General features: G+C 44.3%; 13 protein-coding genes, 1 long non-coding RNA gene, 28 other non-coding genes and 5 pseudogenes across 59 annotated transcripts in view; 39 read left to right on the top strand and 8 right to left on the bottom strand.

Annotated features, from left to right (window-relative positions):
- The first annotated feature begins 5,784 nt into the window (after nt 1-5,784).
- On the top strand, nt 5,785-5,865 carry LOC120946350. The gene has a single exon (XR_005750684.1). It is a non-coding gene; the product is annotated as a small nucleolar RNA SNORD24 (small nucleolar RNA).
- A 148-nt stretch (nt 5,866-6,013) lies between these two features.
- Nucleotides 6,014-6,093, top strand: LOC120946369. Its single transcript, XR_005750702.1, has one exon. It is a non-coding gene; the product is annotated as a small nucleolar RNA SNORD79 (small nucleolar RNA).
- A 1,516-nt stretch (nt 6,094-7,609) lies between these two features.
- On the top strand, nt 7,610-7,686 carry LOC120946436. The gene has a single exon (XR_005750758.1). It is a non-coding gene; the product is annotated as a small nucleolar RNA SNORD77 (small nucleolar RNA).
- Nucleotides 7,687-9,181: 1,495 nt separating this feature from the next.
- On the top strand, nt 9,182-9,259 carry LOC120946401 (annotated as a pseudogene).
- Nucleotides 9,260-9,575: 316 nt separating this feature from the next.
- LOC120946446 lies at nt 9,576-9,640 on the top strand. The gene has a single exon (XR_005750767.1). It is a non-coding gene; the product is annotated as a small nucleolar RNA SNORD75 (small nucleolar RNA).
- Nucleotides 9,641-10,105: 465 nt separating this feature from the next.
- Nucleotides 10,106-10,178, top strand: LOC120946374 (annotated as a pseudogene).
- A 1,631-nt stretch (nt 10,179-11,809) lies between these two features.
- LOC120946411 lies at nt 11,810-11,884 on the top strand. Its single transcript, XR_005750734.1, has one exon. It is a non-coding gene; the product is annotated as a small nucleolar RNA snR60/Z15/Z230/Z193/J17 (small nucleolar RNA).
- Nucleotides 11,885-12,535: 651 nt separating this feature from the next.
- On the top strand, nt 12,536-12,607 carry LOC120946393. Its single transcript, XR_005750721.1, has one exon. It is a non-coding gene; the product is annotated as a small nucleolar RNA SNORD47 (small nucleolar RNA).
- A 618-nt stretch (nt 12,608-13,225) lies between these two features.
- On the top strand, nt 13,226-13,297 carry LOC120946363. The gene has a single exon (XR_005750697.1). It is a non-coding gene; the product is annotated as a small nucleolar RNA SNORD81 (small nucleolar RNA).
- Nucleotides 13,298-23,184: 9,887 nt separating this feature from the next.
- LOC120946370 lies at nt 23,185-23,264 on the top strand. Its single transcript, XR_005750703.1, has one exon. It is a non-coding gene; the product is annotated as a small nucleolar RNA SNORD79 (small nucleolar RNA).
- A 1,572-nt stretch (nt 23,265-24,836) lies between these two features.
- On the top strand, nt 24,837-24,914 carry LOC120946435. The gene has a single exon (XR_005750757.1). It is a non-coding gene; the product is annotated as a small nucleolar RNA SNORD77 (small nucleolar RNA).
- Nucleotides 24,915-26,124: 1,210 nt separating this feature from the next.
- On the top strand, nt 26,125-26,188 carry LOC120946440. Its single transcript, XR_005750761.1, has one exon. It is a non-coding gene; the product is annotated as a small nucleolar RNA SNORD78 (small nucleolar RNA).
- Nucleotides 26,189-26,350: 162 nt separating this feature from the next.
- On the top strand, nt 26,351-26,428 carry LOC120946398 (annotated as a pseudogene).
- A 320-nt stretch (nt 26,429-26,748) lies between these two features.
- On the top strand, nt 26,749-26,813 carry LOC120946449. Its single transcript, XR_005750770.1, has one exon. It is a non-coding gene; the product is annotated as a small nucleolar RNA SNORD75 (small nucleolar RNA).
- A 393-nt stretch (nt 26,814-27,206) lies between these two features.
- Nucleotides 27,207-27,279, top strand: LOC120946376 (annotated as a pseudogene).
- Nucleotides 27,280-27,589: 310 nt separating this feature from the next.
- On the top strand, nt 27,590-27,663 carry LOC120946416. The gene has a single exon (XR_005750739.1). It is a non-coding gene; the product is annotated as a small nucleolar RNA snR60/Z15/Z230/Z193/J17 (small nucleolar RNA).
- Nucleotides 27,664-28,917: 1,254 nt separating this feature from the next.
- On the top strand, nt 28,918-28,992 carry LOC120946412. Its single transcript, XR_005750735.1, has one exon. It is a non-coding gene; the product is annotated as a small nucleolar RNA snR60/Z15/Z230/Z193/J17 (small nucleolar RNA).
- A 662-nt stretch (nt 28,993-29,654) lies between these two features.
- Nucleotides 29,655-29,726, top strand: LOC120946394. The gene has a single exon (XR_005750722.1). It is a non-coding gene; the product is annotated as a small nucleolar RNA SNORD47 (small nucleolar RNA).
- A 594-nt stretch (nt 29,727-30,320) lies between these two features.
- On the top strand, nt 30,321-30,392 carry LOC120946360. Its single transcript, XR_005750694.1, has one exon. It is a non-coding gene; the product is annotated as a small nucleolar RNA SNORD81 (small nucleolar RNA).
- A 10,667-nt stretch (nt 30,393-41,059) lies between these two features.
- On the top strand, nt 41,060-41,140 carry LOC120946347. Its single transcript, XR_005750682.1, has one exon. It is a non-coding gene; the product is annotated as a small nucleolar RNA SNORD24 (small nucleolar RNA).
- Nucleotides 41,141-41,287: 147 nt separating this feature from the next.
- On the top strand, nt 41,288-41,367 carry LOC120946366. The gene has a single exon (XR_005750699.1). It is a non-coding gene; the product is annotated as a small nucleolar RNA SNORD79 (small nucleolar RNA).
- Nucleotides 41,368-46,639: 5,272 nt separating this feature from the next.
- On the top strand, nt 46,640-46,720 carry LOC120946407. The gene has a single exon (XR_005750730.1). It is a non-coding gene; the product is annotated as a small nucleolar RNA snR60/Z15/Z230/Z193/J17 (small nucleolar RNA).
- A 1,394-nt stretch (nt 46,721-48,114) lies between these two features.
- On the top strand, nt 48,115-48,189 carry LOC120946414. Its single transcript, XR_005750737.1, has one exon. It is a non-coding gene; the product is annotated as a small nucleolar RNA snR60/Z15/Z230/Z193/J17 (small nucleolar RNA).
- Nucleotides 48,190-49,188: 999 nt separating this feature from the next.
- LOC120946399 lies at nt 49,189-49,260 on the top strand. Its single transcript, XR_005750724.1, has one exon. It is a non-coding gene; the product is annotated as a small nucleolar RNA SNORD47 (small nucleolar RNA).
- Nucleotides 49,261-52,211: 2,951 nt separating this feature from the next.
- On the top strand, nt 52,212-52,291 carry LOC120946371. Its single transcript, XR_005750704.1, has one exon. It is a non-coding gene; the product is annotated as a small nucleolar RNA SNORD79 (small nucleolar RNA).
- Nucleotides 52,292-53,426: 1,135 nt separating this feature from the next.
- On the top strand, nt 53,427-53,503 carry LOC120946438. The gene has a single exon (XR_005750759.1). It is a non-coding gene; the product is annotated as a small nucleolar RNA SNORD77 (small nucleolar RNA).
- Nucleotides 53,504-55,347: 1,844 nt separating this feature from the next.
- On the top strand, nt 55,348-55,425 carry LOC120946400 (annotated as a pseudogene).
- Nucleotides 55,426-57,450: 2,025 nt separating this feature from the next.
- LOC120946450 lies at nt 57,451-57,515 on the top strand. Its single transcript, XR_005750771.1, has one exon. It is a non-coding gene; the product is annotated as a small nucleolar RNA SNORD75 (small nucleolar RNA).
- Nucleotides 57,516-58,411: 896 nt separating this feature from the next.
- LOC120946415 lies at nt 58,412-58,486 on the top strand. The gene has a single exon (XR_005750738.1). It is a non-coding gene; the product is annotated as a small nucleolar RNA snR60/Z15/Z230/Z193/J17 (small nucleolar RNA).
- A 1,284-nt stretch (nt 58,487-59,770) lies between these two features.
- LOC120946413 lies at nt 59,771-59,845 on the top strand. Its single transcript, XR_005750736.1, has one exon. It is a non-coding gene; the product is annotated as a small nucleolar RNA snR60/Z15/Z230/Z193/J17 (small nucleolar RNA).
- A 1,533-nt stretch (nt 59,846-61,378) lies between these two features.
- On the top strand, nt 61,379-61,450 carry LOC120946395. Its single transcript, XR_005750723.1, has one exon. It is a non-coding gene; the product is annotated as a small nucleolar RNA SNORD47 (small nucleolar RNA).
- Nucleotides 61,451-62,062: 612 nt separating this feature from the next.
- On the top strand, nt 62,063-62,134 carry LOC120946364. Its single transcript, XR_005750698.1, has one exon. It is a non-coding gene; the product is annotated as a small nucleolar RNA SNORD81 (small nucleolar RNA).
- Nucleotides 62,135-66,572: 4,438 nt separating this feature from the next.
- On the bottom strand, nt 66,573-87,957 carry DONSON (DNA replication fork stabilization factor DONSON). Its single transcript, XM_040360381.1, is given in 13 exon segments — nt 66,573-68,292; nt 70,747-70,953; nt 71,603-71,801; nt 74,223-74,324; nt 75,530-75,641; nt 76,915-77,102; nt 79,290-79,468; nt 82,087-82,253; nt 82,256-82,286; nt 84,808-84,881; nt 87,554-87,794; nt 87,797-87,834; nt 87,837-87,957. Coding segments are annotated over 13 exon segments (1,704 nt in total). The 5' UTR covers nt 87,865-87,957; the 3' UTR covers nt 66,573-68,154.
- Nucleotides 87,958-97,043: 9,086 nt separating this feature from the next.
- Nucleotides 97,044-129,826, top strand: ZBTB37 (zinc finger and BTB domain containing 37). The gene is made up of 4 exons (XM_040360382.1): nt 97,044-97,133; nt 116,252-117,207; nt 119,990-120,089; nt 128,602-129,826. Exons 2-4 carry the CDS (start codon nt 116,279-116,281, stop codon nt 129,127-129,129), a joined length of 1,557 nt encoding a protein of 518 aa, XP_040216316.1. The 5' UTR covers nt 97,044-97,133; nt 116,252-116,278; the 3' UTR covers nt 129,130-129,826.
- A 25,016-nt stretch (nt 129,827-154,842) lies between these two features.
- SERPINC1 (serpin family C member 1) lies at nt 154,843-178,562 on the bottom strand. Of its 3 annotated transcripts, XM_040360384.1 has the most exons (8): nt 178,453-178,554; nt 178,163-178,216; nt 175,913-176,286; nt 173,097-173,312; nt 171,666-171,803; nt 162,961-163,357; nt 160,369-160,433; nt 154,843-155,161 (listed from the first exon to the last, which is right to left on the bottom strand). In XM_040360384.1, the coding sequence occupies exons 3-8, from the start codon at nt 176,282-176,284 to the stop codon at nt 154,994-154,996; spliced, it is 1,356 nt and encodes a 451-aa protein (XP_040216318.1). In that variant the 5' UTR covers nt 176,285-176,286; nt 178,163-178,216; nt 178,453-178,554; the 3' UTR covers nt 154,843-154,993. The 3 variants fall into 3 exon arrangements, with proteins under 3 accessions (XP_040216318.1, XP_040216317.1, XP_040216320.1); XM_040360383.1 differs by lacking the exon at nt 178,163-178,216 and having other exon boundaries at nt 178,453-178,562; XM_040360386.1 differs by lacking the exon at nt 178,163-178,216 and having other exon boundaries at nt 175,913-176,301; nt 178,453-178,553.
- A 24,056-nt stretch (nt 178,563-202,618) lies between these two features.
- Nucleotides 202,619-311,949, bottom strand: RC3H1 (ring finger and CCCH-type domains 1). 8 transcript variants are annotated; one of them, XM_040360389.1, is made up of 20 exons: nt 311,822-311,949; nt 259,441-259,825; nt 251,694-251,814; nt 245,769-246,008; nt 244,582-244,757; nt 241,262-241,462; nt 240,906-241,032; nt 239,573-239,724; nt 231,602-231,714; nt 228,777-229,055; nt 228,411-228,628; nt 227,217-227,599; nt 224,566-224,736; nt 224,327-224,479; nt 222,255-222,468; nt 220,294-220,378; nt 218,380-218,485; nt 212,491-212,664; nt 211,947-212,056; nt 202,619-205,818 (listed from the first exon to the last, which is right to left on the bottom strand). In XM_040360389.1, the coding sequence occupies exons 2-20, from the start codon at nt 259,669-259,671 to the stop codon at nt 205,668-205,670; spliced, it is 3,405 nt and encodes a 1,134-aa protein (XP_040216323.1). In that variant the 5' UTR covers nt 259,672-259,825; nt 311,822-311,949; the 3' UTR covers nt 202,619-205,667. The 8 variants fall into 8 exon arrangements, with proteins under 8 accessions (XP_040216323.1, XP_040216326.1, XP_040216324.1 ...); XM_040360392.1 differs by having other exon boundaries at nt 239,606-239,724; nt 240,906-241,038; XM_040360390.1 differs by having other exon boundaries at nt 222,282-222,468; nt 240,906-241,038.
- Nucleotides 311,950-357,935: 45,986 nt separating this feature from the next.
- Nucleotides 357,936-829,927, top strand: RABGAP1L (RAB GTPase activating protein 1 like). 7 transcript variants are annotated; one of them, XM_040360397.1, is made up of 26 exons: nt 357,956-358,148; nt 408,099-408,267; nt 412,994-413,174; nt 415,047-415,257; nt 416,016-416,190; nt 422,677-422,834; nt 430,219-430,329; nt 447,199-447,265; nt 453,108-453,210; nt 455,688-455,854; nt 458,748-458,886; nt 461,947-462,040; nt 484,920-485,073; nt 679,068-679,181; nt 691,938-692,012; nt 693,963-694,088; nt 704,211-704,354; nt 725,555-725,596; nt 748,470-748,598; nt 803,498-803,590; nt 818,918-819,028; nt 822,135-822,239; nt 824,529-824,612; nt 826,102-826,173; nt 826,291-826,473; nt 829,192-829,927. In XM_040360397.1, exons 2-26 carry the CDS (start codon nt 408,145-408,147, stop codon nt 829,369-829,371), a joined length of 3,141 nt encoding a protein of 1,046 aa, XP_040216331.1. In that variant the 5' UTR covers nt 357,956-358,148; nt 408,099-408,144; the 3' UTR covers nt 829,372-829,927. The 7 variants fall into 7 exon arrangements, with proteins under 7 accessions (XP_040216332.1, XP_040216331.1, XP_040216330.1 ...); XM_040360396.1 differs by lacking the exon at nt 357,956-358,148 and adding an exon at nt 402,670-402,765 and having other exon boundaries at nt 829,192-829,421; XM_040360398.1 differs by lacking the exons at nt 818,918-819,028; nt 822,135-822,239; nt 824,529-824,612; ... (1 more) ...; nt 826,291-826,473; nt 829,192-829,927 and adding an exon at nt 807,751-807,960 and having other exon boundaries at nt 357,936-358,148.
- Nucleotides 541,611-544,138, top strand: GPR52 (G protein-coupled receptor 52). Its single transcript, XM_040360403.1, has one exon. It carries the CDS (start codon nt 541,814-541,816, stop codon nt 542,903-542,905), a length of 1,092 nt encoding a protein of 363 aa, XP_040216337.1. The 5' UTR covers nt 541,611-541,813; the 3' UTR covers nt 542,906-544,138.
- Nucleotides 829,928-833,405: 3,478 nt separating the features above from the next.
- DARS2 (aspartyl-tRNA synthetase 2, mitochondrial) lies at nt 833,406-888,716 on the bottom strand. The gene is made up of 18 exons (XM_040360404.1): nt 888,515-888,716; nt 883,906-884,146; nt 880,138-880,237; nt 872,483-872,549; nt 867,815-867,916; nt 863,194-863,289; nt 860,791-860,914; nt 857,100-857,146; nt 856,636-856,742; nt 848,804-848,873; nt 847,024-847,203; nt 846,446-846,553; nt 844,953-845,015; nt 843,508-843,660; nt 842,669-842,887; nt 841,803-841,913; nt 838,244-838,319; nt 833,406-834,258 (listed from the first exon to the last, which is right to left on the bottom strand). Exons 2-18 carry the CDS (start codon nt 884,039-884,041, stop codon nt 834,098-834,100), a joined length of 1,920 nt encoding a protein of 639 aa, XP_040216338.1. The 5' UTR covers nt 884,042-884,146; nt 888,515-888,716; the 3' UTR covers nt 833,406-834,097.
- Nucleotides 856,828-856,963, bottom strand: LOC120946425. The gene has a single exon (XR_005750747.1).
- Nucleotides 888,717-888,781: 65 nt separating the features above from the next.
- Nucleotides 888,782-906,102, top strand: CENPL (centromere protein L). Its single transcript, XM_040360406.1, has 5 exons — nt 888,782-888,995; nt 892,588-892,761; nt 896,345-896,596; nt 899,548-900,096; nt 905,657-906,102. Exons 2-5 carry the CDS (start codon nt 892,591-892,593, stop codon nt 905,729-905,731), a joined length of 1,047 nt encoding a protein of 348 aa, XP_040216340.1. The 5' UTR covers nt 888,782-888,995; nt 892,588-892,590; the 3' UTR covers nt 905,732-906,102.
- A 6,149-nt stretch (nt 906,103-912,251) lies between these two features.
- On the bottom strand, nt 912,252-965,965 carry PCSK9 (proprotein convertase subtilisin/kexin type 9). Of its 2 annotated transcripts, none has more exons than XM_040360407.1 (13): nt 965,855-965,965; nt 965,497-965,709; nt 959,195-959,386; nt 952,906-953,029; nt 951,861-951,994; nt 947,385-947,526; nt 946,396-946,592; nt 945,880-946,063; nt 944,431-944,601; nt 928,730-928,878; nt 924,321-924,498; nt 917,146-917,327; nt 912,252-912,695 (listed from the first exon to the last, which is right to left on the bottom strand). In XM_040360407.1, exons 2-13 carry the CDS (start codon nt 965,674-965,676, stop codon nt 912,498-912,500), a joined length of 2,031 nt encoding a protein of 676 aa, XP_040216341.1. In that variant the 5' UTR covers nt 965,677-965,709; nt 965,855-965,965; the 3' UTR covers nt 912,252-912,497. The 2 variants fall into 2 exon arrangements, with proteins under 2 accessions (XP_040216341.1, XP_040216342.1); XM_040360408.1 differs by lacking the exon at nt 965,855-965,965 and adding an exon at nt 965,812-965,837.
- A 23,164-nt stretch (nt 965,966-989,129) lies between these two features.
- Nucleotides 989,130-1,006,150, bottom strand: BSND (barttin CLCNK type accessory subunit beta). Its single transcript, XM_040358617.1, has 4 exons — nt 1,005,705-1,006,150; nt 999,524-999,600; nt 993,546-993,779; nt 989,130-990,298 (listed from the first exon to the last, which is right to left on the bottom strand). The coding sequence occupies exons 1-4, from the start codon at nt 1,005,879-1,005,881 to the stop codon at nt 989,875-989,877; spliced, it is 912 nt and encodes a 303-aa protein (XP_040214551.1). The 5' UTR covers nt 1,005,882-1,006,150; the 3' UTR covers nt 989,130-989,874.
- Nucleotides 1,006,151-1,021,361: 15,211 nt separating this feature from the next.
- Nucleotides 1,021,362-1,051,923, top strand: DHCR24 (24-dehydrocholesterol reductase). 2 transcript variants are annotated; one of them, XM_040360409.1, is made up of 10 exons: nt 1,021,362-1,021,465; nt 1,026,727-1,026,976; nt 1,034,756-1,034,911; nt 1,038,030-1,038,135; nt 1,040,414-1,040,532; nt 1,045,295-1,045,558; nt 1,045,684-1,045,827; nt 1,048,004-1,048,201; nt 1,048,641-1,048,819; nt 1,050,415-1,051,923. In XM_040360409.1, exons 2-10 carry the CDS (start codon nt 1,026,746-1,026,748, stop codon nt 1,050,566-1,050,568), a joined length of 1,551 nt encoding a protein of 516 aa, XP_040216343.1. In that variant the 5' UTR covers nt 1,021,362-1,021,465; nt 1,026,727-1,026,745; the 3' UTR covers nt 1,050,569-1,051,923. The 2 variants fall into 2 exon arrangements, with proteins under 2 accessions (XP_040216343.1, XP_040216344.1); XM_040360410.1 differs by having other exon boundaries at nt 1,021,411-1,021,433.
- A 12,629-nt stretch (nt 1,051,924-1,064,552) lies between these two features.
- Nucleotides 1,064,553-1,099,647, bottom strand: LEXM (lymphocyte expansion molecule). The gene is made up of 10 exons (XM_040360412.1): nt 1,099,485-1,099,647; nt 1,091,443-1,091,530; nt 1,088,469-1,088,639; nt 1,088,261-1,088,383; nt 1,086,280-1,086,417; nt 1,086,067-1,086,210; nt 1,080,067-1,080,234; nt 1,075,210-1,075,338; nt 1,067,501-1,067,631; nt 1,064,553-1,064,702 (listed from the first exon to the last, which is right to left on the bottom strand). The coding sequence occupies exons 1-10, from the start codon at nt 1,099,550-1,099,552 to the stop codon at nt 1,064,615-1,064,617; spliced, it is 1,248 nt and encodes a 415-aa protein (XP_040216346.1). The 5' UTR covers nt 1,099,553-1,099,647; the 3' UTR covers nt 1,064,553-1,064,614.
- A 62-nt stretch (nt 1,099,648-1,099,709) lies between these two features.
- On the top strand, nt 1,099,710-1,107,093 carry LOC120945875. Its single transcript, XR_005750625.1, has 3 exons — nt 1,099,710-1,099,796; nt 1,101,353-1,101,443; nt 1,107,058-1,107,093. It is a non-coding gene; the product is annotated as an uncharacterized LOC120945875 (long non-coding RNA).
- Nucleotides 1,107,094-1,109,493: 2,400 nt separating this feature from the next.
- Nucleotides 1,109,494-1,153,433, top strand: part of TTC22 (tetratricopeptide repeat domain 22) — a 43,952-nt gene continuing 12 nt past the window's right edge. The window contains exons 1-7 of the mRNA XM_040360411.1: nt 1,109,494-1,110,275; nt 1,133,220-1,133,275; nt 1,137,308-1,137,423; nt 1,140,358-1,140,476; nt 1,146,113-1,146,274; nt 1,149,542-1,149,694; nt 1,152,602-1,153,433. The exon at nt 1,152,602-1,153,433 is cut by the window's right edge and continues 12 nt beyond it. Coding sequence (XP_040216345.1) covers nt 1,109,712-1,110,275; nt 1,133,220-1,133,275; nt 1,137,308-1,137,423; nt 1,140,358-1,140,476; nt 1,146,113-1,146,274; nt 1,149,542-1,149,694; nt 1,152,602-1,153,138 — 1,707 coding nt within the window. The 5' untranslated portion in view covers nt 1,109,494-1,109,711 and the 3' untranslated portion in view covers nt 1,153,139-1,153,433. The remainder of the gene's footprint in view (nt 1,110,276-1,133,219; nt 1,133,276-1,137,307; nt 1,137,424-1,140,357; nt 1,140,477-1,146,112; nt 1,146,275-1,149,541; nt 1,149,695-1,152,601) is intronic.

Here is a 1,153,433-nt window from a genome sequence, read left to right on the forward strand (position 1 = left end):
ACTTTGTGTCCCTTACTTGAGGTGCTTGCACCCGAGGCCGATTAAAGAATTGGCTTGGGTGAAGACCTCTCTGGACAGACAAGTGCCTTTATTAAAAGGTGGCGCTAAGAATATACAAGTGAAAATACAGTATATATATATCATGAATCATAATCATGAACATAGATCACTGCAAAAAAAGACATATTGTTGAAAATATAGCAAGCTAAAAAGTCCATTAGTTATAGTGTTCCAAACAAAAACCTTTTAGGGCCCATGTACACGGGACGCTGCTAAACGTACGTTCAGAGGCAGTTGGACGCTTTTTTCAATTGCCCCTGAACTCATTCAATGTTATCCTATGTGACAATGTACACAGTCTCGTTTATTGACGTTTTTAGGCAGTTGCGTTCAACAGCGTTTTTTTGAAAGCAAAAAAATGAGATAAGACGCAGTTTTTTTTTTTTTAAGAAGCAGGATCTTTCTATGAATAGCATAGAACCCACTGACAAAGTGGTACTTTGATGCAGTGAATGGGCTTAAGTGCAGTATAGCCCTATGGTGTGACTAAATCCCTATATTTTTTTTTCAAATGTTCAGGTGGTTTAAATAGCCTTGCAGGAGTTAAATGTCATTTTTGTATTGTGTGCTCTCAGGGCCGGTGCAAGGATTTTTGCCAACTCAGGGAAAGGTACATCCCCCCCTCACACACACACCATACATTATATATGAATATATATCAGACCCCCCTCCACTAACTACAGACCCCCCTCCCGCAGTATGGATCCCCCTTACTAAGAACAGACCCCCCTTCCTCAGTACAGACCACCCTCCGTCAGTATAGACCCCACACTAAGTACAGACCACCCTCCGTTAGTATAGACCCCCTCAGTGTAGAATCCCCCCTCTTAGTGCAGACACCCCACCTTTAGTGCAGACCCCCCATCAGTATAGATATCCCCCCTTTAGTGCAGACCCCCCCATCAGTATAGATTTCCCCCCTTTAGTGCAGATTTCCCACTAGTATAGAATCCCCCTTAGTGCAGTCCCCCACAGTATAGACACACCCCCATCAATATAGACACCCCCCATCAGTATAGACATCCCCCTCAGTACAGACCCCTCCCTCCAATACCCCCATGGCAGCCGACAGGGGGTATCACGGGGCACCAGCACACAGGGGGGTCCGGACAGCAGGGGATTCGGAGTGTGGGGCAATTAAAGAGGAGGGGGGACAATTACAGAGATTGGGGAGGTAATTGCAGAGATGGGGTGCAAATACAGAGGAAGGGGGTGCAAATACAGAGGAGGAGGGTGCAAATACAGAGGAGGGGGATGCAAATACAGAGATAAGGGGGCAATTAAAGGAGGGAGGTGAAAATACAGAGGCGGGGTAATTACAGAGGAGGGGGGGAATACAGAAGAGGGGGGTGAAAATACAGAGGAGGGGACAATTACAGAAGAGAGGGGTGAAAATACAGAGGAGGGGGAAATACAGAAGAGAGGGGGCAAATATACAGAGGAGGAGGTGGGGGGGGTAATACAGAGGAGGAGGGGGGAGAAAATACAGAGGAGGGGGTGAAAATACAGAGGAGGTGGGGGGGGGAATACAGAGGAGGAGGGAGAAAATACAGAGGAGGGGGGAGAAAATACAGAGGAGTTGGGAGGGGGGGAATACAGAGGAGGAGGGAGAAAATACAGAGGAGGGGGGAGAAAATACAGAGGAGGGGGGAGAAAATACAGAGGAGGGGGAATACAGAGTCCAAACATAAGGGAGAGAGAGGTGACAGGCAGCTGCTGGTACAGAAGTTTTTAATAAAATAAATGCTTAAATACAACCCACTCACTCTTGTCAGAGCTGTAGGCATGTCAGTCTGTGAAGTCGGCTGTCCCATTCTCCCCTCCGATCCACGCTGCTGTCATCACTGAATCACTGGAGGAAACAGAGCCACGGGAATCTCATGTGAACTGTCAGCCTCTGATGATGGAGGCGTGGTTAAGCCTCGAACGCTCTGATTGGTCACAGCAATCCCAGGCTGACAGCACATTGCAGTTTCCCCACGGCTCTGTATACTTGGCTTCCTCCAGTGATTCAGCGATAACAGCAGCGTGGATCGGAGGGGAGAATGGGACAGCCGACTTCACAGACTGACATGCCTACAGCTCTGACAAGAGTGAGTGGGTTCTATTTAAACATTTATTTTATTAAAAACGTCCGCACCAGCAGCTGCCTGTCACCTCTCTCTCTCTCCCTTTTGATTGCTCTTGTAATTGCTTCCCCCGCCCGCCGCTCCGATCCCCCTCTGTGCTGGGACTTAAAAGGAGGGCGACTGTCATGGTCAATTTTCCACCCTGGGCGGCGCTGGCGCCGCCAGGCAAGTGCACATGTTGCCTTGCGCTAACGCCGGCCCTGTGTGCGCTGTAATATTTTGTTCTGTTTGTATGGTCTTATGGCTGCACCATCTTTAATGCATTTTTTTCCCCCCAGTCGTCTTCCAGGACAGCCCATGAGAGAAGCCCCTCCTCCTGACAGGAACAGGAAACACATCACCAATACACTTTAAAAGGCAGTCCCTCTGCTGAACTGGTCAGTTTATTATGTTTTCTCCAGACGGAGAAGATGCATCACCTGGAACCAGGGTTAGGTAGGCCTTTGGCTTTCTTTTTTGTTCCACCCACATCTTTACTTACTTGGCTCCACTGGGAGCAGCTTGTAGGATTTTTGTCAAGAAGGCCGTCCAAGACCACTCCATGGAGGAAAATAGCAGCTTGGTTCCCTGTCTTCTTCCATGCCTGGCGAAGGCTATGACTGGAAGTGGCATACCCCCCTTGACAGGAACCAGCACAGGCAGCGTGGGTTCCCAGTCCAAATGTCTGGGTGCGTGCACTGTCTGCACTATAGGACATTTTTGGGCAGAGGGGCTCGTGCAGTAGCTACGTTGGGTTGTGGCCTGTCTGTGTTCCTTTGTGACCGGATGATGCACGGCAGTAATCCTTATGGGGGGGGGGGGTCATTTCCAGGAGCTGGAAGTTTTGGTTCCAAGCCTCTTTTTCGGAGAAGGGAAAGGGCTAGCTGGTGCCTTTTTTAAATGGCATTTTCCTCAAGCAAGGCTGTCAGGAAGCTACAGGTGGAGGAGCTAATACTGCATTTTGGGCTCAATGTAGATTACAGCTCAGGCTGATACAGGTGCCCTTGGCACCAGAAGGACACAGGTAAGATGGAGGTTGCTGTACCTACCTACTTTTCACTTGTGTTTGCTCCTAGCTTGTAATTTGTCACCTGGGCCCCCTTGAGTTGGGGTTAATGTGGCAGGGCACTGTTGGGCTTCCCCCTATTGACCAAGGAGGATAATGAACCTAACTAGTGCCAAGATCCCCTACCCATGTGTTGGGCTGTAGGGGATCCCTAGAAGGTGGATTGTTGGGGGTTTTTTATTGGTCCCACTACTCCTTAACTGAAAGTGTCAGTGTGGGTGTTTTTTTTTTTCTCCCCTTCTTCCCCCAATCTTCTCTAGGCTCACAGAGCACACTAATTGGCCTTAATTGTTTCTGGTATCTGTTTCCTGGGTGTGGTTGCCTCACAGGTGTTTGGTTTACCTCCCTACACACAGTACAATCTGCAGTCTGTTATTTTCAGCTGACAGAAGTTTTTTTTCTCCACCTGTCTCACAGAAACCTTCCCACTAGAGAGCTGGGAAGGATGAAGTGTAAACTTTTGATGGTTACCGGGTATACTTTGTCACTCACCTGGGATCTGACTATACAAGCCTCAGGGGAGAGGTCGGTCTCATGGTAAATTTACAGCCTTGGCTCAAGTCTGCCTTTTAAGCCTAAGGTTTAATGTTCTACTTCACATGGGTCTGAGTATTTATCCTTTTTGCTCCACCTGTCTTAGCTTTCCATTCCCATTAGAGCTGGGAAGGATAAAGTGTAAATTCCTAAAACTCTTGATGGAGTCCTCGCTTACCTGGGGTCTGACTATACAAGCCTTCAGTGGAGAGGTCGGTCTCATGGTGCATTTACAGCCTTGGCACAAGGTTTGTTGTTTTTTCTTAGATTATACACTTAAACTTTTCCATCATTACAATAAATACATTAAATGCACATACATAAATGGTCTCAATATACTCCCTTATTAAGATGTTCAAATGGCATTGATAAGATTTTTTTACTAGGTAATCTGCTCATCCTATATACAATCTGCCCCAAGCCTATAGTCCCTATAATCTATATCTATAACAGAAAAAATCAAACATAGTGGGGGGGGGGTTAAACAAGACTGTCTTTTAGGCCTAAGGTTTGATGTTCTATTTTGCTTCTTGGGTGTGGTAACCATTTTTGGTGCTACTGGGTTTGCATATGGAGTTGCATTTTTGTCTGTTACCTGGGTTTTGCTGCCTCACAGGTGTTTTGGTTTGCCTTCCTAACACATGGTGCAATCTGCAGTCGATTAACAACTCAGCTGGCAGAAGTTGACTCTCCACTTGTCTTACAGAGCCCTCCTATCCAACTAGTGCAGGGCTGGGAGGGAGGAAGTGTAAACTCAGAGCTTTTTGATGAAGGACTTGTCACCTGGTGTAATATGCCTTCACTCACTTGGGTTTTGACCTTTTATAAGCCTCAGTAGTTCTGTGGGGTTTATCCTGCCATACATTGTCAGGAAAAATGTAAAGCCTTGGCACGAGTCTCATTTGGGTCTAAGATTTTATATTTGCATCATGGGCCTGATGTGTGGGGGGTGTGTGTTTTTATGTTGCCAGTTTTGTATGTGGAGTCGCATTATGTTAACATGCCTTCGTATGCTTAGACTCTGGCCAGGACCATAAGTTCAGGGTTTATTGATACATGCAGCTGCTGTATTCACCCCTGCTTACTGCCAGCCTCTAGAGGTACTGCAAAGTTTGGATGTTTCAGTGGATAATCTGTTGTAGCTAAAGCTGCAGAAGAGGCTTCTGTCGTAAAGGTTTGTTGTTTTTCTAAATGGGTTCCTTAAGCTAGTGCATTGTTGGTTCACTTTTTCCTTTGATTTCCCCTCTGTTTTTTTTTTTTCTTTGTCTGAATTTCTCACTTCCTGTTCCTCCTCAGTAAGCTTGCCCCCCATCTGAGCTGTTCTGGCTGGGGTTAGTCGGAGTGCTCACCCCCTCCCTTGGGACTAGATCCCTGCGTTTTTTTTTTTTTTTTTTTTTTTTTCCTTTTGAGTATCGGCAACTTAAAACGGGACTTCAATATTGTGGCGGACAAATCAAACACTGAACAGACACTTGTGGCATGAATACAGCGATCAGTGCTAAAAAATTCACTGTACTAAGGACACTGGCTGGAAAGAGGGAACATCAGGGGCAATCGAAGGGTTAAATGTGTTCCTAGGGGGTGATTACTAAATGTGGAGAAGGTAAAGATCTGTGTTCCTGTTTGGCAGAAACACAGATCAGTACATTCCCTTCTCACAGAAACGCGGTTTGCATTTACATAGGCAGAGACCACCCTTCTGCCTGTCTCCCAAACGTTTAGCGTGGATTGTATCCGCTGGGCCACTGGTTGGTTACTGCTGTGTCCAGTCACAGCAGGGGGCAGGTCTTTTCAAGGGATTTTTCCCAGAGTGTGGTAATGTGACTTTTCTTTGTAAAAGATTAAGAATACCCAATCACATGCAAGATAAATAATTTGCTTGCATGATTGGATGATAGAAATCAGCAGAGCTTCACATCTCACCATGCTGAGGGCGTATCCCCTTACAAAGTGAAGCCTTTGCCTTTTAGTCTTTCCAACCCGGAGAGAAGTTCAGGGCCTAACTATACAGTGTAATGCTACTGTGATGACACTTATTTGCTACTCTTGACTGTGAGGATGACGAGAGAGCTTACCACCAATATATGTTCTGAGGCATTACAAAGAGAAGCAGCAAAGAGCCCACTAATGTGTACACTTCTGCTAACAAACTTTAATTTATTTTTTTAAGATGTGGAGTCCAGTCCATCATGGTGCAGTACACTCGGGTAAGTTGATGTCTCTTCTGCCGGATATGAGAACATAATGCTGTACATGATGACTTGAAATAATCAATGGGAATCTCTCTGAATAAGACTGAGGGAAATCTTCTATTCTGATGCAGTGTAGAAAATAAGAAGCTTCCTTTCATTTGTACATTTTGCCTTAAAGTTGGTCTTTTTGTTTTTAGATCAAAGATGTTCTATGTCTTGATGATCCATGGAGGGACTCAAGGTTTGTAACAAATGTTTATAATTGGCAGATTTTGCCAATTGCTCTATAGAGTCCTCTTGCACTACTTCTAAGGCTCCATGCACACTAAAGCTGATAAACTGTAGTTGGCGTTTTGGTTTTTATTTTAATTATTTTTTAAAGCCCATAAACTGAACTCTGTTGGCCTATGTGCCCATGCAAAAAGTTAGCGCCGTGTGTTTTTTTTTTTTTTTTTTTATCCATTGAAGGAAAAAAAGCAACACTGAAACGCTGATTAAAGCTATTGCAAGAAACGTTGAAATGCTCCCTGCAAAGCTACTGCCTGTGTTTTTTTTTTTTTTTTAAGCTTCAGTGTGCTCCATGCAGTAAAATATGAAATTATAAGATGGCTATTCAACATTGGATTAGGTCTTTAAGGTGATACTCGGCCCTGGTAAAAAAGTGAGCGTTATACGCCAATAAATACAGTATATGTGTGTGTGTATATATGTGTGTGTATGTGTGTGTATATATATATATATATATATATATATATATATATATATATATATATATATATATATATTTATTAAATTTACAACTTTGTTAAACATCTATGCATTTTGCAATGAAATTTGGGGGGGGGGGGGGTTCTAAGTAGTTCAGTAACACTTTTTTTTCAAAGTTGCAACATGAGTCGTGGCAGTTTGAACAGTTCAGTTGCCAACAAATGGATGCCATTTTGAACTGACAAATCGCACCAGTGTGAACATGGGCTAAAGGTAAATGGTTTGCACAGAGCAGCCAGTCCTGATTCTCCCCTGCCTGTACTCTTGACTCCTGCCACCTGAGTGCCTCCATAGGAAGCTGCTTGCTATGGGCACATTAATGCGTGCTTGCTCATGAAGCCCAGCTTTGTCCATAAGACACAATAGGGCTCGGCTCCGCTTCCTCACTGAATAACAGTAGCAGGAGCCAATGGTTCCTGCTGCTGTCTGAGATAATGAGGCAGAAAGCTGGGAGAAGCTGCTCTCCAGCACTTTGCTGGATCAAGATTGGCATTGGGAGGGCAGAAGGGAGCTGCATACTAAAGGTTTTTACCTTCATGAGTAGCTGGGTCACAGATGGCAATACACTCCCTCTCCAAACTAAAAGCCTTTAGTTGCGCTTTAATAGAAATTGCATATGCTAAACGGCCTCGGTTTTAAGTGACATGTGCTGCAGGCCTATCGTGGATCTTATAAATGTTGCTTATGATCACTGTGGGTCAGTATGAACCCTGCAAGATCTGTCTGTCCATCGATCATTTGATTGTTTCTTGAAACTGAAATGCCACTTGCATTTATTAGGGCCGGACATACTGATGTAACCATTGTAGGTTCAAGCTGTGCTTGGTTTAGATCCTTTTAGCAAGGCTTTACATCTCTTGACATCAGAAATCAAATCTCGGACATCATGATGATTGCATAGTTCAGCAGATGAACAGTGATGAACACGGCTTGTCTTTCGCTCCTATCTGATGTGTCTGTCTCCTGGGAGGGGCTGAACAAAATGTTGAAAACCTCCACTAATTGGTGTTTCTCTGCAGGTTGTGTACACAGAAGTAAACTACAGGATGAGGGATGACTTAATCAGTAAGTATACTGAATGTGGCATACAGGAAAAGCTTTGCTGGGTTACAAACTGTCTTGGGTGTATGGGCCCCCCCCCCCCCACCTTGATCACGGCCTGTCACAATTTTTATTGGCTTACACCTGAGTCAATGGTTTGCTTTACATGATGATTTTTTTTAACAGACTTGACAACCCCATGGAGGTCTGTTATTAGCTCTATCTGACTTGCTTGATTTTTGTCCTTGTAGCTGAATCTTGCTTTTCCACCTACTAAATGGTCTGTCTTTTTGGTTACAGATGGTATTGGCCCTTTCAGCACAAGACTTCTCCAAGAGCTACAAGGTAAGATCTATTCTGGGCATTGCAGCAGCTCCAGTCATAATCTAGTTGAGATGTACAGCAACACCTTCTTTACTAGGCCTTGTAATTGTACTGCATACTAATGGAATCGTTAAAGTGGAACTATAGGCAAAACTTTCCATTTTTGGGTTGGAGCAAAGGAGGGTTATGACCCCCCCCCGTCAGTATATAAAATAAAACTATCTGTGTCCCGTTGTGGAGGTTTCCTGTCTTGTAGCCAAACAGGAAGTGAGGGGAAATCTTAAACCTCCTCCAGGTCACCAGAACTAACGTCCCCATTGGAAGATTTCTCTATCTGGGGACAACCCACAATTTGGGGATTTTCTTATACTTTTGGACAGACTAGAGGGTGAATAATAACTTTAGCTCCAGGCCTTTGACACTTTTGTTTGCGTGTAAAGTATCTTTTGCTAATAAAAATTAGTTTAAACCCCCCCCCCCCCAAATATTATAATTAAAGGGTGTCCAGGCTCCTTTTTAAAATTCTGTAGCTGCTGGCTTTTAATATTGGGACATTTGCCTGTCCGAGAATCCAAGCTGTGGCAACACCCCAGCTTTTTCTTTGGCCTGCCATTTCTTGTAGCAGTGAAGCTAAACTACCTGGTTGATCTCCCCTGGAAGGGGGGGGGGGCAGATGCTTGTCAAATATGAACATTCCCAAGTTTGTAGGATTTGAAGGGCAGTTTGTCTAGTGCAAGTGGGTCAGTATGGTTCCTTTGTGCCCTTTTAACTGGTACCATCTCACATTCTGCAGCCATCTTGAGTGTAGTTGCATAAAGTCTTGTGCTCCTTTTTTGGGTTTCAAATGTCTGACCTGAAATATATATGTGGACTTGTGTTACTGTTGACCTAAACCCACAACTGTATTGTGCATGCACTGATGAGCTACTTAAGCTGTGCTAACTAACTACCATTGTGGCGTTTTTCCCTTTTTTTTTATTTTTTTTTTTTTTTTTTCCCCCCCTACGTGCATTATTGGTGGGCCTTTAATTTACCGGTGAGCAATCTGTGTAATTTGTACGTACTTTAAAAAAATAAACATTTTTGGTTACCAGTGATGAAACTGATTCTGCCATATGATATAAAGGCTGATTATACTCTTAACCGTTCCATATTTTTCAGAGGTAACTACCAGAATTTAAAGGGAATCCTTATTGGAGTGTTCAAGAAAAATGAACCCTTGCCCCCTATTCCTGCAGTGTGGCAATTGTCTTGCTTTCAGTCCATTACATGATTCCTTTAAAGATTTTGGTCATGTAACTTTTATTTTTTCCCCTGGCTAAATTGTATTCTATTTAAATCTCTTTGCAGGTATCCATGTGTGAAGAGGTGCCCTTAAGATGGCCATTACTAGAAAATACAGTTCATGCCATTGAACACTCTATGGCTAAATTGGTAAGAATTGCTTGAAATATTAAATTCTAAAATAAAATAAAAAAAATAAGCCTATGATGCTGTAAGAGTAGTGGACAGAAGTGATTTCTGACATTTTTAATACAACTGAGGCTTAACTAGATGTTACACTACTGTATAGTGCCAAATGTATGGGGTACAATTGCAGCTGTCAATCATCCTGGTTTTGTAAAAACTGAATGCTGGGGAAATTCTTGATTGCACAGCTTCTAATGGGACCTGTTGCACTTGTCTTATAGTTTTGCTTTCATGGCAGTGGTTTGCCCAAGTCAGCCCACTTGATTGGCTAACCATAATCACTTGAGTGTCCTGACTCGGTATCTAAATGGCCACAAGTGTTCCCTCCTGTAAAGCTTTAGTTGCAAGATTTCTAATGTGGAATTTATGCTATGGGGGTCCATGTGGGTTTAATTTTTTACAATTCCAGGGACTTTAAATAAGATGCATGTAGGTGGCATTTTTATTTACATAAACAATTTTTGATCTTTCAGATGCTGTTGCAAAGCTGGTCAACTTCAATGTACGTGCTTCTAAAAAAAACTTGTTGTCATTTATTGGTATACAATGATGATTTTTGCTTTTATCAATGGGAATCTCTCTGAATAAGAATGAAAGAAACCTACATCTGATGTATGCTGTGTCTGGGGTATGCAACCTGGGGCCCTCCAGCTGTTGCAGAACTAAAAGTCCCAGCATGCCTCTGGGAGCTACTGCCAGCCATGCCTCATGGGAAATGTAGTTCCAGAACAGCTGGAGGGCCCCAGGTTTGCCTACCCCTGGTCTAGAGTTTAGTTGTAACTGGCTGCTTGATGAAGATGAGTTTTTAAATTTTATTTTTTTAGGTGTTAAAACTTCAAGGGCAAACAATGTAAAGGTAAGATAAATCATTTAACACAACTTTTGCTGATTGAGGGCAGGATAAAATAACAGCTTGTACACAGGTTAACATGATGACTTTATAGTTCATCAGACTGACTGTGGTGAACACTTTCGCTCCTATCTGATTAATCCTGTCTCAAGCTTGGGTTTTTTTTCTGGTAAAGTGGCTTTTTAAATACAAATCTAAGCCATGCCTAACCATTAACAGTGCTATATGCTTGGCACTGGCACCCTTGATGTCTTCATGTCTAGGCTTGGCACTTGTACATATCCCAGTCAGGCTAATAAGAGTAAAAATTTCTTAAGTTAAGATGTCTAAAGCCTCATTTTTCATCCAAGCGTATGACTTTTGTCCAAAGGGCGTTGGACGCGAACTTGTGCATATAAACGGCAAAGCATTGTCGCTCAAATGCAAAACTGTGTTCGGCTCTTTAGCGACACTCTTTGGGCAACTTCTGCTAATGAGTTTATGGTTAGCATTGCTTCTGAGCAAGCGTGTTTGTACTTTGGCGTTTTGTCCGAAGGACTTGTGTACACACAATTGGATAATCCAACACTTGTTGGCGGACAATTTTTAAAACAAATTGTCTGGCATGTACAAACTGTCAGATTTTTCAACAGCCTGTTATCACACCATTCCCATTGCAAAATCCTATCCTGTGTATGAGGCTTAAGACTGCCTTAAAGTGGTAAACATTTAAGTTTCTACCTGCAAGGCAATAGCTTAATATAGTATATGCATACTAGCATGTTATGAAAGGCTTGCCCTAAACTAAGCCCTCCAGCAGCGCACTGTAATCGCTGCAGAGGGTCTTCCTTTTTTAGGCTTGGGGACTGATTGGAGGAGCCGCATTGACATGCATGAGTCTCGGCCAAGTTGCAAAGCTCTGAAGGGCACCAGTATACCGCTCAGAGCACATGCACTGGTGACTTCATAGCTGCTGCTCGCTAGAATATCTCCTAAATGGTGCACGTTTAGAAACTTGTTTTACCTACAGGTTTACCTGTAGGTAACAATAGTTCAGAATTAACGTACTATTCTCAGTTTCAGCATTGCATTGGTAAACCTCTGCCATGTAAAGGGATTGGGTTGTAGAACATTCTAAAGAACTTGAAGGGTAGAAAATGTGCCCACATGGCAAAGGTACAAACTTGTGTAATCGCTCAGCCTAGACCCAACATGTAGGTCAGAGCAGCAGTTTGGAAGCAACAATTTGCCCTCGGCATAAGCGGTTAAAATATTAAAACGGCACAACTATTTTAGAAACTAATAAACTCAAACTAATCTCTTCTCTGCATCTTTTGTAGGTCTGGCAACAGTTTGCATGCCACCTTAGGAATCGGAAGAGGTGGGTTAATTTTCTATATAATATTGATGTATAGGATTATTGTATATGATGACACCATAGTTCAGCTGATTGCTATGAAGAACAATCTTTCGCTCCTATCTGATACATTCTTAGAATCTTTATCATTTGCTTGGGCACAGGCACAATATTGAATATTATGTTTCTTTGTAGGCATGGCTACAGTTTACATGCAAAAGTCGGGAGGATGCTTTTAAAAATGGTAAGTGGATTCTTTTACTTTTTAGTTGTTGTGCTTGCATGCAAAAACATTTAGTAGTTCATCAGTATTTTGCTCAAGATGACCTCCCTAACAATAGCCCTCCAGTTGCCTATTCTGTGTGTTTGGGGGGGGCGGGGGGGTTACTAAAGTTTCACTTGAAGAGTAGGTCCAGCCTGGATGGTGAACTTTTGGCTTCACAGCAGGTTCCCTAGTGAGCAAAGAATGATACTCCTTCCCTGGCACAATATTTAGAAAGCGCAGCATTTTCAAATGTTATAATCAACTGGTGCATGTTGATACTTTTTCAATGGTCTGTAAATGATGACTTTAAGAATCAGGTCTCTGATCACTTTGAGGACAATATGACTCGCTGATACAGACTAACACTAGGGAAAATGTTGTCCAACTATTCCAAATGTTTCCCTAAACAGTATTTTTCTTCTCCAGGTTTCCTCTTGGTAATGATCAAGCTGCTATTCAAGATGCAACTATGGTAAGTGAAGCATGTTTTACGAAATTGTACATTCTACCTAATTTACTGTAACCAGTGATGAAAACGATTCTGCCATATGAAACCTGATTTCACTATTACCGTTCCACTTTTTTCTGAGGTTACATTGTCTACATGGTAGTAAACTGCCTTTGTTATGCCAACACAATATTGCATATAGGTTGCTAACACTTTCTCTGCCATGCAAGCAAAAATATCCCTTAAAATTCCACTTGTAACTTGTGGTCTCCTTTTTTCCATGTGCCATCTGAGACCCCAGAAGCAAAGTGAGACCTAGCACTTGCAGGTGTGGGTGAACATGTGACTTTCAAGGCATGTACACCCATCGGCCATAACCTGATCACCCACATAATGGGTAGGTCTCTTGACACCAAACCGGCAACCTGATGAGGCCTGGACTCCACTAGACCTCTGAAGGCATGCAGCGGTATCTGGTACCATGGCCCTTTAATTTCACTGCATGTGTGCTGTTTTATACAGCGCCTCCTGGAATGTGATATTGGTGTCCCCGGGGGGGGGGGGGGGATATCCCTAATTACCTAGGCAGATTCAGGGGCTGTGCTCTACAAGTGTTCCCACCCCCTTTTTTGAAAGGTGAAAGTGCAGGTCTGCATCACAAAGGCATCATTAACACTTGTGCTTTTTCACAGGTATCAAGATATACGTACGAAGCTGGGTGTCCAGATCTATCTTGTAAGTGTGCTATGTAAACTGTTCTTATGGGGATGCATGATGATAAATACTTTGAACTCTCTCACTGATTACAGATGAAAGTAAAAGTACTGACTTCCCTGTCATTTGAGCATTCTTAAGCACTTGTTCTATGCACTTTATTAACATTGCACTAAAATCTTTGTCTTCTAACCTACAGATTCAAGTGTGGATGAAGGCACAATCAGCAGCGTATACTGAATATAATGCTAAATGACCAAATACAATAAAATTTTAAAACTAAATTGTAAAACTGCCTTTTTCTTATGACTTGTACAAATAAGTAAATTATTGAATTTACAATGCTATAGTGCAGGGATATGGAATTAGCTGACCTCCAGCTATTGCAGAACTACAAATCCCATGAGGCATAGCAAGACTGACAGCCACAAGCATGACACCCAGAGGCACGCTAGATTGGAAATCTTAGGGAGTGGATTTTGTCAGGGTAGGAATGTATATAGAAGCTGTAATTTCATTATATTTTAACCACTTCAGGCCCAGGAAAGATTTACCCAATTTCTGACAGGCCATTTTTTGCAATATGGCACTACGTTGCTTTGACAATTGCATGGGCATGTGAGACTACCCAAACAAAGCCTTTTTTTTTTTTTTTTTTGTGGTATATTGATCGCCACTTTTTATATATATTTTTGTGCTATAAACAAGTGAGAATTTTGAAAACTCATTACTTTGTTACAATACATATCCAAAAAATACACACAAGTTTAGGCCAGGGGTGCCCAACCTTTTGTCACGGGCCACAATGAGTGGGTGGATGGCAGGTCCTGTTTCTGCTCTGTATATGCAGAGTGGACATGGACACAGCCCACTATACTTGTATTGGAGGTAGGACACAAGTCAGTTTACATCTGCCACTCCGAAGTGAATGGAGTGTCCAATTGGGTCAGACTGACCGTGTGAAGGGGCTCAAGGCTGCTTTCACACTGATGTGCTGCAGTGTACATTGGCTTTCCTTCACTTTGCAATAGACTTCTATTATATCTGCAGGTTTGGTGCACTTTCAGAAAGCTCACCAAACTCACAGGTAATAACAGAAGCCTATGGCTCTGTGCAGGTAACACACAGGTGCTCTGCGACCTGTGGATCAGTTTGCAAGCATCCCAGTAACCACTGTAGAACAGATATGCCCATTTATACATTTTTATTACTAAAAAAAAAAAAAAAAAAAAAAAACTGACCTTTAATAACAGTATTCTATGCCAGAGCAGGGGGTCACGGGCCACATGTGGCCTCCCTGGTTTAGGCCAATACGTATTTTAACTAAATTGCAATAGGTGCATTTGGTTTGCGCAAAAGTTGTCTACAAACTACAGGGTAGATTTATAGACTTTTTTTTTTACAAGATTGCAGCAGACAACTAAATGACTCTCAGGGAAGGGTTAACTGTTCTTTGGCTGTGTTGTAACTGGGGGGACATGACAAACCACTGTTTCCAATCACAGGGAACAGGATCTGGCATGTCTCCTGTCAGAATGAAGATTCTCCCCCCCCCCCCCCCAAAAAAAATTATGTGTAAAAAAAAAAAAGGGGGGGGGGGTACCTGAAGTTTCACATGCACGGACCAACGTAAAAAATAGTCTTCATCGTACAGGATAGAAATTGACTTATTCATTACTGGCAGGGGTCAAGTCCTGGGGAAAAAAGTGTGGGAACTCCCACCCAAGATCCACTCCCCCCACCAAAAAAAAAAAAAATTATACGCTCATATGCATAATTACTAAACCGCAAGTTCATTCTAAATCCCGAGATAACTTGCGGCAGACCTCCGCAATGTCTCCTGGGAACAATGACAAAAGCTCTCAGGAGACATTGCGGCATCGAGGAAGTGACGGAACACCCGCACACTACCGATGAATCCATATACAGGAAGCGGCCAGTAACATAAAGGATTAATAAGGTTCGTCTGCCCCTGACAGTGACTCGAGCTGGGCATCGCCGCTAAGTGAAGGATTGGCTCGGCTGCTTGAGGCTGCTCTAGTCCTGCAAAGGGAACTGCGTTCCTGCTGTGAAAAAAGTGCAGGAACTCCGTTCCCATGCGTTCCTGCAGGACTTGAGCCCTGATTACTGGGTTATATGCCGTCTCTAGGTGAATGGACACTTGTAGCCTGAAATCTGCCCCTATATAACCCACCCCCATACAGGAAGTACAAGTTTTTTTTTTTTAGCCAGTGTCTGCAAGGACAGGATTCTGAGGGGGGCTTCCAGTCATTCTGGTGGCACCAGCCTGCCCCCCCCCTAGAGATCGGCAATAGTGAAGACAGGTATGCTTTCATGCCACCCTGAACTGTCAAGGTTCTATACTCCACCCCAATTTGCAGTCTCTAAATTTGAGGGTGTGGGTATTGATGGCAGGGTGTTAAGCAGTGGTTCTCAACCTCACTAGGGCCGTGACCCTTGATAAAATTTCCCATGTTGTGGGGACCCCCAACAGTAAATATTTTTGTGGGTTGTCGGCACCCAAGACAAGTAATTTGCACCCCTAAACCACGGACATTTTCCCTGAGTCCCTTCCACTCGTACAGTAAAACCCCTTATGGTACATTTTGGGATTTATCACTCCTCTCCCTTCGATGTATTCTCTATTTTTATTCCTTCTCTTACTCCTTGGTGGGGGGAATGGGATGAGTGGCAGTGCTGGCGGGAAGTTGGGATGAGTGGCAGTGCTGGTGGGGGGTGGGATCAGAGGCAGCACTGGGCTGAGTTCTGATCAGCTAACTTAGGTGACCTTGATCAAGAGCACCTATGCCCTAATCAGGACATAGGGTTTCCCCAGCCCCTCCCACTTCACAATCCTCACCAGTCAGCTGACCTCTAGTCTCTGCCCCCCACCCATGCCGTGAACTGCGAAAAGGCTGAGTGGGCGGCTCCAGGGACAGCCCGGCTGGGCTGCTTTCGCTGGAAGAGTGGTGTGGGCTTCAGGAACAGTTCAGATTTCGGTGACCCCTGGCAAATTGCCATTTGGGGGTCCCAACCCCCAGGTTGAGAACCACTGGTGTTAAGGGTCATGGTGTCTACCCTAGTGAGTGCCAGAAAAGCAGTCACCTATGAAGATTTATTGAAAGGTCTGGAAGACTCTTGTATTGCTGTGAAGCTAGAAAATGGCATCTGTGGAAATGCATGATTGGAAGAATTCTCTTACAGTACAATCGGGTCAGATTTCAGCCCTGTCAGTATTCTTCCAAAGGCCTTTAGCCTGGCTGGTATGAAACTTTATGCAGGGGGTAACTTGCTTGCTCTCTCATATTGGGTCACCTATGTGTCCTTGGACTTTAAACCTGGTATTACAGAAGCAACCATTTGAGCCCATATGGGAAATTTCATTAGTTTTGCTGTCACGCAAGCTAGCCTTCCTGATGGCCATCGCTTTGGCTATAAGGGTGTTGGAATTGGTAGGGTACCATACCTAATCCTTTACCACGTCATGGTGTTGCATCCTATTCCATCCTTGCCAAATGCGGTGTCTACAAAGAGTGATTACTGTGCTAAAAACCTATAAAAACAAAAGTGAGCTGCAACAAATATGTGATATACACACAAAATACAGAGCAATAGAGGAATAAGTTGCGCTGATAAAGTGAAAAATTTAATATTGATATTCAATGTGAATAAGTCCAAACAATAAAGGTCCACCCAAGTCCTCAAAATTGTAGGGATAAATAACGTGTAAGAAAGATAAAAATGAAGCCAAACGTGATCAACACTGAGAAGGTATATAGGATGTATGCTTACCAGAAGGCAAGCAATTAAGAGCTTGCGGCTGAACCCCAGCCAGGGCCTTTAACCGGAGCTGTAGTCCAAATCAGAGGTTAGAATCCTTACAGTAGGTGGAGTGGCATAGATATTCCAAGAAAAAGAACTTGCATAGTGATGTATTCTGTACATCACTATGTGAGTTATATTCGGTACATCACTATGTGAGTTCTTTTTCTTGGAATTGGAAGTAATAACAATAACTGAGATGACCCACACTAAAGCCACAGCAGTGGACCAGCCCATTCAATAACCTATAATCCAACAGGGCAAAAATTGATGCATGTTGTCAATACGATGCAGCAATACTGTACATGAAAGTTAAAGGTGAGCAAAGAAGGTGTAGCCAGACCCAGTGGTGGCCTGGGGGGTGGTAAACACCACCAAAACCATCTGCTGTTCGGTCCGGCACTTACTCCATCTAGGTGGCAGGCAGCGGCTTTGGTGTTCTTCAACGCGGCAGCTGCTGACGTGGGTCTTGTCTCTTCGATGCCCAAAAGGATCACCTGATGTTTTGTCGGGAAACGTCTCATGGCCTGCTTCCTGATTGGCACGGAGATTTAGTGTGAAAACAGCAAATATTAATTTGCTGTTGTCACACAACTGGGTGGGATCGGGGCACAGTGCTCTGCAACCCAAGCCCACCCCTATTGTACCCTCTTTCTAATCAAATGATTAAAAAAAATAACCCTCCAATTGGAAGCCATAGTCTGGTGCCCCTGTAAGTAGATCATAGATAGGGAGGCGGCACCTACGTGGCCCTAATGGATTGGCTGCCACTGGCCAGACCCCCAAGGAGAGAAGAGAAAGAAGCCACTTGGTGTGTAGTAGCCCAAGATGATCATTCCAAGTGTCCCATACAGCTGGGGTATTGCGCAGTCTAGCCATGAAGTATTCCATAGATCTTGCGTCTCTAATCTGCTGGAAAAGGGCAGTAAATGTCTGCCAAAACATACTATTATGTTCCAGTAATTGTTGCTGTGGCAAGAGGGACGATATTGCATCAGCGTACATTTTAAGATGCTTACCTGCACATCACCCCCTCATCAGAACGTCTGCTTTTCAGGAGGCCAACATTTTTGGCACTGCCATTCGGCCTATGCTTGGGTCCAAGAGTATTTTACAAAAATATGTTTGCACATCTACTATACGAAGGACTTAGGGCATTATTTTCATAGGGTATTTAGATCGCTTACTTCTGAAGGATTCATTAAAAGTATCTGCAGACAACTGAAGGCCTGTCCAGATTCTTCAGGCCTTCAAATTTCATGAATCTGCTTTCCATCCACTTATCCATCTCATTCCAGAAGCATCTTGCTTGCCCTTTACTCAATGAGTCTCACAGATCAGACATTACAGCATCAGTTGCTTCCCTGGGATATTCATTTGTTTCTCCCTGGCCCGCAGAAACCATCCTTTATCCCCCATTAGGGAACTCCTTTAGGTTGCTCTCTTATAAAGTGGCCATCACATCTATCATAAATTCTTGTGTTGGAGGCGCTATCAGGCAAAGTGCCATTCCTGATTCTCCACAAAGATAAAGTGTTTCTGCAGCCAAGAGCCTCCGTTCTGCCATCTCCCCATCCCCCCCTCCCCAAAAAAAAAATCAGCCTTCTAGGATACATCATTGGTCGCAGAAGACTACGGGACCATTCACAAGGCACTTACGCATGCTCAGTAGGAAACCTGTTGTGGCTTCACTTTGTGTCCCTTACTTGAGGTGCTTGCACCCGAGGCCAATTGAAGAATTGGCTCGGGTGAAGACTTCTCTGGACAGACAAGTGCCCTTATTAAAAGGTGGCGCTAAGAATAAGAATATACAAGTGAAAATACAGTATATATATATATATATATATATAAAATATATCATGAACCATAATCATGAACATATATCACTGCAAAAAAATACATTTGTTGAAAATATAGCGAGCTAAAAAGTCCATTAGTGATAGTGTTCCAAACACCAAAAAAAACAACTTTTAGGGTCCATGTACACGGGACGCTGCTAAACGTACGTTCAGAGGCAGTTGGATGTTTTTTTCAATTGCCACTGAACTCATTCAATGTTATCCTATGTGACCATGTACACAGTATCGTTTATTGACGTTTTTAGGCAGTTGCGTTTAACAGCGTTTCTTTGAAAGCAAAAAAAAAATGAGATAAGACGCAGTTTTTTTTTTAAGAAGCAGGATCTTTCTATGAATAGCATAGAACCCACTGACAATGGGGTACTTTGATGCAGTAAGCGGGCTTAAGCGCAGTAAAGCCCTATGGTGTGACTAAATCCCTATATATTTTTTTTTCAAATGTTTAGGTGTTTTAAATAGCCTTGCAGGAGTTAAATGTAATTTTTGTATTGTGTGCGCTGTAATATTTTGTTCTGTTTGTATGGTCTTATGGCTGTACCATCTTTATTGCATTTTTTCCCCCCAGTCGTCTTCCAGGACAGCCCCTGAGAGAAGCCCCTCCTCCTGACAGGAACAGGAAACACATCACCAATACACTTTAAAAGGCAGTCCCTCTGCTGAACTGGTCAGTCTATTGTGTTTTCTCCAGATGGAGGAGATGCAGCACCTGGAACCAGGGTTAGGTAGGCCTTTGGTCTCTGGCTTTCTTTTTGTTTCACCCACATCTTTACCTACTTGGCTCCACTGAGAGCAGCTAGTAGGATTTTTGTCAAGAAGGCCCTCCAAGACCACTCCAGGGAGGAAAATGGCAGCTTGGTTCCCTTTCTCCTTCCATGTCTGGCGAAGGCCATGACTGGAAGTGGCATACCCCCCTTGACAGGAACCAGCACAGGCAGCGTGGGTTCCCAGTCCAAATGTCTGGGTGCGTGCACTGTCTGCACTATAGGAAATGTTTTGGGCAGAGGGGCTCGTGCAGTGAGCTTGGGTTGTGGCCTGTCTAGGTTCCTTTGTGACTGGATAATGCATGGCAGTAATCCTTGTGGGGGAGGGGGGGGGGTCATTTCCAAGAGCCGGAGGTTTTGGTTCCATGACTCTTTTTCGGAGAAGGGAAAGGGCTAGCTGGTGCCATTTTCTTCAAGCAAGGGCTGTCCGGAAGCTACAGGTGGGGGAGCTAATACTGCATTTTTGGCTCAATGTAGATTACAGCTCAGGCTGATACAGGTGCCCTTGGCACCAGAAGGACATAGGTAAAATGGAGGTTGCTGTACCTACCTACTTTTCACTTGTGTTTGCTCCTATTTTTTTTTTTTTGGGCTTTCCCCCATTGACCCCCCCCCCCCAATCTTCTCTAGGCTCACAGAGCACACTAATTGGCCTTAATTGTTTCTAGTATCTGTTACCTGGGTGTGGTTGCCTCACAGGTGTTTGGTTTACCTCCCTACACACCCCTAAATACATTTATGTAGTGTCTCCTACTGCATGTCAGCACTTTGTTTAGAAACACAGGCACCTCCTAGGTTAGAATTGTAAACATTTTAATGAGATATGGGTGCATTGTCCACTTGCATGGAGGTTAAGGAAGTAAGGCACGAGTCCATCCACAGTGGCGTGGTGTTTTGAACAGCTTCTTCCTTCTTCCTTTTTTTTTTTTTTTTTTTTTTTTTTTTTTTCTTCCTTGGATCAGGCTGATGGTGAAAGTTGGAACGCAGCATCGGGCGTGATGTCACTGCTGGGTGTTATCAGCCAAAGTCTCACTAGCTTGACAATGGAGCATGCCCTGAAGTTCCATATACCAGTGTGCATGCTGTAAAAACGCTGTTGCAACCCACCAGTGATGTTGTCGCGCCCTGCGCCACGTTCCAGCCCTCCCCATCGGCCTGATCCAAGTCTCGGTTACATTGCTGTGGTTCCAGAGATCCTGCTGGCTAGGATTTCTCCCCCCACAGACAGAAAAATCATCAGCGTGTGTGTGTGTGTGTGTGTGTGTGTTTATCTCTTAACCACTTCAGCTCTGGAACCGTTACCCCCCCCCCCCCCTTCTCCTCTTCATGACCAGCCTTTTTATTTTTTTGTGATTCGTTACTTTGACAATTACATGGTCATGAAACACTGTACCCATATAGCGCTGCGTTTTTTTTTTTTTTTTTTATATTTTGCACTATAAACAAACAACTATTTTGATAAATTTTTACTTTCTGCTATAAAACATACCCGATAAAAGCAAACGCATTTCTTCACTTTAGGCGAGTGTGTGTTTTCATTATACTAGTAATGGCGAGTATCGGCAATTTAAAACGGGACTGTGATATTGCGGCGGACAAATCACTGAACAGACACTTGTGGCATGAATACAGCAATCAGTGTGGAAAATTTACTGTACTAACGACGCTGGCTGGGAAGAGGGAACATCAGGGGCAATCGAAAGGTTAAATGTGTTCCTAGGGGGTGATTACTAAATGTGGGGGAATATTGTTTGGCAGTACATTCCCTTCTCACAGAACAGCGGTTTGCATTTACATAGGCAGAGACCACCCTTCTGCCTGTCTCCCAAACGATAAGCGGGCATTGTATCCGCTGGGCCACTGATTGGTTACTGCTGTGTCCAGTCACAGCAGGGGCAGGTTTTTTCAAGGGATTTTTCCCAGAGTGTGGTAATGTGACTTTTCTTTTTAAAAGATTAATAATACCCAATCACATGCAAGATAAATAATTTGCTTACATGATTGGATGATAGAAATCAGCAGAGCTTCACATCTCACCATGCTGAGGGCCTATCCCCTTACAGAGGGAAGCCTTTGCTTTTTAGTAAGTCTTTCCAACCCAGAGAGAAGTTCAGGCCTAACTATACAGTGTAATGCTACTGTGATGACACTTATTTGCTACTCTTGACTGTGAGGATGACGAGAGAGCTTACCACAAATATATGTTCTGAGGCATTACAAAGAGAAGCAGCAAAGAGCCCACTAATGTGTATACTTCTGCTAACAAACTTTTATTTATTTGTTTAACCTCTTGACCACCGCCCCATGTCAAAAAGACGTCCTCCTTTTTAAAGTTGAATATCTCGATAACGGCAGCAGCTGCTGCCACAACCGAGATATTCATCTTTTCAGGGGGCGGTGGTGTACACGATAACGGCGGTCTCCGCGGCGGATTCGCCGCGAGATCGCCGTTATCGGTGGCGGGAGAGGGGCCCCCCCCCCTCCCGCCGCCTTCCCGCGCCCTCCACCGCTTACCGGAGCCGTCGGTAGCGGCGGAGGGGATCGGATGTGTCCGGCAGCTGAGCGGGGACGGGACTGAAGGAGAAATCTCCTTCACCCGTCCTCATAGCTCTGCTGGGCGGAAGTGACGTCAAAACGTCAGTCCCGCCCAGCCTCTTAAAGAAACATTTTTTTTTTTGTCATTTGAAAAAATGACTTTTTTTTTTTTATTTTTTTTTTTGCATTTAAGTCTAATTATGAGATCTGAGGTCTTTTTGACCCCAGATCTCATATTTAAGAGGACCTGTCATGCTTTTTTCTATTACAAGGGATGTTTACATTCCTTGTAATAGGAATAAAAGTGATCAATTTTTTTTTTTTTTTTTTTTTCAGTGTAAAAAATTATAAAACTAAATAAAAATAAATAAGAAAACCCAAAAAAATTTTTTTAAAGCGCCCCGTCCCGACGAGCTCGCGCGCAGAAGCAAACGCATACGCGAGTAGCGCCCGCATATGAAAACGGTATTCAAACCACACAAGTGAGGTATCGCCGCGATCGTTAGAGTGAGAGCAATAATTCTAGCCCTAGACCTACTCTGCAACTCAAAAAATGCAACCTGTAGAATTTTTTAAATGTCGCCTATCGAGATTTTTAAGGGTAAAAGTTTGACGCCATGCCACGAGCGGGCGCAATTTTTAAGCTTGACATGTTGGGTATCATTTTACTCGGCGTAACATTATCTTTCACAATATATAAAAAAATTGGGCAAAATGTATTGTTTTATTTTTTAATTCAAAAAAGTGATTTTTATCCAAAAAAAGTGCGCTTGTAAGACTGCTGCGCAAATACGGTGTGACAAAAAGTATTGCAATGACTGCCATTTTATTCCCTAGGATGTCTGCTAAAAAAAAATATATAATGTTTGGGGGTTCTGATTAATTTTCTAGCAAAAAAATTGTGATTTTCACATGGAGAGAAGTGCCAGAATTTACCTGGTGGGCAAGTGGTTAAGATGTGAAGTCCAGTCCATCATGGTGCAGTACACTCGGGTAAGTTGATGTCTCTTCTGCCTGATATGAGAACATAATGCTGTACATGATGACTTGAAATAATCAATGGGAATCTCTCTGAATAAGACTGAGGGAAATCTTCTATTCTGATGCAGTGTAGAAAATAAGAAGCTTCCTTTCATTTGTACATTTTGCCTTAAAGTTGGTCTTTTTGTTTTTAGATCAAAGATGTTCTATGTCTTGATGATCCATGGAGGCACTCAAGGTTTGTAACACATGTTTATAATTGGCAGATTTTGCCAATTGCTCTATAGAGTCCTCTTGCACTACTTCTAAGGCTCCATGCACACTAAAGCTGATAAACTGTAGTTGGCGTTTTGGTTTTTATAAATTTTTTAAAGCCCATAAACTGAACTCTGTTGGCCTATGTGCCCATGCACACCTGGGTGTTTTTTAGTGTTAATGAGCTTTGGAGTTTATTGGCTTTTTTTCTGAACGCCTGAAATTTGCGTTCAAAGTGCTGTTTTTTTGTCAGGGGGAGGGGGGGGGGGACTGCAAAAGCTTGCGCTTTTTTTTTTTTATTTTTTTTTTTTTTTTTTTTTTTTTTTAATCCATTGAAGGAAAAAAGCAACGCTGATTAAAGCTATTGCAAGAAACGTTGAAAGGCTCCCTGCAAAGCTACTGCCTTTTTTTTTTTTTTTTTTTTTTTTTTTTTTTTTTTTTAGCTTCAGTGTGCATGGAGCCTTATAGTAAAGTATGAAATTATAAGATGGCTATTCAACATTGGATTAGGTCTTTAAGGTGATACTCAGCCCTGGTGCAGCTACTTCAGCACAATTTTAAAAAACTGCTCTATCTATATCTATTTACAACTTTGTTAAACATCTATGCATTTTGCAATGAAATTTGGGGGGGGGGGGGGGGGGGGTTCAAAGTAGTTCAGTAACACTTTTTTTTCAAAGTTGCAACATGAGTCGTGGCAGTTTGAACAGTTCAGTTGCCAACAAATGGGTGCCATTTTGAACTGACAAATCGCACCAGTGTGAACATGGGCTAAAGGTAAATGGTTTGCACAGAGCAGCCAGTCCTGATTCTCCCCTGCCTGTACTCCTGGCTCCTGCCACCCGAGTCCCTCCATAGGAAGCTGCTTGCTATGGGCACATTAATGCGTGCTTGCTCATGAAGCCCAGCTTTGTCCATAAGACACAATAGGGCTCGGCTCTGCTTCCTCACTGGCTAACAGTAGCAGGAGCCAATGGTTCCTGCTGCTGTCTGAGATAATGAGGCAGAAAGCTGGGAGAAGCTGCTCTCCAGCACTTTGCTGGATCAAGATTGGCATTGGGAGGGCAGAAGGGAGCTGTGTACTAAAGGTTTTTACCTTCATGAGAGTAGCTGGGTCACAGATGGCAATACACTCACTCTCCAAACTAAAAGCCTTTAGTTGCGCTTTGATAGAAATTGCATATGCTAAACGGCCTTGGTTTTAAGTGACATGTGCTGCAGGCCTATCGTGGATCTTAAAAATGTTGCTTATGATCACTGTGGGTCAATATGAACCCTGCAAGATCTGTCTGTCCATCGATCATTTGATTGTTTCTTGAAACTGAAATGCCACTTGCATTTATTAGGGCCGGACATACTGATGTAACCATTGTAGGTTCAAGCTGTGCTTGGTTTAGATCCTTTTAGCAAGGCTTTGCATCTCTTGACATCAAAAATCAAATCTCAGACATCATGATGATTGCATAGTTCAGCAGATGGAACAGTGATGAACACGGCTTGTCTTTCGCTCCTATCTGATGTGTCTGTCTCCTGGGAGGGACTGAACAAAATGTTGAAAACCTCCACTAATTGGTGTTTCTCTCTGCAGGTTGTGTACACAGAAGCAAACTACAGGATGAGGGATGACTTTATCAGTAAGTATACTGAATGTGGCATACAGGAAAAGCTTTGCTGGGTTACAAACTGTCTTGGGTGTATGGTCCCCCCCCCCCACCTTGATCACGGCCTGTCACAATTTTTATTGGCTTACACCTGAGTCAATGGTTTGCTTTACATGATGATTTTTTTTAACATACTTGACAACCCCATGGAGGTCTGTTATTAGCTCTATCTGACTTGCTTGATTTTTGTCCTTGTAGCTGAATCTTGCCTTTCCACCTACTAAATGGTCTGTCTTTTTGGTTACAGATGGTATTGGCCCTTTCAGCACAAGACTTCTCCAAGAGCTACAAGGTAAGATCTATTCTGGGCATTGCAGCAGCTCCAGTCATAATCTAGTTGAGATGTACAGCAACACCTTCTATAGTACGCCTTGTAATTGTACTGCGTACTTATAGAATCGTTAAAGTGGAACTATAGGCAAAACTTTGCATTTTTGGGTTGGAGCAAAGGAGGGTTAGGACCCCCCGTCAGTATATAAAATAAAACTATCTGTGTCCCATTGTGGAGGTTTTCTGTCTTGTAGCCAAACCGGAAATCTTAAACCAGGTCACCAGAACTAGCGTCCCCATTGGAAGACTTCTCTATCTGGGAACAACCCACAATTTGGGGATTTTCTTGTACTTTTGGAGAGACTAGAGGGTGAATAATAACTTGGCTCCAGGCCTTTGACATGTAAACTTTTGCTAATAAAAAATAAGTTTAACCACCCCCCAAAAAAATATTATATTAAAGTGTCCAGGCTCCTTTTTTAAAATTCTGTAGCTGCTGGCTTTTAATATTGGGACATTTGCCTGTCCGAGAATCCAACCTGTGGGAACACCCCAACTTTTTCTTTGGCCTGCCATTTCTTGTAGCAGTGAAGCTAAACTACCTGGTTGATCTCCCCTGGAAGGGGGGGGGTGGTAGGTGTCAAATATGAACATCCCCAAGTTTGTAGGATTTGAAGGGCAGTTTGTCTAGTGCACGTGGGTCAGTATGGTGTGGTTCCTTTGTGCCCTTTTAACTGGTACCATCTCACATTCTGCAGCCATCATGAGTGTAGTTTCCTGAAGTATTGTGCTCCTTTTTTGGGTTTCAAATGATGTTTCAAATGTCTGACCTGAAATATATATGTGGACTTGTGTTACTGCTGATCTAAACCCACAACTGTATTGTGCATGCACTGATGAGCTACTTAAGCTGTGCTAACTACCATTTTGTTTTGGTTTTCCCCCTAGGTGCATCATTGGTGGGTCTTTAATTTACCGGTGAGCAATCTGTGTAATTTGTACGTACTTTAAAAAAATAAACATTTTTGGTTACCAGTGATGAAACTGATTCTGCCATATGATATAAAGGCTGATTATACTCTTAACCGTTCCATATTTTTCTGAGGTAACTACCAGAATTTAAAGGGAATCCCTATTGGAGTGAGCAAGAAAAATGAACCCCTTTGCCCCCTATTCCTGCAGTGTGGCAATTGTCTTGCTTTCAGTCCATTACATGATTCCTTTAAAGATTTTGGTCATGTCATTATTTTTATTTTTTTCCCTGGCTAAATTGTTTTCTATTAAATCTCTTTGCAGGTATCCATGTGTGAAGAGGTGCCCTTAAGATGGCCATTACTAGAAAATACAGTGCATGCCATTGAACACTCTATGGCTAAATTGGTAAGAATTGCTTGAAATATTAAATTATAAAATGTAACTAAAAAAAAAAGCCTATGATGCTGTAAGAGTAGTGGACAGAAGTGATTTCTGACATCTTTATTACCACTGAGGCTTAACTAGATTTTACACTACTGTATAGTGCCAAATGTATGGGGTACAATTGCAGCTGTCAATCACCCTGGTTTTGTAAAGTTAGTTGCAAGATTTCTGATGTGGATAAACCTGCCAATAATCCCGCTCTGTTGGGAAAACGCTTGTAGTTGTGGCCTGAACTCGTGCAAAATTTGTCAATACCTAGTTTTGTATGGGTGGTTTGGCTCGGTGCAATTTTCTGCTATGGGGGTCCATGTGGGTTTAATTTTTTACATTCCAAGGACTTTAAATAAGATGAATGTAGGTGGCATTTTTATTTACATAAACAATTTTTGATCTTTCAGATGCTGTTGCAAAGCTGGTCAACTTCAATGTAAGTGCTTCTAGAAAAAACTTGTTGTCATTTATTGGTATACAATGATGATTTTTGCTTTTATCAATGGGAATCTCTCTGAATAAGAATGAAAGAAACCTACGTCTGATGTATGCTGTGTCTGGGGTATGCAACCTGGGGCCTTCCAGCTGTTGCAGAACTAAAGTCCCAGCATGCCTCTGGGAGCTACTAACTGCCAGCCATGCCTCATGGGAAATGTAGTTCCAGAACAGCTGGAGGGCCCCAGGTTTGCCTACCCCTGGTCTAGAGTTTAGTTGTAACTGGCTGCTTGATGAAGATGAGTTTTTAAATTGTATTTATTTTTTTAGGTGTTAACTTCAAGGGCAAACAATGTAAAGGTAAGATAAATCATTTAACACAACTTTTGCTGATTGAGGGCAGGATAAAATAACAGCTTGTACACAGGTTAACATGATGATTTTATAGTTCATCAGACTGACTGTGGTGAACACTTTCGCTCCTATCTGATTAATCCTGTCTCAAGCTTGAGTTTTTTTTCTGGTAAAGTGGCTTTTTAAATACAAATCTAAGCCATGCCTAACCATTAACAGTGCTATATGCTTGGCACTGGCACCCTTGATGTCTAGGCTTGGCACTTGTACATATCCTGGTCAGGCTAATAAGAGTAAAAATTTCAAGTCAAGATGTCTAAAGCCTCATTTTTCATCCAAGCGTATGACTTTTGTCCGAAGGGTGTTGGACGCGAACTTGTGTATACAAACGGCAAAGCATTGTCGCTCAAATGCAAAACTGTGTTTGGCTCTTTAGCGACACCCTTTGGGCAACTTCTGCTAATGGGTTTATGGTTAGCCTTGCTTCTGAGCAAGTGTGTTTGTACTTTAGAGTTTTGTCCGAAGGACTTGTGTGCACACAATTGGATAATCCAACACTTGTTGGCGGACAATTTTTAAAACAAATTGTCGAACGTACAAACTGTCAGATTTTCCAACAGCCTGTTATCACACAATTCCCATTACAAAATCCAATCATGTGTATGCGGCTTACCACTGCCTTAAAGTGGTAAACACTTAAGTTTCTACCTGCAAGGCAATGGCTTAATACAGTATATTCATACTAGCACGTTATGAAAGGCTTGCCTTAAACTAAGCCCTCCAGCAGCGCACTGTAATCGCTGCAGAGGGTCTTCCTTTTTTTAGGCTTGGGGACGGACTGGAGGAGCCGCATTGACAAGTGCATGAGTCTCGGCCACGTTGCAAAGCTCTGAACAGCACAGTATACCGTTTAGAGCACGTGCACTGGTGACTTCATAGCTGCTGCTCGCTAGAATATCTCCTAAATGGTGCACGTTTAGAAACTTGTTTTACCTACAGGTTTGCCTTGGTTTACCTGTAGGTAACAATAGTTTAGAATTAACGTACTATTCTCAGTTTCAGCATTGCATTGGTAAACCTCTGCCATGTAAAGGGATTGGGTTGTAGAACATTCTAAAGAACTTGAAGGGTAGAAAATGTGCCCACATGGCAAAGGTACATACTTGTGTAATCACTCAGCCTAGGCCCAACATGCAGGTCAGAGCAGCAGTTTGGAAGCAACAATTTGCCCTCGGCATAAGCGGTTAAAATATTAAAACTCGGCACAACTATTTTAGAAACTAATAAACTCAAACTAATCTCTTCTCTGCATCTTTTGTAGGTCTGGCAACAGTTTGCATGCCGCCACCTTAGGACTCGGAAGAGGTGGGTTAATCTATATAATATTGATGTATAGGATTATTGTATATGATGACACCATAGTTCAGCTGATTGCTATGAAGAACAATCTTTCGCTCCTATCTGATACATTCTTAAAATCTTTATCATTTGCTTGGGCACAGGCACAATATTGAATATTATGTTTCTTTGTAGGCATGGCTACAGTTTACAAGCAAAAGTCGGGAGGATGCTTTTAAAAATGGTAAGTGAATACTTTTACTTTTTAGTTGCTGTGCTTGCATGCAAAAAAATGTAGTTCATCAGTATTTTGCTTAAGGTGACCTCCCTAATAATAGCCCTCCAGTTGCCTATTCTGTGTAAGTTTGTGGGGGGGGGGGGGGGGGGGGTTTACTAAAGTTTCACTTGACAAGTAGGTCCAGCCTGGGTGATGAACTTTTGGCTTCACAGCAGGTTCCCTAGTGAGCAAAGAATGATACTCCTTCCCTGGCACAATATTTAGAAAGTGCAGCATTTTCAAATGTTATAATCAACTGGTGCATGCTATTACTTTTTCAATGGTCTGTAAATGATGACTTTAAGAATCAGGTCTCTGATCACTTTGAGGACAATATGACTCGCTGATACAGACTAACACTAGGGAAAATGTTGTCCAACTATTCCAAATGTTTCCCTAAACGGTATATTTGCTTCTCCAGGTTTCCTCTTGGTAATGATCAAGCTGCTTATTAATCAAGATGCAACTATGGTAAGTGAAGCATGTTTTGCGAAATTGTACATTCTACCTAATTTACTGTAACCAGTGATGAAAACGATTCTGCCATATGAAACCTGATTTCACTATTACCGTTCCACTTTTTTCTGAGGTTACATTGTTATGCCAACACAATATTGCATATAGGTTGGTAACACTTCCTCTGCCATGCAAGCCAAAATATCCCTTAAAATTCCACTTGTAACTTGTGGTCTCCTTTTTCCATGTGCCATCTGAGCCCCCAGAAGCAAAGTGAGACCTAGCACTTGCAGGTGTGGGTGAACATGTGACTTTCAAGGCATGTACACCCATCGGCCATAACCTGATCACCCACATAATGGGTAGGTCTCTTGACACCAAACCGGCAACCTGATGAGGCCTGGACTCCACTAGACCTCTGAAGGCATGCAGTGGTATCTGGTACCATGGCCCTTTGATTTCACTGCACATGTGCTGTTTTATACAGCGCCTCCTGGAATGTGATATTGGTGTCCCAGGAGGCTGAAGGGGGGGATATCCCCCATTACCTAGGCAGATGCAGGGGCTGTGCTCTACAAGTGTTCCCACCCCCTTTTTTGAAAGGTGAAAGTGCAGGTCTGCATCACAAAGGCATCATTAACACTTGTGCTTTTTCACAGGTATCAAGATATACGTACGAAGCTGGGTGTCCAGATCTATCTTGTAAGTGTGCTATGTAAACTGTTCTTATGGGGATGCATGATGATAAATACTTTGAACTCTCTCACTGATTACAGATGACAGTAAAAGTACTGACTTCCCTGTCATTTGAGCATTCTTAAGCACTTGTTCTATGCACTTCTAACATTGCACTAAAATCTTTGTCTTCTAACCTACAGATTCAAGTGTGGATGAAGGCACAATCTCAGCAGCGTATACTGAATATAATGCTAAATGACCAAATACAATAAAATTTAAAAACTAAATTGTAAAACTGCCTTTTTCTTATGACTTGTACTAATAAGTAAATTATTGAATAAACTAAAATGCTATAGTGCAGGGATATGGAATTGGCGGAGCTCCAGCTATTGCAGAACTACAAATCCCATGATGCATAGCAAGACTGACAGCCACACGCATGACACCCAGAGGCACAACGGGACTTTGCAACAGCTGGAGGTCCGCTAATTGCATTTCCCTGCTATAGTGCAATTGTCAGCACTACAAATTAAGTGCTAGATTGAAAATCTTAGGGGCCGGCTTTTGTCGGGGTAGGAATGTATATAGAAGCTGCCATTTCATTATGTTTTAACCACTCCAGCCCCAGGAAAGATTTACCCAATTCCTGACAGGCCATTTTTTTTGTAATGTGGTACTATGTTGCTTTGACAATTGCATGGGCATGTGACACTACCCAAACAAAGCTTTCTTTTGGTTGTATTTTGATCGCCACTTTATATATAGACAAATTTTGAAAACCCATTTTACTTTGTTAAAAGTGTGTATTCTTTGGATATGTATTGTATCAGTTTAGGCCAGGGGTGCCCAACCTTGTGAAGAGCAAGGGCCACTTAAGAGTTTTGATAACCGGTCGTGGGCCACAATGAGTGGAGGCGGTGGATGGCAGGTCCTGTGTCTCCTCTGTATATGCAGAGTGGACATGGACACAGCCCACTATACTTGTATTGGAGGTAGGACACAAGTCGGTTTACATCTGCCACTCTGAGGTGAATGGAGTGTCCAATTGGGTCAGACTGACTGTGTGAAGGGGCTCAAGGCTGCTTTCACACTGATGTGCTTCAGTGTACCTTGGCTTTCCAATAGACTTCTATTTATCTGCAGGTTTGGTGCACTTTCAGAAAGCTCACCAAACTCACAGGTAATAACAGAAGCCTATGGCTCTGTGCAGGTAACACACAGGTGCTCTGCGACCTGTGGATCAGTTTGAAAGCATCCCAGTAATCACTGTAAAACAGATATGCCCATTTATACACTGATATTTTTTTTTTTTTAGTAATAAAACTGACCTTTTAATAACGGTATTCTATGCCAGAGCAGGGGGTCACGGGCCACATGTGGCCTCCCTGGTTTAGGCCAATACGTATTTTAACTAAATTGCAATAGGTGCATTTGGTTTGCGCAAAAGTTGTCTACAAACTACAGGGTAGATTTATAGACTTGTTTTACAAGATTGCAGCAGACAACCCTTCCCTGCCAGTCATTTAGTTAACTGTTCTTTCGCTGTGTTGTAACTGGGGGGACATGACAAACCACTGTTTCCAATCACAGGGAACAGGATCCGGCATGTCTCCTGTCAGAATGAAGATTCTTCCCCCCCCCCCAAAAAAAATTATGTGTAAAAAAAAAAAAAAAAGGGGGGGGTACCCTGAAGTTTCACATGCACGGACCAACGTAAAAAATAGTCTTTATCGTACGTACAGCACAGGACAGAAATTGGCTTATTCATTACTGGGTTATATGCCGTCTCTAGGTGAATGGACACTTGTAGCCTGAAATCTGCTCCTATATAACCCACCCCCATACAGGAAGTACAGGTTTTTCTTTTTAGCCAGTGTCTGCAAGGACAGGATTCTGAGGGGGGCTTCCAGTCATTCTGGTGGCACCAGCCTGCCCCCCTAGAGATTGAGATTGGCAATAGTCAAGACTTGGTTGCTTTCATGCCACCCTGAACTGTCAAGGTTCTATACTCCACCCCAATTTGCAGTCTCTAAATTTGAGGGCGTGGCTATTGATGGCAGGGTGTTAAGCAGTGGTTCTTAACCTCACTAGTGCCGTGACCATTGATAAAATTTCCCATGTGGGGACCCCCAACAGTAAAATTAATTTTGTAGCGTGGGTTGTCGGCACCCAAGACAAGTAATTTGCGCCCCTAAACCACGGACATTTTCCCTGAGTCCCTTCCACTCGTACAGTAAAACCCTTATGGTAAATTTTGGGATTTATCACTCCTCTCCCTTCGATGTATTCTCTATTTTTTTATTCCTTCTCTTACTCCTTGGTGGGGGGAATGGGATGAGTTGCAGTGCTGGTGGGGGGTGGGATCAGAGGCAGCACTGGGCTGAGTTCTGATCAGCTAACTTGGGTGCTCTTGATCAAGGTCACCTATGCCCTAATCAGGACATAGGGTCTCCCCAGCCCCTCCCACTTCACAATTCTCACCAGTCAGCTGACCTCTAGTCTCTGCCCCCCATGCTGTGAACTGCGAAAAGGCTGAGTGGGTGGCTCCAGGGACAGCCCAGCTGGGCTGCATCTGCTGGAAGAGTGGTGTGGGCTTCAGGAACAGCTCAGGATTCGGTGACCCCTGGCAAATTGCCATTTGACCGCTGATGGGTTCCCGACCCCCTCCCCCAGGTTGAGAACCACTGGTAAGGATCATGGTGTCTACCCTAGTGAGTGCCAGAAAAGCAGTCACTATGAAGATCTATTGAAAGGTCTGGAAGACTCTTGTATTGCTGTGGAGCCAGAAAATGGCATCCCCGGAAATGCATGATTGGAAGAATTCTCTTTCCTAGTCGGCTGTGGAAATCTGGCTTTAAGTACAATCGGGTCAGATTTCAGCCCTGTCAGTATTCTTCCAAAGGCCTTTAGCCTCTTATTGGCTGGTCTGAAACTTTATGCTGGGGGTAACTTGCTTGCTCTCTCATATTGGGTCACCTATGTGTCCTTGGACTTTAAACCTGGTATTACAGAAGCAACCATTTGAGCCCATCAGGGAAATTCCATTAGTCTTGCTGTCACGCAAGCTAGCCTTCCTGATGGCCATTGCTTTGGCTATAAGGTTGTTGGAATTGGTAGCCCTTTCGGGTAGGGTACCATACCTAATCCTTCACCACAACATGGTGTTGTGTCCTATTCCATCCTTGCCAAATGCGGTGTCTGCCTTTCGTTTGAATCTGGAATTTTTTTTGCGAGAAGGGGCAAACCTGGCTAAACCTTCCATCACCGATTGGGTTTACCATTTGATTATTCAGGCCTATAGTCTAAAATGTAAGGCTCATCCCTTCTGGGTGAGATCTCATTCTAGCAGGGATGTAGAAACCACCTGGGCTTCTTGCCATGGGTATCTGGCTCAGATTTGTAAGGCTGCTACCTGGTCTTCAGTGCATGTTCACCAGATTTTATCAGGTAGATGTTGGAGCAGCCAAGGATTCAGCTTTCGGTCATAGTTTACTACAGCCTGCCATTTAAAGTTTTTTGTTGGCAGGGTGTCTCCCTCAAGGCTATTGCTCTGGGACATCCCAGTAAGTAATGAATAATAGCCTAACTCTGTCCTGCTAGCGAAAGAAGAAAATATATTTTGTACTTGCCTGTAAAATCCTTGTCTTTTGAATATATCATGGGACAAAGACGTCCCACCCCCTCTTTTGAGGATTCAGTGCTTGCTACAAAGCTGAAGTACTTCCTGTATGGGAGGGGTTATATGGGGAGGACTTCCTGTCCTAAGACTTTGGTCTTCCAGTGTCTATTCACCTTGAGGTGGCATGTAAGTAATGAATAGCCTACCTCTGTGTCCTGTGATGTATTCAAAGAAAATAACTTTACAGGCAAGTATGATGAAATCCTATTTCCCAAGTAATAACTGAGATGACCCACACTAAAGCCACAGCAGTGGACCAGCCCATACAAGAACCTATAATCCAACAGGGCAAAAATTGATGCATGTTGTCAATACGATGCAGCAATACTGTACATGACAGTTAAAGGTGAGCAAAGAAGGTGTAGCCAGACCCATTGGTGGCCTGGGGGGTGGTAAACGCCACCAAAACCATCTGCTGTTCGGTCCGGCACTCCATCTAGGTGGCAGGCAGCGGCTCTGGTTTCCTTCAACGTGGCAGCTGCTGACGTGGGTCTTGTCTCTTCGATGCCCAAAAGGATCGCCTGATGTTTTGTCGGGAAACGTCTCATGGCCTGCTTCCTGATTGGCAGGGAGATTTAGTGTGAAAACAGCAAATATTCATTTGCTATTGTCACACAACTGGGTGGGATCGAGGCACAGTGCTCTGTACCCCAAGCCCACCCCTATTGTAGCCTCTTTCTAATCAAATGATTTAAATAAAATAACCTCCCAATTGGAAGCCATAGTCTGGTGCCCCTGTAAGTAGATCGTGGATAGGGAGGCGGCACCTAAGTGCCCCTAATGGATTGGCTGCCACTGGCCAGACCCCTAAGGAGAGAAGAGAAAGAAGCCACTTGGTGTGTAGTAGCCCAAGACGATCATTCCAAGTTTCCAATACAGCTGGGGTATTGCGCAGTCTAGCCATGAAGTATTCCATAGATCTTGTGTCTCTAATCTGCTGGAAAAGGGCAGTAAATGTCTGCCAAAACATACTATTATGTTCCAGTAATTGCTGCTGTGGCAAGAGGGACGATATTGCATCAGCGGACATTTTAAGATGCTTACCTGCACATCGCCCCCTCATCAACGTCTGCTTTTCAGGAGGCCAACATTTGCACTGCCATTCGGCCTATGCTTGGGTCCAAGAGTATTTTCCGAAAAAAAATGTTTGCATATCCACTGGCTATACGAAGGGGCATTATTTTTATAGGGTATTTAGAGGACGCTTACTTCTGAAGGATTCATTAAAACTTTCTGCAGAGAACTGAGAGTCTGTCCAGATTTTTCAGGCCTTCAAATTTCATGAATCTGCTTTCCATCCACTTATCCATCTCATTCCAGAAGCATCTTGCTTGCCCTTTACTCAATGAGTCTCACAGATCAGACATTACAGCATCAGGTGCTTCCCTGGGATTTTCATTTGTTTCTCCCTGGCCCGCAGAAACCATACTTTATCCCCCATTAGGGAGGGAACTTTAGGTTGCTCTCTTATAAAAGTGGGCATCACATCTATCATACATTTATGCGTTGGAGGCGCTGTCAGGCAAAGTGCCATTCCTGATTCTCCACAAAGATAAAGTGTTTCTGCAGCCAAGATCCTCCGTTCTACCATCTCCCCCCCCCCCCCCCAAAAAAAAACAGCCTTCTAGGATACATCACTGGTCCCAGAAGACTACGGGACCATTCACAAGGCACTTACGCATGCTCAGTAGGAAACCTGTTGTGGCTTCACTTTGTGTCCCTTACTTGAGGTGCTTGCACCCGAGGCCAATTAAAGAATTGGCTCAGGTGAAGACCTCTCTGGACAGACAAGTGCCTTTATTAAAAGGTGGCGCTAAGAATATACAAGTGAAAATACAATAAATATATATATATATATATATATATATATATATATATATATATATATATATATCTTGAATCATAATCATGAACATATATCACTGCAAAAAAAGACATTGTTGAAAATATAGCAAGCTAAAAAGTCCATTAGTGATAGTGTTCCAAACACCAAAAAAAATAACTTTTAGGGCCCATGTACACGGGACGCTGCTAAACGTACGTTCAGAGGCAGTTGGACGCTTTTTTCAATTGCCCCTGAACTCATTCAATGTTATCCTATGTGACCATGTACACAGTCTCGTTTTTTGACGTTTTTAGGCAGTTGCGTTCAACAGCGTTTCTTTGAAAGCAAAAAAATTAGATAAGACGCATTTTTTTTTTTTAAGAAGCAGGATCTTTCTATGAATAGCATAGAACCCACTGACAATGGGGTACTTTGATGCAGTGAGTGGGCTTAAGCGCACTATAGCCCCATGGTGTGATTAAATCCCTATATTTTTTTTCAAATGTTCAGGTGTTTTAAATAGCCTTGCAGGAGTTAAATGTCGTATTGTGTGCTCTCAGGGCCGGTGCAAGGATTTTTGCCAACTCAGGCAAAGGTGCATTTTGCCCCCCCCTCGCACACACACACACACCATACATTATATATGTATATATATCAGACCCCCCTCCCACAGTATGGATCCCCCTTACTAAGAACAGACCCCCCTTCCTCAGTACAGACCACCCTCCGTCAGTATAGACCCCACACTAAGTACAGACCACCCTCCGTTAGTATAGACCCCCTCAGTGTAGAATCCCCCCTCCTAGTGCAGACACCCCACCTTTAGTGCAGACCCCCCATCAGTATAGACATCCCCCTCAGTACAGACCCCTTCCTCCAATACTCCCATGGCAGCCGACGGGGTATCACGGGGCACCAGCACACAGGGGGGTCTGGACAGCAGGGGATTCAGAGTGTGGGGCAATTAAAGAGGAGGGGGGACAATTACAGAGATTGGGGAGGTAATTACAGAGATGGGGTGCAAATACAGGAGGAGGGTGCAAATACAGAGGAGGGGGATGCAAATACAGAGATAAGGGGGCAATTAAAGGAGGGAGGTGAAAATACAGAGGAGGGGGTAATTACAGAGGAGGGGGGTGAAAATACAGAGGAGGGGGCAATACAAAGGAGGGGGGGTGAAAATACAGAGGAGGGGACAATTACAGAAGAGGGGGGACAATTACAGAAGAGAGGGGTGAAAATACAGAGGAGGGGGTGAAAATACAGAGGAGGGGGCAAATACAGAAGAGGGGGGTGAAAATACAGAGGAGGAGGTGGAGGGAGAAAATACAGAGGAGGGGGGAGAAAATACAGAGGAGGAGGGGGGAGAAAATACAGAGGAGGAGGGGGGAGAAAATACAGAGGAGGAGGGGGGAGAAAATACAGAGGAGGAGGGGGGAGAAAATATAGAGGGGAAATACAGAGTCCAAACATAAGGGAGAGAGGTGACAGGCAGCTGCTGGTACGGAAGTTTTTAATAAAATAAATGCTTATATACAACCCACTCACTCTTGTCAGAGCTGTAGGCATGTCAGTCTGTGAAGTCGGCTGTCCCATTCTCCCCTCTGATCCACGCTGCTGTCATCACTGAATCACTGGAGGAAACAGAGCCACAGGAATCTCATGTGAACTGTCAGCCTCTGATGATGGAGGCGTGGTTAAGCCTCCGGAACGCTCTGATTGGTCACAGCAATCCCAGGCTGGCAGCACATTGCAGTTTCCCTACGGCTCTGTATACTTGGCTTCCTCCAGTGATTCAGCGATAATAGCAGCGTGGATCGGAGGGGAGAATGGGACAGCCGACTTCACAGACTGACATGCCTACAGCTCTGACAAGAGTGAGTGGGTTGTATTTAAACATTTATTTTATTAAAAACGTCCGCACCAGCAGCTGCCTGTCACCTCTCTCTCCCTTTTGATTGCTCTTGTAATTGCTTCCCCCACCCGCCGCTCCGATCCCCCTGCTGTCCGGGTCCCCCTCTGTGCTGGGACTTTAAAAGGAGGGCGGCTGTCATGGTCAATTTTCCCCCTTGGGCGGCGCTGGCGCCGCAAGGAAAGTGCACATGTTGCCTTGCGCTAGCGCCGGCCCTGTGTGCGCTGTAATATTTTGTTCTTTTTGTATGGTCTTATGGTTGCACATCTATAACCACTTGAGATCCGCGCTATGGTCGAAAGACGTCCACAGCGCGGCTCTCAAGTGCCGGGTGGACGTCCCTGGACGTCCTGTTGTTGTTGTTCCCTGTGCGCGCCACTGGTGGGCGCGCAGCGGGGAAACAACGTGCCCGGCGCATCGTTCGGGAGCCGATGCGACTACCTGGCGGCTGCGATGTCTGCCAGACACACGCGATCGTCGTTTACACAGCAGGACGTGGAGCTCTGTGTGTAAACACAGAGCTCCACGTGCTGTCAGGGAGAGAGGAGACCGATCTGTGTCCCTTTACATAGGGACACAGCATCGGTCACCTCCCCCAGTCAGTCCCCTCCCCCCACACAGTAAGAACACAATGAGGGAATACATTTAACCCCTTCCTCACCCCCTAGTGTTAACCCCTTCACTGCCAGTCACATTTATACAGTAATTAGTGCATTTTTATAGCACTGATCGCTGTATAAATGTTAATGGTCCCAAAATTGTGTCAAAAGTGTCCGACAAAAAATAAAAACCGCAGAGGTGATCAAATACCACCAAAATAAAGCTCTATTTGTGGGGGAAAAAAGGACGTCAATTGTGTTTGGGAGCCACGTCGCACGACCGCGCAAATGTCAGTTAAAGCGACGCAGTGCCGGGAGCTGAAATTTCACCTGGGCACGAAGGGGGTTTATGTGCCCAGTAAGCAAGTGGTTAATGCATTTTTTTCCCCCCAGTTGTCTTTCAGGACAGCCCATGAGAGAAGCCCCTCCTCCTGACAGGAACAGGAAACACATCACCAATACACTTTAAAAGGCAGTCCCTCTGCTGAACTGGTCAGTTTATTGTGTTTTCGCCAGACGGAGGAGATGCATCACCTGGAACCAGGGTTAGGTAGGCCTTTGGTCTCTGGCTTTCTTTTTTGTGCCACCCACATCTTTACTTACTTGGCTCCACTGGGAGCAGCTAGTAGGATTTTTGTCAAGAAGGCCGTCCAAGACCACTCCATGGAGGAAAATGGCAGCTTGGTTCCCTTTCTCCTTCCATGCCTGGCGAATGCCATGACTGGAAGTGGCATACCCCCTTGACAGGAACCAGCACAGGCAGTGTGGGTTCCCAGTCCAAATGTCTGGGTACGTGCACTGTCTGCACTATAGGAAATCTTTGGGCAGAGGGGCTTGTGCAGTAGCTACGTTGGGTTGTGGCCTGTCTGTGTTCCTTTGTGACCGGATGATGCACGGCACTAATCCTTATGGGGGGTCATTTCCAGGAGCCGGAGGTTTTGGTTCCAAGTCTCTTTTTCGGAGAAGGGAAAGGGCTAGCTGGTGCCTTTTTTTAAACAGCATTTTCCTCAAGCAAGGGCTGTCAGGAAGCTACAGGTGGAGGAGCTAATACTGCATTTTGGGCTCAATGTAGATTACAGCTCAGGCTGATACAGGTGCCCTTGGTACCAGAAGGACACAGGTAAGATGGAGGTTGCTGTACCTACTTTTCACTTGTGTTTGCTCCTATTTTTTCACCTAGCTTGTAATTTGTCACCTGGGCCCCCTTGAGTTGGGGTTAATGTGACGGGGCACTGTTAGGTTCATTATCCTCCTTGGTCAATAGGGGGAAGCCCAACTAGTGCCAAGATCCATGTTTTAGGCTGTAGGGGATCCCTAGAAGGTGGATTGTTGTTTTTTTTTTATTGGTCCCACTACTCCTTAACTGAAAGTGTCAGTGTGGGTTTTTTTCCCTTCTTCCCCAATCTTCTCTAGCCTCACAGAGCACACTAATTGGCCTTAATTGTTTCTAGTATCTGTTACCTGGGTGTGGTTGCCTCATGGGTGTTTGGTTTACCTCCCTACACACAGTACAATCTGCAGTCTGTTATTTTCAGCTGACAGAAGTTTTTTTTTTTTTTTTTTTTTTTTTCACAGAAACCTTCCCTTCCCACTAGAGAGCTGGGAAGGATGAAGTGTAAACTTTTGATGGAAGACCGGGTATACTTTGTCACTCACCTGGGATCTGACTATACAAGCCTCAGGGGAGAGGTCGGTCTCATGGTAAATTTACAGCCTTGGCTCAAGTCTGTCTTTTAAGCCTAAGGTTTAATGTTCTACTTTGCTTCTTGGGTGTGGTAACCATTTTGGGTGCTACTGGGTTTGCATATGGAGTTGCATTTTTGTCTGTTACCTGGGTTTTGCTGCCTCACAGGTGTTTTGGTTTGCCTTCCTACGGTGCAATCTGCAGTTAACAACTCAGTTGGCAGAAGTTAAAGCGGAGTTCCAACAACAATTAGCATTTTTTAAATGTATGTCCTTTCATCCTGCGTTTTTATAATATAAATCCGGTCACTTACTATTTTACAATCCGCCGCCGATCCGCATAGATATTTAAAAAAGATAGTTTATAAAACCTATGTCTACACTGTTGTCATTTTGCTTGTGGGCACTGTGAAGCCTACAAGCACTTCCTGGAAGTCTTGGATGGGGAGTGATAATTGGACAGTGCACTGCATCCTGGGAAATGATGACACACATTTCCCAGGAGCATTAGAAGGAGATGTCAGATTCCTAGGTGGTTTCAAAGGCAGATTTCGTGGGACCGCATAGCAACAGGCATTTCCAGGTGGGTAAAAAAAAGTTTTTTCTTTTTAGGTCTCATGCGCACAATAATGGGGGGGGGGGGGGGGACTAAGTCTAAACCCCAGAGCTTTTTGATGAAGGACTTGTCACCTGGTGTAATATGCCTTCACTCACTTGGGATTTGACCTTTTTATAAGCCTCAGTATTTCTGTTGGGTTTATCCTGCCATACATTGTGTCAGGAAAAATGTACACCCTTCACCCTTGTGACATTGCATCCGCTGGGCCATTGATTAGCTCCTGCTGTGTCCAGTCACAGCAGGGGCAGGTATTTTCAAGGGAATTTTCCCAGAGTGTGGTTATGTGACTTTTTTCTTTGTAAAGAATACCTAATCGCATGCAAGAGATTATTTGCTTATACATGATTGGATGATAGAAATCAGCAGAGCTTCACATATCACCATGCTGAGGGCGTATCCCCTTACGAAGTGAAGCCTTTGCCTTTTAGTCTTTCCAACCCGGAGAGAAGTTCAGGGCCTAACTATACAGTGTAATGCTACTGTGATGACACTTATTTGCTACTCTTGACTGTGAGGATGATGAGACAGCTTACCACCAATATATGTTCTGAGGCATTACAAAGAGAGGCAGCAAAGAGCCCACTAATGTGTACACTTCTGCTAACAAATTTTAATTTTTTTTAATAGATGTGGAGCCCAGTCCATCATGGTGCAGTACACTCGGGTAAGTTGATGTCTCTTCTGCCCGATATGAGAACATAATGCTGTACATGATGACTTGAAATAATCAATGGGAATCTCTCTGAATAAGACTGAGGGAAATATTCTATTCTGATGCAGTGTAGAAAATAAGAAGCTTCCTTTCATTTGTACATTTTGCCTTTAAAGTTGGCTTTTTTTTTTTTTCTTTATTAGATCAAAGATGTTCTATGCCTAGATGATCCATAACTGTGGAGGGACACAAGGTTTGTAACTTATGATTTTATAATTGATTGCTTAGCAGATTGTGCAAATTGCTCTGTAGAGTCCTCATGCACTACTATTAGGCTTCATTTCCACTGGCGTTTTTACAGCCACTTGTGTTAGCCTTTTTTTACAGCTTAAAAACGCCTGTCAATGAATGTCTGTCTGTCTGTCTGTCTGTCTGTCAATGAATGTCTGTCTGTCTGTCAATGAATGTCTGTCTGTCTGTCTGTCAATGAATGTCTCTGTCTGTCTGTCAATGAATGTCTCTGTCTGTCTGTCAATGAATGTCTGTCTGTCTGTCTGTCAATGAATGTCTGTCTGTCTGTCAATGTCTGTCTGTCAATGAATGTCTGTCTGTCAATGAATGTCTGTCTGTCAATGAATGTCTGTCTGTCAATGAATGTCTGTCTGTCAATGAATGTCTGTCTGTCTGTCAATGAATGTCTGTCTGTCTGTCAATGAATGTCTGTCTGTCTGTCAATGAATGTCTGTCTGTCTGTCAATGAATGTCTGTCTGTCTGTCAATGAATGTCTGTCTGTCTGTCAATGAATGTCTGTCTGTCTGTCTGTCTGTCAATGAATGTCTGTCTGTCTGTCTGTCAATGAATGTCTGTCTGTCAATGAATGTCTGTCTGTCTGTCTGTCTGTCAATGAATGTCTGTCTGTCTGTCTGTCAATGAATGTCTGTCTGTCTGTCTGTCAATGAATGTCTGTCTGTCTGTCAATGAATGAATGTCTGTCTGTCAATGAATGTCTGTCTGTCTGTCTGTCAATGAATGTCTGTCTGTCAATGAATGTCTGTCTGTCAATGAATGTCTGTCTGTCAATGAATGTCTGTCTGTCAATGAATGTCTGTCTGTCAATGAATGTCTGTCTGTCAATGAATGTCTGTCTGTCAATGAATGTCTGTCTGTCTGTCAATGAATGTCTGTCTGTCTGTCAATGAATGTCTGTCTGTCTGTCAATGAATGTCTGTCTGTCAATGAATGTCTGTCTGTCAATGAATGTCTGTCTGTCAATGAATGTCTGTCTGTCAATGAATGTCTGTCTGTCTGTCAATGAATGTCTGTCTGTCTGTCAATGAATGTCTGTCTGTCTGTCAATGAATGTCTGTCTGTCTGTCAATGAATGTCTGTCTGTCTGTCAATGAATGTCTGTCTGTCTGTCAATGAATGTCTGTCTGTCTGTCTGTCAATGAATGTCTGTCTGTCTGTCTGTCAATGAATGTCTGTCTGTCAATGAATGTCTGTCTGTCTGTCTGTCTGTCAATGAATGTCTGTCTGTCTGTCTGTCTGTCAATGAATGTCTGTCTGTCAATGAATGTCTGTCTGTCAATGAATGTCTGTCTGTCAATGAATGTCTGTCTGTCAATGAATGTCTGTCTGTCAATGAATGTCTGTCTGTCAATGAATGTCTGTCTGTCTGTCAATGAATGTCTGTCTGTCTGTCAATGAATGTCTGTCTGTCTGTCTGTCAATGAATGTCTGTCTGTCTGTCAATGAATGTCTGTCTGTCTGTCAATGAATGTCTGTCTGTCTGTCTGTCAATGAATGTCTGTCTGTCAATGAATGTCTGTCTGTCAATGAATGTCTGTCTGTCTGTCAATGAATGTCTGTCTGTCTGTCAATGAATGTCTGTCTGTCTGTCAATGAATGTCTGTCTGTCTGTCAATGAATGTCTGTCTGTCTGTCAATGAATGTCTGTCTGTCTGTCAATGAATGTCTGTCTGTCTGTCAATGAATGTCTGTCTGTCTGTCAATGAATGTCTGTCTGTCTGTCTGTCAATGAATGTCTGTCTGTCTGTCTGTCAATGAATGTCTGTCTGTCTGTCTGTCAATGAATGTCTCTGTCTGTCTGTCAATGAATGTGTCTGTCTGTCAATGAATGTGTCTGTCTGTCTGTCAATGAATGTCTGTCTGTCAATGAATGTCTGTCTGTCAATGAATGTCTGTCTGTCTGTCAATGAATGTCTGTCAATGAATGTCTGTCTGTCTGTCAATGAATGTCTGTCAATGAATGTCTGTCTGTCTGTCAATGAATGTCTGTCAATGAATGTCTGTCTGTCTGTCAATGAATGTCTGTCTGTCTGTCTGTCAATGAATGTCTGTCTGTCTGTCTGTCTGTCAATGAATGTCTGTCTGTCTGTCAATGAATGTCTGTCTGTCTGTCAATGAATGTCTGTCTGTCTGTCAATGAATGTCTGTCTGTCTGTCTGTCAATGAATGTCTGTCTGTCTGTCTGTCTGTCAATGAATGTCTGTCTGTCTGTCTGTCAATGAATGTGTCTGTCTGTCAATGAATGTGTCTGTCTGTCAATGAATGTGTCTGTCTGTCTGTCAATGAATGTGTCTGTCTGTCTGTCAATGAATGTGTCTGTCTGTCTGTCAATGAATGTCTGTCTGTCTGTCAATGAATGTCTGTCTGTCTGTCAATGAATGTCTGTCTGTCTGTCAATGAATGAATGAATGTCTGTCTGTCAATGAATGTCTGTCTGTCAATGAATGTCTGTCTGTCTGTCAATGAATGTCTGTCTGTCTGTCAATGAATGTCTGTCTGTCTGTCAATGAATGTCTGTCTGTCTGTCAATGAATGTCTGTCTGTCTGTCAATGAATGTCTGTCTGTCTGTCAATGAATGTCTGTCTGTCAATGAATGAATGTCTGTCTGTCAATGAATGTCTGTCTGTCTGTCAATGAATGTCTGTCTGTCTGTCAATGAATGTCTGTCTGTCTGTCAATGAATGTCTGTCTGTCTGTCAATGAATGTCTGTCTGTCTGTCAATGAATGTCTGTCTGTCTGTCAATGAATGTCTGTCTGTCTGTCAATGAATGTCTGTCTGTCTGTCAATGAATGTCTGTCTGTCAATGAATGTCTGTCTGTCTGTCTGTCAATGAATGTCTGTCTGTCTGTCAATGAATGTCTGTCAATGAATGTCTGTCTGTCTGTCAATGAATGTCTGTCTGTCTGTCAATGAATGTCTGTCTGTCTGTCAATGAATGTCTGTCTGTCTGTCAATGAATGTCTGTCTGTCTGTCAATGAATGTCTGTCTGTCTGTCTGTCAATGAATGTCTGTCTGTCTGTCAATGAATGTCTGTCTGTCTGTCTGTCAATGAATGTCTGTCTGTCTGTCTGTCAATGAATGTCTGTCTGTCTGTCTGTCAATGAATGTCTGTCTGTCTGTCAATGAATGTCTGTCTGTCTGTCTGTCAATGAATGAATGTCTGTCTGTCTGTCTGTCAATGAATGTCTGTCTGTCTGTCTGTCAATGAATGTCTGTCTGTCAATGAATGTCGTTTTTACAGCTCTTGTGAAAAAGAGCTGCGCTGCAAAATGTGAAAAAATATCAACGTGACATTCAAATATAAATGGGTGCTACATGCACAAACCACTAGTGTAATCTGAGATAAACCAATGAATAGTGCAAAGTCCATATGAGTGGAAGAATCGTAGAGAAAATCAAAAGAAGGCAGAAAATTCTCCAAATGGGTGAAAAGTATCCTGGCAGTATCCCGTGAATCTGTAAAACAGATGATAGTGTCCTCCACCAGTATATCCTAGCTGCTTACCAGATAATTGATATAATCAAGCATGTAGCCAAGTAAAACCACCGAGACAGTTTCCAGGATCTCCAGGGTACGTTTTTCACTTTCACAAATCAGACCACTCAATCTCCATAGTATAACCCAAAAGAGAGAAGGCTGACATAGTGTATTACCATAAAAAGGGTTTTTATTATTAAGTATTGCACTTACAATTATGCAGTAAAATCGTGCGTGTAGTATGTTTAGCCGGCCGGCTGTACTGTCCGCTCGTCCTTCCGGATAGACAGCGCAAATCTTGGTGACGTCAGCACGCCGCTCTTCCCAACGCCGTTTCGTCCAATGACTTCTTCCAGGGGTTTTTACAGCTCTACTCTGGAGCTTCAGAACGCCCTGGTCCTGCGTTTTTTTTACAGCTCAAAAACGCCTATGCCATTTGCAGCTCAAAAACGTCTTTGTGGGCATGATGCCATAGAATAACATGGACAGGCGTTTTTAAGCTGTAAAAAACGCTCATAAAAGTGGCTGTAAAAACGTCAGTGGAAATGAAGCCTTATAGTAGAATATGGAATAATAGGATAGCACCATGGCTACTAGACGTTGGCTTAGGTCTTTAAAGTGATACTCGGCCCTGGTGCAGCTACTTCAGCACTATTTGAAAGCTGCTTTATTTTGATTTTTTTGTGGCTTGCAACTTTGTTAAACAGAAGTCTATGCAATTCGCAATGAAATTGTCAACAAGTAGTTCAGTAACTTTTTTCAAAATCGCCGCAACATGAGGCGTGGTAGTCTGAACAGTTCAGTTGCCAACACACTGGTGGGATTTGTCAGTTCCAAATGGCACCAGTGTGAACATCAGCTAAAGGTAAATGGTTTGCACAGAGCAGCCACAGCCCCTAATCTCCCCTGCCTGTGCTCCTGGTTCCTCCCACCCGAGTGCCTCCATAGGAAGCTGCTTGCTATGGGCACATTAACGTGTGCTTGCTCCTGAAGCCCAGCTAAGATACAATGGGGCTCAGCCCTGCTTCCTCCTCACTGGCTGACAGCAGAAGCCAGAGGTTCCTGCTGTCTGAGCCCCAATGAGGAGGCATAAAACTGGGAGCAGCTGCTCTCGTGCACATTGCTGGATCAAGATCTGCATTGTGTGTGGGATATGTTCCCCTTTTTCTTTTTTTTTTTTTTTTTTGCGAGCTGCGTACTAAAGGGTCCTCCTTGCCTTCATGAGAGTGTAACTGGGTCATAGATTTGGCAAAAACTTAACAGATATTCTAACCCCTCTCCACTTCAAACTAAAAGCCTTTAGTTGCGCTTTAATAGAAATGACATATGCTTAATAGTGTGCTTTTAGCCTCAGTTTTAAAAGTGACGTGTCGCAGGCGTATAGTGGCCCTTTGTAATAACGTTGCTTATGATCACGGTGCGTCAATATGAGCCCTGCAAGGTCTGTCAGTCGATCATTTGATTGTTTCTTTAAATTGAAAAACCACTTGACTTTATTAGGGCTGTACAAAGGCTTATGCCGGCCATACTGATGTAACCATTGTAGGTTCAAGCTGTGCTTGGATCCTTTTAGCAAGGCTTTACATCTCTTGACATCAGAAATCAAATCTCAGACACCATGATGATTGCATAGTTCAGCAGATGAACAGTGATGAACACAGCTTGTCTTTCGCTCCTATCTGATGTGTCTGTCTCCTGGGAGGGGGGGCTGAACGAAATGTTAAACTTCCACTAATTGGTGTTTCTCTGCAGGTTGTGTACACAGAAGCAAACTACAGTATGCAGGATGGCTTAAAGGTGTGTGTGTGTGTGTGTGTGTGTTTTTTTTATATATATATATATATAATTTTTTTTTTCTAAAAAGGTTCCTTTAAGCTTGTGCATTGTTGGTTCACTTACCTTTTCCTTCGATTTCCATCCTTAATGTTTTTTTTTCTTTGTCTGAATTTCCCACTACCTGTTTCTCCTCATCATCCGAGCGGTGGTTAGTCAGCCAGAACAGCTTACGGAGGAGGAACAGGAAGTGAGAAATTCAGACAGGGGGGGGGGGGAGAAACATTTAGAAGGGAAATCGAAGGAAAGGGTAAGTGAACCAACAATGCACTACCTTAAAGGAACCTATTTAGAAAATAAAAAAACAAACCTTTACAACTCCTTTTAACCACTTCATTACTGGGCAAATAAACCCCCTTCGTGCCCAGGCCAATTTTCAGCTTTCACGCATTTTGAATGACAATTGCGCGGTCATACAACACTGTACCCAAATTATTTGTATCATTTTTTTCCCCCCACAAATAGAGCTTTCTTTTGGTGGTATTTTATCCCCTTTTCTTTTTTTTTTTTTTTTTTTTTTTTTTTTTTGCGCTATAAACAAGACAGAAAATTTTGAAGAAAACAATATTTACTTTTTGTTATAATAATATCCCAATTTTTTGTTAAAAAAAAAAAAATTTCCTCGGTTTAGGCCGATATGTATTCTTCTACATATTCTTGTTAAAAAAAATCGCAATAAGCGTATATTGATTGGTTTGCGCAAAAGTTATAGCGCCTACAAAATAGGGGATAGATTTATGTCTGTCAGGCGGCAGCCGGTATATTGTTCAGAGCACATGCACCAGTGACTTGACGGCTGCTGTTTGCTAGACTATCTCCTTAATGGTGCACATTTATAAATGTGTTTTTTACCTACAGGTAAGCTTTGATTTACTTTAATTCTGTTCTCGGTTTCAGCATTGCAGCTGAATTACATTGGTAAACCTCTGCCATGTAAAGATTGGGTTGTAGGACGTTCTGAAGAACTTAAAGAGTAGAAATTGTGCCCACGAGTCAAAGGTACAAACTTGTGTGTAATCACTCTGCTGCTCTGACCTGTATGCTAGACCCTAGGCTGTTTGGAAGCAGCAATATACCGGTAACTTTTCAGCAGAAAATAAAACGACTTGCTCTCAGCATAAGCAGTTTCAATATTTAAATTCTGCACAGCTAATCTCTTTTCTGCATCTTTGTAGGCCTGGCTACAGTTTGCATGCCACCTTAGGACTTGGAAGAGGTGGGTAGATATTCCATATAATATTGATGTATAGGATTATTGTATATGATGACACCATAGTTCAGCTGATTGCTATGAAGAACAATCTTTCGCTCCCATCTGATACATTCTTAGAATCTTATTTGCTTGGGCACAATATTGAGCTCATTGGTATGTTTCTTTGTAGGCCTGGCTACAGTTTACATGCCAAGTCGGGAGGATGCTTTTAAAAATGGTAAGTAGATACTTTTAGTCTCCGTGCTTGCATGCAAATAACCTAGTTCAGCAGAGTATTTTGCTTAAGGTGACCTCCCTAACAATAGCCCTCCAGTTGCCTGCCTTACCTGTGTAAGTTTGTGGGGGGGGTTACTAAAGTTTCACTTAGAGTAGATCCAGCCTGGGTGAACTCCCAGGTGCTGCCATTCCTGGTAAGCCAATGGTGAAGCCTTTTGGCTGCACAGCAGGTTCCCTAGTGCGCAAAGAATGCTGCACTTTCTAAATATTGTGACAGGGAAGGACGGGGCTGAACTTCTGTGAGATCGGGCCCTGGCCTATCTCTAAAAGTGGGGAAGGAGACCTGTCAGATGTTACCAGAGGGGAGGAAGCATACCCAAGTTTCATTTTTGGTTGGAACTCCACTTAATTATCCAGGAGGCCACTGACTTGGAACTCCTAGATGTGGGTAATGACATTGCTTCGGCACAAGTTGCATTTTGAGATTATTGCAGTCGTGGCATCTTTTATAGCCATTGCCTGGTTTAACAAATCCTTATTCTGAGGTGGTGACTTGCCAAGTGGCTTAGACTTGCCCTAGAACTAGGTGTCAGAATTGCAAATGTCGGGTTCATTAGCTTTTATCAATGTGTGGCATTTTCAAATGTTATAATCAACTGGTGCATGTAAATACTTTTTCAATGATCTGTAAATGATGACTTTAAGAATCAGGTCTCTGATCACTTTGAGGACGATATCGCTCACTGATGCAGACTAAGACTAGGGAAAATCTTGCCAAACTATTCCAAATGTTTCCCTAAACAGTATATTTTGCTTCTCAGGTTTCCTTTTTGGTAATGATCAAGATGCAACTATGGTAAGTGAAGCATTTTAGGTACAATTTCTCAAATTTACTGTAACCAGTGATGAAAACGATTCTGCCATATGAAACCTGATTCCACTATTACCGTTCCACTTTTTTCTGAGGTTACATGGCAGTAAACTGCATTATGCCAACACAATATTGCATATAGGTTGGTAACCCTTTCTCTGCCATGCAAGCAACAAGATCCCTTAAAATTCCACTCTTGTAACTTTTATGGTCTCCTTTTTCCATGTGCCATCACTTGTGGGGGGGGATGTTATTGCATCGGCGGACATTTTACCTGCACATCACCCCCTCATCAGAACGTCTGCTTTTCAGGAGGCCAACATTATCCATTTTTGGCACTGCCATTCGGCCTATGCTTGGGTCCAAGAGTATTTTACAAAAGTATGTTTGCACATCTACTGGCTATACGAAGGACTCAGGGGGATTTTTTTCGTAGGGTATTTAGATCACTTACTTCTGAAGGCTTCAGTAAAACTATCTGTAGACGACTGAGAGCCTGTCCAGATTCTTCAGGCTTTCAAATTTCACGAATCGGGTTTACATCCACTTATCCATCTCATTTCAGAAGCATCTTGCTTGCCCTTTACTCAATGAGTCTCTCAGATCAGACATTACAGCATCAGTTGCTTCCCTGGGATCTTCATTTGTTTCTCCCTGGCCTTCAGAAACCATCCTTTGTCCCCTGTTAGGCTGGGTTCACACCTATGCATTTTTAGTGTTTTTGCAGATTTGTACTACAGAGCGTGTTCCATAGGAAACCATGGTAAATGGACTGTAGTGCAAAATGCACTAAAACTACATAGGTGTAAATCCAGCCTGAGGGAACTCCCTTAGGTCGCTCTCTCCTATAAAGTGGCCATCACATCTATTATAAATTCTTGTGTTGGTGCTATCGGGCAAAGTGTCGTTCCTGATTCTTCACAAAAATAAAGAGTTTCTGCAGCCAAGATCCTCCGTTCTACCATGTACACTAGACGCTGCCAAACGTATGTTCAGAGGCAGTCGCTTTTTATTTATTTTTTTTATTTTTTTTTTTTCCAATTGACCCTGAACTCATTCAATGTTATCATTCAATGTTTTCCTATGTGACCATGTACACAGTCTCATTTATTGCCGTTTTTGGGCAGTTGCGTTTAACAGCGTTTCTTTGGTGTCTGAACCCATTTTTTTTGCTTTCAAAGATTTCCACATTTCAAATGCTAAACGCCATAACCCGCGTTTTAGTTTATAGGCGTTTTTGGGCATTTAAAATTAAAATCCTGTGTAAACTAAGCCTTAAGGTCGGTCAAATTTGGAATAACAAATTGATTTCCACAATCAAGTCCATAGGAGACGAGAGAGTCTCATATTTTTGTATATTTCAAAGCGATGGCAAAGTAGATTGCACTTGCATGTAAAAGTGCCTGCCTGGCACTATGGAAAACGGCTAAGAGGAAAGAGGGTAGCCACACCTGGTGGGTTTTTGGAAGGCGGTAAACAACCACCCCCCAAAAAAACGCCTGCTGATCAGTCCGGCAATTCATCTAGGTGGCAGGCTGCAGCTCTGGTGTCTTCAATACAGTGGCTGCCGAGGTGCATCTCCTCTCCTCCCTGTGTATTTCTCCCATGGTTCAGTGAAGCAGGATCTTTCTATGAATAGCATAGAACCCACTGACAATGGGGTACTTTGATTTAGTAAGTGGGCTTAAGCGCAGTATAGGCCTATGGTGTGCCTAAATCCCTATTTTTATTTTTTTCAAATGTTCAGGTATTTTAAATAGCCTTGCAGGAGTTGAATGTAATTTTTTGTATATGTGCGCTGTAATATTTTCTTCTGTTTGTATGGTCTTATGGATGCACTTTTATTAATTTTTTGTATCCCCCCCCCCCCCCTCATTGTCTTCTAGGACAGCCCATGAGAGAAGACCCCTTCTCCTGACACCACTGGGAGCAGCTAGTAGGATTTTCTTCAAGAGGGCCCTCAAGACCACTCTGGCGAGGAAAGTGGCAGCTTGGTTCCCTTTCTCCTTCCAGTCATGGCCTTCGCCAGGCACAGAAGTGGCATACCCCCTTGACAGGAACCAGCACAGGCAGCATGTGTTTCCAGTCCAAATGTCTGGGTGTGGGCAGAGGGGCTCGGGCAGTACCCACATTGGTGTGTGTGTGTGTGTGTGTGTCCCAAGCCTTTTTCCGCGTAGGGGAAGTGCTACCAGGAAGCTACAGGTGGAGGAGCTAATAAACCTAACTAGTGCCAAGATCCCCCTACCCCTGTGGCGGTCTGTAGGGGATCTCTAGAAGGTGGATTGATGGGGGTTTTTACTGGCCCCGCTACTTCTTGACTGAAAGCGTCAGGCTGGGTTCACACCATCCCAGCATGCGGCTCACAGCAGGGGTCCGGTGCGTGCTGGTTCACCGGTTCTGGTCCGATTTCAGCCCGAATTTTTTTGCTTGAAATATAACCTGAAACGCACCAAAAAAGCACATGTTTTTCCGGCACACCGGACCAGCTGTGGAGATATGTGAACTGGCTCCATAGAGAGCCAGTCATTCTCCTGCTATGCAAATTGAATGCGGAGAAATGCGCATTCAATTCGCATAGGTGTGAACTCGGCCTTTTTTTCCTCTCCCAATCTTCTAGGCTCACAGCACACCAATTGGCCTTAATGTTTCTGGTATCTGTTACCTGGGTGTGGTTGCCTCACAGGTGTTTAGTTTACCTCCCTACACACAGTACAATCTGCAGTCTAAACTTCTGTCAACTGAAAATAACAATCTCCAACTGTTTTACAGACACCTTCATCTTTGCCTCTCTAGTGGGAATGGAAGTGGAAACTCTTGATCCCTTGATTGAAGACTGGTTACCGGGTCTACTTTGTCTTCACTCACCTGGGATCGGACTATACAAGCCTCCAGTGGAGAGGTTTGGTCTCATGGTGCATTTACAGCCTTGGCCTTGACTGTCTTTTAGGCCTAAGCTTTTTTTTTTTTTTTTAAGATGTGGAGCCCAGTCCATCATGGTGCAGTACACTCGGGTAAGTTGATGTATCTTCTGCCTGATATGAGAACATAATGCTGTACATGATGACTTGAAATAATCAATGGGAATCTCTCTGAATAAGACTGAGGGAAATCTTCTATTCTGATGCAGTGTAGAAAAAGGAGCTTCCTTTCATTTGTACGTTTTTGCCTTTTTTTTTTTATCAGATGTTCTATGCCTAGATGATCCATAGCTGTGAAGGGACACAAGGTTTGTAACTTATGATTTTATAATTGCTTGGCAGATTGTGCAAATTGCTCTGTAGAGTCCTCATGCACTACTACTTATAGTAGAATATGGAATAGGATGGCTACTAGATGTTGGATTAGGTCTTTTAAAGTGATACTCGGCCCTGGTGCAGCTACTTCAGCACAATTTGAAAGCTGCTTTATTTAGTCTATAGAAGTCTATGCAATTCGCAATGAAATTGTCAAAATAGTTCAGTAACTCTTTTTTTCAAAACCGCTGCAACATGAGTTGTGGCAGATTGAACAGTTCAGTTGCCAACAAACTGGTGCGATTTGTCAGTTCCAAATGGCACCGTGTGAACATCAGCTAAAGGTAAATGTTTGCACAGAGCAGCCATATCCTTGTGTGGTCCCCTCCCATCTGAGTGACTCCATAGCAAGCTGCTTTCTATGGGCGCATTAATGCGTGCTTGCTCCTGAAGCCCAGCTCTGTCAGTAAGACACAATGGGGCTCAGTCCTGCTTCCTCCTCACTGGCTGACAGCAACGGGAGCCAATGGTTCCTGCTGCTGTCTGAGCCAATGAGGAGGCAGAAAACTGGCAGCAGCTGCTCTCATGCACTTTGCTGGATCAAGATTGGCGTTGGGAGGTTTTGTTTTGGGAGGGCTGAAGGGAGCTGCATACTAAAGGTTTTTACTCGGAGTAACTGGGTCACAGATGGCTATAAAACTTATCGGCTATTCTACTCTCTCCAAACTAAAAGCCTTTAGTTATGCTTTAATAGAAATGACCTATGCTACATGGTGTGCTATAGCCTCAGTTTATAAGTGATGTGCTGCAGGCATATAGTGGATCTTGGAAACATTTTATGTGCGTCAATATGAGCCCTGCAAGATCTGTCTTTTTTATTTTTTTATTTTTTTTTAAATTTGAAAAAACGCTTGCATTAGGGCCACACAAAGGCTAATGCCGGACATACTGATGTAACCATTGTAGGTTCAAGCTGTGCTTGGTTTAGGTCTTTTTAGCAAGGCTTTACATTTCTTGAAATCAAATATCGGACACCATGATGATTGCATAATTCAGCAGATGAACAGTGATGAACACGGCTTGTCTTTCGCTCCTATCTGATGTGTCTGTCTCCTGGGAGGGGCTGAACGAAAATTTTGGAAACCTCCACTAATTGGTGTTTCTCTGCAGGTTGTGTACACAGAAGAAAACTACAGGATGGCTTAATCGGTATTCTGAATGTGGCATACAGGAAAAGCTTTGCGGGGTTACAAACTGTCTTGGGTGTATGTCTCCATCGGGATCACGGCCTGTCACAATTTCATTGGCTTACACCTGAGTCGCTTGTTTGCTTTAAATGATGATTCTTTAAAAGACTTGACCACCCCATGGAGGTATGTTATTGGCTTTATTAGACTTTCCACCTACTAAATTTTTTTATTTTTTACAGATGGAGAAGGCTTGTGCTGAAAGGGCCAATGCCAAGAGCTGTAAGGCATTGCAGTCATAATCTAGTTGAGATGTACAGCAACATCTTCTATACTAGGCCTTGTAATTGTGCATTGTACTGCATAGTTAAAATTAACTAGAAGCAAAACTTGACTCGCCCCCCCCAATCTTTGTCCCATTGGAGGTTTCCTGTCCTGATGACATGGAGGCAGTGTCGCCCCAAGACATTGTGTTGCCTGGGACCAAGAATGAAATGCTGCCCCCCCCCCAGAAAAAAAATCACGCCAACCAAAAAGCCCCCACACATTATTTTATATCATAACTAAAGGGGACCTATCATGGCTCTATACATGTATAAAGAGGACCTGTCATTACTCTTTACATGTAAAGGGATATCAAGAGGACCTGTCATGGCTCTATAAATGTATATAGGACTATAAAGAGTACTTGGCTCTATACATGTATAAAGAGGACCTGTCATGGCTCTATAAATGTATATAGGACTATAAAGAGTACTTGGCTCTATACATGTATAAAGAGAACCTGTCATGGCTCTATACATGTATAAAGAGGACCTGTCATGGCTCTATAAATGTATATAGGACTATAAAGAGGACTTGACTTGGCTCTATACATGTACAAAGGAGTATAACGAGGACCTGTCATGGCTCTATACATGTATAAAGGGACCTGTGAATTGCCGGCGTTCCACAATGTCTTTTGCGCAAACTAATCAATGTACGCTAATTGTGTTTTTTTTACCAACAATATGTAGAATACATATTGGCCTAAAATGAAGAAAATTGTTTGTTCTAAATTTTGGGGATATTTATTATAGCAAAAAGTTAAATATATATATTTATAGCACAAAAAATAAAAACCGCAGAGGTGATCAAATATCACCAAAAGAAAGCTCTATTTGTGGGAAAAAAGAACATCAATTTTATTTGGGTAGCGGAACGGGCTGGCAGGCATCAGTATGCTACCCCCCTAAAAGTGCTGCCTGGTACCCATGGTACCACCCGGTCCCATCATAGGGCCGGCCCTGCATGGAGGTTTAATATTTCCTTTCACTTCAGAACTAGCGTCCACAATGGAAGATTTCTCTATCTGGGAGCAACCCACAATTTAAAGATTTTCTTATACTTTTGCTTTTGGACAGAATAGAGGGTGAAGGCCTTTTTGGATACTTTTGTTTGCGTGTAAAGTATCTTTTTCTAGAAAATTGGTTAAAACCCTCATTCTTGACAATCTGCAGCAGTCATCTTGAGTGTAGTTGCATGAAGTATTGTGCCCTTTTTTGGGTTTCAAATGATCCAAATGTCTGACCTGAAATATATATGTGGACTTGTTACTGCTAACCTAAGCCCACAACTGTATTGTGCATGCACTGATGAGCTAATTGAGGTTTGCTAACCACCGTTGTCTTTTTCCCCCTAGGTGCATCATTGGGACTTTAATTTTTCTGGTGAGTAATCTGCGTAACTTGTACGTACTTTAAAAAAAATATATGTATTTGCTGGTTACCAGTGATGAAACTGATTCTGCCATATGATATAAAGGCTGATTATACTCTTAACCGTTCCACTTTTTTCTGAGGTAACTAACAGAATTTAAAGGGAATCCTTGGTGAAGTGAGGTGAAGAAAAATGACCCCCCCCTCTTATCTGCTGCCCCCTAAAACCTATTATCCCTGCAGTGTGGCAATTGTCTTGCTTTCAGTCCATTTCATGATTCCTTTAAAGATATTGGTAATGTGAATATTTTTTTTGGCTAAACTGTATTATATTAAATCTCTCTGCAGGTATCCATGTGTGAAGAGGTGTCCTTACTTAAGATTGCTATTACTAGAAATGCTAGGGGGGGTGCTTTTCAAAGTGACTTCTCAGCAAAATGAAGCATGGAGACGATGAATGGGTGAGCTTGCTTTGAATATAAAATGAATTAAATTGCATTTTTTGGTTTGCTTCTCGGATGCAGTGTAGCTCAGCTTTAAAGTGGAGTTCCACCCATTTTTTTATGTTTGTCTGTGCTGCATGCTCTAATCTCATAGTGTTCAGAATGGACAATTTTTATTTAATTTGTTGCTTGTAAATACCTTTATTTTGTAGTCCTTCATTACTTCCTCCTCATTTGCCTAGGCTATTTGCAAGGGTTTCTGGGATAGGCATCATGTTTCCCAGTAGTCCTTGCAAACCTGACTGAAACCTATTACATTGCTTGTGCACTGAGCATGTGCGAGATATGCAAAGCTGAAATCCAGGAAGTCATACAGTCTGGCTTCATGATGCCCACACTTAAGATGGCCACGGTCTATTTCTAGATTATAAACTAATAATAAATCTAAATGCTGTAACAACCTAACAAAACGGACCTTAGTTTACAGACTAACTTTACTAGAATACATTAAGCTTGTGTATTACAGGGGTATTTATATTTAAAAAGTGAAATTGTGGGTGGAACTCCCCTTTAAGGTGCTGAAGGTCATTCCTTTGAACACTGTGCATACCATTGGTTAACCATTTGATTCCTATGTTGTAATCGTTGCAATCTTAGTCTAGTGATTGTATCAAGACAACTGGTATTTCAGGCCAATGGAGTGTTGGCAGTCAATTCGGTATGAAAGGGTGACCTTAAAGTGGTTTTAAACCCCATTCATAACATCTTGACCTAGGCACACATCTGTAGTGTTTACTGATAACCAGAAAGGAGCAGCAGAAAGACGGCACTTAGAGCTTTAAAGAGATAAGTAGTCACTTTTGACAAGTTCTCTTGACATAAGAACAGCTGAAATTTTGTATCAGGGAGGGAGCTTAGAGGTAAGCAGAGAGCTTGTCTATTCATAGTACAGCGCGGCTTGTTCCTTCCTTAATCTGCCTGTGGTGGGGACAGGTTGCCTTTCTACCGATCGGCTCAAGATAAGCCCAGTCTCCCCACTCAACCCCACGTGCTGCTGAAACCAGAAGGATTTGTAACACTATCTGCACTTTCCAAAGTGTAGAAAGGGAAACGTAGCCGATCTACAAGTAAAACTTGTGCAGGGAGATTTGTTTCATCTCTGTATCTGAGGCTGTTCACTTCACTGGGTAGAGGAGAGGGTTTGCATCCACTTTAATGAGATTAATGTGCATGCCATAATGCACTGCCTGCAGTGGCCTTCGATGCTGTAAATAAGCCTATGATCAGGGCTGGACTGGGACAATAATTTGGCCCTGGACTTCATCCAGACCGGCCCACTTTAATTCAATAAAATGGTGCCCCCCCCCCCTCGAAAAATCACGCCCACCAAAAGGCCCCTACATCCATTATTGTATATCATGAGAGGGAAAGGGGGTGAGAGGGGGGTGAGTGTAAGAAAAAGAGAGAGCGTAAAAGAGGGGGTGAGTGTAGGACCCCTTTTTACACTGAGGCGTTTAGGCGCTTTTGGGCTAAAAATAGCGCCTGTAAAGCGACTGAAAAACGCTTCCACTGCAGTCCCAGTGTGAAAGCCTGAGTGCTTTCACACTGGGGCGCTGCCAGAGCGTTAAAAAAAAAGTCCTCCAAGCAGCATCTCTCTTTTAAAAAACGGCCCACTGAGCCATCGGCCCACCGGGAAACTCCCTGTAGTCCCTATGGCCAGTCCATCCCTGCCTATGATGCTGTAAGAGTAGTGGGCAGAAGTGATTTCTGATATCTTTAATAACACTGAGGCTTAACCAGATTATATAGCTGTATAGTGCCAAATGTATGGGGTGCAATTGCAGTTGTCAATTGATCTGGTTTGTAAAAACTGAATGTTGGAGACGCTTGATTGCACAGCTTCTAACAGAACCTGAACTTGGACTTCTGCTTACATGGCAGTGGTTTGCTCAAGTCGGCCCACTTGATTGGTTAACCATTATCACTTGGATGTCCTGACTCTCTCTGGCCAGTGTACCCTCCTGTAAAGCTTTAGTTTAGTAAGATTTCTACTGATGTGGGAATAAACCTGCCATTAATCTCCCTCTGTTGGAGGGAAATGCTTGTAGTTGTGGCCTGAACTCATGCAAAATGTGTCAACCACCTAGTTTTGGTATTTGGCTCAGTGCAATCAATTTTTATTTTGGGGTTGCTTGGCAGGGGTCAGATGCTGCTATGGGGGACCCTAGTGGGTTTAATTTTTACATGGTAATGACTTAAAATAAGATGCATGTAGGTGGCATTTTTATTTACATAAACCATTTTTGATCTTTCAGATGCTGTTACGAAGCTGGCCAATTTCAATGTAAGTGCTACTAAAAGTGTTGGTATACTGTGATTTTGCTTTTTATCAATGGGAATCTCTCTGAAAAAGAATGAAAGAAACTTACGTCTGTATGCTGTGTCTAGGGTAGGCAACCTGGGGCCCTCCAGCTGTTGCAGAAATAAAAGTCCCAGCATGCCTCTGGGAGTAACTGCCAGCATTGCAATGCCTCAATGGGAAATGTTGTTCCAGAACAGCTAGAGGGCCCCAGGTTGCTTACCCCCTGGTCTAGCTGTAACTAGCTGCTTGATAAAGATTGTGTTTTTTTTTTTTTTTTTTTTTTTTAAACTTCAAGGGCATTACAATGTGAAGGTAACGGCTTGTACACAGGTTAACATGATGATTTTATAGTTCATCAGACTGACTGTGGTGATCACCTTTCGCTCCTATCTGATTAATACTGTCTCAAGCTTGAGTTTTTTTCTGGTAAAGTGATGCTTTAAATACAAATCTAAGCCATGCCTAACCATTGACAGTGCTATAAGCTTGGCACTGGCACCCTGGGTGTCTTAATGACTAGGCTTGGCACTTATACATATGCAGGTCAGGCTAATGGGAGTAAAGATTTCTTAAAGGGGTTGTAAAGGTACAATTCTCCTCCCCGACAACTGTCCGATGGAGCATACAAATGGTCGTATTTCCCGACAACAGCCTGTCATCACTCCCAGTTGAAAAATCAGATCGTGTATAAGGCTTAAGACTGCTTTAAAGTGGTAAGTGTCTACCTGCAAGGCAATATTGTAATATAGTATATGCATGTGTACTAGTGCATTATGAAAGGTTTGCCTTAATCCAAGCCCTCCAGCAGTGCACTGTCATAACTGCAGAGGTCTTCCTTTTTAGGGTCCTTTCACACGTGCGGACCGTTCGTCCGTTTTTTCATACGTCCGTTTACGGACTGCAATGCTTTCCAATGGGATAGCGTACGTTAGCGGATGAGCATCCGTCTCCGTTAAGCTCTGTTTTTTGAACGGAAGAAAACCCTATTTTTCTTCCGTCAAAAAAACGGAACGGACGAAAAACGGATGTTAGCGGACGATCCGTTTAACATCTGATCCGCTAACATCCGTTCATCAAAATATGTAATAAAAATTTCAAACGGATCGATAAACGGATCGCACGTGTGAAAAGGACCCTTAGGTTTGGACTCTGACTGGAGGAACTGTGTTGACATGTGCATGAGTCTCGGCCATGTTGCAAAGCTCTGAACGGCACCAGTATATACCGTTCATAGCACGTGCGCCGGTGACTTCACAGCTGCTGCTCGCTAGAATATAAGTGCACGTTTAGAAACTTGTTTTACCTACAGGTAAACCTTAGTTTACCTGTAGGTAAAAATAGTTCACTACTTTAATTCTGTTCTCAGTTTCAGCATTGCAGCTGAATTACATTGGCAAACCTCTGCCATGTAAAGGGTGGAAAATGTGCCCACGTGTCAAAGGTACAAACTTGTGTGTAATCACTCTGCTTCTCTGACCTGTATGCTGGGTCTAGGAAGCAGCAATATAACCTTTCAGCAGAAAATAAACGACTTGCTCTCAGCATTTAAATTCTGCACAGCCATTTTAGAAACTGTAAAACTCACACTAATCTCTTTTCTGCATCTTTGTAGGCCTGGCTACAGTTTGCATGCCACCTTAGGACTTTGAAGAGGTGGGTAAATATTTCATATATTGATGTATAGGATTATTGTATATGATGACACCATAGTTCAGCTGATTGCTATGAAGAACAATCTTTCGCTCCTATCTGATACATTCTTAGAATCTTCATCATTTGCTTGGGCACAGGCACAATATTGAGCTCATTGATTTTTTTTTTTTTTGATTTTTTTTTTTTTTTTTTGTAGGCATGGCTACAGTTTACATGCCAAGTCGGGAGGATGCTTTTATAGGTGGTAAGTGGATTTTATTTTTTTGGTTGATGTGCTTTCATGCAAAAGAAACTAGTTCATTAGAGTATTTTGCTTAAAGTGGTTGTAAACCCTTATTTTTCACTTTTACCTACAGGTAAGCCTATAATACGGCTTACCTGTAGGTATAAAGAATATCTCCTAAACCTGTACGGTTTAGGAGATATTCCCCTCGCAATGCGCCGCTGATTGCAGCGGCGCATGCGCAGGGGGGATCCACGGCGAAAGGACCGGCAGCCGCCGGACCTTGACGCGTTTAAATCTCCCACGCGTGGGAGTGACGTCATCGCCACTCCAGCCAATCACAGCGCTGGAGCGGCGGAAGACACGCCGGTGCAAGATGACATCTCGCTCGGCGTGGACCAGGTAAGTGCTACACACCTCGTTCCGAGGTAAGTATTTCATAATCGGCTATTATGCGGTGCATACTAGCTGATTATGCCTTTTGCCTTGCAGGTTTAAAAAAAAAAAAAAAAATTATATATGCGGTTTACAACCGCTTTAAAGTGACCTCCCTAACAATAGCCCTCCAGTTGCCTAGCCTTCCTTGCCTGTGAAAGTTTGTGGAGGGGCGGGGAAGGGGGGTTACTAAAGTTTCACGAGTGGGTCCGGCCTGGGTGAACTTCCAGGTGCTGTCGCCATTCCTGGTAAGGAAACCCAATAGTGGAGCCTTTTGTCTTCATAGCAGGTTCCCTAGTGCGTAAAGCATGCTGCACTTTCTAATTGGTGTGATGGGGAAAGGAGGAGGCTAAACTTCTGGAAGATGGGGTCATGGCCAGTCTGTAAAAGTGGGGACGGGGACCTGTCAAACAAATGTGGCACCGGAGGGGGGAGGAATCATATAAGCGAAGTCCACTTTTGTTTGGAACGCTACTTAAAGTATCCAGGAGGCCAGTGACTTGGAACTCCTGTAAGTCAGATGTGGGTAATGACACTGCTTTGGCACAAGTTGCATTTTGAGAATATTGCAGTCGTGGCATCTTTTATAGCAATTGCCTGGTTTAAGAGCCTTATTCTGAGGTGGTGACTTGTTGCTAAGTGGCTTAGACTTGGCCTAGAACTTGGTGTCAGAATTGCAAATGGCAGGTTCATTTAAAGTTTTTATCAATGTGTGGCATTTTCAAATATTCGGTGCATTTCCATTTCCAACAGTCTGTAAATGATGACTTTAAGAATCAGGTCTCTGATCACTGAGGACAATATGACTCGCTGATACAGACTAACACTAGGGAAAATGTTGTCCAACTATTCCAAATGTTTTCCTAAACGGTATATTTTTGTTTCTCCAGGTTTCCTTTTGGTGATCAAGCTGCTATTAATCAAGATGCAACTATGGTAAGTGAAGCATGTTCAGGTAGAATGTACAATTTCTCATTTACTGTAACCAGTGATGAAAACGATTCTGCCATATGAAACCTGATTTCACTATTACCGTTCCACTTTTTTCTGAGGTTACATTGTCGTAAACTGCCTTTGTTAGGCCAACACAATATTGCATAAAGGTTGGTAACCCTTTCTCTGCCATGCAAGCAAAAAGATCCCTTAAGTTACAAGAGTAACCATGTGCCATCTCTGCTCATACCCCAGGAGCAAAGTGAGACCTAGCACTTGTGGGTGAACGTGTGACTTTCAAGAAATGTACACCGATCGGCCATAACCTGATCACCCACATAATGGGTAGGTCCCCTTTTGCCACCAAAACTGCAACCTGATGAGGCCTGGACTCCACTAGACCTCTGAAGGCATGCAGTGGTATCTGGTACCATGGCCCTTTGATTTCACTGCACATGTGCTGTTTTTATACAGCGCCTCCTGGAATGTGATATTGGTGTCCCAGGGGATAGCCTTTTTTTTTTTTTTTTTTTTTTTTTTTTATAACCTAGGCAGATGCAGGGGCTGTGCTCTACTAAAGTCCGTCCCCCCCCCCGAAGAGGTTCATGAGAGTGAGTGCAGGTCTGCTTCACAAAGGCATTAACACTGGTGCTTTTTTTACAGGTATCAAGATATACGTACGAAGCTGGGTGTCCAGATCTATCTTGTAAGTGTGCTATGTAAACTTTTCTTATGGGGATGCGTGATGATAAATACTTTGAACTCTCTCACTGATTAAAGATGAAAGTAAAAGTACTGACTTCCCTGTCATTTGAGCATTCTTAAGCACTTGTTCTATGCACTTTATTATTGCACTAAAATCTTTATTTTTCTGATTTACAGATTCAAGTGTGGATGAAACACCTAACTGCACAATCTCGGCAGTATTTATCCTTAGTTCTACACACCGTAAATGTTATGAAGTGTTGGCCCCATCTGTGCAGCGTATACTGAATATTATAATGCTAAATGACCAAATACAATAAAAATTTAAAACTGCATATTTCTTCATGACTTGTACAAAATGAGTACATTATTGGGTTAACAATGCTATACTGAAACTGTCCGCACTACAGATGTAGTGCTAGATTGTAAATAGTCTTAAGGGGTGGCTTTTGTCAGGATGTGTGTGTGTGTTTATATATGCGCTGCCATTTCATACACGTTTTAACCACTTCAGCTCCGGGAAAGATTTACCCACTTCCTGACCAGGCCACTTTTTTTTTGCAATACAGCACTGCGTTGCTTTGACAATTGCGTGGTCATGCGACACTACCCAAACTTTGTTTCACAAATGGAGCTTTGTTTTGGTGGCATTTGCGCACCGCTGCAGTTTTTATATTTTTGCGCTATAAACAGACAATTTTGAAAACCCAATATTGTTACAATTCATATACAAACAGTACACATTTAATCAGTTTAGGTCAAATTTTTTATTTTTTGGTAAAAATGCAATAGGCTGCAGATGGGCACTGATTAGGCTGCATTGATGGGCAATGACCCTTATTTAGCTTCAGTTCTTTATTTACATTTTTTTTTTTTTTTTTTCCTGAAACTTCCCTCCTAAAGTGGAGGCATGTTATACACCGATAAATACAGTATATCCAAATAACATGCCTGAGCTCATCTCTTCACCACACAGCCACAAAGGCAAGAACATTCTTGTTGGGCAGTATATTAGTGCTTGGGGCAAACACACTTCGACCAAATTTTAATGGTTTAAAGAATGTCAGACAAAATGGTCGGCCCTTGCGCATGTTCACTTCATGAAATCTGTCCCTCTTTGAAAAAAAGTTTGGACACCCCTGATATAACGGGTCAAAAAATGATGCATTATATCAATACAATGCAGCAATACTTTACATGAAAGGGGAAAGTGTTAAGGGTGAGGAAAGAAGGGGGGTAGCCAGACCCAGTGGTGGCTGGTGTTTTTTTGGGGGGTGGTAAATGCCCCCAAAACCATCTGCTGTTTGGTCTGGCACTTCATGTAGGTGGCAGGCAGTGGCTCTGGTGTCCAACATGGCAGCTGCCGACGTGCGTGTTGTCTCCTAGGTGCTCACTAGGATTGACTGATTTGTCCAATCGGGAAATGAGTCTCACGACCTGATTGACAGGGAGATTTAGTGTGAAAACAGCAAATATTCATTGTCACACAGCTGGGTGGGATCACGGCAGAGTGCTCTGCGCCCCAAACCTGCCCTTTTGAAGACTATTAGAGCCTCTGGTTCTAATCAAATGCTCAAATATAATAAGCCCCATTGGAATCCATAGTCTGGTGCCCCTAATGGATGGGCTGCCACTGGCCAGACCCCCAAGGAGAGAAGAGAAAGAAGCCACTCTGTGTGTAGTAGCCCAAGATGGTTAAGATGCATTAAGAGCTAAGTAATCATACCAAGTGTCCCCATACAGCTGATGACCTGGGGTATTGCGCAGTCTAGCCATAGTATTCCATATATAAAAAGGAAAAAATTGCGCCAACCAATAATAAATTGATATAAACAGTGAAGTCCTTTGTGTCTTCTACAAGTGAGACACAGAAAAAATGTGCACCATAAAAGTGCATAAATCGTGAACAAATGGTGAACAGGTTATTTTAGAAAATCCAATAACAAAGTCCATAAACTGGAATTCCGACCCAGACAGCACCCAGTGTGGAGATGATTGACAGTTGTGACCCGCCACCATATGGACTGAGGCTTACCACAGGGTAATTTGATAACAGCGTTATTCAAATTATTGCAGGATACTTCCAGAACACCGGATTATGGCCAAACATACACCAGGTCACGATCCCTTTAAGAAATCCACGATGGGGTGCAGCAGCATGTAATAGCGAATAGCGTCCTCATAGCATGTCACAGCCCAGTCTGATAGACAGTGCAGATCCTGCAGGCAGTTCTCGGGACCTGAGAACTGCCTGCAGGATCTGCACTGTCTATCAGACTGGGCTGTGACATGCTATGAGGACGCTATTCGCTATTACATGCTGCTGCACCCCATCGTGGATTTCTTAAAGGGATCGTGACCTGGTGTATGTTTGGCCATAATCCGGTGTTCTGGAAGTATCCTGCAATAATTTGAATAACGCTGTTATCAAATTACCCTGTGGTAAGCCTCAGTGCATATGGTGGCGGGTCACAACTGTCAATCATCTCCACACTGGGTGCTGTCTGGGTCGGAATTCCAGTTTATGGACTTGGTGAACAGGTTATTTTAGAAAATCCAATAACAATTTGTTCACGATTTATGCACTTTTATGGTGCACATTTTTTCTGTGTCTCACTTGTAGAAGACACAAAGGACTTCACTGTTTATATCAATTTATTATTGGTTGGCGCAATTTTTTCCTTTTTATATCTGTTTTGTGTTAGTTCACGCTATTGCAGCCTTCCCACTTATTCACTTAATTTACATTTGATTAGCGCAATTTTCTCTTTCCCTGATAGTATTCCATAGATCTTGTGTCTCTAATCTGCTGGAGAAGGGCAGTAAATGCCAAAGCATACTATTATGTTTCAGTAATTTCTTCTGTGGCAAGAGGGACGATATTGCATAAGCAGACATTTTAATATGCTTACCTGCACATCACCCCCTCATCAGAACATCTGTGCTTTTCAGGAGGCCAATATTTTTAGCACTGTCATTCGGCCTATCTTTAGCTTATAAAAATGTTTGCACCTAAGGACTCAGGGCATTCTTTTCATAGGGTGTTTAAATCGGGGCTTGACAAATTTTGCTTAGAATCTAGAAGCCAGCTAAAAAAGTTAGGCGCCAGGAACGTGCCCCGCTGAGCTCGCATGCAGAAGCAAATGCATATGAAAGCTGTGTTCAAACCAAATGTGAGGGATCGGTAGAGCAATAATTCTAGCCCTAAACTTCCTCTAACTCAAAACATGCAAACTGTAGAATTTTTTTAAACGTCGCCTATGGAGATTTTAAAGGGTAAAAGTTTGTCGCCATTCCAGAAGCAAATGCAATTTTGAAGTGTGACATGTTGGGTATCAATTTACCCGGCATAACTATCTTTCACAATATAAAAAATTCGGGCTAACTTTACTGTTTTATTTCTTTAAAGTTTATTTTTTCCCAAAAAATACACTTGTAAGACCGCTGAGCAAATACGGTGCGACAAAGTATTGCAATGACCCATTTTATTCTCTAGGGTGCTAGAATAAAGTGTGTGTGTAATATATATATATATATATATATATATAGCGCCCTCCAAATTTACACTCGCATTTTGCGAGTAAATTGAGGGCTGGCGAGTGTCTGGCTGCTTGGGAGCAAGGGAGGAGAGCAGAGCCACTCTGTACACCACACACTCCTGAGCTCTGCATGTAGTGCACACCTAAACAGGGCACCTCTGAAGTCTGCATGTAGTGCTCTTGTGAACTGTACACTGCATTCCCTTTAAGTAGATAAATGGGGGTCTATTTACTAAATTATACTGTGCACTTGCTCCAGAGCAAATTAGGTAAAACTTCACTCTACAATGAATGCAAAAGGGGGGGGGATAAAAAAAAAAAATAGATCTTGTCCGCCGCTTCTGGGCGTTCCTATTTAATTGACAGGCTTCCGACGGTCGCATACATCGCCTCACGATTTTCCAAAAGTAGCCGTACGTCGGTGCGCAGGCGCCGTATAGAGCCGCACCAACTTTCGGCTACACGTGACGTGATGTATGCGACCGTCGGAAGCCTGTCAATCAAATAGGAACGCCCAGTCCCGCAGCCCATACCCAGAAGCGGCGGAGAAGATCTCTCTAAAATGGTAAATACTGCTTCGATTTTAAAAAAAACACCCGATTCCCCTTGACAAAATGAGCATCAATCTAATGTTAAAAATAGTTTTTCGGGTGAACTCCCACTTTAAAGAGCACAGTATATTTGACTTTAGTAAATCAACCTCAGTCTTACAAATACAAATTGCTCCTTTGAGGGGAACCATAATGCTGATGCGGCCCACAATCAAATTAAGTTAGTTAGACACCCCTGAAATAAAGGTAGCAGTCTATAACCCATAAATAAATATCCACAGCCTGTGACCTGTACTGAACTCCAATGTATGGAATTTACAGGCACGTCAATTTATTTTTGTACTCACCTTAAACTCCTTTAGAAAAGCAAAAGCCAGACCACCTTTAGTCTATATACCCCCCTTACACCTTCTCAGCCTTCACACCCGTTCAATCAAAGCAGACATGGGCAGGGATTTACATGTTTATTTACATTAATCACAATCATACACACTTATTTAAATACATTAACATGATGAAGTTGAGGGCAGGAGATCTGTGCTGTAAGAAATATGTAAGCTGCCAATAATGGCTTCCTCTAAGTACATGCCCATTGCCTGGCAGTCAAAGCAGGATACAAATGAATCAGTACTTTGGATCACTAACCCAGAACAAGAATACAAAAGAGGTGTTATGAATTTAGTCTGACTTCACTTTTCACATGCAGACCATCAGCTGAAAACAGCCTCTAATTCACTCAAGTGTGACTTGTCACTTGGAGGTGTGCTTGCGGGACTTTGGAGCACTGTATTTAGCGCTCCCAAAACGCACTACCTATTGGAATGAATGGGCAGCGCGTCTCGAATCGCCCAAAAAGCACTTCAACACTTCTTTGGGGTTAAAAAACGCCACCCGCTAGCAGCTGAAAAGCGTTGCTTAAACAGCGCCGCTAAAACGAGCAGCCCCAGTGTGAAAGGGTCTAAAATGTATATCTCTCCAATGGGATACAGATGGATCCAATAGGAGTAAGAACCATCCCCAACTGTCCAAAGTGAAGTTTGTCTGTAGTTGTTTTACTAGTAATAAAGTAGGTAATTTCCAGGTTTAAAAGGCATTGATAGCTGGCATAACTTGAGAAAAGATGCAGTAACCCACATCAACCAATCAGAATCCACTTTTCAACGACCTTGCTTTGAATAAAATGAAATCTGAGTGCGATTGGCTGCTGCTCTTGGGACTACTGCGTGAATAAATCACTTACAAGTACTAAAAAGTATTTTTTTTTTTTAAACATAGCCCAATAAAAACTATTTACTTCTGTAGCAAATCATCCCCATTTTGTGGATAGTTCAATATAGGAAAATCAACATATCAAGCACGAAGTGGTGACTTCACAGCAAATTTGGTTCTTAATTTTTCAGCACTGAAATGTCATGAAGAATAGGACAGACGTCCAATAAGGTTCTCAGGTTTCCTTATATAAAATACTTTATCAAACACTCAGAATAGAAACACACAGATCCATAGCTCCACTCAAGACTGGCCTCTCCTGCACATGGCCAACCTAAGTGCCGGGCTTCACAGTCTGTCTCTCCACTTTTCATCGAAAAATAAAATAACACAGCCGCACTTCAATTAGCTGTTCTTGCAGTTCCGCTATCCTTGTGAGAAAGCCAGAAGTGGTGAAATGTGTCAAGAAAGTTTGGTTTTGTGTTTGAGACATCACTGTAAGCAGTCAATGCACCGATTTTTAGAAATACTGCAAGAAAAGCTAATTGGAGTGTGGCTGATCCCCCCCCTATAAACACTGATAATAAACTGCATTGGTTCACAGCTGATTAAAATATAATTTAATGTTTTTAAAAATTGATAACGTGAGTAACAACCATCTTTGTTCATGTCATTGGAGTAGAAAAATTAAACAAATAAAACCATGAAACTTCCAAACCAGAGTCACCCAGGCAGCTCCTGGCAGTGGGGATTCTGTGTCATTGCACATGGTATATGGAACTGCCTGGATGACATCACAGTGATCAGCTCATAGGACGACGTTCAGCATTTCCATGTGTACATATAGTCGCTCAGTTCCAGCTGGCGTAATGAGGTCTTTCCAAGAATTGATAACTGACTGAACTGTTCCAATGTAAGGGGGTGAAGTCCACAGTTTACAAGCTCAGCATTGTCCTTCTCCTGGGGGTGGAATAAAAAAAAAAAAAAAAAAAATGAATTGGATACATTTAAAAAAAAAAAAAACACCTGCACCGCGTAGTGATCTTGGTGGCAGCTTTCACATATAAGTAGTATACCAACAATACAATCAGTGAAATAAACTTAAAAGTTCATATAGCGTTATGTGCAATAATAGTTCAATGAATACAAGTGTGTATTAGAAAAACAATCCAAAAATCAACTACGAAAGTCCAGTGCAAAAAATAAATAAATCAGAAAGTCACCCCACGTGAAGAAACTATCGTTCAAAGGAAGAGAGTGTTCAGAGGTCAGACATCACCTTCCCCATCAGATCGACACTCACCAGATATGATGGCTGTCCTTACAGCAGCAAGCACGTGTGTGTCTTTAAGACAAATATCTGCTGCGGGTAAGGCTGATCTCACCCGATATCCCCTTCTTACAATCTCAATGGATGCAAGCTGGAGTCACCAGGAGCCAGAGAAATGCTGTCAGTGTCACCTCAGCACTGCATCTTCCTTCGCACTTCTCCCTGGTTTCTCGCCAGGCCGCTGTGTTCTCTGGTGTCTACCCTCAGCTCTAGCAGTTTTTCTAATACACACTTGTATTCATTGAGCTATTGCACATAACGCGGCTATATGGACGTTTACGTTTATTTCACTGATTGCATTGGCACTGCACAGATACACACAAAAACCTTTAATGGCATCCCAGTCTTAGTCCGTAGGGTTCAATATTGAGTTGGCCCACCCTTTTCAGCTATAAGACCCTGTACACACGGCCGGGAATCCCATCAGGAAAAAAACGTTGGGATTCCTGGCAAGCTTTTCTTGCCAAGCCGTGCATACGGACGGGCATTCAAAAGAACCGCCGTTCTTGTGAATGGCAAGAATGCAGTGACGTCATTGACTACGACGAGCTGGCGCTCGTCACATTCGATGCCGTCGCCGCCATCTTGCTACACCCTACACTATGCCTTGTATGCTACTGCACATGCGTCAAAGGCTTATCGAGCATGCGCGGGTCGGACAGGTAAGTATACAGACGACCGATTTTCTCGGCAGGAAACACTCTGTCGGGAATCCCGACGAGAAAATAGAGAGCCAGGTTCTCTATTTTCCCGTTGAGATTCCCGGCTGTTTTCCTGGCGGGAAAACTGCTAGGGAGCATACACACGTCCGGGATTCCTGGCCAAATGCTCTCCTGGCAGTTTTCCTGCCGGGAAAAACAGCCGTGTGTACGAGGCTTAACAGCTTCAACTCTTCTGGGAAGGCTGTCCACAAGGTTTAGGAGTGTCTATGGGAATGTTTGACCATTCTTCCAAAAGCACATTTGTGAGGTAAGGCACTGATGTGGACGAGAAGGCCTGGATCACAGTCTCCGCTCTAATTCATCCCAAAAGGTGTTCTATCGAGGTTCGGGTCAGGACACCCTAAACTTGCTCATTCATGTCTTTATGGACCTTGCTTTGTGCAGTGGTGCACAGCCATGTTGGCACAGGAAGGGGTCATCCCCAAACTCTTTCCACAAGGTTGGGAGCTTAATTTTTTTTTCAAAATGTCTTGGTATGCCGACGCCATAAGTGTTCCCTTCGCTGAAACTAAGGGGCCAAACCCCTGATAAAACAACCCCACAACATAAACCCCTTTCCACCAAATGATTTGAACCAGTGCATAAAGCAAGGTCCATAAAGACATGGATGAGCGAGTTTGGGGTAAAGGAACTTGACTTGCCTGCACAGAGTCCTGGTCTACCATATTACTATTCCAACAAATTCCCTTTAATTCACTCCTGACAGCTGTATTTTAGAGGTCATCATTGCTGGCCTCTTTCTGTGAATGAAAGTTGCATGCGTCTTCAAATGCTTTTAAATGAGATCCAGAACATGAATGCTGTAAAGGCCTTGGTTCTATACTTTTTTTTGCGTTTGCAACCCCAAAAAAAAAAAAAAAAAAAAAAAAACTTGTTTTGAAGCTAGTGATCCAACATTCCCAAAAGAGGTGGTAAGTTGCAGCCTACACAAGTAGGGTTTGTCATTGCTCTGTTGCAATGTTGCTAAAGGACTGTTCTCATATGACAGCACCAAGTGTTGCATTGCTGCAGGTCAGGAGGAAAGAGTGTGCATATCATAAAGTACTGGCTTTTTCAACCTTTCTAGAGGGTTAATGGAGATAATGGAAGGTACATATGCCTACCTTACACTCTAAATACAACTGGTTACTAGACTCTAGATAAGCAAAGAACAGATTATTGAAAAATCAGGTGAGCCAAATTTACAAGATGACCAATGGGCATGTTGTAGTATGTCTTTAAAGAAACGCCCATGTTCTATTCATTCCCCAAGCAGCACAGATTAGACATCTGATAAGCTATTGAATGCAATGCTTTTAAAAAAAAAAAAAAAAAAACATTTTGACACTAGTTATAGGGACTGTACCTCTAGCCTGCACTCACCTTGCAGTACTGGTCATGGATGGACGTGTTGAATACAGTGGTTGGCTCATGTGTATACAGTGAAGTCGAGAAGCTCCCCTTCTGTGCTGCTTTGAGTAAAAGTGTTAGTGAATGTGCAGCGTGTGGCATGATCGGGCCGCTAATCTCCAGACTGAACTGATCTTTGTAGCCGGACTGAACCCGAGTTTTCACATTTACACTTCGGGCCTAAAGAATACAGAAACAAGACAGTCAGTTAAATGAAAATTTGTAGTTTAAAAAGATTAAACCTTGCCACAACATTGTAAACATGATGTGCTGTATCATACATAAGAAAAAATGGAATCTATAGCTTTTCTATCCTCGCTCTCCAGTGCCTGAGCTTTAGGAGCTCAGCTTTGGCTGAGATTAAATCAGCCTGCTGCAGGCAGAAGGTAGCATTTCCTCAGTCTCCTCTCTCTCTGTAATGACTCTTAATGATCCCCAGGAATCTTTTCGAACGTCAGACAGACTTGTGTAGTATCAGTTAAGACAACTCTCATAGGGAAAGATTAAACTTCACATGACATCTGACTTGGTCGGCTCCTATGTCGCATCAGTGTGAACCGAGGCCTAAACAAAGATGGCTCTGTCCTAGAAAAAACAGATGGTATCATCAGGGGGAATACTGCGATCTTTGGAAGAGGAAATTAATCCTGGAAAGTGTTTCACTGACACTTCATTTAATACCTTTGCAAGCGAGCCATAATGGCTACATTGTACTATCTGCTCTGCATTGGAAGGGGGAAGATGCTGCCTCTGGGAACACTAACTTTCTGAATTACCACAGCCTGCCTGCTCTCCTTGCTGTCACAAAGTTCCTTCCCCTTCATGGTACCTTTAGAGTCTGCATAGTGGCTCCCCGGAAAGTGATAGGCGACAACAGCGTTGGTGGGAGTCCGGCTTGAGAGCCGGCAGCAGCTACTATGCTCTTGCAGTTGATCAGGAAGTTGAGTAATGTGAAAGTGTTTGCGCCTTTCACCAGCACAACAGATTCTGGTCTATGGTCCAGTTTCACTTCATTCTTTTCCTTACGGCTGTGGTTTATTGCAGGTCAAGAAACATAAGAATATGTGCCAAAAAACACACACACACATACACGAAAAGGCCCATATTAGATCAAGAAGGATTTATGTCATTAACAATGTTTGAAACATACAATATCATTAACCGCTTGCTGACCGCCACCAGTAAATATATATGACGGCAGAATGGCACGGCTGCACAAAGCAATGTACAGGTACGTTGCTTTGAATTTTCCGCCGTGCGCAAGCTCGCCTGCCGCGAGCTCCGTGACCATCTACGTGGATTCTATGTTCGCCGGTGTCCCACAATCGTGTCACAGAGCTGCAGAACAGGGAGCTGTCTGTGTAAACAAGGTATTTCCCTGTTCTGCCTTGTGACAGGACAGTGATCCAGTCATCGGGAGCAGTGATCAATGTCGTGTCACTGGTACCCCATCCCCCCCACAGTTAGACTCACTCCCTGGGGAGGGGGGGAGCCAAGTCGCACGACCGCGCAATTGTCAGCTAAAGCGACGCAGTGCCGAATCGCAAAAGGGCTCTGGTCAGGAAGGGGGTAAATTCTTCCGGGGGTTAAGTGGTTAATACATCAAATCTAAACTGAAAGCAATGAATAAAAGCCGTAAGTACCTAAATTTGACTTGGCATCAGTCTCCAGCAGCGTTTGTACAGCAGGGCCGAATTGTGTGAATATCTCAACACCCCCCCACCCCCAAAGTGGATCTAGATGAATGCTATTATTTTGACTACTTTGTTGGTATCCTTTGACGCCACCTATGGTTGATCCTTTCTTCATAGAATCTGATGCACCTTCAAGTGCCCAGTTTAATGGCTGATTTTTTTTCAGTGAACCAAGCCCTTATATATTTTTAATAACCAATACTAGGTCAGTATATGTACTGCTGATGGCACTGCCCCTTGTACATACACGTGTGTGATTATATATCTCTCTCCTTTGATGGGCTTATTACGGTATACTACATTATATGTATTTTTGAAATATCAGTTTTAGTTAGCCACCAATTTTCAGTTCAGTGCCTGTTGAGGATCACGTCTGCTCCTTTTTTCAGCCCTATACCACACTCATTTAATAGGAGGATGACTTTGGGTGTGTATTAGAATATAATTATATATATATATATATATATATATATATATATATATATATATATATATATATATATTTTTTTTTTTCTATTATCGATTCCTTTCCTACATACATATGTATATATGTTGTGGGCTCATTGGGAGCAGTCCCCCGTTTGTGACATTGACACCACTAGAAATATTATTTGTTCGATAGTTTTTTTTATCTTGCACATCTTCACCTGGTTCCCGCACTCGCCCAGGGCACTGCCATTGCGGCCTCAAGTGGTTGGGATGGTTACATGAGTGAGTACAGTTGCCCCTTTTTTCATGGCCATTTGACAGATAGGGAGAAATGGTTATAATTATAATAAAAATTCTATTGAATGAAGCAGGGTGCCCTATCCATTGGTCTTAGGTCCGTGGGGATACCCTGCACCGTGTTATGATTTGTATTTATTGTTATGATTTGTTGTATGAAGATCTCTTATGTCATGCATATATTTTCTTTATAGAATAAACTTTCCTCTGAACTATATTCCTGAAGAAGCAGCTCCCCGCAAAACATGTTGAGGTTATGACTGGAATGTGAATCAAATCCCCCTTTCAGGTTGATATATTACTCCTTAGTCCTTATCAGAGGAATTAATTTTTCTATTTTGCTGTGTTTGATATACATCTGCCCTTACCGATATTAACCAATTTAATAAACTTGTATTTTTAAAAATATGACCGAATACTGTATGTTTATACCGTATCACTAAAGTCAAGCTTTGCCTCCTATTCGTTTGTTTGACTGTTTAGTAAGGGCTACGGCAGGCCCAGGACCTCCTCGACTCAAAGGAAATGGGTTGTACTGACTAAGACAGATACAAGTTTTCACCGTCAATCCAGAGATTTCCCCTGCAGTATTTTTTTCTGCCACTAGATGTCCTCAGTCTGATGGTTGGCATCATTCAACATATTTTCTTTGAATCCAGGAGGTCCTGGGACAAAGATGAACTTATCCTCTAACATTTTGTTACTCTATCTTCCTATCAGACGGGTTATTTGCACTGCTGCTTCCTCACACTACAGCTCTGCTGTACAAAAACTGCAAGAGTGATGTCAACTCAAATTTAAATACTTACACTGCTTGCACTTAAAAACATAAATGTAATGTTTTTAAAGCTGCACTAATTAGTGTCTTTAATATCTACCTGGAGCTCAGCTTTATGATCAACTCTTGTATGACTTACAGTGTATGCATTTAGCCGCTTGCCTGAGGTTCAGTATATAGATTAAAAAAAAAAAAAAAAAAAACACACACTTTAGTTCTTTGTGCAGCTACAACATGGCATGAAAGGATACAGTTTGATTGATATGGCATCTGGCTTTTTAATCTTGTCTTCTACTCCCATTTCTTCCAACCACAAGAAGCTTTCATCTTCATCATCACTGTCTAGAGGAATCCTGAAAACATTATACAGAACATAATTAGTAAAAAAAAAAAAAAAAAAAAATCATCATAGTAAGATCTGGAAAAGGTAATTCCAAAATAAATGCATATTTCCTAATACAATGCACCATGCCTAGATTCATGACAATTAGAAAGCCACTGTAAGGCAACATTACAAAACAGGAGATATTAGCAAGTATCAAATTAAAATGCCTGTAAACTTCACATATGAAATATGAACAAAGCATATCCCCTCTATAGTGTCTCAAGCACTACGTGTAATTTCTGTCTGCTGCTTCATTCCTCTGCCATCAGCATGAATCACTTCTGACAAGTTTTCCTGACACCAAGAGAAAAAAGAAACAGGGAGCGAGCTCCAACACACAGCATATGATTGACAGCCCATGCCCTTTGCTGTGTGAAGGGGACGAGTCCCTTCCCTGCAATCCGCTCTCAGAGCTCTTCTCACTGAGCTCTGCAGTGAGTCTTCAGTTCTCTATCCTGTGTAATGAAAGCTCAGACAAGCTTTATAAATTCTGGGACTTCGAACAGCTGTAGAGAAGACTGCATATAAACACAGGTACAACGTAGGTACAACGTACGTACACACACACACACACACACACACACACACACACACACACACACACACACACACACACACACACACACACATATATATATATATATAGTATGCGCGTGTGTGTGTATGTATGTATATATCGTAAAGAGCAGACTCACATCTCTGCATGTTCAGCTTCTTTCGGAAACCCCGTAACTCGTGGGCGCCTACGCAATACAGGGGGCGGGGCCTTAACCGCCGGGGGGGGGGGGGGGAACAGCCGTCAATCATCTGGCCGACCTCCCAGATGACAATCCCCCTAGGCATAGAAACGCCTACTCCCGCGGGGAGAAGTACATTGAAAACATGGATTACAAGGTACGTAAAAAAAAAATAAAAATTCCGGACTGTACTTGTTACGAATATAAGGAAGCTGGTCAGATATACATGTCAATTAGGGTGAACCTCCGCTTTAAGCATGTAAAGTGATAGGATGCAGGGTACCCGAATTTCTAATGAAACTATGAATGATCTCAAACATGACATGAGGTTTCATGCAGTGCCCCACTTTCCCTATAGAAATTTCTCCAGCACATATAAATACCTATTTTTATTGAATATGGACATACAACATTGCAGAAGAGTCCCTGCACTTACTCCTCTCCTTCACTTGTGTTTCCAGTTTCCTTGTCATCAGACAGAGATGTTTCAGAACTCTTCTGCTTTCTGTTCGGGTCATTCTCCAGCAGTGGGAGAGAAAATTCAATTCCTAAAACAAAATTTCACAGATTACAAAAGATAAAATAAAAAGCCAAGAGTCAGCTGCCTCCATCTTTTGCAGCGTTCATCAGCTACAGCTGGTACCAATAATGTCAAACTTAACACAAAAAAACGACCTTTTCCTGATCCTCTAACTTCATCACTACTGGAGTTGCAGATCCAACGGGAAATTTTCAAAATCAGGAAAGAACTCCCATGTGCATATTTGTTTTTGAGTCCATGGGGTTGAATGAAATAGGCTCCTTACTTTGCAAGAGAAGTTGCACTATGCACAATAACTTTTCCCAAGAGCTCAGTGAATGTAGTGAAACTAAAAGCGGAGTTCCACTTCCGTGATATCGAACTGTGGCCCCCTCCTCCTTCCCCTGCCGCCAGGCCAATTAGAAAGTGCAGCATGCTTCACACATGCGCAGTAGGGAACCAGCAGTGAAGCCAAAAGGCTTCACTGCCTGGTTCCCTTACCAGAAATGGCCGCGGAAGTACCAGGGAGTCGATCCGAAGATTGGCTGGGGTGCCGACATCATGGGCTCCCTGGACAGGCAAGTGCCCCAATAGTAAAAGTCAACAGCTACAGTATTTGTAGCTGCCGACTTCCTTTTTTTCACCCAGGCTGGACCTCCTCTTTAACGTTACACAGAATACCCAAGCACGTGCAAGGAAAGAAAAAAAAAACACAAAATTTTCACTTGCACATGATTGGATGATGGGAGTCCACAGAGCACCACTTTCTGGGGAAAATTCCTATTGCAAAGTGCACATCCAATTTTTTTTTAGTAAAACAGCGACTTGGCCTGACCATACATTATACAGTTTTCTTGTACAATTTTTCCTTTGGTTTTAACAAAATATAATATATTGGTCAGACATATCAATTTGAATGCAATTGGGCAGGCCCTTGCACTACATAGTTAAAGGTAAATCTAAAGGAAATTAAATGAGGAAATTATATAATGTATGGCTAGCTTTAAGAAATGCTAAAGCCAGAAGATTGATCTAATAGGATAGATCATTACAGACATTGTTAGTTATCCTATCAACACATTCCTATTTAACACAAGTGCACTACAGCACACTTGTCTGAATCCCAATCCTGCTTCTTCCTCTCCCTGAGCTCTGCTGTACAAGGGACTGCAAGAGGCTGATACCAAGTCAAATGCAGAAACGTGCACTACTTAAAATTAGACAAAAATACATTTAATAATAATGTATGGAGTACAAAAGTGGATTCATTGGTGTGTTTTTTAAACTACCCGGAGTTCAACCTTAATTTACCTTCATTTTCATTGCTTCTCTTAAGCCTCGTGTGGTTGGAGACATGACCGCTGTAATGACATCACTTCCCGCAATACCGGCTGCCCTGAACAGTACTGTGAACTGATACGTACACACATAGAAGTATGGGCACAGCTTTGCCCTAACCAAATTGTACAAAGATGTAAAGCTAAGAGACCTGTAGAGGGCAAGAGAAAAAAAAAAAAAAAAAAAGTTTACCTTTAGTGAAAAGTAGTCCCACCCTACACCCTTTAGTTTAGAAACTTGTGCCTGCATGCCCACATATCCAGCACTATTTTCTCTCTCATCCTTAAAAAAAATTAAGTGAAATTAGAAAAGTAGTCACAATTCTGCAGTGGACAAAGACTCCTACTTGGCTGTAACGTTGAAGCGATTAAGTCTGTCTTTTTTCCTTTAAAAATAACCAACATGTTATACTTACTTGCTCTGTTGCAGTGGATTTGCACAGAGCAGCTTGGATCCTCCTCTTTTCGGGTCCCTCTTGGGTGCTCCGGGCCCCTCCCTCCTGTCATATGCTCCCACCGCAATTAGCTTGCTATGGGGGCACCCAAACTAAGCCACAGCTCCCTTCAGACATGGAGCCACGGTCCAGGCCCAGTCTCTCTCTTCTCCTATTGGCCAACTGACTGATTGCCAACAGCAGGTGCCGCTGCTGTGTCTCAGCCAATCAAGATGGGGAGTCCCGGATGGCCGAGGCACTCGTACATCACTGGATAGAGATGGGCTCAGTAAGTGAGTATTAGGGGGGCTGATGCACACAAAAGGCTTTTTATCTTAATGCAGAGAATGCATTTAGATAAAAAAAAAAAAACTTCTGCCTTTAAAACCCCTCTAAAAGGATAACCAAGTTCAGAACATGGAATATATTACAGCTTACCAGTCTAATGATGTAGTAGCTACATTAGTTTATATTTTTCAGGCCAAGAACATTTTCACCAAGTACAGAAAATACTTGTTGAACTTGCCAGTAATGCTATCTGCTTTCCAAGTTGTCTTCTGTAAGGTACCGATTTTCCATCCCCATGTAATAGAGATAAATAGGGAAAGACCTATTTTTGATCCAAATTCAGGAGAACAGTCTAGGGTGACAACTATAGCTCCCTTCAGATGCAGTGGAGACGTAGGCATAGCTTCCCAAGGACAGAAAGTGTGTTATTTACATGGTAACCATGTGAAAAAAGCCTGAAGAAAACTACTGCAGCTACACTAGTAAGCTGCAATATATTACAAAGAGAAGTATGGACTTAAAAAAAAAATAAAAAAAAATGATGCTGCATCTGTACCATGCCAGCCCTGTAATGAGAACTGAGCAAACACTGGAAATTGATTAGTTCTCCCTCTCCGCTCTGAGCAGAGGGCCAGGAATGTCAGTCATCAGCTGTCTGCTCTGTCACTCCAACGTTCACTGGAGCACTGGGCTGTGAAGTGGGGGGGGGGGGGGGGGGGGGGGGGGGGGGAGGGGCTGGCTCAGGCTCTCAACGGATCGCTGAGAGGCTGAGCCAGGTGCCGCCAGGCTCAGGCTCCTGGGTGAATCCCGATCATCTGGTTGGGATATTTGCTGAGATACGTCAGCCAACAGTGGGCTGTAGAACAAACTGCACTTATGTGACTTACAAGAGAAGTAGAGACAAAATAGATTTGGCAATACTTCTGCTTTAAATTCTTAGTTTTTAATTTTAGATACACTTAAAACATTAAATTAAACAATGCAATAGAAAAATACGCAAAACAGCAATTCTACATTGCAGGTTGTGAAAGTTGCAGCTTAAACACATGGGAGAGCACACCATGTATAGCCCAGTTTATTTCTGCTCAAAGCTATGTGGCTATGCTCTGTAGGTAGAGTCTGTAGATAGTGTAGTTGCAGACATGCAGGAAGAGGAAGAAACTGTCAAGATAAAACCGGTGTTTTACACGCATTGTAGGGTTTCAAAAATCAATTGCCATTGTAACAATAAATAAAATTACTTTATTCCCCCCCACCACCATTTTTGGTTTAAAAAACTCTAGTTTTTACAAAGTAGGAAACATGTAACTTGCCAGCTATAAAAGGAGGGGATATAATGCAAAAGTAAAACTTTTTAGAATGTGCCGTTTATGCAGGTATACATTTGCTGTCCCAAAAACACCTCTTCTATTCAGTCCAGATTAATCCGGAGGCTGTGGGAACAAATTATATTCTAGCATATGGAATGAGCAGTAATGTAAATCCTGTCTTCCATTGCATTCTTCCCTTATTTGTAAAATAATGGAAGAAATATAGGAAGAAACTAGTGAGCACAACTATCACTATAAGGTGAAGTACTTAAAAAAAAAAAAAAAAAAATTAAATTGTTAAGTGTACCATTCGCTCATTAACACCTGCTGCAGAGATTCATCTTGAGACCAAGGACTGTTCTTCCCAGTCATTTTTCGATCTGCTCCTATTCTGGGGAAGAGAGGTATCCAGGGTAAGGAGGGATGAAGCCAGTACACCAGAGCTTGCTGAAAAGCACATCGGAGTTCAGTGCACTGCTTTGGCTCCTAAGAAGAAAACACAAAAGAATGTAGCATGATTACAGGTAAGACGTGTCTAATCTAGTTACCCAATAGTTTAAAGTACTGTAGATGATTTGGGGGCTCAGTAGCCGTTGTTCAAATACTTTCATATATTAAAGGGGAATTGTAGCCTGCTTGTGCATGTTAAAGATCAATTAAGTAAACCATGTTTCATGCATTAAAAAAAAAACGCAGTGCATCGACATATACTTTGTAAGTACCTGTGTACATGGGGCAGCTTTTCACAAGTTTAATATGTTTTTTTTTTTACCTTTGACAAATTAATCATTGTCAGATTAAGCAATTCTAGACCTATTTGACAATATTCATCCAAGACAAAAAAAAATTCATACAATCAGCAACATCTAATGAAACAATTGGATAGTGAACAAGTGGATTGGAATATGTGGTCATTGTAAAGGGTATCAAGCAAGGATGAGCTCCGGCGTGTTCGCACACTCCATGTGCACAGCCCGCCAGAAAGTCGGCACTGCGCTCATCACAGGCAGAGAGACATTGTCCCGATGCGTGGCTGCAGAGATCGGGAAATGTCTCCTTGCCTGTGATCAGCGCAGCGCGGTGCTGACTTCCTGGCGGCTCTGCACGTGGAGTGTGTGAACACGCCGGAGCTCATCCTTAGTATCAAGCAGTCCTAAAAGGACTAAAATGTACTTCCAAAGTAAGCAATATTAAATGCAGATTTCTATCCTGAGTTTCCCTGATAAGCAAAAGGCATAAGAAGGTCGCTGTAACATCAATATGCATAGTCTGGGTCTGATCCATTTATACCCTCCAGAAGCACATATCAGGGCTTATTTATTAAGGCTATTTATTAACACTGACCTGCCGCAAAATTGAGAGAAGCATATATATGCATTTTTCAGGTGATTTTACGGTGCAGTTTTTAAACGACATGCAACGCCGCAACAAAAACAAACCACAGTGTGGGTTTTTACACATTTTCCATTGCTTTCAATAGGGAGGTACGTTTCTTTTTGTTTTTAAATTGTATTGCCAATGCTTAATTGAACAAGCTGAAGTTAGAAGCCGATTGGCTACCATGTACAGCTGCACCAGATTCTCAGTGTTTAGTCAATCTACCCCTCAACCCACGTTTACATCGGGTCGTTTTGACATGCGATTTGGCATGTCAAATCACTGCCTATTGCCGGCAATGACAGTCTGAATCGGTGCTACACCGACTTTGCAGAGCCGCACCAACTCTCAAAGGTAGTTCCTGCACTATTTTTGGTGACTTCAGAGGTGATTTCAATAGACATCTGTGCAGGAACCCACGGACATGTCTCTGAAATTGTTGCTGATTCAGACTGAAATGCGGGTTCAGCAGAACTCGCACAATTTTAAACCTGCCTTCAGGGTTAAAACCAGGCTAAGTGTCAATTTTTGTCATAGGCTGGTCATACATTATATAATTTTCTTATTATAATTTTCTTATTCAATTCCTTTAGCTCTACCTTCAACTATGTAGTACAAGGCCCTGCCTGATTGAATTTGTATGCAAAGTGTTTCGTTTGACCTCATATTTATTTGGTGAATATAAACAAAAACTATAGAATGAAAAAAATTGTATAATGTATAGAATGATTTTTTTTTTTTTAAACCAGCCTGTAAGCTGATGAAAAAAATAAAAAAGGGCAAAAGAAACATTTCATCATCCGCACAAGCGAGGTGGATGGAGGAATCCTCTTTACTGTACTAATTTATTATGATAGTGAATACTCCTCCGACGCCAGAATACACTGCTTAGTCTGCAGATGCTGATCAAATGAAAGTTTTCCAACATCATTTCTGTTTGTTCGAGAGAAATCAATCATTAGATTGGCTTCTGTTGAGCAGGAATCGGGCGATAGATGGATTGAAATTCAGACTGTCCCCGCTGAATCAGCAGAATTTCGATCCCTCTACGGTCAGCCAGAAGAGGTCTTCTTTGTGTCAGTGGCAACCTACAGAGAAACAAGCATTTTCCAACTGCACTGTTATCAAATGGATCAGTCTATGGTCATCTTCTCTCAATAGGGGCACAAATAGCAACTCATTCTGCCACATAATAGTTGGCATAGCTTATCCCCAACAGAGTGTTGAAAGCCTAAAAGGCATATTAGGATTTTTTTGTGGTTCAAAGGTAATCAGCAATTACAAACTAAGGAAGCAGAGTGGCCACAAACCAGGTGGGAAAAATCAAATGTATCCATGTTCAACACTCCAAGTACTGGAGCCATGTTCTATGGTGTTTGTGGGGTTCTAAGCCAAAGAGAGCTACTGAAGAGAATTCCCTCTACATTTAGGCTATCCTAAAAAACATCTTCAGAGAAGCCTATCCTGTCTGTACTTTATTTTCTCCATCAGCTCATCCCCCCACAGTTTTTACCTTACAGTATGCATCCGTTGACCCTCCCCTTTAGATTGTATTCTTAATGGAGCAGGGCCCTCTGATTCCTCCTGTATTGAAACTGTACCATCTGCCCTCAGGTTGTAAAGTGCTGCGCCAAACTTTTGGCGCTATATAAATCCTGAATAATATTTGGGGAGATAGGTTGGCCACAGCTGCTGGAAAGACATGAGAAAGGAGAAAAAATAATTACTGCTATTGTTTGAGGCAGGCTGACTGGTGTGGCCCGACAATGTAGAACTAGGCCCTGAGCTTCTTCCTGAGCTTTTAACTGATCGGTCCAGGAAAACGGGTGGGAAGAGGTAAATAAAAGACGCGTCTTGAGACTCCAGTCTGCTGGATATGTCACAGACGCCTTTCTGGTTCAGTGGCTGCGAGTGGCTTCTCTGGAGACTGATACAGGCGAGACGAGAGGAAATAAAAAGAAAAAAAAAAGGGAAGAAGAAAATGACTACACATGTAACAGATTATAGAACACTACTCAAAAGCTGTAGCAACATCCTTATATTGAATAAAGACAAACCAAGACAAACCATGGAAGATTTACAATGCAAATCAGAATACCACTAAAAACATATCAACCTTTAAGCGATTTAGGTAAAATTTGAGCAAATGGTGAAAGCAATTGGGAAACATCTGCAACAGTGGTACGTTCTACATTATCTGCTTCTAATGCCATTTAAAAAGACAACAGCACTAGATCAGAATATTAAAAGGATAAGATCACCTTTAAGAAAATGTTACACCCCACATTGAGGGTGTAACATGCTCCTATACACCCACCTCCTGTCGCTAACCCAACCCCCCCCCCCAAACTGACAGCGGGAGGAGGTTCTTCTCCCTGCATCCAATGTCACAATTTGAAAACAGCACAGCTGTAAATAATAACTACTAGTAACGTCGGCCACTGCAACATGCAGCTTGTAGTTCTCAATGAACTGCGAGGGTGCTGGTGAGCTTGCTCATAGTTCATCAATTCTGTCTGCACAGGAGGTACGGGCAGGCAGCTGACTGAGAGTCCTGCAAATCCTGGCATAGCGGCCACAATCTGCTGATCATGGGTGCATTGCTTAAAGTGGTTGTAAACCCTCTCCTATACTCAGTGAAGTGAACAGCCTCAGATGATACACAGATGAAACAAATCTCCCTACATAAGTTGTTCTTGTATATCTGCTGTCTTTCCCTTTCTATGCTCTTTAGAAAGTGCGTTTTCTCTTCCAGCAGTGAGAGGGGAGTCTGGGCTTACAATGTCTGAGAGCTTATTGGAAGAAAGGCACACACCCCCACTCCACATAGGCAGAGGAACAAAGAAACTTGCAGAGCTGCCGTATGAATATACAAGCTCTCTGCTTCTGTGTCCAAGCTTCCTCCCCGACACAAATATTCAGCTGCTTTTACTTTATGTGGCAGAGAACTTGTCAGAAATGACTCTGCTGATAACAGAGGAACGGAGCAGCAGACAGACACAGCACCTCAGAGCTTTGGAGAGAGATAAGTAAACACTACAGATATTTGAACCCAGGTCAGATTTCATTAATGGGGTTTAAGGCTGGGTTCACACTAGTGCAAATTTAATGCTTTTCCCACATTCAATTGCATAGCAAGAGTTTGTGACCGCTCTCTATGGAGCCAGTGCACATATGTCCGAAGCGGCTACGATGTGATTTGCACAGGAGCCCTGTGCGTCTTTTGGTCCGTTTCAGGTCCAAATTCAGCCAAAAATTAGGGCTGAGATTGGCAGTGAACAGGGACGCACTGGACTCTTGCTGTGAACCCAGCCTAAAGTGGTTCTAAAGGCTAAACATTTTTTACCTTAATGCATTCCTTGCATTAAGGTAAAAAATGTTTAGGTGTGTGCATCCCCCCTCACCATCCCCCTCTTTTACTTACCTGAGCCCTCATTCGATTCAGGGCCGTGCACATCTGCAGTGCTAATCTCCCCTCACTTCCGGGTCTCGCTGGGGCACCAAGAGCCATTAACTTCCAGTGCCATCAAAGCCTGTGACAAGGAAAATCACGCGTCTGTGTCAATGGACACATCAGCAGTGCCCAGCGTGAGCCTGCATGAGGGCCCCCGGAGAGGCCAGGAGCACCAGAGGGGACCTAAAAGGAGGTTTGCAGCTGCTCTGTGCAATTCAATTGCATAGTAAAAGACTTTTTATTTTATTTATCTTATAATCAGTTTAAAGGGCTGCAATGTAAAAAATGACATGCATTTTTATTAACCTGCAAATGATGTGCATTTATTATTTTATAAAAGGTTTAATTTATCCTTTAAAAGCTTAGATCTTATAATATTAACACATACATTTGCCTCATGTCTAAAGCCCAGGATGCATGGCCGAAACTCAGCTGGTTCAGCCGGGAATCAGCAAACTTTCAGTCTGTGTGTACTGCTGTCTGTTCAACTGAAGCTGGGTTTGGGGTGGGGAAACCATCAGAATACAATGTCTTAGTGGGGAGAGATCCAAGTATCAACATTGCTTAGGTTGATGTGGGGATCAAATTGTGTGTGTACCCAGTGTTTATCTAAAGACACAACTTTTCCTGTTTGTTTTGACAGAGTGGGAACGGTCGGAAACCCTATGAGGTTTATATTTCTGTGTAGCTGCTACAGGGTCTCTCACCAAGACTAAAAAAAAGAGGAACATCTAAATTTCGAATCTTCACCAGAACAAAAATAGAAGGAATATCTTCCAATGGTTATGTTTGTTTACATGCAGCCAGCTGTCTAAGTAGGTATATCCCTTCACCTCCCATTGTGCCTACAGGACAGGAAATTGAGACATTTCTCTAATAGAACATGACTACCGATAGCGGTCCTATGTTTGCAGTAGTATAGTATTCGTATTTAGAAGGAGCCTTTCAAAAGTACAATTGTACGCCGATGATCTACAAGATTTGTGATATTTACCTCACTCTTTGTGGTATTAATGGGTTCAAGTTCAAGGCCGTCTCCGCAAAGTACATCTTCTACCTTATGAAGCTTAAATTAAACACAAACGCCGATTAATTTCGGTAAATGACATAAAAATTGCAAAAAATATTTTGTCCATAAAAAAAGGCAGTCATATAACTTTTGTGCTTTTCTGGATATAGATTAGAAGTACCTGGTTCTTTTTAGGCCCCTTTCACACTGGGGCGGTGGGTGCATTGCCAGTAAAGCACCACTATTTTTAGCGGCGCTTTACCGTCAATTTTGCGGCGCTATTTGGGCACTAGCTGCTGAAAAAGGTTTAAAACCACCCGCAAAGCGCTGCTGCATTTGCCACGGTGCCCCATTCATTTCAATGGGCAGGAGCGGTGGAGGTGTGGTATACAAACCGCTCCAAAGATGCTGTTGCAGGACATTTAACATCCTCAGGCTTCACATTGGAGTGAAGGGAGCCGCTCTTTCAGGGCGCTATTTTTAGCATTATTAGTGCCTCAGTGTGAAAGGGGTCTTAACCAGTGGAATCCTTCAGAAGAGAACATTTCAAACACTTTGAATAAAACCTGACGCTAGGGAAGTACTGTGGCTGCCACTTCTGAAATGAAATAAACTCCATCTGAAATGGCTGTGTACCCAGCTATCATGTTGATCCTCTGGGATGCAATATTTACTGACCTGGATCAGACCCATCCCGTCCCCTCCTTCCCCCACACACACCCCTGTGGTCTTGTGCATGGACTGTTCCTGACGTCATCAGGCCCATAGACTGGCTCTGGATAGGCAGCAGGAACAGTCCACTTCTTGATGTTGGAGAGGGCGGGTTTTCCAGAGGATAGAAGAACCGGGAAAGTTCAGCCTTGTGGTGCACCATTAGGCTGCATTCACACCTGAGCGTAGCGGCATTTTTTACCACGATTTGCCACGACAAAACGCTGAGTTTTTACCGCAATTTTTTACAGGTCTAGGGTCACCAATGTAAAATGCCCAAACGCCCAAATTTTAGCGAGAAAAAAGGGTCCAGAACTTGTTTGGGCTTCAGGCGTTCGGCGTTTTGTAGTGGAGATGTGAACCATCTCCATAGAGAATAATGTATTTTTTCCCCTCCAGCGATTTGGGGCTCGCGCTTCAGGCGACAAAACGCTCAGGTGTGAATGCAGCCTTAGACAAAACAAGCAAATAAACCATGCGGTGTTGGCACAGCCCCACTGCATGAGAGAATTTTTCTTCTTCTTATGGAGCTCCCTTTTGATAAGTTCACCTTTAGTAACATGTTACACCCATATGCAACATGTTACTAAAGCACTTGTCTGCACACCAACCTTATCCCCCCCATTGTGATAGCAGGTAGGTGATCCTCTCCCCACAACCACTGTCACAATAGAAAAAAAAAAAAACAAATGGTGTGGCAGCCTCCCGTGTCTGGTTAAGGCTTGTAAGTTTTCATTCTCCTCCGATTGTCCTATGAGCATGCAGAACCCTGACCCTCTGTCTGGACAGTGCTGATTGGCCCTCTGCTGATCACATGCACCCTCCCAAAAGAAAGAAAAACCTCTAGCAATAAACTGGGCATGTGCAGAGTCCCCTAAGGTTTGTTCCATCAGGAGATGGATTTGGGACAGTGGAAGACAGGGAGGATCCGAGTAGACAGGATCAAACTGCCTTTTTACACAATGTAGAGTATTACCCCTTAGGTTGCACCGTGAGTATAACAAGCATGCTTTACTGCATATACAGACTGATTTTACTGTTGTGGGTTTAGTAATACTTTAAAGAAAAACTTTAGTTTTGGATAGAGTGTTGAGGGGTGAGACCTCCTATCAGGATGTGACTGCAGTCTGTGCCTCCCGCCCCCCCCCCCCCATTAGGGAGATTCATCCTTTTTTGTCCTAGTGATCATCACAAAATAAGGATGAGCTCCAGCGTGTTCGCATAGTACACGTGCAGAGCCCGCCAGGAAGTCTGCACAGCGCTAATCACAGCCAGAGAGACATTTCCCGATGCTCGGCTGCAGAGATCGGGAAAATGTCTCTCTGGCTGTGATTAGCGCAGCGCCATGCAGACTTCCTGGCGGGTTCTGCACGTGTACTATGCGAACACGCTGGAGCTCATGCTTGATCACAAAGTGAATGAAAATCCCCAAATTCTGGGTTGTTGTCATCAGAACAGGGATGGATGAGAAATCTTCCAATGGGGGACACTAGTTCTGGTAACAACCAGGCATTGCCTCTTACTTCCTGTTTGGCTATGGACAAGAAGTGAAGGAACATCGCCCCAATGGGGATGGGGGGGGGGGGAAGAAAACTGACAGGGGTTATAATCCTCCTCACTGTATCCAAAGTAGGGGGAAAGGGGGGGGGGGTTGTCCTTTAGTTCTCTTGTAAAGCCTGGATCCATCGCATACAATCTTATCTTTTATTACTCCTCCATGCAAGACACTGTGTCAGTATAAAGGAAATTCTATATTGTGTGTTATGAAGGGATGGTGGGAAGTCCTCTGTGTTTCTATTCCCATCCTCCCCCATCCACACAGCAGCTGCTGATCAGAACTAGAGCGGGACATAGACCGTGGCCATGTACACACAGCTGTCACGTGACCCCTCCCCCCAACCACCTGCTCCTTCATGTCAACAAGCACAATAAACAGTGACGTGGCGCCCTGCCATTTGGCTGATTTTTGCCGGGAAATTATAAAGGGCCGATTAACCCGTAATGTCCCCGGTCTGACCATGGACGGGCTCCGGGTTCTCCTTCTCCACGACCGGCACCAAAAAGTCACACTCCGCCAAGCAGGACGCTCTCCTCTGGCATCCACCGTGTTCTCTAGACTGGCGAACGGGTTCCTCCTCTTCACCGCCGTCCCCCCCGCCCCGCTGTGTCCCCGGAGAGAATGGCCGGACCCCGGGCACCCGCCTGGCCACCTCCCCCGGGGAGAACAGCGCCGTCCCGCGGGCCCGCCTCACTACGCTCCTCTCCGGCTCAGCCGCAGGATTTCGGCCGGTTTCTTAAAGCTGGGGAATAACCGGGGAGTAATTCAGACATGGCGGACACGGGCCGGGGACTCTACACTCACTGACTGACTACCCGGACTTCCGAATGTGGCGCGCTTTCCCCAGCTCCGCCCCTACTCCATTCACAACCACTCACCGATAGAGGCCGTCTACGGCCCCCCGCCCCTTTTCTATTCACAACCACTCGCCGCTAGAGCCTGCCGAAGCTCCGCTACGGATCCGCCTCTTCTCTATTCACAATCACTCACCGCTAGAGGTCCGCCCACGGCTAGACAGCTGTGACAGTGCCAGCAGTCACCTATAGAGGCCGCCCATATCCGCTGTGACAGCAGTGTCAGTTGTGGGTAAAGGCTTCCCATCTCCCGTCCAAACCATACGTCACCAATAGAGGCCGCTGTTAACACGTCCAGACTTCTAGAAGTCACCCCAGGTTCCATCCACAATGTCCTCCGTTTTAGCTGATGGGTAATTACGAGGCAGTGCCCTCTGTTTCAGCTGATGGTAATTACGGCAGTGCCCTCTGTTTCAGCTGATGGGTAAGTACGGGCAGTGCCCTCTGTTTCAGTTGTCGGGGTAATTAAGACAGTGCCCTTCGTTTCAGTTGACGGGTAATTACGTCAGTGCCCTCTGTTTCACTTGATGGGTAGTTACGGGCAGTGCCCTCTGTTTTCACTTGAAGGGTAGTTACGGCAGTGCACCTCCGTTTCAGTTGACGGGTAATTAAGACAGTGCCCTCCGTTCAGTTTGACGGGTAATTAAAGACAGTGCCCTCCGTTTCACGTGTATGGGTAGTTTACGGCAGTGCCCTCCGTTTCACTGATGGGTAGTTACGGCAGTGCCCTCCGTTTCACTTGAATGTAGTTACGTGCAGTGCCCTCTGTTTCAGGTTGACGGTTTTAATTAAGACAGTGCCCTCTGTTTCAGTTGACGGGTAATTAAGACAGTGCCCTCCTTTCAGTTGACGGGTAATTAAGACCGTGCCCTCCGTTTCACGTGATGGGTAGTTGCCCTCCGTTTCACTTGATGGGTAATTACGGCAGTGCCCTCTGTTTCAGGTTGTCGGGTAATTAAGACAGTGCCCTTCGTTTCAGTTGACGGGTAAATACGTCAGTGCCTCTGGTTTCACTTGATGGGTAGTTACGGCAGTGCCCTCCGTTTCAGTTGATGGGTAGTTACGGAAGTGCCCTCTGTTTCAGTTGACGATTAATTAAGACAGTGCCCTCCGTTTCAGTGACGGGTAAATACGTCAGTGCCCTCCGTTTCAGTTGATGGGTAGTTACGGCAGTGCCCTCCGTTTCAGTTGATGGGTAGTTACGGCAGTGCCCTCTGTTTTCACTGATGGGTAGTTACGGCAGTGCCCTCCGTTCAGTTGATGGGTAGTTACGGCAGTGCCCTCTGTTTCAGTTGACGGTTAATTAAGACAGTGCCCTCCGTTTCAGTTGACGGGTAATTAAGACAGTGCCCTCCGTTTCAGTTGACGGGTAATTAAGACAGTGCCCTCCGTTTCACTTGATGGGTAGTTACGGCATGTTCCATCCACAATGCCCTCCGTTTAGCTGATGGGTAATTTACGGCAGTGCCCTCCTGTTGTCAGCTGATGGGTAATTACGGCAGTGCCCTCTGTTTTCAGTTGACGGTTAATTAAGACAGTGCCCTCCGTTTCAGTTGACGGGTAAATACGTCAGTGCCCTCCGTTTCAGTTGATGGGTAGTTACGGCAGTGCCCTCCGTTTCAGTTGATGGGTAGTTACGGCAGTGCCCTCTGTTTCACTTGATGGGTAGTTACGGCAGTGCCCTCCGTTTCAGTTGATGGGTAGTTACGGCAGTGCCCTCTGTTTCAGTTGACGGTTAATTAAGACAGTGCCCTCCATTTCAGTTGACGGGTAATTAAGACAGTGCCCTCCGTTTCAGTTGACGGGTAATTAAGACAGTGCCCTCCGTTTCACGTGATGGGTAGTTACGGCCATGTTCCATCCACAATGCCCTCCGTTTTAGCTGATGGGTAATTACGGCAGTGCCCTCTGTTTCAGTTGACGGGTAGTTACGGCAGTCCCCTTCGTTTCACTTGATGGGTAGTTATGGCAGTGCCCTCCATTTCACTTGATGGGTATTTACGGCAGTGCCCTCCGTTTCACTTGATGGGTAGTTACGGCAGTGCCCTCCGTTTCACTTGATGGGTAGTTACAGCAGTGCCCTCCGTTTCACTTGATGGGTAGTTACAGCAGTGCCCTACGTTTCACTTGATGGGTAGTTACGGCAGTGCCCCCTTGTCAAATTGACAAGGCATCTGCCTAACGCTTACCATAAATGTTACCCATCTGATCTCCATTAGATCTGCTAGCAATTATGTAGTGTGAGGGCCTGCCCTATTGGATACAGATTGATTGTATAGGGCACTTATATTACATCATTGTGGTAAATGTAAAGTTGATTGTATGGAAAAGCTATATAAAAGCTATAAAAAGTCTGTAAACCGATGCAGTTTGCTGGCTGGCCACTAGATGGCTCTGGTCTCATGATAGTAAGGGAAAGGAAAAAGTTAGGCTTCATATACTCTAGCCCAGGGCTCAAATTTCAAGTCCTAAACTACTACCCAGGCCTCAAGGGTTACTCGCCACCAGTTGCCCCGTCCAACCCCCGACCCTGCCCCTAATCCCACCCCTAAACACACCCTTATATATTTTCTCATGAAATTACACTTAAATGTTCTATGCAGAATTAAGTTATAAAAATATTAACAACATACCCAAAAATGCAGCCTGCCCATGTCCGCCAGTGCAGCCTGTGTCCCCCCCCCAGTTTTCAGCCTGTGTCCCCCCCCCCCCCAGTTTCAGCCTGTGTCCCCCCCCCCCCGTTTTCAGCCTGTGTTCCCCCCCCCCCCCCAGTTTCAGCCTGTGTCCCCCCCCCCAGTTTCAGCCTGTGTCCCCCCCCCCAGTTTTCAGCCTGTGTCCCCCCCCCCAGGTTCAGCCTGTGGTCCCCCCCCCCCAGTTTCAGCCTGTGTCCCCCCCCCCCAGTTTCAGCCTGTGTCCCCCCCCCCCAGTTTCAGCCTGTGTCCCCCCCCAGTTCAGCCTTGTCCCTCCCCCCAGTTTCAGCCTGAGTCCCCCCCCAGTTTCAGCCTGTGCCCCCCCCTCAGTTTCAGCCTGTGCCCCCCCTTCAGTTTCAGCCTGTGCCCCCCCCCGCTCAGTTTCTCAGCCTGTGTCCCCCCCCAGTTTCAGCCTGTGTCCCCCCCCCCCCCAGTTTTCAGCCTGTGTCCCCCCCCCCCGCAGTTTCAGCCTGTGTCCCCCCCCCCAGTTTTCAGCCTGTGTCCCCCCCCCCCAGTTTTCAGCCTGTGTCCCTCCCCAGTTTCAGCCTGTGTCCCCCCCCCCCCAGTTTCAGCCTGTGGTCCCCCCCCCAGGTTTCAGTCTGAGTCCCCCCCCCAGTTTCAGTCTGAGTCCCCCCCCAGGTTTCAGCCTGTGTCCCCCCCCACCAGTTTCAGCCTGTGTCCCCCCCAGTTTCAGCCTTCGTACCCCCCCCAGTTTCAGCCTGTGTCCCCCCCCCCCGTTTTTCACAGGCCTGTGTCCCCCACCCCCCAGTTTCAGCCTGTGTCCACCCCCAGTTTCAGCCTGTGCCCCCCCCCCCCCCAAGTTTCAGCCTGTGTACCCCCCCCCCAGTTTCAGCCTGTGTCCCCCCCCCCAGTTTCAGCCTGTGTCCCCCCCCCTAGTTTCAGCCTGTGTCACACCCCCCCCCAGTTTTCAGAGCCGTGTGTCCCCCCCCCCAGTTTCAGCCTGTGTCCCCCCCCCCCCCCAGTTTCAGCCTGTGTCCGCCCCCCCCCCCAGTTTCAGCCAGTCCTGACCCTCCTGTCTCGCCCCTCCCCCTCAAGAGGCTTTTCTCCACACCAGGGAGAAGGCCTCGCATTAACGCATACCTCCCAACTTTGCTGAGATGGGAATGAGGGACACCTATCAGCAAAAGTATGCAGGCATAGGACACACCCCTTGCCACGCCACCTTAAAGGAGAATTGTACAAAAAATAAGTTGTTTAAACCCAAAAAAGTGCTTTTTTTACCACTACTATTCCTTTATATTGGCTTTTGGAATTTACAAATGCAGCAAATTTAGAAATCAGATAAAAGTTTAGTGCTGGGAAACACTTTTTGATAGATAAAAAGTGAATTTTATAAACACTTTATAGATCAGGACCAAAATGAGGACAAATGAGGAGAATGAGGGACAGAGGGATATTGCTCCAAATCAGGGACAGTCCCTCGAAATCAGGGACAGTTGGGAGGTATGCATTACTGTGTGGAGTTACAGACAGAGGAACAGGAAGTGAGGATTTCTCAGAAGAAATAAGGACATTAAGGCCCCATGCACACGAGACGCTGCTAAACTCGAGTTCAGAGGCATTTGGGCATTTTTTTTCAATTGCCCTGAACACTTTAATGTTATCCTATGTGTCCATGCACACAATCACGTTTTTTGGCGTTTTAAAGCAGTTGGGTTTATGTCCGTTTTTTCAGAAGCAAAATTTTGGGTTCAGAAGCATTTTATTTTTGCGTTTTAAACTTTGGGAGGGTCTACAATGTCTTTGAGATAAGCGCTGACAGCCGCAAACGCGGTAAAACGCCGCTAATCACCGCGCAAATCGAAGGATGAGGTAAGTGAAGGAGGACTGCACTAAGGTAAAGGAAGCTATTTAGGGAATTTTTATTTAACTTTACAGCCCCTTTAAAGGCGGATGTGCCACGGAACAAAATATTAAAAGCCAGCAGCTACAAATACTGCAGCTGCTGACTTTTAATATTAGGACACTTACCTGTCCTGGAGTCCAGCGCCGATCGCAGCAGAGGACGAGCGATCGCTCGTCACTCTGCTGCACCCCCCGCCATCCACGCTGAGGGAACCAGGAAGTGAAGCGCTGCGGCTTCACTGCCCGGTTCCCTACGGCGCATGCGCGAGTCGCGCTGCGCCCGCCGATTGGCTCACACGCTGTGTGCTGGGAGCCGAGTGTTCCCAGCACACATCGGGCGAAAGACGGATGTGACGGAATGCCCGTCTTTGCCCGTAGCGTGTGGCCGGAAGTGGGTGCAAATACCTGTCTTTAGACAGGTATCTGCACCCCCCTCCCCCCTGAAAGGTGTCAAATGTGACACCGGAGGGGGGGAGGGTTCCGATCAGCGGGACTCCACTTTAGGGTGGAGAACCGCTTTAACCTGTAAAAGTAAAAGGATTGGTACAGGACTTTATTGGCACTGAGATGCACAAATATTATTTAAAAAAATTAAATTTTTTATTACCAATTTGCTTGAAACAAGCACAACCAGAGACTATTTAAAAACTTTGCAAAATATGAAAGGCCTATATGCTTTTAAACTGTACATAACTCAAACACCAAGAGGTAAATTTCTGAATGCAGGGCCGTTTGAAGAAATTTGGGGGCCCCAAGCATAGAAAAAAAAGGAACATTTTCAAGTTGAGAAGCGGGGGGGGGGGGGACTGAAAGTAAGTGAACACTCAGTGTGTGCACTTTCTGTCAGTCCGGCCGGGTACAGGAAACTGAATCTCCTGTTCCGCATGGCCGACCGGACTGCAGGAGGAAGCAGCGGTGCGGCAAGGGCCCCTGGCCAGCTCGGGGCCCCAAGCAGTTGTTTGGTTTGCCTGTCGGGTTCCGACGGGCCTGCCTGAATGGTTAGGACGATGTCCTTGTTGAAACAACAGACTGTTCTATTGGGCTTGGTGTGAGTTGATGATATTGTACAATAGCTCGGCTCTAAATGTTGCGTGTGAACACTTCTTCAGGAGCTTAGGCATGCATTAGTATACACATCAGCCAGGAGTGGATAATAGAGTAGGTTGGTGTATAAGATATTATTATTATTATACAGGATTTATATAGCGCCAACAGTTTGAGCAGCGCTTTACATGCAAGGAGAGATCAGCGGATATATAACTGGTCCATATAAATTGAAACCGTATTGAGCCCCAGTTCAGCAATATTTACATAGGCCTGTCACTCTTGGAAATGTGGGTGGGGCATGCTGCTGTTGGAAATGTGGGCGGGGCTTTACACTATTGGAAATGCGGGTGGGCCCTGCCACTGTTGAAATTGTGTGTGGGCCCTGTCACTGTTGGAAATGTGGGTGGGGCCTGTCACTATTGGAAATGTGGGTGGGGCCTGTCACCATTGTAAATTTCTACAGTAAAAAAAAAAAAATGTATCACTTTTATTGCTATCGCAAGGATGTAAACATCCCCTGCGATAACAATACAGCTTTTCAAGTCCTCTTTGTGGAAATATCTGGGATCTAAAATACCCCAAATCTCTCCTCTACCCTTAAATGCAATTTTTTTTAATCTTTTGCTTTGTTTTAAAAAAAATGACCTTGTTTGCATGGGGCCATAACCAGAAGTGACGTCATGACGTCACTCTAGTCTTCCTAGGGCATAGAGATGAGCTTCGTTGGCAAGTTTAAAGCAGAGTTCCACCCAAGTTACGCTCATTATACTCCTCCACCCTCCGGTGCCACATTTGGCACCTTTCAGGGGGACAGGATACCCGTCGTTCACAGGTATCAAAAACAGGAAAATAGCCCTGGAACTTTAAATGAAGTGGGTACTGTAAAAATTATAACCATGGCGCCAATGTGTAGGTGTCCTTACCCGCTCGAAAGGCAGGCGGGGATAGCGGGAGACGGAAGCCTCCCTTTGTACAGATCGCAGCTCCCAAAAGGAGACGCCGCCAATACCGGAACCCAACAACATTGAGCCAGGGTATATGTAGCAACACTGGGTGGTGTGTTGAAACACGAACAGTAAATAAAGCATCAAGGTGCCATATTGATGTTTTGTTATGAAGCTATACTGGCCGGGGTGACAATAAGTCTGGCACAGTTTTTAAAATCATTGTACTGTGGTACCCTGCATTTTGGCTTATGCAAACGTTGATGGCGTTGGGTTCTTTTCGGCTGCATTCACACCTTTGAGCATTCACACCTTTGAGCGTTTTTCCTGTGGTTTTCTGTGTACGCTTTTATACAGCATTTTTAAGCTTTGGCGTGTTTTTTTATTAGCTAATAGAGAAACCTATCATCTGTTGCATCATTTATTAATGGGTTTTTCGGCTTTTATTATTTTTTTTGCTTTTCCATCAGTTTTTATTTGTATTATTGTTATTCTATTATTTTTTGTTATGGTAAAAGGTTAGAATTGGGGATTCAATTGTATTTATTGTCTTTTTATTTATTGTTATTTTTTGTTGTTGGGGTTAGGTTGTTAATGCTACTACTACTAATAATAATAAATAAATAAATGTAAAAGAAATAAACAAAAATAATTATAAAGAAATAATAAATAAATACAATAAATTAATACTCTGTAATAATAAATAAATATCCCCTAACCCTTAGACCCGGTTCACACTGGGGCGACACGTCGGGCGGCTCAGCCGCCTGACGAGTCGCGTCCCATTGAAAGCAATGGAACCGTTCTAATAGGAGCGACGCAAGTCGCTCCGACTTAGAAAAAGGTTCCTGTACGACTTCGGGGGCGGCTCGGGGCGACCTGCATTGACTTCTATACAGAAGTCGTTTTGCAAATCGCCTCTGAAGTCGTCCTCAGGACGACTTGCAGAGTCGCCCCCGAAGTCGTGCCGCTGCAGTGTGAACCGACTCTAAAAGTGATAGTAAACTCTGTTACACTTGCATAGTTTAGGAGATATTCAGATAACATGCAGCCGGTGACACCACTGGAGCATGCATACAGTGCTGGACCTTCAGAGCCTGTGCTGTAAACGTTGGCAGTGACGTCGTTGCACCCCCTGCCACTTATGTAGCCGGAGGCTGCAAACTTATAAGGAAGACCAGATGGAAAACCCCCTCTCAGCGATGACAGCGCGGCGCTGGAGGGCTTCGTTCTAAGGTAAGTCTCTCATAATGTGCTATGAGAAACTTACCTTCGGCAGCACTGCCCATTCATTTCAATAGGCAGGGGCGGTGGAGGAGCAGTCTATACACCGCTTCTTGCGGGACTTTTCCTAACATCCTGCAAGCGCACTGCCCCAGTGTAAAAGCACTCGGGCTCTCACACTGGGGCTGCAGGGGAGGCGTTTTTCAGGCGCTCTTTTTTAGCCCACAAGCGCCTGAAAAATGCCCCAGTGTGAAAGGGGTCTTGCATATTATTAATTAATGATGATTAGATATTTGTATATTTAACATTTTTTATTCATTTGTTACGTTTTTTTTATTTACATTTGAGCAGAAAATTGCACAAAAATGCGCAAATCTGCCTAATTCGAGCTACAGAAAATCCTCAGAACTTTTTTGAGCTTCAGGTGACTTGCAGTGAAGATGTGAGCCGTCTCTATAGAGGCTGTTTTCAGGCGTTTTAGCACTTAAAATAGCGCCTGAAAACTGCCTTTCATGCCTCCACAGTGTGAGAGCCCGAGTGCTTTCCCACTGGGGCGTGCGCTTGTGGGACGAGAAATAAAAAGTCCTGCAAGCAGCGTCGCTAAATGCCTGAAAAGCGCCTCGGAAGTGCTGCAACACGGGCGGCTTTAACCCTTTCTTTGGCCGCTAGCGGGGGTTAAAAGTGCTCCGCATGCGCTCAAAAAGTGCAGTTAAAACTACAGTAAAGCGCTGATAAAACTAGCCGCCCCAGTGTAAAAGCAGCCTTAGAACTAGGGCTGCCAACTCATCCCTTTAAAACAGAACACATATTAATTACACAGGTTCTGTGGCTGATTAAGGAGGTAATTAAACTCACTTGGTGCCTTATTTGCATTAAATTAGCCTCAGAACCTGTGTAATTAATATGTGTTCTGTTTTAAAGGGATGAGTTGGCAACCCTACTTAGAACTTCAAGCTTTGTGTGAATAGGGCATTAAGGATAATGACGCTCATGGGGCGTCTGCAGATGGCAGCGCGTTTCTGTGCGATTTTCCACACGTCCCACACAGCCCCTGGAGTGAGCGCGCTCTGTCTGAGGGTCCCCCATTACCATGGTAACACAGCACATTCCAGTCAGGGAGTAATGGAATCTATTATAGAACAGCTCACTGTACCTGAAGGGCCAGTTCAAACTTCAGGGACCCCCAGAAAATATTTTATAATGAAATCAGACCCCTCTCCACACACCAATCACCTCCCCCTGCCTTCCCCACCCAAGATGGCTGCCGGCTCCGCCCACCCCACCCGACGCGTGCCAGGGAGAGGGGCAGATCACTTCCGGGTGACAGAGGCAGGAGAGTGAAGGTATTTTGACATAGCACTTCCGGAGCGCTGTGTTCCGGCGGTGGCCCCGTCCCGGCCCGTCCGTGCCCCCGGAGGTAGGTGCCATTCTCTGTGGGGGAGGAGGGAATAATAGGTGGTGGGTGGGGCGCGGCTTGGCGGCGCACAGCCTTGTTCTCCCGGTAGTGGGTGGGGCCAACCAGCTATCTGCCCGCCCACTGCCACCTTCACTGGCCCGAAAACATTCCCCCCCTCCCCTCCCCCTTCTCCGGGGTCACCTGAGATCAGAGAGTGCGGAGCCCCGGGGGACATGGAGGGCGCTGTGTCCGGGGAGGGGGAGGTGTACAGGAGACATGTAGTGCAGAGCTCACCCCTTACATGTCATGGCTGCACACTGGTGATCCTGCCAGCCACACGCTTCCTGTCCTGGGGTGACAACCCTCACTGTACACAGTGCATTGAGAGGCAGCGTTGTCACTGCAGGCAGCCGTGCTGATTTGGAGTACTAACCCCTCCCTCCCCTTCTCATCTATAGTACATTAGGGGAGGAGATTGTAATCTGATGGTGACACTGGAAGGGACATTCACCCCATGTCTCAATCAATCGTCTATTTCACACCATAACAGCGCTGTATACAAATGGGGACAGGATGTATGGTGAGCCTTCATTCACATCGGAGCGACTTGGCGTGCGATTTTACAGGTCAAACCGCACGACAAGGCACACCCTATTACCAACGACGGCTCCAATCAAATCAGTGCGACGCATGGCTTTGAAAAAGTAGTCCCTGCGCTAATTTTGGCGATTTCGGGTGCGACTTGCATGAAGCCCCACACGTTTTTAAAAATCGCACTGACATGTGGCTTAGAAATCGCGTGATTTCAGATGAAGGCGAATGATTTCTATGTGAACGAGGAGGTTACACAGCTCAGCTCATCAATCACACATCACAGTGCCTAGACCTGCATGCAATGTCATTTTGTGAGGTTTCAATAAAGTTAAAAGAAAAATAAAGCAAACAGTGGCATGTGTTAGGCCCCTTTCACACGTGGTGGGGGAGGGGGATCCATACAACAGATCCGCTTGCTCAGCAGTGGGGTCTTACCGCTGATCCCCACTGAGCAAGCTAATGACAGGTCCGTGACACGGACACAACCCTCTCTTTTGTCTATGGGGCGTTCGGATTCGAAACAGACCACCTGTCCATTTCGCCACTCCATAGAGAACAACGGGTGGTCTGATCGAGTCCGTCTGAAAGCCGGACTTCAGCCCCGTAAGATTTTACCCCCCTTAATGACCAGAGCATTTTTGTGCGATGATTTGACTGCGTTGATTTAACTGACAATTGCGCGGCCGTGCGACGTTGCACCCAAACAAAATCGACATCCTTTTTTTCCCACAAATAGAGCTTTCTTTTGATGGTATTTGATAATTTCTGTGTTTTTTATTTTTTGTGCTATAAACAAAAAAAAACACAGACAATTAAAAAAAAAATATTAATATAATAAATAAACCAAAAAAAAAAAAAAATGTCTTCCTCAGTTTAGGCCAATATGTATTCTTCTACTTATTTTTGGTAATAAGCGTACATTGTTTGGTTTTGCGTAAAAGTTATAGGGCCGGATTCAGAGAGACTTACGATGGCGTATCAGTAGATACGCCGTTGTAAGTCCGAATGCGCGCCGTCGTATATATTTAAGCGTATTCTGGAAACCAGATACGCTTAAATTTGGCCAAGATACGACCGACGTAAGTCTCCTACGCCGTCGTATCTTATGTGCATATTTACGCTGGCTGCTAGGAGCGTGTACGTGGATTTATGCGTTGAATATGTAAATGAGCAAGATACGCCGATTCACAAACGTACGTACGCCCGTCGCAGCAAGATACGCCGTTTACGTAAGACATACGCCGGCGTAAAGATAAACCGCCAAAAAGATGGCGCAGCCGACGGAACAGCCGTCGTATTTTACGTTGTTTGCGTAAGCGTACGTGAATAGGGCTGGGCGTAGGTTACGTTCACGTCGAAAGCATTGAGCTGACATCGTTACGTAGGGAGTATTTGCGACGTGATTCTGAGCATGCGCGCGCATGCGCCGTACGAACGGCCCTCATTTACATGGGGTCACGGTTAATTTAAATGTAGCCCGCCCACTACATGCCTACTTTGAATTAGGCGGGGTTACGCCGGCCCATTTGCGCTACGCCGACGTAACTTACGGAGCAAGTGCTTTGTGAATACTGTACTTGCCTCACTATGTTACGTCGGCGTAGTGCAAATGGGATGCGCTACGCCGGCCAAAAGATACGCCATTGTATCTGAATCTGGCCCATAGTGTCTACAAAATGGGGAATATAATTATGGCATTTTTTATTAGTAATGGCGGCGATCTGCGATTTTTATCGGGATTGCGGCGGACAGATCGGACACGTTTGACACTATTTTGGGACCATTGACATATATACAGCGATCAGAGCTAAAAAATAGCCACTGATTACTGTATAAATGTCTCTGGCAGGGAAGGTGTTAAACACTAGGGGGCGATCACGGGGTTAAGTGTGTTCCCTCAGTGTGTTCTAACTGTAGGGGGGATGGGCTCACTAGGACATGACAGAGATCATTGCTTCCGAAGACAGTACAGTACATACAGGACAGTAGATCCCTGTCCAGACACTAGGCAGAACAGGGAAATGCCTTGTTTACATAGGCATCTCCCCGTTTTGCCGCTCCTTGCCACGATCGCGGGCCACCGGCGAACATCGAGTCCGCAGGCACCCCCCTGCCAGCCTGCGATGACGGTGGGAGGCACAGGTATGCCCATTTGCTCACCCATCCCATTCTGCTAACGTACATCTTTGTGCAGAGGTCAGCAAGTGGTTAAAGTGAAATTCCAGCTTGTATTAAAAAAAAAGAAGTAAAGTCAGCAGGTACAAATACTGTAGCTGCTGACTTTTAATATAAGGACCCTTACCTGTCCAGGGAGCCTGCGATGTCGGCACCCCATGCTGATCCGTCCACCAGTTTCGGGTGAAGGTGCCGGCCTCCTTATTAAGGGAAACAAGAAGGGAAGCCTTGCAGCATTCATGAGTCTTGCTGCACTTTCTGAATAGTCCTGCCGTCTTCTGGGACCTGTAAGTCTCCCAGAAGGCATCAGGGGGGAGGGGCTGGGAATTTTGTAGATTGCCGCATTGTTGTGCAGCGATCTTACCCAGAAGTGGGTACCCGGTTTTGACAGATATCCGCCCCCCCCCCCCCCCCCGAAAAGTGCCAAATGTGGCAGTGGAGAGTGCAGACAAGCGGAGCTTTCACTTTTGGGTGGAGCTCCACTTTAGGCCTCATTGCTGCCCCACAGATCACATGGGTGGGTGAGAATGACGCGGCCCTCAGCTCATTGGTGTTCAGCTTGAGATGAGTCCAGAAGACGTGGCTGAGCTCATCTCTGGTTATAACAACACATCTCACCACCCTTCACAGCAAACACCGACCGGCATGTGTTGTAGTGTAGGGTAACGGCAGTCTGGCAGCCAAGGGGGGGTATAATAAAAAAAAAGCTGAGACAGAGTATCTGCATCCCCCCCCCCAAATTCAAGCATTGCAGCCTAACAGCGCTGTACATGGGTTGCAGCATTTTTATCTCAGGCTGCAGAGTCTGACAGGTGACACCGCCTGTCTACCTCACCCATTGAGATCAGTGGGGCCGCACCAGCTGGCAGTTGCAGCACGGTCCCGCAATCTATAATTGCTCTTTTTACATTTAAAAAAAGGAAACGGCAGTAGCACCTCCTCAACACCATTAGCCAATGCTATACCACCCTCTGAAAAGAGATCCACCTTAGATGGCTTTTAGAGGGCGATAATCCTCAGAAAGGTCTGAAAGAACTCTAGGGACTCGTTCAGAAGTGCAGCAGACACTGCCACTCCTGTGAAAAGTGATCCACGCTCCGAATGCTTTTCAGAGGTGTTTAACAGAAGGTAAGGAGACAGCATGTCACCTCCTGATTTAAACTTGTAATTGCTGTACTACCAAACCGCAATCACGTGCATTGTGGTTCTGGTGTGGCCCCATAGAGCTGCATCAGTGTGTGGCAGCACCACCCATTAAAAGTGACACGCTGTTTAGGTTTTATTGCAGCTACAGCCATAAGCAGCTGTATTTTTAGTGCTCATGCGAGGGGGGCGATAAAGCCACAGCTTAACCACTTGCTTTTACTGTCCCCCAACCTTTCCACTTGCAACAGTCCTTGCCACTCTCTGGAAGGAGGTGTGCAGTGTATTGCTTTTCAGAGGGAGGTTGACAGGTGGCTGGGAGGCAAACTGTTGCTTCTCCACTGCCTGTTTTAACCACTTCCTGACGGCCGTACGAATATGTGCGGCCGCGAGGTGGTTCTAAATCTCTGACAGGACGCATATATGCGTCCTCCGCTTTTCCAGGCCACTAGAGGGCGCGCGAGCGCCGCCGGCGACACGCACGTGCCCGCCGCATTCCTGAGATACTGATGGGGGACAAGGACATGGATCTCTGTGTGTAAACACAGAGATCCATGTCCTGTCAGGGAGAGAGGAGACCGATCTGTGTCCCTTGTACATAGGGACACAGCATCGGTCACCTCCCCCAGTCACCCCCCTCCCCCCACAGTTAGAACACACCCAGGGAATACATTTAACCCCTTCCATGCCCCCTCTAGTGTTAACCCCTTCACTGCCAGTCACATTTATACAGTAATCGGTGCATTTTTATAGCACTGATTGCAGTATAAATGTGAATGGCGCCAAAAATGTGTCAAAAGTGTCCGATGTGTCCGCCATAACGTCGCAGTCCCAATAAAAATCGCAGATCGCCACCATTACTAGTAAAAAAAATTAATAATAAAAATTAATAATAATTCTGTCCCCAATTTTGTAAGTGCTATAACTTTTTCGCTTATTGCGATTTTTTTTTTTTTACCAAAAATTTGTAGAAGAATACGTATCGGCCTAAACTGAGAAAAAAAATGTTTTTTTTTAAAAAAAAAATGGGCTATTTATTATAGTAACAAGTAAAAAATATTGACTTTTTTTCCAAATTGTCGCTCTTTTTTTGTTGATATGGCAAAAAATAAAAACCGCAGAGATGATCAAATACCACCGAAAGAAAGCTCTATTTGTGGGGAAAAAAGGACGCCAATTTTGTTTAGGAGCCACGTCGCACGACCGCGCAATTGTCAGTTAAAGCGACGCAGTGCCGGAAGCTGAAATTTCACCTGGTCAGGAAGGGGTATACGTGCCCAGTAAGGAAGTGGTTAATGCTTGAAAGTCTGCACAGCTGCGCCGCATGCGCTTGCATTACATGCACCACGGCCCCCATTTCACTTGTAGGGGTCGTGTTAGGTGGTTTAATTTTAGCGTGTGTACAGCTCAGAGCAGCTGCATGTTCTTCTTAAGGTGAACAGCCAGGGGGCGGTAAAACCTTGTTTCAACCACCTGTTGTTATACAACGCCCTGATGGGTTTTACTTCCTCTTTATTTCCCTGCAAAGGCAAAGCATAATTGGCTGCATTGCATAGTAGCCCATTATGTTTCACTTACCTGAAACCTGCGATGTCACCGCTGTCCCCACTGGCTGGAAGCGTCCACCTTCACCCCTCTTCCTTCTGGGGCCGTGAACTCCGGCTCTGTGACCGGCCAGAGTCGCGTTGCCATGCACGTGGGAGCAGCCAGTCAGGGAATGACCCCTTTAGAAACATCACGATCTGCCCTTTCTAAAGTGTGCATGCGCCGTAGACACTGTGAAGGTTTAGGAGACATTTCCAGCACCTACAGGTAACCCTTAAAATAGCCTTACCTGTAGGTAAAAGGGGGTTGTACAAGGTGTACAACCACTTTATGCTCACATTCACATCGGGCCATTTTGACATGCGATTCTCCAAAAAGTTCCTGCACTTTTGGCAACTTTGGGGGCGATTTCAATAGACTTCTGTGCATGAACCCACACAGATGTCTTTGAAATCGCTCCCAAAGTCGGACTGACATGCGGGTTTGAAATGGTGCGAGTTACAAACCCACATCAGTGTGATTCTAGACTAAAGGAGCGTTGTCAACCTGAGAAAGAAAAACATGTTACTGTTACTGGTGGGTAAATTGAGAGGCCAGAGAGCCCCCACACTTGCCTGTGTATTGGGAGGAGGTGTAGTATTTGAAAAAGGAGGAGCGCTGGTATGTTTTATTCAGGGGATATGGAAAGGAATGGAGGGATTTTTTGGAAATCTTGAAGGTAAACTTACACTTTAAAGTGATTGTAAAAGCTCATTTTAATAAAAAATAAAAAAATAACAATCATGTTATACTTACATCCTCTGTGCAGTTGGATTTGCACAGAGCAGCCCTGATCCTAATCTCCTCGGGTCCCTCTTCGCTGCTCCTAGCCCATCCCTCTTTTGAGCGCCCCTCAGCCAGCAGTTTGCTATAGGGGGCACCCAAGCCGAGTCAGAGCTCTGTGTATCCATTCAGACATGGAGCCCGCCCCCTCTCTCCCCTGATTGGCTGACTGACTTTGATTGACAGCCATGGGAGCCAATCTGTCTCAGCCAATCAGGAGGAGTGTCCTGGATGGCTGAGGGGATCTTGGAGCTCTTATAATTGCTTTTCCAGGGGCCTGCGTGTCCTACCTTTTCTCCATTCTAGCACTGCAGTGTCTGCCAGTTGACCCTTCGGAGCTTGTTGGATACCTGCATCCCACTATGGTTCCGTCCTCCGACCCCTACTTCACTCTAAAAATATTACTGTCCCATCTGAAGTAATCCAAACCACATTCTCGGTGTCAATAACAAGGTCCCAGACCCCCACCTGGTCTGGACATACATAAGTCGGGCAGAGTGAACTCACATGTCCGCATGATCTCCATTCTTGGCTGCAAGGAATAGTTGTCATCAGTAGGTCATTGACTCTTTATCAGGCTGACAGCACTTCAGCTGGGTGGTTTCTAACATTCCGCGGCTTGTTCTGCTGCTGGGGAGAGGGGCTATTCAGCTCCCTGAAACTGTAGAGGCACTGTAGGTTCTGGGCAGAGGTTGGCAGAACTCTGCCGTGTTGCCAGCACTTCTTTTAGTGAAGACTGCAGGCCCATCCACTGACACCAGCTCAAGCTGCAGTTTTGAGGTGCCATTTGCATCCTCCCCTGTAGCTCCTGCGGAGTGGATTGTTGTGTGCAGAGACCAGTAACGTTCTGCCCTGTTAGCGCTTCAGTGCTTGCATCATCCGCTCAGGTTAACTGTTTAGGAGGGAAGACCATTTTCTCCACTCAGGAAGGCTAAAGTTGTTGTTGGTGCTGGGCAGAGCTCAGTGATGTTCTGCCCTGATGCCAGCTCTTCTGCTGGGTTGGTGTCATCATTTCAGGGCTCGGTCTGCTTATGGGACGCCCTTTCTCTGGTACTCTCTCCCTGGTGCACAGATCCTTGTTGGGGAAGGGGAATGACTGCTTCCCATCCATGCATCTCTGAAATCCACTGGGGAAGAAGAACCACCCTCTTCTCACCTCCTCCTCATTCTCTGGAATTGCTGAAAGTCCCGGGCATGGGCTGGTGGCCCTTGGGCCCAGTGCCAACGCTTTGGCAGGTGACTTATCATCCATAACATTCTTTGATGAAAAGTCAAGTAAATCCACGCATTCTGTGATCCATGTCTGGGTAATGAGGACAGCTCCCTCTTCTCCCGAGCCCTTGAACTGCCGTTGAACAGAAGCATTTCTCCATCCAAGCTCAACAGGTTTGTCAAGGTCTATCATCACTTGCTGCATCCGCCATAAGACCTCCACTTGCATAGCTGTGGGCAGAGATGGGCAAAGCACGCTGTTACTCTTCCCCATTGCTGACACTTCAGCTGAGATTTCAGGACTGTCGGCTGGTACTTCTGGATAGTCCTAGCCAAAGGGAGCCCAGTCTTGGTGCTGAGCAAAGTCTAGCAGCCGTCTGTAGGCGACCTTCAGCTTCCATTCCTGAACGTCCAGAAACTCTATATCTTTCAGTGTCCAGTGCACTTCTGAGACATTCAGTATTTCTTCTCTGAAATCCATGATTTCGTCCAACCGCCACTCCAGATCGCTCCCAAAGTTAGGGTCCCCTGACGGCTTCATGTACAACAGTTCCAGGCCACAGTAGCCAAAGCCTTTCATTGGGCTGTCATTCGCTATCCAAGGGCATGCTTGTGATGCATGCCACCGGAGAACTCTATAGCTCTTGTCCAACTGTACCTCTGCCCAGACCAGCCTGCTTAACTCAGCTGCTGTGCGGTTTTTCTCCCAAAAACAGCACTCACAATCCAAACTGCGACCAGTACTTTTCCTCGATGGAGGAGAGAATTTTTCCCTGTTGGCATTGCTCACGGGCTAGCGTTTCCTTCCAGAGTTCGCAGTGCATAGAATCGTACCATCCCAGCAGGACCTGCTCTGATACTGGTCCTCTAGGCTGTATCTGCATCTCTCACAACCTCCTTCCGAATTCCTCTTTCATGGCGGCTGGTATCTGTATCTCTCCTCTTCTGCTATCTGGACCTTGGATCCCAGTGGAGGTTTGGATGTCCCAGACTGCAGAAAGCATCCCATCGCTTGCCACCAATGTAACTGAACCGATTCCCACACTCTGCTTCCGTCAGATACCGCTTTCTCCAGTCTAGACTTTCAGATATCAGATATTACAGCCACATGTTATAACCAAGAACCAGGCGAGACTAGCTCAGTTACAAACTGGAACATGGAATGTTTTATTGAACAAGGAGACAGGCTTTTTATACACTTGAAAAGTATGTCAGTCCCCCACATACACAAAAACCCAAATATTTACCCAAAACATTACACAGTGGGTTAGATAACGAGGTAGGGCTGACTCATGGCTACTCCCCTCTCCTCTAGCAAACTTCTAGCCGACGATGATGTAATTAACATGATAATTATTGCATCACTTAAACCAGCCCAGGTGAACAGACTGCCCGGCAACAAGGGTAAAGCAAAGTACATTATACATTATCCTCAGTATGAATACAGTACATCTTATTAAACAGACAATAGCAGGAGACCCCAGTAGCAGACTGTCTGAGTCCAAAGGCCAATGTGACATTGATTCAGAATCAAACAAACCAGGAATAGTCTTTATATATTTCTTGGGAGATATTGTGGATAAATATTACTGTCCCATCTGAAGTAATCCAAACCACATTCTCAGTGTCCATTAAGTGGTGGTCCATCATTAGAGAATGATCTGCTCTCTCCCTGGGCCATAGTCAGTGGGTAATAGGCTTGCTTCTAGTCCTCTCCAGAATCCCCTATCGTGGTTAGGTCTGTCACATTTACATAGTAAATTATAGAAATTCAGGTACTTTCCTGGGAGTTTACTTTAGCCGCCGTGATATCTGGAAAGACAGAACTTTCAAGAGAGGTAGAAAAACCTTTTCAGCGAGGTAACATCTAAGATTGTGAGTCATACAGTCCTATTAGGGGGAAACATTTAAACAACGCTTTGCATGCATGTAAGTATAGATAATGGGGGTTTCCTGTTTTTAAAATCTAGCCACTGACTCAGATGCCTCTTTACAGCCTTGTAAGAAACAGCAAGGGGAAAGACACTGATCGTATTGTTTACTTCCATTTTGCTTTCTTGCCCTCCGAAAGATTTTACCCCCTCCTTATGATCAGGCCATGTTTTGCTATGTGGCACTGTACTGCTTTAACTGATGGTCATGCAACGCTGTACCCAAATTAAATTTGTATTTTTTTTTACACAAATAGAGCTTTCTTTTGGTGATATTTGATCACCTTTTTATTATATAAAAGATAAAAGACTGACAATTTTGAAAGTTTTTTTATATTTTTAACTTTTTTTGCTATAAAGCATTTCCCATAAAAAAACAAAAAAAACCAAACAAAATCAAATCTCTTAATAAATTTTAGCCCAAATGTCTTTGGTAAAAAAAAATCCCAATTAAAGGCCCTTTTCAGACGGAGCGGAATCCATCAAGAAGATCTGCTTGCTCAGCAGGTGGTCGCTCCGCTGATGCCCGCTGAGCAGGCGGGTAACAGGTCTGTGTCCGCTGCACTATGCAGAGTGGACTTGGACACAGCCCGCTGTTCTCTATGGGGCGGTCAGATAGAAGCAGACTGCCTGTCCTTTTCCATCTGATCGACTTAATGGACGGTTTTTAGCAGACCGTATCGGATGCCAGCGGGTGTCAGTGGACACATGCCCACTGACATCCGCCTAGAGAACAATAAATGGTCCGATCGGGTCCACCTGAAAATCGGACAGGCAGACCCGATCAGTTGCTGGTGTGAAAGGGGCCTAAGTGTATATCGGTTGGTTTGTGTGAAAGTTATAGCGTCTACAAACTATGGTGTGTGTATGTGTATATACTGCAATTTTTATATAGTGATGGTGGAAATCAGTGACTTATACCAGTCTACGATACTGCAGCAGTCTGACACTTTGTGGGAATTAACTGCCACTGACCTTACCAGTGCCATTATTACAGTGATCAGTGTTAATAATATTATAATAATTTATTTTTTTCTATTGAAAAGCCTATGGTGTGCAAAACACACCCAAAAAACTCCACCCGGTGCATAAAAAATGTGCACACACATAAAGAGGTGCGACAAAAAAGTGCAGACGAGTGCAACGTTTGGTCCTCCTGTGAGAAAGGACCCAAACCCTGACCCTCCCCCGGGGCGTTAGGCTCCAGACGGGGACTGAGGTACTGTGGTCCGAGCAGCCGAAGACGACGCGGACCCAACTTCCTTGGAGGGTCTGCCGAAACAGAACCCTCCCAGTTCTAGGTGGGGCCCCCCGAAGGGAGACCCCATGAGAGCAGGCGAACTAAGCCAAAAGGCCATGTCCACCCACTCCTAAGACGTTCAGGGCTGGCCCGAGGACCGGCATCCTACTAATCACATAGTGAACAAAAAACGTGCACAAACAAAAAAAAGACAAAAACGTGATACACACGGGGGAAAATAAAAAAGAAAGTGGGGGAGAAAGAGAGATGAGGGTGAGTGAAAAGGTGACCATTGTGCAATACAATGGCCGGCCCTCCAGCCAGGAATCAAAAATTCCTCTGGTCCTGACCAAAAGGCCTGGTCCTAGAGGCAGGTGTAAAAAAGGTGGTATGGTGACGTGACCAAGGTGCCCAAAAGCAAAAGTGCCGGTTAAAACACTAGTGCAATTTACAACACCCCTGGACTGCCACTCCAGGGTCACATCACCATAGGCTTTTCAACGGTCCCTGACAAACAGCCCGGACAGTCATAGCCCCCTTCCCTACTAGGGAGGAACAAGAGCTCCGGAAGCTCAGGTAGAGAGCCGACCCAAAACAGCTCACCCCGTTGCCTTTTTCACTCCCTACCTAATTATACTCGGGAGGTACTAGCCTACAATTGACCCCCCCCCCCCCCCCTTACAGTAGGGTGGAGCCGACTGTCCCGATCAGAAGGCTTTCACCTCCACGCCAGCAGGTTCTGCATCTGCCACCGCCATCCCTTTCCACCCCGCCGTGTACTCAGGACGGTTAGCAGAGTGCCCCTACTGGCAACTGATAAGAACAGATACTACACTTTATCCTATCCAAAAGGCTGAGAAGCGAAGGGGTTAATATCCAGGGTGATCAAAGGGTTAAATATGTGCCTAATGTGTTTTTGTGTGTACGGTGTGCTGCTTTTATTGTGGATCTAGTTGTTTTCATTCTCTGCTTAGCAACTAGATCCCCTGTCACTGAACACTAAAGTGTTGCTTACACTGACAGAGATGTGTTGTGTGAGCCAATTGCAGGGTGCTGGCGGGTCAAACACTGGCACCGGTGATCAGCATGTGTTGTGACGAATCACAGTCGGGTGGACGCGCCCCCTACCTGGAAATGCAGAGTCGTGTGTGTGTGTGTGTATATATATATATGTGATTCTGCGCAGATCGGCTGCCCTGTAGCAGTAAAGCTACAATGGGTCGGTCGCTAAGTGGTTAAAGGATAGGTTTGCCTTTGGAAACATCTTACATGTTCCCAATTCTGCAACTGCAGCCCCAAACTTGCAAGGAACCTCCACTATTCTACACTGTTTTCGTACATAGGGCGTGGAAACAAGTCTAAGCGGCTCTACTATGCACGAAAACATAGGAATTGGGTGCAGAAAAATGGCAGCAGGTGTTCTGGACAGATGAGTAAAAATTTGAAATATTTGGCTGTAGCAGGAGGCAGTTTGTTTGCACAGGGCAGGAGAGCCGTACAATAATGAGGGTCTGCAGGCTACGGTGGCGCACAGAACAACCTACATGCTGAGTTCTCTTGTAGCAGTTTATCTTGTAGTTGACTGCTACAAGATTTTATGCTGTACAAAGGTAAAGCCCGTTACTTTTAGCGTCGTTTTAGCGGTGCTTTTCGGCCGCTAGTGGGGAGCTTTTAACCCCCGCTAGTGGGCGAAAAAGGGTTAAAAGCACCCGCAAAGTGCCGCTTTGCCGGCGCTGCCCATTGATTTTAAAGATGCTGCTTGTAGGACTTTTTTAGACCCCTTTCACACTGGGGCGTTTTAGCGTTAAAAAAAGAGCCTGAAAGAAGCTGCATCTGCAATCCCAATGTAAAAGCCAGAGTGCTTTCACACTGAGGCGCTGCGCTGGCAGGGCGTCAAAAAAAATCCTACAAGCAGCTTCTTTGCAGCGCTTTAGGAGCGTTGAATACACCGCTCCTAAAGCACCCCTTCCTGTTGAGGCTCTTTTTTTAATGCCAAAGCGCCTGAAAAAGACTCCAGTGTGAAAGGGGTCTTAGCGGCGCTTTACCAGCATTTTTCAGGTGCTGGCAGTGTGAAAGGGCTCTGAAAGCACTCGGGCTTTCACATTGGGATTGCAGATAAGGCTTCTTTCAGGCACTTTACAGGTGTTTTTTTTAACACCAAAACGCCCGAAAAACGCCCAAGTGTGAAAGGGGTCTTAGTATCCCGCCAGCGCACTGGAGTGACTGAAAAGGCGCTTTGCAGGCATTATTTATAGCGCCTGTAAAGCACCGCAGTGTGAAAGTAGCTTGAAGCCCTGTACACACGATCGGATACCTGATGGAATCTAATCCGATGGATTTTTTGGGCGGATATCCGATGAAGCTGACTTTCATCAGTCTTGCTTACACACCATCAGTCAAAAATCCGACGGTGCCAAAAGCGGTGACGTAAAACACTACGACGTGCTGAGAAAAATGAAGTTCAATGCTTCCAGCATGCGTCGACTTGATTCTGAGCATGCATGGATTTTTCTTCGATGGAGTTCCACACAGACAATCAGATTTTTCTATTGTTTTTTTATCCATAGAAAAAATTTAAAACATGTTCGATTTTTTTACAGGATCGGTTTGTCCGATGAAAACAGTCCATCAGTCTGTTTTCATCGGACAAACCGATCGAGTGTACACGGCTTAAGGGCCAGATCCACAAAGAAGTTACGCTGGCGTATCTATTGATACGCCGCGTAACTTCTAGGTTGCTCCAGCGTATCTTTGTTTTGTATCCACAAAACAAGATACGCCTGAAGCTGGGCTAGATCCGACTGGCGTACTTCTTAGTACGCTGGCCGCTAGGTGGAGTATGCAAATTAGCTAGATACGACGATCCACGAACGTACGTCTGGCCGGCGCATTTTTTTACGTAATTTCCGTAAGGCTTTTTTCGGCGTATAGTTACCCCTGCTATATGAGGCGTATCCTATGTTAAGTATGGACGTCGTTCCTGCGTCGAATTTTGAAAATTTTACGTTGTTTGCGTAAGTCGTTCGCGAATAGGGCTTTGCGTAGAATGACGTTCACGTCGTAAGCATTGGCTTGTTGCGGGTTAATTTGCGCACTGGGATACCCCCACAGACGGCGCATGCGCCGTTCAGAAAAAACTTAATTTACGTCGGGTTAAGACGTATTGCCATAAAACACGCCCCCATCTCATCCATTTGAATTGCGCGCCCTTACACCAACACAGTTACACTACACCGCCGTAACTTACGGCGCAAATTCTTTGAGAATACAGGAAATATGCTGTAAGTTACGGCGGCGTAGTGTATCTGAGATACACTATGCCGGCCGTAAAGAAGCGCCGCGCTTCGTGGATCTGGCCCTAAGTGTTTATAACAACTTTAATATATGTTTAAACACCCTTAAAAAATAAGTATGGGCTTATGAAAAAATAAACCTACATACTTCCATGCTGCAGCATCGGTGTGATGCTGCAGCTGTGCGATGTTGGCTCTAAGACCAAGAACTGAGCAATCGCATGGCCGCTGATCACTCAATTCTTTGTCTGCTCTCCACTTTGCTTCTCCAGCACTCTCTGGAGCGCCGGGCTGGGGAGAGGACGGATGCAATTGGCTCTGGCTCTCAGCTAGGCTAAGCCAGCTGTCAATCAGGCAACCAGGTGGTCCCGCGGATATTGTGATCCTTCCATAGCCTGGAGCAGCTTTGCCCTGTCAGCTGATAGCCGGGCATTAGCCTGCCATCAGCTGACTCTGGGTCACAGGAGGGCAAAAAAATATCTTTGGCCATTCATTTATTTTAAGTCTGAATGGGCTGTAAAGTAGTAGTGTGCTATAGTAAGCTATTGTAAGCTGTTATGAGTGGCACAGAAATTGCCATTTTCTGCTTGTCCTCCTAGTATTATCAATGGCCCCTGTATGCATTCTATCTCACATTAGAGGGCCGTCCGCACGTTTGTACGACTTACTATACTGAATTCAGCTTGGTTTTATCTATACAATGTTTCTAGAAACAAACAACTGAACATTTCCATTCATTTGCACATTTGCTGTAAAGGAATAAAATCATATGACAGAAAACATTGTCCTATGCAAATACTGAACATCTTTCTGTAAATTGCTTTCAGCGACACAATATTAGAGGCGTGAAGCCCAGTTGCACTATGGGAAATCCTATTTATATGCATTACTGTCTTTGATAGCAATTTGCATGAGCAGACGTTTTGGCTGACTTGACATCTTTGCTGGTTCATTGCCTTTTTTCTGTGACTTTAATTTCTAACGGCTGATCCTATTTGGTTTAGTACATGCAATGATCTCCACTATGAATGGATCAGGAATTTGAGTTCCTCACAGTTAATGGATTGAAATTGTTTTACACAGAATAACCATAACATAAGCAGTTTTAAAATGATACTAAAGTCTTGTTTTTTTTGTTTTTTAGATTAATAACAAACATATCGGGGCAGATCCCCAGAGAGAGTACGCCGGCGTATCTACTGATACGCCGGCGTACTTTCAAATTTCCCGCGTCGTATCGTTGTTTTGAATCCTCAAAACAAGATACAACGGCATCTGGGTTAGATCTGACAGGCGTACGCCTTCGGATCTTAGATGCAATTCTTCGGAAGTCCGCTGGGTGGCGTTCCCTTCGTTTCCGCGTTGAGTATGCAAATTAGCTATTTTCGACGATCCACGAACGTACGAGCGGCCGGCGCATTCCTTTACGTTGTCTCTAGTCAGGTTTTTTCGGCGTATAGTTAAAGCTGCTATTTCGTGGCATACTCAATGTTAAGTATGGCCGTCGTTCCCGCGTATAATTTCAAATTTTTTTTTTGCGTAAGTCGTTCGTGAATCGGGATGGACGTAGTTTACGTCCAGGTCAAAACCAATGACGTCCTTGCAACGTCATTTCGCGCAATGCATGGCAGGAAATTTAGGGACGGCGCAGGCGCAGTTCGTTCGGCACGGGGACGCGCTTCATTTAAATGAAACACGCCCCCTACCCGCCCAATTTGAATTCCGCGCCGTTACGCCGCTTGAGATACACTACGCCACTGTAACTTACGGCGCCAAATCTTTATGGATTTGAGCCAAAGCCAGATAAGGTACGGCGGCGTAGCGTATCTCAGATACGATGCGCTGGGGCAGATCTTTGTGGATCTGCCCCATCATATTTACCTGCTCTGTGCAGTGGTTTTGCACAGGGCAGCCCAGATCCTCCTCTTTTCAGGTCCCTCTTCGGTGCTCCTGGCCCCTCCCTCCTGTTGAGTGCCCCCACAGTAAGCAGTTTGCTGTGGAGGCACCCGGGCCGCATTTCTCTCCTCGTTGGCTTGCTGACTTTGATTGACAGCAGGGGGAGCCCATGGCGCCACGCAATGGGAGGATACACCCAGAAAATCATACCTTGCGTTAAAATTCAAATTCTGGGCTAAATTCTTGCTATTGAAAGTCCCCCAGGGAGGAAAAAAAAATTAACAGCTCCAGCTTAAAATGGAACTAAAGGTACACATACTTACCTTTGCTACAATGGTTCAGTTCCCATGCGGAAATCTTCTCCCTGTTTTTTTTTGGTGCCGGTCTTCAGCTGTTTTGATTGGCTGGAGAGGGATGATGTCACTAACACTCATGTGCTGGTGTCAGTTATCTCGGCACACTGACAGTGTGATGGAATGAGAAGTACATTCCGCCAAGGATTGAGAATAGGAAAGGTGTACTTTATTGTAGAAGGGACATTACATGCCTGTTCACAATTTTTTACTTTTTAGACTTGGTTCTGTTTTAAAGTGGAACTAAACTGATTGATTTATCTGTTTCTCAACTACCTGATGACCGGCACGCTAAGCCCCCTTCATGTCCAGGCCATTTTTCAGCACTGTCATTCATTGAATGACAATTACTCAGTCATGCAACACTGTACCCAGATACATACAAAACATGCCATGACTGATAACTTTAACAGTTGTTTGTGCTCTCAACCGAACTATCAAAGCCATCATATGGCTGGTGTCAAAGCTGATCACATGTGCAGCACCATGGTAGTTTCCTTGGCTGTAAAGCATATGAGGGTTTAGTTCCGCTGTCCCCCCACAGTAACTTTTCCTTCACCATTAGATGTTCAAAGTCCTTTAACCACTTCCCACCCGTAGGACTTCATATGACGTCTTTAGGTTGAAGTGGTGCTATCTGGATAATGCCTGCAGCTACAGGCATCATTCAGATATCTTTGTTTTCAGCCGGTGATTCTTGTAATGTAAAAGCCAATATAGCGGCTATTTAGCTGCTCAATGGCTTTTACAGGCAGCGGGAGGGGACGTCCCCACCTCCCGCCACCCTCGGGTGCCTCTCAGGGCTTACCCATGCGATCGGGAAGCCAGATATCCAGCGGTGGCGGTTACCATAGAGCTCAGTCCCCGGCCATCTCTATGACACTAGGAGGCCGAAAGTGATGTCATGATGTTGCTTCTGGCTCTGGCAGACGTAAACACTGCCAGTTTTTTCCCTGGAAAGCAGAGATTGATGTGTGTGTGTGTGTGTGTGTGTGTGTGTGTGTGTGTATGTGTGTTTTTTTTTATCTCGTGCTTTCCAGGGTAGAAGAGATATCTGGGGTCTTATTGTCCCCATAAAGAAAACCTGTCATGCCTTATTCCTATTACAAGTGATGTTTACATTTCTTTTAATAGGAATAAAAGTGATTAAAAACAAATAACTAATATGCATCCTATGCATTAAGGTGAAAGAACATCTGACTATTAGCGCCTTTTTGCCCAGGGATCTTTCCCTGGGGTTATCGGCTTTTTATTGGATAGTTTGAAAGCAGCGCAACCATTGTCTCCCGCTGCTGTCAATCAAATACAATAACAAGGGCCGAGTCCTGCATTCGGCAGCTATGTACGCCGAATGCAGGACTCGGGAGTGCACCCGCAAGGCATCCCCCTTGGGAGAGCACTTCCCAGAGGGGGTTATCTGTTGCAGGGAGGAGCCGAGAGAGCCACCGGGGGACCCCAGAAAATGGCGTTCGGGGCTACACTGTGCAAAACGAGCTTCACAGTGGAGGTAAGTATGACATGTTTGTTATTTAAAAAAAAAACAACTAACCTATAGTGTCACTTTAAAAAGAAAGAAAATAAATAATAATAATAATAAAAAAATGTATGCTTGCATGCAAAAGTGAACGCATACATAGGTCTTGCCCGCATATGTAAACGGTGTTTGTACCACACATGTAAGGTAACACCATGAACATTATATTGTGTTTTTTTACATTAGAACTAAAGTGTATTTTTTCCAAATTGCAATGATCACCATTTTATTCACTAGGGTCTCTGCTAAAATAATTTTTATATGTAGGAGAGAAATGTCAGAATTGGTCTGGGCTGGATGTGGTTACGTTTATTGACAGCCAGTGTTACTCAACCCAAGAGACTGAGGGTGACGGAGGAAGACCATGCATGCAGGGCACTGCCCCACACCCTGAGCATGGCACCCTGCCATCCCAATGTACTCTGTGCTGAGAGCAGCACTGATGTTCTCACCTAAACATGGTATACCTACCGTATTTTCCGGCGTTTAAGACGACTTTCTAACCCCTTAAAATCGTCTTAAAAGTCGGGGGTCGTCTTATACGCCGGTAACCTTACCTTACCTTACCTTATGCCAGAATCGCGGTCGTACGATTTTTCAAAAGATACGCCTCCTACATCTTCTGTTCCGTGATAGGCGGAAACACTCAGCTTCCCAGGAGGCACTGTGTTCAGTGTCCGCCTATCACGGAGGCCCTCTCGTCCTGTGTTTAGTGTCCGCCTATCACGGAGGCCCTCTCGTCCTCGGACGAGAGGGCCTCCGTGATAGGCGAACACTGAACACAGTGCCTCCTGGGAAGCTGAGTGTTTCCGCCTATCACGGAACAGAAGACGTAGAAGGCGCGGCTTTTGAAAAATCGTACGGCCGCGATTCTGCATGTCTTGGGATAAGGTAAGGGCACAGTCTGGTATGTAATGGGACACAGTCTGGCATGTACTGGGGCACAGTCTGGAATGTACTGGGGCACAGTCTGGCATGTACTGGGGCACAGTCTGGCATGTAATGGGGCACAGTCTGGCATGTAATGGGGCACAGTCTGGCATGTAGTGACACAGTCTGGCATGTAGTGACACAGTCTGGCATGTAGTGACACAGTCTGGCATGGTATGGTGGCACCGTGAGGCGAGGCATGACTAGTAGGAAGGGGGTAGTCTTATACGATGAGTATATCCCAAAACCAACATTTTGGCTGGAAAATTAGGGGGTCGTCTTATACGCCCAGTCGTCTTATACGCCGGCAAATACGGTAATTATATTTGTGCTAAGATCACTGTAAAACATTCAGTCACTATTAAAGATATCAGAAATTAAATATTATGTGAGGAAGTGGAAATCGCACAACATAATTTAGAATTTGGCAAGTGATGTTTTATTAAAGAACTTTTTTGCTGCTCTTTGCAGGGTTGAGTGTCTACGCAAGGGGCAGCCATGGACAAAGGAGGTAACATTCAGCTGGAGATCCCAGAGTTCAGCAACTCTGTCTTGAGTCACCTCAACCAGCTGCGGATGCAAGGCCGCCTGTGTGACATTGTGGTCAATGTGCAGGGCCAGTCCTTTCGGGCACACAAAGTGGTGCTAGCTGCAAGTTCACCTTATTTTCGAGATCACATGTCCCTGAACGAGATGAGCGCGGTGTCTTTATCAGTTATCAAAAATCCGGGGGTCTTCGAACAGCTTCTCTCCTTCTGCTATACAGGGCGTATTTGCCTGCAGCTTGCTGACATCATAAGCTATCTGACCGCCGCCAGCTTTTTGCAAATGCAGCATATTATCGATAAGTGCACACAGATCCTCGAAGGCATCCACTTAAAGATCAGTTCACCAGAATCAGAGGAAGAACTAAGTCAAACCAGGCCTAAACATCAAGAGAGGGTGCAAGATTCCCACCGTGTCACCCAGAGTTTGACTAGATCCTTGAGTCCACGGCACAGCACTCCAAGGTCCTCAGGGAACCGGAGGGGCCAGGTAAGCACTGTACTAGACATTAGAGAGCTGAGCCCAGCTGAGGAGTCCACAAGTCCTCAGATGGTGGAGCAGGGATCAGACGTGGAGAGCAGGGAGCCCATTCTTCGAATTAACAGAGCAGGACAATGGTATGTGGAAACAGGGTCAGCAGATCGAGGAGAACGGAGCGATGATGATGTCAGGGTGATGGGGGCCCTTCGTATCAAGACGGAGAATTTGGATGAGTGGTTGGGTCCAGAGAACCAGCCATCGGGCGAGGATGGAAGCAGTGCAGAGGAAGTGACTGCAATGGTCATCGATACGACAGGGCACAGCGCTGCTGGACAGGAGAGCTTCAGCTTGGCGTCCTCTGGTTCCAAAGTATCCAGGCCAACCAGCAGTGAAATAGACAGGTAAGTGGTCAGTTCACCTCCAAGCACTAAAGATTTTGTAGGCGAATATCTACTGTAAGATCCAGGAACAGAAGGGGAAGGGATCCCCGCTCCAGGTGGATGTGTGTAAATGGTGCTTTCCTCAAGGTGGAAGCAGCAGGTGCAGGCTAAGCATATAGCAATTAAAAGAGGGAAGGTCTGGACAGCCGCGCTCCGATAAAAACGCCTTTAGTGTGAAAAATAACCAAAGTACAAACCACAGCAAGGGTACAGGATTAAAAACTGACGCGTTTCACACTCTCAACAGTGCTTGGCGCTGTTGAGAGTGTGAAACGCGTCAGTTTTTTTATCCTGTACCCTGCTGTGGTTTGAACTTTTGTTATTTTTCACACTAAAGGCGTTTTTATTGGAGTGCGGCTGTCCAGACCTTCCCTCTTCTAATTGCAAATATCTGCTGTGTTTGTATAGCTAGCAGTGGTTAGTCACATTCAGCTGAACCTGTTCTTTAATGTTAAATACATTTAAGAGCTGAAATAAATATTGGGTGGTTTTGGATTCCCCCTATTAATTAGAAATGTGTTAGACTAGCTAACTATAGGAATAGACAAGTTATCAAAGCTCCGATAACGTTAATGATGATGGTACACTAACAAGGTTAAACACACTGCTTAACCGGTTAAGCCCCGAACCTTTAGGCAGCTAAATGCCCAAGCCAGGTTTTAGGATTCGGCACTGCTTCGCTTTAACAGACAATTGCGCGGTCGTGCGATGTGGCTCCCAAACAAAATTGGCGTCCTTTTTTCCCCACAAATAGAGCTTTCTTTTGGTGGTATTTGATCACCTCTGCGATTTTTATTTTTTGCGCTATAAACAAAAATAGAGCGACAATTTTGAAAAAAATTCAATATTTTTTACTTTTTGCTGTAATAAATATCCCCCAAAAACATATATACAAATTATTTTTTTCCTTAGTTTAGGCCGATACGTATTCGTTTACCTATTTTTGGTAAAAGAAATCGCAATAAGCGTTTATCGATTGGTTTGCGCAAAATTTATAGCGTTTACAAAATAGGGGATAGTTTTATTGCATTTTTATTATTATTTTTTTTTACTACTAATGGCGGCGATCAGCGATTTTTTTCGTGACTGCGACATTATGGCGGACACTTCGGACAATTTTGACACATTTTTGGGACCATTGTCATTTTCACAGCAAAAAATGCATTTAAATTGCATTGTTTATTGTGAAAATGACAGTTGCAGTTTGGGAGTTAAACACAGGGGGCGCTGTAACATTTAGGGTTCACTTTGTGTGCGTTTACAACTGTAGGGGGGTGTGGCTGTAGGACTGACGTCATCGATCGAGTCTCCCTTATATAAGGGATCACTCGATCGATACGCTGCCACAGTGAAGCACGGGGAAGCCGTGTTTACATACGGCTCTCCCCGTTCTTCAGCTCCGGGGAGCGATCGCGACGGAGCGGCTATAAATGAATAGCCGTGCCGTCGTCCCGGATCGCTCCCCGCGGGAACCCGACCGCCGCATGTAGCGGGGGGTCCCGATCGGACCCCCGACCCACGTCTAGGCAGGCACGTACAGGTACGTTGATGTGCCTGTCCGTGCCATTCTGCCGACGTATATCTACATGAGGCGGTCGGGAAGTGGTTAAATGTGGTGGCTGCATTTCTTTTCTTTTTTAGGCTTTTTTTCCCTTTATTTTCACCTGGCGATCCTGTCAGTAAAGGCCTGTACACATGATCGGACTTTTCGACAGGAATTGTGTGATGGTGAGATGTTGTCGAATAATCCGACCATTTGTATACTCCATCGGACAATTGTCGGAATTTCCTGTGTTTCTGCAAAGCAGGGACAAAAAACACATCTCCCCCTAGTAAAAACACCTCCCACAGTTTAGTAAAACACTAGCTTGGCACACAGTTAACCCTTTAAATACCAATGGTGTTAACTCCCTCCCAGCCAGTGTCATTAGTACAGTGACAGTGCATATTTGTATCACTAATCGCTGTAATAGTGTCACCGGTCTCTAAAAAGTGTCAGCTAGTGTCCAAATGTCCATCGCAATATAGCAGTCCCGCTATAATTCAATGATTGCCATCATTGCTAGTTAAAAAATCCCATAGTTTGTAGACGCGATAATGTTTGCGCAAACCAATCAATATACGCTTATTGGGATTTTTTTACCAAAAGTATGTAGCAGAATACATATTGACCTAAATTTATGAAGAGATTGGATTTTTTACAATTTGTATTTGATATGGTTTATAGCAGAAAGTAAAATAAATAAATATATATATATATATAATATTTATTTTTTACTGTCCGTCTTTTTTTGTTTATAGTGCAAAAAAAAAAACGCAGAGGTAATCAAATACCAGAAAAAGCTCTATTTGTGAGGATAAAAGGACATCATTTGGGTACAGCGTCATGACATGACCGCGCAATTGTCAGTTAAAGTAACGGCAATGCTTTGTCGCCAAAAAAGTGGTTAAAAAGATTTAGCAAATAAAATAAAAAAATTATAACGGACAGTACTTAACTACAATAGGCTTAGCCAGTTCCTAATTCGAACATTTTTTTTTTCTACTTCATAATCTGGGCTCATTGGGGGTGTTTCTTTCAATACAGTCCTATATTGGATGATCATTACAGAATGTTTTCTCCTGTGTATCGCAGTGTAGGGCATGTGTGTTTATATTTGTAAGGAGATGTTTTAGGTATGTTTAAGTAGAATGCTTCCACATGGCCTATCTATCTAACTGTTGGTTTCCCTTTTCCCCCAAGATTCAGCCCATCTGGCAGCGTGAGTGCCATGCCAGAGAGGCACAGAGCAAAGAGTGAGTCTCCTCGGCGGTTGGAGGAACCAAAGCAGCACAGCTCCCAGGTCAGTGATTGGCTAAAAATCATGCTAAAATCTCATTTTCTTATGTTTCAGATTTACGTTACGCCGGCGCACATATGGGAGCAAGTTCTTTGTGGATACCCTACAAGCCACTCAGATTTACGGCGGCATAGCGCATATGAGATGCGCTACACCCGCCTAAATATACGCCCGTTTTTGTGGATCTGGCCCCAAGACTTTACAATCACTTTTAACCAAATGTTCTGTTAGACTTTAATAACGCAGTGTAGGGAGCAGGTACTTAAAGGATGAGTTCACCTTTTAACAAACAATAATTAAATGCACATTTTTGTGCCGGTGAAAAAATGTGCCTTTAGTATTTTATGTTTCGGGAGCCTGTAAAGCGTTGCACCTCTATCAGCAGATCGCTGGTCCCATACAGGTCTCCTGCAGACTGTTAGTGTATCTGTTTGCTCGTAACTTGTATGGGCAAGCAGATACTCACTGACAAGGAGAATGGGTGAACTACCACAGCGCTCAACAGCTCTGTGGTAATTCATTAAAGAGGAACTGCAGTCTGCTCAGATAAATTGTAATAAAAACATCTTTGCCATTCTGAAGCTTCCCTGCAACCACTTTGCATATTATTTTATATATACAGTAAAACCTTGGATTGTGAGCATAATTCGTTCCATAAACATGCTTGTAATCCAAAGCACTTGTATATGAAAGCAAATTTCCCCATAAGAAATAATGGAAAACTCAAATGATTCGTTCCACAACCATTTATTCTTAGGTCCTTCAGTTTCTAGTCCATATAAAAAGATTATAGCAATGTGATAAGTTGTGTAATCATAAAATGTCCATCCACAAATGGAAGCCTCCAGAAGGGGATTAGAAGCAAAATCCAGCAGGAGCTCCAGAGTATAAAAGAGAAGAGAGGCGCCTCTAAGTGTAGAAATATGTTGCTAAATGTTGTACCTTCATTAAATGTAACCCTATTACTACACTTAGAGGCGCCTCTCTTCTTTTTGATACTCAGTTGTGACATGACGCTACTTGTATGTCAAGACATCGCTTGTATATCAAGTCAAAATGTATTAAAACAACCAAACCAAGTTACTCTCAAACCAAGGTTTTACTGTACTGTAATTCTGTACTTGCAAAATATGCCACAGAAATCTCCGTCCACTGAGTCTGGCTGCAACCATTTTAAATGTGGGCAGCTGAAGCTGCTGCATGTTCACTTCCTGGATTAAAGAGGAAGTAAACCCTCTCTTAAAAAAAACAAAAAACAACCCTGCAAGACAAAGGCATTATGAGCTAGTATGCATAGCCCCTGCAGCGGTCCTCGGACACCTCCTTCATCACCGCCATGATACCCGGAGTGACTTCCGGGTATCGCTGCTCTGGCGCTGTGACTGGCCGGAGCAGCGATGACGTCAATCCCACGCATGCATGCGGGAGCCACCACTGACGGCATGATGCCGTCAGTAGTGGCACGCTCAGTGCGCTTGTGTGCCGTTGTCTACGGTGTTGTTTTTTTTGGAAATATTTCCTTAACTGTGTAGGTTAAGGAGATATTTCTTGCACCTACAGGTAAGCCTTAATCTAGGCTTACCTGTAGGTCAAAGTGGTCACAATGGCACACCTCCTGCTCCGCAGCTCTCATTCGCCCTCTTATGACTCGTTTCCCCTCCCTTTCTGGCAAACTCTCACAGAGTAAGAGAGAGAGCTGTGCATGATGTCATAAGCCTTGGCTAAGACAAGAAACAGGAAGTGGGCTGCATAAGGTATTTACTGTCAGAAATAAATGTTTCTTTCTCGTACATCACGGGACACAGAGCAGCATATTCATTACTATGTGGGTTATATGGAGTACCTTCAGGTGATGGACACTGGCAATCTCAAACAGGAAGTGCCCCTCCCTATATAACCCCCTCCCATAGGAGGAGTACCTCAGTTTTTTCGCCAGTGTCTTAGGTGTTGGTCATGGAATAGCTTGTCTCCTACATCCTTGGGATCAAGGCAGGCTAACCGGATCTGTCCAAGGTGCCTCAGAGCCAAAGTGGACAGTACCCGGGCCCCAAACCGTGGGGTTTTGCCCATAATGCTTCTCTTTTTAGAGAGCTGGACCCTGGGCCCAGGACTTAGAACCTCTGCGGTACCTAAGGTAACCTGTTTGCCAGGGTGCTATATGGGCCCAGGACAGTGGGTTCCTTTTTAGGACCCCAGGGCCTGAAGGTCTAGTACGCCACCCACGGAGATGGGGGAAGATTGGACCGCTTGCTATGCAAAGTCCTGCGGCATGGAGCAGGTAAGAAAGGGGGGGCCTGCGGGACTTGGTTCGTCGGCAGGCTCTCTAGGGAGATCTTTGGGGGATGTGCCTGAGTATGCTCTTGCATTGGCAGTTTTGGGCCACTATGTCTATCAAAGAGACAGGATGGTCTGTGTATGGGCTCCCATGTGTGATCTTCCTAAAGATATGTGTTGCATTGTAAATTGTCTGCTGGGCGCTGGGTTGGGAAAGGAGCTGAGTGTTAGCTATGCTTTCCCAGGACTGGGGGGTCAGTGACTCACCTGAGGCCTTACCTGTCTGGGTGCCGTGCGGTGTCCTCCTCCAGCATGTCAGACGCTTCCGGCGTGGCCCCATCCTCCGCAACAGGGGCGCGCGCGCGGGCGCGCGCCCTGTAATATAGGCGCAGGGTGATGATTCGCGCCGTTGTGGAGAAAGAGGGGCGGGACATCCGGTCTCATAAAAGGAAGGGGCGGCCCTTCCTCTATGCTGTGTAGCTCAGTTGCTTGCTGAGCTTGAAGGAGGAGGACGCAGAGCGGTTGCAGTACGGCTGAGGGCACCCAGTGGCGCAAGGAAGTATTGCAGTTCTGGTGAACAGAACTAGCTGTGTGGTTACTAGCCTAAAAAATTCCTTATACAGCAGATGGATACTTGCAATTTTTTGAGGGAAGATAGCATGTTTTCATAAAAAAAAAAAAAAAAAAAAAAGGGTTTTTGAAAAAAAAAAAAAAAAAAATATATAGGAAACATACTGGTCTTCCCGTTTTGGTTTTTGGACGTTAATTGTTAATACCGTTCCCTAAAACCGTACTATTATTTTCTCCTAGCTACAACCATCAAGGGTTGTAAGCAGGGGTACCTCGGTATTGTACCATGGCTTCCAAGGGTTCAGGATCAGGGGGTACAAGAGAAAGGGGCCCCCCCTCAGATTCTGACGGTTCAGATCGGCCTATGCCGGTACTTTCCCCACAGGTTATTACACCATTGGGCACCTTGGTTAAGCCATTAGGGAGATCTGGTGCTGAGGCTACATCAGATCCACCCAACCCTGTGTTTATCACAGAGAGTATGCTAGCCGCCTCCTTGGAGGGGCTAGAGAAAAGATTGGCGGCTATGATAGCCAAATCTACACCGGGTAAAAAGCGGACTAGGTCTCCGTCGCCTGAGTGTGGACCCTCAGATGCTGAGGTTCTCTCCCCGGGGGGATTTGAGTTGCAGGAGGATCATTTGGACCGGGACCAAATTGGTTCAGAGGTTGAGGGTTCGGCTAATGAAGAGCCTTGCTCGGCCTCCCAAGCGGAAAGCTTCTGGGTTCATTCTCTGACAGACATGGTCCACTTGGCGTTTAATTTGCCTTTACCGGAACCTCAGGGTCCGGCCGTATCATCTTTAGGCTCTTTGAAAACGCCTCGCAGTAGCGCTGTTTTTCCAGTCCATCCTCTTTTAGAGGAAGTAATCTTCCAGGATTGGGCACGACCAGACAGAATCTTTTTACCACCTAAAAAAATTTCCGTCGTCTATCCTATGGAAGAAAAATTTGCCAAAAAGTGGACTCTCCCAGTGGTGGATGCCGCCATCTCCTGTGTAAATAAGTCCTTGACTTGCCCGGTAGAAAACATACAGGTGTTTAAAGAACCGGTTGATAAGCGTTTGGAGACGCTTTTAAAAGCATCCTTTACTACGGCGGGTGCAGTAATACAGCCAGCGGTGGCTGCTATTGGAGTTTGTCAGGCACTAACAGACCAGACAAGACAAATGCTTAAGGTTATTCCGGCCCAACAGGCGGAAGAATTATCTGATATTCCTAGAGCCATGTGCTTCGCGGTGGATGCTATAAGGGATTCCATCCAGCAAGCGTCTCGTCTGTCACTATTTTTAGTACATATGAGAAGGCTCTTATGGTTAAAGAACTGGGAGGCTGAGCCCCCATGCAAAAAGCTCCTGGCAGGGTTTCCCTTCCATGGAGAACGACTCTTCGGAGAAGATCTGGATAAATACATTCAGACTATTTCAAGTGGCAAAAGTACACTTCTACCAGTAAAAAAGAAGGTCCGGGGACCTGTGTTCAAACGGCAGCTTCCCCCTGCTCAAGGGCCCGCCAATTCCAGGCAGTATCGACGGCCTCCTGCGAGATCATACTTTAACAATAAGCCACCAGGACAAGCCTTTGGAGGCAAGAAGCAGTGGTATCGTAAACCAGCAAAGACAGCCCCTAAGTCTGCCTCATGAAGGGACGCCCCCACCCACGAAGGTGGGGGGAAGGCTGCGTCTTTTTTCAGAAATTTGGGAGACCGACATTCCCGACAAGTGGGTCCGGTCTTCCGTGGCCACAGGCTACAAATTAGAATTTCTAAAAATCCCTCCACCTCATTATCAGGAGTCGAGAGTGCCAGTCGAGCCGACAAAAAAGGCCGCCTTAATGGCGGCATTAAATCATTTGCTTTACCAAGGCGTGATAGTAGAGGTACCAGCCCAGGAACAGGGGCTAGGGTTCTACTCCAATCTGTTCATCATCCCAAAGCCCAACGGCGATGTCAGGCCAATCTTGGACTTAAAGGGATTAAATGCATACTTAAAAGTACGCTCGTTCCGGATGGAATCCGTGCGATCGGCAGCCGCCGCACTTCAGAAAGACGACTTTCTGGCCTCCATAGACATAAAGGATGCTTACCTTCATGTGCCAATTTTTCAGCCACATCAAAGGTTTCTACGCTTCACAGTGGCTCGGCGTCATTTTCAATTTGTGGCACTCCCTTTCGGGTTGGCTACGGCTCCTCGAGTATTCACCAAGGTCCTAGCTCCAATTCTAGCCAACCTAAGAATCCAGGGGATCATTGTCCTAGCATACCTGGACGACCTTCTAATCATAGATCATTCATCTCCTGGCCTGGAGCGAGCAGTAGCTCTCACGGTTCGATACCTAGAGAGGTTCGGTTGGGTCCTAAACCGAGAAAAATCAGCTTTCCAACCCACAAAGAGGTTGGAATATCTCGGCATGTCATTAGACACGGAACAACAAAGGGTGTTCCTGCCTCGAATAAAGGTCGAGGCTATCAAAGAATTGATACATCTGGTTCTAAGCAAGAGAGAACCAACGATTCGCCTATGCATGCGATTACTAGGCAAGCTAGTGGCCACCTTCGAAGCGGTGCCATACGCTCAAAGTCACACTCGTGTCCTGCAGGCAGCCATTCTGTCAGCATGGAGCAAGAGGCCACAGGCCTTGGAATTTCCGTTGCCACTCTCATCAAGAGTCCGGCAGAGTCTGTGTTGGTGGTTAGACCCTCAGAATCTACTGAAGGGAAAATATTTCAGCCCCGTGACATGGAAGATAGTGACCACAGATGCCAGCCTGAAGGGCTGGGGAGCGATCTTGGATGGGTGCACTCACCAAGGTACGTGGGCACAGGAGGAGAGTCAATTGCCCATCAATATCTTGGAGCTCAGAGCTGCTCGGCTAGCCCTCAGGGCTTGGACCTCCAAATTACAGGGGTTCCCGGTGAGGATACAGTCAGACAATGCCACGGCTGTGGCATATATAAATCACCAAGGGGGAACCAAGAGTCAAGCAGCTCAGAGAGAAGTGAGCTTAATTTTCCTATGGGCAGAGAATCATGTGCCCTGCATATCGGCAATATTCATTCCCGGGGTGGACAACCTGCAGGCGGACTTCTTGAGTCGTCAGACTCTGTCGCCAGGGGAATGGTCTCTGCATCCGCAAATATTTCAGATAATTTGCCAGAAGTGGGGAATGCCGGACGTGGATATCATGGCATCAAGGCTCAACAAGAAACTAGACAGGTTCATGTCCCGGACTCGGGACCCTATGGCCTGCGGGACCGATGCGTTAGTTTACCCTTGGCATCAGTTCAATCTTCTATATGCCTTCCCTCCGCTCCAGTTACTACCCCGCCTGTTGCGCAGGATCAGGGTGGAGCACAAGCCAGTCATTCTGATAGCTCCAGCATGGCCCAGAAGGGCATGGTACTCACTAATCCTAAAGATGTCAGTGGGAGACCCTTGGACGCTTCCTCTACGACCAGACCTACTTTCACAAGGCCCGATCCTCCACCCTGCATTACGGCGTCTAAATTTGACGGCCTGGCGGCTGAATCCCTGATTCTTAGGGGTAGAGGTCTATCTAGACAAGTAATCTCTACCCTGATTAAGGCTAGAAAGCCAGTCTCCAGAGTAATTTATTACAGGGTTTGGAGGGCCTATGTAGGCTGGTGCGAGTCCAAGAAATGGCTTTCCCGCAAATATACCATTGATAGAGTATTAAGTTTTCTCCAGCTAGGAGTGGATAAAGGATTGGCATTAAGCACAATCAAGGGACAGATTTCAGCTTTGTCAGTGTGGTTTCAGAGGCCGCTGGCCACCCACTCGCTGGTTAAGACCTTCATTCAGGGGGTCTTGCGTATTAATCCTCCGGTTAAGTCACCACTTTGTCCGTGGGACTTGAATCTTGTTCTGTCAACTCTACAGAAACAACCCTTTGAGCCGTTGGCTGAAGTTCCTTTGGTTTTACTAACAAGGAAGTTGGTATTTCTGGTCGCCATAGTTTCCGCCAGAAGAGTATCAGAGTTGGCAGCCTTATCTTGTAAGGAGCCATATCTTATTCTGCATAAGGACAAGGTGGTTCTCCGTCCTCATCCTTCCTTTTTACCAAAGGTTATATCCAGTTTTCACCTGAACCAGGATTTGGTATTACCATCCTTTTTTCCAAAGCCCACTTCCAGAAAGGAAGGGTTGCTGCATACCTTGGATATTGTCAGGGCCATGAAGGCCTATCTTAAAGCTACAGAGAAGATGCGGAAAACAGATGTGTTATTCATTTTGCCAGATGGGCCCAAGAAGGGGCAGGCAGCTGCAAAATCCACCATTTCGAGATGGATTAAACAGTTAATTATTCAGGCCTACGGCTTGAAGAGGTTGCCTCCTCCGTTGTCAGTAAAGGCCCATTCTACCAGGGCCATGGGCGCCTCCTGGGCAGCACACCATCAGATCTCTATGGCTCAAGTATGCAAGGCGGCAACCTGGTCTTCAGTCCACACGTTTACAAAATTTTACCAGGTGGATGTAAGAAGGAATACAGATACAGCCTTTGGGCAGGCAGTGCTGCGGGCTGCGATTTAAGACCCTCAGAATCGGGGGGCACCCTTGAGTTAAAATTTAAGTTTAAATTTAATTTTCTCAACTAAGTTGGATTTATTATTATTTGAGAGTATCTCTGAATTAAATCCTTGTGTCTTGGGAAGATTTCTCCCTCCCCTCAGTAAAGCATTGCTTTAGGACATCCCACATAGTAATGAATATGCTGCTCTGTGTCCCGTGATGTACGAGAAAGAAAAAGGGATTTTTAATACAGCTTACCTGTAAAATCCTTTTCTTGGAGTACATCACGGGACACAGAGCTCCCACCCCTCTTGTGGGGACCATTTTGGGAGGCATACTGCTTGCTACAAAACTGAGGTACTCCTCCTATGGGAGGGGGTTATATAGGGAGGGGCACTTCCTGTTTGAGATTGCCAGTGTCCATCACCTGAAGGTACTCCATATAACCCACATAGTAATGAATATGCTGCTCTGTGTCCCGTGATGTACTCCAAGAAAAGGATTTTACAGGTAAGCTGTATTAAAAATCCCTTTTTTACTATCCAAAGTTAAAACAACAAGGGCAGAAGATTTAATAAATGGAAAGTTGAAAAAATTACCGAAGTTCCATTTTAAGTCTTGTGCTAGTATGCAATGCACACTAGCACATTATGATATTGCCTTGCAGGGTGAAACTTTTTTTTTTACATTTTATTTAGACTTTACTACCGCTTTAAGCCAGCCATAGATGATATGATTTTCTTTCCTGCAATAATGGGTTACAGGAAAGAAAATCACAGGAATTTCCTATTAACACAGTCAGTGTTGATGGGGGAATTCCTCCCATGATGCTATTGTGTTCTCCCGCTGGGGGGACACAGAGAGCCATACCTGCTGGGAGAACACACAGGGACTATTGCTAGAGTCTATATCCACTGGCAATAATCACATGAAACATCCAACGGGTTGACTGTACCCAAGTCAATCGATCCATAAGTGGTTCAAATGTCAGCCAGTCCCTGCTGAGATTCGAACCGTTTATGGCTGGCTTTAGATTTGTATGTGCAACACTGATCGTTCATTAAGCTCAAATGTATTCACAGGGTCATGTTTGAAAAGTCCTTGCAAGTAATGTTTTGAACTTATGTTTTTTTTTAAATGAAGGGAGAAGAAACAGGAGTTATTGGGGTGAGTGGTTATGTAGAATATCTCCGTGAACAGGAGGTGTCGGAGCGATGGTTCCGCTATAACCCACGGCTAACCTGCATCTACTGCGCCAAATCTTTCAATCAAAAGGGCAGCCTAGACCGGCACATGCGGCTCCACATGGGAATCACTCCATTTGTGTGTCGGATGTGTGGGAAGAAGTATACCCGCAAGGATCAGCTGGAGTACCATATCCGCAAACATACAGGCAACAAGCCCTTCCACTGCCACGTGTGTGGGAAAAGTTTCCCTTTCCAGGCCATCCTCAATCAGCACTTTCGGAAGAACCACCCTGGCTGTATTCCTCTCGAGGGTCCTCACAGTATTTCTCCCGAGACCACCACTGTTGTCACTTCGCGAGGCCCAGCTGGTGAAGAATCGCCTCCTCACGAAGAGGCCGGCGCAGTAGGGCCCTCGGCAACCTCTGACATGACGTACGGCGGGGAAACGGCTCATGGTTCAGTGTCCACCACTGGGCCAGACTAAAAACACAAGAAAATATATATTACAGGAGGACACAAAGAGACTAATATCCTCCCCTTTTACCTCAACAGATTTTAACAATGTTTTCCTTCTCTTCTGCTCCTCTCCAAGTCAAGGTTGGGCTCTTAGAATGCCGAATCAGAGCAAATGGAATGATGGGAAGTTTGAGAATTTTATTGCCAAAATCCAGAAAAGTAACCATGTGTTAGCTTCCTATGTTCATCTTTTCTCTTGACTTCAAAAAGCAACAGCAACTGTATGAAGAAAAAGAGCTACTGTTTTTTCTTTTTTTTTTTTTTAAAGTGAATATATCCTTTTAATCTTTTTTCAAGTACACTTAGAATCTGATGAACCTCTGAGCATGTACAGTGAATCAGAAAGCTGTGCATTCAGTTACAATGCAAGGGGGTTCTCCGGGAGCTGCCATAGGCGTTGCAGAATCTTTGAAACTTTCTTTTGAAATGTTTTTTGATCTTGGCCTGCATAGAAGTTTGATGGTGCTGTCATAGGTGTGTTAATAGGGTGCTCAAAGATACTTCTGTAGCAGAGTCAGGGTTTCTTCCATACCTGTATGAAAGGTATATTTTAATTTTTTTTTTATTTGATTGAATGGGACGGCACTGCAATAAGTAACCTTTTAGACATCACAGTTGTTCCCGTCATTGGTCAAGCAGTGAAATAGGGGCATCTCTGAGGCTTATTGTGTGATTTATTATGGAGTTTTAGGTGGACTTGGCAGGGTTTGATCCCCTTTCTTGCTTCTTCTTTTTTTCTCAGATGCAGCAAGTCAAATCATCACAGAAAATCTTCCAGTCCTTTCTTGTTTCTTAGGCCTTGTACACACGGCCAGACATGTCCGATGAAAACGGTCCGCATGTCTGCTGGGATCATTTGGTCTGATGTGTGTACACACCATCAGACCAAATTCCCCACGGACAGAATACGCGGTGACGCGGCGGCGACGTGCGCGAACCCGGAAGTTCAATGCTTCCACGCATGCGTCGAATCACTTCGACGCCATGCGCGGGTTCTCGGGCCAGCGGACATGTCCGATGAGTCGTACTGACCATCGGACATGTCCGACGGACATGGTTCCAGCGGACAAGTTTCTTAGCATGCTAAGAAACTTTTGTCCGCTGGAAACCTGTCCGCTCGGCCAGGAATCAGGTCCGGTAGGCCCTACACACGGTCGGACATGTCTGCGGAAACTGGTCCACGGACCAGTTTCAGCAGACATGTTCAGTCGTGTGTACGAGGCCTCAAAGGTACACTCCTTTGAACCCTAAAAACAGACATGGGACTCTGCTGCGTGTGGCCCTTTTAACAACATTTTCATGGTTGGCAATATCCTTCTTTTCCCTAATGGCCTTGAATCTGGCCTGTACACACTATAAGCAAATTGGGCGAAAATTTTCGGAGGACAAACAATCGTACGATTTTATGAGGGCTCAACAAATTTTCTTTTTAATCTAGGAGATAGCTAAAAAAATTGGGAGCCAGTTTTTTTCCTTTGTATACATATGGTACGGGGGTGATGGACTGTCAGTGATAATATATATATATATATATATATATATATATATATATATATATATATATATATATATATATATATATATTGAGAGAGAGAGAGAGAGATATATATATATATATATATATATATATCCAGGTGACTTTCAGCCTCTGTCTGTGTGATATTCGGTAACATACAATGTATATCCCCAGTGGTGATGCTGTTGTGCTCTGTGTCTCTTTCTCGGGGTGTCGGTGGTGGCGATGGGCATGCCTTCCTCTCCACTCTCTCTGTCGCAGAGTAAAGCCACATATTCCGTAAAACACACAGCGTGGCACCGCTCTTTCAGCCACTCAAATCGCGACTCGTTCCCTAGCCAGTCAATGTGCATCCCCCTATAGAGATTGAAAGAGCAAAGCGGTGACAAACGGACGACCAATCTGTATGTGGCGCACAGATGACCCAAAGAAAATGTACGTCTGTGCCGCAGCCAACAGGAATCCCATGTGTGCACACACAGTAGCTAAATTGGTTCCTGGGACATCAGCAGTCCTAGTAACCAATGACAGCAAGTACGAGGGCGATAATTGAGAAACAAGCGGGCATGCGAAAGCTGGCATGTGGCTCCCAGCGGGGAAAGAAGGCAGAGAGAGCACACAGTGCAGCCACTGACAAAAGCCCAGGTGCCAGGACGCAATTTCTAGTCGCCATGGTGACCTAGCGCTTTGGATTTGTTGAGCCCTGGAAAATGTAGGCAAGTTTGTTTTTTGTGGTTCCAGCACTGCTTTCAATTTGAACCCACATATTGGAGCATGAGAGAGAGGATGCACAAAGTCAGAGTCATGTGACTAGAGACTGTGGTCCCAAGTAAACGCAGTGTGAAAATCATGCTCAATCTGGCCGCAAGCAAATCAGATTGATGATATATTAAAATGGCTTTTAGCATTAGAAATTTACACATTTTTATGTCAGAATGGAGTTGAGGCTAAAACTCCACCAACCCCCTAATGCCGCGTACACACGATCGGAAATTCCAACAAGAAAAGTTTGATGTGAGCTTTTGGTCGGAAATTCGGACCGTGTGTATGCTCCATCTGACTTTTTCTGAATTTCCGACAGCAAAAATTTGAGAGCTGGTTCTCAATTTTTCCGACAAGAAAAGTTCTTGTCGGAAATTCCACCGCTAGGTGGCGTTCCCGTCGAAAATCCACGTCTGTATGAAATTCCGACGCGCAAAAAAAACACGCATGCTCGTGAATCAATTTGACACATGCTCGGAACCATTGAACTTAATTTTTCTCAGCTCGTGGTAGTATTGTACGTCACCGCTTTCTTGACGGTTGGAACTTTGTGTGACCGTGTGTATGCAACACAAGTTTGAGCCAAAATTCCGTCGGGGATAAAAAATCCACGTTTTTCTTGTCGGAATTTCCGATCGTGTGTAAGGCTGTAGTACCACCCTATCGCCATGGTTATCACAGTTCTGGGTTTTTCTTCCTCCCAGGGTTCCCAGGTATTTTTTTTAACTCAGCAGGGTGATGAAACTTGCCGGAGTCCACCTAAAACAAAATAAATGATTTTAGGCCAAATTTTCCTTGAAGATGCCCCTGTACCGTACATACAGTATGTGCGTATTTCTTACAGAAAGGTTTTTTTTTTTTTCTTGGTGTTGTTTGCCAGCTGCCTGCTTTGTGAATTTCTAAGGAGAGAGTTGCTTGCGATAAGTTAGGATGCACTAAGCTAGCTCTCATACATACATCAGGAACACGAGATGGATCCTTGTATTATTCTCGTGTTTAAAGCCTGAATTCTTTTTTTTTTTATAATTGTTATTTATAAGAGACTACAGCTAAAATTCTCCCCTTTGCTTCTTCCGCACCTTTTGTTTCATGAACAAAGGGAGATCTACTTCAATTTATCTACCTTACGGCAACACAAGTTTGCAAACGGACTAGTGAATATGCTTTAACACACCTGACGTTTCAGTATACGTTATTTTCCGTGAGCTTCTTATATGCCAGGGGCACATGCAGGAGGTTTCCTGGCATATGAGGGCCATTCAACAGTATTTCATATATTTATTTATTATTATTCATATTTTTTATTTTTTACCAGCAACATGTAGTTTTCCATATGTTATAGAGCGCCGTTTTGTTTCATTTTATTACTATTTGTTTTTCAGAGGAATGAAAATGGGAGTTGATTTTGTATTCTAAAGGGCTTTTAATATTTACTTTATACAGTATATGAAAAATGTGTCGGCTGTCCACTACGTCTGTAATGATGGTGCTGGGAAAGTTGGATGTGATACGTAAATTACTTTTTCACACCATTATCACCAGTTTGATGTTTGAAAGACCTAAAAAACTAACAGGACCTCCACCTCAAATTAAGTAGGTTCAGTTGGTTGCCCTATAAGTTTCCAATGTGCCAGCACCTTGTCAAAGGAGATGCAGGGACTATCAAACCTTTATTACGACAACATGGAGGTAGGTGCAATTTACACTCTACGCTTACACCCACTCCACAGATACAATCTGCAAGCAGTTAAATACTAAAACAGGGGTGCTCAACCCGTGGCCTGCTAAGTCCTCTGATGTCCTCATGCTCTGGGATGGCGGGATGGCAAGCCCAGATCGCGACTAACGGGATGCCGACCAGCCATTCCAGAGCATCAGAGTGAATGGAGCCAACGCTGGAGGCAGAGGAAGCAAGTGGCCGCAGAGGGAGCAGGAGCCTAATAAGCCAATGCTTCCTCTGTAGCGCCAGCTGCTGTAGCGCCAGCTCTGTATTCACACTGATCTGCAGGTGCAGTGCACCTGCGGATTTCCTACAGTTTAGATGTACTAAACCATAGACTTCTATTATATCTTGTGGGTTTGGTGCGCTTTCAGAAAGTGCACCACATCTGCAAGACGTGATAGAAGTCTATGTGAAAGCACAGCTAAACCGCAGGAAGGACGCAGCTGCACCCGCGGTGTGGGTAAACTGCATGCAGGGCATCAGTGCGAAAACAGCCTTATAAAGGGCTCGTTTACATGTGTGGTTTGGGGGGTGGTAAAACCCCATAGTTTATTGTGGCCCATGACTGGTTACCAAATCACTTAAGTGGTCCTCACTCTTCAAACGGTTGAGCACCCCTGTATTGAAATGATTTTGAATGACTTTTCGCCTGAGCTTTTATTGTCATTAAAATGGTTTCCTTGGGGGGTTAACTGTTTACACTTATCAAAGAAAATTGTGTTAACTTAAAGTGTTACTAAACCCACAACAGTAAAATCAGTCTGTATATGCAGTAAAGCATGCTTGTTATACTCACGGTGGAACCTAAGGGGTTAATCCTGTGCATTGTATAAAAAGGCTGTTTGATCCTGTCTTCTCTGATCCTCCCCTTCTTCCACAGTCCCCAATCTCCTGATAGAACAGAGCCTTGGGGACACTCTGCACATGCTCCGTTTGGTGTGTATTGTGCGTATGATCAGCACAGGGCCAATCAGCATGGTCCAGACATAGTCAAAAGTAATGGCGCCTCATAGGACAGTCAAAGGAAAATGAAAACTCTTCCTACAATTTTTAACCAGACACTGATAGAAGTCACAAGACTGCTATATACTGCTGATGAGAAAAGGTATTTAGCAGTTTATACTTCCTAAAATAATTTAATTTCTGTGTACTGTGGGAGACTAGATATAGTGAATGCAGGGTCCTGGGTTCAGTAACACTTTAAGTATTCATTATGCAATTTCTGCATATATTTGTTTAACTGCTAAACATATTTCTGTTGCTCAGTTAAAGGGTTCTGACCTTCATATCTAGGTTAGTTTTGTCAGCAGCTAAGTTGTCTATTGTAATAGATGGAAGTCATCTCCTGACAGTAGTTGTCGAAACCCCTCCTTCACCTTAAAGCAACCCTGTGACCAGGTTTAAAAATATGCAGCAAAAGGATATAAAATTCCAAATTTGATGGATAATGTACCCCTGCTGGGCACTGTGGCTCCTCCTGTTGACCACATTTGTCACTACAGGACACTGTAATGACATAGGAGTTGGCAGGAAGAACCACAACACCCAGCAGAGAGCAGACTATACAACACATGCAGAAGTGTTTGGTGGAAGGGCCCCCCTGAGCTCTTCAAGAGAATGCTAGAACAATACATATACATATTCTTTTACAGGGGACTGCTGCTGTATATTCTTACAACTGACAACAGGGTTGCCTTGAAGCCCATCTATGGCACAACATAGACATATACCGTTGCAGTACTCTTTATTTTTGTGTTGGGCTTTAATGCACCCATGCCTTCTCTTTTAGGTTCAGTGAAGTCTCCAGGGAGTGCATCTATTGGTGTTCAAGGGTGATTGATCAGAGCTGCTCCCCATAGCTTTACTACCCCTATCCAGCATTACAGCCTGGCTGTGGTCACCCTGTGGCAAAGGTAGCTGAGTGCAATATTATCATGAACATGGTTGATAGGAGAGGACTTGGCCTTCTTTCAAGAGACAGGAAGCAAGGCAGATCTGCAGATGGAGCAGAAAACCTTTAAACAAGCGGTGCTATCGTGGGGGGTTCTTGGTTGGGTTTAGGGAACAGATACTCCAGAGTTCTGTACAATATTTAGCTACCCAAAGTAGACGTCATCCAATCAAATTCTATCTGAGCTTAAACCTGCTCCCATCCCTATTCTAACTATCTTGTAAAGGAAAGATGCTTATCCTTACCCAATCTGAAGGTGCCCCAGTCTGGTCACATGATCTCCCCAGCGGCTGGCATCAGATTGCAGACAATAGCTGCCTATGCAGTGACATCACCCATAGGCTTGGGTTGTCAGCTGTCCCGCCGGTGCTGAGAGCCAATCATGTGAGCGGACTGGAGCGCTCTCAGAATAGGTAAGTATAGACCTTTTTCTATTGCTGGTAGTTGGAATGTTGGTGGGAGTGGGTTGAAGTATTTGACTGGACTTCTACTTTAAGCAACTTTTCTCTTTTAAAGGAAACTTACCATCAAGCTCTTGTTTTCCTCCACATTAAGGCACGACATCTCGTTTTTTTGCCTGCTTGATGCTTAAAAAATTCAAAAAGTAAAGCGTGGATAATATTGTTATAATTGGTATGTGGATAGATTGTATTGACAAGTGTTACAAAAAGAGACCCTAGTTTTACTACAACATTAAATTAAATTAGAATTTAAGCCTAACACTAACTATGCTTAAAAATGTTCCCTTTCCTGCTACCTATCCTGCCTATCCTGCCTAACCAGTGTACTTACCTTTTTTTAGTGCGGTCCAGTCATTTTATTCTGCAGGATAGGTTACAGTTGGGGGGGACATTTTTTAAGCATAATTAAAGTGGTTGTAAACCCCATTCATGAAATTTGACCTAAGCACATATATCTGTAATGTTTTCTTATCTCTCTCCAAAGTCCTAAGTCCAGTGTCTTTCTGCTGCTCCCTTCTGTTATCATCATGATAACTTCTGACAAGTTCTCCAACACAGGAGATATAAGCAGAGTGTAAGCCCAGACTCTCCACCCACTGCTGAATGAGGAAACCAGATGTTTAACACGATCTGCACTTTCCAAAGGGTGTAGAAAGGGGAAGACAGCAGATCTACATGTAGAACTTATGAAGGGAGATCTGTTTCATCTCCGTGTATCATCTGAGGCTGTTCACTTCACTGGGTCGAGGAGAATACTTACAACCACTTTAACGTTAGGATGGAATTCCACTTTAATGATTCATGACTTACCTAGGTTTTGTTTTTGTGGAAGGAGTGACTTGTAAAAGAAGTGCTTGGGGAGAGGGGTATTTATGAAGTCTGCCTGTGTCTTTTTAGTTTCTTCACCTGCAAAGCATATCCACCCATTGCAGGGCCTAAGAGCATGTAGGTATGTTTAGATTGCTGGGGGAATTTATGGCCTTTGTAGGTCGATGATGGCATTTGCTGAGAATAATTCTGATAGTGTAATTTTGGAGATGTCTTAAAGCGGAGTTCCACTCATTTAAAAGTCAGCAGCTACAAGAAGTGGAGCTGCTTAATTTTTTAATAATCGGACACTCTGTCCCACAGTCCAGCGATGCGGGCAAACAAAGCCCTGCTCCTCTTCCCCTCCTCTCTGTGGCGCGAGCATCACTATTGTGGGCGCCCGGCTGTGGCTTCACAGCCGGGCACGCAGTGCGCATGCGCGAGCCATGCTGTGCGCTGTGATTGGCTGAGCAATGTTCTGGGACCTGTGACGTGTCCCAGAATATGGGAGGGAGGTGGAGAGGTGAACTTCCTTCCGGCGCTGCTGAGCCATGGGAGGAAGTGGAAGCTGGGTGCCTCCATCCGCTCCCCCCAAAAAAATGACATGCCAAATGTGGCATGTCAGGGGGTTCCCGTCACTTAAAGCAGAAGTTCCATTTTAAGCTAGCCATACACAGGCTGAGCAAGAGAAAATCAATCGATTCCCCCATTTGTGCTAACAGCATGGATGAAGAAATTTCCACTGCTGGCTATTGTATTTGGCAGCGATGACAACTGTAGTTGCCTAAATACCTGAACAGTGGCTGCATCCGATAGGGCGCAGTCATTGTACAGCTCACATGACAAAAGTCAATAACATTTTTTGAATGAGCCAAGTCAGGTAGTGCTTGCAGGGCCTTCCCACTGTTTAAAATGTGAACCTTCTATGGGCAGCTTTAAGCCCCGTACACACAGGCCAAATGTCAGAAACAACGATTGGTTAAAAAAAAAAAAAAAATATGCCTGTGTGAGTCGGTCTGTCCGGACGCTTCTGTCGGACGTGCATGCTGGAAAACCAGCAGCCAACCAACTCCCGATCAGCATTCTCAGCCAATGGCAGAGCGCTGATCAGAGGGTTCTGGCGGAGCGGCCGTTCCCATCAAAACACAACAGCTCAACGGGGGAGATCGCTGGACTAACCTTGCATGGTTAGTACAGTGGCTCTTATCAGAACTGTCAGGTTTTTTTTTTTTTTTTTTTTTTTTTTTTTTTGGGTGTCACAAAAAAAACCTCTAGTGTGTCCTCTATCTTTAGTCTTGTTTGCACCAAGTTCCATTTATGACTTGCAATGCTCAGAGGAGATCAGGTAGGATAGGCACTGGTGCTACAAGCTGAACCCAAACAAGCTGAAGCAACTCTGCTCTATAAAGTGGGAAGCCCCTTCATGACTTGACACCAGCCAAACATTTGCAGAAGATCTGAAGGAGTAAAGCACTTTGCGCTGCTTGGTGTTTTTCATAGGAATAAAGGTCCAGCGTGGGAACAAGTTTGTTTAATTTAGGCCCCTTTCACATTGAGGAGTTTTTCAGGCGGTACAGCGCTAAAAATAGCGCTGCTATCCCGCCTGAAAAACTCCTTCACTGCAGACTCAATGTCAAAGCCCGAGGGCTTTCACACTGAGGCGATGCGCTGGCGGGAGACAAAAAAAAATCTCCTGTCAGCAGCATCTTTGGAGCGGCGTGTATACCGCTCCTTCCCATTGAAAACAATGGGAAATCGCGGCAATACCGCCCGCAATGCGCCTCAATAGATATTAACCCTTTATCGGCCGCTAGCGGGGGTTAATACCGCACCGATAGCGTCTGATTCCCGGGGGTATAGCGCCGCTATTTGTAGCGGTGTTATACCGCCACTGCGGCTCCCGCCCCAGTCTGAAAGGGGCCTTACTTTCGAGCTTCTGTGAGCCAACTTATTGGTGACAGGTGAAGGGCGAGGCTTACCGCTGTGCATAATTGAAGGGATTTTCGCCTTCCATGCAGAGTATGGAAAGCACAGGACTTTTCCACCTTAGCCATTTTGAAAATGACCTTTTTATATATCTTACAACAATGTTGTTTTGTAAAGCAGAAATAACAATTTTTTATTTAGTAGCACTTTAAAAACAAGCTGGTCTTCTTTAAGGGAATGCATATTTTTTTTTCCTAGATATACTGTAGGTGTAAAGAAGACCCATTTTGTGTAAATAATGGGACTAGTGTGTTTTAATGTAAAAAAAAAGCTGTTTCTGTGTACAGTTTAAAAATATATATATATATATGTACACGATGGCAGGCATATTGCACAGACCCTGCTTTTTAGCACTACATCATGGTTATGCTTTACTAATCCTTCTCACAATGCAAGGCTATGAGTCGGCTGCCTGATTGAAAACAAGTCAAATAGAGCGCCCTCTTTTGGTCATAAATTTCTATATTTAAAGCAGAGTTCTGTCAGAAAAAAATTAAATAAAAGTCAGCAGCTACTAATACAGCAGCTGCTGACTTTTAATATTAGGACAATTACCTGTCCTGGGCGCCTGCGATGTCGGCACCTAAAGCTGATCTATCGCTCGGCTCTTGTGTACTGCCGCCGCCATCTTTGCTAAGGGAATCAGGAAGTGAAGCCTTGCGGCTTCACTTCCTGGTTCCCTACTCGTGCTGTGCGTTCTCACTGGTCCCTGCTGTCTTCTGGGACATGTGTGTCTCCCAGAAGACAGCAGTGGGGGATGGAGTAGACACCGGACATGGCGTAGGTCACCGCAATCACCGCAGTGATCTATGCCCGGACGTGGGAGCAAATACCTGTGTTGCACAGGTATCTGCTCCCCCCTCCCTCCTGAAAAGTGCCAAATGTGACACCGGAGGGGGGGAGGATTCCAAAAAGCAGAAGTTCCATTTTTGGGTGGAACGCCACTTTAAAAGCCCCATTCTGGACAAAAACAATTTTTTATCCTAGCCTTCCCTCATACCTCCCTTTAACTAGGGTTGTCCCGATACCACATTTTTAAGACCAAGTAGAAGTACTGATACTTTTTTTTCAAGTACTCGCCGATACCGATACTTTTTTTTTTTAATGTCATGTGACAGTTTGACTGATGGGCACTGATAGGTAGCACTGACAGGCGGCACTTATGGACACTGATAGGTGGCACTTATGGGCACCGATAGTGTCACTGACAGGAGGCACTTAAGGGCAATGATAGGCGGCACTGACAGGCGGCACTTATGGACACTGATAGGTAGCACTGACAGGCGGCACTTATGGGCACCGATAGTGTCACTGACAGGAGGCACTTAAGGGCAATGATAGGCGGCACTTATGGGCAGGTACTGATGGGCACTGAAATGCAGCACTGATTGGCAAATGCATAATAAATGACATGAATGATGAGAGGAAAGGAAGGATTTTGCAATGCAATATGGTATATAGCATTGCAAAATCCTTCCTTGCCTTTCATCATTCATGTCATTTAACATCTAGTAAGTATGCTGTGACGCCCATCTTGGTACACTTGCACATGGCTGCAGTAAGCCAGCAGCAGACATCTTGTTACACCCAGCCCGAACTATATGGACTAGATGTAACAAGATGTCCGCTGCTGGCTTACTGCAGCCGAGTGTAAGGTGTACCAAGATTGGCGTTGTGATGTTTACCCTCCGACTGAGACACGGAACGTCACTTCCTTTACTGAATGTGGCGGCTCCGGTCACCATTTTAGACTGAATATACGGCGTTACCGTGCACCCCTGCCAGCTTACATAGTTCCACTGCTGCCAGACTGTAAATGCGATCTGCGCTCCGCCGCCGACTTCTGCTGGCATTCTCAAGTATCGGATTAGAGACATTGGGCAATGGCCTTCCCCGTCAGAACACAATAGAACAACGGGAGAGTGCTGTACTTACACTGGATAGTTAGTACAGCGGCACCTGTGAGATTGCCGGTCCCCTGCCGCCCTTCTTTAATGTCCTTTTCAATTCTGAATTCTGAGAGAAGCCCACTGGAGCCCATCCAATTAGCAGTCTCCATGTTAAGCAGGCACTGATGTGGACACTCAAAAAAGACCCAAACCAGTAAATAAACAGATGTGGAAAAGACTTGGAGCCAGATCATTACATGGCATTTTTTTAAATGTAGCGATTTGTTTTTTTTTAGACTAGGTTTTATCCTGGAGGGCTTTAAGGCAATAACAAACATATGGAAGAGCAAGAATTTAAAACTTAAATATTGGATTAAAATGACAATCAAGTAAATATAGTGCAATAATGCTAAATAAAATATTTGCTTACTAGAATTACTCTGTACTTTCCCTTTTAAGAAGAGTTATTCTGTACAGGTGTTGGAAGACTGCAGTAATGTAACATTACCACTGCCGTGATTTTAAATGTCTTTTTGGAGTTTATAATTGCTGTTGTGGTCCAATGACATTTAAATTGCATCTAACCCCCCCCCCCCCCCCAAAAAAAGCTAAATTCCATAGATAGATTTGCATACATTGCATAGTTACATATTCCATACCTGTTGGGTTAGCGGAGATTCTCTGTAGTAGACGCCACTACTACACAGTGATTGCCACTATCTTCCAGGTCCCTGAGTGGCTGCCATGCTGCAGAGTAACCACGGGGGGGGTCACATATACGGGCGGGTGGGTGCTTCCTCCTTCCCCCGAGGGGGATTACCTGCCCACGCAACGGCGCGATCCCGAAGCGCTCGTGTCACCCGGACACAGCACATCTCCGATCAGCAGGAGGGCTCTGTGACTGGCCCTCCTGATCACATGACGGCTGTGTCCAATCACAGCCGTTATGTGATGTAAATACAGAGCCGGTTGCTAGGTGATCGGCTCTCCTCACACAGAAGTCGTCGGTGGGGAGAGGAGAGCAGATCGCTGCAGCTGGCCAGTGATCAGTGATTATGAGCTGTTTTTTACTCACTGATCACCAGCCTAGTGTCCCCACACAATGTAAACACACGTGTCCCCAAAACACTGTCCCCACACATATGTAACAGTAAAATCACATGTCCCAATGATCATCTGCACACATATGTCCGTGATCATCTGTACATGATCATTTGCGTACATCTGTCCTTGATCACACAAACCAATTATTATACACTTAACTGGATTTTTTTTTACCAAAGACATGTAGCAGAATACATTTTGGCTTAAATTTATTACCAAAATCGATTTTATTGGATTTCTTTTAAAATAGAAAGACAAAAATATTTTTTTTTTTTCTGAATTTCCTCTCTTTTTTCATTTCTATCGCAAAAAAATAAAAACCAGAGTCGTGCATAAATACCACCAAAAGAAAGCTCCATTTGTGTGAACAAAATGATAAAAATGTCATTTGGGGACATAGTAGCATGACCGCGCAATTGTCATTGAAAGTGCAAGAGCGATGAAAGCTGAAAATTGGTCTGGGAAGGAAGGGGGCGAAAGTGCCCAGTATTGAAGTGGTTAAAGGCTAAGGGCCAGATTCTCGTACTTTTGTGGCGGGCGTAGCGTAAGCCATTTACACTACGCCGCTGCAACTTACTGGAGCAAGTGCCGTATTCCTCAAGCACTTGCTCCGTAGTTTGCAGCGGCGTAGTGTAAAAGGCCCGGCGTATCCCCGCGTAATTCAAAGGGGGCGGCTTGTATTTAAATTAAGCGCGCCCCTGTGCCGATCGAACTGCGCATGCGCAGGGCTTAAAATAGCCCAGTGCGCATGCTCCAGTTCTCGACGGAAAACGTCAATGACGCCGACGTGTGCGTCATTGACGTAAAGTCGTATTCTAGAACGACTTAGGAAAACGACGAACCCGACGGGAAAAGACGACGCGGACACGATGCCATACTTAACATGGCATACGGCGGACTGGCGTAAGGTTACCCCTCATATAGCAGGGGTAACCTTACGCTTACGCAAACTACGTAAGCGACGGCTACGCGACGGGAATTCGTTCGGGAATCGTCGTATCAGGCTCATTTGCATAAACAAATGAGACCTGAACGTAAACGCCACCTAGCGGCCGGCGGCGAATTACATTTAAGATCCGACAGTGTAAGTCACTTACACCTGTCGGATCTTGGCCGTATCTATGCGAAAATGATTCTAGGAATCACTCGCATAGATACCCGGGCCAAAAAACAGAGATACGACGGTGTTTCCTGAGATACACCGTCGTAACTCTGCTGAGAATCTGGCCCTAAGTCCAGGTCTTAGACCTAGTTCCATGCTTCTCACATATTTAGGGGGTAACACGAAACATGGCTGCATACATAATCCCTCCCCCTTATTGCTGCATTGCATTCATTTTTATAGAACATATTTTTATTTATTTTGTATTCCGGCAGAGCCACATCATACATTCATGGTATCGCTCCCAGTAAATTACTACATGTCCCATATTCCACCACGGCAGTAGGTCTGTGCGGAGCCGCACCCCTGATCCCCTCCTCTCATTCCTGTAGTCCAGCCGCACGTCCTCCAGCCCAGATCTGTACCTCTATGGGGGGTGAGGATGGTGGGGCTGGGGGAAAACATTACAAGAGCCCTCACATTCCACCATAGATAGTAGCTGCAGTGCTCCACAGGCTCCCTGGCAAAGAATTCGTAAATGCACATTGACCATTAGATCAATGTTGCTGGATTTACACATTTTTTTTTTTCTTTACAAAAAGTGGACCATTTTAAGTCAGTCTGTAAAGAAGGATGGATGTGAAAACGTACGGAGTAGTGCACATTATAACAAGACTTCAGTCAAAGTGTAGGAAAGATTTTCAGGTTTAGAATCAGGCAGCTTGAATTGAGGAATCTACACTGACAGCTTTTGTTTTCAGACAGCCTTAAAGGGGTTGTAAAGGTTAGTTTTTTATTTTCTTGGTTCCTTTAAGCTAGTGCATTGTTGGTTCACTTACCTTTTCCTTTGATTTCCTTCTAAATGTTTTTTTTCTTTGTCTGAATTTCTCACTTCCTGTTTCCCTTCAGTAAGCTTGCCCCCATCATCTGAGCCGTCCTGGCTGGGGGCCAGTCAGCTAGAACAGCTTACGAAGGAGGAACAGGAAGTGAGAAATTCAGACAAAGAAAAAAATAATTTAGAAGGGAAATCAAAGGAAAAGGTAAGTGACCCAACAATGCACTAGCTTAAAGGAACCTATTTCGAAATGAAAAAACAAAACCTTTACAACCCCTTTAAGCACCCATGGCTGCTTGGATACCCAAACGGTGACTGCAATCTGATTGAACTGACAATGTTGCACCCGACTATTTTGATTTTTGTAGTCAAAGTTTACCAAGCTGGTTGGTGCCGACGGCTTGAATTTTGGCAGATTCAGCAAGAACCAGATATAATTTGTGTTGCCAAATTTTTCCGGCAATACAGCGGGCAGTGAGGGTGTACAAGGGAAAGCATCCTTGGAATCCAATTAGAAATTACCTGTGTGAAAGTCGGTTGCTGTCTTGCGACTATCCTCATTGTTCTTTGCACAAAAATTAAATATGCATATGTAGTTCTTTATCTGGTTTAAAGTGAACTTGCCAGACATATTAAAGCATATCTTAAAGTGGAACTTTAGTCAGAAAATTAGATACTGCTTAATCACTTTAGGCTGCCCCCTTTTGCAGTTGACATAAGTGCCTCACACTGCTCTGCACATGCTCAGTTGCACTCTATTTTTAGGCACTGTGCCGAATTTGCTCTGGGCTCCAGCAAAATGGCGGCCTCCAGCAAAAAGAAACAGGAGCAATGCCAGAGGCAATTTACCGCACACACTAATGTTGATAGCATAATTATTAACCTCTTGGCTCTGGAGCCTCCCCTTTAAGGGGTTTAGGATCGGGAGGCGCAGTGGGGTTTATGATCATGTGATTGGCTGTCATGGCAGTCACATGATCGGGAGCTTTCCGTTAGCCGCCAGTAACTGTTCCGGGAGTGCGCTCTTGGCACAGCTGTATTACACTAATTCATGCAAATATGCGGTTGCTCACATCAAGGCCAAGAGGCCACATGTCAAGTTGATATGGGTAAAGTTCAGTTTTAACCAAAAAATGTAATTTCCACTTCTCCAGTGAGCACCCCTGAGGTCCTCTTATTGGACAGGCAGGAATAATTGGCGCTCATCACCAAAGTTGGGGAAAGTGAATACAGAACCATGGGCGCACACAGAAGACAGTTATAACGGAAGTTATACCAGGTACTGTGTAATGGTTCCTGCTTTTAGCTAAAACTTTACTTCTAACAAGTTTTTAATGGCTGGCCATTGTCCTTCATGTTCTAGTAGGGTTCTACTTTCATTAAAACATGTTTTTGTGCTAAAGAAGGTCGTTTTCATAATTATATAAATAATTTCTCTACCCATCTGCAGATGTCACTTGCTTCCATCAATGTTATTTAATAAAACTGGCAAAGGTCTTCCATGGACATCAGCCATTAGAATTGTCTCTGGCAGTCTTGTGATTGGTTTTTAGTAAGGATATGACAATCTTATTACAGCGAGGAGAGAAGATAGTTGGCTTTAAGCCTGTTTCACACGGTCTTCAGCATATATAAGAGCACTGTGAACAGCAAGCTTTGTTGAAGCTTCTAAAGTACCATTCAACTCTAGTTTGTAAATGTTGAACAGAGATCCTGATGGGAGTGTTGATTGCCACTTTAAGCAAGCTGCTAGCAGGCTTCCAACAAGCTCTAGGCTGTGTTTACACTTAAGCCCTGTACACACGGCCAGGAATCCCGATGGGATTCCTGCCAAGCGTGCCTTGAAAAGCCATGTATACACACGGTCACACAAAAGACCCGCCGTTCTTTTGAATGGCAAGAACGTGGTGACGTCAAAGACTACGACAAGCCGGCTAAATTACGTTCTATGCTACTGCGCATGCGTCAAATTGTTATCGAGCATGCACAGTTTATTTCCCCTTCAGGTAAGCATACAGACGACCGGTTTTCTCAGCAGGAAACACTCGGAATCCCGACGGGAAAATAGAGAGCAGGTTCTCTATTTTTTTCCGCAAGTTTTCCTGTCAGGAAAACTGCTAAGGAGCATACACATAGGAGGAATTTCCTGCCAGGAAGACCGGTCGCGTGTACGAGGCTTTACTGTGTCCGCGGCTCACAGCAGGGGGTTCGGTGCGTGTCTGTTTACCAATTCAGGTGCGAATCAGGTCTGAATTTTTGTTTAAATTCGCACCTGAAACGGAGCCAAAGCCTGAGCAGAACCCTTCTGCAATGCAGACTGCAGCCGCCCTGGAGCTATGTGAATTGCGAGCCGCTCACACTCTCCTATCATGCGAATTGGATGCAATGAAACACGCATCCAATTGGTATCAGTGTGAATCCAGCCTTAAGAAGTTCTAAAGCCTGCTAGCAACTTTCATAAAGTGGCAATCAGCACTCCTATTAGGATCTGGGATCAACATTTACAAACCGGAGCTGAATGGTACTTTAAAAGCTTCAACAAAGCTTGTTGAAAGCTCTGCTAATGCTTTGTCAAAGCTTGCTGTTCATGCTGCTTTTTATTCAAGGTGATGCCTGTGTGAAACAGGCCTTACACCATGCAATGTGATTAAACAATCTTCAGATCTACCAAATGCAAATTGAGTGAATTGATTAAGTAGGGCCTCCTCGTAGTTTTGTTGGATCTAAAGGAGATCAGAAATTGCACATTCAGTTGCAGGGTGTATGGCCTGCATTGGGGTTAGCACTTGCACCTGATTGCAGCGACAACCTAGAAGTAATAGGGAGTGGGTGGAGACATTCCCATCTAATACAACCTGATTTGATATTTCCTGCATTGTAATCAAGTGCTGGTAGGGATGACGGTAAAGGCATAGCAGAAGACTTTATTAGGATTCTTGGGGTGTCTTGGTTTCTTTTCATCTATCAAAACTTGTAGCATTTGAAGTCTGTGAATTTAGCCACTGTGACATGTGATAATCCAGATACATTTCATTGTGGAGTGGAAGAAAAGTCCACTCCATGTGCCAGAATACACTGGATCAGTTCTTACCTCTCCTTACAATATAGTTCAGGTTTAACCATTTTACAAACACTGAGTTTAGAGCCGGCACCCCAGTGATATCCTATACAGTGAACATGTGAAATTTTATAACTGTCTGTCTGGGAGAATAGAATGGATGAGGATCAACACAAGAATGAGCCATATATCAGTATGGCAATACCTGTATAACACTTCTTTTATTTCCCTGACTATAATGTATGCAAAAATCCCTAAACTGGTCATATACTGTATGTGTGCCATTACCAAACGCAAAATGGGGCAAGCTTGCCCACGGTCACTGGTGTGTTTTTTTTTTTTGTTTGTTTTTTAAGGGACAGTTTATATAAATTGCAGAGCTCTTACATTACGTTTATTTTCCTGGTGATGGGGTGAAAGATTGTACCCTAATGGTGTGACTAAGAAGGGCTTATCAAGTAATTGGACTGGCCAATGGGTTAGCATTGAATACAGTATAATGCTGATTGATGAAGCGATCATGCCGTCCTTTGGAACACAAATGGCTGCATGTGATTGGTGTATGATCTGACTGGTGGGGGCCATATGATCTGACTGGTGGGGGCCATAAAGTAGGGTGAAATCCTAAGGCCGGCCATACAGTGATTGAAATTCATCCATTTCAACAGGGACCGGCTGAATTTCCACCCCTGGTTGGAAAAATATTCCCGAGGCTGCAGCCGCTGATCAATGTATTCTGACAGTAGAGAGTCCTCCTGTCAGAAAACAATGTCACAGGAAGAGAGAGAGAGGGGGGGGGGGGGGGGCGCGCGTGCGTGCGTATCTGTCCACCTAGCCTTTGTGGATGAAGGGATCAGTTCATTTTTTTCCATTCAGAAAAAAAAGTATCTATGGCCAGCTTAACTGGATGACATTTAAGCTGGCCATTGCGGCTGATGGTACTTGTAGACATTTATTCACACGAAACTATAAATGAATGATGTGGCTGTGTGGGTGGAGCCCCGCACGGGCGTGCTGTTTTCAAATAGTGACAGCGGGTATGGGGAGAGGGCTGCAGATGCTGGATCTGTAATGTGTTCCAAAAGTGAACTGATCCTTTAAGGAAAGTTGCATAGAATGGAAAATAGTTTTTGGAATTAATTACATATTAAAGCTTATGTTTGAGACTTTTCTGATTGGGTGAGATCCGCTTTAAATGGACTTGGTTGGTTTACACAAGATTACACGGCTCCCTCCTAACATTTGCTTTTTTGATACAATGGGTTATTACTTACCTTATTCCTTGGTCCTGTAGGCCTGTTTTCTACGGTTTCCAGTATTGACTGTAAAGCCGATCCTTTTCTCTGTGTGGCCACCCCTCTTGTAGACTTCATAATGTAGCTTGTGCTGCATTGTACGTGGTATCATCAAGAGAGCCAAAAAGAGTGCTGGCTGCCGCAGGATCAAAGATTAAAGTCGTTCTAAAGGCCACATTTTTTTTTTATCTTACTGAATTCGGATAAAAAAAAAAAACTTCTGTGTGCAGCAAGTGTCTCTGATTCCCATCTCAATCCAGCGATGTTGCAGGAGACTGGGCTGTCCGGGACTCCACCTCCTGGTTGAATGAGACACACAGTGGGTGTCATTGGCTCCCACTGCTGTCTATCTAAGTCAGTGAGCCAATGAGGAGAGAGGGGGGTGGGGCCAAGCCGTGGCTCAGTGTCTGAATGGACACACAGAGCAGCAACTCGGCTTGGTGTCCTCATAGCAAGCTGCTTGCTGTGGGGGGCACTTGGCAGGAGGGAGGGCCCAAGAGAGCCGGTGAGGGCCCAAGAAGAGGATCCGGGCTGCTCTGTGCAAAACCATTACAAAGAGCAGGTAAGTAGAACATTTGTAATTTTTAAACAAGCCTCTACCTTACTTTAAAGCGGGAGTTCACCCTAAAAACAATTTTTAACCTTAGATTGATGCTCATTTTGTCTAGAGGCTAGTTTTTTTAAAATCGAAGCTGTACTTACCGTTTTAGAGAGCGATCTTCTCCGCCGCTTCAGGGTATGGGTCTTCGGGACTGAGCGTTCCTATTTTGATTGACAGTCTTCTGACAGGCTTCCGATGGTCGCATCCATCGCGTCACGAGTAGCCGAACGTTGATGCGGCTCTATACGGCGCCTACGCACCGACGTTCGGCTACTTTCGGAAAATCGTGACGCGATGAATGCGACCGTCGGAAGCCTGTCGGAAGACTGTCAATCAAAATAGGAACGCCCAGTCCCGCAGCCCATACCCGGAAGCGGCGGAGAAGATCGCTCTCTAAAACGGTAAGTACAGCTTTGATTTAAAAAAAAATAGCTGATTCCCCTTCACAATATGAGCATCCATCTAAGGTTAAAAATTAACATTTGTGGGTGAACCTCCACTTTAAGGTAAGTATTCCACCCTGGTACACACCCCCCCCCCCTCCAAATTTTTTTTTTAGTAAGCATTAGAACCCCTAGACTCCAGGGGAAGCAGTCAGCCACATGTTATTTTACATAAGCTGACCAGAGTTCAGCTGTAAAACAGTACATGTACTCTGGAAGGTTTTTCTTTTACCATATCTACCACCATTTTGATGCAACCTAAAGTACATAACAGTTTGATACCCGAAATCTACGATCTGCATGGCACTACTACACAGTTAATATTCTCAGGCCTCCAATTTTTGATCTTGGCGTTATGGGACGTCTTCACAATCAGTCGCTCTGATCTCATACTGTATTCTGTGCTTTCCCATGTACCACCTCCAATACCAGCGGGTCACCCTGCACCAGGCTATAGCGAAAAACTTTATTGTTCCTTTATATTGACATTGCATGCTAAGGAAGTCTGGACAATGCAAATAATTTATTCAGGACGTCATATATATCGCTGCATAAGAATGCTTAAATTATATTTTATTTGCCTGACTGAAGCTTTTGTGTTTGAGTAAAAGAGAATGTTTTATAAGAATCCTTTCATCCACATTATCACTTATTTATAATGAACACGGTTTTTATCGGACTCCTGAAATCCTATACAACTGTGAAATGTATGCTTTCATGTAATCTTGTTTGAAAGACGTTAACTCCACGCATCATGGATACTGAGCAGGTTTAATGGGGAGATTTTTTTTTTTTTTCTTGAGTTCGGTATCCACTTAGACCAGGAGAAGACTATATCTTTAATATCCTTATCATTTATTTTGGAACTTTGTATCCAGTTGTCTCACAGGGGTGAAATTGGCACAAGAAGATTAATAAAAAAAAAAAATATGTGAGTGCAAGATTCTCTGCTTTGTTTGGTTTTTACATTACATAACTCTTGTAAATGGTAACGCTATACATTGAGTATCACACAAGTATAGAGGCCCTGGTGGGAAATGTAAAATAAACCTGTTTTAGCATGCAGGTCAAAGCAACAGCTTCACTTAGACCCTTTTCACACTGAGGAGTTTTTCAGGCGGTACAGCGCTAAAAATAACGCTGCTATACCGCCTGAAAAACTCCTGCCCAGCAACCTCAATGTGAAAGCCGGAGGGCTTTCACACTGAGGCGATGCGCTGGCATGAGAGAAAAAAATCTCCTGTCAGCAGCATCTTTGGAGCGGTATGTATACCACTCCTTCCCATTTAAAACAATGGAAAACCGTGGCAATACCGCCCGCAATGCGCCTCTTCAGAGTCGCATTGCGGGCGGTATTAACCCCTTTATCAGCCACTAGCGGGGGTTAATACCGCACCGCTAGTGGCCGTATCCCGCGGCAAATCAGACGGTATAGCGGCGCTATACCGCCACCCCGGCTCTCGCCCCAGTGTGAAAGGGGCCTTATAAACCCTCACCTTGTAAAACAACTCTCAGTTTATAATAGAAATGAAAGGCAAAACATTTGTGTACACAGTATCTCACAAAAGTGCGTACACCCCTCCTCACATTTCTGTAAATATATTATATGTGACAACACTGAAGAAATTACACGTTGCTACAATGTAAAGTAGTGAGTGTACAGCTTGTATAACAGTGTAAATTTTCTGTCCCCTCAAAATAACTCAACACACATCCATTCATTTCTAAACCACTGGTAACAAAAGTGAGTACACCCCTAAGTGAAAATTTCCAGATTGGGCCCAAAGTGTCAATATTTTGTGTGACCACCATTATTTTGCAGCACTGCCTTAACCCTCTTGGGCATGGAGTTCACCAGAGCTTCACAGGTTGACACTGGAGTCCTCTTCCCCCTCCTCCATGATGACATCACAGAGCTGGTGGATGTTAAGAGACCTTGCAATTCTCTACCTTCCATTTGAGGATGCACCACAGATACTCAATATGATTTAGGTCTGGAGACATGCTTGGCCAGTCCATCACCTTTACCCTCAGCTTCTTTAGCAAGGCAGTGGTCATCTTGGAAGTGTGTTTGTGGTTATCATTTTAGAATACTGCCCCAGTCTCCAAAGGGAGGGGAATCATGCTCATCTTCAGTATGTCACAGTACATGTTGGCATTCATGGTTCCCTCAATGAACTGTACATCCCCAGTGCCGGCAGCACTCATGCAGCCCCAGACCATGACACTCCCACCACCATGCTTGACTGTAGGCAAGACACACTTGTCTTTGTTCTCCTCACCTGGTTGCCGCCACACACGCTTGAAACATCTGAACCAAATAGATTGATCTTGGTCTCATCAGACCACAGGACATGGTTCCAGTAATCCATGTCCTTAGTCTGCTTGTCTTCAGAAAAAAAAAAACTGAATACCTAAAGCAGGGAGGGTGGTATATACGGACTGAGGACAACCCATGGGCGTAACCAGGTGTTTTTTTTGTTCTGCCTAGTCCTACTCCTACAGAGGTGATATAACCCAATGGTCATGATTAAAGCGGTGCTGTGTCTGTCGATGAACAAAAGAGAAATACCCACAATAATCATTTGCAATCCCTGGTTACTGTGGAATTGTTTCTCTTCCCCCACAGTCTCGCCCACAGACTATAAGCAGCTAAAGCACCTATTAACTTGTCATTGGCTGAAGAAGGAACCAATCGGTAGTTCTGAAACGCGTCCACGTTGGTTGTTGTCGCCTTCTGCTGACGTAACTTCCGGGATCCTTGTTCCATGCTGACCTAGACTGCTTCATCAGTGTTCCCAGAGCCTGGAGTGCACATCTGCTGGTCTCCCTGGATTTTTTGCTGGAAGTTGTATTTACTGGGACCCTCCTGATGCTGGATCACCCACTATATACACGCATGATATGCCCTTTCTTATCTTTGATCCTGTAAGTATTTTTAATCCTTTTTGGGGGATATTAAAAGCTTTTAATTCTGCACTTAGAGGCACCTTTTTCTTTTATCTAATTTAAAATACACTGTGCTGTTTGTAAAAATATGTTTTTCATTTAAATGCCATACTTCAGTCGTTGGGTATTCACCACCAGCATCACAGGAGCTTCCAGATTCAAAAGCTGTGCATGCACAGTGCTATTTTTCTCGTCTCAGCAAAAACTCACCAGGCACACATCCCTACTAGTATGCTTACAATGCTGTAGCCCCATCTCATACCCTGGGCTACAACAACATGGCCAGTAATTTTATAACTTTAGTTGTCATTAAAGAAGATGGCTCAAGTTCCATTTTGTTTAGCCCACGTCCTGGAAATTTTACAAACGGCACAGTGTGTTCTAAACTACTGAAGCCCCTTGTCTGTATGGGGCAGTGTATGTAAATTATGAACTTGGTCTTTAATGTATCGAGGTAGTAGAGCCCAAAATGTGTCGCCCAAAGCAAACATTTTCTACCATAAAAATTACAATGCAGTATATCAAAAATACTTGTGAAACAATTAAGTCCAGCCAGGACAATACATAAACTTGATCAAATAGGCCAAAATATTTAAACACATGGCATTTTTTTCAGCAATTTCAATTTTTTTAGGACCCAATCCGAGGGCCACCTTCTGGAAGCCATTCTGTAGGAAAGTCAATCACGTCTTGTGGAGTAGGCTGGTGAATACTAGGCAGCTATTTAAAATGTGGTGCCAATGGCCAATTTGCCCTAGACCCGAGGAGCAGAATCTACAGACAACAAGCACAAGCCTAAATGTACAGACAAAATACAGTGAAACAGGGCTAAATACTGAGACAGAAGACTTAAAGTGTTCTCTTCTGGGGGAATATTCATTTCATTTTTTGGCAATGGTAAGAAGGAAAAAAAGAGGTGAAGGAGGGAAAGGGAGAAAAAGAGGTGAAGGAGGATTGGGAGGGGAGGACATATGCCAGGCAAGGTACATGTGTAATTTTTTACAGGTGTAATAATAGGCTCTCTTTATTGAGATATCAGGGGTCTGTTAAACTCCTGAAGTCTTCCCTGCCCTCTACTTTAGCTAATGGAACACAGATCGTGCACCTAGTATACAGTTGTGATCCCTGCATCAGATCCCTGGATTTCGATTTCAGACCAGGAGTTGCAGCTCCCACCTTAGAATTATAAAATACAAGTACCACTTTAGAAATTACCCTTACAAAGAGTTATACACAAACACAACATACATGCTAACGGTTATACCATTTTTAACTGGTAAAGCATGCTTTTGTAATATTACATTTTACTTGGTAAAGCCAGATACATGTCTGAACATTTAAACCGAGGTGGTATTTAGCATAAATCCATTTTAAGATACTTTATCATCCTCCAGTTCAAACTACCAGGCTATGCCCCTAGATCAAACAAACCGTTCTAAGCATTAGACTTCACTCATTTCTGCTCAACTGTACAAACTGTGTCTTACTTTGAATAATTAAATTCTCATTAGGATTGAGAGATTTCATGATGAAAAAACACAATAATGGAATGGTGAGTGCATTGAGACAACCATTACCATCGGAGAACAGTGGAGCTCCAGCCAAACAAATTGGGGAAGTGGTCAGCAAAAAAAATATGTATGGAGAGAAAGAATGAGAGCACAAGCCGTCGGGATCGATTAAGAAAAGGGTCTATTAAGAGTTGACAGCTAATGTGTTTTGGAGATCGTACACAAATCCCCCTTTCATCTGGACCTAAAGTAGTTCTAAAGCCTTAAAGCGGGGGTTCACCCAAAAAAAAAAAAATTTAACATTACATTCAGCCGAGTTGTCAGAATGACAATCGGCTGTTTTTTTTTATTTTATCCCCGTACATACCGTATTTTCACCCCCGCTTCCGGGTATGTCTTCTGCGGGACTGGGCGTTCCTAATTGATTGACAGGCTTCTGACCGTCGCATACTGCGCGTCACGAGTTGCCAAAAGAAGCCGAACGTCGGTGCGCAGGCGCTGTATAGAGCCGACTCGCAGTCCGGCTTCTTTCGGCAACTTGTGACGCGATGTATGCGACGGTCGGAAGCCTCTCAATCAGTTAGGAACGCCCAGTCCCGCAGAAGACATACCCGGAAGCGGCGGTGAAAATACGGTATGTACGGGGATAAAACAAAAAAAAACACCCGATTGTCATTCTGACAACTTGGCTGAATGTAATGTTAAACATATTTTTTTTGGGTGAACCCCCGCTTTAAGGTTTTTCATCTTGATGCATTATATGCATTAAGGTGAAAAACCTTCTGTGCTACAAACCAGATTTTACTGTTGTGAGTTTAGTAACACTTTAATGTCGCTTTAAGTTTATTGTGCAGCATTGTAATATAAAGCTCCAAAAAAAGTTAAAGCATTATTGAGAAATTTTAAAATTACAATCTATAAAGGAATTAAAATCCAGGATTAACTATAACCAACTGTCTAGATTGGTCCTGCACAATAAAGCCGGGTTCACACTTGTCCGATCCGACAAATGCCCCCGACATTGGGAGCTCATGTCGTATGACGTGTGAAAATCAATGTTTCCCTAGGAGAGCTGTCTTAACTGGTCCGACACAAGTCGGTCTGACTTTGAAAATGCTCCCTGTACTACTTTGGTCCGACTTTGATCCTACTTCAGCCCATTGAATATCATTGAAGTCGGACCAAAGTAGGATCCTTGTCCTTACCATCCGACTTTTGACATCCGACATTGTGATTACAGCAGCAGTAAAAGGAATTTATCTCACACTGGGATTGTTTTGATTGGTCAAAGAATAAGTCAGACTATCACAAAGTCGGATCAAAGTAGTATCTTGTTCATGAAGGTCAGATGGATGTAGGATCAATGTAGGAATGATGTCGCAGTGGAAAAGGGTGATTGTGTGTGACTGTCGGAACAGGTTGGCTGTCAATTGTTAATAGATTATTTAATCGGGACAAATAAAAAACACTATCAGGACCAATGGCACCCTCATCCTTTCTTTGTATACAAGTTGACTCTCCCAGGAGCCCTAATGGAGCTCCATTGGGCAATAGACAGCTGTCACATTATCACACAATCGTTTAAGTTAGTCAAAACTTCCAGCAAGCTTTGGGTCCAGTGCACCACCACCTCAATATAGCAAAAAAACACCATTGCTTGCATTACTAAAAACAAGTGCTGGTGCAGATTCAAAATTAAAGCTCAGTAAGTACAACTTTTATTTATCCTTTCATGACAGGTTTCCTTTAATACAAATCATGAATCCAATACATTTAAATAATGACAGAGCAGAATTTCCAAATGCATCCCATGATGATTGTAATTCAGCATTCGTTAGACTAAGGACTGGCTACCCGGCCCATGAATATAATAGCGTTGATTTCGGGTTCTCGAATGAACACTAAGAAAGGCCTGTTGGCTTTAAAAATGATCCGTTTTAGTGGGAATGATCGGCCTGTTACAACCACAGCGGACGATGCTGCTGCTTCACTGCCTTCCTCATTGACCTGGATAATGAAAGATACATCTTTGTAAAAATAGCTACATAGGTATGGAAGAAACATGGAATGGTCCCAACATGATAAGATTTTACAGTATAGCAGACAGTGTCAGCCATAAGCAGCAAAGGGGGCTCTTGTGCGACAAGAGTATTTAGCCCAACCACATTTATTTAATCAAGCGAGAAAGGATCAAAGGTGGAAACACTCAGAATAATTACAGCATACCGACCTCTTGAACTAAAACCACCCCCATGCGCCGGTTAGAAATTGGTGCCCTGATGAGCTGGACGCGAGTTTACAGTGTAAAACAATATAAAACTGTACAATGCAATACCAAACCAAATGACAGATGAAGCTTATGCAAGCTAGATGCTGTGGGTAGCCCAGAGTGCTATACAACATATTACTAAGCAGTCTAGGTCTGGAAGTGCTGGTTCATTCCAGCATGGGTAATGCTGTGTGGCGGTAGGAGACAAAAAGTTGTAAGGGGGAGAGAAGCGCAATCACCATAGTGTAGCATGTAAAGTGTAATTTTAATAGAAAATATAAAAAAAACACTCATAAAAGATAAAATAGAGCTCAGCATGACAGTAAAGTAGCCTCTGGGACAGAGATCAGACATGCAACCAGGATGCCTTGCCTTGGCCACCAGCAGGGGAGTGGGGGTGAATTGGAAGCAGGGAACTGCGGTCACTGGAAAGCCAAAGCCATTGATGGAACACAGGGCCCAGGGTATGAAGCCACCTTATGTAGTAGGAAAATGCTGGAGCACGTTTCAAAGCAACCTGGCTTCTTCGGCCTGTCTAAAAATGGGCTACCCACCAGAATTAATGCCCAAGGTTGCTTTGAAATGCGTTCCAGCTCCATCATTTCTTACTACACAAGGTGGCTTCATACCCTAGGTCTAGGCCCTGTATTCTATCCATGGCTTTGCAGTGACAGCGGTTCCCTGCTTTCAATCCATCTCCCCTCCCTTGCCGCTGGCCAAGGCAAGGCATCCTGGTTTCGTGTCTGATCTCTGTCCCAGAGGCTACCTGTCATGCTGAGCTCAACTTTATCTTTGCGAGTGCTTTTGTATATTTTCTATTAAAATTACACTATGGTTGTTGTGCTTCTCTCCCCCTCCCAACATTTTGTCACATTTAACACCCCCCCCCCCCCCCCCCAAGTACAAATATCCATGTATAGTAAAGGTTTATATGTCTGAACTCCCACATAGCTAGTGATAAGGCAAATGAAGTCAAACATTGGACATCCCCTTCACCTACCAAAATGGTATAAAGGAAATTAGACCCGCATTCTGTATGTCTCAGCACTGGTTAAATGGGAAGGTGCTCAGTCAGAGACCATGATCTTTGTTAACTGGAGAGACCTATATGTGTGTCATTAGGAGAAAGGGGGAGAGGGGAACTAACCTCTACAGAGAGACAACTGCTTCCTTACCAATAGCAGCAGTCCTGCCGTGGGAAGCAGCTATACTACTTACAACAGTAAGGCTGGATTTATACCAATGCATTGTGATAACGCACCTTATGCTCACTGTTGTGTTGCGATGCCGTTCATTTAAACGGCACTCCAATGTACACCTGCATTGCAGTTGACTCCAAACATACCATTGTATGAATAAAAAAGGTGCAGGTACTGTACATTGTTCTGTCCACTGTGAAGCATTGGCAGCCAATTTAAAATAAAATGACTGCATGCATCATGCCTGCTTCTTTAGAAACATCAAATGGGCTGCAATGAGAAGTATTTTCCATTGATAGACTTTGTAGCTCTCACATCATCTTTTTTTAAATTTATTTTTTATTGCTGCCTATTTGGAAGATTTCTCTTAATATCATGTCTATCTGTCAATTGTCAAATGGACTATAAGGAGGGCACAGGTATTTGCCAGTAGAGTGAAGAAGGTTTAGAACCTCCGTCATAAATATATTGTGGTCTGGGAGCCCATGAAGGAGATTTACCCTCACTTCCTGTCCAGGTACATTTTGTCACAGTGAAGTGAAATAGGTTTTATGCAGGGGTGTCCAAACTTTTTTTCAAAGAGGACCAGATTGGATGAAGTGAACATGCGTGAGGGCCGACCATTTTTCCTGACATTCTTTGAACCATAAAAATTCGGTCTAATGCCGCATACACACGATCATTTTTCGGCATGAAAAAAAATGAAGTTTTTCGGCATGTAGAAAAAACGTCATCATTAAAACGACGTTGCCCACAAACCATCGTTTTTTAAAAATGCTCCAGCAAAGCGCGGTGACGTACAACGGCACTATAAAGGGGAAGTTCCATGCGGATGACGCCACCTTTGGGCTACTTTAGCCGATTCCGTGTTAGTAAAAGACGATTTGCGCTTTTCTGTCTGTTACAGCGTGATGAATGTGCTTACTCAATTATGAACGGTAGTTTTACCAGAACGAGCGCTCCCATCTCATAACTTGCTTCTGAGCATGCGCTGCTTTTTAACGTCGTTTTAGCCCACATACGATCATTTTTTACAACCCGAAAAACAACATAGTTTAAAACGTCGTTAAAAAATGCAGCATGCTCGAAAAAAAAATTGTCGTTTTTTAGAAGCCGAAAAATTATGTGAAGCCCACACACGATCGCTTTAAATTAAATTTTTTTTAAACAACGTTTTTTTCATGCCGAAAAATGATCGTGTGTACGCTGCATAAGTGTTTGAGCACTAATACACGGCCCAATAAGAATTCTCTTGCCATTGTGGCTGTGTGAGTAAAGAGATGAGCTTGGGCGTATTATTTGGATACACCGTATTTATTGGCGTATAACACACACCTTTCACTTTAAGAGCGAAGTTTTAAGATTTTTTTTAAAATAAAGAACTGTGAAGCAAAATAAGGGTCAGTGCCCATCTGCAGCCTCACAGGTGCGCATCTGCAGATCCACCATTGCCATGAATGCAGCACCCACCATTGCCAAGAATGCACCCCCCACCATTGCCAAGAATGCACCCCCCACCATTGCCAAGAATGCACCCCCCACCATTGCCAAGAATGCACCCACGAGCGCCAAAGATTATCTACAGGAGAATCTCCTGTTTACATGGCGGCCCCTTTAATAGAAAGTCCCGCCTCCTTTGATGGACAGAACAGTCATCCAATGGCAGCGCCGGGGACGGGACTTCTTATCACAGAGGCCGGCCGTAAACAGGAAATTCTCCTGTGTGTGTGTACGGCGCTCGTCCCGCCTCCTCCCTGTCCTCCAAGGCATATACATCTTTGTGGCCCCGGCGCTGGGAGATCGTCGGGGGCCCCAAAAGATATATATGTCCAAACAACCAGACGGGGCCTTTCAAAACCGGAACGCGGCCTGCGATTGGCTCGCGGGCCGGACTTCGGACATGCCTGTTCTATTGTGAGCCAGGTTTAATAATGACTAGGGGTGCAACGGATCAAAAAACTCACAGATCGGATCGATCCTCGGATCAGGAGTCACGGAACGGATCATTTTCGGATCAGCAAAAAAAAAAAAAGATTTATGAAAAAAAGTTGAATTCAAGTCTGGGCTCTAGCTGGGCCAATGGCTCTATATGGTAATGTCCACCATTGCCCCCCCACTCGTCATCACCATCACTGTTCCAGTCCAACATTGCCCCCACACTAGTAAACACTGTAATAATAGCCAGTTTAACATTGCCCCCACTAGTAATCACTGTAATATAATAGCCAGTCCAACATCCAACTCACTGTACTTGCACTGTAATGTCCACCATTGTCCCCAACTCGTCATCACCATCACTGTTCCAGACCAGTCCAACATTGCCCCCACACTAGTAAAGAACACTGAGTCCCCGTCCTTCATAGCAGCGCTCACTGTTCCCCCTCAAGCTCCACATGTTCATCCTGATTCCCAGAGCGCCGCCAAGACAGCCAGCCAATCCGGGCAGCCTTCCAATCAGAGAGGGAGCTCATCACGTGGGCCAATCAGGTGCAGAGACGGGACATCCCATCCAACCAATCACAGCCGATCTGTGATTGGTTGGGGTGGAGCAAGATGGCCGCCGCTCCGGAGCTAGGCCGAAGCCGGGGACTTTTCTACGGCCAAGGCTCCGGAGCGCTCCGCGGATCGCGTGGTGTGCCGATCCAAACGGGGTGACCCATTCGGATCACGGATCGGTGACGATCCGCTGCACCCCTAATAATGACAGAGGTTCAAACCCTTACCCACTCTATACAATAAAAACAAATTTAGCTGGAGCTAGACTTTAACCACTTCAGCCCTGGAAGAACTGGTTGCTCAATGACCGAGCCATTTTTTGAGATTTGGCACTGCGTCGCTTTAACAGAACAATTGCATGGTCGTTCGGCGCTGTACCCAAACAAAATTGATACTTTTTTTCCCCACAAATAGCTTTCTTTTGGTGGTATCTGATAATTTCTGTGGTTATTTTTTGTGCTATAAACCAAAAAAGAGCGATTTTTTTGAAAAAAACAAAACAATATTTTCTATTTTTTGTTGTAATAAATAGCCCATTTTTTTAAATAAAAAGTGATTTTTTTTTTTGCTCAGTTTAGGCCGATATGTATTTTTCTATATATTTTTAGTAAAAAAAAATAAAAAAATATTGCAAAAAGCGTATATTGATTGGTTTGGTTAAAAAAATATTGCAAAAAGCGTATATTGATTGGTTTGGTTTTGATCGATCAAAATTGTTTACGATTAATCGAGGAATTAATCTTTAATTTCCACAGCCCTAAAAAAAGTACATGGTACATAGAGCATTAGGAAGGATTACAAAACATATATATTAGATACATGATATAAAGTGAGCCCCTGTGCATCGACATGTTTCGCTGTTAAGCTTCGTCAGGACACATTCAGGGTTCGTTGGTAGCAAGAAAGAAACGTATTCTTTCTTGCTACCAATAAACCCTGAATGTGTCCTGACAAAGCTTAACAGCAAAACGCGTTGATGCACAGGGGCTCACTTTATATCATGTATCATATATATATGTTTTTGTAATCCTTCCTAATGCTCTATGTACCATATACTTTTTTCAATAAATAATGTATTTTTTTGTATATTCTCCAATGTTTACTGTGATTTCACCAAATCACAGAAAGAGGCTCGGTCCTTAAGAGGTTAACATTTTCAAGTAAATAGAACATGTCATTTTGTAGTATGATAGGAAATGCCCAAGGGTTCGTATAAGGTTGTGTCTCTTGAGTACTAAGCGCTTACTTACCTCAAGAAATGCTTTATGGTATGCATCCGATACATATAAATCTGATCTTCCACCAGCAATAATTCCTGAGTAAAATAAAAAGAACTTTTTAGAATCCCATCATTCTAACAATTTTAACAAATATTTCTGCTAATCACTTTTTTTTTATATTTCATACAGAGCTATCAAATACAGGGTACACCGCGTTCCATATCAAAACGTGTAATCAGGATCCTTGTTGATCAAATGCTGTAAAAAATAGACATGTGCAATTTATTTAGTTTCCGAATTTGTTTTTTAACAAATTAGTTAATTCCGAAATTTTCAATTTCCAAATCTTCGGATTTGCAGAATTTCTGAAATTTGGAAATTAGAAAGATTTGAAATTCGAAATTTCAAAATTTTCTAATTTAATATTTTCGAATTTTGCAATTTCGAATCTCTAATTTTTGAAATTTCCAATTTTCCGCAATTCAGAATTTCGGAAATTTGAAAATTTGAAATTGGAAAATTTGAAATTGGAAAATTTGAAATTGGAAATTTAAAAAATTCAAGATTTGAAATTGCAATATTAGAAAATCTAAAATTTGAAATTTCGAAAATTGGATTTTCGAATTTCCAGATTCAGAATTTTTTGAATTTACGAATTCCGAATTTCCTGATTTTTACGAATTTACCGAAGCAAAAAAACGAATAAAACAAATTTTTCGGCAGTGCACATGTCTAGTGAAAAAGTAAAATGGCAAAATAAATCCCACCACCATTAACTACACAGTAAATTGAGATTGTGCAACCTGGGTTAGAAAGATTAAAGCAGAATTCTGGGTTTCAATGCACCAAGCTGGCCCAAACAAATGATTTCCTTCATTAAATGATGCAGCCGCTGTGTGTGCTGTAATATACTGTAGTAGCATTAGCAGCATACAGTAACTAGCGCTGTGTTCCCGCAACAATATGGGCAGGAAATACAAGGGTTCCTCTGATTGAGAGAAGAGGCGACCAGATAATGTCACAGCTTCCACCTCGGTCAATCATTGGAAAACTTGTATTCCTTGATAAAAAAATAAAATAAAATAAGGCTTCTGCTGAAAGGCGGAGAAGCAGGGTAATAATCGCCCATACTGCTGTCGGAACACTGCTTCCTGGGGTTGATTTACTAAAGGCAAATAGCCTGTTCACTGCGTGCAGTTGCTCTAGATCAGGGGTGCCCAACCTTTTGAAGAGCGAGGGCCACTTAAGCGACTTAGTAACCGGTCACGGGCCCGGTCACGGGCCACAATGAGCGGAATGGGTGGATGACAGGCTCGTGTCCACTCTGCATATGGAAAGATGACACAGACACAGCTCACTCTACTCTACTCTATAGGCTCTCTGATCCAATCAGCCCAGATGGAAGGGACACAAGACCGTTTACAGGGTCGGACCGATTCTGTAAAAGGGGCCTAAGGCTTCTTTCACACTGATGCACTGTGGTTTACCCACACCGCACCTGTGGCTTTCCTGCGGGTAAGCTGCACTTTGCTGTAGAATTCTATTATATCCTGCAGGTGTGGTGCAGCTTTTTGAAACTGGACCAAACCCACAGGTAAAAAACAGAAGTCTATGGCTCAATGCAGGTAACCCACAGGTGCACCACACTGCACCTGTTGATCAGTTTGAAAGCAGCCCCATAACCACTGCAGAACAGATATGCCCATATATATTCTGTGATTTTAGTAATAAACTTACCTTTGCTAAGTCTTCCATTCAGGTATCACCGGCTGTTGTGGCCCCAGGCAAAGTGCATTTGGCATCACCTCCACCTATGACAGGATCCAGTGCTATACAGGAAGCATCAGCTTATGTGGCTCTGCTACGCAGCCGCTTGCTTGCGCTACCGCTGGCTTCATTAACAAAACTGATGTTCTGGGATGGCAGATCGGCAAACCGTGATCTAGGCTTGCCAACCCACCATCCCAGAGCAGGAGGTCGTGGGCCACATCAGAGGGCTCCGCGGGCCACTGGTTGGGCACCCCTGCTCTAGATCTTAGGGGGGACATGCAAGGAAAATTTTACAAAAAATTAAATTTTTGCTTGCAAATGATTGGATGATAAAAAATCAGCAGAGTTTTTCCCTCAGATCTAGCGCAACTGCACTTGGAGTACACTTACAGTGCGTTGTAGTTCACAGACTATTTGCCTTTAGTAAATCAACCACATTGTTTTACCAAGCAGAAACTGTGCAGTGTATGCGCAGCGAGCCATAGCTTCGAAGTTCGATCTCGGCGGCAACCCCCCCCCCGCTCAACAACTTTGACCCCCCCCCCCCGCGCTTCTCGGCACCAGGGGGCCCCTCAATCAACACTCAAGCCCAGGGGCCCCCACCACCCTAAGTCCTGCCCTGACTGTAGGGCAGGGTTTCTCAACCTTATGCCAGTCATGGCACCCTTTACACACACACATACATACATACTTACAACCTTTTCAAAAACTGCAAACAAATCAACCCCAAACGGTTTGACACTATAAAGTGACTTGTTCCTAGTATGCTCTTTCTTCATGAATAATGGTTTAGCCAACAAAACTGTTGCCTTACTTTCTGTATGCGACAAGTGAAAATTAAGAAAGACTGACCTGGAAGCCTTGCAGTATGTGGGTTAAACAAGTCTTTTAGGCCCATTTTTTCCAGATTTTGTTTTAAACTGATTGAATCTTCAATTCGGAACCTGGGAACATAGACATTCAACTGAAGTTCCCGCAAGTTGTCCAGCCACTCTGTTAGCTTCTTCAGGGAAAGGCTTTGTTCTACTGTTTCTAGGAGAGTTCCTTCTGAGGGTAGCACTAACACCATTGAGATGTCATCACCTTTATAGGGCATTTCAAGGACCTCAACAGAATCCTTTATATAGGAACCATAGCGGAACCTATCATCTTGATACATCATTGGGACTTCACGGGACATTGTACTTTCTGGTACATGAAATTCTTCCATGACCGTATTTCTTGAATCAAACTTTGACTTCCACAATCCCTGTAGGTGATCAGATTGGTTAGCTAATGCTTTCATTATATGAATATATAATAAAAAAATAATAAAAAAAATCCCAGTGCAGTTTAATGAATGCATGAGCAGCTACATAACAGAAAAATATACAGAATAAAAAAAGATTATTAATAAATCTGTATAGAAAAATTGGATCTAAGGTCCCGGAACCAGAGAACCAAGTGGAGGAGGGGGCCAAATAGGACTATGGTACTGATACAAAGGTAAGAAGTGAAGGTAAATATTTAAAACAGGAAATAAGTTTTATTCAAACACAAACGAAAATACAAAATTAAAATGGTGATAACCATCTAAAACACCAAAATAGAGGTCTCCAGGGGGGGGGGGATCAGCACGGTGGGTTGAAGGTTATGGCAGTCTCAACTAGTTTTGCGGTGTGTACCGCTTCATCAGGAGCAAATCTAAAAATGATTAAACAGTGAATCAATAATTGAATAAAAAAAAAACAATGACAATCATTATATAAATGGGGGAACATCGGGCTGAGCTGCTCACCTAAAAAAGTCCCGCCAAGGTAGAACAGCGGGCGCAACCAAACAGGGTCCCGTACGGTAGCCAGGGGGGACATGTGTGGAAATACCTACTTGTCTATTGTATAAAAAAGTATGAATTAACATCTACAGAGCCAAACCTAGAGCAATTGGGGATTGTGTAACACACGTGATCACTGCACGTGGGTGATAGAAAATTGAAAGATGAATGTGGGGATGTGAGTGAAAACAAGGAAAAAGGGATGGATACAAAGGGGGGGGTGGGAAAGGGGAAGGGAGAAGAAATGGGAAGGGAAGGGCAAGTAGGTCTTTCCACACGTGTCCCCCCTGGCTACCGTCCGGGACCCTGTTTGGTTGCGCCCGCTGTTCTACCTTGGCGGGACTTTTTTTAGGTGAGCAGCTCAGCCCGATGTTCCCCCATTTATATATTGGTTTTTTTTTTATTCAATTATTGATTCACTGTTTAATCATTTTTAGATTTGCTCCTGATGAAGCGGTACACACCACAAAACTAGTTGAGACTGTCATAACCTTCAACCCATCGTGATGTTTCCCCCCCCCCCTGGGGGCCTCTATTTTGGTGTTGTAGATGGTTATCACCATTTTAATTTTGTATTTTTGTCTGTGTTTGAATAAAACGTATTTCCCGTTTTAAATATTTACCTTCACTTCTTACCTTTGTATCCGAACCGTAATCGTCCTATTTGGCCCCCTCCTCCTCTTGGTTCTCTGGTTCGGGGACCTTCGATCCAATTTTTCTATATTCCAATCTCAAGGATGATGGTACCTTTTACTATAGTATTTGCATATCCTACTCCAGAGGCTTTCATTCATATTAATACATTTGTGCAATATTAATACTTTCGACTTCATAAATATCCAGTCCATACAATAAAGTGCATAAAAGCAAAGTGCATAAAAAGTCTTCTGAATCTGTGGGGGCAATAGCAAAATTGCAAGTGGAAACTCATGTTTGCTTTATGTTGGCGTGGAGGGGTTAAAATATTAACTAGAACATTTATTTACTGGTGGAGGATGCGAATGTGAGTGAGAGGCGCGCCACCTCTCTCGCTCCCTCTCCTGACTCACCCTGATAGCCGATAGCTGAGCGAGGAGACGCCGCTAGTTCCGGAGGTTTACCTGATGAGTGGGACGACACCGTGGCAGGCAGGCGCAGCCCATGGGATTCGTGCCTGGGGGATCCTGGAGCTCTAGACCGGCAGCTGACACAACTCAGCATAGTGAGTTCATCCTAGTCTCCACAGCATGACCTGCATCTCTCCCTGCTTCCAAGTGGAAGGCTGAGCCAGCTGGAAGTCTGACTGACACAAACGGCTACCCACTGCTTGTTGGACGGAGGAGTAGCTGATGACACTGTGGGCAGTGGAGGTGCAAGAGGCCCCCCTGAGTCCCCCCGCCTTCTCTGTCTTGATGAAAAACGTTGCATAAAAAGTGGATCGTGAACCCGAGTGGCAAGTTTATCCCCGGCTCTATATGCCTTGTCAGAAAAGCAACAGGATGGGTGAGAAATTACCATGTATTAAATAACTATTCTGTTATATTTAAAGAAAGGGGAAGGAAAACAGAGAGGAATGTTGTCTATATAAAATAAAAGTAAAAGGACTAGACCTGTAAGGTGTGGTATTACACTGCGGTGGACTTTTTCTCGTTACTCAAGTATAAAATATAAATAAGTGTAAACTGCTGGCTTGCTGGAAGTTGTGGTACTACATTACGGTGGACTTCCTCTTTTCTTGCTATTTAAATATAAAATATAAGGAGTGCAAACTGCTTGCTGGACGGTTTATCCAACTTGTTTAAATTACCCGACAAAAGTGAGGGGAGGGGTAAAAACAGTAAAAGGGACTCCATGCCCTGAGTTAGTATGGCATCGCAGAGCACAACAAAAGTGAGCCAGGCGGCTGCTGCTAAACTGGACAAATACACACATGCACAGACTCTGGCTTCGGGACAGACCCCCCCCCCCCAAAAAAAAAGCAGCCAGCAGACTAACATGCACTCTAAACCGCAGGTTGAGGCTGCAGCTTCAAGAAAAAGCCAAGGCTCGGCCAGGTAACCCCGACGGTGGCTATAAATGAGCCTAGAGGAAATTCTGTGGAAGACATTTCAAGGTCTTCAAAAATGTCAAAATATCTGAGGTAGCAGCCTGGGAGGAACCAGAACCATCATTGAAATAGGTCCTGCACACAATTAATGCTGTAAAATTCTCATTAAATGAAATGTCTCACAACTCAAAACCATTCAGGAGGAAATGTCTTTTGTTAGACGTGATCTGCAAAAAGTGCGTGAGAGGACTACTGCTCTAGAGGGGAAAGTTGGCCTAATAGAGGACGGCCTGAACCCCCTTAAACGGGAGATACGAGCCATGAGAGAACAAATGGGGAATTATAAAATTATTAATTATGAAATAAAAATGGACGAAATGGAAAATAGGATGCGCAGGAAGAACGTGAGGATTGTGGGGCTCCCAGAGCTAAGTGAGGGCTCAGACCCTACTGCATTCTTGGAAAAATGGTTTAAAGACTTATTCAGGGAAAATTCTTTCACCTCTCTTTACAATGGAAAGAGCTCACAGGGTCCCCTCTAGACCTCCCCAACCGGGAGCCCCTCCAAGATCTCTTCTGGTGAAAATGTTCCACTACAAGGACAAAATTACTATATTAAATAAAGCTAGAGAAATAGGTAATATCCTTTACAATGGCAAAAAGGTATATATATATATATATATATATATATATATATATATATATATATATATATATATATATATATATAATTTTTTCACCTGGCTTGCAAAAACGGAGGGCCAAGTTTGGGGAGGTGAAACGCAAGTTGCAACAACTGAAAGTGACTTATGCATTAATGTATCCTGCAAGACTGTGAATAAATGCCCTAGGAGAAACTGTGTTTTTTGACACACCAGAGGGAGTGGCGGTTTGTATAACAACCCACAAGGGTAGACTATAGAACCGGACTGTATTGACCCTGGAACTTCATTCAAAATATGTCTCAATGTAGGCTGCACTATAGCACATTGAGGAACACTAAGGGAGGGAGGGAGTGGGGGGATGGCACTTAGGTGGGGAAGGGAACAACAAGAATATTACTCCCTTTTAAAAAGGGGTATGGTGAAAACTCTCTCTATTTGTGTTTTTTGTTAATTTTTTTTTTTTTTTCCGCTAGTTGTCGGATTTGTGGGGTTTGTGGTGTTTTGATGGAGGGAGGGAGTGTATGTACACAAGGATAACAATGACAATAACACTAAAAAGAATAGATGAAAGTAAAGGTCACAATAGGAAGCCCAATATAGGTTGCAAGGGGAGGGGAAAGGGATGTATGTGAGCACTAGATGGAATGAGAGGGGTGTGAAGTACACAAGTTGGGTGAGTGACAAATACAGGTGTAAGAGTGAGCAACAGGAGGCCACAGGAAAAATATGTCAAGAGGAGAAGTTATTGGTTATTAAAAATCTCACAGGGTTTACTTATAGAAATCGGAAATTTAATGGATAAAAGCATGCAGTTCAAAAAAATTATTTTGTGTTCATGGAATGTTTGGGGTATGGGCTATCCAGGGAAAAAAGCAGCAGTTCTTCTGATGGCAAAAACATATTGGGAGGGTATCTTTTGTTTACAGGAGACACCTTACTAATATTTCTATACCCCAGTTGAGGTGGAGAGAATATCAAACCCAGTTTCACTCGGTTCACACTTCTTATTTTAGGGGGGTAAGGATACTGGTTAGATCTGGGGTGATGTTTACGAGCATACAGGTGAAGATCGATGAACTAGGGCAATACATTTTTTTATTTTGTAAGATAGAGAATAGAATGTCTATACTTTCAAATATGTATATCCCTCCTCCCTTTGAGGTCTCGATCCTGTGTGGTTTGATAGAGTTTGCCCTGGATAAGCCAGGAGTACTGGTGATTGTGGTGGGGGACTTTAATATGGTTGTGGACCGGAAATTAGACAGGTATCCCCCAGGGACACACATGGGCAATGCAGTGGATAACCGATTGCCTGAAATTTTTAAAGAAATTGGCTTGAAGGACATTTGGAGGATACGGAACCCAGAGACTCAACAGTATTCATGTTTCTCTAGGATACATTCCACTCTGTCCAGGATTGATATGATTCTAGGAAATGAGGCAATGGTGCCGATGATAAAAAACGTGAACTACATGCCAAGAGATTTGTCGGACCATTCTCCGGTGACAGTGTCACTAGAACTAGGTGAATGTAATCATCATGGAGAGTGGAGGATAAGCCCTTGCTGGATTGAATTGATGGGGGACCCGGAAGAGGTGTTGGAGCCCTTGAGAAAGCTTGTCTAGATAAATAAAGCAACAGCCTCGGAAGGAATAGTATGGGATACCCTCAAGGCTTTCCTGAGAGGCATAATGATACAACAAATCTCAAAAATTAAAAAACAGTCTAAGGAATGGGAGAGGTCAATTGGGGAGATGGTAACAATAGCGGAAAAACAATATGTTAATAACCCAACACCTGCTAGCCTAAGGACCTGGATAGATGAACAACAGAACTTCAGCCTAGCGATGCTTAAGGGGGTAGAGAACAAATATCTCTTTCAGAGACAACTTGCCTTTGTGGAGGGGAAAAGTCCAGGACGAACAACTGGTCAGGGCGAATTCCTCCCTTATCTGTGGTTCCTACAATTGTGATGGAGGATGGAAGGATATCCTCACATGTGCCAGAAATAGTAGGTAGGTTCAGGGAATTCTACAAGGACTTGTAGTTCCCGGCAAGAGGAGATGGGGGATGAAATGGATACCTTCTTTGGGGACCCGACGGTCCCTTTTCTTAGCGTGAAGGATAGAAAGGAGTTAGATATGCCCATAACATTAGAGGAAATACAACGAGCGAGATGGCAGGACAGAAATCCCCGGGACCCAACGGGCTCCCGGTTGAGATTTATCGGCATTATGGGAAGGTCTTACTTCCAGAGCTGATGAGCACTTTAAATTGGTCAGTGAGAAAGGGAAAGCTCCCTTCCGTCAATGAGGGAATCTACCATAATAATAATACACAAGGAGGGTCAATATCCACTTAACACTGCCTCATATAGGTCTATATCCCTATTGAACTCCGACATGAAAATACTTGCAAAGGTCTCGGGGGCTAGACTGAACGGGGTCATCCAGAAACTTGTCCACCTCGACCAATCGGGTTTTATACCTGGAAGAACTACCAGCACAAATATAAGGAGAGTATATTTGAATCTCCAGGTTCCAATGGACTAGGAGGGAGTGAGGGATATCCTGTCTTTGGACGCCATCAATGCCTTTGACAGCTTAGAGTGGAGGTGTTCCAGTTTGGTCAGAATTTCATCAATTGGATGAAAACGTTGTATAGGACACCAGAGGCTAGAGTACCATAAAGGTGAATAATGAATACTCTGACAAGTATGGATTGGGGAGGGCAACGAGACAGGGGTGCCCTTTATCGCCCCTTCTCTTCGCCCTCGCAATCGAACCACTGGCAAATGCTCTTAGGTCTTCCCCTGGGGTAAGAAGTTTTAGAAGAGGTGAGGGGGAAGAAAAACTTGTATTATATGCGGATGACCTCTTAAAATGAAAATGAAAGTATGGAAACAACTGCCAATATCTGTGGCAGGTCGCTGTAATTTATTCAAAATGATATGGATGCCACAGCTTCTGTATGTATTACACAATTCCAATTTGGGTGTATAAAAAGTGGTTTCAAAAATTAGACACAGTGTTTGTGGAACTAATTTGGAAGGGAGGACCAGCTAGAATTCGGTTAAGTACTCTGCAATTACAGAAACAGGGAGGAGTAGCACTTCCGCACCCCTTTAGCTACTTTTCAGCATCGCAATTACAGCATAAGGGGGGGTGCAACCTGAAGGTAGGACAGCCGGGGAGGAGGATGATGCTACAGAATACCCCACATAGAACATTAGGGGAGGCTTTGTAGGCAGGGTCTTTCCCCCCGGAACTTCCTACCTTGAAAATGATGATGAGAATATGGGATACAGTGAAGTTAATCCTGCAGTACATAGGTTTTACAGAATTTACCCCTCTATGGGGAAAAAGAAAATGAGAAGAAATCCAGAAAATGGGGAAAGTAAGGGAATGGGAAAGAAATGGAATAAATTTCCAGGAATTGAAAGACCAATACGCAATTCCGAATAAATCCTTTTACAGGTATTTGCAGATAAGGCACGCACTAACAGAACAGTTTAGAGGGAGGATTTTGGAATGGAGTATGATGCCTATGCTCAAAAAAATTATTAATATAGAAACGGGGAAAGGTCTCATTTCGAAAATATACCCACACATAAACAAGGGGAGACTGGGAGGTATAGACCCCCCCCCCCCAGTATAAAAAAAGTGGGGAAAAGATGTGGGGAGTCTAACTGAAATACAGTGGGAAATAATTCTTGAACTCGCCCCAATTGTATCGTTGTCCCCCTTTCAGAGGATGTCACACCTGTTTTTGCTATATAGAACTTACTACACTCCATATAAAATCTTCCAGATTGGGTGAAGGCCGGGTGCCAGCTGTCCCAGGTGTGGGGAGAAAAAGCGGGATATGATCCACATGTTTTGGAGATGCCCGAAGCTGTTCTACTATTGGAGGGAGGCAATAGGAACTATAGACCGGGTGTTTGGAACTTCTACAGACCTGGATGTGAAGAATTGCATCCTGGGACTTGTGGAAGGAGTGGGGAATCTACCAAACACTCAGGTTGTGGTCCTGAGATGCCTATTTCAGGCAAGGAAGTTGATTGCCCAGAAGTGGGCAAGCGGTCCTGCACGTTAGACAAGGGGGATTAAAAAAATATGACAAAATCTGGAAACTCTGGTGGGAAGCAAGAGGTATTAACATCTAAACCGAAGTAAACGATAGAAAAGTCATGAGGTGACTTAGGAAAATCCAAGATCAAAGCAAAGGAGAGTGTAAGGGTTGGGTGTGAGGACGAAATGGATGAATGCGAGGGGGGAAGTGGACGGTTAGGAATATAGTGATGAAGAAGGTACCAAAATGACACATTGATACCATGATAATCATCCACTCAGGTAACATGTAGGGTAATAGCTTTTAAACAGACCACCTTTTTGTCTATGGAAGGGTGGGCAGGAGGGAGGGTTAGAAAACAGGGAAATTGATGTCAAAATGTATAAATGTATGGAAAAAAAATGTTTAATAAAGAAATAAAGTAAAAAAAAAAAAGAACATTTATTTACTAAGTTAATATGCTATGAATAGCTACATTTCAATGTAACATTGAAAAACACAGAGATTTTATTATAAACTATGTCTGGGCAAAAACAATGAAACAATTTTTAGCATGTTTTTGCAAGACGTACATTCCTCTCCCTTTAAAATGCTACAAGTACACAATAGTGTCCATAGATCCTGCCACAAATTAAAAAACCAAACATCCTTTGCATTCTACCTCTGCTGCACTAAAAATCCAAGCAGTTATCAACCTTGCACAGTGCTCCTCTGGGATTACAAAAGAGAATACTACTCCTGCTCAGCAAGTCGTCGCTAAGCAGTTCGGAATCAGAAAAGAAAAGCTCAGCAGTCATGATCCAATAGAACCTTGCCCTGTTTCTCCCAAAAGTGCATTGCCTACAAGCATACTATGTTTTTCAGTAGGCCTTAAATGTTCTTAAACAATATGTCTTTCCCAATTTAAACTTTTAGGCAAAGTGAAAAGGAATCAAACAATCAACCACCCTCTTCCCTAGAACCCATATGATATCTTCTCACTTTGAAATAGATGGCATTCACCAGCACTAGGATTGTATCTGATGTGATGGCGCCTTCTGGGATTACATCAGTGATTCGCTGCTCTGTTTTATTGGCAACCCAGTTATTGATGATTTCCCGGGATTGTTCAGCTTTCTCCTGAAAACATATGCAAGAATGAGAACAAAAGAATTTAGGATGGGTCATTTAACAGTAAAATCGCTCCTTGAATAAAAATATTCCAACCTATGTCCATGCAAATTGATTAAACCATCCTTTGTATCCATTTTCATATTATTTAGTTTTCCAAGCTTGTTTTACAGAGTTTTCCTGTGTCACCGTTTCCTGTCCACAGTAATATACTCCAACCCTTTTTCACTACCTCAACCATTCCTGCCTAGTCGGTTAACCACATTCTTTGGCTGCTCTGCCTCTTTCTCCTATATTGCTGTGCTGCCACTTCCTACACCTACCCTGGCTCTTCCTTCTACTATTCTCACTCTGTAAGAACTAATAGCTTAGGTTACAACTGAAAGCAATGCAGGTTTAGGAAGGTAGTACATGGCAGCTGTAGAGGGTTCCAAGACCTCTACTTAACCTCCTTACTTGGCCCGGCTTCCATCCCTAGCTTACACTGTTCCTTATTCTTACACCTGCCCTGACCCCTTAGCACCTGCTCTCCTCCCACACAAGCCCAGGTCTCTTTACCAATGTCTATTGTGTCCACTTTCTACACCTACTCTGCCCTTTCTTATAATTACCTTCTCAGCACATTCTAAATCTACACTGCACCATCTGCTACAGTCTCACTGTCTAACCTACCCTGTTCTTTCTTTTAAAACCTGCCCAGACAATACCACTTTTATCTAACCTGATAACCCTGTTTTGATTTTCCTTTCGCAACTACCATGATGGCATATATAGTAGGCCCAAGCTAGTACAAAAATGAGTGTAATGCCAAGGACCAGGAATTTATACCAAATTTAACCTTGCAACCTTATCTTCTTGTTAAAAAATTGTTTTTAGGTTCACATTCTATTTGTCTGATATAAATGCTAGAAGATAAGTGTCTAAATATCTAGTTTTTATTTTGTACTCAAAAGCATATTACTTCCTCTTAGAACCATGCTATATCTTTCTTTTGTGTTGATACACAGCCTAAAACCAAAGTATACACGAGCCCCAAGCAAAGGACATTGGTCGAAGGATGTAACCGAAAAGCTTAAGGATACAACTCATCTTCCTACATTTGTAAAAAATAAAAATAAAACCTTTTGTATTGAATATGTTATGCATACACTAGACTTAACTTTTAAGAGTGTCCCTCTACTACTTAGTGGGGTAACATTAGCCCATAGTTATGTTGTAGGTGAATCCAGCAATATGCAAGAATGGAAGAAGTCTCCCAGACCACAATATTTAACACATTTTAAAAATTTAATCCAAACTCACCTTGAAGTTTAGAGGCCACAGTTTGGCTCCATACACTGCCTCACTAATCTCTTGATAGGTTTCATTATAGGTCAGGGACTTCTCTCCAAAGAGACGGTTAGTTGAGGTCAGTTCTGACGATTTGTTAGCTTTCCTATACAATCGACAATTCAGTTTTGCAAAGAAGAAGTGGATTTGATCAGATGCCTTGGTAGAAACTTGGTCAAAGTGGAAGACCTTCAAGAGAGAGGATATCATGTGGACGCTAACTGGCCATGTATAAAACATTCACTTTTTTTCATAATCAATAGTATTATTTGCTGACTTTTCCAGGGAATTACTTGATTAACCGGTTGCCGACCGCTGCATGTATATGTACGTCCACAGAATGGCACGTACAGGCATACATGTACGTCCCCGCCTTTTCCGCGGGTCCGATCGGGACCCCCCCCCCCCGGTACATGCAGCGTTTTAAAACCTGCGGGGAGCGATCCGGGACGAGGGCGCGGCTATTCGTTTCTAGCCGCCCCCTCGCGATCGCGGAGCTGAAGAACGGGGAGAGCCGTATGTAAACACGGCTTCCCCGTGCTTCACTGTGGCGACTGCATCGATCGTGTCATCCCTTTTATAGGGGAGACTCGATCGATGACGTCAGACCTACAGCCACACCCCCCTACAGTTGTAAACACACACTAGGTGAAGCCTAACTCCTTCAGCGCCACCTGTGGTTAACTCCCAAACTGCAACTGTCATTTTCACAATAAACAATGCAATTTAAATGCATTTTTTGCTGTGAAAATGACAATGGTCCCAAAAATGTGTCAAAATTGTCCGAAGTGTCCACCATAATGTTGCAGTCACGAAAAAAATCGCTGATCGCCGCCATTAGTAGTAAAAAAAAAAAAAAAATTAATAAAAATGCAATAAAAATATCCCCTATTTTGTAAACGCTATAAATTTTGCGCAAACCAATTGATAAACACTTATTGTGATTTTTTTTATCAAAAATATGTAGAAGAATATGTATCGGCCTAAACTAAGGAAAACATTTTTTTTATATATATGTTTTTGGGGGATATTTATTACAGCAAAAAGTAAAAAAATATTGCATTTTTTTCAAAATTGTCACTCTATTTTTGTTTATAGCGCAAAAAATAAAAACCGCAGAGGTGATCAAATACCACCAAAAGAAAGCTCTATTTGTGGGGAAAAAAGGACGCCAATTTTGTTTGGGAGCCATGTCGCACGACCGCACAATTGTCTGTTAAAGCGACGCAGTGCCGAATCGCAAAACCTGGCTTGGGCATTTAGCTGTCTAAAGGTCCGGGGCTTAACCAGTTAAAAAAAAAAACAGGCCGTGTCACAACATACAACCTAAATATAATATTGAGTAACGAATTCTGACTTTTGGAGATAAGGGGTCAACTTTGATCAAGTGAGAGAATTTAGGACTAATGTAAGGATACAAGTCTTTGATAAAATGGTTTGGAACTTCTTTAAGCCCCCGTTCACACCTAGGCGTATATACGCCTGTAGTGCGACACCGCAGCCGCCCCTGAGACGCTGGAGGGATGATTTCACATTGCCCTCTATGGAGCTGGTTCACATCTCCACGCTGAACGCCGTACACCTGCCACCTGAAAACAAGTCCCGGACCTTTTTTTCAGGCGGCTTTCGGCGTTTGGCATAGGAGATGTGAACTATCTCCATAGAGGGGGTAAGGCTGCATTCACAATCGCAGCGTTTTGTCGCCGCGAATCGTGGTACAAAACGCCGCAATTTGTCGCCTCAATTCGTGGGACAAAACGCAGCGATTTTGTATGCCAAGGTGTGAATGCAGCCTGAATCCATATTTATTACATTCTTTTGAACACTTCACCTAATGTATACATTAATAACAGTACAATATAACAGAAGTAACAAAGATTAGAAGCCATAGTATTCTGTACTTCAGCACCTCCACTGGTCCATGAATAAAAAATAAATAAATTGAATTTCTTTGTGAAATACCTGTGATACCAGTCGCCCATTCACTATTTGTTGGGTGAATTTGTAATTTCCAGTTAAACATTTAGCCCTCACCAACACGCTCATTTCAAGATTTAAATTCCATTTCCTGGCAGTAGGTTGCCTAAATCAGTTCAGTCTTTTATAGCAAGCAATAAAAAAATTGCTCATGTTTATGTTTAATATGAGATCCTAAACAAGCCATACATAAAATAATTGTGAATATTTTTTACATAGATGTGCAAAGAGGAAAGTGCCAGAACTAAAATTAAAGTCCAGATTTATTTATCATTCAGAATCTCACTGTCAATCACCGCTGAGAAGAGGCGTGGCCTGTTGCAGGGACATTGTTAAGACTCTCCCAGTTGTTACTGCTCACCCACATCACAGGAGCAAGCTCTCAAACCACTGCAAGTGGGTGGTTCATGGTTTTCTCCACACATCACTGAGCTAAATTTTAACTGTGATGACGGAGAGAAAGCACATGTGCATGGTTGTGATTGTGAGAAAGAGCTTGTTTCTGTGATGGTGGGGATGAGCAGTAAACAGCAGGAATAATCTTTACAATGCCCTAGCAACAACATAGGACAGGGAAATGCCATCTCTGGGAGTTTTTCAGCCAGGCTTTGGGAGGTACATAAATGGCCTGCACCTTCAGCAAGGAAATATCAAACTTCTGGTCAAAGCTTCAGTTTGTTTTCATCTACAGGGCCCTCTTTTTGCAGTTTTTTGGTAAAGGTGAACAAACCCTTTATATGCTCTGGACACTGGATGTACTCTGTTCCACACTTTATACCAAGATGGTGCACTGCAACATATTTTTCACTCACCTGCATAAGCTCCTTTAATGTGTTGTCACAAGACCCAAGCTTGGCCATGGTGAAAGCCTGGGAGATACTAAGAGGTGACATAAACAGGTTCTCAGAGTTGGACTTGGAGTCCGCCAGGACTTTAAAAAATTCTATGGCAAACTCAGAGTTTGCCTTGGAAAGCTCCCAGACTCGAGGATTGGTACCTTCTGGAATCTTCTCTGAAGGAGAGGTCTCCTTCTGCATCTCCTCTCCTTCTGACACTTCCTTCCGATAAATGCACATAGGATTTAAAGGGATGTCTTTGGGTTTGGCAATACAGATGTCTGGATATTGGGTGTGGGAGGCAGAGAAACCCACCAGGGACAACAGCAATACTGGTAGAAAATACATATCTAAAAGAAGAGAAGCTGGTGAAAGTCATAAATCAAGAAGACAGTAAGATTATGGTATGATGGGCAGTTCCAATAGCATTAATTCATATTAAAGTGAACCTTGCATGTTCTAACAGCAGAGTCCAAACTTCTCGTTAAGCTTTGTACTGAAATTGTGTGGAAAAAAACTACACAAGTTATACAGAAACATAGAAGAGCAACAACAGGAAAATACCAAGTGGTCCACCCAGTTAACTTGATAAGATAGTTCTGTTTGTTATCTCTTCCAACTATACGCTTGTTACAGGCACATACAAGGTGGGCAGTATGAACCCCGAAGGGTTGGCCATTAAAAGAAAACTTCTTTCTTATGTTATAATACCATTTTACCTTAGGTACACCTTTCTACCAAAAAAAATCTAAAATACAAAAAAAAAAAAAATAGAAAATTCCTTCCACATCAGTAATCATGTAATAGGCCTCATGCACACTGGACATTTTTGGCTTCAGACATTTTTTTCTGCAGCCAGTTATCCTATGTGTCCATGCACATATAGGCTGTTAGTGTTTTTTGGCAGAAGTGTTTTCTGGCTGGAAAAACCCTGCAGAACTAGTGAGTTTTAAGAAGAGTTTTTAAACTGTAAAAATGCTCCAACTCTGATAAAAGCTTAAAAACACGGAAAAACACAACTATTCGCATTTATCAGCATTTTTGAGCCATAAGCTTTTGTGGGAGTATAGTTAACCTAAAAAAAACGCCCCAAAAAAACCCAAAAACGCTACAGCTAAAGAAAGCTACTGCAAAAACGCAGGAAAACTTATTCTACAGCTACAGCTTTCTACAGCTAGCGCTACAGGCATTCTTATAACGTCCAGTGTGCATGAGGCCTAACTGTTGTAAACATTATCTGCCATCAGTGGGCCATTAACCCCCGACAGGTAATTTTGTGTTTTAGGAAGGGAGGCCTCCTAAAAGTCAATGGTGGATGTCATAGTTGGCACACGACTGCAGGTGTGGACATCCTCACCCATCTAGAAGCAGCCATACAGTTCATTTCAAACACTTTCGTACGCACCGTTTAAACAATAATGCACAGCACACACCTATTAAATGTACTCACCAAATCCTTGGCCCTCAGTCTTTTCTAATTAGACAAGCCCCTACCCCCATCAGAACCTGAGCTTCAACAGCTAGGCAGTTAAAGCCAGTGAACAAAAAGCAGAGTGGTGCTCTTTGAGACAAAATATTTGGATGACCTGGGAGGGCCCAAAGAGAATCTGCCAGGAGTCTGAAGAGGTCCGAGTACCCTGTCTTCCTGGGCCAGTTTGGTGCAATAATTATTACTGGAATGCCCTCCATTATGATCCTGCAGATCATACAAGGAGTTGCAGAGGAGGAAAGATTCGTAGACCCCGTATTTAACTCATAATATGTACTTTATGAAAGTTAAGGAATGGTCAAAAAATGTTTTAGGTCACTGCAACTATATGCTAAATAGGAATGACGGTCAAAAGGGCTCTTTAGGCTTCATTTCCATGGACGTTTTTACAGCCACGGCTCTCCATGTTAGTCTATGGTTTTATGCCCACCATGACGTTTTTGAGCTGTAGATGGCCGAGCCGTTTTTAAGCTGCAAAAAAAAACCCAGGACCAGTGCGTTCTGAAGCTCCAGCGTTAGAGTTGTAAAAACGCCAGACGTTAAAAAAACGCTCAAAAACGCTACATGGACAGGCGTTTTTAAGCTGTAAAAAGGCTAAAAAAAGTGGCTGTAAAAACGTCCATGGAAATGAAGCCTTAGGCTCGATTCAATAAGCTCACACAAGAATAAGTATCTTCAATTTAGTCATGTGACATGTAATTTTTACATTTCATTGGACCTAAATGAAAATAACTCACTTTATTGAAAATAAGTATTTTTGTCTCCTGATGCGTTAGCTGTGTGAACTGAGCCTATAACGCAAGACACTCAATTTAAAAATTGTTGATACAAAGGAAATATCTTCTAGTCATTCAACTGTATTTTTCAGAACTCATTGGACTCATCTAAAAATAACTCACTATTTTGAGAAGTGTCCTAGTTTGTTAGCTTTGTTAATTGAGCCTTAAGGATTGCTATTCTTCTGGATAAACATTTCGCTCTATAGCCTTAAGAGTAAATCAACTTTTCTCAAGTATCATCTGCTTACCTGCGTGAAGCTCTGTTCTTCAATGCTTTTCTTTGTAAAACATGAGACTAAACAGGTAGTACTGAATGTCTCACCCCCACAGATCAAGAAGAACAAGGACACAGGGTGAAAGGTGGATGACCAGGCAGTTGAAACTGTAATCAAAGAGTTGCTTTGTTTGCAATAGGTGGGTCTTACTTTTAACTATCAGGTCACTGGCAGTCAACACACTAATGAAGACACAAATACCTTCCCTAAAAGGTATACCACTGTCTCTTTAACACACACTACATTACTCAATTGACTGAAGCTGGGCAAAGACATTCAGCCATATAGGTATGATCCAACTGCCGAAATGTGTTTTCAAAGATCTCTACATAAACAAGCATATTTGGATCATCAATGTATTTTTATGTGAATTTTGAGGAGGACAGACGAATTCTAAATCATCGTCATCACCAGCACTGAGTGAAGGTCTTTTGGCAGCCAAGGCAAAGATGTCAATGCGTTGCCACTTTTTGGTCAATGAAAAAATGAATGGGATGGAGGGACTATTGCTACATGGTTAAACTGGCGTTATTTTTTGCATAAATTAACACACAGCCAGGGTTTTTATTATGTGATAACAAAATGTGTTGTTATTTCCTAGGGGACAATGTAGCTGTAGCGCACATTTATCTTTCATAAAGGCACTAAAATTATCTTTCAGTTTTTTTTTTTTTTTTTTTATAAATTGGTCTTAAAAAAAAAAAAAAAAAGGATTTTTTTTTTTTATTATTTTTATAAAATGGCAGAGCATTATTAGTGTATTTATGAATAAAGCCTGCAAACAACTTCAAACATGGAAACAGCAAGTCATTAAAACATATTTAAAATACTCATACGGAAATCTCTAATCAAATGTAGGATATAAATAAAAAATTATACATTTTTGAGTAGCCTTGTGTTCAGTTACTTGTACCACACATGCTATCCAATTATCTAACAGTGACAACATCCCAAGCATCACACCCTTTTGGTTTTTCCATGTACTCAAAGCCAGCCATAGACTGTTCGCAACTCTGCTGGTTCAGCAGGAACTGGCTGAGTTTCCAACAATGTATGGGCAGCCTAAATGTACTTGAGTTGACTGATCGATCAACTTGGGTACAATCAGACTATTGGATTTTACATGTGATTATTGCTAGCGGCTATTATAGTCTAGCAGTAAGCCCTGTGTTCTCCCGAAGGGGATGGCTCCCCCTGCCTGGAGGACACAATGGCTCAGCGAGAGAAATCCCCCCACATCATAGTGTTGATGGGGGAATCAAGCGATTTTCTTTCCTACAACCACAATCGCTCTATCGCCAGTTTTATGGATAGCCAATTCTGAACACAGCCACTCAGAATTAAATAGAACATTAAGGGCCAGATCCACATACATGTAGATCAGCGCAGCGTATCAGAGATACACTACGCCGCCGTACCTTACCTGGCACATTTTTGAATCCTCAGCGATTTTGCGCGGTAAGTTACAGCGGCGTAGTGTATTTCTGGTGGCGGATTTCAAATTGGGCGGGTTTCATTTAAATGAAGTGCGTCCCCGCGCCGAATTAAATGCGCATGCGTTGTCCAGAAATTTCCCGCCGTGCTTTGTGCGAAATGACGTCGCAACAACGTCATTTTTTGAACTTAGACGTGAGTTACGTCCATCCCTATTCACGGACGACTTACGCAAAAAAATTAAAAAATTAAAATTTCGTCGCGGGAACGACGGCCATACTTAACATGGCAATTCTATGTATACGCCGCAAAATACCAGCTTTAACTATACGCCGGAAAAAGCCGACTACAGACAACATTAGAAAATGCGACGGCCGAGCCTACGTTCGTGGATCGTCGTAAATCGCTAATTTGCATACCCGACGCGGAAAACGCCACCCAGCGGACGCCGAAGTATTGCATCTTAGATCCGAAGACGTACACCTGTCGGATCTAACCCAGAAGCCGTCGTATCTTGTTTTGAGGATTCAAAACAAAGATACAACGCGGGAATTTTGAAATTACGCTGGCGTATCAATAGATACGTAATTTCTTTGTGGATCTAGCCCTAAGCCTGTATGCCGATACTGCATACGTAGTGCACAGAGAAAAACATAGCTAAACATTTGCCTAAAGAGGATTATCATGTCCCATCGGACACTGACAGTGTAAACAGCAGAACAGCAAAGTTTAGTTACTCAGTAACAGACATAAGCTGGTAAACAGGATAACTTAAAAATCAGACTATACTAATTCAATGGACTGTTCCCTGAGACTGGTAGGAATAGTCCTTGCATTCCTCTTTTCACATACTTTGTAGGGGATAAAGTATCACCAATAGCAGATGCCAGCCTTATTATTTCTGACCTAACCTAGCTGTGTCAGGTACCAACATCAAGTTTTTTGTTTTTTAACAGAAGGAATATTTATTGAAGCAATCAAAACGGTTTCAAGTTAATAACAGTAGGTGATACAGTACAGTACAATACAATAATCCGGAAAGGCAAAAACAAAAGCGGTATAGCAGTTAACTATAGCATACAGGGGGGTAGACTCAGGTAGCTACGCTATAATTTACGGCGGCGCAGCGTAGTGTATTTACGCTACGCCTCCGCAACTTACAGGAGCAAGTGCAGTATGCACAAAGCACTTGCTCCGTAAGTCGCGGCGGCGTAGCGTAAATGGGGCCGGCGTAAGCGCGTGTAATTCAAATGGGGAAGGGGGCGTGTTTTATGGTAATATGTGATGACCTGATGTGATTTACGAACGGCGCATGCGCCGTCCGTGTACATATCCCAGTGTGCATTGCTTCAAAGTACGGCGTAACAACGTATTGGTTTCGACGTGAACGTAAATTATGTCCAGCCCTATTCGCGAACGACTTACACAAACAACGTAAATAATTCAAATTTCGAAGCGGGAACGACGTCCATACTTAACATTGGCTGCGCCTCCTAATAGCAGGAGCAGTCTTACGCAGAAAAAGCCTGTACGCAAACTACGTAAAAAACGAACGACTGGCGCACGTACGTTTGTGAATCGGCGTATCTAGGAAATTAGCATATTCTACGACGACAACAACGGAAGCGCCCCTAGCGGCCAAAGTTATATTGCACACAATTCTACGCCGCCACAATCAAGTTACGTCGGTGGAGGAAGCCTATTTTTTCAGCGTAACTGCCTTTGAGAATCGGCGCAAAAGGTATGTGAATCTACCCCAGGGAGTGCGCCCAGGAAGAACATGCGGATAAAGGGCCATTGCAGAGTAGTCCTGGGCCGATCTAATTTCACCAAATAGCACATTGGGAGGAAACCAAGGTATGAAAATCAAATAAAAATAGAGGGAGTAGTGCATGCATTAATTAGAAACAAGGGAGTGGGGAGGGTATGGGGGGGGGGTGTGGGAAGGAAGGGGAGGGGGAGGCGGAGGAGGGAAGCAGGATAGGTGAAGTGGAATAAGATAAAGCAGGGGGAGAAAGAGGAATCTTAAGGGGCGATGAGGGGGTCCACCCATGGGAGCTATACCGTGAGTTTCCTCGCCTCCACCCACGACGGCCAGATTTTATAGAATTATTAAGGCAGTTATGCCCCATGTACGTCAACTTGTATAGAGGGAGGGTAGCGTTCACCAGTTCCCTCCAAGTGGAGACTCTAGGCGGCTCCGCTGCCTTCCATTGGAGGAATATGGCCTTCCAAGCATAGGATGCAGTATAAAAAAAATAAACAACTTCTTATGCGTTGTAGTGGGTAAATTATCTGTGATGCCCAGCAGTAGGACCAAGGGATCAAGCTTAACAGTTATCCCGCTAATCAAGCTCATGTCAGCAGCCACCGCCCACCAAAACTTCTGCACTCGCGGGCAAAGCCAAACCATATGCATGTGGTTTCCCACTTTTCTGTTACACTTGGGGCATCTAACCTCAGAGGTATGGTAAATTATTGCTAATCTTTGTGGTGTGTAGTACACCCTGTGCAGAAATTTTAACTGTATGAAACGTTCCCTTGCCGAAATCATGAGAGGGATAAACTGCTGTAGGCCCTCAGACCAATCCTCCTCCGTCAGGGCCGGCAGATCACGTTGCCAGGCCGAAAAAGGCCTCTTCGCCCCAGAGCCACGCGTGCACGCGAATAGGGAATAGATAGAGGAAAGTGTCCTATCTATAATGCGGGATATAAGCAACCTTTCCACAGAGTGAGGTTCTACCGTAAGGGGATCCGGGAACTGTGCCCAAACAGCGTGCCGGAGCTGAAGGAACATGAAATACATCCAGGGGGCAGTTCAAATTTACCCTTCAGTGCGCCAAAGGAAAGCAGTCGGCCCTCAGGCATGATTGTCTCTTAAAGGGGTATGGGGAGATAATGTCCGTGGCTTAGCCTTAAGACCTGTCTCCAGACCAACAATATAGTCCTCATGAGGGCAGTGATTTGCGCTGTAGATCTAGGCTCCCTATAAACCAGATTGCTCAGTTCGGAGTAGGAACCCAGTATGGCTGCCTCTAAGTTAACCGATGGGTTTGAATGATCCTGCATGAACCACCACCTCACCAGGACCGCTGCCCAGTAGTATTTCTTAAAGTTGAGGAGAGCAAGGCCTCCCCCCGACAATGAAAGTTGGAGTGTGGATCGAGCCACCCTTTGGACTGAACCCTGCCACACAAAGGAGCCAATTGCTTGATCAAGTTTAGTGAAAAAGGAGTTAAGTATACCAGTGGGGGGGGGGGTGTCGAAATACATACTTAGGAAGGAATGACATTATAACGAGGTTAACTCAACCCACGGGCGTAAGTCGTAAGGTTTTCCAAACTGAGCTCTTCTGAAGGAACTTCTTAAATACTGGGCGAACATTAGTCTCAAGATATGTTTACAGGTTTCTGTGCATCTGAATCCCTAAGTACTTAAAACTATCCACCCATTGAAGAGGGACAGGGGGGTTAGAAGGGAGGCCCATCTGGTTCAGAGGGAACCGGACTGACTTGTCCCAGTTAATTCCGATACCAAAAAATCGACTAAACGAGTCAATAAGTTCTAAGGCAGCCGACAGGGAGTGATAGGAGTCATTAAGGTACAGGAGGGTGTCATCGACGTACATCGACACCTTCTCGACAATGGGGGATATTTGTATACCAGCAACCTCCGAGGAGGACCGGAGCATCATTGCCAAGGGTTCGATGGCAAGGGCGAATAAGGCCGGGGAGAGGGGGCAGCCCTGTCTGGTGCCTTGGTGGAGAGTAGGCCATTCGCCTGACCCTGGCAGTCGGGTTAGAATATAACATCCGAAGCCATGAGATAAATATTGGGCCCAGGCCAAATCTCTGGAGAACAGTCCACAATTAGCCCCACTCCACCAAGTCAAAAGCTTTTTCTGCATCCAGAGATGCGACTACGCCCCCCGCCACCCGATTGATCACAGTAATCAACCTCCGTAAGTTAATGTCCATTCCCTTATCCGGCATAAAGCCTGTCTGGTCCCTGTGGATCAAGGAAAGGATCACTGCATTAAGACGGGTAGCTAGCACTTTAGTAAGAATTTTGACATCCACATTCAATAGTGAAATAGGCCTGTAAGAGGAGCAAAGTTTGGGGTCCTTCCCTGACTTGGGGATGACAATGATGGCCTGAAGCATTGATGGTGGCAACGTATTGTCCCTGAGGGAGGTCAGCAGAACCCCCCTAAGTCTCGGTGTCAAAAAGAGGCACAATAGGTCTTGAAGAACTCAGCCGGAAGACCATAGTCCCCAGGGGTCTTGCCCACCTGCATAGAAGTCACGGCCATCTGAATTTCCTTCAAAGTGATCGGAGCATCAAGTGCTGAACGGGCCTCTGACAGGGTAGGAAAGTCAAGTGTATCTAAAAAGGAACAAAAGTTCCTCTGGGGAGTGATCAACTCTGGAAGAATAGAACTCTTCATAGTAGGCAGCAAAGCAGGCATTAATTTCCCCTGGGTCTGACCTCAACCTCCCCAACCCATCCTTAATATTGGCAACATGGGCCATGCAAGTAGACGTCCTGTCCTCTCCCACTGTGACTGATAAAGTAGCTGTTTCTTGGCTGCCGAGAGTCTGAGAAACTGGACCTCCCACAAAGCCACAAGCAGGTCCATCCTCCGACCCTCCCCCCCAGCCTCCACATAATGGGCCTCCAACGTCTGGGCCGTGGCCTCAGCCTGGGCCAGCAAAGCCGGGGGGAGGAAGTGCGTGCTGACCGTATGGCAGACAGATACAAGTTTAAATGAAACCTGACCTTTGCCTTCTTAAAGCGAACCTGTACATTATTAACCAACCATTGTTTGTCTTTGTAGGTAGTGACTACCCAAACAAAATTAGATCAGGTAAATAGTCTTGAGGGAGAGTCAATCTTTTTAGTGGCAGAATAAAAAGTAATGTTCTCATACATTTCATAAACATTTGGGACTTTAAATGAAGCAGTTGAAATGCAGAGGCGAGAGTAAAAAAGTACTTATTCATAACAAAATTGTAGTACTGTTATAGAATCATTTCATAATATATATATATACATATATATATATATATATACACACACACATATACATACATTATAAATTGCACAAGGTATCAGCATGATGGATAAAAAAGTTAATGTAAACGAACACATAATCATAATGGATAATATAATTGTATATAAAAACAGTAATATGGCCTGCAAGTGCCAAGGGCAGCATGCCCGATATCCGTGTCTGTAATCACATGATATACACCATGTGGGGTTATATGTTGATGACATTGTTAAAACATGATAGATTGTAGATGGATAAGAATGCATATCTGATATGGATGTGGCATCGGGTACAGCTCAACGCATTTCGTGTCCACTCATCAGGAGCAGATGCGACACAGATTCCTATGGGATATATAAATATGGTAAAACAACACTATGTAGAGAGGGGAAAAAAAGTCATCAAAAAAGATAGGTATTACTTATTTGTAGATGGTTAGCCAACCACACTTACCAACCCGGTCAGTGAATACAGCATACAGTAACTGGCGCAAGGTGTGCCAAAAGGCACAGACCTCGTCGCGGGAGCTGAGGTGGCATTATATAAGGTTGCAGAAGATATAGGGAGGTGCAAAGGGTGTAAGGATAATCTCCTTGTGACAACAATGATGATGTGTGGTTTATATAGAAGAGAGAGAGCGGGACCAGTCAGGATGCGCCGCTCGCACATGTGCAGTAGGGAACCGGGCAGGGAAGCCGCAATGCTTCACTTCCCGATTCCCTCACTGAGGATGGCGGTGGGGGCAGCTGAGAGATGTGCGATTTCTCGGCCTCGGCTGCCGACATCGCGGGCGCGCCGAACAGGTAAGTGTGCATTTATTAAAAGTCAGCAGCTGCAGTATTTGAAGCTGCTGGCTCTTAAAAATATATATATATATTTGGGTGGACCTCCGCTTTAAAGGTAAAATGTTTAGGCTTTAGTCCAGATTCACACAGAATGCAGTGCAGGAACTTCATGAGATTTGAACAGGAATGAAACCACATTCCTGTTCAAATCAAATGTGAATATGCAGCAGTGTCATTTGAGCCATCATTCGCCCAAAAGTCGTGCAGGACCCTTTTTATTTTTTTGCTGCACCAGAATGGGATCAGATTCTGCAAACCAATTTCAGGGTGTCGTTCACTTTACATACACACCTGCAGCGGTTCACATGAACTGGATGCGATTTTGATGCATCAGCGTGAACTGCCACTTCCTTGACACAGCAATTCTTATACAGCTATTACATTCTGACTTCTGTTATACTGCAAATATGGAATCAAGCATACCTACCATCAGACGCGGGAGTGGAGATTTGGAGGGGGGAATGCATTCCTGCCAGCTCATGATCCAACTTTGCCTACTGCACAAAAGGTGCCCCCCAACATAAGATCATGGGGAATATTGGTCAATGTGTAAATAAATTGAACTTTATGCTGGATTAATAAATGGACATTCCAGGATGAATTATAATATAGCTACCCATTAATACTATATGAAGTGTTGTCCAATATAATTTAATAATACGGAAAAATCTGTATTGTTTTGAGAACAGATGGGTATGTTAAAATCTATTTAATTATGTGTAAAAAAATGTTTTTACTCTTAAAAAATATGACTGGAAGTCTAGAAATAACACAATTACTGTTTTGTTTGAAGGCATTCTGTGATGTAGCAATTGTTAAACGGAGAAACGGTTTTTGCTATTGTGATTAAAATATAAAAAAAAATACCACATTAAGGAAGGTCAACATTTTTTTCTTGTGTAATAGCTACAAAATATAGGTTCCGCCAATTTAATTTTTTATTTTTAAAGCCAGCAGCTACAAATACTGCAGCTGCTGACTTTTAAAAAATGGGACACTTGGCTGTCCAGTGCACCCGCACTGTCATCAGCCGAGGACAAGCAATCACGCGTCCCTCGGCTGCACCCGCCACCATCCTCGGTTAGTAAATCGGGAAGTGAAGCGCTGCGGCTTCGCTGCCCGGTTCCCTACTGCTCATGCGCGAGTAGCGTGCCGCGCCGTCACTGGTCCCCGCTCTCTCCTGGGAACAGCGAGTTTCCCAGAAGAGAGCAGGGGCTGCGGGTAGAGGCGTGTCTGCCGCAGTCCCGTATTCCCAGAAGTGGGTGCAAATACCTTGTCTTAGACAGGTATCTGCACCCCCAATCCCCCCTGAAAGGTGCCAAATGTGACAGCGGAGGGGGTTCCGAAAAGCGAAAGCTCCATTCTTGGGTGGAGCTCCGCTTTAATATAGAATACTATTAACCACTTAAGCCCTGGACCATTATGCAGCTTAAAAACCAGGCTACTTTTTGCGATTCGGCACTGCGTCGCTTTAACTGGGGCGGTCGTGCGACGTGGCTCCCAAACAAAATTGGCGTCCTTTTTTCCCCCACAAATAGAGCTTTCTTTTTTGCTCTATAAACAAAAATAGAGCGACAATTTTGAAAAAAAATGCAATATTTTTTACTTTTTGCTATAATAAATAGCCCCAAAAATATATATAAAAAAAAAAATGTTTCCTCCGTTTAGGCCGATACGTATTCTACTACATATTTTTGGTAAAAAAAAAATCCCAATAAGCGTTTATCGATTGATTTCCTAGTAATGGTGGGATGTTTATCGTGACTGCGACATTATGGCGGACACTATTTTGGGACCATTGTAATTTTTACAACAAACAGTGCTATAAAAATGCACTGGTTACTGTAAAAATGATACTGGCAGTAAAGGGGTTAACCAGGAGGGTGCACTGTAGGGGTTAAGTGTGCCCTAATGCGAGATTCTTACTGTGGGGGGGCGTGTGACGTCACTGATCGTCGTTCCCTATGACAGGGAACAGACGATCAGTGACAGGCTCACTAGCAAGCACGGGGGAGAGGTTTGTTTACACTTACCTCTCCCCGTTCTTCCCCTCTGTGACTCGATTGCGGGACACCGGCGGCGGTTGGTTCCGCTGTTCCCACGGGGACAGTCACGGAGAAGAGGACCGGGTCGCGAGCGTGCCAAGGCTGGGATCTTAAAGGGGAAGTACATGTACGCCCTTGTGCCCAGCCGTAACATTTTGGAGACGTATATCGTTGTGCGGCGGTCAAATTTAAAATACATTTACCTCCAAACCTCCCCCTATTAGAGCTTGTCCCTGCATTCTTTTTTGTTTTCATCTTGTTCCTGTAACAAGAATCAGCATTTATTATTCCCCATGACATCACCTTGTAAAAAGTCTTGCATTGGCAACTGCTAGGAGCTCCAATTCTATTGGCATTAGGTACACCCCAAGAACTACACTACTGTGAAAGAGTTTCAGGCCAGTGTGAAGAAATGCAGTTAAAAATGCGTTCAGAAAGGGAAGTGTTAATAGTTTATTTTTTTCATCAATTAACAAAATGTAAAGTAAATGAACAGAATTCCAAATCAACTCAATATTTGGTGTGAGCACCCTTTGCATTCAAAACAGTATCAATTCTTCCAGGTATACTTTCACACAGTTTTTGAAGGCACTCAGCAGGTAGGTTGTTGCAAACATCTTGGAGAACTAACCCCAGATCTTGTGGATGTAGGCTGCCTCAAATCCTCCCAACTCTTTATGTGATCCCAGACAGACTCAATGTTGAGGTCAGGGCTCTGGGGGATGAAAACCATTAATTCCAGGACTTCTAGTTCTTTATGTTGAAGACAGTTCTTAACAACATTGGCTATACGTTTGGGGTCATTGTCCTGCTGCAGAATAAATTTGGGGCCAATCGCACGCCTCCCTGATGGTATGGCATGATGAATGAGTATCTGCCTGTATTTCTCAGCAGTGAGGACACCATTGATCTTGGCAAAACCTCAAACTCAATTTGCATAAATGCAGTTCCAAACTTACAAGGAACCACCACTATGCTTCACTGTTGCCTGCAAACACTCATTACTTTACCACTCTCCAGCCATTTGGCGAACAAACCGCCTCCTGCTACAACCAAATATTCAGAGTCACCAGTCAAGTGCCCCTGCTGCCATTTTTCTACACCTCAGTTCCTATGCTTTTATATATAGTTGAGTCGCATAGACTAGTTACCACATTGGAGGTATGGCTTTTTGGCTTCAATTCTTCTATGAAGACCACTTCTGGCCAGACAGTAGATAGGTGTACCTGGTCCCACTGGCGTCTTCAGTTCTGTGCAAATGGCACTGCTGGGCATCTTCTGATGTTGAAGGGAAGTATGTAGGATTTGTCTTTCATCTGCTGCATCGTTTCCTAGGCTGACCACTGCGTCTACGGTCCTCAACATTGCCGTTTGTATGTGCTTCTTCAAAAGAGCTTGAACAGCACACATCTTAAAACACCAATCTGCTTTGAAACCTTTGCCTGGCAGAGACCTTGCCGATGCAGTAGAACTACCATGTGTCTGGTTGATGTGCTGAGTCTTGCCATGGTGTATGACCAAAATTAGAAGCAGGGTTTGCCCGTTCCTCACCCAGTTTTAAGCCTCCTAACACAGAGTGACAAAGTGGTGGGGGAAGCTTTGTAGTTATGCTGGCAGGGCAGGCAACGCAGGTTGGGGGTTTTAATGCAGCAGAACCACTACCACATCAGCCCAAGCACAAGTTAGCAACATAATGAATTTCTGCAGTGGGGGAAAATAAGACGCATTAAAACGCCTCATTCGATAAGAATTTTCATTTGAGCAAGTGTCAGAAATGCCCGCATGGACCTCCCCTGGCCTTTTCTGTAAGCATAAAACCATGAATGCTCTGCTAAGCCAAATGTTAAGGTTTATGCAAACACCTAAAGGCTCTGACCGAGGTTCCTCTGATCTACCTTGGAGAAAAGAAACAGGTTTGTTATAACTCTTACGCCCCCATTAGTGTATACTTACCTCTCACGTAAGTTCAGCTTCCTGTAAGACAAAATAAATAACTGGTACTCCCAGTGTAGAAGAAAATGTGACTTGCTCATAGGGCAGCCATGGGTCAATCAGTGCTGTCACATGGCAGACCATAGGCCTGCGTAAGCCACAACTTTGGCAACACATAGCGCATGTAGGGATTTGTGTTCACTCCCGATGACTGTTGTGGGAGTGAAAGGAAGTATATGCATCTGTGAAGGTCTGCATTAAAGCGTATATAAACCTAAAAACAAATAAACTGCAGGTTACCAGTTCATAAATGTAGTGGCTTTTGGTTTTATTTTTTCAGGTTAAAAACATTTTCAGAAAATACCTGTTGATCTAAACCAGGGGTCTCCAAACTTTATAAAGAAAGGGTCAGTTTACTGTCCTTCAGACTTTAGTTGGGCCGGACCTTGTCCAGTGGGAGTAAACAATGCCGATCTTTGATATTAGGGGAAGAAATAGTTGGTGTCAGTGGGAGAAAAAGTGCCCCATTTTTGTTGCTAGCAGAAGGAATTATGCCCCATCGCTGGTGTCAATGAAAGGAATTATGCCCCATCGCTGGTGTCAATGAAAGGAATTATGCCCCATCGCTGGTGTCAATGAAAGGAATTATGCCTCAAGAGCCAGATAAAGGCAAGCAAAGGGCCACATCCAGTTTGGAGACCACTGATTCAAACAGAATGACCATGTCTTTTTTTACTTCCCATAAGCTAAAAAGCACAAACATTTTTATCTTTCTTCGTGTAAACGAATAGCCCAAACTACCGTATTATGGAGATAAGCAAAAGACAGATGTGTTAAAAGCGATATTGAACCCCAAACCAAAAATGTAATATATTGCAGCTTGCCAATCATTAAATGTTGTGGCTGCATTCATTTTTTTAGGCTTTCCCCGTTTTCACCTGGAGATCTGGCCAGTAACACACCTCCTGTGTTAGGCTTCGTACACACGATAGGTTAACCAGAGGACAACGGTCTGATGGACCGTTTTCATCTGTCAAAACCGATCGTGTGTGGGCCCCATAGGATATTTAACCATCTGTTAAAAAAAGCCAACTTGCTTTAAATTTAACCGATGGATTCCTAACCGATGGGAAAAAAAACGATCGTTAGTAGGCACAACCATCGGTTAAAAATCCATGCATGCTCAGAATCAATTTGACGCATGCTTGGAAGCATTGAACTTCGTTTTTTTCAGCACTTAGTTGTTTTACGTCACCGCGTTCTGACAAGATCGTTTTTTTTAACCGATGGTGTGTACGCACGACGGCCCATCAGTCAGCTTCATCGGTTAACAGACGACAACGGTCCATCAGACCGTCCTCATCGGATGGACTGATCGTGTGTACGAGGCTTTAGAGTTACTTCACTCTGGATGAAGGAGCACATGGGCACCTTTGGACATCAGCATTGTCAGTCTGGGAGATGTTAAATGTACTAGATTTAGATACACTAAACACATTTTTAAGCAGTTATGGTAACAGTTTTGTTTCTTCTGGGGAAAAGGTTTGGCATACAGTAACTAAAAGCTGAACATTTTAAGCGCCCCCATCAGTGTTCAGTGGTTTGGCTGAACCCTCTAAATGCTACATGTGCAAGAGATCTTGTTCTGCTGAAAAACAGACTTACTGGCAGAATCACCCTGTAAAAAAGAAAATGAATGCAGCCATCACATCTAAGGTAGTAAGCTGCTTTGGGGTTTTTATTGCTTTAAAGGCTAACTCCACTGTTAGTAACAAGTTGCACCAATATTTAGGGTGTAACATTTTTAAGCAAAACTTTAAAGTGAACCTGTTGCCCTGCTTAGGCATAGCACAGAATCACTTTAAGGTGGACTTTGCCAACAATTTTAAAGCTTTGAAATATATTAAATCACAATCCATTCAAATCACAGACACTTTTTTTTTTTTTATATAGTTTTATTAAACCTCTGCAGGGCACAGTCACAGAACAATCAATAAGATTGGTGAATATCACAAGCTCTTTTTTCAAGCAAAATGCATCAAAAAGTTAAAAAGTTAAAAAAAAGAAAAAAAAAAGAAAAAACAAAACAAAAAAACAAAACAAATTTAACTCCACCCAAAAAGGTGATTAATAGCTGCAGAATGTCTCTGAGAGACTGGTATGAGCCAAAAGAACAAAGAAATTATTAATAATAATAATCATAAACTGAATCCAGCTGAAAGAGCAGAATGCGGATCGATTAGGGTATAGCCTGCAGTCTGTGAAGTGCGGAGTGCTTCTCGCTTTACTATCAATGCTTTCAAGAGGTTTACAGAGAAAAGGTCAGTGATGGCAATGAAGAAAAAACAGACACAATCGGCTTTAACAAACAATTTTGATCCAAAAGTCAGCTGCTCAAAGTCCTAAAGGCACAGAGTCAACAGATAAAGAGTAATACAGAACATCCCTATAAACTCAAGTTTTGGGCTGCCAAGCTGATGGCTTATTCTCCTTTTAATGACAAATCCATACCGGATTTTTCTAGGGACATTTGCATTTCCTTTCTCATTTGTAACATATCTTAAGAAAGGATTTTTTTTTTTTTTTCACTAACTTTGGATAAAACGGGAGTAATAATTTTAATTACATCTGGATAGGACTGCCAACTATCCGCCAGTGTGGGATAAATGTACACATTGGTGTTCCATGTCATCTATTATGTTAAAAATGGTTAATAGCTCTGCACTGTTGCGGTTGGGTTCACGTCTAACACTGCTGCAGGGCTAGAAAAAAATGTATTACGGTAATACATCAAAAGTAGCAGCACTTTTGAATTAGACATGCCACACAATAAATGATGTTTTTGGGGCAGTCATTTCCCCCTACAGTGAGGAAAACACTCAACCACATGGACTTTCAGGCTGCAACCACCAGTGCTCAGGCTTGAGTGCCTACACACACCTTGTAGCAATCAACATACCCAAGTTGGTGCCATCCCTAAAATATAAACATTTATTATCTCTGTGATGAAATTGAGTAGTAGACAGGCTTACGCATTTTGGCTATACAACCTTACTCCTAAGCACAGTGCTAAGAGTAAGGCCATATAGCTGAAACACAAAAGGTTGTCTACTGCTCAATTTCATCAGGTAGCCAATAAGGCTACATTCACACCTCTGTTTTGAATCACGGGCAGATCTGCCATGATTTCAAAGCCCTGAAGTGTGAATGCGCATTCTGTGATTTGTCATTCACACTTTGGTGCTTTAAAATTGCGGGTGAAATTGTGGCAAATCTGCCAGCGATTCTAAAATGCTGAGGTGTAAATGCAGCCTTAAGGTTTATATTTCATGGATGGCACAAAGTTGCCAGCCTGACTTATTTTGGTCATTTGGCCTACTGACTCTTGTGGAGGGAAAATTATGGCCTACTGACTCTTGTGGAGGGAAAATTATGGCAAAATGACTGTTTGATGCTCTAACTGCTCTCTAAAGGAAACAACGGGCATCTTGCCAACCAATAAGTATGCATGGAGGTTACAGAGTCCACCTTTATGTGACAGTCATAAATCTACAAAAATACTGTACATGCAAAGTGTTTGGTACAGCTCCAATGTGAAGGGGAGCTTGATTTTTATTAGCAACTCAACCCTTTTAAGAATGTCACACTTACTGATACCAAGCACTGATGCAAAAGCTCCCGCAAAGCAGAGCGAATGTGTACTTGTGCAGCTTTTAAACTGCTAGAAAGTAATCACATCTAAGCACAGGTTATTTTATTCAGGCACCCACAGGACTGACTAAAAGAACCTGTAATAAATTGTTACAGAACTAAATGTCCAGGACCTTCACAAACTCTTACAATGTATGCTAGGGTAAGTATTTCCCAAATAAGTTGAGTCTAGGTAGCCCAAACCTGAACACATTGATGTTCTGTTGTACTTTCAACCATTCAGTCTTGTGGATTATGTTTAGGAAGCAACCAACGTTACCCAGTTTCAACTCTGCGCCAAAAGAACGGTGTCATATGCCAAAGTCTGCATTTAGGAAAGCCAAGACAAATATACAGAAAAACAGAGCTAGAAGCACTTCTCATTTCACAGCACGATGGGTTCTGCACACCAGTTGCTTAGACCTGAGACAGAAGTCAGCCTTGTGATAGTTAAAACTTTGTTACAAAGTAATATATGGAATTCCACTTACATAGAACACTTTTTATTGAGTAAAGTCAACGCTGTGTGTAACAGCAAGCATGAGGGAGGGAAGCTAAAGGCCAAGGTGCACCTATAACAAAAATGTTTTTTTTTTTTTTTTCAATCTACTACATTATCTAATGGCTCAACAGGTACTGAAAATAATAAAGGTTAGCAATAACATGTGACTGTATTCTTAGTTTCATGATAAGTTATCTAAAAGGCAACACCGCTCTACACCCTTCAATAGAGATGGATGAGGGAATACTGCATGTAAATACGGCTAATGTTTGTTCCCCACCATTCAATCTGCTGTTCTAGCTGTTCAACTTGTGTGCTTCTGGTTTTGTCAACCTCCAGCTATCTTTGCTGAGGTCAGACAAAAGCTAGCCATACATGTGTTAAACCACATGGACGGAGGAATCTCCCCCTGCTGGCCATTGTATTCAGACAGCTACAGCACCCATGGTTCTCTAAATAATCTGAGAAGATGTAGTCACTGCTCGGCTGACAATCTTTTACCTGGATCCTTCAATTTTTCAACTGAGTTTTGCGGAGCCAGGTTGTGCCAACTGGACAACCCACATCGTGAATGTTTGCCTATTCAGCAAGAATAGGCAGAAATTTGAGATGTGTATCGCTAGCTCTACAATCATCTGAGGAAATCAAAAGGAACTGCAGGATGATAGTTGAATTGAAGCAAAATTTTAGACAGATAGAGATGTGGACCTCTACTGAAGACTTTATCTGTTTCCAGCAGCATTGCCTGGCCCTGTTTCTGCATCAGACTTCAAGGGGTTGTAAACCCTCACGATTCCATGCATTAAGGTGAAAAACCTTTTGTGCTGTAGCACCCCCCCCCCCTTTTCTTGCCTAAACCTGATCTTCCAGCCACTGTCTTGGGTCCTCATTGGACAGATTGATAGCAGCAGGAGCTATTGGCTCCCACTCCTGTCAATAAAATCCAGTGACATGGGAGCTGGGGGCAGGGCCGAGCCTGCCGTCAATGGATGCAGCAGCAGGATTCCAGAGCGCGACAGAAAGCGTGCCCCCATGGAATGCAGCTCTCTGGTTGGGCACTCTAGAAGAGCAGGAGCCAAGAGCACCGCGGGGGTTTCCCAGAAAAGGAGAATCGGGGCCACTCTGTGCAAAACCCGTGCACAGAGGAGGCAATCGTGGTCGTTATTAAAAAAAAAAAAAAAAAAGGGAGCTTTACAAATCACTAACTGTAAAAATGCTGTTTCTAGCCAGCACTAGAGGGCACCGTTTGGAGAAGGGAGACCAGCTGTACACTGAACAATTCATCTCCCTGGGGAAAACATTGAATACAGAATGTACAGGCAGTACTGATGGAAACATGTCTTCTCTTCATGTAAGACAACACTTCATATTGGTGGTATCAGAGGCAGTACATTAAATACTTGCAAATGTGCTTGCCTATTTTAGATACTTACTAGCTATAGAAACCACACCTAACCTATATGATGGAACCAATTCTTCAAAAACCAACAAGTGGCATTCTAAAGAACACAGAAGGAGCACCAGACCAAATGGTATAAGCCCCCATTCTTACCCGAGCGTTTTGTCAAGTAATACCTAAAGCATAACTAGTTTGAGTAGCATGAGCTACTTTGAAGCAGAATTTAGCCCATAGAATTTAAAGTCTATGTTTAGGTAAAAACTTTTTTTTTCCCCAATCAGCACAAGGGACAGTACAGGCAGTCCTCGGGTTACAAACAAGGGTCTGTAGGTTTGTTCTTAAGTTGAATTTATTTGCAAGTTGGAACAGGTACATTTTTTTTTAAGTGTAGCACCAGTCAAAAAAAATGTTTTTATGTTTTTTGGATAGAATAGGGAAGGGTTAACACCCCTGTAACATTTGGTTGTGCCCCATGTTCAGAAGATTTTATCTCACTTTCTGGCCCTATGACAATTGGATTTTCGAAAATTTTGGGTTGTTGTGGAAACAAGAATTGGCAATAAAGATTTAGTGCAGACACCTTTTCCCATGGTAACTTTTACAGGATTGAATTTAACTTCCTATGGGTAGATTTCCTCTCACTTCCTGTTTTCTCCCTCCATTTGTAAGTAGGAGTCGTTATTAAGTCGGATGTTTGTAACCCGGGGGGCTGCCTGTACTTACAATCAAAAGTGCTCTATGAAGATAGGAGGCAGACCCTTTATCTCCCTGTCCTCCAAGCATAGATAGCTTTTCATTCATATAAGCAATAGTACAGCTTCACTGAATGGAGGAGAGAGGCAGAAAGGGTAGGTATAGTCAGCACTTGTGAGAAGTGCCTGTGACAAGTCCCTCAGCTCTATTTACCCCAGCACTAGAAGATTACAGCTGTGGTGTAACAGAGGACAAAGGATTTCAGCTGGCATCAAGGCACACCTCCGATTAAATCTAAGCACTATCCAAGTGTGAATTGGGGCCAGGAGTCCAAATCACTAATAGTTTACACAGAAACCATCCAACGCATTTTGGGGCCCAACAATCCCACTTCATCATATATGTGGTGATTAAGGGGAATTGCACTGGCTCTAAAAAAACATTGGGGTGTTTTTTGTGTTAATTATTAAAGCAGTTTGAACTCCCTATGCCATTTGGTCTGGTGATCCTTCTGTGGTTTTTTAATCTGAGGGACTTTTTGTTTACATACTGGAGGGTAGCCCTGGTCTATTTAAGCTGCTTAACTAGAGCCAATGCGTGCTCTGAATGGCCCGTTTACCCTTTCACTGCTCTGCATAAATAAGACCAAGTCGTAATGCATCTTGCAGGTTGCATGAAAGAAATTAGCACGATTTCCCCATCATCACAGTCTTGACAGGGGAATCCTTCCTGCAGAGTAATTGTCTTCTGATGAAAAAGTTGGGGTGGGTGGGGGTGAAGAGAAGAATGTGATTATTGCTAGTGGCTATAGCAGCCACTTGCGATAATCAGATTCCAGCAGGCTGGTTTTACCCAAGTTGATCGATCAATTTGGTAAATTTAGCCTGCCTAGTAATGATTTGAATCTCAGAACCGTGTATGACCGTACTTAACCTCAAGCTACTAAAGAAATTGGGAACAATTATGTTGCCAAACCTATAAGATATAGGCATAATCTTATCTGTGGTGGGACACAAGCCTTTTCAGAAATCAGGTCCTTCAACTAAGAACACAGTTACTGCTAACAAATATTCTTGCAGCAATGAAGCTTTTAGTGTTCACTACTCTAATAATAGTTGGGTTTGGGGATTTTGTAGAAATACTGGTATGAGCAGAATTATAATTGCCGTTATGCCCAGAGCCATGCAGTTATAAGCTTGCTACATTATTTCTGGAACAAAACAGTGCAATGGATGTAAAAGCTTGCACAGCAAAAACTTAAAGATTGAAAAAAGAAAGTGTCTTAAACGCTAATTAACATTCATTTTTTGGAGGGAATATTTTGTAAAGCCTGTCCATCATATCACACCCGCCTTACAATAGCAGACAGATAAGGGGCATGTATGTATTGTCTTTACAACTGTTCTAAAATAACTAGCTTGATGTAATATTTATTAAATGTTTCTATGTATAACATAACATTTATTCATTACATGCAGCCTTGCTTTGCATTTCTCAAAATGCAAGTCTAGGAGCTGGTCAATGTACTGACTGATAATCTCATCTCAGCCGTAAAACAGGATATACACTGAACCACTCAGAGCTCCCTCTGGTGGCTAACCTACAAATTATATTTAATGCAACAACAATATAGAAGAACAAGCTTGTAAAAGAAGTGATAAAAAAAATTACCAATGTAAACAACAAAAACGTGCTCACTGAAAATACACCATACTTTTCCTTTAAAGGACCACTGTGCAAAAATGCAAAGTGGCCAATATAAATATAAAAAACACCTCTAAATGAATCAGACAGACTTCGATTGAAAAAATTTCATTAGCTTGACACTACTGATTGTAGCAAGATATACTCGACTACAATTAGGTGGTGATTTTCTGTTATTTCACTGAAGTAAGCTGCAGTCTATAAAAGTTGATAACCCCAAGGATGAAAAAGCTGCACATTAAATGGCAATACAAAAAAAAGTCTTAATTAATGTTGAACTTTTCTTGTTTACTGCCTCCTAAATGAAAATTGGGGCACAAGGGAAAAAATGTGACAAGCACCCCCAGCAAAGCATAAATGTTTTGCTTTAAATCAATATTGTAAATAGCCATGGGTTTAAATACAGTATGAAATCCTCCATAAGGGGGGCAGTGACAGGCACGGCATGGATTATATGAGTGGAAGTACTCTATTACAGTAAATAAGCAGAAATTAATCGATAGCTACTCAAAACAAAAATGGCACTGAACCAAGCCAGGTTTAAGTATCAGCACAGCACCACAGGGTTGGTAAAGCGCAAAGTTCAGTTATGTCGTTTCTTCCACAGGGAAAAAAGTCTCTGCGTAAATTGGCCTTTTCTACACTCTCGGGAACATGCTGGTCCCATGGTAACAAAAATTGTAGTCTTAGTGAGAATTAAGCAGAAAAATTAACCTGGTGTGGATGGGTTATATGAGCATCCAATAGGGGCAGTCCTAGCATGTTCTTTGTCAGTGTTCAATCACCTGAAGGCAAGATTAAGATATAGAATATTAAAATGTCTTACTTTTATAAAAAGGTAAGAGACCGCAGTGGTCTCATTTGCAGACTACTGCTTCAAGCAGAATTTACACCATCAATGGAGGTCAATAAAAAGCCTTAGGGCTCATGCACACATGTCTAAAAAAAAAATACTGCAACACAGGATCTTACAGCCAGAAGGATCCTGCATAAAATATGGGCAAATGGTCCATAGTGCAAACGTTTATTTACACTTGTATGTCTGTATAGAGTTAAGTGGTAGCTGTGTCAATGAATATGTTCATGCAGAACTTGCAGGACACTCATACAAAAAGACTACAAGTACCATGGAACTGCTCCTGCTGTCTGTAGGTACAGTGCTATAAGGCCAGCAATTGGCCGAGGACCGCTGTCTGATGTGGGTGTCTGTATCAGGAGACCCAGTGTCTGTTGTCTGTGTGGGAACAACGGAGAGGAGAGAGCTGCTAGTCTCTCTTTCAGCCAAGCAGCTGTCAGTACTGCTGGGAGTGCAGTCGCTGGAAACACAGTGCCGGATTATGGTCCAGGATTGTCCCTTGAGAAGTTAGAAGGATAGGGCGCACTGGGTAAAAAGGGCCTCATGAAAAGTTCTCAGGTTTTATAGCAAGTCCAAAGATGGCTAGCTGGAGAAAGCCCTAAAAAGCACCCGGGCTGCACTTTACAGGAGTAGAAGTAGACTTTGAATAAAACCATAAAAGAAGGCGCCTCCGAGTGCAGTAAGGCTGAATTTACACCTATGCATTTTTTAGTGCTTTTTGCAGATTTGCACTACAGTTCATTTAACATGGTTTCCTATGGAACACATTCTGTAGTGAAAATCTGCAAAAAGCAATAAAAATTTGTGAATCCAGCCTAAGACTGTATTTATTCAACGAGTAAAGGTTTAAACCACTCACAAAAGGTACTAGTAGATCAAGCTCATCAATCCCACTGTGACATTTGTCTGTGGCTCACTTGTCCCGGCTTCTCTTCGGACCTTTCACACCGACCAGCAGTCACTTCCGGTCTTGTGCACTTCACTCTGGTTCTGGAAGAGTGGTGGCCAACTTGCCAGTGATTCTGCTCCTATTTCGACTGCTGGTCGGTGTGGAAGGTCCGGAGAGGAGGCGGGACAGGAAAACCACAGACAAGTTTAACGGTGGGATTGATAAACTTGATCTACTATTACCTTTGTGAGTGTTTTTAATCTTTACGTATTGAATACAGTCCTACTGCACTTAGAGGTGCCTTCTTTCTTTTATGTCCCTGGAGAAGTTGGGCTTCTCCAGTACATAAGATTGGTGAGTTGAACTGAGCAGGTTCTTTTGTTGAGGCAAGGTTCATTTGCATGTTCCAACAAACTCTTATACAGCGGGAAAAAAAAGCTTAACGGGGAATACTGACCACAATACAGCTGTGTGTATGGAGCCAAAGCCCACATTGCTGCTGTGTTCAGATCCATATAAAACTCTACGCAGTATGGATCTGAACACAGCATGAATATGTCAATGTACATGAACCCTTATAGAAGAAAAAGGTAAAACATTTATTTACCTGCACCAACAACTTATCTACTTAAATCTCAGTGAAACGAAATATATTAGGCTTTAAGTAGTGACAGATTCCATTTAAACAGCAATTCTACTTAAAACAGAGAATTCAACTGTAGGTGGATGTTGGAATACTGAATCGTAGGCTTTTAAAGTTTTTTAGGGGTGCGAGTTCCCCAGACTATTTACCCAAAATGCCAATCTGTCTCAGGGATTAGAAAGGGGTTTCTCTCATCGCTGGACAGAGACTACAGTGAAGAGACTCTTGCTTTTATAATGACTGTTGCTGAAGGTAAAGATAGGAGTTGTAGTGAGGTGATATCACCACTAGAGAGCCCAAGGAGGATTTCAATCCTATGGTTTTAAGAGAACCTGTCAGAGGATCACAGAGGTGGCCATTTGCTGATCAAATTCTGAAAATTCTAGATGTCTGCCTCCTATGCTGATCCCTCTTGGTCTCCATTCTTTGAATCACTGATCTAAAACAAGCAAGGACATTTGACTTCAACTTCCCTGATCTGCATACTTTATTCAGGACAGTGACAAGGTAGCAGTTCAGGGTGACCGCTAGGCAACCAACAATTACATTGGTTTTACATTAAACAATTCCATTTTTATGTCACTTGCTTTTTAAACTGTTTTGGCTTACCATTTCAGTTAACCATGCAGATTAAAATGGTTAATCTGAAAAGGTCTGTATTGCTACCCCAACCCTCTTCCACAGATCTCTTGACAGAAAATGAAGGCTGATCACAAGACTTGAGACTTCTTCAGGTCTAATACAGCTGTGCGCTGGTTAAGGTTAGAACACAGAGGTCCCGGCTACTGAAAACAGTGCCTACCAGTTGAAAGTTTCCCCACGTTTCTAGATTATTGAGTTATAACACCATTAGAAAACAGCAACTTCACAGAAGTTATGTGCTAAACAAATTCGTCTAAATGCTTCTTCATTTTCTCCCTTTTTTTCTCTTTATAGTTACGATGAGGCAGCTTGAAGGGAACAGGAGTCTGATTTTGCAGGTTTATGCAAAACTGGGCATGGAAAAAGTGATGGAGTGGGGGCAAAACTCTGATTGCTGTATGAAGAAACGGACACAAATGCAACACAATTTCCATCAGAAACTGCAACCGTGTGGGTGGAAATTTGCCATGAGCAAACAGACAAAAGAATCATTTGTTGAGTAGTAGGAGTTCTAGAAAATTCTAATTAAATGAACTGCGCATTTTGAGTGTCTGAATCTAAATTTCACTATATGTATGCAATAACTTATTGGTGCTCGCACCTAAGGCCCCGTACACACGAGAGGATCTATCCGCTGGAATTGATCTGCGGATCAGTTCCAGCGGATAGATCCGCTGGTGTGTACAACCCAGCGGATATTTTTCCGCAGATTTTTTTCGGGCCGACCGTTTTCCAGCGGATAAAAATTTCTTAGCATGCTAAGAAATCTATCCGCTGGAATCGGCTCCAGCGGATCGATCAGGTGGTCTGTACAGACTCACCGGATCGATCCGTCCGAACCCATCCCTCGCATGCGTCGTAATGATTTGACGCATGCGTGGATATCCTTATATGACAGCGTCGCGCACGTCGCCGCGTCATCATCGCGGCAACGGCGCGACACGCCACCGCGGGGATTTTGATCTCCTGGTTAGTACAACCAGGAGATCAAAATCCGCCAGAGGATTTATCCGCGGATACAGTCGGAGGACCGTTTCCGCGGATAAATCCGCCAGAGGATTTATCCGCGGATACGGTCCGGAGGACCGTTTCCGCGGATAACTCCTCTCGTGTGTACCCGGCCTAAGACTGCAAATACAAATGTCACAAATTTTCTTCATAGGTCTATTTAACATGTGTACACATTCATGCAACCCTAAATTCTAACAGCATGATTTAGACCTATTATCAGTACAATCTGTGTTAGACTACAGATTGTGAACTCCCATGGTAAAAATAAGGAAGTTATTTGTATCTATTGGTCTTGATGTGGTCACTGGACAGCAAAAAATGGTACCAAAATCAGTTAGCTGTGCATGTGCTGTTACAAGACACCAGGAAAACTGCTTCCTAGCCAGGAGGGTATCAATTTACCCTGATGACTGGGGCATGAACCACTACATTATCTATATATCCAATCTAGCCCTTTTAAAGTTCCCACTAACTTCAACACTACCGACTTCCATTTCTAGTGTACTGAAGCTATGAGTAAAAAAAAAAAATCATGTCCTAGGAGAGAATCAAGCCTTTTTTACTTTTTGCCCATACATCCAATGGCAAGGAAAATATGATGACCCCCAAAGGGCTGCTGTGACTCCTAGTGATGAAAAAGGATAACCATGTTCAACCTGCACATAGGAGGATGTGTGCATACTGAGTGGCAATGCCTCAGTAGGCACAATTTATATTTACAGAAGTAGACTATGTAAAACATTAAAAGAGACATATTAGGAGTTTGCATTAACAGGTTTATCCTTTAACAGCTAACACATATTTCTGTGGTCTTCTTCGAGGCATGTATTTATGGGGGGGGGGGGGGGTGCCGCTTATCAGTGCACAACTAGTGACATGATGGTGACAAAAGGCTAAGCATTTTATACCAAAATGTTAGATCACTAATTTAAAAAGTTCTTTCATTTTCAAAAAAAAAAAAAAAAAGAAACCCACCCCCTGCCATTGACCTATGTGGGTCATTAGACTTGGGCAATTCACAGATTTGTTGTTCCTAGCAGCACTGAGGCTATCATTCTAATTGCTCAGGTTCTTTAACACTACCTTAAAATCTATTTTCTGTCACTAGAAGTAGTATTACAGTAAAACTATAGCCCCAAGATGGATATAGTTAAATATAAGGCTATGTTTAATCACTAGGTACTGTAAAAATAGGTGCCTGAATAAATTCCCAGAGAAAAGAGATATTATATTTATTCCTGTAAAGTGCACAGATTAAACGCCTTTCAAAAAAAAATAAGTAAACGTCTTCCAAAGTGCGCAGATCTCCCTAAACCTAGAAGCTGCACTCATCCGAGAAGAAAAAAAAAAAAAAAACCTTAAAACATATTACATGTGTTTGCTTATCACTGCAGATGTACACAAACGCACATAACACTATGGTAATTCAATTAAATTAAAAAAGAAAAAAAAGTTAGCTTGAACTCCAAGCCAATATATGCAAATATCAAATGTGTGACCGGCAGGTCCGAAATGTTCAATTTAATTCAATGTGAAACAGTATATAAACGCGGTGCCTCCTCCTGGCGATAAGGAAAAAATCAAACAGGCGCTCAAATCCAAGCACCTTCGCTTTGGAAACATCAACTGGTAGGTAAAGCCAGGGACCTCGGACACCCACCCTTTTATCATAAAAGGTACATAATGTTGTACAATAGTTCTGGTTGACATGCCTTTCGATATAGGATTCATGGAACGTAATGCTGAGGCGGACATTGACCCAGCAGGAGTTAAAGATTAAGGAGATACTTGAGAAGGAAGAGAGAGAGAAGGAAGGGTAAAAAGAAGGAAAAAACACTAATACAAAGAACAAAAAAAAAAAAAAAAAAATTCTTGCTTTACCCCACCAAAACATTGTGGGAAGTTATTACACAGCCAGTTTGAATTCCTCTTTAATGAAGGAATATATAGCCACTTAACAACGTTTAAAAGAACAGTCTAAGAAACCCTTAGCAGCCTATAACATAATCCCTTTTTCAGTGACAGTGCAGGGCAGATAGTGAATGGAAGAATGTGATTGTCTGCTAGGGATAATAGAGATTTCTTTCAGACACTGATAAACGAGGCAGACATGGGTCAGCAATCTTTCTCTTGTTCTAAAAACATAGGCAAAAAATGATGTTCATTTGCTGGCATAATAAGGGCATAAAATCACTATACAAACTATAGAGATTTTTGTGTGGAACATTTTTTAAGGTTGTTTACTCCCCTTCTGATAACGGAAACCTAAGGTGCATGTATAGCAAAAAAAAATTTTTTTAAGTTTAGGATAGAGTACATAAGAGTTAAAACTGCTGTCGGGTGATTTGCAGTCTGTCCCGCTGGGGAATTTTTCTTTCCTTTCCTCTCCTGCAAATGCCACAGGAAATAAGAGGAAACCTTCCAAAAGTGAGGGCAATTCCAAGAGTTACCATGTGAACATTAGTCCCGACTGGATGATTTACCCTCACCTCTGGTAACCACTCTAGTATTTTGGATTTCCCATCACTTTCTGTCTTGGTGGCAAATGGTCACCAGGACAGAGGGTGGATCTCCCCAGGTAGGGCACAGGCAGCAATAAAAACTTGACACAGTCTAACCCTTTCCTCATCTATCAAAAACTAGAAGAAAAAAAAGTTTGCCCCCACATACACAGCTGTAACATAAACCAGCTCAAAGATTTGTAAATAATACAAATGGTCTCGTTACCCCACCACTCCTACTATGCAAGAAGGCTGGATAGCATAAAGAGGCATCATTCTGTAGTTAGCTTCTGCCTTCCTCCAGCATGTTTTTTGGAATACATAATGACCACCACTGGCCAACCCCGTTAGTGGCTCCTTCCATTATGTCATCACTATAGAGAAAAGACAGAGCATTGCAAGCCAGATTACAACATTCAGCTTGCTGGGTCAATCAAATCTGGAGACAGATTTGAAGAAATCACTTTGGTCAAGCTGAAAAATGATTCATGCATTTACTCTGCCTCAAACATTTTTTCTAACTCTTTATAGATTTGCCAGCCAGATTAACAGAACTGCCAATTGAATTTCTATTTGCATGTCTCAGGCAAGAGAAGAATTGCAAAGCCCTTATACATCCACTACCTCTAACAGGCTAAGAAAAAATATAAGGACTAAGCGCTCAAAGAAAACGCCCCCCTAACAGCAAATAAAAAAAGGCTGTCATAGATCTCTGGCTATGTAATACCATCCAAACAAAACAAGAAAAAATAAATGTAAATCTACAGCAATAAGATCGTACAATTAATCAAACAGAGTATATATATATATAATATCTTCCTTTTTTGTCTTTAAAGCCTTGCATCCAAGGCATCCAAAGGTATTAAAATTAAGTTCATTCACAGAACAAAAACAACTAATCTTGAATTGCTTGCAGATACTGCTAATTTTCATCTGTGTCTTTTTTTAATATATATTTTTTGTATTCTGTATAATTTTTTTTTATTAAAAAATGTGTTAATGTGAAAATATGTGCAGAGGTTGTTCTTGCTAGTGGTGTTTTCGATGCACATTTTATACGTAGCCTGTCATGCTTTGGAGGGGAGGGAACATAAGAGCAGGGTCACAGGTTTTAGCTATCTCTCACCCCCAAAAACGGGGTTATGTAAGCAAATTTTAAATATTAACTTTTTTTTCTTTTTATACTCCCAATTGCTCTGAGCTCTCCCTCCAATATATTTATATATATATTTATAAAATAAAAAACACAAAAAAAAAAAAAATCCTCCGTTTCATTTCTATATACTTTCCTCCTAGACAAAACACTTTCAGATGCAAAAAAAAAAAAATTATGCAGGAAAGCCCTTTTTTTACGGAGCTGTGGCGGAGTTGATGCCAGTTCTCAGGGCCTCGGTTTTGTCACCGCCAACTTGGGAATCTTCTGAAAGAGTTAGTGAAGCAGTCTTTCCAGAAAGCATGGTGATGTCTTGGGCCAAGCTTGATCCATTTGGCACCTCATTGCTGTAAAAATAAATCAGTGGTTGATCTTTATGTCACACAATCAGCAAAAAAAAAGCATTTTTCAAAATGGTTTTATTATCCTAAAAGCCAATTTATTTAAATTAAACAAAAAAAATATGTGTATTGTACTACCATGTATGCAGACTAGATCCTAGATATGAAAATCCAAAAACAAACCACTCCCAAGAAACAACCCTTCTAATCCCAAGTCCATTAGGGAATCAGGAAGTCTTAAAGAAGATTGGACACTGCCATAAAAAACAAAAAAACTAAAAAAAAAAAAAAAACACAACATAACGTGGGCCAGCCCAATGTATTACCCCTTCCTAGTACCAGCATGTCTCCATTTTATAGAAAAGCAATACCAGGAACATTGTCAAACAGAGGCAAGGGAAATGTGTCCCCTCAGTGGACTTAAAGTGTTACTAAACCCAAAAATCAGTCTGTATATGCACTAAAGCATGCTTGTTGTACTCAATGTGGAACCTAAGGGGTTAAGCCTCCGCATTGTGTAAAAAGGCTGTTTAATCGTGTCTCTGCTGACCCCTTTTTCCCCCACAGTCCCCAATCCATCTCCTGATAGTAGAGAGTCTTGGGGGCACTCTACACATGCTCAGTTTGGTGTGTATTGCCAAGAGTTCTTCTTTCCTAGGAGGGTGCATGCGATTAGCACAGGACCAATCAGCACTGCCCAGAGGGTCAGGGGTCATGCAGCCTCATAGGGCAGTCAGAGGAGAATGAAAACTCCTTATAGAAGTCACAAGACTGCTATATACTGCTGATGAGAAAAGGTATTTAGCAGTTAATAGTTACTAAAAATAATTGCATTTCCATGGTCTGTGTACTGTGGGAGAATAGATATAACGAATGCAGGGTCCTGGGTTTAGTAACACATTAAGGAAAAGGTTCTACAGTATGTACAATAATCCATTTTCTATCTCATCCACTCAGGGACACATGAATTCCTTTAGTGGTTCTAAGGCCTAAAGGTTTCTTATCTTAATGCATTGTATGCAATAAGGTAAAAAAATCTTTGGCATCACACAATCCCCCCACCCCCTTTATACTTACCTCAGGCCAATCCCTCTCTGTGCATGAGAGCAGATTCTATTCCCACTTTCTCCCTCCAAACACGGCAGAATGATCGTATCAATCAAATAAAATTCAGCTATGAGGGAGAGGAGGCTGATCCATACCGTCTTTGTCAATAGACACAGACAGGGTGGCTTGGAAGCAAGGCCACATAAGTGCCTCCATAGAAAGCAGATAATGGGGCACTCGCCAAAAGAGAAGGATCCAGGAGCATTGGCAGGGGAACCCAGAAGAGGATATGATCAGGGCTGCTCTGTGCAGAAAAAAATAAAAAAAACTTGCACAGAGCAGGAATGACATGTTTATTATTTTATCTGGCGGGATTATTTATACAGAGGAGACATACTATGTTCCTTCTGTATGAAAGTTTCTCACCTGCCTGTCTTGTACACAGAGTTTTGCACGCAAAGCTCAGTGTACAATTTTGTCAATGCCAAGATGAATGAACTCCTGCGCATGTACGAGAGTGACGCTATTTTGGCCCTGCCAAAAAAAAACAGCCAGAGATCGATAACCAGAAGCAAACCGAGCAAGTCATCGGCAGGCAGGGAGCTCCAGGACACCAGTGTTGGAGAGAAGGTGAGTATAGTTTTGCTTTAAGCACTTAAGACCCGGACCTTTATGCAGGTAAAGGACCTGGCCAGTTTTTGCGATTCGGCACTGCGTCACTTTAACCGACAATTGCGCAGTCGTGCGATGTGGCTCTTAAAAAAAATTGGCGTCCTTTTTTTCCCCACAAATAGAGCTTTCTTTTGGTGGTATTTAATCACCTCTGCGGTTTTTATTTTTTGCGCTATAAACAAAAATAGAGCAACAATTTTGAAAAAATGCAATATTTTTTACTTTTTGCTATAATAAATATCCCCCAAAAAGATATAAAAACACGTTTTTTTTCCCTCAGTTTAGGCCGATACGTATTCTTCTACCTATTTTTGGTAAAAAAAAATTGCAATAAGCGTTCATCGATTGTTTTGCGCAAAATTTATAGCGTTTACAAAATAGGAGATAATTTTATCGCGTTTTTATAAAAAAAAAATGTTTTCTTTAACTACTAATGGCGGCGATCAGCGATTTTTTTCATGACTGCGACATTATGGCGGACACATCGGACAATTTAGACACATTTTTGGGACCATTGCCATTTTCACAGCAAAAAATGCTATAAAAATGCATTGTTTACTGTGAAAATGACAATTGCAGTTTGGGAGTTAACCACAAGGGGCACTGTAGGGGTTATGTGTGACCTCATATGTTTTTCTAACTGTAGGGGGGCAGGGCTGGACGTGTGACGTCATTGATCGTGTTTCCCTATATTAGGGAACACACGATCAATGACGCTGCCACTGTGAAGAACAGGGAAGCTGTGTTGACACACAGCTCTCCCCGTTCTTCAGCTCCGGGGACCGATCACAGAATGGCGGCGAGCGTGTCCACGGGTCCGGCAGCCACGGAGCTTCAGACCGGGTCGCGGGCGCGCGCCCCACGACTGGGCACTTAAAGAGGACGTACAGGTACGTGCTTGTGCCCAGCCGTGCCATTCTGCCGACGTATATCTGCAGGAGGCGGGTTCCTTAGGTGGTTAAGGGACACAAGCAAGGCAGTACCCTGCATTTGAGCGTTAACTGGTCTGGACATAGTCTTATGGTGACACCACAGGCTGTGTCATAGCCTTGGACATGTAAAGTGCTTTGTGGCTAACAAACCAGTACATCAAGATGTATGGTGTGTTAAGCAGAGCTTAGTATCCAAATGTCACATTAGGCGAAGACCACACAACCTTCGTTCTGTTGGGATCTAGATGCTGTGTCCGAGGTTGTGCCAAAAATTTGCCAATCTAGATAACTGCAGAGAAAGTGGAGCTCTGTGGTGAAAAAATGTCCATCCTCCAAGTACACTAGCAAAAAACTGAAGCATGATGAGAGTGGGAAGGGTTATACCCGACTGGCTAACTGATGTTCCCCCTGTGATCATCAGTATAGTCCAGTTCCTCCTGTAAACAGTTGCTTTTTATTTATTTCTGATCTGGTGTTCCTTAATAAATAAGGAAAACTTATTTGTGCATTATGTTAAAGTAGGGAACCATTCAAGATGAATCCAGCCAGACAGTCCTGTGTAAATGTTAATCATCCAACAAAACACATATGATCCCAGACTGCATTCTGGCCTGCTCTCCAAGTCAAGATTCTTGTCCAGGTGACGTGGCCCCGACAATCAGCTGTCAATAGCCATAGCCACCAGAGATACCGTATCTCACAAAAGTGAGTACACCCCTCACATTTTTGTAAATATTTTATTATATCTTTTCATGTGACAACACTGAAGAAATTACACTTTGCTACAATGTAATGTAGTGAGTGTACAGCTTGTATAACAGTGTAAATTTGCTGTCCCCTCAAAATAACTCAACACGCTGCCATTAATGTCTAAACTGCTGGCAACAAAAGTGAGTACACCCCTTAGTGAAAATTTCCAAATTGGGCCCAAAGTGTCAATATTTTGTGTGGCCACCATGATTTTCCAGCACTGCCTTACCAGCGCTTCAAAGGTTGCCACTGAAGTCCTCTTTCATGACGACATCACGGAGCTGGTGAATGTTGGAGATCTTGCGCTCCTCCACCTTCCATTTGAGGATGCCCCACAGATGCTCAATAGGATTTAGGTCTTTAGACATGCCTGGCCAGTCCATCACATTTACCCTCAGCTTCTTTAGCAGGGCAGTGGTCACCTTGGAGGTGTGTTTGGGGTTGTTATGTTGGAATACTGCCCTGCGGCCCAGTCTCTGAAGGGAGGGAGATCATGCTCTGCTTCAGTATGTCACAGTACATGTTGGCATTCATGGTTCCCTCAATGAACTGTAGCTCCCCAGTCCTGGCAGCACTCATGCAGCCCCAGACCATGACACTCCCACCACCATGCTTGACTGTTGGCAAGACACACTTGTCTTTGTACTCCTCACCTGGTTGCCACCACACATGCTTGACACCATCTGAACCAAATAAGTTTATCTTGGTCTCATCAGACTACAGGACATGGTTCCAGTAATCCATATCCTTAGTCTGCTTGTCTTCAGCAAACTGTTTGCCAGCTTTCTTGTGCATGATCTTTAGAAGAGGCTTCCTTCTGGGATGACAGCCATGCAGACCAATTTGAAGCAGTGTGCGGCGTATGGTCTGAGCACTGACAGGCAGACCTCACCTCTTAAACCTCTGCAGCACTCATACATCTATTTCCCAAAGACAACCTCTGGATATGACGCTGAGCATGTGCACTCAACTTCTTTGGTCGACCCTGGCGAGGCCAGTTCTGAGTAGAACCTGTCCTGTTAAACTGCTGTATGGTCTTGGCCACTTTGCTGCAGCTCAGTTTCAGGGTCTTGGCAATCTTCTTATAGCCTAGGCCATCTTTATGTAGAGCAACAATAATTTTTTTCAGATTCTCAGAGAGTTCTTTGCCATGAGGTGTCATGTTGAACTTCCAGTGACCAGTAAGAGAGCGAGGGCAATAACGCCACATTTCACACACCTGCTCCCCATTCCCACCTGAGACCTTGTAACACTAACAAGTCGCATGACACTGGGGAGGGAACATTTTGAATTGGGCCCAATTTGGACATTTTCACTTAGGGGTGTACTCACTTTTGTTGCCAGTGGTTTAAACAGTAATGGATGTGTGGAGTTATTTTGAGGGGACAGCAAATTTATGTTCTTCAAGCTGTATACTCACTACTTTACATTGTAGTATCATTGCTTCTGTGTTGTCACATGAAAAGATATAATAAAATATTTCCAAAAATGTGAGGGGTGTACTCACTTTTGGGAGATACTGTATGGTCTTTTAACAGCTGAATGGCCAAATGCTGAATAAATACTGGGAATGGCAAAGCTTAATATTAACTTGCAGAGCAGCCGAGATTCTTTTTACAGCTTGTACATAGGAATTTTTAGAATACAAGCAAGAAACTGAACACATCAGAAATAAATGAAAAAAAAAAAAAAAAAAAGTAAAATATTTTTCAATAAAAACTTACCCCAAGATGGCATTTCACCCTAAAAGCAGAACTTCACTTACTAAAGGAAGTTCTGCTGATTGTGTCTCCCCCCTACTTCTGGGCGTGTACTGATTTTTTTTTTTTCCTTTAGGGAGCAGGTACGTATCTAGTTTTGATGGATATTTGTTCCCACTTTTTCTTCAAAGGTAATAAGAGCAGAAGTTCATCTCCACCCCCCCCCAACCCACCTGAAACCTCCTGGGACATGTCACAGGTCCCAGGAGGCAGCAGGATAATTAACAGAGCTCAACATGGTGCCACCTAGGACTCAAAGACTGGCAAAGAACCAGCCCAGGTGAAGTCAGGGCTAGGTCTCTGGGCTGGCAATTGTCTTTTTATTAAAGTGGAAGTTAATTTCCAAGCATGACATTTACCTATAGGTAAGCCTATAAGAAGGCTTACTTATAGGTAATGTAAATATCTCCTAAACGTGCACCATTTAGGCGATATTTACTGTACATGCAGCCAGTGACATCACTGGTGCATGCGCTCTGAAGGAACGGCCACCCTTGCGGTTTCTTCAGAGCCCTGTGCTGTAACCGGCGGCTCCTGTGAACATGCACAAGAGTGACGTCACCGTGGCTCCGGTCAGTCACAGAGCCGGAGTCCGGAAACCCGGGAAGCAAGACAGGTGAAGATGGAAGCAGCCTCCAGATCAGACATCTCGGCACGGGAGGGCTTTGTTTTAAGGCAAGTTTAAGAATGTTCTAGCGTGCAATGCCTACTAGCACATTATGCCTTTACCTTGCAGGGTAAAAAAAAAAAAAAAAAAATCATCCAGCGATTTACAACCGCTTTAAAAGTCAGCAGCTACAGTATTTATAGTTGCTGACTTTATTCACTTATGAATTTTAACTGAAGTTCCTCTTTAAGGAAAGACTGAAAGAGCAGAAAAAATATACTGAGGCTGGAATGTAGGCAGATTGTCCAAGAGGTACATATATTACTTCTTTGTAGCATAACAAATAAGCAGAATGTCCCTCTATACCTGAATGTTAGTGGGAGATCATGCGACAGAACCTTGCTCTGTGGCTCTATTTGCCCATTCTCAACTTTGATGACATCTGGTTTACTCTTCACACCCATAGAGTGACCCTCCTACAAATACAAAAAAGTAAGAAGGTGATCTGGCCATTTATGGCAACATTAAAAAAAAAAAAAAAAAAAAAAAAAAAAAAAAAGCTGTATAGCTTACAACCTACTTCTAATCTGGTAAAACTGCTCTTCCAAGCATCAATTAAACTTTAAAAGGAAACTGTCATGAAAGAAATATCAGAGCCGCTTTTGCATACATGTTTTGAAGGTGCAGGCTCCATGATTCCAATTTTATTCTTCCTTCACTAACTGTTTAGATAGTGATTGAAGTCCAGACACTGGATTATGCACATCTTTGATCTTGGATAGAGATTTAAAAGGACGTGAAGGAGAGTTGGGGATGGCAGCCATGCAGCTTGCAACTTCAAAAACAAGTCAGCAATGGCAGCTCCTATTTTTTTCCCCCTCTCAGTACCATCAATGCAGTTGGGACTCACCATACTAAGTTCACGTGTTCTCTTCCCAATCTCACGCTCCACCTGATGTAGCTCGAGGCTTAGTTGTTCATTGGACAACATGCTGGACCACTTAGCTGGTGGAGGTGGAGGTGGCTGTTGCTGACCTCCTAGCGCAGGGGGGTCTCTCTGTACTAGCAGACGGTTACTAGGGACCTATAAAATATTTAGGTGATAAAAGTTCAGTTTTATCTATGGAGTGTGCTTAATAAATGTGTAACATATACTATGTCAAAACTAGCGATACAATTCTCAAACTAGCCACTTTCCTGACACGTCAGTCGCATTTTGGACTAGAAGTGAAAAGCAACATCACACGGATGATGCCCACCCATATCTTCCTGCTGTAATCCTGCATATGCACCCCCTTTCCCACTAAAACAGACCCTGCTAACAGAAAATGCTAAGAAAACAAAAAAAAAATAGGATTTTTGTACTCACCGTAAAATCCATTTCTCCGAGTTCAGCAATTGACAATTAGGGTATTATCCTTCTTTCTAGGAGATTGACTAGGCAGAAAAACAGCATGTTAAGTGTTAAACACTCCACACAGTATAGTACCTCCCAGGGGGCGGTTCCCCCGGGTACATCCCTCATCCTCTGCTCTGCAGCCTCAGTTCGTAAACAAGCAGTACAAACAAAGGAGGGGTGGGTGCTGTGTCCGTCCATGAACTCAGAGAAATGGATTTTACGGTGAGTACAAAAATCCTATTTTCTCTTCCGTTCATGGATGGACACAGCAGCAATTGACCTTAGGGATGTCCCCAAGCAGTGTAAAAAAATCGAGGGGTGGGAAAACACAGCAAACCAACTTCACCCCAAACAAACCAGAGTTCCTCAACGGACACCTTGTAAAACTTTGAGAAGGTGTGGACTGACACCAGGTCGCTGCCTTACGCACCTGTAAAACAGACGCTTGATGGCACCAATTGCCCTGGTCGAATGTGCCGTAACCGGGAAGGGGTGCACCCGCCCCTTTAGGGCATAGGCCTGAAGCACGACCTGCCTGATGCACCAAGAAATGGTGGCCGATGAGACCGCCAGACCCTTTTTAGAACCAGTCACCGACACGAACAGTGAATCCGACCTCCAAAACGGAGCCGTAGCAGACAGGTACACCCGTAGGTCTCGAACCACGTCCAAAGAATGCAACGCAGCCTCTTTTGGATTCGCCGGCCGAGGACACAAGGATGGAAGAACAATGTCCTCATTAAGGTGAAAGGCCGAAACAACCTTAGAAAAGAACGACGCCTGCGGCCGCAGCACCACCTTATCCCTGTGGATGACCAAATAGGGAGCCTTGCAAGACAAGGCCGCCAACTCAGACCCCCATCTGACCGATGTAATCGCCACCATAAAAAACACATTGTGGGAAAGAGTCAATAAAGGGATCTCCCTAATGCCCTCAAATGGAGGCTTTTGAAGCACCGAGAGGACTAAATTCAAGTCCCACGGAGGCAGTGGAGGACGCACAGGAGGGGCCACATGCTGAACCCCCTGCACAGTGGCAGGCGCCACGGAACATCTGCCACCAGACGCACCAGATATGCATACCAGGGGACAGCGAGGCCAATCCGGAGCAATTAGGATTGTTGGTATCCCCTCGGCTTCCACTCTGCGTAGCAGACGAGGAAGAAGCTTCAGAGGAGGAAAGGCGTAGATTAGGCGATAGTGACCCCCACGGAGCCACCATCGCATCCGCCCACGGGTCTCTTGACCTGGCCACGAACCCATGACACCTTCCGATTGAGACGGGACGCCAGAAGATCCACGTCTGGAGTGCCCCATTTCAGACACAGACTCTGAAACACATCCGAGTGTAGCGACCATTCTCCTTGGTCTAGCGTTTGGCGACTTAGGTAGTCCGCCTGCCAGTTCTTTACGCCCGGAATGTAAACGGCCGAAAGAGCTGGAACGTTCTTTTTGGCCCACTGGAGGATGTGAGCGACTTCCGCCGCTGCAGCCGAGCTCCGCATGCCCCCTTGATGATTGACATACGCCACAGCCGTGGCGTTGTCCGACTGAACCCTGACCGGGCGGCCCTGCAGTCTCAGAGACCACTTGGAGAGGCACAGCCTGATCGCCTGGAGCTCCAGGACATTGATTGGCAGGCGGGACACTTCCCGAGTCCAGCGCCCCTGGGCTGACTGAACACAAGGGCACTCTGTTCCATTCAAGCTCCCGTCTCATAACTTGCTTCTGAGCATGTGCGAGTAAAAAACGTTGTTTAAAACTTTGTTTTAGCCCACACACGATAATTTTTTATGACACAAAAAACGACATTTTGAAAAACAACATAAAAAATTGAAGCATGTTCGAATTTTTTTTTGGTCGTTTTTTAGAAGACAAAAAACGATGTGAAGCCCACACACGATCATTTTAAATGACGTTTTAAAAAAAAAAAAAACGAACCAGGGGTGCTCCTGCCCTTCAGCGGGCGCCTTAGCGCCCTGGGAACATTTACCTGCTGCACCGGGCGAAAAAAAACGCTTGGGGGTGGTAAAGGAGGGCTCCTGCCTACGGCGAGGCTCCTTACATTTACCAGATTGTGGGAGCAGAGTGCTCTTACCTCCTGTGGCGTCTTTTAGGATGTCATCTAGAGAAGCCCCAAAAAGCCTTTCACCCTTAAAGATTAAGTCCACCAAGGCCTTCTTAGGCCTACACAGACCAACACTTCAGCCAGACAAGGCGGCGCAACACCACCGCGTAGGCCGAGGCCCTGGAGAGCAAGGGAAGCGTATCCAGGGCTGACTCACAGACAAACTTTAGGCCCTGCACCAACCGGTCGGCCAGCGCCACACAGTCTGGAGGGGCTTGATGCACCTCCAACTCCTGAAGCAACAACTTTGCCCGTTCAGTAAGTGTCTGACACTAGAGCCCCGGCCAAGACCGATCTCACCGCCGACCCTACCACTGTGAACATGGAGCGGGCCACAGCCTCAGCTCTCCTATCTGTGGGGTCCTTGAAAGCGGGAGCCCCTTCCACAGGCAACGTGGTCGCCTTTGTTCAGTCTGGACACAGGGGTCCATTGACGGAGGAGAGGTCCACTTTTTCAGGAAGTCCTCCTCAAAAGGATAACGGACCGCAAAGCACTTTGGAACAGCAAAAACCTTTTGTGGCCGATCCCATTCCTTGTACAAATTTTTTTCCAGATAAGGAACACAAAGAAACACTTTCGCAGTGGGGGCCGGCTTGCGGAACCCAAAAGGGACTGACACCTCTGATGTCTCCGCCGAATCCTCAATTTTCTGAGTATCCCGCAGAGTCATCCTCACTGTCCGTGTGGACTAGGCCTGCATCCTCTGACACCTCTGAACCAGGGCTGGGAGCAGTAGCTGGGCTCGATTCCGTGTCAGAGGCATCCCCAGAAGAGGGCGGGGGCACTCTTTACCCCCCCCCCCTCTGGCCACGCGCTGCTTCAATCCTGGTAACAAATGTCTCTAGGACTGCCGTCATAGCATCCACAGGGGCACTAAGGGTTAACTCTGGCATGTCTGGGGGAGAAGCATCCGGTTCGGAAGCCATGCTGACCCACCCTTTTGCCACCCTTGAAATGCAAGGCAAGACCCACAGGCCTCCCTCCTGGCCGCAGCAGAGAGCAGGGGACCCCCCAGAGGACTCACCACTTGACCAGGTCTGTACTACTGCTGCTGTCTGCCCCCGAGGGCTGCTCTGTGCTGTGCCGTCCCTCAGGAAGTGTGCTGGAGCCATTTGCGTCCTTATTTTAGTCACTAGAGGCAAAAACCCCTTCCAAAATGGCCACCGACATGCAAAAAGAACATGTGGGCTTCAAGAAAATGGCCGCCAAACTCTAATAAAGGCGCCCGGCGCCGCCAAAGTGGCGGCCGCGATTGCACGGTAAAAAAACACACACATACAGTGAACATAGTGCCCCCCCCCCCGCACACATGGCAGCAAAACAGCACCCCCAAGCAGACACAGCCCCCAGCCACTGGATGGAGCCCCCCAGGCGGACCCCCCACCTCAGGGCCGCCCGCCACCCAGAACGTGGGGGAAAAAAAGGAGAGGAAGGGAGAGAGAAAAGCAGGGCGGACCCCCAATCGACCTCCCCAGGAATGCACCAGCCGCACCACCCTGCCAAAGCAAGGGGACTGCTACTTACCCGTCCTGCGACCACCGGCTGGGTGCATCCCAGACAAGAACAAACGTCCGCGCAGTTATGGCATGGCTGTCGGCCCGGCACACTGACACGGACATAGAGCACGGTCACATGTGTGCCCTGGAGCGTATAGCTCACCGGCCACCCCTGGAGCAACGGGGCATGTCGTGGACAGTCCAGCGCGTAGCTAAAGGCCGGCACACGCTCGATGGCCGAACTTGGGGGGACTACAAGGATCGGGGATCCAGCCTGTCACCCAGTCGTCAGTTGATTGTAGATCACAGAATCCAAAAATTCAGGAAAACAAAAAGAAAATAGCAAAAAAATTCCCCGAGCACATGGGCCCAGAGGAGGGATGTCATCTCCTTTGCTAGGCAGAAAAAGAAACTGAGGCTGCAGAGCAGAGGATGAGGGATGTACCCGGGGGAACCGCCTCCTGGGAGGTACTATACTGTGTGGAGTGTTTAACACTTAACATGCTGTTTTTCTGCCTAGTCAATCTCCTAGAAAGGAGGATAATACCCTAAGGTCAATTGCTGTTGTGTCCGTCCATGAACGGAAGAAAAAAAATAATATTTAGACTTGCCTGTAGATTCTATATCTTGGTAGTACAGTACAGAACACAGGCAAAGTATTCATAAACTATGCGTTATAGGCTCATACATTCAGGTGATTGGTCACAAGCATGCTTTCGAGGACATGCCCACTGGGCACCTCCCCTATAACCCTACCCCACGAATCCTTGGTTTTGTAGCAAGCAACAGAGTAACCAAAGAACTGACAGGAGGGTGGTCTGTATTCTGTACGCCAAGATATGAAATTTACAGGTAGGACAAAATTGCTCTTATTTCAGTAGAATAATACAGTACAGGCAACAACTATTCATTGACCCCGGGATGCCCCCAAGCAATGAGTTACAAGGGTGGGTAACTAGGCCAAACAATTGTGCCAACAAGTCAAACAAGGGTTGAAAAAACTTAACTTTAGAGTACTGCTGCAAGAAACATGTGGTCAAAAGCATCTAAATGAAAAAACCCAGGCAGCTGAGATAATTTTCTTTCCAGTTGTACACTCTTGGAGTGTGGACTGCAGAGATCACTGGACAGTGAGTTTCTGTCCATGAGATGATCTGGTTCCCTTCTTTCAAGGCAAAACAGACTCCTGGTGGCTCTATGATGGTTGATGCAGACAACTGCTGTGGCAAATATCTATACTTTGCCCATCACAATGGTAATACCCCCAAATGGATCTTTAGGGACTGGGTTCCAAAGTAAAGGACTACGACCCTAGAACTGTAAAGCACCCTGCGGCCAACTCAATCCATTGCACCAAGTGCCATGGGGAACATCCATGCAAGATCCAGTGCCCTAAGCAACACTGCAGGCTGACCTCACAGCCCATGGTCTGAGTACAGCTTTCAAGGTTTTACTGAGGTTGCTCCACTCCAGATACACTAATTCAATGTTGGCATTAGAAGAAAATAAGAAAAATAATAAACTAGTTAAGCTAAGGGTGAGTTTCTCTGTGGAGGAGACAAGGTCCATCACCATCAGACACTAGCACAAAATTGGAGGCTTGCTAAGAAAGGTAGAGTTATACAGGAGACAAGCAGGGCTTGTGTCTTCTAAAAGCTTTGACAGTATCCAATCACCTGAATGTACACACTTATAACACATGGTGTATGAATATTCTGCCTGTGTCCTGAATTGTATGATTAAGATCACTAATGTGCGATCGTGCACAATGTTACCTCCATTCCTCTCATCTGGGTCTGCTGGCTGATCTGCTGGTTCAGCTGCTGTAACTCCATCCTGAGCTGCTTCTCAGATGTAGGCAGAGGCTTAGTTATCCGATCTCTGCAAACAAGAAATCACAAGTGGTCATTTCAAGTTGAGAAAGAGGGGGTAAAAAGCACCCCCAGAGGCTGACAGAAACACTAAGTGTAGCTCAAAAAGCAAAGTCTAGCGTTGCAAGCCACACTATTCTTTCGTATTCTTGTTCTGAAAAACTGGATCCTATGTCTTTTATTTTTACAGTGGGTCAGGTATAGTGGGATGAACTGGTCAGTGTGATAGTTTAGGACATAAGAGACAGGAGAGGCCTTGCTACATAGGACAGAGATCTAAAACGCAAGTCAAAAAAGTTATAGGTTTTAGATGTAGGAGGGCAGGATTTCCCAAATGTCTTAATCAGGAAGTGTTTTGGTTGCATGGCTTACCAAAGAGGTAATGTGAGTCTGTCATATTTTGCATTTGAGATATTGACTTGCTTGTTTGTAAACCTTCAAGGTGAGTGTTACTTGCCGTGCTCCGGTGGCCTTATCCACTAAACATATCTGGTTTTGCTTGGAATCAGGATTATGCACAAGGGGTAAAAATCCTGGATAATTTATTGTTGGCCACAGAAAAATATTTTAAAAGGTGACTCCCATCAGAGGGTGACTTCTGATGTGTTGGGAAGGCATGATTTATTGCAGAAAATACTCTCAGGTGAATCCAATATAGCCCTAATGGGCACTTTTATGGCGGCAGTTCCCTTAACCACCTCAACTAATTCAGGCTAGCATTTGCAGCAGTATCAGTAACATTACCGACACATACCGTAGTCAGGTAGTTCTTACTACCACCACATTTAGAATCTGTTGCTATGGCAGCAACCACTTTTTAAAGAAGTCCAACCAGTTGGCAGATAAGTAAACTGATGGTTATTAAGACCAACTCATTACTCAAAGCAGGCCGTGCCTGAAAAACCGTCATGTATGTGATGCTGTCTCCTTCAGCCCCATTCAGTTGTCTGCCGGGAGATTCCCCAGGCGAAAGCTAAAAGTAAATGGGGAAACAGATGATGTCATTATCCAAAAATGGGCAATGCCCATATTTAGGAATCCACTTGTCACCGGGTTGGCGCAGCCTGATGGGGAACTGACAGACTATTTCCCCATAAGGTCTACTTTACTTTTGACAGTGCACTGCACTGGGCACATTCAAAAGCTGCTACTGGACTGATTAGCGGTTGTGGATCAGACAACTGCTGTGTATAAAATGTAAAGCAAACCAGATAAAGAACTAGTTCTCTGTCAGGCTTCGTCCACTCCAGTACAAAACTTCTTGACCATTCCCCTGTCAGCGTGACAGGTGCAGTGGCCAGGGAGGGAAGGAGAGAGTAAAACTGAGGAAGGAGTGTCGTGTATGGACACTCCTCCCCCAATGCAGACATGGACAGATTAATATACCTGTCTCTAACAGGTACATGAATCGGGCGTAAGCACCGACACTTTCAGTGATGCGGCTCAACAGAATTCTAAAGGGTATCTAGGACACACTTTATGAATGCCCCTCAGTATATGGAGGGGGGAAAAAAATTTACCTGCCTACAGCTCAGTGTAAAATCATGGCATCTGCTGGGATGGATTAACTTCCATGCACAGGAGTTAGGATATTATAGACCAGCCAATCAAGGTGGCAGCAGATGCCAAACAAAGAAAAAGAATGGGTGAAGAGGTCAGCAGCAGAACATAGAGGTGCTGACAGATAAGTCTGCAAAAATGCTGTGCATACTTCAACATCATGGCAAAAACCGTGGGCTCTGCTAGGGGAGTTTAATTCTGCTTTATTGTAGGGCATAGTACAGCTTGCCATAACACAGATGACCAGTTTGTACTTACCGTTCACTCAAATGTCCCTGAGGAAGGTTTTGATGGGGTGGGTAAGGAGGGCCTCCCATGTTGGTGTGACTGTACAGACTGTAATCTGAGAAAGAAAACATTTTTTTTTACCAGATGAAGTAATTGTTGCAATGAGTACTATATAAAATCTAAACAGAAAAAAAAAAAAAAAAATCCAATTTAAGACACAGACTGACCTACTTGAAAAAACTACAGCAAGAACACACACAGTGACCATAGCAACTAATTTGTTAGTATAATTTGCCTCAAGAAAGAAATCTGAAATCCATTTGGTTACGTAAGACAATTGTGCCTAACCACTTCCCTATCATATGACGTCCTTGACTTTGTGCAGTGAAATCTGAATGATGCCTGCAGCTACAGCAGCGAACATGCACGCACGCAAGTCCCGCCCACATATGTAAACGCTGTTCAAACCACACGTGAGGTATCGCTGCGTGCATTAGAGCGCGTGCAACAATTCTAGCACTAGACCTCCTCTGTAAAGCTAAACTGATAAAACCTGTAAGGCCCCAACCACACTGGGCGGATCAGCTTGCAGCGGTCCGCCAGCTCAGCGGGAGATCTCTCCGTTGATCTTCACTGGGCTGGCGGATGACAGGTCCTTCTCTGCTCACTGAGCGGGGAGGGACTTGTCGAGCGCCGCTGTCTCCTATGGAGAGATCAGACGAAAACGGACAGCATGTCCGTTTTCATCACATCTCACCCGATATGATCTGAACGTATCGCCAGCCGTCTGATTTTAGCGGATCGGATGTCAGCGGACATGTCACCGCTGACATCCGACGCTCCATAGAGAAGCATGGAGCAGCCATTCAGGTCCGCCGAAAAAACTGACAGGCGGAACTGAGCGGTCCCGGCAGTGTGAAAGGGGCCATAAAAATGATTTACTCGGCGTAACATCATCTTTCACATTATACAAAAAAAAAATTGCCAACTTTACGGTTTTGTTATTTTTTAATTCATGAAACCGTTTATTTTTCCCCAAAAAAAAGGCGTTTGGAATATGATTGCACAAATACCATGCGAGATAAAAAGTTGCAATGACTGACATTTTATTCTCTAGGGTGTCCTAAAAAAACAAAACAAATGTTTGGGGGTTCCGAGTAATTTTCTAGAAAAAAAAATATGATTTTTACATGAAGTAGAGAAGTGGCAGAATAGGACCGGTATGGAAGTGGTTAATTTTTCCCATATACACTTGTAGTATGGCTTTCGTTTAGTAAAAAGTAGTACAAGAAACTATAGTAACCACACTGATCTTCTATTCAGTCTAAAAAATTGATGACTGGCAATTTGTGATTGGTTGCCAAAAGAGTATCATAGCTTTTTGCATTTTGTTACAATAGAAAACCAATTGGCTACGAGGATATTCAATTCATAAATGCAATAAATACTATTTTTTTTTTTTTTAAACATGCAAGGTATGTTTTACATTAAGTGGATGTTTACCCTAACTGGATCCAATTTCAGTTGCCAAGTACGGTACATCAAACAAATGCTTTGTTCTTTTACAAAAATATTGTTTATACCTACATTTTATCATTTTATTGCATCTCAGTGCTTCAGATCTCCTTCAGTCCCTTTCAGTCATTTTGTTTACATGCATATTTGCTCCAGCAGTGGCTGCATGTCATTGCTCAGGGCGGGCTTCCCCATAAGCATTAGTACATCTGCAAATAGCCTCTACTTGAAGAGCATACAACAGGTAAACAACCCAGGAGAGAAATTGGGAGAAAGGGACAGTGTTGTCACCCCATGAGAGAAAGTATCCTAGTAAAGGCCCCCATGCAAGATTAACAGGCATTTTTTTATGAAGATTTTTTTCTAATATATACATTAAAATGACTACAGATATTACATTAACATGTAAAAAAAAATATTTTAGTGACTGGGTTTAGATTTAATTTAAATGTGTCTAACTTCCCCGAAAAACCCACCAGAAACGTTGGATTTTGTCGCCACACCTTGATTTGCCATTGCTGGCTGCATAGGGCCTGAAGGCTGGTACAAGGCCTTGGAGGTGCGAGAAATGGCACCAAAACGAGATACTGTAGGCCGGTCGCCGAACGGAATGAGATCGTCCTCTCCCGCTTCAGTGGCTCTGCGTTGCAGCTCAAGGCGCTGATCCCTCAAAGATTTGTTGTCAACATTCTATAGGAAATAGAAAAAAAATAAAAAAGTACGCAAAAAGATCTACGAGAGTCTAAATCATGATGAGAGAGGTCCGCCTTAAATGGCAAATAACAGACCTGCTTTTTAGGCTTGGCTTAAATTCATGAAATTACTGTAAAAATACTGAGGCAGTGTATGAGATAGTGCTTTAATTATGTTGGTAATTTGAAAGTACATGTTTTACAGGAAATTCCCTCAGCCCCCGACATGCTTACCTTCTGTGACAGCTGTGAGCACGTTTGCTGCCTGCACCCAAAAGCCATATTCAACACAAAACCAAAATAAAAGCACCACATCCCTCCAATGGATTCTATATAATGCAGACTAATGTTAAACTTCTTCTGGACCATCCCACCCAGACATACTGCAGCAGGGCGGGCCCCCTGCACAAAATCAAGTACGTGAATTTGTGTAATGGGTTAGGGGCGCGTGCTTGCGCCAGCGATCTGCTCTGATTGGACACAGTGGAGCCAATCAGCGGACCCAATGTTCGTCGGCACCCCGCGATCGTTCTCAGGGGGAGAAGACCAGCGGCCTACCTATTTAAACAAGGCAGACCACTGTTCTGTGAGAGGGGAAGATGAAGATCTTGTGTTTCTGCCAAGCAGGGACATAAATCTATGTCGTCCCCCCCCCCCCCAGTTAACAAGCACGCCCTAGGAGCACATTTAAACCTTTGATCGCCCCTGATGTTAAAGTGGAAGTCCATGCTAAAACCAAAATCCCTGCATCTAACATTCTAACACTAACCTCTCTCTACCTCTGTAAATAAAAAAAAATCAGTGCACATAACTTTTCTGCAGATGATCCAATGCGATCTCCAGAGGCAGAAGCTCTGCAGAGAAACGCCCGACAACGGCTGTAAAATGAATGGGGAGTGACGTCACCCATAGAGTTAATATGAGGCTTCCGTTGTCAAATGTGTCCTCTACACCCACCCACACAGCGAAGCCGCGGGTAACAGCTCAGTGTGGGATCTGAGCTTCCGCCGCTGGAGATCGGGTCGGATCGACTGCAAAAAAGGTATGTATACTAGAGGCTAGTGTTAGAATGTCGGTGGCTATAGATGCAGGGATTTTCGTTTTAGCATGGATTGCCAGTTTAACCCCTTCCCTGCCAGTGTCATCAGTACAGTGACCGTGCATTTTTTCAGCACCGATTATTGTATTAGTGTCACTGAGTGTCAGATGTGTCCACCGCAATGTCGCAGTCCCGCTAAAAATCTGATCGCCGCCATTACTGTATCTGTATTGCCCCCTTACCACCTGTATACATACCTGCAAGCAGTCTCAATCCAGAGCTGTGCCAATCTGCAGTGACTTTTTCCTCTCTCTTTGCTTACAGAGGCGGCAGCAGGAGACGTAGTCTCCTGCTAACGTCAATAAAATCCTGAGAGCAGAGTGGGGTTTGCAGGCTGTGTGTGTCAATAGACGCAAACAGCCGGCTTAGGTATTGAGCCCACAGGTGTGGATCTCATAGGAGAGAAGAGGTGGAGCCCAAAATGCTACTAGCGGGGGAAGGACTCGAGAATAGGCAGTTCAGTGCCACTCTGTGCATTACCATTGCATAGAGAAGGGAAGCATAACATTTCTATTATTTAAAAAAACAATAAGCTTTACAATCACCAAGTTTCTTTACCAACAGCTCCACTGCCTACCAAAGCACAGCACCAGAATCTTTCCAATCCCGAGTCAACACCTGATGCATTAGGGAATCTCTATGCTGGTGAATCCCGTGAGGAAGAAGCAATCCTTTCTGTCTAAGAGGTAAATGTTGATCTTACTGAAATACAAAATGATCGATTGCAAAGTAAAAAAACATTGAAGATGAAACTTACTGCTACTTCGACACTTCCTCCAGCAGAAACATCTTTGGGTTTGGCATCTTTGCTTCCAATGTAGGAACCGATTGTGTCACAGGACCAGGGTGAATACTGGCTGTAGTCATTCCCTTTGTACTTCCCAGAGATTTTCAGTTCTTCATCAAGGTACTAATAGTAAAAAAAAATGCTAAGTAAAATCTAAATCTGTAGTTAAAAACATGCAAAGTAAGTAACATTTCAGGGACCAATCTCACCTCTTCTTGATGGAAAGGGTGTGTCAGCGTGGGTGAAGGAGCAAATGGTGGGGGAGAAATCACTTTTCTCTCTTCTAGCTGAGCCATGATCTCCTTTCGGCGGCGGTGAAGATCATCCAGGCTGGGGTGAGGCTGTGATTGATGCTGGGGAGGCAAACGGCCGTAGGGTTCCTATAGCATGAAAGAAAATGAAAGTAGATTACAACAATGGACAATGTGAGATAAAAAAAAAAAAAATACTTTAGACAAAATTATTATTACACGTCTAAAGATATGCAATGTCGGAAATAAAAAACACATTGATACACACAAAAAAAAAAAAAATATTGTACATGACAGTTTAGTAGGATACATATAAGATCACTATTGCAATCTTAAAACAAAATTTTACACCCCATTCACACTTGTGCGACTTTCTACATCAAAGTCGTACCGTACCCCATGTTTTCGAATGATAACCATTCATAGATACGTGACTTAAAGTAGCAGCGACTTCAAAGTAGTTCATGCACTACTTAGGTCGGACTTTCATGCAACTTGAGGGCCACAGACATTAATGTCAACCCTCAAAAGTCACATGAAAGTCATACCCAAATGTTTCATGTGCAACAGTGGGTCTGACTATGCCAAGGGACAAGTCACACCCAAGTCGTATTCATCAATACGTCAAAGTAGCACTCCAAAGTCGGTCGACTTTGTTGTACAAGTAAAAGGACCCTCAAAAAGCATTGGCAGACATTACAAGCAGAAAAATCCTCAATTATTCTGCATCAGGGGATGCATTAAAATATTTGACGTTTTATGTGAAGTGAAAATTTAATTTCGAAAAGTTTAGGAAAAAGTGGGGAAGAGTTAAAATGTTTGTGAACCCAAAAGTATAAAATCACTGTTAGCCCCTATAATTTAGTTGGGCATACCACAATGTAGAAGTCTTATTAAAATGAGGCATGTAAATACCCTTTTAGAGCGATCTTCAGGCCAGTCATATGGCTACTGCAGGAGAGGCCAAGATCTCCCTCTGACGTCAGCCGGGGAGGTCACATGGCTGCTCAGCACCTCTCACAGTAGCCCTGCAGACCGGCCTGAACACCACTCTAAAAAGGTATTTACATACCTTGGTTTAATAAAAGACATACAGTGTGGTACGCCATCTATAATAGAGGGGCTGGCACTGATCATTTGTATAATTTTATTTCTAATAATACCGCCAGGAGGGCGACGGAGAGATAGAACACTGAGCTGACAGGCAGAGACGAAGGGGGTAAGGGGGAGAAAGGAGAACAGAGTAAAGCTGCGGATGGAGGGACGAACGCTTACCACTATAGTCAAGACTCAGCAGCCCTGATTATCGTGGTCAGCTCAGAGGGGGAACACCGGAAGTGGCAGGATCAGACAGGTTTTTTACAGTTTGGAGGAGAGAAGATTACACAGCACAAGTACTGTGCTGTAGAACATGCTTTAAGGGAACAGGATCTCTTTATTATTTTCAGGACAACAAACACTTTAAAACACCTGGAAGGTTTTTACTGCTATTTAGGGATCCTTTATATTACTTTCCCTTCCGTTATTGTCAAAGTAACAATGGTTTTGTCAGAAAAACATCTTTAACAGAAACACAGACGGCAATAGCAGCTATTTGGGGTTCCAGACGCCTTCTGCTCAACAAGAAAACTATTTTTGTTAGTGTTGCTGTTGGAGATTTGCAATCACTTCCTGTCTGGTGAAAATGTCATCGGGACAGGATATAAATAGGAAATAATGCAGCCTGCAAAGCAATAAAAACATAGCAGAGGTGCTAAACCTTTCCCACTCTATTCAGAAACAACCATTTTGGTTGGACGAGAAATTAACAATAGCTACACTGTGCATGTAATATACACGTCATTTTTTAGCAGTCATACACTGGTAAGACTAGGTCCCCTTTTTTAATTCAATTTTTGATTCTGGCTAATCTGTGCAAAAAAAAACGTGTTTAGTGTATGCAGCAATACCATGCTTTTTATTTACAAGAATGCTGTCAACTGAACTGATTAAAAAGGTTGTAAAACCCTTACATATTCAAAGATTAGACAAATCCTCCTACATAAGTTGCTCCCATTCATCTGCAGCCCTCTGTACAACCATTCAAAGTAAAGAATTAAAGCTTCTTCTGAGAGCTCAGAAAAATGTGAATGGAGAGCTGTAGTTGCACTCTTGCAGAGCTCAGAGACAGCCTGCCCCAAAGGAACAGAGCTAAGGATGTCAATTAGCTACAGCTCCCTCCCCTTCACCTTGTTTCTCTTGGTGTCAGGAAAACTTGTCAGAACTGATTCATGCTGATAGCATAAGAATGGGACCACAGACAGAAATGACAGTTTGTGCTCTTAATTGAGACAAGTACACACTATAGAGAGATATGCTTTGTCCATAGTGCATGTCTGAGGTTTACAACCTCTTTACGTTACTAAAACAGCACTCAGCAGATCAAACTGCAGCTTAAAGCAGACCTCCACTCCCACTTTATAAAAGATTTTAACTTTTGATATACCATTATTTGCCCCGATGCAATCTGGTACAAAACGGTGAATAAAGTCAACAGTCCATCAATATATGGAAATATCAATTTTCAGTAAAGATTTCTCAAAATAAAATCAAATATGTTCCGCACATACCCTGTTATAAGATGGTCTTATCTGTCCCGGATGCGTTGCAACAGGGTAGTAGCCCTCTACAGTCTGGTATCGGTCTCTGGCTTCGGAAGCATAAGGAGAGCCAGCATTAGGTGGCATGTCCAGTGGTACAGGACTAGCGCGAACCATTTCCTCTCTCTGATAGGACTGGGGAGTAGAAGGGTACACACGTCGGGTATCGTAGTGTGCAGGGTACATGGGCTGGTTCATGGGAGAATATTGTTGGGTAGGGGTTCCGTACTGTGTGCTAACAACTCTGTCTTGTAAATAGGGAGGGTACTGTTCGAGGTAGGCAGGGGTGGACTCAGGAGCAGATGGCTGAGGTCTGACAAAGCGCGACACAGGCTGAGGCGGGTAATAAACATCTGAAAAATAAATAAATAAATCAGAATTAGAAAATGTACAGCTGAGAATGGGACAGTAGACTGATGAAAAAGCAGAACATTTAAAGTCTATGTAGACATGTGACATTCATAAGTGTGGATATACAACAACCACTACTTACCTTACAGGAATGAATGGAGTTAACCGTGTAAGACCCTAGAAATACTTCCCACCCCCTCTCATTTGCTATAAGGTGTTTTCTTTCCTATCTGTGGCCCACGAGAAGTGAAAGAAAATCTCTACAAAGTCAGGGGGAGTCCCCTCTTAAGAGACTGGACAATTTCCCTCAGTTTTGATTTCTCATCACGTTCTGTCCCGTGATCATGTTCACCAGTACAACTACAGTGTAATCTCCTCAGTAAAGACACCCAAAGCATTAAAAACCCAGAGTTTCTAATCTCTAGTCAAAAACAGAGAAAAAACATTTGTCTACAGCAGTGGTTCTCAACCTCAGTCCTCAAGTACGCCTAACAGGCCATGTTTGCAGGTTTTCCTTTATCTTGCACAGATGCTTTAAATCAAAGTCAATGGCTTGGCATTTTGGACAGCTATTTTATACAAGAGAAATTTCCAAAAACATGGCCTGTTGGAGGTACTTGAGGACTGAGGTTGAGAACCACTGATCTACAGATGTACATCACGTGGATTTATATGAAGCAAAAGCATACATAATTTCACAAAAGCTGACAAATTGCACCCAAGGTATAAAGAAATGTCCAAAAACCCATGTATAGAAAAATGCATACAGCATGAGCAAGCCAAACAGAATGACAAAGGGAAGCTAAAACTTACTTGGAGGATAGGGTACAGACTCAAATGGAGGCCCTCCTCCCCTTGGGTCAGAATAAAACATATCCGCCTGGGGAGAAGCATAAATCTGGGAACCTCGTGGTACCATCTGGATCTGTTTAGATACAGGCAATGGGGGGAGATCACCAGAAACACGCTGTGGAGGTGGATGTGAGCTGACGGGTAAGGAGGCAATAGAAGATTTGGGGACGGAGTCCAGGCTGAAGAAAAACAAAACAAAATTACAAAATTGGCAATCAAAGTTTCATAATCCTAATGCTACATGCTGTGACCTGTGTTATCAATCTACTAACACTGTTCGATGAAATACCAACTACTATAGAAGGAAAAAAACAAAAACAAACATACAGCTCTGGAGGGGAGCCTGGGGCACTGTTGCTCAGATGATCCAGTTTCACTGGCTTCATAACAGAGTCGTAGCCGGAGTCCGTCCCACGGGAGATGAGCTGTGTCACAGAGTTTCCAGACACTATGCCATTGGGAAGGCCAGCTTGTTTCCGACTAGGTAAATCCATAGGACCCTCATCTGAGTGTATAGATCCGGTAGGCAGCCCAACTTCATTCAGCTGACCAAGAGAGGCACTCAGTGGGCGCCGAGGAACCAAGCGCTTGTTCATTTTTCGAAACCTTTAAAAAAAAAAAAAAAAAAAAAAAAAAAAAAAGAAATGCAAAACAAATTACTTTTAAAAAATTGAATAAGGAGGAATATATAGCACAATATAAGGTTAGCCCACTTGAAATAGGAAATTAAATTTGCACATTGTTTGGCTTTATTATCCACATGCGTCTTACACGGTAGGTGATTTAACGGCGAGATGAGCTTCACTGCAGTTCCTTCAATATGGTGCATGGCCTCTCTGGCCAAAGGAATGCAGGAGGAGAGAGCAGGCCAGAGGAGCTCTAAATAAAGGTTTACATACTAAGCACTCCAGGTTTCAGGGTTCCCGGTTCATGCTGGAAGATAAGTCCTTCAAGTACCTGCAGTTTATTTCTGCTGCCAGAGTTCATATACTTCTTGTTTACTAAAAGGTACTTGATAATTTCCATGAATAATACATTTATTTTTAGATCACAGTTTAACTAGAAACGACTTTATTTTTGTGCTGATTTGAATCAGAAGTTCTGTCACCAAACTTTCAATCCCACAATAAGAAGTCTGAGGACAAAGCATACCCTAAAAGATGATGAATACTGCCAAATCTTTAAACTTGCCAGCATGCGTTGCTGACACTCCCGGGTAGATCAAACAGTGTGTCCTCCAATATGCAGCATGGTTCCTCCCACCAGCTGCCATATCACAGGTTACAGTACATAAAGCAACTGGCAGGAGGAGCCACAACACCCAGCTGGAAAAAATACTATTGAAAAAACTCACAAGTCCTACAAAGTGAAAGTAGGACTGCAACAAAAGTGAAAATTTGCCTAGCTGGCCACCAGATAGGTAATCAAATTTTTCTTTTATAGGGTGCGTCACTCTTAAACCTTCTATCCTAGCAACATAGACACTTTAAGGCTTTGCCACAATAACCTCTCTGGTTTAAACATGATATTCTAAAGTCCAAAATAGGAGAATCAGTTTCTCACTGCAGAACCATATTATTTGTAAAACAATATACCTCACAAACCGTGAGTTAAGAAAGCCATTTAAAGTGTAAACCTCAGCAATGAACATCTCTTGCTTGCTCTGCTCCCTTTTGTGTGTTAAATATACATTGGGTGTAGAAAAGAATCTCCAGTCTTTAAAATAATCACATTTTGTTGCTTTGCAGCCAGAAATTAAGGACAGACAGTTTGATTTATCTAGCTGTATTTACTAGTGCTATAAAACGTATAACATCCAAGTGAAAGACATCCCACCAACATGACAGAAAAAGAATGAAAAAATTCAAACCCCCCTCCTAAAAAATGAAAAAATTACTTGAACTCAACCAGGTGTAGCTAATCACCTTCAAAATGGCACACAAAGCCATTTGACTTTGAACTGAGATCAGCTGAGGTCATTTTGATTAGCTCAGCACGGAAAGAGCTTTCCTGGAGCATTTCAGTCAATGGCAGTGCAACTGAAGCAAACCATCAACTATGGGTGGAAAGGCACTGTCACCGGGATCATTGGGATACATTTGTGGACAGGGACAAGTCAGGAGATGGATACCAAACAATTTCAAAGGCTTTATCAATGCCTATAACCACAGTGAAGTATATCATTAAGAATTGGAAGGGATTTGGTACAACACAGACCTGGAGGTGTTATGGTCAGATAAGACTAAAATTGAATTATATGGCCTCAACACCAAATGATATGTCTGGTGGAAATCCAGCACAACTTGCATCCAAATAACACCACTCCTACAGCAAATTATGATGATGGTAATATCCTGTTATGGAAGCGTTTCTCTGTAGCAGGCACTGGAGGACTTGTCAGGATAGAAGGAATAGAAGGGAAATGGATGGGACAAAATACAGTCAAATTCTTGAGGAAAATCTGCCATTAAGTTGTCAATGAGAAGATTCATCTTCCAACATGACAGTGACCCAAAGCATACAGCAAAAGTGACCACAGAGGGGTTGAAGGAGAAAAAGATGAATGTCCTTGCATGGCCTAGTCAGAGCCCAGACTTAAACCCAATTGAAAAGCTGTGTAAAGACTTGAAGACTGCAGTTCACCATCAAAATTAACTGAAATTGAGCAGTTCTGCAAAGAAGAGAGTGGGCAAATAATGCAAAATCTATGTGCAAAGTTAGTAGAGACAAATCCCAACAGACTAAATGCTGTAATTAAAGTAAAAGGTGGTTCAACAAAAAACTGACAAGAGGGTGATCCTTTTTCAAAATCGGTGATTGTTTTTTACATTTTTTTTTCCCTGACATGTTGGTGGGCAAAGGGGCGTGACCAAAAAAAGTCTGCCAATCAGCATCAGATCAGCACTCTCAGCCAATGGCGCCCACAGTCATAACACAATAGCTTAGCGGGGGAGATTGCTGTACCAACGGATCGGATTTTTAGTACAGGTTCTCCTCCTGAGCGCTTCAGTTTTTTTTTTTTCTTTCAGCCCGCTGGGTTAAACAACTTATAGTTTGTACGAGGCATTACTGTAAATACCTAAATAGACAATGTACAGTAGATTAGATGTCTGTATTGTTACTCAAAATCAACTTTTAAAAAAAGTACTTACTTCTCCAACTCTTCTTGGGAATGAGCAAAGGTGCAGCTAGCTCCTCGGGGACAGCCTCCCCTCTGTTTCATGTCCCTGCACATATAGGTCTTGTACTTGCTGTGCTGTGGCGGCTGTACAAATAGAAATGCAATTATTGGGGCTATCTTTACATGCACAGTCATTTTTCAACAAAAACAATAATATAGAACCCTGCCAACTGTAAAGAGTCTATCATTACATAATGTGCAAAACAAACTATATTTCAAATAAACCTCACAGACATTCTAAGGGCAAGTTCACACCACATGTAGTCCAGTGCAGTTTTTTTTTCTGTGTCAAAAACACATAGGTTATATGGTTTCCAATAGCATAGGTCACACCAGTGCAGTAAATTCCAGGACTTTCCAGTTCCAGAAAAAAAAAAAAAAAAAAAAACATGCAGCATTTTTTAAGTCCTGGACTGTACTGGAACGCAGTAAATGCATAAAAACCGCACCAGAATGCACGCGAACGCATCAAAAACCCACCGGAACACGCCAAAAGCGCAATAACGCACATGCAGAAATGCATCCGGTAAGGAGTGTGTTTTTTGTGGTGTGAACCAGCCCTAAACCTGAACTCCGAGAATATAGGAAGTAAACTACACTTGCAGTGGGGCTCAACCAAGACTGCAAGGGATTTATTTGCCATGAGTACCTGTAAAACCTGAATTTATGACTTGCCTGAATAATGATTTTCTTGAAAAAAAAAAAAAAAAAGTACAGGATTTTAGTCTTGACCATGGCCAATATGCAGCTACCTTTAGGTGACTGGACACTAGGAAAAAATTTAATAAAAAAATAAAACTGCAGGGACATGTCTTATAAAACCCCTACTTCCAGTAAGCAATAGGAAACTCATAAGGTGCAAGGAGGGACTTGTGTCCTGCACCACTGTACTTCAAGAAACTGATTTTGTAGGCAAGTCACACAGAATCTTAAAAATTGTATGTTCAAAAGCAGTCCAACTGAGGGGTGAGCAACAAGCAAACGCTAACAGGCCCATGTAGCAATGGGTCACAGAAAAACTAGACAAAAAACTCAGAGCAGCTTGAAGCATTGGGGAAATGGCATCAAATGAAGCCTGAAGGCCCTTCTGACAAGACAGATGGTCTGTGAACAGAAGACTAGAAAGATGCCTGATCTTGAAAAGCCCATATAAAAAAAAAAAAAAAAAAAAACACTAATGGATTTAGTGAAGTGCGCCCTAACAAGGGTGGAAACCTCTCTTTTCACCTATAAAGGCTCAAATTATAAGATGACTTGTCTAATTGACCTAGTTGGGATGGAGCAGAGGCAGATAGCAGCTGAGCGGGCGACTCTCATAGCGCATACTACATTGAGACAGTGGATTGAGCTTTTCTTAGGATGTTTCAGAACAAGATATAGGAGAGAGGAAAACGTTTCTGGTTAAGGTGGAAAGAGCAAACCACCTTGGCAAGAACAGGGAGAAAAGCACCCTTTAAGGCCTTTACCACACGGGCAGATCGAATTCAGCTTTTGGTCGCGGATAGATCAAGTTATCTACCACAGCTAAACTCAGACAATGCTTTCCAATGGCCCCATTCACACTGCATTTAGCAACTGTTTGGTTACATGGGGGTTTGTGCAGTTAGAGCACACCTTCACTGAAACAGAGACTTGGCGAGTTTGGGGAGGTGGGGGAGTCCAACAAAACTTCTTAGCCTCAGGAGCCTACGGTCTTTGACCTACAGGATCCTTTTCATCTAAATGAAAAGGGGTATATCCAGGAACTCTGGTGAAGTGTATCTGCTAATCCGTATTAACGGTAGTGCAAAGCAAGAAAGCTATAGGTGGTGGTAAATGAAGGGATCCGTTAAAATAAAGCCAGAGTCTAGGGTCATGCGCTTAGTCCAGGCAGCAGAGACTGGCAGATGGATATGGAAGCAACCATAGGTTGCATGTCGGGACAAACCAAAGAAAACAAAGCCTTCAAGAGGGATTCCAACCTCTTATAAACTAGGTCCTTAAAGCGGAGTTCCACCCAAAAACAGGTATTTGACCCACTTTCAGGCCACTCCCACTCTCCCTCCCCTGCTGTCTCCTGGGAAACACACTGTTCCCAGGAGAGAGCGGGGACCAGTGAGGAAGCGCCACGCTACTCGCGCATGCGCAGTAGGGAACCGGGCAGTGAGGCCGCAAAGCTTCACTTCCTGATTCCCTCACCGAGGATGGTGGCGGGGGCAGCCCAGGGACGAGCGATTGCTCAACCGCCGACATTGTGAGCGCGCTGGACAGGTAAGCGTCCATTTTTTTTTTAAGTCAGCAGCTGCACCATTAGTAGCTGCTGGCTTTTTTTTTTTTTTTAATTCAGGTGGACCTCCTCTTTAAAGACAAAAACATCTCCCACAGGAATCAACAAGGTCTTATTAGGGCAAGAAATGGTAGGGTCAACCAGGGGGATTGTCCATTTCTGAAGGAAACCCTCCTCAAGGTATAGCTGAGCAGAAAGCTTTGGAAGAAGAAAGAAAAGGGTATTTCAAAGTGGGGCCAGTCACTGAACAAGACAGGCTCTAATTCTGCGTACACACAATAGCAAATTCCGACAAGAAAAGTGTGGATTTTTTCTGACGGAATGTTAAATATCTTGCAGGTTTTTTCCCCCATTCTTTAGGCCACTGTCCAATCACCTAAAAAGGTAGCTGCATAAAACCCAAGTTTACTACTAAAGATCTTGTGTCAGATACAATGAAGAAAAGCACTTTTACTTGGCTTATCTTTTCTCAATCAATAGCTGGCAATTGGTCCTCTCCAACACGCTTGTGGCCAGGCTCTCGCCATTCTAACATTGAAGGACCGATGGTCCTGTACTGTATGCAATGGCATACAAGCTGCAAACACCAACCAGAGCGCTGAATAGAAGAGGCTGTGGGGAATGGGCACATAGGAGCAGCTTGATGAAGTGAGTTATAAAAGTATATTTTTTTTTTGGTTTGTTTTTTTCAATAGCCTAGGAGGAGCCCCAAAGCTTTTGATTTACCTGGGGTTGATTTATAAACCTTTAGAAGTCCTGCCTAAGCGCATAAACAGCAAAGCAGCTACAATTTCCTTTGAGAAAGTGGATCCAAAGTATAAATGTAACGCATTTCAATGTGACGATAAATACAACAAAATGGATATCAAGGACTTTTTCGTCAAAAGTAGCCTAGGTAGATTGATGCCCCCCAGATACAGCTTGCTGAATTGCATGTCATCAAGCTAGGTTTCTTCTTAAAATGGGAAAAAAAAATAAAAAAATTCTCATATCATCCCATGAGCATGCTATACAATTCTTCTGCTAATCTTAGAATACAAAGAGACTATGCTTAATTCTGCTTAAATAAATAAAAATACTGTTAGAACCAGAAGGTACCCCCCAAGTACCAAGTCTTAATTGTAATGGTGCATCTCTATACAATAGCCCTTCTAGCCCCATTTCCTCATGATCATACCAAGGAAAGAATATATTTTCAGGTTTTATTTAGCATGATATATAGAGAGACCAGAAAAGGTCTCTTCTCAAAGATGCACAAATACAGTAAGTAGTACTTAAGGAAAGAAGCAATTGACTTGCATGCAAATTCTATATTTTGGAGAACAGTAAAGGACATAGGCTGGATATTCAGATATCCTGAGTTATAAGCTGGCACCTTCAGGGGATTGAACACTGTCAAAGCTCTAATAGATACCCTGCATGGGAATACCCCTCTAACTCTACCCCACTGCATGAGACTTCCGTTTTTTAGCAAGTAATACAGGGAGAGGGAAGGTGTCCTGTACTTTAAGATATGGAATTAAAAGGCAAGTCAATATTCCTCTTATCGTTATTGTACAGCACAGGACACAGACTGGATATTCAAAGACCCTATTGCTTCCCCAAGAAATGAATAGGAACAAGGCAAACAGAACTGTGCCACAGAGGCCCAACACTAAGGGTCAATGTGCTGCTGCAAGAACCTTGTGGTCAAAAGTAGCATCTGCAGAAGCTTGGACATCCAGCAGGTAGAACTTGGAGAAGATAGGAGCTTTGCAAAGCTGGGCAAGAGATGATGGAAGGCCCGGGAAACACCCACCAACCTAGCAACACTGAATTTGAAGTAGGATGTCCCTTGCAAGGCCCCGGTCAACACAACAAAGTGAGAATCCGTCTTTGTTATAGGAGCTATGGCTTTTGAAAAAACTCTGATGGCTCCGACAATGTCTGGAAATCTCTTTAGGGTGCTTAGGAGCAAAACGCAAAGAGGGAAGGAATATGTTTTCAATAAAGAGCCAGTAACGCTGGCCATACATGGATCAAAATTTAGCCACTTTGGCAATAATTTCAATTTAAAAATGGCTGTTCCTGTTCATTCTAATCGACATCTCATGAACGGTACTGCTGGAAAATGTCCCTTTGTCCAATTTTTCAAACCATCAGCACTTGCAGCCTATCAGCTGGAGTGCTGATCAGTGTATTCTGGAGGCCATCAGAACACAATGACACAGGATTCACACATCCACACAATGCTGGCTGAATTAAAAACCCGAATCATGTATGGCGTACTTTGTCTTTGTGAAGGATCAAGAACGGCTTCCTACAAGAGAGACGCTGTTTCAGAGACATCTGACTAGAAAGGCCACTTTGCAGAAAAGATCATATGAAGAGTTTCCTGATGCGTTCAGAGACAATGTTGCCTGAACTGTGAGGAAATGGAACCCCCCTCCCCAGCCTGTGAAGCTAGCATGTTATTGCCCCCCCATGAGTGTGGTAGCAACAACTTCACCATTGTCAAGACTTGACTGCATATTTTACAAAGCTATGGAGTTTCTTGCTTGGCTGGAGAGGCGCATAGGGAGGTCAAAGGAAGGAGTGTTTTTTTCCAGGCCAATAGGGTGGTGCATTGGAAAGGCCTTGAATAGAATGGAGCAAAGGGTACGGCTTTGAATTAGGCTCAGAACTCATTTAGAATCTCACTGAAGGATACCTCTGATCTTAACCACTAAGGCCCCTTCCACATGGGGACAGATCCGCTTGCACCCTGCAGCTTACTACAAGTGCCAAGATGAGCACCCAAGCAGGATTAAGTACCTGAACCAACATAGGCGATCCCCACAGTGTGGGGGCTGGGTACGGCTCCCAAGGTTTTACCAATCCAGATGCATTGCTTCCATTGTCAAGTTAAAAGACAGTGAGGAGTTGACAGAAGAGTTAATTGTAAAAAAAAATAGTGAAGCAAATAATCATTCTGTAAAGGAGAAGATGTCAATCGTACAAGGACGCTAGCAAAAAACAGAGGTGCTGCAGAGTGGCCAGGCATATAGAAGTGCACCAAGGGTCTAGCAAAGCCTTGCCAGTGTTCAAACACCTGAAGGTTCCAGCCATTAACCCAGTAGGGTTATATAGGCATGGGCTAAGGCAGCGCATTTTTATACAAGAGAATAAAAATACTTTTAATTATACCAACATATTTAAAAGGAGCACATGTACATCAAAAGTGGCTTTGCATTCAATAGTACATCTCCTCACAGTGTGGAACACAAAGAAAGGTACATTATGCAAAAGCAGATGAAGAAGACCTCTTTTGATGTACACGTGTTCCTTTTAACAACAAGGTTGGTCTTTATTGATGCACAAATGGTACAAGGCACAATACAGAAATCACAATTCAGAAGGAAACGAAAATAATACAGAAAAAAACACATGGAGCACATGAGTTAGCAGGAGAGATGCAACATGTCATTAATGTAGTCAACAAAATTGAAGGCGTGAGCAGGGAAGGAGGGAGGGGAAGAGGAGGAGTGGGGGGAGGAGAAGTGTGGGGGGGGGGGGGGAAGAGGAGGGGGGGGGGGGGGGGGGGGGGCAGAGGGGAACCCACAGCCAAGCGAGGACCCCAATACAATCAGAATCATAAAAGGGTTAGTCCATGGACCCCACACACGCTCAAACTTCAGAGGACATGCTCAGTTCAGGTATGTAAGTTTATACAGAGGCAAGACAGCATTAACTGCATCCATCCATGCCCCCACCGTGGGGGGCCCTGGAGGTCCATTTGAACAGAATCACCTTTTTGGCGTAAAAAAATAGCAGAGACATTAGCAGCTTGGTATACCTAGGCCTCTGCTCATCATCCTGTACCCCCAGCAGAGCCAGCTCTGGAGAAACCAGGACATCCGGGTGGAGACGGACATTAATGGTCTCAAAAACTGCGGACCAATAATCCGAGAGCCTGGGACAGGCCCAGAACATGTGGATATAGGTACCCTCTGGAGAACAACATCGCGGGCAGTTCGGGGAGCGTTGCGGATAGATCCCATGCAGTCTCTGAGGCGTAAAGTACACATGTGTTCCTTTTAAATATTTTGTGTTAAAGTCTTTTTATTCTCTTTTACGAAAATACACTGTCTCAGCCTATGCCTATAACACAAAAGAGGGTTTCTAAATACTATTAGTTATTGGGATGATGGCACATTCAAACACCTTATCAGCATCTACTACAACCAATAACCCAGCATCTATGAATAACCAGCCGCTGCCCTGTATTGTTTGATTGATACTACATCTCTGTTGCCTTACACAAATACTGACAGCATTCTTGGTCCAATTTGCTGAATTATATATGCATTACAGTAGTGCAAACATCATAAAAAATAGTGGACCAGAGGGGAATCCAGGGTTGCAGGTTTACTTAAGATGCAGGCGCTTCATCTACACCAATGACAACCACAATTAGGAAAGTACCCAGAAATCAGTCAGCTCACAGGCCTTGGGCAAGGAAAATGAAGGTATAAGACAAATAATTATGGGATTAGATACCTCTAACCCAATAAGCAACAGCATGCATGTTTAACAGCTTTTATTGATCTATAAGTATCAATGTGTAGTAAATAAAGGCACCAAGTTCCGTATACAATGGTGTTGCATACCTTGCAGCCACATATGCAGAAAGCCCCATGATCCAATGGAACAGAACCTAACCATGCATGTATACAAATGCCAAGCAATTTAAAAATTCAGCACCATACTATGCATGGCACCAGAAACCTCAAAAGCACTTATACAGAAAAATATCCAAAACAGAAAAAAGACAGGCAGATTAACATTGTGCTAGATACTTTAGAACATTACTGCTGTGGGCAGGGCCGAAAACTAAGCTACATGGGGCTGAAACGGATGGGTCTTCTGTGGGGGTCGACCGATTATCGGAACAGCCAATTACTGGGGGCTGATATTGAAATTAGCCAAATAATCGGTATCGGTTAGAAGCTTACCGATTTTGGTCAGACCTCCTCCCTGCCCCCGTCAATCTTTGTCAGCGGTGTGACCAGCAGCAGAGAGATGACATTATCTTTTACTGCCCGCCTTGCATCAACCTCCTACAGCAGGGCAGTGAAGGCTGCTTTTGACAGAGCGATAGTTACGTCATCTCTCACTGCCCGTCTGCATGTGGAAGTTAACCCGCTCGGACGCCGCTGGGGAGATGCTGCCATAAGAAGCGTAAGTGGTGACATGCTGCATCTGGGCGACAGCGGCAAGTGACACGCTGCATCTGGGTGACAGCGATGGACAGAATAACGTCACTCAATATCTATCGGCCAGAAAGGTGGCCGAAAAATCGGTATTGGTATTAGCCCTGAAAAAACTATATCGGTCAATCTCTAGTCTTTTGTGTCCATGCTGAGTATGAAGGCAGAGTGCAGTACTGGTACTATACCGATTATAATTCACCATACTATTCTGTATTCTCTGCCTCCCACCCTGCTGTGGATATCTAATTCAGTTGGGGAAGGAGATGGTTAAACACTTAATTTCATGTGTGCTAGACCCTTATACAAAATGTTTTGTGCATCTTGCCTAATTTATCATTTTCATTCATAGCGAGACTGTCTAGCACCCTGGAAGCAAAACAATTTTACTTGGATTTTCCAAAAAAAGCAACTGGTTGGAGACAATTTTGTAGCTCTAAAGCGGTACCTGAATCATGCAGTAGCTCCGCGCCTCGCTCACCTGCTGCTGATCAGTCCCCTTCTTGCTGTGGTTCTGGATGTAATCCACCAGCCCATGAACAACAGTCTTCACGGCCACAAGACCGTTTTCTAGCTGTTCCCATGTTGGAGGTGGAGCATCTGCAAAAGGATTAACAAAATAAATCTCTGCAATTGTCAAGATGATGCTAGAAAATCACATTTTACACACTTTAAAAAAAGAAGAATGGTTTTCTTTTTTTTTTTATACTTACCTAGGTCTAATGCTGCATCTGTCTCACAGCCCCAGTTACTTACACTGCTTGCATTTGAAAAATTCATTTAATGATGCATCAAGGATTACAGAGATACCATAATGTGTGTCTTTTAGATTTGCCTACAGTTCATTCTGGTATAAGTAGAGTAAGGCTAAAGATTCATGAATGAAGCAAGCAATGTACAGTAGGTGTTGCTAAACAGTCTACAAATGGCTCCCTTAATACATCTGTAGTATAACAAACACACATACCAATGTTGCTAGGTGGAAGCAGTGGCAGTCACCTGCAACATGGATTTGTGCCACGTAACGTCTGATTTACAACAATCTCCTTTTTAATAAATATCTGGTGTGGTCACTATGAATTTATTAGGTGGTTTCCAAATAATAAAGGTGCCTGCAGAAATTACACAGAATGCCCAATCCCACCATTTACAGTCTGATTGGTAAAACTCTGTATGTTTGTAGACACCTCCACGACTATGGCTGAGCCTGCTTATGGGAGAATTGATTTGCCAAGATTGATTTTCCCAGCCAATTATTATTTGTATAAGTGCTATAAACAAGGGCTGTTACAATCCTATGCAATCCAAACTAACCCATTAATGCATGCAAGCATATTTTCATTCCATCGTCAGCTTTGTATTTATTTTTTTATTTATATATTTGCATGCTATTCTCATATCAAAAAACAATTGGTTACTAAAGTTACGAAAATTCTTGTAGGACAGACTACAACTTCAGAAGTGATGTCATGTATTCTATTGTACTGCATGTATTCTATTATTTCTGAGCATGCGTGGTCCTGGTCACACGATTTATTTCGTACAAATACAATACGAACGAAAAATGGTTCGTATTGTTAACATATGAGAACATTTTTTGTGCTTCCTCCTACATATATTTTCGCATGAACTGTCGTTGTCTTTATCGGCTCTCGAAAGCTGTGTACTAATGATCAGAATATCAGACAAGCACTTTGAAAGCAGTATTTTTCAACAGATTTTCTCAATCGCTTGTACTAGTCATTCAATTCCAGATTTCTGTCAGGTTTACAAACACTTACCAGGGCTTGGATCTATATTTGCCAGCAGCTCTAGATGGGGACGTAATCTGTTGAGATTGGCAGGGTCTCCAGTCCTCTGCAGAGCAATGGTCAGTTCCTGGACGCTCTGAGCAAACGAGGCCGGGGTCTGCAACTTAACAAAAACTTTCTTGTAATAAATGAACTAGCATGACTTTCAAACCATCAAATTCAAAAAAGACACAGGGTAAGGGTAGGAACACAGAACCAAAGGTTATGGAATCAAGATGGGGCCCAATCATTATGTAAGGTACGTTAGAAAACAGTCAGGACATGGGGAGAACAAGACAAACTGACAGACAAAATTTTTTTGGATGGGGCAGGAATGAGGCGGTTACCTTGTCAATTATGGATTGCATATGGGATTTGTGAGACTGATCCCCATACAAAAGAGAGGACCATTGATCAGGAGCAATGCGCAAGCCAGCCTCCATAGCGATCTGTACAATCTGAGAATCATGCTCTCTGCGCAGTGCTTCATAAGTGCGAAACTCCTCCTTTAACTGCATCAGGGAGGAATCTTCATCACGCTTTGTGACCTGAAATTGTAAAATACTCTGTTAAGTCTTACACAGTTGTACTTAAACTGTTGTTGTCCCATTTCACTGCAAAATGTGTGCTCCCCACAGCAACTTCCACTCTCATGTTGCAGATTACATTGAGTTACATTTTTTTTTTTTCCACCTTTGTATGCGTTTACCCAGCTAATCTTAAAAAGCCTAATACCCAGGCTGGCACAATGAACAATTTCCTTAACTAAATGATATGGCTGCTGTAAACTCATACTGTGTCATACTGCATGTTGTTGGGCTTGAGCGCTTTTTAGCCAGTCAGAGGAAGTCTTATATTGTTATTAACAAACATAAGGTTTTCCCTGATTGGCTGACATGGACACCATGATATCCCCCCGCCTCTCCACCTCAGCCAATCAGAGCTTCGCCTTCAATAATTTAAAAAAATATCAGGCATCCTCTGAATGGTCAAGAAGCATTTAGCCCAACTTGATTTTGTTCCAGCAGTGGATGGAAAGTCTCTCAAGTTACTGCCGGAACACCTTAGCTACATACAGTATGTAGCTAAATGTTACATACAGTGCGATTCAGCGCTCACAGCAGCCTCATGGCTTAGTAAGGGAAACGGTTTGGCCCAGATGAACTATTTAAGTATCAGAAACTGCTTAACCGCTTTGCTGAAGAAAGAAAAGCCAATTTAAAGCGGAACTTCACCCAAAAGGTCTACTTCACAGACACATTTGTACCCGAACTTTGTCAGATGCGCTTCCACGATCTGAGCAGGAATTCCAACCCCCATTCACAAAAGACAGTGCACTTGGCGCATTTGTAAAGGGTGACCAGCTGCTAAACCGCAAGGCTTCACTGCCAGATTTCCTTTCGTTAAAATGCCTGACGAAGGGGTCCAAAACATTGCACTGAGTCTTCTCTTATTGCGATTATTCTTCAATAAAAGGATTGGATGTAATTGACGATCCCTGGTGTGCTTGCAAATATGTACATTTGATTAGTTGAAAATATTGGCGCCTGGACCAAAATGAATTGAAGAATCAGCTCGTGTGAGGACATCACTGGATTCCTGGACAGTCAAGTGTCCTATTAAAAGCCAGCAGCTACAGTATTTGTAGCTGACGCTTTTATAATTTTGAAGGGAGACTTGAGCTCCTCTTTAAAGAGCTGAATAACTTATGTTCAGATTTTACATAAAACTCACTGAAACCACTAGGACCTTTTCACACTTGTTCATTTTCTTGCAGCAAAACACACAAGTTTACTGTATGAAAATGCATTACAAATAAATAAAAATCCCATTCAATCCTAAATGGCTGGTCCAAAACACTGCAGTTTAGTGTGTTTTTAAAGGAAAATGATGTGGATACATTCACAAGTATGCACGTGTGTTACTATGTGTGCTGAAATACATGTGCATAGGTGTGAATGTGCCCTTTTATTTTTCGCTTCAACAATTTTGCCTCCATTTTGGAGTCTGCTGTTTATAGGCAATTTAGATTTCTTAAACCATTTAATGAATAGAAATCTTGTTTATCATTGGGGTGCCTCAGGCACAACTTTCATTATGTCCACAACCACTTAAGCCCCGGACCATATTGCTGCTCAAAGACCAGGCCACTTTTTGCGATTCGGCACTGCGTCGCTATGACAATTGCGTGGTCGTGTGACATGGCTCCCAAACAAAATTGGCGTCTTTTTTTCCCACAAATAGAGCTTTCTTTTGGTGGTATTTGATCACCTCTGCGGTTTTTAGTTTTTGTGCTATAAACAAAAATAGAGCGACAATTTTGAAAAAAAAATAACTTTTTCCTCAGTTTAGGCTGATACGTATTCTTCTACATATTTTTCGTAAAAACAGAAAGAAAAAAAATCGCAATAAGCGTTTGATTGGTTTGAGCAAAAGTTATAGCGTTTACAAAATAGGGGGTAGTTTTATGGCATTTTTATTAATATATTTTTTTTACTAGTAATGGCGGCGATCAGCGATTTTTATCGGTACTGAAACATTATGACGGACACTTCGGACACATTTTTGGGACCATTGGCATTTTTATAGCGATCAGTGCTATAAAAATGCATTGATTACTATAAAAATGCCACTGGCAGGGAAGGGGTTAACACTAGGGGGCGAGGAAGGTGTTAAAGCGGGAGTTCACCCGAATTTTTTTTTTTTACATTAGATTGAGGCTCATTTTGTCAAAGGGAATCGGGTATTTTTTTTTAAATCGAAGCAGTACTTACCGTTTTAGAGAGCGATCTTCTCCGCCGCTTCCAGGTATGGTCTTCGGGACTGGGCGTTACTACTTGATTGACAGGCTTCCGACGGTCGCATACATCGCGTCACGAGTAGCCTAAAAATCGTGACGCGATGTATGCGACCGTCGGAAGCCTGTGAATCAAATAGGAACGCCCAGTCCCGCAGCCCATACCCGGAAGCGGCGGAGAAGATCGCTCTCTAAAACGGTAAGTACCGCTTCGATTTTAAAAAAAACTACCCGATTCCCCTTGACAAAATGAGCATCAATGTAATATTAAAAATTTATTTTTCGGGTGAACCTCCACTTTAAGTATGTTCCCTGGGTGTGTTCTAACTGAAGGGGGGGGGGGGGTGGACTGACATGGGGAAATGACTAATCGCTGTTCATACATTGTATGAACAGAAGATCAGCATTTCTTCCCCTGATAGGACCGGGGAGCTGTGTGTTTACACACAAAGCTCCCGGTTCTCGCTCTGTCACGAGCGATCGTGTGTGCCCGGTGGTGATAGCGTCAGCCAGGCACACGCATCAGCGAGATGACGTAGATCTATGTGATCTCGCCCAGCAGAGCCGGCGGCTGGTCGGCAAGCGGTTAATCCTGCCATCTTAACTCTTTGCCAGATGCAGGCACCCTCTCTGCATATTCAATAAAATGGGCCTACTAAGCACAAATTAGCAGCCTGGGAATTCACTGTGGTTGACAAATGTTCACATTTTTATACCATTTTTAAAAAGAAAAATTACTTTGCATTTATTAGGAAAGATCAGCACAATACAATTCTAAACTTTGGAAAGTTCAGTGTAAAACATCAAATGCCAATTATAACTTATTAGGATCCCAGATTGTTATGGTGTAAGAAAAGTAAAACTCTATACCTTAAAGCAAGAGGCTCTGTACAACAACTGGACAACATGCCCAATGCTAGTTTTCGAGGCTTGAGGAAAGCGCGGTTCCAGTCTTTGCACCACAAACAAAACCAGAACCTTCCGGGAGAGCGCAGATCCGTCTTCCAGGGCCAGGAGGACAAGCTTGAGGGCTTCTTCCTGCATGGCTGTAACGCAGATAGTTCATTAAAAGTCTTAAAGAGCAATTCCAGGAAAGTAAAAATTAACATAGTGAGGAACTAACAACATCCAGTAAACACTGCAGCTATGCTATATTCAAGAGTTCATTAAAATGTACAATAAGCTGATCTCTCTGTAGTTTACTACAGCAAGAACTAGGGCTGAAACCACTAATCAACATAAATTGATTATAAGAATAGCTGTCAAATAATTTCATTATCGATTAGTTCGCCTGCATAGAGAATGCATTATTTGTTTACATGTCAGTATACACAGTGCAGTACACATACAGCTCAGTACACCGTCAATACATGTCAGCAAGCGCCGGGGGAATGTGTGAATGTTTGAGGAGCAATGCCTCATGGGAAATGTAGTCCTGGGCACGAGAAGGAAGTGATACAAGGGCTCTGTGCAGGGAATATCAGCATCTGAACCCAGTGAAGCTGGAGGTATAGAAGGGCATTACAATAACATTTAAATAAACGTTTACCAGTATTATATAGCTACTTTCACGCAAAAGAAAAACACATTTTTATAAAAGACATATCTTCCCCACACCACCCTTCATGTAGCTTCATGTTTTACTTTTGGGGAACTGCAAAATCTGGTGCAGCTGTGCATGGAAGCCAATGCAGCCATCACATCTAAAGATTAATAAGCTGCAATAAATAATATTTTTGTTATTGGGTTTAAAACCACTTTAGATTTTAAATAAGAGAAACAATTACATATTGGAGGTTTTTATCTGATTAATCAAATAAAAAATTATTGGCCAACTAATTGATTATGAAAATAATTGTTAGTTGCAGCCCTAGCAAGTGCCACACATGGTCACTTAAAATTCTGAATGCAGATTTAATTTGGCTTTACTGAAATAAGGCCTTTAAATCCTTGAGTCCAGCAGTGTCCAACTTGTACATCAGCTGTAACTTTCGCAATTGTAAGACATTGGTTTGGAATTGTAGATAAAAAAAAAAAAAAAATGTATTCTAGCATACCTGGACCGAGGAATTGACACCCACGGGCACGAACCGCTGCCCACAGGTTGGAGGAAAGTTGCTGGGGGTTCTGATGTTGCAGGATAAGCTCAGTGACCGTTCTCTCGCCCAGTGAACGAGCTGCTCGCATTGCTCGAATACGACCCTCTTCTTCCACCAGCTGACAATGAACAAGAGTCACCAATTTCCTCTGCATGGGGCGGCTTAGCACGCTTTGGGTGGTGCTATTTAGACCGACACCTGAAGGTGTGAAAAGATAAAAATAGTGCAGAAATTAAACCTTGGCTTTTATTAACCCTTTATAACAACATAACTGCTATTGGTTCCGAACAGGAAAGAAAGAATGTCAACCCCACATCAGAAACCCTCACACATGACAGTTTATTACAATAGATTATCCAACTCTAAAACTGGCTTCTTCCGGCTGACCATTTTCATCCCTTATGATCCACTCGATCTCCCACTAGGACAGGGGTTCTGACTCTGATAAAGCTTAGAAGTAGTCAATACTGTTAAGTTTGCCATTTGAAGTAAGGAAAATTGGGGCTAGTGCTGCAAGTGAGATTATGTTTCGGAGGCTTTAAAGTACCCCTGATGTAATAATCTAATGAAACTGCATCTCTTCTGAGGCCAAGGGGATTCACTCACAGAATGGATACAGCGCCCAGAGGCGATTCAGTTTGCATGTGTTGCGCTATATAAGTTTTTCACTCACTCAGATCATTGCGCGGTTGTTAAAGTGGCTGTAAATCCATTTTTTTTTTATTAAGGCTTGCGCCTTGTACAGTATAGGATTTCATGTCATCTGTGCCCAGTCTTGCCACAAAGAGTTAATCCAGCTCTGAGCAGTCCTCTTTTTTCAGCGAGATAAAAACTCACACACAGAGAAATAGGGGTCAATTTCTACCCCTTGCTGTGAGTGACAGGTGATTTACATATCTCATGCACCAGCCTGAGAGAGACAGACATTCTGTGTACTTCAGATCCCACCCTCCTTTCTTCTCCAGCTCTCCCATGATTGGCTGCTCCACACCTCAGCATGATTGGGCATGCTGAAGTCATGTGGTGACATCACAACTCAACCCACAGATAGAGGAGAGACATTTGACAGGTAAGGATACATGCAGGAGGCATGTATATCCTTATAGATAACCACTATGGCAGTAGTTTAGAAAGAATGACAGATGGTTTACATTACTTTAAAAGAAGCTGGCAGTGTGAGAATAGCTATGGGGCCAGGGGCTCTGATGAAAGACCAGAGAAGAGGACGGCTGCTCTGTGCAAAACAGAGCAATTATAATTTTTTTTTAACCAAGCCTTTAAAGATCACCTTAACTCTACTAAAGCCCTGTGGCCCAGATTCTCCTAGAATTACGTTGCTCCTGGGCAGCGTAACGTATGTGATTTACAATACACCGCCGCAGGTTTACAGCGTTAGTGCCTGATTCTCAGAACACTTAACTGTAAACTTGCAGCGGTGTATCGTAAAAGCGCTCGGCGCAAGCCCGTCCAATGCAAATGGGGCGGGCACCATTTAAATTAGGCGCGTTCCCGCGCCGAGCGTACTGCGCATGCTCCGTCGGGTAGATTACCCGACGAGCATTGCGCTAAATGACGTCGCACCGACGTCATTTGCTTAGACGTTAACGTAAATGGCGTCCAGCGCCATTCACGGACGTCTTACGCAAACGACGTAGATTTTTTAAATTTCGACGCGGGTACGACGGCCATACTTAACATTGGCTGGGCCTCCATAGACCCAGGGGCAACTTTACGCGTCGCAAAGGCTACGGAAACTACGTAAATTCTTTGCGTCGAGCGCGCGTACGTTCGGGAATCGTCGTAATTTGCCAATTTACATAAGCGACGGGGAAAACGACGTCGGCGACACCTAGCGGCGGGAAAAAAAATTGCATTTAAGCTCTGACAGCGTAAGAGCCTTACGCCTGTCAGATCTAATGGGTATCTATGCGTAACTGATTCTAAGAATCAGTCGCACAGATACCCGGGGCCAGTTAAGGACTTACGACGGCGCAAATGATGTTGCGCCGTCGTAACGCCTTTGAGAATCTGGGCCTAAATGTTTAACATTAACCAATAGATTTTTTTCTTAAAAAAAAGTGGAAGTTTCACTTTAGTGTGGAAAATAAAATAAAAGCTATAGCAGGCTTCTAAGGACAGGCCCTAGCCTGCATCAGCACTAAAAAATTCCACATCGACTTCATCCTTGTTAGAGTTTGTTAACAGTAGATACATCTGAAGTGGGTGACAAAAAAAAGTGTGAACAGGAAAAGAGAATTTCTTTACAACCTAATTTGCAAGTTTGCGGTGATAAGAATCACATCAAAACTAATTTTAGTTCCTTGCAAGGCTTTCTTTTAAAGCATCATGGTCATACAGTTCTGAAAACAGTCCTTAGGGAGTTGACACGAATCTGCAAGAAGGAAGTGTAAATTCTCATCATTACTTGTCCTGAAATCTAAGAGTAACACAAAGCTTTCACATCTATAGCCTGCTTATGTAGGCATCCTGTCAGTGGTTCAGGACACTCCTACAAATGTAAGCAAGCTAAAGATGTAGCATGTTCCAGAGATCAGAGTTAGTTTGCTGTATTATATGGAACGTGCTATTACTACATGAAATACTAGGTCTGGCAGGCAACCCATGACCAATTCCAGCCACATAAAAAGCAAAGCTTTCATAGAGCAACTGGACAGAAGTGCAGTCTCTTGGTTTTAATTCCATGATGCATGATTTAACTCTGTCAACACCAGCACCTTCTTCACAACAACTGCTAGACACTATTCTAGAGGCGAGCAAATGGTGTAAAATCACTGGATGAACATGACATATAGAATTAGCAAGGATATGTTCAGGGTTGTGCAGTTAGAACAGCCATGAGTTGTAAGCATTTAGGATGTGCTTGTACATCCTCGGGTAGAAACAATTCTACCAGGATCATGGCTGCATGGCTCAATGTTTACAGCCAGCAATGGGATTTCTGGTAAAGTGAACCAAGCAGCTCTACATTCACCCATTCAATTGTACAGGTCTGGGGAAGGGGCCCCAGATCTCTCAATAAAGAGGACCTGTCACTGCCCCAGCTATCACAAATTATTTTCTTCAATTGAATAAATAATAAAGAAACACCTGTAAAAGACTTTAAAAAGCGTTGCCTATGGAGATTTTTAGGTGTTCTATTTTGTTGCCATTGCACAGTTTTAAAAAATTTAAATCTTGAGATGCTTGGTATCAATTTACTTGGTGCAACATCATCTTTTATTTGATACCAAAAAATGTTGTATTATACTGTGTTTGTGAGCACTAAAATTCTATATTTCAAGGTTATCAGACAAGAGGAAACGGGAACTTGAATTGTCTTGTCTTAGAAACCCTGGAAAACAGTGAATTTGATACGATTTTACCAGAGATCGTGCATATCGGTAAGCAAAGTGAAATAAAATTATAAGCACTGCGGGCAGATTATGTCAGCATGTTTAAAAGGGGTGGTGAAGGTTCATTTTTTTTTTTTTAAACCAACATGGTATATACTTGCCACCTCTGTGCAAGGTTTTTTTTTTTTTTTTTTTTAACTAGATGTACTGTTTTTGATTTCCATTAAATTTATTTTAATAAAATGCTTTTGGAGTAAAAAATCTATCTTAAGAAAGTTCTCTGCATTAATAATTTAGTTTATTCAGCATGAAATGGAGCTTAGTTATGTAGCATGAGGCTGTATATTCTGCAATATTTAAATTTTTGGTAAATTTATTCAATGAATCCAAGCTCTGCAAGCTGAGATAACATGCACTGCTTTGATGCATTCACACAATTTCAGTCAGTAATCATGAGAAAAAAATAATTCAGGAATATTCCTTTATTCCATTGTTTTGAAAAACTATGTACACTACAAACTGTATGACTAAATCAGATTCAAAGTTTTTGTACAACTGACAATGTATCCTGTGTGGCCCTTTTTCTTTTGGGTCACTTAACCGCTATATACATGTCTTTTCTTTTGTTTTGCTTTTTTCAAAATAAAAACTTTTCTGATTTAAAAAAAAAAAACACAGATTCGAATATCGCTGTTTTACTAACCTGACAGCTTATTATTCTAAATAGGAAACCTTCATTTCGTTTGCAAATATTAAAGATTCTAACTACCAATAAGTTGTAGTCCTTACATTTAAAGATCATCTGTCATTTCAGATCCCTCATGGCAGCGCCTGTCAGCGGGCATCCACTAACCTGCTGGCACCATGTCCCTTACCTTGCGGTGTTACTGCCGCATCACCAACCGTTCCATTAAAGTGAACGAGACTGTCGGTGAGTCAATAGCGGGTCAGAGGAAGTGCCACTGCAGGACAGAGATGACAGTTTCTCTTTAAAAATTATGATTTAAATCAAATCCAACCTGGCACAGAGTGGACCTGATCCTCCTCTTTGGGGTCCGCAAGTAGCGCTCCTGGCTCCTCCCTAGATCAGGTGCCCCCTCCACTGACACACTGACAGTAGGACTTGGCACCCCAATGCCCCCCCCCCTGCCTGGATTTGACTGACAGCAGCGAGAGCAAATGCTATCAATCTACACAATGAGGACCGGAGACAGCGTCTGGAGCTGCTGGGCTCGTTCTTGTCGCTGGAAAGATCGGGTTCAAGTAAAAGGGGAGCTCTGGGGGGCTGCTGCATTATAGAATGCATTAAAAGGTGAAAAAACTTGAGGGTTTACAACCCCTTTAAGGCTATTTTTGATGCAAGAAAATTAAAGTAAACACGCAATGTCCATCATAGTGTATAAATATTACTGGTAAAAGTGCAAAAAGCTTACTACACCTTCAGTTTGCTTCAAATCTATTTCTCTGTGCAAAGTGGAAACCCTGGACTTCAGACCCAGGCTGCATACAAAAGCTGCACGATTCTGGCTAAAAATGAGAATCGCAATTTTTTTTGCTTAGAAGATAGATCACGATTCTCGCAGAGTAACATCATCTTTCACATAAAAAAAAATAAAAAATTGGGCTAACTTTACCGTTTTTTTTTATTATTTTTTTTTTTTTTTATTCATTGAAGTGCATTTTTCCCAAAAATTGCATTTGAAAGACCGCTGGGCAAATACAGTGCAACATAAAATATTGCAGCAATTGCCATTTTATTCCCTAGGGTCTCTGCTAAAATATATATAATGTTTGGGGGTTCCAAGTAATTTTCTAGCAAAAGATATTGGATTTTAACTTAAGAAACAAGTGTCAGAAAAAGATTTGGACGTTAAGTGGTTAAACTTCCTGCATTTACACACCTTTTGCTCTAAGAAGGAAGTTCGTTACAATGTTTCATGTCGTTACAAACTTGGCAGACTGCCCAGGTTTTTTCTTTACACACACAGAAGTTTATCCATTTGATCCAAGAAGTTACAATGTTTCCTGTTAAAAACTTGGCAGACAGGATACTTTCTTTTGACAGCTGAGTGAGCAGATAAATCTCTCCACTTGTTATACAAAAAAAATCGTCAAACTCTGCATTGGAGATCGTCAGGGGGGGTTAAATCGAGATCACGATTTTTTGAACGATTAGGCAGTTCTACTGTATACATGGGGCTTTACTTCTCAAGTCAAAATATGCCTAAATCTCTACAGGCAGCTGTTCTAGCCTTTAATACAGGGTGCATGTAGATAAACAGCCAAGATCCTCCACTCCCAGAAGGGGAACTGAACCTAAGCGCAGCGGTGGTGCCTGGATTTTACCAGCATTTTGATGGACAAAGCTGGTTCAGTTTACTAGTCACTTGCAGCCAACCCTTCTTTTGTTCAAAGCAGAATCCCAACTCCCAGCAACAGGTTTTCAACGTTCCTTGCTTCCATCAGTTGAATTGCCAAAAGGAAAAGTTTACATCAATTATCTACTTTATTTTACCAAGAGTGATCTTACCCCTTGCAGTACTGAGGGGCTTCAGGTAAAGGGCCAGCTCTTCCACACACTTTCTGGCCTCCTCATAGTGTTTGGTGTCTTCAGCCCCGCTGCACAGAGTGATAGGCTGCTGTTCGGGTACCTGCAGAGGAAGAAGCGAGATGAGAAGACGGAATATGCAAATAAAAAATAAAAGCCCACTCTATGACCTCAAGTATCCTTGGCTTCTATGTGCAGAACACATTACGGTTAAAAAACAAAACAAAACAAAAAAACAATCTGCCTCTGATTACATAAGAAAAAGTTAAAACGAAAAGAAAGCAGTGTGATTGAAAGTGGGTGTAAAGTATAATTTTTTTATATTTTTAAACAAACAAAATTGCACAGAGCAGCCAGGATCCTCCTCTTCTAGGGATCCCCTGCTTGCACTCCTGGCTCCTCCTCTTCTTGGTGTGCTACCATAGGAAGCCGCTTCCCATCATGGCACACCTGCGGTGTCAAATTCAAGCCATGCTGCCTGTGTCCATAGACAGACCGTGCGGCCTGGCCCCGCTCCCTGGTCACAGTATTTGACCAACATCAGCAATAGGTAATGGCTCCCACTGTCTGTCTCAGCAAAGCCTGTGAGAGCCACTACAGGCGGGAACAGTGATGGATCAAGTGAGGGCTCAGGTAAATATAAGATGGGTGAAGGGGCAATAGTAATATCTAAAAGTATTGTACCTTACTGCAGGCAATGCATTAAAGTGGTTCTAAAGCCACAAGTTTATTTTTTTTTTAGGAGCCATTGGCTCCTGCTGCTGTCAATCAAATGCTGTGACGAGGGAGCAGGGGGATGTGTTGCTCGGTCTGTGTCAATAGACGCAGACTGGGCGGAGGGCAGAGTGAGCATGCATGGGTGCCTCCGGCACACACCGAAGACGAGGGGCCTGGATCTACTACTGGATAAGTTTACATTTAGCAAATTCTTTCACTGGATATAGCTCCGCAATGATTCTCAGAGAAGTGAACACCTTGTCAGGTGAAACCCAGTCGTCATAAATTGTCCATTCTATTTCTTCATTAATGACAAACTTATTTTTAGACTTTGCAGGTCTCTTAGTAGCCAGAGGGGCCTGGTGAGGATCGAATGCAGAAGTGAGCACATCTACATTAATAAGCATACTGCGTGAAGCTATAGTATCAGGGGTATGAGAGGCTGGAGGTTAGAAATCTGCCTAGTCGTCCTAACAATGCCTCTGGGTCTTCTTAAAAGTTTTCAATGTCTATCTTTTCTCAAGGAGGTCGTTTCCTTTTCCACTCAGACGGAGAAGCAGTCTGGTGCTTTTGGGCTCTGAAAAAGTGATGACTGAAGGAGGATCGGGGCCACTCAAAGGAGGTAAGCACAAATTTTATTTTTTTATTAAATAACAAACACCCGAGGAATTAATAACCCTTTAGAGCCGGTTCACACTGGGGCAATTTGTGATCCGACTTGAAATCGCCTCAAGTCGTCCCAAGTCGTGCTGTCAAGAAAAACAATGCAAGTGAATGGGAGTGGTGTTAATACACACTACTCAAGGCGATCCGACTTCAAAAGAAGTTCCTGTACGACTTCAATCCGACTTGTAGGCGATTCCTACCCATTGATTTCAATGGAAGTAGCTTTCAAGTCTGATCCCTGTTCATAGTGAGGCGATTTTGCCAGAAGCAGAGAGGAATTTACCCAGAAGCCACCAGGTACTCCCCTGTCCCCAGGCAGCCCCCACCTTCTTGGCACGAATTACTTTCACTTTCTTAGTACGTTGTCTCTGTTTGCAGCATGGCTGCAAGAGTTAGGAAAGAGGCCGTGGATAATGAGTCCCTTATAAGGCTGGTAAAAGAGAGACCATGCCTCTACGACAAGAGGGACCCCTTTTACAAGGACCAAATGAAGAGGGACAATGCCTGGCTGGACATTTCTCGCCTGACCTTTGAGGATTGGGGCATATTGTCTGAGACCGACCGCACTGCCAAAAGTAAGTTCAACCTTTTTATTATATGTCTATTTTCCTTGCCTAGGCATGCTGGTTGTAGTTCCATACATGCCACTTGTTTGCACAGAGAATGGTGGCATGAACTCCCTCTTGAAGACAGCAACAATAGAGCACACCGGCATCAATAGATCCCCTGGCAGGAACAGTATATACCATGCTGGCAATAGTAGATGCAGACAGGAACCATAGATTCCCCAAAAAAGTAGATCCCAAAGAGGAACACTACTTCAAATGACAAGAACAACAATAGATCCCTGACAACACTAGATCCCTGGCAGGAACAATTAGGTCCCCCAAAAACAATAGATCCCTGATCGGAAAACAAGTTCACATGAGAACAACAATAGATCCTTGACAACACTAGATCCCTGGCAGGAACAACAGATCCCCCAACAACAATAGATCCCTGATGGGAACACAAGTTCACATGAGAACAACAATAGATCATTGACAACATTAGCTCAATAGCATGAACAAAAGATCCCCCAACAACAATAGATCCCTGAAAGGAACACAAGTTCACATGAGAACAACAATAGATCCTTGACAACATTAGCTCAATAGCATGAACAAAAGATCCCCCAACAACAATAGATCCCTGAAAGGAACACAAGTTCACATGAGAACAACAATAGATCCTTGACAAAACTAGATCCCTGGCAGGAACAACAGATCCCCCAACAACAATAGATCCCTGAAAGGAACACAAGTTCACATGAGAACAACAATAGATCCTTGACAAAACTAGATCCCTGGCAGGAACAACAGATCCCTCAACAACAATAGATCCCTGAAAGGAACACAAGTTCACATGAGAACAACAATAGATCCTTGACAAAACTAGATCCCTGGCAGGAACAACAGATCCCTCAACAACAATAGATCCCTGATCGGAACACAAGTTCACATGAGAACAACAATAGATCCTTGACAACACTAGATCCCTGATCGGAACACAAATTCACATGAGAACAATGGATCTTTGACAAAACTAGATCCCTGGCAGGAACAACAGATCCCCCAACAACAATAGATCCCTGATGGGAACACAAGTTCACATGAGAACAACAATAGATCCTTGACAAAACTAGATCCCTGGCAGGAACAACAGATCCCCCAACAACAATAGATCCCTGAAAGGAACACAAGTTCACATGAGAACAACAATAGATCCTTGACAAAACTAGATCCCTGGCAGGAACAACAGATCCCTCAACAACAATAGATCCCTGATCGGAACACAAGTTCACATGAGAACAACAATAGATCCTTGACAACACTAGATCCCTGATCGGAACACAAATTCACATGAGAACAATGGATCTTTGACAAAACTAGATCCCTGGCAGGAACAACAGATCCCCCAACAACAATAGATCCCTGATGGGAACACAAGTTCACATGAGAACAACAATAGATCCTTGACAAAACTAGATCCCTGGCAGGAACAACATATCCCCCAACAACAATAGATCCCTAATCTATTGTAACGCACAGAGAGCATTTTAGACACAGGAAAACAGGGAACAGGGAAGAAGAAATCAAACAGGAAGAACAATGATGTCAGAAGAGCTTAGTAGCTCTGATTGGCCATTTCTGACATTCCCTGTCCTGGAGGCGATTTATAAATCGCCTCAGGTCGCCCTGTGGTTCACATTCAAGTCGTGTCGTAATCGCCTCTGGAAGTCGGATCGCCCCAGTGTGAACCGACTCTTAGGTCATTAGCTGTCCAAGAAATTCTGACAGTTGCAGAGAAATCTTGTTTCATACCTGAGCTATAGCTAGAATCAGTTGCATAGACAATTGTTAAAATAAGGTCCTGGTCTGACGCAAAAAGAAACAAAGTCACTGAGTGTTTTGCAGACCATCGGCAGAGTAAAATGTTTTGCTCACCAAAAGGACGCCAACAAGAAGAAAAAAAAAGGAGGTCTCAAGAAGTTGGGTGGGTTTAGGGACGTACACCCAAAGGGTACATATACAAAAGCTCTGCCAGTGTCCAGACATCTGAAGGTAGCCACCTTTAACCCAGGGTCTATGAACATCCAGCATGTGCCCTCTACTGTACAATCATAACAGTAGGGCTTTAATATCTGTATTACAGTAAAAAAAAAACTTCACAGAAGTTTACATTTTTGGATTACCAAATGCAGCAAACTGCAAAGCAACACATCTGGCGTTAATGAGCCCTCTATTACCAATTCCAGAACGGTCACGTAATTCCACAGTTTACCTGCAGATGAGTGTCAGTAAATGTTAACTTCAAGAACTCAGACTGTCAAAGCGGTAAAAACAAATGTGACTACTGCTTAGGAATTCATGTGGCTTATATTAAAAGTGGTTGTAAAGGCAGATTTTTTTTATCTTCATGTATTCTATGCATGAAGATAACAAGCTTTCTGTGCGCAGCATCCCCCCTCAGCACCCCCAATACTTTCCTGAGCCCCATCTCTATCCAGAGTGCGAGAGAGAGAGAAAAAAAGGCCAAACCAGGGCTGTAGGGACACTCAACAGGAGGGTGGGGCCAAAAGCCTGTGGGAGTCATGCTTGTTACTGTCAGCCTTGCAATTCCTCATGGGACTTTTAGTTTTGCAACAGCTGGAGCCAGTTTGAGACCCCTGCCGTAGAGGAACATTTGCGTTGGAAGCTGTAAATATGAAATATTTAATATTAAGCAGATTACATTTTTTTACAGGATCTTCCTCCTTACAGTGCAATGAGTCAGGATAGCTCATTGAAACCAAGGAAGGGCTACCCTCCCTGTGACACAAAGCTGTATTCCAGGGTGCAGACACACAAATTGCTTTCAAGGGTGATTAATCCACAAAAAACTCAGGAGACATCCTTCCTCATAGAGATCAAATGATGAGCTTGTGGATCTATCCCATTCAAGGAGGTGGCTCACTTATGTTTAACTGCCCAATGATCGCTATTTATGGAAAGCAATGGTAAATATAAACCGAGGCTTGGCTCAGTACGGAATATGTGAATGATGCACAAAAAATAAATGAGGCAGTGTTTATTGCATTCCAGGTTGCAATTCTTTTTTTTAATGAAAATACAGGGGGAAAAAACTCTCAAGTCCTATGTATCTGTGCTGGCCACAACAATCAGTTTTCCATTTGGTCCAAAAACAAACACATAGATTACTTGAGGACTCCAGCCATCAAGTAAACTGTCCATATCTCTTAGGCCGCGTACACGCGATCGGTCAAACTGATGAGAACGGTCTGATGGACCGTTTTCATCGGACCAAACCGATCGTGTGTGGGCCCCATCGGTTATTTATCCATAGGTTAAAAAAAAGCCAACTTGTTTTAAATTTAAATCGATGGATACCTAACCGATAGAAAAAAAAACGATCGTTTGTAGGCACGTCCATCGGTTAAAAATCCACGCAGGCTCAGAATCAAGACGACGCATGCTTGGAAACATTGAACTTCATTTTTTTTCAGCACATCGTTGTGTTTTACATCACCGCGTTCTGACACGATCGTTTTTTTTAACCAATGCTGTGTAGGCGAGAAGGACCATCAGTCAGCTTCATCGGTTAACCGATGAAAACAGTCCATCAGACCGTTTTCATTGGATGGACCGATCGTGTGTACAGGGCATTAAAAGTAAAAACATAAAAAATAAAATTACAGAGCATGCCCAGATGGTGTTTAGGTCATGCAATTTTGTTAACCGTAGAGAATAGTCACAACCTCAGTTTCTTATTGCCATTAATGTCCGCTATTGTCTGTTTGTCCTGAAGACTACTGTCAGCGGAACAGGATGTGAAATCTTCCACTTGAATTACCTGTTGTGCCTCCAGGACAGGAAGTTAAAGGATATCTAAAGTCAAATCATAAACTTGTTTGTTCTCATACCAACACTATATCAGCTAATAAAATGCTAGGCATGCTGTATTTTACATAAAAATATTTCTTATATGTCTCTCCATAATGCATGTCTTTCGCCCGTTTCCTGTAATCTCTGCATGCCAATGTCTTTCCACTCTTTTTGAGAACTATATAACCCACTTTACATTGCGGTCAACAAGCTTTGATAATGTGTTGTACAGGGGTGTTTCCTATAATCACTGCTCTTCCTGACCACCCTCATCTTCAGCACATTTGATGGACAAGTACTGCTGCTGTCACTGATGAACGTCCAGACATAACTTGTAGCTTCATAGAAAAGCTTGCTATAATGGGTGACACGGCTTTGCATATTCAGAAAAGATGAGAAACCTATGTCTCTGCATTCTAGGAAATTGGTCAAGTAGGATTATTCTACAGGTATGCTTAGTGACCTACAGAGCAGTTTATTTTAAAACTAAGCTAAAACACATAGAAATTAAATGGCTTACCACAAAGGATTTTTACTTTTGACCATTGATGCACTTTAAATGAGGAGTTTAGGGTAACCCCAAAAAAAACACATACTTACCTTCGTGATGCGGCATTGGTCTGATGCTGCTGCTGTCCGCTAACAGCTCTAAGCCAGACAACTGAGCAATCACATGACTGCCGATTACTCAGTTCTCAGTCAGCTCTGAGCAGAGAACGGTGACTGAGAAGGGAACGGCTGACTCAGGCTCTCAGCTGCGCGCCAAGAGGCTGAGCCAGCTGCTGGTTAGGCATCCAGGAGGATCCTGACTATATTGTTGGTATCATTCCAGACCCTGGAGCAACTCTAAATGTCAGCAGACCGGGAGCTTTAGCCACAGAGCCATACTTAAAGGGGTTGTAAAGGTTTGTCTTTATTTTCTAAATTGGTTCCTTTAAGCTAGTGCATTGTTGGTTCACTTACCTTTTCCTTCGATTTCTCTTTTAAATGTTATTTTTCTTTGTCTGAATTTCTCACTTCCTGTTTCTCAGTAAGCTTTCCACCATCCGAGCGGTGGAAAGTCATTTAGAACAGCTTACTGAACACCTTACTGAGGAGAAACAGGAAGTGAGAAATATTTAGAAGGGAAATCGAAGGAAAATGTAAGTGAACCAACAATGCACTAGCTTAAAGGAACCTATTTAGAAAATAAAAAACAAACCTTTACAACCCCTTTAATGTAGATGGGTGAAAAAAAAAAAAGTGAGTTCAGTGTCACCCTAATCCTATGAGGCCCCGTACACACGACGAGTTTCTCGGCAGAATTCAGCCAGAAACTCGATCCGAGCTGGATTCTGCCGAGAAACTCGGTCGTGTGTACACTTTTCACCGAGGAAGCCGACGAGGAACTCGTCAGGCCAAATAGAGAACATGTTCTCTATTTCCTCGTTGTTCAATGAGGAAAGTTGGCCCGCCGAGATCCTTGGCGGCTTCAACACTGAACTCGACGAGGAACTCGATGTGTTTGGCACGTCGAGTTCCTCGTACGTGTGTACGGGGCCTTAGAGCATGCAAATATCTTCAAAGCAATTTCTGTATAAGTAATGTATATTTAGGGATTATATGTACACAGGTCAGCCATATTTGTGCATTACATATTAAAAGACAGCTTCCTGGTTGTGTAACTGACCTCATCTCACTGCAAGCCTACCAGACAAATTGAAGTTTCTAATTACATGGAATATACACAATGTTCTTGATGGGCAGAAACCAGACAAGCTTATTTTTACCCGTGGCAACAAAGATACATTTTTACACACCAAAAGGCCAATATATGCCCTACTAATTTGTGTGACTTTTGATGATCCATTTAGGAGATTATAAAGAATGCAATACTCTGCTGTGTGGTCTGATAAACTGAATCACAATTAAGATGTACTCACCTGAGCTCCCACCAGCTGCAGCAAGGCAGAGTTGACAGGCAGCAGTTCAATGTCTGTGTTTATGGTGGTCTGGTCAAATGGACAAGCCTTGCGGTGAAGCTTGTTCAGGCACATCTTGCAGACGGTGTGCCCACAACCCAGGCTGATGGGCTTCCGGATGGTTTCGTCGAATGTCTGTGTGCAAATAGGGCAGGACAGGAAGTCGGTCCATTGTGGAGCTTGTACAGGCATGTTGTCCCACTTTAAAATAGGAGCTTGCAAAGCAAAGGGTAGGGAGCTTAAGCACAGATTCCACTGGAATCAAAAAACCTTTCCAAAATAAAGTTTGTCTTTCTTATATATCTTCTGTAAATACAGACAGTCAGCACATAGTGGAAGATGTGACCTAAAAGAGAAAAAAAAAAAGGAAGACCATTAGATCAAAATGACAGACTAAGGAAGAACTCTGGTCAAAAACACTTGTATAGGTTATACTGACAGAGCAGTTTACATTTCTAAATATAATCAAAAGCAACCAATTTGCTCATTCCTGATTTTTGCTGTCTTTCAGAGCAACAACCTCTGCACATCTGACATTTCCAGGTGTGTCAGCTGCCTGGTCCACTGCTAATGCTGTGCTGCCTCCCACCCACCCCTACATCCCCACAGGACACAGTAGTGACAGATATTTCTAACACGGCTGCCGTTTTTGAGCTTAGTAAAGCATACTTTAATTTTTTATGTTAACCTGTGCCTCTTATACATGGAGCATGTAGCCTGTGTCCAATCCCAAGGTTTTGGTGCACCCAGGAAGCCAAAAGGTGCAGGGTGCAGTGTCCAGCCTCACCGCCTGCAGCCTGTCAAAGGCTATGGCAAGTTGAAATACTCTGCAGGTTAGAGAGGGCTGAACGCTGTACCCAGCAGTGTTTAGTAATAGTGATGTTTAGAAACTAAACTAGAACAAAATGAATTAAAGGGGAGTTCCAGCCTTTTTTTTTTATGTTTATTAAAAGTCAGCAGCTACAAAAAGTGTACACTTACCTGTTCCACGGTCCAGCGGCGTGCCGCAGGAAGCTTCGTTCTGGGCCCCCCCCCCCTTCACCGCCTCCATTGCAACTATGGGTACCAGGATGTGACAGCTTTCGGCTTGACGGCCGGGCCCTCACTGCAAATGCGCGAGCGGCGCAGCGCTCCATGAGTGGACAAGCGATCACCTACAGGGAGGGGCCACTGAAAGGAAATATGACGTATCGCCTTAGTGGTCCCTGGGCGGAAGGAGGAAGTGGGACAGGAAGTCCCACTCCTCCTGAAGCCCCCACTTCCCCAAGAAAATGACATGCCAAATGTGGCATGTAAGGGGGCGAGGAGTGGATTAAGCGGAAGTTCCACTTTTGGGTGGAACTCTGCTTTAAGCAGAATTGTTTAGAAACTAAGCTGGTACAATAAACAAATAGTGGAAAAAAACGGCAATGAAAAAAAACCTAAGGGCCCTTTCACACAGGCGGACCGTTCAGGTCTGCCTGTCGGTTTTTAAAGGCGGACCTGAACGGGCACTCCGTGCTCCTCTATGGAGCCACGGATGTCAGCGGTGACATCCGACCCGCCAAAGTGTGACGGAGGAAAACCCTACTTTTTCCTCCATCTGGCGGATCGGACGACGACGGGCTCTACGGTCTGTCGTCATCCAAACCCCCCCATAGGGGAGAGCGGCGCTCTGATAGGTCGGTCCTTGCACAGTGTGCAGAGACAGACCTGCTCAGCGGGGATCGACTGATCGATCCCCGCTGAGCTAAAGCGGAGCCCGCACACGAACAGCCCCATGTAAAAGGGCCCTTACACTTTGAAACATACATTTGGTCTGAATGTACATTTTTTCCATCTCAATTGTGCCCAATTTGCTTGAACATCTTAATTTTGTATACTGTAGTTTGCTCTAACATATCAAGTAGCACATCCAAGACTTCATTCTCACACAAAAGTCGTTTTCCACAGTTGAAGTAATGCATTCTTTTTTCCTAGTACAATGTAAATAAATCAGCTGTACAAAGGCTAAAGACACTGTAGGCTCAACAATATTTATATTAGCTAGAAACCCATCCTTTGTACTCATCTGATCCAAGTTTTACACGGCAGCCAATAGCCCAATTTTCCTGAACTCCAAGCTAATCATTAATAGGTATTAGAAGGCACTTGAATTATGCCTGGAATTATGACAGTTCTGTAGTTCTAAACACCTAAACTGTTGCTGTTGTAATCACTATAATAACCACATAACTACTAGCAGAAATATTAGGTGGTTCTGTGGTTGTCTATCTCAGATGTAAAAAAGAGAGTGTGAAAACACTTGTGAAGGATGAAGTCGGCAGAACATTTAAGTGGATGTTTCTACTAAAAGGCAGATGAACGTTCGGTCTTATACACAACCAAAGCAAAGTTGGGTTTTATTGGTCTTTAAGAATATTCAACACACGAACTGTCCGTTTTATGATAAAGCACTGACTACATATTACAAAACTTTACTGTGCAAGTTAATGTGCTCCTCGGTTTGATAATCCCATTGCTAGTCACGGATGATACATATAGTTACTTAATGCAAAAATCCACATTACGTTTCATCTCAAAACAAAGAAGCAGGATATAGGAACCCTGTGTTGCTTGCTTTTAATAGCCTGACGCAATTTCTTCCACAGTATCATTTAAAGCTATCGTACAACATTTTAACCCAAAACAGACTTCGGAACACAATAGGACTACAATCCTAATACCTCAATCATTAAAACAATGTCACATGTGTGCCCCCATAGAACAGAGCTTGCTAGGGGGGGAGGGGTCACTGACGAGGAGGAGCAGACAGCGCTGGCGGGGGACCCTAGAAAATGAAGTTCAGGGCTGCTCTGTGCAATACAATACAATTGCACTGAGCAGGTAATTTATGGAAAAAAAATTAGGCCTTTAAAAACACTTTAAAGGGGGTTGTAAATGTACAATTTTCTTTCCTAAATAGCTTCCTTTACCTTAGTGCAGTCCTCCTTCACTTACCTCATCCTTCCATTTTGCTTTTAAATGTCCTTATTTCTTCTGAGAAATCCTCACTTCCTGTTCTTCTGTCTGTAACTCCACACAGTAATGCAAGGCTTTCTCCCTGGTGTGGAGTGTCATGCTCGCCCCCTCCCTTGGACTACAGGAGAGTCAGGACGCCCACTAACACACAGCTCCTTTCTCTATCTGCAACGTAGAGCGCGTCCCGACTCTCCTGTAGTCCAAGGGAGAGGGGGCGAGCACAACACTCCACACCAGGGAGAAAGCCTTGCATTACTGTGTGGAGTTACAGACAGAAGAACTGGAAGTGAGGATTTCTCATAAGAAAGAAGGACATTTAAAAGCAAAATGGAAGGATGAGGTAAGTGAAGGAGGACTGCACTAAGGTAAAGGAAGCTAATTAGGGGAAAAAAAATTGTACCTTTGCCACAATTGCTAGTGTGACATGGGCCTTAGGGGCAAAATTCGAAATTTCATCTTCAACCTCGCCTAAGCTAAAAAAAACAAAAAGATAATGACAAAGCCAATGAGGTTGTGTATGCTCAAGACAGATATATTCCCTCTCTCTCTCTCTATGTGTAGAACAAAGCCCTAAGCTGGTCATACACCATACAATTTTCTTATTTAATTTCCTTTAGATTTACCTTCAACTGTGTAGTACGAGGGCCTGCCTGATTACACACAAATTGAAAGTGTTTAGATTTGACCTCATATTATATGGTTTTGGTAAATCTAAAAGAACTCTATAGAAGAAAATTGTATAATGTATGGCCAAGCCTTACTCTCCACGATAGGGAACAGGGCTTTGCCGAAGAGAGCTGATGTTGCTCCAAATCAAATGCACCAGGTGGATGGTTTGAGAACCTTACGTGCTTATTTTCCAAATATATGCGTAAAAAACATTAAAGAGGGGCATGAAAATGAAAGGTCGCTTGTTCTGCAGCCAACGCAAAGTGAAACAAAAAGAAGGTAAAAAAGTTCCTCCACCTAGAGCCGGTTCACACAGGGGCAACCCGACTTACAGCGCGACTTTGCAAGGCAACTTCTGCGCGACTTAAAGTTGCCTCCGGGAACGGGGACTTTGGCTGTGGCCAAACACAGAATAATCAGCTCTGTGGGAGGGAGGCGTTTTCCTGAGTAAACAATTTTCTATTCCTGTAAAGTTGCTTCAGTTAAGAAAGTGATCCGACTTTGGAGGCAACTTCCATTGAACTCGATGGGTACAAGTTGCCTAGAAGTCGCCTTGAAGTATTACAGGAACCTTTTTCTGAAGTCGGAGCAACTTCAGTAGTATACATTAACCACTAGCCGACCGCCCACCGCCGTTATACGTCGGCAAGTTGGCTCGGCTGGGCGAGAGCACGTAGTATGACGTCCTCTCTCCCAGCCGCCCCCCGCTCGTCCCCGACTCCCGTGCATGTGCCCAGCGGGCGCGATCGCCGCCGGGCACACGCGATCGCTCGTTACAGAGCGGGGACCGGGAGCTGTGTGTGTAAACACACAGCTCCCGGTCCTGTCAGCAGGGGAAATGCTGATCTTCGGTTCATACAATGTATGAACCGAGGATCAGTGTTTCCCCTAGTGAGGCCACCCCCCCCCCCCCAGTAAGAACACACCCAGGCATACTTAACCCCTTCCCCGCCCCCTAGTGTTAACCCCTTCACTGCCAGTGGCATTTTTCTAGTAATCCAATGCATTTTTATAGCACTGATCGCTATAAAAATGCCAATGGTCCCAAAAATGTGTCAAAAGTGTCCGAAGTGTCCGCCATAATGTCGCAATACCGAAAAAAAAAAAAAAAAAAAAATCGCTGATCGCCGCCATTACTAGTAAAAAAAATATAATAAAAATGACATAAAAATACCCCCTATTTTGTAAACGCTATAACTTTTGCGCAAACCAATCAAACGCTTATTGCGATTTTTTTTTACGAAAAATATGTAGAAGAAAACGTATCGGCCTAAACTGAGGAAAAAAAAATGTTTTTTTATATATTTTTGGGGGATAATTATAGCAAAATGTAAAAAATATTAATTTTTTTCAAAATTGGCTTTCTATTTTTGTTTATAGCGCAAAAACTAAAAACCGCAGAGGTGATCAAATACCACCAAAAGAAAGCTCTATTTGTGGGAAAAAAAGGACGCCAATTTTGTTTGGGAGCCACATCGCACGACCGCGCAATTGTCTGTTAAAGCGACGCAGTCCCGAATCGCAAAAAGTACTCTGGTCTTTGGGCAGCAATATGGTCCGGGGGGTAAGTGGTTAAGACGGCTCTCATTCACTTCAATTGAATTTGTGGGGCGACACACGTTGGATACCAAGTCGCGGTAGTGTGAACCGGCACTTACACTCGTACTTTCAGACACTTCCTATAGGCAATGGTGACATCAATAAGGATTCTCCAGGAATCCTGCCAACTCTGAAGAGAACAAAAATACACAAGACGTTTCTCCACCACTCTATAACAATGACTGTTTGTTAAGTATTTCAAGAATCCAAGAAGGTTCAGTGAAGTCACCCTCCCCTTGGCATGCTTGCTAAAAGCTGTGGTGTAAAGTAAGGATGTTACCTTTTATTTTGTTTCTATTCTTTGTTGGCTTATATTAAGGAGGATGGGGATGCAAAATAAATGGACCTTGCCATTTCATGCAACGTCTGCCTTCAACTGCTATAGCACATGAAGTAGAAACTGCGAGGGAATTTCCTAGATATTAGCCACTACCAAGCTTGCCTACAATTTAGCTTGTGAAATGAGAGCAATGATTCATTCGCATCCACATCCAAATGCCCAGGTTTCTATGTTGAGGGAGGAGGTGCAGTTTTCCTACCACATTAACCTGGTTTGTTTTGGCCATGTCATTCACGCTACTTTGTATTTGCAGTCTGCAAAATGAGTCATAGCAACAGGAAGACAGCAGAAAAGGATAAGAATAAATAAAAGGTTTCACGTGTTTAATCTTACTCATATGAGGAAGTTCTCACTAGTAAGTAGCTGTAGATAGCTACACTTGCCTACAGATATTTATGACCCCGTGGGTAGAAAAGGTCGCCTCACACATGGTTAAGAATAGAGCGCTAGTGACACCGAGTGGCACGTGGGGGCTCCAAATATAGAAGTCACTGGCTGAGCAGCATGCGGCCTGAGCTGGCGTTTCATATGTACTGCACCTTGTCATATGCATTCCAATTCAAAACTATCGGAGAACATTCAATACTTACGGAATACAGGAAAATTAACATAATTTTGAAGAGCTTAGAGAGAAATCTGTATATCTAGAAGAGATAATAAACCTACTTTAGCTTAAAGTGTTTGTTTGCCTTTCCCAATAAAAACTGTCTATGCAGGTAAGGGATACCTGTAGAAGAAAGCCAACTGCGTAGCTTTGATTAAAGTGTATTTTCATCTCTGCAGGAGACTGCAGGCCCGGTACAGGGAGAGAGCCGGAGACTGCAGGCCCGGTACAGGGAGAGAGCCGGAGACTGCAGGCCCGGTACAGGGAGAGAGCCGGAGACTGCAGGCCCGGCACAGGGAGAGAGCCGGAGACTGCAGGCCCGGCACAGGGAGAGAGCCGGAGACTGCAGGCCCGGCACAGGGAGAGAGCCGGAGACTGCAGGCCCGGTACAGGGAGAGAGCCGGAGACTGCAGGCCCGGTACAGGGAGAGAGCCGGAGACTGCAGGCCCGGCACAGGGAGAGAGCCGGAGACTGCAGGCCCGGCACAGGGAGAGAGCCGGAGACTGCAGGCCCGGCACAGGGAGAGAGCCGGAGACTGCAGGCCCGGCACAGGGAGAGAGCCGGCGACTGCAGGCCCGGCACAGGGAGAGAGCCGGCGACTGCAGGCCCGGCACAGGGAGAGAGCCAGGGACTGCAGGCCCGGCACAGGGAGAGAGCCAGGGACTGCAGGCCCGGTACAGGGAGAGAGCCAGGGACTGCAGGCCCGGTACAGGGAGAGAGCCAGGGACTGCAGGCCCGGTACAGGGAGAGAGCCAGGGACTGCAGGCCCGGTACAGGGAGAGAGCCAGGGACTGCAGGCCCGGTACAGGGAGAGAGCCAGAGACTGCAGGCCCGGTACAGGGAGAGAGCCAGGGACTGCAGGCCCGGTACAGGGAGAGAGCCAGGGACTGCAGGCCCGGTACAGGGAGAGAGCCAGGGACTGCAGGCCCAATACAGGGAGAGAGCCAGGGACTGCATGCCCGGTACAGGGAGAGAGCCAGGGACTGCAGGCCCGGTACAGGGAGAGAGCCAGGGACTGCAGGCCCGGTACAGGGAGAGAGCCAGGGACTGCAGGCCCGGTACAGGGAGAGAGCCAGGGACTGCAGGCCCGGCACAGGGAGAGAGCCAGGGACTGCAGGCCCGGCACAGGGAGAGAGCCAGGGACTGCAGGCCCGGCACAGGGAGAGAGCCAGGGACTGCAGGCCCGGCACAGGGAGAGAGCCAGGGACTGCAGGCCCGGCACAGGGAGAGAGCCAGGGACTGCAGGCCCGGCACAGGGAGAGAGCCAGGGACTGCAGGCCCGGCACAGGGAGAGAGCCAGGGACTGCAGGCCCGGTACAGGGAGAGAGCCAGGGACTGCAGGCCCGGTACAGGAAGAGAACCAGGGACTGCAGGCCCGGTACAGGGAGAGAGCCAGGGACTGCAGGCCCGGCACAGGGAGAGAGCCAGGGACTGCAGGCCCGGTACAGGGAGAGAGCCAGGGACTGCAGGCCCGGTACAGGGAGAGAGCCAGGGACTGCAGGCCCAATACAGGGAGAGAGCCCCGCTGCTCAGTACAACAGGATACCGCCTGCACAGTGTCTTCATACGGAGCCCCCCTGTTCTCTGCCTCAGCATCCAGCCAGGGAAAGCCGATATGAGTACAGTGCACCAATAATGGTGCATGCATTACTCTAAAAAATGCACTGCAACCAGATCGCATGGTACTTCTGTACCATACGATACAGTGCAGGCAAACACCCTGCGTTTGGGTCATCCTTAGCATTAAAAGGACACTCGCTGCAGATCGCAAGTGCAGTGCGTCTGGAACATAGTGGGAGGAAACACGCAGAAAAAATGGGTACCACATTCTGGTGTTAACAGGCCCATAGTGTAGACTGACAAAAATCGAAATATCTTTCAGATCAATTGGCCTTGTTTCTTTCCACCACAATACACAGATTTCAGGCTGACACTGTATGCTATTCAGCACTTATCAAAGTCGGCACCCATAACTGCTGCAGTCAAAGCTTTATCCAATACTTGTGTTTCTTACCCATCTGAACTTTAGGAACAAAAAAAATGAAATGAGTGCCCGTCTCCACTCTTCTCTGTAGGTAACCCAAGGCTAACCTCAGAAGAACCCAGCCAAAAGAACATATAACCAATTACCAGCTGCCACTGGAAATGAATAGAAGAGGTCTCAGATTATGATATGTGAAGTTGCGCCTGAGGTGGTCTCAGTCACATGCAGTCAGCATGATGCATCAAGTCATTTGAAAGTAGAAAGGAATTTCCAACCCACGCCTACCTACTACTTCTATTCAAACAGCAACCTCAGGAAAGCTCAAAGAAATGTAACAAAAATAGGAAAAACCTCATTTGCCATCACAGCTGAGCATTAGATACAGCACTAAGAGAATCTCTAAATCAGCAGAAGCAGTCGCTGTTTATATGAATGTTCTGTGTACTGAAATGGTTTGCATGCAATATAATGCAAATGTTACTATATTAAATCCCCCATTTGATGCCTGAATCAGGTCCTAGCAACATCTTCTAATTCTAGAGGGTGATATCACCACTATGCACAGGGGAGTACTTGAGAACAGATCTCACACATGTGCCTCACTTTGTTCGATTAAACGCAATGATGTAACATTTCTTAGCAAAGCATGGTCGATGACTACAAAAGAAATAAAAGTCTAAGCCCAGGTTCACACTGACAGCGGGAATGAAATTGTGTTAGTTCAGCTGAACTCACACGATTTCATTTCTGCACGTCAGCCCCCACTTAGGAGGCGATCTCAGAAACATTGGTGCAAGTTTCTGCCCAGATATCTATTGGGGGGGGAAAAAAAAAAAAAAAAAAAAAATCGCACCCGAAGTACAGAATCGGTGTGGTGCCGGCGTAGCACCGATTCGGATGGTGCCATTGCTGGCAATAGCCAACGATGTGGCATGTCAAATCGCTGCAATGTGAAGAAAATGAATGAGAGGGCCACAACCTGTACCTAATCAATGGCCTGTCATGAATGTCACAGGTGCTTCACTATGCTATCCCTGTAAAAGTATCCTCTGATTGATGGCTGATCTCCTTCCAAAAATGCTAGTTCCCTGGCTGACACAGTGAACCTGAGCTGAAAGCTGGTCTCAATACTGTCATCAGTAGGTTTTCTCATGCTAGGTTTACTTTAAAAAGTATTTAAAGCCCAAATATTTATGTTTTGGACAGATTGAAGTCAAGTTTAGAAGTACAGATGAGATGCAGTAAAAACATGCAGTTGCGCTGAGTTTTAGTGCCCCCATCCCCTGTGCATCAGCCGGTGGTGTCACCTGCGCGTGGGCACTGTGCTCTTAATGGACGCGTGAAGATGAATTCTGTGACAGTGAGCCGCTGGAGGGATCTGTTTTTTATTCAAGTCTGTCGTAATGTTCTAGTATGAGGTGCATACTAGCACATTATGACATTACACTGCAGAGGGGGGCATTTTGTTTTTTAAAGCAGTGGTCATCAACCCTGTCCTGCAGGGCCCACTAACAGGCCAGGTTTTATGTATTACCTTGGGGAGATGCAGTCTAGAATACTGCAATCACTGAGGAGCAAATGATATCAGCTGTGATGTATTTCAGTTATCTTGCAAACCTGGCCTGTTAGTGGGCCCTGCAGGACACGGTTGATGACCACTGTTTTAAAGGAGTTGTGTAAAGGCAGGTTTATTATCTTCATACATTCTATGCATGGAGATAAAAAAAACTTGTGTGTAGCAGCCACCCCAGCACCCCCTAATTACTTACCTGAGCCCCATCTCTCTCCAGCAATGTCTTAAAATGTCTTAATCATCTGGGACCCTCCATCTGATTGGCAGCCGTGGGAGCCAACGATGCCACTGCTATGTCTCAGCCAAAGTCAGTCAGCCAGCCAATCAGGGGAGAGAGGGGGCGGGGCTGGGTAGGGGCCTTGTGTCTGAATGGACACAGTGAGCTGCGACTTGGCTCCAGTGCACCCATTGGAAGCTGCTGGCTGTGGGGGCACTCGATAGGAGGGAGGAGCCAGGAGCAACAAAGAGGGACTTGAGAAGAGGAGGATCCAGGCTGCTCTGGGCAAAACCATTACACAGAGGTGGCAAGTATAACATGTTTGTAATGTTTTATTTTATTTTTTAAAAGACTTTACAATCACTTTAAGTTGTTTACTTTCACTTTATACAGCCTATAGCAGTGGCCGGGGTTGCTTACATGTCATGGTCGCAGTGCATTTGTCGACAAAAGTGGGGGTTAAAATAGGTGGTGAGGAAGCATCAAATTGCCTCCTCACTGTCTGTCAATCATCTCTGAAAAGCAATCCAAGCGTGGAACGCTCTTCAGAGTAGTAATGGATTAAGATGCATGTCTACATCCAACATAATGCAGTATTTAAACTACTGATCCCCTATTAGGTTTATATGGAGGAGATTTGTCTTGATGACAACTGCCTCTCATACTGCTTTTGCATCTCTGGGACACATGCAAAAAAAAAAAAAGACAGGTGTCTGAATTTTGCTTTGCTAGTTTTCAGTCTGCATACACGTTGGGGTTCATAAACACATGGGCACATAAAAAAAATTCAGCTTTATTTCGCCTGGGAGCCACAGGCGTTGCATACAGCCCCTGATGCAAACTATACATGTATACAGCAGTGCGAGGGTATACGCAGCTCTAAACACTTGCTTCCCGATGCATACTGTCTGTATCCAGGGGAAAACGTCTGTGCGCACGTCTACGCCCAGACCTGCCTATACCTTTGTACAGCCGTATCCTAGAATTTATTTGTAAAAGGTGGCTGTGCACCACAACTGTGGCTCCTGAGCGTCAAAATGCAGCCATAATTTACTTTATATGCCGATATGCACGAGCCCTTAAAATATAAACTGAAGGCAAAAGTTTTTTTAGTTTTAATACAAGTAGGGATGGATAAGAACACCCATCAGGATTTTATTGAATGTCCTTATTACACCCTCTCAATTTGCCTTGGTCACCATTATCACTGAAGTGAAATTGGAAGAAAGACCCCAAATTTTGGGTGGTCACCAAAACAGTAATAAAGGGGATATCTTCCAATGGGCACTAGTTTTGGTGATGCCGATTACTACCCAGGGTGGATATAAATCAATGATTTTCTTTTAAAAATTGGATTTGTTTAATTTTAAAATCAATTTTTTTTAAATATCAAATTTATTTTAATTAAAAATGCTTTGAGTAAAAAATTTCTCTAAAGATAGTTTTCTATTTAAGATAGATTAATAATTTAGTTTATTCAGCGTGAAACAAAGCTTAGTTATGTAGCATGAGGCTGTATATTCTGCAATATTTACATTTCTGGTAAACTCATTAAATAATCCAAGCCGAGATAACATGCACTGCATTGATGCATTCACACAATTTCACAGTAACCATGAGATAAACCAAAGTTATAGAATATTCCTTTATCCCATTGTTTTGCAAATCTATGTACACTACAAACTGTATGATTGAATCGGTTCGGATATCTGTTTTACTAACCTGACAGCTTATTATTCTAAAATAATTTTGTTCACAAATATTAAAGATTTGAACTACCAGCAAGAATGAGTCCTTACATTTAAAGAGCACCTGTCATTTCAGATCCATCATGGCAGCCGTTAGCAAGCATCCACTCACCTTGTTGTGTCACTGCCGCATCAGCAGCTGTCCTATTAAAGTGAATGGGACTGTCGGTGAGGCAACAGTGGGTAAGAGGAAGAGCAGCTTCGGGACAGAGTTGACAGTTGCTCTTTAAAAATAGGATTTTTGTACTCACAGTAAAATCCTTTTCTCTGAAGTCCATGGATGGACACGGCTCCTTTAGTCTTGACAAGTGGGTTATGTTCCGTCTATTAGGAGAGGATCTCTCAGATAGAACACGAACATAACCACAAGTCAAGATTTAAGGAAGCTGTGTCCGTCCATGGATTTTACGATGAGCACAAAAAATCCCATTTTCTCTTTTCGTCCATGGACGGACACAGCTTCCTTAACCACTTGCCTACTGTGCACATACACCGCCTTCCGGGCACGCGCACTGTGTTTCCAGTGACGCGACGGGTGCACGCGCACCCTAGAGGCTTTAAATGACAGGACATCATATGACGTCCTGTCGGAACAAATAGAGCATTCTCTATTTTTATTCCTTCTCTTACTCCTTGTGGGGAGAATAGTATAAGTAGAAGTGCTGGCGGGGAGTTGGGATCAGTGACCAACTTAGGTGTTCTTGTACAAGGTGATCTGAGAACTGTAGTGGGGACTTTTAATGGCAACTATAATCACAGGTAGTGTTACTTACTGTCTCAGACTTTGTGGTGTCTCTTAGTAGCAACACCTATGACGAAATCAAGAAATAGGGTCTCCTCCTCTTCACATTCCTCACCAGTCAGCGGGCCTCTAGTCTCTGCCCCCCAGCCATGCCGTGAACTGAATGGCTGGCTGCAAAGAGGCTGAGCGGGCAGCTGCCTGCTCCAGGAACAGCCCAGCTGGGTGGCCGCGAATTGTCTAGGAGAGTGGTGCAGGCTTCAGGAACAGCCCAGGAATTGGTGACCCCTGGCAAATCATCATTCGACCCCCGAGGAGGGCCCGACCCCCAGGTTGAGAACCACTGGTGTAAATAGACAGTGGGAGTGTGCACAAGTGTAAAAGGGACCTTACTGTGCAAAGCACTCATTCATTTTGAGTAATGTTCAGTTTTGGAGTTTAATATTAAATGTACACAGCACCCAAGTTCTAGCAAAAGGGATTTTATACCCATTGTACAAAATAAGTCTCCCCTGTCTTATTTCCCCATCTTATAACACAATATACATGGGAATCTCCTAAACCTGGAAGCATGATTCTGGTATTACCTGGCAGTATTGTGTGTATTTAACAAACACTTGACTTGCTCTATATGCAGTTTTCAGTGTTTATCAAACATGGCCTCATACAGAACTCTACAAGACCATGGAACTGGTCATAGCAGCACTGTCTAGCCATGTTCACATCTCTGCAGATGATTCCTGCAGTCACAACCACCTGCACAGAAAACTGCGCTAATCCTAGTGGCACACCGGACGCACTAGAAATTGCAATGGAAAACGCACTTGTGATTTCAGTGTGGGCTGCAATTTCTTTAAAGCGGAGGTTCACCCAAAAATCAACTTTCTGCCATTAGATCCAGCATACTGCTGACATCTGCAGTATGCCGTTTTTTTACGGCGCCTGCGCAGTGAGCTCTACACGGCAGGCGCCGTAAACACCCGAGTGTCACTTTGGGTATTTTCGGAAGGCGTGACGCGCTTTAGCAGCCAGTCATTTAAATCCGCTTGGCTTAGGAACGCCTATTCCCCGCAGAAATCACCACTCGGAGCCGGATAACAACGGCTGATAAAACGATAAGTACAAAAAAAAAAAAACAACATACTGCAGATGTCAGCAGTATGCTGGATCTAATGGCAGAAAGTTGATTTTTGGGTGAACCTCCGCTTTAATGCCGCAGGGACGTTTTCCCTTCATTTCAGAAGTCACAGCAGCCCATTCAAAATGCAGCTCACATAGCCGCATATGTGTGAACCTAGCCTAAGATCTATGGGTAGCTCAAGGCTAAACTCCAGGGAGATTGAAATAAACTTTTCATGCAGGTATGCGTTAGTGATAAAAATCATCAAGTGAAATTTTAAAGAGCAACAAAAGAATCAAGCTTAGACCAGGTGACTATAGTCGAGTACAAACAGGCCGAATGTCAGGCCACATCAAATGGTTCAACAGAATCCGGCCAACATTGGGACCGTGTATACTGCAGAAGGTCCGACAGAAGTTGGCCATTCGGCCGGCTTCTCTCAAAAGGGGCATGACCAGAAATAGTCTGCCAATCTGATCCCAATTAGAGGGACCCGATGCGCGCTGCATGGTGTGCAAGATCGCCGCTGGCCATGCGCGATAGCGTGCACGAGCGTCAGTGCGGGGATTTGTGTATGCAAACAAGTAGGAACAACAATATGCCTCCGCACCTTGTCAGCCCCATACAGTTAGAACACATGGAGGGAACACACATTTAACCCCTGGATCGCCCCCTAGTGTTAACCCCTTCCCTGCTAGTGACATTTTTCCAAAGTAACCAGTGCATATTTATAGCACTAATCGCTGCATAAATGTCAATGTTCCCAAAATATGTCAAAGTGTCCGTCGCAATACCGCTAAAAAAAACGCAGATCACCGCCATTACTATTAAAAAAAAAAAAAGCCATAAATCTTTCCCATAGTTTGTAACCTTTGTGCAAACCAATCAATTTACGCTTATTGCATTTTCTTTTTACCAAAAATATGTAGAATATATATCAGCCTAAACTAATGAAGAAATATATATATATTCGGCAACTTGTGACGCGCTGTATGCGCCGGTCGGAAGCATGTCAATCAATTAGGAACGCCTAGTCCCGCAGATTATACCCGGAAGCTGCGGTGAACATATACACATTATATTATACACACACACACACATATATATATATATATATAATGTGTAACGGTATGTACGGCAAGGATTTAAAAAAAAAAACAGCCAATTGTCATTCTAACTCCTCGCCTGAATGTAATGTTAAAAACATTTTTTTAGGTGAACCCCCGCTTTAACTATAGTAGATAAAACTCAAGTCTGTAGTCAAGCTGTGCTGTATGGTAGGCCGAAATTCAACTTTAATATTTTTTGTGGGTGAAACAGGTGTATGAATAACATCCCATACATCTGAAGGTACATCACATGAGGAAAAAAGACCAATATAAGCGTAGAAACCCCGCTTGAACAAAAGGAAAAGACACAATTTTTAGGGGTCAGGAACAGAAAGTAGGTTTCTCTTCTACTACAAGAAAAGTAAGCAAATTAAATAAATTGCTACATCTAAAGTATATCTGAATCCAAGACCAAAAATACCTTTATTGCTGTTGCATGTCCTTGTATGTGGTGGCTGCGATCCTTTTCATTTTTCAGACTAAGAACTGTGGTCAGCAAGTACAGAAAATACCCGTTGATCTTACTAGAATTGCAGGGTCCTCCTCACTTCCTGTGAAGTGACCTGAAAGCACAATCTATTTTTGTGTGTTTAAACTACTTTAGATCTCTCTCACAGTCAACGTAAAAAAAAAGAAACACAAATGTTTTCTTATGTGTCAAAGGCAATCCAACACCCTTGTATTTCTGGAGTGAGTTGGAAAAGGAAAATGTCAGAAAGCTGTAGGAAACTATACACATATCAAGAATGTTAGGAAAAACAAACAATACACATGTTTGATAACTGGTTTCTTGATGATATAAAATTGATCATCTCAGATAATGTGTCAGCACAACATTGCTAACAAAAGAGTCCAACGGTTAGAAAATGTCATTAGACATTCTATTTATTTATTCCAGAAATAGAAATGCCCCTGTGCTCTGTATTGTTGCCTCATAGGTAAAGGAAAGACTTCAACAGTGTACAAGTACATCAGAAGTAAAGCATTGAATCAAAAAAAAAAAAAAAAAGTTTGTTTTTAACCAAACATTGACATTTCATAACTAATGACCATTTTAAAGGAAACGTCCTTTGAAAAAACCCAGAGACGTGCATTGCTGACAACTTTCCAAGGTTGTCAAGCTTAGGTTTCTCTGACTGCAATACTGACCCAATCACTGACTTGCAACCGGCATGTAGGAAGTGGAGTCGGTTCTCCTAGTCCTTATCATAAGCATTCATAAAGTGCTGTCAAGTTACGCAGCGCTTTACATACTGTACCTTTACATCAGTCCCTGCCCTCAAGTGGCTTACAATCCAAGGTCCATAACATACATACAGGTCGTGTCCTGACTGGTATTCAAAAACGGAGGACCTCCAAACCACAATGCTGCCCCGTGTCAGAAAACTCTAATGCCGCGTACACACGATTGGTCCATCCGATGAGAACGGTCTGATGGACCGTTTATCGGTTAACCGATGAAGCTGACTGATGGTCAGTCGCGCCTACACACCATTGGTTAAAAAAAAAAAACTTTGTGTCAGAACATAGTGACGTAAAGCACAACGACGTGCTGAAAAAAAACGAAGTTCAATGCTTCCAAGCATGTGTCGACTTGATTCTGAGCATGCATGGATTTTTAACCGATGGTCGTGCCTACTAACGATCGTTTTTTTTCCCTATCTGTTAGGTATCCATCGGTTAAATTTAAAACAAGTTGGCTTTTTTTTTTACCGATGGATAAATAACCGATGGGGCCCACACACGATCGGTTTGGTCCGATGAAAACGGTCCATCAGACCATTCTCATCGGTTTGACCGATCGTGTGTACGCGGCATAAGTGATAGAGGCAAGGACCAATTTAAATGGTTAATGCTTTCTGTAACAGAACTTCAGGATTATGAAGACACCACATAAATAACTTATTTTATATTTTTGAACAATTCTGAGCTTTAGAATACGTTCACTTTCTCCAGGCTGCACGTTTAGGACCCCCCCCCCTGGGAACAGCCATGCTAAATGCATCACACTGACAGAAAATAGCCCATCCCCAGCTCTTCCTGTCCTGAGGTTACACAATATCCCACACCCAGCTCTACGGATGGCAGCCAGCAACAGTGTGCAGGAACCCTCCGACGGCACACAGCGAAGGAGGAAGGATCACTTACCGCTCTCCTAGCCCCTCCATCTAGCTGCTGCAGGCCCTCGAAGCGACTGAGAGCTGACCTGCCTGACCAGAAAGTCCAAAAGCTGCGTGTGTCAAACTTATTTCTTGTCGGCTATGCTTCCTCATTCTTTCAGCCTGCCTCTACTGAAAACGATCTGCAACGCCCTCCTTAAAGGCGCAGCTCACCCGGGAGAAAAAGAGGAAGCGAGCAGCTGAAATCTCGCACGGTGAGAAAAGGTTTCTGCTTAGGGGGAGGGGGAAGGTAGAAAACATAATTGCTGTCACACACACAAGAAAAGGCTTCGTAAAGGCTTCAGGTAAAACATTCACTTCCCAATAGGGACTCCATGCTGCTCTTTGTTTTAGTTTGAAAGTCTTTGCTATTCATTTGTAAAAATGCCAGCGCTGAACAGGACTCCCCCCTACCCCACACATTTCTTCTCTTCCTACTTTCCTCACACCCCCTCAATAAGAGATCTCTTGCACATTTACTGCAATTAGGTCGCTTGCTTTGCATCTCTGTCATTGTGAAAACCACAATGTATGGAATGCATAATACATGAGATGTGCAACAAGACACTTTTATACAAAACAGAAGATGGCAAAGATGGGTACATACAGTATGTGTCTCAAGTTTTGGGTAGTCGCCTGTTAAAAAGTGCAACTCTGGCCAAAAAAAATTATATTTTTGGTTTTAAACAGGAGTGGAGAAATAATTTAGAACCCTGTCAGTTTTTTACAGCTATCCACATCTTTGTTAAAAGGCATAGTCCACCTTTTGTAAAAATAAATAAACAAATGAAATATAAAAAGGCACAGAGAAGATCCGTGCAGGGCAATTAGTAAACCAGAGTGCTTCCATATAGGAGATACGGGTCACTGGGCTAATGCCCAGTGACCCTTTCAACTCCCATATTCAATTTAGCGCCATTCCCCCCGCTGCCCAAACCTAATGGGATGATTGATGGCGTCTCTCGATAGAAACTGTCCCTTTGATTATCCTGACCCATCAACCACTATGTGGGAAACCCATGCGGAGGAAAGCTTGAAGCGGAAGTCCAGCACACCCACCAAAAAATATAAAGTCAGCAGCTACAAATACTGTTGTAGTTGCTGACTTATACATCCTGCCCACAGCTCGCCACGATCCTGGGAAAAAGCCCAGAGCGGCATTTGCCGCTCGGGGCCTTTTCCCAGGATCGCTGCGGGCAGGATGTTTTAGGTGAGGCCGCGGCGTCGGCCTAGTCCGCGGAGCGCCTTTACCCCAGGATGGCGGCGGACTAGGCCCCCACCGCTCGATCGCGGGGGGCCCGTGATGTCCGGTAATTGAGGCCCGGCCTTGTGAAGTCCCCAGCTCTTCCTTATGTGAGCTGGCGCCATCTGGTGGTGGCCGTTGGTATTACAAGTTAAGCATTACAAGTTGAACAGCAATTCTAATGTAATTTTTCACTATTTTCACTGCCATCTCCTTCCCTCCAATTTATAGCCCCCAAATATTATATATATATTTTATCCTAACAACCTAGAGAATAAAATGGCGATCGTTGCAATACTTTGTCACACCGTATTTGCACAGCGATCTTACAAGCGCACTTTTTTGGGGGGGGGGGGGGATTACACTTTTTTTAATAGAAAAATAAGACAACAGTAAAGTTAAGCTATCCCCATTTTTTTTTTAATATTATGAAAGATATTGTTACGCCGAGTAAATTCATACCCAACATGTCACGCTTCAAAATTGCGTCCGCTCGTGGAATGCCGACAAATTTTTACCCTTTAAAATCTTCATAGGCGACGTTTAAAAAAATCTACAGGTTGCATGTTTTGAGTTACAGAGGAGGTCTAGGGCTAGAATTATTGCTCTCGCTCTACCAATCGCGGCGATACCTCACGTGTGGTTTGAACACCGTTTACATATGCGGGCGCTACTCACGTATGTGTTCGCGCAAGCTCGTCGGGACGGGGTGCGTTTTCTGGCTCCTAACTTTTTTAGCTGGCTCCTAGATTCCAAGCAAATTTGTCAAACCCTGCCATAGTACAACACAGTATTTGCCTCTTTGTGGTGCACAATAGTACAGATGTATTTGTTTTACCATGTATATACAATGCAGACTGCAATGCACATTTACCCATGTGTTACCGAATTTAGATCCAAGCAGAACAAAATTACAGGAGCCAGACAGTCATTGCAACTAAAAATAACAACCAACATATAAACATGACGATGGGATGGAAATGCCTGTTGTGTCATAAACTGGACTGACTACTATAGACACTAAACTGTACACCTTGCTTTACGCCCAGCGGCTGGGAAACAATGTACAGGTTTTAGAGCCAAATACGGAAAACTCTTCTTGGGGGAAGTAACAATTCTACCTTCAGTTTATTCATAGACTGTCATTTCCCAGAATGTCTACTAAAATATAAAGGTAGCAGGAAATGTCCCATGATACTTCACACAAGAAGCAACGCCTGACTCTCATACATCTGCAGTCTACATTTTCTTTTCTGTAGTTTCCAATATAAGAATTTCTAAATGTAACCAATTAAAAATGCCGTCTTAGTTCTAACAGAGCAAAAAAAAAAGTGATCTTCTATGACAGATTATTCGCCTAGAACTATCCACCTTTAAAAAGGGGTTGGCCCAGCTCTTGATTGGATAGACTGATAGCAGCGCAGCCATTGGCTCCCGCTGCTGTCAATCAAATCCAATGACACAGGTGACGCAGAGTCTGGCATTCATGTCTATGAATGCAAATGCTGGACTCGGGAGAGCGCTCCTCCTAGGGGGTTAGCTGATGCGAGGAGGAGCCGCGAGCGCTACCGGGGGACCCCAGAAGAGAGGGATCGGGACCACTCTGTGCAAAACGAGCTGCACAGTGGAGGCAAGTATGAAATTTAATAAAAAAATTAAACACAAAAGGTTTACACTTTAAAGCGGATGTCCACACAAAAATGGAACCTCAGCTGTGCGGATTCCTCCCCCCCTCCGGTGTCATATTTGGCACCTTTCAGAGGGGAGGGGGGAGCAGATACCCAAGACAGGTAGTTGCACCAACTTCCAGGCATGGATCCCTGCATTATCTGCGGGAATCTACCCCGCTTCCGGCGCCCACCCGCTGTCTTCTTGGGAAACACACTGTTCCCAGAAGACAGCAGGGACGAGTGGAGTCGCGCATGCGCAGTAGGGAACCAGGAAGTGAAGCTTCAAGGCTTCACTTCCTAATTCCCTTACCAAAGATGGTCACGGCAGCATCCTAGAGCCGAGGCGGAAATCGGCTTCGGGTGCCGACATCGCGGGCACGCTGGACAGGTAAGTGTCCTTATTTTAAAAGTCAGCATTTGTAATTGCTGACTTAAAAAATAATAATAATAACAATAATTTGGCGGACCTCCGCTTTAAGGGCTCATCCACACCATTGTGTAAAGCAGCCTATTGAGTTTGAATAGGCCCTCAATCTATGGAAACTTGTGTGTGCTAATTTTGGCAACGCAAAGCACTGCAATGTACAAAGCATTCATATGTGTGTGTTGTGGTGTACTATGTACAGTTTCAATAACACATTTTTTAAAGGTTTATAACGTCACTGCAATTTAGGAAAATCACACACTGATTTTACTTATTTTCTGTAATTGCTTTTTAAATAAGACAAATCCGAAAGCAAATGAGTATTAGTGGACTGATGATGCTGAGCAAAGATATATAGATGTGTGTGCGCGCATTTTTGTGCGTGCGTAAAGTCTGCAAACTATGGGCCTATGGGTTAAAAAAAAAAAACTCTTTACAGCTAGTACACAATGTGCGTGAATCAACAAATATAAATTTCAGTGGAAAAAAGTAATCTTGCGCATGTCATACAAGCGAGTAAATCTGGTCTGTTCTTCGCCACAGCCCACTATGAACAATGACCGGTCACTACAATAAAATCATGAGTTAGCATGAGAAGTGCTTGTTAATGTTGACAAACTAAAATTAGGGAACATTTGCTCATTTAAAAAACAAGAAATGTAACTTCCACTTTGATGTTGGGTCATTTCTGCATGCGCATCTTATATACCTTAAACCTAAATACCACTATACACAATCAAACATTGCTTGTAACTGCAGGTGACCCACACATTATTCATTCAATAATATACTAAAACAGTACAGGTCCAAAAATCACAGTAATACAGATCACTTTTTGAGTCACTAAGAACAAGATTACAGATCAAGAGTTCCACCTTTACGATCTCTTTCATGATCTGCATACTTGTTCAAAGACAATGACCAAAAAAGTACTGAGGACGCCGGATCAGCCTGACAGCCAGAGAGCTAGGATTTTGAGGAGGGGCCAGAAATGGCAGCCAAATACAGCACACCTCAAGGCAGGAAAATCCATGTACTGCAAGTCACTGCTTTCTACTGTAAATGGGCTTATAGTTTGCAATCAAACTGCCAAGACTTGCCAAGTCAGCCAGCATTTTTAAGCTGTGGGTAGGTCTGTTGTCACCGCTTGGCTTAACAAAAGTGGATTTAAAAAGGATAAGTTCACCTTTTAACAAAAAATAATAAATGCACTTTCTTTGCAGGTAAAAAAATTTATGAAATAAAAAAAGTTTTTTTTTTCTAGAGCATCGAAAGTATTGATCGCTGGTGCAATGCAGGTCTCCTGCAGACCTGTAAGTGTATCTGTGTGCCTGTACATCCCATACAGGCAGGCAGATACAATCTGACAGGATGAGAGAAAGAACTACAACAGCGCACCACAGCACCATGGTAGTACAATAAAAACTACAAGGTAAAATCTGCAATGTCTGTCGAACCTTGTAGTTTTCCATCCACAGAAAGAACACTGTGAATGAGTGACGAGGCCGGCTGGGTGGAGCGCCATTCGCCCGCGTTTTATTTATTTTTTAATCGGGGGACGGTCCATTCGTAACATGTTACATCCTGAATATGGGTACATCCTTTAAAAATCAACTGAGAAAGGTGGAAAAACGTCGACTGAACAGTGACTGCCCCTTATTAGATGCAGTTACTGTTCAGGTAATTTAGACAGCCATGAGTGCAACCTAAATACAATAACTGGCAGGGGAGATTCCTCTTTAATGGAAATGATTGGGAAAAATCAAGCAATTTCTCTAGTTTGGGTATGAATGAGAGAAATCTTAAAGCAGAGTTCCGCCAAAAAAAAAAAATATCAATAAAGTCAGCAGCTACAAATACTGCAACTGCTGACTTTTAATATTAGGACACTTACCTGTCCAGGGCACCCACCATGTCCTCACCCTATCTGCCCCATGGCTCCCGGGTTAAGGCACCGCCATCTTCAGTAAGGCAATCAGGAAGTGAAGCCTTGTGGCTTCACAGCCTGGTCCCTGCTGTTTTCTGGGACCTGTGTGTCTCCCAGAAGACAGCAGGAGGGACGGAGGAGGGGACGGACATGGGGCGGAATCTGTGGTGATCTATCACACGAAGCGGGAGCAAATACCTGGATTAGACGTGCCAAATGTGAAACCAGAAAATCGGAAATTCCATTTTTTTGGTGGAACTCCACTTTAACTTGTATGGCTAGATAGAGATATATTATCTATCTATCTATCTATCTATCTATCTATCGAGATATATAACATTTTCCCCCCCTTTTGTTCTTTCCATCTTATCGCTGCTGATTTCATGCAGCCACTTTATGTCTACACAGGTAAAATATCTAAGGCTTTCTATTGATCATAGTGACTTCTGCAAGCCTTGATTTTGCCCAACACCACAATGCCGCAAAAAACAAAAAAAAAATTAATTAATTGTTCAGACAATGTAGCAGACAGTAAACTATAAGATGACACCTAAAAGTGGGTGTTCATACGGTTATTAATTTGTCTGCCATTACATGTCAAGCAGACGCCTGACATAGGAAATAAGGTTCTAAATGTTCAAACAGAAGCTGGTTGCTTAGTTACGCTCTCACTCTGCCTTTTATTGTCACTGTGCACAGCAGACACTCACAGGCACACTACAGAGGGGATGGGTGGCTGATTTTCAACCATTTACTACAGCTTAGGACAATTTAACGGTGAGAAACGAAATGTTAAAAACAATTATATATATATATATTTTTTTTTCTTGATTATATATATATATATATAATCTATATATATATATATATATATATATATATATATATAATCTATCAAGAAAATAGAATAGATGTAAACCCTTGAATGATATCAATCTTGCTTTACCAGTGTGTAGCAAATGTTTTGCAAGTTTTTGGAATTTTTTTGCATCTCAGTGCTGAAACGGAAAACGTAGGTAAATTATTAAAATAAAAAAACATACCGACGAGGATCAAGGATAACCCTGACTGGTGGAATAATGAGCACTGGCGTTTTAAGCTTTAAATCCGAAAAACTGAGGCAAAGAAAGTATACTGTGAGACAACTCCAGATTGGAGATGAATATTGCAGGCAGTGCTTTTTTTTTTAAACCTCCGAAGGAAACATTAGCACAGAGTTTGGTTTTAAGTGGTTGGAGAGGCAGAAGATTTTTTTATCTTCATGCATTCTATACATGAAGATAAAGTCTTCAGCGTGCAGCAGCCCCCCTAACACTTACCTGAGGTCCCTCTCTGTCCAGCGATGTCCACAAGTGTCTCACATGTCAGATTCTCCTTCCTGATTGGCTGGGACACAACAGCGGCACCATTAGCTCCTGCTGCTGTCAAAGTCAGCTAGCCAATTAGGGGGCGGGCCAGGCCACGGCTGTGTGTCTGAATGGACATACAGAGCTGCAGCTTGGCTCGGGTGCCCCCATAGCAAGCTGCATGCTCTGGGGGCAATCAACAGGAGGGATGAGCCAGGATCACAGAAGAGGCACCAGAGAAGTGGAGGATTCGGGCTGCTCTGTGCAAATCCACTGCAACAGAGCAGGTAAGTATAACATGTTTATTATTTTTAGAAGAAAAAATAACAGATCCTTACTCTTTAAAAAAAGATTTTAAATTAAAAGATACCACTTCTGATGCATCAGCCCTGGTTCACGCCAAACCAGACTTGAAATTGCACAATTTGAAAGCCGCATGTCAGTGCGACTTGGCTGACATCTGTGCGGCGTCCTGCACGAAGATATGCAAGTCGCACCTGAAATCGTCAAAAGTAGTGCAGGAACTACTTTATAAAATTGATGCTGCACCACAAAATCGGCGGCACACCAATTTGAACAGTTCTATTGCCAACAATAGGGTGCGACTTGTCATGCGATTTAGACTTAAATTAGGTTTTTGAAAAATTCAAACCGAGTTGCTGAGCTTTTCATACCATCTATAGCAAAGCTTATAAAAATTCCCAACAAATTACGACTAGTGCTTCACCAAATACATTGTTACCAAATATTAATTTAGTCAATTTTTATTTATTTTTTATAAAATTCTAATAGCTTCATTCTGGAGTATTGGTAATAAGAAATAAAGGTGAAAAAATATATGCAAACGCACGCTGTGCTCATTAAAAAGGAAAAACTGCTTTAAAAACGTAAGGTTCTGAAAATGTAACAGGCAGCTTACATGTGTCTGCTTTGTTTACTGAGCCTGGCTGCTGACTACATCCCCTTGCCCGCCCTTAGTCACCATGGTGACGAAGGAGGAGCCTGTCTATTAGGCCTTTGTGTTGGATGCATACAGTCTAACCGAACACCCATTTTCATCTCAAGTATTGAATGGCTTCCTGTCCATAAGTTATCACAACAGTGTAGGAGTTAGAGGACACAGGCATATAGTGTGTGTGTGTGTGTGTGTGTGTGTGTGTGTGTGTGTGTGTGTGTGTGTGTGTGTGTGTGTGTGTGTGTGTGTGTGTGTGTGTGTGTGTGTGTGTGTGTGTGTGTGTGTGTGTGTGTGTGTATCTTGATTGAATGACAGAGTGGAAGGGAAGAGATTGGGGATTGCCGTTTTCTGCCCGGACCAAAGAACTCTCCCATGGTTCCACATTTCAGAACACCAGAGTGATGATCTCTCACAACAGAACCTCTCTGAGAAGGCTTTATAAGTGATGTAAACGAAGGGCATTGTTCACAAGGCCGGGCCTAACCATGTCTTTCAAAAATAAAGTCTAGTACACATGGGCCAAATGTCAGGTGGCACTGGCATGCATGTACTTACTGCAGCCAGTCTGACAGAAGTGGGCCGTACGACCAGCTTTTGTCGAAGGGGCATGACAGAAAAAGGTCTGTTGATCGGCTCCCGATCAGCGCTTTCATCCAATGGCTGAAAGTCACAGTCCCCCCCTTCAGAACATAACGGCACAGCAGGGGAGATCACTGTACTAACATCACATAGTTAGTACATCAGCTCCCCCTAAGTTGTCAGTTTTTTTTCCGTTCAGCCCTGCTGGATTGAACGAAAAAATAAATAAATAGTGTGCACTAGGCTTTAATCTACACAACAAAATAGGTTAAGCAGCATTGCCTTGCCTCTTCTTCTGTAGTAAACATTGATACCAAATTATAAGTGCAGTTGCAAGAAAACTAGGACCAGAACTAATCTACAGCTAAAGTAGGACTATACAAAACTTTTTTTTTTTTTTTTTTTTTTTTTTTTGGGGATATAGTAAGGGAGGGTTATTACTCCTGTATGATTTATTTTTGCCATCTTTGTTCCATTGGGAAGATTGTCCCATAGCTAAACAGGGATAGAAAATCTCTGCAGATTAAAAGCCTGTTCACACTGAGAGTGCGGCCGCGTTAGCAGTAAAGCGCCGCTAGTTTTACCAGCGATTTACTGTTTTAGTGGCGCTATTCACCCCCACTAGCATGCAAAAAAAGGGTTAAAATTGCCCGCTGCCCATTGGGTAGGGGCGCTTTAGGAACGGTGTGTACACCACTCCTAAAGCACCTCAAAGATGCTGCTTGCAGGAGTTTTTTTTTTAACGTCCTGCCAGCGCAGTGCCCCAGTGTGAAAGCACTCGGGCTTTTATACTGGGATTGCAGATGAGTCTTTTTTCAGGTGCTATTTTTAGCGCTAAAGCGCCTGAAAAAATGGCTCCATTGTGAAAGGGGTCCAAGAGAATCTCATGGGGGCCTCCAGGACCAGTCCCTGTTTCCCCTCTATTACTTTTCCGGGGCCACCCAAACTTTGGGCTTTTCTTTTACTTTCAATGATAATGGTAAACGGGGCAAATTGAGAGTGAATCTCTGTAGCAGGAGCACAAGAGGGCAATAAAAACCAAAAAGTTATTCTAATCCATCTCCCAAAAACCTGGGCCTCTTCCTTTTCCCCACTCAGTATAAAAATCTGCCTCCTCACTGGCTGCACCTGCTCAGTGAGCCCTCAATGCTGTATTGTTTTGTATTCAAAGACTTGAGATAATTGAAAGGCGGCCAATACAACTCTAGGAGGATCACTGGACAAATGCAGCTGGTGGTGAAGAGGATTTCACCCCAAATAGGATGAAAAAAGGGAACAGGCCCCGCCAATCCTAATGAGTGTTGCCTTCTGGCAGATGATTTAGGAGTATTTCCTCCTGTAAAGAAGCTCCATAAGGTTTTTGAATGCTAGAGGCTTTTAGTGTTACTAAACCCAGGACTCTGCATTCACTATATCTGGTCTCCCACAATACACAGAACATGAAAATTCAATAGTTTTAGTAAATATAAACTGCTAAATACCTTTTCTTATCAGCAGTAAAAAGCAGTCTTGTGACTTCTATCAGTGTTCAGCCAAGCACTGGTTATGGTTAAAGCTTGTAAGGAGTTTTCATTCTCCTCTGTCCTATGAGGCTGCATGGCCCTCTGTCTGGACAGTGGTGATTGGCCCTGTGTTGATTACATTCACCCTCCCATGAAAAAAAAAAAAAATCTCTCTAGTAACACACACCAAATTGAGCAAATTGAGTGACTCCTAGGCTCCATTCACATCTAGGCGGACGAAATCGCGGCGTTTTGTCCCGCGATTTGCGGCTACAAAACGCCGCGATTATCCGCCTAGATGTGCCCCTAGGATGTGCCCCTCTATAGAGATGGTTCCCGAACGCCGCCTGAAAAAAAGGTCCGGGACCTTTTTTCAGGCGGCAGGCAGCAGGCGTACGGCGTGGAGATGTGAACCATCTCCATAGAGGGCAATGTGTTTCCAGCCCTCTGGCGGCAGCGGCGGCACACTACAGGCGACAAAACGCCTAGGTGTGAATGGGGACTAAAGGCTGTGTGTGTTATCATGAGATAGATTGGGGACTGTGGAAGGGGAGGATCAGAGAAGACAGGATCAAACAATTAGGTTCCACAGTTAGTATAACAAGCATGCTTTACTGTATATACAGACCAATTTTACGGTTGTGGGTTTAGTAACACTTTAAAGCGGAGTTCAAAGCGGTGTCACATTTGGCACCTTTTAGGGGGAGGGGGGGAGCAGGTACCGGTATAATGCAGGTATTTGCTCCCGCTTCTAGGCATAGATAGCCACAGTATACGCAAATATCTATGCCATATCTTGTCCCTCCTCATTCCCCCCGCTATCTTCTGGGACACACACAGGTCCCAAAAGACAGCAGGGACCAGTGGGACCACGCAGCGTGACTCGTGCATGCGCAGTGAGGAACCAGGAAGTGAAGCCACAAGGCTTCACTTCCCGATTCCCTTACCGAAGATTGCGGCGGCAGCATCCGAGAGCCACGGAACAGATCAGCTTCAGGTGCAGACATCGCGAGCGTCCTGGACAGGTAAGTGTCCATATTTAAAGTCAGCAGCTACAGTATTTGTTGACTAAAATAAAATTGGCGGAACTCCGCTATAAGTTAAAAGTGCAGTATCTATTATGTCATGTGTTTTTTGTGAGGTATGTGATCTTTGATTGTGAGAAGGCTGCATCTGCATTTCATTTTGAGTATAAGGCCCCATTCACACCTAGGCAGACAAATTCGCGGCACAAACCGCGGTACAAATAGCGGCGTTTTGTACCGCGATTTGCGGCGACAAAACACCGGTATTGTCCGCCTAGATGTGCCCCAGATTGACCCCCTCTATGGAGATGGTTCCCATCTCCTAGCCGAACGTCCGGGACCTTTTTTCAGGCGGCAGGCGTCCGGCGTGGAGATGTGAACCATCTCCATAGAGGGACATGTGTTTTCGTCCCTCTGGCGGCAGCGGCGTAGCACTACAGGTAGGGTTGCCACCTCATCCCTTTAAAAAGGAACACATCTGAATTACACAGGTTCTGAGGCTAATTTAATGCAGATAAGGCACCAATTGAGTTTAATTACCACCTTAATCAGCCACAGAACATGTGTAATTCAGATGTGTTCCTTTTTAAAGGGATGAGGTGGCAACCCTAACTACAGGCGTAAAAACGCCTAGATGTGAATGGGGGCTTATTGTAAAAAAAAAAAAAAAATACCTTTTTCAGATTCTAATGAGGTAAAGAAGCTGGGGGTTTTAGGGTGGATTACTTCAGGAAGGAGAGGAGCGCCGTGAAAGTGTAGATAATAAAAGCTATACCTTCACTTCAAAAAGGGAATGAACAGTTCTTTTGCAGTTTATTAGTAATAGATTTTTTCACTGTCTGGTAAATACAAAATATTGCATATGCCAAAATTTAGCAATGTCAGTTAATTTGACAATAACTCGAAGACTCATTTTTCAGTCTGACATTAGGAGATAGAACCAGGAATGCACACTGTTGCGCGCTACTTTTACCCTGCAAGGTTCATTCATATTCTCGCAGCAAGGAACATTGTTATGTGGATCTAAAAGGGTCCATTGTGAGTGGTCTTGAAGGGGTTAATGTGCATTACTGCAGGAAATGAATTCAGGTTTTAGAAGTTAAATGCATTAGCCTAATGGTTACAATAGACAGCGAGGACAGCTTTTTCTACATACCAGATATCACATACGGTACTCAATTTGGCTTATTTACAAAAGAAATAGAGAGACGGCCAACTAAAATTGTGGGACGATTTCTTGTTTTCTGGTTCAAAAAATAAATAAAATTGTGGGACGATTCACTTCAATTACCCAATCACGTGAAAAGTATCTGCTCCTGACTGGATAGTCAAAGGGAGCAGAATTTTGTTATTGCATAATTGGATAACTGTATAATTTGTAAGTGAGGATTCTCAATTTCCTTTAAAAAAGTTGCCCGGTTCTTCTAAAAATATGTCTCAGTGTCTAATGTCAGCCTGCGTTGGGAGTTTTAACCACTTCAGCCCCAGACCATTTGGCTGCCAAAATGACTGGGCCACTTTTTGCGATTCGGCACTGTGTCGCTTTAACGGACAGTTGCGCGGTCGTGCGATGTGGCTCAACAAAATGAATGTCCTTGTTCCCCCACAAATAGAGCTTTCTTTTGGCATTTGATCACCTCGGTGGTTTTTGCGCTATAAACAAAAATAGAGCAAGCAATATTTTGTACTTTTTGTTATAATAAATATCCCCAATTACTTTTTAAAAAAAGTGAATTTTCTCTCAGTTTAGGTCAATACGAATTCTACATTCGCAATAAGCGTGTATTGATTGGTTTGCGCAAAAGTTATAGCGTCTACAAAATTGGGGGTTTTATGGCATTTGTATTATTAATTTTTGTTTTACTTGTTATAGCGGCGATCTGCGATTTTTTCCGTGACTGCGACATTATGTGCAATAAAAATGCACAGATTACTGTATAAAATGTGACTGGCAGTGAAGGGGTTAACCACTAGGGGGCTGGAAGGGGTTAATGTGTCCTAGGGAGTGATTCCAACTTTTAGGGGGCCTAGCTTACTGTGACACGTCACTGATCGCTGCTCCTGATGAGAGGGAGCAGACGATCAGTGCTGTGTCACCAGGCAGAACAGGGAGATGCCTTGTTTACAAAGGCATCCCCCCGTTCTGTGAACCCGATCGTGGGACACCAGCGAACATCAAGTCCGCGGGCACGGTCAAGGAGACCGCGCGCCCGCTAGGGGGCTGGATACAACGCAATGTATATATACACATTGCTTTACTTTGCTATGATTAAGCACGAAATTATAGTGTGAAACGCGTCAGCTGTTTTACTCCTGTGTAGTGTGCTGTGACTTGTAGTGCATTTTTCCTTCTTTAAATAAAGACAACCATAAAGGTTTTTTGGAGTGCGGCTGTCCATATTTTCTTCTTCCATTTGTTGCCTTGTGCATTGCCAGCACCCTTGATCTCCTGAGACCATACTGATCATCCGAACACAATCCACCTGGAGCGGTAACTTTCTTTCTTAGGCTGGGTTCACACTACGGTTTTCCCGTCCGTCAGCCGCATACGATTTATATGAAAAAACGTATGCGGCTGAAACGGACGGGAACGTATGGAACCGCACATATGTACGTTTTCCATTGACATTAATGTTAAAGGAAAACGTATGCGGTTGCCATACTGTTTTAAAAACGACCGCAAAACCGTGGTTGAACACGGTTTTGCGGACGTTTAAAAAACGTTTTGCCAGCAAATCGTACGCACCCGGATGCATCTGAGTGCATACGATTTGCAATGCATTCTCTATCTATACGTTTTCCCGTCCGGGCCCGTACGTTTTCAATACTGAAATCGTATGCGGCTGACGGACGGGAAAACCGTAGTGTGAACCCAGCCTTACATTGCTTTGCCCGCCCGTGCCATTCTGCTGACGTAAATCTGCACAAGGCAGTCAGCATGCAGTTAAAGAGAATTTTAAAAGCTTCCTTTTGTTTACCAACATTCACCAAGCAAAGTGAAGATACACATTAACATTCACTTAACATGCTTAAAGCGGGGGTTCACCCTATTAAAAAAAAATATATATATTTTTTTTATTCTACCATTACATTCGGCATCGTAGCGCGAGCTACAGTATGCCGGTCTTACATTTTTTATCCCCGTACTCACTGTGCTATGGATCATTGAAGATTCCGGGGAATGGGCGTTCCTATGGTGAGAGAAGGTGATTGACGGCCGGCTCTGGCGCGTCACGCTTCTCCGGAAATAGGCGAAATAGGCTTGGCTCTTCACGGCGCCTGCGCATAGCCTGTGCGCAGGCGCCGTGAAGAGCCGAGACCTACTCCGGCTGTCTTCGGGGAGCGTGACGTGCCAGAGCCGGCTGTCAATCATCCTCCCTCTCCATAGGCACGCCTATTCCCCGCGGGAGTCGGAATCTTCAATGATCCATAGCACAGTGAGTACGGGGATTAAAAATTTAAGACCGGCATACTGTAGCTCGCGCTACGATGCCGAATTTAATGCTATAATGATGTTAAGGAGGGTGAACCACCGCTTTAAAGTGGAGGTTCACCCAAAAAAATCAATTTTTAACATTAGATTGAGGCAAATTACGGGAAGCAGAATCGGGTGTTTTGTTGAAAATCAATGCAGTACTTACCGTTTTAGAGATCGATGTTCTCCCGCCGCTTCCGGGTATGGGCTGCGGGACTGGGCGTTCCTATTTGATTGACAGCCTTCCGACCGTCGCATACAGCGCGTCACAAGTTTCCGAAAGTAGCCGAACGTCGGTGCGCAGGCGCCGTATAGAGCCGCACCGACGTTCGGCAACTCGTGACGCGCTTTATGCGACCGTTGGAACGCTGTCAATCAAATAGCAACGCCCAGTCCCGAAGACCATACCCGGAAGCGGCGGAGAACATCTCTCTCTAAAACGGTAAGTACTGCATTGATTTTAAACAAAACACCCGAATCTGCCTGCTGTAATTAGGCCCAATCTACTGTTAAAAAAAATTTGGGGGTGAACTCCCGCTTTAAGTAATCTTCAAATATCTGAGAAAAGGGAAAAAATATATAATAATAATAATAATAAGTTTTTGCCCATAGCAACTATTTAATGTACAAATGTGTCTGATATTTTTTTCTATAGAACCACACAACCCCAAGGTATGCAGGCATGCCAACTATTTCATCACCAAGTAATAACTTCCCCGTTTAATTTTTCCCCTATGCCCTTTTATTTATCATAAACAGATCCCCCCCCCCCCCCCCCCTCAAAGGTCAGCTTTGTGTCACCACAGTAACATTTGGCGCACAGAAGAAACCATGCTTTATTCAACACCCACGTGAAAATAGAGAGGGAAGAGTACTGGTTACTTTAATCATTCAAGAAGTTCCCTTTATAACTTTCCTGTCAGCCTGAGCACGTGCCCTAATCAACAATACTGCGGTGTTAACATGACTCAGCATGCAAAACGGAAATCTCAGCTCTTACTTGATACAGATAATTCCATCAATAGAAAAAACCCTTAATGGGGAACTTATTTGAATATAGAGAAAGAACAATAACAGTATGGTCTACACTGCCCACTCAGCTTAATGCACATGAAATATGAAGAACGTTACTTGAATAGTGCCCTTTTGCATGCCAATGGCTGTGGCAACGAGAATGCCACATTAAGAAGACACTATGTTGTTTACACAATTCCTGGTCTGCTCACTATATGACGACATCACAAGAAGTCCATCTGGTGGCAGAACATCATTTACACAGGGACTACAGACTGTCTATAGTACAGATCAGGGATAACCTACAAGAAATACCAGGTCCTCAACTGTGGCCCAGAGTAAAATAACCAATAATTATCAAAGCACTAAACAGTAACCTCAAGGAGAAGATAGGACTATTCACCTTGCATGTACCCAAGACTTTGGCTAGCTTTCTTTGGGGTCAGTTCAAAACAGAACACGTGTATAGTGTACCTATAAACCAAATCTGTTTTTAGTGTGGATAGAAGGGGGAAGTTTAGAACCCCTGTTCTATTTTACTGCTATCCAGGGCTCTGTTAAAAGGAGTTGTAAAGGCAGAAGGTTTTTTCATCTTAATGCATCAAGATAAAAAAAAACTTCTGCGTGTAGTATTGTCCCCAACGCCCCGTGTGTCTTAGCTGTCCCAGAGACTGCTCCTGATTGGCTGAGACACAGCAGCTGTGCCATTTGCTCCCACAGATATCAAACAAAACCAGTAAGCCAATCCGGGGAGAGAGAAGGGGTGGGGCCAGGTCAGGCTCCATGTCTGAATGGATATATGAAGCTCGGGTGCCCCCTGTAGCAGGCTTGTGGCTGAGGGTCACTCGATAGGAAAAGCAAAGAGGGACCCGAGAAGGAGGATCGGGGCTGTTCTTTGCAAAACCAACTGCACAGAGGAGGCAAGTATAACATGTTTGTTATTTTTAAATAAAACTTTTTTTTATCACTTTAACCAGTTCAAGCTCACCGTTTCACCCCTTTCTTGCCCAGGCCATTTTTCAGTTCAGTCACACTTTGAATGACAATTACTCATGCAACACTGTAACCAAATGATTTTTTTTTTTTTTAGACAGGTAGAGCTTCCTTTGTTGGTATTTAATCACCACTAGGTTATTTTTTATTTTATACAAAAGAAAGACATTTTTTTTAATATAAACCTTCATAAAATGTAGGCCAAAATATATTCTGCAGTATCTGTATATCAGTGTATACTATTTAGTCTGTATGAAAGTTAGAGTCTACAAACTATTTAAACATTGAACGATTTTCCTTGAGGCCCTAAAATGCCAGGACAGTAAAAATTCCCTCAAATGACCCCTTTTTGAAAAGTAGACAGTAAAAAGTATTTAGCAAGAGGAATGGTGCGTTTTTAACTACATAAAGGTCCGCCGATCGTTCCCCAGAGAGGCAGGTGATCTGTCTATGTAAACAAGGCAGATCGCCATTCTGACAGGGAACACAGTGATCTTGCTAAGCAGGAAAACAAATCTCTGTGTTCATCCAGTCAGTCCATACCCGACACAGTTGGAAAGCACCTCCAAGGGACACACTTAACCCTTTATTTGGCCCTGGTGTTAACCCCCTTTCTCTGCCAGTGTCATTAGTACCGTTACCGTGCATATTTTGAACACTGATATGTCACAGTCCCGCTTAAAAAAAAAAAAAAAATACGCTGATCGCTACCATTACTAGTAAAAATAAATAAAAATGCCGTAAAAATGTATCACATAGTCTGTGGATGTGATAACTTTTGCGCAAACCAATATACGCTTATTGGGAATTTTTTTAATCAAAAATATGTAGCAGAATACATATTGGCCGAATACATTGAAGAAATTCTTTTTTTATTAGTATTATTATTATTATTGGATATGTTTTATAGTAGAAAGAAAAAAAAAGTAATTTTTTTTTCACATTTAATTTTTTTTTTCATATAGCTCGAAAAATAAAACCCAGACGTGATCAAATACTACCAAAAGAAAGCTCTATTTGTGGGGAGGACAAGAAGGACATCAATTGTATTTGGGTACAGCGAATGACTACGCAATTGTCAGTTAAGAGAACGCAGTGCTGTATTGAAAAAAATGGCCTGGTCATGAAGGTGGTAAAATCTTCAAGGGCTGAAGTGGTCAAGTTAAAAATTATAGTAAAATGAAGAAATTAAATGAAAAAAAAAATATTCACAAAGTTGTAATTTCCACAAGTTATGTCTAACACACAGCATAAGAATACTTATAATTACACCCCAAAACAGATTCTGCTGCTATGCCTCCCAAGTATGTGAGACTTTTACAGCCTAAATGCATAAAGGGGCCCAAAATCCAAGGAGCACCTTTGGGCTTTCAAGGAGCACACATTACATGTCTAATTTCCTAAAGTGCCAAGACAGGGGAAACAAAAATGACAGCATTTCAGAAAGCAAACACCCCAAAGTATTTTCTGAGATGGATAGATAAAAAAAAATGGAGATGCAATCTCAGCTGAATTTTGTGTGTGTGAGTGAGATAGAGCTAGATAAATAGATATATAAAAAAAAAAAAACACACGACGTGCACGTTCGCACAAGGGGCTTTATTTTTACCTCCCCCACTATCTCTCTTTAGAAAATAATAATAATTTTCATTAATTTTATTGTTATAACAACATCCCTTGTGATAGCATGGGCAGTGACAGGTATTCTCTACAAATAGATTTGGGGTCTATTAGCATCTGATCAAATAGATTGCTTTGAATAGATGCTTTATAAGCTGAAGGCTGAAGATCTGCTGATCTGCTTTAGACCCCTTTCACACGTATATAAGACTTGTCCCTCGATTTGTGATGGCAAAGTCACATGACAAGTCGTTTTCCCATGAATTCCAAGGACAACCATTTATATTGGTATCATGATTTCAAGTCGTTTCGACTTCAAAGTAGTCCCTGCACTACTTTGGTCCGATTTTGATGCCACTTACACAGGCATTCCCTGAAATCGCAGCAAAGTCGCAGCCGTGAATCGTGGCAAAATCGCGTGACTTTGAAGTCGCAGTAGTGTGAAAGGAGCCTTAACAGACATTTTTACATGGGCATGTAAAAATCACATCACATGTACCCTTTATATTATATTTAACTGCAAAAGTGCATAACAGCATATATTACTCTCCAGTCCCAACAAACACACCAACAAAGTAAAACAGTTGGGAAGACAGAAATATATATTTAGCCTATAGCTTGAAAGAACAGGAAACTGATGTAAGTAAGACGCTTTCCTGAGATACCGTGTAAAGTTTGGGCAAAACAATGAGGTCTTCATGTATAATTTATCTGTTGATGAGAATTTCCAGACAACGGCTAGATGTAGAAGTAAACAATGGGGACACTGGTTTCACAAACAGAAGTCAATAAGGACTAAACCTTCTGGTAATTCATTTACAAAAACAGAAATAAAGTACTCCAGTTAATAATGAAAATGTTGCTTAGATCTTTAATATATTATAATTTTTATTGAAGCTAGAAGGGCTGTTTGGAGAGCAGCTTTGTAATTTAAGTTCCAAAGCACATGGTTAAGGCTCTGCCACCATGCAGTATGGTCAGGATTTGCCCAGTATCTTGGTAGGAAGCGCACCAAAGCACAGTTGATCAGCATTTTTTATTTTTTCATTGGGTTGAAACTTGTATCGCCGTTTCACACAGGCAAAATGGGGCATATGGCTGAGCTGCGGTTTCACTACACCTGGCTGCCCACGAGAAATTCTAACATCACAATCTGACAGCGCTGTAGACATGTCTCTCACCCACTGAAATCAATAGGGTCACACCGCTACTGTGGGTAACACTGCCGATTGCTTTCCGAGAAATGAAAGCTTATATATGTCTGAAAGGGCCCTTAGATGAGTGGAATTAACCACTTAACCCCCGGACCATATTGCTATAAAAATGACACTGGCAGGGAAGGGGGCGGGGAAGGGATTAAGTATGTTGCCTGGGTGTGTTCTAACTGTAGGGGGGGTGGCCTCACTAGGGGAAATTACTAAACGCTGTTCATACATTGTATGAACAGACGGGTCAGGCATTTCTCCCCTGACAGGACCGGGAGCCGTGTTTACACACACAGCTCCCAGGCCTCGCTCTGTAACGAGCCGGGCACGGGAGTCAGGGAGGAGCGGGGGGCGTGCGCGCGCCTAGTGGCCGCTTCGAGAGCCGACGTAGAGCTACAGGCTCTCGCGCAGGGGGGTAAGCAAGCCTATAAGTGGGCATACCCTGAAAGTGATTGTGAAGAAATGAAATGAAGAAAATGATAACATGAAAAAGGGGGAACGGGTGGGTACCCAGAAACCCCACGACGCCGGCCTTCCCACTTAGTTTTGATGATTATGGCTTACAGCTAGTGAAAAACTAAAGTTCAGTATCTCAGAAAGGCCTAGTTAGACTTACCGGTGACGGTATTTCTAAGAGCCTTTCAGGACAACCTTGGAGAGAGCGCAGCTCCGCCTCTTCTGTAGGAAACACCCACAGGCTTTAAATCCCTCCTCTTCCACCATGGCTTCAGTTATTGTGTGGCCTCCGGCACTGGAAAACAAAGCACAGAGAACCACAACACCATGATAGATATATACTTTACTTTTTTATACACATTTAGGGAGGGAAATAGCGGTTGTCCTGAAAGGCTCTTAGAAATACCGTCACCGGTAAGTCTAACTAGGCCTTTCTCAAATCGCCTTTCAGGACAACCTTGGAGAGGATAACCAAGTAACTTACCCTAGGGTGGGACTACTGCCTGCAATACCTTCCTGCCGAAGGCTTGATCTGCGGCCGACAGCAAGTCCAACCTGTAGTGCCGAATAAAAGTTGAGAAACTGGACCAAGTAGCAGCCTTACAGATCTGATCAGGCGTAGCACCGGCCCTTTCGGCCCAGGAAACTGCGGTTGACCTTGTAGAGTGAGCAGCGATCCCAGAAGGAGGAACTTCTCCTTTTGCTTGATAGGCTTCAGAAATTGCTTGTCTAAGCCATCTACCGAGCGTACTCTTAGAAGCTTTTTCCCCTTTACGGGAACCAGAGAATACCACAAAAAGAGCGTTTGATTTCCTGAACTCCTTGGTGACGGAAAGGAACTGTAACAGACATCTCCTTACATCCAGTGTATGGAAAGCTTCTTCTCCTGCATTAGCCGGAACTGAGGAAAATGTTGGTAGAATTATTTCTTGCGACCGATGGAAAGTTGAGGCCACTTTCGGTAGGAAGGCTGGATCCGTTTGAAGGACCACTCGGTCTGGCAAAACTCTAAGGAAGGGTTCCTTAATTGCTAGAGCTTGGAGCTCACTGATTCTCCTTGCTGATGTAATGGCAACTAAAAAAATTGTTTTGAGAACTAAACTTTTTAACGATGCACTCTGTAAAGGTTCAAACGGAGCTCCCGTGAGACCTTGCAAAACAATAGATAAGTCCCAACAAGGGAAAACTTTGAGGGCTATTGGTCTATTTCGAGCCAGAGCCCTAAAAAATCTAGAAATTAAAGTTTCTTTGGATAAAGATCTTTCAAGATAAACTGAGAGAGCCGCTACCTGTGTTTTCAGGGTGCTGGCGGCTAGACCTTTCTCCATTCCTTCATGGAGAAATTCCAGAACTGAAATAGTACTCTTGATTTCGAAACTTTTGGAAGAACACCAAGAGTTAAATTTCTTCCATACCTTGAGGTAGATGGACCTAGTTACCTCTTTTCTACTTGATAGTAGAGTTTTAACTACTTTATCAGAAAGTCCTTTAGATTTTAGAAGGTCTTCTTCAGAAACCAAGCAGTTAGATGTAGCCTGCTTGCTTCCGGATGGCACACAGAGCCCTGTGTCAATAGATCCTTCCTGTATGGTAATCTCCAGGGAGGTTTTGAGGCCAGGTTCAAAAGTGTTGCAAACCAAGGCCTTTTTGGCCAAAAAGGAGCGATCAGGAGCAAGTTTGTGTTCTCCTCCCTGAATTTCCTTAGGACCAGAGGGATTAGTGGAAAAGGGGGAAAGGCGTAACACAGCCGGTAATTCCATGGGTGTGCCAGGGCATCTATCCCCACTGCCTGATCCATTCTGTGAATTGAAAAGAATTCCTGGACCTTCGCATTTTGTTGACTTGAAAATAGGTCCACTTGGGGATGTCCCCATTCCTCCGATATTATATCGAACACCTCCTGGTTCAGACTCCATTCTGCTTCCACCACTCTTTTTCTGCTTAGCAGATCTGCTAGGAGATTTTGTGATCCCTTCAGGTGGACTGCCGATAGGGAGGCCACATTTATTTCCGCCCATGACAGAAGTTGATTGGCTAAGTCCATGAGCCCTTGGCTTCTGGTTCCCCCTTTCTTTAACACATACATAGATCACTGCTGTCGTATTGTCTGACAGAATCTGTACATGATGTCCTTTGACCTCCTGTTGAAAAGCTATCAGACCCAAATGAATGGCTTTCAATTCTCGCCAATTTGACGATTTTCTTGCCTCTATTTTTGACCACTTGCCTTGAGCGGTTTGACCCTCCAGGTGGGCTCCCCAACCCCAGGAGCTTGCGTCGGTTGTTAGACGCTTGTCCAGGGGAAAAAACCATGGGAGACCCTTCGTTAGATTGGAAGGGTCCCTCCACCACCATAGTGCTCGTTTCACTTTCGTAGAAAGTCTGAAACGCTTCTCGAACGGCACCTGGTGTGACCAGACCTGCAAGATGTTTTTCTGAAGTGGTCTGGAATGCAGTCTTGCCCACTGGACTGCCGGAATTGTAGCTGTAAGAAGGCCCAGAACTGACATAACTGTTCTGACTGGTACTGAAAGGTTCGTCTGGATCTGACCCACTGCTGAAAAGATTTTGTCTATCTTTTCCTGAGGCAGGAACACTTTTTGCACTACTGAGTTTAGGGTGTAGCCCAGAAACCTCATCTCCCGAGAGGGATCTAGATGCGATTTTTCTAAGTTCAAAATCCAACCTAGATTTTTGAGATGAGTCTGTGACGTTTGGAGGTTCGTCACAAGCTGATCCCTGGAATCTGCGAAGAATAATAGGTCGTCCAGGTATGGCACGACCGAGATCCCCCTCAGTTTTAGAGGCTCCAGGGCTTCCGCCATAATCTTTGTGAAAACTCTGGGGGAAGATGACAGGCCAAATGGTAGGGCCCTGAATTGGAGATGCCATACTGATGTTCCCAGATTGATGGCTAGGCGAAGGAACTTTTGGGAGGCTGGTGCTATTGGCACATGTAAATAGGCATCCCTTAGGTCCAGGGATGCCATGAAGCAACCTGGAGACAACAGTTTTGTGATGGAGTAAATTGTGTCCATACGGAAGTGTTTGTACCGTATTGATCTGTTCAGGATCTTTAGATTCAGAATCAACCGGTATTTGCCTGAAGGTTTTTTTACAAGAAATATATGGGAATAAAACCCCCGACCCTCCTGCTGTTTCGGGACCTGGACAATGACTTCTTGTTGAATCAGATCCTGTAAAAGGTTCATCATGGCCGAAGCCTTTTCTTGGTCTCTTGGAAGGGCTGTAATGTAAAACCTGCTTGGCGGACATTCCGAGAATTCCAGTTTGTAACCTTGTGAAATTATGTTCTTCACGAAAGGACTTGTGGATATTTGACTCCACTGAGGGAGAAAGGATGACAGTCTTCCCCCTACTGGAGTAGTTACGTCATTTGTCTTTAGGGTTTTGATCTGGAGGAGATCTGAAGAGAACCCCACCTCTTCCCCTACCCTTTTGAGGAATCCAACGTTTTTTGTTGACATCTTCTCTATTTTTGTAGGGTTGTTGAACAGCACGAAAATTCTTTTTAAACGTCTGTTTCTTCTTGGCTGGGAAAGCCTTCTTTTTATCGGCCGTTCTATCTAAGACTGTTTCCAGGTCTGGCCCAAAAAGAAAATCCCCTGAAAAAGGGATGCCACAAAGTTTAATCTTTGAGGCTGTATCCCCTGACCACGTTTTTAGCCAGACTGCACGCCTAGCTGAATTGACAAGTGCTGAGGATCTGGCTGCCATTTTAATTGATTCGGCTGATGCATCAGCCATGTATTTAATTGCATTAAGGATTAGAGGAAAAGAGTCTAAAAGGTCTTTCCTATGGGTGCCTGCTTCAATGTGGCCCTTCAGTTTCTCTACCCAGCATTCCAGGTTTCTTGCTACCACCGTGGAAGCCATGGCTGGTTTAAGGCTGGCGGATGCGGAGTCCCAAGCTTTTTTAAGGAGAGCATCTGCTCTTTTGTCCATCGCATCTTTCAAGACCCCCATGTCTTCAAAGGCCAGATCTGTCCTTCTAGAAACCTGTGAAAAGGCAGCATCCACTCTGGGTTTCTTATTCCAAACCTCAGTTTCTTTGTTTTCAAAGGGAAATCTTCTCTTAAGAGATTTAGGAAGGAAGGGACCTTTTTCCGGGTCTTTCCATTCTTTCTTAACTGTGTCAGATAACACTTTATGGACAGGAAAAACTCTATGTTTGGAGTCATCCATACCCTGGTACATTTTATCATGGACTGATAGTTGTACTCTTTCCTCCTGAATGTCAAGGGTAGTGTAGATTGCACCTAGAAGTTCATCCACATCCTCCAGGGATAATTTATATTTAGAGGTTCTGCCTGCATCCTCTTCTTCCTCTTCCTCAGAGTCTACAAGTGAGGGAAGAGTACTTGTCCCCTCATCCCCAGAGTCCACCACTACCGGCCTGGAGGTGGAAGCTCTTGGGCTTGCTGGTGGTTGCTGGGGCTCAGTATGGACCGCACTCTGCACTAGCATGGATTTCACTGAACTAAGTGAGTCCGAGAGTTCCTTGACAGATGAAAATAATTCTTTAATTTGTTGAGAAGATTCCTCTTCAACTAGGTCTTTAATACATGATCTACACATGGCTTTCTGCCAAGAGTCTCTCAAAGGGTTTTTACAGGAAGGACATTTCCTTTGGCTTGGTGGATTTGCTGGTTTAGATTTACTAGCAGTTTTCTCCTGAAACGAGAAATTAAACTGACTTAAATCAAAGCTCTCTTAGCTAAGCAAGGGAAACCACCACCGTGCTAATACCACCACCAGAGTGAAAAAATGTCCCCTTTAAGAAGAAAGATAGAACATAGCAACCACCAGAGTTTCTGCTAGATGGCCCAGCATAGGCTTCCATCAGAGCAGAGCAGGCTCCCATAAGGAGGAAAACAACCAAACACAATAGAAAGCCCATAAGGATAAGAATAAAGGCACCATTGTACCCCTCTTACCTGGGCCTGACCGGTGCTGACGGCGCCTGCATCCGCCATCGCTGTAACTCTTTCCTCCATTGCAGAGAGACAGCTGTAGAGGAAAACGCTGGGCTTTTGAATTTCCCGGGCTCCGCGTCATCAGTAGGAGCCGGAAACGGAAGCGCCGGTCAGAGAACCCGCCCTCCAGTCCCTGCATTCCAGGCGCCAGGAGCCACGAGCGCCACGCCTCCACAGGAAACGCCGCGTCGCCGGCGTGACGTCACCCGCCAGACCGGGACCCGGAACCGACATGCAGGACATGTTTCTTGAAAGAAACGGTACCTGCCCGACCACCGGGGTCAAAACCTGCGGACTCCAGGCACCAGACGCAGCGTCCCCTATGGATCCTAAAGCTCCCGTGAGCAGGCGAGACCAGAGGACTCCGGAGCATCCCCCCTTAAAGGTACAGCGGAGGAGCTGGGATGGTTCAGTCACCACCTTACAAAAAAGGTAAAACAATGAGGGAAAAGCCTGTCTCCAGCCTTGGAGAGAACGCAGCTCCCTGGCTCCAACCTGATGCTTCCACCATGGCGGAGGAAACACAATAACTGAAGCCATGGTGGAAGAGGAGGGATTTAAAGCCTGTGGGTGTTTCCTACAGAAGAGGCGGAGCTGCGCTCTCTCCAAGGTTGTCCTGAAAGGCGATTTGAGAAAATTTGAATATTGTAAAAAAGTTCAATATTGTAGACTCATGGGGGTTGATTTACTAAAAGGCAAATCCACTTTGCACTACTAGTGCACTTGGAAGTGCAGTCGCTGTATATCTGAGGGGGACATGCACTGAAAAATAATTTTAAAAAAAGCTGCATTTTTGCTTGTATATGAATGGATGATGAAAGCAGAAGAGCTTCTTCTCATTTTAGATTGTTCCCTCAGATCTAAAGTGACTGCACTTGTAGTGCAAAGTGGATTTTCCTTTAGTAAATAGCCCCCATGGTGTCACACTCGAATCAGCCAATTAACTAAAAACACCTGTAAAGCTTTCCTGAGCCTTTAATGGTCTCTCAGTCTGGTTCAGTAGGTTACACAATCATGGGGAAGATTGCCGACTTGACAGTTGTCCAGAAGACAGTCACTGACACCCTCTACAAGTAGGATAAGTCACAAAAGGTCATTGCTAAAGAAGCTGGCCGTTTACAGAGTGCTGTATCAAAGCACATTATTGGAAAGTTGAGTGGAAAGAAAAAGTATGGCAGCAAAGGGTGCACAAGCACCAGGGATAACCGCAGCCTTGAGAATTGTGAAGAAGCAAAAGCTGATCAATAATTTGGGGGAGATCCACAAGGAGTGGACTACAGTTGAGATCCACAAGGAGTGGACTACAGTTGATGTCAGTGGAGATCCACAAGGAGTGGACTACAGTTGATGTCAGTGGAGATCCACAAGGAGTGGACTACAGTTGATGTCAGTGGAGATCCACAAGGAGTGGACTACAGTTGATGTCAGTGGAGATCCACAAGGAGTGGACTACAGTTGATGTCAGTGCTTCAAAAGCCACAACACAGATGTATCCAGGACATGGGCTACAACCGTCGCATTCCTTGTGTCAAGTCACTCCTGAGCCAGACGGCAGAAGCGTCTTAACTGGGCTAAGGAGAAAAAGGGCTGATCTGTTGCACAGTGGTCCAAAGTCCTCTTTTTGGATGAGAGTACATTTTACATTTCATTTGAAAATCAAGGTCCCAGAATCTGGAGGAAGAATGGAGAGGCATTGAATCCAAGTTAAATGAGGTCCAGCTTGAAGTTTCCACAGTCAGCCATGTCATTGATCCACTGTGGTCCTTTCAAGTCCAAAGTCAGCGCAGCTCTCTACCAGGAAATTCTAGAGAACTTCCCTCTGCGGACCAGCTTTATGGAGATGGAATAGTGCCACAGGCTGATTGCCTCCATGCCACGCCGTATTGATGCAGTAATTCTTGCAAAAAGAGCACCGGCCAAGTATTGAGTGCATACCATACTCTACATCGGGGATATGCAATTAGCGGACCTCCAGCTGTTGCAGAACTACAAATCCCATGAGGCATAGCAAGGCTCTGACAGCCATGAGCATGACACCCAGAGGCAGAGGCATGATGTGATTTGTAGTTTTGCAACATCTGGAGGTCCGCTAATTGCATATCCCTGCTCTACATGGACATACTTTTCAGTAAGCCAACATTTCTGTTTACATTTTTTTGTATTGGTCTTATGTAATATTCACATTTTCTGAGATACAGAATTTGGGATTTTCACTAGATGCAAGCCATAATCAAAATTAAGAGAAATGCTTCAAATATATCACTCTATGTGTAATGAATCTATAGAATATTTGACAAAGAAGCTAGCTGGCAAAGAAGAGCTGTCTGGGAGCTGGAGGGGGGGGCAAGCCCGCCAGTAGGCGGGGTTGAATGGGAGTCCTTCTCCCATCGATTGTGAAGGGGAAGAGAGAGGAGAGCCACCTAAATGATCAGAGAGCGGGGAACACAGCGATAACAGCTTTCATTTCAATTGCCATGTGTTCCCCGCACTCGCTGTCACATACAGCCCGGCAAGCTGCATTGATGGGCAGAGGTGAGGCTGCATTGATGAGCACAGATAAAGTTGGTAATATTTATTTTTATAACCCAATTCTGCATAAAACATTTATTTGTAATTTCATGAGATAATTTATGAGGGCATATTTAGGGGGCGGAATAAGGGGCGGAGCAACTGGTGGCAAGTAACCCTTCAGGCCTGGCTAGTAGCTCAGGAGGACTTTAAAATGTTGAGCCCTGATATAAGAGTTTGCATTTTTGAATTTTATTACTTAAAGGGGAGGTTCACCCTAAAAACGACTTTCTATTATTACATTGGCCCCCCACATTACAATACAATTATGCCTATTATGTTTTTTTTTGTGCTGTACATACCTTGGTACAGCTAATTCACCTGTGGCTTCCGGGTTGCGAGTCCCGCGGGAGTGGGCGTTCCTAAGATGCTGTTGATTGACGTGATGACCAAAAATGAGCTCCCCCCGTCGCGTAAGCTGCGTCACGATTGCCGAAAGGAGCCGAACGGCGGTGCGCAGGCACAGTATAGCGCCGACTCGCCGTTCGGGTCCTTTCGCCAATCGTGACGCAGCTTACGCGACGGGGGGAGCTCGTTTTTTGTCCTCACGTCAATCAACAGCATGTTAGGAACGCCCACTCCCGCGGGACTCGCAACCCGGAAGCCACAGGTGAATTAGCTGTACCAAGGTATGTACAGCACAAAAAAAAAAAACATAATAGGCATAATTGTATTGTAATGTGGGGGGGCAATGTAATACTAGAAAGTCGTTTTTAGGGTGAACCTCCCCTTTAAGTAAATTAACTTTTGACGATATTCAAAAAACATATTTGAGATGCACCGGTACTTTTAAGAAGACCCACTTTCACACATGAAGGATCATGTGATTTTAGTCCTGCCTTTTCTACATGGAGGACAAGATTTTATTATTATTTTTTTAGTTGGACATACACAGCGCAAATTTCGGACATTTATCGATTAACTGACCAGGATTCGAGCAGTGGGTGGCCCTGTTGTCACCATCGCAATCTGAAAATAGAAGGAGCCAGTGCAAATATACTGCCTTAACAGCAGATGCACCTAATCAGATACTATCACTGTTCAAGGATTTTGGTGGGAGCTGGCAGGGAAGGTTCCTTCATCCACCCCGTTTATCGTGGACGTGGGAATCGAGTGATTTTTTTTGATTGGTCTGCAGGGCTGAAAAACAGACATCTCACAGTGTATGGCTAGCTTTAGCCTTGACGTAGAATATAAAACAGATCTTAAAGACACAGATAGATAGATAGATAGATAGATAGATAGATAGATAGATAGATAGATAGATAGATAGATAGATAGATAGATAGATAGATAGATAGATAGATAGATCTTATATTAGTGGAGATAATGTAAAATCAGTCAACTTCCAATATGAAAGTAGTGTTTTCCCACTACCAGTTCAAAAATCTTTTTTTTCCCAAATAACCTAACTGCATTCATACAATCTGAATTTTAATATTCCAAGATAGTGAAGAAAAAAGGGGATTACACAGCTTATAGAAACATAAAGAACATACACACAGCAGGAGACCTGCTGTTCTATTATACTAAGAAAGGGGGTTGGGGTAAGAACTAGTATACTGTGCTTCACAGTAGTTAAGATGGCCATAGATGAAGCGATTTTTTTTCCAGCAACCACAGGCTCAATTTCCCCATTAACACAGTCAGTGGTAATGGGGGAATCCCTCACACTGAGCCATTGTGGAGAACACAGATAACGGCTAGCAGCTATAACAGCCATTAAATCCGACAAGTTGGTTGTACCTACATTGATTGATGGATCATCTTGGGTACATTCAGCCTGCCCATATATGGTTTGAATCTTGGCTGGTCCCTGCTTAACCGGGTGAGATTCAAACCATCTATTGCTGGCTTTAAAGGCTAAAATCATATCAAGATAAAGCAGCCCATATACAAGCATTTTTTTTCCGTTCAGCCAACAGATTTAGGGGGGGGGGGGGGGGTTTTGATTGCCCCCTTTCACACTGAATGCAGATGGAGGAATCGTCCCCACTGAGCTATTGTATTCTGACAGTAGGGAAGCTTTCCCACCATCAGAATGACCTGACATTTACAATAAATAAATACAAAAACAAAAAAAGGAGGAAGAATCCCTGTTACCTGCTTGACTTAACACTAAAACTTCCTATGGCATTAGACAGAATTACATGTGAGAACATAAAAAGGTGCCGGCTTCTATTTCTAGAAGGGAGTTCAAAACGGACAGCGCCGCCATGACTCATCGTTAAGGTTGAATAACCGGATCCCGATTTATCTCGTTAGCTTTGGCCTAACAGCCGTTTCAGTAGCCAGGTTTCACACAAAGAGCAGACACACCCCAGCCTGTGAGATGACAGTGTCCTGGTGAGAAGCACTAAAAGAGGAATTGGACGCATCTCCCTTTGCAAGGCCTTTGTTTTGGGTAAACAAAGCAATAGGGTTTTGAATGGAAAAAAAAAAAAAAAAACAGTTTACACTTTTCACCAATGTATTGTTTTTTTCACAAGACTTTGAACTACTAGATGGAGATTCAACACTAATTAAGGAGTCTTTTTTTTTCCTTTTTGCAGCATTTATGAGTTTTTTCTTTCCCCAGCTTGTTTTCTTTCAGCATTAAAGCGGAGTTCCACCCAAAAATGGAATTTCCGCTTTCGGAATCCTCCCCCCTCCGGTGTCACATTTGCCACCTTTAAGGGCGGGTTGCAGATATCTGTCTAATACAGGTATTTTTCTCCCACTTCCAGGTATAGATAGACGAGCCATCCGCGGCTATCTACGCCACTTCCTGTGCCTCCTCCGCTGCCCCCCTGCCATCTTCTGGGAGATGGCACAGGTCCCAGAAGACAGCCGGGACCAGTGGGGTCACGCATGTAACCAGGAAGTGAAGCCTCAACCACACAATAGCAGATATCATAATGCCGGTTAACGCACTGCACATAAGTAAATGGGACAAATGATTTCAATATAAGCTGTGCATGTTAATAAATCCCTGATTGGCGCTACAGGACATGGGTACATCAATTATGAACTCTCTTCTTTGCAGGAAGCGCTTTGTTTTTGTTTTTTATGCTAAAAAAAGACTGCTTTGAAGCTTCAGTTACAATGCAGAGCTACAGTAACACGTTTCAGCAAAACAAGGTAGCACATTGTCTGCATTAGTACAAAAGTACCTTCATGCCCTTACAATCACTAATTATATGCTATAGTGTAAGGGGGGGGTGTAATAGTTCATCTTTAGATTGTAAGCTCTCACAGACAGGGCTCTTTTATCCCTCTTCTATTGAACTGTAGTAGCATTTCCCTTTATTTCGTAAAGCGCTGCACAAACTGTTGGCGCTATATAAATCCTGTATAATAATCTAGTGAGGGAAGGTCTGATCTGATTTATAAACTGCCTTCTGTTTGTTGTTCTTTTCACACCTACATCTATAAGTACAGTGCCCATGCAGTGAAAGAATGAATCATGGTCTCACAAAAGACTATAAATGCAGTTATATTTTTAGGACATTTTTCTAGTAGACTGAAAGATCTCGCTCATAAGTTTCCTGCTCTGTCTCCATCATACCACACAGTTATGTGATGAACACAAGCCATGCTACAGCTTCTATGTTGAACATTGCATAGTCTATAATCAACCTTACAAATAGCTAGGCAGTGTGTTTATTCTTCTGGTTACCTAGCAACAGCATCCCTTCTGAACACTACTGAAGTACAAGTGGAGCCGTCTCCCACAGCAACCAACTGCCTCGGATCATCGATCACATGGGACAATTTGGCAAACTAAGACACAGCTGGTGTCGTTGCCAGTAAATGAAAAAACAAAACATGATTTGCTCTAACAGGTCAGCCAATGTATGAAGCTCTGTCATTTAACAAAGTGAAGGCTTACCCGTTTAATATACTTCAGGCTGCATTTACACCTGAGCCTTTCAAAGTAGCGCGTTTTTACCATAATTTTGTACAGGTCACCAATGTAAAAAGCAGAAAAACTCCTGTAATCTGCCCCAAAGAAGTTCATGTTCTTTTTTGAGCTTTAGGCTGCTTTCACAATGGGGCAGCGTCGGCTTCATCGTCTTTTTTGCAGGTATTTGGCCACTATCGGGGCACCTTTAACCCCCGCTAGCGGACAAAAAGGGTTAAAACCACCCTCAAAGCGATGCTGCAGTGGCACTTTGCTGGCGGTTCGGCCACACTGCCCATTTAATTCAATGGGCAGGAGCAGTGGCCCATTGTGAACAGGTGCCATTGAAATGAATGGGATTTTGCTTGTTGGGCGCATTTCAGGTGTTTTATGAGCTGAAAACACTCAGGTGTGAATACTCACCTATGTAGATGCTGCATCTATCTGATGCTGTTGCTTTCCCCCGCCATCTCTACACCGAGAACTGAGCAATCAAAGACCGATGATCGCTTAGTTCAGGGTTTGACAAATTTGCTTGGAATCTAGGAGCCAGCTAAAAAAAGTTAGGAGCCAGAAAACGCGCCCCGTCCCGACGAGCTCGCACGCAGAAGCCAACACATACGTGAGCAGCGCCCGCATATGTAAACGGTATTCAAACCACACATGTGAGGTATCGCCGCGATCGTTAGAGCGAGAGCAATAATTCTAGCCCTAGACCTCCTCTGTAACTCAAAACATGCAACCTGTAGAAATTTTTAAACGTCGCCTATGGAGATTTTAAAGGGTAAAGGTTTGTCGCCATTCCACGAGCGGATGCAATTTTGAAGCATGACATGTTGGGTATCAATTTACTCGGCGTAACATTATCTTTCACAATATAAAAAAAAAAAAAATTGGGATAACATTACTGTTGTCTTATTTTTTTTTATTAAAAAAAGTATATTTTTCCCCCAAAAAAGTGCGCTTGTAAGACCGCTGCGCAAATACGACGTGACAGGTCACAGAAGGAAGCTTGGGACTTCAGAAGGCCGCAAAGCTGCGGCCTCAATTACCGGCCGTCGTGGATCCTGTGTCCTTATGCGCCCCCACCCGCGACGGCCGGGAATTGAGGCCGCAAAGCCGCGCCTTCAATTACCGGCGGGCGCCAGGTCACAATTTCTTGTCGCAAGTGCAACCTGGTGCCCGGATTTTGTCGAGCCCTGGCTTAGTTCACGGTCCACTGAGCACAAACAGGGACTTTTAGTTACCACTCTGTGCTCTGCCCCTCCTGGAGTGCCAGGCTGTGCAGGCCGCTGGCTCAGGCTTGCAGTGGCCTGCTGAGACGTTGGCCCAGCTGCCAGTCAGGCGCATGGGCAGATCCAGACAGTATTGTCAGAATCCCTGCAGAGGAGATATTCTTTTTACCTACAGGCAAAGACCTCCTGCTTTCAAGTCTCCTCCCATGCTCATCTCCAGAGCTTCTCCCATTCTCTGGAACTCTCCACCTCAATCTGTCCGGCTATCTCCTACTCTGGCTGCCTTCAGGAGATCCCTGAAAACTCATCTCTCCAGAGAAACCTATCATGCCTCCAAGTAATCTTTTACCACTTCCATCATTCCCCACAGTTACAATCTTTTATACCACCTTTCCCCAACATATTAGGGCCCTCAACACTCTTGTATTGTATCTGTACTGTATTGTCTACCTTTTATATTGTAAAGCGCTGCTTAAACTGTTGGTGCTTTGTAAATCCTGCATAATAATAATAAAAAGCCTTTATAACCACTTCAGCTCTGGAATTATTACCCCCTTCATGACCAGGATATTTTTTGTGATACCGCACTGCATTACTTTAACTGACAGTTGGGCGGTCGTGCACCACTAAACCCAAATAACATTTGTGTATTTTTTCTTCCACAAATAGAGCTTTCTTTTGGTGGTATTTGATCACCTCTGTGGTTTTTATTTGTTGCACTAAATACAAAAAAAAATAAAAAATTACTTTCTGCTTAAAAAACATATCCAATAATTTTATTTTTATTTTTTTAAATCAAATTTCTTCATACTACGGCCCTCCAGTTGTTCAGGAACTACAATTCCCATCATGCCTAGTCATGTCTGCGAATGTCAACGTTTTACAAAGCCTCATGGGATGTGTAGTTCTGCAACAGCTGGAGGGCCGTAGTTTGAAGATCCCCGATCCCCGATACACACACACACACACACACACACACACACACACACAGCGATTACTGAGTTTACAGCAGGACAGTGATATTGTGGCTGACAAAGTAGACACTATTGACACTTTTTGGGAACCAGTGACACTAATACAGTGATCATTGTTAAAAAAAATATGCACTGTCACTGTACTGACACTGGCAGGGAAGGGGTTAACATCAGGGACCTATCAAAGGGTTAAAATGTGTTCCCTAGGAGTGATTACTGTGTAGAGGTGCTCCTACTGTGGGAAGGCAGAGATATGTGTTCCTGCTTAAAAGCATCAAAGCCTTCCCTTGTCAAAGAACGGGGATCTGCCTTGTTTACATAGGCCAGTGATGGCAAACCTTGGCATTCCAGATGTTTTGGAACTACATTTCTCATAATGCTCATCCGCTCTGCAGTGTAGTTAGGCATCATGGGAAATGTAGTTCCAAAACATCTGGGGTACCAAGGTTTGCCATCACTGACATAGGCAGATCGCTGTTCAGCCTGAGTCCCTGAATGATTAGCGTCCGCCAGACCTGCCGATTGGCTCCTGCTGTGTCCAATAACCAATAAAGAAATCGTTGTTGGAGTGCGGCCATTAGGGTTGAATTATTTTCTATACACAGTGGGTGCGTGCCCTAGAAGTGCAGAATCACAAGTACGTGATTCTGCCCAGAGTGGCTATCCTGCCGCAGTGTGTGGGGTGGTCAGCATGTGGTTAATGTGGAACTAAACCCTCCTATCATTTACAGCCATCTCCCCCATACACACTGTTAGATTTTCTGCAGATTGTGGTCTTCAGATTTACCAAAAACCATATAATATGAGGTCAAACCTTAAGGCCCCATTCACACAGTCAGACCGTTCAGGTCCGCCTGTCAGTTTTGACGACGGTCCTGAACGGCCGCTCCATGCAGTCCTATGGAGCGTCGGATGTCAGCGGAGACATGTCCGCTGACATCCGACCCGCCAAAATTAGACGTATGGCGATACGTCCATATCCATCCATGGCGGATCGGGTGAGATCTGATGAAAACTGACTGTTGTCTGTTTTCATCAGATCGCTCCATAGGAATCAGCGGCGCTGCACAAGCCCCTCCCCGCTCAGTGAGCAAAGAAGAGCTTGTCATCTGCCAGCTCAGCGGAGATCTGCGGACTGATCTCCCGCTGAGCTGGTGGACTCCGTAGCGACGGAGTCCGCCTTGTGTGAATGGGGCCTTAAGCCCGATTCACATCTATGCATTTTTAGTGCTTTTTTGCATATTTGTACTACAGAACATTTAACATGGTTTCCTATGGAACACGTTCTGTAGTGCAAATCTGCAAAAAGCACTAAAAATGCATAGGTGTGAATCAAGAGTTTCCATTTGTATGCAATCAGGCAGGGCCCTGCACTACATGGTTCTGGTAAATCTGAAGACACAAATCTGCAGAAAATCTAATAGTGTGTATGGTGGGGGGGGGGGGCTTTAGCTCGTGTATGATCTGTAACTGTCATGGTGCTGAACATGTGATCAGTTATGACTCCGGACATTCGATTTGTTTGACAGTTTGAGAGCAAAATGTGACAGTTAATCACGGAATGCTTTGAAAATAACCGTTAATGTCGATGGGTTTAGTTCCATTAATGTCCGTTTTTTTAGACGAGAAATATTTCCTTTGTTTACACTTTTTTTTCTCACCAATCAGAGATTTCCTCAGCAATTACAAAGAAAAGGATGGAGACTGATGTAAATGGGATCCATATTTATCAGTATTATATTACAAAAAAAATAAATACAAATAAAGTGTGCCTAATATAAAATACTGCCTGTGTGAGGGGGTCTGAAAAATATATATATATTGGATACAGCCCAAAAAAAATAAAACATATAAATCGTTTTAATACAACGTATAAGGAAATAAAATGGAAGCCAGTGTAATTCCTGTCCCCCAACACCCATACACGGGGAGGAGTAAATGCAGCCTGACGCTGAGACTCTGATATTGGGTTGCTATGGACAACATCACCCTGGTAACAGTATCCAGGGAACCCCTCCCCGGGATTGTTTACAAGGAGAGGCGGTGATGAGGAGAATCCTCGGACACAATAACCGTTCCCTCCTCACCCTCCATTGTCCCCACAGGACGGCTCCTCTCCCAGCCCGGGCACACCATCACCCAGGCCGGGCACACCGAGCGGTCAGACTGGGCGGGGCAGTGCCGAGTCACCGCTCGGGGCCTCCTCCATCCCCACAGCCGGCCAGCCTCACACTGTGCGGGCAAACATCAAACTCGAGCAGCCTGCGGCCTACGCCTAGTCATAGAGCGACGACGGCGATTACCTCCCTCCTCCTCCCCCCGGAGAGCGGAGCGCACTCTCCTCACGCCCACCCCCTCCCCGGAGCCCCCACACCCTTCTCCGCACTCACCGGCGATAGGTCTCAGCTATCCGTGTCCCGGGCATTTCGAGCTGCCGGCGGGGGGCTCGCCTGGCGGAGAGCGGGGAGCATCGTGTCCTTCCGGCTGCTCAGCGCTTCTTCCTGCTCCCAGAATCCTCCGCGGCGACCGCCGCCGCCGTCTCCCCTCCCCCAACCTGCCTCATTCCCCCCTCCCTTCTCCCCCCAACAGCGTCCCTACAGGCGACACTCACTCCCCACAACTAGCCTGTGTGTCACGTGATGTGCCCCCACCCCTCCCTACTACACCCTGACTGTCCCTTGAATCATTTACTACACCCCCTCCCTTCCCTACTACACCCTGACTGTCCCTTGTATCATTTACTACTTCCCTACTACACCCTGACTGTCCCTTGTATCATTTACTACACCCCCTCCCTACTACACCCTAACTGTCCCTTGTATCATTCATTTACTGCACCCCCTCCCTACTACACCCTGATTGTCCCTTGTATCATCTACTACACCCTGAGTGTCCCTTGTATCATTTACTACACCCCCTCCCCTCTACACCCTGATTGTCCCTTGTATCATCTACTACACCCTGAGTGTCCCTTGTATCATCTACTACACCCCCTCTACACCCTGACTGTCCCTTGTATCATCTACTACACCCTGAGTGTCCCTTGTATCATCTACTACACCCCCTCCCCTCTACACCCTGACTGTCCCTTGTATCATTTACTACACCCCCTCCCCTCTACACCCTGAGTGTCCCTTGTGTCATTCATTTACTGCACCCCCTCCCCTCCCTACTACACCCTGACTGTCCCCCTTGTATCATTTACTACACCCTGAGTGTCCATTGTATCATTTACTAAATCCCATCCCCTCCCTACTACACCCTAACTGTTCCTTGTATCATCTACTACAAACCCCTCCCCTTCCTACTACACACAGAGAACCCCTTGTGTCATCTATTCTACACCCACTCTCTTCCCTACTACACCCAGAGTGTCCCCTCTATCATCTATTATACCCCCTCCCTTCCCTACTACACCCAGATAACCCCTTGTACCATCTATTACACCACCCTCCTCACTACACCCAGAGCGTCCCCTCCATCATCTATTACACCCCTCCCCTCCTTACTACACCCAAAGAACCCCTTGTGTCATCCATTCTACACCCCCTCTCTTCCCTACTACACCCAGAGTGTCCCCTCTATAATCTACTACACCACCTCCCCTTGTGTCATCTATTCTACACCCCTCTCTTATTAACTACACCCAGAGTGTCCCCTCTATCATCTATTATACCCCCTACCTTTCCTACTAAACCCAGAGAACCCCCTGTACCACCTATTGCACCCCCTCCCCACTACATCCAGAGTGTCCCCTCTATCATCTATTATACCCCTCACCTCCTTACTACACACAGAGGGCCAGATTCACGAAGCAGATACGACGGTGTATCTCAGATACACCATCGTATCTCAGCTTTTTTCAGGTCCTATCTATGCGCCTGATTCATAGAACCAGTTACGCATAGATAGGGCTGAGATCCGACAGTGTTACACTGTGTTACACTGTCGGATCTTTTTTTTGAATTAAAAATGGCGCCGGGGGCGTTCCCGCTGATTTACACTGAATAATATGTAAATCAGCGAGATACGCGAAATTCACGACCGTACGCGGACCCGACGCAGTGTTCTTACGTCGTTTCCGTAGCGCGGTACCCGTCGTATACTTACCCCTGCTAAAAGCAGGGGTAAGTATTGTTAAGTATAGCCGTCGTTCCCGCGTCGAGTTTGAAATTTCCTACGTCGTTTGCGTACGCCGATTCACGAACACGCGCGTCGCAAGTCTAGCTCCCGTCGCAACCACTGACGTCCTATTGACGTCAGTGGGAGCAATGCACGCCGGGAAATTCCCCGGACGACGCATGCGTATTTAAATCGGCGCGGGAGCGCGCCTGATTTAAATATGACACTCCCCTAGCCGCGGAATTTGAATTCCGCTGGGGGATTTAGGATCCGCCGTCGCAAGTTTGGAGGTAAGTGGTTTGTGAATTAGCCACTTGCCTCCTAAACTTGCGGGAGCGGATCTTAATTCACGTAGAACGAGCGGATCTATTAGATCCGCTGCGCTACGTGAATCTGGCCCAGAGTGTCCCCTCTATCATCTATTATACCCCTCACCTCCTTACTACACACAGAGTGTCCCTTATATCATCTATTACACCCCTCCCCTCCTTACTACACCCAGAGAGTCCCTTCTATCATCTATTACATCCCTTCCTACTACACCCAGAGAACCCCCTGTATCATCTATTACACCCCCTCCCCTCCTTACTACACCCAGAGTGTCCCCTATACCATCTATTACACCCCCCCCCCTCCCTAGTACACCCAGAGTGTCCTCCCTATCATCTATTGCACCCCTCCCTACTACACCCATAGTGTCCCCTCTATCATCTATTACACCCATCCTCTCCCTACTATACCCAGAGTCTCCGTTCTATCATCAATTACACCCCTCCCCTCCCTACTACATCCAGAGTGTCCTCTCTATCATCTATTACACCCCACCCCTCCCTACTATACCCAGAGGGTCCCTTCTATCATCTATTACACCCCTCCCTACTACACCCATAGTGTCCCCTCTATCATCTATTACAACCCTCCCTACTACACCCAGAGTGTCCCCCCCTATATCATCTTTTAAAACCCTTCCTCTCCTTACTATGCCCAGAGTGTCCCCTCTATCATTTATTACACCCCTCCCCTCCCTACTACACCCTGACTGTCCCTTGTATTATCTGTGCCCCCTCTCCCCTCCCTACTATACCCAGAGTGTCCCCTATATCATCTTTTACACCCCTCCCCTCCCTACTACATCCAGAGTGTCCTCTCTATCATCTATTACACCCCACCCCTCCCTACTATACCCAGAGGGTCCCTTCTATCATCTATTACACCCCTCCCTACTACACCCATAGTGTCCCCTCTATCATCTATTACAACCCTCCCTACTACACCCAGAGTGTCCCCCCCTATATCATCTTTTAAAACCCTTCCTCTCCTTACTATGCCCAGAGTGTCCCCTCTATCATTTATTACACCCTGACTGTCCCTTGTATTATCTGTGCCCCCTCTCCCCTCCCTACTATACCCAGAGTGTCCCCTATATCATCTTTTACACCCCTCCTCTCCTTACTACGCCCAGAGTGTCCCCTCTATCATTTATTACAACCCTCCTCTCCCTACTATGCCCTGACTGTCCCTTGTATTATCTGTGCCCCCCTCTCTACTACACCCTGACTGTCCCCTGTATTATCTATTCTCTACACCTAATATTCCCTGCTACACTTGTATCATGTATTATCCCCCTTCCCTCAATACTACATCCTTTCCTGTATCTTGCATTATGCCCCTCACTCTCTGGTTGTTCCCTGTAACATGTATTTTGCCTCCTCCCCTCCATATTACACATTCACTGTCCCCTGTATTGTGTATTCCTTCTCCTCCCTGCTACATACATACTAACTGCCTCCTGTATCATGTATTCTACCCCCCCCCCCCCTCCGTACTACACCCTGTCTGTCCCCTGTATTATCTTTTATACACCCCTCCCTTCCCTACTACACCCTGACCTTTTCTTGTATCATGTATTCATCCCCCTCCTTTCCATACTACATGTTGGTTGCCCCTTGTATCATTATTTAACCCCCCTTCCTTCCCCCACTACACCCTGACTGTCCCCTGTGTCATGCATTCTACCCCCTTTTTTCCATTCTACCTCCTGACTGTTCCCTGTGTCATGCGTTTTGCCTTCTCCGTTTCATACTACACCTCCTGACCTTCCCTTGTATAATGTATTTCTCCCCTCTCCATCTTACTACAAATTGACTGTACCCCGCATCAGGCATTCTGCTCCTTTGCAGAGCATTTTTATTTCCCTAAATATACTTGAATTTTCAACCATCCAGGAGAATATTGTAACTCCCCCCCCCCCCCCCCCCCCTGACCAGGTGACCGTTAGGTTAAGGGTCCGCCTCTGGGCGCAAAGTAAGTTATTATATGAATGAAAATTTATTAACAAAATATGCAAAATATACAAAATTAAAAACATAAAATGATGTAAAAATACGTAGATGCCCACAAGGAGGTCCAGAGGGTCTTGCGTGTTTTGGGACGCTGTTTGTCCCTTCGTCAGGGTCTGGTATCCAGACCAGGGTCACACTGTACAATAAAATACAAAATCATATTAAACAAACTATACATATCAATGTTAATCGTCTGCACAAAATGGTCAACAGAGACATAATCATCACACAGTACGAAAATCATACCCAAACACATCATCATGAAAATTCCTGGTTGGAATGGCAAATCCACAGAGGTAGCAGCACAGAGGTGTAACCTGGGGGAACTGACTGGGGGAAAACAGAGATCTGTATTTATGCTTAGCAGAACCACAAGTTCTCCATTTTCCCCTCTAGCAGGATGGCAGACCATCGTTCTGCCTCTCCTCACTTCTGCCAAACCAGCCCATTGGCTCCCACTGTGTCCTATCACAGCCTGAGAGAGTCGATGGCAGCGCATGCGCCCCAGACCCTGTGCAAAAAGTCACTTGCAGGTACGTGATTTCGCCCAGCAGGGCCACCCTGCCACAGTATAAATGGCCTTCTGTGTGTAGAAGCCACCCTTAGACATACCTGATACTTTTTAAATTTGGGATATTTATTGTAGCACTACCCCCGTAGGAGCTGCTGGTTAGTTTTGGGCCTGCATGTTACCTCAACACTTGTCGTCTAGGGGAAGAACGTCTAAAAGAACTCCAATGTCCACACAAGATGTTAAACCTCTAACTGTCAGGTTTTATTCTTTTGCTCAAAACGTGAAGAAGTTAGAAGGTTGAAGGGGAAAGGAAGGTTCAGTTACACGGTACAGATCACGGGGCAAAAACCCCTAAACTTCTAAGTCATTCACCACTCCCTCCTGAGTGGGTATTGCTTACCCGGATAGGCCCCTCTCACCTGGCATGATGCACAAACCTCTGCCACAGGATGTAATACCCAAACTCCCAGCTGTACAGTTAAAGAGCCTTTCAGCCAACCCGGCGAACTGTAGGACAACTTGATTTGTGGATCCCTCCATAATAAGGTCACCAGGCCTATCCTGAGACATAAGCCTTCCGCTTGGTCTCCTCCAGGGCAGGTCCTCCCCTGGTTTCCTTCATTAAGCGTAGCTTCCTTCACTTAGATGGATAGCTTGGGATCCCCCCCATCAGCATAACTGGGCCTAGTAGTAGAGATGCAGCCTCGGGCCAACGTGGTCCGGGGGCTGGAAGTCACACAACACATACCTCGTGCCAGGAGGGCCACGAGGCGAAAGACCCCAAAACATGGCGTCTGCCTCTTAAGTATCCCTTCCCGGCATGCACAGCAGGGCACCACTCCCACTGGGCTGTTTCCGAGGAAAGATACCAAATGATCTATGGCTTGCCCGTGTTCCAACACTGGCCTGTGGGGGTATCGCCGCCTACAGGCAACAGTGGGAAAATGCTATCAGGCACAGCTTCTGCCAGGACAGAGGCTAATTTGGTACAAATCATGTAGTCTGAGCCACATTATCGGCTCAGACACCCACTAAATTTAACATAGCGTCCAGTCATTTGGGAGCAGGGCGCTACATTATTATAGCAAAAAGTTAAAAATATTGGCCCAGATTCTCAAAGGGCTTACGACGGCGCAACGCAATGTACGCCGTCGTAAGTCCTAATCTGGGCCGTCGTATCCATGCGACTGATTCTTAGAATCAGTTACGCATAGATAACCATTAGATCCGACAGGCATAAGGCTCTTACGCTGTCGGATCTTAAATGCAATTTTTTTTTTTGCCGCTAGGTGTCGCCTCCGTAGTTTTCCCCGTCGAGTATGCTAATTAGCAAAATACGCGAATTCCCGAACGTACGCGCGGTCGACGCAGTGAAGTTACGACATTTACGTTAGATTTGCACCGCGTAAAGTTGCCCCTGCTATATGAGGGGCAACCAATGTTAAGTATGGCCGTCGTTCCCGCGTCGAAATTTAAAAATTTACATAGTTTGCGTAAGTCGTCCGTGAATGGGGCTGGACGCCATTTACGTTCACGTCGAAACCAATGACGTCCTTGCGACGTCATTTGGAGCAATGCACCCTGGGATATTTTCCAGACGGCGCATGCGCAGTACGTTCGGCGCGGGAACGCGCCTAAATTAAATGCTCCACGCCCCCTACCCGGCTAATTTGAATTAGGCGGGCTTGCGTCGGGTGATTTACGCTACGACGCCGCAACTTTACAGGCAAGTTCTTTGTGAATAAAGCACTTGCCTGTAAAACTTGCGGTGGCGTAACGTAAACCAGATACGTTACGCCCGCACAGTTTTACGCCCATATACGAGAATATGGGCCATCGTGGGTTTTTTTTCGAAATTGTTTCTGTTTTTTTGTTTATAGCGCAAAAAAAAAGGCAGAAGTGATCAAATACCACCAAAAGAAAGCTCTATTTGTGGGGGGGAAAAAGACGTAAATTTTGTTTGGGTACAGCGTTGCACGACCACGCAATTGTCAGTTAAAGCGACGCAGTGCCGTATTGCAAAAAATGGCCCGGTCAGAAAGGGGGTAAATTGTCCTGGGGCTGAAGTGGTTAAGTATTCAGCAAGGGTGTTTTTTTAGAGCTTCACTTGTCAAAGCTACAGTAATAAGTCTAGGCTTTATATGGCTGTTTCTTAGGCGTTTTTGCTTTTTTCGGTCTGTGCTCAATACTCGTGTTGCCCTCTTGTGAGCAACTACAAGACTGCAATCCATAAAATCACTCTGCTTTATTTTTACTGCTTGACTTTAGTGTATTGCTCTGTATATCACAAAAAATGTCAGGTGGGAAAAGAGAAAAAGGAAAAAAGGGGGGAGGGAGAGGGAAAGGGGGGGGGGAGGGAGGAAGGGATTGGATTTAGAGAGGAAGAAAAAAGAAAAGGTAGAAAATCAGCCAGTTGGCTTAAAGAGGATTACTTTTAGCAACACTGTTATGATCAGTAGGAGGAGACAATGATACGTTTAAATTATTTATTAGTATCAAAATTGTTTAAGGCATTAAAGGTAACAAGTATTATAAAAGTACTATGTATCAATGGTGGCCAAAAAATTGTTCATGGCTACCTTCAAAGGAAAAATACAAGAAACATGCGCAATAAATAAGGACAGGACATAGACAAACATTTAACAATTAACGTGATCCGGACACGTTCTGTTCAGACCGATCATGTATCGACACTCTGAAAAAATATTATAATAAATTGGATGCAAAAGTATAATAACAATAAAGTACATACTTTACAAAATTACAAAATACAAAATTAGTCGCCCGCAGATCCAGGAGCATCGGCGATACCTTGATACGTTCTGAATTCACAAAGGAACCGGAAACCACTTGGTTATCACATTATCCAAGGACACTTGGCATGTTTCCTTGTAACAAATGCCAGGTTTGCCCTTATGTTGAAAGAACTTCAAGTTTCGCTGATGCTCACGGTGAGGGATCCTATGAAATAAGGAGTCTAATAAACTGCTCCACAACCCGAGTCATCTATATTATTACATGTCCGTGTCCCAAAATTTATGTGGGGAAAACTAAACGAGCGCTAAAAATACGTCTGGGCGAACATCTTAGAGAGATAAATGAAAAAGTCAAAGAACCTGAAAAACCCCTCGCCAAGCACTTCGCATTATGCCACAATAGATGCTCGGAAGGCCTGACGGTCAAAGGCATCTATGCACTTAAACTTCCAAAACGTCGGGGTGATTTTGATAGAGTCTTACTGCAGAAAGAAAAATGGTGGGTGTATCATTTGAAATCTTTAACACCCGTGGGTTTAAACACGGAACTCAACCTGCAGGTCTTTTTGGACCCCTGATTTATAGACTCTGATAGGTACCCTGTATGACCAGCTACATTGGTCTTACAATATCCTTGCCATTAGAAATCCTCTCTTACACTTATGCTATAATACACTCCTAACCCCCCCCCCCTCCCCCCTCCTCCCCTCCCCTCCTAAATTATCAAAATACTAATGGACTCCTGACTCTCTCATCTATCATATCCCTTCCCTTTCCCTCCCTCCCTTCCCTTTCCCCCCTTCCCAATTCTACATATAAGCCCAACTACAGGCATTTTGCCGAATTTATACTTATTTTGGACTTTACTGTAGAACAAAAATTACAATCAAGCCATATATAATTTCACATCCAATGGATGATTTTTCCCCCTTTCTAATTCTTGTATTTTCTTATTTATTTATTTTTATCTTTATTTATTATTTTTTATTTTTATTTATCTGTCACCTACTTAGTTCGTCCTTATATGTATCCTTTCCCATCCCTCCCCTTCTTTTTAATCTCCCCATCATCCAGAAGATGTGAAAAATATTGAAAAGTGGATTTCTTCAGAACTATAAGTATACATATGGACGATAGCCTCTATATTTATGAAAACCAATAATGAGCTGTTTCTTGTATGAGTTAACAAGAAATATAACTATACATCCATATCGCACAGTAATGTTCTAACAAAAACAAGTTATTTGAACTATACTTGAACCATGTCTACTATGTCCGCAACAGGACAACAACACTTTCGTTTCTTTTCTAATTGGTGACGGGCACGGACAGCCTCTAGTATAAAATCTCATACCGCTGTCTAAGCCCAATACGTCCAAGACGAAGCTACGCCAACGTGCCTGGCGAAACGCGTTGACGTCACCTAGTAGCGTGATCGCCTGACCCCGGAAGCTTGGAGTCGGAGGACGGAGGATCGGAGGCGTCTATCGCCCTGACACGAATGGATCACGCTGATCGCGCTGATCACAGCACAGGCCACGGGCTGCAATGCAGGCAGCACTTGTGTATATGAGCCGGCAGTAAAGAGGAAATACCACTGCAAGGGATACGAAGACAAATACGTCCCAGCTGACCAACACATTCCAGCATAGTACCGACCATAACAGGGGAAGCTGTAAAGAGCCATCTCAGCTGTGCGGTCCATACTACAAACAGCAGCACTAAGACGGACTCGTTCCATACACTCTACCCACTACGGTCTGGTAAAGTATTGACCTTCCCTTAATTGGGATGACTTGCTATACAATCCAATTCATACTGACTTTTTACACTGGACTTGGTGTTTAGTTTCAGCACATACATTGTCTGAAATATGTTTACACTCACTGCTGGTACACCCTGATACAGTCTGTTACTATATACTGTACAGCCATACTTTGCCCTGAAGCAACAGCGAAACACTTGCTCATATAAAGTAAGCCACCCGTACCACCCTGAACAATTAAATGATCAGAGATCAGCATTAATTGGTTTTTCCCTTAAAACGCTGGGATTCTTTTGTGACTCTTGAACAACCTCAGGACTAACTACTAATAGGTGCTCAAGTCTATCTACTACTAATATATAGTCCCATTACTAACAATCCAGGAATAACCATCCCCTCCTCTTCCCTCCCCCTCCTAGCCCATGTTCAGCCCCTTCATTTTTATCGACACCCCATTGGTTAGATGCAAACAGTCTAGGGACTATACTTGTCCGTATGTACTTTATTGTTATTATACTTTTGCATCCAATTTATTATAATATTTTTTCAGAGTGTCGATACATGATCGGTCTGAACAGAACGTGTCCGGATCACGTTAATTGTTAAATGTTTGTCTATGTCCTGTCCTTATTTATTGCGCATGTTTCTTGTATTTTTCCTTTGAAGGTAGCCATGAACAATTTTTTGGCCACCATTGATACATAGTACTTTTATAATACTTGTTACCTTTAATGCCTTAAACAATTTTGATACTAATAAATAATTTAAACGTATCATTGTCTCCTCCTACTGATCATAACAGTGTTGCTAAAAGTAATCCTCTTTAAGCCAACTGGCTGATTTTCTACCTTTTCTTTTTTCTTCCTCTCTAAATCCAATCCCTTCCTCCCTCCCCCCCCCCTTTCCCTCTCCCTCCCCCCTTTTTTCCTTTTTCCTTTTTCTCTTTTCCCACCTGACATTTTTTGTGATAATAGTTCAGATTACAGCAACACAACCCACTTGGGTACACTACACGATCAATATAGGTAATAAATACTATCTCCTATATATAATAGTGGATCAATTGCGTCCATTCCCTTCCCTGACCGTTCCCCCCTCTTTTTTACATATTGCTCTGTATAGTCTTGTATGTGATTATTTTAAAATGCCATCAATCATGTTTATAGAGATATTGTTCATTCAGGGCACTGGGGACTTTGCAAGGAAGCTCAGAACACCAGCCACCAAACAGGTAATACAACTGCAGGCTATTAATGCTCATTTTTTTCCCCACCTCCTGAAGGGGTCATGTTAAATGATACATGTGCTTAAAAAAAATGTAGGCTGCCTCAGGTGAAAAACTCCAGTAGCCTGGCTGTTTCTGGTATTAGTAACTGATGCACGATCTTTATATTTGTTCCGAGAGAGGTCATCAATGACAGCTTACATATCTCTCTAGGTGCAAGTTACCTTTAGAGCACACTTGACACAGGGTAACCCAAAACAGAAGGTGACCCAGCAGCTGGATTGCATGTACCCTTCTGGATAACACACTACCTTCATACTTCCCAACTTTATGATATGGGAACAAGGGACACCTATCAGCAAAAGTATGTAGGTATAGGACCAGTGGTAGCCTGTCCATTAGGGGTGCACAGGTGCGACCCTCCCTATCCATGTGTCTGGCCCCCTAATCTACATGCATGGATTGCAATGAGGGGGGGGTAAGCACGCGTTTAGAGCCAGAGGCTCTACTAGCCTTCAAAAAAGGGTGGGCTCAGGGCCACCCAGTTGTATGACAATAGCAAGTGAATATTTGCTATTCTTACACTAATCCTCCACCCGGCCAATCAGGAAGCGGGTCCTGAGTCCCGAAAGGACAGGCAATCCTATTGGACACAAAAAAACTGTTGGTAATAAATCGCCCACCCTACAATTACCACCACTGCGCCAAGGAGTTTGACATCTAGCTGAGCTGCTGCTTAAATTAATATGAAATGTGTACAGTATTTAACCTTTAACAACAGTGAATATTAATATTGTAAAGTGAGGTAAATAGTGGCGCTATGTATACAAGAACACTTAAATTATAGTGTACCAGACCTAAACTATAAATATATGAAACACTCTTAGGCCTCGTACACACGGACGGACTGTCTGCTGAAATCGGTCCGCCGGACCGTTTTCAGCGGACATGTCCGCCCGGAGATTTCTGTCTGATGGTTGTACACACCATCAGACAGAAATCCGCGCGTACACTATACGCGGTGACGTGGCCGCGACGATTACGCGGCGACGTGCGCGGCCCTGGAAGGTCAATGCTTCCACGCATGCGTCGAATCACTTCGACGCATGTGAGGGATGGCGGCCGAGCGGACATGTCCGGTGAGTCTGTACAGATGACCGAACAAGGGCCAGATTCAGGTAGATCGGCGCATCTTTGTTCCGGCGTAACGCATCTCATATGTGCTACGCCGACATATCCCAGAGAGGCAAGTAGAGTATTCACAAAGCACTCGCTCCCTATGTTGCGCCAGCGTAACGTAAATCATTCGGCGTAAGCCGCCTAATTCAAAATAGGTGGACGGTGGGCGTGATTCATTTAAATGAACCGTGACCCCATGCAAATGATGGTCCGAACGAACGGCGCATGCGCGCCCATGCTCAGAATCACGTCGAACATAGTCCCTAAGATAAGACGGCTCAATGCCTGCGACATTAACGTAACCTACGCCCAGCCCCATTCAGGTACTACTACGTAAACAACGTAAAATACGAGGCTGTTCCGTCGTCCATACCTTTGCATGGGATGCGCCTCCTATAGGTGGAATAACTTTACGCCGGACGTACGCCTTACCTTAATGGTGTATACTACTGCGACGGGCGCAAGTAAGTTAGTGAATCGGCGTATCTCGGTCATTTGCATATTCAACGCGTAAATCAATGGAAGCGCCCCTTGCGGCCAGCGTAAATATGCGCCCAGGCTCCGACAGCGTAGGAAACTTACGTCGGTCGGATGAAGCCAAATTTTAGGCGTATCTTGTATTAAGAATCAGGCGCATAGATACGACGGCGCATCTGTGCACTTACGCGTCGTATCTACACATACGACGGCGTAAGTGTTACCTGAATCTGGCCCAAAAGGTTGTTCCAATAGTGTAATAAAGTCAAGCCAGTTTATTTAAAAACACAAAGAAAAACTTCAACCTATGCACTCGCATTCCAAACTTTAAAAAGCCAGCAAGATATAAAATCACAGCAAATCTTTGACTAATGTTGCAATGGTGCACTGCGGTCACGGCGGACCCAAAGTAAATGCTCGGTTTTTCTATCTCACCCACTCCGCAGTGTCAGATTGGACTATCAGATCATCACTTCTTCATTCAGTATCACACGTCCGTGATGATGATTGCCGCACAGCCACTCCCCCGAAAATGTTTCATCATCAGACTTATTCATGGGATTTGCAATCCCATGAATAAGCAAGAGCAAAATATTGCTTTGGTAAATTGCGCAAATATCGTGGGGCCTTAAAAATCAGTAGCACCTTCTTTTTTTCTACTGGTCCTATGCTTTCAGAATGATATGGTATGGGGGGGTCTTTAACAAACTCTGAAAGCTGTAAGGGAATAATGAAAACCTTCAGATTTTGAAGAACGTGTTGGTGGGGCGCAGGACCTAAATATGAATGAAAACACATTTCCAGTTTTTGGGGCTGCCTTGTGTCAATTACTGAAGAACATACAGAAGGATGAGATTGCCACCAATCAAAAGTAGATCCATCAAAATGTTTATTTCTCAGTGGTCAGACGATAAAGCTAGCTGGTATGCCACAGAAATGCATTTGCTATATCGTCTTCCATCTAAGTGTTTGTTACAGCTAAATTTCATATTTCTGTTATGTGTCTGCTGTAACACGTTGTTAAGTTAAAAGTTAACCTGTTCCTTTTTGTTTTTCTTTCTTTGTGTGAAATTCCTGGTGATAATGCCAGTCCCCCTGCTTTTTTTTCTCAAGCTGACCATGCTAGGCATGGGAACATATCAATCCCAGTTGGGTCAGATTTTTAGCTGTGCTAGGAGCACAGCCTGCCTGTCCTCCAATGACCTAGGCATATGCTGACAAATCAAGCTTTCTGCTGGTGGTATTTGATCACCTCTGCAGTTTTTTTTTATTATTATTATTATTATTATTATTATTTGAGCTATAAACAAAAACAGACCAACAATTTTGCGTAAGTCGTCTGCAAATCTGAATTTACGTTGTTTACGTCCACGTCAAAATCAATAGGCCCGTACGGCGTACTTAGCCGCAATGCGCACTGGGAAATGTAGTCGCCCGGCGCATGCGCAGTGTCAAAAAACGTCAAAAAACTTGAGGTCAAGCCTCATTTCCATACAACACGCCCCCCTCCAAGTCATTAAGTCAGAATTAGGCGCCCTTACGCCCGCTCGTTTGAGGCTACGCCGCCGTAGATTAGCAGGTAAGTGGTTTGAAAATCACTACTAGCCTAACTAATTTACGGCGGTGTAGCCTAAACAGGCTAGGCTAGGCCGCCTTAAAGATAGGCCTATCTACATGAATCTACCTAAATGTTTTTTACTTTTTGCTATAAAACATATCCAATAAAAAAATGTAAAAAATCCAATTTGTTTATTAATTTAGGCTAATATGTATTTTGCTATATGTTTTTGATAAAAAAAATCCCAATAAGCGTATATTGATAAATTAGTAGTAGGTACGTGATCCAGCACAGCAGAGCCACCTTGCCTTTGTATATATACACACAGTATACGGTCGGCAAAGCAGTTAACCCATGCTAAAAACCAATAAAAATCTAAAACAAAAAAATATGGGTTCACCAATATTTGAAAAAGGGTTTATGAGATTTGCAAATCAGTGCATTCTGTTTTTATGCAGAGTTTACACAATGTCCCAACTTTTTTGGAATTGAGGTTGTATAATAGTATACACAAAATGAATAAAAACTCTGTTTAAGAACTCATTAACTCATACTAAGTGTGAAATAAAATCATTATAGTTTGACTTTTATCATAGCTGAAAACATAGAGGGTTAAATTGATACTGTGAGAAAGTATAGTGTTTGTAACAGGATTCCTGCGAACTTCCTCCTACATAATTTATTATGTTTCACACCAGCTATGAACCAAGCGTAATGTGTCCATCTTTACATGGAAGACACTCCCCAACATGCTGTATGTAAGAAAGCAATAAATAGAACACTTGCTGCACTTTAAAATAAACTTTATTTACAATTCGCCTCGAGGGAATAACTAAAAAAAAAAAACCTGCAAAACCAAATGGATGCTTTTAGCAAGATCTGATATTTAACCACTTAAAAGAGAATTTTTTTTTTATTATTCATACTTACCTCAGTGGATGCAGCATCAGACTAATGCTGCAGCTGTCACCCGGCATCTCTGCACTGAGAACTGAGCCACCAAACACCGCCGATGGCTCAGTTCTCACTCCTCCCCGAGCAGAGCGATGCTGACATTGGAGCGTTGAGCAGTGGAGGGGCGAGGAGAGCCTGTCTCAGCGGCTCGCTGAGACTGCCATCAATCAGGGCAGCTGGCGAATCCCGACTTGGAAGTCGTGATGACGCGCTTCCCCGACTGATGGCAGTGAATTCAGCAGGGAGCGGACTTCAGACTGCTCTCTGCTGAAAACAGGTCACAGGAGTGCTAAAAGAATTGCACTCCTGTGACCCAGAGGAGGAGCCCAGCCTAAAAAGCTCAGGTTGGACTTCTCCTTTAAGCACCAAGCCTCTTTTTGAGATTTGTAGCTAGATTCACGTAGGGTGTCCTAACTTTGCGGCGGCGTAGCTTAGCGTGTTTAGGCTACGCCGCCGTAAGTTAGCGAGGCAAGTACATGATTCTCAAAGTACTTGCCTGCTAATTTACGGCGGCGTAGCCTAAAGCGGGCGAGCGTAATGGTGCCTAATTCATATTTAGTTGAAGGGTCGTGTTTTATGTTAATGGTGCTTTACCTGACGTGATTGATGTTTTTTTTTAACTGCCCATGTGCCGGGCGCCTACATTTCCCAGTGTGCATTGCGGCTAAGTCCGCCGCACGGGCCTATTGATTTTCGACGTGGACGTAAACGACATAAATCCCTATTCACGGACGACTTACGCAAACAACGTAAAATTTTCGAATTTTGACGTGGGAACGGCGGCCATACTTTAACATTACTATTCCATCTATTTGATGGAATAACTTTAGGCCTGCTAATGCGTTACGTAAACGGCGTATCTGTACTGCGTCGGCCGGGCGTACGTTCGTGAATAGGCGTATCTAGTGATTTATATATTCTACGCCGACCGCAATGGAAGCGCCACCTAGCGGCCAGCCAAAATATTGCACCCTAAGATAGGACGGCGCAAGCCGTCGTATCTTACATAGGTTTAAGTGGATCTCTGTTTGGGAATACACTTAAACCTAGGTCGGCGCAGATTCTGAGTTAGGTCGGCGTATCTACTGATACGCCGACCTAACTCTTACTGAATCTAGCTATTGGTGTTTACAAGTTAAAGTCGTTTTTTTTTTTTTGCTAGAAAATGACTTAGAAACCCCAAACATTATATATATATTTTTTCTAACACCCTAGAGTATAGAATGGCGGTCGTTGCAACACTTTGTCACACCGTATTTGCGCAGAGGTCCTACAAGCACACTTTTTTTGGAAAAAATTCCCTTTTTTAAATAAAAAATTAGACAACAGTAAAGTTAGCTCAATTATTTTTATATTGTGAAAGATGATGATACGACAAGTTAATTGATACCCAACGTGTAGCGCTTCAAAGTTGCGCCCGCTGTGGAATGGCGACAAACTTTTACCCTTAAAAATCTCTTCTACAGGTATGCAACCTTTGAGATACAGAGAAGGTCTTGGGCTACAATTATTTCTCTCGCTCTAATGATTGCGGCTATACCTCAAATATGTGGTTTGAACACCGTTTTCATATGTAGGCGCTACTAATGTATACATTTGTTTCTGCATGCGAGCTCGGCGGGACGGGGTGCGTTTTAAAATGTATTTTTTTATTATTTATTTTACCTTTTATTTTTCATTTTTACACTGTTCTTTTAAAAAAAAAAAATCACTTTTATTCCTATTACAAGGAATGTAAACATCACTAATAGAAAAACAGGAAGACAGGAACCTCTTAAATATGAGATACGGGGGGTCAAAAAGAACTCAGATCTCATTATTACACTAAAATGCAATACAAATAAATAAAAATGTAATGTCATTTGAAAAAATAAAAAATTTCCCTTTAAGAGCTATGGGCGGAAGTGACGTTTTGACATCCCTTCTGCCCTGCAATTATATGGAGACGGGTGAGGCCATACCCCCCTTGTTTCCATGTCAAGCCTTCGACTCTGCCGGTGGCTCCGATAAGCGGCAGAGGGCACCGGAGAGTGGCGGGAGGGGGACCCCTCTCCCGCCGCCGATAAAAGTGATCTTGCGGTGAATCCGCCGCAGAGACCACTTTTATTTTGAAGCGGACCACCCACTCTTTAAGAGTATACCAGGGTTATGGTAGCTAACTGCTACCATAACAACAGTACTCCTCTTCAAATTACTGACGTAAAATGGTGGCGGGCGGTCTGGAAGTGGTTAAAGCGTATAAAAACCAAAATGAGAAGACCCAGATTTTACAGTGATTTTGCCACGAATTGCATATTTTTTTTACACCGGTCATAGCTGGTTGATAAGGAGGTAGTCGGGAAGTCGGCCTCTGCATGCTTAATAACGGATGAGTTGTCAGCTGTCAGTGGGCTTCCCGATGAATGTAAAAAAAAAAAAAAATGGCGGCTAGAAAAAAATCGAGAAAAAAAAACTGAGTGGGGGTTCCCCCCAGGCCCATACCAGGCCCTTGGGGACCCCCCTGAACCATACGGTTCACGTCATCTGATGGCCACACCCCCATCGTTATCTAAGAAATGCTTAACATCAGCACGGATAGATCTGAGGGACACAGCATCGGAAGAGGATCTGCGGCGGCATAGGAAGAAGAATACTGGACAAAGAAGACAGGAGAAAGAAGAAGAGCGGAAGAAGAAGCTGGAGAAGGAGACGACCGGAGGAGGAAGATGGAGAAGAGGAAGACCGGAATAAGAAGTGGGGACGAAGAAGATATTTTTAATAAAAGACTTGTCAAATACCGGAGGCCGAGATCTGGGGGCCCCCTTATTAAAGGGGGCTTCCAGATTCCAATAAGCCCCCACGCCCGCAGACCCCGACAACCACCGGGCAAGGGTTGTCGGGAAGAGGCCCTTGTCCCGATCAACATGGGGGTAAGGTGCTTTGGGGTGGGTGGCGCAGAGCCCCCCTGCCCCAAAGTACCCATTCCCCCATGTTGAGGGCATACAAAATGGTATGGTTCAGGGGGGGGGGGCTCACTCGCTCGTCCCTTTCCTAACCTGCCGGGCTGCATGCTTGGATAAGGGTCTGGTATGGATTTTGGTGTACACCTCACACCATTTTTCTAATCCATGCATGCTCGGATAAGGGTCTGGTATGGACCTGGGTGGGGGACCCCACGCTATGTTTCCACAATCTTTTTTCTTTTTTTTACATTCAGCGGGGAAGCCCGCATTCAGCTGATGAATCATTGGTTGTTAAGGATGCGGCGGGCGGCTCTGCAAAATCGCCGTAAAAACGTGGTATTTGCATTTTGGATGCGGGTCCATTGAAGTCTATTACGTGCAAAATGCTACATTTTGCAGGAAAAAAGTCCCTGACCCTTTCCAAAAACGCAGAGGCACAAGAATGCATTGATGTGAACATGTTCCATAGGAACCCATGTTAAAAAAATTCCCTGCATTTCTGCAAAATGCATCAAAAAACGTTAGTGTGAATCGAGCCTTAGACAGTCATTAGAACAGGTGTCCCTATTAAAAGAGTTCTCTTCCATTGCTTTTCCAGTGACATCTGTTTTCATGACACTTTCTGCCTTGGTAACAATGGTCACCAGGGAAAAGAGAGAGGGTAAGGTCCCTAAGGTTATACGAAGCACCAAATAAAGACACATCAGGGGGTTGAATTATATTATTCTCTATACAAGACAAACTATTTGGTTTAGATGCACATAGGAAATCAGCCGTTTTTTGTCACTTCACTTATTGTGATATAGAGTGATCAAACTCGTTTTAGTGAGTCCATGCAAGTCAGGAAGTCTGGTTTAGGGCTTGGCGGTGTATTGTCACAGTTTGCTGCCTATCCTAGAATGCTCCGGAAGTCACGTGGCGGCCAACTGCGCATGCGTGATGTGCTCCAAACGCAAATGCGATGCGTTCCAATGGATTCACGACAGTACAAACCAGTGAAACCTCGGTCGGCATCCAGGCTCTTTCCTTAACATCCCCGTGGATTGGAGGATGTTAAAAAAAGAACCAGGAGGCCGAGCGAGCGGAGCGAGCCGTCCGAGCGAAGTGAGAACGTGAGGCCGACTGGCCACTTTCCTCTAAATCCATGTCTCCCTGAATGCCGGGTTCACTGGTGTGTACTGTCGTAAATCCATTGGAACGCATCGCACTTGCGTTTGGAACGCATCGCGCATGCGCAGTTGGCCGCCACGTGACTTCCGCAGAATTCTACGATAGGCAGCAAACTGTGACACTACAGCGGCCCGCTTTTATTGAACAAACAAAAGTAAAGTTCATACGTCAGTATGGCCTAGTATTGGATACCCAGAAGGGAGGAAAGACACACGGAGATCCAAGTTTGCAACAAACTGTATTACATGAACAACACAGAACAGAGTACTCTAGGTGGAAGCTATGCAGCCCTTACAGAGAGCGACACTTGACCCAGCACCTGGCAGTTGAGGGGGCTTGTAGACAGTTATGCAACAAGGAGAAGCATTGTAAGTACTGCCCTCACTAAAGAGGGCCGTGATGTAATTTGAGGCATCAACGTCCATTTGGACAGCCGCTCACCTGATGACCCCTACGAAGGCCTAGAAGGAAAGTGAGCTCCTCCTGTCCTCCACTCTCCCTGCATAGTGATGCTGTCAGCGCCACCTGTGCAGGGAGGCCAAACTACATCTGCGTAAACCAGACTCCCTCAGTCTCCTGAACTTGCCTAATCACCTCAGCTATTTCAGTCTCCCAGATTCGCTGTTCCAAATTTTCCTGTTCTGTGGGCAAGGAATCTGTCCAGCATGGAGTATTGTTTACTTAGTAGATCCCCTCTTCTCTCTCAAAACGAGAGCACATAACTGTCTCCAGACGGTGCACACCCCCGTCCCTGAGCTATGGCCAGGCTTTACTTATAACGATGTTGCACACCTGCACCTTTCGGACATTCTGCAGGTCTCCAATAAGTCCTGGACACAGGATTGGAAACTCAAATTTTTGAGTCGCCAATCCTTGGATTCAATTGGACTCCATTTGAGACTTAAAGGAGTTGTAAATAAAACATTTATTTTTTGCTGAAATGACTGTTTACAGGGTATAGAGACATAATAGTTAACTGATTCCTTTTAAAAACGATTAAAAATAGATAAAAATCAATCATATAATGTGCCTGCAGTTTCTAGTTTCGTTTTTGCATGTTGTTTCCTGCCTCTGTGCTGTACAGAGCCACAGAGCCAATACAGGGCAGTGAAGGTTTGGAAAACGAAACTGATTGGTGCTGAGGAGTTTTAGACACACAGTAATCACACCTAACTTCAAGTTAGTGACCACAGAGAGAAAGCTCCCAGTACTGTGGTTATCAGGAAACAGACAACCAGGAAGTGTGGAGATCAGAGAAGAATTACAGCAACTTGAGAGCAAAAACTAATAATGAGGACATGAAAACAGCACTGCATTAAGGTATAGGAAGCTATTAAGATAAAAAAAAATCCTTTACAAACCCTTTAAATTTTTGAGCAACCCAAATCTCTTTAAAGCCTCCAAACTCCAAACCCTGATCTTTGCTTGCATACCCTGAGAAAAGTGAATGTCCAGTTTTCTCTGCTTAGTCACAACACTCCAGGGCCCGCACTCGGCATTAGGGTGAACCCTGTGTTAATTTTACCTATACTCACCCAGTGCCAGGGCCTAGCACTGTCACAATACATATTAATGTAGAGACTTCCTTGGATACTCTATATGTTATGTAACACACAGCAGTTTATGCTTTGCAGTGTCCTTCCTTTAGAATGGCCCCCCAACACATACGAACAGTAGATGCCAATAGACCTGTGTTGTAGAAACCCACAACATATCATGTTAACCGTTTCCGTCTTTAAGCCGTATGTATATGGCCTTAGGTGGATATAGTTATACTTACTTTATTTGTATCGCAGCATTTATTTCTTCATAATCTGCCCAAGGGTCATACTGACACAGCTATTGAGGAAATGGTTCAGATCTCTGGCATGACCCATGCGAGTGTTTGACTGCTCCAGTCCACACAGGTTTTTTAGGCCCCAGATTCACTCTTTGCCCTGATGCCACTGCCATTTTTGTAGCTTCTCATATGAAAACCCTAAGACTGGGTTCACACATATGCAAATTGGATGTGGGTTTCGCACCTGAACCAGTGAACAAGGACACATCGGACCCCATGCTGGGAACCGCGGCCGCATTTGTGTGCATCCGGGCCTAAGGGCCCTTTCAGATCTATTCATTTTGGTGCATTGCATTAACACATGCATGTTGTGTTATGGCAGCCCATGCAAAGTAACCACAATGCAACATACTGCAAAGACCTGAATGGGCCCTTAAAGTTTATTTCAAGACACTTCTTTTTGTTTTTTTTTAGAGTAGACGGTAGATCTTTCAGCATTTTTTTACTACTTTCCTGTTGAGATTTTCTCTCACTTCCTCTTTTAGTGAAAACTAGGGAAAAATTGCAATAGCATAGCTCCCAACTGTCCCTGATCCATATAGCAGTATATAAAATGCACTTTTTATCTATCAAAAAGTATGTTCCAGCGCTAAACCTTTCATCTGATTTCTAAATTGCTTCATTTGTAAATTCCAAAAGCCAAGTAGTAAAGTGGTAAAGTGTAGAGTAGAGTAGTAAAAACTGGCAAAAGATCTAAGCCTTTCCAACGTTTAAATACAAAGCCTTGGCTGAAGATAACATTTAAATCTGATATTATGGTCATTGACATTGGTCTGCATTGCTAAGATAAGGATGAAATTATCTGATATTGTGGTTTACCAGAAATGTGATAAGAATACAAAAGAGATCTTCATTTTTGTGGGGTGGCAGTAGGTTTAAACTGGTGCCCGTGCAGACATAAATAGCTAGATTCAGAAAGAGTTAAGCCGGCGTATCAGTAGATACGCCGTTGTAACTCTGAATCTAAGCCGTTGAGATACACTTAAATCTAGCCAAGATACGACGGCCTGCGCCGTCGTATCTTAGCTGTCTAGGGGCCGCTAGGGGCGTGAATGCTGATTTACGCCTAGAATGCGTAAATCAGCGAGATACGCCTATTCACGAACGTATGCTTGCCCGTTGCAGTAAAGATACGCCGTTTACGTAAGGCGTTTTCAGGCGTAAAGTTATTCCACCAAAAAGCTGGCCTAGACAATGTTAAGTATGGACGTCGTTCCCGCGTCGAATTTTGAAAATTTGACGTTGTTTGCGTAAGTCGTCCGTGAATGGGGCTGGACGTAATTTACGTTCACGTCGAAACCAATAAGTCCTTGCGGCGTACTTTGGAGCAATGCACACTGGGATATGTCCACGGACGGCGCATGCCCTGTTAGTTAAAAATGTCAATCACGTCGGGTCACGATTCATTAACATAAAACACGCCCCCCTGTTCCTCATTTGAATTAGGCGCGCTTAGGCCGGCACATTTACGCTACGCCGCCGTAACTTAGGACGCAAGTGCTTTTTGAATACAGCACTTGCCTCTCTAAATTACGGCGGCGTAGCGTAACTACGATACGCTACGCCGGCTGAAACATATGCCGCCCTACGTGAATCCAGCTATAAGTATATAAAGATATTTCTCAAGACAGTCCAGTGGAAACATTGCATAATGAAAATTTGATTTGGAGTCAGTGACCTTATTTTTCCTTTCCACCAGAAAATAGCTTTGCATGCATGTGCGCTATGTAGTATGTATGCTTTAAAGGTAAACTCCAGGCAAACTGTTAAATACAGATATGAAATCTTGCCAATGTAGCTGTTTTTTTTCTGCCAAATATTGTGTATTTTTGTCCATCCAGTCCCAAGATTTATGCAGCCCTGCCTCAAAGCATTGCCACCCTGGTGACCAAAATGATCTCTGATGCAGTTAAAGTGGTTGTAAAGCTTATTTTTTTTATTTTATTTTTTTTAAATAACAATCATGTCATACTTACGTCGACTGTGCAGCACGTTTTGCACAGAGAGTGGTGCCGAACCTCGACTTCTGGGGTCTCCCAGCGGCTCCTCCCCATATCAGATAACCCCCTAGGAGAAGCGCTCTCCATTGGATTCGATTGACAGCAGTGGGAGCCAATCGAGGAAGATAAATAGAGGAAGAGCACTCAGGGCCCAGCTAAGTAAAACGGTGGGGGGGGGGGGGGGAGTGAAGGGCCGGTGACTGACAGAAGTTTTTCCACCTTAGTGCATAGGATGCATTAAAGCGGAGGTCTACTCAAAAAAAATATTTTAAAAGCCAGCGGCTACAAATACTGCAGCTGCTGACTTTTAAAAAAATGGACACTTACCTGTCCAGCGCGCCTGCGATGTCGGCAGCCGAGGCCGAGCAATCGCTCGTCTCTGGGCTGCCCCTGCCTCCATCCTCGGTGAGGGAATCAGGAAGTGAAGCATTGTGTCTTCACTGCCCAGTTCCCTACTGCGCATGCTCGAGTAGCGCTACGCACCCTCACTGGTGCCCGCTCTCTCCTGGGACCAGTGTGTTTCCCAGAAGACAGCGGGTGGGACGGGAAGTGGCATGACTCCCACGGGAGTCTATGCCCAGAAGTGGGTGCAAATACCTGTCTTAGACAGGTATCTGCACCCCCCTCCCCCTGAAAGGTGCCAAATGTGACACCGGAGGGGTGGAAGGTTCCAAAAAGCGGAAGTTCCATCTTTGGGTGGAACTCCGCTTTAAGTTGAAAAAACACAGGGGTTTACAACCCCTTAAAGAATACAGACTTTTCACCTTCCTGCTCTTAGCCTGTGATTGGACAGTAAAGGTTAAGTAACATACTGATGAGGTCACCCCTCTGCTAACTCTGCTCTCTTCCTCTCAGGATGGTCCTTCCCAGTAAATTTGTCTGATTGGTTCCCAGTGCTGCCCCTTCCTCTCTCTGAGTAGTATTCCACTGGGTATTGCAAGAGGCTGAAATCAACTCCAATTCAGGTACTTAGAGGTGCTTTTTTTTGTATTTTTTTATATCTGCCTGGAGAATTCCTAAATAATGCCACCATACCATTTAGATTAAAGTCTTGTTTTTTTTTCCGTTAAAAATAATAACCCTGTTATACTTACTCACTTTGTGTAGTGGTTTTGCACAGATCCTCCTCTTCTCAGGTCCCTCTCCGGTACTCCTGGCCCCTCCCCTCCTGTCGAGTGCCTCCACAGCAAGCAGCTTGCGCTTTGGGGCACCTGAGCCAAGTCACTGCTCTGTGTGTCCATTCAGACACAGAGCTGTGGCCCTGCCAAACTCACTTTCTCTCCTCATTGGCTCACTGACTTTGATTGACAACAGTGGGAGCTAATGGTGCCACGCTGCTATCTGAGCCAATGAGGAGGTTTACAATCACTTAAAAGCAACAGTACAATAGCAGCACAATTGTAAAAATGTATAACTTATTGATATCTGATGTGTAGACTTTTTTGGTAGCCTCCATTTACACAACTGTTAAATGTGTCTTGGCCTTCTTGTTCTTAAAGGGGTTGTAAAGGTAAATGTTTTACCTTAATGCATCCTATGCATTAAGGTGAAAAAACATCCGACGGTACCACCCCCCCCCCCCGAACCCCCGTTTTACTTTCCTGACCCCTCGAAAGTCTTGCGCGCGTCCCCGTGATCCTCTTCGGTTCCCAGCCTGGCCGTTGATTGGCTAGGCTGGACGCATTGATAGCAGCGCAGCCATTGGCTGGCGCTGCTGTCAATCACAGCGGATGACGCGGCAAGTATCACGGGAGCACGTTCGCAAAAGCTTTCCACCATGCGAGCTTGCTCGCATGAAGGTGGAAAGCTTTTGTGAGGAGGAGCTTGAGACAGCCGCCGAGGGACCCCAGAAGACAGGGTTAGGGGACACTCTGTGCAAAACGAGCTGCACAGTGGAGGTAAGTATAACATGTTTGTTATTTAAAAAAAAAAAGTTTGCCTTTAGTGTTCCTTTAAACCCCCTTCCTGACCAGAGGACTTTTTGCGATTCGGCACTGCGTCGCTTTAACTGACAATTGCGCGGTAGTGCGACGTGGCTCCCAAACAAAATTAACGTCCTTTTTTCCCCACAAATAGAGCTTTCTTTTGGTGGTATTTGATCACCTCTGCGGTTTTTATTTTTTGCGCTATAAACAAAAATAGAGCGACAATTTTGAAAAAAAAATAAATGTTTTACTTGTTGCTATAATAAATAGCTCAATTTTTTTTTAAAGTTTTTTTTTATCCTCAGTCTAGGCCGATACGTATTCTACATATTTTTAGTAAAAAAAAAAAAAAAATCGCAATAAGCGACTGGTTTGTGCAAAAGTTATAGCGCCTACAAAATAAGGGACAGAATTATTTTTTTTTATTATTTTTTTTTTTACTAGTAATGGCGGCGATCTGCGATTTTTATTGCGACTGCGACATTATGGCGGACACATCGGACACTTTTGACACATTTTTGGCGCCATTCACATTTATACTGCAATCAGTGCTATAAATATGCACTAATTACTGTATAAATGTGACTGGCAGGGAAGGGGTTAACACTAGGGGGTGAGGAAGGGGTTAAATGTGTACCCTAATATTAGTGTTCTAACTGTTGGGGAAGGGGGGTGACTGGGGGGGGGGTGACCGATCTATGTCTCTATGTACAAGAGACACAGATCCGTCTCCTCTCTCCCCTGACAGCACCGCTGTCTGCGAGAGCTGGGAATGAGATGATCTCATATGTAAACCTATGAGATCATCTCTCATTGGCCGCACAGATCGCCTAGGAAACGGCCGCTCCGATTGGCCGTTCACGGCGATCTGTGACTGGCTGTGTCCAAGGGACACTGCCAGCACAGCAGTTCCCCGCTGCGCGCTCGGGAGCACGCGCGGGGAACGAGCAAAGGGGCGGCCGTAAAAAGACGGCCTGTTAGAGATTGGGAGCCGCGCTGCGGCCGTACAAAGTCGTACGGCCGTCAGCTAGTGGTTAAAAATGTTGTTTTTTTTTCATCACATAAAGTGATGGTGTGTACGCGGCATTATACAGTGATCAGTACTAAAAAATATGCACTGACACTATACTATTGACACTGGCATCATCCGGGGTGATCAAAGGGTTAAATGTGTGCCTGACCAGTGCTTTACTACTGTGGGGGAGATGCTTGTACTAGGAAAAGGTATGGATCAATTCCTCTGCTTAGAAAAAAACACAGAATCCATGTCCTCTGTAGTGACAGAACGGCAATCTGCCTTGTTTACATAGGCAGACCGTTTATCTCCCTGTCTACCGATGCATCGGCGGGTGTCTACACCAATCAGTGCCCCAAAACCCGAAAGTGCAGGATCACGTACTAGCAGGGCTCAAGTCCTGCGGGAACGCGTGGGAACGGAGTTCCTGCACTTTTTTCACAGCAGGAACGCAGTTCCCTTTGCAGGACAAGAGCAGCCGAGCCGCCCGAGCCAATCCTTCACTAATCGGCGATGCCCAGCTCAAGTCACTGTCAGGGGCAGGCGAACCTTAGTAATCCTTTATGTTACTGGCTGCTTCCTGTATATGGATTTATCGGGTAGTGTGCGGGTATTCCGTCACTTCCTCGATGCCGCAATGTCTCCTGGGAGCTTTTGTCATTGTTCCCAGGAGACATTGCGGAGGTCTGCCGCGAGTTATCGCGGGATTTAGAAATAACTTGCTTAAAGTTCTTTCTAAATCCCGCGATAACTTGCGGCAGACCTCCGCAATGTCTCCTGGGAACAATGACAAACATGCGGTTTAGTAATTATGCATATGAGCGTATCATTTCTTTTTTTTTGGTGGGGAAGTGGATCTTGGGTGGGAGTTCCCACACTTTTTTTCCCAGGACTTGACCCCTGCGTACTAGGTACGTGATCCTGCGCAGGAGAGCCGCCTTGCCAGCTTATATCTACAGTGTACGATCGGCAAGCAGTTAAAATGTATGTCAAGGCAAAAAAAAAAAGCACAATGTTGTCATACATGATACATGTACATTTCCCATGTTTTTTTTCTTTTCCACATTGCAAGCAGAGAAAAATTATTGTTGATGTTTTTAGAAATATAGGCCCGGATTCAGAAAGACTTACGCCGACATATCTACAGATACGTCGCATAAGTGTAAATATGCGCCGTCGTATCTCTGCGCCGTACCCACAGAACTAGATACGCCTGAAAATAGGCTTCTTCCGACCGACGTAACTTTCCTACGCCGGCGCAGCGTGGGCGCATATTTACGCTGGACGCATCTGGCGCTCCCATTGTTTTGCTATTGAAATATGCAAATGAGGTAGATACGTCGATTCACGAATGTACATGCGCCCGACGCAGGCTACGAGCTGTGCGCGTAAGTTGTACGTCCGGGCTAAAGTTAGTCCATCAAAAAGCAGGTGTAACTCAGCAAAAGCCGTGCACACGTCAGCTGGAGAGCAGCTGCTGAAGCACCGTTACGGAAGAGCTGAGCAACCCCACTTGCAGGACAACACATCCGTATGCCAACATGCCAGGGGCAGCCATGGTCATAGCACTACTAATGTGTCCACAGGCACGTAGGAGGGCACGGGAGAGGATATACCGAACGCGCATGAACGTCTTTGGCATGGGTGATTCGGAGGTGTTTCGCATTTTCAGATTCAGCCCTGATGCCATCCTGGAATTAGCCACAGCCCTGCATGATGACATCACTAGCAAGACACAACGCGCACATGCACTGCAGCCACTGGTCAAGGTACTGGCAACACTGCATTTCCTTGCAAGTGGATCTTTTCAACGTACAAGTGGAGTCGTGTCTGGGATGTCACAATCCACCATGAGCAGATGCGTGCACCAGGTTATCCCCGCAATCCTCACACGCATGTCCCACCACATCATCAAACCCACCCATGAGCATCTGCGGCAGAAGGCAATGCAGGATTTCTACAGAATTGCCGGATTCCCACGCACCGTGGGTGCCATTGATTGCACACATGTGGCACTACGGCCCCCCACAGAGGACATATACCGCAATCGTAAGCAGTGGCATTCCATCAACGTACAGGTGATAGCCGATGCCCATGCCTCATATGGCACGTCCGTGCCAAACACCCAGGGGCCAGCCACGACAGCTACATATACCGTCAAAGCAACATCCCAACAGAATTCGAACAGAACGTGTACAGGGACAGCTGGCTGGTTGGTGAGTGACATGGGAGTCAGGCATGACTGTCCGACCCCATGATGCAGACATCACAAGGGGCAAACGCACGACTAACATCCTCCTGTCTTTTCCCTTCCAGTTGACTCGGCCTATGCACTTGGGCCCCATCTCCTGACTCCATACCGGAATCCCCAAACCAGAGGCAAGAGAAGATACAATGATGCACACATACGTACCCGTGCAGTGGTGGAGCGCACATTTGGCCTCCTGAAGTCCTGTTTCCGATTCCAGGGGGACCCTGTTGTATTCCCCAAACTTTGTGTGCCAGATCATCGGTGCATGTTGCATGCTACACAACTACGCCATTAAAGGGCCTGGAGATTGACATATGTGATGACCTGACCCCCGAACCAGACAGTCCCCCCCTAACCGAGGCTACCCGGTCTGCTGAGGGAACAGCAGTCAGGAGTTGCCTCGTGGAACGCATCTTTTCACGTTAATCACACACATTCATCATGGCACAAGGAGAATGCACGCATGCACATCACTGTGGTCCCTAGCTCACACACACCACATCCACCTCACATTGGATTAGCCCAAGTCCACCATGCAGGACTTGGGAGCAGCAACGCCACGCCAAGGCCCCAACGGTGTCGCTGTCCATTCATACCACATTCACACGGTTGTGGGGATAACCTCTCCCCGACGACCCAGGGTGACACGCCTTGCTTGCAGGAGTGTCACCCCCACATTCACACACCAGTCACACTGTAGCCTGCACTCCTCACCGTGTACATTTACTACAAAATAAAAAAGCTCATACTTTGAGCACATAAATAACATAAAAAAGCTCATACTTTGAGCACATAAATAACATAAAAAAGCTCATACTTTGAGCAAAAAAAAAAAAAGGCACTCATTTGCCCTGTCGTGGGCCACGCATGGTGCCACGGCTCCGGCTCCTTGGTTGCCTGGGGGGAGCCTCAGGTGGGGGGGGGGCATCTGGAGGAGGATTATCCCCAGGTCTGCCACTCCTGGCAGGTGATGGCTGCCTGCCCTCCAATGCCAGGGCAATGCGTGTGAGGACCGCATTTGTCTGTGCCTGCATCCTCAGCTGGCGGGTGGTGGTGTGCCGCTGGTGGCGCATTCTCTGCCTCCCCTGCGCCTCGATGGCAGCCGTGTTTGCCTGTACCACCACTGCCAGGGTCTTTACCTCTGCCACAAGGTCTGCTGTTGTGGCCTGCAGCTGCCCAAGGCAGGTGACCACTGCAGCGCAGTAGCTACTGACATCCTGCAGGCCGTCTGATATATGTGCCGAGGAGGCCAGGCTGTCTGCCACCCGGCATAGGTCCCCGGATATCGCACCCATATGGCGGGTCTGGCGGGCCTGGTCCCTTGCAAGATGTTCCTGGAGGAAATCAGGAACACCCCTTGTCTTCTGCGTCGCCTTCCTGGGGGCAGAAGAGGCTTGGGGCTGTCTGTATGGGGAGGCCCTTGAGGGGCTTCCCCTGCTGGGGACTGAGCCTGAGGGGCTTCCCCTGCTGGGGGCTGAGCCAGAGGGGCTTCCCCTGCTGGGGGCTGAGGCTGAGGGGCTTCCCCTGATGGGGGGAGGTCTGAAACGGAAGACTCCTCAAAGTAGAGGCAAACCTGATCAAGATTCACCGTCTCCTCCTCAAAAACCTCAAGAGGAGAGGTGTGGCCACTCCCCTCCACCTCTGTATCTTGGTTACCCAGGGGGTCAGGCTGAGCCAGATGTTCCGGGGATGGCGTAGGACGGCCACCGGCAGCAGATGGCCCCACTCCCTCCAGCACATCTGTGGATGACACAAAGCATTCACATGTTGGTGGACCCACACACTTGTCACATGTTCCCTTCCACCCCCTCACATGCTACACACCGGATGGGGGATAAAACACACCTACCTGTCCTCGAGGCCTGATCAAGGGAGTCAAAGCCCTCCAGGCCCTCCAATTTCTCCCTCTCCAGACACCTGGCGATCACCTACTCCTCCGGGGTCAACCGCACATCAGATGGTGGTCCGCCCCCGTGCCACTCTGGTGCCTTCTGATGGCGGCCACTTTATCCTGGACATGCCGCCGCAAATCATTTATTTTTTTGTTAACGTCCTTGGAGGTCCGGGACTCATTGCCAAGGGCAATTAACATCACTGGTGATCGTCTCCAGGATTACTTGTTTCCTGGCCCTGCTGGTATAGCGACGCTTGGCACCATGAAGGAATACATCATACCTCTCTATGGCCGAGTTGAGGACAGCCTTCTCATCTGGAGAGAAATTTTTCTTCCTCCTGTCTTTCTCTGACTACACAACAGCCATCGCTCAGCAAAAGTACCTTGCTTCAGGGGGGGGGAAATAAGCAGGATGTACTTTTGCGCCGGACGGGCGTATGGCTGGGCGTAATTATGCGCTCGGCGTAAGCCGATGGGCCGGCGTATCCCAGGAAGTTGCGCCGGCGTTGTTGTGAGCATGCGCACATGTGAGCGATCATACGTCCACGTCACTGCGCATACTCCGTTCATGATACCCGGGCATAAAACACTGCTCCACGCTCGGACCATCATTAGCATAAGATCACACCCACTTACACTTACGCTGGCTTACGCCTTCGAAATTACGTTACGCTGGCGCAACGTTGGGAGCAAGTGCTTTGTGAATACTTTGCTTGCCTCTCTGTGTTACGTCGGCGTAGCGCATATGAGATGCGATACGCCGGAAGAAATATGCGCCGATCTACGTGAATCTGGGCCACAGTTCTTACCTTTCTTTTTGGCCTGACAATTCCTAAAAAAACACAGGCCTCTCCCCATTTCCTCCCCTTCCATATCTCCATAATCCCTCATTATGCACAGACAGAGAGCACAGGAACTTATCAGCTCTCAAGATATCTGTTAGCAGACCAAAAGAGAGCAAATAAGTTCAATATTTACATGCATTTCAAGGTGGTTAAAAAAAACTGCACGCTAGTATTTTTAAAAAAATACCCTTGCAACGGGACTAGCGCTAGAGGAACAAGACACTATTTTGATCTTATTTGCTTTGACAGGTTTCCAGTGCTCCCCTCTTTTCTCTGATACTCCAGGTTGTACCTGAGCCCTCACTATCCTCACATACAATGCAGGACTACTGGTCCTGCATTGAACATGATGACGTCAGAGTGTGACTACTTGCCAGAACTCCATAGAGAAGAGTCTTCGGAGGACCGGTTGTATAATGTGGAGCAAGGAAAATATTATTATTCCACTACCTCTAGATTTTATGAGTATTTAACCCCTGCAGTGTGTGGGGGGGAGCAGGGTGTTTTTTTTTTCTTTCTTTTTTCCTTTCTTGGAATTCAGCTTTAAGGTTACAATGGGCCTTAAATGGCTTTAAAGGGAGAGTACACAATTGGTGATCACATGCTCAAAAAAGGAATAAAATACAAATACACCCTCTATAAGATTTTTTTTTTAAAAAATGTGTTTTATTCAAGAATTTTCCCCAAGCAGTGAATAAATCAATCTGCTATTCTTCAAGTTGACTGCTGCCATCTTGGGCCTTGCACATATTAAGATATCGGCTTCAGCACTGCCTGGAGTGACCTCTAGATTCAGCCAGATCTACTCATGGTCCTGCCATTTGGTATTACATTTTTGCCTTCAGTTAGCACATGGCTTTAGGTCAGAAATCCTTTAGACTCCATGGGCCGGATTCACAAAAGAGATATGACGGTCGTATCAATGCGCCTGATTCATAGAATCAGGTTACGCATAGATATCCCTAAGATCCGACAGGTGTAAGTGTCTTACACCGTCGGATCTTAGGCTGCAATTCCAGGCCGGCCGCTAGGTGGCGCTTCCGTATTATTACGCGACAAATATGCAAATGAGGAGTTACGCCGATTCAGAAACGAACAACCGCCCGGTGCTTTTTTTTTACGTCGTTTGCGTTCGGGTTTTTCCGGCGTATAGTTACCCCTGGGTCTATGAGGCGCAGCCAATGTTAAGTATGGCCGTCGTTCCAGCGCCGAGTTTTGAAATTTTTACGTTGTTTGCGTAAGTTGTTCGCGAATACGGATGGACGTAATTTACGTTCACGACGAAAGCAATGACGTCCTTGCGACGTCATTTAGAGCAATGCACACTGGGATATTTTACGGACGGCGCATGCGGCGTTCAAGTAAAACGTAAAAAAACGCAGAGTCAAGGAAAATTTAAATAAAACACGCCCCCTACATCCCCATTTGAATTACGCGGCCCTACGCTGCAACACATACGCTACGCCGCTCTAACTAAGGGCGCAAGTTCTTTGTGAATAAAGAACTTGCGCCCAAAGTTAGAGCGGCGTAACGTATCAGAGATACATTACGCGGGCCGGACAGATACGCCAATGTATCTGAATCCGGCCCCATGCCCCCAAGTAGCCATTTATCTCTATTGCTACAAACACGTAGTACACTATTTGCAACATTATTATTATGTTGTCAGCTAAATGAGGATGTAATGAGACGTAAATTACACACCTGGGTCCCAATTTTATTTTATAATTGTCTGTAACGTTATAAAATAATCTGCTTGACCTTGTGGTTTCTAGTACTGCCTCCCATGACCTCCTCTGTGTCACAGCAATATAAGTGAATCCTCTCTAGTATAGGGATTGATTCGCTAATCTTTGAGAGATCACATTAAAACTGCATGATCTCCTGTCCCAGCAGCTGCCTAAACTCTCAGGAAGAGGATTAAAAGTAGATTGAGCCACAACTCTCATTTATGCTATTCCATGATGTGGCTGTTTCAGATACCCTACTACCAGCTGCTGACAGGTCCTGTGGTTGTAATCACACTGGAAGGAATACTATTAAAAGTTCAGTTCCCTTCTAGACCATTTATATTGTTTTCAGTCCTTCTTAAGGGAGAGAGTGGTTTTGGACCCTCGAAAAGCCTTGTCTACTCCTTTGATTGTCCCCCCTATCTTCATTGGAATAAAGTTGTATTTAGAATTTTTAGCACCAGTGCAGTACTTCAACCTACATTTTTGTTACAACAGACTACGAGTCACGGATACTGTGGAGATCGGAGATCCTCTGTGGAGTAGAAGCTTCTGCCTGAAAACTCAGTCGAACACCACGATCATTGCACCCAGTAGCTGCGGGTCCTTGCTGTTTCACCTTCCTGAAGGACGTCTATCCCAGGGTCCCTGTCCCAGAGGCGTGTATCTGGTCTGTTCGTTGGTGAGAGGGCAATCGCCCACCATTTGCAAACCTTCTTGGGTCACTTGATTTGAACACTGTGTACAGACACCTTACCATTGGGAACACTTTACTTCAATCTATGGAACACTGTACGTAGACACCTTTACCTACAACCAGCTCCAGGAGTAGTACTGATCTGCTTAAGCCATTCTACTTGCCTTCACATCACTGAGTCTTATTGGATATAACTTATTGAGCTCCAACTGCCGGTGAAGACTATCAGGCCTGCATCTTGGACATTGCTGTTGTTACTATTTAAAGGGCCCATAGCTTATCCCTGTTCTGTCTGGTTTTTCATTAGGATATAAAAGTGGAATAGGCTGGCCTGGGATCCCCTCTTTAGTGCAGTAACTATCTGCTTTGAGTAACTAGCCATTAACGGCTTTTACAGGTCCTGCTGCAGATGGTATTTCCTTGTATATACATGTGCATTGTGCTATTGAGCTGTGAAACTGTTGTGAGTTGTCTTGTTTGGGGAGTTCCTCTCCCGAGTTTGGACTGTTCTCACTGGCCAGTGGTTAGCTAGAACCTGCAAGACCTAGATAGGATCTTATAGTCAGTAACATCACTTTTGGGAAATTCTTGAACATTAGTTTTGTATTGTATTGTACAGTTTCGATCACCACTCGTGCATTTCAGGCAAGGCCTCCCACCTGCGGTTAAAGTGAATAAACACCAATCCTGTTTTCATTTACTGAGCAGTTGTATTATATCATTGCATTTAATATTGGTATTCTGTTAATCAGTTTATCTCTTTTCAGGGCTTTATTGCTAGTTCTAAAAAAGCCCAGCTAAGTTTAAACTGTGTTTTGGTGTTTCTTGGATCCAGGTGAGGGTGAGCCATCACTGGTGTGGGACAGAAGACCTGTATATTACAGCGGCCCTTGCAGGGGTAGCACTACACATATATATTTCTCGATTACTCTAAGAAAAGCTGAGATAATATAAATATATTTGACTTGTGTGAAGTGTAAATTAAAGGTGTTTACAAAAGATGTCTGAACCCAGAGTGCTAGGTGGGTTGGAATGTTTACAGGGTCAAATGAACAGGTAAATCCAAGCATCCCTCAAGAGGTCCATGCTACACTGTTCTTTGGTGTCTAAAACAATGCTGTATCCTGGCTTAGGCCAACAAGGCCCAGGCCTAGGGCAGCACTTTGCAGGAGGGCAGCACAGAAAGAGTCCCCACTGGCTTGTGCTACACTGTTAGGCCCCATACACACGATAGAATCCATCCGCTGAAAAATCCCAGCAAATGGGTTTCAGCGGATAGATCCTATGGTGTGTACACTCCAGCGGATCTGTTTCCGCGGATATTTCTCCCCTGGGATGGATTCCAGCAGATCGAATATTTGCTGACATGCCAAACAAATCTATCTGCTGGAATCCATCCCAACGAATGGATCCGCTGGTCTGTATAGACTCACCGGATCCATCCGTCCGAAGGGATCCCCCGCATGCGTCGTAATGATTCGACGCATGCGTGGAATTCCTTATATGACAGCGTCGCGCACGTCGCCGCTTCATAATCGCGGCGACGGCGCGACACGTCATCGCCAGAGGATTTCGGCGCGGATTTCAATGCGATGGTGAGTACACTCCATCGCATTAAAATCTGCTGAAATCCTCGAGAGGATTTATCCGCGGAAACGGCCCGCTGGACCGTATCCGCGGATAAATCCTCCCGTGTGTATGGGGCCTAAGTATAACGCAAGCTGCTTCTAATTTTGACTGTCCTATTATCTTGAACCACAAACATTCCTCACTGTGCTGTTTTCTGCTGCACCATTGGCATGGTTATATCTTCTGGGTCCTCTCCATAAAATTATCAGAAATGTGTGCTTAACCACTTAAGCCCCGGACCAATATGATGCCTAAAGAACCAAGGGGTTTTTACAGTTCGGGACTGCGTCGCTTTAACAGACAATTGCACGGTCATGCGACATGGCTCCCAAACAAAATTGGCATCCTTTTTTCCCCACAAATAGAGTTTTCTTTTGGTGGTATTTGATCACCTCTACGGTTTTTATTTTTTGCGCTATAAACAAAAATAGAGCGACAATTTTGAAAAAAAAGCAATATTTTTTACTTTTTGATATAATAAATATCCCCCAAAAACATATATACATTTTTTTTCCCTCAGTTTAGGCCGATACGTATTCTTCTACCTATTTTTGGTAAAAAAAATCGCAATAATCGTTTATCGGTTGGTTTGCGCAAAATTTATAGCGTTTACAAAATAGTGGATAGTTTTATTGCATTTTTTTTTTTTTTTTTACTACTAATGGCGGCGATCAGCGATTTTTTTCGTGACTGCGACATTATGGCGGACACTTCGGACAATTTTGACACATTTTTGGGACCATTGTCATTTTCACAACAAAAAATGCATTTAAATTGAATTCTTTATTGTGAAAATGACAGTTGCAGTTTGGGAGTTAAACACAGGGGGGCGCTGTAACATTTAGGGTTCACTTTGTGTGTGTTTACAACTGTAGGGGGGTGTGGCTGTAGGACTGACATCATCGATCGAGTCTCCCTAATAAAAGGGATCACTCGATCGATGCGCCGCCACAGTGAAGCACGGGGAAGCCGTGTTTACATACGGCTCTCCCCGTTCTTCAGCTCCGGGGAGCGATCGCGGCGGGGCGGCTATAAACGAATAGCCGCGCCGTCCCGGATCGATCCCTGAGGCTTACCGACCGCCGCATGTACCGGGGGGGGTCCCGATCGGACCCCCGACCCACGTCAAGCAGAGGACGTACAGGTACGTGCATGTGCCTGTCCATGCCATTCTGCTGACGTATATTTACATGAGGCGGTCCTTAAGTGGTTAAAGTAGAACTATACACTTTTTTTTTTTTTCATTTTGGATAGAGTACAAAGGGGACCTGTCAGTTTTTTTTTTTTTTACCATCCTTGTCCCATTGCAGAGATTTCCCTTCACTTCCTGCCCCATAGCCAAACAGGAAGTGAGAGGAAAGCTATGCAAATTAAGGGAATATACTGCCCCCCCAGACCCTAAGAACTAGTGTCCCCACTTGAAAATTTCAGGGTGGGTTTTAAACAGAAAGGGTGTGGCCTTGACAGGAAGGGGTGGGTCATATTTAAATTAGGGGGTGCACAAGTTTAGTCAGGCCTAGGGCAGCACAAAACCTAAATACACAACTGCTCTAAAAGTTAATGTATTTATTATTGGCTTAGGTCTTAACAAATCAAAACCACAAAATCAGTTCATGTTATTTAACAGCGTGACTGAACAACATTCACCCGGCATGACACAAAACACTGATTGGGTGGGTCATTTCTGTTGCTGAGAAACATTCTGTTGTGCTGTAACTGGCACAGACAAGCTGGTGGTCACTTGGCATTCTGATCCTGCAAGTCCGTAATACAGAAGCAACTTACTACTTTAGCAAAGGCAAGATTCTTCTGCCAAGAAATTCTAGAGATGGGAAAAGTTACCACACAATAAACAGTGAACTATTTTTATTCCATCCATTAGTAACAGAAGCCATTGCAGACATATGCCAAGACGTAACTGTCTTTCTTTCTCTTTACTTAGTTGCATAGGTCAGATAACAAACTACTGTATAGTTGCAGAAATAAAAATAAATAAATAAAATAAAAAGTAAACACAAAGGGACTGATCCTCGTACAGCGGCGCATTTATGCACCGGGCGTAGCGTATCTAAGATACACTACGCCGCCGTAACTTAATTTTTTTTTTCAAATCCTGAAAGAATCCGCGCCGTGAGTGAGTGAGTGAGTGAGTAACTTGTATAGCGCAACAAATGCGAACTAAATCGCCTCAAGGCGCTTCCCGTCCAGAGTCATTCCGGTCCTTCAGAAGAGGTGGGTCTTTAGTTTTTTCCTAAAGGCCTGATGGTTTTCCTCCAAGCGGATTGTAGAGGGTAGAGCATTCCAGAGCCGTGGTCCTTGGACCGAAAATCTACGTTCTCCCTTCGATTTGTAGCGGGAATTAGGAATTTGGAGAAGGTTTTGGTCGGTTGACCGCAGAACGCGCTTGGTGACGTAGGGTTTTATTTTCTCGCTTAAGTATTGGGGAGCGTTCCCCTGTATACATTTGTGGGTGAGGCAGAGTGTCTTGAATGTCACCCGGTCCTGTACGGGCAGCCAGTGGAGGGATCTCAAGGCCGGGGGGACTGATTCCCACGGCTTTTTACCTGTTACCAGTCTGGCTGCCGTGTTCTGGACGACTTGTAGACGTGAAATCTGGTATTTTGGTAGTCCTAAATAGAGGGAATTTGCGTAGTCGAGTCGTGAGTTGATGATCGTTCCCACCACTACTGCCGTGTCCTTTTCTGGGATGAAGGGGATGAGTCTACGTAGCATTCGGAGCAGATGATGAGAACAGCGGCGTAGTGTATCTTTGCCGGCGTAATGGCGCCTATTTCAAATGGATGTAATGGGGGCGTGTTTTATGTAAATACGTTGTGACCCGACGTAAACTACGTATTTTTTTTAACTGCACATGCGCCGTCCGTGGGGGTATCCCAGTGCGCATGCTCGAAATTAAACCGGGACCAGCCAATGCTTACGACGGTGACGTCATTCTACGCAAATTCCTATTCGCGAACGACTTACGCAAACGACGTAAAAAATTCAAAATTGTACGCGGGAACGACGGCCATACTTAACATTGCGTACGCCTCATAACAGCAGCTTTAACTATACGCCGGAAAAAGCCAAACGAAAACGACGTAAAAAAATGCGCCGGCCGAAGGTACATTCGTGGATCGCCGTAAATAGCTAATTTGCATACTCAACGCGGATTTCGCCGGAAACGCCACCTATCGGCCGCCGAAAAATTGCATCTAAGATCCGACGGCGTACTAAGACGTACACCTGTCGGATCGATCCCAGATGCCGTCATATCTTGTTTTGTGGATACAAAAGAAAGATACGACACAGGAAATTTAAAATTACGCCGGCGTATCAAGAGATACGCCAGCGTAATGCTTTTGTGGATCTGCCCCAAAATTTTTCATTTTTTTTACAATTACATGCACACTGGTATGTATAGTTCTTTAAGCTTGCTAAATACACCATATCGGATTTACTGCTACAGGGTGCCCGCTCTTCCATATAGGGCACATGCCACTTCTGCTGTGATTAGTCACAGCAGAAGCCGATCAGTGGGTGTCGGCCAATCAATGTTGCCACCCCCCCCCCCCAAGTGAAATTTACTGGCAGGATGCCAACATTTACAAACCACACCAATTTTTCTACTGACAATAATCATGAAATGTACTCAAAGAGCAGCATTTTCAGTGCTAATCAATATGTAAACTATAAACATGTAGCTAGTGCTATTTGCTATGTGTTTAAGTTAAAGTGGAACTTCAGTGCTTTTTTCATTTTTCCAGCTGTTAAGTCTTCTGCCCTTGTTTTTTTTTTCTGCCAGTAAATACCTTATACAGCCCACTTCGTGTTTCTTGTCTGGTAAAAAGCCTAAGCTTATGACATTGTGTACTGCTCTCTTTCTCACTCGTGAGAGTTTTCCAGGAAGGGAGGTGGGGTGAATCATAAGAGGGCCAATGAGAGCTGCAGAGCTGTGCCTCTGTGTGTCTGTGTAAATCCAGGAAGTGAACAGGCAGCAGCTTCAGCTGCCCACAGTTAAAATGGTTGCAGCCAGACTCAGTGGAGGGAGATTTCTGCTGCATATTTGCAGAGTACAGAATCACAGTATACATAAAATAATATGCAAAGTGGTTGGAGAGAAGCTTCAGAATGGCAAAGATGTTTTTATTACAATTTATGTGAGCAGACTGCATTTCCTCTTTAGGCCCCGTACACACGAGAGGATCCATCCGCTGGAATTGATCCGCGGACCGGCTCCAGCGGATAGATCCTATGGTGTGGACAATCCAGCGGATCTGTTTCCGCGGATTTTTATCCCCTGGGATGGATTTCCAGCGGATAAAAATTTGAAGACATGCTTTCAAATCTATCCGCTTGAATCCATCCCAACGGATTGATCCGCTGGTCTGTACAGACTCACCGGATCAATCCGTCCGAATGAATCCCCCGCATGCGTCGTAATGATTCGACGCATGCGTGGAATTCCTTATATGACAGCGTCGCGCACGTCGCCGCGTCATCATCGCGGCGACGGCGCGACACGTCATCGCGATGGGATTTCGGCGCGGATTTCGATCCGATGGTGAGTACACTCCATCGGATCAAAATCCTCGAGAGGATTTATCCGCAGAAACGGTCCGGTGGACCGTATCCGCGGATAAATCCTCTCGTGTGTGCGGTGCCTTAAACAAAAGTCAAAAAACATATTTCTCCATTTACATGAAGGCGGGCCCAAATAGCTGTTCCCTCCTTTTACATTATATAACTTTTGTTTGGGTACAGTGTGGGAATTGATGAAAAGTGCCGATGCAAGGTCCAATTCATTGGCAGGGCTGTGTTTAGACATGTTGCTTCATGCTTTGTTTTATGTTATACACAGTGCCTTGAAATTAGTATTTATACCCCTTGACATTTTTCACCTTTTGTCATGTTACAACCAAAAACATAAATGTATTTTATCAGGATTTTTTGTGATAGACCAACACAAAGTGGCACATAATTGTGAAGTGGAAGGAAAATGATAAATGGTTTTCACATTTTTTTACAAATAAATATCTGAAAAGTGTGGCGTGCATTTGTATTCAGCCCCTATTACTCTGATACCCCTAACTAAAATTTAGTGGAACCAATTGCCTTCATAAATCACCTGATTAGTAAATAGAGTCCACCTGGGTGTAATTTAATCTCAGTATAAAAACAGCTGTTCTGTGAAGCCTTCAGAGGTTTGTTAGAGAACCTTAGTGAACAAATAGCACTATGAAGTCCAAGGAAAAACACCAGACAGGTCAGGAATAAAAGTTGTGGAGAAGTTTAAAGGAGGGTTTGGTTATAAAATAATATCCCAAGCTTTGAACATCTCACGTAGTACTATTTAACTACATGCCGACCAGCGATATAACGTCGGCTCTCGAAGTGGCCACTAGGGGCACGCAAGCCCCCCACTCGCTCCTGACTCCTGCGCGCGTGCCCGGCGGTCGCGATTACCGCCGGGCACCCACGATCGCTAGTTACAGAGCGGGGACCGGGAGCTTTGTGTGTAAACACACAGCTCTCGGTCCTGTCAGGGGAGAAATGCCTGACCGTCTGTTCATACAATGTATGAACAGCGATCAGTCATTTCCCCTAGTGAGTCCACCCCCCCTACAGTTAGAACACACCCAGGGAACATACTTAACCCCTTCCCCGCCCCCTAGTGTTAACCCCTTCCCTGCCAGTGGCATTTTTATAGTAATCAATGCATTTTTATAGCACTGATCGCTATAAAAATGCCAATGGTCCAAAAATTGTGTCAAAAGTGTCCGAAATGTCCGCCATAATGTTGCAGTACCGAAAAAAAAAACGCTGATCGCCGCCATTACTAGTAAAAAAAAAATATTAATAAAAATACCATAAAACTACCCCCTATTTTGTAAACGCTATAACTTTTGCGCAAACCAATCAATAAACGCTTATTGCGATTTTTTTTTACGAAAAATATGCAGAAGAATACGTATTGGCCTAAACTGAGGAGAAAAATTGTTTTTTTATATATTTTTGGGGATTTTTATTATGGTAAAAAGTAAAAAATATTATTTTTTTTCAAAATTGTCGCTCTATTTTTGTTTATAGCGCAAAAACTAAAAACCGCAGAGGTGATCAAATACCACCAAAAGAAATCTCTATTTGTGGGAAAAAAAGGACGCCAATTTTGTTTGGGAGCCACGTCGCACGACCGCGAAATTGTCAGTTAAAGCGACGCAGTGCCGAATCGCATAAAGTGCTCTGGTTTTTGACCAGCAATATGGTCTGGGGCTTAAGTGGTTAATCCATCATCTGAAAATGGAAAGAGTATGGCACAACTGCAAACCTACCCAGACATGGCCGCCCCCCTAAACTGACAGGCCAGACAAGGAGAGCATTAATCAGAGAAGCAGCCAAGAGACTCATGGTAACTCTGGAGGAGCTGCAGAGATCCATAGCTCAGGTGGGAGAATCTGCCCACAGGACAACTATTAGTCGTGCACTCCACAAATCTGCCCTTTATGGAAAAGTGGCAAGAAGAAAAAGCAATTGTTGAAATAAAGCCATAAGAAGTCCCGTTTGCAAAAAGCCATGTGGGGGACACAACATGTAGAAGAAGGTGTTCTGGTCAGATGATACACACCGTAATGCGAGGCTTTCTCCCTGGTGGGGAGAAAGCCTCTTGAGGGGGGAGGGGGCGAGCAGGCAAGTCAGGACACTCTCTACTTTGCAGATAGAGAAAGGAGCTGTGTGTTAGTGGGCGTCCTGACACTCCTGCTCGCCCCCTCAAGAGGCTTTCTCCACACCAGGGAGAAAGCCTCACATTACTGTGTGGAGTTACAGACAGGACAGGAAGTGAGGATTTCTCAGAAGAAATAAGGACATTTAAAAGGAAAATGGAAGGATGAGGTAAGTGAAGGAGGACTGCACTAAGGTACAGGAAGCTATTTAGGAAAAAAAATCCTTTACTAACCCCTTTAAGCTTAAAAAAAACAAAAATGCATTCCTGTTATATCTACAGTACATGTAGATATGAAAAGTTTCACTGGTACATTTTTAGAAAACATTTGAGACATAACCATAATTTCCATGTAGCTAGATTATGTCACAGGAAAAGTGTGACTAATATAAGGAGGATACTAAGTCATAGCTGAACGTTATGCAGCTTGTCATCTGCTGGGAAGAGATGTAAAGTAGTTATGGTCTATAAGGCCCAGATGTGTGGTGGTACATATGACAAAATTACAGCTATAAATATTTAAAAAAAAAAAAACTTCCATTAAATAAAAAATATATAATATAAATATATACATAAAACTATTTATAGAAAAATCATTTGATACCAACTGTTGTGTGACAACTGTTGTGGCTGCTGATGGGTTTACCACTTAAACACTTCCATACCAGGCACTTACGCACCTTCCTGCCCAAGCCAATTTTCAGCTTTCAGCACTGTCGCAATTTGAATGACAATTGCGCTGTCATGCTACACTGTACCCAAATGAAATTTTTATCAGTTTGTTCCCACAAATAGAGCTTTCTTTTGGTGGTATTTGATCACCTCTGCGATTTTTATTTTTTGCGCAACAACTAAAAAAATAGTGAAATTTTGAAAAAAAATATATATATTTTTTTTTCTGTAATTTTTTTTGTAAATAAGTTAGTTTTCTTATTCAATTATGGGCACCGATGAGGTGGCACTGCAAGGCGGCACTGATGGGCACTGATAGGCGGCGCTGGTATGCTGCACCTCATGGGCATTCATAGGCGGCACTGGTGGGCACTCATAGGTTGCACTAATGGGCACTCATAGGTGGCACTTATGGGTGGCACTGATGGGTACTTATGGGTGGCACAGATGGGCACTGATAGGTGGGCACTGGGCATAGATGGGCATTAAGAGGCGGCACTGATGGATACTGGGTGGCACTGATGGACACTGAGGGGTGGCTCTGATGGCATTGCTGGGCATCATTTCAGCCAGTGCCCATGTTGCCAGTCAGTGCCTATTTGTGGGCACTGATTGGCATCGATTGTGTTCATTTTTTTTATTGTTTTTTTTTTTTTTTGCTCTATTGAGCACCGGGGGGCATTCCCTGGTGGTCCAGTGTTGGCATCTGAGGGGGGGCTGCGCTGATAATAAATCAGCGTGAACCCCCCCTGTCAGGAGAGCCGCCGATCGGCTCTCCTCTACTCGCGTCTGTCAGACGCGAGTGAGGAAGAGCCGATCAACGGCTCTTCCTGTTTACATTGTGATCAGCCGTGGTTGGACACGGCTGATCACGTGGTAAAGAGCCTCCGCCGCATCACCGATCGCCGCGCTGCGCGCCCCCACGGGCGCTCGCCGGCATTAAATCCTGCAGGACGTCAATAGACGTCCAGTCAGGATTTCACAACCACTTGCCGGACGTCAATTGACTATTGACCGGGCGGGAAGTGGTTAAGGACCGAGCCTCTTTCTGAGATTTGGTGTTTACAAGTTAAAACATTTTTTTTTCCCCTCGAAAATTACTTAGCACCCCCAAACATTATATATATTTTTTTAACACCATAGAGAATAAAATGGCGGTCGTTGCAATACTTTTTGTCACACCATATTTGCGCAGCGCTCTTACAAGTGCACTTTTTTGGGGAAAAAACACTTTTTTTAAATTGAAAAATAAGACAACAGTAAAGTGAGCCCAATTGTTTTTTATATTGTGAAAGATAATGTTACGCCGAGTAAATTGATACCCAACATGTCACACTTCAAAGTTGCGCCCGCCTGTGGAATGGCGACAAACTTTTACCCTTAAAAATCTCCATAGGCGACGTTTAAAAAAATTCTACAGGTTGAATGTTTTGAGTTAAAAAGGGTCTCTAGGGCTAGAATTATTGCTCTCGCAAAACCAATCGCGTGTGTGGTTTGAACACCGTTTTCATATGTGGGCGCTGCTCACCTATGCTTTAGCTTCTGCGCGCAAGCTTGTCTATTTCTATTTTGACACAGTTTTTTTGAAAAAAAAAAATTGGGTCACTTTTATTCCTATTACAAGGGATGTAAACATCCCTTGTAATAGAAAAAAGCATGACAGGTCCTCTTAAATATGAGATGTGGGGTCAAAAAGACTTCAGATCACATATTTAGACTAAAATGCAATTAAAATACATTTTATGTCATTTAAAAAAAAAAATGTCCCTTTAAGAGCATTGGGCGGAAGTAACAAGTAGCACAGTACTAAATAGCAAAACATGATCTGGTCATGAAGGGGATTATTTTAACCACTTCCCACCCACCCACAATACATAGGGCTAGAATCAGGTAGGGCGACATAACTTTGTGCGGGCGTAGCGTATGTTGTTTACGCTACGCCGCCACAATTTAGAAAGGCAAGTGCAGTATTCACAAAGCACTTGCTCCGTAAGTTGCAGGCGGCGTAGCGTAAATCTGCCGGTGTAAGCGCGCCAAATTCAAATTGTCAAGAGGTGGGCGTGTTTTACGTAAATAAAACATGACCCCACGTAAATTATGTTTCTAACGAACGGCTCATGCGCCGGCCGTGAACGTATCCCAGTGTGCATGCTCCTAATCATGTCGCAAATAGTCAATGCTTTCGACTTGAACGTAATTTACGCAAAGCCCTATTCGCGAACGACTTACGCAAACGACGCAAAATTCGACACTGTCCCGACGTCCATACTTAACATTGGCTATGCCTCATAGAGCAGGAGTAACGTTACGCCGGAAAAAGCCTTACGCAAACGACATAAAAAAAATCCACGGGCGCACGTACGTTTCTGAATCGGCGTATCCAGCTTATTTGCATATTCTAAGCTGAAATCGACGGAAGCGCCACCTAGCGGCCAGCGTAATTATGCACTCTAAGATACGACGGCGTAGGAGACTTACGCCGCTTGTATCTTAGCCTAATTTAAGCGTATCTGGTTTCCAGAATACGCTTAAATTTACGACGGCGCAGATTCAGAGTTATGACGGCGTATCTACTGATACGCCGGCGTAACTCTCTCTGAATCTAGCCCATATATGGCAGGGTGGGAGCTTCATAAATTTAATAGCAGCCCTGCCTAAACATCAGGGTGCTACAAATCTTTTTCTAAGCCGGAGCCACTTGAGTCGCACCGATTAGAACATTCCATTGCCGTTAATGTGGCGCGATTTGTAGGGTGACCACATTTCCAAACTGCCATTCAGGGACACACCCCCTTTCTCACCTTCCCCTCAAAAAGATGAGGGGGCGGGGGGTAATGTAGTCTTGGGGTTGATGGGGAATTTGGCGGCGGGTTATTTGTCAGGTGAATGTGCCACGTAAAGGAGTGGCGTCACTATCTGGAGAGTGAAGATCACACCAGTCCCTGCTGCTTGCCGCTGGGTGCCGGAGAAGGAGGAGGTGCCAAGGTGGGTGGGGACAGCCGTGCTGCACTAGGCGCAGGCCTCGCTCCCAGTCTCACTGTCTGAGAGTAAATTGTCACTGGATTCAAGATGCCAGTAAGCGCTGGCCCTAGCAACCAGTTCCGTTGTAGTTAGTTATTAGTTAGTAGGGGGTGGCTGTGTCCTCTATTTCATTCCGGGACTTTGTATTGTAGGTGCCCGGGACCCAGGACAGACCTGTCAATTCCGGGACAGTCCCGGGCAATCCGGGACAGGTGGGCACCCTAGCGACTTGTCATGCGGCTTTGCACTCTCAAGTCACATGACAAGTCGTGGCAGTGTGGACCAGGGCTTTTTTTTGTTTTGTTTTGGATTTAGTGGAGAGGATTTGGAACCCCTGTCAGTTTTTATTGTTGTCCCCGTTAAGGAGATTCACCCTCTCTTTGTCCTGTTTATCATTATCATTGAAAGTGAAAGTAAAATAAGATCCTAAATTTTGGGTTGTCCCCAGAAAAGTAATAGAGTAAAAATCTTCCAATGGGGACACGAGTTCTGGTGAATTCCTTCACTTTGCAGGGATTTCTTCTCACTTCCTGTTTGGCTATGGGACAGGAAGTGAATGGAAATCTCTGAAATGGGACACAAATGGCGAAAAAAATATGACAGGCGTTATAACCCTCCCTTGCTCTATCCAAAATGAAAAAAAAAGTTCCACTTTCATTTTTAAAATAAACAGCGATATTTGTTGTAACAATGTTCCTTCTACACAACATACGCAAGAGCAGGGGTTGGTGTGAATGAGCCCTAAATGGACAGTGAGCCACGCAGGCGTAGTTCAGTGTACAGTTTTGGCACGGCTTGTGTGCGCAGGTGGAAGTTAGGTGAGTGAGTGAGTGAGTGACTTGTATAGCGCAGCAAATGCGAACTTAATCGCCTCAAGGCTAGCCAGTCATCCTGGCTAGCCAATCACGACAGCCGAAGACTCCGAGACTGGAGGACAATGGAGAAAGTGATGAGGGCAGCCAGACCACTAATGGAGAAGGCCACCTGTGTGCCAAAATGTGTCAAAATTGTGTGCCAAGATATAAAATTACAACAAAAAAAACAAAACAAACATGCTGAGCCAATGTTTAGTAAATTGGAGTGCTGTCACGTGACTGCCAATCCCATGCCCAGCCACTGTGGCCAAGTTGGGCACTAGTAAGGTCAGACAGGCCCGCCACACCGCCACCTCTCGGCGATCTACTGCAATGACCGGGATCATAGCCTGTGACAGTCCGCTCAGCCCCGGTGTCAGCACGCGCCTTCACACCACCCTGCTGCGCGCTTCCGCGCTTCCTTCGCTGACGTCGTGGAGGGGGCGCGCCTCGTGCCCGCGCCCACGGGAAGAACGAGAGAAAAGAGTGGAGAGGAGGAGGGGGGCGCGGAGTAACTGGAACGTGTAGAAGAGAAAGTGAAGCGGACCGGAGGAGGACGGATCACCGGCACAGCCGCAGCTGCGGGACTTGGACGGGGGAGACCGCCTGATGTTTCTCGGTAAGGGATTTAGGAGAAGGAGGGGTCTCCGGTGTAACGGTGAGAGGTGGGAGGGCCAGTGCTCAGCTTCCCCCTCCCCTCCGAGCCTGCGGTGCCTGGAGCTTGTGCCGCAGTTCTCTCCACGGTCCGAGGTCTACTCATCAGCTTAGCTTGGCATGGGTACCCCCGTCCTACCTGTCATCCCTTCCTGGCTGTGCCAGGTCCTGTCATGTTCCTGATTGGCTGTGACAGTCCCAGATGTGGTCCCTGTCAGCTCTGTCCGGTAGCACAGGAAACCCCCTTTTCTTCACATATACCCTGGGCCTCTTAATTTTTTTAACTTTTAACCATCCAAATAAAGTCTTCGCAGATGTTCCCCGGGACAGCATTGAATGCGCCAAGCTAAAATGAACCAAGCGGTAAAGTGTCCCTTTAAAATGTTGGCAACTGTGCAGTGCCACCCTGGCAGCAAGTGCAGGGCCCTTTAAATTCCTCTGGGCCAATGCAGGATGACAGAAGTGCTGGATTAAATATGTCACATGGCCCTCCTGCCAAGACGATTCCTAAACACACCGGTGCCAGTCGTCAGGGGTTAACAATCTTGCAGATGGCACCGTATTGTTGTGTCTAGCCATCTCATCTTTGTCTTGCATTATGCAGAGGTTTGTCTGCTCTTTTGCTTTTTATTCTGGTGTTTATGTTTGTTGGATTTTGATGTGCATGGCGGTAGATTTTGAAGATCTGTCAGGAGTAGGAAGTTACTGAGGAACTATCGGGGTGATCTGTAATACATTAGTGGTGGTATGGATACTGGCGGAAGATTCACCGCCGTGCGTCAGATTCACACAACACTTTTATTAGAAATACAGGGCCAGATTCACGTAGGTGAGCGGCGGCGTAACGTATCGTAGATACGTTACACCGCCGCAAGTTTTCATCGCAAGTGCCTGATTCACCAAGCACTTGCGATGAAAACCTACGCCGGTGACCTCCGGCGCAAGGCGGGCCAATTCAAATGTAGCGTAATTCCGTATTCCCGGACGGCTTACGCAAACGACGTTCATTTTTATATTTCGACGCGGGAACGACGGCCATACTTTAGACAGCAATACGTTTGCTGTCTAAAGTTAGGGCACCAAAAAAACTAGACTAGCGGCAACGTAGTGAACGCGAAAATCCTTCGGGAATCGCCGTAACTCCTAATTTGCATACCTGACGCTGGTTTACGACGCGAACTCCCCCCAGCGGCGGCCGCGGTATTGCATCCTAAGATCCGACAGTGTAAAACAATTACACCTGTCGGATCTTAGGGATATCTATGCGTAACTGATTCTATGAATCAGTCGCATAGATAGAAACAGAGATACGACGGCGTATCAGGAGATACGCCGTCGTATCTCTTTGGTGAATCTGGCCCACAGACACTTGATTCAATAAGATACACTTCCGTATTGGATTAAAATAAGTGTATTATAGGAAGACCTCCTCCATGTTTTGGTGGTCATTTTGTGGACCCGTTCTTCTGAAGTTGTACAATAATATTTGCTATGTACTTTAAGAACATTATATACAACAAAAATTCTGTAAAACTATTACTATTACAGAACTACTGGAGGTGTGTGTGTATATTTTTTAGTGGCTCCTCGTACACGTAGTTGGTTTACATTCTCAATGACATGATGGTCACACATTTTTTTTAAATGCATGACACAACGTCATTCTGAGGTCATGTATGCACATACGCAGTCATAGGCCACCTTCCTTAAAGCGGTTGTAAACCGCATAAACATTTTTATTTTTTTTATTTTTTTCAAACCTGCAAGGCAAAAGGCATAATCAGCTAGTATGCACCGCATACTGGCTGATTATGAAATACTTACCTCGGAACGAGGTTTAGAACACTTACCTGGTCCACGCCGAGCGAGATGTCATCTTGCTCCGGCGTGTCTTCCGGGTATCGCCGCTCCAGCGCTGTGATTGGCTGGAGCGGCGATGATGTCACTCCCGCGCGCGGGAGATTTAAATTCGGCAAGGTCCGGCGGTGCCGGTCCTTTCGCCGTGGATTCCCCACTGCGCATTGTGAGGGGAATATCATCCTAAACCGTACAGGTTTTGGAGATATTCTTTATACCTACAGGTAAGCCTTATTATAGGCTTACCTGTAGGTAAAAGTGAAAAAAGTGGGTTTACAACCACTTTAAGTTTGTAAGTGCTCTATGTGTGGCTTGCTTGAGATGCCAATTATTATTTTTTTAAACAATACAAAATACCAGTCCAGAATAAAACGTTTATAGATAATGGTTGAATTTTTTTTACTTCCCAATCTACATTTAATAAAAGAAAATGATATTTTTTTATTATTATTATTATTATTTTTTTTTTTTTATTATTATTTTATATAATTTTTTGTATTGAAGAGGAAGTAAACCTTGATGGGTTTTACTTCCTCTTTATTCCCCTGCAAAGTAAAAGCATAATCGGCTAGTATGCATTGCATACTTGCCCATTATGTGGCACTTGCCTGCAAACAAAGCCTGCAATGTCTGTTATGTCGCCTCTGGTAGCCACACTCATCTTCGCCCCTCTTCCTTTCCGGGGTCGTGGAATCCGGCTCTGTGAGTGGCCAGAGCCACGTGACGTCACATGCGAGCTGGAGCCGCCAGTCACGGCACTTGCTAGTGAAGAAGCGACACAGACATTGGCACACTACAAGGTAAATATCTCCTAAACTGCGCATGTTTAGGAGATATTTTTAGTATATATAGCCTTATTATAGGCTTACCTACAGTTTACATACCCTGGCAGAATTTATGATTTGTGAAGTGCTGTGAATACTTTCCGGGTGCACTGTATTGTTCTGGTCATATTGTATTAGGGGGGGGGGGGAAGTAATCAAAAATTGAAAACCCCATATATTTATTATTATTATTATTACATTTTTTTTCTTTTTTTTTCTTTTACATACTGTCACCAGTCAGTGTACCTGATCACCGCCACACCAGTTACAGTTGTGCTCATAAGTAAAAAAATTTCAGAGAATATGAATGATAACACAAACTTTTCTCTCACTCGTGGTTAGTGTTTGGCTGAAGCCATTTATTATCAATCAACTGTGTTTACTCTTTTTAAATCAAAAGTTTACATACCCCAATTCTTAAAGTGGATGTTCACCCGGAAATTGCTATTTTTAACCTTAGATTCCTGCTCATTTAGTCTAGGGGAATCGGCTAGTTTTTTTTAAAATCGAAGCTGTACTTACCTTTTTAGAGAGCGATCTTCTCCGCCGCTTCCGGGTATGGGCTGCAGGACTGGGCGTTCCTATTTTGATTGACAGTCTTCCGAAAGGCTTTCGACGGTCGCATCCATCGCGTCACGATTTTCCGAAAGTAGCCGAACGTCGGTGCGCAGTATAGAGCCGCACCGACGTTCGGCTTCTTTCGGCTACTCGTGACGCGATGGATGCGACCGTCGGAAGCCTGTCGGAAGACTGTCAATCAAGAAGGAACGCCCACTCCCAAAGACCCATACCCGGAATCGGCGGAGAAGATCGCCCTCTACAACGGTAAGTACTGCTCGGATTTTAAAACAACTAGCCGATTCCCCCAGACTAAATGAGCAGGAATCTAAGGGTAAAAAAACTCCCGCTTTAACACCGTGTATTGCTCCCTTTACCATCAATGACAGCTTGAAGTCTTTGGTGGTATTTGTGGATGAGGCTCTATATCTTTTCAGATGGTAAAGCTGCCCATTCCTCTTGGCAAAAAGCCTCCAGTTCCTGTAAATTCTTGGGCTGTCTTGCATGAACTGCACGTTTGAGATCTCCCCAGGATGGCTCAATGATATTGAGGTCAGGAGACTGAGGTGGCCACTCCAGACTCTTCACTTTATTCTGCTGTAGCCAATGACAGGTGGACTTGGTCTTGTGTTTTGGATCATTGTCATGTTGGAATGTCCAAGTACGTTCAATGCGCAGCTTCCTGGCTGATGAATGCCAATGTTCCTCCAGTGTTTTTTGATAACATACTGCATTCATCTTGCCATCAATTTTGGCCAAATTCCCTGTGTCTTTGTAGCTCACACATCCCCAAAACATCAGCGACCCACCTCCGTGTTTCACAGTAGGAATGGTATACCTTCCATCATAAGCCTTGTTGACTCCTCTCCAAATGTAGCATTTATGGTTGTTGGCAAAAAGCAAAATGTTGGTCTCGTCCCTCCAAATGACTTTGTGTTAAAAGGTTTGAGGCTTGTCTCTGTGCTGTTAGGTGTATACTTTGTGGAATTTGGGTAGTAATGGCTTTCTTCTGGCGACTCGACCATGCAGCCCATCTTTCTTCAAGTGCCTCCATATTGTGCATCTTGAAACAGCCACACCACATGTTTTCAAAGAGTCCTGTATTTCACCTGAAGTCGTTTGTGGGTGTTTTTTTTTTTTGGGGGGGGGGGGGGGGGGTTTCTTTGCATCCAAAACAATTTTCCTGGCAGTTGTGTCTGACATTTTAGTTGGTCTACCTGACCGTGGTTTGGTTTCAACAGAAACCCTAATTTTCCGCTTCTTGATTAGAGCTTGAACACTGCTGATTGGCATTCTCAATTCCTTGGATATCTTTTTATACCCCTTTCCTGTTTTATACAGTTAAACTACCCTTTCCCGCAGATCCTTTGCCCATTCTTTTGCTTTCCCTCATGACTCAGAGTCCAGAAATGTCAGTGCAGCACTGGGTGAAAGATGCAAGGGTCTGTCAGGAGTCCAGAAATGTATTGACCTTATACGCACGCACGCACGCAAACATCACAGGTGAGGTTGGTTACCTTTAATAGCCATTCAAACCCCTTTATGTCAACTTGTGTGCATGTTATCAGGCCAAAATCACCAGGGTATGTAAACTTTTGATCGGGATCATTTGGGTAGTTTTTGTTGCCATTATGATTTAAAAAGAGTAAACAGAGTTGATTGATAATAAATGGCTTCAGTCAAACACCAACCATGAGTTAAAGAAACGTTTTTGTGTTATCATTCATATTCTCTGAAAAAAGGCCAATAAAATAATAAATTCTGCCAGGTTATGTAAACGTATGAGCACAACTGTATATGTAAAAATAGGTCAGGGGGGTTAACAACCACTTTAACCTCCCTGGCGGTATGATTCTTTCAGAAAAAAGGTGCTGAAAGCGGTACCATTATTTTGCAAGGAAATTTGGCGTTTTATACTGTAGGCCTGTAATTCTTAGGAATAACTCACTTAAATCTGACCAAACAAGAGTCTTGTAGGCATCCCGGGTATGACATTTTTTTAAAAACAAAATTATAAATTATAATATAATAAATAATTATAACAAATAATAATATAATTATAATAAAAATTATTCAATAATGTAATCGACTCAAAATCACTGAAATTTGCTCAGTTGCAGAATTGTCGCTGTCATTACTTTTATTTTTTTATGACGAATTTCCCCACAAATCGCTATCGCACAATTCTGCAAGTGATTATAATTTATTATCGCTGTTTTCTAGCTGCTCTAAAACCATTTTTGACATAAAAAGACACTTTTGGTTGCTATGCACAATCTACAGTTTGCAGGCAGAAAGAACAGTTTTTATTATATAAAAGAACATGTAGGACACTGGGCAGACCACTAGGGACAAGGGGGGTGTGTATTTTTTACATGCAGTACTGTAATCTATAAGATTACAGTATACTGTATGTAATGTGTTTGTTTACGTTTTTGAATTTGGCGCCGTTCTCCGCTCCCGTGCGTCGTAACGTCGCAGGGAACGGAGATCGGCGGCACAGGAGGACACTGTGTGAATCGAGCGAGGTCCCGCTCGCTCACACAGCGCGGTGGCATCGCTGGATCCAGGGACAAGGTAAGTAAACCATGCCTGTGGATCCAGCGAGGCGAGCCCGAGTCTGACTCGGGGTTACCGATCCTAGCACAAAAATCTAACCCCGAGTCAGACTCGGGAATACCGCCAGGGGGGTTAAGATTATTTCTGTCAGGGACCCAGGGCAGTTGTCCCTTATGCCCCCTTATAAATCCAGCCATAACATGACCACTGACAGGTAAAGGAAATATCTCGTTACAATGGGAACTGAAAATTGGTGAGATGTATTAGGCAGCAAGTGAACATTTTGTTTATGCAGTTGATGTGGTTAAAGCAGAAAAAATTGGGAATCGCAGTTTGTTGTGTATGGGGCTCTGAAGCCCATGCTGACTCATGTCCACAGCCAAAAGCTTCTACAATGGTCACATGAACATCAGAACTGGACTACGGAGCAGTGGCAGAAGGTGGCCTGGTTTGATGAATCACGTTTTCTTTTACATCATGTGGATGGCTGGGGGCGTTTGCGTCACTTACCTGGGGAAGAGATGGCACCAGGATGCGGTATAAAAAGGCAAGTTGGCAGAGGCAGTGTGATGCTTTGGGCAATGGTATGTTGGGAAACCTTGAGTCCTGCCATTCATGTGGAGGTTACTTTGGTGTCTATGCCTCAATGGATCATGGCTGTTTTAGCACAAGGGGGCCCCATACTCAATATTGGGTGGGTTGTCATAATGTTATGGCTGATCCGTGTATGTATATTATAAATTATTTTATTTTTTTTAGTTTTTTTAACATTCTCTGGTTTTCCAAATATGCACCTCCTTTTATTAAAGTCTGCAACTTCTTCTAGGTGTGTTTTGTGGAACAGTCATGTTAGGCCTAATGCACACTCGGGGCCAGATCCACAAAGCAGTTACGCTGGCGTATCTATTGATACGCCGCGTAACTTCTAGTTTGCTCCGGCATATCTTTGTTTTGTATCCACAAAACAAGATACGTCTGAAGCTGGCCTAGATCCGACTGGCGTACGTCTTAGTACGCCGTTGGATCTAAGGTGCATATTTACGCTGGCCGCTAGGTGTCGCTTCTGTCGATTTCCGCGTCGAGTATGCAAATTAGCTAGATACGCCAATCCACAAACGTACGTCCGGCCGGCGCATTTTTTTTGTAAGGCTTTTTCCGGCGTAAAGTTACCCCTGCTATATGAGGCGTAGCCAATGTTAAGTATGGACGTCGGGCCAGCGTAGAATTTTCTGTTGTTTGCGTAAAACGTTCGCGAATAGGGCTTAACGTAGAATTACGTTCACGTCGAAAGCATTGGCTTGTTGCCGTTAAAAAAAAAAAAACTTCATTTACATGGGGTCAATAGGAATTGCTATAAAACACGCCCACATCTTATCCATTTGAATTGCGCGCCCTTACGCCGACACAGTTACACTACGCCGCCGTAACTTACGGTGCAAATTCTATGTGGATACGGAAAATACGCTGTAAGTTACGGCGGCGTAGTGTATCTGAGATACACTACGCCGGACTTACAAATGCGCCGCGCTACGTGGATCTGGGCCTCTGCGTTTAGCCCCTGTACATTATATCCCAGTGTTTTTGTGCACAGGTGCAGCCTGTCAAAGTCTATGGCAGGATGAAATCTGCTGTACTGAGTGGTACACTCGTTTAGGGATGTTTGCCTGGAACGCATAATACTTGCCCTCAGGCATACATCCTTGAACACATACAGGGATAAACACAAGTTCCATTCAGTACAGTGTCCAGCTGTTTCTAGTTGCAGCGTATTTCAGTGTGTCAAAGACTTTGACAGTCCGCATGCTGCCTCCAGGTGCACAAAAAACGCTGGTTTGATGCACAAGACATGACTAAATGCCGTGTGTGCATGTGGCCTTATAGGATCTGTTCATAGTGATATGCTAAAACATTACATTTTCTCTGTGCCCTGTTCACACCACAGAGCAGTTGTAATGCGCAGTGCAAAAACGTACTGTAGCGCAGTGAAGGTTTAAATGGAGTGTAATTTTGTCAATTCTTATTAAATTTTCAAAAAAAAAAATTATGTAAACGGTGTCTTGCGCTGAAACAGTGCGCCGCACCTCCCTGGAAAAATGGCCACTAGCCACCAACAAAGCATTTACTCTGCCCTGCAATGATTGGCATTAATCGGAAACGCCATAGTGTGAACGGGTCTTTAGCGTTGTGACGCAGCCAATTACGTCATTCTGATGTAAACATGAATCTGTTAAACATTTAATGCACTACCATGGGACAGACGTCTATAGAGTAGCTATGACACTCTTTATGAATTTTCTTGCATGAGTTTCAGCATGTCTTGCTTTGCTGGATTGGCTAGTCCTCTGGATCCTGCCCATATGTAGTTTGTACATTACTGACAGCTAAAGTCTGACCACATACTTACTGTAGCTATTAAGTGTTTTGTGGAAGTTGTGTGTTTTTAAAAAAAAAAAAAAAAAAAAAAGTTTACTTTTTTTTTTTTTTTTTTTTATGTAGTGTGGTGTATTTTATTGTAAGTACTTTTGTGTTGTGCCAGAGATGTGATGTCAGACATGTTGGACTTTTGACCAGTTTCTTTCCAACAGTGTTTCTGCAGTGCAAATATCTGAGCTGGCATGTGTGTGTGATTTTGCAGTGGACACCGGTATTTCATATTTATACAGGGAAATTTAGACTGTCTGAGAATGAACTGGAGCCAGCACTGTTTCTTAATAAGACAAATAATCTTGAAGTGCTTTTAACCACCTTAATACCGAGCCTATTCTGGCACTTCTCTCCTTCGTGTAAGAATCATAATTGTTTTGCTAGAAAATTACTTGGAAACTCCCAAATATTATATATATATATATATATATATATATATATATATATATATATATATATATATATATATATATATATATATATATATATATATATATATATATATAATATATATATATATAATTTTTTTTTTTTAGCAGAGACCCTAGGGCTGGGATATGCAATTAGCGGACCTCCAGCTGTTGCAAAACTACAAGTTCCATCATGCCTCTGCCTCTGGGTGTCATGCTTGTGGCTGTCAGAGTCTTGCTATGCCTCATGGGACTTGTAGTTCAGCAACAGCTGGAGGTCCGCTAATTGCATATCCCTGCCCTAGGGACTAGAGTGGCGGTCATCGCACAATATTTGCGCAAACGTCTTTTGTGGGGGGGGGGGGGGGGAAATTTCATGAATTAAAAATAACAAAACAGTAAAGTTAGCCCAATTGTTTTGTATAATGTGAAAGATGATGTTGCCCCGAGTAAATAGATACCTAACTTGTCATGCTTTAAAATTGCGCACACTCATGTAATGGCGCCAAACTTCGGTACTTAAAAATCTCCATAGGGCTACGCTTTAATTTTTTTTACAGGTTACCAGTTTAGGCCGCGTACACACGGTCGGATAAAACCGATGAGAATGGAACGAGGTTCAGTTTCATCGGTCCAAACCGACCATATGTATAGCCCATCGGTCTGTTGTCCTTCGGTCCAAAATTTTAAAACATGCTTTAAAATCGAACCGATGGACCGCTGCCCGAACGGTCCAAACCGATGGTTAGTACAGAAAGCATCGGTTCAAAACCCGCGCATGCTCAGAATCAAGTAGACGCATGCTTGGAAGCATTGAACTTCGTTTTATTCAGCACGTGTGTTTGACGTCACCGCGCTCTGACCCGATCGGTTTTTGGAACGATGGTGTGTACGCACATCAGACCACTTTAGCGGTGAACCGATGGAAATGGCCCGTCGGACCATTCTCATCGGTTTGGAACGACCGCGTGTACGCGGCCTTAGAGTTACAGAGGAGGTCTAGTGCTAAAATAGTTGCACACGCTCTAATGCACGCGGCGATACCTCACATGTGTGGTTTGAACAGCGTTTACATATGTGGGTGGGACTTATGTGTGTGTTCGCTTCTGAGCGCAAGCTACTGGGGACAGGGGCGTTTTTTTTTTTTTTTATCACTTTTATTCCTATTACAAGAAATGTAAACATCCCTTGTAATAGGAATCTATTGTGACAGGTCCTCTTTATGGAGAAATGCAGGGGTCAATAAGACCCCACATCTCTCCTCCAGACTTGAAAGCATGAGGTCGTGAAAAAAAATAAACAATCTCATGCCGACAGCCACGATTGCGGCTTTGTTTACTTCCGGTACCCGGGCGTGATGTCATAATGTCGCACCTGGGCCTCCAACGGTCACGGACCATCTGGTCACCGGAAATCTCTATCCTCATCATCCGGCGCTGGCTGATTCGTTCTCCGGGCTACCGGATGGCGGCGGGAGTGGGGGGGACGTCCCCTATAAGAACGATCAAGCGGTGGAACTGCCGCTATGATCGTTCTTATGGTGCGCAGAATCGCAAGCTGAAAAGGATATCTGAATAATGCCTGTAGCTGCATGCATCATTCAGATATCCCCCCCCCCCCCTCAATACCAGGACGTCATGACTGTGTGCGGTATTGAGGTGGTTAAGGAGCTCGTAGACTACGCACAGTGGGGTTGATTTACTAAAACTGGAGGTTGCGCAATCTGGTGCAACTCTGCACTGAAACCAATCGGCTTCCAGGTGTGTGTGTGTGTTGTTTTTTTTTTTTTTTTCCTGAACACTGTCTTCTGGGGTCTTGTGGCTCCTCCCTGCATTAGATAACCCCCTCTGGGAAGCTCTCTGCCGAGGGGGTTACCTTGCGGGCGCACTGCTGTGTCACTGCGGTGTAGTGAGTAGCACTTTCGCCTAGCAGCAAAAGGGTCACTGGTTTGTATCCCGACCATGACACCATCTGCCTGGAGTTTGCATGTTCTCCCTGTGCCTGCGTGGGTTTCCTCCGGGTACTCCGGTTTCCTTCCACACTCCAAAGACTTGCTGGTAGGTAAATTGGATCTTGTCCAAATTGGCCCAGTATATATATGTATATCTGTGTGTATAACTGTGTGTCCCAAGCATGTCACGATCCTACAGGGTAAAATGACCGCACCAGCCAAGCGGATACTGGCTGGAAAAAGCGCCCAGAGGCGATTCAGTTCGCATGAGTAGCGCTATACAAGTCATTCATTCATTCATACACTCTGCCCTGCATCATTGGATTTGGTTGACGGCAGCAGGAGCCAATGGCTGCGCTGCTATCAATCTATCCAATCAACGCAGAGACTCCGTGCAGAAAAGGACTCGCCGAGCAGGTGAACAGGCTCAGGTAAGTAAAACGGGGGGCTGGGGGCGTGATTGCCAGGTGATTTTACACCTTAATGCATAGGATGCATTAAGGTAAAATAACACAAACCTTTACAACCCCATTAAAGTGTTTGTAAAGGCTCGTTAAAAATACAAATAAAATAGCAAATATGTCATGCTTGCTTTCTCTGTGCAGTTGGTTTTGCACAGAGCAGCCCGGATCCTCCTCTTTTCGGGTCCCTCTTTGCTGCACCTGGCCCCTCCCTCCTATGGAGTGCCCCCACTGCCAGCAACTTCTTATGGGGGCACTGGAGCCGAGTCACAGCTCCGTGTGTCCATTCAGACACGAAGACTCGCCCCCAGCCCGCTCTCTCCCCTCATTGGCTTAGACACAGCAGCATTGGCTACTGCGGCTGTCAGCCAATCAGGAGTGTCGAGGACGGCTTAGACATTTGTAGACATGGCTGCAGAGAGATGGGGCTCAGGTAAGTAATTATAGGGGTGCTGGGGTGGCTAGTACACACAAAAGGTTTAGGTATAGAATGCATGAATATAAAAACCTTGTGCCATGACAACTGTTCCTTTTTTTTTAAAATTATTTTTTATTGAAAAAGCTGAAGTTAGAGCCTGATTGGCTACCATGCACATCTGCACCAGATTTTGCACTCTCCAGTTTAAGTAATTCGAACTTTGAGCTTCAAGTGTACCTGTCATTTTCTTGTTTGGCAGGTAGACCTGTTTTGTGAGTGTGAATCAGAGTTGAAACTTTCAGGTACCAGAAATCTTTGCCAGTGAATCCTGATGGTTGTAATTCTAATGTGATGCATCAGACAAACTTGTTTAACCACTTGCCTACTGGGCATTTTTACCCCATTCCTGCCCAGCGCTGTCAGTTTGAATAACCATTGCGCAGTCCTGCAACACCATATACAAATTACATTTTTATCTTTTTATTTTTTTTTTGTTTCACAAGGCACAGATAGAGCTTTCTTTTGGTGGTATTTAATCGCCACTGTTTTTTTTTTTTTTTTTTTGTTTTTTTTTAAAGCGCACAACAAAATGCCTGAAAATGTTGGATTTTTTTTTTTTTCTTTTTCACGGATGCAGTGGAGTTGGTGGGCACTGTTGGGACTGTACTGATAATCAGCACACTGATGATAGGTTCCCTGATTAGGTCCATAAAGACATGGATAAGTGAGTTCAGGATCAAGGAACTTGACTGGCCTGCACAGAGTCCTGTACTCAACCCGATAGAACACCTTTGGGATGAATTACATCAGAGACTGCAACCCAGGCCTTCTCGTCTACATCAGTGCCTGACCTCACAAATGTGATTCTGGAAGAATGGTCAAACATTCCCATAGACACACTCCTAAACATTGTGGACAGCCTTCCCAGAAGAGTTGAAGCTGTTATAGCTGCAAAGGGTGAGCCAACTCGATTTTAGGGGTGCAACGGATCAAAAAACTCACGGTTCAGATCGTTCCTCGGATCAGAGTCACGGATCGGATCATTTTTCGGATCAGCAAAAAAAAAAAATCTCCCCCACTGTAATATCCACATCCCCCCCCCCCCCACTCTAAAATCCACATCTCCCTTCCCCACTGTAATATCCATATCCCCCCCCCCTCCCCACTGTAATATCCACATTCCCCCCCCCCACTGTAATATCCACATTCCCCCCCCCCCACTGTAATATCCACATTCCCCCCCCCCCACTGTAATATCCACATCTCCCCCCCCCCCCCCCACTGTAATATCCACATCTCCCCCACTGCAGTGGCGTCACTACAGACAGCCCACAGTACAGTAGTGCAGACCTCAGACAGTAACCCCTCAGTGCAGACCTCAGACAGCGGCGTGTGTGTCCCTCGAGCGCGGGCTTCTCCTCTTCTGTGGGTGTAAACAGAGAGAAGGGCTGCCGCTGGGTGTACCAAGATGGCCGCGGCTCCGGAGCTAGGCCAAAACCGCGGCCTTTCCTAATGCTATGGCCGCGGCGGCAAACCGCGGATCGAATAGCGTGCCGATCCGAAGGGGGTGACCCATTCGGATCACGGATCAACGGTGATCCGTTGCACTACTACTCGATATTGAACCCTACGGGCTAAGACTGGGATGCCATTAAAGTTTGTGTGTGTGTTTATTTATATATATATATATATATATATATATATAGCGCAGGTGTCCCAATACTTTTGGTAATATAGTGTAGCTTTGAATTCCTAAGTGCATGGTGTCAGCCCTGCCTATTCTATGTCTAATGGACCATGGGTGTAGGAACCCTTACAAATCTGGGGGGGACAGCATTTTTACTCGCCAGGTGGAACGGAACATCAGAGACAGTGACTGCACGCAGTGGAACACAGACAGGTCACACTCACTGGCAGTGGCACTGTGATGATCAGGGACACGCAGCAGTGCAGGGGATGTTTCCTCATAATGGATACAGTCCTCTGCCACTGCTGCGCCAGCGCCTCTGACACTCATGCTCATATGCATAATTACTAAACCGCATGTTTTTTTTTTTCGATCCACTGTACCTTAGTAATCCTTTATGTTACTGGTCGCTTCCTGTATATGGATTCATCGGGTAGTGTGCGGGTATTCCGTCACTTCCTCGATGCCGCAATGTCTCCTGGGCGCTTTACCGTCTTATTCGCGGCATTATTCAGCCGCTAGTGTGGCTCTTTAAACCCTCGCTAGCGGCCGAGAACAGGTAAAAAAAAACGCCCGCAAAGCGCCACTTTGATTTCAATGGGCAGGGGCGCTTTAGGAGCCGCTCCTACAGCGCTTAAAAGATGCTGCTTGCAGGACATTTTTTAATGTCCTGCCAGCGCACCGCTCCAGTGTGAAAGCACTCAGGGAAAGCCCTGCAAAGCGCCCTAAAAGAGTCTCTTTTCTTACTCTATTGTAAAAGTCCAAGGGCTTTCACACTGGAGCGGTGCGCTGGCAGGACGCTCAAAAAATTCCTGCTAGCCACATCTTTGTGGCGCTGTAGGAACAGTGTAAACACTGCTTGATATCAATGGGCAGCGCCACAAACCGTCAGCAAAGTGCCAGCAAAGCGCCAGCAAAGCGGCGCTTTGCGGGTGGTTTTAACCTTTTTTGGGCAGCTAGTGGTGCGCTGGCAGGATGCTCAAAAAACTCCTGCCAGCCGCATCTTTAAGGCGTCCCACTAGTGGCTGAATAGCGCCGCAAAAACAACAGTAAAGCGCAGCTAAAATAGTGGCGCTTTACCGCCAACGGCGCAAAGCCCCAGTGTGAAAATAGCCTAGTCATAGTCATAAATGTGCCAGGCACAGGCCCAAACAGAAGCAAGCAGCCAATCAAATATGGTGTCTGCTTGCTCAAAATTGTTTAAATAAATTATAATTATGCATAGCCATAGATATCATAAATAAAGTGATTTGTGCAAGTAGTACCAGCTGTTGCACAAATCACTTTATTTATGATATCTATGGCTATGCATAATTACAGTTTATTTAATCCATATTGAGCAAGCAGACACCATATTTGATTGGCTGCTTGGCAGGTGGGCTGGCCTGGCACACTGTCACATCATATGCACATGATGATAGCTATGTTGTACCTGCTGCCGCTGCTGCAGTGCTGCCTGGCTTGGGGGCTCGGGTTCCAGAGTCCAATTCCTCTGTCAGCTGAAGTTCTCCTCAGTGACTGCGACCTCACGTGATGTCACCGACCCGCTCGGGGAGAAGATGAAAGCCGCGCAGAGGAGGAAATCTCCGCCTCCGCCACCGCCAATTAGCCGAATCACGATGGTCTGGACAGTCACACTCATCTACAAGCATGGGGGTGCCCGCACCTGTCACTCTCCGAAAACACTGCCATCCAGCCAAGTAAGAGTACTACAAGTAAAGTGCTGTGCCTTCACCGGGGGCTATAGTGTGGGAGGCGGCCCGCAGGAGGACGGGTGTGGGTGGGAATTTTTTTTTTTGGTTTCTTTTTTTGTCGCCCCCCCCCCACATGGCGCCCATGGTACTTGCCATGGCTGCCATACCTTGGATAAGCCACTGGGCAGCAGTGCTCCAAGTCCTCCTAACCTGGGGGGGATTTTACCATACCTGTCCCCCCGCATTATTTCCTGGGGGGGATGCGTCCCCCCCGTCCCCTCCGGTTCCTACGCCCATGTAATGGACTGCAATGAACACGGCCCTCTACTCCTCCATAATTTGTTCCTATCTCCAGAGGCACAGGCAGATTTAGCTCACCAGATTTTTGGCAATATCAAAGGGTGTTTTTTTCACTTCTTGAACAGATATATAATAAAACCCTTTCAATGGTATATTTAGCAGACCAAAAAGGAGCAAATATAAGAAGTTCATTGTTTAGATATATATACACTTTAAGTTGTGTCTAAATGATGTTAATTGTTCTCGACTGAGTTTATTTGATGCAGAACTTATGTATCTAAACCTATATTTTTATTTTGTATAGAGTTGGGGATTTTCTTAGTTTTAGATAAAGTGGGGAAGTGCTGAAACCCTCATTTTATTTTACTGGTAGGTGTTCCTCCTCGTATATATTCTTGTGACTTGTATCACCGGGGGCAAAAAGTGACGGGAAATTCACAATTTCAAAGTTGTTGCTGGAGCCGAGGTATACTCCCAAATAGGAGAGGCAGAAAATAAACTGACATGGGCTTTATACCTTGACTTTTAGACCTAGTTAAAGCAATATTATGCTCAAAAGCAAAGATTTATTATATTGCAGCTTGCATTGGCTTCCTTTTTTAGGCTTTCCTCTATTTCCACCTGGTGATCTGGCCAGTAAGTCAGTTTTTCAAAAGAACAAGCTATCTTACAGATGTGTCGGTTACAGTGATGAGACAAACCATTCAGCACTGATGGGGTATACCTACAATCTCCCCTGGGACTGGTTCTTTTAAAGCGGAGTTCCACCCTAAAAATTAACTTTCTATTAACAGCTTGCCTTTTAATGTAAAAAAAAAAAAAAATGTAAAAAAAATCTGGCTGGTCCTAGGTGGTTCAACTTCCTGTCCTAAGACCCCATTGCCTCCTGGGAAATGATGACACTAATTTCCCAGGAGTCTCTGGGCATTACTGTGCCTAAAAATCGACCCTGATATCCAAGAAGAAAAAGAAACTGGGCTTCACATGCCCACACATATGATGGATACGGGCACAACATGACCTGGAGGATATAAGGCAAGTGTTTGCAGTGATTTCTGGAACGATTGGGGCGCTATTAACCACTTCCCGACCGCCTCATGTAGATATACGTCGGCAGAATGGCACGTACAGGCACATTGGCGTACCTGTATGTCCCTGCCTAGACGTGGGTCGGATTGGGACCCCCCCCCCCCGCTACATGCGGCGGTCGGATTCCCGCAGGGAGCGATCCGGGACGACGGCGCGGCTATTTGTTTATATTTGCGATCGGTCCCCGGAGCTGAAGAACGGGGAGAGCCGTATGTAAACACAGCTTCCCCGTGCTTCACTGTGGCGGCTGCATCGATCGAGTGATCCCTTTTATAGGGAGACTCGATCGATGACGTCAGTCCTACAGCCACACCCCCCTACAGTTGTAAACACACACTAGGTGAACCCTAACTCCTACAGCGCCCCCTGTGGTTAACTCCCAAACTGCAACTGTCATTTTCACAATAAACAATGCAATTTAAATGCATTTTTTGCTGTGAAAATGACAAGGGTCCCAAAAATATGTCAAAATTGTCCGAAGTGTCCGCCATAATGTCGCAGTCACAAAATAATTAATAAAAATGCAATAAAAATATCCCCTATTGTGTAAACGCTATAAATTTTGCGCAAACCAACCGATAAACGCTTATAACGATTTTTTTTTTTTTTTTTTTACCAAAAATATGTAGAAGAATACGTATCGGCCTAAACTGAGGACAATTTTTTTTTTTTATATATATATTTTTGGGGGATATTTATTATAGCAAAAAGTAAAAAATATTGCATTTTTTTTTCAAAATTGTCGCTCTATTTTTGTTTATAGCGCAAAAAATAAAAACCGCAGAGGTGATCAAATACCACCAAAAGAAAGCTCTATTTGTGGGGAAAAAAGGACACCAATTTTGTTTGGGAGCCACGTCGCACGACCGCGCAATTGTCTGTTAAAGCGACGCAGTGCCGAATTCTAAAAACCCCTTGCGTCATTTAGCAGCATATTGGTCCGGTCCTTAAGTGGTTAATATGTTTTAGGGACTATTTAATGTGATTTAATTTTAGCTTGCAAAAAAAATAATAATTATGCCCGGAACCCCGCTTTAAGCCACATACCTAAATTGGAGAAATTGTTGCACTTGTATCGCATTTCTAAAATTGAATACAACAGAATTTAAAGGGGTTGAAAAGGCAGAAGGCTTTTTTTTTTTTTTTTTTTTATATATATATAGTAAAGGGGTTGTAAAGGTTTTATTTTTATTATTTATTTATTTTTTTAAATAACAAACATACCATACTTGGCTCCACTGTGCAGTTCGTTTTGCACAGAGTGGCCCCGATCTTCGTCTTCTGAGGTCCCTCGGCGGCTGTCTCGGCTCCTCCCGCAAGAGCTAACCCCCCCCTCTGGGAAGTGCTCTCCCAAGGGGGTTAGCTTGCAGGCACGCTCCTGTGTGATTCAGTCGGCGGCCATAGCCGCTGCGTGTATCACTCAGCCCCGCCCCCGACATGCCGCATCATTGATTTTGATTGACAGCAGCGGGAGACAATTGCTGCGCTGCTATCAGTCTCCAATGAAGAGCCACCTCAAGCTGGGGGAAAGCATCGCAGGATCGCGCCCACAGAGTTTCGTGGCTCAGGTAAGTAAAACGGGGGGGGGCTGGGGTGGGGGCCCATGAGTGCAAGGTGTTTTTTTCACCTTGATGCATAGGATGCATTAAGGTGAAAAAACACAAAACTTTACAACCCCTTTAATGCATTCTAAGATAAAGCTGTGTGCAGGAAGCCAATATTGGTGAATGGAAGTTCAGCAACTGTAAAGGTATGCAGGGATAGGTGAATGGCTCATGACGCAGAGCATGTGCGTTAGTGAATGATATGTGATGCCTGCATGCACAAAAATATAAACCTCTGGCTCTTCACACTGTACGAGGCTGAGTGCCTGTGTGAATTGGCCCTCATTCATTCTGTGGATCTGTGCTTTGGTAAAGTGGTACTCTGCCCTGTTTAACCACTTCCATACCAGGTACTTACGCAGCTTCCCGCCCAAGCCAATTTTCAGCTTTCAGCACTGTCGCACTTTGAATGGCAATTGCGCGGTCATGCTACACTGTACCCAAACAAAATTGGCGTCCTTGTTTCCCCACAAATAGAGCTTTCTTTTGGTGGTATTTGATCACCTCTGCGATTTTTTTTTTTTTTTTTTTTTTTGCGCAACAACTAAAAAAAGGCTGAAAATTTGGAAAAAAAATTACGTTTTTATTTTTTTCTGTTAATTTTTTTGTAAATAAGTTTTCTCTTTCAATTACGGGCACTGATATGGCGGCACTAATGGGCACCGATGAGATGGCACTGATGGACATCGATGAGGTAGTACTGACGGGCACAGATGAGGTGGCACTGATTGGCGGCGCTGGTATGCGACACTGATGGGCACACATAGGCGGCACTGATGGGCACACATAGGCGGCACTGATGGGCACACATAGGCGGCACTGATGGGCACACATAGGCGGCACTGATGGGCACACATAGGCGGCACTGATGGGCACACATAGGCGGCACTGATGGGCACACATAGGCGGCACTGGGCACTCATAGGCGGCACAGATGGGCACTCATGGGCGGCACTGATGGATACTTATGGGTGGCACAGATGGGCACTGCTAGGTGGGCACTGGGCATGGATGGGCACTGTGGGGTGGCACTGATGGACACTGGGGTGGCGCTGATGGACACTGGGGTGGCGCTGATGGACACTGGGGTGGCAGCACTGATTGTTGCCAGTCAGTGCCCATTTGTGGGCACTGACTGGCATCTTTTTTCTTTATGTTTTTTTTTTTTATTTTTTTTTTAGACTTTTTTTTTTTTTTTTGGCTTTTTTTTTTTTTTTTGCCCACCCTGGTGCTCCAGGGTGGGCATCCCTGGTGGTCCAGTGTGGCGATCCGAGGGGGGGCTGCGCTGATAAACAATCAGCGCTAACCCCCCCTGTCAGGAGAGCCGCCGATCGGCTATCCTCTACTCGCGTCTGTCAGACGCGAGTGAGGAAGAGCCATCGGCGGCTCTTCCTGTTTACATCGTGATCAGCCGTGATTGGACACGGCTGATCACGTGGTAAAGAGTCTCCGCCGGAGGCTCTTTACCGAGATCGGAGATGCAGGGTGTCAGACTGACACCCCGCATCACCGATCGCCGCGATGCGCGCCCCCATGGGCGCGCGCGGCATGAAATCCTGCAGGACGTTCTAGAACGTCCTGTCAGGATTTCATAACCACTTCCCGGACGTAAATCGGCCATAGGCCGGGCGGGAAGTGGTTAAAAAAAGTACTGTAGCTGTTGACTTTTCAATAAAACGACACTCGCTTATCCAGGGGCCCAACGCTGTCTTCACCCAAACCGGTTTTTCTGAGCCAGCATGTTTACTGTGGGCAGCTGGCTGTGATTTCTTATGGCTTCACAATCGGCTGCGCCTAGGCGAGCCACACTGCGTTTTGTGGATAGTCCCGCCGACTTCTGGGATCTCTGTGTCCCAGAAGGTTGCAGGCCGGAAAGGAAGGGGAACTTCTAGTGGATCGCTGCAGTGATCCGACTGCAAGTGGGAGTGGGTACCTGTCAAAATGCTGTAGAAAAGCATGTAATGTGTTTTTGCGGCAATTTGTGTTTTTTGTAATCTGCCCAACAACAAATTGTCCCAAATTTTTTTTTTAAATGCTATTATTTTTTTTTTTTTGTTGAGGCTATTATCCGATTAATCTAAACAATAATCGGCCAACTAATCGATTATGAAAATAATCGTTAGTTGCAGCCCTAGTCAAAACCAGTAATCTGCCCCCCCTCCAAAATTAGAAGAGGAGAGGGTAGGAGGGCATAAACCGACATCCCTTTAGGGTGAAGTTCCTCTTTAACCTCTCCTGCTGTTTCTTGAATATTAGAAGACCCTGCTACTCCAGTGATCTTCGCTTGCTTCCGAGTCCCATGCCAAGAGAATGCTTTCCTGCATTGTGAACACAGCAAGTTGGATGCTTGGCATGGGTGCCATTCAGAAAGTGCATTTTCAAAATCGATTCAAACTCTACTCTCGCTGGTATAGGACCCCTGACAAGCTTCACAAAATCTATCCTACAGTTCCACCTACTTGCTGGAGGTGCGGCTCAGACACGGGGTCCTTTCTCCATGTTTGGTGGGATTGCCCGGCCATTCAACCATTCTGGACAGAGGTACACTCTCTTATTTCCCGCATTACCTCATATATGCCCGATTTCACCCCAGCACAGTATCTACTTCACCATACGTCCATGCCCCACTCAGCGTATCGTAAATCCTTAACCACTGCACCTTATTAATGCGGCCACGCAATGTGTCCCAATTCATTGGAGAGTCACATCCCCCCCCACCATAGTGGAATGGCAATCCAGGATCAACAATATTGAGGAGATGGAAAGGATTATCCATCAATCCAGGGACATGCACGATAAATTCAGGAACACTTGGGCCTGTTGGACGCATTATAGGGAGACTTTGACTCCTGGGACTCCTCCCTCGCTTACCACTCCCCCACTGCCGACGGCAGAGGGCGGTCATCCCTGATCCACACAGCCGATCCTTCCCTGCCCCCCCTCACCTCACCTCACACCCCCCCCTTTACCCTCTCTCCCGGCGTGATTACCCCCCCCCCCCCTACTCCGAAACAAGGCTGGTTTGCTCCAGGACAGTTGTCCAAACTCGAGGATATCCTCCTTATAAGTTGAAGCCCCCAGGTGATCAGTCTAGAGCTGGTCTTCTTGCTATTACCCTGACCTCTGGCCTGATCAACGGTGTTTCATACTCTTCGAGGTTGGTGGGAATACACTCGTTCTCAGACCCCGTATAGCCTTGTCTCTGCTCCTACCATTATGCCTCTTGTTGTTCCCTTTTGGGGTGGGCAGATGCTGGGTTGAACCCCTTTAGTTTGAGGCAGTTAGGAGCCATTGGAGGTTTGCCCTGGCTCCCCCCAAACTCCAGTTGACTATATGTCATGTATTATTCTTTGAATGACCGTGGGATTCCCACTCGCTGGACTCAGGCTAGTGCCTTTTGCCCTTTTCCCAATTGATAATATGTTATTGAATGTATGACAGCCTGTATCAACACCTTGTATGTTTCTGCTACAGTTTGATATGTCGCTTCTCGTTTCTGTATCTGCTGGAAAATCTTAATAAAATATAAAAAAAAAAAAAAAAAAGTAGAACGTGCATTTTCATATGTTCACAATGCATGAGGCTGGCCGCTCGGCACGGGATCTGGAAGCAAGTGGAGATCACTGGAGTAGTGGTGTCTGCTTTAGTGATTTCCAGGTGCATCGGCCAGATGTGGTGTATACATAGTTCCAAGCTGGATCAATATAACTAAAAAATATAAAATATCCATACCTGGAGTTCTTTTCTAACATGAAACATTGTATCCCATTTCAAAAATACGTATTAGTTCATGATGGGAGTGGTAATACTTTGTCTTGTATTTGTCTACTTAATAATAGCAATAGGTAATGTGACACGTCTTCTCTGTAGATTTTGTTATTATTATTTTTTTTGTCTGGTTCTTTCTTCAGATACAGAATATGGAAGTTCAGTAACCTGTGGTGTTCCGCGATCACACGGTAGTAATAGGTCTGGTGATGGCTGTAATGTGATGCTCAGAATTCAGGCTGATGCATTTACTTCCTCATAGTTTGTATACAGTATCTCACAAAAGTGAGTACACCCCTCACATTTTTGTAAATATTTTATTATATCTTTTCATGTGACAACACTGAAGAAATGACACTTTACATTGTAGCAAAGTAGTGAGTGTACAGCTTGTATAACAGTGTACATTTTCTGTCCCCTCAAAATAACTCCACATATCTATTTCTAAACCGCTGACTACAAAAGTGAGTACACCCCTAAGTGAAAATGTCCAAATTGGGGCAATTAGCCATTTTCCCTCCCCAGTGTCATGTGTGACTCGTTAGTGTTACAAGGTCTCAGGTGTGAATGGAGAGCAGGCGTGTTAAATTAGGTGTTTACGCGCTCTCTTATATACTGGTCACTGGAAGTTCAACATGGCACCTCATGGCACCTCTTGGCAAAGAACTCTCTCTGAGGATCTGAAAAAAAGAATTGTTTCTCTACATAAAGATGGCCTAGGCTATAAGAAGATTGCCAAGACCCTGAAACTGAGTTGCAGCACGGTGGCCAAGACCATACAGCAGTTTAACAGGACAGGTTCCACTCAGAACAGACCTCGCCATGGTAGATCAAAGAAGTTGAGTGCACGTGCTCGGTGTCATATCCAGAGGTTGTCTTTGGGAAATAGACGAATGAGTGCTGCCAGCATTGCTGCAGAGGTTGAAGGGGTGGGGTCAGCCTGTCAGTGCTCGGGTCATACGCTGCACACTGCATCAAATTGGTCTGCATGGGTGTCGTCCCAGAAGGAAGCCCCTTCTAAAGATGAGGCACAAGAAAGACCGCAAACCGTTTGCTGAAGTCAAGCAGACTAAGGACATGGAATACTGGAACCATGTCATGTGGTCTGATGAGACCAAGATAAACTTATTTGGTTCAGATGTTTCAAGCGTGTGTGGCGGCAACCAGGTGAGGAGAACAAAGACAAGTGTATCTTGCCTACAGTCAAGCATGGTGGTGGAAGTGTCGTGGTCTGGGGCTGCATGAGTGCTGCCGACACTGGCGAGCTACAGTTGATTGAGGGAACCATGAATGCCAACATGTACTGTGACATACTGAAGCAGAGCATGATCCCCTCCCTTCGGAGACTGGGCCACAGGGCAGTATTCCAACATAAAAACCCTTAACACACCTCCAAGACGACCACTGCCTTGCTAAAAAAGATGAGTGTAATGGACTAGCCAAGAATGTCTCCAGACCTAAACCCTATTGAGCATCTGTGGGGCATCCTCAAACAGAAGGTGGAGGAGCGCAAGGTCTCTAACATCCACCAGCTCTGTGATGTCATCATGGAGGAGGGGAAGAGGACTCCAGTGGCAACCTGTGAAGCTCCGGTGACCTCCATGCCCAAGAGGGATACGGCAGTGCTGGAAAATAATGGTGGCCACACAAAATATTGACACTTTGGGCCCAATTTGGACATTTTCAATTGGGGGTGTACTCACTTTTGTTGCTAGCAGTTTAGACATGAATGGCTGTGTGTTGAGTTATTTTGAGGGGACAGCAAATTTACAGACAAGCTGTACACTCACTAATTTACATTGTAGCAAAGTGTCATTTCTTCAATGTTGTCACATAAAAAGATATAATAAAATTGTGTGTGTGTATGTATATATGTGTGTGTGTGTGTGTGTGTGTGTGTGTGTGTGTATATATGTATATATATATATACACGCGCACGCACACACACAATTTGTGAAGTGGAAGGACAATGATAAATATTTTTTATTCTTTTTTTTATTTATTTTTTACAATATGTGAAAAGTGTGGTGTGCTTTTCAGCCCCCCTCAAGCAGTATTCAGTCAATACTTTGTAGAACCACCTTTCTTTTTGGGGATGTCTCTACCAGCTTTGCACATCTAGAGTGACATATTTGCCCATACTTCTTTGCAAAATAGCTCAAGCTCTGTCAGATTGGATGGAGAGCATCTGTGAACAGCAATTTTCAAGTCTTGCCACAGACTCTTAATTGGATTTAGGTCTGAACTTTGACTGGGCAAATACATAAATATGCTTTGATGCAAACCATTCCATTGTAGCTCTGGCTGTATGTTTAGGGTCATTGTCCTGCTGGAAGGTGAACCTCCGCCCCAGTCAAGTCTTTTGCAGACTCTTAGAAGTTTTTTTCTAAGATTTGGCTCCATCCATCTTCCCATCAACTGAAGAAAAGCATCCTGACAACATGATGCCGCCACCACAATGTTTCATGGTGGGCATAGTGTGTTCAGGGTGATGTGCAGTGTTAGTTTTCCGCCACACATAGTGTTTTTAAAATGCTTTTAGGTCAAAAAGTTCAATTTTGGTCTCTGCTGACCAGAACACCTTCTTCCACAAGTTTACTGTGTTCCCCACATGGCTTCTCGCAAACGGGACTTCTTATGGCTTTTTTTTTCATAAATGGCTTTCTTCTTGTCGCTCTTCCATAAAGGTCAGATTTGTGGAGTGCGCGACTAATCGTTGTCCTGTGGACAGATTCTCCCACCTGAGCTGTGGATCTCTGCAGCTCCTCCAGAGTTACCATGGACCTCTTGGCTGCTTCTCTGGTTATTGTTTTCCTTGCCCGGCCTGTCAGTTTAGCTGGACGGCCATGTCGTGGTAGGTTTGCAGTTGTGCCATACTCTTTCCTTTTTCGGATGATGGATTCAGGGCTGTGGAGTCGGTAGATAAATGTTCCGACTCCTCAGTTTTATGTACTTCCGACTCCGACTCCGACTCCTCCTACCACAGGACTACTGGCTGGGAAGCCAACAGTCTACTGTATTGCACAGTTTAAGCAAAAGACAAACACAATGAAAACAAAGTTTTATATAAAAAAAAAATATTAATCAATCAAGTGGCTGGATAGTAGCAGCAGGCATAAACATCAGGAACATGATCTTTACCAGTTCAAAAATACAAACCACATTATTTGGTTGTTTTAGAACAAAAACAAAGCTTATCTATAATGAACCAAAAACAAAATCTGTAAAACCTAGAAATGGTTTATATTAGGGTTGTCCAGACACCGATACCAGTATCGGTATCGGGACCGATACCGAGTATTTGCGGGAGTACTCGTACTCGCGCAAATACCCCCGATACCTAAATAGAATACTTCCCCCCCTCCTTTCCCCCCCCGCCGCATCGCGCCGCCGCATCGAGGGACATGGTTAGAGGGACATTGCTGCATATGTGAGGGACATGGCTAGAGGGACATTGCTGCATATGTGAGGGACATGGCTGCATATGTGAGGGACATGGCTGCATATGTGAGGGACATGGCTAGAGGGACATGGCTGCATATGTGAGGGACATGGCTGCATATGTGAGGGACATGGCTGCATATGTGAGGGAGATGGCTAGAGGGACATTGCTGCATATGTGAGGGAGATGGCTAGAGGGACATTGCTGCATATGTGAGGGACATGGCCAGAGGGACATGGCTGCATATGTGAGGGACATGGCTAGAGGGACATGGCTGCATATGTGAGGGACATGGCTGCATATGTGAGGGACATGGCTGCATATGTGAGGGACATGGCTGCATATGTGAGGGACATGGCTAGAGGGACATGGCTGCATATGTGAGGGACATGGCTAGAGGGACATGGCTGCATATGTGAGGGACATGGCTGCATATGTGAGGGACATGGCTGCATATGTGAGGGACATGGCTAGAGGGACATGGCTGCATCTGTGGGGGGACATGGCTGCATATGGGGGGGACATGGCTGCATTTGGGGACACATTTAAAAAAAGTATCAGTATTCGGTATCGGCGACTACTTGAAAAAAAGTATCGGTACTTGTACTCGGTCCTAAAAAAGTGGTATCGGGACAACCCTAGTTTATATTAATCTTGAAATGTAGTTATAGGCTTAGCAAATGCAAATCAATTCATTGTAGAGTTCTAAGGAAGAGAATTGCCTCTGCCAGATCCTCTTTCATAGAGGCTCTTAAGTCAGACTTTATTATTTTTAGGGCTGAAAATAATCTTAGAGAGGTAGTTGGGCTGCTGCTTTCTCCTTTGTGTGCTTATCTGCTGCTGAAGATAGGGCAGTGGGAGGATCCAGGAAGGGGCATTTATTCTAAAACATGATTTTCCTAGGAGAATCCCATAGTCATGTTTAAAGTTTAAGCTAACAATCGGAGTTTACAAGTTTTTATAGCCTTCGCTAAATGACAGCAGTTTTTCCAATGGTTTACAGCTTCAGTCTTGAACTATTGGCCCTCCATTCCCTTCACTTATACAAGTGTCTCACAAGTAGTCCTGCAAAAAACATATTTATTTAATCCCTTATCAGTGAGAGGCTAGGTTACACATGGACGCTGCATTCCCTGTAAAAGCAGAACACAACACTATGGAAAGTATTGCAGCTCCTAATTGTGCGTTGCGTGCCATATAGTGAAGCACATGAAAAGCATGCTTCTTCACGGTCACTTAACGTGTTCGTTTTGCGGTTACGTGAGGCACTGCATGCATTGGTCTTTATTCTTACAGTAGAGAAGTCATTAATTATAACTTTTTGTGAATTGGGACATTTAAACTTGCTTTTTTTTATTCCAATCTAAATTTAGTAGGAGTCGGAGTCGGTGCATTGTTTGCCGACTCCGACTCCAGGTACCCAAAATTTCCTCCGACTCTACAGCCCTGGATGGATTGAACAGTGCTCCGAGAGACGTTCACAGCTTGGGATATTGTTTTATAACCGAACCCTGCTTTACCATTTACGATCCTGGTCAATTCTGGCTCTCCGCTCCTACATTTATTTACTTTTTGCTAGAAAAATACTCGGAACCCCCAAACAATATATATGTTTTTTTTTTTTTTTTTTTTTTTTTTTTTTTTTTTGAAGAGAGCCTAGGGAATAAAATGGCAGTCGTTGCATCTTTTTATGTCGCATGGTATTTGCGCAGCAGTTTTTCAAACATGTTTTTTTTGGGCAAAGAAACCATTTCATGAATTTCATGAATTGAAAGAAAAAAACCTGCAAAAGTAAGCCTAATTTTATTATTTTTTTTGTATAATGTGAAAAATATGTTAAGCATGTTGGAGCCTGTACAATTGTGCAAGACTGAAGGGGAGGCTGGAGTTCAGTTTTAGGGATTTTGGTGGGAGACCTCATTTGGGAAGTACCAGCCAATCCACCTGTTGCGTCTCATTACTTGGCGTGCAGCGGGCATAAAAGGCATTCCAGATATCCCGTCCTCCCACACTCCCTGTACTGCTGTATATCGGAGCCTTTCTGTACACATACAGAGGTTTATGCTCTGCACTGTTATTTTTAGGGAGTGATTCATTTTCATGTTGGTTGTAAAATAATTTTTTTATCAGCTCGACATCATGACACAATCACACCACAGTGTCCTCACTTCCCTTATTTGTATTCACACCGGCAATTCCTGTTTGTCCTTTACTTCTGATGAATTTATGATAGTTTGAGGTCCTTGAGTACGGCAATGTACAAGAGAAAATCAATAGATTCCTCCATCCATTCTAAACCGTGTGGATGATGAATATGTACTGCTGGCTGTTGTATTCAGATAGCTGCTGAAATCATGGCTGTCTGAATATCTGAACAGAGACTGCATCTGATAGAACGCAGTCACTGTTTTGCCATTTCATTTTCTACGTGGCTCAGTTAATTTTTTTTTTTTTATTATAGATTTTTGTGGAGCCGGTTTGTCCAGGCAGGGGCCTCCCACGGCTCCAAGTTCAACCGATTTTAGCATTTTTTTTTTTGGTGTGTCGTGGAGCTGAATTGTCCGGGCGGCCACTGTAACAATGTCCCACCTTCTGTGATGCTGGGACATTGAATCAGTGTGACATATCACATGAGGCAGGAGATGGTTATTGCGGCGGCTTGGCCCGGCAAAATCAACTATAGTTCAGTGACATAGAGGGAGCTGATCCAGGCACTGGGTAGGCTGCATCTGACGGGCACTGGCGAGGCTGCATCTGACGGGGATCGGTGAGGCTGTATTGATCGCCTGTATCATTTCTGCAGTCACTGACCATCTCGTGTATCATGTCTGCTGGAGTTGCACCGAATAGAAATTTTGCTAATACTATTAGTAGTGTTCATTAAACATCTACCGTTTAAACAAATTGGGTAAATAGTAGCGCTAAGTAAAGAAGACAAATAATGTGTAGGCACTGTGAATGAATGAATAAATAAAAATCGCCCAGTGATAAATCAGTATCATAATAAATAAATAAATAAAAAATAATAAAAAAAAAAAAAAAAAAATATATATATATATATATATATATATATATATATATATATATATATATATATATATATATATAATTAAATCAGTCCTTAATATATGAAAAATGGAAATCAATGCAAGTTCGAAAAGTATTTGTGGGAAGGCTCTAAACATTCAAGCTGTAGCGTTATTTGTCTTAATATCCAGTAATGTGAACAGGTCTGAGAGATCAGCATTGCGTCGTAGAAGAAAAGGGGAGCCTACTTTGTAAACGGTCAACTGAAAAAGGAACCCCCAGTGTTATGTAAGCTGAGCGGCATAGGACTCCCAGCAAGGGCTTTAACATTCCTTGTAGCGTGGCCCTGGACACATCGGGGAAAATGGAGATCTGCGCGCCAGCAAAGTCAATTGGTCCCTTAGACCAGTGGTTCTCAACCTGGGGGTCAAATGACGATTTGCCAGGAGTCACTGAATCCTGGGCCGTTCCTGGAGCCCATAGCCGCCCACTCAGCCTCTACGCAGCCGCCCATTCAGTTCACGGCATGGGTGGGGGTTCAGAGGTGAGCTGACTGGTGAGGAATGGGGCTGCAGGAGACTCTAACTCCTGATTTCGGCATAGGTGTCACTGCTGCGAGACACCACAAAGCTGGAGCCACAGTCAGTAACACTACCTGTGATTAGAGTTGCTATTAAAAGTCCCCACTACAGTTCTCAGAGCAGCAGATGACCTTGATCAAGAGTACCCGTTGACGGCTCTCTCAGCCAAAACGCATCAGGTTTTGCTTTTACAGCACCCTATACTGCTTTTATTACATATTCACGTGATTTTTATGACTTCACCTCAATAAAACCTGTCACGGTTTAATTTGACCTGCACCATTGGGAGCACTCTTTTTTTTTTTTTTGCTTTTATATTTTTTCATCCATGACCTGTCCACATATTGAGACCCTCTACATGACCTGTATCGCAAGTCGCATCCGTTTGGTTCCAGGTACTGGTGGTATTCGTCTCATCGGATTGATACAGCCATCAGTGTCCGTGTCACAAGCCCGGAGTGTCCGTCCTTGCAGAGATCCAGGTCCGTTGAGACCTTTACGCCTTTTAGACTTGCTGTTAGTAATAACAGTGGAGTCCACACCTGTCGGTAAGAGTACCCATTTTGTTTACCTTTTTCAAGTCGATGCCTGTGATGATTCCTTCAGACAAGTATATACCCCATGTGGCTTCACCCATATACTACTCTTGTATTGAATTGTGAATGCATCTACTCGTTGAAGTTACCCACTCACCTTTATCACTTTTGAGATTTTGTATCTCATATGGACTTTATTTATATATTTTTGCATATATAATTTTTGTTCACTCATTGTTGTGTCATTAATACTGATTGCAACTCATTAGCGCTGCACTTCTTGTTCCACGGCTAATTGGAACTCCTCCAGCACTGCCACTGATCCCACCCCCCCCCCCCACTAGCATTGCCACTGATCCCACCCCCTGCCAGCACTGCCACTCATCCCATTCCCCCAACCCCCCCACCAAAGAGTAAGAAGGAATAAAAATATAGAATACATGGAAGGGAGAGTAACAGAGGGGGAGGAACAAAGAAAAATGGAGAGAAAGAATAAGAGAAAGATGGTTAGAGAGAGGGATTGGGGAGAAAAAACTAGAAATTAAGAGCGAGAGATTAAAGGGTAAGAAAGGAGAGCAAAGAAAGAGGTGGTACATCTTAAAATGTACCATAAGAGGTTTTAATAATGTACAAGTGGAAGGGACTCAACCCACGCTACGAAAATAATTTTATTGTTAGGGGTCCCCACAACTTGGAAAATTTTTATAAAGGTGGTCATGGCACTAGAAAGTTTGAGAATCGTTGCCTTAGACCATGGACCGTGGAGAACCAATTATTTCTGTTCATAGCGATGCAGGCGACAGATCATGTCCCGGGGGTGATCCGGATCTGTTGGCTTAGGACCAAGCACCCTGTTCACGCTATCAAACTCCATGTTGACTGAGGGGACAAGAGTCCAGGACTTTTATGAAGGATCGCCAGCACCGTGTCGGACAAGTTCTCTGTCCCAGTTGCCCCCTGGACCCGCAAGTTATTCCAATGGCTCCGGTTCTTCAGGTCCTCCATGTGGAACTGTACCTCTGCCAATTGATCTTGATCTTGATGAGATGAGGGACACTGAGCTCTAGAGTACTCCACTGACAATTCTCCCTTAGACAAGCGGTCATCCAAGAGCTGCTGGCAATCGCTGCAGTGTTGCCCCTCCACCCGAAGCACCAGCGCTTCAATGTTAGACTTCATTGGAAGGGCTCGGAGCGGGGTTCTAATGTCCGAGTCGTCCTGCGATGCCTGTGTGGAGGGCCCCAGACTGTAAGGAGAGCTGGGTGAGGGATCCAGGATGGCTGGCAATTCTGCATGAGTTGGCAACATGCTGTCATGAGTCGGCCATGGATGGGGATGTTGGGTGGGCAATAGGCTGTCGATCGCCACGTAGCTTCGCTGTAAGTGCCGCTGGGGAAGACCTGGAGGTATCTGGCAAGAAACAGCTGATTGTAACCACAGATGAAGCCTTAGATGACCCCTCCCTGGTTTTCCTGCATTTAGGGTGTTTTCACTCCGCCATGTTCAAGCCATGCCCCCTGGACTCTTTTTTTTTTTTTCCCAACCAGATGTAACTTTATTGCAGTCAGTCAGAGGGCTCTTCTATGGCACCAATTTTTAACTGAAAGAAAATATAATTTTTTTTTATATAAAGAGTAAAACCAACCACGACGGAATAAAACATTTACATTTGACAAAGGTACTTGACTGGAATCTGTCAGTTGTTTTTAGTATTTATTTCCTGATTCTCCACAGGCCTCTTGTACAGGCATGCGTTTTTCTACAGATGTGATTACACCATCACTATACGGAATAGAACATTGCATCTCACATAAATACTGGAACATAACGACAGCTGACTAAAACTGCCAGCCTGATTATTAAAGAGGAACTGCAGTTTGCTCACATAATTTTGTAATAAAAACACCTTCGCCAAGCTTCCCTCCAACCACTTTGCATATTATTTTATATGTGCTGTGATTCTGTACTTGCCAAATATGCTGCAGAAATCTCCCTCCACGGAGTCTGGCTACAACCATTTTAACTGTGGGCAGCCGAAACTGCTGACTGTTCACTTCCTATATTTACACAGAGACACACATGCATCTCTCATTGGCCCTCTTATGACTCATGAGAGAGAGAGAGAGAGAGAGATATGCATGATGTCATAAGCCTAGGCTTTTTACCAGACAAGAAACAGGAAGTGGGCTATATAAGGTATTTACTGGCAGAAAAACAATGTTTTATTATCTAAAATTAAAACAACAAGGGCAGAAGATTTAATAGATGGAACGATGAATAAATTACTGAAGGTCCGCTTTATGGGCAGCCGCCTAGCTGCAGTTATATGGCTTAAATACAAACCGTTTATGAGGTGGGTGAGTCATGGATGAAAAGACACTGGGCTGCCATGGCAGGGACTTGGAATATTCATTTATCCAGAAAACCTCATTTCGATGAGAGGCTGCTCTGAAGATAATTACGTTATAGAGGGGCAACACGCACAGAGAAATCTGGTCATTAGACAAATAAGAGTCATCTTAACGACCGTAAAGATTAGCTATATCTGTCCTAGGGGAATTAAAAGAATCAGTTGTGGTAAAGATAAAGCCAAATCTGATTTCCCTTAACCTGGGTACACATTAGAAGAACGATCATCTTGTTTCCCTCAATGTTTCGAAATCGAGGCTGGTAATAATTGTATGAAAATTCTCGTACAATAAAGGCTTTTTTTCTGTTTATGGTGTCTGATCATGCGCAGTCTTTTTTATATTTTTCTTTAGTTGGTTCTGTTCGTGTAATGAGAATTTTTGGAGTTTGTCCTTTCGGATATTTTTGTTTGGAAAGTCTGAATCGGTTGTTAAGAGTACAAACTATACAAAAGAGATTGTTCCTCGTACAGATTTTTTCTTCCAATTTTCTTGTAATGTATACCTAGCTTGAGAGTGGAATTGTGTTTTTTTTTTTTCTGTCTTTTGTCCCTACTGAGAAGATATTTATTTCCTCCTCGGTTTGGTTTGACTTTGTGACAACTGTCGCTATTGCAGGACATAACAAGAAATTCAAAATGTTCTGGCTGTCACCGAAAAAAAAATTAGTATGGAAATCTTCAAATGGGGATCTCTGTTTTGGTTACAATTTCTCAACAACTACCCTTAAGGCGTAATTAAAACCAAAAGCAAAAATTCATTATATTGCAGCTTGCCAATCAAATGTGATGGCTGCACTTGCTTACATTTATTGGGCCAGATTCAGATAGATCAGCGGATCTTTAGATCCGCGTAATCTATCTGATTTAAGATCCGCTGCCACAAGTTTTAGAGACAAGTGGGTAATTCACAAAACACTTACCTCAAAACTTGCGGCGACGGATTGTAAATCCCCTGGCGGAATTCAAATTCCGCGGCTGGGGGGAGTGTAGTATTTAAATCAGGCGCGTCCCCGCGCCGATTTAAATGCGCATGCGCCGTCTGCGAATTTTCCCGGCGTGCATTGCTCCTAATGACGTCGCTAGGACGTCATTGGTTTCGGCGTGAGCGTAACTTGCGTCCAGCGTTTTTGTGAATCGACGTACGCAAACGACGTAAAACGACGGCCATACTTAACATTGGCTGTGCCTCATAGAAGCAGGGGTAAGTATACGCCGGGAAAACGATTACGTAAACGATGTAAAGTGACTGCGTCGGGCCCGCGTACGTTCGTGAATTGGCGTATCTGGTATCTGGTGATCCAAGGTAAACTCTTGGTTAGACTATAGAAAGCTATAGATTTAATATACTATAGGATGTACACTACTTTCAACTCTAATGCCCACCATGCACCAGAAATTTTTGTACAAAACAGTGTAGCGCTGGAATAAATATAAACCATATGTGACAATGGGTGAAAAGACAGTAAAAATATAAAAATCAATCAATAATGATAATCAGTCCACATGTGAGAAAAAAATCAATGATAATACACGCAGTCCGCAAGTGGAAAAAATCTCAAAAAGGAATAAGTTCAAAGTAAAACATCCAGTGTGAGAGAAGGTGTAGATAAAATCCAATACGTGAAGATACCCGTCACCAGAGGATAAATTCAAGGCTTACCGGATAGCCAGTGACCTCCCTTCTCTGGGGGGTCAAACAAGTAGATTGGTGATTCCCACAGGAACGTTAGGAGATCTTCCCTCTCTCCTGAATCGTAAGGTTCAAATCCACAATTCCAGATGAAAGTGTGATTTACGAATACTTCCGGGGTGATACACAGGTGCTTACCAGGATGTGGTAAGCATGCACTCAAAGGTGCAAAGTTATTGAGGCCCGATGGGGAAAAAAAAATAAGGAATTCCCATAGTGCAGGCGTTCAAAAAGGTTTATTAAAACAAAATAAAAAAAATACAAAAATGTTCTCTTAGAAAGAGAAGTAAAAACAATCCTTGCAAGGAGAGAAACGCAAGATCCGTAATATGTCAGTCTAGCTGAAGCTGTTCGCGCATGCGCAATGCCCGACGATCGTTTCGTCACACTGACGTCCACTACTCCACTTACCACACCCCTTGATGTGTTTTGCCCTACTCACTGGAGCTTGGTCACCTCTATGTCTAAGACCCAGTGGACGGGGCGAAACGTGTTAGTGGTTTTGTTAGGGGAGTAGCACTGGCTAGAGGTCCTTTAGCATCTCATCCTACATGAGTCAGGAAAGCGACATCCTGGATGTTTCACAACACTGATTACCACTGGATAAGTGTTCATTTTGATGCCAGCAGTAATGATCCGCTCCGTGTGTCCGCAAAGCTCAGCGGGGATCCTCCGTAAAATCCTTGCTGATCTGGCAGCTGACAGGGCGGTCCCCGCACACTGTGCAGGGACCGCCCTGTCTTGACTCCGCTCTCCCCTATAGGGGGATCGGATGAACACGGACCGTATGTCCGTGTTCATCCGATCCGCCAGACGGAAGAAAAATAGGATTTCTTCCGTCCGCAAATGCGGATCTTTGCGGAGGCGGACAAATTACGGGTGTCAGCGGATGTTCATCCGCTGACACCCATAATCACATAGGGAACCATGTATGTCCCGTTTTCATCCACAAACGGACGGATGAAAATGCGGACATACGGTCCGTACGTGTGAAAGGGCCCTTAAACTGATATTAATCTATTGGTAACCCCAAGACCACCAGAACTAGTGTCCGCATTGGAAGATTTCCCCTCTATTATTTTTCTGGGGATAACTCAAAATGTTGACTTTTTTTTTTTTTTATTTTTTTTTTTTACTTTTACTTTCAATTCTAATGGTAAACATGACAAATGGGGAGAGAATATCACAATACAGGAGCAAAGACCGAAATAAAAACTGACAGATGTTATAATCCTTTTCCACTCTGTTTTTTAGTTGTACTTTTAGTATTTTTTTATGTTTTCTTCTTCTTTATACGGAACATTGCATATATGAAAAATGAATAAAAATCTGGGATTCCCTTTGTTTTTTGGTTTCTTTTACGGAAGTTTTAGCTTTTTCTTTTCGCAGCTATTACATCACTTTTGCTATGTTGCCTTTAATAAGGAAAGTACTCTGTCATCCTCTTTTAGTTAAGGGTATTTTTAGAATGTCTGTTGTCTAGTTAACAAAACTGTTGCTGTCTGGATTTTAGACAGAATGCATGTGCTCATTGTTTTCAGAAGCCTAGCCCATTTCTAGCAGAGTGTTTTTTTTTTTTTTTTTTTTTTTTTAAGGCTTGAGAACTTGCTGTGTATTTTTACATCTTCCCAGTCTTTAAATCTGACCATACATGATACAATTTTCTTATTCAATTTCCTTTAGATTTACCTTCAACTATGTAGTGCCTTATTGCATACAATTTGAAAGTGTTTAGGTTTGACCTTATATTATATGGTTTTCCCGATACCACTTTTTTAGGACCGAGTACACGTACCGATACTTTTTTTTCAAGTACTCGCCGATACCGAATACCGATACTTTTTTTTAAATGTGTCCCCGAATGCAGCCGTGTCCCTCCACAGATGCAGCCGTGTCCCCCCACAGATGCAGCCGTGTCCCCCCACAGATGCAGCCGTGTCCCCCCACAGATGCAGCCGTGTCCCCCCACAGATGCAGCCGTGTCCCCCCACAGATGCAGCCGTGTCCCCCCACAGATGCAGCCGTGTCCCCCCACAGATGCAGCCGTGTCCCCCCACAGATGCAGCCATGTCCCCCCATACCTAGATGCCGCCACCGCCTAGTTAATCATTACAGCTTTCATTTGAGTAGCTGTCTGTTCCCCGCCGCGTATAGACACTCCCCCTTGCTCGGGATTGGACGGGTGATTTGCACTTTGATAGACAGATCACCCTTCCAATCCCGAGCAAGGGGGAGTGTCTATACGCGGCGCGGCGGGGAACAGACAGCTATTCAAATGAAAGCTGTAATGTTCCCCGCACACTGATTAAATAGGGGGCGTTGCGGTTTGCGGCGGCATTGCGACGGCGGCGGGGGGGGCTTAGTATCGGATCTGGCATCCGGGGCATTAGTACTCCCGCAAATGCTCAGTATCGGTCCCGATACCGATACTGGTATCGTTATCGGGACAACCCTAGTATAAAGTATGGCCAGCCTTTGTAGAACCTGCTTGCATACTGTGTGGGAGATTTACTAAAACTGTGCACATAGAATTTGGTGTAGCTATGCATATTAACCAATCAGCTTCCAGGTTTTATTGTCAAGGCTTAAAGTGGATGTAAACCCGAATATTTTTTTTTTTTTTAATGTCACAATGTACAGCAGGGGTGGCCAACCTTTTGAAGAGCGAGGGCCACTTAAGCGATAAGCGATTGGTAACTGGTCGCGGGCCACAATGAGCGGAGCGGGTGGATGGCATGTTCGTGTCCGCTCTACATATGCAGAGCGGACACGGACACAGCCAACTATACTCCTGCACTTAGCAATAGACTTCTATTATATTCTGCAGGCTTGGTGCACTTTCAGAAAGCTCACCAAACAGATGTAATAACAGAGGTCTATGGCTCAGTGCAGGTGAACTGCTTTGTACCTGCAGATCAGTTTGAAAGCAGTCCAGTAACCACTGCAGAACAGATATGCCCATATATACACTGTGATTTTAGTAATAAACTGACCTTTAATAGCAGTATTTTATTCCATCCCAGAGCAGGAGGTCGCGGGCCACATCAGAGGGCTCCGCGGGCCACTGGTTGGACACCCCTGATGTACAGTATAAGATTTCCTATCATCTGCGCCCAGTCTTGCCACAAAGAGTTAATCCAGCTCTGAGCAATCCTCTTTTCTCTTTTCAGTGAGATAAACGGACAAACAGGAGAAAACTTTTGTCCGTTCTTCCCCCTTGCTGTCAATGACAGGCTATTTACATATCTCATGCACAAGCCTGAGACGGACATTATTTTTTAATTCCCACCCCCACTTTTTTTCTGAAATCATGTGATTACTCTTCTGGATTTTGACTGGATGTTGGTGATCAATAGCAGAATTTAGTGTAAGGAATACAAAGGAGAAAATGCATGTTGACAAGGAGAGTGTAGAGGTGGGCGGGGAGTCTACTGACATCACGACTCCACCCACCGAGCTCCAGACAACCGACCCACCCACAGAATCTGCAGTTTTTATAACAGACAGAGGGTAGACATTTGACAGGTAAGGATACATGCAGGAGGCATCTATATCCTTATAGATCAGCACTTTGGCAGTAGTTTAGAAAGGATGAGAGTGGGTTTACGGTCCCGCTCCTCTCCCTCGCCGGTGCCTCCATTCGCTTTTGCTGCTCTCTAGCACAGGGCTCGACAAACCTCAGGCTCCAGGTCGCATTTGCGACTAGAATTAGCGACCTGGGGTGTCACAGCTGGGGTATCCTGTCTCCGTGCGAATCCCCCCCCCCCCCCAGTCGTCTTTCTGTGTAAATTTTAAGATTGCTTAATTTTTATATTGAAAATTTAAAGCTTTGTCGGTCATTAAAATAAAAAAATAACTGGCTCCTCAAGCCCTGATATAGCACTTCATTCTCTGTCTCTCAGCCAACAACTCCCCTCCAGTGGGCTGGGCCTGAACTTATATGTGAGGCCTGCCCCTGCCAGTTCCAGTTGGGGATTGATCAGGGCTCCTCACATGAGCTCCCTGTCACTCTTGTGCCCTGCCCCTCTTCCAGAACATTCTCTCTGGAAGCAGGGGAGGCGCCCCATAACCAAAGCACAGGTGGTCACATCAACCGCTACACTAACCACTCCCTGCCTCCAGATCAAAACAAGCAGGCCTAGCATGCAGCATAGGCCTGCCTAAATTTACCTGCCTGGCAGCTTACCTCACAAAAATCCTCTCTAGCACCTACCTATGGTAGAAGGTAGAAGCTACACATATAAGCCAGAGACTGACTTAATTCTCCAGTCTCCAAGATAATCAAAGCCCAATTCTGGGAAGCTTGAAAAGTCCATTGCAGTGGGGTTGCACCTGTACTATAAGGCTTAACTGCTCCCTTAGGTCTGGGGCATGTAAGGGTATATTTACTTACCCAATCTGCCCTGCTGCTAGACTGGTCCCAGCAGCATTTTTTCCCCCATGTTCCAGTAGGCCACGGTCCTGACGACTCCAAGACCGAAATGGTGTTTGATTGTTAAAATCAGAGCACCACTGCAGGGTTTGGACTAAAAAATAAAGTTTAATTTCAAAACTATAGCAGGTGCTACAGGCCTACAAGGCTATAGCACCTGCTGTAGTTTTGAAATTAAACTTCATTTTGGACTCCAAACCTTGTAGTAGTGGTCCGATTTTCACAATTTGAGGCCACTGTTCAGTTCCTCTGTTTTATGAGAGCAGCCCACCCATCTTTTGGATACCCCATTCGGTTGTTGGTACATTTTAATTGAATGCATTAATTGGGGCCTAATTGTATCTACCTAAAGCCGGCCATAGATGGTGCGATTTTCTTTCCTGCAACCATGGTCCCTGATGAACTGGTCTAGATTCGAACCATCTATGGCCGGCTCAAGGTTCCAGTGCCGTCGGTCTATCACGTTGATCATGAAGACTGATGCAGGGTCTGTAGCTCTGCAATTGACATGAGGACGCAGAGGCATAGTCTACTGCTAAATTGTGGGGGAGCGCCATCTGCTGGAAATGGAGGATCGGGTACAGTGGAATCTTGGATTACGAGCATAATCCGTTCCAGGGGAATGCTAGTAATCCAAAGCACTCGCATTGCAAAGCGAGTTTCCCCATAGACGTCAACTGCAACGAAAATAATTTGTTGCGCGTTGACTTCTATGGCATGCTATACCGCATGTGGCCAGAGGTGTGGGCGGGGGGGGCGCCGGAGAGCCTTAGAAATACTCCGGGTTTTTCAGAGTTTTTTCTAACTGTTCCGATCAGCTCTGGAATCTTTGGCCAAATGCGGTACTGCACACCGCTGTGGCTTGAATTCTGCTCGTTTTGCAAGACAACACTCGCAAACCGAGTCAGAGTTTTCAAAAAAGAAATGCTCGTATTGTGAAAATCTCGTTAACCTCGTTACTTGCAATCCGAGGTTTCACTGTTGGGCCCCTTTCACATGTGCGGACCGTACGTCCGCATTTTCATCCATCCGCTGCGGATGAAAACGGGACATTCATTGGTCCCTCTATTCAGATCATTGCTTCTGTGAGGGGCCAGAAGTGTGACTGTGCAGTACATAGAATTGTGAAATAAGAAAGCAGTGGTAATGCCCACGTGTAATGCTGAACCTCCATGTCTGAAAGATATGAATTTCAGTTAAAGTGGTTGTATAGGGAATTTATTTACTTTTTACCTACAGGTAAGCCTATAATAAGGCTTACCTGTAGGTAAAAAATATCTCCTAAACCTGTACGGTTTAGCAGATGTTCCTCTCACAATGAGCTGCTGAATGCAGTAGCGCATGCGCACAAGGGATTTTCGGCTTAAGGCCCGGCAGACGCAGGACCTTTCCGGAAAAAAGTCTCCTAAGACGACATCGCGGCTCTAGCCACTCACAGCCCTGGAGCCACGATACCCGGAAGACATGTCTAGGCAACATGTCTGCTACCTCGACGGGGACCAGGTAAGTTACCAACGCCTCATTCTAAGGTAAGTATTTCATAATGAGCTAGTATGCGGTGCATACTAGCTAATTATGCCTTTTGCTTTGAAGGGTTAAAAAAACCTTCAGCGTGTATACAACCGCTTTAAAGTGGAGGTTCACACAAAAAGTGAGCCTCTGCTTTTCGGAACCCTGTCTAATACAGGTATTTGCACCCACTTCCAGGCATGGATATCCGCAGAACCTGCGGCTAATCTACGCCACTTCCTGTCCCCCCCACCGCTGTCTTCTGGGAGATGGAAGACAGGAGGGACCATTTCGATTGCGCAGTGCGACTCGCACATGCGCAGTAGGGAACTGGGTAGTGAAGCCACAAGGCTTCCTTTTTCTGATTCCCTTAGCGTAGATGGCGGCGGCAGCATCCGAGGACCGAGGCACATGTTGGCCTCGGGTGCCGAAATCGCGGGCGCGCTGGACAGGTAAGTGTCCATATTTTTAAAAGTCAGCAGCTGCAGTATTTGTAGCTGCTGTCTTTAAAAAAAAAAAAAAAAAAAAATTGGCAGACCTCTGCTTTAATGAACAGGGAGAACCAGGAACAGCCAGGATGGGGAAGAAAAGGCTGGATAATGCTGTATTTACTTCTGCATTCAAGTAAGGCAAGATATGTCTGTCTTGCTGCAGCTTCTAACGCACACTCTGAGAAGCTCATAGTATACAGTGGAATCGGAGTAAGCAATTTCAATACAGAAGAGGAACCTGTACCTTCCATCTTGCACAATTGTAAGGTTAGAGTCCAGCTTTGAATGATATTGCAGCTTGGTGAATCAAGGCCAGAGCTTTATGTCGGAATCACTCGGATCTCATGGACATAAAATACTCGGGTCATGAAGGACGTTGATGACTACTCCGCACAGTCCATGAACAATAATGACATTTGTCCTCATCCTACACTGCTTTGGTGGCTCAGGGCCACAAATCAGAAATCCTTAGCTCTGCATCCTCACATGAGCTTAGTTTGGATTGTTTGTCCAAGTTATGCTACTGAAAATCGCTGTTTGTATTTGTGCATCTCCAAGAAAGTAACACAAAATTGGTTTGATGTCTACTAAAGACAAAGGCCCGGATTCAGGTAGATTTGCCCTTTATTTGCGGAGGCGCAGGGCAGCGTCTTTGCCCTGCGCCCCCGCCAATTTACTGCGCTACCTGCGATTCACGGAGCAGTAGCTCCGTAAATTGCGTGTGCGCTGTGTAAACTTGCCCTGCGTAAGGGCGCCTAATGTAAATGATCCCGTAGGGGGCGGGAATCATTTAAATTAGGCGCGTAGAGCGCATGCTCCGTCGGGAAACTTTCCCAACGTGCATTGCGGCAAATGACGTCGCAAGGACGTCATTTGCTTCAAAGTGAACGTGAATGGGGTCCAGCGCCATTCACGAATCACTTACGCAAATTACGTAAAATTCGAACGTCGCGACGCAGGAACGACGGGTATACTTTAGCATTGGCTGCCCCTGCTATTAGAAGGGGCAGCCTTACGCTAAACACGCCGTACGGAAACTACGTAAATTGCGTACGCAGGGCTCGCGCAACATTGTGAATCGGTGTTAGTATGCAATTTGCATACTATACACAAGAATGCGCCTTATATTTATCTTTACGCCGCATATCTCTTACGGAAACGGCGTAAATTTACTGCGACGGGCAAGCGTACGTTCGTGAATCGGCGTAACGACTCATTTGCATATTCTACGCCGACCGCAATGGAATCGCCACCTAGCGGCCGGCCTAGAATTGCAGCCTAAGATCCGACAGTGTAAGTCACTTACACCTGTCGGATCTTAGGGAGATCTATGCGTAACCTGATTCTATGAATCGGGCGCATAGATACGACCGTCGGATCTCAGAGATACGAAGGCGATTTCTGAATCTGGCCCAGATTCTCATGTTCATCCCTTTCCTGAATATTTTTATCTTCTGATCTCCAAGCTGTGCTTACTTTTCTGGAAAAAACTGCTGAGTTTTCATTTTCCCTTTCTCTTTATTTGCTTTATCACTTAGCTGTGCCTTGTGTTCTGCTTTTGTACATTTCTACAAGTATTGGTTGTGTTTATCCTAGAACGGATTTTCTTTTCTCTGGACTGGAAGTAAGTGGAGTCTTGTGATGTTGTGCTGATAATACGGAAGTGCGTGATCACACACAGGGTTAGCCATCTGTCAATAGGCATCTTGTCTGTTCTAGCGGCACACCCTTTATAGTAAGGACTGGTAAAAATCATCAGACATGTAATAATGTATTTATTTATGGGAAGTCAGTTCTGAGAAAGATGGCAGTTATTTATGACTCCCTTCTGAAAATGCTGTTTGCTTGACTTTTTCTAGTATTAGTTCTTTGTGAGATGATGATACAAAACCAGAATGCAGCCAGTGACCTTGATGATCTGGAATAAGGACACAAATTGGATGTTCTAACACAAAGCGCATCAGCGCCTTAGGATCAGCATGACAGCCAGGCATTGGGATTTTCTAAAGGAGTCTTGGGCCCCATTCCTACTAGTGCGCGTTCTCCTGCGTCTGCCATTGTGCTGCCATCACATTATTCTCTATGGTGCCTGTACATATCAATACGATGGTGCCTTGAAATTTTTGAAAAGTTGCAGGTGGTTCTTTTGGTGCGTTTTTGGCCACATAGACTTCATTTGGAGCACATGAAACATGCATGTACATGCGTTTTTGATGGGGTTTTGTGCTTAAAGCAGGGTTTGACAAATTTGCTTGGAATCTAGGAGCCAGCTAAAAAAGTTAGGAGCCAGAAAACGCACCCCGTCCCGACGAGCTTGCGCTCAGAAGCGAACACATACGTGAGCAGCGCCCGCATATGTAAACGGTGTTCAAACCACACATGTGAGGTATCGCCGCGATTGGTAGAGTGAGAGCAATAATTCTAGCCCTAGTCCTCCTCTGTAACTCAAAACATGCAACCTGTAGATTTTTTTAAACGTTGCCTATGAAGATTTTAAAGGGTAAAAGTTTGTCGGCATTCCACGAGCGGACGCAATTTTGAAGCGTGAAATGTTGGGTATGAATTTACTTGGCGTAACATTATCTTTCATAATATAAAAAAAAATGGGGATAACTTTACTGTTGTCTTATTTTTTAATTAAAAAAAGTGTAATTTTTCCCCAAAAAAGTGCACTTGTAAGAAGGCTGCGCAAATACGGCGTGACAGAAAGTATTGCAACAATCGCCATTTTATTCTCTAGGTTGTTAGGATAAAAAATATATATAATGTTTGGGGGTTCTAATTAGAGGGAAGAAGATGGCAGTGAAAATATTGAAAAATGACATTAGAATTGCTGTTGAACTTGTAATGCTTAACTTGTAATACCAACAGCCACCACCAGATGGCGCCCGCTTGCCCCCCTTCCAAGCTAAGTCGCCAGGACCCTATTTCTAGTCGCCCTGGCGACCGGGATTTGTCGAGCCCTGGCTTAAAGGTTAAATCCACCTGTACACTAAATTCTCTGCATCTACAGACATCCACGGCAAAAGCTCTGCAGAGGACACGGCCGACAACGGCTGTGAAAAGAATGGGGAGTGACGTCGCCCATAGACTTACTATGGGGCTTTCGTTGTCGGACGTGTCCTCTGCTTTCCGCCTCCACAGCAGTGTCACGGCTAACCGCTCAGCATGGGTTCGGATCGGCTTCAAAAAAAGGTATATATACTGATTTCTTCTTTACAGGGTTAGTGTTAGATCGTGGATGTCTGTAGATGCAGGGATTTTAGTGTTGGGGTGGACTTTTTCTTTAACCAGTCTACTCCTCCTGCAAAAAATGCATGAAGTGTAAAAAACACATCAAATACGCACATAAAAACGCACTGAAAAACACGTGACCATGCAGCAGCACTAGCGTGAACCAGTGGCTGCTGGTGCTCCATTTTTTTGGGGAGGGCGGCGGCAAACAAACGCCCTTTCCCCCACCGCTGCGTCCACACTTAATTCATCCACGGTCACGGCAGTCTACTGATCACACATGGCACTATAGAAGGACATGAGACGTCTTTGGCTGGAGCTCACCCTACACACGCTGCTCATAGCCTGCCTCTATAATAATAGAATGACATGGGCTTTCTCTTACCTGCCCAGCGCCCATAGCAGGTGAGATCGCTCCTCCACCAGCCAGACACACATGGTTCCTCAGCCCCCCGTAGGATCCTTACCACCATCTTCAGTAGCAGACCCCCAGGCCAGCAGCAGCCCCAGCAGGGTTAATATTCTCTCATGCACGCACGGCTCCCAGGACTCCTCCATGTTCTCCTGTGTACAGCGGATTGTGCAATGTGGGGGGAGGGAAGGACCGCCAAGCCCCAGGCATCCTGCTTGAGGGAATGCTCATTATAGCGGCCACACTTGCTCTTCTTTGTCCGGTTGGTACACAGCAACTCTGCCTCTGCGCTGCAAAGGCACCGCCGGAGACTGCACGCTCATTGGCTGCCGCCAGCTCGCTCACCGCCTCCTCCACTCCTCTCCTCTATTGGTCCTCATTGCTTCAAACACTGCCGCACAAATCACACAAGTGGATGAGATTGAAGCCCCCACAGTGGTGCTCGTTCTTCTCCATCGCCGCCATCTTTCCCTGAGTGTCTTCCTCGTATCGCGACTCTGGCGCTGTGACTGGCCGGAGCCGCGATGATGTCACTCCCACGCATGCGCACTGGTGCCGCCACTAACGACATGATCGACGTTAGTAACGGCACGCTCAGTGCGCCTAGATATAATTTTATAAATATAAACTGCTGAATACCCTTATCTCATAAGCAGTATATAGCAGTCCTTTGACTTCTAGCAGTGTCTGGTTAAAGCTTGTAGTTTTCATTCTACTCTAAGGGGCCTATGAGGCTGCATGACCCCTGACCCTCTGTCTGGACAGTGCTGGTCCTGTGTTGATTACATTCACCTTCCCAAGAAAAAAAAAATCTCTAGCAATACACACCAAACTGAGCATGCCCCCAAGGCTCTGTTCTATCAGGAAAATGATTGGGGACAGTGGAAGAAGGGGGAGGATTCGAGAAGACAGGATCAAACAGCTTTTTTACACAAAGCTCCTGATTAACCCATTAGGTTCCACAGTGAGTATAACCAGCATGCTTTACTGCATATACAGACAGATTTTCACTGTTGTGGGTTTAGTAACACTTTAACCACTTGCCGACCAGCCTGTGGCAGGTTGGCTCGGCTGGGCAAATGGGCGTTACCTTACGTTTCTTTTTTTTTTGCCACTAGGGGCGCGCCTCCGGAGCCGATGTGAGTGTCCATCGGGCACGACGACCCCCGGGCACCCGCGATCGCTCGTGACAGATTGTGAACTGTGATCAGTGAGTGAGTAACTTGTATAGCGCTACTAATGCAAACTGATTCGCCTCAAGGCCCTTGGTATCCATTTCCTTCTTTTTAGCCTTCAGAATGGGTGGGTCTTGAGGCCAGGTGATCCACTTCCGTTCGGATATTAGTTGGTAAAGCGTTCCATAGTCGAGGTCCTTGGACTGCAAATCTTCGTTCTCTTTTGGTCTTTAATGCAAGCCTTGGGGATTTGTAGTAGATTTTGGTTAGTTGATTTGAAGAACGTGATTGGGGTTGTGGTTTTTCATTTTCTCACATAAATATTGGGGGGCGATTCCTTGTATACATTTGTGCATCAGGCAGAGGGCCTTAAATGTGATTTTGTCCTTTAGGGCCAGCCAGTGGAGGGACCTCAGGGAGGGGGTAATTGATTCCCAGGGTTTTTTCCTGTTACCAGTCATGCCGCCGTGTTCTGGACGACTTGTAGACGGGCAATCTGGTATTTTGGGTGTCCAAGGTAAAGGGAGTTTGCATAGTCGAGCCTGGAGTTGACACACAAATCACGGTTCTTTCAGGTGAGTAGAGACAGATCTTGTGTTCATACCAAGTATGAACACTGATCTCTCTCCTCCTAGACCAGGGGTCTCCAAACTTTTCAAACAAAGGGCCAGTTTATTGTCCTTCACACTTTAGGAGGGCCGGATTGTGGTAAGCAGTGGCAGAAAATGTCACGGCTCAGCATCAGTGAAAATAAATATGGCCTCAGGGTTGGTGGTCAATAGAAGGAGAAGTAGTGCCCCTATTAGTACGAGGAATAGTATCCCATCATTGGTATCGGTAGAAGATATAGTGCCACATTGTTGGTGTCAGCGGGAGGAATAGTGCCCAAGGGTTGGATAAGGGCTAACAAAGGGCCACATCTGGCCCTCGGGCCGCAGTTTGGAGACCCCTGTCCTAGACAGTCCCATCCCCCCTACAGTTAGAACACGCATAGGTAACATATTTAACCCCTTGATCGCCCCCTAGTGTTAACCCCTTTTCTGCCAGTGACATTTATACAGTATTTTTATAGCACTAATCGCTGTCACTGGTCCCAAAAATGTGTCGTGTTTTTATTTTTTTACTTATTTTACCAAAAATATGTAGAAGAATATATATCGGGCTAAACTTCAAACTTGTCTTTTTATTTTTTTTTATTTTTTTATAGCGCAAAAAAACCCCGCAGAGGTGATCAAATACCACCAAAAGAAATCTCTATTTGTGGGAAAAAAAAGACGTCAATTTTATTGGGGTACAGCGTTGCACGAGCGCGCAATCGTCCGTTAAATCGACGCAGTGCTGTAGCACAAAAAATGGTTCATTAGTGTAAACATGCAAAGTATAACGATTTCTTATTGATCACACTAAACAGTTGAAGAGCGTCGCACGTATGAGGAAATAAAAGCAGCGTCGGCGTTGGTGACCCTGCCTGCCCTGCCTTACAGTATCACATTTTTCCGAGAGGTGGAGTCGGCCTTTATAGGCTTCATTGTTGTCTCTGGCATTGTTCAATCACAACTGCTGTTTGAACAAGAGCTGTTTGCTTGGAAAAGTTGTGATATGAACCATATCAGCCTAAATCCCTCCGTGTTTTCAGAGTCAAATGTGATGAAATGTGAGCAAACGCAGAGAGCGTGTCAGTAGTGGCGCTCAGACTGGCTGTAGATGAGAAGATAGGAAGGCGTTGGAGTGATAAAATAATATTAATAATACAATGTGCACCACACACATACACACACACACACACACACACACAAGCCCTTTCGTACTGGGTCCGCCCGGTAAAGCACTGCTCGTTTTAGAGACGCTTTTCAGCCGCTAGCGGATCTCTTTTAACCCTCGCTAGCAACCGAATGGGTTAAAAGCACCTGTATTGCGGTGCTTCCAAAACGCTTTTTATTTTAATGGGCAGGGTGTTTTGGGAGCGGTGTTTCAAACATTCCCATAGACACACTCCTAAACCTGTTCTAAAATATCTTGCTAAAACCCTTATTGCAGGGAATGATTTTAATTTGATGAATATATTCAAAAATGTTCGGCAATCCAGAGGACTGTACAGTAAATGGAGTTTTCTTTCCATCATTTTTGGGCAGGTGTACCCACTTAAAGGGGTTGTAAAGACAAAAATATTTTCCTCTTAAATTAAAGTCTGACAGTAGCTGATAAAGTAAAAAGTAATGTTTTGCATTATAACTAGTTTGATACCTGTTGAAATCGAGCTGTTTTATTTACCTCCAGCACTCCTGAATCGTTATTCTCGCTGACGTCCTGGTTTGCGGTGCGCATTCATTCTTGCTACATCACGGCCTAATCGGACCTACAGTTCCCATTAGGCTTAGCCTCCATGCCTGTGAGGGATAAGAGAGCATCTTCACGCAGGGCTGTAGTCATAGGGAGGGGGTGAGCACATTCTGCTTTCCACAATGCAAAACGGCTCAGATGCTGGTGGAAAGCAAGAAGAGGAGAGACAGGAAATGGCATTTTCAAACCTGGATTACTGTATTTTGGAGGTCAAAAGGAAAAACAAGGGAAGTGATATTTAAATGCTCTAGCTTACAGCAATCAATTGATCTAATAAAAAACAAACCTTTAGTGTTCCTTTAAACTACTGTTAGGGCTCAATCAGATGGGTGATGACACCTGTCCAGGATGCTGAGATGCTCCTTCTTTTTTTTTTTTTTGGATCGAGCAAGGGAGGGTTATAATCCCTGTCCGTTTTTTTTTATTTTTTCCCCCACGACCATTGCAGAGACTTCCCTTCACTTCCTGTCCCATAGCCAAATGGGAAGTGAGAAGAAATCAAATTAAGGGAATTTCTTTGGGGACCCACAGGTCATCAGAACTAGTGTCCCCATTGGATGATTTTCCCTCTATTACTTTTCTGGGAACAAGCCAAAATTTGGTGATTTTTTCTTTTACTTTCAATGATAATGTTAAACAGGACAAATGGAGAGGATTAATCTCCCTAATGGGGTCACATTACAGACGGCAATAAAAACTGACAGGTGTTCTAATCCCTCCCCAATCCAAAACATAAAAAAAAAAAAAAAAAATGTTGCCTTTTACTTATACTTCTAAATTTTAACTTTATACGGCATTGCAATGATATCACAAATCTAGGTGAGAATGGCGGAGAGTGTGGTGTTAGGGCCGGTCCACACCAGACGCAGTTTGGTACAGTTTTTTTTTGTACTTTTTTTTTTTTTTTGCACAAAATGCATGCACAGTGTTTTCCATGTAGTCCAATGGCTCTAGTTCACACCATACAGTCAGTTTCCAGTGCAGAAACTGACCGCAAACTGACTGCATGGTGTGAACTAGAGCCAACTAGAGCCATTGGAATACATGGAAAACACTGTACATGCATTTTGTGCAGAAAAAAAAGCACACAGAACTGCGTCCGGTGTGAATTTGACCCTTTTTTTTTTTTTTACCTCGGGCTGTCACCCAAACGTGTTGCAAGTTTTGGTGGCTGCAAGCAAAGTTTTTTTTTTTTTTTTTGGTCTAATTGGGCATAAAGCGATAATAAACCCAGAAGTAAGCATTTATTATATTGCAGTTTACCAGTTCTTAGATGTGGTGTCTGTATTAGTTTTCTTTTTTAGGCTTTTTTTCCTGGTGATGGTGAATCGCATGTAAAAATCTGACATGCTGGTTGTACCTAAAGCCTCGTACCCACGATCAGATTTTCGGATGACTGTACGCCCATTTTTTGTGGCATGCTAGTATCATGTCAAATGTGAAGAGGTTACTCACCATATGGAATTTCTCCTACGACAGAATACAATTTCTGAGGGGACGTCATGAATAGTTTTGTATGTATTATTTTGTTTCTGAGCATGCATAGCCTTGCTCTTACAATGTTTATTTATTTTTTGTACGAAGCCGTACTAATTAAACACAAATCTGACGTTGAGTTCACGTACGGCAATTTTTTATTTTATAATTTACACATCCAGCTTTTGTCGGATGAAGGATTGAAAGCACCATACGAACGATCCGAAAATTGGTAGATCGTTCTTCGGACAAATTTTACTTTTGATTTTCGTATCGTGTGTACGGGCCTTAAGTTGATCGATGGATCAATTTGGGTACAATCAGCCTGCCCATAGATTGATTAAATCTCAGCCAGCCACTGCTGAACAGCCTAAATTCTAACCATCTATGGCTGGCTTTAGTCTGTTTTTCAACAGAACAAGCTCTCCTGCAAATATCAGTTAAGAGTGTTGAGACAAACCATTTATCACTGATCGTTTTTATTTTTTTTTTATTTTTTTATTCATGTCCTGAAAGGAAAATCTTGTGTAGCTGCTGTGTGAGCTAGAGTTTTGGCTTGAATTTGTTAGTGTATCTAAATCTGCTGGTACATCTTACACTCCATACCACCCAGACTGACCATGCTGCTGCCCAAATATGCACCTTCATCCAAAGTGGGGCAACTATAATACAGGAGGTGTACTACTGGCCAGATCGAGTGAAAGCAGAAGGGGGGGGGGGGACTAAAAAAAAAAAGTAACGCAGCCACCACATGTAATGATTGGTAAGCTGCAATATGTTAAAAGTCTAGTTTTGGGGTGAATACCACTATAAGAATCACATGAAGGCCTCATGATGTGAGTGTTTGGTAAGTCTCATTTGGACAGGTGCGGCAGGAAGGTTTGACGCCATACCTGTGTAGGTGAAGTGTGACAGAGGTGTGTGAAACGGGAATGTGTACTTTTTTTTTTATATTGTGAATCCGGTTAAATATAAATACACTGATTGTGTATCTTGCTGTTTTGCTGCACTCTAGGGCTAGGTTCTTATCTGTGCAGGAATGCATGCAAATTGCATGTGTTGGCGCAGGGGTTCCATTAACTCTGGATATCACCTCTATGCAATGAAAAATGCTGTGTGGTTTTCCACATGCGCAAAAGCAGCATGCGGTTTCCATGCAGCTGTGTTTTATAAAAGGGGCTGGGACCTTTTCCGTGCAGGAAATGCAGGTACAGCAGCCCACTTCAAATGAAAGGGCTGCTGTGCCATGCAAATACGGCACGCAATGCCGCTTAGATGTGAACCCTAGCTGCCTTGTGGATAATTAATGGCCCTCATTTGGTTTTTGTATTTAGGGGCCCGGGTGGTCTGCCATAGAAGAAAGAGCCCACCTCTCTACTACCCATTTTTGTCACTTTGTTGAATCGGTGTGCAGCAGCACAGACAGTACCCCCCACCCCTGACTGTATAGGAAATTCCAGGTACAAGGCCTATACTATCATGAAGGCTATAATGACTCTGAATAAAGTCATGCCATCTCAAAACCTAAGTAACAAATCTTGTCTTGAATTTCACAGATGGTAAATTTTTGGGTCTACACTGTCAAGCAGCATAACGGCAACAATGGACGACAAGTGCTCTCTCCAGAATTCCAGTGTCCCATCCGATTCCACATCAACACTAAACAGTGAAGACTTTGTATTAGTCGATGGTTCTTCAAACTTGAATGAAAAGCCACAGCTCAAGGTATGACTGTCATGTTGTAAAAGCCTAAAAGTATACTCTATGTGAACCCTCATCCTGTAAAACCAGCCATTCAGTTTAAAATAGAAATGCAAAACAAAACATTTGTGTGTATAAATAAATGCGCGCACACACACACGCACGCACGCATATATCGATATACACACAGTATCTCACAAAAGTGAGTACACCCCTCACATATTTGTAAATATTTTATTATATCTTTTCATGTGACAACACTGAAGAAATGACACTTTGCTACAATGTAAAGTAGTGAGTGTACAGCAGCTAATGCCCTGTACACACGATTGGTTCATCCGATGAAAACTGACTGATGGATTTTTGCATCAGATATCCGATGAAGCTGACTTTCATCAATCGTGCCTACACACCATCAGTTAAAAAAACTATTGTGTCAGAACGCGGTGACGTAAAACACAAGACGTGCTGAGAAAAATGAAGTTAAATGCTTCCAAGCATGCGTCGACTTGATTATGAGCATGCATGGATTTTTAACCGATGGACGTGCCGACAGACGATCGTTTTTTTTTTTCTATCGTTTTTTTTAGCCATCAGATAATTTTAAAACAAGTTCCTAGTTTTTTAACCGATGGATAAAAAAAACGATGGGGCCCACACACAATCGGTTTGTCTGATGAAAACGGTCCATCAGACCGTTTTCATCAGACAAACCGATCGTGTGTACGTGGCATTACAGTGTAAATTTGCTGTCCCCTCAAAATAACTCAACACACAACCATTAATGTCTAAACTGCTGGCAACAAAAGTGAGTACACCGCCAAGTGAAAATGTCCAAATTGGGCCCAAAGTGTCTATTTTGTGTGGCCACCATTATTTTCCAGCACTGCCTTAACGCTCTTGGACATGGGTTCACCAGAGCTTCACAGGTTGCCACTGGAGTCCTCTTCCACTCCTCCATGATGACATCACAGAGCTGGTGGATGTTGCAGACCTTGCGCTCCTCTATCTTCCTTTTGAGGATGCCCCTCAGATGCTCAATAGGGTTAAGGTCTGGAGACATGCTTGGCCAGTCCATCACCTTTACCCTCAGCTTCTTTAGCAAGGCAGTGGTCGTCTTTGAGGGGTGTTTTGAGTCATGATATTGGAATACTGCCCTGCGGCCCAGTCTCCATAGGGAGGGGATCATGCTCTGCTTCAGTATGTCACAGTACATGTTGGCATTCATGGTTCCCTCAATGAACTGTAGCTCTCCAGTGCCGCACTCACGCAGCCCCAGACCATAACACTCCCACCACCATGCTTGACTGTAGGCAAGACACACTTGTATTTGTACTCCTCATCTGGTTGCTGCCACACACGCTTGACACCATCTGAACCAAATAAGTTTATCTTGGTCTCATCAGACCACAAGACATGGTTCCAGTAATCCATGTCCTTAGTCTGCTTGTCTTCAGCAAACGGTTTGCAGGCTTTCTTCTGCATCATCTTTAGAAGAGGCTTCCTACAAATTTGATGCAATGCGGTCTGAGTCCAATCTGGTCCAAATTAAAGCAATGCTTATGGTCTGAGCACTGATAGACCGACCCCCCACCCCTTCAACATGTAATGCTGGCAGCACTCATACGTCTATTTCCCAAAGACAACCTCTGGATATGATGCTGAGCATGTGCACTCAACTTCTTTGGTCAACCATGCAAGGCCTATTCTGAGTGGAACCTGTCCTGTTAAACCGCTGTATGGTCTTGGCATTGGTGCTGAAGCTCCGTTTCATGGTCTTGGCAATCTGTGAGAGTGATAACACCACATTTAACACATCTGATCGCCATTTATACCTGAGACCTTTTAACATTAACGAATCGCATAACATCGGGAACGGAAAATGGCGAATTGGGCCCAATTGGGACATTTTCACTTGGGGGTGTACTCACTTTTGTTGCCAGCGATTTAGACATGAATGGCTGTGTGTTGTTGTTTTAAAAATAAAATTGTAACTAAGGCTAAGGCAGGCCATAGATGATGCTTTTTTCTTTTCTGCAACAAGTAAACTACTGTATGTTGATTGGGGAATTTCTCCCACAGCGCTATTGTGTTTTTCCTGCAGGGGCATGCGGGGAGCCTTCTTGCCAGCAGAACACAATACTTACTCCTGGCAGCTATAGTAATCGCATACAAAAAATCCGACAGGCTTGTTGTACTGAAGTTAATCGATGAATCAACTTTTAGTAAGAGCCTTCCATAAATTGATCAAATCTCAGCCGGTCTCAACTGAACCAGCAGAGATCCGATTCTTTTCTGGTCGGCTTAAATCTGCTCCATACCCCATTTCTAAGACTATTCTATCTAACCCTGTAAAGAAAAGATCTGTGTACTTTTTTGGGACTTTTTTTTTTTTTGCTTTCAATAACACATATAATATTCAAGATCTGTATACTTGCCTATTCTGAAGCCACTCTGGTCCGGGTCACATGATCAGCTGTCAGCGGCAGCTTCAGTGTAGAGGAAGGAGAGCTGACAACGGATGTCCTATAGTTAAGCCTACAGGTGTTATCACCATAAAGGCATTTGCAGCCGCTGTTGGCGATTTAACCTCTACTCTGAAGCCACCGCCGGAGAAATCATGTGACCAGACCGGAGTGGCTTCAGAATAGGCAAGTATACAGCACTTTTCTTCACAGAGTTGGATAAAATAGGCTTAGAATGGGGGTAGGAGCAAGTGGGGCATCAGCCGTAAAGCGACGCTAGTTTTAGGATTGTGTATATAGAATTGTTATTTTTTTTTTCTTTCTTTTTTTTTTTACCTCTATTGGTTGAACTAGATGGACTGTTTTTTTTTTTTTTTGAGACACGATTACGACAGTTAATCCGATTTTATTTATTTTGTTTTATTCTATTGGACATGCACATAATTTTAATTTAAAGGGTTTGTAAAGGTTAGGTTTTTATTTTCTAAATGGGTTCCCTTACCTTTTCCTTCGATTTCCCGTCTAAATGTTTTTTTTCTTTGTCTGAATTTATCACTTCCTTTTCCTCCTCAGTAAGCTGTTCCGGCTGACTAACCCCCAGCCAGATGATGGTGCAAAGCTTACTGAGGAGAAACAGGAAGTGAGAAATTCAGACAAAGAAAAAAAAAACATTTAGAAGGGAAATCGAAGGAAAAGGTAAGTAAATTAACAATGCACTAGCTTAAAGGAACCTATTTAGAAAATAAAAAAAAGCAAACCTTTACAACCCCTTTAATCAGTACAGTTGTCTGAAATGACAATACAAATACATGACATCACTTCCGTTTTTTTTTTTTATTTATTTTGTATTCTGTTGTATGAGAATTTTCGTAACTTTAGTAAACTCTTCAGGGTCGCTGAATGACTAGCATGCAAAAAAAAAAAGACGATCTGTCGTCCGATTTTCGGATTGTGTGTACGGGGAAATTAGTCTTGTGGCCTAGGTATACCACAGTAAAGGGGATTTTCTCCTGATGTTTTTAGACATGGCCATAACTGATTCACTACTGACAAGATTACAGAATATTTCAAGGGATTGTAACCCCTCACATATACCCAGTGAGTGAAGTGACTATCCCCAGGGGATAAACCGAGATGAAACAATACCTCGTCTATAAGGTTTAATCGCTTATCTGCAGTCTTCTCTTCTCTGCATCCATTTAGAGTCCAGAATTGTTATAAAGCTTTCCTGGGCTGTTTGATAAAAGAGGGTGGAGAGCAGAATTTACACTCTGCAGGGCTCGGTCAGAAGAGCTTTGAGAACTGATTACAGGGAAGAGACACACCACCTCCTCACAGCTCACAGGAAGTTGAGGCTGTCAATCGGCTGGAGGTCCCTGCGCTGTCACCTTTTTTCTCTTGGTGTCAGGAAAACTTGTTATGCCGCGTACACACCATCACTTTATGTGATGAAAAAAAACGACATTTTCTGTGAAGTAAAAAATGACGTTTTTGAAACTTCAATTTTCAAAGACGAAGTTGCCTACACACCATCGTTTTTCTCACAATGTTCTAGCACGTTTTTCCATTGAAGCTCGCTTCATAAGTAGCTTCTGGGCATGCGCGGGTGAAAAAACGTCGTTTTAAACGACATTTTTTACTACACACGGTCAATTTCTGTGAAGTAAAAGTTGACGTTTTGAAAAACGACACATAAAATTGAAGCATGCTTCAATTTTTTTGGGTCGTTTTTTAGAAGACATAATACGACGTTTTCCCCCACACACGGTCAATTAAAGTGACGTTTTTAAAAACGTCATTTTTTTTCATCACATAAAGTGATGGTGTGTACGCGGCATTAGATGTGACTCGTGCTGATAGCGGAGGAATGAAGCAGTAGACAGAAATGACACCTAATGCTCTTATTTGAAACAAGTATGCACTTTAGCAGGATATTCTTTTGTTCATGTTTCATGTTGGAGTTTTACAACCGCTTTAATATTCTCAACCACGCATTTCATCTCTTAATCCAAAGATGGGTGTTCTTAGATTAGTTGAACTCCTGAATGATGACCTTGTAGAACAAGTCACTAGAGACCTTAACTTGGCCAGGAAAACCTTAGCACAACATTGGCTAGCTCCCCAACCTCCTACAACCTTCTACACCTGGAAGTCTAACTTCTCATATTTGCTGCAGTTCAGGTTTAGCTTACCGTCTTGATGGATAAAGGTTTGTGTTTTAGTATAGCTGGACCTTTTTTAGTTTGAGGTCATGCATGGACGTTGGTAATCATGCTGTTTTTCAGATAATGTCAAATGGAGATGAACAGCTGGAAAAAGCAATGGAAGAAATTCTCAGAGATTCAGAGAAGAAGCAGAATATCCACTTACCTGCAGATGATGGCGCCGCTGAGATGAGTGCAGCGTCCTCCACCTTCAGTGCCAGAAATCCTCCACTTACATTAGTCTTGGATCCCAACAATACAGGTCAGTCCTAATGTTCATATACAGCACAGAAAATACTGTGTACATATATCTTTATACTGTAACCCAACATATATTATATTGTAAATGTCTTAACAGTTGTTTTCTTTAATTGATCCCCGGTGGTGGTAAACAACTTTGGCTTTCACATATGCTGCAGAAACAGGTCGGTAGTCTCTGTATGTAAACAGTGGTCACTCTCCAGCTGTCTGACACATCCCTTGCTGCGTCAGACCTACATCTTTCCAATCAGCAAAGCTCATGCTCAGGGGGTTGTCTGAACACGATCGGACCACACTGGCAGCATCGGTCCTTCTCTGCCGCTATATATTCATGTTATAATAAATGCTGTGCCCAAGTGTATATGTTCTGTAAAAAATCTGCTGCTAAATACCTTTTTTTTTTTTTTTTTGGTGCTCACGTGACCGGCCGCCTCTCTCCTACTCTCCTCCTCCTGGCTGACATCAGCAAGGGTTTCTCAGCCCCGCCTGTTTTGCTGTCAGATCGAGAGAGGCGGCTGGTCACGTGAGCGCAAAAAAAAAAAGGTATTTGCTGTTTTATTAGAAAACGCATATACTTGGGCCCAGCATTTATTATAATAGAGGGGATTGTAGCAAGAACACTAAGGCCGCGTACACACGGTCGGACAAAACCGATGAGAATGGACCGAGGTTCAGTTTCATCGGTCCAAACCGACCGTGTGTGTATAGCCCATCGGTCTGTTTTCCTTCGGTCCAAATTTTTAAAACATGCTTCAAAATTGAACCGAAGGACCGCTGCCCGATCGGTCCAAACCGATGGTTAGTACAGAAAGCATCCGCAAAACCCGCACATGCTCAGAATCAAGTCGACGCATGCTTGGAAGCATTGAACTTAGTTTTATTCAGCACGTCGTGTGTTTGACGTCACCGTGTTCTGACCCGATCGGTTTTTGGAACGATGGTGTGTACGCACATCAGACCATCAGGCCACTTCAGCGGTGAACCCATGGAAATGGCCGTCGGACCATTCTCATTGGTTTGGAACGACCGTGTGTATGCGGCCTAACACTAAGCGGCTTTAAGGAGAAGTCCAGCCTGAACTCGTTTGGCTGTTCTTCTCCTCTGGGTCAAAGGAGTGCAATTCGTTTTGTACTCCTGTGACCCGTTTTTTCAGCAGAGAGCTGTCTGCTGACGTCACTGGAATCAGTCCAGGCATCGCATCATCCCGACAGGAATGTCTGGACTAGCCAGGTGCCTGGACTGACGCCCATCTAAGCGAGCTGCTGAAAGACTGAGACGGCCCCTCCCCTCTAAAGCTCAGCGCTCAAATGAGCGAGAGGAGAGCTGCTGATTGACAGTCTACAGCTCTCTGCTCCATGCCAGTGTAAAAAAAAAAAAAATATGTAGAAAAATACATCTTGGCCTAAACTGAGAAAAAAAATGCTTTATAAATAAATGGATGTTTATTTCCATGGACAATGGTCTGTTGGATTTTCGACAAAAGTACAAAGTACAAACGCGCATGCTCAGAAGCAATGCTCACCAAACCCATCATTAGCAGAAGGTGCCCAAAGGGTGACGCTAAAGAGCTTAAAAAAACACCTAGTACGTCACTACGTTCATGTTTGTTGGCCGACAATTCTTTGCCGTTTGTATGCAAGACAAGTTCCTGGCCAACACCTTTCAGACAAAAGTCCGAAGGTGTGTCTGCGGAATATCCGATCGTGTATACGAGGCTTTTCGCGTCTCAGAATAGGGAAAGCAGGGTGACATCACTAAAATTGTTGGTACTTCCAAATATTTTTTGGTCTGGTCTAGTTTTCCTTTTTTATTCACTCTGCCAGTGGGGAATTATCAGTGTACATCACCTGACCGAACTGATTTGTTATTTCAGAGGTTCCAGCGCAGAATGGCAGCACTTCAACAAACCCTCCAGAAGAAGAAAGCGTCTCGTTTCATAAGCTGTCCTATTTGGGCCACATGAAGGTTTCAGCTCCGCGCAGTGAGACGGAGGCCGTTCGGGCTATGGCCTCAATGAGAGCAACATGTTCGTCTGCTGTCACTGTCACTCTCTATGTACCCAATGTTCCTGAGGGTTCTGTCAGGTGAGCTTGGCACATTATTCCCTACTGAGAACTTTGCCATCCAGTGGGGCTGCTGAACAAAAGCTGAAGCTGATAACTAGAGCTGATCTTAGTTGTCGACCTGCATTGACCAGTCAGGTTCCTTGTTGCTTCTTAACACTTTCCTGCCCAGCCTACAGTAAAATGACAGCCAGACGGGTTTACTGTTGGCTTTCTATCGATAACAACCGATGCGGCTAAAAGCCTTTGGTTGTTATCCTAAGGAGCTGGAGGGGACGTCGTCGTCCCCTCCGCGGCTCTCTCGGGCTCTCCCAAGGCCCGAGCAATCAGCTGGCCGAAGATCCGAATGAAGCTGGACTCGACTTCGAACGGGTCTCCGATCTAGTAACCCGAAAGCGATGTCCTATTCTGCTGTTAGAATACACCGATCAGCGACTGGAGCTGATTGGCTGCAGCTGCTGATCGATGGAAAACTTTCCAACATGTCCCTCCGACAGAAGTCCAATAAACGACTGACTTCTGACAAGTAGGGGAGTCCATACACTGATTGAAATTTTAACCAGTGTATGACCAGCTTTAGATGTACTACACCTGACGCTTTACACGGTCACAGCTGGGGGTTCAGTGGTGTTTACACACGGTCAGTATTCTGTATGGCGGTGCTTGATGCATGCATCCAAGATCTGTGATTATATGGATTAAAGGGATAGAGGTGTGATGGGGAACCCAGTAATCAAGCTTGGCACAGCTTAGGGAATTTTAATTGTTTTTTTTTTCAGAATAATGGACCAATCCACAAATTCAGAAATCGCCTCATTCCCAATCTACAAAATTTTGTTCTGTGTGCGAGGGAGAGATGGGACGTCAGAGTGTGACTGCTTCGCGTTCACATCAAGAGAACAGGACACCGATGACTTTCACATCCATGTGTTTAGCTGTGAGATCAAAGAGGCGGTGAGTGCTTCAGTTCCCTGATGTCTACACATCTTGTTGAAAAGATTATTTAAAATTTGAGTGCATGTTAACATGTCTTTTTGTTTGAATAATTTTGCTGATGTTCCTTTTTGTTTTTGCCAATATAAAATGTAATTATAATCTAAATATAAAAATATGAAATCTAACGTCTATATTAGGGTTGTCCCGATACCACTTTTTTAGGACCGAGTACAAGTACCGATACTTTTTTTCATGTACTCGCCCATACCGAATACCGATACTTTTTTAAAATGTCCCCCACAAATGCAGCCATGTCCCCCAAAAATGCAGCCATGTCCTCAAAGAGAAAGCCAAGCCCTCTCCCCCCCCTCACCCCCCCCCCCGCCGCCTAGTTGATAAGATCGCCCGCTCTGAAAAAAAAGTATCGGGCGAAGCATCAGGAGCAGGGCTCAAGTCCTGCGGGAACGCGTGGGAACGGAGTGCCTGCACTTTTTTCACAGCAGGAACGCAGTTCCCTTTGCAGGACTAGAGCAGCCGAGCTGCCCGAGCCAATTCTTCACTAAGTGGCGATGCCCAGCTCGAGTCACTGTCAGGGGTAGGCGAACCTTAATAATCCTTTGTTACTGCCCGCTTCCTGTATATGGATTCATCAGGTAGTGTGCGGATATTCCGCCACTTCCTCGATGCCGCAATGTCTCCTGGGAGCTTTTGTCATTGTTCCCAGGAGACATTGCGGAGGTCTGCCGTGAGTTATCACGGGATTTGAGTGGAGTGGATCTTGGATGGGAGTTCCCACACTTTTTCCCCCAGGACTTGACCCCTGATCAGGAGCATTTGCGCGAGTACAAGTACTCACGCAAATGCTCAGTATCGGTACCGATACTAGTATCGGGATAACCCTAGTCTATATTTTAGCAATTTATTTTCAAAATGGTGAGCCCGATTGAAAAGCAGTCACTTACATAGCCTCAAACACTGTTGAGGTCAACAATGGCTCTGAACTAGCTCAATTCAGTAAAGCCGAACATAGGTGGTTCAAATCTTGGAGGGTTCAGCAGGGACTGGCCAAGATTCGAACCATTTATGAGCAGGTACTCATTGCACCCAAGTTAATGGATTGATCAGCTTGGGAACAACCAGAATATCAAATTTATCATACGATTATTGCCAGCCTCCTGGCAGGGAAGGCGCCCCACACCAATTCCCCCCCCCCCCCCCCCCAACGGAAGAACACAATAGCTCCGCATGTTGGGCTGACAAATCCACCAAAAAGCCCTTCTCAGGATGAAAGTTCGGTCCCACTTTCCAGAATGGGGAGTCATCTGACCTTTTGCGGATTCATAATGCTTGAGTGCAAGAGGTATCATCCCATGGTTACAAGCCTGAGTTTTTTCCCTGCCCTCTCCTCGGTTTCTTACCTCAAACCCTCCCTGCATCTCCTGTCAATTTCAATTGGGCACGCTCTGGATTTCTGGACGAAGGTGTCATAGCGCAAGCTCCTGCGGCAGGACAATTTGGAAATGTGTGCATTTTGCTGTGGGGTTCTGCACTACTAGTTCATGCCCTTTCCATTCGGTCAGTGTTCTGCACCTCGAATGTTCATCAAGGTACTGGCTCCATTATTGGCCCTGTTGTGTTCTCAGGGTTTTATTCATTTTTGGATATTTGTATGCCCTCCTGTTGAGGGAACAATTGGCTAGGGCTCTGGAGGGCAATGTGTCTGACTGTTAAGATATTGCAGAGGTTGTGATGGATACTGAACCCTCAAACTGCCGCTGGTTCCAAATAATTGTTTGGAGTTTCTGGGGCTGCTCTGTGCCAGTTTTCCCTTCCTCAGGGAAAAAATCAGACTAATCAGTCCCAAGTATTTACTCATTCCCAGTGTAGGCAGTTAGCAGTCCACAGTTGGCAGCATCTGGGCCTAGAATAGTGGTTTCTGCACCCAGAGGTGTGTCAGAACCTGTGTCCATTGAAAGGGATGCCAGAATTGAAACTCCTGGCCTCCAGGTTCCGCAACAAACACGAGCGGTTTGTATCCAGTTTCAAGGATTCTCTGGTAGGAGCAGTGTATGTTCTAATGCCTTGTGAGTTGTCCTGTTGGCAGTGCTATAACACAAAGGTTGAAGACTTCCCGTGTCCCTCAGTGGACGATATTTCAAATCCTGCAAATATCCACAGCACTTATTATCAGTAACTTTATGGCGCACACCCTAGTGATCAGATTTAATGAATTTGACTCTTCCTAAACAAAATTAGCTAAGAATATTAATGCAAGCCTTGAATGAGGAAGTCACGCAAGAGGAAATCCTCTTGATACTAAATAGATAAAAACTTGGTTAACCACCTAGACCAAGTGGCCTATCTGCTGCTTATATTCAATAATTCTAATATGTTTTAGTAACCAGTAACAAGTCTATTTGCAGTCCTATTTTGGAGAAATTGCTGAGCACTCAAATGTTTTTTTCAGTTCTAATTTCTGTCAGCTCTAAACCAGATTAGGGTACCTTATTCTCAAAATCATATACAGTATGTTTGTTTAGTAAAGCTAAAAGTGCAAAATGCAGTAATCTTTCCCATCCTTTTAGAATTTGCAGAACTTGCCCCAAACTGTGCTTTCTTCTTAAAACTTTGCCTTCTTGCACTTGACTATTGCATGAGCCCATAAATGTTTAAAACAATTAGGCAAAACCATACCTTGTTTCTCTGAGCTAAACCAGGCACTTCCTGGTTTAGCTCCCGCGGGAGTGGGCGTGTCGCTTTGTCTGCGATCGCCCCAGGCATTCCTGGGAGCCCAGCTGACGCTGCCCAGGAGACGATGCTCTAGCCCACCACAGGCACTCTAGCGTATGTCGTCACACGGGGGCATGTCCTTTTCAGGACGCCGGCCGTTGTGATGGCAACTGTGTAGTGTTGACGGTGCTGCTCGCCGTCGACACTGCACATGCGCGGGATAGAGCGGTGAATGCTGGGATATCAGCATTCGCCGCATCCCGGAAGGATTTGCTTGTGGGCTTCACAGTGGCCGCAAGCAAGATGGACCTGCTCAGGAAAGAATTTTATAAATTACTTTTTAGTGCAGAATGACAAGGCGTAGGGCTAGTAAAATCGTGCACGTGAGTAAACTATTAATGATATACCGAGCGGCAGATGCACATATAAAAAAAAAACAAAGAAATCCCGCGGAACCCCCGCTTTACAGTAGTACTAAAAAGCTGAGATCTTCATTTTTATTTTTTTTCATGGATCTGATCAATTTAAATATAATGCACAATACTGGTAAAAGTTTACTTAAAATGTAATTGTAATGCCTTATATTGCCTCCAGTCTATCATCCTCCATTCTCTGGGTTCAGAAGCTGATCTTCCCTGCACAGTGATTTTTTTTTTTTTTTAAAACGACAAACATGTTATACTTACCTGCTCTGTGAAATAGTTTTGCACAGAGCAGCCCTGATTCTCCTCTTCTGGGGTCCCCCACTGACGCTTCTGGCTTCAGAGCACCCCAATAGCAAGGTACAAAGTATAGTATAGTGTAAAAAAAACAGAGGTTTATTTGCATGTATTTGCAAAGACCTGTGTAAGCTGCAGGCCCCGTCAAGGCACTCCGTGTACTACAGTCCTAACTATGAATTTTAGAGTCTCCTCAATAGGAGCACAGGAGTGCTAATCAATAGATAAGGGGCAGGTAGTCACCTGACCATGCCCCTACCTATAGCTGGTCTAGCAAAAAAGAGCACTGAAAAAACAAAAGAAATGCAAGAGTGGAACCAAACATGCCTACCAAACCAAAACGCCATCAAACTAAAGGCGGACCACATCTAACTGGGTCAGCTAGTCAAAAAATGACAATGCATAATTAACGGTCGGTGGTAGATCTATGGAGGCACTTTATTCCACTCCTGAAACGCATCTCCATCCCTGGATAGTGTAAAAAAAGGGGGGATAAGGTTGGGACTTTACATGAGGCATATGATAGAACTACCACAGGCCTCCATCCCTGTATTTAATGTCCCAAAACCTCCCCCCCTTCTATCCAAAGTATAGTATAGAGTGCCCCTATAGCAAGGTTAAAAAAAAATAAAAAAAACTTCTGACATTAGAACCACTCATTTCATGCCCAGGACTACCTGTCCCATTAGACATTGCTCCTTTCATATTCTCTTGATCCCTCATGTTCTCAGGCACTTATTGACATCTATGTATGGTGTACTAATCTGTATCTGTGCTGCACTGTGTCTGACATTTATGGATGGTGTACTGAGCTGTATGTGTGCTGCACTGTATTTCCTGATATGTAAACAAATAATGCATTCTGTATGCAGGTCAACTAATTGGCTGGCCGATTAATCCATTATGAAAATAGTTGACAACTATTTTCATAATCGATTGGTTATTTTGGCCCTAAAATCTCTTAATGCCACTCGGGGGTCACCAGAGCTAGTTTTCCCATGTTTTGTTTCTTTGTCTGAATTTCTCACTTCCTGTTTCTCCTCAGTAAGCTTGCCCCCATCATCTGGCTGGGGGTTAGTCAGCCAGAACAGCTTACTGAGGAGAAACAGGAAGTGAGAAATTCAGACAAAGAAAAAAAAAACATTTAGAAGGGAAATTGAAGGAAAAGGTAAGTGAACGAACAATGCACTAGCTTAAAGGAACCTATTTAGAAAATAAAAATCGAACCTTTACAACACCTTTAAGTCAGACAGGGCAGTGATCAAATGCAGGCTTGAGGCTTAATTTACAAAGGGGAGTTCCAGACTTTTTTTTAATGTTTATTTAAAGTCGGCAGCTACAAAAAGTGTAGCTGCTGGCTTTTAATAAACATACTTACCTGTTCCATGGTCCAGCGACGTGCCGCCGGGAGCTTCGTTCCGCCCCTCGCCTTCACCTCCAGCGCCTCCATTGCAACTGTGGCACCCGGTCGTGACGGCTTTCGGCTTCACGGCCGGGCACTCACTGCGCATGCGCGAATGGCGCAGCGCTCCCTGAGTGGACAGGCAATCGCCTGGGACCTGTCGCGTGTCCCAGGTGATCGCCTACAGGGAGGGGCCACTAAAAGGCGATATGACGTATCGCCTTAGTGGTACCTGGGCGGAAGGAGGAAGTGGGACAGGAAGTCCCACTACTACTGAAGGCCCCCCCCCCCCTTCCCCCAAGAAAATTACATGCCAAATGTGGCATGTAAGGGGGCAAGCAGTGGATTAAGCGGAAGTTCCACTTTTGGGTGGAACTCCGCTTTAAAGGAACCTATTTAGAAAATATAAAAAACAAACCTTTACAACCCCTTTAATTATCTGATGATCAGTGACCACTCTCATTGGTTCCTAATTGTTTCTGGGACAAACAATTCAGTGAAGACAGCTGGGCAACTAACAGCTGCACAGTGTCAGCTGCTTCCTTTTAAAAGGGAAGGAAGAGTAGATTATAGTAAATACAAAGGCAAAACCTTTTACAATTTTGGATAGAAGGGATTTATAACCTTAGTCAGGTTTTTCTTCTCTCTTTTTATTATTTTTTTACCATTTTTGTATGCTATTGGGGAGTTTTCTCTTCACGTCCTGTCCCATAGTCGAAACAGGAAGTGAGAGGAAATCCCTCCAAAGTGAGGGAATCCTTAGTTTACTAGTTCTAGTGTCCCCTTTTGGAAGATTCCCCTCTATTACTGCTCTATAACAACCCAAAATTTGTTATTATTTATTATAATTTTTTTTTTTTTCAGTTTTACTCTTGTTGATAGCGGAAAAGGAGGGGGGATCGCTCTAATGGGAGCACACAGCAATAAAAACTTGAGATGTTCTCTCCACTCTATCCAAAAAAAGCCTCGGATTATAGGTGGATGCCGCATCGGTCAGATGTTGCATCTGTCCTCTGCCGGTTCTAATGCCGCATACACACAAACCTTTATTCATATCATGAAAAAAACAACGTTTTTCTCAATGTGATTTGTCGTGATTCCTCTCAAGCCTGCCTTGCATACACAAGTGGTTAAAAAGGAAAAAAAATAAATGTTTTACATATTTTCACCTGTCAGTATCCCTGATGACCGCCACACCAGTTATATGATGATTTTGAGCTTATATTAAAGCTTACCTGCAGGTAAAATGAATATCTCCTTAATGTGCTCAGTTTAGGAGATATCCTAACGATCAGTAGCCGGTGACATCACTGGCGCATCAGCTCTGCAGGAACAGCATACTAGTGCTGTTCTTTCAGAGCTGTGTGCCGTGGCCGAGACTTCCACGTGGCTCGGCCATTCAAGCAGCCGCAGCCACAGCCGCAGCCTGGGAATCCGGAAGGAAGACCGAGTGAACGTGCAAGACTCAGCAGTGGTGACAGCATGCTGCTGGAGCGCTTTGTTTCAAGGCAGATTATTAATAATGTGCTAGTATGCAGTGCATACTAGCATATTATGATATTGCTTTGCAGATGGAAACATATCCCCCCCAAGAGTTTGCTACCACTGGACTTTTTCTGGATGATAAATTATGTTCTCTTCTGGTCTCTCTAGGTGAGCAGAATATTATACAGCTTTTACACAGCTTTCAAGCGGTCATGTAAACAGACATCAGACGTAAAGGATTCCACGCTCCCCACCCCAGACAGTGATGTGTTCACCTTCATGGTGTCTCTAGAGGTGAAGGAAGATGATGGCAAAGGCAATTTCAGGTAACATTCTGCTTCAATAACAACTCTTTCATGTTAACGTATAAGCTGGATATCATTTAAAGCTGAACTCCAGGCAAACCACTGCATATATATATATTGTGACTAGGGTTGTCCCGATACCGATACCAAGCATTTGCCCAAGTACTTGTACTCGGGCAAATGCTCCCCATGCTTCACCCGATACTTGTACTGTCAGCGGTGATCAGTGCATGGGTTAGTTACAAGCACCGATCACCGCTGTATAGATGTAAATGTAATTAATACGCTTCTCCCCCCCCCCCCCCCCCCCCAACTTTCAGCTGCTTTAAAATCAGCGGTGATCGGTGCTTGCAACTCCCCCACACACGATCACCGCTGACTGTCCCGTGTCCTCCTCCAGCCCCCCTCCGTTTTTCTGCAGTCTCCCTCCGTGTCCCCACGCGTTTCTCTCTCCCTCCACTGACACGGTGCCCCCCCCCCCCCCCCTAAAAAAAAAGAAAGCATTATAAATAAAAAAAAAAAAAAAAAAAAAAAATACTGACACATGTGCCGCTGTCACATGAGATTAAAAAAAAAAGTATTAGTATTCGTATCGGCGAGTACTTGGAAAAAAAGTATCGGTACTCGGTCTTAAAAAAGTGGTATTGGGACAACCCTAATTGTGACCCTGGTGGTAAAGTTTGACCCAAAACCTATAACTGTTAAAGACCAAGTTTAACCTAAATTACAAACATAGAAATCGGCACAAGGGACCCAACTTCCATTTAGTAGGATGTGTCCCTTGTGATGATTCTTCTTGGATTAGGAGAAATTTCAGCACACGGACGCGTCGATACTAAGGTTATGTTCACATTACAATGCAACAGTTGTTGCGCAGTGCTCATGATTGCAGTGCTGATGTGGTGATCTTGGCGCATTGCACTTTTTTTTTTTCCTTAAGGCCCCTTTCAGACGTACGGACCGTATGTCCACTTTTTCATCCATCCGTTTGCAGATGAAAAAGGGACATACATTGGTCCCTATGAGATTGCAGGTGTTAGCGAAAAAACATCCGCTGACACCCGTAATCACTCGCCTCCGCAAAGATCCGATTTTGCAGACGGAAGAATGTCCTATTCTTTCTTCCGTCTGCTCTGCTCTCCCATAGGGGAGAGCAGAGAAAAGACAGGGCGGTCCCTGCACAGTGTGCGGAGACCGCCCTGTCATCCGACGGCTCAGCAGGGATATACGGAGCGATCCCCGCTGAGCTTACGGATACACGGAGGCGGATCATTACTGATCTGCCCCGTGTGAAAGGGCCCTAACTGAAATATCAGGGCTCTGTTTCATAAAGTTCAATTGACGTTCGCTAGATGTGGATTACCTTACCACTGCACACACCGCCAACACACCACCGCAACCTAGTGATGTGAACCGGGCTGTTAAAGCGGGGGTTCACCCTATCGACGGGAAAAAAACATTTTTTTTTTTCTTTTACCTTAAAATCAGGCATTGTAGCGCGAGCTACAGTATGCCTGTCCCGTTTTTTTTAGCCCCATACTCACCTTGTAGTCGTCCATCGAAGATACCGGGGAATGGGCGTGCCTATGGAGACGGAGGATGATTGACGGCCGGCTCTGGCGCGTCACGTTTCTCCGGAAATAGCCGAAATAGGCTTGGTCTTCATGACGCGTGCGCTTAGCCTGTGCGCAGGCGCCGTGAAGAGCCGAGACCTACTCCGGCTGTCTTCGGAGAGAGTGACGTGCCAGGGCCGGCCGTCAATCATCCTCCCTCTCCATAGGCACGCCCATTCCCCGCGGGAGCCGAAATCTACGATGGACGACTACAAGGTGAGTACGGGGTTAAAAAAATCGGGACAGGCATACTGTAGCTCGCGCTACAATGCCTGTCTCGATGGTAAAATGTGTCGGGGGGGGGGGGGGGGTGAACTACCGCTTTAAGGAGACCAGGCATTTTGCCTTGCCATATGGTGGGACTGCATTGAAATAGCTGCCCAACGCAGTCCCACCGCATCTGGTGTGAATAGAACCTTGACGTAAGTTATGTGCTGACGTTCAAACTTTAGGCTTTAAAGAAGTGACTGAATCTCCTTTCTTTCTCTCTCACATGTGTGATTTGAACACTGTTTACATATGCAGCCGCTTTTAAAAAATAAATAAAACATTTATTTATTTTTTACATTGTCCCTTATAAAATAAAAAAATCTGATCACTTTTATTGCTGCCACAGTGGTGTAGTGGTTCGCACTTTCACCTAGCAGCAAAAAAGGGTCGCTGGTTCAAATCCCAATTACGACACTACCTGCCTGGAGTTTGCATGTTCTCCCTGTGCCTGAGTGGGTTTCCTCCGGGTACCTCCCACACTCCAAAGACATGCTGTTGGGTTAATTGGATCCTGTCTAAATTGTCCTGCGTATGTATGAATGTTAATTAGGGTCCTTAGATTGTAAGCTCATTGAGGGTGGGGACTGATGTGAATGTACAATGTATATGTAACGCGCTGCATAAATTGACTGCGCTATACAAGTACCTGAAAAAAAATAAAAAATGTTAACATCCCTTGTGACAGTAATAGGCAGTGACAGGTACTCTTTATGGAGGGATCGGGGGTCTAAAAGACCACAAATCCCTCCTTTTGCACTTAAAAGTCTTGAGATCGCCAAAAACTTTGATTCTGAATACTGTCATTTTTTTTCAAATCTGCACCATTGGCAGCCGAGTAAACCGGACGTGACGTCTTGATTTCTGGGATTTTACATCGGACACCCGATCTGAGCCGACAGCGGCTCTGCAACGTCAGCCGACAGCGGCTCTGCAACGTCATCCGACAGCGGCTCTGCAACGTCATCCGACAGCGGCTCTGCAACGTCAGCCGACAGCGGACTTAAGCTCGCTGTCTGCTGAAAACAGGTCACAGGAGTGCAAAACGGACGGCACTCCTGTGATCCATAGAAGTACAGCCAAACAAGCTTTAGCAGTACTTCTCCTTTTAGTCTGCGTAATAGAATGAGCTGTTAATGGAGATGGCTTTAAATTCCAGCTCACTGTATTGAGTAATTCAATGTATGAATGTCTCTTCTTATTCACTGTGTTTCCTGAAGAGTGCTGTGTAATGACTGTAATGTCTGACTTTGTTGTTATACTTTATCATTACTGGGTACTTTTCTGCTTCTGAAACTGAGCTGGAAAAGCCATTCTGTCAGTGAGACGGCGCAATCTTTTTCTATCTGGCTTGCCGAAGCTGTGCCTTAATCGACATGCTAATGTCACAATGGCAGATTACAATGGCTGTCATCTCAGCATTCACCGGCCCGGGTGGAAAATTGCAGTTTCTGCTCTCGCATAAAAATGTTGTGAATGGCTTTAAAAATAAATTATTCAGAAAGGATCTTTTATTTGCCACTTATTTGTGTATTAAGGATAAGCAGCTGTATTCACATTGCAGCATGTTTCCTTGTTTCTGCGCTTCGCTGTCAAATTGCACTTCAATGTGGGAATGTGAGAATGAGCTCTTTACAAAGAGGATTATAAAAGCACATTGTGCCTCTTTCTGAAATTAATAGAAAACAGCGTACCAGCGAGAATCCAGACATCTGCCAGGGCCCACTTCTTGTACACAAGCCTCTTCTTAAAGGCGCAGTGACTCAACAAATGAGACAGGTTTTGTCACATCTTTGGTGTACTTTCAATTGTCCCTCCTGAAATCTCAGGGTAGAAAGGCACATGGCATTGCAAACTCTAAGGCCCCATTCACACCTGAGAATAGCGTTTTCATGAATTTACCGCGATTTTGCCACGATTTTTGCTGTTTTTTTTTTTACCGTGTTTTTGCTGCCTCTCCACCTCATCCAATCAGAGAACATTTTGCATTCACTGAGAAAAATGCAAGGCATTCTTGGAATGGCTCCCCTGTCAAGTGAGCGACCCACTGTGGTTACTATGCAGCATGGCAGACACAGGACCTAGAAGACGGTGAGGATCACTATAGTAGGGGCAGGTATGGAATATGTATACTTTGGTCCAGGCTGGATCAATCTATGCCAAAAAAAAAAAACTCTGGAATTCATGTCTAATAGCCAGATTCATAGACCGTTACGCCGGCGTATCAGTAGATACGCCATAGTAACTCTGAATATACACCGTCGTAAATTTTAGCGTATTCTGGAAACCAGATACGCTTAAATTGGGCTAAGATACGAGCGGCGTAAGTCTCCTACGCCGTCGTGTCTTAGGGTGCATGTTTACGCTGGCCGCTAGGTGGCGGTTTCGTTGAGTTTGGCGTAGAATATGCAAATGACTAGATACACCGATTCAGGAACGTACGTGCGCCCGTCGCAATTAGTTATTTTTTTCACAATCCAGGTTTTGTTGGTAGAAAATTAAAACACATGGATAACAAAAGTCTGAATCATATGCACAATAAACACATACAACATTTTTGAATAGGAAAATATAGACACATAGCCTACAACAGCCCTCAAAATTTCCACTCGCCTACTAGCATTTGGCGAGTGGATTTAAGCTGGGGGCGAGTGATGACAGGGCTGCATGACCAATCTCCCTCCAATCTGTGCCTACACTTAGAGTCCCGATGAGATTGGCGGCCGAAGAGGAAAGGTGCATGCTCGGGAAAAGTAGTCTGGTGAGCCGCGCACAGGCAGAGCAGTACACAGGTGCTCTCCTTACAATTCTCATTAAGCCATGGGACCCAACAGTATGACCTCTCTGAGCCTGCCCCCTCCCCCGACCAATGTAGCTGGAGAGCAGAAAGTAATGAGTGAGGTGGAGGATTGCAAAAATTACCACTCCGGTGCAGCGCCCACTGAAAGTTGCCCTGACATGAGAACGGCAGCCTTCTAGTTTGTGCAGTTTTCTTCTCCTTGTGCTCTATGTAAGTTTAGCCTGAGCTCTGTGAACAGACTGGTCTCAATGTGTGCTGTGCGCTGTCAGTGTGCGCTGTGCTATGGTGTCAATGGCTGTGCAGTTGTGTGGATCTCAGCGCTGGATTGTACTCCCTCCCGCCGTGCTGCAGCTCCTCTCTGCCAGCCTGAATAAAAGGGGGAAGTGGGGACATGCAAGCGTGGAGCCGCACACACAGGCTCCTGATGATGAGATGAATGGGAGAGAGAGAGGATGGATGGGAGTTGCAGAGGAGACAGCAAGAGAATGGGGAAGAGACCCAGTTCTAGTGCCCTGTCCCTCTGGTCTGCCCCCAGTGCCCTGTCCCTCTGGTCTGCCCCCAGTGCCCTGTCCCTCTGGTCTGCCCCCAGTGCCCTGTCCCTCTGGTCTGCCCCCAGTGCCCTGTCCCTCTGGTCTGCCCCCAGTGCCCTGTCCCATTTTGTTAAAGTTGTTCTTGGTAATATTTAATTTTGTAACTTGATTCTGCATAAAACATTGTCATTCCATGAGATAATCTACAAGGGCGTGTTTACGGGTGAAATTAGGTGCAGGGCAGTGTATGAAATAGGTGGGGTAACTGGTGGCGAGTAACTCTTGAGGCCTGGCTAGTAGCTCAGGACTTGAAATTTTGAGCCCTGGCCTACAATGATGTTAGGTAACCATCGGACATTTGTTTCACAAACATAGATAAAATGAATGTCCTAATAAAGAAATTGAGAGAAAATAAGAATGTGAGAAGAAGGGAGGGGAGAGAGAGGATGGGATTGGGGAGGAGGGGGGAGGTGTGCAAGCATAACCATCATCCTAGACCCCAACTGTAAGGGGGGACCCCGCAATTAGTTACGCCGTTTACGTAAGAGATACGCCGGCCTAAAGATAAAGCTGCTCCCTAGGTGGCGCAGCACATGCAAGGTATGGACGTCGGAACAGGCCTATCTTTTTACGTTGTTTGCTTAAGTCATACACGAATAGGGCTGTGCGTAAGTTACATCACATGTAGGCAGTGTTCGACGTATCTTGAGGCATTCTATCCGATAAGCGCCGTTCGTAAAAAACGTCAATCACGTCGGGTCACCAGTCATTAACATAAAACACGCCCCCCTGTTCCACATTTGAATTAGGCGCACTTAGGCCGGCCCTTTTACGATACGCCGCAGTAACTTAGGAGGCAAGTGCTTTGTGAATACAGCACTTGCCTCTCTGACTTACGGCGACGTAGCATATATGCGATGCGCTACGCCGCCTCAACATTAAGCCGGTCTATATGAATCTGGACATAAATCTGTATGGATGGCCGCACTCTGGTAAATACCAACTTTATTTTAATCTGTTTAAAATGACATCCACCGTGCAGCAAGAGAAAGGAGACTGCTAATGTTTAACGCTTTGTAGCGCTTAGTCATAACATTTCCAACCCTTAGACCCGAGTCACACAGGGGCGGCACGACTTTGGGGGCGACTCAGCAAGGCGATCTCAAGACGACTTCAGAGGCGATTTGCAAAATGACTTCTGTATTGAAGTCAATGCAAGTCACCCCCAAAGTCGTACAGGAACCTTTTTCTAAGTCGGAGCGACTTGTGTCGCTCTTAGAACGGTTCCATTGAACAGATTGGGATGCGACTTGTCAGGCGGCTGAGTCGCACCTGTGTAAACCGGCTCTTAAGTTAAAATAGTTTTAAATGAAATATCTCCTCCAAACATGCTAGGAACACCTTGGTAGTTTCTTTGCTTCGATAGAACTGTAGGTACTGTGGGCCATATTCTCAAATAATTTACTCCAGCGTATCAGCAGATACGCCGACGTAAGTCCGATCCTATGTTTAAGCGTATTCTCAAACTGAGATACACTTAAACATGCCTAAGATACGACGGCCTGCACCGTTGTATCTTAGGCTGCAATATTTACGCTGACCGCTAGGTGGCGGTCAGCGTAGAATATGCAAATGACTAGTCACGCCAATTCTCTAACGTACGCTTGCCCGCCGTAGTGTTTTAACGTCGTTTCTGTAAGCGATACGCCGCGTAAAGATAAACATGCCCCCTAGGTGGCGTACTCAATGTTAAGTATGGCAGTCGATCCCGTGTCGAAATTTGAAAATTTAACGTCGTTTGCGTAAGTCGTCCGTGAATGGCGCTGGACGCCATTTACGTTACAGTCAAAACAAATGACGTCCGTGAGACGTCATTTAGCGCAATGCACGTCGGGTAATTTACCCGACGGAGCATGCGCATTACGATCGGCGCGGGAGCGCGCCTAATTTAAATGATCCACGCCCCCTACCAGGATCATTTGAATTAGGAGGGCTTGCGCGGGTGGACTTTACGCGACGCCGCCGCAAGTTTACAGGTAAGTGGTTTGGGAATCAGGCACTTGCCACTTAAACTTGCGGCGGCGTAACGTAAAGGACATACGTTCCGCCGCCTCAGATCTTTAAGAATATGCCCCTGAATGTTTAAAATTAGTTGTTTTAATAATGTTTTTTTTTTTTTTTCTTGCTTTCTTTAGTCCTGTACCCAAAGATCGAGATAAGCTGTTCTTCAAACTCAGACAGGGAACAGAGAAGAAAGTGGTCATCACAGTCCAGCAGATGTCAAACAAGGAGCTGGTGGTGGAGAGGTAAGGAGAGTGTCGCTGCCATGTGTTTTTACTTTTCATGCGTTTCATTGGAGAAATCAAATTGCTTTAAAGTGGTTGTAAACCTCAGACATGAAATATGAACAAGGCATACCCCTCTATAGTGTATAATTGATTCATATAAGAGCACTGATTGTTATTTCTGTCTGCTGCTTTGCTTCTCTGTCTGCTTGGATCGCTTCTGACAAGTTTCCCTGACACCAAGAGAAAAATTGTGACAGGGGAGGGACCTCCAGCTGATTGACAGCCTCTGTTCCTGTGTGGTGGGTAGGGGGTGTCCCTTCCATCCAATCAGCTCTCAGAACTCTCCTCACTGAGCTCTGCAGAGTATAACTTTAGCGCTTCACCCACTTGGCTCAGAAAAGCTTAAAGCGGATGTTCCACCTCAAAAAAATATTAAAAGCCAGCAGCTACAAATACTGCAGCTGCTGACTTTTAATATAAGGACACTTGCCTGTCCTGGAGTCCAGCGCCGTCCGCAGCAGAGCACGAGCGATTGCTCGTCTCTCTGCTGCTCCCCCCTCCATCCACGCTGAGGGAACCAGGAAGTGAAGCGCTGCGGCTTCACTGCCCGGTTCCCTACGGCGCATGCGCGAGTCGCGCCGTGCCCGCCGATTGCCTCCCGCTGTGTGCTGGGAGCCGAGTGTTCCCAGCACACAACGGGGGGGCGACGGGATGTGACGCAATGCCTGTCTTTTGCCCGTGAATGCTGGGCCGGAAGTGGGTGCAAATCCCGATCAGCGGGACTTCACTTTAGGGTGGAGAACCACTTTAAAGGGGTTGTAAAGGTACAATTTTTTTTCCCCTAAATAGCTTCCTTTACCTTAGTGCAGTCCTCCCTCACTTACCTCATCCTTCCATTTTGCTTTTAAATGTCCTTATTTCTTCTGAGAAATCCTCACTTCCTGTTCTTCTGTCTGTAACTCACCACAGTAATGCAAGGCTTTCTCCCTGGTGTGGAGTGTCGTGCTCGCCCCCTCCCTTGGACTACAGGAAAGTCAGGAAGCTCTCTATGTTGCAGACAGAGAAAGGAGCTGTGTGTTAGTGGGTGTCCTGACTCTCCTGTAGTCCAAGGGAGGGGGCAAGCACGACACTCCACACCAGGAAGAAAGCCTTGCATTACTGTGTGGAGTTACAGACAGAAGAACAGGAAGTGAGGATTTCTCAGAAGAAATAAGGACATTTAAAAGAAAAATGAAAGGATGAGGTACGTGAAGGAGAACTGCACTAAGGTAAAGGAAGCTATTTAGGAAAAAAAAATTGTACCTTTACAACCCCTTTAATATATATTGGGGTTTGAGTGGATGTAGAGAAGAGAAGACTGCAGATAAATAGGCACAGGAGGATTTGTTTAATCTCTGTGCATCACCTAAGGCCAGTTACTTCACTGGGAATATATAAAGGTTTACAACCACTTTAACCACTTCAGCCACAGACCATTTCGCTGGTCAAAGACCGAGCCACTTTCTTTATCGTACATCACGGGACACAGAGCGGCATTCATTACTATATGGGTTATATGGAGTACCTTCAGGTGTAGACACTGGCAATCTCAAACAGGAAATGCCCCTCCCTATATAACCCCCTCCCATAGGAGGAGTACCTCAGTTTTTCCGCCAGTGTCTTAGGTGTTAGTCATGGTTTAGCTTGCCTCCACATCCTTGGGATTAGGTGAGCTAACCGGTTCTGTCCAAAAAAGCCTCAGCGCTAAAGTGGTCAGTAACCGGACCCCAAACCCTTGGGGTATAGCCCATAATGCTTTTCTTTTTAGAGAGCTGGACCCTGGGCCCAGAACTTAGAAACCTTTGGGTGCCTAATGTTTCTGTTGCCAGAGTGCTATATGGGCCCAGGACAGTGGATCCTTCATAGGAACCCAGGGCCTGAAGGTCTAGACATCCCCACCGAGATGGGGGAAGATTGGGCCTCTTGCTTGGCAAAGTCCTGCGGCATGGAGCAGGTAAGTGAGGGGAAAACTTGCGGAACTTGGTTCTTAGCAGGTTTTTTCTGGGGGGTCACAGGGGACATGCCTAAAGTTATGCACTGCATCTGGCAAACTAGTCACATATCATAAAGATAGGATGGCTCTATATGTATTATTCCCCATAAGATGTGACCTCCCTTGTAGTGTTGGAAAAGCATTGAGTGGGGCCTGTGTTATATAAAAATATATGTGTGTGTCAGAGAGCTGTGCTTACCTGCAAGCCTCCAGGCGATGCTCCATTCAGTCTTCCTCCTCACGGCCTGCAAAGCAGGCAAAACGCTGACCTCCTCATGGCTGCAGTTTGCTGGAGCAGAGAGGTCCCTTCCTCCCAACCCCACCCCCCCCCTGTCGGGAGGGGCATTTCCTGTTTGAGATTGCTGGGGGGGAAGGGCGGGTCAGTGGCTTAAGGAAGGGGCGGCCCTTCCTTGTTTGTTCCATATAGCTCATTCAATACTTTGGAACTGAGGAGGAAAGACCAGAACGGCAAGCACGGGGCGCCGAGGACACACAGTGGCCAGAAAGAATATTGCAGTCTTCAGAAAGACTGTTTTCAAGCCTAGGAATAGGCTGTTTCTTTTCCATCTCATAGTTTTTCTTGCAATACTACTCAGGGGGACAGAATGTTTTTTCTTTCCTAGATTTGAAAAAAAAAAAAAAAAAAAAAAAAGATTTTTTTTTGAAAAAAAAAAAAAAAAAAAGAGAAGTGTCATCTAGGGGAGAGGAAGCATTTTTTATCCCCCAAACAGGTGTTTGGGCATTTAACTATTTATAAGTCCCAGGTACCAATAAGTAGCAGGTGTACCTCGGTATTGTACCATGGCATCAAAAAACAAGGGTACAAGAGGTGGGGATTCCCCCAGAGAGTCTGAGGTCTCGGACAATGCTATGCCGCTGCTTTCCCCACAGGGAGCCTTGGGGCCATCGGGATCTGGGGCTGGAGCTGACGCGGGTCAGTCCAACCCTAAGATGGTCACGGAGGAGGTATTACTCACCTCTTTAAAAGAGATGCAGAAAAGCATGGGTAAAATGATAGCCGCAGCTATGCGGGGCAGTAAGCGGAATAGATCTCCGTCGCCCGAGCGCGGACCCTCAGAAGAGGAGGTCCTTTCCTCAGGGGAATTGGACGACCTCTTGGACAAGGACCAAGTAGGTTCAGGGATCGAAGATCCGGATACAGAGGAGTCTGGGGCAGTCTCCCTGAGGGAGAGCTGGTGGATTCAAGGATTGTCGGACTTGGTCCATAGGGCATTCAACTTGCCAGTACCAGATCTCCAGGTATCGACGGTTTCAGCTTTGGGTTCACTGAGGGCGCCTCAAAGCAATGCTGTGTTTCCGATCCATCCTCTATTAGAGGGAGTTTTGTTCCAAGATTGGAACAAGCCAGATAAGATCTTCTTACCACCTAAGAAGTTCTCTGTCCTATATCCTATGGAAGAAAAATTTTCCAAAAGATGGGCTACTCCTGCAGTGGACGCAGCCATCTCATGTGTTAACAAATCGTTAACATGCCCTGTAGAAAACATACAGGTGTTCAAGGATCCAGTTGATAAGCGCTTGGAAGCACTACTTAAGAACTCCTTCACTACTGCAGGGGCAGTAGTACAGCCAGCTGTGGCTGCGATTGGGGTCGCTCAAGCATTATCGGATCAATTTAAGCAGATGCTTAAACTTATTCCTGCCCAGCAGGCAGAAGAATTTTCGGATGTCCCTAAGGCCATATGTTTTACGGTAGACGCAATCAAGGATTCTATCCAGCAAGCGTCACGTTTATCGTTATCCCTTATCCATATGAGAAGACTCTTATGGTTAAAAAGCTGGGAGGCTGAGCCCCCATGCAAGAAGCTCCTGGTAGGGTTCCCCTTCCATGGAGGACGACTCTTCGGAGAAGACCTAGATAAATACATTCAGACCATTTCAAACGGCAAGAGTACTCTCTTGCCAACTAAGAAGAAGGTTCAGGGGCCTGCGTTTAAACGACAGTATTCCCCTGGGCAGGGGCCCTCTAATGCCAAGCAGTATCGACGGCCTCCTGCAAAAGCAAACTTCGGCTTCAACAGCAAATCACAAGGACAGGCTGTTAGAGGCAAAAGGCAGTGGTTTCGCAAACCAGCAAAACCAGCCCCCAAGCCAACCTTATGAAGGGGCGCCCCCACCCACGAAGGTGGGGGGAAGGCTGCGACTCTTTTCAGAGATTTGGGAAGCCAGCATTCCCGACGAGTGGGTACGGTCTTCCGTGGCCACAGGCTACAAATTCGATTTCCTAAGGTTTCCTCCTCCTCATTTCCAGGAGTCGAGGATTCCAAACGATCCGCCTCGGATTCCGGCCAGCCTGGAACAGGGGCTGGGTTTCTACTCCAACCTATTCATCATCCCCAATGGAGATGTCAGGCCAATTTTGGACCTAAAGATGGTAAATGCATATCTAAAGATCCGCTCATTTCGGATGGAATCCGTGCGGTCAGCAGCTGCCACACTCCAGAAGGACGACTTCATGGCGTCCATAGACATAAAGGATGCCTACCTTCATGTTCCAATTTATCAGCCACATCAAAGATATCTACGCTTCATGGTGGCTTCGCGTCACTTCCAATTCGTGGCGCTTCCCTTCGGGTTGGCTACGGCCCCCCGGGTGTTCACGAAGGTCCTAGCTCCGATCCTAGCCAAGCTAAGGATCCAAGGGGTCACGATCCTAGCATACCTGGACGACCTCCTAGTCATAGACCACTCGTCTCCCGGCTTGGAGCGAGCAGTGGCCCTCACGGTCCAATACCTCGAGAGGTTCGGCTGGGTCCTAAATCGAGAAAAGTCAGCTTTCCAGCCCACAAGGCAGTTGGAATATCTCGGCATGAGATTAGACACAGAACAACAAGGAGTGTTCCTACCTCTGAGGAAGGTAAAAGCCATCAAGGAATTAATCCTACTGGTTCTAAGCAAGAAAGAACCGACTATTCGCCTATGTATGAGGTTACTAGGCAAGATGGTGGCCACATTCGAGGCGGTACCATACGCCCAGAGCCACACTCGCATCCTACAGGCAGCCATCCTGTCAGCATGGAGCAGAAGGCCACAGGCCTTGGATATCCCGTTGCCGCTCTCATCAAGAGTCCGACAAAGTCTGTGTTGGTGGTTAGACCCTCAGAATCTACTGAAAGGGAAGTCTTTCAGCCCAGTGGCTTGGAAGATAGTGACCACAGACGCCAGCCTGACGGGCTGGGGAGCAATTTTGGATGGTTGCACTCGCCAAGGTACTTGGGCAAAGCCAGAGAAGCAGTTGCCCATCAACATCTTGGAGCTCAGAGCTGCTCGACTAGCCCTCAGGGCTTGGACGTCAAAATTGCAGGGGTTCCCGCTGAGAATTCAATCAGACAATGCCACGGCCGTGGCATACATAAATCACCAAGGGGGAACCAGGAGTCAAGCCGCTCAGAGAGAGGTGAGCTTGATTCTCCTATGGGCAGAGGCTCATGTGCCCTGCATATCGGCAATATTCATTCCAGGAGTGGACAACTTTCAGGCGGACTTCTTAAGCCGCCAGACTCTATGGCCGGGGGAATGGTCTCTGCATCCACAAGTCTTTCAAGCACTCTGCCAAAGATGGGGAGTGCCGGACGTGGATATCATGGCATCGAGACTCAACAAGAAACTAGACAGGTTCATATCCCGCTCAAGGGATCCGATGGCCTGCGGAACCGATGCGTTGGTTTGCCCTTGGCATCAGTTCAAACTTCTTTATGCGTTTCCCCCGCTCCAGTTACTACCCCGCCTGCTGCGCAGGATCCGGGTGGAGCACATACCAGTCATCCTGGTAGCTCCAGCATGGCCCAGAAGGGCATGGTACTCACTAATCTTAAGGATGGTAGTGGGAGACCCTTGGACTCTTCCTCTACGGCCAGACCTGCTATCGCAAGGTCCGATCCTCCACCCTGCCTTACGGCATCTAAATTTGACGGCCTGGAAGCTGAATCCCTGATTCTCAGGGGTAGAGGTCTGTCTCAGAAAGTAATCTCTACCCTAATCAGAGCCAGGAAACCGGTCTCTAGGGTGATTTATTACAGGGTCTGGAAGGCCTATGTAGGCTGGTGTGAGTCCAAGCGATGGCTTTCTCGCAAATTTACCATCGATAGAGTATTAAGTTTTCTCCAGCTAGGAGTGGATAAAGGATTGGCATTAAGCACAATCAAAGGACAGATTTCTGCTCTGTCAGTGTGGTTTCAGCGGCCGCTGGCCACCCACTCGCTGGTTAAGACCTTCCTTCAAGGGGTCTTACGTATTAGACCTCCAGTTAAATCCCCGCTTTGTCCGTGGGATTTAAATCTTGTTCTGTCAAGTTTACAGAAACAACCGTTTGAGCCGTTGGCTGATATTCCTTTGGTTCTACTGACAAGGAAGTTATTATTTTTGGTTGCCATAGTTTCCGCAAGAAGAGTTTCGGAGCTGGCGGCCTTATCCTGTAAGGAACCATATCTTGTTTTTCATAAGGACAGGGTCGTTCTCCGCCCTCATCCTTCCTTCCTACCGAAGGTCATATCCAGTTTTCATTTGAACCAGGATTTGGTATTACCATCCTTCTTCCCTAAACCTACTTCCAGAAAGGAAGGGTTGCTGCATACCTTGGATATTGTCAGGGCCATGAAGGCCTATCTTAAAGCTACAAAGAAGATCCGGAAAACAGATGTGCTGTTCATTCTACCGGATGGGCCCAAGAAGGGGCAGGCAGCTGCAAAGTCCACCATTTCTAGGTGGATTAAGCAATTAATCACTCAGGCCTACGGCTTGAAAGGGTTGCCTCCTCCAGTATCATTAAAGGCTCATTCTACTAGAGCCATGGGCGCCTCCTGGGCAGCACACCACCAGATCTCTATGGCTCAAGTTTGCAAGGCGGCAACCTGGTCTTCTGTCCACACGTTTACAAAATTCTACAAGTTGGACGTAAGAAGGAATACTGATACTGCCTTCGGGCAGGCAGTGCTGCAGGCTGCAGTTTGAGACCCTCGGATTCCGGGGGCTCCTCTTTTTTGAGTTAAATTTAAAATTTAAAAATTATTTTTCTCAACTAAGTTGGATTTATTATGATTTGAGTATATCTCTAAATTAAATCCTTTTGTCTTGGAGATGTTCTCCCTCCCCTCATTGTAAGCATTGCTTTGGGACATCCCATATAGTAATGAATGCCGCTCTGTGTCCCGTGATGTACGATAAAGAAAAAGAGATTTTTAATACAGCTTACCTGTAAAATCTTTTTCTTGGAGTACATCACGGGACACAGAGCTCCCACCCCTCTTTTTTGAGGACCATTTTGGGAGGCATACTGCTTGCTACAAAACTGAGGTACTCCTCCTATGGGAGGGGGTTATATAGGGAGGGGCATTTCCTGTTTGAGATTGCCAGTGTCTACACCTGAAGGTACTCCATATAACCCATATAGTAATGAATGCCGCTCTGTGTCCCGTGATGTACTCCAAGAAAAAGATTTTACAGGTAAGCTGTATTAAAAATCTATTTTTTTGCGATTCGGCACTGCGTCGATTTAACTGACTATTGCGCGGTTGTGCGACGTGGCTCCCAGACAAAATTGACGTGTGTTTTTTTTTTTTTTTCCTTCCCCCACAAATAGAGCTTTCTTTTGGTGGTAGTTGATCACCTCTGCGTTTTTTTATTTTTTGCACTATAAACAAAAATAGAGCGACAATTTTGAAAAAAATTCTATATTTTTTACTTTTTGCTATAATAATTATCCCCAAAAATATAAGAAAATATTTGTCCTCACTTTAGGCCGATACGTATTCTTCTACATATTTATGGTAAAGAAAAACACGCAATTAGCGTTTATTGATTGGTTTGCGCAAAAATCATAGCGTCTACAAAATAGGGGATAGTTTTATGGCATTTTTATTCATTTTTTTTTTTTTTTACTAGTAATGGCGGCAATCAGCGATTTTTATCATGATGGCGACATTTTGGGCGGACACATCGGACACTTTTGACACCATTTTGGGACCATTGTAATTTTTACAGCGAACAGTGCTATAAAAATGCACCGATTACTGTAAAAATTACACTGTGAGTGAAGGGGTTAACCACTAGGTGGCACTGTAGGGGTTAAGTGTGACCTGGTGAGTGATTCTTACTGTAGGGGGGATGGGCTGTGTGTGACATGACACTGATCTCTGCTTGGAGATCAGTGTCATTGTCACTAGACAGAGCGGGGGGAGATGCTTGTTTACATTAGCATCTCCCAGCTCTATCTCTCCGTGAGACGATCGCGGGTATCCCCGCGGCGATCGAGTCTGCGGGACCCATGGTCGGGCTCACGGAGATTGCGGCAGGGTCGCTAACGCGCCAGCACACGGCAGCATTTTAAAGGGGACGTACCTGTACGCCCATATGCCCGTCTGTGCCATTCTGCCGACGTAAATAGGCTTCTCACAATATGCATTAGAAGCTGCAGCAAGGCAGATCGAACCTGTCTCGCTTCCTGGCTGGAGTACTTCTAACATGATTTATCTTTTTCCTCCCTAGTCCGACTCGCTGATCTGCCCATTTCCTTCTTTGGATTGCATTTCTTTAAAACATAAAGGCTGGGTATCGGATATGTGCATGACCTAGGGCAGTCTGCATTTTAATGTTTGCATAGGCAGATAACACGGAGGCTGCATTCACACCTGAGCGTACTGTCTTCTTGTGTTTTTCCTTCATTTTTATTTTTATTTTTTTAAACGTGTTTATATTAAAGCTATTTGGGCGCATTTTTGTACAATGTTTTTGAGCTTTGGCGGTTTTTTATTAGCTAATAGAGAAAACTATCATCTGTTGCATCATTTGTTGCTAGGTATTTCAGCTCTTTTAGCTTTTCCATTATCTTGTATTTCTTTTTTTTCTTTTTTTTATTACTATTCATTTGTTTTTTTCCCCCTTAGGGTAAGGGGTTAGAGTTGACGTTAGGAGTTGGGGTTAGGGTTATTTATTCATTTTTTTGGTAGTGTTGCTACGACTACCCTAACCCTTAACAATAAAACATTTAATGTATTCTAGTCATTTATAAAAAAAAATTTTTTTTTTTTTGGGGGTTTTTATGTATTAATAGTATGTGTTTTTTTTTTTTAAAGGTTGGGCATTATTATTTTTTATGTATTTATTTATTTTAATTATGATGATGTTTAGTTATTTGTGTAGTTATTTTACATGTATTTATTCATATATTATTGTTATTTAATGTAAAAAAAAATGTTATATTGAGCAGAAAAACGTGCAAATGGCATGTGTCCATTCATTTCTATGGGAATAAAAATGCACCAAAAACGCTTTGGTGCATTCGAATTTCAAGCTACAAAACGCTGAGGTGTAAATGGTGCCTGAAACGTTGAAGTTTACTGGATTTCTGACAGAATTTGCAGTTTTTCTTCACCTTATCAAACAGATATAATGGATCACTTTCAATTGTATATTTAACAGACCAACTGGGACCAAATAAGAGAAGTTATTTTTTTTGGTCTTTCATGTCCTAGTTTGCCCACTCCACTGACAGTTGTGTGGTCCTGACAACCCTGCTGTCCGTGTGGGATGGATTGTAGGTGTTTTAACAGTGATTGCAGTGTGGAATATCCTGGTTTCTGTAATATTCCTGATTGGCGATAAGGCAGATTGTTCATTTAATCTATATAATTATGTTTATGATGGCTGTAATAAAGCTCTTTGTGTAAAGCTTCATAGCCACCGTCCATTAATACCCGCTCCCATTGCAGACAATCCTTTCATGTGACACCCTGTTATTATTTTAATATTGATAATTAAATGTTAACTTTTGAAGTTTTGCTTCATTGGAGCTTTTGTTAGGCTTGTCTGACGGGGCATAGAGCAGATATTTTCGTATTCCTGTGACAAAGTAATTGGGAGCATTTGTCAAAGAATGGATTGAAGGAATTGCACCATAGTCAGAGTAGTGTTGTGGGAGGAAAGGGGTAAACTCAGCCTGTGCTAAATTTTTGTTTTTAGAGATAAATAGGGCAAGGCCACCATCAAGGCCTTCAGTATAGGCGGTGCCGATCCTGACCTCCCTGGGGCCCTAAGCAAAATGACATGGCACACACATTAAAAATGAGAAGCGGGGGGCGCTGACGAAAGTGACATGTCACATTAAAGAAAGTTGAGAAGCGGGGGGAGGGGGTGTTCTGCTGTCGGAAATGACATCTTACATTAAATTGGGAAGCGGGGGGTGCTGACTTCTTACCTCTTCTCCCATGCAGCCAGCGAGTTGAGAAGCGCGGTGAGGGGGCGAAAATGATTTCTCACCAGGCGGAGCCTCTAGTAATTTGGGGGGTCCTTTGCGGGGCCCTAAGCGCCTTGCATAGTGAGCCTATAGGGCGGATCGGCCCTGAGTATAGGTTAGAGCGGAAGCAGACTAGTGTTTTCATAGCTTATACTTTTTCTCTACCACGGGTGAAGCGGGTGGTAGGGTTGCACAGGGAAGGGCGAGTATAGGCAGCGATGGTGTATTTAAAGAAACATGACATTTTGGGCTTTGTGGTGGTATATCTGAATGATGGGTGCAGCTACGGGCATCCTTCAGATATTGTCGTTTTCAGCCGGCGATTCCCTGCATCATAAAAATGATCGTAGCAGCTGTTCCGCCGCTTGATCGTTCTTACGGGCAGCGAAAGGGGATCGCTCCCACGACCCTCCGGTGCTTCTCCCGACTCACTGCTGCGATCAGTGAGTCTGAGAACGGATCCGCCGGCCCTGGATGCTGATCGGAGATTTCCAGCGGACCAGATTGTCGCCAGAGTCTCTATGATCGTCGGAGGCTGGGCGCGATGTTATGATGTCACGCCCGGCCTCTGCATTCAAAAAAAACGGCGCCGCTTCGACTGTGAAGCAGTGATCATTTTTTTTTTTTTTTAGGCTTCCGAGCCTAGTGGTGAGATGTGGGGTCTTATTGACCCCATATCTCACTGTAAAGAGGTCCTGTCATGTCATATTCCTATTACAAGGGATGTTTACATTACTTGTAATAGGAAAAAAGTGCTAAAATTTTTTTTTTAAGTGTCTAAATAAAAAACATTTATTAAAATAACAATATTTTTCTTTATTTTTTAAGTGCCCCTGTCCCCGTGTGCTCGCACGCAGAAGCGAACGCATACGTAAGTCCCGCCCAAATATGAAAATGATGTTCAAACCCCACATGTGAGGTGTCACTGCAAATGTTTTTTTTTAAATCGGAAAAAGTTTTATTGTGCCAACAGAGAAGAGACATGTATCACATATCCACATAATGCAAAACATCTGAAAAGAGTACGTATCTATTATAAAGACGGCTAGGATAGTGGCACACAAGCAGTTTACATGGCAAATTTTTATTAAAAAAGAGCGTTGGATTCCAGCTAGGCAGGGTAACAAAGGCCCCCCTACCCGGCTTTACAAAGAGAAAGGCCAACGAGCCAACAAACAGTAAATATTACCCACTTTTTTCTACCTGTACAAATAGTCTCCCCCTTTGTAGCAGAGGGTAAATATAAAGCTCACATTATTTAAACCAAAATAGAGTGCCGATTCCACCCTCCTCCTAACCAGAGAAACTGCTCACGTTTGCAGCAACCGATGTAGAATCCGTCACGGACCGCGAATGTTGGAGCGAGACCAATAATTCTAGCTCCTCTGTAAATCAAAACATGTAACCAGTAAAAAAAATTAAAGCATTGCCTAGGAGCGAAGTGTCATAATTGGCCTGGGCTTCAAGTGATTAAATCTCACCCTGGACCTACTAATATCGCCTTCCCCACTCTCCCCTGCCACTGCATCAGCAGGGAAGTTGGTCACTGTGTAAGCTCTGTGTCGGATTATGGTCCGAGCTTGCTCAAGGTTAATAATGTTGTCCTTTTTTACTAGAGGGTCATTTTTTGTGCCTGGTGATTGGTCGCTAAGCCTGAGTGCTCTATCTTGGGATGAATTAGATGCTTCCCCCCCCCCATACCTGGAAGTACTGGATATTTTTGCTGCAGGTGCAACATAGCTGCAGATGAGTGCAGTGAAGGTTTATTATTATTCAGGATTTATATAGCACCAACAGCTTGCTAAGGACTTTACAAATTAAAGGGAGACCTGGATCTGAACCTGCAACCTCTACTGTGTCTACAGTTTATCTTCTTGCTGAGCCACCTGAGATGCTTGACATATCCCCACCTGATTCTTTAGACAGCCTTGTCCTGTCTCTTGTTCCTCGAACCCTGTGCTCCTCCCATCAAATTTCTATTTAAGTCATGTCTTTGCATTCCCTGTTTGCCAGAATACTGTGCTCGCTATCCATATTTCTCTTGTCCTGATGCTGTCCATATGTCTTCTACCTCTTGTTATGTCATGTGGCTTGTTCCTCAACCACGCTATGGCTTGATCCCAACCTGCAACCATTTGTTACCAGCTTTTGGCTTGTTTCACTGACTACGCTTCTGCTTGATCCCCATCTGCTACTGGACTCTGACTTGCACACCTCGTGGTGGGGTGATCCTGAGGACTACGACCTGTATTAACACACGGCAAAACCCATATCCACCATCAGGAGATCTGGTGAATACTGGTTAGTGCTTAGGGCTCAGATGAGCTAGTGTCATCCACCTGGGGTGACCTGCTTGTATACTTCTTCTGCTTGGTTGGTGGGAGCCTCTACAGCTATAGCGACTGGCCTCCAAGTCTGACCCCTGACCAGGGCCGGCGCTACCACTAGGCGAAGTAAGCAGCCGCTTGGAGCGCACTACCACCTAGGGCGCAACCACAGCCCCTGTTCTGTGTGAGCTTGGCTCTCCTCTTCTGAGCGCTCGTTGTGCGCCGCCACCACTAATCCCTCATGTGTCCCGCTGAGCGCCCCGCTGCACTGTTACATCTTCTAGACAGGTCACACAGCGCTGCTCCGGGACTCCTTTGCTCTAGCCTGTCCCTCTGGTGCAGCGCTGTGTGTCTGTGTGTGCAGCGGAGGGGCGGGGCTCAATGGAGATGGGAGCCCGGAGCATTGAGAGGAGCAGCTTGACCTCCGTGGAGCGGGAGGATGGCGCTGGCCTGGTCTCGGCGGGGACACTGTGGAGCGGGAGGATGGCGCTAGCTTGGCCCCTGAGCAGAGACTGGATGATGGTCGATGACGATGAAGCCACAAACAGCCGAGGTAGGAGGAGGACGGATCCCTTCCGAACTACATTACACTGTCTGTGGAGTGCCGAGTGGGGGTGCTGTCTGTGTGGTGTGTGTGAGAGTCAGGTGGGCCAGTCACAGTGTATGTGTCAGGTAAGGGGGGTCAGTGTATGTGTCAGGTAAGGGGGGTCAGTGTGTCAGGTGAAGGGGGGTCAGTGTGTCAGGTAAGGGGGGGGTCAGTGTGTCAGGTAAGGGGGGGGTCAGTGTGTCAGGTAAGGGGTTTCAGTGTGTCAGGTAAGGGGGGGGGTCAGTGTGTCAGGTAAGGGGGGGGTCAGTGTGTCGGGTAAGGGGGGGGTCAGTGTGTCAGGTAAGGGGGGGGGGTCAGTGTGTCAGGTAAGGGGGGGGGTCAGTGTGTCAGGTAAGGGGGGGGTCAGTGTGTCAGATAAGGGGGGTCAGTGTATGTGTCAGGTAAGGGGGGTCAGTGTATGTGTCAGGTAAGGGGGGTCAGTGTATGTGTCAGGTAAGGGGGGTCAGTGTGTCAGGTAAGGGGGGTCAGTGTGTCGGGTAAGGGGGGGTCAGTGTGTCAGGTAAGGGGGGGGTCAGTGTGTCAGGTAAGGGGGGGTGGTCAGTGTGTCAGGTAAGGGGGGGTGGTCAGTGTGTCAGGTAAGGGGGGGTCAGTGTGTCGGGTAAGGGGGGTCAGTGTGTCGGGTAAGGGGGGTCAGTGTATGTGTCAGGTAAGGGGGGTCAGTGTATGTGTCAGGTGAAGGGGGGTCAGTGTATGTCAGGTGAGGGGGGGTCAGTGTGTCAGGTGAGGGGGGTCATTGTGTCAGGTAAGGGGGGTCAGATAAGGGGGGTGTCAGATAGGTCGCCTAGGGTGTCAAAGATCCTTGCACCGGCCCTGCCCCTGACCATAACAGAGACATAAGTTACATGACAATTTGTTTATATTTACCTGCAGGCAGCTGCTTCTAGTACAAATCTTCCTTTCTGTGGCTTCTCAGAGTCGCAGGATACTGTCCTGAGCAGTTATATTATGGCGCTGTAAAAGTTAGCTGCCTCTGCTACTGAGTAAAGTTGGGCTGTTTGCCTGTCCCCTTTCTGCCCTCTTGGCCATTCACAAAATTCTTGATGTTATCCCAGGGAAGATCCTGCCATTTAATTGCTTCACCTTCATTCACAGAATGCAATGCAATGTGGGAGAACAGTAATGCAAGTTTTGTTGATGGCAGAGGGGTGGGCAAGTTTTGTGTAACTTTTTTCAGTAGCAGTGGCTGCTGTCAAATTTTACAGTGCTAGAAGACGCCATTTTATTACACAGGATGACAATGAAATTGTAGGCAGACCTGCTGTTACCTTTGCTAAATGAACTGCACTGCACATGTCTGGTAACTATAATACAGGTCTGAACCCGTGGATAGCGCTGACGGTGCAGAAGGACGTTTTTACAGAAAGAAAAAGACTGGCAGGATTGCTGTTTTTTTTTTTTTTCTGGACATTTTAATGGTGGGAAAAAAGGTGATTGTATATGTTGCCTTGACATATATTTTAAAATCGTTGCCTATATCAGCCAATCAGAATCTGTCTATAGGTATATAGGTTTGCTTTCAGCAGAGTGAATTCTGTTTAGTTGTTATATTATATATTTAATGACAGAGGTACTTTGATTGGCATTCGGAGCGCTTTAAAATAGCATGTCCAATGCCATATTTTGACGCAAGTGTAAACAAGCCCTTGAAGTGGTAGTAAACCACAGTTGTTGAAAGAAAGAAAAGGCAATGTCCTAATTTTCTATTATGCATCGCACACTAGCACATTATGAGAGACTTACCTTGGAACAAAGCCCTCCATTGCTGTGCTGTCACTGTAGAGAGGGCTGACCTCTTCCCCCGGTCTTCCTTCTGGGTTCAGGTCCTCTGGCTAGATGAGTGGCTGGGGCGCAATGACGTCACTTCCGGGCATGCGGGCGGGAGCCGCCATTTATTGCACGGGCTCTGAAGGTCCGGCACTGTATGCTGGACCTTCAGAGCGCATGTGCCGATAACATCACCAGCTGCATGCACTCTGAATATCTCCTAAACTGCATAAGTTTAGGAGATATTCAAAGTACCTACAGGTGAGCCTTACTGTAGGTACAAGTGGTAGTACAAGGTTCACTACCACTTTAGGGAGCCTATCATTTTATAATTTAAGAGAAACCTCTCTTGGCTACTATGGAGACTGCTGTTGAAGACATTTCGTTCTGAAAATGCTAGTTGCCTGTCTGTCACACACCAATATCTTGTTGTGCTTCTGGATCTAATCCAGTACAGGTTCTTGCATCCTTCAGGCCATTAACTCAAAGTATGGAAGCCATTAGATCGGTATTACACCCAGGCAAATAACATTTCTAGAAGGTGGTCAGCAATGGCAGCAACTACAGTTCTGTAAGGTTTTCTTTTTTTTTTTTTTAAGTGTATTTTGTGCGTGTACTCGAGAGAGGAGCCGGACTGCAGGAGTTGGGAGTAGGCAGGCCTCCCCCAGAGGCAATCTGCCACCTTTCTCCATGCCCCGGGTGGCAATGGCGGGTGTGTGAGGGGGTCCTCCCACACAGCCCACCCTACCTGCTCTGCTTTGAAGCCCAACGGGGCAGAGGGACTCCCTATAAGGGAGTGAGAGGATTTGCCCGCTCAACCAGCCCTGTTAGTCCTTTGCCTCTCTTTTTTAGAGACCACGTGGTCAAAGTGTGTGCATGTTAACCCAATTTCGAGTGCGTGTAAGTGTGGTGGTTTTTGTGGGAGGTGGGTGGGCGTACTAAGCGCAGGCTTACCTCGCATAGCACACCCACCGGGAGCCGGGCTGAGACCACCAAACTCAATTCACATGTAGCCGAGACCGGGATCCGAACCCCTAGCTGCAGAGGTGAATGGCTTGTCAGCGCAGTGCCAATCGCGTTGAGCCACCGCAGCTCCCTTCGGTTTTCTTTTTCTAATGCCACTCTGCTGGGTATCCCTGCATTGTACGTGATGAGACACTTTGGGAATCATGCATGCTTGTGCCCTTCACTGTTTTCGGTTGTTTCTTCCACCAACCACCACGTCAATCCCGGACACAGTAGGGTTAGGTTGGAGGAACCACGGAAAGCAGTGATGGACTCGTGAGTTTGATGGTTCCAGAAGTGTCATTTTCTAACTCATCAGACAGTTTCTCTTCATCACAGCTGTGTTCGGTGGTGAGGGCAGGGGAAGAATTCACCATTTAGACCCCTTTTACACTGGGTCGCTATGCAGGCGCTATTACGCTAAAAATAGCGCCTGCAAAGCGACTTTTAACAGGCGCTGCTGTTTCTCCAGTATGAAAGCCCCGAGGGCTTTCACACCGGAGCGGTGCACTAGCAGGATGGTAAAAAAATGTCCTGCTAGCAGCATCTTTGGACCGGTAAAGGAGCGGTGTGTATACCGCTCATCCACTGCTCCTGTCCATTGAAATCAAAGGGGCACTGCAGCTATACCGCCAGCAAAGCGCCTCTGCAGAGGCATTTTGCGGTGGTTTTTAATCCTTTCTCAGCCGCTAGCAGGGCCAAATAGCTTTGCGAAATTGACGTTAAAGCACCACTAAAAATGGTGGCGTTTTACCGCCGACGCCACCCCAGTGTGAAAGGGGCCTTACTTTCTGCTTTGCAGGAGCACCTGTTATTCTGTTTGATTTGATATTGAGTCACTTTTATGTATTTGCAATATGTTGAGTAATAATCACACTATTTTATATGCCCCTTGTTACAGATGCTTTGGGATGCTTCTCAGTCCTGGCAAAAATGTTAAGAACAGCGACATGCATCTTCTGGATATGGTAAATATTGTTTTGTGTTCTTTGAATTAATAAAGGGTTACTGTTTTTATTTTATTGTAGGGGTATTGAGCTAGCAGTAACTTTACAATTCTGCACACACAACTTCCTGACATGTCATAATAGGCAGAAACTATATTTTCCAAACTTTGAGTGTGCGTGGTGGCAGATGGTGTCAGAGCTTCTTCCTCCATATCCGGTGACGGTGTTCAGGCCCACCATTGTGGCTTTCAGCTCTGTGGCACTGCATCCTGGGAAGAGGTCAAATGCTCGCCATATCCTACTAGGGTAGCATATGGAAGATGAATATCAACAGGAGAACTTATCACTTTGCCCTGATACAGTGCTATAGATATTTCTAAATGATCAGATTGCTGAAATTAAATCAAATCAAAAGTAATGAATTGAAACCTAGATTTGTTTTTGTTTGTTTTTTATTATTGTTTTATGCATTTGTAAGCGTATAAAAAACAGAACGCAATAAAACCCTAATTTAAAATGTGTGTATTATATTCCAGGTGCATCTAAACAAAAGTTGTACAAAGTGTTAAGCCCCATACACACTATTCGATTTTCTGCAGATTTTTGTCTTCAGATTTACCAAGACCATATGGTGCAAGGGCCTGCCTGATTGCATACAAATTTAAACTCCTAATCTTTGACCTCATATTATATGGTTTTGAAAAGGTGCATTCCATGCCTGTTTCCCACACTGCAATCAAAACGCACTGCCTTTGCAATCTGTTGAGCATGCCAATACATTAACTGTACCCCAAAAGCAAACGCATTTGCGGCCACATCAGAATCATGCAATGTTAGTGCAGTGCATTTTTTTTTAAAGTAGAAAATGCGCTACTTTTTGTGCAATTTCAGCCTGTTCAAATGAATGGGCTGAAAATAACATTGCAGGGACACTCCAGAATTGCACAGGTGTTTACTGGCCCTTAAAGTTTGTGTGAGGTGAGACGCCACTCAAAACTGACCCATTGCTTTCAGATGTGAATGGCCTTAGCCAGGGCTGCTATGGCCATGTCCTCTGACATGTTTCGCCCCACCTACTGGGGGCTTGGTCACAGACCTCGGTGGCAGGGTGAAACATGTCAGGGGGCGTGGCCAGAGCAGTGCTGGCTGAGAATCACATTTGAAGCTCTGGGTCGGGTTTAAGTGGCGTCTTACCCCACATGTGGCCACGCTTCTGAATTGGTGTCTGACGCCTGCTCCCATTTTCTGAATACCGGTAGGGATGCCTGGTAGCGTCCAGCTTTGAGCGGCGCTCCAATTCTACATGTGACCCTTGTGGCCCAGGCCTATAGCACTGAAATCATGCTTCCTGCTGCCTGGAGAGCTCTGGTTCTGACAAGGGTCCCACTCTGCAGCATGCCTGCAAGGGACAGGCTTTTCTTCTCCCGCTGTGGCTGATTTCTAAAGAAAAAATCAGACAAACACTGTAAGACTTTCGAGTCCTTGCACACCCGTTTTGATGCATCTTGAATGTATTTTGTTGATTTAAACAGAGGGTTCAAATGGGATTTAAACAGTTTTACTAAATAATATGTTCTTAAAAAATATATAAAAGTGATTTTAGGTATGAAAATTTAGTCAGAGTTAATAGAGACTTGCTGACGCTCTTAAAATGTTCCTCTGAGCACAAAAAGGCAAAACTAAAAAAAAAAAAGAAAAAAATAACTTTTGTTAAATTTAATGTAAAAAAAGTTCAGTTTATTGAAGTGTGTAATATTTTGATCAAATTGTGAAAATTTTTCTATGGTTTATGTGCTCCATCACAGGATAAGAAATGTCAAACACATCCGTATTGTAACAGTTTTTTTCAATTTTACAGTCACACATGTAATGCTATGTGTGACCACTAGAGGGCGATACAATACATGCTAATACTGCTTTGACGGGTGAATCGCACTCTACAGATTTTGTGTGATCTTCAAGTTTTATGTCAGAAAGGGAACATTTACCATAAACAGGTTATTATGTCCTTATCTAAAACCTTTCTTTTTAAGCATCTGTTTGTTGTAGAAAATACTTCCACATTACTTAACTGCAGTAATGTCAAGGTTTCTTTTTAAAACTATAATTTCCATACATGTTCAGGACTAAAACAAATTAACATCCATTAAAAATGTTTCATTCTAAGTTTGAAATATTTTGGGATATTTTCCGTTTACTTATATCCATCCAGTAGATGGTGCTGTAGGCTTATTTGCATATGCTTACCAAGCTACTCTTAAAGTGGTTATAAAGCCTTAAAGTACAACTAAAGGCAAATCTTTTAGTTTTGAGTGCAGAGGGATCAGAACACTTGTCAGGTTTTTATTGCTGTCTGTATTCCCTTTGAAGAGATTCACCCTTTCTATTTGTATTATTTACCATTATCATTGAAAGTGAAAGTAAAAGATAATCCCAAATTTTGTGTTGTCCCCAGAAAAGTAATAGAGGGGTAACCTTCCAATGGGGACAGCAATTCTGGTGACCTAGGGGTCCCCAAGGAATTCCCTTAATTTGCAGGGATTTTCTCTCACATCCTGTTTCGCTATTGGACAGGTGAAGAACAATGGCACACAGATGGCAAAAAAAAAAAAAACTTACAGGCTACATCCCCTTGCTCTAGCGATAATGAAAAAAAACTTTTGCCTATAGTTCTACTTTAAAGCTTGTTTGGCTGGGCTTTTCCTGTGACTAAAGTCTGCTCTCTGCCTACATCAGGGATATCAGTCCAGGCACCACATTATCACGTCAACAAAGTCTGGATCCGCCAGTTGCCTGGACTGACACCCGTCTCGGCCTCTCAGCGAGCCACTGAGAGCCTGAGACTGCACCGCCGCCCTCTCCACAGCTCAGTGCTCCAATGAGCATGGCGGGAGATGAGCAGAGAGCTGTGACTGAGAGTCACGGCGGAGTTCGATCACTCGGTTTTCAGTGTAAAGGCGCCATAGGACAGATATAGCATCGGACCCATGCTGTATCCATCTAGGTAAGTATGAATAGGGAAAAAGCCCAAACCCATACTTCTCTTTTAAGGTCTTATACCTTGCTTTCTATGCATTAAAGTGATATTAAAGTCTTGTTTTTGTTTTTTTAATAACTTAATAACAGACATGTTATACATGCATGCTCTGTGCAAGGATTTTGCACAGAGCAGCCCCGATCCTCCTTTTCTCGGGTCCCGTGCCAACACCGAAAATGCCTTCTTTCTGTGTCAATAGATGCAGAAGCAGGACTCGGGAGCGTACACTCTGTACAAAACCAACTGAAAAGGAGTGGGGGTGGGAATTAGAAAATATTGCCTGTCTCCAGGCTAGTGCATGAGATATGTAAATAACCTGTCACTCACAGCAAGGGGGCAGAACAGACTAAGGTTTTTCTCTGTAAGTCCGTTTTATTTCACTGAACAATAAAAGAGGATTGCTCAGAGCTGGATTAACTCTGTGTGGCAAGACTGGGCACAGATGATAGGAAATCTTATACTGTACATTGTGACATCAAAAAATAAATAAAACATTTTCGGGTTTACATCCACTTTAAGGTAAACAACATTCTGTGCCTGGGATCCCCCTTCTATACTTACCTGAGCCCCATCACGATCCAGCAATGTGCATGACAAGGGCGGCTCTGTCCCTCGTCCGTGGGCAGATTGATAGCAGCAGGAGTCATTGGCGGTTTTAGTTTGTTCCTTCCCAGCGATCAATGATGCAGGATCAGGATCAGGCTCAGGTAAGTATAAGGTGGAGTTTCTGCAGCTCAAAAGATTTTATTTTATTTTTTTAACCTTATCGCATACAATGTAAAAAGACCTTAAGAGCCCATTCACACAGGGACGACTTTGGATCTGATTTCAAGTCGCCCCAAGTCGCCTTAAGTCGCGCTGCATGAGAAAATCAATGTAAGTGAATGGAGCCGTCTTAATGTACACTACTGCAGTCGCTCCGACTTCAGAAAAGGTACCTGTACTACTATAATCCGACTTCTAGGCAACTTGTAGGCAACTTGTACCCATTGATTTCAATGGAAGTCGCCTCAGAAGTCGGATCACTGTCTTAACTGAAGCAACGATACAGGAAGATAACATATATCCACATCTCCCCCCCCCCCCACTGTAATATCCACTTCCCCTCCCCCCTTGTCGGTGCAGACAGACCCCCTCCCCCCTTGTCGGTGCAGACAGACCCCCTCCCCCCTTGTCGGTGCAGACAGACCCCCTCCCCCCTTGTCGGTGCAGACAGACCCCCTCCCCCCTTGTCGGTGCAGACAGACCCCCCCCCTCTCAGTGCAGACAGACACCCCCAGTAGTAGGACTCCCGGTGTGTCCCACGTGTGCGGGCTCCTCCTCCTCCTCTGTGAGTGTAAACAGAGGAGGGCCGCCGCCGGGTGTACCAAGATGGCCGCGGCTCCGGAGCTAGGCCGAAGCCGTGGCCTTTCCTAATGTTATGGCCGTGGCTCCGGAGCTAGGCCGAAGCCGTGGCCTTTCCTAATGTTATGGCCGCGGCTCCGGAGCTAGGCCGAAGCCGCGGCCATAACATTAGGGAAGGCCGTGGCTTCGGCCTAGCTCCAGAGCCGCGGCAATCCGTGGATCACAGTGTGTGCTGATCCGAAGGGGGTGACCCGTTCGGATCACGGATCAACTGTGATCCGTTGCACCACTAATTCATACTCTAGTTGTGTCCAAGTTGCCTCCCAAAGTCTTGCTGAAAGTCGTGTTGCCCCTGTGTGAATGGAGTCTAAAGCTTAACTCCACTTGTTTGAGAAAAAAACATTTCCCTCTGGGTGATCTGTGTATAGTGCAAGGATTTTAACAAATGTTTCAGATTCCTACTTTTTTTTTTTTCTGAAGCAATTCCTGTGTGTTTTTACTGTATCTATGTGGTAAAGTGAGTCTAATTGGAGTGGTTTCATAATTATCAATCAGCTGTGTACCTGCAGGGCTCTAATATGGAAAGCTTCTGGGTCTGCGTTCTATCCAGGCATGATTTCCTATTGGGAGTATCTATCCAAAATTGACATTTTTGTTGCAGGGTATAACTGAATAATGACTTGTATCCTCGGCAAACTTCTAGGAAAATTGCTGAGCCAATCACACACGCAACAAATTTATGTTTCTGGGGGGGGGGGGAATTCTGTACACATTCTGTGTACAGAACACCTCCAGGTTGTCATATTGCATTGCATTTTACAGAGAATTCAAGAGCTGCAGATTGAAAAGAAAAGGTCATTTTTAATAACACTCATTTACAATATGACTTGTGTCGCAATTGTGTACGCTATTTTATTTTACATTTTTTTACCCACAAAAGTAGAGTTACCCTTTTAAGGTTTTAGAAATACTTTATCATCTATGAAAAATTGTAGGTACTGTAGTTTTTGCACATGTCATTTTGAGTCTGGACATTTGATATTTATTTACTCGATGCAACCTAATTTTTATTTTATTTTTGTTGTTATAGTGTGTTTGTGTGTAGTGAAATTCATTTTATTTTCTGTTAAAATAAATAAATAAACAAACAAACAACTTTAGTGTATTTTCCCATAAAAATCTGTGTTGAATAAACAGTTGCGCAATATCATGCAACATAAAAAATGTCAACTACCACCATTTTATTCTTCAGGGCCTCTGCTTTCCAACGTTATTAAATTGTTTGGGAGTTGTAAATATGTTTAAGCAATATAATGCAGCTTTTTAACGTGCATGAAAAATGAAAAATTGCCCCAGACGCGAACCTGTTAAAAATAAAATGTTTCTTGTGTTTCCTGTGAGCGTGTTCTGTGAGCTTTGCGGCTTTTTATACCTTTCTTGTTCTTGTTAACAATGCAATTTTCTGCTCTGCACCTTTTGTAGGAGTCCATGGGGAAGAGCAGCGATGGCAAAGCATATGTGATCACAGGGATGTGGAACCCAAATGTTCCTGCATTTCAAGCACTTAACGAGGAAACTCCTAAAGGTACGATTTCATGTGACAGAAGACGAAACACGCCGAGTGTGCCTTGTGTACAGACTTCTGTGGAATAGACTCAATCCAATTTTCATGGTTGAAGCTTTTCTCTAGAGATTTCCAGTGTTTTACATCAACTAATGTGTCAATTGTTCTACAACATACTGAACAGTATTTGCAAACAAGTGTTTATGAATGACATAAGAATAGGGCAACACCCCAAGAAATATTCTGTTAACATATATTCAATTATTATGCAGCACTTGTATAGCGCCAACAGTTTGCGCAGTGCTTTACAACATAAGGGCAGACAGTACAGTTGCAATACAATTAAATACAGGAGGAATCAGAGGGTCCTGCGCGTTAGAGCGGTATGACTTCATACTGGATTTTGTATTTCTGCACATTGATCTAGTGCAGGGGTCTCCAAACGATGGCCTGTGGGAGATTCAGTGATGTGTTTTCATTGTACAGAGATTGGGAATCAAGGTCCCATGGTTTCCACTTGAAGCCCCCCAATCCGCACAGGGACCCTGATGTAAGGGGGGACTCTAATGGGTACCCCAATACAGTGGGGGGGGGGGCGGGACGGACGGACGGACTATGATGTGTGTATGGGACTCTAATGGAAACCCCAATATAAGGGGGATTATGTTATATGGGGGACTCTAATGGAAACCCCAATATAGGGGGAGACTGTGATGTGTGGGGGACTCTAATGGGAACCCTAGTATAATGGCGGCTAAAATGTATGGGGTGTCTAATGGGAACCTCAATATAAGTGGGGTCTATGATGTATGAGTGACACTAATGGGAACACCAGTATAAGGGGGTGCTGTGATGTATGGGGGATGCTGATGTGAACCTCAATATAAGGGGGGACTCTGATGTAGCGGGCAATCTTATGGGGACGCTGATATAAGGTGGGAATTTGATGGGGACTGTGATGTAAGGGGTAACTCTGGTGAGGATCCTGATGTAAGGGGAACCCTGATAAGGGACCTATGATGGGGGCCCTGATGTACTGGGAACCCTGATAAGGGACCTATGATGGGGCCCAGATGTAAGGGGAGACTCCTAAAGGGGATTTTTGGCATTGTATCTGCACAGCATACAGTGTGGTCCTTGTATTGGAAAGTGTGGAGATCCTTGATCTAGTGCATTGCCTTCTCATAGAGAATGAGTGTTTCATTTATGGCCCGTTCCGAGCACGTGCATTCCAGTGCGTCTGCATCAAAAACACATGGAAGGTAGGTTATATGGTTTTCAATGGCATACTGTAGTTCACATCAGTGCTTCCAGTCCCAGAAAAACATAGTAGAACATGACACATTTTTCCTGCACCGGACTGTACTGCAAATTTACAAAACGCACTGTAACACACGTCCTTATTTAATTTAATTTAATTTAATTTAAAGAAAAATAGAGCAGTTTGCATTAAAAATGCACAAAAAACACATCAGAACGTCCAAAAAGCACCTGGACTGTGCTTCTATGGTCTGAACTTGCCTGAAGTGTAAAGTCTCTATTTCAGTATCCATTTTGGAACTCTGTTATAGCATTTCAGATTATACAGTTTTGCTTTGAGGTTTAACGTGGTAATTAAAGTGAATCTGAACCTAAGAACAAAAATGTAACATCTTGAAGCTTACCAGTGGCTGTGAGATGGCTGAACTCTTTTTTTTTTTTTTTTTTTCAGGCATTTTTTCATTAAAGGGGTGTTCCAGCCTTTTTTTTAAGTTTATTAAAAGTCAGCAGCTACAAAAAGTGTAGCTGCTGGCTTTTAATAAACAGACCCCTGCTCCACAGTTCCAGCGATGCGCCAGGCAGGGGGCTCCGCTCCTCGCCGGCCTGTGTCTTCATTCCTAGTGTGGGAACCCGGCAGTGACAGCTTTCGGCTTCACGGCCGGGCACCCACTACGCATGCTCGAGCGGCGCCGTCCGATTGGACAGGCGCTCGCCTATAGGGAGGGGCTGCAATAAGGCGATTAAGCTATTCACCTTACCAGCCCCTCGGCGGAAGGAGGAAGTGGGACAGGAAGTCCCACTCCTCCTGAAGCCCCCACTCCCCCCCCCCCAAAAAATTACATGCCAAATGTGGCATGTAAGGGGGCAAGGAGTGGATTAAGCGGAAGTTCCATTTTTAGGTAGAACTCCGCTTTAATCTATACATGGTGACCCTGCCAGCAACACATTTCCTGCACTAGGGTGACATTATTTATTGTACTGTATTGTGTGCTAGGACTATAGACAACCCCACCCCCACCCCCACCCCCAGTCTCCATTCTCTCACAGAACCACACTGGATTTCTGGCAGAATCAATGTGTATTTTTGTGCACTTCTCAAACACATATAATAAAACTCTTTGAATTGTGTATTTAAAAGACCAAAAGGGACCAATTAAATAAAATTCACTGTAATGGTTTACATACGCCTTAAACTGCATGTTTCACAGGGGCTCTCTCTATATAACGTTTCCCCTCAGATAAACGAGTATACATGACAGTCGCCGTAGACATGGTGGTAACAGAGGTGGTAGAGCCCGTCCGGTTCCTGCTGGAGACCGTGGTCCGCGTGTACCCCACAAACGAGCGATTCTGGTATTTCAGCCGCAAAACCTTCACAGAGACCTTCTATTTAAAGCTGAAACAGGTACGTGGAGCTTTAATAGATCTTTTCTCATTGTGTTGTATTGAGTCTCACACATTTTCTTTCTATCTTTCACCTTTGATGTGATCTTGTCCTTCTTTATGCGAACATTTCAAACCAGCGCAGCTTGCAGCTTCAGATCAGGTGTTAATGTGGAGGGAATCTGATTTCACATAGCAAATGATCTGAAGGTTTGTTTTTGTATAACGGTTCCCATTATTATTGGCAACCTGCTAATACAGCTCTTATGTTAAAGCTCACATAATAGGCAAGATCTCTTTCAAATGCTCAGTTTGTAGTTTACATTGTGTGTAGAAAATATAATCGGGGTACTCGGGCTGTATCTGTGTGGTATCGCTATATATTAATAAAGAATAACAAGCTTTTGGCTTTGAAAAGGTTTAGAGGGAGTGTTCTGAAGGAATTGATATTACTGATAGTTTGTTTGCGTTCGCAGTCCTGAATGGCTTTATAGGGGCCTAAAGGTAGAATTCTAGGCAAAGCCCAGCTAGTATTAACTGCTTCATGACTGCCCACTGTAGATATACTGCAGCAGGGTGGCCACTCTGCGCATTCCGTTCTGACAGAGCGACAATCTGCCTTGTTTACATAGGCAGATTGTCGTTCTGCCTGTGTAATCGCGATACCTACCGCTGGGCTCACGCTGTCGCATGCCTACCAAACCAAAGCCAAGGAAAAATCCTTGGAAAAATTCCAAGCTCTATTTACCAATCAGCCTGCTACCAACCAGATTAACCTGTCTAACTGTATGCGTTAGAGCAGTGGTCATCAACCCTGTCCTCAGGGCCGACTAACAGGCCAGATTTTATGTATTACCTTGGGGAGATGCAGACTAGAATACTGCAATCGCTGAGCAGCAAATGATATCACCTGTGATGTATTTCAGTTATCTTGCAAACCTGGCCTGTTAGTGGGCCCTGAGGACAGGGTTAATGACCGTTGCGTTAGCGGTTAACAGGGGTTTGGTTGCACAAATTTGTAAATGCATGCGTAAGCTACAGGCCCTGGCAAGGCACCCTGTGATCTGTAAACCCTACCTCTAACTTATAAGAGGCTCCACAGTGGAAGCACATGAATTCTGATGATATAGATGAAGGTAGATGAACTGGAGGGAGCCCAGCCCTCCTTGAAGGTACAATGGCACATTGAACATCCAGCATGTCGCACAATGGCTGCAATGGTGTCAATATGTTGCCTGACCTAAAATCAAGCATACAAAAAACGTGCCACTGCCCATACCTAGTACGTGACCTGACACTTCTGGGTCTTGAGGGCCCGCTGGCCCGCACCCGCTGTGATCACAGACAGCAGGAGCCCAGCATTGGGTACTGTGATTACACAATCTACCTATTGTCGTTCTGTCAGAACAGAAGGTATTGATCCTGTGTTTTTGCAAAGCAGGAACGAGGATCTTTGCCTTCCCCTAGTCAAAGCATACATTGAGAACAGGCTAGGCACACATTTAACCCTTTGATTGCCCCTGATGTTAACCCCTTTTCAGCCAGTGTTATTAGTGCAGTGACAGTGCATATTTTTTAGCACTTATCACTGTATCCGTGTCAAGTGTCGGTTTCTGATCTGTTTGCCCCAATATCGCAGTCCCGCTATAAATCGCTAATCGCCGCCATTACTAGTAAAAAAAGAAATCTAAAAATATAAATATTGCATAGTTTGTAGGCGCTATAACTTTTGCGCAAACGTGCCATGTAAGGGGGCGAGGAGTGCTAAAAAGCGGAAGTTCCACTTTTGGGTGGAACTCCGTTTTAAAGTGTTACTATAGCCGCAACAGTAAAAACAGTGGGGCAGATTCAGGTACCTTTGCGCAGTTTTTACGGAGGCGCAGGGCAACGTTTTTGCCCTGCGCCCCCGCAAATTTTCTGCGCTACCCGCGATTCACGGAGCAGTAGATTGCGTGGGCGCTCCGGCAAAATGCCCGGCGTAAGCGCGCGCAATTTAAATGATCCCGTAGGGGGCGGGAATCATTTAAATTAGGCGCGTTCCCGCGCCGATCGTAGAGCGCATGCTCCGTCGGGAAACTTTCCCGACGTGCATTGCGGCAAATGACGTCGCAAGGACGTCATTTGCTTCAAAGTGAACGTGAATGGCGTCCAGCGCCATTCACGATTCACTTGCGCAAACTACGTAAAGTTCAAATTTCGCGACGCGGGAACGACGGGTATACGTAACATTGGCTGCCCCTGCTAATAGCAGGGGCAGCCTTACGCAAAAACCGCCGTACGCAAACGACGTAAACTGCGTACGCAGGGCTCGCGTAACGTTGTGAATCGGCGTTGGTATGCAATTTGCATACTATACGCTGAGCACAATGGGAACGCCACCTAGCGGCCATCGCAAGAATGCAGCTTAAGATATGCGGGCATAAGAGCCTTATGCCACGCATATCTTAGGCTGCAGTCGGCGTAACAAGCTTTCTGAATACAGAACACTCGTTACGCCGGGGCAAGTAAGCAATTGCGCTGCGTAACTATGGTTACGCAGGCGCAATTGCTTCTTGAATCTGGGCCAGTCTTTATATGCAATAAAAACATGCTCACTGTGGAACATAACGGGTTAATCCTCTGTGTAAAAAGGCTGTTTGATCATGTCGTCTCTTAACCTCACCTTTTTCCACAGTCCCCAATCTATCTCCTGGTAGAACAGAGGCCAAGCTGCACATGCTCAGTTTTGGTGTGTCTTGATATAGTGTTTTTTTTTGGGGGATAGTGCATGTGATCAGCACAGGGCCAATCAGCACTGTCCACACAGAGGGTCAGGGGTCCTGCAGCAATACAAAGGCCGTAATTATTATCTGCTTTTAAAAAATAAATACAAATTATACTTTTTAAAGCAATCGATTTCCTCTTTATTTCCTTAGTCTGGGAGTAAAGGAGCTGGTGATGCAATCTATGAAGTTTTGAGCTTGCAGCGGCAGTCAGAAGTTGTTGAGGACCCTACCAGCCCAGCAAGCACAAGTGGAGTTATGTCCCCACAAGAAGAGGAGGAGCCAGAGGAAGGTACGTGACTTTTCTGCTTCCTCCTATGGAAAGTATGCTTCGGCTGATTATACACTTTATAATCTCTTAGTAAGACTGTTTAGAATTTAATAGCCAAATGTATTAAAACACTCACACTTAAAATTCTTTATGTTCAGCGCAGGGGAGTCCAGTAGAGTCCGATGTAGATCTCTGCAGTTCAGATGGTGTTTTGGCTTTGTTTCTCCATGCTGTCAGCGTCCTGTGTCACAGGCGACTTCCGGGATTCATGCAGGATCCAGAACGAGGCTTGGGGCGCATTCGGCCAGTCACAGAGAGGGCTGGAGTGCAGAGTTCAATGAAGTAAATGACTGTACTGCCGTAAAGCGACGCGTTTCCGAGCATGCGCACCAAGAGATTATGCAAGGTGTGCGCTCCTTTCTCAAGCTTGCATGAATCCCGGAAGTCGCCTGTGACACAGGACGCTTTTTGTTTTAATGCATTTGGCTATTAAATTCTAAACAGTCTTGCTAAGAGGTGCCTGTTGCTCTGTTTTTCTCTTTTACATATCTGGAGTGGCTTCAACTCCCTGTACAAGACTGCTCTACCTACATAGACTGTACATCTTCACACAAAGCTATAAACGCTCAAAGGACTACCTTATGAACTCGCTGTTCGCTTCTTAATATATTAGAACCTGCGCCGCCACCTGTTGTTGTTGTACACTTTATAATCTAACTATACAATCTACTATACGATCTACTAGTCGGTGTGTATTGCACAGGCTTATGTAATTGGATGCCAATTGAATTGATTGTTTAGGTGGGCTCTAAAAATAGTTTTTTTTTTTGGTATTTGCCCTCCATTATGCCACACTAGGTTACCACGGCCTACATTTGGCAGCACATTTATTGGATACATCCTGCGTTATGGAACCTGCAGTGACACACACAGTTCTGTCCTGTTTAACATACGTGATTGGAGGAGAGCAGGTTATGGGATTTGACATTGCTTTCCACGGTTTTATACTGTAAATCGACCCCACAGTTTGGGTAAAACATATAGGCCCAGATTCTCGTAGATCGGCGTATCTTTGTGCAGGCGTAACGTATCCTATTTACGTTACGCCTCCGCAACTTAGACGGGCAAGTGCAGTATTCTCAAAGCACTTGCTCCGTAAGTTGCGGCGGCGTAGTGTAAATAGGCCGGCGTAAGCCCCCCTAATTCAAATTAGAATTAGATGTGTGACCCCACGTAAATGACGCTTTTTACGAAAGGCGCATTCGCCGTCCGTGGACATATCCCAGTGTGCATTGCTCCATAGTACGCCGCAAGGACATATTGGTTTAGACGTGAACGTAAATGACGTCCAGCCCCATTCACGGACGACTTATGCAAACGACGTAAAATTTTCTAAATTCGACGCGAGAACGACGTCCATACTTAACATTGGTACACTGCATGTACGCCTCATATAGCAGGGGTAACTTTACGCTGGGAAAAGCCTAACGTAAACGGCGTATCTGTACTGCGTCGGCCGGGCGTACGTTCGTGAATTTGCGTACCTAGCTGATTTACATATTTCTAGGCGTAAATCAGCATACACGCCCCTAGCGGCCAGCATAAATATGCAGTTAAGATCCAATGGCGTAAGAGACTTACGCCGGTCGGATCTAATACAAATCTATGCGTAACTGATTCTAAGCATAGATACGACCGCTCAGACTCAGAGATACGACGGCGTATCTGGACATACGCCGTCGTATCTCCTTTGAGAATCTGGGCCATAGAGATTGTTTAGTCGGATGGTAATATGTGCTTTATATGGTCAACTTTTGTGTGACAAGGAGGATGTTTTCTCTAAGTTTCCACTTTTTAATGGCCAGGAAAAGCTTGGGATCTTTTTAATCACGTTTAAACATTCACACATGTCGGTTTGAAATAATAAATGCAGATTATTTTTTTTTTACTAGTTCCCCAGATCACATGGTGACATCAGGGGAAGCAATAATGGCTCATTTACAAAGCTAAAAAATACAAGAAATTTTCAAGAAAGGTGACCATTATTTTCAGCCATTTTTAGAGTTCAATGAGGTTGGAAAATTAGTCACATGGCTAAAAATAAAGACCCTTACCATTGTGTTAAGGCTTTGAAAATGTTACCTTAAAGCGGAGTTCCACCCAAAAACGGAACTTGTGCTCTTTCTGGTTCCTCCCACCCTCCGGTGTCACATTTCAGATACCTGTGTAATCCAGGTATTTGCTCCCACTTACGGGCATAGGTCGCCTTGGCAACCTACGCCACGTCTGGTGCCTTTTCCATTCCCCCGCTGTCTTCTAGGAGACACACAGGTCCCAGAAAACAGCAGGGAAAGAGTTGGATCGAGCAGTGCGATTCCCGCATGCACAGTAGGGAACGCAAGGCTTCACTTCCTGATTCCCTTACCGAAGATGGCAGCGCCTTCATCCGAGAGCCGAGGGACAGATCGGCTTCGGGTGTCGACGTCGCAGGTGCCCAGGGCAGGTAAGTGTCCATATACAGTGAAACCTTGGATCCAAAGCACTCGCCTATCAAAGTGAGTTTCCCCATAGAAGTCAATGGAAACGATGATCATTCGTTCCACATTGACTTCTATGGCATGAAATACTGCATTTGGCCAGGTGCTGGAGAGCCTCGGAAATACTCTGGGACAGCGCGGCTGATCTTGGAAACCATTGGAAAGGCTCGTAAACACTCGGGAATTGAGTATTTCCGAACAATTCCGAGTGTCACCAGTGCCTTTGCACCTCTGGCCAAATGCTGTACTGCACACCCCATTAGCTTGAATTCCGCTCGTTTTGCAAGACGACAATTGCGAACCGAGTCAGGATTTTGAAAAAAAAGTTGCTCGTCCTTTCAAAACGCTCGTTAACCGCGTTACTCGTGAACCAAGGTTCCACTGTATTAAAAGTCAGCAACTGCAGTATTTGTAGCTACTGACTTTTAATTTTTTTTTTTGGCAGAACTCCGCTTTAAGTAAAATCACAATACGAGTCACCATGAACCATTTTAATAAATACATATATTATAATATCTATATAACATAATAACTTATTTTGCAGAAAGTGACAGTGAACTCTGGAGTGGCTCCGGTGACGTTTCCAAAGAATGTCCAGAGAAGATATTGGGATGTTGGGGTCAGCTGCTTATCAAATGGTCAGTTGGTTTTATATTAATATCACATTTTATAGGTCTCAATTCACAAAGCTTTAACACAAGGTTCTCCATTTTACCCAAGTGACTGTAATATTCAAATGTCATTGGGCTCAGCAGAAAATAACAGCACTTTTTTGGAAGTCAATATCCTTGTTCTGGTGTGTTGGTGTAGTTTGTGGATTGAGCCAATTGCTTTATAGCAGTGTTTTGAAGCTCAGGGTGATTGAGCTATGCGACTGTGTTACCAAACTGTCATGGTTAAAGGCAACAAAGCCTGCCATCGCTGACCTTGTCTCCTGAAAATGCTGATCTCATTGTTTTTATTTTATTTTTTCTAAATCGCGACCTAGAACAAGAATGCAAATCTAGAGATCTGACTTCACTTGGTGCCTGCTTGTTCTTGGTCAGGAAGCAGTGAAGAATGAGAGCCAAGCCACTAGCATTTTCAGGAGGAGGAGGTTAGCGATGAACACCTATATGTTCGTCTCAGCACAGTTTACATGGTTGATGTAATCCTCACATGCCTGGCGGTTGGGCGTTATGCCTGAACACTGCATTATGCTTCTCTTGTATTCAGAAGTGCCAGATGTGTTGCAGCATCTTAGACCAGTTTGTGGAAGGGGGGTGGGGGAGGTGACTATGCATGTAGGTGACATGTAGTTAAATAAACTAACAATTTAGCTGAATAAGGGCCCTTTCACACGGGGCGGATCAGTAATGATCCGCCCCATAGGGGATCAGTAATGATCCGCCTCTGTGTGGTGTGTCCGTCAAACTCAGCGGGGATCCTGCGTAAAATCCCCGCTGAGCCGTCGGCTGACAGGGCGGTCCCTGCACACTGTGCAGGGACTGCCCTGTCTTTTCTCCGCTCTCCCCTATGGGGGGATCGGATGAACACGGACCGTATGTCCGTGTTCATTACATCCGCCAGACGGAAGAAAAATAGGATTTTTTTTTCCGTTCGATTTTGCGGAGGCGGGTGATTACGGGTGTCAGCGGATGGTCATCCGCTGACACCCGCAATCACATAGGGACCAATGTATGTCCCGTTTTCATCCGCAACGGATGGATGAAAATGCGGACATATGGTCGGCACATCTGAAAGGGGCCTTACTGTAACCATAATTTCCATCTCCTCAATTTAAGGGACACAGAATTTTTCACCTTCAAGTTACACTGCCTCTTACAGGATTATTGAATACTGGCAAACAAAAACCTGTAGGGAAGCCATGTACAATCTCACCTACTACCAACATGCTTCAGTTTTTTGCTCGTGTCCTAGTAAGAGGGACACGTTTTATTGAGCTCTGCAGAAAAGTATCCACCCTAAGTGGCTTCGATTTTTTTTTTTTTTTTCTAGATTTTGTCTTAGATTTCCGCTGTTCAGTGTGTACATTCTCTGATTGGCTTTTGGAGAGCTGCACCCGTACCCAGCTGGACTGGATGTTGTGCAGCTAGCCTAAATGTAACCTTTGTGCACTAGATTACACATATGGTACCTGGAAATAAGTTTGCCACAAAGCGCTTGTCAGGTCTACAGCCCTTTTCATTGCCCCGGTATTTGCCCTGTCTCCTAAGATTCACTCTTTGAGTAGGACACTTGGGCTGAACACCAGGAGTTATGTAATTTGTTTGGAGCACCAGGCATCTTTACAATAGCAGCTTTCCATCAGTTTCTACTGCAGAAGTGTAGAACATTTGGGTAATAAACAATGATGGCATTGCTGGGAAGAGTCCCTCATTCATACTCTACATTTTTTCTGGTCATTCAAAGAAGCATCTCACAGCTTCTGCTCCTGATTTGCGCCACGTGAAATTCTGTGGTCTTTGTTCCTTTCCCGCTGCCTGTCTACATTGGTCACCACCTGCCATTCAACACTTATGTGCTACCATCTTTTCTTGTGACTACCTGAGGCCTTGCTTTGTACCCTAAGCTTTATGTTGCCTAACCGCCACATGGTTTGATTCTAGATACAGGGGGAGGCAGTTCTACTGTACTGAGTGCCCTCAGCTCACACCCTATGAACCACTCTGGTGCTGATTGCTAACTGATGCAGGAAAATTGAGATATAGGGCATTTTGGTCATATTTATTGCTCTGGATTGGCCTGGGAAGATGCAGTATTCCATCCTGATAAGACTCCTGGTAGGCGTTTTGTGGCTTTTCCAGATTGTCTGGATTTTGTGTCTCAAGGAACAATTTACCATCCTTATTCAAAAGGACTGGCTTTAAACAGTATGGCTGCTAAAGTCCAGATTCTGAGAGACAGGGGCACTTCTGACTCTGCAATTCCAACAACGGTAAAAGTTAGAAAGTCTACTTCTTGCAAGGTTCGTCATTGGATATGGAAGGGATACTTGACTTGATACAAGTTTCACAAGTTCCACACCAGGAGATTTTCCACTTGACAAATGGTTTCCTTGCCACAATTGGGTTGGTACCAGCCAGGGTTGCCAACGTTCAGTAAATTTAAACAGTTTGTAAAATCCGTAATTTTTGCATCTGTCCATAAATATCCATTATGCACGTGTAGTCTGTATGTCCGTAATAAGAGTCAAAAGACTGCACTCCTAGAGCCACTATTCCTAACCAAATAAACCAATGTGTACACTTGAATATTGAACAACATAAAATTTAAAAATAAAGTAAAAAGCGATTATTCAAATAGTGATCAGTCCCAATCCTGGATAATAAATCAAAGTCTATTAAAAAAATCCAAACATCCATTCCGTGCTTGCTGTGATTCACTTCTAGAAATGTGATCCTTAACCAAACTGTGATAAACACCCAAAGTGGCTGGATATGTAGTCTGCTTACCAGAACACATTGACTTCTTTACCCAAAAATAAAGTCAATAAAGGCTTGTGCAGGATAGTGCCTGCTCACATTTGCTGTATATGGAGATAATGTACAACTTCCTCCTCATAGGTCTCGGCCGGATATAAAATAATAATGAAAAGCATCTAAAGTATAATTCCGTTTTATTAAAAAAAGAGCAGATATAAAAAATAGCCAAATGGCTACTTACATTTAGAAGTTCCTATCCCGGCACTGGGGCTGCTGGCTCTTAGACCGATAGTACGGGGATCCGCCGTGCTCCCACCGCCTCCGTCAGTGGCGTGCGTTCCACCTCCCAGAAACCAACAACCAGCAGGGCCAGAAATGACGTACGTAGCGTGACCAGGTACCGCCTCGACGTACGTTTCGTAATAACGTCCTCAGGAAGCGTACCTGGTCACTTGGGGTCACGCAGCCGCAGTGCCGGTTTTTGGTATTTCCAATGGATAACAATATAGCAACCAAGCATTACTAGACATAGTAAATTAAAACAAAAGCCTATAATAAAGCGCACATACTTCATTTTGAAAAAATAAATGGCATTTAAAATAGAAATATTGGGAAACCTTAAATTAATAAAAAACTGCAACAATCCCCAATAGAACAGAAGATGATTGCCTATTAAGCTATACCCATACCCATACCCATATCCATTAACATAAACAACCATAAGCATCCCATACATGATCTAGATGTTGAATGGCCCAGATCATTAGGGAAGCAATATCAATCTCCTACGCCGCAGCATGGGATTTTTTTTTAACTCAAGGCAGAGGCAGTTCTCATCCATGGGTATAGGTCCAAAAAAACAACTGCCCTGTTGTTTCCAACCCAAAGGACGAACCTATCCATAGATGGACAAACTAACCCATAATGTAGAAGATAAATTCTATTGTATATGATGTTAGTGAAAAAAAAAAAAAAAAGTATACTAATAAAAACAAATAAATTCTAATAAAAAATTCTAATAAAAAAATTGAAAGGAGAGTATTCCCAAAAAAGCTAACATAATAAATCGTAATCATTGGAGGGGAAACAATTGAGATCTAACTCAATGTTCATACCAAGGGGCTGCATCGTTTGAAGTTTATACAACCACTTGGTTTCATTTTTAGAAACTTCTTTCTTCATATGTGTTCCCCTCCAATGTTTAAAGATCCGATCAATTCCATAGAAATGGCAAAGTGAGGGATCACTATTATGGTACTGTTTGAAATGCCTCGAGACACTGTGATTAGGGAAACTTTTCCTTATGTTTCTAAGGTGTTCATTTATCCTAATTTTCAGTTTCCTTGTAGTCCGTCCTATGTACTAAAGGGAACAGGGACACTCCAACACATATGTCACATGATCTGAATCACATGTGATAAATGGTTTTATTTTAAAATCCTCTTGGGTCCCCTGGTCTCCTGGTAATTCTGCACGCATTGCATCTCGTGCAGAAATGGAATCCAGAGCCATCCAAAAGAGTAGTTGGTGTAGAGAAAGCCTCTTGAGGGGGGAGGGGGCAAGCAGGAGTGTCAGGACACTCTCTACTTTGCAGATAGAGAAAGGAGCTGTGTGTTAGTGGGTGTCCTGACACTGCTGCTAGCCCCCTCCCCCCTCAAGAGGCTTTCTCCACACCAGGGAGAAAGTCTTGCATTATGGTGTGTAGTTACAGACAGAAGAACAGGAAGTGAGGATTACTCAGAAGAAATAAGGACATTTAAAAGCAAGTGAGTGAAGGAGGACTGCACTAAGGTAAAGGAAGCTATTTAGGGAAAAATTTTTTTACCTTTGCATCTCCTTTAAGTTTACCTGGTGAACATTTTCGGCTTCATCTGATGCCATCTTCAGGTGTAAGGTTCCTCAGGTGGCACTGCCAGTGCCCGAAAAACTTCAGTAAAGCGCCGCTAAAACTAGCAGCGCTTTACCAGCATTTTTCGGGCGCTACCAGGGCGCTTTTAACCCCTGCTAGAGGCCGAATAAAGAGTTAAAAGCGCTCAGGTGCTTTGCAGGCACTTTGCAGGCACTTTGCAGATGCTTTGGTGGCGCTGCCCATTGATTTCAATGGGAAGGGGCACTTTTGGAGTGGTGTATTCACTGCTCCTAAAGCACCTCAAAGAAGCTGCTTGCAGGATTTTTTTGACGTCCTGCCAGCGCAGCGCCCTAGTGTGAAAGTACTCGGACTTTCACACTAGGATTGCAGATGAGACTTGTTTCAGGCGCTTTACAGGCCCTTTTTTTTTGCGCTAATGCACCTGAAAAACACTTCAGATGAAATAGGTCTAGCTATGAACAGTGGGGCAAAAAAGTATTTAGTCAGCCACCAATTGTGCAAGTTAAAGATGAGAGGCCTGTAATTGTCATCATAGGTATACCGCAACTATGAGAGACAAAATGTGGAAACAAATCCAGACAATCACATTGTCTTATTTGGAAAGAATTTATTTGCAAATTATGGTGGAAAATAAGTATTTGGTCCTCTACAAACCAGCAAGATTTCTGGCTCTTACAGACATGTATCTTCTTTAATGGACTCCTTTGTCCTCCACTCATTACCTGTATTAATGGCACCTGTTTGAACTTGTTATCAGTATAAAAGACACCTGTCCACAACCTCAAACAGTCACACTCCAAACTCCACTATGGTGAAGACCAAAGAGCTGTTGAAGGACACCAGAAACAAAATTGTAGACCTGCACCAGGCTGGGAAGACTGAATCTTCAATAGGCAAGCAGCTTGGTGTGAAGAAATCAACTGTGGGTGCAATAATTAGAAAATGGAAGACATACAAGACCACTGATAATCTCCCTCGATCTGGGGCTCCACACAAGATCTCACCCCGTGGGGTCAAAATGATCACAAAAACGGTGAACAAAAATCCCAGAACCACACGGGGGGACTTGGTGAAAGACCTGCAGAGAGCTGGGACCAACGTAACAAAGGCTACCATCAGTAACACACTACGCCGCCAGGGACTCAGATCCTGCAGTGCCAGACGTGTCCCCCTTCTTAAGCCAGTACATGTTCGGGCCCGTCTGAGGTTTGCTAGAGAGCATTTGGATGATCCAGAAGAGGATTGGGAGAATGCCATATGGTCAGATGAAACCAAAGTAGAATGGTTTTGTAAAAACACAACTCGTCGTGTTTGGAGGAGAGAGAATGCCGAGTTGCAACCAAAGAACACCATACCTACTGTGAAGCATGGGGGTGGCAACATCATGCTTTGGGTCTGCAAAGACAACAGGACGTCTGATCCGTGTACATGAAAGAATGAATGGGGCCATGTATCATGAGATTTTGAGTGCAAACCTCCTCCCATCAGCAATCATCAGAAGATGAAACGTGGCTGGGTCTTTCAGCATGACAATGATCCCAAACACACGGCCCGGGCAACGAAGGAGTGGCTTCGTAAGAAGCATTTCAAGGTCCTGGAGTGGCCTAGGCAGTCTCCAGATCTCGACCCCATAGAAAACCTTTGGAGGGAGTTGAAAGTCTGTGTTGCCCAGCGACAGCCCCAAAACATCACTGCTCTAGAGGAGATCTTCATGGAGGAATAGGAACAGTGTGTGACAACCTTGTGAAAACTTTGACCTCTTTCATTGCCAACAAATATATATATAACAAAGTATTGAGATGAACTTTTGATATTGACCAAATACTTATTTTCCACCATAATTTGCAAATAAATTCTTTCCAAATCAGACACTGGCCCGGATTCAGAAACGAGATACGATGGCGTATCTCCGGATACGCCGTCGTATCTTTGAGTGCGGGCCGTCGTATCTATGCGACTGATTCAGAGAATCAGTTACGCATAGATTTCCCTAAGAACCGACCGGTGTAAGTGTCTTACACCGTCGTATCTTAGGCTGCATATTTACGCTGCCCGATAGGTGGCGCTTCCGTATAGTTATGCGAGGAATATGCTAATTAGGTATTTACGTCGATTCGGAAACGTACATCCGGCCGGCGCATTTTTTTACGTCGTTTACGTAAGGCTTAAAGTTACCCTTGCTATATGAGGCGTAGCTAATGTTAAGTATGGACGTCGTTCCCGCGCCGAGTTTTGAAAATTTGACGTCGTTTACGTAAGTCGTTCGCAAATAGGGCTGTACGTAAGTTACGTTCACGTCTAAAGCAATGACGACTTGCGGCGTAATTTCGAGCATGCGCACTGGGATTTTTTCACTAACAGCGCATTCGCCGTTCGTAAAATACGTCAAATACGTGGGGTCACTGTGAATTAACATAAAACACGCCCGCATCATCCCCATTTGAATTAGGCAGGCTTACGCCACCACACATACGTTACGCCGCTGTAACTAAGGGCGCAAGTTCTTTCTGCATACGGAGCTTGTGCCCTAAGTTACGGCGGCTTACCGTATCTGACAATTGCTACGCCGTGCCGGCAGATACTGCAAAGTATCTGAATCCGGCCCAATGTGATTGTCTGGATTTGTTTCCACATTTTGCCTCTCATAGTTGAGATATACCTATGGTGACAATTACAGGCCTCTCATCTTTTTAAGCGGGAGAACTTGCACAATTGGTGGCTGACTAAATACTTTTTTGCCCCACTGTAACCTAGCCTAGTAAGGTAAGGACCGCAAAAATCACAGAATTATTCACCAAAAAAAACATTTTTTTGACTTTATATACACATAAAGCAACAGTCTAGTTTTACAAATACGATTCCTGTCTGACTCGTGGTAAGTGTTATATTCACCAGGAAGGTGGAATTCTGCTTTACGTAAAAACCAGCAGTATGGCTGATTTCTTCCTTTTTCCTCAGATTCTGCATTCAGAGTATGGTAGGTATTTTATTTGGGAAGTGAATTAACACAACATTACAAAACGTCTTTGTTAATCACTGTGAGACTGAGCCTGCGGCGTGTGAAATGAAATCATATATTGAAGCATGTTCGCCGTTCTTTCACTTTGTCTTTTGATTAGATGTTAACTGAGTACTAACCTCCCCTGCAGCACACTCTGACTAATACATTGTTTATCACACCTGCACAATTAGATTTCCCTCTCACTTGTCTCTGTTCAGCAGGGATTGTCATTGGTTCTGAAATAAACACTTATTAATACTTTATTAATACATCAGGAACGTATGGCGTATGCTTTCTAGATAAAACAATTGGGAATATATTTTTGGAATTTCTTCTACATTTTAAAGGTGATGAATCTAAAAAGAGCAAATTACATTCCCTAAAACAGCAGCACACATACTGGGAGAGGGAGGGTCAAGGCAGCCATCAAGGTCCCAATGATTTCCCACCTTCCAGCTTGTACAGATAAGTTGATCACGAGCATGGATCTGAAGAAACAGCTAACGCTGTGAAACGCGTAATCCCATTGGCTGGCCTGGATTCCCACGTCACTTCCGGTGCGACGGCGGGACGCTGCGCTCCACGGTGAAGCGCACGCCGAATCTCTGTGGCCTTTCCGGTGTTCCTATCCCCGGACATCGAATATCATCAGCCTGCTGCTGCCCGCGATTTGGACACCCGCTAGTCGAGATCACCGAATGACTCCAGGCGCGCATCTTATCACCGATCATCTGCATCTCTCCATTCCGGTTCTGTGCCTACTATCTACCTCTGTTTGTGAGTAGGCATTGCACATGTATATTTATTTTATTTGTATTCTCCATTAAATTTGGGCTTATTGCACTTAGATTGGCGCATCTTGTCCCTTCTTCTTTGAAGCTTTTTTTACTTGCATTCTTAATTGCAGCAGCCCCCTAATACTTACCTGAGCCTCATCTCGATCGAGCAATGTCCACAAGAGCCTTGCCTCTCCATGGAATAGCACTTCTGGTTGGCTTTTGGCAGCAACGGGAGCCATTGGCTCCCACTGCCGTCAATCACAGCCACTGAGGCAATCGGGAGACAGAGCCGTGTGTAAATGGACACACAGAGCTGCTGCTCGGGAACATGCCTGCTTGGGTGCCCCCCAGAGCAAGCTGTTGGCTGTGGGGCCACCCAGCAGAAGGGAGGAGCCACCCGGTAGAAGGGAGGGGCCAGGAGCGCCAGTGTTCTGTCGAGAAGTGCCCCCTCCCATCGAATGGTGCCCGGAACGAACTGCACTGTACATCATGGCACAACTGCTGAATCGCCTATCAGCTAGGCTGACATAACCCATGGCGCATGCGCACATCGTAGGAGGTAGCTTTTGATGGGAGATACCATTTCACAGCCACATTTGAAACCTATACAAACAGCGGGGAAACCGTACCATCAGCACACTGTAAATCTGCCCCGCAACAGCAATGCACAATGTGAGAACTAGTCGCCCATCCCCCAAAGCCCCCCCCCCCCCCCCCGCCACTGTTTGTATAGGTTTTAATTGTGCCCGTGAAATGGTATCTCCCATCGAGAAATCTCCTACGATGTGCGCTTGCGCCCTTTTCACGTCACTCCAACTGATCGGCAACTCAGCTGGAGTGCGTCTCCGTCCTACGCATGCACGGGCACTTTTCGATAGGGGGCACTTCTCGACGGGAACACCGGCGTGGGAACCGAGAAGAGGACCTGGGCTGCTCTTTGCAAAACCATTGCACAGAGCAGGTAATTATAACATGTTTGTTATTTTTATTAGAATTTTTTTAAAACAAGGCTTTTATATCGCTTTAATGTGGAAATGTAAGCACGTACACCTATAACTGATGTATCCTTTTTACATGGATGCAAACTATTTTATCTGTTCGTTACTGGAAAAATACATTCACCCTTTTATTTGCCTCCTCCCAGCCTATCCAATGCCTCTGAAAAGGGACCCACTGTGGTTAGGTTTTCAGAAGGACATCAAGGGCTGCTGCATATGTGAAGAAGCCCTAAAAACTATAGGCAAAATCAAAAATGTTGAGATGCAATGGCTTGCGTGCCGAAATGACCATTTAAAGCGGAGTTTCACCCAAAAATGGAACTTCCGCTGTCCGGATTCCCCCCTCCTTTCCGGTAGGAGGGGGAAGCAGATACCTGTCTAATACAGGTATTTTCTCCCACTTCTGGCGATCTACGACATGTCCGGCCCCTCCTCGGTCCCTCCCCCCTGTTGTCTTCCGGTAGATGCACAGGTTCCAGAAGACAGCAGGGACCACTCAGAACGTGCAGCGCGACTTGTGCACGCGCAGTAGGGAACCAGCCTGTGAAGCTGGTGTCATTACTGATCACATGTGCAGCATAATGGCAGCTGAAGATTAAACAGAGGCCAAGATGGCAGCTTCCTTGGCTGAAAAGAATAGTTCTGCTGTAACTTCTATTTGTGTCTGCCTAAATACAAATTCATTTTTTGCTGTAAATGCTACTACTGTAGCTGTCCTGTCTATCTAACTACACCTTTTCTACAGGATGACAGCTGTGCTATGCGATTTTATTACAGAACATACATTGCCGCCCCTTTTTAACACTTTTCTGATGACTGAACATAAAATTGCGATCTCACTATAGTGGGTATTCTCCCGTGAGAAGGCATATACATATATATGTGTTTGTGCTGGGGGCACGCGGCACAGTGCACTCTTGGCACAGACAGGGCTCTCCGAGAGATTCTGATCTGTAGTCCTTTGAGATCTTTTGATGAAAAGGGCATTATAAATAAAATGTATTATTATTATGATTATTATTAATCATATTATGTCTCGTACTAATGAGTGAAAACCGCGAGGCTTGGGTTCCTCTATCACATGATCATTGTGATAGCCTCTGATTGGCTATTAAGAGTGATCAGTCACTGTACAGCCCACCCCTGTGTTTATTTTTTTTCCTCTGAATGGAGAGAAAGACCTACTGTATCTTTCTCCTTACTAGAAAAAAAAAATGTAAACTGACAAAAGTGTGCGTATAAAGAAATCAATAGCTAGATCTGGGTTTGATCTTGGCCGTTGTCCGGGTCATATTCCAAACCTGGGCTCAAAGGTCAGGTTATTTTAGGGAAAATTATTATTATTTTTTGGAGCATGTAAAGCATTACACTAGTGATCAACAGATCACTGGTGCAATGCAGGTCTCCAGCGGATGTACAGGCAAGCAGATACAATCTCACAGTATCGTGGTAGGTCATTGAAACTACAAGCTGACAGCCACAAAGGCTGCTGCACTTTGTAGTTTTCTTTATACAGGACAGTGGGAATGAGTCCCACTCAGCCACGTTTTTCCTTTTTTTTTTTTTTGTGACGATACTAGTATCGGTATCTGAACCGATACTGAGCATTTGTGCGAGTAATTGCACAAATGCTCCCGATGACTGACCCGATACTTGATCGGCGGCGAGTGGACTCTAGGCAGAGAGGGTGGGCGCCGTCAGTAGGCGGAGTGGGCCGCCTCAGTGGGCGGAGCGGGCAGACGGATTCAGTGGGTGGGTCTGGCGTCAGGCGGAGTAGGCGGGCAGCCTCAGTGGGTGGAGCGTTCGCCGTTATCTTGGCACACCCTGCATCTGGCCACAGTAAGCCAGCAGCTGACATCTTGTTACACCCAGCCCATGTAGTTCGGGCTGGGTATAACAAGATGTTTGCTGATACTTACTGATGTCGAGTGCAGGGTGTACCGAGGTGGGAGCTGCAGCATAGCATTTCCTCATGTAATTTATTGCTGCATTTCAGTGCCTGCCCATAAGCGCCAGCCACCTGTCAGTGCAATCAGTGCCCATAACTGCTGCCTATCAGTGCCATCTAACAGTGCCAGACACCTATCAGTGCTCATAACTGCTGCCCATAACTGCTGCCTATCAGTGCCAGCCACTTGTCTGTGCCATCAGTGCCCATAAGTGCCGCCTATCAGTGCCCATCAGTCAGTGCCACCTATCAGTCAGTGCCACCTATCAGTGCCCATCAGTCAATCTGTCACATGGCATTAAAAAAAGAATCAGTATCGGCGAGTACATGAAAAAAAGTATCGTAACTTGTACTCGGTCCTAAAAAAGTGGTATCGGGACAACCCCAATTGTGACACCTAGAGGGGGGGAGCAGATCCCTGCTAGCTGTCAGATCAGGGAAGTGCGGAGGCCGGTCTGTTTGTAACATCTTACACCCTGAAAATGGATGTAACGTGTTACAAAAGGTGGACTTACCAATTTTAAAAATTGTTTTTAAAAGGATATCAATGTCCGCATCGGTGTCGGGGTAAGATAAAAGAAAAGTAAAGTGCACACTATTGTTTCTAGGCCCTACTACGGGTTCAAACAGCAAATAACATACACATAGGTGGTATAGCTGCGATTGTTAGGAGCTGGAGAATTTATTTTATTTTAGGTTGTTACTTAGTGGTAGGTTATGATAATAACAAGAAATGTACAGCTAAATCTTTATTATTATTTTTTTTTTTTAACTGTTTTGTGACAATTTTCCTTTGCTAATAAAAAAAAAATCTGGAGCTATCCATTATCATTTACCACCAAATGAAAGCCCCATGTGTGCTGGAAAAAAAGGTATAATTCACCTGTATACACTACATCATGCATCCCTAAATGGTGGCCCGTGGTCAATGTCCGGCCTGCGTCGCTGTTCCATCCCCCCTGCCGAAGTCCCGCCATTTAGAGACCTTTTTTTTGTCTTTGCCGCCGTCACTGTTGAGAGTATCACAGCCAAGCAGAGAGGCAGGCTAGATCACAAGTCGGCAAAGCTACTAAGGATGCAGGGCAGGTGCAGGAGCTACAGGAGTAAACGCTTGAAGTTAACCAGCCGGTGACTGGTTGTTAGGATGCAGGGCGGTCCCAGCACCCAATAACCTGGAGAGTGAAGAGACAAGGCTTCAAGGGCTCTGTAGTGTGAATGGGGGGGGGCAGAGCTGCAGGGGCTGTAATGTAAATTGTGCGGAGACAGCTCGGGGGACTGCATTGATAAGTGAGGGGGAGACCGAGATAGGGGGTGGTAATGTGAATAGAGGGGCTTAGCTGCAGGGGCTGCAATGTAAATTGGGGGGACAGAGCTGGGGTGGGGGGACTGTAATGTGAATAGGAGGCAGGGCTGCAATGAAAATTGGGGGGACAGAGCTAGGGGGCAATAATGTGAATGGGGGACAGGGCTGCAATGTAAATGATTGGGGGGGGGGGGGGCAGAGTTTTAGGGGCTGTAATGCGAATGGGATGAATGAAGGTAAAAAAAAAAAAAAACTTCAGCCTTTAGAACCACTTTAAGTTTAGAGATTATTATTTTTTATTATTTTTTAGCAGTTTAAAGTTATGGGGTGTTGTTCTGTCAAACAAGGTGTCGTTGAAATGTGCTGTACCCTTTGACTATCATTCTACTTTGTTCAATGCTTTGATAATTTTGCCAGCGCAATTAGCTGGCAAATTTCAGAGCCTAGGATGTTATTTATTAAAACTAATGAGCTTGTTAAACCTTCACTCCTCTTTTCTGGAAATATGAAAGAGTCGCGCGTGGTCCTGTGCTGTACAGGCAGGACAATAATAGGTATAGAGGAAGAGCAATTAAAATGTTCTACATCTCAGCTTTTTGTTACCTTTTATAAGTGAACGAGTTATGAAAGCAGGCACTTCGATTTTTAGGATAGTCGTCGTCTTTTTATTTTTTTATTTTTTTTATATTTTTGTCCTGTATCCCTAAATGTTAATTCACACAACAGTGCTTGTGCTTTTATAGGGCTGTAGTATATATTTTTCTGTGATGTGTTGATTTGTGCACATTCGTTTTTCTGGGCTTAAGCACATTTGGTCACTTTTTTTGCATATTGGGTATTGCAGTGCTTTGTGACATTTAGCACTCTTAATGACCAATGACAGGGGGGTATTTACAGGTCCTTCTCAAAAAATTAGCATATTGTGATAAATTTCATTATTTTTTGTAATGTACTGATAAACATTACACTTTCATATATTTTAGATTCATTACACACAACTGAAGTAGTTCAAGCCTTTTATTGTTTTAATATTGATGATTTTGGCATACAGCTCATGAAAACCCAAAATTCCTATCTCAAAAAATTAGCATATCATGAAAAGGTTCTCTAAACAAGCTCTTAACCTAATCATCTGAATCAACTAATTAACTCTAAACACCTGCAAAAGATTCCTGAGGCTTTTAAAAACTCCCAGCCTGGTTCATTACTCCAAACCGCAATCATGGGTAAGACTGCCGACCTGACTGCTGTCCAGAAGGCCATCATTGACACCATCAAGCAAGAGGGTAAGACACAGAAAGAAATTTCTGAACGAATAGGCTGTTCCCAGAGTGCTGTATCAAGGCACCTCAGTGGGAAGTCTGTGGGAAGGAAAAAGTGTGGCAGAAAACGCTGCACAACGAGAAGAGGTGACCGGACCCTGAGGAAGATTGTGGAGAAGGACCGATTCCAGACCTTGGGGGACCTGCGGAAGCAGTGGACTTAGTCTGGAGTAGAAACATCCAGAGCCACCGTGTACAGGCGTGTGCAGGAAATGGGCTACAGGTGCCGCATTCCCCAGGTCAAGCCACTTTTGAACCAGAAACAGCGGCAGAAGCGCCTGACCTGGGCTACAGAGAAGCAACACTGGACTGTTGCTCAGTGGTCCAAAGTACTTTTTTCAGATGAAAGCAAATTTTGCATGTCATTCGGTAATCAAGGTGCCAGAGTCTGGAGGAAGACTGGGGAGAGGGAAATGCCAAAATGCCTGAAGTCCAGTGTCAAGTACCCACAGTCAGTGATGGTCTGGGGTGCCATGTCAGCTGCTGGTGTTGGTACACTGTGTTTTATCAAGGGCAGGGTGAATGCAGCTAGCTATCAGGAGATTTTGGAGCACTTCATGCTTCCATCTGCTGAAAATCTTTATGGAGATGAAGATTTCATTTTTCAGCACGACCTGGCACCTGCTCACAGTGCCAAAACCACTGGTAAATGGTTTACTGACCATGGTATTACTGTGCTCAATTGGCCTGCCAACTCTCCTGACCTGAACCCCATAGAGAATCTGTGGGATATTGGGAAGAGAAAGTTGAGAGAAGCAAGACCCAACACTCTGGATGAGCTTAAGGCCGCTACCAAAACATCCTGGGCCTCCATAACACCTCAGCAGTGCCACAGGCTGATTGCCTCCATGCCACGCCGCATTGAAGCAGTCATTTCTGCAAAAGGATTCCCGACCAAGTATTGAGTGCATAACTGAACATAATTATTTAAAGGTTGACTTTTTTTTTTAATTAAAAACACTTTTCTTTTATTGGTCGGATGAAATATGCTAATTTTTTGAGATATGAATTTTGGGTTTTCATGAGCTGTATGCCAAAATCATCAATATTAAAACAATAAAAGGCTTGAACTACTTGTGTGTAATGAATCTAAAATATATGAAAGTCTAATGTTTATCAGTACATTACAGAAAATAATGAACTTTATCACAATATGCTAATTTTTTGAGAAGGACCTGTATTACTTCAACAGACCACCAATGTGACACAGGCATTTCTTAAGGGGATGCACACTATAAATTGGAAGAAAAATTCAGTACAAGGAACAATTGTTCTACTTTCGTATAGTGTGTATACGACTTTCGAGATCCGATTCAGACTTTGCAAATTTATGAAGGGACAAACTCCAAAAAATGTATTGTAGGTGAACAAAATGATTTTCATTCAAGGTGTATCATTTAAAGTGATTGTAAAGTGGTGTGTTTTTTTTCTTTTTTTTGAGAATAATGAACTGCCCTGTGCAGTGGATTTGCACAGAGCAACCTGGATCCCCCTCTACTCAGGTCCCCCCAATGGTGCTCCTGGCCCCTCTCTTAGACCGAGTGCCCCACAGAAAGCACCTTGCTATGTGGGCACCTGAGCTGAGCTGCAGCTCTGTGTCCATTCAGACACAGAGCCACGTTTCGGCTCCGTCCCCTCTCTTTCCTGATTGGCTAACAGACTTTGACAACAATGGGAGCCAATGGCGCCACTGCTGTGCCTCAGCCAATCAGAAGGAGAGTCCTGGATGGCCAAGGCACTCGTGCACATTGCTGAATAGAGAGGGGCCTCAGGTAAGTATTAGGGGGGCTGAGTGGGGCTGCTGCACATTGAAGTTTTTTTTTATCTTGATGCATAGAATGCATTAAGATAAAAAAAACCTTCTGCCTTTAAAACCACTTTAACTATGTGTCTAACAAAGTGTAATGTGTGCAGCTTTTTCTTTGCCAACTGATGTTTTTTTTCTCCCTGCTGTGCAGAAGTCTGTGTGCGATTGGCCACAACTGCTCAAAATGATTGGCTGAAATCGGCTGCCAAATTCATGCTGTGTCCAATCGCAGCACAGGTCATCAGGGGTGACCTGTGTGGACCCGGATGCAACCCGATGACAGTATAACTACTGTGGGGGGGAGGGAAGTTAAAGAGACGTGTCATTTTGCACAATCGGGTCTTAAATAGGTAAAAAGGCAATGGGGTTGATTTACTAAAGACGAATAGACTGTGAACTTTGCAAGTGCAGTTGCATTAATTTCCCTCAGAGCTTATTGAATGTGGTAAGCTCTGCAGATTTCTATCATCTAATCATCGTGCTTTTTTTTTTTTTCTTGAACCTGGTTAAGTATTATTTACAAAGTGAAGCTTTGCCACATTCACTGAGCTCTGGGGTAACTTAGTGCAACTGTACCTGCAAAATGCACAGTCTATTTGCCTTTAGTAAATTAACTCCAGTATCCCTATAATGGTCAGCAACCTGCCCCTGGCTTCATTAACCAGCGAGTCACTGACCTGGAACAAACATGCAGGTGAGGCTTTCATGCTTCACTGGCTGCATGCTTGTTTTTAGTTACTGACTTATTCGGCAAGCATACAGGATTAGGAAAGGCCAACCAGAAATGGCTTCTAGATTTCTGTCTTTGCAGACTCCTTTAACCATGTAAGACCTGGACCTTTAGGCAGCTAAAGGACCTGGCCAGTTTTTGAGATTCGGTACTGCGTTGCTTTAACTGACAATTGCGCGGTCGTGCGATGTGGCTCCCAAACAAAATTGGCGTCCTTTTGTTCCTCACAAATAGAGCTTTCTTTTGGTGGAATTTGATCACCTCTGCGGTTTTTATTTTTTGCGCTATAAACAAAAATAGAGCGACAATTTTGAAAAAAATTCAATATTTTTAACTTTTTGCTATAATAAATATCCCCCCAAAATATATCAAAAAAATGTTTTTCTCAGTTTAGGCCGATACGTATTCTTCTACCTATTTTTGTTAAAAAAAAATCGCAATAAGCGTCTATCGATTGGTTTGCGCAAAATTTATAGCGTTTACGAAATAGGGGATAGTTTTATTGCATTTTTTTTTTTTTTTTACTACTAATGGCAGCGATCAGCTATTTTTTTTTTTGTGACTACGACATTATGGCGGACACTTCAGACAATTTTGACACATTTTTGGGACCATTGTAATTTTCACAGCAAAAAATGCATTAAAAATACATGGTTTACTGTGAAAATGACAATTGCAGTTTGGGAGTTAACCACAAGGGGGCGCTGAAGGGGTTAAGTGTGACCTCATCTGTGTTTCTAACTGTAGGGGGGGTGTGGCTGTAGGTGTGAAGTCATTGATTGTGTTTCCCTATATAAGGGAACACACGATCAATGACGACGCCACAGTGAAGAACGGGGAAGCTGTGTTTACACACAGCTCTCCCCGTTCTTCAGCTCTGGGGACCGATCGCGGGACTCCATCGGCGACCCCACGGCTGGCCTTAAAGGGCCACTTACAGGTACGTGGATGTGCCCAGCCGTGCCATTCTGCCGACGTATATATCGGCGTGAGGGGGTCCTTAAGTGGTTAAAACAGTTGAACAGTTCACTTTGAGTGAACACCGATACTCCGCTCTCCGGCAAGGGAGTGGCATTATTACGTTTGACCCCAAGAAGTACAGCATAATTGGCGCCTATAGCTGAGCTGAGAAGACCCTGAAACTGAGCTGCAGGACGATGGTCAAGACCATACATCGGTTTGACGGGGGCGGGTGCCCGGGTGACCTCGAACTCGGACAGTCTTTTGTGGCCATGCACCTGCACGGATGCCAAATTGAGAGCCGTGGTTATGTTCGAGCAACTGCTGCGTCCTAATTGGTGCATCAGTGGGACTGCCAGCATGGGGATGCACCTGTGCCTTCCTGTGCGGGTGAACAAGGCCTTTGCATAGGCTGTAGTACGCCCTGTGTGAACAAGGCCTTAATGTGTGTTTATGGACAATATAGAGTAGCATTCCTTGTCTATATACGGGATGTAATTCTGTCAGAAAAAACATAATTTTTACATGTATAGTAATTTTTCTGAATACGTATCTAATTTACCTATTTATGGTACAGTAGATGCATTTTGGCTTCACTAGACAGCCATAGCGGTGGTGTCTGGTAACCGAGTATACACAGAGAGCTGTTGTGAGGGGAGAATTTTGGGGCGGCAGCATGCACCCATTTTTTATCCCCTTTTCCACGCTCCATTTTCCTGCATTATATTTACTAAAGCTTTCCCAAGGACATGACGCTAGATATTGAGACACGCTATAAACAAGTGAAGTCTGATTTTGTTCTTGGCCTTAATGCTCCTAGTTTCCATGGGGACCGTATGAGTTTACAGCCACGTTGAAAAACTTTTGCAGAACAGATTATTAACACAGAGTAGATTTGTTTGAACATTCTGCCATTTACCACAAATCATTTGTCTGCATCTGCTGTACAACTTGCAAGTCTCAGTGGAAAATCTGTAATTATGGTTCGTTAACACATCGCCAACTGAGGTAAACGCTTTGCAGTCACTGGCCATCGATGGCACATTTGTTTTTACATAGCGCATCTGTCCCCAAAATGGCCGCCCGAGTCATTAATCCCCTCACAGAAAGCTTCCTCATCTTTTGGGTGAGGCGAAAACCTTTTTAGTTTCTCATTTTTTAATGCAGCTTTAAGTCTAGTCTGCCTGAAAGAAAATGAAATGTCAATATGATTTATAAAACTATTAGAAGACGTTCTGGTGCTGCCCAGGTGTACGAGGACGGAAATAGCTGTGGGCCTTATTTAAAGATCTCTGCTGAGGTACAGATCAAGAATGCTGAAGGCTACAGTGCGTTCGCTGTTCACACTGAGCTCTGTCTCTTTCTGAAATGTGTTTCTGAGTTCGCTGAAAATATTCACCAACGTAAACGGATTACATGGAGATGTAAAAAGTAATTCCATTATTAAAAAAAGCGGTATTAAATCCAAAACCAAAACAAATATATAGCAGCTTACTATACCTTAAATGTGGTGGCTGCATTGGTTTTCTTTTTTAGGCTTCCACCCCACTCTGTTTTCACCTGGTGATCTGCCCAGTAACACACCACCTGTATTAGAGTGCCCCCACTCTGGATGAAGGAGCACAGGGAACACCTTAACCACTCCACTTCTAAGGCCCTAAGGATCACTCTGTTGATCCCCGCTGAGCCGGCAGATGACAGGTCTGTCTCAGCACACTGTGCCGAGACGGACCAGTCAGATCTCTGCTCTTCTCTATGGGGGATTGGATGAAAACAAACCGTCTGTTTTCATTTGATCTGATCCGCCAGACGGATGCAAAATAGGGTTTGCATCTGTCACATTTTAGCTGAGCGGATTGGAATGGGGCTGATTGGGTGTCAGCGGGCATGTCACCGCTGACATCCGGCGCTTCATATAGGTACATGGAGCGCCCATTCAGATCCGCCTGAAAAAACGGATCTGAACGTGTGAAAGGGGCCTAAGGGTAAAACAAATCCTAAAGCGGGAGTTCACCCGAAAAAACATTTTTAACAGTAGATTGGGCCTAATTACGGGAAGCAGAATCGGGTGTTTTGATTAAAATCAATGCAGTACTTACCTTTTTTGAGACAGATGTTCTCCCTTCGCTTCCGGGTATGGTCTTCGGGACTGGGCGTTCCTATTTGATTAACAGCCTTCCGACGGTCGTATACAGTGCGTCACGAGTTGCCGAACGTCGGTGTGGCGCTATACGGCGCCTGCTCACCGACGTTCGGCTACTTTCGGAAACTGGTGACGCGCTGTATGCGACGGTCGGAAGGCTGTCAATCAAATAGGAACGCCCAGTCCCGCAGCCCATACCCGGAAGCGGCGGGAGAACATATATCTCAAAAAAGGTAAGTACTGCATTGATTTTAATCAAAACACCCGATTCTGCTTCACGTAATTAGGCCCAATCTACTGTTAAAAATTGATTTTTGGGTGAACCTCCACTTTAATGACTAAGCACAATTTTGCAATTTTGCCATGTGTTAGTAAAAGTGTACATATCATCACAACTACTTTGTACAATCAGGTGGATTATACCTTGTTTTTTTCAGGGCAAATTGTGCTTTTATTTGCTAGTAAATGGTTATGGATGGCTCCTGATTTTATATAATTTTTTTATTATTATCAAAGGAAAACTGGTCCAAAGTAGGAAAAAAATGTAATATATATATATTTTTTTATTTAGATGTGTTTTTTTGTTACTACCATAACCGACCTGTAAAGAACAACCCAAAATAAAATCTCCTGCTCCTAACGATCGCAGCAATACCACATATGTGTATGTCAGTTGTTTGTACCTGTAGTACAGCCCAAAAATAATAGTGCCAATTTAGCTTTTTTTTTTTTTTTCCTACCTAAAACACACTGGCACTGATGCTAATAGAGACAAATAAATCCTGCCCAAAATATACTGACCCTGACCTTTGATCATAACCTTGACCCATACACTAACACTGGCACTGACCTAGATCAGACCTTGATCTAGGTACTTTTTTCTTAATTTTTTTTTTTTTGTTAATTTCTTTACACAGAAAGAGAGAAACCCAGGGGCGGGCTTCACAGTGACTGTTCACTGGTAGCCAAGCAGAGGCTACCACAGCGATCAGGTGACCCAGAAGTATGAGATCCAGGTCCCGATTGTTGGTACGGGGCCCAGGCCCAGGGCTCTTGGTGAGACCCTAGTCTCTGTGCTGGGAATGATGCACTGTGCCCTCCCAACACAAAGGGAGATATGCATATATACGGCCTCCCAAAAGCCCAGTGCGTTGGGGCCGCATATGTGTTACGTCGGCGGGATCGGGGTTAATGTAGGAGGAGTGGCATATAAGGCAGGCCATACGTTATGCAATTTTCTTTCCTGCAACCACAGGGTGGAAGGGAAGAAAATTGTCCGATTCCCCTATCAACACAGTCAATAGATCGACTTCAGTACTATTTATTACCCTGTCCATAGATGGATGGAAATTCTCCTGGTTCCTATGGAACTAGACGAATTTCTACCCGTCTGGGGTTGGCTTAAGGCTGGCCATACATGAGACTTATTTTTTTTTTTTTTAACCAGCAGGTTAAATGAAAAAAATAAATCGCTAAATTCCCGCTTAAAGGAACACTAAAGGCAGATCTTTTTTTTTTTTTTTTTTTTTTTTTTTTTTTTTTAAATAACAAGCATGTTATACTTACCTCCACTGTGCAGCTCGTTTTGCACAGAGTGTCCCTGAATCCAGTCTTCTGGGGTCCCTCGGTGGCTGTCTCGGCTCCTCCTCACAAAAGCTTTCCACCTTCATGCGAGCTCGCATGGTGGAAAGCTTTTGCGAGCGCGCTCCCGTGATACAGCGGCGGGTATAGCCGCCGACTGTATCACTCGGCCCCGCCCCCCGGCGTGCCGCATCATCCGCTGTGATTGACAGCAGCGCCAGCCAATGGCTGCGCTGCTATCAATCCGTTCAGCCTAGCCAATCAACGGCCAGGCTGGGAACCGAAGAGGATCACGTGGACGCGCGCGGGACTTTCGAGGGGTCAGGTAAGTAAAACGGGGGTTCGGGTGGTGGGGGGGGGGTGGGCGTTACCGTCGGATGTTTCTTCACCTTAATGCATAGGATGCATTAAGGTTAAAATACATTTACCTTTACAGCCCCTTTTAAGCCTGGTAAACAAGGACAGAATACAGACTTTTATGGACTGCTTCGCCAGAAACCAGCCAACATTCGGCCCGAGTGTACGACAGCCTTTCTGATAGAATCTGGGCCAAATGTCCTGGTTTCATTCGAAAGGGCTTCCTGAAAAAAAAAGCAGCCGATCGTTATCTGGTCAGCGGGGGTGTGCAGTCCCTCTATCAAGTTTAAAAATGTATCAAAATTGCACTTGAACAAATTTAAATAATGCATCAAAAACGCACTGGACCCCATCGGAAAAAAAGAAGAAAGCACCTGTAATGCATCCATAAACGCAAAAAAATACACTGGAACACATTAAAAACTCACCAGCAGAAACGCATCTGGAATGGATCTGGAGTGCTTTTTTGTGCTGTGAGCTGACCTTAAGCCTAGGTTCACACTGCTGCGAATTCAAAATCGCGGTAAAATGCGCGATTTTACCGTGATTTCGCGGCTGCGATTTTGCCGCGATTTCGGCCGCAATTTAATGTAAATCGTGGCCCGAAATCGCAAAAAGTAGTACAGGAACTACTTTTTGAAATCGCAGATGCGGCGTCGCACTGATTAGGACAGTGCCATTGCCGACAATTGCCACCGATTTGAGATGCGATTTGACATGTCAAATCGCATCTCAAATCGTTCCAAATCGTACCCAGTGTGAACCAGGGCTCAATCCTAGATGCTGATTGGTTACTATGCACAGCTGCATCAGTTTTTATTGCATCTCCCCCCCCCCCCCATAGTGGCAATCGTATTTTGACAGCTGGAATGCAATGCACTGAGATCCATATTTTATGTCACCTGTATGTTATAAGCGCTTTTAACCCGCAGCAAATATTTTTTTTACCCAAATCCAATCATTTTGTGTGTTAATGTTACTATGAAAACCATTGGAACAGCTGAATCCTCCAGCTTTGTACTGTATACCATGGAGTGTTGGATTACTTGCACAGCGATAAGACTGTATGTTATCTAGCGGAGTAAAGCAGCCGCTCTGCTGTAGTTTGAAGTCCAGCAGCGATCTGACTTGATGTTTAATTTGTGATATTTATACTGCGGGTTTGTATAATCCTTTTGGATTAATACACTGGAATATTTACTTTGCCCTGGAAAGCTGCACATATTTTTAGCAGTGTTTGTTTACCTTGAAGCCCTTCTTCTACCAAACTTCAGCTCCTTTGTCATCATGCAGGCACAGCAATCTGAGCGTCAGGCCAAAGGGACTGTCATCACTGGTGAAGCGAGGGGGAGTACCCGAGGCGTTAAGAGCAGAAGTTTGGCAACTACTCGCTGGCTGTCATGAGGATCAAGAAATGTTGGACAAGTACAAGAACCTCATCATAAAAGTAGGAGCGCTTTAAAATGTATTTTTCATGTGCGTTATGCTGCTGTTATGATGGTCATACATGCTTCAAATTTATTATCCAATCAATGAGTTTCAATAAAAACTATCAAATCCGGAACGGAATGAATAGCCATAACTTCCCGTCTGATCTGTTTAGACTCAGATTAAGATTGGATTTAATCAAACTGAGTCGATCGGCGAGGGCTGAAATGTATCCATTGTTTTGCATCAGTTGGCAGTGAATCAGTCATAAATGTAATCGTATTTCAAGGTTGCCTGGTGGAAACGGCGATATGACTAATAACGTATGATCATAATCTCCAAGCATGGATTGAAGTCCACTTTTCTGTATATGGCGGCATATCAATCAATTTTGTAGACGACTGTGAGTTTGTTAATCCTATTGGGATGGATCAATCATTTATTGAAGCGTGTATGGCCACCGTTCGTTTATTGGGTATTTCATTTTTGTGAATACGTTTGGCACCTAAACAGTCTTTTAGGCCCATTTCACACTGGGCATGTGAGGTGCGGTGGCGGTATAGCGGCGTGATTTTTAGCGCCGCTATACCGTCGTAGCTATACCACGCAGTTGCTGCAAATTTGTCAGCTGCACATCCATGATGCAAATCTCCCGTTTCACCAGAGGCGGCTCTAGGCTTTGTGAGGCCTTAGGCAAAACTTAGACATGAGGCCCCCACTCGCGTCTATAATGGGAAAAATAATTCAAGCAAGAAAAATGGCTGCAGAAAATGCACGGATCTATCACACAGGTGATCAGCACCACTTCCAGGGCACCCTCCTCACCCATCAGACATATTCAGCCAAAGCAAGAGGGGGAAGGGAGGGGGAGGTGAGAAAGAGAAAGGGGTAATAGAGAGAGCTGATGACGCTGACATTAGTATTGTTCACAGGCAAATTAGGCAGCCGTGAGGCACCTGTGAGTGTAAGGCCTTAGGCGACCGCCTAATTAGAGAGCCGCCTCTGCGTTCCACCACATCCCAAAGGTGCGCTATTGGATTGGGATCTGGTGACTGTGGAAGTCATTGGAGTACAGTGACCTCACTGTCCTGTTAAAGAAACCAGTGGTGAGATGATTTGAGCTTTGTGACATGGAGCATTATCCTGCTGGAAGGAGCCATCAGAAGATGGGTACACTGTAGTCATAAAGGGATGGACATGGTCAGCAACAATACTCAGGTAGGCCGTGGCATGTAAATGATGCTCAATTGGTACAAAGGGGCCCAAAGTGTGCAAATAAAATATGCCCCCCATCATTATACCACCAGAGTGAACCCTTGATACAAGGCAGGATGGATCCATGCTTTCATTTTATGGCAAATTCGGACTCTACCATCTGAATGTTTTTCCAATATTCAATTTTCCAATTTTGGTGAGCCTGTGCAATTTGTAGCTTCAGTTTCCTGTTCTTAGCTGACAGGAGTGGCACCCGATGTGGTCACCTGCTGCTGTAGCCCATCTGTTTCAAGATATGATGCATTCAGAGATAGTGTTGTCCATACCTTGGTTGTAACGAGTCCTTATTTGAGTCACGGTTTCCTTTCTATCGTCTTGTACCAGTCTGCCCATTCTCCTCTGACCTCAACAAGGCATTTTCATCCACACAACTGCTGCTCACTGGATAGTTTCTCTTTTTTTTTGGCCCATTCTCTGTAAACCCTAGAGATGGCTGTGCGTGAAAATCCCAGTAGATCAGCAGTTATTGAAATACTCAGACTAGCCCACCTGGCACCAACAACCATACCATGTTCAAATTCACTTAAATTGCCTTTTTTTCCCCTTTTCGATTCGAACTGCAGAAAGTCGTCTTCACCACTTTAAGATGCCTAAACAGAGATATAATTTTGCCCCTGTACAAATCATTAGTAAGACCTCATCTGGAATATGCAGTTCAGTTTTGGGCACCAGTTCTCAAAAAGGATATTGGAGAACTGGAGAAAGTGCAGAGAAGAGCAACCAAACTGATAAGAGGCATGGAGGAGCTCAGCTATGAGGAAAGATTAGAAGAACTAAATCTATTCACTCTTGAGAAGAGGAGAATTAGGGGGGATATGATCAACATGTACAAATATATAAGAGGTCCATACAGTGTACTTGGTGTTGAGTTATTCACTTTACGGTCAACACTGAGGACAAGGGGGCACTCTTTACGTCTAGAGGAAAAGAGATTTCACCTCCAAATACGGAAAGGTTTTTTCACAGTAAGAGCTGTGAAAATGTGGAACAGACTCCCTCCAGAGGTGGTTCTGGCCAGCTCAGTAGATTGCTTTAAGAAAGGCCTGGATTCTTTCCTAAATGTACATAAAATAACTGAGTACTAAGATTTGTAGGTAAAGTTGATCCAGGGTAAATCCGATTGCCTCTCGGGGATCAGGAAGGAATTTTTTCCCCTGCTGTAGCAAATTGGATCATGCTCTGCTGGGGTTTTTTGCCTTCCTCTGGATCAACTGTGGGTATGGAGTTGGGTGTATGGGATTGTATTGTGTTTTTTATTTTGTTTGTTTATTTTTTTGAGGTTGAACTGGATGGACTTGTGTCTTTTTTCAACCTGACTAACTATGTAACTATGTAAATGCTGGGTTGGCGGGGGGAGGGGGTGGGATATAAAAATATAGAGACGTACATTGGAATATTATAGGAATGTAAAAATGTTGTATAATGTATGTCAATTGAAATGCAACGGATCCCGATTAGGCATATTTATGTATGAAATAAGAAAAAAAAATAAAAAAATAAAGTGGATTAAAAAAAAAAAATGTCTAAATGCATTAACCGCTTCACGCCCGGCCTATAGTCATATGACGGCCGCATGAACACTTCGTCCCTCCGGGCGGCTGCATATGACGTCTTGGGATTCCCGCAGTGTTTAGCGCCGGGCACCCACGTTTGCTTGTCACAGAGCCAGGGACATGGATCTCTGTGTGTAAACACAGAGATCCATGTCCTGTCAGAGAGAGGAGACCGATGGTGTGTCCCTTGTACTTAGGGACACCGATTGGTCACCTCCCCCAGTCAGTCCCCCCCCCCCCCCCCCCCACAGTAAGAATCACTCTTTAGGGAACACAACTCTTTGAGCACCCCCTAGTGTTAACCCCTTTCCCTGCCGGTCACATTTATACAGTAACCAGTGCATATGTATAGCACTGTTCGCTGTATAAATGTGGTCTCAAAATAGTGTCAAAGGTGTCCGATCTGTCCGCCGCAATATCTCAGTCCTGACAAAAATTGCAGATCGCCGCCATTACTAGTAATAAAATGAAAGTAAAAATAAATGTCATACATCTATCCCATAACCGCTTATTGCGATTTCTTTTTTTTTTTTTTTTTTTATTTGTAGAAGAATACGTATCGGCCTAAACTTAAAAGAAAAACATTTTTTTTTTTTAATTGGGATATTCATTATAGCAAAAAGTAAAAAAAATATATATTTTTTTAATTGTCTGTATTTTTTTGTTTTTAGCGCAAAAAATAAAAACCGCAGAGATGATCAAATACCACCAAAAGAAAGCTTTTTTTTTGTGGGGAAAAAAAGGACATCAATTTTGTTTGGGTGCCACGTCGCACGGCCACGCAGTTGTCAGTTAAAGCGAATGCAGAATTCGCAAAAAGTGCTCTGGTCAGGAAGGGGGTACCATTTTCTGGGGCTGAAGTGGTTAAAGATGCATTTAACCCTTGCTGTATGTTAAAAGTAATGCACCCGAAGAAGCAAAACCGCAGAGCTTTGCACATTTGTTTCTGAATTTGTATGGAGTTCTCTTTTATGTTGTCAGCCCATCCGCAGAGAATGTGTGTCAGAAAGCTGAAAGGAATGATCTCGGTGCAGAAAAATAGAGGGTGACATGTATCTGTTCCTCCGCCTTTTCGCTTTGTGTTTAGATAACGGACAAGCGGCTCTGTGGCAGGCAAGCAGGCATATTGAGCCGAGTTTAGTGGAGAAAGACAGACAGGTATTATTCCCGGAGACATAACAAGATCTTTCTTCCCACATGTGGTACCAGTGCTCCGTGACACAGACCATTATGCAGTTTTGTCTGTCATTTGCCGGGGCTCAGTGTGTGAGCTGAACCATTTCTCTGGAATCATTTTCCGAGACCTCGGATCAGCGCTGTGCTTGTTTAAGCTGTTTGCGTCGCACTGCTTGTGATTTCACATAGAAATATTATCAAGTTCTGTAGTGAAATGTCATGTTTAGTCAAATCTCTGGTCACCCTTTCCTGATCAGGAAGAGTTTGCTGTGTTGTATATCCAGCATACATCTGTATAAAGAGGAAGGCATTGTAATGATTGGTGCTGATGTACAAACACTGACCAAAAGTCAAATCAGTTTGTTGCCTGAAGGAACCAATCGGAAACAAGCCAGGGGAAAAAGTGGTATTTTGAAAAGTAGGGTGGTGAGGGGTTCCATTTCTATATTTAGCTTTATAATGGAAGTAAACCCAATAACAAAAATGTAATATATTTTATCTTAAAATGGTTGTAAACCTTAGATATGAAACATGAACAAAGCGTATCCCTCTATAGCAGTGGTCTACAAACTGCAGCCCGAGGGCCCTTTGCTTGGGTTTTATCTGGCACTTGTTACACTATTTCATTCTTAATACCAATAAAGGGGCACATTTCCTCACACTGACACCAATGATGGGGCAAACCCCCCCCCCGACACCAACGATGGGCACAACTCCTCGCACTTACACCAATAATGGGGCACAATCACTCTCACTTAAAGTGTAAGTAAACCCTCCTATCGTTTTCAGCCAAGGAAGCTTCCATCTTTGCCTTTGTTTAACCACTTAAGCAGATATACATTGGCAGAATGGCACGGCTGGGCACAAGCCCGTACCTGTACGTCCTCTAAGTGCCTAGCCGTGGGTCGCGCGCCCGCGACTCGGTCCGAAGCTCTGTGACCGCGGGACCCGATCGCCGCTGGAGTCCTGCGATCGGTCCCTGGAGCTGAAGAACGGGAAGAGCTGTGTGTAAACACAGCTTTCCCATTCTTCACTGTGGCGCTGTCATTGATTGTGTGTTCCCTAATATAGGGAAACCCGATCAATGACGTCACACGTCCGGCCCCGCCCCCCTACAGTTAGAAACACAGATGAGGTCACACTTAACCCCTTCAGCACCCCCTAGTGGTTAACTCCCAAACTGCATTTTTTATGTGAAAATGACAGTGGTCCTAAAAATGTGTCAAAATTGTCCGATGTGTCCGCCATAATGTCGCAGTCACGAAAAAAAAAACGCTGATCGCCACTGTTATTATTAATAAAAATGCAATAAAACTATCCCCTATTTTGTAAACGCTATAAATGTTGCGCAAAACCAATCGATAAACGCTTATTGCGATTTTTTTTTGTCACCCTAGGGACAGGAGGTGTTCTGTAGTCCACACAGAGAATTGCGACTAATGCTAACTGTTAATAGTGCTCATAATAGTGATAATAGTTGACGGGTATTTTTGACACTTCCAATGGTATATTTATTAGACCAAAATAGAGCAAAGAAGGAAAGTCAGTTGTTGGGGTATAGGGTAATTTGGTTTAGAGTATAGACATCAAATGAAGAATAAGGCACTCTATTTTCAAATTGAATTGGACTAAATATACTTATGTACTTTACAAAAATAAAAATAAGGATACTTAATTGGTTTAGCATTTTGAATTTACTAATTTAGACTTTTATTTACACTTCTCCTCCTATGCCATTCACAGCCAGATTATAATGTTAAATACATTTAATTAGTCTCTCAATATTTTATACTGGTGTTTCAGTTGAAGAGTGAATGTTCGGTGCCGGTAATCTGCCCCTGACCTTACCAACTGTAGTGTTAAACATAAGGGCTAGTTTACACCTCATGCGTTCCAGTGCTTCTTTTCTGCATCCAAAACTGGTTTTCAATGGCATAGTTCACACCAGTGCTTGCAGTTGCAGTGTGTTCTGTTTCCAGAAAAAAAGTAGAACATGCTGCATTTTTCCTGTACGGAACTGTACTGGAACACGTCAAAACGCATTGAAAACACACAGAGCACACCGAAATGCATGAAAAAGGCACCAGACCCCAGTGCAGTGAAAAAAAAGAAAATGAAACGCATCCGCTCTTGTCTTCTTTCCCTCTCCTGTCTTCTTTCCCTCTCCTGTCTTCTTTCCCCCTCTCCTGTCTTCTTTCCCCCTCTCCTGTCTTCTTTTCCCTCTCCTGTCTTCTTTTCCCTCTCCTGTCTTCTTTTCCCTCTCGTGTCTTCTTTCCCCTCTCCTGTCTTCTTTCCCCTCTCCTGTCTTCTTTCCCCTCTCGTGTCTTCTTTCCCCTCTCCTGTCTTCTTTCCCCTCTCCTGTCTTCTTTCCCCTCTCCTGTCTTCTTTCCCCTCTCCTGTCTTCTTTCCCCTCTCCTGTCTTCCTCCCCTCCTTCCTTCTCTTGTCCTCTTTCCTCTTTTCTTCTATAGCATTTTTTTTTGCTGACTCTCTTACCTCTTATTACATTTCTCTGACTGTACCTCTTTCTGTCTCCAGTTCTCTTTGTGTGTGTCTATCTCTCTCTCTTTGTGTATGTGTCTCTCTATGTCTCTCTCTCTGTCTCTCTCGCTCTCTGTCTCTCTCGCTCTCTGTCTCTCTCGCTCTCTGTCTCTCTCGCTCTCTGTCTCTCTCGCTCTCTGTCTCTCTCGCTCTCTGTCTCTCTCGCTCTCTGTCTCTCTCGCTCTCTGTCTCTCTCGCTCTCTGTCTCTATCTCTCTCTCTCTCTCGCTGTCTGTCTTTCTCTCTCGCTGTCTGTCTTTCTCTCTCGCTGTCTGTCTTTCTCTCTCGCTGTCTGTCTTTCTCTCTCGCTGTCTGTCTTTCTCTCTCGCTGTCTGTCTTTCTCTCTCGCGTTGTCTGTGTCTCTCTCTCGCGTTGTCTGTGTCTCTCTCTCGCGTTGTCTGTGTCTCTCTCTCGCGTTGTCTGTGTCTCTCTCTCGCGTTGTCTGTGTCTCTCTCTCGCGTTGTCTGTGTCTCTCGCTCGCGTTGTCTGTGTCTCTCGCTCGCGTTGTCTGTGTCTCTCTCTCTCTCTCTCGCTCTTTTTTTTTTATCTAATTCATTTTGCGTGCACTCTGTTAGAATTTCCCTTGTTTAAAAACCTTCTTAGCTAATTAATCTTTTTCATGTAGTGCCATACGGCTGGTTACATTGTTAGTGGGGCAGAGAATATTGTTATTGCCCCAATATGATTGCTGCATTCACAGCAGTACTTGGCAAAACTGATGGGAGCTGACAGTGGTGCTGAATAATGCTTCTCTGAATAGAACAGATCATGTGAATTCAGAGATCTCCAGACTTGTTCCTGTGTGCTGGAGGTCTTCCAGGTGTCCAGATCTGCAGTCCGCGACTGCCTTCCTTCCACTCCTCATTTCTATGTCCTGTCTCTGTGCTGGAAATGGGTTTGTTGTTATGGACCACTCACACACTTTCCTGATCGTTTCTGGCTAAGAGACTATTGGCATAGCTTAGTAAGACAGGGCAAGCCTTAATCTTCAGTTTACTCTATAACAGGGGTTCTAAAACTATTAAACACAGGAACCAAAATATTGTTTTTTTTGTTTTTTTTTACACTGTTGTGAGACTCAAGAGAATTATTAATTGGTCAGCAATGCTACACAAATCAATTGATAATGATTTAATTACAAAAAAGACACGTTTACAGTATGTGTGTATGTGTTTCGATTCAATTATAGTTTTTTTCCCCCCTCATATGTTAGGCAGCAAAGTAAAAATCTAATATGTTGGTAATAAAACAGTAAGTATAATTTAAAACAAAATAATTTCCTGGGGTCTCATTCGAATAAGGATTGTGAATACCTGAAGCACCCCTGGGTACCGCAAGAAGAACAGTAATGCGGCAGACTATAAAAAGAGAGCGAACACTTTATATGATCCTATCTTTAAGAATAATTTCATTTAAAAATTTGAGTGCTACTTAGCAACCAGCAACTGTTGAGGCCATAAACATCTTGGTAAGGAGTCTGTAATGTGGAATAGGAAAAACACAGTGCAGAGTATGGGGTGGGGTGGTGGGGGGGTAAGCAATGCGCAGCACAAAATATGGAAACAGGACGCGAGGAATAGGAAATACACAGCGCAAAGTACAGAATGAGGCAGTGGGCAATAGGAAATGCTTATCCCAAAGTAGAGAATAAGGCAATAGGGAATGAGCAGTGTACAGTACAGAATGAGGCGGTGGGACTAAAGAATGCACAGCACAGAGTATAGGTGTGGGCAATAGAGAACACGCAGTGCAGGGTAAAGAATGAGGTGGTGGGGATTGGGGAATGCAGAGTACTGAAGGAGAGGGTGGGAATGGGGAATACACAGCAAAGAATACAGAAAATGGCATTGGGGAATAAAGAATGCACAGCATAGAGTACACAAAGAGTTGGTGGGCAATAGAGAACACAAACAGAGTACAGAATAAGGTGGTGGGTTATAGGAAACACAAAGTACAGAGTAGCAGTATGAGGTAGTGGGGATTAGGGAATGTGCAGAGTACAGAATGAGGCAAAAGGGAATAGGAAATGCACAGCACAGAGTACAAAATGAGGTGGTGGGCAATAGGAAACACATGGCACAGATTACAGAATGAGATGTTGGGCAATAGGGAACAAAAAGTGCAGAGTACAGAATAAGGCGGTGGGGAATAGGGAAAGCACAGTGCAGAATACAAAATAGTGGTGGTGGGAAATAAAGAATGCACAGCACCAAGTACCCAAAGAGGTGGTGGCCAATAAGGAGCACAAAGTACAGATTACAGAATGGGGTGGTGGACAATAGGGAGCACAAAGTACAGATTCCAGAATGGGTTGGTGGGCAATAAGGAGCACAAAGTACAGATTACAGAATAGGGTGGTAGACAATAAGGAGCACAAAGTACAGATTACAGAATGGGGTGGTGGGCAATAAGAATGGGGTGGTGGGCAATAGGGAGCACAAAGTACAGATTACAGAATGGGGTGGTGGGCAATAAGAATGGGGTGGTGGGCAAAAAGGAGCACAAAGTACAGATTGGGGTGGTGGGCAATAAGAATGGGGTGGTGGGCAATAAGGAGCACAAAGTACAGATTACAGAATGGGGTGGTGGGCAATAAGGAGCACAAAGTAGAGATTACAGAATGAGGTGGTGGGCAATAAGAATGGGGTGGTGGGCAATAAGGAGCACAAAGTACAGATTACAGAATGGGGTGGTGGGCAATAAGGAGCACAAAGTACAGATTACAGAGTGGGGTGGTGGGCAATAAGAATGGGGTGGTGGACAATAGGGAGCACAAAGTACAGATTACAGAATGGGTTTTTGGGCAATAAGAATGGGTTGGTGGCAGAAAGTACAGATTACAGAATGGGGGATGGTGGCCAATAAGGAGCACAAAGTACAGATTACAGAATGGGTTGGTGGGCAATAAGAATGGGTTGGTGGCAGAAAGTACAGAATGGGGGATGGTGGCCAATAGGGAGCACAAAGTACAGATTACAGAATGGGGTGGTGGACAATAAGAATGGGGTGGTGGACAATAGGGAGCACAAAGTACAGATTACAGAATGGGGTGGTGGGCAATAAGGAGCACAAAGTACAGATTACAGAATGGGTTGGTGGGCAATAAGAATGGGGTGGTGATGCACTCATTTCCCAGGAGTCTCTGGGCATTACTGTGCCTAAAAATCCCAGCATGCACCTCTCTAGGGAAATCCAGGAAGACACAGGAACTGGGCTTCTCATGCCCACAGCTAACATGGAAACGGTCACAAGATCGCTGAGCAGATATCGGGTAAGTGTTTACACAGTTTTATGTACCGATCGTGTTTTTTGATAATTGTAAAAGAATATTGAATGTATTGTGAATTGCAAAAAAAAAACTATGCCGGGAATCCCGCTTTAAAAACTGCATGGAGTTTTTGATACAAATCCAGTTTTCTGGAGTTCTCCTTTAAACAGTTTGATCAGGTGGATGGTGCTTTTAGTACAGAGGGATTTTGGATGCCCCAGAGGGTGCAGTCTACATGTATGTAACCAAGCTTAATTGGTCTATATTTCTTTCAAATTAAAATGGTGTTTACAGCATGTATTACCTATGCATTATACACATTAAACCAATGCACAATCTTTTCACTCCTCGTTCCTGCCACCCACTCAGCCCTCCCTCATCTTATCCTTTTGTGGTGTTATTTTCTAATAATTGAATCTGTCCGTGAAAATGCATGTAAGAGACTGACAGGGAAGGTCATTGGGTTTCCCGAGAAGCTAGACCCTGATTAATTACTCTTCTCCTTCATTCTCCTGCAGCACCTTGTCTAGTTGCTAGAAATGAGCTCTTTGATAGAATGGGGTTATTCCAGATGGGACTAGCTGCTCAAGTCGCCGGCTTCCTCCTGCATATGGAGCTTGACAAGAAACACACCGATTGGTCACTGTGTATCAAATCACTGCAAGCTTGGAGGATTTGGATGTTTATTGAAATACCAGGGGACTAATAGAGTGCACTAACAGTGTGATCACGAAGGCTGTGCTATGCCTTCCAATCATCCCCTTTGCTGTGATTTTTGGATTGTATATGTCTTGTTTCTATAACTTTAAATGCTGGGAGATAGTCAAAGAAATTAGGCCAGTATGGGTTGGTTGACATTGTCTCTCCATATATTTCTAGGTGCACTTGGAGACTGATGGACAGCTTGGGGTAAATCACTTTGTATACTTGAAAGATTAGTTCTCCCATTGGCCGTACAGTCTGTTTGCAATATCCACATTTTTAGTGCAGTTCTTAGCACCACCATCACCTCCGTTCCCCCGTCTCGCCCCTTGCATTTATAGGGTATGAGTTCAGTTTGGATCAGTATAGCGTTGGTTTTGTTTGGACACAAGGAAAGTTTAGTCTGACCTTTTCTTTGTTGATTACTGTACCCATATAGAGTAAAGGGACACTAACGTAAGTATTGATGGATTTTGGCCTTGTAGTGTGATAATAGACCCTTATAAACTCACTGGCCACTTTATTAGGTACACCTGTTCAATTGCTTGCTAACACAAGTTGCTAATCAGCCAACCGGTAAGGCCCCTTTCACACGTGAATCTCTGCTTGCTCAGCGGGGATTGCTCCATTGATCCCTGCTGAGCCGGCGGATGTCAGGGCGGTCCCCACACACTGTGCAGGGACCGCCCTGTCAGATCTCCACTCTCCCCTATGTGGGGATCGGATGAACACAGACAGTCTGTCCGTGTTCACCCGATCCGATCCGCCAGACGGATGGAAAAGTAGGTTTTTCCTCCGTCACACTTTGGTGTATCGGAGCGGGTCGGATGTCAGCGGGCATGTCACCGCTGACATCCGCGGCTCCATAGAGGAGCACGGAGCGCCCGTTCAGGTCTGCCTAAAAAACTGGCAGGCAGATCTGAACGGGCGCTCCGTGTGAAAGAGCCCCAAGCCTACACGGGTAAGACCACACTTCCTGTTTTATATAGGGTTGTCCCGATACCGATACTAGTATCGGTATCGGGACAGATACTGAGCATTTGCGTGAGTACTTGTACTAGCACAAATGCTCCCGATGCTTCACCCGATACTTTTTTTCAGAGAAGGGGGTGGAGAGCAGGCGTATGGAGGTGGCGGAGAGCAGAGAAGTCCTCGGGTATGTCACTAATGGAGGAGAGCTGCAGCCGCCGTCTAGTCCCCAAAGAGAAAGCCAAGCCCCCCCCCCCCCCCCCGCCGCCTAGTTGATCAGCGCTCAGGGAACATAACAGCTTTCATTTGAATAGCTGTGTGTTCCCCGCCGCGCGCCGTCATATATAGCCCCTCCCCCTTGTCCGGCCACTTTGATGGACAGATCACCCATCCCAGGATTGGACGGGTGATCTGTCTATCAAAGTGCCCGGACAAGGGGGAGTGGCTATATATGACGACGCACGGCGGGGAACGCACAGCTATTCAAATGAAAGCTGTTATGTTCCCTGTGCGCTGATCGAATAGGTTTGGCTTTCTCTTTGGGGACACATGGCTGCATTTGGTGGTCACATGGCTGCATTTGGTGGTCACATGGCTGCATTTGGGGACACATGGCTGCATGTGGGTACACATGGCTGCATGTGGGGACACATGGACACATTTAAAAAAAATAGTATCGGTATCGGCGAGTACATGAAAAAAAGTATCGGTACTTGTACTCGGTCCTAAAAAAAAGTGGCATCAAGACAACCCTAGTTTTATAGATGGACCACTTTTTTTTTTTTTTTTCAGGCATGGTGTTAATAAAGGAAATCTAACACCATTTATATCAAAATTATAAAGCAATCTAAACAACTTGTTGTTGTGGGTGGCCTTATTAAATTACATTTGTGATTTAAAATCCTGGTTGAAAGTAGTTGAAATCGCATGGCCAGCATTGGAACGCTATTCAGCGAACCGTAGTATTTTTCTTTTGTTTTAACATGAATAAAAATAATAATAATTCTGAGCCTTGTCTTACATATTCCACATTCACACCTGACATAAATGACACAACCTGTCACAACCTCTTTCCGTATAAAGCAGACCTAGAGAATGTATAATAATAACATTTACAAACTCATTGGCTTTACTGTCATATGTTATCCTACAAAGATGAAAGATTTGATCCAAGGGGGCATCTGAGGATAGAGTGGTATTTATACCGATCAGACAGGGACCCATGCTTTTCTTTTTTATTAAACATCCTCTTTTTTTTTTTTTCTGTGTATTTCTATGTATTCAACAAACCAACGGAAATTTCCAGTCCACCTTATCAACATGTAGACGGATTAGTTTCCATGTGAGACTGAAAAATATAATTGCTGTAGTATCGAAGATGTTAGTGTAATGAGATAATGAATATATTTATTGATAAGTACCGTATTTATCGGGGTAAAGCGCGAACCGCCGTATAGCACGCACCCCAAACCTAGAAGGGAATTTTAAGGGAAAAAAAGAAATACTTACAGTTTGAATGCGCGGTCTCTGAGCGCCGCCGCCAGCATATACCGAGCGCTGTACACTCGGCTAGGCTCGGCCACGCTCGGCTCCTCTCGCATAAAGGCTAGGAGGCGGGACAGGGCGTGACCGCGAGCGGAGCCGAGCTTAGCCGAGTGTACCCGAGTGTACTGCGCTCGGTATATGTCGGGGGGCAGCGCTCAGACAGCGCGGATCGGCGTATAACGCACACCCACGATTTTCCCCTGATTTTAAGGGGAAAAAAGTGCACGTTATACGCCAATAAATACGGTATTTATCTGATATACTGTGTGTGTGTGTATAAAGTACTGTTCAAAAGTCTTGGGCAGGTGTGAAAAAATTCTGTAAACTAGGAATGCTCTAGAAAGAAAAATATTAATAGTTTATTTTATTTATTAACAAAATAGAAAGCAAATTAACAGAAGAGAAATCCAAATGTAATATTTGGTGTGATCACCCTTTGCCTTCAAAACTGCATCAATACTTCTAGGTACACTTGCACATATTTCTTGAAGGAACTCAGCAGGTAGGTTGTTCAAACATCTTGGAGAACCAACCATAGATCTTCTGTGGATGTAGGCTGTCTCAAATCCTGTTGTCTCTTCATGTAATCCCAGACAGACTCGGTGATGTTGCGATCAGGGCTCTGTGGTGGCTAAAGCATCTTTTCTAGGGCTTCTTGATTTTCTTTATGCTGTAGATCAGGGATATGCAATTAGCGGACATTGGCTGCATTTTTGGGGTCGTCGTCTTGCTGCGGAATACATTTAGAGCCAATCACACGCCTACCTGATGGTATGGCATGATGGATAAGTATCTGCCTGTATTTCTCAGCATTGAGGACACCACACCATTGATCCTGACAAAATCTCCAGCTCCATTTGTAGAAATATAGGGGTAAAAAACTGTGCTTACTATGATCAATAAATAATGTAAATAAATAAATTTATTATATGGACCCCTCTACAGCAGCAATAACAGTGGGATAAACACAATAAAAAAAGGAGAAAAAAAAAAGTAAAATAAATATAATAAAATAATATAATACAATATAATTTATTGGACTCATTATTTAATATCATTTTGGACTTATAGCGCAATTTTTCTTTTTATTTGTAGAAATAAAGCTCTAATTATGCAGGGTACCTCTACCTTTACAAACAAACTGCGAATGCTTCAGCCAAATACTTCAGATTTTGACTCATCAGTCCAGAGCACTTGCTGCCATCTTTCTGCACCTGTGGGCCAGATTCACAGTGCAAGTACGCCGGTGTATCTACTGATACGCCGGCGTACTTTCAAATTTGCCACGTCGTATCTTTAGTTTGAATCCTCAAACCAAGATACGACGGCTTCTGGCTTCGATCCGACAGGCGTACGGCTTCGTACGCCTTCGGATCATAGGTGCAATACTTCGGCACCCACTGGGTGGAGTTTGCGTCGTTTTCCGCGTCGGGTATGCTAATTAGCTTTTTCCGTCGATCCACGAAGGTACAGGCGGCCGTCGCATTCTCTTACGTCGTCGCTAGTCGGCTTTTCCCGGCGTATAGTTAAAGCTGCTATTTTGCGACGTATAGATAGACTTGCCATGTTAAGTATGGCCGTTGTTCCCGCGTCGAAATTAGAATTTTTTTTTTTTTGCGTAAGTCGTCCGTGAATAGGAAAGGACGTAACTCACGTCTAAGTTCAAAAAATGACGTCGGCGCGACGTCATTTCGTGCAGAACCAATGGCTGCGCTGCTATCAATCCGTCCAGCCTAGCCAATCAACGGCCAGGCTGGGAACTGAAGAAGATCACAAGGACGCGCGCGGGACTTTCGAGGGGTGAGGTAAGTAGAACGGGGGTTCGGGGGGGCGGTACAGTCGGATGTTTTTTCACCTTAATGCATAGGATGCATTAAAGGGTCACTAAAGGAATTTTTTTTTTTAGCTAAATAGCTTCCTTTACCTTACTGCAGTCCTGGTTTCATGTCCTCATTGTTTGTTTTTGCTTTGAAGTAGCTGTAATTCTGCTGTGATCTCCACACTTCCTGGTTGCCTGTTTCCTTATAACCATGGTACTGGGAGATTTTCACGGTGGTCTAAGCTGTCATTACTGTGTGTCTAAAACTCCTCAGAACCAATCAGATTCATTTTAAAAACAAAACACTGCCCTGGATTTGTTTGTTTTTGTTCTGTGTGTCTTCCCGACTCACCTCTCACCCGGAACTTCACGTATGTACCTTTAAAACCGAAAGTGAAACTAGAGGCACATTATATGATAGATTAAATTCAATTTTTAATCATTTTTAAAAGGAATCGGTTAACTTTTATGTCTCTATACCCAATAAACAGTCATTTCAGCAAAAAAAATGTTTTCCTTTAGTGACCCTTTAAGGTGAAAAAACATTTACCTTAACAACCCCTTTAAATAGAATTTTGGTATGTTACATATTTGTGTCTTATTGTATTCTAGAACACTAATATGATTTCCTACAGTATGTGGCATCTCTTACATACATATTTTCATGTTGCTTTTCTATCTTTTGGGCAGATAAGTGTATGATTCTACACAGGAGGGATAAAGAGCTTCAGTGGATGAACTAATATATTTTGGTTATGTCTAAAATTTGTTGTCATCCATAATTATTTAAAAAAAAATCATATAAGGAGGATAAATTAAAATTCGACATTTTTAAAAATAAGTATTTTGTATCGTACTTTAAAAGTTGACATAAATTAGGGTACTGCTTCCTTATTGACTCTGTATATTATACTGCTATAGATAAGACATGCAGGATTGCCAAAATGCTCGGCAATATATCGGAATAATGTGACGTTTGCTCCTCAGGTTGCTGTAGCCTTTGAAGATTATAGATAAGTTATAACTATAAAGTATTTCGGTTCCCAGGAAGGGTGAACTATATTGATTTTAGAATTGAAGTCAAGGTAAAGCTTTTTATCCCGGTAATGCACTTTTATAACCATAGCCATCTGTTATTCCTTTGCATGTCCTCACAGCCGTCCTTTATTGAGCTCTATTAGATGTGAGTGTATGTAGAGGTTGGTACGATGAACACGAAATGCCCTCACTCACCTCGGCTGGAAGAGGGCAAGTGTGTCTTTCATAGGAATGTGTTTGCCAGCTGCTTACCTACTCGGTCACCTTGCCAGGGTCGGAGTATGCGAAGCAATTAAAGCCACAAATAATGTCCTGAAGGCAGCAAAAGACAATATATGTTAACAGTAAGGTCTGGTATTTTTCCATTCCAGAGAAATGGAGAATTTTCACCTTTTAGCTCGAATATCTCAATTCAGGTGGACTTTATAGGTTATTTTTGGTGTATTAATGCTGATACAATGTAGGTATAAACACTCTTAAATGACAAAGCAAATTATCATTTGGAAGCTCTTACCATACTAATATTACAGGGAGGAAATATTTTAGTTTCTGAAAACCATTTTAACCACTTCAGCTCTGCAACGTTTACCCCCCTTTATGACCTGGACATTTTTTTGTGATACGGTGCAGTGTCATATTCTGCTCCCTATCTCAGAATGCTCCGGAAGTCACGTGGCGGCGAACTGCGCATGCGCAATGCGTTCCAACGCCAAATGCAATGCGTTCCAGGGTATTCACGACACTACCCATTAGTGAACCATCACAATTTGTCACGGAAGTGACGTATTACCATACACGGAGCGGGGGGGGGGGGGAGAGAGAGAGACCCATTCACAGCGAGAGAGAAATGGAGATATAGAGATAGTGAAATACATTCAGAGCGAGAGAGAGATGGTGTACATATATTTTATATAGAGGAAGTAATGCACATAGGGGAGGTAATCCCCTCCCTGAGCCCCGGTTCTCTCTCAGTATCTGTCTATCTGTATCTCTCTCTCGCTCTGAATGTATCTACGTATCTCTATATGTCTATTTCTCTGACGCTCTGAATGTCTCTCTCTCTCTCTGTCCCCCCCGCTCAGTCTATGGTAATACGTCACTTCCGTGACAAATTGTGATGGGTTCACTGAAGGGTAGTGTCGTGAATCCCCTGGAACGCATCACATTTGGCGTTGGAACGCATTGCGCATGCGCAGTTCGCCGCCACGTGACTTAGGCAGCATTCTGTGATAGGGAGAAAACGGTGACACTACAACGGCACTGAATTACTTTACTGACAATTGCGCGATCGTGCAATGCTGTACCCAAATAGAATTGATGCCCCCCCACCTACACAAATAGAGCTTTCTTTTGATGGTAGTTGATAACCTCTGTGGTTTTTATTTTTTGTGCTTTAACCACTTGCCTACAGGGCACTTTCAGCCCCTTCCTGCCCAAGCAATTTTTCGGCTTTCAGCGCTGTCAAACTTTGAATGACAATTGCACAGTCATTCAACACTGTACCCAAATGAAATTTTTCTCATTTTTTCCCCACAAATAGAGCTTTTTTTTTTTGTGGTATTAGATCACCTCTGTGGTTTTTATTTATTGCGCTATAAACAAACGAAGAGGGACAAGTTTGAAAAAAAACACAATATTTTTTATTTTTTGCTATAATAAATATCCATTTTTTTTCCCTCAGTTTAAGCCGATATGTATTCTTCTACATATTTTTGGTAAAAATCGCAATAAGCGTATATTGATTGGTTTTGCGCAAAAGTTATATGGTCTACAAAATAGGGGATAGATTTATAGAATTTTTATTATTTTATTTTTTTTTACTAGTAATGGCAGCGTTCGCTGCAATATCGCAGCCACGATAAAAATCGCTGGACACATCGGACACGTTTTTGGGACCATTCACATTTCTATAGCGATCCCTGCTATAAAAATGCATTGATTACTGTATAAATGTGACTGGCAGGTAAGGGTTAACACTAGGGGGCGATCAAGCAGTTAATGTATTACCTAGGGCAGTGATGGAGAACCTTGGCACCCCAGATGTTTTGGAACTACATTTCCCATGATGCAACACTACACTGCACAGTGCATGAGCATCATGGGAAATGTAGTTCCAAAACATCTGGAGTGCCAAGGTTCGCCATCACTGCCCTAGGGAATGATTCTTACTGTGGGGGGAGGGGAGTGACTGGGGGAGGTGACCGATGGTTGTCCCGATGTACAAGGGACACACCATCGGTCCCCTCTCCCTGACAGGACATGGATCTGTGTGTTTACACACACAGATCCACGGTCCTGCTCAGTTACTGGGTAAACGCGCATCGGGTCCCCAGTGACGCGACAGGCGCGCGCCCCCTAGTGGCTTGGAAAGGCGCAACGTCATATGACGTCCACCCAGATCAATGGGGTCTGCCTCCCGCCGTCATTTGACCGTGGGCAGTGGACAGGTGGTTAAACTAAAAAAGACCATCAATTTTGAAATTAAAACCAATATTTTTTACCTTCTGCTATAAAACACATCCAGTAAAAAAAAACAAAAAAAAAACGAATTTCTTCATCAATTTAGGCCAATAAGCATGTTTTTGGTAAAAAAAAATAAAAAAATCACAATAATTGTATATTGATTGGTTTGCGCAAAATTTATATTGTCTACAAACTATTGGATGTTTTTATGGATTTTTTTTTTTCTTCTTTTTTTTTTTTTTTTTTTTATATCTAGTAATGACGGCGATTAACGACTTCTAGCGTGACTACGACATTGCATATAGAGATTTATTTTGGTGGCATTTGATTACCTCTTTTTTTTATGCGCCATAAACAAAAAAAGGCCATCAATTTTGAAATGAAAACAATATTTTTTACTTTCTGCTATAAAAAATGGAAAACAAAATCAAATTTCTTCATCAATTTAGGCCAATATGCATTCCGCTACATGTTTTTGGTAAAAAAAAATAAAAAAAATACCAATAAGCGTATATCGATTGGTTTGCGCATAAGTTATATTGTCTATAAACTATTGGATGTCTTCATGAATTTTTAATTATTTAACTAGTAATGACAGCAATCAGCGACTTATAGCGGGACTGCGACATTGCAGTGGACACATTGGACAGTGGCACTATTGATACTTTTTTGGGGATCAGTGACGCAGTACAGTGATCAGAGCTAAAAAATATGCACTGTCGCTGTACGAATGACACGGGCATTTGGGGGGTCTATGCCCATACTTTAGCTTAAAAGCCCACATTTTTTTTTTTTTTGGATCAAACTACCTCCCCTTCCTCCTTTCTGAAGCCCCCTACTCCAGGGCTTGACAAATCTGCTTTGAATCTATGAGCCAGCTAAAAATGTTAGGAGCCAGGAACGCGCCCCGTCCCGCCGAGCTTGCGCGCAGAAGCGAACGCATGCGTGAGTAGCACCCGGTGTTCAAACCACACGTGTAGGTATCTCCGCGATTGGTTTAGCGAGAGCAATAAATCTAGCTCTAGACTTCCTCTGTAACTCAAAACATGCAACCTGTAGAATTTTTTAAATGTCGCCTATGGAGATTTTAAAGGGTAAAAGTTTGTCGCCATTCCACGAGCGGATGCAATTTTAAAGCGTGACATGTTGGGTATCAATTTACTCGGCGTAACATTATCTTTCACAATATAAAAAAAATTGGGCTAACTTTACTGGTGTCTTATTTTTTAATTAAAAAAATATATATTTTTTCCCCCCAAAAAGTGCGCTTGTAAGACCGCATGCGCAAATACGGTGTGACAAAGTATTTCACTGACCGCCATTTTATTCTCTAGGGTGTTAGAATAAAAAATATATATAATGTTTGGGGGTTCTAATTAGAGGGAAGGAGATGGCAGTGAAAACAGACAGGGGAAGCTCCATTAGCATTGCTGTTTGTCTTGTCATACCAACGGCCACCACAAGATGGCACCAGATCACAGAAGGAAGCATAGGCCTCAATTACCGATTGCGCGGTGGGGGAGGTGGGGGCGCACGGAGACACAGGATACCCCAGCTGTGCCGCGCCAGGTCGCTAATTCTAGTCGCAATTGCGACCTGGCACCCGGGGTTTGTTGAACCCTGCCCTTCTCCATTTTTGAAAACGAGCCTTCTGGCCAGGTAACTTATCTTACAGGTCCTTTCTCTTCGCTTTTGGCAGTGCTGGTGGGCGGATTGTACATGGCACTCACATAATGACATCTAATTGTCATTCTGTCTTGGAGTACTGTGATGATGCACCCTGGGAGGTGTGTCCATGATAGTCTGTTGTATAAAGCTGGACACCATTCAACCTGAAAAAAGATTGAGTGAGTCTGCAGGCAACAGCACCGGTGGGAGTGTTGCAGCAAAACTTGCTTCTAGTTCCATGAGGCATTGCAAGGCTGAAGCCTCAGGCCCCATACTCACGAGCAAACATGTCTGCTGAAACTGGCCCGCAGGCCAGTTTCAGCAGACATGTTTGGTCGTGTGTGGGCGCGAGCGGGCCGAATTCCAGCAAACATTTGCCCGCCGGGCCTTTTCCCAGCAGACAAATATTCCTGGACTTGTTTTAAAACAGCCCGCTGGAATTCTGCCCGCTCGGACATGTACGGTCGTCAGTACAGACCTACCGTACATGTCCAGGCGCCCGCCGTCCCTCGCATGCGTCGAATGACTTCGACGCATGCGTGGAAGCATTTTAAAGGCGGGCCGCCCACGTCGCCGCGTCATTGTCGCGGCGACACCGCGTCGTCGACGCGGCGACACCGCGGACACGCCCCGCGTATTGTTTACGCGCGGACTTCTGTACGATGGTGTGTACAACCATCGTACAGAAGCCCTCTGGCAGACATGTATGGTGAAAACGGTCCGACGGACCGCTTTCACCATACATGTTTGGTCGTGAGTACCCGGCCTCATACACACAACCGTTTTTTATGCCAGGAAAACTGCAGAGAGAGCTCTTGGCTGGGAAAACGGGCTGTGTGTATGCTTCTTCACAGTTTTCCTGACAGGAAAACTGGCGGGAAAATAGAGAACCTGCTCTCTATTTTCCCGCTGGGATTCCCGGTGGTTTCAAACCTGGCAGTTTTCATGTGGGAAAACACTGCGAGGGAGCATACACACAGCCGGGATTCCTGGCCAAAGCTCTCCCTGCAGTTTTTCAGATGGGAAAACCTCTCGTGTTTACACAGGGGAACTTACCGAGCAGCTTCTCTGGTTTTCCGGTTGGGATTCCCAGCAGACTTTTTACCGCCGGGAATCCCGGTCGTGTTTACAGGGCTTCACAGTTACAAGCATGATTCCCACAGGCAGAAGCATGATGGGACATTGGCCATCCGTTTAAGACCCCTGCTGTAAAGTAATTTAAACAGGCTTTTAAAGGTGCACGGCATATACCAGCATGTACTTACACATATTCTATATTCTTCATTGTTGACGCATTTGATGTGCAAATCTTGAGTTATGTACCAAATGTCTAGTTTCAGCCCATCCCTCCCAGCTAAAATATATAAGGTTACCTGTCATTATCTACGAGCAGCAAGGCGATATCGGAGGGCATGAACTGAAGCTCAATATTCTTGCAAAGAAATTGAGATTTGCATGACAGAGCTCCATTGACTTTGGGGTTCTTGGGGCACTCCAGCAGTGATCTGAATGTATGCGTTGGACATTTAAGTACCTGACGTACACCTTTGGAGTTGGTGTCATTATTTTATGTTATTGGCATTCATTCCAAAAATGGTAACCGCGCACTTTCGTACTGCTAAGAAAGGACATGATGCAAGCTGGATTTCCCCTTTAAAGTGTCCCCTACTGGTATCCCCTTCTTCCCCACCCCCCCTCCCGCTGACTGGCACACACATATCGCCGCTGTCAGCTCGTTATAAATAGTGCAGTTACCACTCAAGTATCACAGATGTTCCATTTCAAACCATCTGAAGGCTCCTTCACTTCTTATTTGACTGCTTTCAAAATTGCAGTTGCCATAACAACTTTGATATTTCTTTATTGTTATGGCAACTGATGAGCTAAAAATAATATAAAGAGACACCATCTAAAACCAGGCGCGCTTACCCTACCTTCCCGCTCACTCTACGGGATTTTTGTTTTTGTCTTCTTTTTTTTTTTTTTGTCTTCTTTTTTTTTTTTTGTCTTCTTTTTTTTTTTGTATTGTACATTCCAAAAGACAGTGTACAGATTAGCTCGGCCACCTCTTGGCAGGCTTTGTTAAGGCATCACTTGGTTTCTTTGAGCACTGTGTTGGATATTTGAGCATCTCTTGTGATAATCAGGTTGTATGTTGGTAATGAATAATCAATAACAAGCATTTGAAGGGAGTGCAATCTGTGGAGTTGGTTTAGAAACCATACAGCTTTATGGTAAATTTCTGCCATTTAGTCATCAAAATGCAGAAAACAATCAAATATTTGACTATAGTTTTAGCATTTATAGAATTTGTTGTTGCTATGAAGCAAAGGATGCTTGTGTAACACCAGTTTTTTTTAAGGTAAAGATATTCAATTTCAATGGCGGCTGGTGTTTTTTTTTTGTCTGCTGGTCGGTTGGCACTTACCCCATCTAGGTGGCAAGCATCGGGCAGATGCTCTTGTAGCCTCTTCTCCATCACAGCACCATCCGCCATGCATCTCCTCCCCTCCACCTAGGCATCAGTAAGATCGTCTGTCAGCCAATCGGGTGGCAGGTCTCAAGACCGGCTTCCTGATTGTCCAGGAGTAGATTCAGTGTTACAAATAGCGAATATTCATTTGCTATTGTAACACACCGCTAGTTTCCATTCTCTGCGCCGCAGGCCCACACTATTTTAAAGCCTATTTGAGCCTCCGGCTCATGCATCCGGTGTCCTGCATAGGGGCCAGACGCATGGACAGGGGGGCGCCCTTAACTTCCTAATAGTTAAAGTCTCAAACCTTTTCAGTGCTTTATAGTCAGTGCCGATCCTGACCTCCCTGGGGCCCTAAGCGAAATGACATGGCACATTAAAAATGAGAAGCGCGGGGGGGGGGGGGGGGGGGGGGCGCGCTGACGACAGTGACATGTCACATTAAAGAAAGTTGAGAAGCGGGGGGAGGGGGTGTTCTGCTGTCGGAAATGACTCAGCCAGCGAGTTTAGAAGCGGGGTGAGGGGGTGAAAATGACTTCTCACCAGGCGGGGCCTCTAGTAATTTGGGGGGCCCTTCGCAGCTTTTCGGGGCCCTAAGCGGCTTGCATAGTAAGCCTATAGGGAGGATCGCCCCTGTTTATAGTCCTGTACCATCATGCATTTTTTAATGTTCCACAGATTTTCACTTTGCATTTAAATTTCCTTGACTCAAGTCGAGAGACGCTGGCCATACACTGATGGCGTGCTGTCCGTTACATACTGGTTGAAAAAAAAGGCAACGTCCTTCTAGTTCAACCAATAGAAGGAACAAAAAAGCCCCATAGCCAAAACAGGAAGTGAGACAATCTCTGCAAATTGAGGTAATAATTTAGAGACCACCAGGTCACCAGAACTAGTGTCCCCAGTGGAAGATTTTCCTTCTATTACTTTTCTGGGGACAACCCACAATTTGGGGTTTCTTTTACTTTCATGTTTGATGATAATGGTAAACAGGACAAGTAGAGAGGGTCAATCAGCCCTAATGGGGGCACAGACAGCAATAAAAACCTGACAGTTGTTCTAATCCATCTCCACTCTATCCAAAAAATAAATAAAATAAAGTTTTGCCTTTAGTTCTACCTTAAGCTTCAGCAAGAGTAAGAGTTAAAGCTGACTTTTCCTATCAAGGTACCCATGCATTCAAGCATCCCCAGTAGATTAAAAAACACTGCGCAGCTTTTAAATAGGAGCTTATTTTAAATGTCACACCTGTAGGCCATGCGCGGTCTCTTCCTAAGCTCAGCGCTGTGTGACAGACGGAGAAAGAACGCATTGCGCATGCGGAAATGTTGAACCCAGCAGAGTGCTCATTTCTGTGTTGCTGGGGGCACATGCCCAACGTATGGCATGCCCTTATATCCAGGCAGTATAGGGGAGAGGCCAAGCATGGCCTACAGGTATGACATTTAAAAGTAGCTTCCGTTTTAAAAGCTGCACAGGGATTTTTAAGCTACTGGTGACACTTGAATACATGGGAACTTTCTATGGAAAGGTGAACCTAGTCACTAAAATAAACCTGTTAGTTTTCCCTGTATGGAAGAAGCAAGGATTCACGTTAAGCGGCTCATAGACTTTAAAAAGCATATTGCACAATCAATGGGCACCATCTGACCACCCACAGGGCTGCAAACCACCTAATCACTCTAGAAAGACATACAAACCTGTCGATTTGGCTCTACCAGCCTAGCAAGTGTATTCCAATAGAGAGGGAAGTGCAGTGGTGGTTATGGGGGGAGTGAATGGCACAGAAATGTACTGTTGGAGCTGAATATCTCCAGGGAGAGCAGTAGCAATTGTTACATGTTTTTTCCATCCTGGCCTATGTTGTTCTCCCATTATCTGCCAGCAGCAAGGCCTCCACACACCTCCATAGAAATTAAATAATCGCCCAGACTTGCCATAAGCTGTCATCTCTCATGTCTGTGGACTTCTCTGTTGTGCTAAATATGGCATACCCATGCAAACAGGGTTCAAGGTGTCCCAGTGGCGGTGCGTGTATAGAGGGCGCTGGAGCGCCGCCCCCTCTGGCTCCTGCACACGCCACTGATCACAATATACATAGATTTATGCATTGCATTGCATGAATCTATGTATTGCCGCCAAATATTCAGATGGCCGCCCCCCTGGTGAGCACCGGCCATCTGAATAACGGCGGCTGTGGAAGTGCCTATCGGAGCCAGCGGCTCTGATAGGCTTTCCGATTACAGCCCTCAGGCTGTAGTCTGCTTCCAGATGCTTATCCTCGGGACGCACGGGGGGTGCGTTCCTTGGATAAGAGTGACAGGCTTCTCAGCCAATCGGGTTCACCAGTTCTGGTTACCGGTAACCTGATTGGCTGAAGCGTCACCGAGGGCGGTAGAAGCACGGCTGACCCCAGAAAGGTTTGTTTGACTGTGGTCCCAACTGCCTTGAAATCATTCACAAGCTTCTCCCCTGTAGTTCTGGGCTGATCCCTGATTTTTCTCATGATCATCTTTAACCCATGAGGCGAAATCTTGCATGGAGCTCCAGACCAGGGGTGAATTAATGGTTATTTTGTATTCCTTCCATTTGCGAATAATCACTTCTGCAGTTGTCTCCTCACCAAGCTTCTTGCTGATGGTCTTGTAGCCCATTCCAGTCGTGTGCAGGTCTACAATCTTGTCCCTAATGTCTTTGACAGCTCTTTGGTCTTGCCCATGATGGTGGGTTTGAATGGAAGAAAGAGATTCTGTGGACAGGTGTTTTTTATGCACATAATGAGTTGTCGTTAGGAACACCACCTTAAATTTACATGACTAATCTGTGTACCACATGAGCACATACTGTAGCCAGAATTATTATTGGTTGATAGGGGATCAAATACTTATTTTACTCACTGAACTACAACTCAATTTATTACATACATACATACAGACACACACGCATGTGTGTTTTGAGATTTGGGGTGCACCCCCCAATGCAAGGGGCTGCACACACCTATGGCATATGTTCCATTCAGCTTTTTTCTGAGCAAAGCTGGCATGGGGCGTTAACGAAGACCTATCCAAAGCTATTAAAGACTGATGGTTTCATTATTGATGGCGATTGACTCTCTGAAGTATCAGCCAACTCCTTTAATACATTAGAACTGAGGGCTTCCTGAAGGAGGTTCCAGCCCTGCTCCCCCCACCATTGATGGCTTCAGGCTGTAGAGGGAGATGGTCATGTTTTGTCTTCTTGTTTTGTCTGAGAGCGTTCATAGCCATCAAATAATCGTTGACACTTCTCCTTGTTCCCATCTGGATCCAAAAAGGGGATCCTGCAAAATCCCTTACAAACCATACTAGCAAATAAATGAGAAAACTACCACCGGTACCCAATCACACTGCATCTTACCCTTCTCTCTAGACCCTCATTACAAGGGTCAAACATGCAATGGGCAGCAGTCAGATGAAGTCACCAATAACAGTGTAACTTTCCAGCTAATATGAACGTCTCCTTCAGAACACGCTCAATCACATATAAGGACAAAAGAAAAACTCCCCATAGTCCAGTTAAACGATGATAAAATAACACTCACATGGTAGAAGTGTAAACATGTATGTTTTAAAAAAACAGCCAGCATTCCCAACCAGCAAGATGGCTGCCACGTCACGGCATACAGAAGCGTTATACGTCTCCAGCTCATCTATATGCGTTTCGTCATCAAATGATGTCCTCGGGGGCGTGGTTAGATGGACGTCCTAGCGCTATATATAGGCGGAACACATGTAAAGCAACGTCTGATAATTGCGTTCCACATCCCAGAGCTGGAGGCAAACCCTGCAACAGGGAAGCCTCCAAAATAACTACAGGTGTGATCCAGTTGTCAGAAACTAACACTGGAAGTCCACCCCCGGAACCGAAAGCCGACTAAAACAATTAGTATTATTCCCTCGTACATTGGAACACCAATGAGAGAGGTGAATTCATGGATAGACATTAATTATTAAAAATCATGGGTTTTAAAATTATTTTTTATTAAAATTGATACATATATCAATATAAAAACAACCATACCGGGAAACAGAGCCATCTTGCGGTTATAAAGGAAATTACACTACTAAAATGTAATATCACAGTCATTACAAAATTACATACAAAACACACCAAAGTTATTAGGGCTACACTTGCTTCCAAACATGGCTTCGGCCAGAGGGTTGAGGAAAACACATCAAGTAACTGCCCGGATCTCAAGATGGGATGCATATAACTGTGGGTGATCCCCGGGGAATGGAGGGGGGGGGGGGGGGGGGGGGTAGCGACGACTGATGAATAACATGTTTGGGGGGAACTTCCAGTACAGGTTGCAGGAAGGAGACTAGAGCATGGGAATTTAAGATCAGAGGGGAAGAGTTAAAACAAGGGGAAAGTCTGATAATGACCCCCCACTATTCCGGATAGGGTTGTTTGCAATTATTTTGCTGAGTTGAATGTGATATTATGGAATGTTGTTCAGTAAGATAAAAAGTTTAAATTAAAACAAAAAAAACAAAAAACATGGCTTTCGGGCAGGCTTTGTTAATGCTCTCTGAATGCCAATCAAAGCCCCTGTCGCTAAATAAAATGGTTGGCTTACAGTCCTGTTTACGCCTTGCTTTTGCTTGGTGCTTCGATGATGCTTCAGTGGGGCTTCAATGAGGTTTTGGTGGAGATTCGATGGGGCTTCCATGAGCTTTTGGTTGGACTTCAGTGGTGCTTCAAGCAAGCTTTGCCATAGACTTCTATGGAGGCATTGAAGAATTTTTGAAGAAAAGAAAAAGCAAGGTGTAAACTGGACTGTAAGCTAGGCATTTTATTTAGTGACAGGAGCTTTGACAAAGCCTGTCCGAAGCCTTGTTTTGGAGCCCTTGCACCAATATAATTCATATATACCACAAAAAAATTATAAAAAATTAAATGAGGATAAAAAGAAGTGATATTCGAAATATTACTACGAATGGTTTCCAGAATTTAAGCATTATTGATAAAAGCATTAACATCCCATTCTATAGTCATTCCGAATGGAGTGAAAGTCTTGGCCTTATAGATTCACTGGGTTTCCAATTTGGAAACCTCTCTAATCACATTACTGCCTCTCCAGTTACTGGTAAATCCATCTATGCCCAGTTCCCTCTGGGTTCCGGTTGTGATGTTTGGCGAGCCTGTGTGTAGGAAAGCCCTTTTTAATATTTGCCACATGCTCATTCAACCTAGTCTGGAGCATGCATCATTGACTAGTTCTACCTAAAATTTTTGAAGTACACTTAGGCCGGGTACTCACGACCAAACATGTATGGTGAAAGCGGTCCGTCGGACCGTTTTCACCATACATGTCTGCCAGAGGGCTTCTGTACGATGGTTGTACACACCATCGTACAGAAGTCCGCGCGTAAACAATACGCGGGGCGTGTCCGCGGTGTCGCCGCGTCGATGACGCGGCGACGTGGCTGGCCCGCCTTTAAAATGCTTCCACGCATGCGTCGAAGTCATTCGACGCATGCGAGGGACGGCGGGCGCCTGGACATGTACGGTAGGTCTGTACTGACGACCGTACATGTCCGAGCGGGCAGAATTCCAGCGGACTGTTTTAAAACAAGTCCAGGAATATTTGTCTGCTGGGAAAAGGCCCGGCGGGCAAATGTTTGCTGGAATTCGGCCCGCTCGCGCCCACACACGACCAAACATGTCTGCTGAAACTGGCCTGCGGGCCAGTTTCAGCAGACATGTTTGCTCGTGAGTATGGGGCCTTAAAGGGTATATTTATGTAAATCAGAAGCTGGCTTTGTTTTAATCTCATCTACTTTGCAGATATTTCAAGTGATTTCTCAGGTTTGTTGTGCCCTTATTTATTAATAAATGGCCCTGTAAGGCTTCGTACACATGATGGGTTAACCAGAGAACAACGGTCTGAAGGACCGTTTTCATTGGTCAAAACCGATCGTGTGTGGACCCCATAGGTTATTTAACCATAGGTTAAAAAAAGACAACTTGCTTTAAAATTAACCTATGGATTCCTAACCGATAGGTCAAAACCGATCGTTAGTAGGCACATCCATCGGTTAAAAATCCATGCATGCTCAGAATCAAGTCGACGCATGCTTGGAAGTATTGAACTTCGTTTTTTCAGCACGTCGTTGTGTTTTACGTCACCGCGTTCTGACACGATCAGTTATTTAACCTATGGTGTGTAGGCGTGACGGACCATCAGTCAGCTTCATTGGTTAACCTATGACAACGGTCCTTCAGATTGTTGTCCTCTGGTTAACCTATCGTGTGTACGAGTCTTAAGTTTTCGGTCATAACTATTCCTATTTATATCGTACATTAACAAGCCTAGGTAACTCAATGTGGCTTCATAAAAAAAAAAAAAAAAAAAGTAAGCAGAAAAACCTAAATAAGTGTTATCTTTTAACTCTTATCTCCTCCTTACTTCCCTGCTCTCACAAAAGTGAGCTGGACCTAAAGAGAGTTGGTTCCCATTCTTTGATACCATAGAGAAATCGAGTGAGACATGTTGGAGTTGCTTGGCAACTAGGGATGGTGGGTGGTGCAGCTTTCATGCAGAAATATAACCCCTTTGATGCCAATGTGCAGTAATTAAAGCATCCGGAACCCACAAAAATCTAGTCCCAGCACTCGATTTTAGAGCATGGTGTCCTCAACCACCTGCACTCCCTCAGCCTTGTGAAGAATCGCTTACGAAAAAGAAAGTTTAATTGACACACATTAAAAAGAGACCTTGACAGCATGTGTATACTGCATCTTAAATGCGTGAACAGTGTCACGGCAACAGTCAATGTTTCCAGTTTTGAAGGTGAATTTTTAATTGTACGCGATCACAGCTAAGCGTTCCGTGCAACTTATATAAAATCATCCTTGAGTTGCCATCTTGCTGTGCCATTTCCATAGTAAGCAAGCGAACGCAGGTGTGGTATTTATTTTTCTGATTAAAATGTCAAGGTAAGAACCCTGTTCATGTGCCTATCATTCATGAATATCTATCAATCCCAGACCTTTCGATGAATGCCTGGAAATAAGCATGCCGCTTGTAAGATAATGGCTAATGCAATTAAAATTCTTCCTGTGTGTTTCTCATTTGATCTGTAACTCACATGGCTCCTTTATATTTTAGCTTTGTAATACAAGTAATCCAATCTGCTTCTAATGATATGGCATATATCAATGTTTACTAAGTAAAAAAATAAAATGCAGCCAGTCTACAGTAACAGAATGAAATTACTTATGAGCGGTGAGTAATGTAATGTTGTTTTGTTTTTTTATTTTTTGTGTTTGCTTAGTGACAAAAGCATCTGGCCGATCATTAATCTGAATACATATTCGACGTGTGTTTCTGCTTGTTGCAAGTTACATCTTTAAGACTACAGGCACAATCAAAGGTCCCTACTTCACATGCATACTTATACACACCAAGGACTATTTAGACAGGAAACGATTAAAATAGTTTTCAAACCTAAACTTAAAGCGTCATCAAAGCAGAGTTACACTAGTTTTTCTGTTTATTAAAAGTCAGTAGCTACAAAAAAGTGTAGCGGCCAACTTTTAATAGACAACTACCTGTCTCGTGGTCCAGCGATGCGGGTGCTCAACGCCCCACTTCTTTCCCTCTCCTCTCTGCGGCGCCAGCATTGCAAGTGTGGGCACCCGGTTGGGACAGCTTGCAGATTCACAGCCTGGTGTGCACTGCACGTCCTGAATGGCCGAGCAATCTTCTGGGACTTGTGACTAGTTCCAGAAGATTGGAGGGAGAGAGAGGGGGACAGTCGCCTTGGCGGTGCAAGCGGAAGTGGGAGCTGGGTACCTGTCAAAACTAGGTACCCCCCCCCCCCCAAAAAGAAATTACAAATGTGGCATGTCGGGGGATTTTGGGTGGAATCCTGCTTTAAACCCAAAACAAATCCTTAGATGTGTTGGCTGCATTTATTTTCTTTTGTTTAGAGTTCTTCCCCTTAATTTTTAACCTGGTGATCTGGCCAGTAACAACACAACTTCTGTATTTGAGTGCCCCTACTCCGAATCGTGGAGCACCTTTAGACAGCAGAATTGTCGGTCTTGGGGAACGGGAGTATTAGATGAACTAGCAGATTTAGATACACTAAGACCCCATACACACTATTCGATTTTTTGCAAACCATGTGGTTCAAGGGCATGCCCTGATGGCATACAAATGGAAACTCTTATGCCGCGTACACACAACCATTTTTCAGGCTCCAAAGCATTTTTCTCGTCGTGAAAAACGGTCGTGTGTACGCGGCATTAGTGCCGGTTCACACAGGGGCAACCCGACTTACAGCATGACTTTGCAAGGCGATTTGGAGACGACTTCAGCGCGACTTTGAGCAACTTACAGCACAACTTAAAGTTGCCTCCAGGACAGGATAATCAGCTCTGTGGGAGGGAGGGGTTTTCCTGGGTGAACTATTTTATTTTTCTTGTAAAGTCGCTTCAATATAGATGGAGATCCGACTTGGGGGCAACTTATATTGAAATCTATGGGTAGAAGTCTCCTTGAAGTAGTACAGGAACCTTTTCTGAAGTGACTTCTTCATTTAGGCTCTCATTTACTTATATGTCATTTCTTATGTCTAGTAACTTGGGGTGACTTGAGGACTTACAAGTCAGATTCCAAGTTGCTGTAGTGTAAACCGGCAAGGTTTGACCTCATATTATATGGTTTTGGTAAATCTAAAGACAAAAATCTGCAGAAAATCTAATGGTGTGTATTGATTTGGGTCTTTTTGGACTATATTTTTATTTTTGGTTGAATAAATTATAATTTTTTTGCAACTACTATGAGACTGCCTGCTCTCTGTGCCCCAGGAGCGCTGGATTCTTGTGTATTGTTTGTTTTGTATCCGTAGACTCCAGTTACAGTTTTTTTCCAGCTGCACTTGTCTCACATTCCTCCACATTGACTTTTGCCCCCGTTTTTATCTATTGTGTTCAATTGTTCAACTTCACTATTGTCCACGGTGTTAGCGCTGTTGATATTGCTGTTTTTTATACGTTCTGGGGAGTAGTATGCCCGATGCAGAAACTTGAGTTGAGTGAATCTATCCCTTGCTGAGATCATCAGAGGGAGATATTGTTGGATACCCTCTTCCCAGTCATCATTGGCTAGTGCAGGTATATCTGCCTGCCATACCGAGAACAGCTGAGAGACTTTAGAGGTGCCCAGCCAAGAGTACAGAGCGGATAAGCGTTTAATCTCCTCTGACATTCTCAGTAGGCATTCTATAACAGTGACCTCTATTGGTCTGGAAAGCATAATGAAGTTGTAAATGCCTGAATAATAGCATGTGGTTAGGCAACCCCTGTCCCCGTTTTAGAGCATCAAATGTAAATAAGCCATCAGGAGAGACATCTGCCAGTGTCTTAACTCCAAAGCGGGCCCACAGCACAGGATCCGGGATCGACTGAAAATGAGTGTATGGAGACCAACTGTTAAGCTTCCTTACTTTGGCTCTAACGTGTTCACAAACCTTAAATGTGGTTCACATCGAGAGTGATATTGGGGTTGGATCGGGGGCCTCTGTGGATCAGATTCCGTAGTTTGCAATAGGACCCAAGTAACGCCACGTCCAGCGTGGCTGCGGGATTGTCTGGGCACTCTGACAACCACCATTGGACAGTAACAAGAACAGCAGCAAGTGGTATTTAATGAAGCAGGGCAAAGCAAGACCTCCCAGTGTGGTTGGCAGTTGCAGAGTGGTTTTTGCTCTTCTAGGGGTGTTACTATTCAGTTTGAAGGAGATGATTAAGCTATCCAGCTTGTTAAAAAACGTGTTCAGGATGTGAGCCGGGGTCTGCCTAAAAATATAAATATAAACAAATTTAGCCAATACAGACATTTAAATAAGGTTAACTTGTCCAACTGGGGTAAAAGATAGCGTTTTCCAGCGTTTTGAGTCAAGAGGGAGACCACCTGCTTCAGGTTAAGAGGGATAAACTCTGAATGTCCCTATGGATTATAACACTTGGATACTTAAACTGCGAGACCCACTGCAACAGGGTATTTGCTGGTATCGAGGCAATTGAAGAGCGAAGTGCAAATATAACAGATTTCCCCCCAGTTAATACATATGAATTTTATTTTATTTTACCAGAATGTCTTTGGGGTGTGGGAGGAAACCAGAGTACCTGCAGAAAACTCAGGGTGAACATGCAAATTCCATGCCAGCAAAGTTGTGGCTTGAACTGATGACCCCAATGCTGCAGGCCAGAAGTGGTAACCACTAAGCTACTACCCCCACATACATATATCATTGCAAGCTATGCATAAATCCCTTTTTTATTTTTACTTTAAATGTTAACATTTTCAGCATCTGCATCTAGAATTCTTCTTTTCATTAAATAATCAATCTGCAGAGTTTGACAGGCCCAGTAGTAATGGCACTGGCAGTGTGGATAGAATGGGGCACACAGCCAACAGATATCAGTACCAAGGCGGTCCAGGCAAGTAAATGCTTCAACAGTTTCATTTCTTACGAAGCTGTTGTAATTGCTGAATCTTCAGAAACATCTTGATTGTGTAGAGCAGACTCTCTCCTTACGCAGCTCTCTATTGTGTTTGATAGCAGAGTGTATCGATATAGTTATTACCATGTATTACCATGTTAGTTGAAGCCAATGTATGGAAAAGAGCTCAGCAATGTTGCTGATTTTCATGAAAAAACATTTATTTTCTGTTATGTACATTACACAAATGTTGCTTCGGCTTATCCCTAACAAAAGAATGCGGAACATTCCTATAGTAATGTGCGCACATCCCTGTACATGTGTCCGGCAGCGAGAATACAGAGTAATAGAATGTCCCCATATTATTTGGTATATTATATCATCTATTACAGGTAAACTTTATTCAAACTAAAAAAAGTAATTTGTTTCTTCCTCCATTCTTTTTGGTGATGTTTGTCATCACTTTCTGCTTCCACTCTACTCCAAACAAAGCCTGGAGTTGGGATTTAAAAAAAAAATTCTTTAGTAGTACTGCAAAGGTAATAAACAGACGGCAGTGTTACACAGTGTGTCTGGGGGCAGTTGGCGCTTAAGGTTGCCAATTTTGCTGCCCCCATTGGATGGGAGGAATCTGTGTGACCCAATGGCTGATGAAGGAATGAGGTCGTGTCTAGTATGGACACGCTGACCTCTGTGCCGCCTGAGGCTGCTGCTCCAATTTGTCTCATGGGCAGCCCGGCCCTGCTCAACATCACCTACGTTGTACTTTCAATATCTTCCTATTGGCTAATATGATCACCCAACTCGGTGAGGGATCAATAGTATGAAACAGATGAATGTGCATCTGATGATTTGTTCTTGACAATGCCTGAAAGTGTTACATTTCCATTCTAGACTATTCTGGTTTTAGAAGCATTATAATGTAAACTTGACATCGGTTATGCTCGTTCATGTTGAGTGCATGCATAAGTAATGTTTACGTGCAAGGCTGGCTATAGATGATTCTTTTTAAAGCCAACAGATTCCTCCATCCATAAAAGCGAGATGGATGCACGACTAAAACTAAAATGGCATTTTAGTCTAAAGACTAAGGGGCAGATACACGTACCTCTGCGACGGGCGCAGCGTATCTAAGATACACTACGCCGCTGTAACTTTGTGCTTTTTTTTCTAATCCTGAAAGAATTTGCGCTGTAAGTTACGGCGGCGTAGTGTATCTTTGGCGGCGTAATGGCGCGCCATTCAAATCTCTGTGATGGGGGCGTGTTTTATGTTAATACGTCGTGACCCGACGTAAACAACGTTTTTTTTAACTGCGCATGCGCCGTCCGTGGGGGTATCCCAGTGCGCATGCTCGAAATTAACCCGGAACAAGCCAATTCTCACGACGGTGACGTCATTCTACGCAAATCCCTATTCGCAAACGACTTACGCAAGCGACGTAAAAAATTCAAAATTGTACGCGGGAACGACGGCCATACTTAACATTGAGTACGCCTCATAACAGCAGCTTTAACTATACGCCGGAAAAAGCCGAACGCAAACGACGTAAAAAAATTCGCCGGTCGTACGTTCGTGGATCGCTGTAACTAGCTAATTTGCATACTCGACGCGGAATTCGACGGAACTCCACCTAGCGCCGCCGAAAAAATTGCAGCTTAGATCCGACGGCGTACTAAGACGTACGCCTGTCGGATCTAGCCGAGATGCCGTTGTATCTTGTTTTGAGGATACAAAACAAAGATACGACGCGCAAAATTTTAAATTACAAGGCGTATCGAGAGATACGCCGGCGTAATACCTTTGTGGATCTGCCCCTAAGACTAAAACTAAATTGAAAATTGACTTCAAAATTTATTTAGACAGTGATGGCAGGAAAAAGACAGGCAATTTTTGTTAGGAACAGAAGTCGATCAATGGATCGAGTTCAGGACAACCAGTTTGCCCATAAATGGATCAAATCTCAGTCAGTCCATGCTGAACCAGCCTAGATTCCATCCATTTATGACCGGCTTTACACAGGACTTTCAGAAATGAAGTACTGTATAGGCATCTGCGGAGGTCTACATTACAGTTAATCTGTTGCTTTATCTTGAATAGGCAAAGCACATATTCCTTTTAGGTTCTGTTTCCATGAGCAGAGTGAAGGACCAGAGTCTCTGTCTTTGTCGTTATTGCCATGGATGTGTGCCGCTTTGATTTATAAAACCTTCTTACCCACTCTGGCTATTTGGTAGGCAGTGAGTCCTGCTTAGCAGCAATCTTTTAAAAAAAAAAAAAAAAGCTCCTTCCTTCCGACAGTCCTCACAAAACGCAATGTGCCCTGCACACTGCCAAATTTGGGATTTGCTCTTGCCAGCACCAGGTCATAGTTTGGCAGAGTATAAAGGATGAGAAAAATAAAGCAGCGATGCCCCAGTCATACATCAAAGAGACTTCTAGCCAAGGTACGTCCACCACAGGACTAGGCTCAGGACTTGCGTGGCTTGGGACGTCTGGAGTTAATCTTTTGCAAGCCTAGCCAGTGAATGGAAATACACTGCACACAGAGCACAGAGATTTATCCATGCAACACACTAATTAGTTTTTAGATCTGCCAAATAGATGTTGGAGCTGCTAAACACATTCTATTAACAGCCAAATGGCCAGGCAATTAGAAGCATTTCCTATGAATGTGGAGTTTATACGAATGGCAATTTTTAACTTGGCAGAGCCGTTACACTTGTTCCTGGCTCTGGGCTCAATTTAACCCTGACCTTTAGATTTCTCTATTTAAAAGCCATGCGCTGACCCAAACGGGGAACTTTGTCCTCTTTAGGAAGCACATGAGTTTGTAAAGAGAACAGGAAGAGCCTTTGTGTTTCAGACTTGTTTTGTACTTTTCACAAGTGAAACCATTAGAAATGTGCCCAGGACTTTTTGCTCTTAAAGTCCCAACAGTGAACTTCTCTCTCCTTTTTTTTTTTTTTTTGCTTTCTTTCTGCTGATTATCTATAGAAGATTTGTGTTTATATGTTTTTAATAAGGTAAAAAAAAAAAATCCTTTTTGATTCTGCCAAAAATTCAAAGCTGTCCGGTGTGTTTTGCAGTCCTGTCTTTAAGGATTAATTCACCTTTACAGATATATATATATATTTTTTTAAAAGTGGAAAAATCTGCGCTAAAACCCCTAACTAAATTAACCTTTTGCCGACCGCGCTATAGCAAAAGTATTGCTACAGCGCGGTCTAGTACCCATCTGTGCCACCAGTGCCACTACAGTCCCCATCAGTGCCACTACAGTCCCCATCAGTGCCACCTCTGCCACTTCAGTGCCCATTGGTGCTGTTAGTGTCTGTCAGTGCCGCACCAGTGCCACTACAGTGCTCATCAGTGCTGCCAGTGTCCGTCAGTGCCACACCAGTGCCACTACCGTGCCCAGTGCCACTACAGTACTCATCGGTGCTGCCAGTGTCCATCAGTGCCACACCAGTGCCCAGTGCCACTACAGTGCTCATCAGTGCCCATTGGTGCCACCAGTGCCAATCAGTGCACCACCAGTGCCACTAGACTGCTCATCAGTGCTCCATCAGTGCCACTACAGTGCTCAGTGCCACTACAGTGCTCATCTGTGCCGCCAGTGTCTGTCAGTGCTCATCAGTGCCACACCAGTGCTCATCGGTGCCACCAGTGCCCATAGGTGCCGCCAGTGTCCGTCAGTGCACCATCAGTGCCACACCAAATTTATGAAGAAAAATTACTTATTTGCAATATTTTATAATAGAAATTAAGAAAAATTATTTTTTTTTTTTTTACAAAATTTTTAGTCTTTTTTAATTTATACCACCAAAAGGTACAATGTTGCATGACTGAGTAATTGTCATTCAAAATGTGAGAGCACCGAAAGCTGAAAATTCGTCTGGTTAGGAAGGGGGTTTAAGTGACAAGTTGTCAAGAGGTTAATAAATAGTGAAAGTTAAAAATTGATATAATGGACCAAAAGTATTGGACCAAGAAGTGTAAAAGTACGATTTTGATATTCCTTCCATGTGCCTACAAAAAATATTATTATGATTATTTATTATGTTTTTTTCTTCAAATCCAAGAAGTGTAAAGGTCATTAAGTGAAAATCAAACCACACTAGAAAAAGGCAGTGCTGCAACTTAACAACCTTAAATATTCGGTACCGTATATACTCGAGTATAAGCCGACCTGAATATAAGCCGAGGCACCTAATTTTAACACAAAAAAATGGGAAAACGTATTGACTCGAGTATAAGCCTAGGGTGTCCGTCTGCATGCCTCACTGTGCCCATGCCTAGACTGATGTTTAACATGGGAGTCTATATAAGGGGTGCCTGGCTTTGAAAAATCGGTGCTCCCCAGTCGTAGGTTCCCCAGACAACAAACTTTGCACACTTGTAGAGAAGAAATGGGGCTACATGTTTGCCAAGTTCCGGCTCCAGGGGACCTATGGCCACAGCCTGCGAACCTGGAAGGAAGAAAAGGTGAAGATGGAAGCTGTTGGAGAGCTTCATTTTCAGTCTTGAATGTGTGGTGTGCAATGCATACTAGCACATTGACATTAAGTTGCAGGGAGAAGATTTTCTTGTTTTTTTTGCAGTTTACTACTGCTTTAAAATTTTTAAGGTGAACCAACACTTTAATAAAGGAGAAGTACAGCCAATGCTCGTTTGGCTGTACTTCTGTGGATCACTGAATTCTGCACACCTGTGACCCGTTATCAGCAGACAGCCCGCTGAACCTTGCTGTCAGATGATGTCACAGAGCTGGTCCAGGCTTGGGAAAGATCGTGACCATATGGTCAGGATCCACCAAGAAGCCTGGACCGCCACCCGGGTTTAGGCTCTCAGAGCTGGATGCTCCCACTTCCTCCACAGCTTGGCGCTCCAGTGAAAGTGGTGGAGCTCTGAGAGACAGATGCAGCATCAGACCGATGTTGAATCCACCTAGGTGAGTTTGATTCCAAAATAAAAAGTAATCACATACTTCTCTTTTTATTGTTATCTGGAAGTGTGTTTGGACTACAGAATTCTCTCCCTATGTTATAAAGAGGAGAGGGTGGGGTGTTCTGTAGTTCCAACACACTCTGTGTGCGACTGTGACAGTGCTGCTTTTCTATTGATGCTGTATTTGAGTGAGTGTTGTTGCCCTAATACAGGAATTGTGGTATTGGAAGCATCACCAGGTGAATAAAAACTGAAAAAATAAACAACCTGTTGGCACAGACGGCACGCAAGTATACAGCCTCTCAGCGGGTGGGCCTTGGCGCCGAGCCATATCTGCTTACCACATTGCAAATACAGCTGTGCCGAGAGTGTGCGCCTTGCGTGCTTCCGGCACAGTTACCTGCAGCTAATGGAAGGCTCCCGATCGCTACTTGTGGTGGGGAGTTTCTGATCATGTGACCGCTGTGACAGCCAGAGGGCGCCAAGGGTTTAATCTATGGAAAGCTGCAATATCTTACATTTTTGTTCTTGTGTTAAACGCTTTAAATATTTTGATACGCAAATGGACACGGCAGGAAACTGTCCAGTAACGGCAACCAATGCTACAGGCACAAGCATCACTTATGAAGTTTGGGCCAAGTAAGGGTTGACATCAGAACAGTTGACATTTCTAACCTCAAGACATGCTCTTCATCACACCAGAAAATTTCTGCCAACCTTTGTTTTTTTTACCTTTGGAGGAAATGAAATCTCCACCATTCATGAACTAGTTCACTTTAATGGCAGGTGGTCATTTCAGGTCTTTCATAAAATGCATGCGGTTTTATTGTGCGAAGTGCTAAAATGAACAGACACATCATTTCCATCTCCTTTTCATATTAGGTTTGCCCTCAGACAGCAATGTTTTTATTCCCCAATAATGAATTCCCTCTACACCTAACAATAACCTAATTTCCCTTGGGGCCTTGTGCTGCTCTCCTGCAGCGAACGTCTCAAGCTGGCTGTGCTTGGGATTCTTTCCAGGAAAATCTTTGTTTCTACTCAAACTCAAACTCTAAATAGAAATATGCCTACCCGGGGGGCTGTCTGCCATCTATATTTAATTATAGATGAGGTTAAAGGATAAGTTCTCCTTTTTGGAACATTTTACTCCTGTATTTAGGGTGTAACATGTTACAATATTGCATCTGCCTGCAACCCCCCCATCCCTCCTTTTGACAGCAGCAGTCCTCTCCCCACACCCGCTGTCACACTTTGAAAACAGTGTGGCTGTACAAGGCGCCACCCAGACAGCTGCATCATAAATTCACAGAGATCTGTGAATGAATGAACTACAAGTACAGTCTTGTATCACCGCGGCATGCGGCTTGTAACAGTTCTCAATGAACTGCAAGGATGCCGGTGAGCGCTCTCGTAGTTCATTGATTTTTCCTGACTGATAGTCTGCAGAATCTGATGGGTGCAATGCTTTACAGGTTGTGGTGTAAAAAAAAAAAAAAAATTCACATTTTTGTTAACCTACAGAAATATGCACATTTATTATTTTTTCTTTTTACTTGCCATTAGGAAAACCATCTACGGAGCCAAATTAATTTTTGTCACCATTATTAGAGTATTTTTAAAGGATAAGTTCACTTTAATATAAATAGATAAATGCACATTTTTTTGCAGGTAAAAAATTTGCATTTTTTTTTTCGGGAGCCTGTTGCCACTATTGCAACCCCAAAGTCATGCGATTTTGACACAATTTTTTGCCTTGATTTTAAAATGACTTGAAGCAATGTCTGTGTATTCTTGAGGTTTATGGACCTCAAGTCACATCAAAGTGGGACCAAAGTAGTGCAGGGACTTGAAGTTGCACAGATATGAATGGTACTCTTTGGAAATCCATAAGTGGAAACCGAGCGATACTGATCTGTGTACTGTGGGAGACCAGATATGGCGAATGCAGGGTCCTGGATTTAGTAACACTTTAACCACTTAAGACCCGGACCAAAATGCAGGTAAAGGATCAGGCCCCTTTTTGCGATTCGGCACTGTGTCGCTTTAACTGATAATTGCACGGTCGTGCGACGTGGCTCCCAAACAAAATTGGCGTCCTTTTTTTTTTCCACAAATAGAGCTTTCTTTTGGTGGTATTTGATCACCTCTGCGGTTTAATTTTTTTGCGCTATAAACAAAAATAGAGCGACAATTTTGAAAAAAAATAAAATGCAATATTTTTTACTTTTTGCTATAATAAATATCCCCCAAAAATATCTAAAACAATTTTATTTCCCCTCAGTTTAGGCCGATACGTATTCTTCTACCTTTTTTTGATTTTTTTTCATGACTGCGACATTATGGCGGACACATCGGACAATTTTGACACATTTTTGGGACCATTGTCATTTTCACAGCAAAAAATGCTATAAAAATGCATTGTTTACTGTGAAAATGCCAATAGTATTTTGGAAGTTAACGACTAGGGGGCGCTGAATGGGTTAGGTGTGACCTCATCTGTGTTTCTAACTGTAGGGGGCAGGGCTTTCCCTATATCGGGGGAACAGACGATCAATGACAGCGTGAAGAATGACCACAGTGAAGAACGGGGAAGCTGTGTTTACACAGCGGGACTCCAGTGGCGATCGGGTCCGCGAGTGCCGCGGTCATGGAGCTTTGGACCGGGGCGCGCGCCCGCGACCCACGGCTGGTCACTTAGACAGGTACGTGCTTGTGCCATTCTGCCGACGTATATGTGCAGGAGGCGGTCCTTAAGTGGTTAAGGAAACTTACAAATTCTACCAAGTGGGTTGGTTTATATAAGCGCTTCAACTTGTTAGTGTATCTAGGTCTGCTACTACATCCAATGCTCCCCCTCCCCCCAAATTACCAATGCTGCTGTTCAAAGGTGCCCCTGTGCTTCTTCCTTCAGAGTGGAGGCACTCTAATGCCGCGTACACACGACCTTTATTCATGTCATGGAATAAACGTTTTTCTCGACGTGATTCCTCTCAAGCCTGCCTTGCATACACACGATCGTGATAAAAAATGCTTGAGCAAAGCGCGGTGACGTACAACACATACGACGGCACTATAAAGGGGAAGTTCCGTTCCATTGGCTCCACCCTTTGGGCTGATTTATGCTAATTTCCTGTATCATAACTCCCCCCCCCCCCCCTCGTTAAAGCGTACACGACCGTTTTTCAAGACGAGAAAAACAACGAGAAAAAATGGAGCAATTTTTAATGGCCATTTTTCTCATTGAGAAAAATGCTCTGGATCCTACACACGACCGTTTTTCACGACCAATTTAAAAAAATTGCATTTTTCACGACGAGAAACGGTTTAGTGAAACAGTTAAATAGATGGGTTTAGGCCCCATGTACACGGGGCGCTGCTAAACAGACGTTCAGAGGCAGTTGGATGCTTTTTTCAGCTGCCCCTAAACTCATTCAATGTTATCCTATGTGACCATGTACAAAGTCTCGTTTATTGCCGTTTTTAGGCAGTTGCATTTAACAGCGTTTCTTTGAAAGCAAAAAAATGGGTTCAGATGCAGAAGATTTTCAAGTTTGAGACGCCAAACGTGACTAAACGCGGTAACCCGCGTTTAGAAGTGTTTAGTTTATAGGCGTTTTTGGGCATTTTAAAAAAATGTTTTACATTTTTTTTTTTAAACACTCCTAATCGCAAACGCAGTGAAACGCTGTTTAACGCGGCATGTAAAATGGACGTTTTAAACGTGGGTTTCTATCTGTCAAGTTTAATCATTTAGGAGCAATTGTAAAAACGTCCCGTGTACAATGGAGCCTTAAGGAAAACTTTTTTAATTGGATGGCGTGGAGAAGTTTAGACCCTCCGTGACGTTTTTACTACTGTCGTCATTAGAAGATTACCCACTCAATTTGTGCTGGCGACCATTGTCACTAAGAAATGAAAATGAAGGGAAATTCCACATTTTTAAAGTTTTCATCAGAACAAGGATTGAGAAATCTTATGTGGCCACTTGTTTTGTGAACACAATCACTGAATTTTGTGTGCAACATTCTCTGCCAGCAGATTGGTGAGTTTAGAAGGATACTTTTGTGCTCATTTAGCCATCTGCCATTTTCCCCCAACCCTAATGAAAGGGGGGTTGTGTGGTCCCCGAAACCTGTTGGCTGTCCTTTGCACTGTTTGTTGTAACCAATTGAACAATAACGACTTTTTTAGCTCCTAAGGATTTTATATTTTGCATGCTCTTTGACCTTTTACACTTTTAAATGATTGGTCCTGTGTACATCCCATGGTCGGTCACCTGTGTGTAGCTGCAAGTAATCATGGATGTGCAGATCCGTGCAAACAGTGGCAGACAGCCGCCGCTTCTCTCACTCTTCCATTGCTTTAAACAGGCTGAGCGGTAGCAGCTGCTCGCCCAGGCCTGTGATTCCAGCCATGGGAATCGGCAGATTTTTGCCGCAGGATTCTGATGGCAGCTGTGAATGGGGCCTCATTCCTGGCATCTTACAGATGTACAGATTGTACAGTGAGCTCTCTTCTACTATAAATCTCTGTCTGTGGGCAGTTCCATTTTCAGGTTTAGCTGCACTTTAAAGCCATTGACAGTGTGCATCTTCATTGTAATTTTATATTTCTCTCATACTTCTATTTTCTTTTTTCAAATAACAATTTTTTATTGGTTGTCTCAACAAGATTAACAGTACACAGATACAAGTGAAGTTAGTGAAAGCAAATGCAGGAACTGGACAATGCGCGGTATATACGCAACAGTGTTGAGAAGGGGTGAACCTTCTGCGTAGTGCAATTTTATATTCCAACTCCATTGATAACAATTCTAATGAAGAAAAACATAGCAAACAATATCTTTGGACTGATATCACATGTAACTTTGCATAGATAGTTTACAGAATAATAGCTAGATTCAGGATGGCGAGCGCATACTTGCGGCGGCGTTGCTTATGGCATTTAGGCTACCCCGCTGTAAGTTAGCGAGGCAAGTACATGATTCACAATGTACTTGCCTGCTAAGTTACGGCGGCGTAGCCTAAAGCGGGCGGGCGTAAGGGCGCCTAATTCAAATTAGGTTGAGGGGGCGTGTTTTATGTTAATTAGGCTTGACCCGACGTGATTTGACGTTTTTTTTTTTGGAACTGCGCATGCGCCGTGCGCCTACATTTCCCAGTGTGCATTGCGGCTAAGTCCGCTGCACGGGCCTATTGATTTCGACGTGGACGTAAACGACATAAATCCCTATTCACGGACGACTTACGCAAACAATGTAAAATTTTCGAATTTCGACGCGGGAACGGCGACCATACTTAACATTACTATTCCATCTATTTGATGTAATAACTTTAGGCCGCTAATGCGTTGCGTAAACGGCGTATCTGTACTGCGTCGTCCGGGCATACGTTCGTGAATAGGCGCATCTACTGATTTACATATTCTACGCCGACTGCAATGGAAGCGCCACCTAGCGGTCAGCCTAAAAATTACACTTTAGGATACGAGGGTGTAAGACACTTACGCCGCTCGTATCTGAGCCTAATTTAAGCGTATCTGGTTACCAGAATACGCTTAAATTAGCGCGGGCGCACATTCAGACTTAGGCTGGTTTATCTACTGATACGCCAGCCTAATGCCGCGTACACACCATCACTTTATGTGATGAAAAAAAACATCGTTTTTAAAAACGTCAATTTAAATGACCGTGTGTGGGGGAAAACGTTGTTTTATGTCTTGTGAAAAACGACAAAAAGCATGCTTCAATTTTTTGTGTTGTTTTTCAAAACGTTGTTTGTTGTTTCACAAAAAATCACTGTGTGTAGCAAAAACGACGTTTAAAACGACGTTTTTTAAACCTGCGCATGCCCAGAAGCTAGTTATGAAGCGAGCTTCAATAGAAAAAAGTGGTGAACGTAACCTCGCTTTGCTAGAGCATTGTGAAAAAACGATGGTGTGTAGGCAACGTCGTTTTTGAAAATTTGAAGTTTCAAAAACGTAGTTTTTTACTTCACAGAAAATGTAGTTTTTTCCATTGCATAAAGTGATGGTGTGTACGCGGCATAAGTCTCTCTGAATCTGGCTTCAAGAGAATATAGAAAGAAAAGAGTGGGGAAAAGAAAGTAGGGGTAATTAGATAAGAGAAGGCAATAGGTTACCGAAATGGCTCTTATTACCGGTTCACGGCGAGTCCTCCCAGAGATGCCACCGCTCCCAAACCCTACTGTGGTTGTCTGACCTGTCCGGCATTCTGGCTGTCCTTTTCTCCATAAGTTCCACATCTTTGACCCTGGAGTATAGGGCATCTTGGGATGGGGGTGAGTTTTTCTTCCAATTAAAGGAGTTGTAAATAAAAAAAAACAGGGTATAGAGACATAATAGTTAACCGATTCCATTTAAAAATGATTAAAAATAGATCAAAATCAATCATATAATGTACCTACAGTTTGTACCTATAATGTACCTACAGTTTCTAGTTTCGTTTTTGCATGTTTCCTGCCTCTGTGCTGTACAGAGCCAATACAGGGCAGTGATGGTTTGGAAAACGAAACGGATTGGTGCTGAGGGGTTTTAGACACACAGTAATCACAGCTCCTTGATTAGTGACCACAGAGAGAAAGCTCCCAGGACTGTGGTTATCAGGAAACAGACAACCAGAAAGTGTGGAGATCAGAGAAGAATTACTGCAAATTGAGCAAAAACAAACAAATAAGCACATGAAAACAGCACTGCATTAAGGTAAAGAAAGCTATTAAGATAAAAAAAAAATCCTTTACAAACCCTTTAAGGGCAATTTGGCAACTTGCTGCCGTGCAAATGTGTCTGAGCAATTTCTTGGCTATTTTCGGTTGAGTGAGGCCGAACAGGAAAAATGTAGGTGTCCTAGGTATTGGCACCTCAAAGAGGCGGGTCAGTAATGGTTGTGTTGATCTCCAGAACGGAGCTATGAGAGGACATGACCAGTAAATGTGGAAGAGAGCCTCTGTCTCGTTTGAGGCGTTTTCTTTAGAGAGGGTACATAGGGAACTCTTTGCAGCCTGCCTCCAAGCCGCCTACTAGGCCTCCACAAGGAGTACCTCTCCAACTCTCTCTCCCAGCAAAGCATGTATGCATGTTAGCCTCGTTCTGGTATAGACATACTTCTATTTTCAGTGATATAGCTCTCATATCTATTGCATATCAGGGCAAGTGATTGCCAAGCATTTTGAAGGAACGGACGTGAAAATGCTATAAAGAGAATGTGTTATTCTCACTTCATAACCTGATTGGTTGTCCCATCTGCATTTTTCTTTCTCGTAGGCAAATTTTTTAAAATTGTATGCCTCAAACCACACAAATATCCCATGATAACCTTCTTCAACCCTTATTCAAGCTGGAAGACATAACGAAAGTCTACTTTTGATGCGTTCTCTTTAGCAGGTCACTGTGCATCTGTCAATTTCATAGAGGTTGTTGAGTCAATGAGAGCTTGTGCCAAGTAACTTGCCATAATGGCACTGTCCTTCCATCAGGACTGAGAGCCTGCATTAAATGTGACATACGGAAGTAAAGTGCCTAGTAGAGCTGCACAATTAATCGTTAAAAAATCACGATCTCGATTCAACCCTCCTCACAATCTCTATTATTGAGTTTCCCTGATTCTTTCATGCAACAAGTGTCAAGAATTCTCTGCTCACTCTGGCAGTCTGCCAAGTTTTTAACAACATTGTCTGTGCTAGTAGATAAGTGTAAACATTGTATCTCTTCCTCCTTGGATCAAAAGGATAAAACTTCTGTGTGCGGGAAGTTTAACCACTTTTTTATGACACTTGTTTCTTCCAAAGTTAAAATCAGATTTTTTTGCTAGAAATTTACTTGGAACCCCCAAACATTATTAGCTGGATTCAGGTAGGCGGGCGGATCGTTGCGACGGCGTAGCGTATCGTATTTACACTACGCCGCCGTAAGTTTGCAAGGCAAGTACTGTATTCACAAAGTACTTGCCTGCTAAGTTACGGTGGTGTAGCGTAAATGGGGCCGGCGTAAGCGCGCCTAATTCAAATGAGGATGTGGGGGGGGCGTGTTTTATGTATAATAACTGTGACCTGACGTGATTGACGATTTTTATGAACGGCGCATGCGCCGTCCGTGTACATATCCCAGTGTGCATTGCGGCAAAGTACGCCGCACGGACGTATTGGTTTCGACGTGGACGTAAATTACGTCCAGCCCTATTCACGGACGACTTGTGCAAACAACGTAAAATTTTCAAATTTCGACGCGGGAACGACGGCCATACTTAACATTACTAGTCCAGCTATTTGATGGAATAACTTTACGCCTGAAAATGCCTTACGTAAACGGCGTATCTGTACTGCGTTGGCCGGGCGTACGTTCGTTCGAGAATCGGCATATGTAGTCATTTGCATATTCTACGCCGAACACAATGGAAGCGCCACCTAGCGGCCAGCCTAAAAATTACACTTTAAGATACGACGGTGTAAGACACTTACGCCGCTCGTATCTTAGCCTAATTTAAGTGTATCTGGTTACCAGAATACGCCTAAATTTGCGTCGGCGCAAATTATTTTTAGATAGTTGTATGACTAGAGGGTAATGTTCTATATTCGGTTTTTCATAAAGGCCGGCTAAAAAATAAATATATATATTTATTTTTTAGCAGAGACCCTAGGGAATAAAATGGCGATTGTTGTAATATTGTCACACTGTATTTGCACTGTGGTCTTTCAAACGCATTTTTTTTTTTTTTTGTGAAAAAATACACTTCAGTGAATGAAAAAAAAACGGTAAAAGGGTTAATAAAGAAACATTTTTTTTCCTTTAAAATAACAAACATGTCATACTTACCTCGGCGTGCCGCGTCACTGGATGTGATTGACAGCAGCGCCAGCCAATGGCTGCGCTGCTCTCAATCCATCCGCTCTAGCCAATCAGCGGCCAGAGGGGTCAGGTAAGTAAAACGGGGGCTGGGGGGGGGGTTCCGGCACCAGATGTTTTTTCACCTTAATGCATAGATTGCATAGATTGCATCAAGGTGGAACAAAAATTCCTTTACAACTCCTTTAAGTTGGCAGAATTTTTTGTTTAATGTGAAAAATGATGTTACGCCTTGATAATCTTAGAATCGTGGTCTATCCTCTAAGCAAAATAATCATTTTAGCCAGAATCATGCTGCTCTAGTGCTTAGGATTTTCCTGCTTCTTCATGGGATTGTTGTACAAATGTGTTTCCAAAAAATGTATAATTAAACGTCAGAACTAATTTATGAAGCCACAAAGGAGAGGGTAGGTACAGGCAATGCTTGTAAATGTCAGCCTAGTGTAAGTATCAAATCTTCCAGGCTGGGATTTCACTACTTCTATTAGCTGCACAATGATGCATGACTGATGTCTCTTGCCTGCAATGCACCTGATTGATGAAATTTATGAAAAAAAACTGCGAAGGCGCCCCTCTGTCGGAATAAAATGGCACAGTGGGGTGGCTTCCTCCATCCACATTGCTTGTGTGTTTTCTTCGATCAGCCTACTGAGTCATATATGGGCAGCCTTAGGCTTAGGATTGGGACTATGAAATCAGAAGGGTTGGCAGTTGGTAATCTTCATCCATTTTAGTAATGAGTGCTATGTTTTTATTTAAAAATTATAATCTCTAAAGCTGGCACTAATTGAGTTTCGTGTGGTTTTTGATGAACCGGGCTAAATTCTGTCTAGGGGTGGTCCTGTTGCCACTTTATAATATGACTTCCCACCCAAGCTGGATGAAAAATGTGTGGCTGAACAGTAGCCGAACCCAATCAGATGTTCAAGTACTTTGGCAGCGGACGTAAATCGCAAGGGCTGTTGAAAAACAATAGGCGCAGCACGAGATTTATCCATCTGTGTTGCGTTCATGGAAGAATCTGTTAGATTTCTCTGCAGACTGAACAAAACAAATCTAAGTGTGCCTGGTCAGCTTATATCAAACACCTCCTCCTATACCATACTATAATTACTAAATGTGGGTGTTCTTCAGACTGGACTGGAGAACACCTTAACAATGAGAGGCTTGATTATAAATGAAAATGTTTATTAAAACTACAGAAATTTTGCAAGAGTAATTAATGGTTGCTTATCACCCATTTACTATCTGAATATCCTGGGCAGGACCAGGACAAGGGGTAGGCAGGAGGGATGGTTGCCCTGGGCACTATGGTATCATGTGAGGTGGGGGAGGGGATATGTGTTGGGAGGGGGGATTTGGGGGGTAAGCATTGTTCTAGGAGGGGAAATTTGGGTGTATGCTAGAAGAGGTGATATGGTAGAGGGGGAGGGACATTTTCTGGCAGAGGGAGTTTTCGTGGGTAGGGATAAATGGGCGGGAGAGAAAGGCTGAAATTTGTGGTGGGCGGGTACATTTTTCTTTGGGGGGGGGGGGGGGAGTATATAAGCTAGGAAGGAGGGGTGGGGCATTTGTGCTGGGGGGATTTTTGCAGATTTGCTCAGTAGGGAGCATTATTGGAGGATAAGTATGCAGTTTAGTGCTCAATATTTTTTTTGGGAGGAAGTTTACTGACACATTATGCTCATCTTGGGGGGGGGGGGGGGGGGTCATAGTTTGGCATTTTGGCAAACAACTATTTATTAGGGTAATTGGGGAAAAATGTCCCTTACAGTGGTGGACAGTGAGAAGAATGTAACCCTTAGGCCCCTTTCACATGGGACGGATCAGTAATGTTCCGCCCCGTGAACCTCCGCTTGCTCAGTGGGGATCGCTCCGTTGATCCCCGCTGAGCCGTCGGATGACAGGGCGGTCCCCGCACACTGTGGAGGGACCGCCCTGTCTTTTATCTGCTCTCCCCCATGGGGGGATCGGATGAACACGGACCGTCTGTCTGTGTTCACTCGATCCGATCCGGCAGACGGATAGAAAATTCGGTTTTTCTTCCGGCACACTTTGGCGAATCGGATCGCGTCGGATGTCAGCAGGCATGTCACCGCTGACATCCGCGGCTCCATAGAGGAGCACGAAGCGCCCGTTCAGGTCCGCCAAAAAAAACTGGCAGGCGGATCTGAATGGGCCGCCCATGTGAAAGCGCCCTTACAGTTATGGTTGGAATGCCACCTTTACAAACGGCTAAATAGACAATTGGTGTCAAGCACCTTGAACTTCCAGTTGGCATTGATCCCAGAATTACATAGACACCATCAGATGGGAAGTAAATAAGCCACAGCTCAAGGAAGCCCTAGCAATCTCTGGAGGAACCCCAGGCTTCCATAAAACCTTGGTTGAGCGTGGCTGATATATAAAGAAGTACGAGGAGCAGTGATGATAAAGTCCCTTAACCCTGAGCAGCCAACTCTGTTTATTTACATAGATTTTAGGTGCTGGTAGTTAATGTGCTTTAGAAACTGCTATTATTTATTTATTTATTTTAGTCAAAGGCCACCCTTTGGGAACGATGCCATAAACAGTACTGGCTTTTCTAGCAGGCAGGCATGCTGGGTGCAGTTGTAGCCAGGCAGTGCTAGTTGTCAGTGGGTGTCGCGCTTGTCTTGCTCTTTGTCTTTTTTTTTTTTTTCTCTCTGTGAATGGCATTTTCATCCCCACCTGTGTTTTCTTTGTTACTCAGAGGCAGCAGATCTAGCTACTTACTTTTTTTTTGTTCTCCCTGTTCATTTCATCCCGATGTATTGTGTGAATATCATGAATAATTATACAGCAATACATTGTAGCCTCTGGCCTGTTCATACCGCTGAAAAGAGATGTTGGGTGTCTGAAAATAGTTTTGTTTTAATAGTTTGTCATTGCAATAATTTCACGGTCTCCAGACTAAAATAAAATCTATATATGTATGTTATCATGATTTAAAAATGTAGTTTAGCTGTTAAATACATTTTTTAACAATTTTATTGCAGAATGTATAAATTATTAGTTAATGGATAAGTATAGCTGATGCTCTTTTGGCTATACTTCTCCTGGGGATAACATTTCTAGATTGTAAGCTCTAACAAGCAGGGCCATCTGATTCCTCCTGTATTGCGTTCGGGTGGGTCTGGTGCACTTACCCTATCTATGGTGGGCAGCCCTTCTCCCAGGCTTTACCGCCGGCTTCCCTTACTTGGTGGCAAACAGTCCCCCCGGTCGGTCGGTTTTCAGGTGGGTCTGGTGCACTTACCTAAACTATGGTGGTCATCCCTTCTCCCGGGCTTCACCGCCGGCTTCCCTTACTTGGTGGCAAACAGTCCCCCCGGTCGGTTTTCAGGTGGGTCTGGTGCACTTACCTAAACTATGGTGGTCATCCCTTCTCCCGGGCTTCACCGCCGGCTTCCCTTACTTGGTGGCAAACAGTCCCCCGGTCGGTCGGTTTTCAGGTGGGTCTGGTGCACTTACCTAAACTATGGTGGTCATCCCTTCTCCCGGGCTTCACCGCCGGCTTCCCTTACTTGGTGGCAAACAGTCCCCCGGTCAGTCGGCGTTCAGGTGGGTTTTGTGCACTTACCTAAACTATGGTGGTCATCCCTTCTCCCGGGCTTCACCGCCGGCTTCCCTTGCTTGGCGGCAGATGCATGAATAAGGGGCGGCGGCATCTTGTCAGAATAGCGCCCGTGGGTAGAGCTGGGGGGGGGGGGGGGCGTGGATAGACGGGAAGGCGCTCCGGTTCCCCTAATGGATGGGCCACCACTGATTGGTACTTTTTGCCCTCACGTTGTAAAGCACTGTGCAAACTGTTGGCACTATATAAATCTTGTATAATAATAACCACAAGAGTGCACTCTTGTGACCGGTTTTCAGCTGACAGTGGGCTGTCGGCTGAAGTCACACTAGTTTTAATGAAGCCTAATTGTTTTGTACAGCTTATGCCGCGTACACACGATCGGACATTCCGACAACAAAACCGTGGATTTTTTTTTCTGACGGATGTTAGCTCAAACTTGTGTTGCATACGCACGGTCACACAAATTCCGAACGTCAAGAACGCAGTGACGTACAACACTACGACGAGCCAATAAAAATGAAGTTCAATGATTCCAAGCATGCGTAGGATTTTTGTGTGTCGGAATTGCATACAGACGATTTTTGACAAGAACTTTTGTTGTTGGAAAAATTGAGAACCAGCTCTTAAACATTTGTTGTCATAAATTCCGACAGCAAATGTCCAATGGAGCATACAGACGGTCGGAATATCCGACCAAAAGCTCACATCGAACATTTGTTGTCGGAAATTCCGATCGTGTGTATGCGGCATTAGTCATTCACTCCAGTTGTCCCCCTAAACATATACAACTATTTCTAGTGAGCTGCCTTTTCCTTTTTTTCTTTTAAATATCAGCCTACTCCCATCGATACTTGTTGTAGGCTATCGACTTACTGGATAATAAAACCAGGATGATGACAAAAGTCCTTGAATCTGCAGTTGTACATTTAAACACAAAACCATTGACTTTCCACATCTTATTACTCGGTAATCTGGTGCAAAAATGCAAAGAGGAAAATCTTTTCCTGCCATGCAGCACTCTGATTTTATTTTACATCTGACAGGGATCCTGCAAGGATAATAAATAAGCATGCTGCCATTGTTGACTTGTAGGCACAGACACTCTGGCTGTCATTCTCTTCTTGGGTGGCCGAGGGTGTGTCACTGGCCTGATAATCACGTGACTATCAGGTGTGCAACATCAGATATACTTAATCCTCCTGCAGATCATTAAAGCGGAACTAAACCCTCCTATCTTTTTCAGCCAAGGAAGCTGCCATCTTGGCCTCTGTTTGATCTGCAACTGCCATGGTGCTGCACATGTGATCAGTTATCCCTCCAGCCATTTGATGGTTTGACAGTTTGGTTGGAAGCACAAGCAAAGGTGACAGTTGGCATTCCCGGCATGCTGTTTTTTTTTTTTTACAACCGTGAAATTAATGGGTTTAGTTCCGCTTGAAGTGATTGATGAAGATGACAGCAGCAGGGATGAAGATGACAGCAGCAGGGATGAAGATGACAGCAGCAGGGATGAAGATGTCAGCAGCAGGGATGAAGATGTCAGCAGCAGGGATGAAGATGACAGCAGCAGGGATGAAGATGTCAGCAGCAGGGATGAAGATGACAGCAGCAGGGATAAGGATGACAGCAGCAGCAACTCTCCTATCCTTATCCTGGCAGGTTCTTTAACCACTTAATACCCGCCCACGGTCAAATGACGGCGGGCGGAATCCCCTATTGTTCTGACAGGACATCATATGACGTCCTATCATTTAAAACTGCTAGGGGGCGCACGCGCGCACCTGTCGCGTTACTGGGAACACAATGCGCATGCCCGGAGACCGCGATGGCCGCCAGGCACCCGCGATTGCCCAGTAACTGAGCAGGACCGTGGATCTCTGTGTGTAAACACAGAGATCCACATCCTGTCAGGGAGAGAAGACCGATGCTGTGTCCCTTGTACATAGGGACACAGATCGGTCACCTTCCCCAGTCACCCCCTCCCCCTACACTGACTAGGCTACACATTTAACCCCTTCCCCGCCCCCTAGTGGTTAACCCCTTCCCTGCCAGTCACATTTATACAGTAATCAATGCATATTTATAGCACTGTTCACTGTATAAATGTGAATGGTCCCAAAAATGTGTCAAAAGTGTCCGATGTGTCCGCTATAATGTCGCAGTCCCGAAAAAAATCGCAGATCGCCGCCATTCCTTGTAAAAAAAATAAAATAAAATCATAATTTATGTCCCCTATTTTGTAGGCAATATAACTTTTGCGCAAACCAGTCACGGTTATTGCGATTTTTTTTTATTTACTTTTTTACCAAAAATATGTAGAAGAATACGTATCAGCCTAAACTGAGATGAAAAACATTTTTTTTTTTTTTTTAAATGGGATATTTATTATAGCAAAAAGTAAAAAATATTTTGTTTTTTTTTCAAAATTTACGCTCTTTTTTTTGTTTATAGCTCAAAAAATAAAAATCACACAGGCGATCAAATACCACCAAAAGAAAGCTCTATTTGTGGGAAAAAAAGGACGTCAATTTTGTTTGGGAGCCACGTCGCACGACCGCGCAATTGTCCGTAAAAGCGACGCAGTGCCGGAAGCTAAAATTTTGTCTGGGCAGGAAGGGGGTGTATGTGCACAGTAGGCGAGTGGTTAAAAAAAAAAAAAAAAAACATATCATTTGAGGTCAAAGCACTTGAGCGGTTTCTCTTTTATTCTGTCCAATTGAGAGAGATTGAATCCTCATACTGAGCAAAGGTGATGAAGACATCATATTTATTTCATACTTGAGGAATCGTCTTCATCCCTGCAATGTTTTTAGTTGAAGATTCCTCTGCGTTGACAGCCTTTAATCTTATTTTTTCTTTTAGAAGCTACATTGTTGTTTGTTTTTTTTTTTTTTTACCTCTTACCGTGCATAATAGCATGCTTCTTTTATATAATTAATAATTAATACAGGCTTCCGTGACAGCAGGGTTCAGGTTACTGCTAGCCGGCTCCAGCTAGTGTTCTTGGTGTACTCCTAGTCTGTGCCTTTTGTTTGAACGATGTGCACATTACCCAGAGGCAAAGGGCTATGTTGTGTTTTTTACTTTTATCGTGGCACAAGAAGGAAAAACAAAAAAAACACACGAAAAGCCACTTTTTTTTGTCATGCTGTTTTGTTTTGATGCCATTGAAACGGATGCAGTTAAGGAGTTCTAGCTTCTGCCTCGGAGACGTTCCTCCCAGAGCGATCGGATGATTCAGAAAAAGGTTGGGGCACATTGGTAAATTTGGAGGAAGAAGAAGGAAAAAAAAAGTCCTGATTTTCAGGAGTTGATAATGTTTGATGACAGTTTGTGGCATTTATACGTTGTGTCTTGGCAACTGTTACCTAGTGACAGTCCTAACCGGCACTAGCCATTGGCTGAGCTGTTGACTGGGACAGAAAAGACAGTCACCTTTTTCAGCGTTTTCCTCTCCTGCATCAGCCTTTTTTTTTTTTTGCTAGGGAGGTGGGGGGTGGTGTAGAGGGGAAAGGGAGGGATAGAAGAGGAGGAGGAAGGGAATGTGGAGGAGGAGCAGGGGGCTCAGGTGCTAGCACTAATAATACCAAGAGTGAGAGCGATAAAGAGAGAACGACAATGTGAGAAATAGCGACAGCCTCCGCGCAAAGCAGCATCTCAATAGCAGGACTGAAGTACCGAACTGACAGCTCAGCTGCTAGCAGGGAGCCTAGGTGAGAAGCATTGTCTTTAATAACTGTAATAAAGCATGGACGAGGCAGCGGAGCTGGGGGTGGCGGCAGGGGAGAGTGCTCTTTAATTTGTATTGTAAGAATAGGAAGGAGGGCTGGGGTGGGGGGGAGACGGAGCAGCTGGTCCTTTTTTTTTTTGGTTAATCTGTAAGATGGAGAGATGGGGAAAGGAGACGGCTAAACTCCTCCAGGTAGATCAACTTGAACAATGATGATCGAGGGTATGATTTCTTCCAAACTGCCGAGGCTGTGTCAGTGTAGAAAGCATTCCTTTAGATGGTATCGGAGCTGCGGCTGCCACCCACCTTCCTGGCACATCTCACACACTGACAGTTTGAATCTCTTTACAAAAGCACGGACAAAAGAGGTAGGCTGAGCAAACATCACACCAACTTTCACTCGCAAGCTAGGGACGGCAAAATGACCTTGGGCATCGTCTTCTTTTTTTATTGTTTCTTGGATGTCCAAGTTACTTAGTATGTCCAGTTCTGTTTAATCTGTATCTGATGTCAAACACATCTTTATATCTGCACAGGCGTGTGGTTTTATTTAATGATCTGTCCTAGGGACAAGGGCAGTAACTCGCACCTTCCAGATTTAATTTATCAGCAGTTTGGAGCGTTCCAAATTTAGAAATGAGATTTTCATTGGCTGCTATTAGATGCTGAAACTTTCCAAAATGTCCTTATATTTACTATTGCTGGATTCACACCTATGCATTTTTAACCTGCTAATAAAATCGTGGCACGTGTTTGTTATTTTTGAATATTCGTACAGTCTTTATTCAAATTCAGTCTATTTTTTATAAAGGGAAATGATCCTTTAGGCTAGATTCACACCTATTATTATTATTATACAGGATTTATATAGCGCCAACAGTTTACGCAGCGCTTTACAGCATCAGGGAAGACATTATAGTTACAATACAATTTAATACAGGAATGATCAGAGGGCCCTGCTCGTTAGAGCTTACAATCTACTATGCATTTTTAGTGCTTTTTGCAGATTTGCAGTACAGTCCATTTAACATGGTTTCCTATGGAACACGTTCTGTAGGGCAAATCTGCAAAATGCAAAAAGCACAAAAAATGCATAGGTGTGAATCTAGCCTGAAGGATAATTTCCCTTTATAAAAAATAGACTGAATTTGAATAAAGACTGTAAGAATATTCAAAAATAACAAACACGTGCCCTGATTTTATTAGCAGGTTAATTTAGGCTGAATTGTGCTTATCTTCTAAGAGTACAGTTTTTAAAATATTTAAGACTTGTATTATTATTATTATTCTTCAGGATTTGTATAGCGCCAACAGTTTACGCAGTGCTTTACAATGTAAAAAGGAGACGATACAGTTACAATACAATAGAATACAAGAGGGTTAAGCGGACCCTGCTAAGAGCTTACAATCTAAACTTTAACGCCTACAAATTCTCTTTCGTCTTCATCAGCCTTAAATTCAGGGCACAGGTTGAAAACTATCTCTTGAAAAAAGTAACAGGTGTAATAATGGACTTCAGAAAGTCAAGAAAAATATATTTAGTGTATTTTTGAGGCTATTTCGAGTTTTATTTACGTTCATCGTGATAGGTGGGTGTGCAAGGTGGTATTTCAAGGTGAGCGGTTGAGCTGTCACTGTGCAGCGTATAAGGAAAGACTGCCGTCTATAGATCCTAATCCTTAGATGCTTGGAGCTAGGCTTTGCTGAAAAATTGACCGCATTGGGAAAACTTACTAGTTTTATAGTCCAGGTAATGCCTAGCAATCCCTCCAAGCTGGAAATTAGGTCACGCTGCTAACGACACAACTACAAATTACTTGTCGCCTCCAGCTAGAAGGTTTTTAAATCATTAACAGGTTAAAGTGCATGCAGGCAGTACACAGCCCCAGATACAGGACACATGGTTGGGTTGAACAGAGACAGCTGGATGTTGTAATGTGCTGCTATTATTGAGCATCAGTTTAGAAGTACTGTATCTGTTAAATAGTCTGTGATTGCCGCTAACCCGGCCCGAGATGCTGAGATATTTTAAGATGGCTCTTGACTTCCCCTCCCTCTTATTCAAATTTTCAAGTCTAAAGATAAACCATCTCAGGAGAATAGCCAGCCACCCTTTACCTCCTCCCCTGTTCCTTAAGCATTAAAAAGATCATGAGTCAGAGAAATGTTTTCATTAGGCATTTCTTTCTCTTTCTTCCCATTCTGGTTTTTTTTTTTTTTTACATTTATTTTATTTTTATTTTTAGTTTCCACCCATGTTACAGGATACAGATTCTGTCTTCAGCAGCCGTGCTTTGTGCTTGCTAAGAATGGATTACCATCGCCTGATCGTGAGACAGCCAGCAAGCATCCCTTTGTTAAGCTCCCCCAAACTGCTCCTGGGTGCCGTGGTAACTTCTTCTGTGCCTCCTCTCCTAGAAAAGCAAAGGTGAATAGAAGCCAAAACTCTGGACTGGTTTTATGAATCGGGCATGAAGGACCGCATAGACCATCTCACTGATGGAAGATATTTCCGACACTATTGAGGCTCGAATGTGGAGGGTCTCCTTAGCGGTTTCAAGACTGTTTTTTGCCACCTGGTGTCTACCACTGTCCTTCAGGATTCTATCCAAGGTGAACTCTATTCCAAACCATGAACCAGTCACAAACATTTGATTGGGGGACTGTCAACGCCAGCGGATTTATATTGAATACAACTGAGCATCACCCTTGCCCACTGGGTTTTGGCCACTACAATTCAGTGGACATATGCATCCTGGAAACCACAATAATTGTGCTGCTAACCTTTTTGATCATCACTGGTAACTTGACTGTCATCTTCGTCTTTCATTGTGCCCCACTCCTGCATCATTACACCACTAGTTATTTCATTCAAACCATGGCATATGCAGACTTGCTGGTTGGAGTTAGTTGTTTGGTGCCCACCTTATCTTTGCTACATTACTCCACAGGAGTCCATGAATCCCTGACTTGTCAAGTGTTTGGATACATCATTTCAGTCCTGAAAAGTGTCTCCATGGCTTGTTTGGCCTTTATCAGTGTGGACCGGTACCTGGCCATTACTAAACCTCTGTCCTACAACCAGTTGGTCACCCCATGCAGACTGCGCCTCTGCATTGTACTGATATGGATTTATTCCTGTTTGATCTTCCTACCATCTTTCTTCGGCTGGGGTAAACCTGGCTACCACGGGGACATCTTCGAGTGGTGTGCCATTGCTTGGCACACCAGTGCCTACTTCACCGCTTTCATTGTGTGCCTGCTCTATGCTCCAGCAGCACTAGTTATATGTTTTACATACTTTCACATCTTCCGTATTTGTCGCCAACACACCAAAGAAATGAGTGACCGCCGCGCTCGCTTTCCCAGCCATGAAGCTGAATCAACTGGGGAAGCTGGGCCTGCTCACAGCCCGGATCGACGGTACGCCATGGTTTTGTTCCGGATAACCAGCGTTTTCTACATGCTTTGGCTACCGTACATAATTTATTTTCTGTTGGAAAGTTGGAGGGCGCTGTCAAATCCGGCCCTGTCTTTTCTCACCACCTGGTTGGCCATAAGCAATAGTTTCTGTAACTGTGTCATTTACAGCTTATCCAACAGTGTTTTCCGCCTCGGTCTTAGGAGGCTGTCTGAAACAATCTGTTCACCGTGTATGTGTTCTAAAGACAAAAAAGATCGGGACCCTAAGCCCCGAAAGCGTGCTAACTCATGTTCTATTTAAAATGATTGCTGTGACAATCATGAGCTGGTACCGCCTCTGCACAGGCCCGGGGATGCTGCTTTCTCAGAACCATCTACAAACAAATATATATAAAATGATTTCAGCACCTCATTTTGACTACATTGTTTGAGTTGTTGATTTGCAATGGAAATGGGAACCAGGAAACTCTGATGAGAGTGGAGAGACAAAGAGCACACGATTCTATGCCCTGCTGTCAAAAATGAGTCATCCTATCAGCTGGGGGGAAGAAAATATCAAAGAGAAGGTGTCAGATAGGTTAAGATTAGCTAATTAATGCAGATATTCTGCAGAAATATCAGATAATACAATAAAGGTCACTTCCTCTCTCGTTCCCTGGCAAAATAGAATGTCTTCATTGCCTTGCCGAGGATAATAAAAAGATCATTGCCCACCGCAAGGCTCACGTTACTAAATACAGTACCGCTGTGTAACCACAGTCATTACAAACTATTCCTTAGCCTGAAGGTGACCAAATTGCTGTTTTTATTTATTTTGTTTTTAAATGTAACTTTATGAATATGTGTTACCTGAGCGCAAAGTTAAGTGGCTGTCAAACCACATGGGAGTTTACAAAGAGCGTGTGCAATATAAAGAGGTGTTCCGTCAAAATATATGTGCCTCTGAATACTTTGCCCTCCAATATTAGCCTCTTGACCCCCTTGACTTGATTTTTTTTGACACTACTTACCAACAAAAGCTGCTACTTTTTGATGTGTATTTTAATTTCTTTTGTTCAAGTATGCCCAACATTGATTGCTTAGCCTTGATGTTGGCAATCACTGTCTCCTTTAACATGCTACGGTAATTAAGTGTTTAGCACATGTCCAATGTACATCTGTAGTCATGTATGCTTTGTGTATATATTGATTGCATTGATAAAGAGATGTGGCTCTGGTTTCCAAGTAGAGGCTTTGCATTCCTGGCCACCTAGACATGTTATCGAGCCTTTTGTCAGACGAGGCAGCTGGCAGTGGCTCCTTCCAGAATTAGCAGCAGCGACCTTTTTTTTTTTCCTTTCCAGAACAATTGGTGATCACACCACCCATGGAAAAAATAGAATCTGCTAGGGGTACCATATTTCTGCTATACGTTTTACTCTGTCATCATCCTATAGCACATCTAGCTTGCTGCTGTGTTTTTTTCCCCTGTTCCATGTGCAGTTTCACTGTGCACAGTATATATTTAATAATAAAAAGTAATCTATATATGTAATGGTGTGTGATCTTTGACTGTTCCCCTAACGGTATCTATTGAATCAAATGCAATGAATACCTCTGCTCTGAATAGCAGACAAGACAGCATTTTTCAAAGCAGATGTAGTCTACAGCACTTATATTGGCTAAGTAGAAAAAGAAGCCTAATTCAATCTAAATAAACATGTCCTGACATTTAAAGCGGAGATTCACCGGTACAATATACCTTTTCCCCTTAGCTTCATGCTCGTTTTGTCTAGGGGAATCGGCTAGTTGTTTTAAAATATGAGCTGTACTTACGGTTTACGAGATGCATCCTCTCCGTCACTTCCGGGTATGGGCTGCGGGACTGGGCGTTCCTATTTTGATCGACAGTCTTCCGAGAGGCTTCCGACGGTCGCATCCATCGCGTCACGATTTTCCGAAAGAAGCCGAATGTCGGTGCGCAGGCGCAGTATAGAGCCGCACCGACGTTCGGCTTCTTTCGGCTACTAGTGACGCGATGGATGCGACCGTCGGAAGCCTCTCGGAAGACTGTCAATCAAGAAGGAACGCCCGCTCCCGAAGACCCATACCCGGAAGCCGACGGAGAAGATGCATCTCAAAAATGGTAAGTACAGCTCATATTTTAAAACAAATAGCCGATTCCCCTAGACAAGCATGAAGCTAAGGGGATTGTTTAAAAAAATATATTAACTCCCGCTTTAAGTCAGTAAACCGTTTTTGGCACTCCTGGGGTGCTCTAAGCAAACAGAAGTGCTGTGTTCAGATCCGTAAATAACATGGTGATCCGAACGCAGCATTTTTTTTATGTCCATGTGGATGATGCGTTTTACATATAGGTTCTTCTAGATGCCTTCTTTTCAAGCTTGTAGGTGTTTCGTCAGATTTGGCGACCCGTCAGAATTGGTAACGTAAGTGACAATCCGTCACCGCCATCTTGCTACACCCCATACTCCTCCATAGAAGGGGAAAGCGGACATATTGTTACACCCACTGGAGTTTTCCATTCTACAGTTATTTTTAACAGGAAAGGGAGTTTATATACTGAAAAACAGGGCTTAGAAGGCCGTCTGACTGGTTAGATATTGAATTTTAAAAGCAGGGATCTTCTGCCGGAATAGAAAACCTGTGAGATGAGCAGGCTTGCCGCTGGTTTTAAAATTCAACATCATAACAGTTGAACAGAGTTCGAAGTACTGGATATTAGTATATAAACTCACTTTAAATATAAGTGTAAATGCAAAACTCTGGTGCATGGGTGCTCAACCTGTGGCTCTCCAGCTGTTGCAAAACTACAATTCCCATAATGCCTCAGCCTTTGGGAGACATGCTTGTACCTGTCAGCGGCTTGCAATGCCTCATGGGAATTGTAGTTCCGCAACAGCTGGAGAGCCACAGGTTGAGCACCCATGCTCTGGTGGGTGTAACAAGAGGTCTTCTTTCCTCTTCTCAGAGTATCCTTACTATGGAGGAGTGCTGGGTGTAGCAAGATGGCGGCGACCGAACCTCACTTCCGTTACCAAATTCTGACGGGGTCGCCATATCTGATGAAACACAGGCAGTTGAGCTAGTTTAAACAATGTACAAATACACTTTAATGTTAACCTCTGGCCGGGTTATTAGCCACCAGTAAATGAGCTTAAAAACCAGTCTTTGCTGTACTCTGTAGCTGTAGGCACTCTGGAGTAACTTCTTCTCAAAGTTCCAAGCGGAAGCATTTGTTTGCAGTAGAATTTGTTTGTAGCTCAGCTTCTCTCCCAGAGCACCTAATCTGTGTTTAGGGACATAAACCCTCCTATCTTTTTCAGCCAAGGAAGCTGCCATCTTGGCCTCTGTTTCAGCTTCAACTGCCATGATGCTGCACATGTGATCACTTGTGACACCAGCCATTGGATGGTTTGATAATTTGGTTGAGAGCACAACCAATGTGACCGTTACCTTCCGGGCATGCCAGGAATGCTAACTGTTTTTTGAAACTGTTAAATCGATGGGTTTACTTTTAAGACCCCTTTTCAGACATTTTAGCGCTTAAAGTCACCCCAGTGTGAAAGCCCGAGTGCTTTCACACTGGGGCTGTACGCTTGCAGGACGGGAAAAAAAGTTATATGGGGAGGTGTGCCTTGCTAATTGAAAGCGATCTGGCAGCGGCGCCACATGGGCACTATTAACCCTTTCTTTGGCCGCTTGCGGGGGGGGGGGGGGTAAATGTCTCCACTAATGGCCGAAAAGCGCCGCTATAACAGCGGTAAAGCGCCACTAAAACTTGCGGCGCTTTACCACTAATGCTGTCAATGCTTCAGTGTAAAAAGGGGTCTAAAGCAGAACTAAAGCCATCGATTTAACGGTTTCAAAAAACATTTACATTCCCGGCATGCCAGAAATTCTAACTGCCACATTTGCTTGTGTTTGTAACCAAACTGTCAATCCATCAAATAACTGATCACATGTGCAGCTCCATGGAACTTGACGATCAAACGGAGGCTAAAATGGCAGCCTTCTTGGCTGAATAGAATAGGTGGGTTTAGTTCCGCTTTAAAGAATATGTTACCCCAACATTTCATATTTGTGTATGTACTTCTGTTAAAAAATATCTTGTTTTCCTTTTTTATGAAATACCTGGTGATCCTGCCAGTCCCCTTGTTGTCCTATTTCAAACTGACCATGCATGAGAGCATATCCAACCCAGTGTGGTCAGTTTTCTGGCTGTGCTGGGAGAACAGCTGGCCTGTCCTCCAATGGTCAGACTTGTGCTGACATTCCCCCTATGAAGTCTGGAAAGATAAGTGTACTTCTGTTTCTCCACCCCAGCTCTATAAGCCCCTTATGCAGTCAAGAACAGAGACTAGTTCCTTATGAACAAGAAAAAAGAAATGTATAATGAGGGTCCACATATACTCTAAATTGGAACAGAACTTAAAGTGAAGATTTGCTATGGTATAGAAAATAAATGTAAATTGTGCCTAAGCAGTACCCTGGAAATGCTACCTTTTTTGAGAAAATTAAAAAAGCAGTGCACTTCCTGGTATCTGATGGTGCCTCCTGTGTCTGCAGTGTGATATAAGACACTACTTCCCCTGATTGCCAAGTCTAGGAGATTTAGAGTGAGAATTGGTGACATCACTGCTCTCCTTGCTGAGGAGGCTTTAACATGAGCTATTTGAGACTTGCCTCTACCAAGATGGCTGCCTCCATACAGAGACACTGCAGAACAGGGAATAAAGCCTCATACACACGCACGGTTTTCTCGGCAAGAAACGGCAAGAAGACTGCTGGCAGAGCTTTCTTGCCGAGTAAACCGAGCATGTGTATGGCCCCGTACACACGACCGAGTTTCTCGGCAGAATTCAGCCAGAAACTCGATCGGAGCCGTATTCTGCCGAGAAACCCGGTCGTGTGTACACTTTTGGCCGAGGAAACCGACAAGGATCTCGTCGGGCCAAAATAGAGAACATGTTCTCTATTTCCTCGTTAGTCAATGAGGAAACTTGGCTCACCGAGATCCTCGGCGGCTTCACAAGGAATTCGACGAGCAAAACTATGTGTTTTGCTCATCGAGTTTCTCGGACGTGTGTACGGGGCCTATGAGGCTTTGAGGTTTCTCGTCAAGAAAACTGCCCAGAATCTCGACGAGAAAAATAGAGAACCTGCTCTCTATATTCTCGTCGTGAGATTCTCGGCAGTGTTTTCCTGCCGAGAAACCCGAGCGTCTGTATACTTACCTCTCCATGGAAACCCGTGCATGCTCGAAATTACTTTGACTCATGCGCGGTAGCTTCCAAGGCATAGGTAGGGTGAAACATGATGGCGGCGACGGCATTAAACTTTCAGAGGAGCCTAAAGTGGGGTACACACTATGAAAAAAATTCTGTACCATGCACAATTGTTCAATGTTTCAACATCCAATTTCTTACTTTCCAAATGAAAATTTCCAAAGGGACCAACTCCAAAAATTTTCTTGTACATGAACAGAGCAAACAATTTTCGTTAAATGTGTACTATTCGCGTATGCTTTTCGTACGAGAAAAATTGGATACAATAGACTGCACATGATCAGAAACAATAACAACAAAAAAGCCATGGTCATACGATATTTTTCATATATTTCGTTTAGTCCTTGGTTTCGGCCTGCTGAAGGCCAACCAGACGAGCGTGTGCCCAATTTCTTTTTTTTATTTTAATTTTTATTTATAGTGTGATATATATAAAAAAAAGCTATATCTGGAGTTGGACTAAACTTGGATACACATTATACAATTTTTGTTCTTCGTGTTCCTTTAAGTTTACCTTCCACTATGTAGTGCAAGGGCCTGTCTGATTGCATACAATTTGAAAGTGTTTGTTTAGGTTTGACCTCCATATTATATGGTTTTGGTAAATATAAAGAAAAGTTGTACAAGAAAATTGTATAAAAATTGCATAGTGTGCAGCCAGCTCTGGTGTGTGCTGTGGACTGTTCCCAAGTGCAAATTTTATTGTCACAAAGTTTTGTTGGCTGCAGTGTTGTGCAGTTCATTGGATTACAAGGCGCCACACTGCTCTGAAATACAGTTCTGCATGCCGTAGCTTTACTTTCAGCACACAATGTGAACTGGCATAATGGGGAACACGGCTTTTTACCATGTCTTGTGTAGGGACTGCACTGGGCAAGGCACCCCAGTGCAGTCAAAATGACGCTGGTGTGAACAGGCCCTAAGAGCCCTTTCATTCTGCCAATGCTGAAAAACGCTGGTAAAGCGCCACTAAAACTAGCGGCGCTTTACCGTATTTTTTCGAGTGCTAGCGCAGCGCTTTTAACCCCTGCTAGTGGCCGAATAAAGGGTTAAAAGTGCCCACAAAGCGCTGCTACCAAGGCGCTTAGCAGGCGCCTCCCAATTGATTTCAACAGGAAGGGGCGCTTTAGGAGCTGTGTATTCACCGCTCCTAAAGCACTGCAAAGAAGCTGCTTGCACAACTTTTTTTTGTTGCTCCCTGCCAGCGCAGCGCCTCAGTGTGAAAGCACTCAGGCTTTCACATTGGGATTGCAGATGAGGCTTTTTTGCAGGTGCTATTTTTAGCGCTAAAGCGCCTGAAAAATGCCTTAGTGTGAAGTGTATAAATATTTGAATGTTCATAATCTGGCCATAGTTGCACTTTAAAGCAGTTTGGGCCACATTATTTTTTTAAAGTCAGCAGCTACAAATACAGTAGCGGCTGACTTTTAAAATATGGACACGTACCTGTCCAGGGCGCTCGCGATGTCGGCACCCAAAGCCGATCTGTCCCTTGGCTCTCGGGTGTTGCCGCCCCCATCTTCGGTAAGGGAATCAGGAAGTGAAGCCTTGCGGCTTCACTTCCTGGTTTCCTACTGGGCATGCACGAGTCGCGCTGTGAGATCTGACTGGTCCCTGCTGTCTTCTGGGACCTGTGGCAGCAGATATCAGTATTGGACAGGTACCTGCTCCCTCCTCCCCACTGAAAGGTGCTAAATGTGACACCAGAGGGGGGGAGAATTCCAAAAAGCATAAGTTAAATTTTTGGTGGAACTTCGCTTTTAAGGTATAATTCTACTTTTGTGACAAACTGCTTATTGTAACTTACGGCAGAGAGTTATAAACCTACTAAATGACTTCCATCACCTGATTTAGTTTTGTCCCTACAGATTAGGAAGCATCCATTAGGCCCTACTGAAAATGCTGCAATTTGCTGAATGCTATGGGGGGCATTTTGCAAAGGCCTACTGTCAACGGGGTGTTCACATAGATACATCATTACTTTGTTCTTACAGGTCCCACAGCAAAGCTGTGAACATTTTGTAATGAGCCTAGCATAAACTTCAGCACCCTGGTACATGCCTAATTGAACATAATGAATAATAAATATTGTGGTTATTTTTCTGCCCTGGCTCAGATCAGTTTAGCCAGAAACTGTTATGCACCCAGAGATTTAACATCTGATCTGCTTCTACAATCCTAACAAGGGAGAAAAACTGAATATTTCATGTGTACTGTGTATTTGGAAGTGCCTATACTGGGTTTATGTGGAGGTCCCTCTGCAAAAATCTTTTAACTCTAAGGCCTCGTACAGACGAGGGGACAGTCCGCTGAAAACGTCCGCCAGACCGTTTTCAGTGGACATGTCCCCTCGGAGATTTCTGTCTGATGGTTGTACACACCATCAGACAGAAATCCACGTGGACAGACAGCACGGTGACGTGTCCGCGCCGTCGCCACAACGATGACGCGGGGACGTGCGCGACGCTGGAAGGTCAATGCTTCCATGCATGCGTCAAAGTGATTCGACGCATGCGAGGGATGGCGGCCGCTCGGACATGTACGGTGAGTCTGTACAGACGACCGAACATGTCCGACGGACAGGATTCCAGCAGACATGTTTCTTAGCATGCTAAGAAACATTTGTCCGCTCGAAAACGGTCGGGTGGACAAATGTCCACTGGAAACCTGTCCGGTCGGCCGTACAGACGACCGAACATGTCTGCTGAAACTGGTCAGCGGACCAGTTTCAGCAGACATGTTCGGTCGTCTGTACGAGGCCTTATATGTGTAAGTACCATCCCTGGGTTTATATGGGGATAACGGATATCGCATGTGCCTCTGCTACAAAGAAAACTGATCACTAGATCACTGGGGTCACCCTTTCCCAGTTTTGTTTTCTAGGACCACGCATGTCAAAGCACCATCATACTGGTATATTTGCCAGGAGATGCAAAAGAGACTTCTAATTTTATTATGATTATAGACAAAAAATAATAATTTGCATTCCTTTGCTAATTATCAAAGCTGAATGCTGTGCAATGTGTGTATTTTATGTAGCTGTTGCTCTTGCTTGCACCTTGCTGTTTTAAACAAACTGAGTAGTGGGTCATTGTGTTTCCGCTTTACTGCTAAAAATGTGTATAAGAGTCTTTGATTGTTTCATTTCTTAATGTGCATAATACATTTTTGGATCATTTTTTTCTGTTAATTGATATTCTTAGAACAATTGGCGACAACCTTCCCTGAAACACTACTATTGCTGACTTTTTACAAGTGTTCGATGCCTGGTTGTGCTAACCTATATACCCCAATAGTGATTATTAAAGGCAAGTTAAAAAATATAAAACATATTTTTTTTATATATATATGAGTTTTACCCCCACCACCAAGCCTGGTTCCTCCCTTCTGCCAAGTGCCCCCACAGCAAACAGTTTGCTTTGGGGACTCCCGAGCCACTGCTCTGCATGCCCATCCCACACCCTCTCTCTCTCTCTCTCCTCATTGGCTCACTGACTGTGATTGACTCAACCAATTAGGAGGGAGAGTTCCCAGTGAGCTGAGGCTTTCATTCACATTTCTGGATCACAATGTGGCTCAGGTGGGGGTTCTGCACACAGAAGGTCTTTTATCTCCATGCATAGAATGCATGAAGGTAAAAAACCTTGAGCCCTTTGATCCACTTTAATACTTGTAAAGTATATGTAAACCCCAACGATGAATGGGAGCAGATTATTATTTGGTCCCTTTTGGTCTGTTGCAATGTATACATTTGATAAGTGTAAAAATACCATGTTTATGAGGAAAAAGAGAGGGGAGATGTTCTGCAGTCCTTTTCTAGGGTGCCAATGCAGCTCCTCCATGGATATGGTATCATAAGTGAGCATTGTCACTCCAGGACAGGAAGTGTGTTAAAGTGGATGTAAACCCTCACATATACCCAGTGAAGTGAAAAGCCTCAGATGATACACAGATATGAAACAAATCTCCCTATCTAAGTTTTACATGTATATCTGCTGTCTTCATCTGTGTATATATCCTTTAGAAAGTGTTCTTCAGTGATACAGATTTTCTTTTCCTGTTTAGCACTGGGAGTGGATTATTGGCATATAGCCAAGACCGCTGATTGGAGGAAAGGCACACACCCCCACTCCACATTGGCAAAGGAAGAAAGGAATGTGCACAGCTCGCCTGTGTGGTGGCAAACTGACTGCTAATCTTTTTATAGCAACCTTCCCCAACACACACTTCAGGCTGCCATCTCTGAGAATTTGTTAAAAAATGATCAGGCTGATAACATAGGAACTGAGCAGGAGAAAGCTACGGGACATAGTGCTTTGGAGAGATATAAGGAAACACTACAGATATATGTGCCCAGCTCAAATGTCATGAATCGTGTTTACATCCACTTTAATGACCGAATCAATTGTATAATTCTTCAGTTTTTTTGGACCAAAATATGAGGGATCGGAGATAGCCTGATGTAAATGAACAGAGGATGGTTTACATCTGGCCGCCCATAGACATGCCCCTGTCCATTGTGTATATGTGGACACAAACTGAACAGCACGGATGTCAAAAAGCTAACATCCATCCCGTTGAGCTCCAATTTAGCAAGGGGATCTGCTGGTGGATCCCCTGCTGAATGGAGTAGAGCGGCTCTGTGTGAAAGGGCACACCATTTGGTGTAAGTGGGTCATATTCTGATCAGTAAAACCAATACTTTCCTGGAAACCACATCAAAGACTAGCAGAACTTTGTAATGCACCCAAAATATGTAAACAGGGCCCAACAGCTGCGATGGTGCTGCCTTACTACTTACAAGAAGAGGATGTATAGTCACCACAGTGAGACCGGTAATCATGAAGATAACTTCAAGACCCTAAACTCACCTTTAGGCATTCCAGAGTGAAATGTTGGAGGGTACCATCAGTGCTTCGAAACAGACCAGGAGTCCCCCCCCCCCAAATTGCCCCAAATGTATTCTGCTATATTTGGTTAAAATAATCCAAATCGGTGTATATTATTTAGTCTGTAGGAAATCTCTATCTCTTTCTCTCGATCAATCCTGGTGTACTAATCTCATTTCTTGAAACCCCGAAAGCAGCAGGACAGTACAATTCTCCCCCAAATAACCTTTTTGGAAAGTAGACAGTCTGAGGTATTTAGTAAGAGGCATGGCACATTTTTTTAAGTTGTAATTTTTTGTCAAAATCTTTGGGACTATAAATCGAAAAAGGTATTTTTCACTACTATCTATCTATATATATATATATATATATATATATATATATATATTGTCACCAGTGCAGTACAGCACCATCATATAAAAATTTTAAATGTTCTTTAAATATTTATTTTCCTTACTTTTTTTTACAAACTGCGACCAGAGCAATACAGTGTTGCCATAGTGACGCTGTACTACTCTGGGCAGTTGATCAGGATTTTTATTTTATTTTTACATACTATGATTTTTTTACTGAATGGCAGTGTGTAGACATTGTATTGTTGTGATTAGCCATGATTGACCACAGATAATCACATGGTACAAATGGGCTGTGATTGGCCCTGTCTGTACCATGTGATCATTGAGACCAATCACAGCTAGCACAAAGCACCAATGTTTACGCAGAGCCTTTTCTATAGGAACGTGTGCGTTGGGAATAGTGTGTTGGCAATCACAGCTAGTAACACAGTTGTATACAATGAATGGCATGAAAGGAAGACATCCATTGTTTACAACTGTCATGTGATCTGCTGTGATTGGTCACAGAGATTATGCGGTATTGATCAGTCATCTGCTGTGTCTAGTGGACACTACGGGTAGTAGATCGTGCCCAGAGCACTACCTGCGTTCTCGGGAGGACATCCTTCCAGAACAATAGGGCTCCCGCCCCGAACGTCGTTTTACAATGGCCCAGGCGGGAAGCAGTTATAAATCCAATGAAGTGACTGGCCTCAGGTGCTACACAGTAGAAATCCTCCTACGTAAGTTGTACCTGTTTTTTTTTTTTCCTGCAGTCTTCTCTTGTCTATATCTGTTCAAAGGGCTGAATATTTAAAGCTTGTCTCAGAGTTCAGAAAAAACGTGGCAGAGAGCTGAAATTACATTCTGCATAACTCACTGTGGGAGCTCTGATAAATGATTGGAGGGAAGAAACACACCTCCCACAGGAAGAGTGTGAGGCTCTCAATCACCTGGAGGTCCCTCCTCTGTCACCATTCTTTCCTTGGTGACAGGAAAACATGTCAGAAGTGATTTGTGATGAAAACAGAGGAATGAAGCAGCAGACAGAAATGATACTCGGTGCTCATAATGGAGGCAAGTACACAATATAGAGGGATATGCGTGGTACATATTTCATGTCTGATGTTTACTACTAGACTGAAGAGAAGGTGACTTTATAGTGGTACTCTAATTGTATTAATAAAAAATATAGTGAAGTAGATAGGGCCGAAACAACTAATCGATTAATCGACAACTAATTGATTATGAAATTAATCGATTACAATTTTCATAATCGATTAATCGGCCAGTAACATAATGGGGTTAAAAAAAAATTAAAATTAGCCCTTTATAGTACAAAAAAGCAAATCGCTACTGTAAATATTACTTTCACTGTCCCACAGTAAAAAAATGAACCCCTTACAGTAGCGATTATTTGCTCTTTTTTGTACTTATTTTGTTTTTTTTAACCCCATTATGTTGCTAAACATCTTAGGCCTGGCTTCACACCTCAGTTTTTTAGTACTTGTTACAGTTCATTTTCCTATGGGACACTTTCACATCCATGATTTTTGGAAAGGGCAATGACTTTTTAATGCAAAACGGTGATATTTTGTTTTTTTTGGTTCAATATACTTTAATGGAGAACCTGCAGAAAAGCATCATGTAATGTGTTTTTGCGGCAATTTGTGTTTTGTAATCTGCCCAACAACAAATTGGCCCAAAATTTTTTAAAAATGCTAATTTTTTATATTTTTTAAGGCTATTATCCGATTAATCGAAACAATAATCGGCCAACTAATCGATTATGAAAATAATCGTTAGTTGCAGCCCTAGAAGTAGAGCTCTTCCCTGCTCTGTGGATACAGACATATTCATTCCAGTTCCATGCGAAGTGTAAGGCCCCGTTCACACCTAGGCGTATATACGCCTGTAGTGTGAACGCCGCTGCCGCCCCGACACGCCAGAGGGATGCTTTAGCATTGCCCTCTATGGAGATGGTTCACATCTCCACGCCTGCCGCCTGCCGCCTGAAAAAAGGTCCCGGACCTTTTTTTCAGGCGTCTTTCGGCGTTCGGCTAGGAGATGTGAACCATCTCCATAGAGGGGGTCACAGGCTGCATTCACAATCGCTGCGTTTTGTCGCCGCGAATCGCGGTACAAAACGCCGCTATTTGCCACCGCAATTCGCGGGACAAAACGCCGCGATTCAGTACGCTATAGTGTGAATGCAGCCTAAGGATCTGACTATTGTAATCATGTGATCATTGCAAGTATTGCCAGTAAGAGAAGAACTGCTGAAAATAAAATCTGGGAGCCACTTACATGAACATTCTTAGTGTTGTCATGGTTACACAAAAGCAATGTTTGAATTCTTAGTTTAGAAACTCGCAGTTGGATGCAGATAATAACATAAATCCAGCCTAGTGCTAGATATATCTTTTATGTTATATGCATGCTGGCTACATAATGTCTATTAATTGCAGGCATGTATTACCTATCAAAGAGCTTACATTACTCCTGAAAATGTCTTTCTTTCCTCCCAGAAGTCATTCGCCATCTTTATTCTGACATCATTCAGGGTCATCATCCAATTCATGGACTGAAGTCCTTTCCCATAGTGATTATAATGTAAATAATCGCACAGCACTGACACCTTGCAGCACTATGTGATTTGGCAAGTACAAAAATGTAAAGTATCATTAAACCCACATCATTAACATCAATCAATATTTGCTGTATTTCATGCTGTTCAAACTCGCTCAGTCGCTATGGGATTCATTTTCAGTAATCTGCAAAAATACTGGTTGATCCTTCTGTTCTGACTCCCCCTCCTGCCCATGTCCCCACTGCAGCTGCGGATTTTGCAGAGCAGTGTTGGCAGCTAGTGCACATGCTCAGTTTTCAGTGTTTTCTACCCTGAGAATTTCCTACCTATCACATCTGAGCAGCCCATGTGACTATAGAGTCACTTATGTGGGCGTATACACAGTGGTAAATGACGGCACCCTCCTTCCATGTTCACTAGCCAGCTAGGCACAATGGGGGTGGGATATTACATCTTGATGGAGGCTTCACCTCCCTGTTGTTATAAGACCTAGACTGGAGGGGCGTGACACAGCCTGTGATTGGCAGAAATCCACCCACTCCATGTTATTGCCAAAAAATAAGGTTTGATTTTAAATATATATTTGTATGACATTTTAAAACAGTTTATTGATATTAATTTTACCTGTATCCCAAAATCATTTTTATTTTAAACATGCTTCCCTGCAGACCAGCTGGGTCATGTGACATCTGTATATCTATTAGGAAAACTTGTATTTTTGTTTGCATTAAGGGGTTGTAAACCCTCTTCTTTTTTTTTTTTTTTAAATAACAAACATATACTTACCTCCGCTGTGCAGTTTTTTTTTTTTTTGCACAGAGTGGCCCTGATCATCGTCTTCTGGGGTCCCCCAATGGCGCTCACGGCTCCTCCTCACATCTGTAAAAACCCCTGGGAGAAGCGCTCTCCCTGGGGGTTACTGTGCGGGCGCGCGCCAGAGTCCAACATTTGCGTCCATAGACCCAGAATGCCGAACTCGGCCCCCTGGCTCCCACATCATTGGATTTGATTGACAGCAGCGGGAGCCAATGGCTGCACTTTTAATTGATCCTATCAAGACCAGAGAACCCTGGCCAGAGAGGTTGATCCCGTCTCCAGCGTGGGAACAAATGGGCTCAGGTGAGTAAAAGGGGGGGGGGGGCGCGTTCAGTGTCAGAAGTTTTTCCCACCTTAATGCATAGGATGCATTGAGGTGAAGAAACACAAGGGTTTACCACCCCTTTTTAATAATTACAGTGCCATCAACCATATACAGAAAGAAGTATGGAAATATATTTTATGCTTTTGTGTGGTTGTTGCCTATAAAGTCCAAAACAAGGGGGGTCCTCTTGTTTTCCCTATATATCAGGCAGGGCTGGTACAAGGTTTTTTGACACCCTAGGCGAAACCTAATTTTGCTGCCCCTCTTGGCTCCACCCCTAACTCCACTACCTTTCCCATGCCCATGTAAACCCCACCTTTTTAACAATGCCCCCATGAAATGTGGCCTCACCAGCGCCCATCAAATGTGGCCTCACCAGCGCCCATCAAATGTGGCCTCACCAGCGCCCATCAAATGCGGCCTCACCAGCGCCCATCAATGTGTGCTTTCTTCCATTCATTCTGGAGTCGGGGCACAGACACAGTCCTCCGCCGCCGCTGCGCCTCTGACACTATGTGAGACTTGGTTGCTTGCTGCTGAGATAAGAATGTAGGAACACCAGTGGCCGGGCGCCTTAGGCAGCCGGGCGCCCTAGGCAGCTGCCTAGTTTGCCTAGTGGTAACACCGGCCCTGATATCAGGGATGTGGCAACAACACACTGCTCTGACATGGTGAAATCCTATTTATTGTTGTGCATTAAAATTTGATCATTCAAACATGTAATGATTGTTAAACATGTCATATCAAAAGACAAAAAAGAAATAGACAAAAAACATGACAAATTACATAGCAAGCATGGAGTAGTATTAAAATACTCTCCGGTTATTAAATAGAGAGTATTTTAATGCTATTCCATGCTTGCTATGCAATTTGTCATGTTTTTTGTCTATTTCTTTTTTTTTTTTTAACGATCATTACATGTTTGATCAAATTTTATGTACAACAATAAATATATTTTCTACTTTACTTTTGTGTGGTTGTTGCCTAAAAAATTCCAAAGAAGGGGGTCCTATGTTTTCCTATATACCGTATTTATCGCGGTATAACGCGCTCCCGCGTATACCGCGCACCCCTAAAGTTGCCCCGAATCCTGTGGAAAAAAGTATTTTTTGTACTTACAGTTTTGGTGTCTTGCGCGGCGTCCATCGGCGGCCTCGTCGGGTCCGGCGTCCGCCTGCTGCTTCGAGTGTCCTCTTCGTCGGGTCCGGCGTCCTTCTGCGGCTTCAGGTGTCCTCTTCGTCGGGTCCGGCATCCGTCTGTGGCTTCGGGTGTCCTCTTCGTCAGGTCCGGCGTCCTTCTGCAGCGTCCTCCCCGCTCGTTTCCCGCGCCGAGTTTGAATACTGCGCCGACATATACAGAGCGCAGTACACTCGTGTATTGTCGGGCAGGCTCCGCAACTCTCGCGCTGACGTCCTGTACGTCCAGGACGTGAGCGCGGAAGGAGCCAAGACTGCCCGACAATACACGAGTGTACTGCGCTCGGTATATGTCGGCGCAGTATTCAAACTCGGCGCGGGAAAGCGGGTATCGGCGTATACCGCGCACCCGCGATTTTGCCCTGATTTTCAGGGCAAGAACGTGCACGGTATATGCCGATAAATACGGTACATAAAGAGAAGGGGGGGGTCCTATTTTTTTCTATACATAAAGAGAAGGGACAAGATAAATTAACTTGTGTGTGTTTAGTATCATTTTAAGAAATAATACACCAGAACGGACAGGTGTGAATGTTTTCTTGCACACCGCCATCACTTAGTGCTGCCGTGTAATTGGGGCTGAGAAAATTCACAGAAAAAAAAAAAATAGTTTTTGTCGGCGAATTCACAGGGAAAAGCAACAACAATTTTTTAAAAGTTCCCCAGTGGATGTAATGTGTTGATATCTTGTTGACGGAAGTGGTTTACAACTTGTTTCAGTCGTCGCTTCACATCTCAGTGGTAGCGCCATGATAATACTCCTAATGGATTTACACAGTGTAGTAAAGTATTAGCAGTTCCACTTTGAATATTTGTCAATGACTGGTAAGTTGTGTGATCAAACACTATTATCAACCCTCGCTGTTTGCTCACCTGTAGTAACTTTCATTTGTTACCAGTAGCAGCCCTTATACACCAATAATGGGATATGTCAGCAGCTGCCATAGGCAAGGCAAGCGCATGACACTGTGGACATTATTGCAGTAACTAAATGAGTTAAAGTGATCCTAAACACACACCGTTTAATTTACATTGTCCCTTCTATTTCTGTGTATGGCACTGTAAATTTTTTAATAAAAAACAAACTTCTAAGTACCTTATTTCTAATCTATATACAGTGGTCACATGGCCCAGCTTTCTCCCAGCCTGTCTGCAGGCGAACATAAACATCAGGAGCTTCTAGTCTTCTGATGCTGGTCACGTGTTCAGACAAAAAAAAAACAGCCTTTGGGGGGGGGGAAGCTTTTTTTTTTTAAAAAAAAAAGCTTACCTGTAGGAAAAATTAACATCTTCTAAACGTGCACCATTTAGGAGATATTCTAGCAAGCGGCAACATCACCACGCATGCGCTCTGAAGGATCGGCAGCACGTTATAATATTGCCTTGCAGGGGAAATCTTTTTCTTTTTAAAGAGTTTACTACTGATTTATTTCTCCTTCACAATCCTATTTAGTAAAAGGGGCCTCAAGGGTCTTAAGACTTTGTTGCTTCAGATTCAAGCTTGCAGCAAAAATGCAAGTTCATGATCTGAAGGACTTTGGTGGCTACAGGTAGTAGGGTAGTTCCCGCAGTATTTTGGGCATGAGATTGAAGCTGAACTCCAGCTTGGACCAGTGTAGCTGTGCATATACCATACCTGACTGATCCACCTGGATATGCAGATCGGCCAGGTATGGTACATGCAGATCGGCCAGGCATGGTACATGCAGGTCAGCCAGGTATGGGTATATACAGGGCCGCTGATAAGCCAGTACAACTGGCCCTGTTGTAGTGGGCCCCGGGCCAGCAGGAGCCCAGATGGCAACCCCCTTTAAAAAAACAAAAAGCTCAGTTTTTTTTAGGGGTCCAGAGGTCCCCAGGGGCCCGGAGGCCCACAGGGCCCCATATGACAACTCCCCTTTTTTTTATTTATTTTTTATAAAAAATATATATTTTTTTAATATTTGTATTTTATTTTTTATTAAAGGGACATTTTTTTTTTAGAGGTCCGGAGGTCCCCAGGGGTCCGAAGGGCCCCGGATTGCAACCCCCCTTTTTTTTTATTTGTTTTTTTATATTTATTTTTTTAAAAAAAATCTATATTTTTTCTAATATATATATTTTTTTTTTATTAAAGGGCCAATGTTTTTTCTTAGGGGTATGGGGGTCCCTAGGGACCCGGAGATCCCCAGGGCCCGGGATGAAAACACCCCTTTTTTTTATAAAAAATAAATACATTTTTATATATTTTTTATTTCATATATATATATATATATATATATATATATATATATATATATATATATATATATATATATATATATATATATATATATATATATATATATATATATATATATATATATATATATATATATATATATATATATATATATTTTTTGTATTATTATTAAAGGGCCCAGGGCCCCCGGATGGCAACCCCCCCTTTTTTATAAATTCTTTTTTTTTTTTATATTTTATTTCTTTTATTTTTTTATATTTACATACATTTTATATATATACATAATATATATATATATATATATATATATATATATATATATATATTAAAGGGCTCATGAGGTCTCCAGGGCCCCATGTGGCAACCCCCCCCTTTTTTTTCTTTTTTTTATTAATGTTTTTTTTTTTTATTTAAGGGCCCACAGTTCCCAGGGCTCTGCTGGATGGCAACCCCCCCCCCCCTTTTTTTTATAAATGTTTATTTATTTATTTTATATATTTTTTTATTTATTTTTAATTTTACATTTTTATTAATAATTTGTAAGGGCCCCCCCCCCTCCCGCTTCTCAATTTCAGACGGCAGCAATCCCCCCCCGGTTCTCTGCTCCAGGGGCCCCCCATGACTGAAGCTGTGTAAAGGGGCCCCATAATTCCTGATGGCGGCCCTGGGTATATACATAGTCAACTTTAGTCCAAGCTGGATCAATGTAACTATGTATAAAATATCCATACCTGGAGCTATAGCCATAGCTGTCCTCCCGACAGCGCTGGAAGTATAACGCAAAATAACTAGCCTGTAGTTGGTTGCGTCTTGTTGCAGCTGCTTTCGTGACAAGATACTAGAAGTTGTATACTGGAGCCAGAAAGAAGCATTTCATCAAATGCACCAACAGGATTGGTTGATGAGGATAACACAGATAGTTTATTTTTTATTTTTTCATCCAGGTTTTCTGCACAAGCCTGCTGTTATGATGAACGACTAATCCTTGTGTTGTGGAGTAATTTTGTCTGGTTAGGACCATCTGCTCTTCTTTATTGTAAACAAAGCTATTGCTATCCTGTATAGTCTCATAATAGGGGACTACAACTGAATGGACAAGTCTTGTGTTACCAAGCAGTAACATAGGAGAAGGTTATCAGTGTAAAAGCAGCAAATAAATGTCTCATTTTAAGGGGAAGCAGAAAATCACAGCCCCTCCCAGTTTCCTTTCTCTTCGGAGGGGGGGGGGGCAGGGGGAGCCACCAGTATTTCCAGTTTAATGCAACTGCAGCGGCCTTAAAGGGGTTGTAAAGGTTTGTTTTTTATTTTCTAAATGGGTTCCTTTAAGCGAGTGCATTGTTGGTGTTTTTTTTTTCTTTGTCTGAATTTCTCACTCCCTGTTCCTCCTCAGTAAGCTGTTCTAGCTGACTAACCCCGAACGGCTCGGATGATGGTGAAAAGCTTACTGAGGAGGAACAGGAAGTGAGAAATTCAGACAAAGAAAAAAAACATTTAGAAGGGAAATTGAAGGAAAAGGTAAGTGAACCAACAATGCACTAGCTTAAAGGAACCTATTTAGAAAATAAAAAAATAACCTTTACAACCCACAAAGCCATATGTTGGTGCCACGCTCCTCTCAGTAGATCCCCATAATGGAATGTACAAATATGCAGAGAACAGCAACTTGAGTTTGATCACATGAAGGTGGATGAAGACGCAGTGGGGAAACCTTGCCGTACAGCAACGTTTCTTACATCCGCTCACTGTCGGCCAGGTGTGTCTGCGGCCTTAGAGTTCCTCCACTCTGGAGGAAGAAGCACAGGAGCATCTTGGAACAACAGCATTGGTAATCTGGGGGGAGGGGAGTATTGGATGTACTAGCAGACCTAGCTGCACTAACAAATTAAAGCTGAACTCCAGCTCGCACCCAAATGCTTTCTCATATAAACCAACCCCCTCCGTAAGTTTCCTTAAAGTGTTACTAAACCCATGACCCTGCATTCACTATATCTGGTCTCCCACAGTAAACAGAACATGGAAATGCAATTATTTTAGTAAATATAAACTCCTAAATACCTTTTCTCATCAGCAGTATATAGCAGTCCAGTGACTTCTATCTGTGTTTGGTAAAAGGTTGTAGGAGGTAGTTGTTCTCCCCTGATTGTCCTATGAGGCTGCAGAATCCCTGGCTCTCTGTCTTGACAGTGCTGATTGGCTCTGTGCTGATCACATGCACTCTCCCAAGAAGAAGAGAAAAAAAAACTAGCAATTCACACCAAACTGAGCTTGGGCAGAGTGACTCCAAAGCTTTATAGTGTAGTGGGTATGCTTTCGTGCCACCAAATAACTATAAATGAATAAATAAATATATCAATTATTAGTGAAATGCTGCTCAATCTGATGTAGTATAATAACCAATAGTGAATGAGATATGAAAGTGATCAGCACATTGAGTGAACAAACACTAAAAAATAAGGGCTAAAACAGCCTAAAGTGACACTGTGCAATAAACAAGCAAATGTCCATATAAAAAACAATGATCTTCGTGAATATAGTGGATGATCTTCTAAAGTCTTCTATACTGTTCTTCTAAATATTGAGCTCACAGAGTGCTTACCTTCCTACATAGGAATTTCTGCTCTCCTGAGTGGCAGCTGGATTCCAGGAAGTAAATTATAGATGAATCATCTGCCCTTACTCAAGATGGCCATCAGGAATCAGGAAGTGAAGCGTTGTGGCTTCATTGCCCGGTTCCCTACTACGCGAGCCGCACGGCGCGACCTCACTATAATACTGATAAAACACGTCCGTCGGACCATTGTTGTCAAAAAATCTGATTGTGTGTATGAGCCTTTAGAGTATGAGAAATAATTTTAGCCCAAGACCTCCTTTGTAACCCAAAACATGTAACCTGTGGACATTTTTAAACGTCGTGCAAATACGATGTGACATAAAGTATTGCAACGACCGCCATTTTATTTTCTAAGATTTTTTTTTTTTTTTATGTTTGGGGATTCTAAGTAATTTTCTAGCAAAAAAAAATATGATTTTAACTTGTAAACACCAAGGGGCAGATCCACAAAGATCTGCCTATCTTTAGGCAGGCGTAGCGTATCTAAGATACACTACGCCGCTGTAACTTACTTTATCTTCTTGTGAATCCTCAAAGAATCCGCACGGTAAGTTACGGCGACGTCGTTTATCTATTGCGGCGTAAGGGCGCACAATTTCCAATGGGCGCGATGGGGGCGTGTTCTATGCAAATACGCCGTGACCCGACGTAAACATTTTTTTTAACTGCGCATGCGCCGTCCCTGGGGTATCCCAGTGCGCATGCTCGAAATTAAACCGGAACCCGCCAATGCTTATGGCGGTGACATCATTCTACGCAAATTCCTATTTGCGAACGACTTACGCAAACGATGTAAACAATTCAAAATTGTACGCGGGAAGGACGGCCATACTTAAAGCGGGGGTTCACCCGGACATACAACTTTTTACCCTTAGATTCCTGCTCATTTTGTCTAGGTTAATCGGCTATTTTTTTTTTAAATCGAAGCTGTACTTACCTTTTTTAGAGAGCGATCTTCTCCGCCGCTTCCGGGTATGGGCTGCGGGACTGGGCGTTCCTTCTTGATTGACAGGCTTCCGACGGTCGCATCCATCGCGTCACGATTTTCCGAAAGTAGCCGAACGTCGGAGCGCAGGCGCAGTATAGAGCCGCACCGACGTTCGGCTTCTTTCGGCTACTCGTGACGCGATGGATGCGACCGTCGGAAGCCTGTCGGAAGACTGTCAATCAAGAAGGAACGCCCGCTCCCGAAGACCATACCCGGAAGCGGCGGAGAAGATCGCCCTCTACAACGGTAAGTACTGCTCGGATTTTAAAACAACTAGCCGATTCCCCTAGACTAAATGAGCATGCATCTAAGGGTAAAAATACATTTATGGGTGAACTCCCGCTTTAACATTGAGTACGCCTCAGTATAGCAGCTTTAACTATACGCCGGAAAAAGCAGAACGCAAACGACGGAAAAAAAAGCAACGGGCCGGCGTACGTTCGTGGATCGCCGTAAATAGCTAATTTGCATACTCAACGCGGATTACGACGGGAACGCCACCTAGCGGCCGCCGAAAAATTGCATCTTAGATCCGATGGCGTACAAAGACGTACGCCTAAAGGATCGATCCCAGATGCCGTCGTATTTTGGTTTGAGGATTCAAAACAAAGATACGACGCAGGAAGTTTAAAATTACGCCGGCGTAATCCTTTTGTGGATCTGCCCCTAAGTCTAAAAACTAGGCCTGGCCCTTAAGTGGTTAAATATACAAGGATTATGGGAAGACTGTCGGTGTACGTGACACGTCAGGAATGTATTTCTATCAATTTATAAAGTTACCAGTAGGTCCGCTTAGACACCTGGAAGGTCCGCTGTTAAGACATAAGGGCAGCTACAGCCGGGGGCCCCAGTTCTGGTTACAGTTCTGAGACGTTGAACGCTAAAGCCTGTGGCAGCTGCCAATTATCCTCAGCCCCAGCTTTTCAGCTTGCCAATTATCATATCCTCTTACCACAACTAAGCATACTAATTGCTAAATCTTTAATCAGTTTTACTGTGCAAAATGGTATTAAATGTAATAATAATCAAGACTGCAGGCTCCGCCATAGTATGATGGTATAATCAAATGCATCGTCTTGCCCACCCCACATTTGCAAAGTAATTAATTTAAGGATGGTTGAGATCCTTTTTAAATACCAGCTGCAGACATTTTTTGGTTTTAGATAGTTTAGGGAAGAGTTACAGCCTCTGTTGTTTTTATTTTTTAAGAAATGCTGTTTCTCCAACTTCCAAAGAGTTTTTCTGGACTGTCTCGCGCCCCTTTTCTTGGACAGGAAGTGAAGGGAAATCTTCCTCATGGGGACACAGCCAGCAACGAAGTCATGACAAGGTTTTAAACCTTCCTCATGCTCTTAGAAAATGTGTTTAACCACTTCAAAACCGCACGCCGTCATGACGTCCAAAAAGGGGATCTCTTATCCCGGGTGGACGTCATATGACGTCCTGTACTTTGTGCGGTGATATGTGGAGGATGCCTGCACCTAGAGGCATCATTCAGATATCATTTTGTTCCGGCGGCGATCCTGCGCACCATAAGAACGATCATAGTGGCAGGGTCACCGCTTGATCGTTCTTATAGGCGGTAGGAGCGGACATCCCCCCTCCCGCCGCCATCTGGTGCTTCTCCAGGCTCTCCCGTGCCATCGGGGGCCCAGAGAGATGATCGCCGTGCGCCTGATGGTCACCAGTCATCTCTATGACAGTCGGAGGCCCAAAAGCGATGTGATGATGTCACGCCCGGGTACCCGTAAGTAAGCAATTGCGGCTAGTAAGAATGAGATCTGTGAATTTTTTTTCACAATCTCATTCTTTTCAGCCTGAAGGAGAGATGTGGGGTCTCTCCTTAAAGAGAACCTGTCACACACTATTCCAATTACAAGGGATGTTTGCATTCCTTCTAATAGGAATAAAAGCAATCAAATTTTTTTTTTTTTTTTAAAGTGTAAAAAATAAATAAGTAAAATAAAAAAAAATAAAAAAATGTACGCCCCTGTCCCCGGTAGCTCGCGCTCAGAAGCGAACGCACACGCAAGTCCCGTCCACGTATGTAAACGTCGTTCAAACCACACATGTGAGGTGTCGCCGCATGCGTTAGAGCGTGTGCAACAATTCTCGCACTAGACCTCCTCTATAGCTCTAAACTGGTAACCTGTAAAACTTTTAAAGCGTTGCCTATGGAGATTTTTAAATAACGAAGTTTGGCGCCATTCCATGAGTGTGCGTAATTTTAAAACATGACATGTTAGGTATCTATTTACTCGGCGTAACATCATCTTTCATATTTTACAAAAAAATTGGGCTAACGTTACTGGTTTGTTATTTTATTATTCATGAAACCATTTTTTTTCAAAAAAAAAGCGTTTGAAAAATGAGTGCGCAAATACCGTGCAAGATAAAAAGCTGCAATGACCGCCATTTTATTCCCTAGGGTGTCTGCTAAAAAAAAAAACATATAAAATGTTTGGGGGTTCTGAGTAATTTTCTAGCAAAAGAATGATGATTTGTACATGTAGGAGAGAAGTGCCAGAATAGGCCCGGTATGGAGGTGGGTTTTAAAGCCCGGTATTGAAGTGGTTAAAGAGGAACTGCAGTCTGCTCATATAATTTGTAATAAAAATATCTTTGTCATTCTGAAGCTTCCCTCCAACCACTTTGAACATTATGTTATATATACTGTGATCTTGTACTCTTGCAAAATATGCTGCAGAAATCTCCCTCCACTGAGTCTGGCTGCAGCCATTTTAACTGTGGGCAGCTGAAGCTGCTTCATGTTCACTTCCTGGATTTACACAGACACACAGAGGCACACCTCCAGCTCTGCAGCTCATTGTCCCTCTTATGACCCCCCCTCCCCTCCCCCCCCCCTCCTGGCAAGAGAGAGTTGTGCATAATGTCATAAGCCTAGCCCTAGGCTTTTTACCAGACAAACAGGAAGTGTGCCGCATAAATTATTTACTGGCAGAAATAAATTGTTGTACCAGCCAAAGTTAAAATAACAAGGTTAGAAGATTTAATAGACGGAAAGTTGAAAAAATGACTGAATGTCTGCTTTAAATTACTTACTGTTTGAGGAGAAATGCGTTCACTTCCTGTTCTGATACTCAAATTAACAGGAAGTAGAAATCTCTTAAAATGCGGATACAGACCGCTATGACAAATTTATGGAGGTTCTTGCCTTTTCCCACTCTGTGCAAAAGTAGAAAAAAAAAAGAAAGAAAATGTTTGGCTGGAGCCGGGCTTTAAAAAAGAACAACCTGATAGTTATGTGTCAAATTGGGCAACTTTTCTGGAACTCGTCTAACGGAAGGACAAGAGACAACTTGCTGACTGCCTACCTGGGACAATACATCATTACTTTGACGTTTAATAATTTCCCCATTAAAGCGGATTATTTTATTTTTTAGAAATACTGCAGTTGCTGACTTTTAAAGTAAGGACACTAACCTGTCCAGGGTGCCCGCGATGTCAGAACCTGAAGCCGATCTAACCCTCAGCTCTCGGGTACTGCCACGTGCCATCTTCGGTAAGGGAATCAGGAAGTGAAGCCTTGCGGCTTCACTTCCTGGTTCCCTACTGCGCATGCACTGTATACTATGCTTCAGTTATGAATGAACACAGTGAGTGAGTGCTTTCCCTGTGTTCCTTCCCCACTCTCCATTCTGGGAGCACAACACGGGGTGAAATCGGCACCACACTACACGCAATGATTAGGGTGTGCCTAGGCACACCTGGCAAACCCCCTGCGCACACCTGTGCTCGCAGGTAATACCAGAAGTCTATGGCTCAATGCAGGTAACCCGCAAGTGCACTGCTCTGAACCTGCGGATCAGTTTGAAAGCAGCCCAGTAACCCCTGCAGAGGAGATATGCCCATACACTGTGATTTTAGTATTAAACTTCCCCTAATAACAGTCTTCCGTTCAGGTATCGCCTGCTGTTGCTGTTCCAGGCGGAGTACATTGGGTATCACTCCGCCTGTGACAGGAGGCAGCACTATACAGAAAGCATCGGCTTATGCGGCTCTGCTCCACAGCCACTTTCTTCCTCTACCGCTGGCTAAATTTACGAAACTGATGCTTTGTGATGGCGGGTCAGCAACCTGAGGTCTGGGATGGCAACCCGCCATCCTAGAGCAAGAGGTCAGGGGCCACATCAGAGGGTACCATGGGGCACATGTGGACTTCAGGTCACTGGTTGGGCACCCCTGGTTTAGGGGATCTCTCTGACATGTCACATAAGAATTCGCTACTGGTTATTACGAACAAAGAGTACCTGTTATTACTAATACAAGTACAGTAAAACCTTGGTTTGAGAGCGTTTTGCAAGACAAGCAAAATGTTTTAATAAATTTTGCCTTGGTATACAAGCGATGTCTTGATATAAGAGTAGCGTCATTTCACAACTGAGTATAAAAAAGAAGAGAGGAGCCTCTAAGTGTAGCAATATGGTTACATTTAATGAAGGTACAACATTTAGCAATTTATTGCAACACGTGCCTCTCTTCTCTTTTATACCCTGTAAAAAAAATGCTTTGATATACAAGTGCTTTGGATTACAAGCATGTTTCTGGAACGAATTATGCTCGCGAACCAAGGTTTTACTGTAGTATACCCCTCCAAATGGCACTCCTAAAGCCTCATACACATGATCGGATTTTTTGACAACTAATGTGTGATGGAAGGGTTTTGTCGGAAAATCTGACCGTTTGTATACTCCATCAGACAATTGTTGTCGGATTTTCCGACAACAAATGTTTTATAGCATGCTTTCAAATTTTCCGACAACAAATGTATGTTGTTGGATTATCTGATCGTGTGTACAGAAAGAAGTCCGTCGGGAAAAAAATCAAAAGTACAAACGCACATGCTCAGAAGCAATGCTAACCATAGCACAACATTAGCAGAAGTTGCCCAAATGGTGGCGCTAAGAGCAGAAAAACCACGTTGTTTCGTATTTGTTCACTGATAAAGTTTTGCCGTCTGTATGCAGAAGAAGTTCACGGCCAATGCCCTTCACACAAAATTCCACGGATTTGTCCGATGGAAATCCGATCGTGTGTACGAGGCTTAAGGCTTCACCTCCCCTGCACATGAAAGGGTGATGGCTCTGTATGCAGTAGGCATTAGAGCTGCACGATTCTGGTCAAAATGAGAATCACGATTCTTTTGCTTAGACTAAAGATCACGATTCTCAAAAACTGAATGCCAGAACCCCCCCCCCCCCCAATTAATAAATAAATAAACCTGTGATTTATCTGAAAATATGAATATATAAAAGAGACCAATGATATGTCTATAATGTTAAAGACCATATAACTCCTATAAAACAAGCAGAATCAAACTTTGATTCTGCTTTTTTCATAGGAGTTATATGGTCTTTAACATTATAGACATATCACAGGTCTCTTTTTTTTTTTTTTTTTTTTTATACATCAGAAGCAGTACCGCCGGCAACCACTGGGTGGCGCATGGATGCACACTACAGTTGTACAGAACTGTGAGAGAAGCCCAGGCATCCATCCTGCGGCGCAGGCTGCTGACGTCGGTTCCGATATCGGCGCCATTTGCGTTCCACGCCGGTTACGTGGAACCGGCGGTGACACAAAAGAATCGCAGGTCATCCCGCGGGGAGAATCGCAATCGCGATTCTCTCCACGATTAATTGTGCAGCTCTAGTAGGCATGCGAAGGAAAGGATCTGGACAGCGGCACTCACACCCTTAGTGCTATGACTATCACTAAGCACCAATAAGGGCGTGAAACGCGTTGACTATATATCGGATTCCTTTACCTCCATTTGCTGTATGGACGGTCTTTTTATTCAATAAAGTTGATATTGGAGTGCGGCTGTCCAGATCCTTTTGTTCGCATGTTACTTGTCATTACTGTCCACTCCTGGGGGGTGCATGGAGCTACATTGAAGGGAAGGGATGGTATGTATAGTCTGGGGAAGGAGTGACATCACCGTTTAGGGAATCTGCTGTGGATAAAGTTCAGGGTCACCATACAATATCTATATTTACACATACACTTGTTTGCTGTATTGTTTTCTGCACAAATATTTTATATATTCCTTCCTAATGACTATCCATTTACGTTATAGTTAATTATTTCTGTCTGTGACCCTTACACACAATTCCTGCAGCTTCCTCGTCCTCTACTTCTGTCAACAGTGCTTATATTTAGCCGTCGGTAATTGTTGTCGCTGTAACATAGTCCAAGTAGTTTTCATTGGCGTCTGCAGAAGGACAGCACTGACTTTATAAAACATAAATGCTTAGCACTGACAAAACGGGCTGCAGCTCTATTCTTCCCTGTTTGTTTGTGTTCTGAATGTGCAGCCAGCCCATTGAGTTTCCCTGGCTCTTTACAGCACGCCATTGAAATAGAGATTTTTTTTTTTTTTATTCCTTTCAAGTAAATTGAGGATGGATTTCTCTATGAAGAAATGACTTTTGCTCTAGCAGTTTAATCTTTTTCCTTCGACTTTCAGTGATTTTCTCTTCTAGGAAACGGGGAAAAATTGGCACTTTGTTCTTGGAAGCATCGGCAGTAACGATTACGAAGTCTAACGCTGTATCTAATTAAAATCCTCTAAAATTCTTGGCATCTTCTGTTCTCGTTTGGATTTTGATCATTGTATAACGTTGTTCTTATGATTGTAACGGTGTCACCAGCAGCAGTGAATTTGAAATATTGGTATAATTTAAATGTTTGTTATGCTATTGTCACATCTATGAACTGACATAGCGTTCTATGTTCTTTAATAGTTTCTCTATAGAATATGAGTTAAATTGCTGGTACTACGTGTAATTGGTGACTGGATGATGGATTTAGAAAGTTTCTCGCACTTTTTTCCCATTTTTTTTTTCTAGCATGAAAAAATTATTAAATACATGTGTGTGTATATATAATTTATTTTTATTTGTATTTATTTTATTTTAAACTAAATGGACAAAAGGATGTGAGAACCTTTTTGGAAGGCTTGTTTCAAGTGATATTAACCACTTAAAGCGGGGGTTCACCCTTAGAGGGCACTTTTTCCCCTTAGCTTCCTGCTCGTTTTGTCTAGGGGAATCGGCTATTTGTTTTAAAATATGATCCGTACTTACCGTTTACGAGATGCATCTTCTCCGCCGCTTCCGGGTATGGGCTGCGGGAATGGGCGTTCCTTCTTGATTGACAGTCTTCCGAGAGGCTTCCGACGGTCGCATCCATCGCGTCACGATTTTCCGAAAGAAGCCGAACGTCGGTGCGCAGGCGCAGTATAGAGCCGCACCGACGTTCGGCTTCTTTCGGCTACGAGTGACGCGATGGATGCGACCGTCGGAAGCCTCTCGGAAGACTGTCAATCAAGAAGGAACGCCCAGTCCCGAAGACCCATACCCGGAAGCAGGCCCGGACTGGGACAAAAAATAGGCCCGGGCATTTTAGACTGAGCAGCCCGGGGGGGGGGGGGGGACGGGTACGACACGCGGCGGGGGTTAATGATGGAATGCCCGCACAGAGAGAGAGACTGCTCCACATTTGTGGCACAGAGAGAGAAATCACTCCACATTGCTGGAACAGAGAGAAATGGTTCGACATTTCCCATTGTTGTACTGAAGTCAGTTGATAGATCGGAGTCTGTATAACCAGTCTGCACATTGGTAGATTGAAATTTCTGCTGAACTGGCAGAATTTCAATCTATTTATGATGGCCTAAGTCCACCAGTTTCTGAGTTTAATAATATCCTCAAATCTTCTAAAATGGGTTCTCAACTTAGGTTTAGAAATTCACTTTGAACTCCACCTTATTTCCAGAACTCTCATTATGTATTAGATGTGCAAAGAATAAGGTGAGAGAACATCTAATACCTATAAAGAGTAATGAAAATAAGGTACAAAGTGAAATATCTGGAGGGACTGGCTGAGGTTAAAACAGGCAGGGAGGAAATTAGGCATCACCTCCTTACTGTCTGTCAAATGCCTCTGAAAAGTGACATGAGAATTGATAACTTTTCAGTGGAGTATCTGTGAGTGCAAGCCTTTTGGCTCACACTGGTGCTCAACATTTTTTTTGGGGGGAAGCAATCAAACTGAACAAAAACATCAAATGCAGCCACTGTGCCCCATTATATGCAGCCACTGTGCCCCATCAAATGCAGCCACTGTGCCCCATCAAATGCAGCCACTGTGCCCCATTATATGCAGCCACTGTGCCCCATTAAATGCAGCCACTGTGCCCATCAAATGCAGCCACTGTTCCCCAATCAAATGCAGCCACTGTTCCCCAATCAAATGCAGCCACTGTGCCCCATCAAATGCAGCCACTGTGCCCCATCAAATGCAGCCACTGTGCCCCATCAAATGCAGCCACTGTGCTACATCAAATGCAGCTATTGTGTCACATCAAATGCAGCCACTGTGCCCCATCAAATGCAGTATAGGCGTTTTTAAAGGTGACCTATTTTTTTACATTAGAAATCTCAAAAATGATGGCAAATTATGAAAAACCATAAAAAAATGTAATTGCTTGCATTGCATTGTGGACAATCCACAACTTGTGGCAGGTGACGTGGCCAGGTGATGTGGCAGGTGACGTGGCCAGGTCACGTGGCCAGTGGACAATCCACAACTTGTGGCAGGTAACATGGCCAGGTGACGTGGCAAGTGTACAATCCACAACTTGTGGTAGGTGACGTGGCAGATGACGTGGCCAGGTCACGTGGCCATTGGACAATCCACAACTTGTGGCAGGTGACATGGCCAGGTAATGTGGCAGGTGACGTGGCCAGGTCATGTGGCAAGTGGACAATCCACAACTTGTGGCAGGTGACATGGCCAGGTGACGTGGCAGCTGATGTGGCAAGTGAACAATCCACAACTTGTGGCAGGTGACGTGGCAAGTGACGTGCCAGGTGATGTGGCAAGTGACGTGCCAGGTGATGTGGCAAGTGAACAATCCACAACTTGTGGCAGGTGACGTGCCAGGTGATGTGAACAGGTGATGTGGCAGGTGACGTGGCAATTGGACAATCCGAATCTTGTGGCAGGTAACGTGGCAAGTGGACAATCCACAACTTGTGGCAGGTGACGTGGCCAGGTGATTTGGCAAGTGGATAATCCACAACTTGTGGCAGGTGACGTGGCAAGTGGACAATCCACAACTTGTGGCAGGTGTCATGGTCAGGTGGTGTGGCAAGTGGACAATTCACAACTTGTGGCAGGTGACGTGGCCAGTTGACGTGGCAGGTGACATGGCCAGGTGATGTGGCAAGTGGACAATCCACAACTTGTGGCAGGTGACGTGGCCAGGTGATTTGGCAAGTGGATAATCCACTTGTGGCAGGTGACGTGACAAGTGGACAATCCACAACTTGTGGCAGGTGACATGGCCAGTTGACGTGGCAGGTGATGTGGCCAGTGGACAATCCACAACTTGTGGCAGGTGACGGAGCCAGGTGATGTGGCAGGTGACGTGGCCAGGTGACATGGCAAGTGGACAATCCACAACTTGTGGCAGGTGACGTGGCCAGTGGACAATCCACAACTTGTGGCAGGTGGCGTGGCCAGGTGACATGGCAGATGACGTGGCAAGTGGACAATACACAACATGAGGCAGGTGACGTGGCAATTGGACAATCCACAACTTGTGGCAGGTGACGTGGCCAGTTGACATGGCAGGTGACGTGGCCAGTGGACAATCCACAACTTGTGGCAGGTGACGTGGCCAGGTGATGCGGCAGGTGATGTGGCAGGTGACGTGGCCAGGTGACATGGCGAGTGGACAATCCACAACTTGTGGCAGGTTACGTGGCCAGTGGACAATCCACAACTTGTGGCAGGTGGCGGGGCCAGGTGACATGGCAGATGACATGGCAAGAGGACAATACACAACTTGAAGCAGGTAACGTGGCAAGTGGACAATCCACAACTTGTGGTAGGTGACATGGCCAGGTGACATGGCAGGTGATGTGGCCAGGTGACGTGGCAGGTAATGTGGCCAGGTGACATGGCAAGTAGACAATCCACAACTTGTGGCAGGTAACGTGGCCAGGTGACATGGCAGGTGACGTGGCCAGTGGACAATCCACAACTTGTGGCAGGTGACGTGGCCAGGTGATTTGGCAAGTGCATAATCCACTTGTGGCAGGTGACGTGGCAAGTGGACAATCCACAACTTGTGGCAGGTGTCGTGGTCAGGTGACGTGGCAAGTGGACAATCCACAACTTGTGGCAGGTGACGTGGCCAGTTGATGTGGCAGGTGACGTGGCCAGTGGACAATCCACAACTTGTGGCAGGTGACATGGCCAGGTGACATGGCAGGTGATGTGGCCAGGTGACGTGGCAGGTAATGTGGCCAGGTGACATGGCAAGTAGACAATCCACAACTTGTGGCAGGTGACGTGGCCAGTTGACGTGGCAGGTGACGTGGCCAGTGGACAATCCACAACTTGTGGCAGGTGATGTGGCAGGTGATGTGGCCAGGTGACGTGGCCAGTGGACAATCCACAACTTGTGGCAGGTGACGTGACCAGGTGACATGGCAGGTGACGTGGCCAGTGGACAATCCATAAACTTGTGGCAGGTGGCGCACTCGGCCAGCTCAGTGGCCTTTTTGCAGGACATTAGAGCAGCCCAGGGGGCAAATGCATTCTTACAACCCAGCCCAATCCGCCCCAAGGGCCTTGGTACACCTCTGGGTAGAAGTGACATGCGGGCCGCCGAGGGCCGTTCGCGGGCCGCAAACGGCCCGCGGGCCGACAAGGGCCATTCGCGGGCCGCTATTGGCCCGCGGGCCGCCGCGGCCCACCGGGCATATGCCCGGTATGCCCTATGGCCAGTCCGGGCCTGCCCGGAAGCGACGGAAGAAGATGCATCTCGAAAACGGGTAAGTACGGATCATATTTTAATACAAATAGCAGATTCCCCTAGACCGAACTAGCAGGAAGCTAAGAAAAAAAAAAAAAGGAATTGGTTGAACTCCCGCTTTAAGACCCGGACCAAAATGCAGCTAAAGGACCTTGCCCCTTTTTGCGATACGGCACTGTGTCGCTTTAACTGACAATTGCGCGGTCGTGCGACGTGGCTCCCACAACAAAATTGGCGTCCTTTTTTTCCCACAAATAGAGCTTTCTTTTTGTGGTATTTGATTACCTCTGCGGTTTTTATTTTTTGCGCTATAAACAAAAATGGAGCGACAATTTTGAAAAAAATGCAATATTTTTTACTTTTTGGTATAATAAATATCCCCCAAAAATATATAAAAAAAAACATTTTTTTTCCTCAGTTTAGGCTGATACGTATTCTTCTACCTATTTTTGGTAAAAAAAAATCGCAATAAGCGTTTATCGGTTGGTTTGCGCAAAATTTATAGCGTTTACCAAATAGGGGATAGTTTTATTGCATTTTTATAATTTTTTTTTTTTTTTTACTACTAATGGTGGTGATCAGCGATTTTTTTTTCGTGACTGCGACATTATGGCGGACACTTCGGACAATTTTGACACATTTTTGGGACCATTGCCATTTTCACAGCAAAAAATGCATTTAAAATGCATTGTTTACTGTGAAAATGACAATTGCAGTTTGGCAGTTAACCACAGGGGGCGCTGATGGGGTTATGTGTGACCTAATGTGTGTTTACAACTGTAGGGGTGTGTGGCTGTAGGTGTGACATCGATTGTGTATCCCTATAAAAGGGAACACACGATCGATGACGTCGCCTCAGTGAAGAACGGGGAAGCTGTGTTTACACACAGCTCTCCCAGTTCTTCAGCTCCGGGGACCGTTCGCGGGACTCCAGCGGCGATCGGGTCCCGCGGTCCCGGAGCTTCGGACCGGGGCATGCGCCTGCGACCCACGGCTGGGTACTAGCACAGGACGTACCTATACGTGCATGCAGAGGCGTAACTAGAAACTTCTGGGCCCGGGTGCAAGAAATCAAAGGACCCCCCCCCGAAAAAGCAGGATTTTGATACTTTTTTTTGAGGGGGTGGCAATGGCGGTAGTTAAGGGGGGGTGGCAGCTGTGTTACTTGAGGGGGAGGTGGCAGTGATGGTGTTGAGGGGGGTGGCAGCAGTGGTACTTGAGGGGGGTGGCTGTGGTGGTACTTGAGGGGGGGTGGCAGTGCCATCCTCTCCCTCCACCACCTGTGCCTCTTACTGATCCCATCCTCCCACGCACCACGGCCACCCCCCCTCAAGTACCACCGCTACCACCCCTCTTTAAGTACCACAGCTGCCACCCCCCCCCCTCAAGTATTACCGCTACCACCCCCATCAAGTACCAGCGGTGGACTGGTAGTACTTGTGGGAGGTGGCAGCGGTGGTGCCATCCTCTCCCACCACCACCTGTGCCTCTTACTGAGCCCATCCCCCACCACTGATCTCATCCCTATCCCCCCATCACCTCTGTTGTAGAAGTAATGGGGGGATAGGGATGAGATCAGTGGTGGGGGGATGGGATCAGTAAGAGGCACAGCCAGGTGGTGGAGGAGGATTTTTATCAATTGCTGAGCTGAGTGATCTCTGAGACTCTGACTGTCACTTTTGATTGACTTTCCGTCAGTCTATCCCCCACTTTCTGTTCTGTGGCCTGGGTCACTCTGTCACCTTCACTGTGCGCGGCTGTGCTGTGCCTTCTCCCGCCAGGATGCCTTGCCTCATGCCTGGGACACCGGGTAGGTACACGCGCGCACGCTGCTGCAGAGTCCGCCCCGCCTCCCTACATCTGTCTGTCTGTGTCTCTGGATAGGCGGGGGCGGGGACGGTCCACAATCTCAGTGAGACGCTGCCTCAGGCTCAGCGGCAAAAGCACGCCCCGCGGCTGAACGAACAGCACGCAGTGTGCATAGGGTTGCCACCTTTTCGTCAAGCCACACCCGAACATTTCTTTATCGTACATCACGGGACACAGAGCAGCATAGCCATTACATATGGGTTATATAGTGCACCTTCAGGTGATGGACACTGGCACTCTCCGACAGGAAGTTCCCTCCCTATATAACCCCCACCCATAGTGGGAGTACCTCAGTTTTTTCGCCAGTGTCTTAGGTGTTGGGGCACATTGAAGAGCTCTGCCTATAGTTGTCCTCTGGACCAGGGCAAGCTGACCGGATCCGTCCAAGGTGCTTCATAGCCAAAGTGGACGGTACCCGGGCCCCCAGGTCCTGGAGGGGGTTTTGCCTATAACGCTTCTCCTTTGCGAGAGCTGGACTCTGGGTTCCAGGACTGGTTTCCTGCAACCAAGTAATTCCTGTTGCCAGCAGTGCTATATAGGTCCAGGAGTGTGGTGTTCCTAAATCTGGACCCCGGTACCTGAAGGTCTATGACGTTACCCACGTTTTAGGGGGAAGATTGGGCCTCTTGCATTGGCAATACCCTGCGGCGTGGAGAAGGTAAGAGGGGGCCTGCGGAACTTGGTTTGTCAGCAGGCCCCCACAGGGGACTCTGGGTTTAGCCCGCTTTATGCCTCTGTGCATGGGCGCCTCATTCCACAAAGTCTGAATGACAGGATGGTTTCTATGTACCCATTAATGCTTCCCCTGGCTGGTTCTGGTAGACGGCTGCATGACCATAAGGTTTACAAAAAGAGCTGCTATTGCGCTAGGGGGGGTCACTTGTGTAGCATGGAGGTCTTACCATCCGCGCAGCTACATGGCTTCCCCCGTAAGCCTGTTCGGGCGTCTCACTCCCCTGCAGCTCCACGTGTGTCTCTGCTCCTCCAGCAGCGTCCGGAACGGGCGCGCGCGCGCGCACGGTGTAAATAGATGCGGCGACGCTGCGTGAGGAGGCGGAGTTTTCGGGGCGGTCCCTCTTCCTGCTCTGAGAGCCTATATTAGGCTGGCAGTCGATCTGGGTCGCCGTGGGACACGGAGCAGCGGCACTGTTAACTGCGTGAGAGCAGTACCTTGCGAAGGGAGAGTGACACCCGGTGGTGATTTGGTGAAGTACACTTTTCTATAAGAGCCTGCGGCTCGTTTCTTGTTTAAAAGGCCGGTGTACTTGCAGCAGTCTGAGCCTTGCTACCCACGGCTCTATCCCAGATCAGCATAAAAGGTGGCTTTACTTAGCTCATTTAGTGTGAGTTACAAGCCCTTGGGGCATTGTATTGTCCATCTTCATTAGGTTATGGGAAGTTTAATAATTTAACAGCACCCTAACCTATAAATTTTTTGACACTTTTTTCAAGAGGTGTTTTTTTGTCTCTGCTGATTAAGACAGTCAGTTGTGTTTAGCGGAGTACCTTGGGTTTGTATAGATGGCTCCTAAGGGCGCGGGAAGCACCAAAAATGCTAAAGCTACAAAAAAGCAGAAGGGTTCCCCATCGGGTTCGGAGGATCTTGGCCAGGCCTCTGCAGTGCCTTCCTCCCCGGACAGACCAGAGGTCGTTAGCCCAGTGGAGCCATTGGGGTTGCTAGGTGCTACGGCTGGCCCTACCCAACCAACTCCCTCCTTTGTTACGGAGGAGATGTTAGCCGCCACCTTAGGTGGATTTGAGCGAAGGATGACTGCTTTATTAACCGCATCATTTCCCGGGAAGAAACGGACTAGGTCCCCTTCCCCTAGGGTTGACTCTCCAGATGAGGAGGTCCTTTCCCAAGAAGAAATTGATTTCTTGGCGGAGCAGGGGGATGACCCCCTGGAACAGGGTTCGGAGGAATCCACAATAGAGGAACCGTTCTCAGCCTCTCAGGCAGAGAGACTATGGATCCAGTCCCTAGCGGACATGGTACGGACGGCATTTAAATTACCCCTGCCTGAACCTCAGGCTACCGTATCCTCCCTTGGTTCCTTAAAAGCTCCCCAATCCAGTGCGGTTTTTCCGGTCCATCCCTTACTGATGGACCTAATCTTTCAGGATTGGGCCAAACCAGATAGGATTTTTCTTCCTCCTAAGAGGTTTTCAGTTTTATATCCTTTAGAAGAAGGTTTTTCTAAAAAATGGACTGTCCCTACTGTGGACGCAGCCATTTCATGTGTCAATAAGTCCTTGACGTGTCCGGTAGACAACATTCACATGTTTAAGGATCCTGTCGATAAAAGGCTTGAAACTCTGCTAAAATCTTCCTTTGCCACCGCAGGTGCTGTAGTGCAACCAGCGGTAGCCGCCATTGGAGTATGCCAGGCATTGAAGGACCAGGCCAAACAGGTTCTAAGAGACCTTCCGGCGCAACAGGCACAGGACTTGGCTGATCTGCCTAGGGCATTATGCTTTGCCGTAGATGCCATTAAGGATTCCATCCAGCAAGCTTCTCGGTTATCCTTATTTCTGGTTCACATGAGAAGACTTTTATGGCTAAAAAATTGGTCGGCAGAGACTCCCTGTAAGAAACTCTTAACTGGGTTTTCGTTCCAGGGGGATAGGTTGTTTGGAGATGATCTGGATAAGTATATCCAGAAGATTTCCAGTGGCAAGAGCACTCTCTTGCCTGTTAAAAAGAGGTTTCGAGGGCCAACCTTTAAGCGCCCAAACTCTCCAGGTCCAGGTCCCTCACCCTCCAGGCAGTATCGACGGCCTGCTGGCCGTTCACCCGCAAACAGACCGCAAGGGCAAGCTTCAGGTATCAAAAAGCCGTGGTTTCGCAAACCAGTTAAGGCTGCCCCTAAAGCGAATCTGTGAAGGGACGCCCCCACTCTCTCGGGTGGGGGGAAGACTCCGCTTTTTCTCGGAGCTTTGGGAGGCCAGAATCTCCGACGAATGGGTTCTGTCCTCAGTGGCTCAGGGGTACAAGCTGGAGTTTTTGGGGTTTCCCCCTCCTCACTTCCAGGAGTCCAGGCTCCCAAGCGATCCAAAGAAAAGGGTCTCGCTTCTAGCAGCCCTAGATCGCCTCTTAGATCAACAAGTGATTATGGAAGTACCATCTCAGGAGCGCGGACAAGGATTTTATTCAAATCTATTTATAGTCCCAAAGCCCAACGGCGATGTAAGACCAATATTGGATCTAAAAACCCTGAACCGTTATTTAAGGGTTCGCTCCTTCCGTATGGAGTCCATTCGTTCAGTGATGGCCGCCCTACAGGGAAAAGAGTTTCTCGCATCCATCGACATCAAGGATGCATACCTGCACGTGCCAATCTACCCCGGCCATTTCAGGTACCTCCGGTTTGCCTTAGGCCATCGGCATTTTCAGTTCACGGCCTTGCCCTTCGGGCTAGCCACGGCTCCCCGGGTCTTCACCAAAATTTTGGCCCCGGTGTTGGCCAACCTAAGATCCCAGGGGATCCTGGTTATGGCTTATCTAGACGATCTACTAGTCGTCGATCTTTCAGCAGCCAGCCTAAAACAGGCAGTTTGCTTAGTGGTAAATTATCTAGAATCCCTGGGTTGGGTTCTAAATCAGGACAAGTCGGCCTTGCAGCCCACAAGAAGGTTGGAGTATCTTGGGTTAATTCTAGATACTATGCAGCAGAAGGTCTTTCTTCCCCAGTCCAAGGTGGATTCTATAAAGGAATTGATCCAGGTGGTTCTAAGCAGCGCAAGGCCAACAGTTCGCCTGTGTATGCGCCTCTTGGGCAAGCTAGTGGCCACCTTCGAGGCAGTGCCCTACGCCCAGATCCACTCCCGAAAATTGCAGAAAGCAATTCTCGCAGCTTGGGACAAGAGAATCCAGGCCCTGGATCTTCCCATATCCCTGTCCCAGGCAGCCCGTCAGAGTCTGTGCTGGTGGCTGGTCCCACAAAACCTTTTGAAGGGAAGGTTGTTCTGTCCAGTTTCATGGAGGATTGTGACTACAGACGCGAGTCTTTTGGGGTGGGGCGCAGTCCTGGACGGATTGACCCAGCAAGGGAAGTGGTCAAGAGCAGAATCGATCCTGTCGATAAATGTTCTGGAGATACGAGCAATCCGGTTGGCTCTAGTTGCATGGACAGATATATTACAGGACTCCCCTGTGAGGATACAGTCCGACAACGCCACGGCTGTGGCCTACATAAACCACCAGGGCGGCACCAGGAGTCAAGCAGCCCAGAAGGAGGTGGACCGGATCTTTGCTTGGGCAGAGTCCCATGTTCCCTGCATTTCAGCAGTGTTTATCCCCGGGGTGGACAATTGGCAGGCGGATTTCCTCAGCCGCCATCAGATGTCTCCGGGAGAATGGTCCCTCCATCCCGAGGTATTTCAGGCCATCTGCCAAAGATGGGGAGTCCCGGAGGTGGACATAATGGCCTCCAGATTCAATACGAAGTTGACCAAGTTCGTGTCACGGACAAGGGATCCATTGGCCTACGGGACGGACGCCCTGGTATGTCCTTGGCATCAGTTTGCACTGATCTACGCCTTCCCTCCGTTACGGATGCTACCCCGTCTTCTTCTCAGAATTCAGGTGGAGCACAAACCAACGATTCTAGTAGCCCCCGCGTGGCCCCGGAGGCCTTGGTACTCCTTAATAATAAGGATGGCAGTGGAAGAACCTTGGGTCCTCCCGTTAAGGCCGGACCTCCTCTCACAAGGACCGTTCTTCCATCCTGCCTTACAGGCCCTAAATTTGACGGCCTGGCGGCTGAATCCCTAATTCTTAGAAACAGGGGCCTCTCTGGCCGGGTCATTCCCACCCTGATTAATGCAAGAAAGCCAGTCTCTAGGCTTATATACTATAGGGTGTGGAAGGCTTACATTACATGGTGCGAGGCTAAGAGATGGCATCCCCGCAAGTATGTCATTGGGAGAATCTTGGAATTCCTACAATTAGGAGTAGAAAAGGGGCTGGCTATTAGCACAGTCAAAGGACAGGTCTCGGCCCTATCCATTTTCTTTCAGAGACCTCTGGCCTCTCACTCCTTAATGAAATCTTTTTTGCAGGGGGATATTCGGATTAACCCTCCGATTAAAGCTCCCCTATATCCTTGGGATCTAAACTTGGTTCTGTCGGCTTTGCAAAGCCAGCCCTTTGAACCGCTGTCTGAAATCCCGCTGGTCTTGTTGACTAGGAAACTAGTTTTTTTGGTTGCTATGGCTTCCGCCAGAAGGGTATCAGAACTGGCAGCCTTGTCATGCAAGACACCTTATTTGATTGTACATAAGGACAGGGTCGTTCTTCGGCCACATCCGTCCTTCCTACCGAAGGTGGTATCTAGCTTTCATTTGAATCAGGACTTAATTCTTCCGTCCTTTTTTCCTAAACCTTCTAAGAAGGAGAGACTCCTGCATTCCTTAGATGTGGTTAGGGCTGTTAAGATTTATCTAAAAGCCACAGCCCAGATTCGCAAGACTGAAGTCTTATTTATTCTGCCGGAAGGACCTAAAAAAGGTCAGGCAGCGTCTAAAGCCACCATTTCCAAGTGGATTAGACAAGTGATTGTACAGGCCTACGGCCTGAAAGGTAAGAGCCCGCCCTTGTCGGTCAAGGCTCATTCCACAAGAGCCGTGAGCGCCTCTTGGGCAGCGTATCACCAGGTCTCCATGGCCCAAGTCTGCAAGGCAGCGACCTGGTCGTCGGTTCATACGTTTGCTAAATTTTATCAAATGGACGTTAGGAGGAACGCTGATTCAGCCTTCGGGCAGGCGGTTCTGCAGGCCGCAGTATAAGATCCTCTTGTCCTATGGCACCCGCTGTTTTTTTCTGTGCATGGTTGTTTTCCCTCCCCTCATTTGCATTGCTTGGGGACATCCCATATGTAATGGCTATGCTGCTCTGTGTCCCGTGATGTACGATAAAGAAAAAGGGATTTTTAATAACAGCTTACCTGTAAAATCCTTTTCTTGTAGTACATCACGGGACACAGAGCTCCCACCCCTCTTATGGGGAATTTTGGGATGCATATTGCTTGCTACAAAACTGAGGTACTCCCACTATGGGTGGGGGTTATATAGGGAGGGAACTTCCTGTCGGAGAGTGCCAGTGTCCATCACCTGAAGGTGCACTATATAACCCATATGTAATGGCTATGCTGCTCTGTGTCCCGTGATGTACTACAAGAAAAGGATTTTACAGGTAAGCTGTTATTAAAAATCCCTTTTTTAGCGGCGTACAGCAATTTTTTTTGTAGTACACGCTATAGGATGGTAGGAGATTTGGGACACCTTTGAGGTACCCTAGGAGAGTAGTAAGGAGGCACGCATAGCGCGCTGCAGTGAACAGTGGCTGTGGACATTGTCAGTCAGAAGTGCAGTGAGCAGTGTCAGTAGGGCAGTGAGCAGTGTCAGTAGGGCAGTGGACGGTGTCAGTAGGGCAGTGGACGGTGTCAGTAGGGCAGTGGACGGTGTCAGTAGGGCAGTGGACGGTGTCAGTAGAGCAGTGGACGGTGTCAGTAGGCAGTGAGCGGTGTCAGTAGGGCAGTGGACGGTGTCAGTAGGGCAGTGGACGGTGTCAGTAGGGCAGTGGACGGTGTCAGTAGGGCAGTGGACGGTGTCAGTAGGGCAGTGGACGGTGTCAGTAGGGCAGTGGACGGTGTCAGTAGGGCAGTGGACGGTGTCAGTAGGGCAGTGGACGGTGTCAGTAGGGCAGTGGACGGTGTCAGTAGGGCAGTGGACGGTGTCAGTAGGGCAGTGGACGGTGTCAGTAGGCAGTGGACGGTGTCAGTAGGGCAGTGAGCGGTGTCAGTAGGGCAGTGAGCGGTGTCAGTAGGGCAGTGAGCGGTGTCAGTAGGGCAGTGAGCGGTGTCAGTAGGGCAGTGAGCGGTGTCAGTAGGGCAGTGGACGGTGTCAGTAGCGCAGTGGACGGTGTCAGTAGGGCAGTGAGTGGTGTCAGTAGGGCAGTGAGTGGTGTCAGTAGGCAGTGAGCGGTGTCAGCAGGCAGTGAGCGGTGTCAGCAGGCAGTGAGCGGTGTCAGTAGGCAGTGGACTTTTAATTACCAAATAAAAACCCCAAAAAATCAAAGCAGATAGATAGATAAAGGCTACTGAGTGAGCACTGCACATACAGTAATTATGCCAGGATGGTACTGTAGGGAGAACACTAGACTGCAATCTTCAGCCATGTCCCGACTCCCTGGAAAGACCAGCATGACAAACCCCCACACTGGAGAGAGACTGATCTGTAGGAAAGTAAAGAGCCTCAGCTCTGCACTCACCCAGCGGTCGCGGTCGGTGTCCCCTTAGTTTGCACGGCAGGCTCTGTACACCGGCTGTGTTTGTTCCTCCCGCTTTCCAGACAGGTCACATGCCGAGGCTGTGTCTGCATGAGTAGGCACACTAGCGCGTCTCTCCCCCTCACAGCACACAGTCACCCTGCTGTAATGTGTTGTCACCGCAAATTTTACACAGCGCCGGAGATTCGGCCAGAGCGCCGGGCAGTGCAGGGAGGGAGGGAGCCACCTGCACGGGGAACTTCGGAGACTCTGCAGCACTGTGTGTGTCCGGGGCTCAGGCAGACGGATTCCCGTACACAGGATTCAAAACCCGTACCGTACGAGTGGCAACCCTAAACACCGCATCAGCCAACAAACACTGTGAGTGACAGTCAGGTGGGCCCCCCGGACTTACAGGGCCCGTTCGCAGCTGCGATTGCTGCGACTATGAAAATTCCGCCACTGCCTGTAGGTATAAAGAATATCTCCTAAACCTGTAAGGTTTAGGAGATATTCCCCCCGCAATGCGCTGCTGACTGCAGCGGCACATGCGCAGCGGGGATCCTCGGCTAAAGGGCCGGCAGCCGCCGGACCTTGCCGGAGAGAAGTCTCCTGCGTGCATGCACGGGAGTGACGACATCGCCGCTCCAGCCAATCACAGCGCTGGAGCGGCGATACCCGGAAGACACGCCGAGGAAAGATGACATCTCCCTCGGCGTGGGCCAGGTTCGTTCCAAGGTAAGTATTTCATAATCAGCTAGTATGCGGTGCATACTAGCTGATTATGGCTTTTGCTTTTCAGGTTTAAAAAAAAAAAAAAAAAAAGACAGTGGGTATACAACTGCTTTAACATACATACATATGCACACACACATGCATACTGTACACACACACACACACACACACACACACACACACACACACACACACACACACACACACACACACACATACATACACACACACACACACACACACACACACACACACACTCTCTCTCTCACACACACACACACACACACACACACACACACACACACACACACACACACACACACACACACATATACACACATATATACATACACACACACACACACTCACAATAAATAGATAGATAGTCATAAAAAAAAACGGCAGACATTTACCTTGGCTCTTCCTGCCGGGTACTGCACTCTAGGGGGAGACAAAGAGCACACACTACTTTCATGTGACGAGCTCCTTCCCTGCACAGTTCGGCTGACGATCGAGGAGCTCATCTCAGCCGCCCCTGCTGCTCAACTGCCGATCCTTCTATCGAAGAGTACAGGGGGCCCCTCAAGGGCCCCCTGCAGCAAGGGGCCCGGTCGCCATTGCGATCTCAGCGACCCCTATAATTCCGCCACTGCGTGCATGTGCTCAGCTGTGCCATTCTGCCGACTTAAATGTGCAGGAGGCGGTTCTTAAGTGGTTAAAGGTGTTGTAAAGTTTTTTTGTTTTTTTTTAATTAACAAACATGTTATACTTACCTCCACTGTGCAGCTCGTTTTGCAGAGTGGCCTCGAACCTGGTCTTCTGGGGTCCCTCGACGGCTGTCTAGGCTCCTCCCCCCCCCCCCGCAAGGACTCAACACCTTAATGCGAGCTCGCATTGTGTTGAGTTCCTGTGGGCGCGCTCCCGTGATACAGCCGGCGGCTATTGCAGCTCACTGTATCACTCGGTCCCGCCCCCAGCGCACAGCGTCATTGGATGTGATTGACAGCAGCACAAGCCTATGGCTGCGCTGCTTTCAATCCATCCAGTGTAGCCGATCAACGGCCAGGCTGAGTGGCTAAGAGCATAGGATGCATTAAGGTGAAAAAACATTTACCTTTACAACCCCTTTAACCACTTAAAGCGGGGGTTCACCCAAAAAATGTTTTTTTAATATTACATCTAGCAGAGCCAGCATAGTAAGGGCATTTACTTTCGGCTTTTTTTTTTTTTTTCTCTCTGTACATACCTTTTTATATTCTGTTTTTGTCCAGGGCTTCCGGGTTCCGATGACTGCGGGACTGGGCGTTCCTATCCTTCCGTTGGATGATTGACGGCTTGTGAAACAGGTGACCCGTCGCACAAAGCGCGTCACCAGATGTCGGGGAAATAGCCGAGCTGCAAGTCGGCACTATATGGCGCCTGCGTAGTCAGCTCTACACGGAGCCGTGTAGTGCCGACTCGCAGCTCGTCTATTTCTGAAAATCTGGTGACGCGCGTTGTGCGACAGGTCACCTGTTTCACAAGCTGTCAATCATCGAACCAAAGGATAGGAACGCCCAGTCCTGCAGTCATCGGAACCCTGAGGCAGGGATAGGAACGCCCAGTTCCGGAGTCATCAGAACGCGGAAGCCCTGGACAAAATCAGAATATAAAGGTATGTACGGAGAGAAAAAAAAAAAAACCTGCTGAAAGTATATGCCCTTACTATGCTGGCTCCAATGTTAAAAAATTGTTTTTAGGGTGAACCTCCACTTTAAGGACCGGGGCTATTTTTCAGACTCTGTGTTTACAAGTTAAAATTATTTTTATTTGCTAGAAAATTACTTAGAACCCCAAAACATTTTATGTATTTATGTATGTATGTATGTATGTGTGTGTGTGTGTGTGTGTGTGTGTGTGTGTGTGTGTGTGTGTGTGTGTGTGTATATATATATATATATATATCACCCTAGAGAGAAAAAAGTCAGTCATTGTAATACTTTCTGTCCCACCGTATTTGTGCAGCGGTCTTACAAGCACACTTGTTTTGGAAAAAAATACACTTTGTTTTAAATAAAAAAATTAGGTAGCAGTAAAGTTAGCCCAATTTTTTTTTATATTGTGAAAGATAATGTTACGCCGAGTAAATTGATACCTAACATGTCATGCTTCAAAATTGCACCCGCTCATGAAATAGCGACAAACTTTTACCCCTAAAAATCTCCATAGACAACGTTTAAAAATGTCTACAGGTTACCAGTTTTGAGTTACAGAGGAGGTCTAGGTCTACAATTATTGCTCTCGATCTAACGATCTCGGCGATACCTAGCATGTGTGGTTTGAATACCGTTTTCATATGCGGGGGCTACTCACGTATGCAATTTGCTTCTGCGTGCGAGCTTGTCAGGATGGGGAGCTTTATTTTTTTATTTTTTTTTGCTACTGTCCTTTTTTGGGGGTCTTTTTTATTCCTATTACAAGGAATGTAAACATCCCTTGTAATAGAAAAAGAAAAGCATGACAGGACCTCCTAAATATGAGTTCTGGGGTCAAAAAGACCTCAGATCTCATATTTACACTAAAATGCAATAGAACAAAATAAAAATAAAAAAATATCTAATTTAAGCGCATTGGGCGGAAGTGACGCTTGACATTGCTTCCGCCAGTCAATGCTATGGAGCTGAGTGGCGACCATCTTAACCTCACTCGGCAGCCAGCCAAACGGGAGAAGACCCGATTTGTCTCCACCGCTACCAGCGGAGACCATCGCAGTGCGGCGTGAGGGGGGGCCCTCTCCGGCCCCCAATAAAAGTGCTCTTGGGGCGAATCGGCCGCTGAGACCACTTTTATCTGAAAGCGGACTGTCCGCTGAAAAAGAGGATACTATGGCAGGTAGAAACCCACACAGATGTCTGTGAAATCGTGCAAGTTCAGCTGAACTCGCACAGCTTCATACCCGCAGCTCGGTGTGAACCTGGGCTGAAGTTAGACCTTTTTTTTTGTTATCTTAATGCATTCTTTGCATTAAGATAAAACTTCTGTGTGCACTGTCCCCCTAATACTTACAGGAGCTCCATTTCTATCCAGCGATGGCCACGAGTGTCTCGGCAGGCCAGGACGCTCCCTCTTGATTGGCTGAGAGACCGCAGCGACACCATTGGCTCCCTCTGTTGTCAGTCAAACTCAGTTAGCCTATCAGGAGGGAGAGGGGGTCAGGCCACAGCTCTGTGTCTGAATGGGACACAGGGAGCTGTGGCTCGGCTCTGGTGCCCCCATAGCAAGCTGCTTGCTGTGGGGGCACTGAACAGGAGGGAGGGGCCAGGAGCACCGAAGAGGGACCCGAGAAAAGGAGGCTCCAGGCTGCCCTGTGCAAAACCACTACACGGAGCAGGTAAGTATTAACATGTTTGTAAAGTTTTTTTTCTATAAAAATAACAATGTGTAAAATCCCTGGTGTTTCTGCCAGTCCCTGCTTTCCTATTAAAAACTGACCACTCTAAGCAGGAAAGCACGGTTCTCTAGCTATGCTGGGAGCTCTGCGTGCTTTCCTCCAATGGTCAGACTTGTCCTGACACACCCCTGCGGCACAGCCTCTCACTGGGAATATCAGTGTGCTGCTGTTTCTCCTCCCCCAGCTCTTATGCAGCTGAGAACAGAGGGAATGTGATCACTTTAAGGAAAAAAAGGTATTTGAAATGTTTTGTTTTAATATCTATATGCAAATGATTTTCCTTTCATTTCAGTTTTAAACTGAATGGGTTGTTTTACAAGGTTATCATTTACAATCGATTTAATCAATCCCTGATGTAAAGCGCTGCGTAAACTGTTGGCGCTATATAAATCCTGTATAATAATAATAATAATTTATTTATTTAGTTTTTCCGGTTGAGCTTTATGCTTGTGTTTGGGAATATATCACTTTAACCACTTCCCGCCCCGTCAATAGCATATTGACGTCCAGGAAGTGGTTGTGAAATCCTCACTGGACGTCTATTGACGTCCTGCAGGATTTCATGCTGACGCGCACCCGTGGGGTGCAGTCTGACACCCTGCATCTCCGATCTCGGTTCTTGACCGCGTGACCAGCCGTGTCCAACCACAGCTGATCACGATGTAAACAGGAAGAGCGGTTCTTCCTCACTCGCGTCTGACAGACGCGAGTAGAGCTGATCGGCGACTCTCCTGACAGGGGGGGTTCGCGCTGATTGTTTATCAGCGCATAACCCCCCCCCCCCCCCCTCGTATGCCAACACTGGACCACCAGGAAGTGCCCCTCAGTGCTAAAAAAAAAAAACTCCAGTGCCCCCCAGTGCAAAAAAAAAAACACCATCGATGCCAATTAGTGCCCACAAATGCCACCCCTCAGTGTCCATCAGTGCCACCCAGTGTCCAGTGCCACCTCTAAGTGCCCATCTATGCCCAGTGCCCACCTATCATTGCTGCCTATGAGTGCCCATCAGTGCCGCCTATGAGTGCCCATCAGTGCCGCCTATGATTGCCCATCAGTGCCGCATACCAGCGTCGCCTATCGTGCCCATCAGTGCCACCTCATCGGTGCCTATCAGTGCCGCCAACTTGGTGCCCATAATGGAAGAAAACTTACTTATTTACAATTTTTTTTTACAGAAAATAAAAACTTAATTTTTTTCAAAAATTTCGTTTTTTTAAATAGTTGTTGCGCAAGAAATAAAAATCGCAGAGGTGATCAAATACCACCAAAATAAAGCTCTATTTGTGGGAACAAAATTATAAAAATTTCATTTGGGTACACTGTAGCATGACCCCGCAATTGTCATTCAGGCTAGGTTCACACTGCTGCGAATTCAAAATCGCGGTAAAATCGCGATTTTGCCACGATTTCGGCCGATCGCGGCCCGAAATTGCAAAAAGTAGTACAGGAACTACTTTTTGAAATCGGTGCAGCGCCGCAGATGCGGCGTCGCACCGATTAGGACAGTGCAATTGCCGACAATTGACGGCAAATGCTGCCGATTTCAGATGCGATTTCACATGTCAAATCGCATCTCAAATCGTACCAAATCGTACCCAGTGTGAACCTGGGCTCAAATTGAGACAGTGCTGAAAGCTGAATATTGGCTTGGGCAGGAAGGTGCGTAAGTGCCTGGTTAATAACTATGAAAGACTTGGATTACTTCTCCCGAAAGGCTTGGCTTAAAGGGAATCCGCTGTCTTTGTTTGTTTTTGTTTTTTTAAGACGTAAACATGAATGCGATCAGCTCGATGTACTGTAAATAGGCTTATCCGTGTGTTACTTATGTTAGTTGTAATTATGTTTGTATTGGGAAACAGCCATGTTTGGTTTGTACTCATGCATACTGTACTTCCTAATAGTAGGGCAGTAATATTTTATTTTTATAATGCTCTTTTTATCTCAATGGAAGTCAATGGAGTGCATGCATCGGGTTCAGCTGTCTTGTCTCCAGCACAGCCCTTGTGCAGGTGACAACTATTATTCTCTAAGGATGACACACACACATCTACTTTACAAGCTGTCAAAGCCATATTAGGGAGAAAGGTTAAAGGGTAACTCTACTTTCGTGGGGAAAAAATAGCAAATAAAGAAAAAAATAATATATCGTATACAATTGCAAAACAAGTCATATTGTAATTGAATGTTTTTAAAAATTACCTTTCCTTTTCAATCTGCGGTTCTGTAATTTTCTGAAAATGCAATATGCCGTCCTGGAGCTGTTCTGTACACAAAATGTGTACAGAACATCCCCCAGAAACATCATTTCCTGCTTGTGTGATTGGCTCACCAATTTTCCCAGAAGTCTGCACTAAGATACAAGTCAAATTTCAGACATCCCCTGCAAACAAAATTGTCATTTTTGGTGAGATACTCACAATAGGAAATCACATCTAAAGGCATGCAGGCCCAGCAGCTTTCCTCATTAGAGCCCTGCAGGTGCAGCAGCTGATTTAAAAACCACTCACATTAGACTCACTTCCCACATGGACACAAAAACAGAAATTTATTCGGAATTACATAAGGTAGGAATCTGCAACAAGGTTTGTTAAAATTCTTGTAATGTACATAGATCACCCAGAGGGGAATGCTTTAGAGAAAAAATGTGAATAAAAAAAACTGGCCCAAAATAGTAAAACATTTTTTTTTAAAGGACAACTAAACCTGTGAACAAAAATAGATTTCAAATGCCTAAATAGCGCCTCATTGTGAAAGGGGTCTAAAGGGAGAAACAACCAGCTGTAGGGATTGGTTACTATTTGCCCTGAACCTTTTTTGGGGGGGTATAAAAATTCAGAAAGTTTGCAGAGATCTTTGCTGCTTATGCACTTGTGTGGACTTTATTGTATAAAATCACTGGGTGCTTTACTTGATATTCTTCAATTGAAGTGTGTGTTCAGATTTTAGGATTGTTTTTCACCTTTTTAGCATGTGTCATTTGATTTCCTTTGCTTTCCATGCTGTATATCAGGGATCCTCAAACTACGGCCCTCCAGCTGTTGCAGAACTACACATCCCATGAGGCATTGTAAAACTTTGACATGGCTAGGCATGATGGGAATTGTAGTTCCTGAACAACTGGAGGGCCATAGATTGAAGACCCATGCTGTTTGATGCCAACGAAACACATATATGCGGCCCCACTTCACTGGGATTGTTTTCCGCAGGGCCACATATTTGCGTATCTCCCTTTGTGCTGGGAGCGCGCCACACAGTGCACTCCCAGCACAGAGATCAGGGTCTCACTGAGAGAACAGGGCCCCATTCTAACGATCGGGAACTCCTGATTCTGGATTGCTTTGGCAGCCTCTGATTGGCTACCACAGTGATCAGTCCCTGCGAAGCCTGCATCTCTGCCTCTCTCTCTCAATGAATGGAGCGGGAAGATGCATTGTACACTTTATTGGTGGTACAAGGAATTCGACAGCCATCCTGGCCAATTCCAGTTTAAATGAAAAAAAAAAAAACCTACTCTACGTTCTTACTAAAAGCCTGTGCAGATTTGTAGAGGACACTGACCCCTCGTACTAGTTGCAATAAGTCCTAAATGCACGATGAGATACAGTGTGTAACTCCACACCACCCTGGGTAATCTCTAAATGTTTTGCTGATCTGGCTCTCATATTAATTACTGTGGGATTCTGTATTTTACAGCTTCGCATATGAGCACACAGGAAAGTTCTACAGACAAGTCTACCAAGTGATAAAATATCAACATAAAATAGGCAAAATGATATCCAGAGGATCTAAGTTAAGCACTCTAAAGAGATCAGCTGTTAAACCTTAATCTCCCAGGATTCTCTTGGCAACCTGCACAATATTGCTACATTAACCCACTTAATGCTACCGTTGATAATACTGCTCAATTGACCTATTTACCGTACAATATGCCTGTGAGGCACAGCATCATTAAAGAGGTTCTCCACACACACCATAATATGATTTATGCCCATGTTTGTGGATACCGATGCATGCTAAATTAAAAAAAATTACACAAATCGAACCAAGAAACTGAAGGAAAAAAACATAATAAGATTACCTTTACCAAAAACTGCATGCCAAAAACAATCAGTAGATCAAGAGATATAAGAAGCTAAATGAATACACATGAAGATCTCTGCTTTTCCAACGCGGCCCTATCGCTTCTTGTCTCCCAACCCCTCCTATTGGGCTGTGAAACTGCTCATAATTTAAAGGACCAGGCCAATAGGGAGGCCCAGGAGGTGGATAGGCACAGATAGGCATGGCCAAACTTGATTTTTACAGGACAATTTGAAATTTCCATTCCTTATTTCTTTAGGTTTAGTTGCCCATGTTTGCGACTGGTTCTCTTCGAAGTACCTGAATCGTTTTCTTACCAGTCGTCCATTGTAAAACGGAGCTGGACCAGTTTGCTTTTTGTTTGTGAAAAGTTTTCAGGTACCTCAAAATAATTGTGGGTGCTTGAACTAGCTTTTTCAGCAGAGGTAGCGAGTTAATTAAACAGTAAGACAAATGTTGAAAAAGTTAAAAGGGAAGACTTGATAGACCACTTTGTTTCTGCCATCTATCTTCTACGTGTAGCGCCCTGCTCCCATTGATCAGGCACTCTGTTAAATTTAGTGGGTGTCTGGGCCGATAGTTGGCTTAGACTTTAATTATTTATGCTAAATCAGCCTCTGTTCTGGCTGTGGCTGTGCCTGAAAGGATTTTCCCACTGTTGCCTGTAGGTGGCCATACCACCACAGGCCAATGTTGGAAAACGGGCAGGCTATGGTGTATTGAGTGTCTTTTCCCGGGAACAGCCCAGTGGGAGTGGACTCCCCGCTGGGCATGCTGGGGAAGGGTACTTCAGGGGCAGATGCCAATTTTTGGGGTCCTTCGCCTCGTGGCCCTCCTGGCGTGAGGTATGTGTCGTTGTAATTTTCAGTCTCGGGGCCACGTTGGCCTGAGGCTGCCTTTCTACCAAGTAGGCTCAGCTATCCTGGCTGGGGCCTACAACTGCCAAGAGATCCCAAGCTGTCTGTCTACTAGAGGAAGCTACTTAATGGAGGAAACCAGGGGAGGACCTGCCCAGGAGGAGACCAAGCAGAAGGCTAATGTCTCGAGATAGGCCTGGTGACCCTATTAAGAGGTATCTACACAGCCCAAGTTACACTACAGTTTCGCCAGGTCGGCTTAAAGGCTCCTTGACTGTGTGACTGAAAGTTTGGGTGTTAAAACCCTGTGGCAGCGGATTCCGGACTGATTGTTTTGCTCATAACCAGTCTGTGGCAGAGACTGTTGCTGATTATTGTCTGTGCATCATTCCGGCTGCTAGGCCAGGTGAGAGGGGCCTATACGGGTGAGCAATACCCACTTGAGAGGAAGTGGTGAATGACTATTGCGACTTAAAAGTTTTTATTCAGTTTTCTGTACTGTGCACCTGAACTTTTCCTTTCTCCCCTTCATCCTTCTACTTTCCTGCATTTAAGAGAGAAAAATAAAACCTAACAGCTTAAGGTTTTACGTCTCGTGTGGACATTGGAGTTCTTTACAGACTTCCTTCCCCTAGACAACAAATATTGAGGTAACGTGCAAGGCCCAAATCTAAACCAGCAGCTCCTACGGGGGTAGTGCTACATAGATTTTTTTAGTTCTTTATCTTCTATAATTTTTATCTTCTATACTATTTTTCCCAACATGCTCCTCCACAAATACATTTTTCTTCCTTCTCATTGGATGCAAAGCCTTTTTACTTGTAAGTTTTTTTTCCTATATACACTGTTCTTTATATTCATAAACATAATTTGTTTAATGTACTTGAAATAAATAAAGAAGGATGTATGTAACACTATGATATACTGTATTCTGCATCAATTTAGGAAACTAGATATCCAATGTGTCAAGGCTTTTTAGGGGGGCTTCCTATGGGGGCACTCGCCGAAGAGGTGGAGCCAGGAGTGCTGACGGAGGACCCCAGGAGAGGAGGATCGGGTTGCTCTGTGCAATACCATTGCACAGAGCATTTAAGTGTGGCGTTTATTATATAAAAAAAGGTTTCGGTCCCTTTCACACTGACAGACCGATCACGACAGCCTGTCAGTTTTTCAGGCAGACCCGATGGGACCATCCATTGTTCTCTATGTAGTGGTGGATGTTCAACAGACATGTGTCTTCTGACACTTGCTGCCGTTCGATTCGATCCTGTCTGATGGAAGGAGATCCCTTCCCCATTTGCCTAGGGGATCGGATCAGATGACAGTTGGATGGAAGTGGACAGGCGGTCCATTTCCAATCCGACAGCCCCATAGAGAACAGCAGGCTGTGTCTGTGCTTGCTCTGCATCAGCGGAGCAGACACGGACCTGTCATCCTCCTGCTCAGCGGGGATCAGCGGACAGATTTCCTACTAAGCATGCGTATCCACTGGCAGACTCCGCCAGTGTGAAAGGAGCATTTCAGTCCCTTTAACTTGCTTTTTCTGCCTCTTGTAATGTCATTAGAAGGCTTAGCGACTACCTGTGGATTGATGCTGATTGTTTGGCAGCAAATAAGCCTGACTGCCTTTTAAAAAGCCACATTCACAATAAATGGAGGATTGCTACAGGCAGCTGGGAAGCCGTACAGAGGAAATAAAACTAATATTATTGCTGGTCTTGGGCCACATCCAAGGAAATGCTGACCAAATAAAACTGTTGTATGAAGAGCTTGTTTAACTTGTGCTTAGTATTATTTATTCAGCCACTTTTACTGGATGCAGAACATTGCTGAAGAACTTTTGTAAGCTTTAGTTGCAGTACAGAGTGTCAATGATGTTGCATTTATTTTGTAATGGGCAGTAAGAAACACAGAGAGCAAATCATTTTTGTGGCAAATGATATACCTTCGGTTTGTCTAAAGAGCCATTCCCTATTCTGTAACAGCCCATTCAAACAGGGGCGGCACGACTTTGGGGGCCGACTCGGCAAGGTGACCTTCAGAGGCGACTTGCAAAATGACTTCTGTATAGAAGTCAATGCAAGTCGCCCCCAAAGTCGTACAAAAACCTTTTTCTAAGTCGGAGCGACTTGCGTCACTCCTATTAGAACGGTTCTATTGAACAGAGCGGGACGCGATTTGCGAGGCGACTGTAGCCCCTGACGAGTCGCCCCTGTGTGAGTGGGCTCTTCCAGAAAGGTATTGGTGGTCTTTAGGGCTGTCCTGATACCACTTTTTTAGGACCGAGTACAAGTTCCGATACTTTTTTTTATGTACTCGCCGATACCGAATACCGATACTTTTTTTAAATGTGTCCCCAAATGCAGCCATGTCCCCCCACAAATGCAGCCATGCCCCCCCCCCCCACAAATGCAGCCATGTCCCCCCCACAAATGCAGCCATGTCCCCCCCATATGCAGCCATGTCCCCCCCATATGCAGCCATGTCCCCCCCATATGCAGCCATGTCCCCCCCATATGCAGCCATGTCCCCCCCATATGCAGCCATGTCCCCCAACATATATGCAGCCATGTCCCCCAACATATATGCAGCCATGTCCCCCAACATATATGCAGCCATGTCCCCCACATATATGCAGCCATGTCCCCCCACATATATGCAGCCATGTCCCCCCACATATATGCAGCCATGTCCCCCCCACATATATCCAGCCATGCCCCCCCACATATTGCAGCCATGTCCCCCCCACATATATCCAGCCATGCCCCCCCACATATATCCAGCCATGTCCCCCCACATATATGCAGCCATGTCCCCCCACATAGATGCAGCCATGTCCCCCATACCTAATGATGATGCCGCCACCACCGCCACGTTAATCACCGTGCGGCGAACATTACAGGCAGCTTTCGTTTGAATAGCTGTTTTCCCTGCCACGCCGTGTAAAGGACACTCCCCCTTTGCTCGGGATTGGACAGATCCGTCCAAGGGGGAGTGTCTATACACTGCACGGCGGGCAAAACAGCTATTCAAACTAAAGGTGCCTGTAATGTTCGCCGCACGGTGATTAACGCAGCAGCGGCGGATTTGCGATATACGGCAGCGGGGGGGGGGGGGGGGGGTCGTATTCTATTTAGGCATCGGGGGTATTTGCGGGAGTACAAGTACTCCCGCAAATACTCAGTATCGGTCCCGATACCGATACTGGTATAGGTATCGGGACAACCCTAGTCTTTATTACAGATATATATATTTTGGTAAGGCCAAATGTCAGATGATCTGGTCTTGTTCAAATCTTTTCAGTGTTGATAGTTTGGCTGATTTGTAACTAAGCACAAAAACTCTAAAGTAGTAGCTGTGCCTACTACAGTAAAAGAACCGTACACACGGGCCGAATATCAGGTAGTACCAGCCAGTTCAATAGAAGCCAGCCGACGTTCAGCCTGTGTGTACAGCAGCCGGTCTGACAGAAGCTTGTCGAACGTCCAGCTTCTGTAGAAGGGGCAAAAAAAGTCTGCCGATCAGCATATGATCATCGCTCTCAGCCAATGGTTACCCTCCTGTCAGGCTACCCCCCTGTCAGAACACAATAGCTCAGCGGGGGAGAGATTGATGTATAAACATTGGATTGTTGGTACAGGATCTCCTCCCGAGCTCTTCAGTTTGGGTTGAACGAAAAAAAAAAAAAAAAACTGCTAGTGTATACCAGGCTTAATTTCCAACTTTCAGAGGAATCCACCTGGTATGATATATGCATAGTTACAATGGTCCAAGCTTGACCAATGCAACTATATTAAACTACAGTATCCATACCTAGAATTTTCGTTTACAGGAGTCCTCTAAACCCACCTAAAAATAATTCCCATCACTTGACTTCCCCCTCCACAGCCTCATGTACTCTCACTCCTGCACTGCTCTGTTCAGCCACCAGGAAGGACGTGAAATACCCAGCACTGCTGCCTATGGATGAGCATGTGACTCACTCTCTTCTCCCAAGCCTTATGACTAGTCCAGCACTGTCACATCGGGCCAGAGGTGGAGTGCGGAAACCCTTTGTCAACTCTGAAAAGTTGTGTTGGACTTCACCCAGTGTATTTGTTTTCCATGTCTGGATAAAGCAGTTGTATACTGATTGGGGAGAAGAGTATAGAGAAGTATGGGCTTTAAAAAAAAAAAAAAAAAACACGAAAATACTCGCCTCCATGCTGCAGCATCTGTTCCACGTCGGCTATAAGACCGAGAACTGAGCGTTCTAATGACCACTGAAGATCAGTTCTAGGTCTCTGCTGAGTGGAGAGCATTGACCAGTGGCTGGGGAGGGGCTGGGTGCCACCTGCTCCAGCTCTCATCTGCATGCTGAATGACAGAACCAGCAGCCAATCCGGTAGTGGGGTGGATCCCAAAAATATTGTCAATATCCTTCTCAAGCCTAGCATGGCTAAAATCTTTGGCTATACTTCTCATGCAAGTCACAATTTCTGTTTTCGTTACACGAGCAAAGGAAAGGGCCACATTATGGTGTCAAATTGTGCTAATGACTCGACCTATATCACTTGATGCTATAGATTTTCTCCTGCAGTTTTTTACAGCAGAAGTCAGAATTTCCATATACTTGGTCACAACCCCCTGCCACCCTCCTGACGGTTCTTGGGCCAGCATTAGGTCAACCATGCCGTGTTGTAGAATGAGAGAGAGAAAGGTTTGTGTTGTTAGAGAGGCTCCGACTCGCAGGTCAGGGGTTTCCTTTAATAAAAAAGAGGTACATCCACGTACCTTATATGGTGCCTCTTGCCCGGCGCCTTGTTCATCATCTTCTATTCCAACACAGGTTTACTTTAAGGTCAGTAAGGCCCCGTACACACGGTCGGACAAAACCGATGAGAATGGTCCGACGGACTGTTTTCATCGGTTCACCGCTGAAGTGGCCTGATGGTCTGATATGTGTACACACCATCTTTCCAAAAACCGATCGGGTCAGAACGCGGTGACGTCAAACACACGACGTGCTGAATAAAACGAAGTTCAATGCTTCCAAGCATGCGTCGACTTGATTCTGAGCATGCGCAGGTTTTGAACCGATGCTTTTCTATACTAACCATCGGTTTGGACCGATCGGGCAGCGGTCCATCGGTTCGGTTTTGAAGCATGTTTTAAAATTTTGGACCGAAGGAAAACAGACCGATAGCCTATACACACGGTCGGTTTGGACCGATGAAACTGAACCTCGGTCCATTCTCATCGGTTTTGTCCGACCGTGTGTAAGGGGCCTAAGTGAATGTTTCTTTTGCAGATGTGGTTAAATATTCTTTGAGTGTGATTAATGCATTTTTTTTTTCTGTTCTAGTAAGACATAAGATAAAATCTCTTTGTGCCATGAATGTATGTGTGTGTTTAAATTCCTAAAATTCCAGTACAAGACGTTCTTAAAATCAAATGTACCATCCTTGTCAGATGCTATCAATGCCTTTGAAGCTGAACTCCAGCTCAGCACAATGTGAGTATGCATAAATCTTACTTGATAGGCTGCTGGGAACGCTAAAAATCTCTGAAGTAGTCAGTGCCGAGATCTTCCAGGTCCTGCTTTGGGTTCTGTGCAAGTGGATTCCCCTGCATACTGACTACCTGTGATTGCTTGTTTGTCACTAATGTCATTGACTGAACGCCTTGTATTTTTTAAATGAATGCAAGGTGCTCTGTGATTGGACAAGGTAAAGAGGAGGAGTGGTGACACCCCAATCTCCATTTGGTGGTGGTGTCGAACAAGCAACCCCCTGTGGTCTTTGTGCAGAGGAGAAACTACTTGGATAACCTGAGCTGAGCATAGAAGACCGGTTGTGGTTCCTGTGGCTTCCCCCAACGACCCACCAGGTATGACTTATGGATATTTACATTGTGCCAAACTGGACAATGTATTATGCAATATAGATAATCCCTGAAGTTCAGCTTTAATGTACTTTTGGCTAAATTACCAATTTTGCTTTTCCTGCATTCCCTTTCCCATCTGTTTCCTATATGAGCACATACCTATATTGCAGAGATTAATGCTTCCTCCCTAAAATACAAATGAGGAATGAGTTCTTGGAAAGCTCTTTATTTGATGCTAAATCTCAATCCATCTCTCTCTTCCTCTATCTATATTTTGTGAAAGGGCAATGCCCCACCAGGGTGATGTTAACCCAGAATTCTCAAACAGGCAGGTTGAGGGGCTCCAGGGGTTTGCCTAATTCGGAGGAAACTTGCCTTTCAGTTTCTTCATTGTTTAGAAAAATACATTACAAAAAATGTTTGAGTATATGTGTGTGTGTGTGTGTATATATATGTATAATATTAATATATATATATATATATATATATATATATATATATATATATTACACAAGTGTGTGTGTGTGTTTGACTATACTATATTATTTTAACCATTTTAAGACCCCCCCTAACGTAAATTTATGTAGCAGGTTTAATGTGGTTTTCCAGGGTTATGGCTGAAGCTATCAGCCATAATCCTGGTATTTTTTTTCTTTTTTTCTTGCAAGGCCCAACGATTCTCTTTCAGATAAAAGCAATCTGATTAGTGATGGCCGCTGTATCACTTTAAGTAGCAGTGGGAGGAGTTTATTTTACCCCACCCCCCCTGTTTATTGGTGTTGCTCAGGCTTACCGCAAAACCATCCGGCTCGACTGGACAGAGGTGAGGAGAGACCAGATCATTTCTCGTCACCTCTATGATCTGGGAGGACTGGAAAGATTCCATGATGTCACTTCCGGTCTAGAGAGAATGTAAACCATCAAATCTGTCCTTTTTTTTAAAAAATAAATAAAATATTTGTTCCTTTTTAGGCCCCATGTACACGGGACGCTGCTAAACGTACGTTCAAAGGCAGTTTGACGCTTTTTTCAACTGCTCCTGAACTCATTCAATGTTCTCCTATGTGACCATGTGAACAGTCTCGTTTATTGCCGTTTTTTGGCAGTTGCGTTTAACAGCGTTTCTTTGAAAGCAAAAAAATGGGTTCAGACGCAGAAGATTTCCATGCTTCAGACGCTAAACGCGGTAGCCCAAGTTTAGCAGCGTTTAGTTTATAGGCGTTTTTTGTTTAGTAACACTTTAGGTTGAAACGTTCCCTAGCTAAATAAAATTATCATCATGGTAATTAGACCTGACGTACAAAAATAGTTGCCTTTTGTGCCTTTTACTTTGTTGCAGATGACCATATAATTTATTTATTGCTGAAGTTGGAGTGGTCATCCAGTACACCGATATCTGACAGCCATCTATGAGATATTGGGCATCCAAGGCCATGCAAAACTCTATTGATTTATTTGGTTGGACACAAATTATCAGACTCCCCACCATTATATTGGGGTGTGTCACAACTTAAAGCGGTTGTAAACCGATGTTTTATTTTTTATTTTTACCTGCAAAGTAAAGCCATAACGTGCTAGTATGTAGCTAGTAGCACATTATGTGAAACTTGCCTTAAAAGGAAGCATTCCAGCAATGCGTTGTCATCGATGGAGACATCATCCATCTTCACCCGGTCTTCCTTACGGGTTCGCAGACTCGGCTCTATGACTGGCCGGATCCGCAATGACATTACTTTGCCGCAAGTGTGCGGGAGCCACCAGTCACGGCACAGGGCTCTGAAGAAACGGCAGGGGCGGCCGTTCTTTCAGAGCGCATGCGCCAGTGATTTCACTGGCTGCATGTACAGTAAATATCTCCTAAACGTTGCATGGTTAGGAGATTTTTATACTACCTGTAGGTAAGCCTTAAAGAGGGAAGGTTACCACATCCCACCCAGCGGGTTGGCTCTTCTTCCTTCAAGAACGTCCCTCAGAAGGAGGGGGGGTCGCGCCTGCTCGCGCAGCGGCGCGATATCGATGCGCTCATGTCACCCGGACATAGCGCATCTCTGATCGCCAGGAGGGCTCTGTGATTGGCCCTCCTGATCACATAACAGCCATGTGCCAATCACAGCCATCATGTGATGTAACTAGAGAGCCGATTGCTAGGCGATCGGCTTGCCTCTCCTTACACGGAAGTTGTCAGTGAGGAGAGCGGATCGCTGCAGCCGGCCGGTGATCAGTGATTATGAGCTGTTTTTTACACACTGATCACCAGCCTAGTGTCCCCACACAATGTAAAACACACAAAGTCCCCAAAATAGCATCCCTAAAACACATGTCCCTACACAGTAAAAACACCTGTCCCCCACATATGTGACAGTAAAATCACATGTCCCAATAATCATCTGCACACATCTGTCCGTGATCATCGGCGTACATCTGTCCGCGATCACACAAACCAATTATTATACACTTAACAGGATTTTTTTTTTTACCAATGACATGTAGCAGAATACATTTTGGCTTTAAATTTATGACAACATTCGATTTTATTGGATTTCTTTTAAAATAGAAAAAAGAAAATCTTGTTTTTTTTTCGCTTATATCGCAAAAAAACAAACAAATAAAAACTGAGTCGTGAATAAATACCACTAAAAGAAAGCTCTGTTTGTGTGAACAAAATGATAAAGATTTCATTTGGGTACAGCGTTGTATGACCGCGCAATTGCCATTGAAAGTGCGAGAGCGCTGAAAGCTGAAAATTGGTCTGGGAAGGAAGGGGTGAAAGTGACCGGGATTGAAGTGTTAAACCAAACGGCTGCAGAAGAGGAATGTGCAGTTGACTATCCTGGGTCTGAATTGATGAGAAATCCTCCTGCTCTCTCTGTGTGTAAGCTCTTCTTCATCTTCACTCTGTATTTCCCATTGTGACATTGCAAATGATGACAGTAGTTGAAAGCAGAAAGACAATCAGCCTGTGTCTAGCCATGCGTGAATAAGCGAATAACATGCTGCTTTTATTTAGGCGTGTGGATTTCATGTTGGTTTTGCACCCGTATGGTTAGTTTGCAAATAGTCAGGTTTAGACATTTACAGGGAAGAAAATGTAAAAAAGGATTGTGAGATGTAACACTTGTGTTGCTGTGCTGGTAGAGCAGGGAAAGCCTCGCAGCCCATCTGCCTGGAGAGGGATTTAACGATGCTAGTTAGGAATTGTTACAGATGGGACTGTTTGACCTGCTGACTTGTACCAGAGATCTTTCTTAGCTGAGGATGTTAGAGTTTTCCTTGTGGAATGCAACCTCTGACAGGCAGTCAATTCTGTTATTCCTCTGCGAGCTGTCAGATAAAATAGCGAGAGTGCCTGTTGTCCTTTCCACTAGACTGCAGCAATACGTTCAGCACCATGGACAGAGATCTACACGTCCTATGACTGTGCTACTTGCAGGGCTTCTCCAGTAGACATGAAACTCATGCCAGATGGGCCCTGTTTATCTCTAGATCACAGCTGTCCATTCTATGGACTAGGGGACAAGAAGCGGCCCACTCAGTGTTGCCAACCTACCAGATTGAAATTTACTGACACCACACTCAAATTTTACTGGCACAGCCAAGTTTTTTACTAGCACTTCCAAAAGTTACAAAATTACAGTTTTAAGTGCAAATTAGATTATTTAGGGCCAGATTCTCGTAGATCGGCGTATCTTTGCGTGGGCGTAACGTATCCGATTTACGTAACGCCTCCGCAACTTAGACGGGCAAGTGCTGTATTCTCAAAGCACTTGCTCTGTAAGTTGCGGCGGCGTAGCGTAAATAGGTTGGCGTAAGCCCGCCTAATTCAAATGTGGAACAGGGGGGCGTGTGTTATGTAAAATAACCATGACCCGACGCGAGCGCCGTCCGTGGACATATCCCAGTGTGCATTGCTCCAAATACGCCGCAAGGACGTATTGGTTTTGACGTGAACGTAAATTACGTCCAGCCCCATTCACGGACGACTTACGCAAACGATGTAAAATATTCAAAATTCGACGTGGGAACGACGTCCATACTTACCATTGGTACGCCGCATGTACGCCACCATATAGCAGGGGTAACTTTACGCCGGGAAAAGCCTAACATAAACGGCGTAACTGTACTGCGTCGGCCGGGCGTACGTTCGTGAATTTGCGTATCTAGCTGATTTACATATTTCTAGGCGTAAATCGGCGTACACGCCCTTAGCGGCCAGCGTAAATATGCAGTTACGATCCGACGGCGTAAGAGACTTACACTGGTCGGATCTAATAGAAATCTATGCGTAACTGATTCTAAGAATCAGGCGCATAGATATGACGGCACAACTCAGAGATACGACGGCGTATCTCCTTTGTGAATCTGGGCCTGAGGCTACAAACAAATACAATATGCAATTAACAATATGATTTAAGGTAGATAATAAGGCAAAAAACATATATTTCTTATTTTATTTTATTTTCGATATAGTAAGTAAGTAGCTTAGAGACAGGAGGGCAAGAAATTAGAATAGATGCACACACACATGCACCAGCACAGATGATGATGGGACCTCCCCGACACGTCACAGTGACTGTCTCTTTCCAAGCGGTCCCTGTGCTCTTCCCATCTCAGCTGCAGGAGTTCTAGCACAGTGCTAGGACTCCTGTTTTGGAGGTGACGGGGTCAATAAAGAGAACCTGTCACCTCCAATTGCTATCACACAGAGAATTGTTTTCTCCTGTGTGATATCAATAAAGTTAAATGAAAAAAAATTGATAAAAAAAAAAGAAATAATAAATTAAAATAAAGTACTTAAAAAGTAAAGAATAAGAAAAATATTAAAATAAGAAAATTATACAAAAATAAAACAAGCTGCACATAAATAAAAAAAAAGTGATAAAAAAATAAAATAAAAATATTTGAACTAACCGTGCCGCCCCTGCCATCTGGTTGCCATTCTCTATCTGGTTGCCATTCTCTGTTGATTTGGGGGGGGGGGTTGGGGAATTGTGGAACCTGGCCTTGGGGCAGCAGGGAGAGCAAATCCGGCCCTGCTGGCCGCCCTCTCCTTTCCTCCACCCTGGCGAGGCTCCAGTTTGATGCACAATGAGGCTACAATTTGGGGCACAATAAGGCTGCAATATTTTTTGCTGATCCGAAAAATGATCCGATCCATGACAAACTTCACTATGAGAGCCTGTTTCTTCCTTTACCCACGGATGTCTGGAGATCCGACGGCATGATCCAAGTCCGCTAAGACCCCCTCTGGTTGATTTGTCTGGATTATCCGACAACAGTAATGCAGGTGATTTCCATGCACTAGCTATTACCTGTTTCGCGGCTATCATAAACAAAAGAAATAACTTATGCTGATTCCGAGAAAGGGTTTCTGGTTTAATGTTAAGTAAGGCCGTCATTGGATCTGGTAATATAATACAGTCAAATATTTTAGAAGCGATTTCTAAAAATCCCTTCCCAGAATTTCCTTACAAGTGGACACTGCCATCGGATGTGGATATATGTTCCTTTGTCTGGGCAACCGCGGAAACAGAGATCTGAACAGTTTGCTGAAAATGTTGCTAATCTATTGGAAACCAGGTACCAGCGGGAAAGCACTTTATATGATGTTTCCATTGCCTATCTTCACTTTTCTTTGTATCACCATATTCTTTTTGGACATTGCAGTATTAACTTATAATTGCTTATCTGGACATTGCACCTTTTTTATATTTAAATTGATTGGTTACTTGTTACATCTGCATTTGCACTTTATTGTATGAATTCATCATTCTGTTGATCAATGTCTATTGTCACTGGTGACACCAAGTGTTGTTTGTTGATATTGCACATTCACGTTATGATATAGCACTTAGCACATACCTAGAGAGCGCGGTTTTAATTAATTTAATATTAATTTATTTTGCACATATAGAAAAGAACACTTGGTGTTAGGAATAATTGGTATGAAATATAGCTTTATAAGACAAGTGGTTAGGGGGTTAAAAAGGGTGCCTGTTTTACTACCTCTGTGGCCACCCACCTGAACTGCAAATTTACAACTGGAGAAGGTTGTTCACAGGTCATAGCGTTTTTAATTCAGGGTGCAGAGTTTGACGAGCTGCACTTCTTGTCAAACTCTCCCATTGAGTTCAGTGGGGCTGCATTACAAACTCCTGCACTTGATTTCAGCGTGGCAGGGCAGCATTGTAGGGATAATTAAGCGGTAAGGAGGCGATATAACATCTCACTGCCTGTCCAATGCCTTCTCAAAAGACAGTGACTGAAAGGAGGAAGCTTGAGATTGGTACAATGGGCATTTCTGCAGATCCTGACCTGGAGTGAGGAATAGGTACATAGCTCCTTGGGTTTGCAGCGTGCAGGTATGTATTTCAGTTGTGTGTGTGTGTGTGTGTGTGTGTAGTTTTTGTTTTCCTGGAGTTAGGCTTTAGATCTCATGTTTAAATGCTGCTTCTAGAGGTCTCTTGGTTTTTGTTTTTTTCCTGCCTCTAGACACCCCTCAGTGTTAGCCTGTGTGTAACTGATATTTACAGGCATATATATAGGCAGGGGCGTTTAGGGGAAGAAAAAAAATCACTGCCAGCACATTCAGGATCGACTGCATTTTGGCCGAAAAAAATGGCTGTTGTGTTTTAAATTCTAGGCGTGTCTAGCGCTTGGGGCTTCATTCATTTCAATGGCCAGGATACATTTTTAATATGGTCAAAAAAATGTATAAATGCTCAAGGGCTTGACATGCTTAATTAATGGATAATGATAAAGACCATTATTTCCAGAGGCATATATTCAAAATATTAGAATTCGGGGTCAGTTGACAAGAGGTCTGTTGAAGCTCATTGTGTGAAGCACATCCCTGCTTCTTAAAGGTAATATACAGAGTTTTCGTATATACTGTATGTTATTTCTTGTGCTCAGGGCTGAAAATGAACACTGCAGTTTTTAGTTTCATTTTCAGCTGAGTAAATGTAATGTATGAAAATAAAGTATATAGTAACGAGCCAAAAGGTAGAGCTGTATGCTTCTGTATTTACCTATTTATTCCTAGCTGTTGAAAGTCTGTTTACATAACTCAGTAGTTCAAGCTATAAATAAGCCTTACAACTCACTGTATCATAGATGTGAATCCTCTCTGAGTTCAACATGTCCCTCAGATGCATGAAGCCTTTAAGTGGAATATGAAAAGTTTAAAACTTGTCTGCGGAATAGAAGAAGCTGTGTGTGGTGATTATCATCTACTATCATTATCCTGTACAGCATGTTCCTTAACACCTGGGGAGAATTTCTTTTCTTTGAACGTAACATACTAATTTATGTGACAGAAGACCGGGAAATCTCTCGGATCCAGCAAATCATTGGTGCCAGGTGATCAGCAGTGAATTAGTCGCTCCTTGTCAAGTCTAAAACCTTCACATTGATATCTTATTTTTTTGATAGGAGACCGCCCACCTCATGTTAGTAAAATTGGCCCCCTAGACAATACACACATATATATATATTTGATCGAGGAAGAAGGAAGTCAATAACCATCCTCCTCAGTTCTCCGGAGATTCTGTCTTCTCTCCCTGATTCTCTACCTCTGGGCTGGATAAGAGGGAGAATTCTGACGGAGAAATCGCCAGTGAAGTGCTGGGATCACACCTTCATAAACTGGTCATTTCTGTTTGTCAGTGACAGATTCTCTGTGTGTGGACATGTTCTCCCCCGATCATCTCTGTTTCATAAACCGATAACGATCTGAGATGAGCTGCGATCATCAGGATCACGGCTCATCCCGGTTTCATGAACAGACACCAAAGTCCACGGTGTTCTAACGGAGCTTGTCTTTTTGTTTTGGAAATACATCCACATGGAGTTGTCTGGGTAATTTAATGGGGATATAATCACCTGGCTATGCCTCTAACAAATACCCTACATAGATTAATGTTAAAGATGAACTCCCTAGGGATCTCCTGCTACACACTCAGGCCAGAGCCTCATTAATTTATTTTCTACAGCTTATATTAGTATCCACATATCTTATTTTAACTTCTGAATATCCATTTTGCAGCAGACTACATGCTGGATAGATGAGCGCACCATGAACCATTGAGTCTATGCTGCATTGCACAGTGCTTTCAATGTAATAGTGGGGGTTTGCCGACAGGTGCCAAGAGTGGTAAACTCATCAGTGTGATGTTGACATTTTATTGCCCAATCGGCAGCCTGAGAGTAGGTTGGTGATGGAGTTGATTTAATTAAATGCAGTGGAGAGAGATGGGCTCCCCAATGTGCCTATGCCCTTTGAGAAAGGGTGCCTGGATTGTAAAACTGGCTAAATAGAGTTAGATCCTTGGCAGAGAACAATGTATGTGTGTGTGTATTAGGGGTGTAACGGATCGTCACCGATCCGTGATCCGAACGGGCCACCCCGTTCGGATCGGCACACCCCGCGATCCGCGGAGCGCTCCGGAGCCTAGGCCTAGGAAAGTCCCCGGCTTCGGCCTAGCTCCGGAGCGGCGGCCAGTCTGCTTGCCAGAGCCCAGCGTGACACGCCTCCCCGGGGAGGCGTGTCACGCTGTGCACTGGGCTCTAGCAAGCTGAATGGGAATGTTAGCAGTGAGGAGGGGGGGGAAAGGGGGAAAAAAGAGCACAATAGCAATTCACAGGGGTGGATTAAAGAGGAAGCAGGTGAGGCTGTTTGGGACTTAAAGTACAATCTTGATGTTTTTACAGCAAAAAAAAAAATATATATATATATATATATATATATATATATATATATATATATATATATATATAATATATATATATATATATATATATATATATATAATTTTTTTTTTTTTTTTTTTTGCTGTAAAAACATCAAGATTGTACTTTAAGTCCCAAACAGCCTCACCTGCTTCCTCTTTAATCCACCCCTGTGAATTGCTATTGTGCTATTTTTTCGGATCAGCAAAAAAAAAAAAAAAAAAAAGGGTCCGTTTTTTCATTGGTCCAAAAAAAAAAAAAAAAATTTATATATATATATATATATATATATATATATAATTTTTTTTTTTGGACCAATGAAAAAACTGACCCTTTTTTTTTTTTTTGCTGATCCGAAAATGATCCGATCCGTGACTCCTGATCCGAGGATCGATCCGATCCGTGAGTTTTTTGATCCGTTGCACCCCTAGTGTGTATGTGTATATTATGTTATGTTTACCTCAAATATTATGCATAAACCCCTGCACTGAAAATGTATGTATATTTACATGTTTGCCCAGTGTTTAGTTTAAAGAAGATGTAAGCCTGACTAACTTTAAGATTGTAAGAGGCATGGGCATCCCATGAACAGGGTTTCACAGAAGATGAATAAGCACTAAAGTTTGGTGTGAAACGCGTCAGATTTTTACCCCGTCTGCTGTGGCATGCTTTTTGATTTTAAAATAAAAGCAATTTATTTTTGGAGTGCGGCTGTCCAGAACGTTTTTCCTTAATTTTGCGGGTTTCACAGAAGAGGTCTACGGAATATTAATATGCTCGCTTTTCTTTTTCAAAGCTTTGCCGTGATTATACCATTATGGAAATTGTTGGCATGCCAGACAACACAAGGAGCTGTGAATACAGGAGAAGATTAACTGAATTTGCAAGTAATCAGTGTCAGCAATGATAATGACATAACATAGGATCTCCCTGACATTAATTGAGGTGAACATTCGGCAAATGAGGTGTCTGTCGGCCTCCCGGTTATTTGCAATTTTTGAAATAAAAGAAGAGAGCTATAGGGAAGCCTGTGTGGAACATCAATTCTGGTGGAGGAAGCAACAGGGCAAAAAAACATTCAATGTGAAGGTTGCCCATTTCAAAGCTGGAAAAGGTCAACAAATTTTGGAATTTAATGGGGAATTCCAGGCCATACTATGAGGTTTTCAAGCAGAAGAAATGTGCCAAAACCACAAAAATATAATATACAAGATATTGAATAAAACAATATCTAGAACTGCAGCTTTAGAACTCCATCGGATCATCTCGGCTCAATGCCATCTCCTGACCACCTTCTGCCTGGCAGAATACAATGACCCTAGTGGTGTATCATACCTGAAGTGGAAATAGTTACATAGTTGGAAGGGTTGAATAAAGACACCGGTCCATCCAGTTCAACATGTGTGTACTGTTTTCCATATCCCTGTATACTGGGTTCACTAATACATATAAAAGTATTTTGAATGTATGTACACTCTCGACTGACACCTCCAACTGCAAAAGGGGAGTATAGCTAGCATCCTTACTGCCCTAACAGTAAAGAACTACTTACACATTTTAAAACTTGTGAACAGCTTCCCCTAATCATCTTAAATGGGTTCAGTATGTTCTAACATTTTACTATTTGTATATTGAAAAGAAAATGGGATTATACCTCCGTGTGTGTATGTTGAAACTGCAATTGGCTTAAAGAGGGCAGAGTTGGAGCCATTTTCAAGTGTTCAGATTAAATGCTGCTGCGTAAAACAAGAAATCCCAGAAACTATAACGCATTCACTGATGGGGCAGCCATGGGCAGGAGATCGATGCAAGGGTAACAATGAAAGAATGGCAGCACACATCCTGTGTCTCTAGGTTTAGTTGGTTTGCAGAATTTTCTGGTTGTAATTTATGGATGTAGTATATAGTTTTAATAGCCAGATTGTTTAGACAGACCCTTGTTTTCCTGATATGTGTGTGTGTATGTATGTATGTATGTAAGTATATATATAATATATATATATATATGGACCACTTTTTGCCATCAGGCTGGGTTCACACTATTGCGAATTGAATGCGGCTGTCCCTGCATCCAATTCACATGACAGGAGAGTGTGCCTGGCTCTCAATAGAGCAAGTTCACACATCTCAAGGGCAGCTGCGGAGGTCGCAGCAGAAGAGTCCTGTGTGTCTTGGGCTCTGTTTCAGGTCCGAATTCAGAAAAAATTAGGACCTGAAACGGTGAATGGGGACGCACCGAACCCCCTGCCATGTCCCACAGCAGTGTTGCCAACCTACCAGATTGAAATCTACTGATGCAACACCCAAAATTTCCTGGCACAGCAAAGTTTTTACTGGCATATCGAAAAGTTACAAAATGACAGTTTTAAGTGCAAATTTCAGTTTTTAGGCTACAAACAAGTTACAATATTCAATTAGCAAAGTTATTTAAGGTCGATTTTAATATGTAATATAATATATGTAGCTTCACAAAGGGAACACATTCATTTCCTATACAATTTGCTGCTTAGTTGCCCATTTAAACTTGTTTTTTTTCCTAGTGGCTGAATTACTACTATGTTCATTACAGAATCTGATGAGAAGAGAGTTGGATACATAGCTGAGTCTTTTCTCCACACCGCCTTCCCCCGCAACTCCCGACCAAACGCCACCAAACATTTGTATAACATGTTAGTTGGATTTCAGAATTGCTCAGAGCCTGCAGACACTAAAGGAAGTCTTAAAATAGCACTGATCCAATGTGAGCCTCTGCAGGGCTCCTGTGAGTGCAGCAATCACAGGCTCACATCTGCATGATAATGCAGTGCTTATTGCAAGGCCAGTGCCAGTGAAAAGGCTCACCGAGCCATCAAGCTTCCTAAATACATAATGCCTGGATGGAGACAGCTGCTGGAGCATCGTACTAGAAGGAGAGGGAAGGTGTCATCTCAGGCAGGCTAAAAATAATAATCCCACTGCTGGGATCCTTTACTCTCTCGCCCTCATATATGTCACTTTGTATGTATGTGTGCACTCATGGGTGTATGTGGGTTTGTATATTTATATCTAATGCAGGATTGTACATAGGTTACCATAATAGTGCAGTATTGATATAATGCCATGTTTGCTATAACAGCCATCATACCAGCATAAGCTGAAAATGTTCATGAGTATCTACAGTTAGTAGACATCAAGATATAAGAATACATCTGCTTCTTGTACTTGGACAATATTTACTTATCCCAGAATTCAGCTTTAAAAGAGAAGTATGTGATTTGTTTGTTTGTTTTTGGAATCATACTTACCTAGGTGGATACAGGCTCTAAGGCTAAGAACTGAGCGATCAAACACCGATGATCGCTCGCTTCTCAGAACTCCCTGAGCAGAGAGCTCTTGACTGTCAGTCCCGGCTCTTTTCTCTGCACTTCCCTACTCACTGGGGCACTGGGCTGTGGAGGGGGCAGGAGCGGCCAGCTTAGTCTCTCAACGGCTCACTAACAGGCTGAGCCAGGTGCCGGTCCAGGTATTTGGGCAGGTCACAACCATATGGTTGCGATCTTTCCTGAGCCTGGATCGGCTCTGTGACCTTGGTTGTCAGCGGGCTTCAGCTGTCTGCTAAAATAGGGGCACAGGAGTGCAGAAGGAACTGTACTCCTGTGATCCACAGGCGACGTACTGCCAAACGAGATTTGCCTGTACTTCTCATGTAAAGTGTTTTGTAAACCTACATTTTTTTTTATAGTACTGTCCCTTTAAAGCAAGATAATATGGTCTGTACAAAGGCAATGTTATTTTTCCCTTTCTGTGTTGAATAATACTTGGCTGATTCTGTCTGTGCCTCTTCCTGACAGTAAACTGACCACAATAATCATGGCTGACTGTACAGGCACGCTGTCTGTAAGTTCCGTGCTAAGCTGGCCCCCCGTCCATCTGTCCCGCCTCCAGCCAGGTTCTCCCCACCTATCTCCCGCCTCCAGCCAGGTTCTCCTCACCTATCTGTCCCGCCTCCAGCCAGGTTCTCCCCACCTATCTGTCCTGCCTCCAGCCAGGTTTTTCCTGATGATTTGTCCTACCTCCAGCCTGCCCATCCTTGCTTCCATCAGTTCTTTCCCGCCCATTCATCCTGCCTCCAGCCACTCTGGTCATAGACAGCAACATAATTTCCGACAATGATGTAGTGCCCCCACTCTAACAAGCCCGCTGGCAGGTCCATGAATTGCAGGGTAGAAATGGCATTCACGTGACTTGCACTTTAGAAGCTGGGAATTCAAAACAGGTGTTGGGCTGGCCATAGGCAGAGCCACTTTCTTTCCTTCAACCATGGATTGTGGTTGATGGGAATCCCTCCCGCTGAACCATTGTGTAGTTCTTTGACGCCGTTCCTACCTGGAGAACACTGTGATTATTCGCATGTAAAATCCAGCAGACTAGTTGTACCAAAGTTGATTAATCGATCAACTTGGGTGCATTCAACTTGCCCATACATTGTACGAATTCGGCCGGTTCAGCAGGCCAATTTAAACAGTCTATGGCCAACTTTAGTTAAAAAAAAAAAAATGGATTTGTGATACCCTCATATAGAAAAACACCTCCAAAGCATAATGTTTCCACCTCCATGTTTGACAGTGGGGGTGGTGTTCTTGGGGTCATAGGCTGCATTCCTTCTCCACCAAACACGGTAAGTTGAGTTGACTTGACGCTAGAGCTCAATTTTGGTCTCATCTGACCACAATACTTTCACCCAGTTCTCCTCTGAATCACTCAAATGTTCATTAGCAAACATCAGACTGGTCTGTACATGTGCTTTCTTGAGCCGGGAGACCTTGTGGGCACGGCAGGATTTCAGTACTTCACAGCATAGTGTGTTACCATTTTTTTTTTGGTGACTATGGTCCCAGCTGCCTTGAGATCATTGACAAGATTCTCCCCTGTAGTTCTGGGCTGATTCCTCACCGTTCTCATGATCATTGAAACTCCACAGGATGAGATCTTGAGGGAGGTTGAGAGTTATTTTGTGTTTCTTCCATTTGCGAGTAATTGCACCAACTGTTGTCACCCTCTCACCAAGCTGCTCGGCGATTGTCTTGTAGCCCGTTCCAGCCTTGTGTAGGTCTACAATCTTGTCCCTGACATCTTTGGACAGCTCTTTGGTCTTGGCCATGGTGGAGAGATTGGAATTTGATTGCTTCTGTGGACATGTGTCTTATCCAGTTAACAAGCTGAGATTAGGAGCACTCCCTTTAAGGCCTGATTCACACCTATGCAGGTTGCAGTTTGCATATTCCAGGTGCATTTTGCTTTTTCTATACGCATTTTTGATCCATTGAAGCCTGGGGAACAAAAAAACTGTAAAAGTCCCTGTCATTTTACATAAAATGCATAGATGTGAGCATGACCCATAGGAAACCATGTTAAATGGACTGTAGTGTGTTTCTGCAAAAATGAAAACGCACTTAAATATGCATATGTGTGAACCATGCTTAAGAGAGTGCTCCTAATCTCAGCATGTTGTCTGTATAGAAGACATCTGTGAGCCCAAAATCTTGCTGATGGGGGACCAAATACTTATTTCACTCGATAAAATGCAAATTAATTTTCAACTTTTTTGAAATGCGCTTTTCTCGATAATTTTTTTCTGCCTCCTTATTGTTTGTGTATGTATGTGTATATATATATATATATATATATATATATATATATATATATATATATATATATATATATATATATATATATATATATATATATATATAATGTGTGTGTGTGTGTGTGTGTGTGTAAATATATTTTATGCAGATGGTTTATGAATGTTGCAAAGCACTATTTTGAAATCTTGATATGGTCACTGAATAAACACAATGGGCCAGATTCACGTAGATGGCGCATCTTTATACCGGCGTAGCGCATCTCATATGCGCTACGCCGACGTAACATAGAGAGGCAAGAACAGTATTCACAAAGCACTCGCTCCCAACGTTGCGCCGGCGTAACGTAAATTGGGCGGCGTAAGCCCGCCTAATTCAAAGTAGGAAGTGGGTGTGATACATTTAAATGAACCGTGACCCCATGCAAATGAAGGGCCGAACGAACGGCGCATGCAACGTCCCGTGGATGCTTCCCAGTGCGCATGCTCAGAATCACGTCGGAACGAACGCCTAAGATACGTTGAATCAATGAACGTAACCTACGCCCAGCCCTATTCACGTAGTACTACGTAAATGACGTAAAATACGACGGCTGTTCCGTCGTCAATACCTTTGCATGGGTTGCGCCTCCTATATGGTGGACTAACTTTACGCCGGATGTACGCCTTACGTAAACTGCGTATATTACTGAGACGGGCGCAAGTGCGTTCGTGAATCGGCGTATATTCGACGCGTAAATCAATGGAAGCGCCCCTTGCGGCCAGCGTAAATATGCGCCCGAGATACGACGGCGTAGGGAACTTACGTTGGTCGGATGAAGCCACATTTCAGGCGTATCTTGTTTTAAGAGTTAGACGCATAGATACGACGGCGAATCTGTTCACTTACGCCAGCGTAAGTGTTTCATCAATCAAGGCCTTGGACTTCAATTATCCTTGGTGTACTGGCGACATATACTTAGGCTTATGGTTGCCAAGGAAGTCCCTTCTGTGAGATCACCAGGATTCTTGGTAAATAGTCCATCACAAAACAGTTATTAAAATAAGCCAACTTGTCACTGAAAGGAAGTCCCATGGAGCCCTTTTTTAATAGGGAATATAAGAGATAATTTAATGTGGTGTGTACTAGGGTTGTGCGTTTGCCAGTCAGGGTTTACCAACAAGGTTGTGCTCAGCTGGTAGAGGGCAATTATAAATAGGGGTTCGGAGAGTCTATTTCAGGTTGCGGTAATTGATGTCTTGCTGCAGAAAACAGCTACAGGTAAAAATAGGCTGTCTCAGATGGTGCAGGAGAAACGTAATTAAGAGATAAAAAGCAATAAGCATCTACATAACACTGGTACACTGAGAAAATAAAAACACTTGTGCCTCCAGACTTTGCCACGAGGGAGGGAGGAGCGAGAGTGGCTGCTTAGTGTCAGAGCAATGAATATATCTAGAGATGTATGTTGTTCATTAGAGGAACAGCATACGATGAGAATTCCTCGTACCCCCTTCTAGGCACATCTGCTGGGAAACCTCAAACACTGTCTGATCATTTGGCTTTTCATTTTATTTATAATAGTCTTGTCTCTTTGAAGCATTTGAATGGATCTGACTATATTATCTCCCGCCACCTCTGGTGCTCTGACGGTTTGCTGATTTAACCATCCCTTGACACCTGCAATTTTCCTATGTACATCAAAACAAGAAATTGTTACCTCCTAAATGTCTCCATACATGTTAGTCTCGCTGTACAATCTTTGTGTAATCAAGTTTCCAGTTGTATGAAGACCTGCCTAATCTATCCAATTAAACCGTATCCAATCAGGTTGTCCCTTGTACATGCTTGTTGGTATATCTAAAGTTAATTGTAGAGAAAAATGTAAGTGATCCTAAACACACACTGTTTAGTTTGTGTTGTTTGTGATAGAAAGGAGAAGGGTCAGCAACAGAGATGAGCACATTTCTGAAAAGTCTGATCAATTGTAATTTGGCTGAACAATAAAAAAAATTGTGAAATTTGAAATTAAGAATTTGCATTATTGGAAATCGATGGATTTTGGAAATCTAAACCAGGCTCAAAAAAGTGATTGTTAAAAATCAGCATATGAAAAGGTATGTAGAATACTTTAGGATGCTCCTGACAGCTCTGCCTGAGAGGATGATGGGGCTAAAAAAACATGTGCCACTTACTTGAAAAGTTCTACCAGACAAATGGTGGCACTGGCAATAAAGCTAAGCGTTTTCAAGCAGCCTTCGGTCCATTTCTTCTAGAAGTCTTTTGGAAATCCAAACCACCAAAAAGATACCAAAAAACACTTTCATATCTTAACAAATTCAGTCCAACCTTACAATCCTCCGAAATTCTTTATCAACTTGACTACTGTCAAGTTTTTATTTCAGTCTGGGTTCCCATTGGGGAGACCCTTTTACTGACCTGCTGACACTAGAACAAGAAATTAGGGTAACAGGTGTCACTGGGACGAGGAGACGGCAGTTAAAACCTTACACTCTAGACAAGTGTTGCCATCTCTGTCCATTCGCGTGATATCGCACCCTGTCATTATAACACCCTGTAACTGGGACAGGAAGCCTCAGAGAAATTTTCCATAGAATTTGCTGGATGACCATAACTTTGTTTTTGAGTAGGCAGGGTTCCAGGTTACCCTTGGAGCTTTTGGGTACCCTAGTCCTATGTGTATATATGATCTTCAAAAAGTTTCTGCACTTTTTAGAAAAAAGGGCAGAAGCTTTTTAAGAATCCTCGTATATACGAAGTGTGTCCAGCAAGAAATGAGAATATTTTAAAAATGTCTTTATTGAAAGTTGTTATAGTTGATTAGTTGTCTCCTTTAAAGAGTATGCACCTTGTGAGTGTACACAACGCTTCCAGTGATTTTTTCATTCTTCATAGCACCCTTGGAAGTCTTGAAATGGGATGGCGTTGAGAGCCTGCTGGCTCTTTGGACATTATTCACACTACCAAAATGGTGTCCTTTCTCATGTTCAAATCCTGAGTCACAAATTCATGAAGAATTGACTTGGTAATTCAGGTTTCCTCTGCAATCATTCTAATCAAAAACGGAACAGAATGTGGATGCAGTGAGGTCTGTTCTCAACTGTGACTGATGGCTCACTATCAGAATGACTGCAGTGGAAATTGGAATTACCAAGTCAGTTGTTAATGAAATAGTGACTCAGGATTTAAACATGAGAAAGGACACCATTTTGGTAGTGTGAATAATGTCAAAAGAGCCACTACACAGGCTTTGATCGCCACCCCACTTCAAGACTTCCAGGAATACTATACGGAATGGGAAAATCACTGGGAGCTTGTACACACTCACACGGGGCACACTTTGAAGGAGACCATGTTCACGGGGCATTAAAGGAGACATTTTTCAATTAAAGAATTTTGTTAATATTCTCATTACTTTATGGACACACCTCGTAGATATAGATATTTTTTTGCCTGTAATAGTTAATATTAAACATTGAAAACATATAGGAATATAAAAATCATTGGAGGGTAAAAAGAACAGTGTAGCGGGTTAAATATGGGAGTTGATAAATGCAGCAGGCACAACGTAAACCCTGCATCGGTATCTGCTATCTCGGCTTTCGGATGGCGGTAGTTTATTCACTGATATTGTGAGATAAGGACAAGGATGCAGAGTACAGAGCCAGATCTAGTGAGAGTGGGAAGCCTTGGCAGCAAAGCCTGTGGGAGAGAAATCACCCAGAGGACTGGAATTGGAATCAGGTAATTGAATCAGTGAGAGAGAAGTAACGAGGCCCTGTGCACATTTATTCCACTCACTGCCACACAGCAAAATTGGGCTTTTAATTTCCAGTCATGGAAGATGGCTTTAATTTTAATATCTGCAATGTTGAGGTATCTCCTTTCAAAGTGGACCTGACATTTGCAGACAGCTAAGGCAGCCATCTTGTTTTTAAGTCATTGTTAAGGACAGTGATGTGACCAGTGGTATCCACAAAGTAGTTCTTATTGGAGCGGGCAAAGCATTTCTCAGAAAGAACTAGTTTTCAGAGAAAAACACCTTTCACGAGTCATGTTTTTGTATTCACTGACTTTTTTTTAAATACAATAGTTTCAATTACACCGACAATAATAGAATTACATTGTTTCTTTTAGTCCAGGTGGTATTAACACGCAGCAGCCATCTTGGTGACACACTGAACACAGTGTAGGAAGTGCTGGTTAAATATTGAACTGATGCTTCCATATTGAGAAGCCTCTAGCCATGAAGACTTGATAATGTACCAATGATAATGCACCAAAAATTATTACTCAGTTTACCAAGGTCAGAACGATGCAAGCCGATTGCACATTGGTTACTATGGTTTGATCTTGGCCATACTAAAGACCCTTGTTAGTAAGGTGTCCCTTTGGCAGCATCCAAATATTAAAAGTGCTTGCAGTGTGCAATCTGATATATAGTGTCTTGAAAAAGTATTCACACCCCTTGAAATGTTCCACATTTTGTCATGTTGCAACCAAAAACGAAAATGTATTTTATTGGGATTTTATGTGATCGGCCAACACAAAGTGGCACATAATTGTGAAGTGGAAGGAAAATTATAAATTGTTTTCCTTGTTTTTTTACAAATATCTGAAAAGTGTGGCGTGCATTTGTATTCAGTCAATACTTTGTAGAACCACCTTTCTCTGCAATTACAGTTGAAAGTCTTTTTGGGGATGTCTCTACCAGCTTTGCTAGATCTAGAGAGTGAAATTCTTTTCAAAATGGCTCAAGCTCTGTCAGATTGGATAGAGAGCGTCTGTGAACAGCAATTTTCAGGTCTTCCCAAAGATTCTCAATCGGTTTTAGGTCTGGATTTTGACTTGGCCATTCTAACACTTGAATATGCTTTTGATCTAAACCATTCCATTATAGCTCTGGCTGTATGTTTAGGGCCGTTGTCATGCTGGAAGGTGAACCTCCGCCCTAGTCTCAAGTCTTTTGCAGACTCTAACAGGTTTTCTTCTAAAATTGCCCTGTATTTGGCTTCCCATCAACTCTAACCAGCTTCCCTGTCCCTGTTGAAGAAAAGCATTCCCACAACATGATGCTGCCGCCATCATGTTTCACGGTGGGGATGGTGTTCAGGGTGATGAGCAGTGTTAGTTTTCCACAACACATAGCATTTTACTTTTAGACCAGAAGGTAGAATTTTGGTCTCATCCGAACCAGAGAACCTTCTTCCACATGTTTGCCTTGTCCCCCCCACATTGCTTCTCACAAATTGCAAACAGGACTTCTTATGGCTTTCTTTCAACAATGGCTTTCTTCTTGCCACTCTTCCATAAAGGCCAGATTTGTGAAGGGCTCGACTAATAGTTGTCCTGTGGACAGATTCTCCCACCTGAACTGTGGATCTCTGCAGCTTTTCCAGAGTTACCATGGTCCTCTTGACTACTGCTCTTATTAATGCTCTCCTTGCCCAGCCTGTCAGTTTATGTGGACAGCCATGTCTTGGTAGGTTTGCCATTGTGTCATACCCGTTCTATTGTCAGAAGCTGGATTGAACAGTGCTCCGTGAGATGTTCAAAGCTTGGGATATTGTTTTATAGTCTAACCCAGCTTTAAACTTCTCCACAACTTTATTTCTGACCTACCTGGTGTGTTCCTTGGCCTTCATGAAGCTACTGAGTTTAAATTACACACAGGTAGACTATATTTACTAATTATGTGACTTCTGAAGGCAATTGGTTCCACTAGATTTTAGTTAGGGGTATCAGAGTAATGAGTGATGAATAAAAATGCACGCCACACTTTTTCAATTACCGTATTTATCGGCGTATAACACACACTTTTCCCCCCTGAAAATAAGAGGGAAATTGCGGGTGCGTGTTATAAGCCGTGTTATACCTTAGAAGGTAAGGAGGGGGACGAACACAGCCGTAATTCACGAGCCGTCATCTGTTCGGCTCTCACGTCACACACTGTCCCGCCTCCACCACTGGCATTGGACCAGTGTTCTGTCTATCACAGGAGCTGATCCAACGCCGATGGCGGAGGCGGGACTGTGTGTGTCTGTGTGACTGCCGAGTAAAAGCCAAATGAGAGAGGCGAACAGGAGATGACGGCTCTGTGATTTCATGCATTGTCCAGGCTGCATTAATGGTGAGGTTGCATTCAGGCTAAAAAGGAACATTGATAAGGCTGCATGATGAGATGGGCATTGATAAGGCTGCATGATGAGATGGGCATTGATCATGCCACATTTATCAGGCTGCATTGGTGAGATGTGCTGCAGATGGGCAATGATCAGGCTGTAGATGCGCACTAAACAGGCTGCATTGATGAGCACTGCCCCTTATATTAATTCAAAGTTGTTAAAAAAAAGCTTTTTTCCTGAAATTTCCCTCTTAAAATGTAGGTGCGTGTTATATGCCAGTGCGTGCTATACGCCGATAAATACGGTATTTGTAAAGAATTTGGAAAACTGTTTATCATTTTCCTTGCGCTGCACAATTATGTGCCACTTTGTGTTGGTCTATCACATAAAATCCCAATAAAATACATTTATATTTGTGGTTGTTAAATGACAAAATGTGGAAAATTTCAAAGGGTATGAAACATTTTTTTAAAGGCACTGTAATGGTTAAAGTGTAATTCCAATTAAGTCCCATCACCATTTTAAGACTATTCTATCTGCCCTGTGAAAGAAAAGATGGCTATACGTAACTATCCTGAAGTTAGTCCGGTTATCTGATAAGGTTTCAGCGCTGGCTTTAGTGTAGGGGAGAGGCAGCAACAACAGAGCCTGGGCAATGACGTCACCCATAGGCTCATTATGGGCCAGCCATTGTCGGCAGTCCCTCCTCTACACTGAAGCTGGCACTGGGATCTGATCATGTGACAAGACTCAGAATAGTTAAGTATAGCCAGCTTTCTTTTTACTGGGTAGATAGAATACGCCTAGAATGAGGGTGGGAGTAAGTTTTGGCAGTAGTTAGAATTTGACTGGAATTTCTTTATGAAGTACATCAAGTGAAGAACTGTTAAAGAGCAAATAAACCCTGATGGGTGTTACTTCCTCTTTGTTTCCCTGCAAAGGTAAAGCATATTGGGCTACTACATGTGCAGGCTCGCTCCCAAGTGGCACTGTGTGTGTCCATACATATATACACACACACACACACACACAGCGCGACTTGGCCAAACTCACTCCCTCCTCAATGGATTTGATTGACATCAGCAGGAGCCAGTGGCTCCCGCTGCTAAAAATCTGTCCTGTGAGAAGAGACACCAGCTGTGCTGTAGACAGACATAGCACTGGATCGCGTATTTAGGTAGTGGGAGGAAACAAACGGCTAGTCAAATTTTTTTTTTATCTTAATGAAGTTAATACATTACGGTAAAAACCTTTTGACTTCGGAACCACTGTAATAAACTGATAATGCTATTTATTAAGTTTTGTATTAGTCAAACAAAACTCACACATTCATCCATGTCTCCATACTTTATTTTGTTGAGAAATCACTTTGAAAAAAACCCCTAGCATTTCTATCTGTGGCCATCTTGAGTAAGGGCAAATGATTAAAGTAGCATTTATTTTCTGGAATCCCTCTGCCCTTCGTTTAGGCAGAAGGGTGTGTTTAGCTGAAAAAGTCCCTCCTATCCTCCAGATGGAAGATAAATATATGCAATGAAGACTCCTGGGATGTATGACATCATTTTGGCCTAGACTAGAAACGGCAAAAAAAAATTAAAACTAGTAAAAATTATCTACCTGTCATGACTCTGCAGTAGTGTCCATGTCTGTTTACTCAGCTTTCTGTTGTGTTTCACTTAGAGGCCATTTGCTGTTCACCTGTATGCTTAAATAAGCCTTGCTGATCAATATTGTGTGTTTGGCTTCCTGTGTGTTTCTTGCCGTGTGCTCTACGTCTGTTTTTGTTCACCGATCTTGGCTTGTTCTTTGAATATCCCTGCCTGCTTGTTACCCTGACCTTTGGAGTGTTATTTGTCTAATCCTTGTCTAATAGTTTCCCCGACCTTTGGCTTATCTCCTGACTATCCCTCGTTGTCCTGGACTGCTGCTTCCTCTCTATCCTCCAGTATCCTAGCTTGAGCTGGGAGACCCCGGGGACCGCGACCTGGAGCCAGTTGAAGCGCAGTCCATCCTCACTGCTAGAGACTCTGGTGCCACCAGACTTTAGCTCCCAGTGGGATTTGTGTTGGTGCTCTAGTGGACCTGATTTCCTGGACCACCCTGAGCTCCATCCGCAGCAGTCAGCCGTAGAGTGTGCATCTGTCACCTTGCCTCAGGTGACCTGACAATACCTTACTATCCATTTACTCATGCTAGCAGCATAAGGATTAAAATAGTTAATGCTGATTGGGAGAGTTTCATTCTGCTTTAAGTGGGTCCTGCTAGGAGGATGCCGCTCCAGCTACCCGCTGGTTTCACCGGTGTTCACCGCTGCGGCTGACCTTTACGTCACTGGCAGCTATCCTGATCATCCCGGTAAAGTGCTCCAGTATAAAATTTGATGTAAGCGAGTTTGTCATTTTGTCAATTAAAACTTCTTTTACTACTTTAGACCTGCACTCTTCTGCTCTGTTTATGGTGAGTAATATTTTTGCAGCTAGATATTGTCCCCGTGGTCTTTGCTAACATGCACAGGGGAAATAAGTTTCCAAGTGCTGACTAAGCAAGCATTCTCTGACTGGACAGCTCTCTCTGTAATCGGTTCACACAATATAAATAAAGCCTTATAATGCCTTGTACTATTAATATTTAACTATTGTGCTCAGCACTTCTTAATAGTGTAAGGCTGCTAGTTAATTGAAGCGCCAGCAGATTGTTCTCTCTCCTAACAAAGCCGAATGCAAGCCACTTAGTCATGGTTGCCGCTTCTGGCTTTTGCTGCAGTGATGTCCCTAGTGGAGGAGTTAATTGAATTAGCAAACTAAGCAAGCAGCATGTATGAACGTGTTGCTGACTGTATGCAGTGAGATAAACCACATGGGTACAAGTCATGCATGATCCCTGGCTGATGACGGGAGAAGAATCGCCTCCTATATCACCCTCCACGTTTACTCACATGCTGAGAACTGCCTCCTGATTTGAGTCACTTTCTACATTCGCTGTAGATCATTAGTGATATGTACCTTGTAATTTAAAAAAAGCACAATTTACAACTGGAATTGGACTACTTTTAAAGTACTTAGACCTCTGATAAGCTATAACATATTAAATGGTTTGTAAAAGATTATTTTTTTTATCTTTATAGCTTGCTTTACCTTAATGCAGTGCTGTTTTCATGTCCTCATTGTTCGTTTTTGCTCTCAAGTTGCTGTAATTCTTCTCTGATCTCCACACTTCCTGGTTGTCTGTTTTCTGATAACCACAGTACTGGGAGCTTTCTCTCTCTGGTCACTAACTTCAAGGTGGTGTGATTACTGTGTGTCTAAAACCCCTCAGCACCAATCAGTTTTGTTTTCCAAACCATCACTGCCCTGTATTGGCTCTGTGGCTCTGTACAGCAGAGAAGCAGGAAACAACATGCAAAAACAAAACTAGAAACTACAGGTACATTATATGATTGATTTGTATCTATTTTTAATTGTTTTTAAAAGGAATCAGTTAACTATTATGTCTCTATACCCTGTAAACAGTCATTTCAGCAAAAAAAAAAAAAATGTTTTATTTACAACTCCTTAAATTGAATTCAGAAAGTTATTTTTTTAATATTTTTATTTTTATTTTATTTTTATCTGCATCTTGATTTAAAATATTATTCAGGTATACTGCTATGTAGGTCCTTGTGTTGGCGTGTTCACCTATTATATTTGTTTTACAATTTGTTTTTTTTTTCAGTCTTCCGAAAAATCAATAAAAAAAAGAATTTGTAAAAAAAAAAAAAAAAGCCAGGGACACTCTGTCCCTGGCTTTTTTTTTTTTTTTTTTTTACAAATTCTTTTTTTTATTGATTTTTCAGAAGACTGAAAAAAAAAACAAATTGTAAAACAAATTTTCAAAACAATTATAGACCATTGGACTCCGCCCACCCTCCTTTCCCTGTACGCTTGAAAGTATCATCATCAGGATAAATGATGGTTCATTACTTCCCTGGACCTCACTTAGCAGATTTTTCGTCAAAGCAAGTTATCAATTAATTGTGTTTACTCTTTTTAAATCATAATGGAAACAGAAACTACCCAAATGAGCCTGATCACAAGTTTATATACCCTGGTGATTTTGGCCTGATAACATGCACACAAGTTGACACACAGCGGTTTGAATGGCTATTAAAGGTAACCATCCTCACCTGTGATCTGTTTGCTTGTAATTCGTGTGTGTGTGTGTGTGTAAAAGGTCAATGAGTTTCTGGACCCCTGACAGACCCTTGCATCTTTCATCCAGTGCTGCACTGATATTTCTGGATTCTGAGTTATGGGGAAAGCAAAAGAATTGTCAAAGGATCTGTGGGAAAAGGTAGTTGAACTGTAAAAAACAGGAAAGTGATCTTAAAAAGATATCCAAGGAATTGAGAATGCGAATCAGCAGTGTTCAAACTCTAATCAAAAAGTGGAAAATTAGCAGTTCTGTTTAAACCAAACCATGGTCAGGTAGACCAACTAAATTTCAGCCACAACTGCTAGGAAAATAGTTTGGGATGCAAAGAAAAACCCACAAATAACTTCAGGTAAAATACAGGACTCTCTGAAAACATGTGGTGTGGCTGTTTCAATCTGCACAATAAGGAGGCACTTGAATAAAGATGGGCTGCATGGTCGAGTCACCAGAAGAAAGCCATTGCTATGCAAATGCCACAAAGTATCCCACTTACAATACGCCAAACAGCACAGAGAAGCCTCAAACCTTTTGGCACAAAGTGATTTGGAGTGATGAAACCAAAATGTAGCTTTTTTGCCACAACCATAAACACTACATTTGGAGGGGAGTCAACAAGGCCTATGATGAAAGGTACACCATTCCTACCGTGAAACACGGAGGTGGATTGCTGATGTTTTGGGGATGTGTGCACTACAAAGGCACAGGGAATTTGGTCAAAATTAATGGCAAGATGAATGCAGTATGTTATCACAAAATACTGGAGGAACATTTGCATTTATCAGCCAGGAAGCTATGCATGGGACGTATTTGGACATTCCAACATGACAATGATCCAAAACACAAGGCCAAGTCAACTTGTCATTGGTTACAGCAGAATAATGTGAAGGTTCTGGAGTGGCCATTTCAGTCTCCTGACCTCATTATCTTTGAGCCACCCTGGGGAGATCTCAAACGTGCAGCTCATGCAAGACAGCCCAAGAATTTACAGGAACTGGAGGCTTTTTGCCAAGAGAAGTGGGCAGCTTTACCATCTGAGGAGAAAAAGAGCCTCATCCACAAATACTACCGAAGACTTCAACTATCATTGATGAAGGGGGCAATACATGGTATTAAGAACCGGGGTATGTAAACTTTTGATCAGAGTCATTTGGGTAGTTTCTGTTGCCATTATGATTTGGCCTCTGCACCACTCTCCCCCATCCCCCACTTCTGCTCACATTTCCCTCCACAGCCCTACAGTTTCTTATGTCCAGCGACTTGAGGTCTGACAAGTCGGATCCCAAGTCACTGTAGTGTGAACCGGCACTTAGGGGTTTGTTGTGTTGTTCACACCTGGGTTGGGCTGCTTTTGAACATTCCAAGTTACAGACTTCCATGTCCCTCAATTTACAAGAAGGGGAAATTAGATTTATGTACTCAATGTAAAAAAACAATTCTTGGAGTCCATCAAGGAACACATCTCCTACCCCTCTGTTTATGATCATTGGTACAGCTTGAATACAAAACTAAGTCAGGCTGATCAGTCCTGCTGTAGGCCGCAGTATAGCCCACACGTTAAAGCTGGCCAAACCCTTTGGTCGCCTCACTTAATTTAAACATTTAAGTAGCTGGGTTGAAAATTGTCAGCCGAACAGTGGCTGCATCCAATTAAATGGCAGGGCTGCCAGTCAAAATACAATGACAGCAGCAGGAGATTGGTCTATCTGTGCCGTAAAGTGTGGATGGAGGAATTGTTAAGAGAGTGATCAGCTTCCCCCAAGAGAAGGATTTTACAGTGCATATACAAATCCGTTTTTTTTTTTTTTTTTTATTTAAATGTCCTGTCTTTTGTTTTTTTAAAAGCTTGCTTTTTATTGTACAAACTATCGAGATTTGTAGATTAGTCACTTGAGGAATCTCTGTATTTCATTTAAATTGATTGAAATCATTGGATAAAAATTCTCTTTAACCACTTAAGGACCGCCTCATGTAAATATACGTCGGCAGAATGGCACGGACAGGCACATGCACGTACCTGTACGTCCTCCCTACATGCGGCGGTCGGTAAGCCTCGGGGAGCGATCCGGGACGACGGCGGCATATCGATCGAGTGATCCCTTATATAAGGGAGACTCGATCGATGACGTCAGTCCTACAGCCACACCCCCCTACAGTTGTAAACACACACAAAGTGAACCCTAAATGTTACAGCGCCCCCTGTGTTTAACTCCCAAACTGCAACTGTCATTTTTACAATAAAGAATGCAATTTAAATGCATTTTTTGCTGTGAAAATGACAATGGTCCCAAAAATGTGTCAAAATTGTCCGAAGTGTCCGCCATAATGTCGCAGTCACGAAAAAAATCGCTGTTCGCCGCCATTAGTAGTAAAAAAAAAAAAAAAAAGCAATAAAACTATCCCCTATTTTCTATACGCTATAAATTTTGCGCAAACCAATCGATAAACGCTTATTGCGATTTTTTTTTTTCCAAAAATAGGAAGAAGAATACGTATCGGCCTAAACTGAGGGAAAATTTTTTTTTTATATATATTTTTGGGGGATATTTATTATAGCAAAAACTAAAAAATATTGAATTTTTTTCAAAATTGTCGCTCTATTTTTGTTTATAGCGCAAAAAATAAAAACCGCAGAGGTGATCAAATACCACCAAAAGAAAGCTCTATTTGTGGGGAAAAAAGGACGCAAATTTTGTTTGGGAGCCACGTCGCACGACCGCGCAATTGTCTGTTAAAGCGACGCAGTCCCGAACTGTAAAAACCCCTTGGGTCTTTAGGCAGCATATTGGTCCGGGGCTTAAGTGGCTAAGTGACTGAATTTGTCTTGTGCTGTTTGCAATCCAGCAAACTATCCAATCTGCAAATTATTATTGGTTATGTCCAAACCTTTTTATGGCTTTGAAATATTTTATTTAATAAGGCTGCAAAAGTCTCATAATGACCTGTTGGCCATAAACAAAATGCTAATAAAAGTAACCTTAGAGTGTTATTTAAATGTTAACTGTTTGTTTTGGTGTCAAACATGTGATGTATAAAGAAAAGTGGAGCAAAGTAGAGATGTTTTCCTTGGTAATCAATACTGTTGCATAATTGATCTCGGCAAGATTTCTGATTGTCTTCTTGTGACAGTAGCTCTGTTTTATGCTCCAGTTTTGATAAACTGGTACAAAGGTCAGCACTGAACCCTTACGTCGGAGAGGTCTGCAATTTCAGAATTTCGTGTACATCACTGTCTTTAGCTTGGAAAAACATAGTTTCATCCACCTCTCCTGGATATGGAGTCTCTGCTATCAGCATTAGAATGTAGTTCACTGGCTATCTTGATGCCACACAACAGCTGGGTCTGTTCTTCCGGGGAGGTAATAATCATACACCTGCCAAGAGGGCCCCTTCAGGCTCAGAGGATGGCTAACCTAGTAATCCCGCTGGCAGATGCATTTCCCCACATATATCAGTACTCTTTACATCTACAAACTCCAAGTCCAGTTTAACCACTTCCATACCAGGCACTTACGCACCTTCCCGCTCAAGCCAATTTTCAGCTTTCAGCACTGTCGCACTTTGAATGGCAATTGCGCGGTCATGCTACACTGTACCCAAACAAAATTGGCGTCCTTTTTTCCCCACAAATAGAGCTTTCTTTTGGTGGTATTTGATCACCTCTGCGTTTTTTTTTTTTTTTTTTGCGCAACAACTAAAATAAAGACTGAACATTTTGAAAAAAATAAAGTTTTTTTTTTTGTTCCTGTTAATTTTTTTGGAAAATAAGTACGTTTTCTCTTTCAATTGCGGGCACTGATATGGCAGCAATGATGGGCACCGATGAGGTACTACTGATGGGCACCGATGAGGTGGCACTGATGGGCGGCGCTGGTATGCGGCACTGATGGGCACTCATGGGCGGCACTGATGGGCACTCATGGGCTGCACTTATCGGTGGCACTGATGGGTACTTATGGGTGGCACAGATGGAAACTGATAGGTGGGCACTGGGCATGGATGGGCACTGTGGGGTGGCACTGATGCACACTGTGGGGTGGCACTGATGCATCCATGTTGCCAGTCAGTGCCCATCTGTGGGCACTGATTGGCATTTTTTTTTACTGCCTTTTTTTGCCCCCCTTTTTTTTTGCCCTTCCCTGGTGGTCCAGTGTGGCGATCCGAGGGGGGGCTGCGCTGATAAACAATCAGCGCAAACCCCCCCCTGTCAGGAGAGCCACCGATCGGCTCTCCTCTACTCGCGTCAAGGGCTCTTCCTGTTTACATCGTGATCAGCCGTGATTGGACACGGCTGATCACGTGGTAAAGAGCCTCTGCCGGAGGCTATTTACCGAGATCGGAGATGCGGGGTGTCAGACTGACACCCCGCATCACCGATCGCCGCGGCATGAAATCCTGCAGGACGTCCATAGACGTCCAGTCAGGATTGTGTAACCACTTCCCGGACGTAAATTTCCCATTGACCAGGCGGGAAGTGGTTAAAGACAAAGTATTGGGACGTCTGCTTTTACACGTACATGAACTTTAATGGCATTTCAGTCTTGGTCCATATGCTACAATATTGAGTTGGCCCACCCTTTGCAGCTTTCCCAGCTGGGAAGTCTGTACACAAGGTTCAGGAGTGTGTCTATGGGAATGTTTGACCATTCTTTCAGAAGCACATTTGTGAGGCCAGGCACTGATGTTAGACAAGATGGCCTGGCTCCCAGTCTCTGCTGTAATTCATCCTAAAGGTGTTCTATTGGGTTGAGGTCAGGACTCTGTGCAGGCCAGCCAAGTTCCTCCATCCCAAATGTGCTCTTCAATGTCTTTATGGACCCTGCTTTGTGCACTGGTCCAAATCATTTGGTGGGGGATTATGATGTGGGGTTGTTTTTCAGTGGTTGGTCTTGGCCAGTTAGTTCCAGTAAAGGGAACTCCTTAAGGTGTCAGCATACCAAGGCATTTTAGACAATTTCATGCTCCCAACTTTGTGGTAACAGTTTGGGGATGGCCCCTTCCCGTTCCAACATGACTGCACACCAGTGCACAAAGCAAAGTCCATAAAGACATGGATGAGCGAGTTTGAGGTGGAGCTTGAGTGGCCTGCACAGAGCCCTGACCTCAACCTGATACAACACCTTTGGGATGTATTAGAGTGGAGACTGGGAGCCAGGCCTTCTTGTCCACATAAGTGTCTGACCTCACAAATGCACTTCTGGAAGATTGTTCAAACATTCCCATAGACACACTCCTAAACCTTGTGGACAGCCTTCCCAGAGGTGTTGAAGCTGTTATAGCTGCAAAGGGTGGGCCAACTCAATATTGAACCCTACGGACTAAGACTGGGATGCCATTAAAGTTCATGTGCGTTTAAAGGCAGGTGTCCCAATACTTTTGACGATATAGTGTAAAGCAGCCGTGGTTGAAACCAGATATAAACAAACTTGGCAACAATGATTTAAGAGAATCTTTCGTTATTGGACTCTCATCTGTACTGCCAAACAAGCTTTTCTGGGTGTCAATTATTCAACGCATTTCTTTGTTGCAAGCAAACAACATTAACGTGTATGCAAGAAAACATTTTTGGGGATGAAGAGGGGAAGGGTTAGATCTCATGTCAATTGTTATTTATTTTTTTTGTCTTTCTTCCTGTGTTCTTGTTGGGGAGATTTCCCCTGTTTGTCCTTAAACAGAGGAGAAGGAATACAAATCCTTAGTGTTTTTACAAGAACGAGAGATGAAGACGTTACTGTGACAGCTGTCTAAAAGGGAATTCCCCTCACTTTAACCACTTAAGGACCGGACCAATATGCTGCTAAATGACCCAAGGGGTTTTTACAATTCGGCACTGCGTCGCTTTAACAGACAATTTGCGCGGTCGTGCGACGTGGTTCCCAAACAAAATTGGCGTCCTTTTTTCCCCACAAATAGAGCTTTCTTTTGGTGGTATTTGATCACCTCTGCGGTTTTTATTTTTTGCGCTATAAACAAAAATAGAGCGACAATTTTGAAAAAAAATCTATTTTTTACTTTTTGCTATAATAAATATCCCCCAAAAATATATAAAAAAACATTTTTTTTCCTCAGTTTAGGCCGATACGTATTCTTCTACCTATTTTTGGTAAAAAAATCGCAATAAGCGTTTATCGGTTGGTTTGCGCAAAATTTATAGCGTTTACAAAATAGGGGATAGTTTTATTGCATTTTTATAATTTTTTTTATTTTACTACTTATGGCGGCGATCAGCGATTTTTTTTCGTGACTGCGACATTATGGCGGACACTTCGGACCATTTTGACACATTTTTGGGACCATTGTCATTTTCACAGCAAAAAATGCATTTAAATTGCATTGTTTATTGTGAAAATGACAGTTGCAGTTTGGGAGTTAACCACAAGGGGGCGCTGAAGGAGTTTCGTTTCACCTAGTGTGTGTTTACAACTGTAGGGGGGTGTGGCTGTAGGTCTGACGTCATCGATCGGGTCTCCCTATAAAAGGGATCACACGATCGATGCAGCCGCCACAGTGAAGAACGGGGAAGCCGTGTTTACATACTGCTCTCCCCGTTCTTCAGCTCCGGGGAGCGATCGCCGCACTCCAGCGGCGATTGGTCAGCATATACAAGTACAACCCAAGTCAAATTGTAATTGTTATTAAAAAAGACCTTTCCTATTCAATCTTCTGTAAAATTAAATGCAATATGGCTACCTGGAGGTGTTCTGTACACAGTTATGTCATTTCTTGTTTGTGTGATTGGCTTACTGATTTTGCCAGACGTCTGATAGATACAAGTCAGATTTTGGGCATCCTCTGCAACAAAAATTTTATCTTTTGGTGAGATAATCTCAATGGGCCAGATCCACGAAGAATTTACGACGGCGTATCTATTGATATGCCGCGTAACTTCTAGGTTGCTCCGGCGCATCTTTGTTTTGTATCCACAAAACAAGATACGCCTGAAGCTGGGCCAGATCCGACTGGCGTACGTCTTAGTACGCCGTCGGATCTAAGGTGCATATTTACGCTGGCCGCTAGGTGGCGCTTCCGTCGATTTCCAAGTCGAGTATGCAAATTAGCTAGATACGCCAATCCACAAACGTACGTCCGGCCGGCGCATTTTTTTACGTCGTTTCCGTAAGGCTTTTTCCGGCGTAAAGTTACCTCTGCTCTATGAGGCGTACTCAATGTTAAGTATGGACGTCGTTCCCGCGTAGAATTTTGGAAATTTTACGTTGTTTGCGTAAGTCGTTCGCTCGTTCGTAGTTACACTATGCCGCCGTAACTTACGGCGCAAATTCTATCAGGATACGGAAAATACGCTGTAAGTTACGGCGGCGTAGTGTATCTGCGATACAATACGCTGGACTTAAAAAAGCGCCACGCTACGTGGATCTGGCCCAAAGTATGTAACATTTTCCCCGAAAGGTGAACCTATCCTTTAAAGGGGCTGTAAAGAAAAAAAAAAATACCAAACATATTATACTTCCACTGTGCAGCTCGTTTTGCACAGAGTGGCCCCGATCCACGTCTTCTGTCTCTGGTCCTCCCCGCAAGAACTCCACACATTCATGCGAGCAAGCTTGCATGGTGTGGAGTCCTTGCGGGCGCACTCCCGTGATACAGTGAGCGGCTATAGCCGCTCGCTGTATCACTCGGCCCGCCCCCCGGCGTGCCGCGTCATTGGATGCGATTGACAGCGCCAGCCAATGCCTGCGCTGCTTTAAATCCATCCGCTCTAGCCAATCAACGGCCAGGCTGAGCAGGGAAGAGGATGTCGGGGCCGAGCGCGGGACTTTCGAGGGGTCAGGTAAGTATAAAGGGGGGGGGGGGGGCGGTATTGTCTGAAATTTTTTCACCTTAATGCATAGGATGCTCCTTCCCATTTAAAAAGAATGGGACACCGCGGTAATACCGCCGGCAATGCGCCTCTGCAGAGGAGCACTGCGGGTGGTTTTAACCCTTTTTCGACCGCTAGCGGGGGTTAATACCGCATCGCTAGCGGCTGAATACTGCCGCAATTCCGACGGTATAGGGCCGCTAAAAATAGTGCCACTATACCGCCACCGCACATACTGCCCCAGTGTGAAAGGGGCCTTAAAGTGTAATTCCACTATTTTTGAGAAAAAAACATTCCCCTCTGGGTGATTTGTGTACAGTGCAGGAATTTTAACAAACTTTGTTGCGAATTCATAACTTTTATGTGCAAAGTAAATCTATATGGGTAAGTATGTAATTATCAATCAGCTGCTGCGCCTGCAGGGCTCTGAGGGAAGCTGCAAGATCTGCATCCTTTTTGACATGATTTCCCTTTAAAAGTATCTCACCAAAAATGAAATTTGTATTGCAGGGGATGCCCAAAACCTGACTTGTCTCTTAGTACAGACTTCTGGGAAAATCCATAAGCCTATCACACAAGCAGGAAGTTGTATATCTGGGGGGCGTTCTGTACACATTCTGTTTTAAAGAATGCCTTCAGCCATATTGCATTGCATTTTATTTTACAGAAAATGATAGTGGTGCAGACTGGAAAGGAAAAGTCATTTTTATAAACATTCAGTTACAGTATGACTTGTGTTGCAATTGTATATGCTATATTTTTTATTTGCAATTTTTTTCCCCCAAAAAAGTGGCGTTACCTTTTAGCTCTACATTGATAACCTGTAAACTGTTAACTGTAAAAGTAAAAAACAATTTTTTTTGCTAGAAAATGACTTAGAACCCCCAAACATTATACATTTTTTTCCTAATACCCTAGAGAATAAAATGGCAGTTGTTGCAATACTTTCTACAAGCGCACTTTTTTGGGGAAAAATACACCTTTTTGAGTTAAAAAAAAATAAGACAACAGAAAAGTGAGCCCAATTTTTTTTTATATATTGTAAAAGATAATGTTACGCCGAGTAAATTGATACCCAACATGTCAAAATTGCGCCCGCTCGTGGAATAGCAACACACTTTTACCCCTAAAAATCATAGGCGACGTTTAAAAAATTCTACAGGTTGCATGTTTTGAGTTACAGAGGGGGTTTAGGGCTAGAATTATTGCTCTCAGTCTACCGATTGTGGTGATGCCTCACATGTGAACACCGTTTTCATATGTGGGCGCTGCTCACGTATACATTCGCTTCTGCACGCGAGCTCGGCAGGACGCGGCATGTTTAAAAAAATTATAAATGTTTTCTTATTTAATTCACCTTTTTATTTTTTACACTGTTCTTTTTTTTTTTTATTATTATTAAAATTATTGTCACTTTTATTCCTATTAAACGGAATGTAAACATCCCTTGTAATAGAAAAAGGGCACTACAGGACCTCTTAAATATGAGATCTGGGATCAAAAAGACCTCAGATCTCATATTTACACTAAAATGCAATAAAAAAAAAAACATTTGGCAGGTCTAATAATCTTCTGACAAAACTGCTGCTTTTGGGCCAGATCCACGAAAGGATTACGCCGGCGTATCTCTTGATACGCCGCGTAATTTCAAATTTTGCGCGTCGTATCTTTGTTTTGTATCTACAAAACAAGATACGACGGCATCTCGGATGGATCCGACAGGCGTACGTCATAGTACGCCGTCGGATCTTAGATGCAATTTTTCGGCAGCCGCTAGGTGGCGTTTTCGTCGATTTCCGCGTCGAGTATGCAAATTAGCTATTTACGGCGATCCACGAACGTACGTCCGGCCGGCGCATTTTTTTTACGTTGTTTGCGTTCGGCTTTTTGCGGCATATAGTTAAACCTGCTGTTAAGAGGCGTACTCAATGTTAAGTATGGCCGTCGTTCCCACCTCGCATTTTGAATTTTTTACATCGTTTGCGTAAGTCGTTCGCGAATAGGGATTTGTGTAGAATGACGTCACCGTCTTAACCATTGGTTTGTTCCGGTTTCATTTCAAGCATGCGCACTGGGATACCCCCACGGACGGCGCATGCGCAGTTAAAAATAAAACGCTGTTTAAGTCGGGTCACAACGTATTTACATAAAACACGCCCCATCACAGAGATTTGAATGGCGCACCATTACGCCACCAAAGATACACTACGCCGCCGTAACTTACGGCGCAAATTCTTTGAGGATTGGAAAAAAAAAATATGTTATGGCGGCGTAGTGTATCTTAGATACGCTGCGCCCAGCGGAGAGATGTGCTGCTGTACGTGGATCTGGCCCTTTGTGTTTAAAAAATTGCCCTGAACAGCAAGTGCCTAAAGACGACCACCTTATTTTGGCTCAGTCTGCATCAAAACTTGTCTTTAGAACAATTCAATGTTGTCACTGCAGCCACCAATCAGACTTCAGGCTGCAGATGAAAATTATTGAACAATAATATAATTTAAAAAATTGACTTACTTTCTATTGGATTACAATTAAAGATGAGTGCTGACTCATTAATTATCAAGTTTTGCTTTTATGTTAACGTTTATCTGCATACATTTTAAAGTGTTTCCTATATTGAGGGGTGAAGGAGAATCTTATTTCATAATCAAACTTACGAAATAGATATTTGGATGTTCTAGCAAGAATTGTGACTTTACATTCATCACTGAAATATTCTACTGAGCATTGCAGTGACACATCCAGTACTATAATGCAGCACCATAGTAAGATTACGATGTTGCTGTCACAGTATTGTGAGGTTTTGTTTTTTTATCGTTCGTTAACCACTTGACTACTGGTCACTTTGACCCTTTTTCTGCCCTGGGCAATTTTCAGCTTTCGGTGCTCTTGCATTTTAAATGACAATTGCGAGGACACGCAACACTGCACCCAAATTACATTTTTATGATTTTTTTGGAGACGGAGCTTTTGGTGGTATTTAATTGCCACTGTTTTTTTTTTTGCTAAACAAATGGAGGGGAAAAAAAGACAGAAATTGTTTAAAAAACTGAAAGTTTTTCTTTAATTTCTGTGTTTTAAACATTTGTAAATAAGTAATTTTTCTCCTTCACTGTTGTGCACTGATATGCGGCACTGACGGGCATCACTGGTGGGCACTGACAGGCATCACTGGTGGGCACTGACGGGCATCACTGGTGGGCACTGACGGGCATCACTGGTGGGCACTGACGGGCATCACTGTCGGGCACTATGAGACTGCACTGACGATTAAGTGCTCTGATTATCCATGTAGATGTGGATTTTCCAGATATCGGCTCTCCTCTCCTCACATAGTGTCAGCATGAGGAAAGGATTGCTGATAACTGTCAAATCCTGTTTACCCTGTGATTGGACACAACTGGTAACTTGGTAAAGAGCCACTGTGATTGGCTCTTTACCCCGATCTGTGATCAGCTGTGTCCGAGAAACACAGAAATCACAGATCACTGCCGATTCACGCTGCTGGGGGTGTGCGCCACGCTGTAGCCAACATTCTCCCTTCCACTCCCATCACGCTTTGGTTTGTTGTATAAAAAAGGCATAAAGACTAAGAAAATATAAAAATGTAGGAACAATTTCCTCATTTCAACATTAAAAAGAATATAACAAAATTCTAAATGAATGATGGATTGCAAAAAAAAGTAAAATAACCCCCAAAAATTCTTTAAATATAGTTAAACAGTAAACAGATCATATCTGAGCATGTGGGCCCATTGCAAGATCAGGGTTGGCGACTGCGCACAAAGAGAAGACAAATCTATCCAGGTCTTTCTCTCTAATCTATCCAAAAACTTTCATTAGCTCTATGTATACAAAGGAAAATGGAGACGCTCAAGTCCACAATGGGGATGGTAGAACCATAGCTTCAAATGGTCTAGAAACAGACAAAAAAGGTGAATGCTTTCATCTGGACCAGATAATGTTCACCCATGTGTCCTGAAAGAGTTAAGCTTTGTTATTTGAAAGCCATTGTTTCCAATTTTCCGAGACTCTCTGAAGACTGTCTTGGTACCAATAGATTGGTGCAGGGCCAATGTGGCGCCTGTGTTTGAAAGGGAATCCAAAGCTTTACTAGGTAACTACAGACCTAAGCTTAATTTCTATAGTCAGGATGGCTTTTGAGATAAAGAAGCACATAGATGAGATAATTGAGAGATATAGCAAACATTTACATACAAACACCTCTGGCACTCAGAGTTCTGTTATACAGTTTCAATTATAGGTGGATCATCAACAGTCAAATGTAGAAAAATACTTCTGGCATGCGCCATTGGTGCAGCCCTCCTCAGATGGGGGATCTAGTAGATAACGGTAAAGCCTCATACACACGATCGGATTTCCATCAGACTAATCTGTGGATTCATGTCCAAAGGGCGTTGGCCGTGAACTTGTTCTACATACAGACGGCAGAACATTTTCAGACAACATTCACGAAACTATGTGTTTTTTCTGCTCTTTAACGCCACCCTTTTGGGCAACTTCTGCTAATGTTGTCTTATGAAAAATATGATACTGCGCCAACACTACAGTAATGCTACTATGCAAATAATAGTGGTTATAGTGAACCAAATTTTAGACTAAAATAAATACAAGGACAATTTTATACTGGAAATGTATAACAATATATATATATATATATATATATATATATATATATATATATATATGCAAAAAAAACAGCAACCTGTGAAAATCATTAAGTTGTGCTCATAACAAAATCCCATAACAAAGGTGCTGACATATATAAATCATTAAAATGTGCCCATAGCAAAATCCCTGTGAACCTCTAAAAAAGGTATTTAATACATTCCTCTTAAGTGTGACTCTGTGCTGTAAAAAATGTAGCTGCTACTCCACCAATTAGTGCCACCGCCACCAACTTATGAAGTGGGCAATCGCTAGAACTAGATGGTATAAACGCCTTTGTTTTATCTTAGGGTGAATCACTCCACTCCCAGTATTTTAATGATTTATGTATGTCAGCACCTGTCATGGATATGCAATAAAGTCTGGCAGCTTACCTGTCTCCATGTGTTCATTAGAGGCCTGACTCTTTCTGGCTGCCTCTTATCACCTCTCCTCCCTGTATGGCTCCACCCCAGGCCATCCCAGGAAGCCTATATTAACCACTGCACTGCTAGTCTGCTTTGCTGTTTAACTTTGTTTGCTTATGTTCCAGTCTGCCGTGTGCTACGTTTACCTTTCTGTGTACCGAATTTGGCTCGTCTCTGACTATTCCTGTTTGCCTGTGACCCTGACCTCTGCCTGTCACTTGGTTACCCTTGTCTGTCTGTTGCCCCGACCTTGGCTTACCCATCACTATCGCTTGGGTTCTTCCCCTCTCTCCCTACGGAGCGTGACCTAGGGGACTCCAGGGGCCGCGACCTGGATCTAGCTGCAGCGAAGACCATCCTCACCACTAGAGGCTCTGGTGAACACCAAGCTGGGTCTTCGACTCTGTGCCCTGGGGAATCTTGGGCTCACGCTTTCTCTCTGTTCGCATCAGTCGGCTATACGGTTCACTACCCTGTGGTGCATCCCTGACCCCAACAGGGTACACTTGTCACCTGGCCACAGGTGACCTGACAGCACCTATGTTATGGGATTTTGTTATGAGTACAACTTAATGATTTTCACAGGTTGTTTTTTTTACCGTATATATATATATATATATATATATATATATATATATATATATATATATATATATATATATATATACACACACACACAAGGAAAAGTATATACTGGAAATGTATAACAATATATATATATATATATATATATATATATATATATATATATATATATATATATATATTGTTATACATTTCCAGTATATACTTTTCCTTGTATTTATTTTAGTCTAAAATTTGGTTCACTATAAACACTATTATTTGCATGGTAGCATTACTGTAAGGTTGGCGCAGTATCATATTTTTCATATTATTTGTTTGAACACTCCACAACATTGGTGGTGTACACTGTACTGCAGCAGACCCATAATATTTAAAAAGAGGGTTTGAGTTTTTTTTTTATTTTGCACCGGTGACACCCAAAAATATATATTTTTACACACAAAATAATAATGTCTTATGGTTAGCATTGGTTCGGAGCATGCATGTTTGTACTTTGGATTTTAGTCCAACGGACTTGTGTACACATGATCGGATAATCCAACGGAACACTGTTGTCAGAAAGTTTGAGAGCGTGACCATCCAACAAGGCACACAATTAAAAAGGCACACAGGAAGGTGCAAAGGCCTATGCATTACCAGGGTTTATTAATGTGAGAACAAAACAGTCAAATCAATCGCAAAGGTAGAGCATATAAATATAAGTATTGCATGGCCTGACCTGATGCACCATTGTGTTGAAAAGCTGATTTGTTTTGGGGGATGTACCCCCTTGTTCAGAGAGAAGGGCTAGCATCAATGCTGCAGCTGTCCCCCAACGGGCTCTACGCTGGGAACAGCGGTGATCAGAGACTGCCGATTGTTCAGTTCTTGGGTCCGCTCTGACTGACTGTCAGTCACCTCTCTGTGCTCTGCCCCTACAGCTCTCTTCCTGGAGCGCCATACTGTGGAGGGGGAAGGAGCGGCTGGATCATGCTCTCAGTGGCACACTGAGAGGCTGAGCCAGCTGACAGTCGGGCATCTAAGCAGTTCCCTACATAATGTTGGGATCCCTGCAGAGCCTGGACTGGCTCCTAGACATCAGCTAACAGTGGACTATTGTGCTCCTAACATTGGTGGTTGTTGGTAGGAGGCCAATTTGACGCTGTTTAAGAGACCTCAAGCAAACTCTGGCAAAATCTTGGGGTTTCATGGAACTCTTGTTGAGAAAGATTGACCTAAAATATACAAAAAAGTATTTGCTCAGATGCAGTTTATTATTTCATCAAGAGTTGACTTGTCTGGGGGCGAGAGGTACCCTTCAAAATTGCTTTGACTGTTGTATTCCTGGAATTAAGACACCAGCGTGGTAGAGTTTTCAATTACTATCCACCCCCAGAGCTGTACTATAAATCTCTATAAAGTTATGGTTTAACTGCAACTTCTCAGACAATCACTAATGATTATTTGAGTCACAGAGTGGAGGTTGTTTTAAAGAGTGGGAGAAATACTTTGTTGAAATAAAAGCCTATCGTAGTCTTTATTACTATATTTAAAAGTTGTTACAGTATTTTTGCCTCCAGCATAGCCGCAAGGGCCACTTCTGTGTTAGGTTAATTGTAGCATTACTTTCTCTCATCTATAGCCGATACTGACCATGGTGATCTTTTTTGAATCTTGTCCACTAGAATTAGGATATTTTTATCTCCAATAAACTATCTATGCAGAAACTACACCAGGTGCTGCTTTGTAGGGATCGGTATATACACATAATTTGGATGGCAGATTTGGAAGGATTGGCATTAGGGAATAAACAGGGGCGTACCTAGAGCATTTGGCACCCGGGGCAGATCCTATATCTGGCCTCCCCCCCACGTTAAAATGTAAAAACACCCCACTGTGCCCTCTACATCCTTCAATATCTCTTTGTCACTACTGTGTACCCCTCTCCACAATTGCACCTCTGGACCCCTTTACATTACACAGCCCCCTTCAGCTCTGGACCCCTTTGTATTACACCGCACCGCACCTCTGGACCCTATTGCATTACACAGCACCCTTCACCTCTGGACCCCTTTACATTGCACAGCACCCTTCACCTCTGGACCCCTTTACATTGCACAGCACCGTGCACCTCTGGTCCGCTTTACATTGCATGGCACCCTGCACCCCTTTACATTGCACGGCACCCTGCACCTCTGGACCTCTTTACATTGCACGGCACCCTGCACCTCTGGACCCCTTTACATTACATGGCACCCTGCACCTCTGGACCCCTTTACATTACACAGCACCCTGTACCTCTGCCAACCAGGTGGAAGGCCTGAAAAACACAGACAACGGTGCAGGAAAGAGCAAGAGCCCAAGCATAGGAACACACAAACGTGCCCCCTTACACCCCCCCTAGTGTGTGGCACCCGGACCGTGCCCCCCCACTTGGTATGCCACTGGGAATAAATCCAAATTATAACTGAAATCCCAGTTACATTAAAGCTGAACTCTAAGGCCCCGTACACACGAGAGGATCGATCCGCTGAAATGTATCCGCGGACCGGTTTCAGTGGATTGATCCCCTGGTGTGTACGATCCAGCGGATATTTTTCCGCGGATTTTTTCCCCCGGGGATGGATTTCCAGCGGATCAAGATTTCTTAGCATGCTAAGAAATCTATCCCCTGGAATCCAGTCCAGCGGATTGATCCGATGGTCTGTACAGACTCACCGGATCAATCCGTCCGAATCCATCCCTCGCATGCGTCGTAATGATTCGACGCATGCGTGGAGTTCCTTATATGACAGCGTCGCGCACGTCGCCGCGTCATCATCGCGGCGACGGCACGACACGTCACCGCGGAGGGAATTCCGCAGGGATTTTGATCTCATGGTTAGTACAACCATGAGATCAAAATCCGCCAGAGGATTTATCCGCGGAAACGGTCCCCCGGACCGTTTACGCGGATCGATCCTCTCGTGTGTACTAGGCCTAAGAAAAGTAAAAATCCCTTCTTCCAATGGGGCTGCCCTAACACTGCAAGGGTAAACTGCTCATTTACATCTATGGAACCGGGAAAAGTAGTTATACTTACGTGATTCTCCTTCCCCACAGGCTCCACTATGGTGCAAGACCAACCTCTGCTGCATCTTTCCCACTATTCCCCAATGGTGGGATGCCCCTGATATAATCAAAACTGATGCAGGATGATTTGCCTAGCCCTGCAATGGATGTGAGGACACCAAGGAACAGTCCACCGCCAGAGCTTTGAGGAGAGTCCACCACCTGCTTTTCTTGTCCTCTAGACTTGAATGGGCTTCCCCACCGCAAAGGGGGATTTTTGCTTTTTATCGTGGTGGGCTTTTTTAACCACTTCAAAGCCAGGCAAATTCTGACATTTCTCCTATTCTTTGCTAGAAAATTACTTAACTGCTGTCAGCCGCCGCAGTTACATGGCAGGTTGGCTCCGCTGCGCGTGGTACCTGTACGTCGGTCGCTTTAAGCAGGCTAGCAGGCGTGCGCGCCCCTGCTGCATCGCGGAGGTGCCGATACTCATGACCGGTGGTCGCAATGACCACCAGCTGCGAGCGGCAGAACAGGGACGTGTGTGTTCCCTAATGGCTAGGAACTACGATCTGTAATTTCCTCTAGGTCAGTCCCATTCCCCTTCAGTTAGAACACACATTGGGGAACACAATTAACCCCTTGATCGCCCCCTAGTGTTAACCCCTTCCCTGCCAGTGATATTTTTACAGTAATCATGGCATTTTTATAGCACTGATCGCTGTATAATGCCAATGGTCCCAAAAATGTGATCGCCATAATGTCACAGTCTTGATTAAAAATCGCAGATCGCAGCCATTACTAGTAAAAAAAATAATAATAATAAAAATGCTATAAATCTGTCCCCTATTTTGTAAACGCTATAACTTGTGCGCAGATGATCAAATACCACTAAAAGAAAGCTCTATTTCTGGGAAAAAAAGGACATAAATTTTGTTTGGGTACAGCGTCGCACAACCGCGCAATTGTCAGTTAAAGCGACGCTTTTCCGAATCGCAAAAAATGGCCCGGTCATTGAGCAGCCAATTCTTCAGGGGGCTGAAGTGGTTAATATACAAATAATATATATTTTCTGAAAGCAAAGTCCCTGAAAAATAAAATGGTGGGTGTTGCAATGCTTTATGTCGCACGATATTTGTGTAGCAATTTATCAAATGCAAATTTTCCTGAATCCAATTCCAAATAAGTTGGGTCAAAATCTACATAATATCAGAATGAAGTAATTTGTAAATCTCATAAATCCATATTTTGTCCATTCGAAATCCTATAAAATATTTAACTACTTCCGAGTTGTGGCATACGGTCACTGCTATTTATTCTAAGCAGGCCAAGATCAGCGGTCATGTAATGGTTCATTTCCCGGGCTTAGAGCCAGCGGGGGACCCCAAACTTCTTCTTTAAAGTAAAAGAAGCATCCTAAAAAAAAAAATTCAATGACCTACTTCTCCCTCCTACCACTATTGGTTACTATTATCAGCTGTCAAAATACAGCTGCTTCTGTGAAAAATTACACCTGCAGATAGTCTGTAAATTTTATTGAGTAAATACAATGTTTTGTTTCATTGTACAACCTATTTACTGTTTAATTTATAGATGTGATATGCATATGACATCAGTTAAAGATTTATGAATTTTTTTTTGCTTTCATAAATAAAATGTATTCTTATTTAACTCCTTACTAATTTTGTTAACCCTATTCAATCCATAATTATTGATTTTTTTTTTCCCGCTTTTTTTTACCCTTTAATAATAATTTGATTTTTTTTTTTGTTTTGTTTTTTTGCAATTCTTTCAGTGTTGCATAAAAAGAAATTCCCTTTTTTTATTTCCAGACAGATTTGCCATACTTTGGCATTGAAAACATTATTAAATGTAATATTAAAGCTCCATGCACACACTGAAGCTGATAAACTGCAGTTTATTGGCGTTTTTTTTTTTTTTTTTTTTAAAGCCCATAAACTGAACTCTATGTTGGCCTCTATACCCATGCACACCTGGGCGTTTTTTAGTGTTAATGAGCTTTGGAGTTTATTGGCTTTTTTCTAAACGCCCGAAATTTGCGTTCAAAGTGCAGTTTTTTTGGGGGGAAAAAGGCAAAACGCTCAAACGCTGGCGCCAGCGTTTTTTTGCGTTTTTTTTTATTTATTGAAAAAAAAAAAGCTACACTCAAAAACGCTGATTAAAGCTATTGCAAAAACGTTGAAAGACTCCCTGCAAAGCTACTGGTGTTTTTTTTATAGCTTTTATCAGCTTCAGTGAGCATGGAGCCTAAATGAGAAAAATTTTACTTGCAGTAAGACTACTTTTTATTATTTTTTTTTTTTTTTTTTAACAAACACTGGTCAAAATACAAAAAAAAAATATTTTAAATTTTGGTTATATGTATTGTTTGTAGATTAAATTTGAAAAGAAAATATTTTTGCACGATAATACTGGCTATAGACAACCTAGTTTGTCCCCAAGAAAACAATATATGTATTACTATGTTAAATATTGACAAAGTGATTGCTGAGTAATCCTGCCCATACTGTAAATGTAATAACTCCTGTGGTCCATACGAGGTATACAGGTATGAGAGCTGAAGTGGTTAAAATACACATATAGAGCTTTTCTTCTGTCCTTGTTTTTGTAAAGCACTTCTGGGATCAGACTCCTTAACTTTTCCAGCTGCGGCAACTGAGGAGTTAAAAGGTCGATTAATCGGATCTGCAGCACCTCGGACGAACACCTTATTATCCGCGGCTCACTCTATTATTTGCTGTTGCCGCCGGATAGCTAGCAACAGGGGGGCTGGCACCGGCGGAGCGTGAAGCTGCTGCCAGCTCAGGAATAGAAAAGCAGATGGCAAACTCGTGCCTATTTTTAGCTGCCGCCAAGCTTGGCAGCTCTTTTATCAAGAGACTGCTGCCATTAACTGTTCCACTGCCAGCGCTGCCCCAGCTAAAACGCCAGGCAGCTGCAGACTCTGCTTACTCAGCAGACTGGCAATTGTTTTGGTGAGCATTTCTGATGAGAAGCACGAGAGAGAAGACAACCTTTGGCAATCCAGCTTTACAAACGAAAAATCTCACCTCGATCATTTATCCTAGGTAATCATTGATCGGAACCATAAGATACAATTTGTAACCTTTCTTTTTTTCCTTAATATCAAACATCTGATATGTTTTTGAGGCTCGTTGATAACTAGCTCCTATGCAGATGTTAATTTGTGGAAAAGCCTAGGAGGGGAAAAACTTTTAGCGTGAGTCAGGCTGCCCCATAATTTTTATTACCGTATATACTCGAGTATAAGCCGACCCGAATATAAGCCGAGGCACCTAATTTTACCACAAAAAAATAGGAAAACGTATTGACTCGAGTATAAGCCTAGTCAGAACACGGATATACCTGCCATTATTCTCCTTAAATAATACTAAGTTAAGCTACATCTAAACCTGTCTTCCTAAATGCCGGTTCACACTAGGGCAGCACGACTTGCCGCTCGACTCGGCAAGGCGATCTGCACACGACTTCAGAGGCAACTTCTGTATTGAAGTCAATGGAAGTCGCCCTGAAGTCGTACAGGAAGCTTTTTTCTAAGTCGGAGCGACTTGAGTCGCTCCTATTAGATCGGTTCCATTGTACAGAACAGACATCGACTTGTCAGGCGGCTAAGTCGCCTGACGAGTCGCCCCTGTGTGAACCGCCACTAAGTTGCAGTAAGGCCATCACAAATATATACAATGATAAAAACCAAATCCAAAATCGAAAAATGGACAGAATGAAAAAATATGAAAATACAAGAAATAACAAAAAATACTAAATATATATATATTACACACATATACATGCAAGCCAATTGCACAGGAGTATCCATTATAAATTACAAGTTTATATAGGTAAATTTTTCATAAACATCTTGAATATACAAATTGTTAAGATTTCCAATAGTTATTATATTTCTTATCAAGTCATAAATTTATCAAGAAATGTATGGATGGATACACACAATTCTCTATAATCCCCACTAGCCTAAGTATTTATATATGCATATGGATAAGCGCAATCTGCATGAAACACGTTTACCATCACTGCAAGATCTGTGATGCTTTTGTACTTGGAGTTTATACAATAAAGTTCACATTTTTCTGGCATCTCGAGTGCGGTCAACCTCTATATGGATTAACTTGGATAATGTATGGCCTGCCTAAGTCTATAGGCTGATGCTGATTTCATTTTTTTATACTAAAGATAGAGTTACATAAAGTCCTCAGGAAGGTATTGTTTTGTAAATTTCTATTAGAGGGAACTTGAGTTCTATGCCAACCAGAGTATTGTCTGCTTACTATTTTTATGTTCCTCCGCTGTTCATATAGGCTTCCCCAGAAGTTCATTTTCCTCCTGTGTTAGAAAATAGCTGTTCCTGATTAAATGCCCAGACGGGTGTAGGCTTTTAGTGGCTCTGGTCAGGGCAGTGGATTTTGATCTTCGCTATTTTCAGGATGACAAAGCTGCACAATAAATTTCATATATTATTTAGAAAAAAGTCACTGGCCCAGATTCTCGTAGAATCGCCTATCTTTAGGCGGGCGTAGCGCATCTGAGATACACTACGCCGCCGTAACTTAGAGCGGCATGTCCCATATTCTCAAAGAACTTGCGCTTTAAGTTACGCCGGCGTAGTGTAACTGGGCCGGCGTAAGCCCGCCTAATTCAAATGTGGAAGTGGTGGGCGTGTTTTATGGAAATTAATCGTGACCCCACGTAATTGACGCTTTTTTCGAACGGCGCAGGCGCGCGCATGCTCAGTATCACGTCGAATTTTCAAATTAAATTGCGCCCGCTCAATGCCTAGTCGACGTGAACGTAACTTACGTCCAGCTCCATTCACGGACGACTTGCGCAAAGGACGTAAAACGTGAAAAATTCTACGCTGTTCCGACGTCCATGCCTAACATTGGTACGCCTCATAGAGCAGGGGTAACTTTACGCCCAAAAAAGCCTAACGTAAACAAAAAGCGCCGGCCACACGTACGTCTTGAGAATCGGCGTATCTAGCTCATTACCATATTCAACGCGTAAATCGGCGGAAGCGCCACCTAGCGGCCAGCGTAAATATGCAACTTAGATACGACGGCGTAAGAGACTTACGCCGGTCGGATCTAAGACAAATCTATGCGTAACTGATTCTAAGAATCGGGCGCATAGATACGACGCCTCAAACTCAGAGTTACGACGGCGTATCTGGAGATACGCCGGTGTAACTCCTACGAGAATCTGGGCCACTATGTTCAGATCTCAAATGACAATGAAATATGTGGTCCTGTTATTTAAGAAATGTAGCTTTAGATCCATGAAGAAAAAATATTTTCCATGGTGCTCATATGTTTCTGCCACACCTACACACATTTACGTTACATTGTGACACATTGTTTTTTCAACATGTCATAGCTGGGTAAGGGCTGAATTTATTTATTTTTTAAAAGGTCAGGATCAGTTCCCATGATCCATTAAAAAAATGTTTTCATACTTTCGTCTCCAAAATTGTTTTCAGTTGGCATGGTATATTATTGTGTTCTCAAGCATAGAAATGTATTCTTTTTTTTTTTTTGCACGCCATAATGGAATAGACAATGTGGTTAGAAGAAGGATTCTGAAACAAATCCTGACTAATCACCATGCATAACATGATAAAGATATGCCTCTGGCCCACTAACAAATGTGTTTCAAAGTGCATAGACTGATATGTTTTGCGACCGCGTTGGGACCCTTCATCAGACATGTGAGGTATGTGTTCAAAGGTACGCTTGGCCCAGGAAAAAAGTTCTGGAATTGATTACAGGGAGCATAGCTGCTTTAATGCTTTAACCATACTAAATATTAGGCAGAGGAAATCGAAGGAAAAGGTAAGTGAACCAACAATGTACTAGCTTAAAGGAACCAATTAAAAAAAAAAAAAAAAAAACCTTTACAACCCCTTTCTGCCATAACCGCTTCAACTCTTCTGGGAAGGCTGTCCACAAGGTTTAGGAGTGTGTCTATGGGAATGTTTGACCATTCTTCCAGAAGCAGGTCAGGCACTGGTGTTGGAGAGAAGGCCTGACTTGCAGTCTATACTCTTAATTCATCCCAAAGGTGTTCTATATCGGTTTGAGGTCAGGACTTTGTGCAGGCCAGTCAAGTTCCTCCACCCCAAACTCGCTCATACATGTCTTTATGGATCTTGCTTTGTGCACTGGTCCAAATCATTTGGTGAAGGGGGGATTATGGTGGGGAGTTGTTGTTCAGCGGACTCGGTCACTTAATTCCAGTGAAGGGAACTCATAAATGGTCAGCATACCAAGACATTTGGGACAATTTCATGCTCCCAACTTTTTTTGGAACAGTTTGGGAATGGCCCCTTCTTGTTCCATGATGGCTGTGCACCATTCTAATTCTAGCTGCCCATCACTGAAATCAGCAGAGCAGGACCCTGCCTCTCAGGAAAGATCTATGTGTGGCAGTAAGTCCCACTGCCCAACGCTGTGCTTGGCTGGTGTAGTGACTCCCTCTACTTAGGACTACCAAAATACCAGATTTCGCGCCTACAAGTCGTCCAGAACATGGCAGCCAGGCTGGTAATGGGGAAAAACAACCTGGGAATCCATCACCCCATCCCTGAGGACCCTTCATTGGCTAACAGTAAAGGATCGGGTCACATTCCAGACCCTCTGCCTCACCCACAAATGCACACAAGGAAAGACTCCTCAATACTTATACAAGAAAATAAAACACTACACCCCCAATCGCACTCTCCGATCGTCTAACCAAAACCTCCTTTACATCCCCAAGTCCCACTACAAATTGAAGGGCTAACGAATATTTGCAGTCCAAGGACCACGGCTATGGAGCGCTCTACCAACGAACTTCCGCATTGGAGAAAACCATCGGGCCTTCAGGAAAAAACGTAAGACCTACCTCCTTTTGAAGGATAAGGACAGCAACGGATGGAATAAGCGCCTTGAGGCGATTTTAGTTCGCCTTTGTAATGCTATACAAGTTCTTCGCTCACTCACGCGTAAATCTCCAAATTCTCTCTACAAAATTAAAAACATATTGGCTTGGAACATATTTTACACTTGTATTTTGATTGTGTTTTTAGCTGTTTGGCTGAAGTTCCATGTTTATTGATCATATTTTGTGATTTTACCAGCTGTTCATTTCAAAACAATATTCAACTCTTTAATTAGCCCGAGTTCTCCTTTAGTAATATTAATAGTGCCGGCCGTTCAAGTATACTGTGGCACCGGCCAAGAAGATGGAGTTAAATGTTCTCGTTTTAATGTAGTGGAAATACACACATCAGCTGGGTGCATTCCCTCTGCTGATAGCAAGCTTTTGTTCGGAGTCGCGCTGCTACCATAGCAACTTGGGCACACTGAATTTTAATTAGTGTGGTCCGCCGAGGTCTGCCACCACAACTCAATGTTATCTCTCAGCTGTCTGCAAGCTTTTCACCTTCTCCCAGTGTGTATAAGGACTTCCAGGCAGCCCAGTGTATACAATCAAGTTCTAAGGCTTCCTTCGAAATCCCTATTATTTCTCATCTCATTGTAATCCTCTAGCGCATTGTGGGGAGCTGAGCCGAGCCTCGGATGGGAAGCTTCCAAATGATCATTTCTGTGTCTTGCAGTGAGTGCAGCCACAAGACATTGATCACTAGTACGTTCCAGACTGTGCCATGACTTTACCACTCATGGTGTGATAGGTGATATATATAATCTAGCCTTTCAATAGGTCTTCATTATCATTATTATTATTATTATAATACAGGATTTATATAGCGGCAACAGTTTGTGCAGCAGTTTACAACATGAAAAGTAATTTGCATGTATTTTTTTTACAGAATTTGCTTTATTTAGTGGCTGAACCAATAATTTAAAGGTGTGGCCCTAATATCGGATATATTTTTTCATGTAAAATGCATGCAAGCTAATTAATCTGTACACGCGTTCCCTTTCTTATTTGTAATGCCTTTTACACAGATGGCAGAACTCCCCTGACTATATCTTCATCAGCTTTCCTCTTCAGAGGAATGGCACCATCTCTCTAGTCAGGCATCGTCTGTCTCTAATGCCGCCATGACTTGAAAAATTCAATTTTTTTAAAATGGTAATTAAAAACGATTGTGTGTGGGCTCCAGAGCATTTTTCTCGACGTGAAAAATGGGCATTCAAAGTTTAGAACTTTTCAAATAGAAAATGTGCATGCTCAGAAGCAAGTTATGATACGGGAGCACTCGATCTGGTGAAACTAGCGTTTGTAATGGAGATAGCACATTCGTCACGCTGTAACAGACTGAAAAGCACGAAGACTGAAAAGCGCGAATCGTCTCTCGCCAAACTTTTACTTACACAAAATCAGCGAAAGCACCCAAAAGGGTGACGCCATCTAAATGGAACTTCCCCTTTATAATGCCGTCGTACGTCACCACGCTTTGCTCGAGCATTTTTTTTTCACGATCGTGTATTTGCAAGGCAGGCTTGACCAGAATCCCGTCGATAAAAACTTGGGGCCAGATCCACAAAAGGGATACGCCGGCATATCTACTAATACGCCGTCGTATCCCTGTTTCTATCTATGCGACTGATTCACAGAATCAGTTACGCATAGATATTCAGAAGATCCGGCAGGTGTAATAGTTTTACACTGTCGGATCTTAGGATGCAGTACCGCGGCCGCCGCTGGGGGCATTTCTCGTCGAAATTCCGCTTCAGGTATGCAAATTAGCACTTACGGAGATCCACGAAGCGGTTTCCCTTTGTGAAGTCTCCGTAAATTGTTAGTTTGCAAACGCAAAGATAGGGTACCTTTTACAAAGTGTAAAGTTAGTACACCTTGTAAAAGTATACCCTTCTTTCCCGCGACGCTGTCAAATTTTTTTTTTTATTTTTTTTTCCCGCCGCATTTCTTTTTTTTCCCGACGCAACTTTTTTTTACCCGGCGCAATTCACAAAACGTAAATTCGCGCAAAGCACGTCGGGAAAATCGCGTCGGGAGCATGCGCAGTACGTCCGGCGCGGGAGCGCGCCTTATTTAAATGGGACTCGCCCCGTTAGATTGGGCCCGCCTTGCGCCGGACGGATTTAAGTTACACCGCTGAAAATTTCTAGGTAAGTGCTTTGTGGATCGGGCACTTAGGTAGAGATTTTGCGGCGGTGTAACTTAAATAGGAAAAGTTAAGTTACGGCCGCTCGTTGTGGATCTGGCCCTTAGTTTTTTCTAGGACATTAAAAACGGTCGTACTTGGCATAATAGTTTTCTGTAAGGGCCAGTTCACACCAGACACATTTCCATACAGCTTCATGTGCATTTTTTTCTGCACTAAAAATGCATGCACAGTTTTTTTTTTCCAATGGCTCTAGTTGGCACCACGCAGTCAGTTTCCGGTCCAAAAACTGATCGGAAACTGACTGCATGGTGTGAACTAGAGCCATTGGAATACATGGGAAAACACTGTGCATGCATTTTTTGCAAAAAAAAAAAAAAGCGCACGGAACTGAACGGAACTGCGTCTGATGTGAACTGGCCCTAAAATTATTATTATTTTTTTTCAGGGCAGTGGCTTCACCCGTACTTCTGGTGTGAAGGGTATAAGAAACAAAAAGACAGATGACGGTCGGTCTAGCAACTAGAAGATAATAGAAAGAGGGATGTCCTTAGCTGTTAAAGTGTAAAATATATATAATTTTACATCATTTGCCATAATTTTTGAGATTTGTAATGTAAAAAAATAGGTTACCATTAAAAACGCTTATAAACGAAAACGCGTTTATACGCGTTTGGCATCTGAAACGTGGAAAGCGTTTGCGTCTGAACCCATTTTTTTGCTTCAGAAAAAACAAGGTTAAACGCAACTGCCTAAAAACACCATAAAAAAAGGGGCAGTTGAAAAAAGTGTCCAACTGCCTCTGAACGCGCGTTTAACAGCGTCTCGTGTGCATGGGGCCTTAAGGTCAAATAATGACACACATTGCTATACCAAAACACATTAGCAACATAGTATACACTATGTTTGACATAAATAGGAACACTTCTAGTAGTGTGAAACTTTATAACAACCATCATAATGTTTACCCTGAACGTGCGTAGTGTTTGTTGTTTGTAACTCTTATTTTGAAACCACTGTTTATTTTTAGGTTCAGTTGTATGGCAGAAGCTAACATGCCAAGGGTTCCCAGGGGCGTAGTTGTGACCCCAATATGCCATGTGGATTTATACTAAGCATTTATTTCCTTTTGCCTGAACCTGCAGAGACTTGGTCTGTTGCGCAGTTGTAGGATTAGAAAGTTACAGTACAGTGGATGGGAGGTCACTTGCACAATGCTTTACAATCCTCAAGATTTATATTAATAGAAACCAGTTTGTGACTAAGGTTAAATGGTGAAGTCTCTGCATCCTTAAAGTGGTATTAAACATTCGGCTTTAAAAAATAAAAAACAACAAACCTGTCATACTTACCTGCTCTGTGCAGTGGTTTTGCACAGAGCAGCCCTGATCCTCTTCTCCTCGGTTCATCCACCTGGCTCCTCCCCCTTGACCAGTGCCCCAATCTCATGCTGCTTGCTATGGGGGCACTGGTGCATGCTCGCTTCTGAGGACACACAGAGCCACAGCTCTGCCTCGCACCCACTCTCTCCTCATGTTCTCACTGGCAGCCGGAGCCAATGTCTCAGCCAAAGAGGAGAGCCAAGGCTCCTGTGCACATTGTTGGAGCGAGAGGGGGCTTAGGTGAGTATTAGGGGGGCTATGGGGAAGAGCAGCAAACAGAAGTTTTTCTCAACCTAAATGCATATAATGCATGCCTTTACAACCACTTTAAGGTGCCCACACACCATCCAATCCAATAATTTCCATTTATGATGCGATTTGTTTTGACATTCTGATCATCTTTATGAATTATTTGATGTTGTCCCTTTTACTTTGGATGGAGACCTACTATTATTAGGCTTTTCCCCCTTTAGAGGTGTTGAAATGGTGTAGGACGTGGAAATGATTGTTCTATAAGTGGGCACAATACGTGGTATTTGGTGGTGGTTTACTTTTTTTTTTTTTCTAAAATTGACGTTTCAACAAAAAAGTGGTTGTAAACCCATAAAAAAAAGGCAAAGGCATAATGAGCTAGTATGCTATGCATGCATACAAGATTATTATGAAATACTTGCCTTGGATTGAAGCTGATGCAGCGGTCCCCGTAAACCGATGTGACTGGCGACATGTCCCTTCGGCGTTAACGGGTTTGCGGGCTACGGCACTGCTGTTGGCCAGAGCCACAATGACGTCACTCGCGTGCATGCATGCGGGAGCCGCATTCGACGCCCTGGGCTTCCTGGTGGTCTAGGGGGCGCACGCGCACCGCTTGGGAGCCTGTGCGCGTGGCTGCGCTGTACGCCGGGCACCTGCAATTGCCGTTAACACAGCAGGACTGTGGATCTGTGTGTGTAAACACACAGATCCACGTCCTGTCAGGTGGGAGGAGATGGTGTGTTCCCAGTACAGTGGAACACTGATCAGTCTTCTCCCCTTGTGAGTCCCCTCCCCCTACAGTTAGAATCACTCCCTAGGACACACAATTAACCCCTTGATCGTCTCCTGGTGTTAACCCCTTCCTTGCCAGTCACATTTACACAGTAATCAGTGCATTTTTATAGCACTGATCGCTGTATAAATGTGAATGGCCCCAAAAATGTGTCAAGTGTCCGATATGTCCACCGCAATGTCACAATCACGATAAAAATTGCCGCCATTATTACTAGTAAAAAAAAATATGCCATAAATCTATCCCCTAATTTGTAGACGCTATAACTTTTGCGCAAACCAATCAATATTTGTTTTACCAAGGATATGTAGAAGAATACATATCGGCCTAAATTAAGGAAAACATTTTTTTTTTTTTTAAATGGGATATTTTTTCAATCTTCTTTTTGTTTATAGTGCAAAAAATAAGAACCTCAGGTAATCAAATACCATCAAAAGAAAGCTCTATTTGTGGGGAAAAATACCATAACAATTTTATTTGGGAAACAATGTTGCATGACCGCTCAATTGTCATTTAAAGTGCGACAGTGCTGAAAACGAAAAATTTGCCTGGGCAGGAAGGGGGTGATAATGGCCTGTATTGAAGTGGTTAAGTTATTAACCACTTCCTGAGCATCCCATACCAGATTTACTGCTACAGGGCGGCCGCTCTGTTATATGTATATATATATATGTATATATATATATATATATATTTAATAAAATAAATTATATATCCTATAGTTTGTAGACGCTATAACTTTTGCACAAACCGTTCAATACACACTTATTGGGATTTTTTTACCAAAAATATGGAGCAGAATGTATTTTGGCTAAACTGTTGAAGAAATTAGATTTTTTACATTACTGTTGGATATTTTATTTATTTTTTTAATTGCCGGTCGTTCTTGGTTTTTAGCGCAAAAAATAAAGACCGCAGAGGAGATCAAATGCCATCAAAAGAAAGCTCTATTTGTGGGGAAGAAAGGACGTAAATCTTATTCAGATACAGTGTCGCAAGATTGCACAGTTGTCAGTTAAATCAATGCAGTGCCGTATCTCAAAAAATTGCCTGGTCAGGAAGAGGGGTAATTCTTCCAGGGGTGAAGTGGTTACCGATGTTATTTAACATGTCCGTAAACCCAAAATGTTGTTTTTCATCAGCTGCTCCCTAATACATTTATCTGACTATGTGGGCTCTTCTTTCTTTCTTTTAAACGTTGCAATAGGTAGTAGCAGTTAGTAGCAATCTTTTTTTAAATGCCCCTTTAAATATTGTGCTTCTATTTGTGATGGAGAGCAAGCTGCCACCAGAGGAATTTAGTTATGAAATATGAATGCTCTATGGAAGAATTAGACTTCTATGTCCCAGAGAATCAGTGTGGTGCTTAGCGTGTAAATGAGAAGTCAGCAGGATCCCCCACCAGGAGAACTGTCCCTCTGGCCTTCTAATTACCAGGCTGCTTTGTCCTCTGAACACTGGCAAATTAGCTGGTAAAAGCCAAGCTGAGATGCTTCCGGGGTAGGCGCTCTGAAGCCGCTCTGCATGTTTGAACGTGTGTTTTAAAAAAAAAAAGGAGAAATATATAATAGGAAGAGCATTTAGGGGTTGAAGAATCTGAAATATTGATCATACTCTTAATGAGGCCATCCAAAAGACAAAAAATAAATAAAATACGAACTAGGTACTGATGGTATTTACAGAGCATATGTTATATCATGTAACATTGTGTCCTATTGTAAGCACAGTAGTAATAATAGCCAGTGTTTGTGCAGTTTAGATCTCCTATTTGCTGTCATAAGAGGAATGAATAGTCTTAACAATTTTTAGGTGTTTTGTACAAGTAAAAGAGATCGGCGTGATGTTAATTATCCTTTCAATTGTACTAATATTTTAAAAAGCTTGTTTCAATATGTAGGTTGTACATCACAGTACACACGGGCAGTGCTACATAATGTTTGGGCTCTACTGCTCCTTTCACAACGCAAATCTATAAATTGGTTGGCATGCTTAAAACCATGCCCTCCCTGTGTGGTCACTCCTTTTTATAACCAGGTGTCAAAGGAGGAGTTTGGGATTAGAAAGAAGAAAAAAAAACAGTCCTCCAGTCTCACCTAGGCCCAGACCGATGCTGCATCCGTCCCCAGCAACCTGTAGACTGAGAACTGAGTGAGAGCGCTGATCACTTACCGTATTTATCGCGGTATAACGCGCTCCTGCGTATACCGCGCACCCCCAAAGTGACCCCCAATCCTGTGAAAAAAAGTTATTTTTGTACTTACAGTTTTGGTGTCTTGCGCGGCGTCCATCGGTCCATCGGCGGCCTCGTCGGGTCCGGCGTCCTTCTGCGGCTTCGGGTGTCCTCTTCGGCGGGTCCGGCATCCTTCTGCTAGTACGGGTGTCCTTCTGCGGCTTCGGGTGTCCTTCTGCGGCGGGTCCGGTGTCCTCTTCGGCGGGTCCGGTGTCCTCTTCGGCGGGTCCGGTGTCCTCTTCGGCGGGTCCGGTGTCCTCTTCGGCGGGTCCGTCCGGCGTCCTCTTCGGCGGGTCCGGCGTCCTTCTGCGTTCCGGCTCGTTTCCCGCGCCGAGTTTTGAATACTGCGCCAGCATATACCGAGCGCAGTACACTCGGGCAGGCTCGGCAACTGTAGCGCTCACGTCCTGTACGTCCAGGACGTGACCGCGGAAGAAGCCGAGACTGGCCGACTATACCCGAGTGTACTGCGCTCGGTATATGTTGGCGCAGTATTCAAAACTCGGTGCGGGAAAACGGGTATCGGCGTATATCGCGCGCCCACGATTTTGCCCTGATTTTCAGGGCAAAAAAGTGCACGATATACGCCAATAAATACGGTAGTTCTCCATCTTCTCCCCCTTCAGCGCTCACCAGGCTGTGGAGGGGGCAGGAGCAGCTGGTTCAGGCTCTTAGTGGCTTGCTGAAAGGGCTAAGCCAGCTGCCAGTTCAGGCATCTGGGTGGATCCCCGCCAAAGTTGGGATCTCTCTGGAACCTGGACTGGCTGAGTAACGTCAGTCGACAGCGGGCTATAGCCTGCTGTCGGCTGAACATGGGTCACAGGAGTGCAGAATGAAGTGCACTCCTGTGATCTCCAGGAGAGGTAGGGCCAAAATAGCTTTGGCTATACTTCTTTAAATGTAAACACATAACAGGTGTTATTTTAGGCAAATCCCACTATACTTTTACTTTAAAGCAGGTGTCTCCAAACATTCTAACCAAAGGGCCGGTTTATTGTCCTTCAGAATCTTGGAGGGCCAGACTTTGGCCAGCGGGAGTGAAAATTTTCCTGGCATCAGTGGGAGTAAACATCTGGTATTAGGGGGAGGAATAGTGCCCCAATAGTGGTGTCAGTGGGAGAAATGGTGCTCCATTGTCGGTGTCAGATGGCAGAATAGTGTCTCATATCAGTGGGAGGTATAGTGCTCTAAGGGCCAGATAAAGGCAAGCAAAGGGCCGCATCCAGCCCTCGGGCCGCAGTTTGGAGACCACTGCTTTAAAGTAACCCTATGGCTTGTTTGGTCCAGGCACCGTAACCTGTTGTTTTCTGAAAATGAGTAACAGAAGTGCAGAATGAACTGCACTCCTTTGATCCCCATGAGCAGTACAGCCAAAATAGCTTTGGCAATACTTCTTAAAATGTAAACACATAACAGGTGCTTTGACAAAGGGAGCTGGGCTGCTGTGAGAATAACTTGAATTAATTCAGTGCTTCTGCTGTGCAATTTGAGGATACATTGTTCCACAGTACCTGCAGCTTCAGAGATCAGTGGGGGATTGTTGTGAAGCTCATTAACTTGCAGTTAATTCTATGTAGATACTTGAATGACCATATTCTGGCCAAAAGTTATTTTTAAAATGCATAATAAATGAAAGAATGTGGGCTGACATTCCGGTTTTCTGCTAGTCGCCTGACTATCTTATGTCTGCGTCATAGATACAGAACAAGCATGCAGCAGATTAAAGTCAGAGATAAGTTGAAATCCTTATTTCTTGTGCTTGTCTAAAGTTTTTGTTTTGCACCTATCTATATACTGTACCTTTTTATTAAGGTGGACTACACTAGCGCTAATTCTAAAAAATACCTAAAGAGGTTTTCCAAAAGGTTCACACCTTTGAGATTTAGGCTGGATTCACACTATCTTTGCATGCGGCTCACAGTAGGGGTCTGATGTTCAGTGTTTCAGGTCAGATTTCAGCCTGAATTTTTGGCTGAATTCGGACCTGAAACAGACCAAAAGACGCACAGGGCTCCGGTGCAAATTCGCACTGGAGTCGCAGTCAGTCAAAATCTCCTGCTATTCCGAGTAACGCAAAATACATTAAAACATTACATAAGCACATACAAAAATAACAGTCGGTGTATACTGAAAAAAAAAATTGAACAAAACTGGATTACCAACGCACTAGGAATTTTTATTAGGCCACTGTGAAATCTTATAGGTTGCTTACAGCGGACAAAGCTCATTAATAGTGAGATATGTGACAGACTTTAGCAGGGAAAAAAAAACTACCTGCACTTGAGAAGTATTTTACTGCCAACTGAGTTGATGAGAATTTGGCAGGTCATGCCAAAAAAGCAGATGTCTCGCTGTGCTTCACTCTGAGAGTTTTGTCTCTACTTTGGTGCTTCTAATGTGTCAATCTACCACATATTAATACTTTACATTGTAATAAATGCTGAGAAGTTAAGACTCAACTTCATCAAAAACCTTTTTATATTTGTAATCTTTAGGATAAAGTGATTAGAACCCCTTTTTTGTTGTGTGTCCTCATTGGGAGTTCTCTTCTTCGAAGGTCCATGTGACAGCTGTCAGGTGTGCCAGGGAAGTCTCGTCTATGGTGACACAGACAGCATTTAAAAAAGGATAGAGGCTATAAACCCCTTCCCTTTAGATTTGTCTGGAGCTTCAGAAGTCACCAAAGGGTTTCTTATATCTCCCAAAGACATCAGTGATTAGAACTCCACAGTTGAATTCTGTGGAAGAGTGCAGTCATAAGCCTCGTACACACGATCGGATTTCCATCGGACAAAGCCGTAGAATTTTGTGCGAAGGATGTTGGCCGTGAACTTGTTCTGCATACAAACGGCAAAACTTTGTCGGCTAACAAACAGAAACTATGTGGTTATTCCGCTCTTTAGCGCCCCTTTTTGGGCAACTTTTGCTAATGTTGTCTTATGGTTAGCATTCAGTGTTGCCAACTGCCAGTATTTTTACTAGAAGCCAGTAAAAACTGGCAAGTTTCTCCTGCCAGTAAAAGTAAAAGGTTGCCAGTAAAATGGCTGTGATGCTCAGCTTGGTCTGGGGCCATCCGAGTGCTTGCTACAGTGTGATTGGGCAGCTCTGGCGGAGGTGGTGCCTGAGCATGTGGTGTGATGTCATGGTTCAATGGAGCCAAGCAGAGCGGCCAGAGCCTTGTGTGCGGGTCTGCAGTATGGGACCAAGGCAGGCTGGGACCAGGATTGTCAGTGCTGTTTAGACTGCAGCGGACTGGAGGGACCATTAGGCTTGGATAGAGACTGTCACTGTGACTCAGGAGGGGACGTGTCATGTCAGTGAGGTCTCATCATCTGTGTTGCTGCACACTGCTGTCTGTGTCACTTTAAGAGTCAATTTTATGTGCGTTTGCCCACCCCTGAGGCCGGTCCCTGAGCTACTTACTATATCAAAAATAAAATAAGAAATATGTTTTTTGCCTTATTATTTACCTATATGCTAATTGCATATTATATTTGTAGCCTAAATACTCAAATTTGCACTTAAAACTGTAAATTTGTAACATTTTTGGAAATGCCAGTAAAAGCTTGGCTGTGCCAGTAAGTTTTGGGTGTTGTGTCAGTAAATTTAAATCTGGTAGGTTGGCAATACTGTTAGCATTGCTTCTGAGCATTTGTGTTTTGTACTTGTCGGAAAATTTGAAAGCATGCTATCCCACATTTGTTGTCGGAAATTTTGACAACAATTGTCCGATAGACCGTACAAACGGTTGGATTATCTGACAAAACCCTGCCATTACACAATTCCCGTCGGAAAATCTGATCGTGTGTTAGAGGTTGATTTACTAAAACTGGAGAGTGCAAAATCTGGTGCAGCTTGTTCATGGTAGCCAATCGGCTTCGAACTTCTGTTTGTTCAATTAAGCTTTGAGAAAAAAAAAAACTGGAAGCTGATTGGTTTTTATGCTAAACCAGATTTTGCATGCTCCAGTTTTAGTAAATCAACCCTATAGAGTAGCAGGGATGAGACACCAAGTAAAAGTACTCAGTAGGTCAAATAAAGAAGGATACTTGGCCAGACCTTCCCTATAACAGACAAATTATCTGGGAGTCCAGTAAAACATTACTGAAGCAACCTACGGTGAGACTAACCGAAGGAACTGAGTTTCAGATAAACTGGTGACACCTTCGTATGCTTGTCTGGGGCAGTTGTTTGGGGCTCTTTTATTTAAACCAACAAATAAAACTTTACAGGCCCCTTAAACAATGCTTTTTATTTAAATTCTACTTTTCACAATTAAAACTTTCCCATCTGAAGTATGTTTATCTTTTTCATGTTGAATACAATTAAATTTTCAGCATTAAAAGCTTCTCTTGAGAATTGGGGGCTTCCTGAGCTGAGATGGATGCAATAAAGCGCGTGCAGTAATGAAGTGCTTGATTATATTTTATGAATGTGATGTCATGCACGTGTCCTGATTAGTGGTTCTAAAGGCTGAAGGTTTTTAACCTTCATATATTCTAATGTAGCGCTCACCCCCGAAGGAGCCGCTGGTTATATTTGGGATGGCCTGTTACCTCTGTGACTCCGCCATCTAGGGTAGTTGATGAGAGCAGCAATGATGGAATGTCCAAACAGCAGGTGTCTTTTCTTGTGCTTTTATTTTACCCAACACAGTAAACAATAAAACTTGAGGTAGATAGTAAAGATGTATGAGGAGAAGAAATAGCAGATTCAGGCCCAACAGTACGGAAGCAGTCCTGCTTCCAACGACACTTTACTTTCGTCGCCACTCCAGCCGGAGTGGGTATAGTGTACCTGGACAGGCCTCTCACACCGACCTGGCAGCCAGGGTATCACTCGGAACTTTGAGGGAAACCAGTCTCTGCCACAGACCCTTCCCTAGAACGTGGATCATGGAGAAAAATCCTACTCAATAGTATTTGTGCCTGGATCTCCCTCAGGTAATTCTCAATTGGGTCACCGACTGACAGGCGGCTGACATCCAACCTTTCAGTGTTCGTTTACCTTGATCCCCGATGGATTGTCGAGGCCCTATTGGATTGCCTGCCTCTCTTGGCTCTCCTCAGCCTGACTCCCCACCGAACAGCTATCTCGCTTGGGATCTTTCCTCAGAATTTGGGGACCCACCACCGCTTTAAACGCTCCGGGCCAACATGGTCCCGGAACCAGGAACAGAACTTGGCACGCGCACCCCGGCCTGGTAGGCCATCTCGCCGGGGGCCGTGATGTGTGGTCACCCTGAAGATGGGTGCCACACCAGGAACAAGACCCCGCCAAATGGCGTCTGCTCCAGAAGTACCCTTCCCCAGCATGCCCTGCGAGAGATACTCCCTCCTCATTGGCTGCTGGCCAAAGGCACCCCAGCCGGACTCCACTGGCGCCACCTGTCGCTCCGGGGTGGTATAGCACCCCAGCAACAACAGAATGAGCCCACAGTACAGCCCAGCTGAAGCAGATTTGAACAAATCAACTGGATGAGAGCTAACTAACTCTCTCACCCCCCCCTTAAATTTAGAATAGCACCGGTACCTGAAAGTAACCAGGCGCTACACTAAGTAAAATGTACTTTAATGTTAACGTAGCAACAGAGTCAAAATGACAGCCAGGTATGTTCAGGTAGCTTCCTTTTTGAAAAGGCTTTATTTAAGGCAATTGATATTCAGTTGGATTGGAATCAAATCTTATGTCTGTGGATGCCATGAGGAGCTGCTGGCAAGCCACTGGTGGGGTCCAAGAGAGCAATCGCATTGGTTAGAAAATGAATTCCCAAATATTTCTTCCCCTCTCTGCTCCTTTCACCTTTTCTCTCCTGTGAAATAAATTTGGAACCTCCGCAATTGCAAGCTTGCAAATTCATGGATTGTTCCATGTCACTAATCCAGACATGTAGGCATGTTCAAGTCACCCCTGTGGTGTCTTAAAACACAGAACGGTCCATGACTTTATTCCTTAAAGAAAACTGTATATGAATCGCTTGTCCGAAAGTTCTTTTCTTAGGCGCCCTTTTTTCTTTTTATACTCGAACTAATGGTCTAAAATAATAGGTCTTTATGGAGGTAGCCGGCCTTTTCTAGTTCTACATTAACAATTGGTTTATGACTCATTCTTCCTTCTATAAACCCTGGAGTCAGAATCATGTGCTTAAGAGAGAGATTTTCTGTACATACAATGTATATGTGATATACGCATATAGTACTATTGGATTATTGTATTACAGCAGGTTTCCCCAAACCTTTTAATCAAAGGGACAGTTTACTGCCCTTCAGGCTTTGGCAGGCCATAGACGGTGCAAATTTCTTTCCTGCAACCTCGGATTTCAGCAAAGAAATGTTCATGATTCCCCCTTCAACACAGATAGTGCTGACATGGAATCCCTAGTGTCGAGCAATTGTCTGCTCCAGGCGGGGTAACAGGGGAGGGCGAGAGAAGCTGTCTTTGCCAGGAGAAGATGCTGATTATTGTTGGTGGCTATAGCAGCCGCTAGCGAAAATTGCAACTGAATCCGGCAGACTGGACATATCCAAGTTGATCGATTGATCAATTTGGTACATTCAGCCTTCCCACACATGGTTCGAGTCTCAGCTGGTTCCTGCTGAACCAGCCGAGATTCAAACTGTCTATGGTAAGCCTTTAGGGGGGGTCAGGGAGAGTAGAAAATGTCTCAGGCCTGGTGGTCAGTGGGAGCAAAAATATTACACTGTGCCTGTGATCAGTAGGAGGAGCGCCCCATCATTGGTATTAGTTGAAGGAATTGTCGTCCCATTGTTTGTGGCAGTCAAAGAAATAATGCTTTATCGTTGGCGTCGGTGGAAACAACAATGCCCCTTGATTATAGTTTGAGCGGCAGAAATAGTGCACCATCATTGATGTCAGTGGCAGGAATAGTGCCACATCATTGGTTTCAGTGGCAGAAATGGTGCCCCACCTTTGTTGACAGTGGAAGTATCATTCATGTCAGATGCAGAAATAGTGCCCCATCTTTGATGTCAGTGTCAGGAATAGCCAAAAGAAGGCTACAGTGCAGATCTAAAAGTAGGGGGGAATGGGGAGGGGAATAGCCTAAGGAAAGGCTAATTGAAAGGGGTTACCTTTTAGCAACAATAATGATCTAATCCAGGGCTCGACAAATCCCGGGCGCCAGGTCGCCATGGCTACTAGAAATAGGGTCCTGGCGACTTGGCTTGGAAGGGGCGCTGGCGCCATCTGGTGGTGAGCCGTTGGTATTACAAGTTATTACCACCAGATGTGTAAGCTGGCGCCATCTGGTGGTGGCCGTTGGTATTACAAGTTAAACAGCAATTCTTTGTCTATTTGTTTTTATTTCAAAAAAAAAATTTAAAAATTTTAAAAACATACACATTTAACCAGTTCCCGACCACCGCATGTACATATACGTCCACAATATGGCACGTACAGGCACATGGGCGTATAGGTACGTCCCCGCCTTACCTCGGTTCGGGGGTCCGATCGGGACCCCCTCCGGTACATGCGACGGCCGGGAACGGTGTACGGGAGGTCCGGGAGGAGGGGGCGGCTATTGGTTTCCAGCCGTCCCCTCTCGATCTCCCTCGGCGAATCGGATTCCACCTGAGCCCTCCCTGCCTGTGTAACTGTAAACACAGGCAGGGAGGAAGTGACGTTTTCTCCCCTCTGGCGGTCTTTTCGTCCGGTTCCAGAGGAGAGAAGACGTCAGTACTGTGAGTTGCACCAACAGCACACTGACACAGCACACATAGGCACATAACCCCCCCCGATCACCCCCCCAGCACCCCCAGATCACCCCCTGTCACAGTGTCACTGATTGCAGTGATCATTTATTTTCTGATCACTGCTTTTAGTGTCAGTGTGACAGAAAAAAGTGTCAGGGCAGTTAGGTTTAGGCCCCTTTAGGTCCAGGGTAGCCCCCTACCCCCCCCAATAAAGGTTTAACCCCTGATTGCCCCTAAAGTTAACCCTTTCACCCCTATTGCCAGTGTCACTAAGCGATCGGTTTCTGATCGCTGTATTAGTGTCACTGTTGCCGCTAGGCAGTTAGTTTTTTTTGAGGTTCGCCGCCAGGTTTATATAGCGTTAGGTACCCCCATAAATAAAGGTTTTAACCCCTGATTGCCCCTAGAGTTAACCCTTTCACCCCTATTGCCAGTGTCACTAAGCGATCGGTTTCTGATCGCTGTATTAGTGTCACTGTTGCCGCTAGGCAGTTAGTTTTTTTTGAGGTTCGCCGCCAGGTTTATATAGCGTTAGGTACCCCCATAAATAAAGGTTTTAACCCCTGATTGCCCCTAGAGTTAACCCTTTCACCACTGATCACTGTATAAGTGTCACTGGTGACGTGGTTAGCCAGTTAGTTATTTAGTTATTTTAGGTTCGCCACCAGGTTTTTAGAAAGCGTTAGGTACCCCCATATATTACCGAATAAAGGTTTTAACCCCCTGATTGCCCCCTAGTTAACCCTTTCACCAGTGATCACCGTATAAGTGTTACGGTTGACGCTGGTTGGTTAGTTTGCTGTTTATAGCATCAGAGCACCCGCCGTATATAACCCAATAGGTTTAACCCCCTGATCACCCGGCGGGTGATATAAATTTAATTTTAGCGCCAGTCAGGGTCTGCGTCGCCCCAGGCAGCGTTAGGTTAGAGCCAGTACCGCTTACACCCACTCGCTAAGCATACACCCCCCTTAGTGGTATAGGATCTGAACGGATCGATACCTGATCTGATCAGATCTATACTAGCGTACCCAGCAGTTTAGGGTACCCAAAAACGCATTGTTAGCGGAATCAGCCCAGATACCCGCTAGCACCTGCGTTTTCCCCCTCTGCCCAGCCCAACCCACCCAAGTGCAGTATCGATCGATCACTGTCACTTACAAAACACAAGACACATAACTGCAGCGTTCGCAGAGACAGGCCTGATCCCTGCGATCGCTTACAGTTTTTTTTGAAGCGTTTTCTACATTTGCTTTTCTATAGTCAGGTGCTTTTTTTACCTGTGAATCCTTACCATTGTACCACTAAATTTAGAGTCCAAAATGGCAAACCGAAGGTACAATGATAAGCAGGCCTTGGAGTTCATGTGCATGTCAGATAGTGAAGAGGAGGAGGTCACGCATCTGACAGATTCTGGCTCAGAATATGAACCCATTTACGACAGCGGCTCCATGTCAGATAGCTCGCACGACGAAGTTGAGGTCCCTGCTAAGGCCAGGCGTACCCGATCCCATTCTGATGTTGTTGAGCAGCAAGAACCGCAGGACCCTCGTATGGAGCAGAGATCCAGTACTAGCGCCGCTATTCCTTCTGGTGAATTGGCAAGCACCAGCGGCCTAGTACACCCTGGTCGTTTATCCAGCACTGCAGTAACACTTGGTGACGTGGCGAGTCCCATAAGTGCAGTTGAAGCTGGCGATGTGGCAAGCACAAGTAGTGTCCCGCTGCCACCAAGAAGAAGACAGAGACAGGCCCGTCGTGCCCATAGTGCCCTTCCTGTAGAATTTGCCTATCCTGATTGGGTCCCCACCACTTCTACAGCACCTGTACTTCCCCCATTCACTGGCCAACCCGGTATTCAGGTGGATACAGCGAACTTTACGTCACTTGATTTTTATTCGCTGTATTTCACGGAAGATCTCTATAGATCTATTGTGGACCAGACTAATTTATATGCTGGTACTTACATCGCCGCTAACCCCCAGTCTCGCCTTGCCAAAGAATGGAAACCTCTCGAGGTTTCCGAATTTAAGACCTTTCTGGGCCTTACCCTCAACATGGGCATACACAAATTTCCGTCATTGCGGATGTATTGGTCCACACATCCCATTGACCATATGTACATTTTCTCTGCTCACATGGCCAGGAGACGATACGAGGCGATCCTGCGGTTCCTGCATTTCAGTGACAATGCACTTTGTCGTCCACGTGGAGACCCTGAATTTGACCGGCTCTACAAAATTCGGCCCCTCGTAAACCATTTCAACGAACGTTTTGCAGCCTTGTTTAATCCCCAGCAGGTTGTATGCGTTGATGAGTCCCTGATTAAATTTGCTGGCCGTTTGTCTTTCAAACAGTTCTTTCCCAGCAAGCGTGCCAGATACGGGGTCAAGCTCTATAAGCTCTGTGACAGGGCCACAGGCTACACATGGAGCTTTAGGGTTTACGAGGGAAAAAATAGTCAGGTAGAGCCGGAAGGATGCCCAGATTACATGGGGAGCGCTGGCAAGATTGTTTGGGACTTGGTGTCACCCTTATTCGGAAAGGGGTACCATTTGTATGTGGACAATTTTTACAGCAGCGTGCCACTTTTTAGCCACTTATTTGATCAACAGATTGGAGCATGTGGCACCGTGCGACCTAATCGCCGGGGCTTCCCCCAGCGGCTTGTAGATGCCCGTGTTAGGCCGGGGGCGAGAGCCTGCTGCAGATGTAAAAATTTGCTCGCTGTGAAGTGGCGGGACAATAGGAATGTTTTCGTTCTTACCACCCTTCACGCAGACACGACAGTCCAAATTCGTACGGAGACTGGTGTTGTGGAGAAACCCCTCTGTGTCCACGAATATAACCAAAACATGGGAGGGGTGGACCTCAACGACCAGTTAATGGCGCCGTATCATATTGCCCGTAAGACGAGACGCTGGTACAAAAAAGTGTCTCTACATTTATTTCAATTGGCTCTACTGAATGCTCATGTCGTATACAGAGCTTCAGGACGGAATGAATCCTTCCTTCAATTCCAGAGGGATATCATCACAGAACTCCTGTATCCAGGCGGTATTGTACCTCACCATCTCCTACCAAATGCAGTAAGCCGACTGCATGAGAGGCATTTTTCTTATGTCCTCCCGAGTACCCCTACCCAACGAGCCCCCCAAAGAAAATGTCGTGTCTGTACCAAGCGCGGATTTAGGCGTGACACCCGTTATTTTTGTCCCAAATGTCCTGGCAATCCTGGTCTTTGTATTGGTGAATGTTTTGAACGCTTCCACACACACGTTAATTATTAGTGTAGGGTGAAACATTTCACAGGCTAGGCACACTCACACAGGGTCTCCCAAGATGCCATCGCATTTTGAGAGACCCAAACCTGGAACCGAAAAGTTGAAGTTACAGTTCACAGTTACAAAAAAAAGTGTTAAAAAAAAAAAAAAAAAAAGTAAAAAATAAAAACACACAAAAAAATATAAAATAAAAAAACCAAAAATAGTTGTCGTTTTATTGTTCTCTCCCTCTCTATTCTCTCTCTATTGTTCTGCTCTTTTTACTGTATTCTATTCTGCAAAGTTTTATTGTTGTTATGTTTTTTCATGCTTGCTTTTCAGGTATGTAATTTATTTTACTGTTTTCAGGTACGCCATTCAGCTGTTGCGCGGACTTATTTATCTTGACAGCAACAGCGTTTGCTCCCACGATATATAAAGCCGCGACTCCAGTGCTGTAGGAGGTGATTTCACCACCACAGTTAAAAAAAAGAGCATATATGCCGAAGCATGCGGGCAGCAGGGGCGGAGGAGCGATTTTGCTTCTAATGCCGCGTACATACGGTTGACATTCCTACGGAGGCTTTCCCGTGGAAAAGTCTGACCATGTGTACACGGCATAGAAAAGTCCGACCGTGTGTACGCGGCATAGAAAAGTCCGACCGTACGCGGCATAACTTTTTTGCGGGAGGATGCCCCCATGCTTTGGCATATATATATTTTAGGCACAGGTTGCGTTAAAAAATGTTTTATTTTTTACTATGTTTTTTTATAGGTATTTGCTTTGCAGGTATGGTATGATCTTACTGTTATACTGGAATGTTACTTTGTTTTAATGTTAACCATCATTTGCTTAGCAGGTACGCCATTCAGTTGCAGTGCGGATTTATTTAGCGTGACAGCAACAGCGTTTGCTCCCACGATATATAAAGCCGCGACTCCAATGCTGTAGGAGGTGATTTCACCACTACAGTTCAAAAAAGAGCATATATGCCGGAGCATGGGGGCATTAGGGGCGGAGGAGCGATTTTGCTCCTAATGCCGCGTACATACGGTTGACATTCCTACGGAGGCTTTCCTGTGGAAAAGTCTGACCATGTGTACACGGCATAGAAAAGTCCGACCGTGTGTACGCGGCATAGAAAAGTCCGACCGTACGCGGCATAACTTTTTTGCGGGAGGATGCCCCCATGCTTCGGCATATATAAATGGTGCATGTATGCCCATCATTAGAAGTGGGTGGATGAAGGGAGGTATTCTAATGGTGGGCATACCCACCGATCAATCTTTTTTTTGTTCAGCCAACAGACTGCATGAAAAAAAAAAAAGATTACAATACATGTCCAACAAGAACCATCAACGTACTGGTATGTTGCAGGACTTTGAATGGTTATACCAGAATGATGCCTGCGGGTTTAGGCATCATCTTGGTATCATTCTTTTCAGCCAGCGGTCGGCTTTCATGTAAAAGCAGTCCTAGCGGCTAATTAGCCTCTAGACTGCTTTTACATTCAGTGGGAGGGAATGTCCCCCCCCCCCCAGATATAAACGGCGCCATTGAGAATATGGGAAAGCATTTTATCACACCGATCTTGGTGTGGTCAGATGCTTTGAGGGCAGAGGAAAGATCTAGGGTCTAATAGACCCCATTTAAAAAAAAAAAAGAGTACCTGTCACTAACTATTGCTATCATAAGGGATATTTACATTCCCTGAGATAACAATAAAAATGGTAAAAAAATAAATAAATGGAAGGAACAGTTAACAAATAAAATAAAAAAAGCGAAATAAATATATAAAAAAATAAAAAAAAGCATCCCTGTCCCCCCCTGCTCTTGCGCAAAGACGAACGCAAGCGTCGGTCTGGAGTCATATGTAAACAGCAATTGCACCATGCATGTGAGGTATCACCGCGAAGGGCAGATCGAGGGCAGTCATTTTAGCAGTAGACCTACTCTGTAAATCTAATGTGGTAACCTGTAAAGGCTTTTAAAGGCTTTTAAAAATGTATGTAGTTTGTCGCCACTGCGCGTTTGTGCGCAATTTTAAAGTATGTCGTGTTTGGTATCCATGTACTCGGCCTAAGATCATAATTTTTATTTCATCAATAATTTGGGCAATATAGTGTGTTTTAGTGCTTTAAAATAAAAAAAAGTGTATTTTTTCCCCAAAAAATGCGTTTGAAAAAACGCTGCGCAAATACTGTGTGGAAATTTTTTTGCAACACCCACCATTTTAATCTGTAGGGCCTTTGCTTTAAAAAAATATATAATGTTTGGGGGTTCAACTTTACTTTCTTGCAAAAAAATAATATGTTTTTATGTAAACAAACAGTGTCAGAAAGGGCTTTTTCTTCAAGTGGTTAGAAGAGTGGGTGATGTGTGACATAAGCTTCTAATTGTTGTGCATAAAATGCCAGGACAATTGAAAACCCCCCCAAATGACCCCATTTTGGAAAGTAGACACCCCAAGCTATTTGCTGAGAGGCATCTTAAGTCCATGGAATATTTTAGATTTTGACCCAAGTTGCGGGAAATATAAATATATATATATATATATATTTTTTTTTGCGCAAAGTTGTCACTAAATGATATATTGCTCAAACATGCCATGGGCATATGTGGAATTACACCCCAAAATGCATTCTGCTGCTTCTCCTGAGTACGGAGATACCACATGTGTGAGACTTTTTGGGAGCCTAGCCGCGTACGGGACCCCAAAAACCAATCACCGCCTTCAGGCTTTCTAAGGGTGTAAATTTTTGATTTCACTCCTCACTACCTATCACAGTTTCGAAGGCCATAAAATGCCAAAATAGCACAAAAAAACCCCAAATGACCCCATTTTGGAAAGAAGACACCCCAAGGAAACTGCTGAGAGGCATGTTGAGTCCATTGATTTTTTTTTTTTTTGTCCAAAGTGATTGAATAATGAGAAAAAAAAAAAAAAAAAGAAAAATGTGTCACTAAATGATATATTGCTCACACATGCCATGGTTATATGTGGAGTTGCACCCTAAAATACATTCTGCTGCTTCTCCTGAGTACGGGGATACCACATGTTTGGGACTTTTTGGGAGCCTAGCCGCGTACGGGACCCCGAAAACCAAGCACCGCCTTCAGCATTTCTAAGGGCGCAAATTTTTGATTTCACTCCTCACTACCTATCACAGTTTCGAAGGCCATAAAATGCCAAAATAGCACAAAAAACCCCCAAATGACCCCATTTTGGAAAGTAGACACCCCAAGCTATTTGCTGAGAGGCATGTTGAGTCCATGGAATATTTAATTTTTTTGCCCCAAGTGATTGAATCATGACCAAAAAAAATTAAAATAAAAAAATGTACAAAACATTGTCACTAAATGATATATTTCTCACACATGCCATGGTTATATGTGGAATTGCACCCCAAAATACATTCTGCTACTTCTCCTGAGTACGGGGATACCACATGTGTGGGACTTTTTGGGAGCCTAGCCGCGTATGAGACCCCGAAAACCAAGCACCGCCTTCAAGATTTCTAAGGACATAAATTTTTGATTTCACTCACACAAATCTTGAAGGCAGTGCTTGGTTTTCGGGGCCCCGTACGCGGCTAGGCTCCCAAAAAGTCCCACACATGTGGTATCCCCGTACTCAGGAGAAGCAGCAGAATGTATTTTGGGGTGCAATTCCACATATAACCGTGGCATGTGTGAGAAATATATCATTTAGTGACAACGTTTTGTATTTTTTTTTTTTTGGTCATTATTCAGTGACTTGGGGCAAAAAAATTTAATATTCCATGGACTCAACATGCCTCTCAGCAAATAGCTTGGGGTGTCTACTTTCCAAAATGGGGTCATTTGGGGGGGTTTTGTGCTGTTTTGGCATTTTATTGCCTTCGAAACTGTGATAGGTAGTGAGGAGTGAAATCAAAAATTTATGCCCTTAGAAATCCTGAAGGCGGTGATTGGTTTTCGGGGTCCCGTACGCGGCTAGGCTCCCAAAAAGTCCCACACATGTGGTATCCCCGTACTCAGGAGAAGCAGCAGAATGTATTTTGGGGTGCAATTCCACATATAACCGTGGCATGTGTGAGAAATATATCATTTAGTGACAACGTTTTGTATTTTTTTTTTTTTGGTCATTATTCAGTGACTTGGGGCAAAAAAATTAAATATTCCATGGACTCAACATGCCTCTCAGCAAATAGTTTGGGGTGTCTACTTTCCAAAATGGGGTCATTTGGGGGGGTTTTGTGCTGTTTTGGCATTTTATTGCCTTCGAAACTGTGATAGGTAGTGAGGAGTGAAATCAAAAATTTATGCCCTTAGAAATCCTGAAGGCGGTGATTGGTTTTCGGGGTCCCGTACGCGGCTAGGCTCCCAAAAAGTCCCACACATGTGGTATCCCCGTACTCAGGAGAAGCAGCAGAATGTATTTTGGGGTGCAATTCCACATATGCCCATGGCATATGTGAGAAATATATCATTTAGTGACAACGTTTTGTAAACATTTTTTTTTTTTTTTTTTTGGTCATTATTCAATCACTTGGGGCCATAAAATTAAATATTCCATGGACTCAACATGCCTCTCAGCAAATAGCTTGGGGTGTCTTCTTTCCAAAATGGGGTCATTTGGGGGGGTTGTGTGACATCTTGGCATTTTATGGCCTTCAAAACTGTGATAGGTAGTGATAGGTAGTGAGGAGTGAAATCAAAAATGTATGCCCTTAGAAATCTTGAAGGCGGTGCTTTGTTTTCGGGGCCCCGTATGCGGCTAGGCTCACAAAAAGTCCCACATATGTGGTATCCCCGTACTCGGGAGAAGCAGCAGAATGTATTTTGGGGTGCAATTCCACATATAACTATGGCATGTGTGAGCAATATATCATTTAGTGACAACTTTGTGCAAAAAAAAATCAGTTTGTCATATTCCCGCAACTTGTGTCAAAATATAAAATATTCCATGGACTCGACATGCCTCTCAGCAAATAGCTTAGGGTGTCTACTTTCCAAAATGGGGTCATTTGGTTTTTTTTTTTGCTATTTTGGCATTTTATGGCCTTCGAAACCTTGATAGGTAGTGAGGAGTGAAATCAAAAATTTGTGCCCTTAGAAATGCTGAAGGCGGTGCTTGGGTTTTGGGGCCCCGTATGCGGCTAGGCTCCCAAAAAGTCCCACACATGTGGTATCCCCGTACTCAGGAGAAGCAGCAGAATGTATTTTGGGGTGCAATTCCACATATAACCATGGCATGTGTGAGAAATATATCATTTAGTGACAACTTTTTGTAAACATTTTTTTTTTTTTTTTTTTCGTCATTATTCAATCACTTGGGACAAAAAAATTAAATATTCAATGGACTCAACATGCCTCTCAGCAGTTTCCTTGGGGTGTCTACTTTCCAAAATGGGGTCATTTGGGGGGGGTTTGTACTGCCCTGCCATTTTAGCACCTCAAGAAATGAGATAGGCAGTCATAAAATAAAAGCTGTGTAAATTCCAGAAAATGTACCCTAGTTTGTAGACGCTATAACTTTTGCGAAAACCAATAAATATACGCTTATTGCGATTTTTTTTACTAAAGACATGTGGCTGAATACATTTTGGTCTAAATGTTTGACTAAAATTTAGTTTATTCGATTTTTTTTACTTTTTGTTATAAGAAAAATCATTTTTTTTCAAAATTTACGGTCTTTTTGCGTTTATATCGCAAAAAATAAAAATCGCAGAGGCAATCAAATACCATCAAAATAAAGCTCTATTTGTGGGAAGAAAAGGACGCAAGTTTCGTTTCGGTACAACATTGCATGACCGCGCAATTACCAGTAAAAGCAGCGCATTGCCAAATTGTAAAAACACCTTTGGTCTTTAGACAGCGTATTGGTCCGGTGCTTAAGTGGTTAAACAGCAATTCTAATGTAATTTTTCACTATTTTCACTGCCATCTTCTTCCCTCTAATTAGAACCCCCAAACATTATATATATATATTTTTTATCCTAACACCCTAGAGAATATAATGGCAATCATTGCAATACTTTCTGTCATGCCGTATTTGCGCAGCGGTCTTACAAGCGCACTTTTTTGGGAAAAAATTACACTTTTTTTAATTAAAAAATAAGACAACAGTAAAGGTATCCCCATTTTTTTTAATATTATGAAAGATAATGTTACGCTGAGTAAATTCAGACCCAACATGTCACGCTTCAAAATTGCGTCCGCTCGTGGAATGCCGACAAACTTTTACCCTTTAAAATCTTCATAGGCGACGTTTAAAAAAAATCTACAGGTTGCATGTTTTGAGTTGCAGAGGAGGTCTAGGGCTAGAATTATTGCTCTCGCTCTACCAATCGCGGTGATACCTCACATGTGTGGTTTGAACACCGTTTACATATGCGGGTGCTGCTCACGTATGTGTTCGGTTTCCTGCCCGCAAGCTTGTCGGGGCGGGGCGCGTTTTCTGGCTCCTAACTTTTTTAGCTGGCTCCTAGATTCCAAACAAATTTGTCAAACCCTGATCTAATCGGAATTAATACAAAATAATTTTATTCCAATATCAAAAATGACATGTTAAAAAGTGCGGTTATGAAAAACCTTTTGAAAAATTGAATCATATAGAAATTGATTGCCATAGACATAAATGACTAACAGGACTCACAAATAACAACATAGACACAGCACTATTCCGGACGTTATAGATCCAGCCGCAAGTTGTATGCTCTCCATCCAATTGGATACATTCATTTAGTTCGCAGGGGGAAATTCAATATGTAGGTACTAGATAGTACCTCCCCCGACACGACCAATGAGGGCTTTTACAAGGGGCTGGACCTAGTGTGTGGGAAGAGAGTGAAAGGAGAGAAGGAGCAAAAATTCATTAATTTAGTCAAGGGGCATCCTAATGACTTTAACTTTGTGTGTTGGAAGTAAAAGTCGTGTATATACACTGTATAGGCGATATTGTTAATCGGCAGTCCCAATTGCTAAATTGATGAGTAAGGATGTATTGCGAAGTATTCATGCAATTCTGCAGAAAGTATGGTTAGTATTGTTGGTGAAGCCGTTCCAGTTATTAAGTTTCCAATGATATCTGTTGGCATCCTATAGGTGGAAATAAAATAGTCCATCTATTCATTTGCCTTATCCGTGCATAAATGGACCTATCACAAGGCGTAGTGAAAGGTACTTATAGCCAATTGGTCTTATAGGCATGGCGAGCTTGGGGTGACAGCAATATTGGGGCAATTCAAACAACTGGTAACTGGAGCAATTGATGAGGTGTTTTAATACATTACCACTGAGTTGCTAGTTGTCACGTTTAGTCTGGTTGATTAGCTGGAGCGGCTGCTCCTGGTAGTTGGATGTGAACACCCCATGATGATAATCATTTAGCCAAAGAGCTGGATGAGTGGGAGGCAGATGATGTCCCTGGTCTCAATCAGTTCAGACTGCGTGTTCGGGAGTCGCTTCCCAGCAAGTACGTGTTGCCGGTCGGTGATCATGGCTGACATGTATGCCCGTTCCTCACTGTCAGTGCTCTGCGTTGGCTTGAACGCTCCGTGGCTCCTTCGCTCAGTTCACCCATTCACCGCACATTAGACGTCAGGTGACAGCGCAGGGTGATGACGTCAACGCGTTTCACCATGCTTAATGGCGTAGCTTCATCTCGGACGTAACCCATCACCGGCGGCCATACATTCTTATATACAGCACAGCTAGAGATTACCACCAGAAGAAAAGTAGAGGTAATAAAAAGAGAAGTTTGGTCCCATTTTGAAAACTAATAGACAAATAGTCCTTGTGGCATTTTGTCTTGGTTTTATACCATTGCCGTGCCGTTTCCAGGTAGCAGGGCAAGGGGTCACCGTATGTTAAAGCAACCTCTGTCCCCACATTGGTTCGGCAATATACATGGCCCGACCGGTATTCCTAGTATATTGTTCTTAGGAATAGAAAGTTAGAAATATAGGAAAAAACAGACAAAGGGAATGTGTTAAAAAAAAAAAAAAAAAAGGAGAGAAAGAAAAAATAAAGGTTTAAGAGTGAGATAGAGTTAAAGATAAGAACACAAGGAAAACATGCAATTTAACCTACATAATCAATCACAATAAACGTGGAGGGGGGGAGATTTGGGGGGGCGATATTGAAAAGCAGAAAGATGTAAGGCAGTACATTGCTAAGTCAAGCTATTGGTCAGCTTCTTATAACTAAGGACTCATTATGTTATTATTTAGGAAAGCTGAAATTGATGTACTAATATATCTGAGGACAAAGGAAAGACAAGGAAAAGAGAAGAAAGATGGCACACTGAGCCATACACATACCCACATCTACCAGAGAGATTATCTCTGGGAGATATATATAAATATATAGACATATATGGCGGAGTGTGCCTTAAAGGGAGTATTCATCACTATTCAGTTGGCTTGGACACTGAATCAGCAAGCAACAATAGAGGTGCATACATTGGTTAAGTAGAAGGTCACTTCAGGCGTCCAAGAAGGCCTGTAAGTTTAATTAAGTGTTAAAGCCAACTGGCACAGGGGACTTAAAACGGTAAACCCACCATTTCCCCTTTTGTAGGAGAATGCGATCGTAGTTGCCTCTTTTGGTGGGGAGTTTTAGGGCATAGATTCCTACAGTGCAGGCCTATATTGCCGGCAGGGTGTCCATGTACGTTCTCCTGTGCATGTGATACCTGCACGCCCCCTTACCATGTGATCAGCTGTCAGCCAATGACAGCTTATCACGTGATATAAACAGAGCCATTAAGCTAAAAGAAGCCGATTGCTGCCTGGAGTAAATGGAACATTGGTTCCACACACTCCAGGCCCACAGCTGTTAAGCAGTGCCTTCCAGTGCACCTACCAGTGCATATCAGCACTGTTGCTTATCAGTGCAGCCTCATCAGCACACATCAATGAAGGAGAAAAATTACCTGTTTGCAAAATTTTATAACAAACTATGAATGTTTTTTTTTTTGTTTAGCAAAAAATAAAAACCCTAGTAGTAATCACCACCAAGAGAAAGCTCTCTTTGTTTGAAAAATTATATAAAAATTGCATATGGGTACAGTGTAGCATGACCGCGCAATTTTCATTCAAAGAGTGACAGCTCTGAAAGCTGAAATTTGGCCTGGGCAGGAAGGGGGTCCAGTAAGGAAGAGTGGTTAAAGCAGTTTATATTTGCAAAAGTTGAACTAAACCTTTCAAAGTCCTGGTAAGATACCACAGCAAACATTACGTTCTGAAGGGGCACTGAAATTTTGGGCCTTACTTAATTTTCTCTACCCGTGATGGGGGGTCACCAGGATAGAAGGTTAATGTTGCCAACGGAAACTCGGCGGTAAAAATCTGACAGAGGTTCTACTCAAACTGGAAATAATTGTTGGCTGAACTTTCCGTTTAAACTTGCCAGCGCCATTGTGCATGTACTTGAATGAATGCAGCTCATTTTGAAAATTACTAGTTTATTGATTTTGGGCCTTAGGAGAAAAAGGTGCTGTTTTGCTTTGGCATCCAATCGGCTTCAGCAGTCAAAAACGAAAGGATCAATCTGATTGGTTGGAGCAGCTAGTGCAGTTGCTAATAATACCTGACCCATTGATTTTTCTGTTTTGGTCTAAAGAGCGCCGAGGCAGACAACCACCATTGTACAACACTCTCAAGAGCAAGCTTGACGCTTAGAACAAGTAATTGACACTTTCCACAGGGAACTGTGCTTCAAACCAGCAGCTGAAACCGTTAAGAGGAAACTATCTCAGCGGATCAACGTGAAGCATTCTGAGCCTGAAACTGATAGTAATTCCAGACTATAAGATTCCACTGCTGTACAAGCATTATTTCCAAACGACTGCTCTCTGCAACACTCACAATGTGTCTTGTAGCTATTTTTTCCCCACTCTAAACATTAACAGACATATTTTCTAAATGAAAGAAATACCTTTATTTTGCAGAGCTTTTGAGAATGGCAGGTACGGTTATAAAGGTCTTTTTTAGAAGTCATTAAAGCGGAGGTTCACACAAAAAGTGAACCTCCGCTTTTTGGATCCCTCCCCCCCTCTGGTGTCGCATTTGACACCTTTCAGGGGGGGGGGGGGGTGCAGATACCTGAGACAGGTATTTGCACCACTTCCAGGTTCAGATCCCCGCGGGGAATCCAGCCTGGCACGTCATGCCCCCCTCCCCCTGCTGTCTTCTGGGAAACACTGTTCCCAGGAGAGAGCGGGGACCAGTGACAGCGCGCCGCGATCCACGCGCATGCGCAGTAGGGAATAGGGCAGTGAAGCCGCAAGGCTTCACTTCCTGTTTTCCTCACCGAGGATGGCGGTGGAAGCAGCCGAGGACCGAGCATTTGCTCAGTCTCGGCTGCTGACATCGCGGGCGCGCTGGACAGGTAAGTGTCCATTTTTTAAAAGTCAGCAGCTGCCGTATTTGTAGCTACTGGCTTTTAAGAAAAAATCGGTAGAACCTCCGCTTTAATACATTTATGGGCGATCCAGTGGCTGTAAAGCTGTTCAATATTTCTGCGCTGAGCCTACGCTGCCATTAATTTGTCCCGCTTTGCACCACTGCTGTATTTGTTAACCACAAATGCACCTGTACTGGGTGGAAGGTGACACACATGGTCCCAGAGAAACCTGTAAAAGCTGGCCTACGCTTATAGATTTTTTCGTTTAGACTGCAGGTTGAACTCAACAGATCTTACCAGCAAAATTTAGTACGACATACGATCTGCCGATTTTCTGATTGTTGGTATAGTGCCTTCGACAGCCAATTCCGACTTTTTGGATGACGAACTGAAGGTGCGGGCTATAACAAAAAATGTTGTACGTGAACAGAACGTCTAGATTTTCATTTTAATGTGTTTATGTACTACTTTTTGCGATTTCCGGCTGCGAGAAAATTGCGGCCGAAATCGAGACTGCCATGCGGGAGTGGAATCGTGCGAGTTCAGCTGAACTCACACGGCTTCATTCCCGCAGCTCAGTGTGAACCTGGGCTAAGGCTGACAATTTTCCACCCGGCTCATTCAATAAAAGGTCAATTGCCTTCAGAACCAGCAAGTATCAGCTGAATTTTGCAGTGCGTTTTAGTCTTAAAAGAGAACTTAGCTTTGTTTTTTATTCATTATTTTTTTTTTCATTCGTCCTTGCCTAGGTGGATGCAGCATCAGTGTGTTTAAGCCTAGGTTCACACTGAGCTGCGGGAATGAAGCCGTGCGAGTTCAGCTGAACGTGTACGATTTCACTTCTGCATTTTAGTCCCGATTTCAGCGGCAATTTCACAGACATCTGTGCAGGTTTCTGGGATCTGCCAGTGTAAACAAAGCAGATCCCCGTTCTTACAAGAGAGTATAGAGAGATCGTCTGTTCCTAGTGATCAGGAATAGCGATCTCTCTGTACTCCCAGTCAGTCCACTACCCCCACTGTTAGAAACACCTCCGTAGGTAACACTTAACCCCTTGATTGCCCCCTAGTGTTAACCGCTTCCCTGCCAGTGTCATTTATCAGTGGCTATTTTTTTTATCTCTGATCACTGTATAAATGTCACAGGTCCCCAAAAAATTTCAAAAGTGTCTGATCTGTTCACCGCAATGTCACAGTCCTGCTAAAAATTGCTGCCAACTGCCATTACTATTAAAAAAAGGCATAAATGTATCCCTTATTTTGTAGACACTATAACTTTTGCGCAAACCAATCAAAATATGCCTATTGCAAATTTTTTTTTTTTTTTAAATATGTAGAAGACTACATATTGGCCCAAACTGATAGTTTTTATTACATTTTTTGGGGGGAAAGCAAAAAGAAAAAATATATATTTTTTTAAATTGTCGCTTTTTTTTTTTGTTTATAGCGCAAAAAATAAAAACAGCAGAGGTGATCAAATACCACCAAAAGAAAGCTCTATTTGTGGGGAAAAGTGGACATCAATTTTGTTTGGGTACAACTTCGCACGACCGCGCAATTATCAGTTAAAGTGACGCAGTGCCGTATCGCAAAAAATGGCCTGGTCAAGCTGAAGTGGTTAATATGGTTTAAAAAATTGGGTTTTGCAAATGTTTTTTTTTTTTATTTCAGTCGAAAATATACAATACAATGTACAAAGCAAAAACCAATTGCCAGCACATGATTGAAGTGGTCTCCCAGGACCAACAACCAAGTGCAAAAAGAAAAATGAAACAGAACAGTCGTAGTTGGCCAATTAAAGTGTTCTAGGCGCCACCAGGAAGAGCCTCTAGGGAATGCGTCCCCAACCAATTGCGGTAACACTAAATACAACAGTAAAAAAAAACAGGTAAACATTGCCCCTATAACCCCCCCCCCCCCCCCAAGTTCAATGCGTACTCAAACATGTGAAGGATCCTACGCTGCAGGAATCTGAGGTGCCTAGGTGAGGTTTATTTACAGAAACATTCCCATATCAAAACAGGTCAGGGGTGCAGTATCGGCTGTACACAGGGCCGTCTTTAAGGCAGGGCAAAAGGGGCAGCTGCCCTGGGCCCTGTCATTGTTGTGAAACCCAAAGCACCTGCCTCATATTTGCCAACTATCCCAGTTTAAATTCCCTTGTCCCTTGAAATTTTAGTCCTGTGCTGTGTCCTGATATCTCAGTGTGAAGTGCTACTACTAATACTGCCCAGCTCTGCCCTATTGTGTACAGAAGACTCACCCGCAGACCCTGTGTTTACATGTAAATTACCATCATTCATATGTAAATAACGGGAACATTCATATGCAAATAGCGTTGGCATTCACATGTAAACTGCTAAGGCCGGCGGCATTCATATGTATATCATGCCCCTCTGCAGTAAAGAGATGATGTGCTGTAACCTCTAGCAACCAATCAGTGCGCAGTATTACTGTACATTAATCTCTAGCAACCAATCAACAAGAAATTATCTGCTGTAACCTCTAGCAACCAATCAGTGAGCCGCAATGTGTGCTGTAACCTCTAGCAACCAGCCAGTAAGTGGTAATGATGAGCTGTAACCTCTGGCAACCAATCACAATCACTGCCCGATCTGATACAGTAAACTGATTTTGTGGGGGCAGGAATATCAGACAAGGTTTTCCAAGGCCATAAAGGTCTTTTTAGAAGTCATTAATAATTTTAAGGGTGATCCAGTGGCTGCTTCCAGGTTCTTTTTAGGTGGGGGAGATAAGCGAATGGACATTGCTCTCCCCTATACCCAGGAGCTCATTAAAACCACTGTGAACTATGTATCATTTTCTATCAGAGGCGGCTCTTTAATTAGGCAAATTAGGTTGTCGAGTGGGTGCGAATGACCCCCGGTGACCCTGTCAGTGTCCCCACTGAGTGATCCGGATTGATGTTTGAGGGTCTCTCCTAGTATGCAGCCGCGGCGCTGCTATAGCATCAGCGCCACGCCGACCTGAAGAGTCTTCCCTCTGCCACTCTCGGCTCTCTCCAGCGCCCCCCTCTGTGTCCTCCAGGTAGCGCCACATGCAGACAGATTATAGAGGTGGAATGGGAATTATTTTTCCCATTATGGACGCATACCTCCCAACTTTCTGAGATGGAATGAGGGACACCTATCAGCAAAAGTATGCAGGCATAGGACACACCCCTTGCCACGCCCCCTTAAAGGAGAATTGTACAAAAAAAAAAAGATTGGTTAAACCCACAAGTGTTTTTTTTTTTTTTACCACTACTATTCCTTTATATTGGCTTTTGGAATTTACAAATGCAGCAAATTGGAAATCAGATGAAAGGTTTAGCACTGGGAAACACTTTTTGATAGATAAAAAGTGCATTTTATATACATCTATATAGATCAGACCAAAATGAGGGACAAATAAGGAGAATGAGGGACAGAGGGACATTGCTCCAAATCAGGGACAGTCCCTCGAAATCAGGGACAGTTGGGAGGTATGTGGACGTGAGTGGGGGCCTCATGTCTAAGTTTTGCCTAAGGCCTCACAAAGTCTAGAGCCGCCACTATTTTCTATATCATCCTGTCTCAGTGACCCCTATCTGAAAACTAGACTTCCGCGTTAATCTTTTTTTTTATTTTTTTAAATATACAGTATATCCTGCTTTCAATTAAATCATACCTCGCAATTCTATGAGAGGCGTATCCACAGGCACTTCCTTACTTAGGCTGACATGAGATGTTTCTGTCGCAAGTAACTGACACGGTTTGATGTAAGTGTCAATTTCTTTTCCCTGTTCTTACTTTAGAGAGAGAGATAATTCACCGAGGGCCATTGGGTATTGTGGGATTTATCATACCGCCAGCCTTTGGCCTTTATAAGTTAATAACTGTGACTTGTGTTCTTTTACTAGGATTCAGCTCAAGAGAGCGTTATCAAAAGAGATATCCACCGAACGTTTCCTGCACACGAATACTTCAAGGACTCGGAGGGCGATGGACAAGACTCTCTGTACAAGATTTGTAAGGTAAGAAGATGCAAACACTATATTTTTGTTGTCCATTTGTTTTTTCTGTCGGGCAGTTTCTTAATAGTGCTTAAAGTGCTGTGATCATGGTCTAAGTTTCTAACGGAGACCTAAATGAAATGGAGTTTGTATGCTTTATTGTTTTTGCATGGGTTTTTTCTGATCATCCAAAGGCATGCAGGTCCGGTAGCTAAACCGGTACTAGTAATTTGTTTGATATATTTTATAAGACTGTGAGGGTTTGTTCTAACTAAGCCTGTGGCTATTTTAGCAAACATTTTTAATACAAAAGTGTATTGTTTTCTATGGGACTCATTGTAGAGCATTGGGAAGATTTATGCATGTTCTTATATTGCACTTCTGTCTCATGCAAGCATAGACGGATCATCCACAAGACAATCCAACCAGAAGCTTTGGGAGGTGGTGGATGTCCAGGGGACCCAGCCACAAATTAGTTGGTAACTTGGTTTCTGCACTGTCTGTCCTAACAAAGGGTTAAATATCTCAAGGCTTGAGTGGTACATTGTATAGTAGGGGTGCAACGGATCAAAAAACTCACGGATCGGATCGATCCTCGGATCAGGAGTCACGGATCGGATCGATCCTCGGATCAGGAGTCACGGATCGGATCGTTTTTCGGATCAGCAATAAAGAAACATTTTCAAATGTACAGATAAAAAAGTAATCTCCTTAAAATGACCACACCGTATAAGCTTTGATCTCCATAAATAGTATCAACATTCCCTACACTTATTGCCAAAAACGGTGGCAAATTAAATAAAAGGATATTAAAAAAAAAAAAAAGTTTGCCTACAAAAGATTGAAGGATAGGTGCACTATTATCTTCCAAAATCATACCATTTGTTGATCTAGTGCAAGCCTGTGGAAGAAAGCCAGGGATGTGCTTTGAATTATGTGCTTGCATTTACCTAAATGATCATGATAATGTGCTGTGTTGCCAACTTACTTTTTTTTAGAATTAAAATGTAGTTGAGTCCCATCTTCTCCATCCAGTGTGCTTGCCAGAGCCCAGAGCACAGCGTGAAATGGCTCTCCGCCTCAGCGCGCTGACTACAGAAGTCAACACGCTGAGGCGGGGAGGCGTGTCATGCTGTGCTCTGGGCTCTGGCAAGCACACTGGGTGGAGCAAGATGGCCGCCGCTCCAGAGCTAGGCCGAAGCCGGGGACTTTCCTAGGCTCCGGAGCGCTCCGCAGATCGCGGGGTGTGCCGATCCGAACGGGGTGACCCGTTCGGATCACGGATCGGTGACGATCCTTTGCACCCCTATTGTATAGTGATGTTTTTCCTCTGTCCCTCTAATTTAAATTTTGAATTTGTTCAGCAAAGTTTATAAGCTGCCTATAGAGTTCTATATACAGCAGGGGTCTCCAAACTGCAGCCCAAGGGCCAGATGTGGCCCTTTGCTAGCCTGAATCCGGCCCTTGGGGTACAATTCTTTCCACTGATGTGAGGCACTATTCCTCCAAATGACACCAACAATGGGGCACTATATCTTCCACAGATACCAATGATGGGATACCATCCCACCTACTAATAGGGGGAATACTTCTCCTCCTATTGACCACCAACCCTGAGGCCATATTTATTCTCACTGATGCTGGGCCCGTGACATTTTCTGCCCCTGCTGGCCACAATCCGGCCCTCCTAAAGTCTGAAGGACAACAAAGTGGCCCTTTGCATGAAACGTTTGGAGACCCCTGATATACAGCATAGCCCTGCTCCAAAAAAATAACTAAAAGGGTATAAAAATATTAATTTTTTAATTATTTTAGGTCTGTGATGTGAATGGGAACACGTAAACATACAATGGGGGTTTTCCAAATTTGAAACTAGAAATAAACGATTAACTTTGCAACATGCTAGAACTTAAAGCAGAGTTCCAGACTTCCTCCGGAGTCCGCCTGCTCCCGCCAGCTCAGCGGGAGATCAGTCCGCAGATCTCCGCTGAGCCGACGGATGACAAGCTCCTCTCTGCTCACTGAGCGGGGAGGAGCTTGTCGGTCACCGCTGTCTCCTATGGAGCGATCTCATGAAAACGGACAGCATGTCCGTTTTCATCAGATCTTACCCGATCCGATCCGCATGGACGGATGGGGACGTGCCCCCCATACGTCTGTTTTTAGCGGATCGGATAGGGTCGGATGTCAGCGGACATGTCTCCGCTGACATCTGACGCTCCATAGGGATGCATGGATCGGCCATTCAGGTCCGCCGTCAAAACTGACAGGCGGACCCGACCGGTCAGTCCGTGTGAATGAGGCCTTACTCTTCATGCGTGTTGGATAAGCTGGTCCACTCCTGTGCTCTTTGGTTCCTTCCTCTGGGCTCTAAGGTCACTCTAGGACACAGAAGTGATGTAGATGCTAGAGGAAGAAACCATAGAGTGTAGTAGGGGACAGGGCATCTCACACACCAGGAAGTGTTCCAAATGCTAAAGACTTTCTGCCAGCGAAGCCCCTGAAGACCAAGGATATCAGAGGGAGGGATAATGACCCTTTTCTTTGCTGGCATGATTTTGGTTTAATATTTAAAAATAGTCTCAGAGTCTCTTTACGTCAATGAATGAATCCATATAAGTGTCTACCTCCTTCGCCCTCCTCCTTTTACAGCTTTGTGTTCATTATGAAATACCAGGTGTGTATTAAAATGTAGGATTGATTGTTTATCTATAAGTGACTTTGTCAACCTTAATGCATTTGAATACAGAACTCAATGAGCTTTCTGCTGAGACGGTGCTCTTCAGATCAGAGCTGGAAAGCTCCTACTGTGATCATAACAAATAACAGATGCTCACAGGTCTACAATGTGAACACAAGGCTAGGACAGTAGGGCATAAAGGACACTGGGCTTCACGGGTAGAATTCTTAAATATTCTGGGCCTTTGCAAAGTTAACACTTTTATAGCTACAGCAAAGTTGTTTGCTTCCATTTAATTTACAGATGAAGTCTGCCCAAAAAAACAAAAAAAAAACACGCCCTTCGGGCCAGATTCTTGTAGAATCTGCGGCGGCGTAGCGTAAGCCATTTACACTACGCCGCCGCAACTTACTGGAGCAAGTGCCGTATTCTCCAAGCACTTGCTCCGTAATTTGCGTCGGCGTAGTGTAATTGGCCCGGCGTAAGGCCGCGTAATTCAAAGGGGACGGCTTGTATTTAAATTAAGCGCGCCCCCGCGCCGATCGAACTGCGCATGCGCCTGGCTTAAAATAGCCCAGTGCGCATGCTCCAGTTCTCGACGGAAAACGTCAATGACGCCGACGTGGGCGTCATTGACGTAAAGTCGTATTCGCGGACGACTTAGGAAAACGACGTAACCGATGGAACAAGTCGACGCTGACCCGACGCCATACTTAACATGGCATACGACGGACCTACGTAAACTTGCCCCTCATATTAGCAGGGGCAAGTTTACGCTTACGTAAACGTCGTAAATTCTCTGCGTCGTTCGCTCGTACGTTCGGGAATCGTCGTAAATTGCTAATTTACATAAGCGACGGGGAGAACGACGTCAGCGACACCTAGCGGCGGGAAAAAAAATGCATTTAAGATCTGACAGCGTAAGAGCCTTACGCTTGTCAGATCTAAGGGATATCTATGCGTAACTGATTCTAAGAATCAGTCGCATAGATAGGCCGGGCCAGATTAGGACTAACGACGGCGCAAATGGCTTTGCGCCGTCGTAACGCCTTTGAGAATCTGGCCCTTTGTGTGCAAATGGAAAAAGTATGCCACTTACAGTCATAGCACGTGTAAAATGTTTTTAAAGAGTTGAGATCTGTCGTCTTCTGCAGTATATTGACAATTATGTCACTTGCTTTTTTAGGGAAAACGTGACAGGGTATCTTTAACGCCCCGTCCATCTTGTGACAGTGTTTATACCTAGTGATGGGCTTCTAGGCCCAAGCACTGAATCATTAATGAGGGAGCCCAGGAAAGTTGAGTGTAAGTGCTTGGGAGGGCTCCTAGTATGCTACGGAAGGCTGGTGTACTTTCAACATTTAGTGTCGGTTTTTGTTCTCACTACAGCGACTTGGGATCTGACTTGTCAGACCTCAAGTTGCTCCAAGTCGCTGGACATAAGAAATTCCATTGAAGTGAATGAGAGCTGTCTTAATGCACACTACTGAAGTTGCTCCGACTTCAGGAAAGTTTCCTGTACTACTTTAAGGAGACTTCTATCTCCATAGATATTGAAGCGACTTTACAGGAAAAAGAAAATGGTTTACCCAGGCAAACCCCTACCACAGAGCTGATTATTCTGTGATTGGCCGCAGCCAAAGTCAGCTGTCCTGGAGGCAACTTTGAAGCAGAGTTACACCCAAAAATTGAACTTTCGCTCCCCCTCCGGTGTCACATTTGGCACCTTTCGGGGGGGGGGGGTGCACCCACTTCCGGGGAGAGACTCCCACGGGATTCACTCCACTTCCCTCCCCCCGCTACCTTCTGGGAAACACAGAAAGCGCCGCAAGGCTTCACTTCCTGATTCCCTCACTGAGGTTGGCGGGGGTAGCAGAGAGATGAGCGATTGCTTTTCTTCTGCTGCCGACATTGCGGGTGCGCTGGACCGGTAAGTGTCCATGTATTAAAAGTCAGCAGCTGCAGTATTTGTAGCTGCTGACTTTTAATATTTTTTTTTTGCGGGACCTCTAAGTCTTTAAGTCGTGTTGTAAGTTGCTCAAAGTTGCGCTGAAGTCGCCTTCAAATCGCCTTCAAATCGCCTTCATCGCCTTCAAATCACCTTGCAAAGTCGCGCTGTAAGTCGGGTTGCCCCTGTGTGATCCAGCACTTAGACTTGATATATAACTCTAATGCACTATGGGCCTGGTGTGCATGTGTGCTATTATGGTGCTTACCCTTTTCTCTATGGAGCAAGTACCTGGACCATACCCAGTTTGGGGAATACCAGCTCCTGGTACAAAACTGGAAGTTCCTATATACTATTACCTTTTGTACCACCACCCCCTCCCTTTAGAATGTAAGCTCTACAAGCAGGGCCCTCCTGTACCTTTTGTATTAAACTGTACTGTAATTGTGTTGTCGTCCCTATACGTTGTAAAGCGCTACGTAAACTGTTTGCGCTATATAAATCGTGTATTATAATAATAATAATACATCTGTTGTCAGCTTATATGGAACTTCTATAACTCTTTAGAACAGTAACTCAACTTTTTTTGTCCACATATCCATCTACTGTTTGATACAGTACAGTTGTGGCCAAAAGTTTTGAGAATGACACAAATATTAGTTTTCACAAAGTTTGCTGCTAATCTGCTTTTAGATCTTTGTTTCAGTTGTTTCTGTGATGTAGTGAAATATAATTACACGCACTTCATACATTTCAAAGGCTTTTATCGACAATTACATGACATTTATGCAAAGAGTCAGTATTTGCAGTGTTGGCCCTTTTTCAGGACCTCTGCAATTCGACTGGGCATGCTCTCAATCAACTTCTGGGCCAATTCTTGACTGATAGCAACTTATTCTTTCATAATCACTTCTTGGAGTTTGTCAGAATTAGTGGGTTTTTGTTTGTCCACCCGCCTCTTGAGGATTGACCACAAGTTCTCAATGGGATTAAGATCTGGGGAGTTTCCTGGCCATGGACCCAAAATGTCAACGTTTTGGTCCCCGAGCCACTTAGTTATCACTTTTGCCTTATGGCACGGTGCTCCATCGTGCTGGAAAATGCATTGTTCTTCACCAAACTGTTGTTGGATTGTTGGAAGAAGTTGCTGTTGGAGGGTGTTTTGGTACCATGCTTTATTCATGGCTGTGTTTTTGGGCGAAATTGTGAGTGAGCCCACTCCCTTGGATGATAAGCAACCCCATACATGAATGATCTCAGGATGCTTTACTGTTGGCATGACACAGAACTGATGGTAGCGCTCACCTTTTCTTCTCCGGACAAGCCTTTTTCCTGATGCCCCAAACAATCAGAAAGAGGCTTCATCGGAGAATATGTCTTTGCCCCAGTCCTCGGCAGTCCATTCACCATATTTTCTGCAGAAGATCAATCTCCACCCTTCTTCCTCAGTTTTGTACTTCCTGTCTATGGAGACATCTTATCAGGCCACATGTAACAAGGGCACAGGTATTCTGCATTGTAAGCTACAGACAGTATCATCTTTTGACCGCACAATGCTACAACCTGTTCCTCTGCTGTAACCTGTCATCTGATGTTTGGATTAAAGCAACTTCTGTGAATAGAATCGGTATTGTTACTTACTGGTTTCCAGGCCAAGGCAAATGGTGTCATACATCCTAGGAGTCTTCAGAAGAGAAGGAGGCTTTTTTAGCTAAGCACAACTCCTATATTGCATGCCTGAGCTAAAGCTCTGCCCTCATTGACCCCAGCTAGAGAACGGAGGATCCAGTGAAAAAGATACCTTTTACTGCCTATATTATCTAGCCTTCTGGTGAGTGAGTACCCCGAAGGGGAGTGTGCCCCACGTGTGGTGTTTTCTCTGGGAAAAGGTGTAGGATACGCTATAGACTGTCTTTACTTATATGATCTCTAAATCCGTCACCAGATGAATGCCCCATATGAAATTGGACATTATTAACCAATAACCAAGCACTGTTTATCATTTTGGACTATTTTGTTCTGTTTTTGATTTCTTTAAATAGAAGATCAATCTGTCCCTGATGTTTTTTTTGGAGAGAAGTGGCTTCTTTGCTGCCCTTCTTGACACCAGGCCATCTTCCAAAAGTCTTTGCCTCACTGTGCGTGCAGATGCGCTCACACCTGCCTGCTGCCTTCCTGAGCAAGCTCTGCACTGGTGGCACTCCGATCCCGCAGCTGAATCCTCTTTAGGAGACGGTCCTGACGCTTGCTGGACTTTCTTGGGCACCCTGAAGCCTTCTTCACAAATGCAGTGGAATTTTTTTTTATGGGATTAAGTTAATTTTCATGGCAAAGCGGAACTTTGCAATTAATTGCAATTCGTCTGATCACTCTTCATAACATTCTGGAGTATATGCAATTTTCCATCTCAAAAACTGAGGCAGCAGACTTTGTGAAAATTTGTATTTGTGTCATTCTCAAAACTTTTGGCCATGGCTGTACATTAATGGAGATTGGGATCCCTTTTATGCCTCTATGTCCTCCTGGCAGACTATATGGTGCCATATCCTGTTGATTATATTCATCTGCATACCCTCTCTGTCCTAATATAGCAACTTTTCTGCAAATGCTTTGACAGATACCTGGATTTGGAGAAGCCTGTTTGTATTATATGTATTGCAGTGTGTGTGTGTGTGTGTGTGTGTATGTATGTATGTATGTGTGTGTGTATGTGTATATATATATATATATATATATATATATATATATATATATATATATATATACACATACACACACACACACACACAATTGTCAAAATATTGGGACACCTGCCTTTACAAGCACGTCAACTTTAATGGCATCCCAGTCTTAGTCTGTAGGGTTCAATATTGAGTTGGCCCACCCTTTGCAGCTATAACAGCATCAACTCTTCTGGGAAGGCTGTCCACAAGGTTTAGTGTGCCTATGGGAATGTTTGACCATTCTTCCAGAAGCACATTTGTGGGGTCAGGCACTGATTTTGGACGAGAAGGCCTGGCTCGCAGTCTCTGCTCCAATTCTTTTCAAAGGTGTTCTATCAGGTCGAGGTTAAGACTGTGCAGGCCAGTCAAATCCCTACACCCCAAACTTGCTCATCTATGTTTTTATGGACCTTGTTTGTGCACTGGTGTGCAGTCATGTTGGAACAGGAAGGGACCATCACCAATCCATTCCCACAAAGTTGGGAGCATGAAATTGTCCAAATTGTCTTGGTATCCTGACACCCTAGGAGTTCCCTTCACTGGAACTAAGGGGCCAACCCAACCCCACACCATAATCCTCCCCTCCACCAAATGATTTTGGACCAGTGCAGAATGCAAGGTCAATAAAGACATTGAGGGGAGATTGTGGTGTGCTGTAGGATGCAAAGAAAATGTCAGGAAAGACCTACTAGAACAGCTGAACTTTATTTCGGGTTATTCGTAGGCACTTTAAATGATGGCAGGTGTGTACGGACTCCTATTTAACATGAGTTTGAATGTGATGGCTTCAATCTGAACACAGCTACAGTACATCCCCAATTAAAGATTTCAGTTTGTTTTTTAATTGAGTTGTACAGTTTATAGGTCGCATTAAAGGTGGAAAAAAATCTATAAATTATTTTTCTTTGTCTCCATTTATTTTTTTAAATCGCAGAAACCTGACATTTTAACAGGTGTGTGTAGATTTTTTATATCCATTGTATGTAGCCCCTATTTTTTTTATAATTATAATATTATTTATATTATATTTTATAATATTTGATGTTAGGTTTTAAAAAGGCTATAATAAAATGATTGATTTTTTTTGTTTCGTGGTGTGCCAATATAGTTTGTCTTTGACATTTCCGTGTCAGAAAACCACTTCCCCCTTTTTTTATTTTTTGGCATTTTTTCATCACTGGAGCCTGTAGGCGCCCAAGCATCACCTCTTTAGCACAGTTAATTTCCTTACCCAGCTTAGAATATTGAAACTGTGTAAATAATTTTTATGAGATTACTGTGTGTGTTGATGGGGAGGAATATGTTCAAGGGGGGGAAATAAGCTACTTTCCCTTGTACACAAGACTTGTGCCTACAGGTAGTAAACGGTAATTCTGACCCTGTGTGCACCGTTGGAGCCCTTTCACACGATCAGCCTGCTCAGCTCGACCTGTTTGTTTTTCAGGGGGAACCAAGCGTGCCACCCATTGACTTCTATGGGCAGGCGGATGTCAGCGGAGTTGTGTCCGCTGAAAGCCGCCTGCCATCCGATCCGACAAGATACCCTCAAAACAGACGAATGGCGATACATTCGATATCCGTCCATCGGATCGGATGAAAACGGACATGTTGTCTGTTTTCATCCCATCTCCCTATAGAGAACAGCGGGGCTCTGACAGTGAGCAGAGAAGGACCTGTCATCGGCCTGCCCAGCGGGGATCAACGGAGCGATCTGCCACTGAGCTAGCGGAGTCCATCCAACCGATCCGCTCCGTGTGAACCCAGCCTTATCTGCTTACTCTGGGAGTAAAATGTTGGATTTAATTGGCATTTTACCAGTCCTTCCAAAAATATAAACTTTCTAAAGCATATATAAATCTATTAATGTAGTGCAACTTACCAGCCTGTAGATACGGTGGCTACATTAGTTACCTGGAACACACAATTCCTGTCTGAGAGTGACAACACTCATAAAGAATACTTTATCTATGGAGACGCAAGCCTGTCATTTTAGGTTTTCTTCTTCATTACATGAGTCCTCAGATATAACTGTGAACAATGTAGCCAATAAGATTGCAGCAAGGGCAGTGCGCACAGGAACCTTTTAGCCAACACGAATTCTGGCAGGTTCAATGGGTTTTTTGCCTTTATCAAACAGATAGAACAAAATGCTTTCAATGATGTTTTTTAACAGAGCAAAAAAGGAGCAAATGAGAGAAGTTAATTCTTGGAGTTTAAATAGATTTTAGGTTATGGCTCTACCAAGCCACGCATAAAAGCTAATAGAACACTCTGCAACGCCATTGTCCTGAGGGTGGTCTGATTCTACCTGCTTGATTAACATCCCTCCTAAAATCTATGCACAGAATTATCCTTAGATCAGAGAAATAATACATTGAGTCAAACTGTATGGTGTGATTAGTTTCATACAAATTTCTCTCATAGCAGCTGAAAAATATTAATCCTATCAATTTGAGCAAGGCCTTGTGCCAGCACTTTTATCAACAAGCGCATCAGAGCCTATTGTCACTGTGTTACATAACTAACCACAAAGCCAAAATTCGGATATATTGCAGCTTACTAATCCTTGATGCGGTCGCTGCATTTGTTTTCTTTTTTTTTACCTGGTACAGTAATCCTACAAATAACACCTGTCCCTGGGTGTTTATATAACTCCTCCACTGCTGGAAGGAGCTAGTGTTGTCCCCTTTAGGCTGCTCTTCGATATATACCGTATATACTCAAGTATAAGCCGAGTTTTTTTGTGCTGAAAATGCCCCCCTCGGCTTATACTCGAGTCACCTTTTTGCGCCTAATCACCCGGACTTTGGGGACCCGGTACCGGCCGGCTGTAGGTCCCCTGGACCCCACTTGGCATACATGTAGCCTCACTCTTCCGCTACAAGTGTGCAAAGTTTGTTGTCCAGGGGACCTACGGCCGGGGAGCACCAATTTTTCAAAGCGGGGCACCCATTGCATAGACTCCCATGTTAAACGGTAATTTCTCCGGTGATTTTGGGGACCCGGTACCGGCCGGTCGTAGGTCCCCTGGACCCGAAGCTTGGCACACATGTAGCCCCATTTATCCTCTACGTGTATGCAAAGTTTGTTGTCTGGGGACCTACATCTGGGGAGCACCGATTTTTTTCAAAGCCGGGCACCCCCTCCATAGACTCCCATGTTAAACCTCAGTCTAGGCATTGGCACAGTGAGGCATGCAGATGGACACACTAGGCTTATACTCGAGTCAATAAGTTGTCCCATTTAATGTGGTAAAATTAGGTGCCTCGGCTTATATTCGGGTCAGCTTATACTCGAGTGTATACAGTACTGCAAACTTATCTCTATCTCTTCATCTCCATTAAATGGGTGGCAGAGCAATTGGTGGTTTACAGAAGATAGCTAGGAAGGAAGATATTATTTGGTGTAGCTCATAGAAGATCAACAGGTATCTTCTGTATTTGCTGAACATTTTATTAGCTTGAAAGAAAAGAAAATGAATGCAGTTACCACCTTTTAAGAATTGTAAATTACAATCTATTGCATTTGTTCTTGGGTTTAGTTATACTTTTATTCTGACCCTTTGCGCTTGTGTACTCATGACCCCTGCATTGAGTGTTTATTTCTGACCTCTGCACTTTGTGGTACTTCTGACTTTGCATAATTCTGTGTTACTAACTCTGAACCCCTGCACTTTTCATTACATACTACTGACTTCTGAGCTCTGCGCTACTTACCACTGTCCCCTGAACTCTGTTAGGTACTCCTGACCCCTGCACTCTATGTGCATACTACTGACCACCTTACCTTGTGTTACTCCTGACCCTTGCACTCAAATTACTGCCGACCCCTACACTTTTCATTACATACTACTGATTTCTGCAATTTGCACTACAGCCTCTCCATTGCCATGAATGCAGCCTCTCTATTTCCCTGAATGCAGCCTCTCCTTTGCCATGAATGGAGCCTCTCTATTTCCCTGAATGCAGCCTCTCCTTTGCCCTGAATGCAGCCTCTCCTTTGCCCTGAATGCAGCCCCACAATCGTCATAATTGCAGCCCCACCATCGTCATAATTGCAGCCCCACCATCGCCATGAATGCAGCCCCACCATCGCCATGAATGCAGCCCCACCATCGCCATGAATGCAGCCCCACCATCGCCATGAATGCAGCCCCACCATCACCATGAATGCAGCCCCACCATCAGTGCAGCCTGATCCATGCCCATCTGCAGCTTTGGAGGGTTGGGAAGTCACCAACAGATTACATGGAGGAGAATCTCCTGTTTACTCTGTATCCTCTTTAATGCTGATGCCAGTAAAGGAGACGGGACTTCCTATTGCAGATGCCGTCAAGAAAACAGGAGATTCTCCTGTATGTAATCTGATGGCACTTGTCCCGCCCCCTCCCTGTCCCCTCTGAGGCAGCGCAGATAAATACAGTATATATCTTTTGTGGTCCTAGGGGTCACAAAAGATATTTATATTCAAATTAGTAAATTATAGTAAACCAGAACACGGGTCACAAATTGGCACGCGGGTCGGACTTTGGACATGCCTGATCTAGAATAATTTATATATAAAGATAATCAAAATGCAAAATTTTTGCCCTCAATAAAGTATTGCTAATTTACATGCTGAATAAGTAACCAAAATTGATCCGTGTTTCTAAGCCTTATGCCGTGTACACACGGTCGTTTTTCGGCATTAAAAAAGAAATCGTTTTTCAGCATGTCCAAAAAACGCAGTTTTTCCAACTTCATCATTAAAAACGATGTTGCCCACACACCATCGTTTTTGAAAAATGATGAACAAAGCGCGGTGACGTACAACACGTACGACGGCACTCTGAAGGGGAAGTTTTATTCGCCTTTGGGCTGCTTTTAGCCGATTCCTTGTTGGTAAAAGACTATTTGCGCTTTTTTGTCTGTTACAACGTGATGAATGTGCTTACTCCATTATGAACGGTAGTTTTACCAGAACGAGCGCACCCGTCTCATAACTCGCTTCTGGGCATGCGCGGGTTTAAAACGTCGTTTTAGCCCACACACGATCATTTTTTACAACCCAAAAAACGACGTTAAAAAATGCAGCGTGTTCGAATTTTTTTTTTTTTGTCGTGAAGCCCACACACGATCATTTTAAATGATGTTTTTAAAAACTTCGACCGTGTGTACGCGGCATTACTGACAACCTTATTTGGTAAGAAATTGCAAAAACTCATAGAACTGATCTTCTGCAGAAATGGTTGCCAGGGGCAACATTAGAGATAGCTTTGTGTCTGGCATTAGAGGGAGCCATTGGTTGGAATCCAGTGGTCCAAATTCAATAGTAAAAAAAAAACTTCTAGTAACCAATAATATATGTGTAATGCTGATCTCTGCTTAATCCGATGTGGCTTTTTATCATCTCTGTATGGCTATTCTGATCTGTTGTTTCTTTTTCAGGCCTATTCTTTGTATGACGAGGATATTGGCTACTGCCAGGGCCAGAGCTTCCTTGCTGCAGTGCTTCTGCTTCATGTGAGTAACAGGCAATGTGATTCATACAGCGGGGGAGGCTCTCCAGCAAATGATGGAAGGTTGGAAATGCTGAGACATTGCTGAGAATTTAACTATTCCTTTGTTCACTTCCCCGTAGAGTGTGCTACCACTTTGGTAATTGGAATCCTCATTCATGTAAAGGTGTACTCCACATAAAGCTGGAATGTCCGTTTTATATCTTTGCGTAGTTCACCTTCAGGATTTTTATACGTATTTCTAGTGACAACATTTTCAGCAAATACAGCTACATACAACTGGGCCCTTGCCCGAGGGAGCCCAGGCTAGTTCCTGCTATTCCCTTAAGTACTCTTCTGGAGTAAACTAGTGACACAGTTATGGGGGCTTAACCACTTTAGCCCTGGTCCATTTGGCTGGCCAAAGACCAGGCCACTTTTTGAGATTCGGCACTGCGTCGCTTTAACTGACAATTGCGCAGTCGTGCGACCTGGCTCCCAAACAAAATTGACGTCCATTTTTTTTCCCCCACAAATAGCTTTCTTTTGGTGGTATTTGATCACCTCTGCGTTTTTCGATTTTTTGCGCTATAAACAAAAATATAATGACAAGTTGCGGCGGCGTAGCATAAATCCCCCGGTAGGGGGCGTGTAATATTTAAATCAGGCGCGTCTCCGCACTGAACGAACTGTGCATGCGCAGTCCCCAAAATTTCCCAGCGTGCATTGCTCCAAATGACGTCAATGGTTTCGACGTGAACGTAAATTACGTCCGTCCGTATTCGCGAACAACTTACGCAAACGACGTAAAAATTTCAAAACACGGCGCAGGAACGACGGCCATACTTAAAGAGAAGTTCCACCCAAATTTGGAACTTCCTCTTAACCCACTCCTCTCCCCCTTACATGCCACATTTGGCATGTAATTTTTTTGGGGGGGGAGTGGGGGCTTCAGGAAGAGTGGGACTTCCTGTCCCACTTCCTCCTTCCTGTAGGCGACTAAGCTTAATCGCCTACAGGAAGGGGCTGCTGTAGGCGATCGCCTAGGACACGTCACAGGTCCTAGGCGATCTCCTGGCCAATTACACGGCGCAGCGCCGGGCCGCGCCGCTCGCGCATGCGCAGTGGGTGCCCGGCCGTGAAGCCGAAAGCTGTCACGGCCGGGTGCCCACACTGAGAATGAAGACGCCGGCCGGGGAGGGGGGGAGAGGAGCGGACCCCCGGCCGGCGCGACGCTGGAGCAGGTAAGTGTCTGTTTATTAAAAGCCAGCAGCTACACTTTTTGTAGCTGCTGACTTTTAATAAACATACAAATTGGCTGGAACTCCCCTTTAACATGGGATACGCCGCACATACCCCTCATATAGCAGGGGTAACTTTCCGCCGGAAAAAGCCGAACGCAAACGACGTAAAAAAAATGCGCCGGGCGGTCGTTCGTTTCTGAATCGGCGTAACTCCTCATTTGCATATTTGACGCGTAAAAGATACGGAAGCGCCACCTAGCGGCCGGCCTGGAATTGCAGCCTAAGATCCGACGGTGTAACACAGTTAAACCTGTCGGATCTTAGGGATATCTATGCGTAACTGATTCTCTGAATCCGTCGCATAGATACGACCGGCCGGCCTTGGAGATACGACGGTGTATCAGGAGATACGCCGCCGTATCTCCTATCTGAATCTGGCCCCTTGTGTGTAAGCAGTGATAAAAGTTGGCACGTTTTTTTTTTGTTTTTTTTCATGAATGCAGCCATATCATTGGTTCAAGGACATAGGTATCAGACCAGTCATACTTTTGCTAGTGCTTTTGATGCTGGACTGTACATTTTTTAGTCAGTTGTACAATCAAGGCACAAGAAACTGGATTGTACATAAAGATTTTAATGTTTGACAATATGATAACATTAGTGCCCCAGGGATATAAGGATGCTAGCAATAATGAATGACCTTTGTTATTTTTCTTCTTGTTCCTGTGCAGATGCCGGAGGAGCAGGCATTCTGTGTGCTGGTCCGGATTATGTATGACTACCAGTTTAGAAACCTTTACAAGAATAATTTTGAAGATCTTCATTGCAAGTTTTACCAGCTTGAACGTCTCCTGCAAGTGAGTTTTGTATTAAAGCGGGGTTCCAACCACAATTAGCATTTTTTAAATGTATGTCCTTTCATCCTGCGTTTTTATAATATAAATCCGGTCACTTACTATTTTACAATCCGTCGCCGCTCCCCATAGTTATTCAAAAAAGATAGTTTATAAAACTATGTCCACACTGTTGTCATTTTGCTTGTGGGCATTGTGAAGCCCACAAGCACTTCCTGGAAGTCTTGGATGGGGAGTGATAATTGGGTAGCGCACTGCATCCTGGGAAATGATGACACACATTTCCCAGGAGCATTAGAGGGAGATGTCAGAATCCTAGGTGATTCCAAAGGCAGATTTAGTGGGACTGCATAGCAACAGGCATTTCCAGATGAGTTAAAAAATAATAATATTTTTTTATTTTTTAGGTCTAATGAGCACAATAATGAAAAAAAAAATTGGGATGGAAACTCCACTTTAAAGTCAAACTCCAGCCTTTTTTCTTTTTTTTTTGTCCCCTCCAGTAAATATTTTTCTCCACTAGATGTCCTCGGTTGTCGAGGGCTGATTGGTACCTGGTGTCATTCAGCAACAAAGGATTTGCTGCTACTTGGGGATGCAGCCTACATCCATCTGTGGCATGCCGCCAACACCTCAGCCTTGCTTGGCTGCTAAGTCCAACATATGAAGGAAAAGAATGTGTCCATACAGTGACTGCCAAAAACACAAGCGCTTTATTTCCAAATAGCAGATTACAGCAACATCGGCAGTCCCGAAAGGCCTGAAATGTTTTACACAAGAAAGTGCCCCGATTGTAAGGTCAAGATGTTGATATTTTTGACAGTCCACTTTTGCCTTGAAGCATTTCATAACAAAATAGTTATTGGATTAAGGTGACTGAGCTACCCATGTGGCTATAAATGCTGGGGTACGATATCATTAAATCTAAGGAACCAGCTGGATGAACAGTAATTTCATCCAACATTACAAGTCCAGTTATGACTAAGACTACTAGGTTACTTAACCACTTCAGCCCCGGGAGGTTTTACCCGCTTCCTGACCAGGCCAAGTTTTGCGATACGGCACTGCATTGCATTAACTGACATTTGCGCGGTCATGCGATGCTTTACCCAAGTAAAAAATATATCCTTTTTTACCACAAATAGAGCTTTCTTTTGGTGGTATTTGATCACGTCTGCAGTTTTTATTTTTTGCGCTATAAACATAAAAAGACTGTCAATTTTGAACAAAATTTTTTTTTTACTTTTCTGCTATAAAACATTTCCAATACAAAAATAATTTTAAAATCGAATTTCCTCATCAATTTAGGCCAATATGGGGACTTACAATTTTGAATAAAAAATAATATTTATTACTTTACTGCTATAAAACATTCCCAATAAAAAAAAAAATTAAAAATCTAATTTCTTCAACAATTTAGGTCAATATGTATTCTGCTACATACTTTTGGTAAAAAAAATCCCAATAAGCGTATATTGATTGGTTTGCACAAAAGTTATAGCGTCCAAAAACTATAGGACATATTTAGGGACTTTTTATTGTTTTTACTGGTGATGGAGGTGATCAGTGATTTTTAGCGGGACCGCGACATTGCGGCGGACAAATTGGACACTAAGTGACACTTTTTTTTGGGGAACGGTGACACCAATACTGTGATCAGTGCTAAAAAAAAAAATGAACTGTCACTGTATAAATTACACTGGCAGGGAAGGAGGTTAACACCAGAGGCGATCAAGGGGTTAAGTATGTGCCTGTGAGGTGCTTTCTAACTGTGTGGGGGGCGCATATGCCGGAGGAATAGAGAGATCCGTGTTTCGGCTTAGCTAAAACGCAAGATCTCTCTTTTCCTCTGACAGATCAGCGGGTTGCCTCATTTACATAGGCACACCGCTGCTCCATCCCTCCACAGAACAATCAGTGGGTCACGGCGGTCAACCCGCATGCCCCCCCCCCCATACATCGTGTGCACAAAATCACGTACTTGTACGTAAATTCGCGCAGCCGGACCACCCTGCAGCAGTGTACATGCGGTGGGCAGTCCGTAAGCAGTTAGACACCTTTCACACTGAGGAGTTTTTCAGGCGGTACAGTGCTAAAAATAGCGCTGCTATACCGCCTGAAAAACTTCTGCCCAGCAACCTCAATGTGAAAGCCGGAGGGCTTTCACACTGAGGCGATGCGCTGGCAGGAGAGGAAAAAATCTCCTGTCAGCAGCATCTTTGGAGCGGTGAGAGGAGCGGTATGTATACCGCTCCTTCACTGCTCCTTCCCATTTAAAACAATGGGAACCGTGGCAATACCGCCCGCAATGCGCCTCTGCAGAGGCGCATTGCGGGCGGTTTTAACCCTTTATCGGCGGCCAGCAGGGGGTTAATACCGCACCGCTAGCAGCCGAATCCCACGGCAAATCCGGCGGTATAGCCCTGCTATTTTTAGCGGCGCTATACCGCCACCGCGGCTCCCGTCCCAGTGTGAAAGGGGTCTTAGAGAGATCCCATCACCAACTTAAACATTTTAGATAAATTGAAAGAAGCTGCAAGCACTTTCAATGCTGTTTTTTTCCTTTTTTTTATTGCCTTGCAATGTGCCTTTAACCACTTGACCTGCCTGAGGTTTTACCCCCTTTTTGACCCTGCTGTTTTTTGCTGGTAATTGCGTGGTCGTGCAACACTGTACCCAAAATTATTTTGTCGTTTTTTTCACACAAGTAGAGATTTATTTTGGTGGTATTGGATCATCACTGTGTTTTTTTTTTTTTTTATTATTATTATTATTATTATTATTATTATTATATAAACAAAAAGTCTGATTTTGAAAAAAAAAAAAAAAAATTTTTTTTTACTTTCTGCTATAAAACATATATAAAAATGTGAAAAAAAAATTGAGTTTCTTCATAAAGTTAGGCCAGAATGTATTCTGCTACATGTATTTGGTAAAAAAAAATCCCAATAAGTGTATATTGATCGGTGCTAACACTATAGAAAGAGGAGAGAGAGCAGCGCCATCTAAGTGTAGCAGGTAGGTACTTTCAGGCTCCATGCACACAGAAGCTGATAAACTGCAGTTTATTGGCGTTTTGGCATTTTTTTTAAAAAGCCCATAAACTGAACTCTGTTAGCCTATGTGCCCATGCACACATGGGCGTTTTTTAGTGTTAATGAGCTCTGAAGTTTATTGGCTTTTTTCTGAATGCCCGAAATTTGCGTTCAAAGTGCCGTTTTTCGGCGGGAAAAATCGCTAAAGCGCTCAAAAACGCGCCAGCCTGTCACAGTCCAATCAAAAAAAAAAAAGCTTAAAAACGCTACATTGAAAAACGCTAATAAACGCTATTGCAAAAAAGCTAAAAAACTTTGAAAGGCTCCCTTGCAAAGCTACTTGCGTTTTTTATAGCTTTTTTTTTTTTTTTTTTAGCTTCTGTGTGCATGGAGCCTTATAGCAGCAAAAAGTAAGCATTCCTTTTCAGGAAGTAATCTTCCTTTGCAGAGTTTTTTCTTGCTTCTTTACAGCGGCTGCCACTATTTGAGCACACTGTATTTTTACCCTAATTGGCTGCTTCTATGCCCCTTCAGTCTGTCACCCATCAGGGACTGCTTGCTTGTAGTGCGCTGGGTTCTCCCTCTGTTTTGTTAGTTCTAATACTATACACAGTCACTACTAATGACACTGGCTGGGAAGGGGTTAACACCTAACAACATCCCTAACAATGTGCCTGTGTGGCGCTTTTTCTAATCAATGCGGCTGATTTTTCTCCCTGCTTTGCAGGGGGAAAACAATCACACAGCTGCTCTGTAAAGCCACTTCCGGACCGCCGCATGTACATATACGTCGGCAGAATGGCACGGACAGGCACATGTACGTACCTCTACGTGCTCTGCTTGACGTGGGTCGGGGGTCCGATCGGGACCCCCCCGGTACATGCGGCGGTTCCCGTGGCTTCAGGAGCGATCCGGGACGAGAGCCGCCCCCTCGCGAAAGCTCCCCAGAGCTGAAGAACGGGGAGAGCTGTATGTAAACACGGCTTCCCCGTGCTTCACTGTGGCGGCGCATCGATCGAGTGATCCCTTTTATAGGGAGACTCGATCGATGACGTTGGACCTACAGCCACACCCCCCTACAGTTGTAAACACACACTAGGTGAACCCTAACTCCTACAGCGCCCCCTGTGGTTAACTCCCAAACTGTAATTTTCACAATAAACAATGCAATTTAAATGCATTTTTTGCTGTGAAAATGACAATGGTCCCAAAAATGTGTCAAAATTGTCTGAAGTGTCCGCCATAATGTCGCAGTCACGAAAAAAATCGCTGATCGCCGCCATTAGTAGTAAAAAAAATAATAATAATAAAACTATCCCCTATTTTGTAAACGCTATAAATTTTGTGCAAACCAATCGATAAACGCTTATTGCAATTTTTTTTTTACCAAAAATAGGTAGAAGAATACGTAGGAAAAAAATATTTTTTATATATGTTTTGGGGGGATATTTATTATAGCAAAAAGTAAAAAATATTGCATTTTTTACAAAATGGTCGCTCTATTTTTGTTTATAGCGCAGAAAATAAAAATACCACCAAAAGAAAGCTCTATTTGTGGGGAAAAAAGGACGCCAATTTTGTTTGGGAGCCACGTCGCATGACCGCGCAATTGTCTGTTAAAGCGACACAGTGCCGAATTGTAAAAACCCCTTGGGTCATTTAGCAGCATATTGGTCCGGTCCTTAAGTGGATAGAGAGCCCTGGGTTGTTTATAAACACAGGGCTCTGTACTGTGATTTGTTAAGCCGATCAGCAGGTGCTGTACTTAATCACAGCACAGATGGGGCAAGGTGCGCATTCCCCCTACCGAATCATGTACATGTACGTGATCCGGTGATCTGACTATATGGTTCCGGCTAACGAGATGGTTCCTGTAAGGACTGCGTAGGTGCAATCCTTGCCGACGGAAATCTCCGAACCTCGGCCCGGCATCCAGGGCGACGTGGAATTTGAGGAAATTCATGGGGATGTTAAGGAATGAGCCTGGATGGCGGCCGAGGTTCGGAGATTTCCGTCGGCAAGGATTGCGCCTGCGCAGTCCTTACAGGAACCATCTTGATAGGGGAACCTTAACGACAAGTCATCGGCACAGAGCGGCCGCCCCGTCACCATATATGCGCATGGAGCCATCTGCAAGTGCTTAAACTTGTTAGAAAAATGTGACTACTCCATTTCCTTCTACGTCATAGCCCTCTCCTCTTCTGGAAATTATTATTAATGTCTGTGCTGGCCCAGCTCCTCTGCCCTCCCCCTTTTACTTCACTACATAATCTTTTATGTAGCTGCTATTAATTAACTTTTCTAGAAGTAGATTACTTATTCTCTCCTAATGCATGACTTTTGCAATGAGATTTTGTAATAAAAACATTTCTATTCAATGTAGCAGTCACAAAGCAATCTATTGTAGGTAATGTACCTAGGGGGAAGATCTGTGCCAAACTTACACAAAAGGTATTATTACGTATTCACAGGAGAGTTTACTTTTTTCCCTATTGGGTTTGTATACTAAACATTTGTGTATCCATATGCAGACACACGGCCCCACTAATGCTGCTGTCAATATTACTCTAAACCTTTCCTTAAAGGAATGGCCATCTGTTTCCCTTCGCTCTCATTCTGCATAATAAACAGCCTGGATGTCACTGTTGATATTTTCCAGCATGGATTTCTCTTCTGCGCTGCCAATGTTTACTCCTGGATTTCTTTAAGTTGCACAAGCCAGATAGTACGCAGCAGGGCTTGGATTCCTTAATCTGGCATTGTGCTATTGTGAGATGAGCAGAGGTTTTTATACAAGGCTGCGGACTAGTGAGTGTCATGTCTTATTCTTGTCTGCGACTTTCAGTGCCTAAAAGAATGCCATTCAATTGTTCATTTTACTTTTCTAAATATATTGATACGCTATCTGGGATCTTCAAACTACGGCCCCCTGGATGTTGCGGAACTACACGTCCCATGAGGCATTGTAAAACTCTGGCATTCGCAGACATGACTAGGCATGATGGGAATTGTTGTTTCTGAACAACTGGAGGCCCATAGTTTAAAGACCCCTGCGCTTTATGATAAATAGCCAAATGTACCTGACCAATGTATCTTCTCTATAAAGCCAAAGACATGCGGACTCCCAGTTATTGAGTTCAGCTGTCCCAGTGAAGGATAATGCAGCATACAAAGATGTTTTAGACAATTGTGCGCCTTCAACCTTGAGACAAGAGTTCAGGAAAGACCTTTTTCTGTTCCAGCATGGTTGTGCTTCTGTGCAATAACCTGGGTTCAAAAAGACATAGTTTGCCGATTTTGCTGTGGAGTGGACTGCACAGAGTCCTGACCTCAACCCTGATGAACACTTTTGGGATAGATTGGAACTCTAATTGCGAGCCAGGTCTTCTTGGCTTTAGCGTGCAAAGAAAAGTACATAAAAACAAGGGCCCAGATTCAAGAAGCAATTGCGCCCGTGTAACCATAAGTTACACGGCGCAATTGCTTACTTGCTCCGGTGTAACGAGTGCTCCTGATTCAGGAACCTCGTTACACCGACTGCAGCCTAAAATCTGCGCGGCATAAGGCACTTATGCCTCGCAGATTTTAGGCTGCATTCTTGTGCTTGCCGCTAGGGGGCGCTCCCATTGTGATCAGCGTGTAGTATGCAAATTGCATACTACCAACTGATTCACAAACTTGCGCGGCCCCCGTGCAAGCCAGGTACGGAGTTTCCGTACGGCAAATTTAGCGCAAGGCTGCCCTTTCTAATAGCAGGGGCAGCCAATGCTAAAGTATAGCCGGCCTTCCCGCGCCGTGAAATTTGAATTTCACGGCGTTTGCGTAAGTGCTTCGTGAATGGCGCTGGACGCCATTCACGTTAACTTTGAAGCAAATGACGTCCTTGCGACGTCATTTGCCGCAATGCACGTCGGGAAAGTTTCCCGACGGAGCATGCGCTGTACGCTCAGCGCAGGAGCGCGCCTAATTTAAATGATTCCCGCCCCCGGCGGGATCATTTAACTTGCGCGCGCTTACGCCGGGCAAATTTGCCGGCGCCCTCGCAGTTCATGGAGCTACTGCTCCGTGAATCGAGGGCAGCGCAAAATATTTGCGGGGGCGCAGGGCAAAATCATTGCCCTGCTCCCCCGCAAATATCACGCAAGCTATGCTGAATCTGGGCCACGGTTTGATGAATTTAGTGTAGGGGAACTGAAGTGGTCTGCACAAAACCCTGACTTTAACCCTATGAAAAACTTTTGAAATTAATTAGAACGCTGATTGTGGACCAGGTCTTTTTGTCCAACATCATTAACAGACTTCACAAATGCTCTTTTGACTGAAAGAGCACAAATTCTGTGCAAAGCTTTCCCAGAAAAATGGAGCCTCCAGTGGGGGAAGACAGGGTCAACGTTAACCAATTCCCGTCCGGCCGTCATTTTGACTATAGCTTTCTTGTTCTGGGTGGACATCATATGACATCCTCCCAGAATGCACCCCAAGGGCCACGATGCGGTGCGATCTGTTGCTGCTGGTACCATGTGATCACTGTGATCAATCACAACAGATCATATGACAATTGCAAACAGTGGATGGCTTCCATTCATGCCATTCACTGTGTACATTTGTGTTGCTTGCTGTGATTGGTCACAGTGATCACATGGTACAGACAGTGCCAATCACAGCCCATCTGTGTTATATGATTAGCTGTGGCCAATCACAGCTAATCACAATAGTAAACAGTGAATTCATATTTTTATTCAGTAAAGAATAGTACAGTGTTACTATGTACACACTGTGTTGCTCTGGTCGCAGTATGCATCATAAAAAACAAATGCAAAATATATTTGGACTCTATAACTTTCCTACCGTCTAAATAATAATCACTGAGATTTGGGTTATTTTTACCAAAGAAATGTAGCAGTTTACATTTTCGTCTTGGTATTTTGGTCTTTTCTTGTTTAGCAAAAAATGTAAAACCCAGCGGTGATTAACACCTTTTCACCTGGAGTATCGTAGAATGATGGCTGGGCTGGAGCACTGTTGTTCTGGGAGGATGTCATATGAGGTCATCACAGAAAGCACCTCTCTCACAGGGCCACAGAGCAGCGAGATCTGTTACCAGCTGTGTCCACCGGACACGGCCAATGACAAATCATTGTACTGTTTCGGCTGCCAGTACCATGTTATAACTTCGACCAATCATAGCAGATCACATGACAATTGTAAACAATGGATGTCTTCCTTTCAAGCCATTAGTTGCATACAATTGTGTTGCTAGATGTGATTGGTCACAGTGATCACATGGTACAGACAGGACCAATAACAGCCTATCTGTATCATGTGATTAGCTCTGGCTAATCACAACGAAACAAACTTTATCGATTTCATTCAGTAAAATGCTTGCTTATAGTCATGAAATTTACTGCTATAAGCAAACATAATGTGTAAAAAAAATAAATAAATCCTAATCCCTTCCCCACAGCAGTAGTGTTAGTATGGTAACACTGTATTGCTCTGGTCACACTGGGCTAGGTTCAGATAGGTTACGTGGATCTAAAGATCCGCTAACCTATCTGATTTACGTTACGCCGCCGTAATTTTTTGAGGCAAGTGCTTTATTCAGAAAGCACTTGCCTCTAAAGTTGCGGCGGCGTATCGTAAATCCCCCGGCGGAATTCATATTCCGCGGCTAGGGGGCGTGTACAATTTAAATCCGGCGCGTCCCCGCGCCGATCGAACAGCGCATGCGCCGTCCGCAAATTTTCCCAGCGTGCATTGCTCCAAATGACGTTGCAAGGACGTCATTGGTTTCGACGTTAACGTAAATTACGTCCGGCCGTATTCGCGAACGACTTACGCAAACGACGTAAAAAATTCAAAATCCGGCGCGGGAACGACGGCCATACTTAACATAGGATACGCCGCACTTACCCCTCTTATAGCAGGGGTAACTTTCCGCCGGAAAAAGCCGAACGCAAACGACGGTAAAAAAAAACGCCGGGCGGTCGTTCGTTTCTGAATCGGCGTAAATGCTCATTTGCATATCTGACGCGTAAAAGATATAGAAGCGCCACCTAGCGGCCGGTCTGGAATTGCAGCCTAAGATCCGACGGTGCAAGTCACTTACACCTGTCGGATCTTAGGCATATTTATGCGTAACCTGATTCTATGAATCAGGCGCATAGATACGACGGCCGGACTCGGAGATACGACGGCGTATCAGGAGATACGCCGTCGTATCTTCTTTCTGAATCCAGCCCTGTGTGTTAGAATTTTTTTTTTTGTAAAACAAATATTTTCTTTCTTTTTCTTTTTATATACTGTCACCAGTCAGTGTTCCTGATCACTGCCACACCAGTTATATAACGCTGTACTGCACTGATGACAATTTGTGAAATTTTGTTTTTTAATTGCATTATATTACTCAATTGCTCAAAATAATTGTGACAAAAAAATACAACTTCAAAAAACTTGCCATGCCTCTTACTAAATACCTTGGAATGTCTACTTTCCAAAAAGCTGTCATTTGGAGGGTATTTTTTACTGTCATGGCATTTGCGGGGCTCAAGAAATGAGATAAGTGTCTGTACATCAGGATTTATCAATTTTCAGATATATATCAGAGTCCACACTCTATAATACAGACTAAAAAATAAACACTGATTTTCACCAAAGAAATGTAGCAGAAAACATTTTGACCTAAAAGAAAACCAATTTTTATTTTTCTAAACTTTGTCTTTTTGTTTATTTAGCAAAAAAATAAAAAAAATACAGCTGTGAATAAATACCACCAAAAGAAAGCTCTATTTATGTGAAAAAATATATAAAAAATTCTTGTGTACAGTGCTGCATGACCGCACAATTGTCACGCAAAGTGTGTCCGTGGTGAATGCTGAAAATTGGCCTGGGCAGGAAGTGGGTGAAACTGCCCGCTATTGATATGGTTAAATAAAGCCTATTTATTTTTGGAATTGAATGGCCAACAAACTAATTTAGGTCTGATGGTCGGGTGTCTACAAACATTTGTAGGAAAAGAAAAATCCTTTATTTTTTTTGGATGTCAGTAAATGATATGCGTTTCATAATATGCTGCGTTTCTCTTTAACAGGATCAGCTACCAGATCTTTACTCCCATTTCATGTCACTGAACCTGGAAGCACACATGTATGCCTCGCAGTGGTTCTTGAGCCTTTTTACAGCCAAATTTCCTCTCTGTATGGTCTTCCACATCATGGATCTTCTGCTCTGTGAGGTAAGTACCAGCACCCTTATACCAGCCCTAAGTAAGGAACTTATGGCAATGGTCACAGTTTATCAATGTGTCTGAAGCATGGGTGTAGGAACCCTTACAAATCTGGGGGGGACAGCATTTTTACTTGCCAGGTATATTCGTATCTCAAGCCAATAGATCAAACTATTAAAGCAATCCAGAGAGGGTAACGCGAAGAGCAATATGCAGATATAAAAAAATAAACCATCATAGCATTAGTAAAACACATGGCATTAGTAAAAACCAACCCACATGGCATTAGTAAAAATCAACCCACATGGCATCAGTAAAAATTAACCCACATGGCATTAGCAAAAATCAACCCACATGGCATAAGTAAAAACTAACCCACATGGCATCAGTAAAAATCAACCCACATGGCATCAGTAAAAATCAACCCACATGGCATCAGTAAAAATTAACCCACATGGCATCAGTAAAAATTAACCCACATGGCATCAGTAAAAATCAACCCACATGGCATCAGTAAAAATCAACCCACATGGCATCAGTAAAAATCAACCCACATGGCATCAGTAAAAATTAACCCACATGGCATTACTAAAAATCAACCCACATGGCGTAAGTAAAAATTAACCCACATGGCATCGGTAAAAATCAACCCACATGGCATCAGTAAAAATTAACCCACATGGCATCAGTAAAAATTAACCCACATGGCATTACTAAAAATCAACCCACATGGCATAAGTAAAAATTAACCCACATGGCATTAGTAAAAATCAACCCACATGGCATTAGTAAAAATTAACCCACATGGCATCAGTAAAAATTGTGGCACAGTGGCTGCGTGTGATGGGCACAGTGGCGACAATTGATGGGCACAGTGGCTGCGTTTGATGGGCACAGTGGCTGTGTGTGATTGGCACAGTGGATGCGTTTGGGCACAGTGGCGACAATTGATGGGCACAGCAGTGGCTGCTTTTGATGGGCACAGTGGCTGCATGTGATGGCACAGTGGCTGCGTGTGATGAGCACAGTGGCGACAATTGATGGGCACAGTGGCTACTACGTTTGATGGGCACAGTGGCTGCATGTGATGGCACAGTGACTGCGTTTGGTGGCACAGTGAGGCTGCAATTAATGTTTTTTTTTTCTTTAGTCAGAGAAGGCAAGCTCAAAATAACAAACATTTTTTTTAAACTGCTATTTTTTATTTAAAAAATAAACCCACATGGCATCAGTAAAAATGGTGGCACAGTGGCTGCGTGTGATGGGCACAGTGGCGACAATTGATGGGCACAGTGGCTGCGTTTGATGGGCACAGTGGCTGTGTGTGATTGGCACAGTGGATGCGTTTGGGCACAGTGGCGACAATTGATGGGCACAGTGGCTGTGTGTGATTGGCACAGTGGATGCGTTTGGGCACAGTGGCGACAATTGATGGGCACAGTGGCTGCGTTTGATGGGCACAGTGGCTGCATGTGATGGCACAGTGGCTGCGTGTGATGAGCACAGTGGCGACAATTGATGGGCACAGTGGCTACGTTTGATGGGCACAGTGGCTGCATGTGATGAGCACAGTGGCGACAATTGATGGGCAGAGTGGCTGCGTTTGATGGGCACAGTGGCTACGTTTGATGGGCACAGTGGCTGCATGTGATGAGCACAGTGGCGACAATTGATGGGCACAGTGGCTGCGTGTGATGAGCACAGTGGCGACAATTGATAGGCACAGTGGCTGCGTTTGATGGGCACAGTGGCTGCATGTGATGGCACAGTGGCTGCGTGTGATGAGCACAGTGGCGACAATTGATGGGCACAGTGGCTACGTTTGATGGGCACAGTGGCTGCATGTGATGAGCACAGTGGCGACAATTGATGGGCAGAGTGGCTGCGTTTGATGGGCACAGTGGCTACGTTTGATGGGCACAGTGGCTGCATGTGATGAGCACAGTGGCGACAATTGATGGGCACAGTGGCTGCGTGTGATGAGCACAGTGGCGACAATTGATAGGCACAGTGGCTGCGTTTGATGGGCACAGTGGCTGCATGTGATGGCACAGTGGCTGCATGTGATGGCACAGTGGCTGCGTGTGATGAGCACAGTGGCTGCGTGTGATGGGCACAGTGGCTACGTGTGATGCGCACAGTGGCGACAATTGATGGGCACAGTGGCTACGTTTGATGGGCACAGTGGCTGCATGTGATGGCACAGTGACTGCGTTTGGTGGCACAGTGAGGCTGCAATTAATGTTTTTTTTTTCTTTAGTCAGAGAAGGCAAGCTCAAAATAACAAACATTTTTTTAAACTGCTATTTTTTATTTAAAAAATTATGGTCACCTCAGGCTGAGGTGACCATAATTTTTTAAATAAAAAATAGCAGTTTAAAAAAATGTTTGTTATTTTGAGCTTGCCTTCTCTGACTAAAGAAAAAAAAAACATTGAGGTCCTCAGCTCAGTCCAACACCCCCCCTCCCCAATACACAATACTTTCTTACTTTTTATGAAGGTTCTGTCTTCTTGCAGACAGTTTTTACTGTAATCAGTATTAGTAAGGCAGGCCAGGCCCAGGCGCAGCAGCAGGCTCCTCGTGACCATGAGTCACAACTTGATCTCTGACTGGTGCCGACAGTCAGTCTCGCTCCCTCCTCCCTCTCTCACCTCCGTGACGTCACGCGGCGCACGGCGGTGGAAATGGAATGAACCAAATCAATCCTCCATGGGGGGACGAGGACGAGGAGACGCACAGGAGGAATGGGAGCCACCCAGGAGCGCACGCGGCAGCCAGTGAGTCGGTGCCAGCGGGCACACAGTTTAGTGAGCGCAGTCACATCTGGGGGGGATTTTACCATACATGTCCCCCCCGCATTATTTCCTGGGGGGGATGCGTCCCCCCCGTCCCCACCGGTTCCTACGCCCGTGGTCTGAAGGAAGAGTTGTTGCTTGTAGTAGGCAATGCGCTGCTTTGTGCCCTTCCTTAAAATTGTACTTAAAGAAATATATGCTATATGCAAAACAACCATTTCTTGTCACACGCACTTTCATAAATGAGGTTATTAGAGCGCATTTAAAGCCAAACCTTTTTTCCCCAAATATAGTGTAGAAAAGGGTAAAAAAAACCCTGTCAGGCTTTTCTTGTTGCCTAGATTGGAAAAATCATTCTCTCTATTTGTTCTGCTAACCATTGTCAATGGGACTGTAAGGCTCCATTCATACCTTGGTGTTCCCATTCCCGGAAAACGGAACGTCATGGTGTAAATAGAGACAAAATGAGAGAAATCCCAATTGTTAAAGTTGTCACCGGAACAGGAATAGAGAGAAAATATTCTAACAATTCTATTTGTTCCGCCGTGCAAAATGGCTTTAAGGGGATTTTACTCGCTTTGGAAAGATTTCTTCTCACTTTCTTTTGTGTCTACAGTTTAGGAAGTGGGGGAAATCTCTTGAATGAGACTAGGATGGCAAAAAAACGAATGGGTTTTAAGCATTACCTACGCAATACAAAATGAAAAAATAAATTGGCTTTAGATAATACTTTAAGACATGGCGGTGTTAGTGTTGACCGATGGACCTAATAATATTAACACTCAATAAGTGTCCTTGTAATCACATTTTAAAAAAGTCCAATTAAATGCAGAACTGTGCCCTTGAAGATGCGTTAAATGATCATTTCTTCAGTGACTTTTGGGACCCGGTACCGGCCGGTCATAGGTTCCCTGGACCCAGAACTTTGTAACCCCATTTCTCCTCTACAAGTGTGCAAGGGTTGTTGTCTGGGGGACCTACGGCTGGGTAGCACCGATTTTTCAAAGTCGGGCACCCCTTCCATAGACTCCCATGTTAAATATCAGTCTAGTCATGGGCACAGTGAGGCATGGGCACAGTGAGGCATGGGCACAGTGAGGCATGCACATAGACACAGTGGGCCAGATTCAGGTAGATCCGCGCAATATTTGCGTGGGCAAAGGGCAACGATTTTTGCTCTGCGCCCACGCAAATATTTTGATATGCCCGCGATTCACGGAGCAGTAGCTCCGTAAATTGCGCGGGCGCTATGCTAAATAGCCCGGCGTAAGGGCGCCTAATGTAAATGATCCCGCCGGGGGCAGGAATCATTTAAATTAGGCGCGCTCCCGCGCCGAGCGAACAGCGCATGCTCCGTCGGGAAACTTTCCCGACGTGCATTGCGGCAAATGACGTCGCAAGGACGTCATTTGCTTCTAAGTGAACGTGAATGGCGTCCAGCGCCATTCACGAATCACTTACGTAAACGACGTGAAATTTAAATTTCACGAGCGGGAAGGGCGGCTATACTTTAGCATTGGCTGCCCCTGCTATAGCAGGAGCAACCTTGCGCTAAAGTCGCCGTACGGAAACTCCGTACCTTGCGTGCGCAGGGCCCGCGCAACTTTTGTGAATCGGTGGTAGTATGCAATTTGCATACTATACGCCGATCACAATGGCCGCGCCCCCTAGCGGACAACGCAAGAATGCAGCCTGAGATATGAAGGCATAAGGAGGCTTATGCCTGTCATATCCTAGGCTGCAGTCCGCGTAGCGATGTTCCTGAATCAGGGGCATTCGCTACGCGGGAGCAAAACAGCTATTGGGCCGCGCAACCTATGGTTGCGCGGGCGCAATAGCTTCTTGAATCTGGCCCAGTGAGGCATGCAGATGGACACCCTAAGCTTATACTCGAGTCAGTAAGTTTTCCCATTTTTTTATGGTAAAATTAAGAGCCTCGGCAATATTCGGGTCGGCTTATACTCGGGTATTTACGGTAATTAATAAATGATAATAAATAAAATAAATAAAAACATAAAATGCAGATGCAGCCTCCTCACATAAGACATAACATACCTCACATGGAGATTACTTGTCTCATTTTTGTAAATATTTTATTGTGCTTTTGGACTTGCAAGAACATTTGATTAGTCAATTTCCTATCAAGCCTGCTCCCTCCTTAGGCTTCATGCACACTGGACGTTTTTACAGCTGCTTCTACAAAAAAACCTCTCCATGTTATACTATATATCCTTGCACACATAGGCTTTTAGGAGCTGCAAGTGGCATAGGTATTTTCAAGCTGCAAAAAAAAAAAAAGCCCCATGGCCAGTGCATTCTGGAGCAGCAGCGTTACAGCTGTAAAAACACCTGACATGGCTAAATGCATGTCATAGTCCTCTCATGTTCTGTGCTAGACTAGCTCCCCCCATAACCTTTTTTATATAGCTGCAGAGGTAGGAAAGAAGAGTAATACTATGGAATGTCAATTAAGTGAGTCTGCTGGGGCTGCTGACATCACATCCAGAATGGCGTCACTCAGCAGCAGTATCGGGGCTTTTGAATGTCTACACTAGGCTTTTAAACTTAAATAGCATGTGTTAAATGCAAATATCATCTTATGAAATATCTTTGTTGAAATGAATAGTCTGGAGACAGGGTCTCTTTAAAATGTACGTCTTTAGAGTCATATAGCTAGATTCAGTAAGAGTTAGGCCGGCGTAACAGTAGATACGCCGACCTAACTCGGACTCTGCGCTGTCCTAAGTTTAAGTGTATTCTCAAACAGAGATACACTTAAACCTATCTAAGATACGACGGCTTGCACCGTCGTATCTTAGGGTGCAATATTTAGGCTGGCCGCTAGGTGGCGCTTCCATTGAGTTCCGCGTAGAATATGTAAATCACTAAATACGCCTATTCACGAACGTACGCCCGGCCGACGCAGTACAGATACGCCGTTTACGTAAGGCATTTCCAGGCGTATAGTTATTCCATCAAATAGCTGGACTAGTAATGTTAAGTATGGCCGTCGTTCCCGCGTCGAAATTTGAAAATTTTACATCATTTGCGTAAGTTGTCCGTGAATAGGGCTGGACGTAATTTACGTCCACGTTGAAACCAATACGTCCTTGCGGCGTACTTTGCCGCAATGCACACTGGGATATGTACTGTACACGGAAGGCGCATGCGCCGTTCCTAAAAAACTTCAATCACGTCAGGTCAACCCATATTAACATAAAACACGCCCCCTCAGCCTAATTTAAATTAGGCGCGCTTACGCCGGCCACATTTACGCTACGCCGCCGTAACTTAGCAGGCAAGTACTTTGTGAATACAGTACTTGCCTTGCTAACTTACGGCGGCGTAGTGTAAATACGATACGCTACGCCGCCGCAAGGATGCGCCCGCATACCTGAATCCAGCGAATAGACAAATCTTCATAGCCGTATTTGCTTGTAGAGTTGCTACAGGTAAAGTTGAATGTTGTGGTCTAGGCCAGCAGTGAGGGGGTTGGTGGAAACATCCATCTTGCTATCGTAAAGCTTTGGTTTAATCTAAAGCTTCCTTTTGACATTAACTAGTTATAAATTATCCGGTTCATAAATTTAGTTCCCTTGTGGTGAATTGCAGAATCCATTAATTTCCCACATACCTTTCTTCTGCAACATGAATTCCAGCTGACTGTTCAACAAAGAATTTTCAAAGAAATCATCCCCATTGCTACTTTCCTTGAATTATCCACATCTGTTACAGATCCTGCTTTTCTATAATGTGGAACACAAGAAGCTGATCTGTTTGCCTATAAGCTACACATTATAGGCAAACAGATCAGCTTCTTGTGTTCCATTAAATATGTGAAATCTTATTTGTCACAGGTACTTCCACTTTTCCCATATGCAGTTATTGTTATCTAGACAATAAAAGTTTGTACTAGCTTATATGGTTTGGAAGATACTACTCACCAGGGCTTTTTTTCTGCAGGAACGCGGGGGAACGCGGTCCTGGCACCTCCAGGACTGAATGTGTGCAAGGGGTGCTGATTTGTCTGCTAATGCTGGCTGCTGGGGGATCTATTGTAGCTGGGGGGTCTGTTTTAGCATGGGAGGGTCAATTGTTGCTGATGGAAGTCTGTTACTGGTGAGAGATTTATTACTGGTGGGGTGGGTCTAATGTTGCTGGGGGGGAGGGGGTAGTTGTCGCTGGGAGAGATCCACTGTTGAGGGAGGGGTCTATAGTTGCTGGCTGCTGGAGGGTCTCTTGATGCTGGCTGTGGGGATATCTGTTGTTGCCAGGGGTTGCTAGTTGCTGGGGAGTCTATTGTTACTGGGGGTCTATTTTTGCCTGGGGGATATTTGGCATTATTGTTGTAGGAAGATCTATTGTTGCTGGAGGTTCTATTGGTGTTGCTGGCTGCAAGGGATATATTTTACTGCTTTTCTTGTTATTATTAACTAATTCCATACAAATTACTTGGCACCAAAAAATGATACTTGGTTCTGTATTGTCTATAAAGGGCACTACTGGAAGGTGGGCAGGGGGTGGAGCCTAGTAACAGTCTTTTGGAGGTGGGTAGGGGAGGAGAAATGGGGCGACTCAGAAAGGGGGAGTTCCTGCACCTATACTCTGAGAAAAAAAGGCCTGCTACTCACACAATTTCTGCAATGTGAGAATTTTTGGGACTGTTGATGGGTTGCTCCAGAACAGAGAGTTCTCATATGGGGTTCATGGGTATTAGGGGTATTGCTGCTGGTTTTGGAAGAGTCATATGCCTTGTACAGACGAGCAAACACATGACGCATGCGTCAAAGTCATTCGACGCATGCGAGGGATGGTGGGCGCTCGGACATGTACGGTAGGTCTGTACAGACGACCGAACATGTCCGAGCGGACAGGATTCCAGCGGGCTGTTTTAAAACAAGTTCAGAAATATTTGCCCGCTGGAAAAAGGCCCGGCGGGCAAATGTACGCTGGAATCCTGTCCGCTCGGGCCTACACACGACCGAACATGTCTGCTGAAACTGGTCCGCGGACCAGTTTCAGCAGACATGTTCGGTCGTGTGTACGGGGCCTTAGAGTTATACCTGAAAAGCAGATACAGAGTAAACGCAATTATGCAAGCTTTTCAGTACCTACAGCCATGGAAAAATGTGATAATACTTTTACAGCTCATTAAAAAGTGATGAAATTAAAAGAGAGAGTCTCATGTATACTTCTATGCTTTTGGCTTATCATAAAGTAAAGCAAAGAAAGAGTGAAAAGAGATATATTATTGGCACCCCTAGAAATTACCATAAACAATTGCATCATACTGATATTTCAAGCTGTCTTCCGTAAATATTATCGCATATGTCTTCAATTTTGCAATCAGTCAGCCATTTAAATTGAAAAAAATTGTCGCTCTGCTGCTGTTTGGAATCATTGTGTTCACCACACTGAGCATGGACCAGAGAAAGGAGAGTGTTGTCTGAGGAGATCAGAAAGGAAGTTATAGACCAGTGGTTCTCAACCTGGGGGTCGGGACCCCCTCGGGGGTCAAATGACGATTTGCCATGGGTCACCGAATCCTGGGCTGTTCCTGAAGCCCGCACCGCTCTCCCAGCCTTTTTGCAGCCGCCCACTCAGTTCACAGCTGGGGGGCAGAGACTAGAGGTCATCTCACCGGTGAGAAATGTGAAGTGGGGGGCTGGAGGAGACCCTATCTCCTGATTTCGGCATAGGTGTCACTGCTGGGAGACGCCACAAAGTTGGAGACACAGTGAGTGACACTACCTGTGATTATAGTTGCTATTAAAAGGCCCCACTACAGTTCTCAGATCCAATCCCCCACCAATACTGCCATTCATCCCATTCCCCCCCACCAATGAGTAAGAGAAGGAATAAAAATATAGAATACATGGAAGGGAGCGGAAAAGAGGGGGAGAAAGAAAGGAAAAATCGAGATAGCATAAGAGAAGGAACAAGAAACACAGCTAGAAAGAGTGATGGGGGGGGGGGGGGGGGGACCAAGAAATTAGGATAGAGAGAGATAAAAGGGAAACAAAGGAGAACAAAGAGAAAGCATAGTACCGTATTTATCGGCGTATATCGCGCACTTTTTTCCCCTTAAAATAAGGGGGAAATCGTGGGTGCGCGATATTCACCGATAGCCGCTTCCTGCGCCGACATATACCGAGTGCAGAACACTCGGGTACATTCGGCTTCGCTCGTGCTCACGCATAAACGTCACAGAGCGTGAGCGAAGCCGAGCCTTGCCGAATGTACCCGCGTGTACTGCACTCGGTATATGTCGGCGGAAGCATTCTAAATGAGCGTGGGAAGCGGGGACTCGACTTGAGGCGCGCACTGGAGAAGCCGGGAGGACACCACCGAGGCCGCAGACGGACGCCGGACCGGACGATGGACGCTGGGAAGACACCAAAACTGTAAGTAATAAAATCATATAACATTTTTTTTACAGGAATTTCGGGGGCAACTTTAGGGGTGCGCGGTATACTCGGGAGCGCGCTATACCCCCATAAATACGGTATATCCTAAAATGTACCATAAGGGGTTTTAATACCATACAAGTGGAATTGACTCGCTAAAAGTCCATTGGTTAGGGGCACAAATTACCTGTCTTGCCTTGGGTGCTGACAACCCACACTACGAAAAAACATTTTACCATTAGGGGTCCCCACAACTTGAGAAATTTTATCAAGGGGTCACGGCACTAGAAGGTTGAGAACCACTGTTATAGACCATCACGTCAGAGGTAAAGGCAATTGTATTATGTTCAAATAGACTAATGTTCCTGTGACTACAGCTGTAAACATTTTTAAGAAGTTTAATGTCCTTGGATGTGTGATCAACCTCTTTGGATGTGACCAGAAGAGGAAAATCAACCCCAAGTTGAATAGCATGATTGATTGAATGGCAGATAAAGAGCCAAGGAAAACTTCTGAGGTGGTACAAGGTCAAAATGGAAAAAACTTTCTCAAATAAATAAATTTCTAACAAGAAAAAACACTGCGCAGAAACAATAAAGTGTAGATGCAGCCAAGTACGAAAAAATTGTAGATACAAATTAAAGAACAAGTGAAAAGGAAGAGGTACGGCGCAAAAACTATTAGTGACTGATGATAATACCTATGAATAAACTAGGTAGATAAAAAACACAAACAATATGAGAATTACATGTGAATTGAAATCCCAATAGTGCAAAATTCATATGAAGTGGTGATGTAAAAAGATGATAATGACAATAAGTAAGTGTAGTCAATACACTTATGGTGAAAAATAGAAAATGACAAATAAAAAAACAAAAGGTGAAAGGTAAAGTCCAGTGAGAATCGCCTATGCAATGTTCAAAACGTGACATCCACAGTAATCGATAAGATCTGTATCCACCAAAGTGAGGCACCCAGAGTGATGAAGTATTGTAGTCCGCTTACCAGAAATGTTGACCACTGCAGCAGTCAGAATAGGCCCAGGGTAATGTTTATAGTCTCCCAACAAGACTAAAGAATATCCGGTTTCCAGGTCCTAGGTATGTCTCAGAGGGGAAAAAGAAACATGGAATCCCCATAGCGTGATATTGTTTTTAAAACCGATGTTTAATAAAAAGTAATGCACTTACATTTGAATCGATAGTGCAAGCACATGGAAATACAGCATCCGCCTATACAGACTGCAGTTAAACCGAGCGATCTCGGCGTCTTCTCCTCACTCTTCCCGCTGTCCCAGCCCGCTATGTGAGACGTAATAACGTCAGGACGCAAGCCACGCCTACGCGTTTCGTCAGAGGATAACGTCTTCAGGGATTGGCTGCTGGTCAAGGTCAAGGCAGCCCAGTGTCTGGCTACATAATTGTCAGTTTTTGAGCGACAACTGACTCAAAGTAAGACAACCAGTTCACTGATGAAGAAAAAAAAAAAGCCAGAGTGTGATTTACTAAAAATGCATATTGACAAGCAGCAATATGTCTGGGAGATTGTCCTTTAGACAGATGAGAAGAAACAAATTGAAGTTTTTGACAAGTCATATCGGCATTCACAGATAAAAAAGCTTTTCATGAAAAGAATATCAAAACCTACTGTGAAACATGGAGAAGGCTCAGTTATGTTTTGGGGCTCTTTTACTGCATCAGGGAAATTTCAACACTTTTTGAGGAATGCTGAAGAGAGATGTACTGCCCGGGGGCCAGAAAGATCTTTCAGTCGCATGTCATGGGTCCTCCCAACATAATGGCCAAAAAACACACAGCTAAAACGCCCAACAATGGTTAAGAATAAGACCTTGGACTATTCTGAAGTGATTTCTATATCTGAATCCTATAGAACATTTGTGAAAAGCATGCATTCTGGAGAAGACACCCTTTAAACATGAGAGAGCTGGAATAGTTTGCCAAACTACCAATTGGAAGGTAGAGAAGTCTGAGAGCTACAAAAATTGCAAATTATTTCAGAGAAACGTAGCAACCCTTTAACAGGAAGTCTTATGACAGCAGAAAAAAAAAAGGTGGCATTTGGAGGAGGAATTTGCAGCAGTTCTCCTGAGTCAGGATATGTACGCCCATAGACACAGACAGCTTAACTCGGCCCTGCCCCCTTATCCCCCCTTACTAGATTTGATTGACAGCAGCGGAAATCCTTTGACTCACAGTACTATCAATCTGCCCAGTACAAGCAGGGAGAGAGATCATTGCTGCTTCAGACAGGCTGGATCAATGTAGAGAGTGAGGAGGGGGGTTTACCTTCATGCAGGTAATACATTAAGGTAAAACACCTTTTGACTTTAAAACCACTTCTAGGGAAAGACTAGAGATTAGTTTGTCTGATCCTAATCTGTAGAGATAAATTGACCAGCTCTAGAGGTACCTTTTTGTTTTCTCCCGAAAAAGTTAAGTATTTCAGCAGTTTTGTCTCTTTTCAACCCAGCATGACGTTAAGGTAGCTCAAAGCTAACATTTTGAAAAGTTTGGTGAAGGAGCGGTTCCTGTTACAATATCGATGCCATTAGGCTCTGAACGTTAAAGATTTTCTCTGCTACGCCAAGTAGTTGTTGAGAAATGTAAGCAATCGTTGCTGTGCTTCATCCGGCTTGTAAAGCCTCGTACACACGATCAGTCCATCCGATGAGAACGGTCTGATGGACCGTTGTCATTGGTTAACCGATGAGGCTGACTGATGGTCCGTAGCGCCTACACACCATCGGTTAAAAAAACGATCGTGTCAGAACGCAGTGACGTAAAACACAACAACGTGCTGAAAAAAACGAAGTTCAATGCTTCCAAGCATGCGTCGACTTGATTCTGAGCGTGCATGGATTTTTAACCGATGGTTGTGCCTACTAACAATCGGTTTTGACCTATCGGTTAGAAATCCATCGGTTAAATTTAAAGCCGATGGTTAAATAACCTATGGGGCCCACACACGATCGGTTTTGACCGATGAAAACGGTCCATCAGACCGCTGTCCTCTGGTTAACCTATCGTGTGTACGAGGCCTGAGAAGATAGTGATTGAGCTGATGTTGGCAGTGTTGCGTTGCTGCCCTCTTGTGTTTTTGCTTTATGAGCAGCATCAGATGACGTGTAATTGGCCAGCATTCCGAAGTCCCAAGGCAGCTTAGGCTGCATTCACACCTGAGCACAGTGATATTCAGGCATTTTTATTTGAGCATTTTAAGAATCTTTGTGTGCTTATATATGAGCATTTTAGAAGCATTTTACCTGTGTATTCAAGCTTCAGGCAATTTTGTCCAATGGAAAATACTAGGATTAGGAGATCAGTTCTTACAGGCTCAAATTTCTAAAATACAGCTAAAGAAATGCTCAAAAATGCCCCATTTGAGCGTCATCAGGGGTTCCCATTAAAGTTAGACAGGCCGAGAGTGCCCAAATCTGACTTAAAAATAGTTCATGTAGCTTTTTGCGTTTCAGGTTTTGAGCTGAGCTACAGGTGTCTGAGCGGTCATAAATAAAGAGTCGCCATTGTAATACATGGGATTTTGAATCTTGAGCATTTTGGAGCTTCAGCTCCAAAACTTTTAGGTGTGAATGGGGCTTTAACCACATAATTAATGATAATAAATAAAAAGCATAAAATGAAAATGCAGATGTAGCCTCCTCACATAAGACATTGCATACCTCACATGGAGATTATCTTTACAAAAACAGCACTTAGATCGCATAATAACATACTTTATATATTTATTTTTAATTCTCTATAATCGCACAAGAGCATGTACATACAAGTAGAGTAGGTCACCACTATAAAGGTGAAACACAGTATAAGATTTGAAAAACTAAAGAACTAAATTTCACAAAAGACGTAAGGGCAGGGCTCGAGTCCTGCGGGAATGCGTGGGAACGGCGTCCCTGTACTTTTTTCACAGTAGGAACGCCGTTCCCTTTGCAGGACTAGAGCAGCCTGAGCCCATCCTTCACTAAGCCGCGATGCCCAGCATCGCCGCATAGTGAAGGACTCGACTCGAGTTACTGTCAGGGGCAGGCGAACTGAGCCGAACAGACTCAGAGCTCCTCCTCCAGGCTCCGACCTCGCCTGCCACCTGTCCTTCAGTACGCGGCCGGTTTTGTGTGACATCACGTGGAGGCGGAGTCACACAGCAACGCTAGGGTTAGCCCACATCTCCTCTCCTCACACCGTCACACGCACTCTGCCCTGACACTGTGTGTGCAGTGAGCTGTAAAAAAGCCCTTTTTGTACCCTGCTATAATATATATTTAAATATATAGATTGACTGGCCAGCCAGCCAGGCCAGCACTGAAACCAGCCAGGCCAGCACAGAGACCAGCCAGGCCAGCACCGAGTACCCTGAGGCCAGCCGGCCAGCCAGCACCCTGAGGCCAGCACCGAGACCAGTCAGGCCAGTACCGAGACCAGCCAAGCCAGCACCAGTATTTTCTGTGAAATATATATGCATATGAGCGTATCATTTTTTTTTGGTGGGGGATTGGATCTTGGGTGGGAGTTCTCAAACTTTTTTCCCCAGGACTTGACCCCTGCGTAAGGGTAACAATACGCTGTAGGTGAGGGGAGAAACCTCCTTATTCATCGATGAGATAAGCAAGATCCATAACAGATTCAAAACTGTACAAGCTCTGAGTGTTTGTTTTTAATTATTAAGAAGAAGAGGCCCCTGGGGCAGGAAGTGGTACTCCTGTGGAGTCCCCTGCCAAGGTAACAAAGTCCCCAGCTAGCTGGGCCTTCCCTACTTCAGAGAAGATTTAGTAATTCCAGTGAAGCCAGGTGTTTTTGTAGGTCTCATGTTTGTTCTTGGACCAAGTCCTCCACATGGTTTATATCATCTATTTTGCAAAACCAGAGGGCTATGGAAGGGGGGGGGGGTGGTCAGGATCCTTCATTTTTATGGGGATGCAGGCCTTTGTTGAATTTAAGAGGTGCCAGGGTACAGATTTCTTGAGTGGTATGGATGAGTGGTGCAGGAGGAAGAGTTTCGAGCAACTGGGAACACTACATTTGAGTGATCAGTCTAACTACCTGTAATAATGGGCAAGAACAAAATCATACCTACGGCCTTTTAACACCTCCAGCACAAATCCGTACAATTGGGGAGATGTTTGTGTAATTTTGTAGGGGTTCTGTACCACCTTGTGAGAATTTTAAAGTTAGTTTCTTGGGTTTGTGTACTAATGGAGGATTTGGGGGCTAGAAGTAGAATCCGTTCCATTTGTTGTGGGAAGAGAGTGAGGTTGAGGTTTGTCTTCCACTTGGTTAAGAACTGAGGGCAGTAGTCCTCTTCAGGTTGAACGAAAAGGGAGTGTATAATAGGTAAGGCGTGTTGAAGCAGTTCTTGTGAATCACACATTGATTCGAATTGGGCGAGAGGCCTCCGAAACGCCAATGGGGCAGGAAACCCCTGTAGTGGAGTTGTGAGGCACTCAAAAAGTCCAATTGGAAGGTACAAGTTTGTTGAAAAGGGCTTTAAAGGAAGGTTGTTGGACAGAAAGGCAAAGGACCAAAAACAATCCTAGGCCAGGAAGCCCTCAAAGGGGTCTGGGTTCCTACTTGGTGATAACAATGGCTTACAAGGATGCTGGGATGTGAGGGAAGCACCAAGGTATGTGGTTCAAAAGGAAGCTAGTTGTGGATCGTTCCAGAGACACTAATGCCGCGTACACACGATCGGTCAAACAGATGAGAACGGTCTGATGGACCGTTTTCATCGGACCAAACCGATCGTGTGTGGGCCCCATCGGTTATTTATTCATAGGTTCAAAAATGCAATCTTGTTTTTAATTTAACCGATGGATAACTAACCGGAAAAAAATGATCGTTAGTAGGCACAACCATCGGTTAAAAATCCACGCATGCTCAGAATCAAGACGACGCATGCTTGGGAGCATTGAACTTCGTTTTTTTTAAGCACGTCGTTGTGTTTTACGTCACCGCGTTCTGACACGATCGTTTTTTTAACCGATGGTGTGTAGGCGCGACGGACCATCAGTCAGCTTCATCGGTTAACCGATGAAAACCGCCCATCGTTCCGTTCGGGAAGGCACCTCCTCTCCCCCAGTTCTTCGCTACTCTGTAAATACACCCTCTTAATAATCTTCTGCACTGTTTTTTATCAGCCTAAGTAAGGCATTTCTTTCATGGACCATGCATCCCTTGCCACAAGGGGGTGTGATAAGTCAACACACTCTCAATAGTAGCCTTATAGAAGCTGAGGAGGACCCGCTCAGAAAAGCCTGCCCTCCACAGCTTCCTCAAAACGTACAATCTCTCATGAGCTTTACCCATCAGGATATGTGCCCTGGCCATGACAGATCCTCCCTAATTATTGTTCCCAATAAACAGAAGTTCTGTACCCTCTTGACCTCCACCCTGTCAATCACAACTGGCTTATAGCTGGTCTCTCTATGTCTCCTAAAATTTATAATGGTCTCCTTCGTCTTTACCCACATTCAGGGATGGACTGGCCATTGGGACTACAGGGAGTTTCCCGGTGGGCCGATGGCTCAGTGGGCCGGCTTCAGTGACAGCGGCCTGGGAGTTTCTCACTTCTGCCTAATCTTGTCCCATAAGGGGGGCACCAAACTGATTCTTTGCCCCGGGAGAAATAATGTCTAGCTTCCCAACTGGTACTGCCTATAAGGCCGCGTACACACGATCAGTCCATCCGATGAGAATGGTCCGATGAAGCTGACTGATGGTCTGATGTGCCTACACACCATAGGTTAAATAACCAATTGTGGACATAGGATACTAATTATTAGAAGTAATTTGATGCAATTGTGTGCCGTTTCGAAAAAAAAAATATTTTCCTGTAGTTCCACTTTAAATTGATTATAATTCAGTAATGTCACTAATATGTCAGTTTTAAAACAGGGTCAGGAACTAGGGACATGCACAGGTTCACAGTTCAAATTCTCTGCTGCAGCACTTCCTTATGTTTGAGGACCTAGGGCTGGTTTACACCACAAAAACGCACTCCTGTTCCGTTCCGGATGCGTTTCTGCATGCACATTTTTTTACACATTCGGATGTGTTTTTGATTAGTTTCTGATGCATTCAAGAAGCTTTTTTCCCCTGTTTTTTTTTTTTTTTTTTCACTGTACTGCATTTTTTATGCGTTCCAGTGCGTTTGATGCATTTTACTGCGTTCCAGTACAGTCCAGTGCAGAAAAAATGCAGCGTGGTCTACTTTTTTTCTGGAACTGGAAAGATATTGGAACTTTTTAATTCAGTGAACTGGCCCTTAAAGTGAAACTTCACTCTCTCAATCAACATAGACTAATTCTAATCCTTATGCTGCTAGCATTAGTAAATGGATAGGAAAGTATATCATATTTACTTGTTTTTACTTTTTTTTTTTTTGCATTTCTTTCAGTTACTTCCTGGTTTCCAGGCTTAGGCAAATGATGTCATGCATCCCAGGAGGGGAGGGAGGGTTCTCAGCTCAGCCCATGCCTGAGATAATTCCAGGAAGTAAAATCTACATGTATCACTTGCCCTTACTCAAGATGGCCACTTCCAAAAATTGCCAGGGGGTGTTTTTTAAAGTGATTTCTCAGCAAAATAAAGCATGGAGACATGGAAGGATGGAGGAGTTTGCTTTGAATATTAAAAATTGAATTGTATAGCATATTTGTGGTGCTCAGATGCAGTGCAGTTCTACTTTTAATAGACATATTGCAGTCAGAAGGAGGACACCTGTATGGCACCAATTTTATACTGACAGAAAAGAGTAAAACCACCCACGACTGAGTAAAACATTCACATTTGACATAAGTACTTGACAGGTATCTGTGAGGAGTTTTTACGATTTATATCATGATTCTCGCCCCCTAAATGGGCTAGACACTCATATTTGCAAGTAGTTCTAGTTTTGTCTAAATCAATCAATGAAGCCTGCTGCCAGCGGATTGTCAACTCTGTAAAACAACTGTTGGCTGCCAATTGATTGTCAGACTATAGAACAACGGTTGGTTGCTCTGTAGGTGTCATATTCTATTACCTGTCTGGAAAGGTTCTATGCTGCCATCTCTGGATTAGTTCAATATTTAAATTTTAAATCTTGTAAAAAAATTCCACGCTGAGCTGGTGATGCCGCAATGTTTGTATGTGGAAGCTCTCTGATCCTGTCACTCATGCGGCATCATCTGGCAGAAGATACTTGACAGGTTAGGAAGCATGACATCCCTGGCAGGAAGGGTGACATAGCAGATAAAGGCCTAGCAATGTGTGCAGCAGCTGTCACAGACCGTCCTCATTTATATCGGTGAAATGTTCCTCTGGCGTTCCATCCCCACAATCAAAGCTGTACGTCAGTCTTCAGTCATGTATTATACAGCAGAACTTTGGCAATGAAAGGTACAGCAGGCGTGCTTTTTAACCTTGTGTGCTCCCCAATACCAGATCTCTAATTTTCAGTTCCACTGTACTTTGTATATTATAAACGCCTTATTTTTTACTGCTTCCAAAAGCAGGCAACTTATTATTAACATTTTTTTGACAATAGTGCCTCCTACTGGATAATTGCCTCTGTTCCTTTGAGAGGACCAATAAACCTCATAGACAGTCTGGCAAAAGTGAATTACATTCATAGAACTGAATGTAAGAGTCCATTTAGCTCTATGCGTGTGTGTAGAGGTGTGTTTTTTTTGCGGCTGTTTGGGTAAGCAAGTTTATTTCCTTTGTGTGTTGACATTGAAAATGTTTCAATAAAAATATTGAAACAGAAAACGTGGGTCACTCATGTGTTGACCCGTGTTTTTTGTTTCAATATTTTTATTGAACATTTTTCAAGAATAGGATCCACAAAACAGGTGGAGCACATTAACCACTTCCAGACCTTAGGTGTTTTTCAGATTTGGTGTTTGCAAGACTAAAACAGTTTTTTCTGCTAGAAAATTACTTAAAACCCCCAAACATTATATATTTTTTTTTCTAACACCCTAGAGAATAAAATAGTGGTCATTCCAATACTTTTTGTCACACCGTATTTGCGCAGCGGTCTTACAAGCTCACTGTTTTAGGAAAAAATTCACTTTTTTGAATTAAAAAATAAGACAACAATAAATTGGGCCCAATTTTTTTATATATTGTGAAAGATAATGTTACGCCGAGTAAAATGATACCCAACATGTCACGCTTAAAAATTGCGCCCGCTCGTGGCATGGCGTCAAACTTTTACCCTTAAAAAATGTCGATAGGCGATGTTTAAAAAATTCTAGAGATTGCATTTTTTGAGCTACAGAGTAGGCCTAGGGCTAGAATTATTGCTCTCGCTCTAACGATCGCGGCGATACCTCACTTATGTGATTTGAACACCGTTTTCATATGCGGGCGCTACTCGCGTATGCGTTCGCTTCTGCGCGCGAGCTCGTCGGGACAGGGCGCTTTTAAAAAATTTTGGTTTGTTTTCTTATTTATTTTTATTTATTTTATTACTTTTTACACTGAAAAAAAATAAAATGTATCACTTTTATTCCTATTATAAGGAATGTAAACATCCCGTGTAATAGAAAAAAGCATGACAGGTCCTCTTAAATATAAGATCTGGGGTCAAAAAGACCTCAGATCTCATATTTAGACTAAAATGCAAAAAAAAAAAAAAAATTTGAAACTGTCATTTTTTCAAATGACAAAAAAAAAATGTCTTTTTAAGAGGCTGGGCGGGACTGACGTTTTGACGTCACTTCCGCCCAGCAGAACTATGGGGACGGGCGAAGGAGATTTTTCCTTCAGTCTCGTCCCTGCTCAGCTGCCGAACGGTCCCGATCTCCTCCGCCGCTACCGACGGCTCCGGTAAGCGGCGGAGGGCGCGGGAGCCCCTCTCCCGCCACCGATAACGGCGATCTCGCGGCGAATCCGCTGCGGAGACCGCCGTTATCGTGTACCAGACCGCGCACACTAAAGATCGATACCTTGGTTGTGGCAGCAGCTGCTGCCGTTACCGAGATATCATCTTTAAAAAATGGACGTACATCGTCATGCGCAGGTCTGGAAGTGGTTAAAACATTAAGACCCCTTTCACACTGAAGCGTTTTTACAGCGTTTTAGTGTTAAAAATAGAGCTATTAAAACGCTCATAAAACACTCTCCATGCATCTCAATGGACCCTTTCACACCGAGTCCTGCAAGCAGCATCTTTGAAGCAGCTTTTGAGCACTGAAAAAAACGCTCCAAAAACACCCCTTTCCATTGAAATGAATTGAAAGCGCTGTAAAAACGTCTTACCCTTTCACACTGAGGCGTTGCACTGGCGGGGCGTTGAGAAAAGTCCTGCAAGCAGCATCTTTGGAGCAGCTTTTGGGCTCTGAAAAAAACGCTGCAAAAACGCCCCTCTCCATTGAAATGAATTGAAAGCGCTGTAAAAACGCCTTACCCTTTCACACTGAGGCACTGCAAAAACGCCCTAAAACGTTAGGGTCTTAGTGGTGCTTTACCAGCACATTGGGATTGCAGATGAGGCTTCGCTCGAAAAACGCTCAAAAAAAGCCCCAGTTTGAATGGGGCCTAAGAACAGGTATGAAAGGGGAATCAAATCTTATGCCGCGTACACACGACCTTTTTTAATATCATGTAAAATACTTTTTTCTCGACGTGATTCTTGTCAAGCCTGCCTTGTATTCACACGATCGTGAAAAAAAATGCTTGAGCAAAGCGCGGTGACGTACAACATGTACGATGGCACTATAAAGGGGAAGTTCCATTTGAATGGCGCTGATTATGCCAATTTCCCTGTCTCATAACTTGCTTCTGAGCATGCACGTTTTTTCCCCAGTCGTTAAAGCCTACACACAACCATTTTTCACGACGAGAAAAAACGACGATGTGAATAACGACGAGAAAAAATAGAGCAGGTTCTAAATTTTTAATGGCCATTTTTCACATCGAGAAAAATGCTCTGGAGCCTACACACGATCGTTTTTAATGACCAATTTAAAAAAATTGCATTTTTCCCGTCATGAAAAACGGTCGTGTGTACGCGGCATTATACCACCAATTATTCCCGACACAAAGAGATGCCAGATAGAAATTTATCATAAAGAAAAAGTTTTTATGTTAACCAGGCCTTTGTTAAAGGGGTTGTAAAGTCTCTAGGCTTTTCACCTTAATGTATTCTATGCAACCTTTTGTGGTGCACCTGCCCCCCCAGAGCCCTCCTTTTTACTTACCTGAACCCGATCTGAACAGCAATGAGCATGAGCCCAGCAGCTTTAGCCGCTGTCTCGGGTCCTCATTGGATAAATTGATAGCAGCAGGAGCCATTTGCTTCCACTGCTGTCAATCAAATCCAGTGACACGGGGGGCGGGGCCAAGTCTGCTGTCTGTGTTAGTGGACGAGTGCCCCCAGGGAATGCGGCTCTCTGTGGGGGCACTCAATGCAGAGGAGGAGCCAGGACTGCCACCGGACCCCAGAAAATGAGGGTCGGGGCCACTCTGGGCAAAACGCTTGTACAGAGGAATTAAGTATAACATGTTTGTTATTTTTTATTCTTTTTAAATTAACCTTTACAATCACTTTAAACAGAAGGTAGCTGCTCTTCATCCAGCAATGATTTATAAAAAAAAGTTATAGGTATGCAGAAAATTATAGGTACGCAGAAAATAGTCTTTTGGCTTTTGAATAAGGAATTATGAAATGTTTCTAAAATGTTATTTCTGTAAGGTCATTTGTGTTCTTGTTTAGTCATCCCATGGTCTAGTATACTAATGCAAAGTCAGAATAAAACCTCTTGCGTGTCTTTGGCAAGTTTCTTTGTAGGTCCCTGGTGAAGCCCAGACCTTGCTCTAATTGAAGTTTTGTGGCAGGCTAATTGAGAAAAAAATTAAAGCTTCAATTGTACAACATTAGTAAAAACTTACCTCAAAAGGATGTAAATGCGGGGAATAGCTATGCAAGGCACTGTAGAATATGTACACATGACTGAGATAACGTCTCTTTGTTCCTCTCCTCAGGGACTGTCGATAATCTTCCAGGTGGCACTGGCTCTCTTAAAGGTATGTTAAGCTTGTTGCTAAGTGTTTTTTTTTGTGTGCTTTAACAGAATAGAACTGTTGGAATACAATGTTCATTTGTATTTTGTGCAACAACTACTGCACATCAGTATTTAAAAGAGATATATTCTTCAACCAGTAGATGGCAGTGTTTATAAGTTTGTAGCTCCATTTATGGTATGCTCTATATCTTTTCCCTGAATAACATTTCCTGTTTCCTGTCTGCAGTTATGCTAGATTCACACCTATGCATTTTTAGTGCTTTTTGCATTTTGCTGATTTGCTCTACAAAACGTGTTCCATAGGAAACCATGGTAAATGGACTGTAGTGAAAATCTGCAAAAAGCACTAAAAATGCACAGGTGTGAATCCAGCTATAGGCAGCAGACAAAGCCCATCTGGACTGTGCACTGACTGTTCTGTAGAACTATGCAGAATTTGTAGCAAGAATATATTTGCTTTGTTGCAAACAAAATTTGTTTGACATCTTTGTGTCACCTGCTACTCAGGCATACCGCAAGAAACATTGGTGATCCCTGCTTTACGTGTGCTATTGCTTGACCCCTGTCCCTTGTATGGAGTTAGATATTTTAAGGCTACTATGCAATAGATTGATTCCATTTTGAATAGATTTTTGCACTGATAAATTGGTTCAACATATATCATTATTTATATATCTTTTTTGACACTTTTTAGAAAATAAACTAAGCTTCCCTGGCCATTATAATGGTGCAAGAAACTGTTGGGAGTGACGTGTACCACATTAGGCAGATAGACATCTTTTTGCTCCACCCATGCTAGTTTCTATTTCAGTGCAAAATAGAAACTAGCCCAGGTCGGCACCTCATTTTTTTTAATAACTTTGTTTTTATCAACCTTTTACATTTTTTTATAGGGCAATCAATGATTTTGCATAGGCGCCCCCCTATGTGTGCTTTTAAGTTTGTGTGTGTGTGTGTGTGTGTGTATGTGGGGGGGGGGGGGTATTTTTAAGTGCTTGGCTGTAACGTAAGAAAAATTAAAAATTAATTACTTTTTTTTTTTTATTACTTACCCTTTTTCATCACAACTCTGCATGTGATGATTTTTTGGTGACGGGATCTCTTTAATGAGGCACCAGGCGTCTGTAAGACCCCTGATGTCTCACCTGTCCTCCAATGAGGCTGATGGAATGCAGCAATAGCTTCTGACCCAGCCATATGAAAAAAATGAGTAAAGAGTAGGACAGGACTGTTCAAAAGAGAAGTATGGACTTTTTTTGCAGATTTATACTTACCTTGGTGGATGCAGCATTGGTCCCCTGCCAGTTCTTGCAAAAAGGGAACCACACGATCGAACGCCGCAGATCGCTCGGTTCTCTGGGCTCCCTGAGAAGAGAGCTGGTGACTGTAATGCTGCCCCACACTATACGGAAAATCTGCCGAAATTCAGTCATTTGGCCACTTTGTTTGTTTTTCGGCCAGTTGATGGGCACAAAATCAAATCGTTGGGAAGTTTTTGAGCTGAAAAAACGAAGGACAAGTTTGGAGAATTTTCTAACAAACTAACGATAAATTGAATGGTTAATGTGTTTGCCGTCCGAACTGTTTTGCATTAGATATATGTATAAAAATGAACAATAAATTGATTCATTTATGTCCAGTAAACGATTTATCAGTCATTACATGATGGCACTATCGTTTGTTCCCATGGCTGGATGTTCCTTTTTCGAAAATTGGTTTGGCCGATTTTTTATGGCCAGCATTAGTCACTGCTCTCTGCTCTGACCCCCCCCCCCCCCTCTCAGTGGAGCGTTGGGCTGTGGAGTGGGCAGGAGCGGCTGGCTCAGACTCTCAGTGGCTCGCTAGCTGAGCTGAGTGCCGGTCTAACGCATGTGGGAGAATCCTGACTTCATTGTCACAATCTTGCCCAAGCCGTGTGACGTCACCTGAAAACGGGTCACCGGAGTGCAGAACAAACAAACTGCACTCCTGTTATAAAGCTGCACCAGTGGGCACACTGACAATCCCCTAATTACAAAAGGGGGGATGCTATCCCTGAGTAATCTGCAGGACTGAGCTGTCCATTTGGGAGACTGACTGAAGATGTTTAGTCAGAAGAGGCACACACTCCCCTAGGACAGTGCCTGAGGTGGGTGTCTTTCCTGCCTTGTTCCAGCCCTGTTTAAACTTGTTATGAAAGTTTAATTTCTATTGGTAATTCATAAAACAGAGATAAGTCACACAACACAGGCTTCATGAAAACCCAGTGTGGAAAGCTCAATGATATTGGTTGTAATAATATACAGAGAGCTTGTGTTATGCTAGATTGAGTGGATTTTCTAGCTTTTAACAGTTGCAGGGTTTGTTGGATAGTGTTAACAATTCACTGATTGGATTCACTCATTGCCTAGAGCGGGGATCTTCAAACTACGGCCCTCCAGGTGTTGCGGAACTACACGTCCCATGAGGCATTGTAAAACTCTGACATTCACTGACATGACTAGGCATGATGGGAATTGTAGTTACTAAACAACTGGAGAGCCATAGTTTGAGGACCCCTGGCCTAGAGCTTTGCCTTAAGCTTTAAGCCCCATCAACATCGAGCCGAGTCTTTGAGTCTAAAGCCTCGTACACGCTGCCAGGAGAGCTTTTGGCCGGGAATCTCGGCCGAGTGTATGCTCCCTAGCAGTTTTCCCGTCAAGAGAACCCTGCTCTCTATTTTCTCGTCGGGTTTCCCGGCAGAGTATTTCCTGGCTCGTCGTAGTCAATGACGTCACCACGTTCTTGCCATTCAAAAGAACGGCGGGATTTTGTGTGGTTGTGTGTATACACGGCTTTTCAAGTCAAGCCTGCCAGGAATCCCTTCGGGAATACCAACGTTTTTTTTTCCCCCGACGGGATTCCCGGTCGTTGGTACAGGGCTTTACACTTGCCTAACACCTCATTGACGTTGGTGATAATAGGAACATTTGAACTGAACAAAAAAAATTGAGTCTTTTAGGAAAGTGTTGGTTACACCTATCTGTGCAAACTCTTTACACCCCATGCACGCTTGTGCAACTTATGATACGACTTTGGACATCAAAGTCACATGACAAGTCGTACCTCAATGATAAACATTCATAGATGTGCGACTTAAAGTCGTAGCGACTTCAGAGTAGTTCATGCACTACTTTGGTTTGACTTTATTATAAAAGATATAATAAAATATTTACAAAAATGTGAGGGGTGTACTCACTTTTGTGAGATACTGTAACTATATAAAATAAACATACCTGGAACTCTTGCCCATACCTGTGCGCTTAGTTCAGCTCTCCTGTGACCCCAAATCATCTGATGGCAGCCTAGCGCCCATTGTCAGCTGAACGTCACTGAGCCGGTCCAGGCTCTGCAGGGATCCAGATAATAATGTTGGGATCACCCCAGATGCCCAACCAGCAGCTGGCCCAGCCTCTTGGCATTCTGCTGAGAATCTGAGACAGACTCTCCTGCCCCTCCACAGTTCGGCACTCCAATGGGCACAGGAGGGGCAGAGTACAAAGCGATGACTGACAGTCACTGGCTCTCTGCTCACTGAAGTCTGAGAACTGAGCGATCAGCAGTATTTGATTTCTCAGTTCTTGGTGTAGAGCCAGCAGGAGATGGCCTCAGCATCAGATCAATGTTGCAGCCATCTTGGTGAGTATGAATGCGTTTTTTTTTTTTTTTTTATTCCCATACTTCTCTTTTAGAGACTGGAAAGTTGCTGAGTGCCTACTGGGAGAGGGAAGCAGAGGGGTACAGTAACTTTGGTGCGTCTTCTCTGAGCTTTGATTATGAATTGCTACACAGCTACCGAGGCCAGCAACGGCTTGTTTAAAAGTTAATTTACTGCTTAATAATATTATATAGATGTTTGATTATCTGCATAGCCTGGCCACAGTTGGTCCTTGCATGATTTCCCTTGGCATCTCTCGTGTACCTCAGCGCTGTCTCTTCAGTCTCTGTAGAATTACAAATCCAAGAAGGTACACACAATGGTAACACTACTGTTCATGTAGACATAGGGGTAGATTCATAAAGACTTGCGACAGGCGTATCAGTAGATACGCCGTCGTAAGTCCGAATCCCCGCCGTCGTATATTTAAGCGTATTCACAAACTGAGATACGCTTAAATATTGCTAAGATACGACCGCCGTAAGTCTCCTACGCCGTCGTATCTTAACTGCATATTTACGCTGGCCGCTAGGGGCGTGTACGCTGATTTACGCCTAGAATATGTAAATCAGCTAGATACGCCTATTCACGAACGTACGCCCGGCCGTCGCAGTAAAGATACGCCGTTTACATAAGGGGTTTTCAGGCATAAAGATAAACCACCAAAAACATGGCGCAGCCAATGTTAAGTATGGACGTCGGAACTGCGTCAAATTTTACGTTGTTTGCGTAACTCGTCCGTGAATGGGGCTGGCCCGTAATTTACATTCACGTCGAAAGCATGACGATTTGCCGACGTCATTTGGAGCATGTGCACTGGGATACGTCCACGGACGGCGCATGCGCTGTTCGATCGAAACGTCATTTACGTGGGGTCACAGTTAATATACATAAAACACGCCCACAGCTTTAACATTTGAATTAGGCGGGCTTACGCCGGCCTTAATACGCTAAAAGAGAGTCACCGCTCTAGGTGGGTCTGCTATATGGTCACACGTTTAAAACAGGATTCCAAGGTTGCTGGCAGTGCACTGGGCAAGCATGAAAAGTAGATGAAAGATGGATAGCCGCACTCCAAAAAAAACGTGCAGGTTGTCTTTTATTTAAATGAACAGCAAATACATCACTAAATCATAAAACAGGAACAGGGGAACAGCCGACGTTTCGCACAAGACTAGTGCTTATTCATGGCTAACAATAATACCCTAATAATGCCCCTAATAATAGCCCTAATACGCTACGCCGCCGTAACTTCGGCGGCAAAATCTTTGAAAATACCAAACTCGCCTCTCAAAGTTACGGCGGCGTAGCGTATAGGAGATACGCTACGCCCGCCTAAAGGTACGTGAATCTATCCCCTTAAAGCTGCAGCTTGTTTCCCAGTGGTACATCTCTTGTAGAACTACAAGTTCCAGCATTCCCATTTCGTGCACCGACTCCCACTTCACACTCTTCTGAATGGTTCTTTCCTTTAGAAATGACACAGCTAAATATTTACCTCTCCATTCCATATTTTCATGGTTCGGTGAATGGGAACACGTTTGACATCGTTTAATAAGGTTTAATGGGAATCTATGAACCTTTAATAGCGGTTGCAGTTAGTATTTCCCTCTGTGTATTTTTCAGTGTAGTGTCGCCCAGTGAAGCCATTTTGTATGTAATCCAGCCTGCCAGCACATTGACCTGATTTTACCTGCACGCTCCCGTCTGATCACATTGCTTTGTAGTAGAAGGAGTTTCCTGCTTTATCTCGTCTTCATAGCGGATGGCGCTACCTCTGCAGATTCTTATTTAACTCTCAGTGAGTTGAGTGTGGAGCCAGTGAAAGGACTATAGACACGTATGCCTTCAGAGAGCGATAGCACGATCATTTCATCCCATTGAGCAAATCTTTATTTCCGCTGCCATGTAGGCTAAGCCAATTTCTCTGCTATTAGGAGCAATCCTGCATGATATGCTTTTCATGTCTCTCTTCTCCCAGTGCCATGATTTCATTAGAACAGCTCAAGGGCACAGATATGACTGTCATGCAAGGCACTCATCTCCCACTATGGCTGAAAACTAGGTTGTGTGTGTGTTAGATTAATGAGCTGAACAGTGCTGATAAATCACCTTGTTGCTGACTGTCCAATAATACTTCCCTGGGAGGAACAAACACAGGGAAATGTGTTTAAGGTAAATGAGGGGTACAGAGTGGCGCTGTAATAACGCACATTCCCCTAGAGGGTTGTGATTGCAAGGATTTTATATTACATATACCACTTTAGTGTCATTTTATAAATAATGCATACTGCAGGCTTGTGGACCAGCCTTTCCCATATTTTTTTTTATCATTGAGGGACCCTTAAAATACATTTCCTGTCTCAGGGAGCCCCTGCTAATAATTACTTATAACTACAGCTCATGGCACATAAGTGTAATGGGCACTGGGAAGCATGCTCCTTGCATAAGTGGCCATTGGGAAGAAAGAGTGCTCCTTACTTTAGTGGTTACTAGAAATAATGCTCCTTGCATTGGTAGTCATTGGGAAGAATGCTCCTTGCCTTGGCGGTCATTGGGAAGAATTCTCCTTGCCTTGGCGGTCATTGGGAAGAATTCTCCTTGCCTTGGCGGTCATTGGGAAGAATTCTCCTTGCCTTGGTGGTCATTGGGAAGAATGCTCCTTGCCTTGGCGGTCATTGGGAAGAATGCTCCTTGCCTTGGCGGTCATTGGGACGAATGCTCCTTGCCTTGGCGGTCATTGGGAAGAATTCTCCTAGCCTTGGTGGTCATTGGGAAGAATGCTCCTTGCCTTGGCGGTCATTGGGAAGAATGCTCCTTGCCTTGGCGGTCATTGGGAAGAATGCTCCTTGCCTTGGTGGTCATTGGGAAGAATGCTCCTTGCCTTGGTGGTCATTGGGAAGAATGCTGCTTGCATTGGTGGTCATTAGGAATGAGCCGAACACCCCCCGTTCGGTTCGCACCAGAACCTTCGAACAGACCGACCGTTCGCGCGAACATTTAGAGCCCCATTGACGTCTATGGGACTCGAACGTTCGAATTCAAAAGTGCTAATTTTAAAGCCTAATATGCAAGTTATTGTCGTAAAACGTCTTTGAGAACCCGGGTCTTGCCCCAGGGAACATGTATCAAAGGAAAAAAAAGTTTTAATAATGGTCTATTTTTCGGGAGCAGTGATTTTAATGATGCTTAAAAATTCCTTTAAATATCGTACCTGCTGGGTGTCTATAGTATGCCTGTGAAGTGGGACGTGTTTAGAACTGTCCCTGCACAAAATGAGATTACTATAAGAAAAAAGTAATTTAAAACTGCTTGCGGCTTTAATGTAATGTCTGGTCCCTGCAATATGGATGAAAATCATTGAGATAAATAGCACAGACATGGGCAGTACACACACCACGTAGCTTTAGGTGCACACTGCGGAGGACACGGGCAGTAAACACACCACGTAGCTTAAGGTGCACACTGCAGAGGACACAGGCAGTACACCACGTAAGAATACTGCAGCTAGCACAATCACCTGCCTGCCAGTAAATTAGGAAATGCAGATCTAGCTAAACTATACAGTGTATAAATATATATACAACACCTGGGATGCATATATATCCTCTACACACCGTAACTTTAACTGACTAGCCTGCCTGCCTGCTCGCTCTATCTACCTACTAAAAATTACACTCTCTCTCTCTCTCTCTCTCTGTCTTCTCTCTTTTAACCACCGCAACACACTACACAAGGCCGACCTGCAGGCGGCCTTTTATAGTGTGGGGCGTGTACTAAACCTCCTGAGCCATAATTGGCCAAAGCCACCCTGGCTTTGGCCAATTATGGCTCTCCGTTTATTGCAAGCTGCGATTGGCCAAGCATGCGGGTCATAGTGCATGCTTGGCCAATCATCAGCCAGCAATGCACTGCAATGCCGCAGTGAATTATGGGCCGTGAAACGCAACTCGAATTTGGCGCGAACGGCCCAAAATATTCATAATTCCACGAACGATCAAACATACGATGTTCGAGTCGAACATGAGTTTGACTCGAATACGAAGCTCATCCCTAGTGGTCATTGGGAAGAATGCTGCTTGCATTGGTGGTCATTGGGAATAATTATCCTTGTATTGGTGATCATTGGGAAGAATTATCCTTGTATTGGTGATCATTGGGAAGAATTATCCTTGTATTGGTGGCCATTGGGAAATATGCTCCTTGTATTGGTGGTCATTGGGAAAAATTCTCCTTAGTGGTCATTGAGAAAAAAAGAATGCTCCTTACTTTAGTGGTCCCCAGAAATAATGCTGCCTGCATGTGGTCATTGGAAAGAGTGCTCCTTGCGTTGGTGGTCACTAGGAAGAGCGCTTCTTGAATTGGTGGTCACTAGGAAGAGCGCTTCTTGAATTGGAGGTCATTGGGAAGAGTCCCCCCCTTGCAGATTGCTAAAAAGATCATTGCTGTCAGTGGTTACTTATCTGAAAGGCTGAAATTGCTCGACGCCTTTAGCAACCTCCAGAGGAACCCTTGTTGGGAGAGGTTGCTCTAGTCCCTTTTGTACAACTGCTTGATATTCTGTTGAGGCATATTTATTTAGTTGTTTCTCCCAGAGGTCTGGGAAAGCGCCTTTTACTTGTGAATTATAGCAGAAATTGTAATACAAATGTAGTGTCACAAAATCCAATGAATAAAATGCTCATTGAATCCATATGTCTGGACAACTCCAGACATAATACATCCAACTGCTAAAAACACTTTTGCACTTGTGTGTCAGTAAACACTGGCAGCGGTCAATGATGTATGCTTAAAGGGGTTGTAAAGGTAAAAAAAAAAAAAAAAAAAATCCCTAAATAGCTTCCCTTACCTTAGTGCAGTCCTTCACTTACCTCATCCTTCCATTTTGCTTTTAAATGTCCTTATTTCTTCTGAGAAATCCTCACTTCCTGTTCTTCTGTCTGTAACTACACACAGTAATGTGAGGATTTCTCCCTGGTGTGGAGTGTCGTGCTCGCCCCCTCCCTTGAGGGGGGAGGGGGCGAGCAGGAGAGTGAGGAAGCCCACTAACACACAGCTCCTTTCTCTATAAAACTGCTCCTTTATATGTATTATGCATTTCATCTATGAAACCATTTGACTGCAGTTCAGATTTAAAGCGGAGTTCCGGCCACAATTTCACTTTTTAAATATAAATACCCCTGTAATACACAAGCTTAATGTATTCTAGTAAAGTTAGTCTGTAAACTAAGGTCGGTTTTGTTAGGTTGTTACAGCATTTAGACACTTTATAAAATAGAAATTGACTGGGGCCATCTTAAGTGTGGGCATCATGAAGCCAGACTGTATGACTTCCTGGATTTCAGCCTTGCAAATCTTGCACATGCTCAGTGCTGCGCAAGCAGTGTCAGATCAGGTTTCAGCACCTGTGCTGTCCAAGTCACATGATTCTTTGAGACTGGGGAGTGCACAGACTCCTGGAAAGTTACACCCACTACATTCCCAGGAGTCTGTGCGGTGTAGGTTAGGAAGCATTAAGCACCTAGGTGCAGGAAGTGGGAAGATTAACTATTCTGCCTAGCAACAACACTTTGAAGGCATCTAAAAAAAAAAAAAAAATTCGTAAAGGACTAATGACATATTTTTAAAACTACTGATGTAATGTTATATTTATGGGTGGAACTCCACTTTCACTTCCAAGAATATATCTAAAAACAGGGCTGAGATCGGCACTCTCAAAGAGGCAAAAAGTAAAAGTGAACTTTCAAAGCATACAGAAATTAATTGGAACGTTTTTTTTTTTTTTGCCCGATTGCTTCTAGGTATTTCCAGATTAAAAAAAAAAAACTTGAAAAGGGGTCAGAAATAACTATATGCTCTTAATTTTTTTTAGGATCTGATCAAAATGTTATATTTATTTTGATTGATTTTATTGCAGTTTTCATTGTCGCCATTGGCAAAGAGATTAATGAAAATGATTGTGTATTGCCAAGCAGCCTGTTCTATCTGCGAGGTTGGCAGGATGCTGTAGAATAGCAGATGTGCTCACAAGACGGAAGACAATCATTTCCTTACATGGCAAATCGGGTGTCTGACACTAGAGGGCGCTGTCGCTTAACTTTAGCCCCACCACCTGCTTCTTAGGAACATGCCAAGCACTTTCCACCTCATCCTGAAATCTTTGAAGGAAATGTCATTCCCAATATTGTAAACATGGGCAAGATTCCCGTTACCAACCCGTCTGACCAGGAGCAATCTGTCTGCAAATGCTGGGGGGTCAACGTGGCACTGCCCTGTCATCTTGTAAAATGATTGCATGCAGAAAGGTATATCAGGAGCTGTATTTTGCACACTAATATAAAAGATCATTTGATTGCACCTCCTTCTGTTTTCAGTTTGATAAAACTAAGGACAGGTATTTAAAAAAGAAGAAGAGGGCTGGGATTATTTAAGGAAACTGGGAAGCTGTAAAAAGCAGGGTGTGGATGATGTGCGTTAGGGGCTTTTCTATTGGTTTCTGATTACAGCATCCTTTAGCAAGCATCCTCCCTCCATCCCCGCTCATTCACCTCCCTTCTCCCTCCTTCATTACTGATTCATGATGAGAGGCTGTAGCAGCGGCAGCAGCTTCGGCGGATGCAGTGATCTCATCGCTTGTTCCTGCAGACCCATCCAAGCACACACATCCAGCAGCTGGGCCTGACTTCCCCCTGCATTCTCTGCTGGGTCCTTTCCATCCATTCTGATTCTGCTATGATGACTTCTAAATTAACTGTGCCTTTATGTTGGGTGTAGATGCGCCAGTAGGCACCTGTGCCGTGCTTCTTAATGGATGTCTGGTTGTGTTCCTCCTAAGACGATTTCCATGTGCAGTGAGGCAGACTGGCATTGCCTACATGCCCAGCATTGACTTTATGCACCACCACACCAATTCACTTTGCTAGCATTCCTTTCCGGGCTCAATAAGGGTAGGAGAGGGGGGGTTCCCGGAAAACCCCCATGGAGGAGAGGATACCTTTCACCCCACCAGCCCCCCAGCTTTCCCCTCCTGTGAAAAAGTCACAGGAAATTCAGGATGAGAAGAGCAACTTTGTCAATGAGTACGCCTGCCGCGTCCTGGAGCTGCTGGGAATGGGGCATCGCTTGTTTGTACCCCGACTTCTGGCGGTGAGAGACTTGTTGCATCGTCATTCTACCCCGGGGAGGGAACACGGGATCTGCATGTTGTTTTTTTTTTTTTTTTCCCTGCATGAGCTTTGTCATATGTTAGCTGCGTTTTGTGTGCACTTTTCTGTTTGCAGAAAGCGTTGGAACCAACCTTGTTAACCGTGTCCTGTCCAACTGTTGCACCCCAAGATCATGTGTCTTTTACTCATAAAACCATGGATTCACTCATAAGAATGTGGTGGGTTTTGGAGGGTGGAACTATGTTTCTTAGGGGTTATTGACCACAGCTTAAAGATGTATATAGGTAAATAACATTATGCCTTTTTCTAGGCAGGAGTGCCTGTCTTACTACATAAGCCTGTCATTTCATGAGTGTTGGAGGGAACATCATCTCCCCAGTCTTTCCTCAACAAGCACAAGGCGGGATTGCCCAGTGGCCTTGTTGACATTTTAGATATCTTGTATGACCATGACACGGACCTGCATTCTTATAATAATGAGGAGGGGGCTATTTTTAGGCTTTTTGGGGGGGTTTCTAAAGACATTTACTAATGAAAAAACAGCTTGCAAGACTTGTACAATTAAGAAACTTTAACCCTCTATGGCAGGGGTCTCCAAACTTTTTAAACAAAGGCCAGTTTACTGTCTTTCAGACTTTAGGGGGGCCGGACTGTGGTCACTGGGAGTGGAAAAGGGCCGAAGGTAGTGGGGAAAAAAACAATGCCCTATCGTTGGTGTCAGCAGGAGGAATTGTGTCATTATTGGTCCCCATTGTTAATGGTATTGGGAGGAATTGTTTCCCATTATTGGTGTCATTGGGAGGAATTGTGCCCCTTCATTGGTGTCAGTGAGGGGGAATTACACCCCATTGTTGGTATCAGTGGATAAAAAAAGTGCCCCAAGGGCCTGATAAAAGCATGCAAAGGGCCACATATGGCCCCCGGGCCACAGTTTGGGGACCCCTGCTCTATGGCACAAAAGTGCCTGTGCTGACCAAAGCAAGCAATCAGAATTGTAGTTCCATTTTAGACCTGCAGTAGAACACGACGGGTAGAATGTATTTAGTTAACTGCTTGCCAGTTATACGGCGGCAGGTCGGCTCTGCTGGGCGAGATCACGTAGCTATACCTCATCTCGCCGAGCAGCCAATAGGGGCGCGCGCCCTCGCCCCTGACGCGCGTGCCCGGCGGTCGCGATCACCGCCGGGCACCCGCGATCACTCGTTACAGAGCGAGAACCGGGAGCTGTGTGTGTAAACACACAGCTCCCGGTCCTGTCAGGGGGAGAAATGCCTGACCGTCTGTTCATACAATGTATGAACAGCGATCTGTCATTTCCCCCAGTCAGTCCACCCCCCCCTTCAGTTAGAACACGCCCAGGGAACATACTTCACCCCTTCCTTGTCCCCTAGGGTTAACCCCTTCCCTGCCAGTGGCATTTTTATTGTAGTCAATGCATTTCTATAGCACTGATCGCTATAAAAATGCCAATGGTCCCAAAAATGTGTCAAAACTGTCCGACGTGTCCGCCATAATGTCGCAGTAGCGATAAAAATCGCTGATCGCCGCCATTACTAGTAAAAAAAATATATTAATAAAAATGCCATAAAACTATCCCCTATTTTGTAGATGCTATAACTTTTGCGCAAACCAATCAATAAATGCTTATTGCGATTTTTTTTACGAAAAATATGTAGAAGAATACATATCGTCCTAAACTGAGGAATTTTTTTTTTTTTTTAATATATATATTTTTGGGGGATATTTATTATAGCAAAAAGTAAAAAATATTCATTTATTTTCAAATTGTCACTCTATTTTTTTTTTTTTTTATAGTGCAAAAACTAAAAACCGCAGAGGTGATCAAATACCACCATTTTTGTGGGAAAAAAAGGACGCCAATTTTGTTTGGGAGCCACGTCGCACGACCACGCAATTGTCAGTTAAAGCGACGCAGTGCCGAATCTCAAAAAGTGGCCTGGTCTTTAACCAGCAATATGGTCCGGGGGTTAAGTGGTTAATGTGGGAAGCTCAGGGATTTCCTTTCAGAAAGTTTTTGGTCGACTATCATAATCCATGTCAAGGTATAACAACTTTCTTGTTTTATTGAATTGTTATATCTAGACTGGGACTGGCATTGGATAAAATTATTGCAGCAGTCACAAGGAATTGTTTTCAAGGTACATGAGAATGTTCACCTGTCATTATGTGTTCCCTAAGTTTTCCCAATTGTGGGAACACGGAGCAATGAAGTATGATCTATTTTGTATGATTGTACTGTATATTTTGTTGCTTGTCATTCATACCGTTTCATAATTCAATAAAAATGCAATTGCATAAATAAGAACTTGGACATTGAGACAAACTGCTAAATACAATACATGTTTTTTGATAAGTGTAATCTACTACCTCCGTGTACTAAAATATTCTAAAATGCAAAAAATAGTACAATACCTGTTCAAAGAGGGGAAATCCCCTGTCTGTTTTAAATACCTAAATGTAATAACACAGGTGATCCCTAAATGCTTCAGTTAAAATACTCATCCCATTGAATACAACAGTACATGGCAAAATACAATGGGTAACCATAGATGACCTTTTTCTGTTTTCACTACAATACCAGATTTCACCAGCAGGTGTCATATGCAACATGGAGCAGCTCTGTGTCCCAAGGAAACTTAGGAGCTGCTAGGATGCCCCTTTATATTACTTTATAGAGGGGTATAAAAAACTGTATTTAAAAAAAAAGTTTGTTTCATGTATTCTTTTTAAGGACCTCTGTGTATTGGTTTTAATTGAGGACCTTTTTAATGGAAAAAAAGCTGTGATAATTGTTTGTTACACAGGTTTGTTTTTTATTTTCCAAATAGGTTCCTTTAAAGTGGTTGTAAACCCACTCTTGCAACTTGCACGTACAGGTAAGCCTAGATTAAGGTTTACCTGTAGGTGCAAGAAATATCTCCTTAACCTACATGGTTAAAGGGGTTGTAAAGGTAAAAAAAAAATCCAAAATAGCTTCCTTTACCTTAGTGCAGTCCTCCTTCACTTACCTCATCCTTCCATTTTGCTTTTAAATGTCCTTATTCCTTCTGAGAAATCCTCACTTCCTGTTCTTCAGTAACTCCACACAGCAATGTGAGGCTTTCTCCCTGGTGTGGAGTGTCGTGCTCGCCCCCCTCCCTTGGATTACAGGAGAGTCAAGACGCCCACTAACACACAGCTCCTTTCGCTATCTGCAACGTAGAGAGCGTCCTGACTCTCCTGTAGACAATGGCGCAGGCGAACTGAGCAGTGCCGTTTTTGTGAATGGCAATAACTGGGTTAATGCCGTGTTTTCGCGCATACAAAAACAAGGAAGAAACTCCAGGGGACATGGCGGTGGACGGGACTGAGGCGTACTTCGGGGGCTTCGTTCTCAGGTAAGTGAGACATAATGAGCTAGTATGCTGTGCATACTAGCTCATTATGCCTTTCTCTTGCAGGTATATTTGTTAAAAAAAATATTACAGAGGGTTTACATCCTCTTTAAAGCGGGGGTTCACCCTTAGAGGGCACTTTTCCCCCTTAGATTCCTGCTCGTTTTTACTAGGGGAATCGGCTATTTATTTTAAAATATGTGCAGTACTTACCCGTTTACGAGATGCATCCTCTCCGTCGCTTCCGGGTATGGGCTTCGGGAATGGGCGTTCCTTCTTGATTGACAGGCTTCCGAGAGGCTTCCGACAGTCGCATCCATCGCGTCACGATTTTCCGAAAGAAGCCGAACGTCGGTGCGCAGGCGCAGTATAGAGCCGCACCGACGTTCGGCTTCTTTCGGCTACGAGTGACGCGATGGATGCGACCGTCGGAAGCCTCTCGGAAGGCTGTCAATCAAGAAGGAACGCCCGCTCCCGAAGACCCATACCCGGAAGCGACGGAAGAAGATGCAGCTCGAAAACGGGTAAGTACTGCTCATATTTTAATACAAATAGCCGATTCCCCTAGACCGAACGAGCAGGAAGCTAAGGGGAGAAATTTTTTTTTTTACAAATGGGTGAACTCCCGCTTTAAAGCGGGAGTTCACCTATAAAATTTTTTTTACCCTTAGATTGATGCTCATTTTGTCTAGGGGAATCGGCTAGTTGTTTTAAAATCGAAGCTGTACTTACCGTTGTAGAGAGCGATCTTCTCCGCCGCTTCCAGGTATGGTCTTCGGGACTGGGCGTTCCTATTTTGATTGACAGGCTTCCGACGGTCGCATCCATCGCGTCACTAGTAGCCGAAAGAAGCCGAACGTCGGTGCGGCTCTATACTGCGCCTGCGCACCGACGTTCGGCTACTTTCGGAAAATCGTGACGCGATGGATGCGACCGTCGGAAGCCTCTCGGAAGACTGTCAATCAAAATAGGAACGCCCAGTCCCGCAGCCCATACCCGGAAGCGGCGGAGAAGATCACTCTCTAAAACGGTAAGTACAGCTTTAATTAAAAAAAAACTAGCCGATTCCCCTTGACAAAATGAGCATCACTCTAAGGGTAAAAAATGTTATGTACGGGTGAACCTCCACTTTAAGCTTGTGCATTGTTGGTTCACTTACCTTTTCCTTCGATTTTCCTTCTAAATGTTTTTTTTCTTTGTCTGAATTTCTCACTTCCTGTTCCTCCTTAGTAAGCTTTTCTGGCTGACTAAACCCCAGTCAGAACGGCTCGGATGATGGGGGCAAGCTTACTGAGGAGAAACAGGAAGTGAGAAATTCAGACAAAGAAAATAAACATTTAGAAGGAAAACAATGCACTAGCTTAAAGGAACCTATATAGGATATGAAAAATTAACCTTTACAACCCCTTTAATGTCACCTAGTTGGGGCTTAGATATACTCTAAAACAGGGGTGGTCAACTTTCTTGATATAAAGTGTGGCTCCTGACATCACCAAGGGGCTGTACATACAATTCTGTGAATTTTTATGATCAGAGACAGCAGAGACACAACAGGATATAGTCCGAGACTAATGCCGCGTACACACGATCATTTTTCGGCATGAAAAAAACATAGTTTTTCAAAAACGTCATTTAAAACGATCATGTGTGGGCTACACATAATTTTTCAGGTTCTGAAAAATGACAAAAAAAAAAAAAATTCGAACATGCTGCATTTTTTAACGTCGTTTTAAACTATGTTGTTTTTCGGGTTGTAAAAAATGATTGGGCGTGGGCTAAAACGACGTAAAAAAACGGCGCATGCTCAGAAGCAAGTTATGAGATGGGAGCACTCGTTCTGGTACTGGCTCGTTCTCGTTCTGGTTCATAATGGAGTAAGCACATTCATCACGCTGTAACAGACAGAAAAGTGCAAATCGTCTTTTACTAACACGGAATTAGCTAAAGCAGCCTAAAGGCGAATAGAACTTCCCCTTTATAGTGCCGTTATACGTCAACACGCTTTGCTAGATAATTTTTTAAAAACGATGGCGTGTAGGCAACGTCGTTTTAATGATGAAGTTGGGGAAGTTTTGGACATGCTGAAAAACGACATTTTTTTTTCATGCTGAAAAACGATCGTGTGTACGCGGCATAAGGCCATGATACAAGAGATGGCAAGAGATTGTTAACATGTTACAAGATATTGTAGGAGAATGTGGACAGAGTGCAGACATGCTGCAAAAGGCTGTGAATATACTAAAGGACATGTTTCCTAAGGGTCAAATCTAGCCTGCCAGGCCATTTCATGTGGCCCTTGCATCCAGGGCTTATTTCACCTGGAACGTGGTGGAACAGGTGAGGTTGAGATCCTGCACCTATTCTCAGAGAAAAAAAAGCCCTGAAAACATTCATACAACCTCACAGATACAACCGGCCCTTTGAGGGCAACCATAATGCTGATGCGGACCACAATGAAATTGAGCCCCCCTAGACCCCTGCTCCAGGGGTTACTGGAGACATGCTTCATAGACTGGAGACCTATTGCATGAGGCTTCTAGAAATCTCTACTATAGAAGGGCAATATAGAAACAGATTAGTGTATGCCAGGGCCCAAAGGGCCTTGGGAGGGCTGTTTCTTCACAGCGCATGCGCCAATGACCTCATCGGTGCAGAACAAAATAAATATTTAGGAGATATTTACTGTACCTTATTATAGGCACAACTTGAAAATGGAGGTTTACAACCTCTTTAAAGTGGTTGTAAACCCTTACACACCACTTTTGACTACAGGTATGCTTATACTAAGGCTTGCCTATAGCTACCGTGGATATCTCCTAAACCTGCGCGGAGATATCCCTTGTATCAGCATGTGCTGACGTCATCGACAATGTAGAAACCGACCGAGCGTGCAGTTTCTTCAGCTGATGTGCCGGTAACGGCGGCTCCCACATGCACAGACCAATGTACAGGTACATCGATTTGCTCAGCTGAGTCGCCTTGCCGCAGTTTATATGCAGAAGACGGTCAGCAAATGGTTAACCTAACTTAAAGTGGTTAAAAAGGCTAAAGCGCTGCTCTCTCTTCTCACAGGCAGCAGTTGGAGCAATTGGCTTTAGTTGCTGTTATTTGAATCTAGTGAGGAGTTGGCATGGGGCGGAGCCGAGCCATGCTATGTATGCCAATAGACGCATACAGCCTGGCTGGAGGTCGAGCCCTCACACGTGCCTTCAAAGCAAGTGACTTGCAAGGGGTGCCGGAAAGGGAGGAGGAGCAGAGAGCGCTGGCGGGGGACCCCAGAAGAGGAGGTCCAGTCAGTCCTGTTAGTGAAAAGCCACCAATTTGTTGCAGATAGTCAACATTTTTACCACCACGTGCTGCAGTTCCTCCTCTGGTGAAAATGTAATTTAGAGATGTACATCATCAGCAACCAGAAGTTACTTTACCACTCTTATGCAGATGACACACAACTGTATTTTCGCATCTGCAACAAAAAGGATCATTATCTTGGACTAGAGAAATGCCTTTCTTTGATAGAAAAGTGGATGACAAAGAGTTACCTTAAACTCAATGGCTCAAAAACAGAACTTCTCCTGTTTCAGGCCAATCGGAAGATTCATCCCGCAACAACATGGAGCCCCCCGCCCATTCTGGGTCAATCCATCACTCCCAGTCAAAAGTCTCGGAGTCATCTTCGACACCTACATGACAATGGATGCACAAATAGGGTCAGTAGTCAGCGGATCGCACCATCTGCTGCGCCTTCTACGCCGACTCGCTCCCTTTATCCCAAAAGAAGACATAGCAGTCGTGGTGGGGACACTTATCAATTCCAGACTTGACTATGCAAATGCCCTCTATCTTGGTTTCCCAAAATACCAAATCACTCGTCTTTAAGTCGTTCAAAATACGGCCGCTCGACTTGTGACTGGGAAAAAAACATGGGAATCAATCTCACCTTCATTGAGATCCCTTCATTGGTTGCCAGTAAAAGACAGAATCACTTTCAAAGCACTCTGTCTAATGCATAAGTGTATTCTGGGAAATGCCCCCCAATATCTATGCGAGAAACTAAAAGCCCATAACCCCAATCGCATTCTGCGATCCACCAATCAAAATCTACTCCAGAAACCCAAAGCCAGATACAAGTCCAAAGGAGAACAAAGATTTGCGGTCCAAGGACCCAGACTATGGAACGCTCTACCAACCAGCATCCGATTGGAGGTAAACCACCTGGCCTTCAGGAGAGAGATCAAGACCCATCTCTTCTGAGGGCCCAGGGAATGGATACCAAGCGCCCAGAGGCGATTCAGTTCGCATGTGTTGTGCTATATAAGTTTCTCACTCACTCACTCACTCACCCATGGGAAGAACCACAGCGTGGGGCCGGGGTACAGTTATTCTATGTACCCAGAAGTGCGAAATACATGCAGCAGCCAGGGAGCAGCAAAGGGACTGCTTTCAACACGAGCCTCTTTGTCTACAGGCTGCCTTGTGTGTAACCCTGTAATTACAGGTTCACATTAAAGTGGTTGTAAACCCACAAAAAAAGCATAGCGTACTCATTATGAAATACTCACCATAGATCGAAGCCCCGCAGCAGTCCCAGTACAAAGCTCTGGCTGGCAACATCGCCCCCAGGGTTACTTCCAGGTATTGCGGGCCCTGGTGCTGTGATTGGCCCACTAGCTGAAGCAATGGAACGAACGTGCCATTTCTTCAGTGTGCATGTGCCAATGACGTCGGCACAGGGGATATCTCTTAAACCGTGCAGGTTTAGGAGATATCCGGGGTAGCTACAGATAAGCCTTATTATAGGCTTACCTGTAGTACAAAGTGGATTGTGAGGGTTTACAACCACTTTAAGGCATCTGAGTGATCCTTTGAAGAAGAAAATATGATTTCAGCGCTAGCCATATCTTTGTATATTCAGCTTTGCGCATACATCATATACCTTAATTTGAGTACTAGTAGCATATAATGTAATTTTATTATTTTTTTCAGATTATCGGTAGTCGCGCACATTTTCTCTAGCTTACATGGCGGAGATTGGAGAATATAAATGGGTAGTTAAGTTATTTCCACTGTAGCGAAAAGCAGGAGGAATAATTTGCAGTAAGACTGTATCTCTTAGCCAGGGTCATTGTCATGGGCGAATAGCTCCAAGGACCATTCCTCTCCTTGGCCATTATGATAGCATATTACCATGAAATAACCTGCGTAATGAAGGGACTTTCAGTCCTGCTCTCTTCCCTCACTGCATGTTTTTCGGTATATTGTACAGGAAGTGGAACAGATGCACCATAGCAGTCAATCTGTCCTCCCGATATCCATGATATCCAAAGTATGGTAATCACTTTTATACATACTGACTGTTCTAAACTGATCAAAGGAGAAACCAGATTGGCTGGTACTAATTATTGAGGTCATGTACAATGGATATAAAAAGATTGCACACCCCTCTTAAAATGTCAAGTTTCTGTGATGTAAAAAAATGAGACGAAGATAAATAATTTCAGAACTTCTTTCATCTTTATTGTCCCCTATAAACCGACTCGATTGAAAAACAAACTGAAATCTTTTAGGGGAGAATGTGGTTGCATAAATCTGCACATCCTCTTATAACTGGGGATGTAGCTGTGCTCAGAATTAAGCAATCACATTTCAACTCATGTTAGGAGTCAGAACACACCGGCCATAATTTGAAGTGTCTCTGATTAACCCCAATAAAATTCAGCTGTTCTAGTAGGTCTTTCCTGACATTTCCTTAGTCGCATCCCACAGCAAAAGCCATGGTCTGCAGAGAGCTTCCAATGCATCAGAGGGATCTCATTGTTAAAAGGTATCAGTTAGGAGAAGGGTACAAAAGAATTTCCAAGGCATTAGATATACCATGGAACAAAGTGAAGACAGTTATCATCAAGAGAAGAAAATATGGCGTTGACATTACTAAGAACTGGGGGCCAGATTCACAGCTGAGATACGACGGAGTATCTCAGATACTCCGTCGTATCTCTCAAAGTATCTATGCGACTGATTCATAGAATCAGTTACGCATAGATATCCCTAAGATCCGACAGGTGTAATTGTTTTATACTGTCGGATCTTAGGATGCAGTACCACGGCCGCCGCTGGGGGGAGTTTGCGTCGTAAACCAGCGTCGGGTATGCAAATTAGGAGTTGCGACGATCCACAACGGATTTTTCGCGTTCGCTACGTGGCCGCTAGTCTAGTTTTTCCATCGCAAAGTTAGTCGTTGTTTTAGGTGCCCTAACGTATTGCTGTCTAAAGTATGGCCGTCGTTCCCGCGTCGAAATTTAAAAAATAACGTTGTCTGCGTAAGCCGTCCGGGAATACGGAATTACGCTACGCGCGTCGCCGTTCGAAAAAATGACGTCACTGCGCGCAAAGCACGATGGGAATTATGAAACGGAGCATGCACAGTAGGTCCGGCGCGGGCGCGCGCCTAATTTAAATGGCACACGCCCATTTGAATTGGCCCGCCTTGCGCCGGAGGCCGCCGGCGTAGTTTTCATCGCAAGTGCTCTGTGAATCAGGCACTTACGATGAAAACTTGCGGCGGTGTAACGTATCTACGTTACGCTGCCGCAGTTCTATGTGAATCTGGCCCTGGACGTCCCTCAAAAATTGATGAAAAGGCGAGAAGAAAACTGGTCAGGGAGGCTGCCAAGAGTTCTACAACAACATTTAGGCCTGGTTCACACCTATGCATTTTTTCGTGCATTTTCAGTTTTGTAGAAACACACTACAGTCCATTTAACATGGTTTCCTATGGGTCATGTTCACATCTGTGCATTTTATGGAAAGGGACAGGGACTTTTTTTCTGTTTTTTGATTCCATAGACTTTAATGGATCAAAAACGTGTATTAAAAAATGCAAAATGCACCTTTGAATATGCAAACTGCAACCTGCATAGGTGTGAATCAGGCCTAAAGGAGCTGCAGTAATATCTGGCAATTACTGGCTGTGTGGTACATGTGACAACAATCTCCCGTATTCTTCATATGTCTGAGCTATGGGGTAAAGTGACGGAAGCCTTTTTTTACAAAGAAAATCAATCCAGTCCGGCTTAATTTTGCAAAAACACATCTGAAGTCTCCCAAAAGCATGTGGGAAAATGTGCTCTGGTCTGATGAATCTAAGGTTGAACTTTTTGGTCATAATTTCAAAAGATATGTTTGGCACAAAAATAACACTGCGCGTCGCCAAAAGAACACCATACCCACTGTGAAGCATGGTGGTGGCAGCATCATGCTTTGGGGCCATTTTTCTAAAGCTGGAACAGGGACCTTAGTCAAGGTAGAGGAAATTATAAACAGTTCCAAATACCAGTCAATATTGACACAAAACCTTCAGGCTTCTGCTAGAGAGCTTAACATAAAGAGGAACTTCATAGTTCAGCATTACAACGACCCAAAGCATACATCCAAATCAACAAAGGAATGACTTCACCAGAGGAAGATTAACATTTTGGAATAACCCAGCCAGGGCCCAGACCTGAATCCGATTGAAAATCTGTGGGGTGATCTGAAGAGGGCTGTGCACAGGAGATGCCCTCGTAATCTGACAGATTTGAAATGTTTTTACAAACACTCACTGTGTGGAAGCTGCAATCTGTCTGCAGAGATCTGACATGCCCCTACTGAGTAGGAGCTCTCCAATCAGCAGGGAGAATGTCTTGCTTGTTGAAGAGCCCAAAAGTGGTTCCAGGTTGGTTTTATTATGGTTTCCTTCATGTTTTGGTGTCACTGGGAAAGAAGCTTAAAGGGGAAATCTCCCAACTATGGACACCTACAGCAATGTTCCAAAGCTGCAAATAGTTTCAGTTGGAATATATATATATATATATATATATATATATATATATATATATATATATATAAACATGGGCCTGATTTGATAAAACGTGCTTAAAGTGGACGTAAACCCTCACATAAACCCAATGAAGTGAACAGCCTCAGATGATAAACAGGGATGCAACAAATCTCCCTACATAAGTTTTACATTTAAATCTTTTGTCTTCATCTTTATATACTGTTTTAGAAAGTTCAGATTGCATTAGGAAATTTTCTCTTCCTGGTAAGCACTGCAGTGAAGCCTGGGCATACAGCCAAGACAGCTGATTGGAGGAAAGATACACACCCCCTCTCCTCATAGGTAGAGCTTTTCATCTGTTTGTTATAATAGTTCAGGGCTCTGCTAATCTATTTATAGCATCCTTCCAAACACAAAACTCACCAGGCTGATAAAAGAAGACCAGAGCAGGAGACAGCTACGGGACATAGTGCTTTGAAGAGAGATAAGAAAACACTGCAGATATGTGCCCAGCTCAAATTTCATGAATCTGGTTTACATCCACTTTTAGACAGTAGGATGTCCTTTATACAATCTTGCAAGGATGAGACTATGAATATTTGATTATACATTTCCAGTGAGATTACATAGAACTATGTGGGAAAAAATATCTGTGGTCATGGTGTTGGCATAGTAAATGTATCCTAGGGTAGTATGGCACTGACATAAAGCCCTGCTTAAAATCGCTGTTTGTGTGTTGTGATCCACTACTGGTAACATTTCTTGAACTGATTAAATAGAAAATAGGAATAACCATTGTCTACTCTTTACTCTTCCCTCAGACTTCTAAGGAAGACCTCCTGCAGGCTGATTTTGAAGGTGCATTAAAGTTTTTCCGGGTTCAGCTGCCAAAAAGATACCGGGCCGAGGAGAATGCTCGAAGGTTGATGGAGCAGGCCTGCAACATTAAGGTAAAAAGTGCAAATCTCTCTTCCTTTCTTTATTTTCTGTGCTTAAAATTGTATGTCATACATAACATCTCGCTTATCAACCATAAAATAGCTCTAGAAGCCAGGCTTCAAACAAGAGACAAGCGGCGTCTCGCCACACTGCTGAGATCCTTTTGATCAATGCTCTGATGGGACTTCCTGATGCCATATAGCCATGCCCTGTAAATTCAAAATAAATCCAAATGACGTTTTGCTACATGATTTCTCTACAGAGCTACAAGCAGATATTACCCTTATAGGAGGAATTGATAGCTTTGTTACAGGGACTTGTTAGATTTTTCTCAAGCTGGCCATACCTGGATCGAAATTTGGCCAGTTCAGCAGAGCTAGAAAGACAACCACCCTGTTGGAAAATTTCTGCTCAATCAGCACCGCTGGCAGTGCTAATCGGTGTATTCTGATAATGAGAAGTCTCATTTTTTCTTCATCCCATTGGTTGAACGAACAAAAAATATTCATCTATGGCAGGGGTGCCCAACCAGTGGCCCGGGGGGCCACGTGTGGCCCGCGGAGCCCTCTGATGTGGCCCGCGACCTCCTGCTCTGGGATGGATTTTTCGGGTTCTGAAAAACAGGCAAAAAAAATAATCTAACATGCTCTATTTTTTAACACTGTTTTTAAAGTTGTCGTTTTTCGGGTTGTAAAAAATGGTCGTGTGTGGGCTTTAACGACGTGAAAAATCCGTGCATGCTCAGAAGCAAGTTATGAGACGTGAGCGCTTGTTCTGGTAGAACTGCCATTCGTAATGGAGATAGCACATTCATCACGTTGTAACAGACAGAAAAGCGCAAATCGTCTTTTACTAACACTAAATCAGCTAAAGCAGCCCAAAGGGTGGCGTCATCCGAATGGAACTTCCCCTTTATAGTGCCGTCGTACGTGTTGTACGTCACCGCGCTTTGCTAGAGCATTTTTTTTCACGATCGTGTGTGGGCAAGGCCGTTTTAATGATCAGGTTGAAAAAAACGTTTTTTCTAGACCCTTAAAAACTTTGTTTTTTTTACAACCCGAAAAATTATCGTGTGTACGCGGCATCAGGCATCTGCAGTGGTACACCTGGTCTGAAGCCCGAAACTCTGATGACAATGGTCCCTGAATCTGGGCATGTACCTAGAGGCAAGTGTAATTCACATACCAGAAACAGAGGCTACCATTTACTGTAGGTGGCTATTTTACATTTGTGGAAATATTGATTCTCTTTATGTTGAAATGTATTTATACTGTATTTTTTAATCAGACCCAATCAACCACATAAATGTCCAGGGCGCCCAGGTACAACCTTTATGGATCAGCAGTAAACCAGGAGGATAGTGCACCTGCTTGTCACTTCAAAAGGGAGGATGTACTTATAGGCAATTGGTGTCTGATGGGCAGGGATGGACTGGCCATTGGGACTACATGGCTCAGTGGGCCGGCTTCAGTGACAGCGGCCCGGGAGTTTCTCACTTCTGCTTAATCTTGTCCCATAAGGGGGGGCACCAAACTGATTCTTTGCCCCGGGTGAAATAATGTCTAGCTTCCCCACTGGTACTGCCTATAAGAGTACCAGTACCAGCCGTTCTACTCTAATAAAGAGTGGCTAGTGAAGGGGGAGAGGGTGCTTGGGTGGCCGGGGGGGGAGTTGTCCGGCTGCTGTGGGAGAGACCTGTCATAGTGGGCCAGTCTGGATGAAGTCCAGGGCCAAATTTTTGTCCCAGTCCAGCCCTGCTGATGGGGGCCATTCTAGACCCCAGAAGAAGAATGGGGTGTCTTCTCAGTCTAATACAGGGGTCTCCAAGCCTTCTAAGCAAAGGGCCTTATTACGGTTCTTCAGGAGGCCATACTGTGGCCAAGGGGAGTAAAGAATGTCCCATTGTTGGTTTTAAAGGGAGGAATAGTGCCCCATTGTTGGTATCAGTGGTAGGAATAGTGCCCCAGTGTTGGTATTAGTGGGTGGACTAGTGCCCCATCTTTGTCAGTGGGAGGAATAGTGCCCCATCATTGGTGGAGTAGTGACCGAAGGGCCTGATAGATGCAAGCAATGGGCCACATCAGGCTCTTGGGCCAACGTTTGAAGACCACAGATCCATTGGATGGGGGGGATCAAAGCTGCCATCTTGCCAAAAAACATTCTGCCTTAATGCTTTTAATCTTTCAATGTTAAGTGGCAGTGGATGTATCTATTAATGTCTGTACTTACAAACTCCAAGGAAGATATTTCCTGTTGTAGGCACAACAGAGCTTGTCCTTGGCAGTGCACAGCACTCGGAAATGTGAGCTACAATGAAAGATGTACGGAGCGCTTTATCAGTACATGCACAGCAAGTTATGAATTGTTTCCTTGACACTATACAAAAGCTCCATGACCGCTTCTACTTTGCCTTGAGGCCATGTGTAGCACTCTGTTCTCCTGATATCTGTTTTTCATTATATCCATCAGATAACAGAACAATTTCATTGCCCAGAGCATAGAGGAAAGCAGAGCATGCGGTATTTCCTCACTGCTTTTGTAATGCTGTTTTCTTTTAGCATAAATATACTGTGACTGCTTATATGATCATTGTGACAAATGACTGACTACTGTATTCTTACCCATACTGTATATTTATCTAAGGCTTTTCTTGGGCTGGCTTTAAAGTGGAACTTTACCCATAACAACCTGATAAAAAATTATGTGTTTTAGCAAGAAACATACATTCCACATTAATACTTGCGATTACCAAAATGAGTGTGTGCTGTATATTGCCTCCAGCATTGTTCCTGTTTCTTCTTGCCAGAGGCTGCCATTTTGCTGAAGCCCAGAGCCCCAGAAGAGCAGTAAATGTTTAGGCTGTCAGTAGATCTAGCTCTTCTTGATGCCTTTTCACCTAGTGGGACAAAAGCAGCGTAAAATCTCCATCAAGCGCCACAATCTGCATTCTTTCCAGCTAGGAGTTTGTACTTCTTACTTTGGTAAAGGTTGATGTGGGCTCCAGGCTTAGAAAACGTAGTGTAACTGCACTAAAATGTGCCTGCAACTGCTATGACTTTTCCCTCTATTTTAGCGCAATGAAGTTTGTGCATTGGCTTGGAACCATCTCTGGGACTAACCAGTTGTATGACGGACACTGCCCGTTTATGGCAGTCAAAGTTCAAATTGGTTGTGTATCTATCAAGAATCGTGCCATTAAAATTACCATTCATATTTATTTATATTATCCTGAATGCACCTAAAACTTCTCACAGTGCACCTAGCAATCAGTGAACATACTTCTTATTATAATGCAAAGTGTACAACAGTAGATCAAATCCTGGATCAGATTGGAAAATGAAATAATATGATTGGTTGATGTGGAAACTTGTCATTTTTCTTTGCTTGTAAAGGAAAGGGATAGTTGGCACTCAGAATAACATCCAAAATAGGATTTCTTGTACAAAGTTGTAAAATGCCATGACTAAGGACTAACATGCGAAATGCGTAGGCTGTTTTACAGCTTTGTACATGCATTTAAAAAATAAATACTATTTTGGATGTCATTCTGAGTGCCGACCATCCTTTTTCTTTCTTCTGGTATGTTGGAGGTGTTGGCAGCCTCATGGTCTAAGCACCGGGTGGAACTTTTATATGGGAAGGTTGCAGCGCCTATACACCTGATTTCCTTGTTTTTGCATATTACAGTGGAACCTCGGATTGCGAGTAACGCGGTTAAGAGCGTTTTGCAATACGAGCACTGTATTTTAAAAAATCGTGACTCGGTTTGCGAGTGTTGTCTCGCATAATGAGCATGATTCAGGCCAAAGCGGTGTGCAGTACCGCTTTTGGCCTGAGGTGGGGGGGCGCCAGAGCAGAGCCGAATGTCGCCAATCTGCGAAATTAAGTTCACCCACACTTTATATAAATAAAAAAGTGTCCTTACTCCCCTCCCCCTCCCTGTGTCCTTCTTACTCCCCCCTCCCCCTCCCTGTGTGCTTCTTACTCCTCTTCTCCCCCTCCCTATGTTCTTTTTTACTCCCCCCCTCCCCATTTTTTTTACTCCCCCCTCCCCCTCCCTTTGTTTTCTTTACTCCCCCCATGTTCTTTTTACCCCCCCCCCCCCCCCCGGCCCCTCCCTCCTTATGTTCTTTTTCACTGCCCACGGGCCCCCCCCCCCCACCGGGTCCACACCGCGTGCCAGGAGATTGTTTCCTGTTCCCAGCCGGACTGAAAGGAAGTGAGCACTCATTGTGCACTTCCTGTCAGTCCAGCTGGGAACAGGTAACTGAATCTCCTGTGCCGGAGTCCAGGCTGACAGGAGGAAGGAAGGGGAGCTGCTCGGCCACGCTACACAGAGAAGGGGAAGTGATGACTCGAGGCAGCAGTGCTGCAGGTTCTTTATAGAGCTCAGGCGGCTGTAGGAAGTGCGGCAAGCAAGGGCCCTGCTTGGGGCCCCAGGCCAGCTCGGGGCCCCAAGCAATTGCTTGGTTTGCCTGTCTTGTAGCGACGGGCCTGGGTTCCACTGTACCTTTTTACAATTACAGAGAATAGGTCCATCGTAGATACATATTTTTTGCACAGTCAGTGTATACAATAGATATTTGATTACTATATACATTGTACAAGGTGATGATAGTTGGTTGAATATGAAAGTGTGCGTTGAGGTTTTAGGGTCACTTGGCGTTGCATGTCACTTACAAGGTTGGGGTTTCCAATCTGTCCGGCTTGAATAAAAGTTGAGGTTGGTGCCATTGAGTATCATTTCTAGCAGAATTAGGGGAGAGGAGGAATGGGAGGGGCCTATGTGCTGACGTCACGCTTGGACGACGGCCATCTTTTTACGTTTGACCGAGTTTGTTTATATGTTTGATGCTGCAGTTTTTATTGCAATCTTTTATTGAGTCATCATTTAAAAAAAATACTACACCTATTAGTACTTCTTGGCTCTGTGTGGTGAGCTGCTCTTATATATGTCACTTTCAATTTGTCCAGCGTAAATAAAATGAAGGGTTGGTGCCATTTTGGTACCATAACTAGCAGAATTTGGGACACTATAGGTTAGAGGTTACAACAGGAGTATGAGGAGGACTGGGGAGAAGTATATACACTACATTGTCAAAAGTATTGGGAAACGCACATGAACTTTAATGGCATCCTGGCCTTAGTTTGTAGGGTTTAATATTGAATTTGCACACCTTTTGCATCTATAACAGCTTCAACTCTTCTGGGAAGGCTGTCCACAAGGTTTAGGAGTGTCTATGGGAATGTTTGACCATTCTTCCATAAGTGCGTTTGTAAGGTCAGGCACTGATGTGGATGAGAAGGCCTGACTTGCAGTCTACATTCTAATTCATCCCAGAGATGTTCTATCGGGTTGAGGTCAGGACTCTGTGCAGGCCAGCCAAGTTCCTCCACCCCAAACTTGCTCATTCATGTCTTTATGGACCTTTCTTTGTGCACTGGTCCAGATCATTTGGTGGAGGGGGGATTATGGTGTGGGGTTGTTTTCTCTTCCGTTCATGGACGGACACAGCAGCCTTTGACTGTAGGGTTATGCACCTTCCTTCCAGGAGAGTTTAGGCTACAGTCAAAGGCTGCTGTGTCCATCCATGAACTCAGAGAAATTGATTTTACGGTGAGTACAAAAATCCTATTTTCTCTTCCGTTCATGGACGGACACAGCAGCCTTTGACTGTAGCCTAAACTCTCCTGGAAGGAAGGTGCATAACCCTACAGTCAAAGGCTGCTGTGTCCGTCCATGAACTCAGAGAAATGGATTTTACAATGAGTACAAAAATCCTATTTTTCAGGGGTTGGGCTTTTTCCGTGAAGGGAACGCTTAAGGCGTCGGCATACCAAGACATTTTGGACAATTTTACGCTCCCAACTTTGTGGGAACAGTTTGGGGACGGCCCCTTCCTGTTCCAACATGACTGCACACCAGTGCACAAAGCAAGGTCCATAAAGACATGGATGAGCGAGTTTGGGATAGAGGAACTTGACTGGCCTGCACAGAGTCCTGACCTCAACCGGACAGAACACCTTTGGGATGAATTAGTGGAGACTGCGAGCCAGGCCTTCTCATCCAACATCAGTGCCTGACCTCACAAATGCGTTTCTGGAAGAATGGTCAAACATCCCCATAGTCACACTCCTAAACCTTGTGGACAGCCTTCCCAGAAGAGTTGAAGCTGTTATAGCTGCAAAGGGTGGGCCAACTCAATGTTGAACCCTACATACTAAGACGCCATTAAAGTGAGTAACTTGTATAGCGCTACAAATGCAAACTAAATGACCTCAAGGTTGTAAACCCACCTAAATAGAAAAAAATAAATCTGCAAGACAAGGGCATAATGAGCTAGTAGTACTAGCTAATTTTGAAATACTAAACCTTAGATCGAAGCTCCCCTGCAGTGGTCCCCGTACACCACTCCGGCCGGTGACATCGCTCCGAGTTACTTCCGGGTATCGCAGGTTCTGGCGCTGTGATTGGCCGGAGCCATGATGTCACTCCCGTACATGCTGGCCGGAGCTGCCGTTAACGGCACACTAACTGAAGCAACCGCATGAACATGCCATTGCTTCGGTGCGCATGTGCCAATGACGTCGGCACATGCAGATACAGGGGATATCTCCTAAACCATGCAGGTTCAAGAGATATCCAGGGTAGCTACAGGTAAGCCTTATTATAGGCTTACCTGTAGTACAAAGTGGAATACAACCACTTTAGAGTCCGTGTGCAGGTGTCCCAATACTTTTGACAATATAGGGCTAGATTCACGTAGGGGGACGCAAGTTTGTGCAGGCGTAGCGTATCCTATTTACGCTACGCCTCCGCAACTTAGACAGGCAAGTGCAGTATTCAGAAAGCATTTGCTCCGTAAGTTGCGGCGGCGTAGTGTAAATCTGCCGGCGTAAGCGCGTCAAATTCAATTTGTCAAGAGGTGGGCGTGTTTTATGCAAATAAAACATGACCCCACGTAAATGACGTTTCCCACGAACGGCGCATGCGCCGGCCGTGAACGTATTCCAGTGCGCGTGCTCCCAATCGCGTCGCAAATAGTCAATGCTTTTGACGTGAACGTAATTTATGCAAAGCCCTATTCGCGAACGACTTACGCAAACGACACGGGGAAGACGTCCATACTTAACATTGGCTATGCCTCATATAGCAGGAGTAACGTTGCGCCGGAAAAAGCCTTACGCAAACGACGTAAAAAAAAGGGGGCGCACGTACGTTTCTGAATCGGCGTAGCCAGCTCATTTGCATATTCTACGCTGAAATCGACGGCAGCGCCACCTAGCGGCCAGCGTAAATATGCACCCTAAGATACGACGGCGTAAAAGACTTACGCCAGTCGGATCTTAGCCTAATTTCGGCGTATCTTGCTTTCTGAATACAGAAAGAAGATACGCCGGCGCAGATTTGAATTTACACGGCGTATCAATAGATACGCCGGCGTAAATTCTTTCTGAATCTAGATTCTAGCCCATAGTGTAGTTTAAGGAACGTGGATTGGGGTATAGTAAGTTATGGTGCAGGTTGGATCTTATTAGGGCTAATTGGGGGGGGCTCTAAAGGGATCAGGAACCAGTTTGGGGTCTCAATGTAGGTAACTTGTTCAGAGCTCCAACTTCTTTTGTTAAGGTCATTGCTTTTGAAAGAATTTGGTTTAAATTTGGTTTAATTAGTTCTAATTAATTTCTGGTTAAAAAGAAAATGCAAGAAAGAAAATTTTTGTGTGAGGACCCCAGTTTAGGAAAACAAAAGCAGACACGTGGACTTTATGAAGTAATGTACATCGCTATGTAAATGATCTCTGCAGGTTTTCTGTCCTTCAGTCTTTTTCACATGCTGCGGGTTTCATCCTCCCACCTTAATACTGGCAGCATGATCAGAGGACAAAGTACAGCCGTATGAAGATTAGACTCGGAGTCCCCACACCATTAGGATGTAACGGAGCAGGATGAACAGGCTCATCCATATACTCGACCTTACAGAGAAAATCTGTCAAACGTTTGTGTTCCGCGGATAAGAGACATTTTTTTTTAGACAGCCCCTAGGGGGCAGAATTGCGCAGTCTGGTTCATTTGTTGCAAAGCCAGACACAAAAAAAGACTGATATTTTCTGAAAAAGGTGATGCTGTAACAATCATCTCTTTCTACATTTCGAAATATTCCATTTGTTAGGGGATTCTCTCTGTCGTGTTGATTCTGCTCTGCTCTCAAAGTCCTCTAGAAGATTTAAATACTAAAGAAATATTGATGTAAAAATATACTTTCATGTTGCCATTTTGTGTATATCAATGCAGTTCCAGCTTGGCGTATTACCATTTCCAAAAACAAGTTTTGAATGCATTGTGTTTAGTACTTGATTGTGTGATTGTGCTTCTTGAAAGCCGGTTTCTGATCTATTCTCATGCCAATAGGTGTTCATGTAGATGAAGTGCTGGATGTTCTGCGGCACATTGAAGTGGCCTTTCTATTCCAGTGCTTTCTTCTGTGTGTCTGTGCTGTGCTGAGACCACCTGGTCTATTCTAGTATCTCTATCATGCTTGTATAAAGGCTCAGATTATTCCTTTATCTGTAAATATACACTGTGGCACGGATTCACGTAGGAGATACGATGGCGTATCTCCAGATACGCCGTCGTATCTCTGAGTCTGAGGCGTCGTATCTTGGCGCCTGATTCAAAGAATCAGATACGCCAGAATTTGTATAAGATACGACCAGCGTAAGTCTCCTACGCCGTCGTATCTTAACTGCATATTTACGCTGGCCGCTAGGGGCGTGTACGCTGATTTACGCCTAGAAATATGTAAATCAGCTAGATACGCCAATTCACGAACGTACGCCCGGCTGTCGCATTACAGATACGCCGTTTACGTTAGGCTTTTTCTGGTGTAAAGTTACCCCTGCTAGATGAGGCGTACCAATGTTAAGTATGGACGTCGGACCAGCGTCAAATTTTCCGTCGATTACGTTGTTTGCAAATAGGGCTGTGCGTAATTTACGTTCACGTCTAAAGCATTGGCTTTTTGCAGGTTAATTTGGAGCATGCGCACTGGGATACTTTCACGAACGGCGCATGCGCCGTTCGGAGAAAACGTAATTTACGTGGGGTCACAATACATTTACATAATACACGCCCACATCTTCCACATTTGAATTAGGCGGGCTTACGCCGGCCTATTTACACTACGCCGCCGCAACTTTGCTTTGAGAATACTGCACTTGCCTGTCAAAGTTGCGGAGGCGTAACGTAAATAGGATACGTTACGCCCACACAAAGATGCGCTCTCCTACGTGAATCCGGGCATGTATATATACACAATGATCAGCCATAAAATGATGACCACTGAAAAGTAACATAAATATCATTGATTATCTTGTTACAATGGCACGTGAAAGTGGGTGGGATATATTAGGCAGCCGGTGAACATGTTGTTCCTGAAGTTGATGTTTTGAAAGCAGACAAAATTGGCAGACGCAAAGATTTGAGTGACATTGACAAGGGTTGGTCAGAGCAACTCCAAAATTACAGCTCTTGTTGGATGTTGGTCCAAGGAAGGAAAACCGGCGACTGGATCATGAGTGACCAAGGCTCAGTGATGCATGTGAAAGATGTTGTTGCAACGAGTAAATGGATACCGAACATGTAATGCTTTAAAATTGCGCAGACACATGGAATGGTGCCAAACTTCAGTACTTAAAAATCTCCATAAGCGACTCTTTAGAAATGTTTTAACAGGTTACCCGTTTAGAGTTACAGAGGAGGTCTAGTGCTAGAATTCTTACTCCTGCGCGATACCTTACATGTGTTGGTTGATCGTCGTTTACATATGCGGGCGAGACGTACGTATGCGCTTGCTTCTGCATTCAAGCATGCGGGGACAGGGGAGCTTTAACTTTTTTTATTGTTTATTTGACTTTTTTAATTTTGCCACTTTCCCTTTTTTTTTTTTTTTTTTTTTTATCACTTTTATTCCTATTACAAGAAATGTAAACATCCCTTGTAAAAGGAATAGGGCATAGCACCCTTTTCTGCAATTAGCGGACCTCCAGCTGTTGCAAAACTTCAAGTCCCATCATGCCTCTGCCTCTGGGTGTCATGCTTGTTGCTGTCAGAGTCTTGCTATGCCTCAAGGGACTTGTAGTTCTGCAACAGCTGGAGGTCCGCTAATTGCATATCCCTGGCATAGCAGATCCTCTTTACAGCGAGATCTGGGGTCTACAAGTCCCCATATCGCGCCTCTATGCTGGAAAGCCTTAAATAAAAAGACTATTTAGCTTCCCAGCAAAGGCAATGGCAGTGTTTGCATCTGCCGAGGCCGGACGTGACATGTTAACGTTGCACCCGGCCTCCGAAGGTCATAGAGACCACCAGGGACCAACTGGTCTGTGGTATTCTCTATGGTAATCGGCCGCCGCCGGCCGATTTATTTTCCAGTTTGACGATCGCACGGGCGAGCCGGTAGAAGCATCAGAGGCTGAGCAGCCGCTATGATTGTTTTTACATGATAGGGAATCGGTGATAGAAAAAGATGATATCTGCAGCTGCAGGCATTATTCAGATTTAACCACTTAAAGCGGGAGTTCACCCATTTGATAAATTTTTTTTTTCTCCCCTTAGCTTCCTGCTCGTTCGGTCTAGGGGAATCGGCTATTTGTATTAAAATATGAGCAGTACTTACCCGTTTTCGAGCTCCATCTTCTTCCGTCGCTTCCGGGTATGGGTCTTCGGGAGCGGGCGTTCCTTCTTGATTGACAGTCTTCCGAGAGGCTTCCGACGGTCGCATCCATCGCGTCACTCGTAGCCGAAAGAAGCCGAACGTCGGTGCGGCTCTATACTGCGCCTGCGCACCGACGTTCGGCTTCTTTCGGAAAATCGTGACGCGATGGATGCGACCGTCGGAAGCCTCTCGGAAGCCTGTCAATCAAGAAGGAACGCCCATTCCCGCAGCCCATACCCGGAAGCGACGGAGAGGATGCATCTCGTAAACGGGTAAGTACTGCACATATTTTAAAACAAATAGCCGATTCCCCTAGAGAAAACGAGCAGGAATCTAAGGGGAAAAAGTGCCCTCTAAGGGTGAACCCCCGCTTTAAACTACAGGACGTCATATGAGAATTGGAAAAAATGTTCCCTCCTACCTAGCCTGCTTAATTTTTCATTCGCTCCCATCCCGTGAAGTGATCCAGTAGCTCTGGCTCCTCTGTGTCCGTGAGCGGCTGCTGCAGAAGAAAGGAGGGATCGCCAACTTTTAGGAACCTATTTGTGACGTCACAGCTCTTAAGGCCCCCAGCCATTGTTGAGCGCTCCCATACAAAAGGGAGCCAGAGTTACAGGATCACGTGACTGGTATTGGAAAGCATAGTGTGACATCCTTGGTGTCAAAGGAAGGATTAGTTCTCCATCATTGGTACCTTGAAATTTACACACATTTTCTACACAGCCAGACTAGGGCAATTATTGTTAAATAAATTCATCTTTTGGGTTCAGAGTTGCGGGTCACCTGTCGGCCTCCAGAACCCATATTGGACATAGAGTCAGCATCATTACCTGTCAAGTCAGCAGGTAGCCGATCAGCATGTTATTAAGAATGTAGCAGTGATCTTTCTGATTATAACAAGAATCGCTGACCAAATTACAATTACTTTGATAAGTAAAACGCTCATAAATGTAGCTTTTTGCTTGGAGACCATGTTAAAGTCAGTGGGTCAGCAGTCAATCAGATGGACAGTGAGCAATTTCAGAAGGATATCAAGAACTGAACTTGTGTGTATTCATGGGTTGTCATTTCATTACAGATCCAAGACACAAAAGGTTTATTATTTTAAGGATTGTTGGGGAGAAATTAAAATCATTCCCTTGTGTCCCTGTTACCAACTGTACATGCAGAATTGTATTATAACAGAGATGCAGCCTAAAAAGTAGAGCCAATAATCCAATTTACAGAAGTTAGTTGTGTTTCTTATGTCTGGAGTCAATAGTAGTCAGCACTGCACAAGAAGCTTGTATAGCTGACATTGCGACACATTACAAAAGTAAATTCCAGAATTGTGACTACATGTATGAGAAATGTATTTAATTGTGTGTGCTCTGGCATAATTTGTCCTATAAAAATGCCTCACCTATCTTACATCACATACTTTGTGAGCAGTGTTTAATTTTGTAGACGAAAATATTTGCGTCAACTAAATCAACACTATTTTAGTCAGAGGCGGCTCTTTAATTAGGTGGTCGCCTAAGGCCTCGAACTCACAGGGGCCTCGCGGCCGCCTAACTTGCCCAATGCGTTACCCCAGTTTTGAGGAACAGGGGACCTTAACGCTGCTGTGCTCAGGCAGAATTAAGAGCACAGAGTTGCCAGGTGTCGCAAAGCCCTCATAAAGTAACAACGTGTTATCATACATTTCCGTTGATTTCAATGGAAGACACGTTGCATAAAGACACAATTTTTAATTTCAAAGACCAATTTTTATTTTTATTTTTTTTAAAGCTACTTATAGACATTAAATGGGAGCTAGTCATGCATGATTTATCTGGCCTCCAAACAATCTTTCTAATGAAAGATCATTCTACAAACATTCAGACCCCCCCCCCCCCCCCATGGAGGGGGGAGAAGGGTGGAGCACTGTGGGAGCCATCTTGGGCGAAACAGTGACAACCAACCAGGAAATGTCTAATATCTTCAGATAACTTTGATGCTATTGTATCAGTTATTTATGGCAAATTGTTTTATTGTCATTGGGTTAGTCTCACTGTACCTCAAACTTGAAATTATTCTAATAAGTAGGAAATTGTTAAACTTTTAATTTCATTCTCTATTCAAGCCTTCGGAGAAGAGTAGTGTAATCAATAATACTTTCTCCTACACGTCTACAGTCATGAGAGATTGATCATTCAGTCCGCAACTGTGCATCTCTTTTACGAACTCTTAATAAATGTAATGTAATTGATCGCATGTCGGTCACATGATCGAGCAGAAAACAAACAAGAAAAAAACAACATTATATTAAAAGATAATATTTAATTTGTAATGTTTTCAACCGATTGTAATATTTCTGTTATAGTTAAGTTCTGGAGAGGTAAATCCAGTGTTAGTCTTGTGCTCCCCAGGGACTTCGGTGGTTCAAGCTCTATGGATGAACTCCGAGGACTGCCATCTACAATACCAGTGTATAGGCATTTCACTCTGTGTTGGGTTTTGTGGGGAACATTCCTCTGTGATGGATAATTCCTAAACAAGCAATGCTTGGAATATTTGCATCACTAGCAAAAAACGGGCTTTGTGTAGCTGTCGCTTCTACACTTTATTAAACGTATAGATGTTCAGCCGTAGTTTCCTACAATTTATTAATATATAAATATATATTTATAAATGTTAAATTGTATAAACTACTCCCCCCCCTATTTATTAAAAAAAAAATAAGAACAAAGTAAAAAGTAGTATAACAGAAAATCCTTTATCTGTGCTGCTGGCATCCATTGCACATAATCACAAACAAACCAAAATTTCCCAGCTAGCCTGCAAACAAACCAAATGGACCCTGTCTAACAATTCACATTAAAAACAGTGGCCCAGATTCAAGAAGCAATTGCGCCCGTGTAACCATAAGTTACACGGTGCAATTGCTTACTTGCTCCGGTGTAACGAGTGCTCCTGATTCAGGAACCTCGTTACACCGACTGCAGCCTAAAATCTGCGCGGCATAAGGCACTTATGCCTCGCAGATTTTAGGCTGCATTCTTGTGCTTGCCGCTAGGGGGCGCTCCCATTGTGATCAGCGTGTAGTATGCAAATTGCATACTACCACGGATTCACAAGCTTGCGCGGGCCCCGCGCAAGCCAGGTACGGAGTTTCCGTACGGCAACTTTAGCGCAAGGTTGCCCCTTCTAATAGTAGGGGCAGCCAATGCTAAAGTATAGCCGGCCTTCGGGAAAGTTTCCTGACGGAGCATGCGCTGTACGCTCGGCGCGGGAGCGCGCCTAATTTAAATGATCCCGCCCCCGGCGGGATCATTTAACTTGCGCGCGCTTACGCCGGGAAAATTTGCCGGCGCGCCCTCGCAGTTCACGGAGCTACTGCTCCGTGAATCAAGGGCAGCGCAAAATATTTGCGGGGGCGCAGGGCAAAATCGTTGCCCTGCTCCCCCGCAAATATAGCGCAAGCTATGCTGAATCTGGGCCAGAGGGTTTTGTTGCACATATATGCAAATATATGCAGAAGCCACAGCACCCATGTCAAGGCTCCTCCGTGTACTGTGGCTCTAACTCTATAGTATTGAGTGTCTGAAGCATATATAGAAGTGGATAAATTAAGGGCGGGTTTGCCTGAAGGAAGCCATTTCCTCCATGTGCTCTTTATTGCAAAGGCTAGTTATAAATTGGGGTGGTTGCCATCTTTTTTTACAGTATACTTTATAGCACATAATGGTTGTTGTCCTGTGTTTGGCCTGGTATGCTCCTAGAGTTCCCCCTCTAGGAGCATACCAGGCCCTTAGGTCTGGTATGGATTTCAAGGGGAACCCCCTACGCCGAAAAAACGGCGTGGGGGTTCCCCCAAATCCATACCAGACCCTTATCCGAGCATGCAGACCGGTCGGTCAGGAAAGGGGGTGGGGATGGGCGAGCGCCCCACCGCCTCCTGAACCATACCAGGTGGCATGCCCTCAACATGGGGTGGGTGCTTTGGGGCAGGGGGGTGCCCTGTGACCCCCCCCCACCCTGGTATGCTCCTAGAGGGGGAACTCATGCCGTTTTTTTTTTTTATTTAAAATTTGGTATCGAGTTCCCCCTTCTGGAGGCGACTTCAAGTCGCGTTGTGATTCATACTCAAGTCGTGTTCAAGTTGCCTCCCAAAGTCGTGCTGAAAGTCATGTTGCCCCAGTGTGAACCGGCTCTCAAGGTTAAAATTAACCACCTTCCCATTTTTTGACATGCCTTGTGCTGTTTTAAGGATCAGTACATCCAAAAATTCTTATTATATTATACAGGGTTTTTTTTATATAGCGCCAACAGTTTGCGCAGCGTTTTACAAAATGAAGGCAGACATTAGTTACAATACAATTTGGTATAAGAGGAATCAGAATTATACAGTATTTCAGTTCTAGGTACATGTAGATGAATTGAAACTGTCTTTTTATATCTCTGAAACTTTGTTGGAGACTCCACCCCCCTGTCTTGACCATTGAGACGGGTAGCAAAACACACAACAATCTGTATCGGAGGGAGTTCCAATTACGAGATCTCACTTCTGTTGAACCTCAAAAGATAGAAGAACATACTATCTGGTGATTCAGCTCAATAATATCTACCTGTCACTGAAATATCAGTTTTAGGCGGACTGACTCTTTAAATATCCATAACAAATAGCTTGCAAAGCTTGAATTCACATTTTCCTTTTGTCTTGATTAGCAGAACTGAAGCAATGACATGCCCCCTTTCCTCCCTTCTCTGTGACTCGTGAGCTGTGACTTTAAGGAAATGGTGATCAGTATCTCATCATCTTCCCTCCCCCTCCCCCAGCCCTGCTTGCAGAATGCCATTTTTTTCAGTAGGATGCTTGTAATATTTTGTGGCTGGTCCTTCTTGTTAGGATGGTGTCCCCATCTGGTGGGTAGCCAGTAAGATCATGGAGGCGGCAGCAGCAGCTTCTGCAACAGGTGTCCTCTTCCCCTCTGTGCATCCTCTGAATCCACCCAGTCTCTGCGTCTCAGGCTGGTGCTGGGATCATCGGTGACAGCATATTTCACATTTTACTGGCCCTCGTTACGTGTGACACAGCAGGAACGTCTGGTGGGAGGGAGCAGCCTCTCCCAATGAGATAAGGACAGCAGACAGGTGCTTTTTCTGCTTTCTTAGATCCTGCTCTTGTTCCAGAGACTTCCACCTGAGCTTTCTCCCTTTTGCACAATAACCAGATCGATCACCTGCCAAGCCCAAGGAGAAAGGGGCAGCAGCTGTGACTGCAACCAGGCTTTAGAGGGTTAACGTCTGTAATCTCCTGGATGCCATCAAATATTTCACGTTTAGCCTGTTAAACGCCTCTGTATTACCAGGATGGCAGCCGAATGTCTCCCTGTCCTCCTCCTGCCGTGGAGACTGCCTGCTACACTGCTATGCTCTACACTCCCTTTGCTGCCGTTTTAGCAGCCTATTGAGATGCAAACCACCGACATGTCACTGTGCAAATATTGGACCTGTGTTCCAGGAAGAAAAGACTGAGGAACCCGAGAGGATGGACGTGCAGGGAAAGTGGAAATGTCATCCTGTGTTGTGCAATTTTTTTTTTTGTTTCAATCGGGATCCTCTTTTTATATTCTACTATATTATTTGTGATATTTGAACCACATTTTGTTGAAGAAACCTTTTATCCCTTCTCATTTTTTTTATTCGTAAAGACATCTGCTCTATATTGCTGCAACAAACTGATTTTTGGTTTGATCTCCGCTAAACTTGCAACGGTATAAAGACTGAGTCAGTTATTTGTTCTTTATGTTCTAGATTGTACAGATAATGTTCCTCTCTTAACGTGTCACGTTAACAGTTTTTACATTAACTGAGATACTAATGCTATCTTGGCAATAGAGATCAAGCCCGTCTTCCCTAGTTTTTGCCATGCTTTCCTTAGAAGAATCCTGTTTTACAAAGAACACGCTGATGTAGCAATCCCTGGCTTTCCAGGCATTTTTTGAATAGTTTCTAAGTTCACTCCTTCACTTAAACTCCTGAGCGCTCTGATGATTCACGCTAAATAATTTGTGTTGTGCCCGGTGACAGCCTCACTGATCCAACCTGTCGCCGGAAAGCCACAGTGAACCTACTTCCACATGCAGACCACTGAACTTAAAACTGAAAGCTGAAGTGGAGTTGTAATGCCGGTAAAAGCAGGTGACATGCAAGTGACAATGGGCTTTTGAAAGCAGTGAACAGGAATACTCAAAGGATAATAAAATAGAAAAACAGGTAACACAAGCTCCTCCCAGAAACCCACCTGCAAGCCTACACCAGTGAAACTAAACTTGCGGAAAGTTCTACCTTGTTTGGGTCCTCCTTCTGATGAGGGACTTATAAGGGGGTTGCCTTAAATCAGACCCTTAATTGACTTTTTTCACTAGTGACGTAGCAGTTCACAGCAATACCTGCAAAGATGATGGAAGAAATCTCCATTTCAATGGCCTATGATGCCCACCTCTTTAACCAGCTCTCAGATGAGGACTTTCTGGCAAAGCTGGTTGAGATCAGCAAGCCTAAACCTGTGGTAAGTAGGACATGCGTTGGGGGATGTAAAATTATTTTGAGCACTGGTAGAAAAACATATGGACTCATTCTATAAAGAGTTGTTATGCATACATGCAATAACCTATAATAAGAATTGATTATGGACTGGGTTGACATTAGCAGAGGGGATTCTGGCTTGTTAAAGTTGGATTTTGGCACATAAGAACTCTTCATGGAATAAGGCTTAACGGGGCATCTTCAGTAAGACAGATCAAGGAGTGATAATGAGTGAAGTACTCAACCATAGTAACCAGTCCAGAGTATGAGTAAAGTGCTAAATCCAGAGCAACCAATTATGCCTTAGTTTAACCTGAGCTATAAAAAATGTAATCTGAGTTTATAGTGTATTTCAATTTTTCAAATTACGTTTTGTCTAGAAGTACTCACAGATGATCACAGGCATGACCTTATCTGGCTTCTGGATCAGGGAATGATCATATGCCTGTGGTAAAGACACCAAGTCTCAAAAGTACAATCGATTGTTTGGGATGGACTTTTCCCAAATTATCACTGTAGTTTACGTGAAATAAGGGTGGCACTCAGGTTTTCTCCGTTTGATATATACCTGGATGCTTGAACTGTCCAATTGCACATGTTCGTGTCATATCTTCCAATTGACTACCTTTTATTATTTGAGGTTATATTTTTATTATTATATATATTTTTATTATTATATATATTTTTATTACTAGAAAACAATGTAATGTTAAAACAATTAGGCTACAATGCCTTGCTCATCATAATGTCACTCTGCTGTGCTTTATTTAATAAGTCCATGTTTGTGGATACAGGGGGTCCCCGGGTTACAAACAAGATGGGGTCTGTAGGTTTGTTCTCAAGTTGAATCTGTAAGTTGGAACAGGTAAGCTTTTTGGAAAACATAGGGAAGGGTTAACACCCCTGTAACATTTGTTTTGCTGTCTGTGCCCCTGTTCAAAAGATTTCACCTCGCTTTCTGTCCCGGTGACAATTGGATTTTGAAAATTTGGGGTTTTTGTAGAAACAAGCCTTGGTGATAAAGCATCAGTAGAGATACCTTTTTCCCATAATGACTCTTACAGGAGAGACTTTCCCTTCCTAGGGGTAGATTTTCCCTCACTTCCTGTTGTCTCACTCCGTTTGTAAGTCAGATGTTTGTAACTAGGGGACCCCCTGTTTAGTACTTTACTTAATTTATGGCCATTCCAGTTAGATGATGCATAGGTTATACGTGCATGCTGGTTTTCCCTAAAAACTTCTGTTTGTGGCTCTATCAATAAGCACTCAACTATTAAAGCCTACCTAAATATTTGAGAAAGTTGTTATAATGCAACAAAACAAACACATGAGGTCTGTTCCGTGACATTGTTTATGTAGCTATGATGATGTAGTCTATGGTGACGTCAGCTGGATAACAGTGCAGCATCTTTATCCCAAAGGTGGTTTGCTGCTGGGAGATGCAGGATATAAATACTCATTTCTTTAGCTGGATCTTTTATGTTGTGCAGATTTTCCATGAAGTGTCTCTAATGCCGCGTACACACGATAATTTTTCGGCATTAAAAAAAAGATGATTTGAGCTTTTCTGTCTGTTACAGCGTGATGAATGTGCTTGCTCCATTACGAATGGTAGTTTTACCAGAACGAGCGCTCCCGTCTCATACCTTTTTGAGCATGCGGTTTTTAACGTCGTTTTAGCCCACACACAATCATTTTTTACAACCCAAAAAAACGACTGTTTAAAACGTCGTTAAAAAATGCAGCATGTTCGAATTATTTTTTGGTCGTTTTTCAGAAGCCGAAAAATGATGTGAAGCCCACACACGATCATTTTAAATTACATTTTTTTAAAACGTCGTTATTTTCATGCCGAAAAATGATCGTGTGTACGTGGCATAAGGCTCCATGCACACTGGCTTAAAAATCGCTGCTTCTACAAGAATTTTGTGTTTTACCTGTAGAAGCAGCTAATATTATCCTATGTGCATATTTTGAGCTTGGCGTTTTCTAGCAGGGAAAAAAAAAACTTGTCTAAACTCTGTACAAAAAGGCTCCATTTGGTTTTGTTCTTTTCTGCCAAGGGGACTGGAGTATTTTTAAGGCAGTGTGCATTGAGCCTTATGCCATTTTTTTGGAACAAACGTTTTACTGGCCATATTTCTATATTGTTCCCCTGTATTCCTGAAGAAGGGGAAGCCTGGTTTGCCTGGAAATATAGTGGGTGTCATCAATAATATTTTATGGACCCACGTGGAGGAATATTGTGATATGCTTTCATTCAACCCCATTTTCCAACTTGTCTCAAGACATTAACAACTATACAGTCCCAAGTGTGTTTGGATCTCTCCATCATTTGGTGCCACGCTTCCTGTCCAGGATTGTCATTGAAATATCAACTTCCTAAAAGCTCAGATTGATCTCTCTTGGCATATGCCACTAGTGATCAACTAGTTCCGGTAAGCCTGCACTGTCACCGGTGGTGGGACTATCACGTTATTGAAGTCACATTCATTTATTTTTTGCCTCAGTGAAGGATGCACGGATGACACAGTGGTGGTTCATTGTTTCACATGAGTGGAGGATGTGCGGATGACAATTGACTTTGTTATGGATACTCAATCATCCTAAAATTGAGTTTATTGGACTTTTTTGCTTTCCTCGTGTTTATATATTCTGTGCACTAATATTTGTTTGTTGGAAGTTTTTTTTGCTTTCATCAACACACCTGTTTTACATTTGATGTAGTGTTATTTAATTGTAATATTACACACATTATGGTTTTCTGATACCTTTGGTATCAGACTTAGCGCTACACATACACCCCTATTTCGTTTCATGCTTTTTTTGAACAAGCAGTGTCAGCAGCTACCAGTATTATTTTTAGGCAGCGCAGTGTATCCATCCTTTTCTCATTTTTTTGGAACAGATTCTCGGTATGGTGTATTAGGAAATAACATGGCTAGTGTTTGCAGTTGTTAAGGTGGGAGTCTTGGCTCTATAGGAATTTCCCTGGCTGACCTTGATTTTATACAGTTACTAAGGACTTGTCTAAACTTAACTGTAGTTGCCATAGTAACAGGAGGAGGATCAAGCTTCCATGCTGAGTGTTGCTACTGATCACACCATATAGTGAAAGCCTTATAGTAAAAATCAGAACACTGAATTGTATCTATTAAAATATGATATAACATACAGTTTTCCCACTTGTAATATTTGCATTGTAAAATCTTACATTACCTTGTGTGTGATTGGGACTGAATAAGGCCATTTTCACATGTGCGAACCGTATGTCCGCATTTTCATCCATCCGTTTGCGGATGAAAACGGGACATACATTGGTCCCTATGTGATTGCGTGAACATCCACTGACACCTTTAATCACCTGCCTCCGCAAAGCTACGATTTTGCAGACGGAAGAAAATCTTATTTTTTCTTCCGTCTGCGGATCGGATGAACATGGACACACGGTCCGTGTTCATCCGATCCCCCCCTAGAGGAGAGCGGAGAAAAGACAGGGCGGTCCCTGCACAGTGTGCGGGGACCTCCCTGTCAGCCGACGGCTCAGCATGGATTTTACGGAGGATCCCCGCTGAGCTGACGGACACACAACGGCGGATCATTACTGATCCGCCCCGTGTGAAAGGGCCCTAAGTGTATTGTCAAAAACCTAATGCACCCACTTGGACCAGGAGGGACCCTTAGGTCTTGTTCAGGTGGGTAGATAGACTGCTGCATTCAGGGTTGGCTAGACACCGCCTCTGAATGTGGCAACATCCTGTGCTATGGCCGCGTACAGACTGGATGATTGGGTGCAGCCAGTTTGTATGCATCCAGAAACATTGACACAAACGGTCTGCATCCGCGGCCAGTCACACATGTACATTTTTGTGTAAAACACCAGCCTTTGATTGGTACAGGGTACGAATATGGCAGCACTTGTTTCCCCACACTGCATGCAAACATCTCTGCCAGTAGTTGCCCATATGAATGAAGCCTTAGTTCACATAGGTCAGTGGTTCTCAACTCCTGTCCTCAGGACCCACTAACAGGCCAGGTCTGCAAGTCAACTGAAATACATCACCGGTGATATGATTATACATATACTTAAAATCTGGCCTGTTAGTGGGTCCTGAGGACAGGAGTTGAGAACCACTGACATAGGAGATCATTTACTAAAATTGGAGAGTGCAAAATCTGGTGCAGATGTGCATGGTAGCCAATCAACTTCTAACTTCAGCTTGTACAAAAAAAAAATGGAAGCCGATTGGTTTTCTTTTTTTTTTTGTAAAATCTTTATTTGTGGACGGCATAGTAATACATCACAACTCATGTTGTCAAAAGCGTCTTACATCAAACAATAAGCCATCCTTTTTAATTTTTTCAACATAACATAGAAAGAAAAACAAGGTAGACTTTGAGAAAAGAAAAAGAGGGAGCACGTAATCCCATTGGGACCTAGTACTTATGGTAGTGTCACAGGGGGCCTGAGGGTCAGGCAGCGGGCCAAAAACGGAGACCACCCCCCCCCCCCCCCATACCATATACATAAATTGAGGCTTAGAATATAGGGGCGACACACCTCCAACATCTCAACAGGTAATAGAAGGAATTTCCGGTGCTCGTAGGCGAGGCAGATTGATTGGTAGCTGGCTAATTTGTCTAGGCAGAAATTATATTGTTCAAAGTGAAGTAACTCATATCATTCAATCAGATCAGCTTGAATTTGAGTGGTTGCCATAGGTTATCACACTTTAACTTTGTTTAATTTTGTTTGTTTGCACAGCGTTACAGAAGAAACGCTGTTTGCTTAGTTTCCGGGAAGACATTAAAGCGGAGCTCCGCTGAAAAAAAAATATTAAAAGCCAGCAGCTACAAATACTGCAGCTGCTGACTTTTAATATTAGGACACTTACCTGTCCTGGAGTCCAGCGCCGTCCGCAGCAGAGTGACGAGCAAACGCTCGTCACTCTGCTGCCCCCCCGCCATCCTCGGTGAGGGAACCAGGAAGTGAAGCGCTCCAGCTTCACTGCCCGGTTCCCTACGGCGCATGCGCGAGTGGCGCTACGCCTGCCGATTGGCTCCCGCTGTGTACTGGGAGCCAAGTGTTCCCAGAACACAACGGGGGGAGGGGGGACGGGAGGTGACGTCATGCTCGCAGTCTGCCCGAGACTGTGTGGCCGGAAGTAGGTGCAAATACCTGCACCCCCCTCCCCCCTGAAAGGTGTCAAATGTGACACCGGAGGGGGGAGGGTTCCGATCAGCGGGAGTTCCACTTTAGGGTGGAGATCCCCTTTAACACCATTATAATACTGTCTGTAGCATAAATGGACAGGAACGATGCATTACAGGACATGTGCAGATGTCTCATGCCTGTAAATCCCAGTAAAATATCTGCCTGTCCATTGTCACAAGCAATTTCCGTCCACATTTTCCGTTCAGGACTCAGTTACTGCATAGATACTGTAGGCTTCGTGCCTCATTACTCCGGAGTCTGGGGGGCAAACCTTTAGGCTCCATTCACACAAAATGTATTTAAAAATATTGCTAGTCTTGCAAAACCAAGTTACTCTCAAACCAGGGTTTTACTGTATTGCGTTTTTAACGTGATTTTGCCACAATTTGCATTTTCAAATCTGCCCAACAACAGATCCCCCCAACATGCATAGATGCGAATCAAGCCTTAGGCTGGGTTAAAACTAAAAACGGATGCGGCTGACATTAGGGGTCCGGTGCATCCCTGTTCTCTGTTTCAGGCCCAAATTTATGCCTGAATTCGGACCAGAAATGGAGCCAAAGATGCACAGGACCCCTGTGCAATTCGCTCCTCAGCCGCTCTGGAGATGTGTGAATCGGCTCCATTAAGAGCCGGTCGCGATCTCCTGCGAAGATTGAATGTGGGGAAACCGGCATCCAATTTGCACTAGTGTGAAGCCAGCCTTATAGTATTTTCTGTGGGAGACCTCTGTCTGAAGTTTAATCAATCAGATGAATCTCTTACACCCACCTAGAAACACCACATTCCACTAGGAATGACCATTGGCTAATGAAGCTCTGTTAGCTTCCTCCCCCAGCTAGCTTGTTTGACCTGATCACTGTATTCTGTATACATATACTGAGACAGCCATATGTCTATACATCATACTGAGAACAAGACCATATCGTGAACATCTACCAGACTACCACCCTATCAGTCATATCTGAATAGTCCTGGCCACTTATGTGGAGCTAATAGTAGAAGCCTAAAATGTCACTGGAGGTTCTTGTGTTGTAGGATTTTCTTCCTCCACGCTATATGAAGTTTTACAGAAACCCTAAACTTTGCTCAAGTTCTTCCAATAAAATTGGCTTGCTTTTACTCTGAGATTCTGGTCACTAAAGTGATCCATTGAGGTGTGTTAAACATTTAACGTGCATTGCACGAAAGCAGCCCATTTATTAGGAATGGACTGCCAATGTACAACAACATGCACAACTTTTCAAAAACAGAACACATAGGGCCAGATTCTCAGAGACTTACGTCGGCGTATCAGTAGCTACGCCGTCGTAAGTCCGAATCTGCGCCGTCGTAAATTTAAGCGTATTCTGGAAACCAGATACGCTTAAATTAGGCTAAGATACGAGCGTCGTAAGTCTCCTACGCCGTCGTATCTTAGGGTGCATATTTACGCTGGCCGCTAGGTGGCGCTTCCATTGAGTTCAGCGTAGAATATGCAAATGACTAGATACGCCGATTCACGAACGTACGTGCGCCCGTCGCAATTAGTTATATCACGGGAGCGCGCCCCGCAATTACTGACCACCATGCGAGGTCTCGCATGACTGTGGTGAGTAATTGCGGGGAGGACAGAGACAGCCGCCGAGGGACCCCAGAAGACATGGATTGGGGCCACTCTGTGCAAAACGAACTGCACAGTGGAGGTAAGTATGACATGTTTGTTATTTTAAAGGAAAAAAAATGTTTTCCCTTTACAACTGCTTTAAGGGCTCTTTCACACAGGGCGGATCAGTGATGATCCCCGCTGAGCCGGCGGATGAAAGGGTGGTCCCCACACACTGTGCAGGGACCGCTCTGTCTTTTCTCCGCTCTCCTCTATGGGGGGGATCAGATGAACACGGACCATCCTGCACAGATGTCTATTCAAATTGCCCCCAAAGTTACCAAAAGTAGTGCAGGAGGCCGCAAATTCGGCGTTGCACCGATTCGGACTGTGCCATTGCCGACAATAGCTGCCAATTTGACATGTCAAAACAGCCCGATGTGAATGTGGGCTTGAGCTTTGGCAATAGAACCTGGAAGCTGATTGGTTTAGCAGCAGTGAGCCTGATTTTGCACTTTCCAGCTTTAAAAAAGAAACTGTGTACTATGTTTTGAAAAAAAGGGTCATGCACTTTTTTTCAACTTTGTGGCGTTTTGACAGCCCATTCACAATGGAAAATCTGCCTTAACGCAACACACATTAACAGTTGCAAAAAAAAACGCACAAGCATTAACCTGCTGCAATGGATCACTTTAGTGTGAATAGGCCCTAAGTCTTTTAAAGGATCACTAAAGAGACATTTTTTTTTTTGAAATAACAAACATGTTATGCTTACCTCCACTGTGCAGCTAGTTTTGTACAGAGGGGCCTGAACCTGGTCTTCTGGGGTCTCTCGGCAGCTGTCTGGGCTCCCCCCCCACAAGAACTTTCCACCTTCGTGCGAGCTCTCACGCATGGTGGAAAGTTCTTGCGGTCGCGCTCCCATGATACAGCTGGCGCGCTGCGTCATTGGTTATGACTGACAGCAGCGCAAGACAACGGCTGCGCAGCTTTCAATCAACCAATGAATGAGCCGAGAAGCCTGCACGTTCACGGCGCGGGACTTTCGAAGGGTTAGGTAAGTAAACGGGGGCTCAGGGGGCCGCTAATGCTGAGATGTTTTTTCACCTTAATGCATAGAATGCATTAAGGTGAAAAAACATGTACCTTTACAACCCCTTTAATATTAAAGTTATATAGTAAACCGCCTGTCTTAGAACTAGCACCACTTCCAGGAGGAGGTAGGTAATGGCATCCTCCAGCACTAAGCAAAGACCTTGGACACGCCAGATAACGAAGGCCTGGTTCACACCTATGCATTTTCAGTGCGTTTTCAGTTTTGCAGAAACACTCTACAGTCCATTTGACATGTTTTCCTTATGGATGTAGTTCACATCTGTTCATTTTATGGAAAGGACCAGGGACTTTTTTCTGGTTTTTGGTTCCATAGACTTCAATGCATGAAAAGCATGTATTGAAAAACGCAAAATGCTCCCGCAATATGCAAACTGCAACCTGCATTGGTGTGAACCAGGCCTTAGGGTGGCAGTTATATGAATAGATAATTGATAGAGAGAAATTACCACCAAGCACTTTGATTACTGCAACACAATAGTGTAAATTCAGCCTCAATAATCTGCCCAGTGCAAGATTTAAAAAAATCATTGCTTTCCATGGGTTGAAATATATTCAAACTTTAGAGGGGTCTTTGAAGTGATGTCTCTTTTTTTTTTTAACATGTTACACATCTAGCCATACCTGTATTACCTCCCCTCCAGGATTGTTATTTATATGCAGATCTGATTAATCCTCTATGCCTGACCCGAAACTCTCTTGTTGCTCCTGAAACTGCATGCAAATGACCCCATACAAGGGATGGGAATCTAGTGGGTGCGGTCTGATTTCCCTGCTCATTGCGATCATCCACACCTGTAATGATGCTGGGAAACCATTGTGGATTCCTGGCTCAGAAGGTGATAAAAGGAATAGTCAGGATCAGTAGGGAAAGGCACACTCACATTTAGATAGAGCTCTTGTGTTAACACCCTGTTCCTCCTTCCATCAACCAGCTAAGCTGTTGGGATTCCATGCAAGGGACACCCGAGATTATGGCAGTTCACTCCGACTGGCCTTCTAAAGCTGCGTCTATCAGCGTCGAGATGTTGGACACTGTCCTGGCATGGGTAAGTTTTCCAGAATTCTATGAGCCCCTGCTAAAGAAGTAGGTTGGATAACTAGGTCTTATTAACCAATGGAATTGCACAAATGTAATCAGAGTATTCCTGTACTATAACATCCAATCCATTCTCTGTCGCAGTACATCAGTGGTCATCAACCCTGTCCTCAGACGGGCAGCCCGTTTAGGTCCGCCTGCCAGTTTTTTAGGTGGACCTGAACGGGCGCTCCGTCCTCCTCCATGGGGCCGCGGATGTCAGCGGTGACATGCCCGCTGACATCCGAGCCGCTCCGATCCGCCAAAGTGTGACGGAGGAAAAACCTACTTTTCCATCCGTCTGGCGGATAGGGTGAACACGAACAGACGGTCCGTGTTCATCCGATCCCCCCCAAAGGGGAGAACAGAGAAAAGACAGGGCGGTCCCTGCACAGTGTGCGGGGACCGCCCTCTCATCCGCCAGCTCAGCGGGGGTTAAAAACGGAGCAATCCCCGCTGAGCAAGCGGAGGTTCGTGGGGCGGATCAGTACTGATCCGCCCCGTGTGAAAGGGGCCTAACAGGCCAGGTTTGCAAGATAACTGAAATACATCTCACAGGTGATATCATTTGCTGCTCAGTGATTGCAGTATTCTAGTCTGCATCTCCCCAAGGAAATACATAAAACCTGGCCTGTTAGTGGGGCCTGAGGACAGGGTTGATGACCACTTGCAGTACACCATATTAATAAAACTTGGCTAAACTATCCCATACTGTTAATCTGTAACTAACTTTCTCTGAAGTCTTCTCTCTTCTCTCTCCTCTCTTATCCTCATTTCTCCTCTCTTCCTCCTCCCTTTTTTTTTTTTTTCCCCCCCCCCCCTTTTTTTTTTTTTCTTAACCAGGCTTTTTCTTGCTGTGTCATTCCGGCCCCATTCTATTACCTCCAACTTGACTAGGTGACATGAGTGATCAGCACAATGTAAAACCCTGTGTGTTCAGAAAAAAAAATGGTTCTGGGAATCCGTGGAATCCAGTCATACATTGGCCTTGCGAGAAATTTATACGTGCAGGGAATTCTGAAGATGTGCTTTGTGGGGTCAGCTGGACAAATTTAGAAAACCTGTTCTGGGATTTATTGCAAAATCTCCAAACTTTTGTGATAGGCGTAAGCATGATTGTATTTTATACCACAATCTTTTTAAAATAATTGTTTATTGACAAGATTCTGTGTGCATGGCCAGTCGCCACTAAACATCTATGTGAACTTGCCTCCACAGCCCTTGGGTTGGTTTCTAGATTGATTACCTGATATAAAGATGAACACTAGTGTGAGGCCTCGTACACACGACAGAGATTCTCGGCAGAATTCGCCGAGAAACTCGGTCAAAACCCGGATTCTGCCGAGAATCTCTGTCGTCTGTACAGTTTTGGCTCGATGGAGCCGCCGAGGAGCTCGACGAGAAAATAGAGAACATGTTCTCTATTTTCTCGTTGGCCGCGTTGTTCTATAGGAGAAGGCGGCCCGCCGAGCTCCTCGGCGGCTTCATCCCAAAACGAGACGAGGAACTCGACGTGCCAAGCACGTCGAGTTCCTCTGTCGTGTGTACGGGGCCTGAGTGTTAGACGGGTTGCAGGAAAGAAAATCGCTTGATTTCCCCCATCAACACAGTCAGTGTTGATGGGGGGGGGGGAATGCCTCCCACAGAGCTATTGTGTTCTCCAAGCAGAGGCGCCTGCTGGGAGAACACAGATATTATTTCTACCGGCTATTAATTGTACGAAAAGCCTCATTGTACCCAAGTTGAGTAGTCTGTCAGCCTGCCCATACATGGTTCGAATCTCTGCCAGTCCCTGCTGAACCGGCCGAGATTGGGACTGTCTATGGCACGCTTAAAGTACACCTTTGGGAACAGATTTTAGGGTGGAACATGTAACATGTTCCCAGTGCTCCAGCCACCGCTTGTTGCCCCCCTCCCTGTGGAAGCAGTACGGGGAGAAGTTCCCCACACCAGTTGTCACTGTTTGAAAACAGTGCGGCCGTACAGGACTCACATGCCCACATGGCTGCATCATTTATACACACAGCTCTGTGTGGGAATAAACTACAACCCCTGACATCCTTAGCGGCTGTCGGCTTGTAGTTCTCAATGAACTACCTCAACGCTGTGGTAGTTCATGGAGTGTTTTTGTCAGTGAGTAACGGCTTGTCCGTATGGGATGTATGAGCAAGCAGATACACTGACAGTGTGCAGGGGTCCTGCATGGCATCAGCGATTTGCTGATCACTGGTGCAATGCTTTACAGGCTCCTACTACAAAAAATAATTTTTTATTTTTTTTACCTGCATTTATTATTTTTTGCAGAAAAGTGAACCTATCCTTTAAGACAGTGGTCATCAACCCTGTCCTCAGGGCCCACTAACAGGGCAGGTTTTATGTATTACCTTGGGGAGATGCAGACTAGAATACTGCAATCACTGAGCAGCAAATTATATCACCTGTCATGTATATCAGTTATCTTGCAAACCTGGCCTGTTAGTGGGCCCTGAGGACAGGGTTGATGACCACTGCTTTAAGATGCATGGCCCAGCAATGGGGGCTAAAAATAAATAACTTCCGGGCTTGGTCACATCAGCAGCCGCTGTTATGTGCCGTAAAGGGAACAGTGCCAATATATCATAAATTATGTAGTGCACTGTTTAACTTTTTAAAACATGTTCAGCTTTATTGAAATGTCACAAAGTGGCATTAAATTTATCTTTATTCACCTCATCGGGTTGCTATAAAGTGTACTGCATCGCAACACGCTGTGCGAAAAACAAAATGCCCCGCAAATGGTTGACTGCTATGGGCAAGACTGCCTAGCACATCCCATTGCATATTTTGTGAACAGCCCCCAGTGTTACAGTAAACAGTCTATTTGATCACAATACACTCTGGTTTTCCTTTTGACGTATGCTCAACGTTTTTAGGAGTAGAAAGATTACCATTGTTGGCGGGGGGTAGAGTTTTGTTCTACAGGATTACATGACAGGAAGTGGTTTGTGTGTAGGAAGCGTCTCCCCCTCACAATACTACAACATATCAAATGTTTGTTTCTGATAAACCCATGACCGCTTTTTTATATAGATAATGCGACTCTACTTGTCTGTAAATTAGCTTGTAATTTGTTTTATTTCTTGATGTAATTATCTCACAGCCTCTGTTCTTTCCTATATTACTTTTTAGATAATTTTCCAGCATATATTTGTGTTGGGAGCAGTGGTGGGTTCTTCTTTGGGGAGGGGGGATGGCAAACAAACACACCCCCCGGAGGTGTGGCACAGCTCCCCCCGGCCCGCGCCCTTACCCTCTCGTGTGGCGGGGCTGTGGTGTCCTCTCCCGGTGTGTGGGCCGCGGCGGCTCCTGTGTCCGCTCCTCCAGCTTCCTCCGCCACGTGTCTTCTGCCAAAGCGCTAGGCATCCATTAGGATCTCCTGATTGGCGGGTTTAGTGTGATAATAGCAAAAATGTATTCGCTTTGGTCACACAACTGGGTGGGCTCAGAGTGCAATGCTCTGCGCTCCGAGCTCACCCTTTTTTTGAAGCCTATCAGAGCCTCTGGCTTTAATCGGGTGCTTCAAAAAAAACACCCCGCCGCATAGGAATTTATGGTCCAGTGCCACTGATATGTAGATCAGGGAGCCGGACGCATGGATAGGGAAGGTGGCGCCCATGCAGCCTCTATGGATGGGCACCACTGGTTGGGAGAAAACTCTTCCCTCGCTTACTGCAGTCTCCGAACACTCTCTTGTAACTGTCTCATAGGTAACATTTTCCACTGAACAGCCCCCTGTTTCCTCTGCATTTATTAGCAGAGGTGTGGGAGGAGATGAGTCTACATTGTAGTAGTTGGAGCCTTCATGTGGTATTGTTTGTGTGTCTGAAACAATGTGAGGAAATAATATTGTCTCAGTGAATGCAGGAAGCCTGCTTTACGTAAAACAGAACAGCCTTTCTGAAAGGGAAAATAAAGTCTCGCAACTAAATCTGTAGCATCTGACTTTGCTACAAATGACCGGATACTCGCGGTAATCTGAAAATATTATCTGAGCGCTCTCTGTACCGTACTCGGAGTACGATATTGGTCTGATTGGCCATGAAATTGTCAAACAAGGTTTTAATGGGCATTTCTTTAAATTGGAGACACAAAGATGCGTAAGCTTGGCTATTAAAGTTTAAAGGAAAAAATAGTCGGGTCGCCACCATCTAAAAATAAAAAAAAGTCAGGTCTCCGCCGTCTAAAACTAAAAAATAGTCAGGTTTCAACTTTGAACAAAAGAAAAAAAATAGTCCAGTCTCCATCTTTTACTTCATCCACGCAGGAGTATGTATGAATAGGTAAAAGATTGATATCTGAAACCACGAGGAAAGTTCTAATTGAAATCTATTCTTTATTTACCACAAAACTTAGCATTTTAAAACCACTATAAAACAAAGCTCCGCAGGGCTCTGCATCAGCAATGATAAATACGCAAAAACATTGTAAACACTGGTCCGGATTCAGAAACATCTGCCTATCTTTAGGCGGGCGTAGCGTATCTCATATACGCTACGCCGCCATAACTTTGAGAGGCAAGTCCTGTATTCAGAAAGAACTTGCACCTAAAGTTACGGCGGCGTAGCGTATATTGGCCGGCGTAAGCACGCCTAATTCAAAATAGGCTGGTAGGGGGCGTGTTGTATGCGAATTAGCCGTGACCCCACGTAATTGACGTTCTTAACGAACAGCGCATGCGCCGTCCGTGAAAATATCCCAGTGCGTATGCTCCAAATTACGCTGCAAATAGTTAATGCTTTAGACGTGAACGTAACTTACGCACAGCCCTATTCGGGTACGACTTGCGCAAACGACGCAAAATTCGACACTGGCCCGACGTCCATACTTGACATTGGCTACGCCTCATAGAGCAGGGGTAACTATACGCCGAAAAAAGCCTTACGTAAAAAATGCGCCGGGCGCACGTACGTTTCTGAATCGGCGTATCTAGCTCATGACCATATTCGACACGTAAATCTACGGAATCGCCACCTAGCAGCCAGCGTAAATATGCAACTAATATACGACGGCGTAAGAGACTTTCGCCGCTCGTATCTTAGCCAAATTTCGGCGTAATCTTGCTTTCTGAATACAGAAAGAAGATACGCCGGCGCATCCTAGAATTTACGCGGCGTATCAATAGATACGCGGACGTAAATTCTTTCTGAATCCGGGCCACTGTGTCTAACTTAGATAAAAGTTGGCAAGCTACTGTTTCAAATAAAGACTGAATACATACAAACTTGTGAACGCTTATATAAAGAAAATCTTTATATCAGAAACATATATTTTTGGGAATTTCGACACCACCTATATACACTATATTACCAAAAGTATTGGGACGCCTGCCTTTACACACACAAACTTTAATGGCGTCTTAGTCCGTAGGGTTCAATATTGAGTTGGCCCACCCTTTGCAGCTATAAGAGCTTCAACTCTTCTGGGAAAGCTGTCCACAAGGTTTAGGAGTGTGTCTATAGGAATGTTTGACCATTCTTCCAAAAGCGCATTTGTGAGGTCAAGCACTGATGTGGATGAGAAGGCCTGGATCGCAGTCTCCACTCTAAATCGTCCCTAAGATGTTCTATCAGGTTGAGGTCAGGACTCTGTGCAGGCCAGTGAAGTTTTTCCACCCCAAACTCGCTCATCCATGTCTTTATTGACCTTGCTTTGTGCACTGGTCCAAATCATTTGGTGAAGGAGGGATTATAATGTGGGGTTGTCTTTCAGGGGTTGGGTTGGCCCCTTAATTCCAGTGAAGGGAATGCCTAAGGCGTCAGCATACCAAGACATTTTGGACAATTTCATGCTCCCAACTTTGTGGGTACAGTTTGGGGGTGGTCCCTTCCCATTCCCCATGATTTGTCACGATTGCAGCATGATTTGTTTTGGCAAAATCACGCCACGGTTTGGGTGCCATTAGGAAGTCATGAGATCCTGCGATTTGCCGCGATTTCGAATCGCAGTGATTCCGCCTGCAATTCAGGTCGCTCAGGTGTGAACGAAGCCTGAATGGAAGCAGTTATGTTAATCAGGGCTGTCTTCTTCTGACTGACTGTGTGTTGACACAACAACCAATTAGTAGTCTGTGAAAGTTGTCTTATGTTAATCAGATACTACAGATAGCGAAACTGTTTGAGCCGCTCTTTGTTGTGGTGCAGAACCTGCTTTCTGTGTCCAAAGAAACACATTTACAAAGACTAAACAAAGGTGATTGTTTATTTCAAGTACACAGGAAGTTCTGGTCATTCCTGACCGGTTAGTCGGTCTTGTTCTGTCTAGAATGTAATAATAGGTCCACCAAATACTAACTAGGCCTCTTGTTTTCTGTGTACTTTCTGACAGCTGAATCATTTTCGGTAACCTAGTACAAAATACATTGGGCCTCGCTGGTGGATATCTAGTTTAGTTTAACCACTTGCCGCCCGCCAATGACAGATTGACGGCGGCAAAGTGGTTGTAGAATCCTGACCGGACGTCATATGACGTCCTCAGGATTCTGAGCTGCTGCGCGCCGATCGTTGTTGCGGGGTGTCAGTCTGACACCCCGCAACACCGATCTCGGTAAAAAGTCTCTCACGGAGACTCTTTACCACGTGATCAGCCGTGTCGAATCACGGCTGATCACGATGTAAACAGGAAGAGCCGTTGACGGCTCTTCCTCACTCGCGTCTGACAGACGCGAGTAGAGGAGAGCCGATCGGAGGCTCTCCTGACAGGGGGGGTTCGCGCTGATTGTTTATGAGCGCAGCCCCCCCTCGGATCGCCACATGGACCACCAGGGAAGCCCACCAGGGAAGGGCAGATCAAAAAAAAAAGGCTAAAAAAAAAAAAAAAGATGCCAATCAGTGCCCACAAATGGGCACTGACTGGCAACATAGGTTAATCAGTGCCACCCTACAGTGTCCATCAGTGCCACCCTACAGTGTCCATCAGTGCCACCCTACAGTGTCCATCAGTGCCACCCCACAGTGCCCATCCATGCCCAGTGCCCACCCATAAGTGCCGCCCATGAGTGCCACCCATAAGTGCCGCCTATGTGTGCCCATCAGTGCCGCCTATGTGTGCCCATCAGTGCTGCATACAAGCGCCGCCAATCAGTGCCACCTCATCTGTGCCCATCAGTACTACCTCATCGATGTCCATCAGTGCCGCCATATCAGTGCCCGTAATTGAAAGAGAAAACGTACTTATTTACAAAAAAATTAACAGAAAAAAATAAAAACATATTTTTTTTCAAAATTTTCAGTCTTTTTTTAGTTGTTGCGCAAAAAAAAAAATCGCAGAGGTGATCAAATACCACCAAAAGAAAGCTCTATTTGTGGGGAAAAAAAGGACGCCAATTATGTTTGGGTACAGTGTAGCATGACCGCGCAATTGCCATTCAAAGTGCGACAGTGCTGAAAGCTGAAAATTGGCTTGGGCGGGAAGGTGTATACGTGCCCTGTATGGAAGTGGTTAATGATGCCTCATGTTTAGTTATTGAGTAGATCCAAAATTTGTGCTTTTTAGTTTCTGATGATAATACTTTGAATGGTTAGCAGAAGTGGAAATCCTGGTAAGCTTAAAGGCTACATCATGGATCTCAGTCAGAAAAAATATAACCACTAGTGCATAGTTGGATTTCCTAGGCATAGCTGGTATGCAAAAACGGTTAAATAGGAGCAAGTGACATCACGGAGGTGCCTGAGCTGAAGTTACTGGTTTGGTTCATTTTTTTTTATTTTTTACTGGGCCTAAAAGAATAAGAATGCCCGGGTGAAAAACTTTAAATGGAAGCTTGCTTTTTCTCTGACTGCTTGCAATTGCATTGCTGGAATAGAGATTTTTAGTGGAGTGAATTCCAGGCGACATTCAGCTTTATGTAACATCCGTGAAACTCTAGGGGTGTGGTGCTGAGATGTAGCCATCATCTCAAATATTGGAACATGAATACCCTCTAAACCAGGGGTCTCCAAACGTTTTAAACAAAGGGCCAGTTTACTGTCCTTCTAGCGGGCCGCACTCTCGTCAGTAGGAGTAGAAAATATCCCAGCATCAGCGGGAGTAAACACTGTCCCATTATTGGTTTTAACAGGAGCATTAGTTCTCCATCAATGGCGTTGGTGGGAGGAATAGTGCCCCATCATTGGTCTTAGTAGGAGCAACAGTGTCCCATCGATGTGCACCATTGATGGCATCATTGATGTCAGTTGGAGGAATAGTGTCCCAAGGGCCAGATAGAAGCAAGCAAAGCGCAGCATCTGACCCGCGGGCCACAGTTTGGAGACAATTGCTCTAAACCACCAAAGGGTGGGGGGGGGGGGGCTATTGCACATAATTGCAATAATATAAAAGTATCAATTTTATTTATACAAAAACGTCTGAGTTTAATATATTGCACAAATGGCTCATAACCTGCCAGTCAATGATCTTGGATCAAAAAGGCAAGACATTTTCTCTTGTTAAAGAAAGAAAAAGAAGACAATACATTTATGTGTACTTAAAGGTAGCCCACAATAGTCTACCCCCCCCCCCCTTTGGTGGTTTGGAGGGTATTTTTTGCGCTTTATGTAACATGGGAGTCAGAATGGCAGCTTCATCTTTAGGCTGATAAACACCGAAATCCCAAATTATTTTAAATGGGCCCTTATGATGGCCCTTGCATTAAAATGCAAGGTCTGATTAAAACATAAGGTCTCCTACGCTTATTAAAAAAAAACACACACACACTTTCCTTTTACTTGGCTTTTGCACTGGAATGGTGTGGTAACCATTCTTCTAGTGAGATCCTGGGATCAAGGAGAATAGGGATGAGCTCCGGCGTGTATGCACACTCCACGTGCAGAGCCCGCCAGAAAGTCTGCACGGCGCTGCGCTAACCACAGACATTTCTGGATCTCTGCAGCTGAGCATTGGAACAATGTCTCCCTGCCTGTGATTAGCGCGGTGCGGACTTCCTGTCGGGCTCTGCACGTGGACCGTGCGATCACACCGGAGCTCATCCCTACAGGAGAAGATGCACTGCACAGAAGCATCTTCACATCAGCATGTGAGTAGATTTGAATCTGGCTTTGTTTTCTTTGTAGTTTTTACTGGGGTTGGGCAACATGTGGAGAACCAGTATCTGTGGAGTCAAAATTGGCTTCCCAACTTGGTTTACCAAGATGTTCTGGCAAGAGGTCATCGCGTAAAAGAAGCAGCCGGCAACTCCATAACATCAAGCATATTTTTTGTGAAGCCTTCACAGTGAGTACAGTCAGTAGCAGACTAGTTTCGGCAAAGAGAATTGCTCACTGCACATATGTATGTTAAAAAGTTCTGGCAAGCGAGTATGTACTAAGAGCTACTGCTTCCCGGGAGAGTCGGTAAAAGGTGCACCAGCATTGATAATAGCACAGCCTACTGCTTAACCCTTTGTGAGGACCTCTAGTGCAGGGGTGTCAAACTCCATTCCATCGCGTGCCACATCAGCATTATGATTGCCCTCAAAAGGGCCAGTTGTATCTGTAAGATTAGATGTCCAGCGCATCCCCTGCCCTTTACATTAGATGCCAAGAGCCACCCCACCATCAGAAGTTGAGTCCCCCACTCTCCCTTACATCACAGTGCACCCCCCTTTCCTTATGCTGCTGCTGGGAAGAAGCTGGATGCATTGCTTAAAAGCAGAAAGTAAGGGTCTTGAGGAGGGCTGCAGCTGCAGGAGAGGTGCGAGGGCCACATGAAATGGCCTGGAGGGCTAGATTCGGCCCGCGGGCCTCGTGTTTGCCACCTATGCTCTAGTGACTTTGCAGCGAAGGTCACGGATGTAGCGGCTATTGCAAGCTCTAATTCTGACCTTGATTAAACCCATTTTTTTGTTTGTTATTAATTACAAGAGACTTTATTGGTGGTTGAGACATCCTGAAAGTAAAGAGACAATGGCAGGTCCTCTTTAACAGATGCGCAAATGCCCCGTTGCTTTTTCTGCCTGTCAGACTTCATATGAAAATAACCTACCCTCCATTTATAGCTCACTCTCTACTGCGTTACCATGGGAACATTAAGAGAAACTAGAATTATGTTCATAGTAGAATAAGGTGTATGATTACATATATATTTAACGAAACAATTGCGTCTTCTCAAATAACTTTTAATTATGTGGTAAATGATCCTTTTCAGCTGTATGGATAATTGTTGAGCTGTAACACTCATTAGTATTTGTTATGAATTATTAATGACACAACGGTCTATATGTTAAAAGATCTATTGGGGGAAGTGAGATATTGCAGTCGCTTATTGCAGATCTTTACTTTCTCAATATTCGTATAAAAATGAGTAATACCTTCAAATCTCTTCTAGCGATTAATAAGACGGTTTGACATTTCTCTTGCGCTGGAAATACGCTTTGCAATTTGATTATCCACCTTGTATAAATACATGGATGATGCATATAGTAAACTTGGTGCAAAGTTGTTCAAGAGACGCGGTCCTCATACTCTGAGCAACGGTCTTGCTATAGGATTATGTTCAGCTTCCTTGTTATGTACAATTAACCTCTTGCCGCCCACCGCACGACTTTTTACGTCGACACGGGCAGGCAGATGTCACTTTGAAACTACCGCTCAGCGAGTCCCGGGAACCCGATGTTCCGGGAGTCTCACGATTGCGGTCGGCAAGAGTGGATGCCTTTATAAACAAGGAATTCCTTTATTCTGCCTAGTGACCCGTAATTGCAAATGGTCACCAGTTGCGTGTCACGTGTAGCCACGCCCCCTAACGGTAAGAATCACTTCCTAGGGAACACTTAACCCCTGCAGCGCCACCTAGTGGTTAACCCCTTCACTGCCAGTGTAATTTTTACAGTAATCGGTGCATTTTTATAGCACTGATCGCTGTAATAATGACAATGGTCCCAAAATGGTGCCAAAAGTGTCCGATGCGTCCAACATAATGAAGCGGTTAATCTCCATGTAATTATAGATACTGTAGTAAAATTGAACAGGTCTGAGACTGCTGCTGGGTGCCGCCATCTTGGATGTCTCATCATTGGCCCCAGGCAAACTCGGAGCTGTCACTGAAATAATGCTCTGTGGTATATCCCTGCTATAAATTCTTGAGGCTCACAGAACAGCCTCTTATTTTATGACAATGTAGAGAAACTGATGAAAGGAGCTCACATGCAGCAGAATAATGCAAGAAGTGACACCTCATCCATTCTGCACATATTACAGTCTGCTCCTTCTTTTGATTGCCATTGGCAGACTATCCCAGGGCAAGCGGTCATTTTTCAGAAAGCTCCCTCACCCCTTGAAGTAGATATTGCCTTGTGTTTGAAATTGCATTGACACCTGTGGCATGGGCACTATAAAAATGTGGATGTAATGCCTCGCTCAGGAGCAACAGGTACAACCATCCCTGAAAATGAATGGCTTTATACCCAGACAGTCTGCATCCTAGGCGTATGTCGGTATGCATGCACATGTTCATGTAAGTAGTGGTGCAGCCATTGATGGCTGTATGCAGCACCTATGGCTCCAAATTTTACGTCATACAACAGGCACCCATGTCCAAAGGCTTGTTGTGTTATAATTGTCTTATTGGCCTCTTGTGCTTTTTTTCTGTACAGTGTGGTGCAAATCTGAGCTTCTCCTGGCCCCTGGACATTGGGGAGATCTCATGAGTCATTAAAGTTTGCTAGACTCCACATTTTTTACACCTGTGTGTACGTTACCTAAAGGTTCAGTGCTGGAAAATAGTCATTTTTCCACAGGAAAAAAGTTTGCCTTGGACAAGTTCCTGGAAATTTTCATCGCTGACCTCTCTGAATGGAGCGGATTCTGTTGTGTTGGACTTGTCTGACTCTCATGTCTTTGTTCTTCAGAATGTCAGGCCTGCAACAAGTGTACCTTTGTTTGGTAAAGAAGGCTGTCTCACGTGGATTATCCCGGTGTGCCTGTAGTGCAGAGAGCCAGCGCACATAACTGATACTGATCCACTTTTAATTAGCTGGTAGTGAGATCGCCTTGCATTATTCTGCATAGTAGAAAGTCAGGCCAGAATTGCAGGGAGCAAGGCACACCTCAATTAACAGGAAGCCACTGTGTGAGCGTTTTACCTATCTGTGATAAGTGTGCGAAGGGAGTGGAACCCTGGCTCATAAATAATTAGGGAGCAGGTAACGTTATCTAATCTGGGAGGAATATGGAATGCTTCAAAACAGAATGTGGATGTAGTCGTTTAAGTGATTTTGCTGGCATTATGCAACTCTTATAGTATAAAGGGTGGTGCTTCTAGACCACTCGGTAATGAAGAGGGCTCAGTGCTAAGTTCAAATATCCGTTACTATTGAAGATGGTTGCTGCTCCCCTGGACCAGGTCCTGAGTTTAACTAATGCACATTCCAAAGGCAGGCAAGAGAGGGCACCACCATCTAAGTGTAGGCTGCTTGCCTGCTGATCTGAGCACATGAGTCACTCCACGGAGGACTCTACCCTGCCCTTTATGACATTCTGACCTTATTTTACACGCAGTGAGTGCATTATTAGCCAGATTCACGTAGTTTGGCATATGTTTAAGCCGGCGTAGCGCAGCTCATTTGCACTACGCCAACGTAAAATAGAGAGGCAAGTACAGTATTCACGAAGCACTTGCTCCGTAAGTTACGTTGGCGTAGCGCAAATGGGCCGGCGTAACCCCGCCTAATTCAAAGTAGGCATGTAGTGGGCGGGCTACATTTAAATTAACCGTGACCTCATGTAAATGAAGGCCGTTCGTACGGAGCATGCGCGCGCATGCTCAGAATCATGTCGGAAATACTCAATGCTTTCGACGTGAGCGTAACCTACGCCCAGCCCCATTCACGTAAACAACGTAAAATACGACGGCTGTTCCGTCGTCCATACCTTGCATGGGCTGCGCCATCTTTTTGGTGGTTTATCTTTACGCCGGCGTATGTCTTACGTAAACGGCATATCTTACTGCGACGGACGTACGTTCTTGAATCGGCGTATCTTGCTAATTTACATATTCAACGCGTAAATCCACGTACACGCCCCTAGCGGCCAGCGTAAATATGCACATAAGATACGACGGAGTAGGAGACTTACGTTGGTCGTATCTGGTTTCCAGAATACGCTTAAATATACAACGGCACTCATTCGGAGTTACAACGCCGTATCTACTGATACGCCGTCGTAAGTCTACCTGAATCCGGCTATATATCTTTATCCTTTGCTTTTAATAAACCGTATACACTTATTTAGTGGCACCCTCTCTTGCTTTTGGTATGTGCATTGGGTAAAGTAGTAGTTGCTCTATTTAGGGACTCTGCTTACTAGTTGTGCCTTGCTTGATCCTTTTTCATCTCTCAAGTTTACCAGACAGGACCTGTGAGTATAATTAACTCTCTCCAGGCTCTAATGATGCGAAACGCGGTTATGATGCTCCCGGTAGCCAAAGGTCATGTGATAGAGGCTGTCTAGGCCTAAAGCTGACAAATTCTCTCATCAGTTTCAGACACTTTTCTTTCACCAGGAATCTCACAAGATTGCAAGCAATTGCCAGATTAGGTTCAATCTGCCAACACAAATTCAGTCATTTAAGCCAGAACTGGGAAATACATTGTTGCTTTTTTTTTTTTTTAAAACTGTCAATCGTAAAAGGGAAGAAAAACTATGGCAATTTCTTTGAAAGCAAGTGGGTTTTTCTGTTCTATTCAGTGGGGGTAAATTTGACCCCATTTCCTTGTGGCGAGTTGAAACTACCACTATATGTCTTCCAATTGCTTTGCAATTTCATCAAAATAGAAAACTGACACATTGAGCGCAGGTTTTCATTTGTATTACTGGCTTAAAGTGGATGTAAATCCTCACATATGCCCAGTGAAGTGAACAGCCTCAGATGATGCACAGAGATGAAACAAATCTCCCTACATAAGTTTTACGTGCATATCTGCAGTCTTGAGCTTTATATATTCTTTAGAAAGTTAAGATTGTGTTAGGAGATATTCTCTTCCTGTTCAGAACTGCAGTGAAGCCTGTGCATACAGCCAAGACAGCTGATTGGAGGAAAGGCACACACCCCCTTTCCTTATAGGTAGAGACTTTCAGATCTGTTCATTGAATAGTTCAGCTCACAGTGCCCCATCCCTCCCTGCTCTTGCGCAGAAGCAAACGCATACGTAAGTCACGACCGCAAATGTAAACCACGTTCAAACCATGCATGTCGGGTATCGCCACAATTGTTCGAGCGAGAGCAATAATTCTAGCACAAGACCTCCTCTGTAATGCTAAACTGGTAACCTGTAGAAGTGTTGCCTGTGGAGATTTTTAGGTACCGTAGTTTGTTCCCATTCCACGAGTGTGCGCAATTTTAAAGCATGACATGTTGGGTATCTTTTTACTCGGCGTAACATCATCTTTCACATTCTACGAAAAATTGGGTTAACTTTACTGTTTTTTTTTTTTTTTTCATGAAAGTGTATTTCAAATGTTTTAATACCTTGTCTTGGACAGATGGCAGACTATTTGCACATCCCATTAGGTGTCTTTGTCCCCTGGCCAGGATTTGGCAGCCCTCTAATACTTCAATACATTCACTATAGAAAAAGTGACTCTTCCTAATTGTCCAGCTTTACTAGCTCCTCCTTATGTATCTCGTGTACTTGTGTGACCTTCCCATGAAGAGCTCTGCAGCAATGTCTCCTTCACCAGATCACTAAACAAAGGAAAAAAAACAATGATCATCCAGCATATTCAGCACAGAGCTTTCCTAGAGATTACGTTCAGCCAAGCTTTTCTTGGAGATTAAATAGGGAGTTGTGTTTCCCATTAATTCTCTCTTCTGCCTTTGATTTCAGCCCGCGAGCAGCTGATTTAGCGGAGATCTGCAGTGTTCTGTTGCTAGGAAGCTGCTAAAACACAAATCCTCCCTAAAGCCCCTTATAGAATGACGGCGCTGAAATGGTTCTTTAATTCTCGGTGTTCAGTATTATTAGTAACAGGGAAACATTATTTGGAGATGATTATGTGAAGCGGAGAGAGGCTGAGAGAGAGAGAGCGGGTATGATGACACGTTCATAGAACAGATTTATGTGTCTTTGACTTGGCATTGTCGAAGTATCTGTGCCCAACTGCTGCTCCATTGATCATTACAGAGCAATTGGGTAAATGCAGTGAATTGCTACAGCTAACCAGGAAACGCTGTAGCTGTGCTACAGTCAGAAAGTCTGTTGGGTTTATCTTTAAAGCGGAGCTCCGCCGTAAAAAAAAAAATATTAAAAGCCAGCAGCTACAAATACTGCAGCTGCTGACTTTTAATAAATGGACACTTACCTGTCCTGGAGTCCAGAGACATTGGCAGCTAAAGATGAGCAATCGCTCGTCTCTCGGCTGCCCCCAGCGCCTTAACTGCCCGGTTCCCTACTGCACATGCACGAGTCGCGCTGCGCTCTGTTGTGTGCAAAGGAGTACCTTCAGTGATGGTAATCCTACGTCCTACTTTGTGGTGTAGAGATAATATCTTCACTGTTGCTGGGTGCTAAGTGTTGGTGCCCCTCCGTTCTGGCTCTCATACAGTCCAGGAATAGTGTCCTGTGGCTCCTCCAGTATTTTCAGAATATGCAAGATGTTCTGAGAAAGGAAAGGCGAGTAAATGACAGGATCTCCCCTTGTCCAGGAGGTGACTACACGACACTATTTCTGCAATGTATGAGAACCAGAAGAATATAGCTGGCACTAGTATCCAGCATTGATAAAGCTATCATTTTCCATGGCTGCAACCTGAGAGATGATTGGTTCCACCCATGCAGGAAATACAAGCCAAATTGGTAAAAAAACAAGAATAAACACTTCCACCCCCCCCCCCCCCCCCGCTGCCCGCAATTTAGAATGTTCTGCCATCCAGGAGTCGTTTGTTTTATCTTGTCTGGATGGTCATTTGATTAGCAGTCCCCCTTTTTGATGGAGATCCGCCCTGTTTTGTCTTCCCTTAGACTTCTGCCTGGATAAGAAGGTTCCTCTTATACTGTATTTGCTGGCGTATAAGACTACCTTTTACAATTAAAAAAACTGGCCAATAAGCAGGGGTCGTCTTATACGCCGGGTCAGCTGCTCGGATGTCTGCTGGATGTGCGGTAATACTGTATGTAGCTTCGGCTACATACAGTATATACCACTTAGCCAATCCCGATGAGCGATGTATTCAAATGAATAAAGAGCCTGCTCGGATTGGAGTAACAACCTCTGCCAATCCGAGCAGGTTACATACAGTAGCCTGCTCGGATTGGTTTTGAGAGTCAGAGGCGTGGGATGATGATGTTACAGCCTCTGCCAATCCAAGCAGGCTTTGTATTTATTAATAGAATACATTGCTCGCCGTGATTGGCTCCAGCAAGAATGAAGAAGAATATGGGGGGTCATCTTATAAGGTGAGTACAGGCAAAACATCTTAAACTGTAAATTTAGGGGGTCGTCTTATACGCCCGGTCGCCTTATACACCGGCAAATACGGTACTTTCCAGGATCTTGGGCCGCATGTAGTTGTAGGGGGTCACCTCCGTAAGCCTCTGGCTGGTAAGCCCCGTCTTCCTCCTCCTTTTGGGGGGGTCTTTAGAGGCCTTTGGTGTGTTGCATGGCGGCTGGGAGTGGGACTGCATGGACTCCTGAGTCTTGTGGCCTAGTGGCACGTGGCCCAAGCTTTGGTTTCAGAAAGAGTAACTTGTTTGCACAGAGTAGAATTAGCCTTGACTATATTTTATGCCACGTGTATTCCAGGGATCACCGCACTCCGCTGACAATACCTTCATCCACTTTTCTTTGAGCAATCTTCTTCAAGGTGGTTCTTATTTAATGAAGGCGTTTGCGAATAATTGACTTTAGTTGTCCAGTCATTGGAAAAGCAAATTTCAGTTTACTTATTTCACCTGCACTTGATTGGATAACTGTAGTGAATATTCACACTATAACTGGTTAAAGATTCTCAACCCCTTTATTAAATCAGCCCAATTATCCAGTCTCAGCAGCTACTTCATGGTCGGTGATGGTGACCCAGAGGTGACAATTATGTAAGTCCTGGTGTCTGTACAGTTTGTAACGGTGTTCTCAAATGTCTGACACAGATCAGCCTGTTCTGCGGCCGTTCACCTTGTGACCTGCTACAATATTACACCCTGGTCATTGGAGAAGAGACGTTCATAGCACCTTTGGGCTTGACTGGTGCCTCTTGTGCTGTGAAGTCATATGTATGCAGTGCACTCTAATGCCTCGTTTCCACTGAGCGGATCGGTTCGGTACGCTATTTTGGGTGTTTCCATTATGAAAGCGTGCCATAAAAGCGAACCGTACCCGGACCATTCTGGGTCCTGCTTCAGATGTGGGGCCATAGAAAATGAAACGGTTCCATTAGGGTGGACCTACAAATACATCTCACTGATTGGTGGACGCGCTAGGCATTTTTTCTAAATCCTGTATGGTTCCGATTTGCAGTGGAAACACTCACGAGAATAGACCGGTCGATTCTAAACCGTTCCAAACATACTGACCCGAACCGTTCAGTTCAGTGGAAACAAGGCATATGTAATGCACTCAAGGGATAACCTTGGATAGAAATTAATTCTCCGGGTTCTGCATAATTACACAAGATGGTGACATTAATGGGACTGTTTGCTTTAATGAGTGTGGCACTTGTATGAAGTTGGAGGCCTCAATGATGAACCCACATCTTGCATTCAGTGTGATGTTTATTTAGGGCATCGCTCTATGGCATGCTGGGATTGAGGATGCCCTTTGTAGGTGCATAGAAATGTGCAGGCCTATTTAGTTCATTGCATCTTCATAGATACTTGCTTGTAAATTAATTCTAATGAGCTCTCTAAGCAAGGACAATTGTAATTAACTGTACAGGATGTGATGGGGGGTTGGAGCCCTGCAGTCAGGAGATAAGAGGGAAGGAGGAGAGGTTGGGTTTTTAAGAATATTATAAAAAAGTGATATTCGATCAGCCTGTGTGCCTAGAAGGGTTAACAGAACTATATCTATGGTGATAATCCCCCCCGATCTGGCCACATTGCTGCGTTGCAGGCTGGGTGAGCCGTGTCGGCTGCCATCTGAGGTTGGCAGCGAAGTGAACAAGGCTTTCTTTTTACTTTCATTGGAATCTAGGTCAGGCCACCAATATTTGGCTGCTGAAAGGCTTCATCCGGGGAAAGCTACTTATTGAGCGCTGCAAATAGTGGGAAGAGCAGAGATCGCTATGGAGCCATCATATGTTGATTTCTCAGTCTAGTGGAAAGGAAGCACACACTACCATTACACATGTTCAGTCTTTTATTGAGGCTGTAGACCACCAGCCCACCCAAGTCACTTTGTCAGTCATCTGTCGATTCCAGAACACACTTGCTGTAGACGCTGGAATGCTTACTACAGGCTCATTGCCTTTTATTTACAGAAAGCCTCATTAAAAAATGTCACTATTAAGTTGTGTCTCGCAGCCAACAAAGGTAGTCAAACCTGTCTTGGAAGTTTAAGAGTGGTTGGTGAGACGGGCAAAGCCTTTATAAAGTCCCAGTGCCCTCCTGCCGACCCTGTTAGATGGTCTGTAAAAATCTAGCTGCTGTTATTGGTAATTCATGGTTAAACGAGCAAATGTTAAATTTTATCACACTTGCTGTGTTAACAACATTGATTTAATAGTCCACTGATTGGTTTAATTTAGTACACCTCTTGAAAAGCAAGTGCACTTTTATTTAGAAACTGGTAGTGGTGGGCCGAAATGAAATTCTAGTGCCGAAACCAAAAATTCAGAATGCACTTGGCCGAAAATTAAAACAGAAATTGACTGTTTTTATAAAAAGCAAAACTGAAAAATTGGCGGTTTAAAATATTATATATATATATATATATATATATATATATATATATATATATATATATTTATATTAATGTGTGTGTGTGTGTGTGTGTGTGTGTCCAAAGGGTGAGTTGCATGCCAGTAACAGCAGGTAGTGCATGGCAATCAAGCTTTCCCACCGGCTTCGATATAGAGAAAATTCAATGGGATTGCTGGACAAAACTTCCCATTGAATTTTTTTCTAGATGGAGAGAGATTTATAGATGTATATATCTAAATCTCGAATATCATTTTTTCAATGATTGTATTCGATTTTTTTTTTTTTTTAATATCCTTAAATAAATATGAATTTATTCCGGCCATCATTGCCATCTTTTAAAGCAGTGTTAAAAATCTGCATTTTTGGTGCTTATTTGGTCTGTAAAAAAAAACACACAAAAAAACCTACCTCATCATTGAAATGTATTGAAGAATGCACCCATGTTGTATTTGATGCATTTTTTGAGTCACATGATCTATGAAAAACACACCATAAGCACTGTAAAAAATCACTGTAAAAATTGTGGGCGTTTTCAGCAGCCATTATTGGCCCTTTTTTTTTTTCTTTCGACGCATCGTCTGAAAATTGAGTTTTCAGCGATCATTTTTGGCGGCCAAAATTTTTTTTTTTAATCCAACAAAATTGTATTTAGTTTGCAAAGGTACAAGGCATGCAAGGTCCCCTTGACATTGCGGGGACAGATTAAGAACAAAGAATAAGATAACCAATACTCGCAAAGCATCTGTAAGCAGGAGGTAGACCCCCCTCCCCCAAACATTTCAAACATCACCATCCCGACAAATAGCACAGTCCCCGCCTCACCCAACATTGATGCCCAAAAGCCTATCCATCACCAGGTCCACCGGGGCCAGACCCGGTACATCCAACCACTTTGCCCACAGCTTCTCAAATTTGTGGGTATTACCCCTGTGTTGATATATCACTTTCTCCATCCTCAACACTGTCCCAATATTATTAATCCATTCAGCCAGAGTCGGAGGAGCCATCATAATAAGCTTCCTTGCTTGGAACAGAACCCTGTGTATCGCCTCTCTGTCCGCCTCCTCCCATTCGTACTCCTCCAGAGCCCCCAAGAGACAAGCCCTCAGGTCCTGTGGAAGAGCCACGCCAAATGCTGAGTTAACGGTACTCACAACTCCCGGCGGCCAAAATTTTGATGCATCACTAAAAACTGGTATTCTACCCATGCCCTGCTCTCCTCATTAAATTTGCTATTGAAGGTATACATGTCCGGTGCATACAAGTCCAATGTCTGGCTGCCCAGTACAGGGAATTGTTTGTATCCTCAAGTGTTCTAGCACCCTGTAAAATCTTTGCACAGGTAAGATTATGGCCTTGCTATAATGGTGAATCAGGGTACATGCCAGGTTACCCTGTAAAAGAAAACAAAAGGCAGGTTCCCTGCATTAGAAGAGCTATTATACTCACCTCTCCGGTGGCTGACGTCTCCTACCTTCCCACCAATACTGAAACCTCAACCAGACCCTTCTGAATCTAAAATTTCCAGATGCCTGTGTGCCCTGTTTCATACTGTGGTTCTATCCTCAGAACCATACATCATTGCTGTATCCTCGAATGACATATGGGTGGGAGAATGAAACCACAGTTTGTTGCATGCTGAAGAGGCTTTGGTGCTGGATTAAAAAAAATGTAATATATCTCCTTATATGGCAGGCAATTAAAAAATGGGGGGGGGGGATTTACAGTTAAGGATGCTCTTAGACCGGGCTCATTGCATGCTGGGGTAGAAACCTTTTTTAAACGTACGTTTCCCCTTTAACCATAAGCCTAAAATGTAAAAATGCATTTTAGCAGTAGGAAGAAATGGGTTTTGGTGGAAATGACTATATGTACAATTTTATATGTGACCTTTCAGCAGTGGTTTGACACATGGGGGGGGCATAAGGTGGAACAACTGACTAATTTATATGTGTCAGTACAGAAGTTGCGCTGGAGGAAGTGCGAGGCATTGGAAACTGATTTTATGAATGACAGAGCATCTTTCATAAATCCTTCAGAATTGAGAGCCATCAATGCCTTTTCTTACATATAGGGAGTGAAAATGGTTTTAACTGGTTGTCTCAAAGACGTTGATCTCTATACCGATGTGGACTCCTATCTAAACTAGGGGTGTCAAATTTAATCGCTGCATCGCGATTCGGGTTCCCCCGATGCGGCACCAATGCATGCGATCGTAATAATCGATGTTTTGGCTCCGCCCCTCCTGGGAGAGCGCTCCGTACCTTGTGTTTGTATTTGAGGCGCGCTCATGTGACTGCCTGGCCCGCCTCTCTCTTACGTCCACGTCTCTCCTTGTAGGTGCCCAAGGAGGCGTATATGTACTGCTGCACAGTAGTCATGGTCCATAGGTCTCCTGTCTCTTTAAACAAGCCTGTAGGTCAGATCAGACCCCAATGGATTCATTGGAGATTGTTTTCCAAGTGGCTTGCCTTTTATTTGAGCTCCTCAGTGATGTACTCTTTGACATTCAGATAGCCAATACAAAACAAAAATGCCATCAGTAAAATATGGTGAAAACAGAAGATCGTGTCAAATGTACCTTCAGCCCCGGTTCATGCTGATGCATTGCGGGAAACAGAGTCCTGTGTGTTTCCTGCATTGTAATCGCACGACATCCATGCGATCTGCTGTGGTCGTGGCTCGAAATGCACACTCACTGACGTTAAATCACAGTCTCTGTTAAGAATGGAGTCCATGGTATAACATTTACCCAGATTATTTGAGTATTTCAATGTCTTTTTTGTTCAAGGCTTTTTTTTCTCCTTGAAGTTTTTAATATTACCTGGTCCGATGCCAAAGCTAACTTGGCATTGGGATTGGTAGCCGCTCAGATTGTGATGACATTTGCTGTGTGTCAACTTGGACATATGTAGCACTACCCCCGGAGGAGCTGCTTGTTGTTTTTGGGTCTACGCTCTGTGATTAACCCCTTTAAAGTGGCTCAAAACTTTCCCTTGACACACCTGGTAATATGGGAGTTGTGGACCCCAGTAGCTTGCGGGGAAGCACAATATCCCGTTACACTACAACAGATTATGCAAATAAAAGGGGTTACCTTAAATGAAACATCTTGCAATATGAAAGATAGGCTGCACACAGATAACCAAAGTAATGTTTTACTTAAAGTGGAGTTCCACCCATAAATATAACATTACATCAGTAGTTTTAAAAAAATGTCATTAGTCCTTTAAGAATTTTTATTATTTTTTTAGATGCCTTCAAAGTGTTGTTGCTAGGCAGAATAGTTAATCTTCCCTCTTCCTGCACCTAGGTGCTTAAGCTTTCTAACCTACACCGCACAGACTCCTGGGAATGTAGTGGGTGTAACTTTCCAGGAGTCTGAAGTGTCAACTTCCTCTGACACTCCCGTTGCTATTGAAACCTGATCTGAAACCTATTACACTGCTTGTGCAGCACTGAGCATGTGCGAGATCTGCAAGGCTGAAATCCAGGAAGTCATACAGTCTGGCTTCATGATGCCCACACTTAAGATGGCCCCAGTCAATTTCTATTTTATAAAGTGTCTAAATGCTGTAACAACCTAACAAAACGGACCTTAGTTTACAGACTAACTTTACTAGAATACATTAAGCTTGTGTATTACAGGGGTATTTATATTTAAAAAGTGAAATTGTGGCCGGAACTCCACTTTAAAGAAGAAACAAAGGAACATGAGTAAGACAGTGATACTCTATTCGCAGATCCCTGCAGTATCAATAACCATATTAAGGCTTAAGTGTGAACTAGGCTACAATGTCATATAGACCTGTGTGAGCACACAGCAAGAGGGACCCCTTCAACAAAACATACATTGAAACGCCCTCTTGCCAGACCTCACCCAGCTCTCTGCCTCTCTACAAAACTGTATAAAATAATAGAATTGATTACTCGGTCAACGAGCAATGCAATGAATATAGTGAATATACAACTCTAAATAGATAACCCTTGGGTACTATAGCTATAACTAATAAGGATGGCCTGGTGTCCCAGGCCAAACTTCAATACAGTCTCCTGCTAACAGTTCGTGCACTTGTGCGTTGGCATGCAAAGAGCAATTTATAATCCAAAAGGGTAATAGCAAACTGTTAAAAGTTTTTTTCTGAATAGTCAAACCTGCAAAGATGGATATCAACAATCCGCCCTTCCGCAAGACAATCAGTACTTTCAGGCAAGTGCCCGCCTCACCCAACCGGTTCAGGCCTTGTCCTTCTACGGCACACCGTCTGGTCGGTCAGCAGTCTCCGGTCCTCAGACAGGTCGCAGGGTTACTGGGATCTCGTCTGATGACTCCGGCAGAAACTCCGTCCCTCCTTCTCAAAGCCGATCCGCCCGGGCGTATGTAGGCCTCAACTGCGGCCTACTTCCCGTGGAGACTTTTCTGACAGTGTCCTCCTGGGTTGAAGAGGCGGTCCCGAGAGAGTGCGCCAAACACGTCCTCTCCCTTAAATTGCCTCCCTCAGCAGGTAATGCAGAAGGCAAAGCATCTTGGGGTCGCACAGCTGCTCTCTGGGTAATGTAGTTCATTACAGGCCAGGGCAAATGGAGTCTCTTCTCCTTCTGAACTCAATCCCCCAACATTCACTGCGGTACCAGAATGAAATGTAAACAGGTGGCTCTAACCCAACTCGGCCACCGGAGGGAGCTGAGATCCTTTACGATCAGCAATGGTAGTCTTTTGATTCACATCAGAAAGGGCGATACCCTGCTACACATAGTTTCTCTATATCTACAGAACAGTGTCACCATTGCTTGTCCTCTGGAGTGGGTTGGTTTGGGGTGTAGCATACAAACTAGCAGCATTTCTTTACTATTGTAGGGATGTGTGTTTCAGTTTATTTTGGCAAATATGCAGTGATGGGAAACGTGGGACAGTGGGAAGATGGATAGTGTGCTAAATGATGATGGTTTGAGGGTACTTATGTGAAGAGGAGGCCCATCCCCTATTAAAGCGGAGGTTCACCCTTAAAAACAACAATGTACCATCCAAACCAGCATACTGCGCTGTACTTACTGTTTTATCCGTCACTTTAGTTTCAGACTCCCGCGGGGAATAGGCGTTCCTATGAAGAGGGTAAACATGATTGACGGCTGACTATGGCGCGTCACGCGTTCCTAAAATAGCCGGAGTAGGACTCGGCGCAATACGGCACCTGCGCACAGACTAGGAGCTGACTGCGCAGGCGCCGTATAGCTCCGAGTCCTATTTCGGCTATTTTTGGAACGCGTGACACGCCATAGCCGGCCGTCAATCCGTTTCCCCTCTTCATAGGAACGCCTACTCCCCGCGGGAGTCTGAAACGAAACTAAAGGATTAAACTGTAAGTACAGCGCCAAAAAAATAAATAAAGGCATACTGTAGCTGACGCTAGTATGCTGGAATGGATGGTAGACCAAGGATTTTTTTTTTTAGGGTGAACCTCCGCTTTAAGTCCACTCCCTAAACAGATAGACAACCTCTCTTGCTGCTCCCTTTCTTTTTGCATGTGATTTGCTGCAGCACCTATTCTTGCCACAACTTATCTTAAATGATCTTTTCATGTTAAGCTGAAACATATTGGAAGAACCAAGCCCATTGTCCGGTTGCCCCATAATCTGTCACAACAATTGTTTGCTACATGAGTACAGGATTTAAATAACTGACACAGGGTATAAATTCCTGCACTGTGCAGTCTTTCAAACTGATGTCCCATGCATTTTATCCTGATTGTACCTTTTTCTGATATTATTTTTATCCTTTCATTAACCAGGAATTTGCAGGCTGTCACAAGACTTTTCTGTGCCCTATAAATGGACGGCTCAGCTTGAGTTTGGCTAATTAGATCTCAGCAGTAGATTAGCTAGTTGTCTAACAATGTGCTATTGTATAGCCTCAAAAGACGACTTTTCACAAATTGTGGAAAGTAATATCCTTTAATACCGGTTGTGTTAAAATGTTTGCAGCAAAATTTGGAACTCTTATGCCACATACACACGATCAGTTCATCCGATGAAAACGGACCGATGGATTTTTTCGGCGGATATCCGATGAAGCTGACTTTCATCAGTCTCGCCTACACACCATCAGTTAAAAATCCGATCGTGTCTAACGCGGTGACCTAAAACACGACGACGTGCAGAGAAAAATTAAGTTCAATGCTTCCGAGCATGCGTCGACTTGATTCTACACATGCGTGGATTTTTGACCAATGGATTTCCCCACAAACGATCGTTTTTTATTATTATTATTTTTTTTTCTATCTTTTTTTAACCATCAGAAAATTTTAAAACGGGTTCTATTTTTTTTCACCGATGCGGGGGGGGGTGGGGGATGGGGGGCAACGATGGGGCCCACACACGATCGGTTCGTCCGATGAAAATAGTCCATCGGACCATTTTCATCAGACGAACCGATCGTGTGTACAGGGCATTACAGTCAGTTGACCTCTTTAACGCGTATATCATGCCTACTTTTATATGTTACTGTGTTCCCACGAAGACCTCTTTCACATTGAGGCGCTCACTGCCCATAAAACGTCAGGCGTCTTTGCGCCACTTCTTCGGTGTTAGCGGTGTGCTTTTTTTAAGGTCATGTGACAAGAAAAAAGCAATTTTGCAGCACTTTGGAAACTCTTCCCATTCATTTCAATGGACAGGCGTTTTTTAGGCGCTTTTTAAAGTGCTCCAAACATGCCCCAAAGATGTTGCTTGTGGGACTTTCTGCACCACTCCAGTGTGAAAGCATCCCTTAAAATCAATGGGAAGCAGTTTTCAGGTGCTATTTTTAGCTATTTTGGAAAGAAAGTGTTAAATTGCTGCTCAATTTTCTACGCGCTTCAAAATCCTACCTAGGTTTCCACTTCTACGTAATGTTGCAGAGTGACTGTTACTTATGAGTACCTTTTTTTTTTTTTCACTTTCACATTCATGTTAGCGAAGGTAATGTTTTTAGTGACTTGCTCTAGAATGCATGTTTGCAGTGTGACTTAAGTGTTACTAAACCCAGGACGGGGTCGCCAATCCTGTGTGTAAAAAGAAAAAGAAAAAAAAATTCTTACAAATGTCAGTAAATATCGGGGGCTGATAATTTGTCATGCTCTGACTTTCTAAGTGTAAATGAGACAAATTACTTGTGATAGGTATTGTAAGTGTTTACTTATCATGTTTATACTGTTTTAAATATTTTGTTAGTTTTTCAATAAGAGTTCTGTGATTTTTAAGGTTGTCGGCAGAAAAAAGTTCCATTAGTGAATGTTCCATGTTTTGTCAGTAAAAAATGCAGTGGGAGGTAGGCAACTTCGACCCAGGTCTATCTGGTCTCCCACAGTACACAGAACATGGAAATGTAATTATTTTAGTAAATATAAACTGCCTTTTTTTTCCATCATCAGTTTATAGTAGTCTTGTGACTTTTTTATTAGTGTCTGGTTAAAGCTTAAAGGACGAGTTTTCATTCTCTCCTGACTGTTCTCTGAGGCTGCATGATCCCTGACCCTCTGTCTGGACAGTGCTGATTGGCCCTGTGCCAATCACATGCACTCTCCCAAGAAAGAAAAAAAAACTCTGTAGCAGTACACACCAAACTGAGCATGTACAGAGTGACTCCAAAGGCTCTGTCTTGTCAGGAGATGGTTTAGGGTCAGTGGAAGAAGGGGAGGCTCAAAGAAGACAGAATATAACAGTCTTTTACTTAAAGCGGGAGTTCACCCATAAAAAAATTTTTACCCTTAGATTGATGCTCATTTTGTCTAGGGGAATCGGCTAGTTTTCTTTAAATCGAAGCAGTATTTACCGTTTTAGAGATCCATCTTCTCCGCCGCTTCCGGGTATGGTCTTCGGGACTGGGCGTTCCTATTTTGATTGACAGTCTTCCGACGGTCGCATCCATCGCGTCACGAGTAGCCGAAAGTCGGTGCGGCTCTATACTGCGCACCGACGTTCGGCTACTTTCGGAAAATCGTGACGCGATGGATGCGACCTGTCGGAAGACTGTCAATCAAAATGGGAACGCCCAGTCCCGCAGCCCATACCCGGAAGCGGCGGAGAAGATGCATCTCTAAAACGGTAAGTACTGCTTAGATTTAAAAAAAACTACCCGATTCCCCTAGACAAAATGAGCATCAATCTAATGTTAAAAATTTTTATTTCCGGGTGAAGCTCCACATTAACGCTTTGGGTTCCACAGTGAGTATAACGAGCATGCTTTACTGCATATACAGACTGATTTTACTGTTACGTTTTTAGTAATGCTTTAAGCGGGTCATGGATGATTTGATTCTCTTTCCTTACAATATGGTTGGAAGGAAAGAAAGTCGTTTGATTCCCCCACAACACAGGGGGGCACAGGTAGCCTTCCTGGCTGGGAGAACATGATTACTGCTAGTGAAGTGCCCCGTTGGCAGTAATCGCATGTAAAAAATCCAACAGTCTGTACCCAAGGCGATCGATGGATCAACTTGGGTACCATTATGCTGCCCATAGATGGATCGAATGTCGGCTGGTCCCTGCTCGACCGACCAAATGTTGATCTATGTATGGCGGGTCTTACCTGCAGGTGCCGGATCTTACAGGAACATGGCATTGTATAGTGGCATCATTTCACATTTAACTGGTGTTGAGAGCAGGCATGGTATGGTATCAGTGTGTATTGTACAAGGGATTATATACTTTTATAAACATTATATAGAGACCTATGACGCCTGTGTTCACAGCAGGTACTGACTTTAGCTGTTGTCTCTCTAATCTGTATCTTTATGTTATTTATGTGTTTGTGATATGTGGGTCGTCCCTTCTGATCGTGATCTATGACTTTCCATGTGATCATCGCCCAATCCAGTATATAATGGTCAATCGGGAATTATCATGTGGCTGGCTATTGTAAGGCTTGCGCCTGGGCATCCAATCTTGGGATATATAATTAAGGACAATCATTATTGATCCCCCCAACCATGACACTTGTACAGGGTGGTTGTTGGGGTTGGCACTCTTTCTTCAAGCCAAACCTGAACACTTTAGCGGTGCACAGCAAAAAAACTTTTTGCCATACTTTTATAGGCTTGTAAAAGACCTGGGACACCTTTAGGCGCAAGAGAATAGTAATGTGGCATAATAATAATAGTGCCCCCCCTCACCCTACCATCAAGCCCTTTTCTGAGCTGTATTTCTGTCTGAATATTGTGTCTGGGTTTCAGGTGGACTGAAACCCGGACACATGATTTAAAACCCAAACTGTCTGAATCCCAGACAGGTGGCAACCCTAGTGCTTGTGTTAAATGGTCAGGTCATGTCTGTAGCTATCTGGGAGCACACAGATGGAATTGTGGCCAGTTCAGCAGGAGAGGCCTGTAGATGTTATCTGGATATAGAATACTTTCTATTGGATTTTATGTTTGTTTTTTTAAACTGCTCATAAAAATTTTTAGTTTTATAATGCCTTATTCTTTTAAATGTGCGCTTTATTACAAGCTTTACAGCTGGCATTGTTTGACACACCTTTTGAGTAAACTGCATTACAAGGGTGTACGCTTGTTACATACAAAACATAGAAGTGGAAGGAATACCTGTAATGCCTGCAAAGCTATTGCAACATTTATTTCCCTTCCAGTTGCTATGGCTAAAGAGCAGGTGTTCTCTGTTATCAGGAGGTAGATTCCGCCATCTGGTGGGCAAAATGGTAACTGTAACCCTTTCCGAAGTTTGTTTTCAAGCATGAATTCCCTCTAGTGGCGAGCTTGTAACATAACATGTAATCTAATTATATTTTTCAGGTGCCTACAAAGAAGTTGAAGAAGTATGAGAAGGAATATCTGGCAATGAGAGACAGTCAGCTGCAACAGGAAGACCCAATAGAGAGATACAAGGTAATAAATATAGAACATGCATTCTGTGTACACATTAATTGGAGCAGCACGCAACTGTCTGTAACTCACCCATGATACTCAAGTTGTATCCTGTTTGTCATTTGCCGGAAAGACCATGCTGACGCAGGCACCTGATTGGTTTGTGTGCTGGAATTCCCATGCTGACGCAGGCACCGGATTGGTTTGTGTGCTGTAATGCCCATGCTGACGCAGGCACCGGATTGGTTTGTGTGCTGGAATGCCCATGCTGACGCAGGCACCTGATTGGTTTGTGTGCTGGAATTCCCATGCTGACGCTGGCACCTGATTGGTTTGTGTGTTGCAAAACCCCAACACTGGACAGATGCTAGAAAGCAGGCAGCTAATACCCCCTAACATTTGATGACAGCCGGCTACAAAGTCTTCTGAACATTTGTAGTCAGAAATAATGGAATTGCATATAGATAATTCCTTCTAAGTGCTTTACAGCAGAGGTCGTCAACCCCCTCTCTAGCCGGGCCGCAACGCAAGGGACACTGTCCGGGCCGTACTGACGCTATATCCGGGCCATGGAGGAGACCGTCAGAAATGCAGCTGTCCGAGCAGAGAGATGACGCCATCTCTCTGCGCTATGCAGAGGCACGCCGCTGTCCCGCCCTAACATACGGGGCTGCAAGGCTACGCGCGGCCGCCCGATGAGAGCGAGAGAGAATGACGTCATCTCTCCGCCCACCCTCCCCATGCCATCTCTAACGGCTCCCCCTCACATTCCTGTGCTGAGACTGTAAGTACAGTGGGCACTGCAGAGGGACTTGTATATATATTTTTTATACTGGGACACTTAATCCTTTTTTTTTTTATTCTGGAACCTTTTAATATTTTTTTTTATACTGGGACATTTAATATTTTTTTCATACTGGGACATTCAATAATATTTTTACACTGGGACATTTAGGGCTGGTTCACACTGCACCGATGTCAGAGTTCGGATGTGATTTGCACCGCACTTCAGTGCACATCACATGCGATCTCTGTGTGATGCGATTTCAGCCATAGAAATTGTATGGCTGAATTAACATCAAACTCGCACAGGACTGATTTGAGGGTGTTAACTTTTAACGGACACTCCCAGCAGTTTGCATAGGGCAATGTGAACTGCCGCCGCAAAACCTGTGATGTGGAATTTGCAGGGTTCCCGCACTAACCGCTAACGCAACACATCGCGATTCCTCCTATCGGGCCTTGCAAAAATATTCTTCCACAAACCGGTCCTTGGTGCCAAAAAGGTTGGGGACCACTACTTTACAGGCTCAATACCTCTCAAAATCTACATCTTTTCACCTTTGCAGCAACGTGTGTTCTGTGTCAATACATTTTCGTCCTTATCCCATTTCATGCATACACCGATTAGCCATAACAATATGACCACTGATGGGTAAAGGGAATAACTCGTTGCAATGCAATCTGAAAATTGGTAGGATATCTTGGTGTATGGGGCTGTGAAGCCCATGGTGACCCATGTCCACAGCCAAAAGCTTCTACAATGGTCACATGAACATCAGAACTGGACTACGGAACTATGGAAGAAGGTGGCCTGGTCTGATGAATCACATTTATTTTTATTTTTTTTATCCTGTGCATGTGCGTCACTTGCCTGGTGAAGAGATGGCACCAGGATGCAGTATAAGAAGGAAAGTTGTCAGAGGCAATGTTATGCTGGAAAACCTTAGGTCCTGCCATTAATGTGGCTGTTACTCTGGTGTCTATGGGTCATGGGTCATACTCTATATTAGGTGGGTGGTCATAATGTTATGGCTGATCGGTGTATATTCGTTATACTGTATGGCACACAAAGCCCAAGCTGGGACCAAGTTATTTTTCTTTTTTGCTTGTATGTTTTCTTTCCGTAGAGACCGGTATATGCCTTTGAGGGCACACTATTGTTTACTATATTATAAAATGTCTGTACTAACCTGCCATTGTACCAGACACCTTGTACCAGCGTCCTGGTTTAGTTGGTGGGCGGATGCATCCTCATTACTAAACATGAGAGTCACAAGAATGTTGCTGTCATTTTTTAGGTGGTCCTTTTTAATGGCATTATGTATGTTGGTGAAAGAGAAGAATTGTAAGGCAGGGCAATGACTTTGTGAAAAACATGAAAACCTGCAGCAAATTTTTGGCAGCCATTAGTTACAACACTTTGCATATAGTGATTGCAATTTGCATTGCTTTTATTGTATATGGCATCTCTGTTTCCACAGTTCATGCAAAAACCCTCATGTGTATAGAATATTGCAATCCCATACATATGGTCTGGGTGATGATATACTAGTCTGCCATGTGGTTGGAACTTTAGTTTGCTATTCCCTTTCAGGGCAAGGTAACCTTGTTTATTTAATCCCCCCCCCCCCCAATCCCTGGGATAGAGTTCTCTTTCCTTCTGTCCCCCACTTCTTCATTTAGCACTGGGTGCCAAAGAAAATACCCAAATCTTCCAGGAGAAGCATGTGACTCACTCCATGGAACACAGCTGAGCCTATCGGTGCTGTTGTGGTGGACTCCTAGGCCAAGTCAATACTTTGCGATATACTCTACAAGGGTTTGCAAAGTGCATCATCTGTATACATTGTGTAGTAACCCAGAAAAGTCACTTAAAAAAAAAAAAATACACGCAACTGAAATCTGATAATGGGTACTGTCATTTGCACATAGTCCGTGCACAATACAGTACCTTATAAAATTATCGAAATAAGTAATAACTTACAGGCGCTATTTTTAGCGCTAAAGTGCCTGAAAAAACGCCTCCAGTGTGATATGGGTCTTGGGCTTTGCAATCATGCCCCACAGCTTTCAGCCCATACCTCTGTACAGGCTGCCAGTTTGAAAGCTTGACTTTGTGTGTGTTGGGAGGGGCATGTTACATCCTATGTGTGTAATGTATGACGATGACGATGCTCCAAAAGGTGAACTTCGCCTTTAGAACCATGTAATTGTGTCAGATGTTTTTCAGGGACTCTATTGGTGATTGATACATTTGTGTTCCTGGGTCTGCACACCTGTGGTCCTTTATGAGAGTGGGAGCCCTCCTTATGAGGGTTCACTCTTTCTTCTGGTTTGGCTCCATTTACATATAGGGGGCCCCCAGGCAATGGATTATGGGGCCACACAGTATACACACATAAAGTATGTACACACACACAAAGTATACACACATAAAGTATGCATACATACACACAGTATACACACATAAAGTATGCACACACACACACACACTATACATACACACAGTATACACACATAAAGTATGTACACACACACAAAGTATACACACATAAAGTATGCATACATACACACAGTATACACACAAAGTATGCACACACACACTATACATACACACAGTATACACACATAAAGTATGCACACACACACACTATACATACACACACTGAAAAGGTACTGGAGAGGCGGGGCAGCTCTAATCTTGGGATTTTTAGACCAAAAGGATGTCGGTAAGGGACATTTCAGGGACAGATGTAAAAAAAAACATATTTTTACATACTGTCCCTGGTTTTACTGAGGCTGGCAACCCTGATGGGGCCCTCGGGCAATGCCCGAATGGTCAGTCCGCCCCTGAACATGGGATATGCTCTTTTCTATATGTCCCTATTTGGCAGTGAGGGGTTCTATGGTGTTTTTGCCTTGTAATTACTCCACAATGTGGCCTTTCTACAGACAGGCAAAGGCTTCATTGTTGATGATATACTCACCATGACTATAATTAGCTGTCCACCCGGCCATGTCTAACAGACCTCTGAGCATTTTATTTAATTTAGCTAAACAGATTTAGACGATATGCTCAAATTATCTCTTTAATTAATTTGGTTTGAGGATAATTAAAAGAAATGTTAGGTTCAAATCCTTGTAAAGTACAGCCATTGAAGTATTTTTTTGTTTAACAAGTGGGTTAAACAATATTTCTTGAATATTGGGTTTTAAAGTGCTGCTAGTAAGCTGTGCAGGTTGGGGTTGGGGGCATTCTTTTTATATGGCATATGCCCGGTTTATGCTATATTCACAAAAAAATAGGCTGAGCCTCTAAAAAAAAAAAAAAAAAAGTCTGCCTCTGATGAGTGGAGATGACGGGCGCAGTTAAACAGATAATATCCCTTTTCTTTCAGTTTTTCCTTGTAAACCAGACCTCTACGCCATGTGACTGGACTCCTGACTGATCATTCCCACACTGTGTTCTGCACTTTCATGGGCTCCTTCACACCGACACCGAAGGAGAACATGTGGTGAACTTTGACTGACTGAGCCATCTTGGACTCTTTGAAATGCCTTAGTTTTATGCTAAACTGTTGTAAATATAAATAAAGTTTTTAATATCACCATGTTTTATTTTGTTCCTTTCAATATCTGTTTAATGGTCTACAAACTTAAATACCTGGGAACTGATTGTAATGGACACTTTGTGAGATGCTTTATATTTGGTGGCCATTTATTAGGTACGCCTCTCTTCTAGGTAGGACACTTTTTATACATCAGAAGACAAATTTCATGCAGGATACCAGAAACCTTCTCACCGTCCTCCTGGGGTAGATTTGAACACCCAGATCCCAAAGCTTTGTCAGCCACATATTCGCAATGTGAATCTCCTTCTCTCAAATTATGACCCTGCCATCTGCATGTTGAGGCTTGACAATGACGTTCCAGTCTTTATATGGCCCCCTTTGTGGATCCCATGTCCTCTGTAGATTGTTTTCCTGTTCTTAGGTGACAGGAGGAGGCCTTCTGTTGTTGTAGCAAAACCTCCGTTGTGCGTTCAGAGATTTAGTGTGTCCTCGTGTTTTCACTGGGTTTATGTGAGTAGTTGTCTAGTTCTTGTAAATTTGAGAAGGTCTTCCAAATCTCCTCTGACTTCTGTCTCATTTTACAAGGCATTTTTTTTTGTATCAAACAATAACAGCTATTTCAAACCATTTTCTGTAAACTCTACAGTAAGAAAATCCCAGAAGATCAGCAATTTCAAAGATGATTCAACAACAATGCAAATTATTCCATGGTAAAACTTGCATAACCCATTCTAAAATTTGTTTGAAAAATTACTAAATCTCTTGACTATTGCCGCGTACACATGATCGGAATTTCCGACAACAAATGTTCGATGGGAGCTTTTGGTCAGATATTCCGACTGTGTGTAGGCTCCATCGGACATTTGCTGTCGGAATTTCCGACATCAAATGTTTGAGAGGTGGTTCTCAATTTTTCCGACAACAAAAGTTCTTGTCGGAAATTACGATCGTCTGTATGGAATTCCGACGCACAAAAATCCTATGTATGCTCAGAATCAATTCAACGCATGCTCTGAATCAATGAAAACCGCCTTTTGTTTGGCTCGTCGTCTTGTTGTACGTCACCACATCGTTGACGTTCGGAAATTTCAGACGTGGGTGATTGGGGGAAACTTGCGACACAAGTTTGAGCCAACATTTCGTCAGAAAAAAATCCATGGTTTTGTTGTCGGAAATTCAGATCGCGTGTACACGGCATTAGTCTGCATACTTGGTGTAGAGTTGCAGTCAAATGGTTTGGTGTTTGGATATGGTGTGTTAATTTGGTGTACTTGATAAAGTGGTCACAGAGTGTGTGTGTGTGTGTGTGTGTGTGTGTGTGTGTGTATAAACAGTTTAAAGGTGTCGCATTGAGATTGCACTGCCCCATATTGAAATTTGTACCTTGCATTGTTTTCATGTTTTGGACTTTGAGAAGGAAGAGAAGCTTCTTGAAGGGCATTTCTGAAAGCTTCTCTCCAGGCTTATTACCACACAACCGCTTCCAGTTAAAACTTCTTAAATTGTCCTAATACTTTCCGGAATTTGCACACGTGTTGGATCCCAAGTCTTCTGAACTGCAAAGCTTGGGGGGGCTGCGATACTGCCTGGCGATGTTATACACTTGCCATTGGATGTCTATTGGCAGGGTGCTCACTGAAGAGTTCAGCAGCATCATGATGTCATCAAGATGTCGTCATGACAAGGCAACAGGTCCAGACTGCAATGGCCTTTCTGGAGGAGATGCTGTGAAAGGTCGCGTGACTTGGAATTTTTATTTATGTTCATAATTTATGGGGACAAATTGGCTCAGATATGGACTTTGTAACTTGGTTTGGGTAAAACCAGGCCCCATATCTGTGCTTCACAGACAGAAGTAGTCTGAGCACAAACTTGGTGGAGGCTCAAATTATTTTCCTCTTCTGAATTCTCTTTGTTGCTGTGTTTGTCCACATTGGTTCCTATTGCTTCCTGTCCACATGTCAGCCGGTAACCAGGACAGGAAGTAAGGCAAAATCTCCCCAGTTGTGATGTAACCTTGAATACAAACCTGACCAGGGTCCAACCCTTTCCACTGTATCCAAGACTATAGTTTTGTCTGGAGTTGGGCTTATCGCTCTCAAGGCAGAGAAAATGAAATAAATAAATGATCAGTTGCTGACAGCTCTCCCTTCAAACACAGTGGAAAATTGGGGAGCAGTGTCTAAAATTTTAAATACATTTTAAAGTTGAACTGTTTTCCGGGACAAATTATCACTACGATGGGTTTTGAATTCGTATTCTGATAGCTGCTGCCATGAAAGTGTAAATAAATGGCTGGTAGCCAGCCTGTAGATTACCTCTAAGTAAAATCAGGAAAGATTACATCACTCGGCACTCCGCCTCTTATAAACTTAGCACAGCACCACATAAAATGCTTTATTATCCCTTTTAAGCTTTTATTTAACAGTAAATAGAATTAAAAGCATTAACTGAGTGTTCTGAGCCACCGGAAGCTGCAGAGCTCAGACAATGTAATATGTACACAACTGTTGGCGTTGCTCAATGGCGTTCATGGATGCCCTCAGCCTATGACTGTCGCAATCCCACAAACATATTATCCCCAACACTTCTCTGAGAGCCAAAGGAAAACCGAAATCTTTAGAATGATCAATTTTGTAATTATTCTAAGTGAAGTGAAAAAAATTCAACATTAACTTCACAACTTAAAAGGATAAACAAAAGGACACAATTTTTAGTACCAATAAGTGTGATGGTAGAAAATGAGTTTTTTTTATCAACGACAATACTACTTTTTGTATTTAAAAATTCACAAAGCATTGTGGACTCCATAGCAAATTCATTACCGGTCTCTGATCTCCCATCTCCAAGGCAATTCTTTTGGTTCATTAAAGCTGAACTCCAAGATGGGGAAATGATGGCCCGGATTCACGTAGATCGGCGCATCTTTAGAGCGGCGTAGCGCATCTCATATGCGCTACGCCGACGTAACATAGAGAGGCAACAACAGTATTCACAAAGCACTTGCTCCCCTTTTGTTGCGCCGGCGTAACGTAAATTGGCCGGCGTAAGCCCGCCTAATTCAGTAGGAAGGTAGTGGGCGTGATCTATTAAAATGAAGCGTGACCCCATGTAAATGAAGGGACGAACGGCGCATTCTCAGAATCACGTTGCATATACTCCCTAAGATACGATGGCTAAATGCCTACGACCAGCCCCATTCACGTACGACTTACGTAAACGATGTAAAATACGGCGCTGTTCCCTGGTCCCTAACATGACTTACACCTGCTTTAGGTGGAATAACTTTACGCCGGATGTACGCTTTACGTAAACGGCGTAGATTACAGCGACGGGCGCAAGTACCTTTTGTGAATCGGCGTATCTCGGTCATTTGCATATTCGACACGTAAATCAATGGAAGCGCCCCTTGCGGCCAGCGTAAATATGCGCCCAGGCTCCGAAGGCGTAGGAGACTTACGTCGGTCGGATGGAGCCAAAATTCAGGCGTATCTTATTTCAAGAATCCGGCGCATAGATACGACGGCGCATCTGTGCACTTACGCGGCGTATCAGAAGATACATCAGCCTAAGTGCTTTCTGAATCCGGGCCTATGTGTATTCTTAGTTGAATCACTGTGTGCTTTGTGTACTTCTGTGCAGGGATCCAGCATGAAGTTTTGCCTCTGCAGGATTTCCTGTAATAAAGACCACTCACTGCTGTTCTCTTTCCTTGTGCAGGGTGACTGGTCTTGTCTCCGCCCCCTCTTGTAGTTTTCAGCAGGCAGCCTGTAGTGGGTGGGGTTTGCTGGCCCCCCTTCTACAGCTCTACTCTCTGCACATACTATGTACAGCCCAGTGATGATGTCACTGCTACATTTTCAAGGTAATATCTGGATTTGCAAAGGCACACAAAGTGAATGTTATATCCTTCATGGCTAAGGAGTATTTTTTTAAGTGAACATTTTTGTGTTCTAGCTACCGACCTAAATTCGTTTTTATCCAGACAGCTCTGGATCACATGGGCTGCTATGGCTATAGTTGCACCTTTGACTGTAAGGCTAAGGCTCCATTCACATTGTAACGCCGCGTACGCGGCGTATTTTGCCGCGATTAGTCGATTAGTTTACTTTTTTTTTTTTTTCACAAAGAATTTACATTGATGTCTATGGCCGAATGCCAATGCCGCCTGGAAAAAAGGGTCCGGGACTTGTTTTCAGGCGGCAGGCGTACGGCGTTTGAGATGTGAACCATCTCATAGACATCAATGGAAATTCTCCCCTCCAGCGGCACGGGCGTCGCGCTTCAGGCGTTTTGTCGCCTAGGTGTGAATGCAGCCTTAGTCTAGATGTTTTGAGGGGGAATTAAAAATGTATTGTTGAGCCATATTTGAACCTGCCTTCAATGTCTGGCCAGATTTAGATTCGGTTCACAATGCACGTTTACACCCGTTTTTAATGCGGTTTTTCACATTTTTATTTGTGTCCGTTCAGGACGTGTGTGTTCCAGTGTTTTTTGCCACGTTCCAGATGTGTTCCATACAGAAGAAATTCAGCATGTTTCTATTTTTGTTGACTGCTCTGGAACACACCGCACTGGTGTGAACTGGCGGCATTGGATTACCTAGAAAACGATGTGCGTGCATTTTTTATGCAGATTAAAAATGCATTTGGTGTGAAAGACAGAAATGTCCTCCAGATCTGTTTCTGCTTGCATGTTTTATCGCATTTCCGGATGCGTTCCAGATGCTTTTTTTTCTTTTTTTTTCACTGTACTGGGGTCTGGTGTGTTTTTTTTATGCATTTTTAGTGCGTTTTTAATGCATTTTACTGCGTTTCAGTACAGTTCTGTGCAGGAAAAATGCAGCATGTTCTACTTTTTTTTCTCTGAAACGCACTGGTGTGAACTATGCCAGGGAAAATGATGCAACCTACTTTCTATGCGTTTTTGGATGCAGATAAAGTGAAACGCGTGGTGTGAACTAGCCCTGAACGTTTCTGGCAGTTCCACTGAAAGCTTCATGTAATGGGGTGCATGGAAGCCTGAGGAACAGTGCTAACCCCCAATGGCTCAGAAGACAGGCAACCATCACACCTGATATGAGATCTGTACCTGCTTGCGGCAGGGCATGTTACAACCTGGAGCACTGCGGGTGTCTGGCAAGGTTTGCTGTGACCTGCTCTGGAGCTGGAAATTTCTGTATGGACAAGCCTGATAAAGACAGCCGAGGCTTCTATGTTATCTGCTCAGACAGCTTTGTATTCAACCTTCTGCCATGAGGAAGTAACAGAGAAACAGCCGGCCACCTCCTCCCTGCTTCCAGCCCTCCACACCTCGCTCTGTTCTCATTCCATGTCTGGTGTATTATTAGGCAGACCGTCCCGTGACTCAGCCTTGGAGGTAAGTCCCTGCTGCTTCTGTGCTTGTGCAGTAAGTAAGGTGTCTCAGCTTATCGATTGTCCTGAGTCTCCAGCTTGCTGTGCTTATCATGGCTTGTTTTGCAGTGTGATGCTTGGTGCAGCTTTCAGCTTATTAGATGGAGTTGGATTTTGAAGACTATTTTAAGCTTTAAGTTTACCAAAAACTAAAGGAAAGGAAAGTTGGTTGCCCATTATAACCAGATCTGGCAGTTGCCTATCAGAGCTGACATATGGGTTGCTACAGGATAAAAAACATAAGTTTGCTTTGCAGTTCTTTTTGATTTAAAATTGTTTTTTATGTATTGCTAGTGTGAAGACAAATGGCCCAATACAAGGTTATGCTGCGCAGGATGTCGGTGTAGATCGGGGGTCTCCAAACTTTCCAAAGAAATACTGTCCTTCAGACTTCCGATCTTTGATATTAGGGGAAGAATTAGTTGGTGGCAGTGGAAGGAATTATGTGCCATCGTTGGTGGCAGTGGAAGGAATTATGCATCATTGTTGAAGGCAGTGGCAGGAATAATGCCTCGAGCTAGATAAAGGCAAGCAAAGGGTCGCAGTTTGGAGGCCACTAGTGTAGATCCTGCCATAAGCACTCAATACCTTTGGCATATCTGCAGCATGATCACTCATAACGTGCTGCAGCTTTGTCTGATATAACACCTTCATTGTGTTTAGTAGTCACAAACTGCTTCCATGTGTGTATGCATATATACATATACACATATATTTTATATATATATATATATATATATATATATATATATATAATATACACACACCTGCACGTTGCCCAGAAATACTAGTTTGTTTTGTTTTTTTATTACTGGTGGGATATGCATTATTGCAGTTTTGTACCTGCTGCCTAATATACAGCTTTGTGGATTAATACTAATGAATAAAAGGAGGCACTGTGTGCCCATGCCTCATTTTAATTAGAAATGCTGAGTGTTCTACTACAAAGAGGTGGTTTCAAATGTAAATTCAGCTTGTTAAACCAGTATGTGAGCCGTGCCATACAGGAGGGGTGTGGGGCGAGGCTGATTTCATGTTACCTGGGTGTCTCGTGACCTTTTCCTAAAGAATTTATAAATGCCTTCCACAGACCTGACATACCTGCTGTTTGAAATCGTGCAAGTTCAGCTGAACTCGCATAATTTTAAACCTGCATTTCAGTGTGAGTTCGGGGGCGATTTGAAAGACCTCTGTGCGGGTTCATGCACAGATGTCTATTGAAATCGCCCCCTGAAGTAGAGCAGGAACTACTTTTGGAAATTGGTGCGGCGCTGCATCGATTAGTACAGTGCTGTTGCCGGCAATAGGCTGCCATTTGGCATGCAATCTAAAAATCTAAATTGCGCCGATGTGAATGAAGAAAATCACAATCTCGATTCGATCCCCCCTCACGATCTTTATCAGGAATTACCACAATTCTATGTAAACAGTGCAGAGCAGTTCTCTGCTCAGAGCTGGGCAAAACAAAAAGCCAGCAAATGTTTATCAACATTCCTCAGTGCTAGGAGATGGAGAAGTGATGCAATGTAACATTTGGTTCTTTTAGATAAAAAAAAAAGGCAATTCAGTTTGTAAATGAGGTCAGTTTAACCACTTAAGCCCAGGAAGGATTTATGTTTGGGTTTTTATATCCACCACTTCTTCTTTTTCAAGTGCAATTTATTATTTGTAAAACATCTGACCTGCTGGTGACGCACCTCAACTTTTCACCCATTTAAATACTCCGGCTCGGAGCATTCACTGATTAACAAAGCCATGGAATTCCTGCTACTATTTCTAAGCTCTCCACCTCTTAGGCTGGGTTCACACTACTACACTACTTTCATCCTACTTTGCTCTGTGTTCAGTGTTTCCCTATGAGAGCGTCTTGTAGCGTCCTACACAAGTCGGTCCGACTTTGAAAATGCTCCCTGTACTACTTTTGGTCCTACATTGATCCTACTTCAGGCCCATTGAATATCATTGAAGTCGGACCAAAGTAGTATCCTGTTCATGAAAGTAGGATGGATGTAGGACCAATGTAGGATAAATGTAGGACCAAAGTAGCAGAGCAAAGTAGGATGAAAGTAGTGTAGTAGTGTGAACCCAGCCTTAGGCTGGGTTCACACTGATATGACACAACAGTCATAGGACGCAACATTAGTCCTACATCGGTCCTACATCGGTCCTACATTGGTCCGACTTTCATGAACAGGATACTACTTTGATCCGACTTTGTGATAGTCTGACTTGTCCTTTAGGCTGGGTTCACACTACTACACTACTTTCATCCTACTTTGCTCTGCTACATTGGTCCTACATTTATCCTACATTGGTCCTACATCCATCCTACTTTCATGAACAGGATACTACTTTGGTCCGACTTCAATGATATTCAATGGGCCTGAAGTAGGATCAATGTAGGACCAAAAGTAGTACAGGGAGCATTTTCAAAGTCGGACCGACTTGTGTAGGACGCTACAAGACGCTCTCATAGGGAAACATTGAACACAGAGCAAAGTAGGATGAAAGTAGTGTAGTAGTGTGAACCCAGCCTTAACCAATCAAAATAATCCCAGTGTGAGATGCATTCCTTTTTACTGCTGCTGTAATTACATGTCGGATGTCAAAAGTCGGATGGTAAGGACAAGGGGCCAGATTCAGAGAGAATTACGTTGCTCCACGGCGGCGTAACGTATCTGATTTACGTTACACCGCCGCAAGTTTACAGCGCAAGTGCCTGATTCACAAAGCTCTTACCTGTAAACTTGTGGCGGTGTAATGTAAATCCGCTCGGCGCAAGCCTGCCTAATTCAAATGTGCGGGCACCATTTAAATTGGGCGCGTTCCCGCGCCGAACGTACTGCGCATGCTCCGTCTGGAAAATTACCCGACGTGCATTGCGCTAAATGACGTGGCACGGACGTCATTTGTTTAGACGTCAGCGTAAATGCCATCCAGTGCCATTCACGGACGACTTACGCAAACGACGTGATTTTTTAAATTTCGATGCGGGAACGACGGCCATACTTAACATTGCTTAGAACACCTAGGAGGCAGCCCTAACTTTACGACGCGTATCGCTACAGAAACGACGTAAATTTAGATCGGGCATCGCGGACGTTCGTGAATCGCCGTAACTAGTCATTTGCATATTATCTACGCCGACCGCAATGGCCTCGCCACCTAGCAGCCGGCCTAGAATTGCATCCTAAGATCCGACGGTGTAAGTCAATTACACCTGTCTGATCTTAGGGCTATCTATGCGTAACTGATTCTTTTGAATCAGCCGCATAGTTAGGACGGGCGGATCACAGAGATACGACGGCGTATCAGGAGATACGCCGTCGTATCTCTTTTGTGAATCTGGCCCAAGGATCCTACTTTGATCCGACTTCAATGATATTCAATGGGCTGAAGTAGGATCAAAGTAGTACAGGGAACATTTTTAAAGTCCGACCGACTTGTGTCGGACCAGTAAGACGGCTCTCATAGGGAAATATTGGGAGCTCATGTTGGACCAGTGTGAACCCAGCCTTAGGGTGTGGATCTATCATTGTAGAGGTAATACAGGTTAAAGTTCTAAAGTAAATACCCCAAAAAACAAATGCTTTTGTTTAATAAATCTAAGCAAGGGACAACACGCTAAATGCAAAGTGCAGTGCCTGCAGCAACAATCAGTATCCAGATTGTACAAGTGATCTCTTATTTGTTGCAGCAGGTTATTGCATCAAGTGTTTGTTCATTGAATGTGTGGTTGGTGTAATTTCCCCCATGACTGATCTGATATGAAGTATGAGCAAGGAAAATAGTGCAGAGGTTTGTCCAGGAAGACGATGTTGTGTTTATTTTTGGTAAATGCTGAGAAGCACGGCATATCACAATAGCTACAGCAATTCAGTTTCCTGCACAGCAGCAAGTCAGGAAATAGCTGAGCCATCACATAACATAGAAATTCAGAACCGCTCGCTGCTAATCGGCAAGGAAATGCGCAACTGAAAATTTAATGTCCATCCAGTTAGGAGACCCGAAGTAAAGTCGCCTGCACTGGACACCTAAAACGGTAAGTATGGGGCGGCCTGATGTACGAGTGGTGAGGGCCGCAATGCGTTGGCTCGATGTGGATAATTTAGGAACCTGGACCAATCTTGTGGAATAATTGAACATGCGGGTCTAATAATGGCATGTATGTGATAAAAGCTGCTCTTTGTCTCTGGAATTCATGTGAATTTACATCTGTGCTAAACAAAGTGCCCTGGGCTAGTTGCTCCATGATGCTTATGAAATTCCTCTCCGCTTGCTGCTTCTTTCTGCAGTGTGTTTACAATGCTACGCTGCTGCCAGGACCAGTTTCATAAGTGTGCCGATGTGCCAAGCTTTGCTGTTGTTGGATGGAACCGGTATCAGGACCCTCCTGCTGTTACTACAAGTCCTAGCATGGCTGCCAGAGCACTGTGGGACTCTCAGTACCTTTATCGGGGGGCACAGGGATTTGTGAGCACTTCAGACATTCCTATAACCAGTTCAGTCTCCTTAGAACTCCTTATTAAACTTCCTGAAAGAAAGTGTAGTTTACCAATCTCTCTCATTCCTCTATTGGATGGCCTTTTCAGGAAAATTGCAGAAAGAGCCCAGATGTTTTTAGAAAAAGCCCCCTATTTAAGCACAGGTGTAACTCTGTTGCAAAAGATCGCAAAACTCTAGTTGGCTGTCTAAAGCTGGCCACAGATGGTTCGAATCTTGTTCAGCAGGGACCGGCCGAGATTCGAACCATGTATGGGCAGGCTGATAGGACCCATATCGCTCAATCAACTTGGGTACAACCAGCTTGTCGGATTTTACATGTGGTTATTGCTAGTGACTATTATAGCCACTAGCAGTAATTGCTGTGTTCTTCCGCCCCCCTCCACAGGGGGAACGCAGTGGCTCGATAGGAGGGATTCCCTTAACACCAGCTATAGCAGCCGCTTGCAATAATTGTAAGAGAATCCGGCAGGCTTGTTGTACCCAAGTTGATCGATCAACTTGACACATTCAGCCTGACCACTAATAGTTCAATTCTGGACCGGTTCAGATTCAAACCGCGTTTGGCGGGCCTAATGCGGTGCAGGGAACCATGCAATACACGCACGTTTCCCACACTGCCCTTGCAATCTGCAGCTGGTGTCAGTGCAATCTTAAAGGATAAGTTCACCTTTTGGAAGATGTTCCATGTATCTTGTATCTTGTATTTGGGATGTAACATGTTTGCGCAGCCTCAATATTTATTGACGGCACAATAAGTGACACGTAATAAGGAAAAGCGCTAAAGACAAAATCACGTTTAATGGAGGTTATTGTTCCACAATGATGACAGTGGTAGGTAAGTGACCTGTAGTGGACGCAATCATGCATGCTCCTCCAATACGAAAATCTAAAATCTCTTTGGATGGATTGTTTGGTAAAACTGCTATCTGGCTAGATTTATGGACTGGTCCCGTTGTGGCTAAATGTTTTTGGCTTTCAATGTTATTTGCAATACTAACCACTAAAAAAAATATAACCTGAGCGTTGGTCTATAGCTCTATAACTTACCCTGTCTTCATGTTCTTCCCTCACAGAGAGAGAACCGGCGGCTGCAGGAGACCAGCATGAGACTGGAGCAGGAGAACGATGACCTTGCACATGAACTGGTCACCAGTAAGATTGCTCTGCGCAATGATCTTGACCAGGTAAGTTCAGAACGATCAATAAGAAATGTTTCAAGCCGCAGTGTCATTTCTGTGATCTATAAGCAAAAGTGACCCTTTATAGGTATTCCCAGATGTGAGGGTGTACAGATTATTGCTCTTATCACAGCACCTTGGGGGAAGAGCAGAGAGTTCCATAGCTGTGAAGAGCACATCAATTGTAGGCTGAATCCAGCAATATATCAGGAGGGATTATCATCTGAGGAAAATAAATGGAGCCTCCGATATGATAGAAGTAACACTTCAAATTAAACTTTGCTGTGGAAATTTACATCATAGGATCAATTATCTCTCCGTAGACCAATATGCACAATTCCATATGCCTTTTAAAGGGGTTGTAAAGGTTAAAAATGTATTTATTTAAAAAAAATTACAAACATCCCATACTTGCCTCCTCTGTGCAGTTCGTCTTGCACAGAGTGGCCCTGATCCCCATCTTCTGGGGTCCCTCGGCGGCTGTCTCGGCTCCTCCCGGCAAGAGCTAACCCCCTTCTGGGGAAGCTCTCTCCCAAGAGGGTTAACTTGCGGGAGCGCTCCCGTGTGATACAGTGGTGGTCATAGCCATCAAGTGTTTCACTCGGCCCATAGGATGAATTAAGGTGAAAAAAAACGGAAGGTTTACAACCCCTTCTAATGGGTCAGCAAGCTGAAATCACTAGAGACTATTAGGGAGGCTCTAGGTATGAAATTTCCCTATCCTTTTCTGGATTGTGGTTTGTCGCACATGGCCTCAGCAGGCAAGCCTGCTTTCAAAATCAAATCTCTCTACCAGAAATCTGTAAGAACCTTCTGGAGGTCGAATTCTCTAACACAGGGTGTAGCGGTGTGTCATGTAGGGTGTGCAACACCAGTCCCACCCCCAAAGCTTCCTTGCATCTCTGTCTCCTAACTGCCCCGGCTCTAGCACCTCCCTGTGTAGGCAGCTCTGCCTCACCTTGCATGGAGATCGTTCTCTCTATGGAGATCTGTCCCCACTGTGAGTGCATGCAGGGATATGTTAGATTCGGGAGAAAAGCTGTCCCTTAAACAAAGAAGGCTTTGGTGTTCACAAGTGACAGTAGGGAGCAGGAGCAGAAGGTGAGAGTCGGGGGAATTGAGTTCTGCCATGTTCTGGGTGTGAGGTCCACATGACAAGGCCTGATGGACCTTTTGGCTTGGCATAGTATGTGCTCAAACACAGGCCAACAGCCGAAATCTCGGCATTCAGAAATGTGGAAGCCTAATAATGCAATATTTTCTCAGTGTCTGGCTGCAGTCTATTATTTTTTGTTGGGCACTTTAGGCTGGGAAGAGGATGTCCCCTCAGTAGGATGTCCCCTCAGGGCCACTTGTAGCTGTCCTCACAGTTGAGTTGCCCATCTAGATTTCTAAATAAAGCAACACTGTTCCACATTCAGATGGCTGTTTCTGTAGTAGTGTATTGCAGTAGAGGGGGTCTCGAGCAGTTTGGAAGCTCGTGGTATCGCAGAGATTTCCTGGGCAGGTCCCGATTTCTTCACCATTCCATGAAGAGACCTCCATAGTAGAAGAATCTAGAGCATTTTGTGGATTCATCTGCCTGCCTGTGTCCAAATGTAGATCTTTTTTGGCAAATATTCATTTCTGCCACACCATTGGAGCTTTTCACATCTTCCAGAAGAGGCTTTGGGCACTTTATCAGCCAGTTGAGGAAAACTAGAGCAATCCTTGAAGCTCATAATTGGTGGATGAGGTGAGACCTTTGTACCAGACTTCCTTACCTCATCCAAGTGCTGCACTTTCTGGATTTTTTTAATTTAATTTTTTCAGTCTGAAAAAATTCCAAGGAATGGACTAGCATGGGGGAAGTTGCAGCCAGGGCCTCTAGTTGAGTGATCTCGCCACTACTGTAGTCTCTACAAGTTGAAGGCTGATCCAGCTTGTCCATGCCAGACATCCGCTTTAGATAACCTAAACCTTACGTGCCGGTTCACACTACAGCGACTTGGGATCCGACTTGTCAGACCTCAAGTCGCTGGACATAAGAGATTCAATTGAAGTGAATGAGTGCGTCTTGATGTACACCACTGAAGTCGCTCCGACTTCAGAAAAGGTTCCTGTACTACTTCAAGGCAACTTGTACCCATGGATTTCAATGGAAGTTGCCTGCAAAGTCGGATCTCCATCTTAACTGAAGCAACTTTACAGGAAGAGAAAATGGTTCTCTCAGGCAAACCCCTCCCTATCACAGAGCTAATTATTTTGTGATTGGCCACCGCTAAAGTCGGCTGTCCTGGAGGCAACTTTAAAGGGGTTGTAAAGGTTCATCTTTTATTTTCTAAATAGGTTCCTTTAAGCTAGTGCATGGTTGGTTCACTTACCTTTTTTCCTTCAATTTCCCTTCAAAAAGTTTTTTTCCTTTGTTTGAATTTATCACTTCCTGTTCCTCCTCGATGAGCTTTCCACCATCATCCGAGCGGTGGAAAGTCATTTAGAACAGCTTACTGAACACCTTACTGAGGAGGAACAGGAAGTGAGAAATTCAGACAAAGAAAACAAACATTTAGAAGGGAAATCAAAGGAAAAGGTAAGTGAACCAATAATGCACTGGCTTAAAGGAATCTATTTAGAAAATAAAAAACAAACATTTACAACCCCTTTAAGTCGCGTTGTAAGTTGCCTTGCAAAGTCTGGCTGCCCCTGTGTGAACCGGCACTAAAGCAGAATGTCTTTTTAATTCTAAAATAGGGCATACCTTCAAAACTATTTTTTGCCTTTTAGCTTTTCCAGGAGGTCTCCCAGCTGATGCCTCTACAGACCAAACAGTCCAGATGTGGCTGATATAAGAACGAGGAGGATTGAGTGGTGATAGATCCTCCCTATTACACACACTGTTCTCCTTCAGAGACCTTCCTGGGGGGGGTCCTCATATAACCTCCCACTAATGCTTGATAACAACAAAAGCAAGATGGGCTATGAATAATTCAAAAAGTAACCCAGATTTGCCAGTATGCATGAATGCACAATTTTTTTACTTTCAACTGTTTGCATATAAAAGATGAACTTTGATCTGGTACTAGTCATGGAATGTAAATAGAAACCAGTGTGACACTTGGTGTTTTTTTGGCAGGCAGAAGACAAGGCGGAGGTATTAAATAAGGAACTTCTCCTGACTAAACAGAGGCTTGTAGAAACGGAGGAGGAGAAGCGTAAACAGGAAGAGGAGACGGCACAGGTAAGAAGCCATGTTTCATATGATCATACGTCATACAGTTTCTCTTAAAGTGGTTGTATAAAACCCTTTTTTTGCCTTGCTTTTATCTATAGGTAAGGCTTACCTATAGGTAGTGGAAATATCTGTGCGCCGTTTAGGAGATATTTCCCTTGGTGTCATCGGTGCATGTGCTGTGAAGAAAGTGGCCTCCATGCCGTTTCTTCCCCAGCGTGTGCCATGACTGACGGCTCCCGAGCGCATGAGCGGGAGTGACATCACGCAGCTCCGGCCAGTCACAGAGCCGGAGTCCGTGGCCCCTGAAGGAAGAGGGACAAAGATTTATGCGGCCTGCACAGGGGACATCGCAGGCTTCATTTGCAGGCAAGTGTCACATAATGGACTAGTACGTGATGCATACTAGCCCATTATGCTTTGAATTTGCACGGAGCAAAAGGGAAGTAAAACCCATCAGGGTTTACTTCCTCTTTAATGTTTTCTGCAGGTACAGCAGACTTATGGGGCTATATGATTTACTATCAGCAGTTGGTATAGCTGATCAGGGGCTATATCTAGATATGTTGACACCATTATGCACCAGTTTTTTCCACAATATTATCAAAACACTAAGGCCTCATTTTCACTTGTGGTTTGAGAGGGGCAGTAAAATCGCATGGTTAAGCAAGAGTTTTTCTGCCCCTCCCCTACGAATAGCGATTCAACGCAGATCCTGCACACAAGGCTTAAAACAAACATGCATTAATTAAAAGGTACAGACCTTGGAATAAGAGAGGCCATGATGAGTTTCCTGGCCTACAGACTGTTGTGATTACACACACAAGTCCAGAATGGCTATACAAGGAAAATACTAACTATAGTTTCACATTTTGTGGCTTGGTCTATACTTTGGCACTAGCTTTACCTTACAGTCACCCTTGTCCTGGCACTACCCCTCTGCTAGATGTTCTGATTTGTGTCTAGCAGGAGATAGATGCTGTTGACTTGGCTTTACTACAAATTGAATTTTAGGAAGTTGTTCAGATTTTTTTTGTATTCCGTTGTACTTTTTCTGGTTGGAACATGTGGCAGTTGCTTCTTCCTAGCTGGCCATAGCCAATATTGTATCCAATTGCTTCCTTGTCCAGTATCCTTGCCCTGCCGGTTTCCCTCACTTAAAGCGGAGTTCCGGCCACAATTTCACTTTTTAAATATAAATACCCCTGTAATACACAAGCTTAATGTATTCTAGTAAAGTTGGCCTGTAAACTAAGGTCCGTTTTGTTAGGTTGTTACAGCATTTAGACACTTTATAAAATAGAAATTGACTGGGGCCATCTTAAGTGTGGGCATCATGAAGCCAGACTGTATGACTTCCTGGATTTCAGCCTCGAACATGCTCAGTGCTGCACAAGCAGTGTCAGATCAGGTTTCAGCACCTGTGCTGTCCAAGTCACATGATTCTTCGAGACTGAGGAGTGCACAGACTCCTGGAAAGTTACACCCACTACATTCCCAGGAGTCTGTGCGGTGTAGGTTAGGAAGCATTAAGCACCTAGGTGCAGGAAGTGGGAAGATTAACGATTGTGCCTAGCAACAACACTTTGAAGGCATCTAAAAAAAAAAAAACATTTTTTTAAAACTACTGATGTAATGTTATATTTATGGGTGGAACTCCACTTTAAAGGATAAATTCACCTTTTGACAAAAAATATAAATGCAATTTTTTTTGCAGGTAAAAAAAAAGTGCATTTATTCTCTGTTGTAGGAGCCTGTAAGGCATTGCACCAGCGATCAGCAGATCCCATGCACGTCTCCTATGGGTCAGTGTATCTGCTTGCCCCATACCTTGTTACCAGCGCACCGATGCACGCTGACTGGAAGAATCCATGAACTACTACAGCTCTCACAGTGCCATGGTAGTTCATTGAAATCTACAAGCTGACAGTCACTAAGGTGGCGGAGTGTAAATAAGCCCCCCTTGGGCGTGTTTTTTATTTTTACAGCTAGCAGGGAAAGAAGATCCCTTGCTAGCTGTCACAGCAGGGGCCCGTCCTTTCATAACATGTTACACCCTGCATATAGATGTAGCATGTTATGAAAGGTGAACTTATCCTTATTCTGGCACCTGAAGCCGAGTGAAGAATCCACTCGGGGGAGGACATAGCAGGATCCCTGGACAGGTAAGTGTCTTTATAGTAAGTCGGCAGTGACCGTATTTGTAGCTGCTGACCTAATTTTTTGAGGGAAGTCTGGAGCTCCTCTTTAAAAACTTTTTGGTCTGTGGTTTAATGAAAAGATATTGTCTCCTCACAGCTGAAGGAAGTGTTCAGGAAACAACTAGAAAAGGCAGAGCAGGAAATTAAGAAGACCACAGCGATCATAGCGGAGTACAAACAGGTAAGTCATTACATGGTAGATTTACATCTCAGATTGTTATTCGATGTGCATAAAGTAATTGCAAAATTTAGATATGTTTACAGAAAGCATAAGGGCCAATTCACACGGTGTGCAATGACTGGCGCTTTACTGCACTGCCAAGTGGCATCACTGTTAGGACACAAGGAAAACTATTGATTTCTGTAGGTCTTCGAACAGCTGCAATAAAAATGTAGGCCTATTCTTAAGGTGGTTTGGAGTATAAAATCCATTCACCTCCATGATCTCTTTCTGCCACTATGTCCAGTCTAATCAACTTTCAGGGCCTTCAACCTGCACATCCGTTTCTTCAGGTGACTAAAGACAGATAGTAGACATTTCTTTCAAGCCTACCAAAAGATTCTTCAGCTTTCACCCATCAATTTTGTTAGACTAAGGAGTTGGCACAACAAAGTGAACCCTCTTCTAGTCACCAGGGTGTGCAATGTTCACTATAAGAGGAGCACTTGTGGCTGTTTCTTCTAGGGAGTCTGAGACTCTCCAGGTTGATGTTGGTTGAGAGAGATTTTGCATCATGGACAGTGGCGGCCGGTGTTCCAAATTTTGGGGGGTGGGCAAAAAAACAGAAAAAAAAAAATCCTCAAATGCAGCCACTGTGCCCATCAAATGCTGCCAGTGTGCATCGTGTGCATCGCCCGCCTAGCCCTTACCTGTCTCGGTGGGGCAGTGGGTCACGGCTGCGATATACTCCACGCTTTTCGATGTCTTCTCCCATCCTCTGCTATGATTGGACGCCTGATTGGCTGACTGAAACGACAGGTGCTGTGAATTGGACGCCTATTGGGTGACAGGTAACAGACCCGAGCACCTGATTGGCTAAGAGGCGGTTTAGTGTTAGAAAAGTGAATGAATATTCGCTTTCCAACACAACACTAAGTGAACTGCGAGTGTCCAGCATGGTGCCCGCTGTTTACCTTTTTGGATGCCTATTGGAGCCTATGGCTCTAATCGGGTGCTTTAAAAAAAAAAATACCCCACTGCTGTAATTTAGGGGCCTGGCCCCTGAATAGTGGGTGGCAGCGGCGACCATAGAGGAATTTATGGTGATAGACAGGTGGCAGGAGAGAGGGGGCGGTGCCCGTGCGCCCTATAGACTCGCTGCCACTGGTCATGGAAGTCATTGAGGTTGATTTACCAAACATGGCAAGTGCAAAATCTGGTGCGCCTCAGCATAGCAACCAATCGGCCTCCACTTTTTTATTTTATTTGTCACAGCTTAATTGAACAAAACGGAAGTTAGACGCTGATTGGCTACCGTGCTCAGCTGCACCAGATTTTGCCCTCTCCAGATTTAGTAAATTAACCCCTAGGTGACTGACTGGGAAATTAGAAGACTGTCTAACAAACTATTAACAAGCCCCTCTTATTAGTTGAAGTTGGCCCGAAACATCACTGTGACATGGTGTTGGTAGTGATGTCTCATTAACATCTCTTCTAATCTCACTTCTAGATATGTTCCCAGTTGAGCACACGGTTGGAGAAACAACAAACGGCAAGCCGGGAGGAACTGGAGATCCTAAAGGTGAGAAATGAACACAAATCTAGTAAATTCATAAATGTGCCATGACAAGAATTGGCTTTCAGCGTGTCAACGATTGAAAACGGTATTTTCACCTCTTACTATTTTGTATGTTTTAAGGCCAAGTTGATGTCCTGCAGTCACTGCAGTGAGATCTTCAGCAAGGAGGGGTCGGCGCATGGCTCCAACCAGGGTGACGGAGGAGATGACGAGAAGGACTCTCTGATGAAACACTTGCGGGAGATGGAGCTGGATTTGGCACAGACTAAACTGCAGCTGGTGGAGGCCAAGTGCAAAATCCAGGTACGTAGGAAACGGCCGGGGGACCATCCCAATATGGTACTGTTAGAGAATTCACCTTGTATTGGGGAGAACCATATATGGAAGCAGTTATTATACTTTCTTATGTTTTGTTTGTGAAGTTTACTATTTTACATGGCTCTTTTTAAAGAGAACCTGTTATGATATGCAGAGGTTCTTGTCTTCATCTGCTTTTATGGCTGAACACTGGGCTGCTTTTGGCAACTACTGAAGTTTGCCTGCCCCTTGCTGTTAGCCAGTGAGGTGCCAATAGGCTGAGTGGGGGGGCAGAGCTTACCAGCAAGAGACAATACCCAGAAGTATTGAAGCCTGTTAGAACTGCCTGGCTTTTAGCTGCCTGTGTTTAGAACTGCCCGGCATTTAGCTGCCTGTGTGTAGAACTGCCCGGCATTTAGCTGCCTGTGTGTAGAACTGCCCGGCATTTAGCTGCCTGTGTGTAGAACTGCCCGGCATTTAGCTGCCTGTGTGTACATGTGCATACTTCTAGATCCCTGAACTTTATATTTGCAGGAATTTTTTCCTTTTAGGAATCCTATTAGAATGTCCTGCCCACCCAATTATCATATTTAAGGTTTAGGCGGAGTCTGGTTGGATACATTTGGCTGATGAAACTAGAGATGCGCCGAAATTTCAGCAGCCAAAATAATCGTTGCACTTATGGAGTGTTTTTCATAGGTCATGCGACTCAAAAACCTCATCAGAAAATTAACAAGGGTGTGTTGGTGCCTTTTTTTTTTTTTTTTTGACCAAAAATGCAGGAAGCAAGGTTTTTAACACTACCACGGAAGCGCAACCAACCAGTGTGAAGACATAGGGGGGGTTATTTACTAAAGGCAAATCCACTGCACTTGGAAGTGCAGTCCCTGTTGCTCCGAGGGGGACATGCAAGGAAAATAATAAACAGCATTTTAGCTTGCACATGATTGGATAATAAAACCAGCAGAGCTTCCCCTCATTTCAGATCCACCCCTCAGATTTACAGAGACTGCACTTCCAAGTGCATAGTGGATTTGCCTTTCGTAAATAAATAACCCCCACAGTATTTAAAGCGGAAGTCCACCCTTATTTTATTTTTTAAAAAGCCAGTAGCTACAAATACTGCAGCTGCTGACTTTTAAAAAAATGGACACTTACCTGTGCAGCGCACCCGTGATGTCGGCAGCTGAGGCCAATCAATCACTTGTCTCTCAGCCTACCCCCTCCATCATCCTCTGTGAGGGAATCAGGAAGTGAAGTGTTGCGGCTTCACTGCCCGGTTCCCGCATGCGCGAGCCACACGGCGTGCCCTCACTGGTCCCTGCTGTCTTTTGGGACCAGTGCGTTTCCCAGAAGACAGATTTCTATAATAAATATCTATAGATTTTTATATTACTTGTCCATTTTTTCTAGTTCAAGTTCCTTCAAAAAGCGGAGGTTCACTTTTTGTGTGGACCCCCGCTTTTAAATCGATGCATTTTTGTTGAGCTTTTCTTGCGCTAAAGGTGCCGTTAATGTCAGACAAAAAATTCATACTCCTTTAAAGACAAGCAAAGGGCCACAGTTTGGAAACCAACTGCTGCAAGATTGCTTTCACACTGGGGCGCGGGCAGCATCGGCGGTAAAGCGGCACTATTTTTAGCAGCGATTTACCATCGTTTATGCGGAGGTATTTGGCCGCTAGTGGGTCGCTTTTAACTCCTGCAAAGCGCCACTTTGCCCATTCATTTCAATACACACCACTCCAAAGATGCTGCTTGCAGGAGTCCTGCCAGCGCATCGCCTCAGTGTGAAAGCACTCGGGGCTTTCACACAGACTGCAGGGGAGCTGTTTTTCAGGTTCTATTTTTAACCCCCAAAAAAACGCCCCAGTGTGAAAGGGGTCTTAAGCATTAAGTCACTGTTCTTTGACTTGGTTATTTCCACCCTTTTCAGATACATTTGATGAAACCTGCTATACATTTGTGTTTCTTATTCATACAACATGCCTAAAAAAAAAAAAAAAATTGTTTTGCCTTTCTAGCTTTTTCATTGGAGCAGGTTTTATACGTTGCAGCTATTTCGTTTAAAAGCGCATTAACATACAATGCTCCACCTGAGCCTTGAGATCTTTAAAGCCTTTATTTTTATATAACAAACATCTACTACTTAACTGCTCTGTGCAAAAGCTTTGCACAGAGCAACCTGATCCTCTTCTGGGCCCCCCCTAGCAAGTCTCTTGCTTAGGGGGGGGTACTCCTGAGCCCCACTCTGCATCTATAGACACCCCCTCTTCATAGGATTTGATTGACAGCAGCAGAAGCCAATGGCTCCCGCTGCTATCAATCTGCCCAGTGATGACCCCCTGCGCTCCTGTACAGTGTTGGATCAAGATCGGGCTCAGGTAAGTAATGGGGGTCCTGGACACAGAATGTTTTTTACCTTAATGCAGAGAATACATTAAGGGGGGAACAATGATTTAGAACCACTTTAACCCTTTGTTAGGACACAGTGCACATGTTTGGCTGCAAAGGTGGACCTTAAGACTGCCATAGCCATTAGAGGGCAGTCAGATGTGAATGTCTGTGTATAGATGGGAGCTTATAGCTGTATCCAGGGGAAGGTGGCCTACACACTGCTACCCTGGGATTCCTTCCCACCCCTCTTTATAACTGTTGCACTACAGAACAATTGCAATGGTGGTACATTCCTGTCTCTGACCTCTCACTCTCTCCCCCTCTGTAGGAGCTGGAGCATCAGCGAGGAGCGCTGCTCAATGAGATCCAAGCTGCTAAAAACTCCTGGTTTAGCAAAACCCTGAACTCTATTAAAACTGCTACAGGGACCCAGCCTACCACCGCACAGTCTCCACAGGGAGCCCAAGCTTCCAGCCCAGTCCTGCAGGCCCCCAAGGAGAGCACATAACACCAGGGAAGAGAACCCAACAAGAGCACAAGACGACCAAATGGGAAGCAGAGAATCGCGAGCAAAAGGGTACCGATGCCTCCTGGGTGAATGGAGGTCACATGACTCTCTTCCATCACCGATGTGCCCAGCCAGCTTCTAATCTCCATGCCACGGTCTACTTCTGCCTCCTGCAACTGAACTTTACTTTAGGCTGCTGCCACTTTTTACACTTTATTTCTTTTAAAGAACTTTTACTATTTTAGTATAAGAAGGGCCCTAGGCTCCAGCCAGTGGCTGACCTGCGAAATGTTGCCCTGGCTGCCTGATTCATGTGCGTGTTTTGTATGTATAAAATATGTTGGCGTGGAAATACAAATGTTTATAGAAATACATATTTGATCAAAAAGTTTTGACATATTGCTGCCTAAAACAAAAGTGCTAAATATTTTTTTTTTTTTTTATTATCATTTGTCTATGGGATTTCTGCCCTGGGACTTTCAGTGTTGTATTGTATGCAACCTGACAATTTATTAATCCATCACAATATTATCAGTAATAAAAAGTCATTGCTACAGTCTGTGTTAAGACTCTTACTATGTAATAAGGTAAGTGACCGCACGTGGAACAATCTGTATCATTTCCATTAGACTTAACAAGTATCTTGTACAAGGCCCTACCTAAACAGTCAGTTTACATCCAGCTAGTCCCTCACAATACAAAGATATTGGAAAATGTAGGGATGTACATACAATGCAGTGTGCTATGCATGGCCAGTTTAACCACTTCAGCCCCGGACCATTATGCAGCTAAAGGACCAGGCCCCTTTTTGCGATTCAGCACTGCGTCGCTTTAACTGACAATTGCGCGGTCGTGCGACATGGCTCCCAAACAGAATTGACGGTTTTTATTTTTTGCGCTATAAACCAAAATAGAGCGACAATTTTGAAAAAAGTGCAATATTAACTTTTTACTATAATAATAAATATCCCCCAAAAATATATAAAAAAAGTTTGGCCCGATGCGTATTCTTCTACATATTTTTGGTGGAAAAAAAAAAAGCGCACTAAGTGTTTGCTTGGTTTGCGCAAAAGTTAAAGCGTCTACAAAATAGGGGATAGTTTTATGGCATTTTTATTAATAATCTTTTATACTACTAATGGCGGCGATCTGTGATTTTTATCGTGACCGCGACATTATGGCGGACACATCGGAAATGTTTGGGATCACTGCAGCGATCAGTGCTATAAAAATGCACGGATTACTGTGAAAAGGACAATGGCAGTGAAGGGTTTAACCTGTAGGGGTTAAGTGTGTCCTAGTTTGTGATTCTTACTGTAGGGGGGGGGGGGGAGGTGTGACCTCACTGATCATCGTTCCCTATGACAGGGAAGAGACGATCCGTGACAAGCCCTGGAGAAGGTTTGTTTACACTCGCCTCTCCCCGTTCTTCAGGTCTGTGACACGATCGGGTCCCTGTCTCCAGCGGTCACAGAGCTTCGGGCCGGCAGCGTGCTCGCAACCCATGGCTGGGTTCTTAAAGGGGACGTACATGTACGGCCATTGTGCCCAGTCGTGTCATTCTGACGTATAGCATCGTGCGGTGGTCCACAAGCGGTTAAGGAAGAAAACGGAATTTCATCACAAGGACTCAGAAATTTGTGGGACTTTAAGACCGCTATGCTGCGCCAGCCTACTTCTTAAATGAGGTGCTGCGTAAGGGCCCATACACACGATCGGATTTTCTGACGGGAATTGTGTGATGACAGGCCGGACAGTTTGTATGCTCCATCGGACAATTGTTGTATGAAAACATACTTTAAAATTTTCCACCAACAAATGTGTGTTGTTGGATCATCCGATTGGAGTTTTGTCCGACAGACTTCTTCTGTACACACAGAAGCAATGCTAACCATAAGACAACATTAGCAGAAGTTGCCCAAAGGGTGGCGCTAAAGATCTGAAAAACCATGTAGTAGTGTTTGTTGGCTGACAATTCCTTGCCGTTTGTATGCAAGACAAGTTCACGACCAACACCCTTCGGACAAAAGTCCTATGCTTTGTCTGCAGAAAATCCGATCGTGTGTATGAGGCTTTAGATTCTAATTCAAGTAAATTGGCATTTATAGCAGTGTGTGCCTTTCCCATAGTTTATATGGTAGTGCAAAGCCTGCGGAGTGTCTAACTAACATTTGTTAGCGTCTACAACCCAGAATCAAATACCAAGTTTTCCATCTTCCTCACAATGTACATAATTGACCTACAATCAATGTTTAGGTTTACTTTAAAAGGTGGGATCCACAGCCGTTTTTTTTTTTTTTTTGGTAGATTGAAATCTATGGAGACACAATGTACCGTATTTTCCGGCGTATAAGACAACCCGGCGTATAAGACGACCCCCTAATTTTCCAGGAAAAATTTTGATTTTGGGATATACTCACTGTATAAGACTACCCCCTTCCTACTAGTCTTTCTGGAAGCTGAGGGGTAGCCAGAACTGCTGACAGAAACAGGCTTTTTCAAATCTCACTGTGCCATTACATGCCCCCACATTGCCATTGTGCCATTACATGCCCCCACATTGCCATTACATGCCCCCACATTGCCATTGTGCCATTACATGCCCCCACATTGCCATTACATGCCCCCACATTGCCATTGTGCCATTACATGCCCCCACATTGCCATCACTTGCCCCCACTGTGCCTGAACTTGTTGCCCCCCCCAGTGCAATAACACTCACTTTTTTTCCCCAGCGCTGACAGTCTCCCATGCTGCGATTGCGATCGTGAATGATTTCCGCGCCTTCACTGCAGAGTGTTCTGTGATAGGAGGAACAAAAATCTTCCCAGCAGCGCCTCTGTTATGTTTTCCGCCTATCACGGACGTCTTCTCATCTCGTCCGGGGATGAGAAGGCATCTGTGATAGGAGGAACAAAGAACAGAGGCGCTGCTGGGAAGATTTGTGTTCCTCCTATCACAGAACACTCTGCAGGGAAGGCGCGGCTTTGAAATCATTCACGATCGCGATCGCAGCATGTCAGCGCTGGGGGAAAAAAGTGAGTACTGAGACCGTACCCGGTGTATAAGACGACCCCCGACTTTGGATGCATTTTTTTGCATCCAGAAAGTCGTCTTTTATGCCGGAAAATACGGTAATTCAATTTGCATTGCACATCAATGCTCGTTTGTAAGGGATGACACGCATATGCCCATTGTATTCAATAAAACGGGTGCTTAAAAGGGTTAGTTCACCTTTATGCCCCATTCACACCTGTGTGTGGGGGGTTGTTTTGCTTTAAATGGGGCTTCCTCCCTGCAGTTAAAGGCAATGGGAGGCTGACAGCACCAACAGCCATTTACATGTGATGAGTACCTGTATGCAGACTGTCTGCGTCTATGGGCAATCATCAAAAGGTAACTTTCTTCATGTACAATTTGCATGCTAATTGCTGCGGGTGCTGTCAGACTCTCCCTCCCCCACAGCTACTCTCAGGAAACCCCTGAGTCTTCTGCAGGCAAGTGTAGTCTGCCCCACAAGCAATGTGAATGGCGCCTTACAATAAGATTGCCTGTGCATTCCAGCAGCCCCAGTTCAATAAAAAAAAGACACTGTTCAGATTTTTGAAAAATAAACTTCTTTTCAATGTTATACCTGTAGGCCTCCCATTCTTAACTAGGGTGGCTAAGGGTTCCCTGAGCCATGGGTAACTTACCCTTCCATCTGATGGCGTCTGCATTATGGCAGGTCCAACATTACTTGGCACAGACAGCAGTTTGACTGCAAGGATGTCATTCTGACCACACCTGTAGGGGGAGGCGTTCTTCCCACTTATCACCAGTATAAGGAGCATTTTCCCAATCGACTAATCTTAACGGGTTCCCCAAGTCCTGAAAATTATTTTGCGGGTCCCTCTGGGGTAAAAAGGTTACTGTAGGCCATCTGCAGACTTTACCATGTTTTTCCAAGACACTACAAGGTGGGCGACTCCATCCTGCTTAGATGGCAGTATGTGCCAATTGTTCTGGTTCATTCAAAATCTGCACAGTATACATACAGCCCAAAGGATATTGCACTTTGTTTAGTAGATGTATTCCAATGATGCAGCAGTAACAGATATCACCGCTGTATGTTGGCCAACAGATGCCGTAATAAATATTCTTGAACTAAAATGTTCATAGTTTTATTAGACTTGCGGTAACAGGAAAAAAATAAAATCATTCTATGGTAGCAAAAAACAAAGTTCTTGGCAAATACAGTACATCAGATTGTTAGCAATGCTTCAGTAAACAAAGTCCTCATATTTTAAAAGGGTCTGAAAGAAGTGTGTGTGTTTTATAGCAACCACATTCTCACTCGTATGCACCGGAACCATGAAAAGAATCGGATTTCTTGCATCGCACAGCCAGTTCTTTCATTCCCATACATAATAAACAGCAGCAGTAATTTAGACATGTAATTCCTGATTTTATAAATATAATAAAGTGCTCATCTTCTCACATACCTGATGGAATGCACCGCTGGATGAAAGGGGGACTACATCACCGGTAGATTGTAAACACCAGATTCCGTCTAGCTAGGTTAGTCACTGGTGATGCCAGCATGAGATAACATGTATCCAGAGTGACCCATCAGCAACATTACAGGAAATGCGACTCTTATCTGGTATAAAATGTACAAAGGGGAAGACTGATGTGCTTCCATGGGCACAGAACCCCATCATAGAAGTCACTTAATGATCCATCTTCACTTATCTGTAACCTTTATATGATAAGGCTTGAGCTCTTCGGGGGAAACATAATCGGGTGCGTTGCTCATAAGGTCATGGCCTCTAAATGATTTTGGAAAAGCAATAACCTCACGTATGCTTCGTGCTCCAACGATAATGGCAATCAGGCGATCCAATCCTGAAAACGGAACATTTACCACTTTAAAAAGACTTGTATACGCAGGTGATGCATCGATAAATTATATATAATGTATTGTGCTAAAATAGAACCGACAGAAGTGCTACTCTATTGAAAATGAAAAATACATTCTGATTGAGTTACTTTTTTTATATATAAAAAGTAACTCAATCAGAATGTATTTTTCATTTTCAATAGAGTAGAATTTCTGTTGGTTCTATTTTAGCTATATATATATATATATATACACATATACACACACACACAGTACAGACCAAAAGTTTGGACACACCTTCTCAATCAAAGAGTTTTCTTTATTTTCATGACTATGAAAATTGTAGATTCACACTGAAGGCATCAAAACTATGAATTAACACATGTGGAATTATACATAACAATAAAATGTGAAACAACTGAAAATATATTTCATATTCTAGGTTCTTCAAAGTAGCCACCTTTTGCAGCAGACACATCTCTAGAACTGTTAGGAGGAGACTGTGTGAATCAGGCCTTCATGGTAGAATATCTGCTAGGAAACCACTGCTAAAGAAAGGCAACAAGCAGAAGAGACTTGTTTGGGCTAAAGAACACAAGGAATGGACATTAGACCAGTGGAAATCTGTGCTTTGGTCTGATGAGTCCAAACTTGAGATCTTTGGTTCCAACCCCCGTGTCTTTGTGCGACGCAGAAAAGGTGAAGGGATGGACTCTACATGCCTGGTTCCCACCGTGAAGCATGGGGGAGGAGGTGTGATGGTGTGGGGGTGCTTTGCTGGTGACACTGTTGGGGATTTAATCAAAATTGAAGGCATACTGAACCAGCATGGCTACCACAGCATCTTGCAGCGGCATGCTATTCCAATCCGCTTTGCGTTTAGTTGGACCATCATTTATTTTTCAACAGGACAATGACCCCAAACACACCTCCAGGCTGTGTAAGGGCTATTTGACCAAGAAGGAGAGTGATGGGGTGCTGTGCCAGGTGACTACCTCTTGAAGCTCATCAAGAGAATGCCAAGAGTGTGCCAAGCAGTAATCAAAGCAAAAGGTGGCTACTTTGAAGAACCTAGAATATGAAATATATTTTATTTTTATATTTAGTTTTGATGCCTTCAGTGTGAATCTACAATTTTCATAGTCATGAAAATAAAGAAAACTCTTTGAATGAGAAGGTGTGTCCAAACTTTTGGTCTGTACTGTAATATATTTTTTTTTCCAAATATACATTTCACAACTAACATTTATCTGCTCACTCAGGCGTTTTCATAAAAGGTCATTTAGTAATCATTTCATTACAAACACTTATACATTTATTCCCCTCCTTAACCTCTTTCTTCCAGTGGTGTGTAGTTTGCCCTATTTTTGTACCCCCTTACCCTGAAGCCATCATAGAATTCTCTATCCAATTTGCCCATACTCTTTCATATTTCTCCCTGTTTCCTCTATTACAGTATGTCTCCCTATACAATGGCAGCTTACCATTCACTAAGTTTTTCCAATATACCAACGAGGGGATCAGCCTTCTTCCAGTTTAGCACTATTCCCTTCCTTGCATAGAAGAGCAACAAGCCCACCTGTATTCTCCTTTCTAGAAAAGCAATATTTTCCCCTACTAATCCTAATAGACAGATCTCTGCCTCTTGATCCAGAGAAACTGATGTTACTATAGCAATTACTCTCAAGAACTCTCTCCAGAATACCACTATCTTCGGACAAGACCAAAATATATGAATACCATTTCCTGGAACATCTGCACATCTCCAGCCGTTTTTAGGATTTGATGGGAATATTTTATACGGTGTATAATGACTCCTATGTTTTAATTTCAAATTGTATTAATTTATCTCGAAGTGATACTAAAATCTGAATCTCCTCCCAGTTTTCTGCTACTAATTTTGGGACATCTCTTATAAACAAATTATGTGAATGTTGGATATCTGACAAATGCAGTCTTTGATAGGTAAGTGTATAGACGTGAAATTCTCTTTTTTTTTTCCCCTTTTTCTTACCATTTGCTCTAACCCTGGTTCTACCAATTGTGGCATACCCTCAGGGATCTGGGCTGACAAAGCGTATACCAACTGCATATATCTGAAAGTGGAACTCTCAGGAATATTCCAGCGCTACCTCATTTCTACAAATTAAAATATTTCTCCCCCATATATATTACTTGTGTATTTTAACTCCATATTTTGTCCATACCCCTGGATCTTGAATAGAGTCTAGATGCGGAAGCTCAGGATTTCTCCATAATGGGGTGTTTGGGGATACATTCGCTTTCGAATAGCTCTTCCTTGCTACACCAGCTCTCCATATTTTTACTGTTATCAACGGGGTCAGGTCACGTCTGGATTTTAACCCATGAAATGACAGTGACTCCACCTTAATGCATCCTATGCATTAAGGTGAAAAAACATCCATCGGCACTGGCCCCCTCCGAACCCCCATTTTACTTACCTCACCCCTCGAAAGTCCCGTGCGCGTCCTCGTGATCCTCTTTGGTTCCCAGCCTGGCCGTTGATTGGCTAGGTTGGACGGATTGATAGCAGCGCTGCTGTCAATCACATCCGATGATGCGGCAAGCCGGGAGCGGGGCCGAGTGATACAGTCGGCGGCTATGCCCACCGCTGTATCACGGGAGCGCGCCCGCAAAAGCTTTCCACCATGCGAGCTCGCTCGCATGAAGGTGGAAAGCTTTTGCAAGGAGGCGCGAGACAGCCGCCGAGGGACCCCAGAAGACAGGGTTCGGGGACACTCTGTGCAAAACGAGCTGCACAGTGGAGGTAAGTATAACATTTAAAAAAAAAACATTTTTGCCTTTAATTGAACAAGCTGAGGTTAGAAGCCAATTGGTTTCTATGCAGAAATGTGACCAATCTCTAGCTTTAGTAAATAAACCCCATTGTGAATAGTTTTATACTTTAAAAGGCCGGGTTCACAGCATGGGGTCCGGTGAGTTCCTGTTCACTGGTTCAGGTGATTTTTTTTGCCTGTATTCACACCTGAACCAGGCCCAAACATGCACAGGACCCTTTTTGGAATGCGGACCAAGGCCGCCATGGAGAGAGCTGGTCACACTTGCATGTTATGTGAATTGGATGCAGCGGAAATCCACATCCAATTTGCACATATGTGAATCCAGCCTAACATATCTTAATGGAACCTGTAATGATTATTACCAAGTAAAATGTTTTTTTTTGGATCTATAGTATCAATAGGAAAACTGACATTGGGGCAACATTTCCCCACTCTGTGCATAACAAAAAAAAAAAGTATTATAGATGGCGTTCAACTTTGGAAATCATTTGCTTTTCTGTAGTTGTGCTTCTTGACTTTGTTCTGTTGAGGTCAAATTGCCACCCTCCGTTCACTTTTTTCTGGGCCTAGTTTTCTATTTAAAACAAACTCATCCAAAAAGGGCTGATCGTGCAGCAGCAGGATGGAAACCGTGTCAGTAATGGACAAATGGCGAGCTGACCAGCAGCGCCTGTAGCTGCAAACAGAGGCGGCAGCCCCTGAAACATAACGGCCCACCCAGACCCAACATCTTCCTTTTCTGTTGACAGTCGCTGCCTTTGTTTGCGGTTACAGATTCTGCCGATCGGCTTGCCATTTGTCCATTACTGGCATGGTTTCCATCCTGCTGCATGATTGACCCTATTGGATGGGTTATGTTTCCATGCTGCCTGATGGCATCTTCCATACACTCCAGCTGGATATAGTTGTTTTGAATTTAAGTGTGCTTAATTTTAGTAAATGGTACAGGAGTTGTGTGAATCCTTTTAGCACCCCCAATCTCTCCCCAACAGACTGTTCTATATACAGACTATACTGTAAGGAGAGCAGTATTTTTCAAACATGTCATGTGCATATACCTTGGTAATTATTTGTCAGCAATCTATAACATGACTTAATAATAGTAGTTTTAAAGTGAAAATAATGTAGGATGTCTGGAATTAAAGCACGCAAAATATGAAGCACCTACCCAATGCAATCCCACCATGAGGAGGTGCTCCTGACTCCAGAGCCTCCAGGAGATGAGAGAGAAGACCAACATCCTCCTGCAGAGACACAGAGGAATTATAACGGACATAGACTCGTGCGACCTTATCCTTCAAGCAATGTGAGAAAATCCTAAGTGATATAACACCGATAGTAAACATTTAATAAATGTTCTATTGTCTAGACCCACTTTTTCATCCATATCATAGAGCTGCAAGACAGCTGCTATATTGGTAGACGCAAAAGCCATAACCAAGCAACTGTTCAAAAAACCTTAATGACACAATCAATATAATCCAGTAATCAAAAGCAGGAGTGGGTAGAATCAACCTCTGATGCCGCATACACACAGTCGGAATTTCCGACGGGAAAAAGTCAGATGTGAGCTTTTTAATCGGATATTCCGACTGTGTGTATGCCCCATCGGACTTCTTCTGTCTGAATTTCCGACTGACTTATAAGAGAGCAGGTTCTCAATTTTTCCATGGAAAAAAATCCTATCGGAAAATCCGTTCGTCTGTTTAGAATTCCGACAGGAAAAAAAAACACCCATGCTCGGAAACAATGCGATGCATGCTCGGAAGCACTGAACTTTTTCGTAGTGTTGTACGTCACCGCGTTCTTGGCGGTCAAAAGTTCAGAGAAATTTTGTGTGACCCTGTGTATGCAAGCCAAGCTTGAGCGGAATTCCGTCAGAAAAACCATCCAACTTTTTTCCAATGGAAATGTCACTCGTGTGTACAGGGCACGATGCAGGACCGCTGCTAAGGCAGCACAACCAGCCCAGGAGAATTGGGTCAACAGAGGGGCGCAGGAGGTGAGATCAGAGGATGGAGTTTTTCCTTCATTTTCAGGGATCCAGGCATATAATCCTGCACCTCCTAGTTTACAGCTGTCAATGCCTTCCCTGGTGGACTGATTCTTTTGTACATTCACTATGATCACTCGGTAAGGGCCATGGCTGAGAGGGCACAGCAGGACTAATCGGGCCCTCTGATTCCCCCTGTATTGTAACTGTCTGCCTTAATATTGAAAAGTGCTGCATAAACTGTTGGCCAGGGCCGTCTTTACCGCAGGGCAAATGGGGCAGGTGCCCTGGGCCCTGTCACTGTTGGGGGCCCAAAGCAACCCCCTTTAAAAAAAAAAAAAAAAAAAAAATTTTTTTTTTTTTTTTTTTTTTTTAGGGGTCCGGAGGGGCAATTTTTTTTAGGGGTCCTCAGGGGCCCGGAGGACCCCAGGGCCCCAGATGGCAACCCCCCTTTTTTTATTTATTTAAAAAAAAAATTAAATTTAATATATTTTATTTTTTATTAAAGGGACAATTTTTTTTTTAGAGGTCTGGGGGTCTCCAGGGGCCCGTAGTTCCCCAGGCCCCCGGATGACAACCCCCCTTTTTTATAAAAAAAAAATATTTTTTTATATATTTCATATATATATATATATATATATATATATATATATATATATATATCTTATATAATATAAATGTTATTATTATTATTATTATTATTAATATTATTATTAAAGGACCCAGAGGTCCCTAGGGCCCCGGATGGCAACCCCCCTTTTTTTAATAAAAAACATTTTTTTTATATATTATTTCTTTTTTTTCTATTTTATATATATATATATATATATATATATATATATATATATATATATTAAAGGGCTCAGAGGTCCCCAGGGCCCCATGTGGCAAACACCCTTTATTTTTTTTATAAATGTTTATTTTTTTATTTTTGTTTATATGTTTTTTTTTATTATTTTTTTATTAAAGGGCCCAGAGGCCCGGATGGCAACCCCCTTTTTTTGTAATTTATTTTTATTAAAAAAAAAAAATATTAAAGGGCCCAGAGGTCCCCAGGGCCCCAGATGGCAACCCCCTTTTTAAAATATATTTTTTATATATATTTTTTATTTCTTTTTTTCTTTTTATTAAAGGGCCCAGAGGTCCCCGGATGGCTACACCCCTTTTTTTATATATATTTTTTTTCTTTATTTCTTTCTTTATTTCTAAAGGGCCCCCTGCTTCTAAATTTGCGGCAGCCCCCCCCGCTTCTCAATTTCAGGCGGCAGCACCCCCCCCCGGTTCTCTGCTCCAGGGGGCCCATGCCTGAAGCTGTGTAAGTGGCCCCATAATTCCTGATGGCGGCCCTGCCGCCCGTTAAGCCCCTGTGCTGCCCACAAATCAGGCTGAAAATCATCAGCGGCACGCAGCCAGTGACAGTACTGCTTCCCTTCCCAGTGTTTTAAAATGTACAGCACCCCTGGCTTCCCTTTAGACATGCACTTCTCCCTTCTTGCCACTGGGTGCTGCTTGTATTTAAAAGTGAATTAGAATGTGATTTTATAACATCCCCAGTTTGCTCTTCCCGAGGTTGACTTCTTCATGTCCTGCTCCTCAAGGTATGTCACTGTTTGCTAATCTATATTGTAAATAGAAGTTTTCTGTAGAGTGTGCCCAAAGTCTTTATAATATTTGATGATTCACTGCAGGTCTGGTCAGTGTTTTAAAAAGTTACTCTATTTTACACATGGCATGGCATGAGGTCACAGCACCGTCTGTCCATTCTTCTTTAGCACCATGGGACCCATGCCATGCCATGTGTAAAATAGAGGAACTCTTTAAATCACAGACCAGACCTGCAGTCCAGGCTGAGTAAAGCCTCAAAACACATGGCATTACTGTCTGTATTTAACTGCTTGATGGGCTTATTTTGGGCCTGGCTGGTTCACATGTATGTGTTTTGGCGGCCCACATTTGCGCAGGCACAGCAGCCCATTCATTTGAATAGGCCGCCATGCCTGCGTTTCCTGCAAAGAAAAGCGCATGCCTCATGTAATAGGCTGCGCACACGGCACGTCTATGCCCATCAAGCACTGAAATACAGCACTTAGACGTTTAGGTCACGCTTTTAAAAACACAGTACGTTTGTGTGTGCAAGAACTGCAGGTAAGTAGCATGGTGCAAAAGCAGAATGGATTTCAAGGCAACTGTATTTTTAAAATGCTGAATGCACCTTTTTTCTGCAGGAAACAAAGGCATGGCAGCCCATTCAAATCAATGGGCTGTTGTACCTGCACAAATGAGGACCGCCAAAACATACATGTGAACCAGCCAGGCCCAAAATAAGCTGGAGGGGGGCCCAAAAAAAATGTTTGCCCTGGGCCCAAACCATATTAAAGACGGCCCTGCTGTTGGCGCTATATAAATCCTTTAAAATAATAATCCCGGTGGTAGTGGCCCACTGCACACAGTGACAGTGACACAGACTAAACTGTATAGGAGGTACAGTCTCCAGCCTCCCCTCTGTGTGCCTTTGGGGACGCTAGAAGAATGGAGTGTGTTTGGGCACTGAAAGGATTTGTATCTACAAGCTTTTGTTTGCTTGAGAATTTGTAAAAGCAGCTTGAAGTAGGTCAAACAAACCGAAAAAAAACCTCTAAAAACTGGCTTACACATCTTTACAAATGCTATGTTAATGGTGTATTACAGAGGGAAAAATCTTCAGTCCCATAATGGGCAAATCATGGCTGCTTACCTTTAAAACATCCTGGAGGACCCAGCGTTGCAGTTCTGCACTGTGAATGCGGATGGAGCCACCTCCTATTTCATTACCATTTAAGACTAGGTCATAGTGCTGGCCGCGTACCTAGAAGAGTAAATCATACAGAAGTAGTTGTAAAGTATTTTATGGTTAGGCTTGTAAAATGAGGGTGTCAATACACACCTCAGACACCAAGCCTAAACAAGTACAGATGGCACTAACTGGGAATAATTTGAAAATTAACAAGTTTACTTCTATGAAACGATTTTGATTAAATTAAATCTTCATTTTAGAATGATTATGTAGAACCAAAGACTATGCGGTGTAAGGCCTTTTTTATACAACCCTTCCAATTTACATCCAAGTTAGGCAAGCCCCCGCACTAGAACGGTTGGTGAATGCAAGATTGTACTGCATGTGACCAGCTTTAGAGTCTCAGTCTAATCATGGGCAAGAAATAAATGTGAAAATGGAGGGATCAGGTGGGTCCAAAGAGCCAGTTGACTGGGCAGATGAGAAAACATACTGATTTATAATATTCTCCCCTTGCTGATAAGTTAGCTCCTACTCTACACCTCTTCCTCCCCCCACCGTCCTGGTTTGGTCCCAACTCTGCAGTACCAGAGGTTTGTTTGACTTGAGTCGGGCCACATCTTGACTGAGAGTCCAACCTCCCTTTTATAAATAGGCTTTAAAATGACACCTATCGTGATCAATCTGACCTCTTTTAAATATAGCTACCCACTGTGCACACCACAATAATAACTATACTTCATTCCCAAATGTAGACTGAGGCACTACAAGTCTAAATGTGGAAAGTGCCAACTCTATGGGCCTTTATGTCAGGCCAGTAGTGGTACCTTGGCCGGCTCTGTGTACAGAAGGTCCATGTCCTCCGAGTGAGGAGCTGTGAAGGGATGATGAGCCGATTCCAACTCTTCTAGATTGTCTTCTTTGGGGAGAAAGAGTGGAAAGTCGACAACCCATAAGAAATGGAAACTTTTGGGGTCACGGAGAAACACCCCACATTCCTCTAGCCGAGATGCTACATCCAGACGCAACTTTCCTAAAGCGGTGCACTAGAGGAAAAAAAAGACAATATAACACTAGAAAGGTTGGCAGTATACCAATCAAATATTAATACGTGTTACCTGACCCCAGCAGTGTAATTAAACAAGAACCCCAGGCACACATGTTAAGATACAGTTGAAATACATACAAATGAGCGTATTTGACAGAATTTGCAATGCACTTGAATCAATCTTGAAAAGATACCCCTGCCAAACAGGATCCAGGGTCCTGGACCCCAAGGGAATACTCTACAGATAAGTGATATAGCTTGGTCTGAGACCCATTACATAAATTGCATTTATTTGTATTTTTAGAGGCAGACTTAAGCTGGTTTGGCTGCAGCCCAGGTGTACCCAGTTTTTGTTTATGTGGTTAAGCTTACGGTTTCTCATAGACTTTGTTAGGTTGAATGTTTTTGGCACGTTTTCTGAAAGGCACCAGAAGTCCTGCATGATGCATCTTTGGTGGGCCTTCAGAAAACACACAACCTAATGGAAAGTCTATTGGAAACCGCGGGTTAACTGCATGAAAACCCGTGAGCACACCTGCAATGTGGCCAAACAGCAATGCAGCAGTGTGAAATCGGCCTTTAAAGAAAATCAAAACAGATGAAAGGGTAGATACTCACCACTGCGTCATGCTGCCCTGCAGCCACTAAGAGGAGATCTTCAGCTACTGCCCCAGTGACACGAGCAAGATCCTGCCTCTGCTCTTCACCCAGGTATTTGACAAGAAGAGTCTTCCAGGAGCCATCTGATCGCACAGCAATTGTCATCACTTCCTGTATTTTAACAGTTATAGATACTATTACAAGCGAGCTTCAGCCAATTACAACAAAGTTTAATGCAGGGAAGACGTCAGCTGATAAAAATCCTACAAAGTAAAAAACACTGTACAATCTTTGTGTGAAATTTTTATAACCCTGTTAAGATTTTTATTTTTAGTCATCTGTCCCCTATTATAGAGATTTACCTTCACTTCCTGTCCCATAACAGGAAGTAAGAGGAAATCTCAGCAAATTAACCACTTGCCGACCGACCCATTGTAAAAAATATACCTGCTTACCTGACCCTGACTAATCCGATACGGCTGTTTGCTGGGCAGAAAGTTAAATGAGGGCAAGATGGCCACCACTTGTCTCTATGCCCTTGGAGGACCGAAGCGACATCTGACGACACTTCCGGTTCTCGGGTCAAATAATTTTTTTCGCTTTTAAAAGGTAAATGAGAGATCTGGGGTCTTTTTGACCCCAGATCTTCCAATAAAGAGGACCAGTCATGCTTATTTATATTACAAGGGATGTTTACATTCCTGGTAATAGGAATAAAAGTGATAAATAAAAAAAGCAAGAGTGTCAAAATAAAAAGTAAAATAGATAGGAAAAAAATAAAAATAAGGAATAAAGGGCCCTATCCCTCCATGCACGAAGAAGCATAAGCAAGTCGTGCACACATATGTAAATGGTGTTCCAACCACACGTGAGGTATCGCAGCGATCATTAGAGCAATAATTCTACCGCAAGACCACCTCTAACTCTTAACAGGTAACCTTTAAACATTTTTAAAGCGTTGCCTATGGTGATTTTTAAGTACTGTAGTTTGCCGCCATTCCATGAGCGTGTGCAATTTTAAAGCTGCAGCCATAATTCCTTGTATGGGAAAACAGCAGTGCCTGCGGAAAATTTTTAATTACCCAGCAGCGGAGGAGTGGGAGGGGGCTGAACTTCCGGGGGATGGGTACCTGTCAAAAACAGGTATCCGCTCCCCTCAAAAGGTGCAAAATGTGTCAGCTGAAAGGGGGGGGGGGGGGTGCGCAAACAAACGGAGCGTCTTTTTTTCGGTGGAGCTCTGCTTTAATATCCCTCGTATCTATTTTAATGTTTCATTATAGAGACTTAGAAGATCAAGGTACACTCCTAGGTAACTTTTTTCCCCCAATATCTTTGCAAGAGTAATTGCCAAGCTAGATGACTGCCCGTCGCATGAGTAGCTTGAACCCTACTATAACAGAAAACCATAATTTATCTCTGAGCACACCCTGTGAAGTACAACACAGCCGTGGACAACCTCTTACCTGTCCAAACTGCTTTTTGACCATCTCCACCATGGAATCCAGACGTTTACCCTTAATATGTTTCTGGAAATAACAAGAAAACAATAGATGAAAAGCAACACTTTTATTCGCAATTTAAAAAAAAAAAACCTCCAGCCTTAGCACAGATACCTCCCCTATTGTCTCTACTGGAAGGCCTGTCTTGAGCTCTAAAAACAAAGCCGTTTGTTTTAGCCCCTGAAAACCAAGAGAGGTGCTAATGTGCAAATAAGTGGATCTCCTAAACAAACTAAAGTAATCTGTTGCAAATGGAGTGATTGTGAGGTATAAGCCGTCTGCCGATCCCCACCACTAACAGCCCCCTGCTGTGGAGAAGAGAGTGTTTTGACTGTTGAGAGACATTAACAGGAAGGACTTCACACTAGAATGCTGACCTGAAATTGCATTAAAGATTTTTTTTTTCTTTTGACGGTTCTGTCTCTGCTATGGGACAAATGTACATGCTTTACTTTGTCCCATGTTGCCAAGTGCCTTTCAAGTCTAATTATGAGGCCCCCTCCCCTTGCTATGGCTGATCAGACAACAGCTAGGAATTAGACAGATCTTCATAATGGCAGATTGCCATGGCTCTGGGCATTTTCCACAGACAGGCAACAGCAAAAGGAATGCAGAGGCTGACACCCATCACCCTCTCTGAATTCCTCTTGCCATTGTTTGTCTGTGGACAATGCTTAGAGCCATGGCAATCTGCCATTATGAAGCAGCCATCTCCTTCCTAGCTGTTGTCGGATTTGCTGTGGTGGGAAAGGGGGCAGGTTGGACCTCATAACTAGACTTGGAAAGAACTTAGCAATATGAGACAAAGTGCTACGGGTGCTACATGTACTTTGTCCCATGAACTGTGAAAAAAAATGAATCATGCCTCATTATCGGGCAATCGGCCCCATTGCCATCCCCACCTTTTGAATGGACAATGATAGAAGACGGATTAGTTCCATCTCTCTGCCACTCAGCTTTCTCCTCCTATCAGTTTGCATCTGGTCAGCACATGAATCAATTCTTCCTCACACACCTCTGCTCTGAATTCAGGAGCAGTGCAGCATCATTGCCACACACAGGAAGCTACATCAGGTTTAATAGGCATTTGAGGGACTTGGAGAAAAATGTTTTTGTTTTTGTTTTTTCACAAATGGGAGGCAAAAGTTTTTCCTTAAAACAAAAAAGCCTTTATAGGTTTGGCTTTACATAAAGCAGAAGGCCAGTAAAATGCATAACAAAAGCAAAAACAAAGAAAAAAAAATGAGGGGCAATAACAATGAAAACTAGATGCGGCGGGGGACGAGGAGGACTTTGGGGGCTTAGATAAAGTTGGAGTTTGTGAAACATGGATTGTTCACCATTGCAGTGTATGACTTGGTTGAGGGCTGGAGCACTATAATAAATAATGTAATTCCAATGTATTATTCATACATCTCTTTCAATCTTCCACAGGCACCGTGTATCGTTCTACTCACCGCTCCCTCAGGTACTCTGATGGCTTTCACACATCCATGGGGTTTTCCAAGTGCTTCCTGCACAAATCCCAGCTGGGCTGTCCTCATCTGTGCCGTTACATCAGTAATCTAGGGGTGAATCAAACAGTCAGTAGATTACATTAAAAAGGGAACTCCATTCACTCTCTCCTCTTCTCACACCTACAAAGACATTTTGGAGGATTCAGATAATTAAAAAAAAAAAAATGTCTTGCAAGCATGTTGTGTCAACCACTTGCTGCCTTTATCAAGAAAGTTTTAAACCAACATAAAAGAAAACAAGTCTATCACAGGATATCATGACTCCCACCCACCAACCCCAGTCAAATTCTGTTATTTTACAATCCAATAAGAGCTCACAAGGTGACCAGTACCAGACGTCAGAGTCAGACACTCCGCAAATTAATGGCAATTCTAGAAAAGGATAAAGCCACCTAGATTTAAATCCCATATCCAAGACTATGGAATATTTTTAATTCCACTAGGTCTACTCAAAATCTTTGAACTCTTTCAAAATGTGAAAACAAACCGCTATAAAGAACTCAAGATAAATGGGGCACCTTCATCTCAAAGCGGGTGTCAGGTTTGTCCACACCGTAGCTGCTCATGGCCTCTGCATACGTCATAATGGGGAATGAATCTGGAAGGGGTCCCTTGTCTTCAGGCCAGGAATATCGCAATAATCCCTCCACCAGCCGCCGTATCCCCAACTGGTCTACAAAAGACATTTCTATGTCAACCTATACACAGAAGAACACATTCTAAGGGTTAGGAATGAGAGGAGAACAGTTGCTGAACAAGAAGAGATAATTAAAAGTAGATAGTGCCGCTAAAACTTATATAATTCTTAATTAAAGAAAAAATACATAGAAATTACAGGTGTGAAATATTTCCCTTTGTACCATCGTCAAACTTCAAACTTCTGCAGAACTGGCCATATCTTTTATTCTAAAACAATTCAGGGAAGTAGTTCCCAAACTTTTTTCCACCCACGTACTCCTTGCCAAACCATTTACATCAATTATTCACCCCCCCCCAAATCAGTCAGTACTGTTCCAAAACCACCACAAACATGTCCACAACATGGTCACAAGCTGTATACTTTGAGAACTACAAGAAGACCAGGACGCTTCTGTGGCCCTGATGTTGCTTATAATACATGGAGTCAGGACAGTCACATTCCCCCATCCAACTACATTCCCTTCAATCTCATACTCACCCACACCTCAGTCGTTACCCCTCCCTAAACACCAGTAAGTGACTGGCAGGCTGTGCGTTTCACGCAAGTGACCAGCTATGGTTACCAAGTCACAGGATAGCTATTGCCTTTTTTTTTTCTATCTATTATTAAATTGAGGTGCCATAATAATTATCTCCAATTGGTAGAAGATTGACATATAAACCTTATTTACACATAGTACACATTTTTAGATCTATAAATACCTCGTAATGTTTATATATATTATATATATATATATATATATATATATATATATATATATATATATATATATATATATATATATATATATATATATACACATACATATATATACACACACACACACACACACACACACACATATACACACACACATATACACACATACATATACACACATACATATACACACATACATATACACACATACATATACACACATACATATACACACATACATATACACACATACATATACACACATACATATACACACATACATATACACACATACATATACACACATACTCTACAAAAACAATAAAAAAAAACACACACGAGAGTACCCCTAAAACATAGTGAACTAAGCTGGGAACCATTGACTTCTAGGACTGGTGACTATTGAACTAGAATGGGAAAGGGTGATGTCCTGCTGGTAGGGCAAGCAAGGTAAGCAAAAGAAGAAGGCGAGTTGTGCATTAGTGATTCTAACTCACCAGAGAATAAATTGCTAGTGTAACATGTCAGGGGGTAGGGGTGGCGAGGTCCAAATGGTGGTTACATTTTTGTGTGTGTGTGTGTGTGTGTGTGTGTGTGCGCACAGAATGGGGCTTTCTCTATAGTTTCTTGCAATATGACGTACTGGTGTTGGGCCCTACATGGTCCACATATAGTAACCTTGATGAGCCTTTCTATCAAGCTTCCCTCCGTTGAGGAACCGGGGTTTAAGTTACTAATGCGTTATAAGTTGGCCATGTTTGGCTACTGGTTATATAATGAACACTGTATACAGTATGTACCTTTTGATAAATGCCTGTAAATAATTTCTTTTGGAAAATCAATAAACAATTACTTAAAAAAAAAAAAAAAGTGGCCATCTGAAGAGCTGAGCAGATTACCTGCGTAAATTCAGGCTGTCGGTCTGGTCTGGATCCTTCATCTCTATAACAACGGGCAATCTGGAAGTATCTGCAATGAGACAAAACACGGTTTCCAAAATGCTGGTCAATTACCCCCCCCCCCCCCCCCCATCTGTCTATTATCATGGGAAAAGTAAACAGGTCATGGGAGAAATACAGGGGACACAGTTGCTGATACCATTCTGAAAATGCTAAACATTTGTCTGTTTTAATACTCTCCTCTGGTTTCAATACTTTCGGAGTACACATCCCAGAGCTAGCACACAGATCAGGTGCTCCGACTTTACCGGCTGTATGCTTGTTCCTGGTCATAGACTCAAAAATATGGAAGGTAGATATAGCTAGATAGGTACCATTTTCAATGGCGGTCTACATATTTTTCTAATGACATGTTTCCATTACGTACTTATTGGTAAACAGGTCTGAAATTTATGGTGAAAATGTTATTTGTTTAGGGAACTGCATTTAATTTGACCACAAAGAAGGAAAATAAGTGACCCAATTACATACAGGGGTACATTTTGGGCAATCGAATTCATACACAGAATACACTTGCCATGGTTAGCAGAAAGAATTTAGAATTTATATATATATATATATATATATATATATATATATATATATATATATATATATATATCTATATATATATATATATATATATATATATATATATATATATATATATAATGCACAAATACAGTGTGACATAAAAAAAATTGCAAAACCCATAATTTTATTCTATAGATGGAGATTATATATATATATATATATATATATATATATATATATATATATATATATATATATATATAATCTCCATCTATAGAATAAAATTATGGGTTTTGCAATTTTTTTTATGTCACACTGTATTTGTGCAGTGGTCTTTCGAACGCAATTTGTTTGGAAAAAATACACTTTAATTTCAATGCACACAAACAGAATATAATAAACAAATTTTTGGTATAAAAAAAACAAAAACAAAACTGATGTTATACCAAGTAAATAGATACCAAACATGTCATGCTTTAAAATTGCGCACGTTGGTGGAATGGCGACAAACTAGGTGATGCTTTAAAAGTCTTTACAGGTTACTAGTGAAGAGTTACAGAGGAAGTCGGGTGCTAGTATTGCTCTCACTCTGGCATTGACAGCAATACCTCACATGTGTGGTACGATAGCCGTTTATGTATACGCGAGCACAGGGGGACGGGGGCGCTTACATTTTTTTTGGTTTATTTATTTTTTTAAACTGGCAGCGACAGGGAGCGAGCTGGGGTCTATTAGACCTCAGAGGTCTACTCTACCCTAAAAGCATCTGACCAAGATTGGCGTGTTCAGATGCTGTACCAACCTAAAAATGACACCGTTTACATCTGAGAAACCAGAAGTGACTTCGCTTCCAGGTTCCTATACCACAGAGATCATCGGATACCTTCTGGTCTTCCACGATCTCTGTGGTAAGCCAGCGGGATGGGGGATCCCGGAGAAGACCTGTCCCACTACCTGTAAAAGCAATCCATCAACTAATTAAGAGGCTTTAAAAAAAAACAATACCAGGATGATACCTGTAGCGGCAGGCATTATCCCTGTACAACCCCTTAAAGAATAAGTTCACCTTTTGTAACATGTTACAAATCCACTCGCTTCCTGCTGTAACAGGGAGTGGGGGGATCTTCTTCCCCCGCTCTCTGTCACAATCTGCAAAGAACGTGGCCATGTGGGGCTCCGTCTGTCCACGTCATTAATTTGCATAGTTCCGCAAATTGAAAGACCGAGCAGCCTTTGTAGCTGTCTGCTTGTAGTTCTCAATGAACTACCATGGTGCTGTGGTAGTCCATTAATGCTTCCTGCTGGTGTGTAACTGCTTGGCTGTATGATGTACGAGCCTCCAAGAGCCCTGCATTGCACCCACATGATCTGATGATCTGATGATCGTGGGTGTAATGCTTTCAAGGCTCCCAATAAAAAAAGTAATGAATGCGCATTGTTTTACCAGCAAAAAAGATGTGCATTTATTTAGTTTTTTTAAAAGGCGAGCCTATCCTTTAAAGCCAAATGACGTACATGTATGTGATTTGCAGCAAGTGGTTAAAGAATATTAAGCATATGCTGTTATAAGAAATAAACACTAAACTGTGACTGTAATAATAAACACCCGTGATTGACTTAAACGTGAAGTGAACGCACTGAAAGTGCAAGAGACAGTCTTTAAAAATTATTTAGAACGTGACCAAACAAAGCAAAGTTCATGTGTATAAGGATCCTGCGATCTTCAAATATTTCCAAAAACTTCCACCACACCCGACAGTGACTCCTCCCCCATCAAATGGACACTCACCGGATAGGTATGCCTCACACTCTCGTGTTTTGGCACAAAAAACCTTATCAGATGTAGTTGTTCCCGTCAATAAAGATGTAATCCAAATATGACATCCAATCAGTTCCACATATATGTCAGAGAGAGACAAAAGAAGTGCAAATAGTGTGATACCATCAAAGGTTTAATAGCACACCAAAATAAAACTTCAAACAGTGCACTCACAAACAAAATCTTGTAAAACAGCAGAATATCACATCAAGAAACTCCTTCAAACGTCAAAATGGTGAGAAGCGGTCACGGCGGACCCCCGATCAGCGAGAAAAAGTGAAACCAATTCTCCTACTCACGGTGCCATGGACTTCTGTCAGATGCAGCTGCACATCCACTTAAATAAAAAACTTCAAACGCACTCTGCATCCAAAAACGCAGCACTCACTAGTAAAATTAGACTGTATGGCAATACCCCGACATGTTTCGTTATAAAAACTTATTCATGGGACTAACCACACAGTCATAAATGGTTACCTTATATCTGATGTAGTCAGATCAATCAGCCTATCAGTCCTGGGCGTTTTCCCACTTCCTCCATAACTGTGGGCGGAAGTAAACGATATTCCCAAACTACTGTGGGCTGACAGCATCATCCACCACCACTGGCTGGTGTATAAATCAATCAGCCAGTGCGATAGGCGTGGCGCCAGTCCCCAGATTCCAATAGGTGAGAGAGGATGTTAATCACATCCCCCAACAGCAGCAGCCTGAGCCAATCACGTGCTGCGCAGCGCATCCCGCTCCGCCTACAACGATGGGCGGGCATAGAGCGCTTATGCAGCCAAAGCTAGGAGGAAGTCAGCGCCTCCTCCATTGGCTGGCTGTCTTACCCAGCAGCCACAGCGGTAAGCCGACCTGATAGGTCGAGCAGTTGCTGCTCATGATAGAAGCTATTCCCCGCGGCGAGCCTAACAACACAACAGGGGCAAATCAGCTGTTGTATAGGCAGACGTGGGCGGCGGAAATGAGAGGGAAAAAAAAAAAAAAAAAGGCCGATTTCCGGGTGTCCCCGTGACCACGAATCACATCTACAGCACAATCATTACACTGTGTTTATATTGAATAGCCATACAACAGTTCCTAATTAAGTCATCAGCTGATATATATCAATCATGCGCTGGAGTATATCAACAAATACATATAAAAACATTTGTCACTGGATGAAGGCAATAGTCAGTTAAAATAAATTAATAACATTTTGCATTAGTACATATTAGTATCAAACGCTAATTGCAAATTCATATAAATGATTAAATATATATAATTAAAATATATCTAAAATATGTAAGAAATGCATTAAAAATGAAACTCGATAAAATCAATCTAAAACTGGAACTAAATACAAGTGGTGAATTAGTGATCGCTCAGCTGATCGCAAATGGTCACCGATAACACCACCACTGGAGAAGGGATTAATTAATAGCAAAATATCAGATAAATGAATAAAAGAGTACATATACTGAAAAGATGCCAAAAAGGGTAATACTAAACCCACGGAGGGAAAGGTGTGGGTATGATAAATGTCTAAGAATTATTGATGAAGCAATTCAAGTCTACCTCTATATTCAACCCCCGCGGAAAAAGACATTTTAGCAAGAATATCCAGTGAGTTTCGCGCTGTGAAAGGTCACGGACTCTGTGTGACCCCCTCCAAGATGGGTAAACCACATCTATGCCACAAAATTGAGCAAGCGTGGGGTCCTGGTTATGTACCTTTTTAAAATGCATGGAAACGCTATGTTCCTCAAAGCCTTTTTTAATATTTGCTAGGTGTTCTGATATGCGGATTCTTAGAAGTCTTTTAGTCCTCCCAACATATAATAACCCGCATGGGCACCATAGCAAATATACAACATATGACGAGTTGCATGTACTGAATTCTTTAATGTCAAACATTGTGCCATCGGAGCTGGTAACTTTGTTAATTCCTTTATTGTGTTCTTTCACCGTGCGGCAGCAAATACACCTTCTGCAAGGAAAGAATCCTTTCAGATCTATTTTCAATTGGCGATCAGGTGGATCCAATATTTTGCGGACCACTCTATCGCCAAAATTGGGCGCACGTCTATATATAAAACGTGGCTGCTGAGGAATCACTCCACCCAGATGTCTATCTCTGCTGAGGATGTGCCAGTGTTTCTTATATATGGTTTCAATTTCCTTATATTGGATGTGGAAGCCCGTCAGGAAGCTCCACTGGTGTTCATTTGTGGATGGTTCTTCTATTTTCTTCTTAAAACAATCTTCTCTCGGCTTCTCTGCGATCTCTTGAATCATTGACACCAGGTTGATCTCATCATATCCCTTTTGGGCAAATCTCTTCTTCAGTACATTCGCCTGCTCAAAATAATCTGAGTCATCAGTGCAGTTTCGGCGCACTCGGAGAAATTGCCCTTTAGGGATATTCTTTATCCAAGCAGGGTGGTGTCCACTTCTGATCGATAGATAACTGTTATTTCTCCGAGTGCGCCGAAACTGCACTGATGACTCAGATTATTTTGAGCAGGCGAATGTACTGAAGAAGAGATTTGCCCAAAAGGGATATGATGAGATCAACCTGGTGTCAATGATTCAAGAGATCGCAGAGAAGCCGAGAGAAGATTGTTTTAAGAAGAAAATAGAAGAACCATCCACAAATGAACACCAGTGGAGCTTCCTGACGGGCTTCCACATCCAATATAAGGAAATTGAAACCATATATAAGAAACACTGGCACATCCTCAGCAGAGATAGACATCTGGGTGGAGTGATTCCTCAGCAGCCACGTTTTATATATAGACGTGCGCCCAATTTTGGCGATAGAGTGGTCCGCAAAATATTGGATCCACCTGATCGCCAATTGAAAATAGATCTGAAAGGATTCTTTCCTTGCAGAAGGTGTATTTGCTGCCGCACGGTGAAAGAACACAATAAAGGAATTAACAAAGTTACCAGCTCCGATGGCACAATGTTTGACATTAAAGAATTCAGTACATGCAACTCGTCATATGTTGTATATTTGCTATGGTGCCCATGCGGGTTATTATATGTTGGGAGGACTAAAAGACTTCTAAGAATCCGCATATCAGAACACCTAGCAAATATTAAAAAAGGCTTTGAGGAACATAGCGTTTCCATGCATTTTAAAAAGGTACATAACCAGGACCCCACGCTTGCTCAATTTTGTGGCATAGATGTGGTTTACCCATCTTGGAGGGGGTCACACAGAGTCCGTGACCTTTCACAGCGCGAAACTCACTGGATATTCTTGCTAAAATGTCTTTTTCCGCGGGGGTTGAATATAGAGGTAGACTTGAATTGCTTCATCAATAATTCTTAGACATTTATCATACCCACACCTTTCCCTCCGTGGGTTTAGTATTACCCTTTCTGGCATCTTTTCAGTATATGTACTCTTTTATTCATTTATCTGATATTTTGCTATTAATGAATCCCTTCTCCAGTGGTGGTGTTATCGGTGACCATTTGCGATCAGCTCAGCGATCACTAATTCACCACTTGTATTTAGTTCCAGTTTTAGATTGATTTTATCGAGTTTCATTTTTAATGCATTTCTTACATATTTTAGATATATTTTAATTATATATATTTAATCATTTATATGAATTTGCAATTAGCGTTTGATACTAATATGTACTAATGCAAAATGTTATTAATTTATTTTAACTGACTATTGCCTTCATCCAGTGACAAATGTTTTTATATGTATTTGTTGATATACTCCAGCGCATGATTGATATATATCAGCTGATGACTTAATTAGGAACTGTTGTATGGCTATTCAATATAAACACAGTGTAATGATTGTGCTGTAGATGTGATTCGTGGTCACGGGGACACCCGGAAATCGGCCTTTTTTTTTTTTTTTTTCCTCTCATTTCCGCCGCCCACGTCTGCCTATACAACAGCTGATTTGCCCCTGTTGTGTTGTTAGAAGCCATTCCCCGCGGCGAGCCTATCATGAGCAGCGTCTGCTCGACCTATCAGGTCGGCTTACCGCTGTGGCTGCTGGGTAAGACAGCCAGCCAATGGAGGAGGCGCTGACTTCCTCCTAGCTTTGGCTGCATAAGCGCTCTATGCCCGCCCATCGCTGTGGGCGGAGCGGGATGCGCTGCGCAGCACGTGATTGGCTCAGACTGCTGCTGTTGGGGGATGTGATTAACATCCTCTCTCACCTATTGGAATCTGGGGACTGGCGCCACGCCTATCGCACTGGCTGATTGATTTATACACCAGCCAGTGGTGGTGGATGATGCTGTCAGCCCACAGTAGTTTGGGAATATCGTTTACTTCCGCCCACAGTTATGGAGGAAGTGGGAAAACGCCCAGGACTGATAGGCTGATTGATCTGACTACATCAGATATAAGGTAACCATTTATGACTGTGTGGTTAGTCCCATGAATAAGTTTTTATAACGAAACATGTCGGGGTATTGCCATACAGTCTAATTTTACTAGTGAGTGCTGCGTTTTTGGATGCAGAGTGCGTTTGAAGTTTTTTATTTAAGTGGATGTGCAGCTGCATCTGACAGAAGTCCATGGCACCGTGAGTAGGAGAATTGGTTTCACTTTTTCTCGCTGATCGGGGGTCCGCCGTGACCGCTTCTCACCATTTTGACGTTTGAAGGAGTTTCTTGATGTGATATTCTGCTGTTTTACAAGATTTTGTTTGTGAGTGCACTGTTTGAAGTTTTATTTTGGTGTGCTATTAAACCTTTGATGGTATCACACTATTTGCACTTCTTTTGTCTCTCTCTGACATATATGTGGAACTGATTGGATGTCATATTTGGATTACATCTTTATTGACGGGAACAACTACATCTGATAAGGTTTTTTGTGCCAAAACACGAGAGTGTGAGGCATACCTATCCGGTGAGTGTCCATTTGATGGGGGAGGAGTCACTGAGCACTGTCGGGTGTGGTGGAAGTTTTTGGAAATATTTGAAGATCGCAGGATCCTTATACACATGAACTTTGCTTTGTTTGGTCACGTTCTAAATTATTTTTAAAGACTGTCTCTTGCACTTTCAGTGCGTTCACTTCACGTTTAAGTCAATCACGGGTGTTTATTATTACAGTCACAGTTTAGTGTTTATTTCTTAAACTGGATATATTTTGTTTATTACCACTGTATATCATTACATATGGGTTGTAGTAATGTATTTTATATAGTCAAATATGCACAGTTATTTGATAGCGCTGTTTTAATTTGTTGACACTCCTTAGAGAGTTTCATCATCTTACATTCTTTTTGTTCACTTATTATCTTCTAAACAGCAGCTAGGCATCATCCACTCCTCCATAGGCGCAACGGTGGGCGACTTTTTAGGGCGCATTCCATAGATCACCCATTGTTACTATGCTGTTATAAAACAAGAGTTCCCATAAGGAAAAGAGCTGAACTGAAAATGCTTCCATTGTACCTCAGACTCACCTGTCCAGACCACCAACCATAAGAAGCTGTTTGAACTGCTGGGGGCTCTGGGGCAATGAATAAAACTTGCCACGCTCCTGGGTTGGCACCACAAATTCTTTGGCACCCTGACAATAAAAAAAACAAATTGGTTCTTCTATATAAAAGCAGTAATAAGTAAAACAGAAACAACCAGATAGGCAATTGAGAGGTTTTGTGGGGAGAGGAACGATCAGGCTGTGTATACTGTGCAGAGCCAGACAGAGATCTCCAGGACATTATTATAGGAAGACTGACAGTACGGGCAGATACACTTCACCTGCACATATTTAGACATTCAGCTTCCATAGAGTACAAATTTCACTGTGATGGCGGAGGCGGGATTCGAACCCTGGACTCCATCCACATCTCACATTCTATTCACTTGTCTTATCCGACCAGCCACCACCCAGTCCCTTAACATAACAGACAGATTGTCTACATACCCCAGGCGTCCTTTTAAATAAAGTTGGTGTTTCCACATCCACAAACCCTAAAACAAAAAAACACTCCTTAAAAACTCCTCATACAAAAGAAACCTAAACATTGTGCACAAATATGCCAAAAAGAAGACAGCAGAAATGCAGACATTATAAGGAAGGGTTTGAACAGTACGAGACGTGACAATTTAATTCCTGGAATAGACTGTTAAAAAATATATATATATAAGTTTGCTTAAAGGGGTTATAAAGGTAAATGTTTTTTCATCTTAATGCATCCGACAATACCGCCCCCCCCCCCCTCAAAAGTCCCACGCTCGCCCCTGTCATCCTCCTCGTTTCTGAGCTCGGCTGTTGATTGGCTACACTGGATGGATTGAAAGCAGCGCAGCCATAGGCTCGCGCTGCGGTCAATCAAATCTAATGATGCGGCGCGCCAGGGCCGAGTGATACAGTGAGCGGAAATGGCATTGCATTACATTACATTCAGTGCCGCACAGGGGAGACATGGAGGGTCTTAGAGGTCGCACGTGCCTGTACGTCCTCTTTAGGTGCCCAGCCGTAGGTCGCGGGCGCGCGCCCAAGACCCGGTCCGCCGCTGGAGTCCCACGATCGGTCCCCGGAGCTGAAGAACGAGGAGAGCTGTGTGTAAACTTCCCCGTTCTTCACAGTGGCGCTGTCATTGATCTGTGTTCCCTGATATAGGGAAGCACGATCAATGACGTCACACGTCCAGCCCTGCCCCCTACAGTTAGAAACACATATGAGGTCGCACTTAACCCCTTCAGCGCCCCCTAGTGGTTAACTCCCAAACTGCAATTGTCATTTTCACAGTAAACAATGCATTATTATAGCATTTTTTGCTGTGAAAATGACAATTGTCCCAAAAATGTGTCAAAATTGTCCGCCATAATGTCACGGTCACGAAAAATAAATAAATAAATAAATAAATAAAATTGCTGTTTGTCGCCATTAGTAGTAAAAAAAATAATTATTAATAAAAATGCAATAAAACTATCCCCCATTTTGTAAACACTATAAATTTTGCGCAAACCAATCCATAAACGCTTATTGCGATTTTTTTTTTACCAAAAATAGGTAGAATATGTATCGGCCTAAACTGAGGAAAAAAAAACTTTTTTATATATTTTTGGGGGATATTTATTATAGCAAAAAGGAAAAAATATTGCATTTTTTTTTCAAAATTGTCGCTCTATTTTTGTTTATAGCGCAAAAAATTAAAACCACAGAGGTGATCAAATACCACCAAAAGAAAGCTCTATTTGTGGGGAAAAAAGGACGCCAATTTTGTTTGGAAACCACGTCGCACGACCGCGCAATTTTCAGTTAAATCGACACAGTGCCGAATCACAAAAACTGGCCAGGTTTACTTGCATTTTGGTCAGGGTCTTATATGGTTAAAGAGAACCCGTCACCAAAATATCACCTAATAGGAGAATTTTTGCCACCTAATGTGATAAAAAAAAAAAATTATATATATATTTTTTTTTAATTGTAAAAAATGAAAGTTACACCCAAGCACAATTTATTTTTGAGGCCCCCCCCACATATAAGCAGGTACGAATGTAAACACACACGTCGAGGATATCTACGCATGAAAATGCTGATTGCTATACACATTACATATCACCACGTATATCGGAGTGACAGCAATATTTCTAGCAACAGACCTCTTCTGTAATGCTAAACTGATGACCTATAGGGTGCTTTTAGGTGTTGCCTATGGAAAATATAGGGTACTGAAGTTTGCTGCCATTTTACAGGCACACACAAATTTCAAGGTTTGACATATTTGGTATCTATTTACTCTGTGCAACCTCATATTTTACAAAAAATTGGGTCATTTAACAGGTATTGTGTTTGCGTGCCTAAACTAACTTAAATGTATTTTTTACCTGTGTGTCATTTCCACACGTGTCCTTTCACAAGACTGCCTCCGCAAAGTGGAATCCGCTTGCTCAGCGTGGGATCACTCCACTGAGCAGATAGGTGGATGACAGGTTCATGTCCTCTCCGCTGTGTAGAGCAGACACGGACACAGTCTATGGGGCAATCTGATAGGAACGGACTGTTGGTTTTCATCCAATGCGCCAGATGGAGAGGGAATAGGATCACCATCCGTCTGTTTTTGGTGGACAGGATCGGAATGGAGACTTGAGGGCCCAATCAGGTCCTCCTGAAAAACTGACAGGTGGACCTGATTGGCAGCCTGTGTGAAAGGGGCCTTAAGCTCACAATGGAAATCTTTGTCTAGTATTGTACCCAATTTAACTTCCCAAACTTGATCAGTGGGTGATCCTGTCAGCAACTCTCCAATAGCTACCCTTCGATAAAAAAAAAGGGAGAAAACTGTCAGCAGAACAGCGCCTGCACCTCTTGTATTCTGACCACCGCTGTCTGCATCCGGTGCCAGCAGGCAGATTACAATAGTCTCTGTGGGAGATACGTTCATCTTTAAATGACACCCTTCAATCAACAATGATAAATAAGCTTCAATTCCAGCATCATTTCTCCTGCGCGTTATCTTGCTATTGTTACTGCCAATGACATGACCAACAACAGCAGCTTGTATTAAACGGTAAAAGAGAAGTTCGGGTGGATGCAGCATCGATCCAATGCTGCATCTGTCCCCGTTGGCTCTACGCTGAGAACTGAGCAAACACACACACAGCTGATCACTTAGTACTCTACTCTTAAGCCTTGTACACACGATCGGATTTCCATCAGACAAATCCGTGGAATTTTGTGCGAAGTGCGTTGGCCGTGAACTTGTTCTGCATACAGACAGCATTTTTTTCAACCAACATTCACGAAACGATGTGGTTTTTCTGCTCTTAACGCGACCCTTTGGGCATCTTCTGCTAATGTTGTCTTATGGTTAGCATTGGTTCTGAGCATGCGTGTTTGTACTTTGGATTGTGTACACACGATCGGATAATCCAACGGAGCACATTTGTTGTCGGACAATTTGAGAGCATGCACAGCCAACATTTGTTATCGGAAATTCCGACAACAATTGTCCGATGGAGCATACAGGCGTTCGGATTATCCGACAAAACACGTCCATCGGACAGTTGTTGTCGGAATATCCAATCGTGTGTACGGGCCTTAATAGTACTATTCTGTGAGCAGAGAGCCGGGGAATGTCAGTCTGCTCTGGCTCTCAGCCACTCGCTGAGAGGCTGAGCCAGGTGCTGGTCCAGGGTTCCAGTTGGATCCTGACCTGGACCGGCTCTGGGACATCAGCCGACAGTGGGCTTTAACCCGCTGTTGGCTGAAAACAGGTGACAGAAGTGCAGAACTAACTACACTCCTGTGATCCATAGGAGAAGTACTGTATAGCCAAAATAACTTTGGCTATACTTCTCCCTTAATTTGCAAAACAAAAATGGAGTATATACAAGACCAGAGATAAAATCTTAGTTTAAAAATTTAATAAACTAAAAGCAATGTAATCAATTGCAGGCTGCAACATTATAGAAGATCTCAAGAATGTAAAGTAAAAAAATACCAAAAAATAATATTATAATAAAGATTTACAGCAGTAAGTGTGGGTGCCGTGTGCATCTGAATGTATAGGAGTGTTGCGAGAGTGAGAACAATGCGGCAGCAGTACAGTGAGCGTTGTCCCCTTCAAAAAGTTGGCGGGAATTTTTCCACCACAACTGGCCCTTACCATGCTGGTTACACAGATATTCTCTCATCTTCATCACCATCTTAGATCTTATCCTGAGGTTGTACTGGAGCTGGGCACTGCGAATGTCCAGATAACGATATTGCATTCTCAGAGCTTCTGTTTTCTGCCAGTAAAATCCAATGTTTAGACTGATGTCATAAAGTCATATTTTAACAAAAAGCTGTAAATATATCGCATGCATCTCTGCCTTTGGGGAGAAACCGCTTTTGTCCATACAAGTTCACTTTAATGTTGGCTAACCCATCTGCACATGCTTACCTTTCATTCACCCCACCACTGCTACGTTTGGCCACCTGGAGCAAAGACATGAAGCCTGACTCAAGACTTGGAGCTTACACAGTGCTAGTGACACTTTCCCTGCCCCCACAAGGCAGTGCTGGGTGCCTGAGCAGCCAATCACCAGTGCTGTCAATGTGGGGGAGGACAGGGAATGACTCGCATGCTCTCCATCCGCATAATTACCGGTAACCGGTCCAAACAATGCATCTGGGGAACAAATAGAAGTTACGTGCTGCTTTGCCCTTCATAAGTAAAGCACAGGATCGCTTTAAGTTACAAAAATGTTTTGGATCTCTGTACCAATTTTAAAGGTTTATTTCAGCAAAAACAAAGCTTACCATATGAACACAGAGAAGCTCAGCCTTCCTGCTAGGGGGTTCCTCTTTTTATCCAGGCCCTGCTATTGGCCGACAATACTTTGAGTTTGTATGCAATACAAGTTCACGGCAACGCCCTTAGGACAAAAGTCTGATGCCGCGTACACACGATCATTTTTCAGGTTCTGAAAAACGACACATTTTTTTTTCGAACATGCTGCATTTTTTAACGTCGTTTTAAACAATGTCGTTTTTCGGGTTGTAAAAAATGATCGTGTGTGGGCTAAAACTACGTTAAAAACCCACGCATGCTCAGAAGCAAGTTATGAGACGGGAGCGCTCGTTCTGGTAAAACTACCGTTCATAATGGAGTAAGCACATTCATCACGCTGTAACAGACAGAAAAGCGCAAATCGTCTTTTACTAACACGGAATCAGCTAAAGCAGCCCAAAGGCGAATGGAACTTCCCCTTTAAAGTGCCGTCGTACGTGTTTTGTACGTCACCGCGCTTTTCTAGATCATTTTTTTAAAACGGTGGTGTGTGGGCAACGCCGTTTTAATGATGAAGTTGGGAAAACGTAGTTTTTTAGACATGCTGAAAAACAACGTTTTCTTTCATGCTGAAAAATGATTGTGTGTACGCGGCATAAGGCTTTGTCCGATGGAAATCCGATCGTGTGTACGAGGCTTTATTTTTTTTTTTTTTTTTTTTTTTAAATAAACATTTTATTGAATATTTTCAACAATACAGCGTAAACCAAAACATGGATATGTCAGTCATTTTACGAGGCTTTACACTACCAAAACTGCCCTTGAAGTTTTATGCTGAGGATCTGATCCACCTGCTGACTGCAATGGCTCTTAAAAGCAACATTTGCAAAGCAAGAAAGGGTAAGGTTGTAAAATATGTACTGCTGGGGAGGTCTGGGTTAAAGGGGTTGTAAAGGTTTGTTTTTTATTTTCTAAAGCTAGTGCATTGTTGGTTCTCTTACCTTTTCCTTCCATTTTCCTTCTAAATGTTTTTTTTCTTTGTTTTCTTTGTCTGAATTTCTCACTTCCTGTTCCTCCTCAGTAAGGTGTTCAGTAAGCTGTTCTAAATGACTTTCCACTGCTCGGATGATGGTGGAAAGCTTACTGAGGAGAAACAGGAAGTGAGAAATTCAAACAAAGAAAAAAAACATTTAGAAGGGAAATCGAAGGAAAAGGTAAGTGAAGCAACAATGCACTAGCTTAAAGGAACCTATTTAGAGAATAAAAAACAAACCTTTACAACCCCTTTAAGGCAAACCTATTGATTTGCTCTGCATTGACAATGCACAGATTCTCTTATTAAAGAAATGACGTTACAGCTGATTCAAATATCAAGCAATTTCACCAAGAACCAATTTCATGGTGTGAAGCAGTGTTCAAGCCCCTGTCTGTCTTTTCTGCAGTGTAGCTTGGTGGGAAAATGCCCACTGACACCCAAAACTGCACTTCACTAAATAAATCTCCTGTAAAATACTATGGAAAATATATAGATTGCTAGACAAAAAAAAAAGGCTACTAGTGGAGTTTTTATTAGACTATAAGAATCAGGGTCTTGCATGAGTTTGGTGCAAGTGCAGTGCGATTTGAGCCATAAAAATCCATGGCTCAAATCGCACTCCAGAGTTACCACATTTAATTCACACAAAAATGTGCTGCAATTCCTGTGCGAATTACATGTGGTGTTTCGCACCACAGCATTGTGAACCCAAACTTAGAGGGAAAAAAAGGCGAGATAAAAAAAAGTTAAATAATCACCTTTACAAAGTCTTTAATCTCAAATGGCAGCGGTTTGCACGGGTTCAGGATCTGCACTTGTTCCGCCTGAACTTCGATGGCTCCTGTGGGCATAGTCTAAAATCAGAACACACAGCATGGCTGATAAAAGAGGAATACAGTAGTGATATAGGCAATGTGAACATGGAGCACTAAAATGTTAAAAAATAATTCAAGTATCCATAGCAAACAATAGTACAATAAAAACAAACTGTGAAATCATCTGTCCAGCACTCTCTTGTAATTTCATTCATGAAAACAAAAAGTGAAATGCAGGCACTGCAGGAATACAAGGTCACCACACAACTCATTGTCAGTGGAGATGGACGCCATTACAAGCACTTTTCTGCTGTCTGGGACTCAAGCGTGATTCTCTCTCTCTCTCTCTCTCTCTCTCTCTCTCTCTCCTCTCCCTCTGATGCTTCTAGAGCAAGGGGCTCAAACTGGCGGCCCTCCAGTTGTTGCAAAACTACAAGTCTCATCATGCCTCTGCCTGTGGGAGTCATGCTTGTAACCATCAACCTTTCAATGCCTCATGGGACTTGTAGTGTCACAACAGCTGGAGGGCCACCAGTTTGATACCCCTGTGCTAGAGAGTGCACCCACCTATGAATTAGTTATAGTAATACATGAAAACTGGTGCATGGTCTTCTCCCAACTTCTTATTTCTCTTTAAGTACCCATAATATCCTTAAAGTGGAATTTCAAATTAGATTCAAGCTTAAAAATGGCTCCGATCCCCCTTCCAACTCCCCTGTAGACACAAGATGCTTATACTTACCTATTCTCAGGCTGCTCTGTTCTGGTCATGCGAATACCCCCACCTGCCGGCTTCAGGAGAGGGAAGAGAACACAGACAATGGCCCGGATTCACAAAGACTTACGACGGCGTATCTCCAGATACGCCGTCGTAAGTCTGAATGGCCGCCGTCGTATCTTTGTGCCCGATTCATAGAATCGGTTACGCATAGATTTGGCCAAGATACGAGCGGCGCAAGTCTCCTACGCCGTCGTATCTTGGGGTGCAATAATTACGCTGGCCGCTAGGTGGCGCTTCCTTGATTTCCGCGTCGAATATGTAAATGAGCAAGATACGCCGATTCACGAACGTACGTACGCCCGTCGCAATTAGTTACGCCGTTTACGTAAGACATACGCCGGCGTAAAGTTAAAGCTGGTCTGTAGGTGGCGCAGCCCATGCAAAGTATGGACGTCGGAACAAGCGTATCTTTTTACGTTGTTTGCGTAAGTCGTACGCGAATAGGGCTGTGCATAAGTTACGTTCACGTCACAGGCATTGAGCCGGCGTATCTTTGGATGTAAAATATGACGTGATACTGGGCATGCGCGCGCGCATGCACCGTTCGTTCGGCCATGCATCTACATGGGGTCAAGCCTCATTTAAATACAATACGCCCCTTACCAGCCTACTTTGAATTACACCGGCCCATTTACGCTACGCCGCCGTAACTTAGGAAGCAAGTGCTTTGTGAATACAGCACTTGCCTCTCTAAGTTGCGGCGGCGTAGTGTAAATACGATACTCTACGCCCGCGCAAAGTAAAACAGCCCTACGTGAATCCGGGCCGAAGAATGGAATGCCTGTGCAGTGAAGTCACCTCACCCATAGACTTACTATGGGGCATTCATTGTCGACTTTCCCACCTCTACACTGAACCCGGCCGCTGGGAGCCGACCAGACCAAAGCACTCCGAAAATAGGCAAATATATGCATCTTCTACACAGGGTAGTTAGAATACGAGTTAGGAGGGGGTAAAAGAAATGTTAAGCTTAGTTAGATCTTCCCTGAAATCCCACTTGAAAAATTTCATGGGTTGTTTTTTATGGCAGATAATGCAGCATTTCTGTGTCCTATGACCACTACAGAATTCTACATAATAGTATGGTGTGAAAAATGGATCTGCTGAAAAATCAATAGCAATGAATGGCCAGCAGGAAATTGAATCCTGATAAACTAGACCCAATAAATGCATTTTTTTTCTTTTTTGTGGCGATATTCCATAATGTGTACTCCTTCCTCTTATATAGCCATTTCATAAGCTGAAACATAGTTACATAGTCTGGTTTAAAAATCTGTGCACATACATTAGGGTTCATGCCCATGAATGTTTGTAGGCAGAAATTTCCCAGCTGTATCCTGTGCCCGGGGAGCCGCAGGTGCCACATACAGTCTGCCATACAAGTGAATGGCTGGGCACAGCCCTTATCTTGGAAACACGGATGCATTTACCAGTTCATGTGCATACAATGCGTTTCCCAAATGTTTCACGTTCAGGATCTAAAAGAGATATAACATATGTGGTGACCTTAAAACTCACCATACGATATAATCAACTTTATAATTTACCAAAACAATATAGTACGAGGAAAAGCGGGTTAACGCTAAAGAAAAGAAAAGAAATTGGCAGCCTGCAATAGGTAGATATACAGAACCCAAATAAACAAAGAAAATAATGCAGCGCCTCCAAATATAGAATATTACAAACTTAAATCATGTGCCATCAACACAGCATTCACAATATTCAAAAATTATAATAAAAAAAAAAAAACGCACACACATTAAAAAAATTAAATGAAATGAATGTGAAGTTCAATGCAAGAGAGTCCAACATATGTGATAAATATCACTGCAAAGACAGTGTTTTCCACCAGCTAATAGAAATCCTCTCCACCAAGTGTGAGCAACAGAACTAAAATGCACTCACAACATTAAAACTGAAAGAGCAAAGCAGCAACATGTACGTTTATGTCAACAGGATCCTTCACACGTGGTCAACTAGCTCCATTCTCCCGATGGGGACACCCCGCAGTACCGCTTCTCACCACTGGGGACAGTCAGGTTTGCTTGAGACTGTCAAGTGCTCACCACACAGAGCCACAAGCATGTGCGCTTCCCCTGAAGATGCGCAAGAAACGCATTGGTGCAAGAGCTACACGCTGACGTCCTGCTGCCACTTCCATGGCGGCTCTCTTTCTAAGTGTTCACCGTTTTATTTGTCATGACAATCGTTATACGGGCATTTAGATGAAGCCTTTTACTTTTTATGTGGAATTTATACCTTTTAATAAATAGACTACAATATGTGGTCCCCTGCTTGTGGCTCTGTGTGGTGAGCATTTACTTCCCCAGACAGTATCAGGCAAGCCTTCTTACTATCCCCAAGCGGTACTGCTGGGTGTCCCCATTGTGAGACTGGAGCTTATTAAAGCGGAGTTCCGGCCACAATTTCACTTTTTAAATATAAATACCCCTGTAATACACAAGCTTAATGTATTCTAGTAAAGTTAGTCTGTAAACTAAGGTCCGTTTTGTTAGGTTGTTACAGCATTTAGACACTTTATAAAATAGAAATTGACTGGGGCCATCTTAAGTGTGGGCATCATGAAGCCAGACTGTATGACTTCCTGGATTTCAGCCTTGCAGATCTCGCACATGCTCAGTGCTGCACAATCAGTGTAATAGGTTTCAGATCAGGTTTCAGCACCTGTGCTGTCCAAGTCACATGATTCTTTGAGACTGGGGAGTGCACAGACTCCTGGAAAGTTACACCCACTACATTCCCAGGAGTCTGTGCAGAGTAGGTTAGGAAGCTTAAGCACCTAGGTGCAGGAAGAGGGAAGATTAACTATTCTGCCTAGCAACAACACTTTGAAGGCATCTAAAAAAAAAATGATACTGATGTAATGTTATATTTATGGGTGGAACTCCACTTTAACCACGTGTGAAGGATCCTGTTGACACAAACGTGCATATTGTTGCTTTCCTCTGGAAGCTTTAATGTCAGTGAATGTATTTTATTTCTGTTGCTCATGCATGATGTAGACGATTTTCATTAGCTGGTGGTAGACACTTTCTTTGCGGTAATATTGATCAAAAATGTTGGACTCTTTTGGATTGGACTTTCACACTGAATATATCATTTTATTTTTAATTATTATAATTTTTGAATATTGTGGATGTTTTTTGCACATTATAAATGCTGTGTTGATAGCACACGCTTTAAGTGCGTAATGTTCTTTATTTGGAGGTGCTGCATTATTTTCTTTGTTAATAAAGTACAAGGACCTACCAAAAATTTCCAATCAATTTGTATCCAATCAGACAGGGCTCTGCACTACATAGTTGTTGGTAAATCTAAAGGGAGATTGTACAATCAGATAGCAATATATGTGGAGATCTTAAAGTGAAAGTTCAGCTAATGCTAAATCTATCAGCCACATTCTAAACCTAATCTAACCCTGTAAAGAGAGATCGCTATACTTTCTTATTCTGCAGTGGCTCCGGTCCCATGTCGAGTTGTCAGCGGCGGCTGTGGGAGTGTATAGGAGAGGTAGCCGACAATGGAAACCCCATAGTAACTTAGGGTGAGGTCACTTCCCAGCCGTTGTCCGCCGTCTCTCTGTACACCGGGGCCGCCGCTGGAGACTGGACTGGATCGACTTCAAAAAAAGGTATGTAGAGCGATTTATTTCTTTACAGGGTTAGATAGATTAGGTTTAGAATTTGGCTGAGAGTAGATTTAGCATCAGGTTTTGACTGAACTTCCACTTTAAGACTAATAAGAAAAAAAATGAAGACTCACAGGATTCTCCTGACCAGATGGGCGGCCTATCACTATCCCCTTTACCAGGAGCACAGATTCCAAAGGGGTCTCTTTCACCTGCTTTCTGACCTCGGAGCCAAACTGCAAAAAATAATAATAACCAGTTAGGGGGAGTAGATTTGTTTCGATAAAATAAAGGATTAAAGAGCAACACAATGAAAAATAGCCCATCTCTGCTATGAGTATGTCAGGGTTCTATACCTCGCTAAGCCTTCACTGTTGTCCATAACCCCATTGGTGAGCTCTCCTTTGCCAATGGAAAGTTTTGGCAGACCAGACTGATTTTTCTGGTAATCGGTCACCAGTCTAGGTTTACTATTAAGAGCAGAGCATATAAATTTGGTATACGTACATTCTAGTGTACAAATATGTATGTTGTTGTCTATGTCTTATGTAGCTTAGATGTAAACTTGAGCTCAGCATGTGATGTCTCTTCTAGGTGAAGGAGAGCCAAGGTCGGTAGGGCGCAGGACAGCAGCTACAAGTGAATGCATACATAAGAGTCTCTAAAACCTCCTAGTGTTACTGATTCTCTTATTAAGGTGGAGTTCTGGATGAAATATGACTTTTGACCACTTCAGCCCCGGAAGGATTTACCCCCTTCCTGACCGGAGCACTTTTTGTGATACGGCACTGCATCGCTTTAACTGCCAAACGGGGGCGACATTGCACCCAAACAAAACTGATGTTTTTTTTTTCCCCCCACAAATAGAGCTTTCTTTTGGTGGTATTTGATCACCTCTGCGGTTTTTATTTTTTGCGCTATAAACCAAAAAAAACGCCAATTTTAAAAAAAAGCTAGATTTTTTTACTTTTTGCTATAATAAATATCCCCCAAAAATATATATAAAAAAAATTCTCTCTCAGTTTAGACCAATATTTATTCTTCTACACATTTTTGATAAAAATCGCAATAAGCGTATATTGATTGGTTTGCGCAAAAGTTATAGCGTCTACAAAAAAGGGGACAGATTTATTTAATTTTTATTATTATTATTTGTACTACTAATGGCGGCGATCTGCGATTTTTATCGTGACTGGGACATTATGGCGGACACATCGGACACTTTTGACACCATTTTGGGACTATTGTCATTTATACAGCGATCAGTGCTATAAAAATTACTGATTACTGTGTAAATAACACTTGCAGGGAAGGGGTTAAACACTAGGGGGCGATCAAGGGGTTAAGTGTGTCCTAGGTAGGTGTTCTAACTGTAGGGGGGGATGGTCTCTTTACAACGGCATCTCCCCGTTCTGCTGCTCCGTGTCACGATCGCGGGCCCCCGATGGACAGCGGGCACGCTCACGGAGTACGCGGTGGCCGCGATTTAAAGGGGGACGTACAGGTACGCCCAGCCGTGCCATTGTGCCGACGTATATCGCCGTACGCTGGTCGGCAAGGGGTTAATGACCAGGCCTTTTTTGAAAAAATAACTATATTTTTGTTGAAAAATCACAGGAATTGCTGCAAATATAGCACTACATCATTGTGAACCAGGGCTGAAGGGTTGGAAGGTATTTAGAGATATAATATCAAACACATGGACAAGTAAGTTACTCAACATGAAATCGACAAATTCTTCTTCAAGTGACATAACCCACAAACCCTGGCGAGGGAGGAGCTTGTGGCCCCTTAAAACACATTGGGACTCTTATCCTGCTGATTTCTCATCAATAAAGAACTAGTCTGGACTCTAAAACCATTGATGTGGCACCCTAAAAATCTGAGCTCGTCTTCATTCCATTCTCTGCCTCCCTATTGGTCAGTGAAGGCACCCAACACATTAAGGGACCAATTTACAGGAGAAGAAGGTGACAGAAAACAAGCCACGTTTGACATTTAGGGCCAGTTCACAACAGACGCAGTTCCGTGTGTTTTTTTTCTGCACAAAATGCATGCGCAGTGTTTTCCCATGTATTCCGTTGGCTCTAGTTCACACCATGCAGTCAGTTTCCGGTCAGTTTCTGCACCATAAACTGACTGCATGGTGTGAACTAGAGCCAACTAGAGCCATTGGAATACATGGAAAACACTGCGCATGCATTTTTAGTGCAGAAAAAAAAACACACTGCGTCTGGTTGTGAACTGGCTCTAACAGTAAAAGCCATAATATGCATATAAGACATTGAGCAGGTAGGTCTCTGGATCTATTGATTGTTTTTAAAACATGGCTTTCATTGAAGATGATCTCTGCCTTTTCAGCTTTACCCTTTAAAGGGGTTGTAAAGGATACATTTTTTTTTCCCTAAATGGCTTCCTTCACCTTAGTGCAGTCCTCCTTCACTTACCTCTTCCTTCCATTTTGCATTTAAATGTCCTTCTTTCTTCTGAGAAATCCTCACTTCCTGTTCTTCTGTCTGTAACTCCACACAGTAATGCAAGGCATTCTCCCTGGTGTGGAGTGTCGTGCTCGCCCCCTCCCTTGGACTACAGGAGAGTCAGGACACTCTCTACGTTGCAGATAGAGAAAGGAGCTGTGTGTTAGTGGGCATCCTGACCTTCCTGTAGTCCAAGGGTGGGGTCAAGAATGACACTCCACACCAGGGAGAAAGCTTTGCATTACTTTGTGGAGTTACAGACAGAAGAACAGGAAGTGAGGATTTCTCAGAAGAAATAAGGACATTTAAAAGCAAAATGGAAGGATGAGGTAAGTGAGGGAGGACTGCACTAAGGTAAAGGAAGCCATTTAGGAAAAAAAATAAAAAATTGTACCTTTACAGCAGGGCTCGACAAATCCCGGTCGCCCTGGCGACTAGAAATAGTGTCCTGGCGACTTGGCTTGGAAGGTGGGCAAAAAAAATAAATAATGTGAGCTGGCGCCATCTGGTGGTGGCCGTTGGTATTACAAGTTAAGCATTACAAGTTAAACAGCAATTCTAATGTTGTTTTTCACTATTTTCACTGCCATCTTCTTCCCTCTAATTAGAACCCCCAAACATTATATATATTTTTTATCCTAACACCCTAGAGAATAAAATGGCGATCGTTGCAATACTTTCTGTCACACCGTATTTGCGCAGCGGTCTTACAAGCGCACTTTTTTGGGAAAAAATTACACTTTTTTTAATTAACCACTAGCCGACCAGCCACCGTCATTATACGGCGGCAGGTCGGCTCTCCTGGGCGAAAGCCCGTAGCTATACGTCCTATCGTATAGCCGCCCCCGCCCCTCGCCCCCGACTCCCGTGCGTGTGCCTGGCGGGCGCGATCGCCGCCGGGCACACGCGATCGCTCGTTACAGAGCGGGGACCGGGAGCTGTGTGTGTAAACACACAGCTCTCGGTCCTGTCAGCGGGGGAAATGCTGATTTTCTGTTCATACACTGTATGAACAGAAGATCAGTGTTTCCCCTAGTGAGGCCACCCCCCCCACAGTAAGAACACACCCAGGCATACTTAACCCCTTCCCCGCCCCCTAGTGTTAACCCCTTCACTGCCAGTGGCATTTTTATAGTAATCTAATGCATTTTTATAGCACTGATCGCTATAAAAATGCCAATGGTCCCAAAAATTTGTCAAAAGTGTCCGAAGTGTCCGCCATAATGTCGCAGTAACGAAAAAAAATCGCTGATCGCCGCCATTACTAGTAAAAAAAATATATTAATAAAAATGCCATAAAAATACCCCCTATTTTGTAAACGCTATAACTTTTGCGCAAACCAATCAATAAACGCTTATTGCGATTTTTTTTTTACGAAAAATATGTAGAAGAATACGTATCGGCCTAAACTAAGGAAAAAAAAAAATTTTTTATATATTTTTGGGGGATATTTATTACAGCAAAATGTAAAAAATATAATTTTTTTTCAAAATTGTCGCTCTATTTTTGTTTATGGCGCAAAAAATAAAAACCGCAGAGGTGATCAAATACCACCAAAATAAAGCTCTATTTGTGGGAAAAAAAGGACGCCAATTTTGTTTGGGAGCCACGTCGCACGACCACGCAATTGTCAGTTAAAGCGTCGCAGTCCCGAATCGCAAAAAGTGCTCTGGTCTTTGACCAGCAATATGGTCCGGGGGGTAAGTAGTTAAAAAATAAGACAACAGTAAAGTTATCCCCATTTGTTTTTTTAATATTATGAAAGATAATGTTACACCGAGTAAATTCATACCCAAATTGCATCCGCTCGTGGAATGCCGACAAACTTTTACCCTTTAAAATCTTCATAGGCGACGTTTAAAAAAATTTACAGGTTGCATGTTTTGAGTTACAGAGGAGGTCTAGGACTAGAATTATTGCTCTCGCTCTACCAATCGCGGCGATACCTCAAATGTGTGGTTTGAACACCGTTTACATTTGCGGGCGCTGCTCACGTATGTGTTCGCTTCTGCGCGCAAGCTCGTCGGGACGGGGTGCGTTTTCTGGCTCCTAACTTTTTTAGCTGGCTCCTAGATTCCAAGCAAATTTGTCAAACCTTGCTTTACAGCGCCTTTAATCCCAGTTTGAATCGCTCAGGTTGATGACAGATATACGCTAAATAGGTTATAAAAAGGAGATAAGCTCCAAAAATTAGAAACTACAGAAATCCTATTTTTGGAGCTCTTTACCTCTGGCTAGAGTCACTGTTTGGCTCATAAATAAATCTGCAATTTATCTTCCAGACACAAAATCCAGACTAGATAGACAGTATAAAATCATCATACCTCTCCTGATGGAAGAATAACCTGTGTCAGTCCATGAAAATCCCTCAGTACAAGGAACATATCCCCTCTGTGGAAAGAAAGATAGAGCAATAGAGACGTGTTTTTTTCAGAACCACACATTAACAAAAAATTATTGTGGCTTCCCTCTATGGGAACAAGATGCAGCTCTAGTAACATGACTTTGTCTAGCAGTTTCAAATCACAATACAGAGGGTGGGAAGGTATATAGCGAGGATGGAAAAAGATGAATGTATTAAATACAGGTGCATCTCAAAAAAAAATGTGAATATCACCAGAAAGTTATTATTATACACAATGTATATAGTGCCAACAGGTTACGTAGCGCTTTACAATGTATGGGATTGGAAAGAAATCTGTTGCGGCAGTCCAGGATTTCTTTCCAATCCCATGCATTTGTGCAGAGCCAGCACCTGTCGGCCTTAGTAGGGTGGGAGCCACTCAAAGGAATCAGCAGCTTTTTCAGAGCGGTATCACCTCTTCGCTTTACAATGTATGGGGTTGGAAAGAAATCCGTTGCGGCAGTCCAGGATTTCTTTCCAATCCCATGCATTTGTGCAGAGCCAGCATCTGTCGGCCTTAGTAGGGCGCGAGCCACTCAAGGGATCAGCAGCTTTTTCAGAGCGGTATCACCTCTTCGCTTTACAATGTATGGGATTGGGAAGAAATCCGTTGCGGCAGTCCAGGATTTCTTTCCAATCCCATGCATTTGTGCAGAGCCAGCACCTGTCGGCCTTAGTAGGGTGGGAGCCACTCAAGGGATCAGCAGCTTTAATTCAGGGGTCGGCAATCCGCGGCTCGCACACGGGCCGCCACAGCTGAATGTCCAGCCCGTCAGTGTCCGTGATAAATTCACGGGCACCCGGCCCACGGACATTTTCGCAGCTGTCCTCTTCATTGTACAGCGGCGAGAGGCCGTTATCTCACAGGGCTGGATGGGGGTGGGAACTGCTGGAGTTTACTTTTTCATTAAATAGCAGGTGATTGGTTGCCAGGCGATCCTAGCAACCAATCACCAGCCTGTTAATGTGAAATGTGAACTTCAGCAGTTTTCGCCCCCATCCAGCCCTGTGATGTCGATCTCTGCTATTCCGCTTGCTGCACACCTGTGTAAGGTAGGAGAGTTCTACCTACACAGTGTGTGTTTGTGGGGGACAGGGGACAGGAAAAACACTACAGTGGGTGGGGGGGGGGGGTGCAGGGGACAGAGGACACTACAGTGCGGGGGGGGGGGGGGGCAGGGGACAGAAGGCCATCACCCCTACGCATAGGGCCCCCCTCTCCCATTGGGATGGGTCAGCAACCTTTTTCCACTTAAGAGCCGGATTCAATGTATGTGAATGCATGGAGGGCCGCATTCACCTGTTAATAACTGAAAATTAGAAAAATCCTAACATAGTAATAACAGTACATGTTACCTATCTTTAAAAGTGCTTCACTAACGCAAAGCCAGTTCACCCTGAGGGATTATGTAGCTGGAGATTAAGATTTTACTGCCCCCCTCCCCCATCCTGGCACCCAAAAGGTGGCTGATGCCAGCCAGCATTGTCTAAAGATCGGGTTTTTGTCCCTAGAGGAGAAGGGGTCCCTGTCCCCAAGACAGAGTTAGTGATCACTGACTCTGTCCAATCATAACTGAGCATTGTAAACTGTGTTTATTCTGCTTCAGTTTATGAATGAACAGGAGCCGCTGTCTCCTGTCCATTCATTTTCAGTGCAGCGGAGGCTGCTGAGAAAGGGACTGGGGATTGTGTGTCCTTAGTCCATTTCCCTGTCTCAAAGTGGAGATATCTAGGGTCTGTTTAGACCCCAGATATCTCACCAAAGCCCCCCAACATGGCTGATAAAAAATAAAAATAAAATAATTGTAATAAATATTTAAAAAAGGTAAAAAAAAAAAAAAAAAGTGTAAAAACAATAAAAAGTTAAATAAAAAAAATCAAAACAAAATCACTGACACGTCCACTCCCTCCTCGTCTTATGTAATATTCAAATTTTTACTAGCTGTAAACCATAATCATCAAAATATATATATATATATATATATATATCTGTGTGTAATGAATCTATACGAGTTTCACTTTTTTAATTGAATTACTGAAATAAACTTTTTGATGATATTTAAATTTGTTGAGATGCACCTGTACAGCTATTAATACAACTACTAAACAACGAATGCACTGTAAAAGGTCCAACAAAACCTAATAAAAAGATGATATTTATAACCAGCAGGTTCCCTTAAAAGTATAGGCTTTATTTAAAGTGTATGTTGATGTAAAGTAAAAACAAAAAACAAAATTTTTCAGTACATGCATTTAGGGCTTCCCATGGCCCTGGACACAGTTTTCACCCAGGGTCAGTGGTTCTGGTGGCAACTAATAGTTAAGCGTGTATACAGCCATTGCACATAGTGCTGCTGCCGCCAGATGTGACATTTAGCAACATCTGAACGCAGCAGACCATTTGCCCATCTGACTGAGCCCTTTGAAGCCCTACAAAGTAAATTACCTTTTGATCTGCCAAATAATGCGCTCAGCTCTTCGGCTCTGTTGTGTACCGACAACACACAGCAGATTTGTGGATACAGTGTTCTCAGCCCTGCCCAATTTCATATCCCTGCTATAGAGCTTCAGGTATATACTAGTATCCTGCACACTACAAGGCATGCAAAGGTTGTATTCGCCGGCGCTTGTAATGGTAAATATTAGACATGTACAGTGCCTTGCGAAAGTATTCGGCCCCCTATGCGACCTTTTGCCACATTTCAGGCTTCAAACATAAAGATATAAAACTAATTTTTTTTTAAGAATCAACAACAAGTGGGACACAATCATGAAGTGGAACGAAATTTATTGGATATTTCAAACTTTTAAAAAAAATAAAAAACTGAAAAATTGGGAGTGCAAAATTATTCAGCCCCTTTACTTTCAGTGCAGCAAACTCTCTCCAGAAGTTCACTGAGGATCTCTGAATGATCCAATGTTGACCTAAATGACTAATGATGATAAAGAGAATCCACCTGTGTGTAATCAAGTCTCTGTATAAATGCACCTGCACTGTGATAGTCTCAGAGGTCCGTTTAAAGCACTGAGAGCATCATGAAGAACAAGGAACACACCAGGCAGGTCCGAGATACTGTTGTGGAGAAGTTTAAAGCCGGATTTGGATACAAACAGATTTCCCAAGCTTTAAACATCCCAAGGAGCACTGTGCAAGCGATAATATTGAAATGGAAGGAGTATCAGACCACTGCAAATCTACGAAGACCTGGCCGTCCCTCTAAACTTTCAGCTCATACAAGGAGAAGACTGATCAGAGATGCAACCAAGAGGCCCATGATCACTCTGGATGAACTGCAGAGATCTACAGCTGAGGTGGGAGACTCTGTCCATAGGACAACAATCAGTCGTATACTGCACAAATCTGGCCTTTATGGAAGAGTGGCAAGAAGAAAAACATTTCTTAAAGATATCCATAAAAAGTGTTGTTTAAAGTTTGCCACAAGCCACCTGGGAGACACACCAAACATGTGGAAGAAGGTGCTCTGGTCAGATGAAACCAAAATCAAACTTTTTGGCAACAATGCAAAACGTTATGTTTGGCGTTAAAGCAACACAGCTCATCACCCTGAACACACCATCCCCACTGTGAAACATGGTGGTGGCAGCATCATGGTTTGGGCCTGCTTTTCTTCAGCAGGGACAGGGAAGATGGATAAAATTGATGGGAAGATGGATGGAGCCAAATACAGGACCATTCTGGAAGAAAACCTGATGGAGTCTGCAAAAGACCTGAGACTGGGACGGAGATTTGTCATCCAACAAGACAATGATCCAAAACATAAAGCAAAATCTACAATGGAATGGTTCACAAATAAACATATCCAGGTGTTAGAATGGCCAAGTCAAAGTCCAGACCTGAATCCAATCGAGAATCTGTGGAAAGAACTGAAAACTGCTGTTCACAAACGCTCTCCATCCAACCTCACTAAGCTCGAGCGGTTTTGCAAGGAGGAATGGGCAAAAAATTTCGATGTGCAAAACTGATACCCCAAGCGACTTACAGCTGTAATCGCGGCAAAAGGTGGCGCTACAAAGTATTAACTTAAGGGGGCTGAATAATTTTGCACGCCCAATTTCCCAGTTTTTTTTTTTTTTTAAAGTTTGAAATATCCAATAAATTTCATTCCACTTCATGATTGTGTCCCACTTGTTGATTCTTCAAAAAAAAAAAAAATTACAGTTTTATATCTTTATGTTTGAAGCCTGAAATGTGGCAAAAGGCTGCAAAGTTCAAGGGGGCCGAATACTTTCGCAAGGCACTGTATTTTAAAAAGACACTGCCCTTAGGACACATTTATCCTTACAACAGTGTACCCCAAATGTAATCTGATTTCACCAAGTTTCACTAAATCTAGTGAGGCGATACACAGACAGAGGACTGCTGGTCATCCTGATCCTTCATTTACTACATAGTTATTGACCTGGAAACCAGCCTGTGCATATCATGCTTTTAATTCACTAGTGAAGGATCATGATACAAGTTACTCCTTTAAATACAAGTAGGAACAGGAAATGACCAGATCAGGTTCCTTTTAGCACAAGAAACAGTGGAATAGTTGGGGGGTCTGTTTTCTACATAAGAATAATCCCAATTTCTTGCACACTAAAGCCCTGTACACACGATCGGTTTGTCTGATGAAAACGGACCGATGGACCGTTTTCATCGGACAAACCGATTGTGTGTGGCGTTTTTTTCCCCCCATCGGTAAAAATAAAATAAAAAAATAGAACCTGTTTTACATTTTTCCTATGGATTAAAAAACGATATGGGAAAAAACGATTGTCTGTGGGAAGTCAATCGGTCAAAAATCCACGCATGCTCAGAATCAATTCGACGCATGCTCGGAAGTAGGGTTGTCCCGATACCGATACCAGTATCGGTATCGGGACCGATACCGAGTATTTGCGGGAGTACTCGTACTCGCGCAAATACCCCCGATACTAAATAGAATACTTTCCCCCCCCCCCGCCGCTGCCGCCGCCGCATCGCGCCGCCGCATCGAAAGCCGCCGCATCGAAAGCCGCCGCATCGCACCGCCGCATGGGTTAAACGCCGTTCGGGAACATCGCAGCTTTCATTTGAATAGCTGTAGTGTTCCCGGGCGTATAGACACTCCCCCTTGCCCGGGATTGGATGGGTGATCGTGATCTGTCCAATCCCGGGCAAGGGGGAGTGTCTATATGCCCGGGAACACTACAGCTATTCAAATGAATGCTGTGATCTTCTCCATGCGGCGGCGGCGGCAAAGGTATGGGGGACATTGCTGGAGGGACATTGCTGGAGGGACATTGCTGGAGGTAAATGGCATTGCTGGAGGGGCATGGCTGGAGGGGCATGGCTGGAGGGACATGGCATGGCTGGAGGGACATGGCATTGCTGGAGGGACATGGCTGGAGGGACATGGCTGGAGGGGCTGCTGGAGGGACATGGCTGGAGGGACATTGCTGGAGGGACATTGCTGGAGGGACATGGCATTGCTGGAGGGACATTGCTGGAGGGACATGCCATTGCTGGAGGGACATGCCATTGCTGGAGGGACATTGCTGGAGGGACATGGCATTGCTGGAGGGACATTGCTGGAGGGACATGCCATTGCTGGAGGGACATGCCATTGCTGGAGGGACATGGCATTGCTGGAGGGACATGGCATTGCTGGAGGGACATTGCTGGAGGGACATTGCTGGAGGGACATTGCTGGAGGGACAATGGCATGGCTGGAGGGACATGGCTGGAGGGACATGGCATTGCTGGAGGGACATTGCTGGAGGGACATGGCTGGAGGGACATGGCATGGCTGGAGGGACATGGCATTGCTGGAGGGACATGGCATTGCTGGAGAGACATGGCTGGAGGGACATGGCTGCATATGTGAGGGACATGGCTGCATATGTGAGGGACATGGCTAGAGGGACATGGCTGCATATGTGAGGGACATGGCTGGAGGGACATGGCTGGAGGGACATGGCTGGAGGGACATGGCTGGTGGGACATGGCTAGAGGGACATGGCTAGAGGGACATGGCTGCATATGTGAGGGACATGGCTGGTGGGACATGGCTAGAGGGACATGGCTAGAGGGACATGGCTGCATATGTGAGGGACATGGCTAGAGGGACATGGCTGCATATGTGAGGGACATGGCTGCATATGTGAGGGACATGGCATGGCTGGAGGGACATGCCATTGCTGGAGGGACATGGCTGGAGGGACATGGCATTGCTGGAGGGACATTGCTGGAGGGACATGGCTGGAGGGACATGGCATGGCTGGAGGGACATGGCATTGCTGGAGGGACATGGCATTGCTGGAGAGACATGGCTGGAGGGACATGGCTGCATATGTGAGGGACATGGCTGCATATGTGAGGGACATGGCTAGAGGGACATGGCTGCATATGTGAGGGACATGGCTGGAGGGACATGGCTGGAGGGACATGGCTGGAGGGACATGGCTGGTGGGACATGGCTAGAGGGACATGGCTAGAGGGACATGGCTGCATATGTGAGGGACATGGCTAGAGGGACATGGCTGCATATGTGAGGGACATGGCTGCATATGTGAGGGACATGGCTAGAGGGACATGGCTAGAGGGACATGGCTGCATATGTGGGGGACATGGCTGGGGGGACATGGCTGCATTTGTGGGGGGACATGGCTGCATTTGGGGACACATTAAAAAAAAGTATCGGTATTCGGTATCGGCGAGTACTTGAAAAAAAAGTATCGGTACTTGTACTCGTTCCTAAAAAAGTGGTATCGGGACAACCCTACTCGGAAGCATTGAACTTTTTCTCAGCATGTCGTTGTGTTTTACGTCACCGCATTGGACATGATCGGATTTTTAACCGATGGTGTGTAGGCAATGACTGATGAAAGTCAGCTTCATGGGATATCCGATGAAAAAATGCATCGGATTAGATTCCATCAGATATCCGATCGTGTGTACAGGGCTTAATACTTAATTTACATACAACAGGAGACGATCCACACCTATACAGTTAGAGCCCATTCACACCTAGGCGTTTTGTCGCCTGTAGTGTGACGCCGCTGCCGCCCCGACACGCCAGAGGGATGATTTAACATTGCCCTCTATGGAGATGGTTCACATCTCCACGCCGAACGCCTGCCGCCTGAAAAAAAGTCCCAGACCTTTTTTTCAGGCGGCTTTCGGCATAGGAGATGGGAACCATCTCCATAGGGGGACAATCTAGGGGCACATCTAGGCGGACAATCGCAGCGTTTTGTCGCCGCAAATTGCGGTACAAAACGCCGATATTTGTCGCCGCAATTCGCGGGACAAAACGCCGCGATTTTGTCCGCCTAGATGTGAATGCTGCCTTAATCTAGACAGACAGCCTAAGCAAAGTCTACAAAAGTCAGTTACTTGATTCCAAACAGAAAACTATAGGAGGAAGCCACTCCTACCACAAAAGGAGGCCATTAAATGATTAAGCACAGATGGCAAGTTATAATATTTTTTGGATGACATACAACCTTATTTCTGTCTTTGAGAAGAGAAAAGCAGGCTGTATGTAGCACAACATTCTGCATACACCAACAACTCTCAGTACTCACCTCTGATACTGGAGCCACCCACACAACGTGACTTCCTGACCCACGTGATCCGTGTTCAACTCTCCGCATGTGTGCGACCGAGAAACAAAGCTGCTCAAATCTGCAGGAAATTGAAAAAATAAAATAAAAATTGATGTAGATGAGAGGTGGCCAACTTTCTTAATGTAGAGGGCCTCAAGTGTGCACACAAAGGCAGATTTACTAAAGAATCTTTAAAAATCAAGTAAAAAGCAAATTACGGTTTACCTATTTCACCTGTACATGCACGATTGGCTAATTTAGACACCTTTCTCGCTGGGGCGTTATTCAGGCGCTTTTGGGCTAAAAATAGCGCCTGCAAAGCGCCTGAAAAACGCCTCCCCTGCAGCCAGAGTGCTTTCACACTGGAGAGGTGCGCTTGCAGGACGTTAGAAAAAGTCCTGCAAGCAGCAGCTTTGGGGCGTTGAAGGAGCGGTGCCTGCAAAGTGCTTCCGCAGCGGCGCTTTTAACCCTTTATTCAGCCGCTAGCAGGGGTTAAAAAGCACACGCTAGAGGCTGAAAAGTGCCGCTATACCAGCTGTAAAGCGCCTCTAAAATTAGTGGCGCTTTACCGCTAACGCCCCCCTGCCCCAGTAGCCTAAAGTGAATATTCACACAAGTAATTGCATGAATATTTCTCGAATTTCAAAAGGTCTTAGTCCGCCTTCTTTGTGGCTGTCGGCTTGTAGTTCTCAAAAAACACAGCGGTGCTGTGGAGCGCCGTAGTAGTTCATTGCTTCTTCCTGTCAGATTGTACCCACTTGCCCGTACAGGATGTACAGGCACACTGGCAGATCTGCAGGAGACCTGCATGCCACCAGCAATCTACTGACCGTTGGTGCAATGTTTTACAGGCTAAAAAAAATGCAATTTTTTTTCCCTGCAAAGGGACGCGCTTTTTTTTTTAACCACGATTTACACATTTTTCTAATTTAATCCAATTATAAAAATATGTGTGTTAATCTGTTAATCTTGGATGAAGGTGGTGTGAATCGTGAGTGGAGACTTCTATTTGTTACATTTGTCATAGTTTCACTTATTTCTAATCTCTTACTCTCTGGACAAATTGCTGTTTGTTTGTTCTATTAAAAGGCAAGACAAGGTTTTAGAATAAGCGTAGATATAAATAATCACATTCTGTCTATTTTCAGAGTTGCAGAACAGCAGTTTGTCTTTTTCTGCCCAAAAAAATAATTATCTCCTTCTGATCTGGAAATATTTATCCCAACCAGCTGCTAAACGCGACCAAGTTCTTTCAGACATATAGGTGGATTCAGAAAGACTTAGGCCGGCGTATCAGTAGATACGCCGGCCTAAGTCTGAATCTGCACCGATGCAAATTTAAGCGTATTCTGGTAACCAGATACGCTTAAATTAGGCTAAGATACGAGCGGCGTAAGTGTCTTACACCGTCGTATCTTAAAGTGTAATTTTTAGGCTGGCCGCTAGATGGCGCTTCCATTGCGTTCGGCGTAAAATATGTAAATGACTAGATACTCCGATTCACGAACGTACACCCGGCCGACACAGTACAGATACGCCGTTTACGTAAGGCATTTTCAGGCGTAAAGTTATTCCATCAAATAGCTGGACTAGTAATGTTAAGTATGGCCGTCGTTCTCGCGCCGAAATTTGAAAATTTGACGTCGTTTGCGTAAGTCATCCGTGAATAGGGCTGGACGTAATTTACGTCCATGTCTAAACCAATACGTCCGTGCGGCGTACTTTGCCGCAATGCACACTGGGATATGTACACGGACGGCACATGCGCCGTTCGTAAAAAACGCCAATCACGTCAGGTCACAGTTAATATACAAAAAACACGCCCCCCACATCCTCATTTGAATTAGGCGCGCTTGCGCCGGCCCCATTTACGCTACGCCACCGTAACTTAGCAGGCAAGCACTTTGTGAATACAGTACTTGCCTTGCAAACTTACGGCGGCGTAGTGTAAAAACGATGCGCCCGCCTACCTGAATGCAGCTAATAGTTTTACAACCCTGAATCCATACCAGCCAATTACATATTCCCCTTAGCCACTTGCTTACAGAGGACATTTATTACATTTTTGTGAAAGGCATTTCTAGCAAAAAAAATGCAGACTCTAAACGAGTATATATTTTCTGAAAACCGAGACCCTGGAGAATAAAATGGTGGCAGTTACAATTTTCTATGTCGCAAGATATTTGCATAAATATTTATCAAAAGCATATTTTCAAAAAAATACACCAAAAAAATGTTTAGTGCACATTATACCCTCTTTTTTGGTAAAACATAAAAGATTGGGTCGCATCACATAGACCGATATAAAACTTAAAATTGTGCACGCCTGTGTAAATCGCAGAAAAAAAAAACGATGGCACCAAAAATAAAAGCCTTTACAGGTCTAGGGTAGTGGCATAACTAGACCGGAGCAAGAAATCATCATGGGGTCCGCGATACCAGCGAGCCTGTTGGCGGAACGTCTGGGCCTGGTCGCAAATGCAACCTCTGTGACCCTGGTAAGTTCTGCCACTGGTGTCAGAAGTTTTTTATTTATCATCTTTTTTCTTTTATATTTTTTTAAAATTTGTTAAGTGGGGGCAGCTTCATATAGAGGAACTGATTTCTCTATTTTCCTCCTGCAGCCACTGAATGCCTGCAGGAGAGAGAGGAGACGTGGGCATTCAGCAGCTGCAGGGAAAAAACGGAGAGATCGATTCCTCTATAGGCAGCCGCCCCTGCTGCTCCTCCTATACAGGTGTCCGCACCTGGAGCATAGGGTTGGGTCGCAATTGCGACCCCTGCAACAACTTTATTTACTCCCCCGGTTTAGAGTTTACCATGAATTATGGTCCTAGAGCAGGGATATGCAATTAGCGGACCTCCAGCTGTTGCAGAACTACAAGTCCCATGAGTCATAGCAAGACTTTGACAGCCACAAGCATGACACCCAGAGGCAGAGGCATGATGGGACTTGTAGTTTTGCAACAGCTGGAGGTCCGCTAATTGCTTATCCCCGCCCTAGAGAATGGGTCTTCAAACTATGGCCCTCCAGTTGTTCAGGAACTACAATTCCCATCATGCCTAGTCATGTCAGTGTGTTACAATGCCTCATGGGATGTGTAGTTCTGCAACAGCTGGAGGGCCGTAGTTTGAGGATCCCTGCCCTAGAGCTATTGCTCTCACTTCAACGTTGATGACTCACTTTTATTGCACAACTGATGTCTACATACACATGCTTGCCCTACGCTGCGTGTTCTATATGAGGCATTCACAGGAGTGACAGGGGAGAGCTAAAAAAAAATAAAAAAATAATATTATAATACACACACATACATACTGCTTGGGGTTTGTATGTTCTCCCTTTGCCTACGTGGGTTTCCTCCAGGTACTTCGGTTTCCTCCCACACTGCAAAGGCATGCTGGAATGTTATCTGGCTTCTGTCTAAATTGGCTCTACTATGTGTATGTATAAATGTGAGTCCTTAGATTGTAAGCTCCTTGAAAGCAAGGACTAAATGTATGATATATATGTGTAAAGCACTGCGTAAATTGACAGCGCTATATAAAGTACCAATAATAATTTTTAAAAAATCAAGTACTAAAGTGCAATTCAACCACGGTTCTAGCGCCTTCACGCTACCTCTGCAAGCATGGAAATATTTACAGTAGTATTACCATGTAGCAGAAGCCATATGCATCTGTCTTTATTAAAGTGATTGCAGCAACCCCATCACAGTAACCTTTGAATAATGAACAATCCCTCACCTGGAGTTCTAGGACCTTCATGACCAGAACTGGCAGCCTGTATTCTGTGCACCAGGCAGAAGCTTCTGATAACCTGTCGCCTGCTTACAGCTGCACAGCCAATGAATAACCTGAGACCAGCACGAAGAGCCATCATAACATCAATTGGGACGGCCGTCCACTGATTGCATTCAATATGCCTGTGATATGACAACTGAACACGGATCCTCTAGGGACGTCTTCCTCCTTAGAAAGCAAGGTACTGCAAGGCAAAAATAAAAAAAATTGATAATACATAGATATATCTAATAATCAAAAACACAAGCAGCAGAAAAAAAAAAAAAAAATGATATATATATATATATATATATATATATATATATATATATATATATATATATATATTTTAATAATATATATCAGTTAGCTGCACTCAGGTTATCAATAGAAACTTTGATAGATACAAGCAGTTGACACAATGTTGCTGGAAAACAACATAAACAAACAAACAACCTAAACAAAAAGGTGCAGCACTAAAAGACCTTATTTGAAATAAAAACAAACAGTTCCAAGACTAAAAAAAGTCCACAACAAAGTTCTTTATAACAGGGTTTGACAAATCCCGGGCGCCAAGTCTCCATTGCGACTAGAATTAGCGACTTGGTGCCTGGGGCGGCACAGCTGTGTCTCCGTGCGCCCCCACCTCGCGATCGTGTCGGGCCGTGGCTTTGCGGCCTTCTGCAGGCCTATGCTTCCCTCTGTGATCTGGCGCCATTTAGGGTTGGCCGTTGGAATGACACAACAACCAGCAATACTAATGGAGCTTCCCCGTCTGTTTTCAATGCCATCTCCTTCCCTTTAATTAGAACCCCCAAACATTATATATATTTTTTATTCTAACACCCTAGTGAATAAAATGGCGGTCATTGCAATACTTTCTGTCATACCGTATTTGCGCAGCGGTCTTACAAGCGCACTTTTTGTGGAAAAAAAATATAACTTTTTTAATAAAAAATAAAAGACACCAGTAAAGTTAGCCCAATTTGTTTTATATTGTGAAAGATAATGTTACGCCGAGTAAATCGATACCCAATATGTCACGCTTCAAAATTGCGTCCACTCTTGGAATGGCGACAAACTTTTACCCTTTAAAATCTCCATAGGCAACAATTAAAAAATTCTACAGGTTGCATTTTGAGTTACAGAAGTAGTCTAGGACTAGAATTATTGCTTTCGCTCTACCAATCGCGGCAATACCTCACGTGTGGTGTGAACACTGCTTTCATATGCGGGCGCTGCTCACGTATGTGTTCGCTTCTGCGTGCGAGTTCGGCGGGACAGGGCGTGTTTCTGGCTCCTAACTTTTAAGGCTGGCTCCTAGATTCAAAGCAAATTTGTCAAACCCTGCTTTATAAAGTCCCAAGAATGCTCTAAAGTTGAAAGAACATTGGAAAAAGCGGAGTGCATCACAGGAGAATCCGTCACCCTCATCCAATCACACAGCCTCTTATGGTCATGTATTGACCCCCATAGAGGAGGGGCCAAAAGGCAGTTTAGAATGTATCCCGATCTATAGGTCCTTGGTGAAGATATCCGACAAACTCCTCTTTAACCTCCTGGGAGCCGCGCTATAGTCAAATGACGGCTACAGCGCGGATCCCAAAATCCAACAGGACGTCAATAGACGTCCGCCCCTTTGGGCGTTCCCCGCGCGCGCTCCAGAGCGCGCAGCGGGGAAACTGTGTTGGCCGTGTCCCTTGGACACAGCCAATTACAGATCGCCGCGAACGGCCAATCAGAGTGGCCGTTTGCGATGCGATCTGTGCGGCCAATGAGAGATGATCTCATATGTAAACATATGAGATCATCTCTCATTGCCGTTTTACACAGAGACAGCGGTGCTGTCTCTGGAGAGGAGACCGATCTGTGTCCCTTGTACATAGGGACATAGATCGGTCACCCCCCCCCCCCCAGTCACCCCCCCTCCACCTACAGTTAGAACACAATGCAGGGATACATTTAACCCCTTCCCCACCCCCTAGTGTTAACCCCTTCAATGCCAGTCACATTTATACAGTAATTAGTGCATATTTATAGCACTGATCGCAGTATAAATGTGAATGGCGCCAAAAATGTGTCAAAAGTGTCCGATGTGTCCGCCATAACGTCGCAGTCCCAATACAAATCGCAGATCGCCGCCATTTCTAGTAAAAAAAAAAAAAAATAATAAAAAATAATAATTCTGTCCCCTATTTTGTAGGCGCTATAACTTTTGCGCAAACCAGTCGCTTATTGCGATTTTTTTTTTTTTTTACCAAAAATATGTAGAAGAATATGTATCGGCCTAAACTGAGAAAAAAAAATGTGTTTTTTTTTTTTTAAAATTGGGATATTTATTATAGCAACAAGTAAAAAATATTGTATTTTTTTTTAAATTGTCGCTCTTTTTTGTTTATAGCGCAAAAAATAAAAACCGCACAGGCGATCAAATACCACCAAAAGAAAGCTCTATTTGTGGGGAAAAAAGGACGTCAATTTTGTTTGGGAGCCACGTCGCACGACCGCGCAATTGTTAGTTAAAGCGACGCAGTGCCGGAAGCTGAAATTTCACCTGGGCAGGAGGGGGGTATATGTGCGCAGTAAGCAAGTGGTTAAACAACACACTCCCAATCCTCCCATGTGTTCCTCTGAGAGCTCACACTCGACTTATGAATAAACATGCTTTATTATTGTCCTTCAGCTATTAAGGTTGGCATCTCCTGTGATGCACTCCGCTCTCTCCAATGTTCTTTCAACTTTAGAGCATCCTTGGGACTTTATAAAGATCTTGGAACGGTTTATTTTTATTTTAACACCTGCCTAAGCCTTTTTCTGACATTTGTCGCTTACAAGTTAAAATATGTATTTTTTTGCAAGAAAACCCCCAAACTATTATATATATTTTTTTAGCAGAGACCCTAGAGAATAAAATGACAATAGTTGCAATATTTAATGTCACACTGTATTTGCACGGCAGACCTTTTTTTTTCCTTTTTGGAAAAAATACTCTTTCATGAACTAAAAAACAAAACCGTAAAGTTAGCCCAAATGTTTTTTGGATGATGTGAAAGATGATGTTACATCGAGTATATAGATACCCAATATGTCATCCTTTAAAATTGAGCACACTGGTGGAATGGCGACAAACTACGGTGCGTAAAAATCTCCATAGGCGACACTTTAAACATTTGTACAGGTTACCAGTTTAGAGTTACCGAGGAGGTTAGAATTATAGCTCACGTGTGATTTAAACGCGGTTTACATTTGCGCTCTCGACTTACGTATACGTTTGCTTCAGCCCGCAAACACAGAGAGACGGGTGCTTTACATTTATCTTTTTTGTTTTTTTTCACTGTCCCTTTGAAAAAAAAAATTCTGATCACTTTTTTTGCTGTCAGAAGGAATGTAAACATCCCTTGTGACAATATTAGGCAGTGACAGGTACTCTTTATGGAGGGATCTGGGGGTCATTAAGACCCTAAATTCCTCCTTTGCACTTAAAGGTATTCAAATCGCCAACTCTGGCTGTTTTGAATACTGTCATTTTTTTTTATTTAATTCTGTAAACCGGAAGCAATGTCATGACATCATTTCCAGGTTACTAGATCCGAGACTCGATTTGGGCTTTGTTCAGGTCTCCTGGACATTCAAAATAATGAATTAATGTACCTACAACCGGCATATACACAAGCATGACCCTACACCACTACAAGACTGGACAGTGCACACCAATGACCTCTACCCTTCACCTACACACAGGGTGACCTATGACCTCTACCCTTCACCTACACACAGGGTGACCTATGACCTCTACCCTTCACCTACACACAGGGTGACCTATGACCTCTACCCTTCACATACACGCAGAATGACCTATGACCTCTACCCTTCACATACACGCAGAATGACCTATGACCTCTACCCTTCACATACACGCAGAATGACCTATGACCTCTACCCTTCACATACACGCAGGGTGACCTATGACCTCTACCCTTCACATACACACAGGGTGACCTATGACCTCTACCCTTCATATACACGCAGAGTGACCTATGACCTCTAGCCTTCATATACACGCAGGATGACCTATGACCTCTACTCTTCATATACACGCAGGATGACCTATGACCTCTACTCTTCATATACACGCAGAGTGACCTATGACCTCTACCCTTCATATACACGCAGAGTGACATATGACCTCCATCCTTCATATACACACGCACGCACACAGGGTGACCTATAATATCTACCCTTCACATACCCACAGGGTGACCTAAGACCTCCATATACACAAGCATGACCTTACACTACTACAAAACTGGACAGTGCACACCAATGACCTCCATCCTTCACATACCCACAGGGTGACCTATAACCTCTTCCTTCCATATATACACAGGGTGACCTATGACCTCTTACCTTTGCATACACACAGGGTGACCTATGACCTCCATTCTTCATATACACGCAGAGTGACCTCTACCCTTCACATAAAATCTACACTTCTAATGTTAAAAAAAAAATGTAAAAAAAAACAAAAACCTCCACCATGGAGGGTCCTCTCTTAGCACCATGTGAGCCTCACCTGTCAGTATCCGGGTACCAGGAGCACGTGATATCCCCTGGAGCGCTCACACCCACACACAAACTGACTTCTCAGCTCCAAACCGCACACTCAGACTGACCAACACCAATCTCCCGGTACAGCACCGACCAGAACACAGCGGTCATCATACGGGACACGGAAGAACCCAAGCATACACAGTAGCCATGTTTACTGAGGGCATCGTACGTCATAGCCGTCGCAGCGTGCCATGACGTAATGCGGAAGTTGGTGTGCGTTCCAAGACTCGCGCCTGAGAATTAAGTCACATCCGGAAAGCGGAGCGCAATTTGAAATCGTAACCGCCAAAGTGGGGCTGGATCCCGATTGCCACAGTGGATGTGTACGGAACCGGCGAGGGCCTCGGATCGTATTACTGATCGGATATTATGATGAAGAGATCGCTGCTATAGATCGGAGGGTGGATGTGTGCGGGGAACAGACGGCGAGGAGCGGGATCGCTGTAAGAGCCGCCAACACCTTCCCATCATTGTGTTATGTATCCGGGGTAGCAACACAGACCCATCTCTTCTATGGGGGAGCAACACTGACCCATCTCTTCTATGGGGGAGCAACACTGACCCATCTCTTCTATGGGGGAGCAACACTGACCCACCTCTTCTATGGGGGAGCGACACTGACCCATCTCTTCTATGGGGGAGCAACACTGACCCATCTCTTCTATGGGGGAGCAACACTGACCCACCTCTTCTATGGGGGAGCAACACTGACCCACCTCTTCTATGGGGGAGCAACACTGACCCATCTCTTCTATGGGGGAGCAACACTGACCCATCTCTTCTATGGGGGAGCGACACTGACCCACCTCTTCTATGGGGGAGCGACACTGACCCACCTCTTCTATGGGGGAGCAACACTGACCCATCTCTTCTATGGGGGAGCGACACTGACCCATCTCTTCTATGGGGGAGCAACACTGACCCATCTCTTCTATGGGGGAGCAACACTGACCCATCTCTTCTATGGGGGAGCAACACTGACCCATCTCTTCTATGGGGGAGCAACACTGACCCACCTCTTCTATGGGGGAGCGACACTGACCCATCTCTTCTATGGGGGAGCAACACTGACCCATCTCTTCTATGGGGGAGCAACACTGACCCACCTCTTCTATGGGGGAGCGACACTGACCCATCTCTTCTATGGGGGAGCGACACTGACCCACCTCTTCTATGGGGGAGCAACACTGACCCACCTCTTCTATGGGGGAGCGACACTGACCCACCTCTTCTATGGGGGAGCGACACTGACCCACCTCTTCTATGGGGGAGCGACACTGACCCACCTCTTCTATGGGGGAGCGACACTGACCCATCTCTTCTATGGGGGAGCGACACTGACCCACCTCTTCTATGGGGGAGCGACACTGACCCACCTCTTCTATGGGGGAGCGACACTGACCCACCTCTTCTATGGGGGAGCGACACTGACCCACCTCTTCTATGGGGGAGCGACACTGACCCATCTCTTCTATGGGGGAGCGACACTGACCCATCTCTTCTATGGGGGAGCAACACTGACCCATCTCTTCTATGGGGGAGCAACACTGACCCATCTCTTCTATGGGGGAGCAACACTGACCCACCTCTTCTATGGGGGAGCAAAACTGACCCATCTCTTCTATGGGGGAGCGACACTGACCCACCTCTTCTATGGGGGAGCGACACTGACCCACCTCTTCTATGGGGGAGCGACACTGACCCACCTCTTCTATGGGGGAGCGACACTGACCCATCTCTTCTATGGGGGAGCGACACTGACCCATCTCTTCTATGGGGGAGCAACACTGACCCATCTCTTCTATGGGGGAGCAACACTGACCCATCTCTTCTATGGGGGAGCAACACTGACCCACCTCTTCTATGGGGGAGCAAAACTGACCCATCTCTTCTATGGGGGCGCAACACAGACCCATCTCTTCTATGGGGGAGCAACACTGACCCATCTCTTCTATGGGGGAGCAACACTGACCCATCCTTGGTGTCAGTGGGTGGAATAGTGTCCCATCCTTGGTGTCAGTGGGTGGAATAGTGTCCCATCCTTGGTGTCAGTGGGTGGAATAGTGCCCCATCCTTGGTGTCAGTGGGTGGAATAGTGCCCCATCCTTGGTGTCAGTGGGTGGAATAGTGTCCCATCCTTGGTGTCAGTGGGTGGAATAGTGTCCCATCCTTGGTGTCAGTGGGTGGAAGAGTGTCCCATCCTTGGTGTCAGTGGGTGGAAGAGTGTCCCATCCTTGGTGTCAGTGGGTGGAAGAGTGTCCCATCCTTGGTGTCAGTGGGTGGAATAGTGCCCCATCCTTGGTGTCAGTGGGTGGAATAGTGCCCCATCCTTGGTGTCAGTGGGTGGAATAGTGCCCCATCCTTGGTGTCAGTGGGTGGAATAGTGTCCCATCCTTGGTGTCAGTGGGTGGAATAGTGTCCCATCCTTGGTGTCAGTGGGTGGAATAGTGCCCCATCCTTGGTGTCAGTGGGTGGAATAGTGCCCCATCCTTGGTGTCAGTGGGTGGAATAGTGCCCCATCCTTGGTGTCAGTGGGTGGAATAGTGCCCCATCCTTGGTGTCAGTGGGTGGAATAGTGCCCCATCCTTGGCGTCAGTGGGAGGAATAGTGCTCCATACTTGGTGTCAGTGGGAGGAATAGTGCTCCATACTTGGTGTCAGTGGGTGGAATAGTGCCCCAAGAAGAAAGGCAAGCATTGGAGAGCAGTGATGTGTAGTATTAGATCTGGGTGATGAATGTTTCTCTATCTTGCTGTGGAGAGGTGCAGACAGTGGAGTGTCTAGGGGGAGGCTCTCCTCAATGCCCCCTAGCTCTGCAGGGCAAGCCTGTGTGCCGAACAGTGGTGTCACTAGAGACATGGGGGGGGGGGGGGGGTTGGAGGGTATCCATGGGTGGAAGGTCTTGATGGTAGAGCCAGGCAGAGGGTTTGGTATGGTATCCATAGGCGGACTGTCTAGGTGGTATCCCTGGGCGGAGCATCTTGAAAGTAGTGCCAGACGGAGGGTCTGGGGGCGTTTCCCTGGGCAGAGGGTCTTGAAAGTAGCGCCAGGCGGAGGGTCTGAAGAATGACCGCTAGGAGACCACTCGCCAAACAAGCTGGCACTTCCGATGCCCCCTTGCTCTCCAGGGCACAGGGGGCAAAGAAGTGTCTTTAATTTATTTATTTTTTAACTCAAAACCAAAAATGTAATTCATTGCAGCTTACCAACCATTAGATGTGGTGGCTGCATTCGTTTTCTTTTCTTTGTTTTTTTTTCCCCACTGTAGTAGTAAATAGTTTGTCGCATCCCTTTAAAGGGGTTGTAAAGGTAATTTTTTCCCCTAAGTAGCTTCCTTTACCTTAGTGCAGTCCTCCTTCACTTACCTCATCCTTCCATTTTTCTTTTAAATGTCCTTATTTCTTTTGAGAAATCCTCACTTCCTGTTTTTCTGTCTGTAACTCCACACAGTAATGCAAGGCTTTCTCCCTGGTGTGGAGTGTCGTGCTCGCCCCCTCCCTTGGACTACAGGAGAGTCAGGACGCCCACTAACGCACAGCTCCTTTCTCTATCTGCAACGTAGAGAGCGTCCTGACTCTCCTGTGGTCCAAGGGAGAGGGCGAGCACGACACTCCACACCAGGGAGAAAGCCTTGCATTACTGTGTGGAGTTACAGACGGAAGAACAGGAAGTGAGGATTTCTCAGAAGAAAAAGGACATTTAAAAGCAAAATGGAAGGATGAGGTAAGTGAAGGAGGACTGCACTAAGGTAAAGGAAGATATTTAGGAGAAAACAATTGTACCTTTACAACCCCTTTAACTGCTACATCTACAGTACAGTTAGACTTACTAGCTGGATTACCAGGAAAAAATAAAATGTTTTGGCTGGCACTGAGCTTTAATTTGAGGGTGTGATCTGTAGTATTTATCAGTACGAAAATAGTGAGCAAAATAGATCTTATAAATAATTCTGTCATCGGTATTTGACCCATTTTAGTAGAGTGAAGACGAGTGTCTGTCATATGTCTTCATTGTTGCGTTTTGTTCCTTCCTTTAGGCTATGCAAACTCCTGCTGACGGGGTGTCGACCCCCAAAAGTAAGTCGGCATCGCGCAGCAGCGCCCCCTACCAGAACTCTAGGTACCCTCTTGGATGCCTAACTTCTGCCCGGCGACGTTTATCATACCGTCTCCTGTCCAAGCGGAGGGTACCACCGAGCACACCTTTCCAGGTAAGTTCTCTTAGCCTATAATACACATGGGTTTGCAAAGAGAGAACATCATGGAAGGGGTAAATTCCAACTTCTTCTGAAAACACTTTTTTTCTGTCAAGGAAGCAATATTGAAAATGTTTTTGGAGAATGGCACCGTGTTTCATGATACTCATCAAGTATGAGCGAAACATGGTCCAAAGGGTGAAGTAAGCCTTTAACCACTTCATTATCGCGCTATCTCCGAAAGACGGCAACATGGATGCCCTCGTTCTGGGAGGGCATCCATGGACGTTCTCCCACCAAGCGCCCTGTGTCCATAGGACATAACTGATCAGAGTAAAGGGGCAATCACAGTGGCCCCTTACCATGTGATCAGCTGTGTCCAATCACAGCTGATTACATGTAAACAGACTTGCCGGTTATCAGCATTTTCTTCCTCATATGCTGTGTCTGTGTGAGGAAAGGAGTGCTGATTACCATCAAGGCGGTCATACACAGATAATCGGGCACTGATCATTAGTGCTGCCTCATCGTGCGCACATTAGTGATCAAGAAAAATTATTTGCAAAATTTCATAAATTTTTTTATTTTTTCCTGTTTTTATTTTTTATTTTTTTGTTTAGCAAAAAATAAAAAATCTGTGGTGATTAAATACCACCAAAAAGAAAAGCTCTCTGTCTCTCTAAAAAAATTATCACTCAAAGTGTGAGAGTGCTGAAAATTGGCCTGGACAAGAAGCGGGTGAAAGTGCCCTGGTAGGGAAGTGAAGGAATACCAGACTTATTCAATAATCAATATTAAAGCGGGTGTATACCTGCATAATTTTTTTTTTTAAACCTATAAGACAAAAGGCATAATGAGCTAGTGTGCACCGCATACTAGCTCATTATGAAATACTTACCTTAGAAATAGGCGTCAGCAGGTGAATCCCGGTCCACGCCAAGGGAGCTGACATTTTCCCTCGGCGTGTCTTCTGGGTATCGCGGCTCCAGCGCTGTGAGTGGCACTGTGAACCACGCGTGGGAGACTTCTTTCTGGCAAGGTCCGGCAGCGTCTGCTGGCATTCAGAGCGCATGCGCTGCTGACGTCAGCGGCTGCATGCAAAGGGAATATCCCCTAAACCAGGGATATGCAATTAGCGGACCTCCAGCTGTTGCAAAACTACAAGTCCCATCATGCCCCTGCCTCTGGGTGTCATGCTTGTGGCTGTCAGTCTTGCTATGCCTCATGGGACTTGTAGTTCTGCAACAGCTGGAGGTCCGCTAATTGCATATCCCTGCCCTAAACCATACAGGTTTAGGAGATATTCTTTGTATCTACAGGTAAGCCTTATTGTAGGCTTACCTGTAGGTAAAAGTTAAAAAAAGGGGTATACAACCGCTTTAAGGTGTTTAATTCAATTATTGCTGCCACCATAAACGGCATAAAATCGTAAAGAATAAACCCCAAAATAATTGCAATTTTAGGTAAGGTATAACAATTATGTTCAACCAAATAATATGCAAAGAGAGAACAAATAACACCCAGTCTCCACACGTGATTTATAGTAATCAATGATGTAAAAAAAAACTATAAACTCACAGGTTTAGCTATTATTAAAAAAAAATCATAAAATAGCAGACGGCATCAATTTGTTGATTGCAAATACAAAAGTTAAAATTACTACTATGCAGTGCTAATCTAATATTGCATATAATGTATAAAGTCCATGTGGTTGGTTTTTAAAGAGACCGTCGAAAGCCCCGCCCCCACTTCAGTGTGATAAATGATACAACACCACAGTGTATCCAGTAAGTTTCCTTACCACAGCGGTTGGACCCTCAAGTTATATGGTGGTCATGTGCCCACGTGACGCAGGTTTCACCCAAACTCGGCACTGGACATGAGGTGAAGTGGCTCGCATCAATGGTCTGTGGGCTGTAAATGCAGACTCCAAACCAAGGAGGGTTAAAGAAAACGGTATCGCGATCATATACACAGTCGGCTCCGGGATCAAATGAAACTCAGCAAAGTAATAAACCTAAAGGATCCTATAGTGAAGCCCGTAATGAAAAAACAAACCTCCAATAAAATCAGGCATCAAACGGAATAGACAAAATAGCCATTGCTAGTAGCGTGCTTGCGTCATACGCCTAACGTGTTTCGTCATCAGTAGACCTCATTAGTCGATTCCAGTATATATGGCGAGTTAACTGCTAAAATAAGTTTGAAATTCAAGACTTGCCTGGGTGTAACAAGATGTCCGCTGCCTCCTTCATGTTATGTCCGATTTAAAAAAAACTATTGGAACGCATAGTGCATGCGCAATAAGCAATTTTGTCTGAAACTTCAGTTGCATTTTCTGATGGGTAGCAGTATTCTGATAGAACACCGGCTACTTACATTTATCTGCATTCGATACATGATCAGAGGACACTTGAAGCCTGAGCACTGATACTTTCAGACTCTTTATTTGGATCTATTGCGACCCTGAAATGAGCGCCATCTTCTCCTACCATATGTACCATAGGATATGCTTTTAATACTTAACTACCAGACCATATTGCTGGTCAAAGACCAAAGCACTTTTTGCGATTCGGCACTGCGTCGCTTTAACTGACAATTGCGCGGTCGTGCGACGTTGCTCCCAAACAAAATTGGCGTCCTTTTTTCCCCACAAATAGAGCTTTCTTTCGGTGGTATTTGATCACCTCTGCGGTTTTTAGTTTTTGCGCTATAAACAAAAATAGAGCGACAATTTTGAAAAAAATGAATATTTTTTTGCTATAATATCCCCCAAAAATATATAAAAAAAAACATTTTTTTCCTCAGTTTAGGCCAATTAGTAGTCTTCTACATATTTTTCGTAAAAAAAATCGCAATAAGCGTTTATTGATTGGTTTGCGCAAAAGTTATAGCGTTTAAAAAATAGGGGTTATTTTTATGGCATTTTTATTAAGTAATGGCGGCGATTAGCTTTTTTTTTTTTTTTTTTATTTTTTTTCTCTCTGTACTGCGAAATTGTTGGCGGACACTTTTGACACTTTTTTGGGATTATTGGCATTTTTATAACATTCGGTGCTATAAAAATGCCACTGGCAGTGAAGGGGTAACACTAGGGGGCGGGGAAGGGGTTAAGTATGTTCCCTGGGTGTGTTCTAACTGTAGGGGGGGGGGGGGCTTCACTAGGGGAAACGCTGATCTTCTGTTCATACATTGTATGAACAGAAGATCAGCATTTCTCCCCCTGACAGGACCGGGAGCTGTGTGTTAACACACAGCTCCTGGTCCTCGCTCTGCAACGAGCAATTGCGTGTGCGCGGCGATCGCGCCCGCCGGGCACGCGCGCCTTGTGGCCTGTGCGAGAGCCGACGTATAGCTGCGTGCTCTCGTGCAGGGGAGTCTACATGCCGCCGTAAAACGACGGCGGCTGGTCGGCAACCAGTTAAGATGACAAAGTGCTATTACTGTACATGTGATGTCTATATGCTTAAAGACCAGCAATACCTTTCCTTCATGTATACTGCTCTTTCTACCTATGTTAACAAACATTTTCTTTAAAGAAAATCCGGTATTTTTATGTGTTTTTCATACAAGACATCTCTTTATTGTCCGTTTTCAGGAAACCCTCGATCAACAGAAGGGAGCTTTGTTGCTCCAAAAACAATGGACTCTTTACAGTGTGACGCCGATGCATAATTTTTCATATAACAAGCTAAAGGAATACTCCAAGCACTTATCTGCCACCATTGCGGCTGAAAAGCAGAAGGGTGTTGCTGTTGATCCGGGGGCAGACTTTAACCTCAAAGCCAGCTTTTCCTGTCTGCCTGGACTCCGGGGGAAAGAGAAAGATCCAACTGCAGTACTAGTTCAGGTGAGTGCGTCTGCACTGGACTAGTCTCATAAACTATTTCTGGGCAAAGAAAATTAAAAAATCCTCTGCCATACGGCACATTTCACCATGTTTTGGCTCTGCTGCAAGTACAGAAAAATACCTAAAATAAAAAGATAATGAAACTTCCGTGCTGCTATGTGTGGTTCTATAAATAGATAGGTGATCAATTATACAAATGTGCTTGAGGTTGCTGCTTAAAGTGGATGTAAACCCTTACAGACCACTTTTACCTACTGGTAAGGATAGATTAATGCTTACCTGTAGGTGCGAGAAATATCTCCTAAACCTGCACGGTTTAGGAGATGTCTACGGTGCAAGTCTCTAGTGTAAATAACGGCGCAGGCGCACTTTAGAAAAGGCGATCGTGCCATTTCCAAAGTAGGATGCAACGTCATTGAGGCTCTGTCAAATCACATCGCCGGAGCCGCGATACCCGGGAGAGATGGCGGCGCCGGAGGAGGGGAACGAGGACCGCTGCGGGGGCTTCAATCTCAGGTATGCAATTCATAATGAGCTAGTATCGCCCTTGATGTTAACCCCTTCCCTGTCAGTGTCATTTATACAGTGAAAACAATAGTCTAGTACAGGGCGCGACAAATCCGGTCGCCATGGCGACTAGAAATAGGGTCCTGGCGCCTTGGCTTGGAAGGGGGGCGCCATCTGGTGGTGAGCCATTGGTATTACAAGTTATTACCACCAGATGTGTAAGCTGGCGCCATCTGGTGGTGGCCTTTGGTATTACAAGTTAAGCATTACAAGTTAAACAGCAACTCTAATGTAATTTTTCACTATTTTCACTGCCATCTTCTTCCCTCTAATTAGAACCCCCAAACATTATATATATATATTTTTTTTTTATCCTAACACCCTAGAGAATAAAATGGAGATTGTTGCAATACTTTCTGTCACGCCGTATTTGCGCAGCGGTCTTACAAGCGCACTTTTTTGGGAAAAAATTACTTTTTTTTTTATTAAAAAATAAGACAACAGTAAAGTTATCCCCATTTTTTTAAATATTATGAAAGATAATGTTACGCCGAGTAAATTCATACCCAACATGTCACGCTTCAAAATTGCGTCCGCTCGTGGAATGCCGACAAACTTTTACCCTTTAAAATCTTCATAGGCGACGTTTAAAAAAATCTACAGGTTGCATGTTTTGAGTTGCAGAGGAGGCTAGAATTATTGCTCTCGTTCTACCAATCGTGGCGATACCTCACGTGTGGTTTGAACACCGTTTACATATGTGGGCGCTGCTCACGTATGTGTTCGCTTCTGCGCGCAAGCTCGTCGGGACGGGGCGCGTTTTCTGGCTCCTAACTTTTTTAGCTGGCTCCTAGATTCCAAGCAAATTTGTCAAACCCTGGTCTAGTAAACCCAGGTAGCGCAATACAAACCATTCTTTAAAAAGCATAGAAAAATCAAATCAATATGGGCACATTTGGTGTAGTCCATAAAAAGTTTCAAGGTTGGCTGTTATAAACAAACGAAGGTGAAACAATTCAGTCCTTGATGATTACATATGCTAATGTTGCTGACGCCAACACCTCCACACGTGCAGAAAGAGAAGAGGAGGGGGTGTGCGAAGAAACCCCCTCTTGTGAAAACTCTTACCAAAAAGAGCTTGATCAGTACGCATAAATCACAAGGTATTGTACTTTCCCCACGGGTGTGTCCTCTCCCGTGCCAGACACTATAGTCTCTCTCTCTAACATGGCGTAATCTCGTTTTCATAGTTTTTAATTCCGTTTAAAAACAACCCCCCCCCCCCCTTTTTGTGCGTGTACTCGAGAGAGGAGCCGGACTGCAGGAGTTGGGAGTAGGCAGGCCTACCCCAGAGGCAATCTGCCACCTTTCTCCATGCCCCGGGTGTGTGAGGGGGTCCTCCCACACAGCCCGCCCTACCTGCTCCGCTTTGAAGCCCAACGGGGCAGAGGGACTCCCTATAAGGGAGTGAGAGGATCTAGCCCGCTCAACCAGCCCCGTTAGACCTTCGCCTCTCTTTTTAGAGACCGCGTGGTCAAAGTGCGTGCATGTTAACACAATTTCGAGTGCGTGTAAGTGTGGTGGTTTTTGTGAAGGGGGGTGGGCGTACTAAGCGCAGGCTTACCTCGCATAGCACACCCACCGGGAGCCGGGCTGAGACCACCAAACTCAATTCACATGTAGCCAAGACCGGCATCCGAACCCCTAGCTGCAGAGGTGAATGGCTTGTCAGCGCAGTGTCAATCGCGTTGAGCCACCGCAGCTCCCTAAAACAACCCCCCTTTTAAGAAATACACTTAGAAAAATATGCATAAAGCTAGACACTGTTCACATATAATCAGCATAGAAGATTCATAAGGGTGACTGTACGGCGTCTCCTACCACACTGTCTGCCACAATGTTGCAGTCCCGCTACAAATCGCTGATCGCCGTCATTACTTTAAAAAAAATAAAAATATTTCTTGTGAAAAAAAAATAATTAAAAGTCCATAAATCTATCCCATAGTTTGTAGACGCTATTTTTTTTTTTGTGTAAATCAATCAATATTTGCTTATTTTTTTAACAATAATATGTAGCAGAATACATATTGGCCTAAATTGATGAAGCGATTTGATAAAAAAAAAATCAAAAATGATTAGCTATGTGTTTTAGCAGAAAGTAAAGACTCATTTTTTTATTTTCCAAATTGTCGCGTTTTTTTTTGTTTTTGTTTTTTAGTGCAAAAATAAAAACTGCAGCGGTGATCAAATACCACCCTTTACTTCCCCCGCTACTTTCTTTAGCCTCTGGGAGCAGAGGGTAATGTTGGGAGCTTCCAGGTATGGGGTGCATGTGTGCTGGCCTAAGTAACTGGTCCACTTTAACATCGCCCTCCCTGGCAGCGCAGCCTTTCCTTCTCCACGCTACTAATTTTAATGTTTTTCTTTTTTCTTCTCTCTGCCAGATTGCTGGAAAATCCCAAACTCAGCATTCCAAGTCGGGCACAGAAGAGCGGATTGTGTGGACTGGTTGGTTCTGTGGGACATACGCGGAGGAGGACATTTTGGAAGTGATACCACAGACATTCACCTGTCTTCCACTGTTTCTTATTAACGGGTCAGAGACGTTCACCACTATAGTGGGCACTTGGTTCCAACAGGCGTTTGACTGCTGTTTTGGTAAACTGGTGATCAGGTCACATGATCTTAGGTGGTTGGCAGCTATGTGCGCAGGATATGAAGTGCATGGGCATGTGCCCACCACAGAACTGGTATTCTCTGTGCCAGTGGAGCCACACATGGACATCTCTTTTGCCATTCACCCGGAGGATTTTAAAACCCTGTGGAATAACATTCAAAAATCGAAGGACGAGGTGACGGTGGAGGAAGTAGAACATTTATTTCAATGTCTTTATTCACATTTCTTCAGACACTTTAAAATCCACTTATCGGCGACGCAGCTGGTAAAGGTGACTGTGGCTGTGGTCTCGGCACACTGTGACGGCAAAGTAAAGGTAAGCTTGTGATGTGTAAACGTACATTTTAGTAGCTGTGTAAGGTGTTCACAGCACCTGTTACAAGATTTCATTTAACTTTAAAGTGATTCTAAACATTGGATTTTCTTTTTCTTTTTTTAAATAACAAATATGACCTGTTCTGTGCAATGGTTTTGCACAGAGCAGCCCAATCGGGTCCTCTGCCAGCGCTCCTGGCTCCTGCCAAGTGCCCCCACAGCAAGCAGATTCCTTTGGGGGCTCCTGAGACGCTGTTCTGCGTGTCCATACACACACACACAGCCATGTTTTCACCCCGCCTCCCTCTCTCTACTCATTGGCTTACTGGCTGTGATTGACAGTGGTGGGAGGCTCTCAGCCAATGAGGAGGGAGGGACCCGGGACAGCAAGGCTTTTGTGGACATCGCTGGATCCAGATGGGGCTCAGGCAGGTATCGGTCGGGGGGGGGGGGGGGGGGGAGAGACTGCTGTTGCGCACACAGAAGTTTTTTTTTTTTTTTTTTTTTTTGCCTTTTGTGCATGAAGGTAAAACTTTGAGCTTTTACAACTATTTTAGTAGTGGAGTTTAAATGGTTTATTTGGACCCAGCTGATTCTAACTATTTACTTCACCAAGAGACAGCAGTTGTGTGCGCTGTATGAACTATTTGTAGCCTCGGCTACATACAGTATACAGTGCTGTGTTCCAGCAGAGGGATGAGGACTTCCCGTCCCAATCCCAGATCAAAACTAGGGTTGTCCCGATACCACTATTTAAAGACCGAATACAAGAGTACCGATTTCTTTTTGCGATTTAAAAAAAAAAAAAAAACTTTATTGGGAGAAAATTGCACAACTCTACTAAGCACACAGCCAATATAACAAAGGAGTGGCTACTGGACAACTGTTAATGTCCTTGAGTGGCCCAGACTTGAACCTGATCACATCTCTGGAGAGATCTGAAAATGATTGTGCACCGACACTCCCCATCCAACCTGATGGAGCTTAAGAGGTCCTGCAAAGAAGCATCTGTTCAAAAATAGCTGTGCCAGGCTTGTAGCATCATACTTGAAAAGAATTGTGGCTGTAATTGGTGCCAAAGGTGTTTCACAAAGGCTGTGAATACTTATGTACATGTGATAATTTATTGGGGGAAAAAATTAAATGCATTTACAAATCTTCTTTCATGTTGTCATTATGGATTATTGTTTGTAGAATTTTGAGGGATTTTTTTTTTTTTTTTTTACTAATAATGGTGGTGATCTGCGATTTTTAGCTGTATTGCTACGGATAGATCGGAGACTTTTGACACTTTTTTTGGCATTTGTACAGTACAGCGATCAGTGCTATAAACATGCACTGGGGTTAATTGTGTGTTCCCTCGGTGTGTTCTAACTGTATGGGAATAGGATTGACTAGGAGAGGAGACGTATTGTTTTTCCTACTTAGTAGGAACAAACGATATGGCTCCTCTCCTCTGACAGAACAGGGATTTATGTCTACACACACACACACACACAAATCCCTGTGCTGGCACTAGTGCACGCGATCACACGTGGCCGGTGGCGACCGTGCCCGCAGGCTACAAGCAGCGGGCACTTGCACCCCTCTGGTGGCCATAAAAGGGTAGGACATACCCCTATGGGATTTCACCCAAAGAGCCATTGTGCCGCGTGACACGGTCGGGAACCGGTTAAAGCACCCACTTTAAATGAGATTTAAACCAGGGCTCGACAAATCCCTGGTAACTAGAAATTGCATCCTGGCACCTGGGCTTTTGTCAGCCGTCCACTTCTACCTCCCCCTGCTGATCGGGCTATAGCTGAAAGATGGTTTATAGCACTGTCATCCTCGGGCTTTCACACTGGAGACAATGGAGCAGCTGGTTTGAGGGCGGATTGCAGGCGCTATTTTTAACGCTATAATAGCACCTGCAATACGCCCTCGGTGTGAAAGGGGTCTTAGCCACTGAGGCCTGTTTCTCTTTCAGACAGGTCATATGATTCCTGTTGGTGTCTTTTGGTAGAAAGCTTGTTGTTGGCAAGTGTCCATCCCATTCCCTGCCATGCTCTTTCCAATTCTAATGCCTGACTTAAACTGTAGTAAAATAATTTTAGTTAATCTGCAGATATGTACAAAAAGAGTTTAACCCTTTTGTTGATTATTGGCCAAATAGTGTACACTTGGACATCTCCTTGTGCATATCTACATATCTGACAGAGCAGCATGAAGGCATCTACTAATGCTTCCCTACTATCTGCCTAAACCTGGTGAAATTTCCCCAAAGCTGATCCTTAAAACAGAGTTCCGGGGAATTTTTTTTTTAAAAGCAAACGGCTACACATACTGTAGCTGCTGGCTTTTAATAAATGGACACTTACCTGTCCTGCAGTCCCTTGATGTCTGCACCCAAGCTAATGTTTCCATCAGCTGTCGACTGCTGCCGCCATCATTGCAGGTAAGGGAACTTGGCAGTGTAGCCTTTCGGCTTCACACCGGGAACCCTACTGCGCATGCGCGGGGTCCCGCTCCTCTCTCCTATTAGCCCAGCGGCCAGGGGAGGAGGAGGGAGCCCCTCGGTGATGTCACGGCCGGAAGTGGGAAAGGATACCTGTCAAAGGCAGGTATCCTGTCTCCCCCCCCCCCCCCCCCCCCAAAGGTGCCAATTGTGGCACCGGTGAGGGGGAGGGAATCTGATGAGCGGAAGTTCCACTTTAGGCCCCTTTCACATTGAGGAGTTTTTCAGGCGGTAAAGCGCTAAAAATAGCGCTGCTATCCCGCCTGAAAAACTCCTGCACTGCAGACTCAATGTGAAAGCCCGAGGGCTTTCACACTGAGGCGATGCGCTGGCGGGAGACAAAAAAATCTCCTGTCGGCAGCATCTTTGGAGCGGTGAGAGGAGCGGCATGTATACCGCTCCTTCACCGCTCCTTCCCATTGAAAACAATGGGAACCGCGGCAATACCGCCCGCAATGCGCCTCTATAGAGGCGCATTGCGGGCGGTATTAACTCTTTATCGGCCGCTAGCGGGGGTTAATACCGCACCGCTAGCGGCCGAATCCCGTGGTAATCCCGGCGGTATAGCGCCGCTATATTTAGCGGCGTTATACCGCAACCGCAGCTCCTGCCTCAGTCTGAAAGGGGCCTTAGGGTGGAGCTCTGCTTTTAAGGAGTAGTGGGGTAACCTCTCTGTATCTAGACCAGCGTTCCATGGAACACAAGGGCTTTTCCAGAGGTTGTTGGGGGTTCCTTGAGCAAAGAGTAATTTCTGCCTCTCTAAGTTCCCACTGACCTTTTTAGCTATCCATAAGGGGATAATTCTTCCCAATGATCATAAGTGTAAGGAAAATCCTTCCCACGGACTATTACAATAATATATCATTTGTGCAGTTATAGATTTTTTTTGCAGGAGATCCTTGAGACTGGAAAGGGTTCCTCCTGTGTTGAAAAGATTAGGAAAGGTTGATCTGGACCCAAGGCTGTGGCCATACATGGATAAGTGTGTGTTTTTTTTGTTTTTTTTGTTTTTTCAAAAGAAGCCAGTTTGGCAGTCAGGCTGATGTGCAAGCGGGCCGATGTTGAGCGGTCGATATTCGATCTGTATGTACCAGGCTTTTGCAGAGATCTATTTTTACTTTGGTGCAAAATAGTTTCTGATGGGGAGAAAAATGTAAAATCGAATCCACTCCGAATCAATGTTGCATGATCAAAAATCATAAGAATTGCCAAAGGAATGACTATTGCTTCTAGTAGAGGTCTCCAAACTTTCGAAACAAAGGTCCAGTTTATTGCCCTTCACACTTTTAGGGGAGCAGGGCTGTAGCTAGTGAGAGTAGAAAATGCCCTGACATCATTGGTAGTTGTAACGGGAGGGCTCGTGGAACCCAGAAGCTCTTAGAAAGCATGAGACAGAAAATAATGGACATTCAGAATATATCTTGGATCGCTTTAACATGGGTCTGTAATTCACAATATATTCCAGGATATCTGTAAGGAACTATTACTGGTTGTTGATTCTGAACTCAACAGGTTAATTGAAAGATGTCGTCACCTCCAGCTACCTGGCTGCCTGTGTAATGTAAATTGAATCCAGACTAACTTCTAAGGATCTTTCATTGTGGCTTGTGCTAATTGACCCTGTATTGTGTGAAGGTCTATTCATGATAATGTGTGTATTGTAAGTTAACAGACAGCCTAAAGGTCAGGTGTATGAGTCATCAGCTGTAGTTAATTAGCTCATGTAAATTAGGTCAGGAGCCGGAGTCATGATGTCTGTTAAAAGATGTATTGAGGAGGATGTGTATTGGGGCTCATTAGGTAAACATTGTGTGATGTGGGTGGAGTTGGGTCATTGTTCATTTGATTACTGCAGTATCCTAAAGTGTATATAAGAGCTGTATTTCTCAATAAAGGGGTCATTCGTGTTGAACCTCAAACAGAGCTGTGTGTCTCGTTATTGGGGTTCGTTTGCCTGACTGTGGAGTGTCGGTAGCTGCCTTGTGTTCGGGAATGGAATTTCCTAAACGGCTTTAACCCCCGTCCCATTTGGGGTTCCATTACAGTAGTAAACAACGCCACCAGCTCGGTGGGTAGTGGGAATACAAATGATCAAATTTTTGGTGTTAGTGGACGAGGTAGTGGCCCCATCATTGGTGTCTGTGGACGGACTGGTGGCCCCCACCGTTTTGCATTTGTGGATGGACTGGTGGCCCCCACCGTTTTGCATTTGTGGATGGACTGGTGGCCCCCACCGTTTTGCATTTGTGGATGGACTGGTGGCCCCCACCGTTTTGCATTTGTGGATGGACTGGTGGCCCCCACCGTTTTGCATTTGTGGATGGACTGGTGGCCCCCACCGTTTTGCATTTGTGGACGGACTGGTGGCCCCCACCGTTTTGCATTTGTGGACGGACTGGTGGCCCCCACCGTTTGGCATTTGTGGACGGACTGGTGGCCCCCACCGTTTGCATTTGTGGACGGACTGGTGGCCCCCACCGTTTGCATTTGTGGACGGACTGGTGGCCCCCACCGTTTGCATTTGTGGACGGACTGGTGGCCCCCACCGTTTGCATTTGTGGACGGACTGGTGGCCCCCACCGTTGGCGTGGAGTCTGTGGATGGAATGGTTCCCCAAGGGCCGGATAAAGGGGCAAAGGCCCTCAGTTTGAAGACCTTGACTTATAGAACTGTTACAGGGCGTCAAAAAACATCCTACAAGCAGCCCTTTGGGAGCAGTGAATACACCACTCCTAAAGCACCCCTTCCAGTTGAGATGATTTTTTTAACGCCAAAGCGCCCGAAAAACGCCCCCAGTGTGAAAGGGGTCTTAGCGGAGCTTTACCAGCAGTTTTCGGGCGCTGGCAAGTGTGAAAGGGCTCTGAAAGCACTCAGACTTTCACATTGGGATTGCAGATGATGCTTCTTTCAGGCGCTTTACATGCCCTTTTTTTAACGCCAAAGGGCCTGAAAAATGCCCCAGTGTGAAAGGGGCCTTAGGTTCAAGACTATAAAATGAAGGAAAATGCATTTCTTATAGATTGTTGGTTTAATTTTCTTCTGTTTTTTATTTTATTTTTTATAGTTCTTCAGCAAAGACCATCTTGTACGAGTGCTTGGATTTTTCACAGAGATCGCAATAAACAATATTCAGTATTAACCACAAGCCAAGACTGACTTCTGTAATATATGTAAAGGACTAAAGTCACACCACATGCAAAGGAATCTGCTCTACAAGCCATCTGCACTAACCAGCCCCTCGGAGTGGAAAGCGGATCTCTTCAGCATTACTACACCGTCTGCCCATCTGGCTCCTCCATAGGGATGGCTTAAAGCACTTTTGTGTTTTTTTATAATTTTATCTGGCAGTTCCAGCATTTGTCAGTTTGTCAAATAAATTTTTTATCAGCAAGTTCTTGAGTACCTATAATAAAACCTACCTAAGGGTTATGCATGGCGGTATCCGCGTTCTGATGGGACAGGTTAACATACTAAAGCAGCCAGCATTACTTTTGTTGATTACAAAATAAAAATAACATGAGAGTCCATCTACAGCGCTGCCTACGGTCTCACATCTTAACCACTACAGATCCGCGCTATAGACAAAAGACGTCTGCAGCGCGGACCTGAAGTGCCGAGTGGACGCTGGGGGGCGCGCAGCGGGTAAACACTGTCCCGGCGCATCGCTGGGAAGCCTATGCGTGTACCTGGCGGCCGCCATGTCCGCCGGGTACACACGATCGTCGGTAACACAGCAGGGACGTGGAGCTCTGTGTGTAAACACAGAGCTCCACGTGTTGTCAGAGGAGAGGAGACCGATCTGTGTCCCTTGTACATAGGGACATAGCATCGGTCACCTCCCCCAGTCACCCCCCTCCCCCCACACAGTTAGAACACACCCAGGATACACATTTAACCCCTTCCTCACCCCCTAGTGTTAACCCCTTCCCTCTCAGTCACATTTATACAGTAATTAGTGCATTTTTATAGCACTGATCGCTGTATAAATGTGGTCCCAAAATTGTGTCAAAAGTGTCTGATATGTCCGCCGCAATATCGCAGGCCTGACAAAAAAAAACGCAGATCGCCGCCATTACTAGTAAAAAAATTAAAAATAAATCATAAATCTATCCCCTATTTTGTAGGCGCTATAACTTTTGTGCAAACCAATCAATAAACGCTTATTGCAATTATTTTTTTTTTAACAAAAATATGTAGAAGAATACGTATCGGCCTAAACCAAGGGAAAAAAATGGGATATTATTATAACACAAAGTAAAAAAATATTGTGTTTTTTTTTTAAAATTTTCTGTCTTTTTCTGTTTATAGCGCAAAAAATTTTAATCGCAGAGATGATCAAATACCACCAAAAGAAAGCTCTATGTGTGGGGAAAAAATGATAAAAATATAATTTGGGTACAGTGTTGTATGACCGCGCAATTGTCATTCAAAATGCGTAAGCGCTGAAAGCTGAAAATTGGTCTGGACACGAAGGGGGTTTAAGTGGCCAGTAATGAAGTGGTTAAGTATGTATATTAGGAGTCACATATAAAAATAAAATAAGCCATTCACCTTCACACTTAAAATTTGTACACTAAACCTTTCAATTGATCAAAGATATTAAAGCCCAACTCTATCCCCAATGTTCTCATTAGAGTTGGAAAGGTTTGGAACTTTTTGTGTTCCTATAGATCAGTGATGGTGAACCTTGGCACCCCAGATGTTCTGGAACTACATTTCCCATGATGCTCCACTACATTGAAGACTGCATGAGCATCATGGGAAATGGAGTTCCAAAACATCTGAGGTGCCAAAGTTCTCCTCCACTGCCATAAATGGTATTTTTATTTTATTAATTTTTTTCATTCTGTCTGATACTTTAGGCAGGAAGTAAGGAAAAATATTCCTCTGGGGCTGCAGACTGCAATATAAACCTGACAGATCTCGATAACATAAAACCAATCGGAGTGGAGCATTGCTTTTAAAAGATACCGTCTCTGGGGAACAACACGGAGCTGCTGATCCCCCTCTGCTTAAAGTGGACGTTCACCCTAAAACAATTATCTAACATTACATCCTGCATACTAACGACATGTACAGTATGCAGGTTTTTTTTTTTTTCTCGCCGTACATACCGTTATATTGTTATTTTCCTTCCGGGTTCTGATTCCCGCAGGACTGGGCGTTCTTATCCCTGGGTTAGATGATTGACGTCTGGTGAAAAACTTCCCATGGCGCACAAGGCGCGTCACCAGTTTTCCGTAAATAGCCGACCTGGGAGTCGGCTCTATATGGCACCTGCGCAGTCGGCTCTAAACGGCGGGCGCAGGCTCCGTATAGCGCCGACTCGCAGGTCGGCTATTTACGGAAAACTGGTGACGCGCCATGGAAAGTTTTTCACCAGACGTCAATCATCTAACCCAGGGATAGAAACGCAAAGTCCCTCGGGAATCAGAAGCCGGGGGGAAAATAACAATATAACGGTATGTATGGCGAAGAAAAAAAAAATACCTACATACTGTACATGTCGTTAGTATACTGGATGTAATGTAAGATAATTGTTTTAGGGTGAACCTCCACTTTAACCCCGGTTTCCGCATTTCTCATTCACTGACCTAAAACAAATGAGTCTAAAGTCAGAATTCCATATGCGTATGTACTCCTGGTTATAGGCCCAAAGTATGGAAGCAACATGTTAATATGGCAGCCAAGCAACTGGTCCTTGCATTGAGTTTTTTTTAGAAAAGCTTTGCTTTAAAGCACACCTTTTATTATTCAGGCTGGGTTCACACCTTTGCGAATTGAAAACAGGTTTTCTCCACATCCAATTCGCATGACAGGAGACTGTGACCGGGTCTCAATGGAGCCGATTCACACATCTCTGGTGCGGCTGCGAAGCGCATTGCTCAGGGGTCCTGTGCGTCTTTGGCTCAGTTTTTCAGGTCCGAATTCAGGCAAATATTTGGGCCAGATTCATCCCTGAAACTGAGAACGGGGACGCGCCGCCCCCCTGCTGTGTGCCGCATCCAAAATAAGTGTGAACGGTAACCTAATCCTTAAGGCCTTATATAGGCCGATGAAAGGGCAAATGGGCTGCTGCTTTCAAGATGCAGCTAAATACGACCTCTGCATTCCACATTCCGTGCTCCGGCCGCATACAAACTAGGCTGATGGCTGCAGCATCCAGAAACGCTGTCATGGATGAAAACTGAACGGCACTACATGCAACAGAGTCCCTGCTCAGATGAGTAGTTGCATGCAAACAGCAGTTTCTGACATTGATTTGTATAAATCTGCTGGCCACCTCTACCCACTCACGGCGTGTTGGCGGAGAAGTTACTCACCTGTGTAAATGGACCCCAATGTTCGCTATGTAAATATTGTCTCTCTGCTCTGACATCCAATGTGTGTCACCAGGGCAGTACAGGTGGCCCTCCTGTATGAGGGCCCAGGCACCTGCTGAGCAGAAGAGCTGGCTGTACTGCCTTATTGCTGGCATTGAGCTTCTTATGGCTCCCCCTGCAGCGCTGCCAGCTTCTGCTCCTCCTTTCTTTCTTTTCACTCCAGCTGCACTCTAGGGGGATCATTTTTAAGTATCTGCACCCCTACCACTCAATAAAACAGTACAGCTCTGTCATCTGGAATATGTCTGATGCAAACTATAACACCAGGTCAGTAGAGACAAAAGTAGCTGAGATGTGCTGTTCAGTAAGTATGGAAATGCAGAAGTTGGGGGCAGTGCTTTTAGCTACGTTTTTTTTTTTTTTTTTTTTCAAATACAGGTACACCTGTTAAAAAATAAAAGCTCTAATTCATATACAAAGAAACCTAAAATGTTTAGTATACCATGTATAATGCACTGTTCAATCACAGCACACAATGTACTTATTTACTAAGCTTGTGTAGCACCCTTGTTTTAAACAGGGGCTACTAGTAAATTTAGTTGTGCTAGGTGGTAACTAGCCTGGCTGTTTTGCAGAGATCACTGCACATCAAACATCAGGCATATCAAAACTTCTCCAGCAGGGGCTGAAGCCCCCGATTAATTCATACTTGACGAAACATGTAGGGCATGACATCACCACGCATGCCCGCAAGTCGAACAGTATTCTGGCACCTGCCTGTCTTTGAGAGCCTGTGTCGAAGGAGTTTTGAGATGCTGGATGTCTGATGTTCAGTGATTCAGAGGATCATCTATGGCAGTGATATGCAAGTAGCGGACCTCCAGCTGTTGCAGAACTACAAATCCCATGAGGCATAGCAAGACTCTGACAGCCACGAGCATGACACCCAGAGGCATGATGGGACTTGTAGTTTTGCAACAGCTGGAGGTCCGCTAATTGCATATCCCTGCTCTATGGTGTTGGACTTTTATTTTGGTGCACTGGATATTCTTTCTATATTAATTTTTTTATTTATTTCACACAGTTTTTTGTTTTTTTTTGGTATATAACATTTACAGTATATGTTTTACATTGCATATGTGTGATTGAGGCCGGGTTCCCAGCATGTGGTCCAGTGCATTTTTGTTCAACGGTTCAGGTTAGGTACGATTCAGGTTAGATTTTTTGCCTGAATTTGCGCCCAAAAATGCACAGAACTCTTTTGGGATCCACGGCCGCCCCAGTCAAGAAGTGATATCCCTACTGTATCTTTGTGCTGCTCTTCTAGGCCACTTTTCTGGGCCACTGCAGCGTCCAAATTCTGACTCCTGAATCTTGTTAAAGGAATGAAAACGCCAACAGCTTTTAATATACAATAGTTTTTATTAACAACATCATAAACAAATCTGCTGCGCCTCTGGCCAGCGAGACATTTCATGGGGCCCGAGGAAGTACGACAAATTATTACATAGCACTGGCCGCAGAGGGAAGAACAAGTGACAAGTAGAAAAGTGACACCTAAGCAAGGTTTGGATGAGGTCTAAGGAAACAATTCATCAACTGACGTATCTTTGTGGGAGAACTGATTGGGCTTTGGAGAAGGACAAGGTTTCGTAGATGGAGCAAGATTTGGAGGGGCTGTAAGGAGAATACAGAAATATTTCCTAAAATGGACACTGTACTGTATATGTTTCGATTGACGGAGCTGTTCCAATCTCTATATATTTATATATACACACACAAAGCCTTTACGTCGGCGTATCTATTGATACGCAGCGTAAGTTGAAAGATGCGCCATCGTATCTATGCTTGCTATTCAGGGAGCTAGATACACCTGAATTTCGGCTTCCTCCGACCGACGTAAGTCTTAGTACGCCGTCGTATCTAGGGTGCATATTTACGCTGGCCGCTAGGGGCGCTTCCATAGATTTACGCATAGAATATGTAAATGACCTAGATACGCCGATTCACGAACGTACATGCGCCCGCTACGCCATTAATAAAAGTTAGTTATCCCTGCTATATGAGGCGCTGCCAATGTTAAGGTATGGACGTCGGAACAGCCGTTGAATTTTACGTCGTTTACGTAAGTGGTACGTGAATGGGGCTGTGCGTAGGTTACGTTCACGTCGAAAGCATTGAGCCAACGTTTCTTAGGGAGTATTTGCGACGTGATTCTGAGCATGCGCCGTAAGAACGGCCATTCATTTACATGGGGTCACGGCTAATTTAAATGAGGCACGCCCCCTACCTGCCTATTTTGAATTAGGCGGCCTTACGCCGGCCTATTTACACTACGCCGGCGCAACGTACAGCGCGAGATACTGTTTTGGGCTCCCTGATTTACGTTGGCGTAGCGCATATGAGATGCGCTACGCTGGCCAAAAGGTACGCCGCTGTACCTGAATCTAGCCCATTGTATTTATTGGCGTATAACACTCACTTTTTCACCCTGCAAATATGGTTCCAAATAGCATGTGTGTGTGTGTGTGTGTTATACGCCGATACTGCAATTTGGGCTGCCTCGGAGAGAACAGGGAGGGAGGCGGGACGAGCGCCGTCAGATTACATACAGCGAGAAGCTCCTGTTTACTTAGTAACCTCTGTAATAGGAAGTCCTGTCTCCTGGGCATTGGACCAATGTTCTGTCTATCATAAAAGCCAGTCCAGGAGGCGGGACTTTGTATTAAAGAGTAAAAAGGAGATTCTCACTGTATGTAATCTGACAGCGCTAATCCCACCCCCCTCCCTGAGATGGGCATTGATCAGGCTGCATTCATGGCAATGGAAAGACTGCAGATGGGCATTAATCAAGCTGCATTGATGGGCAAGTGTGAGGCTAAGGATGGGCATTGATCAAGTTGCATTGATGGGAAGCTGCAGAAGGGCATTAATCAAGCTGCATTGATGGGCAATTTTGAGGCTACAGATGGGCATTGATCAGGCACTGACCCTTATTTTGCTTCAAAGTTCTTTATTTAAAAAAATAATAATTTTTCCTGGAACTTCCCTCTTAAAATGAAGGTGTGTGTTATACGCCTGTGCATGTTATATGCCGATAAATACGGTATATATATAATATATGCCAATTTCCGAATCAGGGAGAGGAGCTAATCTGCAAATTGACTGACTTTACTAAACACGCATAATAATGTCCTGTCCTAATATAAAGTCATAAGAAGCCATATTGTGTCTAGCCTCAACCCCAGCTTCATCATAACTGACACATAATGCACAGGAAAAAATATTTCTACTAGTTAATAGGAGTCACACATAGATTTCCTATAACATGAGGAGGAGAGCTCAAACCCAGGTACAATTTATTAAAATCCATAATATGAATTTTTCAGACATTGCATTGAAGTTATCTTATGTGGTCAGATAGTGCTTTGTGTTTGGTTTGTTTATTCGGAGTCTTGGTTATATGTCTAATACTGCCCTGAGTTGAAGTGACGAGCTGCATTCCAATAATATGTAAGTTCATCCAGCATTATGGTCACCTTCACCATGTAAATGTGATAAGTCCCCTTTAGAGACAGACATTCACCTATAGTTTGAATTCTGATTGCTGTCTGTGTTTTTGTTCTGGCAGCAAATCGCAATAGCTGCAGCTCCTTTACCGCCTTTTGGATTAAAAACAACACACGTGTTATCAATTGGATAGGACCCAAGAGCGGTAGAGCTTCGAGTATAGCCATTGCAACCGGTCAGGGTCCAGCCATCGTCACATGACACCGTCACCTGCAATGCAAACATTAACAATGTTACATTTGTATTATTACAGTCAGATAGAAAGATGGTTATTGCTTAAAGTGGATGTAAACCCCAATTTTTTTTTGTTTATGTCACAATGTAGAGAATAAGATTTCCTATCATCTGTGCCCAGTCTTGCCACACAGAGTTAATCCAGCTCTGAGCAATCCTCTTTTATTGTACAGTGAAAATTAACAGACTTCTAGATAAAAAGCTGTCTAAATACAAAGTCCGTTCCTCTCTCCTTGCTTTGAGTGACATATTATTTACATATCTAGCTCGGACATGTTTATCATATGTTATGTTATGTTTATCATAATATGAGGTGACCCACAGTATAAAAAGTGAGAAATCCACCCCTCCCCCACATAACACATCCTGGTAATATACAATGACCTGTGGATCACCTCATATTATGATAAACATAACATAACATATGATAAACATGTCCAAGCTAGATATGTAAATAACATGTCACTCAAAGCAAGAAGAGAGGAAAGGACTTTGGCCCGGATTCAGATACCTGAGCGTATCTGTCCGGCCGGCGTAACGTATCTCCGATACGTTACGCCGCTCTAACTTTGGGCGCGAGTTCTTTATTCAGAAAGAACTTGCGCCCTTAGTTACGGCGGCGTAACGCATGTGTTGCGGCGTAAGGCCGCGTAATTCAAATGGGGATGTAGGGGGCGTGTTTTATTTAAATTTGTCTTGACCCCGCGTTTTTTACGTTTTTTTGGTAAAATATCCCAGTGTGCATTGCTCTAAATGACGTCGCAAGGACGTCATTGGTTTCGACGTGAACGTAAATTACGTCCAGCCGTATTCGCAAACGACTTACGCAAACGACGTAAAAAATTCAAAACTCGGCGCGGGAACGACGGCCATACTTAACATTAGCTACGCCTCATATAGCAGGGGTAACTATACGCTGGAAAAAGCCGAACGCAAACGACGTAAAAAAAAAGCGCCGGACGGTCGTTCGTTTCTGAATCGGCGTAAATCCTAATTTGCATATTCCTCGCGTAAAACATACGGAAGCGCCACCTAGCGGCCAGCGTGACATTGCAGCCTAAGATCTGACGGTGTAAGACACTTACACCTGGCGGATCTTAGGGATATCTATGCGTAACTGATTCTATGAATCAGTCGCATAGATACGACCGGCCGGCCTTAGAGATACGACGGCGTATCAGGACGCTGTCGTATCTCTTTCTGAATCTGGTCCACTGTATTTAGACAGGTTTTTATCTGGAAGTCTGTTAATTTTCACTGAACAATAAAAGAGGATTGCTCAGAGCTGGATTAACTCTGTGTGGCAAGACTGGGCACAGATGATAGGAAATCTTATACTCTACATTGTGACATCCACTTTAACTCTAAGGCCCCTTTCACATATACGGATCCCGTGAGGATCCGTACATGCGTATCCGCTTGCTCAGCGGTGATCGCTCCGTTGATCCCCGCTGATGACAGGGCGGTCCCTGTACACTGTGCAGGGGCCGCCCTGTCAGAACTCCGCTCTCCCCTATGGAGGGATCGGATGAACATAGACCATCTGTCTGTGTTCACCCGATCCGCTCTGCATACGGATGGAAAAATAGAATTTTCCTCCATCTGCAGAATCGGAGGATTGCGGAGACTGATGAGATTGGGTGTCAGCGGATGTGCATCCGCTGACACCCGGGATCTCATAGGGATTAATGTATGTCCCCTTTTCATCCGTAAACGGATGGACGAAAAAGCAGACATACGGTCCGCAGGTGTGAAATATCTCCAGGAATGGTTGGTAACATTTAAAGCTAAACTCCAGTCTTGCACAGTTGTGTGCAACAGAAGCTGCAGCAAAATAGAGTCCACCTCATTTCCTGCTTGGAAAACATCCAGCATTATCTATCTGCTTCAACTGCAGCCTAAAGGCCCGTACACGAAAACTGATTTTCCGACAACAATTGTGTGATGGAAGGGTCTTTGTCGGATAATCCGACCGTTTGTACGCTCCATCGGACAATTGTTGTCGGAATTTCTGACAACAAATGTTGGATAGCATGCTCTCAAATTTTCAAACAACAAATGTGTGCCGTCGGATTATCCGATCGTGTGTACGCAAGTTCGTCGTACTAAAATCCAAAGTACAAACACCAATGCTCCGAACCAATGCTAACCATAAGGCCGCGTACACGCGATCGGTCCATCCGATGAGAATGGTCTGATGGACCGTTTTCATCGGTCCAAAACGATCGTGTGTGGGCCCCATCGGTTAGTTATCCTTCGGTCAAAAAAATAGGAACTTGCTTTAAAATTTAACCGATGGACGCCTAACCGATAGGTCAAAACCGATCGTTAGTATGCAAAAGCATCGGTTAAAAACCCGCGCATGCTCAGAATCAAGTCGACGCATGCTTTTTTTCAGCACGTTGTTGTGTTTTACATCACCGCGTTCTGACACGATCGGTTATTTAACCTATGGTGTGTAGGCACATCAGACCATCAGTCAGCTTCATCGGTTAACCGATGACAACGGTCCTTAAGTCCTTAAGACAACATTAGCAGAATTTGCCCAAAGGGTGGCGCTAAAGAGCAGAAAAAACACATCGTTTTGTGTATGTTGGCTAAAAAAGCTCTGCCGTCTGTATGCAGAAGAAGTTCACAGCCAACGCCCTTCGCACAAAATTCCACGGATTTGTCCGATGGAAATCTGATTGTGTCTACAAGGCTTAACTCTCACCCACCTCCCTTTCATTCACTGAATTGAAGAAATTTCATTCAGGGTGAGTCAGCATAATATGTTGGCATTGCCTTGGGCAGTCTGCCTAGTAATGCCCACTCTTCCAAATTGACATCCATCCATCAAGGCATTTTGATATTTGAACTCCCAAGAGACAACCTACTGTTTACATCAGGACTGAGGGCTCTTGAGACTACTCAAGCAGGGGGCTGCCTGCACAAGCAGTGATCTGCCTGTATTGCATAGAGAAGCACAGACCTAGTGATAATATCACTGGGGTAGATTCAGGTACCGCTGCGCACTCCTTACGGAGGCACAGCGTCCCGTTTTTGCCCTGCGCCCCCGCAAATTATTTGCGCTACGCTTCATTCACGAAGCAGTAGCCACGTAATTTAAATGATCCCGTAGGGGGCGTGGATCATTTAAATTAGGCGCGTTCCCGCGCCGAGCATAGTGCGCATGCTCCATCGGGAAACTTTCCCGACGTGCATTGCGGCAAATGATGTCGCAAGGACGTCATTTGCTTCAAAGTGAACGTGAATGGCGTCCAGCGCCATTCACGATGCACGTACGCAAACGACTTAAATTTAAACTTCGCAACGCGGGAACGACGGGTATACGTAACATTGGCTGCCCCTGCTATTAGCAGGAGCAGCCTTACGCGAAACCCGACGTACGCAAACGACGTAAACTGCGTACGCAGGGCTCGCGTAGGGTTGTGAATCGGCGTTAGTATGCAACTTGCATACTATACGCTGACCACAACGGGAACGCCCCCTAGCGGCCAACGTAAGAATGCAGCCTACGATATGACTGGCATAAGAGCCTTATGCTAGTCATATCTTAAGCTGCCGTCGGCGTAACAAGGTTTTTGAATCAGGAGCATTCGTAACGCCGGCACAAGTAAGCAATTGCGCTGCGTAACTATGGTTACGCAGACGCAATTGCTTCCTGAATCTAGGCCACTGAATTTAATAAAGGTGTGTGATGAAAATGTTTTAATAAAAATCATTAGTATATTTATGGGATGGGGGAGGAACCAGTGAAGGCAAAATAAATAATAATAATAATAAACTTCAGCTTTAAAGCTCGCAATGCTCCCCACATTTGCCTAAAATGTGCACTCATCCTGAAAGATGTAGAAAGCAGTGCCAATGCCATGTAACTACCGTACATTGGTGCCATTCTCTGCAGCGTTATCCTGTCAAATGTGGGGGGTGGAGCCTTGACACCCTAGGCTCACAGGAAGTAGGTTGATTGGTACTGGACGTCACTCAACTCTGAATTGGTGTGATTATTTATTTTGAAGTGCTGCTATGGGATACATAGATTTTTCTTTGGCCTTAGCTGCTATTGGGCTTTAAAGTATGCATGTCATGAGAAAATATGGGGAGATGCCACTTTTTAAAAAAAATGGCAGCTGTCTGGCACCTGAACCAGAATAGGCATACAGATTAAGGAAATCCAGAGAGCCCATGTTAGTAACAATAGAATCATAGGAAACAAAGAATCATGATATAGGCCAGGCAACTAGAAGGGTAAGACACCAATGGTAAGACACCAATGGAAAACCTCATATTCCCCACATGACAGCTTTTCCGTTATTATGTAAAGTAGCATATAACCTCCATATTATCAAGATGCTCTGTTTCATTAAAAAAGAAGGACCATACCATTGCAACAATGAAATTAATTGCATTAAATAAGTAGTACCTTTTCTGTAAAGCCCACAGGAGCATGCTCTTTGACTTTGCAGGCGATACTAGGAGCATGACAGCATAGCGCATGAGAGGTAATCTCATTTTTGCCAATACACACAGGATCCTTCTTGCCAGTGTGGTGCACCGGCCTCACGTGATCACTAAAATGTCCGTTCAGAGAGTGGGAGCTGCAGCCTGAGAAAAAAAATATTAGTAGTTATTTAAGGGGTTTTGCACACCGGCTGGCATAATTCCCAGTGTCTCCTCCTCACAGGTGCAGCGCATAGTCTGTCACTGACATGAATATCTGTGCGCTGCTGTACTAGTGTATACAGCGGTGCTATCATGAATATGTGTACAGCCAGTGTATGACTATATGCAAAAATAGAACACTGTACATACAGTAGGTTCCCCCATAACACCCTCTGCATTCCTCTCCTGCACATACTTTCTGCTGTCATTCACTGCTTACTCTTCCTTTGCATATATTGACCACCCCACCCCCGGCATACCCTCCGCACTCTTCTCCTGCACATATTGCACCCCATCATGCAATCCACAATCCTCATATATGTACTTCCCACCATCATAGCCTTCATAAATATCTCCTTGCCATAGGTGTGTGCAGCCTATTGCATTAGGGTGTGTATAGGCGTGCGCACAGGGTGTGTCGGGTGTGCCTGGGCACACCCTAATCCCCCCCATGTACATTAGCATTATCCAGCGGCAGCACCAGGTTGGGGGTGCCAGTGGCCAGTGTAAATGCCCCCAATATATTAAAGGCTAGGTTCAACCATAGGAACACATTACACCCGTATTTAGGGTGTAATGTAATATGGTCCCAATCAACTGTCTCCCACCACCAGAGCCTCCTCCTTGTGACAGCAGGTGGCATTCATGTGTACTTAAACTTTGGGGTGCAATGCAATAGGCTGTGCACACCTATGAGGGTGTGTACCCCAAAGCTCAAACACACACTACTCTCTACTACTTACATCACTCACCATGTTCATTCAGAAAGGGAAGGGGCTGAAAAATAGACATGTGCACAACAAAAAATTTCGTTTTTTTTTTTGTTTAGTTTCGTCTCGAAAAGATTCGTAATTTTGTAAGACGCAAGTTTTCCTATTGGGACCCATTCGTATTTCGTAAGACTCAAGTTTTCCTATTCGGACCCGTTCGTATTTTCGTAACAGTTTTATTTTAGTTTATACTGAATGATTCGTAATTCTGTCTAATTTATTTTCGTTGATTCGAAATTCGTAATTTTGTTAGATAATAATTTTTGTTTAATGGATTCGTAATTTTGTACTTTCGTAAATCCATAGCAACACGCGGCTAATCCATATTAAGATAGACTTTCTCTTACGTGCCCTATGAGGAAGCGAGTTTTCGCGAAACCGGTCGGGCGGAACGAGTGTCGCATCGGATCACCCCCCGTTGATTGCACCTTTCCCTACCTACTTGGACGGGTCTTTTTGGTTGGCTTCCGGCCGGAGCTCCAAATTTGACATGCCTATTTACACTGTTTATATGTAAGTGCGTTTTTGTCTTCTTTTTAATAAATGTTACCTACGTTATTACACTATTGTGGCCCTTATGTGTCTTCCATGGTAATCGGGATCCCAATTTTCCATCCATTGGCTTGAGACGGAGGTGTACATGATAATCAGCCTTTCTACATTCCAACTACCATAGTGTTTACCCACACGCCTTCTGGGGTCTTCTTTTAATTAAGAGACTGCTGGATATCTGGTAAGCAGATATATTGATTTATGGTGGAGGTTTTTCTGTCTATTGGATCGTCACCGCAGCCTTTGATCAACACTAAGAGCCGGTTCACACTGGGGCGACTCGTCAGGCGACACAGCCGCCTGACAAGTCGCGTCCCATTGTAGTCAATAGAACCGTTCTAATAGGAGCGACGCAAGTCGTTCCGACTTAGAAAAAGGTTCTTGTACGACTTCGGGGGCGACTCGGGGCGACTTGCATTGACTTCTATACAGAAGTCATTTTGCAAGTCGCCTTTGAAGTTGTCTTCAGGACGCCTTACCGAGTCGCCCCCGAAGTCGTGCCGCCCCTGTGTGAACCAGCTCTTATGGACTGTTTTTTCTGTTTCCTTCACTGCACTGGTGATCAGGACTTTCATGGCTTGTCTAAAGACTATGTTTATTGATTTTTCACGTTTTGTATCATTCATGGACACTGATTTATGTCATGATCTCTAGAATTAATTTAATTTTTTTTTATATAGCGCATCTTGTTATTTCTTCTTTCAGACTTTCTCTTAAGCCCCGTACACACGGTCTGACTTTTTGCCAACAAACTTCAAAATGAGTGTTTTCCAAAAAATGCGACCGTGAGTACGCTCCATCGGACAAACTTTTTCGGTTTCAAAAGTCCGGCCAACTCCCTTCGGACAAAAATCCACAGAAAAATTTGTTTGAAGTCCGAGGCTTTACACTGTCCAATGTGACTCAGCACAAAAGATATAAGCTGATTGGCTAAGATATTAAGTAAGATACATCACTCACTAACTACACTGCCCAGTGCCCAATCGAAAGAACGATACAAGTACACAAATTTATGAACAGACAAAGAAACAGATTTACAAAACACACACATGAAAATACGAACATACGAATGAAAATAAGAACAGACAAAGAATTGCAAATCGTTCGTTATAGATGTCATTTTGCTGTTTCGGTGTTTTATATTTTAGTAAGATTGTCCAATCGTACGTTCGTATTTTCGCTTGTTTGTTTTTTTGCTTATTCGTAATTCCGTAATTTTCGTATTTTGGTTCTTTCAGCTTTTCGGATGTTCGAATTGATCCGAATGTACGAATACTAACAAATTTGTACGAAAATCCATTCGTTACAAACGGGAACGCACATGTCTACTGAAAAATACATATTTAACAGCCCCTTCCATCACTGATCCTAAAACATCTCTGCAGCAACATCCGGCAGGAGAGGAGGGAAGCCAGAAGAGCTGCAGAGGGAAGGAGTGGGGAGTCAGGGCAGTAGGGGGAATCTGTGCTGCACAGGGTGATTAGAGTGTGCCTGGGAACACCCTGTGCGCACGCCTATGCTCCCTGCACATCATACTGTCTTCAGTCATACCTTTTGCAACACAAACTTGCAGTATTCTGTATAGTATAATTACCTTCTATGACTGTGAGTACCATCTAGTGGCCATAACGTGGGGGCATCTTTTTTAATACCCCAGCCAGTGGGAAAAAAAGCACTCTGGTGATTATGATCATAGGAGATAATTATATTACACAGAATACAGCAGGTTTCATTGGAGCTGTGTGGATGTCACATTCATTCAGCAAACTATGTATACAGACCTCTTAGTGGTATTTTATATATTTATTTATTTATGCTCCTCAAACAAGGTCTTTCTGTTGGCTAAGCGCTATAACTAAAACCTTGCCGGAATCCCCACCCTTGTTCTTCTGGCTAGTTAGTTTCCAAACGTATGCTGCCATGGAGTCTGTCAGGAAAATGGAAACTTTCCTACCAAATACTCACCATATTTTAACTTTCCTGATGGACTCCATGACAACATAAGTCCCCTCCACATATATATATATATATATATATATATATATATATATATATATATATACACAGGATACAGTGACCTGAAAAAGTATCCATACCCCTTGAAATCTTCCACATTTTGTCATGTTACAACCAAAAGCGTAAATGTGTTTTATTGGGATTTTATGTGATAGACCAGGGGTCCTCAAACTAAGGCCCGGGGGCCGGATCCGGCCCGCCAGTGTGATTTACCCGGCCCGCGGACTGCCCCATTAATATCACAGCAATCCCCCTCCCCTCTGCTACTTTTTATCACACAAGATGAGAAACATGACAGGTCCGGACAAAAGGCGGGTCTTTTGAGTTAAGCAGCGGGGCGGTTTCAGCAAACACCTGCCTTTCACTAGCAAAGCCCCGCCCTTTGTCCGGATTTGCCATGCTTTGCGTCTTGTGTGATTGAGGTAGCAGAGAGGCGGAGTGCTGGAATGTTATAGAAGGGGCAGCAGTGTAATATCGATGGGGGGGATCTGTGATAGGGTGGGAGATTTGTGATGGGGAGGCCTGTTATGGGGGGCTATGTGAGGAGTTTGTGTTGGGTGGGCTTTGTGATGGGGGGAAGTCTGTGATGGGGAGGATCTGATATGGGGGCTTTTTGATGGGGGAAATCTGTGATGGAGAGGAGTCTGTGATGGGGGATCTGTTATGGGGGGTCTATGATGGGGTGGTCTGTTATTGAGGGATTTGTGATGGAGAGGAGTTTGTGTTGGGGGGCTTTATGAAAAGGAGGATCTGTTATGTTTTTTTTTTTGATGGCGAGGAGTTTGTGGTGGGGGGTCTGTTATTGGGGGATTTGTGATATAGAGGAGTTTGTGTTGGGGGGCTTTGTGATGGAGAGAAATTTGTGTTGGGAGGGCTTGTGATGGGGGGCCTAATATGGGGGAATCTTTGATGGGGGAGGAATCTGTGATGGGGTGGTTCTGTGATGAGGGGAGTCTGTGAAATACTAATATGTTTATAAAAATTGTTCTTTATTTTAAATATTGTATTGTTTTTTTCCTGTTTTTTTAAACTATAGTCCGGCCCCCCAACAGTCTGAGGGACCGTGAACTGGCCCCCTGTTTAAAAAGTTTGAGGACCCCTGTGATAGACCAACACAAAGTGGCACATAATTGTGAAGTGAAAGGAAGATGATAAATTATTTTCAATTTTATTTACAAATAAATATGAGGAAAGTGTGGTGTACATTTGTATTCAGCCCCCCTCAGTCAATACTTTGTAGAACCTCCTTTCACTGCAATTACAGCTGCAAGTCTTTTTGGGGATGTCTCTACCAGCTTTGTACATCCAGAGAGTGAAATTTTCTTTGCAACATAGCCCAAGCTTTGTCAGATTGGATGGAGAGCGTCTGTGAACAACAATTTTCAAGTCTTGCCACACATTCTTAATTTAGGTCTGGACTTCTAAACCATTCCATTGTAGCTCTGGCTGTATGTTTAGGGTTGTTGTCCTTATGGAAGGTGAACCTCCGACCCCAGTCTCAAGTCTTTTGCAGACTCTAAGGCCTCGTACACACGACGGGACATGTCCGATGAAAACGGTCTGCGGACCGTTTTCATCGGACATGTCCGCTGGCGGATTTTGGTCTAATGGCTGTACACACCATCAGACCAAATTTCCCGTGGACAGCGAACGCGGTGACGTGGCCGCGCTGTCGCCGCGACGATGACGCGGCGACGTGCGCGACCCTGGAAGGTCAATGCTTCCATGCATGCGTCAAATCACTTTGACGCATGCGAGGGCTTTCGGCCGAGCGGACATGTCCGGTGAGTCTGTACAGACGACCGAACATGTCCGACGGACAGGCTTCCAGCGGACATGTTTCTTAGCATGCTAAGAAACATTTGTCCGCTGGAAACCTGTCCGATCCGCCGGAAAATTGTCCGGTCGTCCGTACAGACGACCGAACATGTCCGCGGAAACTGGTCTGCGGACCAGTTTCAGCAGACATGTTCGGTCGTGTGTACGAGGCCTAACAGGTTTTCTTCTCCGTGCACCCTTTTTTTCTTCTTTCTTCTAAGATTTCCCTGTATTTGACTCCATCCATCTTCCCATCAACTCTGACCAGCTTCCCTGTCCCTGCTGAAGAAAAGCATCCCCACAACATGTTGCTACCACCACCGTGAAGGTGGGGATGGTGTGTTCAGGTGATGCGCATTGTTAGGCCTCGTACACACGATAGGTTAACCAGAGGACAACGGTCTGATGGACCGTTTTCATCAGTCAAAACCGATCGTGTGTGGGCCCAATAGGTTATTTAACCATCGGTTAAAAAAAAGCCAACTTGCTTTAAATCTAACCGATGGATTCCTAACCGATAGGTCTAAACCGATCGTTAGTAGGCACAACCATCGGTTAAAAATCCACGCATGCTCAGAATCAAGTCGACGCATGCTTGGAAGCATTGAACTTCGTTTTTTTTCAGCACGTCGTCGTGTTTTACGTCACCGCGTTCTGACACGATCGTTTTTTTAACTGATGGTGTGTAGGCGCGACGGACTATCAGTCAGCTTCATCGGTTAACCTATGAAAATGGTCCATCGGTCCGTTCTCATCGGATGGACTGATCGTGTGTACGCGGCATTAGTTTTCCACCACACATAGCGCTTTGCTTTTAGGCCAAAGAGTTCAATTTTGGTCTCATCTGAACAGAGCACCTTCTTCCACATGTTTGCTGTCCCCCCCACATGGCTTCTCGCAAACTGCAAACAGGACTTCTTATGGCTTTCTTTCAACACTTGATTTCTTCTTGCGTAAAGGGCAGATTTGTGGCGTGCACGACTAATAGTTGTCCTGTGGACAGATTCTCCCACCTGAGCTGTGGATCTCTGCAGTTCCTCCAGAGTTACCATGGGCCTCTTGGCTGCTTCTCTGATTAATGTTCTCCTTGCCCGGCCTGTCAGTTTAGATGGACGGCCATGTCTTGGTAGGTTTGCAGTTGTGCCATACTAAATTTTCATATAATGTATTGAACAGTGCTCCATGCGATGTTCAAAGCTTGGGATATTTTTTTTATAACCTAACCCGGCTTTAAACTTCTCCACAACTTTATGCCTTACCTGTCTGGTGTGTTCTTTGGCCTTTATAATGCTGTTGGTTCACTAAGGTTCTCTAACCAACCTCTGAGGGTTTCACAGAACAGCTGTATTTATACTGAGATTATATTACACACAGGTGGACTCTATTTACTAATTATTTGACTTCTGAAGTCAATTGGTTCCACTAGATTTTAGTTAGGGGTATCAGAGTAATAGGGGCAGAATACAAATGCACGCCACACTTTTTAGATATTTATTTGTAAAAAATGTTGAAAACCATTTATCATTTTCTTTCCACTTCACAATTATGTTCTACTTTGTGTTGGTCTATCACATAAAATCCCAATAAAATACAATTACGTTTTAGGTTGTAACATGACAAAATGTGGAACATTTCAGGGGGTATACTTTTTCAAGGCACTATGTGTGTGTGTGTGTATATATATATATATATATATATATATATATATATATATATATATATATATATATATATATATCACTATATATGTATGACTTTTCTTTAGATTATTAGTAAGTACCTGTTAGAACATGGTCCTCCTCCGAGCAGCTGGCGGTAGACATGCTGTTTGTACCATCAGGAATACTGGCATTCACCTGGCAGTTTGCTTTTGGCCAAACACAGCATCTTGCAATAGCGTATACTCCATCACCTCCAAATGCATTGTGGGCAATGCAGGTCTTCTTACCATCCTTATCCTGTGTGTTAAAGAAAGACATTATTATGAGTTCTGTGTATCTTTTAGAATCCTGACCTGGGCAACAAATTGGAAAGCGTAGCTATCTGAATGGTGTCAGCACAACAAACAAATATCAGGACAGAAAAAATTACTCGAAGGACAGTAATTAATAGGCGGACTTTTGAGGCAAGACGGGAATATCAAAAATACATCGATTTTATTACAAAAATTATACAAAATGTATACATAAATAAATCAATAAAAGAAAACCATATAGGATATATCATGATATGGAAAATATCCTCTGTGCATCGTCACTGACGATGCACAGAGGCATTGACGATGCACAGAGGATATTTTCCATATCATATATCCTATATGGTTATCTTTTATTGATTTATTTATGTATAAATTTTGTATAATTTCTGTAATAAAATCTATGTATTTTTGATATTCCCGTCTTGCCTCAAAAGTAGGGGTGCAACGGATCGTGCCCGATCCGCGATCCGAACGGGTCGACCTGTTCGGATCGGCACAGTATGCGATCCGCGGAACGCACCGCCACCGCGGCCTTAGGAAAGACCGCGGCTTCGGCCTAGCTCCGGAACGGTCGGCCATCTTGGTACACTCGGCGGCGGTGCGCGCTGACGTCATCATCCCTTCCTCTGCTCGTGGATCTTTTCTATTCTGCAAGAGCGCGCTGACTCTGCATGCAACCTACAGTGACAAGTACAGTGAGACGGACCGAGTACATCAGTACAGTGAGTTGGCTAATGGCTTTTACAGGGGGAAAATGGCTATACACACAGTGTTACTGTTTACTAGTGTGGGGGCAATGTTGGCTATGACTATTATTACAGTGGCAAAAATGGCAATTACAGTGTTACTGTTTTACTAGTGTGGGGGCAATGTTGGCTATGGCTATTAATAATAGCCATAGCCAACATTGCCCCCACACTAGTAAAACAGTAACACTGTAATTGCCATATTTCCCACTGTAATGGTCCCAAAAATTTGTCAAATTTGTCCGATGTGTCCGCCATAATGTCGCGGTCACGAAAAAAATCGCTGATCGCCGCCATTGGTAGTAAAAAAATATATTAATAAAAATGTAAAAAGACAAAACTTTTGTTTGTCTTGTGTTTTTTTTTTTTTTTTTACTGATCCGAAAATGATCCGATCCTTGACTCCTGATCCAAGGATCGATCCGATCCGTGAGTTTTTTGATCCGTTGCACCCCTACTCAAAAGTCCGCCCATTAATTACTGTCCTTCAAGTAATTTTTTCTGTCCTCTGTATTTACGGATGTTGGCAAATGTGAGTGCTCCCCCCTCTGTGCTAATTTTTTTAAACAAATATCAGGCTTAATACAAATATAGCTCACCTAGTTAAAGAGATTAAGCATAGAAAGAGTGCTTGGAAAATGGTGGTGTAACTTACACTTCACTTTGCTAAACTGAACGCTGGGATTGTCACCTCTCAGCTTAAAGTATACTGTATGTACACTATTCTGTACTCCTACTCTTGGACCTCTCTGCCGCCTTCAATACGGTTAACCAACCCCTCCTCCTCAAAAAACTCCACACATTTGGTCTCCATGATTGTACTCTTCGCTGGTTCTCTACCTACCTATCCAACCGCACTTTTAGCGTTACTTACAATCAGGGCCGCCATCAGGAATTATGGGGCCCCTTACACAGCTTCAGGCATGGGCCCCCTGGAGCAGAGAATCGGGGGGGGGGGGGGGTGCTGCCGCCTGAAATTGAGAAGCGGGGGGTGGGGGCTGCCGCGGATTGAGAAGCGGGGGGGCCCTTTACACAAAAAAGAAGAAGTAAAGAAAAAAAATGTATACAAAAAGGGGGTAGCCATCTGGGGACCTCTGGGCCCTTTAATAAAAATAAAAAAGATATATAAAAAAAATATATTTTTTTTTTAAAAAGGGGGTGGCCATCTGGGGACCTCTGGGCCCTTTAATAATATATATAAATGTTTGTGTGTGTATGTATATATATATATATATAAAGAAATTACAAAAAAGGGGGGTTGCCATCCGGGACCTCTGGGCCCTTTAATAAAAATGAAAAAAAGAAACCTCTGGGCCCTTTAATAATAAAAAATATATATATATATATATATATATATATATATATATATATATATAAAAATAAACATTTATGGAAAAAAAGGGGGGTTGCCATCTGGGGACCTCAGGGCCCTTTAATAAAAAAAATAAATATATATATATATATATATATATATATATATAAATAAAAAAATAAACATTTATAAAAAAAAGGGGGGATTTGCCACACATGGGGCCCTGGGGACCTCTGAGCCCTTTAATAATAATATATATATATATATATATATATATATATAAAAATATATAAAGACAAAAAAATATATATATAAAAAAAATATAACTTTTTTATTAAAAAAGGGGTGTTGCCATCCGGGGCCCTATAAAAAAATATATAAAGACAAAAAAAAAAAATATATATATATATATATATAAATATATATTTTTTTTTATAAAAAAAGGGGGGTTGCCACCCGGGGCCCTGGGGACCTCTGGGCCCTTTAATAATAATAATAATAATATTATATATATATGGGGACCTCCGGACCTCTAAAAAAAAAAAAAATGGCCCTTTATTAAAAAATAAAATAAAAATATATAAATAAAATATTTTTTTATAAAAAATAAATAAAAAAAGGGGGGTTGCCATCCGGGGCCTCCGGGCCCCTGGGGACCTCCGGACCTCTAAAAAAAAAAAGTGGCCCCTAAAAAAAAAAAAAAAATTTTTTTTTTTTTTTAAAGGGGGTTGCCATCCGGGCCCCTGGGGAGCTCCGGGGCCCTTACAGGTGTAATGCCTGTACCCCCCTGATGGCGGCCCTGCTTACAATTCTACTTCCTCCTCTCCTCTTCCATTCTCTGTTGGGGTCCCGCAAGGTTCTGTTCTTGGATCTCTCCTATTTTCAATCTACACCTCCTCCCTGGGTCAGCTGATAGCCTTCCACGGCTTCCAATACCACCTCTACGCTGACGACACTCAAATCTATTTCTCTGCAACCTTAACTCGCTCCTTAATTTTCCTCACGTATCGCTAATTTACTATTAGATATATCAGTTTGGATGTCACACCACTTCCTCAAACTTAATCTATCCAAAACTGAACTTATCATTTTTCCTCCCCCACGTGCCTCTTCCCCTGATCTCTCTGTCAAAATTGATGGCACAACTATCAGCCCATCCCCACATGCCAAGGTCCTAGGAGTAGTCCTGGACTCTGAACTCTCCTTTAAGCCTCACGTCCAATCACTGTCCAAATCTTGCGGCCTCAACCTCTGCAACATCTCCAAAATATGCCCCTTCCTAACCAATGACACAACAAAACTCTTAATTCACTCCCTGATCATCTCTTGTCTCGATTACTGCAACTCCCTCCTTATTGGCTTACCTCTGCATACTCTACCCCCCCCCCCCCCCTTCAGTCCATCATGAATTCTGATGCCAGACTAATCCACCTTACCAACCGCTCTGTCTCTGCTACTCCTCTCTGTCAATCCCTCCACTGGCTTCCGCTCGCCCAACAAATTTAATTCAAAATACTAACATCTACCTACAAAGCCATCCACAACTCTGCCCCTAGCTACATCAATGACCTAGTCTCTAAATACCAACCTAATGGTTCTCTTCATTCTTCTCAAGACCTCCTGCTCTCTAGCTCTCTCATCACCTGCTCCCATACTTGTCTCCAGGACTTTTCCAGAGCCTGTCCCAGCCTATGGAACTCCTTACCCCAATATGTCCGTCTATCTCCTTCTCTATTAGCTTTTAGAGGATCCCTGAAAACCCTCCTATTCAGAGAAGCCTACCCTACCCACACCTAACAACTGTATTTAATTTTGTCCATCTGATCATCCCCCACAGCTACTACCCTTTGTTCCACTTGACCCTTCTAGATTGTAAGCTCTAACGAGCAGGGCCCTCTGATTCCTCCTGTATTGAATTGTATTGTGATGTACTGTCTTCCCTGATGTTGTAAAGCACTGCGCAAACTGAGCAAGTTTGAAGACCCCTGGAATTGAAGATGAGATTCAGAAACTACATGACTCAGTGTACCCTTCCCACCGAGCATGTTGAGGCTAAACATTGAAAGCCTCAAGTTGGCCGTACCGTTTCCTAATCATACCCTCTGCAGATAAAATTCCATTCCACAGGTTATTTGAATATTCTTTACACCTACCTCCACTTGCTCCCCTTTCCTTTTTCCATTTTTCGAGAAACTAGAGCAACTGAACATTTCCTCGTTCTCAGTACATTGGACAGAGGTCGTTGCTGTTCGGGCAAAGCCTGATATTTTGGACCAAGCCGTTCGACATAGGAGCTCCTCATCTAAAAAAAAAAGGTGAGAAACAGATTTATATGCCTCAGTCGCTTATGATTGGTGGTGAGCAGTGACAGCTTTCAGGTGAAATAGCTCAGATGGGTTTCGACTAGAGTCCGAACACGCCTGAGCTCATCCCTGATTTCAATTGGGCAAATGTAATCTATGGGTTAACCTCATAGCAGTAGGGAATTAGAAATATGTGCTGTTTAATTTAAAGTGATTGTAAAGTTATTTATTTTTAAATAACCATCATATTATACTTACCTGCTCTGTGTAATGGTTTTGCACAAAGCAACTCAAACCTCATCTTCTGGGGTCCTCCACCAGCACTCTTGGCTCCTCCTCCCTTCCAAGTGCTCCCAAAGCAAGCTACGGGGGCACTGGTACGTGCTTGATTCCGAGCCAGGCTGTCTGTGCCTATTGACACACACTGCTTGGCCCCACCCCTTGCTCCTTCCTCACAGGATTTGATTGACAGCCTCCATGTCCAGTGAGAAGAGAGAGTGGTGCCGCTGCTTTTGGGCACAGCACTGGATTGAGATCCGGTATAGGTAATTATTTAGGTGGGGACTGACCACTGAAGGTTTTTTACCTTAATGCAGGGAAGGCATTAAGGTAAAAAAAAAAAAACCTTAAAGTGGAGTTCCACCCATTTTTTTATGTTAGTCTGTGCTGCATGCTCTAATCTCATAGTGTTCAGAATGGACAATTTTTATTTAATTTGTTGCTTGTAAATACCTTTATTTTGTAATCCTTCATTACTTCCTCCTCCTTATTTGCCTAGGCTATTTGCAAGGGTTTCTGGGATAGGCATCATGTTTCCCAGTAGTCCTTGCAAACCTGACTGAAACTTATTACATTGCTTGTGCACTGAGCATGTGCGAGATATGGAAAGCTGAAATCCAGGAAGTCATACAGTCTGGCTTCATGATGCCCACACTTAAGATGGGCACGGTCTATTTCTAGATTATAAACTATCTAAATGCTGTAACAACCTAACAAAACGGACCTTAGTTTACAGACTAACTTTACTAGAATACATTAAGCTTGTGTATTACAGGGGTATTTATATTTAAAAAGTGAAATTGTGGGTGGAACTCCCCTTTAAGCCCTTATAGCCATTTTAAGAGGGGTTACAGAAAATTAAATAATACATGAATGTGAACAAACTGAACTGCTCCTTGTTCTGTTCATTGCACAAAACACTATACCCCAGGCAGCCATAGTATGTCAACATGCCATGGGAATATAAGAACTTAGGCCCGGATTCAGAGAGCAATTGCGCCTGCGTAACCATAGTTACGCGGGGCGTGGCCAGGACAGGCATGTGAGAGGACGCGTCTCTCACAGCTCCCAGCGGTGATCCGGTAACGATCCTTCCCCGGCCAAAATTTCGATCCGCAACCACCCTATGCTGGCAGCTGACGACACCGGGATCACAGCGGTACCACCACCGGCACTCTGTACCAGGGGGATGACCCGCAAAGGACAAGGAGAGACCGCAGGGCCGGAGATCCAAGATGGCGCCGCCGCGCTGGCTGTGAAGGGGACGCCTCGTGGAGCGGAGAAATCGGGGCCCAAGCACAGTAAGCAGGGCAAGACCTCGGGCAAAGACCCCCCTAAGGACATGCTCTATTATGCCCAAAAAATGTCGGGGGCTGGGGGACAGGAACAACCGTCCCGCTCTGGGGACGCACACCAGGCCGGGCCTGCTATGCAGGAAGACACTGCCCAGCTGCATTGGGGAGAGGAGGTGGATGGGGATCAGGCCGGCTCCATGCCAGATGGCGGCCAGGCCGATGCACCACAGGCCGCGACTGCAGTGCAGCCCACGCTGGCGGACATATTACAAGCTGTGAACAAATGCACGGCCTCTGTTGACACCATTAAGGAACAGTTTGGCCTGCTGCGGCAGGATATGCAAAAAATTCGTGAACGCACCACTGCGGTGGAAAGCAGGGTCAGTGAGGTGGAGGACCAGATGCACCCCATGGCCCAGGATACCAGGGCAGCTTTGCAGATGGCAAGGGAGGCTTATGACCGTGTAGAAGATATGGAGAACCGTCTTAGACGAAACAACGTCCGCATAGTGGGCCTACCGGAGAGGGTGGAGGGCAAGGACCCCACCACGTTCGTAGAGAACTGGCTATTGGAACTTTTTGGCAAAAAAACACTGTCACCGTTCTTTGCGGTGGAGCGGGCCCACAGAGTCCCTTCGCGCCCACCACAACAGGGGGGCCCCCCCAGATCTATCCTGGCTAAACTGCTTCACTACCGTGACAGGGAGGCAGTGCTCCGCCAGGCCCGGGAAAAAGCCACTATTCAATATAATGGAGTGCGGGTGTCCTTCTATCCGGATTTCTCACAAGAGGTGCAGAGACGCAGGGCGAAATTCCTTGATGTGAAGCGACGGCTGCGAAACCTGCAACTTCCCTACGCAATGCTATACCCTGCGAAGCTCAGAGTGGTGGTTAGGGGCCAAGCCCAATTTTTTGAATCCGCTAAGGAGGCCATGTCGTGGCTGGACCGCAATGAACAATACTTACAAAGGCGAGCGCAGGAGGAAGGAGAGTGAGCCCTGGGACTGGGGTGGGAGGTTTACTGTTTGCCTTCGGGCACCTATTCTGCACAACCGAGAGAATGTCTGAGTTGATCCTGTTTAGGGGGGAGCCCCTACTTTTTCCCTGTTGATCTCCTTTTTCAGACATTTATGCTCCATATAGGAAGATCCATTTCCGCAAAATAAAAATTTTTTTTTTTTTTTTTTTTTGATTCTTTCTTCACCCTCTTGGCCGGGGGACATGATAAGTGGCAGCAAGATGTGAGGAGTGATGCTCTAAACAAAAAGTGTGCTATGCTGATGGTTAATGCGAACAGTGTCAGTCGACAAGTAATCGCAAAAAGAGTTGTATCCGCCCTGTTGGTGGTACGTGGATATTTGGGGCCCGTTTGGTCCACAGGTTACATTAATTTCTATCACTTTTTCAGTTGCCATTCGTGGAAAGAGGTACATGGCACGAGACTTAGGCCTTTGGCCCGCTTGCAAGGTAGTATACAGATGTGGACGGTCCTGGGGGTGGGTCTGCCTTCCCAGACGTGGGACCAGAATGTGTATTTATGCTCACCAGTATATAGTTACATGATTTTAGTGGAGGACTCTCATGGCTAAAGTGCCTATTGTTTCATGGAACGTGAGGGGTATGCATTCACCACTAAAACGTACAATGTTGTTTATGTGTTTAAAGAAATATTTGCCAGGGGTGATTTGCTTTCAGGAGACTCACTTGACGGCGGAGACCGTGTGCTTCCTGAAATACAAATGGGTGGGTAAGGCGTATCACTCTACACACACCTCCTTTTCGAGGGGGGTGAGTGTACTGGTGCATAATGCAGTGGATTTTCAGGAGATCGCAAGTGTCATAGACCCAGAGGGCCGCTATGTATTTGTTCACTGTAAAATTGGTAATTTAATCTGTGTCATAGCATGCGTTTACATTCCCCCGCCCTTCACGGCAGTGGTGCTCCGGCTCCTCCTCTCTTTTTTGGACGGTAGGCCGGAGGCTCCGCTGCTCGCGTTGGGAGATTTCAATTGTTGCTTGGATCAGGTGGCGGATAGACATCCGGCCCCTAGACCCTCTGCCCTCGCTAGGAGTACTCCCCTGGCGCGGTTGTTGCAAGAGGTGGGCTGGGTGGACGTCTGGCGACACCGTAACCCGGGAGGCAGGCAGTATACGTGTTTCTCAAAAACTCACGGCTGTCTGTCCAGGATTGATTTGGGGGTGGGAAATCTGAGCATGCTTCCGCTGATAGCGGACCTGTCACACAGGCCCCGCAGCGTGTCGGATCACTCAGCTCTAGTGATACAGCTCTTAGTGGCTCCGCAGGGGAACTTAGTTAAGGCACCATGGAAATTGAATGCGTTCTGGTTACAGCTCATACGTTCACATGGGGAGATATTGGAGGAGGTACGGGGGTACTTTGCAGCGGGTGCGGGGATGGACATGGAGGTGGAACATTGGGACGCCTTCAAGGAGCATTTTCGAGGCATACTTAGCAGGGAAGTGAACGGGGTTAAAAAGGCCTCAACAGCTTTATTGATTGAAGTAGAGAACAGGGTTCAGGACATGGAGAGGGCCTACGTGGCGGATCCTTCTGACTCGACCAGGGAAACCTAGCAGGCCGCTCAGTCGGCCTACCAGCAACTTCTCTCATCGTCTGCTGAGAAGAAACGTTTTTTTGCAAAACAGGCGTTCTTTGAGGAGGGTGAGAAAACTGGCCGTATACTGGCCCGGATTGCGAACTCCCACCAACGATCGCCGGCTATAGGGGCCATAAGATCTAGCTCTGGAGGATTAGTTTCGCAACCAGAACAGATTATGCAGGAACTGGCGGGTTTCTATGAGACCCTGTACAGCTCGGGCACGGCATACACACAGGGAGACCTAGAGCTATACCTAGCCCAACTGGCCTTCCCAGAACTGAACGCTGACCAGCGTATTCTGCTGGATAAGCCAATCACAGTGGAGGAACTGGTGGGGGCGGTCGGTGCGTTCCCCAACTGCAAGGCCCCGGGGGAAGATGGGCTGCCCATGGAGGTGTATAAACAGTACTCTGAAACATTACTCCCCCAATTACTGAAGGTCTTTAACAAGGCCAGGGAAAGGGGGAATTTACCCCCGTCTATGACTAAGGCTAACATAGTCCTGCTACTTAAGCCAGGCAAAGATCCTGTAGACCCAGGTGCGTACCGCCCCATTTCCTTACTGCAAAGTGATATTAAGATACTGGCCAAGGTGCTGGCCATGCGGCTGAATGGGGTGATAACTTCAATTGTGCATGGAGACCAGGCTGGCTTCATGCCCAATAAATCCACGGCGGTCAACCTTAGGAGGCTGTTCCTTAATATACAGGCACGGGCGGACAACATGGGCAGTAGGGCACTACTGTCCTTAGACGCCACAAAGGCGTTTGATAGTATAGATTGGAACTACCTTTGGACGGTGTTGCAGAAATTCGGGTTTGGTCCGGTTTACATTTCCTGGGTGCGCTTGCTATACTGTCAGCCACAGGCGGCAATAAGGGCGTTTGGCTCCCTGTCAGGGAGTTTCGCACTGAGGAGGGGCACTCGGCAGGGGTGCCCTCTGTCTCCCCTCCTCTTTGCTTTGGCTATTGAGCCGCTGGCCATTAGTATCAGAGCCAACCCCCGCATCACCGGTTTCTGCTATGGAGATGAGCAGGAAAAGGTGATGTTATATGCGGATGATACCCTCCTTTTGCTGGGGGATACGGACACCTCCCTTAGAGAGGCCATGGTAGCGATCACAGAGTTTGGCCGATTTTCCGGTTTACTTATTAACTGGTCAAAGTCGGCCTTGCTGTTGCTGGACGGTGACAACACGCAGGTAATTAATCCCTTGTGCCCTATTCCCATTACTCCCTCCTTTAAGTACCTAGGGGTGCAGATCACGGCTCAGCCGCGGGACTTCATCCGTCTCAATATATCCCCCTTGTTATTGCGATTTAGGGACAAAGTTAAAACTTGGAAGGCCCTGTTGTTATCGGTTGCAGGCCGGGTGAATTTAGTTAAGATGATACTTATGCCACAGTTATTATACTTCCTCCATAACACCCCCATGGTCATCCCCTTGAAAGTTTTCCACACGGTTAATAGTATCTTTCGAGGCCTCATCTGGAGAGACGGGGCTCCTAGGATTAAATTAGAGCACCTACAGAGACCTAAGGATAGCGGGGGATTGGCATTGCCAAACCCCTGGCTGTACTATTTGGCGGCCCAGATGCAGCAGCTGGTCGGTATGTTTCGGCCGGCGGTGCGGTCCTCAGCTCAGAAGCTCCTGGAGCACACCGTGGGCAGAAGTCCGATTCCTGACGCGTTGGAGGCACAGGCCTTTGCTAAACCACATAAGAAATACCCCACTTTTAGTCTAACCCAGAAGGTATGGAATAAGGTCAAATATGTTCAGAATGCGGAAGGATTCACGAAATACAGTCCAATATGGCAGAATGACACCTACACTGAACTCGCCAAGTTGCAATCGGGGACCAGATGGAAAAGATATGGGGTCACACACCTCACACACATATTTCGTAATGGAGTGTTACGTACGTTCCCTGCGTTGCAAGAGGAGTTTGGCTTGCCACAGTCAATGTACTTCTCCTACCTACAGCTGAGGCACGCAGTGGTGGTGCAGGGTCGCTCTTCCGAGTGGTGCCTGTCACCTACTCCTGCTTTTAGTCTTCTGGGGGACGCTGAAACGTCGAAAGGCTTTATCTCCCAGTGCTATACCATTTTGTTGCAATATGTGATGAAGCAGCACCCCCTGAGGATAAGAGAGAGGTGGGAAGCGGATGCGGGAGAGTTGGATGGGGAACAGTGGGAGGAGATTTTTCAGGCGGTGGGCAAGTGCTCCCTGAATGTATCACAAAAGCTTACCCAGTTGTACATCCTGTTACGTACCTATTACACCCCACACAGACTTAGTAAGATGAACCCGCAACTTGACCCTACTTGTACACGCTGTAAGAGAGACCATGGAGATTTGATCCATATGTTATGGAGATGTCCCAAACTCCACACCTATTGGGCAGGAGTGGTGAGTACCATTAACTCAACATTTGGTGTGACTCTTCCGCAGGACCCGAGGGCATGTCTCTTGGGGGCTCTGGAGGAGTACGAATGGGAAGAGGCGGACAGGGAAGTGATTCACAGGGTGTTGTTCCAGGCGAGGAAACTCATCATGGTTCATTGGAGAGCTGAGGCCCCCCCGACCCGTGCTGAGTGGATCACCAACATTGGGACAACGATGAGGATGGAGAAACTGGTATACCAACACAGGGGCAATGCCCACAAGTTTGAGAAGTTATGGGCAAAGTGGTTGGATGTACCGGGCCTAGCCCCGGTGGACTTGGTGATGGATAGGTTGCTGGGTATTAATGTTGGGTGAGATCTGGATGGGTGCGGATGCCATGAGAGCAATGTCCGGAGTGGTGGCGGGGGAGGGGATTCACCTCCAGAATGGGATTGCTATATCTGTACATGTTTGTATGGCCTTGATTTTTTTTTTTCTCTATTTTATGTTTATGTCCCCGACGTGTCGAGGGGATTCTGTATGCCTTGTACCTCTGCAAAACAAATAAAAACTTTTGTTGGATTAAAAAAAAACCATAGTTACGCAGCGCAATTGCTGACTTGCTCCGGCGTTACGAATGCTCCTGATTCAGGAACATCGTAACGCCGACTGCAGCCTAAAATCTGCGTGGCATAAGGCTCTTATGCCACGCAGATTTTAGGCTGCATTCTTGCAAACACCGCTAGGGGGCGCTCCCATTGTGCTCAGTGTATAGTATGCAAATTGCATACTAACACCGATTCACAATGTTGCGCGGGCCCTGCGTACGCAAGTTACGGAGTTTCCGTACGGCGTCTTTAGCGTAAGGCTGCCCCTTCTAATAGTAGGGGCAGCCAATGCTAAAGTATACCCGCCGTTTCCGCGTCGTGAAATTTGAATTTCACGTCGTTTGCGTAAGTGATTCGTGAATGGCGCTGGACGCCATTCACGTTCACTTTGAAGCAAATGACGTCCTTGCGACGTCATTTGCCGCAATGCACGTCGGGAAAGTTTCCCGACGGCGCATGCGCTTTACGATCGGCGCGGGAACGCGCCTAATTTAAATGATTCCCGCCCCCTGCGGGATCATTTAAATTGCGCGCGCTTACGCCAGGCAATTTTGCCGGCGCGCCCTCGCAATTTACGGAGCTACTGCTCCGTGAATCGAGGGCAGCGGCGCAAATTTGCGGGGGGTGCAGGGCAAAATCGTTGCCCTGTGCCTCCGTAATTTATGCGCAAATCTTACTGAATCCGGGCCTTTGTGTTATCAAGAGAGCAGTTTGATTTGGCAGCTGCTGGAGATTAAAGTTCAGGTGTCTCTCTCAGACTGAAAATATATTTTGGACAACCTGCTTTATTTATTGGCTTTGGAGTAAATCTATTGGGGACATGACTGGTGTAGCACTGACAGGCCATGTACAGTACAGGCATCATCATGAATAAGAGCAATGTATACAGCAAGCTCTTACAAAGTATTTGCAAAGCTTTAAGCCAGAGGCAAGTGGCTTTTTTTAAAGTCTTTAAAGAGGACCTGTCACCAGGCCAGGATCAACATCAATCATCCCATAACATTATACTGACTGGGCCAGATTCACAAAGAGATACAACGGCGTATCTCCTGATACGCCGTCGTATCTCTGAGATCCGACGGTCGGATCTATGCGACTGATTCATAAGAATCAGTTACGCATAGATCTCCCTTAGATCCGACAGGTGTAAGTGACTTACACCGTCGGATCTTAGGCTGCAATCTTCCGCTGTCCACTAGGTGGCGTTTCGTGTTTTACTCGCGACGAATATGCAAATGAGGAGATACGCCGATTCAGATACGAACGCCCGCCCGTCACTTTTTTTTATGTCGTTTGCGTTCGGCTTTTTCCGGCGGATAGTTACCCCTGCTATATGAGGGGTAGCTAATGTTAAGTATGGCCGTCGTTCCCGCGCCGAGTTTTGAATTTTTACGTCATTTGCGTAAGTCGGTCGCGAATACGGATGGCCGTAATTTACGTTAACGCCGAAAACAATGACGTCCTAGCGACGTCATTTGGAGCATGCGCACTGGGAAATTTTGCCGACAGCGCATGCGCAGTTAAATCGGCGCGGGGACGCACCTGATTTAAATTGTACACTCCCCCTAGCTGCGGAATTTGAATTCCGCCGGGGGAGTTACGATCCGCCGGCACAAGTTTGGAGATAAGTGCTTTGTGAATACTGCACTAGCCTCGCAAAATTGCGCCGGCGGATCGTAAATCACATAGATTACGCGGATCTAAAGATCCGCTAATCTATGTGAATCTGGCCCTATGTGCATGGAAATTAAGCTTAACATATTCTTAAACATGTTCCCTCCCCATTCTATCCCACCTATCCTGTCTACCAGTGGCGGCTGTTGCTCAAAATTTTTGGGGGGGCGCAAACGTAAAAAAAAAATTGCAGCCTCACTGTGCCCATCAAATGCAGCCACTGTGCCATCAATTGTCACCACTGTGCCATGCCATCAAACGCAGCCACTGTGCCACTAATTGTCACCACTGTGCCATGCCATCAAACGCAGCCACTGTGCCATCAATTGTCACCACTGTGCCATGCCATCAAACACAGCCACTGTGCCATCAATAAAACCATATCTTCTAATATTTATTCAAGAATAGCAGTCTGATGAGGAAGAGAATGCCACATTTGATGTGTAAGAGTATTCACCCCTTGTATCAGCCTGATACTATCAGGCATTTCGTAATTATTATAGTTATGGTGGATTTAGAACGTTCTTAGCTACTTTGTTGTGGAAAATGTTAATGTAGCTTCATCCATACATTCCTAGTAGTGCCCTTCGTCGCCTCTGTGCCCTGTAAAGTGCCCCTCCCCCCCCTCGCCTGGCACTTACCTTTACTGGAGTCAGCCATCAACGTCCCTCGATGTCTTCTACCGCCCTCGATGACTGACAGGCGTCTCAGCCAATCAGGTTACCTGTAGCCAGAATTAGCCAACCTGATTGGCTGGGACGCCTGTCAGTCTTATCCAAGGAGCGCATCCCTAGTGCGTTCCTTGTATAAGCTTCCGGGACCCAAGGGCTGTACTCGGAAAGCCTATCAGAGCCGTACAGCCAACCAGCTGCCGTTATTCAGATGGCCGGACATGAGCGACGACCATCTGAATAGAACAGCGGCAGTGGCGATAATAACATAGATTCGTGCAATGCATGAATCTATGTTATTAGACTCAGTGGCGGTGAGAGCCAGAGGGAGTGGCGCTCCAGCGCCCTCTATGGACGAACCGCCACTGCCCATGTGTAAAAAAGATGTATATGCTTACCTTTTTTTTAGTTCTGTCTGATCTGGTCACGTGATTCTACAGCTTTAGCTCCCCTGGGTCATGGAGCACTCAACATTGGCTGGGAATGCTGAGAGTTGTGGCTCAGCCATTGTATTCTGACAATGGAATTCTTCTGCTGCCAAAATACACTTTTCAGCAGCTGCAGAGTTTTCCCAACAGTTCCATTCCACAGAAGTCTATCATTAGATCATCTTCTATTGAGCTGAAGAACGGTCATAGATGGATCAAAATTCAGCTGGTCCCTGCTGAACCAGCTGAATTTCAATCCATATATTGACAGCTTTAGACTATGGGGCAGATCCACAAAGAAATTACGGCGTAATTTCAAAATTCCCGCGTCGTATCTTTGTTTTGAATCCTCAAAACAAGATACAACGGCATCTGTGTTAGATCCGACAGGCGTACGCCTTAGTACGCCGTCGGATCTAAGATGCAATTTTCCGGCGGCCGCTGGGTGGCGTTAACGTCGTAATCCACGTAGAGTATGCAAATTAGCTTTTTCCGACGATCCACGAACGTACGAGCGGCCGTCGCATTCTTTTACGTCGTTTCCGTTCGGCTTTTTCCGGCATATAGTTAAAGCTGCTATCTGGTGGCGTACTCAATGTTAAGTATGGCCGTCGTTCCCGCGTCTAATTTTGAAATTTTTACGTCATTTGCGTATGTCGTCCGTGAATGGGGCTGGACGCCATTTACGTTCACGACGAAAACAGTGACGTCCTTGCGACGTCATTTGGAGCAATGCACCCTGGGAGTTTTGAGGGACGGGGCATGCGCAGTTTGTTCGGCGCGGGGACGCGCGTCATTTAAATGAAACACGCCTCCTACTCGCCGCATTTGAATTCGGCGCCCTTACGCCGCGAGAAATACACTACGCCGCCGTAACTTACGGCGCAAATTCTTTCTGGATTCAAACCAAAGCCAGGTATGTTACGGCGGAGTAGCGTATCTCAGATACTCTGCGCCGGTGCAGATCTTTGAGGATCTGCCCCTGTGTGTACAGAGACCCATATTATAAATGTTTAATCAGCCTATCTACCATGAGTAATAAAGAATTAGGACTGATTGAAGAGTTCAGAGACCACAAAAACACACAAGGCCATAGGCTGTGCATGTTTTTATAAGCCACAGAACACTAAAGTGTGCCCTGATATCCTTAAACTGGCCATACGCCAATGGAATTTTATTCAAACATTTGTAGTGAAATTCAGAAAAATTGTTCATCGGAGCATTCAGTAATACCATCATGGATTCAACAAATTTCATATGAAGACCCTAGAAAGTTTAGTTAGATTTCAATGCCAATGTTTCATATTCAATGTTTAATTACAGGATCCATGCTTATTACAATAAATACAAATTTTCACGTATGAAAACTACATTTACAGTTAGAATTTTGTTTGTTAAAAAAAAATGCCCTTCTTTTAACCACTTCAATACCGGGCTTTTATACACACCTCATTACCGGGCGTATTCTGGCACTTCTCTCCTACATGTAAAAATCATCATTCTTTTGCTAGAAAATTACGCAGAACCCCCAAATATTATATATGTTTTTTTAGCAGACACCCTAGGGAATAAAACGACGGTCATTGCAACGTTTTATCTTGCACGGTATTCGCGCAATAATTTTTCAAACGCCCTTTTTTTAGGAAAAAAATTGTTTTATGAATTAAAAAAATAACAAAACAGTTAGCCCAATTTTTTTGTATAATGTGAAAGATTATGTTACACCGAGTAAATAGATACCTAACATGTCACGCTTTAAAATTGCGCATACTCATGGAATGGCGCCAAACTTCGGTACTTAAAAATCTCCATAGGCAACGCTTTAATTTTTTTTTACAGGTTACCAGTTTAGATTTACAGAGGCGATCTAGTTCTAGATTTGTTGCTGGCACTCTAACGCACGCGGCGATACCTCACATATGTGGTTTAAACGGCGTTCACATATGTCGCGGGACTTACGTGTGCGTTCGCTACTGTGCGCGAGCTACCGGGGACAGGAGCGTTTTAATTTTATTTTTTATTCTTTTATTTATTTTTTTACTTCTTTTTAAAAAAAATTACACTTCTTTTCTAATTTTTTTTTTTTTACTTTTATTCCTATTACAAGGAATGTAAACATCCCTTGTAATAGGAAATGTGTGTGACAGGTCCTCTTTATGGAGAGATGCGGGGTCAATAAGACCCCACATCTCTCCCCCAGGCTGGAAACCATGAGATTGGTGAAAAAAAATTCACTGATCTCATGAATACTGTTGCTTACTAGCCGCAATTGCGGCTTTGTTTACTTACAGGGACCCGGACGTGACGTCATCACATCGCGCCCGGGTCCTCCGACGGTCATAGAGATGACTGGTGACCATCTGGTCACCAGTCATCTCTATGCTTCCTGCGAGCGCCGGACGATTCTTTCTCCGGGCCCCCGATGGCCCGGAGAGGCACCGGAGAGCCCGGAGAGGCACCGGATGGCGGCGGGAGGGGGGGGATGTCCCCTCCCGCCGCCTGTAAGAACGATCAAGCGGTGGAACCGCCGCTATGATCGTTCTTATGTTGCGCAGAATCGCCGGCAGAACACAAGGATATCTGGATGATGCCTCTAGCTGCAGGTATCATTCAGATATCCACCCGCAAAGCCCAGGACGTCATTTGACGTCCACCCAGGATGGGAGATCCCATCTGTGGACGTCAAATGACAATGGGCGGGTATTGAAGTGGTTAATTCACTCATCGCTACGTTGGAAAATTAACATCGATTCGACCCCACTAACTATAAGAATATAAATGTTTCTACTGGTGTGTGGCTTACTTTAGTAGTTTACAAACCAACTGATATAGACAGACTGTGATTGAAGGACATTGACTCTGGTGGCCAGAAATTGTAAAATACACAGACATACCTGGGCAGATTTTTAGGTAAAAATTTGCCTTCATCTATCAACAAATTGTTCCCAACCTGAGAAAGCAACATTGGAAGAATTCCCCTCAGTTCTTGCTCTCATGACAACTGTTAAATTTAGGGTGGTTGTAAACCTCAGATATGAAATATGAACAAAGCCCATCCCTCTATAGTGTGTACTTTTATTGCGTCTCAATCAAGAGCACTAATAGGCAGATTCACAAAGACTTACGACGGCGTATCAGTAGATACGCCGTCAAAAGTCTGAATCCGCGCCGTCGTATCTTTAAGCGTATGCTTAAATTGAGATACACTTCTCTGTTGCTAAGATACGACCAGCGTAAGTCTCCTACGCCGACGTATCTTAGCTGCAAATTTACGTTGGCCGCTAGGGGCATGTACGGCGATTTACGCCGAGAATATGTAAATTTGCAAGATATGCCTATTCACAAACGTACGCACGCCCGTCGCAGTAAGATACGCCGTTTACGTAAGGCGTTTTCAGGCGTAAAGATAAACCACCAAAAAAATGGCGCAGCCAATGTTAAGTATGGACGTCGGGACAGCCGTAGAATTTCACGTCATTTACGTCGCTTGTGTAAGCCGATTCAGAATGGGGCTGGGCGTAGGTTACGTTCACGTCGAAAGCATTGACTATTTGCAACGTGATTTTGAGCATGCGCACTGGGATACGTTCACGGACGGCGCATGCGCCGTTCGTTAGGTGCGTCATTTACGTGAGGTCACAATTCATTACCATACAACACGCCCACTACAGCCTACTTTGAATTACACGCGTTTACGCCGGCCCATTTACGATACGCCGCCGTAACTTAGGACGCAAATGCTTTGTGAATACTGCACTTGCCTCTCTAAGTTGCGGCGGCGTAGCGTAAATAAGATACGCTACGCCCACACAAAGTTACGCCGCCCTACGTGAATCTGGGCCTAAGTGTATTTTTTGTCTGCTGCCTCATTCCTCTATCAGCATGAGTCACTTCTGACAAGTTTTCCTGACACCAAGAGAAAAAAGGTGACAGGGGAGCACATTCCAGTTGATTGACAGCCTCAGCTCTGTTCCTGTGTGCTGCGTGAAGGGGGTGAGTCCCTTTGCTCCAATAAACTTTCAGAGCTCTCCTCACTAAGCTCTGCAGAGTGTAACGTCAGTTCTCCACCCCCTTTTTTCTGACAGCGCAGGCAAGCTTTATTATTCGGAATTTTGAATTGGATGTAGAGAAGAGAAGACAGCAGATAAACAGGTACAACATATGTAGGAGGATTTGTTTCATCTTTGAGTATCACCTGAGGCCAGGCATCTCGGTTGGTATGTAAGGGTTTACAACCACTTAAAATTCTATCTGACATTGGTCAGCAGGAAAAACAGTGGGGTAAATCTTCCCAGGAAAGAAAGCACAAAAAAACTTCCCCATAAAAATAAAGGGGTAGATCCACAAAAGAATTACGCCGGCGTATCTCTTGATACGCCGCGTAATTTCAAATTTTGCGCGTCGTATCTTTGTTTTGTATCTACAAAATAAGATACGACGGCATCTCGGATGGATCCGACAGGCGTACGTCTTAGTACGTCGTCGGATCTAAGATGCCATTTTTCGGCGGCCGCTAGGTGGCGTTTCCGTTGAATTCCGCGTCGAGTATGCAAATTAGCTAGTTACGGCGATCCACGAACGTACGTCCGGTCGGCGCATTTTTTTACGTCGTTTGCGTTCGGCTTTTTCCGGCGTATAGTTAAAGCTGCTATTCTGAGGCGTACTCAATGTTAAGTATGGCCGTCGTTCCCGTGTAGAAATTTAAAATTTTTACGTCGTTTGCGTAAGTCGTTCGCGAATAGGGATTTGCGTAGAATGACGTCACCGTTGTGAGCATTGGCTTGTTCCGGGTTAATTTCGAGCATGCGCACTGGGATACCCCCACGGACGGCGCAAAATACATAGTTTACGTAGGGTCACGACGTATTTACATAAAACACGCCCTCATCACAGAGATTTGAATTGCGCGCTCTTACGCCGCCAAAGATACACTACGCCGCCGTAACTTACGGCGCAAATTCTTTGAGGATTCGAAAAAAAAAAAGTTACGGCGGCGTAGTGTATCTTAGATACGCTGCGCCCGGCGGATTCTTGCACGAAGGTACGTGGATCTGCCCCAAAATGTCAATCTGTGTATCTCACAGCAACCAACCAGATTCTCTGTTTGCAGTAAAAGAGAACAAAACAATTTGAGTGGGGTCAAAGACAATTCTTCTCTTAAACCCGTGAACATGTGTAGCAAGTGCAGCAAAGTGGGCAGGAGAGGAAGCAATGGATGCCATGATGTTTTTAGTTACGGTGCCTTACAAGGCCCAAGCCTAGGGCAGCACTTTGCAGGGGAGCAGCATAAAAAGAGTCCCCGCCGGCTTGTGCTACACTTTTAGGATAGAGCAAGGGATGGTTATAGCCCCTGTTAATTATTTTTTTGCCATCCGTTCATTTCCTTTCATTTCCTGCCCCATAGCCAAACAGGAAGTGAGAGGAAATCTCTGCAGATTAAGCTAAATCTCCACTGGAAAATTTCAGGGCAAGCCTTAAACAGGAAGAGGTGTGGTCTTGACAGGAAGGGGTGGATTATATTTAAATTAGGGGTTGCACAAGTTTAGTCAGGCCTAGGGCAGCACAAAACCTAAATACACCACTGCTTACCACTGGCTAGTTTAACAGGTAATCCAGCAACTCTGTTTGGAGTGATTAGTCTTTGCTCATCAGGGAACCAAGCTTCATTGATGGCATTTTTAGTAGAGAAATGGATCAGCCGCTGTCGCAGTTCAGTTACAGCTAAGTCTGGTTTGCCATTCAGTATCATTGCTGCAATACCTAGAACAGAAATTTACATAATAGTGACCAACAAATCAATTTGTCAGAAGAAATAGAAATTATGTCAATACATAAAACATTAAAATGTGCATTTTGTATTTGTATTTTCTTTCGAAAATCGTAACTTAGAATTTTAATTCAAATTTCCCACCATTAGTGGGCCGCAGTAACTGCCGATTTTCGTGCGGCCATCGAATTTGAGTGATCGGGCGAGATTATGAGAGATCCTTTTTTTTTTTTACAGGCTTTAAGTAGCTCGGTCAGATTGGTTTGACAATATTGGCCTGGATTCAAGAAGCAATTGCGCCTGTGTAACCATAAGTTACACAGCACAATTGCTTACTTCCCCCGGCGTAACGAATGCTCCTGATTCAGGAACCTCGTTACGCCGACTGCAGCCTAAGATATGCGCGGCATAAGGCTCTTATGCCCGCATATCTTAGGCTGCATTCTTGCGATGGCCGCTAGGTGGCGTTCCCGTTGTGCTCAGCGTATAGTATGCAAATTGCATACTAACACCGATTCACAACGTTGCGCGAGCCTTGTGTACGCAGTTTACGTCGTTTCCGTACGGCGGTTTTCGCGTAAGGCTGCCCCTGCTATTTGCAGGCGCAGCCAATGTTACGTATACCCGTCATTCCCGCGTCGCGAAATTTGAAATTTACGTACTTTGCGTAAGTGATTCGTGAATGGCGCTGGACGCCATTCACGTTCACTTTGAAGCAAATGACGTCCTTGCGACGTCATTTGCCGCAATGCACGTCGGGAAAGTTTCCCGACGGAGCATGCGCTCTGCGATCGGTGCGGGAACGCGCCTAATTGAAATGATTCCTGCCCCCTACGGGATCATTTAAATTGCGCACGCTTACGCCGGGCATTTTGCCGGCGCGCCCGCGCAATTTACGGAGCTTCTGCTCCGTGAATCGAGGGCAGCGCAAAAAAATTGCGGGGGAGCAGGGCAAAAACGTTGCCCTGCGCCTCCGTAAAAAAAGCGCAATTGTTACTGAATCCGGGCCATTGATTATAATATAGTATTTGTTATTGTTGTAGAATGGCACAGGCCTCCACAATGGGAATACCATGAAAATTAGGGTTAGGCGGCCAATCTTAGGCCCAAGCCCCATAGTAAAAGATACAGAGACATATAAAAAAAAACAAAAAACAAATCCAAGCTACTGGTAAGAATTTTTCTACTGATCTAAAATGCCACGGGTTACTGTAATTTGCATAAAGCCTTGGCACTTTGCATGGCCCAGTGTATTTTGTATGTGCCCATACCTGCTACATGTGCTGCTGCTTGTGAAGTTCCACTTTTAGATATAAAGCAAGTGCTGCAGTCACTAGAGGCTCCTATAATATCATCTCCTGGAGCAAACAAGTCAACGCAATTTCCAAAATTTGTACCAAGCACTCCCATTGCTACTGGCTGGTCCTCATAATTAGTGGCTCCGACAGTTATAACCTGTATAAGACAAAGGTGTCCAATAAATCACATTTTCTCACAGAATGAAAAATGACAAGAGCAGCAATTCTCAACCCAAAAAAGTGGTCCTGGCTAATCCGCGCAGTTGATTTTAGACAGTTTTGGTTTACAGCCCTTATGCAACCAACAGACATTAGAATATAGCAATAATGTAGAAGTAACGTATTAGAAAATGCTAGTAAGGCAATGGCCTACTGGTTAATATGATATATTGGACAACGGCATGATAAGCCTTTTAAAGGGATAAATCATTGGTTTCTAGTGAAGTAATAAAACTTCATTCTGGACCACAATACATCAGTATTTCGTACCTCTGGCTCAGATGCTGGGGAATACAGACAGGCATCATCCTTATAATTCCCAGCGGCTGCAATGATCACCACACCAGATTTGATGAGAGTATGACAGGCCATATTGAGTGTTCGGCTAAATCCCCCAACAAAGGGGATAAGGATGATCAGGGGGCTATATGGCTGTTCAATCAACGTCTTCCTGATGTACTCCAGACCTGAAAAGGATACAGAATTCCTCATATTGAAGTTGAATTTTTCTGATAAGTGGACTGGTAGTATATTTATCATATGATACAAAAGAATAAGGCTCCATTCACAATTGTACTACACCGAAGTTGCTCGGACTAGGAGTGCAACTTCCATACAACTTTGGATGGAGGAAACTTGGAAAAGACTTTTGCTTTGACCAGTGATAATGGACAACTGTTGCATTGTATAACATTAAGGTACAACTGTAACTTTTAAGGGTTAACATATATATATATATATATATATAAGGGATCCATATACTGAACTTGGTGTGGAGTTATTCACTTTAAGGTCTTCACAAAGGACAGGGGGGCACTCTTTACGTCTAGAGGAAAAGAGATTTCATCTCCAAATACAGACACGTTTCTTCACAGTAAGAGCTGTGAAAATGTGCAATAGACTCCCTCCAAAGGTGGTTCTGGCCAGCTCAGTAGATTGCTTTAAGAGAGGCCTGGATTCTTTCCCAAATGTTAATAATATAACTGGTTACTGACATTTATAGGTAAAGTTGATCCGGGGAAAATCCGATTGCCTCTCGGGGGATCAGGAAGGAATTTTTCCCCTGCTGTAGCAAATTGGATCATGCTCTGCTGGGGGTTTTCGCCTTCCTCTGGATCAACTGTGGGTATAGAATTGGGTATGTGGGATTGTATGATTGATATATATATATATATATATATATATATTTATATATATATATATATATTTTATGGTTGAACTGGATGAACTTGACTAACTATGTAACTATATATACTTACCCATTAGACTGCCACTAATTGTTCCTTTACCCTGGCAATTCAAAACTCGCAGGCTGCGGAGGTTGACACCTTTGGCAACACCCGCGTCTCTTCCATTTACGACTCCAGCCATATGTGTTCCATGACTTTCACATTTACTGGCCTGCAAAAAAAGTAAATAAATATCTGACATCACAGAAGCTCAGTTATTCTGTACATGGTTCTTACTAAACCAAAACATTAGGGGCCAGATTCAGGTACATTTGCGCGGTGTAACGTATCGTCTTTACGTTACATCGCCGCAAGTTTTCAGCGCAAGTGCCGGATTCACCAAGCACTTGCGTGTAAACTTTCGGCGGCGTAGCGTAAAGCCGTCCGGCGCAAGCCCGCCTAATTCAAATGGGGCGTGTACCATTTAAATTAGGCGCGTTCCCACGCCGAACGTTCTGCCATGCTCCGTTTAGAAATTTCCCGCCGTGCTTTGCGCAAAATTACGGCGCCCCGACGTGTTTGTGAATGGCGACGTGCGTAACGTACTTACGCAAAAAAATAAAAATAAAATTAGATGCGGGAACGACGGCCATACTTTAACATGGCTGGTCTAAAGTTAAGCCATGAAAAAGCAGGCTTAACTTTGCGACGTGAAAAAACGACTTGCGACGGCGTAACGCACGCGACTACCTTCGTGGATCGCCGTAAAAGCTAATTTGCATACCCGACGCTGGAAAACTACGCAAACTCCACCCAGCGGCGGCCGAAGTATTGCAGCCTAAGATCCGAAGGCGTACGAAGCCGTAAGCCTGTCGGATCTTAAATGCCGTCGTATCTTGTTTGTGAATCACAAATTAAGATACGACGCGGCAAATTTGAAAATACGCCGGAGTATCAGTAGATACTCCGGCGTATTTCTTCTGTGAATCTGGCCCCAGCAGTCTATAAATTTTAATTAAGGAGTAAATCAGGCAACAAGTAAATTCATACTCATGAGTTATGCAGTCTTTCTCTTCTGCTCAGAACTACTTCTTATACAGTATGTAGTGACTATACACAGGCCCTCAGGGCTGATGTTAGAAACCATAGGGGGGGGTTCCAAGCCTAGGCAAATTAGGTTATACATTCCAGGATTCTTCAGGAGGGGAGGTATGGTTCTCAGTTCAACCTATGCTGACCTAAGCCATGCTAATGGTTTCCTAGAGCTAGATGGATTCCAAGAAGTAAATGCTACATGCATCATCTGCCCTTACTCAAGATGGCCACTGCCAGAAATGCCAGGGGGTGTTTTTAAAAATGATTTCTCAGACAAATAAAGTATAGAGATGTCAGGGCTGGGTTCTTAGAAGCTCTCTTCTCTATGCTCAGGCTGCACAGTTGTCGTATAATTGTTGTAACGGAACCCCAAATGGGACAGGGGTTAAATCCGTTCACGATATTCCATTCCACCCAAGACAGCTTATCGACACTCCACAATCAGGCAAACGAACACGGGCCATAAGAATTCCCCCAGACACGAGACACACAGCTCTGTTCTGGTTTCAAATGTCAGACAACTTTTAATGGTTACTTTCAGTCTTATATACAGTACAACAGGTTACAGTAATCACAGGAACAAAACCCCACCCCACCCATACATCACACAATGAGCTTCAATCACATTCTTTTAGATAATTACATAGAGGAGTTAATTATCCCCCAGACGTTACGTCTCCGACAATAAGTCATTCACCTGCACCTGAGAAGTCACATTGCTTCATTAACAGAATTCAAACAAAACACCATCACACAATGATTTCTTCTCAATCCACATCTTTAGACAGACGGTCCGTCGCCGACAGAAAGGTATTCACACCTCTGAGCTTCAATAGGCTTTAAACAGTGTTATCACACAATGAAAGGCCTTCCAAGAGCCAGCCTCATTTAACATGTCAACAGTCTTCACAGAGAGATGAGTCATAGAATAAACCAACACGTTGCACTATCTCCTGCAATATGAGCTATCAGTAATGTCCCCTGTCCTGTAATTTAGGATATAATTTCTCAGTCACCCTATGGCCCTATCGGACATAAGGTGACCCTAGACATAAGAGTTATTAATGACGCTGGCACAGGAGTACCCCTCATCCTTCCAAAGTCTCTGCTTGTCCCGGGTCATTCCGTTACATCTCTCCCCTTTCGGTGGGAGACTGACACAGGAGGGAACCCCGAACGGGTTGACTCCGAAGTTAGTCAGTAGTACCAGTCCTTCAATGCTGGTATCCATACCGTACCCCAAATAAATTGCTCCAAACAGAGCATTACTCACCCCGCCAACCTCTGTCTCTCTCAGAGAACCTGCCTGCCGCTGGGGAGAGGCCTGGACTGGCCCTTCTCCCTGGAGTCCTTTCAGCCGCTGGAGAGAAGACAGGGTGACTGGGCTCAGTCCATCATGTTGTTGGGGATCTGGGCCAACTGGCCCCCATCCCTGGGGTATACCAGTGGAGACTGAAGTCCCATCCACTGGTGGTAGAAAATCCCCTGATGCTTGCAAAGCAAAGCCGACATCCTCCTGTCTCGGTGACGCACCATTTTCTGAGGTTGTGTCAGTGAAGACTGAAGTCCCATCCACTGCCCCACGAACTCCCTCTTCCGTTAAGTGAGAGCAGAGGCTTGTGGCACTCTGCTCTGTTGCCAGCTCTTCCGCTGGGTCACTTTGAGTGGAGACCACAGTCCCATCCACTGCCCCAGGAACTCCCTCTTCCGTTAGTTGAGAGCAGAGGCTTGTGGCACTCTGCTCCGTTGCCAGCTCTTCTGCTGGGTCGCTTTGAGGGGAGACCACAGTCCCATCCCCCGATGTCAGCTCAAGCTGCAGTTGTGTGCAGCAGCCAGTAGCCTCCTGCCCTGCCGCCAGTGATTCAGCTGGGAGTAAGCGCTTTACCACCACAGCTTGTTGCTGGGGAAAGGGGCCAACTGCCCCGGCTCCCTGGAACTCCACTTCCATGGTGACTGGCATCTGTACCTCTCCTCTCTCTTCAGTTGGTGCTGCTTTGACTTCTGCTGCTGCAGCATCTCTTTGCTGTAGCCAAGTGGCATCCACAGCCGCTATAACCCGGTCTATGATCTCCGGTGGAGGATTAGGTCCATACTGTGCCAGTCCACGTCTAACAGCCCGGTCAAAAAACTCTTCCTCGGGTGTCCTTTCTGTTATGCTGGGCCTTTCTGTTACGCTGGGCCTTTCAGCTCTATCCATTTGGACAAGCTCTGTAATAATGTCCCTTCTCTTATGATTGCAGGCCGATCTGCCCCGGCTCTCCAGTAAGTCCTTGAGGGAAGAGAGCTTCAGCCGTTCATACAGCGTCTCCATTGTCCTGTGTCCTTGTAGCCGTCCTTCTGCCGATGGAAACATCCCACTGCTGCGACCAATTGTAACGGAACCCCAAATGGGACAGGGGTTAAATCCGTTCACGATATTCCATTCCACCCAAGACAGCTTATCGACACTCCACAATCAGGCAAACGAACACGGCCCATAAGAATTCCCCCCAGACACGAGACACACAGCTCTGTTCTGGTTTCAAATGTCAGACAACTTTTAATGGTTACTTTCAGTCTTATATACAGTACAACAGGTTACAGTAATCACAGGAACAAAACCCCACCCCACCCATACATCACACAATGAGCTTCAATCACATTATTTTAGATAATTACATAGAGGAGTTAATTATCCCCCAGACGTTACGTCTCCGACAATAAGTCATTCACCTGCACCTGAGAAGTCACATTCCTTCATTAACAGAATTCAAACAAAACACCATCACACAATGATTTCTTCTCAATCCACATCTTTAGACAGACGGTCCGTCGCCGACAGAAAGGTATTCACACCTCTGAGCTTCAATAGGCTTTAAACAGTGTTATCACACAATGAATGAAAGGCCTTCCAAGAGCCAGCCTCATTTAACATGTCAACAGTCTTCACAGAGAGATGAGTCATAGAATAAACCAACACGTTGCACTATCTCCTGCAATATGAGCTATCAGTAATGTCCCCTGTCCTGTAATTTAGGATATAATTTCTCAGTCACCCTATGGCCCTATCCGACATAAGGTGACCCTAGACATAAGAGTTATTAATGACGCTGGCACAGGAGTACCCCTCATCCTTCCAAAGTCTCTGTTTGTCCCGGGTCATTCCGTTACAATTGTCAACACTCATTATTTCCACAGTGGCTCACCTGTTTATCATTAACTGCTCGTCAGTCCCGCCTACAGCTAGCCCCTTCTGGCTATTTAAACTGACTTGTTCATTTCTTTTGTGCCTTCGCCTGGTCAAAACGTCTCTGCTGTATTCCCACGAAAGACTTTGCCCGATCCTGTTCTTTTGCCTCCGACTTCGCTGATTTCTAATTTTCTGATTACTGGCTCATCCGATTATACGTTTTGGCTTCCTGGCTTATGTTTTGACTACGTCTATTGATCTATGAAATGCATTCTATTATAACAAAGAAGGAAATGACTGACCTGTCGGTAGAATCTAGTGCCATCTTCCTCTGGTACATTCTCAAACTCTGTGACGAGAACCTTCCCTTCAATCTCCCTGTGATTGCTCTGTATGCTGGTGTCTAGGAGATATACTTCCACCAGATCTCCTGTATCTAAACAGAAAAAACATGTTCATGGAATAGTTAACACATTCCAGTTTTCAGTGGCAGCCAGTGATCAAAATAATGACTCACATCTTTACCTTGAATTTCTCTATCGTTCATTGGAGGACAATCCAATACCTGTGGTAGTATACGTCCTAACTATTGGATTTTGCACTTAACAAAAAGTTGCTCCCCTATAGGCGGCACCCTTGCTCTAATCAGTTCCTCTTCACTCTTTGCTTAGTGTCTGTATCAGGAAGATGCTGAACTTCTATAGCTGTAGTACTTGTTAAATAGCTTGCATTTAACCTTGCAAGCTGTCCAGAAAGATGATGAAAGCACTCATGACTGCAGAGTCCGCTGACCCCACATCAATGGAGGGGATAGCTTTGCATGTATATCTGCCATAATGTGCATTGGGGTTAATCATTGTGCATTGTGTAGAAAAAGCTGTTTGATCCTGTTTGCTTTAATTCTCCCCTTTTTCACAGTCCCCAATCTATCTGCTGATAGAACAGAGCCTTGGGGGCAAGCTGCACATGCTCAGCTTGCTGTGTATTGCTAGAGAGTTTTTCTTGGGAAGGTGCATGTGATCAGCACAGGGCCAATAAGCACTGTCCAGACAGAGGGTCAGGGGTTCTGCAGCCTCATAGGCCAATCAGGGGAGAATGAAAATTTCTCCTACAAGCTTTACCAGACACTGATATAAATAACAAGACTGCTATATACTGCTGCTGAGAAAAGGTATTTAGCAGTTTATGTTTACTAAAATAATTGCATTTCCATATTCTGTGTACTGTGGGAGACCAGATAGAGTGAATGCAGGTTCTGGGTTTAATAACACTTTAATGCAGATGGTCAACACTTTAAATCTTTATCTGGGGGTCAGATTTAAGTAAAGTTATAATTAAGATTCTTACTTGGGGGGTTGAAGTGGTTCGCTACATGTGGAGTAGAGACAATCCTATCGAGGTTCCAAGGGACACTCTGGGCAAACACATAGGAGTCCTCTTCAATGTAATCAACATGCGGCAGCTTCAGAGCCTAGAACAGAAATTAATCAATGCATGTTTATCCCAACAATGTGCTATCAAAAAAAGTCTAAAGAAAACATTAAATACAATAATCTGCCCTTTGGGCCTGTGCTAGGGTGGCAAAGAATCACAGGCATATTAAATATATTATAAAACAGTATTTACAATGTAATGTTATTTGGCCTCCTAAATATTTGTGAGTAAATGCAGCTCCAGAACTGAAGGGTGGAAGGTTGCAGGGGGTGCAGACAAGAGTCCCCGGCCCGCAATAACATTGTAAGTAGAATGTTAACAACACAGCAGAAGAATGTAGATCCAGCAAGTTAGGATTCCCTCCTAATGACCAGCAAGAATTGCCTTTGGAGATCCAAAATAAACTTTCTCCTGTTAGAGCAAATTAGATCATGCTTTATAGGGTTTTATATATGTAGCGCTCACCCCCGAAGGAGCCGCTGGTTGATTTTGGGATCGGCCTACTAAGTTACCCTGGCGGTGTCTAGGGGTGCAGTTGTGAGAACAGCAGTAGTGAGCGAATGTCCAGACATCCAATAAAGAGTTTTTCAATGCTTTATTGTCCAGGCCAAACACGGCCAACATCAACATAAATTGGGAAGGTCAAGGTTGATGAAGGAAAGAAAGAGAACCTTGCGGTATCAGGCCTGCATATTGAATGGAGCAGTCAGTACTGCTCTGTATAGTACCAATTTTGTAACTCGTCGCCACTCTGCTCGGAGTGGGTAAAGCGCCCCCGGACAGACCCCTATGATAGGCCTGGCAGCCGAAGTGTCACTCTGAACTAGCTGGGAGGAACAGGTCTCTCACACAGACCCGGCTCTAGGGCCTCTGCCACAGGCCAATTTCAATAAAGGACTAAAGCGAGCAAATCCTCCCAGTAGACTTTTCCTATATAGGCCCCCGGATGACAGCAATCATACCTGTCAGTGGTCCGGACACCCGATCCCAGATTGGGATTTTCTCAACAGGTCCTGGAACCCAGCGAAGCACTGGGGTCCCCTTTTTCCTCAGGATGAGGTTCGATGCAGTTTTCAGCTTTGGCCAGGTGGGCCGCGCCGGCGGGGTCCATGAATGCGCGTACCCTGAAGGTGGGTACCGCACCTGGAACGGGGACCCCGCAAAGATTTTTTAACACATGACCCCTGTCACAGATATACTCTCCCCCAGCATGCCCCGCGAGGGAAAAACTCCTCCAATTGGTTGCTGGGGAAAACTTGCTCTGCCAGAACCCCTCTGGTGCCAACTGCCGGCCAGGGGTGGTATTGCACCCATGGACCACAGACTGACCCTGTGGACATTTCAGGAATGACAGAAGTCCCTAAATTTAAATAAACCATGAATGGGAGCAAAGTAACTCTCCCATTCCCCACTAACTTTAGCGTAGTGCCCATGCTGAAAGCAAGGGGGCGCTACATATATATATATACCTTTACCTAAGCCTTATTATAGACTTACCTATAGGTAAAAAGCAAACATGTGAGTTTACTACCACTTTAAGAAAATTTACAAAAACAGAATACATTCCATTTTAACTTTAGACTTCAGCAAAATCAGAGATGAAAGTAAACTCACCTTGGCCTATGTGTTTTTGGTTACAAGCCATGTACAGTTTATTGCTGTGCACTCACGTTTGTTGTCACCGCATACAAATATTGTCAAGCATACGTGACCCAAGCAATCATTGACTAGGGTAATAAATTGCAAAACGCTATGCAAATATAGAAGAAATCAGTTTTTACTACTGTAAATGGATGTCCTAGTCTGCAGCATTTCACAGCACCAAACTAACGGGATACAGTGCCTTGAAAAAGTATTCATACCCCTTGAAATTTTTCACATTTTGTCATGCTACAACCAAAAACGCTATTGCAAGCTACTGTTTGGACAAAAGCAAACTGCCAGGTTAATGCCAGTATTCCTGATGGTACAAACACCATCTGACTGGCAGTGAAGGAGTTAACCACTAGGGGGCGGAAAGGGGTTAAGTGTGTACTAGGGAGTGATTATAACTGTCAGGCCCCATACACACCATAGAATCTATCCGCAGATAAATCCCATCAAATGGGTTTCTGCGGATAGATTCTATGGTGTGTACACTCCGTCGGATATTTATCCGCGGATAAATCTCCCCTGGGATGGATTTCCAGCAGATGGATATTTGCTGACATGCTCAACAAATCCATCTGCTGGAATCCATCCCAACGGATGGATCCGCTCGTCTGTACAGACTCACCGGATCCATCCGTCCAAAGGGATTCCCCGCACGCGTCGTAATGATTTGACGCATGCGTGGAATTCCTTATATGACAGCGTCGCGCCCGTTGTCGCGTCATAATCGCGGCGACGGCGCGACGCGTCATCGCCAGAGGATTTCCGCGCGGATTTCAATGCGATGGTGTGTACACGCCATCGCATAGAAATCTTCTGAAATCCTCGAGAGGATTTATCCGCGGATACGGTCCGCTGGACCGTATCCGCGGATAAATCCTCTCGTGTGTATGGGGCCTCAGGGTGCGTGGCTACGAGCGACATGTCACTGATCACTGCTCCCGATGAGAGGGAGCAGACATCAGTGACATGTCACTAGGCAGAACAGGGAGATGCTGTGTTTACACTGACATTTCCATGTTCTGTGTACTGTGGGCGACCAGCTATAGTGAATGCAGGTTCCTGGGTTTAGTAACACTTTAAAGCAGATCTGTTGCTTGTTAAAGTCAGCTAAAACATTGTTTAAAGCTGCAGCTATGACATGTTTAACCGCTTGCCGACCGCCTACTGCAGATATACATCGGCAGAATGGCACGGCTGCGCAAAGCAACATACAGGTACGTTGCTTTGAATTTGCCACGTGCGGGTGCGTGCGCCCCTGCCACGAGCTCTGTGACCATGCCTGCGCGACCCTCAGACTTGATGTCCGCCGGTGTCCCACGATCGTGTCACGGAGCTGCAGAAGATGGAGATGTAAACAAGGCATTTCCCTGTTCTGGGGGAGGTAGCTACGTATGTCGTCACCCGCTGCTATCCACAGACTTGTTACCATACACGCTGTTTTATTCGGCTTCAATGTGAGTAGCCTGTGTATTTTTAAAATAAATGCTTTTTTTAGTTTAACAGAGAGCACTTAGATCCTCTTTTTTATTTGCATTATCCTACGTTGCCGGCTGAGTGAAAGGAGACCGTTCATTACCTGGAATATAAGCTGCTCTTTAGGAGACGCCTTTGAGGCATCTGATCCATGTTTATTCTGCCTGCATGACTTCCTGATGACTCAGGGGTCCATGCTGGAAGGTGAGAGTACCCAGATAGACTTAAGGTGGAGGGATTGTCACAATCTGTGAATTCTTCAGCACTGGTGGAAGATTTTGTGGACTCCTATTTATTATTCATCACCTATATATAATTTTAGGACTGTTTACTGTATTATTTCCACATTTTTTACTCATCTTGGTTTACATTATTGCGCTGCACTTTCTTGGTATATCATTTCCCTGTTCTGCCTTGTGACAGGACACTGATCTACTGCTCCCTGTCATTGGGAGCAGTGATCAATGTCGTGTCACTGGTAGCCCAGCCCCCACACAGTTAGAATCACTCCCTAGGACACACTTAAAGTGGAGGTTCAACCTTAGAGAGCACTTTTTAGCCTTAGATTCCTGCTCATTTTGTCTAGGGGAATCGGCTATTTGTTTTTAAATATGATCCTTACTTACCCGTTTACGAGATGTATCCTCTCCGTCGCTTCCGGGTATGGGCTGCGGGAATGGGCGTTCCTTCTTGATTGACAGTCTTCCGAGAGGCTTCCGACGGTCGCATCCATCGCGTCACGATTTTCCGAAAGAAGCCGAACGTCGGTGCGCAGGCGCAGTATAGAGCCGCACCGACGTTCGGCTTCTTTCGGCTACGAGTGACGCGATGGATGCGACCGTCGGAAGCCTCTCGGAAGACTGTCAATCAAGAAGGAACGCCCGCTCCCGAAGACCCATACCCGGAAGCGGCGGAGAAGATGCATCTCGAAAACGGTAAGTACTGCTCATATTTTAAAACAAATAGCCGATTCCCCTAGACCAAACGAGCATACATCTAAGGGGAAAAAAAGGGAAATTTTTTTTTTTTTAATAAATGGGTGAACTCCCGCTTTAACCCCTTCCTTGCCCCCTAATGGTTAACCCCTTCCCTGTCAGTGTCATTTACACAGTAATCAGTGCATTTTTATAGCACTGATCGCTGTATGAATGACAATGGTCCCAAAATAGCGTAAAAGTGTCTGATGTGTCCACCATAATGTCGCAGTCACGATAAAAATCGCAGATTGCCGCCATTATTACTAGTAAACAAAAAATGATTAATAAAAATGCCATTAATCTATCCCCTATTTTGTAGAACTTTTGCGCAAACCAATCAATATACGCTTATTGCATTTTTTTTTATCAAAAATATGTGGAAGAATACATATCGGCCTAAACTGAGGATTTTTTTTTTTAGATATATATTTTTGGGGATATTTATATTTATAGCAAAAAGTCAAAAATATTGCTTTTTTTTCAAAATGTACGCTCTTTTTTTGTTTATAGTGCAAAAAATAAAAACCGCAGAGGTGATCAAATGCCACCAAAAGAAAGCTCTATCTGTGGGGAAAAAAAGGACGTAAATTTAACCACTTAAAGTGGTTGTAAACCCACTATTTGGACTTTTACCTACAGGTAAGCCTATAATAAGGCTTACCTGTAGGTAAGGAGAATATCTCCTAAACCTGCACGGTTTAGGAGATATTCCCCCCGCAATGCGGGCGGCGCATGCGCAGGGGGGAATCCACGGCTGAAGGACCGGCATCCGCCGGACCCTGCCGATTTTAAATCTCCCGCACGCACGCGCGGGAGTGACGTCATCGCCGCTCCAGCCAATCACAGCGCTGGAGCGGCGATACCCGGAAGACACGCCAGAGCAAGATGACATCCTGCTCGGCGTGGACCAGGTAAGTGGTACACACCTCGTTCCGAGGTAAGTATTTCATAATAGGCTAGTATGCGGTGCATACTAGCCTATTATGCCTTTTGCATTGCAGGTTTGGGAAAAAAAAAAAAAGTTTATGCGGTTTACAACCGCTTTAAGGACGTCGGCAGAATGGCACGGCTGGGCACATCAACGTATAGGTACGTTGCTCTTTAAGCCCAGCCGTAGGGTCGCGGGCGCGCGCCCGCGGCACACTCCCGCGACCCAGTACGAAGCTCCGTGACCGCGGGACTCGCGGACCCAATCGCCGCTGGAGTTCCGCGATCGGTCCCCGGAGCTGAAGAACGGGGTGAGCCGTGCGTAAACACGGCTTCCCTGTTCTTCACTGTGGCGGCAGCATCGATCGTGTCATCCCTTTTATAGGGGGACACAATCGATGACGTCACACCTACAGCCACACCCCCCTACAGTTGTAACACACTTCAGGTCACACATAACCCCATCAGCGCCCCCTGTGGTTAACTCCCAAACTGCAACTGTCATTTTCACAATAAACAATGCATTTTAAATGCATTTTTTGCTGTGAAAATTACAATGGTCCCAAAAATGTGTCAAAATTTTCCGAAGTGTCCGCCATGATGTCGCAGTCACGAAAAAACTCGCTGATCGCCGCCATTAGTAGTAAAACATTTTTTTTTTTTTATAAAAATGCAAAAAAACTATCCCTGATTTTGTAAACGCTATAAATTTTGCGCAAACCAACCGATAAACGCTTATTGCGTTTTTTTTTACCAAAAATATGTAGAAGACTACGTATCGGCCTAAACTAAAGGGAATTTTTTATTTTATATATATATTTTTGGGGGATATTTATTATAGCAAAAAGTAAAAAATATTGATTTTTTTAAAAAATTGTCGCTCTATTTTTATTTATAGCGCAAAAAATAAAAACCGCAGAGGTGATCAAATACCACCAAAAGAAAGCTCTATTTGTGGGAAAAAAAGGACGCCAATTTTGTTTGGGAGCCACGTCGCACGACCGCGCAATTGTCAGTTAAAGCGACGCAGTGCCGAATCGCAAAAAGGGGCAAGGTCCTTTAGCTGCATTTTGGTCCGGGTTAATAAAGAGTCTTATTATTCCCTTGCCCTTTGGTTCATACAAAAAGTTGGGTAAAACCCCCAACCAATGATGACAAATAAGGTTACTCACCATCTCTAACAGATCGCTGCTCATCCTAACAACAAAACCCTGGAATAGTTCATTGAAGATATAAAGAATCTTAGTCAGATAGCTGTGCTTTGCTGCCCGGGTCTGCAGGCGACGGATCACCCTTTCTGTCTGCGACTTGTGCGTGTTTTCTTTCAGCACCACAACATATTGGCCAGACATTCTCCAGGATTCCTGTAATAAGGAAGGAAAGACAATTTGTTACGGCAATATAGGGACAGAAGTTGCTTACAACACCAATTGGCTAATATGTACTGTAATTGTACTTTTAATTTTTATAGTGCGTTTATGAATGTATATTATTTTTCATCTCCATTTTTTGATGGCAGAAATTTGGTAGAAAATTTTGGTAGAAAAAAAATGCTTGACGTTTGTAAACTCGTGTAATGTGTTTAGGCTTGTTTAGACGCGTTTAGCACTTGGGCATTAATTCATTAATTTGCCAGAATAATAATGTATTGCAGCCATTGAAATGAATTCATGCGCAAGCGCTAAACGTGCCTAGTGCTTAGACGCGTTAACGCATTTTTTCGGCCAAAACTCTACCGCTGGATACAATGGCTGTGGATGAGGCCCTTCTTTACATAACATACACTATAGTGTCAAAAGTATTGGGACGCATGGCTTTACACACACATGAATTTTAATGGCACCCATGCCAAAAACGACAGAAGACAGATTTCTTTGGATTTCAACAATGATACCATGTAACATACGTTATATCACCAAAAGTATTGGGACACTGCCTTTACACGCACATGAACTTTGATGCCATCCCAGTCGTATAGCTGGATTCAGATAGCTTTACGCCGGCGTATCAGTAGATACGCCGACGTAACTCTGAATCTACGCCGTCCTAAATTTAAGCGTATTCTGGAAACCAGATACGCTTAAATTAGGCTAAGATACGAGCGGCGTAAGTCTCCTACGCCGTCGTATCTCAGGGTGCATATTTACGTTGGCCGCTAGGTGGCGCTTCCGTTGAGTTTGGCGTAGAATATGCAAATGACTAGATACACCGATTCAGAAACGTACGTGCGCCCGGCGCATTTTTTTTACGTTGTTTACGTACGGCTTTTTCCGGCGTAAAGTTAGTCGAACAAATAGCTGGCCTAGTCAATGTTAAGTATGGCTGTCGTTCCCGCGTCGAAATTAGAAATTTTTACGTCGTTTGCGTAAGTCGTCCGTGAATGGGGCTGGACGTAATTTACATTCACGTCGAAACCAATACGTCCTTGGGGCGTACTTTGGAGCAATGCACACTGGGATATGTACACGGACGGCGCATGCGCCGCTCGTAAATAACGTCAATCACGTCGGGTCATCAATCATTTACATAAAACACGCCCCCTCATCCTCATTCTAATTAGGCGCGCTTATGCCGGCCCCATTTACGCTACGCCGCCGTAACTTAGGAGGAAAGTGCTTTGTGAATACAGCACTTGCCTCTCTGACTTACGGCGGCGTATCGTGAAAGATGCGCCGCCCTACCTGAATCTAGCTATTAGTTCACAGGGTTCAATATTGAGTTGGCCCATTCTTTGCAGCTATAACAGCTAACTCTTCTGGGAAGGCTGTCCACAAGCCTGGTGTGTAAGGACTAGGGGTGTGTCTCCCTACACTGTGTGCATCAATAGAAACACTACATCCTGTAGTCTAGGATGGCAAAGCACTCCCCTGCTCATCCTTTCTCCGAAATTAACAGACTGGCTCAGACTGCACTGTGACATTTTTTAACATGGGTTCCTATGGAACATATTTCCATCAATGCATTTTTGTGCCTCTGCGTTTTTGGAAAGGGTCAGGGACTTTTTTCCCCGCAAAATGCAGTGTTTTGCATGTAATAGACTTCAATGGACCTGCATCGCGACCTGCATCGCGATGGACGTTTTTGGACGTTTTTACCGTGATTTTGCTGCGATTTGCGTTTTGCAATTATAAAAGGACAGCACTCACATTGCCACATTCGTAAATAATAATATTACAAAAAAGGGGGGGAGGGAATCCGAAGGTAATCCCAGATGGGACTTTAATGGCACAGTAAACAATAAGGATGTAAAAAAATATAAATTTTTAATAGAAAAATAGACACATACATGGTATACAAAAGGACATACAAGCTATTTTAAAATCATACACATAAAATACATAGTATATGATGTGAGCCTGAGTGCATCAATGCGTTTCGCCGTTAGGCTTCTTCAGGACGCATTCAGGATTCAATAATTGCAAGAGCAAGGAAAAAGGGTCTCATTATCTTGCAAACAAAATAGTTGTGATCAGCAAATGGCTAACGAAGATTTATCCAGTACAGGAAAAGAAGTAGGCTCACAGAAGGAGAGCGCAGTTCTAACAACACGGAGTCAAAGGAACCAGTGGCTCTTGGGTTAGAGATATAAATATCTTCGAGTTGTAACTTCACACAGGGGAAAGTGAATACAAATGACCACAAAGGGCAACAAATAGCCCTTTAAGAAAAGGTGAGTAGATAAGATAATATACTCCGGAGTGTTCAATAAACCAATGAGCCCGACTCCATCCAACCATGGGAGTGTGCTGTGTTCAAAGCCATATTATATTGCTCATGGTAAATTCATGGTCTAGACCTGTCAAAATGATCCCCTGGGAGAAAGCGAAATGCTCTGCATTTTGCAAATAACTGGTTGCTAAGTAGGGGGGTCAGGAAGTCGGCCGCCGCGTCCTTAAAGTGGTGGTTCACCCTCCATAGCAACATTTTAGCATAAATGAAGGCATAGTAGCGCGAGCTACAGTATGCCTGTCTTGATTTTTTTAGCGCGGTACTCACAGTGCAATCGTACATTGAAGATTCCGACTCCCCGCGGGGAATGGGTGTTCCTATCCAGACGGAGGATGATTGACGGCCGACTCTGGCACGTCACGCTCCCCGAAGACAGCCGGAGTAGGTCTCGGCTCTTCACGGCGCTATACGGCGCCTGCGCACAGACTATGCGCAGGCGCCGTGAAGAGCCAAGCCTATTTCGGCTATTTCCGGAGAAGCGTGACGTGCCAGAGCCGGCCGTCAATCATCCTCCGTCTGGATAGGAACACCCATTCCCCGCGGGGAGTCGGTATCTTCAATGTACGATTGCACAGTGAGTACCGCGCTAAAAAAATCAAGACAGGCATACTGTAGCTCGCGCTACTATGCCTAATTTTATGCTAGAAGAAAATGTTTTATATTTTTTTGTTTATAGGGTGAACCCCCGCTTTAAAGTGGAGGTTCACCCTAAAACAATTTTCTAACATTACATCCAGCATACTGATGACATGCTGGTATTTTTTTTTTCGCCGTACGTACCGTTTAATTGTTATTTTCACCCCGGCTTCCGGGTTCTGATTCCCGCGGGACTGGGCGTTCCTAATGAGAGCTTATATGATTGACGTGTTGTGAAAAACTTTCCATGGCGCATAAAGCGCGTCACCATTTTTCCGTAAAAAGCCGACTTGCGAGTCGGCGCTATATGGCGCCTGCGCCCGCCATGTAGAGCTGACTGCGTAGGCGCCATATAGAGATATTTACGGAAAACTGGTGACGCTCTTTATGCGCCATGGGAAGTTTTTCACAACACGTCAATCATCTAAGCTCTCATTAGGAACGCCCAGTCCCGCAGGAGCCAGAACTCGGAAGCCGGGGTGAAAATAACAGTTAAACGGTACGTACGGCGAAAAAATTTATAAAAATACCAGCATACTGTCGTCAGTATGCTGGATGTAATGTTAGAAAATTGTTTTAGGGTGAACCTCCACTTTAACAACCGATAAGTCATCAGCTGTCAGCGGGCCTCCCTGCTGAATGTAAAAAATAATAATTCCCAGCTTTAAAAAAATGCCAGCTATGAAAAAAACAGCATGGGGTCCCCCCAGGTCCATACTACGTCTAGTATGGATTCGGAGGGGGGAATCCCCACACCAAAACTTAAAAAAAAAATTACGTGGGATCCATCCAAAATCCATACCAGACTCTTATTCGAGCATCCCATACCGCCCGACAGGTCAGGAAAGGAAGGGGGACGAGCGAGCGCCCCCCTCCTGAACCATACCAGGTAGCATGCCCTCAACATGGAGGGTGAGTGCTTTGGGGCAGGGGGGCTCTGCGCCACCCACCCCAAAGAACCTTGCCCTCATGTTGATAGGGACAAGGGCCTCTTCCCGACAACCCTTGCCCGGTGGTTGTCGGGGTCTGCGGGTGGGGGGCATGATGGGTTTGTGACGTCACAAGGGGACAGGGCCTCCAGATGACGTCCTCTGATGGCCGTGCCCCCATCGTTATCTAAGACATGCTTGACATCGGCATGGACAGATGAGCGGGATGCAGCATCGGAGGAGGGTCGTCGGCGGGAGTGGGACTCAGCATTGGAGGAGGGTCGGCGGCGTCAGAGAAAGAAAAACACTGAACAAAGAAGACAGGAGAAAGAAGAAGAGCGGAAGAAGAAGCAGGAGAAGGAGAAGCTCAGAGGAGGAAGATGCGGGAGAAGATGGAGGAAGACCGGAAGAAGTTATTTTTAGTAAAGGACTTTAGCAAAAATGGTCTACTGTATTTTTTCACACTACACTACTTTTTTTGGTGAATGGGTAGGTACTTTGTACCCCATACTCATTCACATGGGGGGGGCAGGATGTGGGGGCCCCCTTGTTAAAGGGGGCTTCCAGGTTCCGATACCAGGCAAGGGTTGTCGGGAAGAGCTCAGGTTCACACTGATGTGGGTTAGAAATCGCGCAAGTTTAGCTGAACTCGCACAATTTCAAACCGGCAATGCAGTATGCAGTCTGACTTCAGGGGCGACTTGACAGACATTTGTGTGGGTTAATGCACAGATGTCTATTCAAATTGCCCCCAAAGTCGCTAAAAGTAGTACAGGGACTACTTGTAGTAGTACAGGAATTTGGGACTTTGTGGTGCAGCACCGATTTGGACAGTGCCATTGCTGGCATTAGCCGCCGATTTGGCATGCGATTTGACTTGTGACCGTGCCCGCGGGACTCAATGTCCGCCGGTGTCCCGTGATCGTGTCACAGAGCTGCAGAACTAGGAGATGCCTATATAAACAAGGCATTTCCCTGTTCTGCCTAGTGACAGGACAGGGATCTACTGCTCCCTGTCATCGGGAGCAGTGATCACTGTTGTGTCACTTGTAGCCCAGCCCCCCCACAGTTAGAATCACTCCCTAGGACACACTTAACCCCTTCATCGCCCCCTAGTGTTTAACTGCTTGCCGACCAGCCGCCGCAGTTTTACGGCGGCAGGTCGGCTGCGTGAAATCACGTGATTTTGCATTTCAGCCACTAGGGGCGCGTGTGCGCCGCCTGCTCGCCCCTGGTGCCGCGCGCGGGCGCGATCACCGCCGGGCACCCGCGATCACTCGTTACAGAGCGATATCCGGGAGCTGTGTGTATAAACACACAGCTCCCGGTCCTGTCAGGGGGAGAAATGACTGTTCGTCTGTTCATACAATGTATGAACAGCGATCTGTCATTTCCCCTAGTCAGTCCCACCCCCCCTTCAGTTAGAACACACCTAGGGAACATAATTAACCCCTTCCTCGCCACCTAGTGTTAATCGCCTAGAGGCGATTCAGTTCGCATGAGTAGCGCTATACAAGTCATTCATTCAACCCCTTCCCTGCCAGTGACATTTTTACAGTAATCAATGCATTTTTATAGCACTGATCGCTATAAAAATGCCAATGGTCCCAAAAATGTGTCAAAAGTGTCCGAAGTGTCCGCCATAAGGTCGCAATACCGATAAAAATCACTGATCGCCACCATTACTAGTAAAAAAAAAATATTATTGAAAATGCCATAAAACTATCCCCTATTTTGTAGACGCTATAACTTTTGCGCAAACCAATCAATATACACTTATTGCGATTTTATTTACCAAAAATACGTAGAAGAACACATATCGGACTCAACTGAGAAAGAAATTTGTTTTTTTATATCTTTTTTGGGGGGGTATTTATTATAGCAAAAAGTAAAAAATATTGCTTTTTTTCAAAATGATCACTATTTTTTTGTTTATAGCGCAAAAAATAAAAACCGTAGAGGTGATCAAATACCACCAAAAGAAAGCTCTATTTGTGGGGAATAAAGGACGTCAATTTGGTTTGTGCGTCACGTCGCACGACCACGCAATTATCAGTTAAAGCGACGCAGTGCCGAATCGCAAAAAATGGCCTGATCATTGGGTAGCCAAATCCTCAGGGGCTGAAGTAGTTAATATACCAGGCACATTTCAAGATTTTGGATCAAACAGTATTTTGTACCTTGTTACTCCAAAGGAAAACCCCAGGAGTCGTCTTCTTCTCGCTGTCAACTTGGGCATCTTCTTCCGTGACAAGCCTGAGGACAATCTCTTCTTCATAGTCGGCCTCATCCGCCACAATCTGGAGTGGTCCAAGAACCAGGCAGAAGGTCAACAACAAAAAGGAGCCAGGTAGGATCATGGCGTGACCCTGAGCAAACACCACGGGTGCAACCTGAAAGTGATCGCAGGATATCAGCAAAGGTCCCTGATTATTACACTTGACAGATGACAGACAGATAATAAATGGCTATAGGAAGAATAACAGTACAGAGACCTTACGGAATAAGTAAAATTAGGAAAAGGGTTAGACTACTCACAAAGTTTGCTTCCTAAAGCCCAGATTTGGGTGGGGAAAAGCAGAATCACACCACCTCTTGTCTCATCGGATGATCCAGTCTGGTTACTGATTACCTGGGTTTGCTGAACCTGAATCCTAGAGTCAGATTACAAAGGAGAAATGTTGTATGGCGTAATGCCACCCCCTCATACAAACACATGCAGGACTGAGCATGTAGTGCCCCTTCACTCCCTCCAAAATTCCTGTGTGAGAGCAACCTGGATGCAGAAACATGCTAAGCACATATACACGCACACACATACACGCTAAGCACACACACACATATACGCTAAGCACACACACACGCATATACGCTAAGCACACACGCTAAGCACACACACATACACGCTAAGCACACACACATATACGCTAAGCACACACACACACACGCATATACGCTAAGCACACACACACACGCATATACGCTAAGCACACACGCTAAGCACACACACATACACGCTAAGCACACACATACACACTAAGCACACACACACACATATACGCTAAGCACACACACGCATATACGCTAAGCACACATACACACTAAGCACACACACATATACGCTAAGCACACACACGCATATACGCTAAGCACACACATACACACTAAGCACACACACGCATATACGCTAAGCACACACATACACACTAAGCACACACACGCATATACGCTAAGCACACACACGCTAAGCACACACATACACACTAAGCGCACACACACACACATATACGCTAAGCACACACACGCATATACGCTAAACACACACATACACACTAAGCACACACATACACGCTAAGCAAACACACACATATACACGCTAAGCACACACACACACATGCACACACATACACACTAAGCACATACAAACACACACACATACACGCTAAGCACACACACATATACGCTAAGCACACACACGCATATACGCTAAGCACACACACGCTAAGCACACACATATACACTAAGCACACACACATGCATATACGCTAAGCACACACATACACGCTAAGCAAACACACACATATACACGCTAAGCACACACACACATGCACACACATACACGCTAAGCACATACAAACACACACACATACACGCTAAGCACACACACACATATACGCTAAGCACACATACACGTTAAGCACACACACATACACGCTAAGCACACACATACACGCTAAGCACACATACACGCTAAGCGCACACACACACATATACACGCTAAGCACACACACACATGCGCACACATACACGCTACGCACACACATACACGCTAAACACACACACACAATACCTCTGCCCTCTGATGGCATTGCATCCACCCTGCTTGGGCATAGCAAGTCATTTCTGTCTGTTCCCTGCCCCCCTCAACAAATTCACTCTCCAATTATCTGCCATGCCCACTGCTCATTATTTGTGCTATTTTGGGAAACATTTTGCATATTCTCTGGAGCTAATTTTTAAATCTTAGCTTTTGATCTTAAAATGTTTTCAGCAGCAGTTGATCTTTTAATTAAACACACTTTGTGTTTTCCGCTATGAACCCGAAGATTCAGCAACATTTTCTTCTTTGATATGGTCAAAGGGTAAAGGTCACCCACAACTGATTTTAAAGAGGTCAGATGGACTAATTCCAACAAAAGAATATACAGTAAAACCTTGGATTGCGAGCATAATTCGTTCCGGAAGCATGCTTGTAATCCAAAGCACTTGTATATCAAAGCAAATTTTCTCATAAGAAATAATGGAAACTCAGATGATTCGTTCCACAACCGTTTATTCATAAGTCCTTCAGTTTATAGTCCATATAAAAAAATTATAGCAATATGATGGGCAGGGGCAGACTGACCATTGAGTCACTCGGGCACTGCCCGAGAGCCCCATGCCACTAGGGGGCCCCATCAGGGTTGCCAGACTCAGTAAAACCAGGGACAGTATGTAAAAATCGATGTTTTTTTTACATCTGTCCCTGATATGTCCGAAACCGACATGCTTTTGATGTGAAAATCCCAGGATTTTAGCTGCCCCGCCTCTGCACTGCCTCCTGGCGTGGTGGCCATCTGTAAGCCAAGGGGCCCCATAATCTTCTATTGCCCGGGGGCCCCATGAGTTGTCAGTCCGCCCCTGGTGATGGGTTGTGTAACCATAAAATGTCCATCCACAAATGGAAGCCTCCACAAGGGGATTAGAAGCAAAGTCCAGCAGGAGCTACAGAGTATAAAAGAGTGAGGCGCCTCTAAGTGTAGCAATTTGGTTACATTTAAAGTGGAAGTAAACCCTGATGGGTGTTACTTCCTCTTTGTTTTGCCTGCAAAGGTAAAGCATAATGGGCTACTATGCATCGCATAGTAGCCCATTATGTGACACTTACCTGCAGGAGAAGTCTGCGATGTCCCCGTCTTTCTCGCGAGTACCGACCAGCCATTCTTCACCCCTCTTCCTTCCAGGGCCGCGGAATCTGGCTCTGTGAGTGGCCGGAAGTCGCGTGACATCACTCCACTTACGGACAGTCTTCAAAGAAGAGTTGATGCTGTTATAGCTGCAAAGGGTGGGCCAACTCAATATTGAACCCTACGGACTAAGACTGGGATGTCATTAAAGTTCATGTGTGTTCAGGAAAAGGTTGTCCGTAAAAAATATGGCTGTGACACTCGGCTCAGAACTGTGCTTGCATTTCGGGTGATGTCATAGTGCAAGGGAGCCGAGCTGAGCGGTCAGAGCCTCTTGTGCTGGGTTGCGGAACGGGATCAAGGCAAGCCAGGAGTGGGACTGTCAGTGCTGTTTGGACTGGAGTGCACTAAGGCTGGGTTCACACTGGTGCGACATTGGGAGCTCATGTCACATGACATGTGAAAATCAATGTTTCCCTATGAGAGCCGACGTCTTAACTGGTCCAACACATGTCGGTCCGACTTTGAAAATGCTCCCTGTACTACTTTAGTCCGACTTTGATCCTACTTCAGCCCATTGAATATCATTGAAGTCGTATCAAAGTCGGAACACCGTCTTGCATGATCTGACTTTGGCATGCGACTTGTGCTCTGCTGATCTTGAGGGGGAACTCCACGCCAAATTTTAAATAAAAAAACGGCATGGGTTCCCCCTCCAAGGGTATAGCAGGCCCTTGGGTCTGGTATGGATTTAAAGGGGAACCCCCTACGCCAAAAAAAAACGGCGTGGGGATCCCCCCAAGATCCATACCAGACCCTTATCCGAGCATGCAGCCCGGCCGGTCAGGAAAGGGGGTGGGGACAAGCGAGCGTTCCTTAACCGTACCAGGCCGTATGCCCTCAACATAGTGGGTGGTTGCTTTGGGGCAGGGGGGCGCGCTGTGGCCCCCCACTCCAAAGCACCTTGTCCCCATGTTGAAGAGGATAAGGGCCTCTTCCCGACAACCCTGGCCGTTGGTTGTAGGGGTCTGTGGGCAGGGGGCTTATCGGGAGCCCCCTTTATTAAGGGGGCCCCCAGATCCCGGCCCCCCACCCTATGTGAATGAGTACGGGGTACATCGTACACCTACCCATTCACCTGGGGGAAAAAAGTGTCAAGAAAAAAAAAACACACCACACAGGTTTTTAAAGTCATTTATTAGGCAGCTCCGGGGGGGGTCTTCTTCCGACTTCGGGGGTCTTCTTCCGACTCTCCGCTCTCTTCTTTTGTATTTACCTTCAACTATTACAAGGGCCAGCCTGATTGCATACAAATTGAAAGTGTTTTGGTTTGACCTCATATTATATGGTTTTGGTAAATCTAAAGGAAAATTGTACAAGAAAATTGTATAATTTATGGCCAGCCTTAAGCCTCGTACACACGCACGATTTTCTCGGCAAGAAACAGCAAGAAAACTGCTGGCAGATCTTTCTTGCTGAGTAAACCGTGTGTGTGTACGAGGCTTTGAGGTTTCTTGTCGAGAAAACTGCCCAGAATCTAGACGAGAAAAATAGAGAACCTGCTCTCTATTTTCTCGTTGTGATTCTCGGGCAGTGTTTTTCTGCCGAGACACCCGAGCGCGTGTATACTTACCGGTCTCCATGGAAACCAGCGAATGCTCGAAATGACTTTGACGCATGCGCGGTAGCTTCCAAGGCATAGGTAGGGTAAAGCAAGATGGCGGCTGTAACGGAATGGCCCGTGACACCCAGAGACCTTTGAAGGATGTGGGGTACTCCTGTGCCAGCGTTACTAATGACTCTTGGGTCTAGGGTCATCCTATGCCCCTTTTGGGCATAGGATGGCTGAGAAATGATAATTCATGAGTGTCGGAAAAGCTGTCATGGTTGATGGAATGGAAATCGTAAACGGTGGTGACCGTTACAGCGGCGACGGCATCGAATGTGACGAGCGGTGGTTCTTTTGAATCGTACATGTGTACACTCGGCGGGCAAGAAAATCTTGCCAGGAATCTTGTCCTGATGGCACCACCCAGCTCAACAAACTTTGGTCTCAAGATTGAAGGACTCAAAAATATTCCAATCGCACACCTTCCAGGAAAATAGCCGATAAGTAAAAGGGTGCTGAAACGATCACTAGCTGGGAACCGGAAAGCAAATCATACAAACATATTCGCCAGCACACCCAGGATCATTTTAAAAACGGCCAAAAATTTATTGCATATTAGCGATCCAAAAAGCAACGTTTCGAGGTCGTGCAGGACCTCTTCGTCAGGCAAAAAGGTCTGACGAAGAGGTCCTGCGCGACCTCGAAACGTTGCTTTTTGGATCGCTAATATGCAATAAATTTTTGGACGTTTTTAAATGATCCTGGGTGTGCTGGCGAATATGTTTGTATGTTCAAGATTGAAGGAGGCGGGAGGAAAAAAAACAGCCATATAGTGAATATAGCTAGTCATCAGCTGTCACTGTTAGGGTATGCTGACAGCCAAGGGTGCTGGCTGTCAGAATACAATAGCCGGAGGGGGAGACTCGTCCATCTGCACTAATTAGTGGAATCTAGTAAATATCTTACGTTCAGCCCATAGACTCAGCATGACCACCCTAGGTAATGCCCACATATTATGCTGAACTTCCTAGAAGAGCTGCCTATGAAAGAAGTCAAATCCAATGAAAGAAAGAGGCGGGTTAGGGAGAAAAAATATGATGCTGGATGTCCTCCAGCCAGTAAGTAAGACAGGCTCTATTTGTCTTGCCTTTATTCCATTGGATGCGCGGTTGTCGGTTTTGGGCATGATTAAATGATGTCCGTGGTTCTGCCCACTGTCCTTCTAAAAGTAATAATCCTCTTACTTTTGGGATATGTAATGCAAGATATGTGAATACCTTCTGTCCTAAGATAGCTTAAAGCCCTGTACACACGATCGGTTCGTCTGATGAAAACGGACTGATGGACCGTTTTCATCGGACGAACCGATCGTGTGTGGTTTTTTTTATCCATCGGTGAAAAAAAATAGAACCTGTTTTAAATTTTTCTTATGGTTAAAAAAACGATTTAAAAAAACGATCGTCTGTGGGGAAATCCATCGGTCAAAAATCCACGCATGCTCAGAATCAAGTCGACGCATGCTCGGAAGCATTAAACTTCATTTTTCTCAGCACGTCGTAGTGTTTTACGTCACCGCATTGGACATGATCGGATTTTTAACCGATGGTGTGTGTAGGCAAGACTGATCAAAGTGAGCTTCATCGGATATCTGATGAAAAAATCCATCGGATTAGATTCCATCAGATATCCGATCGTGTGTACGAGGCTTTCGTGTTCTATGCAGAAAAGGGCACTTTTACACTTTTTTCTGCTGATAATCAGCACGCAGATGGGCAACACGACTTATCTTGCCCTCAAGTTGGCCCAATTAAGGGTTAAATATACTGACTGTCACTTTAGCTTCCTCTCAAAAGGGTCTGGAATGCAGTAGATTAGTGACTTCCTTTCTAAGTGACAAGACAAGAGCCATGGGTCATATATTACTGGGAGATAGGACAGTGACAAGACTAAAAGAACTGTCAGACTCAGGAGAAATATTCATATGACCAGTTACAGATATTAAACATCATTTTTTTTTATTTTGGCAGTAAAAATATACATGTTTGACACCAGATTCCACACAGGGTAGAACATTTTATTGGATGTCACTTGCATATCCACTTGCCGCCCGCTCACCATCAAATGATGGTTCCTTGGGCACGACGCGACTCCGATCTCTGTAAAGAGCCGATGATGTGGCTCTTTAACCACGTGATCGGCTGTGTCCAATCACAGCCGGTCACATGTAAATGCGGTAATTGGCTCTCATCGCCTTACACTGACAGAGTGTGTGGCGAGGAGAGCCGATCAGCGACACCAGGACCGGTTACAGTAAAGCCCCCCGTGCCTCCAAATAGTGCCCATTAGTGATTCCAGTCAGTGCTGCCTTTTAGTGCCTGCCCATCAGTCAGTGGCGGCCCGCCCATAGGGGGCGCTCGGGCGCCGCCCCCCCAAGCTGTGAAAAAATAAAAAAATTAAAAAAAAATGTCACTTTAAGAGTGACCAGGCACCGGACATGCGGCGGTCTATGGGAAGCTTCCCAGCCTGCAATCCGCTGATTGCAGGCTGGGAAGCTAATTTGCCTGTATTTAGGACGTGTGCAGGGCGCAAGCTGTGCGCCCGCACACACTTCCACTTGATTTGATTTGCTAGCATGTCCACTAGCTGTCATGGGATTGGCGCGGCACTCGGCAGGACCGGAGCAGAGGTCAGTGGGCGGTATCATCACTTCCGGCGGCATCTCTCTGTAGCACGTGTGGGGGCATCATTGAGGAGCGGCGCCAACCATTGAAGGTAAGTGTTCCCGGCTCCATCCCCCGCGCCAGCACCAGCACTCCCGCGGCTGCTAGTACTGCCAGCCAGCTCCGCCACCACCAGCATACCTGTGTTTGTGTTGGCCGTGGGCTCTCAGCTACAATCCAGCAGCAGCAGCGGCGGCCCCCCCCCCCCTCTCTCCCCCGCAAGGTATGCTCTTTGTGTTGGCCGTGGGCAGGACTCGGAGTGAACTGCGGGGGGAGGGGGGCCGCTGCTGCCATCAGTGCTGCCCATCAATGCCCATCAGTGCAGCCCATCAGTGCTGCATATCAGTGCCATCTATCAGTACCCATAAGTGCCGCCTCATCAGTGCCCATAAGTGCCACCTCATCAGTGCAGCCAATCAGTGCCCATCAGTGAAGGAGAAATATTACTTATTTACATAATTTACTGACCGAAACCAAGAAAAACATTGTTTTTTTACCAACAATTTTGGTATTTTTTTTTAGAAAAAAATTAAAAACCCAGCAGTGATTAAATACCACTAAAAGAAAGCTCTATTTGTGGGAAGAAAATGATAAAAAATTAATTTGGGTACAGTGTTGCATGACCGCGCAATTGTCATTCAAAGTGCAACAGCACTGAAAGCTGAAAAATGGCTTGGGCAATTAGCATAGGCGTGCGCACAGGGTGTGCCGGGTAAGCCTAGGCACACCCTAATCATTCTGTGCAGCACAGATACCCCCTGCCGCCCTGGCTCCCCACTCTTTTCCTCTGCAGCACCTCCGGCTTCCCTTCTCTCCTCTCCTTCCGTCTGTTGCTGCAGAGATGTTTTAGGATGAGTGAGGGAAGGGGCCGTTAAATATGTATTTATCAGCCCCTTCCCTTTCTGAATGAACGTGGCGAGTGATGGGTAGTGTGTGTCTAAGCTTTGGGGTGCACACCCTAAGGCTCCATTCACACTAATGCTTTTTTTGATGCATTTTGCAGAAATGCAGGGAAATTTTTTGGAAAGGGTCAGGGACTTTTTTCCTGCAAAAAGCAGCGTTTTGCATGCAATAGAATTCAATGGACCTGCATCAAAAACGCAAGTGCCGCGATTTTGTGGTCGAAAACAATTGTTGATTTGACCCCACCAAAGATTCGAAAACGGAAAGAACCTTTTGAAATCCTACCAGCTGTAGCCGCAAACTGAAACTAAAGTGTGTACATGATCTGATCTTCTCTGCAGTGACCTCTTGTGGCCATTTGTGTATACTTGAATAGGCAGTGAGTACTCATATAAAGTCCCAAGTTTCTCTTTTTTGAAGGCAGTACTTAAAGTGGTGTTCCAGCCTTTTTTTAAGTTTATTAAAAGTCAGCAGCTACAAAAAGTGTAGCTGCTGGCTTTTAATAAACAGACACTTACCTGCTTCACGGTTCCAGCGACGCGCCGGCCGGGGCTCCGCTCTTCATTCCTAGTGTGGGCACCCGGCAGTGACAGCTTTCGGCTTCACGGCTGGGCACCCACTGTGCATGCGTGAGCGGCACTGCGCATGCGCGAGCGGCGCGGCGCCGTCCGATTGGACAGGCGCACGCCTACAGGGAGGGGCTGCAATAAGGCGATTAAGCTATTTGCCTTACCAGCCCCTTGGCGGAAGGAGGAAGTGGGACAGGAAGTCCCACTCCTCCTGACCCCCCCAAAAAAAATTACATGCCAAATGTGGCATGTAAGGGGGGGAAGGAGTGGATTAAGCGGAAGTTCCATTTTTAGGTGGAACTCCGCTTTAACCACTTCAGCTCCGTAAGGATTTGGCTGCTCAATGACCAGGCCATTTGTTTGCGATACGGCACTGCTTCGCTTTAACTGACAATTGCACGGTCGTGCGATGTTGTACTCAAACAAAATTTACGTCCTTTTTTTCCCCACAAATAGAGCTTTCTTTTGGTGGCATTTGATCACCTCTGTGGTTTTTATTTTTTGCGCTATAGACAAAAAAAAAAAAAATTTAAAAAAAAAACACCAGGGGCCAGATTCACAAAGAGATACAACGGCGTATCTCCTGATACGCCGTCGTATCTCTGAGATCCGACGGTCGGATCTATGGGACTGATTCATAAGAATCAGTTACGCATAGATCTCCCTTAGATCTCACAGGTGTAAGTGACTTACACCGTCGGATCTTAGGCTGCAATCTTCCGCTGTCCGCTAGGTGGCGTTTCGTGTTTTACTCGCGACAAATATGCAAATGAGGAGATACGCCGATTCAGAAACGAACGCCCGCCCGTCGCTTTTTTTTTACGTCCTTTGCGTTCGGCTTTTTCCGGCGGATAGTTACCCCTGCTATATGAGGGGTAGCTAATGTTAAGTATGGCCGTCGTTCCCGCGCCGAGTTTTGAATTTTTACGTAGTTTGCGTAAGTCGGTCGCGAATACGGATGGCCGTAATTTACGTTAACGCCGAAAACAATGACGTCCTAGCGACGTCATTTGGAGCATGCGCACTGGGAAATTTTACCGGCGGCGCATGTGCAGTTAAATCGGCGCGGGGACCTGTGTTGCCAACCGTACGTAAATTTACGGACAGCCCGTGGACGCGCCTGATTTAAATTGTACACTCCCCCTAGCCGCAGAATTTGAATTCCGCCGGGGGAGTTACGATCCGCCGGTGCAAGTTTGGAGGTAAGTGCTTTGTGAATACTGCACTAGCCTCGGAAAATTGCACCGGCGGATCGTAAATCACATAGATTACGCGGATCTAAAGATCAGCTAATCTATGTGAATCTAGCCCCATATCTTTTACTTTTTGCTATAGTAAATATCCCAATTAAAAAAAAAAAAGATTTTCCTCAGTTTAGGCCAATACGTATTCTTCTACATTATTTTGGTAAAAAAAAAATTGTAGTAAGCTTATATTGATTGGTTTGTGCAAAAGATTTAGCGTCTACAAACTATAGATTTATGGCATTTATATGGTGTTTTTAAATGTTTTACTAGTAATGGCGGTGATCTGCAATTTTTTGCTGTATTGCGACGTTGCGGCGGACAGCTCGGACACTTTTGACACATGTTTGGGACCATTGGCTATAAATATGCACCGATTACTATGTAAGGCTGGATTCACATCTATGCATTACTGCTTTTTGCATTTTGCAGATTTGCACTACAGAACGTGTTCCATAGGAAACCATGGTAAATGGACTGTAGTGCAAATCTGCAAAATGCATAAAGCACTAAAAATGCATAGGTGTAAATCCAGCCTTAATGTCACTGGCAGGGAAAGGGTTAACACTAGGGGGCGATCAAGGGGTTTACTGTGTTCCCTATTGTGTGTTCTAACTGTTGGGGGATGGGACTAACTAGGAGAGATGACAGATTGTGGTTTCTACGTAGAAACACACAATCTGTCTTCTCTTCTCTGACAGCACAGGGATTTGTGTGTTTACACACACAAACCCCTGCTTTGCCGCTCGTACACGCAACATCACCAGCATAGTTGCCAACATTTGAAAAAAAATTCCAGGGACACTTTGCAGCACAGCTATTAAGCTCCCAAACCAAGTCGCGAACATGCCGCCGCGCTCGCGACCAATGGCTCTGCATCTTAAAGGGGACATACCTGGACGCCCATGTGCGCAGCCGTGCCATTCTGTCGCCGTACATCGTCGTGCGGCGGTTGGCAAGCCGCTACACAACTCTACACTTCCCTTATACAATTCTACAAATATACTTATAAGTGCAACGGTAAAACCTATAAAATAATATCCAGTGCAAATCAACCAATGTATTGCAATATAGTAGTGATGGTGTCACCCCCGCTGCAAAAATATTTAGAGAAATTGCAGAGCTTCAATGTGCAAATAATTGTGAAACCCCCTACATACAATATTATTTAACAGAGATGCAAATCAACACGTGTATTAGGACATAGTAGTGATGGTGTCACCCTCTCTGCAGAAGGTAGGACTTATTGCAGAGCTGCAATGTGCAAAATCATAATAAAATGTACAATTGATGTACATATTTTATTAGGATTATATATAGGGGGTTTCACCACTATTCGCACATTGCAGCTCTGCAATGTTTTCTACCATTTGCAGAGGGGGTGACACCATTACTACTATATTGCAGTACATTGATTGATTTGCACTGGATATTCATTTATAGGTTTTACCATTACACTTATAAGTCCATTTGCCAACTAGCTGACAAGATTCTCTTATTGCTTTTGAGGTTTTTTTGGGGTTGTATGGTTGTTTTACTTGATTTGTTATTTCCTCTGTATAGTGGTAACCACTGGCCCAGCATATTGGTGGTCAGTGTGTCCCCTCTGTATGCTGGTGGTCAGTGTGCCCCATGTATGCTGGTGCTACGTGCAGGAGGATTCTATGTGCATGGTCCAGGAGGATGCTATGTGCAGAGTGCAAGGCTCAGGTGCCTGCTATGCACAGAGTGCAAGGCTCAGGCGCATGCAATGCACAGAGTGCAAGGTTCAGGCATAGAGTGCAGGGCTCAGGAGTGCGTTGTACAGAGTGCAGGGCTCTGATCATATTATAGTGACTTCTCTTTAGCATGAATGGCCATAGATGGATTGAAACTCATCCTTGGTGAACCAGCTGAATTTCCATCAGTAGCTCATGTGTAAAATCCCTGTTGTTTTCTGATGCCTGGGGAGCTGGGGAACACACTAAGCCTCCATGCACATGAGTTGTTTAGGCCCATTCAGACATGTGTGCCCATGTGCAGGGCTCTCTTGTGCATTGTGTGCCCCCTGTGCCAGTGTTCTATTCATTTCTTTTGGGACCCAAACCTGCATGTCATATTAGAATAGAGGCTATGTGAATGCAACCTCATGTCCAAGTAGAAATGAATGGGGTGCTGACACAGGGATGCACATAATGTTCATGCATCCCCATGCTGATAAGATAGCCCTGCATGGGAGCCACATGTCTGTGCCTCATCTTAAGAAGTCCTTAATAAAAAAAGAATCAGGAAGAACAGTTGTCTTCACAGCTAGAACTGTGTAATCATACCTGAAAGGTTACCTGTTAGCTGAGTAGTGGAAGCCTCAGCAGCACAGAGACGCCACTCACTTTGCAGTAGAACTGGAGAGGAGGGGACCCGAGGGAAAGAGCACAGGAGGGAAGGGGTCACCTCCACATTGTCCAGAGAAGGGAGGAAATCAACAGGGGGCAGAGCTGGTGATGTCACACAGACATCGGACACTCTGAAAGCAGGAGTGATAGAAATCAATGGAGAGGGAAAGAGAGGCTGCTGTCCGGGCAAGCAGAGGAGCAGGAAAGCTGTATGTACAGTATCTGGAACCATAGGAAAGCATTGATATGCTTTCCCAACCCCATGCGCCCCGCCCACTCCACTCTACTGTTGCTCAGGGACTAGTACAGTGCAGGCAGGGGGCGGGTGTAGTGCTACGATCTAGCCTACACACAGGAACACACAGCGCCGCCCACCATCCGAATTAGCCAATCGGACGACAGACACCAGCAGGCCAGCTCTGATTGTTGTTTTACAACTCTGGAAGCCGCACCTGATTTCCCCACTAGCCGGGACAAGTCCCGGCAGGCTAAATTAACCGGGACTAGGTCCCAAATGACGGGACTGTCCCTTTAAAAACGGGACAGTTGGCAAGTATGCACCAGTGACCCTAATACAGTGATCAGTGCTAATGATATACACTGTTACTGTACCAATGGCACTGTGTACCTAACAATGTTTAGGGTGTGTACTTTGTGCTATTTTACTAAGCAATGTGCCAGTTTTTACTCCTTATTTTGCAGGGAGAAAAAGAATGGCACATTGCTGCTGTCTGTAGAGAGCCCTGTGTTGTTTACTTTTGCACTGCTTTTCAGCTGCTAGTGAGGTGCCTTTAACCCTAAAGAAGGGGTTAAAAACTCCCGCGCTGCGGCGCTTCCTGAATCGCTTTTCAGGCGCTTCCGAATCGCTGCCCGTTCATTGCAATGGTCAGGGCGTTTTGGGAGAGATGTATACATCACTCCCAAACTGTCCCAAAGATGCTGCTTGCAGGACTTTTTCTAATGTCCCGCAAGCGCACCGCCTCAGTGTGAAAGCACCCATTGCAATGAATGGGAGACAATTTACAGGCGCTATTTCTAGTGCTAAAACGCCTGAAAACTGCTTCAGTGTGAAAAGGGGTCTGAAAGAGATAACATTGTGAAGAATTCAGGGGGGAATGCTTTTAGCTGAGCTTTCACACTGAGGCGGTTTTCAGGCGCTTTAGCGCTAGAAATAGCCTCTGCAAAGCGCCTGAAAACCGCCTCCCATTCATTGCAGTGTGTCTTTTGAGGCAGTGCGCTTGCAGGACGTTATGAAAAGTCCTGCCAGCAGCATCTTTCACACTCAGGTGGTTTTCAGCCGCTTTAGAGCTAGAAATAACCTCTGCAAAGCGCCTGAAAATCGCCTCCCATTCATTCCAGTGTGTCTTTTGGGGCGGTGCGCTTGCGGGACGTTATAAAAAGTCCTGCAAGCAGCATCTTTGGGGCGGCTTGGGAGAGCTGTATTTAGCGCTCCCAAAATGCCCTGCCCATTGAAATTAAATTAATGCCTTAAATGCCTTTAATGCGATTTGAAAGCGCCGTAAAATGGCATTTCTACCTTTTTTGGGGGTAAAAAACACCCCTCTAGCGGCCGAAATGTGAAAAAACAACCAACGCTTTAGCGCTAAAGGCCGACGCTGCCAGTGTAAAAGTAGCCTTATAGACGGAGAGTTTGAGGCCCGGATTCAGATACAATTGTGTATCTATTGGCGGGCGTAACGCCGCCGTAACTTATGGCGCAAGTTCCGTATTCATAAAGAACTTGCGCCCTAAGTTACGGTGGTGTAGCGTATGTGGTCCGGGGTAAGCCCGCCTAATTCAAATGTGGATGATGTGGGCGTGTTTTATTTAAATTAATTGTGACCCCACCTATTTGACGTTTTTTACGACTAGCGCATGCACCGTCCGTGAAAGAATCCCAGCGCGCATGCTCGAAATTACGCCGCAAATCGCCAATGCAAAATTACGCACAGCCCTAATCGCGAATGACTTACGCAAACAACGTAATCGACGGAAAATACGTCGCTGGCCCGACGTCCATACTTAACATAGGATACCCCTCATATAGCAGGGGTAACTTTACGCCGGAAAAAGCCTAACGTAAACGACGTAAAAAAATGCGCCGGGCAGACGTACGTTTCTGAATCGGCGTATCTACCTAATTTGCATATTCCTTGTGTAAATCTACGGAAGCGCCACCTAGCGGCCAGCGTAAATATGCAGCATAAGATACGACGGTGTAAGAGACTTACGCCGGTCGGATCCCCGGGAAATCTATGCGTAACTGATTCTATGAATCAGTCGCATAGATACGACCCCTGCAACTCAGAGTTACGACGGCGTATCCGGAGATACGCCGTCGTAAATGCTATCTGAATCCCGGCCTGAGAGTTTTTCTATGTTATGTGTAATCTTAGTGCATTCTCAGTTCTGTCCTTCCTTTGTTTTTCTGAAAACACCATAGAAATTCCATGCCGTGATAGAAATGTTTATACTAAAAATCGCAGACTGGTCAACTAATTTCTCATTATGCTTTACTTCCTTTTTAGATCTGAAGGAAAAAAACACAAGAGATAGTAGCGATGTCACCTAGTATTAAGAAAACATTTCTCAATATTTTTTTTTTTCTATTATGTGGCCAAGCACATTTTGAACTATGGAACCCTGCTCATTCCGGACTGTTGTCCGAACAGCGGAACTGAAAATATGTCCATCCACACTGTTTAGCACAGATGGGACAATCAAGCAATTGATGGGCATAGTAGCGGCAATTTATGGGTACAGTGGCTGCGTTTGATGGGCACAGTGGCTGCATTTGATGGGCACAATGGTGGCAATTGACAGCACAGTGGCTGTGTTTGATGGCACAGTGGCTGCGTTTATTGGCACAGTGGCGGCAATTCATGGGCACAGTAGCTGCGTTTGATGGGCACAGTGGCTGCAATTCATGGTGGTTTTTTTTCAGTTTGTTTGCTCCCCCCAAAAAAATGTGAGCACCAGCCGCCACTGCTGCACACAATGAGGGTTTAATAACACTTTAGTGTCATGGGCTTCTGGCTTTGTGCACATAGAGATAAGAGGTATGGCTGTGCCGTTGGGGCTGAGCATGCAGTGGTGACTACGGAAGACCACCATTGGACCCTGCAAGGTGGTGCAACCTTTTGAAAACAGAGAGACAGGGTTTTTAGATACAGAATGCCAAGCAATGACATGAGGACAAAGGGAAAGCACAGTGCTGATTTCTGAATCACCATTTTTTTTTATTTTAGAGAGTTTAATAACATTTTTAGACATTGCCCCAAGCTGCAATTATGAGCAAAACTATACAATCAAAATTCAATTCTGTATGATTGTAGAAAATGACCATGAAGGCAGAGGAATGAACAACTGATGTGTTATGTGTTTTTCTACCAAAATACCCCAATTTTTCCGAAGATGTAGCAGTGATTATTTATTAAAAAGGTTATAAAGGAAAATAAAATTCTCAGTTGTATAGTCTTGTCTATGCAGAAACAACTGCATTGGAGTTAAACATACGCAGACAGACGTCAGCAGAGAAATCAGTCCGTAGAGTCAGCTATTTTTTCCTTGGGCTCACAATCTGTTCCCAAATACGGGGCCAGATTCTCGTACAATTGCGGCCGTGTAACGTAACCCGTTTACGTTACACCGCCGCAAGTTTTCAGTTTTAGTGCCCGATCCACAAAGCACTTACCTGGAAACTTGCGGCGGTTTATCGTAAATACGTCCGGCGCAAGGCGGTCCAAATCGAATGGGCGGGTACAATTTAAATTAGGCGCGCTCCCGCGCTGGACCTACTGTGCGTGCTCCGTTTCGTAACTCCCGCCGCGCTTTGCGCGAAGTGATGTAATTTTTTCAAACGGCGACGCGCGTAGCGTACTTCCGTATTCCCGGACGTGTTACGCAAACGACGTGAAATTTTAAATTTCGACGCGGGAACGACGGCCATACTTTAGACAGCAATACGTTTGCTGACTAAAGTTAGGGCACCCAAAACGACGACTAACTTTGCGATGGGAAACTAGACTAGCAGCGACGTAGCGAACGCGAAAAACCGTTGTGGATCGCCGTAACTCCTAATTTGCATACCCGACGCTGGTTTACGACGCAAACTCCCCCCAGCGGCGGCCGCGGTACTGCATCCTAAGATCCGACAGTGTAAAACAATTACACCTGTCGGATCTTAGGGATATCTATGCGTAACTGATTCTATGAATCAGCCGCATAGATACTCTGAGAGATACGACGGAGTATCTGAGATACTCCGTCGTATCTCCACTGTGAATCTGGCCCACTCATCTTAATTAACTCCTGCAGTAAGAGAATTATAATGGCTCCCACTAATGACCTACTTCTGAAAATGCTAGTTACCTGGCTGTTTCTGGCTTAAAGGGGTTGTGAAGGAATTTTTTTTTTACATAATAAGCATCCTTTACCTGCAGACATTCCTCTTTTCACTTCCTCATTGTTCGTTTTTGCTCAGAAGTTGCTCTATTTCTTCTCTGTTCTGTTCACTTCCTGCTTGTCTGATTGTAACTCACCACCGTGATGGGAGGCTTTACTGTGGTGGTCAGTAACGTGCTCACCCTCTCCTGGGAAACTACATCTGTGTGGCAGGACGCTCTCCACGTTAGGGTGACCAGACATCCCCAGTTTCAGGGGACAGTCCCCTGATTGAGGACACTGTCCCCAGACCAAGTCTGTCCCTGGTTTTGTCCCCAGATTGGATTTAATAGGGGTCAGGGGCAATTTCAAAGACAATCAGTGCAGAATTAAAATAAAACTAGAATTACACACCCTCGCTCTGCCGTGCCTACTAGCATAAGGGGGTTGTATTTTTTCCATTATCTGTGCCCCTTTCTGATGATCATGTGCTGGTCAGAGCGGAGGGAATATTTTTTCAGTTTCGGGCGCATGCCCATTCAGCTTCGCTCGCATGTTCTTCTGCCTTGTCTCAAATCCTGGCCAGCCGCCTGCCTATCTCCTTGCCTTCCTCCGCTCCCCACCCAGTAGTAGCCAGGGCCTGAAGAGTAAGACTTGAGAGGCTGTAAGGCGGGCGGCAACGGGCAGAGAGTCGCCGATTGTTGCCATTACTAGTAAAGAAAAAATATGTCCCCAGATTTCATTTTAAAAATCTGGTCACCTTACTCTACGTGTTAGAGACTTCAAGGAGGTGTGAATTACTGGGCGTGCCGCAATGCATACTGGGAAATGTAATTCTTACATGAACAAACGATGCAAACCAGGAAGTGAATGAGAGAACAGAAACTAGAATGCCGGAGGTGATATAGATGAAGGAATTTAATAGGTATTTACTAGTTTTTTAACAGAATCATTACACTATTCTGTCTGTCTACCTTGCAGACATTAATTTTAGGCAAAAAAATGTTTTAAATAACAAACATGTTATACTTACCTCCACTGTGCAGCTCGTTTTGCACTGAGTGTCCCCTAACCCTGTCTTCTGGGGTCCCTCGGCGGCTGTCTCAGCTCCTCCTCGCAAAAGCTTTCGACCTTCATGCGAGCTCGCATGGTGGAAAGCTTTTGCGAGCCCGTTCTCGTGATACAGCGGCGGCCATAGCCGTCGACTGTATCACTCAGCCCCGCCCCCCAGCGCGCCGCGTCATCCGCTGTGATTGACAGCAGCGCCAGCCAATGGCTGCGCTGCTATCAATCTGCCCAGCCTAGCCATACAACGGCCAGGCTGGGAACCCAAGAACATCACATGGACGCGCCTGGGAATTTCGACCGGTCAGGTAAGAAAAACGGGGGCTCGGGGGGGGGGGGGCGGGGGGCTGGGGGCGGTACCATCGGATGTTTTTTCACCTTAATGCATAGGATGCATTAAGGTGAAAAAACATTTACCTTTACAACCCCTTTAAGCTCGTGACCAGAATGATGTTATTACAGATTAGAAGGCAGTCAGACATAATCTGATCACCCTCAGGGTGTCCAGACCTCAAAACATTGTAGAGCGCTCCATCAACCTGCAAAATCTAGTCTGACCACCTAGGAAGTCTGGCTAGTGCAAATAGGCTTAGAAAACTTATGAAGACAGAATTGTGTATTTTATACTTCTTTAGTAGCTACAAGGCTACAAATGCAGAGTAAAGCTTTCCGTGGATGGATCAAATTTGAAAAGTTCAGCAGGCGCCAGCCTAGCAGCGCTAGGGTCACCGGTTCAAATCCCAACCACAGCACTACCTTCCAGGCTAAATGTCGGGCGGCGTCGGCTGGTTCAATAGAAACCGGCCGACATTCAGCACGTGTGTACTACAGTAGGTCCGTTCAGCCGGCTTCTGTCAAAGGGGTATGACTGAAAAAGGTCTGGCTCCTGATCAGCGCTCGGATTTGCATTGCACATCCATGTTATTGGATGCGCAATGCAATATATAAACACAAGTGTAAAATATATCTGATTGAAAAGTTTGTTTAAAATTGCTTTTTATATAAATATTATTACATACATTTTAGTTTTTTAATGTATGTATTTTTTTGTAGTCTCTCAAATTGATGCAGTAACTCCTGAAGAAGCTGAAAACTTTTGGCGAAACACGTCGAGATTGACGCATCTATTGTAACATGGAATATGTAAACTATGTTGCTGATCAGAACAAATGAGATTCTTGGTTTTGATTAATGTTTTTAATTTGAAAATAAATAAAAAAATGGTTACATGTTTGTATATTATCAAGGGTATTTTCCCCAGTGGGGTTTTTGGGCAGCACAATTAATGATTTAGGAAACAATGTATAAAAAGGAGAAGGTTTTTATTGGATTACATGTATAAAAAGGTGGGGCGGGAGAGGGGGCCAATCAACAAAACATCTAATAATTTTGTAAATTTCTTCCAGTTACAACAAAACCTCTGAAGAAGACCCGCAAGGGTCGAAACGCGGAAGAAATTGTGATATGCTTGTACCTACACATGCCAAGCTGTATATCCACTTGTTGTGTCACATATGTATGGAATTTTAATAATTTTGTAATACCACATCTCATATCTTAACTACCTCATATCCTCCTTATTTTGTACATGTAATCCAATAAAAACCTTCTCCTTTTTTTACATTGTTTCCTAAATCATTAATTGCGCTGCCCAAAAACCCCACTGGGGAAAATACCCTTGATATCCTTTTCGGGGGTGAGCAGCACTATCTCTCTACATACGTGTTTTGTCCCTTTTCATGTATTAATCAGCACCTTTAAAACCCCCATTTTTTTTGCACTATATATTTACAATTTGGGATGTGGTGCTAGAGATATAGGGGGTTATCCACAAAAGGGATACGCCGGCGTATCTACTGATACGCCGTCGTATCCCTGTTTCTATCTATGGAACTGATCCACAGAATCAGTTTACCATAGATAGGCAGAAGATCCGACATGTGTAATTGAATTACACTGTCGGATCTTAAGGATGCAATTCTAGGCCGGCCGCTAGGTGGCAAGGCCATTGCGGCCGGCCTAGAATATGCAAATGAACACTTACGGCAATCCACGAACGTTCCGACGGGCCCGTCGCGCTAAATCTACGTCGTTTACGTCGAGTTACGCCGTGTAAAAATAGGGCTAAGTCCTATTTGACTAAGCCCTATTAAGTATGGCCATCGTTCCCGCGTCAACATTTTAAACTCTTTGTCGTTTGCGTAAGACGTCCGTGAATGGCGCTGGACGCCATTTACGGTAACGTCTAAGCAAATGACGTCGGAGCGACGTCTGTTAGCGCAATGCACGTCGGGTAAGTTACCCGACGGAGCATGCACAGTACGTCCGGCGCGGGAGCGCGCCTAATTTAAATGGGACTCGCCCCATTAGATTCGGCACGCCTTGCGCCGGACACATTTAAGTTACACCGCCGCAAATTTCAAGGTAAGTGCTTTGTGGATCGGGCACTTAGGTAGAAATTTTGCGGCGGTGTAACTTAAATCGGAAGATTTAAGTTACGCAGGATATTTGTGGATCTGGCCCATAAATCCTCCTCTATCCAGGACTGGTTACGACATACATTTTTTTATGCCAATAATAATATGATTTGGCATTGCTGATGAACACTATGGATTTACATGAAATGTGAATTGTAATGATAGCGCCACTTTTATATTCAGAAATACCATTTCCATTATTTTTCTTCTGTAGCCTTTATCTTTCCACATTAGCAGCCTATTCTCCAGTCACTTCACCTTCAACATCCCATCCAACCTAGCATGAAGGGCAGTGCCTGGTCAGTTTCCATGTTTATTATGAACACAAGTTTAATGAGAGACTGTTTATAGATTATCTCAGATCAAAACACTCCCTATCAGAGCGGCTCCATGATTTCCTCCTGCAACAGAAGTTCATTCAACCACAGAGAACCACATAATACACATTAAATCCCGGGCCCATCGTTGGCAGATAAAGCATGATTTTTGACATGTCCCATCTGATAAGGGACTAGAAAATTATTATACCACACTGAGGTCCTTATGAATAAAACAGAATTCCCATAACCTACTTCCACACGTATAATTTATTCTTTCTTATCACATTCGTAGTATATTAACAAACTGTCATGTTACCATTTGACGTGGCTGAGGAGCTACAATACATAGGTGACATAAAGCCATGATGTTACTAAAGCGGCATATTGTCTTAAACTGCCCATACACTTTAGAATCTGATTGGGCAAACTCCTTTATAGTGCCCAAGCTCATAGCAAACTAATCTGAAGACCCAACTCTAGGCTGCTTTTAAAGCCTAATTTAAAAAGAGAAATCAGCACAAGGGATGGTACTTACATTTAATGAGAATTGTCCCTTGTGCTTGTGTTGGTTGTCCTAGTTAAAATCTAAAATCCTCTGCCCCACTGCCTAACCCAAAAGCGATAATCTACAGTGCTGCCGGGGACCTGGCACAAGAGCGCCGACTTTGCCCACCATTTACAACCACAGCTTCCATGAATGAAAAGCGATCTATGAATGAAGGACCTTTCATTCATCTGCCCGTTCTCCATTCTTAGCTTTTCATTAACACAAGCTATAGTACAGCATCCATGAATGGAGGAGGCGGTGGAAAAGGTGGGGATAGTTGCCACACTTGACAGGTGCCTATGACCAGCGCTTGTTGTGACCTCTGCAACACCAGAAACGGGGGTAATGGTTGAGCAGAGGACTGCAATTAGGATAGCTAGCACATCACAAGGTTCACCCCTATTTAAATATAAGTATGGTCCCTTGTGCTGATTTTTTTTTTTTTTTACCTAAACTTATAAATGTACTCATGCGGTGGGGTCCCCTTGCACTGCATGGCTTAAATGCTTGTTTGGCCAGTGAGGGAAGAAAGAAGTACAAATACTTACCTTATTCCACACTCTTGCAGGCCTAATCTTCTTCGTGCAAGCTGCTTTATTTTGCTGTCAGGCCAGTCACAGCACTCTGATGTCCTCATGCATTGTAGGGTAGGATGAAAAAGGCCTCTTACCATGTCTAGGCCTAGGACCTAGGGTTTTCTTTACCTGCAGATCCACAGAAGACTGATACCTAAAGTAGACCTTAGGGAGCCTCATAAGAATTAGAATGACTGCACCCTACTTGGGACTCCTCGAAGGATTAACTACAAATGTTTTGTAAAAAAAATGTAACTGTTGCAATGCTTTTTGCTAAATAAAGATATGCAATTTAAAAATTATATTATTATGAGCTTTCTTATGAATAATTGTTACATTACAAACACAAAAACACAATCAGATTATTGGAATTTAAAGCGGGGGTTCAACCGAAATTTTTTTTTTAACATTAGCTTGAGGCACGTCACGCGTTGCCGAAAGAAGCCGAACGTCGGTGCGGCTCTATACGGCGCCTGCGCACTGACGTTTGGCTACTTTCGGCAACTCGTGACGCGCTGTATGCGACGGTCGGAAGCCTGTCAATCAAATAGGAACGCCCAGTCCCGCAGTCCATACCCAGAAGCCGTGAAGAACATCTATCTCTAAAAAGGTATGTACTGCATTGATTTAAAAAAAAACACCCAATTGTGCTTCCCATAATAAGCCTCAAGCTCATGTTAAAAATTTGTTTTTTGGGTGAACCCCCCGCTTTAAGGGAAGAGGAGAGTGTTTTTCCATTCACTCCCTGGCAGGTGCCCAATTTTAAGAGGTCTGCTATTTTCTACTTATTTAAAAATCTGAATATTTATAAAATATTGTGTCCCCCCCAAGGCAAGGAACAGTCTTCCAGGACACAACATATATTAAAATCACATTAATAAATTTAGCATATTAAGATGACATTGATGTTTATCGACCTGTGAAATGTCAGCATTACCATATAAGGCCATTTTGCATGTAAACTGGTTTAATTATTTGTTAAAACATTCCTAAAATAATTCGATTAATGTATGCAAACATTAGTCTTCTCCGATTGACCACTGTTTTTTCCCCATTTTCATGAAATCATATTTTGTTTTTGTTAATTTTTAAGTAGGTAAGTAGATTCCATTCATAATTATAAAGGTCCTTCAGTTCTGGATTTTAAGGAAAACCCCACAAAAACAAAACAAAAAACAACCAACCAAAAAAACAAAAACAGTGTGGCGCCCCCCCTTCCTTAAAGAATTTTAACATTAGATTGAGGCTAATTACGGGAAGCAGAATCGGGTGTTTTTTTTTAAATCAATGCAGTACTTACCGTTTTAGAGATAGATGTTCTCCGCCGCTCCCGGGTATGGTCTTCTGGACTGGGCGTTCCTATTTGATTGACAGCCTTCCGACGGTCGCATACAGCGCGTCACGATTTGCTGAACGTCGGTGCGGCTCTATACGGCGCCTGCACACCGACGTTCGGCTACTTTCGGAAACTGGTGACGCGCTGTATGCGACGGTCGGAAGGCTGTCAATCAAATAGGAACGCCCAGTGCCGCAGCCCATACCCGGAAGCCACGGAGAACATCTATCTCTAAAACGGTAAGTACTGCATTGATTTTAAACAAAACACCCAATTCTGTTTCTCGTAATTAGCCTCAATCTAATGTTAAAAATTGATTTTTTGAGTGAACCTCCACTTTAAATTCCATATCTCTACATAATCATTCACACGGAAGGGGCTGGCATCTAGGTGCCTCCTTATTGTTGAAAAAAAAACAGTGTGGTGTGTCCCCCCTTAAATTCCATACACCTACATGTACCCCCTTAATTATTTACATGAAGGGGGCTGGTATCTAGGTGACCACTTTATTGTTAATTCTCCCACAACCACAAGGCTAGGTTTGTGGAGAAAAGACCCTTGCCCTCATCTATGGTACATGGGGACAAAGTGCTTGCCAGAGATTTTCCCTCATGGCAAGGTACCATGGTGAGGGCATGTGGTGTGCTATTGTTCAAAAAAGGGGCTGGCCAGGGACTCTGCAAGCACAGCTATGTGTCGGGGGGGGGGGGGGGTTTAAAACCCCTACCAGTCCCAAAAAGTCTGGTATAGATTTTGGAGGAACCCCATACGTTTTCTTTTTCCTTTGCTTGAAGTACCCCTTAAAATCCATATAGACCTAAATGGCCTGGTATGAATTATGGGGGAAACCCCATGTCATTTCTTATATTTTTTCTAGCTATTCTCACTAGCCACTTTGTTTACACTCATTTATAATGTATTACGATTTCTCTGACTAACTAATCAGATATTCAATTCAGCTATACATTGTTACATTGGCCAGATGTGTCCTGTTTGTAGTAAACTACAGTACAATCTGATTATCTCATGACAACTGGCAATTGTTACGGAATAACAAAGTGGGGTGAGGCTTTTGTTTCCTTTATAGAGCCTGGGCAGAAACGTTTTTAACTGCATTAACCATGTTTTGTAATGTCTAAAACTTTATAAAATACAATTAAAAAAATAAATAAAAGAGATTGAAATGTATTCTAGATGAGAAAACAATAGAGGAGAAACAACTTACAATACAGCCCTAATACAGTGGATACATTAATCTTCAATATTTCTTTTAACACTGGACTGGTCTGGTTCAGATTCTGACACAACTAGACAAAAAGATCTGTGTTGTCATTAGCAACCCTTTAGATGCCTTCTTTCATTTTTGTAACCTTTACTTAAAACAGACAGCTGGATTCTGGCTTGTTGCTATAGACAATATAGACTGTTCCCTCGGTTTTATACTCCATGTCGTGTTTTTTATCTCATCTCGGAATCAGAAATCATGATAATGCTAGTGTTCAAAATCAGAATCAAACTCCTTAATTAGATTTTCAGTTTCATCTTTCATTCCATAATAAAGGTCATCTGCTTCATGGTCTTGTGCAGCTCCCTGAGTAAGGGAGGTATCCCTTGCTCCTTCTTCACCAGCGTTATCATCATTGTGGTTGGAGATAAATAGACCTTCTTGATCCATGTGTGGGTGGATGGCTTCACAAAATGGTGCATCAATCATCCCTATTCCATCACATGCAGGACCATCTATAAGATGAAATCCATCTCCACAGAGGGGTCCTCCAAACTGCACAGCGACATCATGCTTCTGTGGCTGCCAGTCCTCACAGCTATGAAGAGAGGATGCACTACTTCCCGTGCTTGTCTTATCCGATGTTGTTACCGTGGTCTCTTCTTTTAGACAGGCAAGAGGGGCAGACTGGCTGAACAAATGCAAAGCAAGACCTGGTTATTAAAGTCCATCTCTACTTGACCTATAGATTAATTGTTATCGAATTTGATAACTAGGAGATCAAGTTGTAAAATGAAGGAAAACATTGTTTTTCATGTTGTTATCCACATACCAGATTAGGATTGGCATGATCGTACTAAAGTACTTCACTATAATGTACAGTTCTTTCTGATAATATTTCACCAGGAGAATTAAGTATCTGCTCCACTCAGACCATGCAGACTATAGTAGCTGCCCAGGCCACTTTCAGGCCTCGTACACACGATAGGTTAACCAGAGGACAACGGTCTGATGAACCGTTTTCATCGGTCAAAACCGATCGTGTGTGGGCCCCACAGGTTATTTAACCATCGGTTAAAAAAAGTCAACTTGCTTTAAATTTAACCGATGGATTCCTAACCGATAGGTCAAAACCGATCGTTAGTAGGCACAACCATCGGTTAAAAATCCACGCATGCTCAGAATCAAGTCGACGCATGTTTGGAAGCATTGAATTTTTTTCAGCACGTCGTTGTGTTTTACGTCACCGTGTTCTGACACGATCGTTTTTTTAACCGATGGTGTGTAGGCGCGACGGACCATCAGTCAGCTTCATCGGTTAACCGATGAGAACGGTCCTTCAGACCGCTTTCATCGGATGGACTGATCGTGTGTACGAGGCTTAAGGATTGTGCTGGCCACTGCTACTTTTAGGCCTTGCCGGTTAGGCAATACTCCCATCCTACCCTTTCTCTGTTTCTACAGCTTACTGACACTTGCCCACCTAGACCTCCACTACATCTCCAGTTACTCCCTTTCCCAAAAACAGGATGCTGGGGAGTGGCTTACAAAACTTGTTCTGTTTGAGTAATGGCATGGAGATGGAAAGAAGAAGAAAAACATGGGGGTGACAGGGCCAGGTCATCATGTCTCTAAACATGGTGCTTGTTATATCAGCATGGTACTTATGGTGTGTCTTTTCTGGTTGTGTCATATTATTTGGGCAATTGATTTTTTTTTTTTATACAGTTAACAAATATTTAATTTACTGTGTCTATGATTATTTGTTCATGTTTATGTGAAGCAGTTTTGTGTTTTGTGGGTGAACATGGTGGTGATAACAGTGTCCACAATAGTTGCTTAGGGTAGAAGGGATAGCACAATGTATAGAGGAAAAAGTATAAATCTGTCCCTGGCTCCACTACTTCTACTAGTTTTAATCAAATGGTTACCAGTGTGCATGGCTTTTTTTCTCAAACAATAGGTGCTGGAACTCAACCACGACCCCACAAAACCCCTCCATCCACATACACCCTCCAAATCACATCAAATAGTGAGTGAGGTCAGTCAAATTTCACGAACAGTAGGAGAATCTTAAAGGGGCATTAAAGCGGGAGTTCACCCATAAGACAATTTTTTCAAACAATCCCCTTTAGATTAATGCTCGTTTTGTCTAGGGGAATCGGCTAGTTGTTTTAAAATATGAGCTGTACTTATCGTTTTCGAGCTGTATCTTCTCCGACGCTTCCGGGTATGGGTCTTCGGGAGCGGGCGTTCCTTCTTGATTGACAGTTTTCCTGAGAGGCTTCCGACGGTCGCATCCATCGCGTCACTAGTAGCCGAAAGAAGCCGAACGTCGGTGCGGCTCTATACTGCGCCTGCGCACCGACGTTCGGCTTCTTTCGGAAAATCGTGACGCGATGGATGCGACCGTCGGAAGCCTCTCGGAAGACTGTCAATCAAAATAGGAACGCCCAGTCCCGCAGCCCATACCCGGAAGCGGCGGAGAAGATGCATCTCGTAAACGGTAAGTCCAGCTCATATTTTAAAACAACTAGCCGATTCCCCTAGACAAAACGAGCATGAAGCTAAGGGGAAAAAGAGTCATGTACGGGTGAACCTCCGCTTTAAATACCAGGATTGCATTACATACAGAGTGCAGAGTTCAGGGGGGTTACACACAGATTGCAGAGCTGTAACTTGTAAACACAGAAACCGGACTTCTGTGTTTACAAGTGATTGTGGTGAGCAGCCCCCCCCCCCCCCCAAGTGTCTGAGCCAGAGGTGGTGGAACTGAGTTCCACCAAGTTCCCCCTAAAAAAAAAAGCCCTGAGTGTAACTACATACAATTCAAGATCTGCTGCATCTGTCGCACAGCAGGGGTCGGGTGCGTGCTGGTTCATCGTTTCAGGTCCGATTTTAGAATTTTGGGCTGAATTCGGACCTGAAACAGACCAAAAAACACATGTTTTTCCTGCAAAACACACCTGCTGCGGAAATATGTGAACCAGCTCCACAGAGAGCCAGTCACATTCTCCTGCTATGCGAATTGGATGCAGGTGTGAATTCAGCCTGAACAGGCTTTTATAGTATCCATTATGGTTACAGCCTCATTTATATGGGCGTTATGATTCATACAGCATGAGTGAGTGCTTTGTCTATGGGAACGGGAGAGACGCCAGGTGCTGCATGGCAGTAGTCTATGATTCTCTAAGGGGATGCAACCAGAGGCGGCTCTAGGCTTTGTGAGGCCTTAGGCAAAACTTGACATGGGGGCCCCACTCACGCCCATGATGGGAAAAAAAATTCAAGGACAAGAGCCTCTTCCCCACAACCCTGGCAGGTGGTTTAGGGGGTCTGCGGGCAGGGGGCTTATTGGAATCTGGAAGCCCTCTTTAACAAGCCCCCAGATCCTGCTCTTTAATAACCAAGGGAAGGGGGCCACCCGGTGATGTCACCTGGTGAACCCGCTCTCTTGTGACATCATTGACTGAGGCCATGCTGGGTCATTGACGTCACAAGGGGTGGTGTCACGATATTCACTGGTCCTTAGAGACGTTGGGCTCTTAACGCTGCCTGAGCACAGCAGTGTTCAGGCCCCCTGTCCCTCAAAACTGGAGTAATGCATTGGGTAAGTTAGGAGGCTGCGAGGCCCCTGTGAGTGCGAGGCCTTAGGCGACCACCTAATTTGCCTAATTAAAGAGCCGCCTCTGGATGCAACAACTGTTTAAATTCCAGCTGCATAAACAAGGCACTTGTTCACACTGTTCAGGCCACAGCTCCCACGTGAAGGAGGCCCAATGGTAAATGTTCTTATGGTTCTGGCTGCCATAGGAAATGCTGTAGGTAAATGGAATGCAGGATCTGTAAAATCTACAGACACATTCCACTATGTCTATTAGCCAAATCTGAGCATTTTCCATTAAGCAGAGTGGAAAAACACACAAATTCTTACTCACCAATTGGCTTCTACGACTGCATGTTCTTCTTTACCAATTGAATTCCTGTGTACTTCCACCTTGGCCTGTAACTTTGGCTGTGAAATATCTACCAGCACAGTCTGTGGAAAAGGTGCCGACTGGTTTCCTTGAGGTTCGCCAAGTTCCTCCACCTTAATCTGAATCTGTTCATAAGAAGGCAAGGTAGCCTCATAGCGCGCCGCCTCTTCCTTGCTTGTGTAAGCTGTGGTACACCTGTTCAGGACGGATAGTTTTAATAATTTATTAGAATATTTTTATAATAAAAAAATACGCTAAATTAAAAAAAAAAGTAAAAAGTCAAGGTAATATAATAAGTACAAACACAGAGGATGCCTTTAATTATGTTGGCTGCGAGCCAGACCTTGTGGTCCAACATCAGTGTCTGACCTCACAAATGCTTTTCTGGAAGAATGTTCAAACATTCCCATAGACAAGCTGTTATAACTGCAAAGGGTGGGCAACGCAATTTTGAACCCTACGGACTAAGACTGGGATGCCAATAAATTTCATTTGCATGTGTAAAGGCAGGTGTCCCAATACTTTTGACAATATAGTGTATATTAATGACATGGGGCCAGATCCACAGATAATTAGATGGGCGCAGCGTATCAGAGATACGCTACGCCGCCGTACCTTACCTGGCGGATCTTCGAATCCTCAAAGAATTTGCGCCTTAAGTTATGACGGCGTAGTGTATTTCTGGCGGCGGAATTCAAATCGGCGGGTAGGGGGCGTGATTCATTTAAATGAAGCGCATCCCCGCGCCGAATAAACTGCGCATGCGTTGTTCCGAAATTTCATTTCCAGCAAAGTGCATTGTGCTAAATGACGTCGCTAGGACATCATTTTTTTAACTTGGACGTGAGTTACGTCCATCCCTATTCACGGACGACTTACGCAAAAAAAATAAAAATTTCACATTTCGACGCGGGAACGACGGCCATACTTAACATGGCAAGTCTATCTATACGCCGCAAAATACCAGCTTTAACTATACGCAGGAAAAAGCCGACTACAGACGACGTTAGAAAATGCGACGGCCGCGCGTACGTTCGTAGATCGTCGTAAATCGCTAATTTGCATACCCGACGCGGAAAACGATGCAAACTCCACCCAGCGGGCGCCGAAGTATTGCATCTAAGACCTGAAGGCGTATGAAGCCGTACGCCTGTCGGATCTTACCCAGATGCCGTCGTATCTTGGTTTGAGGATTCAAACAAAAGATACGACGCAGGAAATTTGAAAGTACGCCGGCGTATCAGTAGATACGCCGGCGTACTTGCTCTGTGGATCTGCCCCATGGATTTTAACGTAAAACCCTTAAATAGAAACTTTTAATAATTACCTTTCCATACCCAATTTGACCAGAACTGGAAACTGCCATCAACTGACCTCATGGAACAGCTAATGGTAGTTTGAGGGCCAAACATGTCACTGTGGTGAGCACAGGTTTACTTTAAAGTCCAGTTCTGGAAACTTGGAAAGTTCCTCCTTGCATATAGGATTGCACCAACACAGCAAGGGTTAACCACTCCCGGACCGCCGCACGACTATATACGTTGGCTGTTTGAAGAGGGATATCTGTTATGGCAGCAGCTAGCAGCCATAAACCAGGTGTCCATCTCTTCAGCCGGCGGTCTGGTTTTCGATACTGGGCTCACCGCCGAGAAACTCAATCGTGTGTACACTGCGCTGACAAGCCATTCACCTCTGCAGCTAGGGGTTCGGATCCCGGTCTCGGCTACATTGAATTGAGTTTGGTGGTCTCAGCCCGGCTCCCGGTGGGTGTGCTATGCGAGGTAAGCTTGGGCTTAGTACGCCCACCCCCCTCCCACAAAAACCACCACACTTACACGCACTCGAAATTGGGTTAACATGCACGCACTCTGACCACGCGGTCTCTAAAAAGAGAGGCAAAGGACTAACGGGGCTGGTTGAGCGGGCAAATCCTCTCACTCCCTTATAGGGAGTCCCTCTGCCCCGTTGGGCTTCAAAGCGGAGCAGGTAGGACGGTCTGTGTGGGAGGACCCCCTCACGCACCCGCCATTGCCACCCAGGGCATGGAGAAAGGTGGCAGATTGCCTCTGGGGGAGGCCTGCCTACTCCCAACTCCTGCAGTCCGGCTCCTCTCTCGAGTACACGCACAAAATACAATTAAAAAAAAAAAGAAAAGAAAGAAAAGTAGAAAGAGGACTTAAGTGGTTAAAGCGGTTCTCCACCCTAAAGTGGAGTCCCGCTGATCGGAACCCTCCCCCCCTCCGGTGTCACATTTGACACCTTTCAGGGGGGAGGGGGGTGCAGATACCTGTCTAAAGACAGGTATTTGCACCCACTTCCGGCCCGGCATTCACAGGCAAAAGACGGGCATTCCGTCATATCCCGTCGCCCCCCCCCCCCCCGTTGTGTGCTGGGAACACTCGGCTCCCAGCACACAGCGGGAGCCAATCGGCGGGCGCGGCGCGACTCGCGCATGCGCTGTAGGGAACCGGGCAGTGAAGCCGCAGCGCTTCACTTTCTGGTTCCCTCAGCGTGGATGGCGGGGGGAGCAGCAGAGTGACGAGCGATCGCTCGTCATCTGCTGCGATCGGCGCTGGACTCCAGGACAGGTAAGTGTCCTAATATTAAAAGTCAGCAGCTGCAGTATTTGTAGCTGCTGGCTTTTAATATATTTTTCCCGTGGCACATCCGCTTTAACTTCTCTAGGGGGCACAGAAAAGAGGAATTTACCAGCTCCTCCACTAGACGGTTCCCTTCAATGTCTTCTCCCCCATGCTCCACCTCTCTAAAGTCCTGACATCAAAACCAACACAGGGTCTATAGCCCGCCATTGGACGTGAAGACGCTGAGGGACAGTTCACCACCAGAGCATGAAAGAGCGCAGCTTGCCGGAGGGGCAGAGGGCCGAGTATGTAAAATAAACTAGCAGGTAATCCTTGCACTGTAGTTGGCTTTACATGTACAAGTGTACAGTCATTGAAATCTGCTTTGGATAAACACAAGTCTGTTTAGGGGAGTAAAAATTCATGGCCAGGCTAGATGAGCCAGGTATCTGCTATCATCAGTCTTTGTTTCTATATATGCAAGACCTTTCCACCACCTTGTGTCTGGTCATAAATGGCCTTATTTTTGTTCATGTTTAATATGATGTACTTGCAGATAAACCTAGCATACTTTTCATTTTACAGATCCCAGTAATGTTTGACCTTGGATTAAAATGAGATGAGTGATGAATTGTAATATTCTATACTGAGTAATAAGGCGACACAGAGAGCAATAACAATGCAGCAACCAATAGCAGCTGAATTTCAGCAGTCAGAACAAGTAAGAAAAAAGCTAGGTGGTTGCTATGTTATGCTATGTTCATGTTATCATATTCCTTAAAGGGTCACTAAAGGAAAAACATTTTTTTGCTGAAATGACTGTTTACAGGGTATAGATACATAAAAGTTAACTGATTCCTTTTAAAAATTATTAAAAATTGAATTTAATCTATCATATAATGTGCCTCTAGTTTCACTTTCGGTTTTAAAGGTACATACATGAAGTTCCGGGTGAGAGGTGAGTCGGGAAGACACACAGAACAAAAACAAACAAATCCAGGGCAGTGTTTTGTTTTTAAAATGAATCTGATTGGTTCTGAGGAGTTTTAGACACACAGTAATGACAGCTTAGACCACCGTGAAAATCTCCCAGTACCATGGTTATAAGGAAACAGGCAACCAGGAAGTGTGGAGATCAGAGCAGAATTACAGCAACTTCAAAGCAAAAACGAACAATGAAGACATGAAACCAGTACTGCAGTAAGGTAAAGGAAGCTATTTAGCTAAAAAAATGTTTTTCTTTAGTGACCCTTTAAAGCGATATTAAACCCAAAAGCAAACATTTATTATATTGCAGTTTACCAATTCTTAGATGTGCTGGCTGCATTTGTTTTCTTTATTTTTTGTGGCTTTTTTTCTTCCATTTGTCTGTTTTTCAAACAAGAACAAGCCCTTTTCCAGATGTATCAGTTTACAGGGATGGGACAAACCATTTAACACAGCTTTTATTTATTTAGGTAAAACCTTTATTCCATAAGGAACAAAAAAAAAAAAAAAGTTTACTGAAACTTGTTTACACTGGCCTCTCCCCGTTCTGCAGCTCTGTGACCCGATTGTGGGACACCGGCAGGCATCGAGTCTGCGGGTCTCGCGGGCACGGTCATGGAGCTCGCGGCAGGGGCACGTGCCCGCACGGCGGGAAATTCAAAGTGACGTATATATATGTCACTTTGCCCAGCCATGCTATTTTGCCGACCAGGGGCGGACTGACAACTCATGGGCCCTCGGGCAATAGGAGATTATGGGGCCCCCCCCCGGGCAATAGGAGATTATGGGGCCCCCAGGCAAGAGGATATTATGGGGCCCTCGGGCAATAGATTATGGGGCAACACAGTATACATACACACAGAATACACATACAGACACTGAAAAGGTACTGGAGAGGCGGGGCAGCTATAATCTTGGAATTTGTAGACCAAAAGGATGTCGGTATGGGACATTTCAGGGACAGATGTAAAAAAAAACACACATTTTTACATACTGTCCCTGGTTTTACTGAGAGTGGCAACCCTGATGGGGCATCCTAGAGGCATGGGGCCCTCGGGCAGTGCCCGATAGCCCAAATGGTCAGTTCGCCCCTGCTGCCGACTTAAAAGTGCGTGAGCCGGTCGTTAACCGGTTAAATATGCGAGAACATCTGACACTACCCCCCAGACTAGCAATGCTGCTGTCCACTGTGCCTCCTGTTCTCCTTCATCCAGAGTGGCAGCACTCTAATACAGGAGGAGTGTTACAAGTCAGATCACCAGGTGAAAACAATAGGAAAAAAGCCTAAAAAAAAGAGAGAACTAATGCAGCCCTCACTTGTAATGATTGGTAGGTTGCTATATATTACATTTTGGGTTTAATACCACTTTAACCACTTCAGCTCCAGTAGGTTTACCCCTCTTCATGACCAGGCCCTTTTTTGTGATACGGCACTGTGTTACTTTGACAATTGCGCAGCCGTGCGACGCTGTACCCAAATAAAATTCATGCCTTTTTTTAAAACTACAATTAGAGCTTTCTTTTGGTAGTATTTGATCATCTCTGTGGTTTTTATTTTTTGCTCTATAAACAAAAAATAAATAAAAAAACAACGATTATAAAAAATATATATATATTTTTTACTTTCTGCTATAAAACACATCCAATAAAAAAACATAAAACATTTAATTTCTTCCTCAATTGTGCCAATATGTATTCTGCTACACGTTTTTTGGGAAAAAAAATCACAATAAGTGCATATTGGTTGGTTTGCGCAAAAGTTATTTCATCTACAAATTATGGGATATTTTTTTTTTACTAGTAATGGCGGCAATCAGCGACTTATAGGGGGCTGCAACATTGCAGCGGACAAATCAGACACTAAGTGACATATTTTTGGGACCAGTGACACCAATACAGTGATCAGTGCTAAAAAAAATTAGGAGCACTGTCACTGTACTAATGACACTGGCAGGGAAGGGGTTAACATCAGGGCCGATTGAAGGAATAAATGTGTTCCTAGGGAGTGCTTACTAACTGTGTGGGGAGGAGGGGGGGCTTGTACTGTGGGAAGACAGAGATCTGTGTTCCTGCTTAGTAGAAACACAGGATCTCTGTCTTTCCTTATCACAGAATAGCGATCTGCCTTGTTTACATACTGCCTCTGTCGGGAGTGATCGGCGTATCCCAGCGGACATCTGGTCCACCAAACCTGCTGATTGGCTCACACTGTGTCTAATCACTGTGGGAATTGGTCGGCGGCGGTGGCGGGCGTGCGCGCCGCAAACCAGGAAGTAAAAAAAACGCCTTTAGGAGTCGCAGTACATTTATGGAGCGGTTGGCAAGCAGTTAAATAAAAAAGTAAAAGCAATGAAATTTAATTAGACATACCACTGCTTGGTTGGAGTTGAAAGATCGGACTTCTCTGCCAAAGGTACAGCTTCCATATCCACAGGAGTAAAGGTGATCTGTAAGAATGAAAAACATAATACAAGTGTATGTATGTATATGGTATATGCCTTCATCTGGCTCTATGGACACCATATCCGATATGCTTGAAAACCTTTTCTCATAGAATGTTCTTGCCAATTTTTTAAGACGTACCAGTCAGTAATGTTGATTGGCAGGTGCAGGATGATGTCACTCCTGTGCATGCCAGAGAGTCATTTATCCCGGCTCGGTACCAGTGTACAGGGCCGCCATCAGGGGGGTACAGGCAGTACACCTGTAAAGGGCCCGGAGGTCCCCAGGGGCCTGGATGGCAACTCCCTTTAAAAATGTATATTTTTTTTATTTTTGTTTATATATTTTTTTTTTGTTTATATATATATATTTTTTTTTTATTAAAAGGCCAAGGGCCCCGGATGGCAACCTCCCTTTTTTATGTATTTTTTATAAATGTTTATTTTATTTTTTTTTATATTTTTTTTATTAAAGGGCCCAGAGGTTTGTTTTTTCTTTTTATTAAAGGGCCCAGAGGTCCCCAGGATGGCTACCCCCCTTTTTTATATATATATATTTTTCTTCATCTCATTGTAAAGGCCCCCCCCCGCTTCTCAATTTGCGGCAGCCCCCCGGCTTCTCAATTTCGGGCAGCAGCACCCCCCCAGTTCTCTGCTCCAGGGGGCCCATGCCTGAAGCTGTGTAAGGGGCCCCAAAATTCCTGATTTCCTAATGGCGGCCCTGCCAGTGTAATGTAAACAAAGCTGTGCATGCATTCTGGGGGAGGATTGCGAACAGGCAGGTAGGTTTTATTGCAGAATATATATTGCATGCCTCTGCAAAAAAACAGCCTGCCTGTTAGCAAGATTTTATTTTTTGCATTCAGTTCAAATTTAAAGCCCAACTTAAGGGAGTCTGGAAAATCTCCCTTACAATGGGACTTGATTCTGAGCATGCGTGTTTTTTTCTCCGTCGGAGTTCCATACAGAATTTCCGAATTTTTTTTCATTGGGAAAAAAAGAGAACATGTTCTCTTCCCAAGTCCGTCGGAATTTCCGATGGAAAAACTCAGATGGGGCACACACACGGTCGGAATATCCGATGAAAAAATTTCCGTCTAAATTTTTCCATCGGAAATTCCAATCGTGTGTACAAGGCATAATTTGTCTCTGTTCCAGAGTCGTTGGACTCTTTTATTCACATACAAAGCTTCTTCTTTTTTTTAGCAGTGAAACTTTATCGAAAGCAAAGTGCACATTTAGGCCCAGATTCACGTAGATCGGCGCATCTTTGAGCGGGCGTAACGTATCCTATTTACTTTACGCCTCCGCAACTTATACGGGCAAGTGCTGTATTCTCAAAGCACTTGCTCTGTAAGTTGCGGCGGCGTAGCGTAAATAGGCCGGCGTAAGTTTGCCTAATTCAAATTTGGAACAAGTGGGCGTGTTTTATGTAAATAACTTGTGACCCGACGTGATTGACGTTTTTCACGAACGGTGCATGCGCCGTCCGTGGAATATCCCAGTGTGCATTGCTCCAAAGTACGCCGCAAGGACGTATTGGTTTCGACGTGAACGAAAATGACGTCCAGCCCCATTCATGGACGACTTACGCAAACGACGTAAAATATTCAAAATTTGACGCGGGAACGACGTCCATACTTAACATTGGTACACCGCATTTACGCCTCATATAGCAGGGGTAACTTTACGCCGGTAAAAGCCTAACGTAAACGGCGTATCTGTACTGCGTGCTCCGGGCGTACGTTCGTGAATTCGCGTATCTAGCTGATTTACATATTTCTAGGCGTAAATCAGCGTACACGCCCCTAGCGGCCAGCGTAAATATGCAGTTAAGATCCGACGGCGTAAGAGACTTACGCCGGTCGGATCTAATAGAAGTCTATGCGTAACTGATTCTAAGAATCAGGCGCATAGATACGACCGCCCAGACGCAGAGATACGCCGTCGTATCTCCTTTGAGAATCTGGGCCTTAGGGTGTAAATAGTGGAGTACTCTTCTTACTAGCACCGGAAAAACTTTCCATTATCCTAAATGACTTTCAAACCAGATATCTGAAAATCTGGAATTTAAAATGCTCTACTTGTACCTAACCAATCAAGCCTGGTCTCCTGCAGTTAAAGAGACCTGTAACCTTCCCATAAGATTACATGTGCAGTACATGTATTTTTTGTCTATTATTTACTTGCCACCATTGTGTAGACTTCCAAAAGCCCCGAGACTGCTGATGGCCACCACCATGGAGGGAAAGGGAGGACTTTACTTTACTTTATGGAAGAAACAAGTCTGGATTTAAATGTAAGGCCCCGTACACACGACCAAACATGTATGCTGAAACTGGTCTGCGGGCCAGTTTCAGCATACATGTTCGGTCGTGTGTGGGCGCGAGCGGGCCGAATTCCAGCAAACATTTGCCCGCCGGGCCTTTTCCCAGCAGACAAATATTCCTGGACGTGTTTTAAAACCGTCCGCTGGAATCCTGCCCGCTCGGACATGTACGGTCGTCAGTACAGACCTACCGTACATGTCCGAGCGCCCGCCGTCCCTCGCATGCGTCGAATGACTTCGACGCATGCGTGGAAGCCTTTAAATGGCAGGCCCGCCCACGTCGCCGCGTCATCGCCGCGTCATCATCGCGGCCACGCCCTGCGTAATGTTTACGCGCGGACTTCTGTACGATGGTTAGTACAACCATCGTACAGAAGCCCTCTGGCATACATGTACGGTGAAAACGGTCCGACGGACCGGTTTCACCGTACATGTTTGCTCGTTAGTACCCGGCCTTAGGGGCATCAGACAATCGTTTATTTCAAAGTTTTTTTTAAGACATACGTTTGGCCTTTAGGAGAGAAATATTAGAACAATTACATTTCACTGCATTTGATAAATGTTACTGTAAATTTGTGATTGTGTACCAAAGAAAAAAGGGTGGTATTGAGAGTGGGTGTCTAAAATAGTATGACAACGGAAAATTGTATACTCACCTTTCCCTAATTTTCCTTTCCTGACGCATCTTCATGGCAGCACACACTGGGTCTCTGCTAGCTGGGCATACGGATCGGAGGCAGATGAAGTGCCCGGGGTGGGATCATAACAGGCCAGAGGAGCCGCGGCCCAGTGTGTGCTGCCATGAAGATGGGTCAGGAAAGGAAAATTACGGAAAAGTGAGTATACAATTTTCCGTTATTTTTCGTGAAGTTTAAATTTTCCCAATTTTTCTGTAAAAATCATGAGGTTTGGCCAAATTTCACCATTTTGATGAAATGCCTTGGAGTCAACAGACAGGGAAAATTAATGTGGTTTCTGGATGTTTTTAAGGTAGCAATGGGCTGTAAACTGCCCTGGAGGGATACAGAAACTCCTTTCAACTACTCTTGACCTTGTGCCAAAACATATCGTCCCTCATTAGCATTTTTTTTTCCAAAATTAAAACAGTGTGACAGTAGACACTTAAAGATTAAAATCACATTAAAAAACTAGACATGATGGGCAATATCTGAAATCAACTTAAACTTCCCAAAATGTACAAAAAATCACCCTCAAAATAAAGGGAAAAAAATAAAAGATTTTTTTTATTACAATTTTTTCAAGCAAATGTCACCTAAGAAGCTGAATGAAGGAATTTTCTGCTTCAAATAAGATTAGTCAATGGTGAAATCAGCAAATTTATGGCTAAATCAATTTTATCGAAATAACTATCCCTAGAGCTGATGGAAAGAATTTGAATGATTATTATGAAAACAATAAGATTCCAGCATGTAGGAAATAAAATTCCAAGGAAAATTAGATGATAAACATGAAAGTGGCTAAAACTGACTTTTAATTTGTCCAGAAAATAACAAAAAAATGCTGCATTTGTAAGAAATACAATTTCTAAAAGCTGGCCATACATGAATTGAATTATGGACAATTTCTGTGAATTGGATTAAATTTGAGCCAATGGTGGCTTTGTCAACACCACCCGGCTCAAAAAACGTTGAGGACACGGGCTGAAAAAAGTCAGTCGCACAGTTGAACAGCCAATCAGCTACAATCACTGTTCGAGTAATACATCTTTACATATAACAAAAAGTACAACATTGTACCATTTTTAATATATTCAATATGATTTGCTGATCCTGTGAAAATTATATCTTAGCTGCATTGGTAAGGGCAATGCTATAATGCAGCCATTCTCAACCAGTGTCTATGGAACCTTAGTTCCTCCAGCAATTGTTGGGTTGGGTTTCTCCAGCAATTGTTGGGTTGGGTTCCTCCTGCAATTGTTGGGTTGGGTTTCTCCAGCAATTGCTGTGTTGGTGTTTCTCCTGCAATTCTTGGGTTGGGTTCCTTCTGCATTTGTTGGGTTGGGTTCCTCCAGCAAGTGTTGGGTTGGGTTCCTCCAGCAATTGTTGGGTTCCTCCTGCTATTGATGGGGGTTTCTTGACCCGTGGTTGACCTCTTATCTGATCGTGCCTACATCAGTCGTATCCAAACTGCAGCCCGGGGGCCAGATGTGGCCCTTTGCTTGCCTTTATCTGGCCCTTGGGCCACTATTTCACCAACTGACACCAATGATGGAGCACCATTCCCTCTACTAACACCATGAATAGGGCACTATTCTTCTCATTGATATTAACAATAGGGAACTATTCCTCCCATTAGAACCAACGATGGAGCACTGATGTCGAGGCATTTCCTACTCCCACTGGTCACACTCTGCCCACTCTAAAGCCTGAAAGACACTAAACTGGCCCTTTGCCCCCATTGACCCCCTACATAGTTCTGGGGTCAATGAATCCTGTTAGAGCCATCTGCCTAACACCAATGATCTTTTTACCTGTCTGTAAGGGGGGCATTCTGACCATCAATGTAAGGGGCATTTTTCCACTGACAAACTGGTTTTAGTAAGGGTTCCGAGAGACCTGAAAACTTTTTTAGGAGTTCCTACAGGTATAACAAAAAAAAAATTGAGAAAGGCTGCTATAATGTGAGAAGTTTCTTCAATGTTTGACTAAAAACAGACTACATTGCTAAGAATTATTCATTATTCTTCTTTAAAATTTGAATTTTTAATTGTGTAGACAACATGTTGTGGCTCCAAATCCTAATCTGTACCATAGGCGTGTGCCAGGTGTGCCTGGGCACACTCTAATGACCCTGTGCTGGGCAAATTCCCTCTGCTACTTGGCTGCAGAGAAAGTAACTATGGAATCTCTGTCTCAAAAGTGAGACTTCAGGGGTCGGTTTTGACCCCCCCCCCTTATATTTCACCTAGGCCCCCCACGGGGCTTCCAAAAGAAATAATTGTAAAAAATAAAATAATATTGTAAAAAAAGTGAATATATTGTAAAAAATAATAAAATTGTAAAAAGGTCATAATAAAAAAATAAACTGAGTTGGGAGCTGCGGTGGCTCAACGCGATTGGCACTGCGCTGACAAGCCATTCACCTCTGCAGCTAGGGGTTCGGATCCCGGTCTCAGCTACATGTGAATTGAGTTTGGTGGTCTCAGCCCGGCTCCCGGTGGGTGTGCTATGCGAGGTAAGCCTGCGCTTAGTACGCCCACCCCCCTCCCACAAAAAAACACCACACTTACACGCACTCTGAAATTGGGTTAACATGCACGCACTTTGACCACGCGGTCTCTAAAAAAGAGAGGCAAAGGACTAACGGGGCTGGTTGAGCGGGCAAATCCTCTCACTCCCCTATAGGGAGTCCCTCTGCCCCGTTGGGCTTCAAAGCGGAGCAGGTAGGGCGGGCTGTGTGGGAGGACCCCCTCACACACCTGCCATTGCCACCCAGGGCATGGAGAAAGGTGGCAGATTGCCTCTGGGGGAGGCCTGCCTACTCCCAACTCCTGCAGTCCGGCTCCTCTCTCGAGTACACGCACAAAATACACTTTAAAAAAAGACAAAAATATAATTAAAAAAAATAAACGGACACCAGTCTCTGCCCTTTTGACATCGTCCACTGCGCTACCGACACTATTTCTTTGGGGTGCACACCCTAATGCAATAGGCTGCGCACATCTTTGATCTGTACATATACATTTGAAAAGAAAAAAAATATACATACACACAATATATATAAACAGACAGTTGTGCAAGCTCAGTAAAAGGTCTCCTACCTTTGGGTAGCACTGACAGATGCTCCATGTGATTCCAATAAATATCAGTAAGACCCCTATACTGCAGAAAGTGATGTATATGTTAGGCTTATCCGCACTCATAATGAACATGCCAATCATGATCATGAAAAATCCCAGTACAATGAGCCCATAGCGAAAAGTTTTATCCTCGGCCATGTCCGTCAGATGGAAGGTAAAAGTTATCCAGGTATGAAAGAGGGTCTCTTTACTCAGACAGGCTTCAGGTGAAAGCTCCTGTCACTCTGACAGTTCGCACACAGCCAATACTTCTCCCAACCTGGCTTAGCCCAGTCCTGCCCAAAGTTGATCAAGCCAGTTCTAAAAGGAGCCAAATGAATGCAAATGGTTTGCTGAGATTTCCACTCCAGTGATGCCGGACTGAACACCTGAGTGATTACCTTCCCTGGAGGTATAAATAACCTGCAATATCCACACCTTTACCTGTTGTGTTTATGAAAGAAACATTTGGGGGAGGTATGTGCTGCAATGCGTGATTATCGCACGTACACTTTACAATGCTTTACTATCGGAGTGCTTGGAATTTTTCATCCGCTATAAAAACATATCATGGTAATTGTGTATACATGTATACCTAATAAAATATCGAACTTTCTGTTGTAAAAAATGTCTTCATCCTTTACCTAGATTGGGTACCTGTTATACCTACTGTACAGAATAGAACATTTATTGTGTAATCTTCATCAATATTTATGGAAATGGTACAAATTATAATACTGTCTGCGATGCTTAACCACTTAAGCCCCGAAACATTTTGCAGCTAAAGGACCGGGCCACTTTTTGCGATTCGGCACTGCGTCGCTTTAACTGACAATTGCGCGGTCGTGCGATGTGGCTCCCAAACAAAATTGACGTCCTTTTTTTTCCCACAAATAGAGCTTTCTTTTGGTGGTATTTGATCACCTCTGCGTTTTTTTTTTTTTTTGCGCTATAAACAAAAATAGAGCAACAATTTTAAAAAAAAAGCATTTTTTTTTTACTTTTTGTTATAATAAATATCCCCCAAAAATATATAAAAAACATTTTTTTTCCTCAGTTTAGGCCGATACGTATTCTTCCACCTATTTTTGGTTAAAAATTGCAATAAGCGTTTATTGATGGTTTGTGAAAAAGTTATATAGCCGGATTCAGAAATACTTACGACGGCGTATCAGTAGATACGCCGTCCTAAGTCCGAATCCGCGCCGTCGTATCTTTAAGTGTATTCTCAAAATGAGATACGCTTCTCAGTTGCTAAGATACGACCGGCGTAAGTCTCCTACGCTGTCGTATCTTAGCTTCCTATTTACACTGGCCGCTAGGGGCGTGTACGTTGATTTACGCCTAGAATATGTAAATCAGCAAGATACGCCTATTCACGAACGTATGTACGCCCGTCGCAGTAAGCTACGCCGTTTTTCAGGTGTAAAGATAAACCACCAAAAAGATGGCGCAGCCAATGTTAAGTATGGGCGTCGGAACAGCTGTCGAATTTCACGTCGTTTACGTTGTTTGCGTAAGTCGTACGTGAATGGGGCTGGGCGTAGGTTACATTCACGTCAAAAGCATTGACTATTTGCGACGTGATTTTGAGCATGCACACTGGGATACGCCGTTCGTTGGGCGCGTCATTTATGTGGGGTCACGATTCATTACCATACAACACGCCCACTACCAGCCTACTTTGAATTACGCGGGCTTACTCCGGCCCATTTACACTACGCCGCCGTAACTTAGAACGCAAGTTCTTTGTGAATACGGTACCTGCCTCTCTAAGTTATGGCGGCGTAGTGTATCTGAGATACGCTACGCCCGCACAAACTTAAGCCAGTCTTTCTGAATCTGGCTAATAGCGCCTACAATATAGGGGATAGTTTTATGGCATTTTTATTAAAAAAAAAATGTAAATAGTAGTGGCGGCGATCAGTGATTTTTTTCGTGACTGCGACAGTATGGCGGACACATCGGACACTTTTGACACATTTTTGGGACCATTGTCATTTTCACAGCGATCGGTGCTATAAAAATGCACTGGTTACTGTGAAAATTACACTGGCAGTGAAGGGGTTAACCACTAGGTGGCGTTGTAGGGGTTAAGTTTTCCCTGCATAGTGTTTCTTACTGTAGGGGGGATGGGCTCTGTGTCACATGACACTGATCTCGGCTCCAAATACACAGAGCCGAGATCAGTGTCCTTGTCACTAGTCAGAGCGGGGAGATAGTTGTTTACACAAGCATCTCCCCGCTCTATACCTCCGTGAGACGATCGCAGGGATCCCCGTGGCGACTCACGGGGATGGAGACAGGGTTGCGATCATGCGGACTGGCATTTAAAGGGGACGTACAGGTACGTGATAATGCCTGTCCGTGCCATTTTGCCGACGTATATATACAGGGGCTGGTCCTTAAGTGGTTAAAGCAGAGCTCCAGCCAAAACAACAACTCATAAAACCGAAAAAGCCCATTAAAGATAAAATAGCAAAACGAGCATTTGCTGCGATATTCACCTTGATTGCAGAGATTTCCCCGCTGTATTTTTTACTCTGGCTAAATATCTAGTCTGATGGCATGCATCATTCGGAGCCCACTTCCCCTGATCCTGGACCCACCCCAGCCTGTGACTGGACAGTGAGAGGAAAAGCAGCACAGAGCACCCTGCCTTCTCCTCCTTTTAGCATACTCTTTGTCAACGCATGAACTGATTGGCTGCTTGTGCTGTTTCCTTCTCTCACGGTCCATCCCTGCTGTACACCCATGCTGTGCTGACGTGAGGCTGGCCAGGAAAATACATTTACAAAGATATGAATGTGACTGGATGTCCAGACCGACAGATAATGGCTCAGTGGTACAGACCACACGGGTCTCAGCCCAACCCAATGCTAAGAGAATGGAACATGTTTCTCACAACTACATGATACAGCAGGCACATATCAGAAATATATATTAGGTTAACATATTCTTTAACTACTTTAGACCCGGGCCATAGTAAAAATACGGCCTCCAGGTGGCTCTATAAATCCGGGAGGCCGTCTTTTGACGGCCTAGCGTCCTCCGGCCACTGGGGGGTGCGCGCGCGCATCCGGCGCGTCCCCGAGATACTGATGCGCGTGCCTGGCGGTGGCCAGGTACCCGCGATCGGCAATGACAGATCAGGGACGTGGAGCTCTATTTGTAAACACAGAGCTCCACGTCCTGTCAGAGAGAGGAAACAGATGTTGTGTCCCTTATACATAGGGACACAGCATCGATCACCTCCCCCTGTCAGTCCCCTCCCCCCACAGTAAGAATCACTCCCAGGATACACATTTAACCCCTTCCTCACCCCCTAGTGTTAACCCCTTCCCTACCAGTCACATTTATACAGTAATCAGTGCGTTTTTATAGCAGTGTTCGCTGTATTAATGTGAATGGTCCCAAAAATGTGTCAAAAGTGTCCCATGTGTCCGCCGCAATATCGCAGTCCTGACAAAATTTGCAGATCGCCGTATTACTAGTAAAAAAAAAATAATAAAAAAAAAATGTCAGAATTCTATCCCCTATTTTGTAGCCACTATAACTTTTGCGCAAACCAATCACTATACGCTTTTTTTTACCAAAAATATGTAAAATACGTATCGGCCTAAACTGAGAAAAAAAATATTATTTTTTTTTAAAAAAATGGATATTTATTATAGCAAAAAGTAAAAAAATATTGGGGTAGATTCAGAAAGATGGGCGCATCTTTCTGCGGGCGTAACGTATCTCCGGTACGTTACGCCGCTGTAACTTTGGGCGCAAGTTCTGTATTCAGAAAGAACTTGCGCCCTTAGTTACGGCGGCGTAACGTATGTGTGGCGGCGTAAGCCCGCCTAATTCAAATGGGGATGTTGGGGACGTGTTTTATTTAAATTTTACTTGACCCCGCGTTTTTCACGTTTTTTTTTGAACGGCGCATGCGCCGTCGGTAAAATATCCCAGTGTGCATTGCTCCAAATTACGCCGCAAGGACGTATTGGATTCGACGTGAACGTAAATGACGTACAGCCATTTTCGCGAACGACTTACGCAAACGACATAAACATTTCAAAACTCGGCGCGGGAACGACGCCCATACTTAACATTAGCTACGCCTCATATAGCAGGGGTAACTATACGCCGAAAAAAGCCTAACGTAAACGACGTAAAAAAATGCGCCGGCCGGACGTACGTTTCTGAATCGGCGTATCTAGCTCATTTGCATATTCCTTGCGTAAATCTATGGAAGCGCCACCTAGCGGCCAGCGTAAATATGCAGCCTAAGATACGACGGTGTAAAACACTTACGTCGGTCGGATCTTAGGGGAATCTATGCGTAACTGATTCTATGAATCAGGCGCATAGATACGATCGGCCGGACTCAGAGATACGACGGCGTATCTGGAGGACGTCAATTTTGTTTGGGAGGCACGTCGCACGACCGCGCAATTTTAATTTAAAGCGACGCAGTGCTGAAAGCTGAAATTTCGCCTGGGCAGGAAGGGGGTATATGTGCCCAGTAAGCAAGTGGTTAACTTAATAGGGGTTTACCCATTCCCTGCTCTATCCATAATTAAACCATGTTTGGGTTATACTTTAACCAAAAGGAACTGACATTTAACTGATCTGACTATTCTAAAGTTAAATCTGGATGGTTGCCATGGGTTACTACAAATAACACTGCAGCAAAGTTTTAATACAAAGCTCTGGAGTTTACTAAAGAATGAACACAGGGTTACAGAAATCCTCATAGCCTTCCAAGCTTCCTTGTCCTGACCTTCAACCATTCATTATCTTGGCAATTAGATCAGGCTGGCTGGATTTAAAAATGACCTCTGTCATGTTAATGGAAATATCTACAGATCTAAACCTCATTTCTAAGTATTTCAGTAAAATGGAGTAAGGGGCACCTCTGTGCTTTCGGCTGTAAAGAGTGCATATGATTTCAAACGTGTCATTCGTCACCATGTAATACGATGTGTATGTATCTCCTGCACTTACACACGATCGGAATTTCCGATGGCCTAAAATCCGATGGAATTTATTGTCGGAATTCCATTCAAGCTGTCCTGCATACACACTGTCAGACCAAATTCGGGCTGTCCAAAACGCGGTGACGTAAAACACTACGACGAACCGAGAAAAATGAAGTTCAATGCTTCCGAGCATGCGTCGACTTGATTCTGAGCATGTGTAGGTTTTTCCTCCGTCAGAGTTGCACACAGACGATAGGAATTTCCTATGTTTTTTTTTCCATCGGAAAAAAAAATAAAACATGTTCTATTTCTAAACTCTGATGGGAAAAAGTCATATGGGGCCCACACACGATCGGAATTCTCGATTAAAAAAGTCCATCAGACTTTTTCATCGGAAATTTCGATTGTGTGTACGCGGCATTACAGCACGCACAGAACACTACTACCGTGTTTCCCCAAAAATAAGCCTGGGTCTTATATTAATTTTGGCAACAAAAGACCAGTGTTCATTTCGTCGACTAAAACATTTTAGTCGACTAAATGAATACTATTTTAGTTGACTAAAATACGACTAAATCAATTGAGATGACTAAAATACGACTAAAGCTAAAATGGCATTTTAGTCGTCAAAAGACTAATGACTAAAGACACATGATCGGAAATTCCGTGGATTTTTTTCCGACGGAATGTTGGCTCAAACTTGTCACCCACATGTGGTCGGAAATTCCGACAGTCAAGAACGCAGTGACGTACAACACTACGACGAGCTGAAAAAAATGAAGTTCAATGATTACGAGCATGCGTAGGAGTTTTGCGCATCGGAATTGCATACAGATGAACGGAATTTCCGACAAGAACTTTTCCTGTCGGAAAATTTGATAACCAGCTCTCAAATTTTTGCGGTCGGAAATTCTGTCAGAAAATGTCCGATGTGGCCTACACACGGTCGGAATTTCCGACCAAAAGCTCCCATCAAACTTATCTTGACGGAAATTCCGATCGTGTGTACGAGGCATTAGACTAAAACTAAATTTGACTTCAAAATTTACACTGGTCTGTAGTGCATGTTCATAACTCAATACCATAAAAAATAGTTAGTTTCACGCCAGTAGTATATACCGTATTTATCAGCATATACCGCGCACTTTTTTGCCCTTAAAATCAGGGCAAAACCGTGGGGGCGCGATATAAGCTGATACTCGCTTCCCGTGCTGTGTTTGAACGTGGCCGCCGACATATACCGAGCGCAGTACACTCGGCCTTGATCGGCTCCCCTCGCGGTTATGCGAGAGAAGCCGAGAGGAGCCGAGCATGGCCGAGCGTGGCTGAACGTGCCCGAGTGTACTGCGCTCGGTATATGTCGGCGGCGGCATTCAAACACAGCACGAGAAGCGGGGATCGGCTCAGAGACAGACGGACGCCGGACTGGACAAGGCCGCCGATGGACGCCGGGCAAGACACCAAAACTGTAAGTAATGAAAAAAAAAATTCAGGAATTTCACGTCCAGATCAGGGGTGCATGCTATACGCCGGTGCGCGCAATAGGCCAATAAATACGGTAATACATTTGGAAATTGTAGAGAAATATTAACTAATGCATTTACAATTTAATTACACCCATTGGATTTTAGTAGACTAAAATGTACCAGAGATTTAGTCTACTAAATACAACTAAAAATAAAACAATTGCAGAAGACTAAAATGGGTCTAAAACTAAAATGGCATTTTAGTCCTAAGACTAAGGGGCAGATCCTCAAAGAAATTACGCCGGCGTATCTGTTGATACGCCGCGTAATTTCAAATTTTGCGCGTCGTACCTTTGTTTTGGTATCCACAAAACAAGATACGACGGCATCTATGTTAGATCCGACAGGCGTACACCTTAGTACGCCGTCGGATCTTAGATGCAATTTTTCTGCGGCCGCTAGGTGGCGTTCCCGTCGTATTACGCGTCGAGTATGCAAATTAGCTATTTTCGACGATCCACGAACGTACGAGCGGCCGTTGCATTTTTTTACGTCGTTTCCGTTCGGCTTTTTCCGGCGTATAGTTAAAGCTGCTATATGGTGGCGTACTCAATGTTAAGTATGGCCGTCGTTCCCGTGTGTAATTTTTAAAATTTTACGTCGTTTGCGTAAGTCGTCCGTGAATGGGGCTGGACGTAATTTACTTCCACGTCAAAACCAATGACGTCCTTGCGACGTCATTTAGTGCAATGCACCCTGGGAAATTTTAGGGACGGCGCATGCGCAGTTCGTTCGGCGCAGGGACGCGCTTCATTTAAATGAAACACGCCCCCTACCCGCCCAATTTGAATTCCGCGCCCTTACGTCGCGAGAGATACACTACGCCGCCGTAACTTACGGCGCAAATTCGTTGAGGATTCAAACCAACTCAATGTAAGTTACAGCGGCGTAGCATATCTGACATCTGCGCCGGGCGCAGCGTAGGTATGTGAATCTACCCCTAAGGCCCCGTACACACGAGGGGATCTCCGCTGGAAACCGTTTCCAGCGGAGATTCCTCCTCCGGATTTTGATCCGATGGCTTGTACACACCATCGGATCAAAATCCACGCGGAATACATCCGCGGTGACGTGTCGCGCCGATGACGCGCCGACGTGCGCGACGCTGGAAGGTAAGTACTTCCACGCATGCGTCAAATCATTACGACGCATGCGAGGGAGGGGAGCGGACGGATTGATCCGGTGAGTCTGTACAGACGACCGGATCAATTCTGCTGGACACGATTCAAGCGGATAGATTTCTTAGCATGCTAAGAAATTTCTATCCGCTTGAAAACGATCGGCCGGACGAATTTCCGCGGATAAATATCCGCTAGGCCGTACAGACGACTGGATTTGTCCGCTGGAACTGATCCGCGGATCAATCCCAGCGGATAGATCCGGTCGTGTGTACGAGGCCTAAGACTAAAACTAAATCGAAATTTGCTGCCAAAATTAACACTGCAAAAGACACAGTAGGGCTTATTTTCGGGGTAGGTCTTATCATGCCATGTGCTGTCTCTCTCCCTCCCTGCCTGTCATGAATCCCCTGTGTAGAATGTTGGAATCCACTCCGTTACAGTATCACACAATGCAAAACTGCTGGATGCTGAGATGTAGTGCTACATACCTTCTTATAGCGCCTGTGACCCGCCGGAGGTTTGTAGAGGAAGGGAAGCCTGAGATCCCCCGCTGACATCTTGGAGAGAGGAAGATTAGCTGAGTGCAGCTCGCCACTTCCTTAGCCCGCCAAACCTCTCCTCCCTGCTCCGAGCACTGTGGAGGGGGGGAGGGGCAGATCCACCGCTGACAGCTGGGAGGAGAGGAGGAGATGAGCAGGAGATCAGCTGATTGCAGAGCGGCGCTATTCTGAAGGTACTTGGCACAATTGTATTAAATAGACACATACAGTCAACACTACTGAAACGGAGTAGTGTATACACTATGCACACAAGCACTCTACACTAGGGCTTATTTTTGGGGTAGGACTTATTTTGCAGCCCTTCCTGAAAATCGAAGTAGGTCTTATTTTTGGGATAGGTCTTATTTTTGGGGAAACACGGTATAGACATCTTTAACTTGGTTGTGATCTAGCCCCAGGAATGACTCAATGTATTGGTACAAGTTAGAATAAGTGGTTGTTTGAGCATAAATGAACACACAGGGCCAGATCCACATACAATTGCATCGGCGCAGTGTATCAGAGATACACTACGCCGCCGTACCTTACCTGGCGTATATTTGAATCCTCAGCGAGTTCGTGCCTTAAGTTACGGCGGCGTAGTGTATTTCTGGCGGCAGATTTGAAATTGGGCGGGTTGGGGGCGGGTTCCATTTAAATGAAGCGCGTCCCCGCGCCGAATGAATTGCGCATGCGTCGTCCTGAAATTTCCCGCCGTTCATTGCGCTTAATGAGTTACGTCCATCCCTATTCACGGACGACTTACGCAAAAAAAAAAAAAAATTCAAATTTCGACGCGGGAACGATACTTAACATGGCAATTCTATCTATACGCCGCAAAATACCAGCTTTAACTATACGCCGGAAAAAGCCGACTACAGACGACGTTAGAAAATGCGACGGCCGCGCGTACGTTCGTGGATCGTTGTAAATCGCTTATTTGCATACCCGACGCGGAAAACGCCACCCAGCGGACGCCGAAGTATTGCATCTTAGATCCGAAGGCGTACGAAGACATACACCTGTCGGATCTAACCCAGAAGCCGTCGTATCTTGTTTTGAGGATTCAAAACAACGATACGACGCGGGAAATTTGAAAGAACGCTGGCGTATCGGATCTGGCCCACAGAAGGTAGGTTCATACACAGCCCACTAGACAGTATACCCACTATGCCACGGTAAATTAAAATAGAGTTCTGCACCACTAGACTGGGATTAACTCATGAGTCAGCAATTAACAATGCATATAAGAAATAAGTGCAATGTGACTAATACTATAACTAGTCTAGAGTCCACTCTCTAAAAGAATGGTATGGTACAGTGTTTTTTGGGAAATTCGGATGGATCCGAATTACAATAGTACCGAATTTAAACTACCGTATTTATTCGAGTATAACGCGCACCCGTGTATAACGTGCACCCCTAATTTTCAATTAAAAATCGGTATAAAATCATTGTAATTGCCAAAAATCATTTATGTCCAGCCATGCCCCCTGTATGTCCAGCCATGCCCCTTGTATGTCCAGCCATGCCCCCTGTATGTCCAGCCATGCCCCCTGTATGTCCAGCCATGCCCCCTGTATGTCCAGTCATGCCCCTTGTATGTCCAGCCATGTGCCCTTACCTTTAAAAAGGAGTTCTCTAAGCTAAAACTTTTAACCCCCGCTGTGCCCGGGCTGTAAAACTATACAAAATAAACTTTCACTTACCTGCCTACGATCCCCCGTTGTTCCGATATCGCCGTCCCGTTCTCCGGTCCCGGTCTCTTCCCCCCTTTCGGGGGGGTCGGTGACTCACAGTGCGCTCAGCCTATCAGCGGCCGCGACGGGACATTGCTGCGGCCGCTGATAGGCTGAGCGTGCGGCGCGCGGGAACATTACAGACAGCGTTCGTTTGAACAGCTGTTTTCCCTGCCACACATAGACACTCCCCCTTGCTCGCGATTGGACAGATCCGTCCAAGGGGGAGTGTCTACGCGCGGCAGGGAAAACAGCTATTCAAACGAAAGCTGTCTAATGTTCCCCCGCGCAGCGTGATTAACGTTGTAGCGGCGTTGGTGGCTTCGGTGGCGGCGGCGGTAGCAGCGGCGTGTGCGGCGGCGGTAGCGGCGGGGGGGACAAAGTCCTCGAGTATAACGCGCACCCAAACTTTGATCTTTTTTTGGGGTATAAAATTTTGCGCGTTATACTCGAATAAATACGGTAATACAAAATAATAATTTGAATAGTTTTCAAATTCGAAAAGTTTTTAAATTTGTATTTTTTGAATTTGAATGGTTTTCCAATTTTCAAAGAGAATAAAATAGAATAGAAAATAAAGGAATAGGTACTTATGGGTGGCACAGATGGACACTGATAGGTGGGCACTGGGCATAGATGGGCACTAAGAGGTGGCACTGATAGACACTGGGTAGCACTGATGGACACTGAGGGGTGGCACTGATGGCATTGCTGGGCATCATTTCAGCCATTGCCCATGTTGCCAGTCAGTGCCCATTTGTGGGTACTGATTGGCATTGATTGTGTTAATTTTTTTTATTGAGCACCGGGGGGCACCGGGGGGCACTCCCTGGTGGTCCAGTGTTGGCATCCGAGGGGGGGCTGCGCTGATAAACAATCAGCGCAAACCCCCCCTGTCAGGAGAGCCGCCGATCGGCTCTCCTCTACTCGCGTCTGTCAGACACGAGTGAGGAAGAGCTGATCAACAGCTCTTCCTGTTTACATCGTGATCAGCCGTGGTTGGACACGGCTGATCACGTGGTAAAGAACCTCCGCCGGAGGCTCTTTACCGAGATCGGAGATGCAGGGTGTCAGACTGACACCCCGCATCACCGATCGCCGCGCTGCGTGCCCCCACAGGCGCGCGGCGGCATGTAATCCTCCAGGACGTCAATAGACGTCCAGTCAGGATTTCACAACCACTTCCCGGACGTCAATTGTCCATTGACCGGGCGGGAAGTGGTTAAACGATGTTGTTTTTCGGGTTGTAAAAAATGATCGTGTGTGGGCTAAAACGATGTTAAAAACCCGCGCATGCTCAGAAGCAAGTTATGAGACGGGAGCAGGGCCGGATTCCAGACAAGGCCAACAAGGCCAGGCCTTGGGGCGGCAGTGGGTGCAGGGGCGGCACTGCAGCTGAGAGGAGAGGACACTTTAATTTCCCCCCTGTCATTTCAAAGATGGTGAGAGGAGAGAAAACAGAGGGAAGAGGAGGTGAGATGGTTTTCAATGTAATTTTCGGCAGCAGCACCCCCCCCCCCCCCCCAATGATCAATGTCATTTTTGGCAGCAACATCCCCCCCCCCCCCCCCCCCCCCCGGCCTGGACGGGAGCGCTCGTTCTGGTAAAACTACCGTTCATAATGGAGTAAGCACATTCATCACGCTGTAACAGACAAAAAAGCGCAAATCGTCTTTTACTAACAAGGAATCAGCAATTATTTTAAGCTTACCATAGCAATGATGTACAGTAAATATTTATTAATTAGCTTCCAATTCCTAATCTGACATTTGAAATCCAGCAAGGGTTTTAGGTAAATGCAAACAAATGTCATTGTATTTACACAGTTTAATGAGCACTTCATATGAATGCCCACTTGTGACTGACAACTGCAGTGTTTTCACTATAAATATTCGGCACGGTGTCACTTTGTTGACAGGTGACTCCGTTTATTGAGTATAAACACAGGTGATTTACACTGACATGCATTATTCAAGCAAATTCAATATAAACAACAATTTCAATGCTGTAGAAACTGATTTCAGTTGTGTAATAGAAGTGAATTTACATTTTTGCTACGTGTACACAGGTACAAGAGGAGTACTACCCTGCGGGGGCTCCTGATCTTAAAGCGGAGGTTCACCCTAAAAACAAGTATATACCATTCCATCCAGCATACTGCCGACATGTACAGTATGCTGTTTTTTGTTTTTTTTCCGCTATACCTACCGCCGTATAGCTATTTCCCCCCGGCTTCCGGGTAGTGGATCCCGCGGGAGTGGGCGTTCCTATTCAAGCTTCCCCCCCGGCGCATAAGCGTGTCACTAGTTTCCGAAAGAAGCCGAACTGCGAGTCGGCTCTACACGGCGCTATACGGCGTCTGCGCACCGACGTTCGGCTTCTTTCGGAAACTGGTGACGCGCATTATGTGCCGGGGGGAAGCTTTTGTCATCACGTCAATCACTTAGGGCCAGATCCAGAAAGAAATACATTGGCGCAGCGTATCAGAGATACACTACGCCGCCGTACCTTACCTGGCGTATATTCGAATCCTCAGCGAGTTCGCGCCGTAAGTTACGGCGGCGTAGTGTATTTCTGGCGGCGGATTTGAAATTGGGCGGGTTGAGGGCGGGTTTCATTTAAATGAAGCGCGTCCCCGCGCCGAATGAAGTGCGCATGCGTCGTCCCAAAATTTCCCGCCGTGCATTGCGCTAAATGACGTCGCTAGGACGTCACTTTTTAACTCAGACGTGAGTTACGTCCATCCCTATTCACGGACGACTTACACAAAAAATAAAAAAAATTCAAATTTAGACACGGGAACGACGGCCATACTTAACATGGCAAGTCTATGTATACGCCGAAAAATACCAGCTTTAACTATACGCCGGAAAAAGCTGACTACAGATGACGTTAGAAAATGCGACGGCCGCGCGTACGTTCGTGGATCGTCATAAATCGCTAATTTGCATACCCGACGCGGAAAACAACGAGAACTCCACCCAGCGGACGCCGAAGTATTGCATCTAAGATCCGAAGGCGTACAAAGCTGTACGCCTGTCGGATCTTACCCAGATGGCGTCGTATCTTGGTTTGAGGATTCAAACTAAAAATATGACGCGGGAAATTTGAAAGTACGCCGGCGTATCAGTAGATACGCCGGCGTACTTCGTCTGTGGATCTGGCCCTTAGTCTCTGAATAGGAACGCCCACTCCCGTGGGATCCACTACCCGGAAGCCGGGGGGAAAATAGCTATACGGCGGTATGTACAGTATGTCAGGTATGCCTGGGCACACCCTAAGCAATCCCATGTGCCACACATTCACCCTATTTAAAAAAAAAAATATTAAAACAAATAAAATTGTAAAAAAAATACAAAATAACATAATAAAATCTACTGACACCATCCACTACCCTACTGAAACCAATCTCGCTCAGGTAGTTTTCTTATTGGTAGGTGGCTAACTTCCACCTCTCAGTGTCCGGTTACCTCAATCCCCGGTGGATTGTCTAGGCCCTGTTGGACCGCCAGCCTCTCATTGGCGCTCCTCATGCTGACTCCCCACCGAACAGCTATCTCGCTTGGGATCTCCTCAGAATTGGGGACCCAGTCGATTACTGGGGCCCCGCCACAACTTCAAATGCTCCGGGCCAACATGGTCCCAGAACCAGGAACAGGACTCCTTATAGCACACGCGCCCCGGCCTGAAAGGCCATATCGCCGGGGGCCGTGATGTGTGGTCACCCTGAAGGTGGGTGCCACACCCGGAATGAAAAAAGGACCCCGCCTAATGGTGTCTGCCCAAGAAGTACCTTCCTCCAGCATGCCCCGCGAGGAAAAACCCCTCCTTATTGGCTACTGGCAAGAGGCACCCCAGCCTGGACTCCACTGCCGCCACCTGCCGCCCCGGGGTGGAAAAGCACTTCAGGAACACAGAATGAAACGACAGTACAGCCCAGCTAGAACAGAGGCCCAATTTGCACAAATCACTTGGATGAGAGCTAATTAACTCTCTCATCCCCCTCTAAATTTAAAATAGCACCTGTGCTGAAAGTACACAGGCGCTACACACATAAGCTGATGCCTCCTCTGTAGTGCCAGCTCCTGTCCCATGTGAAGTGATACCAACTACATACCTCCCAATTTTCTGAGATGGCAATGAGGGACACCTATCAGCAAAAGTATGCAGGTATAGGACACACCCCTTGCCACGCCCCCTTAAAGGGGACTTGTACAAAAAAACAAGATTGGTTAAACCCACACGTGCTTTTTTTTACCACTACTATTTATATTGGCTTTTGGAATTTACAAATGCAACAATTTAGAAATCAGATGAAAGGTTTAGCACTGGGAAATACTTTTTGATAGATAAAAAGTGTATTTTATATACTGTACATTTATACAGAGCGGACAAAAATGAGGGACAAATGAGGAGGAATGAGGGACATTGCTCCAAATCAGGGACAGTCCCTCGAAATCAGGGACAGTTGGGAGCTATGGGCCAGATTCACATAGAATTACGTTGCTCCTGGGCAGCGTAACGTATGTGATTTACGTTACACTGCCGCAGGTTTACAGCGTAAGTGCCTGATTCTCAGAACTCTTACCTGTAAACTTGCGGCGGTGTATCGTAAATGCCCGCCCAAATCAAATAGGGCGGGCACCATTTAAATTAGGCGCGTTCCCGCGCCGAGCGTACTGCGCATGCTCCGTCGGGTAAATTACCCGACATGCATTGCGCTAAATGACGTCGCACCGACGTCATTTGCTTAGACGTTAACGTAAATGGCGTCCATTCACGGACGACTTACGCAAACGACGTTGGTTTTTAAATTTCGACGCGGGAACGACGGCCATAGTTAACATGGCTTAGGACACCTAGGAGGTAGCCCTAATTTTACGCGGCGTAACTCGACGGAAACGACGTACAGTTAGATCGACGGGCAGCTCGGACGTTCGGGGATCGCCGTAAGTATTCATTTGCATATTCTACGCCGACCGCAATGGCCTCGCCACCTAGCGGCCGGCCTAGAATTGCATCCTTAAGATCCGACAGTGTAAGTCAATTACACCTGTCGGATCTTAGGGCTAGCTATGCGTAACTGATTTTATGAATCAGCCGCATAGTTAGGACGGGCGGATCACAGAGATACGACGTCGTATCTCTTTTGTGAATCTGGCCCAATGTAGCTGCACTGATCTTGAATTATATATTAATGAAGTGTCATATGTTGTTCACCGGCTGCCATACTGGTTATCTAATACTTGTGATGACAGTGACTGTATAGAGGTCGGTGACCCCCGTCCTGTGCTAATAATGACCTTGTACCTGCCAACTGGCCTCTCTCATTGCAATGTAGAAGTGGGACACGGGGTGTACAGTGCGTTCTAACATGAGAGTCTCCGTGTATTTCTATAGAACGTGCCCTATGAGGAGAACACCGGCCTTATGATTATTATATCAGATGACATCGCACTCTATTTATTGCTCTCAAACACTAAACAAAATCTTAGAACTGCACGAGTCTCGCGAGACTACAATGGCTCTGCTCCCCTATGCCGCTGAGCTTTCAGTCACCAAGACAACCAGCCTGCCCCGCCCTCCCTACACACGATTGGAGCTTTCCTCCAAAGCGCCGCGTTCCACTTGTGTTCCGATGCTGGCCTCCGCTTCTGATTGGACCGCTCCGGCAAACTCGCCATCTGAGCTCAGCTTGATCGCCCTGCGCGAAGGCCAATGGTAGAGCGGGGTGGGCGGGGTGATGTGATTGGGGGGCGGGACTTAGTTTGACAGCGAGGAGTGGTGTAACACGAGGGGACGGTGACACCGGGTAGGTGAGTAGGAACGCTGCCGGCTGCGGAGTCAGGTAAGTGGCCGCCTCTGGTCTCATCATTGTATTGTGTATTGATAGAGTGCAGGATAGAGCATTATCCGGGGCTGGGGGGAGGGGAGAGCACTGAACAGAAAGCTGTCTGTAATTTCCAATAGCAGAAGCATTCCCAGCTCTGATTATAGAAATCATCGAAATCCAGCAATCGGGGAGAAGTCCTTCTCATTGGTCAGCCTGCAGGAACCCTTTTGCTGTCAGAGTCATTTTTGTAGATTTTATTATTATTATTATTATTATTATTATACAATATTTATATAATCAATCATGTTAAACATGTTAAAAAAATAATTTTAAAGCGGAGGTTCACACGAAAAGTGAACCTCCACTTTTTGGATCCCTCCCCCCCTCCGGTATCACATTTTGGCACCTTTTCAGGGGGGTGGGGGGTGCAGATACCTGTCTGAGACAGGTATTTCCACCACTTCCGGGTTCTGACCCCCGCGGGGAATCCAGCCTGTGACGTCACCCCCGCTGTTGTCTTCTGGGAAACACTCTTCCCAGGAGAGAGCGTGGACCAGTGACGGCGCGCCGTGATCCTTGCGCATGCGCAGTAGGGAATCGGACAGTGAAGCCGCAAGGCTTCACTTCCTGATTCCCTCACTGAGGATGGTGGCGGAAGCATTCGAAAACCGAGCAATTGCTCAGCCTCGGCTGCTGACATCGCGGGCGCGCTGGTCAGGTATGTGTCCATTTTTTTTTTAAGTCAGCAGCTGCCGTATTTGTAGCTGCTGACTTTTAAAAAAAAATATCGCCGGAACCTCCGCTTTAAGTTTGCAGTTTACATGATTACCCCCCCCCCCCCCCCTAAAGATGATGGGCCAGATTCACGTAGGAGAGCGTATCTTTATGCGGGCGTAGCGTATCCTATTTATGCTACGCCTCCGCAACTTAGACAGGCCAGTGCAGTATTCACAAAGCACTTGCTCCGTAAGTTGCGGCGGTGTAGCGTAAATGGGCCGGCGTAAGCCTGCGTAATTCAAATTTGGAAGAGGTGGGCGTGTTGCATTCAAATGAGCTGTGACCCCACGTAAATGACGCGCCTAACGAACGGCGCATGCGCGTGCATGCTCAGTATCACGTCGAATTTACGCCCTAAGATACGCCGGCTCAATGCCTGTGACGTGAACGTAACCTACGCACATCCCCATTCACGTACGACTTACGTAAACGACGTAAAAAGATACGCTTGTTCCGACGTCCATACTTTGCATTGGCTGCGCCTCATATAGCAGGGGTAACTTTACGCCGGACGTAAGCCTAACAGAAACGGCGTAGCGGGCGCAAGTACGTTCGTGAATCGGCGTATCTAGCTAATTTACATATTCAACGCGTAAATCTACGGAAGCGCCCCTTGCGGCCAGCGTAAATATGCAACCAAGATACGACGGCGTAGGAGACTTACGCCGCTTGTTTCTTGGCCAAATTAATGCGTAACTGATTCTAAGAATCAGGCGCATAGATACGATGGCTCACATTCGGACTTACGACGGCGTATGTGGAGATACGTCGTCGTAAGTCCTTTGAGAATCTGGCCCGATCTATTTTCTGAAAGCAGACACCCTAGACTAGAGAATAAAATGGTGGTAGTTCCAATTTTTTACTTTGATGCACAACAGGTTCCAAAATGCAAAATTTCAACAAAAAATACACAGAAGTCAATTTTAGCGCACATACATGCAAGAAATTTCCCAATGGTTTGTGAAAATATAAACGATGAGGTTGCATTGAGTAAATAGATACCCAACATGCCAAACCTTAAAATTGAGCGCACCTGTGAAATGGCGACAAACTTCAGTACTCTATTTTCCATAGGTGAGGCTTTAAGGCTCTGTCACACCTGAGCGTAGTGGAATCGTGGGTGGAATCTCGCGATTCTGCACATGATTTCAGAATCGCAGCAAAACACAGGACGCATTTGCAATGCCATTCTTAAAGTGGAGTTCCACCCAGGGAAACAACATTTGCCCAAAAATCATAAATACTCACCCGAAATACCTGTTGCTATGCGGAAGTTCGTAATCTGCCTCTTCCGTAGCCGCGGTCTATCTTCTTCTTCAGCTTCTCCTAGTGAATGGGGCGCGCTGCTTTCTGGGAACTGTGTGTGTTCTTAGAGAGCAGCCGCCCATTCACAAGTCGGCGCGAGACTCGCGCATGCGCAGTAGGAAATGGGCAGTGAAGCCGTAAGGCTTTACTGCCTGTTTCCCCTAGTGTGAATGGTGGCGCGGGACCTGCATCGTTCGTGGGATCGGCATTGGGGGGGGCCATCAGCGCGGGCAAGTAGGACAGGTAAGTGTCCTTATTAAAAGTCAGCAGCTACACTGTTAGTAGCTGCTGACTTTTAAAAAAAAGAATTTGCGGGTGGAATCCCGCTTTAATGGCACCCCAAACGCGTTTTTTTTTCTGCTGTAATTGTCGAGTGACAAAATGCACTAAAATTGCAGCAACAAATCAAAGCCAAACGCTTCTGGCTCTGTGCCGAAATTTGGTACATGAGCTTCTTTGCAGTGGAGGGAGGCCCATTCAAATAAATGGTGCCGCTCCAAAAATGCGCCACAAAAAAACACATAAAAGCTAAAAGAATATGCGGTGCAGCAACTGGCACTACACTGCCCCTATGTGCCCTTAAAGGGGTTGTAAAGGTTTGTTTTTTATTTTCTTATTGGGTTCCTTTAAAGTTTAAGTAAACCCACCTATAATTTTTAGGCAAGGAAGCTGCCATCTTGGCCTCTGTTTAATTTTCAACAGCCATGATGCTGCACATGTGATCAGTTATGACACCAGCCATTGGATGGTTTGACAGTTTGGTTGAGAGCACAACCAATGTGACAGTAAGCAATCTCGGAAATGTAACTGCTTTTTTAAACTGTTAAATCGATAGGTTTACTTCCGCTTTAAGCTAGTGCATTGTTGGTTCACTTACCTTTTCCTTCGATTTCCCTTCTAAATGTTTTTTTTCTTTGTCTGAATTTCTCACTTCCTGTTCCTCCTCAGTAAGCTGTTCTGGCTGACTAACCACCGCTCGGATGATGGGGGCAAGCTTACTGAGGAGAAACAGGAAGAGAAATTCAGACAAAGAAAAAAACATTTAGAAGGGAAATCTAAGGAAAAGGTAAGTGAACCAACAATGCACTAGCTCAGGGATATGCAATTAGCAGACCTCCAGCTGTTGCAAAACTACAAGTCCCATCATGCCTCTGGGTCCCATGCTTTTGGCTGTCAAAGTCTTGCTATGCCTCATGGGACTTGTAGTTCTGCAACAGCTGGAGGTCCGCTAATTGCATATCCCTGCACTAGCTTAAAGGAACCTATTTAAAAAATAAAAAACAAACCTTTACAACCCCTTTAAAGAGAAAGTAAAGCCTTCATCAAAAAAAAAAAAAAAAAATTACACCCTGCAAGAGAAAGGCATAATGAGCTAGAATGCATAGCATACTAGCTCATTATGCAGTACTTACTTGAGATCGAAGCCCTCGTTTGCCGACAGTGACGGCACGATCGCCTTCATCAACAGGCACGCTCAGTGCGCCGTAGACATCGGTGCCGTCTTTTCTACAAATATCTCCTAAACCGTGGAGGTTTAGGAGATATTTCTTGTACCTACAGGTAAGCCTTAATCTAGGCTTGCCTGTTGGTAAAAGTGGTCTGTAAGGGTTTACAACCAATTTAAAGTGATTGTAAACCCTGAGGCTCCTTTCACATTGAGGCGTTATTAATGCGGTACAGCGCTAAAAATAGCGCTGCTATACCGCATGAATAAATCTTGTCCTGCAGGCTTCAATGTGAAAGCCCGAAGGCTTTCACACTGAATCGGTGCGGTAGCAGGACCGCTCCAAAAGTCCTGCTAGCCGCATCTTTAGAGCGGTATAGGAGCGCGGTGTTTACCGCTCCTATACCGTGCCTTCCCATTGAAATCAATGGGAAACTGCGGTAATACCGCCCGCAATGCGTCTCTGCAGAGGCGCATTGCGGGCGGTATTAACCCGTTTTTGGCCGCTAGCGGGGGTTAAAACCTCACCGCTAGCACCCGAATATCGTGGTAAATATGGCGGTATAGCCGCGCTATTTTTATACCGTCACCGCACCTCCGCTGCCCAATGTGAAAGCAGTCTTACAGACCACTTTAACTTACAGGTAAGCCTAGATTAAGGCTTACCTGTAGATGCGAGAAATATCTCCTAAACCTACACGGTTTAGGAGATATTTTCAAAAGAAAGGCACCAATGTCTACGGCGCACTGAGCGTGCCGTTAGTGGCGGCACCTGCGCACGCATGCTGAATCCGGCCCTCAGTATTTAGTAGGGTTAGTGTAAACTGCAGAAACTCATAAGAGCCAATCAGAACACATCACCCAATGGTCTGACCGCTGAAAACTCAGGGCCAGATTCAAAGAGGAAATACGCCGGAGTATCTACTGATACTCCGGCGTATTTTCAAATTTGCCGCGTCGTATCTTTATTTGTAATTCACAAAAAAGATACGACGGCTTTTGGCTAAGATCCGACAGGCGTACGGCTTCATACGCCTTCGGATCCTAGGTGTAATTTTCCGGCGACCGCTGGGTAGAGTTCGTGTCGTTTTCCAGCGTCGGGTATGCAAATTAGCTGATTACGGTGATCCATGAAGATACGTGCGTTCGTCGCAATCTCTTACGTCGTCGCTAGTCGGTCTTTCCCGTCGCAAACTTAGGCCTGCTTTTACATTTAGAACAGCCATGTTAAAGTATGGCCGTCGTTCCCGCGTCGAATTTCAAATTTTTTTTTTTGCGTAAGACGTCCGGGAATATGAAACAACGTAACGCACGTCGCTGTTCAAAAAAAACGTCGGGGGGCCGTAATGTCGCGCAAAGTACGTCGGGAAATTTTCACATGGAGCATGCGCAGAACGTTTGGCGCGGGAACGCGCCTAATTTAAATGGTACACTCCCCATTTGAATCAGGCGGGCTTGCGCCGAGCGGATTTACGTTACACCGCCGCAAGTTTACAGGTAAGAGCTTTGTGAATCGGGCACTTACGCTGTAAACCTGCGGCGGTGTAACGTAAATGGGATACGTAACGCCGCCGCAGCGTAACGTATTTGTACCTGAATCTGGCCCTCAAATCCTATTGGCTGCTTTAGGCTACAGCACACTGCCTCTTGCAACCGCCAGTAGATAAGTGGGACTGCGGTACATAATTTGCTGTTTTGAACTAAACCGTATTACCAGAAAATATTGAATTGCTATTATTTCATGTTTTAGGTCTACTGTCCTCGAAGAAATGGATTTGCTGTTGTATCTGGCCGGCCTGACAGTCCTCTTTCTCCTGTGGATTAAAGCAAAGGGCTTTGAGTATGTCATCGTCCACCACCGATGGATCTTCGTCTGCCTCTTCCTCCTTCCTCTGTCTGTTGTCTTTGATCTGTATTATTATGTCAGAGCCTGGCTGGTGTTTAAGATGTGCAGCGCTCCAAAGCTCCATGACCGGCGGGTAAAGGAGATTCAAGAACAGGTGAGATGTTCTGATTTCTTACTCTTCATTCATTTACTTGGTTCAGGATTTACGGAAATTCCAGCTTTGTTTTCTTAGGAAAACAATTGTTACTGTCTGTATGTATGCATCCATAGGTGGTTGATGAATGGCCAGCCCTGAAGCTGATGTCACACGGCCGACTGTCGCTAACAATCCTGGCATTGATAATTTGATAAGTTGTTTTTTAGAACCGTTTTTCGGGTTCTAAAAAATGAAGTTTTTTAAATGTCATTAAAACAGGGCTCGACAAATCCCGGTCGCCAGGTCGCAATTGTTTTTTTTGTGAGCTGGCGCCATCTGGTGGTGAGCCGTTGGTATTACAAGTTAAGCATTACAAGTTAAACAGCAATTCTAATGTAATTTTTCACTGCCATCTTCTTCCCTCTAATTAGAACCCCCAAACATTATATATATTTTTTCTCTACACCCTAGAGAATAAAATGGCGATCGTTGCAATACTTTCTGTCACGCCGTATTTGCGCAGCGGTCTTACAAGCGCACTTTTTTTGGGAAAAAAATTTCACTTTTTAAAAAAATTAAAAAATAAGACAACAGTAAAGTTATCCCCATTTTTTTTTTAATATTATGAAAGATAATGTTACGCCGAGTAAATTGATACCCAACATGTCACGCTTCAAAATTGCGTCCGCTCGTGGAATGGCGACAAACTTTTACCCTTTAAAATCTCCATAGGCGACGTTTAAAAAATTCTACAGGTTGCATGTTTTGAGTTACAGAGGAGGTCTAGGGCTAGAATTATTGCTCTCGCTCTAACGATCGCGGCGATACCTCACATGTGTGGTTTGAAACATATGCGGGCGCTGCTCACGTATGTGTTCGCTTCTGCGCCCAAGCTCGTCGGGACGGGGCGCGTTTTCTGGCTCCTAACTTTTTTAGCTGGCTCCTAGATTCCAAGCAAATTTGTCAACCCTGCATTAAAAACGATCGTGTGTGGGCTTCAGAGCATTTTTCGGGTTCTGAAAAACGTGCAATTTTTTTCCCGAACATGTTCTATTTTCTCACTACGTTTTTAACGTTGACGTTTTTCGGGTTGTAAAAAATGGTCGTGTGTGGGCTTTAACGATGTGAAAAATCCGCGCATGCTCAGAAGTTATGAGACTGGAGCGCTCGTTCTGGTAAAACTAGCGTTCGTAATGGAGTAAGCACATTCATCACGCTGTAACAGACAGAAAAGCGCGAATCGTCTTTTACTAACAAGGAATCAGCTAAAGCAGCCCAAAGGCGAATGGAACTTCCCCTTTATAGTGCCGTCGTATGTTTTGTACGTCACCGCGCTTTGCTAGAACATTTTTTTTTTCACGATCGTGTGTAGGCAAGACCGTTTTAATGATCAAGTTGAAAAAAAAGTTGTTTTTTTCTAGAGCCTGAAAAACTTAGTTTTTTCACAACCCAAAAAATGATCGTGTGTACGTGTCATAAGAAGCTGCCTGCTTGTCCTTGTGGAATCGCTCGCTTTGTAGCTGTATGTCGTTCCCAACACTAGTGATAGAGATTCAGCAGCTTTCAAATCAGCGACAACCACATCTCCATGCGTCTGTCCACAGAGGGAGTGATCTATAGGGACATGTAGGGCAGGGTTTGACAAATTTGCTTGGAATCTAGGAGCCAGCTAAAAAAGTTAGGAGTCAGAAAACGCGCCCCGTCCCGACGAGCTTGCGCGCAGAAGCGCATATGTAAACGGTGTTCAAACCACACATGTGAGGTATCGCCGCGATTGGTAGAGCGAGAGCAATAATTCTAGCACTAGACCTCCTCTGTAACTTAAAACATGCAACCTGTAGATCTTTTTTAAACGTCGCCTATGAAGATTTTAAAGGGTAAAAAAGTTTGTCGGCATTCCACAAGCGGACGCAATTTTGAAGCGTGACATGTTGGGTATCAATTTACTCGGCGTAACATTATCTTTCATAATATTAAAAAAAAAATGGGGATAACTTTACTGTTGTCTTATTTTTTAATTAAAAAAAGTGTAATTTTTTCCCAAAAAAAGTGCGCTTGTAAGACCGCTGCGCAAATACGGTGTGACAGAAAGTATTCCAATGATCGCCATTTTATTCTCTAGGGTGTTAGGATAAAAAATATATATAATGTTTGGGGGTTCTAATTAGAGGGAAGAAGATGGCAGTGAAAAATTACATTAGAATTGCTGTTTAACTTGTAATGCTTAACTTGTAATACCAGCGGCCACCACCAGATGGCGCCAGCTCACCTTCCAAGCCAAGTCGCCAGGACACCATTTCTAGTCGCCATGGCGACCTGGCGCCCGGGATTTATCGAGCCCTGACGTAGGGGTTTATTTATGAAAGGCAAGTCCATTTTGCACTACAAGCGAAAACTACAAATGCAAAGTGTACTTGAAATTGCAGTCGCTGTAGATCTGAGGGGTAGATCTGAAATGAGGGGAAGCTCTGCTGATTTTACCATCCAATCATGTGCACGCTAAAATGCTGTTTTTTATTTTCCTTGCATGTCCCCTTTGGATCTACAAGCACTTTGCACTCATAGTTTGCACTGGTGTGGCCATGGTAAGGTTGGGTTCACACCTATGCTAATTGGATGCGGGAGAATGTGACCGGCTCTTCCGGGGCGGAAACGGAGAACAGGGACGCACTGTGCGATCCATGGCTGGTTTAGGTGTGAACCGAGCCTGAAGCCATATCACTGCCGTATAACTGGATCCACAAGTTTCAGCATCACCATCTAAGTATGTGTGTATGGCTGCTCAGTTAGCACTGTAGTCAATATACAAACTTGTGCAGAAGGTGCCAATGACGAACGCTAAACTTTGTTAGTTTGTTCAGAGTTGGCAGTGCTTGCTTGTGTATAGAACTGACATTTCAGTACATAGGGGGTTATTTACGAAAGGCAACTCCACTTTGCACTACAAGTGCAAAGTGCACTTGGAAGTGCAGTCGCTGTAGATCTGAGGGGTAGATCTGAAATGAGGGGAAGCTCTGCTGATTTTATCATCCAATCATGTGCAAGCTAAAATGCTGTTTTTTTTTTTTTTTTTTTTTTTTTACTTTCCTTGCATATCCCCCTCAGATCTACAGCGACTGCACTTCCAAGTGCAATTTCAAGTGCACTTTGCACTTGTAGTGCAAAGTGCATTTGCCTTTAGTAAACTACCCCCCATAGAAATATATGAACTCTGGCCCGGATTCAGAGAGCAGTTACGACGGCGTATCTCCGGATACGCCGTCGTAACTCTGAGTTGCGGGGTCGTATCTATGCGACTGATTCATAGAATCAGTTACGCATAGATTTCCCTAAGATCCGACCGGCGTAAGTGTCTTACACCGTCGTATCTTAGGCTGCATATTTACGCTGGCCGCTAGGTGGCGCTTCCGTAGATTTACGCGAGGAATATGCAGATTAGGTAGATACGCCGATTCAGAAACGTACGTCCGCCCGGCGCATTTTTTTACGTAAGGCTTTTTCCGGCGTAAAGTTACCCCTGCTATATGAGGCGTATCCTATGTTAAGTATGGACGTCGTTCCCGCGTCGACTTTTGAAAATTTTACGTTGTTTGCGTAAGTCGTTCGCGAATAGGACTGTACGTAAGTTACGTTCACGTCTAAAGCATTGACGATTTGCGGCGTAATTTCGAGCATGCGCACTGGGATTCTTTCACAAACGGCGTAAAAAACGTCAAATACGTGGGGTCACAATTAATTTAAATAAAACACGCCCACATCATCCACATTTGAATTAGGCGGGCTTACGCCGGACCACATATGTTACACCGCCATAACTTAGGGCGCAAGTTCTTTCTGTATACGGAACTTGCGCCCTAATTTACGGTGCCGTAACGTATCTGAGATACGTTACGCCCCGCCGATAGATACAACATTGTATCTGAATCCGGGCCTCTGTGTGTATTGCTGTGTCAGCTGCTTTCCCCCTGACTGATAAACAAAACCCTAAGATATCTAAAGGCTTTGGATAGAGTGGAGAGGGATCACAAAATGTGTCTGTTTTCATTGCTGTCTGTATCCGTTGGGGATATTCACCCTTCCTATTTGTGACTCTTATTGCAGAGAGTGAAAGAAAATTACAAATTTTGCATTGTTACTAGAACAGTAATAGAGGGAAAATCTTCCAATGGGGATACTAGTTCAGGCGACCCAGAGATTCCCATATATTTGAAGGATCTCCTTTCACTTCCTGTTGTGGTTATGGAACAGGAAGTGAAGGGAAATCGCCCCAATAGGACACAGATGGCAAAATAAAACTTTTTCTATCACTTGTTTCTTAAAGTGGGTGTAAAGCCACTCGCATCCTTTCTAAACTACTGCCATAGTGCTGATCTATAAGGATAAAGATGCCTCCTGCATGTATCCTTACCTGTCAAATGTCTCCCCTCTGTCTGTTATGAGAACTGAAAAACTTCAGATTCTGTGGGTGGATCTGTTGTCTGGAGCTCTGTGGGTGGAGTCGTGATGTCAGTAGACTCCCCACCCTCCTCTACACTCCCCCTTGTCAACATGCACTTTTCCTGTGTTTTCCTTACACTGAATTCTGCTATGATCACTAACATCCAGTCAAAATCCAGAAAAGTAACCACATGACTGCAGAAAAGGAGTGGGGGTGGGAATTAAAAAATAATACCTGTCTCCAGGCTAGTGCATGAGATATGTAAATAATCTGTCGCTCACAACAAGGGGGCGGAACGCACTGGTTTTTCTCTGTAAGTCCGTTTTATTTCACTGAACAATAAAAGAGGATTGCTCAGAGCTGGATTAACTCTGTGTGGCAAGACTGGGCACAGATGATAGGAAATCTTATACTCTACATTGTGATATCAAAAAAGTGGATGTAAATCCTCCATACACCCAGTGAAGTGAACAGCCCCAGATGATACACATAGATTAACCAACTCTCCCTACATTGGTTTTAAATGTATATCTGCTGTCTTCACATTTTATATACTCTTTAGAAAGTTGAGATCCTGTTAGTAGATTTTCTCTTCCTGGTTAACAGAGTGTGATGTCTGGGCATACAGCCAAGATAGCCAACATTGCTGATTGGAGGAAAGGCACACACCCCCTCTCCTCATAGGCAGAGACTCTCAGAGCTGATTTGTAATAGGAGCTGCTCTCTGCACTCTACTTTAGCAACCTCCTTTGACAAAAGATTCAGGCTGCTTTTGTCTAAAAATTCAAAAAATATGTCAGGAGTTTTCAGGCTGATAAGAGGAACCATTCAGATGAGAGCTATAAGATTTAGCTAATTGAAAAGAGATAACAAAATACTGCAGATATATGTGCCCAGCTGTATCATGAATCGGATTTACATCCACTTTAAGTTTAAAACCAATATTTTTTGCTAGAAAATTACGTGGAACCCCCAAACATTATATATATTTTAGCAGAGACCCTAGCCGACCGCCGCCGCAGTTATACGGCGGCAGGTCGGCTCGGCTGCACGAAATCATGTAGGTATACGTCATTTCGCATTTCAGCCATTAGGGGCGCGTGCGCGCCCCCTGGTGCCGCCGCGGCGCGTGTGTGCTGTGTGTGTAAACGCACAGCTCCCGGTCCTGTCAGGGGGAGAAATGACTGTTCGTCTGTTCATACAATGTATGAACAGCGATCTGTAATTTCCCCTAGTCAGTACCACCCCCTCTTCAGTTAGAACCCACCCAGGGAACATAATTAACCCCTTCCTCGCCCCCTAGTGTTAACCCCTTCCCTGCCAGTGAAATTTTTACAGTAATCAGTGCATTTTTATAGCACTGATCGCTATTAAAAATGCCAATGGTCCCAGAAATGTGTCAAAAGTGTCCGAAGTGTCTGCCATAAGGTCGCAGTACCGATACAAATCGCTGATCGCCGCCATTACTAGTAAAAAATAAAAAAATAATAAAAAATTACCATAAAACTATCCCCTATTTTGTAGACGCTATAACTTTTGCGCAAACAAATCACTAAACGCTTATTGGGATTTTTTTTTTTACGAAAAATCTGTAAAAGAATATGTACCGGCCTAAACCGAGGAAAAACATTTATATATATATATATATATATATATATATATATATAATTTTTGGGGGATATTTATTACAGCAAAAAGTAAAAAATATTCATTTTTTTCAAAATTGTCGCTCTATTTTTTTTTATAGCGCAAAAAATAAAAACCGCAGAGGTGATCAAATCCCACCAAATGAAAGCTCTATTTGTGGGAAAAAAAGTATGTAAATTTTGTCACGTCGCACGACCGCGCAATTATGAGTTAAAGCGACGCAGTGCCGAATCGCAAAAAGTGGCCCGGTCATTGACCAGCAAAATGGTGCGGGGCTGAAGTGGCTAGAGAATAAAATGGCAATTGCTGCAATATTTTATGTTGCACTGTATTTGCCCAGCGGTCTTTCAAATGCAATTTTTGGGGAAAAATACACTTCAATGAATTAGAAAAAAAAAAAAAAACGAAACAGAAAAGTTAGCCCAATTTTTTTTTGTTTTAATCGTGAGAGAATCATGCTCTATCTTCTAAGCCAGGGGTCTCCAAACTGCGGCCCTGGGGCCGGATGTGGCCCTTTGCTTGCCTTAATGCGGCCCTTGGGGCACTATTCCATCCAACTCCAATGGGGCATTATTCTTGTTGCTGACACCAATGGGGCACTATTGCTCCAACTGACACCATCAATGGGATTCTAGGCAGGATGCCTGGACACACAAAAATAACTTGACACTACACCAATGTATATTATTTAATATATATTATTTTTTTTTTTTTTTTTTTTTTTATTAAATAAATAATAAACACATCTTTATTAAATATAAATATTACTCATCTATATTATTATTATTATTATTATTATTATTTTTTTATTTTTTTTGGATAAAAATTGGCCGTGGCATAACTATTGGATTTAATTTTTTTACTATAACCTTTAACTTAAACACATCTGTACCTTACACAACCAATTGTTCAAACCAACATACACAACTCAGCCACTACGACTCGAGCTGCAATAAAATGACTTTAATAACCATCCCCTTTGTTACCACAAAGAGATTTATCCACATAGTTTTCTGCCGCGACAAAGGGACGGTGGGTGGGAAGCTCTGCTGAACGGTCCTCCTCAGGAACGGCTGGCCCCGGACCCCTTCAGACAGCTCCTTAAATAGGCCTTCTCACAGCTTCTAGAATGTTCCTACCTGTCAGATGACCTCAGATGACCTATCAGGTACCCTAAAATTCCTGAATTCTCCCCAGTAACCTGGCTAACTAGACCAATCCCTGCCTTTCCCGCCTAAGAGCCCTGCTAACCAATCCTGGCTTTAGCTTTTTCCCTTAGCAACAGCTTCCAAACACCAATCCCTGCTGTTCCCGCTCAAACTAGCCCCAAAAACCTTGAAACTTCCCCTGCCAGGAATCGCATAAGGAAAAGGGGGGCCTTGAAACAGTCCTTTTCCCCTCATTCTTTCCATTGACACCAATGGTGGGGCACAAGTCCTCCCACTGTCACCAAAGATATGGCATTATTTACTCCCACTGGACACCTGGACATTTTCTACTCCCAATGGCCCTAGTCTGGCCCCCCCTAGAGTCTGAAGGACCGTAAACTGGCCCTTTGTTTAGAAAGTTTGGAGACCCCTGTTCTAAGCAACAAAATGGTGATTCTCATTTTAGTCAGAATCGGGCAGCTCTAATAGTACATCATGTACATTTCTGCATTTAAAACTTGTTCAGTAGTAGTGACTTGGTTTGTTCCTGTTTTGTTTTTCCAGGTCCGTCAGTGGAAAGCCGATGGAGCAAAGAAGTTCATGTGTACCGGGAGGCCGGGTTGGCTGACCGTATCGCTGAGGGTGGGGAAGTACAAGAACACGCATAAGAATATCATGATCAACCTTATGGATATCTTAGAGGTGGACACCAAGAAACAGGTACGACACCCTGATGGGGGCGCACGCCTCTACTTGGTTTTAAATACTCTTTTTTGTTACGAATACAAATATTCATACTCATGCTCGGCAAACACCATTTTTTTTGGTGAACTGCAATTTTAAAGCTGAAAAGTAAAACTCCTCCCGTGCAGTGTGGCTGCCACTGCAGTGTAAGAGTTAAATGCTTGTTTTGTGTCTGGGGGACTGGAAAAAGCCGTTTTACTTACCTGATCCTCCATTCCCGCAGGCTCTGCCAGGCTGCCTCCCCGCAGTCTCTCCTTCCATGTGCCCCGGCAGTTGGAAGCCCTGTGGTGTTATCACGACCGATGCAGGGCCAATATTCCTGCAGTGGACCATGAGGGTGCCAAGGAACAGTCCACTGCTGGAGCATAGGGGAGCACCAGGGGCGGACTGACCATTCGGGCACTGCCTGAGGGCCTCATGCCACTAGGGGGCCCCATCTGGGTTGACAGCCTCAGTAAAACCAGAAACCGTATGTAAAAATCTGTGTTTTTAAAAATAAACCCAAGATTATAGCTGTCCCGCCTCTCCAGTACCTTTTCGGTTTGTGTATTCTGTGTGTATGTATACTGTGTGGCCCCATAATCTCCTATTGCCAGGTGGGCCCCCATAATCTCCTATTGCCCGCGGGCCCCATAATCTCCTATTGCCCGCGGGCCCCCCGTAATCTCCTATTGCCCGCGGGCCCCCCGTAATCTCCTATTGCCCGCGGGCCCCCCGTAATCTCCTATTGCCCGCGGGCCCCCCGTAATCTCCTATTGCCCGGGGCCCCCCGTAATCTCCTATTGGCCATGGGCCCCATAATCTCCTATTGCCCGGGACCCCATAATCTCCTATTGCCCGGGGGCCCCATGAGTTGTCAGTCCGCCCCTGGGGAGCACTAGTACAGAGGCAGAATGGGGATCTACCTTTGTAAATGAGGCGAATCTCCATTCTGACAGATGACGTGACAGAGATCTACTGTTCCCAGTCATTGGAAACCGTGATCTCTGTCATGTCCCTGGCAGCCCATCCCTACAGTTGGAACTCATTTAACCCCTTGATCGCCCCTAGTGTTAACCCCTTCCCTGTCAGTTTAATGATGGCGATCTGAGACTGAGACATTTTGACAAATCTGACCCAAATGACACTTTTTGGGGGCCATAGACATTATTACATTGATCAGTGCTATAAAAATGCACTGATCAATGTAATAATGTCTCTGGTCCCCAAAGAGTGTCATTTGGGGTCAGATTTGTCAAAATGTCTCGGTCTCATGCCGCGTACACACAAGCGTTTTTCGGGTTCTAAAAAATGAAGTTTTTTTTTTTAATGTCATTAAAAACGATCATGTGTGGGCTTCTGAGCATTTTTCACGATCTAAAAAATGGGCATTAAAAATTTTGAACATGCTCTATTTTTTTCATGACGTTTTTAACGTTGTCGTTTTTTCGGGTTGTAAAAAATGGTCGTGTGTGGGCTTTAATGACGTGAAAAACCCGCACATGCTCAGAGGCAAGTTATGAGTTCTGGTAAAACTAGCATTCATAATGGAGTAAGCACATTCATCACGCTGTAACAGACAGAAAATCGCCTTTTACTAACACGGAATCAGCTAAAGCAGCCCCAAGGGTGGCGCCATCCGCGTGGAACTTCCCTTTTATAGTGCCGTCGTACGTGTTGTACGTCACCGCGCTTTGCTAGAGCATTTTTTTTTCACGATCGTGTGTAGGCAAGGCCGTTTTAATGATCGGATTGAAAAAAACGTTTAGCTAGATTCAGAGAGACTTAGGCTGGCGTATCAGTAGATACACCAGCCTAAGTCAGAATTTGCGTCGGCGCTAATTTAAGCGTATTCTGGTAACCAGATACGCTTAAATTAGGCTCATATACGAGCGGCGTAAGTGTCTTACACCCTCGTATCCTAAAGTGTAATTTTTAGGCTGACCACTAGGTGGCGCTTCCATTGCGTTCGGCGTAGAATATGTAAATCAGTAGATACGCCTATTCACGAACGTACGCCCGGCCGACGCAGTACAGATACGCCTTTTACGTAACGCATTAGCAGGCCTAAAGTTATTCCATCTAATAGATGGAATAGTAATGTTAAGTATGGCCGCCGTTCCCGCGTCGAAATTCGAAAATTTTACGTCGTTTGCGTAAGCCGTCCGTGAATAGGGATTTACGTCGTTTACGTCCACGCCTAAATCAATAGGCCCGTGCGGCGGACTTAGCCGGAATGCCCACTGGGAAATGTAGGCGCAAGGCGCATGCGCAGTTCCAAAAAAACGTCAATCACGTCGGGTCAAGCCTAATTATCATAAAACGCGCCCCCTCAGCCTAATTTGAATTAGGCGCCCTTACGCCCGCTTTAGGCTACGCCGCCGTAACTTAGTAGGCAAGTACATTGTGAATCATGTACTTGCCTCGCTAACTTACGGCGGCGTAGCCTAGATGCCATAAGCTACGCCGCCGCAAGTATGCGCTCGCCATCCTGAATCTAGCTAGTTTTTTTTTCTAGACCCTTAAAAATTTCATTTTTAGAACCCGAAAAACGGGTCGGGTGTACGCGGCATTAGATCGCCGCCATTGCCAGTTATATATATAATTTTTTTTTTTTTACCCAAAAAAGAATATATATCAGCCTAAATTGTTGAATACATTTTTATTTTATTTTTTTAAGATAAGTTTTTTTTTTTTTTCCAAAACCTTTGCACAGGGCAGGTAAGTAGAACATGTTTGTTATTTAGAATAAACAAGCCTTTACAAACACTTTAACCCTTGCCGCGTGGGTGCAGCCCCACTGTAAAAGGGAATTTTTACTTTTTCTCGGAGTAGGGCTGTAAGGAGTCGAGGTATAGGGTTAAAACCACTGTCCATTTATTTTTTACTGCCTGTGTCTCTCTGGGGAGGTTTCCCTCACTTCCTGCCCCAGAGACACAACAGGAAGTGAGAGGAAATCCCTACAATCGAGGCTCTACAAAGTCTGCTTCCAAAGAAACTAAAAAAGCAGCCACAGATGTATGGCGCATTACATATTTATTCTCTGAATTTCGCGTTTGTTTGTAGTTACCCATGAGTGAAATATCGGTGCGCTCTCATCATTTCTTCTGTGTAGGTTGTTCGTGTGGAACCATTGGTGAACATGGGTCAGGTGACTGCCTTGCTGAATTCTATTGGCTGGACCCTTCCTGTACTGCCAGAACTTGATGACTTGACTGTTGGTAAAAACACATTCATTTTTATTTTTTTCAGGTTAATCTGTTTGGTGCCTTTCTTGTCATGTAATTTAGGTGGTGCAAAGTCATGTGATTGATTACTGTTTTAAATAGGGTTGTCCCGATACCATTTTTTTAGGACCGAGTACAAATACCGATACTTTTTTTCAAGTACTCGCGGATACCGAATACCGATACTTTTTTTTAAATGTGTCCCCAAATGCAGCCATGTCCCCCCACAAATGCAGCCATGTCCCCCCCATATGCAGCCATGTCCCCCCATATGCAGCCATGTCCCCCCCACAAATGCAGCCATGTCCCCCCACAAATGCAGCCATGTCCCCCCACAAATGCAGCCATGTCCCCCCCATATGCAGCCATGTCCCCCCATATGCAGCCATGTCCCCCCCACAAATGCAGCCATGTCCCCCCACAAATGCAGCCATGTCCCCCCACAAATGCAGCCATGTCCCCCCACAGATGCAGCCATGTCCCCCCACAGATGCAGCCATGTCCCCCCACAGATGCAGCCATGTCCCCCCACAGATGCAGCCATGTCCCCCCCCATATGCAGCCATGTCCCCCCCCATATGCAGCCATGTCCCCCCCAATATGCAGCCATGTCCCCCCCAATATGCAGCCATGTCCCCCCCCCATATGCAGCCATGTCCCCCCCCCCATATGCAGCCATGTCCCCCCCCCCCATATGCAGCCATGTCCCCCCCCCCCCATATGCAGCCATGTCCCCCCCCCCCATATGCAGCCATGTCCCCCCCCCCATATGCAGCCATGTCCCCCCCCCCCATATGCAGCCATGTCCCCCCCCCCCCATATGCAGCCATGTCTCCCCCCCCCCCCATATGCAGCCATGTCTCCCCCCATATCCAGCCATGTCCCTCATATGCAGCCATGTCCCCCTTACCTGCATCCCGCCGCATCCCCGCTGCTGCGCTGCGTATAGACACTCCCCCTTGCTCGGGTGAACTGTCCAATCCCGAGCAAGGGGGAGTGTCTATACGCAGCGCAAATCATTACAGCTATTCAAATGAAAGCTGTGATGTTCCCCGCGCGTATTAACCAGTCGGCGGATGCGGCGTAACGGCGGCGGCGTGGGGGGGGGGGGGTATATCAGATCTGGCATCAGGGGGTATTTGCGGGAGTACAAGTACTCACGCAAATACTCGGAATCTGTCCCGATACCGATACTAGTATCGGTATCGGGACAACCCTAGTTTTAAACAGTGCACACACAACACACTAATTTAAGGGGGGCACAGCACATACTACATGAGCTGTGGGAAGGGGTCCAGCTGTATCGAATGTTTGAGATCTACAGGATGACCAGGCCCTTCAGATATTCCTTTTTCATCTAATGCGCATAGACTGCCTCCAAGCTGAAAACTGCATGACGCACTATATTGTCAAAAGTATTGGGACGCCTGCCTTTACACGCACATGAACTTTAATGGCATCTCAGTCTTGGTTCGTAGGGTTCAATATTGAGTTGGCCCACCCTTTGCAGCTATAAGAGCTTCAACTCTTCTGGGAAGGCCGTCCACAAGGTTTAGGGACGAGAAGGCATAGCTTGCAGTCTTCGCTCTAATTCATCCGAAAGGTGTTCTATCGGGTTGACGTCAGGACCCTGTGCAGGATGGTCAAGTTCCTCCACCCCAAACTCGCTCATCCATGTCTTTATGGCCCTTTCTTTGTGTACTGGTGCGCAGTTATGTTGAAACGGGAACGGCCATCTCCATACTGTTTCCACAAACATGAAATTGTCCAAAATATACGCTGACACCTTAAGAGTTCCCTTCACTGGAACTAATGGGCCAAGCCCAATCCCTGAAAAACAACCCCCCCTCCACCAAATGATTTGGACCAGTGCACAAAGCAAGGTCCATAAAGACATGGATGAGCGAGTTTGGGGTGGAAAAAATTGATTGTCCTGCACAGAGTCCTGACCTCAACCCAATAGAACACCTAAGACTGGGAGGCCATTAAATCCAGGTGTGTGTAAAGGCAGGTGTCCCAATAGTTTTGACAATATAGTGTATGTTATAAAAGGCGGGGGGGGGGGGCTTATTTGCTTAAATTATACATTCTTATATTACTTTGTCAACATCTCGGCAGTTATAACGGATCTGGTAAAAAAAAAATCCTGCAAAAAACACATTCACATGGTTGCACAATTCTGTTGGAAGCATTATGGAATATGTATTTTTTTTTTTTTAGATGAATTGGCCCTGACAGATTCTGAAACTATTCCTTCTTCTTTTTTCTTTAGGTGGTCTTATTATGGGAACTGGCATTGAGTCTTCATCACATAACTATGGGCTTTTCCAACACATCTGCTTGGCTTATGAGCTTGTCTTAGCTGACGGAAGCCTTGTCCGTTGTACGCCAGTAAGGCAAATCCTTTGCTTGCTACTATTCATTTCAAAAGGGTTTATTTTATATTTAATATTTAACATATCTTTACTGGATGTGGATTGGATTAATGTATGATATATATATATATATATACGCACACACACACACACACACACACACTATATATATATAAATACTGTTAGGTAGATTCACAAACAGTTAGGCCGGCTTATCTACAGATAAGCCGACCTAACTCTGAATCTAAGCCGGCCTATGTTTAAGTGTATTCTCAAACAGAGATACACTTAAACATATCTAAGATAGGCCGGCTTGCGCCGTCCTATCTTAGATTGCAATGTTTTGGCTTACCGCTAGGTGGCGCTTACATTGCAGCCGGCCTAGTTAATGTAAATGAGGGGATACGCCGATTTACGAGCGTACGCCGGGCCTACACCGTCGCATTACGTCGTTTCCGTAAGGGTTACGCCGCCTAAAGTTATTCCACCTATGAAGTGGAATAACAATGTTAAGTATGGCCGCTGTTCCCGCCACGAGGTTCGAATTTTTTTGCGTAAGTCGTCCGCAAATCGGGGTTTACGTCCGCGTCAAAATCAATAGGCCCGTACGGCGTACTTAGCCGCAATGCCCCCTGGGAAATGTAGTCGCCCGGCGCATGCGCAGTACACAAAAACGTCAAACGTGAGGTCAAGCCTCATTTCCATAGAACACGCCCCCTCCTAGTCATTTGAATTAGGCGCGATTACGCCCGCTCGTTTTAGGCTACGCCGCCGAAAATTTGAAGGTCAGTGGTTTGAGAATCACTAATAGCCTAAAAAATTTACGGCGGTGTAGCCTAAAAAGACTAGGCTAGGCCGTCCTAATTTTAGGCCAACCCTACGTGAATCTACCTAAGTGTGTGTGTGTGTGTGTGTGTGTGTGTGTGTGTGTGTGTCATACATACATACATACATACATACATACATACATACATACATGAATTGATTATGAAAAATTTGAATAGATGGATTTGCTAGTGTGCTTTGAATAATCAATGACTGCAACCCTGCCAAGGCAGCAAAGCAATCCCAAACCATAACATTCCCACACCATTCTTCACAGTTGGTATGAAGGTCTTCTCCTGAGATGCTATCTTTGGTTTGCGCCAAACCTGTCTACTGTTACTGTGACCAAACAACTACATTTTTATTACACAGTTTTCATAGTTTACAGACAAAAAACATTTTTCCCTAGGATTCTAGCAAAAAGGAAAGTGGCAACATGAGAACACATACTGTATGTGCCTTTGTCTGTAGTCAGCAATAAGATGGACATCTGTAATTACATCAATATTAGCAATATGGAGCATATACCCTTCAATGATAATTAGGCACAGGGGTGGGGAAAGGGAAATAAATCTTACTATCCTAATAACCGGTCTGATCACAGGAATCGTAATAAGGAAAAAGTGAAGGTCCTTTCTAGGGTTTTGAAAGGGCTTCAGATCAGTGGCGGCTGGTGCTCAAAATGTTTGGGGGCGCAAACAAACTGAAAAAAAGAAACCATCAAATGCCGCCACTGTGCCCCATCAAATGCCGCCACTGTGCCCCATCAAATGCCGCCACTGTGCCCCATCAAATGCCGCCACTGTGCCCCATCAAATGCCGCCACTGTGCCCCACACTGTGCCCCATCAATTGCTGCCAGTGTGCCCCATCGGATGCTGCCAGGCACTTACCTTTGTCGCGGCGGTCTTCTGCACGTCCTCCATGTCTTCTTCCGCCCTCTCTCTGGCGTTCAATCACAGCGCCTTATGCTTCAGCCAATCAGGTGACCGGTAACAGACCCGACAATCTGATTTGGCTGAGAGGCGGATTCAGTGTTAGCAAAGCAAATTACTTTGCTTTGCTAACACCCAGCATGGCGCCCGCTGTTCACTTTTTTGGGTGCCTATTGGAGCCTATGGCTCTAATCGGGTGCTTCCAAAAAAACACCCCCGCCGCTGTAATTCAGTTGCCCAGTGCCCGAAAAGGGCCCGGACACCTGAATAGGGGGTGTCAGCCGCGACCATAGATAGATTCATGCAATGCATGAATCTATCTATCTATCTATGGTAATAGGGCGGTGCCAGGAGAGGGGGGTGGCGCTCCTGCGCCCTTTAAGGACGCACTGCCACTGCTTTAGATTAGAGCCTAAATAATATCCTGCGCTTTCCAAAAGATAAAGTACGTTACTTTCTGAAGATGTGGGAGGTTATGGTTGTCCCAAAGAGGAGTAAAAATAACATTCATATTTCAGTAAGGATCACAACACTGCCCACAGCTAAGATATGCTAAACATCTCTGTCTTTGATTGATGAGCACATTGTTTCACACGGCCTAATCTTTGTGTATTTGTTCAATGGCAAACTGTAGTTTCCTCCAATGTTCTTTTTGGACAGCAAAGGCCTTTTCCTGGCACACCTCTTATGCAGGTTAACCACTTAACCCCCGGACCATATTGCTGCCCAAAGACCAGAGCACTTTTTGCGATTCGGCACTGCGTCGCTTTAACTGACAATTGCGCGGTCGTGCGACGTGGCTCCCAAACAAAATTGGCGTCCTTTTTTCCCCACAAATAGAGCTTTCTTTTGGTGGTATTTGATCACCTCTGCGGTTTTTAGTTTTTGCGCTATAAACAAAAATATAGCGTCAATTTTGAAAAAAATTAATATTTTTTACTTTTTGCTATAATAAATATTCCCCAAAAATATATAAAAAAAACGTTTTTTTTCCTCAGTTTAGGCCGATACGTATTCTTCTACATATTTTTCGTAAAAAAAATTCGCAATAAGCGTTTAGTGATTGGTTTGCGCAAAAGTTATAGCGTTTACAAAATAGGCCAAAATGAGAATCGCAATTCTTTTTGTTTAGAAGATCACGATTCTCTTGGCGTAAAATCTTTCATATTGTACAAAAACATTTGGGCTAACTTTACTGGTTAGTTGTTTTTTTTTTATGTCCCCTTTTAATTTTCCGGCTGTGGGGTCGCAAAGCTTTGTGACTGTGCCCGCGGGACCCCCAGACTCGATGTCCGACGGTGTCCTGCGATCGGGTCACAGAGCTGAAGAACGGGGAGATGTCAGTGTAAACGCAACATCTCCCTGTTCTTCCTAGTGACATGTCACTGATCGTCTGTTCCCTGTCATCGGGAACAGCGATCAGTGACGTTTTACGACAAGCCACGCCCCCTAACAGTTAGAAGCACTCTCTAGGTCACACTTAACCCCTTCACTGCCAGTGTCATTTTTATAGTAATCGGTGCATTTTTATAGCACTGATCGCTGTAAAAATGACAATGGTCCCAAAATGGTGTCAAAAGTGTCCGATGTGTCCGCCATAATGTCGCAGTCAAGATAAAAATCGCTGATCGCCACCATTACTAGTAAAAAAATAATATATATTAATAAAACTGCCATAAAACTATCCCCTATATTGTAGACGCTATAACTTTTGCACAAACCAAATTTTTACCAAAAATATGTAGAAGAATATCGGCCTAAACTGAGGATATTTATTATAGCAAAAAGTAAAAAAATATAGATTTTTTTTTCAAAATTTTCGCTCTATATGTTTGTTTTTTAGCGCAAAAAATAAAAACCGCAGAGGTGATCAAATACCACCAAAAGAAAGCTCTATTTGTGGGGAAAAAAAGGACGTCAATTTTGTTTGGGAGCAACGTCACATGACTGCGCAATTGTCCGTTAAAGCGACGCAGTGCCGAATCGCAAAAAGTGGCCTGGTCTTTGGCCAGCCAAATGGTCTGGGCTGAAGTGGTTAAACTTGAAACCAACAAATGTCAGAACAAGGTTTAATGTTTAATGTGGTGAAACTTTCCTCATTTACACACCAAGTCTATTCCTTTGATGTAAAAGACAAATTGTTACAATGTTTAGACTGAATGTTCCACTGATAAAGAATGTTCTGATACTTGGCAGACTGCCCAGATTTTACAGCTGTGGCTTCAGCAGAGCAGAGAGAATTCTAATCATAGAAAGATCTGGAAATACTATGTCAATATCGCAACGGGAAAAAATCACGATAACGATTCTTGACGATTAATCGTGCAGCTCTAGCATCCACAACCACTTTTCTGAAGGCCTGAGGCCTTGTACACACGACCGAACATGTCCGCTGGAACTGGTCCGTCGGACCAGTTTCCGCGGACATGTTTGGTCGTGTGTAGGGCGACTGGACAGTTTCCCGGCTTAGCGGACAGGTTTCCAGCAGACAAAAGTTTCTTAGCATGCTAAGAAACTTGTGCGCTGGAAGCCTGTCTGTCGGACATGTCCGATGGTCAGTACGACTCATCGGACATGTCCGCTGGCCCGAAATCCCACGCATGCGTCGAAGTGATTCGACGCATGCGTGGAAGCATTGAACTTCCTGGTGCGCGCACGTCGCGGCGTCATCGTCGCCGCCACCACGTCACTGCGTATTATGTCCGCAGGGAATTTGGTCTGATGGTGTGTACACACATCAGACCAAATGATCCCAGTGAACATGTTCGATGAAAACGGTCCGCGGACCGTTTTCATCGGACATGTTGGGTGGTGTGTACGAGGCCTTAGAGAGCTCTTTTGATCTTGGCATGATGACACCACACATTAATGCCAAAAGAACACCAGATCCTAGATATTTGAGGTTTAAATAAGACAGGTTCCACCTGCATACTCCCTAAGGAAGGTCTAATCTTTGGCACCTAATCTGGAACACCCGATTCTACTTTTATTATGCTTATGTATGTTTTTTTTCTTTCAGACTGAGAACTCTGATCTCTTCTATGCCGTGCCATGGTCCTGTGGGACTCTGGGATTCTTGGTAGCTGCTGAGATAAAGATTGTCCCATTCAAAAAGTATGTGAAGCTGAATTATACGCCAGTAAGGGGCCTGGAGAAGATCTGTGAGAAGTTTTCCAGAGAGTCTCAGAAGAAAGAGAACTACTTTGTGGAAGGTTTGGTTTACTCTGCAGATGAGGCCGTCATTATGACTGGGGTCTTGACTGATGATGCTGAGCCAGGCCAGGTATGTGACCGTCTGATTTGTCACATTATTTTCATAGTCTGTTTCTTCATTGTATCATCCATTGAGATTTTACTTTAATTTTGTTCCATGTGTGATTCACAGAAATTTGTTTTTTACATTAAAAGGTGAATAGAATCGGAAACTATTGGAAACCCTGGTTCTTCCGCCATGTGGAATCTTTCCTAAAGAAAAACCAAAGTGGAACAGAGTACATACCCCTAAGACATTACTATCACAGACACACACGGAGCATTTTCTGGGAGCTGCAGGTGCGTTTCACAATGGTAGAATGTGTATGGAAGTGCCAACAGTAGTAGAGTATAGAAGAGCTGACAGTTGTTTTGACTATAGAAGAAAGAAAAGCGATATAGATACGGATGGTGGTATCGAGTATGGAGGAGTTGATGGTGGTATCGGGTATGGAGGAGTTGATGGTGGTATCGAGTATGGGGGAGTTGATGGTGGTATGGGGGAGTTGATGGTGGTATCGAGTATGGGGGAGTTGATGGTGGTATCGAGTATGGAGGAGTTGATGGTGGTATCGAGGTATGGAGGAGTTGATGGTGGTATCGAGTATGGGGGAGTTGATGGTGGTATCGAGTATGGGGGAGTTGATGGTGGTATCGAGTATGGGGGAGTTGATGGTGGTATCGAGGTATGGGGGAGTTGATGGTGGTATCGAGGTATGGGGGAGTTGATGGTGGTATCGAGGTATGGGGGAGTTGATGGTGGTATCGAGGTATGGGGGAGTTGATGGTGGTATCGAGTATGGGGGAGTTGATGGTGGTATCGAGTATGGGGGAGTTGATGGTGGTATCGAGGTATGGGGGAGTTGATGGTGGTATCGATGTATGGGGGAGTTGATGGTGGTATCGAGTATGGGGGAGTTGATGGTGTTATCGAGTATGGGGGAGTTGATGGTGGTATCGAGTATGGGGGGGTTGATGGTGGTATCGAGTATGGGGGAGTTGACGGTGGTATCGAGGTATGGAGGAGTTGACGGTGGTATCGGATATGGGGGAGTTGACGGTGGTATCGGGTATGGGGGAGTTGACGGTGGTATCGGGTATGGGGGAGTTGACGGTGGTATCGGGTATGGGGGAGTTGACGGTGGTATCGGGTATGGGGGAGTTGACGGTGGTATCGAGTATGGGGGAGTTGACGGTGGTATGGGGGAGTTGACGGTGGTATCGGGTATGGGGGAGTTGACGGTGGTATCGGGGTATGGGGGAGTTGACGGTGGTATCGAGGTATGGGGGAGTTGACGGTGGTATCGAGGTATGGGGGAGTTGACGGTGGTATCGAGGTATGGGGGAGTTGACGGTGGTATCGAGGTATGGGGGAGTTGACGGTGGTATCGAGGTATGGAGGAATTGATGGTGGTATCGAGTATGCAAGAAGTATTAGTGGTAAAGGAATCTTTGGAGATGCTGCAAGGTTGTTTGATCGTTTATTGTATTATTATTTTTTGTTGTGTGTGTGTGTGTTTGTTTTTTTGTTTGTTTTTTTATCTTTTATGTATGTACCTTTTTTTTTTTTTTTTTTTTTTTATTTATTTTTTAAGAAATTAAATGCATATATCTTTAAAGGGGAAAGAAACTGAATCTTTGGTGGATAGTCTTTAAGGGTCAATGCACACTGGTATAAAAAATTGGCAGTTCTTTTGGCAGAAAAAAAAAACACTTTTTTCTACAGGTGTTTAAAAGTATTTAGTATAAAGAATTAAAAAAAAAAAAGTATTTAGCATTTTTTTTTCTGCCAGAAAACCCCCTTTAAAAAAGCGCAAACCAGAAGTTTTTTTTTTTTTCCCTACCTCTAAACGCTGAGCTTAACATATGCCTCTATACATCCTAATGTGCGTGAACATATATTGAGCTGCTTCTACAGGCAAAAAGCAAAACTCCCGTAGAAGCAAAGTGTGCATGGACCCTAAAGTAGAACTCCAGCTAAATGTTTTGGAGAACTCCTTTAATTAGTTGATGTCTTGGAAAAACATTGGGGGTTATTTACTAAAGGCAAATCCACTTTGCACTACAAAGTGCACTTGAAATTGCACTAAAAGTGCACTTGGAAGTGCAGTCGCTATAGATCTGAGGGGGACATGCAAGGAAAATAAAAAACAGCATTTTAGCTTGTACATGATTGGATGATAAAATCAGTAGAGCTTCCCCTCATTTCAGATCTACCCCTCAGCTTTACAGAGACTGCACTTTGCACTTGTAGTTTTCACTCGAAGTGCAAAGTGGATTTGCCTTTCGTAAATAACCCCCATTGTCACCCTAAACGGAAATGAGGAAGAATCATTGATGGCAATAAAAACAGCTGATTTGTCCTAGCCTTCTGTTTTTATTGTTTTTCTTGCAGTATGTATTGCTCCCGGAGACTCCCGTTTCCTTAGATGAATTTTCATTTGTCAGTAACATTCTGATTCTTTTCTGATTGTAGGATATTATTCCTTTTGGTAATCACCCAGTGTTCCGTTACCTGTTTGGTTGGATGGTTCCACCAAAGATTTCCTTGTTGAAGCTCACACAGGGAGAAACTATCCGGAAGTTGTATGAGCAGCATCACGTGGTGCAGGATATGCTTGTACCAATGAAATGTCTACAGAAGTCCATTGAAGCTTTCCAGAATGAGATCAAGGTGTGTATGAAGAACACTATTCATCTTGTGCTCTGGAGTTTTATATGCTTTTTTTTTTACTTTTGTTCAATAAAAACCTTTGAGAGAAAAAAAAAAGAGCACTATTCATTGTGAATGGAACCCCACGCACCTTGCCGACGCTGCACCAGGGTGTCATTGCATGCATTTGCTCTGCTAGAAATGATGCATGTTGTCTTAACACAACATAGGTTGACACACAACATGCAAACGCACCACAATTGTGGTGTGAATGAGCCCTAAGAGGGTCGACAGCATCCTTACTCTAAACACATTTTTTTTTTACAAAATTCCCATAAAAAAATTTGTGGATATCTTGTGGCTTCCCACTCCTGTACATCTGCATATATCTGTATGTTGGTTCTATGGAGCTGTCCCATTTGTGTCATACAGCTTTACAGTATTGTCTTCTTTTTTGCAGGTGTACCCACTTTGGCTTTGTCCTTTCATCCTACCCAGCAATCCTGGCATGGTGCATCCCAAGGGCAACGAGGCAGAGTTGTATGTAGATATTGGCGCATATGGGGAACCAAACACCAAACACTTCGATGCCAAAGCCTCTATGCGACACTTGGAGAAGTTTGTCCGAGACGTTCATGGGTGAGCCACTTGTCTGGTTGCTGCAAGCTTTAAGATCATGAAATGTATGGTGTATATGCAATATACAATATGACACAACCAAACATACAGTACAATAACACATGCCATAACATGCATTAAATCAGAACTCTGGGCTCCGCCCAATGCCCACCTCTTCCCCTTGAGGATAGAATTTTTTTTTTTTTTTTTTAAATCTCTCTCTCGTGTGTGTGTGTGTATGTATGTATGTGTGTGTGTGTGTGTGTGTGTGTGTGTGTGTGTGTGTGTATATGTATATATATATATATATATATATATATATATATATATATATATATATATATATATATATATATATATATATATATATATATATATATATAAAATTTGCCATATTTTCTTTTGGCCAGACCAGACACATGATGCACTGGGGTTAATTTAATAAATCTAGAGGCCCAGATTCACAAAGAACTTACGACGGCGTATCTCCAGATACGCCGTTGTAAGTCTGAATGTGAGGCGTCGTATCTCGGCGCCTGATTCAAAGAATCAGATACGCCAGAATTTGTCTAAGATACGACTGACGCAAGTCTCTTACCCCATCATACCTTAGGTGCATATTTACGCTGGCCGCTAGGGGCGCTTTCGTATATTTCCGCATCAAATATGCAAATGAGGTAGATACGCCGATTCAGAAACGTACTTGCGCTCGTCAGATTTGGCTATGCCGTTTACGTAAGGCGTCGGTCCGGCGTAACTTTACCCCTCATAAAGCAGGGGTAAGTCATGTTGGGTATGGATGTCGGAACAGCATCGTATTTTACGTCGTTTGTGGAAGTCGTCCGTGAATGGGGATGGGCGTAGGTTACGTTCACGTCGACTAAACATTGAGCCGGCATAACTTTGGGAGAAAATTCGACGTGATACTGAGCATGCGCGTGCATGCGCCGTTCGTTAAGTGCGTCATTTACGTGGGGTCACGATTAATTTCCATACAACACACCCACTGCCTGGATCATTTGAATTAGGCGGGCTTACGCCGGCCCATATACTCTACGCCGCCGTAACTTCGGGCGCAAGTTCTTTCTGAATACGCTACTCGCCTGACTAAGTTACGGCGGCGTAACGCATATGAGATGCGCTACGCCCGCCTAAAGATACGCGATTCTTTCTGAATCCGGGCCAGAGTGTGAAGCTGTGCATGGTAGCCAATCGGCTTCTAACTTCACCTTATTCAATTAGAAGTTGACAAAAAAAATGTAGTTTCTATACAGAGCTGCACCAGATTTTGGTATATCAACCCAATTGAGTCCTCTTTGGTCTTCTGGTGATGGCCAGTCTTTTGATAGTTGTGTATGTTGAGTGAGGGTTATTCAGCCTGGAAGACTGAGAACATCTGGTAGTGAAGAAGAAGAGGTGGTTTGGGGGACAGCTCTGGATTGAAGGCAAGTACAATTGCCTGGGGGACTTTTTTATTATTTTTTTTTTTTTTTAAAGCACATGAAGCTGTGATTTATATTTACAGCTTGACGTGTAAATCCAGCCTTGTGACAATCTGCCTTTTAAATGAAATCTTTCTCTGCCTTCCTCTTAGTATGTGTCATTTCTCCCTCCAGCTTTCAGATGCTCTACGCAGACTGTTATATGAGCCGTGAGGAATTCTGGGAAATGTTTGATGGATCCCTGTACCGCAAACTGCGGGACAAACTAAACTGCAAGAACGCATTCCCAGAGGTGTACGACAAGATTTGCAAAGCTGCTCGCCACTGAGAAGAATTCTTTTATTTTTTTCTCATCATTTCATGTGATTTGTAAAATCGGACTTATTTCTCCCTGTTAATCTGCAGAAGACATGAAGTCACTTACTGTAGCTGCCAACTGTGTTGACATTTGGAAGCAGCTGTATTTAATGGTAACCGTCCCGTGTGTGAGCTTAAATGTGTAAAGCGTCACAATGAAAAGAAACCTTTAGGGCCCATTTACTGTACATCTATGCGTGCGTAGAGGTGCTTTTTTGTGTCTTTTGATGCGTTATCAACAGGCTTTGATGTGCGTTTCCAATGCGTTTTTCATTTTAAAGATTTGAAGAAGATACAGTTAACAGCCATTGACCAAGGCTTGTTAGTTCCTCTTGCCAATGCATCCAAATGCATGTTTCATGTGTTTTTTATGCATTCCTCTTGACTTCTATGGGCCTCCCAATGCACTCAAATGCAGTGGGGAAAATGGACATTATTATTGGAATTATATAATGGACTTTAAAAATGCACTGCATGGCAGAGATGGAAATGGGCAATTTTTTTACTTTAACACATTCATTTTAGCGGGTGTGTTAAAACACAACAGTGTATATGGGCCTTTATTCTGCTTCAGCTTAACGGGACAGCAGTTTCGGGACGGCAGTTTCTGGACAGTAGTACCTGAGTATTGTTGCTGACCATGTCCATCCCTTTTTCTGGACAGCAGTTTCTGGACAGCAGTATGGCATCTCCAAATGGTAGGATATATTCCAATCCCTGGATATAAAAGGTTCCCCTTTAATTCATTTATAATTGTTTAAACTGTCTGGGATGTTTTGAGCTTTTTCTATCCATAATAAAAAAAAATAATTGTAATCTATTTAATAAAAAACGCCCAGATCTGTTCAGGTCAAACTGTAATTTAAATTAAGTTATTCTGTTTTTTGAGTTAAGAACTTAAAGCAGAGCTCCACCCAAAAGGGGAAGCTCTGCTTGTTTGCTCCCCCCTGACGTCCCCGTCCGTCCCTGTGCCACATTTTTTTCCCCCTCCAAGCTGGAACTCTTCTTTAAACAGTCTTAATATAATGACCTTGATATACAACTGAACTTGAAAACTGTGCCTTCTGTCCCTTGCAGCCGGAGCCCAAGGAAGATGTTGGTTCTAATCTAGAAATCAACTAAACCGTATGATTTTACCTTCTTTTACTGACCACTCAGGCCAAGGTCTGGACCTTGACATTGTTCTTGAAAATGGGGTCTTTGCAAGCCTAAATGTGAGGTTGTTTTGTTTTGTATGTAAACCAAATGAAGGCAATGTTTGTATATTTGAACAAAGTGCCAATGCATTCAATGCTTTAATTAAATAATCTTGTGTATTTAAAGGAGTGTGATGCTGGGGTTTGTAGTTTGTTAGTAATTTGCAGTGTAAAATAAAGCCTAGCACACGCACGGAGCGAGGTGGGGTTCACCGCTCCAGGGAAATCCCAAGTGCAATTGTGGATAAGTCCAGGTAGATGTGGGTGCTGGCAATGGAAAGTAGCAAAGGACGGATGGACGGCCACACACCAAAGAACTCTTGAGTTGTCTTTATTGAAGGAACATGAGCAAACACCGCAAATACACAGCAGAAATCAAAAACAGCCGACGCGTTTCACACTTAGTGCTTATTCATAGCACACGCACGGGCTGAATGTTGGGCGGCATTGTCCGGTTCGATAGACTGGCTATTCAGCCCGTGTGTATTGTAGTCAGTCTGACAGAAGCCGACCGTTAAGCCAGCTTCTGTTGAAAAGTCATGACCAAAAAAGGTCTTCTGATTGTCTCCTGATCAGCACTCTCAGCCAATAAGAACAGGTAACTGAGGCTACCATTTGCACAGGCTCACTAAAATTAGACCATAGAAGGTTGGAAAAATGTTGCCTGGTCTGATGAGTGTCAATTTCAACTGCGACATTCAAATGAAAGGTCAGAATTTGGTGTAAACAACATGAAAGCCTGGATCCATCCTGCGTTGTATCAACAGTTCAGGCTGGTGGTGGTGTAATGATGTGGGGGATATTTTCTTGGCACACTTTGGGCCCCTTAGTACCAATTGAGCATCGTTTAACCACCTCGGCCTACCGTGTACCCATCTTCTGATGGCTTCTTCCAGCAGGGTAATGCTTCATGTCACAAAGCTCAAATCATCCCAAACTGGTTTCTTGAACATCAAAATGAGGTTCCTGTATCCCAATGGTCTGCACAGTCACCAGATCCCAATCCAATAGAGCACCCTTGGGATCTGGTGGAGCGATGAGTCGCATCATGGTGTGCAGCCAATAAATCTGCAGCAACTGCGTGATGTTATCATGTCACTATGGACCAAAATCTCTGAGGAACGTTTCCAACACCTTGTTGAATCTGTGCCATTAAGAATTAAGGCAGTTCTGAAGGTGAAAGGGGGTCCAACCCGATACTAGCAAGGTGTACCTAATAAAGTGGTTGGTAAGTGTATTTGGACTGATGACAGATGCCCTTTAAGGCCTGGTTCACACCTATGCATTTTTTAGTTTTGCAGAAACACACTACAGTCCATTTATGTTTTCCTATGGGTCACGTTTACATCTGTGCATTTTTTGGAAAGGGCCAGTTTTTTTTTTTTTTTTTTTTTTCTGGTTTTTGGTTCCATAGACTTCAGTGGATCAAAAGTGTGCATTGGAAAGTGCAAAATGCACCTGGAATATGCAAACTCCAACCTGCATAGGTGTGAACTTAAACTGATCAACTAAAACATCTAAACACATACATGTAAACGTTTTAAGGCACCTAAGGTTGGATTCACACCTATGCATTTTTAGTGCTTTTTTTTGCATTTCACAGATTTGCACTACAGAACGTGTTCCATAGGAAACCATGTAAAATGGACTGTAGTGCAAATCTGCAAAAAGCACTTAAAATGCATAGGTGTGAAACCAGCCTTACGCTGGCCATACACCATATGAATTTTGACTAAATTTACTAATACTGGAAAGTGCAAAATCTGGTGCAGCTCTGCACAGAAACCAATCGGCTTCCAGGTTTTATTGTCAAAGCTTGATTGAACAAGCTGAACTTAGAAGCTGATTGGCTACCATGCACAACTGCACCAGATTCTGAATGCTCCAGTTTTTAGTAAATTAACCCTTATCTCATTATACCAATACCATTAAGATGTCCAGCGAAGAAGCTGAAGAGTTCCACCTTTTCACAGAAAAGCCACTGGGATCTGCAACTAAAATTAGGTTGGGTTTGTTATGAGCTGGAGCCGTAATATTTTAAAAGTGTTTTTTTTTTTTTTTTTTCTTCATGTACCGTATATACTCGAGTATAAGCCGAGGTTTTTCAGCACATTTTTTTTTTGTGATGAAAAAGCCCCCCTCGGCTTATACTCAAGTCATCTTTTTGCGCCTGATCTCCCGGACTTTGGTTACCCAGTACCGTAGGTCTCATGGACCCCAAACTTGACACACATGTAGCCTCACCCTTTCTCTACAAGTGTGCAAAGTTTGTTGTCTGGAGGACCACCGATTTTTAAAACCCGGGCACCCCTTCCATAGACTCCCATGTTTTATGGTAATTTCTCCGGTGACTTTAGGGACCCGGTACTGGCTGGTCGTAGGTCCCCTGGAACCGGGCCGTGGCACACATGTAGCCCCATTTCTCTTCTACAAGTCTGCAAAGTTGGTTGTCTGGGGGACCTACGGTTGGGGAGCACACTTTTTCAAAGCCACTTCCATAGACTCATATGTTAAATGTCAGTCTAGTCATGGACAAAGTGAGGCATGGGCACAGTGAGTAGAAGAAACACAATGCAGCGCCTTCTAAGCGTAGCAGGTAGATTTAATGTTGGCAAATGTATAAAAGCATATAAAAGGCCTACTCACAATGGTGATGTTATAGAAGGCATGACAAAGTTCGGGGTACAAAGTATCATCCGCGGGGTTCCCGGAGACGACGAGGTGTCCTCATGCAGGTGTGCAGAGCTGTCCTTGCCTGTACAGCAGTGGCGGCGGCGGCAGGAACCAAAAGCGCCCTCGGAACCAACAAGGAGGGAACAGTTCTCCACTGTGTGCTGCATTCGGCGTGCATTCAACGTCACTTCCGGGCGCGGGAGGTGCGCGCGTTCGAGACTTTCAAGTCTCTTCCTCAGGCTTGAGTGGGCACAGTGAGTCATGCACATGGGCAAAGTGAGGCATGCAGATGGACACCCTAGGCTAATACTCACGTCAATAAGTTTTCCCATTTTTTTTTTTTTGGGGTAAAAATAGGTGCTTTGGCTTATATTCGGGTATATATGGTATTAAACAAACAAAAAAAATAAATCACTTTTTATACTGTATGTATTACTGACTTGTATCAGATCAGTTGGCTCTACTGTGGACCAAGGCCTTTATCAGTTGTATATGCCAAGCTGAAATCAAAAATCTTATAATATTTAAAGGCATTTTAAAAAAACGCGTGCTAAATACAGTTACCAATGACAACCAATCAGAATTCACTTTAGTGGAAGAATTCTGATTCGCTGCTATAGGGACTTACTTTGCACTTATTTCTCCTGCTCTGTTATATGGAGGAAGTAAATATACATAATTAATAAATTTTGTACTTGGCTGAGAAAATGTATTTATTTTACAGGGCCACATTTCCTAAACTATGGTGCTAATATCCTACCTAGAAGTCGCTGACCACTGATGGTCCATGAGAAAGTATTGGTGGTCCCAAGGGGTTCTGCGGCAAATCAACATTGTGGCAAATGTTTACCACCCAATGTTGTTTCCAGTGTGTGCTGACAGTCAATACTGTGAGTGCATATTGATACCAGATGCCTACTCTATAGTTTCGGCTCCTGTGACCTCAGAGGGAGGCACCGAGAGCAGGAGGTGAAGGAGGAGGGGACTTCCAATGACACCGCTGATCACAGACTGGCAGAGAACATGGAGCTCAAGCACAGGGCTGGATAAGGAGGTGAAGGCAGCAGTGTGGTCCAGGGTGAGGGGGGTAGAGACGCGAAGCATTGTGTGTATAAGTCAAATTCGTGATAGTGGTCCGTGTGTTTCAAAATTGTGAAATTAGTGGGCCAAAAGGTTGGGGGCCACTGGAATAGAGGACCTGCTACAAGTATCTGCAACCAAAATAGTTTCTTCTTTAATTTCCACTGCTGCACAAAAGCCATGTAGGCAATACTGTGACTGCTATAGGCATCTAGGCCTCTTCTGCCGACAGATACAATGATTGGTGAGATCCACAGAGCCCAACATCAGTCCTAAGGCTTGTTATAGGTGGCAAAGTGGATGGAGGAATCCTCCGCGCTGTGCCATTGTACAGTGACAGCAAGACTGCTCCGCTGTCAGAATACACTGATCAGTGGCTGCAACTGATTGGCCGATTGAGAAAAGTTTTCCAATATTCCTGTTGGACCCTGCTGAGCACTCAGGTTGCGGGAGCAGACATTGTTGGGGTAATCTCATCAAGCCATGAGTTTAGACCACCGCTGGACCATGTAAACATAAATTCTGAGTGTTCATAATCTTCATAAATATGCAATAACACATGAATCACGTAACTTTAATATTCAGGATAAGAATCATTTACCAATATACAGATTAGTATACTTTATATTAGCAGCATTACATGTTTTTGGCTCTTAAAGGAAACCTGACATCAAGCCAGGGGTCAAGTCCTACAGGAACGGGCATGGGAACGGGCGTTCCTGTACTTTTTCCACAGCAGGAACGCCGTTCCCGTTAGCACCCGTGTCCTGCAGGGCTGGCCTGTGAAGTATGCAAGCTCTGTAAGGGAGGGGTCCGCCCCGGGTGCCACATTTGAGGGGTGTCAGGCCAGCACCATCCTGAGTGACAGCAGGAGGGAGAGGAGCACAAACAGGCATTCAGCAGCTACGGGAGTAATATGGAAAAAACAATTCCTCTATGTGCAGCTGCCCTGTTGCTCCTCCTATTGACTTTCTTTTGCTGGCCCCCCAGTTCTCTTCACACCCCCCCCCCCCCCGTGCTCTCCAGTTCCCCTACCGGTGCTCTTCAGCTCTACCCCAGTCTCTTTATCTCCCCCCTGAGCTCCCTGGCTCCCCCGTTCCCCCAGTGATCTTTGGCTCCACCAGTGCTCTCCCCCATGCTTCCTGACCCCCTGGCACTCTCCAGTTCCCCTGCAATACTCTCCAGCCCCCTCCAGTGCTCTTCTATTTTCTATCTCTGACCATCTCTTGTACCATGTCCGCAGTTTCTGGCCATCTCTTGTACCCTGTCCGCAGTCTCTGACCATCTCTTGTATCGTGTCCACAGTCTCTGGCCATCTCTTGTATCATGTCTGCAGTCTCTTGTATCATGTCCACACATGGGGTACGTATTATATATATATATATATATATATATATATATATACACACACACACACACACACACGCACACTTATTTATTTTTGAGGTGGGGGAGGGAAATCCTGGGTGAGTTCCCACACTTTTCCCCCCAGGACTTGACCCCTGGCATCAAGCTAATTACCTCTGAGAGAATCTACCATAGTCTGACATCCCAGTTTGAATACGAGCTCCAGGGCAGTAGGTTCACCCACAGTGAAGCTGAGCCGTTTTCTAACTACCCAGAGAAAAAAAAACAAGCATGTGATATGAGAGGGAAGCTCCACATTGGGAGTAAAAGTGGAGATCCACCCAAAAGAGGAAGTTCCACTTTAAGGACTCGTCCCCGCTCCTCTTGAAGAATTATAACTTTTGAGGAGTGGGTACCCAATTTTGACAGGTTTGCGCTCTGATCGCCTAGGCAACCCCCGCAGTCTTCTGGGACGCGTGACAGGTCCCAGAAGACTGCTTACCCATTCACGATGCGCAGCAGGCATCTGGCTGCAAAGCCACAAGCTGTCACATCTGTGCCCATAGTTAAGATGTCGGTGCCAAGGAAAGAAGAAAGCAGGTGAAACAGGCTGGGGTGAGCACACTGCTGGATCCTGGGACAGGTAAGTGGCTGTTTTTTTTTAAAAGTCAGCAGCTACAGTTTTTGCATACCTCCCAACATTTTGAGATCGGAATGAGGGACACCTACTAGCAAATGTATGTAGGCATAGGACACACCCCCTGCCACACCCCCTTTTAAAGGAGAACCAAAAAAAAGGTTAATTAAATCCACAAGGGCTTTTTTTTTTACCGCTACTATTCCTTTGTATTGGCTTTTAAAATGTACAAATGCAGCAATTTATAAAATGAATGAAAAGTTTAACACTGGGAAACACTTTTTGAAAGATAAAGGCCCAGATTCACGTAGGGAGCGCGTATTTGTGAGCGGGCGTAACGTATCCTATTTACGCTACGCCTCTGCAACTTTGACAGGCAAGTGCAGTATTCACAAAGCAAAGTTGCGGCGGCATAGCGTAAATAGGCCGGCGTAAGCCCGCCTAATTCAAATGTGGAACATGTGGGCGTGTTTTATGTTAATTTATTGTTACACCACATAAACAACGCTTTTTACGAACGGCACATGCGCCGTCCGTGAAAGTATCCCAGTGCGCATGCTCCAAAATAACCCGCAAAAAGCCAATGCTTTTGACGTGAACGTAAATGACGCACAGCCCTATTCGCGAACAAATTACGCAAACGACGTAATCGATGGAAAATTTGACGCTGGCTCGACGTCCATACTTAAGATTGGCTGCGCCTCATATAGCAGGGGTAACTTTACGCCGGAAAAAGACTAACGTAAGCGGTGTATCTGTACTGCGACGGCCGGGCGTACGTTCGTGAATTGGCGTATCTAGCTGATTTACATATTCTAGGTGTAAATTAGCGTACACGCCCCTAGCGGCTAGCGTAAATATGCAGTTAAGATACGACGGCGTAGGCGACTTACGCTGGTCGTATCTTAGACAAATTCTACCGTATCTGATTCTTTGAATCAGGCGCCAAGATACGACGGCGTATCTGGAGATGCGCCGTCGTATCTCCTACGTGAATCTGGCCCAAAAAGTGCATTTTATATACAACTGTATAGATCAGACCAAAATTAGAGACAAATTAGGGGGAAAGAGGGACAGAGGGACATTGCTCCAAATCAGGGACAGTCCCTCGAAATCAGGGACAGTTGGGAGTTATGGTTTTTGTAGCTACTGACTTTCATTTTTTTTCCGCTTTAATCTTTCAGTATAAGATTGTAATAAATGACTTTTGTCACAGAGTCTGGGCTTGAAAACAATAGATAATGGAGGGATTATCAAAGTTTAAAGAGGAACTGCAGTCTGCTCACATAATTTGTAATAAAAACATCTTTGCCATTCTGAAGCTTCCCTTCAACCACTTTGCATATTATTTTATGTATACTGTGATTTTGTAATAATCAAATATGCTGCAGAAATCTTCCTCCACTGAGTCTGGCTGCAACTATTTTAACTGTGGGCAGCCGAAGCTGCTGCCTGTTCAGTTCCTGGATTTACAGACACACACCTTTAGCTCTGCAACCCTGCAGCTCTCATTGACCCTCTTATGACTCATCCCCCCTCCCTTCCTGGCAAACTCTCATGAGAGTGAGAGAGCTGTGCATGATGTCATAAGCCTAGGCTTTTTTGGCAGAATTGTTTTTTTTTGCATTCCAAAAAAATGTGTCAGTTTCTATATGCCTGCCCAATTAGTGCCCTCTGTGACCAATTAACCACTTAACCCCCAGACCATATTGCTGGTCAAAGACTAGAGCACTTTTTGCGATTCGGCACTGCGTCGCCTTTAACTGACAATTGCGCGGTCGTGCGACGTGGCTCCCAAACAAAATTGGCGTCCTTTTTTCCCCACAAAAAGAGCTTTCTTTTGGTGGTATTTTATCACCTCTGCGGTTTTTAGTTTTTGCGCTATAAACAAAAATAGTACTTTTTGCTATAATAAATATCCCCCAAAAATATATATATAAAAAAAATTTTTTCCTCAGTTTAGGCCGATACGTATTCTTCTACATATTTTTCGTAAAAAAAAATGTCAATAAGCGTAATGATTGGTTTGCGCAAAAGTTATAGCGTTTACAAAATAGGGGGTATTTTTATGGAATTTTTTTGGCATAATATTTTTTTTTTACTAGTAATGGCGGCGATCAGCGTTTTATTTTTTTGGTACTGCGACATTATGGCGGACACTTTGGACACTTTTGACAAATTTTTGGGACCATTGGCATTTTTATAGCGATCAGTGCTATAATAATGCATTGGATTACTATAAAAATGCCACTGGCAGGGAAGGGGTTAACACTAGGGGGCGGGGAAGGATTAAGTATGTTCCCTGGGTGTGTTCTAACTGTAGGGGGGGTGGCATGACATGGGGAAATTACTGATCTTTCATTGTATGAACAGAAGATCAGCATTTCTCTCCCTGACAGGACCGGGAGCTGTGTGTTTACACACACAGCTCCCGGTTCTCGCTCTGTAACGAGCAATCTCCACTGCCCGGCGGTGATCGCGCCCGCCGGGCACGCGCACGGGAGTGGCGGGGGGCACAGGCTAGTGGCCTGCGCGAGAGCCGACGTATAGCTACGGGCTCTCGCGCAGGGGAGCCGACCTGCCGCCGTATAACTGCGGCGGCTGGCCCGCAAGCAGTTAATGAGGTGCATGCTAATTCAATAATTTGTCACATGTGGGGCGCTTGCTTACACTGCATGCACCAAAATCTTAGGGCAAAACTGCTGTTATGTTCACCACTCTGATATCTGTGTCTATTTTAGAACATTGGCATGAGTGCTTCGTGATTTTGGCACACATGATTGGACATTTACAAGGACTGCTGCATAGCACTTTTATTGTGATTTGGAGCAGCTGGTACAACACCACATAGGACTTGTCTTATAACATTGTAAATGTTACACTTGGTTAGAGCCCCTTCACACTGACAGCGTAGCCGCGTTAGCGGTAAAGCGCCGATAGTTTTAGCAGCGCTTTACCATTGTTTTAGAGGAGCTTTTCGGCTGATAGTGGAGCACATTTAACCCCTGATAGCGGCCGAATAAATGGTTAAAAGCGCCATGGCAGCGCTGCCCATTGATTTCAGGCGCTTAGGAGGTGCTGCTGCCACCTTCAGGCACGTGTTTTTTTTTTTTATAATTGTCAAACAACAAGTTTACATTGCGGGACTGCGCCGCAACTGCCACCTATCAAACTCTGCAGCCAGAGTTAAAACACCACCAGTGTGAAAGAGACCTTAAAGCTCAACTGCACCCAAAAATAATATTTTCTCAAAAGCAGACCTTCACTCATTTTTTTCAACTTTGCGTCTATAACATTTTTCTGCCAGTAAATAACTTACACAGCCCACTTCCTGTTTCTTGTCTGGTAAAAAGCCTAGGCTTATGACATCACGCCCAGCTCTCTCTCTCTCACTCTTGTGAAAGTTTGCCAGGAAAGGAGGGGGGGGGATGTGTCATACGAGGGCCAATGAGAGCTGCAGAGCTGGAAGCGTGCCTCTGTGTGTCTGTGTCTGTGTCTGCTGCTGCCTGTTCAATCCAGGAATTGAACAGGCAGCAGCTTCAGCTGCCCACAGTTAAAATGGCTGCAGTCAGACTCAGTGGAAGGAGATTTCTGCAGCATATTTGGCAAGTACAGAATCACAGTATACAGTGATGAAAATAAGTATTTGAACACCCTGCTATTTTGCAAGTTCTCCCACTTGGAAATCATGGAGGGGTCTGAAATTGTTATCGTAGGTGCATGTCCACTGTGAGAGACATAATCAAAAAAGAAAAATCCAGAAATCACAATGTATGATTTTTTTAAACTATTTATTTGTATGATACAGCTGCAAATAAGTATTTGAACACCTGAGAAAATCAATGTTAATATTTGGTACAGTAGCCTTTGTTTGCAATTACAGAGGTCAAACATTTCTTGTAGTTTTTCACCAGGTTTGCACACACTGGAGGAGGGATTTTGGCCCACTCCTCCACACAGATCTTCTCTAGATCAGTCAGGTTTCTGGGCTGTCGCTGAGAAACACGGAGTTTGAGCTCCCTCCAAAGATTCTCTATTGGGTTTAGGTCTGGAGACTGGCTAGGCCCCGCCAGAACCTTGATATGCTTCTTACAGAGCCACTCCTTGGTTATCCTGGCTGTGTGCTTCGGGTCATTGTCATGTTGGAAGACCCAGCCTCGACCCATCTTCAAAACTCTAACTGAGGGAAGGAGGTTGTTGCCCAAAATCTCGCAATACATGGCCCCGGTCATCCTCTCCTTAATAAAGTGCAGTCGCCCTGTCCCATGTGCAGAAAAACACCCCCAAAGCATGATGCTACCACCCCCATGCTTCACAGTAGGGATGGTGTTCTTGGGATGGTACTCATCATTATTCTTCCTCCGAACACGGTTAGTGGAATTATGACCAAAAAGTTCTATTTTGGTCTCATCTGACCACATGACTTTCTCCCATGACTCCTCTGGATCATCCAAATGGTCATTGGCAAACTTAAAGCGGGGGTTCACCCTAAGAGGGCACTTTTCCCACTTAGATTCCTGCTCGTTATTACTAGGGGAATCGGCAATTTATTTTAAAATATGTGCAGTACTTACCCGTTTACGAGACGCATCCTCTCCGTCGCTTCCGGGTATGGGCTTCGGGAATGGGCGTTCCTTCTTGATTGACAGGTTTCCGAGAGGCTTCCGACGGTCGCATCCATCGCGTCACGATTTTCCGAAAGAAGCCGAACGTCGGTGCGCAGGCGCAGTATAGAGCCGCACCGACGTTCGGCTTCTTTCGGCTACGAGTGACGCGATGGATGCGACCGTCGGAAGCCTCTCGGAAGAATGTCAATCAAGAAGGAACGCCGCTCCCGAAGACCATACCCGGAAGCGACGGAAGAAGATGCAGCTCGAAAACGGGTAAGTACTGCACCTATTTTAATACAAATAGCCGATTCCCCTAGACCGAACGAGCAGGAATCTAGGGGAAGAAAAAAAAAAATTTTAGAAATGGGTGAACTCCCGCTTTAAGACGGGCCTTGACATGTGCTGGTTTAAGCAGGGGAACCTTCCGTGCCATGCATGATTTCAAACCATGACGTCTTAGTGTATTACCAACAGTAACCTTGGAAACGGTGGTCCCAGCTCTTTTCAGGTCATTGACCAGCTCCTCCCGTGTAGTCCTGGGCTGATTTCTCACCTTTCTTAGGATCATTGAGACCCCACGAGGTGAGATTTTGCATGGAGCCCCAGTCCGAGGGAGATTGACAGTCATGTTTAGCTTCTTCCATGTTCTAATGATTGCTCCAACAGTGGACCTTTTTTCACCAAGCTGCTTGGCAATTTCCCCGTAGCCCTTTCCAGCCTTGTGGAGGTGTACAATTTTGTGTCTAGTGTCTTTGGACAGCTCTTTGGTCTTGGCCATATTGGTAGTTGGATTCTTACTGATTGTATGGGGTGGACAGGTGTCTTTATGCAGCTAATGACCTCAAACAGGTGCATCTAATTTAGGATAATAAATGGAGTGGAGGTGGACATTTTAAAGGCAGACTAACAGGTCTTTGAGGGTCAGAATTCTAGCTGATAGACAGGTGTTCAAATACTTATTTGCAGCTGTATCATACAAATAAATAGTTAAAAAATCATAAATTGTGATTTCTGGAAGTTTTTTTTTGATTATGTCTCTCACAGTGGACATGCACCTACGACGACAATTTCAGACCCCTCCATGATTTCCAAGTGGGAGAACTTGCAAAATAGCAGGGTGTTCAAATACTTATTTTCCACACTGTATATAAAATAATATGCAAACTGGTTGGAGGGAAGCTTCAGAATGGCAAAGATGTTTTTATTACAAATTATGTGAGCAGACTGCAGTTCCTCTTTAACCACTTAAGGACCCCCTACCAACGATATACGTCGGCAGAATGGCACGGATGGGCACATCCACGTACATGTACGTGGCCCTTTAAGCCCAGCCGTGGGGTCGCGGGCACGTGCTGGGCTTAAAGGACGCTGGAGTCCCGCGATCGGTCCATGGAGCTGAAGAACGGGAGAGCTGTGTGTAAACACAGCTTCCCCCGTTTTTCACTGTGGCGCTGTCATCGATCGTGTGTTCCCTTTTATAGGGTAACACAATCGATGACGTCACACCTACAGCCACACCCCCCTACAGTTAGAAACACAAATGAGGTCACACATAACCCCTTCAGCGCCCCCTTGTGGTTAACTCCCAAACTGCAACTGTCATTTTCACAGTAAACAATGCATTTTAAATGCATTTTTTGCTGTGAAAATGACAATGGTCCCAAAAATGTGTCAAAATTGTCCGAAGTGTCCGCCATAATGTCGCAGTCACGAAAAAAATCGCTGATCGCCGCCATTAGTAGTAAAAAAAAAAATTTATAAAAATGCAATAAAACTATCCCCTTTTTTGTAAACGCTATAAGTTTTGCGCAAACCAATCGATAAACGCTTATTGCGATTTTTTTTTACCAAAAATAGGTAGAAGAATACGTATCGGTCTAAACTGAGGAAAAAAAATGTATATATGTTTTTGGGGGATATTTATTACAGCAAAAAGTAAAAAATATTGAATTTTTTTTCAAAATTGTCGCTCTATTTTTGTTTATAGCGCAAAAAATAAAAACCGCAGAGGTGATCAAATACCACCAAAAGAAAGCTCTATTTGTGGGGAAAAAAGGACGCCAATTTTGTTTGGGAGCCACGTCGCACGACCGCGCAATTGTCAGTTAAAGCGACGCAGTGCCGAATTGCAAAAACTGTCCGGGCTCTTTAGCTGCCTAAAGGTCCGGGTCTTAAGTGGTTAATTTGTATAATATGGATAATCCATTGGAAGAATGTGGCAGTTAGGTAGAACTGTGAATTCTAGCAAGTAGATGTGTCCACTAATTTCCAAGAGATATATGAAGTGAATAGGTAGCTCTAGATTTGTACCAACATATATGGAGGGCAGCCAAGTTATATAAACTGTAGAAGGGGTTTTCTTTTAACATAGAATTTAAATACTACTTTTCTAGATATAAATTTATTTAACATTGCACATTTTCTGATCTTATCTGATTGTTTTTTAAACGCCACAACTAGTGATCTCTGTTCCTTTATGCCGTAGAAGGTGGATCTGTAGGATCAGTAGATGCCAATGGTTTCCCAACAGCGGACGAGGTGTGAGATTTTTGAATACGCTCTCTAGAAAGACAAAACACAAATGGTAACAATACATTGGATTTACAAATATACGGAATATATATCTTTTACAGGAGCATCATGCTGCCATGTGTTGGATTTTAAATTCACATTCAAATTTGCTCCCACTTCCGGGCATAGATCGCCACAGTAATGCCCTGTACACATGGTCGGAATTTTCGATGGAAAAACATGTTCTCTATTTTTCCGATAGAAAAATTCGTATTGGAAAATCTGTTCGTCTGTATGGAATTCCGACGGAAAAAAAATACGCATGCTCGGAAACAATTCGACGCATGCTCGGAAGCACTGAACTTAATTTTTCTCGGCTCGTCGTAGTGTTGTACGTCACCGTGTTCTTGACGGTCGGAACTTTGTGTGACCGTGTGTATGCAAGCCGAGCTTGAGCAGAATTCCGTCGCAAAAACCATCCGATTTTTTTTTCAACAGAAAATCCCTTTGTGTGTACAGGGCATTAGGCTTACTTGTAGGTGCTAAAAATATCTCCTAAACCTACACGTTTAGGAGATATTTACAATAGAGATTTGCGGCGATGTATATGGCGCATGCACCGTAGACAACGGTGCAGGCGCACTTTAGAAACGGCGACCGTGCCGTTTCTAAAGGAGGACATGCCGTGACTGGCGGCTCCTGCGCACATGTCAATCACATCGCTGGAGCCGCGATACCCGGAAGTAACTCCGGAACGACATGTCGGCAGCCAGGTGCTGTGTTGAGCCCAGGTGAGTATTACATTTGCATACTAGCTCATTATGCCTTTGACTTGCAGGTGTTATTTTATTTATTTTTTTTTTAAGTGGGTTTACACCCACTTTAATCCTATAGAAAATGTAGGGAGGGAGCTGAAACTTCAAGTTGCCAAGTGACAGCCAAAAAATCTTAAGGCTGCATTCACACCTGAGCGTAGCTTATTTGGTTGTTTTTTCCGGCGTTTTGTCGCACGTATTTGCGCATTTGCATACAGCGTCGTCCGACGTTTTTTATTTTAGCCAATAGGAAAAATGATCATCTTTTCATCACTTGTTGCTATGTTGGTAGATTTTTTTTATCTTCTGCCTGGGTGAAATGTTCTATTGATTAAAGCGACGAAACGCCCGTAGCAAACGCTCGTTGTCGCGCTAGTCGCTTGAATCGAGCGTTTCCATTACTTTCTATGGGAAATGCAAACGCTCAAAAACGCCCAAACCGTCCCATTCGCGCAAATGTTTTAGCTTCAGGCGTTCGGTGTCAGGCGTTTTGGAGTGGAGATGTGAACCATCTCCATTGAGAATAATTAATTTTTTCCCATCTAGCGTTTTGGAGCGTCGCGCTTCAGGCGACAAAACGCTCAGGTGTTAATGGAGCCTTAGGCCCCGTACAGACGAGCGAGTCCATGCCCTGAAGGGTTATGGTGGGTGGTCATAATGGTATGACTGATTAGTGTATATGATGAATAATGAGATTGATGACGGGACACTCTAATGCAGGGGTCCTCAAACTACGGAGGACTTTTAACCGGCCCACCCGACCCTGACAGGCAACGCCGGTTACACGGCAGGTTGTAACACAGCGATCCCGCTGTGTCACGGAGATCACAGTGTTAACAGTTCGGGCGCGCTATGAGAAAAATGTCCTGCCCTCCTCCTCCTAGACTAGCTCGTGTGATAGATCCAGTGTTCTGTGTATCACACGAGCTGGTCTAGGAGGAGGAGGGCGGGACATTTATCACAGCACGCCAGAACTGTTACCAACACTGTGAGCTTCGTGACACAGCGGGACCGTGACAGCAGTTTGGCACAGTAAGGAGAAAGGCTGTGAGGGGCTTACGATGGTGAGGAGGGGGGCTTGCGATGGTGAGGGGGGCTGATGATGATGAAATGATGATGTAATGATGATGGTGGGGGGGGCTGATGATGATGATGATGGTGGGGGGGGGGGGGCTGATGATGATGATGTAATGATGATGATGTTGGTGGGGGGGGCTTGCAATGAGGGGCTGATGATGTAATGATGAAGGTGGGGGGGGGCTTGCAACGAGGGGCTTGCAATGGTGAGGGGGGCTGATGATGATGAAATGATGATGTAATGATGATGTAATGATGATGGTGGGGGGGGGGGCTGATGATGATGATGAAATGATGATGGTGGGGGGGGCTGATGATGATGATGTAATGATGATGATGATGGTGGGGGGGGCTTGCAATGAGGGGCTGATGATGTAATGATGAAGGTGGGGGGGGGCTTGCAACGAGGGGCTTGCAATGGTGAGGGGGGTTGCAATGAGGGGCTGATAATGGTGAGGGGGGCTGGCAAAGGTGAGGGGGGGTTGCAATGAGGGGCTGATGATGATGATGATGATGATTGGGGGGGCTTGCAATGATCTTGATCGGCTTGCAATTAATGATTGTGAGGGGGGGGGCTTGCAATGAGGGGCTTACAATGATGATGGCGAGGGGGGCTTGCAATGATCATGATCGGTTTGCAATTAATGATTGTGAGGGGGGGGCTTGCAATGAGGGGCTTATAATGATGAAGGGGGAGGGTTGCAATGATCGTGAGGGGCTTGCAATGGTGAGGGGGGAGGGGGGCTTGAAATGATGGCTTGAATTTGAAATGGTGCTGAGGGGGGGCTCAAAATAACATATGTGCAGTGTGCATAGGAAATTGTTCATAGTTTTTTTTTATAGTCCGGCCCTCTAACGGTCTGAGGGACAGTGAACCGGCCCCCTGTTTAAAAAGTTTGAGGACCCCTGCTCTAATGCAAGTAGCCTAAGAACCAAACAATAGCCACTGATACGTACTGCAAAATTTTGTCCCTTTGTAGATTGGACAAATATCGTCCTGTTTTAGAGAGAAAGGCGGTTCGGTAAGTTGTTGCTGTTTTGCCTCTCAGTGGTTTGTTGACATCATATCGACCAACTCCAACTGGGTTCTGAAATCAGAAGCACGAAGTATACAGATTACCAGATAAATTAGTAAAACGTTAAACGAGAAGATAAGGACAGAAGGTTTAATTTTAAAGTATTTTCGTACAGTGACCCTTCCAGGGTGGAAAAATTTGCAGAAAGCATCCCAAAATATATTATACTCCCCTCTCCAGGGTCTTCCAGGTGTGTCATATGTCGGTACCCCCCCCCCCCCCCCCCCCCCCCCCCTCCCAGCACCATTTTTCCATTATTTGACCTTTGACCTACATCACTGCTGTCTCTTGTAGTGACACAGGGGTCAGTGGACCCAACCACAGCGTGTGGCAGGGGACACAGGCATCTGACATTTCTAGAAATATAAAATGCTAAAGAGACGTATGGAGGTTGTGTGATGGAAGTACTAAAATGAATATTTTTGTGTTATGATTACTTTCCTCCTGAGCTACTCAAATGTTACATATGTATGTGTGAAAATATACTACCATGCTGTTAGTTTCCTTAAAGCGGGGGTTCACCCTATAAACCTAAAAAAAAAAAAATGTTTTGTTCTACCATAAAATCAGGCATTGTAGCGCGAGCTACAGTATGCCTGTCCCGATTTTTTTTCCCCGTACTCACCGTTTACTCCTACATCGAAGATACCGACTCCCCTCGGTGAATGGGCGTGCCTATGGAGACGGAGGATGATTGACGGCCGGCTCTGGCGCGTCACGCTTCTCCGGAAATAGCCGAAATAGGCTTGGCTCTTCACGGCGCCTGCGCATAGCCTGTGCGCAGGCGCCGTGAAGAGCCGAGACCTACTCCGGCTGTCTTCGGGGAGAGTGACGTGCCAGGGCCGGCCGTCAATCATCCTCCCTCTCCATAGGCACGCCCATTCCCCGCGGGAGCCGAAATCTTCTATGTACGATAACAAGGTGAGTCCGGGGTTAAAAAAATCGGGACAGGCATACTGTAGCTCGCGCTACAATGCCTGTCTCGATGGTAAAATCATGTGAGTGAGGGTGAACTACCGCTTTAAAAGACATTATAGGGTTAAAATCTTGGCCAGGATTTAAGAGTGAAAACAGATGTCTACAAACCCCTCCTAAACAGCTGTTATCCCTCCCTTGTAACACTCCTAAACTCCCTCCTTCCGGCCCATCCCATCGAGTGAAGAAGATGGCCCCCAAAAGACTTTGAAACATGTGCCACGATGCCAAGAACAGACGTCACAGGGGCGTGTAATAAGGGACTATATATGGACTAAGCCAATGAAATGTGTTCACGTGTGTGATGTCATGTTGTTGATAAAAGGAGCCGCACAGGCTCCACCTCTTTCTCTTGAGGCTGAACGTTGGAAAGGTAAAGATGTAGATTTTTTCTCTCTGGTCTTCATAATTCACTATTATGATTTGGGTCAAACGGCAGAAATGGGTTTCGCCCTGAGAATTGTGTCAGGGGTCAATCCTTATCAGTTGCAGCCATGAAACAGAAGGAAGGTAGGAGGCACAGGCCACTAATGATGGAGTTGAAAATATTATCTCTTTTACTGCAGGATGCTTTCTCCCTTCCAGATAAATGGAGTACTGTAATACACTTAGGGTTACCACCTGTCCGGGATTCACCCGGACAGTTTGGGTTTAGAATCATGCATCTTGGTTTCAGATTGACTGGAACCCGGACACATTATTCAGACCAGGCTACGGCTTCCCGGCAGGGTTGCTGTCTGCAGTTGACTGAGCTGAGAGTGTCTGTTACACTCTCTTTCACACTGCTTAAAGCCAGCACTACCCCCCCCCCCCCCCAAAAAAAAAAACACACACACAGACTGGAGAGAAGGGAGGGCTCGATCTGAACCTTTTCCTCTGGCCCCTATCCCTCTCTGTCGGCCCACAATCCAATCACCAGCTCTGTGCCTCAGAAAAGGAAAGTGGGGGCTGGAAATTTGAAGTTCAACAGCTTCAGATACATCTGGATGAGAGGTGCTGACTGCCAAGTCTGCCTGTCTGTGACTGAAGTCTCCCCCTCTCTCTGCAACCCTACACTACACTAAGGTAAATCAGGGTTCTCAGAGAACCCCTTACATCAGAGTTCCCCTTTACACCAGAGGGCACAGTGTTCCCCCTTACATCAGAGTCTTCTTCGTACATCAGAGTTCTCAGAGTCCCCCCTTAAATCAGTGTTCCCAGAGCATCACTTATGTTAGAGTCCCCAGAGTTCTCCCTTACATCAGAGTCTGCAGAGTCCCCCCTTACAGTGAAAGGGAACTCTGCATGTTCAGATGTAAAAGGGGAACTCTGTGGACTCTAATGTAAAGAGGAACTCTGTGAAATCTGATGTAAAGGGGAACTCTTGTTATTAAAGGGGTTGTAAAGGTACAATTTTTTTCCCTAAATAGCTTCCTTTACCTTAGTGCAGTCCTCCTTTACTTACCTCAGCCTTCCATTTTACTTTTAAATGTCCTTATTTCTTCTGAGAAATCCTCACTTCCTGTTCTTCTGTCTGTAACTCCACACAGTAATGTGAGGCTTTCTCCCTGGTGTGGAGTGTTGTGCTCGCCCCCTCCCTTGGACTACAGGAGGGTCAGGACGCTCTCTACGTTGCAGATAGAGAAAGGAGCTGTGTGTTAGTGGGCGTCCTGACTCTCCTGTAGTCCAAGGGAGGGGGCGAGCACGACACTCCACACCAGGGAGAAAGCCTTGCATTACTGTGTGGAGTTACAGACAGAAGAACAGAAATAAGGACATTTAAAAGCAAAATGGAAGGATGAGGTAAGTGAAGGAGGACTGCACTAAGGTAAAGGAAGCTATTTAGGAAAACAAATTGTACCTTTACAACCCATTTAATTTCATATGATTATAAATGTAGTTTAATAGCAAAATATTTGTATAGTTTATATATATATATATATATATATATAAAAAATTGCTGTGCGCCGCTAAAGTGTTCAGGTTTGACTTGAAGAAAAAGTGGCAACCCTAAATGCACCGGAACTCGAATGGACGTCTATGGTCTGCTGAGCCAGTGAGCTTTGAGCTAATGAAGAAGCAGCCCATATAAGTCAATAAACAAATCTATTGCAGATCTAGTATTGTGCGTAGCTGGCTTACTGAAAGACGATGTGAGGAAAGCCTGCCAGAAGCCGCATTATTACTTAGAGGTCTATTTTTTTTTTTTCCCATGCAAATGTCTCAAGCATTCTCTCAACTGTGACAAATGATCCCAAATTTTGCCCAATAAGTTCACTTCCTATAATTCTCGGCTCCATTTAGTGACCATAATGCAGTGTTTTCCTAATTGAGGTATTTTAGGGTAAGACTGCATTATGGCCACTAGATGGAGCTGGTGATCGCCTAATATAAATTTATTAGGTAGACAATGAGGTTGATTTACTAAAGGCAAATACACTACTAGCCAGATTCACGTAGTTTGGCGTATCTTTAAGCCGGCGTAGCGCAGCTCATTTGCTCTACGCCAACGTAAAATAGAGAGGCAAGTACAGTATTCACGAAGCACTTGCTCCGTAAGTTACGTCGGCGTAGCGCAAATGGGCCGGCGTAACCCCAGCCTAATTCAAAGTAGACATGTAGTGGGCGGGCTACATTTAAATTAACCGTGACCCCATGTAAATGAAGGCCGTTCGTACGGCGCATGCGCACGCATGCTCAGAATCACGTCGCAAATACTGAGGGATATGCAATTAGCGGACCTCCAGCTGTTGCAGAACTACAAATCCCATGAGGCATAGCAAGGCTCTGACAGCCACAAGCATGACACCCAGAGGCAGAGGCATGATGGGATTTGTAGTTTTGCAACATCTGGAGGTCCGCTAATTGCATATCCCTATGCTTTCGACATGAACGTAACCTATGCCCAGCCCCATTCACGTACGCTTCCGCAAACAACATAAAATACGACGGCTGTTTCGTCGTCCATACCTTGCATGTGCTGCGCCATCTTTTTGGTGGTTTATCTTTTTCGCCGGCGTATGTCTTACGTAAACGGTGTATCTTACTGCGACGGGCGTAGGTACGTTCGTGAATCACCGTATCTTGCTCATTTACATATTCGACGCGTAAATCCATGTACACGCCCCTAGCGGCCAGCGTAAATATGCACATAAGATACGACGGCGTAGGAGACTTACATCGGTCGTATCTTGGCCAAATTTAAGCGTATCTGGTTTCCAGAATACGCTTAAATATACGACGGTGTTCATTCCGCCTTACGACGGCGTATCTACTAATACGCCGTCGTAAGTCTAGGTGAATCTGGGCCTACAAGTGCAGTTGCTTTAGATCTGAGGGGAAACAGAGCAGATAACCAGGCTGGCACTGAGACCAGCTAGGCCTCAATCTAGTCAAGCAAGTCAGCCTGCAGTTCCAGTTGTTCTGCATTCATGATTGTCTCCAGCATCAGGCTTGTGAAGGGCGATCAATTACTCTCCAGATATGAAAAAAATGTTGAATGGCGAGTTTCTTGCTGAAGCTAAATTTTGAGGTAGGCTAAGTTCAATTAGGTAGATTCAGGTACATGGGTGCAAACTTGCGGCGGCGTAGCTTAGCCTGTTTAGGCTACGCCGCCGTAAGTTAGCTAGGCAAGTACATGATTCTCAATGTACTTGCCTGCTAATATACGGCGGCGTAGCCTAAAGCGGGCGGGCGTAAGGGCGCCGAATTCGAATGTCTTGGAGGGGGGCGTGTTTTATGGTAATGAGGCTTGACCTCACTTTTTTGACGTTTTTTTTTACTGCGTATGCGCCGGGCGACAACATTTCCCAGTGTGCATTGCGGCTAAGTACGCCGCACGGGCCTATTGATTTGGACGTGGACGTAAACTACGTAAATCCAGATTCGCGGACGACAAATTTGAATCTTGCGGCTGGAACGGCAGCCATACTTTAACATTGTTATTCCACCTAATAGATGGAATAACTTTAGGCCTGCTAATGCCTTACGCAAACAGCGTAAATCGACTGTGGCGGCCGGGCGTACGTTCGTGAATCGGCGTATCAACTCATTTACATATTCTACGCCAACCGCAATGGAAGCGCCACCTAGCGGCCATCCAAAATATTGCAATCTAAGATAGGACGGTGCAAGCCGTCCTATCTTAGATATGTTTAAGCGCATCTCTGTTTGAGCATACGCTTAAACATAAGTCGGCGTAGATTCTGAGTTAGGTCGACTTATCTACTGATAAGTCGGCCTAACTCTACCTGAATCTACCTAAATATGTTTACAGTGACATTTGTTTTATTATATTTTTCTACGTGTTTTCTTCTTGCCATCCTTTACTTGAAATAAAAGAGCGCCCCCCCGGGATTTTCAATCTCTTCCATGTTGTCCAGGTAGATCTCCACCTCTTGGGCCTTTTGCACACTGTAGCTTGAAAAATCTCAGTACAGTATAGCCATTTTTTTTTACTGAACTAAAATGCAGCCCTTTGTTTATAATGTGCCTGTACACACTGTCTGTGTAAACAAGCGATGCGTATTCTTGAGTAAAAAAAAATAGAGAAGTCTGCATTTCCAGTCAGTATTCTGCACCGGTATGTGCCAATACGCACAAATACGTACGCCGATACCCGCTTCCCGCGCCGAGTTTGAACTACTGCGCCAGCATATACCGAGCGCAGTACACTCGTGTATAGTCGGGCAGGCTCGGGTTCTCTCGAAGTCACGTCCTGGACGTACAGGAATGCGGGTCCACTTTAGGGGTGCGCGCTATACGCCGGGGTGCACAATACCCCGATAAATACGGTAATAATGAATTTTCCCTTGGAATGAATGTATTATGCATGTGAATGCACATATACATGCAAATGTGCTCATAAATACAGGCGAATACTGCAAAACAAAAATGCAGATGCTCAAACATTAGTACCATGTGCAAGAGGGGTTGGAAAGGTAAATGTTTTTTCACCTTAATTCACCTTAGTGTTCCTTTAAAGGTTGCCTACCCCGTATCTAGGTAATATATGGCTTGTGAAAATTGTATATTGATATTTCTTAATTATATATTTTCATGTGACGACACTGAAGAAATTACACTTTGCTCCAATGGGGAGCTATGCCGCGTACACACGATCGGTTTGTCTGATGAAAACGGTCTGATGGACCGTTTTCATCAGACTAAACCGATCGTGTGTGGGCCCCATCGGTTATTTATTCATCGGTTAAAAAATTAGGAACTTGTTTTAAAATTATCTGATGGATAAAAAAACGATAGAAAAAAAACGATCGTCTGTGGGGAAATCCATCGGTTAAAAATCCACGCATGCTCAGAATCAAGTCAAAGCATGCTTGGAAGCATTGAACTTCATTTTTTTCAGCACGTCCTTGTGTTTTACATCACCGCGTTCTGACATGATCGTTTTTTTAACCGATGGTGTGTAGGCACGACTGACCATCAGTCAGCTTCATCGCATAACTGATGGAAAAATCCATCAGACCGTTTTCATCGGATGGACCGATCGTGTGTACAGGGCACTACAGTTCATTGAGGGAACCATGAATGCCAACATGTACTGTGACATACTGAAGCAGAGCATGATTCCTTCCCTTCGGAGACTGGGCCGCAGGGCAGTATTCCAACAAGATAACGACCCCAAAAACACACCTCCAAGATGACCACTGCCTTGCTAAAGAAGCTGAGGGTAAAGGTGATGGACTGGCCAAGCATGTCTCCAGACCTAAACCCTATTGAGCATCTGTGGGGCATCCTCAAACGGAAAGTGGAGAAGCGCAAGATCTCCAACATCCACCTGCTCAGTGATGTCATCATGGAGGAGGGGAAGAGGACTCCAGTGGCAATCTGTGAAGCCCTGGTGAACTCCATTCCCAAGAGGGATAAGGTAGTGTTGGAAAATAATGGTGGCCACACAAAATATTGACACTTTGGGCCCAATTTGGACATTTTTACTTGGGGGTGTACTCACTTTTGGTGCCAGCGGTTTAGACATTAATAGCTGTGTCTTGGATTATTTTGAGGGGACAGCAAATTTACACTGTTATACAAGCTGTACATTTACTACTTTATATTGTAGCAACGTGTCATTTCTTTAGTGTTTTCACATGAAAAGACATAATAAAATATTTACAAAAAATGAGAGGGGTGTACTCACTTTTGTGAGATTATGTATGTATGTATGTATGTATGTATGTATGTATGTATGTATGTATGTATATATATATATATATATATATATATATATATATATATATATATATATATATATATATATATATAAAATATATATAAAACGTCTGGAAACCCATTCAATTAGCAGGTCTGGATGAAATAAATTAGTTGATACAATGATGACATCATTGAATGCTCCAGTGAGCAATGTCAAACAAATTGAACGGTGTATGGCCAGGTTTAGAAGTGATTTTAAATGGGTCAATATGCATCAGAACATTGCATTGGCTAAGGGGCTTGATCACGCTATTTATGTCCAATCCAAAGTACAATTCCAGAATTAAAGTGCAAACATGTCTGTACATGTACTGTACAATGACAAATATTTTGATCTAACAGTAACAAAGCAAGCAAATTACAAAAAGTAAAAGTAAAATAAAATCTTCTAGATAATTTACTTACAGAACTTCCAAAAAGTAATCGGCATGATTTTTTTTCAAATCTTTTTGCAGAGGTCAGGAATGGGGCTGATGATTGTCTTACTGTTTTAAAGAGTGGTTTTGTTTCATACGATCCGGGCCCTGGAGAATCCTGGTGGAAAAAAAAACAAGACATTCAGCTACATAGACAAAAATCATGAAAACACATAATGCATCCATAGCACTGATTCCATATCCATCCAATTAGAATCCTGGGGTTTTATATAGGACGGCACCAGTGCACTCGTACACATTAACCGGTTAAGACCTGGACCAATATGCAGGTTAAGGACCTGGCCCCTTTTTGCGATTCGGCACTGCGTCGCTTTAACTGACAATTGCGCGGTCGTGCGACGTGGCTCCCAAACAAAATTGGCGTCCTTTTTTTCCCACAAATAGAGCTTTCTTTAGGTGGTATTTGATCACCTCTGCGGTTTTTATTTTTTGCGCTATAAACAAAAATAGAGCGACAATTTAACTACTTAACCCCCGGACCATATTGCTGCCCAAAGACCAGAGGACTTTTTGCGATTCGGGACTGCGCCGCTTTAACTGACAATTGCGCGGTCGTGCGACGTGGCTCCCAAACAAAATTGGCGTCCTTTTTTTCCCACAAATAGAGCTTTCTTTTGGTGGTATTTGATCACCTCTGCGGTTTTTATTTTTTGCGCTATAAACAAAAATAGAGCGACAATTTAAAAAAAAAATAATATTTTTTACTTTTTGCTGTAATAAATATCCCCCAAAAATATATAAAAAAACATTTTTTTTCCTCAGTTTAGGCCGATACGTATTCGTCTACATATTTTTCGTAAAAAAAATCGCAATAAGCGTTTATTGATTGGTTTGCGCAAAAGTTATAGCGTTTACAAAATAGGGGGTATTTTTATGATATTTTAATTAATATATTTTTTTTACTAGTAATGGCGGCGATCAATGATTTTTTTTCGGTACTGTGACGTTATGGCGGACACTTCGGACACTTTTGACACATTTTTGGGACCATTGGCATTTTTATAGCGATCCGTGCTATAAAAATGCATTGGATTACTATAAAAATGCCACTGGCAGTGAAGGGGTTAACACTAGGGGGCGGGGAAGGGGTTAAGTATGCCTGGGTGTGTTCTTACTGTGGGGGGGGGGGTGGCCTCACTAGGGGAAACACTGATCTTCTGTTCATATATTGTATGAACAGAAAATCAGCATTTCCCCTGCTGACAGGAACGAGAGCTGTGTGTTTACACACACAGCTCCCGTTCCCCGCTCTGTAACGAGCGATCGCGTGTGCCCGGCGGCGATCGCGCCCGCCGGGCACACGCACGGGAGTCGGGGGCGAGCGGGGGGCGCGCGCGCGCGCCTCCGGCGGCGCGCACGCGCCCCCTAGTGGCGGCTCAAAGAGCCGCCGTATAGCTACGGGCTCTCGCCCAGGAGAGCCGACCTGCCGCCGTAAAATGACGGTGCGCGGTCGGCTAGTGGTTAAAAAAAAAACAATATTTTTTACTTTTTGCTATAATAAATATCCCCCAAAAAAGATATATAAGTTTAGGCCAATACCTATTCTTCTATCTATTTTTTGGTAAAAAAATCGCAATGAGCGTTTATTGATTGGTTTGCGCAAAAGTTATAGCGTTTACAAAATAGGGGATAGTTTTATGACATTTTTATTAATATTTTTTTTCTTACTAGTAATTGCGGACTTTTTTTTTCGTGACTGCGCCATTATGGCGGACACATCGGACACTTTTGACACATTTTTGTGACCATTGTAATTTTCACAACGAAAAGTGCTATAAAAATGCACTGCTTACTGTGAAAATGACAATGGCAGTAAAGGGGTTAACCACTAAGGGGGCTCTAAAGGGTCAAGTGTGTCCTATTGTATTTTTTTTAACTGTAGGGGGGCGTGGCTGGACGTATAACGTCACTGATCGTCGTTCCCAATGACAGGGAACAGACGATCGGTGACAAGCCACAGAGAAGAATGGGGAAGGTTTGTTTACACTCACCTCTCTCCGTTCTTCAGCTCCTGTGACCCGATCACGGGACATCGGCAGCCAATCAGGTCCTGCGGTCACGGAGCTTTGGACCAGGTCGCGAGCGCGCCTCGGGCGGCGCGCTCACGACCCACGGATGGGCTCTTAAAGGGGACGTACCTGTAAGTCCATGTGCCCAGCCGTGCCATTTTGTCAACGTAAATCGTCATGCGGCCGCCCTTAAGTGGTTAAAGTGGATGTAAACCCCCCATACACCCAGTGAAGGGAACAGCCTCAGATGATACACAGGGATGAACCAAATCTTCTTCCTACATGTTTTACATATCTTCTTCCTACAGGTTTAGAAAGTTCATATGTGTTAAGAAATGTTCTCTTCCTGTTTAACACAGACTGTGATGTCTGGGAATACAGCCAAGACAGCTAAAATTGCTGATTGGAGGAAAGGCACACACCCCCCCTCTCATCATAGGCAGAGACTCTCAGAGGTGTTTTGTAATAGGGCCAGCTCCCTGTTAACCTATTTATAGCAACCTCCCCTGACAGAAATGTCAGGCTGCTTTTATCTGATGTGTATGAGAATTTGTCAGGAATCATCAGGCTGATAACAGAGGAATGGTTCAGGAGAGAGCTACAGGACTTCGCTCATTGAAGAGAGATAAGAAAACACTGCAGATATATGTGCCCAGCTCAAATTTCATGAATTGGGTTTACATCCACTTTAACAAAATGTACACAATCACACAAACAATGTATTTATGTCACAAAACATGCTCTCAATAGGTACTTTTCCAGGTAAAACTCCATTTGATTTGCATCGTTCTCTGTACACTTTAGAGCATCTTTTTTCAACTGTTTTACCCCAGAGGAACCCCTAATTGTCAGGTCTCAAGGAACATTTACTAAAACCAATTCATTGGGAGTCAATGTGAAAAATGGCCCTACATTAACCTCTTGACCACTGGGCACTTAAACCCCCTTCCTAACCAGACCAATTTTCAGCTTTCCGTGCTCTCACAATTTGAATGACAATAACTCAGTCATACAACATTGTACCCGTCTGAAATTGTTGTCCTTTTTTTCACACAAATAGAGCTTTCTTTTGGTGGTATTTGATCACCTCTGCGGTTTTTATTTTTTGCGCTATAAAAGAAAAAAGACCGAAAATTCTGTAAAAATTGCAGAGTGTGGGGGGTATTGCAGAGTGTGGGGGGGTATTGCAGAGTGTGGGGGGGTATTGCAGAGTGTGGGGGGGTATCGCAGAGTGTGGGGGGGTATCGCAGAGTGTGGGGGGGTATCGCAGAGTGTAGGGGGGTATCGCAGAGTGTAGGGGGGTATCGCAGAGTGTAGGGGGGTATCGCAGAGTGTAGGGGGGTATCGCAGAGTGTGGGGGGGTATTGCAGAGTGTGGGGGGGTATTGCAGAGTGCGGGGGGGTATTGCAGAGTGCAGGGGGGTATTGCAGAGTGCGGGGGGGTATTGCAGAGTGTGGGGGGGTATTGCAGAGTGTGGGGGGGTATTGCAGAGTGTGGGGGGTATTGCAAAGTGTGGGGGGGTATTGCAGAGTATGGGGGGTATTGCACATAGTAGGGGTGATATTGCAGAGTATTGCGCAGGGAGGGATGGCTGGATCTGTGACTGCAATAGTCACAGATCCAGCCCACAGCAGCTGCTGCTGACACCCCGCGCTCCCCCCCCCCCCTCCTCTCACACTGTACCGATCGGTACAGAGAGGAGAGGGAGGAACCGGCGTCATTACATGACGCCGGTTTGTTTACAAGTGATCGCTCCGTCATTTGACGGAGCGATCACGTGGTAAACCGCCGCTATCAGCGGCGATTTACCGCGATCTGTGAAGCGCCGGGTCTTCTAGACCCGGCGCTCACAGATGATTCCGGGAGCGCGCCCCAGGGGGCGCGCGAGTGAAGCATTCTGGGAGGACGTCCCAGGGACGTCGTCCCGGAATAACTCCACCGCGCTGTAGCAGTAAAATCGCTATGGCGCGGTGGGGAAAAGGTTAAAGGTCAATAAAAAGAATGCAACCTTAAAGTAGCGGTGAGAATGCCAACATTACAGACAGCCCAAAAGATCACTTGTGTAATGCTGCTGGCTTTGCTAAGTGGTGTTGGCCCAGGAACTATGCAGGCCAGACCCCCAACAAATGATAGGACAATCAACCACAGTTTAAGGAATCCCCAAGGACCTCTGGAGGAACCCTAGGGCTGCACAGAACCCTGGTTTCTGAGGTGCTGCAACCACTATGTACAAACAACAAGACCTCCTACTCTCAAGCTCTCTCGTCTCCTCCTCTCATGCTCGTCTCCAGGATTTCTCCAGAGCCTCTCCCATCCTCTGGAACTCGCTACCTCAAGCTGTCCAACTATCCCCTACTCTTGCAACCTTCAGGCGATCCCTGAAAATTCATCTCTTCAGGGAAGCCTATCACGTCTTCAACTAATCTTTTACCACTTTCATCAGCTCATTTCCCACAGTAACAACCTTTTGTACCACCTGCCTCGCCCTATTAGATTGTAAGCTCTTCTGAGCAGGGCCCTCTTAATCCTCTTGTATTTTATTGTATTATAACTGTATTGTCTCCCTTTCATATTGTAAAGCGCTGCGTAAACTGTTGGCGCTATATAAATCCTGTATCACTTAGATCGGTCACTTTTCCTGTTTCAACGTCTGGGTAAACACCACAAGACCTCCTAACCAACTCTGCATGCTTTATGTACTGAGTAGTAGCCACGCAATTCATATTTTAGCTGTACGTAATGTAGTAGTCACTGGGTGTATGTGCTGACCACCAGCAAGAATGTTTTCATAAACCTATACAATGCATGAAACTTACAACTGGCCGGGGCCAGTGAGTGAGGGAGCTGCATAATATTCTCTCAGTCGGGACTTTCGGATACTGAGCAATCTTCCCAAAATGTCCATGTTTCTTCTGATGCTCGCCCTCGAATTCTTCAATAAATGACTTTACTTTATATTGTCCTGGTTCAGATGGAGTACGTTTCTGGGGATAAATCAAAGGATGCCTGAATATTGCTGAACAATAAAGTATTGACATTTTTTTTTTTTTTTACAAATCTTTAAAGGATCACTAAAGGAATTTTTTTTTTTAGCTAAATAGCTTCCTTTACCTTACTGCAGTACTGGTTTCATGTCCTCATTGTTCGTTTTTGCTTTGAAGTAGCTGTAATTCTGCTGTGATCTCCACACTTCCTGGTTGCCTGTTTCCTTATAACCATGGTACTGGGAGATTTTCACTGTGGTCTAAGCTGTCATTACTGTGTGTCTAAAACTCCTCAGAACCAATCAGATTAATTTTAAAAACAAAACACTGCCCTGGATTTGTTTGTTTTTGTTCTGTGAGTCTTCCCGACTCACCTCTCACCCGGGACTTCATGTATGTACTTTTAAAACCGAAAGTGAAACTAGAGGCACATTATATGATTGAATTTAATCTATTTGTAATCATTTTTAAAAGGAATCAGTTAACTTTTATGTCTCTATACCCTGTAAACAGTCATTTCAGCAAAAACAATGTTTTCCTTTAGTGACCCTTTAACAAGCAGTTTAAAACGTTAGTTTTCTTACTAGTAATGGCGGCGATCAGTGATTTTTTTTCCGTAACTGCGACATTGTGGCGGACACATTGGACACTTTTGACACATTTTTGTAAAATAGAGCAACTATTTTGAAAAAAAAAAACACAATGGCCCGGATTCAGAAAGACTTACGACGGGCGTATCAGTGGATACGCCGTCGATAGTCCGAATGCTCAAACTGAGATACGCTTAAATGTTGCTAAGATACGACCGGCGTAAGTCTCCTACGCCGTCGTATCTTAACTGCATATTTACGCTGGCCACTAGGGGCGTGTACGCTGATTTACGCCTAGAATATGTAAATCAGCGAGATACGCCTACTCATGAACGTACGCCCGGCCGTCGCAGTAAAGCTACGCCGTTTACGTAAGGCGTTTTCAGGCGTATAGTTACCCCTGCTATAGGAGGCGCAGCCAATGTTGTATGGACGTCGGGACTGCGTCAAATTTTTCACGTTTTACGTCGTTTGGCCTAAGTCGTTTGCGAATAGGGCTGTGTGCGTAATTTACGTTCACGTCGAAAGCAATTGACTATTTGCAGGTTAATTTGGAGAATGCGCACTGGGATACTTTCACGGACGGCGCATGCGCCGTTCGCAAAAAGCGTCATTTACGTGGGGTCACAATAAATTTACATAAAACACGCCCACATCTTCCACATTTGAATTAGGCGGCCTTACGCCGGCCAATTAACACTACGCCGCCGCAACTTACGGAGCAAGTGCTTTGTGAATACTTGCATGTCAAAGTTGCGGAGGCGTAGCGTAAATAGGATACGCTACGCCCGCACACAAATACGTGCTCCCTACCTGAATCTAGCCCAATATTTTTTACTTTTTGCTATAATAAATATCCCAATTTTTCTTTTTTCTCAGTTTAGGCCGATACGTATTATTCTACATATTTTTGGTAAAAAAAAAAATCACAATAAGTGTATATTGATTGGTTTGCTCAAAAGTTATATTGTCTACAAAATAGGGGATAGACTTATGTCATTTTTATTATTCATTTTTTTTTACTACTAATTGCGGCGATCTGCGATTTTTATTATGACTGTAACATTGCGTCAGACATATCGGACACTTTTGACACTATTTTGGGACCATTTACATTTATACATTGATCAGCGCTATAAAAATGCACTGATTACAGTATAAATGTGACTGGCAGGGAAGGGGTTAACATTAGGGGGCTATCAAGGGGTTAAATGTGTTACCTAGGGAGTGATTCTAACTGTGGGGGGAGGTGACTGATGAGAGGAGGAGTCCGATCGTTGTTCCGATATACAAGGAACATACGATCGGTTCTCCTCTCCCCTTACAGGATGTGGATCTGTGTGTTTACACACACAGATCCATGTCCCTGCTCTGTGATGAGCAATCGCGGGCATGCGCATTGGGTCCACAGTGATGCGGCAAGAAGCCGAGGACGTCATATGACGGCAGCCCGGAGGAACGAAGGGTTCCTGCCGCCGTCATATGACTATACGGCAGTAGGCAAGTGGTTAAAAAATAAAAATAAATAAATAAAAAACATGTCATACTCATCTGCTCTGTGCAGTGGATTTGCACAGAGCAGCCCTGATCCTCCTCTTCTCGGGTGCCTCGCCTGTGTTCTTGCCCCCCCCCCCCTCCTGCCGTGTGCCCCCAGAGCAAGCATTTTGCAATGGCTCCTGCTTCTGTCTCAGTCAATGAGGAGGGAGAGGCTCTCGTGCACATTGATGGATTGAGATGGGGCTCAGGTAAGTATTGGGGGGGGGGGCTGGGGGAGCTGCTGCACACAGAAGTACACAGATATAATGCATGAAGGTAAAAAAAAAAAACTTGAACCTTTAAACCACGTTAAATACAGCTCATTTGTATTAAAACCTTAAAGCGGTTCTCCACCCTAAAGTGGAGTCCCGCTAATCGGAACCCGCCCCCCCTCCGGTGTCACATTTGACACCTTTCAGGGGGGAGGGGGTTGCAGATACCTGTCTAAAGACAGGTATTTGCACCCACTTCCGGCCACACGCTACGGGCGAAAGACGGGTTTTTCTGACTTCCCGTCTGTCGCCCGTTGTGTGCTAGGAACACTCGGCTCCCAGCACACAGCGTGTGAGCCAATCGGCGGGCGCAGCGCGACTCGCGCATGCGCCGTAGGGAACCGGGCAGTGAAGCCGCAGCGCTTCACTTCCTGGTTCCCTCAGCGTGGATGGCGGGGGGAGCAGCAGAGAGACGAGCGATCGCTTGTGCTCTGCTGCGATCAGCGCTGGACTCCAGGACAGGTAAGTGTCCTAATATTAAAAGTCAGCAGCTGCAGTATTTGTAGCTGCTGGCTTTTAATATTTTTTCCCCATGGCACATCCGCTTTAAAAATGGACAAACATTTTTAATACAGTTTTTTTTTTTTTTCAAAATGAAAGCATTTTTGTTGTAATTATTGTTTCTTTACACCCCATATTGCACTGTGACAGCTGCAGCCCTGTCAGTTTCAGCTGGCACTGTGTCTCTCTGTGTGAGGCTCTATGACAACAACACCCAGCAGTTATACGTCATATGGTTCCTATGACTGGCTTGTTATTTAGAAACTAAGTATACTGGAATTTTATTTGCGATCAGCGGCTGTCAGTGACCATGCAGTCTTAGAGCTTGATTCGCTTTTAGAAAACGCAGCAAAAGCGTGGGACATACTAGTCTATGGAAAACCATGGGTAACCATCACGAAAAACCGGGGTACAGCCGCGCTGCAGCCAAACCGCAGGGCAGCAGTGTGAAATGGCCCAAATGCACTCTTAGCCTGAGATTGTAAAGCCTCATACACACGATCGGCTTTCCATCGGACAAATCCGTGGATTTTTGTCAGAAGGGCGTTGGCCGTGAACTTGTTCTGCATACAGATGGCAGAACTTTTTCAGCCAACATACACAAAACTACGTTGTTTTTCAGCTCTTTAGCGCCACCCTTTGGGCAACTTCTGCTAATGTTGTGTTATGGTTGGCATTGGTTCTGAGCATGCGCATTGGATTTTAGTTCGAACGGATTTGTGTACACACGATCGGATAATCCGACAGAACACATTTGTTGTCGGACAATTTGAGAGCATGACCAGGGATGGACTGGTCATTGGGACTACAGGGAGTTTCCCGGTGGGCCGATGGCTCAGTGGGCCAGCTTCAGTGACAGCGGACTGCCTCCCCCCTCTGCTCCTCTGTCTCTCCTTCCCGCAGCGCTCACCTCCTCTCCCTCCCCGCAGCGCTCACCTGGGGGGAACAGAGAAGCAGGAGGAGGACCAGCAGGGGGGACGACAGAGGAGCATGGGGGAAAAGGGAGTAGCCGCTCCAGGTGGGAATCCAGATGAATATCCTCCATTGTAGACAACTCAGGTGCAGGCAATGCACTTAGCAAAGCAGGAACAAAAATTGTTTCTGGACAGCCTCTGACGCGTTTCGCACTGACTAAGCACTAGTTTCAGTGCGAAACGCGTCAGAGGTGACTTGTAGTACTGTTCTTTTTTTTAATAAAGGCTACAACTTGTTCAGAGTGCGGCTGTCAAGAAACAATTTTTGTTCCTGCTTAGAGGAGCATGGGGGGAGGGGACAGACAGCTGACTCACCAGCTATGGCCTGGGAGTTTCTTACTTCTGCCTAATCTTGTCCCATAAGGGGGGGGGGGCACCGAACTGATTCTTTGCCCGGGTGAAATAATGTCTATAAGAGTACCAGTACCAGCCATTCTACTCTAATAAAGTAGAATGGATAGTGATTAGTGAAGGGGGAGAGGGGGCTTGGGTGGCCTGGGAGGGGGGGGGGTGCGGAAGTTGTCCGGCTGCCATGAGAGAGACCTGTCATAGTGGGCCAGTCTGGATGAAGTCCAGTGCCAAATTTTTGTCCCAGTCCAGCCCTGAGCATGAACATTTGTTGTTGGCTGGGGCGGACTGACAACTCATGGGGCCCCCGGGCAATAGAAGATTATGGGGCCCCCGGGCTTACAGATGGCCACCAAGCCAGGAGGCATTACAGAGGCGGGGCAGCTAAAATCTCAGGATTTTCACATCAAAAGCATGTCGGTTTCGGACATATCCGGGACAGATGTAAAAAAAACCACAGATTTTGACATACTATCCCTGGTTTTACTGAGCCTGGCAACCCTGATGGGGCCCCCTAGTGGCATGGGGCCCTCGGGCAGTGCCCGAGTGCCTCAATGGTCAGTCCTTCCCTGGCTGTGGGACATTCTGACAACAATTGTCCGTTGGAGCATACAGACGGTGGGATTATCCGACAAAACCCTTCCATCACACAATTGTCGGCGGAATATCCGATCGTTTGTGTACGAGGCTTTAATCTGCAGTGTGACTGCAGAACAATACAGAGGCTGTTCTACACATTTTTTTGATTTTATACAATAACAAAAATGGGAAAGAACAAGTGTGTAAAATGTAAAGGTCACATGAAAAACAGGTAATAGTGAAATGAAAATATGGGCTCAATAAAAATACACTGGGCGCGCATAGTACGGGCGCGCATAGTTACGGCGGCGCAGCGTTTCGTATTTACGCTACGCCGCCGTAACTTACAGGAGAAAGTGCTGTATTCACAAAGCACTTGCTCCGTAAGTCGCGGCGGCGTAGCGTAAAAGGGGCCGGCGTAAGCGCGTAATTCAAATGTGGAAGGGGGGGCGTGTTTTATTTAAATTTTTGATGACCCGACGTGATTGACGTTTTGCATGCGCTGTCCGTGTACATATCCCAGTGTGCATTGCTTCCAAGTACAGCGCAACAACGTATTGGTTTCGATGTGAACGTAATTTACGTCCAGCCCTATTCGCGAACGACTTACGCAAACAACGTAAAAATTCAAAACTCGGCGCGGGAACGACGTCCATACTTAACATTGGCTGCGCCTCCTAATAGCAGGAACAACGTTACGCCGGAAAAGCCTTAACGCAAACGACGTAAAAAACGAACGCCGGGCGCGCGTACAATTGTGAATCGGCGTAAGTAGGCAATTTGCATACTCTACGCTGAAAACTACGGGAGCGCCACCTAGCGGCAAGCGTCAGAATGCACCCTAAGATACGACGGCGTAAGAGACTTATGCCAGTCGTATCTTAGGCTACAGTCGGCGTATCTAGCTTTCTGAATACAGAAAGTAGATACGCCGGCGCAACTTAGCAATTACGCGGCGTATCTATGGATACGCCGGCGTAATTGCTCTCTGAATCTACCCCACTGTACTTTCCCTTTAAAAGTTTTACTTACAGGGGTAGCAAAGTATCCATACTGAATGGGCTGAGATCTCGATCCGGTAAACACGTCATAAGGACCTCGTTTTCCAACAGCATGTCTCAAAGCTTCATTGGTGGAATTTTTCAAGTTGTACGTCCCTGGTCCCAGCCCGGAGCCCTGGATTAAGAGCAATACATTAGAAAACCAAAATGTATAAGATCTCTCAGTCATGCAGTAATCACTTACCTTGATGACAGCTGAATTACATTTCCCGGCTTCAGTATCCATCATGCCCTTGGAGCTGGCAGACTTAGTGGCCCTTTCTTCTATCAGTGAGTATGGGTTCCCTCCTTTCCCGTAACTTCCAGGTCCAGGGAAAGAATCCTACACAGAGAACAAAATACACAGAAAATACACAATATATTGGTCACAGGTTACAAAGATTACAAGTATTTATATACATGTTTGTATTTTCGGTGGTACATGTGACACATCCACTTTACATGTGTGGTTTTCAAACAATGCAGTGTTAGTTACCACAGTGTTATGTACATGTTGTCAAAGTATATGTGAGTCAATTATTTATGTAAACACGACAACTAAAACCTTATGGGGTAACATTGAAATGTTTTAATGTAAAATTAAAAATTTAAAAGTCCACTTTTTGCGATTCGGCACTGCCTCGCTTTAACTGACAATTGCGCGGTTGTGCGACGTGGCTCCCAAACAAAATCGGCGTCCTTTTTTCCCCACAAATAGAGCTTTCTTTTGGTGGTATTTGATCACCTCTGCGGTTTTTAGTTTTTGCGCTATAAACAAAAATAATGCGACAATTTTGAAAAAAAATAATATTTTTTACTTTTTGCTGTAATAAATATCCCCCAAAAATATATAAAAAAAAACATTTTTTTTCCTCAGTTTAGGCCGATACGTATTCTTCTACATATTTTTCGTAAAAAAAAAAAATCGCATAGCGTTTACAAAATAGGGCATAGTTATATGGCATTTTTATTAATTTTTTTTTTTTACTAGTAATGGCGGCGATCAGCGATTTTTATCGGTACTGCGACATTATGGCGGACACTTCGGACACTTTTGACACATTTTTGGGACCAGTGCTAGTATACATTTCTCCCCCTGACAGGACCGGGAGCTGTGTGTTTACACACACAGCTCCTGGTTCTTGCTCTGTAACGAGCGATCGCGGGTGCCCGGCGGGGCGAGCAGGGGGCTGCTCGGCGAGATGACGTATAGCTACGTGATCTCGCCCAGCAGAGCAGACCTGCCGCTGTATAACTGCTTCCGGGTATGATCTTTGGGACTGGGCGTTCCTATTTGATTGACAGGCTTCCGACGGTCACCAGTTGCCGAAAGAAGCCGAACGTCGGTGCGGCTCTATACGGCGCCTGTGCACCGACGTTCGGCTACTTTCGGGAAGTCGTGACGCGCTGTATGCGACCGTCGGAAGGCTGTCAATCAAATAGGAACGCCCAGTCCCGCAGCCCATACCTGGAAGCGGCGGGAGAACATCGATCTCTTATAATTTTAGAAATTCCGAAATCCCGAATTTTCGAATTAAAAAATGTTCTTACTTCCCAATTTTTTAATTTCCGAATTTTCCAAAATTTTCCGAATTTTTTTAATTTCGGAAAATTTGTTTTTTTAATTTTCGTTTCATTTTTTTTTCTCGGAAATTTCGTTTTTTCCGTTTTATTCGTTTTTTGCTTTTTCGGAAATCCGAATTTTCGAATTTCCCGAATTTACGAAAAAAGCAAAAAAAACGAATAAAACTGAAAAAATATTTTTATCGATTTTCCCGAATTTACGAAAAAATAACAAAAACTAATGAAACAAAAACGAATTTTTTTTTTTTTTTCGATTTACCTGAATTTCCGGAAAAAAAAAATAAAAAAAGAAAATAACAAACGAAAAAAACGATTTTTTTGGCAGTGCACATGTCTAGACTCATTGGAGATTGTCACCCCCTAGAGGACAGCCTAGGCAATGATAGCGATGTTTGATTTGACTATCCTACTGGCCCTCTTCAGTTTTGGTTAGAACTCTGCTGATTTACCATTATACATTGCCAATTTGTACTTATTCCTACATATGACTGTTTAGCTCCGTCCCTGCATGGGCAAACCGTGAGCTTGTCATATTTCAATAAATATATTAAAACTGAAACTATAATAACATCACTAATACCTTACTTATTAAAGTACCCCACCTTGATATTCTCTTTAAAGCGGACTTCTCTAGTGGTGCACGTTCCTCGCACGCTGGATGGCTTGTCTTCCATTAGATCAGTAAAGGACTTGATGTTGTAGCGGCCAGGACCCATGTTCTGCTTCTAAAGGAAGACAGCACACATACTATTTAAAAAATTGTTAATATTTCCTAGGGGATACAAGTTCAATCATCAGTCGTCATCTCACCAGCCAGTTGTTCCTCTCCCATGTCTCCCTGTAGAGAAAATGTGGCATCTCAGTCAGCTTTTCTGTTTCCGCTGCTCTTTTCCATCCGGGAGCTGACGCTTTTCTCTCCAGGACCGAGGCACTGAAATCTCCTGGAGCAGGGTCATAGGTCCCGGGTCCCAGTCTTCTTCCCTGGATCAGGGCCACAATCAGTCCCAGTGAAGGTCATACATATTCATAATTCTTAAAGGGGAACTAAAGCCTGCATCATGGTAGGTGGCCTTGTGCCATACCGTGTACATACAGTAAGAACAGCATATTTGCACACTATGTCCTACTAATTGCTCAAAGCACAACCACCCCCACCCCGGCAATGTCTACCCTAGTCACTCCGTCATCAATGTCTTCCCTAGTCACTCCGTCATCAATGTCTTCCCTAGTCACTCCGTCATCAATGTCTTTCCTAGTCACTCCGTTATCAATGTCTTCCCTAGTCACTCCGTCATCAATGTCTTCCCTAGTCACTCCGTCATCAATGTCTTCCCTAGTCACTCCGTCATCAATGTCTTCCCTAGTCACTCCGTCATCAATGTCTTTCCTAGTCACTCCGTTATCAATGTCTTCCCTAGTCACTCCGTCATCAATGTCTTCCCTAGTCACTCCGTCATCAATGTCTTCCCTAGTCACTCCGTCATCAATGTCTTCCCTAGTCACTCCGTCATCAATGTCTTCCCTAGTCACTCCGTCATCAATGTCTTTCCTAGTCACTCCGTCATCAATGTCTTCCCTATTCACTCCGTCATCAATGTCTTCCCTAGTCACTCCGTCATCAATGTCTTCCTTAGTCACTCCGTTATCAATGTCTTCCCTAGTCACTCCGTCATCAATGTCTTCCCTAGTCACTCCGTCATCAATGTCTACCCTAGTCACACCGTCATCAATGTCTTCCCTAGTCACTCCGTTATTAAATGTCTTCCCTAGTCACTCCGTCATCAATGTCTTTCCTAGTCACTCCGTCATCAATGTCTTCCCTAGTCACTCCGTCATCAATGTCTTCCCTAGTCACTCCGTCATCAATGTCTTCCCTAGTCACTCCGTCATCAATGTCTTCCCTAGTCACTCCGTCATCAATGTCTTTCCTAGTCACTCCGTTATCAATGTCTTCCCTAGTCACTCCGTCATCAATGTCTTCCCTAGTCACTCCGTTATCAATGTCTTCCCTAGTCACTCCGTCATCAATGTCTTCCCTAGTCACTCCGTCATCAATGTCTTCCCTAGTCACTCCGTCAACAATGTCTTCCCTAGTCACTCCGTCATCAATGTCTTTCCTAGTCACTCCGTCATCAATATCTTTCCTAGTCACTCCGTCATCAATGTCTTCCCTAGTCACTCCGTCATCAATGTCTTCCCTAGTCACTCCGTCATCAATGTCTTCCCTAGTCACTCCGTCATCAATGTCTACCCTAGTCACTCCGTCATCAATGTCTTCCCTAGTCACTCCGTCATCAATGTCTTCCCTAGTCACTCCGTCATCAATGTCTTTCCTAGTCACTCCGTCATCAATGTCTTCCCTATTCACTCCGTCATCAATGTCTTCCCTAGTCACTCCGTCATCAATGTCTTCCCTAGTCACTCCGTTATCAATGTCTTCCCTAGTCACTCCGTCATCAATGTCTTCCCTAGTCACTCCGTCATCAATGTCTACCCTAGTCACTCCGTCATCAATGTCTTCCCTAGTCACTCCGTCATCAATGTCTTCCCTAGTCACTCCGTCATCAATGTCTTCCCTAGTCTTTTTCCGAGTTGAGCATCTTTGGCCACCTTGATACCCCCTCCCCCCAGGATGATATACGCTCCCATGCATGCAGCACCTAAGGCATGCTGAGATTGTACAGTAAGTTCTGCATACGCAGCAGTGGCGGTGCATCCATAAAGGATGCAAGGAGCGCCGCCCCCACTCATTGCATGAATCTATCTATGGTCGGGCGCCAGGCACCTGAATTACAGCGGCGTATTTTTTTTTGGAAGCGCCTGATTAGAGCTGTAAAAAAACTGGGGAGTAAAAGCAATGGTGACACAAGATATGCAACTATATTTATTCCTTTATTTTTTTTTAAATTGGGTTTCATATCACTTTAAAGACCATTTAAAACTACATGTCCATCTAAGACTACCCTGTCCACACAGTAACTGCGGCTGTACAGTTTCAATGCAAACAAACAGCGTGGTCACCCTGATTAAGGAAATGGAAAATTAACAGATCTACTAATAAGATATTGTGAGATCTCAAAGAAAACTGTTTATTTTCAAGCTGTGTAACTTAGCTTGTATCGTCTGCAGTGGCGGCTGGTGCTCAAAATGTTTGGGGGGGCGCAAACGAAAAAAAAAAAAAAATTGCAACCTCACTGTGCCCATCAAATGCAGTCACTGTGCCATCAATTGTCATCACTGTGCCATGCCGCTGTGCCCTTTAATTGTCGCCACTGTGCCCATTGTCACCACTGTGCCCTTTGTCACCACTGTGCAATGATGTGCAATGCATGAATGTATGTTATTTGCGAGAGCCAGAGGGGGCGGCGCTGCAGTTAGTATTAGTAAAAACCATATTTTTTAACGAAAAAAAAAATTAAACAAGGGTCCGTTTTTTGTTTTTTTTGTGACAACAGGAGGGGGGCGGCGCCCGGGTGCCCCCTATGGACGGGCCGCCACTGCTCGTCTGGTTCTTAGTTACAATATATGGGCTGTAATATCTGATATCTGAAGGTCCAGACTGGAGGAAGCGGTATATAAAGAAAGCACTCAAGCGGAGTGTGGGACGTTTCATTACAGATATAAACAGGTAATAATAAGACTATGTTACAGGGGAGCAGAAACTGCTAAACTATTTAGAGAAAGAATGACGGTTAGTGAGTTCACACTTGACAGTGGACTGAAGGATTAAAGGGAACCAATCATGGTGGGTTTATGCAGGAATGTGAATCTTATTGTTACTCACTTGCTCAGATGTTGCTCTCCTGCAGTGTGATACCTGAGTGTAGGTGCCAGGCTTCTTATATATTGGGTGGATTGCTGACACATCAAACCTGGGGAGTAAACAATCTAAAATAAACATCATTTGTGTAGAAAGTTTAGGTAAATCTAGGCTAAGCCTAACCCTAAAATCCCTTTCACACAGGGTTTCCGAGCAGGTTCGCCTGTCAGTTTTTCAGCTGGACCTGATCAGACCATCCATTCACCCCTATGGAGCGGCGCTGATCTGATCCTGTCCACCAAATCCACACAGATGGTGGTCCTATTTTGCATCCATCTGGCGGATTGGATAAAAATAGACAGGCGGTCCGTTTTTATCCAATCTCCCCATAGAGGAGAGTAAGACTCTTTCACATTGAGGCGTGGAGCCGTGGTGACGGTATAGCCTATTTGTAGCGCTATACCGTCGTATTTACCGCGATATTTGGGCGCTAGCGGTGAGGTTTTAACCCCCGCTAGCGCCCGAAAAAGGGTCAATACCGCCCGCAATGCAATGTATTACCGCGCTTTCCCATTGATTTCAATGGAAAGGCGCGGTATAGGAGCGGTGAACACACCGCTCCTATACCGCGGTAAAGATGAGGCTAGCAGGACTTATGGAGCGTTCCTGCTAGCGCACCGCTTCAATGTGAAAGCCTTCGGACTTTCACATTGAACACTACAGGGCAGGTTTTTTCATGCGGTATAGCAGCGCTATTTTTAGCGCTGTACCGCATGAAAACCGCCTCAATGTAAAAGGGGCCTAAGACTCTGACACAGGGGTCAAGTCCTGGGGAAAAATGTGGGGGAACTCCCAACCAAGATCCACTCCCCCACCAAAAAAAAAACGATACGCTCATATGCATAACCACTTGCTTACTGGGCACATATACCCCCTTCCTGCCCAGGTGAAATTTCAGCTTCCGGCACTGCGTCGCTTTAACTGACAATTGCGCGGTCGTGCGGCGTGGCTCCAAAACAAAATTGACGTCCTTTTTTTCCCACAAATAGAGCTTTCTTTTGGTGGTATTTGATCACCTCTGTGGTTTTTATTTTTTGTGCTAAAAACAAAAAAAGAGCGACAATTTTGAAAAAAAAATATTTTTTTTACTTGTTGCTATAATAAATATCCCATTTTTTTTTATTTTGGCCGATATGTATTCTACATATGTTTGGTAAAAAACGCAATAAGCGACTGGTTTGCGCAAAAGTTATAGCGCCTACAAAATAGGGGACAGAATTATTATTATTTTTTTTTTACTAGTAATGGCGGCGATCTGCGATTTTTTATTGGGACTGCGACATTATGGCGGACACATCGGACACTTTTGACACATTTTTGGCACCATTCACATGTATACTGCGATCAGTGCTATAAATATGCACTAATTACTGTATAAATGTGACTGGCATTGAAGGGGTTAACACTAGGGGGTGAGGGAGGGGTTAAATGTGTACCCTGCATAGTGTTCTAACTGTGTGGGGGGAGGGGGGTGACTGGGAGAGGTGACCGATCTGTGTCCCTATGTACAAGGGACACAGATCGGTCTCCTCTCTCCCTGACAGGACGTGGATCTGTGTGTTTACACACACAGATCCATGTCCTTCTCTCTGTAACCGCCGATCACGGGTGTCTAGCGGACATCGCGGCAGCCAGGCACGCGCATCGGCATCTCAGTGGTGCGGCGGGCGAGCTCGCGCGCCCCCCCCCAGTGGCCAGGAGGAGCGGAGGCCGTAAAAAGACGGCCACTCAGAGAAGTAGAGCCACCCAGCGGCCAAACAAAGTCGTACGGCCCTGGGGAAGTGGATACTTATTGAACTGCATGTTTTTTTTCGATACACTGTACCTTAGTATTTCTTTATGTTACTTACAGAAGCAAGTTCTTCCTAAATCCCGCGATAACTCGCGGCGGACCTCCACAATGTCTCCTGGGAACAATGACAAAAGCTCCCAGGAGACATTGCGGCATCAAGGAAGTGACGGAAAACCCGCACACTACCCGATGAATCCATATACAGGAAGCGACCAGAGGCTCTAATAGGCTTCAATATAGGGTGGGCTCAGGTCGCAGAGAGTGCGCTCTAATCCCACCCAGGTGTGTTACAACAGTGAATGACTATTCGCTGTTGTAACACTGATCCTCCTCCCAGCCAATTAGGAAGCCGATTTTGACACCGGTCACCCGATCGGCTAAAAGGACAGGCGATCCTATTGGACTCCTAGGAGGAGGAAGGGAGGAGCTGGAAGCCGCCATGGAGGAGAGGACACGGAGCCGCTGAACCATGCTGCCTGCTGCCTGCCACCCGCCACTGCCGATGGGGTAAGTGCCAAACCGACTGGCAAACAGTGGGGGGGGGGGGGTCCATTTGGGGGGGTGGGGCTGGTTGCTTGCTGCCCCCCCCAAAAAACACCAGCCGCCACTGTTGACAGTTCTGTGAAGTAGGGATAAGATCAGGTGTGTTCAGATATGAGCCCAAACCTCAACAGTAGGGATTAGCTCAGGCATGTTCAGACAAGAGTACCAACCTGCCTAGGCTATTCTTCAGGGAATCTGTCAAAGTGGACAGCCAATCATAGGCTGCAGAGGCATTTGCCACTGCGACGGCATGCGCATGCAAGGGACTTTAATACATACACTGGGGGGAATACCTCCACTGCCTATGACTGGCTATCCACTATGACAGCTTCCCAGCAGGATAGCTCAGGCAGGTTGGTACTCTTGTCTGAACACGCCTGAGCTAATCCCTACTGTTGGCAACACAAGCACATTAGTAACGGAAACAGTTATCAGTCACAGCGTGCTTTCCATGTAACTGATTGGGGAGATAGGCAAATCAATGGGTTTAGTTACACTGTTAAGCAGTTACAATGACAGTTTGACCAAAAAGTGCATAAATAGTAGATGGTGGAGATAATCAAAAGTGAAATAAATAAATAAATGTAGTCCATATGTGATGTGGCAGTGAATACTGCTAAAGAGAAGAACTAAATGTCCACAAATCCCATAGAAAGGTAGATAGCTGCACCAAAAACGTCTGTCTGGTCTCCCAGAACTCTCACCTCACTAATGAATAAAGCCAGCAGTATGGATAATCTTAGATGTTTTCACCGAATAAAACATTCCACATAAACACTCCCCTGGTGCCTCTCCGTCCAGACAGCCAAAGCCTCATCCAGTCTCCTCACTCAATAGCTGTATAATCTCCGTCCCGGGGAACAGGAGGAAGAAAGAGGGCCTCCAATGGTGTAGTATTATAACAAAGGGGGAACGTTTATTGCGGTGTGTATGCTCTTACATAGAAAAGATAAAACGAGTGCAAGTAAAAATGAACAGTGGCGTCCTCTGCGCCGTCTCACGTCTGCCCACGGCCAATCCCTACGCGTTACAACACGGTCACGTGTCTTCATCTGGGGGGCTGTATTCGGTGAAGACATCTAAGATTATCCATACTGCTGGCTTTATTCATTAGTGAGGTGAGAGTTCTGGGAGACCAGACAGACGTTTTTGGTGCAGCTATCTACCTTTCTATGGGATTTGTGGACATTTATAGGTAGATTCACGTACGTTGGCCTAAAATTAGGACGGCCTAGCCTAGTCTTTTTAGGCTACACCGCCGTAAATTATTTAGGCTATTAGTGATTCTCAAACCACTTACCCTCAAATTTTCGGCGGCGTAGCCTAAAACGAGCGGGCGTAAGGGCGCCTAATTCAAATGACTGGGAGAGGGGCGTGTAGTATGGAAATGAGGCTTGACGTTTTTTGTTGTTTTTTTACACTGCTCATGCGCCGGGCGACTACATTTCCCAGTGCGCATTGCGGCTAAGTAGCCCGTACGGGCCTATTGATTTCGAACGCGTACGTAAACGACGTAAATCCCGATTCGCGGACGACTTGCGCAAACGACGTAAAAAATTTGAACCTCGCGGCGGGAACGGCGGCCATACTTAACATTGTTATTCCACCTCATAGGTGGAGTAACTTTAGGCGGCCTATCGCGTACGGAAACGATGTAATGCGACGGTGTAGGCCTGGAGTACGCTTGCGTTCGGTCGTGAATCGGCGTTTCCCCTCATTTAAATAATCAACGCCGGCCGCAATGGAAGAGCCATCTAGCGGCCAAAATAAACATTGCAATCTAAGATAGAACGGCGCAAGCCGTCCTATCTTAGATATGTTTAAGTGTATCTCTGTTAGAGAATACACTTAAACATAGGTTGGCTTAGATTCAGAGTTAGGTCGGCTTATCTGTAGATAAGCCGGCCTAACTCTTTGTGAATCTACCTATTAGTACTTCTCTTTAGCAGTATTCACTGCCACATCACATATGGACTACATTTATTTATTTATTTCACTTTTGATTATCTCCACCATCTACTACTTATGCACTTTTTGGTCACATTATTAATGTGTCCTATAGATTATGCGCAAGAACTAATTTTCACCTATTTATTTATTGCTGTGTATTGTAAACGCTGCTAGTTTTTGCTGCATTTTCAACACTGTTTATTTTGGAAGACTTTATCTATTTATTTATTCACTGTTTAGTAGCGCGAAAGACATTATTCATTCCAATGACAGTTTGTTTTGTTCCTTTTGGGATCTGGAGAATGAAGTTGATAAAAACAAACTGACCGCCTGGATCACCGGGTGCAAAAAAGGAAAAAAAAGTCTAAAATTAGGAATCTCATGACATCTAAGAATTGGTAAGTTGGAATTTAGCGCTCTTGTTATTTTTGCCGTGCTGGCTGTTGTCCCTTGTATTACACTTTCACTAGTATTTTGTACGTTTGAGCCTAGGTTCACACTGCTGCGAATTCAAAATCGCGATTTCGCGGCCGCGATTTTGCCGCGATTTCGGCCGCAATTTAATGTAAATCGCGGCCCGAAATCGCAAAAAGTAGTACAGGAACTACTTTTTGAAATCGCAGATGCGGCGTCGCACTGATTAGGACAGTGCCATTGCCGACAATTGCCGCCGATTTGAGATGCGATTTGACATGTCAAATCGCATCTCAAATCGTTCCAAATCGTACCCAGTGTGAACCAGGGCGGAATATACCTTTATCCCAAAAGGGAAAAAAACTGTTGCTGTGGATTTTATGCCCAGGTTCTTCCATCTTGATTGGCCACCATGGGATGACATCACTTTCACGCGGGTACAGAAGACTGCATGCAGGCAGTTAGATTCCTGCCTGATCATACGTTTTTCTTTCACTTTACCACCCCTTTAAAATATGTTAGCTGGAGTTCATAATTCATTATTTAGTCAAGTCCATCTAAGGCACATCTGTCTACAATTTATTAATTGAGCTGCCCAAAAACCCCAATGGGGGAAATGCCCTTGACATGTGTCAAACACAAGGCCTGCGGGCCGAATATGGCCCTACAGGCCATTTCATGTGGCCCTTACACCTCTCCTGCAGCTGCGGTAACTCCTTTGTCCCAGGAAAGAGGAAGACAGAACTCCTCCTCCAGATCCTGCACTTCTCCGCGCAGCTGTGGCGAGGCTTGTCTCTGCCCCCCCTCCTCAGCAGGGAGGAGGACAGAACTCAGCAGGAAGGACCGAACTCCTGCTACAGATCCTGCACCTTTCTGTGCAGCCACCCCACCCCCTCGTCTGGTCTCCTGGTCTCAGCATTCAGCAGACTCCAGCAGCTGATTCCAGCCCTCCTCTGGTCCTCCTCCAGACCCTTTACTTTCCGTTTCCGAGCTCCGCCCCCCAGTTCTTCCCGGCAGCAGCACAAGGTAAAGGGGGTGCACTGTGATGTGGGGGATTCTTAACTTCTGATGGTTGGGGGGCTCTTGACATTTGATGTAAGGGGGAGTGGTGTGCTCTGGACATTAATGGCCAGATTCAAGTAGAGCGCCGCGTCTTTAAGGCGGCGTAGCGTATCGTATTTATGATACGCCGCCGTAAGTCAGAGAGGCAAGTGCTGTATTCACAAAGTACTTGCCTCCTAACTTACGACGGCGTAGTGTAAATGTGGCCGGCGTAAGCGCGCCTAATTCAAATGAGGATGGGGGGGCGTGTTTTATGTAAATTACTCGTGACCAGACGTGATTGACGTTTTTTACGAACGGCGCATGCGCCGTCCGTGTACATATCCCAGTGTGCATTGCTCCAAAGTACGCCGCAAGGACGTATTGGTTTCGACGTGAACGTAAATTACGTCCAGCCCCATTCATGGACGACATACGCAAACGACGTAAAATTTTCAAATTTCGACGCGGGAACGACGCCCATACTTAACATTGACTACGCCTCCTAGGGGGCAGCTTTATCTTTACGTGGCGTATCTCTTACGGAAACGGCGTATCTCCTCTTACGGAAACGGCGTATCTTTACTGCGACGGGCGCACGTATGTTCGTGAATCGGCGTATCTAGTCATTTACATATTCTATGCCGAACTCAACGGAAGCGCCACCTAGCGGCCAGCGTAAATATGCACCCTAAGATACGACGGCGTAGGAGACTTACGCCGCTCGTATCTTAGCCTAATTTAAGCGTATCTGGTTTCCAGAATACGCTTAAATTAACGCCGGCGTAGATTCAGAGTTACGACGGCGTATCTACTGATACGCCGGCGTAACTCTCTATGGATCCGGCTATTAGTCTTAGAGATACCTTTGAGGGCAACTATAATGCTGATGTGGCCCACAATGAAATGCCCTTGGCATTGTGGTATTGTGTGAGTTGGGAGTGCACCACATGGAAATTGGGAGAAGGGGAATTTGGGGATTTTTTTTCTTTCCGTGCTGCCCCCGTGCAAAGTGCTGCCCTAGGCCTGGGCCTTGTTGGCCTAGGCCAGGATAAAGCGCTGTATGGGCTAGATTCAGAGAGAATTTACGCCGGCGTATCTATAGATAAATTCAAATCTGCGCCGGCGTATCTTCTTTCTGTATTCAGAAAGCAAGATACGCCGACATTAGCCTAAGATGCGACTGGCGCAAGTCTATTACACCGTCGTATCTTAGGGTGCATATTTAGGCTGGCCGCTAGGTGGCGCTTCCGTCGTTTTCGGCGTAGAATATGCAAATGACATAGATACGCCGATTCACAAGTTTACGTACGCCCGGCACTATTTTTTTACGTCGTTTACGTTAGGCTTTTCCGGTGTAAGGTTACTCCTGCTAATAGGAGGTGCATGCAATGTTAAGTATGGCCGTCGTTCCCGCGTCGAAATTTGAAAAATGTACGTCGTTTGCGTAACTCGTCCGTGAATGGTGCTGGACCTAATTTACGTTCACGTCGAAACCAATACGTCCTTGCGGCGTACTTTGGAGCAATGCACACTGGGATATGTACACGGACGGCGCATGCGCCGTATGTAAAAAACGTCAATCACGTCGGGTCACCAAGAATTAACATAAAACACGCCCCCATCCACATTTGAAATACGTGCGCTTAGGCCGGCCCCATTTACGCTACGCCGACGTAACTTAGAAGGCAAGTGCTTTGTGAATACAGCACTTGCCTCTCTAACTTACGGTGGCGTAGCGTAAATACGATACGCTACGCCGCCGTAACATTGCGCGCCCCTACCTGAATCTAGCCCAACGTGCGTATATTTGTGTACAGGCATACAAATATTGACTGGCAATGCAGATTTTTATTTTTTTACTGAAGTTTGCATCCCTGTGTGTACAGGTCCATTACAAACAAAAGAAAAATGCCTAAAAACGTTGCATTTTTAGGGCGTCCTCCCGTGCGCAGAAGGTTTTCTAGGGCGATGATGTGAATGGGCCCCTTTCTGCATTTCAGATGTTCTCAAAGCTCCCTGCCCCTGGAATGCACACACACAGGTAAACCAGGAGCAGAGGCATCCTGAGCCTGTCTTGCCATGGGGTGACCCTGGCATCGCTAAGACCGGGAGACACACTGCCAGGCACAGAGAGCCCAGCCTGATCTCCGGGGTCACCGATCTAAACATGATCAGGGTGTTCTGCTCTGTAATTGGCAATGACGGGCGTCCCGTGTGCTCATCTGTGTGCGGCTGCTGTGCTCCGTATCCCGGTACACTTTACCTGGCACTCTGACAGCCGAAGGGCGCCCCGGTGAACTTCTTTTCCTCCATGCCGAGTCTTGTCTCCATGGTAACGGGACGCCTGTCAACATCTCCAGGTTAGCGGTCACATGACTGCAGGTAGCGGCCAGACTGGGCGGAGCGATGTGACGTCAGGTGTCACTCCTGAGTATGGACGGGACAGGCTTTCTCCATCTGCAGCTCACAGGCTTGTACTGAGGGGGATATAGAAGCCGCCATTACTGCAAATAGCACTTACCTGCCTGTCATGGTGATGAAATGGCTCCTATACGTTTTGTACAAGAAGGCAGAGGTCTGATTTTATAAACTGCATAGATGTGTGCTGCCTTTTGTATTGGGGTGTATGTGTCTGCGCCTCAGAATTACAGCATAGGCAAAACATTTTCATTTTGCATAGAACAGGGGAGGGATATGACAATTTTTTTTTCACTGTGTTCTATTGAGGAGATTTACCTTCACTTCCTGTCCTGTAGCCAAACAGGAAGTGAGAGGAAATCTTGCAAATATGGAATTCCTTGGGGACCTCCAGGAAGATTTCCCCTCTATTATAATGTTTCTGGGGACAATCAGGGCCGCCATCAGGGGGGTACAGGCATTACACCTGTAAGGGGCCGATGGTCCCCAGGGCCCCTTACAGGCCTGGCTGACCCCCCTCCTGTTTTTTTTTTTTTTGCATTACACCTGTAAGGGGCCCGATGGTCCCCAGGGCCCCTTACAGGCCCAGCCGGCCCCCTCCAGTTTTTTTTTTCTTTGCATCACACCTGTAAGAGGCCCGTAGTCCCCCCCCCCCCCCCCCCACACTTATTATCTCGCATCAGGAGAGAAGAGATTACACTTTTTTTTTTTTCTTCTCTTTAGCGCCACCCTTTGGGAAACTTCTGGTATTGTTGTTTGATGGTTAGCACTTTGGATTTTAGTCCGATGGATTTGTGTACACACGATCGGATAATCCGATGGAGCACATTTGTTGTCAGACAATTTGAGAGCGTGACCATCCAACATTTGTCGGAAATTCCGACAACAATTGTCCGATGGAGCGTACAGCCGGTCGGATTATCCGATCCTGTGTACGGACGGGCCTTTAGATTGATAATGCTGCTGGCCAAAGGTGTCTCTGTTGCTCCTTCATTTAGAGTGGTGACTAAGGATGAGCTCCAGCGTGTTCGCATGGAGCTCATGTAAGCATCGAATATTGATGTGAAACGCGTATATCGCTTGAACAGAGTGCAGCAGTCCAGGATGTCTCCTCTCTCCAAAAAGTAAAAGCTAATGTGTTTTTTTTTTCAAAATTGCCGCTCTTCTTTGTTTATAGCGCAAAAAATAAAATAACGCAGAAGTGATCAAACACCACCAAAAGAAAGCTCTATTTGTGGAAAAAACAGGACGTCAATTTTGTTTGGGTACAACAACGCACGACCGCGCAATTGTCAGTTAAATTGACGCAGTGCCGTATCGCAAAAAATGGCCTGGCCATTGAGCAGCCAAATCTTCCGGGGCTGAAGTGGTTTATTAAAGTAGACCTCCAGTTTAAAAAGATCATAAAAAATACATAGCTCAAAAAACAAAAAAAAACAAAAAAACCTTTGCTGCCACACTAACCTTCAATCCAGAACTGCCACTACATGTTGCCAATCTTCCGGGTTGAAGAACGGTCAGTACCATGCAACCCACGTCTTCTGGGCCCAGGCTGTTATGGAGAACTCTCTGGGGGTATGTCTAATGGGGTATGTCCCTGGGGGGTTATGTCTCTGGGGGGTTACGTCTCTGGGGGGTATGTCATCTTGCTTGCCCAGGCTCAGAGTATTAATGCACTGAATGGTAACCACATTGTTGTTTTTTTTCTAAAAGGATGGACAGCCCACCATCATTGGTGGAGAAGAAGATAGAGGACCCATGATGTCACTGGACTGGTCAGAATACAAGACCCCTAAAATAAAAGGTATGCAAATATAGATAGAATTACCGTATTTATCGGGGGAATTGCGCACACCCGCGTATAGCGCGCACCCCTAATGTGGACTTATTCCTGAAAAAAAAGGGGTAGATTCAAAGAGCAATTGCGTCTGCGTAACCATAGTTACGCAGCGCAATTGCTTACCTGCGCTGGCGTTACGAATGCTCCTGATTCAGGAACCTCGTTACGCCGACTGCAGCCTAAAAAATGACTGGCATAAGGCTCCTTATGCCGTCATATCTTATCTGCATTCTTACGTTGGCCGCTAGGTGACGTTCCCGTTGTGGTCAGCGTATAGTATGCAAATTGCATACTAACGCCGATTCACAACCCTACGCGAGCCCTGCATACGTAGGGTTTGCGTACGTCGGGTTTCGCGTAAGGCTGCTCCTGCTAATAGCAGGGGCAGCCAATGTTACGTATACCCGTTCCCGCGTCGCAAAGTTTAAATTTTACGTCATTTGCGTAAGTGAATCGTGAATGGCGCTGGACGCCATTCACGTTCACTTTGAAGCAAATGACGTCCTTGCGACGTCATTTACCGCAATGCACGTCGGGAAAGTTTCCCGACGGAGCATGCGCACTACGCTCGGCGCGGGAACGCGCTTAATTTAAATGATCCACGCCCCCTACGGGATCATTTAAATTGCGCGCGCTTACGCCGGGCATTTTGCCGGAGCGCCCACGCAATTTACGGAGCTACTGCTCCGTGAATCGAGGGTAGCCCAGATAATTTGCGGGGGCGCAGGGCAAAAACGGTGCCCTGCGCCTACGTAAAAACTGCGCAAATCTTACTGAATCTACCCCAAAGTTTTTATTACTTACCGTTTTGGTGTCTTGCCCGGCGTCCATCGGCGGCCTTGTCCGGTCCGGCGTCCGTCTGCGGCCTTCGTGGTGTCCTCCCCGCTTCTCCCGCGCTGGTCTCTGAGCCGATCGGCGCTTCCCGCGTTGTGTTTGAACGCCGCCGCCGACATATACCGAGCGCAGTACACTCGGGCACGCTCGGCTCCTCTCGGCTTCTCTCGCATTACCGCGAGGGGAGCCGAGCATGGCCGAGTGTACCGCGCTCGGTATATGTCGGCGGCCGAGTACCGGCGTATATCGCACACCCACGATTTTGCCCTGATTTTAAGGGCAAAAAAGTGCGCGGTATACGCCGATAAATACGGTAAATGCAAACTATTATTTTATTGTGAATTTGATTTGTGTTCAAAGTCAGAAAAAATAAATGTGACAAATTTCTAATACGTGTAACTTTTTTCTCCGAATTCTGGGCATATGTCAGTGACAGGTTCACCTACTGATTTCCCGTACAGGAGCCTCTATTCAGGTCTTGCCTGTTTCCCATGTCACCTCCACACCCTCCTCTGTCATCTGTGTGACTCGCCTTCCACCCCCTCTCCTGCCATTTGTCTCCCTGTGTCATCTCTACCTCCTCTCCCCTCAGGGAAGAATGAAGACACTCGCTGTAATGCCATTAGTCAAATACTTTGCAAGAGTGAAACTCCTTTCATTGGCAAACATATGTTGACCTAGTAAGACGACACTCACTTGCAGCTTTCTCATGTGTAATTAAGTCGCGGAAGAGCAGCTGTACAGATGCAATTTTATGGGCACTTGTAATGGACTCTATTAGTGTTTGTAATTGTCCCCAGAGTCGTGCCACGCTCCCCTTGGCTCCTATTGGGTGCCAGCGCACCTTATGGTGGCTTACGCTGCATTGGGGCTAGACAGGTCTCTGCCAGCTGCATTGCCCCAATTCCTCACCCAGATTGACCTGGAATGTGATCACCACTTGGCTCCTGATCACTACGCCAGGATACCAATATAGGGAGTGATACAGCCAGGGCTTTTTTTCAGCAGGAACGCAGGGGAACGCAGTTCCAGCACCTCCAGCACTGAATGTACTGTATGTAATGGCAAGGAGTGCTGGGGTGTACTGGAGGGTCTATTAATGCTGGCTGCTGGGGGATCTATTGTTGCTGAATGGGATCTATTTTTACAGGGGGAGGGTCTATTGTTGCTGGAGGTCAGTTGTCGCTGGTAGGGGATCTATTGTTGCTGGAGGGCTCTTATGCTACTGGGAGACAATCGTTGCTGGGAGACATCAATTGTTGAGGGAGGAGTCTATTGTTGCTAGCTGCTCATAGTCTATTGTTGCTGGCTACAGGGGGATCTATTTTACTTCCTATCATATACAAATTACTTAGCACCACAAATTGATACTTGGTTCTGAATCTATTACTGAGAAGTGGGTAGGGGGTGGAACCAAAGAATGGTGCTCGGAGGTGGGTAGGGGGTTGAACCAAGGAATGGTGCTCGGAGGTTGGTAAGGGGTAGAACCAAGGAATGGTGCTCATAGGTGGTTAGGGAGTGGAACCAAGGAATGGTGCTCGGAGGTGGGTAGGGGGTAGAACCAAGGAATGGTGCTCATAGGTGGTTAGGGAGTGGAACCAAGGAATGGTGCTCGGAGATTGGTAGGGGGTAGAACCAAGGAATGGTGCTCGGAGGTTGGTAAGGAGGGGAACCAAAGAATGGTGCTCGGAGGTGCGTAGGGGGTTGAACCAAGGAATGGTGCTCGGAGGTGGGTAGGGGGTTGAACCAATGAATGGTGCTCGGAGGTGGATAGGGAGTGGAACCAAAGAATGGTGCTTGGAGGTAGGTAGGGAGTGGAACCAACGAATGGTGCTCAGAGGTAAGTAGACAGTTGGAACCAAGGAATGGTGCTCACAACAGGTGATTCGGAAGTAGGGAGTTCCTGCACCTATTCTCTGAAAAAAAAAGCCCTGGATACAGCAATCTCACTTTCCCTTTCCCACTTGACTTTTATGTTACCACTGGCACTAGGCAGAGCCCAGCATAGGACTAATGTGCCAAAGTTAGGCACTAGGGCCCAGATTCTCAAAGGACTTACGACGGCGCAGCGCCATGTACGCCGTCGTAGGTCCTAATCTGAGCGGTCGTATCTATGCGACTGATTCTTAGAATCAGTTACGCATAGATATCCATTAGATCCGACAGGCGTAAGTCTCTTACGCCGTCGGATCTTAAGTGCATTTTTTTTGGGCCCGCTAGCTGGCGCTTCCGTCGAAATCTTTGTCGAGTATGCAAATTAGCTAGATACGCGAATTCCCGAACGTACGCGCGGCCGACGCAGTAAAGTTACAACGTTTACGTTAGGCTTTTCCCGGCGTAAAGTTGCCCCTGCTATATGAGGCGCAGCCAATGTTAAGTATGGATGTCGTTCCCACGTCGAAATTTTAAAAAGTTACGTCGTTTGCGTAAGTCGTCCGTGAATGGGGCTGGACGTCATTTGTGAAAATTTTCCTCAGTTTAGGCCGATATGTTTTTTTTTTAACCAAAAATATGTAAAAGAATAATCGCAATAAGCGTATATTGATTGGTTTGCGCAAAAGTTATAGCAACTACAAAATAGGGGATAGATTTATGAAATTTTTATTATTATTTTTTACTAGTAATGGATCAGTGATTTTTACCAGGACTACGATATTGCGGTGGACAAATTGGACACATTTTTGGGACCAGTGCTATACAAATGCACTGATTACTGTATAAATGACACTGGCAGGGAAGGGGTTAACACTAGGGGTTAATTGTGTTCCCTAATGTGTGCACTTAAGGACCGCCTCCTGCAGATATACGTCGTGGTTTGTGAATCAGGCACTTGCCACTTAAACTTGCGGCGGAGTAACGTAAAGTACATACGTTCCGCCGCCTTAGATGTATAAGAATATGGCCCAATGTACTTATTTTGCAAAAATAAAACAGATTTCCATTAATTCTACACCTGCTTACCTAACTCTCTTCATGGCTGTTCAAACATACTGCTCCATTACTTCTGTCTTACTTCCAGGTTAGACTTTCGATCATGACACAGGAAGGAGTAGACCAGCTGACCTCATTAGCGTACACCCTGCATCATCTACCCTCAGCTGGTCAACTCCTTCATGTGTCATGACCTAAAGCAGGGGTGGCCAACCAGTGGTCCGGGGGCCACATGTGGCCCGCGGAGCCCTCTGATGTGGCCCGCGACCTTCTGCTCTGGAATGGCGGTTGGCAAGCCCAGATTGCAGGTTGCCGATCCGCCATACCACAGCATCAGTGTTGTGAATGAAGCTAGTGGAAGAGGAAGAAAGCAGCTGCGGAGCAGAGCCCCATAAACCGATGCTTCCTCTACAGCGCTGGCTTTAGCCACAGGCGGAGTCTATGGAAAAGTTCAGCTAACCCGCAGGATAGACAAATGTGCACTATGCTGCACCCATGGTGTGGGTAAACTGCAGCACATCAGTGTGAAAGCAGTCTTAGGCCCTTTTCACATGATCAGCCTGACCAAATGGGACCCTCAATTCACCTCAATTAAACTGAAGGAAAATGGATGCCAAGCGCCTTGAGGCGATTCAGTTTGCATTTGTAGCGCTGTATAAGTAATGCCATCAGTGCCACCCCTCAGTGTCCATCAGTGCCACCAGTGTCTATCAGTGCCACCTCTTAGTGCCCATCTATGCCCAGTGCCCACCCATCAGTGCCACCCATAAGTACCATCAGTGCCACCCATAAGTGCCACCCATGAGTGCCCATCAGTGCTGCCAAAGAGTGCCCAGTGCCGCCTATGAGTGCCCATCAGTGCCCCTTTGAATGTCCATCAGTACCGCCTATGAATGCCCATCAGTGCAGCATACCAGCGCTGCCCATCGGTGCCCATTAGTGCTGCCCATCAGTGCCACCTCATCGGTGCCCATCAGTGCTACCTCATCAGTGCCACCATATCAGTGCCCATAATTGAAGAAGAAAACTTACTTATTTACAAAAAAAATTACAGAAAAAAATAAAATTTTATTTTTTTCAAAAATGACGGTCTTTTTTTAGTTGTTGCGCAAAAAATAAAAATCGCAGAGGTGATCAAATACCACCAAAAGAAAGCTCTATTTGTGGGAACAAAATGATAAAAATTTCATTTGGGTACAGTGTAGCACGAACGCGCAATTGTCATTCAAATTGCGACAGCGCTGAAAGCTGAAAATTGGCTTGGGCAGGAAGGTGCGTAAGTGCCTGGTATGGAAGTGTTTTTTCCCATTGCTGTGTGAGAAGGCCCATAGAGATGCACCTCAATGCAGCATCCTGCTGTGCAGAACACTGCACCACATCTACATATGCTCTCTAATTACCACTACCCTGGATTTACCAGTCAGGCAGCAGGAAATCTCCCACAAAGTAACACTTTTGCATTATAAAAAGGAGGAATTTGAACTCCTCTAACATAAAACTGTAGAGGGAGCATCTACACACAAAGAGATTTAAAAAGGCAACATTTTTACGGTGCATTTATGTCTTCACTCACAATTAGAACATTAATTCTAATCTAATATGGGAAAGTCAGGCTGCAGTCAAGAAACAATCTCCAATTTACCATTTTATTATGTACATATAGTGATGATGTGATAAAGGGCGCTCCCAATACAATTGCTGAAAGTGCAAAGAGTGATCTATGCAAATAATATGTATTTGTTTGTAACCTTGTTTAAACGTGTATTAGCGAATTGCTTCACTTACATTTTATTTTTATCATTTTTTTTTACAGAAAATTACAGCACTGCAGACTGAAAAGGAAAGGTAATTTTGTTTTACAGGTAAAAAGGAAAGGTAATATTAACATTTAATTACAATATGACTTGTGTAGCAAGTGTTAATGCTATATTATTAGGGGTGCAACAGATCAAAAAACTCACGGTTTGGATCGTTCCTCGGATCAGGAGTCACGGATCGGATCATTTTTCGGATCAGCAATTTTTAAAAAAAAATCTCCCCCACTGTAATATCCACAACCCCCTCCTGTAATATCCACACCCCCCCCACTGTAATATCCACACCCCCCCCACTGTAATATCCACACCCCCCCCCACTGTAATATCCACACCCCCCCCCACTGTAATATCCACATCCCCCCCCCACTGTAATATCCACATCCCCCCCCCCGACTGTATTATCCACATCCCCCCCCCCCCGACTGTATTATCCACATTCCACCCCGACTGTAATATCTCCCCCCACTGCAGTGGCGTCACTAGGGTTGGTGTCACCCGGTGCAAAAAAAAAAATGGTGTCACCCCCCCTACACCGTCTGAGGTCCCCAGGCCCCTGTATACTCTCCTAGCCCCCCCCCTTCAGCTGCAGCTCATACAGCTTCCCCCCTTCCCTCTCCCGCCAGCTGCTAAGGGGGGTGCTTTCCCGGTGGAGAGCGGGAAGGGGCCTGAATATATGTAATTTACAGGCTCCTTCCTTTTCTGAATGGACAGAGTCAGTGATCAGTACAAATCACTGACTGTTCATTCATATGTGAAGCGTAGGAAAACTTTGTTTACTATGCTTCAGTCTGTGAATGACTGGGAAGCTATGTACATTCATTCTATGCAGCTGAGTCTGCAGAGATGTTTCTTTCTCTGTCTCAAATGTGGAAAATCAGATGTTTGTTTAGACCCCTGATAACTCACTAAAGCCCCCCAATGGGGCTCCAAAATAAATAATAATAAAAAATTTGTAAAAAAAATGTATAAATTAAATGGTAAAAAATAAAATAACAAAAATAGAAAACTACTGACACCAGTGACAGAACTACCAGGGTCGCAGAGCCCTGGCATTCTGCCACCCTGAAGCTTTCAGGCAAAAAAAAAATAGTAATAAATAAAAATAATAATAATAAAAAAAAAGTAAAAAAACTTAAATGGTACAAAATAAAATAACAAAAATAGAAAACTACTGACACCAGTGGCAGAACTACCAGGGTTGCATAGCCCCGGCATTCCGCCACCCTGAAGCTTTCAGGCAAAAAAATCGTAATAAAAAATATTAATAATAATAATAATAATAAAAAAAAAGTAAAAAAAATAAAAATTAAATGGTAAAAAATAAAATAACAAAAATAGAAAACTACTCACACCAGTGACAGAACTACCAGGGTCGCAGAGCCCTGGCATTCCGCCACCCTGAAGCTTTCAGGCAAAAAAAAAATCGTAATAAATAAAAATAATAATAATAATAAAAAAAAGTAAAAAAAAAATTAAATGGTACAAAATAAAATAACAAAAATAGAAAACTACTGACACCAGTGGCAGAGCCCCAGCATTACGCCACCCTGAAGCTTTCAGGCAAAAAAAAAATCGCTAATAATAATAATAATAATAATAATAAAAAAGAAAGTAAAAAAATAAAATTAAATGGTAAAAAATAAAATAACAAACATAGAAAACTACTGACACCAGTGGCAGAACTACCAGGCAAAAAAAATTGTAATAAATAATAATAATAATGATAAAAAAGAAAGTAAAAAAAAAAATGGTACAAAATAAAATAACAAAAATAGAAAACTACTGACACCAGTGGCAGAACTACCAGGCAAAAAAATCGTAATAAATAATAATAATAATAATAATAATAATAATAATAATAAAAAAGAAAGTAAAAACAAAAAAAATAAATGGTACAAAATAAAATAACAAAAATAGAAAACTACTGTGGCAGAACTACCAGGGTTGCAGGGCCCTGGTATTCCGCCTATGTGGGAGGGCGGCCCAAGTTGGCAGGAAGGGGTCCCGCTGCAGGACTGCAATAAAGGGCCCCTTGATGGGAGTCAAGGGCCCCGTAATCAGTGGGTTGGTTTCGTGCACCGGAGCCCTGAAGGTTCTAGTTACACCTCTGGTCAGAAATCTAAATATTTTACCAGATTTAACCGCTCCCTTGTATATATTTCACCTGTATATTTAGCAGTTATTAAGATGTTATATGAGTTCATCTTCTTGTCCATATGTTGCTTCCAGCTTATACCTGTCATAGCACAATTTATAGAGCCATGCCTATTAACTTTACAGCTCAATAACTTTTGACTTAATAGCTTGTACCTTTGGAACTCTCTCCAGCATGGCATTGACAGCCATAATACCCATTATTAATTACTAAATCATCCGTTGCATTTTCAGGGGACCATTGCAGTATACGGTGTGTATGTTGAATCTGCATCTGTTCTAATTCTGTGCTCTATGGGAAACTATAATGACAAAGCAGAGAGGTATAAATAATGCATGGACTTGCCAAATCTGTGTATAAGTCACCTGGGTGAGGAGGAAATTGTACACAGCCACCTCTCCCAGGTGAAACTCCTCCCAGGCTACAGGTGACTCAGACCAGATATACAGGTACACGGAGCAGGAACGACTAAAGGGATTTACTAGCTCTGCAGCCATGGAGGAAGAGTCCGGCGTGGACATAGAAACTCTCATAGACGAATTTGAATACATTCCTGGCCATTTCCACTTGGAAATGAACCTTAACTTTGAATCTTGCACCCCAGCAGAGTTTCGAAGACGGGACATTAAATTGAAGCGGGATGCCCTTCAGTTCCAGCTGGAGTTTGACTCTACTTTCCAGCACTCAGCAATCAGAAATCTGCTTGGCGTCTTTTCTTTCTATCTGGATGAGATTGACAGTGCCAAGGAGATTTTTGATAACATCACCAAGCAAGAAACGGATAATTTAAACGCATGGGCCAACCTGGCATATGTGTATGACAGACTCAATTTGGAGGAAGAGGCTTCACACTGCACAGATAAGATATCTCATCTCATGGGCCTGGAGACAGAGGATGAGGGCAGCAAGGAGCATAGGCTAAGGGCTGCCCGCTGCCTGGCAGAGCAGGGTTATGCCCATGCCTATGATGTGGGACTGCTGAATGAAGAAGACAGCATGGAGAAACTGATGGCCGGGATTAGTCTGTATGACAAAGCCCTCAACTATAGCAAACACAAGGTCAGTATAAAAATGTTAAATATTAAACTTTACAAAGAGTCAAGCTAATGCCGCTTACACACGGTCGTTTTTTGTGATGAAAAAAAACGTAATTTTTTAGCATGAAAAAACTGACGTTTTTCAAACTTCATTTTAAAAAACGACATAGCATACACACCATCGTTTTTTCAAAGAGCTCTAGCAAAGCGCGGTTACGTTCAGCACGTACGGCGGCGCTCTGTTCCATTCAAGCTCGCGTCATAACTTGCTTCTGAGCATGCACGGGTTTAAAAACTTTGGGCCAGATCCACATACATTTAGATCGGCGAAGCGTATCAGAGATACACTACGCCGCCGTACCTTACCTGGTGTATATTCGAATCCTCAGCGAGTTTGCGCCGTAAGTTACGGCGGCGTAGTGTATTTCTGGCGGCGGATTTCAAATTGGGCGGGTTGGGGGCGGGTTTCATTTAAATTAATCGCATCCCCGCGCTGAATGAACTGTGCATGCGTTGTCGCGAAATTTCCCGCCGTGCATTGCGCTAAATGACGTCGCTAGGACGTCATTTTTTTTAACTTAGACATGAGTTACGTCCATCCCTATTCACAGACGCCTTACGCAAAAAATAAAAAAAAATCTAATTTCATCTATACGCCGCAAAATACCAGCTTTAACTATACGCCGGAAAAAGCCGACTACAGACAACGTTAGAAAATGCGACGGCCGCGCGTACATTCGTGGATCGTCGTAAATCGCTAATTTGCATACCCGACGCGGAAAACAACGCAAACTCCACCCATCGGGCGCCAAAGTATTGCATCTAAGATCCGAAGGCGTACGAAGCCGTACGCCTGTCGGATCTAACCCAGATGCCGTCATATCTTGGTTTGAGGATTCAAACTAAAGATACGACGCAGGAAATTTGAAAGTACGCCGGTGTATCAGTAGATACGCCGGCGTACTTCGTCTGTGGATCTGGCCCATTGTTTTAAACGTCGTTTTAACTATACACGGTCATTTTTTATGACACAAAAAACAACGTTTTGAAAAACGACATAAAAAAGTGAAGCATGCTCGAATTTTTATTTTTTTGTCACAAAAAACGACTGTGTGTACGCGGCATAAGAGTAGCATTGTGGCAAATACGACACTTTGCTAGAAGGATCATTGTGAATGGCTGAGCTGACTTTGGCTCAAGTTTTAAGCTTTTATGTTTAAAATGTATTGAACATTTCGCTAAAGTATACAGTAAAACCTTGGATTGCGAGCATAATTCGTTCCGTAATCCAAAGCACTTGTATATCAAAGCAAATTTCCTCATAAGAAATAATAGTAACTCAGATGATTCGTTCCACAACCATTTATTCATAAGTCTTTCCGTTTTTATTATAAAAAGATCATAGCAATGTGATGGGTTGTGTAACCATACAATGTCCATTCACAAATGGAAGCTTCCACAAGGGGATTAGAAGCAAAATCCATCAGGAGCTACAGAGTATAAAAGAGAAGAGAGGCGCCTCGAAGTGTAGCAATGTGGTTATATTTAATGAAGGTACAACATTTAGCAACTCACATGGTTGATGATGAAAAGAGGCACATCTAAGAATGCAGAAATCCGGGGGGAAAAGCTGTCCACACAGACCGTTCTCCGCACCGCCAACTTTCACCGCTGTCAGTCTGCAATCGTGTCCGGGAAGACTACCCTGCAGTAGAGTGATCTGAAAGCGAGGCCGTGCTGCGCAGAGTGGAAGGGATGGCGTCAATGGCAGTGCGGGGCATGGTCTATGTCACTGGTGGCCATCCAGAACTACAAGTCCCAAGAGGCATTGCATGGCTGACAGTTAAAAGTATGACTTCCAAAAGAAGAGACATGATGGGACTTGTAGTTCTGCAACAGCTAGAGGGCCACCAGTTTGACATCCCTGGTCTATGTGGACAGCTTTTCCCCCAGATCTCTGCATACTTAGATGTGCCTGTTTTAATCATCAGCCATGTGAGTTGTTAAATGTTGTATCTTCATTAAATGGAACCATATTGCTACACTTAGAGGCGCCTCTCTTCTCTTTTATACTCAGTTGTGACATGACGCTACTCTTGTATCAAGACATCGCTTGTATATCAAGTCCAAGTTTATAAAAAATGTTTGCTTGTCTTGCAAAACGCTCTCAAACCAAGTTACTTTCAAACCAAGGTTTTACTATATATATACCGTATTTATTGGGGTATAGCGCGCTCCCGCGTATAGCGCGCACCCCTAAAGTTGCCCCCGAAATTCCTGTGGAAAAAAGATTTTTGTGCTTACAGTTTTGGTGTCTCGAGACTGCCCGACTATACACGAGTGTACTGCGCTCGGTATATGCCGGCGCAGTATTCAAACTCGGCGCGGGTATCGACGTATATCGCGCACCCACGATTTTGCCCTGATTTTCAGGGCAAAAAAGTGCGCGGTATACGCCGATAAATACGGTATATATATATTGCACTAACCTTCAGTGGTATGTTGAGTATTTGAGGAACTCAATCCATAAAGTTTACTGTATACAGTTGCATTGTACTTGGTTAAATGTCGTAACAGGAAAAAAAAATACTGGTTTGTCTTCATGCCATTACTGAGATCAAATGGGGAAAGAGAGCAGAACTGGCGCTAGATCTACCCCAAGAAGTGTCACAAGTGTCACCTGACAAATCCAACCAACATATTTCAAGCGGTTGTATAGTCCCCTAAATATTTTTTTTTTTGGTCACCTGTAAGGCAAAAGGCATAATGAGCTAGTAGGCATTGCCGAATAGCTCATTATGAAATACTTACCTTAGAACGAGGCGTCGGTAACTTACCTGGTCCACACCGAAGTAGCTGACATGTTGCCTCGTCATGCCTTCCGAGTATCGCGGCTCCATCGCTGTGAGTGGCTGGAGCCGCGGAAGGTCTAGCGTCTGCTGGGCCTCCAGCCGAGAATCCCCTGTGCGCATGCTAGCTCATAGCATACTAGCTCGTTATGTATCACTTACCTCAGAATCCCCCGCAGTGGTCCACGTCTCCCGACATTTCTCCCGGTGCTTACTTCTGGGTATTGCGGCTCCGGTCAATCACAGCGCCGGAGCCGCGATACCCAGAAATAAACGCCGGGAGAAATGTCGCTTGCGCACAGGAGCCGGGGGTTAACGGCAGACGGGCTGAAGCAACGGCACATAGGTGCCGTTGCCTCAGTTTTCCCCAGTGCGCATGTGCCGATGACATCGGCACATGCAGGGGACAGGGGCAATCTCATAAATCGTACAGTTTAGTAGATATCCTGGGTAGCTACAAGCTTACCTGTAGCATTAAGTGGTTATAAAGGGTTTACAACCACTTTAGGCTTTAGCAATAAAACCTGGAAGGTGATTGGTTTCTGTGCAGAAGTGAGACTGATTTTGCACTTTCCAGCTTTAGTGAATAAGCCTCATAGGCTAATATAGAGCTGCTTCTACAGGCTGAAGAACAAATAATGCAAACAGCCTGTATAAGCAGCATTTTTTGTGCTCAGTGTAAATGGACCCTTAGGGCGGCATTTGGAAGCGTTCAGAATTTTCAATTGTACTTTGAAAAATGAGCCGAGGGAAATGCTTATAAAAGAAAATGCCTATAAACTCTTGTGCAATGTGAGCCACTATGAGCAATTTGTTCTGCCGCTTTTTTCTGCCCGAGGTTCTGACATTTTTTTCTACCCCTAGTTGCATGGATCCTTAGGCCCCTTACACACAGGATGGGATCCATTGGAGTCTGCCTGCTCAGGAGGAATCTGTCCACTGATCCCAACTGGGTGATTGGATGTAAACCGATCGCCTGTCTGTTTACATCTAACTGCCATCTGAACCGATCTGATCCGCCAGACAGATGGGGAATGGCTCCCTGTCCAACTGTTTTTAGCAGACAGTATCAGATCGAATGTCGGTGGGTGTCTATGGACACATGTCCATTGACACCCACCGCTCCATAGAAGAGAATGGAGGGTCCAATCGGGTCCGCCTAAAAAACCTGATCAGTCTTCCCATGTGAAAGAGCCCTTAAAGGGGTTGTAAACCTACGTGTTTTTTCACCTTAATGCATCCTATGCATTAAGGTGAAAAAACACCTTGCAGTGTCCGGCCCTCAGCCCCCCCCCCCCCGTTTTATTTACCTGAGCCCCGAATTTCTGTGAGCGTGATTCCAGTCGTCCTCCTCTCCACGGAGTCCCGGCTTTGATTGGATAGATTGATAGCAGCGCAGCCATTGGCTCCCGCTACTGTCAATGACGCAAGCACCAGGGGGCGGGGCCGAGTCATACACATAGCAACTATGTACGCAGAGTGTATGACTCAGGAGCGCGCCCGCAAGGTAACCCCCTCTGGTGAGAGTTTCCCAGAGGGAGTTATCTAATGCGGGGAGGAGCCGCCGCGGGACCCCAAAACAGGTGGATCGGGGCCACTCTGTGCATAACAAACTGCACAGTGGAGGTAAGTATTCCATGTTTGTTATTTAAAAAAAAATGCGAATGTTTAGTATCACTTTAATGCAAAAGATAGTGTCTTTCCCACCTGACCTTTTCCAGGGCCAATGAGTTGTACAGTGGGATTCCTCTCTGAATGTAAGATTCTTTCAGTGTGCAAAACAACCCTTTTGCAGTGTAAATGCAATTCCTGTGTATTCAGACTCTATATACAGTGGCGGCCCGGGCGCCCCACCCCCCCTCTCCTGTAGTCATAAAAAAAAAAAAACGGGCCCTTTAAGGCTTTTAAAAATTCGTTTTGCAGCGCCGCGCAAATAACATACACTCATGCATTGCATGTTATTGTGGCCAGCCTATTCAGATAACCGGACATTGGGCGCCGATTATCTGAATAAGGACAGCTGGTTGGCTGTGCGGAAGTGCCTATCAGAGCCAGCGGCTCTGATAGGCTTTCCCAGTACAGCCCTTCAGCTCCCGGATGTCTTCTCCTCGGAACGTAGTGAGCTACGTCCCTTGGATAAGACTGACGGCCGTCTCAGCCAATCAGGTTCACTGATTCTGGTTATAAGTAACCTGATTGGCTGAAGCGTCATCGAGGGCGGCAGAAGACATTGAGGGACCGTAGAAGGAGAATGGCGAACCCCAGAAAGGTAAGTGCCGGGGGGGGGGGGGCAATCTGACTGGCAGCATTTTACAGGGCACAGTGGGGACAATTGATGTGGGCACAGTGGGGACAATTGATGTGGGCACAGTGGGGACAATTGATGTGGGCACAGTGGGGACAATTGATGTGGACACAGTGGCTGCGTTTGGCATGGCACAGTGGCGACAATTGATGGCATGGCACAGTGACTGCCTTTGATGGGCACAGTGGCTGCCTTTGATGGGCACAGTGGAGGCTGCAATTGTCTTTTTTTTTCATTTGTTTGCACCCCCCTAAAAATTTTGAGCACCAGCCGCCACTGATAAAGTACAATGGAATCCTCCACTTTATGTGCAGGACCTCCAGTAATGTGCTTAGGGAAACCATCATTAGTGTACAGCTTTCATCTCTACAAGTGTCTAGAGCAGGCATTCTCATTTAGGGTTCCGTGCAATTCTGGGGTTCCTCCAGAGGTTGTTGGGGGTTTCTTATGGTAGCTGCCAGGGCCGCCATCAGGGGGGTACAGGCATTACACCTGTAAGGGGCCCGGAGGTCCCCAGGGGCCCGGATGGCAACCCCCTTTAAAAAAAAAAAATATTTTTTTAAGGGCCCCGGATGGCAACCCCCCCTTTTTTATTTATTTTTTAAAAAAAAAATATTTTATTTATATTTTTTTATTCTATTTTTTAATAAAGGGCCATTTTTTTTTTTAGAGGTCCGGAGGTCCCCATATATATATATAATATTATTATTATTATTAAAGGGCCCAGAGGTCCCCAGGGCCCCGGGTGGCAACCCCCCTTTTTTAAAAAAAATTATATATATTTTTTTGTCTTTATATATTTTTTTATATATATATATATATATATTATTAAAGGGCTCAGAGGTCCCAGGCCCATGTGTGGCAAATCCCCTTTTTTTTTTTATAAATGTTTATTTTTTTATTTTTGTTTATATATATATATATATATATATATATATATATATATATATTTTTTTTTATTAAAGGGCCCTGAGGTCCCCAGATGGCAACCCCCCTTTTTTTCATAAATGTTTATTTTAATTTATATATATATATATATATATATATATATATATATATATATATATATATATATATATATATATATATATAAACATTTTATTATTAAAGGGCCCAGAGGTTTCTTTTTTTCATTTTTATTAAAGGGCCCAGAGGTCCCGGATGGCAACCCCCCTTTTTTGTAATTTCTTTATATATATATACATACACACACACACAAACATTTATATATATTATTAAAGGGCCCAGAGGTCCCCAGATGGCAACCCCCTTTTTAAAAAAAATATATATATTTTTTATATATCTTTTTTATTTTTATTAAAGGGCCCAGAGGTCCCCAGATGGCTACCCCCTTTTTTTTTATATATTTTTTTCTTTATTTATTCTTTTTTGTGTAAAGGGCCCCCCCGCTTCTCAATCCGCGGCAGCCCCCACTTCTCAATTTCAGGCGGCAGCACCCCCCCCCCGGTTCTCCGCTCCAGGGGGCCCATGCCTGAAGCTGTGTAAGGGGCCCCATAATTCCTGATTGCGGCCCTGGTAGCTGCATAGCTCTGGGACCTACATCACTTAACAAAGCCAACGGCATTACACTAATCATCTTTTAGCAATCCTCCTACTGATCACAATGTAAGAATGCTCTTCTCCAACTCACCCATAATTAAGTGGTGCATTATTTTCACTGTCTACCAATGTAATAGACATGTTTCCTCTCATTGATTACAGATTTATTGAGGCAGCTCTCTCACTAACTATATTGGGGCCCTTCTCCCAGGGGCCACCAATGTAAGGTGAAAGGTAAAGTGACGAGCGCAATGAATATGACTAAGTAATCAAAGTGTTAATCAGTGAACATTGATAATAAACTAAAATTGAAACAAAGTGCTAAAAAATATAAAAACATCAATAATGAATAAAAACGTTCAGCCAGCAAGTGGCCAGTGAAAAAAAAAAAAAAAAAAAAAGTGTGCACAAAAATAGCTGCAAAAGTCAGCAGGCAAACATAAATATGAAGCCTAAATCAGTCCTGGAATAATAGGCTAACAATACAGCCTTTATACGTGCATAAAAGTGTAGGAAGTTCCATAAAGACAAAAATAAATATAAACTTCTCCAATAGTGATAAACAAATGTTTAAAATCTTCTCATGTGGGTCTTCAAATAATGTGGGCTCACAATGCGCTTACCTTCCCAAGGTAGTAATCAAGCCTTGATTAAATGGATATCCACAAGGGGTGTTGTTGAATCTGCAACTAGCTGTGGATGTTCAGGGCGTCCTGTATAATCCAATGTTTGTAGGCTCCAGATTTCTATTTGGCAGCGGTGGTGCTCAGCATGGGGAAATAAAAAAGGTAGCTTCCCATAGTGTAGTAAACCAAGGCTAATTTATTGGTAAAAACGCTAACAAGTGCATTTTAAAAGATCAAAGAAAACGAAACTAAGAAACAGCTGATGACAGCTTACTGATGTATTGCTTCAAAAATCAGTCCGTCCCTTACATGTTACACCACGTCACGTGGCTTCATCAGACCTCTGATGAAGCCACGTGACGTGGTGTAACATGTAAGGGACGGACTGATTTTTGAAGCAATACATCAGTAAGCTGTCATCAGCTGTTTCTTAGTTTCGTTTTCTTTGATCTTTTAAAATGCACTTGTTAGCGTTTTTACCAATAAATTAGCCTTGGTTTACTACACTATGGGAAGCTACCTTTTTTATTTCCCCATGCTGAGCACCACCGCTGCCAAATAGAAATCTGGAGCCTACAAACATTGGATTATACAGGACGCCCTGAACATCCACAGCTAGTTGCAGATTCAACAACACCCCTTGTGGATATCCATTTAATCAAGGCTTGATTACTACCTTGGGAAGGTAAGCGCATTGTGAGCCCACATTATTTGAAGACCCACATGAGAAGATTTTAAACATTTGTTTATCACTATTGGAGAAGTTTATATTTATTTTTGTCTTTATGGAACTTCCTACACTTTTATGCACGTATAAAGGCTGTATTGTTAGCCTATTATTCCAGGACTGATTTAGGCTTCATATTTATGTTTGCCTGCTGACTTTTGCAGCTATTTTTGTGCACACTTTTTTTTTTTTTTTTTTTTTTTTTTTTTCACTGGCCACTTGCTGGCTGAACGTTTTTATTCATTATTGATGTTTTTATATTTTTTAGCACTTTGTTTCAATTTTAGTTTATTATCAATGTTCACTGATTAACACTTTGATTACTTAGTCATATTCATTGCGCTCGTCACTTTACCTTTCACTATTTTATTGTATTTCTATTTGATATTTATACATTATTAGATTGAGCAGCATCATCACTTTTAGTTCATTACTATTATTTTACTTCACATCTTAAGCTTTACTAGGTAGGCGCAAGAGCACCCTCACTTTATCATATTCACCAATGTAAGGTGTTACCTGTGTTTCTTTTCAAGACATTATAATGATTTTTCATTTTAATGTTGTGGTTGTTACTGAAAATAATTCTATAGAGTTGTTCAAAATTACACTTCATTGGTTCCACATTTTCTAGCTTTTCCACATTTTATTCTTTCTATTATTATTATTATTATTATATCTATAACTTCCTAATTTTTATTATTGTACTGTAACATATCATTTTTAGCAGGGGTTCCAAAGAATTAAAGAGGTTTAGAGCACTGGTTCTCACCCTTTCTAGTGCTGTGACCCCTTGATAAAATTTCCCAAGTTGTGGGGACCCCTAACAGTAAAATTATTTTCGTAGCGTGGGTTATCAGCACCCAAGTCAAGACAAGTAATTTGCGCCCCTAACCCACGGACATTTAGCGCTCCCTGAGTCCCTTCCACTCGTACAGTATTAAAATCCCTTATGGTACATTTTAGGATGTACCAGTCGTTCTCTTTGATCTCCTTTCTTTCTCTCTCTCTATCCTAAAATTATAATTTTTTTCCCCATCCCTCTCTCTATCCGTCTTTCTTGTTCTTATTCTTTCTCTCCCTTTCTTTGTTCCTCCCCCTCTTTTTCTCTCCCTTCCATGTATTCTCTATTTTTACTCCTTGGTGGGGGGTGGGGGGAGTTAGAATCAGTGGCAGTGCTGGCGGGAAGTTGGGATCAGTGGCAGTGCTGGCGGGGAGTTTGGATCAGTGGCAGTGCTGGCGGGGAGTTGGGATCAGTGGCAGTGCTGGCGGGGAGTTGGGATCAGTGGCAGTGCTGGTGGGGAGTTGGGATCAGTGGCAGTGCTGGCGGGGTGTTGGGATCAGTGGCAGTGCTGGCGGGGAGTTGGGATCGGTGGCAGTGCTGGCGGGGAGTTGGGATCGGTGGCAGTGCTGGCGGGGAGTTGGGATCGGTGGCAGTGCTGGCGGGGAGTTGGGATCGGTGGCAGTGCTGGCGGGGAGTTGGGATCGGTGGCAGTGCTGGCGGGGAGTTGGGATCGGTGGCAGTGCTGGCGGGGAGTTGGGATCGGTGGCAGGGGTTCTGATCAGCCAACTTAGGTGCTCTTGACCAAGGTCATCTGCTGATCTGAGAACTGTAGTGGGGACTTTTAATGGCAGCTATAATCACAGGTAGTGTTACTCACTGTGTCTCTGACTTTGTGGTGTCTCGTAGCAGTGACACCTATGCCAAAATCAGGAGATAGGGTCTCCTCCAGACCTCTAGTCTTTGCCTCCCAGCCATGCCGTGAACTGAATGGACAGCTTCAAAGAGGCCGAGTGGGCGGCCGCGGACTCCAGGGACAGCCCTTCTGGGCAGCCGCAAAAAGATTGGGAGAGCGGTGAGCACTTCAGGAACAGCCCAGGATTCAGTGACCCCTGGCAAACCATACACCCAGGTTGAGAACCACTGGTCTAGAGGTTTCCTGTTTTGACTGTCCAGAACACCCCCTGTCCCACAGCGGATGCTAAAAGGCCCCCTTTATGAACTTGGGTGTGAGAGTCAGGGACCCTTTCTCTGCATGTAGGACTTACATGCAAAAAATATGGACACGTAAGCCAAGGGCTTCATGTTACAAAAGCAAATGTAATTGGGAGAGATTTACAAAAGGTCTCACGGGGGACTGCCTGAGAAAAAGTTACCTAATTATATACAATTGCTGTTGAAAATGATACACCTCTGAAAGGGAATAAGCAGTTGTCACTGTAAATGGATTGCTGACCGGCATGGTGTTTTGTCAGGCTCCCTTGCCCTATGGTTTTGGAAATGCAGCCAGGTAGGAAGTCTTGGGGAGAAAGTTAGATATTGCCCAACAACGGTCAGGATCCACAAGATTCCTGTTAGACTGGAGCTGTAAGATTGTATTGCCAAACATATTTCTACATGAAACAAAGTTCATGTATTCCAGACAAGACAAGCTGAATGTAGCATTTCCTTTATTCCCTTTTGCTCAATGTGACATTTGCATGGCTGCTCTTGGCGAGGTTTAACATTTGCATTCAGAGGAGCGCAATACTGCTTCAGATACAGACCAGAGATATTTATTAATGGACAGACATTAGCGATCAATCAGGTCATGGATTGTATGGATTGGTTATTATTTCTTCTAGCAGGCACATAGGGCCAGATTCACAGAAGAGATACGACGGCGTATCTGTTGTTCTATCTATGCGGCTGATTCATAGAATGAGTTACGCATAGATAGCCCTAAGATCCAACAGGTGTACCGTATTTATCGGCGTATACCGCGCACTATTTTGCCCTGAAAATCAGGGCAAAATCGTGGGTGCGCGATATACGCCGATACCCGCTTTCCCGTCATGAGTTTGAATACTGCGCCGGCATATACCAAGCGCAGTACACTCGTGAATCTTCGGGCAGTCTCGGCGCCTCTCGCGCTGACGTCCTGAGCGTACAGGACGTCAGCGAGACAGTTGCCGAGCCTACCCGAAGATTCACGAGTGTACTGCGCTCGGTATATGCCGGCGCAGTATTCAAACTCGTGTCGGGAAACGAGCGGGGAGGACGCCGCAGAAGGACGCCGGACCCGCCGCAGAAGGACGCCGGACCCGCCGAAGAGGACGCCGGACCCGCCGAAGACGGACGCCGGACCCGCCGAAGAGGACACCCGAAGCCGCAGAAGGACGCCGGACCCGACGAGGCCGCCGCGCAAGACACCAAAACTGTAAGTACAAAAAAACAAAAAAACGTTTTTTTCCACAGGATTGGGGGCCACTTTAGGGGTGCGCGGTATACGCGGGAGCACGTTATACCGCGATTAATACGGTAATTGACTTACACCGTCGGATCTTAGGATGCAATACTTCGGCCGCCGATGGTTGGAGTTCGTGTCGTTTTCCTGCGTCGGGTATGCAAATTAGCAGTTACGGCGATCGTTACGTCGTCGCAAGTTTTTTTTTCCCGTCGCAAAGTTAGTCATGTTTTTTCATGCCTTAACTTTACACAGCCCATGTTAAAGTATGGCCGTCGTTCCCGCGTCTAATTTGAATTTTTTTTTTTTCGGCGTAAGTACGTTACGCACGTTGCGATTCACAAACACGTCGGGCCGCCGTAATTTCATGCAAAGCACGTCGGGAAAATTGTGAACGGAGAATGCGCAGAACGTCCGGCGCGGGTGCGCGCCTAATTTAAATGGTACACGCCCATTTGAATTGGGCGGGCTTGCGCCGGACGGCTTTACGTTACACCGCCGCAAGTTTACAGGTAAGTGTTTTTAGAATCAGGCACTTACGCTATAAACTTGCGGCGGTGTAACGTAAACACGATACGTTACGCCGCCGGAGTTCTACGAGAATCTGGCCCATAGTACATGGCTATGTGTACAGCAGACACTCATATTTCCTTCTTCCCCTCCCTTCCATTTGTGTGGAATGAGCAGTGTGTATGTTAGATGTGATCACGTGAACTGCTCTATGCAAACTACTAATCCTATAGTACATAGTCCAGAGTCCATCTCGGGAGTTCCTACATACAGAGGGGCCATGGAGATCGAATGTAGCCACCCAGTAACAGGATGTTTGATCACAGCAGCAAAAAAAAAAGGAATGTGGAGAAATGGAGGGGGGTGAGAGCAATATAAAGTACTTTTATCAGTTAAGAATACACACTTGGATAGAATTTCCTTTTTTTTTAAACCAGAGTTTAGTGTCACTGTAAGCTTAACCACTTGCCGTCCAGCCGCCGTCATTATACTGCGGCAGGTCGGCAAGATCCCGCGAAATACTGTAGCTGTACATCGGTCCCTTTAGGCCCCTTTCAGACGGATGGCAGTTTCCCGCAATTAAAGCATGTACTTTTTCAGTGAAATTCAAGGCTCTGGGCACTGCGATTAGCTGCATTGTACATTCCGATTACGTGCGATTACATGCGGCCGCGTTTAGCTGCAGTAGTCATTTCCATAGCAACCCTTTTTATTTATTTTTGATTATGATGTGCTTCCTGTTCTTTTTTTTTTTTTTTCTCACGCTGCTATCCGCAGTTGACACAAAAGACTGCGATTACCAGCGGTTAAGTGCATATAGCTGCGCTAAATCGCACCTGGACGCATTCAATTCTATTTTTTTTATTCGCACCAAACTGCATGCAACGAAATCGCAGCTAAACGTTGTGTGTTAAAGTATGGCCGTCGTTCCCGCGTCGAAATTTGAAAAAAATTTTGCGCAAGTCGTCCGTGAATAGGGATGGACGTAAGTCACGTCGAAGTTCAAAAAATGACGTTGTTGCGACGTCATTTCGCACAAAGCATGGCGGGAAATTTCAAAACGGAGCATGCGCAGTTCAATCGGCGCGGGGACGCGCTTCATTTAAATGAATCACCCCCCCTACCCGCCGATTTGAATTACGCGCCGAGAGATACACTACGCCGCCGTAACTTACGGTGCGAAATCTTCCTGGATTCGACTTAAAGCCAGGTAAGATACGGCGGCGTAGCGTATCTCTGATACGCTGCGCCTTTCTAAATCTATGTGAATCTGGCCCTATGAATTCAGCTACAAAGAGTATTCTAACTGAAGTAAGGTTCACATATTCCTTTATGGCAGGGACATCTTGCCAACAGACTTCAGGAGAAAAATTAAGTTGGAAGGCAACTCACTCGACCAAAATGTACCTAGAAATGAAATATTCATTTTGGATGGACTGGCCATTTAATGTGACTTGAACAACTTCACATACATTCTTTTTATTCAAAATTATATGAAAGTGATAACTAGGGATGAGCTCCGGTGTGTTCGCACACTCCACGTGCAAAGCCCGCCAGGAAGTCGGCACGGCGCTGCGCTAATCACAGGCAGTGAGACAATTCCCGGTCTCTGCAGCCACGCATCGGGACAATATCTACCTGCCTGTGATTAGCGCAGCGCCGACTTCCTGGCGGGCTCTGCACGTGGACTGCGCGAACACGCCAGAGCTCATCCCTAGTGATAACGCTGACAAACGGTGTCCTGTCTGCTGGGCTCTCTAGCAATTGCATGGTCTATATCCGTGGTCTCCAAACTGCTTTTTGTGGGGGCACTCGGCAAGAGGGACGGGCAAAAGTGCCAACGTGGGACCCGAGAAGAGGAAAATACGGGCTGCTCTGTGCAAAATTACTGTTTTGTTTTTTAAAAATAAAAAACAAGACTTTAATATCACTTTAAGGCTCTATTTACACTTGAACGACTTCAAAATTGCGCTGTGGATGGGTGTAACTTTGAATGGGTGCAAATTGGATATGACTTTGGTTTTGACCAGTGATAATGGACAACTGTTGCACACAAGTTGCATTGTATAATATTCAGGTATGACTTTAATGCAACTTCTGAGGGTTAACATTGAAGTCTATTAGCTGGATTCAGGTAGACCTGCCTAACGTTAGGCAGGCGTAGCGTATATCATATACGCTACGCCGCCGGAAGTTAGAGAGGCAAGTGCTGTATTCACAAAGCACTTGCGTCCTAAGTTACGGCGGCGTAGCGTAAATGTGCCGGCCTAAGCGCGCCTAATTCAAATTGTGAAGAGGTGGGCGTGTTTTATGCTAATGAATCGTGACCCGACGTGATTGACGTTTTTAACGAACGGCGCATATGCCGTCCGTGGACATATCCCAGTGCGCATGCTCCAAATTACGCCGCAAAGACTTATTGGTTTCGACGTGAACGTAAATTACGCCCAGCCCCATTCACGGACGACTTAGGCAAAAATTAGAAAATTCGTCGCGGTTCCGACGTCCATACCTAACATTGGCTGCGCCATCTTTTTGGTGGAATATCTTTAGGCCTGAAAACGCCTTGCGTAAACGGCGTATCTTTACTGCGACGGGCAAGCGTACGTTCGTGAATAGGCGTATCTCGCTGATTTACGCATTCTAGACGTAAATCAGCGTACACGCCCCTAGCGGACGGCCTAAATAGACAGCTAAGATACGACGGCGCAGGCGGTCGTATCTTAGCTAGATTTAAGTGTATCTGAATTTGAGAATACACTTAAATTTACAGCGGCGCAGATTCAGAGTTCAGCGTAACTCTCTCTAAAACTGGCTATATGTCACGCATATATGAATAGGGTTGCCACCTCATCCCTTTAAAACCGAACACATATTAATTACACAGGTTGGCTGATTAAGGTGGTGCCTTATCAACATTAAATTATCCTCAGAACCTGTGTAATTACTATGTGTTCGGGTTTAAAGGGATGAGATGAATGGGTATCATAGGGAAAGACTTGTCATGCAACTTTGTTGTCCAAAGTTGCATGACAAGTCGCACAAGTGTGAATGGAGCCTAAGGCCCCTTTCACACAGGGCGGATCAGTAATGATCCGCCCCGTGAACCTCCGCTTGCTCGGCGGGGATCGCTCCGTTGATCCCCGCTGAGTCGGCGGATGACAGGGCGGTCCCCGCACACTGTGCAGGCAGGGCCGGATTAACAATGGGGCTGATGGAGCTGCAGCTCCAGGCCCCTTTCTCAAGATAGGCCCATTTGCCCAAAAAAAAAAAAAAAAATTTTTTTTTTTTTTTAAGAATTTTTTTTTTCTAAGATCGAATTTGGGGTGTTGTAGCTCGATGACCAGAGGTCACAGAAACCCCACATTTGGGGGTAGGCATGGGAAGAGCTACCCCACAACTGATTAAAATATGGGACGGCTATCATTTATGGTTCCGGAGATACGGGCCTGCTTGCACAGCCTGTCAGAAGCTACATTCAGAGCGGCCAATATAAATACAAGCTGACACACTACAGCAGACTGATAGGATCACAGGGCTTATAATAATTATTTGCATATTACTCATGGTAATTAACCCCTTGCCACCCAGGCCAATTCTGACACTTCTCTACTACATGTAAAAATCATCATTTGTTTTTTGCTAGAAAATGACTCTATGGTGGTCTTTGCACTTTTTATGTTGCAGGGTGTAGAGCTGCACGATTCTGGCTAAAATGAGAATTGCAATTTTTTTGCTTAGAAGATAGATCGCGATTCTCTCACGATTGTTGCGGTGTAACATCATCTTTCACATTAAAACAAAAAAAACGGGCTAACTTCACTGTTTTGTTTTTATGTTTTTTATTATTCATTGAAGTGGGCAAATGCAGTGTGACATAAAATATTGCAGCAATAGCCATTGTATTCCCTAGAGTCTCTGCTAAAATATATATAATGTTTGTCGGTTCCAAGTAATTTTCTAGCAAATAATATTGCTTTCTAACTTAAGAAACAAGTGTTGGACTTTAAGTGGTTACATTTAGTTACAATGTTAGTTAGTTACAATGTTTCATTTTGTTTACAAACTTCGCAGACTGCCCAGATTTGTTCATTACACACAGAAGTGTATCCCTTTGATCTAAGAAGGAAGTGTCAGTTACAATGTTTCCTGTTAAAAACTTGGCAGACTGCCCAGATATTTTCTTTTGACAGCTGAAAGTGTCTCCACTTATATGAAAGAATCAGCAAACTCTGCATTGAAGATCGTCAGGGGGGTTGAATCGAGATCACGATTTTTTTAACGATTAATTGTGCAGCTCTAGCATGGTATGTGCGCAGCAATTTTTCAAACATGTTTTTTTGGAAAAAAATGTTTCATTCATTAAAAAAACAGTTAGTTAGTTAAGTTAGCACAATTTTTTTTGGTATCCTAAGCAATGCTTTACATTTTTTTTAGGTTACATGTTTAGAGTTACAGAGGAGGTCTAGTACTAGAATTATTGTTCTCGCTCTAACGATCGTGGCGTATGTAACCTGTGTGTATCTGGCTCTGATACTACCAGTGCCTACCCAGCCACTGACTAGTATCTCTCCCCAGCCTGTCCCCACACACCCTCTCACCTGCTGACCTGTGGATGGGGGAATCACTCCTGCAGTGTTATTGTGTTCTGCCAGTGCGTACAATGATCAGAGTTGCTAACTTTAGCTGGCAGCACTGATTGTTTTAAGAAAAAAAAACAGGCTGGTTGTACTCAAGTTGATTAATAGATTGACTTGTGTAAAACCAGCTAGCCCATACATAGATTGACTATGGCTGGTCTCTGCATAATTGGCGTAATTTCAATCCATGTATGACCCGCCTAACCACTACTCAGTCCCTAAATATCCTTCCACTCCTGTACATAGTGCTCACTGTCATACTCTCCACACTCCTCTCCTGTACATAGTGCCCACTGTCATACTCTCCACACTTCTCTCCTATACATAGTACCCACTGTCATACCCTACACACTCCTCTCCTGTACATAGTGCCCACTGTCATACCCTCCACACTCCTCTCCTATACATAGCGCCCACTGTCATACCCTTCACACTCCTCTCCTGTACATAGTGCCTGCTGTCATAAACTTCTCTCCTGTACTTAGTGCCCACTGTCGCACCCTCCACACTCCTCTCCTGTACATACTGCTCACTGTCATACCCTCCACACTCCTCTCCTATACATAGTGCCCACTGTCATACCCTCCACACTCCTCTCCTATACATAGTGTTCACTGTCATACCCTCCACACTCCTCTCCTATACATAGAGCCCACTATCATACCGTCTACATTCCTCTCCTGTACATACTGCCCACTGTCATACCCTCCACACTCCTCTCCTGTACATACTGCCCCATCATACCCTCCACACTTCTCTCTGGTACGTACTACCCTCTGTCATACCCCCTCACTCTTCCTGTACATACTGCCCATTGTCATACCCTTCACACTCCTCTCCTGTACATAGTGCTTTTTTCCGTACCCTTTGTACTCCTCTCCTGTACATAGTGCCCACTGTTAGACCCTCCACATTCCTCTCCCTCACCTGCACATACTTCCCACTTATATACCGTCCATACTCCTCCCCTATGTCGCTTACCCACAAAAACAGTTCTTTAAAATTATACTGAATATCCTCAATGTTACCAGCTCTAGAATGGACACACTTTTGTTAGTTCAACTAAAGGAAATATCAGTTCTCATATTTGTTCTGCCCCATTATTAGTACTCATTTAATTTTGTGATTACTACTATGATGTATAGAGGAACATAGGGGATCTCAGCTACTCTAAATATAGCACTTATATAAAAAAAGTGGCCCTGAAAATATTTTTTAAATGTTGGCAACTGTGCACTTAGGCACTGCCCAAGGGCCACCGTCCACTGGGTCAGTAGGGGCCCCATGAGAGGCTCCTGGGATCCTGTGATATTAAAGCGGTAGTAAACTTTCCTGACATTACTACTTTTTAGAGGCCCTGGGGTAGGTTATGCCACAACGTACAAGTATGCACAGCATATTAGCACATTAGTGTACACTTCAATTTTCAGACTGAGCCCTCCAGTGCTGCGATGAATCAGGCGGGGCCTGGACACTTCCATCTTCACCCGGTCTTCCTTCTGGGTTCTGTGCCTTTGGTCACTTGCCTTGGCTGGGCTGCGTTCATGTCATTCCCACGCATTTATTTATTATTTATTACACCCCATTCACACCTCCGCGACAAAACGCCCAACGCCGGCCGCTCGTGCCGCTGGAGGGGAGAATTCCCATTGCTGTCTATGAGATGGTTCACATCTCATAGACACCGTACACCTGCGGCATTAAAAAAAGTCCCGGACCCTTTTTTTCAGGCGGCATTGGCGTTCGGCCATACAAAGCAATAGGAAGGATTTGTAAAAAAAATGTTACACTATTCGCGGCAAAATACGCCGCGTACGCGGCGTTACTTGTCGCGGAGGTGTGAATGCAGCCTAAAAGGCCCCACCAAAATTCTCAGCACCAGGCCCATAATGTTCTTAATCTGGCCCTGTGTGCAGGGACCGCCCTGTCTTTTCTCCACTCTCCCCTATGGGGGGATCGGATGAACACGGACCGTCTGTCCGTGTTCACCCGATCCGATCCGCCAGACGGAAGAAAAATAGGTTTTTCCTCCGTCACACTTTGGCGGATCGGAGCAGGTCGGATGTCAGCGGGCATGTCACCGATGACATCCGCGGCTCCATAGAGGAGCACGAGCGCCTGTTCAGGTCCGCCTAAAAAACTGGCAGGCGGACCTGAACGGGCCGCCCGTGTGAAAGAGCCCCAAGACCTAGTTAATATATATACAGTATGTGCAAAGAAAAAACGTTGATTTGACAAGCATAGAATATAAACTCTCTCGTGCTATTCTCACTGCTACTTTACCTTATTTTTAGCATTTGTAAATAACCATTTGAAGGTAAAATACTTGGTGCAATTGTTTTTTCATACCGATCTATACATTAGACCCAACAAAATGAAAATTTAAGAGGATGGAGAGATTTGGTTCCAAAGGGTGGACTGTCCCTTCAAATAAAGGACAGTTGGGAACTATGGTAACATTGCTGCAGCTTGATCAGCTTACAAAATGGCAGCATGTCTTGCATGTGACAGGTACACTTTACAGCCCTTAGTATATCTTAGGTAAGAACAAGCTGCAGTCTCTGTTTTTGGGAGGAGCGGGAGACGGCCATATAAAATCAGGTGTGACATATTTGCTCAGTGAACAATTGCATCCCTGGAATTAAGGCGTGTATTTTTCTATCTGTTGAGCTTACGAGAGTTTAATTTATTCTGACAAATTGTTGAAGTCGCTGAACCAGCAAGTGTCATCCATATTTATTTTTCCATTTTATTTCAGCATCCATAAAATCACTGTTATATAATTATATTCATAATTCCTGGTGTGTGTAGACGGTTGAATTAAGGTGCGTCCTTAGGCAAACAGTACACCTGTCTGTGGATTCAGTTGTATTATATAAGTGAATACAGAGCCACGTGGATATGAATCTCCATCCATGAGGGTTTGAAGAGCTGTTATATCAGGATCAAAGCCTCGCTGTCTGGGGGCCTGAAAAGCAGTGGCGTCACTAGGGTTGGTGTCACCTGGTGCGGTAAAATATGGTGTCAATCCCCCCCCCTTCCCCTCTAGCGGGTGTCACCCGGGTGCGGACCGCACCCCCCGCACCCCCCTAGCAACGCCTCTGCTGAAAAGCCATGTCTCTTGCTGTCATGGGTCTTTGTTTTTACAATATACTTCACATTTGGTGAACACTAGAGTAATATCTATCCGTTTGTAACCCAACCTAAACATTTTGGCCCCGATTCAGATAGCAGTTCCGACGGCGTATCTCCGGATACGCTGTGGTAACTCTGAGTTGCGGGGTCGTATCTATGCGACTGATTCATAGAATCAGTTACGCATAGATTTCCCTAAGATCCGACTGGCATAAGTGTCTTACACCGTCGTATCTTAGGCTGCATATTTACGCTGGCCGCTAGATGGTGCTTCCGTAGATTTACGCAAGGAATATGCAAATTAGGTAGATACTCCGATTCAGAAACGTACGTCCGCCCTGCGCATTTTTTTACGTCGTTTACGTTAGGCTTTTTCTGGCCTAAAGTTACCCCTGCTATATGAGGCGTATCCTATGTTAAGTATGGACGTCGGGCCAGCGTCAAATTTTCGATACGAGATACGTTGCGCCCGCCAATAGATACACTATTGTGTATTGAATCCGGGCCTTTACCTGTAGTGCTACCCAGCGCTGTATCCTGGCCTAGGTCAACAAGACCCAGGCCTAGGGCAGCACTTTGCAGGGGGGCAGCACGGAAAGAGTCCCCGCTGGCTTGTGCTACACTGTTAGTGTAGCGCCAGTCTTATGGGGCGGACTGGGCTGAGAGGCAAATTAGTTTAGCGCCCCCATAAAGCGGCCGCACTGCTTCCGGTGTGCAGGCGGCCGGCATTCCGCAACTGTGTGTGTGTGGGGGGGGGGGGGGGGATATTGCTGCTTTTAATTTTGATTATCCTAACATCCTGGACCACAAACCTTTCTCACTGTTCTACAGTATGGGCCAGATTCAGGTACATTTACGTTCCTCCGCGGCAGCGTAACGTATCTGATTTACATTACACCGCCGCAAGTTTACAGCGTAAGTGCCTGATTCACAAAGCTCTTACCTGTAAACTTGCGGCGGTGTAACGTAAATCCGCTCGGCGCAAGCCCGCCTAATTCAAATGGGGCGGGCACCATTTAAATTAGGCACGTTCCCGCGCCGAGCGTACTGCGCATGCTCCGTCGGGAAAATTACCCGACGTGCATTGCGCTAAATGATGTCGCACGGACGTCATTTGTTTAGATGTTAACGTAAATGGCGTCCAGCGCCATTCACAGACGACTTACGCAAACGACGTGATTTTTTAAATTTTGACGCGGGAACGACGGCCATACTTAACATTGGTCAGTCGACCTAGAGGGCAGCCCTAGTTTTACGCGGCGTATCTCGACGGAAACGACGTAAAGTTAGAGCGACGGGTAACAAGGACGTTCGTGAATCGCCGTAACTAGTTATTTGCATATTCTACGCCGACCACTATGGAATCGCCACCTAGCGGCCGGCCTAGAATTGCATCCTAAGATCCGACGGTGTAATTCGATTGCACCTATCGGATCTTAGGGCTATCTATGCGTAACTGATTCTATGAATCACCCGCATAGTTACGACGGGCGGATCACAGAGATACGACGGCGTATCTCTTTTGTGAATCTGGCCCTAAATGTTTTCTGCTGCACCATTGGCATGGTTATATCTTCCTAGTCCTCTCCATAAAATTATCAGAAATTTGTGCTTAGTAGAACTACAGTATAGGCAACCCTTTTTTTTCATTTTGGATAGAGTAAGGGAGGGTTATAGCCCCTGTCAGTTTATTTTTTACCATCCCTGTCCAATTGTAGAGATTTCCCTTCACTTCATGCCCCATAGCCAAACATGAAGTAAAAGGAAATATATGCAAATTAAGCAAATCCATTGCCCTCCCCAGGCCCTCCGAACTAGTGTCCCCACTCGCAAAATGTCAGGGCGGGTCTTAGAAAGGGGTGTGGCCTTGACAGGAAGGGGTGGGTCATATGTAAATTAGGGGGTGCACGAGTTTAGTCAGGCCTAAATACACTACTGGTTCTCCCTTCAAAGGAGCCCCCTTGGTAATTGTGGGTTTTCCATTCTGCACCCCCAACTTCAAGAACAACCTCAGCATCTCTGACACACCTGATTGGAGGAAAACCATTACAAGCATGAGTATATATACCTTTAACCTGGCTGTGGGTTACTAGCAGAAAAAATAAACACACAAGACCATTCAGTGGTAGATGAACTCAATATACGGATGAATGGAAGGTTGAACATAAGTGAGCACACAGCACATAAAAAGTCTGCCAAGTAAGACAAAGTAATGGCTATACCAAAGCAACTTGGCATCAGGTTCTCTACCACTAAATGGGAATCAACAAGCGAATCCGCAATAAACAGTGTCAACTACAATATGAATAATATCACTACAACTAGGTTAGAGTACACTCTAATAAAATGGATAGGGTAGGGTGTAGCGCTCACTGAGAGGTGCCTCTTAACTAAGAAAAACTGTTTTTAGTCCTGACTCCTAAACTGGCTAGCGTTTGGGCCCAATAACACCGTTGGCGCGCTTGAGGACAGTCACAAAGGCCTGCAGGCAGTAACAGGGCTATAGGGGCGCCAGACTAAGTGCAGTATTAAAATTGTGTTCTGATGAAGAAGCAGTAGTTTCTAAATGCATTACCATTCCTCTCACAAACTCCCTTCCTGTGACGTCACGTCCAGCCTGGCGCTATCTTGCGTTTCACGCTGTCTACGGCATCCTGGTTACATCTTGACACAGCCTGTGTCCAAATGCATTTAGAAACTACTGCTTCTTCATCAGACCACGATTTTAATATTGCACTTGGTCTGGCGCCCCTATAGCCCTGTTACTGTCTGCAGGCCTTTGTGGCTGTCCTCAAGCGTGCCAACGATGTTATTGGGCCCAAACGCTAGCCAGTTTAAGAGTCAGGACTAAAAACTGTTTTTACTGGTAACTCTACAAAGTCAGTTGCACTTTTAAAAATGAATTTGCCCCAGAGCTTGGTGAATGTGGTGACATTTCACTTTGCCAAGAAAACTCAACTAAGTGCAATAAAAATACTGTACAAAAAAAAAAAAAGCATTTTGGCCTGCACATGATTCGATGATGGAAGTCTGCAGAGCTTCACCTCATTCATAAGCTCTGGGAAAAAAAATTGCAGAACTTGCAAAGTGAACAGTCTATTTTCCTTGGTAAATCAACCCCACGGTCACAATATACTAAGCCAGGTCCTGCCAGTAAAACAATAAAAATGTCCTGTGTAAAGGAGGAGGTCCCAGCATGAGTGTGTTGTATTGATCCTAGTAAGAGATGCTAAATGTCGTTCCTATAAGCTTCAGTGATGGAAATCAAACGAATAAATCACTGCTTTAATAAATCCTTTTCTCATGTTAATAAAATAAATATAATACACTTTCATTTACGAACCCAAAACAAATATTTGAACATTGCATTTGCTATTTATTTTCTAGATCTCATTGGAAGAGGAAAGGAGCTGGTATTTCACAATGGCCTCTCTCTGTATGCGGTAAGTCACTTCCAAGTATGGTAACCTCATTTTGGTGAGGTGGGTTGGTTCCATAGCAGACATAAAGATCTTGGGTTGTAAAAAGATGCCAGGATATTGAGCAAGGGTACCTTATGGAGTCATTTTGGAGGGCCTGGTATTCCATAGTCGGCAACAACCAATATGCCAGGTCTTTGTGGCCAGCATTTTGCTGGGGGGGATCTCTTAATTTAGTGCGAGAAGCAAGGCTTTTTTCTCAGAAAATAGGTGCAGGAACTCCTCCCATCTTCCAAGTCACCCCTTGTCTCCACCCCCTACCCATCTCTGAACACGGTCCCCTGGCTCCATCCCTTACCCATCTCTGAACACGGTCCCCTGGCTCCACCCCCTACCCACCTCTGAGCATGGTCCCCTGGCTCCACCCCCTACCCATCTCTGAACACGGTCCCCTGGCTCCATCTCTTACCCACCTCTGAGCATGGTCCCCTGGCTCGACCCCCCTACCCATCTCTGAGCATGGTCCCCTGGTCCCCCCCCCCCTACCCACCTCTGAGCATGGTCCCCTGGCTCCACCCCCTACCCACCTCTGAGCATGGTCCCCTGGCTCCGCCCCTACCCACCTCTGAGCATGGTCCCCTTGGTCCACCCCCTACCTAGCCCTTAGAGAATACAGAACCAAGTATCATTTTGTGGTGCTAAGCAATTTGTAGTTTCAATTTATTTTTATTTCAAATTTTTTTAAAACATATACACAATTCACATTATATTAAACAAATACATTATTTATTTATTTTTTAAGGGGGGGGGAATTAATTAACAGTTTTCCCCTTCAAATCCACTCGTGGAGGAAAAAAAAAAAAACCCCAAACCCTCTTCCCTAATCATATTAAGTGTTAATTCAATATTTAATTCTTTATTGAGTCCCTGTGAGGAAAAAAAAAAAAAAAATAAGCAATTTGTATGGAATTTGTTAATGATAACAAGAAAAACAGTTAAATAGACCCCTCCCCCCAGCAACGACAGATCTCCCCCAACAACAAAAGACCGCAGCTGCAAAATACTACTCCAACAACAGATCAACAGCCAGCATCAATTAACTCCCCAGCAGCCAGCCCTCAACAGTAGATCTCTCCCAGCTACAACCCCCAGCAAAAATACATCCCCTCAGCAACAATATACCCCCCACCCCCAGAAATAATAAATTCCACAGCATATACCCCCCCAAGTAACAATAGACCCCACCAACAACAATGGATCCCCCACCAGCCAGCATCAATAGACCCCTCCTGCAGAAAACAACAGTAGACCCCCCGTCACTCAACAATATATCTCTCCGAGCAACAATAGACCTCCCCTGGAAAAACAGATCCCCCGGCAACAATAGAACCTCCAGCACACCCCACCACCCCTTGCCATTACATACATTCAGTGTTGAAGGTGCCAGAACTGCGTTCCTTAGCGTTCCCGCAGAAAAAAAGCCCCGTTGGCTAGAAGTACATGCATAGAAGGCATCTCCGATTTTGGGGCTCCTTGTTCAGAAAGAAAGAAGTTTTCAGTGCGTGATTCTGACTTTACACCTATAGGAAATAGCAAATTTTTACCGCACATTACAGTAAGGCCTCGTACACCAGACCGTTTTCCTCGACAGAATCCATCAAGAAACTTGGTGGCAGAGCTTTTTTGCAGAGGAAAACGGTCGTGTGTATGTTTTTCGTCGAGAAAAGTGTCGTGGAACTCGACGAGAAAAAAAGAGAACAAGTTCTCTTTTTCCTTAACGGGAGTTTCAATTTTCTCATCGTGTTCCTTGTCGGGCTGGTTTACGACGAGAAACACGTTCGTGTGTATGCTTAGAAACCCGCGCATGCTCAGAATAAAGTATGAGATGGGAGCGTGCCTTTGGTAAAAGTAGAGTTTGTAATGGAGATAGCACATTCGTCACGCCGTAACAGACTGAAAAGTGCGAATCGTCTCTCACCAAACTTTTACTTAACACACAGTAACATGAGATTAGCAAAAGCAGCCCCAAGGGTGGCGCCAGTGGAATCGAACTTTCCCTTTATAGTGCCGTCGTACGTGTTGAACGTCACCGCGTTTGAGAACGACGAGATTTGGTCTTGACCGTGTGTACGCAAAGAAAGCTTGTCAAGTTTCTCGACAAGCCTGACAAGGAACTCGTCGAGGAAAACGATGTTTCATTTACGACGAGTTCCTTGGTCGTGTGTACGAGGCCTGACACGCAGTACATTGTATGGTGTGTTGCAGTGTCATTCATTTAGAATGGTACCGTAATGTTACCCCAACACACATGTACAGTAGCAGGGCCGCTGTTGGGAATCATGGGGCCCCATACAGCCTACATGACGAACCTGGGTGAGAGACACGGAGGGCATTGTTCTTCACCGATCCTCCTGCTGTCCGGGCCCCTCTGTGTGCCGGGGCCCCCTACAGGAGGGCTGGTGGTCCCCCCTATCAGCAGCCCTGTACAGTAGTCTACAAGCTACTTACATGCCATGCATTGTGGTGCACATGCACTGTAAAGTTCTTTCACTGCCATACTTTGACAGCCCATTCTAAATAAATAGGCTGCCCTAACACTACACATGTTAACATGCAAAATTGAACACAATAAGCCAAACAAAACGTTTATTTAAAATCCGCTAAATACATTCCAGATAATCAAAGAAAGACGTACAAAGATGTGTTTCCTGATAGCATGCTGTAGAGAAAGACAGTGGCTCTCTCTCTGGAGGAAGTGGTCTCTCTGCAGAGGTTCAACATGACCCCCACTGAGTCACAGCTAGCAATTTCCAATCGGCAGGGAGCATTTCAGAACTCAAAAGGGAGAATGTGGGACTTCTGCAGAGAGACCACTGCTTTCACACAAAGATCAAAGGACATTTCTGCAATATATTCACAAATGAGATGCTCTTCTACACAGGCTATGAAGACTTTCTAAAAAAACAAACCATAGGATGCCACACACCACTTGCATTGATGCACCTGGAATTTATTTAGCTAATTTACACAAAAAGCTTATCTGGGCTTTAAGGTGAATGCGGTAATGCACTGCAACAGAATGTACAAGTGTGAAGCCTTAATACCCGAATGGGACAGGTTAATGCGATGTTTACCTACCCAACCCCTAGTGTACTGTAATCATGGACATTTCATGGAGGAGATTGGTGCAGTCACACATAGGTAGATTCAGGTACATTTGCGTCGGCTTAGCTTAAGGAATTTAAGCTACGCCGCCGTAAGTTTGCGAGGCAAGTACATGATTCACAATGTACTTGCCTGCTAAGTTACGGCGGCGTAGCCTAAAGCGGCGGGCGTAAGGGCGCCTAATTCAAATATGTTTGAGGGGGGCGTGTTTTATGTTAATAAGGCTTGACCTTACGTTTTCTTTTACTGCGCATGCGCCGGGCGCCTACATTTCCCAGTGTGCATTGCGGCTAAGTACGCCGCACGGGCCTATTGATTTTGACGTGGACGTAAACGACGTAAATCCCGATTCACGGACGACTTACGCAAACGACGTAAAAAATTTGAATTTCGACGCGGGAACGGCGGCCATACTTGACATTACTATTCCAATAGGGCCTAGCTCTAACTTTACGCGGCCTATCTCTTACGTAAACGGCGTAAAAGTACTGCGTCGGCCGGGCATACGTTCGTGAATCGGCGCATCTCCTCATTTACATATTCTACGCGACCGCAATGGAAGCGCCACCTAGCGGCCATCCAAAATATTGCAATCTAAGATAGGACGGCGCAAGCGGTCGTATCTTAGATATGTTTAAGCGTATCTCTGTTTGAGCATACGCTTAAACATAAGTCGGCGTAGATTCTGAGTTAGGTCGGCTTATCTACTGATACTCCGGCCTAACTCTTACTGAATCTACCTAACAGTATTTAAAGGCTTCAGGAGCAAGCAATGCTCATATTAGTGCTTATTGATAAAACTTACCAATATCAACTCAGTAATTTGATACCCAACATAGTTCATTATTTTGCAGTATTTGTGTTTTTATAATACAGTATTTGTATTTTTAGGTTAGATGAAATCTTCATGAAAAAAGAAGAACCTGAACAGAGCCGACTGTTATTTTTTAACAAGACATTGATGTTGCTCCGTGAAGCTGTGAAGTCCTCCCATAGTCATTACAGAGGTAAGTGTGTCTTTGTCTTCTTTACAATAGACAATGTATCTGTTATGTCAGCGGCAGGTTTCTGTTTATATAGAACCTTTTGTTATGTAACATTGGGCTCTTGGAGGTCGGATGAATTCTTTCTTTCATTATTCCTATGTATATTATCTAGTGCAGGGATATGCAATTAGCAGACCTTCAGCTGTTGCAGAACTACAAGTCCCATGAGGCAAAGCAAGACTTGGGCAGCCACAAGCATGACACCCAGAAGCATGATGGGACTTGTAGTTTTGCAACAGCTGGAGGCCCGCTAATTGCATATCCCTGATGTAGTTGATCTCTTCTTAAAGGGGTGTTCCAGTCATTTTTTATGTTTATTAAAAGTCAGCAGCTACAAAAAGTGTAGCTGCTGGCTTTTAATAAACATACACTCACCTGCTCCACGTTCCAGCGACGCGCCGGCCGGGGCTCCGCTCCTCTCCCCCCCCCCCCTCTCTGGCCGGCGTCTTCATTCCAAGTGTGGGCACCCGGCCGTGACAGCTTTCGGCTTCACGGCGGGGCACCCACTGCGCATGCGCGAGCGTCACTGCGCATGCGCGAGCGGCGCCATTCAATCGGACAGACGATCGCCTGGAACCTGTCACGTGTCCCAGGCGATCGCCTATAGGGAGGGGCTGCAGAAAGGCGATTAGACTATTCGCCTTAGCAGCCCCTCGGCGGAAGGAGGAAGTGGGACAGGAAGTCCCACTCCTCCTGAAGCCCCCACTCCCCCCCCCCCAAAAAAAATTGCATGCCAAATGTGGCATGTAAGGGGGCAAGGAGTGGATTAAGCGGAAGTTTCACTTTTGGGTGGAACTCCGCTTTAAAGTGGTTCTTAACCCACTTTCACATGTTAACATAATCTGTCTCTGTGTTTTATCAACCACTTTGGGGACCGCCCGCCGTCGTTATATGTCGCTACTTTGAAGAGGAATACCGTTGTTATGTTAGCAGCTAGCTACCGTAACCTCGGTACCCTCTTCAAGAGCTGGCGGTCCTCTTTCAGATAAAAGTGGTCTCTGCGGCGGATACGCAAATGAATTTCAATGAATTCCATCAGAGTTTAGATAGAGAAGATGTTCTCTTTTACTCCGATGGAATTCCATTGGAATTCCGATGTGATTTTGGTCGGACAAAGGTCTGATCGTGTGTACGGGGCTTAATGGGAACACATACAGCCGTTAAAAAGTTGAGAGAAGTTATAACTCTTCCCTATTCTATCTAAAACTCAAAAAAATTGGGTTGGTGTGGACCTAATATGGCCATGTGGCTATAGGTCAAGGATATCACAAGTATCCTTGCTCTTATGTCCTAGCCACAGTGGATTAGGCTAGCACTGCCAACTTCTTTCCAGGTTCAACCGAACCAAACCCAAGCTTATCCCTCATCCCTGGTGTTGATCTTTACCAATGCCTATTACAACTAAAGGGGTTTGTTCACACTAATGCCGCGTACACACGGTTGTTTTTCAGCATGTCCAAAAAACAAAGTTTTTCCAACTTCATCATTAAAAACGACGTTGCCCACACACCATCGTTTTTGAAAAATGATCAACAAAGCGCGGTGACGTACAACACGTACGACGGCACTCTAAAGGGGAAGTTCTATTCGCCTTTGTGCTGCTTTTAGCTGATTCCGTGTTAGTAAAAGACGATTCGCGCTTTTTTTGTCTGTTACAGCGTGATGAATGTGCTTACTCCATTATGAATGGTAGTTTTACCAGAACGAGCGCTCCCGTCTCATAACTCGCTTCTGGGCATGCGCCGGTTTAAAACGTCGTTTTAGCCCACACACGATCCTTTTTTACAACCCGAAAAACGACATTTTAAAAAACGACATAAAAAAATGCAGCATGTTCAAAAAAAATGTTGACGTTTTTCAGAAGCTGAAAAACGATGTGAAGCCCACACACGATCATTTTAAATGACGTTTTTAAAAATGTCATTTTTTTTTCATGCCGAAAAACGACCGTGTGCATTACAGTTGGGGAGCAGTAAAATCCCACGGCCAAGCCACACTTTTTTACTGCCCATCCCCACCCCTAATAGCTACCCCTTGGCTTCAGAGGCAGTAACTGGAGGTGTACATATGCTTCAGCCGCAATTTTAGCCCCTAATTTTTTATCACTCTTCCGAGAGCACAGCTAGTATGAATGACCCTTACCGCGTACAGACGGTCGTTTTTTGTGATGGAAAAAAAAACGTTGTTTTTAAAAACGTCATTTAAAATGACCATGTGTGGGGAAAACGTTGTTTTATGTCTTCTGAAAAACGACGAAAAAAAAATTTGCGCATGCTTCAATTTTTTATGTCGTTTTTTGTGTCATAAAAAATCACCGTGTGTAGCTAAAACGACGTTTAAAACGACGTTTTTAAACCCGCGCATGCTCAGAAGCAAGTTATGAAGCGAGCTTCAATGGAAAAGAGTGCTGAACGTAACCGCGCTTTGCTAGAGCATTTTGAAAAAACGATGGTGTGTAGGCAACGTCGTTTTTTAAAATGAAGTTTCAAGAATGTCGTTTTTTTTCATCACAAAAAAACGACTGTCTGTACGCGGCATTAGATCTTCAAAATGAACCAGTGCTTTGCCCATGTAGGGCATAAGATGATCTTGATAGTCATAAGTCCTTTTAACCTTATTAACTATGTAGATAAATATTTTCCAGCATGCAACCCATATATGACCTAAAGATCTCCATTTGCTTTTAGAATGGATCACCATCAAAAAATGGCTTGTTGTTGTGTTAGGATGCCAAAAATATTAATACTTGTGAAGAAACCTTTGTGTGCTTCTCCATACATGTACGAAACCTGCTGCTCATTCATTTTACAATGTGTATGTCAGTGACACTATGAAGGTGCAATGAGTTGTCATTTGTCACATGTTTTTTTACACATTGTTGTAATTCTTGTTTAGCTTTGTCCTGGTGCTACATCGGGATGATGCTGGAAAAACAACAAACATTTTCCACCACGCCGATGGGAATCCATGACTACGGATTTTCAGGAACTGACCCACTGGACTGCTTCAGCAAGGTTTGGTCAATGTGCTTTTCTAAAAAAAATGTTGTTCTTTTAGCTCAGTTTGGTTTGCAAAGACAGAAGGTCAAGCAATTTTCTAAAAGTGGAATTCCAGGCTATACCGTACCCCCTGAACCCCCAAAATTAGCCCTTTACCTGCCAAACGCCCCTCCCCAACACTTACCACCAAGTGCCAGTCCATCCAAACTGTATTTTAGTTTTTTGTAGATAGTGGACAGCTGAACCACTCGAGAGCTTCTTAGATGTCTCAGATTTTGTTTTACGAGATCTCTGTACTTTTCTGTTCCTGGGTCTGCTCACCCTGTGGCTATTATAAGGTTCCCCATTCTCCTCATTGTATAATTAATATATTTATTATAGGTACTTGTATAGCGCCGTCAATTTACATATTAATTGTACATTCACATCAGTTCCTGCCCTCGAGGAGCTCTAGGTCCCTAAGGCCAGTCATAGACGGTTTAAATCTCAGCCGGTTTAGCAGGAAGCAGCCGAGACTCAAACCATGTATAAGCAGGCTGAATGTACCAAGCCGATCGATCAATAGATAAACTTGGGTACAACCAGCATATCGGATTTGCTTGCGATTGTCACTAGCGGCTGCTATAGCTGCTAGCAATAATCACGGTCTTCTCTCACGAGAACACAATGACCCAGCAGGGGGGATTCACCTGTCCGCATTGATGGGGGAATTGTGCACATTTTATTCCTGTAACCAGTGGTTGCAGGAAAGAAATTTGCACTGTCTATAGCCTGCATGACTCACATTCATACATATACTTGGGCCAATTTAGACAGGATCCATGTTTTTGGACTGTGGGAGAAAATCCACACAGCCACAGGTAGAACATGTCATGGTTGGGATTCGAACCAAAGACCCTAATGCTGCTAGATTGGGATTTGAACCAAAGACCCTAATGCTGCTAGGTTGGGATTTGAACCAAAGACCCTAATGCTGCTAGGTTTGGATTTGAACCAAAGACCCTAATGCTGCTAGGTTGGGATTTGAACCAATGGGCCGGATTCAGATACATTGCAGTATCTGCCGGCGCGGCGTAACGTATGTCAGATACGGTACGCCGACGTAACTTAGGGCGCAAGTTCCGTATGCAGAAAGAACTTGCGCCCTTAGTTACGGCGGCGTAACGTATGTGTGGCGACGTAAGCTCGCCTAATTCAAATGGGGATGATGTGGGCGTGTTTTATGTAAATTCACTATGACCCCACGTATTTTACGAAAACGGCGCATGCGCTGTTCGTGAAAAAATCACAGTGCGCATGTTCGAAATTACGCCGCAAGTCGTCATTACTTTAGACGTGAACGTAACTTACATACAGCAGTATTCGCAAACGACGTAAAATTTTCAAAAGTCCGCGCGGGAACGACGTCTATACTTAACATTAGCTACGCCTCATATAGCAGTGGTAACTTTACGCCGGAAAAAGCCTAACGTAAACAACGTAAAAAAATGCGCCAGCCGGACGTACGTTTCTGAATCGGCGTAAATAACCAATTAGCATATTCCTCGCGTAACTATACGGAAGCGCCACTAGCGGCCATCGTAAATATGCAGCCTAAGACACTTACGCCAGTCGGATCTTAGGGAAATCTATGCGTAACTGATTCTCTGAATCAGTCGCATAGATACGACGGCCCGCACTCAGAGATATGACGGCGTATCCGGAGATACGACGTCGTATCGCGTTTCTGAATCCAGGCCATTGACCCTAATGCTGCTAGGTTGGGATTTGAACCAATGACCCCAATGCTGCTAGGTTGGGATTTGAACCAAAGACCCTTATTCTGCTAGGTTGGAATTTGAACCAATGACCCTAATGCTGCTAGGTTGGGATTTGAACCAATGACCCCAATGCTGCTAGGTTGGGATTTGAATCAAAGACCCCAATGCTGCTAGGTTGGGATTTGAACCAAAGACCCCAATGCTGCAAGTTTGGGATTTGAACCAATGACCCCAATGCTGCTAGGTTGGGATTTGAACCAAAGACCCCAATGCTGCTAGGTTGGGATTTGAACCAAAGACCCAAATGCTGCTAGGTTGGGATTTGAACCAAAGACCCAAATGCTGCTAGGTTGGGATTTGAACCAAAGACCCTAATGCTGCTTGGTTGGGATTTGAACCAAAGACCCTAATGCTGCTAGGTTGGGATTTGAACCAAAGACCCCAATGCTGCTAGGTTGGGATTTGAACCAAAGACCCCAATGCTGCTAGGTTGGGATTTGAACCAAAGACCCCAATGCTGCTAGGTTGGGATTTGAACCAAAGACCCCAATGCTGCTAGGTTGGGATTTGAACCAAAGACCCTTATTCTGCTAGGTTGGAATTTGAACCAATGACCCCAATGCTGCTAGGTTGGGATTTGAACCAAAGACCCCAATGCTGCTAGGTTGGGATTTGAACCAAAGACCCTAATGCTGCTTGGTTGGGATTTGAACCAAAGACCCCAATGCTGCTAGGTTGGGATTTGAACCAAAGACCCAAATGCTGCTAGGTTGGGATTTGAACCAAAGACCCTAATGCTGCTTGGTTGGGATTTGAACCAAAGACCCTAATGCTGCTAGGTTGGGATTTGAACCAAAGACCCCAATGCTGCTAGGTTGGGATTTGAACCAAAGACCCCAATGCTGCTAGGTTGGGATTTGAACCAAAGACCCCAATGCTGCTAGGTTGGGATTTGAACCAAAGACCCCAATGCTGCTAGGTTGGGATTTGAACCAAAGACCCCAATGCTGCTAGGTTGGGATTTGAACCAAAGACCCTAATGCTGCTAGGTTGGGATTTGAACCAAAGACCCCAATGCTGCTAGGTTGGGATTTGGCAGCCCACAAAGCTAGAAGTAAAATACATTTTTTGGATGAACTGACCCTTTAGTAAAGCAAGTAGAAGTAAAAGCAGTACCCTAGCTAAAAATAAGAAGCACGTAAAATACTAATGGTGTATGTAGGACTTTAAATGTCATCATTTACAAATGGGTAAGTGCGCATGTGCCTATGATGTCGGCACATTCAGTGAATATCTCCTAAACGGTGCAAGTTTAGAAGATATTTACGGTACCTAAAGGTAAGCCTTATTATAGGCCTTATTATCAGCTTACCTGTAGGTAAAAGTGGTAGTACAGGGTTTACAACCACTTCAAAGTGTTTAAGTGTGACCCCACCCACAAACATATTTACAGGATTGTGGTGTTCTTCTCACCACAGCTGTGACATTTATACACAGGAAGTTGTAAATGAAAAAACTACAAGTCCCATCTGCGCCCGTAGTAACACTGTTGTTCTCAAAGGAGCAAAAGTGGAGTTATGCCGCGTACACACGGATTCCGCGCAAGCTGTCTTGTATACACACGGACACACCAAATTCCGACCGTCAAAAATGCAGTGACGTACAACACTACGACTAGCCTAGAACAATGAAGTTCAATGCTTCCGAGCATGAGTCGAATTGTTTCCGAGCATGCCTGTTTTTTTTCTCCGTCGGAATTCCATATTCCATACAGACGAATGGAATTTCCGATAGAAAATGTTTCCGTCGGAAAAATAGAGCAGTGTTTCTCAACTCCAGTCCTCGAGGCGCCCCAACAGGTCATGTTTTCAGGATTTCCCTGAGATGAAATGGCTGTGGTAATTACTAAGGCAGTGAAACTGATCAAATCACCTGTGCAAAAAAATGGAAAGCCTGAAAACATGACCTGTTGGGGCGCCTCGAGGACTGGAGTTGAGAAACCCTGAAATAGAGAGCATGTTCTCTTTCTAAGTCCGTCTGAGTTTCCGACAGAAAACGTCCAATGGGGCATACACACGGTCGGAATACCCAATGAAAAAATTCCATCTGACTTTTTCCATTGGAAATTCCAACCGTGTGTACATGGCATAAAATGACTGCACTTGTGATCCATTGATACTTCCTCCAGCCCTGTAATTGACACCTTTGTACTGGCAAGGAGATGAAGGAATAGCCATGGCATTGCACCCATGAGCCACTGATGGTGGTTGCAATGCTTTGTAGGCTAAAATGCAAAACAAAATAACAAATACCACTTTTTTTTTTGCAGAATGGATGCTTTTTTTTTTTTTTTGCAAAAGGTGGTATTCCCCTTTAATTGCCAACATATAAAGTCTCGCATGCATTATTAGTATTTTACATACTTCGAATAGCTATGAAGCCCCAATCTCTAATATGTTTTCACAAAGTCAGTAATTGAATCTCTACTCTCTTATAAAGGATAAGTTCACCGTTTATTCAGGGTGTAACACGCAGCCCCTGACCCCCTGTTGTGACAGCGAGCAGGAGATCTTCTCCCCCTGCTTGCTGTCACAACTTAAAAAAAAACTTGGCCGCGTGGTGTTCCACCCACCTGGCTATGTATGTCATGTATTCACAAAGTTCTGTGAACAAGAGAACTACAAGTACTGACAGCCTTTTCAGCTGTCGGCTTGTAGTTCTCAATGAACTACCAAGTCGCTGTTGAGCACTCTAGGTAGTTCATTGTTTCTCATAGATTCCAACTGTCCCTGATTTCGAGGGACTGTCCCTGATTTGTCCCTCTTTCCCCCTCATTTTGGTCTGATCCCCCCCCCCCCCCCCCCGGGAAAAAGCGGTGGTCGGTAACCCGCGGGGAGCGATCCGGGACGAGGGCGCGGCTATTCGTTTCTAGCCGCCCCCTCACAATCGCTCCCCAGAGCTGAAGAACGGGGAGAGCCGTATGTAAACCTGGCTTCCCCGTGCTTCACTGTGGCGGCGTATCGATCGAGTGATCCCTTTTATAGGGAGACTCGATCGATGACGTCAGTCCTACAGCCACACCCCCCTACAATTGTAAACACACACTAGGTGAACCCTAACTCCTACAGCGCCCCCTGTGGTTAACTCCCAAACTGCAACTGTCATTTTCACAATAAACAATGCAATTTAAATGCATTTTTTGCTGTGAAAATGACAATGGTCCCAAAAATGTGTCAAAATTGTCTGAAGTGTCCGCCATAATGTGGCAGTCACGAAAAAAATCGCTGATCACCGCCATTAGTAGTAAAAAAAAAAAAAAAATTAATAAAAATGCAATAAAACTATCCCCTATTTTGTAAACGCTATAAATTTTGCGCAAACCAATCGATAAACGCTGATTGCAATTTTTTTTTTACCAAAAATAGGTAGAAGAATACGTATCGGCCTAAACTGAGGAAAAAAATGTTTTATATATGTTTTTGGGGGATATTTATTACAGCAAAAAGTAAAAAATATTGAATTTTGTTCAAAATTGTCACTCTATTTTTGTTTATAGCGCAAAAAATAAAAACCGCAGAGGTGATCAAATACCACCAAAAGAAAGCTCTATTTGTGGGGAAAAAAGGACGCCAATTTTGTTTGGGAGCCACGTCGCACGACCACGCAATTGTCTGTTAAAGCGACGCAGTGCCGAATCGCAAAACCTGGCCTGGGCATTTAGCAACAAAATGGTCCGGGGCATAAATGGTTAAGGGGGTGTGACAGGGTGTGTGTCCTATGCCTACATACGTTTGTTAGTAGGTGTCCCTCATTCCCATCTCAAAATGTTGGGAGGTATGGTTTCTTCCTATCAGTGTGTAAATAATTGACATCACTCCTTGTCTCACACAGGCTATAGAAATAGGCAAAGGTGATCCGCTGACACTAAACCGACTGGCGAAAATGTTTCATTTCCTGGGAAAGCAAGAAATGGCCACAGGAATCTGTAACATGGCGCTGGATGCGATTCAAGATCCGAAGCTGAACTGGCAGGCATACCTCACACGCTCCCAGGTAAAGTCTGAAGCTGAACTGGCAACCTATAGGGCTCATATTGACACCCGTTTAATAGGCTCTCAGAGCCAAACCTGCATTGAGAGGCAGCGCCCTACTCCCCCCCCCCCCCCCCAAGCTGTAATGCCGCGTACACACGACCGTTTTTAATGTCATGGAAAAAAAACAAAGTTTTTCTCAACGTGATTCTTGTCAAGCCTGCCTTGCATACACACGATTGTGAAAAGAAATGCTCGAGCAAAGCGCGGTGACGTACAACACGTACGACGGCCCTATAAAGGGGAAGTTCCATTCAAATGGCGCAACCCTTTAGGCTGATTATGCAAATTTCCCTTCTCATAACTTGCTTATGAGCATGTGCGTTTTTTCCCCCGTCGTTAAAGCCCACACACAACCATTTTTCAAAGGAAAAAGTTCTTGTCGGAAATTCCGCTTGTCTGTATTCTGACGCGCAAAAAAAACATGCATGCTCAGAATCAAGCAGAAGAGCCAAACTGCCTATTGAACCTTCATTGGTCTCGGCTCGTCCTACGTCTTATATGTTACCACGTTCTTGACGGTCGGAATTTCAGACAAGATTTGTGTGACTGTGTGTATGCAAGACAAGTTTGAGCCAACATTCCATCAGAAAAAAATTTCTTGTCGGAATTTCCGATTGTGTGTACGGGGCATTAGGCTGGGTTCACACTGGATGCCAATGGGGCTCCCAAAAGGGGTCCTGTGCATCCTGGTTCACCGTTTCAGATACGATTTCGAATTTTGGGCTGAATTCGGACCTGAAAACGGACCAAAAGACGCACAGGGCTCCAGTGCAAATTTGCACCAGAGCCGCATCGGAGATATGTGAACCGGCTCCATAGAGAGCTGGTCATATTCTCCTGTTATTGCAAATTAGATGCAGAGATCCCGCATCCAATTGGCAATAGTGTGAACCCGGCCTAAACCTATTTTTTATTATATGTTTGGCATCATACCTCACTGTATACAGTGGGGTAGATTCAGGTAGGGGCGTGCAAAACTGCGTTGGTGTAACATAATAAATTTACGTTACGCCTCCGCAAGTTTTACTGGCAAGTGGTTGATTCACAAAGCACTTGCCGGTAAAGTTGCGGAGGCGTAGCGTAAAACGGGCCGGCGTAAGCGCGCGTAGTTTTAATGATCCCGTAGGGGGCGTGGATCATTTAAATTAGGCACGTTCCCGCGTCGAACGTACCGCGCATGCGCCGTCCCTAAAATTTCCCGACGTACATTGCGGCAAATGACGTCGCAAGGACCTCATTTGCTTCAACGTGAACGTAAATGGCGTCCAGCGCCATTCACGAACGAGTTACGCAAACGACGCAAAATTTGAAAATCGCGACGCAAGAACGACGTCCATACTTAACATTGGCTGCGCCTCCTAATAGCAGGAGCAGCCTTACGACGAAACCGACTTACGCAAACGACGTAAAAAAACTAACGTCTGCGCGCGTACGTTTGTGAATCAGCGTAAGTATGCAATTTGCATACTCTACGCTGAAAACTACCGGAGCGCCACCTAACGGCCACCGTAAGAATGCACCCTAAGATACGACGGCATAAGTGCCTTATGCCAGTCATATCTTAGGCTACAGTTGGCGTATTGAGCTTTCTGAATACAGAAAGTCGATACGCCGGCGCTACTTAGCAATTACGCTGCGTATCTATGGATACGCAGGCGTAATTGCTTCCTGAATCTACCCCAGTGTTCTTAAAGTGACCTGGTAAATACACCATTGAAAGCGTTTTAATGTAATGTATCTGTCCAAAAAAAAAAAAAAGATATAAGATTTCTGGCTGGATGAACAGCTATTAAGTATAACTCCATGTACTCTCTGCCTCTGGACTCTTATTAGTTATCATTATTCCCTTGTATCTTCATGGACTACAGAACTCCTCCCCCTGTTGGGCTTCATGCACGCTGGGGAGTAAAACGGCTGCAAAAACGCAGCTGAACTAAACTCTCTCAAACAAAATGAACCCTTTTTAATTCGTATACTGCTAATCTTAGTAAATAGATAAAAACATATACACTATGGGCTAGATTCAGGTAGGGAGCACGTAACTCTGTGCGGGCGTAGCGTATCCTATTTACGCTACGCCTCCACAACTTTGACAGGCAAGTGCAGTATTCACAAAGCACTTGCTCCGTAAGTTGCGGCGGCGTAGCGTAAATTGGACGGCGTAAGCCCGCCTAATTCAAATGTGTAAGATGTGGGCGTGTTTTATGTAAAATCATCGTGACCCCACGTAAATGACGCTTTTTACGAACGGTGCATGCGCCGTCCGCGAACGTATCCCAGTGCGCATGCTCCCAATTACGCCGCAAAGTCCTATTCGCGAACGACTTACGTAAACGAGGGAAAATTCGAAGCTGTCCCGACGTCCATACTTAACATTGGCTACGCCTCATATAGCAGGGGTAACTTTACGCCGGAAAAAGCCTTACGTAAACGGCGTAAAAAAATCCGCCGGGCGCACGTACGTTTCTTGAATCGGCGTATCTAGCTCATTTGCATATTCTACGCGGAAATCAACGGAAGCGCCACCTAGTGGCCAGCGTAAATATGCACCCTAAGATACGACAGCGTAGGAGACTTACGCTGGTCGTATCTTAGCAACATTTAAGCGTATCTCAGTTTGAGCATACGCTTAAAGTTGCAACGGCGCGGATTCGGACTTACGACAGCGTATCTACTGATACGCCCGTCGTAAGTCTTTATGAATCTGGCCCTTTATTACCAAAAGTATTGGGACACACCTGCCTTTACACGCACATCAACTTTAATGTTGCCCCCCCCCCCCTTTGCAGCTAAAACAGCTTCAACTCTTCAGGGAAGGCTGTCCACAAGGTTTAGGAGTGTGTCTATGGGAATGATTGATCATTCTTCCAGAAGCGCATTTGTGGGGTCAGTCACTGATGTGGATGAAAAGGCCTGGCTCGCAGTCTACACTCAAATTCATCCCAAAGGTGTTCTATCGGGTTGAGGTCAGGACTCTGTGCAGGCCAGTCAAGTTCCTCCATCCCAAACTCGCTCATCCATGTCTTTATGGACCTTGCTTTGTGCACTGGTGAGCAGTCATGTTGGAACAGGAAGGGGCCGTCCCCAAATTATTCCTAGAAATTTCTGAGCATGAAATTGTCCAAAATGTCTTGAATAAAATGGTGTTTTCAGTTTGTTGTGTTCAGATGCAGTTTAGTTACGCTTTGACAGTTAAGGATATATAATTTTATCTTTTCCTGTGCAGATTTACATCAGAATGTACATGAGAGACCTAGAAAGGACGAAGATGGGATCATATGGACTGCCAGACAGAAACCATCTGACCAGTGCCAAATCAGACCTGGACCGCATCATCGACGTGTATCCCTGTCTGAAGACTTACCTCGAAATGGGACAAGTAAGTGAAACAATTCCATATAGTAATTCACATTAAACATGCAAACCTAACATTTACTAATCATGGAAAGAAGATGTCTCACTTTGATTTTTATTAATGTGTTCTGTAAGTAAGTTTAGTACTTTGTCCCATCTTCCTATGTGCTGCCTAAGGCTAGCTGTGAGGTTGGACAGAGCGACCCTCTTCTCTCCACAGCTGTTTGACAACACATCTAACAAGGAGAAGACTGCTATGATAGACAGCAGGGCCACCATCAGGGGAGTACAGGCATTACACCTGTAAGGGGCCGATGGTCCCCAGGGGCCCGACTGGCCCCCCTCCCGTTTAATTTTTTTTTGCATTACACCTGTAAGGGGCCCGACTGGCCCCCCTCCCGTTTTATTTTTTTTGCATTACACCTGTAACGGGCCCGATCATCCCCAGGGCCCCTTACAGGCACGGCTGGCCCCCCTCCCATTTATTGTTTTATTATTCTGCATTACTACTTTTCAGTGTAAAGAATCCACGAAACCTGAAAGCTCTCTTTAAAGCGGAGGTTCACACAAAAAGTGAACCTCCGCTTTTTGGATCCCCCCCCCCCTCCGGTGACACATTTGGCACCTTTCAGGGGGGAGGGGGGTGCAGATACCTGTCTGAGACAGGTAATTGCACCACTTCCGGGTCGGTCCCCCGCGGGGAATCCGGCCTGTGACGCCACTCCCCCCCGCTGTCTTCTGGGAAACACTGTTCCCAGGAGAGAGCGCGCCGCGATCCTCACGCATGCGCAGTAGGGAATCGGGCATGGATGGCGGCGGAAGCAGCCGAGGACCGAGCGATTGCTCAGCCTCGGCTGCTGACATCGCGGGCGCGCTGGACAGGTAAGTGTCCGTTTTTAAAAGTCAGCAGCTGCCGTATTTTTAGCTGCAGACTTTTAAAAAAAGAAAATGGCAGAACCTCCGCTCTAAAGTGGAACTAAACTCCCAAAGGGAAGTTAACTCTGCTTTAACAGTCCCCCTATCCTCAAACAAAATTGCAGGTGTTTAATCAGATATGGCGACCCGTCAGAATTGGTAACGGAAGTGACATTCCGTCGCCGCCATCTTGCTACACCCCGCACTCCTCCATAGTAATGATACTCTGAGAAAGGGAAAGCGGACATCTTGTTACACCCACGCAGTTTTGCATTTTACACTTATATTTAACAGTAAAGTGAGTTTATATACTAATATCCAGTACTTAGAACTCCGTCTGACTGTTATGATGTTGAATTTTAAAAGCAGCGACAAGCGTGCTCATCTCACAGGTTTGATAATCTGACACAAGTTCACTGCTTTTAAAATTCAATATCTAACCAGTCAGACGGACTTCTAGGCCCTGTATTTCAGTATATAAACTCACTTTCCTGTTTAAATATAAGTGTAAAACGGAAAACTCCGGTGGGTGTAACAAGATGTCCGCTTTCCCCTTCTCAGAGTATCCTTACTATGGAGGAGTGCTAGGTGTAGCAAGATGGCGGCGACCGAACCTCACTTCCGTTACCAATTCTGACGGGTCGCCATATCTGACGAACCACCGTCAATGACATGTACCTGGTCCTGCAGCCTCCTGGGATACTTGCATCACATCTCCTAGGAGGCTGCAGGTTTGGCATACAGAGCAACTAGGGCAGGGGTCTCAAACTCAAATTACCTGAGGGCCACAAGACAAGTTTTCATATGCCATGGGGGGCCGCATGCAAACTTTCAAACTTCAAAAACAACAGTACTGGTGTCAGCGAACACATTATTAACCCCCAGCACTGGTGTCAGCGAGCGCATTATTACCACCAGCACTGGTGTCAGCGAGCGCATTATTACCACCACTGGTGTAAGTCAGGGTTTGACAAATTTGCTTGGAATCTAGGAGCCAGCTAAAAAAGTTAGGAGCCAGAAAACGCACCCCGTCCCGACGGGCTTGCGCGCAGAAGCGAACACATACGTGAGCAGTGCCCGCATATGTAAACGGTGTTCAAACCACACATGTGAGGTATCGCCGCGATTGGTAGAGTGAGAGCAATAATTCTAGCTCCTCTGTAACTTAAAACATGCAACCTGTAGATTTTTTTAAACGTCGCCTATGAAGATTTTAAAGGGTAAAAAATGTTTGTCGGCATTCCACAAGCGGACACAATTTTGAAGCGTGACATGTTGGGTATGAATTTACTCGGCGTAACATTATCTTTCATAATATTAAAAAAAATGGGGATAACTTTACTGTTGTCTTTTTTTTTAATTAAAAAAAGTGTAATTTTTTCCCAAAAAAGTGCGCTTGTAAGACCGCTGCGCAAATACGGCGTAACAAAGTATTGCAACGATCGCTATTTTATTCTCTAGGGTGTTAGGATAAAAATATATATAATGTTTGGGGGTTCTAATTAGAGTATGGCAGTGAAAATAGTGTAAAATGACATTAGAATTGCTGTTTAACTTGTAATGCTTAACTTAGCTCACATCTGGTGGTAATAACTTGTAATACCAACAGCTCACCACCAGATGGCGCCCTCACTTCCACCCTGCCTGCGGGCCATTTATAACTGGTCCGCGGGCCGCAAATGGCCCGCGGGCCGGTACTTTGAGACCACTGAACTAGGGGGTGGTCTGAAGGACGGGCCTGGTGCATCCTCAGAACTGACTGTCTACACCCAGAAGAGGCAGCCAGCTAAGAAGGACCAAGATAACTGCTTAACCAGAAGTGATGGTACCCGAATAGTAGGTTTCAGGGGGACAATGCTAGTTTCGCTGTGTGGGTGAGTATGTGCTTTGAAGAGCATTACAGGGTAACTGGGGCGGAAAAAAAAAAAACATTTTGGATGGGCGGAGTTGAATACCACGTTAAAGGTGCACATTTTTTTTATCCAGTGTGCAAATGGCTATGTATTCTTCATTTCAGGTCTGTTATTACATGGGTGTGGATGCTGTCCAAGAACTTCTCCCAACTGATGAAAATGCAATAAATAACGCATTAGTTTGCATTGCCAAAGCCATGGAGTTTGACATGGGCGATACTCTCCCTGAACTGCAGCTCCTGAAGGGAAAATGCCTTAGAGTCAAAGGTGAAGAACTAAATGCTATCAAGTGTTTCAAGCAAGCATTTCAGCTGGACAACAAAGGCTCGCTGGGCACCGAGACCTTCCGGTGCATAATGGAGACACTGTTGGGCTTATACCACCAGAACAAAATGGACGCCGAGGAGCTCATCCAGGAAGTGGAAGTTTGGGTAAAGCGGACTCAGGAGAAATATACATCAGAGGCTGTAAGCCAAGAACTACAGACTGTGTGCAGAAACAACACGTCGGAAATTGTTGATCTTTCTAAAGCTATGATTGCAATGGGCAAAATGGACTTGGTGAAGCTTTTGTTTCAGTCTATGAAGGTGAATTGCAAGAGGCCAAGTCTGAGGCTAAGCAGCCGGTCCACTTCCTTCTAAATCAAGGCCTGTAAAGGAAATAACATCATGTAAATGCTGGAAGTGATATAATAAGGCAAAGAGCTTTTGTGGGAAGTGGAGTCATGCATAGCAACCAGCGATAAGTCAGATTCTATTGTCCTGTCTACACTAAACCAATGAAAGTATGATTAGCCGGTATGGGTGCCGTGTGTCAGCTCTACTGAACTGCCATATTAGATAAGCCTGTGTATATATTTTTTACAATTTAATTCCGTTTTGATAAACATAAAGCTGTATTCTACAACCAAAAAAATGTTTTTGTTATTAAAGATGA

This window comes from Rana temporaria, chromosome 7 (assembly GCF_905171775.1).
Source record: "Rana temporaria chromosome 7, aRanTem1.1, whole genome shotgun sequence".
Classification (NCBI taxonomy): Eukaryota; Metazoa; Chordata; class Amphibia; order Anura; family Ranidae; genus Rana; species Rana temporaria.

What these genes read in the sequence shown, in the direction of transcription:
- CENPL (XM_040360406.1), top strand. Translation starts at nt 892,591, where the DNA reads ATGCAAACTCCTGCTGACGGGGTGTCGACCCCCAAAAGTAAGTCGGCA. An exon ending in CAACTGCAGTACTAGTTCAG is followed by an intron (nt 896,597 to 899,547) that starts GTGAGTGCGTCT and finishes TCTCTCTGCCAG; the next exon opens with ATTGCTGGAAAATCCCAAAC. An exon ending in ACTGTGACGGCAAAGTAAAG is followed by an intron (nt 900,097 to 905,656) that starts GTAAGCTTGTGA and finishes TATTTTTTATAG; the next exon opens with TTCTTCAGCAAAGACCATCT.
- SERPINC1 (XM_040360383.1), bottom strand. Translation starts at nt 176,284, where the DNA reads ATGTATTTTCTACCAGTATTGCTGTTGTCCCTGGTGGGTTTCTCTGCC. An exon ending in ACATACTGCAAGGCTTCCAG is followed by an intron (nt 160,434 to 162,960) that starts GTCAGTCTTTCT and finishes TATTTTACTCAG; the next exon opens with GAATTATTGCTGGTGGAAGA. An exon ending in ACCATAAAGCATTTCTTGAG is followed by an intron (nt 155,162 to 160,368) that starts GTAAGTAAGCGC and finishes TTCATTATCCAG; the next exon opens with GTCAATGAGGAAGGCAGTGA.
- BSND (XM_040358617.1), bottom strand. Translation starts at nt 1,005,881, where the DNA reads ATGGCCGAGGATAAAACTTTTCGCTATGGGCTCATTGTACTGGGATTT. An exon ending in TCAACTCCAACCAAGCAGTG is followed by an intron (nt 993,780 to 999,523) that starts GTATGTCTAATT and finishes CGTCCTGAACAG; the next exon opens with GTGTACCACAGCTTACACAA. An exon ending in GCAGTCGTAGAAGCCAATTG is followed by an intron (nt 990,299 to 993,545) that starts GTGAGTAAGAAT and finishes GCATTTGTTCAG; the next exon opens with CCAGTCTGCCCCTCTTGCCT.
- DARS2 (XM_040360404.1), bottom strand. Translation starts at nt 884,041, where the DNA reads ATGATGGCTCTTCGTGCTGGTCTCAGGTTATTCATTGGCTGTGCAGCT. An exon ending in TGAAGGTCCTAGAACTCCAG is followed by an intron (nt 880,238 to 883,905) that starts GTGAGGGATTGT and finishes AATTTCCTGCAG; the next exon opens with ATTTGAGCAGCTTTGTTTCT. An exon ending in TGTACACAGAGCCGGCCAAG is followed by an intron (nt 841,914 to 842,668) that starts GTACCACTACTG and finishes TTACTCTTCTAG; the next exon opens with GTACGCGGCCAGCACTATGA.
- GPR52 (XM_040360403.1), top strand. Translation starts at nt 541,814, where the DNA reads ATGAACCAGTCACAAACATTTGATTGGGGGACTGTCAACGCCAGCGGA.
- ZBTB37 (XM_040360382.1), top strand. Translation starts at nt 116,279, where the DNA reads ATGGACAAAGGAGGTAACATTCAGCTGGAGATCCCAGAGTTCAGCAAC. An exon ending in ACCAGCAGTGAAATAGACAG is followed by an intron (nt 117,208 to 119,989) that starts GTAAGTGGTCAG and finishes TTTTCCCCCAAG; the next exon opens with ATTCAGCCCATCTGGCAGCG. An exon ending in CAAAGCAGCACAGCTCCCAG is followed by an intron (nt 120,090 to 128,601) that starts GTCAGTGATTGG and finishes TTTTAAATGAAG; the next exon opens with GGAGAAGAAACAGGAGTTAT.
- DHCR24 (XM_040360409.1), top strand. Translation starts at nt 1,026,746, where the DNA reads ATGGATTTGCTGTTGTATCTGGCCGGCCTGACAGTCCTCTTTCTCCTG. An exon ending in CTTTCCAGAATGAGATCAAG is followed by an intron (nt 1,048,202 to 1,048,640) that starts GTGTGTATGAAG and finishes TCTTTTTTGCAG; the next exon opens with GTGTACCCACTTTGGCTTTG. An exon ending in TTTGTCCGAGACGTTCATGG is followed by an intron (nt 1,048,820 to 1,050,414) that starts GTGAGCCACTTG and finishes TTCTCCCTCCAG; the next exon opens with CTTTCAGATGCTCTACGCAG.
- RC3H1 (XM_040360387.1), bottom strand. Translation starts at nt 259,671, where the DNA reads ATGCCTGTACAAGCTCCACAATGGACCGACTTCCTGTCCTGCCCTATT. An exon ending in GTCTGTACCCTATCCTCCAA is followed by an intron (nt 227,600 to 228,410) that starts GTAAGTTTTAGC and finishes TTTATTTTTCAG; the next exon opens with ATGTTTATTACCCGCCTCAG. An exon ending in CAGGGACATTTGAGTGAACG is followed by an intron (nt 218,486 to 220,293) that starts GTAAGTACAAAC and finishes TCTTGTTTGCAG; the next exon opens with AGATCGGATAACTAAGCCTC.
- PCSK9 (XM_040360407.1), bottom strand. Translation starts at nt 965,676, where the DNA reads ATGATCCTACCTGGCTCCTTTTTGTTGTTGACCTTCTGCCTGGTTCTT. An exon ending in GGAGGACCATGTTCTAACAG is followed by an intron (nt 917,328 to 924,320) that starts GTACTTACTAAT and finishes TTTTTTTCTCAG; the next exon opens with GCTGCAGCTCCCACTCTCTG. An exon ending in CTGTGGGCTTTACAGAAAAG is followed by an intron (nt 912,696 to 917,145) that starts GTACTACTTATT and finishes TTTGCATTGCAG; the next exon opens with GTGACGGTGTCATGTGACGA.
- LEXM (XM_040360412.1), bottom strand. Translation starts at nt 1,099,552, where the DNA reads ATGGAGACAAGACTCGGCATGGAGGAAAAGAAGTTCACCGGGGCGCCC. An exon ending in TTCGGCTGTCAGAGTGCCAG is followed by an intron (nt 1,091,531 to 1,099,484) that starts GTAAAGTGTACC and finishes TTTACTCCCCAG; the next exon opens with GTTTGATGTGTCAGCAATCC. An exon ending in GGGAGAGGAACAACTGGCTG is followed by an intron (nt 1,088,384 to 1,088,468) that starts GTGAGATGACGA and finishes GTCTTCCTTTAG; the next exon opens with AAGCAGAACATGGGTCCTGG.
- RABGAP1L (XM_040360397.1), top strand. Translation starts at nt 408,145, where the DNA reads ATGGACGACAAGTGCTCTCTCCAGAATTCCAGTGTCCCATCCGATTCC. An exon ending in GATGGCAAAGGCAATTTCAG is followed by an intron (nt 422,835 to 430,218) that starts GTAACATTCTGC and finishes TGCTTTCTTTAG; the next exon opens with TCCTGTACCCAAAGATCGAG. An exon ending in TCATAGCGGAGTACAAACAG is followed by an intron (nt 824,613 to 826,101) that starts GTAAGTCATTAC and finishes TCTCACTTCTAG; the next exon opens with ATATGTTCCCAGTTGAGCAC.